The sequence below is a fragment of the Odocoileus virginianus genome, chromosome 23 (genome assembly GCF_023699985.2).
Source record: "Odocoileus virginianus isolate 20LAN1187 ecotype Illinois chromosome 23, Ovbor_1.2, whole genome shotgun sequence".
Lineage (NCBI taxonomy): Eukaryota > Metazoa > Chordata > Mammalia > Artiodactyla > Cervidae > Odocoileus > Odocoileus virginianus.
Genome location: NC_069696.1, coordinates 41,366,199 through 42,356,285, shown reverse-complemented (window position 1 = coordinate 42,356,285; position 990,087 = coordinate 41,366,199). Strand labels below are relative to the sequence as shown.

Sequence of the window (990,087 nt, the reverse complement as noted above, 5' to 3'; positions counted from 1 at the left end):
TCCCAAGAGCGTCTAGACGCCCCTCGGGGAGTGTGAAGAGTGCAGAGTCCCTGGAAACCGGCTTTGAGAAAGTCACCTGACCCTCCCTGTCCTTCAGGAGACTCCAGAAATCCCACAGCAGATGTCTCAGGCTCTGTGCTAGGCACTTAGAGCCAGGCCTGCATCAGGGGAACCACACAAAGTCTGCGCCCTCATGGATTTTGCACGAGGTGGCGGTCGGGGCGGGCAGGCTATATGCAGAAAAACAAATAAAAACGTAATGCCAGATTGTTGTGAGCATTATCGGTGGGGTAATTTAAATAAGAAAGGAGGCGGAGGACGCTCTAAATGGGATGGTCTTAAAGGCCGCTTTGAACGAGGAGATGGAGAATAAATCGGTTCAAGGGCTGGAGGGGGAGCATTGCTGACATGGAGCAGCAGATGTACCTTGATTCTGAGGCTGGAGCTGTAGTCTAGGATGGCCCAGTGCAATGAGCAAGGGGAGAGGGGGTTAAGTCACCTAGAGCTCACAGAAGTGTGAGGCAGGGTTAGGGGCTCCAGCTTTGCTGTAAGCACGGAAATAAACCAGAGAAGGGTTTTGAGCGGGACTGTGACTCTTTTAAGAAGACCACGCTGGCTTTTGTGTGGAGAATGGATTTTCGAAGAGAAACAATGGAAGCAGGAGACCAGTTAGGAGGTGTCTTAGTCTTAACTCTTCTTGTGCTGCTGTAACAGAATAGTGTAGACTGAGTGGCTTAAACAAAGAAATTTAGTTTCTCAGTTCTGGCAGCTAGAGGTCCAAGAGCAAGGTGGCCTCAGGATGGGTTTCTGGTAAGAGTTCTCTTCCTGGCTTGTAGATTGTTGCCTTTTATCTGTGTCCTCACATGGTGGGGAAAGAAAGACCAAGCTTGCTGATGCCCCTGCTTCTGAGGGCACTAATCTCCCGTCTCATCTAAACCTAAAATCTGAAACTCCCAAACACCCCATCGCCAAATACCATCACACTGTGGGTCAGGGCCACCACATGTGAATGACAGGGTGGGGTTGGGGGTACATAATTCAGTACATAATAGCAGGAGGTTGTTACAGAAATCAAGGCAAGAGATGATGGGGGCTTAGACCAGGGTGGTTACAACAGAGATGGGGAGAGTGAACTGACTGAAATATATTTTGAGAATATCATGGAAAGGCTTAATGAGGGATTGGATTTAGGAGATGAGGAAAACGAATGAATGAAGAATGACTCCTGGGTGTTTATCTTGAACTACCCACAGGGTAATGGTGCCATTGCCAGCATGGGGTAGAGTACGGAGGAACAGGTTGGAAGCAGAGGGAAATGAAGGAAGGCTCCATTGTTGGCATTTGAGCAGCCTATTTGATAGCCTATAACAGTGCCAGGCTCTCTTCAAATGATTCCATATGTGTTAACAATTGTCTATATAATTCCCATGATAACCATATGGTAGAAAAGTACTCTCACTGTCCCCATATTCCAGATGAGGAAATGAAGGCACTGCCCAAGGTGGGTGACTGGATATATATATATATATCCAGGCTTATGTATATAAGCCTAGAGCACAGGTAAGGGTCTGGGACTGGAAGTGTGCATTGGAGGGTGCCCTGACCTGGGCTGTACGGGACCACCAGGAGAAAGCGTGCAGTATGAGAAGAGACGAGAGCCAAGGGCTGAGGCCTTGCAGGGTTCTCTGCCAGCATCTTCCACTTAGTGCGTGACCTCTACTAAAGTGCCCTTAGTCAATAAGAAGGAGCGACCCAACGTCAGCACCTAAGAGGAAATAAGATTCGCTCAGGGATTGCACACTCTAACATGAGCATGGACAGGCAGTAACGTAGCAAGTGAAGTTGGCGGGGGGGGTGGAGCCCAGAAGGGTGACTGCTGTCTCACACTCTGGTGTGCCCACCTGTCTAAAGGAGCAGTCATTATTCCACACCAGCTGATTTTTGCCATATGGAACATGGACCCTGAGTTGCCAGATGACCTGATTTTTATTAAAGGGCTAGGAATTCAGATTATTTTAAATCTCTAGATTTATTAGTTTGGTGATTAATTTAGTCACTACTGTTGGGAAAAATCAAACTTACCTATAGATAGGATTTGTTTCTTTGGCTGCTACTTTCCACTTCTGGATTAGATAATATCTCAGGTCCTTTCAAGAAACTTCCTGAATAGTTTCTGTCTAGACACCAGACACAGATGTTGATAATAGTTGGACATAAGAGGACCAAGAAAATCTCAACTCGGAAGCACAGCATAGTCTTTGATGACATTTGGCCAGTCTCTGCCTTGACCCACCTGACATATCATTTCTAAGCCTCAGTTTCCCCACCTGTAAAATGAGGAGCTCAGAACAGTGCTCCTCCAAAACCCCTCCCAACTCTAACATTTAGAGTTATATCCTAGCAGTAATGGAAAAGGTGTTCTTGTCTGGGTCTGTAAATTCAAAAGGTCTCACTAAGTATCAGTTTTAAACAAAGAAGAAAAGAGGAAACAGGGAGTGAGATAGAGGATTAGATGAGAAGCCAGGCAAATTGTAGCATAGAAAATTATTTTTTATTGAGCTATGAATAAGAAAAAAAGGCAATTAGATCAGGAGTGCTTAATGGTTTCTACTAAAACTCCAATGTATTGTAGCCAATTCTCTCTATATATCACCAAGGGTTTTGCAGTAATGAGATTCTCCTGTCATGTATTGGAGGTCAGCTACACTCTAGCATTATTTATTCTTATGTGCTGAGCTTATGTAATGAAAAGAGCCTGAAAGCAGATAATTGCTCCCCATAGCATTAGTCCCTTCTGTCCCCACCTGAAATGTGGTTTAAAGCTGAGGAAACAGCTTATGGTTTTATAAATCTCTGGATCTTGTGTAGCAGAGTGAACATGGGATTGAGAGCTGGGAGATCTGACACCGTCATTGAATAACCTCACTGAACCTTCTCCATCAGTAAAATGACTGCTGCACGAAGGTGGCTTTCCTAAAAGATATTTATATTCATGTCTCCACATTTCTTTGGAGGGACTTTTTCATTCTGTGGGGACCTGGTAGTTCCCAGGGCCAGATCCTTCCATGATTCTCCACTTCTCAGTCTCCCAAAACTCTTCAGACAGAGGTATCATCTCAATTGGACCAAGTAGATGCTCACTCCTGGGACTTTGTCTCTCCAGAAAGTGACAAAGATGGAGAGCTGCAGATTGACCATGAGACTGAATAGGGTGATGGTAGAGGCAGCAGCCACAGCCTGAAGAGGCTGGACCAGTGCTTGCTCCTCAGTCATGAATCTTGTTGGCCAATCTCCAGAATTCCCTTGGTTTCTGCCAGTTTTTCAAGCCCATTCCTTCATGCCAGCCCTGTCCTCCATCCAGATTTATTTTGTGAATCTCCTATCTCTGCTAAATTCCCTTCTTGTGCTAGCAGTTCAAATTGTTTCTCTTGTTATTAACCAAGAATCCCGATGGATCCAGGGAGGAAAGAAACATTGTATTGAGAAGAAACATTGAGGAAAGACACAATTTGGACGTGTCTGGATGCACACACACTGATAGGCATACACTGTTCTCCTGTCACTCATTAAGAAGTCTGGCTCCATGGTGGTGGTGAGTGAAGTGGCTCAGTCGTGTCCGACTGTTTGCAACCCCCTGGACTCTAGCCTACCACGCTTCTCCGTCCATGGGATTCTCCAGGCAGGAGCACTCGAGTGGTAGTGGTAGTTAAAAAGGATATTTGTTAAGAACCCAGATCTGCTATTCTTAATAGATCTTAAAAAATGACCAAGCCCTTATAATAACAAAAACAACTGCAGAAATAAGCCTTCCCATATGTAAATGTTGGTTTGCAAAGTCGTTTCACATAAATTCCCTCATTTTATATGTGCTCCTATGTGGTAGGCAGATTAGATAGTATTCATGGCTCATAGATTAAATTAATAATAGCTATCATTTATTGAACACTTTTTGTGTGCCAGGCACGGTGCTAAAGGCTTTATGTAGCCATATATCAACCCTGATAAGGAGATATTATCCCCATATCACAGGTGATGAAATTGTGGTTTGTGCAAGGTCATATAGATGATGTGAGAACTCAAACTCAGTTCTGTCTTTTTTAATGTCTTTGGCTGTGCCTTGGGGCATATGGGATCTTAGTTCCTTGACCAGGAATCGAACCCATGCCCCCTGTATTGGGAGTGTGCAGACTCTTAACTACTGAACCACCAGGGAGGTCCTGAACTGAGAGTTCTATTCCAAACTCAAGAGTTCTGTCTTGATGACAAAGGCTGTGTGCTTGTAACATACACATAGCCTGGTGTCATATAATACAGCCAGTGAGAGACATTGCTATCACTGGAATCCAGGTCTTGAATCAGGAACGTTTGCATTCTATTTGGCTATGGCTTATTCAAACTTGTCAACAAGGGCAGAGTTGGTTCAGTAGCCCATCATGGAGAGATGTTTAAGGTCACAGAAAATTATTTTCATATTTCCCACTCTCTACCTGTCATGGTGCCTACAATCCTTACAGTCAAAGATGAATTGCTCTGTTTGAAGATTGATGAAGGGACACAAATGTACACGTGCGTGTAAGGAGTAAGATGCTGTTTTATCAGCTGGGGGTGGGGTGGGGGGTGAGGGTAAAATGGCTCTGGAGCCTATCCAGAAAGGGTTAAAGTAGTCATCATTTCACTGTGTATTTGCTTATCAAATACTCATGTGGTAACAGCCTCAGGTTCTTATCTATAAAATATGAAATGGGGACAGTAACAACAATAGAAACAATAATAATACCTTCTGGAGTTCTGGTAAGGACAAAAGCTATTAAAACAGAAAGTTCTTAGAGCATGCCTGGTATATATTACGTATTCTTCAGGTGTTAAAATAAATTAACTAAAAAACAAAAAAAAACTGACTTCAAAAACAGAGGTAAAAATGGAAAAACTTTTCAGTTTCACCTGTTACCTCTTTGTATTTTTTTTTAATAATAGTCATTTTATTTGCTTCCTCTTTAGATTCTTTAAAAGATATTTATTTATTTTATTTATTTATCTGTCTGCCCAGGTCTCAGTTGCAGCACACAGGACCTTTTACTTGCGGGCATGGAGAGTTGCAGCATGCAGGCTCTAGTTTCCTGATGAGGCATCGAACCCAGGCCCCCTGTGTTGGGAGCATGGAGTCTTAGCTACTGAGCCACCACAGAAGTCCCTCCTCTTTCTATTTAAAAATTGTTTTAGAAAGACAAGGAGGTGGGGCATAGAATAAAAGAAAATCTGAAAATATTAATTTACTCCTCCACACGAAGCAATTCATTTCATCTCTTTGCTGTACTCGTGATTAGTCGCCCAGTTGTGTCCAACTCTTTGCGACCCTTTGGGCTGTAGCCCACCAGGTTCCTCTGTCCATGGGACTTTTCAGGCAAGAATACTGAGAGTGGGTCGCCATTCCCTCCTGCAGGGGATCTTCTCAGCTCAGGAACCGAACCCACATCTCCTGCTTCTCCCGCTTGGTAGGTGGATTCTTTACCCTCTGAGCCATCAGGGAAGTCATGAGCCTTAGTAAAATGAGGGGAGTCTTTAAAATGTCCTAACATCTATAATTCTTGTTTTCAACCCCAAAGCAAAGGCTCAAAAGTAACAGCCTGGTCTAAAGCTGAAGCAGATTGTGAGCTAAAGCCTTTGAGCAGATTTTGAGATAAGGATTTCATGCTTACTTGTTCGTAGTGCAAAGCATTTTTTGCTGACATTGCAGAAGATTGTCATGGCAACCGGGAAGCTAAGTTTCCAAGTCTTTGGAATCCCCCTTCAGGGGAGGCAGATGTCAGTGGGTGTTCCTTTGTAATTAAGGGCGCTTGAAGGTTTTAGCTGATCAAGTCACTTTCAAGGTAATGTTCTAATACATCTGCCTCCACAACTCACTAAGGAGCAGCTGCATCAAGGCAGAAAGAAGACCAGCCTCCATCCAATGAGACAGGCAATGAAAATGCATAAGCCATGGTTCTCACCACTGGTTGCATGTTAGTATCACCTCTGGACATTCTAGTGTTTGGGCCTGTGATTCCCCAAATATGTCAGGTGGCAAGGAATGGGGCCTGGGTATCAGCTGGCATTTTTGTCAGTCTTTTGGGTGACATCATTGTGTCATCAAGGTTGAGAACCACTGGGCTGGAGTTTGAATCCCAGATCCACATCTTCCCGTACGGCTGTGTGGTCTTGGCCCAGCCTCTTCACTTCTCCAGTCTGCGGATCTCTTCACCTATAAAATAGGGTAATATAGACAGCTTTACAAAGCTGTGGTGAAGCTGAAACACATTGGGGAGTGTTCAGTCCCTGGTCAGGGAACTAAGATCTCACATGGGAACTAAGATCCTACGAGCTGTGCAGCACAGCCAAAAATAAAAACCAATCAATCAATAAAATTTAAATATGCAAGTGCCTGGCAAATACCATTATATCAATGTTAGCTTCATTTGAGTTAGAACAAGCCTGGGGTTGGGAAACCCAGAAACAAATGTGCATATTTGATATAACGTGGTTTAAGTATTGGCTCAAAGAAAAAAGGAACAGAATAGATACACTTTAAGTTGCATAACTATAGAGAAATATTTGTCCTTTCAAAGGTATTTACGTATTTTATTGTTTGACTTTACAAAACCTTCTGAAGTTGAAGTTATTATTGTTCAGAGAAGTGAACTTGTTTGCTCAAGTTGTCACATCTCTTTGTTGGGTAAACTGATCAATTGCTAATGCTGTTCTAAGTTGCTTCAGTCATGTCTGACTTTGTGACCTCATGGACTGTAGCCTGCTGGGCTCCTCTGTCCATGAGATTTTCCAGGCAAGAATACTAGAGTGGGTTGCCATTTCCTTCTCCAGGGGATCTTCCCAACCCAGGGATTGAACCCACATCTCTTATGTCTCCTTCATTGGCATGCAGGTTCTTTACTACTAGCACCACCTGGGAAGTCCCCAAACTGATCAGTTAACCCCTGTTAATGGCTTCATGCATCATCCTTCTAATTTAAGATACTTATATTGTCACAAGAGCTTTCTGAAGACTTAATGCTTTTGCCCAAAGGAATTCCATTCATGAGGGAACTCTGTGGCAGGCTGTGCTTCAATCTGGGACTTGGGGCACCTTTCCTTTAGGACACCTTTTCTTTACACATCAGCTTATCCCTTCTGTGCATTCTTTATTCTCCAGACCCATCTGTTCTGTGCATGTGGTATTATTTAGTCAGAATATTTCATCTCATTTCCTATTTGTTATGGAAGGAGTAATTTGGCAGGAATACACCTCAGGGGACCTATGTGCATCAATAGGAAGGATTTGAGGCCACATCAGAATTAAAAATGCATATATTCCACAATCTAGCTATTTCACCTCTAGGACACTTTTCTAATGACAGGCTCACTCATGCACAGAAGGAGTCATGTACAGTGCAAAGATGTCCATCAAGGCGTGATGAACCCCTTAACTGTTCATCAGGGGAATGTTAAGCATAAAATAGCTTTTCCATATATATGTAATGTTTTAGAGTACTAAGAAGAATGAGGTAGACCCGTATTAGCTAATATGTGCTAATCATGATCAAGGGAAAGTGCTTAGTAAATAAATAAAATGTTATGGTATGTGAGTGTCTATATGTAGATAGATAATATATCTATAATTACATGTTTTATTTTATTTGTAAGTATATACACACTCGCTGTGTATCTCCACATACTATATACACGCATATACTATAAGAGCACAAAAAAATTGCTACCAATGGTTATCTTTAAGACTTGCAAGAAGACCACCTCATTATATGTTGTGTGGGTAGGTTTCAAAGGCGTCTTTAGCCTTGTCCATAATATTCAAATTTGTATAAGACTATATTTTCATTACACAAGGGCAGGTGGCTCAGTGGTAAAGAATCCATCTGCCAAGCAGGAGATACAGGTTTGATCTCTGGGTTGGAAATATCCCCTGGAGAAGGAAATGGCAACCGGCTCCAGTATTCTTGCCTGGGAAATCCCATGAACAGAGGAGCCTGGAAGGCTACAGTCCTTAGTGTTGCAAAGAATTAGACACGTCTTAGCAACTAAACAGCACAACAATATATTTGCATTATGATTGATGCAATCAAAACATAATTTAAAGACCCAAATCCTTTCTTTTTTTTTTTTAATTCAATCAATGCAGTAAGATATTTTTAAATGGGAGGTTTTGGAACAGAAACCTGGGGAAAGTTTCCATATTTAGTGCTATGCAGTAGGAATCACGGACTTCCCAGGTATGGCTAGTGGTAAAGAACCTGCCTGCCAGTGCAGGATATGTAAGAGACGCAGGTTCGATTCCTGGGTCAAGAAGATCCCCTGGAGGAGGGTATGGAAACCCACACCAGTGTTCTTGCCTGGAGCATCCCATGGGCAGAGGGGCCTGTGGGGTACCGTCCACAGGGTCGCAGAGTCTGACACGACTGAAGCACACAGGAAAAAGGGCCCTAGGCTGGGAGTCAGCTGTCCAGCTGTGTGACTTTGGGAGAGCTACTTTCCCTCTCGGAGTCTCTGTTTTTCCCCTGTTGCTTGAGGAGAAGTTTGGATCTGATCCATGGTTTTCACACTGTGCTTCTTAGTGCCCTAGTGTTTCCAGATGTGGCTCGGGGGCCACTGCATCCTGTGTGTATGTGGGGGGGGGGGGTGTGTGTGTGTGACAGGGCTTGGAGAAAGAGACCTGGAGAGAGGGGGGCAGGGAGGAGACAGTGAGCGAGAGGGGGGAGAGGGGGAGAGAAGGAGGGAGGATTTCGGTGATTCCACTCAGCTCAGCTGCTCTAAGCAGAAGCACATGACAACAGAAACTAGATGATTGGATTTAAGTCTTTGTGTGTGTGTGTGTGTGTGTGTGTGTGTGTGTATTGGGGGAGGCAGGAAAGAGGCTTCTAGCTGGATATTTCTACCCTGTCATCAGGAAGAACAGATTCAGCCCAGACTCCAGACAGGTGGCCATACAGTGGTCCCCTCATGCTAGACTTTGAGTCCTTTATGTTGGTCAGGGCAAACAGAAGACAGAAGGATGTGCTGAGTGACCTGGGTGCAGAGTTCCGTCCCCTCTGGTTATCTCCGTACTCTGGGGGATTGGGCTCCCTTTCCTGGCTTTCTAGCCCCTGGGAGAACAACAGAGTTTAACTTTCAGAGGCAGACAACTGCTTTTACCAAAACTACCACCGTTCACCAGAGACATACCACCAGGCATCAGAGAAGCCACCATCATATTAAGAGAGAGTGCGCATGTGAGAGCACTACTTGGGCTATAAAATGCTGTATGGAAGTTAGGTATAATTTTCATCACCATCCCATAGTGGCACATAAATATTTGTTCAAAGAATACCTTCTTAATGGCTTTTCCTTTCAGAGGAGGCACGAAGTAACGGCAAAAATTTGCCTTGATACTAATAAGATCTGGGTTCAAATCTCAGCTGTATACTAACGTGATGTGCATGACCCAAAGCAATAATAATAATAATAATTGTGTGTTTACGCACCAACTTCTGCTGTCTTTAACCTCCCTTATCTTACTTTTTTCAGTGACACCGTGAGATTAGTGTTAATATCCCCATTTTACAGATGGAGAAACTGAGACTCAAAGATGCTAAGAAAGTTATTCCAAGTTGCACACTTTATAAGTAGCAGAGTCAAGAATTGAACCCACATCTACATTATTTGAGAATCATTGTTCTTAACCTTTCTAGCGTTTTCCCTGTCTGATAATTTCAGTTCTACCTATTTTGCAGGGTGATCATAGTGACAAAATACAGCACAGCACAGCATGGGGATTGATTGATCCCGTTTATATGACCTGGCCTTTTATTCATAACCTGGGATGTACGTTTAAAAGCAGGAAATAGTATAGTTTTGTATATGAAAGAGAGTAGAAGGAAATCTTTTATTAGTGATACTCAAATGCACACTTGTACTTGTGATTTTTGTGATAGGGTCACCTCCTTGTGGGCAGGTAAGTTTGTGAGTAAGGGACTGTGCGTAGGGAAGTTTGTCACTTCCGGAATGAAAATTCTTTTTCTGTCTCCTCCCCAACCAAATATTCCCCATTAGACTTCTCTCGAAGCATGATGGGGAAAGCACATTCAGGACAGGTGGAATTACAAATTCTACAGTGCTCTGCTCTGGCTATGGCCACTGCTCCCAGCATGAATATATCTGCTCATTCATTTATTGCTCCTCTGGGAACTGGCAGTCTCCATCACTGTGTTGCCAGGCAACCAAAACAGCACCTGCATAAGAAGATGAACAAACCAATCAGGGCGGTCAGAGGAGGAGCTTTACCTGGTTGCCCTCCAAGATAGAAAGAGGACTCTCTGGGTTGACTCAGGTCTGTGGCTGCTGGAATCAGCATCAGAGCTGGAGGGAACTCGGGAAATCTGAAATCTCTCATTTGGAGAGCCCTGGCTGAATGGGAGTGAAGTCTTAAAGGTCACACAATAACTCTGAGGCAGAATCAGGAGAACAAGTCAGATGTGAAAACCAGGCTAATGTTCCATCCTTATACTTCATTGCCATCATTTCCAAACTCATGAGTGGAGCACAGTCCTTGTATCAGGCCCTCTGCTTGGTGAGAGGTGCAGAAAGCATTTAGACACTGTTCCTCAATCATCTTAGAGTTCTTTTATTACTCCTCCATATTCGAGACAGTATAGTATGGTAGCTAAGGGCGTAATATCAGCTCAAACACTTACCTCTTATGGGAGAAAGCAGATTACTTAAGCTTTCTGTGTTTCAGTTTACAAATTTATACATATCCCATATGTAAAATGCTGATAATTATGAGAATAAAATAAGCACAAAAAAGTGAAAGTGTCAGTTGCTCAGTCGTGTCTGACTCTTTGTGACCCTATCGACGATAACCCGCCAGGCTCCTCTGTCCATGGGATTTGCCAGGCAAGAATACTGGAGTGGGTTGCCATTCCCTTCTCCAGGGGATCTTCCTGACCCAAGGATCAAACCTGGGTCTCCTGCATTGCAGACAGATTCTTTACCGTCTGAGCCACCAGGAAAGCCATGCCTAGCACAAAACAAGGTTCAGTCAGTGATGGTCACAGACGGGGCACCAGAGCTTGAACTGGCGGCTTGGGTTCAGTTCTTGGCTCCACCTTGTATTCACTGCATGATCACTGTCAAGTTACCTACAATGTCTGTGACTTAATTTGCTTACCTGTAGAATGAGCATGATAATAGAGCCTCCGAGGAGCTAAAGTTATTTAATATAAAGTGTGTAGAACAGTTTCTGATGCATGGTAAGTACTCTATACATTTTCATTAATACAATATATCAACAAATTATTTATTGAGCACTTAATATGTAACAGACACTGTCCTGTGAGCTGGGGACGTAAAAATAAGCAAAATAGGCAAGTCTGTCTCAGTTTTCATGGAATTATGACTATTGTTACATTCTTAATAATATCTCTTTACTTCTCAGTCCCTGCAACTAGATAAACATCTTGAAGGCAGGGGCATGTGATTGCCCATAGTTATATTGCTTATGCCTGGCACAGAGTCTGAAGTAGTACATGTTCAGTAAATATTTGTTTGATAAATACCTGGCATTATGCAAGGTACAGGACACTGGTTCTCAATGGGGGATGAATTTGTTCTCCAAGGAATGTCCAACAATGAGAAGAGACATCTTTGGCTTTCACACCTTGGAGGAGGGGGAGAGATGATGCTGGTGCTATAGTGGATAGAGGCAAAGAATGCTGCTAAACATCCTACAGTACTTGGGACAGCCTCCCACAGCAAAAACTTATCCAGCCCCAAATGTTAATAGTGTTGAAGTTGAGAAATTCTGGTGTCAGAGATCAGAGAGGAACAAAGGCTTATAAAGACTCCTTCCCTCCAAAAGCTCTTGGTCCAGGGGGGCCATGATAACAAGGCACATGGAATGCTGTGTGCGAGACAGGGAGAGCGCTATAAGGACAAAGCCAAGAGACCCTGGACAGAAGAGGTTCCTGGTGCAGCTCATGGTTGAGCTGGTTCTTCAAGGACACATATGGTCTTCGGGCAAATCCTGTGTGTCCTGGGAGAAGTTGTAGGGCTTAGGGAATGCAAGCGGAGGGCCAACAGCATGAGCAAAGGCTTGAAAGTGGGAAGGGGTACAGTTTTTGCTAAAGTGCAAGAATGAGAGTGGGGAGCAGAGGCTGTGGCAGGAGATCCTGGGGGCCCCAGGGGTGGCATACTATGGGGCTTGGGCATGATGCAGTCAGCCAGAATTTCCCAAAATTGGTTCCCTGAGAACTAATCCTTTAAGATGTACTCAGAAAGAGCTGCAGGGAAAGAAGACTGAGAAAGTGCTTAATATCACTCCCTCCCCTTTTGGAGATTTGCCAGGCTCATTTGTATCATATGTATTCTGAGAATTCCTCCATTAAAGAAACTTGAATTATATTCTTGAATTTATCTCAGTTTTCCAAAGTTACTTGACCATGAAAACTTCTTTCCCAGACACTTGTCTGCATGGAGTCTGCAGACCTCTGTTTGGAAAGAGGAACCAGAGGAAACTATTGACTGTCTTGAAGAAATACCATGGCTGGGTTTGGTATTTCAGGATTATCTTCCTGGCTCCTGTGTGCAATGTATTCAGAAGATAAGAAATGTTTATAGATGTTGTTCAGGCATTTGACCTCTGGGATGTATGCCCCATTAGACTTGGCATAGGGAATGTGTTTATTAACCATTTTGTCCCTACTTCAGCCTGGTGTGCAGTCAGCAGTCACTCCATTTTTGAATGAAAGGATGTTTCCAGTCTTACATTAGACCCTGAGGCTGAAGAAGAGAGAGGCAAACCCTATTCTCCTGCAGTGAACAGACTGTCAGGCACATGGTAGACAATATGGACTGATAGAATGGTTCGCATAAATAAGATGGAAGGTAGCAAGGATAAGAAATGGTGTGGGGCCTGGGAATATGTATTTTAAACTAGTTCCTTGACTACTTCTGATGTCCACGGGCCAGAATTTCGAAAACCTTGTTTGCCAGAGATGACCCCAAGTTTGGTTATCTTACTGAGATCAAGGTCTCAGCCTTCTGACACTGGCTATCCTATACCTTGGGGTCTCTAAGTCCCTGGACTTACTGCCCCTGAGCAGTGAGTGACCCCAAATTCTTGATCCTGCTTGGATCCTTTGATCGACCCTGGAGCAATACAGGTCCTTCATAGCCCATAAACCCTAAGGGAAGCATCTCTACTTGACATTGAGGGTGAGGTTTGTTTCTGATATCCACCTCTCACACTCCCCCCAACACTCTTGGCTCCCTTCTGGCTGTAGCACTGCATTCCCGAGTCTGCACGATCTGCTTGAAGATACCTACGAGATAAAGTACATTCATGTTTTCATGTAAGCTGTGTACACACTAAAGCTGCTTGGTGTTTGATGTTAAATTTTAAAAAAACAACAGAGAAAGAGGACTATGTGGTCTTTTAGGAGAGGCTGTGAGCCTTTCCTTCATTTCATCCTGGAGAGAGTTTCCTGTGGAAATGAAAGGGAAAAAGTCTCTGATTGACTCGTTTGTGGCATGCCTGCATGCTCAGTCACTTGTTGTGTCCAACTCTTTGCAACCTTATGGACTGTAGGCCACCAGGCTCCTCTGTCCATGGGATTCTCCAGGCAAGAATACTCAAGTGGGTTGCCATGCTTTCTTCCAGGGGATCTTCCCAACCCAGGCATAGAACCCGTATCTCCTGCATTTCAGGTGGATTCTTTACCCACTGAACCACCTTAGAAGTGGGAGTTTGTGGCAGTTGGAATCATTTTCTTAATTGGTTGGTTGGAAAGAGAACAGTTGTGACTGCCTTAACAGGTAGTTCTCAAATTCCAGCTTGTGGATAAGTTTCACCAGAATCATCTAAGAATCTTATGAAAGAGTTATGCCCAGGCCTCACATGAGATCTTGTGAATCAGGGTCTCCACAGGTAAGGTATAGGAACACTTATTTCCAAAACTGTTCCCTGGAGATTCTCATGTCTCAATCTCATTCTCAATCTCACAGTTCAGATTGGTAGGTATAGTGGGTGATGGACCATTTCTCAGCCTGGCACAGTCTCATCCTCTCATTAAGCCAGCTCTGACTCTTCCTGTCCCAATTCTAAGTCACAACCCAGCATCTCCCACCACAGGCCACAGTGCAGAGCCCCAAGATCCTTTCTCGTCAATTCTTGGACCAAGCTCCTACCAGCTAAGGCTGTTCCGTCCTGGCTTTCAGATGCTGGTCCATGACCCCCCAGGGCTGGCCCCCACTGCAGCTGCTCCCTGCCCCCGGTGAGTCCTCAGCACAGATGTTTCTGGGCAAAGGAGAAAATCAATTTTTCCTGTAGCTGTCTCAAGGGATATACGTTTCCTATCATTAGAGTTGGTAATTTCCCTGATGATGGGAACATCATGTCAGCGCTCATCCAATTTAAACAGGTCATCTGCTGACTGGGTCGTCTTCCCCATAGGGAATAGGGGCGGGATGGAAGTGGCTCCTATTTCTGCTCAAGAGAAGACTGAGGGGTTAGTTTTATTCCCTTTAAACTTTCATTTTCTTATTGGACTTCCCAACAGTTCCTTAGGATAGCAAAGGAATTTGCTGTTAATTGAGTCAAGAGGCTTGCGTGTGCCAACCCATGTCTTTAGTGAGTGGGGCTGAAGTTCAGAGTTCAGAGTACACATACATAACCTTGATTACCGAACCTTAAATGAGTCTCTAAATAAAGTCATATTTTACAAAGTGCAAACTAACAATCAAAAGGAATTTTAAACTATGCCTGACTCAAAGTTGAATAAAAGGAGCCTATCTTATAACCCAGAACAGCTTTTTTAAAAATTAAATTTTACTTTTAAAGAGAGTGTTTATTTTTGGCTACATCAGATCTTAGCTGCAACACACAGCTTCTTTAGTGTGGCACATGGGCTCAATAGCCCTGTGACATGTGGGATCTTATAGGGATCAAACCCCCATCCCCTGCATTGCAAGGCATATTCTTACTCACTGGACCACCAGGGGAATCCCCTAGAACAACTTTTAAAAATCCATTTTAGTCTTTTTTTCTCCTCTTTCTCATCCCTTTTGTGCTCCTCAACTCATCCTCATGAGATCCTTCAGACTCTTAACACCCAACCCTTGCAGCTTTTATTTTTGCTTCTTTTCTCTCTCTCTCTCCATTTTTTTTTTTTTTTTTTGGATCTCCAGGCCTGTCTCTTCATTCATATTCTCCATATTCTGAATTTTATCACAGAACCCTGATAACTGGACTAGCATGCCAAAACTCTACTAATTGCTGTTTATTATGAACATTTATTAGCACTTACTAACATTCTTAATCACCATAACATCCTCATAAGATGGTTATTGATATTATTCCCATTTTAATGATGACTAAATCCAGGCTCAGAGAGATTAATAAACTGGTCCAAAGACACTCAGTTTGTGAGTGGTGGAATCAGACAACTTTTGAAAACCATTTTTCAAAGGTGAGTAGAGAGTTTGGAGGCTGGGGACATAGGCACACTAATAACAGAGATGGGGTTATCATCTGTCCTGCAGATCTCAGTCCTGTGAACAGCCACCATGACAATATTCCTATAACCCTCCCACTGCACGGGAGGGCATTCAGACCTCCTATCTCTTCTAAGTAGGAGCTTCCTTCCTGGGTCTCACTCTCTTTCTCATCTTAAATTCCTCCAGGTCCATTATCTGCTCATTCTGGTGATTCATATTGTCTTTCTGTGCTCTGATGTCAACAGGAAAGGGGGTGAACTGGCTGAATCAGCAGAGGGCCAGCGTTTGTAAATGTTAGGAGGAAAGAGCATAGCCTTGTTTTGTGTCTTCTTCCCCACTCTTTACAGCCTGGTCTCTTGCTGGTTTGCCAGAACACCCTTTCATCTCTCCTTTCCTTCCATAAAATTCCCTTATGCTTCATTGTAATGTAGAGTAAATTATCTTAGACATGTGTTTCCTCCTGTGATTGTGATCACAGTGTGAGTCATCATCTGAGCAAGCACTGGCCTTAAGAAAAATAAATAAATGAAAAACAAGGTGTGGTCTCATAAAAGCAGATATACAGAGGAGACAGAATTCTCAGTCTTTAGTCCTCTGTCCAGAAAGTATACAAGGGACAGGGGGTACCTATTCCCAAGGCCTGGACTACTTCATATCTGGTCTGGCATGTTTTCCATATATCTGACATTTACAGAGTTTTTTAAATTAGGTGCCAGATACTCCTCTAAGTGCTTGACACCTATTAACATTTCTAATCAGCATGACGTCCTCATAATATGTTTATTGATATTTTCCCATTTTAGCGATTCAGGTTCAGAGAGATTAAGAAACTGGTCCAAAAACACTCCACTTGTGAGTGGTAGAATCAGAATTTAAACTCAAATCCTTGCTAGAGCCTTCACTGTTAACCACTGTGCAACTCAGCTTCTCTATCTTTTAATCCAAGTAGCTGGTTAGAGTCTTTACTGAAAATATAGTGATAATCATATTCCAGTAAAAGAATTATATTTTTTTAGCCTGGAGAAGTAAAAGTTTGGGAAGGTAGAAGGTAGGACCTACAGAAGGTAGGTCAGTTGTTACTCCAAATCTCGTGGGTTTTTAACATTTCAGTAGTTGAAGAATTTCATTGACAGTGACAAGGAAAATCCTTATACCAATCTTTAGGAGATTTTGTTCATTATTTTTCTGGAAAAAAAAAAAAAAGGTATTTCAGTTCCCTTAGGTGCATTAGTCAACTGGGCCTCATTTCTGCTGTTCTGCTTGCAACTCTTATATACCAGTGGTGGCAAATTTTCTCATTATTCCCCATAATGCCCCAATAAGGAACCATAAGTAAAACAGTCCTCATTATTCAGAAGAGGTGACAGAGGCTTAGAGAACTTTAGTAACTTTCTCTGATTACATAGCTCAGAGGTAGTAAAAGTTGAATAATTGTTGAAAAGGTCTTGGAAGAAAAAGATTTATGATGATCCTTATTTATATCTATGGAGATTTCCTTGAAGAGCTCTGCATTATATAGTCGAGTGATTAAATCTGTAATTCTATATTCCTTCACAGAATCACATTCTTTTTCCCCTTCAGCCTCTTGCAGCTGCTTTAATTGGATGAGATTAGAGAAGCACAGTAAATGGAGTTTTCCTTTCATGAGCTCTGGGCACCATCCACCTAAAATGTATCTTCCAGACAAGGTGATGTCATTCAGGTTAGACATGTCTTTAGAGACTGATAACACGCTTCCTGTGAGTGAGTCACCTTCCTCTGGGTTGTCAGAATTAGACAGCGTCAAATCTAATAAACAATGATAGGCCGGAAAGAATTCTAATGTACTCCATGAGGTCAAAGAAATTCAGTATCTGAGACAGTAGTAACTTAGACCTGTTTCTCCTCTGATCAACCCTGGAACTTCTTTTCACCCATGCTTTCAAATATATAAGGAAATATATGGGGATAGGAAATAATAAAATACTAATATTTGGAAATAAACCTTCCTAACTGACTAAATAAACATACCTGTGGAACTTAAATCAGAATACCTGACTTCTTCCTTGATTCTTATTTAGGCAATTGTCACCATACACCACACCATCCCACTGAACGTATACACAACCCTTCTTGATGGTGACAATGTACTTGAGATGGGATAAATTATACATAGACTAGTTCTAGGAATTTAGTTAGTTCTTGGCTTCAGCTATGGCCTTGTGGATGCAAATTTCCCTCTCTGTTTAAGAGACTTGTGTTTAGTAATTTTTAGGATTCCCCATCTTTTTTAATACCTATGTGTGTATGTGTGTGTGTGTATGCTAAAGTACCAGATCTTCAGGAATTTTGAGAGAAAAGCTTCAGATATATTCCTAGTGCCAATCAAGTTTGTCTTCTGTCCCTGGTGCTGAATTGTACAAGCTGTTAGGGTTCCAATGTGGTTGCTCTTAGCTGGCAAGGAAAAGGTAGAAGAAACAAAACCAAATGTTTGGACCTCTTAAAAACCTATTATAGACACGGAAAATAGTGTTTGTTAATACGCCTATGAGTGACATGAATATTTGTTGTTGTTCAGTTGCAATGTCCAACTCTTTGCAATCCCCTGGACTCCAGCACACCAGGCTCCTTTCACTGTCTCCCAGTTTGCTCAGATTCATGTCCATTGAGTCAGTGATGCTTTCTAACCATCTCATCCCCTGCTGCCCCTTCTCCTTCTGCCTTCAATCTTTCCTAGCATCTGGTTCTTTTCCCTGAGTTGGCTCAGTGGAAATAAACATGGACAAACTTAAAAGAAATTTAATGTGCTACTCACGACTCATTAGCTGTGTGACTCTGGACAAATTATTTCTCCTCTACCCTGTAGAACTATCACAAAAGGTTTTTTATAAGAATAAAAGGAGTTAGTGTAGAAAAAATGCTAAAAGCTGAATCTTTAATCTTGAAAGCGCTATGTACTAATAAGAAGTTATTATTACTCTGTTCATTTTGCTAAGGATATTTATGAATAACATACTCAAAACACAAAATAATAATTAAAATGTATTGAGAGCTTATCTGTATGGGATGTACTAGTTCACTATTTCCTTTGCAGTATTTCTATTGTAAGTGAGGAACTTTATAGACAGAGAGCTTAAGTAACTTTCCCAGGGCCACATAGCAGCTTTATAACTAAAATTTGAAACTAGATTATCTATATCCAAAATTTGGACTCTTAAGCACAACACTGCTGCTTCTCAATACTTTTTATTTTCCACAATTGGTGATGTAGAAGGCAGGCTGGATATGGAAGCAGTATTTTCTGTAGGTGAGACAGTGGTGGCTCAAAGAGAACTTTTGGTTAAAAATTTTCTTTCGGTATTGGAATGTACAGCCTCACATACAGCTGTACATTAAAATACAAAATTTTAATCTTTTTCTTTGAGGAGCTAGGAAGATAAGGGATTTTTCTCTTTCCTTTTCCAATTAGCACAGTTAGCATGTAGATCCTAAACATGTGCTATGTGTATTTTATTATTAATATTAATGCAGAGATTAGAATATGTTATGCCTTTTGGTTTACTGCCCTCACCTCTGATCCAATGATTAAAATAACTTCAATAATCCATTTTGTTTATTGTGCCAATAGTCTAAAGTTGAATACTGAATATCCTTCACTTGAAATCTCACTTGCAGTCTGAGTATAATAAACTGTAATTCATGTCCAATCTGGATGGATGTGCTTATACACCACTGTTTTGTTTTCAGTTCTTTTCAAAACTAGGCTTCTTTTCAGAGATATCTGAAGTGTATGTACTATTTTCAATTTGCAGTAGGAGACTGGCATATAAAAGAAATAATGAAAGCTGCATTATTATGTTCTCAGAAAATAACTGGTAATGGTGTAATCAATTTTCTCAGGGCTATTTCTTTTTCCCCTATTGACTGCTCAACCTCCATCCATCTGAATGGAAAAAAATGTTAAGCATGTGTTGATTGCTGTTGGGCATGGACTAAATTACTTAAGTACAGCAGCTTTACAGATAAATTGGTTTATGCCTCTCGGTCTGCCATGTTGTCATTATTTGGCCAAGGTCTTATAAGCTCTTTTCTCTTTAGTCAGTAGTAGGCGTAGCTGTAATGCATCTTCAGTGTGAAATGTACGAGGGTGGTCAGGAAGGGGGAGCTAACATTTATTACTGACCATGTGTCAGGACCCTGGCTAAGTTCTTCGCTACATCATTTCATTTAATACTTGCAATGACTCACTGAGATATGTGCTGTCTCCCCGTTGTATAGATTAACAAACTGAGGCACAGAAAAATAAATCAACATGCCATGGTCATACCTGTTAGTTATAAAAATTGGTGGCTGGTATTTTAAGTCAAGCAGTCTGACTTCAGAGCCCAGGCTCCCTGTTTCTGTGTTCTGCTGATTTCTGTCTATTCAAGTCTTTCAAATCCCTAGATATCAACTCAATAGCATTGAATTAGCTTTTATTTGTGCCAGGGACTGTGTGAGTCACAAAGGATGCTAGGATTATTCAGATGTAGTTTCTTCCCCTGAGGCCCTCGTGCAGAGAGGGTTACAGAAGAGAAAGAAGAAGACAAAAAGGAGTGAAAGAGGAGTGGTCAGGGGGATCTCCACAAAGTATGTCACTGGATCTAAGTTTTTAAAATTCAGGGGACTTCGCTGGTGATTCAGTGGTTAAGACTCCATGCTCCCAATGCGGGGGCGGGCAGGGGCTGGGTGTCTGGGTTCAATCCCTGGTCAGGGAACTAGATCCCACATGCTTACAAAAGAACTGGTGCAGCCAAATACATAAATAAGTAATTTTTAAAAAGTGAAAATTCAGAGGAAACATCACGTGCCAAAGCCTGGAAATGTGAAACTGAATGGCACAAAACAGGGGAGGCACTAGAGCACAGAGATTTGAAGCTGGGTTTCTTGGGTTTGAATCCTGGTTCTGCCTGGTGGTCAGTGGCAAGTTCCTTGCCTTCTTTCTGCTGTAGTTTCTCATCTAGACAATGATGCTTTGAACTGTGGTGCTGGAGAAGACTCTAGAGAGTCCCTTGAACAACAAGGAGATCAAACCAATCAATCCTAAAGGAGACCAATCCTGAATGTTCATTGGAAGGACTGATGCTGAAGCTCTAGTAGTTTCACCACCTGATTCGAAGAGCCGACTCATTGGAAAAGACCCTGATGCTGGGAGGGATTGGGGGCAGGAGGAGAAGGGGACGACAGAGGATGAGATGGTTGGATGGCATCACCAACTCGATGGACATGGGTTTGAGTAAACTCTGGGAGTTGGTGATGAACAGGGAGGTCTGGCATGCTGCGATTCATGGGGTCGCAAAGAGTTGGACACGACTGAGCGACTGAACTGAACTGAACTGAACCGAGCAACTGAATAATGAACAATAGCAACAACTATACAGTGAGGATGGTAATACTGTTAACTCCTTGATTGTGCAGTAAGGATTAAATGTGAGCGCTAAGATATGCAAATCACTCAGAGCAGGGCATATTTATTAAAAGCACTCCATAGCAGCTAGCTATTGCTCTTATTACCCACTATCTTTATTATTTTTATGCTTATTACTATCTCGTTGTTCTATTAGAGATAATAGGGACTAGACTGGATCACACACTGTAATTTTCTTTCAAGCTTTGCCGAGCTTTCCAGAGACATCAGCAGAGTTAACAAACCCAGCTTCCTCACAGAATGAGCTAGCAAAAATATGGCCTTCTCTTCCCTTTAAAACTTGAACTGTTGGTCCATTCTGTTGAGAAGAGCCCAGCAATGTAGGGCTGCTTGGAAATTTGCCCTCAAGGTACAGTTTTACTCCAGACCCCAAGGAAAGAAGGAAGAAAAGCAAAGCAAGGATGCTCTGCTGAAGAAGAAACCCATGAAAGTGGATCACAGTCTTTCTCCCCAGACAATGAAATCATTGGCCAGAGTGACGCTGTTCTTGCGTGTGTTCAGGAACTTGTTTCAGGAGCTGTCATCCCTTCCAGTGCTGGGTTTCTTAGAGCTAGAGGCAGCAGGCTTGTGAGGGTGAGGCTTCTGCTTGTCCTCTCCCCTCTTTCTCTCAGGTGTTCTTTTGCAGATTTTGAAATAACAAAATACGGTGGTGGAAATTACATCATAACAATAGCCAGAAAACCTGGGTTCTTGTCCCAGCTTTGACATCAACTGGGTAATGATAATTGCTGCCATGTGTATAGTGCCTGCTGATTTAGTCATCACAAAGGTTCAAGGATTTGCTATATTAGGCTAAGCTAGGTCGTACTGTAATAACAAATTGCTGCCAAATCTCAGTGGTTTGTTTCTTGCTCACGCTCTGTGTTCATGGTAGGTCTCTGAGTACCACATTCCACACTGTCTTTACCCCAGGATCCAGGCTGTTCGAGAAGCCTCCATCTGAAATTTTAGATTTCATGTCAGGGAAAAGGAAGAGACAAATCACACATGGTCTCTTCAGTGCTTCCATGTGGAAGTAACATAGTCACAGGGCTCCCATCTAATGGTTGTACTTAGCTTCTAGTTATGGAAGAGATATCTTATTATCTACCTGAAATAGGAGAACCAGAATATTGGTGAACAGCTACCATAATATGCTGTTATTATCAGCATTTTATAGAGGAGGAAGCTGAAAACAGAGAGGTTAAGTAAGTTGCCCTAAGTTACATAGTTCAGAAAGTGGAAAAGCTAGGATTTGAACTCAAGTGGCCAGCTGCAGAGACTGCTCTTAATTACTGTGCATAAACCTTTTTCAAGGCACTGAACTTGTCCAAGTTTCAGCTTCTCCATGTGTAAAATTAGGGGAAAATCTCTTTCTTTCATCCCTCACAAAGGTAAACATAGACATATCCATCCATCCATTCATCCACTCTTGGTAGTGGTTGACTAGGTAGTAATTGGCATACCTATTATGTGCCAATTATTGTTCTAATTGTTTTGAATTAGTGGTGAATAAGCCTAAGTCTCTGTGCTTGTGGGGGGTATATTCTTCCATGTCCTAGGAGACCCTGGTCTAGTAACCTTAGATATGCAGATGACACCACCCTTATGGCAGAAAACAAAGAAAAACTAAAGAGCCTCTTGATGAAAGTGAAAGAGGAGAGTGAAAAAGCTGGCTTTAAACTCAACATTCCAAAAACTAAGATTGTGGCATCTGGTCCTATCACTTCACGGGAAACAATAGAAACAGTGAGAGACTTTATTTTGGGGGGCTCAAAAATCACTGCAGATGGTGACTGCAGCCATGAAATTAAAAGATACTTGCTCCTTGGAAGAAAAGTTATGACCAACCTAGACAGCATATTAAAAAGCAGAGACATTATTTTGCCAACAAAGGTCCGTTTAGTCAAAGCTATGGTGTTTCTACTAGTCATGTATGGATATGAGAGTTGGACTATTAAAAAAGCTGAGTGCCAAAGAATTGATGCTTTTGAACTGTGGTGTTGGAGAAGAGTCTTGAGAGTCCCTTGAACAGCAAGGAGATCCAACCAGTCAATCCTAAAGGAAATCAATCCTGAATATTCATAGGAGGGACTGATGCTGAAGCTGAAACTCCAATACTTTGGCCACCTGTTGCGAAGAACTGACTCATTTGAAAAGACCTTGATGGTGGGAAAGATCAAAGGCAGGAGGAGAAGGGGACGACAGAGGATGAGATCGTTGGATGGCATCACCGACTCGATGGACAAGAGTTTGAGTAGACTCCAGGAGGTGGTGATGGACAGGGAGGCCTGGCGTGCTTCAGTCCATGGGGTCGTAAAGAGTCGGACAGGACTGAGTGACTGAACTGAACTGATGAGACATTGGATATTAATAAAATTAATAAAGGAATAAATCAGCAAGCCAGATAAGGATAAATGCTCTGAGGTCAGTAAAATGTGTGGTACTACTGTGGTCTGGATTGTGTCCCCCTTTAAATCATCTATTGAAAACCTAACCCACAATGTGATGGTATTTGGAGATGGGCCCTTTAAGAGATAATAGGATTAGATGAGGTCATGAGGGTGGGGGCTTCAGGATGGGATTAGTGGTTTTATAAGAGGAGGAAGAGCAAGAGATCCCTATTCCTCTACCATGTAAGGACACAGTTAAAAAGGCAGTCATCAGCAAACCAAGATTTCTCACCAGGAACTGAGTTGGCTGGCACCATGATCTTGGACTTCCCAACCTCCGAAACTGAGAAGTCCATGTCGGTTGTTTAAGCCACCCCATCTATGCAGAAATCTGTAATTCAGCCTGAGTAGACTAATTGCACATATGATAGAAAGTGACTAGGGAAGGCTCTTTAGATTGGGAGATCAGTGAAAGACCATATCAAGAAGTGACATTTGATCTAAGTTTATCATGTGAAGGGATAGAGAGCAGAGAGAATGGCAAGCAAAAAGCCTTAGAGGCAGGAAGAAGCTGTGGTGTGTTTGGGAACAGAGAGGATTAGATTAGCTGTAGTGCAATGAATGAGAAGAGAACTGGCAGTTAATGAAAGTATAGAGGGCGGCAGGAACCAGACCATAAAAGAAAGATACAGATCAGTGGTTTTTACAGGATTTTGCAGCAGTAGCCTTGTTTCAAGATTTAAAAACCCCTTTGGGAGTCTGCAGAAAACCATAGACATGCTTATCAGTAAAGACCCTCACGTCCATACAGATCTCAGGTTGTTAACCTCTGAAAAATGTCAAGAAATTTCGAATAGTAGGGAAAGAGAAGAGAGAAAATGACATTGTTTGCAAGCTTTCTCTGTGCCAGAGGCTTTGCCAGTTACAATAAATTATTTATTTAGCATGTTTTTTTAATCCCATTTGATAAATGTTGAAACCAGATATCAGAAAGACTGAGCAATATGCTTTAGGTTAGGCGGGTAATAAATGATAAAGAATTTGAATTAAAGTTGGCTTCTCTCCAGAAATATTATTTTTATTTGATGTAGAGTCTGATTTCATCCTGCCAATGGTATTTTTATTATTAGGTGAAGGGTCTATATTTTCAAACGGCTGAAGCAGCATCCATTTCCTTTTCACAGGCTCTAGCTGAAGAGCAGAGCAGCTCAGATGCTGTTTCCATTTCTCTACTGCCACAGTGATTATAATGTCAGCCTTTATTACTCCCAGCAGAGTGGTGAAATATAATCCCCACACCACTGCCAATTAAGGCAGCATCAGCTCTATTCACATTTGCTCCTTCTTTGTGACTGCCAGAAGACCTGCTCCAAGACTTTTCCAGTGGTTTAGTATTCTGCTCAAAGGAGTCATTTGCTGAGCTCATCCTTCTTAATTAGGGACCTAATGTATTGCAGTCAGTCCTTTGAACAAGGGGAGGATGGAGACCTAAAAAGGAGGCGTGACCATTCATTTCAAGGTAATCAGCTTTGAAGCTGCTTGACAATGGATATTGATTTCCTCATGCTTGGAAAACCTCTGGAGAGAGGTTTCTGATCTCAGCAGTCTGGGCGATCCATGTGTTACCTTATTCGCTCACCATATAAGGCCAGAAAATGGATTATAATGCAATGAGCAAAGAAACTACCTTCTCTGAAAAAACACATGCTTGAGAATAGTTATAAGGCTCCTCCTAGATCAAAATGAGGAGGAAAATTTGGAAACAGACTAGCAAACCCCATTTCCTGACTTCTAACCTTACATAGAAACTAATCCTTTATAGCACAAATTCTAATTCTGTTATTTCCAATGGTTTTATTGCCCCATTTTAAGGATGAAGAAATTGAGGTTCAGAGATGTGAGTTACTTTGCACAGAGTCACAGAGCAAGTGAAGAATTGAATTCTATTCTGGTCTAAGTTGCTGTTGTTGAGTGGCTCAGCCATGACTGACTGTTTGTGACCCCATGGATTGCAGCACATTAGGATTCCCTGTTCTTCACCATTTCCTGGTGTTTGCTCAAGCTCATGTCCTTTGAGTCAGTGATGCCATCCAACCATCTTGTCCTCTGTTGTCCCCTTCTTCTCCTACTTTCAAGTATCTTTTAATTTCATGACTGCAGTCACCATCTGCAGTGATTTTAGAGCCCAAGAAAATAAAGTCCCCCACTGTTTCCATTGTTTCCCCATCTACTTGCGATGAAGTGATGGGACTGGATGCCATGATTTAGTTTTTTGAATGTTGAGTTTTAAATCAGCTTTTTCACTCTCTTCTTTCACCTTCATCAAGAGGCTCTTTAGTTCCTCTTCACTTTCTGCCATAAGGGTGCTGTCGTCTGCATATTTGAAGTCGTTGATATTTCTCCTGGCAGTCTTGATTCCAGCTTGTGCTTCATCCAACCTGGCATTTCGCACGATAGACCCTGCATGTACGTTAAATAAGCAGGGTGACACATAGCCTTGATGTGCTCCTTTTCCAATTTTGAAATTGTTATTCCATGTCCGGTTGTAACTGCTGCTTTTTGACCTGCATACAGGTTTCTTAGGAGGCAGATAAGATGGTCTTGTATTCCAATCTTTTGAAGAATTTTTCCATAGTTTGTTGTGATCCACACAGTCAAAGGCTTTTAGCGTAGTCAATGAAGCAGAAGATGTTTTTCTGGAATTCTCTTGCTTTTTCTATTATCTAATGGATGTTGCCAATTTGATCTCTGATTCCTCTGCCTTTTCTAAATCCAGCTTGTAAATCTGAAAGTTCTCGGTTCACATACTGTTGAAGCCCAGCTTGAAAGATTATTAATTCTTTATTCTTCCACTACATTAGGCTGCCTAATTTTAATATATATGGATTTTCCTCCCTTGACTTTCCACTTGCTTTAACTTTTTTGAACCAATTAACTCAGCGTGATTCAGAGCTAATGATGCCATGTTGGTAGAATTTGTCTTCCATAGGTGACTTAGCCAGGAATCTACAGACTGCGGTAGAGCTAGGTAGCAATACCGCATGTTACCAGTAGGTGTCGCCATCTTATCTAACGTGTAATTAAAAAGTATTTACTGAGCATGTACTTTTTTAGGGCTTTATTATAAGTGCTAGGGATAGAGTCATGAACAAAGCAGAATCTCTGCTTCATGAAAATTATATTCCAGTGGGAAAATCTAAGCCACAAATGAATATATATCAGACAATAATCAGTGCAATCAATAAATGCTGAAATTTAATAAGACTTCGGGCTTAGAAATCATCTGTGTTTAAAACATACTATGTGGGGAAGACTTGAAACTAGTGACATGAAGCCAGCTGCCATACAACATCTCTTCATCTCTCAAGAAAGGTACCTGTAACTAATTCTGTTTATCCAACAGAATAAATAATCCAACAGAATAAAAAATAAACAGTGAAGATAATCAGTGATCCCATTCCCCCATTGAAACAGGTTAGGAAAGAAAAACTTCTTGGAACTAGAGTTTCTTGGCTGAGTGTCCAACTTAATCTATTTACCATCACCTTCAAAATAAGTCCCAGTGCTAGCATAGTCTACTAGGCCAGTGTGATCCAACTATCTCGCCAGCTGATCTCTGACCACACTTTCCTCACACTTTATACCCTGGTAAACCAGATCTGCTTTCATTCCCTACATGAGGATTCAATTTTACCTCTTCAGACCTTTGCTGATAATAATACTGCATTAGAAAGCCATTTTTATTTTTTCTAAGTTTTAATCTCTACTCCTCTTTTAAGGCCATATTCTATTATCACCTCCTCCAAGAAGTCTTATTTTCTCCAATCTGAGTTAGGTGCTCTCTTTTTTCCGCATCTTTTGTATTCTACCACTTGACTTCCGCACTGTGTTACAGTGGGATGTCTATGCTTAGTTTTCTTCCTGAGGGAGGAACTAGGTTTTATTCATCTCTCTATCCTCTTTGCCTAACTCATCATTGTATAGTAAAAATATAATGCAAACTACATGTATAATTTTAAAATTTCTAGTAGCCTATTTAAAGAATATAAAAAAGGAAATTCATTTTCTTTATGTGTTTTACTTAAACCAATATATACATCATCATTTCAGCACTTAATTGGTGTGGAAAATAATCAGTGATATTAGTTTACATTCTTTTTATCACACCAAGTCTTCAAAATTTGATAGGTATTTTATACTTACAGCACGTCTCAATTCAGAAACCAAAGCTTCATCAGAAACGCTTGATCTACAGTTAGAGTTTACAAAATTTCTTCTCAAAAACAGTATAGTCATATACTCATACTCTTCTAAACATACTTAAAAGTTTTCTAAAATTGGAATTAAATGCGAAAAATATCATTTTCCTTTACTATTTAAATCCATATAGACAAAACTGGTCCATCATATTTATAACAACTAATTTGGCCTTGAAGCTAAAGCATATCCATTGCAAAACTAAGTTTATCCATATAGATTCATTGACTCTTGTGTGAACTCAGTATTGGGCTTCCCAGGTGACCCAGTGGTAAAGAACTCACCTGCCAATTCAGGAGACTCAAGGGACACAGGTTTGATCCCTGAGTTGGCAAGAACCCCTGGAGGAGGGCATGGCAACCCACTCCAGTATTCTTGCCTGGAGAATCCCATGAACAGAGGAGCCTGGTGGGCTACAGTCCGTGGGGTCCCAAAGAGTTGGACACAACTTAGCATGCATGCATAAACTCAGTATTAGCATTGGGTGCAAAACGGTGTTGGATAAATTGAAAAGCAGCTCTAAGTTTACTCCAAAAAAAGCTTTTCAAATTTTTCTTGTCAGTTTTGCAGCCAGAGTACCTACTTCTTTCAATTTCAGTAACAATGTTCTGCATATTGATCCCCACTAGAGAAGTATATTAAAAGCATTATTATTAACCTGTGTAATGGAATTTTTTAATTTCAGCAAATTCTCATACCAATTTTGTTGGGTCACAAGTAAGTTTCCTTTCCATGAAGCCTCAAGTCTGGCTCATTCATGTGTAGTGGCTCATTCACATGGTTAGAAAGGTAAATTACAGTGACATGTTTCATCTTTGACTTAGTGAATTTTGTTTCAAGAAAATCTTGGAGTTAGCAATACAGTAAATTTTTACAAAACAACTCTGCTGATAAGTACTGGTTAAAAAAAAAAAAAAAGAATAAAACCAAAGATCATTGACTTCATTGCCTTTGCTTTTGTTTAATAGATCTATAACCTGACAATGATTCACAAGGTTTATGTGTACATACTAAAGAATTTTAACAACTGCAAACATGACACTTTTCATAAAAAATGCTTTGGATACTTAGTCCAAATATTTTCAATATATATCATACAGTGAAATGAAACAATAGATGCTTGTTGTTTAAAATTTTTTAAAAATCAGTTAAAAACATTTAACATGGCTAGAGCATCATGTGTTATGACTGAAACTTGTTTTTTTCTACATATAAGGAAATCCTTCTTTTATAAGTGCAAAAGATTAAAAATGATCTATGTCACAAGTTGTATACTTTCGGCCAGGGGTTGACAATATCTTTGAAATTTGAGAAACATGTACCCAAATATTAATTGAGGAGCATCTCTTAGATTTCCTAACTCATTAGAAGCTAAAAACAATCCTCAAAGTTTTTTAAATTTTGTGTTAATTTATCTTTGATGTTAAAAAGGTCTTATAATCTATGAGCAACTGGTTACTGCCTTAGTTGAAAATCTTCTACTTTTGTAAAATATCACTTTTAGTACTTTCCTCATAATTTTCTTAATAATTTAAAAATAATTTTCATAAGTGAAATAGTAATTCATTCTATTATTTATCAAAAAATGGTTCTGTGTATGTATATATGTGTAAGAATCTGAGTCATTTCATAGCTGGCCAAAATTACAATCTCAGAATCTCTTAAAAATCTTTAAAATTTATTGACCAAATTTAGTGAATTATTTTTTTACTATTGAGAAGAAACTTTTTATCAAATTTGTCATATTTGCTATAAATGTCTCTAATATTTGTCTACTATCTTTTTCATGAGACAGAAATCTTTGTCTTATTCTGCAGTAACTTGCAATTGCCATTCATTGTAAAGTTTAGAATATTTTTCTTCCAGTCTCTTCTCTTCTTTTCTATTCTGATCACAGTAGCAGCTTTGCCTTCACCACTTAATTCTTCATCAGTAGTGTGCTTTTTTACATTTTTTTTCCATTTATTTTTATTAGTTGGAGGCTAATTACTTTACATCATTACAGTAGTTTTTGTCATACATTGAAATGAATTAGCCATGGATTTACATGTATTCCCCATCCCAGTCCCCCCTCCCACCTCCCTCTCCACCCGATCCCTCTGGGTCTTCCCAGTGCACCAGGCCCAAGCACTTGTCTCATGCACCCAACCTGGGCTGGTGATCTGTTTCACCCTAGATAATATACATGTTTCAATGCTGTTCTCTTGAAACATCCCACCCTCGCCTTCTCCCAGAGTCCACAAGTCTGTTCTATACATCTGAGTCTCTTTTTCTGTTTTGCATATAGGGTTATCGTTACCATCTTTCTAAAGTCCATATATATGTGTTAGTATACTGTAATGGTCTTTATCTTTCTGGCTTACTTTGCTCTGTATAATGGGCTCCAGTTTCATCCATCTCATTAGAACTGATTCAAATGAATTCTTTTTAATGGCTGAGTAATATTCCATGGTGTATATGTACCACAGCTTCCTCATCCATTCGTCTGCTGATGGGCATCTGGGTTGCTTCCATGTCCTGGCTATTATAAACAGTGCTGCGATGAACATTGGGGTGCACGTGTCTCTTTCAGATCTGGTTTCCTTGGTGTGTATGCCCAGAAGTGGGATTGCTGGGTCTTATGGCAGTTCTATTTCCAGCTTTTTAAGAAATCTCCACACTGTTTTCCATAGTGGCTGTACTAATTTGCATTCCCACCAACAGTGTAAGAGGGTTCCCTTTTCTCCACACCCTCTCCAGCATTTATTGCTTGTAGACTTTTGGATAGCAGCCATCCTGACTGGCGTATAATGGTACCTCATTGTGGTTTTGATTTGCATGTCTCTGATAATGAGTGATGTTGAGCATCTTTTCATGTGTTTGTTAGCCATCTGTATGTCTTCCTTGGAGAAATGTCTGTTGAGTTCTTTGGCCCATTTTTTGATTGGGTCATTTATTTTTCTGGAGTTGAGCTGGAGGAGTTGCTTGTATATTTTTGAGATTAATCCTTTGTCTGTTGCTTCGTTTGCTATTATTTTCTCCCATTCTGAGGGCTGTCTTTTCACCTTGCTTATAGTTTCCTTTGTTGTGCAAAAGCTTTTAAGTTTCATTAGGTCCCATTTGTTTATTTTTGCTTTTATTTCTAAAATTCTGGGATGTGGGTCATAGAGGATCCTGCTGTGATTTATGTCGGAGAGTGTTTTGCCTATGTTCTCCTCTAGGAGTTTTATAGTTTCTGGTCTTACATTTAGATCTTTAATCCATTTTGAGTTTATTTTTGTGTATGGTGTTAGAAAATGTTCTAGTTTCATTCTTTTACAGGTGGTTGACCAGTTTTCCCAGCACCACTTGTTAAAGAGGTTATCTTTTTTCCATTGTATATCCTTGCCTCCTTTGTCGAAGATAAGGTGACCATAGGTTCGTGGATTTATCTCTGGGCTTTCTATTCTGTTCCATTGATCTATATTTCTGTCTTTGTGCCAGTACCATACTGTCTTGATGACTGTGGCTTTGTAGTAGAGTCTGAAGTCAGGCAGATTGATTCCTCCAGTTCCATTCTTCTTTCTCAGGATTACTTGGGCTATTCGAGGTTTTTTGTATTTCCATACAAATTGTGAAATTATTTGTTCTAGTTCTGTGAAAAATACCGTTGGTAGTTTGATAGGGATTGCATTGAATCTATAGATTACTTTGGGTAGGATAGCCATTTTGACAATATTGATTCTTCCAATCCATGAACACGGTATATTTCTCCATCTGTTTGTGTCCTCTTTGATTACTTTCATCAGTGTTTTATAGTTTTATATGTATAGGTCTTTTGTTTCTTTAGGTAGATATACTCCTAAGTATTTTATTCTTTTTGTTGCAATGGTGAATGGTATTGTTTCCTTAATTTCTCTTTCTGTTTTCTCATTGTTAGTGTATAGGAATGCAAGAGATTTCTGTGTGTTAATTTTATATCCTGCAACTTGACTGTATTCATTGATTAGCTCTAGTAATTTTCTGGTAGAGTCTTTAGGGTTTTCTATGTAGAGGATCATGTCATCTGCAAACAGAGAGAGTTTCACTTCTTCTTTTCCTATCTGGATTCCTTTTACTTCTTTTTCTGCCCTGATTTCTGTGGCCAAAACTTCCAAAACTATGTTGAATAGTAGTGGTGAGAGTGGGCACCCTTGTCTTGTTCCTGATTTCAGGGGAAATGCTTTCAATTTTTCACCATTGAGGGTGATGCTTGCTGTGGGTTTGTCATATATAGCTTTTATTATGTTGAGGTATGTTCCTTCTATTCCTGCTTTCTGGAGACTTTTAATCATAAATGGATGTTGAATTTTGTCAAAGGCTTTTTCTGCATCTATTGAGATAATCATATGGTTTTTATCTTTCAATTTGTTAATGTGGTGTATTACATTGATTGACTTGCAGATATTAAAGAATCCTTGCATTCCTGGGATAAAGCCCACTTGGTCATGATGTATGATTTTTTTAATATGTTGTTGGATTCTGTTTGCTAGAATTTTGTTAAGGATTTTTGCATCTATGTTCATCAGTGATATTGGCCTGTAGTTTTCTTTTTTTGTGGCATCTTTGTCTGGTTTTGGAATTAGGGTGATGGTGGCCTCATAGAATGAGTTTGGAGGTTTACCTTCTTCTGCAATTTTCTGGAAGAGTTTGAGTAAGATAGGTGTTAGCTCTTCTCTAAATTTTTGGTAGAATTCAGCTGTGAAGCCATCTGGTCCTGCGCTTTTGTTTGCTGGAAGATTTCTGATTACAGTTTCGATTTCCTTGCTTGTGATCGTTTTGTTAAGATCTTCTATTTCTTCCTGGTTCCGTTTTGGAAAGTTATACTTCTCTAAGAACTTGTCCATTTCTTCCATGCTTTTTTACATTTTTAAAAATTTTTTCATACTTATTTTTATACAAAAATTTTTCATTGTATTATAATTAAAATATCAGAAAGTATTTCAATTTAATTATCAATGAAGATTTACATAGTTGACGCAATAACTGAAGCTGTCAGAATAAAGTATTCCAAGAAAACCCACTACAATGTGTCAGGTATAGAAAAAAATCATTCAAACTGAGTCAATCCATCAACTCCAACTAGATCAGTGATGTGTTTATGTGTATTAGTGGAAACAACAGCATGCACATACATGCATTACTATACAGTTGTACTGTCTTATACGACACAAAAGCTAAGGTAAAATGTACTTCTACCAAAACAGTAAAGCTCTGTTAAATGACCCTATATGCTGCTGCTGCTGCTGCTAAGTCGCTTCAGTTGTGTCTGACTCTGTGGGACCCCATAGACAGCAGCCCGCCAGGCTCCCCCATCCCTGGTCCCTGGGATTCTCCAGGCAAGAACACTGGAGTGGTTGACATTTCCTTCTCCAATGCATGAAAGTGAAAAGTGAAAGTGAAGTTGCTCAGTTGTGTCCGATTCTTAGTGACCCCATGGACTGCAGCCTACCAGGCTCCTCCGTCCATGGGGTTTTCCAGGCAAGAGGACCGGAGTGGGCTGCCATTGCCTTCTCTGAAATGACTCTATATACGAGACAGCAAAAGAGACACAGATATACAGAACAGATTTTTGGACTCTGTAGGAGAAGGAGAGGGTGGGATGGTTTGAGAGAATAGACTTGAAACATATATGTTACCATATGTGAAATAGATCACCAGTCCAAGTCTGATGCATGAAACAGGGCGCTGAAAGCCAGTGCACTGGGACAACCCAGAGGGATGGGGTGGGAAGGGAGGTGGGAGGGGGTTCAGGATAGGGGACACACGTACACCCATGGCCGATTCATGTCAATGTATGGCAAAAACCACCACAACGTTGTAAAGTAACTAGCCTCCAATTAAAATTAATTAATTAATTAAACATATTTTACATGGTTTCCATTTTTAACTTTAAATATAAAGCAATAAAAAGTAATATTAAAAATTCAGTTCCTCAGTGACACGAGTTCTAAATCCACTGCTCAAAAACCACATGTGGGGGTGGGATGGGGTGGGAGATGGAAGAGGGTTTCAAGGGAGGAGGTGACATGTGTATACCTGTGGCTGATTCATGCTGATGCATCGTGCAGAAACCAACACAGTATTGTAAAGCAATTACCCTTCAACTTAAATAAATTAACCCTGAAAGAAAAACCCACATGTGACTAGTGGCTACTGCATTGGACAGCACAGGTCTAACACACTGTATGCTGTCATCAAATATTCTGTGAATAAATAGACCCAGATAAACATCTTTCACCAACTTTACATTTGAGCCCTGGGAATTAAGACCTAAGTTGAGTTGCATCATACTTAGCTCCTCTGTAATCTAAGATTGGTGATATATAGAGAGTATCTGATGTTTAATAGTCTAGTGGGGATTCTAGAGGTTGGAGTGGTGTAGACAACCGTGTGTGGTGAAGGCAGCATGGTTGTAACAGGGAAAAGCTTGGGACATTAAACCAAATGACTGGGCTTGGTGTCTCCACTCCGTTGCTCATTAGCTGTGTGTGTTAAATGTCTCTTCTTTAAAAGAGATTGCTTATAACACTTCACATATTTGCTGTGTGGATCAAATTAAAATATTTCTATTTATAAGTTTTAAAACACTGTCCAAATGTTCGTGTTTTTGTCTCATCTGTGCCAGTGAGAAATCTGTCTCGGGCTGACTGTGACTCCATTCAGAAAGTACCCGTGTCATAGAAAGCAGGACGACTTTGTTAAGTAGCCGGGGAAGCCCATGTTGCTGGTAGGCTTTGTATAGGTACAGTCGATAGCAGAAAGATGTCTTACTCTCAGCCAATCACAGTTTAACACACAAATTCAGAGATCGGAGCTTAATTGTTTATTTTTTCAGGGAGTGAATCTTAATATAGTTAAAGGGTACAGGCTCCTGAACCAGACTGCCAGGCTCTGAATTCCCAGCTGCTAGGGGATTTAAGATTTCGGATTTAGCAACTGAATGAATATGGGTATATCAATTAATTTACCATGCCTCATTTTCTCATCTAAAAATGGGGATAATAATAGGGCCTATCACATAGGGTTCATTAAGAGAGAGATAGCCATTATACAGTAAAGTGTTTCAAGGAGTGCCTGCCATATTTGAAGTTCTCAGTAAATGGGCAATGTCTTTTATCATCCATGCTGAGTGCATCATGGATGAGCATTTAGGAATTTCCTCCTTTTCTTATTTGTCTCCATCTACTTCCTCACTAATCCTCAGTCCTCCATATAGTACCCTAGTTCCAATTTAAGAAATCACAAGTCCTTAAGACTCAGGCCATCCTTGGAAAAGACAATAAGTCTTCCATTTTCTACAGAATGGAATATCTGTTAAAACAACTCTTCCCGCTGACTTTGACCCTATTTCACAGTTGAATGTAGATGTGCTATCATCCTGAGCAGTTTCTGCCTCTTCACTCAGGTTTACCAAAGGTACTCCCCCAAGGCAGAAGAATGAAAATTAAAGGAAATCTCAAATCATTTTTTCCCTATTTCCAGAAATATTTATTGAGTGCTTATCTTGCTTCCTTGGTAGCTCAGTTGGTGAAGAATCAGCCTGCAATGCAGGAGACCCCAGTTTGATTCCTGGGTCGGAAAGATCCGCTGGAGAAGGGCTAGGCTACCCACTCCAGTATTCTTGGGCTTCCCTTGTGGGTCAGACAGTGAAGAATCTGCCTGCAATGCTGGAGACCTGGGTTCTATCCCTGGGTTGGGAAGAGCCCCTGGAGGAGGGCATGGCAACCCACTCCAGTATTCTTGCCTGGAGAATCCCCATGGACAGAGGTGACTGGTGGGCTACAGTCCATGGGATCATAAAGAGTCAGACACAATTGAGTGATTAAGCACACACACTTGTTTCAGATACTGTTTGTGTGCTTTGGAGACAACTGTGAATAAAATGGTCAAAAAAAAAAAACCCTCCCTTGTGGAACTTGCATCTTAGTGGACAAGCAGGGCAGAGATGGGTGTTAAATAATAACGTATTAAATGAGCAAATTATTCAGTGTGCTAGAAAATTATAAACACTATGAAGAAATCTGAGCTCACTGAAGGGGAATTGAAAGGACGGGATGTAGGGGTGGGAAATATCTAAATAATTCTTAGGAAGGCTTATGAATAGAGCACTTGGGAAACTGTAAAAGAAGAGCCAGGGAAATAATCACAGGGTTATTTGGGTGAAGAGTATGCTTAGAGAGAACAACCACTCAAAAAGTCCTATAGGAGGAGTGCATCTGGCCTCTTCAGAGAATAGCAAGGAGAGACTGCTGTGTCTGGATTAGAATGTAGGGCCTTGTGGGACCCTGTAAAGACTATAGCTTTACTTCCAGTGAAGTTAACAACTCCTCAGAAATCTGTATGCAGGTCAGGAAACAACAGTTAGAACTGAACATGGAACATCAGACTGGTTCCAAATAGGGAAAGGAGTACATCAAGGCTGTATAATGTCACACTGCTTATTTAACTTATATGCAGAGTACATCATGAGAAACCTTGGGCTGGATGCAGCACAAGCTGGAATCAAGATTACCGGGAGAAATATCAATAACCTCAGATAGTACAGATGACACCACCCTTATCGCAGAAAGAGAAGTAGAACTAAAGCACCTCATGATGAAAGTGAAAGTAAAGAGTAAAAAAGCTGGCTTAAAACTCAACATTCAGAAAACTAAAATCATGGCATCTGGTCCCATCACTTCATGGCTAATAGATGGGGAAACAGTGGAAACAGTGACAGACTTTATTTTTGGAGGCTCCAAAATCACTGCGGATGGTGACTGCAGCCATGAAATTAAAAGACGCTTGCTCCTTGGAAGAAAAGTTATGACCAACCTATACAGCACATTTAAAAGCAGAGACATTACTTTGCCAACAAAGGTCCATCTAGTCAACGCTATGGTGTTTCAACTAGTCGTGTATGGACGTGAGAGTTGGACTATAAAGAAAGCTGGGTGCCAAAGAATTAATGCTTTTGGATTGTGGTGTTGGAGAAGACTCTTGAGAGTCCCTTGGACTGCAAGGAGATCTAGCCAGTCCATCCTAAAGTAAGTCAGACCTGAATATTCATTGGAAGGTCTGATGCTAAAGCTGAAACTCTAATACTTTGGCCATCTGATGCAAAGAGCTGACTCATTTGAAAAGACCCTGATGCTGGGAAAGATTGAAGGTGGGAGGAGAAGGGGATGACAGAGGATGAGATGTTTGGATGGCATCACTGACTCAATGGACATGAGTTTGAGTAAACTCCAGGAGTTGGTGATGGACAGGGAGGCCTGGTATGCTGCAGTCCATGGGGTCACAAAGAATTGGACTTGACTGAGCAATTGAACTGAATTGAACTGAAGTTATTAAGGTGCACAGAATATAACCATGGGGCTTGAGTTACTAACTGCATAGTTATTTCTAGTCGTGTTTGGTCACCAAGAGTATAAACAGACCACAACACTGGATTCTCAGAGCCATCAGAGGCCTCTAAGAGAATTGAGTCCTTTTACTCATCAGTCCTTGGGTTTCTTCCTCAGCCCTGACACCAGCGTCCCCTGCCTATTCTTGGACACTCTGGTGACAGAGAGCTCTCATCTTCCCATCTTCCTAGTTCTGCCTGGTGAAAGTCGCTCATTCATTGAGCTGACATCTGACTGCCTGTCATCACCATCCATCAGCTTTATTTCTACACCCTGGAGGCCTTTCAGAACAAGTCTAATCTTTCTTCCTCGCGACAGCCCCTCAAATATTTGAAGACGGCTGCCACGTCCCCAGAGTGCTGTCTTCCCCATTCCTGCTCTCGTTCCTCATATGACAAGCACCTCCAGCATCTACTTCCTCTCCTCTGACTCTGCTCCAGGTCTTCTTCTTAGACACCCAGAGGGAGCCCAGATGTGCCTGGTTGGAGCAGACCTGGCCAGAGCCATCCCATCCTTGGCCTGGGCTCGGTGCTAAGCTAGAATGGGGGAAAAGAAAGACTTTGCAACTGATGAGGCTGGATTCAAATTCCAGCTCTGCCCCTTCAGGAGCTGTGTGACTCTGCAGAGTGGTTTAATATCTCTGAACCTTTGTTTCTGTGTCCCTGAAGTGAAGATAGTAGTATTGACCTTGGAGATGTGTTTTAAGCGTTCAGTGGTTTGATGAGTTTTTAGTCGCCTGGGACCACCTAAAGGCTCAAAGTTGATTTTTTGAAAAATTTATTATTTATTTGGCTGAACTCGGTCTCAGTTATGGCACAAAGGAGAGTCTGTCTTGGTTTCAGCATGTTTTAGTTGCAGCATGTGAACTCTTAGTTGCAACATGTGGGATCTAGTTCTCTGAGCAGGGATCAAACCTGGGCCCCCTACGTTGGAGCACAGAGTCTTAGCCATTAGACCACCAGGATATTACCCCCAGAGTTGATGTTTTAACCTCTGATATTTCTTTGATGTTTTCCTCCCTGCCATCCCATTACTATCCATTTTGGCATTTTATTCTGAGAGCCAGATCTCAGAAAGTCCAGTCTCCTGAATCCCCAGCAGAAATACTTTTTATGCTCTCCTTCAGATTCTTTAAGAAGAGAGCTGTAGAGTAAGTAGGGTTTTATCTTTTCTCTTTTCTTCAATAAATAAGTAAATGCAACAGAGAAGTTTCACTGGCCCAAGATCCAGCTCCTCAGGGGCTGTCGAAGTAGTTTTGGGAATCATTCCATTGTGTCCTGAGCAAGTACTGTGGGGAAGAGTGGGTGGAGGGATCTACAGACACTCTGGCTGCCTCTCTCTGTAACAAATAAAGTGAGTGTTTATTCTAAATCCAGGAGATTGGGTTCTTGTGTGGTAATATGGCATAAAGATATAACTAGAACTTTTTAAAAAGTGAATTATACACTGTTTTTGGCTGTGCTGGGTCTTCGTTGCTGTGTGCAGGCTTTCTCTGGTTGCAGCAAGCAGGAGCTACTGTTCACTGTGGCGTGTGGGCTTCTCATCGTGGCGGCTTCTCTTGTTGCAGAGCATGGGCTCTAGAGTGTGCGGGCTTCAGTAATTGTGGTGCATTGGCTGAGTTTCTCCGTGTGGCCTGTGGGATCTTCCCGGACCAGGGATCAAACCCGTGTCCCTTGCGTTGGCAGGCAGATTCTTAATCACTGGATCACTAGAGAAGTCCTAACTGAACTTTCCATCTCAGAGCATCTTCAGTATAAGTGACTCTCACAGCTCATCTGAAGCTGAAGGATCAGAAAAGATGCTGTCCCTGAATCTCAGTAGCTCTTCCGATGTGAGGGATGGAGAATTAGGGAGAAGGCCGTGGCTTGTCCAAGTCATTATCAGACTGGCTCTTTGGTCAAATTGAGCCTTTCTCCCCACTGTCCTAGTGGTGAAACTGATTGGTGTCATTTCAGGGGGGCTGTGAATATCTCCAGTACTGTAGTCCTTTATGTCAGTGCAGAGAAGAATTCAGTGAGCGCAAAGTGGTAGATAAGAAGTGATTTATTAAAATAGGATGCTTGTGTGATTTACCAGTGGGTGGCCTAGAAATGCCATGCTGCGAGAATTTAGTGGGCTACAGTTTTATAATCAAAGGAAAAACAGAGAGGGGGAGAAGACCTTCTTTGTCTTTCTTGAGTAGGCATCCTGTTTTCATCATCAGCTCCTCCTCCAGGTTGAGCAGGAGAATTTTCTTGTCCCTATGTGGTCAAGTCAGGTCCACAAATTCCTAGGGATTATTAACTTATTGAGCTCACTGGGCAGGATGTGAGTCTCATGCCACAATTGTTTTATTGTTTTGGAGTCTGCTTCTGTTGCATGGCTTTCTTGCTAAGCAAGCCTGCTTGGTGTTGTGGTTAAGTAAACTTGCTTTCCCAAATAATCATTAACTAACAGGGGCCTCCCATATTTCTCTACTTATAATCTCCTAATGGGATTAACTATCTAATGACCAGTTTTGTCCCTTCATTCTGTGTCTATCAGTGGAGAGGCTTCTCCTGTATTGTTTGGACCTTGGCACTCAGCAGCTTCTCCCAACCAGGGTCCTGCCTCCAGTCTCCGCTCCAGTTCTGTCTGATGATGCTATTCCTCTCAGAGACTCCCCTGGCAGGGAGCCGGGCTCCAGAAGACTCCACACTCCAATCTCAGTGAAATTCCCCCCCTCACATCCAGCCCATGCTTAGCTTGAGTCTTTCCAAATTATTTGCCATTTTCTCCAAACACCCATGAGGCTTCCCTGGTGGCTCGGTGGTAAAGAATCTGCCTGCAATGCAGGAGATGCAGGTTTGATCCTGGGTCAGGAAGATCCCTTGGAGAAGGAAATAGCAACCCACTCCAGTATCTTGCCAGAGAGAGGAGCCTGGCAGGCTACAGTTTTGGGGATCCCAAAAGAGTCAGACATGAATGAGCAACTAAACAACAACAGCCAAACACCATTTGAGTCCTAGCCTCCAGTCCTTTGCATGTGCTGTCAACTCTGCCTGAAATGCTTTTGTCCACAATTTTTGATTAATGAACTCTCATTCATTCTTCAAAATCCACTCAGATATCACCTTATTTATGAGGACTTCCCTATTTTTCTTAGAGAGTTTATCACTCCTTCCCCTGTGCTGGGCAGCACTTTGCACATACCTCCATTGTATTATAATTGGCATTTTGTATTACAATGATCTTTTAAGGCATCTGTCTCTTCAGCTGAGGAGAAAGACTCAGTGAATTACTAGGGCTGCCATAACAAAGTACCACAAACTGGCTTAAAACAACGGACTTTATTCTCTAACACTCCTGGAGGCTAGAAGTCTGAAATTAAGGTATCTGCAGGGCCTTGCTCCCTCTGAAGGTTCTGGAGAAGAATACTTCCTGGCTCTTCCTAGCTCCTGGTGACTGCTGACAAGTGCATCACTGTGATCTCTTTCTCTGTCATCACATGGCCTTCTCCTCTGTAATTCTGTGTCCAGACCTCTCTTTTCTCATACAGACACCAGTCCCGAGATTTGGGCCCACCTTACTATGGTATGACATCATTTAAGCTTGATTACATCCACAAAGACCTTATTTCCAAATTAGGTCACATTAGGTCACATGTTGGGAAAGGGTTAAAGAAAGCGTTCACTGCTCAGTCTTGCCTGGCTCTTTGCAATCCCATGGGTTGTATGTAGCCCGCCAGGCTCTTCTGTCCATGGGATTCTCCAAGCAAGAATACTGGACTGGGTGGCCATCCTCTTCACTAAGGGATCTTCCCGACCAAGGGATCGAACCCTGATTTCCCTCATTACAGACAGATTCCTTACTGAAGAGGAAAAGTTAAAATTTTACCTCCTTCTGCCTCTGTAACTCACCTTGCCCCTTGCAAAGTCTGGATCACATAGGTCACATAGTCTCAGAAAGTGGGGACTTGCAATACTAGGAACTGGAGTTTATCTCACTCACCCTTGTCTTGCTCTTTGCAGTCACCTAGCCCCTGCAAACCTACTTAATCATGCCTGTCCAGGTCAGGCACCCCCCTCCCCATCTTGACCACTGTTATCACGCACGCAAAACACTTTAGTTTAAACCAGCCTATTAACAGCTAGTGTTGCCCACTGCAGTCTTTAAAAACTCTGTAACCCTTTGTTCGGGGCTCAGAGCTTGAAGTGTGAACTCCTCTGGGCCCACCGGCGTAATAAACCTGAGTTCTCCAGCTCTCTGAGAGTGGTGCTTGGTTTCTTGAGTACTGGTTTCTGCAGCATTTCCACCTGAGCAACCAGGGACGCCAGAGGGAGGGTTAATACTTCAGCATGTCGCACTGGGGGACACAATTCAACCCACAACACTAGGTTTTATGTATTTGTGTAGTGTCACTGCCTGGCATCGAATGATAGTGGCTCAGCCGTGTGGGACTCTTTGTGACCCCGTGGACTGTAGCCTGCCAGACTCCTCTGGTCATGGAATTCTCCAGGCAAGAATACTGGAGTGAGTTGCCATTTTCTTCTCCAGCCAGCATCTCAGTGATACCTAAAAATGCTCGTTCAGTGATGAAAGCATTAACAGCGAGTGAAAGGAAGAATCCGTTATCCCAGTTCACGCTCATTCATCATGTGCCTCCATTTATGTTCCGCCCTTTGTGCGGTGTCGACGTTACAGAGGAAAGCAAACTGTGGCTTCAACCATCGTTGGCTCTCCCACGAAGTGCCTGACTTCCCAGCCGTGTTCTTTTGCAGTCCTCAGCTCACCCTGCATTCTTAGCTTTAAATAGACCTACCGATGTGTCTGATGCCAGAGTGTTCATGACTAATTCAGGACCTTCCTGGCAGTGAGTTCCAGGGTGTGGGATTCCAGCTGGGACCCCACCCCCCACCCCCCAAAGATCACTGGGGCCTGTTCCCTCTCAGCAGCTGTGGGAGTTTTACTCTCTGCAAGGAGACACAAAATAAATCTGTAGGCTCTTCTGGATTGAGTCCCCACTTCTCCACTCCCGTTCTGCTCTGAGTCTTATTTCCTCCCTTGTAAAACGGGGATAGTACCCAATTTCTCAAGCTTATTGACGTAATGGACATAGAAGTAAGTTTGTTGTTGTTCAGTCACTGAGTTATGTCCAACTCCCTACGACCCCATGGATTGCAGCATGCCAGGCCTTCCTGTCTGTCACCATCGCCTGGAGTTTGCCCAAGTTGAAGTAAGTTATGACACTATTAATTAGTTATATAGTATTCAAAATGTATTTAAACACACATTCTTTCTATCCCTATATTTTCACCCCTTTGCAACACAACCTTGCAGCTCCCCCATCAAAATGTGGAGGTAGTTCTCTTACTCCTTGGCTATAACCTTGACCATGTGATTCACATTGACCAATGAGAGTAGTAAATATGATGCAAATGCAGGTTGAAAAGCATCTGGATGTTGGCACTTGCTCTCTGGCTCTTGGTAGTCTTTTTAAAAAATTCTTTGGGCCTCTGAAAAATGCTGGAGCCCACTTCCTTTCTACATAATCTCCAGAGTTGAGACATGCTCTTGGAGTCCAGTAACCTCAGATACTCTGAACCTCATCATTAGTGTCATATTCATTTAATAATGGATCTTAGTCTTAATTTTTCAGACTGTGTGATAAATAAAAACCTGGGAAGACCCAGAGGAATCGGGTGGAGAGGGAAGTGGGAGGGGGGATCGGGATGGGGAATACATGTAACTCCATGGCTGATTCATGTCAATGTATGACAAAACCCACTGAAATGTTGTGAAGTAATTAGCCTCCAACTAATAAAAATAAATGGAAAAAAAAAAAAAACCTGACCACAGCTCTGGGAATATGCAGTCTTAGACCAGGGACACAGCATAGGTAGTGTCCAAAGACAGCCTGAAACAGTGCTGAATATGTACATTAATTATACATATATCAGAATAAGTGTCATGTTTATATTATTGATGCCAATTTAAAAAGGGATTTTAAAACCATATTTCAACTGACCTTCATGGCAGTCCTTTAATCCAGGATAGAGATGCTATCCCCTTCTAGTTACAAGGAATCTGATGCCTAGAGAGGTAACATGACTTCCTAAGGTCACACAGCTGATCAGTTAATGTTTGCTGCATAACAACCATTTCAATATTTAGTGCTTTTAAAAAGCAATCATTTATTAGCTCATGTGGGTTGGCAATGTGACGAGATCCCTTGGGTAGTTCTTTTCCTGGTCTTGCTTGGGCTCATTCATGCAGCTGCAGTCGGCTGACTGGTCAGCTCATAATGGTTTTACTCACATGTCCCATAGTTGATGCTAACTGTTAGCTGGGGTGATGGAGTTTGGGGGGCCATATGTCTCCAGTAGACTCTTGTTATTGTTGTTCAGTCACTGAGTCATGTCTGACTCTTTGCAACCCCGTGAACTGCAGCATGCCAGGCTTCTCTGTCCATCCATCACTATCTTCCTGAGTTTCCTCAAACTCATGTCCACTGAGTCAGTGATGCCATCCAACCATCTCATCCTCTGTCGCCCCTTTCTCCTCTTGCCTTCAATGTTTCCCAGCATCAGGGTCTTTTCAAATGAGTCAGCTCTTCACATCAGGTGGCCAAAGTATTAGAGCTTCAGCACCAGCATGAGTCCTTCCAATGAATATTCAGGGTTGATTTCCTTTAGGATTGACTGGGTTGATCTCCTTGACTATACGGACCTTTGTCAGCAAAGTGATGTCTCTGCTTTTTAAAACATTGTTTAGGTTTGATACAGCTTTTCTTCTAAGGAGCAAGCGTCTTTTAATTTCATGGCTGCAGTCACTGTCCGCATTGATTTTGGAGCCCAAGAAAATGAAATATGGCACTGTTACCACATTTTCCCATCTATTTGCCAGTAGACTCACCTGGGCTTGTTCATATGAAAGTTGTCACAGAATCTCCAAGAGCCACAAAGTCAAATACAAATGTTCGAGTACTTTTCAATCTGCCTCTTCTGCACTGTTTTTACTGCTCTTGTTTGTCAATGCAAATCACACGATCAAGGTTAGATTCAAGGAGTATGGGAATTGTCACCCCTTTTGATGAGAGGAGCTGCAAGGTCACCCTGAAAGGGGCAAGAATATAGGGATAGGAAGATTCTTGTCTGTTTTATGTGTGTGTGTGTGTGTATATATATATATATATATATATATATATATATACACACTCCTGTTGAGCTCAGTTGGGTCCAATTCTTTGTGACCCTTTGGACTCTAACCTGTCAGGCTCCTCTGCCCATGGAGTTTTCCAAGCAAGAATACTGGAGTGGATTGCCATTTCCTCCTTCAAGGGATCTTCCTGACCTAGGGATGGAACCATGTCTCTTGTGTCTGCTGCATTGTAGGCAAATTCTTTACGCCCTGACCCATTGGGAAAGCCTATATATATGTATAGATATGTATGTATGTATGTATGTATATAGGAGCACAAAGGGTTGAGGTGGGGAGCAGTGGCCAGAGATGGAGACCAGAAAAGTTATGTGGTTTTGAATGCCACAATAAAACATTTGAAATTCATCTTGAGCATCATGGGGTGACACAGAAACTTTTAAAGTGGCAAAGTGGGATAGAGAGACATAACTTTATAACTGTAATGTAGGATGATTGCAGATTACATTTGGTAAGGAAAAATCAGAGTGGGAGACTAAATTAGAAGGCTATCACCAAGTAAAAGGTGATGGTGGACTGTCAAAGAATTACAAATCCTCCCCTTGGAGAGGAGAGAATGAATTCTGAAACTATTTGGTAGGAGAGTTTAATTAATCATTGGGTCTGAGAGACGAAAAAGAGGGACAGAGACCCCAAATTTCCTGGTTAGGACAACTAGGTCTGCATGAGTTGGGACAATGAAGATTGACAAGTTGTTCATGGGGAGTAATGATAGAATGATAAATGATGGGGAGGATGGATGGCAGATTCAGTTCAGTTTGGTTCAGTCGCTCAGTCGTGTCTGACTCTTTGTGATCCCATGGACCATGGCATGCCAGGCCTCCCTGTCCATCACCAGCTCCCAGAGTCTACCCAAACTCATGTCCATTGAGTCAGTGACGCCATCCAGCCATCTCATCCTCTGTTGTCCCCTTCTCCTCCTGCCCTCACTTTTTCCCAGCATCAGGGTCTTTTCTAATGAGTTAGCTCTTTGTATCAGGTGGCCAAAGTATTGGAGTTTCAGCTTCAGCATCAGTCCTTCCAATGAACACCCAGGACTGATCTCCTTCAGGATGGACTGGTTGGATCTCCTTGTAGTCCAAGGGACTCTCAAGAGTCTTCTCCAACACCACAGTTCAAAAGCATCAATTCTTTGGCACTCAGCTTTCTTTATAGTCCAACTCTCACATCCATACATAGGTTTGACTAGACGGACCTTTGTTGACCAAGTAAGTCTCTGCTTTTTAATATGCTGTCTAGGTTGGTCATAACTTTCCTTCCAAGGAGCAAGCATCTTTTAATTTCATGGCTGCAGTCACCATCTGCAGTGATTTTGGAGCCCCTCAAAATAAAGTCAGCCACTGTTTCCACTGTTTCCCCATCTATTTGCCATGAAGTGATGGGACCGGATGCCATGATCTTAGTTTTCTGAATGTTGAGCTTTAAGCCAACTTTTTCACTCTCCTCTTTCACTTTCATCAAGAGGCTCTTTAGTTCTTAACTGGTGCCATATTCAGTTGAGGGACCTGTGAGGATCTCCAGAGAAATAGCTCATTGAGTATCTGAGTCAGAAGCTCAGGAAAGACATCTGGGTAGATGTCAAGCTGCAAGGCATCTACGTGTAGGTGGCGAATTTGGTAGAATTCATCTGATGGTAATTGATGGCAGTCTAATTCAAGCTAAATTAAAACACAACAGTAAAAGCAGAATTTTTAAAAATTCTATTAACAATATCATTGGGGAGTCCTAGAATAAAACCTTGCTTCAAGCATGGCTAGATCCAAGGTTCCCAGTGATGTGATCAAGTCTTTAGCTCATTCTATCTTTGCTCTGCTTCCCTCTGTGTTCTAAACAAGTTTCCCCACCACTCCCTCCCCCAAGATGGTAGCAGTTTGTTCTCAATCAGTCACTTACTTATGATAGTTTATCAGTCCACTCATGCTCAGAGGACATCATTTCAAGACCTGTGCTGAGTTTTGAAAGTATCTGGGTCCATGATATTGCGTGCATGCATGCGAAGTCACTTCAGTTTTGTCCGACTCTTTGTGACCCTATGGACTGTAGCCCACCAGGCTCCTTGGTCCATGGGATTCTCCAGGCAAGAATACTGGAGTGGGTTAGATATTTCCTTCTCCAGGGATCTTCCTGACCCAGGAACTGAACCTGTGTCTTGCGTCTCCTGCACTGGCAAGCAGATTCTTTACCGCTGTGCCATCTGGAAAGCCCAAACAAGGTTAGAGGATCCTCAAAGCTCTCCTGAAGCTAATGGTACTAGAATTCCAGGATTGCCAACAAAAACAGAAAAAGTTGGGAGTATATTTTTTAATACCAGTCCTGAGTGTCCTGGGTTCTTTAGACCCTGCACATGGGTCCCCTTACTTTGCTTTCTGGGACACTGGACGGATGAGATGGTCCACTGAGGGAATATAACATCAGTGGAAGGGACAGCCAAAGATAAACCTGGGGAACATCTACCTTTAAGGGGTCAGCAAAGAAATACATAAAAGTAAGAAAATGAAAGAGGTCAGCAAGTTTGAGAACCAGGAGAAAGTGATCTCATTTATCCCCCTTCCAGAAGAACACCAGAATTGTCAGACATCCTATCTCTTGTTCTTCTGCTCTCTGGAGTCCTCTACACCAGACAACTAATTTCTTTAGAATGTTAAGTACTTCACAAGTTGCTGTAAACAGCCCCAAGGTGCACATCCAACACCTATCATGCAGATTAAGCTATTAATATGGAGGAAGGAGCAGCAGAAGAGATAATCAAGCTTAATGTGATTTTTTTTTTTTCCCCAAGAAAAGCATAAGTCAGTAAGGAGTGCTCTATCTAAATAGTCTCTTTGGGCACCTCTATCCAAGAGAATTAGCTCATTTTCTCTGGATCTTAGCACTAGGCGCTCCAGTGCCTCCTACAAGGACGTCTTTTGTTATCCCAATTATTTCTAATATGACTCTAGCTAACTCAAGAATGAAGAGTTTAGGTCAAGTAAGAGGAAGGTGAGTGCACTTATTCTGACGGTCATTTTCTTCATCATTTAAAAAGAGTGAGTATGATACTTTGCTCGCTCGGGGTTACTGTAAAAATGAAATGACACGATGTCTGTCAAGTGCTTCAAATAGTCCTGGCACAGTGACAAACTTAATTGTATGGTAGCTATTATTAGAGAGCTGGATTTATGAAACCCTTGGAATGTATTTTTCATTCTTCTATTCCTAGCACTTAACATTTGCCTTCATAAAGCTTTGATTGAAGTGAGACCATACACAAATAAGTAAAATATATAGCATGTATAGAAGATCAAATTATCCCACTCAAAAAAATGTCACTTTGACATACATATTATTTTGTGCTGGAGGCAAATAAGAATCAACAGCTGCAAAAGGGCTCCTTCAGTAGTTTGCCTTATCTGACTAAAGCAGAGACTTCTGAGAAACAAGGACCACCATAAATCCCCTCTCCCAGGAAAGGTTCATAGTCATGAGGAAGACAGGAAGCCCTCAATGAGATCCATCTGCACAAAGAAAACCTCCTCCATTAGTTCCCCCCAGTAATTCTCTTCACACGTTGTGCTGCCCTTGGAAACCTAAACCTTTTTCTTTGCTTTATCACTTCTCTGCACATTTACTGTTCTTTGCTAAAATGCTATTTAAGCCCAAGTTCTAGCCACTCCTTTGAGTTACTCATCAGTGGCTTTCTCCCACATGCATGCATGCTGCATGTGTTAATAAAATGTTTCCTTTTCTCTTGTTAATCTGTCTCTTGTCAGTTTCATCTGCAAGGTCTCAGCACTGGCCTCCTAAGGAACCTAGGCCTGTACAGAGAAAGGTTTTTTTTTCCCTTCCCTATGTGTGTTGAATGAATAGTATGGAGAAAAATAAGAAGCATGGAGCAGGAGGGAGGTGATTTAAAAGAAGTTTGGCAATGGGTGTTTTCAGTGAATAGTTTTTTCTGTTACTGATAGCTGAAGGCATGCTGGTGGCTACAGAAGTTGCCTAATGTTTAGGCTTGGTTGTTGTCTTTAGGGCGCTTGCATTTGGTGATGAATACAGTTGAGTAAGCAGTAGATACTACTGCACCTATGACAGTACAAGAATGCACAGGCTGTTGAAGAAGTACCTAGGCATATCAGGCAGGCAGCGAGGTCAGCCGGACCACAGGATGCCACAGGATGCAATTCCTTGTCTTCTCTCATGCTCTAACCAGAGCAGAGAAGAGACACAAAGCCCTCCCCTGAGTTCCCTGACATGACAAGAGAGCCTTGTCTTGGATCACGGGGGAATAAACACAGGGGAACAATAAGTTTAGAATCTGTGCTGTTCAATAAAATAACCACTAGCCAAATGTAGCTATTTAAATCTAAATAGATCAAAATTAAGTAAAATAAAAAATTCTCTTCTTCAATCATACTAACCACATGTGCTTAATAACCACAAGTGGGCTACTCTATTGAACAGTGCGGATATAAAACATTTCTATCATCGCAGAAAGATTTATTGGACTATGCTGGCCTAGATAATATGACTCAGGCTACCCAAATTCCAATTGTGCTTATGAATCACTTGGGGATCTTGTTACAAGCAGATTCTGATTCATTAGGTCTGGAAGTGGTGACTCAGATTCTGTATTCCTAACAAGCTCCCTGGTGGTGTCAAGGCTGTTGGTTCATGAACCACTGTTCAATAATAACAAGGACTTAGAGCTCAGGGCATATTCTCCAGTACTTGTAGAAAATAGATGGTGCCCAGGGAGCTTCTACCTAACTCCTTCCACACCCATTCTGAGTCTTACTTCTTCAAGGAAGAAGGTATATAGCATATCAGTCCCATGTCCCTTACTGAAGGTTCATAGTTTATGGACAAGTGCTTGGGCTAGAGACTCAGAATGCCTATGTTAAATTCCTGACTTTAGAAGTTACTGTAATAGCTGTGTAAACTTGAACAAGTCACTTAACCGCTCTGTGCCTCAGTTTCTATCATCAAAACAGGAAAGAAACCAATATCTTACCTTTGAAATTTTGTGTTTTATAAGCTAGCTGTATGTGTCCTTGATCCCTCGGTTGTGTCTGACTCTTTGCAGCCCCATGGACTGTAGCCTGTCAGGCTCCTCTGCCCATGGAATTTTCCAGGCAAGAGTACTCCAGTGATTGCCACTTCCTACTCCAAGGGATCTTCCAACCCAAGGATAGAACCTGTGTCTTTTGCGTCCCCTGCATCGGCAGGCAGATTCTTTACCACTGAGTCACCTGGGAAGCCCCGAAATGTTAGCTAATAGATTTATTAACCAAATAGGTTTGATTGCAAAGTCTATTTTCTCATATATCTACTGTGTACTAGGGACTAGAAAATATGATATTATCAAGACAGTCCCTGACCTTGAAGGGCTCCTGGGTAGCACTAGAGATGTCTGGCGTTGGTATAGGTCTTTGAGTTTAAGATGTCACTTAGTTTGATTTAAAAAATATGTCTCATGATGTTAGATGGTACATTTCCATGAAAATATATGCTTCTCCTTTACCTTGCTGCTCAACGTTTCTTCTGACATTTTAGGGCAACCCTGCTTACTACTTAACTAGTTATATAAGGCCTCTTCATATGCAACAGAAAGATATGTCACCGAGTCTGCACAGAGTCATATCCAAGGAAAGACAGCCCAATAACTAACATTAGTAAAAGCAAAGTTATGTTTTTACTGGCTTCCCTTGAAGAGTGTCCCAGAGGATGCAATTTACAGCTCAAAGCAGAGCTTCTTAAAATTTTTTTTCCTTATTCCTCTCAACTCCCTTTCTCATTCTCACCTTTCTACCAAATCTTTCCTGAAACCAAGCTTGTGGAACTTCCTTCGTGGCCCAAAGGCTAAGACTCCACACTCCCAACGCAGGGGGCCTGGGGTCGACTCCTGGTCAGCAAGCTAGACCCTACATACTGCAGCTAAGACCTGACACAGCCAATATATAAATAAATGAACATCTGAAAAATAAAATCAAGCTTGTGATTTTTCCTGACTCTTCTCCCAGTTTCCCAGCTAAGCAATAGGCCTAAGCCTTGCCTCTCTCATCTGCCCATCCCTCCACACATAAATTGTTTCCTGTGACTTCCTCTTCCTCCAGTCTTGATGTCCACAGGGCCACTTCCTTCCAGAAAGTTCATGCTCCAGGCCTGCTCCACATCTTGCCACATGCTGGGAGAGGGGTTGTAGCCCTAGCTCTCTTTGCTTTGGGGGTGGGAATCTGTCCAGTTCTAAGATTACAAAGGAGAATTCACAAACTGATCCTGAATACAAACATTCTGTCTTAATAGAGAGAAGCTTGGAGAGTGTGGTAGACAGGATTCTAAGATGTCCCCTAGGATCCTTGCTCCTGGGGTACAAGCCCTGCATAATACCTGGGACTGTGAGCATGCTGAATTTCACTCCTGTGATCAGATTATGTTACATGCATGTTGACTTTAACAAAGGGAGATGTTCCAGAGAAGCTTGACCTAATCAAGTGAGCATTTTTAAAGCAGAGGGTTTTCACAAATTTGGCATTGGCATAGCTATAGATTGACTTACTTATTAGTCAGTGGAATAGAATGTAGAATCCAAAAGTAGATCCTAGTATATTTGATAATTTGATATTTGACTAAAGTTGTGATTTTACCAGATGTAAAAGAGTGAGTAATTTAATACATGATGGTGACACTACTAGCTATCCAAATGAGGAACAAAATCCTGCTCTGAAACCATTAAAAGAAACCTGGACCTATTGCACAGATAAGTGTGATAGTAATCATTGTTTTAGAGTATAATCTAAGAGACTCAGTACAATGTCAAGGAGGGGAGATCTTAACCAAGATTGGAAACCCAGAAGTTATTAAAAACATGTAAATATATTTGAGCCTTTAAAAGCAAAACCTCATGAAAAGAAAACTAAAGATAAGTCTTTTTAAAATGGTCATATAATGATACTTCTTTACAATGAAAAATGAACTCCAAAAAGTGGACTAGAAAGATAAATAACCCAGATGGAAAATGAGCAAAAGATATGAATAGGCGAATGACCAAGAAACATGTGAAAATGATAGATTTCACAGAAGTATGGAAATGCATATTAAAATAATAATACAAGCATTTTTTTCCAGACTGGAAAACATTTTAAAGCCCTCATCTTTAATTGTTAGTTTGAATATGGAGAGAAGCATTCTCTCAAACATTGCTGACGGTAACAGGAAGTGCTTAAAGTTTTTAGAAACATCATCAAATAACTATTAAAATTAAGATATGTAAATTTTATAATTTTTAAATTGTAATCAATAAAATGTATAATATGCATGTGTTTCTATTTATAATGTTCATTATTAAAAAAAAATAAACCACTTGGCAAAGCAAACAAAACAGACCACAGCAGAGGGTTTTCTCTTGTTGGTCACTAACGAAGAGGTAAGAGATGTGCTCCTGATGGAAGAAGCAGCAAGAAGTCATGAACCATCTATGGGGACCACGTGGCTAGGAATGTGGGTGACCTCTAGGAGCTCAGAGAAGCCCTTGGCAAGGAAACTGAGACCTCAGTCCCACAGCCACAGGAACTGATTCTGATCAACAACTTCAGTGAGCTTAGAAGTGGATTATTTCCTCAGAGCACCCAGGAAAGGGACACAACGTGGCTGACACCTTGATCTCAGCTTCATGAGACCTTGAGAAGAGATCCCAGCCATGCTGTGCCTGAATATCTGACCTAGAGAATTGTGAGCTAGTAAATGGGTGCTTTCTTAAAACTAAGTTTGCAGTAAATTGTGAGTGTACATGCTTAGTCGCTTCAGTCGTGTCTGACTCTTTGCGATGCTATGTACTAAAACTGACCAGGCTCTGGAGAGAACAGGGAGAGACTTCAGGTAAGGGGGTTTGTCTAAGGAAAACGGTGTGGACAGGAGTATGCCAGATGTGAGGAGTGAGGATGCTGCTGGGGACCCTGCTGGCTTCCCCTTCCTTTTCTGCAGTCATTTTGGATGACTCCCCACACTTTCATACCTCCAGAAACTGGCATATTCTCCTACCTCTCTCTATAATACCCTTTCCCTTTTCCTCACTTGTCTTTCAAGACTCAGCCCCAAACTCCTCCCCCGAAGGCCCCCTAACTCCCCAATCTCAGTAAGGTTCATCCCAGACCCAAGGTTTTATAGCTTAATAACAGAAGCTGGGAATCCAACAGCTTTACTTGTTCTACTCTTCCCCGTTCACTGAAGAAAAGCAAAGAAACTCTGCTGGGTCAATAATCAACTTCAAAATTTAGTCCTTTGCCTAATTCTCACTTCCAGGGAGTGGGGCATTTCTTAAAGCCAGGCACCCTTTAACTGGGTCAGGCTGGCAACCCTAATTCAATAGAAGGAATTGGCTGTGAGTTTCTAAAGAAGCTGGAGCTATGAGGCACTGCCTGAGGCCCCCAATGAGAAATCCAAAGCCCCAGGCTCTTCCCACAGGATCCTTGATCATGTTCTCATTTCCTCCTCCAGAAACGTGGGGCTAAAATAAGCCCAGAGGCTGAGGCAGGGGTGAGTCAGCTCTTAGCATGGAGCAATCACTGCATGGCAGCTCCTTGTAAGAAACATCCCCCTTGAGTCCAAGTTGTTTATGCCAAGAGCTGCAAGCCTGAAAAATGAGTTCTCCTAAGATAGGTTGGCTCCCTCATGACTCAAATGGTAAAGAATATGCCTGCAATGCGGAAGACTCGTGTTCGATACCCTGGGAAGATGCCCTGGGAAAGGAAATGGCAACCCACTCCAGTATTCTTGCCTGGAGAATTCCATGGACAGAGGAGACTGGCAGGCTATACAGTTCACGGGGTCGCTGGGAGTCAGACACAACTGAGTGACTAACATTTCACTCTTGACACAGGTTGGTAGTAGGCTTCCCTCCTACAGACAGCATGGAGCTTCATAGCCTGGAAACTTTCTGTGCCAGCATTGAAGGAAGGGCACACATCCCTCTGGGCAGGCAAAGCCTGATGCCAAAGGAAGAGGTGCTGGAAACCAGGTGACATGAGGTTTAGTCCCAGCTTCACTGTTTACCAGGTATGGCAGATCTGATAACACCCTCCACCCTGGGTGTCCTTTCTCTCAGTTCCAAAATGAAACTGTAAACCCAGATGATTTTCAAGTTTCTCTCTGGCTTTGGCATGTTTTTGGTTTATATGAGCAGCTCCCCAAATGCCAGGTCTCCAAGCTCACTGTCAGGCCCCAGCAGGCAGGTATGGGAAGTTAAAGGTGCAGAAAGAAATTCTGATGTGGCCTTGGCGGTTGTTGCTCGGTTGAACCAGGCTCCATCAGCACCTGCTGGTTGGACGCCTCTACTGTGCTAGCATCCCGGAAACAGCTGGGGATACAGAAGAGAGAGAAAGAGACAGTCCCTTTAAGAACGTGTTTCTAGCAGATGAGGATGTGGACAACCAGATGAACAGTGGTATGAACTCTTACTAAGCCCTCACTGAATGATACATGCAAGGAGCTTAGAATGAGGAAGAGACTACAACATTCCAAATGGGCTTCAGTAGGCATTCAGTTCTGTTACTAAACTTTTCCCATCTCAGTCAGAAGATACATGCACCCTAATGTTCATTGCAGCACTTTTTACAATAGCCAAGACGGAAGCAACCTAAATGTCCGTGGACAGGTGAATGGATAAAGATGATGTGGGTCATATGTACAATGGACTATTACTCAACCATTAAAAGAATGAAATAATGCCATTTGCAGCAATGTGGATGGACCTGGAAATTATCATACTGAGTGAAGTAAGTCAGAGAAAGACAAATATGATATCACTCATATGTGGAATCTAATTTTTTTAAAACCTGATACAAATGAAAAGTATTTATAAAACAGAAACAGATGTAGAGATATCAAAAACCAACTTATGGTTACCGAAGGGGTAATGTGGGGGGAGGGGATAAATCAGGAGCTTGGGGTGAACATACATACTCTACTATGTATGAGATAGCTAACCAACAAGGACCTACCATATAGCACAAAGAGCGCTCACTCAAATATTCTGTGATACCAATATGAGAAAAGAATAGAAAAATGAATATATGTATATGTGTAACTGATCACTTTGCTGCACACCTGAAACACAATATTGTAAATCAACTCTGCTCCAGCCAAATTTTTTTAAAAAAACCTCACTGAGAAAAAGATCAGTATGAAATGACCAGAGAAGTTAAAATTCATTTTCTTCCAATGATTTAACATTTAAATGTCCTTGCAGTTTTCTCCAGACCTCAAGAATAATTTCAGGGTTACTTATTATCCTGTAGTCTCTCCATAATTGAAAAAAAAATTCACACACAATGATGGAGGCCACTCAACTGAGAAACTACTTCCAATACCAAGTGTAAGAAACTGAATAATTCCTAAGAGTGACAGTTCTATCCCTGTTATGCTCATCATCAGGTGTATTTACCGTGGTCAGCATTCCCCAAATGTCTTTCAACCATTTAAAAAATATTTATTGATGGCATTGCATTTTGAACCACATTTAAGGCAAATATTAAAATTTAATTACGTATTTTAATATTCTCAGCTACCGTGAGGCTTCTTCATTCAGTTTTATTACTTTCTTCTTAATGAGGTATTTTGCCTTCAGGCTTTTGTTTTGAAGCTTTAAAAATAAAATAAGTGAAAATGAAGATATCACACATAAAGAAGATGAATAAAACATGTATATGCAGAAGACTGAAGAAAATATATATAATATATTATATAATATTAAAATTCTCATAAAACAATACTATGTAACCACCAATCAGGCTATGTGGTCAGACATGTTCTCCTCTTTTCCCATGTAAGATCATCTACGCTGCACATTTGTCGTTTGTAACCACAGCTGTAACGTAGCACATAAAGCACCTAGGGTGATGCCTAGTACCCAGCCGGTGCTCAGTAGGTACTCATCCTAATTGTGATACAGTGATTCATTCAACAAACATCTACTGAATTTGTATCCTGCTGTATCGAGCACTGGAGGAAAGAAGGTGGCTGGGACGTGATGTCCCATCATCCCAGGACTGAGGGGGAGACAGACATTAAACTGATGAAGCTGAAAATTGATTACAATCTACACACCAAAGGAGAGCCTGACCCAGTGACTCCTGGATGCAAAGGAAGGAGTGATTTGCTGAAAAAGGAAAAAAAAAAAGGGCCCTGTTCAATCAGCATGGTGGGAAGATAGCGGATTTTTCCATCACAGGGGACAGCTGAGCGGAGAATGGAGGCTTATGTCAGCAGGCTTGGCCTGTGCCCTGTGGGGACGGTGGGATGAGCGCACAGGAGTATCGAGGAAGGAACTGTACTTTCTCCTTGGGGGAGGAGAGAACCAATGGTCATGTGTGCCCTTATGGGCATCAAATCAAGATTGCTCTCATAGTGAAAGGTTTGCGCTAATGTAAAAATATCTTTTGTCACCACCTGTGACTAATAATAGTAATAATACTTATAGAGCCTACGGAGCACCATGCATGGGTTATATCATTTAATCATCACAAAAATCCCGTATACTGTTATAAAGATAGAAGTCAATTGTTATGAAAACATATTTTAACCTATTAGTGTTAAAAATCCTTGTTCCACACTTACTGAATATAAACTTTTAGGCAAGTGACTTAGCCTTTCCAGGCAAAGTGGTGAGATGAAATGCCACGTTAAGGGGTTGTAGAGGTACCCTGATTAGAATGACGCCTATGTGATGCTAGTGTTTAAGAGGTGTTGCTTCTTATGGACCCATCATCTCATGGAGGCAGAAGAGGCTTGGGGAGGAAAGGCCATGATTTCAAAGGCACACAGCCAGTAAGCTGTGGATTCAAAACTCAGGAAGTCTAACCACAGAGCCCACGCTCTTCATCATCAACCAAACCAGGTTTGGTTGCTCAAGCGTGGGTAGATTTTTGACCTTACCTCTGTTTCAAGGATTTTCTGAAATCATGCACCCTGAAATGTCCAGCCAGAGGGGAGTGAAGAAATGATCCTCTCTTTGGTCATCACCACCTTCAGGAAGCTGCTAAGTTAATGGATTCATCAAACATTATTCACCTGCTGAGCCCCTCCTAAGCATCAGATACGATGTTTTGCAATTTCTCATGAATTATCTCAGATCCTCTCCGCCACAGAATGTGTGTGATTATTCCCATTTTGTCAGTGAGAGAGTTGATGCTCAGAGGAGTGGCCAGCTTTTCCAACACCACACAATTACCATCGACAACCCAACGTGCACTCCACAACATCTACAAGGGCAGGACTTGATAAGCAGAGCACACCTCGGGAATCAGATCCCTGTTTCCAGTGGGAGAACCCAGGCCTAAGCCAATCAGGACAGAGCATTCTGTTGGCTATGGGATTAGTTCAGAAATGAGCATCCATTTGAATCAAAAAAGTGCAAGGGAAAATTTTCTGTTCTGTAAATATCATCTTCATTCTTTAGAGCAGTGCTTGGCTGGAGATGATCTCATCCTCTGACATTGTCGTGTATGGTTTTGGGGTCTGGGTATTGCAGCCACCTCACCGTCAGCCTGAGCATGAGTTGTGCAGGGAGTGGGCATGATCAGGAGAGTCAGACCATTGGATAAAGTCAGTCCTGAGCTTTCAGGTCCCTGGGCCAATGACAGTTCTTATTGTTCCTAGCAGTTTGAGTAGAGATTTCTGCACAGCCAGCAAGGCAGGGAGCTGGGCTCCAAGTCCAAGACCAAATCGTGGGCTCCCCAGTCCCTGCTTTCCTACAGGGCCTGGCTGCCAACGTGGCTCTCCTACTCAGGTTGTTTACCATCTGGCAGGAGGCTTTTGGCATTCTGCTGTAGCGGCAGATTTGATCATCAGTCACTATGCCAAGGGGATGGTGGTTTGAGTCATTGTTTATCTGTTGGTCTAATTCTTTCATAATAAATATGCATTGCTTAGATAATAAAACAACAAAAGGGAAAATTCCATGTGAGGCAGAGATAAAAAAAGCTCTGCTTAAAAAAGAAGGCTTATATAAAGGTAAAACTGTGTGATATGTGTTTGGCATGTTTTTTGAAAAGCTAAACAAGATCAGGCCAAAGACAGGAGCAAGGCATCAAGCCTTTTATCACAGACTAGATGCCAGTTCCCTTTGAGATCTGATTATTCAATCAGAGGAGCTGGTTGTAGCTATTGTCAAACTTTCCTGATTTCCCCCCCACCATAGAGGACCTTACATGGAAATACCTTAATCATGACAGCTTCTGAAGGCATGGGCCCAGCTAAGAGAGCTCCTGGAACTTTAGAGGTCCTACAGATTCATGTAATTCTCAAGCCAGAGAAAGCCCGAGGAAATCTAATGTCCACTGGAAAGCTGGCTTAAAGCTGTGTTTTTATGTGGATTTGTTCACTTTCCTGCTTCACAGGGAGAACCTCAAGGACATAGACAGCTCTCCTTGACAAAGAGAGCCCCTAATGATCGGGGTAGTGAGGTTGTACCACAGAGACAGGAATGATAGAGGAACGATGGAATCACAGAGGGGACAGCCTTCTGAGGATGTAGAGGGCCCTGCCTGTTTGTTAGCATCAGTGGCACAGAGGGGCGGAGCCCTTCTGGGAAAAGGAAAACTATGAGTGAAGGTTTATCAAGAAGCAGATGGAATTTGTCTGTTGTGCTAGTATGGGTTGTTTTAAGGCCATCCTTAGCTTTATGCATTCTGATTTTGGTTCCTCACACACACATATTAGAATGTCCCACATCCCATGATAAATGGAATTTACACATGACAAACTATAAAGTTGTAAGTTGTAAAAATAAAGTTATGAAAGTTTTTATGATGCGTTTTGTAGACATACTAAATGAGACACATATTAATTTAGATTTTATTGCTTTCATATTTCAATGTCAAAGATTTCGTATTTGAAATCTCAAAGATTTCCCTATGTCCTTAGAAAGCTTGTAGGTCTTAGATGCTGTTATCATGGAGCGTAATGGCTAAAACAGCCCTAGTGGATGAGAAGGTCAGTTGTCCATCTGCTGAGCTGTGGGCAAGGAGCGGAGGCTTTGATTTCTGCTTTTCACAATGTCTGGCAAATAGCAGGGAACTCAGTGACAATAAGCAGGCTGCTGCTTAGGTGGGACAGAAGACTGAACTCAGACAAGGGTTGGTCTTTCAGGGAATCAGGTGGGGGTTTATGCCAAAAGCTATAGGCAAGACTTGGGTCATTCTACACTGGAATCTCATGCATTTTCTTCATTTCATTTTTCTAAGTATTGGGCAGACATAGATAACTGAAGAAAACCTCTCTGAGTCAGGCACTGTGTGCTCCCTGTTACATATCATGGTTTCAATGAAATCACAAACAAACCTGTGCGTAGCTAGTACTTTTATTACATTTTACAAATGATGAAACTGAAGCCGGGTAGGTGAAAGAACGTGGAGAAAGTCACACAGCAGAGCAGGAACTCAAAGTCTTTTGTCAGAGATGAAGAACACACCCTTCCCTAGAGAGCTTTCAAGGTAGTAGGTGAGTGCTGGGCAGAGAGGGGGTGAGGGAGAGATGTTGAGAGCTCTCCGGAGAGCATTTCTGAAAATCTGGTCTCTTGGGATCCTTGTCCCCTTGGCAGATTTCCTCTCTGTTCCCCAGCAGGTGTCCTGCTCAGCCTCTGGCTCTGTAGACCTGACTTCAGCTGCCTCTTCATTGCTAAGGACAGATCATCTTGCTGGGCTTTGCCAAGGGCCTTAATGAAACAGACCCTGTGATTGTAGCACACAAAGGTGGGCAAAAAAATTACTCTGATTCAAAAACGCAGAAAACCACGCTCGAGCTAGAGCCCAACGCCTGACCTTCCTACCCCCAAGGGCATAGGCTAAGATTCCTTTTCTCCCCATTCACTAGATTAATTTCATCCTCTAGAGAATCCCAACCCCCAGCCATATTTGCCTACTGTTGTTTTTAACCTCGAACAACATCATAGCAACAGAACTCAGAGGAAAGATCACAGTGTCTGAAGTCAGACAGACATGCGTTCACATCCCAACTCAGCCTCTTGCTAGAACTCGGATTTTAAGTGGTTAGCTTCAGTTCAGTTTCCTTTCCTATGAAGGGTTGGGAGTGAATTAAATGATGTAATAGAAACTTACAAATGCATTGAATTACCTGGAAATTCATATTTTTTTGATGGAAGTACGGGGCAGAGAAGCAAGAGAGATGCCTTTATTTTCTTTCAGGGCAGAGGGTGGAAAAACAAAGAACAGTTTTTTAAGCTGAGAGAATAGACAGTGTAAGACCTCAGGACAGATGAAGTCCAATAGAGTCAGACTTCCAATAAACTATGGGGAAGGGATTGAGGGGAAATAAGTTGAGGTTGGAAATCTCGGGCAAATCCAGATAGTTGAAAGCTGCATAAGGACTTAGCACATGATCATAAAAGAAATGAGGAGTCATCAAAAGGTTTTAAGCAAAGAAGGACCATGACTTTATTTATGTTTTTATAACTTCATTTACCTGGCTCCTAAAAAGATTGGCAGAGGGTCAAGGCTGGAGACAAGCTGCCCAGCTGGGAGGCTGTTGACACAGTCTAGGTGATGGAGTGTCAGCCTTGATGGGGAGATGGAGGTGGGTATAGAGAAAAGTGGGTGATGGTTCCATGTGCTCCTCCTCTGGCTTTGGATAACCTTGCTGAGCCTCAGCTTGTTTTTCAATTGTTTATGGAGGGTAATAACAGCATCCTTGTCCCAGAGTTGTTATGGGATTAAAAGAGATCATGCATGCAGCGGATGGAGCATGGCGTATGCCAGACGCTGCATGCTGGCAGGATGGAACTGAGTGTTACTGTTGCTGGTGGTGGCAGCGGCGGGCTGGACGTGATACAGGATGCTCTCAGGGCACACTGCAGTAGCAAAGGAAACAGACCTCACGGGCAGCGAGTGCTAGAACAAGCCCTTTTCAAAAATGAAATCCTGGTGAAAACGTACAAATGGTCCTGGTGAGGAAAGAAGGAGAGAGGGGAGGAGGGAAGTCGTCTAAAGAGGTCAGTGTGCCTGCCTTTGTGAGCTGGATTAGGACACAATGAGGAAGTGTCCTAAAGGTGGCGAGTGGGGTGGGCGGATGGGAAACCCTTTGAAGAGGGTTGGGAGAGAAAGCTTAAAAATCTCTAGGCAGATGGAAAGGCTATTTTTTAGTTTGGTACAAGAAGCCCACAGAAGATATACAACCTGTATCCTGAGTGTTCCTATCCTCCATCCTGCCTGCCAGGAAAATTAATCACTGAGTCAGGAGAGTGGAAACTGAAGTTGGTTGGAGGGAATAAAGAAATAAAAATCCAAGAGAGAAGAAAAGATAGTCTTGCTCTGTTAAATACATTCAAGTCGCATGGCTCAGACAAATGGCATGTGAAGATTCATTTCAAAATGGGAATGTTTTTATTGTTTTTGTGGGTTTTAAAAGAATGTGTGCTCATTATAAACTTCTCAGACTGTTGAGAGGAACTATTTTGAGCACTAACTTTGTGGCAGGAACTTGGCATAGAGCTTTATGTGCATTTATGCCAGTTAATTATCACCCACACTTACTGTGTAGGTAACATTATTTAACCATTTTACAGCTGAAGAAACTGGGATTGAGGAGGATAAGTGACTTGCCCGGAATCACACAACTATTTCTACAACTTGCTAGTTTGGAAAAGTTACTTCCCCTCCCTGAACCTTGTTCTGTTTTGTCAGCCACGAATTGGGCCTTGCCATCTACCTCTACAAGAATTAAATCATGTGCCCCTGCAGCAGCTGACCTTCAACACCCCGAAGGAGTTCAGTGTGGAGAGCAGAAATGAGGCACTCTGTGCTCCAGGAAGACTGGCAGGACAGGTCTTCAGATAGTTAGCTATTCTCAGGAACTGATTTTATGAGCCCAATTCTTATACCGCCTCATACCTAGAACAGCACTAAACATCCTTCATGGTGACAATTGTTTCTTGTGACTAGATAAGAATACCAAGAAGATGGCATGTGAAAACTTGGAAGATAAAACAGTGGTTACAAAGAAGGATCAAAGTGTTACCAAGAACAAGTCCTACTCACATTCTTTGTTGGGTTGTTTATACATGAACGTTGGGAGGATGACTACAGACACGGACATGTGGATTTTAATGTGGCATTTTCCAAAATCTCATTATGCCTTTGTGAACAAATGACCAAACATTGATGGCATTACTGCTGAGTGGAATCGTCCCTGAATAACTGTGTCCCGAGATTGCTGACTAATTGATTAATGACAACCTGGAACAAAGGTCTCTTCTGAGGAGTTCTGGCGTTGGTCTTGTCCGGTTCAACATTTTTATAAATGTTTCATGTGAGAGCATTGATAGTTCTCTAATCAAATCTGAGAATGTATCGAGGCTGAGAGGAAGAACAAATGGATTGTATAATAGAATCAGGATTCAGAAAACTATCAGTATGCTGGCATGGAGGGAAGAAAAGTGCAAGTTAAATTATGTTAGCAATCAATCCAAAACATAGCCTCCAAACTTTCAAACACTAGAATGAGGGCAAGTGAGTCCTGTTGTTTAGGTGTAAGTCGTTTCTGACTCTTTGCTACATCACGGACTACAGCACGGCAGGCTCCTCTCCTCCACAATCTCCTGATGGTTGCTCAGATTCATGTCCATTGAGTAGGTGGTACTAGCTATCGCATCCTCTGTCACTTCCTTCTTCTTTGGCCTTCAGTCTGTCCCAGAATGAGGGTCTTTTTCCAGTGAATCAGCTCTGCATCAGGTGGCCAAAGTATTGGAGCTTCAGCATCAGTCGTTACAATGAATATTCAAGGTGAATTTCTTTTAGGATTGACTGGTTTGATCTCTTTGCAGTCCAAGGGACTCTTAAGAGTATTCTCCAGCACCATAGTTTAAAAGCATCAATTATTTGGCGCTCAGCCTTCTTTACGGCCCAGTTCTCACATCCATATATGACTACTGGAAAAATCATAGCTTTGATTATATGGGCCTTTGCTGGCAAAGTGTTGTCTCTGCTTTTTAATACACTGTCAAGTTTTTTCATAAAGTGGTAAAGGGTAAGTGAAAGAGTTGGCTTAATAACAGACTCTGAAAGACTAAAGTCTTGCCTTTATGGTAAACAACCTTAGACTGTTGGAACATATCAAATTGTCAAAATCGTAAAATGACACTTTGGGTTACAATTTTGGAATCTCTTTGGATAGAATAATGCCGGGCACCTAATATATGCTCAGCAGATACTGTTTAAAATAACACATGATTTAATGACTTTCCTGGAACACTTTGTTAAGTCAGGTGCGCAGTCACTCAGTAAATTTTTTTTTTTTAGGACTAGAGCCAAGTTGCAGTTAACTGATGGGTACACATCAGTGAACAAAATCTAGGTAGAAAACTGAAACATTTTTTGAACATCCAATATGTACCAGACACTGTTAAGGTTGTAAAGATGAATATAGTTCCTGCCTTCAAATCCTTGTTAAAGAAATGAAAGTATAAATCACAACCCGGAAATGTTACATGCCATTAAGCCTTTAGAAAGAGGAGGTCCTGAGAAGTGTATAATTAACTCTTAAGAGGTATCTGGAAAAGGGTTGCAGTGGGACATACGTGAGGTTTTTGGTACGTGACAAATAGATATTTGCTTATTCTTGGTACCCATCTGTGTGAATGTGTCCAGAATAAAACAAAGGAGATTGTGAATAAACATGAAACTTGCAATATATAAGGTAATAGAGAAGGAACTTGGATTTTTGTAAAACCTGGAGAAATTCTAGGGATAGGGCCAGCTTAATGGGCATGTAAATGTGAGATATTTTTATATAAAATAAAGAATGGTCTTGTCCTATGTGGACTCAAATAATGTCTTTAGGATACAGCTGCAAGTTTCAGGACAACAGATTTGGGTTCGCACAAGGAAAATTTGACAGTAGTTTATCAGTGGAAGGATGTATTTGCAAAGTAGGGGATTCCTTCTTATTTGAGCCATTCATGAAGAAACTGCAGTGGACACTTCAACATATGATGAAGATTGACTCACATTGATTTGTGCTTTGGACTGAATGGCCTCTGAGGTCAGATTTAGCCCTGAAATTCTGTTATAAACTTCCATATATTGTATTTAGCAATTTGTATCATACATTGCTATTTTGCAATATGTGTGTAAATCATTGTACCTTAAGTCAATTTTGGACTTTCTGAGAGCCTGAAAAAAGGTCTGGATGATGTATGGGAGGAAACATGAATTTGAAATTTGTTACAATACCAGTACACTGTGTTCTTTTTGATCAAGCTGTTCATCTTCTCTGCAACTCAATTTCCACCTCTATGAAGCAAATGGAATAAAATGTATCCTATTGTGTTACTGCTAGGATAAGCTATAGTGTGTAGGTAAAGCATTGTGAACAAAATAACACACAAAATGGATGTACATATAATGGTAGTTATATTTATGCTATATATATATATGTATATATATTATTCATAGTATATCTACTATTATTCCACAGAGGAATGCGTAGATTAGTTCTATCTCTCAGGATACCTGTTTAGTTCAGTTCAGTCACTCAGTTGTGTCCGACTCTTTGTGACCCTGTGAACTGCAGCACGCCAGGCTTCCCAGTCCATCACCAACTCCTGGAGCTTGCTCAAATTCATGTCCATTGAGTCAGTGATGCCATCCAACCATCTCATCCTCTGTCGTCCCTTCTCCTGCTGCCTTCAATCATTCCCAGCATCAGGGCCTTTTCCAGTGAGTCAGCTCTTCACATCAGGTGACCAAAATATTGGAGCTTCAGCTTCAGCATCAGTCCTTCCAATGAATATTCAGGACTGATTTCCTTTAGGATTGAGTAGTTTGATCTCCTTGCAGTCCAAGGGACTCTAAAGAGTCTTCTGTTCAAGTCTACCTGTTGGGTGAATACTAAATGCTGAGTGATATCTTGGGGCCCAGCAAGTCAGAACTTCAGTGGTCATTGATTCTTTCCCCAAGGAGAAAAGGATTTTGCTTTATTCATTTTAGCTCTCTGCTCCTTCTTTGCATTATTCTTTCTCTGGCTCCTCGGTGTTCTTCACTGTAGGTTCGGAAGCTGCTTGCATGTAGACTGGTAGATTCAGAGCACCCTCTAGAGACATGTACTGATGTGAGAGTTGCACTATAAAGAAGGTTGAGCACTGAAGAATTGATGTTTTCAAACTTGGTCCTGGAGAAGACTCCTGAGAGTCTCTTGGACAGCAAGGAGATTAAATTAGTCAATCCTAAAGGAAATCAACCCTGAATATTCTTTGGAAGGACTGATGTTGAAGCTGAAGCTCCATTACTTTGGCTACCTGATTAGAAGAGCTGACTCACTGGACAAGACCCTGATGCTGGGAAAGATGGAAGGCTGGAGGAGAAGAGGGCAGCAGAAGATGAGATGGTTGGATGGCATCATTGAGACAATGGGCATGGGTTTGAGCAAACTTGGGAGATAGTGAAGGACAGGGAGGCCTGGCATGTCTACAGGGTCACAAAGAGTCAGACACGACTTAGTGACTGAACGACAGCTAGAGACAGCAGAGGGATTTGTTACACTTGAGAGAAGTAGACTTTTCTTATCATTCAGTTGCTGGTGCAGGTGAAATGTGCCAGGAGCGAGTGAGATGCAGAAGAAGGGAGCAAGGGAAGGAGGTTCCACCTTTTTTTTCACTCACCACTCCCTGTCAATGCACTTCTCTGGCTGCTTATATACCCAACCCCCAGACAGATCTGAAGACAACAAGCCACACAGGATTTCTGTTCCTGAGCATGGGTGGTCAACTGGGAAAATTTTCAATGGGACTGTAACTGAATCTAGTGAATCCCAAATAGGTCAATGACTCAGGGCCAAGGAACTCACTAAACATAGTGCCTGAATTATCTTCTTGGGCATCTAGGTAACATATCCTGTTCACTTGTCAGAAGAAGGAAGAGAAAAGCTTATTTAAGCACAGTGAACCACAGAATGAAATTTTATTTTTCAAATATTTATTATTTGTTTTGACTGCACTGGGCCTTAGTTGCGGTATACAGGATCTAGTTCCCTCGCCAGGAATTGAACCTGGGCCCCCTGCGTTGGAAGCAGAGTCTTACCCATTGAGACCACCAGGGTAGTCCCTGCAATTTTAATTATAAAATTTATCCTCAAATATTTAATCCCCAGTTCTTTCTCATACTCAGTTCTTTTAAAGCTCTACATCACTCCTGTCACTAAAGAAACCTGAAGAACAACATATTTCCTGAATGTAGAGGGGAAGAATGTGCGGGGCAAGAGGAGAGGGGATGGGGGCAGGGGTACAATGATGAGTAATGATGAGGAGAGTGTGATAAGACCCAATTCAGGACCCAATTTTCCCTGAATAATTAGTGAGAGTTATCAACTTAGCAAAAATCAGAACACATATCTGTTTCTACTCTTTTTTCAAATATGGACCATTTTAAAAATCTTTGTTGAATTTGTTACAGCATTGCTTCTGTTTTATGTGTTTGTGTTTTTTTTTAACTCTGAGGCATGTGGGATCCTAGGTCCCCAACCAGGAATTAAATGTGTGAGGTGAAGTCTTAACCATTGGACCACTGGGGAGTTCCCTTATTTCTGTTTCTGAAAGAAAATGATGAAATGAATTTCTTAGAGTGAGAATGTTAAAACTGTTAAGTTTACCAAAGAAAATATAAAGGAGTTTATTTCTAATTTCAGTTAGGCAATTGCTCTAAGCAAGACACAAACTGACTAGCTTTAAAAGAAGTTAATTGAGACTTCCGATCTGTTCAAGATATACTGTGAACAGAGTACATAGGTAATCCAGAGAATTAGAGAAGAAATTTAAAATTCACAGTGAAGTGAAAGTCACTCAGTTGTGTCCGACTCTTTGTGACCCCAAGGACTATACAGTCCATGGAATTCTCCAGGCCAGAATACTGGAGTGGGTAGCCTTTCCCTTCTCCAGGGGATCTTCACAACCCAGGGATCGAACCCAGGTCTCCCGCATTGCAGGCGAAATCTTTACCAGCTGAGCTACAAGGGAAGCCCTTAAAATTCATATGTATCTTACAAAACATGTAAGAGTAAAGCTTTAGGATTTCTTGAAATCAATAAAAAAAGGTAACCCAGTTTAAAAATGGACCAACAGCTCATTCTCAAAGGAAGGTATCCACGTGGCCAGGAAGCATAGGAAAAAAAGGTGCTCAAGTAATTACTCTTCAGACAAATGCAAATTAAAATGACATTGATGTATCACTTCACACTTAGCAAAATGGATACGTTGTAAAATATTAATGCCAAGCGATGGTGGCCATGTGGAACAACCTGAATTCTTAACCCTTGCTGATAGCAGTATAGAATAGTATGACCCCTTTGGAAACCAACTTAGCAATTTCTACTGCAGTTGAATATACCCACCTTATGACCCAGTAATTCCACTCTTGTGTATATTATACCCAAGAAAGATGAGTGCACATGAGATGACTGCCTACGAACAATAATGAAAGTATATAAATATGTACTTAGCAACTTTATTTACAAATAAAAGAAAGAAAATAATTAACAAAAATCTGGGGGCTTCCCTCATAGCTCAATCAGTAAAGAATCTGCCTGCAATGCAGGAGACCCAGGTTCAATTTCTGGGTCAGGAAGATCCTCTGGAGAAGGAAATGGCAACCCACTCCAGTATTCTTGCCTGGAGAATCCCATGGACAGACAGGCTACAGTCCATGGGATCTGAGTTGGACACTACTTAGTGACTAAACCACCACCACCAACACAAATTTTAGGATAGTAATTATTCGGATAAAGGGAAAGCAGGAGGGCATTCTAAGGGGCTTTTGGTGTATGGCAACACTACATTCATTTGGCTTGGGTGGTGAACACATGACTCTTCATTTAATTATTACTGTAATTGCACTGATACATTATAATTTTATGTGTAGTTAATTTAAAGTATTTTTGCATTTAAAAAAAAGATGAATTGCGGGACTTCCCTGGCAGTCCAATGGTTAAGACTCTATGCCTCCACTACATTGGGCATGGGTTAAGGTTGAATATCTAAGATCCCACATGCCGGGTGGTGTGAACAAAAAAGCTAAAAATAAAAAGGTAAATCGTTTTAAAAACTGTTGCCTAAATGTGGGAACTCACTTCCTTTTAAAGCCTCAGCCATTCCATCAATAAACTTATTGGGATGGAGTGTAATATTCAAGGTGTCTTTCTATTCTTACACACTATTCCCTGGAACCACTGGGAAGCTAGGCAATATGAAGATGTAAAGTAGCCCTAATCAGGAAATTATAAAAGATCTGTGATCAACAGTATAAGTGGTCATTAATTAGCAGAGTTGGGTATCTAGACTTGTACCCTGATACAGAAGCAAAGCCTTCTAACTTGCATGTATCATCTTGGGAGAGACTAGATGTCTGACTTCTAGTCAGTATTGTCTGATTCTGTGACCCCATGGACTGTAGCTTCTCTATCCATGGGATTCTCCAGGTAAGAGTACTGAAGCGGGTTGCCATGCCCTTCTTCAGAGGATCTTCCCTATTCAGGGAGTGAACCTGTGTCTCCTGCATTGCAGGAGGATTCTTTTCTTTTTTTTTTTCATATATTTTTATTAGTTGGAGGCTAATTACTTTACAATATTGTAGTGGTTTTTGCCATACATTGACATGAATCAGCCATGGATTTACATGTATTCCCCATCCTGAACCCCCTCCCACCTCCCTCCCCATCCCATCCCTCTGGGTCTTCCCAGTGCACCAGCCCTGAGCACTTGTCTCATGCATCCAACCTGGACTGGTGATTTGTTTCACACTTGATCATATACATGTTTCAATGCTATTCTCTCAGATTATCTCACCCTCACCTTCTCCCATAGAGTCCAAAAGTCTGTTCTATACATCTGTGTCTCTTTTTCTGTCTTGCATATAGGGTTATCGTTACCATCTTTCTAAGTTCCATATATATGTGTTAGTATACTGTATTGGTGGATGGCATCACCGACTCGATGGGCTTGAGTTTGAGTAAACTCTGAGAGTTGGTGATGGACAGGGAGGCCTGGCATGCTGCAATTCATGGGGTTGCAAAGACTCGGACACGACTGAGTGACTGAACTGAACTAATACTGTATTGGTGTTTATCTTTCTGGCTTACTTCACTCTGTATAATGGACTCCAGTTTCATCCATCTCATTAGAACTGATTCAAATGAATTCTTTTTAATGACTGAGTAATATTCCATTGTGTATATGTACCACAGCTCCCTTATCCACTCGTCTGCTGATGGGCATCTAGGTTGCTTCCATGTCCTGGCTATTATAAATAGTGCTGCGATGAACACTGGGGTGCCCGTGTCTCTTTCAGTTCTAGTTTCCTCAGTGTGTATGCCCAGGAGTGGGATTGCTGGGTCATATGGCAGTTCTATTTCCAGTTTTTTAAGGAATCTCCACACTGTTCTCCATAGCGACTGTACTAGTTTGCATTCCCACCAACAGTGTAAGAGGGTTCCCTTTTCGCCACACTCTCTCCAGCATTTATTGCTTGTAGACTTTTGGATAGCAGCCATCCTGACTGGCGTGTAATGGTACCTCATTGTGGTTTTGATTTGCATTTCTCTTATAATGAGTGATGTTGAGCATTTCATGTGTTTGTTAGCCATCTGTATGTCTTTGGAGAAATGTCTGTTTAGTTCTTTGGCCCACTTTTTGATTGGGTCATTTATTTTTCTGGAATTGAGCTTCAGGAGTTGCTTGTATATTTTTGAGATTAATCCTTTGTCTGTTGCTTCGTTTCCTATTATTTTCTCCCATTCTGAAGGCTGTCTTTTCACCTTGCTTATAGTTTCCTTTGTTGTGCAAAAGCTTTTAAGTTTCATTAGGTCCCATTTGTTTATTTTTGCTTTTAGCTCCAATATTCTGGGAGATGGGTCATAGAGGATCTTGCTGTGATTTATGTCGGAGAGTGTTTTGCCTATGTTCTCCTCTAGGAGTTTTATAGTTTCTGGTCTTACATTTAGATTTTTAATACATTTTGAGTTTATTTTTGTGTATGGTGTTAGAAAGTGTTTGAGTTTCATTCTTTTACAAGTGGTTGATCAGTTTTCCCAGCATCACTTGTTAAAGAGGTTGTCTTTTTTCCGTTGTATATTCTTGCCTCCTTTGTTGAAGATAAGGTGTCCATAGGTTCATGGATTTATCTCTGGACTTTCTTTTCTGTTCCATTGATCTATATTTCTGTCTTGGTGCCAGTGCCATACTGTCTTGATGACTGTGGCTTTGTAGTAGAGCCTGAAGTCAGGCAGGTTGATTCCTCCAGTTCCATTCTTCTTTCTCAAGATTGCTTTGGCTTAGGATTCTTTCCCGACTGAGCCACCAGAGAAGCCTAGGAGAGACTACACTAGCAAATAATAATGGAAATTGGTTAATAATACATCTCACCAAAACTTTGAAAAACAAATGAGTGAAGCAAAACAGGGCTTTTGAGGAATCACTTACCAGAAGAGCTTTCTTCCTAAGTTGGTTTCCTTGAGGAAGATGGAAGACTTCTTTGCATGTGAATTGCATATAAATGCTCTTGTTAATGGAAACATGTAGCCCAGATCCTCAGAAAACCCAGGCTGAGGAAGAACCTTTATGTGCAGATAATTTACTGGAGGGTGCACTCTTAGGGCACCAGTTGCATATAAAATTGGAAGTAAGGCAAAAAAGGAGAGAGCAAGTAGTCGTATGTTCCCATACCCATCAAAGATTTACAGTAGCTACGGCTGATGTTAGATTACACATGAACACAAAGGAGCCTTGAAACTACTGCAGCTCAGAACCCCCACTGGATTGTGATGTGAGGGGAAATATATGTTCCTGATTTCCCCCTCTTCTCTTTTCTATTGATTAAAGTGTGTAGGAGAGATAGATAGGCTGACTAATGCCCACTCCCACCCCCCTGCAAATACAGCCATATCCTAATCACTGGTTGTTGTCATTGTTTAGTTGCTAAGTCATGTCCGACTCTTTGTGACCCCGTGGACTGTAGCCCACTCAGCTCCTCAGTCATAAGATTTCCCAGGCAAGAATACTGGTGGGTCGCCCTTTCCTTCTCCAGGGGATATTCCTGAACCAGGGACTGAACCCTAATCTCCTACATTGCCAGGCAGATTCTTTACCACTCAGTCACCAGGAAATCGCTGGACACATACAGTTTCTCATCCTAATATAACCAAAAAATGCCTCTTCAAAAAACTTGCTCTGAAGATTGCACAGGAAAATGTTCATGAAGGATTTTGCAACTTTAAGTTCCTGTGGCAGTTCACTATCATTGAGTGGTGTTGCTGCTTAGAAAAAAAAAAACTCTGGAAAATATTAAAACAGAATATATGATCTCCACTATCTTACCTGCTATATTCATAAAGGGCTCAAAAGTTATGGCAAAGTGATTTTTTTCTCTTTAAATATTTGTTGCCTTTTTATGGTTCCAAAATATATATTTATTTATATATAAATACAGATTGTGTTGGAGTAGGAAATGGCAACCCATTCCAGGATTCTTGCCAGGAAAATTCCATGGACAGAGGAGCCTGGCAGGCTCTGGTCCGTGAGGTGGCAGAGAGTCAGACACGACTGAGAGATTGAGCATGCAGGTTGTGTAGATTATACTTTTCTCATAATGCAGTTGTAAGTGTGGAAGGGACACTAGTCACAACTGCAGCGGTACAATACGAACTTCATTGGCACAACATACACGAACTGTCACAGCCACAACTGTGCGACACATGAGGGGCGGTGCAGCTGAACACCAGTGGTCAGAGTAAAATGGTCTTGTCGTAAAATGCCCTTTCAGGGCTTCCTTGAAAATAATGGGCTGGAAGGGCTTTGGGAGTGGTTCACTCAACTTCACGAAAAAGGCAGATCTTGGTGGCGATGGGCACTTCTCAGAAGCTCTAGGTGGCCTTCTTTGTTCCATTTTCCTGGATGACCTTGAGGACCTATACTCAAGATACATAGATAAATGAAGGAAATAAGTCTGAACTCATGCATTTTATGATCAGCATATTTCTGTCTCCCTCCCTCCCATCCTTTTTTAGTTATGATCTTACAGGTTCTCTTCAGGGTTCTCTCTCTAGTCTATGGGAATGGCATCCAGTGCTTCCTTTGTCATAGTGTTTACCACACTGAATTATAACCCCTTTCTAAGCACTTGTGTCCTTGACTATACCTGTGCCTCATTAAAGTGTCCAGATTGTAGTCAGAATTCAAAGTATATTTTCTAAATATATAAGTGCATGAATTGTTTTTCTTTGGAGTTGTTTTTCTTACCACATAGGCAGAATCATATGTTTTCTTTATTATAAACCTTCTATCTGAGGACCACTTTCTGTAGGAATCAATGCAGAAAAATCCAGAAATCTTATTGTACTATATAGCTAAAAGACGCAGGCCAGTGATACTGAAACCCACGGAAGCATTACAGTCACCCGTGGGGCTCAAAAGGCTCACTGATACCCTGTATGCACTCTCTTCTAAATCTGAGTCCCTGGTTGTGGAGCTGAGGTTTATGATGTGCACTGGTCAATCTGATGGAACTCACTGTTCTCAGGTATCCAAGTGGCAGAGCAGGTGTTCAGAGCTGAATGGAGATTTCCTAATCCCCAGCCTATTGGTATCTTTTCATGATACCATCTTGCCCCTGATTTTGTGAGAATCACCACTGCTTCAGTGTGAAATATGTGTTGCCACACTGCACGGAAATAACAGTGATATTTGCAAAAGTACTATTCAAGCTATTTTTTCAAACTAATTATCCTTACTGATAACCAAGTATATGGGCACTATCGATGTCTTTTTTAGAATATAAAGTTAACTTATTCTCTCATATACATGACCACACTTAAGAATTAACGAACAATCTGAGTATTCATGCATGTCTTGTATGGTAGGCTCTCTAAATTCACCAGGTTCAGCCATTTTCTCTAATCTAGCAAAAAAGACTTGTCTCTAAATGTTTTACGAGTGAGTTATTTTTCACATTGTGTTTGCATGTGTGTGGGTGTGTGCATGTGTTCACATGCATGTGTTAACTGAGTGGTCTTTCTTACCACGTGAATCAAAATGTATCTCAATTTAGAACTTACTACGTTTTCCCAATTCTAGAGAAAGAACTAAACTAGTGGGAAAACACCAGGTCTCTAGCCAAGAGCTGCAGTATTGGTGGGTGAATTCTTAGTGAGCTTCCAGCCAAACATCAACAGTCCATCGAGGGAGCACTTCTTGTTACGTAGTTGACTGTGTCACCTGACCCATTGCCGATTTATGTCTATTTGAAATGTTTGCAGTGTCAGTACTTCCCTGATTTTGCCCCACAAAGCCGCAATTTTGAATGGTTAAACCTACTATAAATAGCAATATGCAGATGGAATCCCTTTTTTGGAGATCTTTTCGAAGTACAAACCAACTGCCTCAAACCCAGTTCACTCCTCAACAAGATGGTGAGGGGATGGGAATGAATTTGTGCTACTGATACTTTTACCCACAAGAGTTCTCCTGCATTTCTTTATAGATACATTAAATGAATCTAATGCACGTTTTTGTCCTTTCCCACAACATGCTGTGTGTGAATAGCGACTAGTTACAGCCTTGGGTCTCTAGTGGTACATCAAATATCCTGAGAATTTTCCAAACATATAGGTAATTCGCATCTATTCCCAAGTTCCTGATTCAGTAACTGTAGGATGACGTTTTGACATTCTGATGCATAATCAGAATTAAGAAAACAATTCATAGGTACTGAAAAGAAGAAATGTCTTGCTTCACTAATCTTATCAAGCACATTTGGGAGTTTAACTGGGTCTGTGAACATTACAACCAGAGAAAGGAAAGACCAGTAAAAGCAAAAGAAAACTCTCTCTCATCTTCTTCACCAGCTATTCCCAAAGGACCTGGAGGGCCTGGGGGTGGGGGGCTGGGCTCAGGGTCCCAAAGGTTCACAGGTTCAGAATTTCTTTCAGTCTTGAGATCAGCTAGGGCTGATATGATGGACAGGGCCCAAATCCAGGAACCTAAAGCAGAAGAGTAACAGAAAAGGTTCTCACAGACTGGAAACTAGTGCTGCTGCTCTTGAAGGATCGTATTCCCATCCCATCAAAGGGATGCAAACCCTCACAATCCCAAGGAGTATCCGTTACTACAGGCGTCCACGTCAATGCTGGGACTAGGGTCAGAGAAGGTTAGGAAGGTTCCCAGGGCATTATCTCAAATGCCCTCTAGATGGGGCATGGAAAAGGCAGAAGGGACCTGCTGATCTTTCTTATTGTAATCCAATGTCACGTCTCCAATTTATGCTTCAGCCAGCTTGGAAATAGCCTCTGCAGCCACATTTGCTACTTGGTCTCAGTTGTGATGGTTTGGCATCTGAAGTCCACTCATTTAAGCATTGAGGTTTCTTCCATAGAGAAATTGCCTAGTTTCATTTCTTCTCAGTTTTTCCACCTATACATGAAGGGGTAATTATGCCTATCTAAGAGAGTAGCATAGGGTTTGGGGATAATATAATGAAGTATTTAGCACAATGAAGGCACAAGGCTGACATCCTATGTAAGATTATCCTGACCATTCCTCTTCTTGTCAGTATATCTAGGTGGTAGAAATTTTCCTTAATTGACATCCTTTTATTCCTATTAACAAAGCAAAGCCTGAACATGGACTTAAATATAACAAAATAGGTCAATAATAAATATAAATTCTAGAGGAAATTGTCCCTAGTTGTCATAATGACTGAAAGCTCTGTTTGTGCTGATAAATCAACTGTTGTAGCAGAGTGGTCCTAACTGTTATTACACGTCTAATGTCTGTGTCATCTTAATAATCTTAACACTTGCTTTAAAAGACAACTAAGCCACCAATCGTATCCTTGGTAATAAAAACTGGCTGTAATTTCTTATCCCATTGATGACTCACAAGATGTTAAGTCAAGTAATTGTGAGTGTAAATCAAGACAATTGTTTATCAAAATAATCTGAGAATTTGTTTCTCAAAGTCAGACAGGTTTTCACACATGCTAGCTCTGACACTTCCCAACTGTGCAACCTTGAAGAAAATAACTAAACTGTTTCTCAGACTCAGCTATAGTGGTGCTATGAATTGTGATGTAAGTCACAGAATTGCTTAGAAGCAAAAGAGAATGATGTAATAAATATGCCTGCCATGATGCATGGTACATCAAATAGTCCCATGTAGTAACTCCTGGCCCCTGGCCCCTACTCTCTGCCTTCTGATGAAAACACTGTACATATTTGAGCATATTTATGACCAGAAATTGTTGATGGTTTCTCATATGAAAGCCTTGGGGCATCTTTAAATAATTTTAAGATGGTCATGAGGAAAATCCCAAGTGTTCAGGCTTACATAGCCCTTATTTTATTTTTGTAATTTTCTAGACCTGGCAACCCACTCCAGTACTCTTGCCTGGAAAATCCCATGGATGGAGGAGCCTGGTGGGCTACAGTCCATGGGTTGCAAAGAGTTGGATACGACCGAGTGACTTCACTTCACTTCACACCTCTCTGTGAGGTTGAGAAAGTTTCAACATTACATTCCCCATTGGAGTGAGGAAAACATTGAAGTCAGGAAAGGGAAGTATTTTGACTCCTTTGAGACTGTTTTGCAGGATGGAACTTGTTTTATAATACTGTTCTGTTTATTCTTCAGTGATTGTGCTGTTATTTAGGTATGGCTGAATCTCACATGACTGGAGATGAGTGGGAAATACCTTGTATGTTCAGAGTCTAAACTGTACCCTACATCCCCTGCCCCCAAATAAATGTACACAGACATATACCTGCTTGCCGCTCAAACACAAAGTTCTCTCACACACACAGTCATTCAATACAGGTTGCCTAGTACAACAAAGAGTAAATTTAATAGCTTTTTGCTAGGTGCTATAGCACTGTCCTCAGACATATTGTAATAGTACTTCCGCTGATTAGAAAATATAACCACCACTGGAAGGTGTTATTAAATAATCAGTTGACTTATTTCATGCAATGATCCTATATGAAATCTTTGGGAATAATTTTTTCCTATCCATATTGCAAATGCCCAAAGAAAATGCATATTTCCCATTATGCACAATATGAATTATATAAGGGGACATTTTTTCTGTTTTGCTTTGCCCCCAGGAAACTCAGCTTCATATTTTCAACTAAAATTTTGAAACTGCACTTTAATTGACCATTTAGTATGGTTTTACTTTTTGTCTACTTCTAATTTTCTCCTGCTTATATTTTTATACTTTGTATGATTAATTTATGTAGGATAACTCACATAATATTTAATGCTAACATTATTTCAGAACAGACCAATGAGAGTTCATATTATGACCTGCTTTTGTGGATGATGAAAAAATGGACCCTTATAAATGTTAAGAAGCTTGACCAAGGATGAGATATGACCTGTACTATTTCCTTTATAAGCCAAAACTCACACTCTTAACTAAGGGAGTGTGTTAATTCCCACAGGAAGGCTATTGTGAAGTTGACTTTCTGACTGATGCATAGCTTGCTCAGATAAAAGTGAAAGAAAATCTCAGGAGAGCAAGGATGAGATAGCTAGTGGGTAACAAGCTGGAGTTTCCAAGCTCTGAACAAGAGTCCCAAAATACAAAACTGAAACAGTCCCAAAGTGGTTGGTATTGGCCAAGTACAGAATAGAAGCCCTCAAGACTTTGTTCCAGGAAAGGGTAAGCATCTGGATCCGCAAATGCCAGGCAGAAATAGAGCTAGTATTGCTTTCAGTGGAACACTATATTGAGGACTTTGATAGCACAAGGGGAGCTACAACAGAAATTGAAACTCTGATATATTGGAATCTAGAGAGAACAACCCAGAGAGCAGTGCATCTCAAAATCAGTCTGTGAAATCACATCACCACGAGTGCATTCTGGAAGGATACAGGCTCCTCTAAGGAATTAGTTTCTCATAGACTGCTCTGTGTTCCTTTTAGAACCTATTGGATTGAGAGGTGAGCCAGGAATTCCAAGACTAGTGAGTCAAAATGTTAAATGCCCTTGTGGAGAAAGGTCAGTCTTCACAGTGAAGCTCAATGCAAGCCTTCCTCCACCCTCCACAATTGTCATCTTTCCAGAAGGACTTAAAGGACTTACTTGTCACCTGCTTCTTTAACTTTTATGCACAGTACATCTTGTGAAATGCTGGGCTGGATGAAGCCCAAGCTGGAATCAAGATTACCGGGAGAAATATCAATAACCTCAGATATGCAGATGACAGCACCCTTATGGCAGAAAGCGAAGCAGACCCAAAGAGCCTCTTGATGAAAGTGAAAGAGGAAAGTGAAAAAGCTGGCTTAAAACTCAATATTCAAAAAGCTAAGATCATGGCATCCAGTCCATCACTTCATGACAAAGAGATGGGGAAACAATGACAACAGTGTCAAACTTTATTTTTCTGGGCTCCAAAATCACTGTGGATGGTGACTGCAGCTGTGAAATTAAAAGACACTTACCCCTTGGAAGAAAAGTTATGACCAACCTAGACAGCATATTAAAAAGCAGGGACATTACTTTGCCAACAAAGGTCCACCTAGTCAAAACTATGGGTTTTCCAGTAGTCATGTTTGGATATGAGTGTTGGACCATAAAGAAAGCTGAGTGCTGAAGAATTGATGCTTTTGAACTGTGGTGTTGGAGAAGACTCTTGAGAGTCCCTTGGACTGCAAGGAGATCCAACGAGTCCATCCTAAAGGAGATCAGTCCTGGGTGTTCTTTGGAAGGGCTGATGATGAAGCTAAAATTCCAATACTTTGGTCACCTGATGCAAAGAATAGACTCCTTGGAAAAGACCTGGATGCTGGGACAGATCAAAAGAAGGAGGAAAAGGGGACAACAGAGAATGAGATGGTTGGATGGCACCACTGACTTGATAGATATGAGTTTGTGTTTGCTCCGGGAGTTGGTGATGGACAGGGAAGCCTGGCATGCTGCAGTCCACACCAGGTTGCAAGGAGTCAGACATGACTGAGTGACTGAACTGAACTGAACCTGCAGGATTCCTGAAAATTACTATTTCAACTTTGATGTAGAGCTTTAATATTCCAAGGTGAAGGTTTAGCTAATGATGAACCAAACTCAAGTTTTGGAAAAACATCTGATGGCCAAAGAAGAGTATGATATTATTTTTGATGCTATAATTATGTTATTGGAAAAGGGGGATAAGGTGTGGCTAGAAGCATTTGAAAGTGAGGAATAAAAGCAAGCAGAAGTCACTATTTCTCAGGTTTCCTTAATTCATTCCTGAAACTCTAAGCCTCATATGAGTCTGCAACTTGAAAGGGAATAAAGCCAGGTTTCACTTTCTAAAATCTTGGATTTATTCCTCTTCCCCTTCTGAGGAAAATGGTTGCATTTTTTAAAAAAGGCATTTCTACTCTCATTAAAACTGGAGCTTGAAAGGTGTTATCAGAATCAGGAAATTAACTCAATCAACCCCATCCTTAAGACCAAGGATATTCTTGTTTACACCACCCCGACTAGAGTCCACTGGACCCCAAATCATCCCTCTTGGAAAGATGTGATGAATACATCCTCCCCACTTTCCCTATTCACATCCCATCTTTTTTCAGAGTTTTTACGTGCCTGAAGAACTTATTCTCTGTGCATTCTTCCATGTAAATGATTTTCTGTAACTCACCCCATTGGCTCTGTCAGGGGCTTTGTTGGTGGCTCAGCGGTGAAGATTCCACCTGCAGTGCAGATGAGGGTTCAATCCCTGGGTCAGGAAGATTCCCTGGAGGAGGAGATGACAGCTCACTCCAGTATTCTTGATGGGGAAAATCCCAAGGGCAGAGGAGCCTGGCAGGCTATAGGCCATAGTGTTGCAAAGAGTCAGACACAACTGAGTGACTAAGCATGAACACAAGGCTCTGTCAAGCCGATTTGTACTATCGAAGGGGCTGAGGCAAAACTGGAACTTTCCCTTGCCAATAATAGAGGGCTAACAAATTGTGATCATTCCTCTTCTTGAAACGTGAGGATGAATTAAAATACTGTATTAGAAAAAGTGACAGTAGCTGCTGTAGCGTAGTCACCTGTAACTCTCAATAGCTGAACAAAGTGTTCACAAAAACTCTGCAAGGCATTTCTGAAAAAAGAGTGAATCTCTTTTTAGTAGTGAGAGAACCAGGGTCCTTCCTTATTGTGGATGGGCATCTTCTTCAACATGTGCTTCCAGGTTCTGCACGTTCAAAGTGGCAGAGGAGGAGAGAAGATGGATGGGAGTACATGGGAGAAATCTGTGGACAAGTCTTCAAAGTGACTCCCATTACAAGTGCCAATACTGGAAGCCAGTTGCATGGTCCCTACTAAATGTAAAGTGAAGAGGATTTCCATATGAAACCAAGATGACGGAGAAGCAGTCTGGGTTAACAACTAGCCAGTCCCTGATATAGAGATATACATCTATCTCTATATATAGTTATATTCTGTATGTATATCTATATTTGCCTTAATAGCATGTCAAAGCTAATATATGTTAAGAAAGACACAAGGCTGAGTTTAGAGGTAAGAGAAGTAAAAAGGGAAATTAAGACACAGGAGCTACTTTTTCCCTACAGAATGTATTTTCCAATATGTTCATATAGGAGCCGCCCTTTAATTGCTTTGAGACAATGAAGACAGAAGTAATGTTCCAGGACTATCCAAGATGGGGAGTCTTAGGAAAAACCCTCCAGTGACTAAGCTCCCCAATGATTAGACCAGGATAAGAAAGAAACAGAACTAAATCTTCAACTTTTTCTGACTAGAGTGTAAAGAGTGTAAAGAGAATATTGCCTTGGTGGATCTATCTTATTAAAGCCGTGGTTGGCTGTTCCTTTCCCCCAACAATCTTTAAAATTTCTGGCTAGTCCATTGCTTGCTCTAACTACTATCAAGATGTCAGACTAGCTGTGGTGTTGGCTTTCCCTGATCATTGGATGCTTATAACACTATTTTGACAATGCCTTGGGCATGGGCTTTTCCACCTACTGCTCAAAATAAAGTCAGTCCCCTCTCCTACCAGTCCTGCCTGCCCTCCCCACTCCAGCAGAACTTCTGGCGCAGTATTAGGAGTTAGACGGCAGCAGCCTCTGATAAAGAAGCCACAGACTACCACTGTTCTTAATGAGATTCAGTGGACTTTTTAAATAAATATTTCTTAGTTTTTTTTGTACTTTGATCAGTTCCCAAAGTTGCAATTTTTTTTGTGTGGTAATTTTGCCCAGTTTTATTTTTGCTTTTTAAAGAGAAGATTGTCAGGCTCTTTCCTCAGCTATTTCTAAGGTCTCATTCTCAATTAATTAAATTTTTATTAACTTAGGTTCACTTTGGCAAGCACAGAGTGCCTGGTTGGCACACACAAGGATGTCAGTAGATTGATTATTATAGAAAAGCAAAAGGTTCTCAGAAAATATAGACAGTAAGGGAGAGAAGCAGAAGAAAAATCTCCTGGGCTGTAAAGTAGGAGAAAAGTGTTTATTATTCTATATTTAGCTCCAGTTTTATCCACTAAATCACTTCCTCCCCTGGGCTAGTATCACAGTCTATAAAATTATGGATTTAGACTAGAGGAAATGGGATAATAGTCCATCTCTCATTTTCCTGGAAGAGTCAGAGATGGGTTCATCTCTAACAAACAAAGTTCATCAGCCGAATAGTCCCAGGCTTGGCCATCACAAGAAGAGATGACTTCCAGATATGGGTGGATTTCATTTTGAATGTCAATTTGTGAGCTTTCCTGACGTATTTGAATGTTTGACTGATCTGGTTAAAAATTAACCTTGACTTCAGCTTCAGGAGACCAGAAAATCAAATACTGAGAAAAAAACCAATCTATTAAACCAGCTACCATAAACTTTCAATAACAAGCAGATGATCAAGTTATAGGACAGGTGACGAGATGGTCAACGAAAGAGCTTCAATGCCTAGGGGAAGGGGAAGAGCCAGGTCCATGAACATTGCAGGTAAGTTTTCTTATTAATATCTACTGTAATTAAATTAACCCATTGCACTGGTAGATAGCACTTTCCAAAGCAATTTAGTCTCCCAGAGTGTGATTTATATTATTTTTTAAAAATTAGAACATCTCTGAAGGCAGCTGCCTATAATGCTGGACAAGAATAGAGACACTTTTTCAAATTTGCCAGTTGGATATTGCAAAGGGAGTGGAAGGAATAGAAGTTAATGGGGGACAGGGCAAGACCTTTGCTTTCATTATGAAATCAATATCAAATCATTCAAATTAAATCAAGGTCATTATGACATAAATTAGGGATTTCCAACCCCCGGGCCATGGACTGGTGGTAGAAGGTTCAATGTGTCATAATGGGGACAACATAACAAGTGCATTAATAGGAGCAAGTCTAATGCAAGCATATTGATCTTATCAGCTTTATACTTCAGAGTGGAATGAAGGCTACTGCACTAAGTAAAAGGTTTAGAATAGTGGGAAGTAGTAGTTGGCTGATTCAGTCTTTGGTATTTGTCGATTCATTCACCAACAAACAACCACTCCTTATATATCTTCTGTGATCCAAGCCCATCCAACAGATAAACCAATAAGACAATACAGAGTAACACATGGGTAAATCAGGTGCTTATTCATCATAAGAAGACCACTGTCACCAGTTGTTTAAAGATCACTGCTAAACAGATGGCAGGAGGCTCTGAGTCCATGAGAGTTTTGCATGAGATTGAAAAAGCAGCATTGATTTCATATAGCATGAATTAGACGATTTTTTTTTTTAATTTCGTTGTGTTCAAAGTGAAAGTATGTCAGTTCAAAGTGCTTCCTGATATTGTCTGGATGAATCACAGCATTGGTGCATGTAGTACTTCATGGAACTAAAGATCAAAATAATATCAATTTCTTGGCATTGTAAAACCATCCAGCCAGTTGACAAAATTTGTAGCACAGTCTCTTTAAGAGAGGCCAATCCATCTCCCAACCTATCTGAACCTTCATTGATTTTTCTTCTGCTCCAGGTTTCTGGATTTTAGCTCAGCTTGTCCTCTTACTTGTGGCCAATGTCAAGTCTTCAGCAGACTCGGAGCTGTGTGAACCTCGCGGGCCCCCAGGACCTCCGGGACCCATTGGTTCTCCAGGGCCACGTGGTTTTGCAGGTGAAAAAAATTCAACAGCTCTCTTGGCCTCCATAGTGTCTCTTTGGTTTCAATGTTCATAGATTCAGTGAACACTTCCAGGTGATCTGATGAGAATATTGATCATTGAGATAAGTCATATTTTGGTAACGAATGACTATGGCCTCTTTTTCTCAATACCTTGGAGTCCTAAGATTCATCTACTAAGACAGCCTCCAAGTCCCAAGAAATCTGTATGCTCAAACTGCTGTTCAGACACCCTGGGTGTGCAGTGCAAATTGAGACATAGGAACACAGCCCCATCTCTAGACTACGTAGAGCACTTATGTTGGCATCACGCAGGGCAGGTGCAAGCTGAGATTTGTCCAGTGGTAACACCGGCATATGGGGCAGCAGATACTTTGACATCCTGTTCCCTTGTCATCTGCTGAGAAGTACATAAAGTTAAGTTCCCATGGAGATCCCATCAGCTTTGAAGACTTGTATTCAACTTCTAAAGCAATGGTTTTAAAATCTGGCTGAGCATCTGAATCACTCACAGACTTGCTAAACACATAGGTTCCTAGTCTCCATCCTCAGAGAGTCCTCTAGAGGCCTGCAGTATAGTCTTGCCCTGAGTGACTGGGGGACTCTGGTAGGATGGTGTTCCACAGCTGTTCTGATAAACAGGCATATTTGGATGCCCCTGTTCAGAATTCCTATTTAGTCCTGCCATAGTGTGATCCTTAGACTTAATCTGGGTAACTTCCAATAATGATCCTTAATACTCAGCCTTATAGTAAAGAAAAGACATGGCAGAACATGTCTAAAGATCCATTCATATACTTATTCATTCAAGTACTCACTTATTGAACGTATTTTGAGTGCTAATTTTATAGATAATGCTGAGTATGACATTTAGGAAGGAAATTAAGTATGACTCTTGTTCCTGGTTTGGATGAGGCCATCACTTAAGGGAAGGATTATAATTCTTTGTGGTAATTCTTTATAACTATGGGAACAGTTAATACCAGATGTGGTACAAGGAGACAGAACTTTTCCAAATCTAGAGGAGACAGGAGAGCCTTCTGGAAGCAGTGATGCTTGAGCTAGGCTCTGACAAGTGAAAGGACGTAGCTGGAAGGGCAAGAGGCATAGGAAGGAAGAAGTAATTCACTTACTATGCAAAATATAAAACCTTAAATGGTGTCGTTCTATTTTCTGTTTATTTTGGAATCTAGGACCCATAGGCATGCCAAGAGGGACCAGGCCCAAGAGGGAGACCTGGGCTTCCTGGACTAGTTGAGAAGTGCCCACTCCTACCTCAGTCTGCCTTTTCCATCAAGCGGAGTGGGCCTTTCCCAGGACCCTCCCAGCCCATTGTCTTCCAGGAAGTTCTGTACAAACATCAGGGTCACTTCAACCCTGCCCACTGGCGTGTTCACCTGCAGCATCCCTGGCGTGTACCAATTTGGCTTTGACATTGAGTTGTTTCAGAGTGCTGTCAAAGTGGGTCTCATGCTGAATGGCACCCAGATCCGGGACAAGCAAGCAGAAGCTGGGGATAGCCACGAGCAGGCTTCTGGAAGTTCCATCTTGGAGCTGGAGAAAGGTGATAGGGTCTGGCTGGAGTCTAAGCTGGACAAGGAAGAATCTGAAAAAGGAAATACTCACACTGTGTTTTATGGGTTTTTGCTCAATGGAAATTAAGACGGCTAGGGGTAACTGCACGGTTCTCTCCCTCAAGTAACTCTGAATTTAAGAAAAGAAGCTTCCTGCATCCCAAATATTTCATTTAGAACTGCTAAATGATAAATCACTAAAACAGTAATGGCAAACTTGGACAAAATGAAGGTATTACCAATTGCTGAAACCAATGAAGATGCATGGCTCATCAATTTATCAATAATTTCTTGTGATTCCCAAATTTCAAGATCCTGGGTGGCAATAAGTGGGTGAAAAAACAGAATCAGGTAGGAGGCTGCCCAGCCAGGTTGCTGTTAAACACGCCAGGAAAACCCCCGTTCAGCTCCTGTTTTGCTTGCTCCCACCCCGCCGCCCAGGTGGCTCAGCGGTAGGTAAAGGATCCGCCTGCCAATGCAGGAAAGGTGGGTTCGATCCCTGGGTCAGGAAGATCCCCTGGAGAAGGAAATGGCGACCCACTCCAGTATTCTTGCCTGGGAAATCCCATGGACAGAGGAGCCTGATGGGCTACAATGCTTGGGATCACAGAATTAGATCATGACTTAAGGACTCAACAAGACCCCACCTCACCCCCAGGGGACAAAAAACCTCACTCAAAGTCTCAAATCTCTTTTGGGAATTAAGGATGTAAATATAGAAGTAAATATCTCTGGCAGAGATAGCAAGTTTGCTTAAAATACCAAATGAAGATGCTTTCCATCAAAGGATTACCCAAGAGATAATTGGATGAGTGATAGTACATAAGGCAGAGGGTCAAAGATGGAAGTGAGGGAAATTCTGTGGCTTCATAGTTTTCAGATTAATAATTAATTTACTTGAAGCTGCTACTTACTTACCCAGTATCCCTTCTACAAGTTTCTATTACAGCTAATTTTGTTCGCATTGCCTCAATGAATCCATTTAAAAAAAGAAAAAAGTAATTTGACCAGCCGCTATTGCATTCAGGGTGGCCACGAAAAACACTATCCTTCCTGGTGAGATGTAAGTGCATGGTACTTACAGGAGTCATATTTAAAAGGGAAATGACTCAACTGGCTTATGTTCTTGGCGTTTGATCTCTGCTCTTTGCTTTCTCCTTTTCTTCTCTAAGGAATGAAGATGCAGTGCTTACAGCTGCAAGGCATTAAATCAAAGCCACATAATCCATGGTTGAGCAGGAGGGTAAAAGTAACAATGTTTTTTGTACACTGACATAAGTCAACTTTGTACTACTGATGACTAGACTTTTAAAAGAATATTGGGGACTTTCCTGGTGGCCCAGTGGCTGAGACTCTGCACTTCCAATAAAGGGGGACTGTATTCAAATCCTGTTCAGGAAACTAGATCCCATATGCTGCAACTAATGATTTCATATGCCACAACTAAGACCCAGTGCCAAATACATAAATTAATATTTTTAATTAATATTTTTAAAATAAGAGAATATTGATGGGTTTCTTTTTATTATTGAAATATAACTTAAATACGGTAAAACACAAATCTAAAGTAAGCTGTTTAATTAATTTTATATGCATACAAACATGGACCCATCATTCAGATTGATACATAGAACATTTCTGTCATCCCAGAAGTCTCCTTGGTGCCCTTCCCATCCACAATCACATCTGCATCATTGAATTTGTTTTTCTGACTGTCAGCATCATTTATCAATTATCTTTGCCTATGCTCATGCTCAGGAGTGCAGGAGGAGAAGGGGACAACAGAGAATGAGATGGCTGAATGGCATCCCGGAGTTTGAGCAAGCTCTGGGAGTTGGTAATGGACAGGGAGGCCTGGCGTGCTGCAGCCCATGGGGTTGCAAAGAGATGGACATGACTAAGCAACTGAACTGAACTGATGCTCACTCTCAGTTGCTCAGACATGTCCAACTCTTTGTGACCCCGCTGACATTAGACTTCTAAACTCCTCTGTCCATGGGATTGTCCTGGCAAGAATACTGGAGTGGGTTGCCATTTCCTCCTCCAGGGGATCTTCTCAACCCAAGGATGGAACCCACATCTCCAGCGTCTACTGTATTGGCAGATGGATTCTTTATCACTGAACCACCTGGGAAGCTGTCATCTTTGCCTATACCTGTACTTTGTATGAATGATATAATCCAATATAAAATCTTTTGCATCTAGTGTTTTTTCACTCATCATAATGTCTGTGAAATCCTTCAACACTGTGGTAACAGAAATGAAACATCTCATTGAATAGAAATGTAGTCTTCCATTACAAATATGGCACCATTTATCTATTTACTCTTCTGCTGATGGATATTAGGGTGACTTTGTGATTGGGATTCAGTATAATGAACATAAGATCCATTTAACAGAAGAATCACAGATCCAAAATGGCATCACTTGTGCTAAAGCTCATGATACCAAACTTAGATTTAAAACCTAACCTAATTGTAGTTTTTATCTTTCTTCAAAATGTAATCTTAATCAACCAGTTTGGAATTTTCTTGTCAGCACCAATGAGGTAATATGTCACATAGGTTCTTTCCATCCTCCAAAGGAATGAATCCATCCATATGAAGTCCTCACCATTTCCTTCCCCCCAAAAGACATTGTTGTTCACTAGTATTCTTTATGTTATGTACCACAGCTTGTTCATCCATTCATGAACAGTGACTCCCTGGTTTGTTTCCAGTTTGGGGCTGTAACAAATAAAACTATTTGAAACATTTATGCACAGGTTTTTACAGAAATATACATTTTCATTTCTCTAGGATAAATACCCAGGAGTGGATTGCTGGTTGTAGCTTTTAGCATACATATCCTGTACATGTCTTTTTAGACTTTTACACAAGTACTTCATTTCTTCAGAGCTATAATACATGGTATTGTGTTTTTCATTCTATTTGCAATGAGTTCACTGGTGGTAAACAGAAATATGATCAATTTTTGTGTGTGTGCTGACCTTCTCTCCTTTAACCTTGTCTAACTCACTAATTAGTGCTAGGAGTTTCTTTTGCAGAGTCCTTGAAATTTTAACAAAGACAACTGGGGCAGGTTTATTTCTTTTGCTTCCCGATGGGCATGCATTTTATCTCCTTTAACTGTTTATTACAATGGCTACAACGTCTAGTACTATGTTGAAAAAGAGTGAGGGCAAAGGTATTTTCCTGATCTTTGGGAAATGAAATTTCATGGATACACATAGGAGGAGTCAGCCTGTGATAAGTTGAAACTATATACTCTAAATGTTACAAAAATCATACTAGAAAAAAAAAAACACAATAAAACCAAAGGTATAGATAATAGCCCAATAGTGGGGATAAAGAAAATGTTTATATATATATATATATTATATAATTTATATATATTATATATAAATTATATTATTATATATATAATTTGTATAAGGAATACTACCCAACCATAAAAGAGAATGAAATTTTGTCATTTGCACAACATGGAGAGACTTGGAGGGCATTACAGAGAAAGACAAATGCTGTATGATATCACTTGTATGTGGAATCTAAAAAATACAACAAACTAGTGGTTTAAAAAAAGAAGCAGTGCACCAGGCCCGAGCACTTGTCTCATGCATCCAACCTCGGGTAGAGAGGGAGGTGGGAGGGGGGACCAGGATGGGGAATACATGTAAATCCATGGCTAATTCATTTCAATGTATGACAAAAACCACTGCAATGTTGTAAAGTAATTAGCCTCCAACTAATAAAAATAAATGGAAAAAAAAAATAAATATAGCTTTGGTGCACCAAAAAAAAATAAAAAAAGAAGCAAACTCACAGATAGAGACAACAAACTAGTGGTTACCAGTGGAGAGAGGGAAGGGGGTTAAGAAAAAGGGAAGGGTTATTATGGAATTATACGAAATCATGTGTGTGAAACTTTTGAAAATATAAAGCACTATTGAATCTAGAGAATCTTTCATTCGATTAAAATTAAGTAAAAATTTAAAGAGCCACTATAACCAGTGTACATGCTCTTCAACAGGAAATAGTTACATTAACTATAGGATATCCAGGGTGGTGGTGGTGGTTTAGTTGCTAAGTTGTGTCCGACTCTTGTGACCCCATAGCCTGTAGCCCACAGGCTCCTTTGTCCATAGGATTCTGCAGGCAAGAATACTGGAGTGGGTTGCCATTTCCTTCTCCAACAGGACATCCATATGTATATGCAATACTATACACAAACAATAGAAATTTGAAAAAAGCAAAAATAAATAGAAAAGTTATATGCATATGTGTATGGAAAATACAAAAGGATTAACACCTAAATAAATCAATCAATAAAAATTTTAAAATTCTCAATTATTCCAGAAATTAGTAAAAGAAGAAAGAGGGTACAAACAACACATAGAGCTTCTGTCTGAACATCAGCTGGCACAACTTCACCCTGGTTAAAAACCAACAGAGGGAGGGGGCGGGCGGACATCTTGGGATCCGGAGAGTGGCCGGGCCGGCCGAGCAGAGGGCCGCGGACACCAGGTCTCTTCTCAGAGCGATGGGCTGCGAAGACTGAGCTGCCGCCGTGACTGGAGGCTTATTCATCTATAATCACAAGGGGGAGGTGCTCATCTCCCGGGTCTACCGAGATGACATCGCGAGGAATGCAGTGGACGCCTTTCGGGTCAATGTTATCCACGCCCGGCAGCAGGTGCGCAGCCCCGTCACCAACATCGCTCGCACCAGTTTCTTCCATGTTAAACGGTCCAACATCTGGCTGGCAGCTGTCACCAAGCAGAATGTCAATGCTGCCATGGTCTTCGAATTCCTCTATAAGATGTGTGACGTAATGGCTGCCTACTTTGGCAAGATCAGTGAAGAGAACATCAAGAACAATTTTGTGCTCATATATGAGCTGCTGGATGAGATCCTAGACTTTGGCTACCCACAGAACTCGGAGACAGGTGCACTGAAAACCTTCATCACCCAGCAAGGCATCAAGAGCCAGCATCAGACAAAAGAAGAGCAGTCTCAGATCACCAGCCAGGTGACCGGGCAGATTGGCTGGCGGCGGGAGGGCATCAAGTATCGCCGGAATGAGCTCTTCCTGGATGTGCTGGAGAGTGTGAACCTCCTCATGTCCCCGCAAGGGCAGGTCCTGAGCGCCCGTGTGTCAGGCCGGGTGGTGATGAAGAGCTATCTGAGTGGCATGCCTGAGTGCAAGTTTGGAATGAATGACAAGATCGTCATTGAGAAGCAAGGCAAAGGCACAGCTGATGAAACAAGACAGAGCGGGAAGCAATCAATTGCCATTGATGACTGCACCTTCCACCAGTGTGTGCGACTCAGCAAGTTTGATTCTGAACGCAGCATCAGCTTTATCCCACCAGATGGAGAATTTGAACTCATGAGGTATCGCACCACCAAGGACATCATCCTTCCTTTTCGCGTGATCCCACTAGTTCGGGAAGTGGGACGCACCAAGCTGGAGGTCAAGGTGGTCATTAAGTCCAACTTCAAACCCTCACTACTGGCTCAGAAGATTGAGGTGCGGATCCCAACCCCACTGAACACTAGCGGGGTGCAGGTAATTTGCATGAAGGGGAAGGCCAAGTATAAGGCCAGTGAGAACGCCATCGTGTGGAAGATCAAGCGCATGGCAGGCATGAAGGAATCCCAAATCAGCGCTGAGATTGAGCAGCTGCCCACCAAAGACAAGAAGAAATTGCCTCGACCCCCCATTTCAATGAACTTTGAGGTGCCATTCGCACCTTCTGGCCTCAAGGTGCGCTACTTGAAGGTGTTTGAACCAAAGCTGAACCACAGCGACCACGATGTCATCAAATGGGTGTGCTACATTGGCCGCAGCGGCATGTATGACACCCGCTGCTAGCTGCCTGGTGGCCGCTAGCCCACCTCCCCACCCACCCTCTTCCACAGGTCTGGGTGCCCTCGGCCACCACACATCAGTGTCTCCTCCCTCCTGCTTTGCTGCCTTTGCACCAGCCCCTGAGTCTAGGTCTGGACCAACCACATTGCAAGTGGGACTGGTGGAGCAGTCCCTGGGCTCCCTGAATGGGGTGCTTTCAGAGGCTCCTGCTCCACCATCCATCTGCCTGCCCTAGCCCACTGCCAGGCTCTTGAGTTCTGTGACCAAAGCCAAGTGGGCTCCTTCTCCTCCCCTCTCCTATGGCCACATCTCTGGAGTGGGAGGGTTGGCTGCCCCTCACCTCGGAGCTCCCCCAAAGGCCAGTAACGGATCCCCAGCCCTCAGTTCCTACTCTGCTTTGGGATAGTGTGAGCTTCATTTTGTACACGTGTGACTTCGTCCAGTTATAAACCTAATAAGCTGTGTAGAATGGAATAAAAAAAAAAAACCAACAGAGGTCATTAGCCTCAGACAGTAAAAAATTAAATATTAAAGAATATTGATTTATTAGGACATCTTCCTCATGCCTTTGACAGGCAAGCAAGTGAAAGAGGAACAGAGCAGCTGAAGACATACCCCTTACAACAACTTCCACCTTTGCATCAGGATGCCTGGGAGAGGAGGACAGTCTCTCTCCATGGTGTGTGCAGGTAAGTGTAATCACTACTGACTGATAGAGAACTGGATTCCATATGTTGTTACAAAGAACCATCCAAAGGACTCTCTCCTGCCAACACTTGTGATTCATTTTATGATCATAATAATTCTGAGATACAATTTTCCCACAACACAGGCAAAAGGATAGATTTCATTTCAGCATTTCCAATCAGATACAGCAAATACAAGTGGAAACTTCCATTTCCACCCCCCTTATATTTGGACTGAAGCTTATGCTATCAATTTGTAAATAGCCCTAATTAATAGCAAATTAGCACAAGGGACTTATGATATAAAGAAAACAGAAGGAGAGAGAATGCAAAAATTTCATGTGTTTGACTGTGGAATGCGTGTTTCTGTTTCCCTTCTCTACAGTGATAAATATCAACCTCTTCCCCATTTCACAAGTTGTCATGAAAAGGAGATTAAGGACATGAAAGACACGTGTCTAGACACCATAGACAATTTTTGTATGTCCATCTTAGAATGGATCCATCTCTCATGGATGCTCTGGGTTATCACGTTAGTACCCATCACCACTTTGAGGGGTCACCTTCCTTTGTTGGGAAATCAGCATAGTATGCTCACAGGAAGGTCAGAAGATGGGAGGGAAGTATCACATACTCAGGAGCCACACCGTAGCGTCCATATATGGTGTGAGACCCTTTTCATACCTCGTTTTCTTTAAGCCTCAAAACCGCTTAACGAGGAAGGTGCTATTTACTGCACCGTTCTGAATATTAAGCAGAGAACACAAGGTGACCTGGGACACATTTCACAAAACAGACTAGGACTTACATTCCCCTCTCTCTCTGAGTGACTTTGGAAAACACGTTAAAAAATGAGGGTAATTCTTCTCTTCATGACTTCTCTTCACTCGAAGCTTCAAAAAAACCATAAATGAAGGTAGCTTTGCTGCAGAAAATTGATGATGGTTTGCTTGCCTTTGGAAGGAAGTAGAGTTGCCTGGAGCTAGAAGTAGAAATGGGGGGTTGATTGCAAATGGGCACATGGGGTCTTTTGAGGATGATGGGGATCTTCTAAAATTGGATGGTGGTGGTGGTTACACAACTGTGGGAATTTGTTTAAAATCATTAAATTTTGCACTTAAAATGAAAGAGATTCATGGTATACAAACTATATCTCAACAAAGAGCTGGTTTTTCTTTTTTTTTAGTGTATTTTTGCCTGTTGAAATGTTAACACTTGGACGTGTCTACTCAACAAAAGTTACTTTATCAGTGTTTCATTGATGAGATGAATTTCAGTTTTCTAGGATAATTTTTGTTTGTACATATGCTAACCCATAAACAGAGGCACCTATCTGGCTTTTCTTCTCATGTCTATGCTGTAATACCACTGCTTAATTAAGGCAGGTAAAGGGGTGTCATTCAAGGAAAGTCCTACATGTTTGTATATTTTCAGTTCCTGGTTGAGCATTTTTTCTATAGCCAACAATGCATTAGATGCTTTATTTGTTACTGATTCTCACCACAACCCTCATTATCTCTGTCACAATTTGGAAAGAGATATTCAGAGAAACTAAATTTCTCAAGCTCTGATTTTTATTTTGCTATGATATACTATCTATTTACCAATTTTTTTTGTCACTTAGGCCTGGAATATATTTTACATAACCCTATATACCATTATAAAATGAAACGTGATACTTTTTTACTGATTAAAAAAAAAAAACCACACAACAACATCATTTCCAAAGACCATCTTGTGTTTCAATACTTCAGGATCAAGCAAAGGTCTTTGGATCCCCAAATAATTGAAAGTTATTCCACTGTTTGGCATGAATTTGTTCAACATCACTTGTTCACTTGACAGCTTCTCTTTCTGTGCATTTTAAAATACAACAATTAGTTCCCTTTGAGGAAATCATGGAGGATATCCCAAGATGAGTGAACTCTGAATTGTTTTTTTTTAATTTATTTATTTTTAATTGGAGGATAATTGCTTCACTGTATTTTGTTGGTTGCTGTCATACATCAACATGAATCAGCCATAGGTATACATATGTCCCCCTGTCCTGAACCCTAACTATTTTTCAAGGATGAAAAGAAGTTTACCATGCAGATACAAGGGAAACATTTAGTAAGCAGTGTAGAATCAATAAATGAAGCCCCCAGTCGACTTGTTTTTGAGGAAACACCAGACTTCAGGGCTGCAGATGTCTAGCCGTCATAAGGATAATACCACAAGACTATTTACTTAAAGAGACGGGGGACGGAAAGACACAGGATGTTTGGGTGTCCTAGAGAAAACCTCTAGGTCATCAGAAGTTCACATTTCAGTAAGAATATTAACAGCAAATACAAGGAAACTACAGATTATCTTTGGCCCTGATTGCACCCCATTAAGTGGTGGGGGGGGCGTCGGATTTCCTTGGCAGTCCAGTGGTTAAAACTTCTTCTAGTGCAGGGGTTGGGGTTTCAATGCCTACTAGGGGAGCAAAGATCCCACATGCCTCTCAGCTAAAAACCAAGACATAAAACAGAAGCAATATAGTAACAAATTCAAAAATAAATAAAAAAAGAAGGAAAGTGGGGGGAAGTCTCTCTTTATGACCAAGTTCACAGTTATTTTTTGAGGTTGGGAGACCTGGCTGCCAAGACAGTGTTGGGAACATAACCTTCCAAGAGAAGCAGCCCCATCTTTCAACTTATGTGAATATTTATCCTTTTGATCCCCTGCTCTAGATGTCTGGATTTTAGCTTTGTCTGTTCTATCAGTCACGGCTGATGCCACTTCTCCAGAAGTTACCAGGTCCTGTGATTCTCAAGGACTTCCAGGATTTCCAGGGCCCCCAGGCCCTCCAGGGTTTCATGGTCCTCCAGGTGAGAAAACATTTCTCTTCACATTGCATCAGTCACTTCTTTCTGACTGAAATATCTATAAGCTCGAGGAAATATCCAGATGCTTCTGATGGTCAGTAACAATGGAGACAATGAATTTTGGAGGGAAATTACCAAGGTTTCCCACTTCCCAGCCCATCTGCACACCTAGAGTCTTAAAGCAGATGATGCGGTTTTTACCCCAGAAAAACGTCAGGGGTGGGTTCTGAAGAAGCCGCCATGTGAACTTAAATGACAGTTCAGACATTATATTGGTGTACTCTTTAATATGGTATAGTTACCCTGTGCTGTGCTTACTTGCTCAGTCGTGTCCAACTCTTTGCAACCTCGTGGACTATAGCCCACCAGGCTCCTCTGTCCATGGGGATTCTCCAGGCAAGAATACTAGAGTGGGTTGTCATGCCCTCCTCCAGGGGATCTTCCCAACCCAGGGATCGAACCCAGGTCTCCCACATTGCAGGCAGATTCTTTACCATCTGAGCCACCAGGGAAGCCCAATAATACTGGAGTGGGTAGCCTACCCCTTCTCCCTGGGAACTTCCCAACGCAGGAATCGAACTGGGGTCTTCTGAATTACAGGCGAATTCTTTACCAGCTGCACTACCAGGGAAGCCCATAATTATTCTGTGTTCACCCTTGATTCACACTGGAATACTGCTGAGTTTCCTGCAAACTCAAGGGCAAAATGGTATTGTAGAAAACAACTGAGAATAAGGCATTATGCACTTTCTCCTCAATTCTGAGAACTTACTTTGCCATCTCAGTCTCACTGGAAATTATTCACCAGAGTGATCCAGCATCATTGATTCCTTAACCTGACTACCTTTAAATCATCTGTGGACATTGGTTAATATTCAGGTTCCAGGTTTCATCCCCTTGAAATTCCAATTCAGATGGTCACGTATTATTAACTAAGACACTACTATTCACAGGTTCCACAGCTGACTCTTGTGCACAGTCCAGCCAGGGAAATATTTCTCTAATATCCCTTTTAATCTCTGGAATGCTACAGTTCCTAGAGTTCCCTGTGTCAGCATCTTCCCTGAGTACTCCTTACTTAGCGTTTGTGATAATAAAAACATCATACCTATGAAACGAATTGAAAGGGCAATTCAAGCAATTATTTATTCAATCACTGCTTCCAGAAATATACTATGCTTATCAACTGGACCTTGGATATTATAGGATCGTGTTTTAGGAACAAGTTTAGGTAGGGCACTGGCTCATCATCTATTTAAGGAAACAAAACAGGTACTTAATGGGAGAGAGGACTATTCAGTGTAAGCAAATGCTACAATCAAAGTAAACACTGGAAAAAAAAAAAAACAAAGTAAACACTGGATTCTGCCACTGTAATGACAGAGAGGAGAGGAAAAAGGATGTGTAAGATGATCCTTGAAGGGAGAGTGTAAGTTAGTAGGAGGGGTGGTGTGGAAAGACATTTATGGACTGTGAAATGTATGAACTTCAAATCTCCTCTATCTCCCTTCTGTTACTTTGGTGTTTAGGGCCCCAAGGCCCCCCAGGATTGCGAGGACCACCTGGGATTCCTGGAGACAGTGAGAGATGCTCGTCTGCCCCTAAATCCGCCTTTGCAGTGAAGCTGGGTGATCCCCTCCCAGCTTTGACGTTGAGCTATTCCAGCATGCTGTGAAGTTAGGGCTCATGAAGAATGGCACACAAATCCTGGAGAAGGAGTCCAAGGCCAAGGACAATTATAGGCATCTTTCCAGAAATGTCGTCTTGCAGCTGACACTGGGAGACAGGGTCTGGCTGGAATCCAAGCTAGACACAACAGAGACTGAGAAAGGACCGATTCAGAGTATGTTCTTTGGGTATTTGCTCTATGGAAACTATCCTGGCTAAAGGGTAATGGCACCCTTGAATTCCTCAAGTGGTCCTAAACCTCACAGCAAACTTCCCTCCCCGCCCCCCAATACTTTTCAGTGATCATTGAATAAATTACATTAAGAATGCCCAATTTACCCATGTGAATGTAACCCTAAAAAGCAGTAAAGATTAATTATCCATTAACTGGTCAACAATTTCTTATTGAAAGCCCATAAAAGTTCATGTATTCTTCTATACCCTAGGAACTTTGGGGAGAGGGTAGGTCAGGAAACCAGAGCTGGTTGAGGCTGGGGAACCAGGAAAGTCATCATGCCTTTTCTAGATTATGTCTGATAGTTTTCACCAGAGGAAAAAAAATAGTCTTGATCACAGCTCTTGACACAGGTTCAATTTCACAATTTATAGTATAGCTAGGAAAGCAAATATCCCAAAGAGATGAAGAAAATTTGCTTTAAGTCACACTAAGCTATGAATACAATCTACCAAGTACATATTTTGCATTTGATGCATACTGCATACTTTGAAGATGGTTTGAGCAGGGAGCAAGGGTACAAATTAAAGGAATTATTTTGTTGCTTAATACTCCTCAGACACTATGCAGCACCCATTCTATTCCTTGTTAAATTTATTTCTAACAGAGCTTGAACTTTGGGTTCAATGGACCTAGTTAAGGGCATGATCTTCACCTTCTTTGCAAACCATGGGTCACCTGTGACACCATCTGGAGAATGAAATATAGTCAGACGGGGCTTCCTGGATGATTCTTTCAAAGACAAATTCTCAAGTGACTTGTTCCTTTGGATTTTTATCATTTGCCCTCTACTCTTCCCTCTTCACCCATCACCCAAGAAGATGCAATGCCTGTGGCAGATGCAGCTGTTTTGCAAACCTGAGAACAAAAGACATGTATTGCTAAGCAGACTGAAGGAGTAGGAAACAGATCAGATAATGTCCTTGCCAGACACACCAGACTCACAGATGAGAATAACAATCCCTATTTGAGTAAGCCAATGCAGACTGGCTTTTGTTAACAGTAGCCAAATGCAGCCCTGATAAACCTGTTCTTTTCCTTCACAGACTTGCTCTCCCCTAGAGACTTCACCTACCATCCACTCTCCTTACTCTTCCCCCTTTCCTTTCCATCATCTGTTAAACATCTACACTGTGCTAAGAGATAATCTCTAACCTTAACGATCCCACTCTAGTTCACACACAGACACGAGAACGAGTCACATCTCTGTAACGTGTTACCAGAGATCAGAGATCCCTGATGCACACAGAGGCATTCTCAGGGTTGCCGTATCAATGTGTCCAAAACTGAGTTCATGACTGCTTCTTCCTCCAACACCTCCTGTATTTCCATTGTTTCCTTTCCCCATGAACATCACCATCCACTGATCAGTGCCACCTACATCCCCTCATGTCACCTCCCCAGTCCAATCTGTCAGCAAGCTAAATCAATTTCCGTCGTTATATTCCTACAAGCAACACCATCATCTTCACCTGTCACTGTGCTAACTGATGGGCCAGTCCTCCACTCGGTGCTCATTGATTGGATTTATCTCATCCCAGCAGGGAATGCTCATTGCACAAAAGACAAGGTTTTCATATTAGTCTCTGGTTAAAATCATCTCGTGGCTTCTCATTTTTCTTAAGATAAAAATCAAATTGTAATTGCATATTTGAAAATTGCTAAGAGAGTAAATCTTAAAAGTTCTTGTCACAAGAAAATAAATTCTTTACCTATGTATGATAATAGATGTTATGTAGACTTAGTATGGTGATTGTTTCACAATATATATGCAAATATTGAATCATTCTGTTGTGCATCTGGAAATAACTTCATTTTGTCAATGATACCTCAATCAAAAAAATAAAAAATAAATTATTAATATGATTTACCTTACACCTCTCCATATTTTTTTCCTACTACAGTTTTCCTTAGTGACTGGTTTCCAGCTATGCTAAAGTTTTAGGCCCTCAAATAATCTATGGTCATTGGACCACACTGCCACAGGGTATTTGCACTGTTCAACCCTCTGCCTAGGTCACTTATCTCCATAATCACCAACATTTTTTGTGCTCAGTCAGAATTCAGAAATAGCTTCTTGAGAAAGGAACTAATAATAAACTAACTGGCCCCTTTTATGCATTCTTTCATTATGATTTTCTTACTTCTTTGTAATAACAGCCATCACTTTGTTCTTACATCTAAAAAATTCTCAGACTAATGTCTCTCTCCTCTGCTAAACTGTGAGTTTCATGATATCAAAAACTAGCTGTTATTTTGGTCTTTATTGTAATCTCAAAATCCCACGTATGTCTAGCACATTCTAGGTGCTCAATAGTTTTTGAAATAATGAGAGCAGAGAAGCACTTAGCACAGTTGTTAGCACATGGTAAGTTTAACTTGCTATAATCAGATTTGCTATTTTGTTCTTACTAAAAATTGACTTTGTACCAATCATAACTTGTAGTGTGATTTAGTCAACACTCACTCAAACCATTCATGCATTTATTCAGTAGACAGATATTTACAGAGTGATAGGGAGAGCAACAAGAAGAAACAAAATGATGTATATTAAGTACTTACTATGCTCCAAGCCCTTCACTCTCAATAAAATAGATTTACGTGCCTGTGTCTTAATTTACCTGGTGTTTTATAATATCTAAGAATATTTTGAAAGAAGGCATATTGTTTCACCAATATTTTTGAGTTATTTATAAAAATTTGCAAGGAAGACAGAAACAGTGTATTTTCTTTTTTTCAAACATTTTAGTTGCTTCTGGATATGAAGTCTCTACTAATGATAAGGAACATCAGCGAGGCACTTTATCCATCCAAAACCCTTTTAATATAAATTTTCCCACTCAATTTCTCCCCATTTTTAGAAGGCATTTTTATAACTATGTAGGGATCAAAGAACATGTAAAGCGTAAAACTGACACTTGCCTCTTCTGACTTCCAGTGTGTGTGTGTGTGTGTGTGTGTGTGCGTGCGCACAGTCAGGTCTCAGCTGTGTGTATGTGCGTGTGAATGTGTGTGCACAGTCAGGTCTCAGCCGTGTGTGTGTGTGTGTGTGCGCACACACACACACATGTCCACGTACACACATGCACACGTGTAGCCAAGGCGTGAAGGAAGGTATAGCTTTTGCCATGAGTGGGAAAGAAACATTTCCTACTAATTTCCACTTACTAATGTCGACTTAAAAGATACACGATGTGAGAGTTGCAAGCTAAGTTCTATCTGGGGCACAAATGAGGACTGCAGCCAGGAGACAGCACCTCTTATAGCTCTGAGAGACTGCTTCAGAGAGGCGGGGTCGGGGTGGGGGAGAAGGTCAGTATATATGTGATTTTGCTAAAGAGGGGATATGTGGAATCAAGCACATGTTTTTCCAGAAAGTTTCTGCTAGTCTCGTGAAGCTTTTGCTAGTCACACGCAATAGTGGTCACCGTGAAGGATTTTAGTGCTTTCTGGAAATGAGGAGACACAAGAATTGGGCTCAAAAAATTGGCTCTGGAAAATATCTATCTGAAGACCTGTTCTGCCAGTTTTCCCCTGAGCACAGAGTACCTCATTTCTCTTTTCTACCCTGAACTCCTTTCAGGGGCTGTGGAAGGTCAGCAGCTGCAGCAGCACATGATTTAATCGTTGTAGAGGTAGACGGCAAGTGCCAGTGTGTGGTTGACACTAACAATGGTGGGAGGGAGAGGAAGGAAAGATTAAAACATCGTAGCTTCTGCTATCCAGAATGAATGACCTTTTGTTTAAACACTAACACGTTTCCAGGGCATGGAAATGTTGACCAGGCCATGCATCTCTGCTAAATGTTTACTTTCAGTGTAACAGAAAGTATATACATCATTTGTCTCACAAGAAAGATGGACATGATTTCAGTAACGTGACCTGCTTAGGCTGTTTTTCTGTTCCCTGAAGCCAGTGCTCTAAGTCCCTTTCATCCCATTTGGATGAACCACAGGTGAACTGAGCTGTCAGAAAGAAGTTCAGAGGAGGTTTGTCCCTAAACATAATCCTAACCCCTCCTTTTAGATATGTTGCCAAAAAATAGTCCAGTTTTACCCTGAACTTCCTAGCACTTACTTTTATACCATTTGTAGTTATTTATGTATATTAGAGTTAGCACCTTATACTTTTAGATTTTAATAACACAGATACAAACTAACTTATTGCAACAATCATACAGAAACACATATATGATACTAAAACATACACAATGTGTGTGAATATATATGTGTGAATATATACATATGAATATATATGTATGAATATATACATGTGTGAATATATATGTATACAAAGTATTACTTATATATAATTATATATTTTTATTTATATATTTTTACTTGTTTAATATTTATAAGCTTTCCTCTTCAGAAATCAATCTTGAGGGGCCCTCTAATTAATTTCCAAGTACACAGACTGCTTTACAAAAATCCTTAGATCTGAAATGATACACTTCCAGCCAAAAAGTAAGTGGGTATGTATATAACAAAATAAGAGGAGCTGAATCAGGGTAAAACTGTGAAGGAAGAGAAAGGGCCTGAAACATGGCAACAACTTTGAAGAACATGGGAGGTTAAGATTTCATTCCACTTAACTTGTTTGCACAGCTGTGATGTAAAGCTTTTCCATCTAACATCTTATATAAGGTCCGCTACTGTACGTATGTCACTTAATTGACTGTCAGGATAACTATCAAAGTAAAAGGCCTGACGTTTATGCCACAGGTACTATAATAATCTGATCAAATACTGAAACAACACTGAAAAGCATACGAAATAAGACAGTAGATGGCAAAGTGTACATGCTCAAAAATGTTCCCCTAGAAGGGGTAGAATTTGCAGTAGTGTGCCTTTCTGGCCTAGCACATTCCCCAACCCTTCACATCCCCTAAAACATCAGAGAAGTCTGTAGCCTTACCACTCACCTAGGGTGCCAGAAAGAGGAGTTTAGAGCTGGAAAAATCACCTGGAAATTTAAAGGAAGTAAGTGTTGGCAGCTGGAGAGTCTCTAGACCCAAGGTGTGAGTATGAACTCTAAGCGAGTACTGGCTGAGACTTATATATGCAAGAGATAACAGAGGGCCTCCTGCAAAAGCAGGCAGAGACAGAAAGAAACCCGTCCTTGAAAGACAAAGCAGCCCCGGACAAGACTGGTGATGTTCTGCCTTTTCAACGAAATGTATCTCACAGTGATGCAGTTTGGACAGAAGAACCCTGAAGCCTTGTGGCCTCAAGGTGGTAGAGGGTAGAGCCAGCCATGTAGTTGGAAATTAAGTTATCCCTCAAGCAAGATACCCACAGGGCGAGCCCAATCTCTCTCTAAATTCTACTTGTATGTTTGGCAGCAAATTACACAGGCATCGGGGAAAACCCACAGAGGTCTGGTTAAAAAAATTAAATCAAGAGTTAGAGACCCAAGAAAGAGAGCAGGAATATTAGCAGGGTAAATATTTGCAGCGAGAGTTCAGACATGCTAACTGCCTAATAGAACAATATAGAAAATACTATAGAAATATAATATATGGAAATATATATTATTTATGTATTATAAATAAATAGAAGCAATATAGAAAATAACAATCCTCAGAACAGTTTAGTAAAACCCAGAGTCTCAACAATGTATTATCTATGATAACTAGTTTTCAAGCAAAAAAATTACAATAAACAGAAACACGAGAAACAGGTTCCCATCTTCAGCAGAGAAAAAAGAGCAGCTGATAGAAATTGACTTCAACCAGGCCCAGATGTTGAAATTAATTTCAACAAAAACTTAAAAGCAACTATCATAAATATATATATATATTTAAAATAAGGGAAGTATGTTCAAAAATAAAGGAAATATATGTTTAGAGAGGGAATTGCAATAGCAAAATAAAAATTACATTCCAAAAGTAAATTTGAGAGCTGAAAAAGAAAATACTGAAATAAAAATTAACTAGATTAGGTCAAAAGCAGATTGAAGCTGGCAGGGGGAAGGATTAGTAAAATAAAGATCAAGGGAATTACCCAATCCAAAAAACAGAATGAGAAAATATTGAAGGAAAAGAAACAAACTCTCAGTGACCCTTGGGACAAATGTTATGTGAGTCAACATAAGTGTAATTCATCAAGCTACTAGAAGTTTGCTTTGAAATGTAAATGGTATAATGTTAATTCTTACAAAATTTTTATAATATATATTTCAACAAGTTTTGAGTTTGCTTCTATCATTCTTTCTAGGATGTTTGTTTATTTCATTAAATAGCTCATTTTAAATATAAATGAATGTATATGCTAAACAGAAACAGACTGACAAATGTAGAAAAAGAAGAGAGGGAAGGTACAAATTAGGGGTAAGGAATTAACAGATGCAAACTGCTATGAATAAAGTAGATAAGCAACAAGGATATATTGTTTAGCACGGGAAATTATAGCCACTATGTTCTAACAGCTTTTAACGGAGTACAATCTGTAAAAATACTGAATCACTATGCTCTACACCTGAAACGAGTATTGTAATTCAACTGTATGTCAATTAAAAATTATTTTTTAAATAAAAGAAAGGATGAATAGTTAGTTGCTCTGACATTTGATCCTCACCTTTCTCAAAGAAGTTTGTAAATGTAGCCAATCAGACATTTTCTAAACCTTAGATCTAATGCTCTTGAATGGTTTACTTTAAATAAATATGCAACTCACTAATGTATTGATAAAACACGGAAGCTAGTCCTGTAACCCTTACGACCAGAAGGACCAGGTGACTTTCAAAGTACAAAGCCCTTCCTGCTTGTCTAGCTGCTCAGTCCTATCCGACTCTTTGTGACCCCATGGACTGTAGCCCACCAGGCTCCTCTGTCCATAGAATCCCCCAGGCAAGAACACCGGCGTGGGTTGCCATTTCCTTCTCCAGGGGATCTTCCTGACCTGGGGACTGAACCCATGTCTCCTGCAGCTCTGGCACTAGGTGGATTCTTCACCACTGAGCCACCAGGGGAGGCATATAACCCTAGAGATCCCCAGACGAAATGTCCCTCCTGAGTCATCCTGCCCTGCTCACGCAGTTAGCAGCCGGCACTCTGGAACTTGATCCTTTTCTGGGGTGAGAAAAGAGATCTCATAATCCCTGCTTGACAGATTTAGAATCTCCCAAATGTCTCTGTTGTATTTGTGATGGCTTCTCTGTCGTCTTCTTTGCCCGTTTACAGTAAAGTGTGTTTCCTGTAGAATTACTATTTCATGGGACTGTGCTGACCATTCAGCACTGTCTGATATTTCAGTTGGAGTTTGACGCCCAGGAGGTTGGTCTGGAAAGAGACATTTCTGGAACTGTCAGCATCTAGAAACATGGGATGAAATCACATGTGGGGTGAATGAATTGTTGTTGCTGTTTAGTTATTAAATTGTGTCCGATCCTTTGTGACCCCATGGACTGTACCCCACCAGGCTCCTCTGTCCATGGGATTCTCCAGTCAAGGAAACTGGAGTGAATTACCACTTCCTTCTCCAGGGAATCTTCCTGACCGAGGGATTGAACCCACGTCTCTTGCATCTCCTGCACTGGCAGGCAGATTCTTTACCGCTGAGCCCCCAGGAAAGCCCCGGGGTGAAAGGAGGTAAGAAGTAAAAAGAACACATCTAAAAAACAGGACATGCCAACATATAGGGGATTGAGAAAGAAACCTCTGGGGTTGGAGGAAAATCAGGCAAGTGTGGTGACACAGGCGTCAAGGGAGAAATGTAGCAATAAGTTAGGGATGAAGTGTGTCAAGTAGAAGGTTGACTGATCATCTGGATCCAATTTCAGGATTATTTGTGACATTGGTAACAATACTTTTGGTGGGACAGTACATAAAGCTGGAGTGAAGTATGTTGAAAAGAAAGAGAAATTAGGAACTGAAGTATAGAGAACTGTTTTAGGGCCACAGAACTGGGTGATTGAGCTGACATTTCTTCTCTCATGGTTCTGGAGGCTGGATATTTGAGATCAAGGTGTTGGTAGGGCTGGCTTCCTCTGAGGCCTTTCTCCCTGATTTGTAGACGGGCACCTTCTTACTGAGTCTTCACATATTTTTTTCCCTCTGCCCCTTCCTGTGCCCAAATTTCCAGTTTATAATAGGATCAGGATTCCCCCTCATGACCTTAATCAGCTTCTTAAAAGTCCTGTAATATTCTGAGGTGCTAGGGGTTGGGACTTCAGCATGATAATTTCATGCATGTATAACTCAGCTCATAGACACTTTCTTGAGAAGATTTTGTGTGAAGAGGATAAACCAGGCAGTAGTTGGAGAAGACTTTGTTTTTTAATTTTCTTTTTTTTTTCCATTGATTTTTATTAGTTGGAGGCTAATTACTTTACAATATTGTAGTGGTTTTTGCCATACATTGACATGAGTCAGCTATGGATTTATATGTATTCCCCATCCTGATCCCCCCTCCCTGGAGAAGACTTTGGTGTCAAGGGAGAATTTTCTCTTTGAAGATGTGGAAACCTGGTGTGGTTGCATACAGAAGGAATAATCTAGTAGAGAACAGAACTAGGTGAGAGAGGGGAGACTTCATAAAACTATGTCCTCAAGTAGCTCAAGAAAACAGTACCAAGTGTGCAAATGGAATTCCTACATAGCGGTGCAGCCGTCAGTCTGAAGAACAAGACAGAAGGCAGAAAATTCAGCTGCAGGGGGGAACTGTGAGTCAGCGTGATGGAAGGACTTTGAAAAGTTTGCTTCTAATTGTTTATGTTTCTAGGCAAAACAGAACACAGGGTCATCATAGGGTCATCAGCTGAATGTTGGTGCTGGAGATCTTTAGAGAGAATGAGGGTGTGAATTGTAAATGGCAGTGAAGGACACAGCATGGAGTTGCTAAGCAACGCAAAGGATCTAACTGTGACCAGTGATCCTGAATTGAGAGTGAAATCACTGTGGCTGCATACTAACGATTTCCTAATTGTGAACAAAGCCTGAATACTGAAAAGTGCAAAGCACATGAACAATATGATAAGTGACTATAAAATAACTGCCTGGGCAGAATTCTTTTAAAAGACCCCATGCTCCTTTTAGGACTTGTTGCTAAGTTTTCTTCATCTTAATACATACACATCAATCATTTAAAAATGTAGTTTAGGACTCCCCTGGTGGTCCAGTGGTTAAGACTCCGCCTGCCACAGGGGGCATGGGTTCCATCCTTGGTTCGGGAAGATGCTACATGCTGTAGGGCATCTAAGCCCGTGCGCCACAACTACCGACCCCACACTCTAGAGCCTGAGAGCTGAAACTACTGAACCTTCACACCTAGAGCCCGTGCTCCAGAAAACAGGAGACCCCGCTCAAGGCAAGTAGAGAAAGCCCATATGAAGCAATGAAGACCCAACCCAGCCAAAAATAAATACATAAATAAACTAATTAAAAAATTTAAATGTAGTCTAGGTTTGCATGTTTTTGAAATGTTTATTAATTTTAGTATGTGCTTTTTTGTTGTTTTTGTTTGTTTTTTATGAGATCTCAGTTTCCCCAACTGGGGATTAAACCCAGAATCCTAACCATTAGGCCACCAGGGAGCTCCCGGTTTGCATGCTTTTCAAATTTATAAACACGGGATATTATTGTAAGAATCCTTTAAGTCAATAGTACTTTCACTTCACAGTACGTGTAACATACGTGGGCAATGCTCATTTAATTTCGTTGTATAGCACTCCATGACATGTGTGCACCGGGAATCCTGTTTCTATGCTACTGTCAAGGTATATCTGAGTTTTTATTATGCTACTGCGAACACGCTTACCTGCTGTTCAATATGCCGCCAGTTCTTTAAGGATACACTCTAGATATATTCTGTACAAAACATTCCCCCAGAACATCTTTCTCTATCTGACTAGGAATCCATCTATGAACACTATCAGCCAGTTTTGGGGAAAATGCATGCATGTTAAGTCTTACAATCCCTGAACAGGGTTTCTCTTTATCTTATTTAAAACCTTTCAGTAAAAATGTAATAATAGTTTCACAATTCTGTTAGGTCTCATCCTAGATACATTTGCTTTAAAAAATAAAATATACAGTGCCCTCCGTTACTCTGGGCCTTCCTCCCAGCAGTCAGTAGGCACAGGCCTGTCGAGGCAGAGCAGAGATGGCGGTGGGAACCACCGAACAATGGGAGATGCGGTTGGATCAACCCCTTCTTGCTCTTTTCTGCCGGCTCACTCGGTGAGCTTGGCTCCCTCTTCCCCAGCCCAGGTTACCTATATTCGCTATTTTTGTTGCTAGTTAAATTGCATGGTTTCATTTTATATTCTGACTAATTGATTCTGCTATAGAAAGCACAACTGATTTTTGAGTTAAATTATATCCAAAATGTTTGTTAATCTTTGTTAATTTAATAACACATAAGTGGTTTTTTTTTCTTCTGCTTGAATTCATACACTGGTAATATAATAAACTTTGATTCTTCCTTTCTAATTTTATATTTTTTCCTGCTGATGCCACGGGTGAAAATCTCTGGTGCAGTACTGAGTGGAAGTGATTGTGGGCATGTTACTTTGGGTCTCAGTCTGCAAGCTCACATTCCAGGGTGAGAAGCTCCGTGTATAACTTTTCTGTAGTCACTATCAGATTAAGAGAAGTCTCGGGTGGGAGAGGGAGGGAGATGGGAGGAAGCTTCAAGAGGGCGGGGACGAACATATACCTATGGCTGATTCATGTTGGTTTGGCAGAAACCAACACTATTCTGTAAAGCAATTATCCTTCAATTAAAAATAAATAAATTTAAAATTAAAAAAAGAAAATTCTCTTTTATTCTTTATTTCCTAACTGATTTTTAAACTTTTAGTAAGTTTTGATTTTTTAAAAATCAAGTGCTTTTATTGTCCTTTTAAATGGCTATGTAATTTTCTCATTTAATTTGTAACTATGATAAAGGATTCTTCCAGGCAGTAATGTGGATTTAGGGACAAGAAGAAAGATGACCTTGGTAGCTATGAGAAGAGGGAGTTTTAAAAAATTTTTATTGGAGTGTAGTTGCTTTACAATGGTGTTCGTTTCTGCTGTACGGCAAAGTGAATCAGTCATACGTGTACATAGTACGTCTCTTCTTTTATGGATATCCTTTCCATTTAGGCCACCACAGAGCCCTGAATAGCGTTCCCTATGCTATGCAGCAGATTCTCACTAGTTATCTGTTTTATATACTAGTTTATATATGTCAGTCCCAGGCTCCCAATTCATCCCACCTTCCCCTCCCCCACTTTATAACCACAAGTTTGCTTTCTACACCTGTGACATTATGAGAAGAGTGATTTTTAAGTGTTTAGAATCTGTTTACCGAAATTCCACACTTCTGAAGGAGGTAAAGTTAGGGATAGCCAATGACTGAATTTTTGTCAACAGCATGCAAGCAAAACTTTTGTGACCCATCTCTTGGCGTTCCCCAGTTAAAAAAACATCTCCCACAGGACTCTCCAGGATCTTTCCACTTTGGTTCTCTTGACGTAAGAATAATGGAAGCTCGTAAGCCACGTGTCAAAGATAGCAGAGCCGTAAAGGACGGAAGGAGTCTGAATTCCAGAGTCACTGTTCAGGAGACATTCACCCTCCAGCCAGGAATACCAATACTGGAATTTTAATAAGTGAGACATAAACTTCTATTGAGTTAAGTTCTTTTCCCCATTTCATCAATTAGTGTTACCTTAAATCATATAAATTTCCCCAAGTTTTTGTTGCTACAGAAGGAGGGTAAATCTTATCATAAGCAGGATGATGGCAGTGTGTTTTTCTTCACCCTTCTTTAACCATAAAAATGACTTAACCAGATTCATGGTGTGAGTGACAGAGAGGGAAGAATTAGAGAGATGAGGAGAGGCATGTGGTGAAACTTGTCACTTAGGTGGAGAAGTAAATTGGGGAATGGGAGGCACCGTGAGCCTATTTCTCTTGGATAAGAGGGTGTCCATCCAGTAATGGGGATCTGGGGACAGGGAGGCAGCTTGGCCCTGGAAGCTATCAGAAGAGTGATTTAAGTGAAATAATGTCAGGATTTCTGAAGTAGAATTCTAAGGTCCAGTTCTACTGTGACCAAACCTACCAGTTCCCTCATATGAACAGAGAATCTATTCACCAAAATTCCAAAATGCTAAGGAAAGGAAAGCCCAAGAGGTCAAGATATAGTGCATATTTATTTGTTTGCTTGCTTTTGACAGCAGAATCACAAGGGATTTGCTTTTGCTACTGCAAGAGGCCAGAACTATGTCAGGAAACCAGAGAAATAAATTGTAACTCTGGCTTGCTCCGGTTTCTCGGCTTCCACTTCTGCTTCCAGCCACACCTTCTTGCCTACGCGCAGCGGCAGGGTCAACATGCCAGAGAGATTCCTGGGCTCTTTGGTGGAGACCTGATGCTTTTCTAAGACAGAACTTTTGTCCCTCATCAGCTGAACAGTCACCTTGCAGTGATGGAGATCCACATCGAAGAGGAAATGGTAATTTCCTGGCACCCTGCATGTGAAGACCCCAGTGTCCTCCTGTAGGTCTCTCTGGGCACTGCACAGGACCTCTGTGAAGGGGACAGGCTTGGAAGGTGAAGGCAGCTGGCCGCTGAGCTTCACAGTGAAGGCGGACTTTCTGCTGCAAGGGCATTTTACACTTGTCCTAGGATTCCCGCCATAGCTGGTGAACCTGGTCTCCCTTGAAGAAAAGGACAAGACACAGTAAGAAGGTCATAGAGTCCAATAAAAGGATGTTACCGCAGTCAGTGTGTGAAACCACCACTTTTTTTTTAATAACGTCATGATCTTTGCTGTATGGTTACAAGTCACATCTCTGAAACGGACCAGCTGTGTAATCTTGCTAAAGTTAATCAGACTTTCTGGGTTGTATTTCCTCATCTGAAAATATTATTGACGTCTCATGTGATTATTGTGAAGTTGTAATGAGACAATGAATGCAAGGTTCTTATAGTACCTGTGTGTGGTGCATACGTGTTAGTTCCTATATATTATTTCATCCTGATTTGGGTGGGACTAATTCTTGCTAACAGCTTCGTTTGTGGCTCAGTCAGTAAAGAATCTACCTGTAATGCAGGAGACCCAGGTTTGATCATTAGCAAGAATTTTCCTTCCCCAGAGGATCTTCCCAGCAGAAATTTTCCTTCTCCAGGGGATCTTCCCAACCTTGGGAAGGAAAATTCTTGCTAATGATTCTAATCTCACTGAAGATGATAAAAAGGATGGGTGTCTAAGTCTGGGGACCAGAAAGCCTTTGGATTACCAAATCTAACCCTTAAGACCCATGATAATGGCCTCATAAGAGATGACACATAACTGTGATCTTTCCTGAAAGCCCCCCTTGGTCTGGTCTCATTGTCTACAAAGAAGTCCTGGTAACCAGGATAGAATCTGGGAAGAATCTTGCTTCATACTCAGCATCATCCTTTTCATAAGAACTAGGTTTGGGGCTCTCAGTGCTCAATGAAATCCAGTGTTCTGATGATACACAATGCCCTGCTACACTTATTAAACCCCCCCCTTTTGGGGGGCTTATCAGATAGTCTGATTCATGATACTGACTCTACTTAGCACATGTTCCCACCATGACTAACCCACATGGATCCCAGTACCCTGGTTCTAGAACTAGGTGAGTCTCTCTTGTCCCCTGTGATTTGAGCTCTGGTTCCCCTGCCCTGGGACCCAGTCCTACAGCTGACCATTTCCTCCACATTCTTTTAATCCTCAATGCCTTTTGCTCCTGAGCTTATGAGGATTATGACTTTCCTACCAAAAACATGAAATAAGAGAGGCAAATAAAAAGCAGAAGAATGCATTTCTTACCTCTGGGACCAGGTGGCCCTCTTGCACCTGGAGGTCCTGGGCATCCTCCTGGCCCTGGAGGTGTGGCACACCCTCCTTTCTCCAGGACAGCATTTGCCGTTAGGATGATGCTAACCAACATCAGGAGATACTGATTAAAGAAACAAAGAGAAGTGGGTTTTTTTTCTGTTTTTTATTTTGTTTTATTTATATATGAAGGGTGGATAGGTAGAGTTGCAAGCTGGCCCAGAAAAGGTATCATATCTAGAACTAAACACATGGACTCAAATAACAATCTTACCCTTACCGGTAAACTGAGCAAGTTATTCCCTGATATTTCCTTATCATTCATATACAGCAATAATTACTCAGTTAAAACTGTTTCTGAATCCTGAAAGGTCACCATTTTTCTTCATCTGTCTTTGAACTGATAGAACACAGACAGCACTTGGTCAAAATTCTTAAATACAAAATGCTTTATTCTTATGAGAACCTACTACAGCTATCTCTCTCTTTCTCTTTAGTCGCTAAGTCATTTTCAACTCTTGCGACCCCATGGACTGTAGCCTGCCAGGCTCCTCTGTCCATGGGATTCTCCAGGCAAGAATACTGAAGTGGGTTGCCATTTCCTTCTCCAGGGGATCTTCCCGAATCGAACCCGGGTCTCCTGCTTTGCAGGCAGATTCTTTACCAACTGAGCTAAGAGGGAAGCCCCAACCTACTACATATTGAATGCTTGTATGGAGAAGACATTGGGTTAGAAACATCATATCAGTAAGAAGTCATTACATGCCTGGTATTTTTGCCATAAGCATCTTTGCCCCAAGCATTTTCACCACAATCATTTTTGCCACATAATTAATTTTCCATGAGGCAATTTTGGCATAAAAGAAAAAATAACTGGTTGACAGTTCAGTTTCAACTGGCAGACAGTTGTTTGGTTTTATTTCTCCATGGATGCAGTACTCCCGTTTTTATGTTACACAAATCTTAGCCCTCATAATGGTCCTGATAGTGACGAGTAGGGGTGGTGATCTCAAGACAGTGGATGATAACAGTTACATATAAAGACTTGATAGAAAATATGTGGACAAAACTTACTACAAGTGTGAAATAAGATAGTACAAAGTCAGATTGCATACCATCCCAGAAAAAACAACATATCAGTTTGCAAATCCTTGGGTGATTTGAAGGCAAAGAGTTGAGCCAGTATTTCCCATGGAACCTTGGAATATCTGTCACTGGACATGTGCCACAATGTTAAGAGAGCAACAATCCTGTAGAGGATTTCACAATGCAATACAGAGTTCATTACAAACATGCATCCTAGTATTTGAAAACTGAAGGAGGAAGTTTTAGCAAAAAAGTGCAATGCTGAAAGAAAAGACAACTCCACAAGGAAGAGAAAAAAAAGACAAGTGCTTAAGTACAACCTACAAAGTAAAATCAGCTATTTGCATGATATTGTCATGAATCTGCACATTTTTAATGTACTCAAATAATTGTATTTCACAATTAAGTTTTCTAAATTTCATTATTCGTTTCTTAACTGTTTTGTTATATCCTTTTAAATGTCCCTCTTTTATCATTCATTATTTTTATTTTTTTAGAGCAAAATTGCCTTATGGCCAGTTAGTTATGAGGCAAAAATATCTGCAGTGAAAATGCTTGCAACCACTATGTCTATGGCAAAGAATCTGGTGGTCTAGAACTGTATCTAGAATTGTTCATTACACCCCTACAAGGAAAAGTTTATATTTCATTTTACAGATTAGTGTTTGAGATTCAAAGAGGTGATTCTACTTATTTCCAACCAGATTGCTAGTTAGTTACAACATGAGGGTGCATGCTTGTGTTTCCAGGGGAATCCGACTCTTTGCAGCCCCATGGACTGTAGCTCGCCAGGCTCCTCTGTCCATGGCATTTTCCAGGCAAGAATACTGAAGCCAGTTGCCATTTCCTCCTCCAGGGGATCTTCCTGATCTAGGGTTCGAACCCACGTCTCCTGCATTAGCAGGTGGACTATTTACCACTGAGCCACCTGGGAAACCCCAGTTAGAGTCTGAGGCAAGATTCTTTTCAAGGCATTCTGAATTAAGAATCAGCGTTCTCAACTATGTGCTTTTAATTAGTTAATTAATTGTTAGCTGGTGGCCCTGCCCTCTCATTTCTCCAAACCCTCTGCTCTTGGCTTTCACCTTTCTCATCCAGCTGGGTCTTATAGCACAGCAACCCACAAGAAGCACCTTGATTTGGAATGTATTCACTCTACATTTATGTCGTGTTTCTGTCTTCCAGCGAAATAATTTCAGAAAACCCATTTTTGGCACTAGAATATTCACCTCTATTAACAAAATGATACACTCCATCCACCCTCTTACAAATACTTGACCCCCCTCCCACAACTTCCGTTTATCTCCTACCAGCCATTCTCAGGACAGAGCCTTTCCTTTGTGGGATGGGCGTCTCTCAGATTTCTTTCTGAAATGCCTAGCTGTGTGTCTGAGGCTTGGGCTCTAGTCACTGTTCATTCGGTCAAGGCCTTAGCTAAAAGATACAAAGTGGCCTGTTCAAATATTTATCCCTGGTCCAAACTGAGACAACAAAATTAATATTTAATCACTAGGTGGATTTAGGCCACCCACTCTTTCTGAATTTGGATCTTGGGCCCAGTAGGATTGTCAACTAGAAGTTCTAACTCATTTTCAGATTTCCCTTCCAGCAGGTCTATTATGGAAGCAGCTGTCAATACATATAAGGAGGGGATAAGGAGGCCATTTCTCCTGTTCTGACTTCTTTCTGAGGACTTATTCTTTATGTTTAACCACAGATCTGGAGTCATCACAGACCATTTTCTGAACAGAAGGCCAAATGCAGAGCAGGAAGTCTAGAATTGAGGGTAATTTCCAGTAAGAATAATATACTAGGGGAACAAACATTGCGATACATAATTAAGTGGTCAAACAAATGTAAAGTATGCAGTGCTAATTAATATTAGATACTGTTTTAACACAGGCTTCCCAGGTGGTGCTAGTGGTAAATAACTCATCTTCCAATGCAGGAGATGTAAGACTCAGGTTTGATCCCTGGGTCGGGAAGATCCCTGGAGAAGGGCGTGGCAACCCACTTCAGTGTTCTTACCTGGAGAATCCCATGGACAGAGGAGCCTGGGTGGGCTACAGCCTATATGAGTGAAAAGAGTTGGACACTGATGACGTGACTTAGCATGCACATGTTATTTTAACATGCATGGCACTTGCCTCTTTTGATCCCAATGACAATCTTATAAGGAAAATATCTGTAATTTATTATATTTTATACAAATCAAACTATTTATAGAACACTCCATATTCTTATTACCTTTTTTTTATTCTCCCTGGAATTCTCATACCCCTGAACTTTAATGAACTCTATAATTTGGGTCAAAGGTCTCCTTTAGTATCTATATCAAATATATAAATGTATGGGAAGAATAAATTAGAAGTTAGTTCTGAGTTAGGGTAGGGAACAGCTCAGCACTGAACACAGTGAAGTAGGTGAACTATAATTCAAAAGTGAATAACTGCTTGTTATTTTCCTGTAAATCACTACTTGCCTAGGATGCAAGGCGAACTGGCATACCAATGGCTGTCAAAGGGAATAACCTCGTCTGACCTAGCAGTGGACTGTAAATGCCCAGTAAGCAACCCAGAACATGTAGGTGAGTGAATCCTCTGACTTCACTTTTAGAATATTTTTTGCTAGCAGAGGGTTGAACAGTTGTCATTACTTTGCTTTTGTGTAATAAATGATTGATTTTTTTTTTAAATCAATGAGGGATGGGATGAGGAGGAAGGTGGGATGGGGGTTTCAGGATGGGGAACACACGTACACCCATGGAGGAGTCAAGTCAATGTATGGCAAAACCAGTACAATGTTGTAAAGTAAAATAATAAATTAATTAATTAAAAAATTTTTTTAAATTCAAAAAGAAAATCAATGTTCTACTGAGGATATATCTAATTGATAATAACAGAGACTTCCTTCATCAAGGAAAGCTTAGAACTTGACCGTACATAGAATAAGATGGGGAAACACTTTTCTTCCCATGTGTGCCCTAAATTCTGTTTAGAGAAAGTACTTCTTGTCGGGGAGAGTCCTTGCTAGGAATATGTGTTTTGATGTGGTTGCAGCTGGAGCCAAAACCACAGGGAAGAGAATTAAATGATCATGCATGTACCAGACATAATTTTCAGACCATAAATATGATGTCAACAGTAGCTGTTTTGGAAGATGTTCTTTATCAAGTTGAGGAAGTTCCCCTTTATTCCTAGTTTGCTGAGAGGGTTTTTTTTATGAATATGTATTGAATTTTGTCAAATTATTTTTCTGTATCAATTGATATAATCATATGATTTATGATCTGCTCAATTTTAAGACTTAGTATATAATGTTAGTGATCAAGACACTGTGGTATTGGCAGAGGGATATAAACATATATCAGTGGAACATAAAAGAAAGTTTGCATAAATTACACACAATCAGCCTCCTTTTTACAAAGATGCAAAGCTAATTCAGCAGAGAAAAGATAGTTTTCAACAAGAGGGGATATATGTATATGTGTAGCTGATGCACTTTGCTGTGTAGTAAAAACTAACACAACACTATAAAGCAAAAGTATTCCAAGAAAAAATTTTTAAATGATGTTGAAACAGTTGGTGGTTGAAAAAATTAATATTAACCTGAACCTCATTTGTTGTTTGTTTGTTCAGTCACTAAGTCGTGTCTGACTTTGCAACCCCATGGACTGCATGCAGCACCGCAGGCTTCCCTGTTCTTCACCATCTCTTGGAGCTTGCTCAAACTCATGTCCATTGGGTCAGTGATGCCATCCAACCATCTCATCCTCTGTTGTCCCCTTCTCCTCCTGCCCTCAATCTTTCCCAGCATCAGAGTCTTTTTCAGTGAGTAAACTTTTCACATCAGGTGGCCAAAGTATTGGAGCTTCAGCATCAGTCCTTCCAATGAAAACCTCATGCCTCATACAAACATTGACTCTAAATGGATGATAGATCTCAGTGTAAAATGTAAAACTGTAGTACTTTTAGAAGAAAACATTGGAGAAAAATCTTCCTAATCTTGGGTTAGGTAGAATTCTTGAACGTGACATCAAAAACTTAAATCACAAAAGACAAAATTTGATAAAAGGACTTTCTGGAAAAGAAAAATTTTGCTCTTAAACACTGCTAAGAGATGGAAAAGACAAGCCACAAACTGGAGAAAGTATTTGCAATCTCTGACAAAGCGCTTATAAAGGGAGTACACAAGAAATGCTCTAAACCTAAGCGTAAGAAAATAAACAATTCTTTGAGAAAATGGAAGGCTTGAACATTTCACCAAAGAGGATATACAAATGGAAAATTTTAAAAAGTATATTGAAGAATGTTCCAACACCATCAGTCATCAGGGAAACACAAATTAAAGTCAACATGGGACGTGACTACATACTTACTAGGAAAATAAAAACTTTAAAAATACTAATAGCACAGAGATATAGAGCAGACATTATCCTCCAATTAAAGTAAATTAATTAATTTTAAAGACAGATGCAGAGTAACTGGAACCTCCCCCCCCCCCCCAACATTGTTAGAAGGAATGTAAAACGTACAGCTGCTGGGGAAAACAGTTTGGGAGCTTTATTAAACATACTAACTGTATGATTCAGCAATTGCAATGTTGGGTGTCCATCCTAAGAGAAATTAAAACATATTATGGCTGGGAGAATCATTCCCCCAAGATTTCATGCCCAGCCTTACCGTGAGTGTGATTTCACTTCTGTGGTTGTGTTCTGTCATACGTGCAACTTGTTACCTGAAAACTAGGTTTGCCTTTGGGTGAATGTGGAGCTGATAGACACAGCCAAGCAAAGAGTGAGAGAAGAAAGGTTTTATCATTACTTGCAGCAAATACATAGAACACCAGGGATCTTTCCCAAATCAGTGTCTCTCCAGCAGCAAAAATGAGTAAGTTTTAATCTACGGTACATGCATATTCATGAAGGCACTTGAGCAGAGGAGAACTCAGCATATGATTAGGGCATAGTTGACAGAGTCCCAGCTGTAGTTAATTGAAGTCAGAAGGGTCAGCATCATCATTCCATCCTGCATGCTCTGCCTTAGTTCCTGCAGAACTCAGATATATTCTTATGTATACTCCTTGAGGAGGAATTATCAATGCAATGTGTGTGTGCGTGCTAAGTCGCTTCAGTCTTCTCTGACTCTTTGTGACCCCATGGACTATAGCCTAGCAGGGTCCTCTGTCCATGGGATCCTCCAGGCAAGAATACTGGAGTGGGTTGTCATGCCCTCCTCCAGGGAATCTTCCCAAATCAGGGATCATCTGCACTCTTACATCTCCTGCAGCAGGTTCTTCACCACTAGCACTACCTGGGAAGCCCTATCAGTGCAATAGGGCTGTTCATTTGCCTTTTCTCTGTTCCTGAATTCCTTTGTTCCCTTAAGATCACTGATGACTGAGACTGGTTCAAAGGCAAGCACTGCAGCAAGGCTTAGATCACAAAATGGCTTCTCTTAAGTCAAGAAATCTTGCCTGGTTCTCTTTCTCCAGAGACTCCTTACCTATCAGCTTACAGACTGATCTTAAAATGAGATAGTCCTCACTTGTCTGGGGCAGCCCTAATGTAATCACCTGAGCCCTTATAAGCAGAAAAGGAAGGCAAAAGAGAAAGGCAGACAAATGTGAACAGCTGAGGGTGAAGGGCAGCCTTCAGGAGCTAAGGGTGGTCCTGAACTGGAAGCCAGAAGGGAAACAGGGACCTCAGACCTACATCCTCAAGAAACAGATTCTCCAACAGCCTTAATAAGCTTAGAAACAGAGTTTCCTTCTGATGCCTTCAGAAAGGAAGGCATCCCTATGGGCACATTGATCTTGGCCTCCTGGGACTCTCAGCAGCGAACTCCTCTTACCTATATTATGCCCATGATGCCAAAGCTTGGCCTCTGTGCACCCGTGCTGAATTGAATCTCAAAAACAGAGTTTGAGATAAAGGAGAAAAGGGTAGCTTGGGACTTCCCCAATGGTCCAGTGGCTATGACTCTGCACTCCTAATGCAGGGGGCCCGAGTTCTATCCCTGGTCAGTAAAGTAGACCCTGCATGCTGCAGTGAAGATGGAAGATCCCACGTGCTGCAACTGAGACTGTGTGTGTGTGTGCGCCTAGTCACTCAGTCGTGTCCGACTCTTTGTGACCTCACAGACTGTAGCCCACCAGACGCCCCTGTCCATGCGGATTCTCCAGGCAAGAATACTAGAGGGAGTTGCCACGCCCTCCTCCAGGGGATCTTCCCAACCCCAGAATCGAACCCAGGTCTCCTGCATTGCAGGCAGATTCTTTACCATCTGAGCCACCAAGTATACTGGAGTGGGTAGCCCATTCCTTCTCCAGGGGATCTTCCTGACCCAAGAATTCAATATTTCAATGCGACGTTGCTGACAAGGTTCAGGTGTGTGCATGGTCTGAGGTGGTTGTTTTCCTAATCTTGATTAGTTTCTCTCGTCCCTTTAATCTAGCCTTGGGTGGTCTTGGCTGCTTCTCCCTTGATTAGTAACAGTTGGAATCCACCCTTTGGCATTCAGGGAAGGTCTTGGAGGCTGGAATCTTGTCTACGAGAACAGGGGACCAAAAAAAAAAAAAGGCCTCTATGCCCAGGAACCCATATGGTGCTCCCCCACTCCCACAGTTTCACCCAGACTTCTGACTCATGGGAACTATGAGATAATAAATGGATGCTGTTTTAGTTCCTAAGTTTGTCACGATTTCATGTCAACCATCAAGACGCACATAGGACATGTAGCTTTCATGCCTTTCCCACAGGCATCCTTTAATTCCTTAGCTGCCTTTGTGAATGCCAAGGAAAAAAATCCAAGCTCATAAACCCAGTCCTATTCTCTAGGTAGAAGGAAAAATAAGGGAGGAGCTGGGGTCATATTCTGGGGCTGTGATGTGGCTCAAAGAGGAATAGATCCAGGGTGGAGTCCATTTACTTTAATAATCAGCTTCTGGTCTCCAGCAACTCACTGCCAGAGGGGTGTAGAGGGAAGGACTCCAGTGTGAATGTCAATTGCCCTAAATTTTCTCCGGTTAAAAATTAACCAGCCTATTAGCCTTAAGAGAGATAAGAAATCAAACATTTCTTGAAATCAGTTCATTTAATCAGCCTACTTAAATCTATCTAAATGAAGCTCAGGAGATAAGAACAGAAAAACCAAGAGGCTCTATAGCTGTTCAAATTTCTTTCCACAAGTCAGGATGCCTGGGGAAGGAGGAAGAATTTTCTTCATGGGAATTACAGATAAGAGTTCCTTATAATCTTGTAGCCACGCATTCCGGGAAACAAACTCACTCAGAAGGACAACGCAGATAGTGGAGTGCAGTTTATCACACCGATGGGCCCAAGGCAGAGTCTCCTCTTAGCCAAGGACCCGGATCAGTTTTTGTGACAACGTCATGCACCCTAAGTGTACATGCCCAAACCCACCTCCCCAAAATTCCCTGAAATTAGTCTGAACAAAGGAAAAAGAAAATACAATCAAAGTTAACCTGCGATTCATAAGCCTTAAGCCTAGATTGTTAACAATGGACAATTATCAATAGGCTTGTGGTCATACCCCAATAAGCATAACAGATGTATGAATTTGGTTACACAGATAATTAGGGTGTTCTTTTAGGTGATGGAGAGCCCTGGGCTCTTCCTTCCGGCGGCCTGGTTTTCCAGTTGGTATGTCGTTTCCATAGATACTGGGCATAGAGCTCAGAGTCCACAGTCCAGCCCAAGATGGAGTCCTGCTTTCAAGATAGAGACTGTTCTGTTTCCTCCTTCAATAAAAGCAACAATATTAAAACTGCTTACTTTGTTCCAAGCCTGATTTTGAGTTTTTAATACGCTTTAAATTATTTCATTCCCATAATAAGTAGAATAACTTACCCTAGCACAAAAGAAAGAAACATACTTTTCTCTAGAGGTGATTATTCAGAAGCTTAAGAAAAAAATGCAAATATTTCATCCCATTATATATAACTTCATCATTTGAGAAATTTCAGTTTATTGATTTATAAACAATAGTGAAATTAAAAGATACTTGCTCCTTGGAAGGAAAGCTATGACAAACCTAGAGAGCATATTAAAAATGCAGAGACAACAGTTTGCCAACAAAGGTCCATGTAATCAAAGTTACGTTTTTTTCCAGTAATTATGTATGGATGTGAGAGTTGGACCATAAAGAAGGCTGAGCACCGAAGAATTGATGTTTTTGAATTGTGCTGCTGGAGAAGACTCTTGAGAGTCCCTTGGGCTGTAAGGAGATCAAATCAGTCAGTCCTAAAGGAAATCAATCCTGAATATTCATTGGAAGCACTGATGCTGAAGCTGAAGCTCCAGTACTTTGGCCACCTGATGCAAAGAGTTGACTTATTGGAAAAGACCCTGATGCTTGGAAAGATTGAAGGCAGGAGGAGAAGGGGACAACAGAGGATGAGATGGTTGGATGGCATCACTAACTCAATGGACTTGAATTTGAGCAAACTCTAGGAGATAGTGAAGGACAGAGAAGCCTAGTGTGCTGCAGTTCATGGGGTCAAAAAGAGTCAGACAGACTTAGCAACTGAACAATAACAACAAAACTAATAGCTAACACTTACTGTGAATTTATTATGTACCAGGATTTGCATGTTTATTTTATCTAATATACAATGAGCCCATAATATTTGTTACTATTATTATCTTCAATTTATAGAAAATGAAACGGAAGCAAGGCAATTGTTTGGAAACGTCCAGAATCCACCTTTGAAACAGGGCCTTTGACCCTAGGGTCCACAGGTTTTAACCACTCTGCTCTATTGACCTGTTCTGTATACCCAATAACTACCATGTACTTTGTTCTGCTTAATCCATCCATTGTGAAAACAGAGGCACATTTAGTGAAATGTCTGTTTGAATCTACAATTTGTAAATCTATAAATTCTTATGAATTTAAGTTAAAAATCCAATACAAACAACTCTAATTAGGGTGACAATATAACATCTGACTTAAGCTATCTCTATCCTAGGTTCTCTTTCTTATTCTAACTCCCAGCCAGATACATCCCACTACATTCCTTCCCTGGGCCCATGAACTGTTCTTGTGCTCTAACAGGCCATACCAATTTCCTAATCCTAACCCATGAAAACTCTCCCAACTCCAGGACTGTGCATACTGACAGGATCCACAATTCCAACTTTGGGGAATTGTTGGAATTGTTTGGGGAGTTATGTAATTCAAGAGTGCAGAAGCTGCCTTGTCTCTGAAGGACTATCACTTCGACACTTCTGCCTAAAATTCACTAAACCATGGGTCCCCAATCTCCAGGATGTGATAATGCCTGAAAATCTGAGGTGGACCTGATGTAATAATAATAGAAATAAAGCATACAGTAAGTGTAATGCACTTGAAACAACCCGAAACCATTCCCCTCCCCATCCCCCGGTCCACGAAAAATTGTCTTCCACGAAACTGGTTCCTGGTGCCAAAAAGGTTGGGGGCCACTGCTCTAAATCTAGCAGCACCAGATTGAGTTTTGTAGCAGTTCTGCTCATGGACCACACAGATAGGCAATACCACGTGGACTCCATTATCGTAGAAACCAACAAACTTCACAATATAGTCTCTTGTATTCTCCCTCCACTTTAATTTTGAGGAACTAACCACGGTACCCTGACTCCATTCAGGAAAATTTTGCTTCACAGCAGTAAATCTTTTGTGAACACTGACGTATAATTCTTTGGTAATATCAGAAAATGGAATTCCATAATATATTAAAAAGTATCTCTTGCCACAGGAAGTAGTTACTTATTTGTAGATGTCCCCAGGCTTGACTAGATGTTAATTACAACTAAAATAATGCTGCATTTAATATTCAACTTGTTAGGATTTGTTTCTTAAGGAAATCCTTTCCTTCTTTGCCTATGGGAGCCAAGTTCTGTTTTATGTACCTAGAGGTCTCTGGGGGCCCTAGCTCCCTCAAATAAATCATACATGATTATACTTACATCCTTATTGAAGCAGGAATATTTGAGGTCAGAACTGTGTTAAGACTTGACTTGCCTTCCCTGTCTAGAAGGGTAAAAATTTGCTGAAACCCAGTCAGTTCTTAGAGCCAACAATAGTTAATTTATCTAATGCCCTAACTTCCTGTGACTCCTTTTGGTAAAAAGAATGAAGTTCTTTTTCTCACAGAATGTATCTCAAATACATATGACAACTGAAAAGGCAGGAGGTAGAGTGGGGTGAGAGCCATTGGCAGTGAAACTGACCCACAAGCACCTCGTTCCACCCTGTTGATCTCGGGGCCAAGGACCCCGTGGGATACCAGGACCAAGAGGGCTGGAAGGGTTCCCTGGGGATACTGTTTTGGGTTAGGCAGAATTTTCTTCAACAGGACACTAAAGTTTGCGTTCATTAAACTACTGTTTTGGCCATCCTCACATGCCCAGAAAGGTGCCAGTCTTTACGCACACGTTTGTGTGGTAGAAAGAGAGTAGTGCTCAATTGCAACGATTCTAAAACATCTAAGTGTTCACAAACATCCCCTCCTCACTTAATTCTGGCATCTTCACCCCCCCTCTGGGGGCAGAGTCTTTCCTTTTACAACTGAAGATGACACTGCTGATGTAAATGTGAACAACTGCTTAAATTACAATAAAAATAAAATGTGCTGATGACTCTTTCTCTGAGCCAACTTTGATAAGGGAATGAATGGAGAGGAGAGTAGGGCTCAGAAATATTTTCTGTTGAGTCTTTCTCCTTGTTCACACTAAACAAGTCAAGCCCTGGTAGCATACGGGAATCCACCAAGTCAACATACAATGTTTACTGTTTTGTGGGTGGGAAGAACTTCTCTACTTTCCGGATGAATATTTTGCCTCTCTACAACACAGGTATGTCTTTCAGGATCCAAACTAATAGGTTTATCTTCTAACTTCGCCATTAATAAGTAATGTGACTGTGGGCACCTTGCCACATCCTTAACCGTAAGAAGATGGCTTATAGGGCTTCCCTGGTGGTCCAGTAGATAAGAATCTGCCTTCCAATTCAGGGGACATGGGTTTGATCCCTGGTCCAGGAAAAAAGTGTGCGCCACAACTCTTGAGCCCACGAGCCTCAACTACTAAACACTGTGCTCCCTAGAGCCCACACTCTGCAATAAGAGAAGCCACTGCGAATGAGTTCGGTGATAGATGGGCTCCAGTTAGATGTTTACAACTGGCCTCCTGTTTGCATTTCATGGGGAACGAAGAAGTGGGCTGGATACCGACAACTGTTAGCATTTCCTGAGACAGGAAATGAGGTACGCTCTAGCTGGGTAGAGCCTAGTTGAGGAATTTACAGTCTCCTGTTTGCCCTCCAAAGTGGAAGTAACAACAGAAACTGGGTAATAGACAGTGTTTACCTGTTGTGAAAAGCTTATGGTAATAGTCATGGCAAGGACAAAGAGGGGCAAAATCCCACTTGAGTAAAGAATTAAGGAATCTCCACTCCCCTATCTTTGGGGACAAGGGAGACATTACACATGTACAGAAAGGCTCCTTGTGGGTAAAAAAATCAGGGGATAATGCCAGGTCATATGAGTCTTGCTCCTCCCAGAATCCTTCACTTTGAGATCCATCTTGGCTGAGGGGTGCATGTGCATCCAGGTTAGGGTCCCAGGGTAGGTCAGGTGTGGAAAAAGAAACCAGATATTTGACCTGATGGAAGACAAAGGCCCAGAAGAACAGCCTTGTATAAATGACTTAACCACATCTTTCCTGGGCTCCTCCTTACTAGGGGGGACACCCACACTCTTTCTTTCTCCCCGGGTGTGCATCTCTGCCTTGCTTCTGTCTCATCTAAACAAACCACTTCTCTGTGTGTTCTCCCACTTGTTGTTTTGCTTTGCCTCTAATAATTTGGTACCCGCGTTCATGGTTTCTGTCTCTACGATAAGTGCATTTTTCACTACAGGCAAAAATCCAGGGGAAAATAGCTTCTAGCCTCTAGTTCTCACTGGTCTAGTGGCTAGGATTCCTGGTTTTCATCCAGGCTACCTAGATTCCTAGGCAGGGAATTAAGATTTCGCTTCACACCACTGCTTATTGTTGCCTCGCCAAGATCACAATGAGAAGCCAAAAATAAATAAATAAAATTTAAAAGATGGATTATAGGAGATCCAGGTAGTGAATTTAGGAAAGAATGTTCCATCATTTGGCTGTGCTAGCGCACGGTCCGGGGGGCCTTTCTCTTTCCACTTTGGGTTATTTGGTTTGGGGCTGGCTCAGCAGAATTGAGTTTGCTAATTGAAGAAACATGGATTCTCTAATTGATAGCTGCACTGTTGGAATGGAAATTCTCCTAGCTAAGACCTAGTCAGGTTAGTTCACCAGCCAGGTGAACTGTTTCCTCTTTCTTTCTGAAATTCCCTGTGATTTTGTACAGTTATGGGAAAAAGTCCTTCTATTGGAACTTTCCTTGGTGTTTCCAGGGTGGCCAAAGCTATTGACATACTTCTCAAGAGAACGGGAAGAGGAGAAGGGGAACAGCACACCCTGCTGACCCATCTGTCTGAGGTAGTCCACCAATAAAATTACTTCACATTTATGTTACATGACCTGTGTGTGTGTGTGTGTGTGTGTGTGTGTGTGTGTGTGTTCCTGACCCTGGCAAAATATGTTATCAACCAACCAGGGCTGGTATCATGGGTCTCAATTCTGCTTCCACTTCAAAATCAGTTTGAAAAGCCAGGTTCCCTCTTCCTCTTCGTCAGACATTTTTAGTTGTCCCAATTCAGAGCAGGCTGCCCAACTGCCCTTACACATTCCTCAGGTGGGATGAATGGTCCTAACTCCCTAGAAAATGGTTGCTGAAAACGGCTTCAAAGCGTGTTTCCCCCTTAGTGGGTGGACAGCGCCACCCAGTGTTCCAAGGGGGAACTGTTAAGCAATGATCCTTGAACGCCTTGTAGCTCCGTTTCTCCATCAATTCCCAGGTGTGCCAACAATCTATTATTCGGCTATGGTTAGGAAGGTTTCCACAGCTTTCCATGCTTTTAACTGGTGTATGGAAAGTTTGTTTATAGCGAGGGTAGAGTTGCATGAGGTGAAGCTGAAAAGGCAAGCAGAGGTGATGACATGCATGCTAAGTTAAGACCAACACAGACCTGCTCATTTTCCCCCGCAGCATCTCAAGTCTATTCTGCTTCCTTTTCCCAGAATGGTTTCCCCATCCACTCTGCCTTGAGATGCCCACTCCTCCTGCGGGGTTCAGCTGGAACATCTATCACCTTCTTTAGGAAACTCTGTCTGATCATCACCCCTTGCCTTACCCTGGTAAAAATCAGTCATGTATTTCTTTCTGCTCCTTCATGCCCTCTTCCCTATACCACTTAAATGTGTTTCAATGTGCATATAATTGTTTTGTATGTAAACTCTAGGTCCTGAAATGAGACAGACCATCTTACTATTCTGTATGACCCCAAGGTTTAGCAGGGGGTTTTGCATATCATAAGGTGCATGATTAAATTAAAATAAAGAACAAATGGGAAAATATACACATTGGTTCTGAAGAATCAGATTAAATGCTCTTAGAACAGAAAAATGAATGTCATTAGGAGAGAGGGAAGAAATACTGAAAACATGAGGCTGGAAGGGCTAAGAGCGAACGGGAAGTGATCATGAATTCTAAGAAAGTAACTCATTTCACTGCCAGAGAAAAGAGCTATTTGTGCAATGCTAAAATTCATATAGTAATAATCATTATCCTTATTATTTCAGAAGGACAAGAGAGCTACATAAAGGCTTATGCAGAAATTAAGGGGCTACAATTCAGAAGATCACTAAAACCATTAGAGAAGATTCTAACTTTGCATTTCACTGAAATGTCAGGTTTCTTGCCTGGAAATGTCTCCATTCATGGGCTAATCATCCTCCCAAGCTAGAAATCATCAAGATATTTCTAATCTGCCACTATCCCTAATTCCTAACAGCCAACTAATCATCAAGGTCAAATGCTGTGACCCCAGAAATGTCTCATAGCTTGACTCCTGTCGGGTTCCTAGTTAGTCCCTCATCATTCCTCACTGAGATCATCCTGACAGTCCCATCACCAGCTGAGCCCTAACTTCCTCCTTTCTAATCCATCATCCATCCTCAGGTCATTCTACCTGAGCAGTCTTTCTAAAACCCAGATGCTCTGACTTCCCAGGTGAATATTCTCAGTCTGAAAGAGAAAACCCAAACTCAATGGTGTGGCACAACTTTCACATGCTGCCTTTGTGTGCAACCAACCTTAGACCCCACTGCTTTCTGCAGAGTTGGACCTCTGCCTCAGTTCAAGGGCTCCCAGAACCAGTCATCCTCTTTTCAACCTTTAAACACTTTCACTTTATGCCTTTGAATGTGCTATTTCCCCTGCCAGGAATATCCTCAAATCCCTTTTCAAAGAAGGTTAAGCTAGCATTTTTTTTTTTTTTGGAGACCCAGCTTTGAGAAGAGACTTTCCCCACTTCAAGAAGCAGAGGTGAACACTTCTCAACTGCGTCCCACTGTGCATTGTTGATGCCCTTATTCCTGCATTTTTTAAACTTCTATTATAGAAATTATTAAGTTCTGTTGGAAGACTCTTGGTCTGCCCCCTACTGGCTGAAAGTAACTGAAGCGGGGTGTAAAGCTTTGGTAGCTTTACAGTCTTTATTTCCAGCACAAGGATGGAAAATGGCAAGTGCTGAAAGCACATTTGGGAAATGAATGAATAAATAACTGAACACGAATGAATGGGCAAGCATGAAGAAACTCTAAATGTCCCTGCTACACACCCAGTCAATCCACACAGAAGATCTTGAGGGTGGGATTTATGCATAAAATTGTTTAAAGCTTTACCAGAAGTTTCTGGTATGCAGACAAAGTGAAGAAACACTATTGTAAAGTAATCCAGAGTATGTGCTCCTTTCCCGTGAGCCCATCAATTTCCTTTTTAAATTGAAGTATAGTTGATTTAGGGTTTCCCAGTTGGTGCTAGTGGTAAAGAACTCACCTGCCAGTACAGGAGATGTAAGAGATGCTGGTTCTATCCCTGAGGCGGGAAGATCCTCTGGAGGGGGGCATGGCAACCCACTCCAGTATTCTTGCCTGGAGAATCCCATGGACAGAGGAGCCTGGCAGGCTACAGTCCATGGGTCACAAAGAGTCGGACACGACTGAAGCGACTTAGCACTCACACACCCATAGAGTTGATTTACAATATTGTGTTAGTTTCAGGTGTCCATCAAAGTAATTTAGTTATATATATATTTCCTTCAGATTCTTTTCCATTATAGGCCATTACAATATGTTGCATATAGTTCCCTGTGCTATACAGAAGGTCCTTTTTTTTTTTTAAACTTATTTTGTTTATAATAGTGTGCCACTTTCCTTTTAAATCCTTCTCAGCCTTGGTCCTTGATGAAGGGATCCCTGTCTGCCTCCACTGTTAAACCTCCACAGGGAAGCAGCAACAGGATCATTTCTGTCCCTCTACTGAACTTGGTGAAGGAAGCCTGCTGGCACAAGGGTGACATCCAGTGGTGGAAATGAATTTATTCTCCCATTGTCCCAGTCCCTGAAAAATTACAAGTCCGTGGGAGAACCCAGTCTACACAGCTCCTTGCATTGGTTCAGCAGTGGTTTTTTTGTCCCAGGTAACTGATGCCACTCCAGGAAGATGCCTGGCCTGAACTACACTCTTGGAAACTCAGCGGGGAGGTTCTGGTCTTTGCTGAACTTGGTCTTTGCCTTCCCCGGGCTCTGCCTGCCTGCTGACCACCCTCTGCGGCTCTGTTCCCAGCCCTGGTGTCATTCACAGGCGTGGGTCCAGAGCCCCTGGCCTCCAGCCTCACAGCACCCACGTGTCACCCACTGCTGCCGCTGAGAAAGGGTCAGTGCACTCTGTCACCTGCCTGGGTCTCCCAAGCTGCAGGCAAGACCCACGGGACGGGGTGCCTCTGATTCTCACTGGCTCATAGGCTCCCCCCAGGTTCTGTGCCTCCTGCTATACCTGGAGCTGCTGCTGCTCCCCCAAATACAGAGGAAGCTGATGCTCATGGCAGTGTTTCAGTTTGCTGGGGTAACAAATGAAGTACAAAGTACCACAGACTGTGGCTTAAAAAACGAAGATTCATTTTCTTCTCACATTCCTGGAGGCTGGAAGTCCCAGATCAAGGTGTTATCAGCATGGTTTCTTCTGAGGCCTCTCTCCTTGGCTGGTGGGTGGCCGCTTTCTCCCCATGTCTTCACCTGGTTGTCCCTCTGTCTGTGTACTAATCTCCTTTTATAAAGACACTGATCATATTGCAGAAGTGGGGGAAGGGTAGTGATCACTGATTCAGTCTCCCTACCCGATATTGGTCTGTTCATATTTTCATGTCTTCAGTATTTAGTCTTGGTATGCTGTGTGTTTTCAGAAATGTATCCATTTTTATCTAGGCTATCCAATTTGTTAGCATACAAATCTTCATAGTATTCTCTTATAATCCTTTTTATTTCTGTGGCATGGGTCATAAAGCTCTCTCATTTCTGGTTTTATTATTTGAATCTTTTTTTTTTCTTAGTTAATCTAGCTAAGGATTTGTCAGTTTTGTTAATCTTTTCAAAAGACCAATTCTTAGTTTGGTTTTTTAAATTGTTTTTCTGTTCTCTATTTCATTGATCTCTGCTCTAATCTTTTTTATTTTCTTTTTCCTGCTAGATGTGGGTTTAGTTTGTTTGTTCTTTGTTTTCTAGTTCCTTGAAGTATAAAGTTAGGGCTTGGGTTTTTCTCTTTTTTTGACTGCACTGCAGGGCTTGTGGGATCTTAGCTCCCTGACCAGGGATTGAACCCATGCCCTCAGCAGTGAAAGTACAGAGTCCTAACCATTGGACCACCAGGGATCCCCTAAGGCTAGGTGGTTAAGTTGAGATAGTTCTTTTCTTGGCTGGCCCCTGGTCTGGCTGCCAGGCTCTGACTTGTGCAGAAGCTGCTTCTGGCTGCCGTTTTGCAGGGCCTGGTCGTGAGGAGGCTGGTGTGGGATCCGAAGAGGCCCTGGGGCTCGTCCTGGCTGCCTGGTAGGTGGAGTCAGGGTGCCAAAGTCTCTGGGGCTGCTGCCCATCCACTGGCAGGTAAGGTCAGGTCCCACGGTTAGTGCAGGACTACTGGCAGGCAGAGCTGGTTCCTGGAGTCTGACTGCAGGGCCCGGGGATCCCAAAGCTGGGTTCAGGTTATTTCGGGGAGTGGGGGAAGTGCAGTGGGTGTGGGTGGAGGGGTGGACAGTCTGGAATGAGGTCTGGGGAAGGCCCAGGGACTCAGCAGAAAAGAGCTCGCCTGCAGTGCAGAGACATAGTGGGCTCAGGTTCCATCTCTGGACTAGGAAGATCCCCTGGAGGAAGGCATGGCAACCCACTCCAGTGATCTTGCCTGGAAAATTCTATGGACAGAGGAGTCAGGCGGGCTGCAGCCCACGGGGTCACAAGGAGTCAGGCGGGCTGCAATTCATGGGGCCACAAAGAGCTGGACACGACTGAGCACTCCAGACACAGTCTGGGGTGTCCAGAAGTTTGCATTGCCCTCCTAGTGGCAGGGCCAGGGCCCAGCTGGTTCCAGAGTAGTGTCCGGCCTGTAATGCAGGATTATAGCTTTCTGCTTATAGAGTCTGCTCCCTGGAGGTTCAGAAGCTAATTCAGGCTTCTTAGTGGGAGGGGGCAGTGCAGGTGCAGGGGTGGGTGGAGCTGGGTCTCTGCCCTCAGGTGGGCTGGCCTTGCCTGGAGGCATGTCCAAAGGCAGCTGTGGCTCTAGCGGTTAGCAGCCTGTGGGCTGATGGGAAGGGCTGTGTCCCCACCCAGCTAGTTGTTTGGCTTGTGGGTTGGCTAATGCCAGGTCTCGGGGCTACCGAGGCAAAATACCAGCCGGCGCAGGGCCCCGTGGCTGAATGCTCCCCAGTATGTGTCTCCGTCCCCATGGTGACCTGCAGCTACCCCTCGCTTCTCCAGGAGAGGCTCCAAGACCAGCAGGTAGGTCCGGCCCAGGCTTCTATCAAATCACTGCTTCTGCGCTTGAACCCAGCGCGTGCGAGGTTTAGTATGCCCTTTCCGAGTGAAGACTCTATTTCCCCTAGTTCTGTGGGGCTCGTCTTCCCCGTGCAGGGCCCCCCACCCCTCTGCCCTCGGCGGGGGAGCCTGCCGTGGGGCTCGGAGCTCTCACGTCTGCGGGACAACCTCTGTGGTAGCGTTCTCCTGTTTGTGGGTCTCCCAACCAGGGAGGATGGGGTTTGATTATATCTCGATTCCAGCCCTCCTTTTCGTCTCCTTGTGTTTCCTTCTTTGTCTTTAGTTGTAGAAGGTCTTTTCTGGTAGGTTCCAGTCTTTCTCATAGATGGCTGTCCCGAGGTGTGATTTTTGGTGTGCTGTGAGGAGGCGCGCTCAGGGTCGTCCTGCCGCCATCTTGACTCTTCCCCTAGTCCTTTTGTTAATGTAAACATTTACCACTCTAAGCTTGCCTCTTAGCCCTGCTTTTGCATAGTTTTAAATTATTTTGATTCTGATTAAAGGAATACTATAAAGTTATCTGTAAGATCCAACACCTAGAGTTTTCATCACTGAAAGCCAGTGTCTCTCATATGTTGGCTGTCTCATAAGGTTTTCTCTTCACAGGTATCACCTGAGGCTCTCCTAACATGTAGACATAGGGCCTCGCCCCAGGTTTTCTGAATTAAAATCTCTCTGGTGCTTCACGACAACAATCAGCATTATTAACAACCTCCCCAGGAGAACTGAACTCATGCTGTGAGTGCATGCTCAGTCCTGTCAGGCTCTTTGGGACCTCATAGACTGTAGCCCACCAGGTTTCTCTGTCCCTGGATTTCCCAGGCAAGAATACTGGAGTGGGTTGCCATTTCCTACTCCAGGGGATCTTCCAGACCCAGGGTTTGAACCCGTGTGGGTCTCTTATATCTCCTGCCTTGGTAGGCAGATTCTTTACCAGTGCACCACCTGAGAAGGCTCATGCTAAAAATTGAGCAACTCTTTTCCACTCTGTGCTGTCTCCTTCTAATAGCTGGCATAGTGCTTGCACGGAGTAGAGACCCAGAAACTTTGTAGACAAGAGTGAACAAAGGTATAAGCCCCAGGGAATTTATCTGGAAAGGAACCCCAGACCTTTCTTGTCTTCCTGATTCCAAATCCAGTGCAGTTTCCCTAATCCCTATTGGATAACACCCTCAGGATCCCTTCTGAAGTCAGGAAGACATTAAACCATTGTCAGAAATGGCCCTCTGCCGGGTTTTTTGTTTTGTTTGTGTTTTACTTTTGGTTTAATTTTTATTTTATATTAATATAATTGATTTACAATGTTGTTTTAGTTTCAGATGTACAGCAAAGTGATTCAGTTATACATATATATATCCATTCCTTTCCTGTTTTTTCCCCATACAGGTTTTTATTACAGGATGTTGAGTAGAGTTTTCCTGTGCTATACCCCAGGCCTTGTTGACTGTTTATATATAGTAGTGTTTATATGTTAATTCCTAACACATTGCTTCCCACACCTTTCTCCTTTGATAACCATAAGTTTGTTTTTGAAGTCTGTGAGTCTGTTTCTGTTTTATAAAAGAGTTCATTTGTATCACTTTTAAAGATTCCACATATAAGTGGATATAAGTGATACCGTATGTTTGTCTTTCTTTCTTCACTTAATATGATAATCTCTAGGTCCACTTAAGTCCTGCAAAAGGCATTGTTTCCTTTTTTATGGCTGTGTAGTATTCCACTGTATATATGTGCATCTTCTTTATCCATTCCTCCGTCAGTGACATTTGGCTGGCATCCATGTTTTGGCTGTTGTCGCTACAGTGGGCCCTCTGCTGTTGATTCTGAAGGCTGTCTTTCAAGCTGTCACACCTCAGACCTCATGTCTGTGGGACTTACCGTCCAGCCTGCCCATGAAGCAGGTAACTCGTCTGAAGCTTAGAGCAGTGGTTAAACTCGGATTCCCCCCAACTCAGATTCCCCCTACTGTCACCAGGGATAATTTATTCCCAATAGAATCTTTCATAAAGGATTCTCTCCCTCAAAAAGCCTTAGTCCTGAGGGGGAGAAAGAAACTTTGAGATTATTTTCTGATAAAAGCCCACTATAACCTTGATGTTTGTTGTACTGTTCTATAAGGACTGATAATGGTGAATTTGATTCCATCTTGAATTCCACTACTGTGGACTCTGGGGGAAACTGCTAACCTCTCTTAATGGAAGAGGACAAAGAAAGGCCATCTCTGGACTTGTGAGATCATGCACAGTTCAGGGAGCATGGAATTTATTGAATTTGCTGCCAGCTCAAGCCATTTTCTCAAAATGACTTTCTCTGGGGAGAGATATTCTGCTAATATTGTTATGAGCTCAGAGGTTAAGTTATAAAATGATATTTGCCTGTTTTGTCAGCTTTATGTTTTAATAGTTGTTTAAAATGTGGAAAAATCAAGGGAAAAAAAGCCCCACACCAAGTAAAAAGACCAAAGGAAGAACGGAGTGGAAGTGGAGAGTAAACATAGAAAAAGAGAGCAAATAGATAGATAAAAGAACTTGCTATTCATAAAAGGGGAAGAAAATTTAGGTCCTGCCTTCCTCCCTTTCATTTGAAGGCTGTGTGGCATAAGTTTTTCACTTTCTTGACCTCCCCACCCACCCAAACTGTCCATGACCCTGTTCTTTTTTTCCTCTTCCATTCCTCTTAGGTATTGAAGGATAATCTTAGAAAGTTTTCAATTGCTTGAGCATGGCGCAGAGGCTGTGCATAGACTACTCTGAGTCAGATGCTGTTTAACAGAGGATACAGCTGCAGAAAGGAATCAATTTTTGCATCTTGTACATCTTAACAGCCCACACTGGCTGCCCTCCTTCCTCTCCCTTCATCTCCTGGAAACCCTTCAGCTGAATCCTGCACACTCATTCTCTTAGGAAGGCAGCTGCATGTAATCCCTTGCTATTTAGGGGACAGAGATTCTGCCTTGCATGGGTAGAGCAAGACTTCTGGGCTACAATCTGCCTTATTATCTTTCCTACTCTGACGAGAGAGACCATGAAAAATTGAAAAGGAGGGTTCTCATGGGGCCCTAGGTTTCCAGTCCCCACCACGTCTTCCCCACTACACACACCAGAAGCAAAAGTATAGGATATCCTCCTACCATTAAGAAATTTATTAAATTATAAGGTATACTGCTTTTCTGCTCAATGTTTTGCATTTGTGAAAAAAGGGAGAGGGAAGAACAAAAGAGGAGCTTAGTGCTAAAGAATCCACCTGCCAGTGCAGAAGACACTTAGATCCCTGGGTCAGAAAGATCCCCTGGAGAAGGAATTGGCAACCCACCCCAGTATTCTTGCCTGGAAAATCGCATGGACAGAGGAGCCTGTCGGGTTACAGTCCATGGGGTTGCAAAGAGTCAGACATGACTGAGCTGCTAAGTCGCTTCAGTCGTGTCCAACTCTGTGCAACCCCAGAGACAGCAGCCCACCAGGCTTCCCTGTCACTGGGATTCTCCAGGCAAGAACACTGGAGTGGGTTGCCATTTCCTTCTCCAATGCATGAAAGTGAAAAGTGAAAGCGAAGCCACTCAGTCATGTTCAACTGGCAGCCACCCCAGGGACTGCAGCCTACCAGGCTCCTCCATCCATGGGACTTTCCAGGCAAGAGTACTGGAGTGGGCTGCCATTGCCTTCTCCAATGACTGAGCATGCATACATAAAGAACGAAAGAATTAATTTGACAGACAATTCTGGTAACAAATGTTATGTTTACATCTCTAGCAAAGTCAACTATAGACATCCAGGGAAAGTGACTGTGCTGCCTTTCCCTATGCCCATCTCTCTCTCTCTCTCTCCTCTGCTCACCTTGATACTCTTCTGCAAGAGGCTCCCTGCCAAATGAAGGCTAGGCCATAGTTTTGAAGTCTAAATGTTGCTTCTGCTTTGTATTAAAAATACTAGTTATTAAAACTGAGTATAACTTGATGTAGTCCCACTTGTTTATTGTTGCTTTTGTTCTCCTTGCTTTTGGTGTCAAATCCAAAGTGTCATCGCCACACCAATATCAAGAAGCTTATCGCTTGTGTTTCTTCCAGAGGTTTTATCCCTTATGTTTCTTCCAGAAGTTTTACACTTTCCAGTTTTACACTCTATAATCCATTTTGAGTTGATTTCTGTGTGTAGTATAAGACAAGGTTCTAGTTTCGTTCTTTTGTATGTAACTTTCCAGTTTCCTCAATACCATTTATTGAAGAGACTATCTTTCCCCATTGTGTGTTCTTGGTGCATCTGTCATAAATTAATTGACAACATATGTATGCATGGGTATGTTTCTGAGCTCTCTATTCTGTTCCATTGATCAGTGTGCCTGTTTTGACACCATACTGTTTTGATTATTACAGCTTTGTCATGTAGTTTGAAATCAGAACATGTATAGTCCCCAGCTTTGTTCATTTCTCTCAAGATTCCTTTGGCTATTCAGGGTTTTTTGTGATTTCATACAAATTTTAGGTTTGTATTTTCTGTTTTTGTGAAAAGAATGCCATTGGAATTTTGATACAGATTGCATTGAATCTGTAGATCATTTTGGATAGTAGGGACATTTGAGTGATATTCCTGGCCTTTTTCTCCATAGGAGGCAAAACGACCTATTACAGTTTTCAGACCCTCCCTGTCTCCTCTTGTATGGGATCTGCTTACCTGGATGTCTTTTCTCACCTGCTCTCTGCCTTGTTGTAAAGGCCCTGCCTGCCCCTGTATGGGGAGCTCTGTGAGTGTGAGAAGTTGGGTCGGTATCAGGATGAATGAGCATGTCTTACTCAGGATTAAAATTAGCAAGACCACTTTACAAAAAATCTGATCCATTTCACTCCAGTCTTGTCTGTCATGAGGGTAGCATTTTGATATCCATCTGCCTGAGTTTTTTGACCATCACTCAAGTGGAGAAAAATAGGCTGTTACTTACTCCCTAAAATCTAAGAATAATCAATGCTAATGAGGCATTACCACAAGGAACAATTGAACTGTTTTTCTTCATTATAGTTTATTATAATATATTGATATAGTTCCCTGTGCTATACAGTAGGACCTTGTTGTTTACCTATTTTATATAGAGTAATTTGTATCTGCTAATCCCGAACTCCAAATTTATTCCTCCTCCATACATTTCCTCTTTGGTAACCATAAGTTTTCTATATCTGTGAGTCTGTTTCTGTTTTGTAAATAAGCTCATTTGTATCATAGTTTAGATTCCATGCATAAGTGATATCAAATGATATTTGTCTTCCTCTGTCTGACTTCACTTAGTATGATAACTCTAGTTCTATCCATGTTGCTGCAAATGACATTATTTCATTTTTATGGCTGAGTAATATTCCATTGTGTGTGTGTGTGTGTTTATATACACACATACCATATCTTCTTTATACATTAATTTATTGACAGACATTTAGGTGGTTTTCATGCCTTGGCTATTGTAAATAGTGCTTCTGTGGACACTGGGGTACATGTATCTTTTCAAAGTAGAATTTTCTCTGGATAAAAGCTCAGTTTTCATTCCAGTCCCTAAGAAAGGCAATGCCAAAGAATGCTCAAACTACCACACAATTGCACTCATCTCGCACGCCAGTAAAGTAATGCTCAAAATTCTGCAAGCTATGCTTCAACAGTACATGAACTGTGAACTTCCAGATGTTCAAACTGGATTTAGAAAAGGCAGAGGAACCAGGGATCAAACTGCCAACATCCAGTAAATCATCGAAAAAGCAAGAGAGTTCGAGAAAAACATCTATTTCTGCTTTATTGACTATGCCAAAGCCTTTGACTGTGTGGATCACAATAAACTGGAAAATTCTGAAAGAGATGGGAATACCAGACCATCTGACTTGTCTCTTGAGAAATCTGTATGCAGGTCAGGAAGTAAGAGTTAGAACTGGACATGGAACAACAGACTGGTTCTAATTTGGGAAAGGAGTGTGTCAAGACTGTTTATTGTCACCCTGTTTATTTAACTTATATGCAGAGTACATCATGAGAAACACTGGACTGGAAAAAGCACAAGCTGGAATCAAGATTGCTGGGAGAAATATCAATAATCTCAGATATGCAGATGATACCACCCTTATGGCAGAAAGTGAAGAACTAAAGATCCTGTTGATGAAAGTGAAAGAGGAGAGTGAAAAAGTTGGCTTAAAGCTCAACATTCAGAAAACAAAGATTATGGCATCCAGTCCCATCACTTCATGGCACATAGATAGAGAAACAGTTGAAACAGTGGCAGATTTTATTTTGGGGGGCTCCAAAATCACTGCAGATGGTGATTGTAGCCATGAAATTAAAAGATGCTTACTCCTTGGGAGAAAAGTTATGACCAACCTAGACAGCATATTAAAAAGTAGAGATGTTACTTTGCCAATCAAGGTCCGTCTAGTCAAGGCTATGGTTTTTCCAGTAGTCATGTATGAATGTGAGAGTTGGACTGTGAAGAAAGCTGAGTGCTGAAGAATTGATGCTTTTGAACTGTGGTGTTGGAGAAGACTTTTGAGAGTCCCTTGGACTGCAAGGAGATCCAACCAGTCCATCCTAAAGGAAATCAGTCCTGAATATTCAATGGAAGGACTGAGGCTGAAGCTGAAACTCCAGTACTTTGGCAACCTGGTGTGAAGAGCTGACTCATTTTCCCACCTGATGCTGGGAAAGATTGAGGGTGGGAGGAGAAGGGGACGACAGAGGATGAGATGGCTGGATGGCATCACTGACTCAATGGACATGAGTTTGATTAAACTCCGGGAGTTGGTGATGGACAGGGAGGCCTGGCGTGCTGCAGTCCATGGGATTGCAAAGAGTCAGACAGGACTGAGCATCTGAACTGAACTGATGCCAAGGAGTGGGATTGTTGGATCATATGGTAACTCTTTTTAGCTTTTTAAGGAACTGTCGTGCTGTTTTCCATAGTGGTTGTACTGATTTACATTCCCACCAACAGTGTAGTGGGATTTTCTTTTCTCACACCCTCTCCAGCATTTATATTTTGTAGACTTCTTGATGATGGCCATTCTGACTGGTGTGGGGTGATACTTTGTTGTAGGTTTGATTTGCATTTCTCTAATTAGCAGTGTTGAGCAGCTTTTAATGTGTTATTGACCATCTGTATGTCTTCTTTGGAGAAATGACTGTTTACATCTTCTACTCATTTTTTGACTGGGTTGTTTGTTTTTCTGTTATTGAGTTGAATGAACTGCTTGTATATTTTGGAAATTAAGCCCTTGTTGGTTGTATCATTTGCAAATATGTCCTCCTAGTCCATACATTTTGTTTGGTTTTGTTTTATGGCTTCCTTTGCAGTGCAAAAGCTTATAAGTTTTATTAGGTCCTAATTATTTATTTTTGCTTTTATTTCTATTGCCTTATGAGGCTGACCTAAGAAAACATTGCTATGATTTATGTCAGAGAATATTTTGCCTATGTTCTCTTCTAGAAATTTTATGGTAAGTGTCTTATATTTAAGTCTTTAAGCCATTTTGAGTTTATGAGGGAGTGTTCTAACTTCATTGATTTACACGTGGCTGTCCAGCTTTCCCAATACCACTTGCTGAAGGGACTGTCTTCTCCATTGTGTATTTTTGCTTCTCTTGCTTAAGATTGATTGTAGGCACGTGGGTTTATTTCTGTGAGCCAAGAATATTGATGATAGGCAAAATCAAGATTAAAAGAAACAAGATGCTCCATGTGAATCACTTGCGAATTTGCCTGTAGTGCACCTTTCCCAAAACATTTTGCTTCCGTCTATGGAAAAGTGGTTATAAAATGCTAATTTGGATGGAATAAAACAACTTACTATCATCTGCCCAGAAACTGCCACAATTCAAATGGTCTGTGCTTCAGATGGGAACGATGCCTTCCAGGGTTGCATACTACCCAATCTGTCCTATAGTCATTGAGTCAATGCTGGTGTCCAACACCATATTAGGGGGAAGGTGGACACCCATACACCAAATTCCTTCTTCCTCATTCAGTAGAAACATCCCTCATGTAAATCAGTCCCTCAAAGGCCAGCTCTCAAATTGGCCATGTGCGACTCATTTTAGACTCTTGGAACCATACTTGTCATAAATGAAGATGTCCAAGTTCTTCAGGGACCAGCCTCTAGCATTACCTGATTTTAGGTCTCTGGTGCCAGACCTTTCTCAGAACTACCAAGCACCTGGGCCTGAAGCTTGCTGTTGCTAAATCCCAGTCACCCAACCCCAAAACCCTGCAACAATTCACTGATGCTCATGTGGCCTAGCATCTTTGTACAATTGCCACTCCAATACTCACCATCTCTGCAACAGCCTAACATAGTGGGTACTCAAAAAGCTATTTAATGAATGAATAAATTAACACATTCCCCTTCTGTGTACACAGTGCAGCTTCCCTCCTTGTGTCAAATTTGCCTAAAATGTATTAATTTTTTTAAAAAATTGAAAACATTTTACTTCTTATGAAAAAGATGAAAGCTGCATAATTTAGAAGTCTAATTGCCAACAAAAGATTCATCTTAGACTGTGTATAAAATTCCACAAGTCAGATAATGGACAAACTATTTCAACAGCTTTGTTGTTGTTATGAGGAGGAGAGTACTATAAGCTAGGATTAATAATAGACACCAAATCAGTCTGGTTGATTCTGCCAATTTCTTCAGTGGATGTTGCAAGGCATAGTATAACATATCGTTACTTTAAAAAAATAATTGGAATATAATTGCTTTGCAGTATTGTGTTTCTGCTGTACAATGAAGTGACTCAACTATATGTATACATATATCCCCTGCTTCTTGGACCTCCCGCCCACCCATCTTCCAAATGTATTCATTCTTATTTTAACCTTTGTGACTTTTTCTATACTCACATTCTGCCTGTACTAGTATATTTTTTATATTCTTTAAATTGAATCACCTCTTTTTCTTAAATGTTTGAGGAGTAAAAATCCTACTTTAAAGGGTACTTTAAATTTTAAATAGGGTCTTCCCTGATAGCTTAGTTGGTAAACAATCCTCCTGTGATGCAGGAGATCCCGGTTCGATTCCTGGTTTGAGAAGATCCCCTGGAGAAGGGATAGGCTACCTACTCCAGTATTCTTGGGCTTCCCTTGTGGCTCAGCTGGTAAAGAATCTGTCTGCAATGTGGGAGACCTACATTCAATCCCTGGGTTGGGAAGATCCCCTGGAGAAGGGAAAGATTACCCACTCCAGTATTCTAGCCTGGAGAATTTCAAGGACTGTATAGTCCATGGGGTCACAAAAAGTCGGACACAACGGACTTTCACTTTCATATTCTAAATGATAAACAGCATCTCAGTATCTTTGTATCGCAGTAAACTGTTCCAACCTCACATGGTCAAAAACCACGTCAGGTACTAACACCGTGAAGGTATCACACTTCAGAGAACACTGACCTAGGTTCTGGAGTCTACCATGTCTTGAATTGGGACACAAGAAGCTCCCTTGTGCCAAGTGAATAATGCATCTGATCCCTACCTGCAGGCCTCATCAAAGGTGGTTCAGATTATGACACGTGTCAGTAACAGGACAGGGAGAGCCAGTGTTTAGAAGAACCAGGAGAGGTAAGCCACAGGCTCCCAGGCTTGTCAAAAGGAGACAGAGCCAGGCCTGACAGCCCAAAGAAATGAATCAGAATAATTATTCAGAGTCATTAGTCTGAAGGAGAAGCAGAAAGAGACTTTCTTCTTTTGCAGGAAGTGCTTGGGTGACTGTGGAGCCTGCTGGGCAGACAAGCTCCTGCCAGAGAGCTGGCTGGAAACCCAGACAGTTCCATCCTCCACATTCCCCGATGAAGTCCCCTCCGTGCTGGTTGTCAGGGCTCTCAATGGCTCATTGAGAAAGCTTCTGCTCGGCATCTGCCAGAAGACACCGCCTTCCTACGTCTGCTTGGCTGTAGATGTAGGGAACGGGTGTTGCTAGGTGGTGTCAGGGACCAGCCAGGTCAGGCAGCTGAGAGTGACTTGCTGAACAAAGTCCTAGAGGATGCTCTGAGCCCAGGAGCAGGGCTGGAGGAGCTGCCAACCTCTTGGTCTAAATGCTGGGGTGCCTTGGGAATACCTTAGTTCACGAAGGTTAAAAAAAAGGGGGGGGGGGAATGATCAACGTTTGGACATCCATAATGTGCTAGGCACCATGCTGACTGCTCTAAAGATAGGCGCCATATGTCTTTTACCAAATTTTAAAGTCTTATTTCTAAATAACTAATACCAGCATTCATCCTGCAGCTTGCTGGAAGGACAGGGCATCTCCTAGGTATTTCTGAGATTTCCCAGGTTGCTTTATGTTCCAAAAATCCATTTGTTGCTTGTCACCACTCCCTCTAGGCCACTTTATGAACTTAAGTCTGTTTGCATTGGCTGCCTCAAAATCATGTCTCCATGCTGTCAGCAGCCTTGCGGGGCCCACTTTGCAGATTGCCACATACTGCTCACCACCACACTGCAGGCAGGACCCTCTCTGAAGTCCCAACACACAGCTAATTCATGCTGGATGCTCCTGACCAGAGTTTAAGAATAAAACAAGGACACTGCACAGCACCTGGGCATCCATAGTCCCAGCTTCTAGGACACATCAGCCCTTCCCTTCTCACGAAGCTCCTCTGGTCACTGTGACCCAGAGCTGTCGACCTCAGGCTCATTCAGCTCTCCAGACAAGAGTTCTCATTCTAAGTCCTAACATTGCTATTCCAGCCCCCTCTCTTTCCCCTCTTTCTCAGAGCCTCACAAGAGGAAAATTAAAAAGAAATAAGTAGAAACAATTCACTTGACCTATACCACCCATGATGAAGATAGCACTGTAATTATAAAACAAAAAAATTGACCATTCAATTCAAGCATATACACTTAAAACTTAACATTTGCCTTTAGTTCTGAGTGACTAAATTATAAATGAAGGTAGGTAGGGTTTTGGTTTTTTTTGGCCATGTGGCATGTGGGATCTTAGTGCCCCCGCCCCCATCCCCCCACACCACGACTTGAACCTGTGCCTCCTGCAGTGGGAGCACAGACTCTTAACCACCGGACAACCTGGGCAGTCCCCGTAGGTATTTTTTTAGAAGACCTGCAGAATACCGCCAGAGTGCCGGGTGCTGCTGTCCAAATACTTAGCTCATGATCCTTATGACAGTCATATGAGGTAACATCTACTTTGACAGATGAGAGCCCCGAGGCCCAGAAAGCCTGGGTAATTTACCTGATGTCACACAGCCAGCAGGTAGCAGAGCAGGATTTAGCCCACGTCATTTGGCTGAGTGGCAGTGCTCCTGACTACTGGACTAGGCTTCCCTGCATTGGTCCCCTCTGCTCAGAGGGAGACCTGAGAGACCCAAAGGCAATACCAGGCTTACATGGTGGGGCCTTAGGAGAGAAATGCTGTCAGTTGTGCCCCCTCTTTCTGCCATCAAAGTTTCAGAAATTTTGTTGACTAGATGCCGGAGCCCCTCCCCCAATCGCATGATCTAAGTTTCTCTTTATAACAACCCTACTGGTTATATGTTCTCTCCATTTCACCTCTGGGAAAAAGGAGGTGAGTAAGTAGTAGGGCTTGGATTTGACCCTACAGCTGTCTGGATTTTAAAAAACATGCTCATTGCACGATACAGGGCACTGTATCTACATGGTGCTACCAAAGATAATTTTTTAATTTGCTTCATTTAAACCTTCTAACTACAGTTATAAGGCTTGAAGAGTTTAGAAGGAGAAAAGCTAGATTTCAAAGAAAAGCTGCCTGTAACTATCAGTTGCATAAGTAATGTGCTTGGGGCCATGGTGGAAGGAAAGAACAATTTGCCACAGTTCTAATTGGAATGTAAACCCCTGGGCTGGATGCATTCCTGCGTAGCTTCCTTGACACGCTTCATACCTCCTGGTTCTCTTGCCCATCAGTCTTCCATTTTCTCACACTCAGGGAGGATCTCATTCAAATACATTCTTCTCCAAATACGATATTGATGATAGTAATAATAGTAAAGTCAGTATATTCTTATTCATCCAATGGGTGTCTATATGTAGGTACTCGTTAGAGGTACTCATCTATCAGAATGGCCAGATTGGAATACTAGTGCAGTCGCATGCATGCTCAGTTGTGTCTGACACTTTGCAACCTTTGAGACCCCATGGACTATAGCCTGCCAGGCAGCTCTGTCCATGGGAGTTCCCAGGCAAGAATACTTGAGTGGGTTCCCATGCCCTCCTCCAAGGGATCTTCCCTACCCAGGGATCAAACCCATGTCTCCTGCATTGCAGGAGAGCCATGGGGGAAGGCCTTGAATACTGGACCCACCGTCTACTAGCTGTGTGACCATCAGCAAGTTATTTAGCCTCTCTGTACCTCAGTTCTTTGTGGTAAAGATAAAATGTTATTTTTATCATTTGCCAGCTGTATTGATAGATACCCATGATATAAGATAAACGATAAATGTAGTATGACTGGAGCTCAAATTAAATCATTATAAATGAGGTGGGAGTGCATCCTTCCCTTGACTGCCTCACTGTGAAGCAAACATTATATGGGAGTAAATACTTACCCAGCACAATTGTTCTGTTCCTTAACTAGTTGCCTCAAAATCAGAGCGATGCTACAGAAGCAGCTTGGAAGATAACCTTGTGTATGTCTTGAATGTTGGCTCTGTCTGAAAACTAAACATCTGTGACACCAAGTGAGGGCAACTTCTGACAATATGTCAGACCTAATGTTGCAGGAATCGTTAGCACTACAAATATTAAGTTAAAACCAGAACAAGTTTAATACAGAGCCTGTAAAATATGTACTGTTTTGGAAATATTCCTGGTGGTCCAGTGGTTAAGATTACTTGCTTCCACTGCAGGGTGCATGGTTGCAATCCCTGGTCAGAGAACTAGGTTCCCGCATGCCGGGAGGTACGGCCAAATAAATAAATTCAGTTAAACATTTTTTTAAATACACCTTTTCCCAAATATTGTATATTAATGCATATATAATGGAATCTAGAAAAATGGTACTGATGAACCTGTTTGCAGGGCAGGAATAGAGAGGCAGACATAGAGAATAGACATGAGGACACAATGAGGGAAGAAGAGGTTGAGATGAATTGAGAGAATAGCATTGAAACATATACATTACCATGTATAAAATAGATAGCTAGTGGGAAGTTACTGTATAACACAGGGAGATCAGCCCAGTGCTCTTCGAGAGGTGGGATGAGATGGGGGTTGGAAGAGAGTATATACCTATGGCTGATTAATGCTGATGTATGACAGGAACCAACACAATATTGTAGACCAATTATTTTCCAATTAAAAATAAATTGAAATAAAGAAAATACACTTTTTCTGTTGTAGCAGCCATGTGCTTGACCTTATGTTGAGCCCAAAAGGAAGAAAAAGAAATATGTAGCTGCTGGAAACAAAATAAGAAGTTGAGGAAAATGTTAAGTAAGAAATGATGCTGCACAGGATTACTAGTATTATAAATAGGTCATGTGAGCTATGGACTGGGATATTTATAGCCATATGAGGGTGAAGAGTCTTGGCTTTTGTAGTGAGGTGAGAGAGAGAAGGAGAGAGCTGTAACAAAGCTAGGAGCCTTGAAGTGCTATTCCATCTGTTAAGAGGAGATAAAACTTTGTTTTCCTGCTCAGGTGAGCTTTAACATAAATGGGTGAGAAAACAAAGTCACTATAAGAAATATAAATATTGAGCCTGAAGCATCCTGGTAGGTAAGCTGAATAACATTATTACCATATTTCAGAAAACCCCAAATAGGAAATAAAGGCTTAATTTGTTGTGGAATTAGTGTGATCACAAGGATCTTAGCAGCTGCAAATTCAAAAGCATTCTTTATACCTATGAGACACATGGACCTCCCACTGGGGGGAAAAATCATATGAACATGAGTTTCCATACAAAATTATAAATGAAATAACAATTATCATGATAAAAATCCAACAAGTAATAAAAAGAATTAGTACTCACAGATGGAGGAAAAAAACAACCTGAAAAAATAATAAATGATATGTAAAATAAAAGAAAAAATATTAAATAAAAGCAATAACAAGAAATGTGAGGAAAAACCACATATTAAAAAATTATCAAAATATTGAAGACTAAAGAAATACAGTCATTAAAATTGAAAGCAGTATGGTGGATTTAAATACAAGATTAGATATAGATGAAAAAAGAATCAATAAACTGGAAGATAAACCCAAGGAAATATTAGAGAGGAATAAAATTTATGAGATAGTTTTAAATGAGGACATAAGATGCAAGGAGACATCTAATAGAAATTCCAGAAAGAGAGAATATAAATAGCTCAGGAGGAAGGAATACAATAGGGAAGAGGCAATATTTGAAGAGATAATAGTGGCAAAGTTTTCTAAAATGAACAAAGATGGCTTGAAAAGGCACGCTGAGTCTTAAGAATAATAAATAAAATCCAACCCATACGTCGACACATCATGGTGAAACTTAATGTCAAAGACAAAAAAGAAAACCTTGAAAGCAACAAGAAAGGAAAAAAGACTACCCTGTAAAAGAATTATGATTAGATTAACAGTAGAGTTCTTATGAACAATAATGACCAGAGAATTGTAGAATAGTATCTTTGAAGTTCTTAAATAACTACTATGCTGGAATTAATGCCAACTCTTTCCTATTCAAGAGCAGTGGTGAAACCCTGCATTGATGAGCATCCTAGATCAGTTAGTTCCAAACCTTGTCTTTGTAGAGCAATGAAAAGGCCCTTGGAAATCAGAGTGTATGCCAGTATTTTTGGACCTAGAATTTCCTAAAAATAAAGCATCTTTTCCTTTCTAGAAAAAGGAAGGACGCTCATGGCAGATAAGTTTGTGCTGATTTTAGGTTCTTAACTTACTCCAACCTCTGAGAGTAAATCCTTTCTCAGAGACGGGCTGGGCTGTTAGTATGGGTATGTGTGCTGTGTATTTAGCCGCTCAGTCATGTCCAACTCTTTGCGACCCCATGGACAGTAGCCTGTGAGGCTCCTCTGTTCTTGGGGATGCTTCAGGCAAGGATAATGGAGTGGGTTGCCATGCCTTCCTCCAGGGGAACCTTCCCAACCTGGGGATTGAACCCAGGTCTCCCACATTGCAGGTGGATTCTTTGCTATCTGAACCACCAGGGAAGTCTGTATATGGGTAGGTGATTGAACTTGCCTACTGGCCTGGGAGGTTCTAATGGAAGACACACATAGTTGTCTGGACTGATCAGGACACTGAAATTGTCACAGATCTCAAAGAACTTACAAGACACTGAATGCAATAAGTTCATATTCATTATAAAGAATGGGTGTGCTCTTAAGTAGAGGAATGGGATGTGCTGCCCACCCAAAGAGGAGGTGTCGTCTCCTCATTATCTGTAGTTCAGACTTAGCTTGACATCCTAAGCCTTTCACCATCATGTCCTTTCAGATAAGCTTCCACTACTCCCCAGACTAACCGTCCCCTCAAAATGATTGGACTGCTCACCAACCCTTGAAAACGAGTTATATTCTATGAACTATTTACTAAATAAATATAGATTGTTTATTGATTGATTAGTTGAGTGGTTGAATAGACAAAAGCAATTTATATATCTTTAAGTCTTGGCCTCTCAGCTGTGCTAAATCACTCGACAGATTGTAACACCAGATTGTACATAGAAAAAGAAATCTTCCATATGATACAAGCTATGTGCCCTACCCTCCAAATTGTAACAACTTTCATTAATGCAGGATTGTACAGTAAACAGTTTAGACATGCTTTGGAGCCATGTTTCCTAGGATCTAATTCTGATTCTAGCACTAGCTCTGCGACCTTGGTAAGAAATTTAATTTCTTTATACCTCAACATGGAACTATAGGAATAAAAGAAGACATAGCTCATAGAGTACTTTTAAGAATTTAATGAAGAAATATGCATAAAATTGAAATATTCTGGATACATGGCAATGCTCAATATGTTAGCATAAATTGCTGTTATTTTTATTAATACTTAAATCACACAGAACAAGGAAGAAACATTTGCTATTCAACTTCCATGTTATTGCAATTAGAGAAGGACATTTAAATGAAGATTTGGAGAGGACCATAAAATCTTCCAACTTTCTAAAATTCTACACTGACTCACAAAATATTGAGGAGCTACCAAGACTTAGACATCAGGTCTCTTGATTCTTAACCTACCACTTATTCAATTAGCTCTATCACTTGTACAACCTCAGTCTCCTGGCTCATGACCAGCAGCTTCATCACTTTACTACTCTTATTACAACTGCTATTACTGATACTTCCCTAGTGTCTCAGACAGTAAAGCATCTGCCTACAATGTGGGAGACCCGGGTTCAATCCCTGGGTCGGGAAGATCTCCTGGAGAAGGAAATGGCAACCCACTCCAGTATTCTTGCCTGGAAAATCCCATGGACGGAGAAGCCTGGTGGGCTACAGTCCATGGGGTCGCAGAGAGTCAGACACAACTGAGTGACTTCACTTTTTATTTCAACTACTGCTACTATAGCTGCTGTTACCACAACCATAACTAATAGTGCTGCTATGAAATTCTCACTGTCTTACCACCAGAAAACATGTATGTACCAATCTTACACTATACATGTTTAAAATAAAAGCGTTATCTTGAATCATTGCAGCATTTCTGCAAGGACTGTATCTATCTCTCCATTTTTACAGATGAGGAAAATGTCTAAAAAAAATTGCTCACCACTCAGAGGCGGTGAGCAGAAGTGTCAGGATTCAAACCTAGATCCCTCTGTGTCCCCAAACCATGCCTTTTCCACTTCAACAATCTACTTCTCAACCTAAAATGTATTTGAACACAATGGAACAGATTTTTTCCCAGAGTTTTACAGCTGTTTCTCTCAGCCTGCAAAACAGATTGTGCCTGGTTGCTGAGCCTGATGATCGGTGCCAATTTGTCAAAATGCCAGTGGCATATTAATGATTTAGAGAAAGCACAGGCCGACAGCTTTCTCTACACCCAGCAGATGCCTGTGTTTTAAGAACTGTAACAGCACCAAAGTGTGGCACACCCACTGACTTGCAATGTTTCCTGCAAACGACAAGTCTGTGTACATCCTCTGGGGACCAAAGGTAAGGGTGAACTCTATCAAGCTCACCTGCAGGAAGAAAGAGAAAAAATAAACCAAGAGAAAACCACCATGGGGCCATGAATCTGGCAGTGGAGGGCCTGAAGATGAAGTCCCATCCTCCTCCTGGTATTTGGAAAGGCTGACCTTCTGCTTTCTCGCTTAGGCGCCTCCTTTCCAGCTCTTGCCATGATTATGTTGACAAAGTGCATCCTAGGTGATGGCCTTAGTGAGGTCTGTTTGACAGAAACACAGAGTAGCATAGGGGAAAAGGAAGCTCTGTGGCTTGGAGGCCGCAGATAAATGGGGCTGATTGGTAAGGCAGGGTGAAGAATGGGAGAGTGATGGTAGCCATTTCCCAAGGTGCTTAACTTATGGGCTCATAAGTCTTTCAGGACTTGGCAATCCTGCTTCAAAACAACAGAGAAAAGTGGGAAAGTGATTGCACACCAAATACAACATAGCTTTCTGAGGTTAGAAAGGAGGATTTTACCCTCATGACTCATGAGGTATCTGTGTGCACCATTCATCATCTGGGCGGGGGAATTCATAGACCTTGGAGACCTTTGCAGAGCTTCCAAGGTAGGATGTGCTTTGAATTCTGTTATTACAACTCATTGAAATTCTCATTTTTCCAAGGGTTGCTAACCATTATCAGGAACTGGTTTTCTAAGGCAGGTCGACGCTGAGCATGGTCGGGAGCGAGGAGGAATTCTGGGAGGCTCTTGGGAGAGAACACAATGAAGGTGGAGAAGTAGTGAACTTCCAGCTAGAGGGAGTTGCCTAAGTCAGGTTGTTAGCAGCCTGTGTGGTGGTGGTCATGATGGAGATGATGATGGTGGTGGAGATGATGGCCGTAAATTAATAGCAGTGACCATTATTCTTTTTTTTTTTCCATTTATTTTTGTTAGTTGGAGGCTAATTACTTTACAGTATTGTAGTGGTTTTTGCCATACACTGACATGAATCAGCCATGGATTTACATGTGTTCCCCATCCCAATCCCCCTCCCGCCTCCCTTTCCATCCCATCCCTCTGGGTCTTCCCAGTGCACCAGCCCTGAGCACTTGTCTCATGCATCCAACCTGAGCATTTACTCTATGCTGAACCTATGCTGAGAACCTCCATATATGAAAGGTGTCATGTATCTTCTCCTACCTCCTGTCCTCCCTCTGGCCTCCATCCTACATCCTGTGTTTTTAGTCCCCTCCTCTCTTTACTCACATGACCTTGGGATTGAAAAGTCTAGGTCATGGGGGACCTCAGACGATAAAGACAGAATGCACGATCAGCTTTCCTTGGTTGGAAGTACGTGATTGCAGATGAGAAAAGAGTTCCCAGGCTAGTGTGAAAGGACAGTATGAGAGATGATACAAAGCTTTGGCCTCTAAGAAAAAAGTCTCATGGCTGGACACCCTCAGAGATGACTGTATTAGTTCTCCAGGGGCTGCCCTAAGAAAACACCACAGACTGGGTGACTTCAACAACAGGAAATTATTTTCTCATGATTCTGGAGTTTAAAAGATCAAGATGGTAACAGTGTTGGTTTCTTCTGAGTCACCTCTTCTTGAGTTATGGATAGTTAAGTTGTCTTCCTTCCACTGTCTTCACATGACCTTCCTTCTAAGTGAGTCTGTGTCCTAATCTCCTCTTAATAAAAGGACCCCGGTAACACTGGATTAGATTTCACCCTAATGGCCCACTGCATGTGTGCTAAGGCGCTTCAGTCATGTCTGACTCTCTGCGACCCCATGGACTGTAGCCTGGCAGGTTCTTCTGTCCATGGGATTCTCCAGGCAAAGATACTGGAGTGGGTTGCCGTGCCCTCCTCCAGGGGATCTTCCTGGTCCAAGGATTCAACCCTTGTCTCTTGTGTCTCTTACCCTGGCAGAACCGCTGCCTGAACCACTGGGGGAACTCGTTTGGACTCAGTTACCCCTTTAAAGAACTTTTCTTCAAACACAGTCACACTCTGAGGTTCAGAGTGTGGGGTTAAGAGGGTTAAGACTTCAACATGGGAACTTTACAGGCACACAGTTCAGTGCATAATGATGGCCTAAGGGATCAGGAGCAGAAGGGGAAACTCAAAGGATTCACCAGATCCTCTTTCCCAAATAAGACCCCAAATTGATAAATGCTTGTGCCACAGTGTTTGATAAATATTTTTAACATTATTCCTGCTCTATGCCCCTGTATTATACTGCCTCCCATAGACCAGTGTCCCCACCAATGCCTGCACTAGGGAATACATTGCATCATTAAGGGTAGACCGCAGTAACAGCCTCCACATCCGATGGACTCATCTACAAAATATCACTCATGCTTCATGTCTAACGTGTCAGCAAGGGTCTCTGCTCATCATAGTTGCTCAGGGGTCCAGTTCATGAAGCCTCCATCCTAATGTTTGTTTATACAGTTACCAAGGTAGAATGAGGCTGTGGCATATGAAACACACTTAATGCTTCTGCAGGAGGTGACACGTGTCTTGTTTGCTTGCATTTCAGTGGGCAATGGGCATCATAAAGTCACGCCTATCCTCTCAAAGGGTCCAATCCTGCCACACATATCTGGAAGAAAGGAGAATTGTTTGGCCAGGTGTCCTGGTGATACCACACATGCCCAGCACTTACAATACAAAGGAAACTGAGAAACCGAAATGTTCTGAGATTATACTTCTGACACAAGGGACTTATAAGAAAATCAAGTTTCAATAAAATTAAGTAATTGTATTTAAAGAAAAAAACCTGAGTTTCCCAGCTGAGATCTGTACATGCTACAATGAATTATTTTGTCAAATAATTACAAAAAATACTTTGAGATGAATAGTTTTATTCCTGTTTTATAGATGAGGAAACAGGAAAATTAGGTAACTCATATAAGAACACTAATAAATGCTACAGCTAATATTTGAACTCCTAGACAGTTTGATTCAAGAAATTTCCAACTTTAAAACACAAGCTGTCATTTTTCCATTCATTCAACAGTTACCTATCAAGAGTCACCTGTATGTCAGGCACTCTTATGGACTTGGGAATAGAGCAGTGAACAAGACAAGTCTCTTCAGCATGGAACATACATTTTAGAGGAAGAAGAGGAGATCCAGAATAAAAGCCAAGTAAACAACTATGCAAGCAAGTAAATGTCAGGTAACAACAATATTTGGGAGTTTTATGATAGAATGGCTACTTTGAGAGGTAACATTTGAGCTCAAGGCTGAATGATAGGAAGGAGTTACCCATGTGAATGCTTGAAGGAAAAGTCATTTGGGGAGAAAAGTTTGTTGCAAGGCCTCAGTGTCAGGACAAACTTGGAACACTTAAGAAATGAAAGAGTCTCTCATACTGTTCTTCAGTATTCTTGCCTGGAGAATCCCATGGAGAGAGGAGCCTCATGGGGTTGCAAAGAGTTGGACATGACTGAATGACTAAGCACACACACAGAAAACTTCATTTTCATGCACCATCTCAGAATGTGACCTTATTTTATTGGGTCTCTGCTGATGTAATTAGTTAAGGTAAAATGAAGTCATACTGGATTGGGGTGAGCCCTACATCATGACTGGTATCCTTATAAGAGGCGGGACACAGAGATACAGGGAAGAAACCCATGTGGTAATAGAGGCAGAGACTGGAGTGATGCAACTCTAATCCAAGGAGCACCAAGGATTGTCAGCAACTCTAGGAGCTGGAAAGAGGCAGGAACCATCCTCCTTCAGAGACCCCACAAGGAACCAACTCGGCTGACACCTTGATTTAGGATGTCTGGCCTCCAGAACTGTGAGAAAATTAGCTTCTGTTGTTTTAAGCCTCCCAAATTGTGGTAATTTGTTACAGCAGCCCTAGAAAACAAGTGCATGAGTGAAAAAATGAACTCCACCACTTGATAAAAGTGTGTTAAAGTCACATAGAAGAAGAGAAGACTAACAGTGGGAGGCAGTGTCAGGCCCAGGCTTTCCAGGTGGCACAGTGGTAAGGGATCTGCCTGCTGGTGCAGGAGACACAGGATATGCGGGTCCAACCCCTGCGTTGAGAAGATGCCCTGGAGGAGAAAATCACAACCCACTCCAGTATTCTTGCCTGGAGAATCCCACAGACAGAGGAGCCTGGTGGACTACAGGCCATGGAGTTGCAAAGATTCACACACAACTGAGTGACTGAGCGCGCACACACACATTGTCAGGCCCATCTTTGCAAAATACAATTTGCTATTACTGTTCATATCCCCAAACAGTGACAGCCTCAGTAGCAGTCAACTTGGCTTCCTCTCCCTCTAGTAATTCCCATGTTCTCTTTCTATGGGTGACCCATGATATGTGTGTGTATTCCTTGCCGTAAGTCTCAATATCTTCTTTGAAAAATGTTGTTGGTGTGAACACACCAACAACATTTTCCCCTGGGGTAGGTCTACAGCTTTACACTTTAACCTGTAAGTCTCACTGTTTTTTTCTGCCAGACTGAATTTTAAACTTTTCTTAGCAGTATGTAGAGATTGAGCTAAAGCTTTGACCATTTCTGAGCTCCTGTCCTGGCTGAAATCCAGGAACCATAATTAACCACCCAGGTGTTGGTGGATGCTCTTGTCACTTTCCTCTATAAGGCACAAGGCCAGTCCAGTTGAAAGCTAGGAGGAGGCCACAGGAACTGGGCATATGTGACCAGGATCCATGAATCTAGAAAGAATGGAGTGTGTCCCAACCATACTCGTAGAAGAGGGAGACTTATATGAGACACCTGTGCCTCAGGAAGTCCAGCTGTTTACCAGAATCTGAGATTTACAGTTTGAGTAAGCTCCAGGAGCTGGTGATGGACAGGGAAGCCTGGTGTGCTGCAGTCCATGGGATCACAAAGAGTCAGACATGACTGAGCAGCTTACAGTCATGGAAGACTTACAGATTGAACCTTAAAGACCATCAAACCACTGACATCTCATTGTCAAGTGAGACAGTGGATATGGGCTTGTTTTAAAAAATGTAACAAGTGTAAGACAGCAGAGATTACCATGGATGGTTAGACAGAGATGGTCTCTAGTCCAGTTCTTAACAAATCTTCCCCACCACATTGACCACAAAATAGTCCTTAAATAAAACTTAGCAAATACCAAAGAATAAGTATTTTGCAGTGCTATAAATTTAGAAATCAGTAACAAAAATACAATCTGCTGAAACCATGCTCAGAACTGAAAATATACATCTTCATGATTCATGGTTTGAAGAATAAATTGTAACAGTAATAATTAGAAAATATTAAGAATCATATGGAGAATCATTGGAGAAGAAAATGGCAAACCACTCGTTTTCTTGCCTGGAGAATCCCATGGACAGAGGAGCCTGGCAGGCTACAGTGCATGGGGTCAAAAAGAGTGAGAACACCACACTTAGCAACTAAACAACAACAAACAAGAATCATGTAACAATGAAACTAGTGCATTCAGAAGACTTTGTGACATTGCTGAAGCAATGCCTTGTGGGAAATTTATAACTTTAAATTCATATATTGAGAAATAAGGAATACTGAAAATAATTTAGGAAGCTGTCACAATCAAGAAGATGAAAGAAAAAGAGCAGAATAATGTCTGAAGGGAAAAGAATGGATGAGTAGGAGTCAAAATTAATGAAAGAGAAAAGAATCAATGTTCCCTTTAAAAGACTAATAACTGTATAAAAGATCAATCCAAAAAAAAGCAAAAATTGACCTTATTAGGAATGAAAAAAGTGGATAGAGCTATATATTAAACTATAAGTAACAAATATGACTTATTAGATAATTATGTTTGTTGTTGGTGGAAATTGATCTCCTTTTATTTAGGAACATCCCAAAAACCTATCTAAGTAGTAGGCAGAATCCAGCACTGTTAGCAATTTGGTAGACTGCCTTTCATGAGTGAGTTGTATTTTCTACTTTGGAAGTCTCAGCATAATTTTTCTTGGTGATTTTAGAAACTTTTATTTTTATTTGGTGATTCTTGATGTATTGGAAAAAAAATGCTATTGACAGGAAAGAAAAAAAGATCAACGTGTTGTACTGAAAATTCTTATTATTCTATTTATGCTGGAACTTGGGGGAAGGGTATATACCTAGGAAAATTTCTGGGTCAAAGAGGATATTGTGTATTGTCAATGTATTTCCAAAATAATTATAATAATTTACACTTCTACCAGCAGTGGGTGATAGTGCTCACTTTTCCACAGGCTTGCTAACAGTACCAACAGGTTGTTTTTTGGGGCTTTTTGTTACAACCATGTGAGATGGTGTATCATAGTGATTTTAATTTACACTTCCTTGGTTATCAGTAATTTAATGATATTTCTATATATTCTCTTCTGTGAATTGCCCTTTCAAATTTTGTATTTTTACTGTCGTATTGTCTGCATTTTTCTGTTAGATTTGTAGAAACTTGTTGTTAATTCCAGGCAATAATATTATGTCATTTAAATGCAGAGCAAATTTCTCCTGTAGTGGAAGAAAATATATTTGCAAGACATTTTGGAACATACATTTTAATTTTTAGAGACTATATGCCTAAAAGTGGAAAGTCTGGATCATAATACAGAAATGCATTAAATTTTGTAAGAAACTGACAAACCATTCTCCAATATAGTTGAATCATTTTACGCTCCCACCAGCAATATGTGAAAGTTCATGTTGCTCTGCATCCTCACCAGCATTTGATTTTGTCTGTCCTTTAAATTTTTGTCATTATAATGGGTGTGAAATATTCTTTCTTGTGATTTGTTTTCAATGTTCTGAAGACTAGTAACATTTGCATACTGCCCATTCATAATTGTTTTTCAAGTGTCTTTAAGTCTTTGTCCATTTGGGGGAATGTTTGCCTTTGCATTATTGATTTCAAGGGCTTCTTTATATTCTTTTATTTTAGGTATGAATTTTTTTTTCTTTTATTTTTTGGCTGAATGGCATGCATTATCATAGTTCCCTGAACAGGAATCAAACCCACATCCCTGCAGTGAAAGTGTGGAAGCTTAACCACTGGACCGCCAGGGAAGTCCCCTTTTTAATTTTTTCCATAAATAATATTCAGTTATTCTTACACTATTTGTTAAAAAAAAAAAAACCCTCTATCTTCCTCTGAATTGACTTGGTGCCTTGGCAAAAAAAATCAATTGACCATATATGTGTGAGTATACCTCTGAACTGTTAGGTTCCATCGATCTGTTTGCCTCCCCTCCTGTCAGTAAGAGAGTCTGGTTTTCCTCAGTTTTCAACATTGCTTTGGCTCTTTAACATCCTTTGTGTTTCTTGGAAGAAATGTAAATAGGTGCAGTCACTATGGATAAGTATGGAGATTCTTCAAAAAATTAAAACTAGAGTTACCATACGATCCAGTGATCCCACTCCTGGGCACATATCCAGAGAAAACTCAACTTGAAAAATGTACACGCACGCCAGTGTTACAGCAGCACTGTTCACAACAGCCAGGTGTGGAAGCAACCCGAATGTCTGTCAACAGACGAGTGGATGAAGAAGATGTGGTAAAGCACTCAGTCATGAAAAAAGAATGAAATAATGCCCCTTTCAGCAACATGGTTGGACCTAGATATTATCATTCTGAGTGAAGTAAGTCAAAGAAAGACAAAGATATGCTACCACTTGTATTTGGAATCAAAAAACGATATAAATGAACTTTAAAAAATTCCTTTTGTTTCCATATAAATTTTAGGATAAGCTTGTCAATGAAGAATATATAATATATATATATATATTTTTGGCTGTGCTGGGTTTCCGTTGCTGTGTGGGCTTTTCTGTAGTTGCTGTGAGCGGGGGCTCCCCTGTTGCAGTGCGTGGGCTTCTCAATGTGGTGGCTTCTTTTGTTCCATAACAGGGAGTCCAGATGCACGGGCTTAGTGGTCGCAGCATACAGGCTCGGCAGCTGTGACTGATGGACTCTCGAGCTCCGTAGGTGTGGCACACGGGCTTAGTTGCTCCGAGGGATGTGAAATCTTCCTGGACCAGGGAGTGAACCCATGGCCCCTGCATTGGCAGGTGGATTCTCATCCCCTGTATCACCTGGGAAAGTTCGTCAGTGAAGTTTTGATTGATATTCTGTTTAGCTTGTATTAATAAATCAGTTTGGGGAGAGTGGACATTCTTACATATTGATTGAAAAGCTATTGATTTGGACGAACCCTTTCTTGTCCACTGCTAATCTACCCTAGGTCTAGGCACTATTTATTTTCTGCTTGTTCTGTGTCTGAACCCCCTAGACTCTTCACTTTGTCATCCAATTAAATTTAGCTTGGTACCAATATTCTCTCTTGCTTTGATGCCTTACCTCTCTAATTACCAATCCATAGCTCATCTCCAAGTTCATGGCTTGTCTTCTTCCTCGGTGAGTTCTGCTCAGATTATCTACTCAGTATTATGACCTCTCTGTCTTGGGGAACCAGGCACTCTCATTTACAGTTTCCATGAGATGCCTTGTACTCCTGAGAACAGCCAGGAGAACAGTCTCCAAACAGCTCAATGTGGTGGATAAGCTTTTGAATGGGGGAGCCTCTCTGATTTCCTCACTTAACCTCACTGTTTGATATTACTGCTTCAGCTATCATAAGCCACTAGTAGTTCCCTGAACGTATATTTTGTTGTTGCTGCTCAGTCGCTCAGTCCTGTCCGGTTCTTTGCGACCCCCATGGACTGGAGTATGACAGGTTTCCCGGTCCTTCACTGTCTCCCAGAGTTTGCCAAGCTCATGTCCATTGAGCTGGTGAGGCCGTTCAACCATTACACTTTCTGCCTCCCACTTCTCCTGCTCTCAATCTTTCCCAGCATCAGGGTCTTTTACAATGAATCCGTTCTTCCCATCGGGTGGCCAAAATATTGAGCTTCAGCTTCAGCATCAGTCCTCCCAATAAATGTTCAGGACTGATTTCCTTTAGGATTGAATGGTTTGATCTCCTTGCTGTCCAAGGGATACTCAAGAATCTTCTCCAGCACTATAATTTGAAAGCATCATCTCTTTGGCATTCAGCCTTCTTTATGGTCAAGTGCTCACATCTGTACATGACTACTGGAAAAACCATAGCTTTGGCTATACAGACCTGTGTTGGCAAAGTGATGTCTCTGCTTTTTTTTTTTTTTCATTTATTTTTATTAGTTGGAGGCTAATTACTTTACAATATTGTAGTGGGTTTTGTCATACATTGACATGAATCAACCATGGATTTACATGTATTCCCCATCCTGATCCCCCCTCCCACCTCCCTCTCTACCCAATCCCTCTGAGTCTTCCCAGTGCACCAGGCCCGAGCACTTGTCTCATGCATCCAACCTGGGCTGGTGATCTGTTTCACTATAGATAATATACATGTTTCCATGCTGTTCTCTCAAAACATCCCACCCTGGCCTTCTCCCACTGCTTTTTAATACAATGTTTATTTGTCATAGCTTTTCTTCCAAGGAGCAGAAGTCTTTGAATTTCATGGCTTCAGTCATCATCTGCAGTGGTTTTAGAGCCCAAGAAAACAAAGTTTAACACTGTTTCCATTTTTTTCCCCATCTATTTGCCATGAAGTGATGGGACTGGATGCCATGATCTTAGTTTTTTGAACGCTGAGTTTTAAGTCAGCTTTTTCACTCTCCTCTTTCACCTTCATCAGGAGGCTCTTTAGTTCCTCTTCACCTTCTGCCATTAGGGTGGTGTCATCTGTGTATCTGAGGTTATTGATATTTCTCCCAGCAATATTGATTCCAGCTTGAGCTTTATCCAGCTCAGCATTTCACATGCTGTACTCTGCATATAAGTTAAATAAGCAGGGTGACAATATACAGTCTTGATGTACTCCTTTCCCAATTTGGAACCAGTCTGTTGTTCCATGTCTGGTTTTAATTGTTCCTTCTTGACCTGCATACAAGTTTTTAGGAGGCAGGTAAGGTAGTCTGGTATTCACATGTCTATAAGAATTTTCCACAGTTTATTGTGATCCACACAGTCAAAGGCTTTAGCATAGTCAATGAAGCAGAAGTAGATGTTTTTTCTGGAATTCCCTTGCTTTTTCTATGATCCAACGAATGCTGGTAATTTGTTCCTCTGCCTTTCCTAAGTTCAGTTTGTACATCTGGAAGTTCTCAGTTCACATACTGTTGAAACCTAGCTTAAAGGATTTTGAGCATTACCTTGCTTGCCTATGAAATGAGTATAATTGTGCAGTAGTTTGAACATTCTTTGGCATTGCTCTTCTTTTGTATTGGAATGAAAACTGACCTTTTCCAGTCCCGTGGCCATTGTTGAGTTTTCCAGACTTGCTGGCATGTTGAGTGCAGCATTTTAACAGCATCATTTTTTAAGATTTGAAATAGATCAGCTGGAATTTCATCACTTCTGATAGCTTTGTTTGTAGTAATGCTTCCTAAGGCCCACTTGACTTCACACTCCAGAATATCTGGCTCAGGTGACTGATCACACCATTGTGGTTATCTGGGTCATTAAGATCTTTTTTGTATAGTTCTTCTGTTCTTCTTTTGTGTAGTTCTTCAATCCTAAGAAGGCCACCTCTTCTTAATCTCCTCTGCTTCTGTTAGCTCCTTGCTATTTCTGTCCTTTATTGTACCCATTTTTGCATGAAATGTCCCTTAATACCTCCAATTTTATTGAAAAGATCTCTAAATCTTACCCATTCTATTATTTTCCTGTATTATTATTGTTATTATTATTTTTGCATTGTTCACTAAGGGTTTCATCTCACTCCTTGCTATGTTTTGGAACTCTTGCTTTCAGATGGGTATATCTTTCCTTTTCTTCTTTGCTCTTTGCTTCTCTTTTCTCAGCTATTTTTCCATAGTTCTCAGGCACTCTGTCAGATCTAACCCCTTGAATCTATTTGTCACTTCCACTGTATAATCATAAGGGATTTGATTTAGATCATACCTGAATGGTCTAATGATTCCCCCTACTTTCTTCAATTTAACTCTGAATTTGGCAGTAAGGAGTTCATGATCTCAGCCACCATCAGCTCTCAGCCTTGTTTTTGCTGACTATATAGAACTTCTCCAGCTTCAGCTACAAAGAATATAATCAATCTGATTTTGGTATTGACCATCTGGTGATGTCCATGTGTAGAGTCATCTCTTGTGTTGTTTGAAGAGGGTGTTTGCTATGACCAGTGTGTTCTTTTTGCAAAACTCTGTTAGCCTTTGTCCTGCTTCATTTTGTACTCCAAGGCCAAACTTGCCTGTTATTCCAGGTATCTTTTGACCTCTTACTTTTGCATTCCAGACTGTATGATGAAAAAGACATCTTTTTAAAGTGTTATTTCTAGAAGGTCTTGTAGGTCTTCATTGAACTATTCAACTTCTTTGGCATTAGTGGTCAGGGCATAGACTTGGATTATTGTGATAGTGAATGGTTTGCCTTGGAAACGAACAGATCATTCTGTCAACTTTGAGACTGCATCCAAGTACTGCATTTTGGGCTCTTTTGTTGACTATGAGGGCTATCCATTTCTTCTAAGGGATTCTTGCCCACAGTAGTAGATATAATGGTCATCTGAATTAAATTTGCTGACTCTAGTCCATTTTAGTTCACTCATTTCTATAATGTTGATGTTCACTCTTGCAATCTCCTTTCTGACCACTTCCAATTTACCATGATTCATGGACCTAACATTTAGAATCAAACCCCATACCCACCAGAAATGCTCAGAGGGCTCAAACAGACCTTGTGTGTACCAGGATCCAGAGACCCCACAGAGACTTAAACAGAGCTGTGTTTGAGTGTCTCCTGCAGAGGTACGGGTCAGCAGTAGACTGCTGCAGGGGCAGGGGACCAGCAGACCTGGGTATGGCATAAGCCCTCTTGGAGGAGGTCATTGTTAACCCCACCATAGAGCCACCAGAACTTACACAGGACTGGGGAAACAGACTCTTGGAGGGCACAAACAGAACCTTACATGCACCAGGACCCAGGAGAAAGGAGCAGTGAACAAGAGACTGACCCAGACTTGCCCATGGAATTCTCCAGGCCAGAATACTGGAGTGGGTAGCCTTTCCCTTCTCCAGGGGATCTTCCATCCTAGGGATCGAACTCAGGTCTCCCACGTTGCAGGTGGATTCTTTACCATCTGAGCCACAAGGGAAACACCACAGTTTGGCCCCAGGTAAATAATAGGGAGGGGACACAGCCCCACCCATTAACAGAAAATTGGATTGAAGATTTGCTGAGCATCAGCAAAACATCAGAACAAGACCCAGTTTCCCCCTCAGTCAGTCTCTCCTATCAGGAAGCTTTCATAAGCCTCTTATCCTTCTCCATCAGAGGGCAAACAGACTGAAAACCACGGTCACAGAAAACTAACCAATCTGATCACATGGACTACAACCTTAGTCTAACTCAATGAAACTATGAGCCATGCCGTGTAGGACCACCCAAGATGGATGGGTCATGGTGGCGAGTTCTGACAAAATGTAGTCCACTGGAGAAGGGAATGGCAAACCACTTCAGTATTCTTGCCTTGAGAACCCATGAAGAGTATGAAAAGGCAAAAAAGATAGGACACTGGTCCCATCACTTCACAGCAAATAGATGGGGAAGAAATGGAAACAGTGACAGACTTTATTTTGGGGGGCTCCAAAATCACTGCAGATGGTGACTGCAGCCATGAAATTAAAAGATGCTTGCTCCTTGAAAGAAAATTTATGACCAACTTAGACAGTACATTAAAAAGCAGAGACATTACTTTGCCAACAAAGGTCCATCTAGTCAAAGCTATGGTTTTTCCAGTCATCATGTATGGATATGAGAGTTGGACTATAAAGAAAGCTGAGCGCTGAAGAATTGATGATTTTGAACTGTGGCATTGGAGAAGACTCTTGAGAGCCCCTTGGACAACAACGAGATCCAACCAGTCCATCCTAAAGGAAATCAGTCCTGAATATTCACTGGAAAGACTGATGCTAAAGCTGAAACTCCAGTGCTTCGGCTACCTGAGGTGAAGAACTGACTCATTTGAAAAGACCCTGATGCTGGGAAAGATTGAAGGCGGGAGGAGAAGGGGACAACAGAGAATGAGATGGTTGGATGGCATCACTGACTTGATGGATATGAACTTGAGCAAGCTCTGGGAGTTGGTGGTGGACAGGGAAGCCTGGCATGCTGCAGTCCATGGGGTCGCAGAGTCAGACATGACTGAGCGACTGAACTGAACTAAACTGATGGACCTAACATTCTAAGTTCCTATGCAGTATTGTTCTTTACAGCATTGGACTTTACTTTCATCACCGGACAAATCCACAACTGGGCATCATTTCCTCTTTGGCTCAGCTTCTTCATTCCTTCTGGGGCTGTTTGTCTGCTCTTCTTCAGTAGCTTATTGGACGCCTGTCAACCTGGGGGGGTTCATCTTTCAGTGTCATATCTTTTTGACTTTTCATACTTTTCATGGGGTTCTCAAGGCAAGAACGCTGAAGTGGTTTGTCTTTGCCTTCTCCATGGACTACCATGGAGTTTTATCAGAGCCCTCCACCGTGACCCGTCCATCTTGGGTGGCCCTACACAGCATGGCTCATAATTTCATTGAGGCCAAACTATGCTAGGGTAATGGTGACTTCCTCTAAAAGGACTTATGCCAACACACCATGCCTCTCAGGACTGCTGTAGTCAGTGCCCCTGACCCCACGCAGGCCGCTGTTGACATATGCCTCTGCCAGAGACTCCCAAATACACACAGGCAGGTCTGGCTCAGCCTCTTACGGGGTCACTGCTCCTTTCCCTGGGTGCTGGCATGCACCAGGTTGTCTTTGTGCCCCAAGAGTCTCTGTGTACCCAGTCCTGTGGAAGTTCTGTAATCAAATCCCACTGACCTTCAAAGTCAGACTCCCTGGGGATTCTCAGTCCCTTTGTTGGATCCATCAGTTGGGAAGTCTGATGTAGGGCCTAGAACTTTTGCAGCAGTGTGAGAACTTCTTTGGTAGAGTTGTTGTCCAGTTTATGGATCGCCTACATGGCAGCTTTAAGTGGGGCTAATGGCGACCTCCTCCAAGAGGGCTTAGCCACACACTGCACCTCCCAGTAGCCAGAGGCCCTGTCTCCACGGCAGGCCACTGCTGACCCATGCCTCTGAAGGAGACCCTCAGACACTCACAGGCGGGGGGTTCAGCCTCTTGTGAAGGTCACTGCTCTTTTCCCTGGGTCCTGGTGCACACAAGGGTCTTGTTTTTTTTTCCCCCATGTATTTTTATTAGTTGGAGGCTAATTACTTTATAATATTGTAGTGGTTTTTGCCATACATTGACACGAATCAGCCATGGATTTACATGTGTTCCCCATCCTGATCCCCCTTCCACCTCCGTCCCCATCCCATCCCTCTGGGTCATCCCAGTTCACCAGCCCTGAGCACTTGTCTCATGCATCCAACCTGGGCTGGTGATCTGTTTCACACTTGATAATATACATGTTTCGATGCTGTTCTCTCAGATCATCCCACCCTCGCCTTCTCCCATAGAGTTCAAAAGTCTGTTCTATACATCTGTGTCTCTTTTTCTGTCTTGCATATAGGGTTATCATTACCATCTTTCTAAATTCCATATATATGCGTTAGTATACTGTATTGGTCTTTATCTTTCTGGCTTACTTCACTCTGTATAATGGGCTCCAGTTTCATCCATCTCATTAGACAAGGTTTTTGTTTTTAAAATTTATTTATTTTTGGCCATGCTAGGCCTTTGTTGCTACACATAGGCTTTCTCTAGTTGTGGGGAACAAGGGCTGCTCTTCATTGGAGAGCATGGGCTTCAGTAGTTGTGGCACTTGGGCCTAGTTTCTCCTCTGCTCGTGGGATCTTCCCCAGTGCGGGATCAAACCCATGTCCCGTGCCTTGGCTGGTGGATTCTTATCCAATGCGCCCGCAGGGAAGTCCCTGCACAAGGTTTTGTTTATGCCCTTCAAGTGCCTCTGGCGGGTATGAGGTTTTATTTTATTTTATTTTATTTTATTTTATTTTTTGAGGTTTGATTTTAAACATGATTGCGCCCCTCCTACCGCCTTGGTGCAGCTTCTCCTTTGTGCTTAGACGTGGGGTATCTTTTTCTGGTGGATTCTCTCTGTTGATGATTGTTTAGCAGCTCGTTGCAATTCTGGTGTTCTCACAGAAGAAGATGAACACGTGTTCATGAACACATGAACACCTGCCATCTCTTTTGGTGAATGCATACACTTTCTCTCAAATCTGGACTTTTGCACATCCTATTATTCCACCCCAAACAATATGTTCCCCCAGATACACCCACTCCCCATCCTGTTAGCTTAGAGATTGTTCCTGATTCCCCAAGGGTGGTTGAGATGTTCATCTATGAACGCTCATGGCAGCGTCTTGCAATTCTTCATAGCAGCACTTAATGCTGTGTTCCTCAAAGGCAGGAGCTGGGTTTTTCTCGCTGTTAAATTTCCAGCTCTTAGTACAATGCCTGGAACAGACAAGGCTCTCCACCAATATTTGTTAGAGGAAAGAATGAATAATAAGTAGATGGACTTCCCTGGTGGTCTAGTGGTTAAGATTCTGCAGTTCCACTGCAGGGGGCATGAGCTTGATCCTGGCTGGAGAACTAAGATCCCACAAGCCACTCAGTGTGGCCAAAAAAAAAAAAAAAACAATTAAAAGAATTAATAGATACTGTCAATATGTTCATGGTACAATCTTAAGTGAAGTCACTCGGTCATGTCCGACTCTCTGCGACCCCGTGGACTGTAGCCCACCAGGCTCCTCCATCCATGGGATTCTCCAGGCAAGAATACTGGAGTGGGTTGCCATTTCCTTCTCCAGATGGTACACTCTTAGGAGATGGGAATCCTGCCTCACTAAAGACCTTATGGCAGTTGTGTACCTGTGGTGGAGACAGGTAACCTGTTCTTCCCCAGCACTTTTTAAAAAATATCCTTTGTCCAAAATCAATTTATTTGCACCAGTTAAGCTTCTAATCTCAATGCCCTTCCCAAGCAGATTTCTTAACTGGAGCAGTTATGTGTTGGCTGGGTAACACATAATAGTAGATAGATTCACACTGTAAATGAGTATTTTGGCCTTTGATTTTTTAAAGCAATCCTACATAATTTTGGTTGACATGGATACAATCTCAGAACGTCTTCTGGGAACTGAAAAAACTAAGTTTTTCTTCCTTTTCTTCATACATACATTCCCCAAGGACAGCAGCTCTTATTTCTCATGTTTTTTCCCTCATAGAATCTAAATTAATGTTGACGATCTTGATGACATTCAATAAACATAAATTGAATTTAATGATTAACAAGGCTGAACAGTGAACTCAAGGGACATGAATTAGTTTGCTAGGGCTGTTGTAACAAAGAAGTGCAAGCTGGCTGTCTTATAAACAGAAATGCATTTTCTCATAATTCTGTAGGCTAGACGTCTGAGATGGTGGCAGAGTTGGTTCTTTCCATAAATTGTGAGGGAGAATCTGTCCCATGTCTCCTAGCTTCTGGTGGTTTACTGGCAATCTTATACAAGCATCGTACTGATTTCTGCCTTTGTTTTTTTTTTTTTTTTTTTTTTTTACTATACCAGGTCTTGTGGCATGCAGGATCTTCAATCTTCATTGCGGCATGCGGGATCTTTCCTTTTTAATACTTTTATTTATCTATGGTTGTGCTGGGTCTTCACTGCTGCATGGACTTCTCATTGTGGTGGCGTCTCTTGTTGCAGAGCACAGGCTCTAGGGTGTGTGGGCTTCAGTAGTTGCGGCGTGGGGGGCTTTGGAGCACAGGCTCAATAGTTGTGGTATAAGGGCTTAGTTGCTCTGTGGCATGGGGAAATCTTCCCCCACCAGGGATTGAACCTGCGTCTCCTGCATTGACAGGTGGATTCTTTACCACTGAACCACCAGGGAAGCCCCCAGTATCTTTTTTTTAGTTGCAGTATGCTAACTCTTAATTGCAGCATGTGGGATCTAATTCCCTGACCAGGGATTGAACCCAGGCACCATGCATTGAGAGCATGGAGTCTTGGCCACTGAACCACCAGGGAAGTCCCTGCCTTCTTCTTCAGGGGATGTCCACCTTGTGTGTATCTCTGTGTCAGAATTCCTCATTTTTATAAGGACACTAGTAATTTTGGATTAAGGGCCATCCTACTCCAGTATGACCTGATCTAGATATATGCAATTGTACTATAATGACCCTGTTTCCTAACAGTCACATACTGAGGTATCTGGCATTAGGACTTCAGTATGTAGCTGTAGACACCCCCCACTTGCAGACTGTGAGATTTTTAGCATCTCGAAAAACTCTGGCCCCCAATTTTTATTCATTCATTCATTTACCCAATCTTTACAATGCTCTATTTTTTTTTTTAAACTAATCACTGTCTAAGCTACTAGGGGTATAACATTGAACAAAACAGTCACAGCCACTACCCTCATAAAACTTGTAATCCAGTGGGGGAGTAAAGATAATTAAACAAGCATCAACCAGAAATTAAGGTAAGTGACATGAGGTAGAAATTACAGAATTAAATAGGAGCATAGAACAAGATTATCTAGCCTTGTTTGGGGACTGGGATGGAGGGCTGTGAAAACTTTCCCTGAGAAGTAACATTTAAAGTAAGCCCTTAGGCTATATAGCATCCAGGAGAGGAAAATGTAGAATCAAGCTTGTGAGGTTATCTGGAAGATGACATTGGATAAAGCCATTTATCTGAATGTTGTCTTCATGCTCCCGTTTATTTCTGTGAATGCACCTCTTCTGGATGTTACTGTCATTTACGGAGCTGCTTACTGTGTGTCAGACTCTGTACTAGTTTCCCACATCTTCTGGAATTTCTCTCTAATTTCTTAATGACAACCCTGAAGACAACATTCAGAGTGCTATCATATTTTTTAAAAGTGATGACAAGAACTGGTCTGCTTTGGATAAATTCTGCAAAATGCAAAATCCTACTGATTCAAAAGTGCTTTTTTGAAACATAAAAGTAATGAAAATAGTAATGATATTACAAATGTAAATTGTGGAGAGATCTCCATACAATACAGGGTGGAGAGGAATTAAAAATAACATTATAGATATAAATTATGGAAAGGTCTCCATATAACACAGAGCGAAGAATAAATCCTCAGCCAAAAAATATTAAATAGTAAATATCTGAAAATGTATTTTATTGAGCTTGCATTCCACTTATGTCTGCTGCCTAGGGAACTGTCACTTTTGAATCCTTGCAAATACTGACAGATAGCCATAGAAATGTACTATTTTCAAATAAAATTTGAAATAAACATTTCAAATAAAAATCTTTGGTAATACAGTCATGTTTTCTTCCTCTAGTCCTTGCACCAAATAATGCTTAATAGTATGATATATAAGTGAATTGTATATACAAATGGAGAAAAGAGTCCAAAACTCCAGAGGCATTATTCAAAATATGTACCAATCATACCACTGCTGAAAATTTTATCAAACTAGTCAAAAAGTTAGTGAATTTTGGATTAAAGAAGGGCCAAACTAAAAAAAAATTTCAAAATTCTTTCACCGTATAAAATTTTTGAAAGTTCAGTTCAGTGGCTCAGTCATGTCTGACTCTTTGCAACACCATGGACTGCAGCACACCAGGCCTCGCTGCCCATCACCAACTCCCGGATGCTACGCAAACTCATGTCCATTCAGTCGGTGATGCCATCCAACCATCTCATCCTCTGTTGTCCCCTTCTCCTCCCGCCTTCAATCTTTCCCAGCATCAGGGTCTTTTCAACTGAGTCTGCTCTTTGCATCAGATGGCCAAAATATTGGAGTTTCAGCTTCAGCATCAGTCCTTCCAATGAACACACGGGACTGATCTCCCTTAGGATGGACTGGTTGGATCTCCTTGCAGTCCAAGGGACTCTCAAGAGTCTTCTCCAACACCACAGTTCAAAAGCATCAATTCTTCAGTGCTCAGCTTTCTTTCTAGTCCAACTCTCACATCCATACATGACCACTGGAAAAACCATAGCTTTGACTAGACAGACCTCTGTTGGCAAAGTAATGTCTCTGCTTTTTTTTGGACCTTACATCTTATCAACTGTAAAAAAAAAAATGTGAAGAGGAATTACTAGGTGTACATTTCTAGCGTATGCTTTGCTTTACATGTAGGTCATCACACTGGTTTGCAGAACATAAGTCAACATGTATAGTGCATGTGTTACAAAACAGACCTGGGTCCACCTGCCTGCTCCTGGTAAAGCCAATCTACTGAGACTGGGTTGTGGTGAAGGAACCTGCAGTGTGTTGCAAGTCTCCAAGCAAGGAGTCCAGGCCAATAGTGCTTAAAAGACCTAAACTCCCTGAATAGCTTCCAGGGAAAGGTTTTCAAAGACTGGGTGAGAGAGGGGGATTTTGGCTTATCAGTTCACGGACGTTCTTCTGATTGGTTGCTGGTGAGGTAATCAGGAATCAACATCATCAACCTGATTCCAGTGGGTTTGGGGTCTATGTGCTTGTGGGCAGTGTACAGTAAACTTCTTCCACTTGTTAGGGGTTTCAGTATCTGCGGAACAGCTCAAAAGACATGGCTAAGAATATTATCTATAGCTCTTGAGGAGAAACTAAAGGTCCTTGAAATTATTTAATAGCTAAGCTATTATTATTTTGTCTTTGTTTTTCTTTCTTTCTGAATTTTCTCACTTCTATGATTAAGTTTACTCTTTGGAACTTGGGGAAGGCCTAGGAAGCTAAGGTTTTTCTCCAGACAAGAGGCAGACAGAAGACATGGGTGGGGATGAGAAGGGCCCATAGGGTCCTGCTGTTTTCCACATATATGACAGAAAAGCATTCAGTAACCTCTGATCATTGAAAGCTTGTACCATAAGAAAACTTTTTTCATTTAAATTAAAGTGATTTTGTGAGCCATGAGAAGGACAGTACAGATGCAGAGGACCCATACCAATAGAGCACACATATTTTTTAGAATATTTTATTCCCAGAGGCTAGTCAGCAGCCAACAATATGCCTCCCAATCTTGATCCAAGGTTGAAAAAAAAAATGGAAATTTTTACCATGATGAGTGAAAGCCTGTATATGTGAATTTTTTCCGTGCTATGTGTTGAAGAAATGGTCAGTGTATACAAAACTCTTATTTTTCTTTTCATGCTGATGCATAGGGGCTGATAAAAGCAAAATGTTCTTTTTTTTAAAGTTAGGGATAAAAAGGAAACATTTCTTTGTGACTTAATTACTTCAATTACTTAGAATGGATTGACATATTTCAAAATGGGAGTCAATATCTTGAATAAACTGAATCTATCATTTCAGACATAAAGGATTGTAATTTTTAATATTTAGGACAAGATAGCAGAATTTCTTAAGAAGACCAAACTAAAGAAATTCTTCAATCATCATGATAATAATTTTCTCCCACTGTTAGATAAAGAAACTAATGATATATTATTGATAATGTTTGAAAAATCACATCAAAATGCTGTCACAAACCATGTAGAAATATTTTCCACAGACGCATTCAACCCAAGAATGAATTTGTATTAATTTTTCAAGTTGAAAGATTAAAGTTGAAACTTTGCCTATGATGTGTTCATGTCTAATGAACATGGAAAGCAATCTTCAGTGATAAATCTGTTCTTTCTGAGTCAGTGTTTTAATTGAAGAGCCAGAATTATCTAAACATCCTTACAATGATGAATTGGGATCTTCCAATTTAGAAGGTATAAAGAGTAAGGAATTATCTGCTGATTGTGGAAGCTGGACATGTGTCAAGCTGCTCATGATTAAACTGGCTATGGACAATCTAAAACCTGGTGCCTTGTGTGCAACAAATGCCCATGAAGTGTCTGCAAATGCTGAGAAATTGAGACGGCGCTAGAAATTCTGATTAGGTTTCTCTCTCCTCTAAAAGCCTCTACCCCTGGAGCAGAAAATCAGTTCAAATTACAGGCCACTGATTTAGTTAACATCAATCCTCATTTTGGCCACATCTTTCCCCCCCAAGAGTGGAAACCCCTCTTTGATTTTTGACCCATGACTAAATCTGATTGCTCACTACTTGGTATTTCCAGGTGGCGCTAGTGGTAAAGAACTCACCTGCCAATGCAGGAGACATAAGGGACATGGGTTCAATCCCTGGATCGGGAAGATCCCCTGGAGAAGGAAATGGCAACCCACTCCAGTATTCTTGCCTGGAGAATCCCATGGACAGAGGAGCTGGGTGGGCTACAGTCCATGGGGTTGCAAAGAGTCAGAAACAACTGAAGTGACTTAGCATGCTTGTACGCTCTCTTGGACCCTTGATATTCTACCCACTCTACTGAATGTCCTGGAGCCAAGTGCTTCAGTTTGGCGGTAAGACAGACTATGGTGTTCCTTTGAATGTGGACCACTTGTGTGCTCCTTCTGGGGCTTGCTGTTGAGAAAGATGTGTTTCTTCTTTACTCCTGATGGGTTCTTCCATGTGGAGGTTGGTCCACAAGTCAAACACACCAGGCCTTAACTATCCTCTTCTGTGGGATTTGTAATTTTTTTAAAAAATTTATTTATTTTCGACTGTGCTGGATCTTCGTTACTGCACGCAGGCTTCCCCTGTTTGTGGTGCACAGGCTTCTGATTGTGACGGCTTCGCTTGCAGCAGGGCATGGGCTCCGGGGTGCCTAGGCTTCAGGAGCTGCAGCAGACAGGCTCCAGAGCATGGACGCGGCAGCTGTGCCTATGGGCTTAGTTGCCCCGTGACGTGTGGAATCCTCCCAGACCAAGGATGGAACCCATGTCCCCTGCATTGGCAGGCAGACTCTCCACCCGGGACCACCAGGGAAGTCTGGGATTTGTGATTTTTGAAGAGTAACTGGGCGTGAGTAGCCCAGAGCCTTCCTCTCGTTTCCTCTCAGAACCATGTGAAACACAGAAAAGGGGCTGCCCTCACATAGGCAGTCTGGCCAGCCTCCCCCATGAGCTGCGACAACGTAGACGGATCTGTCTGTTGCAGGGCTCAGTATTAGGGATTCAGCTGGCCTTTGGGAAACATTTACCAATATCACCTTTTCTTGGTAAATGAAGTAGAACTTTTGTTTTCTCTTGTATTTTCACCTCTCTCAGCCAATTCAAAACTTAGAAGAGGGATGCTATTATTCAACTTTGTTCAAATTCCAAACCTGGGCTCTGTTGCCAGATCAGTTTCCTCCACTGATCTCCCACCTTGGTGCTGGGAATCTACACAGCCTTTCAGCTCACTCCTTGTCCCCATCAGCTGGGAGACAATATGCCTGGGCCTCAGAGAAGTTCACTGTGGTAAGACTGACAAGTAGTCAACAGCCTTTGTTTATTGTGATTTAACAAATACCTCATCTTGTCCATAAGCTGTCAGAGTCCATTTCAAAGGGCTTCCTGAAATTTAAATGTATTCCTACCAAACTAGTAAAAGTATCAAAAAATATAGTGAGGCTAGTTCTGAATTTTTGCTAGGAAAATGCTCCTAAATTGATAGTAAGCTATATATATATAGTTGTTCAGTTGCTCAATCATGTCCAACTCTTTACAGCCCCATGAACTACAGCACCCCAGGCTTCCCTGTCCTTCACTATGTCCCCGAGTTTGCTCAAACTCATGTACATTTAATCAGTGATGCCATCCAACCATCTTATCCTCTGTTGCCCCCTTCTCCTCCTGCCTTCACCCTTTCCCAGCATCAGGGTCTTTTCCAATGAGTCAGCCCTTTGCATCAGGTGGCCAAAGTATTGGAGTTTGAGCTTCAGCATTAGTCCTTCCAATGAATCTTCAAGGTTGATTTCCTTTATGATTGACTGGTTTGATCTCCTTGCAGTTCAAGGGACTCTCAAGAGTCTTCTCCAGCACCACATTTTGAAATCATCATATCTATGTGTGTGTGTACACACATATATATTAAAGAATTTATTTATTTATTTGGCTAGGTCTTTGCATACACGGGCTTTCTCTAGTTGCAGCAGGCTGGAGCTTCTCATTGCTGTGGCTTCTCTTGTTGCAGAGCATGGGCTCTAGAGCACTTGGGCTTCAATAGTTGTGGTGCATGGGTTTAGTTCTCCGTGGCAAGTGGAATCTTCCTGGATTAGAGATCAAACCAGTGTCCCTGCATTGGCAGGTGGATTCTTAACCACTGGACCACCAGTTCAGTTGCTCAGTGTCCAACTCCTTGTGACCCCATGAACTGCAGCATGCCAGACTTCCCTATCCATCACCAACTCCCAGAGCTTCCTCAAACTCATGTCCATCAAGTCAGTGATGCCATCCAACCATCTCGTCCTCTGTCATCCCCTTCTCCTCCTGCCTTCAATCTTTCCCAGCATCAGGGTCTTTTCTAAGGAGTCAGTTCTTTTCATCAGGTGGCCAAAGTACTGGAGTTTCAGCTTCAGCATCAGTCCTTCCAGTGAATACTCAGGACTGATTTCCTTTAGGATGGACTGGACTGGACCACCAGGGAAGTCCAAATTGTATATTTTTATAACTTCTCTGTCTGGCACATGTGGATGAAGACTGACCCTTGCCATATCAGTAAACAAATGATGTTGCAGCCATCAAGCCATCAGCCACTGCAGCTGCCCCTACTGTGCACCTGAGCGGCTTCAGGATGGAGAAAAGCAGGATCCTGGCCCTGTATGTTAAGGAGCACATCAAAGGTAAAGCCCAGATTCTTGCATCTTCCTATATGTAGAAAAGGGCTAAATTCATTAACTTGAGGTGTCTAGTTTTCTTTAATTACCAGTACTCTTTGACTATCTGTTATTTTGTAAAAACTCCTATATATCCTGGCTCCTCCTCCACCTCTTCAGAGCCGTCCCACAGAGCTATCTGAGAGGCTACCCTCTGGGCTTAAGTCCTCAGTGAGTTCACCAAATAAAACATAATTCTCAGCTTTTAGGTTGTGCATTATTTCAGTCGACACATGTATTATGTACTCAATAGATGTTTGACAAATGAATAAACCATAATTTATTTTTTCCAGCTCCTAATCTTTTAAAGTTTTTAAATGCTTATAAACCATATTTTAATGATATTTCCTTTAGTTTTTTTTGTTATAATTTCAAAAACATTAATAGTTATTTCTAGAAGTCCTCTTTTTTACCTTATTGGTAAAACAGAATGACATTTACCTTCCCCCAGTCTTCCAGCCTAACTCTTCTTCTCCATCATTTCTTAAAGAGCAGAAATGTTGACTGCATCAACAAAGATACGTTTTATTAATACATTTTGTGCCCTGAGATGTAATTATTCTGGTCCTGGGAATTTAAAATATGTTAAATGCTCTTTTATTATCATCTTTTATCTTCGGGGAAGTGTCCTTTTAAAGACAGTTTTCCTACCATTTATTGTTAGAATGATTCCCCTTGGCAGTGAAGCAAAGTAGGACTTGAATCATTTGCTTTTCTCTGTTTCATGTGATAACATCCTAATATCTGCCTTAAAGAACTGAGTCTGTTTCTTCCTTTGTTTCCTTTGTTGTATTATTTACAGCTATGTCAACGTCTGCTTTTCCTGGCAAAATTCTTTTGGGTTCAATAATTTGTCATTGTTGTTTGGCTATGATTCCCTTTCTCTGCATGTTGTACAGAGGCTTCTATTTAAACAACAGAACCTAGGAGATTCTTTTCGAGGTCACTCTCTTTCTCTGAGCCTACCACCAGATGTAGGGTTGGTGTGAGGTCATCATCCCACTTGATTGCAGACTGGACAAGGATGGACATCTAGGGAATCAAACTCTTTCTCCCAGCAATTTGGAGCTGAGAATGAGTTGGTCTAAATTTTATTCTGGGTTGACTGCTTGAATGGAAAGATTGGGACCTCAGAGGTTGTGAAATGCAGCATAATTGGACTGTACACAATGAATTGGTAAGAGAGGAAAATGGACAGATGTATAGAATGACAGACAGTGAACCAAGGAGACGAGCTCCTGATGACTTTCCAGGTCCTAGCAAATCATGGCTTCCCTGGTGGCTCAGATGGTAAATAGTCCGCCTGCAATGCAGGAGACCTGGGTTCAATCCCTGGGTCGGGAAGATCCCCTGGAGAAGGGAATGGCAACCCACTCCAGTATTTTTGCCTGTGAAATCCCATGGACAGAGGAGCCTGACAGACAATAGTCCGTGGAGTCACAAAGAATCGGACATGACTGAGCGAGTTTCACTTATATAGAGCAAATTATGGCAGGATTATTTTTTGAAACTTCAATTTGCATTTCTGTGTGTCCCTGCTCCCACTATGAGGTGGTTGCTGGATTACTGCTGTCCCTGTGGCTGTTCATGTCATAGGGTAGAAAGCAAGAGCTGCCTAAAGATAACACGCAGAAGCAGTATCAGGTGGTGAATAATAGCAAGTGTTCAGCTGGGCCATCTGATTTAGAAGATCTTGCATCACTTCCTGGCTGTGAGCCTGGGCAAATGACTTAATCTACCTGTTGTCCCATCTGTAAGTTAGAGATAATGCTGCCTACCTCATGGTGTTAGTGTGACAATTAAATTAAGTAAAAACATAACATTCTTAGAATAATCATCATCAGGTCATAAAGGAACTAAAAAGTGCAAGTTATTTTTATTATCATAGCTTCCCCCCCCCCACCCCAAAGACCCAAACTAATTGAAGAAGAGGACCCCAGAGGATGAGATGAGGGAGAGGAGCACCATGTAGGTGCAGACCATGTAGAGAGTAGAGACTAGGATGGCCTGGCAGAGCAGCAGTTCGTGCAGTACTCTGAAGCAGTGCCTGAGGATGGGCTGAGCCTCAGCGGGGAGCACTGCCTTCTTCATGAATCTGGGAAAGCAGGACTCTGCTCCTAAGCTTCACTAGAAGTCCCTAGGCCCAGAGGATGGCAGGGATGTCAGACTGCCAGCAGCTTCCCAATTTCCAGTCTGTTTTTCTTATGCAGGAAAAGAATGCCAAATTTTAGCTGATCACCCCTGTAAAAGTGGCTGGATTTCCTTTTTTCTGTTTTTTCATATGAGAGGGAAATAGATTTCGGGGGCAAGAGTATGGTAGTGGGTCACGTTTCCTTCTCCAGGTGATCTTCCTGACCCAGGAATCAAACCCAGGTCTCCTGCATCACAGGCAGATTCTTTACCTGCTGAGCCATCAGGGAAACCCCTTAGACTTCTGTCTTAATCCATTGCTATTTTAAGTTTTGTATATAGCCATATCGAATCTTGTCTGATTCAGCAAGGAAACAACAGAGTTTCAAGACCTGGAGTTCAGACTGGGACAATGGGAAAATAACTAGGACAATAGGAAAAAAAAATAGAACAGCAGATGGAAACTGAGAACTACTAACCAAAGATTGGAGAGACCTCCTCACTTCTCTGGTGCTCCATGGACAAAGATGGGCAAGGATGTCCCCCAGATAACCAAGATTTTATATCCCTTCAACCTGGCAAGTGGGAGAACCACAACCAGATATATGCTGATGCAATATTTCTTGTATATTTGAGTTTACTGTTTGAAATCCAGAAGCACTAAAGGGACTTAGCTGCTCTTGGATTCTGTGATATTTCCCAGAATCCTTGTAACGTATTCCTCTTATTTGATTCTACTAAAGTTCATTCAAAGTGATTTGTTGTTTCTGCCCAAAAGGACCCTACCTAAGACATAGACCCCACCTAGGCAGCTGTATTAATTTCTTAAGATGTCTCTTTCTTTCATCTCTGGCTAGGAATATTGTAAATTATATTGTCAGATTTCATTTTTAGGGTCTTCTATCTTAAGTGTTTTGCTTTTTTGAAGAGTCAGTTTCTGGGATCATGTCCATTTTTTTGCCTTACTTTTGACATCTGCGTTATCAAAGTTTAGAGCCCCAGGAGGTGAGTGCTGGGGCTTCTTCCTTTTATCCCATGCTGATCTGTTTCTTTCATTTCAGTGTCATTGCCAGACAAGCAGTCAGTGGTTCCTTATTGATCTAAATCAAGTCCAGAATGGCAGTTCTTGCTGCTTCCTCTACCAGCTGAGCAGGGAACTGTCAGCAAGGCGAGCCAAGAATTTATCAGCTGTAATTCTCCCGCAGAATTAATCTACTGAGAGATGCGTGGCTCCTTGAATCTTTCAAATGTGGTTTTTATACATCTGGAGGATATAAGAAGAGATTCTTAGGCATGGTGTGGATGACACCTGTGGGGACTGCCTTTATTATTTAAACCTTTCACAGATTCCAGCACTTTTGGAAATTGGTTGACTGTTCAAACAAACTGAAGCCAAACGCTGGAGAGAAGTAGCTGGAAAGAACACAGAAATGGGCGCTGGGGTGTAAAGCTCAAAACCCCTGCTTTGCCGTTTATTCACTCTGTGATCCCACAGAAGCCTCTCTAACTTGCTGGATTTTACTCTTTCCATCTATAAAGAGATACTTTTCTCTTCTGGATAGCCCACAAAATTGTCTGGTGCCAGTGTTTAGGAACATAATTCATTTCTGGTCAAATGTTTATTATTGTCATGCCCCAAGCCCCAGTCTGCCATTCCCATATGGAGAATTGTTCAAGTCACGCAGAAAGGAGAGGAAAGGAAACTAGTATCTTCTGAGCATCAAGTATGACCCAAGTACTATCGGAAGGATGTTACATGTGCACTTTCATTTAACTTTTCCATTAGCCCAGTGAAGCATGTATTAAGGTCTATTTCTGTGTTCATTTTGTAGACCAGGTTCTGGGAATTTAAGTGATAACTTAAGTTCAGTCTCATAGTTGATAACTTTCAGAGACAAAATTCAAGTCCTAGGTTTACTACAAAGCCGTTTTTAAAAACCGGAGTATGATTGCTTTTAATGTTACTGTAGTTTCTTCTGTACAGTGAAGTGAACGAGCTATATGTGTACATATATCCCCTCCCTCCTGGATCTCCCTCTCACCCTCTAGGTCATCACAGAGTGCTGAGCTGATCTCCCTGTGCGGTACTGCAGCTGCCCACTAGCTAGCTATTTAACACGTGGTAGGAAGTGGCAGCCCACTCCCGTGTTCTTGCCCGGAGAATCCCAGGGGCGGGGGAGCCTGGTGGGCTGCCATCTGTGGGGTCACACAGTCAGACACGACTGAAGTGACTCAGCAGCAGCACCAGTGTATATATGTCAATCCTGACCTCCCAATTCATCCCATCCCCGCTTACCATCCTGTGTCCACAAGTCTGTTCTTCATGTCTGTTTCTGCCCTGCAAATAGGTTCCTTTATACCATTTTTTTAGATTCCACATATATGCATTAATATATAATATTTATTTTTCTCTTTATGAAAAACTCTAGATCCGTCCAATGTTTGTTTACACTATTGGAAAGAGAGGTGAAGGAATGAGTAGCTGGAATTCCAAGGGTACCTTTTTAAATGACATATATTGGTGTTTGTTTTCTTCAGTAATTGCAGTGTTTTTATGGCATGACATGAATTTATGGACATGGAACTCCAGGGAATTTACCTGTAGACAATATAAGCTCAATTTACAGTAACTCATCTTTTCACTGTCATCCAGAAACCCAGTTAGGTCTTATGCCCATGTCACTCCTCTGCTCAGAGCTTTCCAACGGTTTCTGCACCCACTCTGAGTGAAAGCCAGGCTCACGTGGCCCCACAGGGCCCGCGTGTTTGTCTTCTCCCAGCCTGACTTCCTGTCCTCCTTGCTTGTTACTCTTCCCTGCTCTGCCCTGCTCCCATGCTCCTTGCCATCTTGCCAATCCTCCAGGCTGCCAAGGATTCTCCTGCCTCTGGGCCTTTGCATCTGCTATTGCCCAGATGTCCACACGTCTCACTCACACACTTCCTTCAAGTCTCTGAACGTCTCAGTGAGACTTCCCCTGACCACCCTTCAACATATCGAGTGCTGTTTCTCCTTACAGCCTTCCCACATCTGAAAGAAGTCCCTTTCTCCTTACCAGGAGGAGGAAATAAAACTGCTCCTTCCAGGACACAGAAAGCCTTTAAACAGCCCTTCACAGCGTCAGACCAGGAACAACTTTAGAAACCACTGCAATCAATTCTTTCATATTACAGATAAAGGAGGCTGTTAGCTGGGGGAATAACTTATTCAAGAATGAGGAGCTGTACAGAGATGAGTCTGGGAAGAGAATGCAAGATCATTCATGTGTTTACTCATCTGACAAGTATCTGTTTAGGACCTCTTACCTGTTAGGATCTTGAATAAAAACAGTTTCAGTCCTTACCTACCTCAAGAGCCTACAGCCTCGGGTTAACCTTACTGAACAAATCATTACATAAACAAGTGTGAAACTCAGCTGTGACAGATGTCGCAAGGGAGAAGTTGGTGATTTGAGAACATAGTTTGGGGGTTTGACTTGAGCAGGGAGCTTAATAAACACTTCGTTTTTCTCTGTTGGTAGGATTTTTTTAAAAATTCTATTTTAAAATTGAAGTATAGTTGATTTACAATGTTGTGTTTGCATTATGAACAATCAATGGTGGCTTTTATTATTGTTTTTCATGTTGTACTTTTATTATTTTTATATTATTAGCTCTTTCATGTCCTTTTGATTCATGTGAATTAATAGATTCTTGGTCACTTGTTTACTCTTAATAAAAATCATCAAACAAACAAACCAAAGTGATTCAGTTACACACATACATATATGTGTATTCTTTTTCATATTCTTTTCCATTATGCATTGAATATAGTTCCCTGAGCTATACATTATGAGTTTGTTGTTTAAGTTTTACGTATTGTAGTTTCTGTCTGTTAATTCCACTCTCCCAGTTTACCCCTCTCACAGTGTTTCCCCACTGGCAACCACAGGTCTGTTTTCTATGTCTGTGAGTCTGCTTCTGTTTTGCAGATAAGTTCATTTGTGTCATATTCTACTTTCCACATATATCATATGGTATTTGTCTTTTTCTTTGTGGCTGCTCAGTGAATGGAATATGTGGCTTCTCTTGATGGATTGGTGAGATAAATAAAGCTGAGAATGAAAGGGTGATAGGCAGCTGATGGAGGGGCAAGGGCATTTTAGGCAGTGGGGTAGAGTGTGGTGTGAGATGAGGTTAGAAATGGAGGTGGAGGTTGGAGCCTGCAGCACCCTATAAGCCATGATAAGAAACTTTATCTTTATCCTAGAAATATTGCAAGGTTTATCTGATTCCTATTTCTATTCCTCACCTTTAATCGCACTGTCAAATAATGTTAAGGATAAGTAATAGAGGAGGCAGATTCAATTTCTATTTATATCCAGAAATAATCGAAAGGGCAAAAAATAAACTTGAAAGAACATTCCTTCAGTCCCTTGCTTCATCCTACTTCCCTGCCTGCCTAGGCAGTCAAATGCCCTCTCCTTATTTCCAATCTGGATTTGTGTGAACACTGTTCACACACACACAAACATTTGCTTCATATGCACTTCTTCATTTTAGCAAACAATGTCTTGACATTCCTGATACAGAGATAACAGAGCTAATTTTGATTAATCTCATTTAATTACAATTAGTTTATCCTCTTGGGTCATTTGATCTGCAATCATTTGCTGTCAAGGTGCTGAAAATAATGCCCATCCTGCTTTCTCCAAATGATGGCAGTGCAACTGAGAGGTCTTTCCTGGTGTTGTGAAGTCCCACTCTCCGGTTCCAGAATGAAGAGGACCCAGGAGCACCATTATTAGCTACTTTGAAGTTTTGTGCTGTAACCTGTTTGCCTGGTTAAACACTGCTCTTCTGTAAGAACCATGGGTGTCCAACACCTGGGACTTTGTTGACCCTGGAGAGATGGAGAGATGGTCCCTCCCAGAGCTCATCTTCCATATGCAAGTCAGCCAATGCAAAGTTCACTTCTCCTGTCACCTCCTTTATCAAGCTCTGACAGAGCCACTTCTCTGTACCAGTCACTACAGGGTCAGGTACCAGACAACAGGAGAAAGCCCTTCACCTAGAGCCTGCTGACATTGTAATGAGCCAGCCCTAAGCCTCTTAGTCTGTCTCACCTGTTCCTTCCCTGGAAACCACAGCAGGGCCTCTCGTCCACATTCTTCTCCTGTTCTTCTGCCTCTGGACCGGTCCTGCTGCTTCCCCACATGGCCCTGCGTGGTGTGCCAGTCCCCTCCTCTTGGGAACTGTGAGTAACAAAGTCTGTTTCCAATGACAACCATCTCCTAATCTGTTGGCCTCATCATTCCTGAATAATAGCAAAACCTACATTTTAAAGGGCTTCCCAGGTGGCTCAGTGGTAAAGAATCTGCCTGCCAGTGCAGGAGATGTGGGTACAGTCCCTGGGTTGGGAAGATGCCCTGGAGAAGGAAATGGCTATCCATTTCAGTATTCTTGCCTGGGAAGATCCTATGGACAGAGGAGCCTAGTGGGCTACGACCCATGGGGTTGCAAGAGTTGGGCATGATTTAGTGACTGAAAGCAATATTTTCAAACCTCTTCCTCAGACTGGTTTCTTTCATTCCCTTCTTAGAAATCCCATGTGACATCCCTCTGGTCTTCTTGGGACATGTGCTGGTGGAATGGCAAGGATTCTGGAGCCTGGCACACCTGAGTTAATTGCCCTGATGTACCCCTTACCACTGCAAGACTGTGGGCCTTTGCTTCACCACCTTTATTATTATTATTATTTATTTACATGGCTGCTTTGGCCCTTGGTTGCCACACGTGGGATCTTCATTGTGGTGTAAGGGCTTCCATCTCTTTGTGGCATGTGGGCTCCAGAGCACCTGGGTTCAGTAGTTGTGATGCCCTGGCTTAGCTGTCCCACAGGGTGTGGGATCTTAGTTCCTTGACCAGGGATCGAACCCACGTCTCCTGCGCTGGAAGGTGAATCCTCAACCAGGGAACTGCCAGGGAAGTCCCCTTGCTTCCCCTCCATGACCCTCACTTTCCACGCACAGAAAAGAGGATCACAGCATCTGTGTCCCAGGGCTGGTTGAGGGTGAAATGAGATGATGAAGGTCCTGCATGCAGCACAGGACCAGGGCATGGTGGCTGCCTCCTGCCCGTGCGTCCTCTCCTCCTGTCTGTATCGTAGAGACACTTCTGCTGTCTGCTTTCTGCCTGCCCATTTCTGTTCTTGCTGTTCAGTCAACCAGGAATCTTGAAGAAAATCTGTGGATGACTTATTGTAAACTTTTCAGCCTTTGCTTCCTGTATTTGTTAACCTCCAGCCAACCAGAGCCTTTTATTTTCCCGTTCATAAGCCCCCTGCCAACCCTGACAGGTTCTGAGAGTGGATTTTTGATGAACTGCTCGCACCTAATGTTCCCTCCAGCTGCTCCTTTCTTGATGATGGCTCATCAAAGAGTTATCTTAAGAGCACAGGGCTTGGAGTCAGGCCTGAGTTCCAGTGCCGACTCTGTTGCTTATGTATGACCTGGGCACTCTGGTTAACCATTCTAAGCTTTAACTTCATGATTTGCAAAATCAGGTTAAAAATGTACACACTGTCTGTATCTCGGGGCTGTTTTCTGAGGCAGATGGGACAATGTAAACAAGAAGTGTAAAGTGATGGAACACTAGGAGGGACTGTAATTAAAAATACAAGAGGCAGTTGGGCTTGGCCCTCTGTTTTTCCTCTTCTGTGTATCTTGTACTGCCCTCTCTACCTCCTGGTATCCCTATAACCTGCTCCCTCCCACCCCAGGTCTCTCACTGGGGTGAGACCTATAACCTTCTCCCTCTCACCCTTACACTCTTGATGGTTCTCAGAGTTCAAACTTAAAGACCTTTCTTTCCTGCAAGGATTTGCAGAGGAAACATCTGTGAAAGGGACAGGGAAACCACAGGGAAGATAAAAGGGAAAGAAAGGATCAACTCTATGTGTACCTACTATGCCCCAGGTACTATTTCACATACATTTCTTAGTCCTGGAAGGTAGGAATTCTTAGCATGGTCACTTTGCAAATGAGGACATGGAGGCTCAGAGAGGTGCAATAACTAGCTGGGAAGCAGCAAATCCTTGATTCAAAAGGAGAGCTGTTGAAGTATTTATTTTGGCTGTGCTGGGGTTTCATCACTTCATGGACTTTGGTCCAGTTGCGGCAGGAGGGGGCTACCCTCTAGTTGCAGTGTGCTGGCTTCTCATTGCCGTGGCTGCTCTTGTTACAGGGCATGGGCTCTCGGGCCTTTAGGCTTCAGTGGTTGTGGCTCTTGGGCTCAGTCATCGTCACTCCTGGGCTCTAGGGCACAGGCTGAGTAGTTGTGGCACTTGAGCATAGTTGCTTTCAGGCATGTGGGATCTTCCCAGACCAGGAATCTAACCCATGTCTCCTGCACCGGCAGGTAAATTCTTTAGCGCTGAGCCACCAGGGAAGCCCCAGCTGCTGAATCCTGTTAACATCGTTTTTAAGTTCTCATGGCAGATTTTCTCTGTCATGTCAGGCAGGCAGGACAGGCAGGTCTCTGCAGACCAGAGGAGGTGTCTCAGTCCTCTATGTATTGCCCATTCCCAGGCCCTCAGACTGCTGCTTCCTCCTGCTGCCAGGAGGAAGACCACACAGCAGTGTCCATCTACTGTCTGTCTACTTGGAGCTGCTCTTTTCCTGAGCCCACAGCCCCTCATATTCAGTGATTGGTGGAAATAATAAAGTTCCATAAATAGTGTGTAGGCAGAGCTCTGCACTGAGCTTATTCCCATTACTTACCACATATGCAGGACCAACTATTGATACATAATCTGTGGTGTTTGTTGTCCAGTGGCTCAGTTGTGTCTGATTCTTTGCAATCCCATGGACTGCAGTACACCAGGCTTCCCTGTCCTTCACTATCTACTGGAGTTTGCTCAAACTCATGTCCATTGAGTCGATGGTGCCATCAAACCATCTCATCCTCCATCACCCTCCTTTCCTGCCTTCAACCTTTTCCAAAATCAGGGTCTTTTCCAAGGAGTTGGCTCTTCACATCAGGTGGCCAAAGTATTGAAGCTTTGGCTTTAGCATCAGTCCTTCCAATGGTTATTCAGGGTTTATTTCTTTTAGGATTGACTAGTTTGCACTCCTTGCTGTCCAAGGGACTCTCAAGAGTCTTCTCCAGCACCACAGTTCGAAAGCATCAATTCTTCAGCACTCAGCCTTTTTTATGGTCCAACTCTCACATCCATACATGACTACTTGAAAAACCATAACTTTGACTATACAGAGCTTTGTTGGCAAATTGATTACTCTGCCTTTTAATATGCTGTCTAGATTTGTCATAGCTTTAGTGCCAAGAAGTAAGCGTTTTTTAATTTCATGACTGCAGTCACCATCTGCAGTGATTTTAGAGCCCAAGAAAATAAAGTATCTCACTGTTTCCATTGATTCCCCATCTATTTGCCATGAAGTGATGGGACTGGATGCCATGACCTTAGTTCTTTGAATGCTGAGTTTTAAGTTCGCTTTTTCACTCTCCTGTTTCACCTTCATCAAGAGGCTTTTTAGTTCCTCTTCACTTTCTGCCATAAGGGTGGTGTCATCTGCATATCTGAGATTGTTGATATTTCTCCCAGCAATCTTGATTCCAGTTTGTGCTTCATCCAGCCTTGCATTTCTCATGATGTACTCTGCGTATAAGTTAAATAAATAGGATGACATATATACTTGACGTACTCCTTTCTCAATATGGAACCAGTCTGTTGTTCCATGTCCGGTTCTAATTGTTGCTTCTTGACCTGCATACAAGTTTCTCAGGAGGCAGGTCAGGTGGTCTGGTATTCCCATCTCTTTCAGAATTTTCCATGGTTTGTTGTGATACACAGTGTCAAAGCCTTCAGCATAGTCAATGAAGCAGAAGCAGGTGTTTTTCCGGAATTCCCTTGCTTTTTCTATGATCCACTGAATGTTGGCAATTTGATATCTGGTTCTTCTGCCTCTTCAATACCCAGCTTGTACATGTGGAAGTTCCCAGTTCACATACTGTTGAAGCCTGACTTGAAGGATTTTGAGCGTTACCTTGCTAGCATGTGAAATGAGTGCAACTGTGTGGTAGTTTGAACATTCTTTGGCATTGCCCTTCTTTGGTATTAGAATAAAAATGGACTTTTTCCAGTCCTGTGGCCACTGCCGAGTTTTCCAAATTTCCAATTTCCAAATATTGAGTGCAGCACATTAACAGCATCATCTGTTAGGATTTGAAATAGATCAGTTGGAACTCCATCACCTTCCCTATCTTTCTTTGTGGTAGTTCTTCTTAAGACCCACTTGACTTTGTACCCCAGGATGTCTGGCTCTAGGTGAGTGATCACACCATTGTGGTTATCTGGGTCATTAAGACTTTTTTTGTACAGTTCTTTTCTATGTAGTCTTGCCACCTCTTCTTGATATCTCCTGCTTCCTTTGGGTCCTTACAGTTTCTGTCCTTTATTGTTCCCATCTTTTCATGACATGTTCCCTTGATATCTATAATTTTCTTTAAGAAATCTCTAGTCTTTCCCATTTTATTGTTTTCCTCTATTCCTTTGCATTGTTCACTTAAGAAGGCTTTCTTATCTCTCCTTGTGTTTCTTTGGAACTCTGCATTCAGATGGGTATATTTTTCCTTTTCTCCTTTGCCTTTTGCTTCTCTTTTTTTCCTCAGCTGTTTGTAAAGCCTCCTCAGACAACTGTTTCGCCTTTTTGCATTTCTTTTTCTTGCGGATGGCTTTGGTCACCATTTATTAACTTCTGTTCATAAGGAGGTTCTTCAGGGACTCTATCAGATCTAATCCTTTGAATCTGTTTGTCACTACCACTGTATAATCATAAGGGATTTGATTTAGGTCATACCTGAAAGGCCTAGTGGTCTTTCCTACATTCTTCAATTTGAGGCTGAATTTTGCAATAAGGAGCTGACAATCTGAGCCACAGTCAGTTCCTAGTCTTGTTTTTGCTGACTGTATAGAGCTTCTGCATCTTTGGCTACAAATAATGTAATCAATCTGATTTCAGTATTACCATCTGGTGATGTCCAGGTGTAGAGTCATCTCTTGTGTTGTTGGAAGAGGGTGTTTGCTATGACCAGTGTGTTCTCTTGGCAAAACTCTGTTAGCCTTTGCCCTACTTCATTTTGTACTCCAAGGTCAAACTTGTCTGTTACTCCAGGTATCTCTTGATCTCCTACTTTTGCATTCCAGCCCCCTATAATGAAAAGGACATATTTTTTTGGTGTTAGTTCTGTAAGGTCTTGTAGGCCTTCATAGAACCATTCAACTTTAGCTTCTTTGGCCTTCCTTAGTAGTTGGGGCATAAACTTGGATTACTCTGATTTGAATGGTTTGCTTGGAAATGGACTGAGATCATTTTGTCATTTTTGAGATTGCACCCAAGTACTGCATTTTTGGACCTTTTGTTGACTATGACATTTATTCTAAGGGACTCTTACCCACAGTAGTAGATATAATGGTCATCTGAATTAAATTTGCCATTCCCATCCATTTCAGTTCACTAATTCCTAAAATGTTGATGTTCACCCTTGCCATCTCCTATTTGACCACTTACAATTTATCTTGATTCATGGACATAACATTCTAGGTTCTCATGCAATATTGTTCTTTACAGCATCGGACTTATTTTCACCATCAGGTACATCCACACCTGGGCATCGTTTCCGCTTTGATTCATCCTCTTCATTCTTTCTGGAGATACTTCTCCACTCTTCTCCAGTAGCATTTGGAATTCTACAGACCTGTGGGTTTTATCTTTCAGTGTCATATCATTTTGACTTTTCATACTGTTCATGGGGTTCTCAAGGCAAGAATGCTCCAGTGGATCCCATTTTGTCAGAACTTTCCACCATCACCAGTCTGTTTTGGATGGCTGTACAGGTGGATCAAACCTGGGTTTCCTGCATTGCAGGTGGATTCTTTACTGTCTGAGCCACCAGGAAAGATAATCTGTGGGGCCTAATGCAAAATGAAAATACAGTGCTCCTTGCCTAGTAATATTTCTTACATAGTGAACCAATCACTTGAGTTGGGGTTTCTACAGTATCTAGTGCTGACTCTGGACATGCAATCAGGGCTTCATAAATATTTGGGAATAGCTGATTGATTCTTAAAAGTATGTAGAGATCGTATTATGTGTGGTCGGTGGACCAGCAGCCAGTGTACCACATGGGAGTTTGTTAGAAATGCCAAATTTCAGGCTGCATATAGTGAATCAGGTTTTAAGATCTTCACAAGTGATTCATTAAAGTTTTGAGAAGCACTGGTGTGGGCAAAAAAAGATATGATCCTAAAGACTAGGCTTATTGTTACTACTAAGGTTCTTTCATAAGTGAAGATTCTGTAATCTTGTGTTTATCTGAATCCTTGGGAAACTGTGCAGATAACTGACAAGGTTGTAATCCATGGGGCACACAGAGCTGGGTTCAGTTTTCAGAACTCTCATTTTACCTCTCTGAGTTTCTGTTCCCTTATCTTTAAAATGGGGATAATATCCACACCATACTTTCTATTGCAGATGAAATGAAATCATGTATATTGTATATTGTTCAGCAAATGTTTATTCCATCCTGCTGCTTCCCCCAGTTCTGGACTCACCCTTACCTGCATTATTGAGAATGGTTTCTGACCACCAAGCAGCATTAGGAAAGAACTTTAAGGAGGGAGATCACATGTCTCCTCCTCTTTGTCCTCACATCCCATACTCATGTCACTTCCACCCACCAAACTGCAGAGGACAGTCCTAGGAGTCAGAAAAATAGTGTTTGAGATGTGGCTCCCGAACTACTTCATTTCACTGAGCCTCAGTTTCCTCATTTATGAAAAGAACAATCCCACCTCTTATGGGATTCCTACAGGCAAGAGAAGCAACAGATTTGTCCCACCGGCACATAAATGCTCCATCAATGGTAGCAGTGGTTGGTTGCAGGTGGCTCTGAACACCATTAGAATCTTCACAGCAGATTGGTTGTGGGAAGATGTGATTAAACAGGGTCTTCATGAGCCTTTTCTGTTGGATTAGACAAAGGTTTTTATGTTTGTAGGTTTTATGGTCTAAATAACTCAGAGTTGATGAAATGTCCAAGCTCAGAGTTGCCTTTTGCTCCATAATGTATATAGGATGCCCTAGACTACAGATGCATCACTTATGGAGGTGTTTCTGGGATTTTGGAATCTGAGGGTGGCTAGCTTTGTGTGGTGCAGTGACCATGGACCAATAAGAAAACAGGCATTGCTGAGACTTCTGAGGGGCAGCTCTTTGTTTTGAGGCCAGATTGCTAAGCCAGTCTACACAAAGAGAGCTCTTGGCCCTTTTCTTTCATGGGTGTTAGTGTCATGGGGGTAAGAGTGTCTTCTGTCACCTAGTTTCTAATCCATGCAAGGTCTGAATACTGAATATTCATCATAATATTCTTGGGAAGAAAATCAAGTTGCTCAGTTCTACCTAAATGTTAAATAATCCTTGGGGAGAGTGGAAACATTGGTGAGATAGGTAATGTGGGCTCATACATAATGAAGTCAGGGAAAGGTCTACAATTGTTGTTTTACCTTTTTCTTATAGATCTAGGAAGCTGAAAAAATCCAAAAGGCTCACGTTTATATCTGCACATAACATGTACTCATCAGAACACATACAATATTTCAATTAGCAGATATATCTTAAAAGTTGCTACAGAACTTTAAGCAGGTAGAACATGGTCACTTCCATTGTCAGGTGATAAGGCAGCAGAGTGGGGTGAATGAAGTGTCCTGTGACAATGTACACTGGTATAGGGTACCACTCATGTGACTGTCTCAGCAATACACGTGTACACATTGGTGGGGAGCCTTCTGAGTTCTGGTTTCTTCAGCACCATCTGCCATAAATGTTTGTCACATCTTGTGCTATATAGTATTAATGAACTCAAAAAGTCTTGCCCTGAATATGTGTAACTACTTCTAATTCAAAATACTAAGCTAGCAAGACAACTGTCTGTGCTCTTCAAAAACGTCCTTGACATAAGGTGCAGAAAAGAACCAGGAATTGTTCCTCATTAAAGACTACGGGCAACTAAAATGTCTTGGGACAGGGTCTTGGGATCAGGGGTGGAGGTAAGGGATGGACATTAAAAGTGTTACTGATACGAAACATTGCTAGAACAACTGGCAGACTTTAAATGTAGGCTGTGAGTTAGATGATAGTATGGCATCAGTGTTAAATTGCTAAAATTTGATCAGTGCACTGCAGTTACAGAAGGGAATGTCTTTATTTTAGAAATACATGCTAAAATATTGGGATGTAAGGGGCATGACATATGCAATTTACTCTGAAATGTTTCAGAAAAAATATTATAGACAGATATGAAGCATCTGTGGCCAGATGTTAACAATGGGTGAAACTAAATAAGGGTATACAAAAGTCATTTGTATTATTCTTGCCACTCTTCCGCACTGTAAGTTTAAGAATAAACTGTTTCCATGAATGTAATATGGTGAAACATCTTAGCATCGTCTGTTTACTTTTCAGTTAACTAGATAATTCTATGTGACACGAAAATAAATTGTGCCTGGCTTACTGTTGTATTCACATGCCCATCAGCAGATCCTCGGTTGTGTGGAATACAGAAGAAGTGATAAAGATGCTACCACAGCCTTGATGTCTTTCCTTTGGAACCACAGCAGCATTACTTACCCAGGAATCTGTTGAGGAGTCTCTTCTGAGCAAGCCCTGTCAATCATTTCATGACAGCGTCCGGCCTCATTGACCAGATGGCCTTGGTACCCGAGAACCAAGTGAGAAACACTTCCCTACTGACTGACAGACACACCTGCATTTCAGATGATGCTGTCTCTGAAGACTATTGAATGTGTTGTAAAAACCAATAATCACATCCATCAAATATTCACAATCAGAACCCCTACATCTTTGTGGTGCCCCACTGTCTTCTTTCAGATATCATCAGTCATCCCTTGAAATCAGAGAAGACTTACTGAGAACATTCTTGTTAAATGAATGAAAACAAAGACAGGTATCTTTGATACTAGATTCTCTGGATCTGAAACTTCTTAGAATGCATTTGGTAGATAACTGACTATCCTAAACTTTAATGACACTGGACTGAAAAATAAATCCTTGGGATTAAAAAAGCAAGAGGGAAAAAAAAAGCATACAGTCATGAACTATATGAAGATAGAACTGTATAAGTCCATCAGCCAAGTTGATTTCAGTATCGTTTGAGGAGATAGCGGCATAGAGAAGAACAACATGGGTTTCAGATGTCAACTAGATTTTGGTTCAAATTCCAGCACCTCCTTAACAACCTCTGTGTGAATTAAGGTAAGTAACGTAATTTCTTTCGGGACCAGTTCCATTAGCTAAATAATAGAGATAATAATACCTTCCTTATGTTATAATGTTGCTGTGAAGACCCATCAGTGCCAACTCCCATGGAAGTCTTGGCTCTGTAAATGGCAGCTCTTATTATCTTCAGCAAGAGGGTGTAGGGGCCGCATCTGAGAGGGGATTTTACTCACGTTTCTTCCACTGACACAGAGCCCCCTAAAGGCCTGGTGACCACAAATGAAGCCTTAACTCGAAGACAGTGGAGTCTTTGAAAGGAACAGAATTAAAGTAGGGTCTGTCCTTTCATGATGGGGTACAAAGACGCTATTAGTCAATTCAGCAAATATGTCCTCTGCAAATCAGCTCAAGGCATTCGGAGAGATGACTTTGAAGCAGCATGCTGATGAGGTCCAAAGGGGAGCTGAAAACTTACAAGTGTTTCTACTTGGGCCACACCATCTAGGAAATAACCCAGAAGTGTGTAAGGAATCAATTACTGCCCTCCTAGAGTTGATCTCAGCTGTCTATATATGGTTATAGATTTCTCAGACCTGTTTCAAATGAATTTTCAGAAAGCCTGTGAGCATTGCAAGTTTTGGAGCATCTAAAGAAGGGTTGCTCTCTAGGCTGTGTGCATTATTAGAGGGATGGTGAAGGATCAGGCATCTCATGATATTCCATTGGTTCAAATCGTCTTTCAGTGTTTAAATTTATGTTTATTTATGACTGTGTCAGTAAGTTGTGGCACATGGATTCTTCATTGCGGTGCGGGGGCTTCTCTCTACTTGTGGCATGTGGATTCTGCAGTTTGTGGCACTTGGACTTAGATGCCCCATGGCATGTGGGATCTCAGTTCCCCAACCAGGGATTGAACCCACATCCCCTGCATTGGAAGGTAGATTCTTAACTCCTGGACCACCAGGGAAGGCCCTCTGACAATATTTAGTACATTTCTTTTTTACTGGGGAAGAGAGCATCGTTGCAGGTTACATGGCTTTGGATTTAAACAGGTGGGCTTGGGTTTTAAATTTTGATTCTGCCGTATATGGACCATGTGAATTTGGGGAAGTTGCTTAATTTCCCGAAGCTCAGTTTCCCCGTCAACAAACAGGAATATCCGCGTTGCTGTTTTGCTGCAAGGCTTCAGTGAGCTCATAGATGCCAAAGGTCCCTGCGCAGTGGTTACTCAATACGTCTCAGCTCTCCTGGACACTGAGCATCATGGGGGTGAGTGAGACAGTCCTTTCCTTCCTCCCAGCTGAGAGCCAAGCCGGCATTGGCTTACTGAAGCATGAAAACGTCAGTGTGCCCCATCTGTAAGCTTGTTTTACCCTAGGAAACTGACACGAAGGAATCGACATCTGCAATTGCTTCTGCCCAAGTGGCTGCAGCTCCCCACACAGGAGCTGGGGCGGGCGATGGGCTGCTGCTCTCAATGTAAGTTCTGGGAATTCACGCTGGTGCTCTACAGACTTCAGGCTCCACTGGGTTGGCAGTCTCTGTGTTGAACTTGGGCATCAGCCAACATCTGAGCTCTAGCCTTAAGTGAGATTGGCTTCAGAGCCCCTGTCTTGGGGGAAAATAGGATTTTTCTCTTATTGGTATGGAGTGTCAGATTCTGGCTTTAATAAATTCAGTGTATGTGAAGCAATACCATCCCCCAATTTATACCTATTGTGTCTAAGTAATTAGCACCTTCTTTCATTCTCAGAGGTGACCCACTTCAGATAACAAATTATGTAGACATAACCATACTCATAGAAATGCAAGTGAAAGCAAGGTGGCTGGGCATGATTCAAGGGCCATGAAAAATGAAAAAAAAAATAAGTTTTAGGGAATTAAAATTTGATTTTCAACACTGAGGAATTAGAGCTACCAGCATATGAAAGTTTGAGAAAGAGACTCTGTGTGTGTGTGTGTGTGTGTGTGTGTGTGAGGGGAAGGGAAAAGGTGGTGTGTCAGTAGATGTTTAACCACCAGCTCCCAGGGTGTTGGTGCCCCGATTTGTGGTGTTTCCTGATTTCCATGGTGTAAATACTACGATCATGGATGGTTTCATGCTACAGATGTGATGTTACTGAACACAGGAGTAAGAAAGAGACGTGCACAGTAAGTTCTCGTGAGCTGGCATGAGCTGGCTCCCACACACCAGCGGAAAATGGGGATTTAACATGAACTCTGAATACTTCTGCGATGTTTCACTTTTTACAATATTCATGTATAACTTTCATAATAACAGATCCTGCATGTATGTAATATATGTACATGATATATATATACACACAAACACACACTCATGAGACATAAATACACACACGAACTTATATATTGGGTTGGCTAAAAAAATTTGTTCGGGTTTTTCTATAAGATCGTACCAAAAACCTGAGCAATTTTTTTGGTCAACCCAACATATCTGTGTGAGGGTTGGTCCTAACAGTCTTCCTAAAGTTTTTAGTAAATTTGAGTGAATGCACTTGAGTGTCTAATACACTGAGGGGCTCTCATAAATCCGGCTGCCGCAGGGTTTCATAATTTCATAATTGTCATAAACTGCCATGATTTACTTGCTATCCCACATCTGGTACCTAAAACACCTGGCTTCCATGTTGTGATGGAAGCTAAATGGACAGTGGGAAACTGCTTTGAGGACGCGAGTGTGAAATGAGATCTAACCTCAGGTAGGGAGAAAAAGAAGTTCAAGTTCAAATGATGAGCGAACACAACGGGAGGACAGAAGTGTAAAGTTGCCGTTTATCGACTTTGCTCTCTACACAAGTGTTTCTGGCAGGTCCTTAGGAGAGTGGAAGGGGAGTGAGGAAGAAACAGTCTGTACTTTCATTTATTGATGCAGCGCCTGCTGGTCACACTGCAACTCGATACAGACAGCCCGGCAGAGAGAGGGGCCCTGACTCTTGTTCTCATCAATGTAAACACAACATTAATATTGAAGATTCAAGAAAATGGGTAAAAAGTCCAGTGTCCCGTCAGTCTGTGTGATGGTGAAGGTGCTGGCCTACCCTTGGATGGGTCCCCAAGGGAGCCTGAGGTCATGACCTTGGCCCAGCCGCAGCAGAGCAGACATGAATACAGAGGAGCCCCGTACATTCTTCCCAAAGTTCTCCCAACGGGCTCATGAATCTTCAGGACTGAATAATGAGAGTTCTTCTAAAGGCCTGAGAGGTCCGTACCCTTCATGTGCACAGAAACCATCCATTTAAAGCCGTGTCCCCATGACTCATCACTGCCCAAAGGAAACGTGACCAGCTGTACAGTAGCTGGTCTTTGCACTTCCGCAGTCCTCTGTAGTCCCTGGATTCTGAACAGTCGGAAATTTAAGGTCACGGGGCCTTGAGGACCATCCTGAAGAAGGCTACCCATGTTTAAATACTGGTTGAGGACTCCTGTCTTCTTGGTTGAGCCACTGCTGATCGAGGGATATTAGCTGAGGCAGCTGGTTTCCTTCAGAGCCTTAAAGGATCAGGTTTTATTTTTGGGATTCTCAGACTCAAAACAAACAAACAAAACCCCCCAAAACAAAACAAGAGTGACCTTGAGGATAAGGAGCCAACCAATCCCTACCTCCAGGTCCTGTCAAATACAATGTCCCCATTGGGTTTCCCCGAATAGCTGGTTCAATCATTGGCATGTCCTCCTTTTGGATACACAGTTAAACTGTAGGGCGAAGAAGAAAGTTTTCTCTGATAAAGAGACATTTTTGCTTTTATTTCCTGGGATGGATAAGCCCCAGCACCCTGCCTTCCCTTTAAAAAAAAAAGAAAAAGGAAAAAAAGCAATGAAAACATCCCAAAGACCGGGTTGTGTAGCTTTGTGGAAGGATAGCCCATTTGCTCCCTCTCACCCTCCATGTCCCATTCTTGGAGAGACTGCGTAGAAGGGTGATTTCCCCTGCTCTGGGAATGACAGATCATGGGCCAGAGCAGGGTTGGCCGGATCCTTGTCCTAGATCTCCATAATGAGGGCAGCTTAGTTGGGCCAAAGAGACAAATAAAAACAAACCATAACAGTGATGCTCAATTTGAGTTTGAAGGCTGGGCCCCAAACAGCAAGTGGCTCTCCACCCCCCTGCAGAACGTCTGTCACTTGTGGCGGGCTTCCTGGTGCTAGCTGTTGTTCTCGGCCGTGAGATATTTGAGGGCAGCAAAGCCGTAGCGGCGGGACATGTCCTGCTGAAACTCTTCCTTCAGGGTTTTGAGACAGATGCGGTATTGCTTGTTGGACCGGAACTTGGTGATGTCGAAGCTGGGGGCGTGAGGCATGTGGATCATGTACGCATTGGGCAGCACGATGAATTCATACTCCTGGAAGCAGACAAGAGCAGACTGAGGCCTGCAGAGTCACCCCGTGATGTATAATGAACACCCAGGCAGACAGCTACTTGACGAAACTAGGAAATGAAGTCGTGAATGACGCCAGTACCAGGGCAGCACCATGGACAGTGTCACCACTCGGATGAGCGCAGTTAGTTCAAGGTTGTCTCCATGACCCTGGGTGTATAACCTGGCTTCTCTGAGCCTTAGTTTTCTCATCTATAAAGTGAAAGTAATACGACTACCTTGAGACTACTACAGTCTACAGTAGTACAGACACACCTATAGTAGTACTACACACCTATAGTATACAGTCTATATAACTGAACTACGAAGGCAGAATTGAGGAGCTCAAAAAGAAACTTACCGGTCCCACAAATCCCCCTAAATTTACTACCTGGTCCTTTGGAGAAAAGCTCTGCAGACCTCTGGTTTAAACTATTAGGATTCTGTAGGATATTTTTTTTGAGGCAGGTGCTCAATGAGTATTAGCTGAATGAATGAAAGGGTTTCATGATTAAACACCGCCTGAAAATCACTCCTTTAGTTACAGGGTAGAATAGCTGCACCTTATTTGCAAGTTTTGTATTATTTATATGGAATTCCTAGAATGCTTTGTGTCAGTTATATGACTCACAGGCTGAGTGATGAATGGTCATCATTTACTCATCTTCATCACTTGGTTGAATGAGGATGAGGGGGTGAAATGGTTTGTTCCAGGACACTCAGATATGCTGGGGACCTGGCGGAGAACCCAACTCTCATCCAAGGGAGGAGAAAGAAAAATGAATTAGGAATCAACAGAGCTGAGAACAAGTACTGTCACATTCTTACTCTAGGATCCCGAACACATCTTGTTCCTTCTTGAGTCCCTGCCTTCTTATCTCCAAGGCCCTTGAAGCTCTGAGGTTCAGGCCTCCCCTCCCCTCCCCCCCCCCCACCCCCACAATACTGGGGACATAACATTCTACTCTTCTCACCTGGGCATCTAATTCCATGATGTGAGCCACCTTGTTCCAGCCAAAGCCCACAAACCTTCGGTCATACTCAGGGCAGTCCCGTCTCACAACAACATACGGCTCGAAATCGGCCTCCCACTCAACCTGGTAAGGCGTGGTGGCAGTCCGCCACTTGGCGAAGTTTGTGGGTGCGTGGCCTTTCGTCCAGACATGGTACCTGGGACACATGGAGAAAAGCCATTGGTGGAGAAGGAAGCAGAGGTTTCCAAATGCTGGTTTGGAGGATAAAGACGTATATGCTGATATAGTCCTTGCTGTAGGTTGAATTTTTGTCTCCACTCCTCTCCTTCCCTCCTGCCCCGGCAGAAGCTATGTTCAAGTCCTGACCCCTAGTATCCGTGAATGCAACCTATTTGGAGAGAAGATCTTTGCAGATGTGATCAAGTTAAGAGGAGGTCACAGTGGATGGTTGTGGTCTCTAATCCAAAGTTCTTACAAGAGGAGGAAATATTGGACACAGAGATATGCAGGAGGAACTCCATGTGAAGATGTGGGCAGAGACAAAGTGAGACACCTACAAGCCAAGGAATGCCAAGGATTGCTGGCAACCACCAGAAGCTAGAAAGAGGTAAGAGAGACATCTGCCCTCGAGCCTTTGGAGGAAGCAAGGAACTACCAACAACACCTCGATTTTGGACTTCTGGTTTGCAGAATGGTGAGGATAAGTTTCAGTCATTTTAAGCCATTCAGTTTGTAGTACTTTGCTATAGCAACGAAAGTAAAAGTCGCTCCATTGTGTCCGATTCTCTGCGACCACATGACTGTACAGTCCATAGAATTCTCCAGGCCAGAACACTGGAGTGGGTAGCCTATCCCTTCTCCAGGGGAATCTTCCTGACCCAGGAATCGAATCAGGGTCTCCTGCATTGCAGGGGGTTCTTTACCAGCTGAACTACCAGGGAAGCCCTATAGCAACAGAGACAGCCTCTTGCATATTTCTTTAGCATTAGAGTGGTTGAGCAGCTTGACCAAGATCATGTAATTAATGTTGGAATGTATTTTTCCTGAATTCCTAGTTTTTTTTTCCTACCCTTGTGCTCATGTACTCAGTTGTGTCTGATTCTTTGAGTGCCCATTGACTGTAGTCCGCCAGGCTCCCCTGTCCCTGGGATTTTCCAGGCAGGAATGGTGAAGTGGGTTGCCATGTCCTTCTCCAGCAAATCTTCCTGACACAGAGATCAAACCTGTGTCTCCTGCATTGCACACAGATTCTTCACTGCTGCACCACTGGGGAAGCCCCTTGGGTTGGCCAAAAAGTGTGTTCAGGGATTTCCATAACATCTTAAGGAAAACCGTGAATGAACTTTTTGGCCAATCCAATACATCCTTCACTAATGAAGAGGCTATTGCTATGAAAAGGTACATGACTTTCTGGATTGCTGTCTGTCATTTATTTGGAACTGCAGGCTAGTCTGTAACAGGAGGTGGAAGGTAGAAATCTGGGATAACTTTTGGTGACCCTGCCCTAGTATAGTGTCCTTCCTCTTGAGGCAGGACCTATGAGCATGACATCACTCCTGCAATTATGTTACATTATACGGCAAAAAGGATTTTTGTAGATGCAATTATGGTTACTAATCAGTTGACCTGAGACTACTGGCGTGGGCCTGACCTAATCACATGAACCTTTAGATCTGGGTTTGGAAGAAAGCAGAAAGCCATGTGTGAGCTGCCTGTGGGGGTCATGTGGCAAAAAGCCTGTGGGCAAATGGTGACCTCAGTCCTCCAATCACAAGGAAAGGCATCCTGTCAGCAACCAGTGTGCCTGGAGAAGAACCACACACTCTAGAGACAACTGCAGCCTCGCCCACACTGATTTCAGCCAAATGAGAACCATAAGCAGAGAATCCAGTCATTCCATGCCTGGACCTCTGACCCTCAGAAAATGACTGTGAGATAATAAATTTGTATTGTTTTGAGCTTCTAAACTTGTGGTAATTTGTTATATAGCAATAGAAATGAATATAACTATGGATGGCACTAGTGGTAAAGAACCCACCTGCCAATGCAGGAGACATAAGAGATGCAGGTTCAATCCCTGGGTCGGGAAGATCCCCTGGAGGAGGAAATGGCACCACACTCCAGTATTCTTGCCTAGAGAATCCCATGGACAGAGGAGCCTGGAAGCCTATGGTCCATAAGGTCACGAAGAGTTGGACATGACTTAGCAACTGAACAACAACAATAATAATATAATAAGCTCTAGTAAGCACTTAACTCTAAACTGGTTATATTGTACTACCCGTAATTGTAAGTTCTCATAATATATCCAATATCAAGTTACAAACAGCAATAGGTAGATCAGGGATTCATACCTAGGTAGCCTGGTTCAAGGGATAGGACCTTTAATCGGGTTAAGGTCTAAGTTAACTATGCTGAGTTACCTCTTTTTATATGTCACTGTCACCACACACTCTGGCCTGTATCATGAACAAGTAGTCAATGGGGGCTATACACTAATGAATTTTCATTGAATGAATGAAAGAGAAATCTAAAAACCTGAGAGGCACCTAAGACAGAAGCCAGTTAGTGGGGCAGGAATATGTCTCTGGATGCTAAAAGAGATGGGGGCTGAGAGCCAGTGAAGCAGCAGATGGGGCCCAAGAAAAAGAAAATTCTAGAAAGAAAAGCTTCAGAAAATGCCCCAAGAAACCTACTGTCACACCAGTGGTCTCTAGAACTTGCTTTCTAAGACCATCAACATTAGCCTCCAAAAAAAAAAAAAAAAAAAAAACAGTGATGAGAGACATTTCCTGGGTCCACCTTGTGGGATGCCGCTTAGAAGAAACTCGGGGCACTCTGCGTTGAGCGGAGGTTCTCCAGCTGGCATGGTTATCAGAATGCCCTGGAGGGTTACTTAACTGTCAGATTGCTGTATTCCACTCCCAGAGTTTCTGATCCAGTAGGGCTGGGGTGGGGCTTGAGACTTGGTGCTTCTAACAAGTTCCCAGGGGGTGCTGATGCTATTGGTCCAGGGACCATGCTCAGAACTGCTCTCCTGGAGGACAGGTAGACCTGAGCATGATTTATTAGTTCAGGTGCTGTTGGGAGTAGATTTCAGCTGCTAGGAGGTGTAAGAGTTCATCATTTGGAGGGAAGGTGACAAAGCAGGTTCTTGGAGGGAAGGTCTGTAATTCAGCACTTAGCATGCTGGCTTGCAAGCTCTTGGCCAGAGCAGCAATCTTGGACACAGCAGGCCAACCCCCAGCTCTCAGGCCCTTGGCCTTGGCCTTGAAATGAGTTCTTAAGTAACCTGGGGATCTGGAAGGAAGGCTGCTTTGGAGACTTGCCAGGTGATCAGCCTTTGGGATGACCACCTGGAGTAGGAAATGGCAACCCACTTCTGTACTCTTGCCTGAAAAATCCCATGGACAGAGGAACCTGGAGGACTGCAGTCCATGGGGTCTCAGAGTCGGGCACCACTGAGTGAGCACACACACAGCCACTAGGCTATGGAGTCCAAAGCCTCCACTTCTGCCTGCATTTTCAGACGCTGGTAAGTAAATTCAGGACTTGACTGGTGGTCTGATGGTATTTTGGTTAAGAGCCTAGGCTCTGTGGTTCTTAGACCTGGGCTGAATCCAGGCTCTGTCATGTACTGGCTGTGTGGCTTGGGCTAGTTATGGAGCCTCTCAGAGCCTCAAGTTTCTTTATCTGTAAAACGGGGACAGCATGTCTGCCTCATGGATTTGCTGTGAGGGTTAGATGAGCTGATCCCAGTGCCTAGCTCATGGTTTGTTGTTCAGTTGCTAAGTTGTGTCCAACTCTTTGTGACCCCATAGACTGCAGCATACCAGGCTTCCCTGTCCTTCACGCCACTCCTCAATTCCTTTATCTGTATGAGAGGTGAAAAGGGAGCTCCTCTGAATTGTTGCATGAATAACCTATCTCATAAAGTTATCTTCACAAAATAATGCCTGCTTGAGAAAACTTTCTAGAAACTTCTAGTAACTTAACAGTGGTATACAAACCTAAGTTATTAGGATCTTTTCAGCAAAATTCAGATTGCGTAGAAATGTATGTTTTTGGGGGGCTTCCCAGGTAGTGCTGGTGGTAAAGAACCCACCTGCCAGTGTAGGAGACATAAGAGGCGTGGGTTCGATCCCTGGGTTGGGAAGATCCCCTGGAGGAGGACATGGCAAACGACTCCAGTATTTTTTCCTGGAGAATTCCCACGGACAGAGGAGCCTGGCAGGCTACAGTCCATATGGTTGTGAAGAGTTGGATACGACTAAAGTGACTGAGCACACACGTGGGTTTTTTTGTTGTTTTAGTTCAAAGGAAGTGTTTATACTGTTTAAAAGGGAGGCCTTTCTTTAAAATGGGAGCAGAGGGCAGGCACGGCTCTCTCTTACAATCAGGAGACCGAGCAGGATTCCTGCTCACCCAGGGGTGCTCCCCTTAATGGTGCCGTGTGTCCCTGGGGACAGAAGCCATCTGCATCTGTGCCACTGTGCACATTCCCTGGCCCTTTGGACAGGGGGACGGGTAGCTCCTCTGCTATGTTTCTGCAGGACTGAGGGGTCTAGGAAGCCAGGGAAATGAGGGATTTGTTTGAACCTGTCACTCGGGCAACAGGACAGACAGCTGCCACACTGCTGTATCCAATCTTGGAGTCACCTGGACGCCTTTAGCTGTTGAAGCTACTTCTGCTGCCCATCCCAGGCCTGAGGACCTCAGAGAACAGACTGCTCACAAGAAAAGAAAACGAGAGGTGGCCACCGTGGCCCTAATGTGACAAAACCCACTGATCAAACGAGTGAAGAGGCGAGCAAACCAAGAGGAGAAGTCAGTCAGCAGACAGGGGCAAAACATCAACTGATTAAAGTGGAAAAGAAAGAAGCTGACACCCTACCCTCCTTCCTGTCCCTTCCATCTGGGTACACAGGGCGAACTCTCTCTCTCACTGGTAAGTCGTGTCCGACTCTTTCCTGACCCCATGGACTGTAGCCTGCCAGGGTCCTCTGTCCATGGGATTTCCCAGGCAAGAATACTGGAGTGGGTTACCATTTCCTCCTCCAGGGTATCTTCCCACCGAGGGATGGAACCCAGGTCTCAGGCACTGGCAGGTGATTCTTTACCACTGAGCCACCAGCAAAGCCCTACAGGTCAGTCACACCAAAAGCGCACGGCACGTGGGAAGAGAAAGTTATTCCAAGCACACAGTTTGGGGCCAGCGGTGCTGCTTTGGCCTGAAAATGGTCTAATGCCAGTGACAACCATCGGGGCCAGCAGCTCCTCTGGCTCCTGGTTTCCCAGGAGCGACAAGGACTTCGGGCTCCCCCTCTCCCAGGGGGTGGCATGAGGGCCACTCACCTGAACGTGAAGAGGGTCCCCATGTCTAGCATCGAGAGCAGCTCTGCCTTCGACTTGGGGAAGGAGAGCCGGTAGCGCAGTGTCTCGAACGCGGGGACGATCATGGCCTTCTTGGTGTTGGCGAGGTCCAGCTGGATGACAGACTTCCTGGAGAGAGGGCAGGCAGACAGATGGGGCCCGAGTAATGCCAGGGGTAGAGACTGCCCCCAGGCGAGGGCGTGGAGGGGGCTGGCACAAGGAGGGGTCGGAGAGAAAGCCAGGGGTAGCCTCTCAGTTTAAACAAAAGGGAATCCGAGACCTGGGGGAGGCCTGGAAGCTTGTCCAGCAGTACTCAGGACCCTGGCTGTCTCTGGGCCAGGAGGCAGAATCTTTCTGGAGACGGAGCAGAGGGGCTGGGGACCCCCACCCCTCACGTTCGCAGTGTGTGCCCCTGTCAAAGCCAAGAGACCAGCATTCGCAAGGTGTGGAGACCAGCCTGCTTGCTGGGTCCCCTGGGCTGGCCGCCCGCCTGATGCATCACTGGCCAAAGGAGGGCTGGACATAATGCTGATGAGATGATAGCCAACCTGGGCAACACTCCTTCAGATGCTAAGCCTTCAAACTCACCTGACAGACCCCACAGAGTCAGCACCCAACATGCCAGAGCCCTGGACCCCGCCATCCTCTCCCTCACTTCTGCCTTCTGCACCTCTGAGACCTAGCTCCTGTCTTCTGGATTTGCCTGCCTGGGGCTGGCTCTGAGGCCATCATTTGAAAGAGAGAAAGGTCACGGCGCATGAGACTGGTAATGAACCACAGATAGGACTTAAAAGCCTGGCTCTTCACTTTAGGTGTCTTGCCATATTTTACAAGTAATTCAGTTTCTCATGACCTCAGGTTCCTCTTCAAAATGGGGCAATAATATCTCCCTGCTGAGCTGCTGTGGAAACTCGACAAGGTACCAGAAATACCAGTACTGTCAGGCATACCGGGCACATGGCGAAGAGTCCCTATTATACTGCAGTGCTGTCCTATTCCCAGGCATCTCTTTGGCCACGGCTGTGATACTTCAAGCTGGCTTCCTGCTCAGATTACTGACCCTCGGGGCTCAGGCCAGCCTGAGGTGCTCGTGATCTCTGAGACAGAGAAAGAAGTCTCTCTTGGAGTAACACGAGGTATTTTGCAAAAGTGCTGCAAGAAGCAGTCCTCTAGTGCAATACAACTGCTTCTTACATAAAGTAACTTTATGCAATAGACCTCTGAGCCTGTGTGTGCAGGACAGGTTGGTCTGCAAGGAGCAGTCACACTGTAAGGAAGTAACTTGTGAGCCCAGACTAGCATGGGACACGAACAGAGAAGCAATCCAAAAAAGAAGAGCAGCAGGGTTTGGTAGCCACAAATGAGGGGGAATCTGGACCAGGTCAAGATAAGGAGGGGTTTCTCAGAACCACTCTTGGTGAAGGGGTCTCACCAGCTCCCAGTGCAAGAGCGTGGTTGAGATGGACTGGGAGTTGACATGAGAATTATTCAAGTATCATTTGCAGTTCACTCCATAATTATGCTTCAGTTAACTATATACCAAATGATATATGACCCTCACATCACTATTTCAAGACAGATTTGTAAAGGATGACACCAAGATAGAATTTGGTGAGCTACCCTTGGCTGGTTAGAGGATCAGAGGTCTGAGTTAGCTTGTTCTGGCCTGCATTCCTCGTCTTTCTCTAAGCAATGCCTTTATACAAACACCTAAGGTTCCCTGGCCCGTGGCCAGACATTCTTTTTGATATCAACCTTACACTGGACATTGGCATCCCGGGGGCTTGTTACCTTTCCTCCAGGAAAGGTACGTTGTTGATGATGAATTGCTAAGTTGTGTCTGACGCTTTGTGACCCCATAGGCTGTAGCACACCAGGCTCCTCTGTCCATGGAATTTCCCAGGCAAGAATACTGGAGTGGGTTGCCATTCCCTTCTCCAGGGGATCTTCCCTACCCAGGAATCGAATGCTCATCCCTTGCTTGGCAGATGGATTCTTTACCACTGAGCAACCTGGGAAAGGCATGCATCTTATTTATTGACATGGGTGTTAGGGATGGGACATATGGGTCTAAAGAATATCCTTGGATCAAAATGGCAAAGCCCCTGGAGGGAGGGAAGATATCCCAGCACTGCTGGGTGGTTGCTATTCCTTCAATAGTCACCATGCATTTACTCTGCTTGGAAATACAGAACACCACCTCCAAAGTCTCTTCCTGCCTGATGCTGACGTTCTCATCTAAAATGTTTCAGGATGCTAAAAGCCCAAGGACAAGGATCGCTAAACTAGGACTCAAGATTGCATTTGCAGCTAATTTTGTGAAGATATGATTGCTGTGGAAATGGAGTGGGAGGCTGGGAGGGCTGAATGACAAAGGGAATGGCGAAGTGTACACACACACACAACAGTTACAGAGATCTATGAGTGTGGGTATCTCTATATAAACCTCACATAGTTGTTACAATCAAGGTTATTATAGAACCTACTTCTTTAAAAATTAAAAAAAAATTTTTATTTATTTGACTGTGCCGGGTCTTAGTTGAGGCATGTAGGATCTTTGATCTTTGTTGCTGCGTGTGAGATCTAGTTCCCTGACCAGAGATCGAACCCAGACTCCCAGCACTGGGGGCATGGAGCTTTAGCCACGGGGCCACCAGGGAAATCTCTAGAAGCCACTTCTTGGAATAGAAGATAATTCCCCTTCTCATGGCCCCTGTACACAGGGGCAGCCCTGAGCCGTGCTGCCCCACGTGAAGCCCTGACCAGGTGTTCACGGGCAGACACTAAGGCTGAGCAAATCAGTTTCTCACTCTTGGAAATCTGAACAGATGCAGAGGCTGGAGACCACAGAGCTCACTTGTGCACCAGGCAGCACTCCGGAGGTTTCTGAATTTCTGCTGCACAGGGGCCCAGAGCTGCCATGGGTTACTTATGGTCTCAAGTACTAGTTTTCTGAATCCTACTTTGATTCCATAAGATAAACCACTCAGCAATTATGCTTCCCCTTTGATTTCTTTTCATTTTAATTAAGCGTCCAGCATTGGTTTCTGTTGCTCGCGACCAAACAACCAATACACTGCAAGGTCCAGAGTAAGCAGACCCAGTCACCAGCATGCCGCCCAAAACTGAGTCCTAAGAAACCTTATTTCCCTCTGCATAGAGAGCATGAGATTCTGGAGTGTTCTGTAAATTCCATTTAATCTCGCTGAAACACGAAGTGCCACGGAGAAGGATTTGTCACTAGATAGGTTCGTTTCAACCTCAGTTCAAGGAGGCTTTGCTATCGATGTCCTGAATGGTTCTTATTAAGAAGTTGTTTCAGCAACAGTGGTTTCAGGGCACCGACTCTGAGAACATCTGTTCCCTAAGCTGGTAACAGCAGCCTGGGCTTTCTTTGCAGTAGTGTGTCCAGCCAGCACCTCCCATCTTGGCTGGCCTGCTGACCACCTTGAGTGGCATGGTCTACGGCCACTCTTACTAGAAAGTGAGTCCAGGAGGGGACAGAGTGTCTCCAGGGCAGGTTCTTCCAGGAGCATGGTGGATGCTTCCAGGAGGGAGGATGGTGAAGTGGGAAGGCTGGCCCAGGGGCCAAGAGACCTGCGTTCTGGAGCCAGCTCTGACAGGCTGAACGGCTCTGGAGCCTGTCATTCATCTCTCTGAGACTAGTTAATCTAGAGTATTCAAACTGATGATTTTTTAAAAACAATATTTTTACTTATTTGGCTTCACCCGGTCTTAGTTGTGGCATGCACAGGCTCTCTGATTTTCTTGTGGCACGTGGAATCTTTAGTTGCAGCATGTGGGATTTAGTTCCCTGACCAGGTATCGGACCCAGACCCCCTGCACTGGGAGCATGGAGTCCTAGCCACTGGACCACCAAGGGGAGCCCCTCAGCTGAAGATTCTGGAAGGCAGTCTGGTATGGTAGTAACTAGGCAACTTGGTTTCTGGCCCTGACTCCATCACTCCTCGTGGGCAAGTCACCTGGACCCTTCTGAGTCTCAGGGTTCATGCATATGTAAAACATTCTGATGGGAAAAGGTACGTGTTGCATACAGAAATGCTTGGTGCAGTGTCTGGCACGTACTAGGCACTGACTACTTGATGGTGGCCGCTCCTGATGGTTTGTTTATGTGTCAATTAGGCTAGGCTGTGGTGCCCAGCTGGTTGGTCAAATACTCCTCCAGATGTTGCTGTGAAGGTATCTCATGGATGTGATTAACATTTAGGATCAAGTAAAAACCCTTACCCTTGATAATGTGGGTGGGCCTTGTCCCATCAGTTGAAGGCCTTAAGTAAAGCAAAAATTTAGCATTACTGGGAAAGAAGGTATTCTACCCCAAAACTGTAACACAGAAATCCTGCCTGTGTGTCCAGCCTGCTGGTCTGCTCTATGAATTTCATACTTGCCACCATCATAGTTCCTTAAAGTCACTATCTAGCCATCTAATCATCCTATGGTTCTGGTTCTCTGAAAAATCCTGACTAGCCCACTTGCCCTTGTCCACGACCCCTTCAAAAATATTCACAAGCCTACTAGAATGTTTCAGGCATGCAGAACCCTAGGAGGCACCTTAGTTATCTACAGCAGTAATTCAGAATCCTGCTGGTATAACAGAGCACCCGGTAAACACAGTGACTTGGAAGCAGCCAGCACCAGATTCAGGTCTTGCCCGTCACCCTTCTGTGACCTTGGGGACCTTGTAGTCACAGCCTTCCCATCTGTAAAATGGATATGATGTTCTTATCAATCGGAACTGCTGTGAGGATGAAGTGAAACTATCACTCTAGAGACACTGTAGAATAACTGAGGAAGCTTCCTGGTGCTTATAATGACCAAACTCCAAGACTGATCCTGATAGTTGACTGTGTATACCACCCCCCATACCCACACCCCTTCTCTTTATAACCCCATCCTCCATCCTAGAGGCAGGCCTCTGTCATCAGGAAAACAGTCCAGGTTTCTGACACGAGGAAATGATGGGAAAGAGTCTCAGAGAAATAAGAAACAGGGATACATTGTGGGTTCTAATGCAGTAAAGATGAGGGCTCTGAGGCTGGGGGCTCAGGTTTGTACCCCAGCTGATTACTTAACCTCTTTGACCTGTGATTTCCGTCTGTAAGATGGGGATGGTGATCCCAACGTTGATCTTGGAGGGTGCTGGTGAGGACTGAATGGGTTGCTATGCATCGAGTGCTCAGCCTGTGCCTGGCAGATGACAAGCTGTGGTGTGCCCTGCTCATCAGCATGGGCAGCCGCCCCTCTCTTTATGCTGGCCTGCCCACAGCCTGGCACCCACCCTGGATCTTCACATTTTGTTGTCACTGGTTCATTCCCGGCTCGTTGCACCCTGTACCAGGCGCTGCTGAAACACCTGGGCTATGCTGGTAAACGGAACAGGCAGACATCCCTGCCCTCGTGGAAATGACATTTTGTGGTCGGGGGACAGACGAGAAGAGCAAAGAGCGAACAGCATGGTGTGCTGGAAAGTGAGAACTGCTGAGAGAGAACGGGGCTGGGTGAGGGATGTTAGGAATGCCAGAGGTGGGGAATGGATTGCGATTTTAAATAAGGTGATCCAGGCAGGCCTCACAGAGAAGGGGCTATTTAAACAAACGACTGGAGTAGGTGAGGGAGCACGCCACATGGTGATCTGGGGTAAGAGCTTTCTGGAAAAGGAAACAGCCAGCGCAAAGGCCCACCTGACAAAAGCACAGTAAGGCGCAGAGAGAGTACCTAGAAAGGGGACTGGAGAGGCTCCTGCGGATTATACAGGGTTTACAGATCACTGAAGGGTGTGGTGGGCAAATGAACCCCCTCCCCACAAAGCCATCCACCTCCTAATCCCAGGAACCTGCAGATATGTGACCTTCCAGGGCAAAAGCGATGCTGCAAATGTGATTAAGGATGCTGAGATAGGAAGGTTATCCTGGATTATTCAGGTGGGTTCATTGTAACAGTGAGAACCCTTGTAAGAGGGAAGTAAAAGAAGGAAATGGCAACCCACTGCAGTATTCTTGCCTGAAGAATCCCATGGACAGACGAGCCTGGCAGGCTACAGTCCATAGGGTCACAAAGAGTCAGACACAACTGAGCGTCTAACACACACACGAGAGTCAGAGTCAGAGGAGGAGAAGGGATGACGGAATCTGAGGCTGAAGTGATGCGGACACAAGTCAAAGAATGTGGGTAGGCCTCCTGGGAGAAGAGAACAGCTTTTCCTCTAGGGCCCCCAGAGAGTGTGCAGCCCTGCAGACACCCTGACCCTTTCAGCATCCTACAGCAACCACAGGAAACCAATACAAAGGTCTTGGGTTTTACTCAGTGAGATAAGCCACTGGGGAACTCTGAGCTGAGGGGCGAGAGGATCAGCTTTCTGTAGTGAAAAAATCACTCTGCTGCTGGGAGTTGACTGTAGTGTCTCCCAGGAGATCAATTACAGAGCCCTTGACATAATATAGGTGCTGCCACATAGGATGGCCAGATATTCTGATGTTTCAAGAAGAGCCAACTAAAGTGAGCTTCAACATATGTGAGGGCTGGGTGTCTCTCAAGGGATGCCAATTTGAAGAGAGGCCGAGTAGTGAGAAAAAGAGCGTCATCTTCTACATCAGGTGATGCAGATTCTATCTCAACACGGCTAATTGTGTAATCACAGGCAATTTTCTTAACTCTGGGCTTTTGTTTCCTTATCTGGGTAATAATAAATACTTCACAGCCTTGGTTATTAAGAAAGCTAAGATAATATGCTCATTAATTAGTGAATATTTAGGAAGCCAGGCAGAGATAGAGTCCAGAGCTGAGTGAACTGATGATAATCTCTGTCGTGACAGAGCCCAAAGAGGAGGGAAGTGGGGACAGAAATGTAGGGTCTCTCGGGTGGAGTTTCCCAGCACTGAGCTGGGTTCTTTTTTTTTTTCCTAGAGAGACAATGTATCACTATATTAAAGATTATTAGGTACTTAAGGGAGAGGGAGTGGGGAGTTACTGTTTGGTTACAGAGTTTCAGTTCTGAAGGTACAAATAGTTCTGGAGATGGATGACCGTTGCAAAACAATGAGACTGAATGCCACCAAACTATACTTAAAAAGATGTAGAGATGGGTTAGGATGATGCATTGTTAAAAACTGTACTTTTATTGGAGTACAGTTGTTTTTTAATGTTAGTTTCAGGTGTATAGAAAAGTGATTCAATTATACATATGTTCATTATTTTTTCATCATTTTTTCTTACATAGAGTATCATGGAATATTGAGTAGTTGGAAAACTTGGTCCTTGTTGGTTCTCTATTATTAATAATACATAGTAGTGTGTGTGTCTATGTGTTCATTCCAAGCTCCTGATTTATCCCTCCCTACCAGCTTTCCCCTTTGGTAATCACAGTTTTGTCTTCGATAATTTTATTTCCATTTCTGTTCTGTAAGTTCATTTGTATCTCTTTTTGAAAAAATTAGATTCCACACATGACTGATAACATATATTTGTCTTTGACTGACTTCACTTAGTATGATCATCTCTAGGCCCATCCATGCTGCTGCAAGTGGCATTACTGCATTCATTTTTAGAGCTGAGTAATATTACAGTGTATATATGCACATCTTAATCCATTCAGCTGCTATTGTGAATAGTGCTGCAGTGAACACTGGGGTGCACGTATCTTTTTGAGTTATTGTTTTCTCAAGATATATGTCCCAGAGCGGGATTCCTGGATCATATGGTCATTCTGTTTTTAGATTTTAAAGGAATCGCTATACTGTTCTCTATAGTGGTTGTAACAATTTACCTTCCCACCAACAGTGGAGGAGGGTTCCCTTTTCTCCCATACCCTCTCCAGCATTTATTGTTTGTAGACTTTCTGCTGATGGCCATTTTGGGTTTGAGGTGATACCTGATTGGAGTTTATAGATAATAAACCACATTTATTTCTCTGGTAATTAGTAAAGTTGAGTATCTTTTAATGTACCTGTTGGCCATCTGTGTCTTCTTTGGAGATATGTCTGTTTAGTTGTCATTTTTCAATTGGCTTTTTTTTTTTGACATAGAGCTGCATGAGCTGTTTGTGTATTTTGGAGATTAATCCTTTGTAGGTTACTTTGTTTGCAAATATTTTCTGCCGTTCTGTGGGCTGCCTTTTGGTTTTGTTTATGGTTTCCTTTGCTGTGCAGAAGCTTTTAAGTTTAATTAGGTCCCATTTATATTCATTTTCATTTTTGTTAATCTAGAAAGTGGATTAAAAAAGATACTGCTGCAATTTATGTCAAAGTGTGTTCTGCCTGTTTCATAGTGTCTGGCCTTACATTTAGGTCTTTGATTCATTTCGAGTTTATTTTTGTGTATGGTCTTAGAGAGTGTTCTAATTTCATTCTTTTACAGGTGGCTGTCCAGTTTTCCCAGCATCACTTATTGAAGAGAGTTTCTCTTCTTCATTGTGTGTTCTTCCCTCCTTTGTTGCAGATTAATTAATTGACCATAAGTGTGTGGATTTATTTCTGGGCTCTCTATCCTTTCCTTGATCTATATTCCTGTTTTGGGTCACTACCATACTGTCTTGATTACTGTAGCTTCGTTGTATAGCCTGAATCTGCGAGTCTGATTCCTCTAGCTTCATCTGTCTCTGTAAGGACTGCTTTGGCTATTTGGGGTCTTCTGTGTTTCCATATAAATTTTAAGATTTTTTGGTTCTAATTCTGTGAAAAATGCCATTGGTTAAGCTCTGTTCTAAGAAGCAGGAGATGGCCAGTCAGGAGAAGAAGGGGGTTCAAGGTATCTGCAAAGTTTGGAAATAAGGAAGCATAAAGGACCCAGGGGAACTGAATTTCTTATAATGCGCCTGATATAGTGTAGGTGGTGAATACACAGTAATCAGTATTACCTATATTTCTTCAATGTATTCATATCAAGCCCCGTGCCAGGCACTTTATATAGACATTACTCCTTGAATCACTGCAACCTGTGACATGTACTAGTGTTCGAGTTTACCAAAGAGGACATTCAGTCTCAGGCTAAGTAATTTGCCTTGAAGCACAGCTAGTGGTCACCACCATCATTAACAAAGGATGAAGACACTGACATCAATACTGTATGAATCAAGGCTACACCAGTGTGGAAATAACCTGGAAAGATCAACAATCACAGGATCTACATGGGCCAGGTCTGTTAATGCAGTGACTTGATAGCTAGAGCAATGAGCCTCATGGGAATTCATGGATCAAGGCAGCTGGTGGGAGAGGCTGGGAAAGGGATGGAGGGAGATGGCAGGAGGCTGGAGCCTGCATGCTGATGCTCTTTACACAGCATCCCCATGGGGGAATCCTACCTAACTGAGCAGAGGCCAGGATGCAGGCAGCATTTGGAGATAAAGAGGCGTGCACCAACCTCCTGGCTTACTGAGCTTCCTACACTGGTGATTTTTCTTTTCTTTACCATCCACGAGTTTCTCTAACTACTACAGTCTGCTTTTGACTCCTTGGATCAGGTCAAGGTCAGCAATGGCCCCTCACTGTCAAATCCAACAGACTTTGCCATTCTCATTTTTCTTGCCTTTCCTTTGCACTTGATTCTGAAGACCAATCCCTCTGCCCTGAGCCTGGGAACGCCATCTCCCACTCTCTGCTTTGTGCATGAGCCCTCTTGGTGCGCGTTGTCTTCTGGACATCTCTTGCTGCCCCCACTCCCTGGGTAGGGGTGAAAATCCTCACTCTCTGGTCATGAGCGCTTCCACTCCATTAAGAGAAATGGCTGGGCTGATGCTGACAAGTGGCAAACTGCTGGGAACCATGGGGCTGAAGGTACAGGGGCTGCTGTCAGGCTGCCAGGAGAGAACGAGACCTCAGCTCTCAGAGCTTGGATACCCGCAGCATCAAATGTCAGAGAGACCACTTTTTAATCAAGCCCGAGTTGTAAGGAACCTAAGCGATGCTCATACAAGTTCCCAGGACTCACTCACAGGAAAGTCACAGTAAAAGGAACAGGAGGAGGGAAAGAAATTTGTGCTGGAGTACGCCTCCGCTTCCAAAACCACAACAGCATCACTCCTTCTCTTAAGGCTTTGTGAGCAGCCAATCAGAGGAACTCGCTTCCCTGTACCTCCCCTGACCACCTCTGTTGGTCTTGATGTGTCCCGTTTGATGCGGAGCTACATCTTCTATGGGACTGGTTCATTCTGGACTTAAAAAAAAATTCATATTGCAGTATAGTTGATTTACAGTGTTGTTAGTTTTAGGTGTATGGCAGAGTGGCTCCATTATACAAATAGCCATTCTTTTCCAGGTTCTTTTCCTATATAGACTATTGTAGAACACCGAGTTCCCTGTGCTATGCAGTAGGTCCTTATGGACTGTCTTATTTTCCTGCCAAGGCAGAAGACTCTGGTTGGATCCCAGGGTTGGGAAGATCCCCTGAGAAGGAAATGGCAACCCACTCCAGTATTCTTGCCTGGGAAATCCTATGGACAGAGGAGAAATGTGGGTTATAGTCCATGGGATCATAAAAAGAGCTGGACACAGTTTAGCAACTAAACAACAAGTGTGTGTATGTTAATCCTAAACTGCTAATTTATCCCTCCCCTTCCCACCTTTGGTCATCATAAGTTTGTTTTTGAAGTCTGAGTCTATTTGTATATTGTAAATAAGTTCATTTGTAGCATTTTTAGTTACCAAATATAAGTGATATCATATGACATTTGTCTTTGCCTGTACTTCACTTAGTGTGATAATCTCTAGGTCTACCTATGTTGCTGCAAATGGGATTTCATTCTTTTTAATGGCTGAGTAGTATTCCACTGGAGATTTGTACCACATCTTTATCCATTCCTCTGTTGATGGATATTTAGGTTGCTTCCATGTCTCGGATATTGTAAATAGTGCCAACATGAACACTGGGGTGCATGTACCTTCTCAAATTATGGTTTTCTCTGGATATATGCCCAGGACTGGGATTGAAGGATCATATGAGAATTGTATTTCTAGTTTTTTAAGGAACCCCCATACTGTCCTCCATAATGGTTATACCAACTTACATTCCTACCAACAATGTTAAGAGGGTTCCCTTTTCTCTCCATCATTTCCAGCATTTATTGTTTGTAGACTTTTTGATGATGCCCATTTTGACCGGTGTTAGGTGATACCTCATTGTAGTTTTGATTTGCATTCTTCTAATAACTAGCAATGCTGAGCATCATCCCGGACTTCTTTGCTCACTGGGGACGGTGGGTGGTGGCAGCGTTAACAACACACAGGTTGCCTGCTCATGTTCCCATCAGCTCTGCTGCGCTTGAGGTCAGGGATGAGCCTTGCTCATGGTTATGTTTCTTGCTCCAGCACTGTGCCAGACACACAGCAGGCATTAAATAAATGAAGGAATCAATCTGTGGTTATCTTACATGACAGAACGGATAGTACTGTGAAGAAGGCCCTTGGAAAGGACAGAGCCAGATGGCAATTGTAGTTCTGCCACCTGGAGCTTTTGATCAAGTTTATCTTCTGCATTAAAAAAATGGTAACGTTTGTGATGAAAACAATCACATTTGTCAAACACCTAGCACAACTCCTGGTGCATGGAGGGTGCTTGTAGACAGCTCTCAGTCTGCAAGGATTGCCTGCACCCTCGTATCCTCCCAGGAGGCTCACGAGGAGTCGACAGGCACAGCTGGGGTGATCCCTACTTGAAGAGGAGGCTGAGACACGTGTCTTAAATGCCTCCGTACTTCTCTGATTTCTGCTTATTCCTGGAACTGTGTGGGTACAGTGCAAACGAACCAGTGAGCAAGCTGGCAGATGGTGAGATGCAGCAGGGTTAACATGGCCCTGCATGCATGCTGTGCTAAGTCGCTTCAGTCCTGTCTGACTCTCTGCGACCCCATGGATAGCAGCCCACCAGGCTCCTCTGTCCACAGGATTCTCCAGGCAAGAAGACATGGCCATAGATACCACCAACCCTTGGAGGGGCACGGAAAAATGTTTCCCGATGCCCCCACACCCCTTACACTGCCTAGCTTCAAGAGGACCCGACAGAGCCTGGCTTCCACTAGAGCAACGAGAGATCATCTGAATAACACCTGTCAGGAGGACTTAGCAGCCTACCTCTGGGCTAGGTTTGCTTCTCATCTGCGTGGTAACTATGGAGGCCAACCTGGGCACAGCCTGTCCCAGGCCTTGCTTCACACTCCTGCTCAGGCGGCCAGGTAATATGGTTTTGCTCAGATTCTATTCCAGTTGCCTAGGAAATAAGTTCCCAGTAGATAGGCTTCCAGGAGGTATGTGGGGACAACAGCAAGGACTTGCAAATGAGGGAGGTAAGGCTGACTACAGGGAATGGAGCTGTAAGACGCATCAGGAATGCAGGCAGAGATGGGCAGAGTCCTCTGAAACCTGGGGTGGGGCGCAGCAAGACTTGTGATTTCTGAATTGATGGTATTAACATATCCAGTTGAAGTTAGGTAGGGAGGGGCAGAAAAGAAAGAAAAGCTACTATTGAGCTTTCAGGGCAAATTAATAAAAGAAAAAGCTGTTGTTGATTGCACCCAGATCTCTGCCAGGGACTCTGGTCAGTATCTCACGTCCATCTCAACATCCTTATTCATTCCTACCTGTTAGCAATTATGTAACCTGTTTCCTGTTAGCAATTATGACCGAAGAACCAAGGGTGCTTTCTGTGTGCTGTCCTGCGTTAGCTGTGAGCCAGCGGTCACTGGAGGGGCTGTCAAGAGCTTCAGTTTGGAGGGCAGCCTGGGCAGATTTAGGCCCTACTTGGACACTCACCTGCTCTTACTCTCCAGCAACTTACATCTTTGTGCCACTGTTTTATCCTGAGATGGGGCTAGTGTTAGGACCTGGGCAGATTAAATGGGCCATCTCATGTAGAAGCTGAGACAGTTCTTCAGTGCATAGAAGGCGCTTGATAACTAAAATCAGGGAGGATGATCATGGCCATCACAATGATGACAGAGATGGGCCCATCAGGCATTTGGATCCACAAACAGGTTAAACACAACTATGGAATGGAGAGAAAACATTTGTAAACAATACAACCTACAAGGGCTTAATTTCCAAAATACGCAAACAATCCAATCAAAAGGTAGAAGAACCAATAAGACATTTCTCCAAAGAAGACATACAGATGGCCATAAGGCACATGAAAAGATGCTCAACATTCCTAATTATTAGAGAAATGCAAATCAAAACTATAATGAGGTATCACTTCACACCAGTCAGAATGGCCATCATCAAAAAGTCTACAAACCATAAATGCTGGAGAAGGTGTGGAGAAAAGGGAACCCTCCTACTGTTGGTGGGAATGTAAGTGGATGCAGCCATTATGGAAAAAGGTATAGAGGCTCCTCAAAAATACTAAAAATAGACTTGCCACATGATCTGGCAATCCTGCTCCTGGGCATATATCCAGACCAAACTCAAAAAGAGGCACAGGCACCCCTATGTTAACTGCAGCACTCTTTACAGTAGCCAAGACCTGGGACCAACCTGAATGTCCATTGACAGATGAATGGATGAAGAAGATGTGGTATATACACATATACAAGGGAATATTAGCCATTAAATGAAATAATGCCACTTACAGCAACATGGATGGACCAAGACATTAGCATATTAAGTAAGCCAGGAAGAGGAAGACAAATACCATATGCTATCACTTTACACTGGGCTTCTCTGGTGGCTCAGACAGTAAGGAATCTGCCTGCATGCAATGCAGGAGACCTGGGTTCAATCCCAGGGTTGGGGAGATCTCCTGGAGAAGGGAATGGCAACCCCCCACTCCAGTATCCTTGCCTGGAGAATTCCATGGATTAGAGGAGTCTGGCAGGCTACCGTCCATGGGGTTGCAAAGAGTCAGACATGACTGAGCAGCTCACACTTTGTTTCACTTTCATCACTTTTATGTGAAATCTAAAATATGCCACAAATGAATTTATTGCAAAACAATCTCACAGACATAGAAAACAGAGTTGTGGTTGTCAAGGGGCTGGGGAGGGATGGAGTGAGAGTTTGGCATTAGCAGATGCAAATTATTATATTAATACACAGAATGGATAAACAACAGGGTCCTACTGTAAACACAGGCAACTATATGCAATGTCCTATGATAAACCAACATTGAAGAGGTTATATATTGTATATATATGTATAGCTGAATTACTTTGCCATAGGGCAGAAATTAATACAACATTGTTAAATAACCTGCTTTTTATAAAAATTGAAGTATAGTTGAAGCACAGAATGCCTTTGGATAAACCCAGGCTAAATGGGTTTTCTGCTTAGTAATGCTGTGCCTGTGGGTGTGTTATTTCACCCAGGTGTCTTCATCTGTTAAATGAACTGTGATAAGGTTAAATGACAAAACACACGCAGAAGCGCTTGCCACGGTGCTTGGCCTATAATACGTGCTCAACAAATGTTCAGGTTGTAGAAACAACGCCGAACACAAGGAAACGCCACCTGGTCACGTCCCTCATCAAGTAGCCAGTTGGCCTCGCGTGGCACCACCTGTTCCTGGCCCTTGTTCACATGTCTGCCCTCATTCAACCGGTGCTGACAGAGCAGCCATCACGTGCCAGGGGACTCGTGATGGGGGAGGATGGTGAGACACCATTCTGCAGAGGACGCAATAAAGGTGGAATTTGTCACTCCCGTATATCCAGGATATGGTCTCTACCAGTGGGGCAGGTCTGTCCCCTAGGGAGCAAGGCAACATTGGCAAAAAAGCAAAACAGAGGGGTTTAAAGCTGCAAGCGCTGAACAAAGGTGAGGATTCTGCTGGGTGAAGGAAAGAGGTGAGACACCTGCCCTAGACTTGTGAACGTGGGAAGTTCCAGCTGATGGAGCTGTCTGAGCTTTGGCCATTCTGCAACATTCCTCAAACATGCCAAGACAGTCCATGCCTGGATACCAACTAGTCCTTCACAGCTGAGCCATTTTCAAGGCCTGCCCCGCCCAGCCACTCTGGGTCATTGTCTTGTGGGTCTCAGCTCCTGTAATTTATCTCCATACCTGTGTTGCTGTGAGTAGCGGCAGCGCCCGCAGCTGGAGCGCCCTCTAGAGCACAGACCCTGCATGGACAGGGACCTGGCCTGTCCCATGCACTGCGACAGCCCGAGCGCCTAGAACAGGGCCTGGCCATGCAGATGCACGACCACACCTGCGCAGTGTGGGACATTTCAGCCATGTGCTTTCCGACCATGACTCCACTTCAGCCTCCCAGAACCTTCAGTGCGGAGAAACCTTGTGGTCCCCACTCACAGGAAGTTTGAGAGGTTAAGTACCTTTCGGAAGGTCCGTGAATGTAGGGTAGAATGCTCAGTGTTGAGATGCAGGTCTGAGTGACTCCAAGGACAGCACGGCCACGATGCTGCCTGCCCACGAGTGTATAGTAGGTGCTCACTCACTAGTTTCAAGAGTGGATGGTAACGATCTCCTTTTTTAAGAAATGAGAAACTAAGTTGCCAGGCTGTCCTGAAGGCAGCAGAGTGTGCACGAGTGGGGGGTTCTGGGTGGGGGCCTGGCAGAGATATTCAGTTGCGTGTGCTGAGAAGGGGCCAAAACACAGACAATTAACTCCTGCTGAACGCCTACTAGAGCCCCCACAGAGCTATTATTAGCCCCTTTACTAACTGAGGAAAGGGGGTTGGGGAGATGAAACAAGCAGCCCCAAGGCACATCCTTGGTGAGCACAGCAGAACCTGGGTTCCAAGGCAGGTCTGCGTGACTTCCGCCATGCCTGCGGAATCTCACTTGACATTTCTGAAATCAGGAGTGAAGGCTGCACATCTCCACGCTGGCTTTTTAGAAGAACCAGGGGGAGGGGGTGGGAGAGAGGTTTCAGTGAAACGCTGCAGCTGTGTCTATGCATAGAGCCCATTTCATTATTTCCCAATTGATCTGTTTGTTTTTGCTGTAATGTTAGCTAGTTACTAAGCAACTGCTGGAGAGCTGGGATGCTGAACTTTTTTTGGTCATCAAGTAGTCACCCCCCACAAAAAAAAGGTGATATGGGTAAGTATTTGGGGGTCTGATAAGACTGCCAATCAGACTGCTCTGGTATACTGAGTTTCAAGGGGGAATAGAGCTGCTTCCATTTACTGAGCAGCCTAGTGTAGGGGTGTCTACCTTTCTTCTTGGACAGTAAGAGTTAACTTCCCTGGGCATCAGTTTGGTCACCTGTTATAACACTTACCTCATAAAGAAGTGTTGGAGAGTAGAGGAAATTTATATAACGCAGCTGGCAAGGATGCTGGTAAGGGTTCAGTCAATAGCAACTATCATCATTTTTAGCAGTAATGCTTTAACAAGGCTTGGGGAGAGTATTTTGTTGGATATCCACGCTGAAGTCAATCTTTGGGGGTGGTGTTGGGGCTCACAGCTGCCACGGCAAACTGTGCCCTGAACCTCATCCCAAACCAATGCAATGCTGGTCACGAACATATCCACTTTTAGTGTTTGGATCAGGAACAAATCTATCCCACTCACTGAAAAAATTTTCCTTAAGCCTACGGCAAGTCAATATGGTTATCTTCACATGAAAAGGACTGCGTGCTGATTTGGGACTTTTTCTGATAGAATCATATTCCTTACCAGTTCTCAAAATTTTAGTTCCTAGGGATGATCAAGATCAGAGGTCACACTGACAAGGGATTAATCACCAAAATTTACAAATAGCTCATGCAGCTTTATGTAAAAAACAAAACAAAAACCCAATGCAATAAAAAAAAAATAGGTAGATCTAAAGATATTCTCCAAAGAAGACATACAGATGGCCAAAAAAGGACAGGAAAAGATGCTCAACATCATTAATTACCAGAGAAGTGCAAATCAAAACTACAATCAGGTATCACCTCACAATGGTCAGAACAGTCATCATCAAAAGTCTAGACTTTAACTATTAATAAATGCTGGAGAGAGTGTGGAGAAAAGGGAGCCCTCCTACACTACTGGTGGGAATGTAAATTGGTACAACTACTAATGGAGAGCAGTACGGAGGCTCCTTAAAAACCTTAGCACAGACTTACCATATGATCCAGAATCCCACTCTGGGGCATACATCTGGAAAGAAAACATCATCCTAAAGGATACATGCACCTCTACATTCACAGCGGCTCTATTTACAATAGCTAAGACGTGGAGACAACCTAAGTGTTCATCAAGAGGGATGGATACAGGAGATGTGGTGTACACATATATACAATGGAGTGTTACTCAGCCACAAAGAGAGTGACATAATGCCATTTGCACCATGGACTGATTCAGATCACATACTAAGTGGAGCAAGTAAGAAAGAGAAAAACAAATATGTATCAGTCTTATGTGGAATCTGATTTTTAAAAAAGATACAAATGAACTTATTTACAAAACAGAAGCAGACTTATATTGAAAACAAACTTAGGGTTACTGAAGGGGAGACACGGGTGGGGAGGCATAAATCAGGAGCCTGGGTTGAACACATGTACACTACTGTCTAAGATAGATGCCCGGCACGCTACCCAGTAGACTGTAATAACCTATATGAGAAAAGACTCTAAAAAAATACACGTATAACTGCATCACTTTGCTGTACAGCAGAAACTAGCACAACAGTGTAAATCAACTATGCTTCGATGAAAAATTTTTTTAAAAGGTCAGAGGTCACAAACTGGTGGTCTTTGGGGGTGAGAAGGTTCCTGAAGACATGTTTGGTCTGACTCAAGAGTGTTTCAGTTGTTTAAAAAAAAACTGTCAACACTAGAAATTAAAACATGAAAATCCAGATTTCTCATTCCTCTTGCAAAATATAAAGACCTTACGCCTGACCTCTACCCTCTCCAGTAAATTCCACATCAGCGTGCACAGATGGCAGCTGCTTGAGATGGGGACTCCTGTCTCCCTAGTGATGAATCATGCTCACCACCCTTGGCTCCTTTAGGCCAAGGTCCTGGCCCCAGCGGGCATTTGTATTTGCAACTCCTGATATGTCTGTTTCTTCATTTCAGAATGAGGAAACAGGCTGCAAAAAACCGAACTGTTGGAAATCACACATTTACTTATGGCACAGGGTGCAAGTGGGATCCAGGGTCACCGTGCAGGCCTCATCCACTGTAACACTCAAGTTCAATGCCATGACATCCTGGTCAGTCCAAGAAGGATGTAGGCACAGCAGATCAAGAGGGGCCGAGTACAAGAAACAGGCCAAAGCAGGCAGGATTTCCAGGTACAGACTTTTGCAGAGGGAGTCTTCGGTGGCAACATTTGAAAGAGGTTCCCTGTCTTGCCTTCTAAAGCCCAGCCACCTTTGCAGACAGTTCTTGATTTCAGCTGCAGAATTGCTTCTCTGGTCCATCTATCTGTCTCTGCTGCCACTTCCGATCTCTTTGTTGGCCTCCATGTCTTGCCAGAATGAATGCAGTCGTCCCCTAACTTAGCTCCTCTTGCCCTACTGACTGTGATCCTTCCCTGATGCAATGAAAATGATCTTCCTTAAATGGACATCTAGTCATGCCATGCTCTCAGTGTTTTTCCATTGTCTCTCCATCCCTGCTCATAAAGTATAAACTCCGGAGCACATTTTATAAGAAGCCCTGCAGGACCCACCCTGGCTTACATTTCTGGCCACGTCAGCTCTTGCTGTTCTCCCCATCAGGGCTCTGGCCACCCTGCCTCTCCAGAATGAATCTCTCTCTCCACCTGGAACATCGCCCCTCTCCTGGTGAACTCCAGCTCAGTCTTCAGGCCTCCATTTAGGTCGAGCTCTCTAGGACATCTGTCCTATACTGTCTCCACCCCAGATCAGGCTGACAACCCTGGGACAGGACACACCCATCAGGGTACCTAAAGAGTCTGTCTGTAATCAGCCGTCATTCCTGTTGGTCTAAAGCTATGGGATTCACAGATCCTATCTGTGTGGGTCACAAATATGGGGGCCTTAAGGTACCTTGTCATGGTTACTCACTAAATGAATGGAAACTCTGGACAGAGGAGAAGAAAAGTCAGGGAAGTCCCACTATCTTTTCACCCTAGATAGGAAGTCACTCTGCTTCTCTGGTCTCTCTTCACATGTGCACCAGAAGAGGCTGGGCGAATCAACAGATGAATGGATAAAGAAGTTGTGGTACCTATATACAACAGAATATTACTCAGCCATAAAAAGGGACACATTTGAGTCAGTTCCTGTGAGGTGGACGAACCCAGAGCCTGTTAGAGTGAAGTAAGTCAGAAACAGATACCGTATATTAACACATATATATGGAATCTAGAAAAATGGTACTGATATACCTATTTGCAGGGCAGGAATACAAACATAGAGAACAGATGTGTAGTCACAGTGAAGGAAAGAGAGGGTGGGACGAACTGAGAAAGTAGCACTGAAATATATACACTGCCACATGTAAAACAGAGAGCTAGTGGGAAGTTTCTGTATAACGCAGGGAAATTAATGCTGTACCCTGTGACAACCTAGAGTGGTGGGATGGGGTGGGGAGAAGGTTCTAGAGGGAGGAGACATGAATACTTAAGGATGCTTCATGTTATTGTATGGCAGAAACCAACCCAACATTGTAAAGCAATTATCCTCCAATTAAAAATAATTAAAAAAGAAAGCACTGGATAGAAGCAGTTATTTTCGGCTCAGGGTCTTGGCCTGTGAAGAAAGGAATGGGCTTTTAGGGGCAATTTGCAATATTTCAGAATGCACAAGGGAAACCACACATGTTCCTCTGATGTGGCTACAGGCCAACAGAAACTTCAGGTCACTCTGCAGTAAGAAAGTGCTAATTAATGGGCAATACCAGTTATATCACATTGGGTAAGGTCATGATTAGCAATTATTGACAGCTTTGATCAATAAAACACAGGAAGATAAAATACATTCTGAATAGTCTGTTCATGTGTAATGTTTTTCAAATCACGAGAACCATGAGGCAAAATAATAAAACAGTTTTTGGATGGGAGAGCAGAGACCTGACTTTTAAGATGGGGCCAAGTTCAACTAGCTAGAAGGAGGTCTCCACAGGTGCTCCTGCACAAGAGTCCCAGAGGGTGCAGGGTGGGCTATGGTCCAGTCCCAAAGCCTCTCTTTGGCAGGTGGGAGGTCAGCTCTCCACCCCCCCACCATCTGTTCGCTTGGAAACCCTACCCGATGCACCCAGAGTCTATCACCAACCTGCAAGCAGCTGAAGTCTCAGGATTCACAAGAATCAGGGGCTGAAAGTGCGGTCTTGCCACGCGGGGGCGCCCTCACTCCACACACCGAGATCCCAAGGCCCAGCTGGAGCCGGAGGACAGCTCCATTCCTGAAGCCCCGGCAGGGTCCTGGGTTCAGGGTGCTCAGTGTCACTGCCCATGTGTTCTGAGAAGACACCTCTCAGCCTGCCTGACTGAGGGGTGTGTTGCCTTGAGGTCACTCATCTGTGATTCTTAACCGAGACAGGCTGGAAGGGATTCCACCTGCTCAGTGGGCAGAAACATCCCAAGATAAGCCTGGATGGAAACAATTCAGAAAGTGGACAGGGAACACCGACTGCCTTCCCCTGCTCTGGAGAGCAGGGCAGGGATTGGTGGGGGTGGGGTGGGACAGGTGTGCTCACATCAAACACATACTCTGGCTCCAGGAACAAAGGGTTAAAGACTCTTGTGGGAGTTCTTTTAAGACTGTAAGACTGAGAGACAGACAGATACACACGGCGGAGGGAAGTGGGGAGGGCCAGAGACCAGGCGAGAAAGAATCCTGATCTTGCTCTGCCAGGCACAGTGGGTAGCCACAGAGCAGCCAGACAAGTATGAAGCAGGCAGTCTGCAGAGCTGGGGTCCGAAGGACGTTGGTTCAAATCCTGGCGCAGCCCAGGCGTACCTGAGCAGGTTACCTTGCCTCCCTGAGCCTCTCTGTTCACAGGAGCAGGGAGAGTGTCACCATACCTGCCTTTTAAACTCCATATGGATCCAGCAGGACAGTACATGCAAACCACCCCTCGTGGTACCTGGGTCAGGAGGGTACTCAGGAGCAGAGGTAACTCACGCTGACATATGACAGGGATAAAGGGTTAAAGCAAACTTGGACCAGTTACATGTTGTGACTTCAGTTTGCGTGCTTGGGGACTTTCAGGCTAGGTGGATTCTACAGTCCTTTCTGCTTCAGATGGTTTGTTATTCCACAACAAATGCCACCCCCCACACAGCCATCTATGCCTCTCACAAGTCGGGAGCTTTCTCCAGCTGCTGGGTCCCTGCCCTCCACGTTAGGAGGGCTGGAAGGGCGCCACAGCTGCCAAGGCAGCAGCAATGATCAGTACACGGCCCTGGGGTTAGGCCGGCTGCCCTCGGCTCCCACTTTCGTAGGTATGCAGCCCCACATGCCAACTCCCCATCTCAGCCCCTCAGTCTCCCACTGGGAAAACAAAGATTAATAATGGTACCTGTGGCAAGGATTGCAAGGGGAGGGAATGAAATCCCACTTGTCAGGCATTCAGAACTGTGCCAGGCACTCAGCGAGCACTTCAATGCATGTTAGCCATCACCACCACTTTGATTTGTTTTACAGAATAGGCAGTGATCTTACTAGAATGCTTAGATGAAGGCTGTCTGATCCAAAATTAGAAGAGGGATGTTTTCATGAAAGCTATAGACAGAGCATTAGACTGGGAGACAAGAGATGCTTTCTAGACCAAGCTCTGCCTTGAACATTTCATGAGGTAAACTGGGATTTCAAGCCAGTAGTCAGAAAAATAAGGCATTGGGTAGCCGTGGGGCCCCTCCAAACCCGGCAGTCAGGGGCCGTATCCCCGGGTGGATTTAGGTAGTTCCCGTCCCCTTCTGGGTTCCAGCCGCCCCATTCAGAGAGGGGGCGTTGGAGCCCGCACCCCGCGCGTCCTCACCTGAGGTACTCATAGAGTCCGTACATGGGCAGGAAGTCGATGTCAGACAGGAACATGTAGGGCGTGCCCACGTGCTTCATGGCCACGTTGCGCAGCAGGTTCACGGGGTAGAACTGGCCCTCCTTGTACACGATGTGGTAGGCCACGTTGTGGCGGCCCATGAGCACCTCGGAGCCCTGTGCGTAGCGGAGGAACTGCTGGGCCTCGGCGTCCGACAGGTAGAGCGCCAGGCTGACGGGCCCCTCCCAGTGTTTGCAGATGGCCTCCAGCATCTGGAGCCTGCAAGAGGAAAGGACACCTGACGCACCTGCGCATGCGCGGGCCTCACCGGCGTAACCAACCATTATCTGCGTACCTGTCCATCGTCCGCCAGCCTGGGGCGGGTGCCGAATCCAGACCCCTGCTCTAAGGATTAGTCAAACACTGTGTGACGGGGGCCAATCACCAAACCTCCGTTCCTGTATCTATAAAACGGGCACAAAACACTCGGCTTTTTGCTTCTAGCCTTTGAATGTTTACAACCAGACAGGTGACATGGAGAGAGTCACATTTCACTATAAGCCTTTTCAGGCTCCTCTTTTCAATAGTGGGTGGGAAAAGTACATGGAATGATGTAAAGATCCCTTTCCAGCTTAAAACTCCCCACCTCCCCCTCTCGCTCAGCAAAGGTAGACAGCAGTGCTACTACTCTCCTGAAGCAGCGACCAGCAGAGGAGGCTTGGCCAAAGGGAGGCCATGAGTTACAAGGAGCATGAAAGTAAGCTGCAAACATGAGAGTAATAATAACCACAATGACTGACTCATCACTATGCACCAGGCACTTCCCAGACCCTGTGCCCCTCATCTGTCATTCCCCCCATTCTCCTGATGAAGGAACTGAGGCTCCAGGTGTCCATTCAGCTTTAGTGTTGGACCTGGACTGTGTGCACAGGTACCTGGACAGAACTTTGAAGACAGTGAAAACAAAACACTGGCAAAGGGAAGGAAAAAAAAAAACAAAACATGTGAATGCTGGAAACAAAAGTGAGCCTGGGGTGATGCTGTCTTTATTTTTCAGAGCCCTTACTGCTCCAGGTCACCCTGCAATTTTGCAAATCTACCTGGAGACACTGGGCCATGGAGAGTGGGGGTGGGGGTGGGGCACGGGAAATGAAGCCCAGATAAAAAACAAAAGGTGCTCCCAACCAAGAGGGTTCTGCAAAAATGTTTGAAGAGACATCTAGAAAAAAAGTATTTTTTCCCCCAGAAGCATTAGAAGTGCCTGCTACATAAAATCTATGGTTAAAAAAACAGCAAAAGCCTATTTCAGTTTTTTTCCCCCTACCCAGCAAGAGGTACAGAATCAGAATGCTCACTTTATTTGGACAATTACCAGGAAATAGATTCCATGCATTTCCATGCTTCTAAACAAAAGTAAATGGGCACACCTATCTTGTGTCAATGGCTTTCCTGATGGACTTTCAGTTTCCTCTCAGTAATTCTGTGAATTGGTATTGCCTGGATTTGCTTCCTCTTTCACTAAGGAGGATTAAGGTATTCATGGGGTAAAATGCCCTCCATTTCTCATACTTTATAGCACTTGTTAATCAAATTGACCACAGCCAGTTTTGAAAGAGGCACTATATTCTCCACAATGCTTGATTTCACTGAAATTTGTGTTCTGCCTCTGCTACAAGGCCCCTGGTTTCTGCTGGGCTCTGAGAACCTGGGATTTTGAATGATCCCACCTGCATCTCAGTCTCTGCAAAATGGAAGGACTCTGCAATTGGATGAGAGCTGTTTATACAAAGCCTTTGAAATTTGGGGAGTAAAGGGCAAGGATAATTTCTGCATCCATGTGGATGTCAGAACTGCTAAAGGGGATGGGATGCAGGAGGCATGACTGAGTGTGAAGGGAGGCCAACTTTGGCTGGGGACTCTCCCACTGACCTGCTTTTGGATTTTGTGTCTGAGTTTTCTAAGCAGGGAGCAAGCCCTGCCTGATCCAGCTCATCTTCCCCCCAGCAAAGAGTTTAGAGTGAGGACAGAGACACAAAATACTTAGGGTTTTCGGGAGAAAGGTGCTGCTAATGTGACAAACATCACATCCACGTGGACTTTACAGGAATCAGCGCCAGAGGTTCCAGAAAACCTCAGTGAGTGAAAATGAGTGATGGCTCCGCCACTTCCTGTCTTCCTGCCACTGGCTCCAATCTCTCTTGTCCCTTAAAACCAAGCTCCCTGCTGGGATCTGAGCAACAGGCAGATAGACAAACCGAGGTTCATCATGATGATGATAATAGAGAGAATGTGATCATGATACAATAAATCTCTACCACATAGCTGTTGTTTACAGCATGCCAGCCACATTTGGGCTGTTAGCACTTTTAAGACTCACAGTAATGCTATAAACACAGTGCAGATTCTCATCACTGTGTTACAAGGGAGGGTGCTCCAAGAGGAGAAGCGACTTCTTTCAAGTCACATAGCTATAAGGTAGACAGGCTGGATCCACACACCCAGGTCTGACTCCAGCGCCCGGGATCCAGACCACTAGTCAACATGAACTGGGTTTGGCTGAGAAAGATGTTCCCATCACCTGTCTCCCCAAACTAGAACCTGGTCTAAGCTTGGCATCAGCTTCCCTTTATTCCCTCTTCCTCCTCTTCCTCCTTGGTCTCTCTTGGGGTCAGAGGTCCCCCATCCTCTTCATCCTTCTCCTGGTTGTTTCCCCCCAAACACACTTGTTCCCTAAGGTCTGTCCCTGTGTAGTTCTTGTTGACACCGAGTTTTGTGCTGAGTCTTTCTTAGGTAGGAAGATAAGGATCTGGCATATCAAGGACCTGGACCAATGGAGAGGGTTTCAAGAGACAAAGATTAATTCTGCAACTGCAGTATCATCCATTTGGAAAGAACCTCTGAGATTTTCAGTCTGATTACACCATCATTATGATGAAAGGGCTCAGCCTCAGGGAGGGTCTTGACTTGCTGAAGAGCACGCAGCATACGAGCTGACACCAGGACCCATCCTGATGCTCTGCCCCTGCTCTCCCCTCCCCCGCCATGCCCCCCATCGCTTCATGCTGGGAAGAGGAGGGCAAAGGCTCAGGAATGCCTAGAGATGTCTGGAAGGCCTGCCTCTTTCAGATGTCTGAAAGAGGCAGGGCTTCCCCCAGGGGGTCCTACTGAGACAGGGAGCCCCAGACAGTCTGTGGACGTGTCAGGGAGCAGGCAGGGAGATGGCCGAGTCCAAAATCTAGAAGACTGGGCTTGGAAGGAACTCTAGAATGTCAGTCATTCCAAGCAGCCAGGCAGGTGGCCACTCAGCCTCTGCTGGAATGGGGAACCTGCTCCCTACAAGGCAGATGACTCCAATCTGGTACCCTGAGCAAGGCAGGCTGAGGGGTCCAGAGGGAAACTGAGGGTTCTGGGCTCAGGCAGAACTAGGTCTGAACTCTGACCTGTGTCAGTATCTCTGGGCAAGTGACCATGTTGTTTGTGCTTCCATTTCCGCACATGCATATAGGGGACAATAATACCTTAGTCAATGACAAATTGGCTATAAACTCTTCCCCCTCTATCTACATGCTTTGCTATTACCCTCCCCCTCACTGATTCTGGCCTGGCCATGGGATGTGCTTTGGTCGATGGGACATTAACAAATGTGACACAAGCAGGGGCCTTGAAAAGTGGTTGTTTGGTGCAATCCACCTGCAATGTGGGAGCTGCAGGAGATGTGGGTTCGATCCTTGGATTGGGAAGATCCCTTGGAGCAGGGCATGGCAACCCACTCCAGTATTCTTGCCTGGAGAATTCCATGGACAGAGAAGCCTGGTGGGCTGTAGTCCACGAGGTTGCAAAGAGTTGGACATGACTGAAGCGACAGCACACATCCACGCTTGGTACTTGACACCTGTGATTCCTGCCTTTCAAATACGCACACCTCCAGCAATATCTACTGAGCATCTACAACATGCAGGTATTGTGCTGGGCCCCAGAATGAGAAAGACAAGGTTTTCGAATGCACTTCTGGAGAGAAGATAATAAGCAGACCAAGATAAGATCAGAGTGAAGTGAGGGCTAGAGGGGCCACAGAACATGAAATGGGATGAAGAGTAAGGGTGAGGGCAAGTGGAAAGGTCAGTGTGAGCCCTGGACAAGGAGAAAGACTGGTCTCGATCTTGAGAAAGCCTGGGTGAAAAGTTTTCCAAGATGGAGGAGCCCTTGGGATACAGAATTTAGTGTGTTCTCAAGAAGAAACAGGACCAGCGTAGATGGCATATGGACAAGAGAGGGGCAGAAGGAGAGAGGTGTTTGGGGATGGTCAGGGATCAGCTCATACAGGGACGTCAAGGTCTCGGTGGGCAGCTCTAAGACTATTCTAAAGGCAATAAGAATGCATCAGAGTGTTCTAATGATGTGACCTGCTCTCTCTCTATATATATAAAGATCGCCCTGGCTGTCACATGGTGAAGGGAGTACTTTTCACTCTCTAGAATGATGCTTTCCAAGCTTCAGCAGGCTCAGGGTCACCTAGGAGGCTTATTACAACACAGATTCCTGGGCCCCACTGCAGAGATACCTGTTGGGCAGATCTGGGGTGAGATCCATGTATCTGTGCTCTAACAAGGTCCCAAGAGATGCTGTGCTGTGATGGGACTTAAGAATGGAACCCCGTCAGCTCAGCTCATGTTCTCTTTCCCTCACTTGCAGAAAACAGAGCAGGCCCATCAGCCACATGAGTCCCTGGAACTGCAGCTGGTACTTCAAGGGCTTCCTTCAAGAAGCAGGGAAGAGCAAGCGTCTCCCGGCCAGGTGGCAGGGATGCTGTAATCAGGATCCCTCCTGGCCAGCTCCCTCTGTCCTTTCGACCACCCTCCGGAGTGAGTGGCCGGGCAAGGAGCAGCCCCGCCGGGTCCACCTCTGCAGCAGGCGACATTCATTCTTTCTGAACAGAATTCTAGAGGGAGCCACGCACAGGAGCCCACATGCCGGCTCCCCTAATGCGTTGTGGCACTCACGTAGGGCCTCCTTCTGACTCAGAGGTTTACAAACATACCCAAAATGCTTCTTCAATTAAAAATCAATCCAAGAGGCACCAGTCAGCCGCTGCATCGTAATTGGACGTGCGGGGTGGAGTGGAAGGAAGCATTTCCGCTGTCTGCATCAGCTTGAGTGCTACTGCTTTATAATTCCTGATTATGTCCCACGAAGCATCTCTTGCTTGGGTGTGGAATTCCTTGAGTTCTCTGAGGTATTGTCTGGATGGCAGTACTTGTCCCAATGCGTTAGGGGGGATCACACGTCTGCCATGCTGGGGGATGCGTGTGCTTTGAAGGGAAGGCATCTGCGGTTGGTATTTGCAGCTGAGCTGAGAGGTGCCTGGCCTGTCTTTAAGGGGGTGGTGAGGGCAGGTGCCAGGTCTCCTGCAGCCAGGCCCGGAGGATGCTCAGGGCTAGCCGCAGAAGGAGGGGCTCTGTCCTGTCTGTATTCTTTCTTTTGTTGATAACAAGTATATACATAAGGGTGGATTTGGGTTGTTAATAATTAAATTTTTTTCCTTTTGTTGGGGGGGCCACTTACGATATATATAGGATCTTAGTTCCCCAACCAGGGATTGAACCGGTGTCCCCTGCAGTGGAAGTGCAGATTCTTAACCACTAGACCGCCTCTGAAGTCCTTTCCTTAATTGTTTGTGGATTCCAGGTTGCAAATGCCATAGCCAGCATAAAGGTAAAAACCATTAAGAGAACTGTGCTAGTGTTTGTGGCACATTTGCTGATCACCGGGTACTTTCCAGTCTCTTACTTTACAAAGCACAGATGGTAACCTATGAACAGTATTATTGACACTTCACAGGTAAGTAGAGTGAGGTGCAAACAGCCTAAATAACTTGTCTAAATTCATATGGTTAGTCTGTAGTGCAACTTGACTTTGAACCCAAGTCTTCCTCTCCTTATCCCCCTATTTCACCTGGCTGACATCATTTGCTCTCTTCTTCCTCACCCGAGCACCTAAGCCCAACTGTGTGCATCCCAGCGGCCTGGTGTCCTGCTTCCTTGCAGGGGGCTCCTCCTTTCCCTACAAGGCTTCTACGGTCAGTCCACTCAGCCTCCAGCTCAATGTAGGCAGAAGCTCTCTTGGGGGTATTCCCCACTCCTTCCATTCTCTGCCCCAGACGGGACAGGGGCTCCTCCCGTGGGTTCTCATAGCACTTGTCTGTTGTCAAACCTGTTCCCTGCCTGTGGCAGCCTGAATTCTGAGCTGGCCCCAAGACTCTTGCCCCAGCTCCTGGTATACGGTCCTGGATCACCCCTCCCTTGAGTGTGAGCAGAACCTGGCACTATTCTATATGATAGAATAGTACGGCTGTGATTATGTCATATAACAGACTGGGGAGATTCTCCTACTGGCTTTGAAGAAGTAAGCTGCTCCACACAGCTAAGACCTAAGGGTGACCTCTAGGAGCCCAGAAGGATCCCAACTAACAGCCAGCAAGGAAATGGGGACCTTGGTTTTAGAGCTGAGTTCTGCTAAAACCTGAATGAGCTTAGAAGTGCACCCTGACTCCCAGGTAAGACTACAGTCCGGTCAACACCTGGATTTCAGGCCTGAGACAGAGAACCTGCTAACATGTATCCAGACTTCTGATTCATGACACAGTCAGATAAGAAAAAAGTGTGTTTCTAAAGCTGCAAGATCTGTGGTGACTGATTAAACCACAATAGAAAACAAATACATGATCTGAGTCCTGAGTTCACTACATATTCTGTGAGGGCGGAACAGGGTCTTATATATTCCCAGCCCCACAAGAGTCGGCCACAACACAGTAATAGATGCCTACATAGTATCTGCTGAGAGATCATGTGAATTTTGGAGATGAGAAAACTGGGGTCATGAGAACAGAAAGACCTTTCCTGAGAGGACACAGCAGGTCAAGGACCTAGCTGGTGCCAGAACCTCTGTACTTGTCCATTTCATCCCATTTGTTTCATCCCATCTTTGTTGTTACCTGTTATGAAATCACTGTGGACAGTGACAGCAACCATGAAATCAAAAGATGCTTGCTCCTTGGAAAGCCATGACAAACCCAGACAGCGTACTAAAAAGCAGAGACATCACTTCGTCAACAAAGGTCTGTATAGTCAAAGCTATGATTTTTCCAGTAGTCATGTACAGATGTGAGAGTTGGACCATAAAGAAGGCTGAGCACCGAAGAACTGATGCCTTCAAATTGTGGTGCTAGAGAAGACTCTTGCGAGTCCCTTGGACAGCAAGGAGATCAAACCAGTCAATCTTAAAGGAAATCAACCCTGAATATTCATTGGAAGCTGATGCTGCAGCTCCAATACTTTGGCCACCTGATGCAAAGAGTTGACTCATTGGAAAAGACCCTGATGCTGGGAAAGACTGAAGACAAAAGGAAAAAGGGTGGCAGAGGGTGAAATGGTTAGAGAACATCACCAACTCAGTGGACATGAGTTTGAGCAAACTCTGGGAGATAGTGAAGGACAGGGAAGCCTGGTGTGCTGCAGTCCATGGGATTGCAAACTGGACACGACTTAGCAACTGAACTATGGCCAGCAAGTTCTGCACAGGTGTTCTGGAGTCTGTGCATCTCCAGGAAACCACTAGCCATGAAGCGATTTAATTCTACAAGCTGTCATTTGCTAAGAAGCAGTGGGACTCACCGCCTCCACAGCTACTGTCAACACGCGTCATTCCCAGATACCCCCGGAGGCCAGGTCCCCCCACTCTCTGGGACTCCCAGGCTGCTTACTGTCTGTGAACCATCTCATGTCCCCGTGCTTGCTTCTTCATTCTGCTCATTCTCCAACCACTCGTGACTAATCACAAGTGACACTTATTGAACACTTACTAAGTGTGCCAGGTACTGTCCTCAGCACTTTAAAGGCATGAACTTATTATTGCCTCCTAAAACCACCCCATGAAATCGTATCCACAGGCATTTCCAAAGTGGCTCAAAGACAGAATGAGGCCATCAAACTCCCTTCCTAACTATGGGAGTCGAGAGGGAATGCCATGGAGAAAGCCGGGGCCAGGGCAGCCACTTGCACACCGTGTGTAAACTGAAGAGGAAGCTGGCAGAGGTGGGCAGGAAGCACACAGGACAGCCAGAAATGAAAAACTGCATAACCCTGGAAGGCTTTGAATCCACTCACCTCCTGGCAGCCAGAGATGTTTTCAAAAACATAAACCAAAGCAAAAACTCTGCGTAAACTTCTACAATAAATTCCCATCACATTTAGAATAAAATCCAAATATTTTACGAGTTTCTAATGTTTATAAATCTTAACCTCATGCAGCTTCCATCTCCAGTCCCTCTCAAGTGATGCTTCAGCCACACTGGTCTCCTGTCAGGGTATCTGGATACACAAGGCTTTCCAGCCACAGGGCCTTTGCACCTGCTAGCTTATCTGCCTGGAAAACTTTTCTTTTTTTGCAATGCACATGCTTCCCCGGTGGCTCACAGAATAAAGAATCCGCCTGCAATGCAGGAAACCCAGGTTCCATCCCTGGGTCGGGAAGATCCCCTGGAGAAGGGAATAGCTACCCACTCCAGTATTCTTGCCTGGAGAATTCCATGGACAGAGGAGCCTGGCGGGCTACAGTCCACGGGGTCGCAAAGAGTCAGACATGACTGAGCAACTAATACTTTCACACACCCCCACTATGCTTGACTCCTTTTCTTATCCTCAAGGCTCTGCAGAAATGTCCCCTCCTTTGGAAGACCTCCCCCGATCATACCACCTGAAGAAGGTCCCTCTCTTGACATTGTTAATATCGATCTCTGTTCCTTCAAAGCACTTATCACAATGTTAATTATTTGACTTAACTATTTACCAGTCCCATATTATCAACATTGGATGCACATGGCAAACCTAAAATGATGCAAGGTCTTCACAAAGATTCTCACTTAACTGGTTTGCAGTGGAGCCGGACCATGATTTTTTTTTTTTTTCTCTAAAGCTCCTTTGGTAATTTGATTTGTCCCCAGTTAAGGCTGAGAATCAGTGCAATAGACTGTAAGCCACATGAGGGTAGGGACCACATCAGTAGTTCCTGATAAAGGCTCCAAGAATGACCCGTGCATCAACACATGTGTAAGAAAAGAAATAGCAGGTGCTTTCCAACATCAACTGTGGGTCCAGTCCAGGTGTTTCCTTTTAATACACCTCCCTTTTCCTTGAGGTAGTTTGACTAGAGCTCTAGTTTTTAGAATCAGTTCTTCCTCCATCCTCAAAAACAACCAGCATCATCAAAATACAGGAGCCCTTGGTTTTCAGTGCTGGAGAAGGGATGAGACATAAGCCCTATATTATCAGGTTTCCATGTGCCAAGCTGGTGGGGCCATCTCTGCCTTCTCCAGGTGAAGGGCAGCAGTGAGGGGACTGTGCGGGCAGCGGGGTCCGCCTGCCTACCTGTCCATGGAGAGCTGAGCGACCAGGGTGACGTCTGTGTTGTCTGAAGCGGGCTCATACTCATAGTGCAGGAAGTATAGGTGGGTTCGGTGGACGGTGAACCGCTCTCGCCGGAACTCATAACACAAGTCATCCTCGTCCAGTTCTGAGAGCTGCTTCTGGAGCTGAAAGGTAGGAAAGAAGGCTTGGGAACAAGAAGGGGATCCCCAAGGGGGTCGGCCTGTCATGCCCTGTCCTTCCCTGAGTTTCTTATCCACTGGACCTTGTTGATCGGCCGGTCAGAGAAGGACAGGATCCTGACTTCTATGACTTCATATGACTTTCATATGATTTCTATCAGTTAAGACCATTGCCATGATAGGCTAAAGCAGGAGTCCCCAAGCCCTGGACCAGTACTGGTCTGTGGCTTCTTAGGAACCAGGCTGCCCAGTGAGAGGTGAGCGGTTGGCGAGCAACCAAAGCTTCATTGGTATTTACAGTGGCTCCCATCACTCTCCCATCACCTGCAAACGGGACTGTCTAATTGCAGGAAAACAAGTTCAAGGCTCCCACTGATGCGATGGTATGGTGAGCTGTGTCATTGTTTCATCATCTATCACAATATAATACTACTAGAAATAAAGTACACAATAAATGTAATGTGTTTGAACCATCCTGAAACCATTGCCCCACCCCTGCTCGGCCCATGGAAAAACTGTCCTCCACAAAACCAGTCCCTGGTGCCAAAAAGGTTGGGAACTGCTGGGTTAAACTCTGATATTATTTCTCAAGATGTGTACTCTGACAGCTGACTGCATTAAACGGTCCGGTTTCTTCACTTCCCCCTGCCCTTTGTCATGTGACTCTTGGTGCTGCCTACTACAAAGGCAAAGATTATTTCCCCAATCCTTGAACCTCCTTGGCTGGACTTGTGATTTGCTTTGGCAAACAGTATGAGGGGAAGCAACGATGTCCCAATCTTGAGGGATCAGGTAGAAGAGGAAGTGCATATTTCTTGGGAAAATGCCTGGACTGGCCTGCTGGGAAAGGAGACAGATGGAACAGAGTGGAGTCTCCCCGACTGCCCGTCATGGGAGTGAGCCCAGCCAAGGTCAGCAGAGCTGCCTCCACGAGCACTTCTCACTGTTCACGCTTCTCTCTGTGCACCACTGAGGTTTTATGGGTTTTGAGCACTAGATGACAGATAGTGTCACTTTCATTATATGAGTCTGTCCCACGCAACACAGGGTGGCTAGCCTCCTGGACCCCAGCCCAATAAATGATCATAGCATTCTCCAGATGACTGAGTATAACTCTAAATGCTCCCATACATTCCCAAAGGCCACTTGGGTAATCAGTTGTGATCCAGTGGTCTATGAGACATGCTCAGCTATCTTGAACATTTTTAACCTTTAGAAAGGATGCAGTCAGGGATATTCCTCAGCTTCTCAAGACCAATTTGATGTCCTTGCCTATTTGGAAGTTCCCTCTATGCCAACAGGGTAACTAACTGATATAAGGCTGGGAACTAGAATTTTCCTTCTGCCTAAGGCCCTAGGAGCCAGGTGACCCCTTCTGACTACAGGATTAAGTTCAGTGTCTCCTGGCCTACGGGACTCCTCCCTGATCTGCATGCCCAGCAAGCCTCTAGTGGATATACTCATAGCCACTCATAGCTAAGTGAAAGGGAAAGGGAACGGTGGCCAATGAAAGTGCTTCTAGAGTCACTTTCTAAGAGGGTCTACCAGCAGTCCTGGGGGATAAGTAGCCTCCTCCTCCACTAGGAGCTGCATGGTACTGATGTGGTTCAGTGGCAGCCACTTCCCAAGGTCACCCCTAACCATCACAATGCTTAAAGGCTAGGATCTATAACATTGCTGTTTACCAGCCACACAGGGGGCTGCGGAGAGCCCAGCGGATATGACATCAGACATACATTAGAGTCTGGGACTCTGTACCAACCAGTGCCTTTCCTTGAGTTTTAATATTATTTATCAGTATGGTGCTTTGCACCTCTGTCCTAACATGGACTGAGCACCTACTGTGTGCCAGGTGCAGCGCTAAATCAGATGCGCCGCTTTGTTTTCAGCACAGATCTCTGTTTTACAAAGGAGGAAACTGAGGCCCAGAAAGTGTCGCCTGCCAATTACAGCTAGAGAGCAGCAGTCTGGACTGTGAATCCAGCCCTCAGACCTTTCACACCAGCGACATCTCACAACACAATTACTTCTCTCCTGGGGGATGGATGTGAAGGTCAAATGTGCTGGTGGAAGATAGCATGCTGCGTGTACAAAGCAGGCCACAAAAATGCATTTGCAGTATGATCACAACACAGCGAAAAGACAGACCAGCCAACCCCAGGCAGAAACAGACCAAAGGGAATCCACTGCAATGTTAACAAGCTTTTTTCTGAGTGGAGGATTCACAGATGAATTTTATTGGCCTTGTTATACTTTTTGTACTTAAGTAATTCCCTTCAATTTTCTCAAATGAGCTAATGCATGTACAAGTGCTTTGTAAACTGTAGAGTGCTACACATACCTCAGAATTATTATGATTGCATTATGTTCCTTTTCAAATTCTAATCTAGGACTGCTCACTGCTGACTGCATGGCTGATGGGATTTTAGGCTGGTCCCAAGGAGAAGACTCGAGCGGCTTGAAACCTGTCTCCTTCACATCCAGGTAATATCTCCAGGGAGATGCTTAGCTGGAGGGCAAGGGTGGTGTGGCTTTTGTTAACAGGGTCTTAATGCTACCCCTACTCCACACTCCAGTCACGTGGGGAGCAGGGGGTTTCCCGACCAGCAAGTCACAGAAACAAAAGACAGATCCCTCCTGAGATAAAAAGCATTTGCTAAATTGCTTCTTTGGGCAGCCAGCTGAGGCACAGGGAAATTTGGACTCAAAGGAAAATGGCCTTTAAGCCGTTTGCATTTATTTCTTCCCATCCTTAAGGACAGTGGCCTAGACTGACCCCTGAGCTGCCAGAGATGACGGCTGTCATGCCTGCGGACTCTAGAGCGATAGGAAGTGTGTCCTGGGGCTCTGGCCTCTGAACTTCTGCTCAAAGTCAGGAAAAACTACATGGAGAGATATCGGGATCAGTGGGCAATGAGGCCTGACTTCTCTGACCCTCATTTGCTATGTGACCTGGAGCAAGTCACTTCTCCCGAGAGCAGGACAAAGACTGGGTTGCAAGGATCATGTGCTCACCAGGCCAGGTGAGTGCTGAGAGTGCTGCAGGCACTTCCTCATTAATACTCACATGGGTCACAGACCGCCAGCAGTCCTGTTTTACGGACGAAGACGATCATCATCTGAAAGGTTTGGCCATTTGGTCAAGGTCACAGTAAATGAACAGAGCAGCTGAGATTCACAACTAGTGGTATTTCCTCCAAGTTCTTGTATGTAATAAAGTCAATGCAATGCCTTGTTCATCAACCTTTGGGTCTAATGCTAGATGGTTCAGTGACTGTAGAGTTCTGAATCATGTGTCCCCCTTGGTGACAGAGATCTTTGGTGCTCAGGCTGACAGAAGTGGCCAAGTTCAGGTCAGTAGAACGTGGGTAGATTCTGGCTACTACAGGCTCCATTTTTTACTGTCTCATGCATAAGCGAGAGTACCTAGTGGAGGATGCTCCATGGAGGGCAGAGCCGCAAGAAGGGAGGAGTCTGGACCCTGAACATGGAGAAGAGCCACCTGCCAATTAGGAACACCCACTTGAACTTTGTGTGAGTCATAAATTTCCAGCCCCCCAAGCCCATTTGATAAGTAATTGTGTTCCCTTAACTAACATGCTTACTTGAACTCTTTGAGTCAGTAAGTGATGAAGACAGTGCAACAGACCAATTCAGAAGTCTCTAAGGCCACCCCTTCTTGTGACACGTGTCCTTCTGATGCCTTAGGACATCGGGTAGAAACATCGGGATAAAATAACACTCAGGAGTGTTGCTTTACACTCTCAGCACTTTTCACTTTCAGCAGCCTTGATATCCATTTCTTCATCTGTCCCTCCCAATAAATGTATGAGACCAGGAGGGCTACCCTCTTGCCCCCAGTTGACAGATGAGGAAACCGAGGCACCAGGGATGTGCTCAGAAAAGCTGGGGCCCTTAACACATCTCTTGGAACCTCATTCACGATTCTTCCCTGTGGTTTCCATAAAGTGGTTAAATTTTATTAAACCACGCGGACAGGCAGAAAAAGATTACCAGCTCACTGGTTGCCTGCTGTGTGTACTAATGATCAAAGTTCCAAGAACCCAAAATACTGCTTTCCAAGGAGACCAAACCATGGGCCACTTTCATTCTTTCACGGGAAGGGAGAGGCATGGGCTTAGGACCATTCCGTGAAGGTTCAGAGATGTCTGCCTAGCACTGACTGAGGCTCTAAGAAAATAAAGAAGAAAATGGCATGGTCTGTTCCTTCCCAGGTATTACTATTAATGTGAACATCCCACACAATTAATAGGCCCTTATTTTATGCGAAGCCCCATGCTAGGAATGTGGAATGAACCCCAGTGTCTGCATTTAAATTGTTTATACAGTCTGGTTCTCATTTTACAGATGAGAAAACTGAGGCACAGAGTTTGAGTGGCCTGAAATCCCATAGGGAGTATTCCTACCATTTTACATAAGGCAATGTTGCTCCAGAGCTTTCCTCTTATGTTTCATGCAAGGAGCCACTTAGGGCAAAAGTAAAAGTAGGCAGAGGTCTGTGACAAAGATGTGGGAGAGTCAAGCACCTGGCTGGTTTGGACAGATGATGTTTGGATAGATCAGAGCCCAGGGGTGTGAAGGAGGGGTGTGTGCCTGTGGCCCAGACAGACCCTGTGAGTCTCTGGACCCTGGGTTCCTTCTTCATCCCCTCTCCTGGCCACCCAGGCAAACAATGGGATGCTTCAGCTCTGAGATCTAACATGCCAAAGAGGGTCACGGGAGGCTGGCCTTGGGCAGCCTGTCATGGGACTCTAAGTGCCATCCACTCTGGGCTCCGCTGCCCAACTGTTTGATGAAGGAGCTGGTGACACGCAGCTCGCATGTGAGAGCAATGATGCACTCCAGGGTTTCTCTGGGGTTTCTCGGGGATACAGCTGTTTCTACAGAGCCATCTGTTCCCTGGAACTGCCGTGCAGTGATGCTGTAAAGGGTTTGTAGGATCTGTTTATATGTGTCTTATTTTTAACTTCTCATTAAACCATGGTGTTGCCGTTTTCTTTCCTTCTTAGTGAGCTCAGCATCTGGGTATGTGACCCTGCAGGCAGCCCACCACCCTTGTAGCATGAGGGCATTGAACTTGGAAGCCCTCATTTCAGTGATGAGGCAGAGATCTCAGAGCAGCTGAAAGGGACGGTGTCCAGGATGAGATTTCTGGTCAACACTAGTAATGAGACCTCCTGCACCCTGCAGCCCTGCTCACACCTTACCCCCTTGAGCCCTCATCCCAGCCTGGGCTCGGTTTGTTTAATGACCATTTTATTTTTTTTAATGACCATTTTATAAGTGAGAAAACTAAAGCTCATGGAAGGCAAGAGTTACGTTCAAAGGCACAGATCTAGTCCTAGGGCCAGGTTTTCTGATTTTTAAGTACAGGGATCTTTCCGGAGCACCACAGATACTTTAAGACAAGGACTTGTAATAGTTAATCTGTTTGACAAAATTTATCGAGCACATACCAGGCAGTCTTTTATAGGCATAAAGATATACTGATGAATGAAACAGATAAACAGCCCTATGATCCCAGAGCTTACATTCTAGTTGGAAAGATATATCCAAAAAAATAAATAAGTCCAGAATATAATCATTGATTGGTGATAAGAGCTGCAGCGAAAATGAGAAGCAAGAGCTCTGGGAGACAGGGTGCGGGGGTTGGGGTGGGTAGGTATGACAACTTCAGATTGGGGAGTGCTTTCAGTAGTTGTAAAATGACCACTCAGCTTGACACCAATTCCAGAGCTGCTGCCAACCATTCCATTCTCTGAGCCTCCTTTTTCTCCTCTAAAAAGTAATGCTAATAATAAACACCTTGCAGGTTCATAAAAGAGTAAGAAAAATGATACAAACTAAAAGCCACTAGGAGAATCACTGAAGGACTTGTAGTTCCTCTTATGTTTATTATGTATGTCTTTCTGGGGCTTCCCTGGAGGCTAGGTGGTAAAGAACCTGCCTGCCAAGCAGGAGTTGCAGGTTTGATCCCTGAGTCAGGAAGATCCCCTGGAGAAGGAAAGGGCAGCCAGCCCACTCCAGTATTCTTGCCTGGGAAATTCTATAAGCAGAGGAGCCTGGCAGGCTACAGTCCATGGGGCTGCAAACGAGTCTGACATGACTTCGTGACTAAACAACAACAACAATATACTTTTTTGCCACGTCACGTGGCATGCGGAACTTCCCCAAATAGGGATTGAACTCATGTCCTCTGCAGTGGAAGCACGGGGTCTTAACCACCAGGGCACTAGGAACCACCAGGGCAGCCCATCTTCTGTTAATTTTACATAGGGATCTACATTCACTTGAGAAGCATGGCTTCAAACTCAGTTAACCTGGTTTCCAATAATGGCCCCCCCATGTAGGGGTTGCTTGACTTTGAGCATGTAACTCATCTCCTCTGAGCATTCTCATCTGTGAAATGTGACTTCTTAATGCCTCCCTCCCTTGATTGTGATGAAGAAGAAAGTTGCATTTCCTCTTTGTTTTCTCTGCAGGAAATCTCCAATTGTCAAAGGCCAGAAAATCTCCAATTGTCAAAGGCCAGAAGAAACAGAGAAAGCTCTTTGAGCAGCACAGAGAGCTCTTCCAATGCAGGAGAGAACACAGTGACTAAGGCCTAGCGCATGGATGCCCCAGTCGGCTTCGGCGTCTCCCGTGTCATCACTGGGAAACTGTTACTGGTTCACTGGTGTGCTGTCTTGGGGAGGATTTTGAGTCTGGGGCTGACCCCAGATGGCTGAGTGAGGTCATCAATTAGTGATGTCTGCTGTGGGCATGGGCTAAGAAAACCCTAAGTTGGGGGCTTCCTGGGTGGTTCAGTAGTAAAGAATCTGCCTGCTAATGCAGGAGACACAGGTTTGAGCCCCAGTCAGGGAAGATCCCACATGCCTTGGAGCAACTAAGCCTGTGCACAACTATTGAGCCTGTACTCTAGAGCCCAGGAGCCGAAACTACAGAGCTCATGTGCCACAGCTACTGAAGCCTGCATGTCCTAGGGCCTGAGCTCCACACAAGGAAAGCCACTGCAATGAGAAGCCTGCACGCTGCAGCTAGAGGGGAGCCCCTGCTCAGTGCAACTAGGGAGAAGTTCAAGCAGCAGCGGAGACCCAGCAAAGCCAAAATAAAGAAAGAAATAGGAGAAAACTCTGTTTGCTGACACTGTCTATAGACTTACAATTACACATAAATGTGAAAACTCAGTGATGTCCGGTCTTCTTGTTTTTTTTTTTTTTCCACTCCTTGGATGTTATGTTTCATAATTTAACTTCTAACATGACAGTGGATAACTCTTTTACCATTGGACTTTGACCATTGGATTTCCTTTTTTTTTTTTTTTTTTGGCTGCCAGAGAAAGGATGCACAGGGTGGTGAGTCCAGAAAGGGCTATTCTGAAGCTGATGAACTGAAAGTGACAGCTGTCAGAATGAAATCTGCAGAACAAGCAGCAAGCAGTCCGGGGCCATTTCCTGCCAGGATAAACAGCATCTTCCCTCCTCTGGCCAATTCCTGCCCGTTCAGCCTACTCAGTGCAACCTTAGCCATTGAAAATTGTAAATTGAGTTTGGTACACTGGTTACTAAGGAAGGGCATGTACTTTAAGCAAGATTCCCATCCAAATTGGAAAGTATAAAACATCTGTAACAATATATATTTTAATGGCCTTGCATTTAAAAAGGTGAGCTTCTTTTATCTGGAAAAAAATCCCTGAGGTGGAGCAAGGTACTCTTGATGATAAAAGCAGCCTGCTATAAATACACTGCCTGGGGGAGAGTTATGTGTTTCTGGATAACACACTGTACGGAAGCGACACTATCTGCCCAGCTGTTGGGGACCACAGGGGGTGTCCTTATTTTTCACTGCTCCAAAGGACAGCACTCAGATTAATGGATTATTTCCAGAAGCGGGGATTTCAACTCAACATGAGGAAGAATGGGTTAGCATCTGGAGCTTTCTAACAGTGCAGTAAGCTGTTGGAGATGGTGGGCTCCCTGTCTTTGGGAAGATTCCAGCAGAAGCCAGATGCGAGCCTGTTAGGGATGCTGTAGAAGGATTTTTGCATGGATTAGGGGGTAGAGAATATCCATGATTATCCAGCTGTGTTCTGAGGAGTCCCAGGGTTTCTTGGCTATGCTTGAGGGGATGGGTTGCTGAGGAAAGGGGAAAGAAATGCTAATATATAAAATTCTAGCCTCCATTGCGACTTCAATCAAATTATAGTAACTAAGACCAAGTAAATGCTTATTGCATTACACAGATTAATTTACTGGTTCCAGGAAGAGATGCCCAGACAAACTACAGGACAGGAGTGACTGTGTCCCATTAGCTACTGTCATTCTACACCACACGTGGAGCCCGAGCTCTTCCAAACAAAATCATCTTGCTTTAGAGCAAGTACCTCAGAGGCTGGAAGATGAGATCTGCTGCTTACTGAAGGGCTGAATCCCCAACTTCCTGAGTTTATGCTCCTTCCCTCCTACTTCTCCTTTTTCCTGTCTCTTTCCCTCTTTCTGGCACCGAGACCAATCAAATGGCTTCTTCCTTCCTACCCAAATTCACCTAACTGCGGGGAAATCTACCTGGGGTTGTTTGAACCAGAGCAAATGTGACAGTCCCTGCCCATGCTGTATACACAGAGGTGTAAGTCCATCTCTCTACTAGGCCTTCCTAGAAAAAAAAATCTTAAAAACCCTAAACCCATTTGTGTAACAACAGATTACGATAAGGCAGGCGGTTTGTAAAAACCCCATCTCAATGAATATTGTGTTCTGGGTGCTGAGTCCTATTACTGGTGATTTAACACAAATTATCTGTGAGACACTATGGCAAAGGCATCATTGCCTGCAGTTACTTATCAGATGATGAACCCGAGGCTCAGAGCATCCATGTGACCTCTCCGAGGTTCCTGTGTCTACTGAATGATCGGCCTGGAATGACAGCTTATTATCATCACGTTCTCCATGAAGGAATAATAAAAACACAAAATTGAACTTGCGCAGTCCCTGTGTGCTCATGTTGGCTCTGCTGGAGGCAGAGAGTGCTCCTGTTCACCTCTGGTCTCCACGGACCATGCTGCTCCCTCCAGCCTCCATATTCATCCTTTGAATCCCACCTCCTCCAGGAAGTCTTCCCTGATGCACCTTCTCTCCTCTTCTTCTGTGCTCTCAAAGTACCACACTGTCCTGGCACTTCTCACACTGATGACAACCTCCTGCCTGTCTGCACCCCTCACTAGACAAGCACTGTGAGAGTCGGGCTTCGATCTGCACTGCTGCCCCAGATCATGGGCCCTGTGGCTGGGCACTGTTTGAGTGATTATCTGCCGAGTGGATGAATGTATCTTGAGACTTGGCGCCTGCCACCGGAGCCCTTTCAATCTGGGATCCGCAGTTTAGTGGAGAGGTCCCTGACTTCCTCTCTTCAAGAGGACCACTATCAGTACACTTCTCACGGCTCCAATGACCTCTTCCCAGAACGGAGAGCTGTCGGCTTTGGGCCAGATCCGAGGTCTTACCCTTTCCCTCTGGCAGTGTTTGCAGATAACACTGGGCAGGCGGCGAGGGACCAGGGTGCAGAGATGTGGTTCCAGGCTGTGTGCTACAGACTCCTGCTCTAGCCACCCTCATTCTGAGCTGGCCGGGCCGGAGGCGGCTGACTGAAGCAGGGCACTGGGACCTGCCGTCTCGGTTTATGGGTACTGGCTGCACTTGCTCCCCTGTTCTCAGTACCCACAAAACATCCATCTGTCCTCTCGTCCCCACTGCTGCTGCCTGCGCTCAGAGCCCCACCACCATCTTTTCTGCCTGGGACGCAGCAATGGCCTCTAACCAGGCTCCCTGCCTCTCGTCTAGACCCTTCCATTCTAGTCTCCGCACAGAGCAACTTTTCTCAAATGTAAACCTGACCATGTCTGAAGCCCTCTGGTGACCCTTCACGGCCAACAGGATTAAATTTAAATGCCCAAGCATAGCCAAGGCCCTGCAAGGGTCAGCTTCATTCTCTGCCCTTCTGCCGACACGCCTCTGCTACGGTAGAGAAACCATCAGCACGTTCTTTGTGAACTTTCTACTTCTTGGCTCTTCACGTCTGGTCCCTCATTCTGCTCTTTTTGTAAATATTTATTGAGTGTTTTTGTAAATATTTATTATGTGCTTGCTGCTATGCTAGGGGCAGGCACCCCAGAGGTGAATGGTACAGGCAGGGTCTCTAACAGTCTTACACTTGGGGGAAAAAAATAGGGAAAAAAATGACATGAGTGAAATAATTGTGGACAGCATGTGTGTGCCGATGAAAAGAAAATAGGGCACCTCACAGAGAGTGATATAAAGGGCTACCTGAGGTTGGGACAGGCCGGGTGTGCCAGGACTTGAGAAGCAAGTGCAAAGGCCTTGGGATGTTGGAAGGAACACAAAGGTGGGGGGTGTGGGCTTAGTGTCAAGGGGAGAGTTTTTTGGGGGACAGCTGGGGTGAGCCTTAGAGAAGGCTGCTCTCCCCGCACCTGGGCAGACTGTCCTCTCGCCATCTCTGACCCTGTCCCGTGGTGAGCACCATCTCCAGGAACTGGAGCAGCCTCTGATTTCAACCGTGGTGCCCTGCATGGCACCTGGCGGGTGGCCAGCTCTCTTAAGTGCTTATGCACCAAGTAAATGCAGCCACAGATTCCAAGAAGGACCACGGAAGATTTCTCCCCTCTGATGACCCACCAGGGGAGACTGGCGTAGGAAGGGCTGGTGAGTCACTGTTAAAGGCCGTTCCAATTAGTAAGGCATTGAGCAGCACGCCATGGGAACTCACCCCTACAGAGATTAACGGATGACATCACCCTGCAAGGCTTTGTATTTGAGCCTCTTCCATGGAGGGAAAAAAAAAAAGGGAGCAGGAGAACAGTTTATATTTAATGTTTGGGGGAAAAGTGCTGAATGGGCACTCAAATATTGATGATGATAACACATTCTGACTTGAGTGAAAAGAACGGAAGGAAAACCCAGAATAACACAGTGTTTGTGGAGACCTCTAAAGGCATCCCAGAGTCTGAGATGGAGGTCAAGAGCTTAATGGGTTTGTTTCCTCTCTGGTGAGTGGAAAAGAAGGGCAGATGCTGATGGAGGGTGACTAGAGAAAGGCTGGAGATTGAGGGGATGATGCTATGACCTGGGGGTAAGTGACAGAGAACAAGGGAGGCCATGCTACTGGTCATCCTGATAAAGGGCCAGGTAGGTGTATGCTGGCAGAGTTTCCCGCTCCGCTCCGCCCCGCCCCTAGAGCCTCAAAGAATTCTCCTGACATCCAAGAATCCAAACAACAGTAGTAAGACAAAATCCTGACTCTCTAACCCACTTCCAGCATCCTTCCAGCCTGCCTCCCGCTTCCCCGCTGCTCGGCATCTCCTGCTCTTCACCTTTCCTATCAGCCCCTGGGCACACGGTCCATCCTTCCGGTCCTCACAGCAAACCCGCCCAGCCTCAGGACATCCATGCCAGCAACTTCATCCGCCTGGAATGCGCTTCCTCTGCTGTTCTTTTTTCCTTTTCCAACTTTACTGCAGTATGTGTATGTTTAGTCACTCAGTTGTGTCCGACTCTTTGTGACCCTTTGAACTGTAGCCCACCAGGCTCCTGTCCATGGGATTTTCCAGGCAAGAATGCTAGAGTAGGTTGCCCTTTCCTCATCCAGGGGATCTTTCCAACTCAGGGATCAAACCCACATCTCCTGTGTCTCCTGCATTGCAGGTGGATTCTTTACCCACTGAGCCATCAGGGAAACCTTACTGCAGTATAGCTGGCATACAAAAAATGACACATGATGAAAACAGTCTAGTGAGTTTGGCTATATTTATGTACTTATGTTACTATTACAACGTTTAAGGTATTAAAGATAACCATCACCTCCAAAACTTTCTTGGTTTTTCCTTTGTGTGTGTGTGTGTGTGTGTGTGTGTGTGTGTGTGTGTGGTAACATCACTTAACACGGAATCTACACTCTTAAACATATTTGCAGAGGGCATCTCTGGCACTAACTGCACCTTTACAGCCACTGAACATCAACTCCTCGTGACCCCCTCTCCCCAACCCCTGGCAGCCACCATCCTGTTGTCAGCATCAATACGTGGGACTAGTTCAGAAGCCTCACATATAAGACCTTGTGCAGTATCTGTCCTTCTGTGACCGACTCATTTCATTAGCACAATGTCTTCCAGGTTCATCCACGTTGTCACAAATGATAAGACTGGCCTCATTTTTAAAATGGAACAACATTTATTGTATAGGTACAGACTGCATTTTCCTTATCCATTAACCTTTCAACGGATACTTAGGTTGTTTCTGTAGCTTGGTTATTAAGAATACTGCTGCACTGAACATGGAAATGCAGACACTGCTCCAGGATCCTGATTTTAATTTACTTTAGGACATATGCCCAGCAGTAGGACTGCTGGATCATATGACAGCTCTACTATTATTATTATTTTTTTTTTTAAGGAAACTCCATACTGTTTTCCATAGCAGCTCACCATTTTACACGCTACCGACAGTGGACAAGGTTTCAAGTTCTCCGCGTCTTTGCCAACTCTTAGTATCTTTTGTTAACAGCCTTCCTGACAGGCTTGAGGAGGTACTGCCTCCTCGTGTGACTTTGACTTGTATGTCCCTGATCCTGCACCCTTCCACAGCTGCCTCTTCCTTGAATCTGAGTCTCAGATAAAATGTCACCTCCTCAGAAGTCCTCCTTGACTTCATGTCATTATGTAACATGTGCCGCTGGCTGATAATTTTTCCTGATAGCTTGGCTAGTTACTGTATCTTCCCTACTAAAATATTAATAGCAGCACCATGAGAGCGAGGATCACTGTCCTGTGAATGAATCCTCAGCGCTCAGAACAAGAAGGCCTTCAATAAACGTTTGTTGACTGACTGAATGAACCAGTTACTCGTGTTTAGTACTAAGGGTCAAGGAGAGGGCAGGGAGCAAACATTTATCAAGCATCTAATACAGGGCAAAGATTGGAGGCAGGAGGAGAAGGGGATGACAGAGGATGAGATGGTTGGATGGCATCACCGACTCAATGGACATGAGTTTGAGCAAACTCCTGGAGATGGTGAAGGACAGGGAAACCTGGAGTGCTGCAGTCCATGGGGTCACAAAGAGTTGGACATGATGTAGCAACTGAACAACAATAGCAATATAGGGCAGATGCTGACTGAGATGGATTACACAGTTTCTCAGTCTCAGAATAGCCCTATGACAGCTTTCCTTATCTCTATTTGACACATGAGGAAACCGAAGCACAGAGAGATTGAGTAACTTGCCTGAGAACACAGAAGTGGAAATCAGAAGGGATTAAAGCCCAACCAGGCCAAGCTGATCCCACACGCCCTACCTTTTCCACTATAATAAGCTGCTTCCCCACATCCTGCTCCTTAGAGCAGTCTCGACTGCTTCTAAGTCTGGATAGTAATCTGTCTCAACTTTGCTCCTACATGCTATGTGACCACAAGCAAACTGCATAACCTCTCTGTGTCTAAAATGTCTTCAACTCTAATTGGGGAAAAAAAAAGGTTTCTATGAGCATCAAATAAGATATACAAAGAAATTATGAACAGTGAAGAAACAGGATAATACAGTAGATGTCAGCTGTGTCTGTGATCTAGCTGTGAAAATATTTTGTGCCACCCCACGAACTGACCCTGAATCCTGGGTGTCCATGTGGCTGCCGTGTCCACAAAGCCCTGAGTCCCCAGTTGTGGACAGACCCTCAGCCTGTTGTTTCACTGAGGTTTTTCTCACTCTGATCCCTCTGCTTGGCAGCTCCCTTCTGCTTCCACCTGGTCTGGGCACGCGTATCGCCTCTGCATCCACAGAGATGAGCATGGAAGTGACCTGCTGATGTGCCTGTCCCCCACTGCCCCGTTCCCCACTCCAAGGTGGGGATGGCACCTGGTTCCTCCTGGGCCTGCCCAGAGCCTGGCACAGAACCAAGCACTGGAGGTCCTTGGCAGACCAGCAGAGAGGCCACCCCCGCCTGCGTGGCCGAGCTCTGGGGCCACTCACGTTTTCACTGTTGACGTCAGCCTCACTGGGGCAGCCGAACAGCTCCCGTCGCAGGAGGTTCCCATCGTACTCCAGGAAGGTCAGGTAGAGGTTACGGAAAAACTCTACATGCTTGTTCTTCACCCGCAGCTTCTTGGGGGAGTTCCAGTGAATGACCTGGTGGGCAACAAAGAGACAGTCAGGCCGGGAGGAACTGTGCTTGTGGGAAGCATGGCTGGGCACTTGTCTAAGCACTATCTGGGGGCCTTCCCATCCATCCATCCATCCATCCATCCATCCATCCATCCATCCATCCATCCACCCACCCATTCATTCATCCATCTATTCATCATTCAGCATTTACGGTCCAGGGGTTAAGAGCCAGGGTGCTGAAGCCAGACTGCCTGGAGTCAAATCCTGCTCTGCTCTAGGTAGTGGTTTAATCTTGGGCAGACTGCTGAATCTCTCTGTGCCTCAGTTTCCTTATCTGTGAAACTGAATAGTAACAGCTCCAGCTGAGATCAGTCTTTTAAGCTTTTGCCTCTCAGCTCCAAACCTGCTTTGTGATGCTGAAGCCAGGACTCTGCAAACCCTACTTCTGCTCTGCCAGCCACTTCCTATTCATGAGAGGGAGACAAAGTCAGGAGGGGGAAGAAGAAAGACTTGCCCATTCCTTTTGCTTCCTGTCCCTAAGTCCTTTCTCCACACCAGCTGTGGCACTTCCTTCCTTCAGCAGCAGCTAAACCCACTCTGCAGTTTTTCCAAAACTCAGACCCTGCTTCCTGGTCCTCTGTCCCCGCCTGGTGCTGCTGGCTCGGGAGCTGCCTGCAGACCCCACCTCAGAGTGTGGCTTCCAGCCCCGAGCTGGACTAATTTCCACCTCTTCCCTCTGTTACTTCAGCTCCAGGGGTGGGAACTGCTTCCTGCAATTTTCTATTTTTGCTTTTATAGTTACCAAGTGAACTCTTTACATCTAGTTATCATTTTTAAAGATTAAATTCTCTGTTCAAATAATTGGTATGGTTTTTGCCTCCAGCCAGGACTGACGGATGCACTGTCTCCCAGAGCTGCTGGGAAAAATCAACTCATTAATACATGTAAAGCATGGAAGTACTGCCTGGCATAGGGTGAGTGCTCAGTACATGCAGGCTCTGACTATTATGTGCCTACAGTATACGGAGTTGGGAAATGGCAGAGGCCCCTGTTGGCAGTGCCTGTCTGTGGCCTGCTGGGGAGATGGGTCCCCAGGCAGGTAATAGGAGGCAATCATGGAGGGAGGATCAAGAAGAAATGGCATCTCTGGAAGCTCAGAGAAGCATCTCTTAGAAGGAGACTTGGCCCTTGCCACCAGCTGGGGCTTGAAGGGTAGAAGAGGGGAGACTCTCCCGAGACATGCCCAATCGGGGCAGAAGGAAGTCTGGGGCCAGACATTAAAATGATTGCATGCGAGCTGGTGACACTCACACCCAGTGGGGATCATGTCTCTCTGTGAAAGATGCCGGCGCTTGCCAAGTGCTGAGCCAGCAGGAAGGCTGATAGATGTGCATCTGACTCAGGAAACCTGAGCTTCTCCATCAGGGAGAAACTTTAGCTAAGGGGGAGGTCAGGGCCGGCCTGTGGGCCTCCCAACACACAGATCGGAACTTCGCATTCACAAACCTGCTGGAGACTCTGGAGACACCGTGTCCTTAAATGCTCCAAATGAGCCCATGGGAATCCCACTGTCCATTTTACAAAGATGGTGCTCTGACCTGCCCATATGTCACAGCAGTCAGACTGCAGAGCTGAGACACGAACCCAGCTCTGAACCCCCAACCCCAGGTTCCTGAGAACCACCGTGTTCTGTGTCAGCGGCTGAGAGCTTTACAGGTGTGGAGAGGGAAACCTGTGGAGGAGCGGGTTCGCTCACAATCACGCGGTGAGTTTGGACCAGGCCGGGGCTGGGAAGAGGATACAGGCCTCCTGGTGCTCCCCCACTGCCTCCCACCCTCCACTTACTCCAGGCCATCTCTTATCCCATTATGCCTCATTCTGCTGTGTCTGCACAGGGATTTAGACTTGTGTATCATTTAAGGCAAAACATGAGCTTCCATAAAAAGCAGCAAAGGTTAAAGGAAGGTAGGGGGAGAAGATGGTGGGTCACTAGCAGGCCAAGGGGGTTTTAGAAAACCCTAGGAACTTGGCTTCGTAGTGGCTCAGATGGTAAAGAATCTGCCTGCAGTGTAGGAGACCTGGGTTCAATCTCTGGGTCAGGAAGATCCCCTGGAGAAGGGAATGGCTCACCCACTCCAGTGTTCTTGCTTGGAGAATCCTATGGACAGTGGAGCCTAGTGGGTTGCAGTCCATGGGGTCCCAAAGAGTTGGATATGACTGAGTGACTAAGCATGCACGAACCTGGCTGCCCTGTGATAGGTGAGTGCAGGCTAAGTCTATTAATATATATTCAGATTTACCTTTGTCACCTAGGACTTAATCATCAGAACATAGAATACTCCATTCCCCTTTGCTAGCCTCTATAGAAGTAAGCAAAATATCTATTGTTTTTTACCTAACACTAATTATATGCTAGACATAGGTCAGGGCTTCTGGGGTGTGTGTGTGTGTGTGTGTGTGTGTGTGTGTGTAAACTTTCACATTCAGTCCTCAAAACGTGTGTGTGTGTGTGTGTGTGTGTAAACTTTCACATTCAGTCCTCAAAACAACCTGGCAAATTTTTTTTCTGTTATCATTCTTATTTTACAGGAAATAATCCTGAGAGTCTCTCAGTAAGTAGCACGTCCTAATTCTAAATTGGGTCTTACTCCCAAATCTTTTTCTTTATACCACATCATTTATTCATTAAAAAAAATATTAGAATGAGCAATAGCTCTGTGCCAGGTCCTGACAGGGTCTGTGGCTGCAGTGCGTGCATGTGCTAAGGCACTTCAGTTGTGTCCGACTCTTTGTGACCCCATGGACTGTAGCCCTCCAGACTCCATGGGATTCTCCAGGCAAGAATACTGGAATGGGTTGACAGGCCCGCCTCCAGAGGAATCTTCCCAACCCAGGGATGGAACTCATGTTTCTTAGGTCTCCTGCATTGGCTGCCGTGATGTACTCAAAAGATCAAAGTTCTATTTCTGGAATTTACAACTGAGGGGAAGAGGTAGATATTACATAACCATCCACTATGTATGATGCATGCTTTTTAAAGAGATGGCAAAGAGAGGCTGTTGGTGGTCATTTTGGGGCTGGGTCACTGCAAGTTTAGAGAAACTAAGACACAGAGGGAGAAAGGGACTTGCCCAGAGGCACAGCGGAGGGAGAAGCGGTGCCCAGCTCTGCCTCCCAGGCCACTGTTCCTGTCACTAAGTCACGCGTCTGCTTCTGAAACTCCAACTCAGGATGCATATGTCTGATAATTCTGATCTGCACATGTCTGACTACTGAGAAATGTCATTTCCTGGTCCCTTGAGGGACAGAATCACCCACCATCGCTGGCTCAGGGGCAGCAAGTTGGTGGTGTAGATGGTATACACTGATGAGCTTTCACATGTGAGAGAAACTAACACTGGGAATGTGCCCCCAAAACATTTTTGCAAGAAGCTGGTACTTCTGAGTTTCTGAAAACCAGTCTTAACTTATTCTGCTTGCTGGGACACATTAGCACAGTAATAAAAATATTATTAATATTAGCAGCTAACATATATTGGATTCCTGCTATGTGCCAAGCACTGCTCTGGACACTTCACTTCTCATAGTTCATTGATCCTTTACTTAATATTACAAGTGATATTCTCACGATCCCATCTTATAGGTAAGGGAAGTTCAGCAGATCTCCCTGAGTCATATAGCTAGAGAGTGGGAGATGCAGGATTCAAACTCAAAGAGGTAGAGACATTAAGAATCTCTCTTTCTTATTCCTCCCATGCAATCATCAAATGACTGATTACAGCAATGAACATGAGATTTTCAGATTACAGGATGAGAAATGATACCTGCTCTCCCCTCCTGAATGTAGAGACTGTACCCAAACCTGGAATACAAAGGCTGCAGGGTGATTTAGCGCTTCTCAGATATACAAGCTGAACCTCCATCCGAGGGGGAAGTGGAGGGGAGGCACCCACATTGCATGGCAGGTGGGCTGCAGAAGCTGCCAGGCATTGGGGGCCCCAGGGGTGTGATCTAACTGAATCTGAAAAGTCTGTAAAGGCTGAAAATAAGTGCAGACTTACAGTCAGCCTGAGAAATTGATGGAAATTGACTACTGTCCAGGAAACTTAAACATCATCTGAGAAGACAGTGGAAGTCAATGTGATGAAAGGAGAAAAACTCTGTCACCCATCAAGGGTGCAGGAAAAAGCATTTCAAAGACAGAAACAAGACCCTGGTACAAGGATGAGGCTATGGGAAGAGTGTAGCCAATACTTTGACTTCTGAACTACTTGGAACCCACAAGTGAAAGTGTTAGTCACTCATCTGTGTCTGACTCTGTCTGCGCATGGACTGCAGCCTGCCAGGCTCCTTTGTCCATGGGATTCTTCAGGCAAGAATACTGGAGTGGGTTGCCATGCCCTCCTTCAAGGGATCTTCCTGACCTAGGGATCGAACCTGGGTCTCCTGCATTTCAGGTGGATCCTTTACCATCTGAGGCACCAGGAAAGCCCTCTGGATCCCACAGGGTTCATAAAAATAATAGATGGTGCAAAACTGCTAAGAAATCAGAAACTGTGTGCAAATGCCAGGTAAATAAGAACAAAGGGCTAATGTGTTCCAGTTACTGAGATAAACAGTATTTGGAAAATGGGTCTCTGTCTCAAAACCTCCACTGACTTTCTTGGTTTACAGAATGACAACTATCCTCTTTAGATCAGCAGTGAAACCTGTTGCAAACTTGTTTCCACTTACAATTCCAACTCTATCTCCAGGAGAAAAGAACTTTCTGGTATTTCTTGAACATGTCTTCCATGATTCAGTGCCTTTGCATATGCCCCCCTCCTCCCTAGAGTATCCTTACTTCTTCCCTACCATACACATGACTGCTTATCCTTCATGGATGAGCTCCAATGCACCTCTTCTGTAATTCCCTCCTTGACGACTCATGTCAGAAGGTTGCCTCTGAGCAGTCTTTCTCTCTTCCCTATTTTTCATTCCTAACATTGATTTTGTTTGGAACTGCAATATCCCTAGCCCCCGTGAGTGGCTCATGATTCATTCAAGATCCAGCTAATCATGATGATTCTACTCTGATTTCCCAGACTCCCTTGCTGCTAGGGGAGGCCATGTGGCCCAGGATTGCTCAAAAAGAGATGGCAAAGCATATATTTGATTTCTTAGTCATAAGGTTCAGATAAGATATCATTCTCCCACCCCACTCACTTTTCTGTTATGAATAAAGATGTGAAGATTGGCACCATGACAGCCATTCTGTGACTGTGAGGTCAAAACACTGCTAATCTACAAACCGATTCTATAGTTGCTTACACCAGAACTCTTAGGGAACAAATTCAAACCCCCTATTTTATTTTTAGCCACTACAAATTGGGTTTTCTGATTTTCATTGTGAGCATTCCTAATATAACACCCAAGGCAGTTGTTGGGTCCTTCCTTAATGCTCTTATATTTAATTCTATTAGAGAACTCATTGCATGCTCTTGTAATTATTTATTTACATTCCTGCACCTGGCAGCATTGGAATAGGAATTTCTGAACCAGCAGGGACCATGACTTATTATTCTTCCTGAGTGCCATACAGCCTGCCAGGTAGTTAGTATTCAATAGTTGCAATTTTGTTCAAGAATGGAAATCATGATGATGACATTCTCAATAATCCTCATTTTCTGTCTGCCTACAGCAAATCAGTTATAAAATCCCTATTCACGTGGGCTTTAGGATGGAGAAACATAGTCCCCTTTTCTTCGTCTAAGGACCAAATAGCTTGTCATTTTCTCTTGAAGGAGTTTAAGCTACTCTGTTCTTCCCTTGTCTGGTACTTCAAGAAGGACAATGGTCTCACAAGTTCCTTTCCTTGTCATCTTCAGGATTATGATGCATGCTAGAAAAGAACAAGACACACACCTTATCCGAGTCCCAGCTCCAGCTCTTATCTGTGAGGTGGCTTGGACATGGCTGCCTAGTATCATGAAGACAGTCCCTCATCTATAAAAAGGACTAAGAGCAACTGCCTTGCCATGTGTGGTCAAGACCAGGACTGATGGATTGATGGGCATGAAGGCATTTCACTTGTGCTTATTAAATTACAAAACAAATCTGGTTATAGACTGCATGAAACAGCCACCCTATCAACTAGGAAGGCTGGAAGAAAACAGGAAAGCAAAGAGGAATAAGCAATAAGATTTAAGAGGATAAACTGAAGGTTGAGGGAGCCAGGGGCAGAATGGTAGGAGGCATACAGACAATACAGCCCAGAGGAGGGTCCTCCTGGAAGGGGCTATGCAGGAAGGCAGACACTCAGGTGGATATAACTCCTTGGGCAGAGACTGGAGAGTGCTAAAGGGCAGGGGAGAGAGGCAAATGTTACCTTTGCTTTTCCCAACTCTGTCACCCAAACAACGTATCTGCACCTCTATTTTCCAATCTGTTAAGAGGAATTATCAGTAACAATATGTGCTTCAGAGGGTCAGTGAGACAAGAAATGGAAGGATGTCCCCTGTGGAGCCTGAAACAGACTGGCACTCACTGTGCAGGAGTCTCAGGAATATATGTGATCTGTCCCCAGGTATTGTCTTCAAGGTGATGCTGACCCTCAGGCTGTACTTAAACCTAGACTGATGGTTCCGTGACTGCAAGACCTGTGTTTGTCCATCTCTGCACACACAGTGGCAGGCTTGGTCAGTGTTTCCTGACTGCCATGGAATCCACTTCGATTTCCTGCTCCCCAACCATCAACTGCTAAAGATTCTATTCCAGTTCTCTCCCTTCTCTTTTCTCATTCCTGACAAGTGCCAGGTAGCTGCTGTTAAATAAAAACGGTGTCCTTGATACTCAAGACTACAAGCCACAGATCCTCTGTGACTCTCAGCCTCCTTTTACAAAGGTTCCTGTTGTTCCTGAGTTTTCACAAGTCCCAGAAAAAAATTCTCCCCAGACAAAAATGCATCATTACCCAGGAAAGGGGAAGAAAGACCAAACTCAGTGATTATTTAGCTCCCTCATCTGGAAAATGTAGACACTTAGGCCAGGGCATGCATCTGAGGCCTGTCTTACAGCTGATTATGTCTAGTCTGTCATCTGTAACATTTCTCATTTTTCCCTGCCTGAGGTGGTAGAGGTTGAGGAGAGGAAAAAAAAAAAAAAACCACACACACACAAAATTAAAAAACAGGAAAGTGGATAACTTTGAAAATACTCAGGGCTGGGAGGGTCATAACTTCAAGAAGATTCAGTTATGTTCTCTAACATTCATCATGTTCAATGTTTTGTTTTGTTTGCTCTAAAATGGGAATACCAATCAACTTGAACTGGATTCTGTCTGGTCTATCTGAAGAATTCCAGATGGACCTCTGAGAGCCAGAAGTGGGAAAGTGATGCACTTAGCCCAAGGATCTTCTATGATGTTGCCTAGCGTGACTTCTCTGCAGTCACTCGAACTGTGGATGGGGGCCAGCCCTACGCGTTCCCTGCAGAGGGAATTAATCACTAAAACTTTACACTAAGTCCCCCACATCCAAACATATGAACGAGAGCATGTGCATAAGTCCAACCAAGTTAGCCTAAGCACCCAACTAACACAACTGGGAATACAGTACTGTAATAGGATTATAATACTTTCCACACAAATGATACATAAAAAACAAAAAAACACAAAAAATAAAACATTTTTCATCTTATAGTACAGTACCTTGAAAAGCATAGCAGTGCCAAAAACATCACTGCTGCTGTTAATGCTTACTTCTGGGCATCCTGGGCTTGAAATAAAGATACTGGACTATTGTACTCTATACACTCCTGTCAGTCAGTCAGTTCAGTCGCTCAATTGTGTCCGACTCTTTGCGACCCTGTGAACCATAGCACGCCAGATCTCCCTGTCCATCACCAACTCCTGGAGTTCACCCAAACTCATGTCCATTGAGTCGGTGATGCCATCCAACCATCTCATCCTCTGTCATCCCCTTCTCCTCCTGCCCTCAATCTTTCCCAGCATCAGGGTCTTTTCAAATGAGTCAGCTCTTCGCATCAGGTGGCCAAAGTATTGGAGTTTCAGCTTCAGCATCAGTCTTTCCAATGAACACCCAGGACGGACCTCCTTTAGGATGGACTGATTGGATCTCCTTGCAGTCCAAGGGACTCTCAAGAGTCTTCTCTGACACCACAGCTCAAGAGCATCAATTCTTCGGCACTCAGCTTTCCTTATAGTCCAACTCTCACATCCATACAAGACTATTGGAAAAACCATAGCCTTGACTAGATGGACCTTTGTTGGCAAAGTAATGTCTCTGCTTTTTAATATGCTGTCTAGGTTGGTCATAACTTTCCTTCCAAGGAGTAAGCATCTTTTAATTTCATGGCTGCAATCACCATCTGCAGTGATTTTGGAGTCCAGAAAGATAAAGTCAGCCACTGTTTCCATTGTTTCCCCATCTATTTGCCAGGAAGTGATGGGACTGGATGCCATGATCTTAGTTTTCTGAATGTTGAGCTTTAAGGCAACTTTTTCACCCTCCTCTTTCACTTTCATCAAGAGGCCTTTTAGTTGTTCTTCACTTTCTTCCATAAGGGTGGTGTCATCTGCATATCTCAGGTTATTGATATTTCTCCTGGCAATCTTGATTCCAGCTTGTGCTTTTTCCAGCCCAGCATTTCTTATGATGTACTCTGCATATAAGTTAAATAAGCAGGGTGACAATGTGCAGCCTTGATGCTCTCCTTTTCCTATTTGGAACCAGTCTGTTGTTCCATGTCCAGTTCTAACTGTTGCTCTCTGACCTGCATACAGGTCTCTCAAGAGGCAGGTCAGGTGATCTGGCATTCCCATCTCTTTCATAATTTTCCACAGTTTATTGTGATTCAGAGTCAAAGGCTATGGCATAGTCAATACAGCAGAAATAGATGTTTTTCTGGAACTCTCACTTTTTCGATGATTCAGCGGATGTTGGCAACTTGATCTCTGGTTCCTCTGCCTTTTCTAAAACCAGCTTGACAATCTGGAAATTCATGGTTCATGTATTGCTGAAGCCTGGTTTGGAGAATTTTGAGCATTACATTACTAGCGTGTGAGATGAGTGCAATTGTGTGGCAGTTTGAGCATTCTTTGGGATTGCCTTTCTTTGGGATTGGAATGAAAACTGACCTTTTCCAGTCCTGTGGCCACTGTTGAGTTTTCCAAATTTGCTGGCATATTGAGGGCAGCACTTTCACAGCATCATCTTTTAGGATTTGAAGTAGCTCAACTGGAATTACATCACCTCCACTAGCTTTGTGCGTAGTGATGCTTCCTAAGGTCCACTTGACTGTGCATTCCAGGATGTCTGGCTCTAGGTGAGTGGTCACACCATCGTGATGATCTGGGTCATGGAGACCTTTTCGGTACAGTTCTTCTGTGTGTTCTTGCCACCTCTTCTGAATATCTTCTGCTGTTCGGTACAGTATACAGTGCTGTTCAGTACACAAAAGCACAACCGCTTGTAGAGGATGCACACATGTAACAATAGACGCCAGACAGATGAATTAACTTGCAAGACTGGACATGCAAACGCATGCTCACATTGTTGAAAGTTTACAACTAGAAGGTTCATATGCAGAGGACTTACAGTGTACTCACTTTCACAGAACCCCCACAGGGTCCTCCAGGGTCTCTCTGTTGATTTGAAGACAAGGAGGACAGAAGGAAGTAGTTTCCACCTCCAGAGAGAGGTATGAACTCTTCAGGTGAGGGATGCTATCAAGGCTGGTTGAGCAGCCAGTTTGGTAGAATGTTAGTAACAGCCCCCCAGTCATTGCTTGGAAACTCCAAGAAGGCAAAGCTGGCTTCCAGGATCCCAGCAGGCCTTGCTGTCGCTTTTCTGCATGTTCTGCACTTTCCTTCCAAGAACCAGACCTTGCCTTCTTCCGATGATTATAACAGGCCTACTGGTCAGGCCTGACCTGCCAGAGCAAGGGCATGCAACTCGAAGGGCATAACCAACGAGACATTCCAGACCATTCACGCGCATGAGTCCCAGGAAGGGTCAACAGAGTTGCCCTGCAAGGTCACTGGGGGAGAGAGGGGTCTCGCTCTTCAATTTGAGATTCTGAGTGCTCGTCACTTTTACATTCCCTTGCTTGGATTTCTTCACAGTGTGTTTTCCTGCCGGAAAGGACCAGTTTGATCATTTGTTTTCTTGGTTGATATCTGTCTTCTGCACTGGAATATAAGCTTCGGAGAGCAGAGCCCCACTATCTGGTTCACCATGCACAATCAGTGCTCAGGACGGTGTCTGGGCCACAGTGAGTGTGTGATATGTATTTGTTGAATGACGAAGCTCTACATACTAGCTGAGGAGGCTGCCGGAAGTCACCCTGCCAGGACAGAGGAGGCAGACAGAGCAAGAAGAAGAGAGAGGAGGAGAGGCAGGAGGGCTCTGTCACTGGAGTTTCCACGTCTCACTGTGTCAGTGCAGAGGGCAGGATCCTGAGCCCTCATATCGAGCTGTACTGAGGAACAAATATGCCTGGCTAAGTGTGTTACCAGTCATGCTAATATCTCTTTCAGTGCATTTATGAATATTACTTGATAATAACAATAATATTTAACTAAAATAACTGTCACAAAATGAACAACGGACTTAAAAAGAGTCCTGCATTATAACCCAAAATGCAAAATAAATCTATATGAGCCCATGGGGATATGACTTCATGATCTAAGAAATAAGGATAAATGGGGGAAAGAGACAAAACTCCTTAGAGAAGAACCCCAGCGACAGACGTGGATTCCACCCTCTCCCCAGGAAGTGGAGCTCAATTTGCTCACTTCCAGTTCAGGGTAGGTATCTTGACTTACTTCCAAAACAGGAAGAAGGAAAGGGAAACATAGTAATTTATGGCACAGAAGCCTGGCAAGGTGGTCCAGTGGCCAAGACTGCAGGGGGCTTGGGTTCAATCTTCGGTCAAGGAACTAGATTCCATATGCTGCAATTAAAGATATCATATGCCACAATAGAGACCCAGCACAACCAAAACAAATAAAATAAAATAAAATAAAATAAAATATACAAAAAGAAAAAAGAAAAAAAAAAGGAAAGGTGGTTATCAACCTTAGTGGTGCCACGGGTAGAGATGAGATTCCTCCAGACAGAATGTCATGAGGAGGGCCTTTCACTTCTGAGACAGTCTTGCCAAAGACCCATATAACCTCAGTCTGATCACGAGAGAATACACATTTGAGGGATATTTATAAACTACCTTATCAGTTCATACCTCCGAAGTATCAAGGTCAATCATGAAAGAAAAACAAAATAAGACTGAGAAACTATCAGAGACTAGAGGAGACCATGGACATAAAGGGAAGAACTGGTGAAGTGAAGCTAAAGCCTGACGTTTAGTAACAGCAATGCATCCATGCTGGTATGTCAGTTTTGACAAGTTGGCAGTTGTTACATAAGATGTAGGCATCCCCAGTGGCTCAGCGGGAAAAGAATCTGCCTGCAATGCAAGAGGCACAGCAGATGCAGGTTCTTTCCCTGGGTCAGGAAGATCCCCTGGAAAAGGAAATGGCAACCCACTCCAGAAATCTTGCCTGGGAAATCCATGGACAGAACAGCCTGGAGGGCTACGGTCTAAAGGATAGCAGAAGCCAGACACAAGTGAACACACACACAAAGATGTTAACATTAGGGAAAACGATTCTACCTGCTACTTTTAGGTTTTTTCTTCAAGTCTAAAATTCTTCCAAATAAAAGTGCATATTAAAAACAAAAAAAGAGCTCTACAAAGGGACGACCAATTGAAAATACTAAGAACACAAGCATGTGACCAGCAAGAAAACAGCTGAGCTGATTCTTCTGCTCCCAACATGAGCGCTTTCTTAGCTACATCCCCAAGTACAGAAATGCCTATCTAATTAGATCTGACAAGAAATTGGTTAAAGAAAAATTAAATCCTCAAGACTACTTCAAAAACAATTTACAAGCATGATCGTAAAGGAAAAACTTCACCCCAAGTGCATATTATGCCTTGAGATATTACTTAACGTTACTACAAAGATGCATGGTTAGCAAGACATTTAAAAACAAAGCATCCAGAATATGAAGATGAGCCTCTATAAATTTTTGATGACGTTTTAAGTCTTGTGATAGCCAGTCTTGAACTTAACAACATTCACTAAAACCCCATGAAAAGGGTTCTGCAGTCTTTTTGGAGATTTCATACATCAAAATGAAAGATAATAAAATCCAATAAGGAAAACACTTGTTTTTCCTGCCTTGGCAAAAATGGCTGGAAAAATACACAGAAGATAATCTGGTAACAAACGAAGTAAATTCCTTGGTCAGCAAATATTGTAGGAAGAGTCCTAGAAAACAGATGAAAGCCTGAAGAAATTAGTATTAGAACAAATTACATGGGAGTTTGCTATAGAGTTAAATCAAAGTACAGAGGATTCGGACGTGCATCATCTTATGTTATTTGCAAGATTCTGTTTAGAAAATGAAATACACAAAAAGCAACTCCCCAGTGAGTGCTACAGGAAAGATGTCCTGGGGAAATTCTATTCTGCGCAGTGAATTCCTACTTCAATGATGATAATGTTTTATGGAGAGTGCATGTGTGGAATCACTAAAGGTACAGTTGCTTTAACTGGAATAACAAAAGGATTCTAAGAAAAGTTACAGAGGGAGCGCCCCTTACTGAATTCCAGTACTGCATCACTGATGGGCAAGTTTGTAAAAAACACTGGAAGCCCATGTGCATCAGTACTTTGGTACTATTATTAATAGATGGCGTTGATTTGGGTAACTCTAAAGATTGAAGATATCAGACTTTTTCCAATACATTCTAGTGACATGAGGAATGAGAATGAAACCCTCTGGCCAACACAGAGCTTCACTAGTTAACTCAAGGCAAAGGAAGTATAATAGATGACATACGTAAAGATGATTCACGCATTTCTGCTTTTATGAAAAAATGGTTGTCGGTGGTATGCTATCTCATGCTTTTGGGAAAAAAAAAAACCACACCCCTGAATCTGACCCTTTAATGTAAATGTGATGAATGTAAAAGTAATTTCTTTTATAAAGAATCTGTAACAGAGATGGAGCTTTTAGAAATATATATTTGAAATTGTTTCCCTCTTCATATAGGGATTTTTAGGTAAAAATGTTGTTTCCTATCACTCATCATCTCTCCATTCTTAAAAACTTCAGTGACTCATGTCCATAATTAACAAACACTGCTTAGCTGGTGCTCCACTCTCTCAAAACCCTTCTTCTTAACAGAGCCCACAGTATCTGGGGAAGTGTTTCTTACGGTGGGCTTCTCAGGAACCTGTCCCAAAGGCATTCCACAGTCAGTTTTGTGCGTTGACACAGAATGTGTGGGGGAAAAGACTGGGGGATCCATAAAATTGGTCAGATTTCCCTGGTGCAGGATTTTATAATATGGCATCTGGTACAGTACACAGTATACAGAAATTCCCTCTCCCCAGCTCTCCTCTGTCTTAAAACCCATTAATGGTTCTCAGAATCGTGTGGCCACATGCTCCACAAAGTGCTATATAGCAAGGCAAACTCTCCAAGGGTCATTGGCTGGCTTCTAGGGTTGATGTTTCCAGGAATAAATGCACCTAAACTTCAGCTTTGTGTAACCAAGCCAGCAATGGATAACTTAAATCAATAACAATCAATGGAGTTAAGTTCTAAAAATTACCCATGAGCCAAGAATGGGTGAGTGTTGAGGAAAGACAAAAGACTTAGCTAAAAGCACCTCAAGTCCCTTCCACTGGGTGAACTGTTCTCTAGCACAATGTCAAGACATCAGGCGATGGGCCACCCATCAGTGCTTAACCTGGGGTGAGCCCCTTCCCCCCTCTGCAGGGCCCCGATTCTGGCCTGTGAAAGGTAAGCACTGGAGTGGATGAGGAAGAAGACACCTGGTTCACAGGTTTTGCCTGCTAGTCTGACTGAACATTACCCCAAGAGGGTGCAAACCATACTCATAGGTTGTTAATAACAAGAATCCTAGCTCAGCTCAGTGTTCTGTGATGACCCAGAGGGGTGGGATGGGGAAGGCGTTGGGAAGGAGGCTTTAGGGAATAGATGTATACATACAGCTGATTCACAGTGTTGTACAAGAGAAACTAACATAGCATTGTAAAGCAATCATACTCCAATTAAAAAAACAAAACTTCAGATAGCAAAAGAAAAATAAAACAAAGGACCTATCTTTCATGGACTGGAGTACAATTCACAATGGAAATACAGCAGGCATGCACCTTTTCACGTCAAATAACAGTCCAGAAATAGACAAACAAAAAGACAAGAAAACAAAAGACCACAACTGAGATGTGCTATAGCAAAATATCTTTTTACAGGCTGGAGCTCTTTAGCACCGCCACGTGAAAAACCATCCTTCTCTTTGAAAACAAATGGAATTAAGAAATTGGCAGTTTTTTCTTTTTTTAAAAAGAATACTAGGTGTAAGAGATATATACTACTATATATAAAACAGATAAACAACAAGACCTACTATATAGCACAGGGAACTATATTCAGTGTCTTGTAATTACCTATAATGGAAAAGAATCTGAAAAAGTACATATGTTTGTATATAAATATTGTTTATATATATACACACATAAACATATATATGTATATATATATGCACATATACATATATAAGTGAATCATTTTGTATACACCTGAAACTAACACAACATTGTAAATCAACTATACTTCAATTTAAAAAAATACAAAAGGCAAAAAAGAAAGAATGCTAGGCTTACTACATGTCTCGTATTAAAGAGCCACTTCTTTTAATCTTTACATCTCCTCCGTAGAATGATTACGTCCCTACTTTCTCAGGTGAGGACAAGGTGCAGAGGTTAAATAGCCCAATGACAGCGCTGCATTCTGGCCCACAGTGGGTGCCCCCGTTTGCTGGGTGAATGGGCGATTCCCAGGTATGAGCCACAGAGCAATGATGCCAAAAGACAGGTTTCTTGGATAGGGGCCAGCCGCCTCATATTTAATCTCAGAACTCCTCGGGTTTACCAGGCATGGCAGAGCACGGAGACAATAAAACACTCAAGTCCTCGGACGTGGGTCATGCAATGAAATCAAACAGGCGCTGGCCTGAAGGAAAGAGGGGGCTGGATGGAAGGTGGTAATTCTAGATTTTAGATCTTCTCCCCCAACGCAACTGTTTTTTCTTCCTCAATCCATCCCAATCTTCCAAAATCAACCTCACCATTCATCATTCTTATTACCCTCTCTCAGGCTTCCCCTGCTTCATTTTTCACTGCAGTCTGCTTAGCTATGGCAGGCTCAGGATGCTAATCCACGGCGGTCCCTTATCTTCCTCAAAAGATGCGAAATCTGACACCTCTCTAAGTATTATAAAATGTTTTAAAACTTGAGTTATGTGCTACTCCTCTTATGCAAATACTACAGATTGCCTCTAGGAACATAGATCATTTCCCCAAATGGATGGCATGTTTCCTCTTGGTTTTTCTCCTCTCCTTTAGGGTTTTTCTTTTTAAGTGCACGCAGTTCCCAATTCAAAAATTCAGCATCCGTGCCTGCTGCTTCAAATTCAAATGTTTTTTCAAGGAGAGAATGTTATACTAAGGGTCTCTGTTCTGGGGTTAGCTCTCAAAAATCCACTTAATTTAAAGAGGGTTCACAAGAATTTGGCCTTCTCAGGTGACACTAGTGGTAAATAACTTGCCTGCAGATGCAGGAGACGTTAAGAAATGCAGGTTTGATCCCTGGGTCGGGACGATCCCCCAGCAGAAGTGCATGGCAACCCACTCCAGTATTCTTGCCTGGAAAATCCCATGGACAGGGGAGCCTGGTGGGCTACAGTCCATGGGGTCGCAGAGTCAGACATGACTGAAGTGACTTAGCACACACACGCACAAGAATAATTCTATAGAACTGTTAACTAACAAAAAACATTTTTCTGGGAAAATACATTCAGGTGGGAACTCAGAAGACAGCTCTCCTCTGTCATACTGAGCTGTGTGATTTGGGGCAAGTAAGTGACGAATGTGTATGATGCTTCATTTTCTGATGTATAAAACAAGCTGAACGGAATTCACCCGGTGAAACCACTATCAAGTTTAAGTGACACCATGTTGGGAACACCATTCCCATCCAATCTACCTGGAATATTCCATTCTATCCTTTGAGGTCCTGGTCACAGTTGGCTTCCTCTGAGATGTTTCCTGTTGATCCCAGAAAGCGGTCAGTGCATTCTTGGCAGGTGTTTCTGTAGCCATGGCGCCATCCCTATTGCTTGCCTACCCAGCATCTGGTTTGTCCTTCCTAACTTCCATGTGAGTTTCCACTCCCCATTCTCCACGTCCCTAAGTAGAGGAGCAACAGGGAAAAGACTTGGCGAGAGGGCCAGCCTGGGTGTTCGGGGGCTAAAGAGTGACGTGAGGGCAGAGGACACGGAAGCAGTCGAATTTGCATAACAGGATACAGAAGTCCCTCCAAGACACAGATGGCGTTTTGCCCCAACTAGACAGGGCTCCTCCTGCGGCTCTCACGCTCCCTTTATTTCCCTGCTTCCCAGCACTGAGCGCTTCCCTTGTGGCTCAGCTGGTAAAGAATCCGCCTGCAACGTGGGAGACCTGGGTTTGATGCCTGGGTCAGGAAGATCCCCTGAAGTGAATGGCTACCCACTTCAGTGTTCTCGCCTGGAGAATCCCATGCACAGAGGACCCTGGCAGGCTATGTGGGGTCGCCAAGAGTCAGTGAGTAACTAACACTATCACTTCTTCACCTTTCACAGCACTTAGCAGGCTGCACTGGGATTTTTCTATTTCCTTACTGGTTAATCCTAAATAGTCTGTGACTTTCCCAAGGGCAGGAATCATGGCTTACTCAACCTTGGGCTCTTCAGACCTGAGGACTGGACCCTCTGCTTGCCACTTCCTGCCCTTGCCCATTATTTCTGAGCAGGGCTTCCTTGCCTAATAAACAGTCTACTCAAGACTCAAGGACCAGACAGTTTCCTAGAATCTCTTCCTATCTCCCTCCTTTAAGCCAGCCCACAGCTTCTTTGCTGGTCTCCTGAGTCTGCACTCCTGGTGAGGGGATAAAAAGTTGCTCCTCGGGGTCCTTCTCTTTTAAGATTTAGCCAGGGAAGGCTGAGTCATCAAGCTTTAGGATGGAAGAGATAAAAATGAAGGTCTTTGAAACACAAAAGGCTGAGGTAAAGTCAAGTGCATTTCAATGGAGCACTCAAGGGGCCTGCCTGAGATGGGGCGAGAATAATGGCCTCCATTTTATCGAGAATCTTGTAACTGAGCCTGAGAGGTTAAGTGACTTACTCAAGTCCTTCAGAGAAAGAACTGATAAGAGGCAGAACTGTCATTAGAATTTACAAGATTGCTTAGCTCCAAAAGCCTATCTACTTCTGCCTCCTCAATGAAACCATTTCTCCCCTTAGACCTTCTCTTAACCAACCTATACTTAGCACAAAGTTGTCAGCGGACATCCAGGGCAAGCTAGATGCCAAGGCTGGTAAACCCTTCTCTAGCAGGAAGTGGGAGCCTCTCAGCTCCTACATTGAGCTCTGTGCTACCAGGAGGAAGCCGTATTTGTCACCAAATGTGTTCCTATGTCACTTTTACTTCAAATGTGATTGGAAATGCAATTAAACATTCTTTGAATTAAGCGAGAGTCACTATTTCCATGAAAGGCAAGTTAAACATTCTGGAACAACTCAATGAAAAGAAATGACTAAAAAAACAAAACAAAACTGTCAGATGAGGTGTGGGTGAGATGAGTGCAAAAGAGTGGAGGAGATGCAAAAATCCAGGACTCTTCTTCAGTTGATTTGTGAAGGTCCTTAACTTCTTGTTTGACTTGAAGGAACCGTGAGAAGGAACCTCTCCACAGAGAACCAGGAGGAGAGTACGTAAGTGTCCCACTGCACGATCCACCACAAAAAGGCCTGGCCCTGGTTTGCCCTAAAGGACAGTCAAGGTTAACTTAATTTTATGACTCTCGCTTAAGCTGACATTTGCCATCAGCTGACCCAGCTCAGGTGCCTGGGGGTCCCACAGGTGGGCTTCTCACAGGTTGGCTACCCTTTTGGGCAGCAGAGTGTGAGCTGATGGAGAGCAGAGCTCAGGGTACCCTGGATACTCCCCAGGAAGGGACATAATAGCCAGCAAACAGGAGGTTCTTTACAGATGTTGAACACAATGAATGAATGAATGAAGAGGGTGGGAGGAAGAAGGAAGAAAACAAAGTTGCACCTTTCACTGGAATCTGAGGACCAGGTTGGCCTGGAAGGACCTACAGACATGCTGGGTTCTTGGACCAGCTCTTTAGGCTCCTTATCAATGTTCAAACTCTGGTAAGACCCAGAGGGTGGGGCTCAGACCCTCCAATCCCTCTCCCTCATCCCTTAATTCTCTCCCCTCACTCCAGGGCAGCTCCTCTGCTTGTATACGGCCTGTATTTCAGGCTTCAGTGTCAGCCTTTGTGAGATAAGCTGTAAGTGGGTAAAATGACTTCTTTTCTAGGTTTATCTAAAAAGATATGGATGAATAAACTTGGTTTAAATCATTCTTTGTGGTTCTGTCATATCATGGAAATTCCTCTACTTACATACAGAAGAGGCTGCCAAAGAGGGTTCACAAATCATTGTCACTATGAACCCATCAAATGAATAATGAAGCAACCACTAAGCAAAATCAAATTTGCTGCATCAATGCCTAAGCTGTATGTGACCAGTGGCTTTGTCTGCAACATCATAAGGACCTGTGACAGTGCCTGGCGTATAGTACCACTCAGTAAAGACTGGAACATGAGCACACTGGTACATGTGTGGTGGGAAGGTGGGACACACACTTGGAGACCAAGCTTTGTTGGCATCTATAAAATGTCAAAATTGAAAATTCACAAATGTGGCTGCCGATATAGAGCTATTCAGAAATCACGCCAAATATACTGGCTTAGGATTGGTTTCTTTAATGAAGCTCATACTAATCCTTCTAGGAACAACCAATTTCATAGGACACTTGCCAAGTTCCTTCCACCCCTATACTTTTTTTTACTGTGGTAAAATGTATATAAAAGCTATGATTTAAAGCATTTCTAAGTGTACAGTTCAGGGCCCTTAGCACATTCACATAGCGGTGCAACCATCACCACTGTCCGTCTCCAGAACTTTCTCAGCATCCCAGACTCAAACTCTGTACCCATTAACTCCACATTCTCCCCTAATCGCAGCCCCTGGGAACCTGTATTCTACTTCCTGTATCTGCGAATTTGACTATTCTAGGTATCTCACATAAGTGGACTCAGACAGTATTTGCCCTGTGTTTTGAGTATTTCACTTAGTACGTCTTCAAAGGTCATCAATGCTATAGTCTGTGTCATAATTTCCTTCTTTTTTAAGGTCTGCCAGGGTTTTTAGTTTCACCAATTTTGGTGAAAGTTTTATGGTTTTTTTTTTTTTTTCGGGTATGTAAATAAGACTTGAGAGTTTAAGTCCACCACATTGTCTCCTACTCAAACAATGTCATTTACTATGAGGATGCGGGACCTGACTTCCATCTGTCTCCGTTTGCTTTCTGCAGGAACGTCTCAATTTTTGACCAATTCCAGCCAAGCCCTAGGTTGTAAAACAGGTACGACTCCAATCTTACAAGATGGTGCCAAAGTTTTTATCCAATTGGATTGTATCCACTTACACTTCCATCAGACTTAAACTGAACTAAGTAGGGAAAACCACTAGACCATTCAGGTGTGACCTAAGTAAAATCCCTTATGATTATACAGTGGAAATGACAAATAGATTCAAGGGATTAGATCAGATAGACAGAGCACATGAGGAACTATGGACGGAGGTTTGTGACACTGTACAGGAGGCAGGGATCAAGACCATCCCCAAGAAAAAGGAATGCAAAAAGGCAAAATGGCTGTCTGAGGAGGCCTTACAAAGAGCTGAGAAAAGAGAAGCCAAAGGCAAAGAAGAAAAGGAAAGATAACCATCTGAATGCAGAGTTCCAAAGAATAGCAAGGAGAGATGAGAAAGCCTTCCTCAGTGATCAGTGCGAAGAAATAGAGGAAAAAATAGAATGGGAAAGACTAGAGATCTCTTCAAGAAAATTAGATACCAAGGGAACATTTCATGCAAAGATGGGCACAATTAAAGGACAGAAATGGTATGGACTGAACAGAAACAGAAGATATTAAGAAGAGGTAGCAAGAATACATAGAAGAATTGTACAAAAAAGATCTTTATGACCTAGATAACCACGATGGTGTGACCACTCACCTAGAGCCAGACATCCTGGAATGTGAAGTCAAGTGGGCCTTAGGAAGCACCATTATGAACAAAGCTAGTGGAGGTGATGGAATTCCAGCTGAGTTATTTCAAATCCTAAAAGATGATGCTGTGAAAGTGCTGCCCACTTCATGCCAGCAAATTTGGAAAACTCATTAGTGGCCACAGGACTGGAAAAGGTCAGTTTTCACTCCAATCCCAAAGAAAGGCAATCCCAAAGAATGTTCAAACTACTGCACAATTGCACTCATCTCATATGCTAGCAAAGTAATGCTTGAAATTCTCCAAGCCAAGTTTCAATAGTATGTGAAATGTGAACTTCCAAATGTTCAAGCTGGTTTTAGAAAAGGCAGAGGAACCAGAGATCAAGTTGCCAACATCCGCTGGATCATCGAAAAAGTGAGAGTTCCAGAAAAACATCTATTTCTGCTTTATTGATTACGCCAAAGCCTTTGACTGTGTGGATCACAATAAACTGTGGAAAATTATGAAAGAGATGGGAATACCAGACCACCCGACTTGCCTCTTGAGAAACTTGTATGCAGGTCAGGAAGCAACAGTTAGAACTGGACATGGAAAACAGACTGATTCCATATAGGAAAAGGAGTACGTTAAGGCTGCACATTGTCACCCTGCTTATTTAACTTATATGCAGAGTACATCACGTGAAATGCTGGGCTGGATAAAGCACAAGCTGAAATGAAGATTGCCAGGAGAAATATCAATAACCTCAGATATGCAGAGGACACCACCCTTATAGCAGAAAGCAAAGAAGAGCTAAAGAGCCTCTTGATGCAAGTCAGAGGAGAGTGAAAAAGTTGGCTTAAAACTCAATGTTCAGACAACTAAGATCATGGCATCTGATCCAATCATTTCATGGCAAATAGATGGAGAAACAATGGAAACAGTGACAAACTTTATTTATTTGGGCTCCAAAATCACTGCAGATGGTGACTGTAGCCATGAAATTAAAAAATGCTTGCTCCTTGGAAGAAAAGCTATGATCAACCTAGACAGTGTATTAAAAAAGCAGAGACATTACTTTGTCAACAAAGATCCGTCTAGTCAAGGCTATGGTGTTTCTAGTAGTCATGTATGGATGTGAGAGTTGGACTATAAAGAAAGCTGAGTGCCCAAGAATTGATGCTTTTGAACTGTGGTGTTGGAGAAGACTCTTGAGAGTCCCTTGAATTGCAAGGAGATCCAGTCAGTTCATCCTAAAGGAAATCAGTCCTGAATATCCACTGGAAGGACTGATGCTGAAGCTGAAACTCCAATACTTTGGCCACCTGATGCAAAGAGCCGACTCACTAGAAAAGACCCTGATGCTGGGAAAGATTGAGGGCAGGAGGAGAAGGGGATGGCAGAGGATAAGATGGTTGGATGGCATCACTGACTCGATGGACATGAGTTTGAGTAAGCTCCAGGAGTTGGTGATGGACAAGGAAGCCTGGTGTGCCGCAGTCCATGGGGTTGCAAAGAGTCAGCCATGACTGAGTGACTGAACTGAACCAAACTGATACTTCCATCAACACTATAGGAGAGGGACTTCCTTGAGGTCCAGTGGTTAAGACTCCACCTTCCAGTATAGGCGCCTGGGTTTGATCCCTGGTTAGGGAACTAAGGTGCCACATGAAATAAAGAAACAAATGCTAAAAAAACAAAAAAAGTACTGATTTCATTCTTTATCACCAGTGAAACTTAGGAACAGTCAAGGTAAACACTAAAAAAAAAAAAAACTAAAATAACAAAAAACACAGTATAGAAGCGTTCCTACTGATAAATGAGACTGTATTACTACCACTTTTCTAATTATCTGTGGTCTTAATTTTCACTTTCCTGATTAACAAAATGGTTGTTCATCCTTTCAAGTGTTTATTGGCCTTTTTTTTTTCAATTCTGTGAAATGATTCTATAGCTTTCACGTTTTTCTTAAAAATTAAAAATTTTTCTATACTTTGTTTACTAGTCCTTTGTTAGTGATACATGCTGCAACTATTTATTTATTGTCTCTTTTTGATACCACTTTGATGAGTTATTAATTTCAATGTGGTTGAATTTACTGATGTTTTCATTTTGATGTATATGCTTTTGGTGTCTTGGGCTTTCTTGGTGACTCAGACGGTAAGGAATCTGCCTGCAATGCAGGAGATCTGGATTTGATCTCTGGATCGGGAAGATCATCTGGAGAAGGGAAAGGCTACCCACTCCAGTGGATAGTGCTCAAACGTTCTCTTGCCTGGAGAATTCCATGGCAAGAGCAGCCTTGGCAGGCTACAGTTCATGGGGTCACAAAGAGTTGGACACAACTGAGCAACTATCATTTTTGGTGTCTTACTGAGTAAATTCTTTCCTATTCTAAGGTAATATGCTAGTTTCCTAGTTTTTAAAAATAAATGTTTAATTTGGCCTTTCACTTTTTAGTTTGTGCTATTTGGCATGTGGGATCTTAGTCTCCTGGCCAGGGATTGAACCTGTGCCCCCTGCAGTGAAAGCGTGGACTCTTAACCACTGGACCGCCAGGGAAGCCCTCTGGCCTTTGAGTCTCTATCAGAATAAGTTCTGTGTATGGTGTGAGACAGGGACCCATTTTCATTTTTTCTTGATTCTCATACATAATTAAGTGCCTCAACACCATTTATGGAAATTTACATCTTCTCTCCAATGGCCAGCAATGCCATCTCATATATATATGTCTCATATAATGTCATATACAAATTTTCATAACGTGTGGGTGTTCCTGGGCTTCCTATTGTTTTCTTTTCATTTTTAAGCACAGCCCTAAGCAAATGTTTAGCAAAAGCTTGCTGTAGGTTTTCAGTAGATACTATTCATAAGAGGTTTTGTCACAAATATTTAATTTTATCAAATAACTTTCCTGCATCTATTTAGATAACCAGACAGTGTTTCTCCTTCAACCTATTAACATGCTAAATGACTGCTGTGTGTTAGATCACTTTTGGATTTCCTGGAATAAACCCAACTTGGCCATGATGTATGATCTGTTCTATACATGGCTGGATTTGGTCTGCTAATATTTTGCTTAAAATTTTTACATCAATATTCATGAATGAGATAGGTCTGCAATATTCCTTTTTTTGTAATCTCCTTGACTGGTTTTGGTATCAAGGAAAGCCTGGCCTCACTGAATGAATGAAAAAGTGTCCTCTTTCCCTATTCCCCAAAAAAGTTGACTTAAAACTGGAAATAATCTTTTGATTAAAAAAATTGGTAGAACAACTTCTTTTCACTATCTAGGGCTGCTACTCTCTTTGTAAGGAAGCTTAATGACTAGAAAATAATCTTAAGTCAGTTTTAGTAAATTATACATTTCTAGGAGTAAGTTCTTTTCACAGTTTTCAAATTTATTGACATAATTTTGTTCACAGTATTCTCATATTATCCCCTATAACTCTGCTGTATCTCCTAGACTGAAAACACCGTTAAGTGAGAGGCTTTTGTGTGCTTTAATCTTTGTTGTATTCCTGAAACTCAGAAGAATCACTGGGATCAAAAACATTTGGAGAATGGATGAATTAATTAAATTGCATGTGTGCCTACTGATTGATTTATTGGTGAGTTCTCTAGTTTTTCCTCAATGAGTTCTGCCATGGCTTTGTCTGTTTTATGGGTCTCTTTCAAAGAACCACTTTGAATTTGTTGAAGATTTTGTTGATCGATCTCTCTTCCTTTTTTAACTTGCTTTGAATTTATCCTAATATTTTTCATATATCATCTTAAGTTGTATACTTGGCTTAATTTTCAGGCTTTTCTTTTATTATAAGCATTTAAGGCTGTAAGTTTCCCTGTCTGTTTATTGCATTCCACTAATTTTGGCATGTAGTATTTTTGTTTTCATTTGGTTCTAAGTACTTTTCAGTTTCAATTATGATTTCTGTTTAGAACCATGAGTATGATTTAGTATGATTCTCTGAAATGTGCTGAGATTTGTTTTATGGTCTAATACGTGGTTACTCTTTAATAAATGTCCTATGTAAGCTTGAGAAGAATATATATCATTTTTTCATGTTTGATCTTTCAATTTGAAAAGGATATGTTAAAATATTCTACTATGATAGCAGACTTGTCAGTTTCTCTCTGGAGTTCTATTCAGGTTTGCATACATATATGCAACAGCATGACAGGCACACAAATGTAGAATTCTTATATCTTCTTGACGTACTTTATGTTTTTAAGTTGTGACCATCTCTGTACCTACCAGTGCTTTGTCTGATATCAAGATAGTTACCTAGTTTCCTTTGGGATGATTTCGCTTGATATTCTTTCCAAAATTTTTACTGTCAAACTTAATGGGTTGTTTTGTATTAGGCATATCTTCTGTAAACGGCACATGTTGGATATTGTTTCCTATTCAATATGACAACCTATCTTCTTACTGGCAAGATTAGTTTATTTGATTATTGATATATCTGGAACTTATTTATATCATCTTGATTTTTTGTTTTCTACTTTTCCCTAGTTTAACTTTCACTTATTTTTTTCTTTTCTTGCAATCTAATTTTTCGTTTAAATAATTGAGGTGTTTTGTTTGGTTGTTTGGTTTTTCTTATTCCATACCATCCCACCTCCTTTTTCAGTTCTATTAGAGCTTAATCTTGAAATGTCAGCGTGTATAGGCAAAAGTGAAAGTGCTAGTCACTCCGTTGTGTCCAACTCTGCAACCCCACAGACTGCAGTCTGCCAGGCTCCTCTGTCCATGGGATTCTCCAGGCAGGAATGCTGGAGGGGGCTGCCATTTCCTCTTCCAGGTAGTCTTCCCGACCCAGGGATCGAGCCAGGGTCTCCTGCATTGCAGTCAGATTCTTTACCATCTGAGCTGTCAGGGAAGCCCATGCATACAGTTCTAACTTCTCTCATACCTCACTTCAACAAAGCAATAATTTCAGAGTACTTTAAGTCTCATCATTTCCCTCCTGATTACACACTGTTATTTTCTGATAATTTAGGTATAATGTTTTTAAACTGACATGCCATAGTATTATTATTACTACTATTATTGCTATCATTTAGAAACTCTAAATAGAGTTTCTGACACATTTCGAACTTGTTTGTTCAACATTCCTTCTTGAATGTGGAACCATTTTCCAACAGATTCCAAAACATACCCTTTGGAAGCTGCTTTGCATATGTATGTTGATGGTAAACCCTCTTTGTTTTTACTCATCTAGATATTCCTCTCTCATGCTGGAAAGATTGTTTTCATAGGTATACAGTGTGTTGTTACTGTCTCTCAGCACATTGAAGGTATTCTTTTCACTCTTTTCGGACACCCATTGCTGTTGGAACTCTCATCACACATGGAACTGCTGTGTAGAGAATCTGTCTTTTTACTCTGGCTATTTTTAAAACCACTTTTCTTTACCTTGGTGAAATTTCACTCTTGTAAGTCTAAATGTGGCTTTCTCTTTATTTAAACTGCTTTGCAAACACAATCCTTTCTCTTTAAACTGCTTAGAAAACACATGGATACCTTTTAATAGTTGAAAAATACCCACTCACCATCCCATCCAGTGATGCCTCACTTCCAATTTTTCTCTTTATTTCTTTCCTATAATCTAATTAGACACATCCCAATATCTTATCTTCCCTGTTTTTCTATCTTTTTTTCCCAGTGTGTTGTGTTGGGTAATTTCCTCAGATATTTTTTCCTGTTCACTAAATCTGTCTTCAGCTGGCACTAATCTATTGCTTAACATATTCATTTAATTTATAATTTCAATAATCACATTTTTCACTTCTAAAAGTTCTAGTTGATCTGAACAGGCCTATTCAGATTTGGTAATCTCTTGTTCTTCTAACCTACTTTCAATATTCTTTTTTTATTTCTTATATAATACAAGGGAAAGCAAGGGAATTCCGGAAAAAATATCTACTTCTGCTTCACTGACTACACTAAAGCCTTTGACTGTGTGGATCACAACAAACTGTGAAAAATTCTTAAAGAGATAGGAATACCAAACCACCTTACTGGCCTCCTGAGAAACCTGTATGCAGTTCAAGAAGCAACAGTTAGAACTGGACACGGAACAACAAAATGGTTCAAAATTGGGAAAGGAGTATGGCAAGGCTATGTATAGTCACCCTGCTTATTTAACTCATATACAGGATACATCATGCAAACGCTGGGCTGGATGAATCACAAGCTGGAGTCAATTACTGGGAGAAATATTAATAACCTCAGACAAGCAGAGGACACCACTTTTATGGCAGAAAGTGAAGAGGAACTAAAGAGCCTCTTAATGAAAGTGAAAGAAGAGAGTGAAAAAGTTGCCTTAAAGCTCAACATTCAGAAAACTAAGATTATGGCATCCAGTCCAATCTTCATGGCAAATAGATGGGGAAACAATGGAAACAGTGACAGACTTTATTATCTTGTGCTCCAAAGTCACTGCTGATGGTGACTGCAGCCATGAAACTAAAAGACACTTGCCCCTTGGAAGAAAAGCTATGACAAACCTAGATAGCATATTAAAAAGCAGAGACATCAATGTCCACAAAGGTCCGTATAGTCAAAGCTATGGTTTTTCCAATATTTCATGTATGGATGTGAGAGTTGGACCATAAAGAAGGCTGAGTGCTGAAGAATTGATGCTTTCAAACTGCAGTGCTGGAGAAGACTCTTGAGAGTCCAAGGGATCTCCAGCAAGGAGACCAAACCAGTCAATCCTAAAGGAAATCAGTCCTGAATATTCATTGGAAGGACTGATGCTGAAGCTAAAGCTCTGATACTTTGGCCACCTGATGCAAAGAGCCGACTCATTGGAAAAGACCCTGATGCTGGGAAAGATTGAGGGCAAGAAAGAAGGGGCAACAGAGGATGAGGTGGTTGGATGGCATCATCAACTCAATGGATATGAGTATGAGCAAACTCTGGGAGATGGTAAAAGACAACTACTATTCCATGCAACTCATGAGAGAATTCCCTTGTTTGAACAAATAATTATACAGTTACCTACCTTGATACCAGGCTCCCAGCCACCAAGAATCAGCAAACACCCAGCAAGTATCACATGCAGCTGCTTTTTAATCAGTCTGGAGTCACATGTTATCATTGTTTTCTGGACACTGCTTACTTCATTTACCATATGAACTGATCAACTATGCCTTCAAAACATTAAAAATTTTTTATGCAGAATATTTAGGTGCTCTTTATAAGACTGTTTTTACTTTCCTATCCTTTGAACTTTTTGTTCATCATTTTCTTGGAAATATGTGCATTTCAGCTGTTTTCCTTATGTCTATGAAGTACATGGCCTATTGAATGAATTGCATAAATGCTGATTGAAAGAATGAATAATTCAAGTACTTCTGTTTTAAATATTTTGCAATGAACTTCAACTGTGTTTAAAAAAAAACAGTTCTTTTTTTGACTCTGTGATCTTACTCCTGAGAAGGTGTGAACTTTGAGCTGTTGATTTTAACATATTTATATTTGTGAAAATTTGGAAACAACTAAGGTAGCAAAGAGTGGGACACGACTGAGCGACTGAACTGAACTGAACTGAAGGTATCAGTTATGGCTATGCAATGGAAGAGTATAAAATTCCATGTATATTGTGACCATAAATAAGACATAACATGCACACGATGTAGACATGGACCAAAAGTCAGTAAGAAAATGCTGACTTATTAGAAAAGTAAGGTTTGGTTCCCTTTTCCTTTTTATAACTTGCAATTATTGTTACCACATTGTCACCTGGGCAATGGGTATAAATTTTTAATGAAATAAACTCTATGGATATATGTATCTTGTTCCTCTTTGTTACAGCCAGAGGGAAAACACACTTGGTGTCAGACAGGCCTAGGTTAAATCGTTAAGCCATCATTTAATAGCTGAAGTCAGGTCTTCACTCTTTCACTCCTTCACAGCTATAGGTAAGGGATTCTGATGCACCACTTAACTCTGGGCTCAGTCCCACAGTTCCTTTGGTACATAGGATGCCAGCAAAAAGGATTCAGGTTTCCTTATGTGCCCAAGGGCTTCCTTTTCTACCTCTACTTTGCTGCGAGAACAAGCTAGACTGGCCAGGTGATGGGACACAGTAGGGATTAGAGGAGAACCAAGTTGCGCTAGCCACCAGTCTCCTGGTCTGAAGCTGACCACAGACATTTGGCTACGCCACCAAGTATCCGACAATCATCTAGCCAACTTTTAGACTTATCAACTAAATTGTCTACAATTAGATGATTTAATTGATGATTAAATCAACGATTTAAGCCCTTATTAGAATAGCTTGTTATGCAGCATTATCTATGGCAGTAGGTAATTGACACATCCCCTCCTTCTTTATCTAATGCTAGGCCCTAACAGGTGTGTTTGGAGACACCACAGTGAAGGCTTTTCTGTCACTGTCCCTTTTCCCTGGAGTTGAATGAAAAATTCATGCTATCATAAATAGCTATCTATATATGTGTGTTAGTCGCTCAGTCATGACCGACTCTTTGCAACCCCATAGGGTATAGCCCACCAGGTTTCTCCGCCCATGGGACTTCCTAGGCAAGAATACTGGAGTGGGTTGCCATTTCCTTCTCCAAGACCATTCTCCAGCGGATCTTCCTGACCCTGGGATCGAATCCAGGTCTCCTGTATTGCAGGCAGACTCTTTACCTTCTGAGCCACTAGGGAAGCCCTAGCTATCCATATAGCTATCCAACAGCTCACCTCATTCATAGCTATCATAGCATCTGTCATTTTTTTAAACATTTATTTCTTCACTTGTTTCTCTGTTCCTCTCTGCAAGAATGATTTGAAAGTAGAAAATAAATTGTTCATATCCATATCTACAGCATCTGGCTGTACAACATCTACAGAGTAGACCCTCCCTAAATGCTTTGTTTGAATTAAATGATTGGATTTGGGGAGCTGACATGAACCCAAACAGCCAGCAGCAGGTGGCAGGAAGCATAACCACATAAGCTGGTTCTTGTGCTGGGAGGCCTTATGCTTTCCAGAAAGCCCAAACAAGGCGGGTGGGGAACCAAACAAAGACGAGAAGCACATTCATTCTGCTCTCCCACACCCTTCTCTCTTTCCCCACACTGCACACAGGCTCCGAGCCACTCATGCCCCTGAAGAGTGCTGCCCCATCCGGGCTCCCTCTGCCACTGCTGGGCACCTCACTCAACCCCGGGGGATGCGCCAATGCCCACCGGGGCTTTCCTCATCCTACCTTTAGATCAGATACGTCTCTGTAGCACTGCTCGGAGCGGGTGTGGTCCGACAGCTGCACGTTCCAGAAGCAGGGCAGCTGATACACGAGGAAGGGGTTTTGTTTGATGACAGCGTTGAAAATGTCCTGGGAGATAAAAGCCAGAGACAACAACCAGTCAAATGGGCTCAGCTTGTGATGCTGGCTCTCAAGGCATGACATCTCTCCTGTGCAATCTCTCATGAGCCTCCTGCTTGGAGCACAGGCTGGCTTGCACTGCTGGGCATTTCCCGTGCCTTTTATCTCTAGAAACCAAGCAATCCTGTTTGGCTAGATCCCCCTGCACTGGGGCGAATGCCCCACGCTGACGTGATGCTCACAGGTCCTGCTGGTCGGAGTGATCCCCTTCCAGCAAAGGGACATGGGGGTAGACAAAGAGCATCTTTTCCACTCGAGCTGGTATATAATAAATGAAGTCGCTTTTCTGGCCCTCTTCTCACCTCACAGAGGAACCCCGTGTCATCCATCCTGAGCCTCCTGGAGAGGAAACTGTGTGATGACAAGTTGCTCCGCTGATTCAGGGGCTGAGACAAATGACACATCCTGCTTCAGCCGCATTTCCTGGGGCTCTGGGCAGACTTGAAGATGGATGTGCCTGGGACTCCTGTGGGCCAGGGTGCCTGTATCTGCGCTCTCCATCTCCAAAGTCAACTCTGACTTTTCTATGGGGCTTTCCCCTCTTTCCAGCTTTTCTCCAAGCTCCTACACCAGCAGGCTATGCTTATTAACTAGCTGCTGACAGGTGGTGCCGGAAGGTGAATTATGGGTCTTCACAGAAGGAGAAGGCTGAATAAACTATCCTCATTGGACATGGACATGCAATTGCTAGCTTTTGGGGACACGCTCAAGTCATTGTGACCCGACTTGAAATATGATGATGGAGGACAATTTTCCCCTCAGGTTTAAAACACCTACCTGGGTAATTTTTAACTCATTCATTATACCATATCTCCTGTTTGAAAAAGGAAATTAGTTTCTGGCTGCTTGGGAAATACTGAATAATAAGAATGCTAAAAAAAAAATAGTAAAGTAACCCTACAGAGTTTCTTGTTTCCTTCATACTAGAAAACTCCAAGAATTCAGTGAATCAGGCAGCTGAATGACGAACAAAAACAAGGAGAGTGGGCTTGCTTTTTGGTTGAACAGGAAAGGATAACATGCAACGAACTCAGAGATATCTTTACATTTCGAGATGGCCACATATAACATGGGAATCTCAGAATCAAGATGTGTGATCCTAGTAGATTCAAAGTCAAAGGCTCAGCAAAAATGAGAAGTGGGGATTTTATGAATTTATGTTAGTTGCTTGCTGTAGTTCATGGACTTTTTCAGATTGCCTGGATTAAAAGCTGATTTCACCAGCCAAGGAGGTTTGTCCCTTCTATTTAAATTCATTCCCCTTGAGGATGGGGGTCACAGTATAGGAGCTAAGCAAAAGGCTTGGCTTTAAAAGTTAGATTCTATTTCCCACGAAGGCAAATGAAATCTTGTCCGGGAAATATGCCTTGGCATTTTGGAATCTCAGAGGGCAGGCACTGTGCATTCTACACTGAGGTGAAAACCGTGACCTCCTCTTAACACACCAAATTATCATTTACTTGTGAGTCGACATCAATAAACTATGAACTTTCTGAGGCCAAGGATTCTGTCCTTCGTTTATCCCTGTAATCCTATTTCTGAAGATAGTTCCTGGCATGCACAGTGTGCAGGAAAAAGTGTGATAAACACGGATGAACAGGGGGAATGAACTAAGGAGAGGGCTGTGGTCTTAGGCTGGCAAGAATGAGGCAGATCTATCCAAGTGTGAAGTCATGCAAGAGATGGAAAAACAATGTAGACCCAGCCGCATGCAGGTTTGAGAAGCAGCATACCAGGGGGCTTGGGAATAACCGTACCTTCTAGACTGGTGACTCACCTGGTCAGCTAAGGACGTAGAGAGCATGCCCATCAGCTCCCTCTCTGCCGTCAGCCTCCACATCTGCTCCCACTTCATCTTCCGCAGCTTATCTAGAAGCAGCAGGATCACCCCTGGACAACAGCATAGGATGAAACAGAGGGAAAAAACCACAGATAAGAGAGACAGCCAGGCATGCCTAACCACGTGTTTTAGAGACGAGCATGCCTGGGTTCACCCCAGGCTCTGCCAGGTGCTTGGTAGGAGACGATAAATAGTCTCTCTGAAATATCCTCACTGTATTTAGAACATTAACGGAGATCTCAGAAGCCGCTGCAGGGACCAAGTGAGATGGACAAAGGAGCCTAGCACTCCCTGGAGATGGATGGTGATGATGGTCGCACAACATGGTGAACATACCTAATGCCATTGAACTGTACACTTAAAGACGGTTAAAACGGCATTTTTATGTTTTGTATATTTTACCACCAGAAAAAAGAAAAAAGAGCCTAGCACTGCATATCTGACACATGGTACATACCCTGTAAACAGATTCTCTCCCGTTTTCCCCAGATAAATGACAAGCTACCGAGGGCTAGCTGATAGATGGTGTTTGTACAAACTGTGTCATTCATCTCTACAGAAACAAAGCAGATCCTCTCTGACTTTATTATGGGTGTGTCTTTGCCAATTTGCTTTATACCGCCTGACAAGCCATATGAGCTCATTGCAGTATTGCTGCTTTTAATAGCTTTCTTTGGCCCAATGCATTAGACACAGGTAGAAACTATGGTGAAGGCTGTGCTGATGCTGGGTGTTCAGATGGGGCCCTAAGAACCTTCAAGTTCATAAGAAACTAATTGTCAGATGTTGCTTCCTCCTCCTCTCTACCCTCTTTTTTTGGGGGTGGTTTATGGGAGAGACTTGAGTGAATGGGGGATTGTATAGGAAGGGAAGGGATTTCCTGGTGGCTCAGTGGTAAAGAATCTACCTGCCAATGCAGGAGACATGGATTTGATCCCTGGGTCAGAAAGATCCCCTGGAGAGGGAAATGACAACCTACTCCAGTATTCTTTGTCCAGGGGAAATCCCATGGAAATTCCCAAGGAAGGGAAATTGTCATTTTATACACCTTTGTATTTTTAAATCAACATCACTCATTATCAGAGAAATGCAAATCAAAACCACAATGAGGTACCATTATACGCCAGTCAGGATGGCTGCTATCCAAAAGTCTACAAGCAATAAATGCTGGAGAGGGTGTGGAGAAAAGGGAACCCTCTTACACTGTTGGTGGGAATGCAAATTAGTACAGCCACTATGGAAAACAGTGTGGAGATTTCTTAAAAAGCTGGAAATAGAACTGCCATATGACCCAGCAATCCCACTTCTGGGCATACACACCAAGGAAACCAGATCTGAAAGAGACACGTGCACCCCAATGTTCATCACAGCACTGTTTATAATAGCCAGGACATGGAAGCAACCCAGATGCCCATCAGCAGATGAATGGATGAGGAAGCTGTGGTACATATACACCATGGAATATTACTCAGCCATTAAAAAGAATTCATTTCAATCAGTTCTAATGAGATGGATGAAACTGGAGCCCATTATACAGAGCGAAGTAAGCCAGAAAGATAAAGACCATTACAGTATACTAACACATATATATGGACTTTAGAAAGATGGTAACGATAACCCTATATGCAAAACAGAAAAAGAGACTCAGATGTATAGAACAGACTTGTGGACTCTGGGAGAAGGCGAGGGTGGGATGTTTCAAGAGAACAGCATTGAAACATGTATATTATCTAGGGTGAAACAGATAACCAGCCCAGGTTGGGTACATGAGACAAGTGCTTGGGCCTAGTGCACTGGGAAGACCCAGAGGGATCGGGTGGAGAGGGAGGTGGGAGGGGGGACTGGGATGGGGAATACATGTATATCCATGGCTAATTCATTTCAATGTATAACAAAAACTACTGTAATTATGTAAAGTAATTAGCCTCCAACTAATAAAAAAAAAAATAAACAGAAAAAAAAAATTAAAAAAAAATGTTAAAAACAACTAAAAGCATTATTCAGGTAAAAATAAATTAGAAAAAGTCTAAAAAGAAAAGTACATTTTTGGCTTAGCTGAATAGCTTAGGAGCGAGTGTCTACTAATTGGTTGGTGAGCGTATGCAGAGAAGGTACACAGCACAGAACACAAACCGCCAAAAGGACGCCCCTGCAGGCTACTGCAGTTAATTTGGTGGATGGAATTGTGGCACCCATGGGCCCCCAAATCAGTCCTCCTCAGGAAGCCCTAGCTCAGCAGAACAGTCAGTGGAGAAAACTCCGGGCAGCTGAAAAATGATCTTACTTGATACCTAGTACATACATTTCTAAGATTGTTGGAAAGAAACCGATTCCCCAAATCACACATAAATGTCAACACTGAGAGACTTTTTTAAAAAACTTATTCCAGTGGAACATATTTGGAGAAAAAAGTATATTTACTATTTTGTGAAAGGTGTTTGGTCCATTGGGTAGAGCTGAAATAAAAAAAAATACATATATATGGTTATGGCAAGAATGGGCTAATACACAGAGATCTGAACTTGTAAGTCAAAAGGGCAAATCATACCTATTGCACATCTCCCTGGTGCTTTGTTAGGTTTTTTTTGCACATGGATAAGCTAGATATTGTCACCCTTATTTTTCAGGAGGGGAGGCTGAGGGGGTTGACGCTGGGTCAGACACTTGAACAGTTCACTGTGCAAGAGCAGTTCTATGAGATCCAAAGTCAGATCTGCCTGACTCCAAAGCCAGAGCTTCTTCAGCGACACCACACAGACCAGAGTCCCAGCAATGCCTCTGTGGAGTTCTGTGACTCAGATCAAGACTTGTTCTTTTTCTGACTTTTGGTTTCTACCTGGGTTGTTGTAGTTTAGTTGCTAAGTTGTGTCCGACTCTTTTTCGACCCCATGGACTGTAGCCTATCAGGCTCCTCTGTCCACGGGATTTTCCAGGCTGGAGTGGGTTGTCATTTCCTTCTCCAGGGGACCTTCCTGACCCAGGGATTGAACTCCCATGTCTTCTGCATTGCAGGCTGATTCTTTACCATTGGGCCACCAGGGTTACTTGCCCTTGCAAACTCAGAAAACTGCCACATGCCCTAGGGGTAGGCTGGTAAATGTTTAACCATAAGCATTGCAAAAAATGCCAAGAAGGCTAAGTGGTTGTCTAAGGAGGTCTTACAAATAACTGAGAAAAGGAGAGAAGGGAAAGACAAAGAAGAAAGGGAAAGATATACCCAACAGAATGCTGCAGAGTTCCAGAAAATAGCAAGGAGAGAGAAGAAAGCCTTCATAAGTAAACAATGCAAAGAAATAGAGGAAAACAATAAAATGGGAAAGACTAGAGATCTCTTCAGGAAAATTGGAGATACCAAGAGAAAATTTCATGAAAAGATTGGCACAGCAAGGGACAGAAATTGTATGGGCCTAACAGAAGAGATTAAGAAAAAGTGGCAAGAATACACAGGAAAAGTATACAAAAAAGTCTTAATGACCTGGATAACCACAACGATATGGTCACTCACCTAGAGCCAGACATCATGGGATGTGAAGTCAAATAGGCCTTAGGAAGCATTACTATGAAAAAAGCTAGTGGAGGTGATGGAATTCCAGCTGAGCTTTTTCAAATCTCAAAAGATGATGCTGTTAAAGTGTTGCACTCAATATGCCAGCAAATTTGGAAAACTCAGCAGTGGCCACAGTACTGTGAAAGGTCAGTTTTTACTCCAATTCCAAAGAAGGGCAATGCCAAAGAATGTTCAAACTACCATATAACTGTGTTCATTTCACATGCTAGCAAGGTAATGCTCAAAATCCTTCAAGCTAGGCTTCAGCAGTACGTGAACTGAGAAATTCCAGATGTACAAGCCGGGTTTAGAAAAGGCAGAAGAACCAGAGATCAAACTGCCAACATCCATTGGATCATAGATAAAACAAGAGAATTTCAGAAAAACATCTACTTCTGCTTCATTGACTATGCTAAAGCCTTTGACTGTGTGGATCACAACAAACTGTGGAAAATTCTGAAAGAGATGGGAATACCAGACCACCTGACCTGCCTCCTGAGAAATCTGTATGCAGGTCAAGAAGCAACAGTTAGAACCAGACATGGAAGAACTGACTGGTTCTAAATTGGGAAAGGAGTATATCAAGACTGTATATTGTCACCCTGCTTATTTAACTTATATGCAGAGTACATCATGTGAAATGTTGGGCTGGATGAATCACAAGTGGGAATCAAGATTGCCAGGAGAAATATCAACAACCTCAGATATGTGAATGATACCACCCTAATGGCAGAAGATGAAGAAGAACTAAAGTGCTTCTTGATGAGGGTTAAAGAGGAGAGTGAAAAAGCTGGCTTAAAACTCAGCATTCAAAAAATTAAGATCATGGCATCCAGTCCCATCACTTCATGGCAAGAATAGATGGGGAAAAACTGGAAACAGTGACAGATTTTATTTTCTTGGGCTCCAAAATCACTACGGATGGTAACTGCAGTCATGAAATTAAAAGATACTTGTTCTTCGGAAGAAAAACTATGACAAACCTAGACAGAGTATTAAAAAGCAGAGATAGCACTTTGGTGACAAAAGCCCGTATAGTCAAAACTATGGTTTTCCCAGTAGTCATGTACAGATGTGCAAGTTGGACCATAAAGAAGGCCGAGCACCAAAGACTTGATGCTTTCAAACTGAGGTGCTGGAGAAGACTCTTGAGAGTCTCCTGGACAGCAAGGAGATCAAACCAGTCCATCCTAAAGGAAATTCACTCTGAATATTCATTGGAAGGACTGACGCTAAAGCTCCAATACTTTAAAAGTGTCTGGTATAAGCCATGATTTATGACTTTCTACCTTGAAATAAAGATTTTATGACATTAAAAAAATTACTGAGTACAGTAGAAACTGTTCTCAATACTGCTGACTTCAGAAATATTGATAATAAATGTCTATACCCACTCATTTATTTATGAACCTAAATTCATTGGTCTTTCTAAAAACCTCCTTGTGCATGTAGAAAGCACTGGACACTTAAAAACTGTGAGATATTGCCAGGTCTATATTGCTTCTTAGTCTTTTGTCAATAGGTAGCTTAAGACTCTTGAGAGTCCCTTGGACTGCAAGGAGATCAAACCAGTCAATCCTGAAGGAAATCAACCCTGAGTATTCATTGGAAGGATTGATGCTAAAGCTCCAATACTTTGGCCACCTAATGCGAAGAACTGACTCATTGGAAAAGACCCTGATGCTAGGAAAGATTGAAGGCAGGAGGAGAACAGGATGACAGAGGATGAGATGGTTGGATGGCACCACCAACTCAATGGACATGAGTTTGAGCAAATTCCGGGAGATGGTGAAGGACAGGGAAGCCTGGCGTTCTGCAGTCCATGGGGTCACAAAGAGTCGGACTCGACTGAGCGACTGAACAGCAACAGCTTAGGGGGTCATCAGCTAAGCACTTGTGTGACTAGGATGTCCCTTGGGGATATTGCAAGCGCCTGCCAAGGCATACAACCCACAGGAAATAAATAAAAGAAGATCGAAGGAAAGAAAATACACTCCAGGGCTTCCTGATGGCTCAGTGGTAAAGAATCCACCTGCCAATGCAGGAGACACGAGTCTGATTCCTATCAGGAAAGATCCCACACGCCGCAGGGCAACTAAACCTGTGCACCACTGGTACTGAGCCTGTGCTCTGGAGCCCGGAAGCCACAACTACAGAAGCCCGCACTCTAGAGCCTCAACAGAAGCCTTCTCAACAATGAACTCACATATCGCAGCTAGAGAGTACGTCCCACTTGCCACAACTAGAGAGAAGTCTGCTCAGCAGTGATGACCCAGCACAGTTAAAAAAAAAAAAAAAAAAAAAATCATTTAAGAAAAAGAAAATACACTCTAAGTATTTACAATCATGTACATAATTGTGTCTTCAAGCAGCTAAGGAGTCTGTTAGGCTGTTAAATATAATCACATGGGTATGCATTTGTAAGAGAATCTTCGTGTATCGTCAAAGGTGGGGAATTTGTACCCAGATTATACAAGAGCTGAAAAACATTTCCAAGGGAACCACAACTCTCAGTACTTATTGACCTCACTCCTACAGTGCTGAGAGTTGCCCTGATAAATGATTGTGAAGGTCTCTGAAAATATGAAGTGGTACATAAAAGCTTGTAAATAACAGTTACAGAAACTATACATTTCTTCATTAAGGTACCTAATTATCACTCATTGAACTTGCTTGATTCCCACTTGAATTAACACAAATTAATGGGCATGCACGCAATGTGGGAGGAAGCTTGTTCAGTGAACCCTAGTTAAAAATGATGAAAATGGCTTCTTCTGCAATTGGACCTTTTCAAGCTGAAACAACACAGCTTTGGCTTTGGAATATGGGCCCCAGGACAGAGATTGACACTGCTTCCTGCTGTCAGGGGGACAGAGGTGCCAAAAAGCTTGACTCTGGCCTTTGCCTGGCATTTGCTGCTATGTGATTTGCCATTTCCGTTCTTGCCACTGGGGTCTGGGAGCGAAGAGCGAGCCCTTGGCCCCGGAGGCCAGTGCTCTGCACGGAGGCAGCACGCCTGGAATTTGAAAGGCCCTCCTAGTGGAGCTGGCTGGTATGTGTGGGGCTTGCACAGCCTTACCTTCTGCTGCTGTGCTGGGAGCTTAAGAGACTAACACTAAATAAATAAATGAATAAATAAATGAAAAATCAAAGGCTTCTCCTGTGAACATCTGGTCCAGCGGTGGGGCGTTTCATCCCCAGATCAGAGGACAATGTTTCTTTTTCCCAAACTGAATATGTAGTAACAGCTTGGTAGCCAATATGGCAGGGAGAGGAGGCTGGATGTGAATACAGAGACAGAATATAACCCTTTTTTAAAAAAATGAGCCAGATACTGATTTTTTTTTAAAGCAATGCAACTGCAAGAGGGAAGCAGAATAAAAATGGTGACAAGCTGATGAGTGTCATCTACTATTTATTAAGCAACTTCTGTATCCCAAAAACAAGTTGCATGACCTAGATGACCTCCACCTCTTACGATGAGCCGGCTAGGTTCATGGAATTATTCCCATTTTTGAGATGAAGAAACTAAGGCTCATGTCTAGCTGGTAGGTGACCAAATTCATCTCACTCTTAGCCCTGTGGTCTCTTGAGCTACACCAGACCACCTTGTGGTATGTGTGTGTCTGTGTACATGACCATAGTAAATATGGTGAGACTTTGCTGAATCTGTGACCTGAAGCCAAAACAAGTCAGGGAGCCCCTAGAGGAACAGTTAGTGAATGTTTGAAGGATTCTGCGAAGACCACAGGCCAAAATCAGATTGCATGTGTCAGAACCTGGAGGAAACCAAGCATTCAAAGACAGGAGAGGCAGGGAGCCTTGCGTGACTGAGGCTGCTCGTGTAGGTGGGGTCTGAACCTGTAAAAGGGACCATGGGTTGGAGCCAAGAATAATTTAAAGCAGTATGCTGTTCCATAGCTAACATGTCAATTCCCCTCGCACATGGCACAGAAATCCTCTTCTTTCTGTATCTGAGTCCACAACTAACCTCTTAGCCTGTGCTGTACCACCTCCTGCAGACCAGGAGAATCCCTTAAAATCCTTCCAGCAAAGGGAAGACCTCAAGCTCATATTAAAAAAAATCTGCTGTTTAAGAGGAGGTTCTGGGACTTTCCTAGTGTTTCACTAGCTAACACTCCATGCTCCAGGGAGTCTGGGTTTGATCCTTGGCCAGGGAACTGGATCCCACATGCCACTACTAAAGATTGCATACCACAACTAAAAAGATCACTGTGACTCAGTGCTAAAGAATCTTCCTGTAATGCAGGAGATGCAAGAGACACAGGTTCTATCCCTGGGTTGGAAATGGCAACCGACTCCAGTATTCTTGTCTGGGAAATCTCAAGGACACAGGAGCCTGGCGGGGTATAGTCCATAGGATTGAAAAGAGTTGGACATGACTTAACAACTGAGAATACACGCTGCAACGAAGATCAAAGATCCTTTGTGCTATAACTAAGATCTGGCACAAATAAATACTTAGTGTAAAAAAAAAAGTAAAAATGAGGAGGTTCTGCCTCTGCTTTCTTTCTTTCTTTCCATGCAGTCTGCTTTCACACTTCAGCCAAGCTAAAGAATATGACTGGGACAGACTGGGTCAATTCCAATCACGTGCTTCCTTAAATCAGTAGAAGAAACTGAGGTACAAAGTGGCTATCTGAGGCCTTTGACCAGTGGAGGACAAATTTCAGATTAAATCTTTTATTCCCAGAGGCAGTGTTTCCCACAGTATGTTCCATGGCCTGCTGCAGGATGCTAACAGACGTTATGGGAAGCAGGGTCTGCGCTGTTAAATAAGTTTAGGAGATGGGGGGTTAAATACAGTTAAACTGTGTTGGTTTTATCAATGTGCTTCATGAATCTCAAAAGTGGTAACCACATCTACACTTTCTAGATTTATTTAGCAGGACCTTTCCCCCAGGAAACTGGTAGAATATTGCTTTTCCCCTTTGCCTGAGTCCTCTCTGGCTTCTGTCTGCATTTTCTCAGCGCTCTGCCTGCACTTCAAGGGCTGATATATGAAAATGGAAATCTATCCCTTGCTTCTTCCTTTAGCCCTTCCTGTTGCTTTGCTCTCTTCAATCAAAGAAACAAAACTTAAAGTGGAGATGGAGTGGTTGTCTACACAGCAGCCTCTGGGGAAGATGCCGGCTCCCATCCCAGAAATGTTTATGACCATGTCCCACATAATTCTGACTTTCCTCTCTTCTGCTTTGAAGCACTAGAGTTCTCTTCTTATGCATGATGACCCAATAGAAGGTGAGTTTATTAAAATTCACTTAATTAAAAATCCCCTGCTGATTTTACCTAGGACTTACTTTTGATCATATAAATTAAAAGGTTCTACTTTTCACTTTTTAAGTGTTTTCCTTCTCAAAACCTCTCTATCAGATGGAGAGAAAATGGAAATCCTTTCTCCTGAAGCATTCCCTAACTTTGCTGGGGTTTCTGAAAGTGTGAATGGATGAAGCATAAAAAGCAGCTCTATCTTAATAAAAGGCTAGTGGTCATTCACTGATTCACTCATTCGTTCATTCAATAAATGTCTATCAAGTGACTTTTACATGCTAGGCACTAGGTATACGAAAAAGTACGTCCCTGCTCTCAAGAGCCTGGAGGTGTTTGGGGCACCGAAATAAGAAAGGTGTGTTTCGGGCAAGCAAGGTTGGTTCAAAAAGAGTTGAGTTCAGATCTCACACCTCCGGGGTGGTCCTTTAAGAGAATACAATGTTACCATAATCTCTTCTTCCCAAGGAACAGAGCCAAGAACATAAAGGGGTTCAGTTCAGTTCAGTAGCTCAGTCATGCCGACTCTTTGCGACCCCATGAATCACAGCACGCCAGGCCTCCCTGTCCATCACCAACTCCTGGAGTTTACTCAAACTCATGTCCATCGAGGCAGTGACGCCATCCAGCCATCTCATCCTCTGTTGTCCCCTTCTCCTCCTGCTCCCAATCCTTCCCAGCATCAGGGTCTTTTCCAATGAGTATAAAGGGTTTGGTGGCTGGCAAATACCTTTTAACCACTCCTTTTTTTTTTTTAACCACTCCTTTCATAAGTGAACTTATATTGAAGTATTATTAATATATACACTCATAAAAGTATGTAGATCTTAAGTACATAGTGTGATGAATTTCCACAAAGTGAAATCACTGTTTTAACTGGAACTTGGACTAAGAAATAGAACATCACAGAAAGACCAGAATCTCTCTTACTGTCGGCTCAAAGTCACATATATACATACCACCCTGCTGTGATCCTGATTTCTCACACCATAGTTCAGTTTCATCAGGTTCTGCCAGCTAGCCAGTGCGTGCTCAGTCATGTCCAGCTCTCTGCAACCCCATGGACTGAACTCCTTCCAGACTCCTCTGTCTTTGGAATTTTCCTGGGCAGGAATACTGGGGCACAATGTCATTTCCTACTCCAGGGGATCTTCTGGACGCAGGGATCAAGCCTGTGTCTCTTGCATCTCCTATATTGACAAGTGGATTCTTTACCAACTGTGGCACCTGGGATACCTCATCAGGTTCTGAATTATATATAAATTGAATCATACAGTATGGACTCCTTTTATGCCTGGCCTTTTGGCTCAATATTACTTCTGTGAAACCCATATTACTGCACGTCATTGTAGTCTGTTCACTTAACGCTGCATTGTTACCTACACTAAGAATATATCTCACCCTACTTATCCATTACATTGCTGACAGACATGTAGGTTGTTTTCAGTTCTGAAAGCTGATTTAACATTCTGGAACGTGTCTTTCGGTGTCACAGGTATGCATTTCTGCTGAGTGCAAACCTACTATACTTAAGGTAGTTATTAAAGACTTCAGCCCGTCTCTTTCAGTTTGAAGAAAGTGTTTTTTTGGATTTGTATGGGGAAAAATACAGAGTGTCCAAGATTTTGATCTTAAAATGACCACTGAACAAAACGGGACATATTATGATGCTTAGAAAAGTCAGGAGTGGGTGCAAAAGCCGAGGACGGTGCCGAGCCTGCCTAGGAGTCCTAAGGCCCACAGACTTTCTATCAGGAACCGAAAAATTACTCTGTGAAGAGAAGGCAGATCTGCGGCCCGGCTTGTCAGCATGCAGATTTTAATTTTTAACAAATAATGAGTCTGCATCTCCTTACCAGTCTGGCTAGATGCTTCGCTGAACAAGATGATGTCTCATTTGCTCACCAAGAAGGGCGAGATGGCTCAGAAGGCCGAGCGGTGTGGACCAGCCGAACGTGCATTAGAGCCTGACTGAACATCGCGCTACTGGACAGCAGAAGGGCAAGGAGCATTTCTGCAACTTCCAACTTAAACAAAGTGAACCCACACGGAAGGGCACCCTACATATCCTCATCACTCACTCGCTCACACACTTGAAAGAAAAGTAGGCGCTGAAAGAACAGCCGGTGAAGAATGTAGAGCTCACGGCCTTCAGAAGGAATCGCTTGGGATCCCTGGTGGCTGGTTTCCCACTGGAAACATCGCAACGGACCAGAGGGAGGGAGGCAGGAGGGGGCGGTCCTCTCGGCACACTCTCGGGTCTGGGCAGTGCTTCCAGTGGGGCCTGATTCCCACCCCTGCAGCTTCCTCCAGGCAGCTACCCTTCACAGCTCAAAGTCTCAACTGGTGTCTGACGGCATCACCTCCATCGCATCCTGTTATGGGCTGAACTATGTCCTCCCTCTAATTCATATGCTGGAGTCCTAACCCCCACTCAGGACCTCAGGATGTGACTATAATCGGAGGGAAGGTCTTCAAAGAAGTGTTAAAGTCATGAGTGCGGGCCCTAATCCAAAAGGAACAGTTATCCTGATGAGAGGAGGACATCTGGACAGACAGGCAGAGAGGGATGACCACGTGAACACACCAGGAGAAGACAGCCATCTTGTGAGTAAAGGCTGGAGGCCGCAGAAAGAACCAATCCTTGATCTTGGACTTTTAGCCTCCAGAACTGTAAGAAAATAAATTCTGCTAAGCTGCCCAATCCGTGGTCCTTAGTTACAGCGGCCTCAGGAAACTAACACATATCTCTTGGCCCCGAGCTGGTAACAGTGACCGCTTCTGCTGGTCTCTGCGGCCTCAGCCTGTTTGCTGACACATCAATGCTCTCTGTCTACTCCATAAACAGTCCTTTCATTAAAAGAACTGGAATTAATCTGATAAGATGATGGGGTCTTATTACACATATGGTATTTTATTTAATCCCCTGGACTGCCCCCATTGAAATTGGAATGACCATGCTTATTCTGGGCTTCCCTGGTGGTTTGTGGTAAAGAATCTGCCCGCCAAAGCAGGAGACACAAGTTCGATCCCTGGGTCAGGAAGATCCCCTGGAGAAGGAAATGGAAACTCAAGTATTCTTGCTTGGGAAATCCCATGGACAGAGAAGCCTTTCAGGCTAAAATTCATCCAAAGACTTGGCCATGACTTACTGACTAAAGAACAACAAGAACAATGATTATTTTATGGATAAGGAAATCAATTTCCTCAGAAAGGTCACACAGCTCATGAGTGGCAGAGCTGGAATTTCCACTGAGGTCTTCCTGACCCCAACGGCAGTGTGGCTGACTGACTCTGCAGGCCTGCAGCATGCTGAACAAACAGGCCGTCTCTTTGAATCAAAGGCCAATAATGCTGTATTGTCTATCTATGCTATGAATATATCTCACCCTAGTTATACATTACTTTGCTAATGGATATATGAGTGGTTTCCAATTGTGAAAGCTGACATAATATTCTTGAACATGTCTTTTGGTGTCATAGGTATGCATTTCTGTTGAGTTCAAACCTACTGTAGTTAAGGCAGTTATTAAAGATTCTTCGGCCTGTCCCAGTTTGAATAAAGAAGCCCATCGAGTGGGAAGGACTCATAGACATCATCCAGGGCAATCTCTTAATTTGCCACAGAGAAATAAAAAAAACTCAAAGAAGTGAGCTCAATGTCCTAAAGCCAAGATGCTCATGTAAGTGGCAGAATCAGGATTTGAGTGGAAGTCTTCTGACTCCAGTTTCAGCACATTTTGTTGCTTCCCTGACTAGTTTGAAAAAGACGGCAAGAAGAGAGTCCCCTCTCAAGTCCCACACTTGGATCACCTGGGGGAATCGACACAAAGATTAGGGTAAGGTCCCAGCATCCATCCACATGTCAGCTCCCTGTTTACCAGCTCTATGACCTTGGCCATGTGCCCTAATTACTGCTCTATGTACTCCTCTTTAAAATAGGTATAAATAATGACTCATAGGATCGTGGCAAGGATCAAATAAAACAGACCACTTAGCATAGTGACTAATACAAAGGCTTTGTGGTTGTTTAGTTGCTAAAGCATGTTGGTCTCTTTTGCAACCCCATGGACTGTAGCTCACCAGGCTCCTCTGTCCACTGGATTTTCCAGGCAAGAATACTGGAGTGGGTTGCCATTTCCTTCTCCAGGGGATCTTACCGACCCAGGGATCGAATCCAGGTCTCCTGCATTGCAGGCAGATTCTTTACCATCTAAGCAACCAGGGAAGCCCAATACAAAGGGTAGTCTCAATTAAATAAGAGCCACTGGTACTGCCTGGGGAAGATTTTTTAAGACCCAAACTAAGGTCCTATTCTCCTGTAGACACCAAATGCATAGGACTGTGGTGAGGATTAAAGATAAAACAGACCACTCAGCACAGTGACTAATACAAAGGCTTTGTTGCTGTTTAGCTGCTAAATCACGTCCGACTGTTTTTTGATCCCATGGACTGTAGCCTATTAGGCTCCTCTGTCCACAGGGTTTCCCAAGGCAAGAATACTGGAGTGGGTTGCCATTTCCTTCTCCAGGGGATCTTTCCAACCCAGGGATTGAACCCTAGTCTTCTGCACTGGCAGGTGGATGGTTTACCACTGAGCCATCAGGGAAGCCCAATACAAAGGCTGGTCTCAATTAAATAAGAGCTATTGTTACTACCTGGGGCAGCTTTTTTTTAAAACTCAAAGTAAGTTCCTATTCTCTTGTAGGCACCAAAGCCACCACTCATAAGCTGACCAAAACTAAATGATGGTGGTGACAGCTAACAAAGCTGGCAGCACACCACTGCTTGGTGTCTGCCAGTCCCCAGGCATCACCCCTCCTCCTTACAACATCCCAGAAATAGGAAGTAAGAGGCTAATAAGGAAGGACCCAGAGTCATACATAGTTTCCTCTGGCTCCCAAGCCCATGCATTTTCTAATACCACTGTTGATAAGATAAAACAAAAATGAAAGTGTTAGTCGCTCAATCGTGCCCAACTCTGCAACCCTGTGGACCGTAGCCTACCGGGCTCATCAGTCCATAAAATTCTTCAGGCAAGAACACCAGAGTGGGTAACTATTCCCTTCTCCAGGGGATCTTCCTGACCCAGGGATTGAACCTGGGTCTCCCGCATTATAGGCAGATTCTTTGCCATGTGAGCCACCAGGGAAGCCCAGAAGATGAAGTAGGATGTGACTGGTATAGGAAACTAGATGCAGAAAAGCAGTAGGTGACCAGTCTATGTATGACATTAAAACATTTAAATGCACAGTGAGTGTAGATACATACAGGCAGTCATGCATCTCACCTTGTACCCACAGCTTCCGACACTATCTATAGCACACAGTAAGTCTGCTCATTCAAGCATAATGACCTGCACTGGTGTTGAATGGAGCTGAATTCTCTCCAGGGAGCTGGATCTCAACAAGCAAGTGCCCAGAGCAGAGGAGGGGCTGAGATGGTTCTTCTATTAAGGTAAATCCCTATTGTACCAAAGCTGACTTCAATGGTACATTTCAATCCATGAACAGGTAGTTCTGTCCCCTTGTTTCCCAGCACAACCACAGTTCTAGAGAAGGCTTTGGATTTGGCCGAGTGCTAGCTCTGTAGTGTCAAAAAGACTTAGAAGCCAAAGATGCAGGTTAATTCTGGATCCATTACTTGTTTTCCATAGAACCTGGGGCCTGTGGGTGAATGTCTGTAAACATCTCTTTGTTGTCACTGTTCAGTTGCTCAGTTGTGTCTGACTTTTTGCGACTGCATGGACTGCAGCATGCCAGGCTTCCCTGTCCATCACCATCTCCTGGAGCTTGCTCAAACTCTTGTCTACTGAATGCCATCCAACCATCTTGTCCTCTGTTGTCCCCTTCTCATCCTGCCTTCAATCTTTCCCAGCATCAGGGTCTTTTTAAATGAGTCAGCTCTTTACATCAGGTGGCCAAAGTACTAGAGTTTCAACTTCAGCATCAGTCCTTCTAATGACTATTCAGGACTGATTTCCTTTAGGATGGACTGGTTGGATATCCTTGCAGTGCAAGGGACTCTCAAGAGTCTTCTCTAACACCACAGTTCAAAAGCATCAATTCTTCAGTACTCAACTTTCTTTATAGTCCAACTGTCACATCCATACATACTAGGAAAACCATAGCTTTCACTATGCTGACCTTTGTTGGCAAAGTGTTGGCAAAGCTTTTCAGTATGCTGTCTAGGTTTGTCATAGCTTTTCTTCCAAGGAGCAAGCCTCTTTTAATTTCATGGCTGTAGTCATCATCTGTAGTGATTTTGGAGCCCAAGAAAATAAAGTCTGCCACTGTTTCCATTGTTTCCCCAACTATTTGCCATGAACTAATGGGACCAGATGCCATGATCTTAGTTTTTTGAATGTTAGGTAAACTTCTTTTACCTAACCTGTAAAATGGTTATGGTGATACTGCATTTATTTTTTTCACTCAATGGATACCTGCTGAGAGACTCGGATACACCAGAACCCATTCTGCAAACAGAAATATTTATCTTCATGGAGGCTTCAGGCAAATAGAGAACAGACAGTAAACAAAGTAAGTAGGTTAAACATACAGGATGACATATGATTAATGACAAAGTAGAGAAAGCCAAGGGGACTCAGGTGGGGGGACTATTGAGATTTTCAATGGGTGGTTGGCAAAGGCTTCTCTGAGAAGGGATATGATTCAAGCAAAGAATTGCAGGAGGCAAGGGAGCATGCCAGGCTGATACAAGGCAAGAACTCAGGCAGAATCAGCAACAAGTGCAAAGGCCCTGAGCGAACTGACTGACTGCAGCAACAATGAGGAGTGCCTGCCTCCTGGGTCGCTGTGAAAGTTAAACAAGATAATAACCCATTTGAAATATCACATTCATAACAAGTGCTCAATAAATGTTAGCTAGGACTATTAATGTTATTCCTGTGGGCACACAAAGGCCCTGCTTTACTAGAAAGTGACTCCGGCAGGCAAGGAGGCCATGGTCACCCTTTGGGGTCTGGACCTTCACTAATGAATGGGCTATGGGCTCTCTGCCAGCCTGATGTGGCAAACCCATGGGCTGTCCAGTTCCTGGGAGAGGATTTCCTGTAAACTGGATTAGGAGGGTATGCACTGAGTGCTGGGGAAAAAGAAGGAAGAACTAACAATAAACCCGGCTTTGTTGTGGTGTTGTGTGGTGTCAATGATTCTAAAGAATGTGGAAAACAATCCCTGGTTCAAGCTTTTGGGCAAAAGTGCTCAATGCCTTCCCTTGATAATTTTTCTAGCATTCAAAAACAGAAAGAAGGAAGGAGAGGTGGGGGACGGTGGAGCCAAGTCCTTCATCCTTTTAAGGAGCTCTTTAATGCAGGGTGAGATTTTTCCTTGGAAACTAATTTCTGCTTCTCTTAAATGGGGGAGGGGAAGCATGTGGTAAGAGCTGAACCTGTCAGCAATTATTCAGGGGGGATTCTCAGGAATCATGTAACTAAAGGGGATCCCACGTGGATGGACTCTGTATTGGAAGGCTGGGGACCAGAAGATAAAGGAATTTGCTGGCCTCCTGATGTTGGCTTTTAAGGGCATGCAGTTATCCTAAGCTATGCTTACTTCCCCCCCGCCCCCGAGGTCTCTTATAATTGGTCTCTTCAAGACAATGATGAATCTATTTAAAATCATGGAACTATACTTTAAAAACCAACCAACCTCATGGAAAACGAGATCATATTTGTGGTTAACAGAGGTGGCAGGTGTGGGGGGTGAACTGGATGAAGGTGGTCACAAGGTACAAACTTCCTGTTATAAGAAGAGTAAGTGCTAGTGATGTAGTATACAAGTATTAGTAACACCGCTATATGCTACATGTGAACAAAATAAATGTTAATAAATTCTAGGAATTCTCATCACAAGGACATTTTTTTTCCTTTCTTTCTATTTTGTATCCATATGAGATGATGGATGTTCACTGAACTTACTGTGGTGATCATTTCATGACGTATGTAAGTGAAATCAGTATGCTGTACACCCTAAACTTATACAGGGCTGTATGTCAATTATATGTCAATAATACTGGAACAAAAAAAAAATCATGAAATTCTGAGCTCTTCTCCCACTTGCCTTCCTTTACCTGCTTCCCTCTCTGCTTCTTGCCCTTCCCAGCCTTCTCTTTGAATGACTTCCTGGACGCTGCAGCACAACTGGCCACACACCTCTCCACCCATAAGCTACTCACCTTGCTTCTTGGGGTCCCCTCTAGGGGATGAGTTCTCTGAGGCTGGGAGAACCCATCCCTATGGCAGACCTGGCAGACAGATCCAGAGAACACTTACGACTGAGCTGATAAACAAATGAATGAGCTCGGAAATAAGAGAGAACCTGCCCAGAGGTACCCAACAGAAGTTCAGTTAATATCTACTGAATGGCTAATGGTAAAAAGGGCTTTGATACGTGCAAGTAAACTGGTTAAAGACAGAGATCTGAGAAGCCCTGTGGAGCATAGTAAGCTTGTCCTGGAAGGGTGGCCAGGACAAATCAGACCAAGAAGTCAGAACACCGCTCCTGTATTAAATGACTGTCCATCTCCCAATCATAGTGAAAGGTGTCACAACTTTGCATCAGAAAGCTCCTCAGGCCATCGCCTTAGCCCACTTGCTAACTTTGGGCCAAAGCAGAGGGTTGTGGAAAGAGCTAGGGCTGGAAGTCAGGCAGACCTGGGTCTGAATCTGGTCTCTGATGCTCCCTGGTTGTGTGACGCTGTGACAGTCACTTACCGTCTCGGTTCTCAGAGACGTGAAATGGGGGCAGCAAATACAGCTCTTTTCTCCAGAGGCAAGATTCTCTCTGGGGATAGTCTGCCCGGTGAGGAGTTACTTCTGTGGCTCTGTCCTTCAAATACAATATTATACTTCAGTTATACAAAGATTTTAACATACCTGTTGGTGATAATTCCAAAGAAAGGAGGCAATGGGGGAAGAGGACGGTAAGATAAAACAGTAGAAGGTGCTGGAATGGCCATGCTCCACAGTCCAGAGCCATCTGGAGTATCTCACCTGAGTGCTGGAAGGAGCCACAGGAGGCCAGAAGCGGGGAGATGATGCAAATATCCGGCTAAGAAATACTGAAAGGCGAGTGAAGGCTACTGGGAGTGCCTTTCACCCCAGTCATTTAAGTCACAGCTGGGACACAGAATTGGGAAGGTCTCCCTCAATGTCCTACAATTGTATGAACATTTGGAGAGAGTGTCAGATACGGCAGGCAAAGCAAACACACTGATAAATGGCTTACTGAGATGCAAGTGGGGGCATGTCCTGTAAAATCAGCATTGAATGAGTAATGATACATGGGAATTGATTTTATAATAGTCATTATTACTAATTACTAATGGACAAAAGATCACTGATGCTCTCAGCTAGAGGCTTCTTTACCACCATGTTAGAGAACAAAATCCACACTCCAAAGCATGTCGTCACCACCCAGGAGGCTCTTGCATGACTCCCAGTCTCACCTCTAGCTTCTCCTGCCCCTCACCCTGCAGTCAGTTCCAGAACAAGGCAAGGCGTCCCTCCCGTCAGGGCTCTTGTGCTCTTGATTCCAGATCAGGCCCACCGTCGGCTCCAATGCACCCTTCAGGTCTCAGCTCAAACACAATCCCATCAAGAGAAGTCTGTCCTGATATCCTCACCCACAGAGTCCTGGTTCATTACTTCAGGGAGTAATCACAACCTGTAACTCCTGTCGTTCTTCCCTCCCTCTGTCTCTTCCTTATAGGTGGGGAGTGAAGATTTCAACAGATCACATACATACATGAGAACCATTCCTTTCCTCTTTATTTTTGGGGACATCTCTCTCCAGTCCTGAATATTCATTGGCAGGACTGATGCTGAAGCTGAAATTCCAATACTTTGGCCACCTGATGCGAAGAACTGACTCAATGGAAAAAACTCTGATGCTAGGAAAGGTTGAAGGCAGGAGGAGAAGGGGATGACAGAGGATGAGATGGTTGGATGGCATCACCGACTCAATGGACATGAGTTTGAGCAAGCTCTGGGAGTTGGTGATGGACAGGGAAGCCTGGTGTGCTGCAGTCCATTGGGTTGCAAAGACTTGGAAACGACTGAGTGAACTGAACTCTCCAGTTAACTGTAGGACTAAATCTCAAGCAATTCTGTCCTTTTGGTGCCTAGAAATGAAATCATTTACCTACACAACAATTAAGGTAGGAGAAGATAACCTACTGATGGAGCATCTACAAGAGTTATCACCTGCCTGTCAATGCAAGAGACTCGGTTCGATTCCTGGGTCAAGAAGATACCCTGGAGAAGAGCATGGCAATTCACTTCACTATTCATGCCTGGAGAATCCCATGGACAGAGGAGCCTGGCGGGCTACAGCTCTGTTGGACATGACTGGAGCTACAAAGTGGGTGCACGCACATACACACACACATACACACACTAGTTCTAGATCATTGGATTCTGTTCTATGTTTACAATAGCTTATTTAATCCTCACAATAGCCTATTAAGGATATCTTCCTATTTCCATTTTCCTGATGTAGAAAACTGAGTAGCAGAGGTAACATCTTGATCCAAGCCTGAATTCCCAAATTATGCTCTTTCTCCTAAACTACAAGCTTTCCCTGGTCATCTTTTTCTGAAAAGGCAGACTATATATATATTTTTGGCACTGTGAGCCAAAAAGTCTCTGCAGCAACTGCCCAACTTCTGCCATTTCAACCCCAAAGTAGCCACAGACAACACCAAAATGAATGGTGTGGCTGTATATCACTCAATCTTAATTACTGGACACAGAAATTTGAATTTTATATATTTTTTCTTTTTTTATGTGCCATAAAATATAACTTGCCTTTTGATTTTTCCCTCAATTATTAAAAATGTGAAACCCATTCCTCGCTTGAGACAGACAAAAGCAGGTGCTGGGTAAATCTGGCATGAACCAATCCCTGCTGTAAACAGTTAAGCATTCCTCAGGAAGATATTAAATCGACTCTGAATAAGATTAAGAGTTACATGTTTCCTCAGTATATTTGCCTGCTACTCCCACTTGATGCTAGGGTTTTTTTTTTTATTTTTTTGAACCAAGAGCCATGTTTTCTACTTCTTTTCTTGCCTCTCTTGAACAAGCTTCCTGGATGGCCCAGACAGTAAAGAATCTGCCTGCAATGCAGGAGACCCAGGTTTGATCTATCAGTCAGGAAGATCCCCGGGAGGAGGAAATGGCAACCCAATCCAGTATTGTTGCCTGGAGAAATCCACGGATAGAGGTGCCTGGCGGGCTACAGTCCACAGAGTGGAAAAGAGTTGGACATGACTGAGAGACTAACACTCACTTTGAACAGAGATGAGGAGGAGCCTCCCTGCACCATGCTGGGCACACAGTCTAGCCTGAATGAACACACGTGGGTCTAGTCAGCAAAGCCTGCCTGAAAAGAGCAGCGTCAGGGGCCCAGAGCTGGGCCATTTCTCTTGGATAATTGTCTGAGCTGAGACTCCCTTACTTGTAGCAGGTCCCACAAGGCTGCAGTAACCAATTCAGGATCAGCCATGCCATTCTGATTCAAATACATCTGACCTGCTGGGGCCAAAAGTCAACTGTGATCTAAGAGGAGATTTAGTAACTGCTGGCTTGGGGGACAGGGCAGGGGTGGGCAGAGGGGATGCTCAGCTGTAAAGGTTGCTGAAAACCACCAGCAGGCTGCTCCCTCCCCTTCTACTGTCACTCACATTTTTTGCCAGCTTCCATCAGTCCCAGAGAAAGCACAGGGTCGTAATCCAGACAAGAGCCACGTGCAAATCAACCCCTGGAAGGGGCATTCCTGCACCCCCCTTTCCCGACAAGTAGCCCAAGAGCGGTCTCCATCTGGGCATTTATGTATAATAATCTCTTGCAATTTCTCCTAAGTTTTCTTTCGGTTTTCAATATTATTGAGGAATAACTGACCCATAGCTATGTATGCTTAGAGTGTCCAATCATGATGATATGGTATATACTGCAGAATGATCCTCAAGACAATTAGCACATCCATCACCTCACACAGGTAACTCTCCAAAAGAACCGAAATCAGTATCTTGAAGAGATATCCACACACCATTTCACTGCAACATTATAGCCAAGATATGGAAAAACCTACATGTCCCTCAAGGATGAATGGATAAAGAAAAATATCATATACAGATATATGAAGATCAAAGATGAAATGTTTCCTCAGTGTGGGTATAAACAATGCATACACATGCAAACACACACCAGAAAATTATTTAGCCTTAAAAAAAAAAAAGCAATCCTGCCATTTGTAATACCAGGGATGAATCTGAAGGGCATTTCATTGTCCTATGTCCTTCCTGACAGTAGCCTTTCAAGGTCAGGATTCTGGTGTCACTTAAGCATCCCCATAGCCTAGTTGGGGGAATGGTATTATTCATAGCTAATACTCAAAATATCTTCCTGAATGAATATACAGAAATTCAAACAGCTATGGAGTTCCAGAGTCTGGTGATGGTTAGGAAAATAGGACAAAGAGAATAAAGAAGAGGGAAAGAAGGTTACAAAAAAAGGTACTAATGTGTTTTTCTAATGCAATATTTGCAAAGATAAGCACACATTTCTATCTAATAGATAGGAATCACCTGCATGCTTTTACTTTTTTTGTTGAAGTATAATTGACTTAGAGTATTATATTAGTTTTAGATGTATACCTGCAGAATTTGGGTTTCCCACGGGCTCTGGGGTAAAGAATTTGCCTGCAATGCAGGAGATGTGGGTTTCATCCCTGGGTTGGGAAGATCCTCTAGAGAAGGAAATGGCAACCCACTCCAGTACTTTTGCCTGGAAAGAGACAAGAGGAGTCTGGTGGGCTACAGCCCATGGACTCATGAAGAGTCAGATATGACTTAGAGATTAAACAACAACAAAAAACTGCATGGTTTTAGAAACTACTAATGGAGGGGTCCCATATCAGAGGTTCTAATGATTTAAGGAGAGCCTTGGATGCAGAGCTTTTTAAAATTTCCTCAGGTAGCTTCCATGTATAGCCATGATTCTGAAGGATGTTCTAAAGAATGACTTTTGAATAAACATGTAAACCTTGCAAAGAATATATTGAGAACTGAATGAAATAAAGCATGAAAAGCACTTAGCATAGACCTGGCACAAAGTCAGTGCTCAGTGAATGTTAGTTGGTGATATGAACATATGTATATATATCTGGGTTCTCAATTAAAGGATGGCACCAGGTTTACAAGATGGTTCTCAGCGGTCTAGTCCTGTGTGTTGAGGAAGGGTCTCTTCCGAGCAAATGCTCCAGCAATCTGAAGCCCTGAAGCACCAAGAAGAGACTGGAAGGTAGGCTGAAGCACTGGGCTCTGTGGTCTGCTGCTGCTAAGTCGCTTCCGTCATATCCGACTCTGTGCGACCCCATAGACGGCAGCCCATCAGGCTCCCCCATCCCTGGGAGTCTCCAGGCAAGAACACTGGAGAGGGTTGCCATTTCCTTCTCCAATGCAGGAAAGTGAAACGTGAAAGTGAAGTCGCTCAGTCGTGTCCGACTCTTAGCGACCCCATGGACCACAGTCTACCAGGCTTCTCCATCCATGGGATTTTCCAGGCAAGAGTACTAGAGTGGGATGCCATTGCCTTCTCCGGCTCTGTGGTCTACTAGCTGCCAACTTGTGGAGTCGATAAGCCTCTCTGCAGCTCCATCGGCTCCTCTGTAATGGGGATTATGTGAGCTAGTGCACATGAATGCGTGAGTCAAATCCAAGAGCTGGGGACTGTGAACTCAAGAGACCTCCAGGAAATCAGATGCCTCTTCTCACCATAAATATGCCTTCATGGAAACCGTGCACTGAATAAACACACAATTTTCTTTATGGCAGGAGGATTCAGGATCACATCTCCCCTTCTCTCCCTTGCACTGCAAACTGAATAACGCAGTGTCAGGGTGGCTGGGTCACAGCTCTTGTTAGCGCTTACTATGCCAAGACCTGAGTGAGTGACACAGAAACCACTGACCTTGCATGGGTCGACAGAGCAAGGCAGAAACACTTTCGGGAAATGGCCACCCCCTGTGTCCACTCACAGGCCAGGTCTGTTCACTGAAATACCAAAGCCAGGTAAAGTTACCCACAGCAAGGAAAGGCCCATCATTTATGGCTTCAAAAGCCTGGCTGGACCTTTTAGTTAAGAGATCATTTGCCCATGTTGACAAAAGCTGAAATTAGGTTCTCTGTTGGGTGACTTGGATGCTGCAGCAAAATACCATGGACTCTGAAGCTTATGCAACAGAATTTTCTCAGAGTTCTGGAGGCTGGAAGTCTCAGATCCAGCTGCTGGTACAATGGGGGTTCTCCTCATGGCTTGCAGAAGGGAACTGTTTCACTGTGTGGTCAGACGACAGAGAAAGCAAGCTCTCTGGTCTCCTCTTAAAAGGGCACTGATTCCACCCTGAGGGCCCCACCCTCCTGACTTCATCTGAACCTAATTACCTCTCAAAGACTCTATTTTCAAATAACCCACATTGGGGTTTAAAGCTTCAACACATAAATTTTGGGTGGGGGAAACAATTCAGTACAAAGCAGGTTCTTCTAAAGCAGCTACTCTGCAAAATACCAATTCTTCTGCAACACACACACTGTATTCCCAGCACAGAAACTAAACAAGCAAAAGACACACACTCATTTGTTTAATTTTAAAATGATTTACTTACAAATATTACTTCTATTTTTACCTATCTGACCTCTGACACATTTGGCATTTTACAAAGCATACAAATTTAAAATATCTATACTACAGCAGTACCATTTCAGAAAATCCACTGCATCAGCAAACAAAGATGAATATAAAGGATGTTTGTGTGTGGTGCTGCTTATAACTGGGGGCATGGAGAATCTAGGAACTAAAATACCAATTAAGAGGAAATGAGATAAATTATGGTACATTCATCAAATGGAAAAACTATGCAGTTTTCAAAAAAATACTTCAAGTATCAATGTAGAAAGATAACCAACATTTTATTTTTAAGTAAATTGAGCATTTAATAATTAAAAAGGAAATGCATACACAGAGAGAAATAGATAATTACACAAGTGGAAAGAGAAGAATCTGCAAACTTCCAACAGTGTTTAATTCTAGAGAACATGATGAGGAGGAGATTTCATGTATTCGTCTATTTCAGTGGCAGTTGGTAAAGTTTGACAAGAAGGGAAGAAGTGAGGAAGGAAGGGAATGGAGGGAGGAGGGAGGAGAGGGAGGAGGGGAGAAGGGGAGAAGGGGAGGAGGAAAAGGAAGGAGGGGAGGAGGGAGGGAGAGAAAGAGAGAGAGAGAGAAAGAAAAAAGAAAAGCCCTGATTTGTACAGTTTGCTCATTCCCATGGTGTAAATACTCTCACCATGGCAGATGTCAGGCTACTAACCAGAAATGGGAAGCTATGTACAGTAGGACATGCAGCGTTTCTATTTATCCCATATAGACAGAGCAGATGTAAACAACTTTAAGAGCCTAGATAACAGTAAAACGATTAGGAAGTAAAGAGTTTTGAGCATTTGGACCATAAAGAAGGCTGAGTGCTGAATAATTGATGCTTTTGAATTGTGGTGCTGGAGAAGACTCTTGTGTGTCCCTTGGACTGCAAGGAGATCAAATCAGTTAATCCTAAGGGAAATCAACCCTGAATATTCATTGGGAGGACTGATGCTGATGCTCCAATACTTTGGCCACCTGATGCAAACAGCCAACTCGTTGGAAAAGACCCTGATGCTGGGAAAGATTGAAGGCAGGAGGAGAAGGGGGCAATAGAGGATGAGATGGTTGGATGGCATCATTTACTCAATGGACATGAGTTTGAGTGAACTCCAGGAGATGGTGAAGGACAGGGAAGCCTGGTGTGCTGCAGTCCATGGGGTCGCAAAGAGTCAGACAAGACTTAGCGACTAAACAGCAACAAAAGGTCATTGGGTTGGAGCCCTCAGAGATGGAATCAGTGCCCTTATGGAAGAGATCCCACAAAACTCCCTCACCCCTTCCCCCAGGAAGGCAGCCGACTATGAACCAGAAAGTGAGCTCTCGCCAGACAGAATCTACCAGCTACCTTGATTTTGGATCTCCGGGTCCCCAGAACAGTGAAGAATAAACATCTGTCATTTATAAGCCCCCAGCTTACAGTATTCTGCAACAGAAGCCTGAAAAGACTAAGACAGCATCATTAGTCTCAATTCACAGAAGAGGACACTGGGGCTTGGAGAGGCCTTAAGTTCAGAAGCATAAGCAGTGAGTTACAACCCCAGGAGGGAGTGCCCTGTGTCCAGTTCTACAGCCTGACAGATGCAGTCCTTCTAGCTCATGTGGACAATGGCAGGTGAGGCCCAGTTCAGTGGAAAGGTTTTGGTTTCTTTTTGTTTTGTTTGTCATTATCCAGCATGCAGAAGCCTTGCAATTTACTTAGCAAAGAGGTGAGGAAAACCATACCATCAGAACCACTCAGGAAATAGAATCATTTATAAGGAAAATAGTTCACGTGAAAAGGTCTGATAGAGGGAGAGGAGAAGGGGCAGTCTTCTTGCACTTATCGTCAGATTCTGGAAGCCTCAAATTAAATACACATTCTCTCCCCGCCAAGAGGCTGTGCAGGGGGAAGGAGGAAGCAATGACAGAGTAACTCTTCTATAACAGCGGCTTTGGCTCAGGAGGGTGGGTGATGGGAAATCTTCCCACCTTTCCAGTATGCAGCTGGGAGAACTCTCCAGCTTATTAAGAGGTCCCCAAGCCCAAAAAGCAGGGGTGGGGGGAGGTGGTGGTGCCTGTGCTTGGCGGCCTCCAGAGGGTACTTCAGAGGACCCAGAGCCACTGAAGGTGATGCGGTGGGTTAAGTGCCCGGGGCTTGCTGATGGGAACTTTTGCATAGCATTTGAACAGGCTGAGCGCCTGCCTTAGGAGATGAAAACTTGGCTCAGGGACAAGACATAAATGGAGACCATATAAAGCAAAGAGGATGGTGGGGGAGGGTGGTTTCTCCCTGGGGCCTGGAGTGAAACTGTGCATTGTTTAACTGACCCCCCCCCTCCCCGCAGCCAGTGGATAAAGCTGAACGGCCTCTTTAGCATTCAGACCTTTGATCCACCCAGCTCCCAGCCTCCCTGCCTGCACCTCCCATCTAGTTCCAGGGCCAGGCCAGGACTTCCAGGAATCCTGTAGGGAGTGCTTCCTGTTTGCTAGGTACTTCCATTCACTACATCTTTCCCGTGGCACTTTCCTGGTGGTCCAGTGGTTAAGACTCTGTGCTTCCACTACAGGGGACAGAGGTTCAATCCCTGTTCGGGGAACTAAGATCCCAAATGCAGAGCAGTGCATTTAGATAAATAAAATAAAACAAATAAAATGAAAAAAACAAAACAAAAAAACCTTTACAGCAATCCTGTGAGTCTGTACCGATACCCTTACTATACAGATGAGAAAAGTCTGACCAACAAACAAAAAAAACCCAAGACAAAAAAAGATGAAGGAATGTAACCAAGGTGGCTTTACTAATAAGGATGGAGACAGAGTTGGGCACTTCAGCATACCCTGTGTACTGGGCAGATTACACAAGTGATTAAATAGATAAACTATGTGTTGTTCCCTACCCCTGCTGAGTATTTCCACACTCGCTCTTCTGTTGGGCTGGAACATCTGCTCCATCTTCCCCGCCTATAGCCCTCCTGGCTCTGACACCCTTCTCAATGTATCCAAGCCCACCTCCAACCTAGCTCTCTATACCATGGATGTGCTCCTCCATCACATCACCCAACCACGTGGCATTTAGCTGTCCTTAACCTGCTGACCTTTAATTATATGGTGGGCCAACTGTAGGGGGCAGGGGGTGATGACGGAGCAAGCAGAGGCTTTTTGTTACTGTTCAGTCCCGAAGCCGTGTCTGACTTTGCGACTCTGTGGACTGCAGCATGCCAGGCTCCACTGTTGTCCAGTATCTCCCAGAGTTTGCTCAATGTCATGTCCATTGAGTTGGTGATGCTATCTAACCATCTCATCCTCTGCCACCCACTTCTCCTTTTGCCTTCAATCTTTCCCAGCATCAGGGTCTTTTCTCAATGAGCAGGCTCTTTGCATTAGGTGACCAAAGTACTGGAGCTTCAACTTCAATGTCAGTCCTTCTGATGAACATCAGGGTTGATTTCCTTTAGGATTGACGGGTTTGCTCTCCTTGCTGTCCAAAGGACTCTCAAGAGTCTTCTCTAGCACCACAGTTAAAAAGCGTCAATTCTTTGGTGCTCAGTCCTCTTTATGGAGACTATATCTTATTTCTAATTTCAACTCCTGGTGCAAGATCCAATGCCAGGTAGCCAGTACCTGCTGAGAGCTCTGCCTATTGAATGGGCAACATGGTAAGACCTGGGAATACAGAATGTTCCCCATCAACAGTTTTCCATGCTCTCTCCCATGACCAGAAAGTCACGAGTACAGAAAACTAGAATTTGCTTCTTCATTCAACAAATATTTATTGAGAGCTTTTCATGTTCCAGATGGGGACACAGGAGCAAACAAAATAAGATCCTTTCTCTCGAGGAACTTTCATTTTTACAGGCAAAGTCAGGGACATGAGTCTCCTCTTGCTGCCATAACAAACAATCTTACTGACTTAAAACACATCGGTTTGTTATTTTACAGTTGTATAGGTCAGATATCTAGGGCCTGGCTGGGTTCTTTCCTTGAACTCCCACAAAGTTATAATCAAGGTGTTAGCCAGCTGAATCTTACTTGGAGGCTCTGAGAGAAAGTCTATTCCAAGCTAATCAGGTTGTCGGCAGAATTCAGTTTCTTATGGTGGTAGGACTGAGCTTTGCTACTGCTTGCTGACTGTCAGATGGGACACTTTATTGGCTCCTAAAGGCTACTTACATTCCTTGTCACTTTGTCCTCTATCTTCAAACTAGTTAAGGCATAATGAATCTTTTCTTGTGGTTCAAATCTGAATTCCTTTCTGTAACATCTGTTCTACTTCCAGGTGGAGGAAGTTTTCTGCTTTTAAGGACTCCTGTGATTAGACTGGGCCTATCGGATAATCCAGGATAATCTCCCTATTTTAAGATCCATAATTACAGCTGCAAAGTCTCTTTTGCCATGTAACATAACCACCACAGGTCCAGGGATTAGGGCATGAACATCTTTGGGTGGGTAGGCATTCTGCCTGCCGAAAGTGGCAGCAGGGGAATAATCAAAATGTTATTTGATTTTTGTAGTTAATTTTTTTATTTGATTTATGTATTTTATAATGTTGCTGGAAAGTGCAGCATGGAATAATAAATCTGAGTGAGGGTATTGGAGGTGCCATTGATACTTTGGATAAGACAGGGAGGCCCACCATGAGGAGATGACATCCAAGAGGACCAAAGGAAGTAACAGGGTGAGTGGGCGTGTGGGCGGCTGGTGGAACAACGTCCAGGCAGCCGGCTGAGGCCTGGGATGGGAATGCATTTGGGCAACGAGCAGAGGCCAGCGGGGCTGAACAGGAGTGCCCAGGGAAGAGCAGGGGCCATGTGTCTGCAGAGCTAGCCAAGAGCAGCCCAGGAAGACCCTTTCCCAGATGTTCTGCTTTGAAACAATTCACTCTGGGCTGCTGGCAGTCTTTACAAACTCTAAAGCTAAGGCAGGAAAACAGGATCAAATGCCCAGCTCTAAAGCATGTTAATCAATTGAGAGAGCTCAAAGAGCATGGAAAGAAGAATTGACAGCATTCTCAGTCTGAGAACTTGCAGAATCTGATTCACTAGAGCATCACTAGATTGTAGGCGAGGGGGACAGGAATGGCCTGGACATGGGCTACTCATCTGGAGCCTGGTGAAGGCCTGCTTGATGTCTCTGACCAGGGAGTGTGAGGCATGATGATGTGAAAGAAACATATACATCCAGGTCCACTTCCACTCAGAGGTCTCTGCCCTCAAGAGAGGTCTCTGCCTAGAATATTATTATTCTAGATCTCAGCATGGCTGCCAGCTTCCCTTCCTCAGATATTTAGCTCAAATGTTACTCTCTCAGAGAACCCTTCTGTAAAAGAAGGTTCTTTCTAGGAGAATCCAATTACTATGTCAGGGTGTTCCAGTCTCAGAACTATGACTTTTTAAGTAGGACAGCTCTTTAGTGTAGGAGACCCTCCTGTTTACTGCAAGGTGTGTGGCAGCCTCCTTGGCCTTTATCCACTAAATGCCAAGAGCATCTCCCTCATTGTGATAACTAGAAACGTCTCTGGACATTTCCAGTGTCCCCGAGGACATCAAAGGGGCCATCAACATCCTCTGATGACCACGGTTCTATGTTAGTCTTCAAAACACCATCTTCCAAAATTATTTCATTTCACAACAAAAACTTTCTCAATATGTAAGTAGTATAGTATATGCCAGGCATAATTCTAGGGACAGGAAATAAAGTAGGGAAGTTCACAGCCAAAATTACAACCCTTGAGGATCTTACATCCTCAGAGAAAGAGACAGAAAATTAAGAAGAAAATTGACAAAGTGATCACAGACCAGATGGCAGTGAACACTATGGAGAAAAATGAGGCAGGCAAGGGTTAGAGTGAGGCTGCAGTCTGGAGATGGATGAAGAGGCTCACAGGGTTAAACAGGTTCAAGAGACAGCAGGAAAGACAGAAGGGCTGGAGGTGGGTGGCTGTGGGAGCCCAGGAGAAGACAACATCAAAGGACACCAGGGGAACATTGCTTCTCTCCTACGATGACAAGAGATCTCCTATGGGTAGGGCTCCTGTTTGTCCCAGTCAGTGGCATCTCCAGGGCCTTGAAAGGTACCTGATGAATGTTCCTAATGAATGGACACATGGATGGTCAGCTCTGGGGAGGGAGAGCTCAGCCCCAGGTATCTTCACTGGATAAAAGGACAGAGCTAATATCAAAGGATGCTGGAGTCACACTTGTCTGCCCCGCCTGTGAATCTCAAATAGAAAAGGAACGGGCAAGTAATACTAATATCTGACAATTTATTGATCCAAACATCGTCCCAAGCACTTTTCCAATATGATCTAATTTCCTCCTCAAAGCAACCTTATTAGGTGGGAACTCTTCCTGTCCTAATATGATAACTAAAGAAAGAAACTGGTCATTGCCCCAAATCATGGAGGCAAGAATTTAACCCAGGATAGTTCATCTCCAGGACATAAGCAATACTATCTTTTAATAGGAAAAATGAAATAGGAGCTTGAGAAGCATAGGGTGATCAACATGGTGAGAGGTCAGATATCCTGCAGTCTCTTTTTCTACCTTGTAACTGATGACAACATGCAACATACATTTACTGAGCCCTGACTCCATGCCCAATCTTGCCTTATCATATTAAATGTATTCTGTGATCTCACTGGCCTACAACAATCCTCTGTGAGGTAGAAGGACCAGCTATGTTCATCTCATTCCGAATAAACGGGGACTCAGAGAATCAGTACCTGCAGGGAACCAGGGGTGGTGAGTCCCCAGAAGAGGAGACTACGATGTATTGCTCACCTTCTCTCCCTCAGATACCTATGGGGTCATCAGGTAGATGAAGGAACAGATTTATCCTGTGTGAATCCACAAGGCAGCATTTGGGCCAAAGGAGACTTTGGTCTAGGACATGAAGTGGATAAGCCTCAGTTAAAATCACCGAACCTTAGAAAAAAGGTAAGTGGAGAAAAGTAGCTTGGATGGAATATCTGCTGAGTCGATTTCTGGAGGGTTGAACCCTCTCTGTGAGCAGGAAGCACTTTTTTTAAAAATTTATTTTATTGAAGTATAGTTTATTTGCAATATTGTGCTCATTTCTACTGTATAGCAAAATGATTCAGTTATACATGAAGTGAAGTTGCTCAGTCGTGTACAACTCTTTGTGACTCCATGGACTGTAGCCTACCAGGCTCCTCTTTCCATGGGATTTTCCAGGCAAGGGTACTAGAGTGGGTTGGCATTTCCTTCCCCAGATCTGCCCAACCCAGGGATTGAACCTGGGTCTCGCACATTGCAGGCTGATGCTTTACCATATGAGCCACCAGGGAAGCCCAGTTATACATATATATTTTATATGTATGTGTATATATATATTCTTCATATTCTTTTCCATTATGGTTTATCACAGGATACTGAATATACTCCCATGTGCTATACAGTAGGACCTTGCTGTTCATTCATTCTATTAACCATCTTGCTGTTGTTCAGTTGCTAAGACATGTCTAACTCTTTATGTCCCCTTGGACTACAGCACATTGGGCTTCACTATCCTTCACTATCTCCCAGAGTTTGCTCAAACTCATGTTCATTGAGTCACTGATGCTATCCAACCATTTCATCCTCTGTCACCCCCATCTCCTCCTCAATCCTTCCCAGCCCTCTATCTTTCCCAGCATCAGGGTCCTTTCCAGTAAATTAGTGCCTACTAATCCCAAATTTCCAGTTCATTCCCCGGCACCACTCCAGGCAGGAGCTCTCTTACTCACTGACGTTAATGTCCAGGAGGATCTTGGGCACACCACAGCTTTGTGAACCAGCCTGTGAGATCATGGGTTCATGATCTTCAGTGGTGACAGAGAACTCCTTTCCCAGACAGGCTGGCACAATGAAGAGTATAGCCGCATCTCACTTGGGCCCCACTGGACATTCATGGAATACTTTTGTATGATTGCTGTAACTATCTGAGCCTGAAACTATTAATACGACTACTTACAAAACAGAGTGATTTTGGTGGGGGGGGGCGCATCATTTAATAGACACTGAACTTGGAATATAAATCAAGGAAATATGGTACTTCCTGCTCTCTGAAGAGCCATTTGCTAGTTTGGAAAACTTGTCACAAATGGCAAACCCCACCCAAGGAACCTGGATCACTAGTCAGTGTCCCATTAGAACCATCTTGCTTTGCAGCCACCACGCTGAAGACAACTCCATTCCAAATGTAGAAGCATTTAGTACTTCATTATGTCTTTGTAGCCAAGCCTGAACAATTACACGTTGCAGTCAATATTATTTTACAGTAAATTAATTTCCTTTTTGTCTTTATATCATAGCTAGGGCATTGTATTGATTTTATTGAAATTACACTTGTAGACGGTATAATATAGGTAATCTTTGAATTTTATTCCAGGATTGTAAAAGAGGCGCTCAAAATATTTGTCACAAAAAAACAGGGCAAGACCATGGGCTGAATGCAAAGAAGGCATTTTCATTTTTTTTTTTGATGGACCCTAAGTTAAGAACTAAAATGACGTCAAATAAAAAAACACAAGGATTTAAGTTCATATCAACTTCTCCAGGTTAGGGCCTAAAAAGTGACACCTTAAACAGGCATGTTAAACGATTCAGAAAAGTGGGTGAAAGTGTGCAGGTGGAGGTGTGAGCCTCCAATAGTCTGATAAGAGCCAGAGCATGCTGTCAGAATTAGAATGTCACCCTCAAGAGGAGAAACTGGGCTATAGAGAGGTGACCTACCAATCAAGATTAAAGCCATCTCACACCCCATTCTTTCATATGGAAAGTTCTGGAGGGCTGTTTCTGATGACTAGCTTAGATATCAACTGCGCACATGTTGTTAAGAAGGTGCAGTGCATACACTATTGATACTGTGTATAAAATAGACAACCAGTGAGAACTGCTATATAGCTCAGGGAACTCAGTGCTCTGTGGTGATCTAAAAGGGGAAGGAAATTAAAAAAGAGGGGATATATGTATATGATTCACTTTGCTGTGTAGTAGAAAACAATACAACATTGTAAATCAACTATTCTCCAATAAAAATTCATAAGAAAAGGTGTAATAATATGGTGTTTATGTCCTTACAGTAGGAAAATGAATGAGATCCTATAGTACAAAAGAGAATAAACATTTCTACTAAGTGTGGTATCAGATGAATGGTTCCTAGAACAGCAAGCATCTTTCATAGGGACTATTCTACACACTATATTTAAATACTTGTATGCCAAGGACTTGGGATACAGAGCTCAAAAAGTGATCATCTCTGTCCTGAGTTCATGTAAAGGTGGTTTTTCCCAAACTTGTTTCCATATTCTTAGGATCAAGTAAGACTGGGGAATCAAGTAAGACTAGTGGGTTTAACAGCTTTACTTCTGGACTTCCCAGCATTTCTAATATGCTAGCATGTAATCTGAATGTCCAAGGGAGGGATAGAATATGCAGATTTCTCAGCCTCTCTGTCCACAGTTTCCGAACACATATTACTATCTCCTGCAATATCTTCTAGAATTCATTTAGAAAATGCCAGTCCAGGGTTACTGCAGGGCTGATGTTCAAATCTGAACATCAGATTTGTTGAGACCAGGCTACAGGCTCAAGTCACACTGAATTTATTTGTAGATATGCAAACTCCCCTCTACTAGACAATCATCTTCTTGAAGAAAGGCTCTTGGTATCACATTTAAAAAATAATTTTCTGTCTCAAATAACGGGCACTCAGTAGCATGTGCTGAATGAACAAGCTACATTTAAATCTGGTTTCTCTGGATGAAATTATTATAGACAGAAATCATCCAATCACAATATTGCTTTCCAGCATGAAGAGATCTTGGTTCCTGATGCAAGGAGGGCTCAGGGAAATGAAGAATTGCCTAGGGTTGTCAGAGGCCAGAGCAGAGGGTTGACCTACATCTCACACTGCCAGTCATCCTACTCAAAGTATCTCTTTCACAGTTATTTAGCAAGTTGTCAAATGTTGGTTTCCTTAATCACCACCATGAAATTTACCATGGTTTCCAACTTTGCCATCAATTATCATTTCCCTTACTTGTTCATGACCCAGTTTGATCCAAACTCAGAGGTGAGTCAGTCCTTGAATATCCCAATTTTGTTGTTCTGCAGATAAGGATTCCTAGAGAAATTCTTCCTCCCTCCCTAGAGAGCCAGGTATCCATCTGCCTGTCCCTGGCCTAATTTGGAGACTGAAAGAAACAGGATGGAGTTTACTTTTAAATTGTTCCTTAAAGCACATCCTATGGTTAATATTATGTCCTTAATACAGAAGGACATGTCCTCTCTGTAAGCAATGTCTGGGATCCTGTGCCAACAAGCCTCCTATAAACTTGCCATCTTCTCTCAGCTGGCCTGTCTTCCCCCACTCCTTCTCCAATCATCTGCTACTTTGAGCTATCTTCCCCTTCTCTTTTTTGCTGGTGTTTGTTTTTAAGATACTCACTAACAGCATATGAACTGAAGTGGGTTGAATCTTTATGAGACTATCATCATCTTAGTTTTATTTGTTTTTAAAGTTCTGCAGACAGCTGACTGCTAGGTGAATGACAGCTGCTTGCACATAAGAGATGATGAATAGACAGAAGAGTTGGAAGTGAAAACATCTCTGTGCAAGGATGTGGGAGTTCCCCTTTATTCCACCTGGGCAGCTGCAGCAAGGACCCTGGGCTGGTGTCTATCTGGTCAACCACAGCTGCTATGGTTTAGGGGCTCCCTTAATACGGAATTAACATATTACTGACTAGAGACATCTGGGCATGACGTATTGTCATCACCGGAGACATATTAACACATCTTTTGTTACCTGAACGCTATTGACTGGAGACATATCAATACATTTTTAGAGAGTGATGTAATTAACATCACCATGGGAAGTTGTTAGAACTTAAAGTTGATCAAGAGTTCATTATACAGCTTATGATTGTTATCATTCACATTTCGCTCTGTTATGTTTTTGTTCCCATCTTGCATATATTATAAATGCAAAATTTTCAAAAATGGCCCATCGTGAAATTTTGAGTGAAGAGGAAGTTTTAGGTGAATTTTATGCAGACATTTTCTCTTATTGTCTGAGCAACACATATACTAGTGTCTCAGAAGATGATAGCTCTTCAGAATATAGTTCTGATTCAGAAGACGTGAATATTAGATCAACATAAGACCAACAACTTTAGTGATTGATTCTGATACATTAAGTGAACATGAAACTCAGGGTGCTGGAGAACGCTCCTTAGCTTCTATAGGAGAGTGGGTTGAAGACATTTCACGAAAGTTAGAAGACTTTACAGGTATGTCAAGTGTTAACTCCTGACTATTATAACCCATTGTTAGTTAAACACCAGACAATTAGTTTTGGAGCAGCCAAAAGAAAAACCACCAGCCACAGTCCTTAGTTTCTACAAAAATCCCCTGGTCAGTAACGGGTTAAATCATAAACCACTTCAATAAGAAGGGAGGGGGCTAAATGGGATAGGTGGGCAGATCTTCCCTCCTATTTTAGGGGCCTGTGGGTTGGGTGCAGCTGGCTGGGAAAGGGAAACAGAGGAAGCGGATCTGGCTGGCTCTTGGAAGGTGAATGTCTACCACAGAAGATAATTCTCGGAATGAACAAAGACAAGCTCTGTAGGACGCCTGGGGAACACAGCTGGATCCGATTAACATGGCTGAAACCTGAATTCCTTGAAAACAGGTACTCGGCCAGGCTATGGTCAAGAAGAGAAAGAAAAACAACCAAGTTCCAAAATCCCTTGGATTTACCAGCCCTGCCTGGGGCCACACCACCACCTCAGAGCCTCACTGACTGTGGGCGGGACGATCACTCTCAGATCACCGACAAGGAGGAACTCAAGGCTTGGAGAGCTTGAAGGTGGAAGTGGAAGTCACCTCGTCCTGTCCGACTCTTCGACCCCAAGGAACACTCCAGGCCAAAACACTGGAATGGGTAGCCATTCCCTTCTCCAGAGGATCTTCCCAACCCAGGGATCGAGTCGCTTTCCAAAGGCACAAAGGGACAAGGTCAAGTCTTGAAGGCCCATCTTCCAACTCTAAGATTTCATGCATTTTCTGGGGATTTTCCAAGCAGAACACAGCTGATACACAAAAACTGTAATTTTTTTCCCTAAAATAATATGAAAAAGTTAACCTTTTCTAGGCAGTGGAGAGATTAAAAAACTGCAAGGTGACTATGTCATACTTGGGGAAAAGCAAAAAAAGGGCTTTTTTTTCCTGACCCAAGGGCTTAGGAGACCTTAGCAAACCCTAGGCAATCAGTTAATCACCATTTTTAAACCAAGTGGGGGCTTCCCTGGTGGTCCAGTGGTTAAGAATTCACCTGTTAATGCAGGGGATATGGGTTTGAACTCTGGTCCGGGAGGTTCCCACATGCCTTGAGGCAACTAAGCCCTCCTGCCACCACTACTGGGCCTGCACACCTAGAGCCTTTGCTCTGCGACAAGAGAAGCCGCCACAGTGAGAAGCCTGCACACAGCAACTAGAAAGCAGCTCCTATTTACTGAAACTAGAGAAAGCCCGCGTGCGGCACCAAAGACCCAAGGCAGCCAGAAATCAGTAAATAAAATCTTTTAAACAAAGATCATGTTAAAAAAACAACAACAAAGCAGGTGGATCTCATTCTCTAATGGAATAAGTGGTAGAGAAATACAACAGGCCACAGACCAAAAGCTGATTAAACAAGTTACCTCATTAATATTCACACACTAGGTGCTGTTGTTATTTATCCTATTTTACCAGGGAGAGAACTAAGGTTCAAGCAGGCAACTTGGCTAAGCTCCCAGAGACTAAGCAGCCGAATTCCAGCCTAACCCGAACCTGCCTCGGTTTCCCAGCACCAAGCTGAAGGCTCAGCACGGGGCTTGGCTGAAGACACCCTGTCTGGATGCCTGAGATGCACTCGGATGCAGGGAGACAGGTTCCCTCCAGTGGAGTCCTCACGATTTCCAAGAGAATCTAAAAGTCTGGTCTGGATGACTCATCCGCTGATGTGTGGCGCAATCCTCAGTCTTAAAATAACAAATCCCCGTCATGAAAGTCAATGCATTTTGATGTCCCATAAATCCTTTTCTAATGATCACTTGATGTCACTGGCTGATTTAAATGGACACATCACTTCTAACAGGGCTTTTCCCCATCTGCTCTGCCCTTTCAAAAGCAGCAAGAAGGAAAGGAACTCACTGTCTTGGAATACCAAGTAGGAGCTAGAGAGGGTTTAGGCACTTGTCTGTCTTCTGACCTCACAGTCAGAGATAGACTGGCAGGAGCAGGAGGGGACATGCCATTTCGGTCAAAATAAATTCCCCAGTGTGCTACATTTTTCTTTCCCCCTGCAAACCCAGATTGATGACCAGTGGTTTTTGTTTGATGTGGATAATCACGACCTTGATCCTGTGCCCTGGAGGCACTGTAGTTTATCTCCATGTGACATTTTCTATTATTCCATGCTGCGGAAAGCAGGGCCTAAACACACCAGGGTTTACCTGCGATGCCCCTTCACCCAGCAGAGAAGCATGGGTGTCTCCAGCTTTATGAAAGCCTGGAGTGAAGGTGCTGAAATCCAGGCACAGGAGATCAACATGAGGTGATCATTCTCTGAGCAAAAGAAGCATGGGAAGCCCTCTCATTGGCTCACTGTGGGTCTCTAAAGGGTCCAGCCTCAAAGGCACTGAGAAGAGAGTCCTTGGGGAAGTTTGCTGGAAGGGGAAACAAGGTATCACGTTTAATCAGAACAGATCCTTGCACCTTCTGCTCCAGAAACATCCTGGAGACTTTGTATAAGGCAGAACCCTGGGCTCTTCTCAGACCTTTCAAGGTGCAGAGTCTAGATCCCACATTTTTAAAAAACAATATTATTCTGTTGTATTTTCTGATTTGCTGAATAAGATAACAAAAGCATCAAGAGTTCTTACATTATTGTTTGCCTAAAATATTGCAATGATTCCAAAGTCACAGAAAGAAGAAATTATTTTCAGGCTTTCTCTTCTTGATCGGGTCAAATTTCTCACCATGCACTGTTAACTTTGTAGTTAAGGTAGAGCAAGGATTTAAACAATTTTGCAGTTCTCTTTCCTCACTTTGTATAACCTGCGTGGTCCAGGAATTTCACATAAAAAGGTGCCTTACAAAGAACTTTCTAGCAGCTAAAATGATCTAATACGTTCATAGATTTAAGTAGTCAAATCTCACCTGTCCCCAGATCTTTGACACGGAGCCAGGTGGCCAGTGGACAGTCCCAACTGAAAGTGATTTACTGAGACAGGGTTACTTTTTAAAAATAGGATTCTTGATTTTGAAGCCACTAAAATTCAAGCTAGGAAGGTTGTAGTTAACAGCAGGCACCTTACTTATCAGACTTCAACCTTTAACTCTCTAAGCTTGAGTTTCCTAGGTATAAAATAGAGATGAGAATAACTCTTGCCCCATGAGGTTAGTGTGAGCATCAGTGAGAGTAACACCTAGAACACACTGGATACAGCACTTGGCCAGTACTGAGCTGGGATGCAGAGACATTGCCTTGCCCATCACCATAACAGAAATACCTCCACACCAGCTAATCAGAGCTGCTGCTTTGAGCCCATTTTGGGGCCCCCTCCCCGAACCTGATGCTTTCGAACTGTGGTGTTGGAAAAGACTCTTGAGAGTCCCTTGGACAGCAAGGAGATTAAACCAGTCAATTCTAAAAGAAATCAACCTTGAATATTCATTGCAAGGACTGATGCTGAAGCTGAAGCTTCAATATTGTGGCCACCTGATGTGAAGAGCCAACTCACTGGAAAAAGACTCTCATGCTGGGAAAGATAAAAGGCAGGAGGAGAAGAGGATGACAGAGGACAAGCTGGTTGGATGGCATCACTGACTCAATGGACATGAGTTTGAGCAATCTCCGGGAGATGGTGAAGGACAGGGAAGCCTGGCGTGCTGCAGTCCATGGGATTGTAAAGAGTTGGACACAACTGAGCAACAGAACAACCACCACTCTGAACCTGGCCTCTCTCAGGGATGCCCCAGAACCCACCACCATTCCATGACTCAAGGGTTAATGCCCGGTACAGCAGGGAAGTGCTGGAGGTTAAAATTCTTCAACTGCACCCCCTGCAGGTTGGGATGCCTGGTAGGTGTTACAGAGGAAAATGACACCCTGTGAGGCACACCCGGACCTTCTGGCAAATGTCAGCTAAGGAATGTCTCCCCACTCAGGATGGCCTTCAGTACAGGCATCCCTGACCTCTGGCCGCCCAGGACATTCAGCCTGGACCTTTCTTCCCTTGTCTTATTCCAGCTTTGACCCCACTCTGACCTGATCTCTGAATGTGCACGTCTGGATGCTCAACTCTCATCCTTCGTCCTGTGGCCGCTGGGGCCTCATATTTGCATCTGACCCTCAGCACTCAGAGCTGACCGACTCCTTCCACTACAGACTCACCTGAGCCTCCAGGATTGGCTACCACCTATCACCTTCAGGGGGCACCATCCCCAGACCCCTGCCCTAACTCAATAGAGCTGGTCTGGTTTCCGAGTCCCAGCCCTTCTTGGTCTGACCTATCCTGCTGCCCTCCTTGAGCTCCAAGTTCTCATCCTGACCCACAACACAGGTCTGCACCCTTGAGAACAGGGTATCAAAGCAAAGAGGATCTCCAGAGGCATTCTGAAGGTAGACAGTGGCAGGACCAGAGCCTAAAGAGGGGAGGTTACTCTAGTTTCCTTCCTTATAAGCTCCAGAAGGTCATGGGTTATGTCTGGTACACTAGCTCAGGGCCCAGCACACAGTAAATGTTAGAGAGACAGGAGGTGAACAAAGAATGAATGAATGAATGACACTATTAATAGAGATAGAAAGAAAAGAAGAGACCCATGTGTGGGGTTAGCAGCAAGACAGAAAACAGATTTGATTTCTGGCACAAGTTGTTTAGCGGCTGTGCTCCTTTTAAGTACCAATGGCCAAATATATCTGCCTTTTCTCCTTGCAGGCACACGGCTGTGTTACACTTGGCCATGCCCTCTGAAGGTGGGCAAGACCACATGGCATCCTTTAGCCAATTTAATGTTGGAAACGTCACTTCTTGGAAAAGACATATGCACCTCAGTGTTCACTGCAGCACTATTTACAATAGCCAAAGCATGAAAGCAACTTGAACATTCCTCGTTAGATGAAAGGATAAGGAAGATGTGGTATATATACATGATTGAATATTACTCTGCCACAAAAAGGATGAAATAACACCACGTGCAGCAATGTGAATGCAACTAGAGATGATCACACGAAGTGAAGGAAGCCATTCACAGAAAGACAGACATCATATGACATTAATTATATGTGGAATCTAAAAAAAAAAAGATACAAACGAACTTATATACAAAGCAGAAATAGACACACAGACACAGAAAACAAGCTTATGGTTACAAAGTGGAAAGGGGGAGGGATAAATTAGGAGTTTGGGATCAGCATATACATACTACTATATAAAAGATAGATAACCAACAAGGACCTACTGTATAGCACAGGGAACTATATTCAATATTTTGTAAAAACCTGTAAGGGAAAAGAATCTGAAAAAAAGAAGATCTATGTATGTATAGCTGAATCACTGCCACACATCTGAAACTAATACACTATAAATCAACTCTACTTCAATTTAAAACTTGTATCACTCATAGCTTTGTCCTTCCGTAGGTACTACTGCCAGTTACCGTTGCTCAGAGGTACAGCTCCTTGTCTAGTGCCTGCGAATACGTTTAGGGGAAAGGAGTAAGCCATATATCTGCTCAGCTCCCATCTGAAGTTGAGAGGTCTAAAGAAAGAACTAAGTACACATAGTGGAATCCAATGTGGAGGACACAAAACTGAAAAATCCTCGTACAGATTGCCTGTTCAAATTAGCATACTATCATTTCAGCCTTTCTAAATAAAAATTTCTTAAAACCTTAAAAAAAAAGCAAACAAAAAATTAAAAAAGATTATGCCACTTCTAATCAGAAACTTTAAGAGTCAGTAAGGCATCAGTGGACTTCCCCAGTGGTAGAGTGACTAAGGTTCCACACCCCAAATGCAGGGCGCTTGGGTTTGATTCCTTGTCAGGAAATTAAGGGCTTCCCAGGTGGCACTAGTGGTAAAGAACTCTCCTGCCAATGCAGGAGATGTGAGAGATGTGGGTTTGATCCCTGGGTTGGGAATATCCCCTGGAGGAGGAAATGGCACCCCACTCCAGTATTCTTGCCTGGAAAATTCCATGGACAGAGGAGCCTGGTGGGCTACAGTCCATGGGGTCACAAAGAGACACGACTGAGTGATTTAGCACCCACGCACACACAGGGAACTAGATCCTCCACGCTGCAACTATGACATGTTGTAGCCAAAAAAAAAAAAAGAATCAGCTACTTTCATCCCCATACAAAGACAATGAATCCTACAGGTGACACTCATAAAGATGCCAGCTGGATCAGGGACTGAAGGTCAGGAGAGAAGGCCAGCGACTGCCACGGCCCAGTAGCGACACTGCCTGTAGCTGCAGCCTGAAGCAAGAACCAGAGGGCCGACTTGAGAACAGTCCATGGCCGAACTCAGGCAAGCAGGCGGCTTCTCCGGCGCTGGGACTCACCTCCTCTTCCTGAGAAAGTCCTCACATCACTCCGCGCCCCACCCTCCAGTGCCCAGCACGTCACCCTCCTGAGGTTACCTGTGTTGTAGCCTCTTCCAAGGGCAGGCCAAGGACGGTGATTTTTCCACAGGTTTCCAAGGTACCAATCACTCTGGTTCTCTACCAGGCCCAGGACCTGCTGACCTGCAAAGTACAGCGAATGCAAAAGTCAAAAAAGAAGCCGAGCCACGTTGAGTACAGAAGAGAAAACAACAGCAAATCATTGTAACGTGGCTTTCGTTTACGAGGTACTGAGACCTGATTTAAGTGCTTAACATCCATCACTGTATTTAATTCTCACACTTAGGCAGCCTAGCCATTTTCATTATCCCTATTTTATAGAAAAGAAATGGAAGTCACCCACAATAGCTAATTAACTTGCCCGAGGTCACTCATGGTTTCCCAGGTGGCACTAGTAGCAAAGAATCTGCCTGCCAGTGCAGGAGATGTAAGAGATGTGGGTTTGCTCCCTTCGTCAGGAAGATTCCCTGCAGGAGGGCACAGCCACCCACTCCAGTATTCTTGCCTGGAGAATCCCATGGACAGAGAAGCCTGGCAGGCTACAGTCCATGGGGTCAAAAAGAGTCGGACAGGACTGAACTGACAGTATGCAAGGTCATTCAGTTAATCTGTGATAAAGCCAGAATCCCCAATCATCCATTTATCCATCCATCCATCCCTTAACTCATGCAACGTGTATTATTTTTTTACTGCTATACTCTTCTTTAAATGTTCCAGTTCTTTCTCAAGGTGTATTAATGTACTGGCTTTCAGGGCATGAGCTAATTTTCTCACTCAGAAAGGAAGAAAGGACCCTTGGCTAGTGAGAAAGGATATCCCAGGGAAGAGCCACCCTCTCACAGCATTTTGACTCTCACATCCACTTTGTCTTGTGTCAGCAAGGCAGGAGTGTCTTCTAGAGGAACAGTTGCTTCTCTGTCCCCAGAGCTTGGCTCTGACGTTGGCGTTGCTTGAGAGTGTACTGAGAATCACATAGGATCAAAGGTGAGTCAGGTCTCTCAGTCAATTTCTTAGCAGCTTTAGCACCTCAGGTGAGTCCACCACTCACCCCAACTTCTTGGTGTGTTAATGTTTCTGGACTCAGGTCTTCTAGGTAGGGCAGGTAGGCATCAGAGGCAACTGTCTTCTCTTAGACAACCCCATCCCGCCACATGCAGAAGCAATTCCTCCACGCACCTATGATCAGCAGCTTTTATAGACTAGGAAACTGAGGGCTCACACAGGATCAGGATTTGCACAAGTAGCAATGGAGCCAAGATATGCATCCACAGTCATCTGACATCCGGATTCTTTCCACTGTCAGTGCATTATTGCTTACCTTTAGGGCAAAGGTTGGAGGTAGAAATGATAAATCTACATTTTATAGGATGAGAAACTGAGACTCGGAAAGTTAAAATCATTTGCTAAAGGTCACAGGAGATGAACAGGCACTGTCTGTCACAGCTAACCAGTGCTTTCTGGAGCTAAAATTCTTATACTGTTGGCCAGTCTGAGAAATAAAGCCATTTCTGACCAAATGAAAGCCCCAGCAGCACGTGAAGAAAAAACAGTGGTTCTCCGGGAATACCATGCTGCGTGAAATAAAACCTCTGTGGTGTGATGACAGCTCCTTGAAATGATGGTGTGTGGGTTTGGTGTAATTTACTTGATCAATTTATCGAGCTCCCATCTAAATCATCACCTCAGCACAAATACATAAATTAGAGGCATAGGAAAAATACTACCACCCACTTTGTCATTGTATATGATCATATCCAATATGTGTAGAATCCCTCAGAAAAACAGATCACCAATTCAGCAAGTGCAAGAGCCAATCAATTTCACACACAACAAGCTTGGGACATTCATGTAAAACAGATCTGAAAGGCACGGTGCCCTCAGCCAAGCGAGCTGCGTGCCGAGTCCCGATGCTGCGACCTTGTTAGAGAGCCTACTAAATAACCTCGCTCTGAGGTTAGAGTGCAAAGGGGATGTGGGTCCTTGGGGGAGCTTGTTCATCATTACTAATGACCCCAGTTGACACCATCATGGCTTTTTTGGTATGAAGGAAGAGTGTCATCTGCTCAGAAATTATAAAAAGGGAATGAGGTTTCATTGAATCTAGGGTGGCCAACCAAACTTCACAAAAGATAATCTTCAGCTGTCTGAAAGTCCAAATTCACTTTCTGGAATTCCGTGAACTGTATTCTGCCTCAATCTGCTTCTGCAGACGACTTCTCTTAATAGCCACGTGAAAGGGCATAGTTCTGCTGCTTGTGTCCTCACGTCCGTCTTGCTCAAACAGCTCTCGCTAGGCCTGCCCACCTGCCAACCCCCAACAGTAATCCTTTCAGGCTCATCTCTAGCAAGAAGATGCCTGTGAATTCCCACATCAGACGGGGGGCATTTCTACCTAGCACTTCTTCTGGGTATTTCTGCCATCTGCTGACTTAGGTTCTGCCAAGGACACAATGGCTGATATTCGCATACACTAATCTCATCTGTAAATGTCCATCTCTTCATTTGACCAAGGGCAAGGACTGTGTAAGAGCTAACACACTAACGCATTAATAAATGTCTGCCAAATAAATGATGTCTGGTACATAAATCTCTCCTGATTGGAGAACACTTATGTTAGTATATTAACATCCCCACATTTCTGACACTGCAAGGCATTTCATCCTTTCCCCATTTGCCAAAATCAACACATTCTCCCACTCAGCTCTGGGAACCCTGGCGTCATCCTCAGTTGCGTGGAAAACTGCAAACATGGGGTGACAGCCCCTGAAGCATTTTTTATATGGGTTGCTCTACTGGAGTCTTCAACTGAAGGTCTTCTTCTCCAGAAAAGGAGTAATTTGCATCGTCAACCTTAAAACATGTGATCTCAAAGAATAACATTCAAGTTCTCCTTCTCTCACTTTGCATCTGGGCTGTATTTCTTATGATGGTGACATACAGCCCTTTCACGTTACACCAGTCCTCTTCAAGGTGAAGAAAACAAAATCCTTAATTAGCAACATGATAGCTATAATTTTAATATTCACTGGTTGGGAAGGCAAAATAATAAACAGTTACTAAGACTTCATTTTGCTTTTTTAGATGAATTCATTAGCTGCTCTGTCAATGAATAAATTGATAGATGGGTTTTGCAAGTGGGCTTGGGAACACCCTGGGCTAATTGCTCGGTGCCTTGACCCCTGCAGAAATCTGTGTCCGTGGATAGGAAACCACTTGTAGCAGTGTAGCCAGAGGGCCAGACTGGAGCCAGATGTCCTGGTTCCCATTTCTAGCCGTGCCACTTTTCAGCTGTGCAGCGTGGAGAAAATTACTTAACCTCTCTCTGCCCTAATATCTAACTATTGTGACTTCATATGTTTAAATGTCTTCACATATGTTAAGGGCTAACCACAGGGGCTGGGCCATGTGAAACACCATATGAGTAATACAATAGCTCTTTTGAAATACCATCATTCAAGCTCATCCATCAGCTTCTGAAAGACAGCAAGCCATCCACATGGTTTTCTTTCTGGAGGTCAGCTAGCACTTTGTTTCTAGAACAAAGACTTTCTAGAATTTTTCAAGATTTTTTTTTTTTTTGAAATGGACCATTTGTAAAGTCTGTTGAATTTGTTACAGTATTGCTTCTGTTGTTTATGTTCTGACTTTTTGGCCATGAGGCATGTGGGATCTTAGCTCCCCAAACAGGGACTGAACCCACACCCCCTGCACTGGAAGGCAAAGTTTAGCCACTGGACTGCCAGGACCCTAGATCTTTATTTCTTAAAGTGTGTTCTGAGGACCAATTAGGGCTTCCCCGGTGGCTCAGATGGTGAAGAATCTGCCTGCAATGCAGGAGACCTGGGTTCAATCCCTGGGTTGGGAAGATCAAGAAACACCGGGGCTTCTTGTTAAAAGTGCAGATTTCTGGGCCTCAGCTGTGAAATTCATTGTGACTGGAAGGCTGCTTCCCATTTCTCACTAAGGGCATGTGGAAGGAATTACCTGCCCCATGAGTTTCACAGAGAACTGAGTTCAGGCAGCTTAGCCCCGCCTCCCTCCCCCTCCCTCCAGGAGCCAGCAGGCCAGCAGAGTGCTGCCTCGGATGAGTCTCACTGGGCAGGCCCCCTCTGAAGGACGCTGCGGTTGCCGCATGCTTCCTGTGACGAGGTGGGCCATTCCAGCTCCAGGGTTGGTATCCTGAATATCCACTGCTGTCGTTTGTTCAGTCACACTCAGTCGTGTCCGACTCTTTATGACCCCATGAACTGCAGCTCGCAGGCTTCTCTGTCCTTCACTATCTCCCGGAGTTTGCTCAAATTCATGTCCAGTGAGTTGGTGATGCCATCCAACCCATCTCCTGGCCCTTCTCCTGCCCTCAGTCTTTCCCAGCATCAGGGTCTTTTCCAATGAGTTGGCTCTTTGCATCAGGTGGCCAAAGTAGTGGAGCTTCAACTTCAGCATTAGTCCTTCCAATGAATATTCAGGGTTGATTTCCTTTAGGAGTGACTAATTTGATCTCCTTGCAGCCCAAGGGACTCTCAAGAGTCTTCTCCAGGACCACAGTTCAAAAGCATCAGTTCTTTGGTGCTCAGCCTTCTGTATGGCCCAGCTCTCACATCCATATGTGACTACTGCAAAAACCATAGCTTTGACTATACAGGCCTTTGTCTGCAAAGTGAATATCCACCGTAGATACACATCAAGTCAAATCCTCCAAATCTACTGTTATCAGCAAAATCAGGTGACATTTTGTTCTCATTTTTCTATTTTATCTCTAAGGTCTGGGAGTGTGGGTGTAATATTATATATTAATTACCTTGTCACCTAACACTCATCTAAATAAGAATTCTGGCCACTGAATCTGGTAATGTGCATTAAAAAAATCCCCAGGTAATTTGGATGTGTATTAAAATTTGCGAATTATCCATCAAGGTCTGGGAGCTCTGTCTCTGCTTTAGTCAACGGCAAGGTTCCCTTGAAGGACCACTAGCACACAGTCAACCCATGTGGTGCATAAACCCAGTTCATCAACCAGCAGAGTTCAGCGGCCTCCTCTAGGGCTATGCTTCCTGAGTACAGTGAAGTGGGGACGAAAATGAAGGACAGAGCCAGACTGCCTGGGTTCCCATCCTGGCTCCTTACCCAGCTATCTGTGTGACCTTTGATTAGTTACTTAATCTCTCTGTGCCTATTTTTTTTTTCCTTTTTTTTGTCCGTTCATTTATAACCTGGTGTGGACAAAAAGTAAATACTGTAGAACTAAACATTTTCTTTTCTCTAGGTACAAGTCAGGGCTTTCCAGGTGGTGCTGGTGGCAAAGAACCTGACTGCCAATGCAGCAGACTCGAGAGATGTGGCTTCGATCCCTGGGTAGGGAAGATCCTCTGCAGAAGAAAATGGCAACCTGCTCCCGTATTCTTGTCTGGGAAATCTCACGGACAGAGGAGCCTACAGTCCTTGGGCTACAGTCCGTGGGGTCGCAAAGAGTTGGACATGACTGAGCATGTGTGTGCACACATATACACACATACACATAGAGGCACAAGTTAATTTGTGAAAATGAAGCTGTGTTCTTTGCTTATTCACAGATCGCCAGTAAACAACGTCCAGGAAACAGTAAAATGTCCAGTAGGCATCTAAGCTTAACACTATACCCAAAGTCCCCCAGCCCTATACTCCTCCCCCTCTACCTGGATTCAGGCATCTGTGGTCTCAGCCTTCTCCTCGCTGCCTTGGCTGACACCACCCTTACTCTGCCTAGGCTTTGCTTCAGTTTAATACTGACTGAGGGTTTGTTTTGGGTCAGATACCACACCAAGTACTAAGGAATCAAAGAGAAATAAAATACAGTCTGCACCCTCGAGGCAGTTAGAAGGAGAAAGATAAACAGTTATGACTCAGCGAGATGCTTGCAATGACAGAAGTGCTGGTAATTCAGAGGAGCGGAGGTCAGGGAGTAGTGGATTCTATGGGCAGGGTGGGTGAAGTCTGCTTCCTGTCTCCCCTGGAGCATCTACCACAGTCCCTGCTGAAACCACAGCCACACTTGCCCCTTCCACCCAGACCTCCAAGCTCCCGGGCTTCCCCCAAAGCTTTTCCGATGACACCACTGTCCTGTCACACCCTCCTAGACATCGGGTCCCCCCAGGACCCCAGTGACAGCGCAAGTGAGACAGATTATCTTTCACAGCTCCACCAATCCCAGCTCACCAGCCAGGTGGCGTCTGCAGTCTGGGTCTGGTCTCTGGAGGTCAAAGTCTAAAGCCTTAATCTTGATGATGCAAACACGTCCTGGGCTTGCCATCCCATTAAGAGGAAAAATCCCAGGGAATCCTCTCTGGGCGATGACCCAGGTGGCTGGTGTGCTGTCTCCCTCAGCATCCCACACCGCCTGCCTCCTCTCCTTGGGAGTTATTATCATAAAACACCATGGCGAACAGAAAAGGCTTTGTCATTGTTTTCTGTGCTGGCCCTGTGGTTATGATTAAGTGCACTGTTTCCCGTCCTTCTTACTCCAGGCACAAGTTAACTTATGAAAATGAAGCTGTCTTCTTTGCTTATTCATACATCACCACCAACAGCCAGACAAGAGCGTACAAGCTTGCTCTTCTGCTGGGGCCCTGATGTTGGTGGCAGCAGCCAGCAGACGAATGGCTCCAGACGGGGAACTCCCCTGGCTCCCTCCTTCCGCAGCTTCTGGCTCCCGGCAATGCTCCTGCCATTCAGGGGGTGAGGGCCCAAGGGAGCAGGGCATGGTGATGCTTCCAGGTGGCACGCTGGATGTGGCAAGGACAGGTGGGGCATTCACCCACCAGACATAAGTTAGAAAGACAAAAGGTTTTAGAACCAGGCAAAACAGAGTTCTAGCCCCAGTTCTCTATGGCTTGACCAAGGCATGATTTCTCTGAGCCTCAAGTTCCTTATCAGTAAAAGGACAATAACAGAATTCCCCGACTTGCCTCCAAAAATAAATGTGCAGATCAACAATATGCATAAATAAAGCACCCGGCCCTTGGCAGCTGCTCAACTAAAGGCATTTTTTGACTTCTCTTTTGTGATTGTCGCTGTTCATGAAGTCTAGGTTTTCTCTTTGAAGCACTGACAGCAGCTGCATAGGCAGGACTCTGGGAAATTTGGCCAACTGCTCCCCTACCTGCCGCCCTACTGGCCTCTCCCCTGCCCCACTGAGGCCTTTAACTTCTGTGACACTAGTCTCCTGGCTGTTTCCTTCCCTCTGAACATTCCTTCCCTGCCTCCTTCAGGGGCTCCCCTCCCTCTGCCTCCCCTTCAAAGCTGGGCTCCCCAACCCCCATCCTCGGCCCCTGGTGGAATCTACTCCAACGGCTTCAAATACCACCAAGCGGAAGATCATTACCCATCTCCAACTCAGACTGCTTTCCAGAGCTTCTTACTCTTAAATCTAACTACCTGCTCACGGCTTCATTTGGCTCTTTCACAGAGACCTTCAACTCAAACTGATCAAAATCAGATCCACAGTTTTCTCTTCCTAAATAACAGCCTGACTCCTGCCTATTCTGGTGGTTGGTAGCATCAAGACCCAATTTGTCACCAAAGCCAGGACCTTTTAGTCAACCATGACACCCCACCCCCTCACCTCTCACATCACTGCTATAACCAGCTCCTACAGGTTTTATCTTTTATTTTTCAAACTCATCCCCTTCCTGGCTCCATTCTCATCACCTCTCTTTCCCTGATACCTTAGCAGATTCATACTTGGTTGCCTTTCCCTCAGGGAAGCCCCTTGCTTCTCTATTGGATTGGCCAAAAAGTTTGTTTGGGTTTTATTTTTTTGTTTGTTTTTTGCTTGTTTGTTTGTTTGTTTGGGTTTTAGTACGCTGTTACAGAAAAACTCAAATGAACTTCTGGGCCAACCCAATATTTTGCTTTACTTGGCCACAGAAATATTTTAGAAGTCAAATTTGATGATTTTGCTTCCTTGATTGAAAATATAAAGGAGACAGAAAAAAGAAATGATAACTGCTGTTACTTTAATTAAATAACAAACTCACAATATAAAAAGGGATAATCGAGGGAATTAAAATGAAAAAGGGGAAGATGAAACAATGGGAGCATATATACAAAAAAAAAAAAAGTTAATGCTCCTGGGGCCCAGTATAGTGTGGATGGGTAGATGGATGATGGGTAAATGAAAAGTAAATACTATCTGTTTCCCATAAACCTAGCCTATCTGGAACTGGTGGGCTCTTTGTGAATGGCATGGAATTAGGCGGGCACTAGTTAACCTCTCCAGGTAAACACCAGAAGCAGCAGCTCTCATTCTGATCACGGATGCTTCCAGAGCTCTCTTTTCCTCACCCCCTGGGAAGCTCCTGGGTACACAGGGGGTCTGCCAATCACCGCTGCACACCAAACCAGCTGTGCTTAAGGCAGCAGGTGAATATGAAAACGTTATCACCAGGGGCTGTCCGAGTATCAGCAGAGAAAGTTAACAATGTGCTTCCAACCTCTTACGTATTCTACTAAGCTATTTTAAAAGAGAAAGGCTTTAATAGCACCATTCCACGCATGTCTGAGTGCAGGATGGCTGTAATAAGGAAAACACAAGAGGATCAAGTTGCCATTTACTAAACATCTGAAAGAACTGCTTCACAGCTGCAGATGCACCCCCACCCCCACCCCACCCACCACTAGTGGGTGTAGAATAATAAAACACCTCCTGAGAAGATGTGACACAAAAGGGTATTTAAACAACCCTGAAAGGGTTGAAAAGGACTGTTTCTGAACTTGCAGGTTTCACAGCTCCAACTTCTTCTGTTCAGTTCAGTTGCTCAGTTGTGTCCGACTCTTTGCGACCCCATGAATCACAGCATGCCAGGCCTCCCTGTCTATCACCAACTCCCGGAATCCACCCAAACCCATGTCCATCGAGTCAGTGACACCATCCAGTGACACCATCCAGCCATCTCATACTCTGTCATCCCCTTCTCCTCCTGCCCCCAACCCCTCCCAGCATCAGCGTCTTTTCCAATGAGTCAACTCTTCACATGAGGTGGTCAAAGTATTGGAGTTTCAGCTTCAGGATCAGTCCTTCCAGTGAACACCCAGGACTGATCTCCTTTAGGATGGATGGGTTGGATCTCCTTGCAGTCCAAGGGACTCTCAGGAGTCTTCACTAACCCCACAGTTCAAAAGCATCAATTCAGTGCTCAGCTTTCTTCATAGTCCAACTCTCACATTCATACATGGCCACTGGAAAAACCATAGCCTTGACCAGATGGACCTTCGTTGGCAAAGTAATGTCTCTGCTTTTTAATACGCTATCTAGGTTGGTCATAAGTTTCCTTCCAAGGAGTAAGCATCTTTTAGTTTCATGGCTGCAATCACCATCTGCAGTGATTTTGGAGCCCAAAAAAATGAAGTCTGACACTGTTTCCACTGTTTCCCCATCTATTTGCCATGAAGTGATGGGACCAGATGCCGTGATCTTAGTTTCTGAATGTTGAGCTTTAAGCCAACTTTTTCACTCTCCTCTTTCATCAAGAGGCTTTTTAGTTCAGCTCCAGTTAAATGCACGCTGGGATCACAGAGGTTCACAGGGGCTGAGGAGGGCTTAATAATTCCTCTGGAATCACCTACTTTGACAGATGGAGCCCATAGAAAGGGAGGGAGATGTTTAGAAACACGCCGTCAACACAAGAGCTGGGACTCCACCACCAGCTCTGCACCACGTGGTTTGTTTTCTTTCCCCTATGTTCAAGCTTCTCCAACTTGGCCTCCTCTCTTTTCCTTGAACTTTAACTCTCATCTGGTTCAAATTTCTAGCTCTTCTATGCCTGAATGGTAACCCTGAGCAAATTCTTAGCTTCTCAGGTTCTGCCTCTCTAAAATGGTACAGGATTCTATTTCACGAGGGTGCACTGAGACCCTTAACCAGGTTTCTATACCCCAAGTTTACGTTGCATGTCCTTGAGATGGAGTCCACGTGCTCTAGTTAAAAATGTCCCACCGTCCATCCTTTTGTTTCCTTTGGGCTGCTTGGTGAAGCACCCCTGGCTCCAGTTTATACCTTGGTTCAGCCAACCCTGATTTCATTTGGACAAAAATACTTCACCCTTACTGACCTCTATAGCTGAGGGATAATCCCTTCTAAGAGGAATTAGAATCAGTGTCACTCTAGAAGGTAGAATTAGGCTGCATGAGTTAAGATTGAAGGAAGATAGATTTTGCTTTTTATAAGCCAGGCCATAAGCACCACCGGAGTTCACCCAAACAGAAGTGAGCTGCATTTTCAGGGAGAAGCTTCTGGGCGCTGGGACAGTTCTAGATGAGGCTGCATGACTGAACCCCTACCTAGCAGGTGTTCATCACATCCCGACTGTGCACAGGGGCCCCTGCCAGCTGCTGGAGACACAGCGCTAAAGGAACAGACCCAGTCCTCACCTTCTGGGTTATGTGATCTCTGCAAAAAGCTTCTCAAGCCTTGTGGCTGTGGTCTGCCAGGCCCCACCCAAATCTTACTGAAGCAGATTCTCCCAGGGTGAGGCCAGGGAGTTTCTCTGCCAAGGACAGCTGCACGGATTCTGATGCAAAGCGGGCCTGGGGACCTTTGGGAGAGGGAGGTCACCCAGCAGGCTGGAGGTGGGAGGGGGCTTACCTACACCAAGCAGAACACTAGATTTGAGGACCTCGAAGCTCCCTTCCAACCTGACTGTGAGATCTCTTTATTCTAGGCCAGCAAAGCCTTTCTCCTCATGCTGGACTGTCCTCAGACATGTTCTTCCTGTGTGTGCATGCAGAGCTGAAGGCTGTGTTCTCAGGGCAGTCCCTGCTTGGTGAGCACTTCGCCCAGGCACCGGACTCTGTGCTTGTCTTGCATCATCTCAGAGTGCCTTACAACAACCCAGTGAGGTGAGCACAGTGCTCATTGCATCTTTCAGAAGGGAAGTTGAGACTGAGAGGGAAAGTCATGTGCCAAAGACATGTGACTAAGGACCAGAGAGCTGGGGCTTGTGTTCAGGTCTCCTTGTTGCAAAAACCCATGTTTTACTGCTATCCTCGTGGTTGGGAACCAGCTAGAAGGTATTCCTCTCTCCAGGGGAAGGGCTGCAGCTGGCATAGTTGTGGGCAAAGAGCTCCAAAGAACCTGCAGAAGATGGGGGGAAAGGCTGGCCAAGGAATATGTGATGAGCCCACTGTTTCTGCCCACCACACCTCCTGGGACTGCAGGAAGAGGTTGGGGTTAGGGGACTCTAAAGAGTCCTTTGGTCCCCAGCAGGGCACTTTGAATCTAATCTCTTTTAGTGGTAATCCCAGGGTGCTGAGCTAAGAGCACATCCTACCCAGGAGCATCTAGGGAGAATAAAAAAGGCAGGACTGAGACACAGAGAAGAGCCTGCAATCCAATAAAGGTCCAGACGACGATTTTGTCTGCCAAGTTACAAGGACAAGTTCCCATCCCTCGAGTCAGCCCCAAGTGAGCCCACTTTAACTTAATTTATGGTTTGAAAACTCCTGCTCGATCTCAAATAATGATCTCTCTCTTCTTCCTTCCGTGATCTCTGGTCTTTGGAAATGGGAAAAATGAAAAAGGGACGTGGAGCCAGCTGCTGGGCTCTCTTCCAAGGCTGCTTTTATCACACCAACTCCCAGGACACTCGGCTGCTGTCACCTCTGATGGGGCCTCAGCTGGGGCAGAGAGCTGGCCTGAGTCCAGCTGCCACTTCCATCCGTGAACTCCTTGGGTCAGTCTCTCTTTAAGAACACAGTGGGTTGGCATCTTTCAGATCCTTCACGAACAGACACTCCTTGAATCACTGATAAAAGGGCCTGGGAGAAGCCCTGCAACTTTCCCCACTTGGGTTGCAGAAGAAGTACTTGTTTGCAGGACTCAAAGGGCAACATTTAAAGTTCTGGCTTTTCCAATTACTCACTGTGCAGCCTGGGCTCAAACAACTCCGTTTTTGAGCTTTAGTTTTTATTATTTTGTCATTATTTTCATTTTACAAAAGGGATGATGATAAAATTCACCATCAGGCCATCATAAGGTTGTTTTAAGGGTGAAATGAAAGGTTGTAAACTATAAAATACTGCTCAACTTTAAGTCTTATCATTATGACCAAGCCTTTCTGAACCTTATGTAGCTATTATCTAATTTTTTTTCCCTCAATAGCAGTGTTTCTGAAATTATAAGATTATTATTCACCAGTATTCTATTTCTGCAAGGGCCAGATACTGAGCAAACTTTATTCTTTGACACACAGCCTGGCAGGTGGGAGCTATCAGGAGAGGCCCCTGTGTGTCTGAGAAGCACTCAGGAAACTTGAGCACAAAATCTCTCTCTATTCTTGAGGCCGGTCCTTGGGCAGATTATGAAGGTATAGTTATGCCCCTTCAGTGAAGAAGGACAGGCAGGAAATTCAAAACAGAGAAACTGAAAGGATAAAGGAGCACTGGCTATGGACCAGTCTGTACAGGGTTAATGGAATATCCGTATTTCAAAGATCTCTGTCATCACGTTGAGGTAAGTTATTCATACATTCACCGAACAGTTAATGAATACACATCAGAGCCAAGCTGAGCTGTGGGAATGCAGTGATGGGTGAAGCCTGAGGTGGTTCCCGCCCTGGCGGGAGTTTACATCCTTATAGTGTGCATTAGTTTGTTACGGCTGCTCTAACAAAGCACCAGAGACTGGGTAGCTTAAACAGTGGATAATTAAGGCTCGGCTGGTAAAGAATCTGCCTGCAGTGAGGGAGACCTGGGTTTGATCCCTGGGTCAGGAAGATCCCCCGGAGAAAGGAATGGCTACCCACTTTAGTATTCTTGCCTGGAGAATTCCAAGAACCGAGCAGCGCAGCTGGCTTCAGTCCATGGGGTCGCAAAGAGTTGGACACTACTGAGTGACTAACACTTTCATGGTCCTGGAGGCTATAAGTTTGAGATCGAGGTTTTGACAAGTTGTTTCTTCTGAGGTCTCTCACAGGGCCCACAAAAGGGTCATCTGCTCCCTGGATCCTGCTGTGGTCATTCCTCTGAGGGTCAGTGTCCTCATCCCCTCTTATAAGAACACTAATCGGATTAAATTAGGGCCCACCCTAATGACCTCATTTCACCTAGTGACTTCTCTCAAAACCCTAAGTTCAAATACAGTCACATTCTGAGACACTCAGGGTTAGGATTTCAATAAATCAACTTTGGGGGACATAATCCAGCCATCCCATAATAGGTCAACATCATTTAACATTCACAGCAACAAAGGCGGAATTGTGACCCTGAAAGGGATGGGAGGGAGCAGTCCAGAGTAATGTCCAGGGTCTGGAAGAAGGGATGCCAGTCCAGAAGTCACCTGAAGAAATAAGGATTAAATCAAAATCTGAAGGAGGATGTCTGGAGAGTGAAGACAAGAGGAACAGTGTGCTCTGAGACCTTGCAGGAGGAAGCTTGGCTGGGATGAGGGCTGTGGTGTCCCAGAAAGATGCTTGGTGTTTGTCCCTGGCTCCTGGCACAGAGCGCCTACAATCCTTGGGATTTCCTGGGTGATAAGAACATCTTTTGTTGTAATGAAGAAACCCTCAGCAGCCCCTAGAGAGTTTTGGAATGGGGGCTGCTTGCCAGAAAAGCCACGCCTTGATTAGAAGCTTAGAACATTCAGCTCCACTCTCCCATCTCTGGGTGAAAGGTAGGTAGGGCAGAGAATGAGTTAATCACCGATGTCTGGGGACTTCCCTGCTGGTCCAGTGGCTCAGATTCTGCACCTTCAATGCAGGGGGTCTGGGTTCCATTCCTGCTCAGGGAACTAGATTCCCTATGTCACAACTAAGACCAGGTGTAGCCAAATAAGTAAATTAATTAATTAAAAAAACCACTGATGGTCAATGATAATCACTCATGCTTGCCGGATGGAACCTTCATACATGCCTCTAAATGACAGGCCGCAGAGAGCTTCTGAATTGGTGAACACATGACGATTCTGGGAGGGTGGTGGGCCCACAGAGGGGATGCATCCCACCCCCCCATACCTTGCCTCAAGCGTCTCTTCCATTTGGCTGTCTCTGAGTTGCATCCTTTATAGTTAACCACTAGCAGTAAATAATAGCAACATTGTTTCCCAGGTGCACTAGTGGTAAAGAATCTGCCTGTCCATGCAGGAGATGGGGGTTCAATCCCTGGGTTGGGAAGATACCCTGGAGAAGGAAATGTCAACCCACTCCAGTATTCTTGTCTGAGAAATCCCATGGACAGAGGAGTCTGCCGGGCTACAGTCCACGGGGTCAAAAAGAGTGAGACACAATTAAGCACACACGCCACAATGTGTATGAAACCCTTTTCTGAGTTCTGTGAGTCATTCTAGCAAATTAGCAAACCTAACTGAGAAGAGGTGGGTTTGGAAACCCCCTGACTTTGGAGCCAAATTTGACAGACATGGGGGTAACCCAGGGACTTGATACTTATGACTGGTATCTGAAGTATAGACAGTTTTGTAGGTCTGAGCCCTAAACCCATGGGGTCTGTTGCTAACACCAGGTAATAGTACCAGAATTGAAATGAACTGTAGGACACCCACTTGAGTTTTTAGAGAACTGGAGAAAAGTTTTCAGGCAAGAACACTCAATCATGCATGCATCCTCAGGAGTCGGTGTGGGCATAGAAGTAGAATAATAATAAAATAAAATAATGTATTCAGCCATAAAAAGGAACAAAGTACTGATACATGCTGCAACTTGGATGAACCTCAGACACATTATGCTCAATGAAAGCAGCCAGACACAAAAGGTCGTATAGTCTACGATTCCTCTTATAGGATATATCCGGAAGAGGCAAATCCATAAAGATAGAAAGCAGTTCAGTGGTTAGCAGAGGATGGGGGAGAGGGGATGTGGAGCGATTATTTGATGAGTACATGGTGCTTATCTGGGGTGATGAAAAAGTCCTGAAACTAGACAGAGGAGATCACCTCATAATGCTGTAAGTAACTAAACATCACTGAACTGCACATTTAAAAATGGCTATTTAAATGAAATCATGTGAATTTCAACTTAATAAAAAAAATGAGGATGATACGGCTAGCATGGCAGGAACATCTGCAGTAGTGCTTTCACGCAGTTTATCCTGTTGAATCTTCACTATAAAGGCCGGTGTGCTTGGGACGCCCTCACTCCTGACCCCAACCCCCATCTCCCCAAGCTCTTCTCTTTTCCATTCCTGCCCTGCATCCCTGGTCATCTCCTCCAGACCACTGCTTCAAATACCACCTATATGTTGATAACTTCAAAATTTATGTCTCTAGTCTGACCTCTATACTAGAGTTCCAGAATCATAAATTCAACTGCCCACCTGACACCTCTACTCTGGACAGCTAAAAGGCATCTCAGATTTAAAATCCCAAATTGAAATCTTGACTTTTCTCCTTTGCACCCGCTTGAACCAGTGTCACTCAGGTCAGGAGAGAGCAGCTCATTCTCTCCAGCTGCCCAGTTGCTTAGGCCAGAAACTATGAAGTCATTCTTCTCCCCTAAGCTTTACTGAAGTACAATAAAACTCCATAAATTCATCCATGTTAAGTAAGTGCAGCTTGACAAACTGTGGCAGTTGGGTACAGTCACATAACCATCCTCACCATCAGGATACAGAACTACTCCAGCGGCCAAAGTTTTTTTATGGCCCTTTTGCAATTAATCCACTTCCCTGAAACTCAGCTCCAGGTAACCCCTGATCTCCTTCCTGTTACCACAGTTTAACCTTTCCTAGAATTACACATAAAATGAACCACAAAATCACAGAGTGTGCAGTTTTGTGTGATTGACTCCCTGGACTCAGCATAATGTTTTTGAAATTCACCCAAGTTGTCACTTGTATTATTATCACATTCCTTTTCATTGCTGAGTGGTCTTCCAAAGTATAGCTACAGCACCATTTGGGTGGAATCAGGAGTTCTGTTTTTCCTAACTTATGCCTGAGACCCAAACTGCAGATATTGACCTTAAATGATATTTAAAAACATAAGCTCATGTATAGGAGAGGTTAGTGGAGATCACCAAGGTGGAGGGGTACCCCTCCCCCCCAACGCTTAGCTGCTGTTGAGTAAAAGAGGACGAGAAGCCAGAAAAGAAATCTTCCTAAAAGAGGTTGAGCATGTCCCCCTCCTCCCCCAATAAACAGCAGAAGGCCTCCACGCGGCGTTGTGTCCAGAGGAGCCAATGTGGATCTAAGGGTCGAGATTCGAGACGGTCCCTGTGTTAGATCTTTCTAGATCTGAAAGCTGCCGACAAGCAGTCTTGACCCCGAAGCTCATATTTACCACCATTTAATTATAGATGCCCCCACCTTCCCTTCACAAGATGCTCTGTGAGATCCTGAGATCTGTAATAGACTTCCTCAGCATCCTCAGTGAAAAATCAAGGTCTCTTCCTCTCTTCCGCTTCAGCTGGAAACACCTGGCACCCAGGTGTCAGGATGCACATTCTTCCAGGAGAGAAACCAGTGCTGGTCCTACCCCCTAGAACGATACGATGGCCAAGCCAGCCTACTTCTGAAGGAAAGCTGAGCTCCAAACACATTCATCTTTGTCAATGGCCTGAGGGCTGCTGCTCACGCAAGAAGACTGCCTCCCATGTGTAGCGAGGCCTCTCTGTGTCGAGGGAAACTCCTGCATCCAAGAGGAGGTTTTTGTACTTTTGTTAAAACCTGATACAGCACCACAGCACAGGATGTTAAAACTGCAAGGGCCTAGGGAATATTTTGGTCCAAACTTTTCATTTGAATGATGAAAACTAAAGCAGAAAGAGGGCCTGTGACCTAAGCAAGGCCACATGGTGAAGATGCTCCGCTCCTGCACACTGCTGTCACCTTTGCCATCAAGCAGTCGGAACTGAGCACCCATTATTTTCAGGACACTGGGCTATGAAAGGAGGAAACACTTCCGTAGGCACCACGATGCACCCTGACTCAGCATCCTACAGTCCTTTTGCAGAAGTCAGTTTAGATGTTTCCAGACAGATAACAATAAAGGTGTCATAGACTTAGATGCCTAAAGAACAACTGCCAAGGGTTGGCTGGGAAAGCTCTGAGGGGAAGTGGTGTCTTGAACTAAACCCAGGAAGGAACAACTAAAATTACTGAGTACCTCTTAGGTACTGTGCTAGAGGCTACTTTGATTCTGCAACCAGCCCTGCAAGGTTAGTATTCTTATTGTCATTTACAATGAAGAAACCTGAAGCTCAAAGATGGAAAGAAACCAGTGCTGTTTCGCACAACTAGGTAGTAAATGATGGAGCTGGGATCTGATTGTGACCCCAAAGCCTTGGTGTTGTTTTACTGGGATGAAGTTAAAGGAGAAGGATTAAAAAGAAGTTTCCTGTATCCAAGAGGTGTCAGAGAGGGCATGCACGGGCAATAAGATTCTGAGAACCTATGTATGCATGGATGATTTATGAATTCTGCACAAGTTACCTGTCTTTGGGCATGCTTCACTGCACGTTTATAACTCAACCAATGAGTATGCAAAAGGAGAAGGAAGAGGTGGGTTGTTCTGTCCATTGAATGCATGAGTACTGGGGCATTGGGTCAGTCTCTGGGTGCCAAGTCTGTAGATAAGATGGGATTCTCCCCCTTGAAAAGGCTGTGGGGCAAGGCACACATGACCACATAGCCTGAACTATTAATATGTATTATGGAGATATGCTAACAAAAGACAGACTTTAAGAGGAAACACCATACAAATAGGAGGTCTTAATATAATTTAAAACAATACACCTGGCAAAAACCTTAGTGATCATGTAGCCTAACCTTTCCCACAGTATAACAGATGAAATTGAGTTGTAGCCAGGGGAAATGATATTCTTAAGATCACACAGCTGAGTAGGGACCAGAACCCTTGTTTCTTAACAAAACTGAGCCTCTCAACCGCTCTATATCAACTTGGAAATGAAGGCTGCTGAGATGAACAGCTAGAACTCAGTGCGTAGATGAACCACAGTTTCCTTCAGGCCCTGACACAGACTATTTCCACCCAATACCCCTGAATGCTGAGCAGCAAACATGCCACATGAACCCCTGGGGATTCAGCTAGTGAAGGCATCCTCTATAAGCCCGCGCCTTGCTGCCCTTCTGGGAGACAGTCCTTTCTTAGCAAGCCAAGGACAACACGCCCATAAGAGTCAGCTAATGGCCTTCCCCTGGAATGGCACTGAATCACCAACAATAACAAGGAACAGGACCTTGACCTTAATAGCTTTGATATCCTTTCTGATAGAAACTAAGTGGAGGCTTCCAAGTTCAGGGTAGAAAATTTTTGTCTGGTAAAGTCACGGACATGGTTGGGCAGCGGCTGGGGATAGCAAGAGGGGGGGATGCCTGTGATGATCACTAAGCAGTCACTTTTAATAAGGAGCCAGAGATTGCACTTCAATCTAAGTTCACCCGCTTATCCACTCATCCATCCACCTATCCATCTGTCTATCCACCCACCCATCCATCTGTCCATCCATCCATCCATCCATCCTCCATCCAAGTGCCAATTATGTGCCAGGCACTGTTCTGGGCTCTGAATCATAAACAACGACAAAAACAAAGCCAAAATCCCAAGGTCTCTGCCTCTTGGGCATGTTCATTCCAGCAGGGAAGCTGGACAAATAGATATATGATAAAACTCCGAGGGATGCTAAGAGATACTATATGAAAGTAACATAGATGAAGGGATGGAGAGTGATGGGGGTGGGATATCTACTAGAGAAGATGGGGGCAGGGTTGAAAGCAGGGCTGAGCCTATATTTGAGGAGAAAGGACATTTTCCCTGCTCAGAGGAATGTTAGGGGAAGCAGAAAGACTGGCCGATGAACAGGGAGGCTCCAGCGCTAAGGCCTCCAGAAAAGGCAGGCTGGGGGCAGTTCCCACGTGTCTGCCCCAGGTGAGCTGACTGCATAAAATGCTGTTGTCACAGGCTCGATTTGGAAAAGGTCACTGACTTTGTAGCAAGTGGCAGGTGAAAATTGGCCTGGGATGACATTTGTTCCTTATTTAGGGTTCAGGAGTGTTTGACAATGAATAGGTCAGCAAGGCATCTGGCTGCATGGTGGATATGTCAGAATAACACTCCAGAGTCATCCAAGGAGGGGAAGATGCCCAACTTGGGTAGAGACTGAAAACTGCAGGAAAATGACACACTCCCTTCAGCCCACAGGTTTGGAAGTTCTAGTGTGACGCCCTTGCAGAGGGTTGCAGTTTTCCCATCCTCTTTCCTAAGTCAAAATGAGGATTATTTCCATTAATTTACATTATAGTTTACAAAACGCTCTTGTTTTTCCTCTGCAAGAAATAAACGCTGGATAATTTGCTATGTAGGTCTTCCAAAGGCCCAGCAGAGAGAAGACACGGTGACTGACTCTCTGAAGGCCAGTAGGGGAAATCATAGAGTCCTGCATGCCTGACCCACACTGCCTGGGTCTGCATTGAAGTCTAGGGACCTTAGGGGAAAGCAGGATGCTGGACACAGAACAGAAGGGCTTTATAAAACTTTCTGTTGCATTTATAGCAGGGATAATGTTGAGGACACTGTCCACCACAGTTCTAGGTCAGTATTCCTTTTGGGAAATCCAAGGTAAGAAATTCCTTTTAAAACTAAACAATGGGATTAACTCAAATCCACTGAAAATAAATGATATATATTCTTTTGGAGCAAGAATCCTCTAATTGACTGAGCAGACTGCCAAGAGGCTCAGAGTTCAACTTTCAAAATAGAGTCAGATACAACCAGGTGATGCTAGTGGTAAAGAACCCGCCTGTCTGTGCAGGAGATTGAGAGATGCAAGTTCAATCCCTCAGCTGGAAAGATCCTCTGAAGAAGGACATGGCAACCCACTCCATTATTCTTGTCTGGAGAATCCCATGGACAGAGGAGCCTGGTGGGCTACAGCCCCTAGGGTCACAAAGAGTCAGACACAACTGAAGCAACTTAGAACGCACAGTGATGTTTGTACATAAATTCCTATATCTCTTCTTACAAGTTGCCTAAAACCTGTTGTAAAAGAAAGCACGCTATAAATGAGTAATAAATAAAACAGAACATTTGCACAAACACAGTGCCTGTTAGATTCCTGTTTGTTTAAACATCTTCCATGGTCTCTGTGACTTGCTGTATGTGAGTTTTCAAAACCTGTTTCCCACTTTCCGGTTTCTAACAGTGGGCCAGGGCCCAGCTGACTTCATTGTCACCATATAAAAACTTAGGACTGTCTTAGAGCTAAGACTTTGAGATGCTGTCCTTTCACTGGCTTCCAAACGTGGACAACTCCATATACTCTGTCTGGTATCCCACAGAGCAAGCCACTCGTCCCACCTGTAGTGGGTGGGGTTTACGAGCTACATCTCATGCACAGAGTCAGTTACAGTCAAGGAGAGAAAGCTTCACCCATGTCACCAAGGGACCTGGCCCTGAACACGGACCTTGACCTGCAGCACAGCCAAGAGCTGCCTGGGACCAGTTCCTCCTCATTCCGTCTCCACCTGACTCTGTCTCCCCCTCTCTCCTGGATCCTGTTTCTTCTTTTTTTATAATTGGTTCTGCCTAAATTCAGGCAGTAGTAACTCTGCTCTGATCTCCAGTTCCCACGACTGTTTTACTTTCTGTAGTTTCCACTACTTGCCTGGGTTCTCAAAGTTTTCTCAGAAAACTGAAAAATTGGGAAAACCCCTCATTTTATCCGTTACCGAGAATATCTTGAACATAGGTGCTCTTCACTGAAGCACATTTAATCTATGTACTGGATGAAGCAACTGAAATGACATCGAGGGTCAGATCTACAGTGGTTGGAGCTCCTTCCTAAAATCAAGTAATCCCGAGGCACGAACCAGGCAGAGAGGAGCCAGGACGGCCAGTGTCACACCCTGATTTCTCTCCTTGCTGGCAAGTGCTCTGGTCCAGATGAAACATATGAGGTCTCTGAGCTGTGTTATGTATCCTGCCATCCCTTACACTAAAGGGAACATGTCAGCCATAAAACATCCCTATTTTATATTCCAACATTTACACCGTTTATGTGCTATTGTCCATGGAGCCCTGTCCCATAAATCCACTGATTAGATTTGTTTACCATGTGCTACAGACTAAATGGGCTTCCCAGGTGGCGTCAGTGGTAAAGAATCCACCTGCCAATGCAGGAGACACAAGAGACGCAGGTTCAGTCCCTGGATCAAGAAGATCCCCTGGAGGAGGGCATGGCAACCCACTCCAGTGTTCTTGCCTGGAAAATTCCATGGACAGAGGAGCCTGGAGGGCTTCAGTCCATGGGGTCACAAGAGTCGGACGCGACTGACACATGTACAGACTGAGTATTTATGTACTCCAAAATTCACATGTCAAAATCTCACCCCCGATGTGCTATGTGGAGGTGGGGCCTTTCACAGATTACTATGTCATAAAGGTAAAGCTCTCTTAAAAGGGATAAGTGTTCTTAGAAAGGATCTCCAGAGAGATCCCCTGCCCCTTTCTCCACTTGAGGACACAGCGAGATGGCCATTCGTGAATCAGGTTGCAGTTTCTCACCAGACTTCGAATCTGTTGGTGACTTGATCTTGAACTTCCCAGCCTCCAGAACCCTGAGAATGAATGTGTGTTGTTTCTAAATCCCGTAGTCTATGGTATGCTGTTACCACAGTCCAAAGAGACTAACACACCAAATTAATCCTAGTACAGGCCGCTAGAAAGACCCACAGATAAGAACTCCCTCCCAGTGACTTCCCTGGTGGTCCAGCAGCTAAGACTCCACACTCACAATGTAGGGGGCCTGGGTTTGATCCCTGGTCAGGGAACTAGATCCCACATGCTGCAACTAAGAGTTCATATGCCACAGCTAAAGATTCTGTGTGCCACAAATAAGACCTGGTGCAGCTAGCTAACTAGCCAGCCAGCCAGCCAGTGAGGTAGAGAGATGGAGATAGACAGATAAATAGATGATAGATAAGAATTCCCTCCCAATAAGCGCTACGAGTGTGTGATGGAAGTTCCATCATTGACATGCTGATACATACCAGGTCACCTTTCTTTCTTTCTTTCCTAGGCCCATAAAGGGAGGGGTGGTGGTTTAATTGCCAAGTCATGTCCAATTCTTGCAACCCCATGGACTGTATATGCCCACCAGGAGCCTCTGTCCATGAGATTGTCCAGGCAAGAATACTGGAGTGGGTTGCTATTGCCTTCTCCAATAAAGGGGGGGACTGGGTTGCAACATACTGAGGGCCTGCTACCAGCCCTTTCCTTCTTTCCCAGGAGTAATTTTATATGGATGGGAGCAAAAGCAGCTCTCAGCACATGACCTGTCCCTGTCCCCACACCCATTGGGTTGTGTGTTTACCAACAGTGAGTTGTGGTTTTTCTCAAACCTATTGATATCCGTTCTTATTGTTGCAATTAAGTATGCTAAGTAAATATTATATAAATGGATTAATTACAAGTGTGAAAAGAGAGTTGTTTCTCTGAAAACTAAATTGAATTCTTGAAAAAGATTTGATAAGGATGAGTGCTTAAAAAATACTATTGTAGTAGACAACTCAGAAAGGTAGTAAGAATCTAGCTGGATTCTGGATTTCAGTGCTTGAAGCATGCCTTTAAATATTAACTCTGCTTTAAATAACTGGAATTGGAAATAACATTACAGGTATAGGCTATGTAAGAAAAAATGCCACAAAAGTCTAATAAATGGACTCTAACTCAAAGAAATATCTGTAGCTGTAAAAACACCTTCACTTGGAGCAATTCTCCTATCATACAGTGATGATTTGTTTGTACATTTTCTTCCTATGTTGTGGCCAGCTTTGTGATAGCCTGAGTCATTGCTACAGACAGTATGAGAAAAAGGCAATGAGAAACCTTGAGTTTTAGGCCAGGCCCAATTGTTCTGAGACCTTGACCTACACTTTTGTGAAAGATTTCCAAAAAATAACCCCAAAGGCTCTGCTGAGTTCTCAATAGTCTAGGATTCTATGGCTGTCAATTATTCCATGGCTGTTTAAGATCTAGACCCAATCACTAGTCCATCTGTACCAAAAAATCTCCCATATGATCTAAGAACCCCAACTTACATTATCTGTTGACTCAATACTCCCCATTTTGGGTGTTTTGAATCTTAGAGAAAGGAAGATTTTGGAAATATCACTGCCTTAACAGTTTTCAAACATAAAGTCTTTGGTTTGCTTGTGACTTCTGCATCTGTACCTAAATCAAAATGTAGACTAATCCTGAACATCTTATAAAGTTCTTTTTGCCTTTGTGCTTGATGTTTTTCCATTTCAATTAACTTTCCACTGAGATGTCATTGAATAAAAGACATCAGAGAAATGGAAGAACCTGTTATAAATGCAACCTCTTAGCCCCGGAGTGATTCTAATTCCACTCCATTTATCCAATTTTTGACTGATGCTGACCCAGGAACTCGGGTGTAAGGCTCCTCGTGGTGAATTACTTTAAAGAGCCTGTACATGGGGGCAGCTGCAGCTCTGATTGGAGAGAGCTTGACATGCTGTCCAGTCACCTTCTGCAGACTTGAAATACCATGCTAGGTGAGAACTGAAATGCCAAAGGGGGCCAGAGAGAAAGATGTGGACTGGGAACAGGAGATTTGATCCAGTCACCATTCCCACATCATATGCGACTCAAGCAGAGGGAATTTCTTCTACTTGCACGCTGCAGTTGGGAAACTTTAGCAGACTATAGTCTGCATGTGAAGACAGAAGGCTGGTCTCGACCTCTTTGGAGAGAAAAGTGCATATTCAACTTTCCAAATAGGAGAAGAACATGAAAATAATCCTTGTCCTATTTATCTCTCAGGGTTTTTAAGAACTGTAAGAGCAACAGCAAAAATAACAAACAGAAGCACCCAGTACCCACTATACTGGGTACTTAAGTTTTCTTACAACCTTAGAAGACAGATATCATTATCTTCCATGTAATAGAAATGGAAAAATTCTGATGCTCAGAAAGACTGAAGTCCCCTCCCTGCCTCTGGTTATGCTGCTAGTAAGTTGTAGAGCCGGGATTCAAAGCTAGGTCTTCCTGACCCTAGATGTGGAAGCCTCTTGAACTGTTCAGCATCTCCTTTCAAAGTGGATCTAGGGGTATGGTCCACTAGATCGACTAGGTGTGAAACCCTTTACAGGGTAGTGAAGAATAAGGTCAAACAGAGCTCTACGGACATCATAGGGCTTGGTACAGCTCAGGATCACGTAAGAATGGGATCTGACCTTCTGAGAGTTGTCTTCTTGGCAGAATCCTCCTTGCCCAAGAAATATAGTTGAATTTCTTTGACTTTCATGCTCTACCTGTGAATTCAGAAAGCCCACTGCATACCCTCAATTGGACCAGAGAGCAATGCCAGTGGGTTCCTGCTCTGTAGACTGGACTCCTGGCAGCTCTGAGCCCATGCAATGGGCAGACATGTGGATGGGCATTAGCAAGTGCTGGGGAGCCTTATACCACAATGCAGGTCAAGTCACGTGATCTCAATACACACACAGTGAGAAGATGGCTGCCTTGGGACATCCCCCAGGGGTGTTCAGATACATGGAGCGATGCTGATGGGGGTGGGGGGGGGAGGTGCTCATACACCATAAAGCTAACTGCAGCAGTTAAAGGATAAAAGACAGTGTTTAGAAAAAAGGTAATTTCCTCCTCTATAAAAGCTTCCCCAACTTTGTGGGCCAACTTTAGCTCTCCTGCTGCACTTCTGTTGCTTCTGGACCATGTCTTCACTATAATAACTATCTCTTAGCAGTAGTGGGCATCAGGCTCCTCTGGGGAGACTTTTTAAAAAAATATATATGTACTTGGCTCCATCTCAGGAGATTCTAATTTGCTAAGTCTGGGTTGGGCCAGGGAATTTGTATTTTTAAAGTGCTTTCCAGGTCCATGTGTATCTAATACCATGGAAGGCAATATATCCTGAAAAATAAAACCATGGTAGAGAACAATCTAAAAATGCTGAATCAATAAAAAGTAATATATGTATATATCAATGCACATGTGTATGTAAGAAAAAAACGAATAGGCAAGAAAATAAGGTAATTCTTCAGATTCAGTAATGAAAATTATAAGAGAACATAGCTCAGACAGAGAAGCAGGCCAAAGGCAGGATGTAAGCTGGAGAACCTGCCACCCCTGGCATCATGAAGCATTGTTTTAAATAAGCCAAACAAGCAAAATGAGAAGACTAGCTCTGTGTGAAAGCAGCCTGGAGAACAAGGTATAAATCCAGTCTCTCAAAAGTCAGACCCTTGGAGGGTGAAGTGGTAGAAAGCCAGCACCATAGAAGAAGAGGATAAAAAACTTGTCTTAGTCTTGGATTTGGGTGAAAGGCGATGGTCAAGAGGTCACTACTGACAATGCTTAACTCTAAGCCCAGAGTTAGGTAGTTTGAGGGCCAGAACTCATAGCTATCTTTTTGGTCTCATGGCCATGGTGAAAACTGTTGTTTGGGAGAAGTAAATATAGATTCTCTCTAGAGGACTGTATTTTAAAACCTGGTCTCAATTCCCACAGATAAATATTCAAGGAAAATGAACTGACACACAAACACACATACACAACCACAACCACAAAATCTGTCAGGAAACAAATGCTGCAGAAGTAACAACAAATTTAACTCCAAAAGACTGATTGAAATTAATATATATAGAATACAAGGCAGATCTGTTTAATATATTTAAAGAAGTAACAAGAAATAGGTGGTGGTTTAACAATATATCCCCAGATTCTTTCATTCTTTTTGCATGAAAAGACACAGTCTAAATCCCCTCCTTGGTCTTTTAGAATTAAAAGATGTTTGCTCCTTGGAAGAAAAGCTATGACAAACCTAGACAGCATATTAAAAAGCAGAGACATTACTTTGCCAACAAAGAAGCTTTGAATAGTCAAAGCTATGTTTTTACCAGTAGTTGTGTATGGATGTGAGAGCTGGACCATACAGAAGGCTGAGCACCAAAGAATTGATGCTTTTGAACTGTGGTGTTGGAGAAGACTCTTGAGAGTCCCTTGGACTGCAAGGAGATCAAATCAGTCAATCCTAAAGGAAATCAATCCTGAATATTCACTGGAAGCACTGATGCTGAAGCTCCAATACTCTGGCCACCTGATGTGAAGAACTGACTAATTGGAAAAGACCCTGATGCTGGGAAAGATTGACAGTAGGAGGAGAAGGGGATGACAGAAGACTAGATTGGTTGGATGGCATCACTGACTTGATGGACGTGAGTTTGAGCAACCTCTGGGAGATGGTGAAGGACAGGGAAACCTGGCCACGGGCTCACAAAGAGTCGGACACGACTAAGCGACTGAACAACAACAAAACCCCTCCCATTAAATGCTTCATTTCAGTGACTCTTTTTTGAACAGAATATGACAGATGCGATACTATATGCTTCTTGAATTCAGGTGATGAATAGGATACTGCCTCTGTTGGCTCACCATCATTCTCCATCTGCCTGTTTATTATTTTCTCTGTCCTCCTCTCTCTTGCTGTTTCTCACTTTGAGAGAGGTCAGTCTCCATGTCATGGGATACTCAAGATGTACCGTGAAGAGGCTCCCAAGGAAGGAAAAGAAAGCCCCTGGCCTACAGCAGTCATCAATCTGCCAGCTATGTCAGTGTATCTTAAGTCAATTATCTAGTCTCTTCAATAAATGATATTGGAAAAGTTGGATAACCACATGTAGGAGAATGAAATTAGACCCCTATCTTATACCAGTCACAAAAATTAATTCAAAATAGATTAAGAACTTAAAGATAAGAACTGAAACTATAAAACACCTAGAAGAAAACAGTGAAAAAGCTCTTTGACACTGATCTTGGCAAATATACTTTAGATATGACACAAAAAACAGGACAACCTAGAGAGGTGGAGGGAGGGAAATTTAAGAGGGAGGGGGCGTATGTATACTTATGGCTGATTCATGCTTCTATACAGCAGAAACCAATGCAACATTGTAAAGCAATTATTTTCCAATTAAAATAAACATAGGAATCAAAAGCAAAAGTTAATCAGTGGGATTGTCAAATTAAAAAGTTTCTGCACAGTGAAATAATCAACAAAATGAAAACAAAACCTATGAAATGGAAGAAATATTGCCAATAGTATTTATGATAAGGGTTAATGTCTAAAAGAATTCTTACAGTTCAACAGCAAAAAAGTAAAGTCTGCTAAAAACATGAGCAGAGGACTGAAAAAACATTTTTTCAAAGATACATAACTTACACAAAAAGTATCTTATCATCATGAATCATCAGGAAAATGCAAATGAAAACCACACTGAGACATCACTTCCCATCTAGTTAGAATGGGGTGGTAGTACTCTAATTTAAAAAAAAGAATGGCTATCATCAAAAAGATAAGAGATAATAAGCATTAGCAGGAATGTAGAGAAATGGGAACACATGTGCATTGTTAATGGGAATGTAAATTGGTGCAGTCACTATGGCAAACATTATGGATGCTCCTTAAAAAACTAACAACAGAATATCACATGATCCAGTAATCCCACCTCTTGGTGCATATCCAAAAGCACTGAAAACAGAATCTCAAAGAGATCTCTGCACACTCACATTTATTGTAGTATTATTCATAATAGCCAAGAGATGAAAAACGTCAGTGTATATCTATGGATAAATGGATAAGGAAAATGTCCCCTGCCAAAGGGTGTACTATTCAGCCATAAAAACAGGGATATATTGTCATTTGGGTCAGTACAGATGGACTATGAGGACATTAGGCTAAATGAAATAAGTCAGAAAGAGAAAGATATATACTGTATGATCTCAGTTATATATGAAATATGAAAGTCAAACTCGTAGAAAACAGAGAAGAGAGTGGTGGCTACCAGTAGCTGGAAGGTGGGGGAATTTGGGAGATGATGGTTAAAGGTATACACTTCCAGTTATGAGTTAAGTTCTGAGGAAATAATGTAGAACATGGTGATTATAGTTAATAATAGCATATTATATACTTGAAAGTTTCTAAGAAACCAGATCTTAAATGTTCTCATCACCAAGAAAAGAAGTGGTAATAATGTGACGTAATGGAGATTATTACCTATCACTATGGTGGTAATCATTTTGCAGTGTTTAAGCGTATCAAATCAATGAAGTGTAGACTTTAATATATATACAATAAGTCAATCATATCTCAATAAAACCAAACGCAAAACAAACAAAACCCAAAATACAAACTCCATAACACAATATGATTTTTTAATTGAAAAAAGTCAATTATCCAGCCCAAGCTGACACAGGACTATAACTGCATGAGAGCTGCCAAAAGAGAGGAGCCTAGCTGAGACATTGCTGAATTTCTGTCTAACAGAAACCATACAACCTAATAAAGCAACTTGTTTGAACTTACTAAGTTTTACTGTAACTTGTTATACATGAATAGACAGCTATACAGACTATAAAAAGTACAACAAAGAACAAGAAAACTGTCAAAAAATGACCCAGCATATTTGAAAATGAACCAAGTAAAACGTATAGAAATGAAAAATGAATGATAGCTGACTTATCAACAGAAACAATGTAAGCCCAAGAGAGTGGAATAACATCTTCGGTGTGCCAAGAGGAATAACTGTCAGCCAAGAAATATAGATCCAGTGAAAACATCCTTCAGGATGGCAAAATAAAGACTATTTTTCTCAGAGAATCAAAAGCAGATATCACTAGTAGCAGATACTATGGGAAATTTTACAAGATATATTTCAGGAGGAGGAAAAATGATTCCAGAAGGAAGTCTAAAATGTGAGAAAGGAGAGTGAAAAAAGAAAACAGCCAATTTATAGATAAAATTTTTAAAATGTACAAAGTGAAGTGGCAACCCACTCCAGTATTCTTGTCTGGAGAATTCCATGCACAGAGCAACCTGGTGGGTAACATTCTGCAGAGCTGCAAAGAGATGGACAAAACGGGGTGGCTGAGCATGCACTCAGGCACCGAGTGAACATCATCAATACCATGTAATGAATGAAACTGGAGCAACAGGAAAATAAATAAGCATGCTTTAAATAACAGGCATGTAATTCAGGAGGAGGTAATTATAGATAAAGTATTCTAAACTCCTCACATTGTTTAGGAAAGGGAAGATACTAATTTCAAACATTAAGTATTCATGTTAAGATCCCTGCTGTGTAACTTTCAACTAGTAGATGTTAAATTTTGAATGAGTAATAAAAATCCATAATCAGTTCACAGAAGGTAAGAAAGGAGAAATGAAGAAACATGAGACAAACAGGAAGCAAAAAATCAAATGGCAGAAATAACACCAACCATATTGGTAACAGCTACCCAGCTAAATAAACTAAACTTCCTGAGAGAAAGAGAGATACTTACACAAAATTTTTAAAACTGCAGCTGTATATCATTGAAAACAAAGAAACTGAAAATAAAAAGATGAAAAAATGCCCAAAAGGTAAACATGAAATACGGCTATTAATAAAAAGACATTCTTACAGGATGTGTTTACATTATTGAAAAGCTGAAGTCTATTGATAAATTATTGGAATCAATAAAAGAGTTTAATAGGTTCTGAATAACAAACATTAGTTGCCTTTTCATATGCTAGCAATAGAGGGATCGGGCGGAGAGGGAGGTGGGAGGGGGGATCGGGATGGGGAATACATGTAAAACCATGGCTGATTCTTGTCAATGTATGACAAAAACCACTACAATATTGTAAAGTAATTAGCCTCCAACTAATAAAAAAAAAAATACACTAAAATATCATTGGCAATGTCAACAAACTATATCAGATATCCAGAAATACCACTACCAAGAGATGTGTGAAACTTGTATGGGGAACACTGTAAAATGTTTTGAAAGATACGAAAGAAGAACAAACCAAAAGAATGACAAACCAATTTTATAGACAGGGAGACTCATAACCATAAAGATAACAATTCTCAAAGTGATTCATGGATACAAAGTCAATAAAATTTCAATCAAAATTCCATTGTGTATTTATATGTGTATGTATGTACATGCACAGAACTTGACAAGTCTATTCTAAAACATGTATATTTGAGATTACCCAAGACTGTGATAATTCATTTTTCTATATACTTATTAATATGTAAACACAGCATTTTTGTTACAGTTCAATTTTTAAAACTTTTTAAAAAGGAAGGAGAACAAGTGAGGGGACTAGAGCTACCAGATGTTAAGATTTATTATAAAGGCATAATTATATAAAGATAACATGGTATTGACATAGGGATATGCAATGCAACAACATCATGTGTATGTAGGAACTTGATCTATGGCAGATAAATGAAGGAAAGGTTATCTGAAAAATTATGTTGGAACAAATGGTTACTATACAGAAAATAAACAAAACACTTAATCCTTACTTCAGATAGGAATCACTCCCACATGAATGAAGGAATTAAATGAAAGGCAAAACTCTAAGGAAAATATTTTCACAACCTCAGAGTATCAGTTACTTTTTTAGAACAATTATAAAAACATGCTATCCATAAAGGAAAAGCCTGATAAATTCAACTACACTACAATTAAGAACTTCAGTATATCAGCTGAAATTGACACCATAAAAAATTAGAAAGACACATAGTAAACCCAGAGATAATATTTGTAGCATATAAAATTGGCAAAGGCTTGGCATCCAGAACATATGAGAAATGGCCACAAATCAATAAGGGAAAGATGAGCAACTCAACTAAAAATGTGCAAAAGACATGGACAAATACTTCTAGAATAGAAAATTCAACCAGCCAATAAACATATTAAAAACGTACAACCTCATTAGTAATAAAAATGTGAACTAATATTCCATTAACATATAATTCTTCATCTACTAGGTTGGTAAAGATTAAAAAAGGGAAACTAATGAGCAAATACTGCTGAAGATGGGTAGCTGTGGGAACTGTTCATGACTAGGATGTGAATGTAAATTGTAACTACCACTTTGCAAAACCATTGACAATCATGAACAAAGTTGAGTATATATACTTTATAACCCAAAGTCCTCAGGAAAACTCCAGGAGATTTTAAAATAATACTCATAGAAGTATTATTGTGAATAGTCTAAGTGATCTGTGACAAAAGAATTGATATACTGTGACTTATTCATACATGGCATGAAAATGAATGAGCTCGATTAACATGCTACAACAATGAGCCAAAAAAGGAAGTCATAGAAGTGTGTATGTAGAATGCTCTCATTTACATGAAGTTAAAACAGGCAAAGACTCTTCAGAGTCCCTTGAACTGCAAGGAGATCCAAGAAGTCCATTCTAAAGGAGATCAGTCCTGGGTATTCATTGGAAGGACTGATGCTGAAGCTGAAACTCCAATACTTTGGCCACCTCATCAGAAGAGCTGACTCACTGGAAAAGACCCTGATGCTGGGAAGGATTGGGGCGGGAGGAGAAGGGGACGACAGAGGATGAGATGGCTGGATGGCATCACTGACTTGATGGACATGGGTTTGAGTAAACTCCGGGAGTTGGTGATGGACAGGGAGGCATGCTGAGATTCATGGGGTCGCAAAGAGTCAGACATGACTGAGCGACTGAACTGAACTGAAAACAGGCAAATACTATGTTTGGGAACATGGGAGTTTGACTACCAAGAAGATCATGGAATTGATAAATCCACAACACAGAATAATGTTTAACTCTGAGTCATAGTGTACACAGGGCTTCAAAGGGTTTGATGAAGGTTGACTTGTTTGCCTCGGTGGTAGGTATATGGATGTTGGATTTATTATTACTTAAACAAAATGTAACTATTACATATATTCCTTTCCATGTAGAATATGTATCATACATTTTATTTTTTGCTGAAACACTGTTTATATTCCAAAATCACAGGTTAGAAGGAAAATTTTTCCATCTATGTATATAGACTATAATGTCCTTATTCTTTAATCTTGAATGTTTTAAGGTAATTAGCACTTACTCACGTATTGCAGTATGTTGATGTACTTGTTTTTAGATGGTAGTTTTTAGGAAACATTTAGGAAATGCACATAAAAACTGAAAATAAGCCCAGTGCTACAATTACTGACATTTCCATCCTCTCCTTGGCTTCACTTTAACGCATGTAAAATATTCCACAAGGCTCTACTGCTACCTGACACATTCGATGTAAACACTGTCCGCCTGTGAGGAATTTTGAGACACAACATTTATTTCATTTTTACTGTTGCTTCAATCTGGAGGAATATGAGTTGTTTCTAATTACTCATTATTTTCATAGGCATTTGTTATAATTTTTTTTTTTTTACCTTTTTATTTGGTATTGGGGTATGGCTGACTGACAAAGTTGTGATGGTTCCAGGTAAACAGTGAGGGGACTCAGCCATACCTATACACGTATCCATGCTCCCCCAACACACATTTTAAATATCTAAGCAAGACCAAAAATGACAACAATTGTTACAACATAAATATAAACCGGAGTGGGGAGAACAAATGAACAGGGGGACTCTAACAAAACCTCCAGCTGCAAGTTTGTACCTACAGGTTCTATTACATTCTATTTTGTCTTTCTGTTTGAACTGTGAACCTGAGAGGGCAGGGCCTGCGGTCCACTGGAGTCCACTTCCCTAGCCCTGGCTGGGGAGGTGCAGAGCATATTGCTCACGGGCCACCAGCATTTGTGGTGACCACATCCTCCTTCTGTTGCTCAAGCCAGAAAGCTGAGTCAACCCTGATTCCTCCCCCTCCCTCTTCAACCACATCCTAACAAAATAGCACATCTCAAATGCATCCGAGGTCCAATCCCCTCTCTGCAAATGCTGCTGTGTACTGGTCAACCTGCTTTCATGCTTGTCTCCCCCAATTCATTATCCACAGCAGACCAGCAGGGCTTTTGGAACGCAAATCAGCTATCACTACAGCCCTTAGCCCCCCACTACAAAACTCTATTATAAACATAAAAAGCAAGCTCACCATCATGGCCTCCGGGTCCCTTTAGGAACAAGCTCCTGTCCACCTCCTGTCCCCCCCAACACTGCCTGCCACCCACTCTTCCAGCCACAGGGGACTTCCTATTCCTCCAAGGCTACCAGCTCTTTCCCACCCCAGGCTCCACACAAGCTGGAACGCTGTCTTCCACTTTCTCCCCTCTTGAGTGTCAGCAACTCTGCGCTCTTCTAGCATAAACGCCTCCTCCTCAGAGAAGCCTTCCTTCACAACCCTCTCTCCAAAGTAGCTCGTTGGCCCTTATTCTCTACTTCTCAATCTCTTACATTTCCTTCAGAGCTCCCACTGATACGTTTCTCTTGCCTCTTCCATACTTGGACGTAAGCCTCTTAGTAAAGGCTATGAGTTGTTGCTATTATATATAAATATCCAGAGCCCAGTAGGATCTGGAATATAGTACGTCCTCAATAATTTTTTTTTTTTTAATTTTTTGGCTGTGCTGGGTCTTTGCTGCTGTGTGTGGGCTTTCTCTAGTTTTGGCGAGAAAGGCCTACTCTCTAGTTGCCGTGCAAGGGATTCTCATTGTGGTGGCTTCTCTTTTTGCGGATCATGGGCTTAGCTGCCCCATGGCATGTGAAATCTTCCCAGAGCAGGGATGGAACCCATGTCCCCTGCATTGGCAGGGGGATTCCCAACCACTGAATCACCAGGAAAGTCCACTATTTGTTGAAGGGAAAAAAGAAAAAGTGGTAGCCTGGATTAAAATTGAAGGTATTCCTTGGATGAGCCATTAACTGTGATCCTAGATGTTCTTCCTCTTTCCTGATCCCTCACTCAACACCTGCTTTCCTAAGGAAAGAACACTTCCGTGTAACAAAAGGGCAGCAGAACAACCAGCCCTTGCTTCACTTTTCCCTGATTTCCTGTTCTCCCCGCTCTGCCACATACACACCTTAAGAGGTTGTTTTCCCACCCTAATCCTGTCTTTTCATCACTTCTGAAGGAATGATATTATTGTTTCAATAGTCGCTTACACTCTCCAAGGGGCAGGGCCAACTCTAAAGAAAAGCCTGGAGACACCCTCCCTTCCCTTGGCCACCCTTCTTTGCCCACTGACCCCATGGCCATCTCTGAATCTGTACACATCCTAATACTCAGTTCGGTGTGCTCAGTATTGAGATGATCCCTGGAAGGAAAGAACAATTCAAAAAGAAATAGTGTTCATGCAGAGGGGACCCAGCGATTATCAGAAAAAGCCCTCTAATCTCATCAACCATTTTCCTAATTAACTAGTCCCTTTGCACCTTAACTGATGCATATTCCATTTTTTTTTCATTACAGCTCATTCATAAAGAGGCAGAATCCAAAGAGAAGGCCTTGTGAGTTTTGTTCAAAGGAGTCAAGTTTAAAAAGCAAATAAGGTGAAGGATTAACAGAAGGTTCAAGTTTCATTAAGTAGATGTGTTGATGTTTCCGGAAAGTCAAGTAGAGTGGGCCAAGCGTTTCCATTCCCTGAACACAGCGCCGCCCGTAATGAATTCTGCACAGCCCTGCTTGCAACCCTGCGATATCTCATTCATTGATTTTATTGTCAAATGAGAAGGCTCTGGCTCCAAGTGGCATTTACTGAGACAGATGGGGAATGACCCAGACTTCATTACTTGGCACTCATGCTCTGGATAATTTCAACGCTACACGGGTGGAAAGCAACAGAACAAGGTGTTCTGATTCTAACATCTGGAGTGGCTGTGGTTGAGTCCCAAGTCACCTGAAGCCTTGCTTGTTAGTTCCACTCATCTGTGGGGATGGGTAGAGGTCAGCCTTTCCAGAATGCTACGAAGTTCCAGTTCGAGTTTCTCTTCTATCTTGATGAGGCTCTGAGGGGTGGCCCCGTGAGGAAACTGACAGTAACATCTGAGAAGTATCCTGTTGAATGGAATTAAGCAGCTTGTTTTCTAAAACATGGTGATGCTACTGAACACAAAGACCCCAGTCTCCACTCTGATCCTATCACCCTCTCAGCAGGAAGGACCTGTTTGCTAAGGACTACCCACTCCATTATTCTTGCCTGGAGAATTCCATGGAGAGAGAAGCCTGGTGGGCTACAGGCCAGGGGTCACAAAGCATTAGACATGACTGACGACTAACATGTTCACTTTTCATTCCACATCAACATTCCCAGAGCTGCTCACTCTTATCAAATCTGTTCTGAGTTTCATGTCACCAACACCACACCTAGGCTGTCACTCAAATTCAACACATTAAAAACTCAAACTCCTAAATTTTCTAACATGGTCAGTAATTTTTCAGGCAACACATCTGGGGCCATGAACTCAACTGGTTATCAGATTCTGATCAATCATTCCATTGGGGGAAAAAAAAAGACAAAATGGCACAGCATTTGTTGATTATTTCCTAGGAACAGGAACTTCACGAGTATTCTCTGCTTTATTTTTTCCCAGTAGTTTTCTGAGGTATGTTATCTCATTTTTTATAGATGAGGAAACTGAGGTTGATGTCTGAGGCTTCCTGTCTGGGGCAGATGGTTAGACACTGGCAGAGCCAGGATTCAAACTCATGTTTGCGAGACCACAGAATTTTGTTCTTTCAATTACCCAGGGCTATCTCCTAGAGGGTCTCATAGCCTCTCACCTCTTCCCATCTGGATTCCTTGTGAGCCCAGATCTCCATCTGGACCTTCCTCCATCTCACACCGCCAGATTACTCTTCCTATAACACCATGTCCACCATTAATCATTCCCTGGGAGCTGTGAGTTTCATTAGTAATTAGAAACCACAATATTATCAATGGACTGACAGGTTCTCTCTTGCTGACATCTTTAAGTCTAAACTCCTTGGTTGGGGACTTCCCTGGTGGTCCGGCGGTTAAGACTTCACCTTTCTATGTAGGGGGTGAAGATCTAATCCTTGCAGGGAACTAAAATCCCACCTGCTTTATGGTCAAAAACAAAACATAAAACAGAAGCAATATTGTAACATTTTAAATAAAGATTTTGAAAAACAATCCACATAAAAAAAATGGTACCAATGAACCTATTTGCAGGTAGCGATGGAGACGCAGACATAGGGAACGGACTTGTGGACGCAGTGGGTAAAATCAAGGATGGGACGAATTTAGAGAATAGTATGGTAACATAAACGTTACCATGTGAAAAAGAGACAGAAAGTGGGAATGTGCTGTGTGATGCAGGGAGCTCAACCCAGTGCTCTGTGACGACTTAGAGCGGCGGGATGGGGAGGGACGTGGGAGTGGGGTTCGGCAGGGAGGGGATGGATACCTGTGACTGATTCATGTTGATGTGTGGTAGAAACCAATATAATGTTGTAAAGCTGTTATTCTTCAAAAAAAAAATCAAATAAAAAAAGTCTGTCCTAATATGTAAGAAATCTCAAAAAATAAAACACAACAACAAAAGACTCCTTGGCTTGACTTCAACCTGCCCACACAACCTTCAAGTGCACATCTCTTAGGCACCTACTCTGTTTCAGGCATCTATATTCCGTATCCTGGGAAGATAAACATGAATAGGCAGACTTTGGTCTTAAAGACCTCAAAGTCTGTTCCTTTGGTTCCACAGTCCCTTCCCAGTCAAAATACACACAAGAGCCTACTGGCCCAATAATCCTGGTTTCATTATGAAGCTTCCCAGCTTCTGTGCAGGCACCCCCGTCTTCCTCATCTCCTGGGAGGAGCCCCTTACTCCGTACTTCAGAAATCTTCGCCCCATTTCTAGACCTAGTTTGAGTTTCAGTTCTTCCACAAGGGAGAGCAGGCCCTGTCATCCCTCTTGTACACACATCTCATACTTGATATAGATTTGTTCCACAAGCAGCCATTGTGTAAAGACCAGTGTGGTGTGATGGAAACCACACCAGTGGATAGGAGCCAATTACTTTCTCGTTGTGAGACCTTCACCAAATCACCCATTCTCACTGAGCCTCAGGTTACACTTCTATAAACTGGAGACAGGAAGCAGGTTCTTCTGAGCACAGTTGGCTCGCCTCTGTGGATTCAACCAACTTTGGAAGGAAACTATTTGGAAAAAAAATTCCAGAAAGTTCTGAAAAGCAAAATTGGAATTTTCCATGCCCAGGAAACTATTTACATAACATTTACATTGCATTTACAACTATTTACATGGCATTTATATTGTTTTAGGTATTATAAGTAATCTAGAGATGGTTTAAAGTATACAGAGGATGCGTAGGTTACATGCAAATACTGCATCATTTTATAGAAGGGAGGCGAGCATCTGCAGATTTTGGTATCTGCAGGGAGTCTTGGAACCAATCCCCATGGATACCGAGGGATGACTGTTTATATGATAATGTTTCTAAAAGTGACTTATAAATGCAGTGAGATTCAACATCTGAGTTCTTCTTTTAGCCCTGAGATGTGGGTTTTGGAAAAGTCCAAAAGAACCCCATGAAGTATGAAAACAATAATTATTATATTTTTATTGTTCTACATTATTATTGCTGTTATTACTGCTGCTTCTCGAGCAGTAGGAAACATCTGCTCACATTCTCAATGTGCTTCTCTAATTTCTTTCAGGTGTCTTTCCTCATTCATCTCCAATTGTGTATGTCTTATCCATCTTATTTTTCACCACTGAACCTCACCCCACTTGAAAAAAATGCCAATATGTAGTATGTTGAATAACTGGTTGAGAGCAAATAAAAGACCACCCAGGATATTCTACTCCAGCAGGCGTGGGTCTGAGCTCCCTCCTTCCCTCCCACTGCCAAGCTAGAAGACAAAAAGAAGGGCTGGAGAGACTGGGCTGATTTTATGATCCATAAAAGAGAAGTGGATCTGAAGTTGAAGCTCCAGTACTTCGGCCACCTGATGTGAAGAGCCAACTCATTGGAAAAGACCCTAACGCTGCGAAAGATAGAGGGAGAGAGGAGAAGGGGGCTACAGAGGATACAATGGTTGGATGGCATCACTGACTCAATGGACATGAATGTGAGCACACTCTGGGAGATAGTGAAGGATAGAGAAGCCTGATGTGCTGCAGACCATGGGGTTGCCAAGAGTCGGACATGACTTAGCGAGTGAACAACAGAACAGAAGTGAAGCTCAGATGACAGTCAGTGAAGGCACGGAAAGCCTGCCCTCCAGCTTATCAGCCGCAGTTGGAGGTGAGCAGACATCTCTTAGTGCTGGGGGTCATTTCACAGATGATCCAACTTCTGCCTGGTTTTATTTACTTATTTTTTTTTAATGGAAATTTTGGGCTTCCCTGCTGGCTCAGATGGTAAAGAATCTGCCTGCAATGCAGGAGACCTGGGTTTGATCCCTGGGTTGGGAAGATGCCCTGGAGGAGGGCATGGCAACCCACTCCAGTATTCTTGCCTGGAGAACCCCATGGACAGAGGAGCCTGGCAGGCTATGGTCCATGGGTCGCAAAGAGTCAGACAGAAGCACAGCAGAGCACAGTTAATTTACAATGTCAGTTTCTGCTATGCAGCAAAGTAATTCAGTTATACACATATATATTCTTTCCTGTCATAATTCATTATAAAATACTGAATATAGTTCCCTGTGTTATACAGTAGGACCTTGCTGTTTATCTATTTCACACAGTGTGTACCTGTCTGCTAATTCAAACTCCTACTTTAAGTCTCCTCTTTTCCCTTTGGGAATGATAACTTTGTTTTCTATATCAGTGAGTCTGTTTCTGTTTTGTAAACACACTCATTTGTATCACATTTTAGATCCCACATACAAGTGATATCATATGATATTTGTCTCTGTCTTACATACTTAGTATGATCATCTCTAGATCAATCCATGCTGCTGCAGATGGCATTATTTCATTCTTTTTATGGATGAGTAAGAGTCTCCTGTCTATAGATATCACATCTTCTTTATTTATTCATCTGCTGAATAAATTCAGATTGCTTGTATGTCCAAGCATACTTTAAGCCATTTGCAGACAAACATGGTACCTATTTGTAGACTTTTCAAAGCACTTTGCAGGATGTTATACATAAAGAAAATTTCAACAGTTTATAGTTGATGAAGGAGGGAGAACAAGAATAAAGAGAAAAGGACAGTTGAAGGATTCAGCTAATACTTTATCTTTTCTTAAATACTTATTTCTTCTCAAATATCTAGTAGAATGGTTCCCAAGGAAGACAAGACTGCCGTTCAGTGGATATTCTGGAAGTCAAAGCACGTGGTTTGTTGTTGCTTTGACTGAAGGATGCCATTGGCTAAATGAAGAAGCAAAGTCAAGGGATATCAATATTCTGCAATATATGGGACAATTTCACACAACAAAGAATTGTCCCTTGCCTCTCATGGCTTTCAAAAGATATTCATTTAAGCGAAAAAGATGTCAATAATCATTTGTGTATAAAATCCAAGTCATATTTTACACTCAAGCTTTAAGGGTTTTGTTATCGTTCAGTTACTAAGTCATGTCTGACTCTTTGTGACCCCATGGTTACAGCATGCCTGGCTTCCCTGTCCTTCACTATTTCTTGGAGTTTGCTCAGATTCATGCCCATTGAGTTGCTGATGCTATCCCAGGGTTTATGCACCTGTTAATATATGCTGAATTTTCTAGCAATGTACAGCTGTGGAAATTGAGGGACGACTGATTCTGTTTCGTTTGGAATTTTACCAAGAGTTGTTCATCCTTTTGTAAAATAATGGCAAAACAGCAGTGCTGCTTGGAGTCCCCGAGTCACTGACACAGCCACCCTCGCATCCGTCTGCATGTATGGCTGTCACATGCACAAGAATGCTACATGCTGATGCTTGCATGTGATGCCCCCAGCATTTCTTCTTGAGGGGTCACTCTGAGTGTTAGGGTGACTGCCCTGAGGGGGTTCCTGGATGTAGGACTTCTCATGCTAAATCAGGAAAGTTCCAGGCAAAGTGGGATGAGCTGGACACCCTATTAACAGGAACATTTAAAAATACACTGGGTGGTCCAGACTAACTGGGTGGTTAAGACTCTGTGCTGCCAATGCAGGGGTTGTGGGTTCAATCCCTGGTTAGGGAACTAAGAACTCATATGCCATGTGGTGTGGCCCAAGGGAAAAGGAAAATACCAAACAAAAACAACCCCCCCCAAAATACACTATACTTTCAAAATCATATCACCTCTTTTTCTTTATACCCTCCATACAGACAGTGCAGTCCAGTTCAGTCACTCAGTCGTGTCCGACTCTTTGCGATCCCATGGACTGCAGCACGCCAGGCTTCCCCGTCCATCACCAACTCCCGGAGCTTACTCAAACTCATGTCCATTGAGTCAGTGATGCTATCTAATCATCTCATCCTCTGTCGTTATCTTCTTCTCCTGCCTTCAATGATTCCCAGCACTAGGGTCTTTTCCAAGGAGTCAGTTCTTCACATCAGGTGGACAAAGCATTGGAGTTTTAGTTTCAGCATCAGCTCCTTCCAGTGAATATTTGGGACTGATTTCCTTTACAATTGACTGGTTGGATCTCCTTGCAGTCCCAGGGACTCTTAAGAGTCTTCTCCAATACCACAGTTCAAAAGCATCAGTTCTTCAGCGCTCAGCTTTCTTTATAGTCCAACTCTCACATCCATACATGACTACTGAAAAAACTATAGCTTTAACTAGATGGACCTTTGTTGGCAAAGTAATGTCTCTGCTTTTTAATATGCTGTCTAGGTTGGTCACAGCTTTTCTTCCAAGGTACAAGCGTCTTTTAATTTCATGGCTGCAGTCACCATCAGCAGTGAATTTGGAGACTCCCCCCCCAAAATAAAGTCTTTCACTATTTCCATGTTTCCCCTAGTACCTGCACATGGAAAGTGCTGAAAAAATATTATTAAATGAATGGGAGATGAGAGAGAGAGAGAGAGAGAGAGAGAGAGAAAACCAGAGATAGGAGGGCATTTTTTCAGAGTTATACAAATTTTACCCCCATTCATGCTCCTTTCTAGAAATGTGTGGCTTATATGAAGGCATACCTTCTGACCACCCTGTAACGTGATGATATCTTATACATAGTCTTAAAGTTGAATGCAAAGTTGCTCCCCAACACAGTTTTTCCAGTGGCAAATAGGTTGACTCAACTTCCACAAAGAAATCATAATATTACAGGATCATGGACTTTCACTGGAACCTCAAATCCTTCAGATGGAATAATCTTTTTCAGTCAAGGGTCTCAGACATGTATTGTGGCCACTGTGTTTAGCCTGTCCCTTAAGAGGCAATATAACTCGACAGGTGACACTCCTAGTTATGATTCCTGAGACAGAATGCCTCCCAACCTGCATTTGGAAAGCTCTGTGTACTGACATGACCTCCCTTCTGCCTGCACGCATATGAGTCTGAGTGCATGCGCTGTGACTAGGAGACACAGACACCTTCTATATTTTTGATACGTGATCTTGAGTCTCACCTTGAACATCTGCTTTGAGATAATCAGCATTAACTAAAAAACAGTTCTCTGTGAAAGTAAGCTGTGGTCACAAGAGGAAGCTGACCAAAGCTCTCAGGAAAATAAAGGCAGGCAGAACAGGAGCAGGGAGCTGATGGTGGGCTGATGTCCCCAGAGGAAACTCAGCTGTCAGCAAAATGTGAAAGTGCCTATACCCAAAGCACAGCTGCTCATCTGCAATCTTCAAGCAATTTTGTTTAAGGGAGAATTGTTCGCAAAAGAAGACAGATGGATGGAAGTGAGAAGCCAAGAGCATCTGCTCCTGAAATGTCAGGATTTAACAAGACCTCATGGCCTCTTAGGTTGAGCCACACCTCTATATGCAACCATCTTTGGGAACCCTATAAGCAGTATGACAAGGCATAGACAGAAGACCTGAATTTTGGAAAGGGAATAGGGAGTCAACTCACTGGCATAGAGCTTTGGGATGTAAAACAGTGCATTTAGAATAAGTTTATTTTTTCCATCCGAAATCTTGCCTGATCCAAAATCGAATGTGGGTTCTGGGGTTGGACCACTAAGTTCAAATTCCTATTTGGTCCTTTCCTTCTTCCATAACCCTATCAGTCAAAGCCAAGTTGACTATTAAACAATTGGCTGCCTTATTTGTTTGGTAAGATGATTTGTCGTTCTTCAGTCACTCAGTCATGTCCAACTCTTTGTGACCCCATGGACTGCAGCATGCCAAGCTTCCCTGTCCTTTACAATCTCCCAGAGCTTGCTCAGACTCATGTCCATTGAGTCTGTGATGCCAACCAACCATCTCGTCCTTGGTTGTTCCCGTTTCCTCCTGCCCTCAATCTTTCCCAGCATCGGGGTCTTTTCTAATGAGTCAGCTCTTCGCATCAGGTGGCCAAAGTATTGGAGCTTCAGCTTCATCAGTCCTTCCAATGAATATTCAGGGTTGATTTCCTTAGTAACAGAATTTACACCACAGAGGCTGTTCTGAAGAAAACTGAAGGGGAACACGCAGAGAAAACGTTTCATCCAGTTCCTGCCTCATTCTGGATAGTCAGCATCAGTTATCCATTATTTCTTTTATTTACAGTTTTATTAAGATATAATTAATGCACTGAACAGGTAGGCATTCTTTTAAATCATATTACCGCCACCAACACTCCATTCAGAACCCATAGCTTGAATAGGAACAACTAGAGAAGGCTATCATTTAAACAAGGTAACATTTCATTTCTATTCTGTTCCCTACCTACACCTCAGGCAAAAACTGAGTATTCATTATGCAGGCCCTAAATGCAAGGCAAGGTCACGAACAAAAAGGAGAAGAATCAAAGACCAGAATGGCTGCATTGGGGCGTGGATAACACAGGATTTTTCTTTATCAATGCACATCAAGATTCAGTGACATGACTCAGAAATGCAATGTGATATCTTGTTAGGAGCTGAAAGTTTGCATCCTTCCAAAATTCTTTTATTGAAGCCTGTAACTCTAAGAGAAGGGATTCAGAGAGGGGGACTTTGGGAGATAATTCAAGTTAGAGGAGGTCATGATGGCAGGTCCGGGTCTGACGGGGTTAGTGCCCTTATAATAACTTTTGAAGGAGAGACACCAGAAAGCACGTGCTCCCTGCCCCATGGGCACAGAGAAGAGGCTGCGTGAACCCAGAGTGAAGTGGCAGCCACCTAGCAAGCCAAGGGAAGAGGCCTCCTGATGGAACCTGCCTCGCTGGCACTTTGATCCTGGACTTCCTAGCCTCTGCGCTTCCCAGGTAGCTCAGATTGGCAAGAATCTGCCTGCTAATGCAGAGATGGAGGGGATACAAGAGACGCAGGTTCGATCCCTGGGTCAGGAAGATCCACTGAAGTAGGAAATGGCAACCCACTCTGGTATTCTTGCCTAGAGAATCCAATGGACAGAGGAGCCTGTGGGTTACAGTCCGTGGGGTTGTAGAGACAGGGCTGAGCAACTGAGTATGAATGCGTGTGCAATCCCGGCCTCTAGAACTGTGAGAAAATAAATGTCCACGCCACCTGGTCTGTGGCGATGTGTGACAGCAGCCTGAGCAGATTAATACACTGGCTACTCCTCAGTCTAGCCTGCTTGAAACGAAGGGCAGTGAGGAGGCATAGTGCTGCCCAGGACACGAAGAAACTTCTTCCAGGAGGTCGCCTCGTGAGCCTGCCACAAGCTCTCCTTTCTCAGGTCATGCAGAAATAACTTCCTTGGAAAAAGTTTTCAAAGAGATGAAAAAGAAGTGCTAAGAGCTTTGCTGTGACTTACAATTCTCAAATTGCCACTGGTGACAAGGGGACTGTTAGGAATGCGCTGAGAAAAAGTCCCACCTGGGGCTGGAGAAATCCTGACACTTGAGTGGATAGATTCTCCCTTCTTATATGAATCTTATATGCCTGTCATTATAACACAAGCAAAAGGGAGGCATGACCAACGGGTCTCTTCTGAGAGAGAACTTACTTGTCAGTAAATGACTTTTTCCTGGAAGCCCACTTCTCAGTCTACAACTATTTCTACGACCTTCTTCAGGGTCAAGATCAGGGCCCTCTTCACTCCTTTCCTCGACACTAATTAAGTTCTAACCATGACAAGTCAGTGGGCACTGGTGAGAGGAACACGGCACAGTCTCTGTTTGCATCCAGAGAGAGGCAAGAGCATGGACCACAGGCCACTCTCAGAGCGGCAGCTCATCAGATGCTTGTTAAATGAACAATACTTCCCAACCTGGCTTTCACAGGACATCAGTGCCCTGAGGCACTGTGTGTTTGTCTATGCCTACTGCAATTTCTCCTTGAGTTTCACAATACTTGGGGGTATACTGAAGGCATGAAAGAGTTCCCTCCTGAAACCTGTTTAACTCAGTATCTCCTCAATGTATTTAACCACAAACACCTACTGGCATCTTATCTTCTACAAAACAGTCTGGGACACAGCACTGCATTAGAAAGTAGGATGAAATAATTGCTGGGAGAGAACTTCAAATAAAGTGCCAGAGGGTACACTCTCCTTCATGTGGCTTTCCTAATTGCAGAAGGAGGGAGAGGTGAGGCAGTTCTGTCTGGGAGCTGAGTTTAGCAGTTAGATACCTGTGACCTTGGTCAAGTCAATTAACCTCTCTGAACTACTATTTCATCATCTATGAAAACATAATGAACCGCTTGTCACAGGATTTCTGTGACAATTAAATGAGATAGCACATGGAGGCATCTGATACAACGCCTGGGAGAAATCTAACAGGTGATCAATAGGAATTTGTTTCTTGTCCCTCTGGTTGTTCGGTAGTCAAGTCATGTCTGACTCTTTGCAAGCCCATGGATTGCAGCATGCCAGGCTTCCCTGTCCTTCACTATCTCCTGGAGTTGGCTTAAACTCATGTCCACTGAGTCAGCAATGCCGTCTAACCATCTCATCCTCTGTCACCTCCTCCTCCTCCTGCTCTCAATCTTTCCCAGCATCAGAGTTTTTTTTCCTGAGTTGGCTCTTTGCATCAGTGACCAAAAGTACTGGAGCTTCAGGATCAGTCCTTCCAATGAGTATTCAGGGTTGATCTTCTTTAGAATTGACTGGTTTGATCTCTGTGCTGTCCAAAGGACTCTCAAGAGCCTTCTCTAGCGCCACAATTTGAAAGCATCAATTCTTCAGCACTTGTTCCTCTTGGTTCATGGAACTCCTTTCCTAGGGACAGTCTGAGTCACTGACTTGGCATTTAAAGGTGTAGGTAAATACTACTAGCTCTCTTTTCAGAATGCTCTTTGGGGCTTAGACCTTGGATCTTCCAAGACTTACACTTTCACTGAACCCCAGAATGCAGCAGGTGGCTCAATGTGTGGTTAACATCAAGGATTTTACCAGTTTCCCCAAGGAGCCTTATTATTTGCATGCTCTAATGCAAGTGTCAGCAGCTACTTCCTCAAGAAGCTGTACTATCCACCAGTGTGATTTTGGAAAAATGGCAACATCTTTTGACTTCTTGATGCCCAATTTCTGAGGCCCCTCTTTCTACCAGAACAGATGAGCCGCAGTGGCAGGAACTAGATCATGGCAGGTACCTCTGTGGCAGGAACCGAGGTGAGCTGTTGCTGGTGGGGGGTGGGCCCATATGCACCCCCTTGACACCCTGGAGTTATGCCTGGCACAGGTCTTATGGACGCCCTGGACCTCATCTCATCTCCTCCATTAAGCTCTATAACCTTTCAGAATATGGAGGGGGTCTTGTTTACTGGTATCCGCCAATGCCTAGCATAGCACCTGGCACCTGAAGAACACTCAATAAATGGTAGATGGACAAAAAGAAGGATGGAGGATAGGAAAAAGGGAGGAAGGAAGGAAAAGAAGGATTAAAGAAAGGAACTAACTGCGATGCTCCTGAAATATGAACTCCCCAAAAACAACACCTTTGTCCCTTGTTAGCTCTCATGTATCCAATGGGACCAGGACATTGCCTGGCACTGGTAGAAACGACTTGTTGAATGAAGAGATGCACGACTGAAAACTAAGCCAAGCCACCACTGGGAAAACTGGCTCCGAAGGATGCTTTCTGATCAAACTGCTCTCAGATTGCTTTCTGCTCTGTTTATTCTCCCAAATTATTCAGGTATTTTAATCTTCATATAATCCAAAATGAGGGAGAGTAGGAAAAATGAGTGTCTCTGCATGCCAAGCAGCAAACAGAACTCAGGGGAGGCAAGAAGCCAAGGCCACTGCCCCCCAGGAGCACAAAGGCCCAGGACCCTGCCCGGACCGAACACAGTGGGGTGACAGCAGCTCCGGGAGAAGGAGCGCCAGCCTCGGCTGCAAGGGTCGCTGAGAAGCGGCACCTATCCCAGCCGGCGTGTGCTCCGACAGCAAGGCAGAGACTGACAGCGTCGATTAATCCCTGTGATCCCAGTGTCAGAAATGTAAGCCTTCTATGATGCAGTAAAACAATTTTTATGGGTTTTTCCATCCGTTTCATGTCTTGATGTATTTTTTAATCAAAAGGGATAAGAACAAGAAGTCAAGTGGGTATAAATCTCTCGCTCGATTCTCTGGTTCTCTGTCCCTCCCCGCGCCCAGGGAGGAAAGGTGAGCCTCCAGTGCCCCAGAGCAGACTGCCCTGTCATTCCTGGGTATACTTTCCAGAAAGAAACCCTTATTCTATTTTTTTTTTTCTTTTCCACTTATTTTTTTTTTTTTAATTTTTATTAGTTGGAGGCTAATTACTTTACATCATTACAGTAGTTTTTGTTATACATTGAAATGAATTAGCCATGGATTTACATGTATTCCCCATCCCAGTCCCCCCTCCCACCTCCCTCTCCACCCGATTCCTCTGGGTCTTCCCAGTGCACCAGGCCCGAGCACTTGTCTCATGTACCCAACCTGAGCTGGTTATCCGTTTCACCCTAGATAATATACATGTTTCAATGCTGTTCTCCTGAAACATCCCACCCTCTCCTCCTCCCAGAGTCCACAAGTCTGTTCCATACTTATTTTTATTAGTTGGAGGCTAATTACTTTACAACATTGCAGTGGTTTTTGTCATACATTGAAATGAATTAGCCTTGGATTTACATGTATTCCCCATCCCGGTCCCCCCTCCCACCTCCCTCTCCTCCCGATCCCTCTGGGTCTTCCCAGTGCACCAGGCCCGAGCACTTGTCTCATGCATCCAACCTGGGCTGGTGATCTGTTTCACCCTAGATAATATACATGTTTCGATGCTGTTCTCTTGAAACATCCCACCCTCACCTTCTCCCACAGAGTCCACAAGTCTGTTCTATACATCTGAGTCTCTTTTTCTGTTTTGCATATAGGGTTATCATTACCATCTTTCTAAATTCCATATATATGTGTTAGTATACTGTAATGGTCTTTATCTTTCTGGCTTACTTCACTCTGTATAATGGGCTCCAGTTTCATCCATCTCATTAGAACTGATTCAAATGAATTCTTCTTAACAGCTGAGTAATATTCCATGGTGTATATGTACCACAGCTTCCTCATCCATTCGTCTGCTGATGGGCATCTAGGTTGCTTCCATGTCCTGGCTATTATAAATAGTGCTGCGATGAACACTGGGGTGTACGTGTCTCTTTCAGATCTGGAGAAACCCTTATTCTAATTATAGAGTCCTGGGCTTTGATTTCAACAATGAACATGTTCTCCAAAGGCAATTCCATAGATGGAATCCCAGTAAATCAAATCTCACATTTCCAATAACTTTACACATATAATTACCTTTATTTCTGAGGACAAAACCAAAAAGTGTTCCTGGCATGAAATGTGCAAAGCAGAAAAAGCACAGACACAAAATTAAAAATTACTTGCAGTCTTACCACCTAGAAATAATATTAGACTGTAATCAGACTTTCATAACATGTTTGGATATACAGACACATGTTTTGACAAAAATAGGATAATGGTAGAACTATTATATAACCCACTTTTACAGCTTATCTATGAATGATTGGAAAGACTGAAGGCAGGAGAATGGGGCGACAGAGGATGAGACAGTTAAATGGTATAACTGACTCAATGGACATGAGTTTGAGTAAACTCAGGGAGACACTGAAGGACAGGGAAGCCTGGCATGCTGCAGTCCGTGGGGTCTCAAAGAGTCAGAGCGGACTGAGTGACTGAAAACAACAGCAATAAGCCAATTCTACATCTTATTTATTAGTTTCATGTTATTTTGTTATATGAACACACCAAAATGTAACAAGCCTTTGTTTTTAGAAGTTGGGTTTGTCTGAAATATTTTCTTATCATAAATCATAATAAGATCTCCCTGTTTTCTTCTGCTATAATTTTCTAGAAATGAATGTGCTATGTCCTGATTCACTTTGCTATACAGAAGAAACTAACGTAACACTGTATAACAATTATACTCCAAACAAATTTTTAAAAAGTGCTATGTTACACACACACACACACACACACACACACACACACACACACATAGTCTTTTAAAAATTAGATACATTTTGTCCAACTGTCTTACAAAAATGCTTTTGTAATTTATAGTATCTCCAGCAAGAAGGGTGTACATTTTTTTAATCTTTACTTTCACTGGAACTATGTATATAAATTACTGCCAGTGTTTAATCCCTGTTATATTTTTCCTTTTTTGATTACTTGTGTCTTAGAAATCTTCATGTGTGTCAACTGACTTGCAGTCCATGACAGATTTCAGTTCAGTTCAGTTCAGTCGCTCAGTCGTGTCCAACTCTTTGCAACCCCATGAACCGCAGCACGCCAGGCCTCCCTGTCCGTCACCAGCTCCCGGAGTCTACTCAAACTCATGCCCATCGAGTCAGTGATGCCATCCAGCCATCTCATCCTCTGCTGTCCCCTTCTCCTCCTGCCCCCAATCCCTCCCAGCATCAGGGTCTTTTCCAATGAGTCAACTCTTTGCATGAGGTGGCCAAAGTACTGGAGTTTCAACTTCAGCATCAGTCCTTCCAATGAACACCCAGGACTGACCTCCTTTAGGCTAGACTGGTTGGATCTCCTTGCAGTCCAAGGGACTCTCAAGAGTCTTCTCCAAAACCACAGTTCAAAAGCATCAATTTTTCGGCACTCAGCTTTTTTCACAGTCTAACTCTCACATCTATACATGACCACTGGAAAAACCATAGCCTTGACCAGATGGACCTTTGTTGGCAGAGTAATGTCTCTGCTTTTTAATATGCTGTCTAGGTTGGTCATAACTTCCCTTCCAAGGAGTAAGCGGCTTTTAATTTCATGGCTGCAGTCACCATCTGCAGTGATTTTGGAGCCCCCAAAAATAAAGTCTGACACTTTAGAGGGCACCAAACTCTTCTTAGAAAAGATGGCATTTTTACTTGTAATAATTTAATTATTATCAATATTAATATATTTATTTACTATGTATTAATGGAAATGCTCTCCCATACGACCAGTAGTCCAGCAAAGTTTGGGGATACAGTGGAAGCTTGGGGAGGAAAGGATGGATGGTAAGCGGGTAAGGACAGTGAAGAAGCAGGTTAGAAATTGGGAGATGGAAGCTCAGGGCACTTAAACTCAGAGGGAGGTAAGTGAGGGTGGGCAGAGGAGTAACGACAGGGAACTAAAGAGGAGGAGACCGCACCAGGATAATAGATGCTTATAACGATCGCTGATGCTCTTAATTATAACCAGAGGCACTGCGGATCCTGCCTTGTTAAGGAACAATTAAATTATCTTCAGTCAGTTAAACCGATGGAGGCAGGGCCGTGGGCCTCTGACTTTTAGAATCCTCTTCAGAAACAGGGATGACACACCAGAGGGGTGGAGATCACACTCAGATGGGCAGGAAAGCTGTACCTGTTAGCAGGTACTTCCCGTTCCTTGTGAGGTTCAGTCTGCTGCTGGGCATCTCCTCGTGACGGGTGAAGCCATCACGGTGGTCTGGGAAGGTGAGACCCATGCCAAGATAGTTGCGAAGTTTTTAGATTTTCTGTTAATCCTCAAGCACATCTGAGAAGACAGTTGACTGTAAGGAGCGGAAAGCAGTGATCTAGGCTGATGACCACTGCCTCCTCACTACATAGACATTTCTCTTTCCCAAGATTCTCCTGAAGATGACCAAATTCTCAAAGACACTCTTCACTTAATAAAGAAACTGGGATAACGGACAACTAACTTGGGGGAGATTCTGATGTCCCTATGTTTAAAAAACTAGTTAGCTACATTTCCACGGCTCCTTTCACGTTCTCAAACACTCTTTTCAAATAAAATCAATAAATATTTATGGGGCTAGGTGCTATGGGTGATACAAAGAAAAATGAGCCACAGTTCCTAACCTTGAAGAGATTCAACTTAATGACTATTTAAGAGTCTCCCCCCCAACCAAAACTCAATGTCATCATGATTTAAATGCAGAAACAGAACTTAATAAATCTTACTATGAATCATACTTGGAAAGGGAATAATGCTCTGGAAAACAAATGTTAAAGGATGATAAATTCCTCTTTCCCATCTTCTCGGAGTTTCTGCATCTGAAGGTAGGAGCAATGCTAACGAGCTTGAGGATGCTCCTGTCTTAAATTGAGGAGGGACAGGCATGGAGGAAGGCTCTGGAGGAGCCTCAAACTGGAGAAACACAGATATTGGAGAGGCTGAGGAGGTATCCTCCTGCTGACTTTACTGGTCAGTCATAATGGCTGCTCTTTCCTTCTCCCAAATTCTTTTAGTTCAACCTGCCAGTAGATGCTGAGCCAGAACTAAAGCCCTGCCCCCATCTGGTACTCCAGTTCAATCTCTCTTCCCCGGCACCTCTCCCTCCCTCCCACACTGGCTTGCTGCCACTACATTACAGTAAAATCCCCGCATCCAATGTAATCAATGAGTCTTTGGGGTTTTTTGGTTTGCTTTTAAAATTACTTAAAGAATATGCATTCCTTGTAGAAAAGTCAGGAAGTAAAAAAAAAAAAGACAAAAAAAAGGGAATTCCCTGGCAATCCAGTGGTTGAGACTCCATGCTTCCAATGCAAGGGGCATGGGTTTGATTCTTGGTCAGGGAACTAAGATCCACATACTACGTGGCCAAAAAAAAAAAAAAAAAAAAAAGCTCACAAAATCAAAATAATTGTAGTCCCATGAATTAGAGATTGGCACTGAACATTTCGGTGGCTATTCAATGACTTTATCAATTATGCTTTAAAACAAACCTTAACTACTTTCTACCAAATTCTTACTTTGAATTTGGATTTTAACACATTACTGACTGGGGGGGGGGGGGGGAGTGGTTTGCAGAAACTAATGTCTGCAGCCAACAACTTTTTATGTATATGAATACTGAAACACTCCAGTAAATAACGTTCTGGTAACAGAAGATATACTAATATGTTTCTGGTCAATAAATTACGTTAGACCACTGTCCAAATTCAACAGTCTAAGTATCATGTTATCAGCAAGGCCTCGCGGACCCACACCTGCCATTTACCACAGAGACCCCCTTTCTGGGAACCCTGGAATTCTCTGGCTTGCTTTACACCAAGGCAGGTAATACCATCCAGCACGTATATGACACATTTTCCCAAGGGAGAACATGAGCTCCATGAGGACATGGCTTTTGTTTGTTTGTGGCTATATCCCCAGTGCTCAAGGGCAAAGAATGCTGAAGGAATAAGCCCAGATTCTCCAGAGAACCATGAATGCTTCTCTTTGCCAATAGTCAAGAGCTGCTAGGAACAAACGATGGCCTCTACAGGTTTGCTTGCTCCGTGGCACTTCTGCCAGCAGAAGGGAGGGAGGGAGAGACAGGAAGAGAACAGGAGACCTGTGGCCAGTGTGGGCTCTGTTGCTAATTTTTGGGTTGAGCTTGAGCACGTGGCTTGTCCACCCTGAGACTCAGTCTCCTGGCTAATGCAAATGAGAGGGCCTAAAGCCTACAGGCTCTTCCACTGCCTTGCTCTTCAATACCTAAACAGAGTCTTTGGAGAAAACAACATGAACCCAGAGAAAGCAGGGTGTGTGTCTAACCACAATCTCTCCATGCAGTCCACCACTGGTCTTCCACTGGCACAGCAATGGACATTTATCTAAGTGATTTTGTTTCGATTATCTCATTAATTTGTTTTTGTTGAGTCGTTAAGTCATGTCTGACTCTTTTGCAACCTCGTGGACTATAGGCCACCAGGCTCCTCTGTCCATGGGATTTCCCAGGCCAGTTTACAGCAGTGGGTTGCCATCTCCTTCTCCAGGGGATCTTCCTGACCCATGGATTGAACCTGTGTCTCCTGCACCGCAGGTGGATTCTTTGCTGCGGAGCCACCAGGGAAGCCCATCTCATGAATTCACCTACTGGCTAACCAGTTTGAGATTCTCAAACAGAAGGATGGAGGGCACCCAAGACACCTTGGCAGAGCAGGACTAAACAGAAGAGTCAGGGAGAGGCAGCTGAGAAAGACCGAGAAACCCCACCCATCAGATTAAATGTTAACTTCAGAGAAAAGGAGAAGAGCACCCAAAAAAGCAGGGGAACTAATTTTCACACAATCCTTGCAAATCTCATTTAAATCCTCCTTATGCAATTGTCACACTGCACTAATCCCACGGGGATTACCCAAACGGGTGCCAGTCTGAACCTGGCGCCTCCTCCTCCACCCCTCGGAGGGGGAGCAGGAAACGAGGAAGGGCTGCAGGATCCTTCGAAAGCTGCCGCTGAATCTCCTGTAACTTATTTAGGAGAATATATCCGGATTCCTATCAAATCTGTTTACTGCGTTATATAACTATCTTATTGTGATTCTGTGACTTTTATCAAAAGGCGAGATCTGAATTGCCGACACAAATATTCCTTTTCACATTCTCTCCAGATGAGTGATTGCAGTCCAAGTTTATTCTCCAGTCTTTCTGGATTGCTGTAAGCTTGCAAGAGCAAACACCATTTTTTTTTTTTTTTAAGGAAGAATGCTTCAGGGCAACAGCAAATTTATACTCATCAAGTGATTTATTTGTTCACCTGTTCATCCATTCACCAAATAGTTATTGAACATCTCCTATCAACAAGACACTTATCCAGGCAAGGGGGATAAAGAATGTCATTCAAACTTGGAGAAAAAGATGCCAGTCACCAGAGCCAGGCAAAAGTTAGAAAGCAGCCTCCTGTCCTCATTGCAGGTCTGCTGAATCCTTAGACCCTACTCCCACTTGGAAATGGAGACCGTCCTCCAGATGGAGACCTCCTGCTCTGACTTACATCAGTCTGGGGGTTTCTCTGTGGCAGCCTCTGTTCTTCCTTTTTCCCTCCAAGTCCTTGTCCCCAGTACACACTCCTCTGGCAGCTTTTCTGGCTCGTCAGTTACCTGAGTCAGGACCTTTGGAGAGCACTTTGGTTTTTAAAGGCCTCACCCAGCTGGGTAACCAGAGAAAGCACCTATCCATCCATCTCTCAGAGTCAGCATATGGACTCAATAAGGGAGACGGGTGAACGGGCTGCAAAGGACACAGTGCATGTGCTGGTGCTCTGCAGAGGTCACTGACCTCATTTAGCAGAGGAAGGTGATAAAATGCACTGAAATCTGGAAAACAAGTTTGCTTTTTGGCCTGCTACCCAGAAAGCACAAACAGACCTGGGTAAGGAATTTCTCTTCTGCTACTCACTGGCTGCAGGACCATCTCGGGTGCTGATTTAAAAAAGAGACGTGGATGGACCTGGAGCCTGTCATACAGAGTGAAGCATGTCAGAAAGAGAAGAACAAATGTCATCTATTAACACATATTTGTGGAAGCTGAAAAAAATGGTACATATGATCTTATTTGCAAAGCAGAAACAGAGACACAGATGTAGAGAACAAATGTATGGACACCAAGGGGGAAAGAAGGGGGATGAGATGAATGGGGAGATTAGATGAATGGGGAGACTGGGACTGACAAGTATACACTAGTGATACTATGTATAAAATGGATAACTAATGAGAAACTACTGTCTAGCACAGGGAACTCTACTCAATGCTCTGTGGTGACCTAAATGGGAAGCAGATCCAAAAGAGAGGAGCTATAGGTACACACAGCTGATCCACTTTACTATACAATAGAAACTAACACAGCATTGTAAAGCAACCATCAGTTATGTCGCTCAGTCGTGTCCGACTCTTTGAGACCCCATGGACTGCAGCACGCCAGGCCTCCCTGTCCATCACCAACTCCCAGAATTTACTCAAACTCATGTCCATTGAGTTGTGATATTATCCAACCATCTCATCCTGTCATCCCATTCTCCTCCCACCTTCAATCTTTCCCAACATCAGGCTCTTTTCAAATGAGTCAATTCTTTGCATCAGGTGGCCAAAGTATTGGAGTTTCAGCTTCAGCATCAGTCCTTCCAACGAACACCCAGGACTGATCTCCTTTAGGATGGACTGGTTGGATCTCCTTGCAATCTAAGGGACTCTCAAGAGTCTTCTCCAACACCACAGTTCAAAAGCATCAATTATTCGGCGTTCAGCTTTCTTTACAGCCCAACTCTCACATCCATACATGCCTATACCCTAATTAAAAAAAAAATGTGTTTCAGTTTCCCTATTTGTAAAATGGAGATAAAGAGATCTCCAGGGTTACTGTGAGAATTAAATAAACACTACCTTTATTGAGCATTTACAATGAGTCAGGCAGCATGTGAAGCATTTTCACAAGCAGAATCTTATTTAATCTCGGTTGTTCGAACTCATGCTAGCCTTGGTGAAGGATTTGCCATTTCTGTTTGCCAGGAAGAATGTTTTCCTGGAGTAACCAAGATAGTTCCGGGCTTAAATCAATGGTGCACACAAAATTTGGTGAAATTTCAGAGAGAGTTGATCCAAACGTCTACAGCTGTACTGATATGATAGCCACTAGTCATGTGTAGCTACTCAATTTTACATTAATTGAAATTAGATCAAATTAAAATTTAAGTCTCCTAGTTACAACTGCCACATCTCAAGTGTTTAATGACCAATGTGGCTAGCAGCGACCTTGTTAAACAGTGTAGATATAAATCATTTCCATCACTGCAGAAGGTTCTGTTGGGTAGACTTGGGAGATGGAGAATCAGCTATGACAGGAGAAATGGAAAAGTCAACACTAGAGCCTGAGGGTCAGTCCCACAGAGGCTCATGCAGTTCTTCTATGGCTTCACACATTTGTGGGGACCAACAGTGTTCTCACTGGGGGACTGTCCTGAAGAAGTGCTTTCAGGATACTTAATGGCTTTATGAGGCTTTTCTTTACCACTACCCACCCCCCCACCCAGTAAAGAATCCGCCTGCCAATGCAGGAGACACAGGAAGTACAGGTTCAGCTTCTCCTGGGTCGGGAAGATCCCCTGGAGGAGGAAATGGCAACCCACTCCCAGTATTCTTGTCTGGAAAACCCATGGACAGAGGAGCCTGGTGGGCTAGAGCCTGGGGTTGCAAAGAGTTGGAGAGTACTGAGCCCGTAGAACAATGGCTCTATAAGGCAGCTTTAGTAGCTATGGCTACCAACAGTTCAGCATCACTCAAAGGTATTGCATTTTCAGATCTTTTACTAATTAGCAAAAATAAAATAAAGACATTTTTTAGAAAGTCATACAGAATCCACTCCTACCATTTGCCCTGACAGTGTTAATTCTGATAATCTATCCCTAAGCGGGGAGAAGGCAATGGCACCCCACTCCAGTCCTCTTGCCTGGAAAATCCCATGGACGGAGGAGCCTGGTGGGCTGCCGTCCATGGGGTCGCGAAGAGTCGGACACGACTGAAGGACTTCACTTTCACTTTTCACTTTCATGCATTGCAGAAGGAAATGGCAACCCAATCCAGTGTTCTTGCCTGGACGATCCCAGGGACGGGGGAGCCTGGTGGGCTGCCGTCTGTGGGGTCGCACAGAGTTGGACACGACTGAAGCGACTCAGCAGCATCCCTAAGGGACCATTTCCCAAATACAAGGAACTCGTTTAACCTTCCATATATGAGTGCTCCCAGCCTCTCTCAGGTCACATCCAATGCTCTTTGGAAGATGCAAAAGTGATCACATCACCCAGCTTCAAAATTCCCTTAAAGCACTCCATTCACTGGAATCCCCATCAGAAGCCCTTGGGCTGTGACAGGATCCCCTTCACAAAGGAACTATGCAATTTGTCAAATCTCTCACCATCACTCCTTCACTCCTATCCCTGCCCTCACTGTCTCTTCTCCATCCAACCCTCCAGCGGCTGCCTCATTCAGTCGTTCATTCCTTCCACAAATATTAATCCAGCACTGCTATGTGCCAGATATTACTCTAGGTACTAGAGATGTAGTAGGGAAGACAACAGAAAACAAGATTAGATTCCTACACTCACGGAGCTTCCATTTTAATAGGAGAGGACAGACAACAGAGAAACAAATATGTTTAAGATATATATTGATAGGATGCCAAATAGTGATGGTGCTACAGAGGCCAAAAAATGGGTGGTGGTGGGGCAGTTTTTTATATGTAGATATTACATTATTCTCTTAAAAGCTTTTGAAGCTGTATTTGTTCATTCATTCCCTCAATGAGATTTTGCTGAACACTTAGTATGTGCTAAGATGTTATGTATGCTGGGATTAGACCAATGAACAGAAAAGACAAAAACTCTGCCCTGAGGGAGCCTACCAATCCTAAAGGAAATCAGTCCTGAATATTCATAGGAAGGACTGATGCTGAAGCTGAAGCTCCAATACGTTGGTCACCTGATGCGAAGAACTGACTCATAAGAACAGAACCTGATGTTGGGAAAGACTGAAGGCAGGAGGAGAAGGGGACAACAGAGGATGAGATGATTGGATGGCATCACTGACTTGACGGACACGAGTTTCAGTAAACTCTGGGAGTTGGCGATGAACAGTGAAGACTGCGTGCTGCAGTCCATGGGGTGGCAAAGAGTCAGATGCGACTGAGCGACTGAATTGAACTGAACTGAGGGCGCTTACACTCTAGAGGCAGAGATGATGTAGATGATGTAAAAGCTCAGATGAAGGTAAGGTGGATAAAGCAGGTGAAGAAAGATGGGAGTACACAGATGGGGCTGGCGTAGATGGTGCTCCCACCCATAGAGAAGGTCACCACACCCGCACATGCAGATTACATACGTGCATGGCTTACGGTTGCTGGAATGCGCTTTCCCCACTGTGCACGTGGGGCCACCTGCTCCTTTAAGCCCTGACTGCAGTGGTGCTTCCTTGGAGCTTTTCGGATCCTCTCTCCCTGTACATTGCAAATACCCTGATTTACATAGTATCACATGGTATTACATTATGCTTTTGTGTTTAGGTATATGTTAGTTCTGCTGGATTCAAATGCCTGAAGGACAAGGACTGTGTCTTATTCATCCTCACTTATTCATTCTAGAGACTTTCATGGAACACCCACTGCAAAGCCTGCCCAGCTTCCCTATTGTAGAGAATAAAAGAGGAACCCCTGACATTTTGTCCCTGCTTTAAAAACTGCCTTTCTTTTTACTGCACTCATCTGTAACAAAGGACTCATGTGCCATTTAAATGAAATAATAGATGGAAAGTGTTTACAACAGTATCAGAATGTGGAAACTGCTCAGGACTTATGGGCAATTTAGATTATTACTAATCTATATCAATTTTTGGAGATCCAGTAGAATAACATGTTCTGTTACCTAGTATATACTATTGATACATTTCTGATTTTAGTCTCGGACTAGAGTAGCCCCGCAGTGCGTGCCTGGGAATTCTGTACAGCTTGTCTACTCACTAACGAGATGGTGCAATGTCTTCAAATGTGAGCTGAGTTAGAGGTGACCTGTCACTTCCAACACTCTTCATACTCAGACATGGTGGAGAGACCCTTTGTCTTCAAAGCCTACAGTGCTGACTCTTTGGTGGCCCTTTGCTCCCGAGCCTGAGCTGCAGAGCAGCCCTCGCTTCATAAAGCTTCTCTGCTGTTTGCCTCCTCCCACCACTGCTGCCAACTCCCTGGGGATTCTTCCCTCTTAGCCCCTATTTCTCCTCTCTTATGTCGCCTACAGATCGTCCTTTAGAAACCAGAAACAACCTCAGCAGCTCACCCAGACAAAACTGAGTGTGGCACCCACCTATCCCACTTAAGTGTGTGACACCAACTGGGGCAGATATGTCTCTGGGTCTCAGAATATTCTTGTAAAGTGGGGACAACACTGGCTTTTCATATGTTTTTATTTTGGCTGAACTGGGTCTTAGTTGTAGCATGTGAGATCTAGTTCCCCAACCAGGGATTGAACCCAGGCACCCTGCATTGGGAACACAGAGTCTTAGCCACTAAACTGCTAGGGAAGACCCAATACTGGCTTTTAAGGCAGCTAAGAGGATGCTCGTATCTTTAAATAACAGGGCTGGCACGCAGGTTGAATTGGTATTAGTGCCATGGCTGTTCTGTGTCTACTTCCAAGCTCAGGGACTTCTGAAAGCTTGAGGACACAAAAACATTCTCGCTGAATAGCTGGCCATCTACTTGATGTGGTTATGTAAGACGCAGCTCAAGAATTATTAATTAGTGTCAAGCAGGAACTATGTCTTTATATAGAGCTAGGAAGAGACTGAGGTCACTAGACCTGCATCAGAAGCAGGTCAGACAGAACTGCTGATAAAAGTAGTTAAGATGATGAATGCATATTCTCCACTGTGCATCCCAACCAGCCAGGACTCAGTAATTTAAAAGACAATGCCAGGCACTCATTTCAAGGTGAGAGGAAATTCTGAAGATGAAAGAATCTTCTCAAAACTTCCTTTTAATTAAAGTGTTGGTTGGCTGCATTTCCCCTGAGCATGTAGCTCTTTGTTTATGATGAAGTCACAGAAGGCTCTGCCTAGACAATAAGCCACTTAATCTAAGCTGGAACTCTTATCACTGGCTTTACAACTCCATTTCTGTGCCCAGCACTGGGTAGGTTTGAAAAGCTTTCAGATAGCATGGATCCATGTCTTTTCGGCTATTGCTGCCTGCGTAGCTGAAACTAAGCAAAACTGTCCAACTGACACAGAAAAGAAGAGGAATTCAAGATGTAGCTGAAATCTACTATAAAATGCAACAAGGTCAGGGGTAAAAAAAAAAAAAGCATTCCAGAGGCAGCCGTAATGCACAGTTTTTGCTGAGATGGGGCCAACCGACTGAAGGGGCTGTGGGACTTGACAGATGACAAGAGTTTCACCAAATATTAGAGAACCAGAAAGATATAAAAGTTGCTGTGTTCTGTCCGCACAGAGTGGGTGCCAGGAAAGTGCTGAAGTACTAATGGGGTGATGAGAGAAAAGAAGAAATGCAAGCAGATGAATAGGTACCAGCAAGACTGATGGAGACTGGTTACCTGCTGGCAGATACAGAGGAGACAATGTGTCACCAAGGGAGACGTGAGAAAGGCATTGAGATGCTCAGCTCCAGATGAAGCCTCTGTAGTGGGGAAGCACAGAGGGCTAGCGGATCAGGCTGCAGACTGTCAGGCCGGCAACAGAGCCCACCTTGATTCCCCAAGGCCAAAGCAAGGCTGCAGGAGGGTGGGCGATTAACTGGGTGTCAGCTACCTGCTGGGCACCGTGCTCTCTCTGGATGCAGGTCGTCTCTTTTGATGCTGCCCCAAACCCGCCCAAGTGGAAAGTAATGTTATCTTAATTCTACAGCAGAGGAAGCTGAAGCTCTGAGCAACACTCTGGTTGCACAGCAAGTGGGAAGAAAGTATAGACTCGGGCTGATCTGTCCAAAAGCACAGACCGTGCGCTCCCAGAGCTCTGAATGCCCTGTCACTAACACAATCCCTAAGAGTCCTTGGGAATGAATATATGCCCAAATGAGTCAGCAGGAGAAGGGGGCCACAGAGGATGAGATGGCTGGAGGGCATCGCCAACTCAACGGATGTGAATTTGAGCAAACTCCAGGAGACAGTGAAGGACAGCGAAGCCTGGCGTGCTGCAGTCCACGGGGTTGCAAAGAGTCAGACTCGACTGAGTGACTGAACAACAATGACAACTATATCATTAGGAAGGGCCTATTGACCTTGTCCTGGGGTTTGGAACGGTATCCGCCATAATAGCGAGTCCCCTTGGGAGGGCAATGGGGGATGATGAGCACTCTGTAAGGCAACGTATTCGACCATTCTGCCTGCTAAGATCTCATTTCCAAAGCCAAATAGGAAACAGCAGCATACCCCATCAAAGTTATGTTTAATAACTGGGTTGGTGAGGAGGGTAGTAGGGCTCAGGCAAATAAAATGCATGTACTCTCTTGAACTGAGAAAGAACCTATCTCTGCTACCTTCTTGATAAAATTCATCTCTATCTAAGTGGATGTCCCTACCAGCATAGTGTGGTTTTGTTGTTGTTGTTGTTTTGTTTTTACATGCTCACGTCTATAAGCACCTTTTGTGGAAGTAGTACAATTGCTCAGTCTAAAGGAAAGGACAGATTGACTCTGAGTGCTGGTCCAGTCCATTGGCCAAAGGGCTTTACATGAGTTCTGCCCAATTATCCACCCTCAACAACCCTATGAGGTGGGCAGCACAGTCACACACATTTTGCAGATGAGAGAAGTGAGGACACAATGGTTGAGCCCCTGCCCCAGGAGAGGACCCAAGCTAGGACATCCTGGGACTGGGATTCACAGCTCAAGAGCCTTCGTTTTACCCAGTGGTCCCAGGCAGCTTATCTCCTTGGTCCAAATTTGCATCATACAAAGCTAATATATATCAGCATCCATTCTCTTGACAAAATTATGAAGCTCTTCTAACATATTTGTTGGATCCTCTGTCTTCTGACGGTAGCACTCATGAGGTGCTTTATGTTTGCAAAGCACGCAGCAGTCGTTCAATCCCTTGTACAGGTCCTCATCTCAAATTGTTATTTCAAACATGGCAATGCCCATCTTAAGTTTAACATGGTACAAGGATAAATGCCCAAGAGACGTTTGCTTTTGAATCTCTTCAGCCCAAAGAGCTGAGTCTGAGTATTAGGTAATTTGTAGATACCAGAAATGCTTACAGCTACAGAGAACTTTGCCAAGGGGAGGCAGTACATTGTCATCAGATAATCAGCTTTGGACACAAACAGCCCTGGGTGTAGATCTGGAATTTTCCCACTTACGGGCTGCAAGCTTCTGAGCACTGAATCTAACCAACATCTTTGTTTCCCCCAACTGTAAAATGCAGATAGTAATGCTTGTCTCTTGGTGCTCTTGTAAAAAGTGATGGAGATGAGCTTCCCTAGGTAAGTGCTACCTGATGGGTTGTATAAATGACTGGAATGGCTGAGCTGCTGCTAAAATCCAACACAGATTACTGCCCATGAAAGTGTTCAGCATAGTACCTACCACATAGTGAGCATTCAGTAAGTGGTAGCTGATGATGACAATAACTGCATAAAAATATTAGCCACTGTGTTGCCATTTATACTTTGAATTGGTCAGATCAATAACATTAATGCCTTGTGAATTTGTATCTTTTCAATTGTCTCAAACTGCTTTCCCACTAGTTTTTCCAGTGGAGAATCACAACTCCCCTTGCAGGTAGGTAGCTCAACTAATATAATACTCATTTTGCAGATGAGAAATGTGAGATTAAAGAACTGGCTTCAAGGCACTAGGTTAGTGAATATCACTTCTGCGGCTAAGACCAGGGACTGGATTCTCCTTTTTAATCTGCCACTGCTCTTAGAAAACACCTGCAGATCCTGCAGAATCACAGCCAAGAGAGCTCATCGACTTCTCCAGGACCACACAGCAAGCCCATGAGGAGGCAGGAAACTGTCCTGGAGTCTCTGTCCTCTCCTCATGCTGCCTTCAGGCAGATGGCTGCATCCTGGGGTTCAGAGGGAGAGCCAAACTCCATTCACAGATGCCATCCAAGCCCCAAGTCCAGGAAGAATTAAGGACTTCCTCTCTTCTCTCTGTCTCCTGCCTCCAGTTCATCAGGAAGTGCTTCAGGAACGAGTCTCTGACTCCTGCTCCTCCAGCTGCTTCCCTTCAGTGACCCTGGCTTCCTTTCTCTTCATCAAACATCACAAACTCACTCCTGCTTCCGCACATGCTCTTGTCTGCTTAGAACGCTCCTCCTCCTGCAAGTGATGGTATCTTGTCTCAGCTGAACCTGCTCATCTTTTGTGACTTAATTTTTTAAACTTCTTGGCAGTGTTGCATGGCATGTGGGATCCTAGTTCCCCGACCAGGGAAGGGATGGGACTCCTGTCTTGAAAGACTGGAGTCTAAACCACTGGACCGCCAGGGAAGTCACTCATGTTTTGTGACTTTAAACGGTAGCCTCCTACAGCCTCCAGCTCCCACCCCTCAATCTTTCGTGTTGCTCCTTCTTGCACTTCTCACAGCACTGACTCCCATCTGAGATAACTCCCTTCTTTAGGGTCTGTTTCCCCCAACTAGAAATCTAAAGCCCCGTGCCTATATTGTTCACTTCAAGCAGCTCTTGAAATTTAGCAGGAAAAGAAAGATTCATGCCCCCACCAGCACCTGCCTAGGGGAGATCAAAACTGAAGTTTGTATTTCAACAGACTAGCATCATGGCAAGCTCTAACTTGGTCTAATGTGATGTTTTCTCATCTTTTCTAGTCAATGAACAACTTTGTACAAACCTATGAATTTATTCCTTCCTATGCCGAACACAGTCTTCAGACTCCATCTATCTGATCTTCCCCATTTTGCACTTAAAAACTCTCAACTTTTCTCTCTGCCATCTATTCAGTAATTTTTCCCCATTGGTGTGTGTTCCCTGACCTGACAAGAAAGTAAGTAATAAATTCAACTTTGTTTCTTTTTATTGTTTTTATGTCTTCTTTTTATATTTGCTGATTTTTGTTTTTTGCTTCTATCAATGAAAACTGGGCTCTCTCTGTAGTATTCTGAGATACCTGGAGAAGGACCCAAATCCTAGGCTCAAGCTCCGGACTGTCAAGCTCAGACCCTATTTTTGCTATTTACTTAATTAAGTGAAATAAACAGTCTATGCTTCAGTACCCTCAATAGACACTAAGGACCATGATAAAATGCTTGCCTCGTGGTGACTGGCCAAGAGGGCTATGTAAGTGCCAGCTATAGTAATTATTCTGCACAGTTTTAAAAAGAGTCCTGTACTTCAGTGGAGATGATTCATGGAAGATTATTGCCAGAAGCATGGGGCTATATTCATGTCACTTTCTCAATGTGATAAAACATACAAAAAGCCCAGAAACTATTGAATAAGCGAGAGCAACACTTCTAGTGCGAAGCATGAGCATCAGTGTAATATATTACTTGTTACTTCTGACTTTCTCTTAATACCCTGTTTCCATAGCACCTTATGTCATCAGGCCTTATAGTAATTGTTAGATATGTGAATGCAGAGTCAAAATTTTATAGTATAAATATATTATGTATACACTAAAACATATATGTACATATGTATACATGAGATAATATGTAACTCTGCTTATATGTTTTTCTTTTCTTCTTTGTGTAAGCTTCTCAAAGTAGAAAATGGGTTTAATTCACTTTTGAATCCCTGGTGCTTAGCACACAGTGAGGGTCTAAGTGGGAGAGGATTCTCTCAAAAGACCATCACATCTGTTGACGGACATTTTGGTTGCTTTCAAGTCCTGGCTATTGTAAATAGTGCTGCAATGAACATTGGGGTTAGTGTATCTTTTTCAATTATAGTTTTTTCAGGGTATACGCCCAGTAATGGGATTGCTGGATCATGTTAGTTCTATTTTTAGTTTTTTAAGGAAATCTCCATACTGTTCTTCATAGTGGCTATATCAGTTTACATCCCCATCAACTGAGGTATGAATATACACAATGGAATATTGTTCAGTCACTAAGTCAGGCTCGACTCTTTGAGACTCCATGAACTGCAACATGCCAGGCTTATTGTAATGGAATATTACTGAGCCATAAAAGGAATGCTACTGGGTCATTTATAGAGACGTGGACAGACTTAGAGTCTGCCATACAAAGCAAAGTAAGTCAGAAAGAGAAAAACAAATATCAAAAAAGCAGATATGTCGAATCTAGAAAAATGGTATAGATGAACCTATTTGCAGGGCAAGAATACAGACGCAGATGTAGAGCATGGATGTGTGGACACGAGTCGGGGAAGGGGTGGGTGGGACAAACGGAGACTAGAATTGACATATACACTGCCATGTGTAAAACAGAGAGCTAGTGGGAACCTGCCACATAGCACAGGGATTTCAGTTTAGCGCTCTGTGATGACCTAGATGGGTGGGATGGGGGTGGGGGTAGGAGGGGCATCCAAGAGGCAGGGGATATATGTATACATATAGTTGATTCACTTCACTGTACAGCAGAAAGTAACACAACATTGTAAAGCTACTATATTCCAATTAAAAAAAAATAAGACCATTACATTTAAGCTTTGGAAAATCTTTAGGCAGTGAAGGAATTAGTAAGGCACTTACTTCATCTCAATCGCCCTCAAATCCCTAATCTCACCTGTCCAATTATAGGAACAAACACCATTTGAAAACCATGATGTTGACAATTAATGCAAGGGAAAAGTATTATTTAAAGTGCCAAATCTCCCAAGGGACACCACTCAGATATACAAATTCTAGTGCATTTTTCTTAAAGAAAACATATCCCATCACTTCCTGGTTTATAAGGTGGTTAGTGTATATGCTTGCATCATTCTGTCTGATTCTAAGTTCAGAGCCTCTCTCTGCTGACAACTTAACCTCCCTAAATCTGTGTGTCCTCATCCATAAAGTGGTGCTAAAAAGAAAAAAAAAAAAAAAAGCACTTTTCTTTCAATGATTGTTGGGAGATTAAATAATGCAATATGTATGAAGCCGTTAGTCTAATGACCAGCTTTATCAATAAATGGAATGTCTTATTATTACGGCTGGCATTACCTCTATTATCACTGTTATGACTTTAGTACTTGCTAACACAGAGGCCAGTCCATGCAAATGACCTAATAGAGATTCACTGAGCAGTTAAAGGGAGAGTCGCCATCCCCAGAAGGGCGGGAGGAAGACCACGTGCCCTCAGCCCAGACGCGAGTGCAGTGGAGAGGGGCGGGCCTCCATCTCCGGACCAGTGAAAGGACGCAGGCTTCTGGAGGCCCCATGGGAGACCCAGCCCAGGAGCCTCCATGGACAGGCGTGGAACATAAAGAGGAAGCAAGAGAGTAACGACGCGGTGCAGGAGGTGGGGGGGAGGTGTTGAGACACTTCAAAGGAGCTGCTGGCTGAATGTGAGAAGTACGGGATTGGAAATGATACATTAAAGAGTTGGACTCAGAAGGCGAGTGGATTAGAGCCACTCTCCAAGTCAGGGATGAAGCTAATGAGGCTTTTCTTGTCACCATCTGTAAAAGTTTATTACTTATACTTCAAAGGCAGTGAGCAGCAGAGGGGCTGGGGAGAGGCACTGTTCCTCTGAAGAAGAGGAGCAGGAAACAGAAGATGCTGCCTTGGAGAGAAGGTGGGAGGTCGCTCCTGGGTCTCTGCTGCAAAAAGAGCCCAGCTCCAGGGGGCCAGGGGGCATGGATCTGGATGCATGCACCTGTGGTGATCAGGAGCTGGCAGTGGTCACAGGGTGGGAGGACAATGGATTAGAGGGACGATTAATGAACTTTATCGTGGGGTAGGAGATGGGCTGGCTGCCCTGAAATCGCCTTCTGGCAGCCCTCAGTTCTGGTCTCATGTGCTCTGGGGTCCTTTCCTGGAACCGGTAGGAAGTGTTCCAAGTCTTTCTTAATCTCAGCCTTGCTGAACCCCTGGCTGTCCATCATCTCACGCTCTAAATAAACACAGTGGTCCAGATGGGGTGGCAGGCAGCTTGCACAACAAGCGGCTTGTTCACTCACCCAGGCATGGTGCGGATGCGCTGCCTTCCGGCTTGCACCAAGCCACGGTGGACAGTTTGTAAAGACAGGGAGAGGAACGGGTATTCGTCCCCTCATTAGACGTTAGTTGAGCATTTACTGTGGTGTGTCAGGTGCTGGGGATACATCAGCGAACAATGGCAGCCCAGGTCCTGCACTCCTGGGGTTTACAGTCTAATGGGGGACACAGACATTAATCAGAGAATCATGCAAACACAGATGAATGTAAAATGACAGCCAAGATAAGTGCTACAGGGGGGAAACACACGATGTTTATGTAGAGGTGAAACAGGAGGAACTGATCTGAACACAGGGAAGACAGCTCCACCATGAGGGAGGAACACGTGGAAAGGCCCTGAGGAGGGAAGGAGTTTCACTCCAGGACCACTGGAGCACCAGTCTTTCCAGAGCGAGCTGGGAAGAGGGGGGTATGGACAGGCAGAGAAGAAAGCAGGCTGGTGTGGACCTTTGTCTGTATTGTCCACTGCTTGCCCCTCCAGCTCCTGCTATGTGTTTTGATAGTGCATAAAAGGAGTTTAAGCAGAAATACCAAGTGAATGAAAGAGGACCTACTATGCGCCAGGCTCTGTGCCGAGCTTTTATATCCTGTACCACACTGATTCTCATCAAATCAACTCATCTTGCTGACAGACTCAACAAACCCAGAGTTATGGAAGTGGCGTATCCTAAGGGTGAGAACCCCAATCCAGTATGCTTCAGGGTTTCCCATTTTGTGCAGTGCAGTAAAAAAGATCACCAGGTGAGTTACTGAACTAGAATAATGAGGTGGGGAAAGTTTGCCCAGAATACCTTAGACACAATTCCTGCTCTCAGAAAAGCAGTCAACAACAGTGACTAGGAGATGGTGCAGTCACCAAGGAAAACGGGGTGGCAGTTGCTCAAACTGTTACATATGGACCCAGAAAGTCTCCTCCTAAGTATACACCAAATGAAGACATACACCCATGCAAAAATCTGTACACAAATATTCATGGTAGCATTATTCATAAAAATTAAAAAGTGGAAATAACCTAAATGTCCATCAATTGATGAATGGATAAACAAAATGTAGTCTATTCATGCATCTATATTATATACAGAAACATAACCCTGTTCCTTGCAGTAATATGAATCTTGAAAACATTATGCTAAGCCAAGGAAGCCAGTCACAAAAGGCCATATGTTGTATAAATCAATTGATATAAAATGTTCAGAACAGGCAAATCCATGGAGAGAGAACGCAGATTAGCAGTTACCTAGAGCTGAAAGGATGAAGGAATGAGGAATGATTGCTCATGGGGACAGGTTTCCTTTTGAAAAAGTTCTAAAATTAGATTGTGGTGATGGTCACACAACTCTGCAAGCACACTACAACCACTGAACTGTACTCTATAAACGGGTGGGTTTTACATCTGAACTATGTCTTAAAAAAGAACAGTAAGTAAGAGTTCAAATATTAGAGTCTAACGGGATTTTGAGTCCTAGTTCTACTAATCGCTAAGCCATGTGAAATAGGGCAGGTGAATTTTTTTCTCTCCAAGCTTTAGTTTCCACATCTGTGCAAGATGCATAAATCAACTCATGGAGCTGCTGCCGCTCCAAAATGAAATATTTCACCCGAAGTCTAAGCATCCTATTTGCTATAAGACACCCGCATCTCAAAGGGAACAGGACAGTTAACAAAATTAAATCCCATAGCTAGATGCTGTGGTTACTGAAACAACAAATGGAATTCAGGAGCACGATGAATCACATTTTCAGGCAAGTGCTGCGTTACTCATGTGTTCACTGTCCTAGTCTGGATGTGGGGACAGAACTCAGGTGGCCAACCCAGGTCCGAAGGTAGGCAGTGGCTGAAGGCATCAGGGGTGAGGAGGCAATAGGGTTGACTGCCAGACAGACAGAATAAGCTGCTCCATTTCTAACAGATCAATATTCAAAGTTGAAAATGCTCAGAACATAGGGCCTTCCTGAAGAGTCTCTGCTTGTCAGTCTGGCCAAACGGAGTAGGCATGGGACTTCAAGAGCCCATGTGTGTCTTCTCCTGCCCCCTCCCGTATCCTGAGGTACAGAGAGAGGCCCTGGCTATGAAGAAGTGAACACACAGCCCACCAGAGCGGCAGGCACCTCCTCCCCGCGGCCCATCAAGAAGCTGGGCTGAGCCAAGGCTCCCGCTGCCGGGGGTTCAGAGGCTTCACCGGCTTCCGGGTAGAGCTGTTGTAAAACCCGCCCATAGCGGAGATGAGACATTCAGACGGGCTCCAATAATCCCTTCCCCAGCCTGCATGTCAGCCCCAGCCCTCGAAGGGCTGCATGGACAGAGGATGGTTTCTTGGAAGAAGAGTCCCACCAGGCTCATCAGAGATGCTCCAGACATCAAAAAGGTAATGCTGGCAAGAGGACTTATTCTGTGTGGGGAGGGGTAAGACCCACACATAGGGTCTTCCTGAAGAGGCTCTGCTTGTCAATCTGGCCAAAACCGAGTAGGCACGTGACTTCAAGAGCCCGTGTGTAATTTACAGGAGGAGATCTGGGACTCAAGACGAAGAATTTTCAAAGGTCAAGAGCTCTTCGGAGCAGGTATTGTGGGTTGCAGTGAGAGGTAGTGAGTTCCCCGTCATTGGGGTGTATTTGTGTGTGCGCGCACAGGCTGATGAAGATTTAGGCAAGACAACAGGCATTCCAGGCTTTCAGGATTCCCTGTCATGCTGAGCGTGGGTCATTTTTGGTATTCTCTCTCACCTCCTCTCACTTGGAATCAATTTCCCTTGTCTTCCCTCACTTATCAATGCTTAAGAAAAAGAAGGATCTGACGACAACTATACTCCAGGGCAACCTGCTCTCTGCTCGACAAAGCTCGGGCCACGTTTTACTGGATATAATGATGGTGCTGTGCTGCCAGCCTGGCCAGGGGCACCTCTAGTCCCAGACACTCTGGGGCCCTAAGGCACAGTCAGAGCTGAAAGTCCAAGTCAGAGTGGCAGCAGCATCCGCCATGCTTTACAATTATGAAATGTTCTCACTTAGTTTTAAGACTCACTGCAATGCATTCTCCCTGACACCTGCCCAACTCTCCTCTGAGGTTACATCTTCCCTGAAGGGAGAATGCGTCTCCTTGCAAACCTCTGGGCCTCACAAGATGCCGTGAACACAGTGCGTGCCTGCATGCTATGTCGCTTCAGCTGTGTCTGACTCTTTGCAACCCCATGGATTGCAGCCTGCCAGGCTCCTCTGTCCATTGGATTCTCCAGGCAAGAATACTGGAGTGGGTTGCCACGTTCTCTTCCAAGGGATCTTTCCGACCCAGGGATTACATCTCTCATGTCTCCTGCACTGGCAGGCTGGGTTCTTTACCACTAGTACCAGCTGGGAAACCCTTGAACACAGTATTGCTGCATAAAATCTATATAATGTTTTAATCAGAGAAAGAGATATTCTTCTTACTCAGGGCTAGGGAGGCAGCAACTACTTCTAGAACAATTTTCTATTTAAACCCAGCAGTAAGTGACAATTTTGGACCAGGCATAGAAACCACACAGCTCCTGGGGCCAGAAATTGACTCCCCTGGAGCAAGGATTCAGCATGAGAGGTGCACGACTGCTGATGTATCCTATGGGGAAGACTTCTTCTTTGCCTCGGCTGGACACCACCTGCAAAATTCCACCCAGGAAAGAGCTGAGATAGTATAATAGAGCTAGATAAAGAATCTGTTTGGTCCCAAATGGATTCCTTTCATTTGTAAAAATTCTAGTGAATTTTGGGGCTTCCTTGCCGAAGATTAGCAAGCTGCTCAGAATCATCTTAACAGTGGAGGTTACCAGCAGACTGCAGGGCTTTGTACCAGATATTTGGGATACCTCAGAGCAAGAGTCTCTGCTTTCAGGGTCCTCAAAGGCTGAAGGGACCAGGAGCGAAGCATCGTGAAGAGATAAGGAACTGACAATTATGAGAGGGTCACAGGTGTGAGCCATGTAAATAGACGGATATGAGTACCCAGCCCGTGGTGACACCTGAGAGAAGCCTTAAGGATGAGCTGGAACTTAGCAGGTTGATGAGATGGGCCTTGGAGCACAGGTATGAGCTTTTGCAAAGGCACAAAGACCTGGGACCTTGTGAATCTAGTGAACCACAAAGAGTTCAGTGTGGCTGAAACAAAGGGTCTGTGTGGGCGCCTGGGGCTGGAAGGGAAACCTAGAGAAGAACCCTGAACATACAGCTAAGGATGCTGATGGTCCTTCAGTACATGCCCAGAGAAATGAAACTGTGACACAGGCTACTGAATGGATGGACCCCCAAGGCTTTATGAAAAGAGCCGTCACAAAAAGAACAAACACTGAATGACTCCATTCACAGGAGGTACTTGGAGCAGCCAGATCCATACAGATGCAAAGTACAATGGTAATCGCCAGGTAGGGGGTCGGGAGTGAGGAGAAGTCAGTGTTGGATGGATACAGAGTTCCAGTTTGGGGAGATTAGTGGATGCGGTGATGGCTGCAGGTAGTGTGAGTGTACTAAATGCCACTGCACACTTAAATGGTTAAAATGCTGATTTCTGCTATGTATATTTTACCACCGTAATTTTCTTTTTTAAAAAAGAATGCACCCAGGAAGGATGGTGTGCTGGTAAACACATGGTTAGGACTACCCTTCTCTAATCTGTAGAAGTTCAGAAATCTCAGATTGTTTTGCACTGATGTGGTATGGGAATCATATACTCATGGGAATGGTCTCAGGCGCACTGTTTAGAAATAATCGAGCAGTTTTAAGTAGCTGTCACCTCCTGAAAGAGGTGAAACTTCCAATAACACAATTTTCCCCTCCTCCCCAAGTTTTTTTTTTTTTTTTTTAAACAAATGCCCCTAATTTTATACCTTTGGGTTGAAGGAAGGAAGAAGACAGCTGAGACAGGGAGGCTTCCCTTTGATAACTTGCTCCTTCTTCTAATTAACAAGACCCTGCACAACTAAACATCTGCCAATTTCAAAAACTTTCACAGTGATGAGCTTTGATCACAGTAGAGCATACAGCATCTGCTCTGAACAGGAGAGTTTCACGAAGCCCAAATCAGACCATTCACTCCAACGCCCCTCGACTCAATCCAACCTCCTGAAAGACTGTCGGGAAGGTCAACCCCGGGCAAGGAACACACAGTCACTGCCAACTTGAAGGAGCACCATGGGTTCCAAAGTAGCCCTTCCCCTGTCCCAACACACCCCACGTTCGTGGACAAGTGGGTTGGAGAATCACGTTAATCCCATCCCAACCCACCCCACATTCATGGACAAGTGGATTGGAGAATCACGTTAATCCTATCCCTCACCATTTCTTGGAAGAATTTTCTAAAACCTGCATTTGGTAGCTCTACTTTTAGCTTCTTATAAAAATGGAGCCATCATATGATCCTGCAGTCCCATTCCTGGGGTATATCTGAAGAAAACCATAAGTCAAAAAGACACATGCACCCCAGTGTTTCCTGCAGCACTATTTATAACAGCTAACATGGAAGCACTCTGAATATCCACTGATGGATGAATGGATAAAGAAGATGTGGTGTACATACACAACAGAATACTACTCAACCACAGATTGAGTAGTAACCATATCACTTATATGTGGAATCTAAAAAAAAAAAGATACAAATGAACTTAAAAAAAAAAACAGACCCACTGACATAGAAAACAAACTTATGGGGAGATAACAAACAAGTTCAGGTCAGTTCAGTCGCTCAGTCGTGTCCAACACTTTGTGACCCCATAAATGGCAGCACGCCAGGCCTCTCTGTCCATCACCAACTCCCGGAGTTTACTCAAACTCATGCCCATCGAGTCGGTGATGCCATCCAGCCATCTCATCCTCTGTCGTCCCCTTCTCCTTCTGCCCCCAGTCCCTCCCAGCATCAGGGTCTTTTCCAATGAATCAACTAGGACCTACTGTATAGCACAGGGAACTATATTCAATATTCTGCAATAACCTATAATGAAAAAGAAACTCAGAAAGAATATATACATATATATGTATGTATATTCATAAAGGAATCAGTTTGCTATACACCTGAAACTAACACAATATTATAAATCAACGACGTGTTAATCAAAAACCTACGTTTGGTAACTCAACACCAAAGTTTACATACTTGACTTCCTATTTGAAAGTTATCTTTTCTCGGTTTCTCTTCCTCCCCTTTGGGTCTATTCTCACAAAATTCAGAAAGAACTGTCATTTGGAGAGCTCATCCATCAACTTCTGTCATGCCGATAAATCACCTTTGCTTCCTGGAGAAAGTTACAATGTATATCCTGACATCTCTGTAGTTACTATGCAGGGTGCATCCCAAAGGTTGATTCACAACTTTCGAGTACACCCCAACTGAATCAGCTTAGCCTGGCATTCATTAAAAACACCACCATGTGTTACTGCTCCATGTGATCTTGCCTCAAGAGAAGCATTCATCCTACTGAGATGGTGTTTGCATGTAAAAGACAAACATGGCAGGCAGATATTGAAGAAAACTCTGAGCGAATTCAAATGGTGGGGATGTCTTTGAACCACAACTGCTTTCCTCTCTAGAGTCATTAGTGCTAATTACTAACAACTACCCTGGTGACAAGTGCTGGCAGTTACTTAGCTGCTAATTGGCTTCAATTTACCGCTCTGATTGTGTGGTCACAGGTATATATTTGCTTGGGGAGTGAGGAAAAAGAGCAGGTATACCAGGCCTGAGGCTGGTCTTATCAAAGGGATCACCTACCTAAAATGTTCAGCCTAACCCAGTGGCCCTCAAACTTGTCCATGTGGCAGACTCTCTGGGAGGGTTATGAAAAGCACAGACCACTGGGCCCCACCCCCAGAAATTCTGATTCAGTAGGTCTGGGGTGGGAGGCCAAGAATGTGAGTATCTCCAATGTTCCCAAGCGGTGCTGATGCTGCAAGTCCTGCACGGTCTGTTGAGAATCACTGGCTTCAGAGTATAAGCGTGGTCATTGTAACAACCAGTTATGAAGCCTGCCGTGTGCACCAAGTGGTATCAGGGTATGAGTCTCTGTCCCTGCAGCCCCCTTGAAAGAATGAGGCAGGACCGCTGATGCCAGGGAACGTGCACACAGTGCCTGCTGGGTCCCACACTCCCTCCGAGCGCTGTGCACGTATCCGCTTATTTATTTCAGCACCAGACAACCCTGTGTGCTAGGAACGTCACAGATGAGAAAACTGAGCCACAGAGAGGTTAAGTCACTTGGCCAAAGCCATGCCGCTAATAAAAGGTGGAGGTAAAATGTGTGCCCACATTAAGTGGCTCCAGAGGGTCCTACTGACTAAGGACTAAGCTATCCACCAATGTCTCTGCTGGTGAGTGATGGTGCCCATCTTTCAGTGGGTAAGAAAACTGCAACCTGCAAAGGTTAGAAGTTGACTTAGCTTTTGATTCTGAAGTCTGTGCTATATGCCCAGGGCTTTCTGATGACAGATACATAGTTCCTGTTCTTGAAAGTGGCAGGCTCATAAATGCACAGGTTTTAAGGTGGAGGGTGCCATGGTGGTGCTATAGTGTCAAGCCATCCATCACACACAAAGCGACTCTCTTCGTCTTCTACTGATGGGCTATTAAATGACTAATGACACCAATCTGGGGGAGCCAGATTCTGCTCCCATTTGGCCAGATGTTTCCACATGTGGCAGCTGCATTTGGGTATCTACACACACAGCTTTTATTGCTGCCTCTTCCTCACGCCGCTGGTACCACCCACGTGAGTGGTACCTGTGTCTTCACTTCCTTATGCCTTTCCGTGGAGAGATCTGGAAGCTAAATACCTTCCGTGGTAATATTAGCGTCTCCTTTACACTGTTAAGGAGGCTTGAAGGCTTTGACACAGACAGCACGGGTGGTATTTTCCTGGCATTTAAAGAGGTTTTCTACATGTTATCCATGTTGCTACGACAGAGAGCAAAGCAGGAATCAGCTTTGCATCATAAACCCCAGAGCCTTTCCAGCTCTGTTATCATAAGTTCCCGAATATTCTAAGGATTTAGGTGAACTAAGCAGTTTCACCACTGAGATTAATCCCATAAAGACAGGATGACTCTGGACTAGAGAATGATGTTTGCAAGCCCCTATGGCAGGGATGGCACGCTTCAGGAGGAGGAGAAGAAATATGTTTACACAGAGCGTGTCTTCTCACATCTAACTGCCTCCATGGTGTCCTGTTTCTATCTCGAGGCCCTTTCTGCCTACTCCGTCTTGGTGAGACAAATCTGAGTGATGTCAAAGTTGCTTTTCCCCATGAAACCAAATGCATTCTCCTACTTAGTAGCCAGCCTTTCCTCCTTCTACTCCACCAGAAGAGATGCTTCTGTCTAACTGTCTACCTGTAACGGCCACCCCCACGCAAGAAGGGACCAGGGAGTATCATCTCATCTGATCTCTTCATTTTACAGGGAGGAAAACCGAAGTCCAGGAAATGGAACAGAACAGTCTTTTTGTCAGATGGTGGGCATACAATTAAAATGATTTTTTTGAAAGCCACTATTCCCCCCCACCTTTTTTTTTTTTTTAAAATTGAAACCATCCTCTTAAAGAAAAATCAAAGTCATGGGCATAACTGCATTAAACATTAAATTTTAGCTCTGCGAGGGTTCTCTCTGACATCACTTTTTGCCTTTTAAGAAGAAAATTAACACTAGATTAAGAACCTTAGGAAAATTCAAGTCCTTTGACTCAGAAATCACATTCTGCTCACTTATACTCAGTGATGAACCTGAAAGAACGAATGCCGTATGCTAAAGAAATTCAACAAAGTCTTCATTAAATCTACAAAAATTCAGAAACATCCTACCTGGCCCAAAATAAGAGAATGTCTTAAAAGTAATAATGATGACAAGTCACTAGATGGAACATAACCCAGCCAGTGAAAGCGATTATGAAGATCAATAATGTTACATGAAAATACAAAGCAGGAGTCAGAACTGTGCACAGAAGGAAGACAACTATATTTAAAAATATGCAGAAAAAGAAATTGGAAGCAACTAATCAAATAACGGCAATCTCTAGGTAGGCAATACATGATTTCTCTCTCTTCCCTCCTGATTTTCTCTAGCTTCCAACATATTCTGTGATACAAATGCTTTATTCTATAATGAAGAAGCATACTGACTGTTATTTAGTTTTTATATTATTTTTTAAATGCCTGAGCCAGATGTGTTTTATCACTCAGACCAAAGTTTTTGCAAAAAGAAGTCCTTAGTGCCTGAGGATCCCAGACAAGGCAAACACTGCATCCAGATGCCATTGTTGGTGAAACACAGGTAGAAACAAGGCTGTCAGGATGTGCTCTGGTGCGACCATTAATCAAATGCTCAAATAAAAGTAAATCATGTAAAAGAAAGGCACTGCAGGAGAGAAGGCTTTCTGCAGAAAAGCAACCATGTGCTGGCTAGGGAAAAAAAAAGATTTGTAACAAATGCAGCCAGTTAGTAAGATTAATGAAAGGAGAAACCACTTTGCATGGTGGTCAATCTTCAATAATTTAAGGGTAATCGAGACTAATTTCAAGGTAATAGGAAAAGCTACCCATGTCTAAATTTTGGCTGAGCCTCCTTTGTGTGTTAAATGGGCTAACTCTTGTGAAATCTGAGTATTATTGAGTATGGAGCCATTCAAGCACTTTTTGGTTCCAATTCCAGACTGTTACAAGGCTGGGGTCCTGAATCTTACAAATGGCAGATGGATGTGGACCCGGCAGCAAGAAAATGCTTCTGTCCCAGGCAATCTGAAAGTGGTAAGCAGGTTGATGGGTAGAGACCCAGGAGGGAGGAAGAGTCAACTTGCAAAAATGAATAAATAAATGAATGAATAAATAAAACAATACTAAGACACATGCAAAAGAGGAAGTGAGATCTCTCTGGATTACAACAGGATTGATAGAATTCTTGCATTGGAAGGGGCAGGAATTCATTTTTCTGACCCTGGAGCCAGCCCGCAAGTGCAAAAGCGGCAGGTCTCAGAGGCTAGAAGGCTGGCTGAAAGATTGTGGTGCAGTGCAGAAAGCTTTGGAAACTTGGAAACTGAGGTGTGTGTGCGCATGTGTATGTGTGTGCAAACATACACCAATGATGATGCATATATAGACAGAGCACAGGTATGTATATGCAGAGAGCTATGTATACATATATATTTATACAGACACAACAGTTTTATTGGACTTCACAGATACTGTGTTTTTTAAACTTTGTGTTTTTTACAAACTGAAGGCTTGTGACAACTGTGTCTAGCAAGTCTATTAGTGTTATTTTTCCAAGACTATGCTCACTTCATGTCTCTGTCACATTTTGGTAATTCTCACAATATTTTGAACTTTCTCATTATTACTAAATTTGTTATGGTGATCTGTGATCTCTGATGTAACTACTGCAACTCAATGAAAACTCTGATGATGGTTAGCATCTTTTAGTAATAAAGTATTTTTAATTAAGGCATGTACATTGGGTTTTTTGGACATAATTCTATTACACACTTAGTAGACTACAGTGGAGCTGACTCACTAGAAAAGACCATGATGCTGGGAAAGATTGAAGGCGGGGCTAGGGGATGACAGAGGATGAGGTGGGTTGGATGGCATCACTGACTTAAAGGAGATGAGTTTGAGCAAGCTCCAGGAGATGGTGAAGCATAGGGAAGCCTGGCGTGCTGCAGTCCATGGGTCACAAAGAGTCAGACATGACTGAGCAACTGAACAATGACAACAAAGCATAACCCGTACATGCCCTGGGAAACCAGAAAATTCAAGTGGCTTGCTTTTTCCAACCTTTGCTTTACTTGCAGTGGTCTGGAACCCAACTGCCGTATCTCCGAGGTATGCCTGAACCTACACAGAGACGAAGACGTCACACACAGCCACATGCCAGCCGACTGGTCTACGTGTGGAGGAGACAGTCATCCGAGTTCCAACACTACTCAAACTCAGTCTGAAACACAGACTCACATGGAGCTGAGACACACATTTCATCTTATAGAAGAAGACAGCAAGGTCCAAAGAGGCTGATTGTCTAAGTGTGCTGAGGGTGTGACAACAGAAAGGAGCTGTGAACAGCATCATCACATGAACAGCAGGAGCCAGGCTCTGGACTCAGTGCCTCATGGGCAGCGTCTCCATGGTGATGGAAGGTGTTCCGACCCCATCCTCCAGAGGAAGACAGAAACAAACCCAAACTGATCCTCAGAAGTTATGAGCTCATGGTCTCAGCAAGCAGGAGAGCCAAGACAGGACCTGCTTGGACTGACCTGAGAGCACAAGCTCGATCTCAAAGTCACTCCTGATGGTGGCACAGGCTAGACTTTGAGCTGGGTCTCTATACTTGGGTCACAGTGCTCCTTTCTTTACAGTGTGATGATGGGTTCTGTCAATGCTAACTGATCCATTCAGACCTCGGCAGACAGCAAACCCTTCCCCACCAGCCTGTGCATCCTGGACATCTGTGAAAACGAGCTCCAGAGGGCAGAGCTTTGGTGTGTTGGTTTTCACTGCTGTTTTTTGAAGGGCTAGAAGAATCCCTGGCATATGTTAAGCACTGAACACACAGTTGCTGAATAAATGAATTAATTTTGACAGGGATCAGAGAAGAGGAAGCCAAGATTGTCTTTTCTAGAATGTTGGAGCTGGACAGGAACTCTGGGCTCAACCAGAACACATTCGATAGTAACATGCAGAAAAGGCTTCCTTTCACATACTGAAGAACCCAGGAGAGGGGCGGTGGTGCTTTGACTTAATCTGACCAGAAGGTAGAACTGAGGGCGGATGGGATTTCGTCTCCTGACGTGCAGGCCATCACGCCAGGGTGAATATATAACCATGTATACTTCACAGACTGAGCTTCCCCAGTGGTTCAGCAGCAAAGAATACGCCTGCAATGCAGGAGCCGCAGGAGATGTGGGTTTCATCCCTGGGTCAGGAATAGCCCCTGGAGGAGGGCATGGCAACCCACTCCAGTAGTCCTGCCTGGAGAATCCCATGAACAGAGGAGCCTGGCGGGCTACAGTCCATAGGATCGCAAAGAGTTAGACACGACTGAAGAGACTTAGCAGGCATGAACATACTTCAGAGATCACTGGTGCCCTGTGATGCTTGATGAATTATAGCTTCCTGTGGCCTAGTAAGTTGGTGAAAAGCAATGAGTATCAGCGAACAAAGGGCTCTGAGAATCCTGCCGTCAAGCATCAGGTGACCTTGTCTAACTCATTCTCCCTCAGAGCCCTCCTATACCACAGCCCATGACACGCCTTGGAAAGGAGTGTGTTTTAGCAGATTCTCAAAAATCAGTGATGAATTCGGCCTCTGTCACATCAAGGCGGTTTCTCTGTTTCATGGGCAGGGTCCTGAATCTTACAATGGCACCCAGAGGGATGGAGACCAGGAGGAAGAAAGAGTTTCTGCCTGAGAAGATCAGTGAAAAGTGGGCCAAGAGTCAGAGGCAAAGCTTCACCATTTCCTTGAACTCTTTAACTCTTGGCTTGCCTTCATCAGCTGGCCCAAGCACCCCAACTTGTGCACGCCACACACACCTGTGTGCCCAGCACTGCACTAGCCCTAAAGATGATGGTGGGGAACAATGCCAATCAAGCACCAGTCTTCCAGGAACTCACGCTTTCCTGGGGTAAGAGCACTGATAAATGATAAACTAGGAAATACATAAGTCATGTCTTTATTGCAAAGGATGCAGGGAGAATGTGAAGACAGACTCAGGTGTCACCACTAAATGACATCTGAGCAGAAATCTAGATGAACAGAACAGCAAGCATGAAGCTACGAGGCAGGTGTGTGCTCGGCATGATGAGCGCACAGCAGGAAGCAAGGCTGAAGAGTAGGGGGGCTAGGGGAAGAAGCCCCACATGCTAGCATCCCAGCCACGGCTGCTTTCAGGGTCCTGTGACCTGCACAGTTACACTGGGCCCTGTGCTGAGAAGGAGCCTGCTGGTTTGAAGCTCTGCTGTGTCACCATTTTGGAATTCATAACTATCACTCTGAAAGGGCTCTGTGTTTAATTTTCACTGGACCCCACAGATTACAAAGTTGGTCCTGCTTCCTACCATTCCATTGGTGGAGGACTGACCAAGAACACCCTAGAGAACAATGCCTGCATTAACCAGGGTGAGCACCCCAATTTTCTCTTATTTAAGCACCTGTCTCTCATTTACTAGAGAGTGATGACAAGACTCCCATAGCAAAGCCCACAAGGACAGCATCATCATTTATTTAAATGTTTACTAGAGCCTTAAAAAAAATAAACAACAACACAAACACTCTTGTGTTGGGTCCTTGACTCCAAACTGCAGCCGACTCTTTATTATCTACATCAATAAAGGGAATGAGGAGTGTGAGTAATTCAGACGAGCTGATGAGAATGCCAGCTGCGGAAGACAGTGTGTGGCTTTCTTTTCTGCATATACTCCTCCTTAACTGTGAATAAGTCCTGGCTGATCATCTTGAGGCCCTACAACCTGAGCCATGGGAAAGTGAACCCTACATGACTTCGAAAAGCAAGTGAAGAACTCCTCACTCAGCACAGTGGAAAAAAAAAAAGAAAGTGAAAATGTTAGTTGCTCAGTCATGTCTGACTCTTTGCAACCCCATGAACTGTAGGCCGCCAAGCTCCTCTGTCCATGGGACTCTCCAGGCAAGAATACTAGGATGGGTAGCTACTACCTTCTCCAGGGGATCTTCCCTACCCAGGGATCAAACCTGGGTCTCCTGCATTGTAGGCAGATTCTTTACTGTCTGAGACACCAGGGAACGCAGTGTTCTCTGGCTAAACTCAAAGGCCACTGAACTGCCCACGTGGGGGAAGACAGACACCCCAGAGAGGGGTTTTCCCCTTAGAAGATCTGCTGAGGCAAGGATTCCACCTCTCGGGAGAGGAAAACTGCCAGTGGGCTCAGATTTGCACCTTACACTTTAAAACCCCACTTGCACCAGAAGGGGGCACTGTTACCTCTAAAACCCACCTCAAGATACAGGTCTTGAGGCTGCTTACCTGAGCTGCTAATAAAATCAAGCAGACCCTTCAGAAACCGCCATTCAGGTCCCAGATCAGACACTAGGCTCCCCATCTCCCGCCTCTAAGCAGTAAACCTCCTAAATTTAAAAAAAAAAAAAAAATTGATAGATTCCTTCTCAGATTTCATCTAAATCATTGCCCTTTCTACATCCTCTGCTGAAGAAAGTCTGTTACTTAATAAAAGAAGAAACTTAGTATTTTAAAAGGAGAGGGGGAAAAAAAAAAAGCAAAGGAAAGCCAATCGCTCAGAGATCTGATCTGGAGGGCTACATTGCCAGCCTACAGTCTGTTTTTACTTTGAGGCATAAAAGATAAGATGACCAAGTCATGTTCTCAAGGAAAAGGGGGATCAGTTTCATCTGGATATTCATCTAAAGAGCATTTTCTTCTCCTTGGGGTTAAAAAGTTTCTCCATCTGGCCTCCTCTGGTAGAGAGGCTAAGAGACTGTCCGTCTATTCCAGCGGTTCTTAAGCTGCCGTGGGTCTGAGATACATGTGCAAGAGTTGATAAAACGTCCTTTCCTGGAGCCCACAGCTGGGCAGAAAGAACCCTCCAGGCTTCTGTTTCTAACAAGCATCGCAGGTAACAGACCTCTCTCTGCCAAACACAGAACAGGGTCATCTCTAACACACGTTTCTGGCACATGCCCCCACTATCCTTCCAGGCGTTAGGTCAGTTCTGAACCAAGGTCTGTTCCACCACTACTTCCCAGGTCCACATCTGCATAGCAGTTCTAAGAAACCTTGTCCTGGAAGTAGGACACTGTATCAGTTAGCACTGCTGTGTAACAAATCACTCCCAATATAGTGGCTTAAAGGTGCAGGTGGGCAATCTGGCCTGACTCAGTTGAGCTGCTCTGGATCTGACCCAGTATGGCTGATCTCCTGGCTGATCTTGCTCAGCACCTGTGGACCAGCTGGCAATGCTACTACATGACAGTCCTGACAGCTCAGACGACCAGGGCTTCCCTTGCATGGTCCTCCATCCTTTGACAGGCTGGCCCAGGCTTGTTCCTATCACAGCAGTGATAGCTGTTCCTATCAACAGCAGCAGGAGAGTGAGCTCCAATGCAAGCACTTTCAGGTCTCTGCTCCTAGCACGTCTCTTACTGTCCCATTGGCAGTAAGCAATAAGGGCAGGCAAGATTCAGGAAGTTAAGACGGACTTCTCTTCCTGGGAGGGGCTGCCAAGTCATGACCCAGGCACAGGGAGGGGAAGAATTTTTGGCTACCTTTGCAAATGTGCACACACATTCACAAGCACATGCACATGCTATTTTTCTACTCATATCCCACTGGAAAGAACATGCAATGTGTCTGGGAGGGGAGCTGCAAAGTGTTTTCTGTATCTGCTTACCCACTTTCCACTTGCATTTGCATTACTACGGAAGGGAAAAATGAATCTTTGTGAACAGTTAGCCATTTCTGTTCCAGAACTGTGTCAAGACTGCCAAGTAGGTGTCTGTAGGGGTTGTATCCATTTGGGCTGCCAGCAGTAAAGCCTGAGAGGGCCTCAGCATTAGCAGCAGAATGTACTACCAAATTTTTAGATTTTTCAGTAAACTAGGAGTTTACAAAATGGCATCTTGGCATTTTTAAATTTGCTTTACTCTTTAAAAAAATTTTTTTGATAGTGTGAAAGTTGAGTCTTTTTATGTTTAAGAACCAGTCCTGGAAGACCACCAGGACTTCCCTGGTGGTCCAGCGGTTAGGACTCCATGCTTCTACTGCAGGGGGCAGAGGTTCAATCCCTGGTCAGGGAACTAAGATCCCACAAGGCTCACAGCATGACCAAAGAGATAAAAATGAAAAATATAAAAAAATCTGTATTTCCTCCTCTATGAACTATATATTCATATTCTTCGGCCATGGTTATTGGTCTTTTCCATATTAATTTCTAGAAGTTCTTTGTATATAATTTTGAGATTAGCCCACTGCCTGTGACATGAGTCACAGACATTTTGGGAAATCTTAACGACAGCCACTATATTAGTCACACTGTGGCTATCTTTTCTGTTTTAAATGTCACCATTTGTCAGAAGCCTAATAGAGGTTACACCTACCTAGAGGCTATGCCATTATTTTCACTGTCTATCATATCACTTACTTTTTCCTGTTCACATTACTATTTTCCTTTTTTCCCCCTCCCAGGTTAAACATTTTTCCAAAATTTCTGAAATAACTATAAATGCACTGAAAGTTACAACATAGTGCAAAGAGGTCTCATGTATCATCACCTTAGACAGCTACAGCAAGCAAACTGGGAAAATGACATTAGTATCATGTGTATATACCACTTTATCGTAGGTGTAGATTCATTAAAACATCACAGCAGTCAAGATACAGAACTGTTTCATCACCACCAAGATCTCCCTAATTCAACCTTTAAAAATCACAGCTATCCCCTTGTACTATCCCTTCCCCCATTATCCTTAACTCCTTGCCACTGCTAATATTATTTCCTTTCTAATATATTGATTCTTTCTTCATACTCTCATCAACTTATAAAACCTTCTCTAGTGTTCCAAGTATAGCATTAGATATAAAACTTGTTCACTTGAGCAGAGCAGATTTCTGACATAGTCCTGTGGTCACATAACATCTCACTCATTGTCACTTTCCTAAACTCCCCCATTCTCTATAACCACCCCTTTTCTATTATTATCACAGGTACCAGACAACTGTCTTCCAGCTCAGAGATCTTAGGAGCAGACCATCTCTTTTCTCATTCCAATGTGGGTGTGATGAAAAGGGAATAAGGTGTGCCTGGCAGTCTCAAAAGGCTCCTTCTCTTTTTCTGGCTAGCTGAAGTCACAGGTCTACCAAAATTCACAAGGTAGAAGTAGAGATTTTTTAAAAAAAGATCCCTTAGTGGCACAGAGGTAAAGAATCCACCTGCCAATGCAGGAGACATGGGTTCGACCCCTGGGCTAGGAGGGTCCCCTGGAGAAGAAAACGGCAATCCACTGCGGTATTCTTGCCTGGAGAATCCCACGGACAGAGGAGCCTGGCAGGCTACAGCCCATGGGGTTGCAAAGAGTCAGAAATGACTAAGCCCATGGACACACACACAAGTTAAGCTGAGCCTAGCGGGGGAAGGCACAGGATAGGAGCTTTTTCTTCCCCATGTATATCTACTAACTTTGTCTCTGGTTGGCACAGCAAGAAGGACCCCAGAGAATCTGTCTGAAACACAGCAGGGTTGCTACCGCTGAGATGGATAAGCATTTATTAATTGAGTACAAAGCTCTTGTGGTTTAGGAAGCATTTACATGTTTAATTTCAGTTTCAGATCTTTCTGTCAGGCAGATATTGTCATAAACATGGACGTCCCATCTCAGTTGAGACACATCATCAGGGGAGAGAGGATGGAGGACAAGGGTCAAAGCTGACTCCACTCAGAAAGGTCCCATTACATGCTCTGCTCTCAGGATCAGAGAGCCTCACATCTTCTGGCAAGAATATGCTCAGCTCCATTCTTTTAAGACCTTGGCCCAGAGAAAAGATGTCTTCAATGAAATTGTGTCCTGTGCAACTTCCACCAACACCCAGGGCCCCAGTATCAGCACAATTTGCAGCTTAGAGCATGTGACCTCCAATCAGAGGTTGGAAGGATTAAGAATCTTGATTGTGACCATTGTGCAAAGGAAAAAAGAGACCTAAGCAAGCTGAGAAGCCGCAAAAGATAGATGTTCAAATAATTTTGTTACATGTCACTGAAAATAAAGACAAAAGCAAGTGATATATCTATGATATGTAAATAGGGCATAGGCTCAGACATGGGAATCTATTAAATAGCATCATGCCTTTAGTTCATGATTAAACAACTTCATCTGCTCCCTGGTGACCCCTGTACCCAGGATCCTCTGTTTGAACCCAGTGCATTGGAGCGATCCATTGGGTCTGAACTGGTGCTTAGAGTGGCTGCAGGGATGCGAAGATTCTGCAGTTCTCCACTCTACATTCATCACCTGCCCCACCTGTCCGATTAGCTGGCATGCGACAAAGATACAGAGCATTGGTATTCTTAGCACACGAACAGCCGAGTCCAAGACAGAGGTTTGCAAATGGACTAGTTGCTTGGGCACAAACAATCTGGCAGTTCTGCAAAATATTAAACACGAGTCACCTAGCTTAGGGATGACACTTAAGGGAGTCCACTTCTAAGTCTATTCCCAAGAGAACTGAAAGCATGTCCACACAAAAACTACGTATGTGAATATTTATACTGGCATTATTCATGTTGGCCGAAAGTGGAAACCATGTCTATCAGTGAATGAATGCATGTAAAAACTGTGGTACATCCAGACAATGGAAGATGATTTGACCTTAAAAGATAAAGAAGCACAATTACATGCTGCAACATGGATGGACCTTGAAAACATAATGCTAGGCGGAAGAAGCAAGTCACAAAAGATCACAAACTGTTTCAGTCTATGTATATGAAACATCCAGAACAGGCGAATTCTAGAGACAGATTAGTGGTAACCATGGACTCGTAGGGGAAGGAATGATGGTGAGTGACTGCTGACGGGAAAGAGGTATCTATTTTGGGGTGATTAAAATGTTCTGAATTAGAAAGCTATGATGACTGCACAGCTCTTTGAATACCCAAATACACTAAAAAAATCACTGAACTGCATACTTTAAAACGGTAAATTTTAAGAATCATATCTCAATAAAGCTGCTATTTAAAAAAGAAAGAAATGGGCTTACCCAATAAAATACTTGAAGAAAGACCCAGTAAATGAATGCCTGCTAAAAAATTAGTACTAGGGGAAAAAAAATCAAAGCCAAGTTAACCAGTATCCTTATAACTTTGGAAGATGAGTTAAAGTAATTGGTCTCTGTGCTACCTGTTATAAATGGATAATAAAGAGCCTGCAGCCCACCTCTTAGTATCTTCCTCCATTCATAGCCTGATCCACTGCTTAATCATTCATTTTCTGAGATTCAAGAAAATCAGAAGCAGGGGGATGAAGTCAGCGAGTTCTGAAGAAGCAGAACTAGCACCGCTCCATTAACCATTCATCCGTTCCAGAAAGATTTATATGCCAACTATGTATACGGCACTAGAAGTTCTGACTTCAAGAGCTTCTAGTCTAATGATGGAAATACACACATGAACATATTAAATAACTACAATGCATGAAGAGGTCTGTTCTAGAAACAGGCAGTGCTTATATAAAGCAGAGAGGGACCTCACCTGGCTTGGGAAGATAAGAATGCACTGGGGAGAGGAGGTGATGCTCACACTGGACTGGGGCCTTGGGAGGCAGTGACCAGGTGAACTGATCTAGTACAGGCATCTGTTTATATTTCAGTGAGGTTCTCCAGCTGAGGGTCTGGCTTGAGATTATATTCTGCAGAGTACAAGATTCAGAGCCTGCAGTCTCAGTGTGTATGACTCAGGACAGCACCTGCATTGGATGCAGCCCTGAGAAAATCTCACACGGAGAAGTCAAACACAAGCCCTTAAATCATAAAGGCCATTCTAGTCTTTCAGGGTGAGAAGGCAATGGCACCCCAATCCAGTACTCTTGCCTGGAAAATCCCATGGACAGAGGAGCCTGGTAGGCTGCAGTCCATCAGGTTGCTATGAGTCAGACACGACTGAGTGCCTTCACTTTCACTTTTCACTTTCACACATTGGAGAAGGAAATGGCAACCCACTCCAGTGTTCTTGCTTGAGAATCCCAGGGATGGGGGAGCCTGGTGGGCTGCCGTCTAGGGGGTCGCACAGAGTTGGACACGACTGAAGTGACTTAGCAGCAGCAGCAGCAGTCTTTCAGGGCAACTTTGATTAATTCTGTTTTGCTTTACTCTTAGGAAACTACAACCTTCCATTTCCTGGAATACCTTCTATTCTCTTTGTATCCTAATTAATCAAGTAACTCAATTAACTCACCATTCAATTAAAAACAATTACACCAGGCACAGTGCTGGGAATGCAAAGACAGGGGCACAGAATTGCTGCCATGCAGCTCAAGCAGTTTTGCAAAGCATGGGCCAAAGACTGCAGCCCCACCACCATGGGAGGGTTAAACATACGTATTCCCAACGACAAACCCTAGTGGGTCTGGGGAGCCAGACACGGAAATCTGCTTTCGTAAGGATGCCCCACATGCGTCTGGCCTGTGGTCCTGAGAACAACCTTGAGAAACACAGGCGCAGTGACAATGGTACTCTCCTGTGCCAGGGCTCCAAAGGGCCAGGTGGGTGTGGAGTGGGTGCAAGAGCAAGGGCAGTGAGGTTTATCCTCCAGTGGAGGTCAGTCTCCGCAAGACTTGCGGTTGGTGATTCCAGGCTGGTGCTTCAGTGGCTTCCTCAAAAGTGAGTGCCACTGTTAATCATCACTGACATTAGAAATCAAATTCAGGGTTGATCTCCTTTGGGATTGACTGCTTTGGTCTCCTTGCTGTCCAAGGGACACTCAAAAGTCTTCTTCAGCATCACAGTTCAAAAGCATCAATTCTTTGGCACTCAGTCTTCTTTATGGTCCAACTCTCACATCCGTACATGACTACTGGAAAAACCATAGCTTTGACTATCCAGACCTTTGTCAGCAAAGTAATATCTCTGTTTTTTTTTTTTTAATCTCTGCTTTTTAATACACTGTCTAGGTTGGTCAAAGCATTCCTTCCAAGGAGCAAGCATCTTTTTTTTTTTTTTGGTCTTCATTTTTAAAATTTATTTATTTATTTTATTAGTTGGAGGCTAATTACTTTACAATATTGTAGTGGTTTTTGTCATACATTGACATGAGTCAGCCATGGATTTACATGTGTTCCCCATCCCGATCCCCCCTCCCACCTCCCTCTCCACCCGATCCCTCTGGGTCTTCCCAGTGCACCAGGTCTGAGCACTTGTCTCATGCATCCAACCTGGCCTGGTGATCTGTTTCACCCTAGATAATATACATGTTTCGATGCTGTTCTCTTGAAACATCCCACCCTTGCCTCCTCCCACAGAGTCTAAAAGTCTGTTCTGTACATCTGAGTCTCTTTTTCTGTTTTGCATATAGGGTTATCGTTACCATCTTTCTAAATTCCATATATATGTGTTAGTATACTGTAATGGTCTTTATCTTTCTGGCTTACTTCACTCTGTATAATGGGCTCCAGTTTCATCCATCTCATTAGAACTGATTCAAATGAATTCTTTTTAATGGCTGAGTAATATTCCATGGTGTATATGTACCACAGCTTCCTTATCCATTCGTCTGCTGATGGGCATCTAGGTTGCTTCCATGTCCTGGCTATGATAAACAGTGCTGCGATGAACACTGGGGTGCATGTGTCTCTTTCAGATCTGGTTTCATATGCTGGGTCATATGGCAGTTCTATTTCCAGTTTTTTAAGAAATCGCCACACTGTTTTCCATGGCGGCTGTACTAGTTTGCATTCCCACCAACAGTGTGAGAGGGTTCCCTTTTCTCCACACCCTCTCCAGCATTTATTGCTTTTAGACTTTCGGATAGCAGCCATCCTGACTGGTGTGTAATGGTACCTCATTGTGGTTTTGATTTGCATTTCTCTGATAATGAGTGATGTTGAGCATCTTTTCATGTGTTTGTTAGCCATCTGTATGTCTTCCTTGGAGAAGTGTCTGTTGAGTTCTTTGGCCCATTTTTTGATTGGGTCATTTATTTTTCTGGAGTTGAGCTGGAGGAGTTGCTTGTATATTTTTGAGATTAATCCTTTGTCTGTTGCTTCGTTTGCTATTATTTTCTCCCAATCTGAGGGCTATCTTTTCACCTTGCTTATAGTTTCCTTTGCTGTGCAAAAGCTTTTAAGTTTCATTAGGTCCCATTTGTTTATTTTTGCTTTTGTTTCTAATATTCTGGGAGGTGGGTCATAGAGGATCCTGCTGTGATTTATGTCGGAGAGTGTTTTGCCTATGTTCTCCTCTAGGAGTTTTATAGTTTCTGGTCTTACATTTAGATCTTTAATCCATTTTGAGTTTATTTTTGTGTATGGTGTTAGAAAGTGTTCTAGTTTCATTCTTTTACAAGTGGTTGACCAGTTTTCCCAACACCACTTGTTAAAGAGGTTGTCTTTTTTCCATTGTATATCCTTAGGAGCAAGCATCTTTTAATTTCATGGCTGCAGTCACCATCCGCAGAGATTTTGGAGCCCCCGAAAATTAAGTGTCTCAGTTTCCATTGTTTCCCCATCTGTGATTTTGGAGCCCAACAAAATAAAATCTGCCACAGTTTCCACTTTTTCCCCTTCTATTTGCCATGAAGAGATGGGACCAGATGCCATGATCTTAGTTTTCTTTTGAATGTTGAGTTATAAGCCAGCTCTTTCACTCTCTTCTTTCACCCTTGTCAGATGAGCCACTCTGGGAGACTGGCCTGTCCTGACCACGCTGCAGCCTCCTCACTGATAACCTGAGACCAGTAGCTCTGCACTTGAGGACAACTGGGACCCCCACTCCCAAGTACAACACTCGCATGTAAAATTACATCAATTAACCCTCCCACGACCCAGGGGCTGGACACCATTGTGACCTCCACTTCCTTTTGAGGGGCCCTAATGCAGATTGATTGATTCACTAGCTCAAGGTCATACAGCTGGAAAACGGCAGAATGTAACAGGAAACAGTTCCTACCCTGTGATTATGCACTGCTGTCCCAGCCAGGGGTCCTGTGAACTTGGGAGCCTTTTCCTAGAGTAACTCAGACTATTTGGCTAGAGTAGAGAAACTCCCAGGCAGTGTGGAAACAGCCTTCAGTAACTAGAAGGACAGTCAGAGGAAGATTAACCAACCTTGGCCATATGGTCTCAAGGACAGAACTCACACCAGAGAGAGGAAGTAACAGAGCCTTGGTCCAGGCTCATACCAAGTTTACTCCAGATGCCCAGAAACAGAGAAGACTGTCTTGCAGACGAGCTTCGTTCCAAGGGATATATACAACTGAGGCTGCACACGTGCAAGGCAGGGTTTATAAGTGAGGACTTGAAGCCTCAGGAGCACCAAGAAGATTCAGAAACCTGTTTAAGCACAATTTTTAAATGAACTTAGATGCAGCAATGGTACAACTCTATGTGTGACACACAGTGGGCATTTAATTAATATTTGCTAAACAAGTGAACTGAGTAGAACAGGGATGAAGAGGACCAGGTATTTCCCTTATTTTATCTTCATCATGTGCTAATAGTATTAACCTCTATAAATCCTTCTTCCCTTATACAATGAGATCCATGGTCTTGTTAATCTTTCAATGTCCCATTTCCCACCCCCCCCAACTATAACACCAGTTATTCTTGTTTCTGTTCCCAGAGGGATGGAAGATGGATCTGTGCCTGTAACAGGTGAACGCACAGATGTGCAGTCCTAAAAAGAGGGAGATTACAGAACACAGCAAGGAGATTAAACCAGTCAATCCTAAAGGAAATCAACCCTAAATATTCATTAGAAGGACTGATGCTGAAGCTGAAGCTCCAATACTTTGGCCACCTGATGTGAAGAGCCAACTCATTGGAAAAGACCCGGATACTGGGAAAGATTGAGGGCAGGAGGAGAAGGGGACGACAGAGGATGAGATGGTTGGATGGCATCACTGACTCAATGCATGTGAATTTGCACAAACTCCAGGAGATGGTGAAGGACAGGGAAGCCTGGCATGATACAGTCCTGTAGACTGTATTCCTAGACTCAAAAAGAGTAGGACACGACTTAGCAGCCGAACAACAATATCGAACACCTAGTTATTGAGCCTTACTCTTGTGCAGGTGCCAATTTGTGCCTTTCATGTGGATTATCTCAAATAATTGAGATACTATCACTCTAAGGCTGAGATCTTTCACCCCCAATTTACAGATATAAAAACTGAAGCTAAGAGGGCAAGACTGTCCTTGATTCAAGAGTAGACAACTAACAGGTGAGCACAGTTCTTGTCTGCAAAGGATCAGCATCATCACCATTATTAATAGTTGCTTAAATTCTAGGCTTCTTCCTCCTGGTGTTTCTAAGACATAACATTCAGATTGTGCTGATGTACCAGGATGAAAGTATTCAGACTTATGACCCCTTTCGTTTATATATACAAGTTTGTGTTCATTCCTCCCTGATTGCAAAATCAGTGTTTTAGCACTGATTTGCACTGATTTTTAGCAGTGATTTAACCTTGTCTTCTAACTGATTGTCACAGTGTTTAAGCACAACTGGGCTGGCAATGGCTGCGAGACAATCTCCAGTTAGGATGGCATCACAGACTAGATGGACATGAGTTTGAGCAAGCTCTGGGAGTTGGTGATGAACAGGGAAGACTTGGCATGCTGCAATCCATGGAGTTGCAAAGAGTCGGACATGACTGAGTGAGGGAACTGAACTGAACTGATTCATGAGAAATGGCCACAGAGATGGTAAATGCCAGCATACAGCAAGACACATGGGAGGTAGAATTCAAGGTATGCTTGTTGAATCCAAATTCTTGACTTCAAGATCTTTCAGTGGGGGTCATTAAAAAAAAAAGGGTAAAAAATATTTAGAACAAAGAAGCATCAAGGAGATGCACTTACTGTAAGGACCACTTTAGAAAAGGGGGTAAAAACCTGATGTATCACTGAGCATCCCAGAAGGAGTGAGCCACTAAGGCTCAGCCACAAAGCACAGATATCAGTCTTTCAGGAGCTAACAGATGTTCATTTTATGAACAAAGGCAAGAGCTATTTGAGCTCCTTAGGTATCTATACAAATTTGGATAATTTTAAGCTATTCTAATAGCTGCCTGACAATTTTATTAGCGCTGTCAGCTGCTGGGTGGCCCTGTCCATGCCTGAAAGAACAAGACTTCACTTGGGACTATTCCTATCAGCCGATTTCTATTTGGAACACCTTCCTGTTTTTAAATTAGCTAGACAACGAAGAGGCTGTCTGTCCATATGGCCCCTCAGAAACTTTGTGGCATGCTGCCTCTGCAGGTAGGCAGCTCCCCTTCTCAGAGGCACAGAGGATTTATAACAGGAGCTATGAAATCAGGCAGTGACCTCTGAGCATCAGTTCCTCAATATAGCACAGGTAAAACTCTCACACTTTGTGGATTTTTCACCAGTAATCAATGGGGTAACATAAAGTGAAGAAAAGTGAGCCCAGTGATCTGACTTGGTGCTCAATAAATGTTAGTTTTGTTTCTCTCTCATGCACTTAAAGACACGTGAAAGAACCTAGATGTTGTACGGCTCCCTGCTAAGCAGATATGAAGCTAAACAATCCTTATTATTTATTATTACCTATCATTATTACTAAAATGTTTATGCAAAAATAAAATAAAATGTTTATGCAATATTGTGTCAAGAGCTTTGCTAGATGTCTGTATTTTAAGATATACACTCACAAGAGTTCTATAAGGGACTAAGTACTATCATCCCCATTTTATTTATAAGAAAAAAGAAGTCCAGAACTACTTAGTAACTTTCTTAAGTTATTAAGTGTCAGGGTCAGAAATCCCCACGCAGGGATACGCCTTGATGTTTCTTAATTATTCACTGTGCTGAGCATTTGGTAAGCCCATTCAATCTGGAAATGCAGGCTTTAAAAAATACAAAATAACCAACAAAGACCTATTGTATAGCACAGGGAACTTATACTCCGTATCTTGCAATAATCTATAATGGAGAATGTAAGAGATGTAAAATACATATGCACACACACACATATAACTGAACACCTGAAACTAACATAGCATTGTAAATCATCTATATTTCAATAAAAATTTAAAACGAGAAAAAAGTTTTCCTCATCTTCATCTCCTACTGATTAGATGTAGAAATCTCTGCTCAACTGATCCTCTAATTATCTTCTATCTCCTCTTTTCTAGATCTCTGTCTCTTTGTGTTGCTTCAAGAACTGTTCAATCTTGTCTTCTAACTTTTGACCATTCTGTAACTCATCAGCTCTCAGATCTCTCATTTTTAACAGTGCCTGTGTTCTGAACAATCCTTTTTTTGTTTGTTTGTTTGTTTAAACATAGGATCTGCTCATACCTTATGATTGAAATAGCCGTTTTCTCCTCTCTGAGGACACCGACCTTAGCTTTTCTTTGACGTATCCTACTCCCCCCTCTGCCATCTCTTTGCTTCTTACCTACTCCTTTTTTAATTTGTCAAGTCAGACCTCTGACTTGTCCATGCCTTTTCCCTCCAGTATCTGCCGACTCTTCACAGTACAGATGCGTAAGGCCCTAGAGATGGCTTGGTAGCTTTGAGTCTGTGGGTGACCTTCTTTCCTACCCTCAGCTTTGTTGTGATATGACACATGCCACTCTGTAGGTTTAAGGTGTACAACATATTGATGGGATACACTTACACACTGCGAGATGATCACCACTGTAGGGTCAGACAGCCCCTCAGTCCCATCACAGTTGCCATTTCTTTTTGGTAGAAAGACCATTTACAATCTATTCTCACTGTGTTGGTTAAGTATATAAGACGCAGCATTATTAGCTATAATCACCCTGCTTCACACTGGGTCCCCAAATTGCTAATCTTGCAGGTGGAAGTTTGTACCTTTTGACATCTCACGGGGGTGGGCTTCTTGGTGGCTGGCCTTCATTAAAGCATAGTAAAGCAAACCATGGGCTTTTATTGGGTCCATCCATCAGGGTCCATTCAAGAAACAGGAAGCCCTCACAGAGAAATGTTAATAAAGACCTGCTCACTAGGTACAATGGACTGTAAAAGCAAAAGGGGGATACAAAGACAGCCTATAAATAGCACCTAAGAGTGGCAGCTGCTATTCCTAGGGCTGGGTCAGTAACAGGAAGGAGTCAGGATTCCTAGGCTTTTGGAGCTTGGGAAGGGGGCCCACAGCACAAGGACCCAGTCTCGGGAAACGGGGACTCTAAATGCAAGGCTGCAGACCAGAATGAACTGCACAACCAGATGAGGAAACCCAGCCAGGATGGTTCTCCTCAAGATAGAGAGTGGACAAGCAGAAGCAGAACCCTTCATTCCCTCCAGCCTCAGATTCCCTCTTTCCCCAAAGTCAACCTTCCCAGGAGCCCCTGGCACCAATGAAATATCAGCAGGGTCCCTGCCTAGAGCTCAGTCCAGAGCGGTGGGTTTGAAACTGAGAGTAATAATTTAAAATTACCTTAAGTGAGCACAGTGGGGTGTGGGTATCCCAAAAATCTGTACCAGATTCTTTGGCTGGGTTTTTTCCCAGAGACATCACATAATTTCTTGTCTGCAGAATAGAGTACCAGCCTCTGACCTCTTAAGATCTGAGTAGAGGAAGGGGCTGAAGGGTTTTTTCTTTCTGGATTTTCATTCTAGCAACTTGTCCAGCTCTATCTGTGCATGGTGAGCTGTGTCCTGAGCCATGAGGGTGTGGTGTGTCCCAAAAGAAAAGCTCCAACACCTTGGGGGGTAGGGATGAATGGCTGCCTGGCTGCACTGAAGGAAGGCTGGAGTCCCAGCTGTCTTTGTACTCATTCCCTGCTGCATCTGGGATACCTACAGCCTCTCATGGCCGAGCCTTGTCTGAGGTCAGTGGAGCCAAGCACTCATTTGCTGTCCTGTGATCCAATCAGATGATGCTCTGAGATGCCATGCCCTGCCTGTCCATCTATGTTCTGGCTCCCAGACTTGTCTGCTCTTCTCTTTTTCTATTATCTTTGCCCTTGTGAACTATGTCTGTTCTTTATTCTTTCCCTCCACTCTAGTGGACTTTGGGAAAGTATAACAATAAGCTCCTGTGTTCAATCTGCCATCTTGTATAAATCACATTTTTAAAGAAGAATGTGTGGGTCACTTAAAACGCATGTGCAAGTCAGACTCCTCCTTTGGGCCATTGCCTGTAACATCTGCCAGACCCTGCGATAATATACGATGCATAAGGGAAAGCCAAAATAATCTGGGTCATTTTGCTTGGAAAGAGAAGGCAGAAGAACAAATTAACGGTAGAGGAGAGACCACTGGAGGCCAGCTGGCAGCTCTCCTGTTGCTCTGAGAACAGAATGACAGGTCCTGAGCATGAAAGGGCAGCAATTACGGAATTTTAACAGATATGAAGAAAAGGCATCTCTCATTTGGATCAGTGCACCGACCACACTTACCTGGGACCCCTCCCTCTATAAACAGCTTCTGTGCTGCTCCTTTCTCTGCCCTGATTTAGGAACTTTAAATACAACAGTGTCTGCGTCCAGACATCCCACCAGTTAACTGTGGAAGGTGAAACAGGCTGGGGCCCCACTATGTACTAGAGACAGAGATGACTGGATAGGTGTGGTCCCTTCCCATCGTATTTCACCAGAAATAGAGACATGTCAACATGCGCTCCCAATAAGATGCAAAGCCCATCTGTGATTGCTTCTCTTAGCTCATCTTTATCTGCTTCCTGGCCTTACTTTGTGCCAGATTCTCAGCCAAGCCCCATGTAAAGTTTACATATGCAGTCCTGACTAGAACCCTATGCAGTTGTTCCTCCACTACGATTATTCCCATTTATCCCTGCGCTTAAGAGAAGAGGTCATTTTCAAAGGTTATTTTGGCATTGCGTTAGTTTCTTCATTGCTGTCACAAGATACCACAAACTCAGTGACTTAAAATCACACACATTTATTATCTCATGGTTCTGGAGATCAATACAAAACCCTGTGAGGCTAAAGTCAAGGTGTCAGCAGGGCTGTGTCCCTCTGGAGGCTCTGAGGGGGACTCTGACCCCCTCGCCCTTTGCAGTTTCTGGTGCTGCCTCCATCTCCTGGCTCATGGTCCCTTCCTCCATCCTTAGAGTGCATTGCTCCAGCCATTGCCTTTGACATCACGTGGCTTCTCTCTGCAGTCAAATCTCCCTCTCTCCCTCTCCTCTGAAGATACTCAGAACTGCTTTTACTCATAACACCCAGAACATCAAATGTATAGGCGTCTTCCTCACACTAGTCAATCCCCAACATTCTGGACACGACCTGGGTTCTTTCAACCCAATTCATTTCTCACACTTTTAGAGCTGGCTCAGACCCCAGCAGCTGAAGGGCTCATCGTCTTAAACGATGCCCTCACTTTAGATGCCAGCTGCCAGTGTTGGGTCTCCAGGGTACCCACACTTCTGTCCAACTTGGCTAGAAAGTCAGGGGTGCCCTCAACCCTTGCCTTTCAGGTTTGACAATCTGCTAGACTCAGAGAACTCAGAAAAGCACTTTACACACTAGGACTCATTTGTTATAAAAGATTCAATTTGGGAACACCCATACGGAAGAGACGCACGGGGCAGGTAAGGGGCACAGAGCACCCGGGTCCTCTCTGGTGGGCCACCCTCCCAGCTCCTCCTTGTACTCACCAACCTGGAAGCTCACTGAATCCCATCATTTAAGGGTTTCTATTAGAGGTTTCAGGTCATAGAAGGGTTGACCAAATCACTGGCCAATGGTGACTGCTTCAATCTCCAGCCCCTCTCCTCTGCCTTGAGGTGGTGCAGCTAAAATTCCCTAACCTCTAATCATGCCCTGGTCTTTCCAACAACCAGCCCCATCATAAAGTTATTGAGGGGCCAGGAGTGGCCTTAATAGAATAAAAGACACTCCTATTTTCCTTTGGAAAATTCCAAAGAGTTTAGGAACTCTTGTGTGAGGAATCTGGGACAAAGACCAATTACATATTTTTTATTATATCACAGACACATTTAAGGCCAACACATACAGTCCAGGACAAGCTTCCCACCTCGAGAACCTTAACTCAATAACACCTGTAAGGTCCCTTTTGCCTTATATGTTAACTTTCATAGGTTCCAGCAATTAGGAGGAAGATATCCTTCTACAAGGCTTCCCTGGTGGCGCTAGAGGTAAAGAATCTGCCCGCCAATGCAGGAGATGTGACTCAGGTTCAATTCCTGGGTCGGGAAGATCCCCAGGAGGAGAGCACGGCAACCCACTCCAGTATTCTTGCCTGGAGAATCCCATGGACAGAGGAGCCTGGCCAGCTAGAGTCCATGGCGTCACAGAGAGTCAGACACAACTGAAGCAACTTATCACGCATGCCCACAGAAAGAGGAAAGCCTGGGGTTCAGACCCTAATCTTGTGTCCAAAGACCAAATGTTCAACTACCCTGTACACCCACTTCCCCCTTGAGCCTCGAGCTTTAGCCACACCCATGATCACGGTGCCCCGCCTTTACAAGGCTATTCCTCCATGTCTTTTCCAAGGAGTTTCTTTGGTCTAAAAGTTCCCTTTACTTGGTAACTCACAAACTCCTACTGAAACTTCAAGGCCCAGCTCAAGAGATTCTCCTCTGTATCTTTTTCCTACCACTCCTGAGCAGAACTGGCTCTCCATCTTCAATGCCCCCAAAGAACTTTGGTAACTTGTCTGTACAAGCAACAATCTCATAACTTTGCAGTTATTTCTGCCTTTTCTCTCCTTTTTCCTGTTTATACAGGGATCCCTTTCTGTATGGATTGTTTAGTGTCTTGCACGCCCAACACTACCTGGCACATAGCTGAGCATTCATTACCTGTTCCTGAATTAAATTGAAACTAGTTTTAAAAAAGAAAGGAACTGCATGATAAAAGGCAGACTGTATACCTTTCCCCAAAGACTAAGTAAAAGAAAAGAATTGAGACATATTTTGTTTTTTCCATTTCCCCCCATCAATTTACTGAGCCCAATGCTGTGCATTACACCAGCTGTTAGCAACACAGAGATGAATAAAACATGACACCTGCCTGGGAGGAAAGGAAAATGAGATACACTGAGGCCTCTACTACCTGCCCACCACTGTGCATGACACCCCTACACGTTAGCTCATTTAAAGGACCTCAGCGGAGGTCTGCCAGGGAAGAAGGAGGGAGACTCAATGAGATCCCCATGTTCCCTTCCAGCCCATGGATTTTAGAAAATGAGTTCATGATCTCCTCTATGATTATAGGCAGCTCTGCTGAACTTCAGAATGCTTAACATGGAGTTAAAAAGCACCTTAAGAGACCTTCTGGTCCAATATTTTGCAACTAGAGTTTGCCACACACTACAGGGCTGTGAAAATAATTGAGTGGATTTAACAAGCATTTTAAAAATTGAAACACCAAATAAACGAGAAAATATAAACTTCATTGAAAACAGTAAGGTGAAGTATTATTTTATGAAAGAAAAATTTAGGTTGCACATCTACATAATGTGCCTGTATATACTATATGGGCTTCCCTGGTGGCTCAAGATGGTAAAGAATCTGCCTGCTAATGCAGGAGACCTGAATCTGATCCCTGGGTCAGGAAGATCCCCCGGGGAAGGGAATGGCTACCTACTCCAGTCGTCTTGCCTGGAGAATTCCAGGACAGAGGAGCCTGGTGGGCTACACAGTCCATGGGATCTTAAAGAGTCAGACACGACTGAGTGACTGACACACACATATACATATATGTATAGACGTGTATAACACACACACATGTATTTTTTGGATTGTGATGCGAAATGTATTTCCTACTGTGGGATACAGTCGATAAGCTATGAAAAGTACTGATGGGCCAATATCTTCCCCTGGTTACAAAGGAAAAGCAAAGCCTGGCAATGGACTCTACCAGCTCTGTTTTTTTCTGCCAATAATGCATTTTACTGGGCATCTTCCCCACCAGCTCTTTTAATAAAAAGTAGGCGAGCTCCCCAAGTCTACGGGTATCTGTGTTTCACACCCTCTCTGTTGCCATCCCTGAGGACGGGGATGCTCTTTTATTAAAGGAGCCAGTGGGGCTCCCATGTGAGCCCCAAGGGGGAAAGGACCTGATCATTTTGTTCCACTACCTCCACTGTACTTTAAAAATGTACATGGAAACTTCTTTTAAACAGCCTGCAATGGGATTTCCTTCTCATTGTCACAATCAAGATCTGATTACCTAGAAATGGCCTAATTAAATCCCCCTAACTATTATGATGTGTAGCCTTGAGGGGGAAAAAAAAATCGCAGGCTTTAGAGTTCTGCTGACCTGGGACAAAATCCCATCTCTGCCACTTGCTGGCCATGTGGCTGACTTGGGACCCTCAGAGGCACTGGGCATGGGCCTGGGGTAAGGAAATGTCCTGTCAACCCCTGGGAACACATGCACAGAATAGGAACTCAGTAAATACTCACACCTCCCGCCTGCTGCTCCCCTTCTCTTTCTATGAATGTTTGCAGAGAAGTTACAAAATAACCACATGCCAACTTCACTAATGAGTCAAGAAGAACCACTGCTGAGAAAATGGCATTTCTCCTCCTTCAGTAAAAGCAACAGAGCCAAGTGAACCTTCATTCTTTGGCTGGGGGTGCTGTGTGCCTGGGTCTGGCTGAGTCCCCCTGCCCCCCACTGAAAGTCTGAGCTGACCCAGGGCCAGCCCCAGTGCGGCTGTGTGCGCCTGATCCCATAACCAGCCCAACCCTGACCTTTTCTGGTATTTATGATGTCGGATCGGATTTTGATCACTGTTTGAGCTCTCCACACAAAGTAAACAGGTTGGCATACTTCCCTGGGAGGTACAAGTGCCAGGATTTTAATCCTGGTCTCCAAACACTTCTCCCAAATGCTACCCTGCCCCAGTGACAAAACAGCCAAGACACAAAGTCTCTTTTGTTGCAGTCGACAGCAGATCCTGGGTCAGTAACTTTGTGTAGTGAGCATGGACCCATCTGCACTTAAGCCTTAGATAAGGAGCCTGGAAAGTATGGATGTCGAGGGTCCAGACGAGACATTCTGGCTTGGTTGGCGAAGGGAAGACTTGGGCATCATTCTTCTTAAGGTGCCATCCCCACCCCCAGTCATGATTCTAACCTGCAGCCAGTGTGAAAAATAACTGCATTTGGGAGAAGTGAAGGGAATGGAGAGGTAGATGATCTGGTCCAGTACTCTGGCCAGCCTCTGTGAACTGGTGGAGAAAGCGCTCAGTTTCCTCCCAGGAATATACAGCAGAGAGAGGTTAACTGGCTCAGCCCAAGATCACATAGCCACTTGGCACTTGGACGCAGGGCTGTGTGACTCTTTCTGTAGCCATGACATTGCACTGTTGAGCTCAGAGCATCTATAGACATCTGTATGTGAGCAGCTTCAGGCTATAGTCTTCTAAAGTTCAAGAGAGGACTAGCATTTTGCTTTTTTAGAAGACCCAAAGCAACTGGAAACAGAATAATAATCCAAGGCTTGAACAGATAAATAATAATCATGGAATACCAGGAAGCATAACAAATGACCTGATGCATAAGGTGGGGAGATGGTTATAATATGTAGTTAAAAAATACTAGAATATAAACATTACTATAACATGATCCCAGTTCATACATTAGAAAAACAGAAAAGTGCCTGAAAGAAAATAACTAACATAACTAGGAAAGTGCAAATTGCTCAGCTGTGTCAACTCTGCAACCCCATGGACTACACAGTCCATGGAATTCCCCAGGACAGAACACTGGAGTGGGTAGCCTTTCCCTTCTCCAGAGGGTCTTACCAACCCAGGGAGAGAACCCAGGTCTCCCGCATTGCAGGTGGATTCTTTACCAGCTGAGCCACAAGCGAAGCCCAAGAATACTGGAGTGGGTAGCCTATCCCTTCTCCAGTGGACCTTCCTGACTTAGGAATCAAACTGGGGTCTCCTGCATTGCAGGAGGATTCTTTACCAATTGAGCTATCAGGGAAGCCAACATAACTATAATAAAAACATATAAATAACAAGTAACTAACATTTTACCCCAAAATGTTAATGATATTTAGCTCTAGGTAGTAGAAACACAGGAGGAATTATATTTTCTTCATTGTGTGTTATGGATAGGCACTGTTTTATTCATGATACACACATATCAAGGGGATCCACATACTGAACCTTAACGATGCCTGTGACGGAACAGTCTACTCTTGAAAGGGTCCGGTATATTCTTGTTTCTGCCTCTGAAGTGAAGCCCTTTCACTATTACCATAATGCCTGGGGATACTTTATGCTGCAGTCACCCTGTCCTGTCTGGAATTCTGATCTTATGGTTCTACAAAGAATATATATTTCCCTTGAAACTAATATATATATATATATACACACACATATATGTACATGTATGATATATATAATATGGACTTCCCTGGAGGTCAAGTGGCTAAGACTCTGAACTTCCAACAGAGGGGCACGGGTTCGATCCCTGGTCAGGGAACTAGGATCCCATATGCCATATGGTGTGACCAAAAAATAAGCAAAAACTATATATAATATATATTGCATAATAAATATACTCTCTCTATATATACATATATATGGGGGGAGGGGTGGGGAAGGTGATGTCATATGCCATCAGTGCATCTCTAAAGTCCTAATGGAAACAAGCATTTGGGGAAGAGCACCTACTGTGTGTTGCTATGAAGAGCTTCCAGGAGTTTTCAAAACCCCACCTCCCACTGTAGTGGCTTCCAAGACTGTCTCCAGAGACAGAGGCTAGAACCTAGCGTGGGTTGGAAGCTGGATTTCTGTTCTGAGATTCTCACTAGGCTGAGCCAACATGTCACCACTCACTCTTGGGAGATCTAACTTCTCCAGGAACTCTGGGGCCTGACATCATCACTCCCCCATACTCTGGGTCTTTCTACCTTACGTAGTGTTTTCTTGCCTGTATATGAACTTGCTGGTGCAAGCCCCCAGGGTGACTCCAGGGTATCTGTGATTTGCCACTTCATAGGAGCAGAAAGGGAAAAAAAAGAATGTTGTAGAACCCAAAGAGCCACAGAAACTGAAAAGCTAATTTTGTTCATTCAAGGCAAGGCTGCATATTGTCATCCTGCTTATTTAACTTATATGCAGAGTACATCATGCAGAATGCTGGGCTGGATGAATCACAAACTGGAATCAAGATGCTGGGAGAAATACCAACAACCTCAGATATGCAGATGATACAACACTAATGGCAGAAAGCAAAGAGGAGCAAAAGAGCCTGCTGATAAGGGTGAAAGAGGAGAGTGAAAAAGCTTCCTTAAAACTCAACATTCAGAAAAAAAAAAAACAAAAACTGAGATCATGGCATCTGGTCCCATCACTTCATGGCAAATAGAAGGGGAAAAATTGGAAACAGTAGTAGATTTTATTTTCTTGGGCTCCAAAATCACTGTGGATGGTGACTGCAGACATGAAATTAAAAGATGCTTGCTCCTTGGAAGGAAAGCTCTGACAAACCTAGACAGTGTATTAAAGAAGCAGAGACATTACTTTGCTGACAAAGGCTAAGATAGTCAAAGCTATGGTTTTTCCAGTAGTCACGTATGGATGTGAGAGTTGGACCATAAAGAAGGCTGAGTGCCAAAGAATTGATGCTTTCGAACTGTAGTGCTGGAGAAGACTCTTGAGAGTCCCTTGGACAGCAAGGAGATCAAAGCAATCAATCCTAAAGGAAATCGGTCCTGAATTTGATTTCTAATGTCTTTCATTGGAAGGACTGACACTGAAGTTCCAATACTTTGGCTACTTGATGCAAAGAGCAGACTTATTGGAAAAGACCCTGATGCTGGGAATGGTTGAAGGTGGGAGAAGAGAGTAAAGAGGATGAGATGGCTGGATGGCATCATCGACTCAATGGACCTGAGTTTGAATACACTCCAGGAGATACGCAAGGACAGGGAAGTCTGGCATGCTGCAGTCCATGGGACTTCAGAGTCAGATGCAACTTAGTGACTGAAAACAAGGCCACCCATGAGACACTTAGTATTAATAGCTGCCTTGGTTATTAGATGGGATGTCGAGGTATTGTGATGCTTATGTTCAAGGAACCCTTGTTTTACTTAACAATGGACCAAAGCCAAGAGTACTGATGTTGACAATGTGGATACTCTCTTACTGTGTCTAATTTATAAATTAAACTTTATCATAGGTAGGTACATATCAGTTCAGTTCAGCCACTCAGTTGTGTTTGACTCTTTGTGACCCCATGGACTGCAGCAGACCAGGCTTCCTTGTCCATCAGCCAACTCCTGGAACTTGCTCAAACTCACATCCATTGAGCAGGTGATGCCATCTAACCATCTCAAGCCCTTCTCCTCCTGCCTTCAACCTTTCCCAGCATCTGGGTCTTTTCCAATGAGTCAGTTATTTGCATCAGGTGGCCGAAGTATCAGAGTTTCCACTTCAGCATCAGTCCTTCCAATGAATATTCAGGACTGATTTCCTTCAGGATTGACTGGTTTGATCTCTTTGCAGTCCAAGGTATGTTTCAGTTCAGTTCAGTTCAGTCACTCAGTTGTGTCTGACTCTCTGTGACCCCATGGACCGCAGCACACCAGGCCTCCCTGTCCATCACCAACTCCCGGAGTTTACCCAAACTCATGTTCATTGAGTCGGTGATGCCATCCAACCATCTCATCCTCTGTTGTCCCCTTCTCCTACTTTCCCAATCCTCCTCAATCTTCCCCAGCATCAGGGTCTTAACCAATGAGTCAGCTCTTCGCACCAGGTGGCGAAAGTATTGGAGTTTCAACTTCATCATCAGTCCTTCCAATGAACACTCAGGACTGATTTCTTTTAGGATGGACTTGTTGGATCTCCTTGCAGTCCAAGGAACTCTCAAGAGTCTTCTCCTACACCTCAGTTCAAAAGCATCAATTCTTCGGTGCTCAGCTTTCTTTATAGTCCAACTCTCACATCCATACATGACCACTGGAAAAACAATAGCCTTGACTAGACGGACCTTTGTTGGCAAAGTAATGTAGGAAAAGACATAGCCTATATAACATTTGGTCCTATCCAGTTTCCGGCAACCACTTTCGATAAGGGGGGGACTATAGGAACTAATTTTTTAGCATCAACCAGGGTCAGACTGGGATAGACCTTGAAGGCCAAGTCAACAGATAAATGCAGAGCATGAGAGCAAGAAAGATATCAAAGGTACTCACACTTTATATTGTTCTGGCTCTGCTTCTGCCAGTGTGAATTTGTATAAGATTCGCAGACCTGAAAGGAGCACTGAGATGCCAGTCAAACCTATTTTACAGACTCATTCATCTCTTCACCAGTCACTCAACAAATACTTATTGAACAGATACCCTGGGATCAGAAAGGGAGAGTGACTTGCCTAAGGCTAGTGATGGTAGAACACAGACCCGCATCCAAGTTAAGTACTCTCGCAACTGCATCACACAAATGAAAGACCTTCTGGGTCTTCTTCGCCTTTGCAACAAAAAGCAGCGCACTAGTTCCCAATCTCTAAGATTCCTTCCGATCCTGTTTTCTATATGAGTGCATGCCAGCAAAGCCACGCTACAACTTCCCTTCCCTTCCCTTCCCTATTATTCCCTTGTTTCTGTACAAGACTGGAAAGAAAATTTATCTTTCAACATGCCACCTTTTCACTTTGACAAACACTGATTTATTTTGTAATTGATGTCCCAGGAAGACACACACCTCATCTGCTTGAATGATGACACAATTAATTAGACCAAACAAGGAAGAAAGCCCAGGACACAGCCCAAGCTGCAGGTACCACTTACCACGAGCAGCATACAATTTCTCAGAGCAGAGCAATTTGCAAAAGGGAAGATCAAGGAGATATTCAGGTATGTTAAACTTTCAATTTAGGTCATATCTGTGGGCCAGTAGTTTCCAAAATCTACCTTCTCCATCTAGACATAACAGCACTGTAAAATGCTAAAGAAAAATCTCTTCATGTATCAGAAATGTGCAAATGTCTATTACCTGTTATGGTCATGGAGGAGGACCCCGTCTGTCTGGGACAGGAAGTGGCGATGGGGGTTTGTGGGAAGGGAATAAAGAAAGAACACTGTATTTAGAATGGGTTCGATGAGCCAGTGTGCTCCTTAAGGCTGCAAGTGACAGAAATTTAAACTGACTTTAAGAAATTTAAAAAAAGAAAGATATTTTGCTCCCGGTCTGGCTGGAATTAGAGACTGCAACACAGCGTCATATGGAATTTGTCTCTCTTCTCAGGATATCAGGTTTTCTTTCACTCTCAGACCCAGTGGCTGTGTAGGAAAGAGGTTACACACCCAGCCTGAGGCTGCCGTCCTTAGAAAGACCTGCTTGCAAAGCTGGCCCTTGGCCGGCATGTGTGAACGTGTGTTCCAGGAAGGTTCCTATTAATACTATTCCCTGGTAAAAATGGCCCAATGTGTTTAAAATTGCTTATGCAAACATTATACTTTATGATGAATACCCGCTTTCCTTTTGGGAGTCTGGGATTTTGCTATGTGCCAGAGGATGCCTGGGGCTTCCCAGGTAGCTTGGTAGTAAAGAATCTGCCTGCCAATGTGGGAGACATGGGTTCGATCCCTAGGTCAGGAAGATCCCCTGGAGGAGGAAATGGCAACCCACTCCAGTATTCTAGCCTGAGAAATCCCACAGACAGAGGAACCACGTGGGCTACAAAAGAGTCAGAGAGACTTAATGACTAAACAACAACCAGAGAAGATGTCTACATGACCAGCGCTGAATAAAGGTCTTGGGTGCTGAGTTTCTAACGAGTTTCCCTAGTGGAGAGCATTTCACACACGGCCAGAGGAATCAAGTGTACCCCATGTGACTCTATTGGGAGAAGATTCTGGAAGCCTCAGCCTTGTTTCCCATAGACTCCACCCCATGCACCTTCGTCCTTTGCTGATTGTGCTTTATGTCCTTTGCTGTAATAAGCCACAGCCATGAATTCCACTCATGTTGACTCCCATGAGTCCTCCTAATAGAACACTGAATCTAGGGGTGGTCTTGGGGACACCTGACACAGTGGCAAAATGACCAACAAAAGTTCTGGTCTTATCTTTTCACAGTAACAGCAACTGTAGTAGAAAATCTTTCCCAGAAGTTCCAGTAAAGTTCTTGGCTTACCCTCATTGGTTGCGATGGATTCAGCTTCAGGCATACCACCATTGTGAACCAGTCACCAGAGTCTGGGAGATGACTGTAGTCCCACTGCTAGGCAGGACAGGGTCATGCCCTTATCCCTGCAACCAGGGACAGGATCGCCAACCCTTATGCACGCTGAAAACCAGTCAAGACAAAGAGAGACATCCTGCTGATGCTGGTGGAAGCAGGGCATGGATGCTGAGCAGCTAAGACAGAACGTCTATCACAGTGGAGCACAAATGGAGTGCATTATGAGGAAATATTTGTTATATAAACATTAACCACCACCAGTAGCAGCACAAAATCACAGAGCTAAGAGAGCTGAACTTACTTTTTTACCCTAAATATATGCTTTCTCTTGTGTTTCCCACCTAATCGTCTAAACTGGGAAACTAGAGATGAATTTTTCTCTCGTGGACCACATCTTACTGGGACACTCATCTTTAAATGATTATGTTGTTTCATCCTACCTCCACATTAGCTCAGACAATGATCATTGGTTTCTTGGATGACTGACATGGCCAACTGACTGGACTCTGCTTTTGGTTTAGCACCATCCAGCCCATCCCACCCACTGTAGCCCAGTCACCTTTCTACCCTGAGGACTGACCAGCCTGATCAGGTCACTCTTCACCTCAGAGACTGTTAATGGATTCTCACCATCTCCTAGAAAAACCCAAATTCCCTGGTGTGGCATGCCACATCACACCTTCCGTGATCTAGCTCCCACCTACTTGGCAATCTTCCATCAGGTTCCCAATCCACCCGCCCATACTCAATTCTTTGTAAAAAAAGGTCCAGCAGTAGGAATGCCCTGAAGTTCAGGCAACATGCCATTCTGTTTCACGTCATGAGTTTGGTCCATTTTGTTCTCCTTGGTCCCACTTTTCCCACGTGGAGATCTCCAGCCAACCCACAAGACCCATTTTTCTTGTGTTGTGAGTGATGACTTTCCCAGACCCCAGAGCTAATCTCTCCTCCGAGGATGGCAGCATTGTGCTTGGTACATGCCCTAATCTCTCACTTTAACCCTTTCTTAGTATTTATTTGCCCTTCTGGATTCTCAACTAGAGTTCACCTTCATGAAGACTGGTGTATCACCTTACCCATCCTTACAGCTCAGTACTGACTTTGAGAATGACAAGGAGCACTGCTTAAAAGCCTATGGGCTAAATCCACAAATGAAAAAGACAGGCTGAAGGCTGAGACTGTGGCTCTCCCACTTACCAGGTAGATGATTTGGGTGTGTTGTTTAACTTTTTTAAGCATTAGTTCTCCCTCTTGTAAGACACAGATTGGACTAGCCATCTGTCAGGACTGTTGTGAGGATGAAAGGAGCTAATGTATATGGAACATCCAGGTGCATGCAGAATCTGGACTGTATCAGGCATCTCATCAAAGCAAGGTATCCCCCAAATGTACCAAACTCATTCAAGATATTAATAATAATAAGGGACACTGGGTGCAAGGTATATGGGGACTCTGTACTAACTTCATAATTTTTCTGTAAATAATAAACTGTTCCAAAAATTTTAAAGTTCACTTAAAGAAGAAAAAAGCAAGTTCCGTCTCTGCCAACCAACCCTCCCCTCCCTTCCTTCTTTCTCACTTCCACCCAAAAATCCTTCAAAGGATGCCTCTTTATTTTTTTTTTAATATTCTAGTATCACATCATTCTCCTCCCTGCTCCAGAAAATGGATTATTGGGTAGATTTGGGAAATCCTTTTTTAATCTTTTAAGCATTTTTGCCATCATGGGATATGATCTTTTGACATCTAAGCCATAAAGAAGAGAAGCCTCAAATTGCCACACCTTCTCTGTCCTGAGACCTAGCAAAAGGTAAACCAGAAAACAGAAACCTAAGCTTCCTGGTCAAATGGAGATGGTGGATAAAGAAAAAAATATCCTTCTGCTTCTCGGGAAGCTGGTGATTTCACCCCATCCGATGGTGGCTGACAGTGTTCCCTCCAATGGCCTCTCCATCCATCTCAATAAGGAATTAGCACACACAAATCTGCCCACTGCACTCTCCAGATGCACAAGCCCAGTGCACCGCATGGAGAAGAGAACAGCCATTTGTCTTCCTTGACAGGCCATGTCCGTCCTTGTCATATATTAGACGCTGCTAATAATCTATGTGTACGTGTTTAGGAGAAAAAAAAATGTGTCCTTGCAGTAGTCACAGAATGACACGATTTCCTCTCTTCACAAGTATGGAGATGAGCAGCATGTTGGGTCTTCTGATTCCGAGGGAAAAATCATAAACCCCAGAGGGTTCTACCCTAATTTATGGAAGAATGCATTTGAGTCAGGTCAATTCAGTCATGCGTTCCCTTGGTACCAAGCTTCCTTCCAGGTACAAGGGAATGAAGGCATTATAAAGAAGGCTGAGCACTAAAGAATTGATGCTTTTGAACCGTGGGGCTGGAGAAGACTCCCGAGAGTCTCTTGGACAGCAAGGAGATCCAACCAGTCAATCCTAGAGGAAATCAACCCTGAACATTCATTGGAAGGACTGATGCTGAAGCTCCAATACTTTGGCCACCTGATGCAAAGAGCCAACTCATTGGAAAAGACCCTGATGCTGGGAAGGATTGAAGGCAGAAGGAGAAGGGGGCAGAGGACAAGATTGTTGGATAGCATCACCGACTCAATGGACATGAATTTGAGCAAGCTCTGGGAGGCAGTGGAGGACAGAGAAGCCTAGTGTGCTGCAGTCCATAGGGTCACAAAGAGTCAGACATGACTTAGCTACCTGCGACAACCACTTCATCTTCTGAAGGAGGAAATTCACTAGTGGCTATTCAACTATCTGTAGCCCTAGGAGAGGAAAAAATTCACACATCAAGCATCTTGGAAGGTAGTGTTGAGCATAAAAAAAGGGGAAAGGAAGTCTGAAATGCACGCAGTAGAAGCTTGAGCATAGGGTTGACTCCGAACGTCATTCATAAAGGGCACGTGGTGAGGGTGTCTCCAAGAAATGAACCAATAAACAAGTGGCAGAAAGTTCAGATTTCATTTCTTCTTTGGCACTGGCCATTATAAACTCCGTAAAGCAGCACCACCAGCGCTGGACTTCCTATACCTTTTTTTAAACTCGGTAATGGAACCCTAAGGAAGTGGTTCCCAACAGAGACAGACTGTCTCTCAGGGGACACTTGCAGATGCCTGGAGATACGTTTGCTGGTCACAACTGGGGAAGGGGCGTGCAACTGGCATCTAGTGAGTAGAGGCTAGGGACGACAGGAGAGCCCCCATGATGACGAATTACCCAACCCCGAATGTCGAGAGCACCGAGGTGGAGAAATCTTGCGTGAAAGCAATGGTGGCCAAGGCACTGATGTGGTCCAGACCGCTGGCAGGAGACGGGAGGGGCCTTGGAGTTGCACAGTTTGCAAAGACATCACAGGTAATTAATTCTGATACTGAAAGCCTCCACCCTGCAATTCAGAATTACTGCTCAGAGAACACAGTTGCAAATGACCATTAGCTGCTTGACTAGCATATGCCTGTTAATCCGATTTGGTATTTCACTAATACAGACTTGGAACAGAGCTAACCCTCAGGGAAGACCCCTCTGGCCCAGATACTTACAGAACAAACAACAACAGAAAGGCTTCTTTCCTGAGCACGTGATTCTCAAGATGGGCTTTGTCTCTGACTCCATAAATTTATTTTGTAAAGTTTTTTTTTTTTTTTGATGTGGACCACTTTTAAAGTCTTTATTGAATTTGAGATAGTATTGCTTCTGTTTTATGTTTGGATTATTTGGTCACGAGGCATGTGCAATCTTAGCTCTCTGACTAGGGATCAAACCAGCACTCCCTGCACTGGAAGGTGAAGTCTTAACCACTGGACCGCCAGGGAAGTCCCTTCATAAACTGATTCAGTAAGTATTTGCTTCTTGCCTCTTCCTGCTACTTGGTCAGCATCTGTCTCTCACAGTCACCCCCACTAAGTCTTTAGTATCTTTATTTGATCCTGCCCCACCCTCTCATCTCCTAATTCCCCCAGAATGACCTAGGACAGCCCACGTATCCAGGCACCCACAAGGGCTACATTCACGATCAAGATTTCCTTCACTCAAGGCAGCTGATATCAGAAAAATATTAGAAAAGCAACCGAAGTAATTCACACTAATGGCAGGTAACCCTAAAATGTTCCCTGGAAGTGTCTGATATGTTTCAAGTAAGGATGAATTAGTCACATGAATTTCTACTGGATCAGGCCTTATTTTGCATAACGTGTGCATCCAGTATCAAGTAGGTGTTCAGTAAACATTTATCAAATGTCTGAATAGCGAGAAAATACCTTTGGGCAGAGGAACTCCCTATTAGTTTTAACCTTTAAACTTATCATTATCTCTCCCTGAAATTTTAAAGAAGTCCCGTGGGCCTGTCAGGAGGTGGAACCATTTTAATTGTGAGACTCAAGCAAGGTATTTACCAAAAACGGCAACAGCACAAGGTCTCAGGACCCTGAGGTCACATAATAAAAGGTACTCAAGGGGACCCTAAGATCTGAGACCCTAAGATCCTTCTCTCTCACTGATTCTAATCGCCTGCCAATTCAGTTCTTCCTTCTCTAGCCCAGAAGTCTACCCACCCTCCATCTTCCCTCCAGCACTCCAAGATAAAAGGAAAACCTAGAGAAACAATACTGATAAAAATAATAGCGGCATATTTTCTAGATTCTAAGGGGACACTGATATAGCAAAACATTTTCTAGGAGAAAAAGATCAACAGTCAAAGGGCTTTGGTTAAGTCACATCTCAGTTTCAGAAATTGTAAAATGTGAAAAAATCTGCATCAAAAACTGAGATAATTTAACAGATCCCTGCAAAGGACTAGGTGAGTTATGTATTTTGCTTCTGAAATATTATTCCTATTAAAACTGAAGTGTCAATTACGGGAGGGCCGGGCCTCCACTCAGGTCCGAGAACCTCATACTCCTCCCCACTGAGACACACAGCTGGTGACTCCCATCACGACAAAATCCTGACCCTTCTTCTTACATGACCCTCCTCCCAGGCCCCCATCCTCATTAAAAAAAATTTTTTTTAAATCATTTAACTTTGTTTAAAAAAAAAAAAAAACAACGTTTTATTTTGTATTGGGATATAGCTGATTAACAATGTTGTGATAGTTTCTGGTGAACAGCAAAGGGACTCAGCCATATCCATACATGCATCCATTCTTCCCCAGCTCCCCTCTCATCCACGCTGCCACATAACATTGAGCAGAGTTCCATGTGCTCTACAGTATATCCTTGTTGGTTATCCATTTTAAACATAGCGGTATGTGCAGTCAGCCAGAAGCCTGTTGTCTAAGTCTGTAAGTGTTTTTCTGTTTTGTAAGTTCAAGGGTATGATTTCATTTTAGATTTCACATATAAGGGATGTCAAACTTATTTTTGACATCCCTTCTCTGACTTACTTTCTCCTTCTCTGACTTACTTCACCCAGGATGACCATCTCTAGATCTATCCATGTTGCTGCATATGGCATTACTTCCTTCTTTTAATGGCTGAGCAATATTCCACTGCATAATTGTACCCAGCCCTCCATCCTCATCTTGATCGAGGATATCTGGGGAAATTTTCTTACTCATAGAGGACTAACACCATCTCCTCTAAGATGAAGATTTTCCCACCTTGACTCTTTCAGGTAGGCAGACAGCTGCTTACTGTGATGACAGTAAAATGACTCACATATTAGAAACAGCAGCGATACACTGCTGGTCCCTCCTCTGCATCAGGCACCGTGCTGAGACCGTTTTACGTCTCCTTTCACATCACCCTCGCCACGTCATCATCCCCACTCTGCCAGTAAGAAACAGAGGTCCAGAGACATGAATACTGCCAAGGTTAGAAAGACGGTGAGAGGATGGATGGGAGGCAGCCTTAGGAAAGGCCCCGGACGTCTATGTCCAATGACTCTGGAAGTGGACCCTTGAGCTGAATGAGGACGAACTGGAAGAAATCTCACAGCACTCTAGAAACTTCTCTTCCCTAGGAGACTCATAGTGTCTCTCTAGCTCACTTCACAGAGAGCCTGCATCCCTGTGCACGAAGGAAATTCACACAGTGGACAGAGGTCCCTTTGCCCCATTGGGGGACCCTGGGGAGCATGGGCGTGGCTGTCCTGTCCCATCCCACACAGACAGGGCATTCAGGACGTGGCTGGCTTGGTGACACAGTGGTAACTAGAGGCAGGAACTGACATCACTCACTGGGTGTGAGCTGCACTGTCAGGGTCTCCTGACACAATTAGGGTGTACTCCATAACTCTTTCTCCCAAGAAGTCTGCTCCCCATCCTTGCTAATCACAGCCTGCCAATCACACTTCACCCAGCCTTTGGACGTGCTGACCTCCACCTGCCATCACCCATGAACCTCCCATTGGCTAAACAGCAGATCCAGCCAGCCACCCTCCCTTCAGGGCTGGGAGTCACAGCATCAGCACCCCTGGATTCTACACCGGGAAATCGGAAAAGGAAACTGTCAGAGTCCAATGGGAACATTTTAATAAAATAGCTTTATTTTCATTCCAAAAATGAAACAACTAAAGATACCTCCAGCCCAGAGGCTTTTGTAAGATCCAGACCTATTCATTCCACCTGCACACACCCAACACCTGGGGCCATCCACTCCACTCTCGCCTTCGTCTCTCTTCTCTCTCTTCGACATCACTTGCTGCCTCCAAGGGCAACATCCTGCTATAAGGCCACTGTCATATCTTGCTTGGACTACAGCAGTAGACAACCTCCTGCCTAATGCCAAAAGTTTCTTTCAAGGCACTGGTTTCCTGCTTCATCTTATAGAACAACCCCACGCTGCAGCCAAAGGAACCTTTTCAAATCTGAAAATCTGAAAATCTGTACCTAAAACTCTCAACTGGTTTTCAGTTACCTTTAGATAAAACCCAAAGCTGCAACTGACAAAACCTTTCGTGGTTCTCTTGCCTTATTTCCTACTCTGCAAACCTGAAATCACATGTTTCATCCGTTCATTTACTTAAGGAGCATCTTCCAGGTATTGTTCTAGGTGCTGGGAAAGCATCAGGAAGAAGACAAAGACCTCTGCCCTCAAGGTACATATGTATTAGCTGGAAAGATACACAATAATCAGGTAAAGCCAGCCAGGTCCTTGGTATCTGGGGGTCTGTGCGGCTTCCTAGGTGGAGCAGAGCAATCTTAATAAGCAATTATGGACTAGATTAGAAGATGATGGATGCAGTAAAAAACAGGAAAGAACAGTGTGAGAGGAATGGGATGGTACCCCAGGTTGTAGGATTAAAAGGGCCAGTTGGCAGAAATCGTGAGAGAAGCTGAACTTTGAGCAAAACCTTAAAGGGAGCTCAGGCAGCAAGACAGGGAGGGACCTGGGGGACTAGCATTCCCATCACGGGGACATCAGCGCAAATGACCAAAGCAGGGCCCACCTGGTCTGGCTGAGGAACAGACTGCAGTGTGTTTCAGTGTCTGCACTGCTCTCTCTCGGGACCTCTGGCCTCTGGATACTGCATCCCTGCTACGTGGGGCCATCAAGCTCATGTTGCCATCGCTTCTTCCTTCACAAGCCTCCCTGGCCAAGACTGCTGCTGCTGCTGAGTCGCTTCGGTTGTGTCTGACTCTTTGCAACCCTTTGGACTGTAGCCCACCAGGCTCCTCTGTCCATGGAATTCTCCAGGCAAGAGTTACTGGAGTGGGTTGCCATTCCCTTCTCCAGGGGCCCTTCCTGACCCAGGGATTGAACCTGGGTCTCCTGCATTGCAGGCAGATTCTTTACCATTTGAACCACCAGGGAAGCCCCTTGGCCAAGGCTGCTTCCCCTCAAATGTGACTCTGCTTCACCGTGAATTCTGCCTTTCAAGGTACTTTCCACACTTTGTGTAACTGTGAGTTCAGCTGGATCTAGAATCCAGTGGTTAAACATCTAGTAGGCTCTGAGGTCAGCCTGGGGTCGGCCTAGCTTTCATCCAGGCCCCACCACTGCCTCGTGCAGGCTGTAGGATCTCTGGCAAGACACTTAAAGACTTCTGAGGGGGAAACAGGATAGTCTGGCTCCCGACACAGAAAAAACAGCTGATAGGAATTAGCAACATGGGGGCAGGTCTGGGTCTGTGTGACTTACTATTTTATCCCCAGGGCAAAGGACAGGTCCAAGGGCTCAAAAGATAATGAATTAATGAATGAGTGGCTGAATAGATGTGGAAGGTAGGGAGGTGGGGTTGGAGGAGCAGGGAAGCAGGGAGGAAGGGATGCGGGAAGGTCCCACACAAAGGCCCTAGAGGGTCCAAAAACCCCTTCAAGGCAAGTGATTATAACCACAGAAGTTCTTAAATGTCCTTTCAAAAATAATACTTCCAAAGTTCTTCATATTTGGCTTTTTTACATTACTGTACACTTTACAGCTGCCCCATAGCTTTGTGGGCAAAGTTGCAAGGTGTTGGAGCGGACACCCATTAATGGTATCTGCTGTCACCCCACACCTGCTGTCAGGAGTCCTTAGAGAAAATGGAACATGGGAAGAATAATGCAAACTATCTGTGCATTTCCTGCAAGGACCCTGCTGGCATTGTTCTTGGCTCACTGAGGCCCAGAGGAGTCAAGTAACCTGCCTGTGGTCACAGAGCCTCCAGAGGGGCTCCAGTTTTGGCTTATTCTACCGGATCATGATGAATACATGCGGAGACTTCCTAGGGCTCACAGCTACTTTAAAGAGGGTGTCCTGGAACTTCACAAGCTGGGCCAGTATTCTGCAGATGGAGGTTTTATTTCTGAAATCTGGGGAAAATCACACTTCCTTATGCCTTTGATTCTGCCCCCATGCCAGCTGGAGCAGACTTGATCAGAGACAGACAAATGCCACATAGGCGATGACCACGGCAGAGACTGAGGCTGGCCTAAGTCCTTACTAAAAAGCTCTTTACTAGGTTCTCCACGTAATGAGTTTAGGTAAGGGGGATTTCATAGCATGCTTAAGGAGTCAAGTCTATATGAGACTGAACACTAGTCACTACAGCCCAGATAAACTAGCTGTTCCAGGCCAGAGAAATCCCAGCAAGGCCAAATGGCATCAGTGTCACTCAAAAGGTTTACAGTGAAAGATATCAAGTGCGATTACCTTTATGAGAGGGGAACCTTCCCTCCTGGGTCAGAGTGTTCCACATTTATGGGTCTGTCCTAGGGGACTTCACTCCTATTCCATGACCTGGCTTCTAATCATTCTGTTTAGAAAAAATAATCACACACACACAAACACACACACAACCCTATACTAAAGAGCACCATATGGAAAAGAGAAGAGCTTACTTACTTTCTTTCCATTTCCTTATTTTCCCAGAAAAGTTAGGGTGGGCATGGGAAAACCTCAGACGCTTGTTACACTCCTTTGCTGGTGATGGGTAAACACAGACACAGTATTCCTTGCTTGTGAGCGCCGTGAAGGCCGGTGCTCTGTTCTGACAACAGCATCTAATATATTCCTCTGCACTGTGGGGGCCTGACTAATGCTCGAAATGAACCAACAAGAGGATGGGCAAATAAATGCAGCCCATTAACTGAACTCCTTGCAGTCAAACTTCCCCGGCCCTGACCTTGGCCCATATACTCTGCTCTGCCCCAGGAGCTGTCTTGAGTCTCTAAGTCTTCCAAATCCACATCCTTGGGTCATCTCCGGGAGCAGCAAGAGCCTTGGGTGCCTTCCCGTCCATGGGGATATGGGGGTGGGCGGGCTTAACACCAGGATTATTACTGTGGTTGTGACGGGTGACGGAACCCCACCAGCGTGGTGGCAGGTCCTTGCTGGGACAGAATAGATGTGATTTCCCAGTGACAGGTTACCTTTAGGGACCACCCATCCCTGGGATGTTGCTGGGTTACACTCATCCAAGAGAGACTTGCAGCTCTGAATGTATATGGCAAGCTCAGTTTCTCGGGAAGTAGATGCAGGAATGGGAGTGAGCACGCTGGGGGTTAACTTAGGGAGAATTCTCGGAACAGCATCTATGAATGGGGCAGCGTGCCAGCAGGACTCGCCACAGGGAGAAATGTGGCTGCCAGGGAGATGCCAGTGGATCCTGCAAGATTTCACATGCATCATTCAGTCCATGGTGTGGGCGTGGCCCCGGGCAAGGTGACTCGCTTCACCTGAGACCATTCCCCAAAGACGGCCGAGAGCAGAGCCCACCTGCAGGCAGTCTCCCAGGAGCTGGAGGAATGAGCCTTTCCTCCCCAAGGGGAATGTGAGTGTCCACCACACACAACCACAACTCTCATCCTGCAAGACGGACATGATCATCAGGTCTACAGTGACATGGTCCCAGCTGGAGGTGGAGGTCCCTCCCTCCACGGGAGGCGGTGACCCGTTCTCCCCACTTAACTTATTCATCATACAGCCAGGGCCCAGTGGATGACTCCTTACAGCCGGTGACCCCCAGCGGGGATGCAACAAGTGCCTGTTGAATAAGTACATCACTGAATCCTGAGGTCAGCACTAAAATAGGAATGAAATGCCACATCACTATAGAAAAAATGCCCCTAAAGAGTGCATTGTAATCAGGAAAAAACAAAAACAAGTAGATGTGATGGGGGCCTTGAAAAGAGACGCGCAGGGAAGACAATGTGCACACGCACTCTGGTCTCAGCTCCAAGTGGAACCTTGCATCCTGCCAAGCTCCTGTTCCTTTATTTGTGAACTAAAACGACAGGTCCAAACACTCTATGAAGAAGCGATCAGAAAGCTGAGACACACTCTGTTTCAACAGTCTATTAGTGTCATTATTGACACAGATAAGGAAAGTTTTGATCCTGACAAGGAAAAGTGTGCAAGGGTCAGAGTAGTTTCACTCCCATGGTGTGCTGAGGACTTTTTTCAATTATCCCAAAGGTGGGAGGCTCCCAGAAGGAAGCAGGCAGAGGCTGGAGTGGGTGAGGAGTTTACTCTTCTGTCAGTGAATGGAAACAGAAACCAACTGGAATAGCCTGTGATTCTTGAGAATGCTGTGATTAAAATCAGGAAGCAATATTTCACCTTCAGAGGATAAGGAGCGACAGAGAAGAGGCAGGAGGGATTTTAAACACAGAAGCCAGAGTGCAGAAGCCAGAAGAATGAAAAAAAAAAAAAAAAAAAACTCACCACTAGATTTATCTCTCAATGTATTTGTCTAATATTGAGAATATAAAACTAATAAGGCAATTTAAAGGATGACGCCGGGGAGAGGGGTATTAAAATAACAGCAGGGTTTGTGCCTGCTGCTTCTCTCATGCATCCACACCAGTTATAAACACTGACTGTCCTCACAATTTCCTATCTGATACTCACACATACCTTGGGGCAGTGGCAAGAGTTAACAATAAAAACTAAGAAGAAACTGACCAGAAAGAACCTCTTAGAAAGCCAAATTTACTTCCTTAAAATGATAAACCATTAAATTTTAATGAAAGAAAAAGTCATAAGAACAGTTTCAAACACTCTATAATGAGTAGCCATCACCACCATCTCACAGGCTTTCTCAGCAATCAAAGTATCATTTGATAAAAAGGGAAAACCAATAAATGCGTGTCTCCACATGAGAAAGCCAACACTCAATTATGGGCACACAAAATACACACATTTGATATCTGTCTCTTACAAAGCAATTCAACAACCCTCAATTGGGTTCTTCCTATGAACACAGATCTTACCTCTTCAATTATTAAAGACATCCAAGCCAATCCCAGTTTTTCTCTGACATGTATCAAATGAGAGTAGAACTGATGCTCACCTCTATTTATAATTCCTTGTCTATTTCATTAGCATGACCTCATTAAGAGCTGCCCTCACATTAAAAAAAAAATACAACTGCTATTCTTGTCATGTCAGTCAATACCTTCAAAGATGTCAGAAAAACAAAACAGAGCTATAATTACCTTTGAACTTGTGGAACACAGCCCAGAGTTCGGCAATGTCTGTTGCAAAGGTGATGTCTGTGTCAAGGACGATGACCCTCTCCAGGTTGGCAGGAAGAGTCTTGGTGAGGACAAGCTTCATCAGACCATAAATCCCAGAGTAGTGTTTGTTGGGGATCCAGGAAACTTCAGACTAGACAGGGAAGTGAAGAGAAAGAGTAGGAGAAAGCAAAAAGAAAATCACTACATTTAATTTTTTACACAAGCATTTTAAATAGTGCCTGGTACATCAAAAGGTTCTGATAAAAATTTGTAGAGTAAATGAATGAATATTTTCTTCAAGATTTGTTCACGTAATTTACAGCTGGGCTTGTGAAGTTCTTTTAGAAGAAAATGTATCTGAATCAAGGGAGAAGGAGAGTAACGTTTTTGAAATAACTATCCCATGCGACTACTACACTCAGATATTTTAAAATAAGATGTTATTATAGAAATTATATAGGCTCATTGGAGAAAACATTCACAAAAGAAAGGTTTCAAAAATTGAATCATACTGTATATATTTTTGCAACCAATGTCTAATTGTTCCTGGATAGATATATTCCTTAAAGTCTTATTACATTTCTGTGCCATTAAAAATGACTACTTAATGGTATCATTAAACCATACACTTATCTATTTTTTTAAAGCTACAATGGAGCAGGTTATTGTTGCTCCATTCTTTTCACTCTCAGATAAACACACAGGAAGGACCTGGTCATGATCTACATGCCACTCTTCACTGGGTAGCAAGACAGGATGTACTCACAGAGGGGTGGCCCATGGAGCGCTAACACTGAGACCCTCACATGCTATTAAGGAATGACAGGTGGCTGAGTGGTAAAGGACCCGCCTGCCAGTGCAGGAGAGGCTGATTCAATCCCTGGGTCAGGAAGACCCCATGGAGTAGGAAATAGCAACCCACTCCAGTACTTATGCCTGGAAAATTCCATGGACAGAGGAGCCTGGCGGGCTACAGTCCATGGGGTCGCAGAGTCAGACACGAGAACATATAAGAACAAAGGCATGCCAGATGTCCCTCAGGTGGGCGGGGACATCAGCGAGTCACACATCTTAGTACCATTTGATAATACTACTAAAGATACTACTACTACTGAATGAAGGCTGACAATAATGCCAAACACCAGTGTGATGAAAGCTTCCAGAAGCGAAGGCCATTTATGAAGATCACTCTGGGCAGGGTCTCGTCTCAGCTGCCACGGGAATCTCCATGGAAGCCAAAGCACATTTGTTTTCAAGGAATGAACATTTGAAATGGAACCCTTTAATGGAAGTGTGGTCACCTCATAAAAATTCCAAAAAAATATTCACCCTTTTTGTCCTTGTAATTCCATTCGAGGACACACTTTGTTTTTTAAAAGTCACACTTAAGAACGAGATCAAAGTTTTATTCCTGAAGTTCATCATCATGTCATGCTGCTGCTGCTGCTGCCAAGTCGCTTCAGTCGTGGCCGACTCTGTGCGACCCCATAGATGGCAGCCCACCAGGCTCCCCCATCCCTGGGATTCTCCAGGCAAGAACATTGCAGTGGGTTGCCAGTTCCTTCTCCAATGCATGAAAGTGAAAAGTGAAAGCGAAGTCACTCAGTCAAGTCCGACTCTTAGCAACCCCATGGACTGTAGCCTACCAGGCTCCTCTGTCCAGGAGGATTTTGCAGGCAAGAGTACTGGAGTGGGGTGCCAGTGCCTTGTCCGCATCATGTCATAAAAGTAAACAAATAGCAACAATCCAAATGCCGAAAAACTAAACAGTCAATTAAAACGTGGTATTTTAAAAATGTGATAGGAGACTTTCCTGGTGGTAAAGTGGTTAAGACTCTACACTCCCAATGCAGGTTCAATCCTTGGTCATGGAACTAGAACCCATATGCCCCAAGAACCCACATGCCACAGCTAAGAGCCAATACTTGTTGTTGTTTAGTTGCTAAATCGTGTCCAACTCTTTGTGACCCAATGGACTATAGTCCACAAGGCCCCTCTGTCCATAAGATTTTCCAGGCAAGATTACTGGAGTGGGTTGCCATTCCATTTCCTTCTCAACAAAGAGACTGCATGCTGCGGCTAAAGAAAAACAAAAAAATCCTGCATGTCACAACTAAAACCCGATGCAGACACAAAGCATTGATAGCACACTGTGCAGCTGTTACAAACAATATAGATTAAAATGGAATGAAAAGAAACTGACATATAATGTTAAAAGTAAAAAAAAGGAAGCTTAAAAACTGCTTTTGCTTGATAACCACTGTATATAATCAAACAATATGAAAACATATCCACCCAGATTAATGCAGAGAAAAAAGAAATGGAAGCACAGCATCAAACCATTAACACAAATCATTTGGGGGATGATAGGAGTACACAGCCTCTCTGTATAAATAGATATAGATATGAAAAAGTGTTAGTGCTCAGTCGTGTCTGACTCCTTGAGACCCCATGGACTGTAGCCCGCCAGGTTCCTCTGTCCACAGAATTCACCAGGCAAGAATACTGGAATGGGTAGCCATTCTCTTCTCCAGGGGATCTTCCCAACCCAGGGATTGAACCAGGGTCTCCTATATTGCAGGCAGATTCTTCACCATCTGAGCCACCAGGGAAACCCCAGATACAGATACATACACACACACACATACATATACATATATTCATGTTACAAACACACGTTTAATCTATTTTTGCCAACTTGAAAAAATTAGCAACTACTAATGTTGTAAAGAAAAACTAAGCGTGACAACTCTTCATTTTAAACATATAAGGATCCAGCGATGGGAAGCAAGAGCTTACAAAGTCAGTTTAAGAAAGCTATCAGAAAGGACCTTCTGTGATAACTCATATGACCCATTCTGTCTCTCACACCTACTCCACGTTATGTTTTCATCTCCAATTTGTTTGCAAATACCATTTTAGCTATTCCTTATTCTCAGTTTTGCAACGGCTCTTTGCATTGAGTACAATTCTGACCAGAAAAAAAGAAAACATAAACGAACTCTTCACCATGTGTTAATTTCGAGAGAAAGAACCATTGACGACTGCCTACAATCTGTCATCTTGTTTCTGGGTAGCACCGAGGAGGGAAAAAAGAAACAAAAGTTCAAATCTGGACTCCAGCCCCACATGAAGGGTTGATTTCTCTAAGCCTTGGTTTCTTTACCCATAAAAATGGAGCTGCTGCTATATCACATGGTTACTGTAAAAACTGAAGGAGTCTAAAGGACTCAACTGCTTGGTACACAAAAGATCCTCAGCAAATGTGCTCCCACCCTTTGTCCTGATTCTCTCTCCCCATTTCCAGTATGTACATAGTGTGGGGAAGATCCTCTGGAGAAGGGAATAGCAACCCACTCCAGTATTCTTACCTGGAAAACTCCATGGACAGAGGAGTCCATGAGGTTGCAAAGGGTTGGACATGGCTGAGCAACTATTGAAGAATTGATGCTTTTGAACTGTGGTGTTGGAGAAGACTCTTGAGAGTCCCTTGGACTGCAAAGAAATCCAACCAGTCCATCCTGAAGGAGATCAGTCCTGGGTGTTCATTGGAAGGACTGATGCTGAAGCTGAAACTCCAATACTTTGGCCACCTGATGCGAAGAGCTGACTCATTTGAAAAGACCCTGATGCTGGGAAAGATTGAGGGCAGGAGGAGAAGGGGACGGCAGAGGATGAGATGGTTGGACGGCATCACCGACTCAATGGAGATGGGTTTGGGTAAACTCCGGGAGTTGGTGATGGACAGGGAGGCCTGGCATGCTGCGGTTCACGGGGTCGGCAAAGACTCGGACACGACTGAGGCACTGAACTGAACTGAACTGAGCAACTAACACACAAAGGCGTGCGCCTCTTCAATGCTTCATACTGAAGGCTGGGGGCATCTCTGGGATCTAGTACAGAACTGAACCTTGGGTCCTGGAGTCAGATATATACCTGCGCTCATATTCTGACACTGTCAATTAATCACCATGTCAACTTGGTCAAGTCTGCTAGGCTTGAGTTTCTGCCGTTTATAAAAGGGAGTCACTCCCAGTGCATTATTATCAGTCAGAGTGTGAGTGAATGCAGAATTTAAGGGCAGAAACAAGGCACTGGGCAGGCTTGGGGAGGGGAAGAGTTGGGGGTCGTTACCACTCCAGGCATGAAGGGCCAATGTCAGCTTCTTCTAGTATCCAAAGAGGGGAGTCAGATGAATAAGCCCCTTAGCAGGAGCAGTGACCTTCAGAAGAGGGACATGACCTTGCTGCAACAATCCCTCAGGATGGATCAGGGAGAGAGATCTCAGCTCCCCCTCTCCTCCTGCCCCTAGGACTCCTGCCAGGGCACCCCACTGGGTAAACCCAAACAAAATCCAGTGAGAAAGTAAGCTTGGGGTTGCAGCCCTTAGGTGTCAGCCCAAGGGGAAGAGTGAAGAAAGATCAGAAAGAACCCAGAGGGACACACCTAACACAGTAGAATGGCCATTAATTTAAACAAATGATGGCAAGATCAAAGCACCAAGCCTTACACATCACAGACACAACACACATCTGCAGGATGGCTGGGGAGATGGAGGGATGCATGGGAAGACAGATGGATAGATGGACAGACAGATGGATGGCACAGGAAGGTGACTGATTAGTCGCAAATCCTCACCAAGCAAGATGCAAAGCTGTAGCTGGAATCTGCCAGGCGAAATGTTTGTGTTCCTTCCCCAAACCATAGTCTTCCTTTGAAGTCAGCTTCCAGGTCAGCCATCACCTTAAGATCTGAGGCCTGAGGACTCTGAATAATTCCCTTCCGTGGGTTTTATAAAACTCTTCCTCGTGTAAGCCCAGGCCTTTGGAACTCAGCTTGGTTTCCTCACTCCCCTGAGAATTTGCCTGAACTGAAGCTTGGCAATCACCAGCCCATGCCACAGAGTCGTGCTATTTAATCAGACCTCTGATTAACTTATTCATCTATTTTGGTTAGCATCAAAGCAAGAGAGCTTGGTGGAGACCGAACACCAGCACGTTGGGTCAAGCGGTCTAATTAGATGGCTCCAACTCCCAGCTTTATTTTTCACACACAGGCAAGGCACTCAGATGCATCACAGAACAGTAGGACTACAGGAATAAATTAATCTCAACATGAGCCCAGGCCCGAACGTCGCCCCAAGTCCCTGACTTAATACATAATCAATTAAGTTAGAGTGTTCAGTTAGAGGTAAAGGAAGCATTCGAATGCATTTGTATTCAGAAAGAAAACTAAGGAATCTAGAAGGGGGAAGAATGTGTGGTGAGAAGCAGATATATTTGTTACAAATGGCTCCTTCTCTTAGAAGAAGCATGGAACCTGCGCTCTCTACCTCTGTCTAAATCTTGCTCTTCCTTCAAGTCCCAACTTAGAAGGCATCAGCCTCCGGCCCCCCTCCCTGCTGCCCAAGGCTGAGTGAGGGCTCCCAAATCAAGCTGTTTCCTTTCCTTCAGCACAGCAAGCTATCACACTGTGTCTAATTTTCCATGTCTCTTTCTAGCTCTGGACTAGAAATCCTTGAGGTAGGCATGATGTCATTCACTTTATGGTAACAACACAGTCATTTGATCATGTGCATGACTGCAGACTTAACCAGGCCTCAGTTCAAACGCCACCTGTGACATTTTTGGCCAATTAGGAGAAGAGGCATCTGTAATTGCTTGGGTCCAGATCAGTACAGTACATTGAAAAAGGCATAGTTTTTTGAGCTCCAGAGCCTGGTTTTTAGCACCAGCTCTAATAAGCTTACAAGCTATGTGACTCAAGGCAAGTCACTTAACCACCATAAGCCTCAGTTTTCTCATCTGCAAAATGGGAACTTCAAATACTCACTTCACAATATTGCTGTGAGGATTACAAAGCATCTATTCATTAAGAGAAGGGAAGTCAATGGGCTTCCCTGGTGGGTCAATGGTAAAGAAGCTGCCTACCAACGCAGGGGACACAGGTTTGACCCCTGCTCTTGGAAGATCCGCATGCCTTGGATGGATGGATGAAGTCCATGTGCCACAACTGTTGAGCCTGTGCCCTACTGGAACTACTAAAGTACACTTGCCCTAGAGCCCATGCTCAGCAACAAGAGAAACCAGAGTGGGAGATCCAGGCATCGCAACTGGAGAGTAACCCCAACTCACCGCAACTAGAGAAAAGCCCACACGGCAATCAAGACCCAGCCCAGGCAAAATATACATATAAATAAATAAAACTATCTTTTTAAAAAAGAGGAGGGAAATAAAGTCCATTTCCCTTCTCCTAATGAGTGTGTGTCAGTGCTACCCAGATTCAGATAATACATGATTTGGAGTCTGGTAAAGACAAGACATTAAACCCAGGGATAGAACTCAGGTCTCCTGCATTGCAGGTGGATTCTCTACCAGCTGAACCACAAGGCAAGCCCAAGAATACTGGAGTGAGCAGCCTATCCCTTCTTCAGGGGATCTTCCCGACCACTGGAAGATCTTCTTCCTGGACCAAACCAGGGTCTCCTGCATTGCAGGTGGATTCTCTACCAGCTGAGCCACAAGGCAAGCCCAAGAATACTGGAGTGAGTAGCCTATCCCTTCTCCAGGGGATCTTCCTGACCACTGGAAGATCTTCTTCCTGGACCAAACCAGGGTCTCCTGCATTGTAGGCAGGTTCTTTACCAACGGAGCTATCAGGGAAGCCCATGGTATTAACACCTTTGACAATAAAAGGGAAACAGGGAACAGAGATAGTTCTGACAGGGAAAATAAATCACCCATATCTTTTTCCTATATTTCTATATATAAGATTAATAAATCACAAACTGAGATCTACTGGGAAATGTGAAGCCCCCTCTAGTGAATCTCCAAATTGGACCACACATCCTAGGTTTTAGGAGGAGGAAAAAAATGGGTGTGAGTAGTCACCCATATAACCTTTGCAGGGAGCCTTCTGGTACAATCCACACTGCTACCGATCTCACTTTCAGCCTACAATAAACTCCAGTCCAACTGAGGATATTAAATTCTTGGAATAAACAGAAAGAAAGTAAAAGTGTCGGTCGCCCAGTCGTGTCCAACTCTTTGCAACCCCATGGACTGTAGCCCGCCAGGCTCCTCTGTCCATGGGATTCCCCCGGCAAGAATACTAGAGTGGGTAGCCATTCCCTTATCCAGGGAATTGCCCTGACCAGCAATCGAACCCAGGTCTCCTGCACTGAAGGCAGATTCTTGACCATCTGAGCCACCAGGGAATAAATGTGGAGAATATCACCTTCAGAGGCAGGTTACAGAGATCTGGAAGGCATCATGCAGACTGACCCCCAGAGCACCTTGTAGAAACACCACCACCTAGCAGAGCAATATCCTAGCATGTTCTTCATCACTGAACATGCCAAAGGGTTCATGTAATTAAAATAATAGTAAGAATGAAAGCTAGGTTTATGTTAATGGACAGATTATTATCCTTGCCATGGCTGTTAATAATTCTAAGCAGACATGCACTAAGATTTAATTAGCAAAAATGCAACTGAGCTTAAGAATACCACTGAATGCACTTACATAAAGGAGCATGAGGAATTCTGACGGGGGCATTGGGATGCCCCCATGATGATAATACTATCTAGCTTTTGCTGGGGCTTGAGCTGTTTACTGGCCATCAGGCCCTGTGAGGGGCTCCCTGGGGGGCTTCCTAGGTGGCGCTAGTGGGGTAAAGAACCCACCTGCCAAAGCAAGAGACAGACTCAAGTTCGATCCCTGGATTGGGAAGATCCCCTGGAGAAGGAAATGGCAACCCATTCCAGCATTCTTGCCTGGAGAATCCCATGGACAGAGGACCCTGGTAGGCTGCAGTCCATGGGGTTGCAGAGAGTCAGACACGACTTAGCAACTGAGCATGCAAGCACGCAGGCACCATGGGGAGAGCTTTCTATGTGATGTCTTATTTACATTACTTCCAACCAGACTAAAGGTCAGGTATTATTATCCTGGTATATGAACTGTGGGGGGAGACGACCGAGTCCTTTCCCTTTCCTCAAATTTCAGTCCCCCAGACCTAGATACTCTGAAATGATGAAGTGTTTCTTTCTTCTTTACCCTTCCCATTGATACTGGTCTATTCAGAGCTGTCCTCCACTCCTCTGGGCTAGTAACTATAGGGTCATAGCCAAGCCCCTACCTCCATCAGTGAAATCTATTTTCACCAAGAAGCAATTTTTTTTCAAGGCAGTTAGGTACAAATGCTTTGGAGTTGGGTATTTCTGAACTGAAAATCTCTGTGGATCTTAATTTTCTCATCTGAGAAAACAGGAGTAAGACTGGTATATCTTGCTCCCTTCCTAGGGAATTGTTCTATATCTAATCTTGAATCTTTCCTCATCATGCTAGGAATATTTTCTGCTCAAAATAAATTTCTTCAGCCAGGACATGGAAGCAACCTAAATGTCCAACAGAGGAATGGATAAAGAAGATGTAGTACATAGATGCAACGGAAGACTCAGCCAATCCTAAAAGAAATCAACCTGAAATATTCATTGGAAGGACTGATGCTGAATCTCCAATACTTTGGCCACCTGTTGCGAAGAGCCGACTCACTGGAAAAGACCCCGATGCTGGGAAAGATTAAAGGCAAGAGGAGAAGAGGGTGACAGAGAATGAGATGGTTGGATAGCATCACTGAGTCAATGGACATAAGTTTGAGCAAACTCTGGGAGACAGTGAAGGACAGGGAAGCCTGGCAGGTTGCAGTCCATGGGGTCACAAGGAGTCAGATACAACTTAGCAACTAAACAACAAGAATAATTAAAAGGAAAGAAACTGAGTTACTTATAGAGACACGGGTGGACCTGGAGACTGTTATACAGAGTGACATGAGTCAAAAAGAGAAAAACAAATATCGCCCATTAATGCATGTATATGGAATTTAGAAAAATGGTACAGATGAATCTATGTGCAAAGCAGAAACATAGGCGCAGACAGAAAACAGATGTATGGACAGCAAAGGGGGGAGGGGGGCATGGGATGTACTGGGAGATTGTGATTGACATATATACACTATTGACAGTGTGTATAAAATTGATAACTAATGGGAGCCCTGTATAGCACAGGGAACTCTACGCAGGTCTCTGTGGTGACCTCAATGGGAAGGACCTAAAACAGAGGGGACATATGTGTACATAGAGCTGATTCACCTTGCTGCATAGCAGAAACTAACACAACACTGTAAAACAACCATATTCCAATACAATTTTTTTTTCAAAAAGGAAAAAATAATACATTCCTTTTACCTATTCACTTTTTCCCTGTGGATTACAAATCACCTTGACTCATTTTTAAAAGTTAAAAAAGAAACCATCCTGGCTGCAGAATGTCTGAAAAGTAATTTGCCTTTCATGTTGTTTCTGAGTGGTAGTCTTGGCAACCAACCTGTATGTTCAGAACATAATTGCTGAGAAATGGAGGGTAAGAAGCTCAGGTGGGTGGGTGGGTGGGGGACCCTGGGCCATGCCATGGAGGATTGTGAACTGAACATAAGCTCGGAAGTCTGAACGGCCAGATTCCCACTGGCGAGCTCACTGTTCTCATCCTCAATCTGCTCACCCATAAAAGAGAGGGAATAAATACGTATCCCATGAGGTTTGCAAAAGTACTAAATGAGGCAAGAGAATTAAAGGGTCTGGTACAGTGTGTGCTATACTGCAAGTGCTCAACATAAGCTTTTCAACTGGCTAACAGCTTGCACTCTGGAGTCTGACTGCCTGGCTTTCAATCCTGGTTCCATCACTCACAAGGCTGGGTCACTCTGGCCAAGTAATTAAATGCTGCTCCATGTACCTCTCTCTGTCTTCTCATCTGCAAAATGGGCATCCACACAGAACATACTCCATAGGCTCGTGGGAATTCTGATTCTGCATATAGGTATTGATTATTATTTTTAATTGTTAGTATTACCAATGATATTTAGAAGAACAGAAAAGGTGAGATTCTTACCTACAAGACAAAATCATCTCCATTTGTATTTACCCTTGACAGCAAAAAAAAAAAAAAAAAAAAAAAAAAATGCTCCAGTTTAGCTCAGTTGGAATCATTTAAATCAGCATTGATGGAACACTTAATATGGGTCAGGTACTGAGAAGGGTCTAGGGATTAGCATCCACAATGAATAAAACATGGTTGGTGCTTGAAGAGTCTATGGTCTAGTGGATATTCATTATCCTTTGCTGCATAACAAGTTACCTCAAGACACAGAAGCTTAAAACCACAATAATTGTTTATTATCTCACACGGTTTCTGTGTCAGGAATTTGGGAGCCCACTTTCTGGGTGTCTCTGACTCAGGATTCCTCATAAGGTTGTAGTCAAGACCTTGGTTGACCTTATAGACATCTGAATGCAACGGGATCTGCTTCAAGATGGCTCACTCCTACTACATGCCTGGAAATTGATGCTTGCTGTTGTGTTAGTTGTTCAGTCGTGTCCGACTCTTTGCAAACCCATGGATTATAGCCCCCCAGGCTCCTCTGTCCATGGCATTCTCCAGGCAAGAACAATGGAGTGGGGAGCCACTTCCTTCTTCGGGGATCTTCCCGATCCAGGGATGGAATCTGGGTCTCCTGCATTGCAGGCAGATTCTTTACAGTCTGCACCACCAGCAAAGCCCACCAGGGCTGTTGGTAGAAACTTCAGTTCTTCACCAGATGGACCATCCCATAGGTCTGTCTGGATGCCTTTACAGTGTGGCGGCTGGCTTCTCCCAGAGTAAGAGATCCCAGAGAGAACAAGAAAGAAGCTAGAATGTCTTTTATGACTTGGCCTCAGAAGTTGCATGGTGTCATTTCTGCAACATCTTATTGATTATACAGGTCAGCCTTGGGTGATGTGGGAAGGGATAAGGCGAAAGTGTGAGTACCAAGAGATGCTGTCATTGAGGGCTATTTCAGAAACTGGCTACCACAATTCCAGCACTAAGATGGTAATAACTGGACCATGATAAACTCCAGGTGTATGCACAGCAGCAGCTTATAAGAAGGACAGTCAAAGGAGGCTGGTTGGAAGGAAGGGAGAATAATCACAGATGTCTGGAAAAGATGAGCCTTCAATCTGATCTGGACAAAATGAGCTGAAAGTTGAGTTTTTCAAATATTGAGAGAAAAGCAGGATGGGAGAGGTGTCTGCATCAGTGAAGGCACAGAGTTATAAATAAACAATCGTGTGTTTGTGTGTGTAAAATAAGTACAATCTGATATATCTAGGTAAAGCTTGAAGCTCGAAGTGATGGAAGAGGAGGAGGAGACAGACAAATGTTGGAGTGCCCTGGACACCACGCTAAAGAATTCTGGACCATATCCTAGGGCCCGGGGGAAGAAACAAAAGGTTTTCACTAGCAAAGACACAAAATTTCAATTGTAATTTTGAAATATACTCTAGCAACCCGTGGAAGAGAAAGATTAACAGAGGGAAGTTGACAGGCATCAAGACCTAGGAGGACGTCTACAGAAAATGCAGACTGCCAGGATCATACCCAGAAGTAATGATTTATCAGGTCCAGAGCAGAGCCCAGAAATCTGAATTGTTAACCAGAGCACCATGAATCCTAAAGTGGGTGTTCCAGAATACACCCTAAGAAATACTAACTTAGAGAAATAGGGAGCATTTATTTCTTCAGGTTTTGGTGGAGTCATTTACACGGGATCACCAGGCAGCTTACTGATCAGAAACAAGATACAAGATAGCCCTGGGACTTCCCTGGTAGTCCAGGGGTTAAGACTTCACTTTCCAATGCAAAAGGTGTGGGTTCGATCCATGGTTGGGAAACTAAGATTCCACATGCCTCCTGCCCAATACAACAAAACATAAAGCAGAAGCAATACTGTAATACATTCAATAAAGACGGCCCACATTAAAAAAAAAAAAAGCCTTTAGAGACAGCCCTGCTGGGGCCTGGTGCACTGGGAAGACCCAGAGGGATCAGGTGGAGAGGGAGGTGGGACGGGGGATCGGGATGGGGAACACATGTAAATCCATGGCTGATTCATGTCAATGTATGACAAAAACCACTACAATATTGTAATTAGCCTCCAACTAATAAAAATAAATGGAAAAAAAATAAAATAAAGACAGCCCTGAACTTGACAGGGTTGGATATATATAGAGAGAGGACCCTCTTCAAAGACTAAGAAAAGAAATTGTTGACGGAAGATCAGGAGTTCTTTAGATAACCCTATGTCACATGGCAGGGAGGCTTCCTGACTATTCTACTTCTAAACTCAGAAATCCCATTTCAATAAAAGCAGCTCTAGGTCACCTCCTGTGAAATTCTAAGTGACCAATACCAACAGGAGTGTGAAGTTAAACAGTTCCCATCTTCCCATAATGGGGTCTCACAGGAAATCTTGTGAGAGCTCCCAAATTAGTCTTTATGGGTGACAGCGACCTTATGAGGTGCCAATGAACATTTATTCAGAAAATGTAACCCCAGCTCACTATGAGGCATCAATGAACATTTATTCAGAAAATGCAACCCCAGCTCACTATGATGCATCAATGAACATTTATTCAGAAAATGCAACCCCAGCTCACTATGATGCATCAATGAACATTTATTCAGAAAATAGAACCCCAGCTCAAAATGAGTTATCTGGTTTTCACCTGAAATGCTCATTATTCAGAAATCGACTGAGCAGCCATCTTCCAGAAGCATAATTAATTCGAGGATGATAACAAAGGCACAGCGAATCAAGAGGAATGTGATCACGGATCTGTAAACACATTCCTCCTAGTATCAGTGGCAAAAAGACCCCTTCCTCGCTCCTGCCTGGCAAGAAGCATCCTCTATTTAACTCTGTGAAGCTTGGGGGGATTGGTCACTGGAGCATTTACGGATCGTCTGAACCTCTCTGAGTACTTTATGTTATGAAATGGAGCGTTTCAAAGCACTGGGAGTTCTGATTTGTGAACTGGACTGTTACAGTGGTTTAATTTCCTGAAATATTGCTGCCTTCTTAACTAATAGATTTTTCAATGCACTGAGGAGAAAATTGCATTAGCTTCTGCATAGCCTGGACTTAATATTTATAGAAGCTGCAATTCTTCTTATTACAGTCCACGGTATGTATTTATATATGTCTACTTAGCACAGTGTCTGACACACAGAGGCACTCAATGAACAGTTTTGAAAAACTGGAACAATACATGTAAACAAGCAATGCTTATTGAGAACCATTCCTTTGATGGGGATACATTGGTGAACCTGTTTCATTCATTGATTCGTTCACCATTCCTTCCTTCAAAGATTAGGTGAATGCTCGGAGATTTACAGTAGAGAAGACACAAAAACAATTTCAAAAAAGCATTATTACAGCATTTAAATTAGTGGTTTATATTGACGGGAGTTGGAGGAGGTAGGGTGATGGAACGGGAAGGCACCCAGGTATATTTGGTAATGTTGTTCTAGTTCTAAGTTAGATAGCATGGTGTTTTATTGGTATATGTCATAATCTATTAATCTGCAGTCTTCAACCATTTGTATATGCCTGTGTGTACAGAAAGACATCATGAAGGACCAAGGGGCAAGAATGTGACCTGGAGTGAAACTAGCAATTAAGGGGACCCAGCTAAAAGTCACAAACATGTACAAATATACCCATACACACACATGCACACTCAGCTCCTGCTAAGAATGCAATCACTTTGCTAGTAAATGTGAAGAAAAAAGAAAACTCTTCTTCCCTTACCATAAATTACTCTTTAGCATTCATTCTTTAAAAATGCAAAAATTTTGCTTCTTGCAAGAAAGCAAAAATTGCTTCTTATGGGATGAAAAAATCTTGGATATTACTATGATTTGTTATTAAAATCTACTGGGGGGGGGCAATTAAAAATATATTAAAAGGCTCCTGGGGAGGGGTGGGTGATAATACATTTTTCAAAAAGTGGAAAAACTTTATAGTGTTAGGTAGTTAGAACAGAAAAAAGGAGTCCAAAATGGCAGTGGCTAAAAGATAAGGAAGGGAAAAGCCCGAGAAAACAGAACAAAAGAAGGTCAAAAGAAGATTCTCTCTCTCTCTCTCTCCCTCTCTCTCATGATGGAGCGCTCTTCTCTTTGCGTCTTTGGATCGACATGCCTTCATGCCTCGAAGATAGATTTTCCTGCTATCTTCTAAATAAATTAGAGCTGTAACACTGATTTGTCTAAGAGCTATAACACGGTCTGTCCAAGACTCGAGAGCTATAACACGGTCTGTCCAAGACCCGAGAGCTGTGACCCGCCTAGGGCTTTAATGTCCGTCACTCCAAATCTTTGTTGTGATGAGACAGAACCGAGGAGCATGCACTCGCCTGACATCTATGGTGCCGTTGTGGGGCTGTGGGGGCTGGCAGGCGGCCCGGACCTGGGTTTCGGTTTCCCCTGAAATGGTGGGATTCCCCGCCCCCATCAGGTAACCTGCAGCCAACCAATCAACATGCGCCTAGCAAGAAAAAGGGAACCTATCAGGGGAAAGCTGAAAAGCCCGCGAACGCCCAAGTTTGAAAAAAGCCCGCGAAAGTTTGGGCCAATAAGATTACTTTGCAAACATGTAACCAATCCACTTAAGCCAGCTGCCAACTGCTTATGCACACCTTATAAATTGGGTAATAGCTTGGGCTCAGCGCTCTCTGACCCCGTACCACTGCGTTGGACGCGCGGCAGGAGCCCTGACTCGAGTCAGAGATAAACTTCCCTTTTTTTTGCGAGTTGCATTGTCTTGGAAGCCTTCTCTCTTCCCGCTCGGGATTCGGACATCGGGCATAACAGCTGTGACTCGGGTTTAACCTGGAGTTAAACCCTGCTCTTCTGGGCAGAAGAAGCCAAGCACAGCAGGAGCCCAACTCAACGAAGCTCCTGCGGTGGAACGCAAAGAAAACCCAGCGCAGGGGAAGGCCCATCATGCTGGAAACCGGGACAGCGAAAAATGAACTCAGCAGAAAGCCCACGTGGCTCAGTCTCAGATTCCAGAAGACCTCAGGTTAAGGTAGGAGGTCCTTGCTCCTATGGCTGGAGGGACATGCCTAACAAAATCTTAACTCCTTTACAATCTCTCATTTCTTGTTTCGTCAAACCCCCCGTGAACAGGTGGGTGGCGTGGGTGCAATTGAGGGACTCTGGAGAGGCTACTGTTCGGTATGTCCCAAAGGCTCTATCTGCTGGGCCCCAGTAGCTGTTACCCAAGCCGGTGGGGGTTCTTCTGTCCCTACCAGGCCAATGAAAACTGTGGGCACCCGTCATATATCTAGCAAATTTTTCAGCAGGCTATGAAGGGGATTCCTTGGCACGTTTTTCCCACTGCTTTTTCCTCCTGTCCTTCAGCTCTCTCCTAGAATTCAAGCCTGGCCAAGACCCAGAATTTCTGGCTTCAGGACCTAATAAAGCTCAGGCTCTGAGTGAGGTCTTATTGCAAAAATTAAGTGAGAGACAAAGCCATAGGTAAGAGGTGAATTTGTTAGGATTCAGAGAGAATCTTCAGGGAGTGGGACATTGCCAAGGGCAAGGGCTCAGGCCATGGAAAGTGGTCTGGATAGGTTTTGCAGGGTGAATTCATATGCTAATGAGTGGGAGGATGGTCCCAACCACTGGAGAACCACCCACTCCTCCATCTTTTGACAGTGCCTTAGAGCTGTTCTGCCACCTCTGGGTGTGTCTTTTGGCTTACAGACTTGGGATTAAGGTTTACTTGAATTTGACTTGTCATTTTGGACCCAATTGATTTCAATTGGTTTACTTTATGCCCTTGTGCTATGTCATTCTTTCAAAGGTGGTGCTCTGTCTCCTTCCCTCCTGTTTCATGCTCTTTTCCTCAGCCCAATCCGGGCCCACAATGTCGCCCCTCAATCTACTAGAGGGATAACCAAAAAGTAGCTGGCCTTGGAAGGAAAATACTGTATAATATCCAACCCCTTAATCCTACCCAGCACTGGTCACGCTGGAGACCTTGGGGACGCCCAAACTCCAGTCCAGGGGTCCCAGTAGATCAACCTGCCTTGAACTGCCTAGGGATCTGGTCCTCGAAAGGTTGTCATGCCTCAACCTGCTCGGGGATCCGCCAGTCCCAGGGGTCCCAGGAGATCGTCATGCCTCAACCTGCCCAGGGGCCCAATTCTTGGGAGGCTGTCACACCTCAACCTGCCTGGGGATCTGCACCCTGACCCAGGGACGCCTGGCTCTCAGGTTGCAACAGTGATAGGTAGGAGGAGATTACATCATGATATCTATTTCCATCCACAGTGGGAAACCAGCAATGAGCTAAAATTACAACCCCTTAATCCTACCCAGCACTGGTCACATTGGAGATCCTGGGGATGCCCAACTCCAGTTTGGGGGTCTCAGGAGGTCGATCTGCCTAGGGATCTGGTCCTCGAAAGGTTGTCACGCCTCAATCTGCTCAGGCATCCACCAGTCCCAGGGGTCCCAGGAGGTCATCATGCCACGACCTGCCCAGGGATTCAGTCTCCAGGAGGCTATCAGGCCTCAGCCTTCCTGGGGATCTGCACCCTGACCCGGGGACACCTGGCTCTCAGGTTGCAACAGTACTGGGTAGCAGAAGCTTCAGAAAGACTTACCTCTAAGGAAGTCCACCCATGGAAACAGAAAGAAGCCTATTACTTGTGGGACTATGCCCAGTCTCCACAATAACTCAGGAGCCCAATGAGAACCCCATTGCCTTTCTGGAAAGGCTAAAAGAGGCCCTCCAAAAGTTTACCAATCTGGACTTAGACTCTTATGAGGGACAGGTGATTTTAAAGGACAAATTCCTGTCCCAGTGTGCATCAGGTATCAGAATTAAGTTACAACAGCTACAGCAGCAGGACACTGCTGCCTCTTTAGATGAGATGGTCCAGACAGCCACCAATACCTTTTATAACAGATAACAGGAGAAGGAGGCTAAGGCCCAGCAGAGGGAGAAAAGGAAAGAGACAAGGCATGCCCAGATGTTGGCTTCCCTCCAGGGAAGCCCTATGGCACACCCCAAGTCCTTGAAGGACAAGGCACGAGGCAAATGCCTAATCTGTAGACAGGCGGGGCATTGGGCCAAAGAGTGTCCAAACTCTTTGTGATAAGTCTCCTAAAACAATGGAGACTTTGGCTTGCCACAAATGCCATCAACTGGAACACTGGGCGGCACTCTGCCCTCGGGACCCAAGAGCCTCAAGGTCAAGTGCCAAGCCTTCCCTCATGACGGTTCAAGAGGAATGAAGTGGCCCAGCCCACTCCAGCCAGCCCACCTGTCACAGATAACCATCATGGGGCTGGAGCCAAGGGTGCAACTGGATGTGGCAGGTAGATCCAAGAATTTCTTGGTTGACACGGGGGCTACCTACTCTGTCTTGATCTCCTACTCTGGAGCCTTCTCCCAAACCTGGTGCTACAGGAAAAACAATTACTAAAAGATACACTCAAGCACTTCTTTGTTGCTGGGATGGACAGATATTCTCCCACCAGTGTCTGGTGGTCCCTGAGTCCCTGAGTGTCCTACTCCCTTAACAGGAAGAGACATACTCACTAAACCAGGGACCACCCTTGTGATGGGAAGCTTTTCAGCCCCTAGAGCTCTGCAGCTCCTGGTTACTACTGAGGAACCCATTTCACCTTCTCCAATAGAGAGGGACCAAAGACTATGGGAAGACAAAATTAACCCCCAGGTGTGGGACCAGGGGGTTCCTGGATGAGCCCACCAAGCTGAACCACTCATCAGTGTCCTCTGAGATCCCACTTGGTTTCCCAACTGGAAACAATATCCTCTCAAAAGAGAGTCTTGGTGGGGTTTACAGCCTTTAATAAATCATTTCCTTGCTTGTGGGCTACTGGTCCCCACCACTTTGCCATGTAACACCCCAATCCTCTCAGTAAAGAAAAAGAACGGAACCTGGAGAATGGTTCAAGATCTCCGGATCATAAATGAAGCTGTAGTCCCCCTCCATCCCACAGTACCCAATCCCTATGTAATCTTGGGAGAAATCCCACCCAGTGCCAAGTGATTTACAGTCTTGGATCTCAAAGATGCATTTTTTTGCATACCACTGACTAAAGAATCCCAATATCTTTTTGTCTTCGAGTGGGAGGCCCCAGAAGAAAAACACTAACAGATGACTTGGACAGTATTACCTCAAGGGTACAGAGACAGCCCCCACTTGTTTGGACAGGCCCTTAGCCGGGATCTCCTAGACCTGGACCTGGGACCTAATGGGAAAATATTACAATTTGTAGATGACCTATTAATCTACTCTCCAGATGAGAAAAATGCCCAACAACATGCAATTCAGGTTCTAAACTTTTTGGCAGAAAGGGGATATAAAGTCTCCCATGCTAAGGCACAGATGGTCGAGACAAAGGTCACTTACCTGGGAGTTCAGATTACACACGGGTCCAGGAGGCTGTCCTCTGATTAGGTACAAGGAATCCTCCAGTTGCCCTTCCCACGTGGGGAATTCCTCAAAAGAAGGCAAAGGCTACTCTAAAACAGGCCTTAACTCAGGCACCTGCCTTGAGGTTGCCAGACCCAGAAAAAGCATTCCAACTTTATGTCCATGAAAGAGAGGGAATAGCCTTGTGAGTGTTAACTCAAAGGTTGGGATCTGAGCCCCAGCCTGTAGCCTACTTATCTAAGAGACTCGATCCAACCGCCCAAGGATGGCCCCCCTGCCTTTGAAATCTTGCAGCTATTGCAATCATGATAGAAGATGCTTTAAAACTCTCCTCTGGGGGCAAACTATATTTTTACCAGCCACCAAGTAAAACAACTCCTAAATGGGAGAGGCCATTTATGGATGTCTAATCAAAGAATCCTCAGATATCAAGTAATGCTGATATGAAAATCCAGGCCTCACTATATCCCCTTGTGAGGTTCTTAACCCAGCCACCCTCCTGCCTACCCCCGAGGGCTCTCTCCCCTTTTACTCTTGTCTAGAAGCCTTGGACCACTGGACAAAAACCCAAGCGGGATTGTCAGAAGATCGTCTGACAAATCCTGAGGAAATCTGGTACACTGATGGAAGCAGCTTTGTCTTGGATGGAAAAAGAAGAGCCGGGTATGCAGTAGTCTCCAATTTTGAGACCATAGAGGCTAAGCCTCTGCCACCAGGTACTTCAGCCCAATTAGCTGAGCTTGTAGCCCTGACTTGAGCTCTAGAGCTGGGAAAAGGAAGAAGAATAGCCATTGATACTGACTCCAAGTATGCCTTTCTGGTGCTACATGCACATGCTGCTATTTGGAAAGAAAGGGGCCACTTGACCACTCGAGGGTCCCCAATCAAATGTGGTGATCAAATCCTTAGACTCTGGGAGGCAGTCCATCTGCCCACTGAGGTTTCAGTCTCCCGCTGTAAAGGACACCAGAAAGGGAGCACGGAAGTGGCAAGAGGGAACCAAGCAGCTGATCAGGCAGCTAAGAGAGCAGCGTTACAGAACCATGACCTAATAGGGGTTGCCACCCAAGTTCTGCAGACTAATTTGCCAGAAACTCCTTCATATACTGAAGGTGAGACTCTTAAAGCTAAGAGTGAGGGCTTTCAAGAAGATCGTATGGGGTGGTTCCAAAAAGAGGGACTCCTTTTTCTGTCTGGGAACCTCCAATGGAAGTTGGTTAACTCCTTACATGCCACCACTCCTTTAGGGAAAAGGCCCTCCAAAGATTACTAGAAAGGTCCTTCAGAGAAACAGGCTTTCAAACAACTATAAGACAAGTGGTCTCCTCTTGTCCCACTTGCCAATTAAACAACCCCCAAGGAGCTCGAAGATCCCAGCTGGCCCAGCCCCTCCAACGATGTGGGACCTACCCAGGAGAGGACTGGCAGATGGACTTCATCCAGATGCCAGTTTCTCAAGGGTATAAATACCTATTAGTCATGATAGATACAGTCACAGGATGGATTGAAGGCTTTCCCACCCGGACTGAGAAGGCTGAGGAGGTAGTAAGAAAACTACTCCATGAAATCATTTCAAGATTTGGTCTGCCCAGGTCATTACAAAGTGACAATGGGACATCATTTACTTCTAAGGTCACCCAAGGGGTCTCTAAAGCATTGGGCATTACTTATTATCTCCATTGTGCCTGGAGGCCTCAGTCTTCAGGAAAAGTAGAAAGAGCCAACCAATTCTTAAAATCAGTGATAAAAAAGATAACGCAGGAGACCTCCCTGGGATGGAAGGAGGCTTTACCAATAGCCCTCCTCCACACCCGTATTGCCCCTAAGGAACAGGTCAGTCTTAGTCCTTTTGAGACGCTGTATGGGAGACCTTTTGTTTATGTCAACGACCTCTTCCTAGATCTAGAGGTTCAGACCCTCCAGTCTTATACCATGGCCATTGGGCAACTCCAACAGGATATACGCTTGTGGGGTATGACTGCTAACTGCTAAGTCACTTCAGTCGTGTCTGACTCCGTGAGACCCCATCCCTGGGATTCTCCAGGCAAGAACACTGGAGTGGGTTGCCATTTCCTTCTCCAATGCGTAAAAGTGAAAACTGAAAGTGAAGCCACTCAGTCATGTCTAACTTATCGCGACCCCATGGACTGCAGCCTACCAGGCTCTTCCGTCCATGGGATTTTCCAGGCAAGAGTACTGGAGTGGGGTGCCATTGCCTTCTGTGGGGTATGAACCAGGACCCAAAAGATTCTAAGGAGTCACCACTATATGTTCCAGGGACTCAAGTCCTAATTAAAATCTGGAAAGATGGGTCCCCAAAGGCTCAACTCCAGCCAATATGGAAGGGCCCCTACCCCCACAGCAGTCAAGGTACCAGGACATGACTCCTGGATTCACTACTCATGAGTCAAGTCATGACATGAGAGAAGTCATGAGTCCACGTGACATGAGTCAAGTGGAAGAAAACAGAAGAGGACACTCAATACACCTGTGAGCCCCTGGGAGATCTCAGATACCTATTCAGGACTACAATTGAGTGCCATTCTAATGAACACCCCCAAAATCTGGTTTCTGGGGATAAGATTTCTCAGGATAGCTCTAAAGAGCCAACACTGCTTGACAGAGATTGTACTCCAAAACAGACAGGAGATGATAGATCTTCTGATCCCTGAACAAGGAGGGACTTGAGCCATCCTGGCGATGTGAATGTGGAATTGGCTAATGCCCCTACTAGTCTTTGCTATGTCATATTGATGCTTCTTATGCTTGCTCCATGTATTATCAATTGTCTACCCTGTTTTCTCTCTGACCAGGTCAGCAAGCTACAACATGCAGTGCCAGTTCAACAAAGATGTAAAACTACAGCCGACCATGGAAAATATCACTCACCCTTAGATGGTCACCCCTATAAGGACTCTGAGGCTTGAGACTAGCAAGAGGGGGGAGGCCCAATACCCCTCGCTGTCCCAGTTCAGCAGGAAGTAGCCAGAAAGACCTTGACGCCCCTATTCCCGAAGAATCGGGCCTCCCATCTCTTGAGGAGGGAATGTTAGGTAGTTAGAATAGAAAAAAGGAGTCCAAAATGGCGGTGGCTAAAAGACAAGGAAGGGAAAAGCCGGCAAAAATAGAACAAAAGAAAGTCAAAGGAAGGTCTGAGGACCGGAGTGAGGACTTCAGGTAGAACAGCACTCCTGACTAAGCCCAATTTGCATAGGGCAGGCCCAGGGGGAAGATAAAAACATATAAAAAGGGGAGCCAAAGGGCTCTCTCTCTCTCTCTACCCGTCGTGCGTGTGTGTGCGTTCTCTCTCTCTCTCTCCCGCACGATGGGGTGCTCTTCTCTTCACATCTTTGGATCAACATGCCCTCACACCCCGAAGATGGATTTTCCTGCTATCATCTAAATAAAATAGAGCTGTAACACTGGGCTGTAACACTGATTTGCCTAAGAGCTATAACACGGTCCATTCGAGACCTGAGAGCTACAACCCGGTCTGTCCAAGACCCGAGAGCTGTGACACACCGAGGGCTTTAATGTCCATCACTGCAAATCTTTGGTTTGATGAGACAAGAACCGAGGAGCATACACTCGCCTGGCAATAGGATTATATGACACCAAACTAGCCACCAAACAGAAAAGTGTGTGAAAACAGAAAAGTAAACCCAAACGTGAATCCAGACATTTGCATGTTCTGAGCTGAGCAGTTCTTCCTGCCTTCCTGAGTTTAATCAGAAGGCAGTTTAATCACAAAACATGGCCAGCAATCTGTTCTCAAGTTCACCTGGAGAGTGGAGGATACTTTAACCATGCTCGTCCTCTCACCCCCATCTCTCCTCCTCCAGCCTTACCACCTCCCTCACAGGGAACCATCCAAAGGGCAGCCTCAGAGGCTGCAATTAACGAGGCCCCATGCTGCTCTGCGTTAATGAGCAGCTTTCCTGCTTTCAGAGGGCTCTGTTGTCCTTTGGAGGCGAAGCCTTTGCCCATGACACTCTCTGTTCCCAGCTTCAGAGATCCGCCCTGCAGGTCAGCTTTACTATGAACACAGGGGAGGGCGATGCTAAGCAGGGAAGGAGGGTTAAGGAGGATGAACCAGAGGTGCCACGTAATTAATTTCTGGTTGGTTTGAAAGCTGTTTTCTTTTAATGAAACATGGAAGGGAAAATTCTCCTGGTGTTGTAAAAAGATCCAAAGGAGAATCTCGTCAATGACAGTCACAATGTCTCCTGGCTCACAGCCAGAGACGACCCTCTTCACTGGTCACCCCTGAAGAGATGATGCCTTTACTCAATTCTTATAATGCATCTAGGAAACATTAACCAAAGGTTTTATTATCATTTCAAACATTTTAACCTTGACCTTGAAAGCCTTGTTTCAAGACGACTTAGACTGGAGATATATTGGCATCCACCCCCCATAACAGGCCCTTACTATTTATATGAAGGGTTGTCAAGGAAACCAGGTGTTGAGGATAGCTGCCTAACTTGTCTAGATTTAGAATTTATCATACGTGAGAATGCAGAATGGAACAGAGTGTCATCCTTAGAAAGTACTACAGACAATGGTGCACGGTACAAGATAATTCCATTTAAGCCTTTGCTTCCACTTGGGTATTTGGTTACTGATCAAAGGAATTCCTAATGCTTTAAAACCCCATTTAAAAAAATCACCTAATTCTGAAAATGATTCATTTATCTAAACATTCTTTGTGTGTGCCAGATTCTGTACTAGATGTTATGGGGAAAAAAAATAACAAATGTGGAACATTCTGATTTCCTAGGAGATCACAGTTAAAGGAAAAGAGTATTATATTTATGATAATTACAATAACACATTTGTTGAATACTCACTTTCTAACTGACACTATAAGAAATTTACAAATATTATCTTTCAAGTTACACAATAACCCTAATAAAGTAGACTTCAAGGAAGTCACATAATCCTGAAGAACTATAGGAGCTGGGGCAGAAAATCTGATTTGCTTCGTTCCAAAAGTCTTAATCATTGTGGAAACTGACTCAAAGAAGATCGTCAAATTATCATTAGGCAATGAAAGCTAAATATAAAGTCTTACTAGAATTCTTGAGATAGAGCACCAACTGCACCTGGAAGTAGGAAGTGAAATCAGAAAAGGAGAAGATGACCACTCTACTGAGCTCATACTCGCAACACAAATGAACACTGCAACACAGTGACAGTCGATACAGCTAACAAAGTCACCAACCTCCTCAGCACAAATGTATGACGTCTGTGGCTTTCCAAGTGGTCAGTAACATTCTACTAGGCAATATGTTAATTACGTAGAATAAAAACGCAGAAAGAAAAGCTTGAAAAATAAGTCTAGATCCCAAAAGCCTTGTTTCAAGATGACTTTGACTGGAGATATATTGGCATTCACCCCCCATAACAGTCCCTGTGCTATACAGTAGGTCCTGGTTGGTTATCTATTTACATATAGTAGTTGTTGTTCAGTCACTCAGTCATGTCCAACTCTTCATAATGCTATGGACAGTGGCATGCCAGGCTTCCCTGTACTTGACAATCTCTTGGAGTTTGCTCAAGTTCATGTCCATTGAGTCAGTGATGCCATCAAACCCTCTCATCTTCTGTCACCCCCTTCTCCTCCTGCCCTCAATCTTTCCTAGCATCAGGGTCTTTTCCAATGAGTTGGATCTTTGCATCAGGTAGCCACAATACTGGAGCTTCAGCATCAGTCCAATGAATATTCAAGGTTGATTTCCTTTAGGCTTGATTGATTTGATCTCCTGGCTTTCCAAGGAACTCTCAGGAGTCTTCTCCAGCACCACAGTTTGAAAGCATCAATCTTTGGCGCTCAGCCTTCTTCATGATCCAACTCTTATATCTGTTCATGACTACTAGAAAAATCCTAGCTTTGGTTATATGGACCTCTGTAGGCATGTCTCTGTGTATCTACTAATCCTTAGCACCTCAAGAGGGAGCCAGAGAAAATCTTGGCCTCTGATGCTCAGCCTTCTGTATGAGCAACGCTCACAGCAATGCTCAGAGGGCCCAGAGCAAAAGCCCTCTGGAGGCTGGGTGCCCTTCTCCATAACATAGATGAAGATCAGCTGCAGTCACAACCCAGATGAGGATCACCTGGGCCCACTCCCAGACCTGTTCCAGAAAAACTAACTTGGGATATCTAGTGGTAGGGCCTGGCATCACTGCTTGTTTTGGTTTCATAAAGATCGCACAGGAGTGATGCTAACATACGATTAAGGGGGAGGGCTGGCATTGTTTTTTGGGTATTGTTTGTCATTTAAAAAGCTATCAAGTGACTGTTTTGTGCAATCAAGCCCTAGGTACCCAACAACTGGGGAAATGAACCAACCAATACATGCTAACTTCCGGCTGGGACCATCAACAGTCAGATTAACGGCACGGCTTTATAACTTCAGTGTGCTGCTGTTACCTGCACAGATATCATCAAGTCCCTAACTATAGATGTTTGTTTGTTTTTTACCCTCTGGTGTGGGAATACTTAAGCCTTCCTGATCTGAAAGCAACCTGGAATAATGAAAGGAGCCTGGACTCAGACTTGGAAAACACAAGCTGGAGTCTGGTCCATCCTCGGCTCTGTCTTTCAGATTCAACATCTAAAAAACAGAGCCAAGCCATTGACATTGGTTCTGGGAGACTGAGGATGGGATGATGTACACAGAAGCAGCTAGCAGAGGGCCTGACAGGGTCTGCGCTCAGGAGCTGCTAGTTAATTCTGAATCCAGAATAAGGAATAGTTCATTACTTGACAAGCAGAATAAAGGTCTGATCACAGGGAGGGAGTTCAGAATGCCAGTGCCTCGCCACAGCTGCCAGCACCCGTGACTCCCCTCGCTTCTTCACAATGGCTGGTTGTGGAGGGGAGGGCTTATGTATTATGTATATATAATGTAAATGCAACAAGCACACTCGTGGACACAATGTACATTAAGTAATAGCACCATATTAATAATAACAGGGGATGGGAAAGGGGAGTTTCAGCAGCGCTATTATGCCTGTGAATAAGATGTTGATCACTGCTTGCTATTTTCTCTTCAAACATATTATTTAGCCAGTAGTGAGCAGATTTAAAACCCACTGGGGTTCTTGAATTCAGCCTGGCTGAGTGGTTAAATCCAATGAAAACATCCTAGTTAGATAAGTTTTTAGCCAAGGGAGTTGAGTATATAAAAGGATATTTAACAGGTCAGTTTCTAAAAATGTCCATCTTTCAAAAACAATAAAAGGAATAATGATGGTATTGATGATAACAATCATGGATGCAGGGCATTGGCGAGGTTTGCAATGCAGTTTCATATTGCATTGCATTCTTGAAAACATTCTGTGAATTAAGCAAGGAAGGAATTTGTATCTCCATTTTACATACAGGATACTAAAACTTCAAAACATCATCATCCACAAGGACCTACTAAATAGCACAGAGAACTCTGCTCAATGTTACGTGGCAGCCTGGATAGGAAGGGAGTTTAGGGGAGAATGGATTCATGTATGGGCTTCCCGGGTGGAACCAGTGGTAAAAAACCCACCTGCTAATGCAGAAGACATGGGTTCGATCCCTGGATCGGAAACATAGCCTGAAGGAGGGCACAGCAACCCACTCCAGTATTCCTGCATGGAGAATCCCATGGACAGAGAAGTCTGGTGGACCACAGTCCAAAGGGTCGCTCTTTGCGACCTTTACACAAGGCTGAAGTGACTCAGCACACACAGATGGATACATGTATGTGTATGGCTGAGTCACTCTGCTATTCACCCGAAACTATCACAAAAGTGTTCATCAGTTAGCCTCCATATAAAATTAAACACAAACAAAAACATCACTGTTCAAAGTCCCATAATTAGTGAATGGTAAGGTTGAAACCCGCTTCTTCTGATCTTCAGGAAAATGACTTTTATAGAGTCTAGGGCCTTCTGATGCCTCTGTGATACCTTGATTTGATCATGGGAAGCAGACAGAATTTACAGACTGTGAAGTCCTGTCTATTGTTCTTAAACAAGAAAACTCACATTTTGACACCTTTTGCCAAAATCCAGTTGGTGATATGGTACAACATGGTGTGAAAACTTGAAATGTTTCCAAGTTTCCTATTCAAATGTTATCCTTATTTTGCAATAATCCTGGAGTGCTTTACATATTTCAATTAGGGACCAAAGAGGATCTGGCCCCTTGGTGCCCCAAATGAGGTTAGAGTTATGAATGAATATCACCATGGGCCATGGGGTCCTCAGGTCAAGTGTCCAGTAATGAACATCTGCTTACATTTGATGTGACTGGGAATAAAAAGACATAAATCCATCTGGCTGGTCTCTGACATAGGGACTTAATTTTCTATCCCACTGCTTTCCAAAGCACCACAGGTTGGTCAGGGCTTGCCTAAACAGTGGAGTCACCCTTAAGTTTTTCAGATTCTAATGCAGTGCTTCTCAGCCCGGTGTAAATTTCCCCCCTCAAAGGCATTTGGCAATGCTTGGAGACATTTTGGCTGCTGCCACATGAGGGAAAGAATGCTATTGGTACCTAGTGGGGAGATGCTAGAGAGACTGTTAAACATCATCAGACAGGATGGCCCCCACAACAAAGACATATCAGGCCCAGAACATCAAGAGTTGAGGCCCCTTGATGGGAAGTTTTAGTGAAGACTCAGAAAAATGTGTGGATGAACAGCAGGATCTTAATTTGATTCTGGTACGAGAGTACATGTTTTGCTCAATTTTGACCTACTCGAAAATTCTACATTATCCAGAGTTAAGGAACTGCTTCTGAGGAAAGAGATTAAGGCTTTAAAGCCCTCAGCATCTTGACTTAAAGAAAAAGTGACAAGTCCACAACCCTCCACAAGTAAGAAAGAGAATTAAATGAGGCTTTACAAATGAAAGAATATAAACTTGAGACAAACAAGAATGTCCAGGGGCAGATTCAAGAAAGAGACTTAGTTGGAGCAATGAACCCTCCACAAGAGGGATTCCATGTTTCCACATGGCTGAACGTCTCCTCTGCCAACCAGGTAAGCCTCATCTTAAACTCAACTTTACACTGAACCAAAGATGCTGAAACTGAAACTCTAATACTCTGGCCACCTGATGTGAAAAGCTGACTCACTGGAAAAGACCCTGAGGCTGGGAAAGATTGAGGACAGGAGAAGAGGGCGGTGACAGAGGATGAGATGGTTGGATGGCATCACTGACTCAATGGACATGAGTCTGAGCAAACTCTGGGAGACAGTGAAGGACAGAGGAAGCCTGGCATGTGGCAGTCCATGGAGTTGCAAAAGAGACATGACTTATCAACTGAACAATGTTGATAACCCTAACCCTAGCAGACAGAACCCCTCCTTGTCCCACTAAAGCCTGTCACTTCCTCAGTGTTCCCAACCTTTGCTAATACCACTGGGCACCCACCAGCTTGTTACAGAATTCTAGGAGTTGAACTTGATCCCTCTCTCCCTACATCCAAACAGGTCCAAATCCTGTCACATCTGCTGTTAACACCTACCTGCCTTTCAAGGCAGTTACCTGGAGAGGATGAAGGCAGCCTCCAGAGGCAGTTTTGAACAAAAACACTTATAAGCTTTCTCTTTGGGCACTATCATGGCATACAATGGGAGATCTGGAGCAGAGGAGCCAACTCTATTCTTTTCTGATGTTTTACTCATCTTCCATGACATCTGACCACACTGTCACCAGGTCTCTAGACCTGAGAACCTTAGGACTGGTATCTTGGACTCACCGGTTCATTTTAGCAAAGCCCCTAGGGCAAAGAGCTGACTTTCTGTTGCACATTATCTAATAAATAAGAGACAAAGAACTTCAGGCAGGAGTTTAACAATGCCTCTCCCACGAAGTTGCCTCTTCTGCCTCCAAACCCACTGAATAGGTCAGGGAAACCGGTTTTAAAATGAACTCTGAATGTAAAATGAAAGTTCAGTTCTCCAAATGTAAGGCCAATTAGGTCCACGCTCATCTGCTATTAAGCATGCTTCTCTCCACCTTATTTACTCTGCGGGTAACACACTCCGGCATTTGTCTATCTATTAATTATCTCCCCCATACAAGCATCCTTTTTATCTTTTGTGGAAGACTCACATTTTTTTACATTGGAAACTCCCTTAGTGCTTTCCAAGACATTTTGCAAATAAAAGACATTCCATTTGTTTTTTGTTCAAATGTGGACACAATGACTACTTGGACAATGAAGACCAGAGGTAAAATGATCCAATTTCCCCCTTTATAGGCAGCCTGAGCAATGTTGGGAGATACTCTTCGTAATCTAGTTTATTAGGTCCTTCCCCTATGAAAAGGTGTAGCCTTCATAAGTGAAAAATAGAAAGAAGTACCAGGCAGATAAAAGAAATGCATTTCTTTCTTTTCTGACAGAAAAAGTGCAATGATAAGGGTATTAAGTTTTATAGCTAAGCTCAGCAGATCATAAGCAGGCAAAGGAGTTCCGCTTGGGGAAAGCTACTTTCTTCTCCAGGCAATGAAAGCCTATCGCTAATTCACACGGCAAGATAAAAAGCTCTCCACCTGTTCTTGAGAGTGAGGCAACCTAACATGGGGAATGCTTCTGTCCCTTCCGGAACTCACACTGCCCCCAGGCCAGCTCCAAGTCCCGCCTCTCCCGGAAGCCTTCCCCGACTATCCAGCTGGTAACAGATTGGTGCGGCACTCTTTCCTCTTTCTCTGCGCTGTCACTCAAGTCATGCCCAACTCTTTGCAATCCCATGGACTGCAGCCCGCCATGCTCTTCCGACCATGGAATTTTCCAAGCAAGAATACTGGAATGGGTTTCTACTCCCTCCTCCAGGGGATCTTCTTGACCAGGGATCGAACCCGTGTCTCTTGCGTCTCCTGCACTGGCAGATATATTCTTTACCGCTGTACCACCTGGGAAGTCCCTCCCTATTTCTCTGGTTTCCAATCAAATCCTTGGAAAAGACATTAACTTTCCTGCATCTGCATTCTCCACAGTGTGCATTCAGCCCATCCTTATCTCCTGATTGATTGGCACCCAGGCACCGACCTGAGTTGTTTCCTCTTAATTAGGAGAGAATTCAGCTACCTGTTAATTAGAGTCAGCATCAGCTTTCCCAAGCCAGCCAGCCGCCATTCATTGCTGAGAGAATGGGAACTATGCAGTCCGTTCACCTTGGTCTTACCAGGGGCGCGTGAGCACCTCCTCTTGTAGACTAAGTGCCTCAGGAAATCCCAATAAAGCCAGCCAACCCACGCTCCAAACTAGTTAACTCAGAAGTCACAGATGAGAGAGAGAGAGAAATGGGGATGGCAGCACTTACGGTGATCATTCCTGCTTCCTAGGCACGCATTTTCTTCTAACGGTAAACCTGTAGAGGCTAGTGTAGGAGACTGTTTGCCTTCCCTAAGCCACTCTGCTCATTCTTAACTGTAAAGACTGCAACCCGCCCCCTCTCCCCGCAACACGCACGCACACACTGAAGCCCTCACCTGCCCAGTCTCCTCTGTAGATAGATGTGAGTGGACACAGGACACAATCATGGCCAATGCAGCTGAGGGGAAGTCAGCTGCGAGATTTGGGGAGAAAGAGTCCTTCCTTGAGAGAGAGGAATAAAGTTTCTCTTTTCCCCTCCCCTATCCTGTGAGGAGATGACTGCTGGATTTGCAATGACCACAGTAACCACGAGGAACCCAAGAGAATCCCCAAGAGGACTACCAATCTCACATAAAACTGCCAAACTTCCTGCTATGTGAGAAAAAATAACTAAGTCGTTTAAGTCATCTTTACTGGGGTCTTTCCCCTCCACCCCCACTTGCACCAAAAGCAATCTATTTGATATAAGATCATCATGATGAAGACTAGGAAGCAAAACACTTTTGCTTTAACCAAAACACTTTCAGAACTTCTCCTGAGAACTGCTGTAGTCCAAAATGGTAAGTCTAGAATAGATGAACCAACAACATTCTGACCACACAGATAGAGCAAGCATCTCTGGGGCTGACAAAAGGGTGTGAAGCAAATTCCTAATGCTCTCTCTCCACATTAGGCCCCATTATCTATTCCACAAACACATCTCAGATATGATCTGAGTCAGGACTACCCAACTTTTTTGGCCCCAGGGACCAATTTCATGGAAAATAATTTTCCACTGACCAGGGCAGGGCGGATGGTTTCCAGATGATTCAAGCAGATGACATTTACTGTGAACTTTATTTCTATTATTATTACATAAGCTCCACCTCAGATAATCAGACATTAGATCCCAGAGGTTATGGGACCCCTGATCTAAGTGAAAAGGATTCGCCAAAGGACAAAAAGCCCTGAGAAATTCTTAGAGCCCCCCTCCAACCAGTTTCTCGCCAGCAAGCCCCTCATGCATAAATGACAGCCTCGATGCATATTCAGCCAGGTTGGACTCCACAGCACGTGTGCTCTTATACCCACGAGCAAGCTGTGCTGCCCTCCACACTGGCAGAAAAGGCTCCTATTTGGTTACCTACCTGTTTCATGTCACTGTCTTCTCTTTCCTTTTCTCCCTCTTTCCCTCCCTTCTTTCAGAAAGAAAATCATACTTCTTAAAAACTGTGGTACTATAGAAATTTTGTAAAATGGACCAACAAAGAGAACTAGATTTTGAGTACCCAGAGGGGACCTACCAAATGTTACCAATGATCTTCCGCTTGCAATCATTACTGGGTATAGGGGAAGTAGCATTGTCTTTTTTTTTAAACTTAGTATTACATTGCAAGTATTTTTCATGTATTCAAGTGACGCTCAACTTTATGTTATTAAATCAACATGTGCGTGCGTGTTAAGTCACTTCAGTCGTGTCCGACTCTTTGCGACCCCATGGACTGTAGGCCACCATGCTCCTCTGTCCATGGGATTCTCCAGGCAAGAACACTGGAGTGGGTGGCCATGCCCTCCTCTAGGAGATCTTCCTAACCCAGGGGTTGAACTCACGTCTCCTAGGTCTCCTGCATTGGCAGGCAGGTTCTTTACCATTAAATCTTGCCAAAAGAGTGATTTTTGAGAAGCTTCAAATGTGTCATTGTAAGGATGTACTATAGTATATCTACCCTTTCACCACTGTAGAGATGTAAATTGTGTGTAATGTTTGCTGCTGCTAAGCAAACAATAACATAATGAGTCTCTGATTCTGTTTGACCACACATTTTTGCATCATCTAGCTTGTATATATTTTTAAAGAATCTTGATAAGTACTGCCAAACTATTAAAAAAGGTTACTCTGATATTCGTTTATAACAGATGCTTTCATGAGAGTTAGTCCTGCTAGATACTGGCCAATATTAGGTGATGCATGCTTAAAGCTTTGCCATTTATATTGTTGTTCAGCCGCTAAGTCATGCCTGACACTGTGACCCCGTGGACTGCAGCACATCCAGGCTTCCCTGTCCTTCGCTCCCACAGTTTGCTCAAATTCATGCTCATTGAGTTAGTGATGCTATCTAACCAACTCATCCTCTGCTGCCCTCTTATCCTTTTGCTTTCGATCTTTCCCAGCATCAGGGTCTTTTCCAGTGAGTTGACTCTTTACATCATGTGGCCAAAGTATTGGAGTTTCAACTTCAGCATCAAGTCTTTCCAGTGAATATTCAGGGCTGATTTCCTTTAGGATTGACTGATTTGGTCTCCTTGCAGTTCAAGTGACTCTTGAGTGTCTTCTCCAGCGCCACAGTTCAAAAGCACCAATTATTCAGTGCTCAGCCTTCTTTATGGTCCAGTTCTCACACCCATACATGAATACTGGAAAAACCATAGCTTCGACTATATGGACCTCTGACGGCAAAGTCATGTCTCTGCTTTTTAATACACTGTTTAGTTTTGTCATAGTTTTGCTGGCAAGGAGAAAGCACCTTTTATTTTCATGACTGCAGTCACCATCTGCAGTGACTTTGGAGCCCAAGAAAAGAAAATCTGGCACTGCTTCTACTTTTTCCCCTTTCTATTTGTCATGAAGTGATGGGACCGGATGCCATAATCTTAGTTTTCTGAATGGTGAGTTTTAAGCCAGCTTTTTCACTCTCATCTTTCACCCTCAATCAAGGGGCTTCTTAGTTCCTATTCACTTTCTGCCATTAGAGTGTATCATCTGCACATCTGAGCTTGTTGAAATTTCTCACTGTAATCTTGATTCCATCTGGTGAGTCATCTAGCTTTGCATTCAGCATGATACACTCTTCGCTCCGGGAGTTGGTGATGGACAGGGAGGCCTGGCGTGCTGTGATTCATGGGGTGGCAAAGAGTCAGACATGACTGAGCAACTGAACTGAACTCTTCATATAAGTTAAATAAGCAGGTTGACAATATACTCCTTTCCCAATTTTGAACTGGTCCGTTGTTCCATGTAAGATTCTAACTTCTTGATCCACATACAGGTTCCCCATGAGATAGCTAAGGTGGTCTGGTATTTCCATCTCTTTAAGAATTTTCCACAGTTTGTTGTGATCCGCACAGTCAAAGTCTTTTGTGTAGTCAAGGAAGCAGATGTTTTTCTGGAATTCCCTTGCTTTCTCTCAGTTCAGTTCAGTTGCTCAGTCGTGTCCGACTCTTTGCAATCCCATGAACTGCAGCACTCCAGGCCTCCCTGTCCATCACCAACTCCTGGAGTCCACCCAAACCCATGTCAATTGAGTCAGTGACGCCATCCAACCATTTCATCCTCTGTCATCCCCTTCTCCTCCTGCCCCCAACCTTTCCCAGCATCAGGGTCTTTTCAAATGAGTCAGCTCTTCCCATCAGGTGGCCAAAGTATTGGGAGTTTCAGCTTCAACATCAGTCCTTCCAATGAACACCCAGGACTGATCTCCTTTAGGATGGATTGGTTGGATCTCCTTGAAGTCCAAGGGACTCTCAAGAGTCTTCTCCAACACCACAGTTCAAAAGCATCAATTCTTCGGCACTCAGCTTTCCTTATAGTCCAACTCTCACATCCATACATGACCACTGGAAAAACCATAGCCTTGACTAGATGCACATTTGTTGGCAAAGTAATGTCTCTGCTTTTTAATAGGCTGTCTAGGTTGATCATAACTTTCCTTCCAAGGAGTAAGCATCTTTTAATTTCATGGCTGCAATCACCATCTGCAGTGATTTTGGAGCCCAGAAATATAAAGTCAGACACTGTTTCCACTGTTTTCCCATTTATTTGCCCTGAAGTGATGGGGCCAGATGCCATGATCTTAGTTTTCTGAAAGTTGAGCTTTAAGCCAACTTTTTCACTTTCACTTTCATCAAGAGGCTCTTTAGTTCTTCTTCACTTTATGCAATAAATGTGGTGTCATCTACATATCTCAGGTTATTGATATTTCTCCCAGCAATCTTGATTCCAGCTTGTGCTTTATCCAGCCCAGCATTTCTCATGATGTACTCTGCATATAAGTTAAATAAGCAGGATGACAATATACAGCCTTGACGTACTCCTTTTCTTATTTGGAATCAGTCTGTTGTTCCATGTCTAGTTCTAACTGTTGCTTCCTGACCTGCATACAGATTTCTCAAGAGGCAGGTCAGGTGGTCTGGTATTCTCATACCTTTCATAATTTTCCACAGTTTATTGTGATCCACACAGTCAAAGGCTTTGGCATAGTCACTAAAGCAGAAACAGATGTTTTTCTGGAACTCTCTTGCTTTTTCGATGATCCAGCGGATGTTGGCAATTTGATCTCTGGTTCCTCTGCCTTTTCTAAAACCTGCTTGAACATCTGGAAGTTCACAGTTCACGTATTGCTGAAGCCTGGCTCTAGGATCCAACAAAAGGTGGTAATTCGATCTGCCATTTAGATATAAAAATCTTATTTCCTATTTCATTAAATAGTAATACTGTCTGTTTCTCTATATATATGTATATTTTAAACTGTTTGCTTATTCTATTGTGTGAATTCCTTTACTCTCATTCATTACTCATTTTCCACTGGTCTATTTATTTTTCCTATTGATTTGTAAAAGTCCTTTATATGTTATCTACTATGTTTGTTTAAAGTATAATTTTCCCAATTTATCATTTGCCATTTAATTTTGTTTCAGTTGCTGACTGACATTCAAAAATTTCCCCCTTGTTTTTTCATTTTAATTAATCACATCTACTAGACTTTTCCTTTGACAATTTTTTCCATCTCCCTTGGGCATATGCAAATTTTCCTTACCCTTGGATGAAAATGTTCATATTTTTCTTCCAACTTTAATATGTTTAATGTTCATATTTTCTTCCAGCTATGTTTTAAATGTAACTCCTTAACCAACCCCAAATTTATCTTTTGCATCTGATGATTTTCTATTTAACATTTTCCCCAAATCCTTAATCTTTACAATAATGCCGTTTGCTGCATAACCTACTCTTTCTCTATAGGCTGCTAATTCTTCCTTAGGAAAGGGGTGACAAATACCTAGAATATAAGGTATCTCTCTTGCTCTTTTTCATATTCACAGCTGAGAGAAATAACTGCTCCTGGGACTTTTCCTTGCTGAATGGAGGAAGAAACTTCAGCATCCTTACCAAGACTTCTTCCTTCAATTGTTTACTTAGAGTCAGTATGGGAAAGCAATATGCCAACAAGGATGGGGTGGTTAAGACCATCCAGTGGATTTTACTTTGCACCAGATGAGTCAGACTTATAACCAAGAACTTAAGACTTTGAAGATCCTTAACAATTATACAATGAAGATATTGAACAAATAATTATACAATGACAAGTATTATGACAAAGAAAGCACAGAGTGGCATGAGAATCCATAAGAGGAGACGAACCCAAATAGTAATAGAATGGTGGGCCAAGAATAGCGTTCTTGAGATTAAGCAGAGTTCTAAATGATAGATGCCTGTCTCAGGTAACATGGTGAGCTAGATAACCCAAAACCACTCTCTCTGGGACATATATACATACTATTGTTCAGTCGCCCAGTCATGTCTGACTCTGCGACCTCATGGACTGCAGCACGCCAGGCCTCCCTGTCCCTCACCATATATACGTATATATGTATAGTTTTATATGCATATATATTTACATATATGATATATTCAATATAGGCATGATATATACATATTCTATACCTTATATATACACAGTATATATTGGACTGCCCAGATAATTCAGAGGTAAAGAATCTGCCTGCCAGTGAAGGAGATGCAGGAGATGTCAGTTTGATCCCTGGGTGAGGAAGATGTCCTGGAGGAGAAAATGGCAATCCACTCCAGAATTCTTACCTGGAAAATCCCATGGATGGAGGAGCCTGGTGGGCTACAGTTCATAGGGTTGCAAAGAGTCAGACACGACTGAGCACACATGCATACTATATATATTAAGATACAGATTATATAATAGTTATGCATAAGTCATTATTATGTACATATAATTATATATTTATACCATATATATAATATATATACAAATATATAAAACGTAATTGGGAAAAACTACAAACATTAAGAGCAAAGCAAAGTTGGACAATTAGACTGTAAGTAATTCCTGAAACCAAGTGCTGCCCTAAGGGAAGCAGCCCTTGAACTCTGCTCTCATTGCCGTAGGTGGGGTGCGGAAGAGAGAAGGCAGGGACCATGGGCTGCCCTAAGAAGAGAGGACGCTCTATGAAGTTAGGACCCAGAAGACGGTACTTCCTGCATAAACGTGATCTGGAAATAAACTCCACCATCCAGGACAGAAAAGACAGGAAACACCTGCTCTTTAAACCTGATGGAGAACTGTGGCTGGATGCAGAGAGGGAATCTTGAGAATGAGCACCCATTCTGTAAGCTGTACCATACTCAGGCTACCTGTTACTCCCATAAACATCAATGGAGAATTTAATTCAAAGTAATCAGGACTGACAGTGCCTTAGGCAACTGGCAGCAATAAATGCAAACACTATTTCAGGCCAACAGAGGATTACACCCCACTGATTTCACCAATCAGCAAGGGATTTTACACAGTGCTATGTGTTGGTTAAAACCCAGACCTAGGGCCAGGCTGAAGGGCTTCTTTCCTGTTTCCACCCCTTTCTAACCCAGAGGCTCTAGCCAAATTGTCTCTGTCTCAGTCTCTCATCTCAGGTTTCACATCTGCAAAATGGGATCATAACAGCACTGATTTTAACGGGTTGTCACGAGAAATGAATGAGATAATCTACATTAAATGTTTATGACTATATCTGGTATGTGATAAATACCAAATAAACTATTGGATATTAATGCTACTTGTCATCATTTTTATGTGTATCATTTTATACTATCTTCTATTCTTTAGCTTAATATTTTCTCCATTGTTCATTATTAGATTGCCAGATGTCTGTCATTTTCTATACACAGAAGCAGCTTTGAAAATTTTAATTGTTTTCTGTTTTTTTGTTTTTCTTACTTCATGGACTTGTGCTGCTAACTTTATTTCCCTTCTGCTTTCCTCAGGTCCATACCACTGTTCTTGTCTAAATTACCCAGTGGAACGTGAGATTCATTGATCATTATCTTTGTTTTTGAGTAATGAAAGCATTGAAGGATATTAAAACATCTCCAGTGACAGCTTTGGGCACATGCCATAAACTTTATTGTGAAATGTTCTTTTGCTGTTTCCAGAATAGGCAATCATTTTAATTTTTATTTCCTTTTGGATTAAATAAGCATTTAAAAAAATTCTTCACCCTCTCCTAATTTCCAAGTATCTTGAACCACCCATTTAAAACTTTGTTTTTTCTTTTACAATTTTTTAAACCGGAGTATAGTTGATTTATAAAGTTGTGCCAATCTCTGATGTATAGTAAAGTGACTCAGTTACAAACATGAAGAAATACTTTTTTAATATTCTTTTCCATTATGGTTTATCACAGGAGATTGAATATGGTTCCCTGTGCTACAGAGTAGGACCTTGTTTATCCATCCTATAGATAACAGTTCACATCTGCTAATCCCAAAATCCCAGTCCTCCCCCCACCCAATCCTCTCCCCTTGGCACAAATGAACCCATCTACAAACAGAAACAGACTCACAGACACAGAGATTAGACTTAAAAGTTTGTTTCTGACATGCAGTTTTACTACATTGTGGCCCAAAGTGGGGCCTATATAGTTTTTATGATTTGAATTTTAAGGTTTTCTTTGGCCTTCAATTTATGTAATTTTTTCATGAACACTAGAAAATCCATTTTTATTCCATTTGGAAATCCATTTTCATTCCATTTCATGGATATGAAATCGATAGCTATTGATATTGAATAGTTTATTTTTTATTTTTGTAATAGTTTTAAACTATGTTTTTAAGAATACAATTTGCATTCTTAGTGGCTGAAATTCTCCCAATACATCTTCTATTTCTATCAGCTTTTGCTTATATATTTGGAAGATTTCTACTTGGAAAACAGCTTGGCTATTATATCCTCTTGTGAAAACCACACTCCTTCAAATGTAACTAAATCAAATACATTTAATTGGATAAAATTAATAATTTTGAACTGATGAAATTATTAATTTTACCCAATTAAAATGTATTTAGTTATATTTGTATTCATCTGCAATTAACATAGCTTTGCTGTATTTGTCTTTGTAAGTCTGAGACATAATATATATTTTTAAACTTTATAATTTATTTTAGGTGTGCTTATTAAACATAGTAAGCACACAGCTAAGATACCACTATTTGATCAAGCACCAGAGTTTTGTCCAACCATAGAAGAGATGCCCTCCTCCAGGGGATCCTCCCAACTCAGGGACTGAACCCAGGTCTCCCTCATTGCAGGCAGATTCTTTACCATCTGAGCTCTTACACTGAAGTGTAAGATTCATTTCAAGTTTTTTTTTTGCATATACTGTCTAGTGAAGTCAAAATTCACTTTTCCACATATGACTAATAATGCAGCATCATAATTTTTTTCTCATTTTCTTTGCTTCCTACATATTTTATATAGTGTCTGTTTCCTTTGTAGTAATCATCTCCAATAACTTAGTTTCAAATCTATTAAACTATGGTGCTGGAGAAGGCTCTTGAGAGTCCCTTAGATAGCAAGATCAAACCAATCAATCCTAAAGGAAATCAACCCTGAATACTCTTTGGAAGGACTGATTCTTAAGCTCCAATACTTTGGCTACCTGATGCAAAGAGTCACTGAAAAAAGACTCACTGAAAAAAGCCCTTATGCTGGGAATGATTGAGGGCAAGAGGAGAAGGGGGCGACAGAGGATGAGATTGTTGGATGGCATCACTGATTCAATGGACAGGAGTTTGAGAAAACTCCGGGAGATAGTGAAGGACAGGGAAGCCTAGTGTGCTGCAGTCCATGGGGTTGCAAAGAGTTGGACACGACTTAGCGAATGAACAACGTAACTTTACTAGTGGTCACCTTTAAGCTATTCAGAAACATCTATTTTTTTCCTGATAATCAGAATGAAGGGTTAGATACCATCTGAGTTATCCCACACAACGACTGAAGCAAAGCAGGTTTCAAACCCAACCCATAATTTCAAAGCTGCTTTAAAATGCCTGTGATCAGCTGTTTCCTTGTATATTTGCAGGAACAACTTTTGACATCTACATTCAGCTTAGAAACTGACTCAAAACAATTATTTACAGATCATTCCATGTGTAACCTCTTCCAGTATATAATGCCTGCCCCTTTAAAACAAGACCTCTTCAATTATGAATATTCATTTTGATTGCTTTTCTTTGGTTGGCTGGCAAATAACTTATGATACTTTCTTCAAGAAGTATATACTAGTGCATATTTTGTGAGCACTTGCAGAGCATTTCTTTTTTTTCTGTTGTCTTTTATATAAGAGAACTTGACTGGCATTCTTGGGTCTCTGTCTTGCTCAAAACTCTACAGACATTGCAGTAGGACGTTTATTATTATAGTGAAAATTTTGGCTCTTCAAACACAGGACGGTTTTCTCCACTTACCCTTGCCTTATTAGGTAGCCTTAGATACCAAGGTCTACCCTTTGCCCATGGACCCAAACATATGTGGCTACTGAGCCTGTGAAACACAGCCTGTTGAAGTTGAGAGAAATAAAACATATGCTGGACTTCAAAGACTTCATGTAGGAAAAAGGTATGCAAGATATCTCATTAATAATTTAAAAAATACTGATCACATGTTGACATGATGATATGTTAGATATACAGGATTAAATAAAATGCAGTATTAAAATTCACTTCAATTGTTTCACTTTGTACCATAAAGAAGGCTGAGCACCAAAGAACTGATGCCTTTGAACTGTGGTGCTAGAGAAGACTCTTGAGAGTCTCTTGGACTGCAAGGAGATCAAATCAGTCCATCCTAAAGGAAATCAACCCTGAATATTCATTGGAAGGACTGATGCTGAAGCTGAAGCTCCAATACTTTGGCCACCTGATGTAAAGAGCCAACTCATTGGAAAAGACCGTGATGCTGGGAAAGATTGAAGGCAAAAGGAGACAGGGGGTGACAGAGGATGAGATGGTTGGATGGTATCACTGACTCAATGGACATGAATCTGAGCAAACTCCAGTAAACAGTGGAGGACAGAGGAGCCTGCTGTGCTGCAGTACACGGGCTTGCAAAGAGCTGGACATGACTGAGCGACTGAACAGCAACAATAACAAGGGAACTTTTGATTACATGGGATTCATCATTACAGTTCTATTGGAAGGCAATGCTCAAGAGACAGACTACTCGGATTCCTATTTTGGTTCCACAGTACTGAGTAATTTCCACAAGTCTCTTTTATAAGCTTCTATTCCCTCACCTGGAAATGGGTGAAAATAGTTATACTCACCTCAAGGATTATTGTGGAAATAAAATAAGATTATGCATGTTAAGCTATTAAGTTGGCACATAATCAATTCTTATTAATGAGAATTATTCTTAAAGGAAGAATTTTTTCTTTATATTTTTCTAACAGACTGGGAGAAAATATTTGCAAATAAGGCAACTAACAAGGGCTTTATTTCCAAACCATACAAATAGCTCATACAACTCAACAAGAAAACAACAAACAACCCAAATGAAAAATGAGCAGAAAATCTAAATAGACATTTTCCCAAAGAAGACATATAGGGGGCCAGCAGGTAAATGAAAAGATGTTCAACATAGCTAATTATGACAGAAATGCAAACCAAAACTACAATGAGGTACTACCTCACACTGGTCAGAACAGCCATCATTAAAAAGTATACAAATAACATATGCTGGAGAGGGTGTAAAGAAAAGAGAATCTTCCTGCACTATTAGTGAGAAAGTAAGTTGGCATAACCACAATGGAGAACAGCAAGGAGGTTCTTCAAAACATTAAAAATAGAGTTGCCATGTGATCCAACAATCCCATTCCTGGGCATGTATCCAGACAAAACTATAATTCAAAGAGATACATGCACCCTAACGTTCACAGCAGCACTACTAATAGTAGCCAAGACATGGATGCAATCTAAATACGCATTAACAGCTAAATGGATAAAGAAGATGTGGTACATATACACAATGGAATACCTCTCAGCCACAAAAAATAATGAAATAATGCCATTTGCAACAAGGATGGATCTAGAGATTATCATACTGAGTGAAGTAAATCAGAAAGACAAATACCATATGATACCCCTTATATGTAGAATCTAAAATATGACCCAACTGAACTTCTTTACAAAAGAGACTCACAGACAGAGAGAACAGATTTTCGGTTGCTAATGGGGGGAGGGCATGGGGGAAGGATGAATTGGGAGTTTGGGATTAGCAGATGCAAACTAGTATATATAGAATGGATAAACAGCAAGGTCATACTGTATATTCAATATCCTGCAATAAACCACAGGGAAAGTAAGATGAAAAAGAATATTATAAATATATATATATATATATATATATATATATAACTGAATCTCTTTGTTATACAGTGAAAATTGATGCAACATTGCAAATCAACTATACTTCAATAAAACAAATTGAAAAACTTTGTTTCCAGGGTGTAGCCTGATGTAGGCAACTTACCACTGATGTGACCTGGATTGTAGGGGCCCCTTTTGATCGACCTGCATAGAATTCTTTTCTGCTCCTGACAATTATTCTTAGATTTCATCAAACTCTGGAGGAACCATCTAACACCTTGACTTTGCAGTGATGAGCCGACAGCCCTTAATTTTCATTAGCTTTTCACACAGTCACTCCATCCCAGGGTAATATGCCAAAAATGTACCTCCTCTAAAACACTGAAGCTCTAAGGTTTCACTCCCCAAATCCAGCCTTTTATCCTTTCAAAACATCTGGACAGAAACTTCTGTTCTCACTGTAAAAATTTTCTAACCACACCATAATGTCCAGTTTGCTCTGGCTATTACTTTTCACTGTCCATGAAATAAATACCTCTGCTCTCTTTTTCGCTCTTTTTTATTTAGGGGGGGAGCAGCTCATATTCCCCAAATCCATCATTATAACTACTCTCTTGAATCAATGAAGTTGTTTTTTAACTCAAATTCTGAACAGGTAAGATCTGTGGTACAAGAGCACAACACTGTACTGAAGGCCAAGAGAACTAGATCCTAGCATCACTTAGACTTCTGATTAGCAGCATGCTGCTAATTCCTTTGATAAACTTTTATTAACCACAGAAAACATGCGCTGTTTCTATAGCATGGGATTCTTGAAAACACACAATGAAACCAGGTACAGGAAAGCATTTCCTTCTTTATCAAGAGGAATGGACAAGAAAACCACAGCGATGAAAATGCAAAGGGATCAGTGTTCCAGATGGGGAAAGGGTGAGTCAGGGGACACTTAATTGCTTTAAAAAATGAGTTTAAGTCTGAGTTCAGACCAATTACAGCTCCAGCTGGGGTATGTCACATACGCAGATCTGGAACAACTGTTGTATTCTGAAGAACCACAGAGAATGGCAGACATAAGAGAGAGAAAAAAGTGAGCCCACTCATGGAAGATAAGAACTCAGAAACCACTTATCACGTTAACAGGTCAGAGGACACATTTAAGTGTTAACCAGGCTCCCTGCACTGCCATTCTGATCATGGCTGAGGGAATGAGGATGATGAACAGTGGACTCAGTAAATACACTGGGTCCTCAACCCCCTGTCTGACTTACTCTGCAGATCCAAAACAGAACTCATGCAATTCCTGGAAACTGCCATGAGCCAGGTTTTATCCCAAACCCTGGGCCTAAAGATAAACGGTATAGGTCTTGTCGTCCAGCTCCTCCGAGCCTGGTAGGGAAGGCAGACGAGTGACCAGACAATGACAGATACACTCATATTTGGCCTTTCTTAATGCTCAGGACCAATGTGGGGGAGGGGGGAGATCAAAGAGATGCAGACTTTACCATAGCACAAGGTGAGCATTTCCAATTGTGTTTCTAAATATGGGACAAGGTCGCCTGGGAGGTAATGGTCTCATCTCCGGAAGGACTCAGAAAGAGAAGATTAATGACCATTTACATAGAATATTATAGAAGAAAATGGGAGGTTATGTCAGATGAATGCCGAGTTCCTTCCTAATTAAGATTCTATGATTCTCAAAAGGGGACAGGGCCCATTCATTAAGACACTATGTTACATAAAGAAACATTTGCCTGAGCACAAAGTGAATTGTACAACTGACACTGATTCTTTTCTAACACAGATGAGTTTCTGCTGGTTGTCTACAAGGTTCCATGTTTCATATTTAAAAGCTAAAGATTGGTCTTCTGAATACAGAATTGCATGTTACACAGGTCACTTATCCACATTTGTTCTGTGGCCTCATCCTCACTATCAGAGAGAAAGGCCTGACACAAAGGCCCGAGGTACATCGCAGGCCTTATAGAAGCAGCTCGCCCATTCACAAATCATGAGTATAATCTAGGAGCCATAAAACAATAAAGCAAGTGGGAAAACGCCACCTTTTCCAGATGTGGAAACCTCAGCCAGTCCTCCTCGTTGTGTTTGACCTACAAGAACAAGAGCCTACATTCATAAACTATTCTAGGAAAGCAATCTTAAACATACACCCTCTGAGGAGCGGTCAGCGGTCACCTGTTTCTTTGATGTAGGGGAAGAGAAGGGGTGCTGATGTGGTGGGTTTGGAAAAGAGAAGATTTAAGAGGTAAATCACAGCCATCGTCAAATACACCAAAGAGGAAGAGAAGGAAACAGAATCTGCTGAGGGCCTTTGTTGTTGCTGTTCAGTCACTAAGCCATGTCTGAATCTTTGCAACTCCATGGTCCAAAAGGAGAAGAGGGTGGCAGAGGATGAGATGAGGTGGTTGAGGGCCTACTATGTGTCAAGCACCATGCTTTCCATTATACCTCATTTAACTGCATTTCTTCACCAATAAAGGGACCTAGAGCCACCAACTTTGAAAGATGATTATTCTCCTTGCTACCATATAATCAGTGATGCTGGACAAGGTAATTCATTTCTCATTCTTCTGCAGGGCATCTCTGAACATATCCTACCCATGAGAAAGACACCTCTGGGGGAGTCAGTCCTCCCTCTGCAGGTCAAGTTTAATCAGAACTGCTCCAGCCCATGGGGGTATTTTGTCACTGCACTGGAAGCTTGGCTATTGCCAAGTGTGTGGTCCCCCTGAACTATAAACCAGGCCCCGAGATCATACAACCTAAATTCAATTTGAGGAAGAGGACTGATTGGAAAGAATCCTATGTGAGATTCTGGTCAATCTGCTTAAGCCTCTGCCACGGGGCCTCATTTGTCAAAAATATAGCTACAAGTATTGAACTTCTTTTTAACCCCAAGACTCTATGAGTTCATGTCATTATCAATCCCTGCTAAGTGAAAATGCCCATCACTCAGGAGGCATAGCTTCCTAGGAAACAGATGAGGCAGGCAGTCGTGTCTCCACCTGCCCCAGGAAGAGGAACAATAGAAGTTTGTCTCCCAGAGGACAGCAGGTGCTGAAAGACGGCATTTATCTAAAGAGAACCTCTACAAAACTCCATAGGGACCAGCACAAAGGCAATTGAATGTGAGTAGGAAGCCAGTTTTTAGAGTCAACCATCAACACTTTCTGTATCCATGGTCCTGAATCCTACTTCATCATCTTTGTGATGCTGGTAACGAGCAGGCATCAGGTCTAAGAGAAAAGGAGATAAATGAGGGCTCCCAGCGAGACAGAGGCCTCATGAAACAGCCCCTGGCCCAGCCACTTCCCTTCCTGAGCTCTGGATTATCCCCCAGTGGGGGCCAGCAGTGACTTCCCGGGCCAACCAGGGGCAAGATCAAAGGCAGGGTATTCAGGGCCTCGTCTGAACACTGGCAAATATCTTGCTGATTTAAGGCATACTGTCCAGAGTGAGGACTGCTTAGTTTACTGATCCTTGGATGGCAGGGATGGGGCCGTCCCAGCTCTCAGCAGCATCATTAGTAGGACACACTTTCGTCCACAGCAGGAAGGCCACTCCCCGCAGGCTTTAAATGGAGGAGTCACACTTAACACATTTGTTCTTCAGGAACAACCAGAAAAAGAACAGCACTGAGAGCTCAGAGGACCGTTGTCTAGACACGGTTGTGGAATCTTAGCTTGAAAATAGGCCACAGTGAAGGAACCAGAACAGAGGAGAGAGAACATGGATTGTGCAGTCAGTCCCGGGTTTTAATGCTTTCTCTGCCACGTTCTGGGACTCCCAGGTGGTTCAGTGGTAAAGAATCCACCTGCCAATGCAGGAGATGTGGGCTCTATCCCTGGGTCGGGAATATCATCTAGAGGAGAAAATGGCAACCCACTCCAGTATTCTTGCCTCAGAAATCCCCTGGACCGAGCAGCCTGGTGGGCTACCGTCCATGGGGGTCACAAAAGAGTTGGATATGACTCAGCAACAAAACAACAACTGCCACATACTAGCTATGATTGTGATTGGGGGTTAGTTATTTTATCTCCTTAAGCCTCAGTTTCCTCATCTGTAAAATGGGGATCATAATAGAATCAGTCCACAGAGTTATGGTGAGCAATCCGTGTGAAAACCATGGAACATAAGAAAGAATTGTTCCATACATAGCAGAGGCTACACTGTAGCCTGGGCTTCCCTGGTGGGTGGCTCAGACAGTGAAGAATCTGCCTGCAATGCAGGAGACCTGGGCCTGATCCCTGGGTTGAGAAGATCTCCTGGAGAAGAGAATGGCTACCTACCCATTCCAATATTCTTGCCTGGAGAATTCCATGGATAGAGGAGCCTGGCAAGCTACAGTCTATGGGGTCACAAAGAGCTGATCATCAATGAGTGACTAACACATGCCACAGCATATGGGGTTCAAAGTCACTGAAAATGGAATTCTGAGTTCAAGTGCAAGTCAACAGTGGCAACCTCATCCCTCAGTCAGGTGGCAGCCAACATTCCCCTCCTTTTCTTCAGATCCATCCTGCCTCCACGTCTGCTGAGTTACACGACCCCGGATCTCACACCATTTCATTTGGAAAGGGAAAAATCAAATAGCAGTCTTGGCATTTATTCACTGCCCGATCTCAGGGAAATATCTTTCACCTCTGTGCTTCAGTTTACAAACTGCCTGTGAGATGGAGGTAATGAAGCTCCTCTTTCCACTCCACAGGGCTGTCCCAAGACGTGAGGTGATGCGCACTACCACCTTCAAAGCTCCATCCTGCTGCTCCCTCCCCTGGTGACGGGCTTCGTGTCCCGGGTAGATAAAGGCACTCAGTCCTGGAAGCCTGTGAATCTGGGAACTAGAAAGCCGGAAATGAACGGACCACAAAAACATCAGAAAGACCAATAAGTGTTTCACAGGCCACAGGGACGAGCATGCTGAGCGATCACTGTTTGCAAATCCGCCCTAACTGGTCATTACGGAGAGGAGCATAACAGTCCAGCATGAATTTCTCACAGCTTGTTTTTAATCATACACTGATCCTTCATAATTTCCTTTCCCCTATTTGTCCATTCTCCAGCACTAACAGACAGAATAAGGGCCCCACAGGAGTATTTCTGAGAAATGTCATTTCCAACAGCTATATAAAATGATTTCTCAGCCATATCGGGGGAGGCCGTCTTATGCGTCTGCTGTGCGTACCATCCGACATGTTTCCTGGATGCAAGTGCAGAATCAGCATGATTCCACGTCATCATCCGTCACTCCTCTAACATCATCTGGTGGATGGCGTTTCACTACATCCCCTTCCTGCTTTCCCTGTCATGGAAATACGTCTGCACCACGGCTGCTCTTGGGATTAAGGTGGGTTGGCACAGGTGGGGCTGTTTTATCTACGCTACTGCAGGGTCACTGGTAGACAAACACCTGGCTGTCTGCCAGCGCCCTGAGGTACAATGGGCCTCAGGAATGTGCTAAGTCCTCACAGTGATCCAGAACTCCTTCCTCAATCTAATGTCCATTGACAGATGAATGGCTAAAGATGGATAAAGATGTGGCTGTGGTTCATGGGGTCGCAGAGAGTCGGACACGACTGAGCGACTGAACTGAACATACACACAATGGAATACTACTCAGCCATAAAGAAGGCGATGATTCCATTTGCAGCAACATCAAGGCAACTAGAGATTATCACACTAAGTAAAGTCAGTCAGACAAATAGGCATCAAATATCACTTACATGTGGAACCTAAAATATGACACAAATGAACATATGTATGAAATAGAAACAGAATTACGGACATAGAGAACAGACTGGTTGCCGGGGTGGGGGTCGTGGGTTGGAGGAGGGACGGATTGGGAGTTTGGGATCCGATGCAAACTACTTTATGTATAGAGAATGGATAAATCACAGGATCCTACTGTAAACCACAGGGAACTATATTCAATATCCTATGATAAGCCATAATGGATAAGAACATAAAAAGAATGCATATATATATTAATATATGCTCAGTTGCATCTGACTCTTTGCAAACCCAAGGACTGTAGCCTGCCAGGCTCCTGTCCTGTAATTTTCCAGGCAAGAATAGTGAAACGAGTTGCCATTTCCTACTTCAATACACACGCTCACACACACACACACACACACACACACACACACACACATAATTGAATTACTTTGCTGCACAGCAGAAATTAACACAACATTCCAAATCAACTATACTCCAATTAAAATAAAACAAAACAAAACTGAAATCCTTTCCTAATGACTTTGCGTCTGTCTCTCCGGCACCCAGCCCTGAGTTTACTGTGTATTCATTTAGCAAACATTTTCATAGGCCAGGCATCATGCCAGGTGGTAGGGATACAAGAGTGATAAAAAACAGAAGCCTAGCTCTTTTGGACCCTACACTTGAGGGAAGGTAGACATTTACCCGCTCATCACTCAAAGGCATGAAAGTTTACACTCAGTGATGAGTTTACAGAAGAAAAGCATGTGATCCTCCAAGAAGACATAGCAAAGAAACCCCTATGAGATGATGAAAGCAGAGAAGGTTTCCTCAAGTACACAGAGGCTCAGCAAAATAATGGGGAGTTAATTAACGATGGGGAAAGAAGAGACTCCAAATACAACAGACAGAAGAAATAACGTGTGCAAAGGCCCCCAGCAGAAGGGAAGGAGCAGAGTAGCCTGGAAAATTCAGCAGGTGAGCAGTGGTGCTAACAATACAAGAAGTTGGAAGGAGGCAGGAGCCAGAAACACAGCTCAGTTAAGGGCTGTACTCTCCATCCTAAAAGCACCAGGAAACCATCAAAGGTTTTACACAGAGGACAGAGATGGTGTGGTTGGGCTTTCCTATGGGGAAGTTGATTTATGTTACTGATGAAGAATAGATTCAGTAAAGGAGATGTAGGCAGATAAGAAGGGAAGAGATTTGTCTGGGGGAAAATCTCACGAGCTTAGACTATGATAGTGTCAGGGGAGATGGAGACAAGCTTGGACCTCGAATGGCCAGATACAGAGAGAGGGAAAGGGACCCATTGAAGGCAGACTTTTAGTTCTGGACAAGCAGCTAAGTAGATGGTGGTGCTAGATGTGAGGAAGGCTCAGGTTGGGAGAGTGGGCAGATCATGATTTAGGTTTGTCGAGCAGAATTATGCATAAATTATTATGACCGTTCTCATGAATTATGGAAAAATTACATTTTACAAAATGCCTCATACTCATTGTCCTTACCAGATTCTGACAACTCGCCTCACGGGATACAGGACTGTGGGTGATAGATGTTTAAGTGGTAAGGAAATAAAATGCAGGTGGGAGGGTCTTTGCAATGCAGCCATCAGTCGAAGACAGGGTCAAGGGCAGGACTCTGGAGACCAGATCCTTCAGAATACATCACGTGGCGATTTTCTTTTTAATTCTTATTTTTTAAGCCAAGCAGTCTTCAAATGGATAAAAATCCAGTGTGCAGGCTTCCCTAGTGGTCTAGTGGTTAAGAATCCGCCTCCCAATGTAGGGGACATGGGTTTGATCTCCAGGCCGGGAAGATTCCACATGCCATGGAGCAGCTAAGCCCTTGCGCTACAACTGTGGAGCCCACACTCTAAAGCCCATGCTCCATAACAAGAGAAGCCACCGCAATGAGAAGCCCATGCACCCCAACAAAGAGTTGCCCCTGCTCATTGCAACTGGAGAAAGCAACAAAACAATGAAGACCCAGCAGGGCCAGAAAAAAAAAAAAAAAACAGTGTGTAAAAATAATGGATACCTGGATTCATGTGGGCATGATGGAGTCAGAACTCCAATCTTTCCCAATCTCACCTGCCTCCTTTCTTCCAGGACCCTAAGAAAGTCTTAGGGTTCCCAGGGGCAGGTTACAGGCCACAGTGCCTTACCTTTCAACCTCCCCATGGTCCGGGGATTTCCCTGCAGGCCATACAATTAAAAGCATTTTAATCCTACATTGCCATGGCTACAAAGGGGAATAAGGGACTTTCAAGAACCTGCTGCCTCTCAGACACCGCTGGGCCTTCACGTGAGTTATCTTGTTTAATCCAGTATCTTCCTGTGTCTGGCAATGTCCTACCCATCTGGCCTAGAGGTAAAGAATCTGCCGGTGATGTAGGAGACCGGGGTTTGATCCTTGGGTCAGGAAGATCCCCTGGAGAAGGGAATAGCTACCCACTCCAGTATTCGTGCCTGGAGAATTCCATGGACAGAGGAGCCTGGCAGGGTTATATTGGTCCATGGGGTTGCAAAGAGTCAGACACAATTGACTGACTAACACTTTCACTTTTCACTTTCACTTGGGTTTGAGTTTCTCAAGCCCAAGTCAGACAGCTCTTTAGTGGCAAGACGGGATATGAAGTTGGGGTTTTTTCAACCACTCTGTGTTCTCATAAAAAGCAGGGGGGTCCAGGCTTACACAGAGCACAGACTTGGAGCCACGCTAAGAGAGAAGCGCAGCCCTCTGTGCCAGACACAGCTCCTCCCCTCCCGGAGCTCTTCCCCATGATGTTGGTGCTCAGACCCTGGGAGACAGAGTGGCTTGCTTTCACCTTAATTAGTGCAGCAATTTGCTAAATTTTGTTTTTCCCTTTTTAAGAGTGTTAATCAATTTTAGCTCAGAATAGATTGGAATGGCACACAAATTGCCACGACAATCCCCAAATGCTAAATTCTCAACATCTCGATCAACCTCAGAGCCTGAAATATGGGAAAATCAGAAACTCTGGCCGGCATCTCGGTGATCTATTTAAAATGTTATGGCTCTGAAATGAAAAGATAATGGCTTTAGGAGGTTTAGACCAAGCAATTTGCTAAAATCAGCCTCATGCCTAGGTGTTTAGTCCTTCCCAAGGTGACTGGAGATGGAGCAGCCACAATTTCTGCAAAGTTACGTGTTCCACTAATAACAGCAATTTGTAAAATCCACTCGCAGCACAGGGTACCAACCAATCGCCAGAAATACAGAAAAGAACAAGATGTGTTCCCAGCCCCGTCCCCCATTAAGAAGGTTCTATTCTAAAGCAGTAGTTGGACAAGTGAACGGAAAAGATCCTCCTCTTCCCTGAGGGAGTCACAGGAGGGTTTCAGAGGAGGTGGCCATGGAGCTGAGTCCTGACGGATGAGTGGAGTGATGACAAGTTAGCTGGAAGGGCATGTCAGATAGAAAGAAAGGCTCAGACACAGAAGGAGGGCAGAGAGCCCAGAGGTGGTTTCTTAGAGCTAAGTAATAAGTGAATTTGCAGGAACGGCCAGAGACGAAATTGGAAGAAGAGTCTAGAGCCAGAATATGAAGGGCGTTTTAATCAGACTGTGAAACTCAAGCTTGGCACAGACCACGTGGTACTACGGCAGGATTTCAAGCAAGGTAATGATATGGCCAAACGATCCTCATTTCATTGAAACCTTCTGGCCCAACATAATCCTTAATATTTATTCAGCCTGATCTTGTTGGGGTTATTTGGCTGTGCCACATGGCATGAGGAATCTTAGTTCCTCAACCAGGGATCAAACCTGTGGCCCCTGCAGTGGAAGCGCAGAGTCTAAACCAATGGACTGCTAGGGAAGTCTCTATTCAGCATAGTCTTTTTAAGTATGCTCACATATATTCTCTCATTTGAGCCATTACTCCACGAGGTTGGTGTTATAATCACATTTCTACACGTGAAAAATCAGACCCAGCAAAGGTATAACTTTGTGTCTTACAACCAGTAAATGACAATACACAAGTTCAAACCCAGTCCCATCACACTCTGAGTTCAGTGCAGACCGGACCAGGTGAATGAATTCTCTAGATATCAGCCACCATGGGCCTCCTTTAGATACGGACCAGGCCAGAGGCCTCCAGCCTCCACAGAAAGGCTTGGTGGTCAGAATTGCCTAGACAAACATGTATCCTGTGCCAAAGAGGTAGTTACTTTAATGCTTCAGATAATCACATCAATTTCGAGTGGCAAAAACCCTCAGGTACACCTGGACGTTTCCAGCTGGGAGTTGAGATTTCTGCCTTTGCTTCTGTCTACTAAACCTTAAACAAGAAAAGCATGAACCCCTTCCTGCCAGTACCTTGAGCTCATCAGCGTTGTAGAAGTCTACACGCACCGCAGGTACCATCCAGGTCTGGAAGAGCGTTGCCAGGATCTGCTCGGCGATGGAGTCGGCAATGAGGTGGAAATGCAAGGGGTTCCGCCTGTGGGCAGTGAGAGGAGAAGTCAGGAGGGAGAGCCAAGACCTTTGAATTCTAGCCACAAAAACCCACTCTTACCAACTGTAATATTTGGGTTCCCCAGTGCTCAGCGGTAAAGAACCCTCCTGCAAAGCAGATGTGAATTCGATCCCTGGGTAGGGAAGATCCCCTAAAGAAGGGAATGGCTACCCACTCCAGTATTCTTGCCTGGGAAATCCCATGGACAGAGGTTACAGTCTGCAGGGTCATAAAGATTTGGACACGACTGAAGTGACTGAGCAACATGCATAACCAATTTGTAACAGCAACGGGGAAGGTCAACCAGGCATGTTGCCTAACCAGTGCCTACTGGGGAGAATGTCAGGGATGACAAGGAGAGAGGACATCTCATCCAACCTCAAGATTTCAGAGATGTGGCAACTCCAAGGACCAGAGAGGGTAAAATCATTGGTGATACTCAATGCAAGCCAACCACCATACCTGCTATTAGGGCATCTGTATTTCCAAAAGTCATAGTGTGTGTACAATTTGGCCAATGCTTTATCTTTACCACCCGGGTGTACCGGCCTCAGTGAAGCATGTGGACAGAGGATGAGGTCTTTAGACTGGCTGTATGGAGCTGGCAAGTATTTCTCTCAAAGCACAGCACTAAACACTAAATCCTGTCTTCTGCTTGTTCCCCTCCATGTCCATCCCCACCCCCCAGGGAGCCACAATGGCATCACCTGGGGCTCCCATTACTGAATATCAGCTCACCCTCACATGTAATATTTCTAAAGTCTTTATCAGTCCATCTCAGTCGGCCCGCTGTCATACTGAGCCAGCACCCAAAATACAAACCAGTAGCACACAAGGGCAAAGCTTCTGATTCAAATGTAAATAGGTCTGAAGCCCAGACCTAGCATCTATGGAGGGGGCTTTGAACATGTCACTTACACCCCCATACTGCCTGTGCACAATGAAGTGTCCCCTTGGGGCTACTGGGTCAATTAGGTGAGATACGCAGTACAATACTCGCTGCATCTCAACAACAAGCATAGGTGGGATAATAATTGACAGTGGAGATGCCTTCTTGAGGGACTGCCAGGCACAAAGCCAAAGTTCAACCCAGCAGAACCCAGCTGGCAACTGCCAGCTGCCATTGTTTACTGATGTCCTAAGTGATGACCAGAGGCGTGAGGGAGTGAGTCATCTCCTCCTCTGTGAGTGGATCCTCATCCTTCCCTTTCCTCCTAACTGGGGGCCTCCAATGAAAAGCTAACTGAGCACTCACAGCAAAGCACCGTGAGATCGAATCCAAACACCTGCATTCAAGACACTATGGTTCTGGCACAAAAACAGAAACACAGACCAAGGGATCAAGATAGAAAGCCCGGAAATAAACCCATGCATCTACAGGTACCTTATTTTTGACAAAGGAGGCAAGAATATACAATGGGGCAAAGAAAGCCTATTCAATAAATGGTGCTGGGAAAACTGGACAGCTACATGTAAAAGAATGAAATTAGAACACTTCCTAACACCATACACAAAGATAAACTCAAAATGGATTAAAGACCTAAATGTAAGGCCAGAAACTATAAAACTCTTAGAGGAAAACATAGGCAGAACAATCAATGACATAAATCAAAGCAAGATCCTCTATGACCCATCTCCTAGAGTAACAGAAATAAAAACAAAAGTAAACAAGTGGGACCTGATTAAACTTAAAAGTTTTTGCACAGCAAAGGAAACTATAAGCAAGGCGAAAAGACAACCCTCAGAATGGGAGAAAATAACAGCAAATAAAACTACTGACAAAGGATTAATTTCCAAAATATATAAGCAGCTTATACAACTCAATACCAGGAAAACAAACAACCCAATCAAAAAGTGGGAAAAAGACCTAAACAGACTTTTCTCCAAAGAAAACATATAGATGGCTAACAAATACATGAAAAGATACTCAACATCACTCATTATTAGAGAAATGCAAATAAAAAAATTGCAATGAGATATCACCTCACACTGATCAGAATGGTCATCATCAAAAAGTCTATAAACAATAAATGCTGGAGAGGGTGTGGAGAAAAGGGAACATTCTTGCACTGCTGGTGGGAATGTAAATTGATACAGTAACTATGGAAGATGGTATGGAGATTCCTTAGAAAACTAGGAATAAAACCACCATATGACCCAACAATCCCACTCCTAGGCATATGCTCTGAGGAAACCAAAATTGAAAAAAGAGTTCATTGCAGCACTATTTACAATAGCTAGAACATGGAAGCAACCTAGATGTCCATAGACAGATGAATGGATAAATTTGTGGTATATATATACAATGGAATATTACTCAGCCATAAAAAGGAATGCATTTGAGTCAGTTCTAATGAGGTGGATGAACCTAGAACCTATTATACAGAGTGAAGTAAGTCAGAAAGAGAAAGATAAATAATGTATTCTAACACATATATACAGAATCTAGAAAAATGGTACTAAAAAATTTATTTACATGGCAGCAGTGGAAAAACAGACATAAGAGACATGAGGCCTTATGGATAGACAGAGAGATTTACAGACATGGGGAGAAGGGAGGAGAGGGTGAGATGAATGGAAAGAGTAACATGGAAACTTACATTACCACATGTAAAATAGACAGCCAGCGGGAATTTGCTGTCTGGCTCAGGAAACTCAAACAGGGGCTTTGTATCAACCTAGAGGGGTGGGATGGGGAGGGAGATGGGAGGGAGGGTCAAAAGGGAGGGGATATATGTATACCTATGGCTGATTCATGCTGAGGTTTGACAGAAAACAACAAATTCTGTAAAGCAATTGTCCTTCAATAAAAAAACAAAACAAAAAATTCAAACACCTGGCTCCTTCCCTCCACCATGAGGCCTCCAAGGACAGCAGCCATCTTTTCATTTCCACCCCCAGTGCCGGGCAGAGAAGCTGGCAAGTAACGTGGGCTCAAGAAACACTTGTGCGACAGGAAGAGAAAGCCAGTGCTCTCTCCTTCCCCATCACTGTTCACATTCCCCATAAGAAGTAAAAGCAGCTGAAGACATGCTTATATCAATGGTGCAGAGCTGGGTTCTGCTCCAGAACATCTGGGTCGGAACCCTAGCTGCATTAATGACTAAGTGAATGCAAGCATGTGACTTCATCTCTCTAGGCCTCTATTTCATTTCAAATCGGGAACAATAATGGTACATAAGCAGTAATATCAATATATTGGCTAATTGTGACATGTGATATATATATAAAGTGCTTAGCAAAATGCCTGGCACGTGGTAATATTTCAATATATGTTAATAATTGGTACGGTCTGAATGTTCGTTGACCCCCACCCCAAATTCATTATGTTGAACCCTAACCCCTCAAGTGACAGTACCAGGAGGTGGGGCCTTTGGGAGGTGAACAGGTCCTCTGAGCAGCGTCTTCCTGAAAGGAGTTAGTGCCCTTACAAAAGAGGCTCCTTGGCTATTTTTAACACAAGAGAACACAGAAGGAAGTCTGCAGTCTGTGATCAGGAAGCTGGCCCCCACCAGAGCCAGGCCATTCTGGTGTCATGATCTTGGACTTCCTAACCTCCAGAACTGAGAGAAAAAAATAAATTCCTGTTGTTTATGAGCCACCTGGTCTGTGCTATTTTGTCACAGTCGCCTGAATGGACCAGAACTGTTATCAACACGAACTTACGAAAACTGTTATTTTCTCTACTGCTTTTACATCACTTTTCAAATAAAGCATTTTCAATTAGTTCTTCCACTCATAGACCAAAAAACACATTGAATGGATAAACATCCAACAAAGAGCTATCAAGCACCATGTAAGGCAGAATAGGGATTTAGGCGATGAATGAGCTCAGAGTCCTCTCTTCAGGCAGCAATCAATGTAGCAAAGACAGAGAAAGAATACAAATAACCACATAAATGTTAGAACACGAGGGCTCTGTAACACGGGGCTGCACACACAGCTGCAAGTTTGGGAACAGCAGGCCCTCCCCGCTGCCTTGCAGCCACGTGAAGACACTGACCTGGACGGTGAGTAAAGGGATGCCTGGAGTTGGACAGTGAACAACCTGCACAACTGTACAGAATGGCAGCACCAGGACAGACACACATGCTCATGGAGAATAAGAATGAAAGAGATGGCTTCTCAGCAGTGGGGCACCTAGGAAGTTTCCATGGGTAATGTGGCAAGTAAACCGGACCTCTGGATGAGAAAAGATGAAGGAGAGAGAAATGTATCCTGCAGGATATAACAGAATTAGGAAAAGAACAGAGGTGGAGAAGTTCATAGTATGTCTGTGAAAGAACTACAGTCTTATGTGAGCACATCATACAATGTTTACTGAATGCCCAGTGTATGCCAGGAATGGAGGAAAGAAAAGAAAAGAGAGTATTAACAACAGGATGGGCCAGGGTGTGTGAATTCTTAAAAACAGAATTCGATTCTCCAAGTGAAAGCCAGATAAGGTAGGCAGGCAGGCTCGGCAGGCAGCAGACCGAAGCTGTAATTCAGAAGGTTAATCTGGTTACCAAGCAGAAGATAGACAGCGTGGGTAAGAAGAACAGGCTCTCATAGGATGACGGTGCCAGCATTTCTCCGGGGCTTTCCCTCTCTTCTGCGTTCTTCCTCAGGAATAAACCAGAGTCTCCTTCGGGAATACACTGAAATCTCACCTCCTCAAAGAGGCCTGCCATGACCACTCCATCCAAAGCCCCTCTCCCCACCCATCACATGTCACCCCACCACCACATCTGGTTTCTTTCCAGCAGCGACTAGCAGGGCTGGAGATCTTTCTATACATCTGCAGATCGATGTCCACCCTCCAGTAGAACGCAAGCTATCTAGGGTAGAGATTGTCTTGTTTCACAAAGCACCTACTCTCTCCACATCCCTGGTGCCTAGGAAGTGCCTGGCCGTGAGTCAGGTCATGGCTTAGCCATGCCTTCCCACAGGCTGTGTTCACACTGCAGTGGTGTCCACCGCTGCCTGCACGGTGCCACACCTCCTGCTTCCAGCCTTCGGCTCTCAGTTCAGACACCACAGCTCCGAGGAAGACATTCCATGGTGTCAAGATGTCCTTTCTCAGCGCCTCCCACTGAATTCAGGGCTCAAAACTGACACTTTTGCAACTGTTCCCTGTTAGATGGAGTCATGGCACTGGGAACTACATTTTGTAAATAATCTTTCTCCCAGCTCTCTCAAGAAAGAGGAGCCTAAGGAGACATGATTAAATGCAGTATCATATCCTGGATGGGATTCTGGAACAGAAAAAAGAACTTGGGCAAAAATTAAAGAGATCTGAAACAAAGGACAGGACTTTAGTTATAATAATATATCAATGAGTAATGAGTTTTATGTGCTCAGTCATGTCCGACTCTTTGTGACTCCACGGTCTATAGTCTTCCAGGCTCCTCTGTCTATGGGATTTTCCCAGGCAAGAATACTGGAGTGGGTTGCCATTTCCTTCTCCAGGGCATCTTCCCCACCCAGAGATCGGACCTGGGTCTCCTGCATTGCAGACAGATTCTTTACCATTTGAGCCACCAGGGAAGGGAAACTAAGTCTGTAAGTTAGCACTAATACAACTACCCAACCAACATTGGTGGTCTGGATGCCTACCACTTATTATTATGTAAGAAAGATACAAGTGTTGCTGTTGTTCAGTTGCTAAGTTATGTCTAACTCTTTTTAGAACCCATGGACTGTAGCCCACCAGGTTCCCCTATCCAAGGAATTTTCCAGACAAGAATACCGGAGTGGGTTGTAATTTCCTTCTCCAGGCAATTGTCCCAAGCCAGCGATTGAACTTGTGTCTCCTGTATTGCAGGCAGATTATTTACCTGCTGAGCACCAGGGACTGGCTCATTAATTATAACAAATATACCATAAGATGTCATAAGAGGGGAAATGGGCTGTAGGGTTTTGGAAAATCTGTGCTATTCCTTTTGTAATTTCTTTGTAAATTGAAAACTGCTCCACAAAATAAATTTTATTAAAAAAAAATCTTTTCCAGAGACTTTTTTTAAACAATTCCTTATATATATATATAAAACCATCCAGTAATAGTCTATCAAAAAAAAAAAGAATAAAAGGACAAATGAATAATTACCAAAGAGATCCAAATTCCCTCATAGTGGACACAATTACCTGCAAGTCTGGCATAGAGGCCCTTAGAAGAAAATGTGAGAGCGTTATCTTTTAATGTGGGGGTTAGGTGATGGTTTCTGCCATAAGACATATAAAGCTCAAAAGAAAAAGAAAAATAAACTTGTCTTCGTCAAGATTAAAAACTTTTGTGCTTCAAAAAACACCATCAAGAAAGTGAAAAAGATGGCCACCAAGTGAGAGAAAATATCTGCAAGGCATAGCTATGCCTGGTAAGGGACCTGTAACCATGGTATAAAAATATTTTATAGCTCAATACAAACACAAGTAAGCAGATTAGAAACCAAGCAAAGGGTGTGAACAGTCATCTCTCAGAGAAGACATACACACGGCCAACAAGCCCAGGGAAAGATGCTCACCATCACGAGTCAGCAGGGAAATGCAAAGCAGAACTGGGATACCACTCGGAAACCCACTAAAATGGCTGAGGTAAAAACAACAGCCAATAACAAGTGCCATTAAGGATGGAGAGATTCTGGAGCCCTCAGCTGCTACTTGTGGGACAGTACAATGACTGTAGCTGCTTGGGAACACAGCTTGGCAGCTTTTCAAAACATGAAGCATAAAGTTACCATTGCTGACTTACCCAGAAATCCTACTCCTAGCTAGTGGGTTGGCCAAAAAGTTGATTGGGACTTTTCTGTAACATGTTTTGGAAACACCTAAACAATCTGTGGCCAATCTGATATAAATAAATAATACATGAAAACATGTGTTCCCTCCAGAACTTTAACACAAACATCCACACTGGCGTTATTTATAACAGTCAAGAAGTGGAAACAGCCCAAACGGCCACTAAGTGATGAATAAACAAAATGAAGTAAATCCACACAATGGATCATTATTAGGCAATGAAAAGGAACGAACGACTGGCACGTTCTACAATATGGATGAACCTTGGAAAGTTTATGCTACATAGGAGAAGCCAGTTACAAGAAGACAAAACAGCATATGGTCCCATTGATATAAAGTGTTCCACATAAACAGAAAGATTAGTGGTTGCCAGGGGATGGAGGGAGAGGAAAGTGGGGAGTGACTGTTCGTGCGGACGGGTGTTTATGAGATGCTGAGAATGGGCCATTAACAATATTAGGTGGTGGGGATAGTTGCACAATTCTGAATGTTCCAAAAACCACAGAACTGTCCACTTTAAAAGAGTGTATTTCATAGTATGTGAATTACATCCCAATGCTTCTCCACTGGCCTGAGATGGACAGTGACAGTCTAACCTATGAGTCCAGGAGAGGGAACGAGGTCTGGTCTACTCAGCTGTCTTAGGAAGCTGTGTTGTACAAGAAATGATCTTGTACAAGGTAAGAAAAGCCAGCAATTGTCCAGGTTGGCTCAGACTATAAGTAACCCCAACTCATGAGGACAAAAAAGTGCCCTCAGTTCAAAGAACATTCCACAATTCAGGACGAACAGCAATCCAGGTGATATTTCATTCCCAATGTGTAATCCCCAAGGCAGATTTTGCATTTGGTTCCTAACTCAGGATGGTAAAATTGTTTTAATGCCAGAGGCCTGCAAATCCCCAAACCAGCCAAAGGCCGTGAGCCTCCATCCTATTCTCTGTTGTTTGGAGGGAGATTAGCAAGAGTTAGACAGATGTTAAGAACATATTTATGCCAAAATGAATTTCATCAACTGAAGATAATAAGAACTCATTCAGAAGAATCACAAAAGGAATAATTTTCTTAATATATGATTCAGTGTCTATAAAACAACTAAAATAGCCTTTAATATCAGTCCACCAGTTACATATGCATTCTGGGAGCAATGCTTTAAGCCCCTGGGAAAAGGCTTCTACCTGAATGGGCCAGTATGAGTACACGTCTTCAAATACAATGGGTCCCACACAGCTTGATTGGGGTCAAGCAACCCAGACATTAGGTCTCTTCTAATTCAGACCAGATCACGCTTTCCTAACAAAGAAGGAAGCAAGTGCATGCTTCATCTTCAGCAGAGCCTGCAGATTTTGCTCATAATGAGCAATGCTCCTGCTGCCTCTGGTTTCCTTAACTGCTCCCCTGTTTCAGACTGGGATGCAATAAATATGGTAATACAAAGAGGCAAAGATGATTAAACCCAGGCTTTCTCCCCGCTTTTCCTTTCTTATTTCTGTCAGGAATGTGCCACAGTCCCTATAAGGCAACCCAAGGTCTGTTTTTTATTAAAATATACAGGGACAGCAGAGTTGAATAATCCTTAATTATTAAGTTTACAATGGAATTGCAATTTTAGGAAAAGAAAGAGCCTGTGACAGCAACTCGAATGCTCAGTGAATCTGTTACACTGAGAGATTTAATGGAACGCACTGCAGAAAAACACAGAAGCCCAAATGAGGGTTTTTCGGTGTGAGCTCTTGGTGTGGGGGTGGACAAGTGGCCTTGATAATGTGGGGAGAATCAAGGACACCTCAGTATCATGTCAGAAGAGGTCTCCAGGGGAGAAGAACAGAGCAAATCAAAGACCTCATGGTATAGTAAAAGTAGCATGGACTCCAAGATTGGCCAGAGCCAAGGGTAGAACCCCAGGAGCATCACTTATTCACCTGTGACCTTGAACACACGATTTAACCTCTGAGCCTCAGTTTCCTCATCCATTTGTAGGTATGCACTTGTACATGGCTGGGATGAAAGTCAAATACAATGACCTATCCTTGGGACCTAAACTATATGAATTAATTCTTTTTGGTTTTACATGCATGACTACATAGCATACATCTTTTACCTGTTCAAAGACATTACATGTCCTTGCTATTTTCTTCCCCCGAAATTTACTGAGGTATAATTGACAAATAAAAATCTGTATATTTAAAGTGTATTATATACTTAGTGTTTCCAAGATAAATACTATGAAACATTTAAAGTGATATTTTTATATATGTCTACATTGTGAAATCATCATTGCAATCAAGTTAATTAATGTATCTACGACCTCATGAAGATTTTCTTTTTGTTCCCCCATGCATTTTCTGAAGTCTTACTAGAACACTAACGTCCAGTCCAGGGACTCCCCCAGTGGTCTACTGGCTAAGAGTCCACTTTGCGATGCAGGGTACGCAAGTTTCAGCCCTAGTTGGGGAACTAAGATCCTAAATGCTTCATGGGGAAGCCAAAAAAGAAATCCCACTATTTATACTTAATACCTCAAAAATACACACCTGGGTGGGGGATAAAGATGGAAACGGATCACAGGAATAGTAACAATGTCTATGTGGTCACCAAAAATGATAAGTGAAAATAAATCATACTCAAAACAGTAACTTTTCAAGAGCTGGGACTCTGAAGCTAGACTGTCTGGGCCCAAACCCAGCTCCGCCTTTCCTTTCTATGACCCCGAGTCATGACTTTACATATGGATCCTCAGTTTCATCATCTGTAAAATGGGAATACCAGTAGACCCCCCCCCCTCATGGAATTAGATGAACATTCAGTAAATCAGTGTCTGAAAGAGACTCAGAACATAGCCTACCACAGAGTAAGAACTACCCTTCTATTTGTTAAATAAATAAAATACAGAAGCATTTCACATTGACTACCTCTTTTGATATTCACAACAGGGCTCTACGAGAGACTGGGGAACAAAACAAAGCTCCAAAGAGGATAGTGACCTCCCTGGGTCAGCAGCTCACAGATAAAGACCAGAATCAGAACCTACTTCTAGTTTCTTTGTTTTATTCAATCCTAGGTTCCTCCCTGCAGAATCTGGAATCTGGAAACTTCTATAACAAGTTTAAGCCTGAATAAGCAATAACACAACTAGAGGCAGATACTGACTGTGAAGATGCTCTTTTATCCTTTCTGCTCTTGAGGGGCACAAATTTAAAAATAAACACACAAAAACGTTGCTTGATATGAAAAGCAAGGCAAACCACCCAGCCTCCTCCTGCCAATAGGGTGATGAAGTGAGCAAGCAAGTAGATCTTCCTAGCAAACAAATATTAACTTTTTACAAGCTGGTCCACCTTTCTGCCCAGGAGGTAAGCACTTAGTGACTAAGTAAGAATATTTTTATTTTTTTCTCTGCTCACTAAAAGCTCAGTTTCCTTACAGAATAGCTATATCTCCCAGTTTATTTGCAATTAGGATTGGAGTTACAGGCATTCCCCCAGTTTTTCTTTAAATAGTCTCCCATCCAGGTGACAAAGACACAATACTGTCTTATTTTCAACGAGGTAAATCTTTGCTCACATATACCTTGTATTGATTTTTTCTCATCCACTTTTTTTCTTCATTACAAAGGTTGCAAAATGATATGACCAAAAATGTATGTAAAGAGAAAACAAAACCAAGTCATTTGTACTTTTTTCATTCCGAACATAACATGCAGAAATTCCATTTTTCATGTATTTTTTGCTACTCTTTCACCTCCTGTATGTCAACCATGGAGATGTGTATGTGCATGCATGACACATATGTGTGCATGTATTTATGTAGTGGAACAGTGACAAGCATGAGTTTTTGAATTGTCTTGTCACTTACTTTATATCACAAACTATCACTTAGCCATGTTATAACATACTTTTTATAACCCATTAAGAATATGGTTTACTATAAGAGGGATATTCCATTATTTAGACTTATTGTTTAAGTATTAATATAGCTTTTAGGGTTATAAGCAGTATTTCACAAAAAAAATTTCCTTTATAGTTAGGATTATCCCTTTAAGGCAGAATCCCTTAATGCAGTCATATAGGGTAAACATCTTGGGCAATAATACTATGAACTTTCTTTCTAAAAGGTTATAGCAATGTTTAATGCCAGCATCATTATATAAGAGTGCTCATAGGAACTCCCCCGGTGGTTGGTCCAGTGGTTAAAAATCTGCCTTCCAATGCAGGGGATACGGGTTCAAGCCCTGGTCGGGGGGGAACTAGATCCCATATGCTTCAGGGCAACTAAGCCCGCAGGCTACAACTACTCAGTCCGTGTGCCATAACTAAGGATCCCACATGCCACAGCAAAGACCTGATGAAGCCAAATAAATGTTAAAAAAAAATAAAAAAATAAAAGAACTGTGCCCATAGCACTCCTTTCCTATCTTTTAAAATGTAGTGTGTCCACTATCATTAGGCATGCTGCAGAAAAATTGATTTGATGTAACAAAGCAAACCTTAAATGAAATTTTGCTAAAACTCTTGTCCAGAAAATAAATCTAATTACTGTAATTAACAGTGAAAGCCAAAAGAAGCATCCAGCACCACTATTATTATATTATTAACATTAGGAAGGTACTCCATTTGTCAAAGTATTTTATAATCATGTATTAGTTAATCCTCATAACATGCTTCAGAAGCAATGAAGCTATTTATAGCTGGACTTCCTGAGTGGAATGTCTTTCAAAAGTCCTTTGTCTTGATATCTCAAATCATTATCACTAGCATATCAATTCACAGAATCATTCTTATCTGTAGAATCCCAAGGATGGGAGGGACTTAACTGGCTGCTCAGTCCAAGGAAATCAAGCGGGCCCTGATGTGGGGTGCAGAATTTTCATATCACATGCTGAGAATTTGTTTTCTTCTTAGATCTCCATGCCTCCATGAAAGTATGGCCCACCATAGGCAGCCGATAATAAAACTACTGCTATTTCTAAATTGAACATCTTTGTGCTGCAGCTACTATAGGAGGAAGAGTTTATACTCAATAGGATTCTTACAATTTCCACAACGACTGGAATTATTTAGGTTTGTACATATACATTATTGTAGCTGCAATAGTACTTACACCCAATACTACCATGAGAACTTTTTATGATCTTAAAATGTGCCATAATTGAGAAAGAGCATAACTATCTATAATCATACAACGTATGTCTGCTGTGCTCAGTCGTATCCGACTGTTTGCAACCCCATGGACTGAACCCCAGGCCTGCAACCCCAGGTTCCTCTATCCATGGAATTTTCCAGGCAAGAACACTGGAGCGAGTAGCCATTTCCTACTCCAGGGGATCTTCCTGACCCAGGGACTGAACCCACATCTCTTGTGTCTCCTGTATTGGCAGGTGAGTTCTTTACCCCTGCACCACCTGGGAAGCCCAATCGTGCAAATACTTTTCTTTAAAGAGTGGGTTTTTTTTTTTTCTCCCAACCAGGAAGGGACCTGAGTTCTTTAGTGCAGACAAGGAATAAATATTGAGTTGGCCAAAATGTTTAAAAACACAAATGAACTTTTTGGCCATCCCAATACATAAAGGCTGAGAACAACTCATCTAATTCAATGCTTAGCCTACATGATGGCTGGTTTCAAGCGGCAGATCAAGGCTGTAGAACCACAAGTCCCCAAAACTGCACAGAAACCAGGGTTGTGGGAAAAGGCTCCTCTTAATTCCACATTCCCACTTCCTCCTCAGATGCACAACTGAAAGCACAGTGGCAGTTGGACAGAGCTACCAGGAGGACCTGAGTCCCCCAGCAGTAACTGACCCTGTAATGTATTTGTCAGTAGCTCCCACCTCCCTTCCCTGCTCCAGGAGGGCAGCCAACCCGATGTTTTGTTAGCCTGCCAGTTGACTACAGGAACAGGGCAGCCCATCAAGGACCAGCCAAGTGAGATGAGTACAAATAGCTGAGCTAAGAAATAAATGCTGTCTTTTAACAAGTAAGTTTTGGGGTGAACTGATTCCTAACTAGCTGATATAAGCTAACTGATATAAAAACTCCAGTCTAAGGAGTGAAATGGCCTGCTGAAAATCACTGAGCTGTATAGCGGCCTGAATGTGAAGTGAAATCAAATTAAGTCTGGGCTAATAGGTAACTGGATGAATAAATATGTCTTTAGGTTATTTATTAATGCAGGCTCCTCAGTTCAGTTACACAGTTGTGTCCGACTCTTTGCAACCCCATGAATCATAGCACGCCAGGCCTCCCGGTCCATCACCAACTGCCAGAGTCTACCCAAACCCATGTCCATGGGTTTGGACATGAGTCGGTGATGCCATCCAACCATCTCATCCTCTGTCGTCCCCTTCTCCTCCTGACCTCAATCTCTCCCAGCATCAGGGTCTTTTCAAATGAGTCAGCTCTTCGCATCAGGTGGCCAAAGTACTGGAGTTTCAGCTTTAGCATCAGTCCTTCCAATGAATACCCAGGACTGATCTCCTTTAGGATGGACTGGCTGGATCTCCTTGCAGTCCAAGGGACTCTCAAGAGTCTCCTAGGTTTAGTTATTAAACAAGGAAACATTTATGGAGCATATAAATAGTACTTTCGGAGAAGGCAATGGCACCCCACTCCAGTACTCTTGCCTGGAAAATCCCATGGACGGAGGAGCCTGGTAGGCTGCAGTCCATGGGGTCTCAAAGAGTCAGACATGAATGAGTGACTTCACTTTCACTTTTCACTTTTATGCATTGGAGAAGGAAATGGCAACCCACTCCAGTGTTCTTGCCTGGAGAATCCCAGGGATGGGGTCGCACAGAGTCGGACACAACTGAAGTGACTTAGCAGTAGCAGTAAATAATACTTTGCTGAGATACTGGGAAGATAGGAAAATCAAGGCATGGTGTCTTGTCTTCAGAAGACCCAGATTCTACTAGAAGATATAACATGGATAGATAAAGAAAATAGAATTTAATAAAGATTATAATAAATACATAGGACTTTATGGGCTGGTAGAAGGGGAGCCGTGACCCAGGCTGAGAGGTACAAGTGGGCTTCTGGTTACTAGGCACATACCCTGAGAAAACCATCGTTCAAAAAAATACACATACCCCTTTGTTCACTGAAGCACTATTTACAATAGCCAGGACATGGAAGCAACCTAAGTGTCCATGGACAGGTGAATGGATAAAGAAGAAATGATACATATATACAATGGAGTATTACTCAACCAGAAAAACGAATGTAATTGGGTCATTTGTAGAGACAGGAATGGACCCAGAGTCTGTCGTATAGAGTGAGATAAGTCAGAAAGAGAAAAACAAATATCATATATTAATGCATGTATGTGGAATCTGAAGACTCGTACAGATGAGCCTCGTTCCAGGGCAGGAACAGAGATGCAGATGTAGATGTAGATATGCAGATGCATGGACACGTGGACACGGGGTATGGTCAGGGATGGGGAGCCTGGGATGAATCGGGACTGACATACACACTACCATGTGTAAACAAGACAGCTAGTATAAATACTGTGCTTTATAGAAGCTGCTATAAAGCACAGGAAGCTCAGCTCAGGGCTCTGTGATGACCTGGGGGTGGGATGGGGGGCTGGGAGGGAGGTCCAAGAAGGAGGGGATGTATGTGTACATGTAGTTGATCCACTTCATTGTAGAGCAGAAACCAACATAACACTATGAAGCAATTATACTCCAAAAAAAAAAAAAATCAGGAAAAAAAGTGATGCCTCGGCAAGGCTTAAAGAATAAAGGGAGATTGCCAGCTTGGAGTGGAGGAGGAGGGGAGGAAGGCACGGTAGGGCAGCAAGAGGAAACAACAGGCAGGGTGCGCGTCGCGCAGGGTGTGGAGCCACCAGCAGACGAGTGCTGCCGGACAGTGAGGAGGAGAAGGAGAACACCGCTGAGAATGACATCAGATCCTGGACGGACCACGTGCCACGGCAAAAAGCTTCAATTCTCTATCCTGGGCAAGGAGAAGCCACTGAAAAGTTCTAGGCAATCAGATCAGCATCTCTGAAACATCATTCTGGCATCACAGAGGATGGGTCAGGGAGACAGGAAGGACAGGTGAGAGTCCATGGAGACATGAACTATGCCAGTCACAGTGGGGATGAACAGGAAGAGGTGGAACTGAAAATCATTTAGGAGGGAGAACCTGGAGGCATCGGTAATGGACAGGCTGGCTGGGGGACTGCAACAGAAGGCAGACACAAGACGAACCCCAGTTTCCTGCAGGGTGGCTAGGTCTTGGATGTCCACCATCTTTCCCAACTCTGTTTATGCTCTTGACAGTTCGATGTGGGTATAAAACTTTGATCTCTGTTCAGTTAAATTCTGGGAGCTTTTCATGAATGTTCTTACTGCTAAGATCCTTCTGGATCCTGCCATGGATATCTGATACATTTCCACACTGGTGGCTGTAGCTATGGATAAGCTTCATCCAAACCTTTGGCAAGAAAGTAAAGAAGGAACCAAGAACCTTAGCTGGAGTTGTAGACCCAATTCTGGATATACTCTGAATATAATTAGATATACATCAAAACAGTGAAGGGACAGAAGAAAAGTCCCATGAAAAAGGAAAAGTAAACGGCAGGTGTTTAACTTGGAGAAGAGGTGACTCAGGAGAGGATGGTCACTTCCAGTGAAAGAGGAGTCCATCTTTCATAGGACTGTCTCCATGGTGATATACTAGTGCCAGAGAACATCATCACACCATCTATAGATTGGAAAAGTTCAGTTTGACATGAAGCAGGACTGTCTAAGAGTCAGAGACACCTGGAGGTGGGGTGGGCCACATTGGCATAGAGTAAGCAGAGACATTACTTTGCCAACAAAGGTCTGTCTAGTCAAGGCTATGGTTTTTCCAGTGGTCATGTATGGATGTGAGAGTTGGACTGTGAATAAAACTGAGCACCAAAGAATTGATGCTTTTGAACTGTGGCATTGGAGAAGACTCTTGAGAGTCCCTTGGATTGCAAGGAGATCCAACCAGTCGATCCTACAGGAAATCAGTCCTGGGTGTTCACTGGAAGGACTGACGCTGAAGCTGAAACTCCAGTACTTTGGCCACCTCATGTGAAGAGTTGACTCATTGGAAAAGACCCTGATGCTGGGAGGGAATGGGGGCAGGAGGAGAAGGGGACGACAGAGGATGAGATGGCTGGATGGCATCACCGTCTCGATGGGCATGAATGTGAGTAGACTCCAGGAGTTTGTGATGGAGAGGGAGGCCTGGCGTGCTGCAATTCATGGGGTCGCAAAGAGTCAGACACAACTGAGCAACTGAACTGAACCAAACCGAAAGCATCTGTATAAATTTGCTAGAGCTGCCCCAACAAAATGCCACAAACTGGGTGCCTTAAATAATAGGAATTTATTTTCTCTAGTTCTGAAGGCTAGAAATTCAAAATCAAAGTGTCAGCAGGGTTGGTTTCTTCTGAGGCTTCTCTCCTTGGCTTGCAAATGGCTGTGCCTCTGTCCTGTCTCCTCTTCTTTTAAGGACCCCAGTCCCATCGGATGAGGATCTACCCATATGACCTCATTTCAATTGAATTACCTCTTCGAAGACCCTAACTCCAAATGCAGTTTGAGTTACTGGGGTTTAAGATTCCCAAGGATACATTTTTAAGGGATCACAATTCAGTCCACAACACAGCCTGTCAACAGGGATGTGTAAACAGAGGTCTGATGACTGTCAACCAGAGGAAACCAACGAAGAAATTGAAGTAACAAATTCAGAGCGTCCTTGAATGTCCCTTGAGGTCTCAGAGCTACGATTCTCAACATTGCGAGAGGGCACCTCAGCCCTGCTGTTAAACATTATTAACACAATAATCTCCCCGGGGCTTCAGACAATAATTACATTTTCATGGCAGCTTAAATGATGGATGAGAAATGTTGCTTTACTTTAACCCTTCTTGGAGGAAAGGCGCAGGCCGGCAGCTACACACGAGAACCTCCAGAGGACAACCGGCATGCTTACCTGTGAAACAGGACAGACTTCACCAAGGTGACTACGTCCCGGCTGGCGTTGTATCCGGCACAGACAATAGCAACGTGGATTGTCTGGGAAGAGAACAGAGGAGCAATTAGATGGAGGAGAGGGATTTTCCTGGTGCTTCTGACGGCATGAGAAAGTGCCCTATATCTTGTTGGTATGGTCGGGACACAAGGAACATTGGCGGCAGCTGTGAAGAATAACTCCAGACAGTTTTATTAAGGCCTTTTTAATCGGTTTATGGAGCTATCATCATTTAGAAACCATTAAGGCTCTTTTCAATTACATTTTGGGGACGAGAGAAATGGCAATTGGCTTGAATAGGCAAACAGTGCGTTCCGTGCCCCCAAGCCTGGAGACAATGACAATCGGTAACAAGAGAGGAGAAAGAAATACACCCGAATGTATGAATTGACAATCGGGGATCTCAGTTGGAGACGTGGTGGCTCAGAGTTCAGGAAATGTTCTCACAGGACATCTCAGGTCAGGGGCAATCTGATAACAGGACAAAGGGAACCAAGAAACACCAATGGGCCCAGCTGGGATACCATTCAGGGAACTGAAGGCTGCAGAATCAATGGGACATGGATGGATCATCTCACCGAAGCACTTGAGAGCATGGGCCCCAGCATGCCCATTAACCCCGGGTGACCCAGGAAAGCTTCAGCATCAGGTGGCTGACTGTAACATGATGGTCAGGACACACTCATGCAGGATGTCACGGAAGGGAGCTATGTCAAGTACAGAGATGCGGCACACTGCAGTCTGATCGCAGAAGAAAGGCCCTCGAGAGCTGAGCTTCCGAAACGGGGGTGACTTGGCATCTTGGTGTGCCATGAATAAATTACAGGTGATGAAGATAATGCATCTCTTCAAGTGAGAGTTCCAGGCTACTGGGCAGGCTACCCCTTGGACTTGGCTGCCCTCTGCTGCCTGCGATTTTTATGCTCCCCTGGGCACCCAATACTGAAATTCAAAGAAGGGGTCTTAATAGGCACTGCTTCATTTTCAGAACCATGCATGGCCCTTCCTTGTGGTGCCTGGCTCCCAGACTCCCCGTTTTCCTCACCAGCCACTTCCAGCTGCAGGGCAGTTTTGATGTCCTGCTCACCCCCATAAACAGGCTTCCCCAGACCTACGTCAGCCTGTGCCACCTGACATCACCAAAAGGTTAACCATATCCAGGATAAACCAACCAAGAGTCTAGGATGCCCTTGCAAGACCTTTTTAATTCCAACGATCTTCATTCCACCCTGGCTACTCACTCAGTGCCAGGTACTGAACCTCGGCTTCCTCCAGATCATCACTTTTGAGAAATTATGGGTTACCCACAGCTCTAGGATCCTCAGAGCCTCTCACCCCTGCAGCTGTCCCTCCCCTTTATGGAGAACCCCCCCCCCCCCCCGCCCCACTTCACCCTGTGTATCAGGCCCTACCTGCTTACCTGACCCATCTACCCTGCCCTTGGCTCCCTGACATGTTCAGCCCACACATGCAATACACAAGCCAATGCCCCACAGTCAGGGAAGCAGGATCCCTGCTCCACACTTATATGGAGGACCAAGAAGGAAGACGAGGGAAGACAGAAGAGAAGGATCACTATGCTAAGAGCTAATATTTATTGAGCAAATTAGTACATACTGGGTACAGTACTTAGCACTTTACACAGATTGCCAGGTTTAAACTGTACAAGGCAAGTACAGGGTTACTGTTTCAGTATTAGAGATCAGGAAACAGGCTGAGAGAGATGGCATTTGAATTTTGCATAAGAGATTCTTCACCCTGCTGGTGGTGTGTCAGAAACACCCCAAAGATCTCAAAAATGTACCCTGTGCCCCAGCCCTGTCTCACACCAATTAACTCACACTCTCAGATGTCCAAGACTTTAACTACTCTACTAGAAGGCAGTGGTTCTCAATAGGGGGTAATTCACTCCCCTCTGCCTCCCCTATAACATGTGGCGATGTCTGAAGTCATTTTGGGTTGTCACTGCTGGGGATGTGAGGAGCGGCATTCTATGGATGGAGGCAGAGATGCTGCTCTGCATTCTACAATGCACAGGGTGGTCCCAAAAGAATCACCCTATGTGCAAAAGGTCAAGAGCACTGTCTCTAGGAAACCCTGTTTTAAGGAAGGAGAGGGGCAGTGAGAGGAGGCTCAGATCCCACAGGACACCAAAGCCACCTTTTCAATCTCATTTCTGCACATCTCAACTTCCCCACCTGTAAAATGATGACAGCCCTGCTTATCTCTGGAAAATATCTCCCAAAGACTCAGAATCAAAGTCTGTAAGGCATATGCAACTGTCACTGTTTGAATAGTGGAGGAGATGAATAGGAAAATGCCTGCCCATGGGAGGTATAACCAGGGTGGAAACAAGAATGGGTAAATGCACGCTGAATCAGGCTCTTTGGAATCGCAAATATTTAAACACCCGGCCTCTGAGATATCAAACTTTGTCTTGGCTTCAGGGTTCAGGGACTTTTTTAAATGGCCCCATTAAATGTAAGCACAAACGCGCACATTCTCAAACATTTTACATAATTTCCCAATCTCTTTAGTTTCATCCAGCACACCTGCCACCATGAATAAATTCATCATCTGCAGCCGCCACCGCAGAGCCCTGCTACCCAGGAAGGCAGAAAACTGGAGTGTCACGAACACGCACCTGAAAGAGCTCGGGGTGGTCCCAAATTTTGTGGGTGCAGAAGAGAATGGCAGGAGTGAGGCGGGGCTCGAGGCAGGAGTGGGGGCAGTCTGGGGACAGGGACGAAGGTTCCTTGAAGGACCAGGGGTGCATACATGGCCTCACTAAGAGAATTTTCCATTTTGAAGCTATGAAGTCCGGGTTTCAAGTTTCTCAACGTGGTGGCTTAAAGGTGGTCCCAGATACCCGGATGTTCCTCCCCTCAAAGGAAAGGGTCTAGCATCAGATTCTGTGACCACGTGTTCACTCCTCCCCTATACTTGGTAGACATCATACTTGCCTTTATTGGTCAGAAAGTCTGAATATAGTGTGATCTTGGACTCACTGTCCTTTTCCAACTGGATTTGTGCCCCAAGAACCTTTTGTAGACCAAATTAATTGGGTTCCTGTCACCCTGTTTATTTAACTTATCTGCAGAGTATACCATGCAAAATGCTGGGCTGGATGAAGCACAAGCTGGAATCAAGATTGCCAGGAGAAATATCAACAACCTCAGATATGCAGATGACACCACCCTTATGGCAGAAAGCTAAGAGGAAATCCTGATGAGGGTGAAAGAGGAGAGTGAAAAAGCCTGGCTTAAAACTCAACATTCAGAAAACTAAGATCATGGCATCTGGACCCATCACTTCATGGTGAACAGAAGGGGGAAAAGTAGAAGCAGAGACAGACTTTATTTTCTTGGGCTCCAAAATCACTGCAGATGGTGAGTGCAGCCATGAAATAAAAAGACACTTGCTCCTTGAAAGGAAAGCTATGACGAACCTAGAAAGTGTATCAAAACGCAGAGACATCACTTTGCTGACAAAGGTCCGTCTAGTCAAAACTACGGTTTTTCCAGTAGTCACATACTGATGTGAGAGTTGGATTATAAAGAAGCTGAGCACTGAAGAATTGATGCTTTTATACTGTGGTGTTGCAGAAGACTCTCGAGAGTCCCTTGGACTGCAAGAAGATCTAACCAGTCGATCCTACAGGAAATCAGCCCTGAATATTCATTGGAAGGACTGACGCTGATGCTACAATACTTTGGCCACCTGATGGGAAGAGCTGACTCACTGGAAAAGACCCTGATGCTGGGAAAGACAAGGCAAAAGGGGAAGGGGACAACAAAGGATGAGATGGTTGGATGGCATCAGACTCAATGGACATGAGTTTGAGCAAAGTCCAGGAGACAGTGAAGGGAAGGGAAGCCTGGCTTGCTGTGGCCCATGGGGTAGAAAAGAGTCAGGCATGACTCAGCGACTGAACAACAACAACAACAGTGTTCCTCCTGCCTCTGGTTTCTGGTTGAGTTTGGTCAATGGGAGACCTCAGCAGGAGTCCAAAGCCCCTCTCCCGCTTTACCTCTAGTTATGGTTCCACAAGTCCTCCTCCTGCCCCCGCAGGCCTAGGGGTTGTGGTGACTCCCTCCTGGGAACTTTACAACCCTCACTGGTTCCCCTGAATCCTGCCCATGCCTCTGGCCCCGTGTTAAATCCTCTCCCCACCTTTTCTGAGTGTGCCTCCTGTTTCTTGCTGGGACCTGACTAATTCTGGTGACTATTCCTCAGCACCCCACTTATCCTGGGGGCTAGAATGGGACCTCTGATGACTTCGGGGCATCCATAGATGTATCACTGATCCCTAAGGCAAAGCAAGGCAGAAGGGCATCCAAATAACAAACCTGAGAATGGATAAATCGTAGGTATAAATTGGAAGGGACATGCCCTGGAGATCCAGTGATTAGGACTCAGTGTTTTTACTGCTGAGGGCTGGGTTTGATCCTTGCTTAGGGAACTAAGATTCTACAACCCATGCAGTGCAGCCAACATAATTTGTTTTTTTTTTTTACTTAAATAAATGTTAAGGCACTCTACAAAATTCTCAGACATAGGGACCACAAGATTTTTTATAAGGAAAGCTTCCTGCTTTCTTCCTTTAGTCATCAATACGATGCTGCAAGCTGTACCTGGAGATACAGGTAAGAGTGCCAGAGCTGTGAACTGGGCTTCATTCCTGATGCCACTGGGGTCAAATAAGTGACCTTCACTTTCGGGGCTTGCAGGAAGAATTTGGACATGACATAGGTGCCTTTAGAGAGATTGATGTGCCAGGCACTGTCCTGGGCTCAAAGGAGAGAAAGGTCAATTGGCCTTTGTTCCCCGGGTCAAGTGAAGAGGGAGAAATACAGTCAACCAGACAACCCCATCAGAGACTGCGGATGCTCCTATGTCCACAGGCTCAGTGTCCCTTCCCCGCCCCCCCCCCCCCCCAGCCAGCAGCATGGAGACCAAGCGGATGCAGGATGAACTTCCAGCAGAAGACACTGCAGTTACTAGACCAGGGCAACACTCACTCCAATCTCCAGAGTCAGCAGGGATTCATCGCTATGTCAGCCTCCCCATAACCTGAGAGAGAACTGCCCTCCAAGAGGAGAGAGTCCCATAAGGCTATCTGCTCATACATGCAGGCAGGAGAAGAAGAGCCGCTATCCCAAATGAAATTCAGACCAAACTAATAAGGGACGTGGCAAGCTGCGGCCTGGGCAGAAGTAAATACCACTCTGCTCGCCCTGCTTCCACCACTGACACCATTAGCAGAGACCTAAAGCTCAGGTACTCCCCTCGGGGCATTCTGCCTGGGGGCACAATGCAGTGAAAGCCTCTGCTAACTGCGAGCCTGTGGGAGTGAGAGGGAAACCTATTTAAATGCTAGCTAGCAAGTGATGTGGAGTGGGGGGAAAGTCAAGGCTAGGTCCAGATTCTGGACTGCAGCTCCTGGGGACAGGGGTGGGGAGGCAGGACCTCGCAGAGGATAGATGCTGTTGCGGCAGCTGGGGAGAGGCACATAGCTGGCTGCACAGTCCATTTCCCCAGTTAGTGGGGAAAACCCAACAAGGGTAGAGAGACCTTGGTTTGAGCTGCAATGTCAACACAAGTCATCGTGTGATCTTGGAACAGCTGCTTTATGTCCCTGAACCTCATTGGCTCACCTGTAAAATGGAGATAAAAATAGACATCCCACTGGAAAACTGAGGGGATCAGACACATAAGTGCATGACTGAACTGATGCTTGTTCACGTCACTGACTGCATACGCAGCGCAAAGAGAAGCTGGGCATCGCCCCCTGGCTTTACCTTCCTCATCTGTAAAATGGGGACATAATACTACTTACCCTCAAGGGGCTGTTGAGGATAAGTGGTCCTCAAACTCTAACATCCATCAGAAGCCCTGGAGGGTTTGTTAACACAGAGCGCGGGGGCCCTCCCCCCAAGTTCCTCATTCAGGAGGTTCTGTAGGAGCCTGAGGATTTCCCGCATCCAAGTGATGCTGACGCTGCCGGTCTAGGGACCCCAACTCAAGAACCACTCTACCTAAAGCTCTCTGAGGAGTGTTTCTGGTTAAACACCCCACAGACGTTAGCTGTGATTCCGATGGGAGAGGAGGAGGAGTGTCCACAGAATCTGTTTCCGACTTGCTCTGAGGAGGACCATCCCTCTCACTTCTACAGAACAAGGAGAGGCAGTGCTCTGCCCACAGCTACCCCAGTCTGCCATGGCCTTGGAGCCGATGACTCCTCCAGGGTGAGGAAAAGGCAGAGGGAGGAGAACATGGAATGCGGGCCTCTCCTGCACAACAGTAAAGCCCTGGAAGTCAGAAGAGCCAGACGTGGCCCTAGCTCTTCCTCTGGCCAGCTGGGTGATCCTGGAAAAGTGACTTAACCTCTCTGGTCCTCAGTGACTCCTTTATAAAAAGAGGGATTCAGAGGCCCCCAGCCAGGCCAGTGAGCCAGCTCTGAAACAGATGCCCCAGCCCTGATCAAACTTTCGGCTGAAGCAGCCCCAGTAGATGCTTGAACTGCAAACTCAGGAGAGACCTGGAGGCACAATCCCCAGCTAAGCTGCTCCCAGATTCCCAATTTTCAGAATCTATGAGCTAATAAAATGCATGTGGCATAAAACTGTTAAGTTTTGGGAGTAAGTTGCCCCAAAGCAATAAATAATATACTCAAGGGGGCATCTGAAAGGCCACACTTAGAGCTTGGGTCCCTGAAAATCACTGCAGAAAAAAGTCCTACTAGGTACAGTCCAGTGGGCTTCCCAGGTGGTGCTAATGATAAAGAACCTGCCTGCCAATGCAGGAGATCCAAGAGACTCGGGTTCAATTCCTGAGTCAGGAAGATCCCCTAGAGGAAGAAATGGCAACCCACTCCAGTATTCTTGCCTGGAAAACCCCATGGACAGAGGAGCCTGGTGGGCTATAGTCCATGGAGTGGCAGAAATTGGGACAAGACTGAAGCGGCTTCATGTGGAGATACCTTCTAGTACAAGGTTCCCTAGTTCAAGGGCTCGACATTTAGGGGAAAATATTTGAGCAGATTTATGTCCATGAAGGACCCTCAAAGATAACATATGAAGCTAATGAAATGTGAATCCAAAGGCTGTATGAGTATCTTCCAATAGCGACACGGTGTATGAAAAGATGTCAGACAAACCCCTTCACTGTGAGGTAATTACAGAAAGACCCTAAAGATGAAGTAAAAACAAAAAGACAGATCAAAATTCTGTCGGGTTTGTTAGGGGCCCAGAAAATGCAGGTAAGAGGTGTCAAGGTTTATAAACATAAAACCTAAAGCAAAATGCTCAACTCCTACTGAGCTGACAAATGCAGTCACAATCTGGCAGGCACCGTAAAACAACCCAACTTCTTTTTAAAGAACAGCCAGGTCTTTGCTTAGACCACAGAGGAATGAGTACCCCCACAGGGCTGCGACAGCCCCCAAGCTGAAAGGTGACCCCCACATCATTCATGCCTGTCACCCAGAAGCCTTCTGAGATGAGGCACCTGTCAGGCAGAGAATAAGGACTGCAGCTCTGAGCTGATGGAGCACTGGTCCCAGTAGCTCTAATTCACTTTTCAGCACAGTGGTTCAAAGCATAGGCTCTAGGAAGCAAACTGCCTAGGTTTAAACGTGACCTCCACCTCTTCCTAGCAGTATGACATTGCCATAATTATTCAACTTTTCTCAGTGGTAGCTTTCTACCCTATAAAAAGAAAAACATATGTTATGCAGATTAAATGAGATATTTCATGTAAGTTTTAGCATGCCGTTTCCTACACTTGCAGGACTCAATACATGTTCACTTTTGTTATTATTCCATTGCTATTAAATTTTTGAATACAGTTCAAAGCATGGGATAGAAGGAAAGAGATACTTCTTAAAGCAGTGGTCTGACATCAGCCACTACCATTCACCTGACTTTCCATAATAATAGTATCAATTGCTGCTGTTTCAGTTCTTTGTCATTCCTTCCATTCAGAGATGGGGTGTATGCCCTTCTCCCTTCAAAGTGGGTGGGATTTTGTAACTGTTTCAACCAGCAGACTATACTATGGACAAAAGTGACATGGTGACTTTTGAGATCAGGTCATTAACGTGTTTCTGTTCTGCCTTGCTCACTGAATACTCGGCCTTAAAGCCATCAGCTGCTGGAAGTAGCTGACCATCCTGGAGCTGCCATGCTGTGAGGAAGCCCAAACCAGCCACGCAGAGATACCGCATGGAAGGCCTCAAATCTGTAACAGTGAAGAAAGACGCTGGGCCAGTGCCCACAGCTCCAACCCCCGCCATTCCAGCTCCAGCCACCAACTGCATGGGCCCTTCTACCCACCAGAATCACTCAGCTAAGCCCTTCTCAAATCCCTCACCCACAGACACCATGAGTGCTAACAAAATGATGGGTGTTGTTTTAAGCCATTATGTTTTAGGTGATCTCTTAGGCAGCAGTTGGGAACTGGAAGATTCATAATAAGCATATGTGACACCCATCCAGGGTTACTGTCCCACCTGCTATCTCATTTCATCCTCACAAATGCACAGGGAAGGACACATTATTATTCTTACTTCGTAATAATGAAACCGACTCCAAGAGAGAAACTGAACTGCCCCAGGTCACATGGCTAGTGAGTGGCAACGTAAAGATTTCTGGTGGGACATTCTGAGTCCAGTTTACAGTTTTTTTGCTGAACCATGGCTGACTCCCAGAATAGTCCAGAACCAGAAACGCAAGAAAAATGCACACATCTGTACGAACAGTGGCTGAAGTGGAGATCAAGAGGGTCATTCTGTTCCAAGCCCAGACACACAGAGAAACCAGTCCCTCATGGAAGCAAAGCTGCCCCGACAACAGAAATATGCAGGAAGAAAACGGGCAGCAGCGACTGGAAGGGGACATCATTAGGAGACGGTAAGAGGGCACAAGGTCTGGGAAAAGGCCCTGGTTTCCATCACCAGCTATCTCCGCTGACAGCCCAGGCGTTGTCACAGAAGGGCTTTCAGAAATACTCGTCACAGCCCAGAGAAGTTTCAGCGCCACCAGAGACGATGACAACACCCCTGGTTACGAGGCCCTGCACGCTGACAGGGCGTCAGGACCAGCTTGAGCACTTGTGAGCACAAGTGCTGCTGAAGGAGGAGGAATCTATTTTGACTCCGCTGACTGACATTCCTTGTTTGCCTCTATGGAATTTTCCCTAAAATCTTTAAAGATGCCAAATGATGGAAACAGAAGAAGCATCCTGTTAATAGGTCTAAAGCCAGCATCTCGGGGCACGTGTGCCCCTGGAAGAGACAACATTGAAATAAGATGCCAGCAGGCCAGGACTTGTTAATTCATCTGTGGAACCTCTGAACAGAATCCAGGGTTCATCACAAGTGAATTCCACCAAAAAAATAACTAAGAAGTAACATTATCAAGACACACAAAGGGTATAATAAATGGACAAGGACTTCTCTGGCACTCCAGTGGTTAAGACTCTGAGCAGGGATGGGTTCAATCCCTGGTCAAAGAACTAAGGTCCCACATGCCATGGAGTGTGCTCAATAAATAAATGCAGAAAACCTAATTCTCAGGTGCAAAAGACTAAAAAATAAGTTATGGTAGCAACAAGCTGAAGATCTTTATCTCTCAAAGAGCATACTTTGAGAGTGAAAGTGAAAGTGAAGTCGCTCAGTCGTGTCCAACTCTTTGTGATCCCATGGACTGCAGTCTACCAGGCTCCTCCGTCCATGGGATTTTCCAGGCAAGAGTACTGGAGTGGGTTGCCACTTCCTTCTCCAGGGGATCTTCCCGAGCCAGGGACTGAACCCAGGTCTCCTGCATTGTAGGCAGACGCTTTTACCGTCTGGGCCACCAGGGAAACAGTAGTTTCCAAACAGTTTCTACTATCTCAGAATCACTTGGATACAAAATTTTAATACTTAAATTTTGGGCCCCATTCTCAGAGATTCTCAATCAGTAGGATGGATGGGTTCCATGACTATGCATGTTTGGCTATGTAATTCTAATGTACAAACCAGTTTGGTAACTACTAACTTGACAGAGAATGTTCACTGTAACCATAATATTGGTTCTCTAGTAGCCAAGGGCTTCCCTGATGACTCAGATGGTAAAGAATCTGCCTGCAATGCAGGCGACCTGCGTTTGTTCCCTGGGTCTGAAAGAGCCCCTGGAGAAGAAAATGGCTACCCACTCCAGTATTCTTGTCTGGAGAATTCCATGGACAGAGGAGCCTGGCAGACTATGGTCCATGGGGTCACATAGAGTTGGACAGAACCGAGTGACTAACACTTTCACTTTCTAGTAGCGGAACTCCAAAATGTTAACAGAGAATATGGTTTCCTTAAAAAAAAAAAAAAAAAAAACTGTTTTCTAGGCTCCCTTGCAGCTAGGTGGCAGCTAAAGGTACCAGCTAAATGAAATTCTGCCAGTGTGATCTAAAAGGGACTGACTGTGAAATTTCTAAGACATGTTCTTAAAGCAAGCTGATATACTCACCCTTCCTGCTAGCTGGAATGTGACTGACATAGTTGAAGCTCTGACAGTCATTAAAGACCATGCAATGACCTTGAGAATGCCAGTCAAGCCAGCTCGGTGAAAAGATAAAGGAAGACTGCATTCCAGATATGAACATCCCTACACCAACAGCCTCCACACTTCTTACATGTAAACAGAAATAAGGTGCAAAGCAGCTGTTACTTGGAATTGTTTGATAAACCACAGTGAAATCAACTACTAACACAACTAATGATGCTACTGTTTGCCGAAAGTTCTAGTATACATTGTTACCACTGAAACAGTTTGAGGCAAGAACTTGATTTTAATCCATAACATACAAACAAAGAAACCAACACAGAGAAGAGTGATGTAAAATGCTCAGAGCCTCACCACCATCAAGGTAGGAAGGGAGCCAGATTTGGGCTCCTGTCTCTCACTTTGAAAGCCTTTTTAAAAAAATTGGGCTATAATGTTTTACAGTGTTGTGTTTGTTTCTGCTATATGACAAAGTGAACCAGTTACATGTATACATATAACTCCTCCCTCCTGGATCTCCCTCTCATCCATCAAAAACATATGCACCCCAGTGTTCATCACAGCATTATTTATAACAGTCAGGATATGAAAGCTACCTCAGTGTCCACTGACAGACGAACAGATAAAGAAGATGTGGTACATATATATGTTAGTGAAATATTATTCAGACATATAAAGGAATGAAATTGGGTCATCTGCAGAGATGTGGATGAACCCAGAGTCTGTCATACAGAGTGAAGTCAGAAAGAGAAAAACAAATACTACATATCAACACATGTATGTGAAATCTAGAAAAATGATACAGATGAACCTATTTGCAGGACTAAAAAGCCAGTGGTCTTTCACCCATACTATTTTGTGGGGCACTTGGGGCAGAAGCCCTCTTTAGAAATAGGATACGTGTATCTCAGAAAGCTGAGCAGAAGGAAGCCAATGACCACACAGGCAACAGCAGGAAGAGGAATCCTCTGTTTTCACTCTCTGTTACATTCGCACCCTCCCATTTTTTCCTTTTCTATTTTTCACCTCCTTAATCTTACCCAGTGGTTTAAGTAGGTCTGAGTCATAATAATGTAAACACATTCGAGGAAAAGCATTTCCTCCCCCGGGCCAGCCCACATTCTAAACTGATGTCAGGACCATAAGCCAAGAGCAGAGAATCTGAAAGAAATCAAACCAGCCTTCACTCAGGCAGGAAAAGACGATCCCCAAGTTAGGGCCCACCCCAGATCAGCCCAGATCATGAGAATTTAACTGTTAAAGTTGCTAAGTGCTCATTTTCAAAGATGTAAAACAGAGGTCTTCCGTAACAGAGGCCACTGGCAATGGTGGTGGACAATTAAATGAGACTGGGCCTGGCATACAGTCAGTACCTAATTACAGGAAGCAGATCACTAGGCAATTTAACATAATTCTGGTCTTATGCAGTCCTGAATGCATACCATGCCTTGCCTAACCCACTGATTCTTTTCCTAGATAGAAGGAAGAATGAAGAATTATGCAGTTAACAAAATGACTAGCTGGCTCTCTACTCCCCAACAGCACCCCCAAGCAATCTGGCAGGTGGACCCTGCAGGCAAGATAACACTTGGAGGAGTCAGTCACATGATGGAAAAGGATGCAGAATCCAACTTCCTGCCTCGATGACTCAATGAGATTCTCTCCTTCTCCCCTTTCTCCTTTAAAACCTGCACGACTTCCCTGGTGGTCAACTGATGAAGAATCCAGTTGCCAATACAGGGGACATGGGCTAATTCCTGGTCCAGGAAGATTCCACATGCTGTGGGGCAACTAAGCCTATGCGTCACTACTACTGACCCCCTCACTTAAGAGCCCACGCTCCACCACAGTGAGAAGCCCGTTCAAGCTGGAGAAGTAGTCCCCGCTGGCCACATCTAGAAAAAACATGCACACAGCAGTGAAGACCCAGCACAGCCAAAAATACATACATAAATGAACAAATTTTTTTACAAAGTGAAACAAAAATGAAATTTATTAAGGAAAAAAAAACTATCAAGACAGAGCACAATCTTCAGAGTCGGGCTCAGGTCCCAAGTCCACCTTCTCCCCAGATTGCCAGATCTAGGATTAAAGCATCTTTCCTTTCTATTAATACTTGCCTCTCAAATTATTGACTTTTGAATGGTGAGCAGACAAACCTGAGTTTGGGAACAAATGGGATTTCTCTTTTTGTCCATCATCTCTTCCTGACTTCCCACCTCAGAAGGTAAGAGCCAGAAGAAAGGGAATTTTGTCTCTTTTCCCATCACTGCTATTTCCTAGCACAGAAAACAGTGTGAGATCTGCAACAGAGACTCAACAAATACTTGTTGGATGAATGATGACGATACTGCAGCCACTTCCCTGCCCGGGTTCTCTGGGCTCACCCGATCAACCATCTCACCATGCCCTAAATCCTCTCTTGCTTGACAGAGTCTCACTTCACATTTTTCCTACTCACACACACAATCCTCATAGGACATCCTCCATCTACCTTTCTCCACCTCTCCACTAGCCCACACTTCAACCAGCCTGGAGAATCCACAAGAAATCTTCCAGTCCTCTCCCTGACCATTATAGTCTAGAATCCCCTCCCTGACCTTGCATAGACCTGAGTCTACACCACTTCATAACTAAGCCCTGTATCTGCTTATGACATACTACACAGTCTCACTGACATCACTAAAAACCCTCTTCACATGAATAACATCTTATAGTTCACAAACTCTTTTCTCTTCAGGGAGTTCAAAGTCTAAACATTATGAGAATGTGGTCAGGAAATGGAATAAACAAACATCAGGTAATACCTGTCTGTAGCTAACTAAAAATAACAAAAATAATCCACAATTGAAAACACAGTCTGTACTAGACAGTATTTGTGGCTTTCTCTGGCCATCCCACTTCCTTTTCACAATACTGCATGAAGCAGGTGTTATTTTCTAAAGTTTATTGAGGAGGCACATCTGAAGTTCAGAGAGGCTAGGTGACTTGTTCAAGCACTCACAGCAAAAGCCAACAGAGCTGGGAAACAAACTCAGGCTTCTTTATCGCAAAAGGTCTTGCTCTTAACAAGGAGGGGTTTGTCTGGTGGCTCAGATGGTAAAGAAGCTGCCTGCAATGCAGGAGACCCAGGTTCGATCTCTGGGTCGGTAAGATCTCCTGGAGAAGGGCATAGCAACCCACTTCAGTATTCTTGCCTGGAGAATCCCATGGACAGAGAAGCCTGGAGGGCTACAGTCCATGGGGTCTCAAAAAGTCAGCCACGACTGAGTGACCAACTCTCAACAGAGATGCTCTAATTTCCCTCCACTAGGACTGGAAGCAGAAAATGTGTGTGTGTGTGTGTGTGTGTGTGTGTGTGTGTGTGTGTGTGTGAGTGTGTGTCCTCATGCACATTCAGCGCACACATAAGCACAGATGTATGAAGGAGGGGGCTGAGGGGCAGCAAGGAGGGGCAGTGGGTAAGTTTTTCAAACGACCGAAGAGTTGCTAAGAAAGCCAGCATGCCCTAAAAGGGGGAAAATGATGGAAAGCCATCAAAGTTCAAAAAACTGCTTTAGATGAGCAAGTCTCTGGTTCTGAATTACAGAAGCTGGGTGTATAGTGAGAATGAGGTCCAGGGAACTGCCCACCTGGGCCGCAGGCCAGGGATACCACTCCCACTGGAGGCTAAGAAACAGGGCCCCCAGGATGACAGCTAGAAATTCTGAGCATGCCAAAAGGAGCCACAAAGAAACAAGCAGCAGTTTCCATCAACTGGCTGCTCTTAATAGCTCTGTGGTGCAGGCTTTCTTATCCACATTTTTCAGATGAGGACAACTGAGGCTGAGGCTTAAGCAATCTGCCAGGCAAAATGAGTAATCAGGCCAGGTTCATGCCCAGGCCTGAGTCAAGCGTGCCAGCTCTTTCCAGGCCCCTGGCCATGCTTCCAGGAGGCGCTGGCCAGGGGCCAGGGTGGGCAATGGGGGGCTGGGTCCTTGGAAGGTTCCCAAGGCTCCTTACCTCGCACTTCTCCACCACCGGCTGCTGCCCGCACTCAGAGCTGTTGCCCGCCACGATGCCGGCGCGAAGATTCTCACTGTCGCCGGTGCCCTCCTCCATGGAGTAGGTCTTAGAGTGGTTGCCACGCCGGTGGGACGGGCTGCGGCCCTGGGCCAAGCTGAGTTGCCGGCGGAGGGCACGGTTCTCCTCCTCCACCTCGCGCACGCGCACCTCCAGGCTCTCGCGCTCCCGCTGGCTGGACGCAGTGTACCGGGGGCTGTGCGGCTGGGCCTCCAGCGGGGACAGAGACACCGGCTTCCCATCTGTGGGCACGGAGAGATGCGAGGAGTTAAGGTGGAGGAAAACAACGCGAGCCCCACCACGTACCCGGGACATCCAGACTCCTTTCACAGTCCCACTGAGAAGGGGAAGCAGGTGGAGAGTGAGTTATAAATGTATGCATCCAGAGTGAACTGGGAACAGAGTTGAAAACAGAATGACTTGCCGTGAGGGTAAAAAACTAACATGCTGCTGAACTATTTACAATCGCCGAGACCTAAGAGCCCATTGACAGGATAAAGCTGTGGAGCATACACTTGGGAACATTACTCAGCCATGGAAGGAAAGAAAGAATGCCATTTGCAGCAAGATGGATGGACCTGGATATTATCATACTAAGTCACAGGCAAATATCATATGATATCTACTATATGTAGAATCTAAAATATGACACAAACCAACTTATTTATGAAACACAAAGAGACTCAAGAGACTTAGAAAACAAACTTAGGTTATGAAAAGGGATATGGAGAGTAAATTAGGAGTTTGGGATTGGAAGATTCAAACTACGATATATAAAATAAACAAGGTCTTACTGTATGGCATGGGGAGTTATATACAAAACCCTGTAATAAACAATAATGGAAAAGAATATGAAAAAGAATATGTATGTATGTATAACTGATTCACTTTGTTGTACAGAGGAAACACAATATTGTAAATCAACTATACTTCAATTAAAAAAAAAACAACTAACAGACTGTTTAGAGAAGACAATTGTAATTTTCCTAATTAAATCCACTGTCTTCTTTTCCCTACTGGGCACATTTCCAGGTAAATATTCTTGTTAGCAATAAAGTATGAATATGAAGGAGGAGGCGGTGGAAGGGAAGAAGAATGGGGGTGGGTAGGAGGAAGTGGAGAAGAACAAAAGGAAGAGAAGAAATAAAAAGAGAAATATTAACTACTAAGTTTATTTAGTTCTTCCTACGTAAACTCGTATTCATCCTTCAAAACCCAGTTTCTGAAGTATCATCTCTCAAAGGAAGCCTTCTTCAATTTTCAGATAAAATATCTATCAGCATATTTCAACACAACACTAAGACCAATATGTACCTATCATACTGGATTTGGTAAATTGTTTTACTATGTTTCCTATGAAGATGGAGAGCTTAATAAGGATAGAAACTGGGTCTTACTTATCTTTGTGGTAACATTATATCTGATAAATGCTGGCATGGTGGATGCCTCTGTCCATGCCAAGAGTAAGATAGTTACGTGCAGAAAGGAAGAAGGAAGCAGGAGCATAATCATGTAACTGAATGCCAGAAACAGTCTATACACAGTCAGAACCAAACAGAGAGGGCAACTACGTCTCCCAAAGTCACACAAACGGAACGCAGGGGGATCAGAATTTGTACCCAAGTTACTCTTGTCTCAGAGCCTGTGCACGCTCCAATTAAATGCAGTTCCGTAAAAGGCCACATAGAGAGCCATGAATTTAAAAATTAATACGAAAGCCCCATCTCTAAGGATACTTAGCATAACTCCTTGTATACAGTAGGTGCTCAATGCAGTCTTATGGTTGAGGAGCCGCAGGGATACAAGACACACCCCAAACTGTCCCATGCTGCAGAAATCCCGGATCCAGCTACAACACAGCTGCTCAGAGACAACCAAACAAAAATCACGTCTCTAGAAAATTACCCTCTCAGCCGCCTGCTAAAAAAAAAAACAAAAAAAAACACACGCTCTTTTTTTTCCACTTGGAGTTTTTCTCCTTCCTGCCCAGACCCCACTGAGCTTGCAGACTGTCCCAGGGAGACTCTGTGACTCACAAACCTTGAGGATCAAAGACTGTGATGAATTACACCCTGTGAGTTTCACCTGTGTTGCCTTGCTGCGCCGGCCTCTGCCCAGGGCCTTTTGATGTGTCTCTGGGTTTGCACAAACACAACTCCTTTTTTCCCTCCTAATCACCTCAGGGTAAAACACCTGAGCTCCGGTCCTCTGCCATCCACACAGCAAATATGACTCACTGAATTCCACTCCTCGGGACCACAGATCAAAGGCCGAGGCAGAGTGTGTGGGGACGTGAAATCACAGGTTGATTAGGATTGTATTGTTCCCAAGCTCTCTGATTACAAGCTCGACCCAGGCTTTTGAAACCTGTCTCCTTGCTTGGTAAAACCAAATTAGTTTCACTGAAAATGAAGAAGAAAAGGCAGCAATAGCAATTGTGTTTCCTCAGCCAACATCGACCCTTCCAGCAGAGGTGAGGAAGATGACCACGTGGCTTCCATCAGTGGGCAGGACAGTTAGGCTTTATCCCTGCTATGACTCTGTGTGGGGCTGGGTAGTTGACACTGGTAATGTCTTGGGTTATCACAGCACAAGCAGGTGGCAATTGGTGTCCCCACTACAGATGAGGGAACTGAGCCTCTAAAAGCTTAAGCCATGTTCCCCTCGTGCTGACAGGAAACAAGGTCTCAGTGACTGCATGTGGCCGAGCTCCTGCATTTAGGCCCTGAATTGGAGGTATAGTTGTTCTGGTGTCTCCTCTTTGCTGAAAGGACTGTGGCATATTTGGGGAGGAACCCAGGAGGCTCTGGAAGCCCACTCAGAGCCTTCAGGATCCCAGAAGCTCTGGAAGAAAATATAACAAATGGAAACTCTAATAAACTTGTTCTATAGAGGGATTAAATGCTCTCAACTTTGGTTTTCCGTTCTCTGAAATGAGAATGGAAACGCTCACCCTGCAAGGATGATAGGAAGTGTAAGTAAGACACTGAAATATCAACCATTTGGCCTCTCATTGGAAGGCATTTGGTGTCAATTAGTTCCTGCAACCCCTGTCCAAGGAGTGCAGGTGGTTATGGCCAAAATGAGCTGATGATGTAGATTAGGGCGCTGAGGGCTCTCCATCTACTGAATACCGGCTGTTCTCTGAGTGGTCCTTGGGAGCAAGTGGCCAGCAAACTTTCTCTTTGAAATGTGGCATCCCTGCACCGTCTTCCCTTCACCCTTAGGCAGGTCAAATTTCATCCAGAGGCAAAAAAGAGAAGCAAACAGGGCTCCCATGGGGACCCGGTCACTTCCTCTAGCTCCTCTCCCCAAAGCTCCGCATTTTGCGTTATTCCTAATTCTTTGATTATATGTTCGTTAAAGACACAATTATGTAATCCCGAAGCAATTCTAAATCCTGGGTAGTGAGGGGGAAAATACTTTTCGGTAACCTGTGTCCATTTCCTGCTTTAAATCCCAGCTGTTTTTTGACCAAACAAAGCTCTCAAAGACTTGCAGGTATCTTCTCTACCATAAAACTCCATAAATTTGTCATCGATGAAGTCACATAAAAATAATACAGTAATAAAAGCCAGGCCTCAAGGAGGGGAGAGCTGATGTTGGAGAAAGCAACATGCTTGACTGTGCCCAGTGCCTGGCACCTAAGAAGTGCTCAGTAAACAGCAGGGATGGAGACGGGAGGGAGGTTCGAAAGGGAAGGGATATATGAATACCCATGGCTGATTCATGTTGAGGTGTGACAGAAAACAAAATTCTGGACAGCAATTATCCTTCAATTAAAAAAAAAAGAACTGGAATTGCTGGCTTGTATGTGTGTTTGTCTGAACGGTGTGTCCCCTTGAGCAGGAGCCTTCACCTTCCTCAGCTGGTTTTCATTCTGACAGGGAGTGTCCTGGAGACGTGCCCCAACAATGCTTCTCGGCTCTAACTTCCCAGGAGCTCGAGTACAGATGGACCCTCCGTCTCTAGCCCGAGCGACCCATCCAGTGCTGCGCGGGCAGAAATCAAGACGCCGGGGCCCACTGCCCTGCCACGTTCACAACTCATTCCAGTTTCATTCAGCCTGACTCTGGCTTCTGTTCCTGGACTCCTCTCCTCTCTGGCTCCTGCCCCTTTTGCTCCTGCTTCTCCTAACCCTCTGGAGGTCAGTGAGCGGAGAGTTAGGACAGTGCAAGCTCTCTTCTCTTAGAAGTGGCCTGAAATCTCTGTGATGCTTTCTGGACCCTGGTCTCTCCCATCACATGGGACTTTATGGCCTATGGAAACTACTGTACCCACAGCAATCATTTGTCATGCCGGCAGTGGGGAAGCTTTCCCCTCCAATCCAGCTTAGATAAAATTCCAGCTCAATACACATGCCGAGTACATAGCCTGCCCCACGTGCAACTCATCACCTGAATTCAACCAAGCAGTCTATACACTAGTCACCAAGACAGGTCCACTGGTGTGTGTGGTTCCACACCTGCAGATTCAACCAGCTCAGATCATGTAGTACTGAGATACGTATTTGTGGAAAAAATCTGCATGTTGAGGGTCAGTGCAGTTCAAACCTGTGTCATTCAAGGATCAACTGTACTTACAAAGTGCCCTCATTATAATCTTAATTGCTGGGGGAAATGGGAGAGACAGCCAAGAAAAGCAAACAGATCACATCTATTCCTGAGAACACAGGATTTGGAATAAGAAAAGGCTGAGTCTGAATTGTAACACTGCTGCCCGTTTATAGTTGTGTGTGAGTCACTCAGTCATCTTCAACTCTCTGTGGCTTCACGGACTGCGGTCCACCCAGCACCTCTGTCCATGGGATTTTGCCAGGCAAGAGTACTGGAGTGGGTTTCCCTTCTGGCAAAGTGCTTACCTTCTGTGACTCCCTGTCCCCATATGTAGAATGGGGGACATGGGTGTGTGTGTGTGTGAGACAAGCATATTACCCAGCATCAGGCCTATTCAGAGTAGACACTCAAGTTTCCCCTTTCCACCCACCCCACCAAATCTGGAGGCAGGACACATAAAGACATGGTGAAGAAGATCCTTCATTTCTGAGCCCCTTTGACCTTTGCTTTTCTGTTACCTTTCCTTCCAGGTTTTTTTTTTTTTTTTTGGATCTACACTCAATTTGTACACAGAGAACATCTTTATCACATAATGCCTATATGTTTTGCTCTACAGTTCAGCCCACTTTTAAAATGTCAAACAAGACATCATTTGAAATCTCAGTTGACAACATCTTCCTCCTCCCTCCTAAACTTCTTAAAAAACATGAATTTATCACTGGATTTGAATCTCTGAATCCACTTGAGATGAATGTTCTGAATTAAGAATCAAAACATCTAAGATTCAGAACAAAAAAGGTAAATTGAAAATCAACCTCCGTGCAGTGCGGTGACAGAGATTAGGGACTTGGCATCCAGAACGTCCTAAGTGATGATCTGAATCAATTGGTGTGTGCTGAAATCTCTCTGGAGTGCTGGCGTTTCACACCATGATATCCATCATTGAAAATGGATAGAACTGGGGGCTTGTTAATGGAGGCAGGGCCCCTCAGCCCTGAGGCCATCCATGTTGGGGGCTCACACCAGCCCCTTCCACAGGTGACACCCCTAGATCTTTCTAGGCAAGGACACCAGAGTCCCTGCACTCATGCTCAGATTTCATGAAGGCTGTCCCGGCCCACCCCACCCCCCGCCACCAACTACATCATCCTACCCGTGATGAAGACACTGCATGCCTAACCTTTATACAGCAAAATCCCCCTACGTACAATCTGTTGCCAGGGCCTGCCAATTTTCCCTTCCTGATGTTTGAAGCACTTGTTTCTCATTCTATTTCAAGCATTCCATCTCAAATCCAGCCTTTTAATGGTATCCTAAAACAGGGGTCAAACTTTTTCTATAAATGCCCAGAGACTAAATATGTTTTACTTTGCAGGCCATGCAGTCTTGAATGCAAGGACTCAACTGGCATGGCAGCACAAAAGCAGACACAGAAATTCCTAACTCATTCCTAATGAGTATGGCTGTGTTCCAACAAAACTTTACTTAAAACAACAAGTGCTGGGCCGGATTTAGCCTGCAAGCCCTAGCTTGTGGGTCATTGTTCTAGCACACTGGTCTCCTCGGTTTGTCTCTCCAAGTCCAATCTCTCTCTGTTCCATCCAGCCTTACTCACAGGTGCCAGGGATCATGCTCTTAATGAGAACTCTATTCCCATCACATTTTGCAATTTGAAAACCATACAGAAGCCACTCCATCTGCTTCAACGTCATCAATCAAACACTTGGTCAGTTCTTATTGAGCACATGTCCAGTGCTTAGAGGCTGTGTCACTTCATTTTAATTCATACAACTCTTTAAATGAAGTGGGTGTTCTCACTGTGTTAGACAAATGGGAAAAAGAAGAAGAAACAGGCTCAAGATTTAACTTGTTCAGTGGCATCCCAGCCACAAACAGCGAAGGGAGCAATCTGAATCCAGGTTCACTGGCTCCAGATCAATTTCTCTATTTGCCCCAACCATAATGTTTCCTATTTGCCCCTCGCCAAACAAGTACAATCTAGTTTGTCATTTCTTCTGCTTCATCTCTTGGTCCCTTAGGCCAGTGGTTCTCAGTCTTGGCTATCATTACAATCCCTTGAGAAACAACAACAACAAAAACTCCCATGTTAATTAGCTCAGAATCTCTGGAGATTAAGGTCTAAATATCAGAATTTTAAGAAGCACCAGCGTCCTGGTTCTCCTGTGTATCTGAGGTTGAGAAATGCTGGCTTAGGAATTTTCCCCAGTTCTCAGGCTGAGATACCACAATCCCCAGCCACCACCGTTTGCTCCTTAAGGCAAATTTAAGAAACTGGCTTAGATACAAAGAGGTCTTTAGCAGCACTGCTGCACTTAATTCTGGTGCTGCTCTAACCCAGGGCCCAGCTTCTTTGCTTGAGTCTCTACTATATTCTTAGAAGCCCCCATCATGTAACCCAGGAAAGCTTAATTTCCTTTATACCCTAGGCTACCCCGTCTTCTAGCTCCTCCAAGTTTGGGGCTGATTTTGCTGCTATCAATCCCCCTTCCTTCCAGGATAAGAGTTCTCCCTAAAGCAGGGCCAGCTGACTGCAGCTGACTGCAGCAGCCAGAACTTCCAGCTTCCTTGGTTCACTCAGACACCCATCTCTAAGACCAAAAAGTCACTTCATTCCAATGACTTCTCCAACTCCTCACCTTCCACCTAAGGTTCTGCTCATTAAGGACTCATTTTGTAATTTTAAAAAACACAATGCCCTTCTTTCAATCAACATAAAACTTCACGTGCGCGCATGCTAAGTCACTTCAGTCGTCTGACTCTTGGCAACCCCAAGGACTGTAGCCCACCAGGCTCCTCTGTCCATGAGATTCTCCAAGCAAGAATACTGGAGTGGGGTGCCGCACCCTCCTCCAGGGGTACTTCCCAACCCAGGGATGGAACCTGCATCTTTTATGTCTCTTGCATAGGCAGGTGGGTTCTTTACCACTGGGGCCACCTGGGAAGCTAAGAAACTTCACACCCTCCTTCAATGCATTTTGAAATTGCAAAACAAATTACATACTGTGGCCAAAGTCATTTTAGAAAAATTTAGAAATCTCAGTCCAACCCTGAAAGTTGCACGTTTTAGTGAAAGTCACTCAGTTGTGTCTGACTCTTTGTGACCCCATGGAATATACAGTCCATGGAATTCTCCAGGCCAGAATACTGGAGTGGGTAGCCATTTCCTTCTCTCCAGGGGGTCTTCCCAAGCCAGGGATGGATCCCAGGTCTCCCGCAGTGCAGGCAGATAAAACTGTTGTTAAATTTTAATCACTGGATCCCCAGGTAACAGTTGATTCTACTGACATGTCACAAGTCCAGGTGTCACTAATTCTTGGTAGTTGATAGTTTCAGAGAAAGACACAGGTGTGGATAGAGCCATTTTCCAAAGTTCTGGAATTGTGGAATCAGACTCACCCAGAGAAGAGAAATTGGAGTGATGATAAGAAAAGGCTGCTTACTTGTTATGGGATAAATAGGGTATGTTTCACCCCAAGATTCCCCAAAGGCATTTTCTGGAAGTCATGTTCAGCAACCAAAACAAACTTTGAGTTCCAGCAAAGACCCTGGAGATCATCTGGCAAAGATCAAACACAACAGTAAGGAAAGAGTGCCCCAAAAGCTTCTAAAAAGAATGTGCTTGTATATTTTGGAGATTAATTAATTCTTTATCAATTGTTTCATTTGCTAATAGCTTATCCTATTCTGAGGGCTGAGTTTTCACCTTGCTTATAGTTTCCTCTGTGTGCAAAAGCTTTTAAGTTTGATTAGGTCCCATTTGTTTATTTGCTTTTATTGCCATTATTCTAGGAAGTGGGTCATAGAGGATCTTGCTGTGGTGTCTGTCAGAGAGTGTTCCATGTTTTCCTCTAAGAGTTTTATAGTTTCTGGTCTTATATTTAGGTCTTTAATCCATTTTGAGTTTACTTTTGCGTATGGTGTTAAGAGGTGTTCTAATTCCTTTCTTTTACACGTAGTTGACCAGTTTTCCCATCTCCAAAACATACAAGAAGCTCATGCAGCTCAATACCAGTAAAACAAACAACCCAATCAAAAAGTGGGCAGAAGACCTAGACAGACATCTCTCCAAAGAAGACTTAGAAGCTGTTCTCCAAAGATGATGGCTAATAAACACATGAAAAGATGCTCAACATTGCTCATTATTAGAGAAATGCAAATAAAAACTACAATGAGGTATCATCGCACACAGTCAGAATGGCTATCATCAAAAAGTGTACAGACAATAAATGCTAGAGAGGGTGTGGAGGAAAGGGAATGCTCTTAGACTGTTGGTGGAATGTAAACTGATACAGTCCCTATGGAGAGCAGTATGGAGATTCCTTAAAAACTAGGAATAAAGTCACTACATGACCTAATCATTCCATTACTCGGCAAACACCCCGAGGAAACCAGAAACGACAAAGACACACATACCCCAATGTTCACTGCCGCACAACTTACAATAGCTAGGACACAAAAGCAACCCGGGGATTTATCGGTAGATGAATTGACAAAGAAGTCGTGGTACATATATACAGTAGAATATTACTTAGCTACAAAAAGGAACACATTTGAGTCAGTTTTAATGAGGTGGATGACCCTAGAGCCTGTTACAGTGAAGTAAGTCAAAAAGAGCAAGATGAATATCATATTAATGTATATATATATGGAACTTGGAAAGATAGCACTAATGATCCTGCTTGAAGAGCAGCCAAGGAAACAGACATTGGACACAGTGGGGGAAGGAGAGGGTGGGATGATACGAGAGAACAGCATTGAAACATACACATTACTGTATGTAAAACAGCCAGCCAGTGGGAGTTTGTTGTATGATGCAAGGAACCCAGAGCCCATGCTCTTTGACAACCTAGAGGGGTGAGATGGGGAGAGATGCAGGATTGGGGTTCAAGAGAGAGGGGACATACATATAACTAATGCCAATTCATGCTGATGTATGGCAAAAACCATCACAATATTGTAAAGTAATTATCCTCTAATTAAACAAATAAAATATACTAAAAAGAAGAAAAAAAAGCAGAAAAGAACTGCAACCAGCAGGCTAGGAAAAGCGGCCTAGATTCATCTCATTGTAATAGATTTTTCCTTCATGAAATTGTTTTCCAGAACCTTGTCTTAAAGAGCTTCATTAAGTCAAGAAAATGAAGACATTTTTAGCACCAATTTGCTGTCTCCCTAGCTGGGTTTTGGCTAGAAGTGCTTAAAGGTATACTAATAAGCAATAGTGTCAGTGGTTTGCCCCTTGAAACTTCAGGATCAATGATTTCAAAGCTTCAGATGTGTTTTTTTTTTTTGCCAAATATCCTAAGTTCTGAAAGTCGGAGACAGTTGGTCTTTGAACCACTGTTATTATAGCAGAATAACTAAATCTTTCCGCTTCTAAATCTGGCCAATCTTATTTCTCTTTGATGTCCAAAGAACCTAAGTATTAACAGAAAGACTTTGTTGGTAGCATTGAAATCATCACTAAACAAGACAAAGTATAATGTATTTAGGGCTCTATTTTGTATATAATTGAATGACATGCCAGCAGCGTTAAGTTCTTAGATCACTTAGGTAGTTTAGAAAACAACTATTGGAGGTTAACAATATGGTGCATCCCGGAAAATGTGGTATTTATTCCAATATCAAGAATTAACCAGCGTGTGAGAGCAAAATAAATTCACAATCCTATCATTTTTGATCACTCTCTGCCCCCATTGAGTTCATTAACTTCAATCATGTTTTTCTTGCGTAGCCTCAAAGACGCCCAGCTTTACTGGTGATCTTCAATGGCTGTTTCCTGTCCCACGGTCCCTTGAGACATAGTTGCAATACACTTGCAATAGTTGGAAAAAGTTCCCTTTATTAGGAGAGACTTCAAAACCAGAAGCAAAATGAGCACAATGATTTTATCCTTTGCAAAGAGTGAAATGGACATGCCACCCCAAGTTACCAACCAACATGGCCTTTGATTGAATAATCAGACCCAGAAATATTCTAGAATTCCTCCTTATAATTTCCTTTCTGGCAGTACTCAAGATAAACGACTTCATATTTTTCCACTGATCTTTCTTTTTTTTTAACCTTAGCAATAAATGTGCTATTTTATATGAAATATTCATAGCCCTTATAAAATCCCACTAATATGTTCCAAGAGTAGCAAATCATATATGTTGGAGAGAATCATATTTTACAGTAAACCATTCTTAATGAGGCTTACTTTTTTTTTTTTTTTTTTGGTAACTAAAATCTTGTTCACATCAAGAAAGCTACATGGAATGGACTCTTTGAGGTTTTAAATTTTATATCCGTCACACTAAGGATACTGTAAACTATTCTTTTCTAAAAATGTGAACTCATACTTGGCGTAAGCTTCACATTGTCATTCTTGGTGGCCATTTTTACTCATCAGAAAACATTGAAAAAGAATTTTAATGGGGAGTATTGACAAGAATGTCTGGTTTGGATTATGGAGGGATAGAAGATTTCAGTGGCAGGCAGCAGCTGCATCAGGACTCGAGACAAACCTACAAAGCCCTCACTCATCCATCCTGCTCCCTTCTCTTCCCCAGGGCTCTTTGTTGCTATTGTTGTTTAGTTGCTAAGTTGTGTCCGACTCTTTTGCGACTCCATGTACTGTAGCCTGCCACTCTTCTGTCCAGGGGATTTTCCAGGCAAGAATACTGGAGTGGGTTGTCATTTCCTTCCCCAGGGGTTCTTCCCCACCTAGGGATCAAACCCATGTCTCTTGCATTAGCAGGTGGATTCTCTACCACTGAGCCACCAGCGAACCACACCCCCCCCCAACCCCAGGGCTCCTAGGTTATCTCATTTTAGGGGTGAAGTGTCAGAGCGGAATTCAGATCTAGGGAAGAGAGTTAAGGACTCTTGTAAAAAGGACTCAAAAGAATGACTGCCTTCTAGCAGGCATGCATCTTTCACTGCACCGTGTCAGACTTGAAGGATAGTACTCCGCTCATCTAGGGAAGAAGGGGACAACCAAACAGCACAGCTAGACTTGGATAGTATCCTGTGTTTGGAGGATGGCATGTTGTCATGAATGTTCTGGGAATAAAAAAGGAAAACTGAGTACAGAACATGACTAGACGTTGAGACAGTATTCACCAAGCTCTATGTCAGTGATGGTGATCACTGTGCTTACTCGCCACAGCGTCTGAAATGAGGCATATGCCAGTCTGAGCAAAGGCTCTTTCTCTGGGCTGCATATAAGTGAGGATCAACATAGGGGGAAAACCCCATTTCCCACCTCTGGTGTGTCAGGAGGTCTTGTGTCATGTCGGTGAGGACTGGCTTGATCTGCATCAGGTTTCCTGGGCTCTCTGACACATCTCATCTACATTGAACTGGCTTTGAGACATAGCCACTGCTCTTCATGCAAACCTCATGCAGAAAGTACCGCCTCAGGAGAACCCAACTTGGCCTGCAGTGTTCATGACATAGTCAGACCTGATGAGATACGGAGGAAAAGGAGTTGGAAAGCAGATCAGTAGAAAGAGTTATCCAAGACAAGCAGGACCCTTGATGTGCATGGTTAAGGTCTGAAATGGCTACGGAGTCCACCACCAGCACCAGTAGTTGCCATAAAGAATATTCCTACATCTCTCCAAAGAAGACATACAGATGACCAAGAGGCACATGAGAAGATGCTCAACATCACTAATTATTAGAGAAATGCAAATCAAAACTGTTACTACAATTGAAGTATCACCCCACACTGGTCAAAATGGCCATCATCAAAAAATCTATAAACAATAAATGCTGGAGAGGGTGTGGAGAAAAGGGAGCCCTCTTGCACTGTTGGTGGGAATGTAAACTGATACAGCCTCTATGGAGAACACCACGGAGGTTCCTTAAATAACTAAAATTAGAACTATCATAGGACCCAGGAATCCTACTTCTGGGTATATACCCTGAGAAAAACATAATTCACAATGACACATTGTACCCCAAAGTTCATTGCAGCACTATTTACAATAGCCAGGACAAGGGAGCAACCCAAATGTCCATCAACAGATGAATGGATAAAGAAGATGTGGTCCATATACACAGTGGACTATTACTCAACCAGAAAAAGGCACAAAACTGGCTCATTTGCAGAGTTGTGGAAGCACCTAGAATCTGTCATGCAGAGTGAAGTACATCAGCAAGAGAAAAAAAAAGATAAAAATATTGTATATTAACACATGTATGTGGAATTTATAAAAACGGTACAGATGAACCTATTTCCAGGGCAGGAATAGAGATGAAGACATAGAAAGTGGACATGCGGACATGGGGAAAGGTTAGGGTGTGATGAATTGGGAGACTGGGATTGACAATATACACAAGCATGTGTAAAACAGCTAGTGGGAACCTGCGTATAGCACAGGGAGGTCAGCTTGGTGCTTCGATGACCTAGGTGGTTGGGATAAGGGAGGTGGGGGGAGCCTCCAGAGGGAGGGGATAGATATAACACACACAGCTGATTCACTTATTGTACAGCAGAAACTGTAAAGCAATTATACTTCAATAATAAAAGAGAATATTCCGACACATTTCAAAGACCAGAGGAAGCGAGTATTTTTGTGAATGCGGTTGATTCTTCCAACAGCATCCCCTTCCTGTAAACTGCCACGTCACCTAAATCAATGTTACCATCCTCGGCTCAATTGTAAATTAAAAACAAGAGAAAGCAAGCAAAAGCCTGCCTGAGCATCCCGTTGCCTATAAATGACTGCTCTGCTTTTCTCTCTCTCCCATTCCTTTCTTCACAGTCTCCAATGCCTTCCTTATCAGTTTGACTTAAAGTTATACTCCAATTGCCATGAGCATCTATTAATACATGGAGACAAAATTTTAAAAAAGAAGAAGAAAAACCCTTATCATCCTTTTTTCACCCTTTCCTGACAAATCCAAACTCTCCCTTGGGAGGAAATCAGAAATGAAGCATGAGGTTTTATCAGCATAGATTGGGGGCAGGGATAGAAAGAAGATTTTTATCAGGAGTTCAGTTTGACAGAAATAGTATTTTATCAGGATGGGCACTTGGCAAAGATAAGACATTACCAAGAGCAAGATAGATGCTTGGGTAAAATATCGTGCTAATACCTATTAAGAAAAAGCTGCCATCTCTACTTTTGACAGAGTGTTATTTTCTCCCAAGTCCTACTCCAGGGGTAATGGAGATTTTTCTAGAAGGTGCTTCCAACCTTATCACAGAGGCAAAAAGAATAAAACGAAGTACTTTCAACTCAGCTCCACCAGGACGCAAAGCCAGGAGTCTCCTTGGCAGTTCAAAGAAGGATGGGCTTGGGTGCAGGGAGCACCTAGACAGCACCTGAAGGATACCTGGGTGGTGGTGCTCCAGGACCAGACTGCAACTCCCAGCCACAGATAAAGATCCCCTGGCAGGCCAGAGGCCCACCCGAGGCTGTACTAATGGGACTGACCTCAGAGGCCGCGTCAAGATGGGGACATTGGAGAGGATCTATCATGAGGAAATCCTTATTCAAAGGGCTTTCTGGAACTGCTCTTGGAATCTCCTGCACTTTCTGACTCCATTTTCTGCCTGAAGTGTACCTCCAAGAACCAGGGATCTTCACTACCCAGTTATCTCCAAAGCCCTTACGCAAGGAAGCCCTGTGCTAAGCTGTGGCTGGCACCACTGGTAATTGGGATGAGCATTAAGTGTTTGTGCTGTTCCCTTTGCAGGTCTCATCACCTGGTGAATTATCATTGCCTCTCCAATGCCTGGTTCAAAAGTCCCTTCGAGGCAGCCTTATCCCATCTGCCCAGAGTGGGTTGGCTGCTCTGTTCCTCTCCCAGTAACTAGATTTCCTGGAACCCCCTACCATGGATCTAAGGTGATGGGTCTTACTACATTTGTAGCAGCTGTTCCTGCAAACTGCTTGGCACCGGGACTCCCATCCCCTCAGCACCTGTTCAAGGCAGATACTGTGCCAGGGAAGGCAGGGACCACATTAAGCCACTTTAGTTTCCTGAAGGTCCAGCACCAGGTCTGTAAGTGATAGGCATTCTTATATGCTCCCAACTGTGGAAACAAGATGACGACTGAGGAGTGAAGTGACGTCCCCACATCTAAAGAGAGCCTTTCCTGGGACTTCCCTGGTGGTCCAGTGGTTAAGACGCTGTGCTCCCACCTGGTCAGGGAACTAGATCCTACATGCCACAACTAAAGGTCCCGCGTGCCATAACTAAGACCCGGTGCAGCCAAACAAGACAGCAACCGCAAAACAGATTACAGCCCTTCCGAAACCTTCTGCTCCCCACTTCAGTCAGCAGCATCACTGCTGTTCCCAATGCAACAGGGCAAAGACCTAGGGCTCATCCCTGAATTTCTTCCCTCACTTTCCACACACGCTGCGTGAGCAATGTGTCGGAATGTTGGCTCTGCCTTCAAAGTACATCCCGAATCCACAATCTGATCATCACCACCACGCAAGTCCCAGGCCCCACCGTTTCCCACCTGGACTCACGCAACAGCCTCCTACCCGGCCACCCTGCGTCAGTCCACTCACCACTCAGCAGCCGGGGGACACTTAAAAATGGTTCTCAGACCCCCTCAGCACCCTGCGGAAAGCACCCCTCACATGGCTTCCCATCAAACCAGAAACAAAAGCCAAACACCTCACTGTGGGTTACACGGTCCCACAAAACCTTGACCACAGTCACCTTTCTGACCTTGGAATGTTCCTCCACTCCCTCTGCAGTCACCTCACTGGCCGTCTAGGCGTTCTCGAACGTACCAAGCACGGTCTCACCTTGGGGCCTCTGCACCCGCTGTTGGCCTTCACACTCTGAACTGGGAGGCCTGCTTCAGTACCAATCCTTAGAGAAGAATCTGTGTGCCAGCCCCTGAAGCCCCATCCCTGCCCATCTGTCGGCCCCAGTCTCTCTTACTCCATCCCTAGTCCTTCTTCTCCACTGCACATGTCACAGCATTCTTCCCACGTAGACAATTCTTTGCTTCCTTCTTGTTGGCCTGTCTCTACCCCTAGAATACAAGTTCAGAGGTAGAAGGGTCTTTTGTGGATAGAAGGGTCTTTTGTAGATCTGTCTCAGCCACTATTATACCTCCAGAGTCTATAGAACCAAGCACTTATTAGGCCTGCAATCAAGGTCTTAAATGCCCAAGGCAAGGAATACAAGCAATTACTAGAATAGGTCAATGACAGTGATTGGGTTCCGAATGAGGATGACAATTCTGAGTGCCCTTACAGACCATGCATGTTGGCTGAGTGAGTCTCAGACATTATCTTATTCAGGTCCCGAATCTCCGAAGAGGGTTTTATTGTTTCCATTTTAAAAAGGAAGAAGTAAGAGCTCACAAGCCGTAGTAACTTGCCAAGACTCTGCAAACAAAGGGAAGAGGCTGAATTGACACCATGCACCTCCCTCCCGCCCACCAAACCCCTGTTTTCATTTCACCTTCTGCCTCTAAATAGCTCTTTCCAGGAAATCAAGGTTGAATTCCCATGTGACAAGTGGAGACACCCTGCATGGCGTATACTTATAAGAGAGACAAGTAGCAGAACAGTTTCAACAGGGATCAAGAAAGTAAAGAACTTCCTGCAGGAAGATGCATATGATGAGAATCCTCATAAAACCATTTCTAACAGCCCACTGAACTCTGTCCAAACACAGCCAGAACACTTGAGGCTGACAAAGCAACCCAAATATATTATCGGTGTCCTGGAGGACAAACACAGGCAGAAGAAAGAAAAGGGGAAGGAGGAGCAAGAAAAGGAGAGGAGGAAAATTCCTGGTATCTTGATCTCAGATATGCAGATGACACCACCCTTATGGCAAAAAGTGAAGAACTAAAGAGCCTCTTAATTAAAGTGAAAGAGGAGAGTGAAAAAGTTCGCTTAAAACTTAACATTCAGAAAACTAAGATCATAGCATCTGGTCCCATCACTTCATGGCAAATAGATGGGGAAACAATGGAAACAGTGACAGACTTTATTTTCTTGGGCTCCAAAATCACTGCAGATGGTGACTGCAGAAATGAAATTAAAAGACGCTTGCTCCTTGGAAGAAAAGCTATGACAAATCTAGACAGCATATTAAAAAGCAGAGACATTACTTTGTCAACAAAGGTCCACCTAGTCAAGGCTATGGTTTTTCCTGTAGTCATGTATGGATGTGAGAGTTGGATCATAAAGAAAGCTAAGCACCGAAGAATTGATGCTTTTGAACTGTGGTGTTGGAGAAGACTCTTGAGAGTCCCTTGGACTGCAAGGAGATCCAACCAATCCATCCTAGAGGAAATCAGTCCTGAATATTCACTGGAAGGGCTGATGCTGAAACTGAAACTCCAATACTTTGGCCACCTGATGCGAAGAGCTGACTCATTGGAAAAGACCCTAATGCTGGGAAAGATTGAGGGCAGGAGGAGAAGGGGATGACAGAGGATGAGATGGTTGGATGGTATCACCAGACCGATGGACATGAGTTTGAGCAGGCTCCAGGAGCTGGTGATGGATAAGGAAATCTGGCATGCTGCAGTCCACGGGGTCGCAGAGTCAGACAGGACTGAGCAACTGGACTGATTGATCTTGATCTTGGCATCCTCGGTGCCCTGCTGTGAAGTCCTCTTGTGTCCTTTCACCATCAAATTTTATATTTTAAATTTAAGTACAGTTGACTTTGGAGGCTTCCCTGCTGGCTCAGACAGTAAAGAATCCGCCTGCAATGCAGGAGACCCAGGTTTGATCCCTGGGTGGGGAAGATCCCATGGAGAAGGGAATGGTGACCCATTCCAGTATTCTTGCCTGGAAAATCCCACAGACAGAGGAGTCTGGCAGGCTACAGTGCATGGGGTGGCAGAGAGTCAGACACGACTGAGTGACTGACTAACACAGCTGACTTACAATGCTGTGTTAGGTTCCACTGTACAGCCAAGTGACTCAGTTATACATATATATGCACTCTTTTTATTTAAAAAAATTTTTATTTGACTACATTGGATCTTAGTTGCAGCATGTGGAATCTAGTTCCCTGATCAGGGATCAAATCCAGGCCCCCTGCATTGGGAGGGAGCCTGGAGTCTTAGCCACTGGACCACCAGGGAAATCCCTCTCTTTAATGTTCTTTTCCATTATGGTTTATCCCAGGGCATTGAATATAGTTCCCTGTGCTATTGAGTAGGACCTTGCTGTCCATTGGTTCTGTACGTAATAGTTTGCATCTACTAACCCCAAACTCCCACTTCATTCTTCCCAACCCCCTTCCCCATCTTAGGTCCTTTTGAAAGAATGCCAGCCTTTGGTCACCTAAGCTGGAGAGCTACTGCAGGAGTTTGGCCATTATTTGCGAAGCTGTAAACAATCCCAAGGCTGCAAATAGAGATGGGCCTATTCTGCCTTCTGTAGTCTATGAAAAAGAGAGGAGGTGGGGGCATAGGAAAAATGCACACATGATGATAAAAGGGGTCAGGAAGGCTCAGCTGCCAGACTCCCATCAGACAGAAGGGAAGAATGGGAGGAAATCGGAACATTTGTCTGCCGTCGCCAGAGTATTCAGAGGCTGATTGGAAGCAGCAGCCTCCACGGGACTTAGAAATGGTTAACTCAGTTTCTCTCCTGATGAGTAGCTTCAGCTGCTCATCAATAGAATCTCCAGCTGATAATTATTAAGTGAAACTGGGGGCTTGCATTTGCATATGTAAAGCTTACTTCCCTCTGAACCACAATGGGAGGGAGAAGCACTTCCTGATTGTGCAGCCCTGGGGAGGCTGGGGCCGGGCGGGGCTCCAGCCTGCTTTGTACATGCTTCTCCGCACTCATCAAGCCAGCTACTCAGCAGAAATAAACCCCACATCCCAAAATGCGCATTTGTCAAAATCCCCAGCTCAGATAAGAGACCTCCCTCTCAGTTCTGGGGAGGAGGCAGTCTACTGTGATAGGTGTCTGTAAGGCCTGAGATTATCCAATCTGGCATATGTGGGCAGGCACACACACACCTGGGTTATTGTACAGGATGATGGAGCGGTTATTAGTTTCTCCAAAAAGAAGGCTTTTATCCTCCTCACGTATTTGACACTTTTCAATCTTGGCACCTGTCGATTAAGAAGCTTCAGCCCCAAAGAAGCAAGAAGGAAACGCAAACAGCATCAAATTCCAAGTATCTGATGGCTCATCTCTGTTATGACATTTATCTTGGCTTGTGAGGAGGAAAGAAGTTACTGAGCTTGTCTCTCCTCCCACGGGAAAGGATGGCACACAGAGAAAAGCCTTCATTCCCAGGAGTCTAGCGAGGACACTGTCCTTAGCAAGGCTTGAAAACTCAGGGACTTTAAAAGACCAATGTCATTTGCTGGGACATGACTGAATTAAGGAAGCTGCCAGGATTGTCTAAATTGTGTAGGATGTCTAAAATGATAATCCACGACATTCTAAAGACAGAAACAGACAACAGGATGAAAAAACAATATAAATGATTAACTCTGGGTCTTTCCATCTTGGGCTAAAGTCCATGATCCTCTTGGCACCTCAGATCCCCCATCTGGAAAATGGTAGTAAAGATTCTGCAGGAATTCTTACATGAGACCAACCACATTTTAATTTAAGATCTATAAACATGCCTTCATTAGACAATGTTTTGATATGAAGCTAAGACTTCTGTAAGAACATGCCCAGGTAGGAAATTCTATTAAAACATTGCCTTCCTGTTTCATGTGCTAAAACCACAAAGAAATTGCCAAATGCTTTTGGCCTTGGTATCTTTAAGATGTAGGGAAAATGTAAAAAGACATTTGTGAAGTAATCAGAGTACAGCATTCCTTTCTCATTTTTATCTTTCCCTCCATTTTTTTTAAGTTGTCTTGTTTAAAATAAATTTTTATGGCAATCAAGGTTGTTGTTCCAAAATATACAACTTAGTAGTTTATTGACATGCTTCTTCCTGTACTATGTCATTGTTATGTAGTAATTAAATTGTTATTAAATTATAATTTAGTTATATTAATTATATTATTTAATTGCGTGGTAAAGGTACACCCAAAAGTCTTGATGATATATTAAAATGACTTTAGCTAAGAACACAATTCAAGTGGGGGGAATCAGCAGTGTCACACGGCATTAGAAAACAGCCAAGAGCAATAGACTCCACACACCCTAGACCCTGAACAGTGCTTGACAGAGGGCCTGGAGGAATGCTAGGTTACTGGGTGTGTTCTTATGTGGAGTAAGAAATCTTCCACTGAGTATCTACTTGGTGGCAGTGCTGGGATGAATACATAAGATAATGCACAAGAGGCATGTAGATTCCCATAATAGGTATGAAATCAAGACTTGGTAAAAATTTCTTAGTAGTAATTTATCTCATTACATCAGTCAAGCCACTTTTCCTGTCAACGATGGATGCTAGCTTTGAAATCACCTCCCATGTGCTTCTGATAAAAATAATACTCCTTCCCATTGGTGGAACACCCAGAGACCAATTTGGAGCAACTGTGGATGTGCTAGTCCATTGTTCCTTCACGTGAAGTGATGTAGGTGGAGAAGCCATAACTTCTCCATGAGGCAAGTGAGATCCAGGGACCCACAGGCAGTTGCCTAACGTCTCTGGGAATGTTGGGAGCAGGACCAGAAGGCGAAAGGAATTCTCCTTGCGCTATTTCACATTTCCTGAAGTTGTTCTGTTGCATATGATGCTGCTTCTTATACTCTTCTAAAGTTATAAAGATGTTATTGTTTAATGACATGAAAAGGGGAATAGAAACAGATATTCCTTTGCAAAAACATCAGGAGTGCGTAGATGGAAACATCTCTGCAGACCCCGCAGCCCTCTGTGGCCCCACACGAAACAGCGGGCAGACCTTCCGCCCTGAAGCCTCATTCTGTGTAACTGAAGTCTTCAGGGCCTCCACAGTTGCAGTAGAAGGGAGGAGAATCTTTGCCTGCAGCAAGGGAGTCAACGCAGAGGAGGAAGCAGAGGGTTTCCCAGCTGCGCTGCCCTTGGGCAAGTCGCTGAACACTGCTAAGCCTCAAAGACAATCTTATGGGAATAGGACGCAATGTTCTTCCTACATGAAGATACACAGGACTAAGTCCGTATTACTATACTGATGAACCTGTTGTCTAATTTATTAGAAAAAACAGCCCTCCGTGCTCATGAAAGCATTATCATCCTCATATTATAAAGATAAGGCAAAGCTGGAGACAAAGAATGTTCATAGAGCTCTGAAAAGCCATGTGAGTCATTCCGACCTGGTGGAGGGTACTCATCATGTTCCAGAAGGCTCCTGATGTTACGTTAGTTCCAGGAACAGACATGAACAATAAGACAGTGAGCAGGCCCCTGACTGGCCACCACCTGCTAGCCGACGCCTGGAGTGACCCTGCCCCACCTGCTTTAGTGTAAAACCCAAGCCCTGCTCCCTCTGAGAGGAGACGTGCCACGGTCCCCAAGTCGCCATCACCTCTCAGTGAGGTGGCTGCAAGCACGGCTGTATTTTCTAGAATATTACAGGGGCCTGAGACTCCGAGCCATCAGGCAACTTAATATATTTCCTTCTCAAGGAAACAACAAACACATCTGAAGCAAGTTATATCTACAGTTTCTGAGCCAAGAGATGTATGCATGGGTCAATGCCTCACAACACGAATAAATGCAAAAGAATCAAACTGACCTCCACTGTTGTCGGTATTATGATTTAGGAGGATGATGTGCTCATTCCCAGAGAGGTCGGTAGAAAGTGGCCAGAGAGAAAATGAGGCCATGGGGAGAAAGAGATCTGGCATGTCCTTAAGGTCAGGCCATTTCAAAAGACATCCTCATACAAATGAAAAGAGCCGCGTACATGTCAACCTGTCGCGAACTATTATTTCCTGCAATATACAAGCTTATGCCAAGCCAAATTCAATAGGTTTTTACTCACTCACTCACTCACTCAATCTACACCTTTATAAAGCATCTGCAATATGATAACATGAGGGCAGTCCCTCAAGGGACTGAGAGCCCAGTGCAAGGATGGAGAAGTCAGAATGCCAGCGCGCAGAGACGACGCAGAGGACTAAGGACCGTGTGTGCTCGAGGCACGTGGAGGAGCACCTCCGAGCTTAGCCTGAGAGGTTCAGGGAACCTTCGAGGAGTCATAGCATCCATGTTGAGAGCTAAAGCATGAGAGGAGACACGTTCAAGAAGAGTTAACAGCAAACACAAAGGCTCAGAACCACAGTTCCCATATAATGTCTGCCCTGGTGCCCCAGCGTGCCGTAGTAAGCCCCCAGGGGCACCGTGGACGTCTGAAAGGCTCCCAAGAAGGATAGCAATTCTCAGGATCTCTGGGCACTTCCTGTGCGATCAGGTAGTCCAAGGTTTCCACAGTAGGTTATAGCACATTCTGTATTTTTTGCAAAGCTGGATTTTCAGAATTCACTGTGATAAAAAGCAGTAGCTACATGAAAATTAATGCGCAATGGGTGTCCAGTCTGATGCCAAGGTCTGAGAAGAAGGTCTGGGGATGTTTGCCCAACAGGTAAACAAAGAATGGGATGACAGAGAATGAGATGGTTGGATGGGATCACTGACTCGATGGACATGAGTTTGAGCAAGCTCCAGGAGTTGGTGATGGATAGGGAAGCCTGGCGTGCTGCAGTCCATGGGGTCACAAAGAGTCGGACACGACTGAGCGACTGAACTGACTGACTGAAACATCCCACAAGTAAATGATTGTGGTTATTTAAGAGGGAAATAAAAATATTTTTTCCTTTAGTTTATGTGTGTTCTCTTTTCAAACAACTACTAAACTGTTAGGACTTAACCACTTAATAAATGGAACAGCTAAGTCTTTGATTTGGCCTATCAGCAGGGTGAAAAAAATTACTGAAATTTTTACACCAAGGGTACCAAGAAATGAGAAAATGTGGGAAACCTTTGGATTAGAGCCCAGAGAGACAATCCTTAGAGCAGATAGAAAATCCTTTCATCCAACTAAGACACCAAGGACAAGGTGAGGACTGGATTGGTGAAAGATGATGCTGGAAAGGTAGACAGGGCAGATCCCAGAAAGTACTCTTGCAAGCACATACCTGAACTTGGCCTTCACTCCGAGGCCAGGGGAAGCCACAGAGGAGTTTTAAACTTCACTGTTGCACCAAATACTACCCGACTTTTACTGGATTTTGCTCAGTTCATGGAAGGGCTGCATTTCAGCCACATGGATACCACACTGTGGAGCCACGTGAGGAGTGATGGGTGAGGACAGGTGAGAACCAGGCCAGTTCTGGCAGAAGTCCTCTAAGGCTTCTGCAGAATGGCTTGTAACATCACCTAACTCACTGAACCCAAGGAAAAACAGATTGCAAAGTATAGAATGCTTTACAAACAGAAGTTATCACCAGCTAGCATTCCAATATGTGAGCTGCATACTCTGAAAGTAGCCAACCAACAGTGAATATCAGTCCTGCCTTGACCCTCCTGTGGTGGGTGGCTAACATCTCCTTTCCTTATTCTGTATCATCGCCAAAGCTCAGGCATGGTTATTCCTCTAATCCTTAAAACAACTTTTGGAAAAAACAAGAAAGAGCTATATGGAGAACTCTGGACTGCTTAGCTTCAGGAGGCATTTGTTTTTATTGCAAGTGTCAGTCACTCAGTTGTGTTTCGACCCTTTGAGACCCTGTGGACTGTAGCCTGCCATTTTCCTCTGTCCATGGAATTCTCCAGGCAAGAATAGTCATTCCCTTCCCCAGACTACTTAACTTCAAGAGTCATTTGTTTTTATTGAAGTATAGTTGATTTACTATGTTGTGTTAGTTTCTGCTGTATAGGAAAGTGATTCAATAAACATACATATATTCTTTTTCTTATTCTTTTCCATTATGGTTTATCACAGGATGTTGACTATAGTTCCCTGTGCTGTACAGTAGGACCTTATTGTTTATCCATTCTATCTGTAAGAATTTGCATCTCCTAATCCCAAACTCCCACTCCATCCCTCCCCTACACCCCTCCCGCGAGCCACCACAAGCCTGTTCTCTATGTCCATGAATCTGTTTCTGTTTTGTAGATAAGTGCATTTGTGCCATATTTTAGATAACACATATAAGTGATATCCTAAGGAGATCCAACCAGTCCACCCTAAAGGAAATCAGTCCCGAATGTTCATTAGAAGGACTGATGCTGAAGCTGAACCTCCAATACTCTGGCCACCTGATGTGAAGAACTGACTCATTGGAAAAGACCCTGACTCTGGGAAAGATTGAAGGCAGGAGGAGAAGGGGACAACAGAGGATGAGATGGTTGGATGGCATCACTGACTTGATGGACATGAGTTTGAGTAAGCTCTGGGAGTTGGTCATGAACAGGGAAGCCTGGCATGCTGCAGTCCATGGGGTTGCAAAGTGTCAGACACGACTGAGTGACTGAACTGAACTGAACTATGGTATTTTGTCTTTCTCTTTCTGACTTACTTTGCTTAGTATGATAATCTCTAGGTCCAACCATGTAGCCACAAACGGCATTATTTCATTCTGTTTCATGGCTCAAAAATAGCCCATTGTGAAGAAGCATTTGAAACAATGCATGTTGTCATTTCTCTGAAGTGTAATCTAAGAGCTTTAAGAATGCTGACTCTTCTTGTCTGCCTGTGTGATACGATTTACAATAAATGTGGAAAACCCATCTCCTAAAACATTTTACATGAAGGTTTCTTTTATCCTTTCAAGTGTCATATTGAAGAAAAACTTCTTACCAGTCACAGAAAAGCTCTATCAGCCTAAAGCTAAACTGACTTCGTCACTCCCACATCCCTGGCATGTCCATAAGTTAGAAAAACACATTACAGTCACGGGAAGACAAAAGTCTTCCTGGCCACCCTGGGTCTTTGAAAGATGGAAGGAGGGGGATGTCTTAAAGGCTGACTGAGAGCGAGCGCCTAGCAGAGGAGCCAGGAGCACATGTGCATCACAGGCTCCTTCTCTTGTGCAGGACAGAGAATGGTCAGGGGACAGAGACGTCGGCTATTCCCAAGATCTCCAGGAGAAAACCCGACTAGCTCTGAAAATTGCGTCAAGAAAAACTATCCTATGTTTATTAACTCTTCCACCTCACTGCTCAGGGTTCCAGGAAGAGTGAGCCCTAAAGAGCCACAAACAAGCTCAGGCTGTCCTCCCAGGCATCACTCACCCCTCCCCAGGGAAGAGGAGTTACACAGCTGATCAGGAGTCTGTGTGAAGGATGTGTCAGCTCTCAGCTTGACCCTGCTTCCCTGCTCTCTCAATCTCCACCTGCCTATAGGGAGCATGTGCCACGAGTCCCCAGGAAGAGGACCTGATGTGGTTTGCTCTGCTTCTAAGATGGTCTGATTTGGGTGAGGAAATAAGTCTACCTCTTGGAGACACATTCATTCCCCAAATGATTTCAACAAAAAAAGCGGTATCTTGATCTCTTTCTGCCTGGTCCTAAGTGTCTCTCTCAATGTGTTCTCATCTTAGATATGGAAGGGAGGGGTTCTACGTATTGATCCTTAAAACCTTAACTCTATAAAGAAAGCAAAGAACCAAGCCAGCTGGTGGAAAGGTAGATTTGACAAACCACAAATCATTTGTATCTCAATGGCTCAGCAGTAAAGAATCTGCCTGCAATGCAGGAGACACAGGTTTAATCCCTGTGTCAGGAAGATCCCCTGGAGAAGGGAATGGCTACCCACTCCAATATTCTTGTCTGGAGAATTCCAGGGGCAGAGGAACCTTGTTGGCTACAGTCCATAAGGTCGCCAAGAGTCGGACACGACTGAGCACAAATATAATATGGAGTCTCTATTGTATTCAAGACATTATTTAGTTGATGCGGACACTTGGCGAAGAAGGCAGATACAGACTTTCCTTGGGAGCTATTTATAGTTCAAGAGGTATATAATCAACACCCGCACAGTTACTTCTTTAGTCATATTTGTGGTAAGTGCAAAGTGCTGTGAGAGAGACCTCATCAAGAATCGCTGTCTTAGAGAAGAAGAAATATCATATGACATTCCTTATATGAGGAATCTAAAAAGAAAAGATATACACAAACTTACTGACAAAACAGAAAGACTCACAGACTTAGAGAATGAATTTATGGATGCAGGAGGGAAGGAGGAAGGAAGTTAGGGGTTTGGGACGGACATGTACATACTGCTACATTTAAAATAAATAACCAACAAAAGACCTGCTGTGTAGCACAGGGAACTCAGCTCAGTGTTATGTGGCAGCCTGGTGTCAGGGGAGTTTGGGGGAAATGGATACATGTGTACATATGGCTGAATCCCTTTACTGTTGACCTGAAACTATCACAGCATTGTTAATGGGCTATACTCCAATACAAAATAAGAAGTTAAAAAAAAAAAAACAACAAAAAGAAATTCTCTGTTGTGATCAATGTCTCCACCACATGGGGAAGCCTAAGACTCAGGAACCACTCTCAACACCAACACTGCACCCTCCCCCCAACCCCCCCTCCCCCTGCATCCTGGACCAGAGCTAATCCATCATCCAATCCTAGCTACTTCATCTCCCCATCACCTCCCAGGCAAACCAGACTCTCATCATCCCTACCAGCAACTCCACACATCAATTTCCCAGCTGGTCTCTCCCCGTGACTACTGCAAATCGTCTCCCAATAGATCTGCTTGGATCCATTGTTTTTTGAAGTTATTTTGAATTGTGGAAAAATAGACAGAGCATGAAATTTACCATCTTTAAATGTACAAGGGAGTGGCACTAAGCGCGTCCTTACTGCTGTGACCATCACCACTATCCATTTCCAAAACTTTTTCATCAGGCAAAACTGAAACTCTACACCCATCAAACAACAATCCTCCATTCCACTTCCCCTCAGTTCCTAACAAAACCATTTTACTTTCTGTCTCTCTGAATCTGACTACTCTAGGTACCTCCCATAAGAGGAATCACACAAGATCTGTCTTGGGACAGCTGGCTTCCCTCGCCCAGCAGAATGTTCTTGGCTCACAAGTGCCTGATTTCCATTCTCTGCAGCACCCAGCACTGGGGAACAAATGAGCACAAGCGTAAAACCTGACTTGCACGGGTTCAGGAAAGTCATATGCCTGAGAAAGGGAGATTTGATCCAAGAACTGAAAAATGACCAAGAATTAACCGGCAAACACAGGAGAGAGAGTAGATCCAAAACAGAAGGGCAGGAAGTCAAAGTCCTCATGGGAGGAGGAGGTTGGTAGACTTGGGAAACTGGAAAACAAACTACAGAACACAAAGCAATAGCCAGAGTCGGGGAAGGAGCACGAACAGGGAGGGGTTCCCAGTGATGGACTGCCCCAAGCAAAGGACCTAAAGGCCTGAGCAAAGAGATAACCAGGCTTCCCCGGTGGCTCAGATGGCAGAGTCTGCCTGCAATGCTGGAGACTCAGGTTTGATTCCTAGGTCAGGAAGATCCCCTGGAAAAGGGAATGGCTACCCACTCCAGTATCCTTGCCTGCAGAATTCCAAGGACAGAGGAGACTGGCAGGCTACAGTCCACGGGGCTGCTAAGAGTCAGACACGACTGAGAAACTGACGCTTTCACTTTCAAATTGATAATCTCTGAAGATTTCCAATCCCAGCAAGTTCTAGTGTAAATAGTACTATACTGTTGAGGGGCTTTTCAAAAGAACTGTCTCTAAGTAACTCTCCAAGACTACCCCTACCTAACACATAATGATTATAGGCAGGGCAATAACCCTACTTTCTTATATGCATTGTCTCAATTAATCCTCCCAACACCTTTTTGAAGTATAATTCTCTCCAATCTACAGGATAGCAAATTGAAGCAAAGACAAGTAACTAGCCCAAGGTCATTCTGCTGGTAAGTGACAGTCTTAGATCTGGACAAGGTTTGTCTTCAACATCGTTGAAGTTTTCACCTGGAGCTTTTTTTTTTTTTTTTAATACTTTTTAAAATTCTTTTTCCAAAAGACAGTTCTAAGTTTTGATGCATCACAGACACTACAGCAGTCTAAGCAAGTTGTAGGTGATATTTTAGTAACAAGGGATATTAGGATTTTTGTTTTTATTGCAGAAAATGTTAGAAAGTAGCTAATACAGATTCAGTGCTCACTGTACTTGCTGGGAGACTCATGTCACAGCTCTAAGTTTCCCCAAAGAAGCCGAATTCTGGAAATGAAGCCAGAGGAGTGAGAGCCAGTCAGTTACAGGTGGGAGAAGCCTCCGAGCCATGTCACCAGCCACACGCAGTTCTTTGCATGTGACAGCATGTCTGGTGGGTTCAGCCTGCACATCACGTGGTTACAGATTCAAATGGAAGAAAAACATCTGCTGTTCTTCAGTCGTGTCGGACTCTTTGCAACCCTGGGGACTGTAGCCCACCAGGCTCCTCTGTCCGTGGGATGTCCCAGGCAAGAATACTGGAGTGGGTTGCCATGTCCTTCTCCAGGGGATTTTCCCACAGTAGGGATGGAACACGTGTCTCCTACATGCAGGTGGATTCATTACCACCTACCTCATAACGCTTTCTAAAGACAGTTAAACAGAACCAAGAATGGCATCAAGCATACTAGACAAATTTAAGTGAAAAGCCAAAATACATAAAGACCAATAAGGCTAAACAATAAAACGTGAAAGTTAAAGTGTAAGATAATATACAACAGGAATAGTAGATGATATTTTATTCATTCCCATGAAAACTCTGAGATCCTTGAAAAGCGGTTGGGAAACTTTTCCTATAAGGGTCCAGATACTAAATATTTTTGACTCAGCTGGGTCATTTGTAGCTCAAAGTAGCCACAGACAGTATATTAAAGAAAAGCTGTACTCCAAGAAAACGTTCTTTACAGAAACCTACGGTAAGTCTGATTTGACCTGCAGTCCATAATTTGCCAACCCTCCCGCCCTCCAACCCCTCTCCCTCACCCTCCAGTCACCCCCTCTCTCGCTCTCCATATCTCTCCCTCCCTCTATCCTTCCCTTGTTGTCCCTCCCTACCTCCCCCTCCTTCCCCTTCTCTCCCTTCTTCCCTCCCGACCTCCCTACCCCTCTCCCCAAAGCCCCAGAGTCTCCCAGTGATGCTCTCCTCAGGGGTCCACAGCATTCTCCCTGCTCTAATCCAGTGTTCTCTGCTAGCCCTCAGGAGCCTGCCTTCACATCCCCAGCTGACGTGAGAATGGGTACCCCTGCCAGAGCGGCACCAGTGCCCTGACGCCACCCTCTCCTGCCCTGGACCCACAGCTTATGCCCAGGGGCTCTCAGTCCAAACTCTTGGGATGGAGTATCCAACTGGTCGCAAGCTCAGGGATTAACCAGGCCTGGATCACAGGTGCACTCTTAGCCCAAACAGCCATGGTCAAGGATGGAGCAGACCTGTGATGCCAGACACACTTAGGGATGCCTGCCGGAGCCATGGGCAACAGTCAGTTCTTTGAGAGGGGCTGGCGTGCAGCTCAAACATGCCGAACATCAGAAAGAGAAGAAGGGTGACTGGGATCTACAATCGGAGAGCAACGGCAGGCAGACTGGAGGAGCACAAAGCCAAGCTGGAGTCAAAAAAGTACTTAAAAGAAGTGGGATGTGTTTACTCAGTTCGCGAAGAATCTGAAGGACTTGGAGAGAGACCAAATGAGAGTGATAAAAATAATCATGTGGATGAAAAAATCCAGTATGCAAAACTATAAAAATACAATTGTGGCGAAGGCTGCTCTTATCTTATGTAAAAAGGGGTACTACTGAACAGTTGCAGAAAGCTGCTTTTTAACCCCATAAGGGGCAGAATACCAGAGAACAAGAACCCAAGCAGGGGCACCTATCTGACTCAAAGAAGTTGACAGTAAATTCCAACAGGGGCTGCGAATGGGTACGACACAGTGTCTGAATTGACATACAGTAATTAGGTATAAGTTATCAACCTGAATGTGTACACAGAATATGGGAAGGGGAGGTTAACTAGCACTGCAAACAATTAATTCTTCCCTTTGTATCAAAATTCAACATGGAGATGCTAGACCAGGAAAACTCATTAATTTCTTTGATTTCTCTGTCCAAATGGACCTTAGGCAATGAGAAAATGAATCTCTGCTCAAGTTCTGTTTTTAGCATAAGCACTAGAACCAGCTTTCTCCCTCTGCTTCTCCAAGCTGACCCAGATCTCTCAGCGTTCTTTAAACACATGCTGAGATCTGAGGACAGTTTGTGGTTATGAGGTGGCTGATCCTCCACAATTCTGAGCAGAGTTCTGCTACAGGACAGAACCCTTCACAACCACCACGAGGAAGAAGTGCATCTGAGGCAGTTTTGCATCTTGATGGCCAAGACATCATGGTGGGGGCACAAGTGACGCCCCCCCACTCCCGACATTTCAATTCTTTTTCTTGATGTTCTGCTAGTGAAAGAGTTGCACACTGCGGACAGTCTCAGGGCTTTAGGCAGTGAGTCTTAATGGCAGAATTAATTTTACAGTTTGGTAAAAAAAATAAATAAATAAAAATATTTGCCAGGTACCCACCCACAAAACTCCAATTCAGCATGTATCACATTATGTGTTTTAGTTTAATACCGATCTAGGAATAAATTATCTGCCACCTGCCAATATGAGAGGCTTAGGAGACTTAGGTTTGATTCCTGGGCCAGGAAGATCCCCTGAAGCAGGGCATGGCAACCCACTCCAATATTCTTGCCTGGAGAATCACAAGGACAGAGGAGCCTGGTGGGCGATAGTCCATAGGGTCCCAAGGAGTTGGACATGACGGAAGTGACTTAGACGGCATATTAAAAAGCAGAGATGTTACTTTGCCAACAAAGGTCCATCTAGTCAAGGCTATGGTTTTTCCAGTAGTCATGTGTGGATGTGAGAGTTGGACTATAAAGAAAGCTGAGCACTGAAAAATTGATGCTTTTGAACTGTGGTGTTGGAGAAGACTCTTGAGAGTTCCTTGGACTGCAAGGAGATCCAACCAGTCCATCCCAAGGGAAATCAGTCCTGGGTGTTCATTGGAAGGACTGATGCTGAAGCTGAAACTCCAATACTTTGGCCACCTGATGCGAAGAATTGACTCATTTGAAAAGACCCTGATGCTGAGAAAGATTGAGGGCAGGAGGAGAAGGGGACGACAGAGGATGAGATGGTTGGATGGTATCACCGACTCAATGGACATGAGCCTGAGTAAACTTCGGGAGTTGGTGATGGACAGGGAGGCCTGGCGTGCTGCAGTCCATGGGGTCACAAAGAGTCAGACACGACTGGGCAAAATGAACTGAAGTGACTGAGCACAGGCATAAAGCCCTTTGGATGGCTCCTGTCATCTGGTCAGCCTCGAGGACTGCTGGTTTACAGCAAGAAACATTTAAACAAGGATGCAGACACCTTAGCCAAGGAGGGAAAGCCCATGAGTAAAGATCTCCATGGGCCAGCAAGCGAGGTCTGGAGCTGCTTGTGCAGGGGCTAAGTACTGCAGCTGCGTTCACACCTAAGAGGTGGCTCAGGAGAGGGCTGAAGGCAGAGCCCCACTGGAGATGTCAGAAGAGGAGGCTCGTCTCTGCACCAGGAAGGAGGAGGGGCTGAATGGATGTGGAGTCTCTCTGAAACTCCATGAATCCAAGATTCACACAAGGTAGGACGCCCTGTGGCCTCTGGAATGGTTTTCCAGGCCAATGTTCAGATTCGATGTGACAGAAGATTCTGGGAGTTCTACCATGCATTAAACCTAAGTTGCTTTTCCCTTTTCCTCTAACGTGCTTGCCCATCTCTTATTTATCAAAATTCACTCCCAAATACTCAGAAGGTGCTTTAAAAATAACCCCCTCACCCCAAAATACCTTCTTGAACTGACTCTACACACATATACTATTTATGAATGTACAACACATATGCTATTAATGAATGAACAATGAGCACTTGTCTCAAAGACACTCCTTCTCCAGACTTCTCCCTGGCTCACCCCTGACTTCAATGAAACTTGGCCCAAATGTCTGCAGGTCCGAGACACCTGCCTTGAGCACTCCGTCTCAAACAGCCTCCTAGCCAAGTGCTACTGGTTATCTGCCTTCCCATTTTTCCTCATAGAACATACCACCATTTGCCTTTATATTTTTAAAATTTAGTATCTGTCTTTCCCGGGACGTCCCAGGCGGTCTTGTGGCTGAGACTCTACTCCCAATGCAAGAGGCCACGATTCCAGCCCTGGTCAGGGAACTGGACCCCATGTGCCACAACTAAAGACCCTAAAAATAAATATATATATTTTTAAAGTCTGTCTTTCCCATCATGAAGTAAACGTCCTGAGATCAAGAAGTCTGTTTCACTCACTGGTTACCTCTAGTGTCTAGAACAGCACTTGGCACAGATTTCTCAGATCTTCGCGGACTGAACAATGAATGCAGGAATCGATCTATGCACCAGCCACTTGCTGGTTACAGGCTGTAATGGGTTGACCCATGTTTTCCCCAAGTTTATACTTGACACATTAACCCCTAACACCTCAGAATTTGGAAACAGGGCAGTTGTAGGTGTAACTAGCTAAGATGAGGTCACCCTGCAGTAGAGTGGGCCCCTGTTCCAGTGTGACTGGTGTTCTTAGAAAATGGGAAATCTGCAAAGAAGCATGCAGGCAAGGGAAGGCTATAAAAGACCAGAGTGATGCAGCCACAAGCTGAGGAATGACCAGGAGGAGACACTAGACCTTCACTAGCACCTTCAATGGAGCACGGACTTGCTCATATCTGGATTTTGGACTTCTGGCCTCCAGAAATGTTAAGACAATCAATTTCTTTTGCTTGAGCCACTTGGTTTGTGGCACTGTGTCATAGCAGCCCTGGCAGACTCACACACAGGGACTCCAAACCAAGGATGTTTCACTCCAGTCTGGAGCTATTCACGGTTCCCACCTGGGCCACCCATAACCACGTTCTCCAGGCCACTTTCAAAAAATGGGATTTCCACGGAGCCTCTGAACACTGAGCTAGCTTCTCTGGTGGCTCAGAAGGTAAATAATCTGCCTGCAAGGCAGAAGGCTCAGGTTCAGTCCCTGGGCTGGGAAGATGCCCTGGAGAATGGAACGGGTACCCACTCCAGTATTCTTGCCTGGAGAATTCCATGGACAGAGGAGCTTGGTGGGCTATAGTCCACGGGGTCACAGAGAGTCAGACATGACTGAGTGACTAACACTTTCACAGAGCCTCTGAGCAATGATAAAGCGTAATAAGCACTGGGAGTAAGTGGACAGGTAAACAATACAACCATTTCCAGGGCAAATGCCCTCAAGTGAATTCAGAGATACAGGCATGTTTACATCAAAATCAGTCAGTAGTCTCTTGTCTGAACCTTCCCAGCTCCAGAACTGACGGGAAGTCCAAAGGAGATCTTTAATAAATAAATATGTATCCATCAGGTTTTACAGTAACGATTAGCTGGGAGCAGCTCCTGCCCCACCTGACAAGCCTTTGGGAGGCACATGAAAAGCAATCTGAACAGCTGTGCCACCCTCCTGGGTCCCAAAGAACAGACTCTCGCCTTTTGGAAAGGGCGAAGCCCACCCATGAGGGTGGAAGATGCAGATTCTTCTCGCATTTAGCAAAGAGAATCCTGACTTTCAGATGTCTCATTGAGACGCTACCCAGAAGCCAAGTCATTATTTCAACTCAGATGTCTTCCCAGAATACCCCCTTGTCATCTGCTTTCAAAAAAACTGAAAAGATGATGTTGTTGGAAATGTCATCTGCCTGTTACGCAGGAGCAAAATCAAAGTGCTCTTTGTGTTAAATGTGACTATCATCTCACTTGAAATCCAGAGCATAAATGTTACTAATAACCTCCGCAGTCACCCAGCCTGCTATCAGCTGGAGGAGGCTGCAAAGACAGATTCGGATTTTATAATTTTGCCACTTATTTTTTCTTGTTAATTTAAAAATAGCCCAGTGTTTTAATTGCACTCAATTTAATGTATATACCTGCCAGTTCCAACACCCTTCGTTATTTATATTTCTGGAAAAGCACTTAAAAGTCAAATTGCATAATTTGTACTTGTACATCTTTAAGGTAGATTTATATCCGAAATTGTCAAATAGTGGTGGGCAGCGTGGCTCTGAATATTAAGTTTTAACAAGTCGTCAACCCCTAAATTCATTCAGAGAATGATGAAAACGGGCCATTAGTTATTTGGGTAGGTAGCTACTAAAAGATGAGTTGAAAGGTCAATTCATGTCTGTAATTTTTAGACGCAAGGGATTTAGGGCCAGACTCTTGGGAGGGAAGAGAGAAAAGCAAGGAAAAGCAAGCAATCACACGACACACGTCACATGGACATTCCAAACTCTATTACCAACGTCCCTCCGACAGTCATGCTGGGAGACCAACACAGCATCCCCTGACATACTAACATCAGGTTGATAATCTGAACTTCTTGTTGACTCTGCTGTATATTGCACTATTCCAATTGATTCAAACTGTCTCTTCACAGTGGTTGCAATGAAGTTGCACATGAAAGTAACATCATGAAAACTACTCATGTGTGTGAAAACTGTGTTGCTTGGGAAGGGGGTTGCAAGATCCTCAAGTTGAAGAATCTAGCCTGAAGAGAGATACATGAAATGGCTTGTGACCTGGCCCTGGTGCGCCCCCACTCCCATCCCTTATCCTTGACCAGAGCGCCCCATGCTATTCCTTAAAACCCAGGCCTCCACTATTTCCTCCAAATGGAAAATTCTTAAACAACTCTCAAGTTTCCTAACACCCATCCATAGAACTCCCACAGGCAGAATTTAGTTCTTTGATTGGTTCTGCCACTTTGCATGCAGTCTTCCACTTCAGTAACTATCTCTTTGTATGAAACCCTCTTTGGTCACATCTGTGTTCTCAGAAAACAGAAGGCTGCTGCAAACCACAGACCACGTGCCTCTGAGTCACCGGATTTACCCCAACTAACACACAATGTGCCATAGAGCAGAAGCTCGGTGAAAATCCACTTCTGAGTGCATAACCCACGGTGGGCCAGGCACTCTTCTGGGTGCTTGCCCCTGGGTGATCTGAACCCAAGGGAATGCGGGAGACATGCGGTTTGATTTCACTGGGACTTGGGAGTCCAATCCTTAGCCCAAAGTGACACTAAGAGCAGGAAGTAGAGCAAGAAGTTCATCCCAGGTCTCCTGGCTTCAACCTACCAATAAGAGGAAACAGTAACAATGATGGAAATAGCCTCCCATGTAACAAGTACTGTGCTAGGCACTTTGCATTTTAATTTTAGCCTTATAACACTATAAGACATATGCTGTTATTATTTCCATTTTTAGAGGAAAGGAAACCGAGGAAATGAATGATTATGCAAGGCACCAAAAAGTCCCACAGCAACTAAATGGTATGTGAACCACCCACCATACCTGCCTCTTCCCAGCAGGCTGACTGTACCCCACCAGGATACCAGGGAACCCTTTCGGCAGCCCTTTCGGTGGAAAGCCCAAGGGTAGGTCCAGAACTACTAGACTAGAACAGATGTCTTACTGGAGGCAAATACCACCCCCCACCCCCACCCTGACCCAGAGTCTAGGACACGGCAGCATCTTCACATCACTAGCATTGGTTGTAATAGTAACAAGACTGCTCTAGCCTGAAAGCTGCCCTTTGACATGGAAGCCAGGAGGTGGAGGTGATGTTGACACTAAATCATCCAGAGATACTAACATAAGAGTTTTACAGTGAGAAGCTCTTTAATAAGACATGAAGCAAGATTTGGTATCAAATGTGTTTGCCCTTAAGTCAGCAGCATCAGAAATCATCTTGGGTGGTACCCACGGTGAGTACAGAATGTGGCCGGGGAAGGAGTGTCATGCGACCCTTCTCTCTGGAATCCCTTCTCTTTGGCATCTGTTCCCTTTCTCTCTCAAACGCCCCACCAATGGCACCTTGACAACAGCTTATAGGAAACGTATGAGAGAACCACGACACAGTGATAGAGACCAGTTAGAGTACAAAGACTGGCCACGGGCTGTCCATGTGTTTTATACCCTCACGTCCCTGGTGCAACTAGGGTGCAACCTACCCTCAAGGAACAGGATTGATGCAAGAGACCCCATGATGATGCTTTCCTTGAGGATTAATCTTGTGTTCCATCAGCTTCCTAAGTAGTACTGCCTATTGGCAAGGGAGTGGCTCACTTAGGGACAGTCACGCCTGCACAGAACCCCGTGTGGAACTGTGGCATTTCAGGACCTAATGCACAGGAGGTCACTGTGTATATCACAGCACGTTTCTCATTAGTCATGAGTCATGCACCCAGGGATGGAGAAAAATGTTGCCAAGCCTGCTGAAGTGTAGCCAAGAAGCAGAGAGCCAGCTACAGAACGCTACCCTCTCCTCCCTGCAACCCCCTGCACATTTGGCCATGGTGGTTTTCCAATCCCGTTTGTCTTCTCACAGCCACCTCCCCTTTCCTCCCTCCACCGCTCCTACTGTCCCAGCTGAGGTCTGAGCTTTTACTTCCCTTCCTTGAGGCGCCCTGTGACTTCTGCTGAGGGTCCACATCATCTCGAGTCTTCATTTTGACGACTTCCTACAGTGGAACCACCATGCTTCTCCAGACTCCTAACAGCAGAGATCTCCCTGGCAATGAGTATGTAAACAAGACAGAGTCCACTGGACTCTGTCCTTCAATTCTGCACCCAGGGAGGGGAGGAGACAGCCTCTGGCTCAGGAAGGGGTGTGAGGGCAGCTGTCACAGGTCCTGGAGATGGAAGGCCTGAGGCAGCATGATGAAGGCCAGGAGATCCTTGGTACTAGGTGAGTGCTGAGAAAACACAAGGGCATTGATACACAAAAGAAACCCAGAGTGACTTTGCCTGAAATGCTGAAAACAGATCCTCCTGGAAGCATCTACGAAGATGTGTGGAAATTCCTGAAAATATGAATATGAGGAACACACGCTATCAAACTGCATTCAAAATTGCACTCCTCATAGCCAGACTGTGGAATCGAAGCATACCCACTGGGACATCTCGGGGAGCAGGGGTTTTCTATATTTGGCACGCTATAGAAACAATGGCATCAGAATCAATTGTAAGGTTTGTCCAAATGCATGTTCTTGGGCCATAACCCTGTTCTGATCAAACCAGAATCCCAGGCAAGGATTTCAGGAATCTGCATTTTATTTTTTTAACAACCCCCCTCAGTGGTTTTTATTCCCACTAAAGACAGAGGACATGGCAATATAAATGTGGGGACTCAGAACTGGGTTCTAAGTCTGGTCCTGAGGATGAGGACATCTTCAGAAGTGTCTCTCATCTAAGCTATGTCCCTGCTGAGGGCTGAATGCGGGACTAGTATTCACATGCCCACAACCCTGTAGAGAACAGAGAAATAATCATGACACAAGTAAAGCAAAGAACATGCATATCACATTCTCACAGCATCTCAACTTTCCCAGCTGTAAAATGTAGACGATCCCAGCTGGTTGTGCAAGACTCAAACAAGAGGAGGCAGGAGTGGAGAGCAATTACCAGAGGGTCTGGCACAGCCTAAGTGCTCAAAGGTGATATACTCTTCTATGACAGTATCTATCGATCCATCTACATGGTTGCATGTAAATTTACCAACTACACAAACAGATGCAGCAAAACATGGCAAATTGCCCCCCTTTCTGTGGGCATCTGAACCTTTAACCCATCAGAGCTCAGGGATACAGCAGGCAACCTAGCCTACAGCTTACCATGCTGAGAAACAATGCTTCCTTTTGTGAACCAGAGCTTAGGAACCAGCTTAAGACTGCCTGACTCCCTCTTTCTCTGGCATATCCAATCCATCACCAAGTCCCATAGGTATCACAATATCTGTTCTTATTGTCCAGTTCCTCAGGGTGTCCACCTCTGCAACCCCATGACTGTAGCATGCCTGGCTTCCCTGTCCTTCACTATCTCCGAGAGCTGGCTCAAACCTATTGAGTCAGTGATGCCATCCAACCATCTCATCCTCTGTCACCTCCTTCTCCTTTTGTCCTCAATCTTTCCCAGCATCAAGGTCTTTTCCAATGAGCCGGCACTTCGAGTCAGGTGGCCAAAGTATTGGAGCTTCAGTTTCAGCCTCAGTCCTTCTAACGAATATTCAGGGTTGATTTCCTTTAGGACTGACTGGTTTGATCTTCTTGTTGTCCAAGGGATATAAAGAGTCTTCTCCAACACCAAAGTTCAAAAGCATATCCAACGCAAATACTTCTTAGCCTCTCCACAGGGGACCACCATGGCTTGGACCAGCCCTAGCACATGGAAGACAATGCCTCCCTCCAGGTCCCCTGGCGGCAAAATCGCTCCCAGCCAACACGCTCTCCACACAGCAGGCCCCTGCTCTGAGCCCATCAATGCCGGGTTGCCAGCATTCAGCAAACAAAAATACAGAATGCCCAGTTATGTCCAAACTACACAATTAACCATGGTTTATCTGCAATTCAAATTTAACTGGCCGTCCTGTATTTTATCTGGCAACTTTTATCAATGGCTTTCTGCTGCACTTGGAAGCAAAACCAGTCTCCCGACTAGCATCTGCAAGCCTCACACCACTGGCATCGGCCTCACCCTCTGCTCTTGCCGCCTGCTCTCACTGTCCCCTGAGCACATCTAGCTTACAGCCTCAGGATGGCTGCACCTGTCATTCCCTCCATGGATGACATTCTTCTCGCAGACCTTTGCTTGGTTCTAGCCCTGACTGCATTCAGCCCTTTATAGTAAGTATTCTACACCCAAATGAGCTCTGCTCTGAGAGTGCGTTGGTAAGTCAGATTTGTTTATAAATAAGTCCAACAAAATTAGCCTAGATACCCAACTAATACAGTCAGCTATAAAACACTGCAGTGTAATAGGGTTTATAATACTTTTCACACAAAGAACAAACACAAAAATAAAATTTTTCTATTTATACACTTATTTTTTTGTTTTCAATAATTTTTGCTGATATATACTCATATAAAATAATTAAATTTATATATGCATAAATGTTTTGTACTCAAACACACACTATTCACTCAACAAATTTTTTTGATGATCTGCTATGAAAACATTTTTAATCTTATAGCACAGTACCATGCAGCCATGGAATTAAGATGCTTGCTCCTTGGAAGAAAAGCTATGACAATCCTAGACAGTGTAATAAAAACCAGAGACATCACTTTGCCAACAAAGTTCCATATAGTCAAAGCTATGGTTTCTCCAGTAGTCACGTAGGCATGTGAGAGTTGGACCAGAAAGAAGGTTGAACACCAAAGAATTGACACTTTTGAACTGTGGGGCTGGAGAAGACTTGAGAGTCCCTTGAACAGCAAGATCATCAAACCAGTCAATCCTAAAGGAAATCAACTCTGAATATTCATTGAAAGAACTGATGCTGAAGCTCCAATACTTTGGCAAAGAGTATTCCTGATGTATACTCCAATACCTGATGCAAAGAGCCAGCTCATTGGAAAAGACTCATGCTGGGAAAGATTGAGGGCAGGAGGATAAGGGGGTGACAGAAGATGAGATGGTTGGATGGCATCACCCATTCAATGGACATGAGTTTCAGCCAACTCCAGGAGACAGTGAAGGAGAGGGAAGTGTGGCGTGCTGCAATCCATGGGGTTGCAAAGAGTCAGACATGACATAGCGACTGAACAACCACCACACAGTAACAAGAAAAGTATAGCAGCACAGTACAATAGCTGGCATACAGGGGCTGGCATCAAGTGAAGTCAAGAAGAGTTACTGACTGGAGGAGGGGAGGAGGTGGGAGACGGCAGAGCTGAAGGATCCTCAGCAATAGGAGATGGAGGCAAAGCTGCGATTTCATCACACCCAACATTGATGGCACAGGTTCTGGTTCCTTGCTGGAACCAGATGCATGTTTGCATCTTTGAAATCATAACTTGAACCTTCCTGTGTAGGGGATTTACTGTAATCTAAGACGGCCTCTTCAGAGATATTCTCCCTCACGGTCTAGCTCTTTATCTTATTATTTTATAATATTCATTGCTAGTGGACAGAATTTCTTATCATTGCCCTCACTGGGAAGCAAGTTTTATGAGGACAAAGACTCTCTTAGTTGTAAATGTACTCCCAGAGCTAAGGAGCATGGGTGGCGCATAGTGGGTACAAAATGAATAATCGTGGAGTGAAGCAACGTTGGAGAAGGCATCACATTCCACTCCACTTATGAGATCCACTTATGAGACCCCCCACAGAAGCTGTGCCAGCTGGAAACACCTGGAAGATGGGGGAATGGGCAGGTGCGGGGATGAGCAGGTGGGGGGTGGGCAGGTGGGGGGAATGGGTAGGTGGGGGATGGGCAGGGGCAGTTCAGGAGTGTACATGAACTCAGGTACAGCTCATGTTGGGAAAGTGTGGCAGGACAGGAGGGGGCTGGGAGGCAGCAAGGGGCCTTATTTGTCAGGGAGGTCTGATGCCAACTGGGATGTCTACCTAAATAGCAAAGACATCTCAATGCCAATCCCTGGCCTATTCTTCCTCAAAAAGAAGGGCTCTCATATAGAAAACAAACAGGGTTACCAAAGTGGAAAGGTGTGGGGAGGGATAAATGAGTTTGTGATTAACAGATACACACTACTATATATATAATAGATAATCAACAAATACCTACAATATAGCACAGGGGACTATATTCAGTATTTTGCAATAATCAACAATAGAGAAGAATTTGAAGAAAATATATACATATGTATGTAAAACTGAATCACTTTGCCCTACACTTGAAACTAATACAACATTATAAATTAACTATACCTCAATTTAAAAAAAAAGGGGGGGCCTCAATCAGCTTCTCTATCCATGCATGGTAAACAATAAAACACCATGACTGCAAAGAACTTCCGTATGTTCGCTTTCCCCCGAGATTCCACGCAACCCACACATGGTAGTTATGATTGTTCTCATTTTGTTGTTGTTGTTCAGCAGCTAAGTTGTGTCTGACTCTTTGTGATCCCGGGACTGCAGCACTCTAGGCTTTCCTGTCCTTCACCATCTCCTGGAGTTTGCTCAAACTCATGTCCATTGAGTCAGTGATGCCATTCAACCATCTCATCCTCTGTCACCCAGGCTCAGCAAGGTTAGTTAACATACACAAGATCACATAGAGAGGAAGTAACCAAGTCAGGATTTAAATGCAGCAAAACATAACATGTTCAACATAAGAACTTGATAGCTGGGATGAGCAGGATGAAACCGAGGCCTAACACCCTCTACCGTAACATCCACCTATAAAGCAACTACAAGAATAGTAGTACTTGCCTCTCAGAGAAGCAACAAAGATTAAACGTGTGAGTCTTAACTGCTGAGAACAGCACCCAGCGCACAGCGAGTAGAACGTAAGTGGTCAGCATCTCTTTAAGCTCAGATGCTTGGAGTCCAAATTCTTCATATGCTGCATTGTTTTGAACATATCCTCTGGCTACCCTCCTCCTTTTCCAGACACATCACCCCTTTTCTCTGGACCTGGGTCTCATCTAAAAGTTGACAGAAGTGGTCTTGGCTGGTCATGAAGTGCCCAAACTGATGAGCTGGGCTCTTTGGGATCTGCCTGCTTCTCCCCTCTGATTGATACAGGCACTCTACTTGGCCACATTTCAGCTTCCAAACTCTTCAGCCACCACTCACTCCCCAGCCTGAACCCCTTCCAGTCATTTCCCCCACAACACTGGTCTGAGTTTTGCAAGATTTTATGCCTTTCCTGAGCACATATCCAAATGTAAAAACACTACATTAAGCACCAGGCTCTGGTTTAGAGCCTCCAAGTCAGTAAATTAAAAGTTAGAGCTCCCACGGTAACCATCTCTCTTCCTACCCTGCTCCTATTTAGAACCGTGTGTTACTGTATGGGCTGACAAACACTGCCTTTATATATGTGTGTGTGTGTGCATGTGCCTGGTTAAGTTATGAGGAATGCAAAAATTCATTCTGTAACTTTTCTGACTTGGCAAGATGAAATTCTCAGCCACAGTCATGCGGCAGTGACTGCCGTCAGCATGTGGTCCATGTAGTCTAACAGAAGCAAATACAGAGTGAACCCGATGACGCTCAAGGAGCCATGCTCCATCCTCGGCTCCTGTCCATCGTGCCATGAGAGGCCCCACAGATCCTGAGGCTCATGCCATGCTGTGCATCCGGGGCCCGACTTCAAACTGTGCTGGAATTTCAGGATTTGGTTTGGCAAATATTAAGACAGAAAAAACCACTGAGATGAAACAGAGATGGAGGAAAGAAAGGAGAAAACAAACAAAGAAACAAAAAAAACAGGCATGGAGCAGAGGGCTAGGAAGAGAGATTTAGGGAGACAAAAAGGGAAGGGGAAATCTTTGGGGAAAAAACAAACAAAAAGGGAAGAAAGAATATATTTTGGGGAGTCCAAAAAGTAGAAGAGATCAAAGGAAAGAGGATGGAGGGCTGGACCAAGTCCCCAAGAGAAGGGATAAGTAGAAACATGAAGAGAAAAAAAGGATAATTAAAATGGAGAGAAAATATGAATATTTTAAACACATATAATGCACATCTTTCACAATGCACATTAAAGAACTTTTGCCCATAGATGTTCAATAAGCATCACTGCCCCAAGCACTAGATGCTTCATGGGTGATCCTGTCATGGTGTGAAGGGTGAAGCCAGGCAGGCTGGGGCCAAATGCAGGCTTCATCCTATACTAGCTCTGTGACTTTCAGCAAGTTGGCAGACCTCTCCAGGTCTCCATTTCCTCATCTACATTGAGGATAACAGCTTTGCCCCATGGGTGGCCCTGAGGATTGAATGCACACATGTAGAACGAGTAAGTGTCACATAAACATCAGAGCTACCCAAGTTTACACGACTGCTCTGATCATTTCATCCTCCCAACAACTCCAGATGGAGATACCCGCATCCCCAGTTAACCCTTGAAGATGCTGGTACCCCAGTTAATACACCGAATAATCAGCAGGAGATGGTACTCAAACACACTTGAGGCTCCTTAGCCTACAGACCACAGGGGAGGGGAAGGAGGGAAGGACAGACAGCATGTAAAAGAGAAAAAACAAAAACAGAAGGAGAAGCATCATTTTCTCTTTAGGTGAAATGAAGACATTGAGAAGGCAAAGAAACCAGAGAAGAGGGAAGAGAAAAAAGGGGTGGAGTGGGCAGAAAGAGCCCGACCTTAACAAAGGTAACCAAGTTGAGGGACCATCCTCATCCGGCCAACTGGGTCCCTCTAGCCAATGAGGCCAGCCCTGGGAAGGGGTCGCACTGGGCTGGTCCTCCCGGAGAGCATCCTACACTCTCCTGGACTCATCCAGCACCACGAAGCCACTGCCACAGCACAGAACAGGGGCTCGCGTAGACCCTGCCTCAGAACCTCTTCAAAGCATGAGGATCCCCTCCTAGTTCCAGAAGTTGCATTAGAGCTGATGAAGCCACCAGGCAGGCCCCACAGCCCTCGTCTGGGGAGGACCCAGCTTGACTGTGCAGCCCTGGCAGTTGCACGCATCACCCTTTGGCTCGAGAGCAGAGTAAATTTGCTGTGGACGTTACCAAGAGAAAATAAATACTGAAACTCCGCAAGGACTCCATGCAACGGCTTTCCAAAGTCCAGCCACGTGCTGTAAGCAGACGTGGAGTCAGCCCCGACTGCAAAATCTGAATTCAATTGACATTTTGAAGGAGGAGGGGGAGGAGGAGATGAGGTTGCTGGTCAGGAAGAACGGTTTCATACCTTTCTAAAAGATGGGAGGGAGGGGGAATTAAAAATAGATTTGTTGTCGCCTTAACACTGCAAGCCACACACACGACATTGATCAGAGAGAATCTGCGTGGCTGAGTATTGGACATGGAGGTACCAGTGGACTCATTTCTCACCCATAAACATTGACGGCGCTATAAGAAAGCCTGCGAGTCCAAGACTGGATCATGGACCTTCATAGGCCATGAGTGGGCAAGTCAGCAAGCAAAATCCATGCCTCTTGGCTCACATCCACCCATCGCCTATACACACTCAGACACAAAAACTGACCAAGCCCCCTGGTCACCTCTCCTAAGCTTCCCAGTGGGTCCTGACCCACTCCTAAGAAGCCTGGGCAAAGGCCATGACTCCTCTCAACAGTAAGCCTGGCCCAACTCTCTGGGCCAGCCCCTTGATGGTTCTGGTCTGGACACAATGGGAGGCCTTTAAGGAACCAGGAAGAGAGGGGGTCTGCTCATCTCCAGGTAGCACCAAGAATTCCAGGTGAGCAGGCTTCTTCCCTCCTCTGCACCCACATCCCTTCTTGTGTCTGAGTCTCTGTCACACACCTTTAAAGGCAAGCATCTCCCTTACTCCAGTAATTGATTCCTTTAAATAATATGTCCTGAGTCACAAAGCTAACAGGGAACCAATTTCCCATAATTTTCAATGGGAAAAGCTCTAATTAAAATTATAAATTTAGATTGTAATTGAAACTTAACAATGCGTTCCATGTGAAGCCAACTCTCCCCTCCCAGTTTCCTAAAATGAAATAAAGACATCGTAAACATAAAACACCTGTACAGAAGCGACAGAGTCTCCTGTGAGGATGTAAAATGTTTACAACACCGCTTCCTGATCAGAGCAGTCTTCACGCCGCTGTCAACCTGCAGTTGTGCGTGAGGCCGCCTGGCCGTTTTCAGCGCCGGCAGCACACACTTCCCCGGCTTGCTCAGGCTTGGAGGCGTCTCAGGGTGTCTATTAGGATGTGCATGTGTTCTGTTGTGGTCTGACTCTTGGCGACCCCCTGGACTGTAGCCCACCAGGCTCCTCTAACCAGGGAAATTCCCGGCAAGAATACTGGAGAGTGCTGCCATTTCCTTCTCCAGGGGATCTTCCCAACCCAGGGATCAAATTCACATCTCCTGCGTTGGCAGGCAGATTCTTTACCACTGAGCAACCAGGGATGCTCCAGAGTGTCTGTAGACAATACATTCCAGTTTTCTACCAACTGTATCTGGTCTAGGACTTCATACTTATTTATTGTATTATTTTAAATATATTGATTTTTGCAAATAAAAATTATCTCTATATCATCCCCAAAATACACTACTAAGATATGTACTTTCCATTGTAAAGCAACTATTTAATGCAATAAATATTAATTTAATAAAAAACAAAGGAAGTGCAGACACGTATTTTCATATCTAGCCACCAGGCTCATTTCTCATGTCAGCTTTTTATAAAATTCCCTGCAGTTTAATCACCCAAATTAAAGGGTTAGAAAAGCATTCATAAAAAAGTTTTCCACAAAACAAAACAAAAAAAAGATATGTACTTTCTACAAAGTATTAAAAAAAAAAAAAGGGAGCAGTAATATTACCTGCAGTCCACAAAAGAGAAGAACACAAATATTCATCCAAAGATGAATGGATAAACAAAATGTGGTACATACACACAAGGGAGTATCACTCAGCCTTGAAAAGAAAGGAAATTCTGATACGTGCTACAATGTGGAAGAACCTTAATGATATTCTTCCAAGTAAAGTAAGCCAGACTTGAAAGGGCAAATAATGCACGATTTCACATGTGAGGAACTTAGAAGAGGCAAACTGATGGAAACAAAATAGAACTAAGGTTACCAGGGGCTGGGGGAGGGGAAATGAGAAACTGCCGTGATGAAACAGTTTTGGAAATGAAACCTGGTGATGGTCACACAACACTATGAATGTACTTAATGCCAGGGAAATGCACACGTAGTGACTTAATGATTGAACTGGTAAATGTTATGTTATGTGCGTGCGTGCGTGTGTGTGTGTGTGTGTGTGTGTGTGTGTGTGTGTGTTTTGTTTTAGCAACTCCAAGAGGCATGTGGGAGCTTAGTTCCCCAACTGGGGATGTAAACCATGCCCCCTGTAGTGGAAGCACGCAGTTTTAACCATTAGACTGCCAGGGAAGTCCCTAGGTTTTATTTTATGACAATTAAATAAGAGGCATTCTACTTGGAAAACCTCAACCCAGAAGCATGCTGTAGGTTGTATGTCATCAATATCTGGATCTAGTGAATTTGGAATGAAGTTTTCTCGGTAACAAAGCAGCCTGTTAAATGGCATGTGGACTATTGGAAAAGAGGGCTCATTGGTGAGACAAGGTTTTCAAGAAATGTGGACTGGATAAAATATTTTAGAGGTTCTCTCCTCCTTTTCATAAGTAGACTGAACGTCTAGAGAGACTACAGTCAGTAGCCTTAGTGATGTCATCCCGGGGTGACCGCTAAGCAGTCCTGTTTTCAGACTCTATTTGGAAAGACTTATTTCTGTTTGCCTGATGTGAGCTATTAGTAATAATATGAGAGTTATGGACCCTATAATAACGCCATGCCTGCCTCTCGTTAGCCTGTCTGTGAGCCGCTGGCCAGAGCATCTGAAATAATATAAGGCAGGGAGGTTGCTAGAATCATCTGAGCACTCTTGACTAATGAATATAGTGAGGGTGTAGCGGGATGCTAACCCTCTTTCACCTCAAACCTTTTGGCCGCTGGTGTTACCTAACAAAATCACTCAAGATTTTTGCATGACCAAATTGATTTAGGTAAATTCATACCAAAAGAAAGAAATAGTGGGACTTCACTGGTGGTCCAGTGGCCGACTCCACGCTCCCAAAGCAGGGGGCCTGGGCTGGATCCCTGGTAAGGGAACTAGATCCCACATGCTACAACTAAGATTCGGAATGCCAAAACAAAGAAGATACTGTGTGCTGTAACTAAGACCCAGAGCAGCCAAATAAATATTATTTTATATTTTTAAAAAGAAATAGGATTAGGTAGTCATTTGGTCTCTTCCAACTATAAAGTTAGTTGCTCAGTTGTGTCCAACTCTTTGTGACCACATGGAGGGTAGCCTACCAGGCTCCTCTGTCCATGGGATTCTCCAGTCAAGAATACGGAGTTGGTGGCCATTCCTTTCTCCAGGAGACCTTTCCAACTCAGGTTTAATCCCTGGGCTCGCATTGCAGGGTCCCAGCCTTGCAGGCAGATTCTTTACCATCTGAGTTTTTAACCTCATCTCTGAAATAGCTGGTTGTAGTCTTTGCATGACTGGCCCTGACTCTGGGGTGCAGAGACTGGGATGATTGGGGAAAAAAAAGAAATAAGAGTTTGGGATTATCATTCAAGAGTAAGAGAAGTAGTTAGCTTCTTACTGGGTATCATCTGTGGATAGATGCTCTATCCAGACTTGATCTTCAATTTCAGCTATTTTAGTTACCTACACTTTTGAGAGGGAAAAAAACTCCATCCAGTTCAGCAAAAGTCACTTGGTCCCATAAAGACACCACCCTTATGGCAGAAAGTGAAGAGGAACTAAAGAGCCTCTTGATGAAAGTGAAAGAGGAGAGTGAAAAAGCTGGTTTGAAACTCAACATTCAAAAAACTAAGATTATGGCTTCTGGTCCCATCACTTCCTGGTAAATAGATGGGGAAACAATGCAAACAGTGACAGACTTTATTTTCTTGAGCTCCAAAATCACTGCAGATGGTGACTACAGCCATGAAATTAAAAGATGCTTGCTCCTTGGAAGAAAAGCTATGACCAACCTAGATAGCACATTAAAAATCAGAGACATTACTTTGCTGACAAAGGTCCACCTAGCCAAAGGTATGGTTTTTCCAGTAGTCATGTATGGATGTGGGAGTTGGACTATAAAGAAAGCTGAGCGCCAAAGAATTGATGCTTTTGAACTGTGGTGTTGGAGAAGACTCTTGAAATTCCCTTGGACTGCAAGGAGATCAAACCAGTCAATCCTAAAAGAAATCAGTTCTGAATATTCACTGGAAGGACTGATGCTGAAGCTGAAACTCCAGTACTTTGGCCACCTGATGCAAAGAGCCAAATCATTAGAAAAGTCTCTGATGCTGGGGAAGACTGAAGGGAGGAGGTGAAGGAGATGACAGAGGACAAGATGGTCAGATGGCATCGCTAACTTAACGGACTTGAGTTTGAACAAGCTCTGGGAAATGATGAAGGACAGGGAAGCCTGGCATGCTGCCGTCCACGGGGTCACAAAGAGTTGGACATGACTGAGTGACTGAATAACAACTATCCAGTTCAGCAAAAATCACTTTGTCCCATAAAGTAGTGTCAGAGAACTGGAGTGACCTTAACAACCAACTGCTACCTGAGGCAGGAGAGGAAGGAACCAGTCATTCTGTGATTTTTTTTTTAAAGATTTTTTTCCCTCTAACATTTTCTTATGAAACTTTTCAAGCATACAGTAAAGGTAAAAGAATTTTACAGTGGACATGAAAATCCCCACATGTATATTCTACCATTATTAACATCTTATCATACTTGCTCTATACCATACCTACCCATTCTTCTTACCATCCATCAACACATTTTTAAAATGCATTTCAAAACAGTACGTTAGTCATCAGCTCATTATTCTCTAGCCACTTTGGTATGTATTGCATTAACGAGGGTTTGATAAAATTACATAGAACGAAATGCAAATGCCAACCAGTGAGTGAGTTTTGACAAATGTCTATAGCTATATAACCCAAACCACTCTTAAGATACAAACCATATTGGGGTAATGATGTAATTTACTCAACCCACTTCCCACTTAATCTCTGCCTACACTCCCCATATGCAACCATTTTAAAATTTATTTCCATTATAAATTGGATTGTCCCATCCCAGAACTTCATTCATTAGGATTCAAAGTACATAATCTATTGGGTATGCCTTTTTCAGAATGTAACATTTGTGCGATATACCCACGTTGTTGCATTTATCGGCTGTTTCTTTGTACTGCTCAATGAATGATACACCATTGTGTTAATAAATCACTACCACTCCCGTATTGACAAGCACCTGGTCTGTCTGCAGTTCTGGCAATGATTGCAATTCAAACTGAAGAGTCAGAAGGCAGGTGTCTGTTTAGTTTTACAAGAAACTGTCAGTTTTCAAAATAGATGATCCATTTTATACTCCTACCAGTAAAGTATGGGAATTGTGCCACATCCTTACCAATATTTGACGTCAATCTTCTTAATTTTAGCCATTCCAGTGGGTTTGTGGAAGTATCTCATCATAGTTTCTCCTGCCTTTTTGTGGGGTCCTCAAACTTTTTCTTTTAATAGAATTCCATTGATTTGCTTACGGTGTATCTCAATGTATCTCTTCATATGGCTTTTTGAATGGTTGCTCTGAATATTGCATTATACCTGCAAAACTTAGCAACACCTACTGGGGCAAACATTTACCAGTTTGAGCCAAGTGCAGAAACCTTACCTGTCTTTGCATCCCTTTATTCTCTCCCATTTACAATTGAACTGTTTTACTATTTCCCTGACATACACTGAAAGCCACATCAGACACTTTCCAAAAGCCTTTATATCTTGGACACCTACTGTGAAACTTAGGTTCCAACAAGCAGACACACCTGTGTGAGATTAGATGCAAAAATGAACATCAGGAGGTAGGGCAGCTCTTCTGTTGCATTGAGTCTTTCCTGGCAAGGAAGAGATGTTTGGTTTTTTCAGAGCCATCTGTAGTTAGATCCCCAAGTCCAGTCCTGAATGAGAGCCAAAAAAACACTGCCTGACCTGCCCTTGCAGATGTCTGCAGACCAGGTGCTCCTTATGGGAACAGCGGTCCCAGGGCTTCTTAACCACAATTTCCCTGGTGGTCTGCTTCTGGGTGGTTCCCAGAACTGCTCCTCGCAGCTCAACTGAAGTGTGTCTCCAGCCTCTCCTAGAATTCTGCAAGGCACCTAATAATGGCAGTAAATCCCTTTCTGCTTAAACTCATGCATTCTCTAGTCTGTAACTGAACTCTGATAGACAGAGTCCCATGACTAATTACTGGCAGAGCAGGGATCAAAACCTGATCTCTGTTCTTTCTTCCACTGTGCGCTGCTGGAGTCTCTCTCTTGACAACGTTCTTCAAAGGAGCAAGAGTTGAAAGTCCCATGCTCTATTTTGAGAACATGCACTGGGAATGAAATGTTTGTATTACTGTCATTTCCTTTGCCCACTTTCCCACACCTGCCCTCACCGCTCCCTGGGTTGGACCTAGACACTGTGGGTACTTCCCAGACAGCAAAATGGTGACATCCACGGGACATTTTTCTGCTGTGCCTCACTACTGGATCTGAATTAATCAAGACATTTGTTTCTTTGAAGATTAAACTCACTCTAGTAAACAGAGAAGGATTTAATCTAAAGTGGTTTCTCATACTCACCTGCATGTGGACAAACGCTAAACTTGGAACTCAAAGATCTGAAAATTACAGTCCAGCTACATCCCAACTTGGGTTACTGATCAAGCCTTTTTTTTCCTGAGCTTCCACTGCTCCAGCCCCTTTGGCTGCCTTGCCTCTGTGCCCAGGTCCTGACATACTGCCTCTTAAACCTTTGGAGTTCTGGAATGACGAGGGTCTTACATATGCTAATGAGCTGACTGGTGGCTGGGTACCCCTAGATAGCTTGAGGACTGGGTGTGGTCACCAAAAGACCAAGGTAAGGTTAGAGTTGCAACTTTCAGCCCCACCAGGCCCCCAATGTCCCGGAGGAGTAGAGGGGCTAGAGGCTGAGTTCAGCACCAGGGGCCAATGATTTAATCAGTCATTCCTGCACAATGAACCTCTATTATTGCATCGTATTGTTCAGTCACTCAGTTGTCTATTACCCCCCTAAAGGACAGGGTTCAACACAGCTTCCAGGGTTGACGGAGAAGGTCCTAAGAGAAGGATATCTAGAGAGCATGTGAGAGTATGCAACCCCTGCCCCCACCATACCATGTTCCTAAGTTGTATCTTTGAATAGTAAACTAGGATAGTAAGTAGAGCACTTCCCTGAGGTCCAGGGGAGGGAGGTGTAGAAACCCCCTGAATTTATACCCAGTTGGTCAGAAGGACAGGCGCCAACCTGAGACAGGTACTGAAGTGGGAACAGTCTTATGGAATGAGGCCCTTCACCAGTAGTGCCAGAAGACAGCTGGAGCACAGAGAGATGGAAACCTGGTGTGGGAAGTAACCCCCAAGTATGTGGTGTCAGAAGTGCAGATAAAAATTGTGTGGACTTGCTGCTCCTCCAATAAGACAAGCATATTCCTGCCACGGGACCTTTGCACCTGCAATTTCCTCTGGCTGGAATCTGCATCCTTGTTACCTGGATAGCATGTACTTCACGTCCCTCTAGTGTTTACTCAAAAAGCCTTCCCTGATAACTGGCATGACTTCCCCGATGGCTCAGCAGGTCGAGAATCTGCCTGCAATGCAGGAGATAGATGTGGCTTCCATCTCTGGGTCAGGAAGATCCCCTGGAGGCGTAAATGGCAACCCACCCCAGTATTCTTGCCTGGGAAATCCCATGGACAGAGGAGACTGGCGGGCTACAGTACAAAGGGTCACAACGAGTTGGACACAACTGAGCATAACATAAATGAAAAAATGAACACCTGGCATATCCTGACTTACTGTTCTTCTTACAGCACACATGTGATTCAGTCGTATGACCAGTCATCCTTCAGGATATAGGAGGGATTGGTTCCAGGACTCCCCGCACACCATACCAGGAATACCAAAATGCTCAAATTCCTTATATAAAATGGTGTAGTATTTGCATATAATCTATACACATCCTTCTCTATACTTAAAATCACTTCTAGATTCCTTATTATAGCTAATACAATGTAATTGCTAATTAAATAGTTACTGGCCTTTGGCAAATCCAAGTTCTAGCTTTTTAGAATTTTTCTGGAATTTTCTTCCCAGAATATCTTTGATCCAAGGTTGGTTGAATCCAGAGATGTGAAATGCACAGTAACAGACGGCCAGATGTACCTATTTTCCATGTCAGTATTCCCAGTGCTTAGAAAGATGACCAGCACATAGTAGGAGCTCAATAAATGTGAGGAATGAATTCAAGCTGCCTGTCTGCATGTTTAAAGGGGAGCCAAGGGTCTCACCTTTAAACCTGAGGTCACAACACTGACTTTTAACAACCATCATAAATACCGAGATGGGTTATATGAAAAGCCATAACAGTGAAACACATGTGGTAGATAGTTTTGAAAATTTACTGATTCTAGGACAATCTGGTTTTAACATTTGAAAACCCCTCTGAAATCAAGCAGCCAACAGTAATGACCAGAGACCACAGAGCAGTGATGACACAGCTGCATAGCTTGCACATTCAGAAATAGGTGGACAACAGGTGTTGGGGCCCCAGGAACATCCGGCAGTTGATGGGAGAAGGGGGTCTCTCTTGTAACCCTTTTGTGGGAAGGGGCAGGTGGAGGGTCAGATGTGTTTGCAACATTCCCAAAAAAGGAGCCAAGAGTAGGCTTGCTCCACTACAAAGTGGGCATGAGGGCCTTCTTCGTGGGATTCTTCTAAGAAACCTGATACAATAATGCAGAGGACAGTACAATGGAGAAAACGCAGATGGCAGTGACACCAAGTAGGGGAGGAATTCCAATGAGTGAGGCTCAATGTGGGGAAGCTTTAAGAATACGTGAACCAACATGTTTGCCCATATTTTCCTTCATACGTAGGCAGAGCAGTAAAATATGATAAAAACCCATCTAGTTAGGTCTAAAAGGGCTTTTTCAATAAATATAAAAGATTCAAAGGGATGAGAAAGCATTGTGTCACAGCTTAATTAAAAGCCTTTTAAGATTTCTTGGCTTTAGATAAAATGATGGTGCATCTTACAATTGGCAGTATCTAAGATTAGGCGATATAGGAAATTTGTTTGAGAAAAAAATTGGCAACAAAATTTGAACACACTCCTGACCCCAAGTATTTCTCTCCTGGTTTATCCATTGACTTAACTGTCCTGTATTTAATCTCTGTGTCTATTTTCAGGCCTGATTTATATTGTGCATTTCCCCGGGGAGAAGAAGCAAATCTGAGTGTTTCTCAAGGATAATGATCTCTTGAAGGGTTGTCCTAGGGCTAGCAGGATCAGTGTCATCTGGCAATTTTGTAGAAATGCACACCCTCAGGTCGTCCCATGCGTGTGTGCTAAGTCGCTTCAGTCGTGTATGACTCTATGACCCCATGGCCCATAGTCCACCAGGCTCCTCTGTCCATGGGCTTTCTCCAGGCAAGAATACAGGACTGGGTTGCCACACTCTCCTCCAGGGAATCTTCCCAACCCAGGGATTGAACCCATGTCTCTTGTGTCTCCTGCACTGGCAGGCGGGTTTCTCACCACTAGTACCACCCGGAAAGCCCCAGGCCCTCCAAAGTCCTCCAAAATCAGAAATTGTGGGGAGGGGAGTTATTATACACAGCTTTTTAGTTGATTTTGATGCACTCTAGAGTTTAAGAGGCCCTATTTCAGGAAAATCACCAAGCACCATATACCAGCAGCTTGATCACTCAAGTTTAACTACTCAATGAAGTTTAATTAAAACATTCTGTGAATGCATCCTATGCCAGGCACCACGTGAGGGCATGCAACTCAGAAGACCAAGTGGTCAGGAAGACCACTCAGAGGCAGTTTGCCTGCTGAGATGTGAGCCCATCTGCACCTTCTCCCTGCTTCTTCTTGGCTGCTGGTCTGAAAAGACACTGAGCCACACTGGACACTGAGATGCCTCGGCTCAGAGCTGAGGATGCCAAAACTGCAAGATGGCATTCTGGGATCTGACGACACTATGAGGCTACCATGCCACCCGACACTGCCAACACCCTGACTTCTTGGATGGGAGAGAGAAATCAGCTTCCCTTTGGTGAAACTGCAGTTACAGGAGACCTGCTGTTGTATGCTATGGAGCCCAATTGTCACTGGTGTGCCACTCTCTTTCCATCGGCCTCTTTTCGGTCTGCAAAACTCCAGGTTCTTCTTGCTGAATACCTCAGCTCCCACTTCCCATCTTCCCCTCCATCCACAGTTGTTCTTCCTGAGAACATTCATAGACCCACCCAACCCTCTAGGCTGACAACAAAATGAGGGCATCGTTTCCAAGCGTCTTCACCCACACACCCTGCAGCATCCCCCCTACACTTCTCTGCTCAAAGTGTGGCCCAGGAAGCAACCTCAACAGCATCACCTGGGAGTTCGTCGGAAAAACAGACTCTCAGGCTTACCCCAGCCTTATGAATCAGAGCCTGCATTTTGACGAAACCCTAGGAAATGTGCTATTTCCATCACAGCTTGAGAGACATTAATGTCACCATCATCTCCACTTACATTTGCTCATCTCAGGCCACAGACTGGGAGATGCAGGCTCTGGCTACACCCTCTCCCCTCCCCCGAGTCTCCCACTCTTTGTCAATCTTTGCTACAACTCTAAACGCCACCTACACCACCCTGAATTGCTACTCACTCTTCTGTGGACAAAATCATTATATGCCCTTCTTTTTTTTTTTCTAACTCCCTCTGCCTGGGATGCCCTCCGAAGCGTCTGCATATCCATGGATCCCCCCATTCACCTTTCAATGCGCTCTCAGTTCAGACGCCACCTCCATGAAGATTTTGGGGAGAGAGACCGAGTCTTCCACGTCAGCACAGCAGTGGGCTCTGGAGCCCATGCCATCTCCTAGAGTGTGACTTAAAACATTGGAGGCATTTTCTCTCTGTAAGACTCAGACAACAATGGGACTCTATGTACCATGGGGCAGTTCTACGAATTCAAAGAGCCAACAGAATTAAAGCATCTGGAACAATGTTTGATACCTGGCCAGTATCAGTGTTAGTTGCTCAGTCATGTCTGACCCTTTGCGACCCTGTGGACTGTAGCCCACCAGGCTCCTCTGTCCATGGAATTCTCCAGGCATGAATACTGGAGTGGGGTGCCATTCCCTTTTCCAGGGGATCTTCCTGACCCAAGAATCGAATTGGGATCTCTTGCATTGCAGGCAGATTATTTACCATAACAACCGCTTAATAAATGCTAGACCTTAATCCTGGACGCCAAGCCCCAAGATGGGAGCAGACACACAGTGGGTCCTCAATAAACACTCACTGAATTGCACTCGCAATTTCTGCACTGACATCTGTGCCTTAATTTTTCCTGGGCTCGTAAGTCTATCACACCAGCTCTTCTCCACAGCCGAGAAAAAAGCCCAAATCCACCCCCCACAGGGACATTATTTAGATGAAAGAACATTTTCTGCAGCCATCCAGTCCTCAGAGCCTCGCCAAGAAATAGAAAAGCAAAGCAATATAAATGTTAATAGAAATTGTCTCTCTGCTCTAACTTAGGCTGCTCTCCCGCAGCCCAACAAAGAGGGAATCAGATGGCAGAAGGGACAGGAAAACATGGGACGTGGACATACTGAAGCCCAAAGGACTTTAGGTCCTGGGAGGAAATGCAGTTCCAGGCCAACAAGAAAGAGAAATCAGGACAAGGGGCTTCTCCTTGGGAATGTCTTCAAGATGGGAGTCGTGCTCCTATCCTGGTCCCCATCAACCAGTGCCTAAGAAGGGCAGCCCTGAGTCTACTTGGTAGGAATGAGAAAGCGATTACAATGCAGTCCCTGTTTGCAAGGGCGACTGAGACAGACAGACTAACAACTATAGTGGAGTGTGAGATAATGCTGCTGAGGGAACAGGCGCAAGACGTTAGGTAAGCAAGGACAGGCGCATCACCCGGCCGGCCAATGAGACAGCAGAAGAAAGAGGTTCGAGACAGTCTTCTTACAAGGAAGACCCCGAGGCTGGGTTCTGAAGGGTGGATAGGAGTTAGCCTGGCAAAGAAGGCAGGAAAATGCATTTGAGGCAGCAAAAAGATGAGGCACAAAGACTGGGGACACATTATGGAAGGCTGAGTAACAGTCCCCAAAGATGCCCAAGAGCTAATGCCTGGAAGTTGTGGATGTTAATTACACGGCAAAAGAGACTTTGTAGGTATGATTAAGATTATGACATGCAATTATCCTGGAGTATCTGGCTGGATCTGATATAGTCACAAAATCCTTGTACAGAGAGGCAGAAAGAGTCAGCATCAGAGAAAAAGTCACTGTACTAACAGAAGCAGGGACTGAAGAAATGCACTTCACAGATGAAAGATGGGGCCACAAGCCAAGAAATGCAGGCAATCACATGAAGCTAAGAAAGAGCAAGGCAAAGGATTCTCTCCCCAGAGCTTTTGGAAGAAACCAGCCCTATGGACAACTTGACATTATCCAGGAAAGGCTGATGCTGGACTTCAAACCTCTAGAAGCATAAAAGAATAAATTTGTATTATTTTAAGTTGTTAAGTGTGTGGTCATTTGTTAGAGAAGCAAGAAATTAATATATACCCATTGTTTAAGGTGCATCCTCACTAATGTTAAAGACGCATGTCAGAAAGATGAAACCAGCTGAGGATGCAAGCCACGGGCCAAGGCATGAAAGGCTTCGTGTACCAGGCTGAATCATCTTCCATGTGGAGCTGCTGCTAACAGATATTGAGGAGGGGGATGAGAGAGTAAGATTGCTAAAGCTCTGAATCCTCAAACTTGGAGACCTTAAATCTTAGGAATTAACACATGTCTAATTCCCCACTTTATTGACTCGCATTTTTCTCATGGGCTGTAATGAATTTAGGAAAAGAAAGAAAAACCAGCTGGTGGGTATAACTATTTCCAATCCCCCCATTCCATTCAAATGTTTCTGAAGACGCATGCAGGGCTATATTTGCAGAGCTGCAATCAAGGATGAGCGTGCATGAGCAGGCAGCTGGATTGCACTGGAATTGGGAGTTCCCCCCCAAATTCTGGCCAGATGATTACTATATGTCTTAAAAGGCCATGAGGACTTTCCTGGTGGTCCAGTGGTTAAGAATCCACCTACCGATGCAGATTTGATCCCTGGTCTTGGAAGACCCCACAAGCAAAGAGCAACTAAGCCCATGCATCACAACTACTGAGTCCAAGCACCCTAGAGCCCATACTCTGCAGCAAGAGAAGAACTTGAGAATGAGACGCAATGAGAAGCCCAGGTACCACAAGGAGGAAGAGTAGCTGCCTCTTGCTGCAACTAGAGAAAGTCCGTGCCAAGCAACAAAGACTCAGTGCAGCCAAAAACAAATGAGTTAATAAATTTAAAAAATTAAAAAATAAAAAGGCCACACACTCAAATAATCAACAGCCCCCTCCCCCACCTCTAGGAAGGGGGAAGGAACCTACACATGGAGTACTGACTCAGTGCCACAAGTGTGTGAACACCACCTCGGTGGATTCTGAGGATGGGCGATTGTCACCCTTCTGGGCACATGCTAGGCACCGGGGGCTCCATGAGTCTCATGTGACCGAGCTCCATTCCCCAAGCACAAAGCCCGCCAGAGAAACCAGGCACGGGAGACTCTCCCTCCATCCTGCGCCCCACAAGCCTCTGCCCAAGGTCTGAAGCGCAGTACCACCAGGCCCCCTACCCCCCAGATCCTGTCTGTGCATCACACCCTCGCCCCGCACCCTCCTCTGCCAGCCACGCCCTTGGCTGAATGCCACTGGCTGCCAAAGGCATTGCCAAGGTGGCATCCAAGCAGCCCTGGATCTGAACAAGCTGGCTTTACTTTGGCACCACCACCCAACCCCTGAGGCCATGGCACAGGCCCAGTTCCAAGGCAGTGCCCTGGCTGTGGCAAAAGCAGAAGACCCACAGGGAGTGGCGCTCAACTAATTGAAGAGCCGATTTCAAACATCACTAGCCCTCTCGGACCTCAGTTAAAATAGTAAGTCACTGCCTTCAGAGCAGAGCTTGGCTCCTTCCCAAATGGGACACCCCACAATGTATGCCATGTACACTTCCCAGACACTGATGTTCCCCACAGCCCCAGAGGGCTCCATGGTATTAAAACACCCAAGATGCCTGACACCTTTGACACACGTGGAGTCTCCTATTTGACCTGCTGTAAACAAAACCCACCTGCCAGTGCAGGAGACATAAGAGATGTGGCTTGGATCCCTGGGTTGGGAAGATCCCCTGGAGGAGGATATGGCAACCCAATCCAGTATTCTGGCCTGGAGAATCCCATGGACAGAAGAGTCTGGCAGGCTTTAGTCATGCGGTTGCAAAGAGTTGGACACGACTGAAGGGACGTAGTGCACGCATGCAAAGAGCACTGCTACAAAGCTCTATGCTACCCAGCTCCACCCTTCCTTCAAGAATCCATATGTGGAGACAGTACATTCCTAAAAAGAGAATCACTGAGTTAAAGGGTAAGGGCAATTTATAGTTATTGGGATGAACTGGCAGTTTACTCTCCAGAAAGAACGATGCAGATGTGACCAGCAATCCAGACTGGACAGCCACTGATGGAGCCCTGGCTTTGTCACAAAACCGGGCTAAACACCTCTCTTTTGTCCGCTTTTCAGTGGCCCACAAAGGTCAGTAATTGCTGTTTAGTCACCAAGTCGTGTTCTCATTCTTTTGTGACTCCATGGACTGTAGCCCGCCAGGCTCCTCTGTCCGTGGGATTCTCCAGGCAAGAATACTGCAGAGGGTTGCCATGCCCTCCCTCCGGGGATCGTCCCAATCCAGGGATCGAATGCTCGTCTCCTGTTTAGCAGGTGGATTCTTTACCACCGAGCCACTTGGCAACCACAAAGCTCAGTTAGCCCCATTCAGTTGATGTGGAAAGCGAGGTCATAACATGATTGGCCCAGGGCAATACAGTTCTTTTGAGACAGGACTGGGGAAGAATCTAAATCCCAGAATCCTCCAGTTGTGTTGTATCTGCTGAATGATTTGGATCTCTGAGCTTTTCCACACGATGACGACAACAGCTTTCATTTATAAATGATAACCATAGTCCAGGTTCTAGACTGGGTACTTTATTATGCACGCTCCCACATCCATCCAAGTCAATGAGGCAGTCATAACGATGATGTTGCCTCTGATAAAGCTGGCAGCAACCGGCTCTGAATGCTAACATGTGCGAGGCATTGTGCAAAGCCCTTTACATTCATCGATTATTTTAACTCTCAACACCTATGAGCAAGGCACTAACAGGGCCGGTTTATAGATGAAAGAGTGAAGCTCAGAAAAGCAACTTCCCTCAAGAGCACCCACAGATTATAAATAGAAAACACATCCATTGATAAAGGAATTTGAACACAGAGCTGTCTCCCAAACCTAATCATTTTGTTGCAATGCTAGACTGCCCCAACAGCCAACATCATCTGGTGGGCGGCGAGGAAGAGGGTTTCTAAAGAAGACGGTGAGAAAAATCAGCATTCCATTTTGGTTCCTCTTCCCCGCGATGCACTCGCTGTGTGTAGTTTGATCCATGCAGCGTTTATTTCAACACCATCCGGCTGGCTGCATACAAACGCGGTTCTCCCTCTTCTGAGAGCTGCTTCCCATTATAGCAAAGGAGAGCCACAAGGATTGGAACATATCCTGACACAAGCCTCCAAGGGCTAAGAGGGACCTTGTCATCAGAGCCTGGAAGAATACAGGAAGGCTCCCGCTCAGGGGCGCCCTCTGCAGTGCGGAGGCAGGAGTAGAAAGCAGCTAACATAGGTCTGTGTAAGGGGAACAGCATGAGGCTGGGAAAGAAGTCAAAAGTTCAAGTCCCAGCCCTGCCAACAACACAAAGTGTGACCTGGAGCAAGTCAGTCTTGGCTTCATGGACACTAGCGCAGTTATTAAACAACATGATGTAATTCTGAACTTCCCTCTGGAGGAACTGGGGGCGACTCTTAGTAAAGAATGACTGAAATTCTTAAAGGATCCAGCAAATCAAGACAAGATACCTGGGTCCTAGATCATTTGCACAAGTAACCTATCATCTTAGAAGTTCTCGTCCTCAAAATGAACAGGCAAAAACCCATGCATTGGCCCCTTTCTGCCCTAAGGCAGCTACCACCACAGCATCTTCATGATCCTACACCAATTCACACCTTGGTAATACTGCAGACTGAAAACAGTCTAAGAAATAAATCATAACCTCCATCAAATAAGAATCTGATCATCTCCAAGAGATCCAGAATCGGCACAAGGGACCCCAATTCCAGCTGAATAATGCTATGACTAGTGAAGAAATGGGAGGGAGAAGCGGGGAAAATCCCCTGCCTTACTGCCCCAGGACTTTATCCATGTCATCCTCCTGCAATGGCTAAAAGGAGACCAGCCCTGCTGTCTGCCACCAGCGCCATAGTGGTTTTCCTGTGTGTCTATCAGTAAAATGCACAGAATGCCCAGGTGAGAAGGAAAGGCATTCATGCCAACAAAAAAACTCATAAAGTCAAGTTTGGCTTGCCAGAGATGCTCTTTTCATCATAACTTCAGAAGTCTCCAGGTGTTAACAGCTGGAAATGGTTAGTGGGTTACTCTTGCTGGGGTTTACAGCCATATTCGCAGCGTTCAACCGAGATTTTCCGAGCACATAGGACTCCAGGCATATATGCATCAGCATCCCCAAGCCCAATCTCTCTCCGATTGCTCTGGCTTCCCAGCCAAACTTACTCCCTGCTCCCAGTTCTTTGGAATCAAAGGAACTTAAAAAAAAAAAAAATCAAGCTGCTTGGGGAAAAAAAGATGTCAATTTGTAAATTCCCTACTTGGCCCTGTCTACCTGTAAAAACACAGAAAAGTCCGGGGGAAGTAAAAGAAGAGGATTTTGTTTCTCTTTTTAGTTTCCAGATGGAGCTGCCTCCCACTGGCTACCCACACACCCAAGAGGCTGAAGGCACTGGTATGATTTTAGTAGTACTGTGCAGGCCTTGGGCAAGTACCCCCATAAAAATCAACAACAGCGAGCACATCTGAGCAAGCCAGAGAGATAAAAACGAGAGAACCAATGTGTCCTTGGCTCTGAATATGTCTGCAGCATCACCAAGCAGAGACCCATCAGAAGGACATTTGTGCACACATGTCAGCCAGACTGAGCCAAGGTCTTTCAGAGGTAGAAACACTCCACCAGGCCGACAAAGTCTGAGGGGCTGAGAATGATGTGGCCCCAAATGACACCAGACAGGACCCTTAGGAAAAAGGTCTTTGACCACTTCCCAGGACGGAGAGCTCAACTCATCAGCCACATGGCCTGGAGGAGGAAAAGCGCCTTCAATGGAGCCTAGCACTGCCCTGCAACCAGCCTCCCCGCATTGAAGGGAAGCTGTTGACACTCAGAGGAGCCGCCAATAATAAAGGAATCTAGTTAACATGCTAAGGGCCCCGAGTCTGTCCACCAGACAGGGCGCCACAGAAGGTGGCAGCAGTAATGGATGTGTTCACAGAGAAGCCAGCCTGAGCATCTCACGTGGCTTTGCCAGGATGCCTGCCATGCGCAACACACCTTAGCCTAGACGTCCGATGGCATGCCCTCTGCCAGGATGCCTACCATGTGCCACGCACCTTAGCCTGGACGTCCAATGGCATGCCCTCTGCCAGGATGCCTGCCATGTGCCACGCACCTTAGCCTGGACGTCCAATGGCATTCTGAGTCACTGTATCTCTTCAGGTGACTGTCATGGTAGTAGGGATGCCATAGCCAAGGCCAAAAAGTGGCTTAAATGGCAGAAATTCACTTTCTCATAGTTCTGGGGGTTCGAAGTCCTAAACCAAGGCGTCGGTAACATTGGTTTCCTCTGCGGCCTCTCTCCCTGGCCTGCAGATGGCCGTGTTCTCACTGTTCCTTCACATGGTCCTTGGCTGTGTCCCAATCTCCTCTTCTGAGAAGGACGGCAGTCACACTGGATTAGGACAGCCACACTGTCCACACTGGGCAACAGTCATACTAGACATGACCTCATTTTATCTTAATTACTTCTTTCAAGGTCCCGACTGCAAACACAGTCACCTTCCGAGATACTGAGGGTTAGGATTTCAACATAAGAATGCTAAGGGGGACAAGTCAGCCCATCAAAGTCATTATCATCTATATACCACTGAGGAACACGAGACACACAGGAAGCAACTGACTTCTCAAAAGACACACCATGCCCACCTAAGATTCAAACCCATATTTCCTATTCCCTAAAAACACAATCCTTTTGCTCCAAAAAAGCTGCCTCCATGGACTTCCCTAGTGGTCCAGTGGTTAAGAATCTGCCTGCCAATGTAGCTGGCAATACGAGTTCTATCCCTGGGCTGGGAACTAGGATCCCACATGCCAGGGGGCAACTAAGCCCAGGCGCCACAACTACTGAGCCTGCACTCTAGAGCTCAGACTCTGCAACAAGAGAAGCCACCGCAATGAGAAGCCTGTGCACAGCGACTAGAGAAAGCCCACACACAGCAATGAAGACCCAGTGCAGCCAAAAATTAACAAACAAAGTATTAAAACAAAAACAAACAGAAGAGCTGCCTCCAACCAATGTTCAAGAAGGTGAAGCAGCTTATCAGAGTGTCACGAATCTTAAAAGCGTGCCACTGGGACTTGCACCCAGGGTCTGGCTAATATTATCCCCAGTAGTTAATTGCACAGAACATGCTAAGACTACTCAGATGAAAACTGCTCTTTGTTGAGCCAGTAACTGCCCATCATCCTAACTCACTCTCCTCTATTTAGTGTTGTCTAGACACCATGATCATGCAGAGCTACACACTCTCCATCGCACAGCAAAAATGTTAAAAAAAAAAAACCCAAAAAACACTTCATTGCAGGCCATTCAACTGTAGAATCATGACAACCCTCAGAAAGTCCCCATTTGATTGATGCTTGTTCTCTAAATTGGATTTCATGCTTCCTAAGAGCCTCGTGATGGTGCCCAGCAGAAAACCTTACGTGTAGTAGACAGCTGATAAATATTTGCTGAATGGATGAACGTATGTAGGAATGGATGGAGTAGTCAAGGCAACCAGTTTTAAATTCCATGATCTGATACAGGATGTGACACTTGATTGCTGCTTCATGGGTGAGGACTGTGTCAGACCCAAAGCAGTGCCTTTCCTTCCCCTGTGTATCTTCCTCCACCCAGTCAGCACGTCAGGGCAGCATCACCAGCGGAAATGGAAGTGCCCTTGAGGATAACGGCCCTTTCCCAGGCACAGCATGCAGAGTCCAGGGACCAAGGAAACTCTCCCCTTAGAATTAATCCCAACACTAACTTGATGTTCTTCCTTTTCTTGCCAGACCCTTACTGGGTGGAAAGAAAGAAGGAAAATTTCACAGTCATTACCTGACTCCACTGTCCCTGTTATCTATGCTCCTTTATGGAAAATGCCATTGCCACTCAAGGAATGTGTTTGAGTAATTCTATAAGCAAAGAGTTACCATGAGCAGTTTCCAAAGAAGCGAAAGACGATATAACTCACGGCATTTACAAGTAATTAAAACAAATAAAAAATAGAAGAATGTAGAATGATATAATGCAAATTATATTAACATATGTTTATTTTTTGAGGAATACTCAGCGACCAGTGGATAGCTAGGATTTTAGAGTCTTTTTGAAGAGAAGAGACCATGAATCAGTGGATCAAAGAATTAAATGGGAAACTCAAACTGGAAACTTTGGCCTTGACCACAAGAAATGCTAGGTCTGGGTCTAATGGATGACCCTGGGCATAGACTGACCAGGGTGGCAAGCAAGTTAGAAAGAACAGTGGCTTCAATTAAAGGCCCAGAAGCTATACCACATGTCATGGGGAAAGGGACAAAAAGGAGGTGGGGTGGTCTGCAGAAGGAAGATGGAGCCGACAACCACAGGGTGCAGGGTTCCTGGGGGGCCATAAGTGATCCTTTCAACTAAGGCATTTAGACTGGACACAGCGGGCATCAGAAAGCCATTCCATTATCCTAGGCAGAGGGACAAAATGATGTAAGAGGTTTCTGAGGAACTGACAGCACTCCAACTGCCCTGCTTTGATTGGAGTCGAATGAATCAAAGAGGTGACCCTCAATGGCAGGTGTGATGACTCGAGGGTGGTGAGGAGGACCCATGCATTAGAGAAAGAAACAGCAAAGTTCCTGAGAACCAGGGACACATTTTAACAGAAAGTTATTCGTCCAATGATAGGGCACTAGAGTGGAATATAAGTGTTGTATGACGTTTTTCTCAAAAGACCAGTTATAAATTTTAGAGATTTCCAAAGCAACAAATCACAGACTGGAAAAAGAGCTCTAAGAGCAAACTGTTCCAAACCCTTATTTTAGGGAGTCATTCATTCATCACTTATTGAGCTCACACTGTGTATGAGGCACCATGCTAGGCAAGGAGCAGGCACGAGTATGCTAGGTATTACAAGACAGGTAAGGGAATGGGAAACACCTGAAGCGAAAAAGTGAAAGTGTTAGTCGCTCAGGCCTGTCCAACTCTTTGCAACCCCGTGGCCTGTAGCCCATCAGGCCCCTCTGTCCATGGGATTTTTCAGGCAAGAATACTGGAGTAGGTAGCCATTCCCTTCTCCAAGGAACCTTTCTGACCTAGGGATCGAACCCAGGTCTCCTGCATTGCAGGCAGATTCTTTATTGTCTGAGCTACCAGGGAAGCCTGAGAAACACCTGACTCCAACCTTATTCCTCAGAGATGTGGCAGTTTCACAAGGTGAGCAAGCGGCAAGAAGGCAGAAGAGAGAAAAGCGTCTGCGCTAAGGTGGAAGCACAAAGTGTGGCCCTCGGGGCTAGCAAACTTGTCAACCACTGGAGCCGAGCGACAGAGAGACAGGATGGAAAAATGGAAGGACAGAGGGGAGGGACGAAGAACAGAGCTTTCATCAGAGAGGAAGAGACAGACTCCAGGAGCAGACTGCATTGATCCCTGTCAAGCCTTCTAACTCTGGGATAGAACACTCTGCTATACTCAGCCTCAATTCAAATTCTTCATACGTGCATTTAAATGTGTCCTAAAATACTACACAGAATAGAGGAGTGCTCTGGAAACCAGGAAAAGGGTTGATGATCTTACTGTAGAGAAGGAAGGTGAGTTGCCCACAGAAGACTGATCCATATGGCACGTGCTGTTCAGAAAAAATATGCGTTGCCTCCAGCCAAACGATATGAGCAGAAATACCCAAGCCCAGACAGACAGAAAAGAGCAGAGAGTCGGGGAAAGCGAGGAGAAAAGTGGGGTTTAAATAAAAGTTGCTTCTTCCAGATTTCACAAAATGAAGATAAGAGTTCCTGCTTGCTGCATACTTAGTGCTGTGCCATTTTATAGATGAGGAAATTGAGGCCCAGGAAAGTAGAGTAACCTGTTACAATCACCCAACCATTAGAAGCTGATGCCAAGATTCAACCCCATACAGTTTGCCTCTAAAGAGCTTCAATTACTCCTGCTACCCAATGAAACCAGTTTGTGGGGTGAAGAACAAGATGGTGGATGCTACCTTGGTAGTTGGAACTACTTGGTAGGGAAGCCAGGAACTTGGATGCCAGGCCTTGTACCAGTAAGGATGTCAATCTCAGTTGGAGAAATGGTCCCTTCCTGAGCATCTAAGCTGCCTTGAGGCAGGCAGGATCAGTTGGTTCGTGGAATCTGAGGTCTTCAAGGGGAGTGTTCACTAAGGCCAGGGGACCCTCTGGCTATGAAACACGGCAGAATGAAAGCCCAACCACTGGGCAACTAGATCAGCCACATATTCCATTCCATCACTGATGGAAAAACATCAGGAAATCTCAACGTGGCTCCAGGGTAGTCAAGACACAGAAGGGAACAGGCAGAGAACTGGAGGAAATGAGGAGGAGTTAGAGTCACAGCAACTGAGAAAGAGAAAGGATAGAGAGACAGAAGGATGGAGGGAGAGGAGAATGGAGAAGTGAATGAAGAGATGGAGAGAGGGGAGGAGGGATAAAGACAGGGATGAAGGATGGAGGGAGAGACAATGTGTGTGTGTGTGTACACATGTGGGTATCACGCATCCTAATGAGGGTAGCAAGAAAACCTAGTAATACACTAGTTTTATTTTTTAAGAGGAAGTAGAGGCAACAACAGGGGGAAGAAGGACCAGTGACCTTGGCTCCCAACATTCTTCAACAGCCTCAACCAGAATCAAGTTTAAATTACGTCCCCATGGCACAGACTCTAGTGCATTCAGGAATTTGCCATGCGTGGCAGGCCTCACAGAGGTGTGTTATAAATATTTGGCAATGGTGACAAGGACACCTCCTAATTTACAGCCCCCTAAGCTGCCTATCCTGTGGCTCTGTTTTGTGTTTGTCCTCAAAAATCTCCCCTTTATGAACCTCTCCATCTTGAGAGCAAAATCACATACACTTAAGGGATCAGTGAATCCTGGAGCTTCATTTCACATCAATTTCTTATAATTAATCAGTTTTATTTAAAGATGAGGAAGGCGATATATATACATATATATATCTACAGACCAAGGAAAATGGATACAGTTTAGAGAACAATTATGCCTAAGAGTCCCAGGGGGTTTTCCTGTTCAGATGATCATTAAAGAAATGGATGGAGTTGGTTTTAAAAAATTTCCAGCTCCCCCTGCCTCCCCTGAATTGGATAAAGAAAAAAGAGAGGGTTATCTCTTCTCCCTTCTGGAACCACATTAAAATGTATCCCCAGACAGCCTTTCGCTAAGAACCTCCCACCTTGGCTACTCCTCAAGGATATAAATTCAGGGCACCATCTCTGGCTTTCAGAAGCACATCAATTACAGTTAGGGGTTCACTCCTTACTGTAGTTACCGGTGTTTTATTTTTAAACACAACAGCCAGCACACATGTGGATGGACACAGAAAATCAGGTTTTGACACTCTATTTCATCTGACATTTCCTTAATTATCTAGTTGGTGGCTTTGTTTTAGGCTCCCCCAACCCCAGGTATAAATGTCTTAAGTTATAAATGGTGAATCCCTGTATCTGTTTACTCTTCAGTAGTCTGGATTAAAAATCAGCCCCCACCAGTCAATATGGATGAACCAGGCCATCTAGCAGACTGGTCCAGGCAACTGGGGACTGTTTCCTGCCTTTCTACTAAGTTGGCTAAGACAGCTGGAAGGATAGTGGGAACTACAAGGGATGTCATGATGTCACTATGGTGATTGACAGGCCAGAGATGGACTTTCTACTCTGCCATTTGACCACGTAACTCCAGAGGAATGAAAAAGTTGATCTTTGCCTGGAAACATTAAACTGTCTGCTCTGGGGTCAGATAAACCACTTCAAATCTTGACTTCTTTGTGCACTCTTGAGCATATCCCTTCCCTCATTAAGCCTGTGGCCTCACCTGTAAACCAGGGGAAGGAATTACACCTGCTTCATAGGATCAAATGGGCAAAGTCAAAATTGAGATAAAAGACACCACACTGGAGACGCAGACATAAAGAACAACTTGTGGACGCCGTGGGGGAAGGAGAGGGTGGGACAAACTGGGAGAGTAGCATGGAAATACTTACAATACCATACGTAAAATAGACAGCCAGTGGGAACCTGCTGTATGAAGCAGGCAGCTCAACCCCATGCTCTGTGACAACCCGGGGCCGGGTGGGGTGGGGGGGGGGGTGAGGTGGGAGGGAGGCTCAAGTGGGAGGGCATACATGTACACCTATGGCTGATTCATGCTGACGTATGGCAGAAGCCAATACAATACTCTAAATCAAGTATCCTCCAATTAAAAATTGTTTTTAAAAAAGACACCATATTGGAGATACAGACAGTAAGCACTGCTTTGATCATGTAAGTGCTCAATTGAGCACTGCAATACAAATGTACCTGTGTAACAAACCAATCACAAGATAAACAAAAGGAACTCAAAAAAGAATCTGCAGCGTCCGGGTAAAATGGACAAGACACCATCCCACCTTGCTCCCCATACTGGCCTCACATGCACCCATCACTGGCCCCTCCAAGACCAGCCAAACAAACACAGTTCTCTGACCCATTGAAACCTCACTCTGCTAATGGGGCACCCTGAATTCCTATGTGAGCCACCTCAGGTTCTGGAAGGATGCAGGGTGGCCACCTCACGTGTCTTGGACATTGGGCTCTGAAGATGCAGAGGTAGTCCCAGGGAGACATCCTGGGATGATCCTATCAGAACAAGCAGAGGGGAGAGGGGGAGGGAGGATGGAGGGGGAGGGAGGGAGGGAGGGTGGAGGGGGAGGGAGGGAGGGAATTAGCCTCTCAATGACTCACTCATCTCATCACCATGCCCTGCTGCGTCTGGGGTCCTTAGCACATTACTCAGATGGAAAAAGTAAGGCTCGATAGATTAATTTGTTCATCAGACATCCTCTTGTCGGCCGCCCAGTTTAGGAATGTCAACTTAGCTCTGAAGTCCTCCAAGATCCCCCGGCTCACTCCAGGCCATCCTCTGGAATTCAAGTACAGCTGTCCCCAGCTAATGCCCTCAGGAGACAGGCTGCCAGCAGGGCTTGCATACAAGCAGGGGTGGGAGAAATGAGGTCCACAACCCAGAGAGAAGGGAGCCTGGATGGGAGCAGGGGGACCTGAAAGTCATGCTCTGCTGCTGGGAACCCTTGCCTTCCGCTCTCTCTGTGTTTTCCATAAGCTTGGAGCTTCCCTGGTGGCTCAGGCAGTGAAGGAGACCTGGATTTGACCCCTGGGTCGGGAAGATCCCCTGGAGGAGGAAATGGCAACCCACTCCGGTATTCTTGCCTGGAGAGTCCCAGGGACAGAGGAGCCTGGCGGGCTACAGTCTATGGGGTTGCAAAGAGTCGGTCACAAGTGAGAGTCTAACACTTTCACTTTGGGCTAGAAAGAAGTGGAACTGGGCTGTTCCTCTGAGATCCTCATTTTACACAATCAGAAACTGAAGTCCAGGAAAAAGCAAGAACTGGGCAGCAAGTTCCTGGCCAGGTGAGGACTAGAACCCAGGGTACCTGCCTATCACCCACAGCTTCACACCAACATGAGCCATTCCACCATCCATAGGGCCCTCCCCACTCCTCCTTCAGAAGTGCCACAGATCCTTTGCCATCTGTTTCTTAAGTGACTGTTCACTTAAAGGGTATATCAATAATCACTTAAAGAGTAATCAATATCAGGATAATCACTTAAAGCATGTATCAATATCACAGGAACAGCCGGGCGATTACCTAGCCCGCAAGTGGTCTCTCCGAGCCAGCTGAGCTCTGTCCCCACGCTGCGAGTGCCCCTTTGGTGGGATGCAAAACTACATTCTTTCCTGGCTCCTCTACCAACTAGAACAGTGGCTCCCAGCTTCAGGAGACATCACAGTCACCTGGAGGTCTGGCTGAAATACAAGAATGCAGGGCCCCACACCACCAAGGCACCTGTTGCAGTAGGTCTGGAGTCCAAGAATTTGCATTTCAAACAAGTTGTAGGTTCAGAAATTCCCTCTGCCAAATTCCCCCATCCGGGGACATGTGGCCAAGAATCGCAAATCAGAGCCCCCATCTGTGACTCCAGTGGCATCAGACACACCTGACTAAAGTCGTTCTGCTTTCAGACACAGCTCAGACCTCTCCCGAGAGCACAGGCAAATGTCACTGAGCAAAGGACCCCGTGCTGACATCCTGTGGGTCCCAGCTGGCACGCAGCTTTCCCTTCACTGCTCTGAAACCAACACACACACACGCAAAAACTCTCTAAGGAGTTACAAACCATCCACAATTTATTTAATGTTGAGTTAATTCTCCATCACTAACTACTAATTCCAATTTCATGTTTCCCTCTAGATAAATTGTTCCAACCCTTTGCACAATCTGTGACCAAATTTCTACCTCATCCCATATGCTGAAGAATGATTCAGACAGGTAGCCCTCACTTTGCAAAATAGAGGTAAATCTTCAAATCTATTTCCATAAAGTCACTCCTATGCCCTTAGGTTGCCAGACTGAGGAGGAAAAATACAGAATACCCAGTTAGATTTGAATTTCAGATGAACTATGTAAGATTTTTAAAAAATATAAGCATGTCCCATGAAATCTTTGGGATGTACTTATAGTAAAAATTGTTAAAACACTTATCTGAAATTCAGATTTAATAAAGAGCCTTGGGCTCTGTGAGCTTCCCGGGAGGCTCCGTGGTAAAGAATCCACCTGCCAATGCAGGAGACACAGGTTTGATTCCTTGGTTGGGAAGATTCCCTGGAGAAAAAAATGTTAACCCACCCCAGTATTCTCGCCTGGGAAATCCCATGGACAGAGGAGCCTGGTGGGCTCCAGTCCATGCAGAGTCGGATACAGCTTAGCGACTGACAGCAGCAGAAGCTTGTGCTATGTGATGACATAGAAGGGTGGGACTGGGGGCAGGGCGAGGAGGGAATCTCAAGAAGGAGGGGACAGATGTATATACATAGCTGATTCACACTGTTGTACAACAGGAACGAATACAACATTGCAAAGCAATTATACTCCAATTAAAAAAAAATAAAGAGCCTTGTATTTTAACTGACACTGCTACTATACCTGTGCACTCATTCAAAAAACATATATTAAACCTCTACTGTGTGTTACTTGCTATAAGACAAATTCGTAGGGGTATAAGATAAATGTTTAGAAAGTGGTTGTTAGGGCGGGGATAATTTTCAGTACTTTCCGAGACTTGTATTTCCTGCCACCAGCTTGCAAAGATATGAGGAGACCAAAGGCCAGCGGAGAAGCCCACCCAGAGCAACAAGATCATTGAGCCATGCCACGGAGGGCAACAACCACCTCCCTCCCTGATCTTATACAGCAAGACAAATCCACTCCTTTGGATAATGGACAGCTTTCTCTTCATTTTTTAAAGGGGAGAGTGGGATGAACTGGGAGATTAGGTTTGACACAAATACACTGCCAGATGTAAAAGAGATGGCTAGTGGGAACCTGCAGCGTAGCACAGGGGACTCAGCGTGGTGGTCTGCGGTGACCGAGACGGTGGGGCGGGAGTGGAGGGGGAGATCCAAGAGGGAGGGGTACACGTCTACAGACAGCTGCTCCACTTCAGTTGTGTAGCAGAAACCAACACTGTTATCAAGCGATTACACTCCCGTTAAAGAAAAAGACAAACACACCCTTACTTAAGACACTGTTAGCTGGTTTTTCTGCTACTAGTACCAAAATGATTCCCAACTGATACACAAAAGATACTCCTCTTTGCTCTGTATGTTATCTTCTTCCTCTCCAAGCAGACCAAACATTGTTTCCGCTGGGGTCACATCGTGGACCACCTCTTTCCTTCCCTTTCATTTACTCGTCCACCTGCCCCCTGCCCATTACACACACTGTGTGTGCCGTGTCTAGTCCCTCAGTCGTGTACTCGGGTCTGACTCTGTGTGACCCCAGGGACTGTAGCCCACCAGGCTCCTCTGCCCATGGGGACTCTCCAGGCAAGAATACTGGAGTGGGTTCCCATGCCCTCCTCCAGGGATCTTTCCAACCCTGGGATCGAACCCAGGTCTCCCACATGGCAGGTGGATTCTTTATCATCTGAGCCACCAGGGATACGCAGTCTTTCTATTCAGTTGTAACACCCAACAGAGCAATGCTCTAGGGCCGTGGGGAGGCATCCCAACCAGTGCCTCTAAGGGACTCTGGGAGTCAATCACCAATGTTTACCAGCAAAAGCCTCTCTAAAAGAGTACTTTGTAAATCTGCCCCCAGGTGCTGCCATAGAGTCCAGGCTTTTTCCCTTCTAGTACTGATAATCCCTGGACTCTCTCCTCACCTACTCAGTATATTTCCTTAAGGCCAGATTACAACCCTGGAGGTCCACTCCAGGACACTCCAGTACCCACAGTGGGGCAGCAGAACTCCCAGTCACAGGTTATCTGAGAAGGCTGCTGACCCAACAGATTCTTCCTCTGTAAACAATCCCAAGCACTAATGACTGTGCTTAAGAAACCAACTGGCACTTATTTCTCTCTCTGGTGCAACAAATGGTAAAGGAAACTTAATGCATGAAGGATAAAGGTTAACAAAACCATAGATGAAACCATTTAACCAACCACATCCTAAAATTTCATTTCAAATATACTCTTCTGAAGCCGCTTTGTCCCAAAGGGTCAGGCTGTCCATCCCCATCACAGCGCTCCTGGGCTGGGCCTCCCCAGTCATTTCACCATTACTTTCCATCTCTGAGACATCCTTCTATTTGTCATCACTCTGCTTTTATTCCTTCCATCGCAGCTCTGAAGCTTTTCTCTTTCTAACCTCTAGGTTCCTGCAATACTTTGAAATAAAAGCCACAAATAAAATAAAAAAAAGCTCCATCACAATATTGCAGTGTAGACAACTATTTCAGTTGCACTGCTGACAACTTTAGGTACATCTTTACCTCTCTTTCAATCAAGCCAAATGGGCTACAATTCATTATCAGTTCACAATCCCTTATTAGCACATTGACTGTGTCTACAGAGAAAATGTCCAAGGATGTCAATACCCTGAGGTACTGATCAAGAGGCAGACCATAACAAATCCCCACCTTCCTGCTTCAAGGATTCTCGGCTAAGTATAGTCCATCAGAACCACAGCTGGCTCACCAAGACCATGCTGTGCAGAGCCAAGCCAGATGCTGGGGGTAAATTTAAGGGAGTGGCTGATTTATGAAGGGAGCAAGGTGGAAAAATTGGAAGGCACAGAACGAAGCTAAGAAAACAGACAAGAGGCTCTCTAGAGGAAATCTGTTCACACGGAGGATAATTAATTAATGTGTTGATGGGACTCCCCAAGGCAATCACGGAAGCTGCAGCCACGATTATTTTAATAGACTTAGGTTCCTATTGGATGGAGGCAACATAAGTCAATACAAGAGCTGCCTGGCCACATGGTCAATGGGCTGAGTTCCTGATCCATGATTATTCTGAGAAATGAAGTGGTCACCCCACCAACTCCAGGTTACCGTCATTTTTAGCTTCACAGACTGGGACTGCACATTTAGAGGGAAACATCTTACTTTTGAATGGCCTGGACAGGTCTGTCATGTCTGTGTGTCCCACCCGAACCCCACTCTCCCCTCTACTGATCACACCAGCCAGGGATGCCTGATCCGAGATGACTGGACAGGGGGGAGGGTGGTTCAACCAGCAGTGCTGAGCCAAACCTATTTATTATCATGGAAATTTTACAGAAGGCACAAAAGAAGTTCTCACGGATGGTAAGTGTCTAAGCTGATAGGCATTTACAGCTGGGGCTGGAAGACCATCCTGGGTTATGCAAAAGATGAAGGAACAGAGTGAGCTGTACAGGTGAAGGGGGAAAGAACGCAGCTGGTGAGCAAAGAAACCAAGGACAGCACATGGGGCGGAAGACTGAGAAAGAGAACGAGAGAATCAGAGGGAAAAAAGACAGAGAGACAGACAAGGAACCAAACTAGATAGTCCCTCCTACATCCTAGACGAAAGAGCCTTGATTCCAAAATTTTCAGGTAAAAACTGAGCTGTACGTCCCGCTCCTGGGTGTTTGGGCACACACCCAAGTGTCATAAATAAGACAGCCATCCCTCTCTTTGAGCACATCAGTATGTCTTGCAACTAAAATATGGAAGACTAGAACCTACATCCACACGAAAGCCTCTTCCTGAACTAAGTATAAAGTTTACTGTCCTTTTACAGTCAAAATGCGCCTCCATCGAACAAAGCTTTGGTTGAGCATCTTTGTAAGTCTATGACCTTGTACGTAGCGTTGGGTTAGAGAAATGAATCAACACACAGCTGGTACCCACCCACAGAGTGCAGAAAACAAGGGAGATGGCCAAGCACACACAATTATGAGCCAGTCTGGTAAGTGCTATTTATAACCGGTGTTAGCAAGGGGACATGCAGAAACACAGAGCTTCTGCCAGGCAGGGGATAGGTGGGCATTGGTTTAGAAAGTCACCCTGAAAGAAGCAATATCTAAGAATCAACAAGGAGAAGGGAGAAGGGCATTCCAGGCATCCTGGCTCCAGTTGGGTGCTAGAGCTGCTCCTAACTGGTGGGAGAATTTACACTACAGAAATGGGCAAATACCACCTATCAGAGCCTTTTAAAAATCCCTCTTTTCTGATTACTGGTATACTGGTGCAAATGTGAGGCCCAAGGCTGGACAGCACAGTCTATGGTTATACAATATTGACATGTAAGATGTCAGAGAAGGAAATGGCCAGAGATGCAACATGGGCAGGGGCCACTCTGAACAGATCCAGAAATTTACACTGTCCTGCGCCACTGTGGGGCGGGGTAAGGGGGCGTTAAGTCTGGCTGCAGAGTAGAAGATGGGTGCTAATAAAAGCTGAAGTGACTGAAGCCAGAGGGCCGCTGGAAGCAGAGCTTGGTCCTCCAGGACTGCCATCCCCATGCGGAGCCCTGGCTCGGCTCCAGGAGGGCAATTCCTGGGTTCCTAGTGCCTACGGTATTCCTGAGGGCTTGAAGGAAGCCACAAATTCAAAGCAGTAAAGGCAAGTCAGATTTTGATGGATGGGCTTCCCTGGAGGTCTGGTGGTTTTAAAGACTCCATAATTCCAGTGTAGGGGGCATGAGTTTGGTCCCTGGTCAGGGAACCAAGATCTCACGTGACACATGGTGCAGGCAAAAAGAAAAAAAAAAAAAAAATTATGGAAAACAAAACCAAAACCAGAGGCAGAAGGAAGCAGGATTCAGCAGTGTAGTGTCAACTAAACAACATAACTAGGCTTTATTATTTGCAACCACTTGCATGATTCAGATTTTTAAGTCAAAGTGAGTTTGGAATCAGGTGTAGGGCAAATAGTGCTGAATTTGGAGCCACCGGCTCTAGATTGAAGTCTTGGTTCTCCAGGGTTGTGACCTTGGGCAAGTCACTGAACAAAACGTGTATTCCTTCTGAATTTCAGTTGGCTCATTCAGAGAATGTGGACAGAAATACCTGTCTTCTCAGCTTTATTATGAAGACTGTGTGAGAATCTGAAAAGGTGAGTCTCTTCTCAGCACTGAGTTGGCCAAAAAGTTGGTCGGGTTTCCTGTACCGTCTTAAAAACACCCAAACCTTTTGGCCAACCCAATACAATACTTGACAATTATGCGAGGTTGATCATAAACTTAGAAATTCCTCACTTAATTTAAAGGTCTAGATGAATTGAGGAAAACAGTAAGAAAGGATACAAAGGCATGAGCACAAAGAAAAAACGCACTCAAACATTTTCATCAAGTGCTTTGAAGGGATGTCTTTTAAGTCAAATCTAGACTCCCAGTTGAAGGGCACCGTGAAAACTCAGCAGATGAGACTAGGGCAGCCAGAGGATAAACATGAGTAGTGCCCTTTTACACTGATATGTCAATGCAGGCTAAAGGTACAGTAGTAAAACTGCAAGTGGTTCAAGAACAAACTTCTCACAGAAGCTCTAGAATTCATACCGCCTCTGCACATAAAACCACTGACTTGGTCTGAGCAGTTATTTTCCTTGGTGCTAACTGGGAACAGTAAAGCCTTGTGCATAACCCCAACTCCATTTCCTTTTTTTTTTTTTAAAGTGGTTCCAGTAGTTCAGACTCTGCGCTTCCACTGCAGGGGGCACAGGTTCGATTCCTGGTTGGGGAAATAACACATGGCATAGTCAAAAAATAAAACATTTTAAATAAAAAAATAAAATAATAGAAGGAATAAAAGGAGGCAGAAGGCAAGGTCAGATAAAAGGTAACAAAGGCTTATTCAAAACAAGACAGTTTCCTGCTTTAGAAATGGAGTGACTCTGATACATTAGGTGAAGAAGACTCTACCTACCAAGAGAATAAGAGTCAAAGGAGGCTTCGTGGAGAGAACAGTGTGGACCAGGGACAGGGCAGGGGCAGAGGGGAACAGGAGGGATGCTGAGTGAGAGCAACAGAGGGCAGCAAAGGGGACATGCACAAGGAGACAGGCTGGGGAACCAGAGGCGTGTGGGCGATGGAGCCCGCCAGGGTGACGGGCAGATTCTGCACAGGATGCTGAGTGCAAGACAACAAGTTGGAGGAGTGACAATGACAAAATGCATGTTTTTATTTCCTCCTGAAAATTCCACGTGCATTAGATGAAAAGGATGGAAAGATCCCTCTTTCATGTCAGGGATGAGCAAAGCAGAGGGCACAGCCCAGGTCCAGTGACGAAGAGCCCAGAATATGAAGACAAGACTGATGATGCTGTGAGTCGGAGGTGAGACCCTGGGGCTATCAGACGCAGAGTTCTACAAGGGTCGCCCTTCATGCCTTCAACTGTATGCCCAGGTGGGCTCGTTAACCAGGAGAAAATTATCTTGAGATAAAGAGGGAAGGATTGTCATAACATGGACTTGACCTTGTGAAAGTCGCTCAGTCATGTCTGACTCTTCATGACCCCCCTGGACTATATAGTCCATGGAATTCTCCAGGCCAGAATACTGGAGTGGGTTGTCTTTCCCTTCTCCAGGGGATCCTCCTGACCCAGGGATCGAACCCAGGTCTCCCACACTGCAGGCTGATTCTTTACCAGCTGAGCCACAAGGGAAGCCCAAGAATACTGGAGTGGGTAGCCCATCCCTTCTCCAGTGGATCTTCCCGACCCAGGAATCCAACTGGGGTCTCCTGCATTGCAGGTGGATTCTTTACCAACTGAACTACCAGGGAAGCCCTGGACTTGACCTTAGCAAGGGTTTTAAATAGGTACCGACTCCGCCAGCACCCAGGTCATGGTAGGAGAAGCCCATCCCTCCCAGTAAAGGGTGAACAAAGGTTCTGCACAATCTTGGCAACTTTGTATTAACATAACTTTGTATTTAACATACTTTCTGTAAAGTGAAGTAAAATTTACAATGTTGTGTTAGTTTCAAGTGTACAGCAAAATGATTCAGTTACACACACATATATATATATTATTTTCAGATTTTTTTCTATTATAGATTATTACAAGATATTGAGCATAGTTTTCTGGGCCATACAGTAGGTCCCTACTGTTTGTTTATTTTATATATAGTAGTGTGTATCTGTTAATTCCAAACTCCTAATTTATCCCCCATCCCCACTACCCCCTCTGGTAACCCTAAGACTGTTTACAATGTCTGTGAGTCTATTTGCTTTGTGAGTTCACTTGTATCATTTTTTTAGACTCCACAGACAAGAGATATCATCCGATATTGTCTTTCTTAACACAGAGTCACCTTAACATCTCCTTTCTCAAGGGAGAACCCATTCATCTGTCTGTCCATCCACCTGTTCATTCATTTATTATCCACTGGCTATTACTGAGTGTCTAGGACACGCCAGGCACTCTTCTGGACACTGAATAAGGTGGACAAATGGCTAGTCCTCAGGACATTCACATTCTAGAGGAAGAACACAGATAAGCCATAGCCTCAACGATGGCAGGACACAGCGGCTGTGTTAGGTGGTGATCAGAGCTGTAAACAACACAAGGCAAGGAGACATGGGCAGGGGGAGGAGGAGGCTTGCTCATTCAGAAAGGGCCCTACGGGAAGCGGGGCTTAAGGAATGAGCTGTGAGCTGTGATGGATCTTGGTGGGGAGAATATCCCCAGAGAGGCTGGAGCAGAGTGCACAGCCAGGAGAGCAGCTGTGGTGGGGACGGGGAACTGAGCAGGCAAGAGCAGCAGCAGGGACAGGAGGGGAGTTGGTGGAAGTGAGTCGGGGTGGGGGAGGAGCAGGGTGCAGCAGTTCCGGAAGATTCCAGAAGGCCAGTGGTCAGGTTTGATGGAGAATGTGGAGCAGAGGTGCTGTGCAATGTGGCTGTGGGCTGAAAGAACCCTTCTGCAGCTTTATGGGGTACATACCGAGGAGGTGGCAGTGCTTTCCCCACAAGATCCTGGCAGGGATTCTGAAAGCATCAAAGAGCAGCCCCAGTGGACAATGTCTGCCCTTTCAAAGAGCCACTGCTCTGGGTCAGGGTCAGCCTTTCCCAGGCCAGGTTTCACCAGGAAGCAGGGGATCAACCCACAAGGGCGTTTCCTCTCTGCGTCGCCAGGTTCACTGGAAATCAAAAGAGGGGATCTGTCCACCAGGAAGAAGCCTGACAGCCAGTAAGCTTGCCTCGTCATCATTCTTCTGCTGTAATCAAGTCGGGCCAAAACACTTCAGGCAACACTGGAAGATTCTCCTACCCCATCATAACCTGCTAGAGAGCAAGAACCACAGGCTGACATAACTTATTTGTCTCTATGAAAGTGGACAGTGAAAAAGTTGGCTTAAAACTCAACATTCAAAAAACCAAGACCATGGCATCTGGTCCTATCACCTCTTGGCAAATAGATGGGGAAGAAAAGGAAACAGTGACAGATTTTATTTTCTTGGGCTCCAAAATCACGGCAGTCGGTGACTGCAGCCATGAAATGAAAAGATGCTTGCTCCTGGGAAGAAAAGCTATGACAAATCTAGTCAGTATATTAAAAAGCAGAGACATCACTTTGCCAACAAAGGTTCATATAGTCATGTACGGATGTGAGAGCTGGACCATAAAGAAGGGTGAATGCCAAAGAATTTATGCTTTCAAACTGTGGTGCTGGAGAACTCTTGAGAGTCCCTCAGACTACAAGGAGATCAAACCAGTCAATCCTAAAGGAAATCAACCCTGAATATTCATTGAAAGAGCTGATGCTGAAGCTTCAATACTTTGGCCACCTGATGGGAAGAGCCAGCTCCTTGGAAAAGATCCTAATTTGGGGAAAGTCTGAGGACAGGAAAAGAGGGCAACGGAGGATGAGATGGTTTGATGGCATCATCGACTCACGGGACATGAATCCGAGCAAACTCTGGGAGAGAGCCAAAGGACAGGGAAGCCTGGCATGCTGCAGTCTATAGGGTTGCAAAGAGTCAGACACCACTTAGCGACTAAATGACAATTTATCTGTCTGAACTCATGCCATGTAATGTACACAGTAAGCACTACATAAATACTCAGGAGATAAATAAAAGAACTACATCTCCGTCATCATCATCATTATCAGAAGAATGGTGATGTTTTTAAAAACACTTAATGATGTCTTATTACATGCCAGTACTTCTCAGCAGAGGGAGACTTTGCCCCCTGCCTCCCACCTCGGGACATTTGACAATGACTGGAGACGTTTTTGAGATCATAGCTGTACATGCATGTGTCAGGAGCGGGGAGCCACCAGCATCTGGCAGGGAGAAGCTGGGTAAACTGCCGAACTTCATTCAAACACAAAGGATTTTCAACTCCTAAACATCCAAGTGCTGAGGCTGAGAAATTATTTAATCCTCCTAATATTCTTTATTGAGAAACCTGAGCCACTGGGCCATTTACCTGCCCAAAGAGAGCTCAGAGAGCATCCTACTGAACTACAAAATGACAACAGGGCAAAGCAACAAACAAGTTGAACTCAACATTTATGACATCAAATGTATTTTTTTTTCCCCCCTCGCACATCTGAGTGCCCTGGAATCCAATTCAATTCTGACATTACCTGGAGTCAATGCAAACATCACAGGTGAAAGACTCAGCTCCCAAGAATGTGTCCCATTTTGGACACTAGCCACAAGTTTGGGCCTCCTGAACCACTGACCAACCAGCTCTAAAGTTTGGGGGTTCCCAAGATCCCCTCCTTGGGTTCTATGATTTGCTGAACTGACTCACAAGACTCAGAAAAGCACTTGACCTACAATCACTAGTGTATTATAATGAATACAGCTCAGAAACCGCCAAATGGAAGAGTTGCGCTGGGCAGGAAACAGGAGAGACGGGCACAGCACACCCATGCCATCCGGGCGCACCGCCCTCCCAGCACCCCCAAGTGCTCACCCACCTGGAAGCTCTGCAAACCCTCTGCTTTCATTAAGTGGCCATGGTTGATTTTATCATGCTTGATTAAATACAATATATACAGAACTCCAAGTGCAGATTTGGCAAGAGGAGATACGTGATGGGGTAGGGAGTTGGAAAGGAGATAATCACACATTGAGTCCCAGCAAAAACAGTGACTACAACCAGCCCTCCCACTGAAAGGGGCAGTCAGGGCAGGAAAGGCAGACGAGTTGAAGAAAGCCTTTCTCATGTGACCAGGGCAGGGGCAATAAACAATGTCATGGGAAAGCATTAAAAGCCAGCTTTTGGGGGACATATACAAGCCTCAATGTGTTGTATGAAGAGATGAGAAACCAAAGACATCCTTATGCTCAGACGCATGAAAGAGCAATGTGCTAAGAACACAATGAATCAGACTGGAACCCTCCAGGCCTCCCACATCCACTGACTTCTGTCTTCCCCAGAGCAGCATCTTAAGAGGCGTTTCATTTACTCCAACTAAAAGTCAGCTAAAAACGCCACCATTGCCCCCAAAGCGCCACTGCCCCCGTTTAGACGTGCCTTCAGAGCTTACTCCCAATCAACAGACAAGGTCGAGAACAAAGACGAAGGCCAACAGACAGAATGCAGAAGGGACACCACCCCGGCCCTGGCTCCTCCTACACATCAGATGTCAATTTCTCAGCTTTCTGCAGAAGGGTGTCAGGAGAAGCGGAAGAGACAGGTGTGTGAGGACCAGCGCGCATGCACACACACACACACTGTCTTCACTGCCTACCCCTCACATCCCTTTGGTATGTAATTACAGAGACCTGTAACATGCCAGGTACAGTTCTTAGTGTTGGGGTACAACACCATTCCACAAAGAGAAAAATCCTTAGTCCCATAAAGGTTTTATTTGTGTGTGTGTATCCTGGGAAGAGATACAGACCCAAGTTAAAAAAAAAAAAAAAGAAAAACACCTTCTGCAACATACTAAAGAGTGAGAGCTTCCCTGGTGTCTCAGATCGTAAAGAATCCACCTGCAATGTGGGAGACCTGGGTTCGATCCCTGGGTTGGGAGGATCCCCTGGAGGAGAGCATGGTGACCCACTCCAGGGTTCTTGTCTGGAGAATCCCATGGACCAGAGGAGCCTGGCAGACTACAGTCCACGGGGTCACAAAGAGACAGACATGACGGAGCAAATAAGCATAGAAAGACTGACAAGGACTAAGGAGAAAAATCAAGTAGAAACTAGAGATAAGTCATGGGAGACAGGCTTGCATTTTTATTAGGGTTTTATCCTAATGAACTTTTGGCCAATCCAATAAATAGACTGAGTGATCAGAGGGAAATTATGGAGCAGGTGGTATTTCAGCAAAAGCTGGGTATCTGAGGGAAAAAATCTGTATTTCAGGAAAGGGAATAGCTTGTCAAATTCCTTACAGGAAGATGGCACACTCCAATCGGATAATTTGAGGAGACAGTAATAAAGGGGTGGAATTCAAGGAAACTGTAAGCACCTCAGCAGCCCAGGGTTAGTGAGAGGAGGGAGCAGGCTGTCCCAAGGCCTGCAGTGGGCCCGGGAATGTGACAGAAATGTACAGTTCCTGCGGACACAAGGTGTGTGCGCAAGTGTACGCACTCTGCCAGAGGATGGACAGGTGAGTGGTGGGTAAATGAGAAGTAGGCAAATCATTTGTCAATGAGAAAAACAATAATGTGACTGAATTTCTGAAAAGTACCCTGGAAACTCTGTACCCAACAACTGCAGTCACTTCCAAGGTACTCACAGAGGCCACTCTACTTATTCTCACGCTGCAGCGACTGCTGGCTGTCACTGTGGGCCTTTTCTCAGGGATCTGCCTGTGGGGCCTTGGACTGGCCACAGCGCCTTTGCATATGCTTTTCTGAGTCCAGAACACCACCCTCCCTGTTACCTGTGGCCAGGCAAATCACCTCCTGTGACCAAGCCTTCTCTGACAACTACCTTTAGAGACTGAGTATCCTATTCTATGCCCCCACAGCCCCCCAGCCCTCACTACCATCATATTACTTTTAATGAAATCAACCCTGAATATTCATGGGAAGGACTGATGCTGAAGCTGAAGCTCCAACACCTTGGCCACCTGATATGAACAGCTGACTCACTGGAAAAGATCCTGATGCTGGGAAAAATTGAGGGCGGGTGGAGAAGGGGGTGACAGAGGATGAGATGGTTGGATGGCATCACTGACTCAATGGACATGAATTTGAACAAACTCGAGGAGATAGTGATGGACAGAGAAGCCTGGCATGCTGCAGTCCGTGGGGTCGCAAAGAGTCTGACATGACTTAGTGACTGAACAACAACAATTTCACTTCATTCATCTCTCACACACCATCCAGACTACAAGGTCCTAAAGGGGAAGAGCTTACTGCTTTTATCTCTGTACCCCTGATATTCAGAGTTCCTGGCAAAAGGTTTGCACTTAAATTTTGGTTGAACACCTGAGTGGATGAACAAATAAAATCCACACAGCATTAAGCAGTAGAGCTGCATTGTTTAATTCCTGGTCTAGGACTCTATGGTATGAAGCAACTCTATTTTTAATACACCCCATATTTCTGAAGATGACTCTACAGCAGAATCACAGAAACGCAATGAATAGTTTACAACCTGCAACACACTCAGCAACTCAAATGACAACATTAATTTAATGAACTTAAACACTGGTGACCTCTTTAACACATCCAAAGTTATTTATGCTGGGATATGCATGTCTGAAGACTGTTTGCCAAAGAGAGACTCAAATAGAGGTGACACATCTATCTTTCAAATGTTAATTTGCATTTTTAACTTTGATACAAAGAACTTAGCTCTTTTCTTTTGGAATCAAGAAAGATTAGTTGACTTTTTGATCCATCCATCTGTCCTTCCTGTATGACATGTATACCATTAAGCCTTAGGAATTCAAACAGGTCATCCCTACCACCACAGTCTATTTAGAGGCACAAACAGAATTAAATATAATGTAATGTGTTACGTATAATAGTCAAATGATAAAGAGCTAGAAGTAGTGAATGGTCTGTTGGAAAAAACTATTCATGAAGATGGTACACATCCATTTCCTGGGGCTGCTATAAGAAAGTACCACAAACTGGATGGCACAGACAACAGAAATGCCTTCTCTCTCATTTCTGCAGGCTGGAAGTCCAAGATTAAGATGCCAGCAGGGTTGGTTCTTTTCGACCACCATGAAGGAGAACTGGTCCCAGGCCTCTCTCTCAGCTGCTGGTGGCCTCAGGCACTCCTTGACTTGGAGCTGGCTCTCCTCGAGTCCTTGCTTTGTACATGTCTGCACCCAAATTTTCCCTTATAAGGATGCCAGTCATGTTGGATTAGACCTCACCCTAATGACTTCATCTTAACCTGACCCACCTTACTTCCAAGTAAGGTCACATCTATAGGCACTGGGAATTGTCACTTCAATATCAATTGTGGCAGGTAGGGGGTAGGTAGAGCAGTCAGCCCATAACATGGTGAAAAGCTGGATTTTAAAAGACAAACACAAGCTCACCGACAGGACAGAAGCTGCGGGCACGGTCAAGGGAATGGAGGATAGGAGACAGTAGGACTGCCCAGCAAGCAGGCTGGTGACACAGGTCAGGGCACACAAGATTAGACAAGGTCACTCCAGGCCTTGACAATGGCTCCCATCCTACTAGAATCAAGAGACCACTGAAGGGGCTGAAGCACGGAACTGCGACAGCAGTGCAATGCTCTGAAACATGTTTGTGGCCATCTGCAACATACTTTTTACTTTGCCCTTTGCCTGTCTTTGTCTCAAGAACTGGCAGGGAAGTCCTATGCAACCTTCACATTACAGTGGGGGAGGGGAGTTGGGGTCCAAGTTTCTCTTTCCTAACAACCTTGCCTCCACTCTGGCACAAGACTGAGCTGTACTTCAAGTGGCAAGTCATCGCGGTGACCTTCTCCTACTTCTATGTAGGCTGGGAGGCTGGCAGGCACACCCCTTTCACAGCCAGGGAGTCAGAACCAAATGGAAAGGGAAATGTCTTAGGACCTCCCTGGCGGTCCAGGGGTTAACAATCTGCCTTGCAATGCAGTGGACGTGGGTTGGATCCTTGGTCAGGAAATGAAGATCCCACATGCCATGGACCATTTAAGCCCGCACACAGCAACTGCCAAGGCCTGAGTGCCCGAGAGCCTGCCCACCACAGAGGCAGAGGCTGTGTGCCTCAGTGAGAGATCCCGCACGATGCAAACAAGATCCTGAGTGCCGCAACGAGGACCCAAAGCAGCCGAATAAAGATAAGTATTTTTTAAAAAAGAGAGAAAGAGAGCCATCTCCACACCTCCTCTTGCCGTGCTGCCATCCCTCACATTAGTTTCCTAGAACTAGATAATACCCAAGCCAGAGGACACAGAGGCCCTCCAGATTCTGCCCCTTGGAAAGGTGATGACATCTCAGGGAACACCTTGAAAGGTGAGGTCAAGACAATGAACAGCTGAGAGAACCTGGGCCTCCTGGGCCTGCCTTACCCAAAACAGCTCCATTTTTATCTATTTTTTTAAATAACACCTTTATTGAGATATTATAATACACAAATCATAAAATTTACCCCTTTAAAGTACATAATTCAGTGGTTTTTAGTATATCCCTAGAGTTATGCAACCATCAGTTCAGTACAGTCACCACCATCTAATTCCAGAATGACTTCATGACCCAAACAACAAACCCTCTACCCACTCCTTGTCAAACCCCATTTTATCCTCCCGTGACTCTGGGAAACCCTTGCTGTCTCTACGCAATGGCTTATTTTGACATTTCATACGAATGGAATCATAAGTACGTCCTTTTGTGGCTGGCTTCTTTCACTGATATTTTCAAGGTTCGATCATACTGTAGCAGGCATCAATGCGTCATTCCTTTTTTCGGGCTGCATGCTAAGTCGCTTCAGTTGTATCTGACTCTTTGTGACCCCGTGGGCCATAGCCCGTCAGGCTTCTTCTAAGGGATTCTCTAGACAAGAATACTGGAGTGGGTTCATGAATAACATTCTGCTGTATGGTTATACCACATTTTATCAATTTATAGACATTTGGGTAGTTTCTTTTCTAGTATTATGAATAAGATGCTATGAACATTTGTGTATAAGTTTTGAGTATCTGTTTTCAGTCCTCTTAGGCATTTATGTAGGAGCAGAATTACTGGGTTGTAGACTATGTGTAATCTTGAGGAACTGCCCAACTGTTTTCCAAAGTGCCTGGGCAATTTTACATTCCCTCCAGCAAGGTCCAAGGGTTCCGATTTTTCCACATCCTACCCAATACTTGCTATTTTCTATCTTTTTGATAATCACCACCCTAGTGGGTGTGGAGTGGTACCCAACTGTGGGTGTGATTTGCATTCCCCAATGACTAACAAAGCTGAGCATTTTTATCAAGTGCCTATTGGCTATTTGTAAATCTTTGGAGGAATGTCTATTCAAGTCCTTTGCCCTTACTGAAGTGGGTTATTTGTCTCTGTTGAACTACAAATATTCTTCATCTATTCTGGATATTAGTCCCTTACCAGATATATGATTGCAAATATTTTCTTCTATGTTTTTGGCTGTCTTTTCACTTTCTTAATGGTATTCACACCATAGATTTAACTTCTGATGAAGTCCAATTTAAGTACAACTGCCTAACTCAAGGTCACGAAGATTTACTCCTGTTTCCTTCTCAGAGTTTTATAGCTTTCGTTCTTGCATTTACTTGAGGTCTATGATCCATTTTGAGTTGATGCTCATTTTTACCCTTTGAAGGGATGGTAATCCACATGAACTTTAACTCTCCCAACACCAAGCCACCTTATTGCAAAGCTTCTAGAAAGGAGGAGCATCTTGACACTAAAGACCAAACCTCCTGCAGTGCACCCAGGTCTCCAACAGCGTACGGGTCAGAAGGGTCCTCTCTCCCTTTGCACAGAGGCTGTGGCACTCCATGCAAACACTAAGGCTCAGCCCTGCAGTGACCTGAAATAAGCCTGCAAGACTTGACTGTCATCTGCTTCTTATCACAGAACCCTAATTAATCTCCGACCCTGTGCCCTGCTCTCTGCTACCCACTGACCCCCAGGTATTTAGGGGGCTAAAGGATCTTTACCAAAAAGATCAAAAGGATCTTTCCCAAGTGGACTGTTACCTTACCATAAGAACTAAATTTGTTGAACACTTACCAGCATCTGTATTCAGCCCTGGGGATACAAAACTGAGCAAGATGATACGGCTCCTGCCCTAGAGGAGCTGTCACTTCAGTGAGGGGGACCTACACCAAGGCCTGTCACTTTCTCACCTCCCCAGTGTTGAATAACAACAAATGCAGCTGCTAATACTAATTACTATATGCCTGGTTCTGTGCTCTGTGCTCCTGATGCAGTCATAACTCTTTAACTTGATGACGGAGCGCTGTCAGCCCCCTGCTTACAGCACATAAGGAGCACCAGTCCTACACCAGGCACTCTAATAGAAGGGCGAGTAAGGACCAGGAACACAACGTGGAGAGGGGACATGGCCCCAGGTACAAGGGGACTTGGGGTTGAGCTCTGATACAAGAATTCTTCTCGGGGCAGAAAACAGAAAGGGGGCAAAGATAAAGGCACACAAATATCTGTCGAGTTAGAGCAAAAGTGAGCAGAGCAAGGAGACGAGGCAAGCGAAGGGGAAGGGTGTGGCTTCTGCCAGAGTTCATGTTCATGGACCACTGCCTGGAGAGCCAGCAAGTTACATGGGGAGAAGCCACAGACAAACTCTCCTTGTGCTGGCACACAGTATCACTGCAGCAGACTCTGTGCCTTTGGGACAATCTGCCTCGCTCCCTCAAAACACTGCCAGCGAAAAGGAAAATGGTCTTAATGAAATACTGTGCGAGGATATGATCGAGGCGTGGGGAGGCAGAGATGAGGCTGTTTGAGTCCTTACAATAAATACTTGTATTTCAGATAATCGAGTTTGGTTCTTAGCGCTAATGTCATTTTCTGCTAATTTAATGTCCCTGGAATCCCTCTGAGTAAGAAGATTGCTGGTGGAATGCAAATAGAGCCCATTCTGGGAATAAGAATCATCTCCTCAACCCAGGTGTGCTCAAAGGCTGCAGAGAAGGCCAGTCCCTCCAGGTGGAGGGAATTAAGCAGATCCTCCAAGGTGATCTGGGCACGCAGGCTGCGTGCTGCGCAGAAGGGGCCGTGGTTATCTGAGACGTGGTGGAATCACACCCATCATGCCCTCCTGCACCAGGCATGTGGCAGGCCAGCGGGGCCCTCAGGGACCTTGGATGACTCCTGCTGAGAGGAGGGGACAGCAGAAGACAGGGGAGGGCAACGTGCGTTGTGCCATCTCTGCTTCCAAAAGGAGCATGAAAGCATCCCCTCGCCCCCAGGTATAGCAGAAGCTTCTCAGTTTACCCTGAACCAATCCCCATTTAATGGACTTCCTTGATGGTTCAGTGGGTAGAGGATCCGCCTGTGAAGCAGGAGACACGGGTTTGATCCCTGGGTCCAGAAGATCCCCTGGAGGAGGGCATGGCAACCTACCGCAGTATTCTTGCCTGAAAAATCCCATGAACAGAGGGGCCTGGTGGGCTTCAGTCCAAAGGGTCAGACACAACTGAGTGACTAAGCACCGTCCCCATTTATGCCTGCTGCCCCAACCTAATTATAGCATCATTTAAAGCACTCCAGCTTGGACAATAAATTGTAACCACATCCCTAGGTCTAGTGGGCACAACATTAGTGATGAGCTGAGGATGCTGGATGCCAGAAGGAAGGGAGGCTTGAGGATCACTCAGAGAATCAGGATGCAAAGGAGCTTTCTCCTAAGGAAGAGTCAAGAAACCAAGGAGAGAATGTGGTTCCCTCTCTGCTCCCCATCTGAGCCAGGAGGGAAGCCCACGAGGGGGCGCTGGTGGTAAAGAACCTGCCTGCCAATTCAGGTTAGAGATAAGAGACGCGAGTTCGATCCCTGGGCTGGGAAGGTCCCCTGGAGGAGGGCCTGGCAATCCACTCCAGTATTCTTGACTGGAGAATCCCATGGACAGAGGAGCCTGGCAGGCTACAGTCCATGGGGTCGCATATAGTCAGACACGAATGAAGGGACTTAGCATGCATGCTGCTCCCCATGCCACCCCAAGAGAGGTTCTGAAACTCCCAGTCTCAATTTCTTCATCTGAAAAATGGAACAGTACACATCAGCAAGTTTGTGAGGATTCCACAAGACAATGTATGTGATTTCCTTGCGCCAGCACATAACAGAACCTCAAGGCACGAGAAGTTGTTATCGGCAGGCAGTTCAGATCAGCAGAAGTGCTGGGACGCTGAGCTTTGGGGGAAAAATCCTTTCCATCCTGATTCTCTGAGTATCCTCAAGCCTCCCTTCCTCCTGCCCTGCCCCCTGGCATCCAGTGTCCTCGGCTTACTGCTAGTCACAGAAACAGCATTAAAAAAAAAAGGCACCCAGGTGCCAGCATACTTCTCCAAGGGCTGAATAGGATTTCATAAACCAAAAAGAGCCTACAGCTTCCAGCTGTGGCATTGCCCTGCTCTAATTTCCCTAGCAGCAGCAAGGACAATGAAGCTGGGAGTTTCCGTTTGAAGGAACATTTTTTCCCTTCCCTCCATCCTCCAACAGTAGTCTTCAATTACAGTGTGTGATGCTTGGATACAGGGAGGCTAAGGGAGGTGGGCATGGAAGTGACCCCCTGAAAGGCATCTGCAGAAGCAGATTAGAGAGCTCCCCACAGACACTGGAGCAGTCTCTGAGCTCATGGAGGGAGCCCGGGGAGAGGAGGCAAGAGCAGGAAAAAAAAACAAAAAAAAAGGCAGCCCCTTCCTGGGCCTGATGAAGATTAATATCTCCTCCCTGATGAGATGAGGCGGGCTTAATCGCTTCTACTAATACAGAATCACTGAGGGCCAAAGATGGGGGCGTGGAGGGAAGTGGGGGAAGGGATGAGAATGCCTTGCCAATACCATACAAAAGCAGAAATGGACACCCTGAATGCACAAAGACAGGATTTCCTCAAGGCTCAAAAGTTTTAACAGAAAACTGCTGGTTGAAGCAGCACATGAGACCATACAGTATTAGGTGTACTTGGCACTTTTCCTACTAAGATGACTGGATCAATTCGGTTAAACATGCTGATCTCAAAGACTGGATGGTCTCAGCAGAGACTGTCACCCCCTTGCAATCTTAATGCCCCACTCAAGGTTATTAGCTCAGGTACGGCCTTCCAACTCCAATCTCCATGGACAACTCCAAGCCATGTTCCAAAACAAAGCTCAAGGGGCAGCTACTTCATGAAGCTTTCCTGGACATCCATCACCAGAGAGTTATGAGTGCTTCCTTCTGGACTCCCAGAGACAGGTATACATTTACTATTACAGTAATTCCTGTGGATTGCAATTGGGAGCCATCCTCCAAAAGAGATCACTACTCTTAGACTTGAATGTTTGCTTCCTATCATCCTATAACTTTCCTTATCCATTAAATCAGTATCTCTATCACCTCATCTCCTGTTTTCCTCCAAGGATCCACTGTCTTTGAGGAATAAGCACACAGAGAAAGGTCATTATCACCCAAGACCACCAAGAGAACAATTTTTCTTAAGGGCAAGGGCCATATTTCAACGTTCTGTGTGTCTTTCTCAGACTCTAGTCCAGTACAAACCAGACACTGGCTTAATAAATATTAATATTTGTCCCATCATCTAAAAGGAGAACAGAGAAGTAGAAAATAGAGCCGTCAAAACTCAGCTGGATGCACAGAAGAAACCTCAGGAACACAATGAAACATACAAATATATCAGAGGTAACACAGCCCTTACCTGTTCAAAAGTACTAAGATACTCCTCAAAAGGTGGTCATTAAAAAAAAGAAAAGAAAAGCAGCAAAAAGGAGTATCTCCTCCACTTGTTGTTCAGTTGCTCAGTCAAGCCTGACTCTTTGCAATAACACGGCCTGCAGCACACCAGGCCTCCTTGTCCCTCAACATCTCCCAGAGCTTGCCCAAGTTCATGTCCATTGCATCAGTGATGTCATCCAACCATCTCATCCTCTGTCACCCTCTTCTCCTTCTGCCTTCAATCTCCTCCACACTCTTTACTAATCCTCACTCAAACACTGGGTGAATTTTCATCTCAAATAAGCTCAGGATTCCCAGTTCCCTAAATCCCACCCCGTCTGACAATTGGTCTTAAGGACTTGGGACATGTGGGCTCAGAAGGGGAGAACTCCCAAAGGGCAGATCTCCTGTATAAACAATTAACCTCTTATTTCAGAGTGAACTGGAACCATTGCATTAAGTGCATGAAACTTCAAATGTGAAGGGGGACTAGTCTGGGATTCACGCAAAAGGACAAGGCATCACCAAAATGTGCCTGATGAACATACCATCTGTGTTAGGTATAGAATCATCAGCTCATGGGAACACAGTACACTTGACACAGAGTAAACGCAGAAACCTGAGAAGTATGGAGGCTTCTCTGCCCCAGTTTTTCATCACAGGCACACCCTGGGGATACTGGAGGTGGGGCTCCAGACACAACAAAGCAAATATCACAATAAAGTGAGTCATATGAATTTTTTGGCTCCCTAGTGTTTACGAATGTTATGTTTATGTATACTTAAGTGTACAATAACATTACGTCTAAGAAAATCATGTACATACTATAATTTAAAAACACTTCATTGCTTTAAAAATAATGCTTAAAAAATGCTAGCCACTATCTGAGCCTTCATGGAGCTGTAATCTTTTCGCTGATTGAGGGTCTTGCCTCAATGTGGACAGCTGGGGTGAAGGTTTGGATGACTTTGGCAATTTCTTAAAAGAGGACCACAGTGAAGTTTGCCACACTGATTGACCCTTCCTTTCATGGAGGATTTTTCTGTAGCATGCAATGCTGTTTTATAACATTTCACCCATGGTAGGGCCGCTTTTAACGTTAGTCCTGTCAAAATCTGTCATAGCTTTATCAACTAAATTTATGTAATATTCTGAATCCATTGTTGTCCTTTCAACAATTGATTGATTTCTCCATCTTCAATGGGTGTGGTTCATGGTGTCCCAAAACAATTACAGTAATAACATCAAAGATCAATGATCACACAGCAATCCCATTCCTGGGCAAATATCCAGAGAAAGCTGTAATTATAAAAGACACATGCACCCCTTTGTTCATAACAGCACTAGCACAATAGCCAAGACAGGGAACCAACCTAAACGCCCATCAACAGAGGAACAGGTAAAGAAAACACAGGGCACACACACTGGAATACTACTCAGCCAAAAGGAAGAAGAAAATAATGCCATTCGTGGCAAAATGGATGCAACTAGAGATTATCATATTCAGTGAAATAAGTCAGAGAAAGAAATATACCATATGATATCACTTATATATGAATTCTAACATATGACACAAATAAACAACTATAAGATAGAAACAGACAGAAGACCTGTGCTTGCTAAGGGGGTTGGGGAGGGACAGAGCAGGAGTTTTCGATTAGCAGATGAAACACAGAGAATGTATAAACAACAAGGTCCTACTGCATAGCGCAAAGAACCATATTCATAGTATCCTGTGATAAACCACAATGGGAAAGAATATAAAAAAAGAATGTGTGTGTGTGTGTGTGTGTGTGTTATAAGTGAATCACTGCTGAACTGCAGAAATTAACATTCTAAGTCAACTATACTTCAATTTAAAACAAGAGATAACTGATCGCAGGTCATCATAACAAGAATAATGAAAAAGTTGGAAATATTGAAAGAAGCACCAAAATGTCAGAGACAAAGTAAGAAGCTGCTGTGAGAAAACAGTGCCAATAGATCTGACGTAGGGTTGTCACAAACCTGCAATTTGTTTTTTTAAAAAATGCACTCTGCAAAGCACCGTTAAAGCTAAGTGCAATAAAATGAGGTCTGCCTGTAGCTCAGTCCTGACAACACTGTAGCTCACCAATGCCAAAAACAAAACCAAAACCAAAGTTGATACATCATGCAATGACACAGCTCCCAGGTAAGTTTAAAACGAAGTTTTAAAATACAGGACCACCTCCACAACTGAACCACTCCCATTGTGGACAACATACAGTACGGGATTTCAAGAGACCCAGAGCCAGTCTGAACCTTAACGGCATTTCCAGCTGATAGGAATGTAAATATCCACAGAAAAACCAGCAGTTGAAGATCAAATGTGACTCACCTGAGGCTGGCTACAAGCATTTCTAGTGGAATGGAGACTCTCCTAAATGTCCAAGTGTGCCCAAGCCAAATGCAGAAATGCTGAGCCAGCAATTACACCTGACCCACTGGGCTGTGAGTCCTCAGAGAGGCAGGATTCTGGCTGAAGCAAACACACGCCCCCATCACCCCAGACTGTAATTTCTCACCAAGCCACAGGCGGGAGCGGGGTAGACCCAGTGGGAGGGGCTACAGGGCACCAGGATGCTGAGTGAGGCGGCTAAGTCAAGAGCCCTGGGAAGGGAGAAAAGGGCAGCAGCACTCGGAAAACCTTGCAAAAAATCCAGCCTTCCCAAGACCCAGGGCTGGAAGGAGAGCGCCAACGAAGAGCACCTGAGCCTGGATCCACACTGCACCTCCAGGCAGAGCCTCGGCTCAGGATCTAAGACTCCTGGACTCAGAATCCAAGCAGAATCGGCTTCAGCTCTGAACATCCATCCACCAGTGAGAAATGCACCAACTGCCACCAACCCATGGAGTTTCTGTGTTTAATGTCTCAGTGGCTCGGTCTCCTCCCCCGTAAGACGGGGATGACCACAGTGCCTCCCTATATGCAGAGATCCTACTGCTCAGTCATTACAAATATGGTCCCTGGGGGCCAGAGGGCAGGCTCCCCAGTCTGAACCCAAGCTGAGTGACCTTGGACAGAGTAATTTAACCTCTCTGGACTTCCAGGTCCTTACCTGCAAGTGGGGATATTAATAGGACTGACTTCAAGATGGTTGTAAGGATTGAATGACTGAATCTACGTAAATTACACACCAGCATCCAGCAAGGAAAGTTATGACCAACTTAGAAGGCATATTAAAAAGCAGAGACATTACTTTGTCAACAAAGGTCCGTCTACTCAAGGCTATGGTTTTTCCAGTCGTCATGTATGGATGTGAGAGTTGGACTATAATGAAAGCTGAGCACTGAAGAATTGATGCTTTTCAACTGTGGTGTTGAAGAAGACTCTAGAGAATACCTTGGACTGCAAGGAGATCCAACCAGTCCTTTCTAAAGGAGATCAGTCCTGGGTGTTCATTGGAAGGACTGATGTTGAAGCTGAAACTCCAATACCTTGGCCACCTGATGGGAAGAGCTGATTCATTTGAAAAGACCCTGATGCTGGGAAAGATTGAGGTCAGGAGGAGAAGGGGACGACAGAGGATGAGATGGTTGGATGGCATCACCAACTCAATGGACATGGGTTTGGGTAAACTCAGGGAGTTGGTGATGGACAGGGAGGCCTGGCGTGCTACGGTTCATGGGGTCACAAAGAGTTGGACACAACTGAGCGACTCAACTGAACTGATTCAGCAAGTGTGTTGCAGTGTGTTATAGTAAGTGTTCACTAAATTAGTGGTTATTACTAGTACAGATGATAACTGCATTCTCTCCCATCACTGCTCCCTTAAAGGAGGCAAACACTTACAGAACCCCTATACACCTAGCACCATGCATGCAAGGCTCGCGTATTAGCTCATTTAAATATCACAACCACTCCCCAAACAGTGATGAAGAGCAGAGGTCAGAAAGGTCAAGAGTGGCTCCTACCATGCAGCTAGCGAGTGGCAGAATTGGACTATCCACCCTACGTGCTACCCCACGCGCTACCCACCCTAACACACCTCTACCATGCCACCTGACAAAGTCACGGCTGGCACTCCAGTGCTACTTCAGCCACTTTTAAGATAAAAACTGTAGCACGGTATATACCTCATTTTGAAGTTGAAAAAGACATCCCAATCTCTTTTTCTTCATGTTGCCTTTTTTTTCTTTCTAGGAAAGATGATTGACCCTGGAGTCCTAGCTCACCTCCATGCTGGGCATCACCAGTTCAAGTGTCCCAACATCCAGGTGGGAGCAGGGCAGGGGTGCTGACTGTCAGATACTTATTCTGCTCTCTGTCCCATACCAGTGGACGACCGCCTGCTCCACCCCTGTTTTCCTTCCAGGCCTCTCTACCCGAAACCCACTTGCTCCCATCAAAACCTGGAGTCATCTTTGATTCATTCCATCTCTCACCTTCACAGCCTAAACATCCCCCCAAGATGCAGAGGCTCTACTTCCAAACCCTGTCTCCTCATCTCCACTGACACCATCTGAGTTCAGCTCACCTTACCGCTCACCTGGATGACTACAGCGGTCACCTAGCTGGAGGCCTGGCCCAAACTCTTATGCCCCTTCGATCATTCTCTAAGACACCAGACTGTTTGGAAACACACGCATGGCATGTGTGGCTGGATATAACCGCTAGAGCTGTCCATGTCCTAACCTCTGAATGGCTGGATATAACTGCTAGAGTTGTCCATGTCCTAATTTCTGAAGCTGTGACTAGGTTGCCTTACAGGATTTTGCAGATGTGATTAAATTAATGTACAGCCTGAGATGCAAAGATTACCCTAATTATCCACATGGGTATAAAGAAATCATAAAAGTCCTTATAAGAGGCAGGCAGGAGGGTCCAAGTCAGAGAAATGTCATGATGGAAACAGGCTGGGGTGATGCGATGGCTGGCTCTGAAAGTGGAGAAAGGGACCAAGAGCCAAGGGATGTAGATCACCTCTATAAACTGGAAAAGGCAGGAAAGGAAACAGAGGCCCTGGAGGAAATCAACTCTGCAGACATATTGATGTAAGCCCAGTGAGACTGACTTGAAATGACTGATCTCCAAGCTCTAAGAATCTAAATCTGTTGTTTCAACAGAAGGAGAGTCTGGTTGTGACCATCTGTTACAGCAGCCACAGAAAACTAATACACACAGCCTTGCCTTCAGCCTAGACTCGGGCAGACAACCTGTGGACTTTAAAAGTGTCCGAACTCCTCTCAGTGGCCTGTGCATGAGGTGTCTGCCGAAGTCCCCAACCTCATCTCTGACCCTATATCCTTTTGCTCATCCACCAGACGCATTTACCTCCAGCAGCTTTTCCCATACTCATCTAGTCCCATCTAGCCTCCGAGCAACTATGCTTGCTCTCTTTGCTGGGGTGTTGTCCCCACACCGGTGGCTCATGATTATACTTCGGGTATCAGTGCAAATGTCACTTCGCCGAAGTCCTTCCTCATCACAACATCCAGAATGGTGCATGCAGGTGTCATTTTCTTGCCTATAAGTTAACTTATAAGCTCCATGGGAACTGGAGTATTTCCAAAGTACTCAGGTGTGCCTGAGTTACATTGAGCAGGTCCTCAGTGAATTTTTCTTGAGTGAATAAGTAGATGAGGCTTATGAAATCAACACAAGACTGTAGACCCTGCTTCTCAATGCCTGGAGGTGGATGGATAGCACAGGAAAGAGTGATCACTGGGGGTTGGGAAGAATAAGGCTTGGGCAAGAGCACTGGGAGGGCAGTGTGGCTTGAAGCTGGGCCTTGCAGGGTGGGCTGGAGCTGGGAAAGCGAAGGTGTGAGCTCAGGTGTCGAAGCTACTCTCTGAATGATTCAATGAGGCATATAATAAATTCAGAAATTCTCCCATGGAGCTAAATACCTCCACCATCTATCCCGCAGACCTCAGCTGTATTCAGAGGGAGGAGGCATTTTTCTTTCAACTTCTATCGTAGCTCCTCATGTGGACCAAAAACAGTTTATTTCCAAATGCTTTCTGCATTTCTAGAAAATGGAAATGGACTCAATAGGGGAGCCCTGGAAAATTACAATCTGGCAATGAAATTCCACCTGTCCTGTGAACTCTGCTCAATGTCGTGGGGCAGCCTGGATGGGCAGGGAGTTTGGGGGAGAATGGATACATGTATACGTATGGCTGGGTCACTTTGTTGTCCACCTGAAACTATGACAACACTGTCAATTGGCTATAATCCAGTACAAAATAAAACGTTTAAATAAAAAATAAAAGAAGAAGAAAAAATTCCGTCCTTTGTCAGGCCAGCTCACCTTTATATGTCACAGTTTCCTTCTTCATGATACATCCCATCCGATCTCCACAGCCACTCTTAGAGGAAGTCAGGGCGGACAGTACCACTCCCACCCTACAGATGAGGAAACGGACCTGGTTGTGCCACGCTGCTGTTTGGTGATGAAGTCCATTTTAGGCAGTAGTGACTTGAAAGCTCGGATGAGATGTATCCAGCTTCCCCAGGTCCTCATTTTCTCTTAAGAGGAAGACAATGCTATCCTCACTTGACCCAGGGCTGCTGCAGACCTAATGAGAAAACCCTGACACGAGCCGAGTGACCCTGAGCCATCCACTTACCCACTCTCTGTTCTCATTTTGCTCTTTCCATTACGCGGCCACGGAGCCAGTCCGACTGCATGCAGATGAACCCTCTGCTTAATATTTATTGGCCAACAACCATGTGCCAAGAGATTTTCTTATGCTATATTTTATTTGCAATTACAGATCTGAAGTTCATCGATAAATGACCTCATCAAAAATAAATGCAATAAAACAAGGAGCAGGAATTTACGGAGAGTCCAATATACACCAGCTGCCTGCCTAAATCAATGATGAGACCTTCATAAATCTGGATGGGAGATACGGTGGTTTCCATTTATATGTGAGAAAACGGAGGCTTAGAAAAGAGAAGAGACATGCCTGGGGTCACACAGCTGCTACATGCATGGCACAGACCAGTCTCAAACCCAAAGCTTTCTGGCTGCAAATCCATGTCCTTCCCAACTCTGACCTGCTCTCCTCACTCCTGGGAGGTGATGTTCCTCTCTGACAGGCACTGGAGAAGCTCAGAACACTTGGGACACCCTTGAATTTCCCTTTCACCCAGGTTGTTTCACTCCTGTGTCTAAATCTCTGACTTCTGGTACCTAATGACTGGTACGGTGCTCAGAAGAGAGAAGAATCCATGCAGGCAACTGATCAGAACAGAAAGGAAGGGGGAACAAGGTGGCAGAGAGGGAAGCAGGAGGCTGAGCATCAGCAGTTAAGAGCAAGGCTCCGAGTCTGACAAACCAGGTCTGCACACACTGGCTCTGTGACCAGGGGAGGTTCCTACACATGATATACAAGAAGGGGAGGATGGAGACGGGCTGAGGACAGTGCTCAGAGCAGATGCTGGCCAATGTTAAGATCCTCCAAAATCACTGCAGATGGTGGTTGCAGCCATGAAATTAAAAGACGCTTACTCCTTGGAAGAAAAGCTATGACAACCTAGACACCATATTAAAAAGCAGAGACGTTACTTTGCTAACAAAGGTCCATCTAGTCAAAGTTATGGTTTTTCCAATAGTCATGCATAGATGTGAGAGTTGGACTATAAAGAAAGCTGAGCACCGAAGAATTGATGCCTTTGAACTATGGTGTTGGAGAAGACTCTTGAGAATCCCTTGGACAGCAAGGAGATCAAACCAGTCAATCCTAAAGGAAATTAGACCTGAATATCATTTGGAAGGACTGATGCTAAAGTTCCAATACTTTGGCCACCTGATATGAAGAACTGACTCACTGAAAAAGACCCTGGTGCTGGGAAAGATTGAAGGCAGGAGGAGAAGTAGATAACAGAGGATGAGATGGTTGGATGGCATCACCAACTGGACATGAGTTTGAGCAAGCTCCAGGAGTTGGTGATGGACAGGGAAGCCTAGTGTGCTGCAGTCCATGGGGTCACAAAGAGGTTTTGGACACAACTGAGTGCCTGAACTGAACAGTAAGGACAAGAAGGGAAGAACTGCCTCACAGCCAAGAGGAGACCAGCGATGTCACCTGGGAATGGAACTAGTGAGGAAATGGAGAATATACACAATTCCAGGGTCTCTTTCTGATTACTACATGTCCCTGAAGGATCTGGAAAGCAAGGCAGAGATTATTTGGGGCAGAGGGGTGGACCAAAGGGAAAAGCAGAGTCTTTTCTGCTCAGCCAGGCATCAGAGCAGGACTCTCTATGAAGAGAGACTGGTGAGAGAGAAACAGAAAAATTTCATGAATACTTGCTCCCAGAGATGCTTACTTACCCGCCCCTTCATGCCACTCACTCTGAGTGTTTACCTAAAACATGAGAGGAAGTCGTGTGTGAGATGCTCCTCTCTCTCCCAACCTGTCTCGCTCATCGCCACCCTGGAACCAGCCCTGGGGATGCCCTGCCTCTCCAGGCATGAAGATGTCTGCGCTCATTTCTGGACTGCTGACTCCAGGAGTCCTGGAACCCTAACTGCCCCCAAGTCTCTCTGGAGCAAGCCAGGCAAGCATCCTGGGGACCACAAACCACAGGTACAGCTCCTAGGAAGGGAAGGTGAGGGCCCAGTTACCTTACTGCTCAGGATGGGCTGACCATCACCTGTCCCCGAGGACTGCGTCCAACCAGCCACCAGGTCAAAGGCAAGCAAGGAAAAGGCATGCTTTGAGAAGTCAGAAAGGTGAACACAGCTGAGCTCACTGAGCCTGCAGAAGTTTGAATCTAGTACCTTCTTCAAGTATATGTGAAGGTTATACTCGGAAATGACCAACTTTTCCCAATCTCCACGGAGAGCGCAGCAAGAGGAAAGAATTTTACTTAGCAAAGAGGAAGATCAATAATGTCAATTTAAGGACTTCACTGGTGGACCAGTGAATAAGAATCTGCCTGCCAATTCAGGAGACACGGGTTTGATCCCTGGTCCTGGAAGAGTCCACATGCTAATGGGCAACTAAGCCTGAGAGCCACAACTGCTGAGCCCACGCTCTAGAGACCAAGTGCTGCAGCTATTGAGCCTGCCGGCTGCAACTACTGAAGCCCATGCACCTGGAGCCTCTGCTCTGCAACGAGAAGCCCACGTACTGCAACTAGACAGTAGCCCCCGCTTGCCACAACCAGCGAAAGCCCGCACACAGCAATGAAGACCCAGCGCAGCCAAAAAAAAAAAAAACGCTACTGGTTTTTAAAAAGTTATGTCAATTTAAGAGGTAAACAAAACCTTAGAAAGATCTCGGTGAACACAGCTGCGGGGTTAAATCTTTTTCTTTTTTTAATGCTTTTTTTCTATTGTGGTAAAAGTCATATAACACAAAACATACTTTTTCAACCATATTTTACTGTATAGTCCAGTGGCACTAAGTGTATTCACATTGTTTGCAACGCTCACCATCATCCATCTCCCGGATTTTTCACCTTCCTAAACTGAAACTCTGTCCGCATTAAACACTAACTTCCCATCCCCTCTCCCCACCCCATCCCTGGGGACTCTGGCATGTACCAGTGTACTTTCTGACACTATGAACTTGATTCTAGGTATGCTCGGGTTAAATCTTAACTCTCACTTAACTAGCTCTGGAAACTTGAGCTGATTATTGAACTTTGCTGTGCCTCATTTTCCTCATCTGGGACTATCAGTATCTACCTTATGTAGGGCACTTCTGAAGGACACACGAGTTAATACAAGTCAAAGATTAAATGCTCCATAAGGAGCAGCTAATATCATCCTCATCTCTGGCACTCCAATGTCTATTAAGCATCTACTTTATTCCAGGTATTGTGCCAAAGACTAAGGATTCAGAGATGACTACAGAAAGGCAGGGCCTCGCCATCTGAAGGGTGTAGAAATCAGTAAGAAATTAGTAAGTACTAGTGACAATTTATCCAGAGTTCATTAGGCGCCAAGCGCTTTTCTAAGTAATGCACACTATTAGGTCTGCACAACAACTCTGAAAAGGAGGTAAGTTATGTAAGTGAGGTGCAATTCAACACAAGGGATTAACAGAGGCACAAATGATAGATTGGCTGAGGATAATAATATCGTCCTCTGGAACCCGGTGTGAGGACTAAGACTTAAGTGTCGAAGGCGACAAAGCTGCTTTGTGGGACAAACAGCAGGCCCTCCATCAGCGCTATCATCACCAGCCTGATTCCACCTTATTAAACCCAAGCCCTGGAGGCCAGGGCCTGAGGAGAGGAGAAAGATCACCCACCCAGGGGTTTCAGCTGATCCAGGTTAAACTTCCCAAACTGGCCAGAAGGTAAGGATCACCTGGGGTCCTTGCTAAAAATGCAGATACCCAGGCACCTCCCCTGTAGATTCTGGTTTAGCAGACCTAGCACAGGGCCCTGACGCTGTGTTTTTCCTAAGTACTGCCCCAGGGTGGGCTGAGTGCCTGCATGTCTGACAGATGCCCAGGTGATTATTTTACTTCTTTTTGGCTGCGCTGGGTCTTGGCTGCTGCGTGGGCTTTCTCTATAAATAGTCGCAGCAAGCCTGGACGACTCTCCAGCCGCGGTGCCTGGGCTTCTCATCTTGTGGAGCACGGGCTCAATAGTTGAGGCACACTGGCTTAGTTTCCCCATGGCATGTGGGGTCTTCCTGGACCAGGGTTGGAACCTGTGTGCCCCGCACTGGCAGGCAGAGTCTGAGCCACTGAACCACCAGGAAAGTCCTGCTCAGGTGATTCTTATCTGGCAATTCTGGAACCAGAGAGCCAGGCGACCTCCTCTCAGGCTGGAGGAGGAAATGCTCTCAGGGTCCTCCTAGGCAAGCAGCCAAAGGCAAGTCCAGATCAAAAGGTATAAGCTTCCCAAGGAGGAGACAGGATAAGGAAAGAGCAGTCAGAACATAGGTCCTAAGACCCGGTCACGAAGCCTGTGAAGTGGGTCCTCCCACCTTTCCTGGCTTTGTCCACCCTGCCCCCTCCTCTCCCTTCCCTCCAGCAGCTCTGGTTGCTCCCTGCTTTTCTGCAAAGGCTCCAAGCCCTCTACGCATCCAGCTATCCCCTCTGCCTGAAATGCTGTGCCTCTCAATCTCTGCCTGCATGCATGCGTGCTAAGTCGATTGAGTCATGTCTGACTTTTTGCAACCCTATGGAACTGCAGTCCCCCAGGTTCCTCTGTCCATGAGATTCTCCAGGAAAGAAAACTGGAATGGGTTGCCATGCCCTCCTCCAGGGTTCCTGACCCAGGGAACGAACCTGCCTTTCTTACATCTCCTGACGGCAGGTTCTTTACCACTAGCACCTCCTGGGAAGCCCTCAATTTCTGCTTCACTCTGCTTAAACATCACTCTGTCCAGACCATCCTATCAAAAACATCTTCCTCACCGAAGCTCCCCTGCCTTCTCCCTGTAGTGTGGATCACCACCCAGCAGACTGAATTTACGAATCATCTCTCTTCCTGCACTAGACAGTGAGCTGCATGAGAAAAGGCTTGTGTAATTCACAGCTCCATACCCAAATCCTAAAATAGTGCCTGATGATGTTAGTTGAAGGAATTAACCACCTCGGAGGAGTCACCTAAGGGTTCTGAAGTTCGATCACCTCATCTCGAAAATGGAAGATCCCCACTCCCTGATGGGGTAGTGAGAGGATTATTTAAATGTATATGGGAGAGCTCCGGTTCAACACTTCCCTGGATCCCTACCCCAAATTGCTACTATTGGTACAATGCAGCAGCTTCCTTCCGAGGCATCAGAGCAAGCTTCAATGCTTCAAGCTGGCTTATCAGAGCCAGCCCAGCACTGGCTCTGTATCAACAGAATTCATGATGGACAGGAGATGGGGCATGGGGTGCCCTCTGCTGGGGCAAAAATGACAAATACCCACTGTCTGAACATCCCACTCTAGAAAGAGAAGGAATCTGACATTGTCAGGGTTCTTCCAAATAGTGTAATCTTAACACTTAACTCTCTATTCCTTAAACGATTTGCTTCAGACATACAGTCAGCACATAGAACCTGGCTGAACACAAAGTGACTCTAAAAATCTATGCTGGATCTTTAGACGGACTCCTTTTCATCACGCTGCTCCTTTTACAGCAGCGGTGTTAGTTGCTCAGTCATGTCCAACTCTTTGCAACCCCACAAACTATAGCCCGTCAGGCTCCTATCCATGGGATTCTCCAGGCAAGAATACTGGAGTAGATTGCCGTTCCCTTCTCCAGAGGATCTTTCTGACCCAGGGATCAAACCCAGGTCTCCTGCATTGCAGATTCTTTACCATCTGAGCTATAGGGAAGATCAGGATAGAAAACCCCTATTCAATAGGAAGCAGTACCTCCTGCTTTGGAGGAAACCATTTGAGTTCAGAGAGGTTAAGTCACTCTATTAAGGACACACAGCATTTAAGGGGAGGTTTGGGAATTCAAAGTGTGCTGACTCAGTTACCACCCCCTCAGAAAAATCTTTAGAAATGATTTCACTTTGCATCAGAGGATGGTCCTTTCCTCTTTCTGACTCTTTAAATGTGTGTGAAATAATTTTCTCCAAACATGGCTGCTGGGTCCACAGTTAGATGCGGGTGCATTTATGACCATGGTTGAACCTGGCAGGCAACAGTCCATATGGTCGAAAAGAGTCGGACACAACTGAAGCAACCGAGCACGCACATACACTACATCTCAAGGGTCTCCCTGTCTCCTCCCACCTAACCTTCTGCTTTCTAACTGCAAAATGCCTGGAAATATAGATGGATAAGACATAAATAAATGGACATTCACTCTTGCCTTCACTAAAAATGTTAATGAAAACATGGATATCAAGCAGTGAAATCAGGTTTTTTCATTTTATTAAGGAAAGCCAGAAATCATGATTTTTTATGTGCCATCTCCAAATTTTTTAACTGCTAATAACAAATTCCAAAATGATATAAAAGCAGTCAGCAGGCTAAATGCAACACACATGAGCGGAGGTTCCAATTATAATACCGATCCAGGCTGTGAGCTTAGTTCATTAGATCACATGCTCTAGACCTCAGGTACCTCAATGAGCTTTATTCATACCAGGTGGGTGATCTTCTGCATCTTTCCCAAAATGACCTTGGGGCTTCCCAGGTGGTTCAGTGGTAAAGAATCCGCCTGCCAATGCAGGAGACACAGGTTTATCCCTGGGTCAGGAAGATCCCCTGGAGAAGGAAATGGCAATCCACTCTTGTATTCTTGCCTGGGAAATCCCATGGACAGAGGGGCCTGGAAGGCCACCGTCCATGAGGCTGAAAGAGTCGGACACGACTGAGCACCTGAGCATGCACACATGAACGCACAATGACCTTCTAACATCCTAGGAAAATTCGAGAGGGGGAGAAAACTAATATTCACTGCCATTCAATGATGTGTACTCAACTTTACCTTGTTAACACCTGTATGAACTACATACAGGTAGCTACATACATTCCCCTTCTCGTGGAGGAGAAACTGACCAGCAGTGATATTAAGCAACTTGTCGTCACTGATTTAAGTGTCACCTGTCATTTATGGACACCTCCCCTCCACCATTAGCCCTTGCTCTAAAGTCCTTGGGTAGTTTTCAAAGGCTTGATCGGTTTGGGTTGTAAGCCTGCCTAGATGATTCCTACTGTCCTTTTGTGCTCTTAATTGTATGAGTCTATGGCAGAGACAAAATGCAAATTGCACTGAAGGTCTGAGTGAATTTTCTGCTTATTATTGGCTTATACTAATCTTGCCAGCCACAGAACATGGTCTGCCTTCTAGTCTAAGATGGCCCTGTTCCCTCATCACAGGGTTTGTCTTGTCCTTGTCTAGAACTTTGGCGTGTTGACTTTAAAATGTCATCTACCAGTTGTTTGTGTATCTACAAGTTGCTGGGAGAGCAGTTCGCAGGGCCTTTACAGGCACGGCCTGGGTTCCAATGCTGGCCCCATTATTCGCTGGCAAGGTGAGCTTGGCCAAAGAACTAAACATCCCGAAGCCTGTTTCCTTGTCTATAACATGGGAAGGTATGAAAGTGTTTGGAGAAAAAAATGAGATTATGTATGTAAAATACCTAGCACAGCACATGGCAGACGGTGAGCCCAAAGTCAATCCGAGCCAGTTGGGGGTCAGTAAGTGACATTAGCAGAGACCAGGGGCTCTTTCTTCCCAATCCGGCTCTGTGCATAGAATGACACAGGAGCAGCCAGGGAGGGTGGGGACCAGGGCAAACTGAAGCATCAGGCACTGCGCAAGGCAATAGCACTAAGCCCCAGTCAACGGATGCTCTGCAAGGTGGGTCCAACTTGCTAGAGCTTTCCATTTTATTACTTAAGCCAGAAATCATGATTTTTAAGTGCCATCTCCAAATTTAACTATTAGTACCAAATAAGCTCTCAGCAAGCCAAACCCAATACACCTGCAAGCCAGAGACAGCCAATCTGTTTTAACAAGCGATAAACAGAACCAGTGTTCCTGCATGGAGAATTCCACGGATAGAGGTGCTTGGCGGGCTACAGTCCATCGGGGTCACACAGAGTTGGATACGACTGAGCAACTAACACACAAGCAGGAACTATTGCTAGTGCTTTCATTACAGTTATAGTTTAAATACTACATAGCCTTTTCATGTTTTCTATCCCCTATAATACAATAAAAGTCTTCTTTTCCAGGCACCAGGGCTTTATAAAGACGCATTTTTGTTGACTAAAGCAGATAGGACCATTTATACAATGTGGTTTGGTGTCCTTGATATGAAATAATACCATTTTAATATTAATTGGAGCTATGTTATTGCCAGAATTCGGGTAGGAATACTGGCCTTGTTGCAAATGGATAAAAACACTCTTTCAGAATTAGGGTTTTATGAGCAAATTTCATAACTTGAAGTGAGAGCTGTGATCAGACTCTCACAGGGAGAATATGTGTCCAAATGATGAGGTACAGCATGAAGGAAAAATGGAAATGTGGTTGCACAGAAATGTTAAACATCTATCCCCCAAGAAAAGTCCCATGCTTGAAAAGCATTTGAATTTCAAAATTAAACAGTGACATAGATTCGTAAATCGTAAAAGTTAATAAAATCCCTCTCATTTGAAAAGAATGCAAGATCCACACCGTCTCTTCAAATTCAGGTACTTATTTAACAAAGCCTGCATAGGTTTTTTTTTTTTTTTTTTTTTTTTTTTTTTTAAATAAAACAACACACATACAGGAAAATAAATCAATGAAAAACTGGATGAACTGTCACAAAGTGAATACACCTATATAATCAGAGGTTAAAAAGTAAATTCAATTATTGCCAGCACACACAGTCTTTTAGTCCTGCCCCAGTCTCATCTCTACCCCTAAGTTGACTGTTTGCCCATATAATTGAAATCATACAGCATTTATTCTTTTGTGTCTGCCTTCTTTTGCTCAACACTGTGAGTAGAGTTTCATTGCTCTGCTATATTTCACAATATAAATATGCCACTATTTATTTTTACTGTGGACAGGCATTTACATACACCCACGTAAACCTCCTCTTACTCATCTTTTGTGCCGATATAGACACATTTCTCTTTGGTAGATGGCTGATTTAGGTAGGTGATAGGTTTAGGTGATAATATGAAGTGCAGTCCAAATAGTTACACAAGTGGCTCTCATTTACTTAAAATTGATGTACTCAACCATCAATAGGTTGATGAAATTCCCCCTCCTTTTGTTAAACTGGTATCTGAAACTAAAAAATCATTTTCAGACCAGAACCCTCGAAGAGCAGAAGTTCTGGGCCTTTCATTTCAGAAAACCTTAACCTATCACTGGTTACTGATGAAGCACCTATTACAGACAAAGTATTAGGGTCAGAATTGAACAGGCAAACACGTCTAAATACAATGCCCTTTTTCATGAGCGCCAAGTCCTGCTGGACATTCATGTATCCAAAGGGTTGAAGTCAAAACTCCTGGAGCAGGATAAGATGTCCTCATGAGAAAAGCAGATAGTATAACACCCCTTCGCTTTGTCTCCAAAGAACAAAAAGATGGTGGAGGGGATGCAGGAGCATAGGACTGTAGGGGAGGGGTATGGAAGACCACATAATGGTTCCCCAATTATGTGCACGTCCGAATCCCCACAACCTGTGACTATGTTATTGTACATGGCAACAAGGACTTGGTGGATGTGATTAGATGAAGGATTCTAAGATGGGACAATTATCCTGGATTATCCAGATGGGCTCAACATAATCACAAGGGTCCTTCTAAGAGCGAGGCAGGAGAGTCACAAATTGGAAAAGGAGATGTGACCACAGAAGCAGAGGTCATGGTCAGAGAGAATAACCTGAAGATGCTACCCCTCTGGCCTAGGAGATGGAGGAAGATGCCACAAGCCAAGGAAAACGGCAGCCTCCAGAAGATGAATGAGGCCAGGATATGGATTCTCTCCAGGGGACCCCAGAAAGAACCAGCCCTGGCAGCATCATGGCTTCAGCCCAATGAGACTCATTTAGGATTTCTGACCTCTGAAACTGTAAGCCAGCAAATCTGTGTTTGAAGCCACTACATTTGGGGTAACACACTACAGTAGCTGCAAGAAACCAATACAGGGGGGCTGCTGGGGCGCATGGAAACCAGGTTTCCTGACGCCTCACCCAAGACTCTTGCTAGGAGCTCTTCCAGGAGATGCAGCCAACTGACACTTCAGGGTCATTTTCTCCACCCCAGCAGGACCACTGATAGCATTTTAAGGTTAAAAGCTGGGTGTTAAAAAAAAAAAAAAAGCTGGGGGTAAGAAAAGTAGAGGTCACCTTAGCAACCATCTCACCACCAGATAAAATCGTAGACCTCGATAGACTTGGGCTGCACTTTCAGATTCCAAGACCCTGAAGAGATGCTTTTTGGCCCAAGGTAAGAACCGATGACACACACAGCCCCACTGTGCCCTATGCCCAGGGCACCACTTGCAGCCTCTCACTTGCACATTCTCAACCTTTGCAGACTTTTGCTTAAGCTCAACACTAATGCTATTAAGCCCTGGCTAGAAAAGCCCTTCATTTCTGATCTTTTTTTTTAAATCAATAAAACTTTTATATTACACTTCCCATTTCATTTCGCATTCAGCATCCTATGTTCTTATACCTCATAATATCCTTATTAAGTGATACATCGGGGCCATCGGCAGGAAGGCAAAATGATTTGGCTGCCATCAAAGCTGCCACACAGCCCAGCCTCGGGGGCTAATGAAACCTTCAGCAAATTACCCACTAGCACCTTGTCTGAAATTCACAAACCTCCTGCATCAGGTCCAGGCTGAGGGATGGGGCAAGGGAATGTGGGGCTAGGCAAGCAGTTATGTTTCGACAAGCCCCCACCTCCCCTACTCCACTGTTTATGTGCCCTGCGGTCCCCCATAATGAAAAAAACAAGGAAAATGCTTTAACTTACAACTCCTTGGTTCTCACTGCAACTCTTCAAAATGGTCAAGTGCCAGGACCTCATTTTCTCCTGTTGAAATTTACAGTAATGATTTGCAAACCATCCATTTCAGGAGGAGCTTGTGTTGATAAAGAAGAGTGCATGAACAGTGAGGGGAGGCTTCAGGAATGACAAATGTGGGTGCCGGCTGAAATCAGCCAGGAATTAATATCCTGTGCCCATTCATGGTACTGCTTTTAAATGTTCTAGGTGCTACACCTCTGAAAGCGTCTGCTTTTAAATAACACCCGCAACCCTCACTGGCCTGCCTCCTGTGACCACAGGAAGTGCCTGCTCGGAGCTGGTAATAAATGCTCGGAGGGAACCATGTGTGAACTGTTTTCTGAGTGGCTGAAAAGCACCCTTTTCCACCTGCTGATAACTCAATAGCAGCTGAACGCTATCTCCTTGATGGGCAGAGAAGAAAGAACCACTCCTATGCCCACGAGAAAAGGCGATTCTGGTAGAAAATAACAGCAGGATCTAAATTCAAAGAGAGATGTGTTTAAGCAGAACCAGTCAAGTCCCAGAATTAACATCCCAACCAGAAGGCAGGTGAGGCGTCCAGTGCCATATCCCGAGGTCTCAAAATCAGAGATGCTCAGAGCACCAGGAGAAGCCCTTGTCTACACAGGCTCCTACGTGCGTGTGTACGTGCTAAGTTGATTCAGTCGTGTCCGACTCTTTACGACCCTATGGACTGTAGCCTCCCAGGCTCCTCTGTCCAAGGAATTCTCCAGGCAAGAAAACTGGAGAGGGTTGCCATTTCCTTCTCGAGGGGATCTTCCCGACCCAGGGATCAAACCCATGCCTCATTATGTTCCCTGCACTGGAGGGAGGTTCTTTACCACTAGCACCAACTGGGAAGCCACATGGGCTCCTGCTGCCCTTAATAGCAGAATCATTTCCAGGCAACATTTACAAAGAACCAAGCAGAGTGATGCCCAGGCTTTGGGGATGTGATGATCAGTAAAACAGTCTGTTGTCTCAAGAATCTCACACACAAGTGGCTAGAAAGACACCAAGCAAGCAAAATACCCCTTGGTGAGTTTTGTCACGGAAATTATAAGACAGGATCAGACATTAGGAGAAAGTGACACTGCACACAGGCACTAAAGGAGCGGGCTGGGAGGAAGGGTTGTGGAAAAGAGAACTGAATCCTGGGCAGAAAGAACAAAGGGAAAATGAAGATGGGTTTTCTCAGGATGTTCGATGAGGCGTCCTCACCTGAGGGAAGACAAAAATTATAGGCTAAGAGAGAAAGCCTGTGAAAGACCCCAGCGCCATGACAAGGAGCCTGCCTTTAAACAGCAGGCAACCAAGAGAGCTGGCAACACGCAAAGCCTGAAGAGCGCATGTTCCTTAGCTCATTCATGCATTCAGCAAACAGTTCTCCTGGCACACAGTAGGTGCTGGAGATGGAAGGATGAACAGGGTAAACCATTTGCCTCCTGATGCTTACAGTCAGTAGTTGCTGTTTAGTTTCCCAGCTGTGTCCGACTCTTTGTGACCCCATGGACCGCAGTACGCCAGACCTCCCTGTCCCTCACCATCTCCTGGAGACTGACCCAGTTCATGTTCATTGCATCGGTGATGCCATCGGCTATCTTCCTTCTCTGATGCCCTCTTCTCCTTCTGCCCTCAGTCTTTCCCAGCATCAGGGACTTTTCCAATGAGTTGTCTGTTCACATCAGATGACCGAAATACATCAAAAATGTCATCAGATGACAAAATACAGTCAGTAGAAAAATAAATACAGTCAGTAGAGAAGACAGCAATTCCAAACACAAGAAAAACGAAGTGTGCTGAGCATGAGGGAAGGAAAAGGATGAGGAGTTGGGGGCGGGGGGGTGGAGCAGAGGAAGCCAGCCTAGTTACGGGCGAGGCGCTCTGGTGTTTACCCTGAGACAGGAGATTCTAAGTCGGCCAAGCAAAGACGGGAAGGGAAGGAGCAGCATGTGCGAAACCCAGAGGACAGAGAGCATGGAGGGAAGTCTAGCGTGGCTGGACAGGAACGCCAGGAGGGTGTCAGGACATGGGGCTGGAGGAGCAGAGAGGTGCTGTGACTGAGGGTGGAGGAGACGTGCAGGAGAGCCAGCTGCTGCCTCAGACCTGACCCCAAAGGATGAACGTGGACAGCAGAGCCAGCGCATCAGAGGCGGTGAGAGCGGGGGAAACAAAAGACACAGCTGCACGAGGCCAAGATCAAATATGACAGGATACGACAACCAAGGGAATGAAAAGGGAAGAGAACAAAGGCTCCAAAGCTTAGAGCCTGCAGCACGGGGAGCTGGGGATGTTAACCGAGATGGTAGAGGAACACAGGTGTGGGAAGACACGCGGTCAGGAGTGTTTAGGAATTTGGGGATTAAGGCATCAGCAAAAACATCGCCTGATGGGCATCCTTAACCAATGGTCACCCGGCCTTTGACAAACAGCTCCAGGAAGGAAGATTTCAAGGCTTTCCCAAATGGTGAATTCTAACACCTGGCAAAGGTGTTAGAAGAGGTGCTTTCTTACATTAAGAAAACGCCTGCTTCCCTATAACTTTTATACACTGATCCTGGATCCACGTGTGTGCATGTGCTAAGTTGCTTTGGTTGTGTCCGACTCTTTGCCACGCTATGCACAGTAGTTTGCCGGGCTCCTCTGTCCATGGGATTGTCCAGGCAAGAATACTGGAGTGGGTTGCCATGCCCTCCTCCAGGGGATCATCCCAACTCAGTAATCAAACCACGTCTCTTAGCTCCCTTCCACTAGTAGGCAGGTTCTTTACCACTAGTGCCACCTGGGAAGCCCACACTCCAGAGCAAATCACATTAAGACTTTTTCCTCCTCCTGTCCTATTTCCCATTAACTGGAGAAGATTCTGGTCATTTCCAACTCATTCACATCCGATGCTTAGAATCATAAACATGTAGAATGCTGTGCCCCAATAGGTGAGCTTCATTTTTATAACATCATTTCAAGCAGAAGGAGAGGAGAAGCATGATTATGCCCCAAATCACCAGCTACTCTGAGGTGATTTTATAGTCTGAGACCCTGACTCCATCCCTTGCTCTCTCAATATATCATGATGTTGCGTGTAATCTGACTCCAAAATCTTACACTATCTAAAAGCATCCACATCTCAGGAAGAGTTCTAGGCTCTGCTCTCAGGAGATCATCCATCAAAATTAGGCAGGGTTGAGAAATAAATAAACCCACATAAAGTCCGAATTCAGGCAGCAGCTCTGTCCCTTATTTATGGTTCCATCTGCCTCGAGACAGAAAACTCAAGGGTGTCAATAAATGGATTGCAAAGTTGTTATGTTTAACTACAAAGAAAAGAATGTCTCTGCAGGCCCTTTTGGAAGTGTACTGATGCCTGCGGCAACTGGCAGGAACTCCAAGGAGGAAATCTTTCTGAATAAACATTCAGGCTTTTCTAGAGTCTCAGGATCTCTGGGTCAGGACCGGGCAGGCAGGTCCCCCTATGCAACTGCCCTCATGATCACCCTTCGCCTGCACACCTCTCACCCCTCCCTCCCAGGGCCGCTCATCCCAGCACTGGACAGAATGACCCTTATTATGATGATCTTGACATCTGGCTCCCTGCCACATTCCTCCATAGATTCAGGGGCTGTCAGAGTAAGCCCAATCTCTCTTTCAGATGGCGGCCCTTTGACTGTTTGCTGAAGCTGGTCATATACACCTGGAGCCTCTGCTTCTCCAAAGTAAACAGCCCCATTCTTTCCACTGTTTCGTACAAAATAAGGTTTGAGATAGCACTGTCATTCACCTAGATTCTCCTAATGTGCTGATTTATCTAGATTGCTCTCAAAGTGTAGCATCCAGAAATAAATGCAGTGGCCCGGCTATGGACTAATTGATACCTCGTAAAAGAAATGTATCACCTTCATCCTCCTAGCTAGAAAGTGAAAGTGTCAGCAGTTTAATCATGTCTGACTCTTTGCGACCCCATGGACTTTTACCTGCCAGGCTCCTCTGTCCATTGAATTCTCCAGGCAAGAGTACTGGAGTGGGTTGCCATTCCCTTCTCAGGGGATCTTCCCGACTCAGGGAACAAACCTAGGTCTTGCTTCTGTTAATGTATCCAGATCAGTTAGAAAAGTTGCTCAGTCATGTCCAACTCTTTGTGACCCCATGGTCTGCAGCATGCCAGGCCTCCCTGTCCATGACCAACTCCCAGAGGCTACACAAACTCATGTCCATTGAGTCGGTGATGCCATCCAACCATCTCATCCTGTTTTCCCCTTCTCCTCCTGCCCTCAATCTTTCCCAGCATCAGGGTCTTTTCAAATGAGTCAGCTCTTCCCATCAGGTGGCCAGAGTATTGGAGTTTCAGCTTCAACATCAGTCCTTCCAATGAATATTCAGGACTGATTTCCTTCAGGATGGACTGGTTGGATCTCCTTGCTGTCCAAGGGACTCTCAAGAGTCTTCTCCAACACCACAGTTCAAAAGCATCAATTCTTCAGCTCTCAACTTTCTTTATGGTCCAACTCTCATATCCATACATGACTGCTGGAAAAATCATAGCCTCGACTAGACTGACCTTTGTTGGCAAAGTAACGTCTCTGCTTTTTAATATGCTGTCTAGGGTGGTCATAACTTTCCTTTCAAGGAGTAAGAGTCTTTTAATTTCATGGCTGACGTCACCATCTGCAGTGATTTTGGAGCCCCCCAAAATAAAGTCTGCCACTGTTTCCATTGTTTCCCCACCTATTTGCCATGAAGTAATGGGACCAGATGCCATGATCTTAGTTTTCTGAAGGTTGAATTTTAAGCCAACTTTTTCACTCTCCTCTTTCACTTTCCGGAGAAGGCAATGGCACCACACTCCAGTACTTCTGCCTGAAAAATCCCATGGATGGAGGAGCCTGGTAGGCTGCAGTCCATGGGGCTCAAAGAGTCGGACACGACTGAGCGACTTCACTTTCACTTTTTACTTTCATGCATTGGAGAAGGAAATGACAACCCATTACACTGTTCTTGCCTGGAGAATCCCAGGGACGGCAGAGCCTGGTGGGCTGCCATCTATGGGGTCGCAGCGAGTCGGACATAACTGAAGCAACTTAGGAGCAGCTTTCACTTTCATCAAGAGGCTCTTTAGTTCTTCACTTTCTGCTATAAGGGTGGTGTCATCTGCATATTTGAGGTTATTGATATTTCTACCGGCAATCTTGATTCCAGCTTGTGCTTCATCCAGCCCAGCATTTCTCGTGATGTACTCTTCATATAAGGTAAATAAGCACAGTGACAATATACAGCCTTGATGTACTCCTTTTTCTATTTGAAACTAGTCTGTTGTTCCATGTCCAGTTCTAACTGTTGCTTCCTGACCTGCATACAGGTTTCTCAAAAGGCAGGTCAGGTGGTCTGGTATTCCCATCTCTTTCAGAATTTTCCAGTTTGTTGTGATCCACATAGTAAAGGCTTTGGCATAGTTGATAAAGCAGAAGTAGATGTTTTTCTGGAACACTCTTGCTTTTTCGATGATCCAGCAGATGTTGGCAATGTGATCTCTGGTTCCTCTGCCTTTTCTTAAACTAGCTTGAACATCTGGAAGTTCACAGTTCCTGTATTGCTGAAGCCTGGCTTGGAGAATCATAAGCATCACTTTACTAGCGTGTGAGATGAGTGCAATTGGGCAGTAGTTTGAGCATTCTTTGGCACTGTCTTTCTTTGGGATTGGAATGAAAACTGACCTTTTCCAGTCCTGTGGCCACTGCTGAGTTTTCCAAATTTGCTGGCATGTTGAATGCAACACTTTCACAGCATCATCTTTTAGGATTTGAAATAGCTCAACTGGAATTCCATCACCTCCACTAGCTTTGTTTGTAGTGATGCTTCCTAAGGCCCACTTGACTTCACATTCCAGGATGTCTGGCTCTAGGTCAGTGATCACACCATTGTGATTATGTGGGTCATGAAGATCTTTTCTGCATCTGGATCATCCAAACCCTATCTAATGCAATCTATCTGCCAGTCTAATAAAAGTCCATGGGCACAGTCACTCCATCAGTCAGAACTGGACTAGAGAGCATGATGCTGGAAAGAGACCTTCAAGTTGATATCAACCCATCACTAGGCACAGCCAGATCTGAGTTCTCCACACCCCAGATCATCTTCTAGTTTCCCCTCTTTGGGGAACTGCACCAGGTAATTTTAGGGACCACCCCTCCCCAGTCTCACTTCACATGCTTCAGGGAACTCTGGCCTAGAAATAGCCACAGAGCTCAGAGTTGCCCTCATCTGCCTCCCCCAACCACAGTGATTGCTCTCCAGATCAAGAGGGACAAGAGGTAATCTAACCAGAGGTGATGCTGGAGAATTATGGGGAGGAATCCCCCTCTTTCTACAAGGGACTGGTGAGAATCAATTGCTGGCCAAAGTTTTCACTGGAGAGGAAAAGCTACCCTGAAAAGAACTACAGCAGAGAAAAGCAGCAAAACAAAGTAGGGAGACAGAGCCACAAAAATATCACTGGAGCCCCTGGATCCAGCCATACCTGAAGCCAATTTTTTCCTTTGAACTTATTAGTTTCATGAGTCACCGAATTCCCTCTTTGCCAAAATCATTTAGAGTTGGGTTTCCACCAACAAGGAGAAATAAAAATTGTACAGCTTCCCTCATACACATTCAGAAAGGTCATGTGATACCTCATCAGGTCCCCGTTTCCCTACCCAAAGTCTACCCTCACTGAAGCCCTGTCCGCAACATGGAATTGCAGTGAAAACCTCCTGCTCTCAAGTTCAATAAGCCCAGGCCCCATCTTGGCTGGCTTTGGGCCCCTGGGCATATCACCGCAGCTGATCTTCCTAGACCTCCTCACTGGAACCCATCACACAGGATTATTGCGAAGGAGGAGTTAACATGTGTTAAATCCTCACAACAATGCCAGGCACGTAGAAATGCTCAGAATATTACAGTGTATGTTGTTGTCATTGTCATTATTGCTGCTATACTATTATTACCAGTCTAGTTACACTGCCAAAGTCAACGTTTCAATGTGCTAAACCTGTGCCAGCACTTACGCTCTTGGCTTTCTTTCACAGGGTTTCATCCCTGGAGAATGCCTCCTTCTACTTTTTGCCACTGCCAATACCAACTCATCATCCTCCCTCTGATCTCTTTACCAAAACTTAACCATCCACAGCCATGGCATAATCTATCACCCACAGCCATGGCATAATCCACTCTATCTAGATGCTTAGGTGAAATCTCTAGCTACCCCTCCAGGGAGGTCTGGGGATAGGAAAGGGACAGGGGTGTGGTACTGGGCCCTTCCCTGCTCATTAATATTCAGCCAAGCAAATTCAGGGCAAATTTCAGAAAGTGAAGTGGAACTCCTAATTAAAAGGTAGCCTTGAGCTGTCAATAAAATTATGCATAAAGGAAATGTTTAAAAACACAGTAGTGACTTTCTGGAGACAGATTTTCACTGGAGATGTATATAGGTATTTTAAGTCAAGTTTGGGGGTAAATAAAAAGAAAGTAGGCTCTTCAATACTGCCATTCCTTCCCTCCCTGAGGCTTAGAAAAGCATCTTTGATACACACAGTGTCGCACTACATTAGAAACTCCTGGCTAGAAGGACGGTGTGTGCATCTCTTCTATGGATTTCAGGACAGTGTCAGGGAGGAGTGTTTGTTGTTTGCTCGGGAAGGGCGTCTCCTGTGCTGAACCCCTGTACTCAGCCCATCAGCATCACCACTCATCTTCTACAACCAGACCACCTGATAGCTCTGACCACCCTATCTCCCAGCCCCGTGAGCTTGCCTCATCTTAAGGAGTTACCATGTACAGCAATCACTGTCTCCTCCATGATACTCTGAAGGTTCCGATCTGTTATCACTGGACTCCCAGCACCTAGTTTAGCATGGATGTTAAACAGTTGCAAAATGTTGGCTGAACAGATAAGTGAATGAATAGATGAAAAAATGAATGAAACATTTGACTCCATAAACTGCATGAAGTAATCCCTGCAGGACCCAACCTTTTTCCCATTATCAACACAGCGATCAGCCTACAAAGCTGGTTTCTGACATTTGTGTAACCTCCACCATACTGCTGTATCTAGAGGCACCTTATTTTCATCTTTGTATTTACCTTTTTCTCCTCCCATCACTGACTCCCTCTGGTTCCCTGTGTGTGTATGCTAAGTAGGTTTAGTCATGTCTGACTCTTTGCGATCCTATGGACTGTAGCCCACCAGACTCCTCTGTCCATGGGATTTTCCAGGCATGGATACTGGAGTGGGCTGCCATGCCCTCCTCCAGGGGATCTTACTAACCCAGGAAAACGAAGCCATGTCTCTTACGTCTCCTGCATTGGCAGGTGGGTTCTTTACCACTAGCACCACCTGGGAAGACCCAAACCTAGACAGATCTTTCCCTGTGATGGGGCATCAACATTCCATTGTTCTACAGAATGCGACGTTGGGGTTAGAAGACTTGGCGCTTGTTCCGAGGACTCCAGGCAGCCAGTGTTCCTTCTTCCCTCCACCCCCTCCCTGTGGGAAAGCTTCCTTCTTACCTTCAAAGCTCCCGGCAAACAGGTAAAGCCAGGTGATGGCTGGGATGCAGAGAAGAGTCAGTGAAGCAGCCAGGAATTTCCGTCTCCCTCTGCAGACCCCCAGCATCCTCTCAGAAGTGGCAGTCCCTAATCCCAGCGCCGTGTCTCTGCCCCGAGCGTGGCGTCCTCAGCCTCCCTCATAATACTTCCTGGAAGGAAGAGCAAAGAGGAAGGGCTGAGTTCTTAGCACTGTCGATGGACAAATTGCAGAAAAGAAATATCCTGCAGATCCTGAGAGTGGTTCAGCTCATCTACAACTTCATCCCAAGAGATGATGCTGCAGTCTTGCAATCTACCCAAACTGCAAGAGTTTTTTTCCCTTGCTGTTTCTAATTTATTTATTTTTTAATTGAAGGATAATTGCTTTACAGAATTTTGCTGTTTTCTGTCAAACCTCAAAAAGAGTTCTTTACGAAATAAACAAATGCAGGATTAAACAAACTATAACAGACACCCCCCACTATGTTTCTCTCTGTCTCTGTCATGCATATATACACAGACAAGTACATAGGTGAGTTTTGAAGCCTGGACTAAGACTTAGTAAAAAGAGCACCTAGTAAACATCTTGTAAGTACCAAGCACTAAACAAGGGCTGTGTTTTCAAAAATGACCAGAACAAGCGCTGGCTCTAAAGAGCACAGTCTAAAAAGAGAGACCAACATCAGGAACCCCAAGAATGTAACCACTGGGATTTTCACGAACCAGTGAAGCTGATCCATCCATGTTGGGTCAAGAAGGCAGAACAGTCCCCATGTTCTGGCAGAGAGAAATGCAGAAGGCCCATCAGGCTGATGAACAACACAGTCAAGGGAAAGGAGACTGGAGAGGCCCCAAGACCCTCCCCAAGAAGTCTGGAGCTGCACCTCAATCACGTGGAAAACCTAGAGACATTCCACAGAGGGTGTCTTTATGGTTTTACCCCTTTCACAGGGAAGACGCCCAGAAAAGCATGAGACAATTCAAACAGGAACAGATCAGAGAGAAGACAGACAACCTACAACCAGTCTGCAGAGGGACAATCGTAGACCACGCAGAAGGCCAGTAGAGAGAGGACCAAAGAAGAGGCAGAAGGTCAATTCAGACGAACTAGAGGGCCCAGGATCTTTCACCCAAGTACTTGACCAGGAAGGCACATGACTTATTTTTAAAAAATGTAAAAACCAGCAGATCATACAGTCTCATCTCCTCCCAGGTCCTAACACGGACGTCACACACTGGCTGGAAGTGAAAAGTCCACATGGACACAGGGTGGACAGGTACAAAAGCCTGCAGATTCCTAAGGAAGGGATGGCCATGGAAGAGCTGATTTGAATGTTCCCTTGGATGTGTCCCTTAAACCTTATGGGACAAAGGTCTGGTTGAAGTGTCTCCTTCCCCACCACCCTTGGTGCTTTCAGGAGGCAGGTGCCCCTCCGACTCACCTCACATTCACTAAGACATAGCCTACGGCCTATCACCTGCAGGGCTTGCTGACTGTCTGTTGAACAAATAAACAGAACTGGATCCTAACCAAAGGGGACCCTCTCAAGCTCAGGAACCTCTGTTAGGCAAGTTGTTGGCAATGAACGCCTGATGGAGTCAATCTCAGCTGTTAAGGCCCAGCTGTCTTCTGCGACCACTCTGATGGGATTTCCTGAATGGCTCTTTCTAGAAACATATCAAAGTCCACAGGGTTAGAGGGTGTGGATAAGAAAGTAAAACCTGAAAAAGCAAAATCTCTTTAAACAAGGAGAATGTTGACTGGAGAAGTCCCTCTTAGGGAAGTGTTACATTCTGAAGCACAGGAAACAAACCCTACATACAGACTCCGCTAGTCACTGACAAGGAGGATGGCAGATAAGCTGAGGACCTCTCAGGGAGAGGGAGTGTTGGTGGAGGCTGTGCAGTTAGAAAGATCCGTTTGCAAATCCGGGCGCCACACTTGAAGAGCCGTGACCCTGGCAAGCCGCTCTTCTCTGTGCATTGTGTGCTAAGTCACTTCAGTCATGTTCGACTCTTTCTGACCCTATAGACTGCAGTCACAGGCTCCTGTCCATGGGGTTGATTCTCCAGGCAAGAATACTGGAGTGGGTTGCCATGCCCTCCTCCAGGGGATCATAGCCACTCTCCCCCGACCCCATAGAGCTCGGCTTAAAAAATTAGATCTCAACCAGGCGGCCTTGCCTGACAGTCCAGGGGGGTGTTTTAACTCTGAAAGACCTGCTACTCAATTGTCCTTCAGGTGGTTGTCCTTGTTTAGTTGCTCAGTCATGGCCGACTCTTTTGCGAGGCGCCTCTGTCCATGGGATTTCCCAGGCAAGAATACTGGAGTGGGTTGCCATTTCCTTCTCCAGGGCATCTTCCTGACCCAGGGATTGAACCCGCGTCTCCTGCATTGGCAGGCGGATTCTTTACCACTGAGCCACCAGGGAAGTCCCCTTTAAGTGGTACCATTACATTAAAATCACTTTTTTCTTTTCTTTTTTTACAGTTCACTTAACGATAAAGAAAACCAACAGTAAATAGCACTTATTATCTGTCAAACACGTTCCTATGTTTTTTACCTGTTTAACTCTCAAAATAACCTGAGGTAGGTATTAATATTATTTTTCCTCCCCATTTTATGGATGAGAATACTAAAATCCAGAAACATGAAATAACTTGCCAAAGGTTACACACATCTGGGGCAGAGACACCTCAAGCTTTGCTCTCCTTAAATAATTCATCCTAACAACTCTGCCAGGGGGCATTTTCCTTCTGATCAAACCTAAATCCTTCATCTTGAATCTTATGATTATTTTCTTTCCCAGGGTCAAACATATCACCATTGTTTGCTCCCATTCCACAAAAAAAGAAAAAAAAAAAAAAAAGAAAAGTTAAATAGACAAAAATATAGTTGGAAAGCTATAGAAAAGTTTATACTTTAAGGAAAAGATGGAATAGCTATGGAGCGGAACTGAAGTGGCATTAATATTTAAATAATACTTTTTAAGACTCTTTATAACACTTATTTTCGTCCTCTCTCCATCTGCAGAAGTTAATTTCAACTGGCACAATTTGTACAAAGTTTTAAAACCGAGTCTAGGGTGGTTTGCATTTTATGATAACACTGGCATCTGAAATTAAACCCAGCAGGTAAAAAATATTCCTTCATGGATTTGACTTTTAAATGACACCTCTGTGCACTAAAAACACATTTTAAAGAAAAATCTCAATTTATATCAGAGGTTCCTCCAGGAAGTTAATACTGGAATCAACACAAGAAGGAAGGAAGGAAGAAACCGGAGGTGGGCTGCAAATTACATCCCAATCATGTGCAAATGTGGATGTATTAACTAGAAAACCAGTCTCTAAACTGTTCTTGCCTGGGGGAAGGGAGAAGCCCTCACTTATTAACCCAGGTGGCTAAGAGTCATCTTTAAATGCCCCTCTCTCAAATCCAACACCCAATTCCTCCTAAGTAACTACTTCATTTGTCTTCGCCCATCTGTCTTAGCCAATGAAATTCAAATCTATAAAATACATGTAGGTGCCAGAACAATGACTGTGATCTGTTAAGCCACAAAAGTAGGATTCAAAGTTGAACATAAAATGTGATTGCAAGTATCCTTCATCCAATGTGATAAACTGTTTATAAGTGTATAAATACTATCGTAGCTATAGATATGAAAAAGGTATGTGTTGAAAGTTATCTCTGGGTGTAGCATATGGGTAATTTCAACAAACATGAACACATATTTTTCCTAAATAGTATATAAGAAGCATGCATTTCTTTTATTATTTAAAAATATTTAAAAACTTAAATCACCGTGTCTTCTTGTTGTATTGCTTGTGATTCAAAACACCTCTGTGCGGACAGTGTAGTATGTATGTGTTACTCTTTCTTTGCATGCTAGAGGCAGTCAGTTAACATCTGTAGGATGCCAGTTGGGAATATACCCTCCATGGTTGGCTGGTTACCACTCGAAAGACCAGTCAGAGGCTTACATTCCAAATACTGCTGTGTTCAGCCATCTCTCATCAGCACCAGAGGCTGTCCTTTAATTAGCATCATGGATATTAGAAATGCTTCTTCATGGGTGTTCAAGATGTGCAGATTTTCCAGAAACACTGCACATGAAGAGGGAATAAAAATCTAAGTAACCTTCAAAAAAAAAAAAAAAAAAAACTAAGGAATTCAATGGTCAAAATCCAAAGGAATCACTTAGGATCCAAAAACTGATCCTACAGACATGGAGCAGATAAGGGCCACTAATCTGCCTCACTAAAAGATTGACTGAATCCTGAAAGTCAAGCATTGTCACCGCTGTAGTAAGCAGGCAAAGAATTGTCTTTCCCTGAGCTTATAATACAGGTCCTATAGCAGAGAGGAAGCCAGGTGGCTCAGTGGTATAGAATCTCTCTGCCAGTGCAGGAGGCACAGGTTTGATCTCTGGGTCAGGAAGATCCCCTGGAGAAGGAAATGGCAACCCACTCCAGTATTGTTGCCTGGGAAATCCCACAGACCGAGGAGCCTGGAGGGCTACAGTCCATGGATTTGCAAAGAGCTGGACACGACTGAGCACACACCCACCCACACACCCACACAGCAGATAGACAGCTGACCGATGTTAGCTTGGCTATTACCATTCATTATGCATACTATTGCTGGTATGACACTCCCCTCTCCTGTCTATACCCAAGCCATCCTCTCACACACAGCCCCAGAACCTGCAACGTCCTTCCTCCTCTGCTGAACCTCAGGAGGAATTTCAAGTCATTGCTGTTCTCTGCAACCTCTCCAGCAAGTCCAGGCTTGAAGGCATTCCTTCCTTCCCATTTTTTCTAAATCCCAATAGGTGTCAAAAGCACATTTCCTGATCACATAATTGTTTTCTAGTCACTTCCGGTGCATTAATCTCTCTGTATCAGATCAAAACCTCTAAGGGCAAAGAATCCCAGTCATCTACCGGTAACTAAGACAACAGTTTATACTTAGCCATCTCAACTCAAAGTGTGGTCCCTGAACCAGCAGTAACAGTAGAAATGCAGAATCTCAGGCCCCACCGCAGCCCTACTAAGTCAGAATCTGCATTTTAACAAGATCCCAGGTGACTGAAGCGCACCTTACAGTTTAAGAGGCCTGCACTCAAGCACTTGGTAAATAACTAGTTAATACCCAAAGCTGGCCTCCCACTGAAACCAAGTAAGACTCTGTGGGGCTCCTGGGCACAGACGCCTTTCCATTTCTCCCATTTCTTCTTTGCAGGGAATAGATTCCAGCCTCCATTAGCTTCCCTGAGTTTCAAAGAGCAAATTTGAACAACTGCTAATCAGGGAGACAAGAAAGCAGCAGTCAAGAAACAATACTACAGCCTTGGGGCAAGGTCCTGGTTCCACCTCAAGAGATACACATAACTAGATCTTTGAGTTCTTTACAGAACCAAAACTCCCAACAAAAGGTCATCATACATGTGTGCTCAGTAGTGTCGACTCTTTGTGACCCCATGGACTGCAGCCCACCAGGCTCCTCTGTCCATAGAATTTTCCAGGCAAGAATACTGAAGTCTTTCCTTCTCCAGGGGATCTTCCCAACCCAAAAATCAAACCCACGTCTCTTACATGGGCAGGCAGATTCTTTACCACTGCACCAATGGTAGGTATTAGCATTCTCCATCCATGAACCAGAGACACTCATCAGGAGACCACATGAGGCCAGATTAACGGAGTGCAAGCCCTATACACACTCTGCTCCTTATTAGCGACTCTGCCTCTGAAGCACTGCTGTAGAACTCCTCACCACATCCCTCTGGGTTGGGACACACTGTTTCGATATGCATGACCCCGCTATGTATCACCCTTTGGCTGGCAAAGCAATAAAGCAATTCTTTTCCATGGCACACCAAACTCTGTCTCTGAGATCTGATTCAGCACCAGTGCACAGAGGCCGGGTTTTCAGCATCACCACCTTGCCTAACCTAGAGAAGGAAAAATGGCAACCCACTCCAGTATTCTGGCCTAGGACAATTTTGGACAGAGGACCCCAGCAGGTTACAGTCCACGGAATTGCAAAGAGTCTGATGCAACTGAGCATGTACATATCTCTCTCTTACCCCTCACCTTACCCTACAGGGACCAGCCAGTGCAGAAGACAGCACCATTCACTTCCTGAACTTCTTTGACTTCATATTTACTACAACAGTTCTCTGGCACATGGAAGCAGGGTTTCTAGAAGGAAAAGTGCCTTTTTCTAATTAAACAGAAGCGTCTTAAGGACTATCGGTAGCTCTGACGACCCACCCTCTGTGTGTGTGTGTGTCAAGTCACTTCAATTGTGTCCAACTCCTTGCGATCTTACAGACTGTAGCCCACCAGGCTCCACTGTTCATGGTATTTTCCAGGCAAGAAAATTGGAGTGGGTTGCCGTTTCCTTCTCCAGGGCATCTACCTGACCCAGGGATTGAACCTGTATCTCTTGAGTTGCCAGCATTAGCAGGTGGATTCTTTACCACTAATGCCACCTGGACCCATCCTGACCTTCCATCAAAACTCTTTTTGCACATTTGAATAATGACTGAACAGCACCGACATCACCCACAGAGGCATCACTTCAGCCATCTCACAGAAGGGGAAACTAAGGCTAAGAATGCTGAATTAGTTATTGAAAATCCTGGAACTCAAATTCTAGTATTTTCTGGAAAAACAGAAAATCAGTTCTTTGCTACAGGACACACCAGTGATGACCAATCTATACCTCCTCGGTCAGAGCAGATACCTCAAAGGGGAAAGCACCTTGTCCATTTTGGCCACTCCTGTTTCGTTTGTTGCCAGCACTGTATCTGGCATATAAAAAGGTGATCAATAAATATGTACTGAGTGGGTCAAGGCCTGAATATCTCAGGCACAGCCAGCAACCTCCCTGGATGTTCATTATCATACAAATGACTCTTGTCACATAACCTCCAACCCACTCCTTCCTCCCCAATCCAACATGGAATCCTGCGGAACTCCTATTAAGTAAGCAACAAATTCTGCTTTATCCTCAACTTCCCCTTGCTTCATTCTACCTCCAGCTCTTAAGTGAAGGCAACAGCTGTTCCCTAGACCACTGCTTTCCCCTACTCTTTCAAGGCAAATACACATCAACTGGGGGGTGGGGAAGGGGAAGCACAACCTAAAAGTTAACAATTATGTTTTACTTGGTGGACTTTCTGAATAATTCAGGCCCTGGAGGTAGCCTCTCAGATAGCTCTGAGGGACTGCTCTTGAAGAGGTAAGGGAGGAGCCAGGATGTATAGAAGTTGTGCAACAACAAAAAAAACCAGGCAGTTGGAACATCAAAAGATTGCTGTTAATTAAAAAAAAAAACAGATATCTCAAGATAATGATTGTAGCGCTTTTCTGTGTATGCGAAGATGCAAGGGTCTGGGCTCACTGAAATCATTCCGTTGAAAAGCATCTTAGCTTTCTGAGGCCAGGATCCTGTTCCTGTCCACCCCAAGTCCCCTCAGGGTGCATGACTCGGGGCGGCTGCAGTAGCTGAGGTTTGATGGCCCCAACATTCTAAGTTTACTGATACAGCAGGTGGCATTCTGAGTCCACATACTTAAGGGCTAGGAACTTGGTCTTGTGAAATGAAATATTTCCTGCTATACAGGTGGGCAAAAAAAAAAAAAGAAAAGGTCACAGCTATCAGCAATTTCTGGTCTCCTAACGTGAATGAGGGCTCCCCACAGAGAACACAATGCCTGAAATCCAGCAGATGCCACCACCCCTTTCCCCACGGAGGTTGCCAAGGAGGTGGGGGTGGGTGTGGGTGAGGAGCAAGAAGCAGCCATCCACCACACCTGTCACCCCTTACAGTGACAGGAAACTGGATTTGGCCCCAGACAGCTGAGGTGCATATGAAAGGAACGAATTCAGTGAGCCCAGAGGCTTGCATTTTCCATACACATAAGAACACTAATTCCAACGCATGACTCTGGTTTTCCTTACTACTTAACAAAAATCTTTGATGTTCAGACTGCCTGCCCCCTTTGTTGGAAACTAGTATATAGCTTGACTCCCTCTCCTGCCTCCTTGGAGCAGTTTTCTCAGAGCTACTGAGATACTGTGTCCTGGTCTTGAAGTCCTTAACATTCCCACCAAATAAAATAACTCTTAATTTCAGGTTGTGACTAATTTTTAGTGCACAGTCTCCACCCTCCTGGCTTCCAGCTGTCACTACAGAATCTTACTGCCCCTCCCTCGAAGGAAGATCACCGTTCCTTGGTTCTCTCTGTCCTTGTCAGTCATTTGGCAAGTCCTAGTCATGCCTCTCCCTGGAAGAAAAGCTATGACCAACCTAGACAGCATGTTAAAAAGCAGATACATTACTTTGCCATAGCTCTGACAGACAACTGTATAGTCAAAGCTACAGTTTTTCCAGTAGTCATGTATGGATGTGAGAGCTGGACCATAAAGAAAGCTGAGCGCCAAAGAATTGATGCTTTTGAACTGTGTGTTGGAACAGATTCTTGAGAGTCCCTTGGACTGCAAGGAGATCAAACCAGTTAATCCTAAAGGAAACCAGTCCTGAACATTAATTGGAAGGACTGATGCTGAAGCTCTAATACTTTGGCCACCTGATGCAAAGAACTGACTCATTGGAAAAGACTCTGATGCTGGGAAAGATTGAAGGCAGGAGGAGAAGTGGATGACAGAGGATGAGATGGTTGGATGGCATCACTGACTCGATGGCCATGAGTTTAAGCACGCTCCACGAGTTGGTGATGGACAGGAAAGCCTGGTGTGCTGAAGTCCATGGGGTAGCGAAGAGCTGGACAAGACTGAACTGACGGATAGCCAATTAACAGTGTTGTGATAGTTTCAGGTGAACAGCGAAGGGACTCAGGCATATATACCATGTATCCATTCTCCCCCAAACTTCCCTCCCATCCAGGCTATATCCAGAGCTCCAGGTGCTATACAAAGGTTCCTGTTGGTTATCCATTTAAAAAAAATAGCAGTATGTACATGTCCATTCCAGACTCCTTAACTATCCTATCCTTTGAGATAAATAATTTATACATTCCTTTTCTCCCCAAATGTCTTCTTTTCTGAATGGTAAATTCCAGGAGGTATTCCTTGAATGAATGGTCCAAGGTGCCAGGAGAGCCTCAGCAGGCACGCACCTTGCTGTCACTCTAGTATTGTCCCCAAATCCCTTTTAAACAAAAGCCTGCCAGTGAGTGGTCTGACCATATGCCATCTGTAATATGAGAAACAAAATTCTCACAGTATCTCAATTAGGTCCTTGCGGTAATGGTGTGCTCTTCGGAAATCCTTTGTGATGTCTGAGGCCACCTGCAAACTTCACTTTGGCAGCTTCCTCTCCTTCCTCTGCCCCAGGAGGAAGAGCACACAAGAGGCTCATGGCCTAGAGCATCCCCCTCCTGAAGGTTATCAGCAGTCACTCCCTCCTCCATCTCCATCAGGCCCCAAAGCCTCGCTCTCCTGCAGGTGACCCTTTGGCCTATCAAACTGGCACTCTTGATCTCTTTTTTTCATTTAGAGAATGACATTTGGCCTGGGAGGCACTGCGTAAAAATTGGTCATGTGAACTTAACAGCCACATGCAATAGCTTTGAAACAAATGCTGACAACGTGGAGTTCACTGTGATTTAAGGTCTCAAAGGGTCCATCCCCGCCAGCTTACTTTGTCTTGATCCCACTGTGGAGTCAATTCTCCTGCTGTGGGAAAATAGGTTCTTTTGCCCTTGGAACCACTGTGATGGCCCAGATCAAGGGTGGAGGCCTTCCTAGGGTCACGACCTCAGTATTTAACCACCCATCTTTCCAAAACTCTGCAGTTAGGACATGCTACCTATAGCCTGAGAGTTTTGACCGTTTTGCTTCTAATTATGTTAAAATACAACCCCCAGGCACAGCATGATTTCACACATATCTCATGGCATTTACAGAGGAATGGGAGTCAGGACATGGGCTCTTCACGTTGGCTGCAGATCTCAGAAAGTCATTCAGTACCTTGAGACCATCCATCTCTTTGTGTGAAGACCCATGGCAATATCAAGCATTAACGGTTGACGCAAGGATCAAAGGCGAGCAAATGAATTCCAAATATATTTACACAACAACGTAAGATGCTATGTATTAATAGTGGTAACAACATTAAAATGAATTAGTTGAATTTTAGCTGCTTGATCAATCAAATTCTAAAGACAGTGCAGAGACTACTGGCTCCTTGCTGTGACATCCACAAAACATGCAGAAGGGTGTCTGAGTTCATCTGGGCTGCTACAGCAAAAATATCATACATTGAGTGACTTACACAGCAAGCATTTATTTCTCACAGTTCTGGAGACTAAGAAGCCCAAGATCAAGGTGCTGGTAGGTTCAGTGACTGGTGAGGATGGTGTCAGGTGCATCCTGGTTTGTAGGTGGCCACCGTCTCCTTGCGCCCTCACATGGAAAAGATGAGGGAGCTCTTTGGGATCTCTTTTATAAGAATACTGATCCCATTCATGGGAGTTCTACTGTCATGACCTAATCACTTCCCAAAGCCATCACACTGAGGTATTAGGATTCAACACACAGACTCTGTGTGTGTGTGTGTGTGTGTGTGTGTGTGTGTGTGCACGTGCTCAGTCGTTCAGTTGTGTCAGACTCTGCAACTCCATGTACTGTAGCCTGCCAGGCTCCTCTGTCCATGGGATTTCCCAGCAAGAATACTGCAGTGGGTTGCCATTTCCTTCTCCAGGGAACCCTCCTGACCCAGGGATCAAGACCTCATCTCTTGCATCTCCTGCACTGGCAGGCAGATTCTTTGCCACTGCACCACCTACAGGTTTTAGGGGGACACAAACACTCAATCCACACAAAGGAGAGAGGATGAATAAACATGACTGTGCCATGTTCTGCCTCAAGGTGGCGCATATCAGCAGAGGGAGAACCATACAAGGGAAAGAGCATCCTAAGGCGTCTGTGTGCTAAGTTGCTCAGTCATGTCTGACTCTGCGACCCCATGGACTGTAGCCCACCAGGCTCCTCTGTCCATGGGACTCTCCAGGCAAGAATACTGGAGTGTGTTGTCATGCCCTCCTCCAGGGGATCTTCCCGACCCAGGGATTGAATCAACATCTCTTACATGTCCTGTGTTGGCAGGTGGGTTCTTTATCACTAGCACCACCTGAGAAGCCCATCCTAACATCCACTAGGAGGGAAGAAAATAAACTGTGCTAAATAAGCATATTATTCAATACGTCGCTGTTGTTTATAAAGGGACTACTTCTGTACTTTAAAAAGGGACTATCTCATTAAACAAATTCTATTTCAGTACTTAGCACCTGGAAATGATTCTCCCATGAGGAACCAATATGCTTCCTTGGACAAGACAATAGCAGCTCTTATAAAACTCATCCTATTTTCCATAACTGCTTTTTGAAAGGTAGAAGTAAATAAGGTAAGTTAAGGGGCTTCCCTGGTGTGTCAGTGGCTAAGACTTTACCTTCTGGTACAGGAGGTGTGGGTTCAAGTCCTGCTTGGAGAGTTAAGAACCCACGTTTGTTTGGACTCAGAGGCTCAGTTGTGTCTGACTTTTTACGACCTCATGGACTGTAGCCCGTCAGACTCCTGTCCATGGGATTCCCCAGGCGAGAATACTGGAGTGGATTGCTATTCTAGTCTCCATTAGCATGTCTAAAATATTAGCGATTAACACATAATCAATACAAAATATTCATGAGATATTTCACACTCTTTTTCTCATTCTATATCAAAATCCAAACGGCTCCTTATATTAACAGCTTATATCCATCCCAACTATCCACACTTCAGGTGCTAGAGAGCCATGATGTTAGACAGTACAAAGTTTAAATATCTTCCAGGCCTTGACACCATCCTGTTTAGGGAAGTTAGTTTGGCTGTGGGCTTAAGAATGGACTTGAGGCAGATGGCCCAAGTGAGTCTGTAGTAATACAGTTAGATTAACAGTAGTCTGAGCTGGTGGTGGCAGAACAAGAAAGAACTGGATGTAACTGGAGGTGGGAGTGCTTGGGAAAGAAGACAATGTTCATTGCGCAACTAGGATGCCAGGCACCCCACTGACACTCCCCACAGCCGTAGTTCACCCAGGCTTCACAAACAATCTGTGCGAGTCCACATTACAGATAAGGGCATCAAGGCTCAGAAGGTTAGGGAACGCAGCCCGCACAGCTGAGAAGAGGGGCACTGGATTCACCCCAAGACTTTTGACTTCAGATCCGATGTGTTTTCCTCAGGATGACTTTAAGGGCCTCCGAGGTCCGACTTCTGCCAACTAGGTCACTCCAGGGCCACCATGATCACACCTTCCAGGACAGTTCCACCAGGTAAATGAGGGGCACTTCCCTGCCTTTCCACCACCTGCCTCCTGTTCCTACTAGACTGCCTCCTGCTTATCAACATGGTAAGCCTCTAAAACAAGTAGTTCCCTACTGGGGGTGATTTTGCCCTATATATAGGGACATCTGGCAATGTCTAAGGGACACTTTTGACCAAGAGAGGAAAGAATGGGGTACCAATCTTCCCAGTGAATTTGAGGTTCTTGTTTCATTAGGAAAGAATTTGAATTTGGAGATGAAATAGGTAAGAAGTGGATTTATAGAGAAACGCACTCCACAGACAGAGTGTGGGCCATCTCAGAAGGCCAGAGAGAGCCTTGAAATATGACCTGGTTAGTTTTTACTGGCAGGGTAATTTCACAGGCTACTGAGTGGGAGGATTATTCCAATTATTTGGGGGAAGAGACAGCGATTTCCAGGAATTGGGCCACCACCCACTTTTTTACCTTTTATGATCAGTCCCAGAACTATCTTGGCACTGGGGGGTGTGTCATTTAGATGCTGCTTAAGTACTTGGGTGCAATCTCAAAAACCACAGAATAATCTCTGTTCGTTTCCAAGGCAAACCATTCAATATCAAGTAATCCAAGTCTATGCCCCGAACAGTAATGCTGAAGAAGCTGAAGTTGAACAGTTCTATGAAGACCTACAAGACGTTCTAGAACTAACACCCCCAAAAGATGTCCTTTTCACTATATGGGACAGGAATGCAAAAGTAGGAAGTCAAGACGCCTGGAGTAACAGGCAAATTTGGTGTTGGAATGCACAATGAAGCAGGGCAAAGGCGAATAGAGTTCTGCCAAGAGAATGCACTGGTCATAGCAAACACCCTCTTCCAACAACACAAAAGAAGACTCTACACATGGACATCACCAGATGGTCAACACCGAAATCAGATTGATTATATTCTTTGCAGCCAAAGATGGAGAAGCTCTATACAGTCAGCAAAAACAAGACCAGGAGCTGACTGTGGCTTGGATCAAGAACTCCTTATTGCCAAATTCAGACTGAAATTGAAGAAAGTGGAGAAAACCACTAGACCATTCAGGTATGACCTAAATCAAATCCCTTATGACTATACAGTGGAAGTGAGAAATAGATTTAAGGGACTAGATATGATAGACAGAGTGCCTGATGAACTATGGATGGAGGTACCTGACATTGTACAGGAGACAGGAATCAAGACCATCCCCAAGAAAAAGAAATGCAAAAAAGCAAAATGGCTCTCTGAGGAGGCCTTACAAATACCTGTGAAAAGAAGGGAAGTAAAAAGCAAAGGAGAAAAGGAAAGATATATGCATTTGAATGCAGAGTTCCAAAGAATAGCAAGGAGAGAGAAGAAAGCCTTCCTCCCTGACCAATGCAAAGAAATAGAGGAAAACAATAAAATGGGAAAGACTAGAGATCTCTTCAAGAAAATTAGAGATACCAAGGGAATATTTCATGCAAAGATGGGCTCAATAAAGGACAGAAATGGTATGGACCTAACAGAAACAGAAGATATTAAGAAGAGGTGGCAAGGATACACAGAAGAACTGTACAAAAAAGATCTTCACAACCCAGATAATCACAATGGTGTGATCACTCATCTAGAACCAGACATCATGGAATGGAAGTCAAGTGGGCCTTAGGAAGCATCACTACGAACAAAGCTAGTGGAGGTGATGGAATTCCAGTTGAGCTATTTCAAATCCTGAAAGAAGACGCTGTGAAAGTGGTGCCCACAATATGCCAGTAAATTTGGAAAACTCAGCAGTGTCCACAGGACTGGAAAAGGTCAGTTTTCATTCTAATCCCAAAGAAAGGCAATGCCAAAGAATGCTCAAACTACCGCACAATTACACTCATCTCACACACTAGTAAAGTAATGCTTAAAATTCTCCAAGACAGGCTTCAGCAATACATGAACCGTGAACTTCCAGATGTTCAAGCTGGTTTTAGAAAAGGCAGAGGAACCAGAAATCAAATTGCCAACATCCACTGGATCATTGAAAAAGCAAGAGAGTTCCCGAAAAACATCTATTTCTGCTTTATTGACTATGCCAAAGCCTTTGACTGTGTGGATCACAATAAACTGTGGGAAATTCTGAAAGAGAAGGGAATACCAGACCACCTGACCTGCCTTTTGAGAAACCTGTAGGCAGGTCAGGAAGAAACAGTTAGAACTGGACATGGAACAACAGACTAGTTCCAAATAGGAAAAGGAGTACATCAAGGCTGTATACTGTTACCCTGCTTATTTAACTTATATGCAGAGTACATCATGAGAAATGCTGGGCTGCAGGAAGCACAAGCTGGAATCGAGATTGCCGGGAGAAATATCAATAACCTCAGATCTGCAGATGACACCACCTTTATGGCAGAAAGTGAAGAAGAACTAAAGAGCCTCTTGATGAAAGTGAAAGAGGAGTGAAAAAGTTGGCTTAAAGCTCAACATTCAGGAAACTAAGATCACAGCATCTGGTCCCATCACTTCATGGCAAATAGATGGGGAAACAGTGGAAACAATGGCTGACTATTTTTCTGGGCTCCAAAATCACTGCAGATGGTGACTGCAGCCATGAAATGAAAAGACTCATACTCCTTGGAAGGAAAGTTATTACCAACCTAGACAGCATATTAAAAAGTAGAGACATTACTTTGCTAACAAGGTCTGTTTAGTCAAGGCTATGGTTTTTCCAGTGGTCATGCATGGATGTGAGAGTTGGACCATAAAGAAAGCTGAGCACCAAAGAACTGATGCTTTTGAACTGTGGTGTTGGAGAAGACTCTTGAGAGTCCCTTGGACTGCAAGGAGATCCAATGAGTCCATCCTAAAGGAGATCAGTCCTGGGTGTTCATTGGAAGGACTGATGTTGAAGCTGTAACTCCAACACTTTGGCCACCTGATAGGAACAGCTGACTTATTTGAAAAGACCCTGATGCTGGGAAAGATTGAGGGCAGGAGGAGAAGGGGATGACAGAGGATGCGATGGTTGCATGGCATCACCAACTCAATGGACATGGGTTTGGGTAGACTCAGGGAGTTGGTGATGGACAGGGAGGCCTGGCATGCTGTGGTTTATGGGGTTGCAAAGAGTTGGACACGACTGAGCGACTGAACTGAACTGAATGTGTAACAATGAGCATATAATGAGGCTCAAGGTCTACTGGAAGTCAAATCTTCCACCATCTTGGACCCAGTTAATTCTAACCAGTCTTTGTCCTGTCCTATGTCTACGCCATTCTTTTAAAGGTTGTGTCCTGCCCCCTTCCCTCCTGTTTTACTAACATCTAGTGGATAGAGGTCAGGGATGCTGGTAAGCATCTTACAAAGCACAGGACAGCCCACAAACAGTTACAAAGCCCAAAATAACAAAGGGTTGAAGTTGGGAAAACTTGGTCGAAGGCACCACTTCTTCAGGGGGGAACCTGTCCATCCCATATTAAAGGGCTCGGTGCATGTTTCCAGGGGGCAGATGCCAGGAAGAACTACAAATTCACAATGGTCAACTTCTCCTCCAGTCACCTCCCGTGACCTGGGAAAGCAAAATATATTGATTTTCATTCCATACTTTCCCTAATTTCCTCCCCTTCTATTATACCATCCAACCTGGATTCTGCTTTTTAAGGGCAGGAACTCAAGTTTAATAGAGACATCCACAGGCAGGAAATGTGGATATCACTTCTAACACAGAGCTCTCTCTGGGGTGACACAGGTGGAGAAGCAGAAAAGGGGAAAAGAATTGTGAAGCAATCAAAAATTTCCACTTACAATATTAACCTCTTTGAACAATGCATTGCCAAAGAGATCTTGAATGCAAAATGATCTTTCCTGAGGATATACACTTTTCCTGGGGTCAGACTCTAGCTCCACGAAGGCTGATTTTCATGTTTTTCTTCTGAATGTTAAATCAGCTCTTAATCACATCCACGAGGCTACCCGTGAAGCCACCCATCGGAGTGTTTTGGTCTTCGTTCTTCTGATTTCCATTCTGGAAAGGGATGACTTAGGCAGGCCTGCCTCACATTGTCATTCTGCTTAAGCAAACATTCACAAGCATTTAACAAGGGCCGATACTGCAAAATGCACTCTAGTCTTCCCGATTGCTGGAGGATTACGCGTCTAACTTGCCGAGTCTATTTTTCCCTCCGCGTGCAGAGGCCGATGGAGATTTTATGCAAATAACTCTCGTGGCAAATGAAAATGAAGGCAGTGATTTCTTTATTTTTCCTCTACTCTCTGCCATTCATCCATTGCACGCAGGCCATATTTACTGGGCCCATGTTCTATTTTGGGCCCAGGGCTTGGGGCTAGGGATACAGAAGTGACTCTGACAGCTGCCCTCCCCCACCCCCGCCATGAGGATTCCCTGTGAGAATGCAGCAAACAGACAGACACAGATCCCAGGAACATGAACACAGACAGGGCCAGGGGAGGCAGGATTCTCAGGAGAAAAACATTTGATTGGAGCCAAAGAGGATGCCACAATGTCAAAAGCCTGGTGAGGAGACAGCAGTCATCCTAGAAGATCAGGGAACCACTAGGAGAGGTGAAAGGGCATGCCTGCGGGACGCAGCTAATCCCTCGCCAGGGAGAGCAGGACACGGAGCCATCACACTACAAGGCTGTTGGGCGGAGGGAGTGAGATCGAGATGGCCTTGAACTGCAAATGAAGAAGACATCAACTTCATTCCAAGGCTCCTGGGGAGATTCCTAAGTATCTGTGCTTGGGGAAGCCAACAACTCTGCAAGCAGTGTGAGGACAGGGTTCCTGCAGAAGAAAGTGTAACCCAGAGGCTAACCTGATGACTGGGGACCAAGCCAAGAGCCATGTCCTTGATTTGGGGACATTTCTGTTAACAAAATGCTGCTATGCTCCATATGTGGGTACAATGAACTGAACGTATCCCCCTCAGGTTTAATATATTGAAATCCTAATCAGTACCAGTCCACACAGCCTGCTAAGTATCAGGCTGCACAGTAAGAGGTCAGTGCCAGACGAGCGAGTGAAGTTGCATCTACTGCTCCCCACTGCTCACATTACTTGCCTAGAAATCCAAGACCTTGGTGTGAGTAGGGCATGCTCTCTCTGAAGAAACTTAAGGGAAGACCCATTCCAAGTCTCTCTGAGCTTCTGGTGGTCCCTTGGCTAGGGTAGCACAGCTCTGGCCTTTACATAGATGGGGGCCCACCCTCATGGAGTATGATCTAATTCCAGCTACTGACAACCACATCAATGACATCTTAACATATATGGAGGTCCTGGGGGCTGAGACTGCAGCATATAAATTTATTCCATGACAGTTACCTTCACCATCACACAAAGGTCAAGAAAAGAAAACAACATGAGGAAGAGTCAGGAAGAGGTGGTTTAGTTCTACAGGATCAGGGATACCCAGTCCCCAGGGGCCACAGGTCAAAGAGGAGCAGGGCTCAAGACAAGAGGACTCAAGACAAGTGGAAGATGGATGAGACGGCCTGAAAACTACCACGGGTCTCACACTCTGTTGTTGCTGTCACTATGTCGTGTCTGACTCTTTGCAGGCCCACGGACTGCAGCATGACAGGCTTCCCTGTCCTCCACTATCTCCTGGAGTTCATGTCCATTGAATCAGTGATGTTATCTAATCATCTCATTTCCTGTCACCCCGTTCTCCTCCGGCCCTCAATCTTTCCCAGCATCAGGGTCTTTTCCAGTGAGCTGGCCCTTCGCATCAAGTGACCAATACTCTAAATGGTGTCAAAGGAACAGCATGAAGGAAAGTTCTAGAACACCAAGTTCTAGCAACTCATTTCACAACCCAACTGGACCCTCACTTTCTTGAGGTCTTGGCATCCAATTAAAATAATTACAGGTTCCATAACTGATCTCTGACACCCAAAATTCAACATCTGCTTATCAGTTCCAAAATCCATGGGGAAATTTAAATCCCTTCTCTGCAGGGCTGCAGAACTATTCATGGGTTTCTAACAACCTCTTCCTTTTCTAGCTGTAGGTAAGAACTTTCAGCTAACATTCCTGCCACTTTCAAATTAAATCAGATTAAATCGCAGGCATCCAGCCTTCTATAAAAAAATCAAATTGTTCCGATATATCTCACTCCCACAGCACATTAGACAGATGCAGCACATAAAGTAAACAGTCTAGTTAAGAAGTGCGAGTTCATTAGTTGTGGGGCTGTCAGGAGCACCCAAGAGCTGTGATAACACAACGCGGTTCCCATCTTAGAAGTCAAGCTAAATGCTTTCCATTTTTATCACCCAATTCATAACCTTGCTGTCTGGCTTTAAGAATCAATAGCCTGGTAGTTTTGGTATCCAATAAATTTGTCTTCATTTGGACGTTTTTCATTTCCCATGCCACTTGAAGAGAGAGGGATAAGGTAAATTGTTCCTCTCATGGCATTTGTTTTTTTTTTTTTTCAAATCTATAATTTCACACTGAAACATTCCACAAACCAGTGAAGGCAAAGAGAGGGAAAGAGAGCAGATATCAGAGGTCCCATCCTGAGATCAAAGAAGCTTCCAACTGGAATCACCTGGGACAATTAATTTAACAAGGGCACATGGGCAAAGGTCAACTGGTCTACCCAGGGTGACCCATTATTCACCTAGCAAGGAATTTTTATCTAATACTTACCATGTGCCAAACCCTGTGCTATACTTTACATGATTTGTCTCATTAGTTCTCAGAGGAGAGGGACCTGAAAGAAAAAAAGCCAATGTTTTATGTATACCCGCACACAAATGGGAATACATAGTATATTTACTTATTTTTGTATTTATTAGAACACTGAAACTGAAGGAAAGAAGGTAATTCCAGCTTTGTGGATAATAAAAAGCAGAAAGAAACTTTAACAAGCATATTTAAGGCAAATCAATATATATAGGTACAGATTTAAAAATCAATGAGTTTAAATCTAAAAGAAAAGTTGCAGAGGGAGCACTTCTTGAATCCAATACAAATTATCTGAATAAGGAAATGGGGGCTCAGACAAGGGAATGGCATGTTCAAAGTTATCTCGAGAGCATAGGACCAGAATTAAGTCCAGATTCTGAATTTTAGTTTTCTTGAGCTGCTGTTTCAGTTTTATTATCATCATCAAATCAACACAGAACTGGTCAAACCATATCTCACTCACAGATTCTAGCATCCTTTCTAATCGCAGGGGTCTCCAACCTCTGGGATCTAATGCCTGATGTTCTGACATAGAGCTAACATAATAATAGAAATACAGTGCACAATATATGTAATGTGCTTGAATCATCCTGAAACTACTTCCCCCAAACCTCCTAGAAAAATTATCTTCCAAAAAACCTGTCTCTGGTGCCAGACAGTTTGGGGACCACTGTCTAATGCACCCTACAGATTAATTCTGGAAGGGCTGCTGTATTCGGGATTCACCACGCTGACAACACAATGGTAGTAACTAAAATATGAAGAAATTCAGTGCTTTGTTTCTCTGTAAATTTTAAAGACAAAAGAAACCTCTAAAGCCCATGCAATCCTGATCATAGGCCCAGTTTGGGGGGAAAAAAATGACATATCCCAATTTGTTCTTGTTTACAAATACTTTTAAGCTGTTTGTCAAACAAAATGATTCTGTCTGCCAGATGAGATCCCAATTTCCTATGTTCATTAGCAGCTGATGAACAGAAAGGGTCACCCTGATGATTTAGTAATTTGGCCCTGACTCTTGTCAAAGTCACTTAAAAAAAAAAAGTCCAAGCTGTCAGGAGAGAAAGGAAATGCTGCTGCTGCTGCTGGGTCGCGTCAGTTATGTCCGACTCTGTGCGACCCCATAGACGGCAGCCCACCAGGCTCCTCTGTTCCTGGGATTCTCCAGGAAAGAACACTGGAGTGGGTTGCCATTTCCTTCTCCAATGCATGCATGCTAAGTCACTTCAGTCGTGTCCGACTCTGTGCAACCCTATGGACAGCAGCTCAACAGGCTCCTCTGTCCACGGGATTCTCTGGGCAAGAATACTGGAGTGGGTTGCCATTTCCTTCTCCAAAGGAAATGCTATTTGATCCAATTTGTGCACTATTTTTGTGCAAACAAGAGTAGATATTTACAGGCATGAGATATTAAGTCTCCACAATCAGGGCATGATGGTGAAAAAGCACAGGAAAGGAGAAAGACAGAGAATGTTTAAAATGCCCCGAGTTGGGAGCCACAGTCAGTTCAATTCAGTTCAGTCGCTCAGTCATGTCCGACTCTTTGCAACCCCATGGACTTCAGCACACCTGGCCTCCCTGTCCATCACCAACTCCCGGAATCACTCAAACTCATGTCTATTGAGTCGGTGATGCCATCCAACCATCTCATCCTCTGTTGTCCCCTTCTCCTCCTGCCCCCAATCCCTCCCAGCATCAGGGTCTTTTCAAATAAGTCAGCTCTTCGCATCAGGTGGCCAAAGTATTGGAGTTTCAGCTTCAGCATCAGACCTTCCAATGAATATTTAGGACTGATTTCCTTTAGGATGGACTGGTTGGATCTCCTTGCAGTCCAAGGGACTCTCAATAGTCTTCTCCAACACCACAGTTCAAAAGCATCAATTCTTCAGCACTCAGGCCACAGGCAGCTCTAAAGTGCCTGGAAGCCAACTCTTGACTGCCTCCTGTTTTAAATCCTGTGAGTAGCAAAGACATGCTTTCAAATTATAAAACTCGGGATCATGAGAAAATGAGGAATTCCTTAAGAAACTTGTAGTCTAGGGTATAAGTAGGGCACACTGCTCAGATGCTGGGAAGATGGAAAGATGGCTTTCCAAGTTCTAATAAGGCCCTTGATAGAGGAAAACTGATGTTTTAATATGACAAGCATGTTGTAATGCAAAGGAACACGAAGGTTCTTATACAAGTGTATTAATCAGAATAAGCTGAAACTCCAACACTTTGGCCACTTGATGCGAAGAACTGACCCATTTGAAAAGACCCTGATGCTGGGAAAGACTGAAGGCAAGAGGAGAAGGGGACGACAGAGGATGAGATGGTTGGATGGCATCACTGACTCAATGGACATGAGGTTGAGTAAATTCCGGGAGTTAGTGATAGACAGGGAGGCCTGGTGTACTGCGGTTCATGGGGTCGCAAAGAGTCGGACATAACTGAGAGACTGAACTGAACTGAACTGGGAAAGATTGAAGGCAGGAGAAGAAGGCAATAACAGAGGATGAGATAGTTGGAGGGCATCACCAACTCAACAGACATGAGTTTGAGCAAGCTCCAGGACTGAGTGAACTGAACTGACTGAATCAGAGTAATAAAGCATCCCCAATATCTGTCTCCCAATTGTGCCATCGTGAGCTGGCAAAGTAAGAGTCAATGCTGCCAGTCCACAGCCTAGGGACACTTCTCCTTTGAGGAATTAGTTCCGTTCAAAGGTCCGTATAGTCAAAGCCATGGTTTTTCTAGTAGTCATGTATGGATGTTAGAGTGCTGAGTGCTGAAGAATTGACGCTTTTAAATTGTGGTGCAGGAGAAGACTCTTGAGAGTCCCTTGGACAGCAAGGAGATCCAACCAGTCCATCCTAAAGGAAATCAACCCTGAATATTCATTGGAAGGACTGATGCTGAGGCTGAAGCTCCAGTACTTTGGCCACCTGATGTGAAGAGCTGACTCACTGGAAAAGACCCTAATGATGGGAAAGACTGAAGGCAAAAGGAGAAGGGGTTGACAGGATGTATGGTATCACTGACTCAAGTGACATGAACTTGAGCAAACTCTCGGAGATAGTGAGGACAGGGAAGGCTGGCATGCTGCATTGCACAAATCACAGTTATGTCCCTTGGAATTCCATTTCAGACTCTCCAGAGCTGACAGAGGTTGCCTAGGAAAAGACAGATTCTTTTTTCCCCAGAAGTTGGGAAATGGTATGAAACATCCGGACCTGATATAAAGGCACCATGGAGGGAGGTCAGAAGCACAATTCTCTCCCTACTCCCCAGACAGTTCTCTGCCCACTCTCTCCAGCGGGGCTCTGAGCATCTTTACCTTCCAGATCCTTTTCTGGTTTATCCCCACAAGTCTCAGTTCTTGCTTGCTCAGGGAATACCACTCCTTCCCATCTTTACAAAATACACTTATCTGCAAGGTTATTTTATTTCTTTACTTTCTTCCCCTGTAGAGTATAAGCTCCCTCAGGGATTCTTTCTAAGTAAAATAAATAAAAGTAAAATGACTCATATTATTTTTCACCCAATTTTAAAGAGGAACAGAAAATTTCTGAAGATCTTTGAAACACCCTGACTGACAGGTTAATCCAAGCTTCTGAAAAATTGCTGGAGAGTAAAGTTTCACAGCCTGAGGACCAGGAGGCAGGCTGATGACTTTAATCCAAGAGGTGATGTTTTCATCCTTAGCAGGAAGTGAAAGCAGGTGGGAACTGACCAGGACATTTCCCCCATGATCTTCTTAAAAATAAGTCTTCATGGTAAAGTCTCAATATTCTTCATTAAAGGAGAAATGTCTTTTAATTTCCACAATTTCAGACTTCTATATTCTACACCAAATATAAGGGAGCAACAGAAGATGAGTTGGTTGGATGGCATCACCGACTCAACAGACATGAGCTTGAGCAAACTCTGGGAGACAGTGCAGGAAAGGGAAGCATGGAGTGCTACAGTTCATGGGGTTGCAAACAGTTGGACATGACTTATTGACTGAACAACAACAACAAATAAAATACATTTCAAAACCAATAAAATAAATTTTTATGACCATTCTTTGAAATATGCTTCTTCCCAGTTATCTGCCAGGTCAACTCCTAATTGTCCTTCCAGACCCCACTTCAACCATCACCTCCTCCATGAAGCCTTCCCCATCAGGCTACGCTCAGCTCCATCAGAGTGAGAAAATCACTCATTCAACTCCATTTTAAAAATCTTCCTATTTCAGTTTAAAAGGACTCAGTGACAAGGTTACTTCCTACCTTTTCAACCCTCAATATGGCACTAGCATATCCTTACGGCCTCCAACACTTGACAAGGGGAATTGAGAATTCTCACCATGCAGCGTCTGGCTAACAATGGCACCTGGGCAGACTTGAACACAGGATGGTTCCTTTGGTTATCTGCTGCTGATGGAGATATTTAGTCTTATCACCATAAAAGCCTTCACATAAATAATAAGGTCTTAGAAGATGCGACCAAGCACTGAACAGGAAAATGGTAATGACAGAGTTGACAAACCCCTCTGCTTGCCTGTGCTTAGCTGTGTCAGTTGTGTGTGACCAACTCCTCGTGACCTCATGGACTATAGCCCACCACGTTCCTCTGTCCATGGGATTATCCCAGCAAGAATACTGGAACGGGTTGCTATGCCCTCCTCCAGGGGATCTTCCCCACCAAGGGATCGAACCCACATCTCCTGCATCCTCCTGCACTGCAGGCAGATTCCATACTGCTAAGCCACCTGGGTCAAAGCCCTGCCCCACCGTAAACTCCACGGGGCCAGGGACAGCGTCCAGCTGGCTCTCAGCTGTGTCTGTTCACTCGGCATAGTACCTGGGATGAACTAGCCACTCAGTAACTATTTGTGGAGGGAACTGAAACTCAGGGGGACAGCTGAACCATGAAAGGACACAGCTGGAATTTCAACCACATATTCTTACTCTAAGACCCAACATTTTCAACTTTAGAACTCTATACCAAACTGCTTCAAAAGCCAATAAATATTTGTTATTTATGAAACTAAGATAGTCCTTTTCCTTGAGGTATTTGTAACCCCAAAGAAATACTTAGAATTCATACCACCCAGTAATCTCCATCTATTCTTTTGTTTTCAAAGATATGATGAAAAGCCAACTGTCCGTCCATGGAAGTTGACCCAAGTTTAGGTTTATCCTGAAAAACTCCACACCCAGAGGATCTACAAGTCTCACATGCCACCTTCCTAAACTCAGCAAGATATAAGAATTGACAGGTGTTTCCAAAAGCTGACTTGAATTTTTTTCCATAATAATTATCCAGAATATTTATTTGAATGACTTCTGGAGTTTCAATCCTTTTTTTTTTTTTTTCTTTTTTGCTTTAAATGCCCACAGGCACACATCCTTTCAAGGTGAACTTCAGGTAAAGATTCTACCAAAAACAGCTGTGGTAACTTTTCTTTTAAGAGTAACTTAAGAGTGCCTTGGACGGTAAGGAGATCCAACCAGTCCTGGAAATCAGTCCTGGGTGTTCATTGGAAGGACTGATGTTGAAGCTGAAACTCTAATACTTTGGCCACTTGATGCGAAGAGCTAACTCATTTGAAAAGATCCTGATGCTTGGAAAGATTGAGGGCAGGAGGAGAAGGGGACGACAGAGGATGAGATGGTTGAATGGCATCACTGACTCAGTGGACATGGGTTTGGGTGGACTCCGGGAGTTAGGGATGGACAGAGAGGCCTGGCGTGCTGCAGTTCATGGGGTCGCAAAGAGTTGGACACGACTGAGTGACTGAACTGAACTGAACTTTTCTTTCCATATGCCATAAACAAAATTTTTTTAAAAGAACATAAAGAGCTCTGCTTCATAACTTCTATTACCTATAAAGACGAGGCTTGAAATGAAGAAAGAATCCACTTTCCTAGAAGTAAATGAGAAAAGCCCATGAGTGATGAGATAAATCATTCAATTAAAAAGTCTATGAGCTCCATACTGAAAAAGCTGTAGCCACTTTCAAATTTTTACTAAGTAATTGAGACATGGTGAGGATGGTCTGACAGCAGCGCTAAAAAAAGATGAACAATAAAAAGCAGTCGCAAGAACTACAAAAGCAGGCTAGTTTGGGGTCACTGACTGTCGGGGCAAATGGTTCTTCACACCTGGGTAATTCCCCTGGATTATGGTACAGTACAAAGGTGAAATGAGTCACAAGAAGGAAGGATTTTAAAAGATTCAGACTTGCCTGTTTGAGAAGGGAGAAAAATACAAGTTAAGAACATCTTCCAGGACAGCATTATGCATTTTGGGGTTTGTTTTGGGAAATTTTGCTACCAAAAAAAGGCAAACTGTTCTTTCATCTGGAAATTCAAGTGTATGGAATACTTTATTACTAATAATGCCTTATCATTAGGCTTTGGGGCATTTCATAGATAAATTTCCATAGAAATAATGCTGCTCAGTTGCATTGTTAATAATGTTATTGATGATTAATATTATGCTGCATTATTATTTATTAATATATGAATAATATTATCAGCAGAATGTTATATTCGGTATAGTAATATAGTGGATCATTATATAGAAATCGTTATGGACTTCCCTATGGAAGCTAAGCCAAAGGTTTACTGCTATCATGGGGTTGGCCAAAAAGTTTGTTCAGGTTTTCCCATCCCATGTTACGGAAAATGTCTGTGTTTCCTATGGAGGGACCATTTATAGAAGCTTGCGTTTTTGGTGTGTGTACTTTTTTATAGCTGTGATTAGAGTAGAGCTGATTTGGAATGTTGGGTTAGTTCAAGTGTAGAGTACAGTGCTTCAGGTTATGGACAAACCCAAACAAACTTTTCAGCCAACCAAATATCAATACGAGCACTGGTATCACTACTATAGGACCGCTAGCACCACCATCACTAATAATGACCACAGCTGTCTTTCCAGTAAAATACTGTAACGCTTATTCTGTCTAAGGGAAAAGGAGACCATCATAGGTCTTATCCGTTCAACACCTGCTCCATGCACAGATAGGCCCTGGATCACATCATCTCACCCAATCCTCAACAACAGCCCTAAGGAGTAAAGGAGACTCTCATCATCTGTCCCCTCTTCTGTCTGAGGAGGCCGAGTGGACATCGAGGCGCCTGCCCCCAGCACAGGGCCAGTGTCCGTGCGCAGACACATGGAGTTCAAGGCGAGTGTGACCTTCACTCTGTGACAGGACACACTAGGGCTGCAGACCGGCTGGGATGAAACACATCAGGAGGGGAAGAACGTGACCAGGAAAACCTGTCACCGGGGAGCCTCATGAAGACGGCAGGATGCAGGGGACCAGCAAGGAATGAGAAGCATCGTTTACACCCTAGGGGTGGCACTACAAACGAGACTCGCCATCCTGTCTTCAAAAATGAAAAACAGAACACATACACCAAGAAACAGAGTAGCAGATGTAGAAAATAAACTTACAGTTACCAGGATACGTGGGGGAAGATAAATTGGTAGATTGGGATCAATACATACAACTAGTATATTAAAAAAAAAAACAAACTGATGTGAAGAGCCAACTCCTCGTTGCAAAAGACCCTGATGCTGGGAAAGATTGAGGGCAGGAGGAGAAGAGGGCAACAGAGGACGAGATGGCTGGATGACATCATGGACTCAATGGACATGAGATGGCTGGATGACATCATGGACTCAATGGACATGAGTTTGAGCAAATTCTGGGAGATAGTGGAGGTCAGGAAGCTTGGTGTGCCGCAGTCCATGGGGTTGCAAAGAGTCGGACACAAAGGAGCACCTGAACACCAACAAAAATAAGGACCTACTGTGCAGCGCAGGGAACTCTTATCAGTCTGTGATGACTTTTATGGGAACAGAATCCAAAACACAGTGGGCACGTGTTTACGTATAACTGAATCAACTGTGCGTACACAAAAAGCACAACACTGCAAATCAACTCTCCTCCAATAAAAACTATAAAAAGTACACACACCAAAAATACAGGCTTTCAGACTGTCCCTCCCTAGGAAGCACAGGCATTGCCAAGCCCCTGCCCCACTGTTCACACCAGTCTCCCTCACTCTCTTTGCTACCCAACATGACTGGCTCCCAGGGGAACACAGACTCCCATTTCCTAGGGGGCCAAGAGTTTTCCCCAAACACCACCCCTGAAAAAAACCAAAGAAAGGAAAAGGTGGGCAGGGGCCACACAGGTGAGAGGCAGAAGGAATCATAGTACTGACCATTGAGTACTATTTTATTCAACATCCAGGAATGATTTTTCACAAAAACAGCAAAGACCCCCCACATGCATTCAGAGAAGGGAGGTCCGTGCCTGGCTGGGCCATCACACACCATGCCTTCCTGATTTCAGAGACGCCCACTGCACTCCCAAGGCGTCTCCAAAACAGGTTTTCCATGGGGCATCATCACTCACATTAGTGATCTGAAAAAGACTTGGAAACATGTCCCAGAAGTTTGAAATTTCACTCTCTCACCATTCTGGATCGCTCCAGGACTGCCAATTTCCAAAACTGCAATAGCTGGGGGAGAAAGTAAATAGCCAACCGCCCCGTATCTGGTAGGGGACACTGGCCTTCTCCAGTTTTAAAGGAGGATGAACACCAGAGATCTCAGCTCCTGCCTGGCATCCCCAAAACTGAGCAGAAAGGACCCTCCCAACCAGGGAACAGCTGCTTCCAACAGTGCCCCCATCTTTATTTGAATTAGGACTTTGGTTTCATTTTATTACAATTCCACTGTAGGAAATGAAAGCCTCCACTACCCAGTCCCCACCTGCAAACCTGAAACTCAGCACCGGCTGTGAGTGAAGAAAGAATTCCCCTTCTCTCAGGAGCAAGGCTGTCCTTCCAGTAGCAGTGTTAGTCAGTTGTGTCTGACTCTTTGCGACCCCATGGTCTGCATTCCACCAAGCTCCTCTGTCCATGGGATTCTTCAGGCAAGAATACTGGAGTAGGTTGCCGTTTCCTTCTCCAGGGGATCTTCCCAACCCAGGGATTGAACCTGGATCTCCTACGCTGCAGGCAGATTCTCTACCATCTGAGCTACAAAGATATGAACAGCAGTTGTCAATTTCCGAGTCCCTCCTGCCACCCTGCAAGAACTCAGGAAAACTTCCTACAGAGAACTTTCCCTAGCTCCTCTCCTAACCCACCCAGCAGGTTTGCTTTCCTTCCTCCTCCAGGCAGGCTTCTGCTTATTTAAATAAGGCCAGCCCCCTCTTTTCCTCAAAAATCTGTCTTTTTATTGCCTGTTATTACCATAAAAAAAGTGAAGGAATTTCTTGCTTTCATGCAAATAGATCAGAAAATAAAGAAAAACTAACAAAAACAGAACAGAGGTAGCTTTTCTTTTGTTCTGTGTTTTGGGTTTGTTCTTTTTTTTTTTTTTTTTTGCAAAAGAATGTGTTTAATTTCCAAGTTTTCTATAGGGGCTCTCTCTCCTCCAACTGCAAGGAAAATAAAGAATAACCTGAGTGTGGATACTGTAAGGCCGAAAGCATGAAGATAAGTCTATGCTTGAAGAGATGCTCACCCTCCTAAACTCTCACATCCACAACCTTCCCAAGACCTGCATTCAAGTCTGTGAAGTATGTGGTAGACCCCCACGCATCTGTGCATATAATTTGTGAATAATTTGCAAATGCTGAAGGACACTCTGTCTTTTCCTAGACAGTGGACCACAAAAGATGGTGTCTGGTGGGAAGGAAGGAGGGAGGAAGGGTAAGGAGGGAGAAAGAGGGAAGAGGGGCCGAAGCCGTGGCATCTCAGTCCCAGGGGGCCTTGGAGACTCGGGCTAGAGCATGGGGCGTCTGTCCACAGACCTAACTTTTCCAGCCAATACTGCTCTCAGGAGAAGCACGGAGGCAGCGGATCTCACAGGAACCAGTGGCTATGACAGCTGATCCTCTTGGCTCTTGGGGCAGATATTTCAACCCAACTTGCCCTCCCACTGCTATGTAGCCATGAGCAACTCACACAAGTTCTCTAAACTCAAGTGTCCTCATCTGTGCAGCAGCCAGACTCAATCACCCAAAGTGAGACCAGCTCCAGAGAGAAAAGGAGCTCCATTCACAGAAACCAAATACCAGAAGGCAGTGGACAGATGATGATGTTAGGAGCGGCTTCCTCATCTCTAGCACGGACTAGGACTCAGGGAGTGGTCTTCCTGGTCCCTAGCACAGAACAGGACCCACTGAGGGGTCTTCCTCATCTCTAGCGTGGACTAGGACTCAGGGAGTGGTCATCATTGCTGTGGATCCTGTTTGAAGAGAACTGATCTCTAAAGAGATTCTGGTTCCATTTTTATCAACTGTGTTACCCAGTAGAAATGACTGAATCACTCAGCCTCACGTATCTTCATCTAAAAAGTGGGATAACACAATAGTAGCAACCTGTAAGACTACTGAAAGCTCAGCTTGGAATAATATAAGTAAAGCAATGAGCAGAATGCCTGGTGCACAGTATGTATTTGGTGAACTCTTAGCAATAACAATCACTGTTACTTATATTTCTGTTTACATAGACGTTACCAATTTGATTCTGGCAGATTAATGGACATATGTATATGGAAGTATACAAATGTGTGTGTGTGTGTGTGTGTGTGTGTGTGTGTGTTCGTGTGTGTGTGTAAACACAGTAGACATAATGATTAAGAGTGTAGACTCTGGAGGCACACTGCCTAGGTTCAAATCCTGCCTCTGCCACCTATGGGGTGTGTGAGTTTATGCAATACAACTGGCATCCCTGGACCTGTTTCCTCATCTGTAAAATGTGATAAAAAAAAAATTATACCTATCTCATAGGGACTTTGTATGCTTAAGTATATATATACATGAAAATAACAAAATCCTTCTTGTGGAAGACCTGGGGGAAATAGAGAGAGACAGAGACACGAAGGAAAAGAGGACATTTCTACTTTAAAAGTGACATGATAAGACTTGGGCTCTTCTAAGAGCATTTCGAAAGGTGCTCATTAAAGTGAGACCCTACAAAAAACATGAGAAACAGATGGGTTATATACAATGGAATACTACTCAGCCACAGAAAAGAATGAAATTTTGCCATATGCAGCTACATGGATAGACCTGGGGCTTTCCAGATGGCACAGTGATAAAGAATCTACCTGCCAATGCAGGAGACATGGGTTCGATCCCCAAGTCAGGAAGAGCCCCTGGAGAAGAAAATGGCAACCCAGTGCAGTATTCTTGCCTGGAAAATTCCATGGTCAGAGGAGCCTGGTAGCTAAGTTACAGTCCATGGAGTCACAAAGAGTCAGACACAACTTAGTGACCGGCATGGGGGTAAGCACAGGAGGATGGACTTGGAGGGCATTATGCTAAGTGAGACAAGTCAGACAGAGAAGGATAAATCCTATGTGATACTGCTGATATGTGGCATCTAAACAATACAATAGACTAGCGACTATATCAGAGAAGCAGCAGACTCACAAATATGGAGAACAGGCTAGCAGTTGCCAGTGGCAGGGAGGGGGCAATATTGGGGTGGGGAGTGAGCGGTCCAAACTCTTGGGTGTACAATAGGCTCAAGGATGTACTGTACAACTGGGGGAATACAGCCAATACTGTGTAACAATTGTAAATGGAAGTAACCTTTAGAAATTGCAGACAAAATAATAAATTTAAAGAATACATTTTTTAAAAAAAGAAACAGATGGGGTGGGTGGGTGTATGAGTGGGTGGCTGGATTTCAAGTAAATGTGGAAGTAGGTGGATGAAATGGGAGGGAAGGACATCCCTCCCATACTGGCCATCCACCTTCCCAGCCGTGCCTTCCGTTTCCCAGCTACCATCACCTTCTAGGAAGGAGCCCTCATAGCCCCACCTTGCCTGGCGCAGGTAACCTGAGGCCTCTGAAACTTGCCATCCACCCACTCTAGCTCCCAGGCATTTGTTCCTCTCCCCACTTTGGGTTTGTAGGGGCGTTCATCACCTCAGGTCTTCTGGTTGGTTGCATTCAGTGTAATTAAAGCCCCCATGCCAGTGACTGATTCAGGGTCTGCATGCGGTCTGAGTTGCTCTGATGATTGTAGAACCCACAGTGGTTGAGGGAAGAGAACACAGCCTGGAAACATGTCTGAGACATAGTCTGTGCCCTGGTCAATATTGCCTGAAGACCAGCCGGTCAGTCAGTGGTTTATCTTGTTTTACTGTTATTATTTTTTATTTTGCAACACTGGGTCTTCATGGTGTCCCATGGGCTTCTCTAGTTGCAGCATGTGGGATCTTACTTCCCTAAGCAGAGATCAAACCCCAGGCCCCCTGCATTGGGAGCATAGAGTCTTAACCCCTGAACCACCAAGGAAGTCTCTCAATATCTTTTTTTCCTCTTAACAGACTCCTCTGCCAAAGCAGCCTTTTAAATTTTGATTAAGCCCAATGTATCCTTTTCGTTTATGAGTTGTGACTTGTGTGTCCCCCTCCCTCTCTTTTTTAACCCAAGATTAGTAAAGACACTTGAGTCAATCCTTAACCCTCCCATGACTCAGTTTCCTAACATGTAAAATGGGGAGAGTAATTATAGCACCTACTTAATGAGTTATTTTAAGAATTCAGAGCTGAAGTATATAAAGCACTTACACAGTACCCAACACACAGTACTTACTGTTGTTAGTATTATTATTAGAAAATGTGTAATATCGTCTTTTGCTTGACCACCTTGGGAAAATCCTGAGAGCAAATGCCAGATAATTAACTATGAAAAAAATGCAAGTGAACAAACATCTGTGCAATGGAAAGATCTGGTGGAGGCAGAGATGACTAAAGAATACTCTGAATACAGAAATCGGGCCAAGTTTCTCAAACAAAAGGTAAATCAGAAACAAAAGGAATTGTGACCCAAGGCAAAGCCAAAAACAAAATCTATAATTTGGTTTCTTCAGCTCACAACTGCTGGCTCCATAACTGCCATTCCCACTTCAAAGGGCTCGGCACTGCAAAGGAGGCACAAAGAAAGGGGGCTTTCGACCCACGAGCATTTAGAGAAAAGTTCTTAGGCCCTGTTGGATGTTCTGAACCACTCAGTTGGAGTGTGTCCTTTGATTCCCACTGGCAGGTGAGGAAGGGTAATCTCCATTTGCCTTAGGACACAGCTGTGTCCTTAGCTTTGTACTAACGGGTGGCTCTGTGCCAGCTTAATGCCAAAGGAAAAGAGCATTTTAAATTAACCTTTGGAAACTCCCGCAAGAGGAGGCTGTTTTCCCTTTACTTTGCTTAAATGACCATGAAGGTGGGGACAGAGAACAGCCCCAGCATCGGCGCCCTTGTGTGGATAATCTCCCAGGACATGTGGTAGGATGCCTGTTACTTTCCACCTGGAAGTATTTGTTTCCATATCTCCCTACCCCAGGCCATACACAGGAGGGCAGGGACCCCAGTCAACTCATTCTTGTGCCTCAGTGCCCAGGACATAATCAATGCTCAGCAATGGAACAAGTTGCCCGGCAACACTGGATGGCTGGGTGAACAGGCAAGTGGATGACTGGGTAGACAGACAAGTGGATGGACAGGAAGATGGGTAGATGGATGGACAGACTGATGAAAACTGAAAGAAGAGTCAGGGGTTCCAGAGAAAAGCAAAGTATTCTTTTTTTTCCCATTTATTTTTATTATTTGGAGGCTAATTACTTTGCAATATTGTAGTGGGTTTTGCCATACATTGACATGAATCAGCCATGGATTTACATGTATTCCCCATCCTGATCCCCCCTCCCCAAAGTATTCTTTCTCCAAATCATCCAGCTTTACTAATGCCTTACAGCCATTTCTGTATCTCCCTCGAGACAAGAATCATACACCTCTCTTCAATAAAAGCTACCGTTACATCATAGAAGTGGCAGAGAACTTCATTTCCCCAAAGTTCAGGGAATTCTGCTTTTACAAAACTAACATTTTCTCTCTCAAATTGAGACTGTATTTGTCTACATCTATCATTTCTATAGCTTACACAGTGCACCATATGTGGAAATGGCTTGAGAACAAGTCACCCATGGAAGCATGTGAGGGTGTGAGTCAGTTTCTAAAGTTAAACTCATCTGGAGAGCTGCCCATTTTATGATGTGTTATGCATAGAGTGAGAACCCAGGAGATGCTAATGGCATTAAGTGGTCTACAAGGTAATATGACTGGTGGTTTAATAAGGTAAACAAAAAGAAAAGGGGGTGGGGGTGTCAGAGCCCTCAGGTTCCACGACTCTCCAGCAGGACTCACAGGACCCAGCACAAACTCACGCATACTCATGACTATGACTTCTTACAGCCAAAGGACTCCAAGTGGAATAAGCAAAGGGTAAAGGCAAGTGGGGTTAAATCTGAGGACACCAGGCATAAGCTTTGAGGGTCCTCTCCCCGTGGAGTCACCCAGGATGCATCACCCAGCAATGGGCTGTGACAACACATATGACGTGGTCCACAGAGGAAACTCCTTGGAGATCCAGTGTTTCCACTGGGGACTCTCAGGTAAGCATCCTTTGCCTAACAGGTATTAAAGCCTGGACACGCAGAAGGAAAGAAGTGTTCAGCATGAACGATACTGTCTATACAAATGGTGTAGACACAGAAGTCACTCTTCTGAGCTTCAGGAAAGGTGGGATCCCTTGATCCCTAGCCTCAAGCCAAGAGCTTTCTACAGATAGTGGTCAGGCTCATTAAGTCAACTTCTTCTCCAGAGGGGATACACACATATGAATTTTGGCCAGAGCAGTCTTCTTAGGAAGTCATTCACTGATTCCAACAATGCTGCCTTTGTTCATAACAGTTTGGGATTTCTCTTTGGCAGTTGCCTAAGAGCCCTATGTGCAAAATTTTTGAAACTTCAACCCATGAAGATGGACCTTATCTCCAACAACCAAGGTATAGACAAGTCTCTTTCGTTCAAACCACAAATTAACGATAAAATAATAAAACTGGATCCTTCTACCTTGGTCTCCAAGCACAGAGGGCAAGGCCATCCCTCCATTCATTCTTCAAACATGTATTTGTGTGTGTGTGTGCAGTCGTGTCCAACTCTTTGCAGCCCCATGGACGTCTCTGCCCTCCAGACTCCTCTGTCCATGGAAATTTCCAGGCAATAATACAGGAGTGGGTTGCCATTTCCTACTCCAGGGATCTTCCCAACTCAGGGATCAAACCCACGTCTTTTGGATCTTCCGAATTGCCAGGCAGATTCTTTACCACTAGTGCGACCTTGGGAGCCCTAAACATGTATTTGGCACCTCTGAATTTCAGATGATTTGTTAGTTGCTAGGGACACACGTATGAGAAAGATGGCTGCAAGAACCCACACCCCACTCACTGCTGTTCAGTACAATAAACACCATGCACGGACCTGGGCACTGCTTCCCAGGGAAAGCTCTGCAGACAGCCAGCTGTATTTGTGTGGTTTTGATACCATGAGCAACCTACTTTTATTTTCCCCTGGGAGTAAGGCTGTAACTCTTTGCTTTTAAAAAAAAAAAAAAAAAAAAGAAATCTGTTTTTAAAAATAACTAAACTGGCCCCCAATGTTCCCAGTGCAGCCCAAATTTTATTTTTCCAGGGCACGAAGAGAGAGAAGCCAAGTTCAGGCTCCCCTTCTCTGCTTACACTCATTCTCTTACTAATCTCAGCCAGGCTTATGGCCTGAAACGCCACCTAAATGCCGACAACTCCCAAACTCCATCTCCCAGCCCGAGTTTGCTCTAGAACCCCAGGCTCATAGCCAGCCACCTGCCGGCCCAGTGTCTTCACGCAGCTATCTGCCTGAAAAGTATCGCTAATTCCATAAGACTAAAACCAAACTACTGATATCCTCTTCCAAATTGGTTATTCCTATGATCTTTCCCATTACAGAAAATGGACGTCTCCCCTATTCCGTCTATTAATTGCTGCTCAGTGAGAAACTAGATTCACCACTAACTCCTTGCTTTCTGTTAGTTTGCAACAATCAAAGTGTTGAACCAGCCTTGAAAGCACATCCAGATTCTGATTACTTCCCCCCACTATTGTTACTACAATTCTGGTCCAAGCCAGCAGCATCTCTTGCCTGAATTACTATCCTTGTTTCCTAACTATATCCCTTCCTTGACCCTGGGAACCAGAGGAGTTCTTTTGAAAAGCAAGCAGGTCATCTCTACCCTGCTGGGAGCCCTTCAGTGGTTCTCTTACTCCATTTCACTTGGAGTAAACACCCGGCATGTGATTTTCCCTGTCTGACCTCAGCTCTTAGCAAGGCCACTATGTCACACAAGCCCACCATGCCCTGAACAAGGGGGTGGAGAGGGCAGGTGAAAATCCAACCCACCCCTCTCAGGAGCCCTGCCCTCAGGCTTCACCTCCAAGGAATTGTCTTTCTAATTTGCACAAAGGCACTTGAGGGATAGAGGAAGTGCTGTCTCACCCTCCTCCTCACTCAGCCTGTTTCTAGACTACAATGGCTAAAATAGGGAAGAACAAATATGACTACATACTGGAGCTGTTTCTTTAACTTTGGTATACTATTGCATTTGCTATAAGTCAAGAATGCTGTCTATACCCCCAAAATATACAAGATAGCCTATTCTCTCGGCTCTGACCTTTAGAGGTATAACACTTTTCCATTCATATAGAGAATTGCAGAACAGAGAATAACAGTTGTCTTGCTGGAGGTTTAGAGGAACATTGTGACCAGACCTAGGTGGACAGCTTCAAGAACAAAGAATTCTGGCACCCCTTCCCCTTTTCGTATAAAAGAAGCCTGAATTCTAACAGATGACAGTTCTTTGGGACACTAGTCTACCACCTTCTTGATCAACAGACTTTCTGAACAAAGTTTCTATTTCTTGTCCAGCACTTCATCTCTTGATTCACTGGCGTGATGAAGAGCAGGCAGTATGAGTATGGACTCCGTAACAGGGCCCCGCTCTCTTTAGCCCTTTGCCTTGCTGTGCCCTCTGTCTGGGGCGTTCTTTCCCCCGCCTCCCTCAGGGTCCCTCACTGTCCCTAATACACCCCTATGTAAAATGACAGCCCATCACCCCCACCACATCATGCCCTATTTCCCTTACCTTTCCTTTCTGCTACTCTGAAACATTCACTATCACTGTGAGCATTGTTTAATGTCCATCTTTCCTTCCTAGAATTTTTTCACCATTTAAAGAAATTTATCAAAGTGAAATGCAACATACCACAAAATTAACTATTTTAAAGTGAACCATCCATTCACCACCATTGAGTGCATTCACACTGCTGTGTACCCAACATCTCTATTTCCAAAGCAGTTCCATCAGTCCAAATAAACCCCTATACACTAGGCAGTTTCACCCCATCCCCTCTCTGCCCCCTTCCCCAACAAACCTTGATCATGATCAACTAGCATTTTTGTCTCTAGAGATTAACTATTCTGGATAGTTCACATAAATGGAATCATACAACATGGGACCTTTCTAGTATCTGACTTCTTTCACTGTCTCTGAGTAGAATTTAAGCTGATGACAACAGTCTTCGTTGTTATTCACCACTCGTATTTCCTGTGCCAAGAAGTTGTGCCTGGTCAAAAAAACACAAAAATACAAAAACAAAACAAAACCAGTAGTTAAAATTTTAAGTGTCTGTTAAGTGAATGAATGGATGGACAAGTAGATGAATGAATGAATGAATGAATAAAGGGTCACATCATCCAGAAGAAAAAGAAATAAGCAAAAGCAAGGTTCCCTGAAGGAGTTGAGAGGATCAGACGTAACTGTGAAACCAAATTTAGAGGCGGCGGCAGCAAACCTGGCTATAAACACATGTTAGAATGGCCCAGAGTCTCTGAGTCTGGCCTTCAGGACAGTCTGGAGCTGTACAAATGAACCTGGTATGTTTTCTAGATGCAGTGCTTACTGGACCTTCAGCAAAAACACCTCTTTACGTAATCACATATTGGAAGAAAACAAATAGCTTCTTGAACACTTTCCAAGAACGTGGCTGTGTCATTACATAGCTATTGAAATTATCTGTAATATGACATCTCCCCAACTATAAACTCCTTGAAAATGGGAAGTGAGCTTATTTATCTTTAAATTCTGGTCCCCAGAGCAGTGCTCAGGCCCCTGGAACTTCTCAGGGATGCCAGCTGCCCTGCTCAAATGGAGTCAGTGAGACTCAGAGCTGACTTCAAATCTTCTCCCTTACACTTTCAAATGGTGCAACTCCCAAAAACGCAGCGTGATCAGTAGTTTGGCACAGCAGGTGAGACCACAGACAGTTATAAAGAGCAAAGCCTTGGAGAGAGCTTGCCTGGGTTAAAATCCCCGCTCTGCCACTCCCAAGCTGTGTGACCTTGGCTAACCTTCTCAACTTCTCTGCGCTCAGTTTCATCATCTGTAAAACCAGGATGATAGCCATCTGCTTCACAGAACTGTGGGGAAGTGAGTAAGTTAATCCATAATAAGTGCTTACAATAGGGACCAGTGCATATTAAGTGCTTACTTAGTAAGTTTTTGTGTTTCCAACCAGGTATTAAGTTTTTAAGTTCCTCCATCTTTAAGTTTCTCCATCTCCTTATCTGGAATAAGAAGGGTAAAGACTTGCCAGAGAGCTTTGAGAAGTCAGCAAGAGAACACAGGCAACCCCTCCCCACCTGTCACAAAGGTGCTTGACACAAATAAGTGTGTGTGTGAGGGGAATCCAGATAATAAGCCTTCTCCAATCACACACAAATTTAACCAACTATTATTTGCTGAGTGTTTACAAACCTTGAAGGAGGCACTTTGCACAGCTCTGGGATCAAATGTAAATAAGACCCAGAATCTCCCCATCCCAAGGATGCTTAAGATCTGACACTAGAGATAGATGCAGTCCGAATGGTGATGTGTGCACAGAGACTGTATTTCTCTGAGGATGTGACAACAGGAGTTTCACACACCACTATCCCATGCTACAGTGACCCTCAGACTGGTCACAATACCACCGTCAGGCTCTGAGTACATCAGGACAGAACTGCTCTGCCCAGGCATAGCTACATGACTTACTCTGGCCAAAGAAATAAGAACATAGGTGATGAAGAGGAAGCTTTAAGAACCAGTTGTGTGCCTTCCTCTCTGCTAGGATGACCAACAATAGTCCTGATGGGGTGGCCTCATCATCCTGGATCCCATGGTGAAAACAGCATGGAACAGAGAGAGCCCCAGGGGACTGAACTTGGACGGACACACAGTATGGGGGAAACTCTGATTATCATCATGTACCCTCCTGACATGTGTGTGGTTAACTTTTGAGTGGAAGTTGGGTAACTTGGGCATTCAAAATAAGTGGGGAACTTGGAACTCTTCCTTATTCTAACTGCCAGAATCCTATGAGTTGTTCCTCCCTGAAGTCAGCCAAAGGGCTGTTCCACCACCAGCTGTGGTGGGGACTGCCTTCATTCCTCCTGGTATTACTGTATTTCTCACAAATATCTCATTAAGGCAATTATCAGCCATTAGCACAGTAGCCCGAGCATCAGTACAATCACACACATTAATAAAACACAATTTACCAGAGCAAGTAAAGGCATGAACAAACCAGGCTCCCTGTGCAGCACTGCTGGCTTGAGTTGGAGAGAAATTCCACGAAAAGAAAGCCGTGCATTTCACGGAAGCCTGCCGGTCTCGGCACCTTCTGAGTCATCCTTTGCCTGCGATTCAGTTCCACCAACCAAACCTGAAGTCTTGAAGGATAAGGAGGTGTCTGACAGGCAGAAAAAGTCAATATGCTTTCCAAGAGGGAAAAAGAATCTTCACATCTTGGAAACATGGGAGAATATGTCAGATCTAGAGAGTGGGGAAGTTGAGATCTGATGTATAGAGGTAGGGCCCAAGGCCAGAAAGGCTGGAGCCTGCCTGGGAACAGATTTATACATCCTATTAAGCTGTTTGGACTTTTTCTAGAGGCAATGAGGAGTGACCAAGGAGGTTTTAGCAGGGGCTGCATGAGCTGCTCTGGGCTTTAGAAAAACCACTGTGGCAACAGGAGAATGATGGATTAGAAGACAAGGGGAGGAGGAGGCCAGGCTAGTGGGACACTCCAGGCCAGGAAGGATGGGAACCCCGCCCAAGGCTGTGACAGACAGAGGTGAAAAAACCTGCTGGCGACACCAGGAGGGAATGGACTACCTGGTCTAAAGCTCAACCTGATGACCTAGGCAAGAGAGGGGCAAGGAGAGAGAAACTGGAAGGGAGAACACGTTTCTAAGGATGACTCTGAGATGTCAACCTTGGGGACATAATGATGCCACTAAGAGAGACTTGAAAAAATTGTTTTGATAGGTCTAATCTAGGTGGACCAGTGCAGAAGACAATTAACACATGTAAATACAGACCTTAAAAACTCATTTCTTTTCTTCCTCAAGAGGACTTAATATCTGATGCTCCAGGAACAGAGGCCCCAGAGAACCTGTTCATGAGATCACGGCCATGCTAATAAGCTCTACCAAGCTCGAAGGTACTGGGAATCATGCTTGCCCCATAGCTCGTGACAGACAGTTTCATTTTGGACAAGGCTCTTTGGGGCATGTATTGTCTTTTCCTTGTCATTACATCCCCCAGATGTTTGCCCAAGTGATGGCTCTCTGTTACACAATACCATTTCCATCTACTCAAGGCCCCAAGGGAGACCAGGACTCAGACCAGAGCCTCCCACTGCACACATCCCAGCCAGGGTGGGTTGTCATTGCTAAGACCTCACTCAATCACATGTTCATCTTTGATCCACATGGCCAGGGCACAGATGGTCCATCCATCTATCAGATCCTCTGAGATGTCCCCTTGGGATGCTGATCCATTGCTTAGTTTCCCTTTGTGTAGAGTAACTCATTCCATAAACACAGTCAGACCTCAACAGCTGTCAACACTGATCAGGACCCAACACTGATCAGGATGTTCCTTCACAGTTTGTTCACTCATCCAACAAACACGAACTAGGCCCTGACAGCACACCAGACCCTAGACAATGAAGCACAGAAATGAAAAGAAAACCAACTGTCCTTCAAGGAGTTCACAGCTTCCTCAAGAAGACAAAGAAAGAAGAAGACAAAACACAGGTATATTTATTGTGATTGGTTCTGGTGGCTTTCTGGTTGTTCTTCCCATTAGGTGGTACCAAGTTAGTACATAAATTCAGGCTATTAGTATAGATTTGGTTTCAGTGGTTGTCTTAAGTCACCTCAGGCAGCTACAACAAAGTACCATACACTGACTGGCTAATAAAAACAGAAGTTATTTCTCATAATTCTGGAGGTTGGGAAGTCTGAAATCCAGATGCCAGCATGGTCAGGTTCTGGTCCTGGGACACTTCACTGTGAAAAGGTAAACAAAAGAAACTATGTGATACAGGTATATTTCCAGAAGCTCAACATCCTTATCTGGGATAGCTTATTGCTTCTTAGAATGGCACTTTTGAATGCAGGAGATGTTTGTAACAGCACCACTGAATGTCTGTGTCACCCCCTCGACATGCATGCGTGCTAAGTCGACTGCTTCACTCATGTCTGACTCTTTGGAGTCGGAAGTGGTCGAGCAGGTGGTGGTGACTCTTATAAGGGCACTAATTCCATTCATGAGGGTTCCATCCTTATGCTCTCATTTAATCATAACTAACTCCAAAGGCCCCACCTCCTAATACCACCACTTTAGGGACTAGGTTTCAACATATGAATGACTGGGGAGGGGAGATGACACAGACATCCAGTCTATTGCAGTGGTGCTATCAGAAACATCTAGTGCGTTAAGAAGTGCCATTCTAAGAAGCTGTCCCAGATAAGGATGCCAAGCTTGTAGAAATACAACCAGTATCACATAGATTGTTTTGTTCAGCCCCTGACAGTCAAGTATCCCAGGGCCAGAAACAAAACAGGGTGCCCATGCTGTCCCCCCCAACACATCTTGGTAGAAAAGGTGCATCTCGCATGTAGGACCCCCTTGGCCTAACAGACCAGGGGAAGCATGAAAAAGAATGGAAAAGAGTGAGCACTCATCTTCAGAGGCAGTGATGTGCTGCTGGTCCCATGTAAACACAATTACCAGGAAACAGTCCTCCACCTCTACCTATCTCAGCTGTCCGCTCAGATGACAGAGCACTGCTCAGGACGCTCTATCTCTTCTGCTCAAAGATGTTGTGTGTGTGTGTGTGTGTGTGTATGGGGGGAGGGGGGCTTCCCTTGGTGGTCTAGTGGTTAAGAATTCACCTGCCAATGTAGGGGACACTGCTTTAATCCCCGGTCCAGGCAGATCCCACATGCCACAGAGCAACTAAGGCCACACACCATACATAACTACTGAGCCAGAGTTCCAGAGCCCCCGAGCCTCAACTACTGGGCCCATGTGCCACAGCTACTGAAGCCGGCCTGCTCTGAACCTGTGCTCGACCACAGTGAAGCCACCGCAGTAAGGAGCCCATGCACCACAACACAAAGTAGCCCCCGCTCACTGCTCATATGCTCGTTGCAAAGAGAATGCCTGTGCAGCAACGAAGACCCAGCCCAGCCCAGCCCATCCAAACACAAACAAAAAAAAGCTCATGGGGAAATGCATTTTCGCTAAGAACACAGTAAGCCCAGGCACTGCTGAGCAACATACTCTTCCCCATTTTGATGGGTATTTCCAGTTTAACTCCCCTGCATTCTGCAAGGCTCCCAATTTAAAAGCCCAGTATAGGAAAATCTTAAGATTGAAACAAATATCACATGAACACTGAACAGATACAGAGAAGGAAACAAAAATTTACTGAGTGTTCAAATCACACCAGATATGCTCCACACTCTTGCAATGAGCTTAAAAGATCATGGTTTTTCCCATTTTACAGAACAAATTAAAAAAAACTATCATTAGGATTAAGTTACTGATCATAATGTGGAGTGGGAAAGAAGATGTCTTGAGTCCCAAGATTCCACGTCAGCTTTGTCTGACCTCCAAAATTAATACCCTCTCTATGAAATACATTTGACTCTCACTCAATCATCTCTAATTCCAGGCTGCCCTCCTCGAAAGGCTAGTGTGATGGACTGCCACCCTCCTCGAAGCGCCTCAATCACTCAAGTCATCCTCCTCAAGCCAACCTCATCCACCACAATCTGTCCCTGGAGCTAAGATACCAGGTGTGTGTCAGGTCAGCAATGGACAGTTTACCAATAACCTCCAATGGGGCCAAACATAGCACCCAGTTTCTGGCACACCCACGACAATGACAGTGATTGTGATGGTTCGTTTTACGTGTCAACTTGGCCTAGAGTCCCCAGTTACTCACCAAACACTAGTCTCAGCGTTCCTGTGAAGGTGTTTTGTAGATAGATATGGGTAACATCTACAGTCAGATAACTTTAAGTAAAAGAGAGGCCCCTCAATAATGGGAGTGGGCCTCATTCAATCAGTCAAAGGCCTCTGGGGAAAAACTTGAGGTACAGGTTTTCCAGAGAAGAAGAAATTTTGCCTCCAGACTGCAGCATTCACTCCTGCCTGAGGTCCCAGCCTGCTGGCTGCCCCATAAACTTCAAACTTGCCAGGCTCAACAGTCATGTGAGCCGATCCCTTACACCAAAGCCTCTGGGAATATGTGTATCTGTATCTGCTTATACCTACAGCTCCCATTGGTTCTACTGCTCTGGAGAACACTGAATCAAACAGCAACCACCATATGCATAACGTCATTTCATGTAAACTGTTCACTTCCATAAGACTGACCTTCCTATGGATGAGGAAACCGCAGCTCCCTGCAGCCAAATTACGTGTCCGAGGAACACACAGATGTGAATAGCAGGGCCTTGATTGAGGCTCAGACCTTCGCACTCAAAATGGTAATGCTGTTTTCCCTGACACGTGGTCCCCCAAAGTTACCACAGGTCCTAATACCAAGGAAAGGAGATTTAATAGTTTGCCACTGGCGACACTTTGAGCACAGCCCAAGGGGGCCCACAGCCCAGCCACACTGGCCCCTCTCCCTCTTAGCTGGGGAGGTGCAGTCTGGAGGCTGGAGTCTTAACAGGCTGTTTCTCCCAGGACAGTAAGGAGACCAGGGCAGCGCTGAGAAAGAGGTGAGCCAAGGCGAGGGTTTCTCTTGGTCCTGCTCCCTTGGCTAAGCCCAGGCCCCCCTCATCCGCTCCCTTATCAGGCTGTCCAGCTGCTCAACATGAATGCCAAACTCACTGTTCTTCATCCACGCACTGGAAGCCTTCATGTAAACCTCATTAACAGACACAATAATTGCTATGTGAATATTGCCCATTTTCCAATTATGTTCTTTCCTCATGCCGGGCAAATCTGCCATCGGAGAAAAAGAACTGTGTGGCCTTCATTTGTTCTGAGACATGTGGGTGAGTGATCAGCTTTGGACAGTGGCTTCGACAACCACCAAACAGAACTCTTTGCATCCGAGGTACAATCTTGGAAACAGAGCCGAGTGCAAAGCGCAGGCACCTGTCCATCAACCCAGCCCAGGGGCCCACACACTGGGGGCTATGACGTCAGGGAAGAGACCGGCAGGCCGTGAAAAATGAAGCCTCGACACAGAATTACAGCGAAGATTTGAGCTCCTTCTCCACCTTTCCCACAGGGGACGGTTCTGGAAGATGTGTGTGTTTCCATCTATACCGTCGCCCTGCGAGTTCAGCATCTGCAGAGAATGGAGAGGGTTCGCCATGAGAGAAAAACCTCCCGGAGGTGCTTCAAAAGGAAGGCATGCAGCTGCTGAACCATGTGCAGATCATCATAAGCACTTCTTATGAGACCATCAACTGCTCATCACCTCCCAAAAAACAGGCAACCCTCCTGAGTCCAATTATCTCCAAACTTTTCCTCTTTTACATTCAATTTGCTCATTAAATGAGCACACAAAGGCATGGCCTGGCTTTTGGATGCTTGCACAGTTTTCACAAATAGAAAGTGTCTAAGAGAAACTCAAGGCTTGACTCAGACAACGCCCCACTGTATTCCGTGTGGGAAACAAATAAGGAGTGTAAAACTATCTTGGAGCAGAGCAGGGAAGCATCTAGGTTCTCCTGGCTGACTTAATCCTCAAGAGGTAGTCTGGTTTTGAGAGGGAAAGAGAGAGAGAGAGAGAGAGAGAGAGAGAGAGAGAGAGAGAACATAGATAAACATAAATAGAGAGATGGATGACTGATAGACAGCTAGATGGATGGATGGAGAGCTAGATAAGACACGCTGTGCTGGCTTAGTTGCTCAGTTATATTCAACTCTTTGCAACCCCATGGACTGTAGCCCACCAGGCTCCTCTGTCCATGGGGGTTCTCTAGGCAAGAATACTGGAGTGGGTTGCCATGCCCTCCTCCAGGGGATCTTCCCAATGCAGGAATTGAACCCAGGTCTCCTGTATTACAGGTGGATTCTTTACCGTCTGAGCCACAAGGGAAGCCCAGGAATACTGGAGTGGGTAGCCTATCCCTTCTCCAGGGGATCTTCCTGACCCAGGGATCGAACTGGGGTCTCCTGCATTGCAGGCAGATTCTTCACCAGCTGAAGATTTGAGCTTATCTAGGAAGTTTTCTTATCTAGGACGCTTTCTTATCTAGGAAGCCCCCTAGATAAGACATGCTGCTGCTGCTACTGCTGCTGCTAAGTCGCTTCAGTCGTGTCCGACTCTGTGCAACGATAGACGGCAGCCCACCAGGCTCCCCCGTCCCTGGGATTCTCCAGGCAAGAACACTGGAATGGGCTGCCACTTCCTTCTCCGATGCATGAAAGTGAAAAGTGAAAGTGAAGTCGCTCAATCATGGCCAACTCTTAGAGACCCCATGGATTGCAGCCTACAAGGCTCCTCCATCCATGGGATTTGCCAGGCAAGAGTACTGGAGTGGACTGCCATTGCCTTCTCTGAGATAAGACTTATACAGATATAAATAGAGACATGGATGATAGATAAGTAGGTAGATAGACAGCTATAAAACACAGAGAGATATAAGTAAACAGAGAGATAGATGACTGGTAGATAGCTAGATGGATGGATAGAGGGGGGAGAGAGACAGATAAAACATGCATAGATATAAATATATGGAGTGATAGACGATTAATTGATTGAGTAGTAGCTAGACAGATGGAGCGACAGATAGATAGATATGTGGGGGACCAAGATTCTAGGTCAGGTCTCTCTGGCCCCCCAAATTAATATCCCCTCCATGACTCTCACTCAATCATCTCCAATTCCAGAATGCTTTCCTGTAAAGGCGAGTGTGATGGATTGTCACCCTTTTCTCAGGTCATCCTCCTCCACCCGACTTCACTCACCACAACCTGTCCCTAGAGTTAAGACACTGAGTGAGTGCCACAGGTGTCTATGTACACAGGAAGACACACACACATACGCACACAGTGTCAAATATCTACACCTGAGCCTCAGTAGGTCTCCCCTTGCCTGTCACACAGGTGTCCTGACACCCCCCTCCTGCTCCAACTCCCACCCAGCCCTGTGTAAACACATTCTCACCACCAGCCCATGCAGGTGCTGATGCCTCTGCTTGGAACACACAGGTCCACACACACTCGTGCTTGAACTACTCAGGTATCACCTACTGTTGTAGGCCCTCTGCGTGTAAAAATTCATTTACTGCTCAACACAGCCCTACTGTCATGCTATGATGACAGTCTCGCCACCTCCATATTACAGCCATAGAGAGAAACTCTGTGTGGCTCAAAAGGTAAAGAATCTGCCTGCAAAGCAAAAGACCCGGGTTTGATCTGGGTTGGGAAGATCCCCTGGAGAAGGAAATGGCTACCCACTCCAGTATCCTTGCCTCCAGAATTCCATGGACAGAGGAGCCTGGCAGGCTACAGCCCATGGGGTTGCAAAGAGTCGGACACAACTGAACAACTAACATTTTCACACTTTCAAGGTCTCCTGGCCAGAAGGGGGCCCAGTGGGCTCCAGAGTTCAAGCTCCTGACCCCTGCGTGGGCTCATGGCTCGGAATCTGCCAGTGTCACTCGTTGTGGAAGGCCCCCCTGACTGCCTCTTCCCTCTCCTTCGCTCAGAGGTAAGGAGTTCCATAGTGCTATGTTTGGGGACCTTTCTCCAGCTTCACCGTCCCTCGCTGCTCCTGGTCATTTACTCATCTGTGCCCTCCCTCTAGACCGGGAGACCCTGGGGTAGACCCCACAGCTTTCACGGCTGGGCACCCAACACAGCATCCCCAAACCCAACTCCCAGAGTAACAGCACTGTCGAGTGGTCGCAAGGTCCCCAAATCCACATATGGAGAGATCACGGAAGGTAACAGAGCAAAAATATAGAGGACGGAGCTGCTGGAGCCAGACGCAGCTTCCTAATTGAACTGAGGGCAGGAAAAATCCACTAGATAAAGAGCTGCCTAATAAATCTGCCCTCCCATCACTGCCGGGCTCCTCCATGAATTAGCAAGCAGCAGCACACCTTCTATTGGCAGAAGGCTTCCCTGTCATTTTTATTAGTTATGCCTTACAACTTCCTGCTAGGTCAATATTATTGAGGGGGTCAGCAGTAAGACAGGACAAAATCGTTATCCACAGCTGACAGACCAGGAAGCTGAACGGTGGAGGGAGGAAGTGAGAACAGGGTGGGTGGTCAAAGGGCCTTTGCAGGTACAGACCCCAGCTCCCTGACTAACTTGACCTTGGACAGTTCACAACTATAAAAACAGGGATATTACAATACCTACTCAAATGGCACAAATATTCAGATCTCCCTATGACACAAGAGCCAGTTCATAATTGTTGAATACGTGGCATTTCCCCTCCTACTCAAGGTGAGGCACAAGGGAACAGGGGGCTGAAGATTCCAATGTGGGGCTCCTGGGCTCAGTCAATGAATGGTGCAGGGTCAGAGTGCAGAGTGCAGAGTAAAAGTTGTTCATGTGTATGGACTAACAGTCCTTCAACAGTGCATTTTTAATGCAAAAAGCAGGAGAAAATCTTTCATTAAAAAAAATACAGGTGGTATATTTGAGTGCACACACTCATTCACAATAGTTGCTATTGTTGTTTAGTTGGTGAGTTGTGTCTGACTCTTTATGGCCCTATGAACTGTAGCCCACCAGGTTCCTCTGTCCATGGAATTCTCCAGGCAAGAATACTGGACTGGGTAGCCATTCCCTTCTTTGGGGAATCTTCCTGACCCAGGGACTGAACCTGGATCTTCTGCATTGCAGGCAGAATCTTTACCATCTGAGCCACCAGGGAAGTCCATTGTTAAATGGATGAGACACCCAAAGACCAGCCAACCCAGTAAGCTGCCGAAGGCTCACAGAACTCAGTGGATGAGAATGCAGGTCATCCCAACATCTAGGGCTTTGTTTTCTGTGATCTCCCTGGGATGACTAAATGACTTATTAGTCCCTAACCACTTCCCGGGAGGGCATCCTCTCCACAACTGGATTCCAGCTATGGCTGCTGACTATTTCTCTTTCCTGTTCCCCATTGCCATCCTAAGAACTGGGGCTGAAAATATTTGGGCATGTGGTACATGCTCAATAAATACGTGTTGATGTACTGATTTATCCCCACATTCAAAAGCAACTTCAAAGACCACCAGTTTGAAGAGAACTGGACTCATCGATTTCAGCAGCAGCCTGATCCTAGATGGCAAGCAACTTGAAAGTTCACACAGGCCCCTGTGGTCTCTGTAATCCAAAGGTATTGATCACAACAGCCAATTTCTGTCAGGCCCATCATCACATCACATTTTATCTCCTCCCTGTGGTACGTGAGCTCAAAGCTCACCATCAGTTTAAAATTCTATAATATTCATGGCAGAGCTAAAAAACATTGCACATATACAAATGCTCAAGATGACTTTTTTTTTGAAGTTTAGGCTTCTGGCCACAAGCTCTGTATTCCTCTGCTGTGCTTTAGGAAATCTCAGCTCCTCCGTTTTCAAAGTATACTGCCATCCAGGGCAACTCTAGCAGGACTGTGGCTAGTCACCCACACCACTGGTTTACCAAGCCATTCATTTCCTTGACACCAACAACCTGCACCACCACGCCTCCTTGGGGCCAGCTCCCGGCCCTGCACATCCTCTAGGAGCTGACTCAACAACCTTGACTTCCAATATCCTTCCTTTATTACTTACATACATACATACTTTACCAAGTACTTAATCCAACCAAATCCACTTCATTTAACCCACACAGCCTCCCTAACCATCCTCTACACGTCCCGTGGGGGGATGATGGGGGGAGACAAACTTGAACGTGAATCTTACCATCCCTGTAAATAATCACTGTGCCCTTAAAGAAGACTGTTAGTTTTTCAAAAATTCAGTTTCTTCATCTATAAACCGGGCCTCTTCTGGAGAAGGGCAGCTGTCCAGCAGACCCTGGTCAGTTTCTTCGTCTATAAATCAGGCCTCTTCTAGAGAAGGGCAACTGTCCAGCAGACCCTGGTCAGGGTGAGACACTCCCCAGCCTCCATGCTGTTGTTCAGTCACTAAGCCGTGTCTGACTCTTTGCGGCCCCCACGCACTGTGGGCACCCAGCTCCTCTGTCCTCCACTCTCTCCTGGAGTTCACCTATCTAACTAAGTTCTAACCAGCCGGATGTGAGCCGCAAAGATGTGGTCCCACATTCACTGCTCGTGATCTTGCTCTCTGCTGTCCAGAGCTTAGAAATCTCTTGTGGACAATAGGTTTCCTGTAGCCTGAGTCACTGTGTGGAGCAGAGACATCACCTCCTTTATTCTCCCAACACACTCATTCTGAGAGTCAGAAATAAACATCTTGAGTCATTAGACATTCTTGGGTCTACTCAGCCGGCTTCTACCTAAGGCACCATTTTCCTAGCTTGACAGAATGGTTATGATAATTAAACAATGAAAATTTGCAAAACACAGTGTACAGGACTGGAGACAGATCCTGGTAATATAACAGATACTTGATTAATAATTTTCCTCCTCTCTTTATTTTTTCCTATAGCTTTTTGCCACAACTCATTAAAACAAGAATATAGGTTACCAGATATTAACTTCTCCACTATAGTAGGTTTATCTATATTCATCATTAGTTATTCATTATTAATTATTACCAACAGCCAGCACTTACATGTCAAACTTTAAGTGCTTTATGTGTATGATTTCATACCATCCTTACAATAACCTTATGAACAGGTATTAATTAATATATCCACAGTGTAAGAATTGAAAGCTCAGGGGTTAAGAATTCTGCCCAAGGTCAAAAAGCTAATATAGAACCAGGAATGTGCATGCTATGTGCATGCTCAGTCATATCTGACTCTCTGCGACCCCATGGACTGTAGCCCGCCAGGTTCCTCTGTCCACAGGATTCTCTGGGCAAGAATACTGGAGTGGGTTGCCATTTCCTCCTCCAGGGGATCTCCCCCACCCAGGGATCAACCCCAAGTTTCCTGCATCTCCTACACGGGCAGGAGGATTCTTTACCACTGAGCCACCAGACAAGCACTTAATATAGAACCTGGGCTTGACTCCAAAGCTGTTATTCTCATCCCATAGGAGGATCTTTTTGGTCAAACCTGGTCTTCCTCCTTGTCCACTCTCAACCGGCTAGTTGCACAAGCCAGGAATGTGCAGGTCTTCCCAGACTCTTCTCGCTCCTTTATTGCTGATGCTTAACACCCCCAGTGCCACCCCTAGTAATGTCACCCCACTGCTACTCTCTGGATCCAGTCCCTTCTCATTCATACTCATCCAAGGCTTGGACTGGCCTTATTACCTCCACTTTTGTCCCCTCCAGTCCTTCTCCAGGCTGCTGCTCAAGATGCACACTGTCTAAAACCCATACCTGTACTGAAAACTTTCATGGGCTGCACCCTGCTCTGCACTGAGGCCTACAATACCTCACACTGACATGATGAATGTACTTGTCAGTTTCACTGCTCTGGACTATACACTCCTTGAAGGCAGGAGACCTTCCTGATCATCACTGTATCTTAGCCCCTGGAAACACAATGGGGAAGAGATCAAACAAAAATCTCTGCCGTCCTGAGAGCCTACTCTGCTTTAGCGTCCTCTAACTGCTTTTGTGTTGGCTGGCAGGCACTGTGGTAAAAGCACAGACTGGATGTAAAAGAGAATCCTAGCTTTGTTTATAAATGCTGTCACTTACTACATAGGCACAACAATGTCAGCGGTCTTCTCTGAATTTCAATCTCTTCATCACAAAGTAGAAAAAACAGAAGCTGGTGGGGACTAATATAGGTTTACATGAGATGATGTATCCAGAATAGGCTTGGGACAGTGCCCAGCACACAGCAGGTATCTACTAGCTTACGTCCCCATTCCTAAACTGTAAACTACCAGAGTGTGGAGGTGGGTCATACCTGACACTTCTCTTTTTTTCCCAACATGCCTTGGGTATAAAAACCATGTCTGATAAATATCTGTTTGACTGATTGGGTAGTGAAGATCTCCAGGAGAGTGAGCCAAAGGTATTTAAGAAGCTATCTTTCCAACCACCTGCACAAAGGAAGACTAAGAGCATGTGAGGAAGACAGAGTAGAGATTAACGGGCAAGATTACTCCCAAATGATGCCATGTACCTTCTCTGACCCCAACCAATGAGCTTCTGTTTGGTAAAGCCCATTTATCTCCTAGCAGGCAGGTGTGTGTGTGTGTGTGAGAGAGAGTGTGTGTGTGTATATACATGTGTATGTACATATACATGCTTATATCAGAGTGGCTCAATTTCAATACATTACTAGAAACGCTCAACAATCATAAGCATGATGAACAAGAAAGAAAATAAGAAAAAGGGAGTGAAACAGAAGACTGCCCAAGTGATTCAGCACTTACAAACTCTACAGGAAGGAAATGCAAAACTATAAACAGCGATGTCCCAATTCCCCAGGTACATTTTAGAGACTTTTTTAGGTAACAAAAGTCTTATTGTTTATATTGCTAAAACATTTAGTTTTAACTAAACGAAAAGACGCTTGCCTGATTTTATAACCAATATAATAAATATTCTAAATTTTTCTTAATGATCCCAGTTAATCATGTATCCCCTGCCTTGGCATGGTGCCTGGCAAAGGAAGTGTGTAGCACTAAATTTTACTTAGCTTCAGTGGCATTAGGTGTGCCCTTGGGAGTTACAAAGAGTCCTACACAGTAGATCTACTTGACCTTATAGCTTGTGGACACAGCTTTCCTGATAGTTTTCCGAGAGGTCAGACCCACTCGTCTCTCATGTTTCTGACCAGCTTCTTGAGCTCCTCTTTCAAGGACACCATTATGTTATATTCTCTAGCTTAAGAATTCAAACCTGAAGCCAGTCGGTGTAGTGTAGGGGTCCTTCAGGCTGTCAGGAATCCACTGGTTTCTCTTCTCCCCATCACAGGCAGACGCGATCTTCCCTAGCTCCTGGAAGTGAACAGCGCCTGGGTGACTAGCTCTGGCCAGTGAACTATGAGCAAAACTCTTCAAGAGCCAGAACATGACTCCCCAGGTTCCAACTTCCTCCTGTCACTGTGAGCTCTGACATTCCAGGGCTAGGACACCCCTAGGTCCCAGAATGCAACATAGGACAGGACCTCATCCTCCACATACACATATACCCACCGCAGATGAAAGTGTTAATATGAGTAAGAAATACATCTCTGTTATTTAAACCACAGAGATTTGGGGGTTGTTCATATAAATAGCATAACCTGATCCATCCTGATAAATATAAATGGTATATTAAAAAAAATAACAAGATCATGAGTCATCAGCCAAGAGGCCCTCCAATGAGAAAACTGCATAAGCTTATATTCAGACCATGACACACACCTTGGCTGCCCAAAGGGCGTGTGTGTGTGTTTGTGTGTGTGTAAACACATCCACAGAACCAGAGGGCACCTGTCACAGCTGCTTCCCTGCAGTGCAAGTCTCCTAGGAGCTCTTAGCTGCCCAAGGACCCAAGGATAGAGACCATGTCTTTTCCCTCTGTCTTCCCAGAACCTAATACACTGCCCGGTACAGAGCAGAGGCCAATACATACTCATCTAAGTTAACCCTTTTGCTGGATATCAAGAAGCAGAAAATCTTTATGATAACTGGCCCAAGTTTACATCCTTCTCTTTACATCAGAGAAGGAATTAGGCCCAGCCATCCTTCTACAAGGACAGAGCTCCACCCACCCCATCGGTGAGGTCCGATGACATGGCGTGTCCCCTGTCCTTGCCCTCTATCTGAGGACAGAGCCAGTGACTCATGCCTAGAGACATTGTGACCATGGACAGATGCGTCTGCCCAAAGCCAACAGCACCCCATGTCCTCTTGGCCTTCCCCTTAGACGGGGAGGAATTTTCTGGCCAGGTCTGTTGGTGGGCAGAGCTTTTTCTGCAGCCCTTTGGGTCAAGATATCCTTGTTCAAACTGAGTCATCAGTACTTCATGCTCCCTGTCCTGATTAAAGGGCAGATCCTGGTACAAAACTTTACAGTTACCCCAGGGCACCCCATGACCCATGACAATGCATTCTTCATTTGCATTAAATATATTACCTAACAGTGAACAAAACCTGCAGGCAGTTACTGAGTGTTCACTAATTTTAAAAAATGCCATTATGGTGTGGGCTAGGTACTTCACTTATACGATTACCCCATCTAATCCTTAGAACAGCCTTACAAGGTAGACATTATTACCCTCACTTCACAGATTAGAAAATAACAGAACCAAAAGTCTGTGATACTTGTCCCCATGAGACAGACAGTCCCCTGAATTTGCTAGCATTTTATTGACTGATGTTTCTTAGTTACATCTATTTCTCTGAGTCCGTGACTTACCTGTTCATCTCTATTCTTTCACCTATAAACATGACTTGAGAGCCCGAGGCACTCCTGTCCCCATTTCTGTGCTCCCGTTGGCTGACCAGTAAACGAGTAACTTAGTGACTCAGCATCCCAGGCAGCTCTCCAAATGCACCTTGCAGAGAACACCGGCCTTTGCTACACAAAACTATGGAGGGGCCCTAAAGGAAAGCATCATAAGGGAACATTCCAGAGGCCAGTTTGCTCATTTCATAATTGGGATATCTGTCCGGTCTCCAGACACTGGGTGGGGACAGAGACAGAGGAGAAAGCCCACCTGGTTCTTCCCACCGCCTGTCCATCCCAACTCCAAAAGGGATGCTGCTAACCTCCCCCGCTGCAATTAGTGAGAACAAAAGAGCAGGTGTGAATGTGGGGGAGCATCACGATGCAGGGAATGCGAGACAGGAACTGCCACTCTTGAGGGGGAAGGCAGAGCAGGAAGGTTAGGAGATTATCAGAACAGAGCTGGGAAGGGACAGGGCTGAGGACGGAAACCCACCTGTCCCACGCCTTGATTCCAAGGACAGACAGACCTGCCATCCAGGACATCCTTTATACACAGGCATAGCCATTTCTCTTCTCTTTTTTAAAGCTTCTTTTTAATTTCTATTAAATTCTGGTTAAAAAAAAAATAATCCCCTTGGGCTTCCATGGTGGCTCAGTGGTAAAGAACCCACCTGCCAATGCAGGAGACTTGGGTTCAATCCGAGTCGGGAAGATTCCCTGGAGGAGGAAATGGTAACCCACTCCAGCACTCTTGCCTGGGGAATCCCATGGACAAGGGAGCCTGGCGGGCTGCAGTCCAAAGGGTCGTAAAAGGGTCCCACCTGACTTAGTGATTAAACACTGTAACCGTGAAAATCTCCTGCTCCTGCTGCTGCTGCTGCTAAGTCGCTTCACTTGTGTCCGACTCTGTGCGACCCCATAGACGGCAGCCCTCTAGGCTCCCCCATCCCTGGGAGTCTCCAGACAAGAACACTGGAGTGGGTTGCCATTTCCTTCTCCAATGCATGAAAGTGAAAAGTGAAAGTGAAATCGCTCAGTCATGTCCGACTCTTAGCAACCCCATGGGCTGCAGCCTACCATGCTCCTCCATCCACGGGATTTTCCAAAATCTCCTATCTGCTGTAATACAAACTTAGTGGCTTAAAAGAACAGAAACTCTCACAGCTTGAGAGGCCGGAAATCCAAACTCGAGGTGTCACAGGGCTGTGCTAGCTCCAGGGGAGCATCTGCTCCTCGCCTCTCCCAGCTCCTAGAGGCTGCCAGCAGCCCGTGACTTGGCGCCTGCTCGGCTCCCATCTCTGGCTCTGGTCACCTCACCTTCTCTTTGGTGTGTGAGTATCTCCCTCCATCCCCCTCTGACAAAGACACATGGGATTGCATTTAGGGTCCACTCCTCTCCCATCAGCCAGAATTATCTCCCATGGGCTTTCCCCTATTTTTCAAATAAGGTACCATTTATGTGTTCCAGGAACTAGGACCTGATGTCCTGGGGGACATTTTTTCATCCTGCTACAATTCGCATTTTACCTAATCTTAAGAAAATCATATAGGTAACCTTTCAAAACAAATGAGGAAGAAGCATAAAGCTAAAATATCCAAGCTGAGAGTAGCCTTGGAAATCAGCAAACTCCTGTTTCCTCCAATGAAAAAGAGGAAGCGGGAAGTGAAAGTGATTTGCTTTCACTTTCAGAAGATTCACCCTACTAGCATATAAGAGCTATTTCAATTCACAGCTTCTCCCAGGGTATTTAAAAGAGCTCCTTGAAAATAGTAAGCTATAAACCTCTCTCCCTCCCCACCCAGAAAAACACACCGTGCATAAAATTTGGAACCCATCTACTGTATAAAAAGAGCCACATCTCTACAAAGAGATTGTTGTTGCTGTTTAGTCACTCAGTCATGTCCGACTCTTTCTGGGACTCCAGGGACTATAGCCCACCAGGCTCCTCTGTCCCTGGGGTTTTCCAGGCAAGAATCCTGGAGTACAACAGGCCTAGGTACTGTCTTAGGAAGAATCGCATGAGTTCATTGATGTTGGTTTAGCTCCAAAGTGCTGGGTAAGCGCTAAGCGGTTGGGAGGTGGTAGAGGCTGCAGGAAGCAGAGAGCCACCACTGGTCAGATCCCAGGACTTGCCCCTGGGCTTCTGTCTTACAAAAAAAAAAAAAGACAAAGGAAAAAAAAAAAAAAGAATCCTGGAGTAGATTGCCACTTCCTTCTCCAGGGGATCCTTCTGACCTAGGGATCGAACCTGAGTCTCCTGCACTGGCAGGCGGGTTCTTTACCACTGAGCCATCAGAGAAGCCCCTACAAAGGAATGCATGCATGCTTAAGTCGCTTCAGTTGTGTCCAACTCTATGTGACCCTGGGGACCACTCCTCTGTCCATGGGGTTCTCCAGGCAAGAACACTGGATTGGGTTGTCATGCCCTTCTCCAGGGAATCTTCCCGACCCAGGGATGAAACCTCACATCTCTTATGTCTCCTGCATTGGAGGGCAGGTTCTTTACCACTAGCAACACCTGGGATATCGTTTACCTAAAAAAAGCAATCTCTGAGTTAGCTCAGCAGACTGGAGATAAAAAGTTCAAGTGTCCTGGCCTTGGGTTCACATCTGGACCATGTGAACTCAGACCAGTCACATAGCGGTTGATAAGGGGACCATGATAGATGGCTGATGAGAGGAGGGCTGAGATGGGGGCTGCTCTTGGAGAAGGCAACTGACATCGTGGTGCACCACTACCTGGAGCAGCAAGCACTGAGCCGTGGCCCCATGAAGGAAGCAGCATCTCCTTCCCTGGTTCTCAGATGTTAGGGAGCATCAGCCACCTGGACAGCTGTTGTTGAAACAGATTACTGGGCCCCATCCCCAGAGTTCGCACTTCTGTAGATCTCAGGTAAGGCCCAGGAATCTGCATTTCTTTCTTTCCTTTTTTTTTTTTTTTTTTTTCAGTTGAAGAATGTGGGAACTTAGTTTCCCAACCAAGGACTGAGCCCAAGCAGTAGAAGTACGGTGTCCTAACCATGGGACCACCACCAGGGGAGTCCCAAGAATGAGCATTTCTAACAAGTTCCCAGGTGCTGGTGAAGCTGCTAGGGCAGCGAGGGAGGAGAAAAGCAGTAGAAATGGAACCCAAGAGATTATGTCAGAGGCAGTCCTGGGAGAATCCCTAAGATTCTGGGGGATGAGAAGACAAAGAATGGCAGAAAGGGACAAAGGTGAGGCTCTCCAATAGAGCAGAGAAGGGAAGATGAAGGACTCTGTAACTGACATGTTGAGTATAAAGCTGCTGCTGGGACAGGTGGGAAAATACATCTGTACCCCAGGGGGGAGTTCATAGATGAGAAAAAGCCACAGAACCCAGGGACAGCCTGCCTTTGAAAGGCAGGAGGGGACTGGATGGGAGCTCTCAAGAGCAAGCTGGATCTCCAGCGAGCCCTCTTCCAAAATTGCAAAGAGGTCTCTGCCAAAGGAGGTGTCAATGTGATGAGATCAGCAGGTGAGTTCAGGAAAGGTAAGGACGGCAGAGATGTCGTTTAGATGTTACAACCAGGCCGCCAATGGCACATGGAGCAGCGTGTGGGACTGAAGCCAGACGCTGGTGGCCGAGATGAGAAAGTCAACGCCTTCTCTGCAGGCTCTTCTTTGGTGATGAAGGTGGATGCAGAAGGAAGCAGGGTTGAGAGACAAGGTTTTACATCTTTACAATGAGAAGCTGTTCTCTGCAGAGACAAAAGTCATCCAAAGAGAGATGGAAGAGGTAAGCAAAAGAAGTGATGTGGATGGCCTGAGTGCCAGGAATCTGTGAAGCAAGTTAATGGAAACTCTGGAGGTGCCGAAATGCCAGCAACCAGTATTCCAGGGGGTTCCCAAAAGGAGTATATGTGTTTCTAAATACCCAGTTGCTGAAGCAGTACTTGGTACTGATGGCACCCTTAGTAAAGGATCACTGAATGAATGTAAGAATGCTAGAATGAGAGAAAGCAAAGCATTCTTTGATCATGAAATGGGTGTGGAATCCTCCCCGACCCATACTCAGTGCTAATGACACCCCACACCCAGAGCCCTGTCCTTGCCATCTCCCTGGAATGCTCTTCCCCGCTCACCTAGGTGACTTCATCCAGTGTTGCAATCACTTGTTACCTTCTCTGAGAGGCTGTTAAGAATCTCTTTTTCTGAAACAAACCCCAGCCATCACTCACGGGCTGATCACCATTTGACCCCTTGTACTGTAACCAGCTGTATCTTCCCTTCCCGGCCCCCCTGCACTGGACCGACTCCACACGTGTTTCTCTGTTTACTGGAATATAAGATCCACTGGAGCAAGAGGTTGGCTTTGTTCATTCTTGTACCCTCAGTGCCTGATGTAGTTGCTGGCACATAGTAGGTGCTCAGTCAACGTCTATTAAATGAATGAATCCACTACCTTACCTCTCTGGAATTCTCTCAGCCTTGGTAGCCACTTTAAGGGCTCCTGGAGGAATGTACTTGAACAGTGGAAGTCAGGGGCAGTGCTGAGAAATAACTCCCCCAACCCCCTGCACCTGCACTGCAATCAGACGAAAACTGATGACTGGCAGAAAAATCCAACCACCATCTGGCTGTTCAAGGACCCCTCCCGGGTGCTGACAGCATTGTCATTCAAGATAATGAAGATGAAAACCAACAGTGATCCAGGGGGACAGGTTCCCAGGAGGCAGCCGGGCTGGAATTAACTCCTTCCGAGCCAGGAGTCACTGAGCTTCCAGGCATCCTGAGAAAAAACCATCCTTCTCTGAGAATGAAGGTAGGAGACAGCCAGGGTCGCTGCTTGGGAGATTACAGATGACTTGTCCCAGGAGAAGATGAGACGGAGAAACTCTGAGCAAAAGTGCTTAGGCAAGATAACAGCCATGGGCCATGAAGAATGACGCCGCCATGACATGTAGCATACCATTTGCCCATCAGTCAACAGAGGCCTTCCGGCTGGGAGCCAACGGTGCCTTCAGCTCCTTTATTAAAGCAGTGTGTACACTCCTAGTCCTTATGCCTGAGACCCATGGAAACTTTGTCTTCAAGGGACCCTCCATCTTTGAAGTACAGAAAGAGGTTGTCCAGCTTCATCAATTGCCATGGGCAAGTACCAAGCCCATCCGATGAGAACATAAAACCTCAGGGAGCTCCAGAGAGAAGAGGAAACCAACGCCATGCAGGTGCCCAGGTAGGAGGAGCTGGCAGCTGCTGTCCTTCCCTCTTCCCGGCTCAGGGGTAAGGAACCATCAGGGACACATTTCCCATCCTCCATAAGAGGTAGGAACGTGCACACTCTGCCAGGTGGCCTGGTTTTGAATTCTACCTCTACTGCTTATCAGCCCTGTCATCATGGACAGCTCACTTAACACCTCTGTGCCTCTGTTTCCTCAAAGGTTACATGAGGATCCCAACAAGTAATGAACAATCAGGGTTGTTACGTGAATTACATGAGTTCACATATATCAAGAGGGTCATGAAAGCATTCAAGAGGCTAGAGGTGATGAGATTATTATGATAATGGTATGATGAGAATGCTGGTGGTGATAGTCATGATGACGATGGTGATGATGATGGTGATGATGGAGAAGGAGTAGGAGGGAGGAAGAGAAAGGAAAGAAGATAAAAATGGTGACAGTGGAGATAGTGCTGGTGGAAGAGTAATAGTGATGGTGGTGATGTCACCATTCACATGTCGGCAGAGATTCTGGGGTACTCAGAGAAAAGGAGTGACCAAAAATTTCATGAAGGGTTTTGTAAAAATGCAGTATTATAGCCTGTGTGTGGGTGCCTATGAGCCCCCTTTCTCTATGCCTGCTTTCCTAGTCCTCCAGTAACAAACCTGAAGACAAGGGGACAGGTCTGGAGAGCTCACAAGATGCCAAGAATCGGAAAAGAGTTGCAGGAGGGTAGGCAGGCAGCTCCTCAGGATCTGCCGCCTTGCCCTGGTTGCACCAGGACCTCACACCCACCCCAGGCCCTGGACAGCCCCGGCCCACAGAAGCACTCTCGGGGCACCTCGAAACTAGCTGTTGGAAGCTGAGGCCACAGACTTGCCCCTGGGAGTTTCCAGCTGCCTTCAGGCTCAGCGCCCACCAATCTGCAGCCCAGGCCAGCAAGGCTGAGCGTCCAAGAGGATGGAACCAGTACAGCTCAGCAGCTGAGAGAACACAGAGCCAGAAGCAGATGCCCTGGGTTCAAATCCAGACTCCAGAATATGCTGTGTGATTCTGGGGGAGCTTTCTGAAACTCTACACTTGGAACTGTGTCCAGCACACGGTAAGTGCTGCTATTAGCCCACTGTTGTTGGACCAGATAGGGACCGGCAGGCACCCTGTATTGACTGCAGTGTAGCCCTGCCCGCAGGTGGGTAAAGGCAGGCCACAGGAATTCCATAAGCCCCAGGGCACACATCTATCTTTGACTGAACAGTCCAGTATGGAGAATGCCCCTCTGTCACACTGAGGGGGTGCAATGAAGTCTTCTCCAGAGGCCCAAAAGCACCACACTCACCAAGGAGCTAAGAATTTATAAGCCTGGACAGCAAGTTGACTTGTATGTTGTTAATGATATTATCTCAATTAGATTTTAAACTCCTCAGTAACACCTAAACCCCTGAAGAGCACCCTACCGATGACAAAGTATAATCAAATCAACAATCTGTAATATAGGCACAACTGTGTCTCTCGCATCCTCCCTCCTCTCTGCATGCAAAGTCATAGATTGAATTCCTAACTCCCAGTGCCTCAGAATGTGACTGCACCTGGACACAAGGTTTTTAAAGAAGTAATGGCAGGGCTTCCCTAGTGCCTCAGTGCTAAAGAATCTGCCTGCCAATGCAGAAGACATGGGTTCCCTCCCTGGTCTCAGAAGATCCCGCGTGCTATGCAGCAACTAAGACTGGGCACTACGACTGCTGAGCCTGTGCTCTAGAGCCCACGAGCCACAGCTACTGAAGCCCACGCACCTAGAGCCCACGCTCTACGGCAAGAGCAGCCACCGCAATGAGAAGCCCGTGCACCACAACTCGAGTAGCCCCATCTCGCCGCAGCTAGAGAAAAGCCTGCCCAGCAATGAAGATCCAGCACAGTCAAAAACAAATAAATAGAAAACTGGTCAACCACTTGTAAAAGAATGATACTAGAACACTTTCTAACACCATACACAAAAATTAACTCAAAATGGATTAAAGATCTAAACGGAAGACCAGAAACTATTAAACTCCTAGAGGAAAACAGGCAAAACACTCTCCGACATAAACCACAGAAGGCTCCTCTATGACCCACCTCCCAAATACTGGAGATAAAAGCAAAAATAAACAAATGGGACCTAACTAAAATTAAAAGCTTCTGCACAACAAAGGAAACTGTAAGCAAGGTGAAAAGACAGCCTTCAAAATGGGAGAAAATAATAGCAAATGAAGCAATGGGCAAAGAATTAATCTCAAAAATATAAAAGCAACTCATACAGCTCAATTTCAGAAAAATAAAAGACCCAATCAAAAACTGGGCCAAAGATCTAAACAAACATTTCTCCAAAGAAGACATACAGATGGCTAACAAACACATGAAAAGATGCTCAACATCACTCATTATCAGAGAAATGCAAATCAAAACCACAATGAGGTACCATTACACGCCAGTCAGGATGGCTGCTATCCAAAAGTCTACAAGCAATAAATGCTGGAGAGGGTGTGAAGAAAAGGGAACCCTCTTACACTGTTGGTGGGAATGCAAACTAATACAGCCACTATGGAGAACAGCGTGGAGATTCCTTAAAAAACTGGAAATAGAACTGCCATATGACCCAGCAATCCCACTTCTGGGCATACACACCAAGGAAACCAGATCTGAAAGAGACACGTGCACCCCAATGTTCATCTCAGCACTGTTTATAATAGCCAGGGCATGGAAGCAACCTAGATGCCCATCAGCAGATGAATGGATAAGAAAGCTGTGGTACATATACACAATGGAATATTACTCAGCCATTAAAAAGAATACATTTGAATCAGTTCTAATGAGGTGGATGAAACTGGAGCCTATTATACAGAGTGAAGTAAGCCAGAAAGAAAAATACCAATACAGTATACTAACGCATATATGTGCAATTTAGAAAGATGGTAACGATAACCCTGTATGTGAGACAGCAAGAGAGACACAGATGTATTGAATAGTCTTTTGGACTCTGTGGAAGAGGGCGAGGGTGGGATGATATGGGAGAATGGCATTGAAACATGTAAATTATCATATGTGATAATCGCCAGTCCAGGTTCGGTGCATGGTACAGGGTGCTTGGGGCTGGTGCACTGGGATGACCCAGAGGGACGGGATGGGGAGGGAGGTGGGAGGGGGGTTCAGGATGGGGAACACATGTACACCCATAGCTGATTAATGTCAATGTATGGCAAAACAAATACAATATCGGAAGTTAAATAAATAAATTAAAAAATTATTAAAAAAGAAAACTAACGGTATTTGGATGACATCACTGGGGCGGTCCAATCTGACTGGTGTCCTTATAAGGAAAGGAGATTAGGACATAGACACACACAGGGATGACCACATAAAGACACAGGAAGGAGATGCCATCTACAAGCCAAGGAGAGGGGCCTCAGGAGAACTACCCTGCAGACGCCCTGATCTATTTCCAGAACTGTGAGCAAATGAACCTCTATTTCTGAAGCCACTCAGTCTATGGTGCTCTGTAACAGCAGCCCTAACTAACCAATATACCCCGCAATGTACCAGTCCTGATGTGTGATTACTGTCATTTTACCAGGAGAACACTGGAATCTCAGACTTGTCCGAGCCAGTCGGACACCAAGTGATAAAGTTGAGAATCAAGAGAATTTGCCGTTTCCACCACTTTCTGAGGATCTGAAAGTTATTCAATATTTACTGAATATTTTCCATGTGCTAAGATTATTCCTAAAGGAAATCAATCCTGAATATTCATTGGAAGGACTGATGCTGAAGCTGAAGCTCCAATACTTTGGCCACCTGATGTAAAGAACCAACGCATTAGCAAAGACCCTGATGCTGGAAAAGACTGAAGGCAAACGAAGAAGAGGGCAGCAGGGGATGAGATAGTTAGATGGCATCACTGACTCAATGGACAGGAATTTGAGCAAACTCAGGGAGATGGTGAAGGACAGGGAAGCCTGGCGTGCTGCAGTCCATGGGGTCATAGAGTCGGACACAACTCACTGACTGAATGACAACAAGATCTATTTAAGGTGCTAAGGATACTGTAGTGACCAAGAAGTCCCTCCTCTCATGGAGCTTAGAACTAGAGAAGGAGGTAAATAACTATCATCATATAAATATAAAATATCTACCTTTAGAAATGGAGGAAATGGCAACCCACACCAGTATTCTTGCCTGAAGAATTCCATGGACAGAGGAGCCTGCTGGCTACAGTCCACGGGGTCACAAAGAGTCAAACATGACTTAGCAATGAAACAACAGCAACCTTCAGAAATAAGTGAAGTGTTTTGAGAATATAAATGATTTTTTTCTCATTCTAGTCTAAATTTTGATTCCAAACATTTAAGACAAACACAGTTTCCTTTCTAAAAAGGAAAGCTAAACCATAAAAGTGAATATTCAAAGGGAAATTGGGGGCAGAAACGGGTCAGAGAGCATTGCTTATTTCATTCTTCTTTAAATCAATGAAAAACAGCAGACAGGATCAAGTTATCAGCCCTGAGTAAAAGTTTCTATCATGTTAATAGAACTCAGCAACAAAGCTGTGGTTTTAGAAATGATAGTTAAGTATTTCCTATGCAGGAAAAATGTTTCCCTCTAAAGTTTGAGGCTAAAGCTATTTCAAAGAATAACCATGCTCAGGGAAATGGATTTTGTTTTTTCTTCACCCAGATGAGAATTCACACAATGGCTAGCTAGCTAGCACTTTCCACAAGGGAAAATTCTTGCAAAACTGGAATGGAGGTGAATTTCACTTTATGGCTGGTGCTTAGGTGTAAATTATTATTACATGTTTTTAAGGGTTTTATGTTGGCATAATACTTTACCTGTGGAAAAGCATTTACACAATATGTGGCATCTTTAAGTGTTTTTTTTTTTCATTTATAAGTCTGCACTTTGGGGTCTGTACTGACCAGTGAGTCTGTGTAACCCCCTGTAATTGTCAGCCCCCAAAATGGCTCAGGGCTGTGTCAGCAGGGATTAATGGCACCACTGCCTGCAATGGATGGGCTACGAGGACCTCTCATTTCTATACCCCTCCTTGAGTGGGAGATGCCTCCAGAGTTACATTAAGTCTTGCATCGGATGGCATTCAAGACAGAACCAGAAACTCAATAGTATCCCCCAGGCTCGTGGATCTCAGCTGCCTAACAGAGGCAGGTGAGAAATGACATTTGAGGACCTGGCAGCATCCCCCGGTATATGTTCACTTATGCTAAGAACAGAACAGCACCGACAGCAGTGCCCAGCTACGTGGAGAGGCAGTCAGAGCTCGAGTGAAGTTACAATCCACAATTCGGAGCCCACCTGGTATGGATAAATCCCTCCAGTTCTAACCTTTGTTCTGTCATCTTTAAAACAGAAAGCCACAAAACCCACGTCACAGGATTAAACTGACATGGAAATGAGATCAGGCATGTGAGCTCTTGAGCCTAGGTCTGACCCATGCTAGGTGCTCAAGTGATGTTATTTAGATGAACAAAGTCAGTGCTTATTAGCCAGAAAGATCTGGACAAGGATCAAGGTTAGGAATCACTCTTCCTTCCAACTTTTCTAGCTCTGCGTCCAGCCTGACTTTGTAAGGTCAGAACAGGGTTCTGGGCCCCCAGAGGGATTCCGCAAAGCTCTTCAATCTGCATGCAGAATTCTGTGTGTGTGTGTGGGGGGGGGGGGGGTGAGTGCGTGGGTGACTGTGTGTATGTATGTGTGTTTGTGTACACGTGCACAAGCAAGCACTTTTGGGAAAGAGGCCAAATTACAACAGCCTCTCAAAAGGAATCACCAGCAGAAGGAGCTGACAGTGAGCCGTGTGGAGCCCAGCTCTCTTCTGGTTCAGCCTACTTCCTCCAGGCAGGAGAGAGGTAGTGTGAGAGAAGGAATACAAAGGAGTCAGATGGTTCAAAAGCTCAAATCTTGGCTCTGTGCCCTCCTCACTAGGTGACCTTGGCTGGGCTCTCCACCCTTCTGAGCATAGTGGCCACCTCAGTAACAGCAGGTCAAGGCTATCTCTTCACAGGGCGGCTGGGAGGGTTAAATACAATAACAAACATTTGGCATGCAGTAGTGCCAACTGAGTGTCCGTCTCTCCATTTAGAGTCTGCTGGGAAAAAAGAAGGTTCTTCCTGGCCAATAGGAAAAACTGTCCCACCTTTCTGTCCATCGACTGCTTCTCTGCACCCCATGAACAGCCGCACCTTCACTATGCCTGCATCTGGCCAGGCTCAACCTCACCGATCTACACCTCTCTACAACTCGACATTCTTTCTACTGCCACCAAACTCCACCCCTTGCCGAGTCCCAGCTACGTTCTCTGGTTTCAAGAAGCAGCACAGCTTCAGGAATAAGCCACCGAGGTTCAAACATCAGCCTTTCCAGTTCCCAGCTGATGGCTGGAGACCAGTAACTCAACCTCTCTGTGACTCAGGTTCCTCACCTATAAAATCATCCAATCCTATTTACTTCCCTGGGGAAAAAATTAGGTAACCCATGCAAAGTGTGAGGGGCTTCTGGCTCAGATGGTTAAGGGTCTGCTTACAATGCAGGAGACCCAGGTTCGATCCTTGTGTTGGGAAGATCCTTGGAAAAGGGTATGGCCACCCACTCCAGTATTCTTGCCTGCAGAATCCCAGGGACAGGGTAGCTTGGCGGGCTATAGTCCACGGCATTGCAAAGAGTTGGACACAAATGAGCAACTAACAGGCACACACAAAGTAAGGACAAGGCCCAGCATATTGTAAGTCCTAGCTTCGATTAGTGGCCGACTGCAACACAGAGACTCGATGAAGCCAGCTCAGGCAATGGTCATTATTCCCGGTAACACTTAGAAAGCACAAGGAAGACAGGCCCTCCCGTGAACTTCACAACAGCCGCTATAGTGCAAGTAAGCAATGTAGAGCTGGCAGCTAGAACCCAGGCAGCACAGGGGACCCAGCTGGGCAAGTGTGAGCTCGACCACAGGCTGATTCAGCTGCTCCCTGGTCACGTCCTCTCCAAACCCACATCCACTGCTACCTCTCAGCCACAATGGTTTTTCTCTGTCCTTTAAGCAAGCAAAGTCTATTTGTATCTCAGGACCTTTGCCCCTGCTGTTCCCTCTGCCTGCAATTCTCTACTGTCCTGTCTTTGCGTGGCAGCTTTATCACAGCCCTCAGCTGTCCCCTCCCCAAGTGCCCACTCTAACCATCTAACCTCCCCATTTCACCAGCCAGTCTCTAGCCATAATCTGGATTACTTCTTCATAGCACTGATTATTAAAAATTTTTTCTCATATTTCCTTTCCCTGGAATATAACATCCAAGAAGGCAAGGACTGTCTGTTTCCTCATGTCCCTAGAATGCCTCATCTGTCACCATTTATCCCAGTGTGCTGTGCAAACATTAGCACTTTCCACTAAGCTTCAGGGTGCAAGGAGTCAGGAAGTTGTACTTTAGCACAGGGATCTTCGAACATCTTATGTAAATAGTCAGACAGTCTATATTTTAGGCTTTGGAGGTCATATGAGCTCTGCTACAATACTTAACTCTGCCACAGTAACAGAAAGCAGCCAGAGACAAAGGTAAATGAATACGCGTCGTTGCATGCCAGCAAACCGTCTTTACGGACATTGACATTTAAATTTCATGTAATTTTCACACACCACGAATGGTATTCTCTATTTTTCTTTCTTTTGGACCACTGAAAAATGTAAATGGAAACGTCCTTCTTTGAGGGGCAGAGGCAGGGCACACTTTTTTGCCAACACCTGCTATAAACATTCCCCATTGCTGTCTGTGATCACATGGTCGGAATGTCAAGGTCTTCCTGACATTCTTTACTGGAACGGAGGCTGCTGGAATCTCCTCTATTCAGTGTTCAGTGACTCATAGAACTACTAGGACCTCAGATCATCTTTGTTAGGAATTGTCCTTTGGTCCCGACGAGCTGCAGCAGGTCTCAGCTGCATCCTGCAGGGTCCCATCCTGCAGGTGGGCAGCTCCAGGACTGATAGTTCCACTGGGGGTACCTCCCCATCTCCCTGGAGTCCCTGGGTCTCCCCAGTGGCATCTGCAGAATCTATCCAGTCCATTTTTCCCATGAGAGTTCTCCACATTTTTATCTGCCGCAGGAGAGGAAGAAATGAAAGGAATGGACTACTTCCATGACAGGAAAATCTATCCCAAGAGAGGGAGCCTACATGGAATTTTTGGTAGAAAACTCCACTTTTATCTTAACATTGGTTCAGAAATAGTTTAGTTCACAGACAAACCAGGAAGTCAAGAAATGACTTAGGAAATGAATAAGATGTTCCCTTGAGGTGACCTGGCACAGAATGAATTATGTATTTGTTGATTGGATGAATAAATGAACAAATAAACATCTTTTAGCATGCTTAATCAGAAAACATTCTCTCAAAACTAGTCCATATCACAAAAACAGAATCTCATGAGAATAAGATTTAGCAGCCTAAAGAGTTAAAAGATGAAAGCTATAGAGACCAATTGATTCTTAATAAAATTCTTAATTTCCCTAGAGCCAAGCTGACTGCCTTAAAATATCTCATTTATATGAATTTAAAAAAAAGATAAGAAATGTGATTACTGACTAGCTACTAGGTATGAGGCACTTTCACATGCATTGCCTCTTTCAATTTTATAACAAACATACTATAGAGAACTATGGTCCTTTGGTTTTTCAGATGAGGTCACCCAGACCCAGGGCGTGTGGACACCAGGGTTTCAAGCCCAGATCCACACAGCCTTAAAACCTAGGCCCTTTCTGCTGCATGTGACTTAAAACTGTTCATTCCAGTCACTTGTGGATTATAAAATCATGAAATGATGCACAGGCCAAATCATTTGAGAACAAGCCTCTAAAATGCCTCTGAATTGCAAAAAGTAAAAGATTATGCAAACTTACAGAGGAAAATGTGTCATGTGAAGAACACATATCCATACTGGCCAGGTTAGGGATTCTTTCCTACTTCAAACTTAACAGAAAGTACTCAATTTAATAACATCATAAGCAAACCAGCTAGCATGGCACCAAATAGGCCCCCCTCACAATGAACAGCCCCTACTTAAAAATCTAGGAAAATTAGTTTGGGGGAGAATGGATGCAGGGATAGGTATGGCTGAGTCCCTTCTCTGTTCAGCTGAAACTATCACAACATTGTAAATCAGCTATACCTCAATACAAAGTAAAAAGTTCAAAGAAAAAACCAAGGAAAATTAATTGAGGCACATATATAATTATTGAGGCTTTCCGAGTGGCTCATCGGTAGAAAACCTGCCTGCCAATGCAGGAGACAGAAGAGATGCAGGTTTGATCCCTGGGTTGGGAAGGAAATGGATCCCTGGAGAAGGAAATGGCAACCCACTTCAATATTTTTGCCTGGAGAATCCCATGGACAGAGAAGTGTCATAGGCTACAGTCCATAGGGTCACAAAGAGTGGGACACAACTGAAGCAACTCAGCATGCATATGTACCAAGAAAAGGATCTAATTCAGAAAAGTGAAAGTGGTCCTAAAAATAAATACAGAATCCTTTTGCAGTTTTACTCTCAGTCCTCTAGAACTGCTTTTACGTATATTCATTTAAAATTATTTTTGGAAGTCAACTCACTTTGGGAAAATACAGAGTGCAATGATACAGTCTAATCTCTGCCGTTAGCTTTCATCTCTGAAAAGTTATTGCTAACGAAGACAAAGTCAAAATCCGTTTTGAAAGGTTCTAGCTCATTTTCCCTTGCAGATATCTAATATCCAATTATGGTTTTACCACTTTGAAAATGCTTTTGGATATGTATTACTTTCCTTTGTCATTACAACAACCCTAGGTCATAGATAAATACTCATTATTTCCTTTTAGAAATGTGTTTTTTTTAAAAAAAAAAAAAAAAAGGCTTTCCCAGTAGCAAGTGGTAGAAAAACTAGTTTAAACAAAACACTGAATTTAGTGGCTTATAATCTACAAAGCCCAAGGATAGATCTGCCTTCAGGTAAGGTCCAGTCTGGGTAGATGGGAGCACCTGATCTCTCTCCATTTCTCAGTTCTGCTTTTACTCATGTTTGAAACAGGCTAGGACCTGGGATCCTTCGCTGCAGAGCTGCAATGCTTGCACCTGGACAAACCTCTCCTGGAACAACAAAATACTAAGAAACTATAAGGGACTAAAAATAACTGCATGCATGCAACTGGGGCAAATCCTGGACAAAAGATACAAAAAACCCAAAAACCCAACAACCAATTCTGAAGAGCCAGGAGCAAAAGCAGTGTACTGCATATGCACCCTGTATTCCACTAGAGGTGGGCAAACCACCCACGCTCCACTCCAGCCTGACCCTTGGACACACCATTATGTCACCCCATATAAGGAACAAGCTTGGCCCCACTCAGGAAGGATCCAGCAAGGAACCTGTTGCTTGTTCTTGCTCCCCACTGCTGCAGCAGGGGTCCCACAACCTTGCTTGGATGTCTGGTCTGGCCCCTAGTCAATTTCTATCGATTGGGGAAGGCCAAGAACCCTGGTCAGTATCATACCGACTTCATTCCCAAATGTAGACAGACAGTTGTAGGTAGGATGTAACAAGGATGTGCACAGCCTCGTCCTCTAAGGCTCAAGCCCAGTGGAAAAGAACACACATTCCTCTCTCAAAAGTCTCTACAAAAAAATCCCCAGCACATTTTATTGGCTCTGACAAGGTTATATGCCCACTCAAATTACTGTGGTCAGGGTAATTTGAATCATCTGTCTTACCCCAATGCTCATGGGCTCAACAGTGGATTTCCAAAGAAAAACTGAGCAAGGTGAATAAATGCTGAGGTTGGACAACCAAGAGGAGCCAGCCATAGACTATGTGACTTGCCCAAAGTTGCACAGATACAAGCAGACAAAAATCAGGAAGGACTCAAGTACCAATCTCTGAAACCAAGTGCTCCAAAAATAGTGGCAAATTGGTTTAAAACATAGACAGTAAATCACAAGAAGTCTCCCAAATGGAATCCTTAGTCACAAATAACATTCTGAAATATTGATCGACTGCCTACAAAACTTCAAAGAAAGCCAAGTTCATTTTACAAAATATGAATTTTGTAAAATTAAACACAGTGAGCATTATCTAAATCAAAAATCTCTTTACAGCTCTAAATGGTTCCTCACCATCTGCAAAGTCAGGACATTGTACTCAAAAGGAAAAAAGGAAAGCTATTTGACCTAGTTTTGTCCCTACGCTAATGTACAGCCCCGACTCCTATTTATTAAGTGGCATCAACGCATGCTATTGCACTGGCTATTTGCAACTCTAAAATGACACCTATTATTCAGCTGGAGATTAGAATCTCAAGAAAGAGGGCCTTTTTTAATAAAAAATAAAATTAAAAATAGATTTGCCATTGCCTTTCTAATGAAACTGCTAGCTCTGCCAGCTTAGAGGGGAAATGACATATTTCTTGGGATTTTTACATATTGATCTGAGCAGCGCATTCAAAAAAAGTTACCAATATTCATATCTTGAGAAATTGCTCAATGCTTCTCCTCTAACTGTACAAACCATCACTCCACTCCTCCACAGCAGGCCAAAGCACCAACATGTGCTCTTCCCCCAAAGCCACCACATCCTCTAAAACCTAACACACGCACACGGCCCAGAACACCAGCTGTAGCCTGCTGGGTATGAGTCAAATAAGAACATGATTTAGCCCAGCACTGTCCAACAGAACTTCCTGTGGTGATGCAAAACTTCTGTATCTGTGCTGTCCAGCATGGTAATCACTAGTTCAACACGAGCTACTGAGACTGGGAAACTGGAGGGTTTTTTTTAACTTTAATTATTTTAAAGTAACCACATGTGGCTAGTGGTAACCGAATTGGAGGGCAGTACAGATGGCACCCTTGAAAATTTCTCTGCCATGTCATCGATTACTCTCTCTCACTTGCATTTTCTATCCCAACAGAAAGTCACCTGCTGTTCCCCAAATAGGGTATCTGTTGGTGCCTCTGAACTCCTACACATGCTGCTCCTTTCGTCTGGAATTTCCACTCCTAGCCTGTTTGGTAGACTCCTCTTCATCCCCTAGACCCAGTCCAAGGGTCACCTCTTCTCTGAAGCCTTCCCTGATTCTTCTTCTCTCTTCCCCACTCATGAGGCTGGGTCACCTCTCCTCCTCCACTGCCTCTGTGCTTGCATATTTCCGGGACTGGACTCACCAAACTGTGATGAGTCGCAAGCCTGGCCCTTCCACAATGGAAGGGGTAGGACACAGTAGTATGAATAAGTGCTCCACAGACAGGTGCCAAGTGTCAAATCCCCAGCTTTCGCACTTAGTAGTAGCTCCATAACATCAGGCAAGTTATACCACCTCTCTGAGCTCAATGCCCCATCTGTAAAATCAAGTCATTAATGATAACTCCTTGAAAGAAAGTGAAAGACAAAGTGAAGTCGCTCAGTCGTGTCTGACTCTTTGCGACCCCATGGACTGGAGCCTACCAGGCTCCTCTATAAATGGGATTCTCCAGGCAAGAGTACTGGAGTGAGTTGCCATTTCCTTCTCCAGGGGATCTTCTCGACCCAGGGATTGAACCCGGGTCTCCCACATTGCAGGCAGATGCTTTAACCTCTGAGCCACCAGGGAAGCCTGGTAACTTCTTACGGTTAGCTAAATGACCAAATGCAGATAAAACATTACCAGGTTGCCTGGCAAGAAGCAAAGATTGAGCTCATATGCATTGTGCTCATTGCTCAGTCATGTTCAACTTTTTGTGACACTGTGGACCATAGCCCACCAGACTCCTCTGTCCATGGAGTTTTCCAAGCAAGAATACTGGAGTGGGTAGCCATTTCCTTCTTCAGGGGATCTTCCTGACCCAGGGATCGAACTTGCTTCTCTTGCATCTTCTGCATTGGCAGGCAGATTCTTTACCACCAGCGCCACCTGGGAAGCCCTCATATGTATTACTTGTCATCAAGTTATTAGACCACACACGTTTGAGAAGGTACTAGGTCTTAGCCATCTCAATATGGAGTCAGAGTACACAATATACACTCATTAAAGATTATTAATCTTAAACTCAGTTCTGAATACCCTCCACAATGCTAAACAACCTTGTTTTAATGTGAAAGTCTAAAAAAGAGATCTCAACCAGACGTCGGCGAGGGCAGAAGTGAGGGATCCCAGGGAGATTAAAGATTTTTATGTGTTCTTATTCAAAGTGCATCCCAACTGACTTCCCCCATCACCTCCCCAGATGTCTTACCAGACCCTCTCCAAATCCCCAAGACATGATCAAAATGTTTCTGATGGAGATAAGATGTATCCTGCAGGTTTTGGGGGGCAGTAATCAAAGCTCATGGGCCAGTAGTCTAACATTAGCATAACAGATACATGTAAGAAACACTAAGCTTCTAGTTTGCCTGTCCCCCTCTTTTCCTAGGTGGATATCTGGATTGGGGAGGGGGGAGAAAAACCTTCAATTTACCAAAACATCGTACACACCTAGACTCTTAACTGTGCTCCACCTATGCACCTAACCCTAAAGGATGGGGGCATCTCCTTAGGCCCTCTGAGGTTCCGAGGTATCACTGAAAGTAAATGAAGATAAGTGGCAGGTGAAACAAGCATTAAAAAAAAAATGGAAAAATGGTTAAGTGTTCAATATACAGGCTTTCTAGCCCATGTAGAGTCTCAGTGGTACTGTGTGTGTGTGTGTGTGTGCTCAGTCGCTTAGAGGTGTCCGATTCTTTGAGACCCCATGGACTGTAGCCTGCCAGGCTCCTGTGTCCATGGAACTTTCCAGGCAAGAATACTGGAGTGCTTATTCCCCAGATTCAATGTCTTCCTCTTGCTGCAAGACTCCCCGGCACCGGCACTCGGCCAGGAGTTTAGTAAGAGACAACATCAGGGTTTGCAGAATGCAAAGCAAGTGCATCTCTAACTGGGCTTTCTCTTTGGCTATTTGCACACAGGGAATGGGGTCAGCCCAGCTCCTAGTTCAGGGCAAAGCAGCACCAGAATCCAGAATGCAGGTGACCGATCTTCCTGGGGGACCCTGTGCAGGAGGTTTAACGGGTAACTCGTAGCACGACTGAGTAGTGTAACCAACGTCTAACAGGGAGTCTGGGCTCTGTGATTCGCCTGCCGTGTGAAACTGGACATATCACCTTCCCTGCCTGGGCTTCAGTTTCCTTGTCTATAAAATTGAGGGAGGGGAGAAGTTTCCAACCATTTCTTTTTTTTAAGGGGAAAAAGTCCCTTTTTTCTAAAATGAAATCTTATGGGGAAACTCCAAAATATAAAACATACAGCAGAGCAGCTAAGATCAAAGGTGCATTTATGAAGGGGATTTATGAAGCCCCATCTACTTAAGCCTCTCTCCCTTCCCCGAGGGAACCCAGAATCCTGGAAACCCAGGGAATGTGTCAGCAAATGAGATCACTTTTCTAAAATCACATCAAATTGGAATATTTCAGGATGTTCCCTACAACGGACTTTATGACACCTCTCAACGTGGAATGGATGAAAAATAGGACTAGACTGATGATCTTAATTTTATCATGAAAAAAATGTCAAAAATATTTGAAAAATATTCAAAGCATATACTCTTGGCCCTGGTTTCCCTGGTGGCTCAGCAGTAAAGAATCTGCCTGCAATGCAGGAGATGGAGGAGACTAGGGTTCGATCCCTGGGTTGGGAAGATCCCCTGGAGGAGGGCATGGCAACTCACTTCAGTATTCCTGCCTGGAGAATCCCATGGACACAGGAGCCTGGCGGGCTACAGTCCACGGGGTCACAAAGAGTCGACATGACTGAAGCGATTGAACAGACACACACACATACTCATGGTCATCTTGTTTGATCTCAACTCAGCCCATTTCCATATTCTTGAGATTATTTTGAAGCAAATCTCCAAAATATTATCCAACTACTTAACATTTCAGTATAGTAATCTAAAACACAAGAGATTTTGAAAAACTAGACCTCAGTTTCATTTCTACACCAAGAAAAATAAGAATATTAATTCTTTAACACTATCTGACATCCAAGATCAGTGCTGCATTATGCTCTTTCTCATAATTAATTTGAAGAAGAACTGAGTCATTTTTTTACAGCTTCCCATTGCCTGAATTTCCCTGATGGCATCTCTGTTCATCATTTAACATGAACTTTCTGGTGATCCCAGTGTCAAATCCAGGGTCCTGACCAGATTCAAGTTGCATCAGGAGGCACATAACATCTGGTTGTTTCTCTTTTTGTGTGTTGTTCACAGCCATTGATGACCACTTTCTGTATTAGATTATTTTTCAGCTTCTTACATCTCTTCTAAAATGTTTCATACATAAACACAAAGTTTTTTTTTTTTTAATTTTTACCCACATTGTATTAAACTCCACTCCTGTTCTGAAACCTTTCATTTTACAACATGAGATTATTAATTTAAAAAAAATTAGAATTCAGTAAGATACACAACACATTAACAATTATAGTTTAAATTCTGGCATGTGGTTGGAACAGTGTTTTATACATAGTAAGTGACTGATGAGGATGTCCCTGGCGGTCCAGTGGTTAAGACTCTGCGCTCCCAAGGCAGGGGGCACCAGTTAGATTCCTGGTTAGGGAACTAAGATTCCACATGCTAAATGGAGTGGCAAAAAAAAAAAAAAAAAAGTGACTGATAAATAGTTCCTGAATAAATAAGCAATACCAGTAAATCCAGTGGATTTCCTAGAAGTAGTGCTACACTATCAGTTAATTCACACAAGGGCTCCACCAGCTGTACTGTATGTTATACCAAGTCTTCTAAAAATTCCCACTGTCTTCTCAGATTATAAATTAAGCAAAGCCAAGGAAGTCGTGTTCTTCACCATATTACATTTTGTCCTTTTTTTTTTTAAACAACTGCCTAAAAACCCATATGACTCCATCTTTTACTGCCTTAACTCACCCATTCATCAGTTTTCTCCTCCCCCAAATAGCCTAAGCATAAATCATAGCCCCTGATCAATACGCAAACCAGTAATTCCTGCTGCCCCCACTAAAGCTAACTGGTGGTTACAAAATTAGCAGCCTGTTTCTGTGTAGCCGAGTCTCAAGGACCCAAAACGATCAATGTCACCGTTCCACCTCATGACTGGGAACTTACTGTGGCGAGAAGCAGCCACTCCCAATAGTCAATTAATTGTCCTACAAAAGCAGCCAGAGAGATGAGCAATCAAAATTAAATCAGGCAAAATAGATTTTTAAGTCCTCTGTAGGCGTTCTTTTTTTTTTTTTTTTAACACTAGAAGGCTACTAATACTTGTATCTGCTATGAAAGCTCAGAGTATAAACAAGGGAGTGCTTATTAGGAAAAGCCTAATCAAAAATCTCCTACCCAGGACTTCCCTGGTGGTACAGTGGATAGTAATCCGCCTGCCAATGCAGGGGACACGCGTTCGATCCCTGGGCCGGGAAGATCCCACATGCCGCGGAGCAACTAAGCCTGGACAGCACAAATACTAAGCCTGTGCTCTAGAGCCTGTGCTCCGCAACAAGAGAAGCCACCACAATGAGACGCCTCCGGACAATGAGGAAGACCCATGCAATCAGAAGTAAATAAATAAATAACCAAAATTATTGAAAAAATCCTCCACCCAGTCTATCTCAGCTGCCGCAATATTTTTCATAACAAACCTATCTACATCTAAAGTATGGAGTGTACCTCATCTGAGAAACCTCTCTTCTCTCCAATTCAAGTCGGAAGATCCTAAGGTTTCTGTAAAGGATTAAAAAGGTGAATTGCATGAGAAAGGCTAATTCCTTTCTTCTCCATCCCACCCCTTTTCATTCTCTCTGCTTCTGTGTTCTTCATCTGCATACCCCATCTACTTTATCTGCCCCTGACCACTGAGGACAGTTCCTGGACCATTCACTCAGCAAGCACCGGCTCTGCCACAGGGACCGTGCAGAGAAAGATAAGCAGAAAATAACCCGTAAGGCCTGTGCCATTCCTGGTCTAGGGATGTGTCATCAGCCTCAATCATCAGGCAAAGTCTCGGCCTCCCTGAGTCACCAAAGCTGGGATGCTGCATCAAAATAAACCTGTCTCCTAAACACCAGGCACAGCGGACCCACATGCAAGTCCACTCCTTAGATACCCCAACCACCAGGGTGACCATGGCCAACAGATATTTTTTCATGAACCAGAAACTCTCTGCCCCACCATCCAGCACCTCACCACTTTCACTGTATCTTCAACATTATCCATATTTCAGGAAGGTATGGGTTCAGGCAGGGGGAAAAACAGGAACCTCAGCCAACTGGAACAGACTCCAATTAGGACTACCACTTCAAACAAGCAATTCATCACCAGGCAGCACTCACAGACAGAAATGGCAATGGACTCCAGTATTCCTGCCTGGGAAATCCCATGGACAGAGGAGCCTGGTGGGCTACAGTCCACAGGGTCACAAAGAATCAGACACGACTGGGCGACTGAACAACAACAAAGCACTCACAGACAACTCGCTACCGACCAGGCACTGGGCTGAAAGCTGTAAGTCTATCAGTTCCACTAGTTCCTATCACAACGCTGGCATCGCCATTTTCTACATGCAGGAACGTACAGGTATAAAGAGATTCAATAACAAGTCCCAGGTCATAGGGCTAGTCAGGGCTAGTTCAAACAGGATTGGGGGCCCTGGCTCTGTAATTGTAACTGAAAGTGGGGTCTGGCTGTTTGGCTCTCAAGAGCCAATAAAGAAGCCAAGTTGGTGAAAAGGAAAGTTTGCCTTTGCTTTATTTTGGATGCTGGTAAGGGCGCAGGGGTGTGGATGCCTGTCCAAAGACCAACTCCCCTGCCCCCACCACTGACAACCAGTAGGCAAGAGTTTTCATAGATAAAGGGAGGGGGCTACATGCAGAAACAGGGCAGCCAGCTCTTACAGTCATCCTGAAACTGGTCATCGGTGGTCTGACTAGCATCATCTTGACTGTTTTAGGTGCAGTTAATCTTCAGCTCCAGGGCTGGTTAGTTCCAGTTTCCTGAAGGTCAGTTCTTGGAATTGTGGCAGGTTATGACACGGCTACAGTGTAGTCATCATGTAGAACTTCTTCCACCTGGTGGAGGCTTCAGTCTCTACAAGACAGCTCACGGGATATGGCTCATAATATTACCTCTAGCCCTTGAGAAGGAACTAAAGGTCCCTAACTATGTTTAATGACTAAACTATTATTATTTAGTCTGATTGGACTGTTTTCCTATGTTTCTGCATTTTCTTGCTTCTCTGATTAAACTTATTCTTTGGCTAAAGCTTTTCCAAAGACAAAAGGCAGGCAGAGGACAAGGCAGGGGCTAGGGGTGGGGTGGGAGAGCAAGGGCCAAAGGGTCCCGCTCCATTTCAAAGCCTGAGGTCTTTCCCAATTGAAAAACAAAAGGTGCATACTTCTGCCTGAGAAACCAGAGCAGCCACAAACACACATTAAATCCATCTGGAGAAAAGACATGTTAACTCCCTGGATCAATAAGGAGATCCAGGCCCAAACACAGTCCCCAACACCAGTAATGACACAGCCTTTCAATAGGGGCCTCATGTCTTCTAACCTCCTTTCTCCCCTCTAAAAGATGATAGTCCTAAACAATAGGTCTTATGTTCTAGGATTATCTGTTAAGGACAGAGTGAGTAGTCTTAAGGCTTTGGGACATGAGGTCTGAAGAACTCAGTTCAAATCTAGGCTATAAAACCTCGTGACTGTGTGTGGGTAATTTAGCCTATCCCTCAGTTTCCTTGACTTCCCTGGTGGTTCAGACGGTATCTGCCTACAATGCAGGAGACCTGGGATCAATCCCAGGGTTGGGAAGATCTTCTAGAGAAGGAAGTGGCAACCCACTCCAGTATTCTTGCATGGAAAATCCCATGGACCAAGGAGCCTGGTAGGCTACAGTTCATGGGGTCACAAAGATTCGGACATGACTGAGCGACTTCACTTTCACTTCTTTCAGTTTCCTCATCTGCAAAAGGGGATAACAATGACCTTGTTATCAATGTTCAGTGAGGTCAAGCAGGCACATGCTGAATACAGTGTCTGGTATTCATCACCCAAAATGTGGGAGATGGCAATATTATTATCATCAGCATCATTGTGACCTGAAAGTCCACAGGAGCTCCTCCTTTCCTTAATACAGGTAAGATCTTCCAAGAACCTGATTCAAAAGGATAATCTGGCTAACACACTTTCCAGTTTAAATCCTTGAACCATTAAGACTGACTCAGAATGGAGGAGATGGGGTGAATGCTCTAAAGGTGACTGATGGATCCGGGGTCCCGCCCTCAACTGGTGGGGAGGCAGGGCTTCTTTTGCTCCCCTCCTTCTTCTAATCCCTCCCCATCTCCAGCATGCCTCTGCCATCACACTCCAGCTCCCAAGATCCTACCTATAACCTACAGGGTCTTTTAGGAAATACTCCACCCTAACAGGTCTGCCAAATGATAATGACAAGGTTCCAATGGCAACCCTTGTTTCTAAAGGTGGGGCAGCAGAAGGCACATGGATCACTTAGCACCTGGCTTAGGTTGCGTGAAATGCCTTAAAACTGCCTAAGAATTTTTTTTCTCCACAATTGGAGCCAGGCCTTACCCTTTAACAGCACATGGCCATTTATAAAAGTGCTCTCACAGGTGTTACCTACTCTGTGAGAGGAGAAAGAGAGATGACTGACTCTATTTTTACAAATTAAGAACATAACAATTAGAGTTGTTAAGAGCGCCTATATAGTAGGATCAAGATAAGACCTTGGGTCTTTCAGCATCCAAATTGGTGCTTTCTTGAGTTGGGCACTGCTCCTGGAGTGTACCTCGTCCTCTATCAGTCCACTCCACTCGCTTTCACTCACTCATCTTCATGCCTGCTGGCCTGTACACCCCAACTCCTGCATTTTTGCTATCACAGCCTGATTTGTTTCAACTACCAGCAAGTGTATGTATGACTTCGTTCTGCAATTAAACTGTTCACCCTTTAATGCTGGATTCATGATAAATATGGTCTGACATCTCTCAAGTAGCAACCACCTTAGTTCACTAGGGTCGTGGTTAAGAGTTTGAGCCTAGAAATCACAACATGATATGGAATTTCATATGACAAAAACCTCAGTGTGAATCACAGATCTGACACTACTAAGCTGTGTGATCTTAGAAAAGTTACTTAACTGCTCTATGGCTTCATTCCCTCATGGGTTTAATGTGTACTAGTGCTGACCTCTTAAGGTTATTGTGAGAATCAATGGGAGCTTGATTCAGGTAACAGAGCGAGCTTTTGGAAGTTTCATGCTATTATTATCATTAATATTATTATTAACCAACATCATCACAATGTTATAGTTGAAAAAACTTAAGTTCAGGGTTCTGTATCTAGCCCAGGGTCACATAGCAAGTAAGCATTGTAGCCAAGCAGAGAATTCCAAGATGCCACCTCCTGCTTCTCTTCTTTTTATAGTCCTTACAATGTACAACATACAATAAATATTTAGTAATACTCAGGAATTACAGAATGTGATACTTATAAGGAGAGTCATCTGGTCAACCCTCTCATGCTGCAGATTAGAATACTCAAGCTCAGCAGACAGCACACCTGCTCAATTTGCTCATCAACAAATACTCTTACCCCGCGATAGCCACTGGTGATTGGCTCCAGCATCCCTGCTCTCCCCCCTACCCAGATACCAAAATCCATGGATACTTCAGTCCCTTATATAAAATGACACAGTACAGTCAGCCTTCATATTCACTGGTTCCACGTTCTTGGATTCAACCAACCACGGACAGAAGAATGAAAATCGGTCCACACTTAGTTGTATCATGGATGCAGAACCCCTGGACATGGAACCCACAGACAGGGAAGCCAACTGTAATAACCTACACAGTTGTAGAGTGATGCCTAGTTACAAAGTTTTATTTGTCATGAGACATGATGGTGAAGCCTCCAGCAGAAGACCACCCAGAACATATGTGAAGTCAGATACAGTTGGGTTTGCAACCATGCCACAGAGAACCTTGGTGGCTCAGTAGAGGATGTTAGGGGGTGCTCACTGTACAGATGTGGGCTTGTTCAGTGATTTGAGGGAAGGTTCAAGGAAACACAGTTTTGCTCTGCTGGGTGCAGTCATAAAGCAGGACTGCGATGCTCAGGTTTCCTTGTAAACATTCACCTAGAAAACGGCAGGAACACAGGGCTCTGGCTGTAACTGGTAAAGACACAGCAGTCACTCACCTGCTCTGAGACAGGCAGATGTTTGGTCAGTTTTGTGGACTGCACAATGATCTTGTTTTCGTCTGTGCTCTGTCTTGACCATGGAGTGGTCTTGTTTTTGTCTTGTTCTATCATCATCACAGAGCAACCTTGCCCCATGGCAGTGTGCTGTGAAATTCTTCATGTCCATAGGAGAACACCGGGGCCCAGTTTTCACAGCCCGCCCAGCTCCAAGCTGACCGCAGTCAGAAGTTGCTGTTTTGTTTTGTTTTTTCTTTTTCCTTTTCCCAGTAATTTGTTCAACTGTTTAGAGTACCTGCTTGTGTCAGGCAATTATAACGGGGTCTTGGTACAAAATAAGTAAAGATCCCAACCCTAAATGAGGTGACATTCCAATGGGGGAATGAGATAATTAAAAATAAACATAACACATTAAAAGATAAACTTACAGTTTGTTAAAAAGGTTCTAAGTGTTATGGGGGAGAAAAGTGAAAGAAAGAAAAAGCAGAGCAGAGTCAGGGGGACTAGGAGTGGTGGGCTAGGGTGGCAATCATAAGCAGGGTAACCAAAGAAGTCCTCCTCCACAGGAAATTTAAACAGATGAAGGAAGTGGAGGAGGTAAATGTGAAAATGAGCATCACCCTTGTCCCAGTTCAGAAATGAGAAAAGTGAGACTTAGAGGGGTCGGGGAATGTGTCTGAGACTACCTAGTAATTACATGGGGAAGCCAGGGAGCACCTGGGGCTCCGAACTCTCTGCCACAATCTGCCTAGTGCTCAGTTGCTCAGCAATGTCTGACTTCTTGCAAACCCAAAGACTGAAGCCTGCCAGGCTCCTCTGTCCATCGGACTCTCTAGGCAAGAATGTTGGAGTGGGTTGCCATTTCCTTCTCCAGGGTATCTTCCCGACCCAAGGATCGAACCTGCATCTCCTGCATTGGCAGGCAAGTTCTTTTACCGCTGAGCCACCAGGGAAGCTCTTTCCAACAACAAACTGGATCTCAGACTCACAGGTGGAAGCATGAGGCCTGAAACCAGGAAGAGCCTCTGCTTTCTCACTCTCCCACAGGCTTAGGCTAGAACTAATCCACACCGAAGAGAATCAGAATACACCCCCTACCAAATGATGCCAGGCATAAGGACCGAACAGAAGGCATTGGGAAAAGCAGACACAGAATGAGTCTTCTGCCCTCTTCTTATCTACTTGAAAACAGGGCATCAATTCCCCTGTGAAGACGCCCCCATATTCCAAAACAGAACAGAGAGAGCATTCTTATCATCAGAGATGAAGATGACACCAAGGAGCAGCAACATAAACAAATTCTGTTAAATAACCTTTGTCTGCCAATACTGTCCTCCATATATTTGCTGTTGTTCAGTCACTCAGTTGTGCCTGATTCTTTGCGACCCCATAAACGGCAGCATGCCAGTCTCCTCTGTCCTTCACCATCTCCCGGAATTTGCTCAAACTCATGTCCATTGAGTCAGTGATGCCATCCAACCAGCTCACCCTCTGTTGTCCCCTTCTTCTCTTGCCCTCAATCTTTCCCAGCATCAGGGTCTTTTCCAATGAGCCAACTCTTCACCTCAGGTGGCCAGAGTATTAGAGCTTCAGCTTCAGCATCAGTCCTTCCAATGAATATTCAGAATTGATTTCCTTTAGGATTGACTAGTTGGATCTCCTTGCAGTCCAAGGGACTCTCAAGAGTCTTCTCAAGCACCACAGTTTGAAAGTATCAATTCTTCAGTGCTCAGCCTTCTTTACAGTCCAACTCTCACATCCGTACATGACTACTGGAAAACACTTTCCATATATTTATCTTCCCACAATTTACTGCCCCTAAAAAATCCAGAAACCCTTTCATTTGTCTTGTCACTTCTCTACAAACCTATCATCCTTTGTCAGAATAGGAGACAAGCCTTCCACCCTAGTTGCTTTCTGTTTTTTATTAGTAATATTTATTTAGCTGTGCCAGGTCTTAGTTGTGGCACACAGGATCTCTGATCTTCGATGGAGCACGCAGGATCTTTAGTTATGGCATGCCAATACAAACTCTTAGTTGGGACATGTGAGATCTAGTTTCCCTGATCAGAGATGGAACCCAGGTCCCCCTGCATTGGGAGCAGAGAGTCTTAGTCACTGGACCACCAGGGAAGTCCCCTAGCTGCTTCTTTGGGTTTTTTTTTTTCTTCTTTCTATAAAACCTCCTCCACCCCTCCACCCACCTTTGCCCCAAGCCCGGGCCAGGTAAAACTTTTAACATCCAATAAAATTTGTACACTTTTCTCCTGTTAATCTATCTTTTGTCAGTTTATTTCAAAGGGCTGGCCACTGAGTCTAACACGGCAGAGGAAAATCTTTATTCCCTTGTTAGGATCCCAACCTACCAAAGGCTTACCCCGGGTAGTCAGGCTATCTGCTAAGCCCTTCATGCGTTATCTCAGTGACCCCAACATGTGGGTCCAACCATTAACATCATTCAGCAAAGGACATGAGGCTATAAATGCTGAAGTTCAATACCACATAGCTGCTAAGAGGCAGAGTCTATATTCAAGTCCAGATTTCATAATTCCATAGCTAGAAATGATTTGCAAAACACCACATACCAGTATGTTTACAGATGTGTGCATGTGTGTATGCAATCCCTAACGATATTTACTGCACAGAGCTGTGATACTAAATAAGCAGGTCTAAGGCAGCAAGGACACCTCCCTTCCCATATAAGCTGAGTTGGAAAGAGCTTGGTGCTGAAGCATGTTCACAGGGACAGGATTTGTATTCTGTATCCTCAGAACCTATTTTGGGATAGGAACTAAATAGTCATTGGATGGATGGATGGTGGATGAATGGATGGTGAACGGATGGATGGATTGTGGATAGATGGATATATGAATGGGTGGATGGATAGATGGATGAATAGGTGGGTGCATGGATGGAGGATGGATGATAGATGGATGGATGAATTAACAGATGGTAGCTGGATGGAATGATGAATGGATGGATGGATGGATGGAGGATGAATGATGGATGGATGGATGGATGAAAGCACTTCCTTCTGCTCTTTGCTCTCAACACTCCAGGGCACCCATCCCTCCACCAAGAAAGCCTCATAATTCAGCCATGGACAAGGGAAAGGAAGTATGAAAGTGAAACTGTTCTCAGCAAATACCCAGCGGAGTCCCAACCAGGAAGGCAGAAAGGCATCTGGTACCCAGCCTGACCTCACCGGACACTTCTTTTAGATCCTGAACAAGAAGATTAAGTTGTTTTGTAAGGGTTAAGTAGTCTACCAAGGCACTCTAGAATTGACTCTGAAATCTATCTGTATCCAAAAAAATAAAAATCATACTCAAATAGCTAACATAATGTTATAGTTGATGAATGCAACTATTAATGTGTTTTTTTTTTTTAAAAAAGGAACTTGCTCTGAACATAAAGGACAAGCCACAAAGAATTGGTCAGGGAGCTCTGTCAAATATAAGTCAAATTCAAAGCACAAAAGTGACTATTAATTGCTTTAGCAGTTGCCAGTCAGCCGAAAAAAAAGTCTGTCCTTGGAGCATCAGTTTCAGTTCCTCAAGAGAAGGTCTCTTCATATCTCAAGGGCTGACCTTTCACCCGTCTGCTCACATCAGCCCTCTCCATCATATTCTTTATTTTTTAAAAAACACAACATAAATCCCACAGCACTCTAATCAAGCTCCCTTACTCATCTGAAGGATAACCTTCACAGAAAAGAGGCCACTTGATAAATTCCAGGAAAGTAAAAATAAAACATAATAAAGATAGTCTAATCATCAAGGCTAATTGCAAAGGAAGAGTAAATCGCCTTCCCACCCACCCCCCCGCAAGTGTCTCTGGTTTATTAAAAAAAAAAAAAAAAAGACCCATCTAACAAAGATGCCCTTTGTTACTGGTCTGAATAAGTACAGAAGGAATCTCCGGGGAGACAGCTGTGATTCACACACATAAAACCAAAGAAGTTAGCTTTTGAAATCGCCTTTCATAAAATTTACTGGTGACATTTAAATATATACGATGTCCCAATTAGATCCAAGAGGCTGGGCAAAATGCTGCAAGGAGCACCATGTTGAATCAGGGAGACTCTGTCCTCAACTAGTCTGTTGGCTGATAAAGAAGACGCACCTGATAAAGAAGATGCCCTCACGTGATGCCAAGGAGGATGACCATGGGGCATCCAGCAGAGAGGGGTGCTTTAAATCTGGAAACAGGGGAGTCTTCTGGAGGTGATGGTTAAGCTGGGTTTGAAGAATGGGTGGGGGGCTGAAGGAGTTTCATGAGCACTGAGACGACCTTGATGATGTGCTGGCCATTCCATTTGTCCCCAGCATCTCCAAACACAGAATCAGGAAAGAGACCTTGAAGGCCAGGGCGCCCCTCATCCTTAACTGGGGCTGCACAGGAGAATCACCTGGCCATCTGGTTTTCAGAATGCACGCGCCAAGCCCCACACTGAATGAGTCAAAATTTCAGAAGCAGGGCTTGGTCACGTGCTTATGAAGCCGTTGTACCGTACATGAAGCTCAGCTAGGCTCTCGTGATGACCTAAGGGGATGGGACTGGGAGGCGCGGGGGCGGAAAGGAGGCTCAAGAGGAAGCGGACATATGTGTACCTACAGCTGATTCACGCTGTTGCACGCAGAAACTAACACAATACTGTAAAGCAGTTATACACCAACTTTAAAATAAATTATAAAATTTGTAAAAATTTTAGAAAGCCAAAAAAGGCCTCCAAAGAATTTCTGATGAGCAAAACCCTTAAGAACCACTGATCAACACTATTACCTCAATTTTCCAAAGTGGGGCAAATGAGGCAGAATGAAAGGTTTCCTCGTTTCTCCAATCATTCAATGAATATGTATTGAATGCCTCCCTGCAATTACATCACTGAATAAAACAAAAATACCTGCCCTCATTAAACATTGTCGCTCACTAAGTCCTTGCAGGAAAACCATGGGGGGGTATATTATTCTCACCTTTCTTTTTTTTTTTGAGATAAAGAAACTGAGAAATAGAAGGCTAAGTGAACACAAAGAATAAATCATAGACTCAGGGTTCAGCCTGAGCTGTCTGAGAAGCATCTTTTACCCCAGGGCTGCTAACTGAGGGGGCCTCCTGGGGATAGCCCCTGGGTGATGAGCATAAGAAATGGCCTCTGTTTTCAGAAGCAGGGTCAGAGCAAGGTGGGGGGAGCCAAGGAAGAGCGTTCCACGCCAGGCTGAAGAGATTCCAAAGTGCTCCACAATCACAGCTGAATCCGCTCTTGGGCGCCATGCTCCTCTGGAAATGTTCTCCATTCAGAAAGCCACATGCCCTCCACAGAAGGACAGAAACCATTCCTGATGAAACAGCTGTTTGAAGGGTCTAAGCAGTTATTCCCCTCTCAGGGCCTCAGTGAAGACCAAACCAAGAGGCTAAAACAACACCTCTGAGGTCTCTGCTGCTCCTAGGAGTGATGCACCAACCATTGGCAGAGAGAACAGACGCAAGGGGAAATGAATAAAGATGTGGTGTTACGTATATGTGGTATATGTATACACACACACAGCCATATAATGGAATATTAGTTGGCCATAAGAAAAGATGAAATAAGGCCATTTGCAGCAACATGGATGGACCTAGAGATTATCATTCTACATGTAAGTCAGACAGAGAAAGACAAATATCATATATTGATTCTATGTTTAATTTTTAAAAGGATACAAATGAACTTATTTACAAAACAGAAATAGAATCACAGGCATAGAAAATAAACTTGTAGTTACCAAAGGGTAAAGAGGGGAAGAGATAATAAGGAGTTTGGGATTAGCAGATACACACTACCATAAATAAAGTAGATAACCAACAGGGTCCTATTGTCTAGCACAGGAAATTATATTTCAGTTCAGTTCAGTTGCTCAGTCATGTCTGACTCTTTGTGACCTCATGAACCGCAGCATGCCAGGCCTCCCTGTCCATCACCAACTCCCAGAGTTTACCCAAACCCATGTACATAGAGTCAGTGATGCCATCCAACCATCTCATCCTCTGTCATCCCCTTCTCCTCCTGCCCTCAATCTTTCCCAGCATCAGGGTCTTTTCAAATGAGTCAGCTCTTCGCAACAGGTGGCCAAAGTATTAAAGTTTCAGCTTCAACATCAGTCCTTCCAATGAACACCCAGGACTGATCTCCTTTAGGATGGCCTATTATACAATACCCTATAATGGAAAAGAATCTGAAAAAGTATATATATATATATATATATAACTGAATCACTTTGCTGTACATCTGAAATACTGTAAATCAATTATACTTCAATTTTAAAAAATAAAAAGATACAGAGAGAGGGTCCCACTGGAGCTAGGACTTAGAATCACTTCTGGGTCAACATGAAGAAGCCATTACGTCTTCTGTGATGGGAGAACCATAACAGAGCCCTGACTCAGAGGCATTTCCATGGAGATTTATTAAAACTCTGAAAATGCTTCTCATCTTACCTGGTCCACAACAGGTGCTCCACAATGGGCTGATACCTCTGAATTAGTTTCTAATTGTAGTTTCTGAAAGAATCGAGACCCCTGTAAGTTAGCTGTCTGATGAGCCTGTCATTGTATGTTTCTTTTTCTCCAATTTCTGTTTTTCCAAGAGCAAGCAGAAAAGGCAGAAATAACATCTTAAGTCAAGGTTGGTGGGGCAGACAGCTCGGTGACCTCTGGGAGCTCACCTTATCGCTCACACTCCTCCTCTGCTCTAAGCTGGAAGCAAAAGAAACAGGCTCTTCTCAAGGTCAGGAGAACATCCATGATGAGCTTCTGAAACTCAAATAACAAGGAAACCCCCAAATACTGGAGTTCAAGAGATAGGAGCAAGAAACATCCCCAAAGGACAGGAAACTGTAAAAAACGGGGTCAGAGGAAGGTACAGCTAAACTAAGCATTCAAGGGTAGTTTCTTGGGGAACAACCTGAATGTTAGCAATTGGTAAGTAACACTCTCCTATGTAAACAAAGGGGCTTCCCAGGTGGTACAGTGGTAAAGAACCTGCCTGTCAATGCAGGAGACACAGGTTTGATCCCTGGGTCGGGAAGATCCCCTGGAGAAGGGAAGGGCAACCCACTCCAGTATTCTTGCCTGGAAAATCCCATGGACAGAGGGACAACAACAAAATCTAAACAAAATGCTAAACTCTTGGCACATCCCATAGGAGGCCTGGCTTGCACCATCATGAGCCCCATGACTGTGTCATCCATTGATCAGGTCTTCATAAAAAAACTCTTAAGGCTCAAGAGAGCCACCCATGAAAACTCAAACCAATATAATGACAACGGTGTTATATTGCTCTACTTGCTAATTTCAGAAGAACAACTCAAGACACTCAGTTTTTAGATACAAAAAGAAACACAAGAGCTTTACATGAATCCAGCAAACTGGGATACTGTCAAATACTTGGAGAAATTACACCTTGGGAAAATTATGGGCACCAACAGAATACAAACAAAAGCCTTTACTTCTAGATTCTGGGGTCTTCCCTGGGGGTTCAGATGGTAAAGAATCTGCCTGGGTCAGGAAGATCCCCTGGAGAAGGGAATGGCTACCCACTCCAGTATTCTTGCCTGGAGAATCCCATGGACAGAGGAGCTTGGCAGGCTATAGTCCGTGCGGTCACAAAGAGTCAGACAGGACTGAGCGACTAACACTTCCACTTTTTCACTGTGAAATGAAGTGGTATAAAGTGGGTCTCTGTAAAGCTTCTGGGAGAAATACTCTGAGAAGGGATTCAAAAAGGGTCCAAAGTCATTCCAGGCTTAACGAGAGCCAGGTCAACGTACTTCTCTGGCCAAGCAGGGCCAGACTTCAAAGGCCCGTAAAACCCCCAGGTACTGGACACCATGGAGAACGGCCCTCTTCAGATACTCACTGAGCCCGGAGCAGAGGAGGGTGGCGCAGGCTCGTCCCGGGAGACAGGGCCAGGGCCAGAAACCAGGCGCCTTCTGCTCTTGCTGCTCCACCTCCCCGGACTCCCCAGGACCCCGTGGGCAGGCACTGCAGATGCCCAGCTGGAAAGCAGCAGCACATAGCAGCCAGGTGGCAGGAGGAGCTAAAAGACCCACAGCCACCATTTCTAGAACTTTCCCTGCTGTCTCCTTTATGGAAAACATCATTCGCTCAGAGAGCAAAAGTCTCAACTCCTTAGCTGTGAAAAGAAGTCAAAAGTGGGACATCAAACAGAGGCCTGGGTTTAAATGCAGCCGTATGTGACCTTGATCTCAACTGATTGCTTAAATCAAGAAAACGGGCAAAAGGCAGAAACAAACCCAAGTGTCCATTGACAGATGAATGGAGAAATATAGTGTGGTTTATTCATGCAAGGGAGTATCGCTCAGCCTTACATAGGAAGGCAATTCTCACACATGCAACAGCGTGAATGAATCTTGAGGAGATTGTGAAATAATGTGAAATAAGTAAGTCACAAAAGGATAAACACAGTAAGATTCCACTTACATGAGGTACCTAGAAAGTCGTCAGATTTAGAGGGACAGAGAGGAGAATGCTGGTCGCCAGGGCTGGAAGGAGAGAGGAAGTGGACTTGTCTAATGGGTGTGGAGACTCAGTCTTTTTTTTTTTTCCATTTTTATTGGAGTTTAGTTGTTTTACCATGTTGTGTTAGTTTCTGTCATAGAGCAAAAGGAATCAGTCTTATGCATACATATATCCCCACTTTTTAAAATTTTCTTCCTATTTAGGTCACCACAGAGCACGGAGCAGAGTTCCCTGTGCTAGATAGTAGGTTCTCATTAGTTATCTACGGAGACTTGGTCTTGAAAGATGAAGAATTCCAGAGACTGATTATACAACAACGTGGATATATTTAACATGTCTAAACTGTACCTTTAAGAGTGGTTAAGATGGTTCATTTTATGCGTACTATACCACAATTTAAAATTTTTTAAATATGTCTTTTTAAAAAATCAACAGAGTGATACATAAGCCCAGGGCTTGAAATAAGATTTAGACAAAATAATGTCCATAATCTAAATATAGGACCTGGCACACAAGAAGTGTTTCAATAAATCTTTGTGACTCCCATTGCCTTTATTTTCAAAATAAGAAATCAAGCTGTATTTACAACACAGAAACAGATTTACTGACACAGGAAACAAATTTAGGGCTATCAAAGGGAAAAGGGGGCAGGGGAGGGATAGATTAGGAGCATGGGATTAACAGGCTTCCCAGGTAGCAGCCGAGGTAAAAGAACCCACCTGCAACGCTGGGTCAGGAAGACGCCCTGGAAGAGGGCCTGGGTACACACTCTAGTATCCTTGCCTGGAGAATCCCAGGGACAGAGGAGCCTGGAGGGATGCAGTCCCTGGGGTCACACCTAGCAAGGGTAGTGTGGGGTTAACAGAGACACACTTTACATAAAATAGATAAGCGACAAGGATTTACTGTACAACAAAGGGAACAATATTCAATATCTTGTAATAACCTATAATGAAAGATAATCTGAAAAAAATACATGTATATAACTGAATCGCCTTGCCGGACACCTGAAACTAACACAATATTGTACATCAACTATACTTCAATTAAAAGAAAACAAAGGAAAAAGAAAAAAAAAAAGAAAGCTCTGAGCCAGGCAAGTTCAGCGCCTAGAAGAGAAGCCACAGCAGTTAGAAACTCTGGAGTCAGAATGCCCTGAGGCAAACCTGCTTTCTCCACTTAGCCTCCATGGCCTGAGGACAGTCACCCAGCCTCCTTGCAGGCAGCTGAAGAGAGCCCAGAGCTCAGAGGAGACCATTCGGAGAATAAACGTGTGGACAGTGCCTAGGAAAGTGCCCAGAACACCCTCTAAGGACTCATAAATGTGAGCCTCATTGGAACAAACAGGGCACAGTGGGGAGAAACCCTACATGGCTGATCTCCAGGCCAGCGCCGTGATCCCGAGAGCCAGCCTGCACCCACGCCAACTGCCACAACTGGAAAGAAGCGTCCACATCCTGCCTCCCAGAGTCGTAGCATGACCATGGCTCCAAACCCACCTTGTCCTGAGTGCATGTGTGTGTGTGTGCATGCGGTCTGGGCAGCGGGGCATCGCCCAGACAGCCTCCACCTGGGCTCCCTGTCCCGTTTCCTCCTGTTCCTTCCGCCCCCTCTTCCCATCTGTGCAGTGAGGAGAAGGTCAGCAAGCACAGCCGTGTCCTGCTCTTCTCACCGAAACTCCACATTAAAGGAAAGCTGGCATCTGCGCAGAGATAACAGCAAACTCATTTTCCCCACAGTTACCCTGGGCGGCTGAGGACAGCTAGCACCTGGGTGAAGGATACAGCCTCCACGATCACCTGCTCTGGAAAGGTGGGTAAGCCTCACAATTCTGCTAAATGTTGCTCCACTGACATGCACAGCCCCCCATACACACAAACACACACACACACACACACTCCTTTAGCCTACTGCTATCACAATGACCCCAGAAACCTGGGCCAGTCAGTGGCAGTGTGTCGCCATAGAACAAGTCAGACACGGGCTTGAATCCCAGCCGTGGGCCCTACAAAGACTTCAGCGTCCTCACTACTGAGCAGACACGCAGCCATACCTGGCTGCTGGATGCTGCTCTAAGGACTGGGGTTCATAGACATCCCCACTGCATATTGGGTGCCACCCCTGTCCTCCTCCCACTGCTCAAGCCAGCCTCGTTGGCTCCGCAACAAATAAATACAGTGGCTAGAGGTACAAGAGCTACCCCCTCTCACTACCCTGCAGCCAGAAGTAGGCACATCATGCTGCCTGATAGACAGGAGCTGGGAAGGGAGACATTCTCATGGCCCTGAAAAAGGGGGACCAGATCTGGGCAAGAAGCAGGCGTTTCTAACACAGACACAGCCCCCCGTCTTCAAGAGCTCACGGCTGGTGGAGATGAGACTTACAGACCCCTAAGAACACATCATGGGAAAGGCTACAACTGAAGTTCACATAAACTGCTACAGAAGTGAAGAAGACTCCACCCACCTCACCTGCGAGCCCGAAGTGGAGGGTCCTTGCTATCAGGGAAGGCTTCCTGATGGTGGTGACAGCTGAACCCCGCCAGGAACAACACAGGACTTCCCCAAGGAAGCGGGCGGATGGCAATCACTGAGCAGTAACTCCAGCCCAGCGGGGAGGAACCTGCAATCTCCTGTCTTTCCACTTCTCCAGCAGAGTTGCGGTCCCCGTCAACTAGATTATAAACTCGCTCAGGGCAGGCCTCCCTGACACAGCAGCCCCAGAAGCAGAGTGACTAAGACCACAGAGATGAAACAGTCCCAGCCAGAACCCTGGGGTCCCAGGAGAGGCGGCATGGGGACGTGGAGGCAAGATAGTCTGGGTTCAAATCCCACCTCTGCTACATGTCGGTGGGGGCTACCATGATGTTGTATGGGGGCCTGATAACCCAAAATACAAATTCTTATTATAAGAGCTGTATCTTCATCATTACAACAATTCTATTAACACAGAAGGGGCAGTCCAGTGACACAATTGTCAACATTGTTATGAAAAGTAAAAACTATCAAAACCATAATGATCATTAATGTTACCATTATAGTTTTTTAAAATATTTATTTATTTGACTGTGCCAGGTCTTAGCTGTGGCACGAGGGATGTTTGAGCTTCGTTGCAGCGTGAAGGATCTTTTGTTAACAGCATGTGGAATCTAGCGCCTTGACCAGGGATTGAACCCAGGCCCCCTGTGTTGGGAGCACAGAGTCTTAGCCACTGGACCACCAGGGAAGTGCCACTATCACAGCTTTTTACTTTAGAGCTAAACTGTGCTGAGTGCTTACAATGTGCACAGTCTCACTTAATCCTTACTCATCTACAAGATAAGACTATTATTTTTAACCTATTTTACAGATGAGAGCACAGGCACTGAAATCAGCTGAGTAACCCGAGATGGTGTGAATATGATCCAGAAAGGGCATTCCCTCCATGAGGGGCCTCAGCAGGGTGGCAGATGGGAACACCAGAGCCAACAGATTATGTAGAGCTCAAGTCTCAGACCTGGCATTCAACAGCTGTTTGACCTTGGGCATGTCATCTCTTTACATCTTTCGTTTTTTTCCTGGGATTTTCCTGGGTTTTTTTTTTGTTTTTTTTTTTTTTTTGCTTAAGACAAATTTATTATCTTACAGTTCTGAAGGTTATAAGTCCCAAATGGGTTTCACCGGGCTTATGGAGTTTCCTCATTTCTAAAGTGAAGAATAACCCAGCCTCCCTAGGTAACTGAGACAATTAAAATGAAGCAACACGACTCAAATACTTAACAAAGGAAACTCCCATAATGTCACTGTCCTTTCTTTTCGCAGCGTGAAGACCTCTGCCCTCTGGGCTTGCTCCCAGCCTCCTGGACACCTCACAATGCCTGGACAGTGCCAGGTCAACATGCATTTGGGCCAGGCCTTGGACTCGTTCTAGGCTCAGGTTAACTTTGTTAGAACTAAAAGGGGAGTAGGCATGCCTTTGGGGCTTCCCGGTGGCTCCGCAGTGAAGAATCCACCTGCAATGCAGAAGCCTCAGGAGACGTGAGTTCAATCACTGAATCAGGAAGATCCCCTGGAGGAGGACATGGCAACCTACTCCAGTATTGTTGCCTGGAAAATTCCATGGACACAGGAACCTGGCGAGCTACAGTCCATGACTGAAGTGACTTGGCATGCATGCATACAGGCATGCCTTTATTTGCAAAAGATCATAAATTGTGGTCCCCTACTTCGAAAACACCAATATAACCTGGAGATATATATATATATATATATATATATATATATATATTTTTGGTAGCCAAACAAATTGGTATATTCATATTGGATTTACATGAATACAAAGTAAATTTGTGTGAAATCCCATATTTGTTAATCTGGCAAAACAAATCCCTCCCATATCTCCAGAGGACTGTGAAGAGGGAGGAGGTGTAATTTTCAGAGAGGGGTGGACTTCCCTTTCTTCTTCCACTGACTGCAACGGCTTATGATTCTATCTACCCAGATGGACCTTATCTAAGAGGGGCAGAGAGGACAAGACTGAGAGTAACCCCTCAGATCACTGATGACTGTTTAGGTCCTTTCTAGGTTTAAAGGATCTGATTTATCTCAATAATCCCCAGCTGTGTCTTCTACAATTGAACTGGGCCAGGGATGACAAGGAGGCCCATATTTTAGAAGATCACCATAAAGATGCAATAAAGTGCTATACTGAGTATAAATTAAATACCTACCCCAAAGCACAATACACATTAATAAGTACATGTATGATAAAGACGAGAGGGTAAGTAGAGAAACCAAGGCTGGCTTCATGTTATTACGAAAAGCTACCCCAGCAAGCTGCAGTTGGTTTTGGGATATAGAGCATCAAAGCCTTCCTTTACTTGCTTCAGAAACAGAGGTCTCTAGACAAGATTGTGAGCTCCTTGAGGGTAGGGATGGTACCTATTCACCACACTATCCCCAGTACTGTGGAAAGAGATGAGGCATAATGTTAAACGAATGGATGAGTGCACTGGTGAATGGATGAATAGGTGGATGGATAGACGGATGGATTGGTGGGTAGATGGATGGATGAACTGATAGATGGTGGATGAATGAATGGACAGATGGATGGATGAATGGACAGATGAACAAAGAGATGAAAGAGATGGGGATGGTTTGGGAAGCTGCATGACTGCCTTGAGACAGCAACAGGAAGAATATGAATTTAACTGGTTAATCAAAGTCCTCAAAACATGTTTTCCATGGAGGTCTATCGTCACACTTCTTTTCCTTTTGATCAAAACTCAAAGCACCCCTGACCTGTGTTCCCAGGTTTAAAACCACTGCCTACATGTGGACTGTGCTCCTGATGTGGTCTCATCCCTCAAGCCTCTCTCTCTGTCACTCTTTCCATGTGCCTCTCCCAATCACCTTTACCCCAATTCTGCTCCTAACCTCAATTCCTGGCCCTGCCTCAAGATCAGTTCAGCTTCGGGATGAACCACAGGCATGCATGACAGCTACAGCCCAGCACAGAGAACACATTCAGATGAATTTTTATCGCCAAGTACAGCTGATCTCTACCGTGGAACAAAATTCAGTGACCTCTGGTTCCTCCTCTGATGCCCAGCCCCTACACAGAGCCCACTCTCACCCACCCATCCTCGAAAAGGGAATAGCCAAATCTGATTACTATGCCCACAGGCTGCAGTTAGCTGTTTCACCCAGCAAGACACAGAAAATTTCAGCTCCCCTTTTTCTCCTTTCCAGTCCCACTTCAAACTATTATCACCATTATACCAAGAAGTGGGTTTCATTTGGTTGGTTTGTTTAGATTAATGAACATTTTGGTAAGAAATACTGGCCCCTTGTTTTTGTTTTTTTTTTTTTTTTTTTGTGTGTGTGTGTGTGTGTGTGTATTTTCAGAGTGACACTGACTCAACTCTATTTCAAGTATATGTTTTTCCCCCTAAATGAGTCATTGGGTGGGAACAGTGAGTTTGCAAGTCTGCAAATGGAATGACCCCTTTATCAAGAAGTACAGTGGGCAACATTGTGTTTGGGGCTGAAAAACACGTCAAACAATGAAATCCTGTTTTTTATGGTGATACTCATGGAAAAGAGGAAGAAAAGCAGGGAGAACTTTTCAAACTCAGGCAGAGTTCTCCCTGGGGTAGGATTCCGCTATATCACTTTCTTGCTGTTATATCTTGGAGGTGGCAAGAGGGACTTAACCTCCAGTCATTTGCTGTTGTGAGGACTGATTTAAATCACTTACTACAGGGAAAGCATGTAAAAAATGTCAGCATATAGAAAGTACTCAATAAATGTGAGCCGTTACTATTATTCAGAGATAACATCGTAGGGAGCTGTGATGTCCAATATAGCGGTCACTAGCTGCATGTGGTGTTTGAGTTAATTAAAATTAAATTTAAAAGTCAGATCCTGAGTCTCACTAACACCTTTCAGGTGCTCGGTAATCGCCTGTGGCTAGTGGACAGAGTAGACACAGGGGAGTTCCATCCTGTACTAAGTTCTCTTGGAATGGTATAGAGGTAAAGAAAAATGGCTTGACTCTAGAGAGTCTGTGCGACCTTAGGCAAGTTATTTAATCTCTCTGTGCCTCATTCCCTCATCCGTTAAATGGGGATAATAGTCACTGTATTATTCAGTCATGGTGAGGATCCCCTGCCTGGCAAGTGCTTATAGATGCCACCAGCTGATACCCTACAGTGAGTGACACAGGATGGATTGTTGGGAGAATTAGAAAGACTTTTATGTAAAGCCCATCCCATGGGGCCAAAGAGACACTCAGTTCACACACTCATTTTTTTCAACAAATGTTCATGAAGCACTTACTATGTACTTGACATTCTTCTAGGCTCTAGAGACACAGAAGTGAATAAAGGCCCTGCCCTCATGGAGCTTACAGTCTCAATAAATGGGGTGATGATGTCAGTGCGACAGAAATACCAACATTTCCATTTTTAACTACCTATTAAAGATCCCCAACAATCAAAAAGGAGTGCTTTCAAATACAAAGGTAGCTACAAAGAGGATGCCTAATAAAAGTGAACGAACAAATGGAGGGAAGGAGCTGGGAGGAGACTTAATAGATGCATAAGCAGGGAGCTGGGTCCTGGGTGATTCAGCTAACTACCCTGTGATGGGTGTGGCTAGCTCAGAGAGTTGTTGCCAAGCAACACTAATAAATGATCCCCAAGCAGTCCACAAGCTGTGTTCTGTATAAAGCTTAATCATCTTTAACAGGAGAATCTTGAAACCCTAATGACTGGGCTAGAGAAGGCTTCACATTCGTGCCCTCGGGCTTCTATTCTGGGCTGTGCTCTGACTCAACCTGTCAACAGGGCCGGCTCCCTCCCCTCTACAGCACCCAGGGGGGAACAGAACCAACCAGGAAGCTGGCATCCACCTCTCCCACTGGGCAAATAGCCCTTCACTGGCTTTGGATACACAGAGGCACCCGAGAGGGAGAGGGTGACCTGAAAACTCCCACCCTCCCTCAGACTGGCCTGCCGGCCTGGGTTCTAGGACTCAGAGGGCAGAATTCTCCCAGGAAGAGGAAGATGGCACCACAGCTCTGAATGTGCTTCTATTTCCAAACCCTGAAGCTCATTTTGGTAGGTTTGCAGCTCCCTGACACAGCTAAAAGTTGCAGCGGGGGCTACGTGGGATCACTGAATCTTTGTCTTAACAGCAGGGCAGGTCTTAGCATGGCATTTCCAATCTTTCAGCCTCGGCCTTGTTGTGTAGTAAGGAGAAACAATGTTTGCTTCACAACATTGTTTGTGGCATTAAATGAGATAACTTATATTTAGTAGGAACTAATTTATATTCTACCTCATGTGTCACGACGGTCAGACAGAAGGAGATATGGGTCAAGGCCCCAATCCTGTCACTACCTTATCAGGGCCATCTGGTCTACCTGTGTCTCACCCACCACCTTGTCACTCAAAAGAGAGGGGGGATCTGGCCGTGCTGCCCACCCTGCAATCTCTTGCACATGACCTTCCCAAGTTTATAACTACACTGCTATTCATCCTGCTGAAAAGATTACAAGGCATATGGAAATTCAGTACCAGAATTCACCCCAACAACCTCTACATCCATATGCTCACATCAGGACCAGGACGTGTGCTGATTACAGGTCTCACACATAAAAATAAATCTCCAAGAATTAAGAAAAATGCTTGTCTTGATGATCACACTTCAAAACACACAGATGTAGATGAGATCTAGGGTTCTTCCTATGTTTGACATGTGAGTGCATGCATAGTCACTAAAGCATGTCCAACTCTTTGTGATCCCATGGACTGTAGCCTGCCAGGCTCTTCTGTCTGAGGGATTCTCCAGGCAAGAATACTGACATGGGTTACCATTTCCTCCTCCAGGGGATTTTCTCGACCCAGGGATTGAACCCATGTCTTCTGCATCTTCTGCATTGGCAGGCAGATTCTTTACCACTGAGCCACCTGGGAAGCCCTCCCATGTTTTATATTCTATGGTGATTTCTATGGTGATTGACCTGGCTGGAAGGACAGGGCTGACCCAAGGAAAGTGATGCTCTCAGTCTGCATTACTGAAATAGCCTCTATGTATGTCATCCATCACCCACAGCACTCAATGACCACCAAACATGGCCTTGTTTTGCTGTGGCCCTCCCCAACACGCCCTGAGCAGAATCACCCAGCAACTTCTATCTCCATCCAAGTGGGTTCTTTCCACTGAAAGTGCTTCTGTACACTTTGTAACAGTCACACGCTTAATGCCCCTTTCCAGTAGCTGCCCAACCCCTGGCTGGTCACCCAGAAATCAGCAGCCATGTCTATTTCCACCCATTAGGTATTTTCTGCATGTCTTCTACATGGCAGGCTCAGCACACACACAGGACAATGGTCATGGCTGACCTTGAGGGCCTCAAAAACAAATGGGGGACAGCAACGACATGGAGTTACCTGAAAACTAAGTGGACTGCCAGAGTGCTTCAAGAGAATTCTAAAAGATGTGCAAATTCAGGGCAAGAGTGGAAACGGGGGTCTCAAACCAAGCTGAAGACGAGCTGAATTCAGACAGGGACGGGGAGGGCAAGGAGATCCCTCAGTTCAAAGTGTTAATTTTTATACATGCTCATCCGTCCCTTCTCTCCAGATCCACTTTCTCCTAGAAGAAAACCCCAGCCCCTCGGTGGACCACTTAGACTGCCACAGCATCCCGCTTGTCAGTTGGTGACTCCACGCCCGTTCTGACCCTTTCCGCCTGCTCATCCTCCCCATTCCCTGGGCCCTGACCCAACACTGCACTCTCAGAGTTGGCATTAAGTGCAGCAAGGCTAAAATTAGGACTGTTTCCATAGATATCTAGACTTCTCTGTAGCAAATCTGCTCAGCTCCCAAGTGGAGAAAAAAAAATTTTTTTTCTGTTCTGAATGCAAAGCAACTAGGGATCTGGAGGAATCCCAGGCTTCTCAGGTCTAGACATCTCTGAGCCTTCCTGGCCCCATGAAAAGGGAGAGAGGAGGCTTCTTGGACAGCACAGTGGCACCCATAGGGGCCTGACCTCACTGAGCTACAAGGCACCAGCAGGAAATAAGCAGAGCAAACACAGGAGACCCCGTATGTCTGAGCCACCAGTAGACACTTGCCCTCACTCCAGGCTACCCACGGGGTACCTTCCCGAAGGTGGGTCTACCTCCTTCTCATTTCGGAGATGAGACAATGCAGATATGGGAAGATGAGTACCTCGGTCACCCTGCAATGGGCCACACTATTCACACTTAGTACATAGGAAACCGGGGTTCAAAGATGGCCAGAGAACCACCCAAGGCCATCCAGCCAAGGGCGGTCATCATGACAATGAGGACAGGGTAACAGGAAGAACAACCATAGTTAACGCTTACTGACATTGTTTCGTTCAATGTTCTGTGCTCAATGCCCTGCTGGTTCTCCCATTTCATCCTGGTTATGGGCTAAATTGTCTGCTCAGAAAAGGTATGATGGAGTCCTAACTCCTGGTGGTGGTGCTGTTTTTCAGTCACTAAGTCGTGTCTAACTCTGCGACCCCACGGACTGCAGCACGCCAGGCTCCTCTGTCCTTCACTATCTCCCGGAGTTTGCTCAGACTCATGTCCATTGAGTCAATGATGCTATCTAGCCTCTGACACTTCTCTTTTTGTCGTCAATCTTTCAACCTAATTTGGAAACAGTGAATCTGCAGATATAATGAAGATGAGATCATACTGAAGGAGAATGGGCCCTCAAACCACTACAACTGATGTCCTTATAAAAAGATGGCCACGTGAAGACAGACACAGAGAGAAAGGCATGTGATGACAGAGGATTAGAGTGATGTATCTAACAAGCCAAGGAACACCAGATTGTTAGCAAATGACGGGACATTAGGAAGAGGCGAGAATGATTACCCTACAGGTTTCAGAGCAAGTTGGGGCCTGGTGACACACCTTGATTTTTAATTTCTAGCCTCCCAAAATGTGAGACCATACATTTCTTTTCTTTGGGGCCACCTAGTTCGTCCCCTGCATACAAACCTTCAAGTTGCAAACTTTCAAAGATGCAAATGTACACTCCATCAACATCAGGCGTGAGTGACACTGCAGGTGCCCTCCGCCCCCACTGCTGATGGCCCTTTAGCTCTACCATCTCCTACCCCCTCTCGCTTCTCCAGTCAGTAACTATTCTTGCCTGCTCAGGCGATGCGAGCCCCTGTATGCCAGCTACTGTATTTTATTACTGTACTTTTCAAGATACTGTACTGTAAGATTAAAAGTATTTCAATTTTTTGTTTTTACACATTATTTGCATGAAAAGTATTATAAACCTATTACAGTATAGCTTACTGTGCTACTTGGGTACCTGGGCTAACTTTGTTGTTGTGCGTGCTAAGCTGCCTTAGTCGTGTCTGACTCTGTGCGACCCCATGGACTGCAGCCCGTCAGGCTCCTCTGTCCGAGGGATTCTCCAGGCAAGAGCACTGGAATGGGTTGCTGTGCTCTCCTCCAAGGGATCTTCCTGATCCAGGGATTGAACCTGCATCTCTTATATCTCTTGCATTGGCAGGTGAGTTCTTTACCACCTGGGAAGCCCAATGTTGCTGGATTTACAAACAAACTGGACTTACGAATGTACTCTGGGAACATTCGTATGTAGGGGACTTAGCCACAGGAAACTAATACAATCCTCATCACACTTTGATGAAGACTTGGGTACTAAAAAGTCAGGTTTTACACATGAGGGCATCAAAGCTTAATTAAAAGCAAACATTACCAATAACAAACCAACATGGTGCAAAGTGTTTTACACAGAGTAGTAACTCGTTTAATCCCCACAAAAATCCCAGCCCTACACCAACCCCATGAAGCTATCCCACTTTAATGAAGAGTAAAGAAAGTAAGGCAGAGAGAGCTTGGGTAATTTGCCTGAGGTCACACAGCCTCTAAGTGGTGAAGTCAGGATTCAGACTCAAACCCAGAATCCGTCCTCTTAACCACTATAACCACGGAAAGCCAGAAGAGTATTGAATCTGAACCTGAACTCACGTGGTCTGGTTTCAACACATGTACCCTCTTTCTACTTTGTCATCTACCTGCCACACAGAATGTTCTGTACTGAGCTGCCCCTTAAAATGCTTATCCGGGGACACAAACAAATTAATCAAACGAGCAGTGGCTTGCATACATCCCATTAGTTCAAGTTAAATTTAAATAAGCTCATTTTAGCAATTGAAACTGACCCAGCTCCATATGGACAACGGAAATCAGGAAGCAAGTGACTAGGTTACTGGAGCCCTAAACAGGCCGAGTGACGTGAAGCTTCTCCCTTACTTGCGAACCTTTCAGGTACTAAGCCACTTCAGTAAACATTTAATGAGCACCTACTGTGTGCCAGTACAGTGTCAGGTAATGGCAGCATAAACGACATGACCCCAGCCCAGGAGGGACATGCCCATGATCAAATTGCCATATATCCTAAGAAGTCTTAATTCTGAAGTCAGAACAGAGGTGCTGTTGGAAGACCTAGTTCATGGTTTCAGAGCAGGTGACATCTGAAATGCATCTTTAATTTCAAGCTTATTCTTATTTTAAGGCTAATCTAACCCTACCTCTTTCCAACACATACAAACACACCCATCTTTCTTTCCCCCCTCCTTCCTCCTTTCTATCCTTCTTTATGTAACTTTCCCCTTAAATACTAGACTTTTTTCACTGCATGAACCACGAGCATCCACGCCAAGTTGCTTCAGTCATGTCTGATTCTTTATGACCCTACAGACTGTAGCCCACCAGGCTCTTCTGTTCATGGGGATTCTCCATGCAAGAATACTGGAGTGGATTGCCATACCCTCCTCCAGAGGAAATCTTCCTGACCCAGGGATCAAACCTACATCTCTTAGGTCGCCTGCATTGCCAGGCAGATTCTTTACCGCTAACATCTCTGAGAAGCCCACAGGTGACCAACAGGATATTCAGCGATAATCATTGTGACTTCTCATCCATAATGAAAGGAACAGAAGTAATTGGTCATCTTCAGAAAAAACACTTTTAGGGTCAGAGCCTTGAATAACTCAAGTTAATAGGTAACCAGTGACAGTTAGTGTTAATTTAGCTAAACTGTTGTTCAACTGCTCAGTCGTATAAGACTCTTTTGCAAACCAATGGACTACAGCCCTCCAAGCTTCTCAGTCCATGGGATTTCCCAGGCAGGAATACTGGAGTGAGTTGCCATTTCCTACTCCAGGGGATCTTTCTGACCCAGGGATCGAACCCAAGTTTCCTGCATTGGCAGGTGGGTTTTTTACAAGTGAGCCACCAGGGAAGTCCTCAGCTAAACTATCCCTTGATTAACAGATGTGGAGATAGTCTATTTCTACCAACAGTGGAGGAGAACACAGCCCTGGAAAAAGGGATGGGGACAGAGGTGGTGGAAGGTATGCCAGGAAGGTGGGGACATGGGTTCCTGGGAGCCAAAGAAGAAAGGTCTAGCATAAAGATGTACCCTGCCACTAATTTTCAGCCGGCCACTCACCACACCCAGCAAGCTGGCACAGCCATCACTTGGCAGGTGGATTAGCAGAAAGACTGCAGGCTCTGACTTGACCCAGACCTCTGCTATCTGCACAGTAAACGGGACACAGAGAATCTGCCTGATGGCGGTTGCCAGCACCAGTGGGACGTTACAGAACACAGACACGCAATCCATGTCAGCCACGACAGTGTTGAATGAACACAGTCTTCACCATCAGTGATCCTCACAATCCTATTCCTTTATCCTCACCATCATCATCACCATCACTGGCACCAAAGCAGCACACAAGCTTCAGACAAGTCACTTACAGCCCTGAGCCTGAATTTCCACATTGGGGAAGCGAGTTCTCACGGACCATGAGGACAACATGTGACACTTGGGCACAGTGAGGCCAGGCCTCGCTCACACCAAAAGCTGGCCCAACTGGAGTGATTCTGGGGCCACAGTAAAGAGCCACGGCATTGGTCTCGCCAAGTAAACAAACAAGCCCCGTCCACTAAAATCAGATCCTATGAACAGAAAACATGCCCACTCACCTCTGCCCTGCATTGGGGAAGCTGCCCCCCAAGAAGGGCTCAGAGTCAACCGCCTCTGGCAGCCTCGTCGATCTCCTGGCCCCGAAGGACGTGCAACCTTGAGCCTAAAGCAGCTGGACTCTGTGCTTGGGTTTATTATTTCTGCACTGCTCACAAAAAGCCCTTGGATCTGTGTATTTCTTTTTTTAACCCCTGGCATGGGCATCGCACGACAGAGGCACACCTCCATCAGCTTGAGCTGTTCCCAACTAACAAAGCACCATGAGGTTCACTGGTGTGGTCTCTGCTGAACGGAGGTGTCTGCTCCGGCCCCGGGGCCCAGCATCCCCAGGAAGCTTTGATGTGGGAAGGCAATGCTGCACACATCCCGACCTACCCATCCAGCAGAACCGGCTCAGCGAGCTCATCGCCCTCTGGCCTAAGAGGTGACAAGGCTGAGGGGCACTAGGTCAGGAGCAGGAAACTGCCACCCATTCGCTTCGTGGCCAACAGTGGGCCTCCGCCAGCCAGTTACAAATGAAACTATCTATGAAACAGAAATAGAATCACAGACATAGAAGGACTTCCCTGCTGGTCCAGTGGTTAAGACTCCCCGCTTTGGGTTCAGTCCCTGGTGGGGGAACTAAGATCCCACATACTGCAGAGAATGGCCAAAAAATAAACAAATAAAAATAAATTTAAGTAAGCATCTTTAAAAGTAAAAATAATAATCATGGAAATAAAGAATATACTTGTGGTTACCAAGGGGAGGGGGCTAGAGGAAGGATGGAGTGGGAAGCTGGGGTCAGCAGATGTAGGCTTTTATAGAGAGAATGGATAAACAACCAGGTCCTACTGTACAGCACAGAGACCTATATTCAATATCCTATGATACGGGACTTTCCTGGTGGCGCAGTGGATAGGAGTCTTCCTGCCAATGCAGGGGACACGGGTTCGATCCCTGCTCTAGGAAGATTCCACATGCCACGAAGAAACTAAGGCCGTGTGCCCCAACCACCAAGCCCAAGCGCTGCAACTACTGAAGCCCACACGCCTGGAGCCCCTGCTCCGCAACAAGAGAAGCCACTGCAATGAAAAGCCCAAATAGCGCATTGAAGACCCAGCACAGCCAAAAATAATAAATAACTAAAAATGTAATAAACTAGGAAAATCTCTAACCAAAAAAACAAAAAATACCATGATAAACAGCAATGGAAAAGAACATTAAACAAAAGTATCTATGTGTATAATCAAATCACTCTGCTGTTAACAACAACCTTGCAAATCAACTATGGCTCAATTTTTTTTAAATTAATTAAAAAAACAAACTTGTAGAGCCTTTCTCCTATCGACTTGCATTCTTCACCCTCCCACGGCTGCATCTCACATTCCTCTCCCGGCTCCCACCAGGCTGAGGATCTGCCTCCTGCGAGGTCTTTCCCCATCCTGCTCACGTCACAAAATTCCAAGTTCAAGTCATCCACTGCACCCGCCTCCTCCTCCAACCCCACTCCTGCCCCCTGCCCTCCCCTCTCACTCTCCCACCCTGAGAGTTCGTCCCCACTCCCTATTCCATCCTGTATTTTTTCTCTCTCCCTCCCCTCTCATGCCTCTCCTCTGGTCCTCTGCTTACAGAACTTAAATGAGAAAATTTTTGTACATTATTTCTGCAGACTGCACTGTGCCGTCCTACCTCTGTCAAACCCCAAACCTCATCTTTCCTTGATGATTTGGGCCTTTGTGAGAGTTGATACAGACACTACGGGCAGGCCACAAGAGGGACAGCCAGCGGGGGTGATGGCCATACTTCCCATGAAGGACATGGAGCACAGACACAGATGAAAAAGCAGCTCTCCCCTGCTCCAAAGATGCCACCACGAAGGCCCGTACACACCAGGGCACCTCGTCCTTCAGAAGCACTGCCGACAGCCTTGCTGAGAAAAGAAGCACCTCTAACTGGATCTGAGCTCAAAACTTTTTCACAGAGGACATGACCCAAACAATAAGGCGACAGAGATGTAGAGGCTGGAATGGGGCAATGCGCTCAACGGACACTGTTTGTGTTAGTAGCTCAGTCGTGTCCGTGTCTGATTCTTTGCAACCCCATGAACTGTGTCCCGCCAGTCTCCTCTGTCCATGGAATTCTCCAGGCAAGAATACCGGAGTGGATAGCCATTCCCTTCTCCCAGGGATCTTCCCGATTGAACCCGGGTCTCCCACATCACAGGCAGATTCTTTACCATCTGAGCCACCAGGGAAGCCCTCGATAGACATAGTTATGTTTATTATTTTAAAATTCATAAAATAGAATTCATCCTGTTTCTACTGGAACAATTTTGGTGAGGGAGGCTGTTCTGAAATACATTTACTCTCTAGGCGATAAATCCTAAATAAGTCAATCAAGGCTTTGATCACCATTCATTGGAAAGCATGCCATTAGGCAGCTCTGGGTTCAAATCCCACCTCCGCTGCTTATTCCTGGGCCAGGAACCCACCCTGTCTGTGCTTCAGTTTCTTCGTCTGTAAACTAAGAATGCTAAGCCTCCTCAGTTGTTTTTGACTCTCTGCGATCCCAAGGACTGCAGCCTGCCAGGCTCCTCTGTCCATGGGATTCTCTAGGCACAAATACTGGAGTGGGTTGCCATTTCCTCCTCCAGGGGATCTTCCCAACCCAGGGATGAAGCCAGGGTCTCCTCTATCTCCTGAGCTGTCAGGCGGAGTCTTGACCACTGCACCACCTGCGAAGCCCACTAAACCACCTGGAATACCTGACGCTGACCCTGTACACAGCTTCATCATCATTTGCTGTTGTTGTTCAGTTGCTAAGTGTCTGACTCTTTGTGACCCCATGGACTGGAGCATGAGCCAGGCTTCCCTGTCCTTCACCATCTCCCAGAGTTTGCTCAAACTCATGTCCAATGAGTCAGTGATGCCATCCAGCCTTTCCCTCCTACCTTCAATCTTTCCTAGCATCAGGGTCTTTTCCAATGAGTCAGCTCCTCACATCAGGTGGCCTAAGTATTGGTGCTTCATCATTTGTTATGTGAACATTTATTGAGTCTTCAACATGTCACACGGTAAGTGTCTAACGTGGATTAATTCATTAACATGATAACCCTCACTGGGGACTGTTGTAATCCCACTTCACAGATGGACAGAGAAGTCAAATAACTTGCTCAAGGCCACACAGCTGAGCTGAGACTGTAGACTCCGCCTCTAGACAGTCTGGCTCCAGACCTACACTGTCCAATCTCCAATGTTAGGTTCAGTGGACAGCAAAGTGTCAACAAAGTGAACAGCAACTGTTCAACAGCTCCGTCACTAGTATTATCATAATATACTGTCTTTATTTCTATAAACACCACTGCCTCCAGGGGGGTGATTTTTTATTTTGCCTTTTTGAATTAAATTTCCGTCCTAGGGGCACAAAACACGGTGTAATCGCTTATGTTTCTGCCTGCTATCCATTCCCATCCTGTTGGAAAGAAAGCTGGGCTCAGGGAACTGCCTGCCTACGCACGGCTTCACGGGTCAGGCTGCACTCTCTGAGCTGGAGAGGCTGGGGGGTGGCGGGTATCTGCACTCCAGAACTGTTGGCAAATCTCTCCATGGCTGGGGCCAACTGCAGAATGACAGCCACCACCTGTCACTCTCGACTGGGAAGCGGTGGGGGCAGAAGGCCACTCCACGCGGAGAGGAAAGCTCCCCAGCCTGACACAGATAGGCCCACCTCCGACCATTCCCAGGGGCCTGCAAGCTGGACGGGGACTGCCCTCCCCCGGCTCCATCCTGAGCGAGTGTTGACCAGTGTTGAAATCCATCATGCTCTGGGCAGCAGCCCCAGCTGTGTCCCCAGAGCCGACCAGCGCCTTCAGCGTGAACTTGGCAGCACACAGTCCTTCCACTGCGGTGGGAGGGAGCTGTTTGACTCTGTTTAATTGAAAGCTTCTCCCACCAGAGCCTGAGAGCATTTGTCAGCAGCAAGGGGAGATGGGAAGCCTGGGGCCATAAGGAACAGCCCTCCCTGCTCCATATGCTGACATCTCCTGCGGTCCCACCCAGGATGGGCTCTACCAGCCAAGTCATTCTGGCAGGGGAGGTGGGGCCTTTGGTCCCCGTGGGCCTGGAAGCATGCCTTCAGGATAAATCCAGTATAGTACCATGGTAGCCACACCCGTATACTGTGAAATCCAGCAATCTTAACCTGAGCATCCCAGCCTCAGGACTGTAGGCAAAACATCGGAGAAGAAAACCCAGGGGGTGGTCGAGAGCATGGGCTTTGGCACACCACAGCTCTGAGTCTGAATCACTGACATATTCTCAAGTCGTGAGACCCGGACAAGCTGCACAGCCTCTGAGTCATTCTCATCTGTGCAACGGACAGGACAACCAGCCTAGAACCCCAACCCTGGAGACCATGAACCCCACCACTCCAATCTTTAGAATTCACTCAAAGGCGTGGGCACAAAAAGGTAGTCCATTAAGTCAGAAACCAGGAGGGCAAGCACTTTTTCGAGGAGCAAGGAGGCAGAGACGAGGGTCAGGGCAGGGAGTGGGAGGGGCAGGTGCCCAGGGGTACTGGTAATGTCCTACTTCTTGATCTGGAGCAGGTTATACAGGTGGACTCCCTTTGTAAAAATATGCCAAGCTTCACACTGCATGCTTCTTGTACTTTGCTGCTTGTAGAATATACAATATTGTAGAATATATTCATTTTTTAGAATTTATGAGAAACAACAAACAAGAAAAGCTTTGGGAGGGATGTATAAACCAGCCTTTGACCTAAGCTCAAAGAACGAACACTGGATCTGAACATACACCTTGCCACGTGGGCCCCTTCCCTCAGGGCTTATCACAAGTTAAGCTCAGTTCAGTCTCTCAGTCATGTCCAACTCTTTGCAAACCCATGGACTGCAGCACGCCAGGCTTCCCTGTCCATCACCAACTCCCAGAGCTTCCTCAAACTCATCCATCGAGTTGGTAATGCCATCCAACCATCTCATCCTCTGTTGTCCCCTTCTCCTGCCTTCAATCTTTCCCAGCATCAGGGTCTTTTCCAAAGAGTCAGTTCTTTGCATCAGGTGGCCAAAGTATTGGAGCTTCAGCTTCAGCATCAGTCCTTCCAGTGAGTATTCAGGACTGATTTCCTTTACGATTGACTGCTTTGATTTCCTTTAGGATTGACTGGTTGGATCTCCTGGCAGTCCAAGGGACTCTCAAGAGTCTTCTCCAACACCACAGTTCAAAAGCATCAATTCTTTGGTGCTCAGCTTTCCTTAGAGTCCAACTCTAACATTCATACATGACTACTGGAAAAACCATAGCTTTGACTAAATGGACCTTTGTTGGCAAAGTAATGTCTCTGCTTTTTAATATGTTGTCTAGGTTTGTCATAGTTTTTCTTCCAAGAAGCAAGCATCTTTTAATTTCATGGCAAATTATTCTCAAAGCCATCACATAATGATCCAGTGGCATCTGTAGGGCTGTCCTATCCAGTGATGCCAACCCGTCCTTACTGACTTGCACAAATGTTCACTGAGCAGCTTCTGTGGGCCATGCATGGACCCAGAGAAGAAGAAAACGAAGAATGCTCCTTTTTTGAAAAAGGCTTCCTTTCAGGTGCTTCCAGATGATTCCTGGGGCTTTCTCACCTGCAGCCCGCCCTCCCAGTCCATGCCTTATTGGAAGCCAAGAATCTCGTTAAGATTTTTTTTCCCTCCAAGATTTTCTGAGGCATCTGACACAGCAGGGCTCTGATACATGTGTATCATCTCTAGGTTAAGCTCTTTAACCTCTCTAAGCCTCAGTGTTCTCTTTTTGAAAATGGGAGTAATGACTCCCCCTTAGGGTTCTGAGAGAATTATATAAGATGAGGCAGTAAAACGTTTAGAGTAGTGCTTGGCACATAGTAGGCACTTAATGCACTCTGGCTGTTTTCGTTAATTTATGCAAATTCCCAGTGAGCTGTGTCTTTTGCTACATCTGTCCATGAAATTTACCTCTGTCTTCTTTTCCCATGAAACCCTACCAACCCAGAGAATCCACAGGTCATTTACCTTCTCAGAAAGGGGACCCAAATAAGGGAGAGAGAGACAGAGAGAAGGAGGGATGGGGATAGGGATAGAAGGGAGGATGGAAATTCACTTTCTCCGTGGAACCACTTTACCTTTGGCTTTGGTTTCTATACCAACGTGAACACTGTCCAGTACAGTAGCCATAATAACTACACGTGGCTACCGAGCACCTGAATTGTGCTACACATGTAAAACACACACCGGATTTCAGACTTTGTATGAAATGAAGAGTTAAATATCTCAAGAATTTTTTTAATATATTTTGGCTATATTGACATATTACTAAAATTAGCTTCACCTATTTCTTTTTACTTTTTTTTTTAATATGACTACTGGAAATTTTGAAATCTCATACGTGGCCCGATACACATTTCTATTGCACAGCACTGTTTCAGCTTATCAATGTGTCTTCGTACACAAAGGCAGTTTTCTCTTTCACAGGAATTTTCATCCCAGTTCTTAAGATAAATGTTTCTTCTAGATACGGAAATACATTTTAGACCAAATTCCATGGATGTGGAAACTGAGTCTGGGAGAGATGAAGTGACTGGCCTAGGAGTGAGGCTGAGCAATGGAAGAGCCGGAATTCGACTCCAGGTCCAGCGAGATGCTGAGCTGAGCTCTTGACTCTATTTCACTCCTGTCTCCAAATCTCGAGATACTGATCTCCTTGAGATGGTGGTCTCTCCACACATTCACCCCAGGAGAGGTTAAACTGTCTGTTACTTGTCACCAGGACCACCAGTGGGTGACTGTGTTTTAAAGGTTAAGACTGTTTGGTACCTCGAGGGGGGCAAGGAGGAACATGACTTAACCAGGGTGTGAGCGAGCATTTGCAGAAGTAAGATTAGAATGTGAGATGCGCTCACACTTTTGATAGCTGGCCCTAAATGACAAGTCCAGTCTTGGCTGCTTCTTACGCGGAATCACTGAAGGAACTCGGGCTGCTGCAGCGCTCTAACTGCTACCAGAGGGGTCATCTTGGTCAGCTGTGCCTTACACGAACTATGAATGAATCCTCTCTGTACCCCCTGAGACCTGGATTCTTTATGCCCATTTTACAGATGAGCAAACAAACTCCCAGGAAGGCTCGGTGGTCTGCCCAGTCATCCAGCTAGGACATGGCAGAGTTGGAATTCCATCCCAGGGCTCGTTAACAATGATGATCCCCGCTTTACACCTCCCAGTCTTTGCTCCTATGGTCCCCTGGGATAGAATGGCCCCTCATCCTCAGCAAGGTCTGGCTCAAACCACCTTTTCTGTAAAGTCAAAAATCTCTCTCCTCTTCCATAAACCCAATCACTCCTTTCTTTGATCACCCATGAACTTTAAACTTCACCTATCCCAGGTGTCTCAGTGGTAAAGAAACTGCCTGCCAATGAAGGGATATGGGTTCCCTCTCTGAGTCAGGAAGATTGCCCTGGAGTAGGAAATGGCAACCCGCTCCAGTATTCTTGCCTGGAAAATTCCATGGACAGAGGAGCCTGGTGGGCTACAGTCCACGGGGCCACAAAAGAGCTGGACACAGCTTAGCGACTAAACGACGACAAATCCTGCACTTACCACTAAGTGTTAGAATTCATTGCTTACATGTCTATTATATCCACAACAGCCTGAGCCTCTTCAGAGAAGAAGCCTTACCTTGTCCATATGTACAGTTTCAGTTCCTGGCACAATATCAGGCACATAGGAATTACTCAATAAATAATCTGTTGATTGAATGAAATAATCAACCAACCTGTCTTGACACCCTGGTTTTTGTTCTGCGTCCCTCTTGCCAACCAGCTTCCCTTTTCTGCATTCCGATGTTCCTCCCCACGGGAGGCTTCTCCGCCAATCTGTTTGCATGGAGAGAGGCCAACTGCACCACTTTCGACTGTAGCTCGGTAACACCGATTGTCACCTCTCCACATTTATTAATTGCAGGGTTAATCAAGCACTCCAAATTTTGCCCACCCACGCTAACATGAAAGCATTTCTGGATGGCCAAGAAAACAAGGTGTAAGCTGAAGTGAAAGAAATGACATCACAGTCTTTTGCATCTTGAGCGACTGCCATGTTTTTCTGAACCTTTGGGCCTGAGTCAGATTAGATGGAAGAACAGTCTTGATCAAAATCTCAGCCATGCATAGCTTCCATACAGCAGGTAGGTACCTGAGTGAATGTTGATGTACTTGTTTATCTGAGTCCTTTCACCATCCTTTGAGATGGCTGTTATTATGCCAGCGTTCAGATAAGGAAACTGAGAGGCTCAATGGAGAAATATGCTACAGACTCGCCCAGGGTCACCCAGCTGGATGAGACAGAGCTAAGATCCAGAATCACTCGTCATCACTGGAGGAGTCCTGCAGAGTCCCTGCCACCCACAACTTGATGGTCACACTCCTGCCTCTTCCCTGTGGCCTGGCTCGCTCCCCCAGACCTCCCATCCACCTGCTGGTCAGTTCGGTGAAGCAGGCAGCCTCAGGCAATCGACGTTTTCTTTCCTGTGCCAACGGTTTATCCACCCTTCTAGTTGTCACAGCTTAAGATGTTTTCATCTGATCCTCCCTCGAGATCTTGCTTTCCAGCTCTAAAACATTTTTCATCGGAACATTTTTGGCCCGTCTTAGGACACAGGTGTTGGAGGCAGGTATTTCCCCCGTCCTTCACTCCTGCCTGCAGTGTCTCATCTGGTGGGCAGGAAACACAGAAGCAGAAGGACCAGAGGAAGAGGGAAGGGTTTCCTATACACGAGAATGCACTTGTCAGCCTTCTGCTTGCAAAGGATGAATGTTACCCTTCCAAATTGTCCCCTTTCACTTTATAAGTAGTTTTTTTTTTTTTTTCACATTCAATAAAGATGCCACAGAGGCCGCTGGGCCGACTCCTGATGACAGTCCCTGACAGGCTCCCATATGGAGAGTCTGACATTCCAGATGCCTCCGTGTACCAGGCTTCCAGAAGCACAGTTACCAGTCCCCTGGGACCGGAAAAGCCGCGCTGCACAGGAGACGCGCCGCATGGCTTACTGTCCTGCTTAACGAGCGGGCCGCTCAAAGCCTGCAGCAGCCCAGAAGCCCCGTGCGATGCTGCCACGTGAAGTCACCCTGGCTCTCTCTCGAATGAGCAGGTAGAGAACTGAAAGGCAAGATGAGCACGTGCGTGGGAAGGCTGACCTGAGCCTCACCGCCTAGAGGGGGATTTGAGAAAGGGAAGGTCAAACAATTAGGATTATCGAATCTTCCAAACGTGGGTAATAAACTGACCCTTTTAAAGAAGAGCAGGTAGCTGGTAAAAAAAGCACAGGTCTTATTTTATGAGACTACATTTCCATTGCAAATGAGTTCAGCCAAGAATCACAGGGAAGTTTGGTTTCAATGTTTATCCTCAAAATATAAGCCCCTGATTTAAAGTGTTGAAATACCATCTCCCTCTCCCAGAACATACAGATTTCAGACCCCACGGATCCCGTTTGGAGAAGAACCCATCTACCAAGCCGATCTCATCCTGGTTGAACCTGGAGGGTTCAGGAAATAAGTTTCATCACATTGTTACAAGGGGTTAAAGGGCAGTGGATGAAATAGAGAGCTGACGTCGAGGCTCACTCTCCTGTGGGAGGACAGGATGCTGACCTCTGGGGCCAGTTCTCCAGGACTGATGCTCCAAAAGCCCTCAGGGTTTAACAACCAGAATGGGCATGTGACATGGAGCGAAGTCGACCCCAACGCATTCCGAGAGCAGGTGTAAACACTCTTTCTGCACCAGCAAGACTGCCCCTGGGACTTCCCTGGTAGTCCAGGGGGTTAAGAATTTGCCTACCAAGGAGGGGGGCATTGGTTCAGTCCCTGGTCCAGGAAGATTCCACATGCCTCGGGACAACTAAATCCATGCACCACAACTATTGAGCCTGTGTGCCCTAGAGCCTGCGTTCCGCAACGAGAGAAGCTACCGCAATAAGCCTGTGTACTGCAAGGAAGAGGAGTCCCTGCTCACTGCAACTAAAGAAAGCCTGCACAAAGCAGAGACCCAGAGCCACCAAAAATAAAAATCATCTTTTAAAAAAAGATCGCCTCTGTTCCTCCATACTCCTTGTCCATTGAACCAATGCCCCCTTCATTGGTAGGCAAATTCTTAACGCCCTGGACTACCAGGGAAGTCCCAGGGGCAGTGTTGCTGGTGCAGAAAGAGTGTTTACACCTGCTCTCGGAATGCGTTGGGGTCGACTTCGCTCCATGTCACGTGCCTATTCTGGTTGTTAAACCCTGAGGGCTTTGCAGCATGACCTCGTGCAAGTGAACCTGTGTCTAAAGCTGGCCCAGCTTCTCTCCAGACTGGCCAGGCCACTAGCACCCTTGAAAGGGGTCAGGGGACTTCCCAGCAAGGAAACATGGTTAGAGTGTAGGAAAACACCCAGGATGATGAATTCTGCAAGGAAAGCATGGGGTCTCCTATTGAACAGCAGTGTTGACCTAGTCATATAAAGTAATTAACAAAGGGTCAATAAAGCACTTTTCAAATCCCAAGTTCCACACATTCTTCAGAGTAATCAAATGCACTTAACTACCCCACTCCAGCATCTGTAGGAAATTCCTAAGATTCATTCTTGCACCAACAGGTGTGTATTCCCTGCTTACAAACCGGAGCTCAGACTTCTATTTTCTTCCACCCTTCTACTTTCTTTTCTAGGATGATCTTGAACTCCAGGAGCCCAAAGTTACAGGGAGTTCAACAGACAAATAGAGCACTCTTTTTAATTTATCGCTCCATAATCCAATTTTCTTCACATCGGACCACAAGTCACCCAGCCTCCTCACAAATCCACAGGGGCTGCGAGACGTGACATACGGCTGGACAAATTATGTGGAAAATGGGAAAACTCATCACTTTGGGCCCCAGTTTCTGAATCAATAACAGAAAAAGGTCAGGTTAGAACTTTTCTAAAGGTCTCCCCGGCCACCAGTGCTGGAGGAGCCAGCAGGAAGTTTTCATGCTTCAGCAGCCTCAGCCACATAAGAGCCTTTCCCCGTGATGCGATGGAAGCAGTAACACGTGAACCTCCAGCACCAGCGACATGAGGGCGGGGCCCCTCCAGAGCCAGGCCGATGCTTGGCTGATACCTTGTAACCACCCTGTGCAGCAGGGTTTCTCTATTTAAATTTATTTTTAATTGGAAGGTAACTGCTTTACAATACTGTGTTGGTTTCTGCCATACATCAACATGCATCAACCACAGGTATACATATGTCCCCTCCCTCTCTAACCTCCCCCCCACCTCCTACCCCATCCCACCCCTCTAGGTTGTCACAGAGCACCTGATGGGTTTGAGCTTCCTGCCTCTTAAAAGCAAATTCCTACTGGCTATCTATTTTACATACGGTAATGTATGTTTCCATGCTCTTTCAATTCTTTCCACCCTCTCTTTCCCCTACTGTGTACACAAGCCCGTTCTCTATGTCTGTCTCCACTGCTGCCCTGCAAATAAGTTCTTCATACCATCTTTCTAGATTTCATATATATGCATTAATATACAACATTTGTTTTTCTCTTTCTAACTAGGCAGGTTTTGTTAACTCTGCTGCAGCACAGAGAAAACGAAAATTCAATGACACTGAGTGGCCCACCCAGGATCGCAGAGATGGTAAGCAACAGAGACCCAGAACCAGCATTTCTCAATGCCTTCTATCACTGTCACCCTAGCCGGGTCACCCTGAGTGCTGCCTGAATGTAGCCTGCTGGGCTCCTGTCCATGGGATCCTCTAGGCAAGAGCACTGGAGTGGATTGTCATGCCCTCCTCTAGGGGATCTTTCCCACCCAGGATCAAACCCAGACCTCCTGCATTGCAGGTGGATTCTTAACCGTCTGAGCCACAGAGAAGTCCTGATCTGAGCCCCACTCCCCTGGGACCTCGTGCTCCAGTACCTGCTCCCTGCCTCCTTCCTTGCAGCCCTGTGACAGCCCTGTGTTTGCTCAGCCAGCAACTGAGAAGTGGCCTCAGGGCCTTTGCACTTACCTCAGCCTTAGCTCTTCCCCCAGATGACCCATCTCTTCACCTCCTCAGGTGCCTGCTCAAATCACCACCTCTGAGAATGCCTTTGTGACCAACTTAAACGTGCCAACTCTAACCACCACCACCATAAACACACACGTGCACACACACACACACACACACACACACACGCCTCCCTCAACTAGAGTATGAGCTCCCTGAGGGTAGGGGCCTCTACCGTTCAGTTTATTAATAGACCCACTGTGCAAGAGCAGTGACTCACAAGCAGGATTCAGTAAATATCTGTGTGAACGGATAAAGAAAAAAATAAGATCTGAATGAAGGACCAGTCCATCCTAAAGGAAATCAACTCTGGATATTCATTGGAAGGACTGACGCTGAAGCCGAAATGTCAATACTTTGGCCACCTAATGTGAAGAGCTGACTCACTGGAAAAGACCCTGATGCTGGGAAAGATTGAGGGCGGGAGGAGAAGGGTGTGACAGAGGAGATGGTTGGATGCCATCACCCACTCAATGGACATGAGTTTGAGCAAGCTCTGGGAGACAGTGAAGGACAGGGAAGACCAGCTTGCTGCAGTCTGTGGGGTCGCAGAGTCAGTCTGGTTGCAGCCAGAGCTTAAGTTCCACTAGGGCAGGAACTGAGCCCACAGAATGAGCCTCAGTCCACATGGGTTTCCTCCCGTCGACTAGTCATCACTAAGCTGCCATCCCTCCAGCCTGGGGAACACATCACTTTAAAGAAAGCAATTGTATATTTGCAAAGGACACAGGCCTGAGTCTCCATACACATACACGGGACCCCTTTCCTCTGCTGATATTAAAGAGCGTGCTCTTTACACACTACATTCAGGTGAGTCCATCCAGGAAAAGCTGCCCACATATCACGCTCCACGTCTCTTCTGAGGCCCCAGCACCACACCAGCCCTGCAGCACGCCTGACGTGGGAAGGCCCAGGTCACATCTGAGTGACTGTGAGTTTGGCTGGAGTACCACAGCAATGCGAGGGATCAACGAGTGGGAGCTGGGCAGGGCCAGATGCATGCGTACGTGCATGCTAAGTCGATTCAGTCCTGTCTGACTCTTTGTGACCCCCACAGGGACTGTAACCTGCCGGGATCCTCTGTTCAGGGGATTTTCCAGGCATGACTACTGGAGTGAGTAGGTTACCATGACCTCTTCCAGGGGACCTTCCCCACCCAGGGATCGAACCCACATCTCTTATGTCTCCTGCATCAGCACGTGGGTTCTTCACCACTAGCACCACCTGGGAAGCCCAGGACCAACCAGATGGGGCAGGATCTCAAAGCACAGATGCCACCACCCCACAGCGCTACCAGAAGCTCCAGGTTGCTACTTGTACCACTGGGGGCTGCATCCCAGCCTCTGATCTGCCTGCCCAGGGGAGGGAGGCCCCCCACTTCCCGCAAGTTACCATCTTGGTGGCACCCATGCACTGACATCAAAAGCCAAGCCTCAGGTCTGAGAGACAGTGAGAGGAGTGCCTCTAGCTTTCCCAGTGACTCAAAACCACCTCCTCTCTGGCTCTGAAGCCCAAGCTCCCTGCGCCTCTAAGATGCCTGGCCAACACAGAGGCGGTCACTTGAGTCTGTCATCATACCAACAGCAAGTACACTGGGGAGACTACTTATCAGAAGAAAAAAAAAATTTTTTTTAATAAAAGAACAGGACTTCTCTGGTAGTCCGGCAGTTAAGAATCTCCCTGCCAATGCAGGGGGCACGATTTGGATCCCTGGTCTGGGGAAAGCCCACATACAGAGGGGCAGCTAAGCCTGTGCGCCACAACTACCAAGCCACGCACCCCAGAGCCAGCGCCCCACAAGAGAAGCCACCAAAATGAGCAGCCCACTCACTGCAACTAGAGAGTAGCCTCCAGTCGCCACAGTTAGAGAAAAGCCTGTGCACAGCAAGTAAGACCCACCCCACACGGCCAAAAATAAATGAGCACATAAAGAAAACTTTAAAAAATTAGGTAAAAGAACAGGTAAGAATCTGGGGGGACTAGGAATATTAACAGGACTTCCCAGGTGGCACTAGTGGTAAAAAACCTGTCTGCCAATGCAGGAGACATAAGAGACATGGGTTCAATCCCTGAGTTGGCAAGATGCCCTGGAAGAGGGCATAGCAACCCACTCCAGTATTCTTGCCTAGAGGATCCCCATGGACAGAGGAGCCTGGCGGGATACAGACCATAGTGTTGCAGACTCGGACATGACTGAAGCGACTTCACACGCAGGAATACTGTGTCTGAGGGATGAATGGGGCAGTTTTCAGATGCTAACCCCTTTCATCCCAATGCCCTGATGAAACACCACTACCCCCATTTCACCCACATGGAAACTGAGTCTCTGCCAGGAAGTAGCAGGGCTTGCTTCAAACCCAATATTTATGGCACAGGAATGTGTACCCATCCAGCAATATTTGGAATACTTGTATTGAGATAACATCAACGTGTCAAGTTAAATTCATGCCAATGAAAAACAAAAAGTTGGGATAGTGGTAAAGAATCTGCCTGCCAATGCAGGAGACAGGGGTTTGATCCCTGGGACTGAAGATCTCCTGGAGTAGGATATAGCAACCCACTCCAGTATTCTTGCCTGGAAAATTCCACGGACAGAGGAGCCTGGTGGGCTGCAATCCATGGGGCAGCGAAGAGTCGCTCATGACTTGGCGCAGTTTTAAAAAGTGACTCAGAGAATACCAGCAAGCCCACACTGTTGGAGAAACAAGTTCCCAGTAAGTCTTCTCTTCAATTTTGTCAAAATCTTCGACAGCCTCTAAAAAGCCCCTCCCTGCCTCATTTTCAACTGCCTCTCCGTGGTCCTTCCAATCCAAGAAATGCTGTGCATTTGGTGGGTCAATGTAGGAAGGATGCTTCTGTATCACAGATGGGGGTAGGAAAGTGGCCAACATTGGAGCCCCACCCCCACCCACAGAGCGTCTTCAAACACATCCTCACACAATCCTCAGAACAGCCTTGACAAATACTTCACCCTTTTTAGAGGTGGAAAACCGGTGGTGCTCAGCAGATTTAAGTCAGATGCACGTGTAGTCAAGGGTCCGATTTATTTTTCCTACTTTTCCTTAATTTTCAAAAAACTGTAGTTGGTTTACAATGTTGTGTTAGTTTTATATATGTGTATATATTCTTTTTTCAGAATCTTTTCCCTTAGAGATCATTGTAAGATATTGAGTATAGCTCCCTGTGCTATACAGTATGCCTTTGTTTATCTATTTTATATATAATAGTATATATCGGCTAATCCCAAATTCCTAATTTATCCATCCCCCCTCCCCTTACCCTCTGGTAACCATAAATTTGTTTTCTCTGTGAATCTATTTGCTTTGTAAATAAGTTCATTTGCGTAATTTTTTATTACCAGATTTCACATATAAAGGATATCATATGGTATTTGTCCTCGTCTGGCTTACTTTACTTAATATGACAATCTCTACATTTAACCATGCTGCTACAAATGGCATTACTTTTTTCTGGCTGAATAATATTCTATTGTATATATACATATTTATCCATTCATTTGTCTCTGGACACTTGAGTGGCTTCCATGTCTTGGCTATTGCAAACAGTGCTATTATGGACACTGGGGTACATATATCTTTTCAAATTATAATTTTCCCTGGATATATGCAAGGACCTGATTTAAATTCTAGTCTGGCCTGACCCTAAAACTTGAACTTCACACAGGACACCATTTCATTCCTCCAAAGAGAATCCTACCTTCTAAAGCAGAACTGGCTGCAGTGAAATGACTAGAGCCTCTAAAACTCTCCCCAAGCTCCTTTATGAAGTACCATGGTTCTCCTTTTAATTACAGAAGGCTTTCCTCGAGCCCCTTCATTCAATATAAACAAAAATGACTCTTATTCAATCCTCTCATCTTCCTGTTTTAATTGTCAGGTTTGCAAGTGTAGCGCTCTGATTATTCTCATGGCAAAGGTCCAGAAAGACTGCTCTCTCCCGGGCTAGGCAGCCTCTTGTACACCGACCACCCCCTCCCCCAGCATCTCTGACAGCCTTCTCAGTTGGGGAAAAGAAAATGCAAGCTTTGGAATCCATCCATTCCTAAGTATGAGATTTGGAAGCTGGAATATACATCTTTGGAAATTCTGCAGAAGGGCTTCCATAAACAAACTTTGTTTTCTTGGTCCCTTCTGAAATTCTAGCAGAGGCAGAGGTCAGACTCTTTTCAAATGAGGCCTCGGTTCAATCAACTTATGTCAACACCATTGATGGAGAACATTCAATATGGGAAGGTGGGCTCTGGGAGTCCCCAGGGGCTCATCAGTGGGAAGGAAAGGAAACCCCAAAACCCACAGCGGCACCGACTTAAAATGCCAGCATCACAGACAGGTTCCAGCTGCTAGCTTCTCCACAAGAGGATGGGATCATTTGAGCCAGGCCTTGAGTGGAGAATGGTCTGGAGTAACCAGAAGATCGGATGGGTTGTAGAGAGAGAAGTGAACAAAAGTATATTTATTCCTTGAGTATTTACCGAATGCTCAACATGGAAAAGGGACTAAGCTTAGGACCAGAAATACAATGTGGTCCAGGAAACCAGACATAGCCCCTGCCCCAGTGAACTGTGCAATCTCAGAGGATAAACACATTGGCAAACAGGAAGATCAAAACAGTCAATCTGAAAGGAAATCAACCCTGAATATTCACCGGAAGGACTGATGCTGAAGCTGAAGCTCCAATACTTTGCCCACCTGACGTGAAGAACCAACTCATTGGAAAAGACCCTAATGCTGGGAAAGATTGAGGACAGGAGGAGAAGGGGGTGACAGAGGATAAGATGGTTAGATAGCATCACTGACTCAACGGACACGAGTTTGAGCAAACTCCAGGAGGTAGTGAAGCACAGGGAAGGGTGGTGTGCTGCAGTTCGTAGGATGGAAAGAGTCAGACATGACTTAGCAACTGAACAACAATCCCTACACATGAACCTTCACATTTCGACTTTCAAATATGCAAAAGTGTGTTCACATGTCCAATCACGTAAGTTAGTTTATGTGTCTGGTGTACACTGTCATTTGTCTGCATCCTCTACAAATGGCTGTGCTTTTGGGTACTTTGTAGTAGAGGACAGAGTACAGAATCTTTAAGCCCAGAATGTCCAGAGGTAAGAGTAAAAGCCATGGTGATGTAGCTGATACTACTGTACTTCTCAAGGTACTATATTGTAAGATAAAAATGATTTTATTTTTTGTGCTTTTTATGTACTATTTATGTGAAAAACATTATAAACCAATTATAGTACAGTACTCTATAGCTGACTGTGTTAGATGGTACCTAGGCTAACGCCGCTGGACTGAGGAACCAACCGGACGACTTCCGGACATGCTCTCGGAAGGGAACACATTTGTATGCGGGGGACTTACTGTAACCCACCCGCCACGTCTGTGCTGACAGAGAGACCTCCCTAGCCCAGCAGACCCACTGGGTCCTTGGGGGGGGGGGGACGGGGGACGGACAATGGTGGTCAGTCCCCCAGAGATAAGGCAACGGGGACACGGGGCAATGGGTGCTTGTTGTGTGCCAGGTACAGAGTTGGTACAGTTTAGGTGTGAAGAGCATGGATCTGGGGGTTCAAATCTTAGCTGCTCCCCTAACTAGCCCTGTAATCTGGGCAAGTTATAAACTCCAAATTGTAAAGTGAAGGTCATCATAAGGTTTTTTGATAAGAACTTAAAATGTTAAATGGATCCATTCATACAGAGATTTAAAAGAGGGCCTGGCACATAGTTGGTGCTTAAAAAAATAAAATTGTAACTATTTTTTAAATTAACCTATACAACTCTAGGAATTTTTTTTTTTTAATGACGTATAGTTGATTCCCTGGTGCCTCAGTGGTAAAGAAACCACCTGCCAATGCAGGAGCTGTGAGTTGGATCCCTGGGTTGGGAAGATCCCCTGGAGAAGGAAATGGCAACCCACTCCAGTACTCTTGCCTGGGAAATCCCATGGAGGAGCCTGGCAGGTTACAGTCCATGGGATTACAAAGAGACAGACTCAATTTAGCAACTAAACAACAAAATAATTGGTATACAATGCTGTGCTGGCTTCAGGTATAGAACAAAGTGATTCATTCATACATACATATATCTTTTTCAGATTCTTTTCCATCATAGGTTATTTATTGTAAGAATCTGAATATAGTTTCCTGTGCTATACAGTAGGTCCTTATTTATTTTATATATAGTAGCATATATCTGTTAATCCCAAATTCCTAATTTATCCCTTCCCCTCTTTCCCATTTGATAACCCTAACTATGTTTTCTATGTCTGTGAGTCTGTTTTGTAAATAAATTCGTTGTATCAATTTTAGACTCACAGGTATCATATATTTGTTTTTCTTAGTATGACAATCTCTTGGTCCATCCACATTGCTGCAGATGGCATTATTTCATTCTTTTTTTATGGCTGAATAACATTTCTAGGATGTGGATTTTATCCCTATTTCACAGATGAAGAAACTTGAGGCTCAGGAAGCTATTAAGGCACTTCACCAAAATCTCACAGGAAAATGCTGAAGCCAGGATTCAGATTTGGGTCAATTTGAGTCTTAAATAAATAGTTTCAAAAACTTCAAGGTGAGGTTACCTTGCAGTAGGCTACTTCAGGTATATCTTATACCTGCACAATTCCGAGGACTATTTATCAAGATCATTATCTCAATTATAAATTAGCCTTATTAGGTAACAATTCCTCAAATCTTTAGGTCAAAGTAGATCATAATTCCTTTGTGCTGCCTCAGTTTCCCTAAAGGGACAAGTATTGGGAAATTTGGAAAGAAAGAGGTAATGAGCCTGCCGAGACTCAATCTTTGTAGCTTTATTGGTCAGAGCAGCTCAGAAGGTTCATGGCCAGTGTCTCCCTCAGATACCAGGTCAAAACAATAACCATTTATAACAGAGCATCTACTATGTTCCAAAAGCTATAAACTGCAACCTCGCATCTCCTCTGAACGCAAGCCACCTACACCTCCCTTGTCTAATTCAGGCTCCTTATCTGAGACTCATTCCAGAGTTAACCATTTCCAGAAGGTGTTAACCCCCTCTGTGTCCTTCCAAACACTGATCAATTATTTCCTACCTCTCTGCCACTGACCTTGCCTGTTTTATAAGAATCAGCCCAGGAATTTGTCTCTCTACCAGACTATGACTTCCATTTGGATGTGGATGAAGCCATGATTCCTTTTTAAGATATTTATTCATATTTTCCTTGAACAAACATCTTCAGAGCACTTACTCTGTGCCAAGCGTCATTCTTTGTGCTGGTGATAGAGAAATTAATGGAAAGGAAGTCAATCAAACAGGAGAGTCAGGTACAGGGAGTCAGGAATGACACCTTGACGTCACTGCGTGGCTTTGGCAAGTAACCTCCCCTCTCTGGCTTGGTTTATCTGGAAAGTGGCATTAATATTAGTATCTACTACTGTCTTTTAAAAAGATGAAGAGGGTTACATGACATCATGCCTATAAAATGCTGAGCAAGCAGATCCATGACACTCAGTATATAAGCCAAACCCATTCTGGATAATTCTTTGTGATAAGCATTGTAAATGTTGGCTATTATCAAGGGGGGTGGGGTGTCGCTTTCTGATACCAAAGAAGCTTTAAGTCTTGAGTCTTTTTTTGTTTTGGTAACAGTGAAAGCAAAGTTATTGGATATTTAATGGGAAATTGGCATAGTGTACCGGCTCAGATGAGAAATCAATTTTGAAACATCACATATTTTAAATTCAGAAACCTAGTCAATGCTTTTCTACTCTAATCTTTGATACATCATCTAAAAACACCTTTTCAAAGCCCACACCCCCATGAGGCTTTCTTTGATCCTTCACCCAGAAGACTCCCCCTCCTTTTTTTTTTTAAATTGAAATATAGTTGATTGACAATGTTGTGTTAGTTTCTGGTGTATACAAAGTGATCCAATTATACATACATATGCATATTATTTTTCATATTCTTTTTCACTACAGGCTATTCCAAGATATTGAATATGGTTAGTTCCCTGTGTTATAAGAAGGACCTTGTTGCTTATCTATTGACATTTTATAAACAATAGTTTCATCTGCTAATTCTAAACTCCTAATTTATCCCTCCCCACTTCCTTTCCCATTTAGGAACTACAAGTTTGTTTTCTGTGCCTGTGAGTCTGTTTGCTTTGTAAGTAAATTTGCTTTGTACCATTTTTTTAGACTCCACATATAAATGATATATGATATTTGTCTTTCTCTGACTTCACTTAGTATGGTCATCTCTAGGTTCATCCATAGTGCTGCAAATAGCATTATTTCATTCTTTTCTTATGACTAATATGCCATGGAGTGTGTGTTTATCACATCTTCTTTATCAACATCTGTTGATGAACATTTGAGTTGCTTCCATGTCTTGCCTATTGTAAAGAGTGCTGTTATGAACACTGGGGTACATGCATCTTTTCTAATTAACAGAAGACTTTCCCTCCTTAAACTCCCCTCATATCAAGTCCTTTCTGAGGGCACTTTCTCTACCCTGGAAGAGTTACTGATCTTGTCCTGGCCTTCCCACCACCGTCACTAAACTCTAAGTCTTCCTGCAAACGGGATCCACATCACACAGGGGTCATATCATATCCCACTGTATCGGTCATCTGCTGTATAATCACACCACCTAACACGCCACCCCAGGAAGCAGAGTCTTGAGGCCACAAGCATCCACCTTCACTCACGCATCTGCAGGTGGGCTGGAACTCCGGTGACCTCAGGTGGGCTTGGGTTCTTACTGAAGACTCTCGGCTTGGCTGGGCAGCTCCATCCCATGTGTCGCTCACTCTGCTGCTCCCGGGACCAACCAGGCTACTAGAGCATGCTGTTCTCGAAGCAAAGGCAGAGAAGTCGGGGTGCGGGGAGGGGTGTGGAGAAAGGAGAAACCCTCAAGGTCTTCTAAGGACTAGGCTCAGATCCAGCACACCCCATCACCTCCGCCTTGTCCTTCAAAATAAGCCACAGGGTTAAGCCCAAAGTCAAAAGTTGCAGAAAACAATAAGATCTTTGGGTAGGAATTCAGAAAGGTGTAAAAGAATTGGGTCATTCATACAAACAGCAAACCACATCCACCACCCAGGTGCCTCACACATATAAAATAACCTTCAGACACTGAATGAATGAACAAATACTGAGTAAATTTCAGCGTCTTCAAGACACATGACAATTTACCAGCAGTCATTATGAATCCTAAATCTGGTTCATCAGTACCACTCTCATTAATATTAGTTTATGATGTGTCCCTAGACACCACTGTACTTTAGCTGGAGAGGTGGAATTTCAAAAACTTGTATGTACACATGATTATTCTTTCATGGCTCTCTGATTAGAAAATGAATCAATATATCCATTCACACTTGGGAGTCCGTGAGAACACACATATCAACCTGTTCAGTAAAAGAAGGAAAATGTGACACCGTTTTGCCTACATGAGGTGGGTGGAGATGAAGAGAGAGAAGGTGAAAAGTTGACTTTGAATCAAACCCATGGTGGTTAATTTCCATTTAACTACCTAGCTGAGACTAGAGGTTCCACAGAAACACATTAAAGTCCGTGAACTTATGAAATGATGCATCATTGAAGCCACAGCAGGGGAAGAGGCACCGTTTAGAAGACATTAAAGACTGAAAGCCTGCAGAAGTGTCGTTTTTCGTTACAAGGTAATTGCTAAAAAAAAAAAAAAAAAATACATTTTAATTGAGAAAGGAGACACCTGTTCCAAAAGGAGAGGCAAAATAAAATTAACCTTTAACAACTCCCCAGTCCCCCTGCCCCAGAAATGCCCACAGCTCCCTCCTGGAACACAGGCCAAGGAATGAGTCTTAGATGAGTCTATTTCTCCCTCCGGATCCCACTGACACCAGCTACAAGCCACCATTTGCTCATTCACTCCACAAATATTTATTGAAAGGCTTCTGTGCAAGACAAAAACAGGGCAGAAATTTCTGCAGTCATCAGCGTATACTCAAGAAAACTGCACATCGTATTAACAGTGATGCTATCGGGAAAACAGAGCAGACGGGGGAAACCAGCGGGTAGACTTAACAGAAAGCTACACATTTAAAGAGAAGCAAACCATCAGGTGTTTCATCTCCCTCAATAACCTTAGGTTCTTCGTGTTTTAACTTTGAAAAGCTTGTAAAATCAACCACCAAATGAAACTGCAGAAAACACCCAGGACAGGTAAATTATTGTGTCATTTGCTCTGGCAGACACAAAGGTGGGGTACCCTAGCCACAAGGTGTTTGCAATCAAGAGGTACTCAAGCAACACAGAAGAACCACAAGGCCCAGATTTAACCACTCACTCTGAACAATGGCAAAAGGCAGCCCATGCAGATACCAACAGCTGACTTACCAAACGCCTTTTAGGCGTGTGCCCAGAGAAGGCAACGGCAACCCACTCCAGTACTCTTGCCTGGAAAATCCCATGGACGGAGGAGCCTGGTGGGCTGCAGTCCATGGGGTCGCTAAGAGTTGGACACGACTGAGCAGCTTCAATTTCACTTTTCACTTTCATGCATTGGAGAAGGAAATGGCAACCCACTCCAGTGTTCTTGCCTGGAGAATCCCAGGGACGGGGGAGCCTGGTGGGCTGCCGTCTGTGGGGTCACACAGAGTCGGACACGACTGAAGCGACTTAGCAGCAGCAGCAGCAGCAGCAGCAGGTGTGTGCCCCAAGCCCTCAGTCCCTTTCACTGGGTATTGAGTAAGGAGCGAGTTCACGGCACTAACAGTGGAGGGATCCATCAAATCCATAGGAAACCACAAGCCTGCCTCCCTGGGTTCCCAAACTGGGTCCCCAGAGGCCAGTCTTGTGAGCCTTGACTCTACAGGTCCAAGGCTGGAAGCACACAGGGTCTGCCTCTCAATGGGGAGGGGAACTGTGGCAGTGCTGGGACCATGCCCCATCCTCAGCCTCTGTCTTCTCCTTCTCCTGCCCAACTGCCTGTCATACGAAGGCCCTCCTTCCACAGCTCTGAATCAGGGTATTATGCTAATCTCCTGGGGAGTTTTGGATTGCACCCTAAACCAGCTGAATCAATACTTCCAGGGATGAGCCCGGGCACCTGCAGACATTAAAGCTTCCCAGATGACCCTAATACACAGGGGAAACCTAGAACTCTCTCTCCCCCTCACCAGCCTGGCACCTCCGTCCCTGACCATCTGGGCTCCTCCACCTTTTCAACTGAAGGTTTCAGCTACTACGCCCCTCAGCTCCGCATTATCCCACTGTGGTCCAGTAGGAAGGATTCATCAGACCCTTCCAGGTGGCCTGTGTGTAGCAACTCTATTATCCAAGCAAAGCTGGGACACAGGATCTGGCAAAAAAATACCCCTGCACTCTTTTTGCAAGGCCAGTAAATTAGAGCACAGTGTGGCGTTCTAATCCTGGTCTGGACACACACAAGCTCCATGTGACTTTGGCCAAGAAAATGAAGCCCACGGCGTCTCAGGGTGTTCCTTTGTAAATCAGGCACTGTGATACCAACCTCACTGGGGCTGATAGGCAGACACAATGAGAATCATTAATCAAGTGTCTGACATATAGCAGGTGCCTCCCTCCCTCAAATGGCAGGGGCTTTTACTAATTTATTATAAGAGAACCAGTCTAATAAGCATTATATCCCAACACAGAATATCTGGGACAGCTGCGAAGTTTATGGGGACAATGAACGAGGCAGAATATCTGAAATTAGAGCCACCTTAGAAAAATCTGATTACCTGCATTTTCTGTAATGAGCATTGCGACCGAGAGGCAAGACATGGGTTTATGCCTGAGTGGATGGAGAGAACAGCTCACTTGCACAGACGTGGGTGGAGGTGGTATCCTGGGTCTCAGAACTCAGTCACTGCATTAAAACCCACTGTTCTCAAAATCTTGTAATATTGGAAAAAGAATCTGAAAAAAAATACATATATAGACATAGATAAACTGCTTATAGCACAGTGATCTAAACCTGAAATTGTGCTACAAACCTGAAACTAACACAACACTGTAAATCAACTATACTTTACTAAAAACAACAAACAACAAAACCTACTGTTCTTCCTTAAGGGATGGGCACACCCCTTAAGGCAGAAACCATAACGGAGGAGGAAGGAACCAGAAGGATGAAGTGGCCCTAACAATGAATGTATTTGAACATATGTAGAAAAGAGAAAAACAGGCTATCCACAGACTTCCAGTGCACAATAAGGGATGAGAAAGTTCTGAGGATGTCTGGGGCAGAAAGTGAGGATGAAATAGACTCAGAGAAGCCTCCAATGAGGCTCTGTGTTAGCTATTGTTGCATAACAAATTACCACAAAGTTGGTTGCTTGAAATAGCACTTTATCTCACAGTTTTTGTGGCTCACCAGTCTGGCCATGGCTTAGCTGGGTCTTCAGCAGAAGAGAGACTCACCAGGCTATAATCAAGGGGTCCCCAGGTGGAGGCTCTGGGTGGATGGGGAGAATCCACCTGTAGGCTCTGGTGTTGGCAGAATTCACTTCCATGTATCCATAGGACCGAGGAGGTCTTACCTTCCTGCTGGCAGCCGACTGGATGTCACCCTCAGCTCCTAGAAGCCACCTACAGTTCCTGGCCATGTGGGTTTCTCCAATAGCAATGAGCCAGCAAGGAGAGCTGCTACAGCAGAGTCAGCCAGTAAATGCAGTCATAGGAGTCACATCCCATCACCTTTGCTGTACCCCATTGGTGAGGCGAGTCCTGATCACTCACACCCACGTGGATGTGATTACCCAAGGGCATGAAAGTCAGGACATGGGGATGCAGTGATCACACAAGGGCATGAACATCCAGATGTGGGGATACAGTGATCACACAAAGGCATAAACATCAAGACTGGGGATACAGTGATCACACAAAAGCATGAACATCAGGACATGGGGATACAGGGAATCGGTTTCTTTTTTCATTATGGTAAAATATATAGCCATATTCACCATTTTTAAGTGCATAGTTCAGTGGCATTAAGGACATTCACATTGTTGTGTAACCATCACCACCATCCATCTCCAGAGTTTTCATCTTCTCGAAGGGAACCTCTGCACCCAGAAGCACTAATGGCCCAGGCCCTGGAAACCTCCACTCTGCTTTCCTGTCTCTACGAATCTGACTACTTGAGGTATCTAAGTGGAATCATAATTATCTGTCCTTTGTGACTGACTTATTTCACATAGCATGATACCTTCAAGGTTCACCCAGGATGGTTAACGTGTCAGAAAATCCTTCTTTTTAAGGCCGAGTAATTGGTGGCTCAGTCAGTAAAGAATCTGCCTGCAGCGCAGGAGACCAGGTTCCACCCTGGGTTGGGAAGATCCTTTGGAGGAGGGCACAGCACCCCACTTCAGTTTTCTTGCGTGGGAAATCCCATGGACAGAGAAGCCTGGTGGGCTATAGTCCACAGGATAACAAGAGAGTCAGGCATGACTTAGGCACTTAACCATGAACCACAATCACCAACATTCATTGTATGGCTATAACTGCACTGTGTTTTTCCATTCATCTATCGATGGACATCTGGGTTGCTTTTGGCTATTGTGAATAACACCAGTGTAAGCCTGGGTGTTCAGATATTCATTCACGTCTCTACTTTTGATTCTCTGGGATATATATCCAGAAGTGGAATTGCTGGATCACATGATGCTATGAACACTGTTGAGGCTCCACGTATCTCTACTGGGACAGAGTGGCTTGGGAACCTGTTAAGATTCATAGGATCAGAGAGTGAGTTAAAACAAAAGTGCCCAAGGAGCCAAGAGCAGTGTAACACAGCCACACCACCTGCCGCTCAATGGTGCCGTGTGATGTTGTACAAATAGAACCGTGTTTGCAGGGACCCACCGACAGAGGCCCAGGGACAATGCCCACCCCCAGTACCCACCCTTGCTCCTGACTTTTGCTGTTATTCTGCACTTGAGAGGAGTCTTTTTGGGTTCTGCTGTCTGAGTTTTCTTACTTGCTCTCTCCGCGTACTCAGACAAGCCACAGCGAAAGCAGTAGCCTTAGCAGCAGCAGCACTCTAGGGCCCGAGTGTGGATACAACACATCAGACCCCCTTCCCTGCCCAGCAGACCTGACAGCTGAATTCGAGCAGAGGTTCTCAAGGAGCAAACAGGGAACAGAAAAGACTTGGAGCTTCTTTTCCTGCCATCTCCCTAGACTGCTGCATCATGGAGTTCTCTGCCCACACCTTCGCAGGTTGTAGGCAGTTCTCCAGTCCTCTGACACGCTTCCTGGAGTCTTCCAGCTCCTGTCCCCCAAAACCTGAGAAGCTGAAACGAAATCTTAGGCTGACTCAGTCACCGCTGCTGAAGGGGACAACCCCATTTCTGCAAAACAGCTGGCCACTGTGACCCGACTAGCACAGCCTTCAGATCAAGCTCATTCTTTTGAAAAGCCTCCCACGTCTACTCCTCCATTCTTATTTTCGCTTAGCCCCAAAGCTGTAAGTGGTAAACTCTCGCTGGTGGTTCAGGAAAACAAAGTCCCAGAGATCTACGATCACAGCAGAATAAGGGGTTCCTTCCTACTGTCCCCAAGTAGCACCAGATGAGAGAGGGAGGCAGGGGGCCTGGACCGCTGCCGAGCCAGTCTGGCTCTGGGGCAGGAGTTGGGATGGGTGGCCTGATGGGACAACGCCAAGGGCAGCAGAGAAGCCCTTATCTCCCTCTATCCCATCTCAGCCAGTGAAGGTGAAATCGGAGAGGGAATGCCAATGAGGCCGCCGGATCCCCAGACAGCCAAAATGTGGCGCTTTATTACGGAGTCTAAGTGACTACAAACAGGCCATTATCAAATCTCTTCAGTGACAAAGCTCTGTGTTGAAGGGGACAAATAAAAATAAGTACATTAAGCACAATAAATCACAGGGACCTGTCACTGAGAACCATTATCCCTGGGGGATTACGGGACTGCTTCCCTCCCTGCCTTTTGGCTCTTGGATCCTGGTTTCCCCATCATTGTTTTAATATTGCAGCCATTACTCTCCATGCCACGAAGAGCCTGCTGTTTCTCTGTAGTTCTGGGTGGCAAGGGCATAATTTGTTTTATGATTTGCTTGGGAGAGTAGCTGTTTTATATTCATCTTTAAAAGATACATTCGATAATTGTAGCAATGAGACCCCTGCTTTAAAAAAGAAAAAAAAAAAAAAAAAACAAGACCCAGCCCTGGCATTCCTTCAGCATCAATATGGCCATGGCTGTGGCAACTCCAAAGATACCCAACTATTTCCAGGAGGGCTGTGTTGTTTCTGTGGGGACCCACCTGCCCCCAAAACAGCCTGAGTCATGTTTAAAGAGCCACCAAATCATGCGGCAGGCAGCCTGGGCTGGAAGGAGACTGTAAGAGGTTGGAACCCAGGGGGCCTGGGTTTTACCATTAAGTTGGTGTGACCTTGGGCAAGTCCTTAGACCTCCTGGGTGGAAGTGTTCCATCTGCCCAAACAATACAGTTTGTCCACAGCCTCTTTGGAGCTGGAAGGTTTCTGCATTTCTCTAAGATGCAGAGAGTGCAAAGAGCTTTAAGCCAGATAATAGTAGCTTCTATTTCCGCCTTTCTCTCAATAAGATCATTACAAGATTCATCTTAAGATAAAACCAACACAAATGCAACTGTCTGAGACATCCTCCCCCTTGTAGAAACCTTCTTCCCTCCTGTTCCCTCACCCCTTGAGCTGCCTTTCAAGACAGCACAACCTAAATACTGTAAACAAGTCCTCTCGCAGTTATCCATCAGGAAGTAGATGGAAGGCTGGATACCCAAGGACAGAAGGTGCTGAGCCAGATGCCCAAAGAGGGAGACCAGCATGCACTCTTCCCCATCAGAAGCAAGCAGGACAGCAAATCCCTCACGGTCTTCTGGAGGATGGCTGTGGACTCCTGTGTGCGGCAGAGACACACTAAGCCCTTTCTGGCATTTCTGTCTCAATTCTGTTTAGTCGCTCAGTCGTGTCCGACTCTTTGCCACTCCATGGACTGTAGCCTGCTGGGATCCTCTGTCCATGCGATTCTCCAGGCAAGAATACTGGACTGGGTTGTCATTCCCTTCTCCAGGAGACATTCCCCAGCCAGGGGTCAAACCTGGGTCTCCTGCACTGCAGCTGGATTCTTTACCCTCTGAGCTACCAGGGAAGCCCCATGTCAATTACCATGTGGACATCATGCCATGAAAAGACCACTTCTCATGTTGTCATGCTTCCAAGCGCCTTGCTGTGGGAGGCTGTCGTATCACAAAATTGATCCCAGAACTTCATCACCCGTCCGAGAGGCAGCAACAGAAAACCCGCCTGATGGTGCCCAACTCTCAAAATACTCTACAAAGAGCTCAAAGGCAAAAAATAAGTTACAAGCTCCCATGTCAGATTTGGAGCTGGGTTTTACGGATCATCAAAGCCCACTGAGTGGCCTCTGGGGAGCAGAATAAAGAGGATTCCTTCCAACCAGGTGATGCCTCTGGCTTTGCAGAATTTGGTGTAACAATGCAATAAATACCAAGTGGAGTTAGATATATGGTAGCTTTTAGCCGAGAATGCAGGGGGCAGGGGACAGAGGAGGTAGGTTTGCCTGCAAAGAGGATGGAGATCTGGGAGATAAACAAACCTGGTCACAATGAACCAGTCCACCAGGGTGAGCGCTCCATGCAGCCAGAGCCCAGCTCAGTGCCTGGCGCGTACGGATGACCAAAGACAGTGCATTCACTGAATGAGTGAGTGAAGAAACGAAATGGAGCCAAGTGGCCCCCAGGACCTGTAGCCCCTTCTAAAAAAACACGTGGATCCAGCTAATGGGAAGAGCGCTAAAACTAACCAATAAAGTGAGATTTCTGCGCAGCTTTGAGCATTTCAAAGAAAACACCTATATGTACAGATATTCAGACAGCAATACATGCCTGTGCCTTATGTAAAAGGCAATTAGACACACCAAATCCTTTAAATGTCAGTGTGAGGGCTTTAAGGGTTGCTTTTGGCCTGTTTGTTGGGTCGCTTTTTCCTTATCACTGCAAGTTACCAGCAGCAGGCAAAAGAGAAACGTATTCTGAAAACACGCTTAGCCTCTGCCCCAGTGAACCTCTTATGAATACCAAAACACAACTCTTGAAAAGAAACCAATAAAACTACTACACATTCCCATGCTCTCCATGAAAGATTCAAGAGTTGGGACAGATATCTCGGGGTTTACAGACAAACAGTCCTGCGAGGCAGCAGTGAGTGGACGACAAGTCAGGACGAAGCAGCCAATACAACTATCAGAAAGTCTATACGGGGCCATAGTCTGACCCTCAGGATGGCACGTCCCCTGCAAGTCTTGCCAGTTTACAAGTTGCTCCAAGTTTCCACTGAGCACACAGCCCAGGTCAAACATTCACAGCACCCCTGAAGGCCTTATCATAGAAAAACTGCACAGAACAGAAGTCGTGAGTATCAGATCCAAACAATCACTAGATACCATACAGCAGTAATAAGAGCCATCTAACACCCCATGGGGCGTCCTGCCATCACCCAGGGGTTGTATTTCCTAGGGTGCTTTCTCTTGTGACTGTGTTTGAACCTTAGGCTAAAGGTGTACCTTGTTTCCTAGAGGAGGAAAAATAAAGCTTGCAGAGTTATGAGTTGAATGGAGTTATGAGTCGAACTGTGTTTCCCCAAGAAAGCTATGATGAAGGCCTAACCTCCAGGGCCTCAGAGAGTGACCGTATTTGGAAAGAAGGTCTTTACAGAGGATTGAAATTAAAATGAAGTCACTGAGCTGAGCCCTAATCCAGAATGATTGCATGGGTGCTCGGTCGCTCAGTCATGTCTGAGTCCTTGCGACCCCGTAGACTATAGCCCGCCAGGCTCCTCTGTCCATGGGATTTTTCCAGGTAAGAATACTGGAGTAGGTGGCCATTTCTTCCTCCAGGGGATCTTGGAGATCCAGGGATAGAACCTGCATCTCCTGTGTCTCCTGCTTTGCAGGCAGATTCTTTACTACAGAGCCACCAAGTATAATCAGCGTCCTTTTAAAGGGGGAGATCTGAACACAGGGGCTCACACAGAGGGAAAACGATGTGGAAACACACCATGAGAACATGGTCACATGACCTGAGTGATGCATCTCAAAGCCCAGGATTGCCAAGGACTGTCAGCAAACACCAGAAGTTAGAAGAGGCAAGAAAGGATTATCCCCCTGAGCCAACACAGATACGGTGGGCCTGCTGACACCTGGGGACAGCTTGATTTTGGATTCTAGCCTTCAGAACTGTGAAACGTTACACTTGGGTTATTCTAAGCCCCTGAGTTTGTGGTACTTTGTTACAGCAGCCATACGTAGTCCATACAATGTAGGAAAGTGCCTCATCCAAGATGAGCCCTCTAATAATACTGTGTTCAGTCAAAACTTCTCCTGTTCCCTCCAAGACTGGGATTTACTCTCAATAAGTCAATCTCCAAATCAGTCACCACCATCCACACTGGCACATGAAGGGGTGATGCTACGTGGATGGGTTTTTCAAAACCTCATCCTCCTCCCGCGTAACACATGCGCACTTCAAACACATCTTGTAGCAAAATGCTTTGCAAAGCATTGAAGCTTTGGAATTTCTGGATTGTAGACAAGCTAAATTCAGGTGGGGGATTTTTTGGTTTCTGACATGAAAAGATTATCATTTTGACAAGCTGCTACCTACTCTCCACATCCTTTTGCCTGTGATGTTCCATGACAAACATCGACAGACCAGACAATGAACACACAAGCCATATTAAAACAATAATTAATGCCGGGAAGAGAACAGTGACAACTGCTTAGCAGAAGAGAATAATGGACCGGTTTGTCATCTGCGGCGTTTAAAGAGGCTGAGCCCTGGGTGTGAATGGAAAGCGATTTCTGATGCAATAACGGTCCTTCGGGGACTTGGGTCAAAGTGGCTCATTAAACCCCTCGTGTACAAACTTTGCTCCCTAAGACATAAAAAGTAGGATGACAGGATTCTCTCTAACACACACCAGCTCTGGCACAAGGAGAGCTCCCCGTCAGATCAGGGAAGTTGTGACAATAATAACAGCGGCAGCACTGAGCTTAAGGATGAGAAAGGTCCAGATTCTCACTCTCTGATCCCAAGCAACTTCGACAAACTCACAACCAGTTGTCATCTCTACTCTGTCTTCTCTCTGATCCTATTCAAAGGAAACTATACTCAAATAGCAAACTGTGTCAGATTTAAAATTGTGAGCATGCATTTGCACAGGTGAACCTGTTACTAATTTGGATTTTTTAAAAGGTGTGTGCATTCATTTTTCAAAATATAAGCCACGCACAGAGTTAAAATAACAGGTATGTTGTGGACTGAATGGAATCCCCCACAAATTCACATGCTGAAACCTTAACACCCAGGACCTCAGAATGTGACTGCATTTTGAGAAAGGGTCTTTAAAGAGAGGATGATGGTTAAATGAGGTCATGGGCCCTAGCCCAGTATGACTATCTGTCAGATATACACATAGGGAACACCATGTGAAGACACAGGGAGAAGTTGGCTGTCTCGTAACCGAGGAGAGGGACCTCGGGACAAACAATGTGGCTGACAACTTGATCTAGGGACTTCTAGCCTCTTGAGCTGTGAGAAAGCAAAATTCTTTTGTTTAAGCCACCCAGTCCCTGGTACTTTGCTATGGCAGCCTAGCAAACTAACACAGATGGAGTTCCATGATTTTTAATTCCTTTTTTTTAATTGCATAACTAATGGCTTTAAAAAAAAAAATCACAAAATACATTAAGTCAAGGATTTTTGGCACTGCCTTAAAAGTCTCGAGATTACCAACGCAGGGAACAGACGGTATCACTAATGTCATCTTGTCGATGGGCAGATGGGTGTCACAACAGTACAAGTGTTGGCTGGTAATGCGTGGAAGGGAAGACGCATGCCCAGGAGAGTGAAAGGGTTTTAGAGAAGACACCTGTAGTTCACTTGATCTTCAAGGTCTTTGGGTTAATATTCCTACGAACGTGTTAGGGTTTTCTGTTTGCTCAGCTTCTCCTTCAGAACCACCTTGTCTCCTCTCTCCAAGCAACTGAAACAGGAAGGATCCCATCTCTCCCGATCAGGTTCAAGGATGTGATCTTGGCCCTTCTAATCAGCTCACAGCGAAGACTTCCATCACATCTGTTGGGAAAAGATGCTCTCTTCTGTGATGCCGAGATGGATAGGATGTAAGCCTGGGGTTCCTGAAGACAATCCCTGCCATCCCATGGGGACATTCTGCCTGGGAATGGTGCCAGCAAAGAAGAGAGCAGAGTCAAGAGACAGAGCAAGGACCTGACGATGAAGTTTGAGGATCTGGATCCAGCACTACCTGAAGGTGCCTTTTAGAATCTAGTTAGTGAAGCAGATAAAGTCCATTTCTCTTTCTTTAACATCAGTGTGAATAGGGTTTCTATCACTGATGCCTGAAACAGTCCGTGCTGAGTCACTAACCACTCTGGTATACAAGATCACACGTCTAGCTACATACTTAAAAGTTTCATCAAAATTCAAAGTATGATTACATTTTACTGAAATTCTGTGTAATTTGAAGGGTGCTTAATCAGGATGAGATGGTTAGCACCACTGACCTAAAGGGCATAAATCTGAGCAAACTTCAGGAGACAGTAAAGGACAGGGGAGTCTGCAGTGCTGCAGTCCATGGGGTCGCAAATAGTCAGACATGACTGAACAACATCAACATAATCAGAAGTAAAGTGAAGGAGCCTCAGAAGACACCGTGCATGGTGCTTAGTCACTCAGTCTTGTCTGACTCTTTGCAACCTCATGGACTGTAGCCTGCCAGGCTCCTCTGTCCATGCGGATTCTCCAGGCAAGAATACTGGAGTGGGTTGCCATGCCCTCCTCCAGGGAATCTTCCCAATCCAGGGATCGAACTCAGGTCTCTCGCATTGCAGGCAGATTTTTTACCACCTGAGCCACCAGGGAAGCCCCTTATACTGGAGTAGGTAGCCTATCCCTTCTCCAGGGGATCTTCCCGACCCAGGATCGAACCCCAGGGTCTCCTGCATGCCGGGCAAATTCTCTGCCAGCTGAGCTACCTGGGAAGACATTGATGCTGCTAAAGATCTATGGGGGGAAAAAAAAAACAAAAAACACACTAGTGTATACGGGTCCACGGCAGAAAACACCTTTAGAACTGTCCCCTCTGAACTGCAGTATCTTAGGAAGAAGTATAGTACAGCCATCTTCAAGCTTTTTTTGAATTCTGAGATTTGAAAACCTTGCCTATTTTTAGGCTACTGTCTAATGTTTTCATTATAAACTGAGTACCTTCTAAGAACAGAATTTTGAGCATATGGTAAACACAAACATTTTAAAATAAAACTTTCACATCATATTTTTAAATGGAATCTAAATCTGATACCTATCATTCATTTTTAAAGATTTAAAAGCAAGTTATTTTTTAAGACCTGAAAATTTTATAGCATCCCTTAGTATAAGAAAGGGACCCAAATGCCTAGTTTTTAGCACCAAGTTTTAACAGGTAAAAAAAAGGAGGAAGAGGCAGCCTTGCAGAAGTGCCTTGCTTATGTAGAAGGTTCCCATACACCCACACCAATTTCAAACAGTTCCTTTGTTCAGCGCCCCTTAAAAGACTTTGTACTCAGAGCAACATACGTCAGTAAGATTAGTGCTGGACAAGAGATGTGGCTTTATAAAATGGAGACAAAGGATTATGAAAGGCGAGATGGAAGTGGTGGTCTCCATCCAATAAATTTCAAGAAAGCATCCACATATGAGGTCAAAATTCTGGATATTGACTCCCCTTAAAACTACCCACACCTGTCATACTCCATGAAAGGTTTCATGTTTCCCCAGCGGTCTGTATAATCCAGTGTCAAAAGAATTAATCTCAAAAATATACAAGCAACTTCTCCAGCTCAATCCAGAAAAATAAATGACCCAATCAAAAAATGGGCCAAAGAACTAAACAGACATTTCTCCAAGGAAGACATACAGATGGCAAAAAAACACATGAAAAGATGCTCAACATCACTCATTATCAGAGAAATGCAAATCAAAACCACAACGAGGTACCATTACACGCCAGTCAGGATGGCTGCTATCCAAAAGTCTACAAGCAATAAATGCTGGACAGGGTGTGGAGAAAAGGGAACCCTCTTACACTACTGGTGGGAATGCAAACTAGTACAGCCACTATGGAAAATAGTGTGGAGATTTCTTAAAAAGCTGGAAATAGAACTGCCATATGACCCAGCAATACCACTCCTGGGCATACACACCGAGGAAACCAGATCTGAAAGAGACACGTGCACCCCAATGTTCATCACAGCACTGTTTATAATAGCCGGGACATGGAGGCAACCTAGATGCCCATCAGCAGACGAATGGATGAGGAAGCTGTGGTACATACACACCATGGAATATTACTCAGCCATTAAAAAGAATTCATTTGAATCAGTTCTAATGAGATGGATGAAACTGGAGCCCATTATACAGAGTGAAGTAAGCCAGAAAGATAAAGACCATTACAGTATACTAACACATATATACAGAACTTAGAAAGATGGTAACGATAACCCTATATGCAAAACAGAAAAAGAGACTCAGATGTATAGAACAGACTTGTGGACTCTGTGGGAGAAGGCGAGGGTGGGATGTTTCAAGAGAACAGCATTGAAACATGTATATTATCTAGTGTGAAACAGATCACCAGGCCAGGTTGGATGCATGAGACAAGTGCTCGGACTTGGTACACTGGGAAGACCCAGAGGGATCGGGTGGAGAGGGAGGTGGGAGGGGAGACCGGGATGGGGAATACATGTAAATCCATGGCTAATTCATTTCAATGTATGACAAAAACCACTGCAATGCTGTAAAGTAATTAGCCTCCAACTAATAAAAATAAATGGAAAAAAAAAAAAATCCAGTGTCAAGATACCTGGGCCAGTGGATCATGGACTAGCGATTACAAGGAAACTATTCTAGAGCCAGAACTGAGTTCCCGTCTCTGACTTTATCACATGGACAAATAACTTCTGGGCACCTCAGTTTCCTCATCTGTAACATGAACCTGTATGGCTCGGAGGGTTATAAGATCACAAGGTCCCATGCATGTCAAGCACATCTCACAAGTGAAGAAGAAGCATCTGATAAATGGGAGCTATCATGGTGATCACCTGTTATCACGTTACTGTTATTTTAAACGCCGCTCATGACAACTTACTTAAGAGTGCCATCTTTATTGGCTCTCATCCACTTTACCTGTTGGAGCCCAAACCCCCAGTGAGAGTCAGTAGCAAGATGGACCAAAAGCTCCTGAAAAAAATGGCCTCAAGTGATTACTGGGCAAGTGTTTGCCTTCACCTTCGGACTCCAGCAGATTTTCTGAGACCTCCGGACAGGGCTGAACAGAGAAAGTCGGTGGCCCCTCTCCTCGTCCCTGGGAACTGTTTGTTCTCCCATTTCACCAGATACAACCACCAGAAGGGGGGAGAGATGGGGGAGACACAACGGAGAGACTCTAAATAAAAACAACAATTACAACAGCTAATGTGCATAGAGTGCTTTCTGTGTACCAGTTCCTGTCCTGAGCATTACACACGCATTAACAGATTTAATGAGCTCAAAAATGCCATTTCAACAGGAGTCATGGATAAACCCGAGCAGAAGGAAAAGGAAATTGGCACAAAGAACGAGAGAGAGAAAGCAACCCCGGGTGTGCGTGAGGTCAGACCACCACTGGAAAAGCAGCAGGACTTCCCGAACCATGTAACCAGAGCCCACGCCACATGCAGGTTCATAAAATGTGGTGCCTGGATCACACGGCCCATCTGATAAGCCCAGGGTTCGTCTATCACTCCTCCGTAATTCGCTGAGCAAACCTATTCAGGCAGCACCAATGCCTGGCTGACAAGGGCAGTGCAATAAAAACCCAAATGGACCTCACAAATACTAGAGGCAATAATAAATATTCCAACATAAACACGTACTTATCCAGTGAAGAGTCTTTAGGCGCTGGGCTTCTGCACAAATGCAGCCAACCCTCCCCAGCCACTCCCCTTCACTGTCTGATAATTTCTCAATCAATTACAATCGCAATTCTGCAACTGGTTCTCTAGGAATGTGAAATGGTATTAAGCCTAGTAAACGGAAAACGCGATCCAAGCCTCTGTGAGCATCGAGGGACTGACACCGTGGCCAGAAAAAAGGAAACACTTGAGGGTAAGGCCTTCAATCAAACACTTGAAGAAAAGGTGTGTTTTGGATTGCCTGACGATGACTCCATCAGGGCTTAAAAAGCCTAAGAGGAGAGGAATGAGGAGGCTGAAGATCTGAGAAAATGGAAAAAGCAGAAAAATGTAGCAGGGAAACAGCAGGAAAAGCAGTAAGTAGAAGAGGGATGGGGATGAGAGTGGCGGCAACAGTCGTGGAGATTACATAGACCAAGGGCGTTCCAGCCCTCCCGCCCCCTTGTTATTGGCGTAAAGGCTGGTGTGAAGACATGTCTGACCTGGAGAAACGGTAAGGCACGCCCCCCTTCCACCTCCACCTCCTCCACATTCCTTGAAGGCATCAAGGGACCCCAGGGATGACCCACCAGCATTTGGTCACTGGCAAGGGAGTATACCTTCTTTAGATTTGAGAATCCCCTTACAGGACAGGAGAATACTCAAGGTTCAGCTAGAAAGTGTTCCATTATGCCTGGAGAGCAAATTCAATGAAATCCAAAATCACCACCACCACCATCCACCACTCACTGGGTAGAAAACATGGTCCAGGCACACGGTCCAACCAGAGCTGTGAGAAGCTGTCTGTACTGAAAGGCTCCCACACTAGGGCGGGCCAGCCAGCTGGAGGCACAGGGAACATGGTGCAGAAAGCACAGCAGCAGAAGCCAGTGCAAAGACAGATGCAATTCAGCGCCCAGTGTCAAGAGAAGCTTGAAGGAAAGACTGCCTGAGCTGGGTTTTGAAGGAAAAATAGAAGTATCCCAAGCAGATAAAGAGGGAAAGAGCTTATCAGGCAGAAAGAGAGGGAGATGCACAGTTTGCTAGGTTTGAGGGCAAGTAGACAGTGAGGGCTTCCCAGGTGGTGCTAGGGGTCAAGAACCCATCTGCCAATGCAGGAGACATAAAGAGACGCGGGTTCGATCCCTGAGTCGGGAAGATCCCCTGGAAGACGGCATAGCAAGCCACTCTAGTAGTCATGCCTGGAGAATCCCATGGACAGAGGAGCCTGGCGGGCTACAGCCCACAGGGTCACAAAGAGTCGGACACGACTGAAGCAACTTAACACACACACACCAAACAGTAAGAAAGAAAAATAATAAGCTACGGGCTGGGGCGGTGGCAGCAGGGGGAGATGAGACTGCAAAAAAAGGCAGGGGCCGGTTTACAACAAGCTTTGTGTGTCCTGATAAGAAAGTTGGAAGTTTTCCAGGGGCTGAGAGTGAGTCAGTGAGGATAAATACACAGAACATTCTAGAAAAGCCCTCATTCTTTTTAAAGATTCAAAGTAAAGACTCTCTGTAAGGCACTGGACTATCCTGTTTGAAAAATTCTGTTACCCATCATGGCTAATTGCACAGTTCTGAAAAGTGTGTGATCTCTCACAGCGGGATCCTCCTCGGCAGAGACACACCACCAGTCACACAGAGCACGACCCAGTTTCACTTTCGAGGTGGACCCCGAGCCCAGATGTCAGAGGTCCAATTATTTCACACTCATCCCTCCAGAGGTGCTTTAGGAACCACTCACAAGGAAGAGAAAATTTTTCTACATTCCCCCTCTCATTGGGAGTCATCCAAGACTAGGAAAAAGGTTATTCTATCATCAAGGGCTCATTTGAACAAGCCCCCAATAAGACAGGGTCCAAGAGTTCATTTTTACCCCAAACCCATCCTCACGCCCAGCCCAGACAAGGGAGAAAGTACCGCTAAGAACTGCTGCTACTGCCACAAACAGACTTCATTCCAAGGAGACTACTTTCCAGTGGGTAAAGAAAATCATCTCAGACTTCAATGAGTGGGACCGGAGGAAAATTCTGACGAATCCCTCTGTTTCCATCCACTTGGACTGGTTCTAACCCAGTAGCCTTTAGAACTTCACATCCGAACTAGTACAAAAGCCTACTCGGTAACCTTCCAGCTGCCATCTCTCCCCAACCCAGTCTGGCCTCAATAGTGCCACTGGGTTCAGCTTCCTAAAACAGAGCTTTGCATACATACACCATCTTCCCGATCAGAAGCCTTCCAAAAGCCCACAGCCTCAGTCTAGCTTGCCAATTTCATCTCCAGTTCCTCACTAATGGAAACCCAAGCTGACTTACTTCACAACCCCAGAATGTCTACGTGTGCATTCATCAGCCTAAGCCAGCCCCTCTATCTCCGTTTAATCCTTCCATTCAAATTTTAATTATCCTGTGTCCAAGGACCCAAGTCAAATCCTACCTTAGTTGAGTTGAAACAGCTAAAGTAAACTCTGACTTCTGATTTCCCATCAACTTTTGGCTCCAATAATCCACCACGTTTCCCTGCACTGCCACATTGCTGCTGCTGATGCTCGGAACGGTTCATTTGCATCTTCTGTGGTTAACTTCTCACACATTTTTTTTCCCCCCAATCAATCCAACTATGTTGCCTCAGGGCAAGGACAGAAGGCTTTCAATGTAATTTAATAAATGTTTCTTGAAGGATTCCTAAGTGCTAGGAGAGGAGCCGGATGAGTGTAAGCCAGTCTCAGTGCTTCAAAGCACTGACACAGAAGGAAGAAGATAAGAAAAGCAGACAGATATTGACAATGCCAAGGAGAGGACAAGCACATTTTGGGGTGTTTTAGGTGATGCCCCCTCTCACTCTGTCCTTTCAGCTCCTAGTCACTAAGATCCAGATAGAAACTCTCTCCTTCTCTGACTCCCTGCAGCAAAATGCTACCCAAGACCCCATGGCCACTGCCCTCCATCCATGCCTTCATCACATAGACCGCCCTCACCAAGACAAGGCTACTAAAGGATGCAAGCAGGTGAGCTCATTTCCATGTTCCTAATGTCGAACAGAGACCTCACAGAGCAGGCGTTTCGTGAATGGTGGCTGATGAATGAACACTAGCTAAGGAGATGCTGACCGATGACCTCAAGGAGACAGAAAGTGTAGAGGGCCTGTGGGTAGGAAGGAGAAATTCTGATTAGAAGCCAGGTCAGTATGGAGACAGCAGACAGAGGAGTTGGGACAGCTGTGAGTTGGATCCTGGCTCCATGCTCCGTGACTGTGTGATCTGGGCAAACCTCAGCTTCCACAACGGGAAAATGGGAGAGTAAGATCATTCACCCCATAGGGTTATCGTTAAGGATGAAGTGACATAAAATGAACAAATGGAAGAGTGGCTGGCACAAAAGCAGCACACAAGAAACGTGGAATAGACAGGAGCTGAATGTGTTGGAGGAAAGGGCAGAGGGCAGACACCCAGAAGGTAGGGCATATGAAGAGGGAGAGCCTCAGACTGCATAAGATGGTCAGGAAGCCAGGGTCCTCTCCTGCCTCCCCTCTGGACCATTCTCTTGACCTCCCCAGCCTTAGTTTCCCGACTGTGAAATGAAGGTCAAGTGGGTTCAAGGGTCAGCTGCAGCCCCGGTGGTGTCTCAACATCACAGCTCAGATGTCCACCAAGAAGGAATCCGTGAGTACTTACAAGGTACTGCCAAGCCTGGGCAGGAAGGAACTATGCCAACAGAGAAGGGGGAGAAGATGCCAAAAAGAAAGTCCTTCCTACTGGACGCCGAGCACCTGAGTACCCCCTCTGTTCACTCAGGTCCATTTCACTCTCCAAATGCAGGAGCCTTGGCCGCATCCACATCTAAGTCCCTCCACATTCATCGACAGGAAGGTCATCATCCACCATTTGTCCAAAGGTGTGCTATATTTAAGATGCTTTTCAAGGCAACCTGACCTGCACGTGTGAATCAGCATTAGAGCCTATCCACTCCTCCCAGGCCAGAGAAGTCACAGTCTCTAGAAACTCAGAGGAAAGGAGACCCACGCCGCATTCCAGGATCCTATTTGCCCTGCCTTTTTACAAAGTCGTCAGTCTCTGAGCCACAACAATGAACTCCTAAGAGAATTCACTTTGCTGATCTGAAATGTCCCTCACATTTTTAAGATAACAGCTTTCGACAGAGACCTCAAGGAGCGCATGTCTGCGAGTCCACCAGCACCCACTCAGCTCTCTCTCCCCATCACCTCTGCTCTGAAGCTGGAAGCACAGCTCAGACAGCAAATCACTCTGTGTGGACACAACTGTTATTCACTGCAGACCCACTAAGTGACCGGCGCCACGCCTGCAGGCGAGAGAAGCCCCGCCCTGGGGATCGCTCAGCCTGTCTTGGCTCCTCGGGCAGCCACGAAATACCATTCCCTTCCCGGAGGAGAGCTGGCATCAGTCAAGGAGGCTGGTACACAAATAGTGTTGGCACATTAAAGATCTATGCAACTGTTCTGGAAACAAAAGCCAGGAGGGGATGGTTCCCAGTTAGCCACAAAAATGTTAACCTCAATAATAACAAACATGTGTCTAACGCACCAAGGCAGTCCCTGACCACAAAGTAACACTGAAGAGTCCATGATTCGCTACTGAATTTAAATTAAAAAAAAAAAAAGAGTAAGAATGGCATCCCCACATGACTACGTTCTGTTGTAAATCCCCCTAAATTCTCATGTAGAGCTGGAAAGATCAGCGAAAGTCCTTTCTTCCCAACTGGCCTGGGGATGTCAAAATAAAGGGCTCTGTTAAGAGCAGGCCCCATCCAGTAGTCCAGGTTCCATCTCCATCTGCATTTGCTGCCCATCCAAAGCATGGTCCCATAATGTGACACGAGAAGCTAAAATTATGGATGAGGCTGCACATCCCATCCTCACCCCAGCCTGTGATTATCTACCACTCCAGGTTGCCCAAAATTACCTCTGGAGCCTTAAGCGCCTTCCATTTTCTTTCATTCCTAGAACCAATTCTTTTTTGGAAACTTTCACAAGAGATAAAGGAAAAAAAAAACCAACCAAAAGCCCTAGATATTTCAGGGCAGGGAAAAAGGAGCCAGTGAGTGAGCACGATTTCGATTTTTTTTGCAAATGTCTCATGCATATCGCCTCGACTGTATACTTTGGTGGAGCAAAATTAATTCCACATCTCTCCAACTAGGAAACGCAGAAGCCTGGAAACTCTAACCCAATTTACTTTTTAAACCACTTCTGTTCCTAGTATGTCCTAAGACATAAAACATAAGAGTGGTTGAGGAACTCATGCAGATGGATAGTTATGAAGTTATGACTGAAATTGCCAGGAGGAACGGTGGTTAAATTGATAAACTGGCATCAGTAGTTAGGCAAGCAAAGTAGCAATATGCAGTCAGTGGCAGGAGAAGCTGGTGTCATTTGTTAGAATACTGAAGTAGGTGTTTTGTTTTGTTTTTGAGTTAACTAATAATTACCAAAGGTTATACCTGTACAATACTGAGAAGTAGGGAACAAAATACAATTATCGGAGGATACTTGCTCTACAATACTGTGTTGGCCTCTGCCACACATCAACACGAATCAGCCACAGGTCCCCTCCCCCGGAACCCCCCTCCCCATCTCCACCCCCATTCCACCCCTCTAGGTCGTTACAGACGTGAGTTGAGCTCCCTGCACTGTGCTTAGACACTCAGTCATGTCCAGCTCTTTGCGACCCCATGGAATGTCACCAGTCAGGCTCCTCTGTACAGGGGGATTCTCCAGGCAAGAATACTGGAGTGGGATGACACGCCCCCCTCCAGGGTATCTTCCCAACCCAGGGATCGAACCCAGGTCTCGCACACTGCAGGCGGCTTCTTCACCCTCTGAGCCACGAGGGAAGCCCCGAGTCCCCCATGTCACACAGCACATTCCCACTGGCTATCTATGTCACATATGGTAATAGATGTGTTACCGTGCTATTCTCTCAATTCGTCCCATTCTCCTCTTCCCCCACTGTGCCCACAAGTCTGTTTATGTCTGCATCTCCACTGCTGCCCTGCACATGGGTTCATCTACCATCTTTCTAGATTCCATATGCATGCACTAATATACAATATTTGTCTTTCTGATTTGCTTTACTTTGTATAATAGGCTCTAGGTTCATGTACCTCATTAGGACTGACTCGAATATGTTTTTTATAGCTGCGTAATATTTAGCTGTAAATGTGTACCACAATTTCTATATACATTCATCTGCTGATGGACATGTCCTAGCTACTGTAAAAAGTGCTACAATCAACACTGGGATACATGTAGCTCTTTCAATTATGGTTTTCTCAGGGTATATGCCCAGTAGTGGGATTGCTGGGTCATATGATAGTTCTATTCCTTGGAAAGTTTATATTTGAAAAATCCCTGGTTTTCCTATAACAGGTAAGGTTCTCAAAAGCGTCCATCATGATTGTGTAACTCAAATAACTTGAAATACAATAAAGGAACTATTAAAAAGAGGTTTGCTATGAATCCTTTTTGTAAAATAAAAATACTTTTGTACTCCCAATTACTTCCTTTGAATTATCTGCTTCTAAAAATCAGATTTATAAGCCAAATTCTCCTAAAACAGGGCATTCCTATGTTTAGCTACAATTACAAAATAAACAAAGAGTGAAAAATTCTCCCAATTCTCCTAAAAACAGGCGATTCTTACACTTAGCTTCAATATTGAAATAATAATGCCACAAACCTTATATTTACAATTGCACTTACTTCTAATCTCCTCTTGCCAATAAGCACAGCCCTTTCTACCCAGGGGAGCATCAGAACCAGAGTGGTGAGGAAGGAAGCTTCTTTCTAGCTACACAAATTTGGAGGCTTAAAGTTTAGTTGGTTTGCAATTTTCCTGACTTCTACTTGGACACAATTGCTTTTCTGCATCTGTTTTTCCTCCCAAAATTCCTCCCTTCACACTCACCCTACAGCTCCCCTACAAAGTAACCTTCCAGGCGAAATGAGAAGGTTCTCCTTTTCATGTTAGAGTCCAGGCTTTGCAAAATGCCACAGGGTCAACTCAGCTTTTATCTACTTAATTTGGAAACAATTACAATTTTCAGCATCGCTTTTTATCACAAAGTGCATCATCCTCATGTAGTCCTCAAAGAATAGATAACACTTCCAAACCCACTGGTTTCCATAATACAGAAAAACTTAGCAAGGAAGCCCAGCTGCATATCAATGGCCTAACATATCAGAGAAATTCTAATGCAGTCTACAATTCTATGGAATCTACAACCAACACAGCAAAGGTTTTGTGATTCTTTTCTTCATCACTGTATGCTTGTAGTGATTTGATAATTCAACGTAGGGTACACCTTTGAACTGGTCAGGTCTCTTCCCATTTTAGAGCTAGAAAGCTAGAAAACCTAAGGAGTCTGAGCTTTGCCACTAACTAACTTAGACAAACCCTTTCTCTGGCCTCTGCATTCCTAGTTACAAGATAAAAAACTCACTGAAGTATGGAGACAGCACCCAAAGCCACCCGGAGAAGTCAATACACAGTCTAAGGTCACACAGTAAGTCAGCATCAGTTCAGTTCAGTCACTCAGTCGTGTCTGACTCTTTGCGACCCCATGGACTGCAGCACGCCAGGCTTCCCTGGTCCATCACCAACTCCCGGAGCTTGCTCAAACTCAAGTCCATCGAGTCGGTGATGCCATCCAACCATCTTAACCTCTGTCAACCCCCTCTCCTCCTGCCCTCAATCTTTCCCAGCATCAGGGTCTTTTCCAATGAGTCAGTTCTTCACATCACGTGACCAAAGTGACGCTTCAACTTCAGCATCAGTCCTTCCAATGAATATTCAGGATTCATTTCCTTTAGGATTGACTGGTTTGATCTCCTTGCAGTCCAAGGGACTCTCAAGAGTCTTCTCCAACACCACAGTTTAGAAGCATCAATTCTTCAGCGCTCAGCTTTATTTATAGTCCAACTCTCACGTCCACAATTGACCACTGGAAAAACCAAAGCTTTGACTAGACGGACCTTTGTCGGCAAAGTAATGTCTCTGCTTTTTGATATGTTGTCTAGGTTCGTCACAGCCTTTCTTCCAAGGAGCAAGCATCCTTTAATTTCATGACTGCAGTCACCATCTGCAGTGATTTTGGAGCCCACGAAAATAAAGTCTCTCACTGTTTCCATTGTTTTCCCATCTATTTGCCATGAAGTGCAAATCAGCATAAGTTGAAGCAAGATGTGAACCCAGACCTCCAGATTTTACCTAAACTACGCTGCCTCCCAGTCAACTCAACTGATCTCAGGGAAGGATGACAGAGACGACACACACATATACAGAGACACAGACAGAGACAGAGACTTCTCCCTTCACTTTCATCCTGGCTACTGCTTTGGGAAAACTAAATATATTTGACCCTGGGGATCGCTGCTGCAACTGTGGTTTTCCATTCTCTCTAATGTCCTCTGGCCAGTGTGTGTGTGCCAAGTCGCTTCAGTCACATCCAACTCTTTGCGACCCCATGGACTGTAGCTGACCAGGCTCCTCTATCCATGGGATTCTCCAGGCAAGAATCCTGGACTGGGCTGCCATGTCCTTCTCCAGGGGATCTTCCTGACCTAAGGATCAAACCCACATTTCTTACGTCTCCTGCATTGGCAGGAGGATTCTTTACCACTAGGGCCATCTAGGAAGATGGATGCCTCTGTTCCTCGCTTCAGGTTTTTCATCCCACAAAACAGTCATAGGCACACACACGCCCATCATCAAGACTACAAAACTCTTCCTTTTCCAACAGCAAAGAAAGTTGAGGCCAGAACTGAGACAATCCGAACACAAGAAGCTTTTTCAGTGTTAAATGCAGCCACAACTCTACCCAGAAGCAAATCTGACAAAATGGAATGTGCGTTTATAGGGAAGAATCTGTCCCCCTCGCTGTATCATTTGTCAAGTAACACCATCATTTCTCCCATTGCTGAATAATCACCTAATGAAAGCCACAGATGTAATTCATGTACACAGGAGGACAGACTTATGGTTGATAAGGGACCTTTTCTTTATTTGTATTGCTAATAGTTTTTTTTTTTTTTTAAGAACAGGCAAAATGCTATATGTAGGATCAAGAACAAAAAAAGAAACTGTCCTTTTCTGCTTTTAATAACAATGTGGGATAATCAACTGGTACTCTTGGACCTTATCCAGCAATCATTCTTGCCACAGCTTGAATACACAGAGCATGAAACCAGGAATCCTGTTAGATTATTTCCCTGCTAAGTAACACCAAGCTTTCCTCTTCCAGAACATCCTATCTTCCAGCCACACTACTGACTGTTCTCCATTCACACTACATATTTTAAGGTTTCCATGCTGTTCTTTCTGCCTGGGATTCTGTCCCATTCTACTATCCTGGCAAACTCAAGCTCATTCTTCGAACAAACCTGTACTCTAGAATTCCTCATTGTAATGGTTCAATGTCTTCCTGCCCCCAGAAGACAATAAACTAATTGTGGACCCTTGGTAGCCTCCACACAGAGTATGGCATCTGTCACATGACAGATGTTCTGTTATCATCTGCTGAGTTAAAAGAAGAAAAGCCTCCTGGAATACACTCAAGAAGATCCCCTGGAGAAGGGAATGGCTACCCGCTCCAGTATTCTTGAGTGGAGAATTCCATGGATAGAGGAGCCTGGCAGGCTCAAGCCCACGGGGTCGCAAGGAGTCGGACACAACTTAGTGACTTTCACTTCCAAGCCTTAGCTTTCCTGGCTGCTGCCTCCTGCTCTCCGAATGTCAGCAGGGTCAGGGAGAACAGAGGACTTGAGTGCCTCTCACTGTCAAATGCTGTGGGGCAGCGGTTCAAAGCCTCATCAACACTAGCAGATCCTGGGAGACGGCTGAATCACCAAGGGTGCCAAGGGCCGGGGATGAGGGGGGGACCTGGAGTTCTTAGTCCCCTGAGACTTACATCCCTGACCCTGTGTGCACCCACTCTGAGAAGCTCTGGCTGCAAACACACCTTCACCTTATTCTTGGACCCTAAAGGAGGCCCAAATCATGCGCCAATTTCTTACTCAACTTCTGCCACGTGGATTCCTTGAAAGTCACAAGACTTCGTTCATGCCTTAAGATCACAGGACACACCTTCTCCAAGGCCAGTTTTCACTAGCTGACTCTCAATATAAAATTTAAAAGTATTTTCCTGTTCTAATCTCTTACCCCCTGGCTATACTGTGCTTAGGAGAATCAATCTACAAAGCCTTTGATAGCAGAAATACAGTTTTATGCTGACCATTTCCCCTAGGTCCCATCAGTAGCTCTCCTCAAACTACTTAAATATGCACTCTACATATGGGTAAAGGATCACAACTGCAACCTACTAGATTCCCAAATCCTGGGAAACGACTCCAGCAGCTTCACAGACCCAAAGGCTGAGTCTGATTCTTGATGCTGTGCTGGGCCTTTGAGAATCCAGTAACTCCTAAATCTTGGCAGCATCTGCCTCTCTTTGTGCCAGTATTCCGAGCTGGGCAGTCTCTTCTTGAACTCTTTCTCCAACCTTCCCTGTCTGCCCATCTCTGGAGTCAGTTTTGATAAGACTTGGCCACGATGGGTAAGCCTGGGCCAGGCAGCTTTGTTCTTCAGCTGAAATAGAATTATCTTCCATTTCTGCTGCATAACACCTAGACACTAATGATTTAATACTGTTAAAAGTGCACAGCACCTGGGATGAGCGCGCAACCACGCTGCCAACCGTTATGTTACATCTGTATAAATACAAGGCATGTACTTTTAAGGGAATGACAGTGAGAAACTTTAAGCTTAATGGAGTCAATTTAGACACCAACTAGAATGAAGGCGGCATGTTTTTATGAAGACAGCAGAAGGTGTACCGCTCAAAAAACCAAAAGGGGGAGTTAAGATTACAAACCCCCAGGGAAATGAGACCATCACCTAATGCCCAAGGGGAGAGTTTGCAGGAGATTCTGTCTCCCCAAAACTTATAGCCCTCACGTACTTAGATTAACACTGAGTTTTTTCAGAGTCTCACACAGTACTTTGCAGATCACCTGTCATTGCCCAAATGACACTTTAGCTGTAAGCAGGCCTACTGCTTAAGCATTCAGAATCCATTCATTAGTGCAAGCATGTACTGGGTACCAAAAACTTGGATCCCTGGGCTTTCAAGATAAACCACAGCCTTCTGTAACACAGGTTCTGGTGTTTTCTTCATCGGTGATGGAATAGAAAACTAGTCCCCCCTAGTGTCCTGCCACTGTACAGAGCGGAAGGATGGAGGCACTCCTGCATCAACTTTCAAGCACGACTCAGGATCCCAGAACCACAGGAAACCTTCGCTTCCTTCCCAAGGGGTGGAAGCACTCCTGGGACCTGCAATGATATGGAAAAACCTTGCATTTCATTCCTGAGGCCCTTCTAAGCTATGTTTTAAAAAGGCAAAGGAATCTGCATTATCCCATGTCAAAAAGTTAACCCCCAACCCAGCACACTTCATTCAGTGTTAGCCATACTTGCTAGCAACCTCCACTTATCCCAGAGCAATACCATCTTTTCTTTAAAAACCTCTCTATCCCACTAGGGAGATTTATTTTCTTTCCCTACCATTCTCAAAAACCCACTAAGAGCTAAACCTGGACAATTTTGCCTCTCTGTTTCAATTAGTTTTCTTCCCGGGATGGAATTAACAGGGCCAGGCTCGATAAATGTGTGCTCTCCGCAAGCAATTTTCACTAAAGTGTAAAGTACTCTTGAAAAATAAAGGTACACTAAGAGACGTGTGAAACCTTCAAGCCAGTTTGTTTTTTTTTTAGTCCTCAGCAAGGACTCTCCATGCCCGCGAGTAATTCATTCATGTCACCCATTTGTGAGGGATGAGAGAAGAAACCTCCACGTGTTCCTGTCCCAATTTAGAATCTTCCTTTATCTTAAGTCTATCAAAGCTGACTCCTGGGGTGGGAAGGAGGCAGGAGAGGTGAGGAGGAAAATTAACCTGGTGTGACTGCCGGCAAGGAGTGAATAAGCACTTTGGGTTTTCACCTGTGTCGAAAAGGGTTGGCACCTGCCTTTAGCGAAGAGGAATGCCCACCTGGTGCCCCTTCCCCAGTCCCACTCCCAAGCAAGAAGGAAGCTGGCACCACAGCCCACTCTGGGGGCACTTACATAAGACCCTGGAAAACTTCCTGTGACATTCAGGCAGAGTGTAAGCTGCTATCCTGCTCCCTCGGGGGATCATTTTAATGGACTGAGTGACAAAATTCACAGATTCAGAAATGGGCAAAAACCTGCTCAACTGAGGTACATCAGTTCAGGGATAAAAAAAAAAAAATCCATCCCCATTAACAGGGTCACCCGGGGGGACATATTCAGGGCAGGAGAGACAATCTGCTCCCTCCTAGGTGACCCATTTAAAATCAGATCGTTCCAAGGGAAGCTCACAGATTCAGTAAATTTCACACAGGCAAGGGTAGGCTGGCGGGGACTGAGGTTCCTTAAGAGGAAAATTTCAAAGAAGGTGCTAAGGCAGCAAAACAACTTAAGAATGCACAAACTTTGGAGTCATTCCACCCTTCAGAAACAATGACTTTCACAAGACGGGATCGCTACCCAGAGACCACCCCTCACAAGCAGGTTTGTCTAACAGATGCTACCACTGTCACCCAAACCGCTCTGTCCAATCGAGGGACTGACTCGCGGTCTGTGGCTCTCACCCCAAATCGGCCTCGACTGCAACATGGAGCAAAGAAAAGTTCTTCACAGCATCACGCCTGGAAAGGCAGGTGGGGATCGCCCAAAGGGACAGCTTCAAATACAGCAGGTTCCCCTAAAGCACAGATGCTCACAGCTAACAAGCAGCATGGGGAAGGGGGAGGGGACAACACCTCCCGGTGTTAACGGGAAATTCCTCCTTGCTCCCAGTTAGCAGCCCGAGAGCCTAGGAGCAGGGCAGGCCCGGGGACGAGTCCTAGAGGACTCCAGAAACTCGGCGACTTCTCACTCCAGCCTCTCCAGGGCTCTGGGCCCAGGCGGCAGAGGGTGTTCCCTCCCTCCCTCCCTCTTCTCCAGCATCCTGAGCAGAGGGAGTACCAGCCACAGGTCGGGAGAACTTGTCCGGCGCCGCTCACCAGGGAGCCCCCGCGCTGGCTCTCTCGCACCCCCGGGGTTCCTACCTTGTCCGTGACTGCCGCTGGGCAGAGGGAGACCGCGGAAGAGCCGGGTGGCTAGGCGGCGCCGCCGCCTACGAGGCGCAGGGGTTCTGGGTCGGGGTCCCAGCAGGCGCTGCCCGAGTCCGAGCGGCGGTGCCAAGCGCAGACTTCGGGGCAGCCCCCGCCTCGGAAGGCGGCGGAGAGGGTCCGGGCCGCCCGAGCTGAGCACCGTTTCTTCTTCCGCTCCCTTGGACACTGCTGCCTGGAGCTGCTCCCTGCCCCCCGGACTCTCCCGAGCCGGGGGCGCCCCGCATGGGATGGGGCCTGGGTCTGCCTCGGGCTGGGTCCGGGGAGGTGGCGCTGGGGAGAGACGCGAGGCGGCCGCCGGGGCCGGCTCCACCTCCTGCGCTCCCCGGAGCCGCTTCGCCCCTTCAGGGCAGGGCCTGCCCGCTCCCAGCCCGGCCGGGCGAGCGCAACCGCGCCCCCAGCTTCGGGCACCCGGGCTCCCGCGCGGTGGCGGAGCGGCGGCAGTCCGGCCGGGCCGGGCACCGAGAGCGCGTCGGCGAGGGGGCTGCAACCGGCCGCGGCGCCCCCTCCCCCCGGGCCTGCGCCGCCCGCCCGAGGCTCCGCGGTAAGGAGACGCTGGAGAGGGCCTCGCCCCGGCCTGGGGCGCGGGGCCGGGGGGCGCGGGGCCGGGGGAGGCGCCCCGGGAAGGTCACCGGAGCGGAGGCGGGGCGCAGAGCAGTGGGTGCGGGGAGCCGAGGCGGGCGGCCCCGCTGCCTCCGGGAGCGCTCGCCGGCCTCGGCCGCCGCCGCCGCCTCCGAAACGCGCCGGCTTCCCCGAGCGCCCGGCACTCGGAGCTGGGCGGTCGCTGCAGCCGCCGCAGGCAGCCGGGCGCCGCTGGCCGGAGCCGGCGAGCGATCCCCGCCTCGCGCGCCGGACCAGGCGGGGGCCGCCTCGCGGGGCCCGGCGGGGGTGCAGACGGGCGAGCGCAGGGGTCCGAGGTCCGGGCTGGCCCCGCCGCCGCGTGCCCAGGGCGCCGGGCTCGCTCAACAGCTGCAGTGACTGTGTGTCTGTGTCATGTCTGTGCAGCTGGGGGGGACCTCGAGCCCCGGCCGGGCTCCGAGCGGGGGCGGGGCCAGTGCCCGCCTCGGCGCCCGCCTCCACCCCGTGACGGCGGAACCGGCCAATCGCAGGCGCCTCAGCCTCTCGGACCGAGCGGCCGCCCCGCGCCGAGGCTCCGCCCCCGGACGAGGCTCCTCCCTTCTACTTCTTCTGCTCTCTCGCACTCAGGCGGAAGCAACACCCGGAGCCGGGATTCTGGCCCGGGCCGGGCTGAAAGGGTGCAAGCTGGGAGCTCCCCGCCCTTCTCCCTCCCCAGCCCGGCCGCTCCCGGCCGCCTCGGGCTTGGCGAGCCTCTCAGAAAGAGGGGGAAGGGAAGCGGGACGGGTCCGCAGCTGCTGCCGTAGAGACTCTTGTTGCAAGCTCGCAAGGCCGTGCAGCCTGTCCACGCCTGCTTGTACAAAGCAGCCGTCGTGGGAAGTAGGAAGTTTCCCCGCCTCCACTTCTTGGGTCGCCGCTCTTCTCGAAGGTGGGCAGGATATGGGACAGGCTGAGGCTGCAAGAAGCCACGTTGAAGGGCTTTGACAGCATCATTTGGAGCTACGTATTCAAAAATCCGGTCCAAGGCTCCCTATTCTTTGGGGAAACTGCATTTCTTTGCCCCCCCCCCCCCCCCCCCCAACGCTACACACACACCCTATGCAAGCACAACACGCCCCCTCCCTGTTCTGATTTCATTCTTGCTCTTTCCCTCTCGGCAAAAGAATCCCGAGCGCAGGATCCCATTGAATGGACTTCCAGTCTCCCAATCCTAAAGACCAGCGTGGGTCGCCGAGACTTCTCTATAGGAAGGAAAGGGTGAAATCGGCTGGGCCGGGGGTTGGGGGACGGGGGAGACGATGAGGGTGGCTGGAACGGGGAGGCCCGGAGAGAAAACCCAGAGACGGAGAAAGCAGACAGGGAGAAGGATGGACAACTCTGGGAGCCCGGAGCTCCGGCGCGCGATCCAGCTCCTGGGTTTTTCCTCAGCTCGGTCCCAGGGCTTCTGGGGTCCCCTTCCCCCCAGGGTCCCCACCTCTCCCCCCGCCGGGTGGGCAACGGGTCTCTGCCTCGCCTCCGCGCGGCGCTCTTTTAGCCTAGGTTTCAGAGAAGGTAGCGGAAAGCCCACCCTAGTCCTTGGAAGAGGCAAGGAAAGGAGGCAAAAAGAGAAAGTGCAAGGGTGGGGAAGGGAGTGGGTGCGTAAGCAAAGGACGCTGAGCTCGGGCTGCCGCGCTGACCACGTTCTCCAGAGGTCAGGCTGGGAACCCAAGGGCTCCGGAGGTTTGTCCCTCGCTCCACTCCGGAGCTGACTCCTGCCTCAGTAACCCTAGTCATCTCCAGGACCCTTCCCCCCACCCGCTCCCTTCTTTCCAGCCTCTTGTAGCAAAGACTCCCCAACCCACCCACCCCAATTTACACCGCGAGCACCACCACCACCCGCTCTTGCCCAGCTCCGGAGCGCAGTTTACCTAATCTCTGTGGCCACTGAGCCGAGGAGAATGCGAATAGAAGGTAGTGTTTGCACAGCAGCGGGCCCGGCGAAGGAGTGAAAAAGCGTTTGCATTGGAGCTTCGGGATAAGTTAACTACGAAGCTGGGGTCCGTTGTCTTCTCTCCGCGGGGACGAGTCTGACCCTGCACATTTGCAGGGATAGGAGATCTTATCTGGTTTTGATGCCATTACCGTGTCGGAGAACATTAAATGCTAAAATATTATCTAATATCCTTAGAGGCCATTAAAGTGTCAAAGTTTAATGCCAAGCCTTTTAGCTCGAAAAGCTGCTCCTCTCTTCCTGTGACGTGCAGCTCTGTTCTAGAACGCGCTGAAAACAAGGGGATCGTTTTTATTTTTTGCGGCCGACTGTCCTTGCTTCCTCCTACTCCCCTCTAGTCCAACCCCCGACCCAGAACCGGGTAAAGTTAAGGCAAGAATTTGGGCTTTCTTTTTATTAATTGCTTTGCTTCAGTTCCTTAGTGGTGTAAAATACATTGTTACATTAGCATATGAATAAGAGTAATGTGACTGACAAAGGAGAGACCTGAAATTTACAAGCAAAGGGGAAAATAATAGAATAACATCAGAAACTAAAAGATAAGCATGTGGGAAATAAACATCTCCATTATAATTACTCCAATGTAGTGAATTCTTGAGATCGGATTTTAGAAAGAAAAATATGAACATGATAGGGGAGGGAAAAATAGTCACCTTGGTCAGTAAGTTTCATTCATTATTAGGGATTTCACAAAAATTACTTGCATCAGCCAGTAAGCACCTTAAACATGTAAAAGCTTTCCTCTGTCAATTCAGTTTTGCAGTGTTTTAAAGTCAGTGGAATATCTAATACTGTAAATGATAGGAATGTTGCCAGACTGAATTATTCCACAAACTGAACCCTTCTGTTAGTTAATATCATGTCAAACCCCGCATTTGAAGAATTCCTTCTCCCCACCAGTGGGAGATTTTAGCTATACCTGTATCTATATCTTTATCTCCAAAAGTAGGATGTACTTGCCTATGAATTATAGCCCTTTGACACAAACCGGATATAAATGTCTTCAAAGGATTTCAGCTATGATATAGTATGAGGAATGCAGAATAGAATAGGTAAGGTGATATATCTGTTATTTCTAAGGAATCTCCACTGCTTTTGCTAAGAGCTGAGAATTGAAAAAAATATTGAGCCCTCTAAACCGACTGTTATCTATTTATCTCCACACTGTTATTGCATCTGTCACAGGAGAGATTCAAAAAGGTCTCTTTTCAAAAAAAAAAAAAATCAGGGTCAAGGAGATCTAATCATAAGAAACCTATTTCAAAATAGCCACTAGGGGGCCCTAAAAGCATCTCAAAGAGGAAGGAGAAAAACCTGCTCTCACCTCTGTTTTTCCAGGTCTTATTTTCTGGATACTAATGAAACTGGAATCTAAAAACAGGGTAGGAGCATGGTGCAAAGTTTGGAGGCAAATTGAGCATTACGTCTTAAAAGACCAGAGTCTCATTTTGACTGACTAGTGAAAAATATGCTCCCCACTCTGCTTGCCTCCAAAAAAATACAACAGTAAAAGGAATATTGCATTCATTGAGATGAAAGTGGCAGATAGTCTTACCCACTTTAAGTTGACTCAGTTATTTTTACTGTTCCAAAGAGAACCTCCCTTCTAAGATTTTTGGGCTGTTTTCTAAACGCTTTAAATGTTCAAGTGATAGGTAGCAAGATGAATGAATCCTCACAGGGGCGACATGAAAAAACTTTAAGCAACCTATACGGCAGAACATCCACCAGCCAACTTATGGAAAGCCAGCTAGCCATAGGGGCACTAGCAATAACCAAAGTCCTGGAAGTGAGGCAGGAGATAGACGGTCCCCAGGGTAAGCAGCTGAAAACTGTCCCCTGTGGACAGACACTCCAAGATAAAGGTGATGACAGGAGTGAGGAAGAGCTGAGTCCTGCTTGAATAAAAGATAAAGAAACCATGTATTTCTCATCCTCCAGGTCAAGGAGACCTCCTTGACTACACATGCGCAGAAAGTCTCCTTAGGGGTCAAAAGGGAAGGGTGCCAACCAGTAAGGGATGTTGTCAACCTTCCCATAGGCCTCTATGCTGGAATCCTTCTTGGCTAAAAGATGTGCATGCATGCCAAGGAGGGACCTAAGACAAGTCAGATGTTGTGAAAGTAATGAGATAATTGGCCAAAGGGAAACACAGGCCCAGAAGAAGTGCTCTATGTAAGTAATTGGTCACCTCGCTGGGGCTCTCCTCCCCATTAGGGAGGATACCCACACCCTTTTCTCTCCGGGATGCATCTCTGCCTTGCTTCTGTTTTCAATAAACTGTTTCTCTGTGCCCTCTCTGACTTGTTAGGCTATGTCTCTAATAATTAACTTTTTACTTGTTTTTACAGTTTTTGCCTGCTTGAAACATTTTTGCTTTCAAATGGAGCAAAAGCCAGGGAAACTTTGCCTCTTGCCTCTGACCCTTGCTGGTCTAGTGGCTAGGATTTCTGATTTTTTCACCCAGGCTACCCAGGTTCAATGTCTGGGCAGGGAACTAAGATCTCACTCCGAGTCATTGCTCACTGCTATCTCCTTGAGATCAGAAGCACCTGGAAGGCCAGGTATTAAATCTTTAGTGGATTTAATGGTGAGATTGTAGAGGTGGGAGGAAGGTGGAGGTTCTTTGAGGGGAAGCCAGTGGCTGCTGGGGTGGTGAGGCAGGGTATAGCAGGAATGGTGGGGGAAGGGGGAGCTTACCTCTGGAAGCACTTAACAGCCAATGTGGAAGTATTTCAATATTTTAACAAATAATGTTTTATTTTTCAAAACAACTGAATATCAGCATGACCACACATAAAGTTGTCCCCAATTTTTCCTAGACTTTAATATCTAGCAATCACATTTTCAGGGCTTCCAAATCCTTAGCTGTCACATAATGTATTTCCCACATCTTCCCAGTAAATAAGGTTAAGATGTCTTTTATGAGGATCAAAAATCAAACAGTGCTCAGGTTGCACATATATGGAAAAGCCTGATTATCCTTTAATTAACCAGTACTGTAGAAATAATCTGCTGATACAACAGATGTCCTTTCCAGATACATTTCAGGTGTAAATTTAAGCACCATTTGTGATACTCTTCTGTTACTGAAGCCAGTATTCAAAAGACATTCCTGAGCCAAACAAAACGCCTCCATCAGGGATAAGTAGGGAACAGGCTACTTGCTAGCTAAAGAATTAAAGTGCACTGCAAAAGCCACCAAATTAACAGTAACCGAAGTGTGATGTGAACATAATTTCACAGAAAGCAAAGCAAGTCTCGAACTGAAACATGAGACAGGGAATGGGCATGAAGTCTTTCTTAGTGGAATGAAAAATAGTTTGCTTTTCCATCATCGTGTTCATTAAGTAAGGTACAGGTATTGTCAAAATAGCATTATTAAGATACAGAAAACTTGCCACTGAAAGCCTCAGAGCCAGCTAATGAGAACAAATTTGATTCTAGATGGAGAATCCTATTGTCTTTAGGAGAAAGAGTTCATTCACTCACTGACTGTGAAAATCCATTAGAGGAAAACCTTGCCAGGTATATAGCACCCTGATCACCTTATGACAAAATGCTGGGCTGGGGACCCAAAGCCCCCCTGAAGACAGGAAGGAAACATTAGTGCTAAAGAGACCAATTTAAAGTACAAGAGTAACAAATGGTCCTTTACTTAGGCACTAATTCATTATCCTTGAATTGTTTTAAGATGGAATGGAAAACACCCCACACTATTACTGTGGGTCATTACAAATGTGCACTTGAAAGAAGAGAATAAGAGAATAAAGAATAAATTTTGTGGAAAATCCTAATATGCTATTTTATCCACTGAGTTTAGATTAAATCTAGAGGCAGTGATAAATAAGACTTTCCTCAGTATTAAAGTGTTTTTCCTCAGTTTTTAGACTCAAGGGAGCTTCTGACTGAATCTCCTTTCTGGCCTTGATGATAAGTTTTTGAGAAAAATAATTAACTTTGTAAAAGAGGGAAAATTTTTTTTAATTTTTGGAAGGGAGAAGTATAGGAAAATTTATTATCACTTGTAATACAGATGATGACAAAGTGAAATAAAATACCAGATATTTTTGTACAATTTGCATCTTAATAAAATACACTTGGGTTAAAATAAATAAATAAATAAAGCAGAGTGAGTTTTTCTCCTGAGATCACAGCCCCCATAAAGATAAGGGGACCTCAAGCTAATGGATCACAAGACCCTCAATAGAAACAAAAAAAATTCAAACATTGGTAAAGAAACTGAAGTCCTGAAATAAAAGATTATGGCACATGCTTTTGGGGACTTTTAAGCAGAAAACCTCTACTTAAAAAGCTGTCATAGTTGTGTGGGTATATTTTATCATGTCTTGCTTTTATTCCCACTCTCTATCTAAGGGACTCATAGATCAGGACATCTCAAACCTTGATGTGCCTTTGGATCACCTGGGAATTTTATTAGAAGATTAACACAGATTCAGCAGGCCTGGAGTGGGGCCCAAAGTTCTGCTTTGGCATCTAGTTCCTGTCCATGGACCAAACTTTAAGGAGAAAGGCCGTAGAGGACTTCTGTTGGTAGTCAGCCACGTGCTATGTTCCCTTTCTTATCCCAAGGGAATTATGTTAGCAGGGCTCCCCAAAAAGGAAGCACTGAGAAAAGGGTTTAGGGGCAAGAAACTTATTTGGAAGCTTCAGTGAGAGGAGATGAAATAGCAATGGGAGGAAGACCAATAAGGGGTGAATCAATGAATTGTCAATGGTGCTCCTCTCGCAAGGACCCCCTCAGAGATTGTGTAGAATGTTGCTGTTGTTTAGTCGCTAAGTTGTGTCTGACTCTTTTTGACCTCATGGAATGTAGTGCGCCAGCACCCCAGGGACAGAGGGATTTCCCAGGCAAGAATACTGGGGTGGGCTACCATTTCCTTCTCCAGGGGATCTTCCCTAGCCAGGGATGGAACCCAAGTCTCCTGCTTGGCAGGAAGATTCTTTACCCCCGAGCCACCTGGGAAGCCCCTTGTAGAATGCCATTGTCGAAAACAAAACAAACAAACAAACAAAAAACTTATCTGTGATGAAAATGTTATATGCTTGCCCTTTCCAATATGGCAGCCACTAGCCATCTGTGAGTACTGTGCACTTGAATTGAGGCTAGTGTGACTTAGACACTAACTCTTTTATTTTAATATTCATCAGTTTACATTTAAAGAGTCACATGAGGTTACTGCCTACTGTGTTGGACAGAGTAGGTTATAGAAAATAACTTGGAATTGTCCCATTAAGGACCAAGAAATCTAGAGGGGTATTTACCCTCCAAATCTCTTCCTTCTTGAGGGTTGTTCCTGTAAATTGGTCAGTTCCTAGTAGTTCTACCATGCTCCCCTGGTCAGAGCATATCCACAGCAGAGAGGTCACAAGTGCCTAAGTAGGAAACCTTCAGTGTATATGGAAACTGTCCATCACAGATGGAGGTGATACCCAAGGAGATGGGTCTAGGAGAGATGAGCAAGGTACTAATTTTATTTATTTATTTTTTTTTTGCACCTGACCTGACCTCTCCTTCATTCCAGGAGCAGACCCTGAATAGCATAAGCTCTTCCATGCATTCCGTACTCCTGACTACCATCTTGGTGCAAAGCCAAGTAGATTATCTAGGCTGGTTCAATCAAGGTGACTCTTGGGACTTTGGAATGCTGGACTACTGAAAAGATTCTGTCACCTCTGGACCACGTGATCCACAGATACAAAACTGCAGTGATTTTGCTGCCACAAAGGATAAGACTGACATGGAGAACAGCAGAGCACAGTTTGCATCAGTTAGGATTGCTTTGAGCTGCCAGTGACAGAATGCTCAGCTCATAGGACCTCTAAGTAATGATCTCACACAAGGAGAAGTCTCAAGGTAGGCAAGTCCAGATTTGGTGTGACAACTCAAGGACATAAGATTTTTTTTTTTTAAGATTTATTTATTTATTGTGGTAATGGGTTTTTGTTGCTATATGTGGGTTTTCTCTAGTTGTAGCAGGCGGGGGCTGCTCTTCGTTATAGTGCACGGACTTCTCATCGCAGTGCTTCTCTTGCTGTGGAGTATGGGCTCTTAGGCTCAGTAGTTGTGGCACAGGGCCTTAGTTGCTCTGAGGCACGTGGGATTTTCCCCAGACCAGGGATTGAGCCATGTCCCCTGCATTGGCAGGTGGACTCCCAGCCACTGGACCAACAGGGAAGCCCCATGGGCCCAAGATTTTTATATCCAGCCTGCTACTCTGCTATCAGCCACATTGACTTTATGGGTTGCCTCATGGTCACAAGATGGCTGCAGTAGCTCCAAACATCATGTTCTCAAACCAACATCCAAAGCAGAAAGAAAACGACAGGCAGAAAGTATTTCCTCTTTTGCTATATTTCCCTTTTAGGATTGACTTATGCTAATCATGACCCACCTTCTAGAAATGGAGCATTGTGGGGTTTCATTAGCAAAGAAAGAGAGGACGTGGCTCTTGGGTACATACTAATAGTGTCTGACACTTGTTGACACCACTGAGCCACTGAATAGGACCAACCCTGAAACTCACCCTCACTCTGAATTCCTCATTTACATGAGTCAAGAAATTCCACCTACTGTGTAAATTTTACTTGTTTCTCTCACTTGGATCCAAGAATGTCCTAACCAATATAGACAAAAAGACTTCCTGTCCAAAGACTCAGATACAGCAGATCTCACCCTCCTTATTCCTGGATGCAATGACAGCTGATCCTCAAAGGGTTCAAGGTGCTCCCCTTCTTCCCAAGAGTGAAATTTGGTTAAGAAATCATTTGCTATTTTATGCTTGGCATGAACATAGACCTACATGCCTCATGAGAATTAACCTGCAATTCTCACACGTCACCTAATACCAGGCATCCATGCTTGATCTCCTGAACCACAACTCTGATTTGCCTCAGGATCTATTTAACACACCAATCCCTCACTGAGTCTGAAGCTAATCCTGAGACCCAGCCTGCTTGGTTGGTCCTTTAGCCATCCTCACCCCTGCCCCATAGTTCCTTCCAGTATTTCTGTCATGGGGGCTGGATGCTGCCTCCAGAACCTTTACTTTGACCTTTGCAGATCTACATTCTGGCAAGAATCTGACTTGAGAACTGCTGATGACTCAAAGTGCCCATAACAACTCTTTTCTCCACTATGCCAATTGACCTTTTGGCTTTTATTTCTGTATGTTTGGACTTGAGGATGCTACGGTCACAGAACTAGGGGATTTAGATTGATGACCTCTGCATGGACGGGTCAAGTCATTGCTGTCCCAGTTAAACTCCAGACCCAAGCCTCAAATTAGTCTCTTCTCTCATGGAAGATTAGGGTATGCACAGAAGCTACGGAAGGGCCATTTCTGACAGTGTTTTACCCACTGACAAAGATTTCTAGAAAGTCAAAGATTCTCATCTTAAACAATTTTTTAAATTGCTCACTTCAGAAATCAAAACATGTAACCTGAGTGTTTAGAATGGTGTAGCCTATGGATTATAAGTAGCTACTATTCATACATTACTACCATTCTATGCATTCTATGGGGTTGCGAGTGGTGGGGAAGGTGGATGTGAGTCCTGCAACTTAGAACCTCCAATTCTCAATTCAGGATTCAAGCATTTACTTTGAAGAGTTAAATGACTTTGCAAACATTAAGTCAATATAAAGGGCTGTCATTGAGCGTTGTCAAAAGATGCAGTAAAGATAAACAGTGCTGTGAATCTGGAAGAGAGAGAAACATGGTTAATCTAGTCTTTGGAAAATGTCTAAAAGCAGGAGGTTCTTGTTGAGCTGAAGATCTGGCAAGAGTGGACCATATGTAAAAGGAAGAAGTTTCAATCTTTGAGAAGCAACAAAGATGTTAAGCGGAAGGTGTGATTGGCTAAGGTGACACATTTATTTAAGGGATCAGAAACTGGAAATGCAAGTTGAGTCTAGAATTATTTGATAAAGAGTATCTGAATCCCTACTGTGTGTCAGTTATTTTGTTGACCATTGTGGATTTTAATAAAAATAAACAGCTCTTGTTCTTTTATAGAATGTGGCCAAGTTGCAGAGAGGAAATATGACTAGTAAAAGATGATGGGTTAAATTTTTAACTTTTCTTTGACTCATCCACTGTTTTTCCTCAGTCCCCAGTTCTTGTCCATCCTACCCTCAAAATATCCTTCAAATCCATTCTCACTTCTTCATCCAAACTGTTACTGCCTTACCTCACATTTTTATATGTCACCTGAAATACTGCAAAACCCACTTACTAACTTCAGCTTCCTAATACCAGCCTTTCCCCATACCTACGTATTAACCAATTTACCTCCACCGAGTATATCTGAGCATATTTTTTACTAACTCATGGTTCCTATGTCTTATTTATTCCATTTACTTTGCAAAAAAATTATGTTTATAATTCTAGTCTGATTTCCCTGTGTGGGGATCTGGGATACCAACCCCAGACAGGTTTGGGGTGATCCCAGAGCTCCAGGGGCTGTAGAGTGTAGAGCCAAGGGAAAGCCTAAAGTTCAGAATTTCATTCGAAACCCTCAAGTGAAGTGTCAACCCTGAAATACCGGTCAGGTTTGAGTAGAGCAGAAGAAATCAGGGACAATGCAAGAGATGTGAATAATGATTTACCATGAATTTACAAACCGATAGGACTATTCAGAGGGGCTTTTCAGGTGGCACTAGTGATAAAGAATCTGTCTGCCAATGCAAGAGACCTAAGAGATGTGAGTTCAAACCCTGGGTAGAGAAGACCCCCTGGAGGAGGGCATAGCAATCCACCCCAGTATTCTTGCCTGGAGAATCCCATGGACAGAGGAGTCTGATGGGCTACAGTCCATAGAGATGCAGAGTTAAACATGACTAAAGTGATTTCACATGCCCGCAGGTACTGTTCAAAACACTTTCATGCATTCATTCATTTAATTATACTAAAGTGGAATTGTTGTTGCTGTTGTTTAGTTATCTAGCCATGTCCAACTCTTTTGTGACCCCATGGATTGTAACCCAGCAGACTCCTCTGTCCATGGGATTTCCCAGGCAAGAACACTGAAGCAGGTTGCCTTTTCCTTCTCCAGGGAATCTTCCTGATGCAGAGGTCAAACATGTGTCTTCTGTCTTGCAAGTGGATTCTTTACCACTGGGCATCCTGTGGGGCAAACTGGAATATTACCCAATTGTTAAAAAAAAAAAAAAGAATGAAATAATGCCATTTGCAGCAACATGAATGGACCTAGAGATTACCATACTAAGTGAATTAAGTCAGATAAAGACAAATAACATGATATCACTTATATGTGAAATCTAAAAAAAAAAAAATGATAACAAATGAACTTAATTACAAAACAGAAACAGACTCACAAACTTCAAAAACAAACTTGTGGTTACCAAGTGGGTAACATGGTGGTGGGTAGGAATAAACTAGGAGTTTGAGACTAACACATACAAACTAGCATATAGTGCAAGTCGCTCAATCATGTCTGATTCTTTGCGACCCCATGGACTATACAGTCCATGCAATTCTTCAGGCCAGAATACTGGAGTGGGTAGCCTTTCCCTTCTCCAGGGGATCTTCCCAACCCAGGGATCAAAACCAGATCTCCCTCATTGCCGGCAGATTCTTTACCAGTGAGCCACAAGGGAAGCCCACATTACTATATATAGACTATCAATAGATAATCAACAAGAACCTATTGTATAGCACAGGGAACACTAATCAATATTCTATAACAAGCTATATGGGAAAATAACCTGGAAGAGAATGGATATATGCATAACTGAATCACTTTGTTGTACACCTGAAACTAACACAACATTGTGAATCAACTACACTCCAATATAAAATAAAAAATTAATTAAAAAAAAAGCAACCAAGGACAAGGCAACAGATATGAATAATGACTTGGCATGGATTTTGCAATCCACTAGGCAATGTTCAAAACACTTTCATGCACTGGCTCAGTTAATCCTACTAAATCTTATGAGAAAACTATGTTATAACATGTTTTCAAAGTTCACTTTATGGCACCTCTTTTATGGAAGTCCTACATTGGGACCTGTTTTTGCTAACCAAAAGAAATCGAAAGAGGATTTTTGTTTCTATGAAAAAGGGCAGAAAATGAAAACAGTGTTCCGCATTTATTTTGCAGGGAGCCTGGACCCCAAGCTGTGAGAGCAGCCCTGTGAGCTCCTTCCCAGGGAGATACATTCAACATCTCTGCATCAAGCCGCCATAGCTTTGAACCATGTCTGTGAGCTTCTAGGCTTCATCTCCATCTATGTTGTGCATCTGTTAGCAAGCTGTGGCCTAAGATCAATTTACAAAAGGTGACATAGGAATGCTCTTCTTTCATACAGCACGGCACATCTCTACCATCATCATCATGACCAGCTTACAGATTAGATACATAGGCCATAAAGAAGTCATATAACTTAACCAAACATTACACAATTAGTAATAATGGACTGGAATCCAAACACACAAGATTTATTTCTAGAGTCTGGGCTTCCCAGGTGGCGCTAGTGGTAAAGTATCCACCTACAATGCAGTAGACGTAAGAGACACAGGTTCGATCCCTGGATTGGGAAGATCCCCTAGAGTAGGAAATGGCAACCCGCTCTAGTATTCTTGCCTGGAAAATCCCATGGACAGAAGAGCCTGGTGGGCCCCAGTCCTTAGGGTGGAAAAGAGTTGGACACAACTGAGTGAGCACAAACACATGTGCTCTGCCATATTGACTCTGTAAAGTGCAATCATAAAACAAATTAAGATCATAAGAAGACTAAGTTATGAATTTGGAGGTACATCTCTGAGCCCCTAAAACAGAGCTGCAGGAGCTTTTGAAAGATTATTCACAACTTGAATAATGGCCGGGGAAGAGGTGGATAAAGATGCAGGCTAGTTCCCTATATTTTTGTCCATATATGTCATCTAATATAGGTGCCATTCACCATCTCATTATTTTTAGCACCCTGTCATTGACATATACCTTCACAGGGGGCTACCCTGGTTTGTCCTCCCTTGCACTGATCCACATTTCCGTATATTCACTTCTGTATTTTACTGCTTCATTGTAAATTTTAATTTTTTTGTTTGTATTCTCTTTCTTTCTTTTTTTTTGCATACAATTCTTATTGATGTCATCTGTCTCTCCTTTAACTTCATTTTCTTTGCCTTGACATCTTGGCCTTTCTGCTCCAGTTTTATGGATGTCAGGCAGGTTCTAAAGTATTACTTTATTTCCAACAGTAAATCACTTTGAGAGCACTACTCTTTCCTTGAATCTTTAAGGTGTTTTTCCCTTTCCCTTATTCTGTGGTGCTTTTCGTCGGCTTCAGGTACTTGTGGTTTTCTGCTTATTTACCCTCAAATAAGAACACATCCACCTACACGCGGTGTTCACCAGTACACTGATGATGGATTTCCCTTAGCTAAAGCCTCAAGAGTGGTAGCTTGGAATTGTTTTCCAGATCTACAGCTGGGCAGAGATTGGTAGGCACACTTAGCTCCTCACCCAATGCTCCCTCCTTGGCCGACTTGGGTCACATGTGTCTTGCTGGATTAAGAATGAATCTCCTCTTTCCCTGCCACCTGGCTCTCCAATACTCTGAACTAGTTGCTTTTGTTGTTTAGTTGCTAAGTTGTGTCTGACTCTTTTGTGACCCCTTGGACTGTAGCCCACCAGGCTCCTCTGTCCATGGGATTTCCCAGGCAAGAGTACTGGAGTGGGTTGCCATTTCCTCCTCCAGTGGATCTTCCTGACCCAGGGATGAAACCCATCTCATGCATTGCATTGCATTGCAGGTGGATCCTTTACCACCGAGCCCCAGGGAAGCCACACTCTGAACAAGAGAAGCAGGCGACGGTTCTCAGCTCTTCCCCTCATGTGCATCCTTATACTGCTGTACCTGCGGGGACTATGCCTTTCAGATTCTCATGAGTTGAGACCTAGACTTTCTCAAACAGAGAAGGGTCTACCTATGAATTCAAGCTCCTGTTGCTTCAATTGCCTCAATAATGCTGACCCATGACTGTTTGCCTCTTCATCTCACCAACAGCTGTGTAGTTGGTAGAAATAACAACTCAACTGTGAGGCCCACTTTTCCATGTTATTGTGTTGTAAGAAGTCGCAAGAGGCAATGTGTGACCAATCAAAGCTATTCCATGCTCACGAAGGAGAGGATCACAGCTTATTATTTTCTTGTGCGTGATTGTGAGGGGCTTTGTTTATGAGCATCACCTGCTGAAGGATTTGCTTGCTGCTATAATTTAGTGAAAAGTATATATTCCAAATCCCCAATGGAAGCAAGGTGTGAGAATTCAAATATTGCATCTTCTCTCAGAACAATCATCTGCTTCAAGGGAATATAAGAAGAATACAAAAAGACCTATTTAGTGCTCAGATTATCACAGCAAAGCCAGTTAGATTAGTCTGACAGCCTGGTTGTTGCTTTGGATTCACCCTTCCATTGAGAATAATGTGGTAATGAATTAACTATTTCCTGCCCAACCTAGTATGTGCTGATTGCTGGTGGAAGTTACCTTGGATGAAGACATTCAACATGTGTTCAACCAGGGCTTTTCGTGGGCCTCATGAAGAGTATGATCAGGTTGGAGAGACAAACATTAAGCAAAAACAAAAAAAAACCATACATAATTGTTAATTAGGGAAATACTAAAAAGGAAACCAAATAGGTACAATGGGAAAGGACCAAAGTTAGAGTTCAGGATGATCTTTCCAAGGAAGGGTGATTTAGGTTGCAGTAGAAGTAATTCAGGCAATGAATGAAGACAAGCTATTCCAAGTTGAAGGAACAGCATGTACAAAGTAATGAGGCAGGAGAACATGGCAGGTTTGAGAGACTGAAAGAAGGCCAGGGCAGTTGGAGGTTAATGAGTAGGAGGGAGAGTCTTACCGAAAGAAATGGGACATGAACAGCTGTTGAGGGCATTTGGGGGAATCACAAAAGATGAATAAGTGCATTGCCAAGGAGCAGTGTGGTCCCTTAAACTTAACACAAATTAATGCTGATCCAAGTCAGCACAGTTTTGGAACTTTCTCCAGCAAAATCCTATCACTCTGTCTGTCTTTCAGTTTAGCCTGTTAAGGAAACGTGGGGAAACCCAGCTTTACCCTTGGTGATGGTCTCCCTGCTCCCTTCCCCCTGCATTTCTTTCATTTGTGCTGGAAGACCTACTTAACCCCTTAAATCATATTCTGGGAATACACTATCCTAAGCAGAGAGATTATTGGAAAACTGTCAATGGGTCTGTGACTCTGAACTGAGCTGGCTTTGATACTGAATCCCAGTTTGTACCACTCACCACACAACAGACCAAAAAATCAAGAGAAGCATTGTGGGGGCAGGTAACAGCTACTTTATTTGGAAAGCCAGCGGACGGAGAAGATAGTGGACTTATGTTCCAAAGAACCCTCTTGCCTGATTAGAATCCAGGCTTCTTTTATATTGAAGGAGGAAGGAATAAAGTCAAACATTTCTTGGTTCTAGTCTGCATCTGGAGGGGATGTATTCATTTCTTCTTGTCTGCAGTCATTCACAGATGGACCTGGTCAGGATGTTTCCTGTGAGCTAAACAAAGGTATTTCAGCTTAATGCTCATTACCTCGGAGGCAGGGTTCCCAGAGATGGGGCATATGATGTGTAATCTTTAGTGATTGTGTGCTTGCATGCATGCTAAATTGCTTCAGCCATGTCTGACTCTTTGCAACCCTAAGGACTGCAACCCACCAGGCTCCTCTGTCCGTGGGCTTATACTGGAGTGGGTTGCCATGCTCTCTTTCAGAGGGTCTTCCCAACCCAGGCATTGAACATGCATCTCTTATGCCTCCGGCATTGTCAGGCGGGTTCTTTACCACTAGTGCCACCTGAGAAGTCCATCTTTAGTGATGAGCTTTTGGCAAAAGCAATAGAATACCCAGGTTAAAGTAACAGATCGGGTATGGAGTCAGATTTATTCTTCCCTATTATAGTTTCTGATAGTGTCTCTCATCCCATTCTCATTCATCTCCTTCCCCATGGGAATGGGATGACCTTTCAGTAATCTGGCTTTACCAGGACCACCTCCAATATATTGCTCAACTCTCAGTTTCCATTTTGAGAAACTCATGTCCCATCTCTGCTTACCTTTAGAATAAAAGCCATGATCTTATTTTTATAAACCTTTAATTTTTGTCCAATCATTCACCTGGGCTCCTGGTACTAGAAAGCCCCTGCGGTTATACAGAGAGCATTATCTTATGACAGTTTTAATCCTTCCAATAAAATCTTGTAGAGTTAACCTAATCTCTTCCACTTGCACTTGAAACTAATTTCCTATTGTTCAGACCTTGGTAGAAACCAGATGATTTGGTCACAACCTTCCCTGTGGAGTCAATATTCGTGTTACAAAAAAATAATTAAATCACCCCATTCAACCTTCCTTTTGCTAGACTAATTTAAATCCCTTAAACTGTTTTTCCCCTTTTTTGGTCACATACTTAGACCTTACATATTTAAGGGCTTTCAAGGGCAAGTCTTCTTATTTACCACAGTAAAAGCTTTCCAAAAATGATAACAGCCACAAGGACAACAATACCTTGCAACTTGATGGCACTTAACTTTTTGCCTAGTGCTTTTTTTGCACATACATTATCTTATTTTGTCTGCTTAATGACTCTGTGAATCAGGGAGGGTGGATGTTATTATCTCCCTGGGGAAAAAATAAAACAAAACTCAGCCTTAATTTGCTCCTGTAGAGAGTCAGGATCAAGTTGGACCAACGTGAGGCTTCAGCCACATCACTACAGTCTCCCTCTAAGCCCTTTGCTGACTTGCTCCTAGTGCAATGCCTTCGCCTTTTATCAAAGGTCACCCAAGGATAAGAATAGCCAACCTTTGTTGAGAGTTTAATATTATGTCAGATATTGTGCTCCCTAAGTGCTTTAAAAGCATTATCTTTCAACTCTCATGACAAAGGGGATGGTTCTATTATTATCCCTGTTGCTCAGAAGACTAACGTGAAGCTCAGAGAGGTTAAGGAATGCATCCAGGATGCCACAGCTTCAGTGACACAGGCAGGGTTCAAAGTCAGGTGTGTGTGGCTCCCCACCGTGTGCTCTCAGGGATGGTGAGCTGGGACTTCCCTGGTGGTCCAGCGGTTAAGAATCTGCCTGCCAAAGCAGTGGACACGGGTTTGACCCCTGGCCTGGGAAGATTCCACCTGGCTTGGGGGAACTAGCCCTTGTGACACCACTACTGAAGCCTGTGTGCCCTGAGCTCATGCTCCACAACAAGAGAAGACCCCGCAGTGAGAAGTCCAGGCACTGCAGTTAGAGAGTGCCCCTCCTCACTGCAACTAGAGAGAAGCCTGCACAGCAACAAAGACTCAGCACAGCCAAAATAAATACATAAATAACTTTTATAAAAAAGCTTTTGTAAAAAAAAAAACTAGAAATGATGCAGTGCTGCCTCAGGAACCCACAAACCAGATCCCCATGTGTTTGCTGTGAACCTCTTGGGAAGAACATTGCTGCTGCTGCTGCTAAGTCACTTCAGTCATGTCCAACTCTGTGCGACCCCATAGACGGCAGCCCACCAGGCTCCTCTGTCCCTGGGATTCTCCAGGCAAGAATACTGGAGTGGGTTGCCATTTCCTTCTCCAAGGACATTTGTCAGCCTATGAAATCTTCCTAGCTAAGGACTCTGTTTGGAAAACTCTCAAAATTTACCACTAGGAAGAACGGGCCTTCCATGAAGGGATGGGGTTTTTGTGGAAGTTGACTTCTGTGTTTGGTGCCATTTTGTGTTTTTACTTCCTGTTAACAAAAGGAAATGTGTTTCATGTGTTATCATGAAAAAATAGTAATGGGTGTCCCAGGTGGTGCCAGTGGTAAAGAATCCACTTACCAATGCAGGAGACACAAGAGACGTGGGTTCAATCCCTGGGTTGGGAAGATCCCCTGGAATAGGAAATGGCAACCCATTCCTATTTCCAGGGAAGTATCCTTGCCTGGATACTTCCAGGATTTTGCCAAAATCACTGCAAATGGTGACTGCAGCCATGAAATTAAAAGATGCTTACTCCTTGGAAGGAAAGTTATGACCAACCTAGACAGCATATTAAAAAGCAGAGACATCACATTGCCAACAAAGGTTTGCCTAGTCAAGGCTATGGTTTTTCCAGTGGTCATGTATAGATGTGAGAGTTGGACTGTGAAGAAAGCTGAGTGCAGAAGAATTGATGCTTTCAAACTGTGGTGTTAGAGAAGACTCTTGAGAGTCCCTTGGACTGCAAGGAGATCCAACCAGTCCATCCTAAAGGAGATGAGTCCTGGGTGTTCATTGGAAGGACTGATGCTGAAGCTGAAACTCCAATACTTTGGCCAGCTGATACAAAGAGTTGACTCATTGGAAAAGACCCTGATGCTGGGAGGAGTTGGGGGCAGGAGAAGAAGGGGACGGCAGAGGATGAGATGACTGGATGGCATCACCGCCTCAATGGACATGAGTTTGAGTAAACTCCGGGAGTTGGTGATGGACAGGGAGGCCTGGCGTGCTGCGATTCATAGGGTCGCAAATAGTCAGACATGACTGAGCTACTGAACTGAACTGAACTGATCCTTGCCTGGAAAATTCCATGGACAGAGGAGCTTGGTGGGCCCTGTCCATGGGGTGGCAGGGTCAGACACAACTGAGCATGCATGCACTACATTATACAAGAATTAGAAATAATTGACTTTGAATGCTCTCTGGGAATCAGAACTTGATGGGCTTAGGTGCAGCTCTGCTGACTTATGTGACTTCATTCGAGTTGCTTTCTCTCTTTGAGCCTTGGTTTAATTTCTGAAATGAGTATACTAATAGCAAACTTTGGCTTCCCAGGTGGTTCAGCGGTAAGGAATCCTCCTGCCAATGCAGGAGACACAGGTTTGATCCCTGGGTTGGGAAGATCCCCTGGAGAAGGAAATGGGAACCCAGTCCAGTACTCTTGCCTGGGAAATCCCATGATCAGAGGAGCCTGGCAGGCTACAGTCCATGAGGTTGCAAAAAAAGTGGGACATAACTAAGCAACTAAACAACAGCAGCAACAACAAATAGAAAATTTAGAGACCACCATGAGAGTTGAAGATAATGTATGTGAGAGTGCAATCCTAGTAATAATATGTCTTTTTAAAATTTTCTGCTTCCCAGGATCAGAATCCCACTCCTATTTGGGGGAAATCTCTGTTATTTTGGTCTTGGTGGGAGGCAAGTTCCAGACTTCAGCTATAGAAACTGGAGAGGGATCCATCATTAGGCAGGGATCTTGATTGTGATCAACACAGAGTGGGATTATTTATAGATCATTGGGAGGGTGAAAGAAATGGGCCTCAGAGATGACCATGCCCCAAACTGTGCTGGAGAGCTGGTCCAGTAAGGAAATTTGGAGCTGCCATTGAGTCTTAGATTCTAGAGCTTATGCCCCTGGTAGGAACTAGACTTCTTGCTACAGTTCAGATGCCACTTCTGCATGGTTCTTAACCTTGCAACCAGCAACTCCACAAAGTGGAAGCTCCACATAGAACCCATTTCCTTGTGTTGTCCTCTGTCGATGGGTGGAGCTAAGGTCACAGCTCTGGGCCACGACTTCAAAGGAATCCAGAAAAATTATTTTTCAGATTTCTACCTTGAGAAGATGGGACCTGTTGGGGAATGTGTGAATTACCCAGAGATTACAAAGTGATCAAAAGGAACTGGGCAGCCAAAACTAGGACAAATATCCAAATACCTATCACAGGGCAGATATTCCCTCCCGGCACTCTCTGGGAACTAAGACATGAGCAGGTGACTTAGGCTGAGCTGATCAAATGTCTCCATCAAAGACTCTGACATCTGAGAGAGTAAAGCAGACACCCAGGTCAGTTGGAGATGGTTCCAGTGACCATTGAAAAGCTGGTATGGCAGCAGTGTAGGCTCAGAAATTAAAGAAAGCTAACATGTTAGTTCTTTAAGGGATGACAGGACCCACAGTGGCCTCCCAATCACACTCTTTCTGAGGCATGGCCTTGATAATGGTTGTACCATTTTGTTGTTCTTCAGTTGCTCAGTCGTGTCCGACTCTTTGGAACCCCATGGACTGCTGCACACCAGGCTCCCCTGTCCATCACCAACTCCCGAAGCTCTCTCAAACTCATGTCCATTGAGTCAGTGATGACAACCAACCATCTCATCCTCTGTTGCCCGCTTCTCCTCATGCCTTCAATCTTTCCCAGCATCAGGGTCTTTTCCAATGAGTCGACTCTTCACGTCAGGTGGCCAAATTATTGGAGCTTCAGCTTCAGCTTCAGCATCAGTCCTTCCAATGAATATTCAGGGTTGATTTCCTTTAGGATTGACTGGTTTGATCTCCTTGCAGTCCAAGGGGCTCTCAAGAGTCTTCTCCAGCACTACAACTCAAAAGCATCAATTCTTTAGCACTTTGCCTTCTTTATGGTTCAACTTTCATATCCATACATGACTACTGGAAAAACCATAGCTTTCACTATACAGACCTTTGCTGGCAAAGTGATGTCTCTGCTTTGTAATACATTTACCTAGGTTTGGCATAGCTTTAAAGAAAACTGAATCAATGGTTTCTTGTAAAAGGATACAACTCAAGAGCAGCCGAATGGAATAGATACATAGGACAGGTGTGGGGGGCAGGGCAGAGAGCATCCGGGCTCTCCCAGCACCTCCAGGTGCTCACCAACCTGGAAGCTCTCTGAACCCCACACTTTGGGCTTTTATGGAGGCTTTTTTTACACAAGCACAGTTGAATAAGACACTAGTCTTTGGCTACAGATTCAACCTTTAACCCCTCTTGCCTTCCTGGAGGTCAGGGGGCTACTGAGAGTTCCAACCCTCTAATAACCCAGTTGGTTTCCTGGTAATCAGCCTCCAACCTTAGGTGCAGTCCAAAGCCATCTCATTAACATAACAAAAGACACTTCAAATCATTCAGGAAATTCTGAGGGTTTTTGGAACTTTGTGCTCTAAAGGACAAAGACTAAATACAGATTGCTTTTTATAAATCACAATCTCACACTAAATTTGTAGTGTAACTGACTCTTCCCGTCAAGGGGTCTTAAGGGAATTTTGGAGTATCCATGTGCACAGAAAATTTTTGGTCCATTGCCAGAAATGCACATCTAGCAGGAAATAGCCTGAGGCAGTATTTCCAAATCTGTTCCCTTATCACCCAGAGCTCAGAAGAGCAGCTCATTGTTAAATATTTGTTTATAAAACACTCCTAGGCTACTTGCCGTGTACCCTTCCTGGGAGGCCTGATTATTCTCTGAAAAGCAACCAGTATGCAAACTGTCCACAGTAATTCTGCCATCCAGATGGTGTGTCCCGCCCAGTGCCAAGGCCATTCTTCCTTCATCCTTATTGGCAAAGTCCCCAGCTCCAGGCCTGAGACTCAGGTTCAAACCCTGGGTTGGGAAGATCCCCTGGAGAAGGATATGGCAAACCACTCCAGTATACCTGCCTGGAAAATCCCATGGACAAAGGAGCATGGTGGGCTACAGTCCATGGGATCAAAAGAGTCGGACACAACTTAGCGACTAAACCACCACCAGCTCCAGGAAGAAATCCTCGTTAGTCTGAATCTACCGTTGAGGTACTCCTTGGCCAAAATTGGTTTAGAGTTGTGACTTAAGGCAGTTCTTGTCAAAGAGGTGTGATAAATTTTCTGCAGCATTAGGCACAGGTGTCATTACCAACATAAAGGGACACGGTAGAAGAGATAGCCCCTTCTTCCTTTGGAAACTTTGGTGTGTGCATATCATGCTTGAAATGACAGCAGCTGTCCTATGGCCATGATTTCACCAAGCATGAAGCTAATACCATGGGGACTTCCCTGATAGTCCAGTGGCTAAAATTCAAGGGACCCAGATTTGATCCCTGGACAGGGAGACCTGGGGTTGATCCCTGGGTTGGGAAAATGCCCTGGAGAAGGGAAATGCTACCCACTCCAGTATTCTGGCCTGGAGAATTCCGTGGACTGTATAGTCCATGGGATCACAAAGAGTCAGACACAACTGAGCGACTTTCACTTTTTCACTTTCAGGGAACTAGATCCCACATGCTGCAACTAAGGATCCCATGTGCCAAAACTAAGACCTGGTGCCAGCCAAATAAATAAGTATTTTTTTAAAAAATGGTCCAGTTGAAAAAGAAAAGAGAGATGGATCTTTAATACATGTCACTCGCTGAACCTTGGTTTAATCAGTTCTGAAGCCATCTTTAGATGTTTGCAATCCTGCATCCTCAGGATGCTCAGATAGAAAAATGGGCAATAGACTGCACAGCTTCTTTAGAAGGGAATGGCCTCTTGCCATGGCCAGTCTTCATGGGAAAGATAAATGTTAGCTTATTGTAGAGAAGGACTGCTTGTCTTGCGTTCGTCTTTTTCTAGAGCCTCTTTCTAGTGCCCAGTGATCAAAAAGAATTGGGATCGGTATTTACCCAGAGCATCCAGAGGCAAAGTAGCTGGAAATGGCTTTTAAATAATAATCAAGGTCATAATAAGGAAGGAGAGAAAGAGGGACTGAACATCAGACCTTCAAAATGGACCATGACCATCAACAGCAAAGAGTGATGGAAACTTGGGGATTGGAGCCGGGTTGCAATGCAGTGAGTGCACTGAGTGGGCCTTGGAAGTGGGTCAGAACCGTGTAACTCTGGGTATTCCGGATCCAGGTTCATGGATCAGGGAGACAGGCTCTTGCAGGGCTGAAGGCCAGTGGCTGTTTACTACCAAGAATGTTCCCTCTTTACATCTTACAACACTGACAAGATGCAATGACAAGATAAAGCCAACCCGATATTACCCGTGAACCTTTGCAGGTTTCACTTTACTACAGAACCAATAGAGGAAGACAATCTGGTACCTTCTCAGTTTTCACCAGCTATGTGTCCTGGTTGCCTTTGAAAAAAAACAAATTTTGTCTGATAGCTACAGTGACATTTTGTCTTTGGGAGTTTATTTTCTGTTCTGAAGGACAAATATATCCTCAAACATATTTCAGTCAATGCTTCCAATTTCCTATATTTTGTGAACATTACAATAGCTATATAATATCTAGTCATGGATATGGATATAGCAGTCTGAAATTTAGGGTAATAAAGTAGGACATCTCAAAATCAGGCATCTTCTGAATTAATAACCTATTTTTGGTGATTTTTTTAGGGTGACCTCTCTAAGCTAATATACTTTTTATATTAAAGCAGAGGCTTTGGGGAAAGCTGAACATTCACATTTTGTACAGACTAGGACAGCCTTTGGCCTTAGAGTTACTCTTGTCCTAGGGTAAACATAAGAGACCCCATGAGAACAATGAATCAGAAATTTATGGGGAGTTTAAGGGTACTATGTGGGGATGTAGCTAGGTGTGTCTTGTAACTCAGTAAGACCAGGAAATGTGAGAGGAGGGTGCCTATGTGCTAAGTCACTTCAGTTATGTCCGACTCTTCGCAATCCTATGGACTGTAGCCCACCAGGCTCCTCTATCCATGGGATTCTCCAGGCAGGAAAACTTGAGTGGGTTGCCATGCCCTCCTCCAGGGGATCTTCCTGACTCAGGGATCAAACCCATGTATCTTTATGTCTCCTGCATTGGCAGGCAGGTTCTTTACCACTAGTGCCATCTGTGAAACCAAGAGGAGGGTAAAGAGAGCTAGATTAATACCATTTGGAGGGGGTGGAGCAGCTCCTAGTGCTGAAGGAAAAGTGAAAGTGAAAATGTTAGTTGCTCAGTCATGTCCAACTCTGAGACCCCATGGACTGTACCCCTCCAGGCTCCTCTGTCCATGGGATTCTCCAGGCAAGAATACTGGAGTGGGTAGCCATTCCTTTCTCCAGGGAATCTTTCCATCCAGAGATGAACCTGGGTCTCCTGTGTTGAAGGCAGATTCTTAACCATCTGAGCTACCAGGGAATCCTAATATCCAAGCTCTCCAGTCAGCAGTGTCCATCCCAGTATTCAGCCTTCCCAAGAAATGGGTAGAGGACAGCTTCTGCAATTTTAGACATGGCAATAAACCAAAAAGTAGGTTGTTGCTTTCTAAGAGTTCCACAAGCAGGTAGCCAGCACTTTGCTCAAAATGGGGCCCAAAGAGTAGGATTTTTTGCCCTCGACAAGGATTGTGGGTTTTGTTTTGTTTTGGCTGCTCTGGGTCTTGCTGCATGTGGGCTTTCTCTAGTTGAGGCAAGTAGGGGCTATTCTCTAGCTGGAATGCTCAGGCTTCTCACTGGGGTAGCTTCCCTTGTTGCAGAGCCTGGACTCTTGGCTCGAGCGCTTCAGTAATTGCATTTCATGGGTCTCTAAAGCTTGGGCTCAGTAGTTGTAGCACATGGGCTTAGTTGCCTTGAAGCATTTGGGATCTTCCAGGACCAGAGATGTCTCCTGCATTGACAGCTGGATTCTTAACTACTGGACCACCAGGGAAATCCCAAGGATTGTGTTTCAATTAATCTCAGAGTCCCCAGGGAATATTTGTGACTGGACCAGTGGATGAATGGCAGGTGAAATGGTGCCCAGCAGTCCACGTCCTCGGTTGGGAATGAGATCCTAGGCGTAGTACTGGAATGGAAGCTGGTTCCAGGGGACAAAGAGTGTCTGTAGTGCCTAAATAATGGGTCACTCCATGAGGACTCTTGCTCAAAAATAGAACTGGAGCCCAGATATACAACAGGTGCATCACATCTGAGTCAGTTGTATAGCAAAGGACTTGATGCCAAGACCCAGACTAGAGCTCCCAGCAGGCTCCTAACGACTGACTGCAGGGGGGCCTCCAGAGGCAGCAGCAAGAGGGAAGGATCTTGGAGACTGACTGGAGGAGGAAGCATTCCCTGGGCTGAGGAGTAAGTGTTTGGTCTGTGCTGGGATGTATCTGCCTTTTTTACTTTTTTTTTTTGTCCTCTCTATTTCTCTCTACTCAATCAAAATTTCTCATCACTAAGACCACTCTTAGATTTCATCTGGGTTTAAAAAATCCCCAAAGACCCATGGGCTTAAGTCTTTCAGAGTCGATATGTAAGGTTGGTATCAGAAACACATCAGCACAGCCATGCCGATTGTTCACCTTCTGAAATGTTCTCTGCTGGTTGGTAAACAGCTGCTGTGCTGAGACCCATGAGTGTTCCTGCCAATATTCTGCACCCCACTAGCCTTTGGACCTCCCACGATCCAGCAACTAAAGGGATAATTCTTGGTATAGCAGGAATTGGATCTGTCCTGAGCTCGAGAGGAGAGTGAAAAAGTTGGCTTAAAGCTCAACATTCAGAAAATAAGATCATGGCATATGCTCCCATCACTTCATGGCAAATAGATGGGGAAACAGTGGAAACAGTAGCTGACTTTATTTTTCTGGGCTCCAAAATCACTGCAGATGGTGATTGTAGCCATCAAATTAAAAGACGCTTACTCCTTGGAAGGAAAGTTATGACCAACCTAAACAGCATATTAAAAAGCAGAGACATTACTTTGCCAACCAAGGTCCATCTAGTCAAAGCTATGGTTTTTCCAGTGGTCATGTATGGATGTGAGAGTTGGACTATAAAGAGAGCTTAACGCTGAAGAATTGATGCTTTTAAACTATGGTGTTGGAGAAGACTCCTGAGAGTCCCTTGGACTGCAAGGAGCTCCAGTCAGTCCATCCTGAAGGAAATCAGTCCTGGGTGTTCATTGAAGGACTGATGTTGAAGCTGAAACTCCAATATTTTGGCCACCTGATGCAAAGAGCTGACTCTTTTGAAAAGACCCTGATGCTGGGAAAGATTGAGGGCAGGAGGAGAAGGGGATGACAGAAGATGAGATGGTTGGATGGCATCACCAACTCAATGGACATGAGTTTGGGTAAACATGAGTTTGGGTAAACTCCGGGAGTTGGTAATGGACAGGGAGGCCTGGCATGCTGCGGTTCATGGGGTCACGAAGAGTCGGACACGACTGAGCGACTGAACTGAACTGAACTGAACTGAGCTGGGTGGGGGGGTAGTCCGAGCCCTGAAGTTTACCGCAGGCTTTGAATAGCCTCCTTGGATGTATTTACCCTCAAGGTGAAGTTAAGCACAGGATCACCAGAGGATTGAGGGTGTGAGAGCAATTTCTGAGGGCGTTTAGTATATAGAGACCAAGCTACACAATCGTTTTTCTTCCTAAACTCTGAATATCCAGACCAGGGCAACAAGGAGCAGGTAGTGGACACAGCATGATCTGAACAACTTCATGTGCTGACCCCCCACCTGCCTTTCTTTCTACAGATCTGCTTGTCACCCAAGAACTCAAAGGAAAACAGATCTGTGTCTTGGGCCAAAGCATGTGTTGGAACAGGAACTAAATTCTGGAAGCCTGAGAGTTCCTTGTGTGGAGAAACAAACCAATCAGAGGGTGTAAGCTGTGTATTTTTTGCTTTTGTTCTTATTTTCCCTTCCTTTGGTTATAGACTCACTCACCCCTGTGGTTGGCCACATGGGTCTCTCAAGGTCAATCAGATCTTTTCTCAAAAGAATGGGGGTGTTCAAATCAATCCCATTCAGTCCCCCTAGGAGGAACTGTGTCCCTATTCCCAACGTGCTGTCTGTTTGTCCTGTTCTATTTCTGAGTTGTTCAATGAACTCATTGTCTTTCTAAACAAAGCTCCCTTTCTTCCTTTCTTTTGTTTGGGTTGCTTGCATCCTGGGGACCCTGACAAATAGACCCAGGTAGTAAGTTAAAAGAAAATCACAGCAAAAACAGGTGTGTGTACTCTCGTTAAAAACCACATAGACAGTTATTTTACATGAGTGTAGATGCATAGACCTGGAACCAGCAATAGTTTTCTTAGTTGGACTTGAACTTTGTAGACTATGAAGTAAATGTTTTTTTCTGCATCCAAGGTACTGTCAGCTGAACATTCCTTAAATACAGTTACACTTAGAATTAGCGTGACTTCTATGCTGTGCCACCATTGTCTTTTTGTCACTTTGGCAGAATCTTAGGAAAAGAATATAAAGGGGATATTATTGAAGGGCTGAACATTGATAGACAGAGCCACAATGAACCAGCCTATGTCTGACATCCTTTCAAGGGAGCTCTCGCGATGTAGCAATTCATTTCCTGCAGGAACAATTTACTTTGAGCTTTTCTCTTATCCTCTGAAGAACCTAGGGGTGACAAACACTTTCTGAGCGAACTCTAGGAGCTCAAATCAGGGGAAAAAAAGCCGTGGGAATGACTGTGGGAGAAACTAGCAGGAATGAATAACTCGAGTTTACAAAACAGTTCGTGGAGAAACCAGCGATTTAGGATGCTGATCATTTATTTTGACAGGTGTAGTTTATCTCTGCTCATTTATAATAATTATACATTGTGGAGGCTCATTATCTCGGCCCCCCTTCTGTCTCAGTGCTGAGAGCAGTTAAAAGTAAATTTGGCAAGTCGGTGTGGGGGGTGGGGAGTGAGATAATGGGTGTTAATGACCAAATGGGAAATCTGTACTTGAGCCACTCACTGTGAGGGTGGCACATAGGTCATTGAAAGGGTGCAGTCAAGCTTTGCAATAACATTTCTAAACTCTCGATATTTTTTTTTCTCCCAAGATTTTGTTGGGATGAAATACATTCAAAGACACACTTCCCCATTTCTAGTTAACTCCCTCCTCTCCTAAGAACACAGAATCTTTTGGATTTAGAGTTCAGAATGATATTGTTTTTTAGATGGAGGTCAATATAGATGTTTAGAAAAATCCTGGAATGTTTATTATTTGGGCTGGGGAATTCGGAGAGAGACAATGCAATCACATGGACCTTGAAGCCGGAGATATTCCAAGCTCTACTACTTACTAAGTGCGTTAGTTACAACTCAGTTTTCCTATCATGCTATTAACAGGGGGAGAATACTAGTACTTACCTGAAAGGTTTGTTTGGGTGATTAAATTAGCTAACATAAGCAAGAGTGCTTAGAACTCTGAATGGAACATATTAGATACTATATATTATTCATTATTGTTGTTTTATTATTTGTAAAAGAAGTAATAAGAGTATCTACCTTACGACTATGCTGTGAGGACTAAATAATATAATTCATATAGAACTCAATAACAATTAGCTATTCTTAGTTCCATTCTGATTTTGTAAGATTAAAATTCTGAGCTCAGAATTGTCTTAGAACTGAAGCTTCACGTTACAGACAACCTTTTGCTCAGGTCCATTCAACAAGCATATTCTGAGTACCCATGTTTGGTCAAATCCTGGGAATGTAAGATGAATTAGACTATGATCCTAACCCTCAGAAAGGGAAGGGAAACAAAGAAGTGAGTATCTTCATAGAGCTAGAACAGATGTTGAGAGATCCTTCACGTCATGTAGAATGGAAGACGAAATATCATGAATTGCCTTTTTTGAAACAATTTGCTATAAAAAAAAGCTGTTGAACACAGAGAAGTATTTAAATAACCAGGTCTTTTTCTCCAACTTTCACCAGAATCTTCCCATAAATGAGGTCCATGTCCTCCCACTTTATACAGATGAAGAGTACTCTGTTGCCTCTTGGACACATGCTCTGGCTTTGTGTTCAAGTTTATCCACTCAGGACTGCCATTAGCCTATATGGTGCCTTTGTTCAGATTGGAAAATAGCACTCCTTGTTCTGGGTGCCCCCGTGTAGAACTTTCACAATTGTATGTGAGACCCTAGACCTCTCTACTTTCTCACTTACTTTGTTGACACCTCAACTCTGGATAGCTCTGCCAATGAAGACACTCTTTGAAATCTATCTGGTGAAGAGCTATGGCTGCTCTTGTTGTTCAGTTGCTAAGTTGTGTCCAACTCTTTGTGACCCCATGGACTTCAGCACACCCAGCTTCCCTGTCCTTCACCATCCACCAGAGTTTGCTCAAACTCATGTCCATTGAGTCAGTGATGCCATCCAACCATCTCATCCCCTGTCACCCTCTTCTCCATTTGCTCTCGGTCTTGCCCAGCATCAGGGTTTTTCCCAATAAGTTGGCTCTTCACATCAGGTGGCCAAAGTATTGGAGTTTCAGCTTCAGTCCTTCCAATGAATATTCAGGGTTGATTTCCTTTAGAATTGACTGGTTTGATCTCCTTGCAGTCTGAAGGACTCTCAAAAGTCTTCTCCAACACCATAGTTCAAAAGCATCAGTTCTTCGACACTCAGCCTTCTTTATGGTCCAACTCTCACATTCATACATGACTACTGGAAAAACTGTAGTTTTGACTATATGGACCTTTGTTGGCAAAGTGATGTCTCTGCTTTTTAATAGACTGTCTAGGTTTGCCTTCCAAGGAGCAAGCTCTAGGGAATGCTTTCAAAAAACACAAATTTCAAATTTTTTTTTTTTTTTTTTGAAAGAGAGGGAGCAAGAAGTGAGTTATTTGGGAAAAGTTTTGCAAGGAGACTTGATTTTAGGACAGTTGACTGTAACTTCTATATCCTCTGGCCTCATCCACCCATGATTATAGAATGGAGTCACTTCATACTTATGTTCAAGTTGCAGTGACTAGGAAGCTCTCCACTCCTATCCTCCCATGCAAGAATGTAGGATATTTGGTGGGGAGGGGAGGATTCTTAAAAGGATGACCTTCTTCTGCTCTAGCTCCCATCATTCATCTTGATCACTCTGGAATCTGCTTAAAGGATGCCTGGGGAAGTCACTGTTCTGCATGCTCATCAAGATGCTTCCTTGGTCTACGAAGGGCAGAGTTTCCTAGTCCTTCCCAAACTGCCAGGACTTGGGATGTGGGCTTCTGTGCAGATGTGAGGAGAGACATCTCATGGTGTAACCCATCATAGGCCCCCAGAAATCTATGCACACTTGATAGACCATTAAAATTGGTCCCCACAACTGACTATCCACTAGGTCAATCCCTAAGAAGAGTCTGTAATGAAAATTGGGAACTTATCTTCCCTTACAAGATCCTGATCCCATTTTGCCTCCCATCCCTTGTTACCTCAGTCACCACAATATTCCCAAACCTCTCAATTTTTTATTTTTGTTTCACTTGGCCTCCTGGGAGCATTGGACACAGTAGATCATTCCCTCTTTCTCAAAACCTTTTTTCTCTTGGCTTTTGAGTCCCCCTCCTCCTCCTGTTTTCCTCTTACCCTCCTGGCTGCTCCTTCTCAACCTCCTTTGCTGGCCTTCCCTCTTCTTTTTGACTCTACCTGTGTTAGAAATTCCCAGTATATAGTTCTGTTTACTCTCATATCCTTTGTGAACTCACCTAGTGCTGTGGAGTTAACTATCACCTGTATTCTTAAGACCTTTTTTCTCTCCCTTCTTCCCTAAGCTCCAGCACTCTATATCCAGTCATGTATGTTGAATTCACCTAAAGAGATGAATATCCAAATTGCAAAAACAAGGTCTCTTGATTCAATCTCCCAATCCTCTTCTCCTCCATCAGTTAGTGGCACCATCATGCATCCAGTTTCTCAGGCTCCAAACTCTAGGATTTCTCCTTGAATTCTCTTTTTCCCTTGGGTCCAGATCCAACCCAACAGAAATTCCAAAAGAGATCGTGTTTAACCACCTCCTGTTACCATTCTAATCCAGGATGCTATAATCCCTGGTGGCATAATAAAATTGCTTCCTGATTAATTTCCCCATTCCACTCTTGCCACTTACATTCAGTTCTCCACATAACAGCTGGAATTATCTTTTAAGATAATAGATCACTTCATGGTGCTCTTTCCCTGAAAACCTACTAATGATTCCCCATGGTCTCAGAACAAAATCTCAAACTTCTTAAAATAGCCTCCAGGGCTTTATAGTCAGCCCCTGGATATCTCTTTAAACCCATCTTCTACTATCTGGTGCCTGGAATATTTCTTCATGCTTTTGCATAGTTTGTTCCTTCCCTTCATCTATACCTTTATTCAAATATTATATCTTCAAAAAAAGACTTCCTTGTCCACTCTGTTTGAAATAGCACTTCCTATTAGTATTATTCCTTTTAACTTATTCATTTTTCTTTATAGCATTTATTCCACAACTTTTTATATATCTGTGCTTAAAAATTTGATATAGCTGATAATATTAACAGAATAATTAAGAAAAACCATATAAATATTTCAGTAAATGTAAAAACACACTTGACAATGTCAGTACCGAGTCATAATAAAATACCTCTGCAAACTAGGAATAGAAGGGAACTTCCTTAATCTGTGAAAAGATATTTACTAAAAAATTTACAAACCAGAAAGAAAGAAGTAAAACTGTCTCATTTGCAGATATGATGATTATTTACATAGAAAAGTCTACTGCTACTGCTAAGTCACTTCAGTCATGTCCGACTCTGTGCGAACCCATAGACGGCAGCCCATCAGAATCCCTGGGATTCTCCAGACAAGAACACTGGAGTGGGTTGCCATTTCCTTCTCCAATGCATGAAGGTGAAAAATGAAAGTGAAGTCGCTCGGTCGTGTCCGACTCTTAGCGACCCCATGGGCTGCAGCCTACCAGGCTCCTCCATCCATGGGATTTTCCAGGCAAGAGTACTGGAGTGGGGTGCCATTGCCTTCTCTGAGAAAAGTCTAAGGAATCTATAAAACAACTACAAGAAATAGTAAGTGAATTTAGCAAGGTCACACGGTTCATAGTTGTTATAAACCTATAAACTGTGTTGTACATGTTGGTAGGAAAAAATTGAAAAGTGATTTTTTTTAAAATCCTATTTACAGTCAAATTGAAAACATGAAATACTTGTAACTAAATATACCAAAGGCCAAGATCTGTACACTAAAAATTATTCAACATTGTTGAGAGAAGTGAAATAAATAAGTAAATTGAAACATATGTTCAAGGATTGGAAAGCTAAAATGTTTTTATTTTTGTTTATGTTTATTGTCTGCATCTTCCACCAGAATGTAAGCTCTTTGAGAGCAGGAATTTTTTTCTGTTTCATTCCCTGATGTTTCTTTCATGTCTGTTAATAGCATATGGCACACAGTAGTTTCTCATTAAATATTTGCTGAATAAATGCCTATATAAGGCACCAGGCACCAAAAAAGTTTTGACTTTGCTCAGAGTCTTGTAAAATTTATCAATAAAACAATCCTGTGTTATTCTTTCAGTGACAGGGACCAAACCTGACTCTAGCAGCCTGCCAGATGGGGCGTATTTTCTTCAGAGTCTTTGTCTTCTCCTCAATCCCCAGTCCTCAACCAGAACTCTAGTCTCTGCTATTAGTCTCGGAACATATGCTCCCTGAGTAAATGGAGTACAGAGATTCTTTGTAGGCCAAAATAACTTACTAGAGCAGGAACTGTCTTCCAAAAGTAGAGAGGAATGGATTCAGGCCTTGCAGATGCATTGGGTAGTACTGAGTATTTACCTTAAAACAACATGGAGCCAGAAATACGGCACCCAAAGAGAAAGTGAATTCTTTAACGGCTCCCAAGGGGATGGTGTAGATTAGAGTTGAGAGACAAGACCAGAGAAAAAGTCAGAAGCCAGATGGACTCTTTAGGGAAGGAGAACATAGGACGATTGTTAAGATCATGCTTGCCCCTTTTCTGAAGAGCAGAGGATGGCATATTGATAAACGATTAGACATCTTAACCGATTTAAAAGACAGATGGTAAAGCATCTGTCTGCAGTGGAGGAGACCTGGGTTCAATCCCTGAGTTGGGAAGATCCCCTGGAGAAGGAAATGGCAACCCACTCCAATATTCTTGCCTGGAGAATTCCATGGACAGAGGAGCCTGGTGGGCTACAGTCCATGAGGTCACAAAGAATCGGACACAACTGAGTGGCTAACACATATACACAGGTTTAAAACCCAGTAGTATGCATGGAGAAATCTCTTGCTTTCCCTGAGGCTTACTTTCTTTCTCTATAAAATAGAAATTTTAAAACCTGCCATACTAGTAAAGCTATGCTCAAATCCTCCAAGCCAGGCTTCAGCAATACGTGAACCATGAATTTCCAAATGTTCAGGCTGGTTTTAGAAAAGGCAGAGGAACCAGAGATAAATTGCCAACATCCACTGGATCATCAAAAAAGCAAGAGAGTTCCAGAAAAACATCTACTTCTGCTTTATTGACTATGCCAAAGCCTTTGACTGAGTGGATCACAATAAACTGGAAAATTCTGAAAGAAATGGGAATGTCAGACCACCTGACCTGCCTCTTGAGAAACCTGTATGCAGGTCAGGAAGCAACAGCTAGAACTGGTCATGGAACAACAGACTGGTTCCAAATAGGGAAAGGAGTATGTCAAGGCTGTGTGTTGTCATCCTGCTTATTTAACTTATATGCAGAGTACATCGTGAGAAACGCTGGGCTGGAAGAAGCACAAGTTGGGATCAAGATTGCTGGGAGAAATATCAATAACCTCAGATATGCAGATGACACCACTCTTATGGCAGAAAGCAAAGAAGGACTAAAAAGCCTCTTGATGAAAGTGAAAGAGGAGAGTGAAAAAGTTGGCTTAAAGCTCAACATTCAGAAAACTAAGATCATGGCATCCGGTCCATCACTTCATGGCAAATATATGGGGAAACAATGGAAACAGTGACTGACTTTATTTTGGGGGGCTCCAAAATCACTGCAGATGGTGATTGTAGCCATTAAATTAAAAGATGCTTACTCCTTGGAAGGAAAGTTATGACCAACCTAAACAGCATATTAAAAAGCAAAGACATTACTTTGCCAACAAAGGTCCATCTAGTCAAGGCTATGGTTTTTCCAGTAGTCATGTATGGATGTGAGAGTTGGACTATAAAGAGAGCTTAACACAGAAGAATTGATGCTTTTAAACTGTGGTGTTGGAGAAGACTCCTGAGAGTCCCTTGGACTACAAGGAGATCCAACCAGTCCATCCTAAAGGAGATCAGTCCTGGGTGTTCTATGAAATGAATGATGTTGAAGCTGAAACTCTAGTACTTTGGCCACCTGATGCGAAGAGCTGACTCTTTTGAAAAGACCCTGATGCTGGGAAAGATTGAGGGCAGGAGGAGAAGGGGACGACAGAGGATGAGATGGTTGGATGGCATCACTGACTCAATGGACATGGGTTTGGGTGGACTCTGGGAGTTGGTGATGGACAGGGAGGCCTGGCATGCTGCGGTTCATGGGGTCACAAAGAGTCGGACACGACTGAGCGACTGAACTGAAATGAACTGAACTGAACTGATGCCTACCTTATGGGATCACTATGGTGATCAAATGAGATAAGGTAAGTGCCATGGGGAGAATATTATTACTTATTAGTCAAGACTTATCACTATTAAAGTTCTGAAGGATAAGTTCAAGCATGTTCAACCACGTTTAAGTCTTCATGGTTCATTATTTAATTTGAAGCGAATTCCCACAATATAAGCTCTCTCCATATTCAAATATAAATATGAAATCCATTTTGCTGTCAAATATATGATGATATGGAAGGCAATTCATGCCTTTGGTTACCTTCAATGGTGTGCAGAATTGCTAGTGACTATGTCATATTCTCCTTTAGTTGAAAACATCTCTTCCACACTTGGTCTTGTTTTTCAGCTACATAATCCCTTTCAGAGGCTTTTTAAAATAAATTATCCAGCAAAAAATGCATCTAGCAAATACAGGATTCCAACAAAGAAGAATCTAATACCTGGAATAAAGACAGAATTAATTCAAAATAATTACATAAATCTCCCATTTAAAATCTTCAGCATCAGGTTTACATTTAGCCACAATATTAAGTAGTTGGACCATGTTCAACTTGTTTTTGTAGTGAAATCTCCTTGGTAAATTCAATTTTTTAAAGAGGTCTTCCTTGTTCACATGATACAAAGCACAAATATAATCAAAACGGATAACCAACGAGGACTTGCTATATAGCACAGGGAACTCTGCTTAATGTTATGTGGCCTCCTGGATGGGAGGGGAGTTTGGGGGAGAATGCATGCATGCAAAGTTGCTCCAGTGGAGCCCAACTCTTTGCAGCCCCATAGACTGTAGCCCACCAGGCTCCTTTGTCTATGGGCTGCTCCAGGCAAGAATACTGGAGTTGACTTGCCTTCCACCAGTGGATCTTCCCGAACTTGTGATAGAACCTATGTCTCTTACATCTCCTGCATTGTCAGGCAGTTTCTTAAGCACTAGCACCACTTGTTTCCCGCCCAGGGGGGAGACAAATGTGAAAGTGAAATTGTTAGCTGCTCAGCTGTGTCCGACCCTTTGCAGCCCTGTGGACTGTAGTCTGCCAGGCTCCTCTGTCCATGGGAGAATGGATGCATGAATATGTATGACTGAGTCCCTTTGCTGTCCACCTGAAACTATCATAACACTGTTAATCGGCTATACACTAATATCAGATAAAAAGTTAAAACAAGCAAAAGAAAAAAGCAGAAAATAACTAGAGGGCACTATTAAAATTAACTGTACATTGTGCAGAATTAGAATGTTTAGTAGTGTTGAGTGCTTTGCCGTTTGTTACATGGAAGAGCAATAAGTAGTTCAAGCCAATGACAAGAAACGATACATCAGTTCAGAGCTTCTCAAACAGGCATGTAAATTTCTCAGGATATCTTTATCTTCTGCCTTGAACATTACCTGTTGTCATTATTTTTTCTTAGTGAATTTATCTGACTTTAGGTCAGTCTGTGCCTTTGCCTATAATTAAAAAAGACAGTTTACCAATATGATTTCCCAGGAACTGGTAAATTCTAAACCATTATTTCCGTGGAGCTGCTAGGTAGAAAAGTGAGACTAAGACAGATGACTGAAGGAAGAACATACTTCTGACTTGTCTAGATTCTAAATGATACTGAAACATGAGCCATATGGCTGAGGCCTCAAAGCTAGGAAGTGGTCAAACTGGGATTTTTAGCTCAAGTCTGACTCTAAACATTGTTCTTTTCTACAGAAACAGTACTGTCTCTTGTGGGGGAAGAAAAAAAATCACATAATGCTTATAAAGGATTCAGATGGAAAGGAGTGACAACCAGAAATGTTACCAAAAAAAAAAAAAGCCATTTCATACAATAGTTTGAAATATTCTGTCTCCATTTGATACACGGATTTGTATGGTCTTTATGACCTATCGCGTCAGTGATAAAAATAACCATTGGCCCAATTGCTTAGAGTTTGAAATATATCAGAGAAAGGCAATCAATCAGTCAAATATTTCTCAGGTGTCTTCTATTTGCTCAACACTATACTCGACTCTGTGGGACATGACAGCTCACACATCAAAGTTCTTTGGCAAGCAAGAAGTGAATGTGAAATAGTATTATTAGAGAAAAACTACATGTGGTGGCCCAGCTTCAAAGAACTTAAAATCTTCATGTAGAAGAAGAGGTTTGCATGTAACAATGCATCTTCATCATCATAAACAGCACAGAAAATGTATTCAGTTGGTGATTAGAACAGGGATGGGCCAACTTTTTTCTGCAAAGTGTTAAGAGAGGAAATATTTTAAGGCTTTGTGGGACATCTGGTCTCTGTTGTAGCAACTCAACTTGGCCATTGTAGTGTGAAAGCAGCTATAGATGATAAAGTGAATGAGCTTGGCTGCATTCCAATAAAACTTTATTTACAAACACAGGTGGCCTGCTGTTTTTGATCCACTGGTTGTGTTTTGCTAACTCTGTTTAGACTGAATGTGAGAGAAGGTTGCAGAAGAACTGATCACTGTGGAACAGTCAGGGAAGCTTTAGTTATCACTACTTTTTATTCAGGGTTGACCCTTCCGCCTGACACTCTATGAATCACAGTTCATTGAATTGAGATTCCCAATGTATATTGCCGAACATCACACAATTTAGTAAAAAGCTTAAATCCAGGTCTGCATGTGCTGTGTGCTCAGTAGATTCAGTCTGGTCTGACTCTTTGTGAGTCCATGGATGGTAGCCCTCCAGCCTCTTCTGTCCATTGGATTCTCCAGGTGTGAATACTGGAGTGGGCTGCCATGCCCTCTTCCAGATCTTTCTGACCCAGGGATTGAACACATGTCTCCTGCATCTCCTGCTTTGCAGGTGGATTCTTTACCCACTGAGCCATGTGGGAACCTAACCTCATTTCTCTACTCTCTCACAACCATAAATTACTACCATAGGCAGACCTGCCCATTTTCCTCTCTCAGTGATGGTGATGAAAGAAGCAGAAATCTCTTCTTGATTAAGTCAAACTTTTGTACTTCTTGAACGTTCTTTATTTCTTTCCTGGCTCTGCTTGTATTTATATATATGTTGAAAACTCTAGGCTGTCTTTTGCTAATGGAAAGCCCTTCTCTCATATTTCATTATTGCGGCTAACATTTCTTGAACACCTGTCATCCTGTAAGGATATATGTGTATGGTGTCACAACTCTGAGAATCATGTTTATTGTGTGTATCACTTGTTTGCATGTAGTTAAACATTTTTAAGGCTTTGCTGGTGGCTCAGTGGTAAAGAACCTGCCTGCCAATGCAGGAGATGTGGGTTCGATCCCTGGGTCAGGAAGATCCCTGGAGAACGAAGTGGCAACCCACTCCAGTGTTCTTGCCTGGGAAATTTCATGGACAGAAGAGCCTTGCGGGCTACAGCCTGGGGTTGAAAAAGATTTGGACACAACTCAGTGGATAAACAACAAACAGTTTCAGTGATTTGCCCAATGTTTCTTGGTGAGTAAGGGTAAAGGTAAGGTCTAGATCCTGATCTGCTTGATTCCATCATCCCAGAGCTTAACCACTAAAAATTACTACCTGGGTCACTTCAGTGAATGTTGGCCATCTATTGGAATCATAAATGAGTAAATAAGAGAAAAGCCTTTTATTTGCACCAGACCATTAATTAAGGAGGAAAAATGTATCTCCATGAATGATGTCAAGATGACAATGAGTAAAAATGAAAAACAAAACAAACCCCAGAATGTAAGAATGCCTTTGACTGGCAACCTCTTGCCCACTTGGAAGGTTTTGTCCCAGAACTTTTATCTATTAAAGTCCTCAATGAGCATTTTGGATTAAGAAGCAATACTGTTTCATTCAAGGCAGCACCTTGAAGAATGTACAGAATCAGCAGAGAAGACAGAAGAATACTTTCCAGGCTTAAATGCCACTATTCCAATGAGAAATTCCTTTCCCTCCCTCACTTTCTCCAGCCATCCAAGACAGAATAAAAAGTTTTTTCCTTTTAGAATTTGGAGCACTTCACTTCTACCCAGAGCATATGGTCCTCATCATGGGCTATTTAAAATTGCTATTATTATTTTTGACTTCTCAGCCTTCCTCAATCCACTGTAATCTCATTATGAGCAGATGTCATACTATATTAATCTATATTTTCACCAGTTCATCTTCAGTCTAGCATGGGATCAGGTGCAGAATAGTGGTCAATTAAAGTTTTCTGGGACTTCCTGCTGGTCCAGGGATTAAGGCTCCAAGTTTCTGATGTAGGGGACATGGGTTCAATCCCTGGTTGAGGAATTAAGATCCCACATGCAATGTGGCAGAGCCAAAAAAAATATATTAAAAATAAATAAAATAAAAATTTCAAGTTTCCTCTCCTCCAGAGCCTATGCTCAGAGCATTTAGTAATAATAGCTTGAGTGTCAACTATGTGCCAGGCATTGTGATATGCACTTTCATCCTCCCAAATCTGTGATATTCTGTTATTCTGATATTCTGTTATAAACACCATTATTCTCATGAGGGTGTTTGCTGGTCTGGTGCCCAGTTATTCTTTTCTGGAATAGCTCACCAGGCATGGTCTGGCGGAGGGACCTGTGATGGAGGTTAAAGAGGACTCTTGGATCCTGCAGAGCCAGCAGCAGCATGTAAACTAGGTGGCAGTCACAGTGACCTAAGGACAGAGAGTCAACTGGAGGTCGTGTTCACGCTGGTAATATTGATGGCCTCTTGGACAAGACTCTTGAGAGTCCCTTCGACTGCAAGGAGATCCAACCATTCCGTCCTGAAGGAGATCAGTCTTGGGTGTTCATTGGAAGGACTGATGCTGAAGCTGAAACTCCAATACTTTGGCCACCTCATGCGAAGAGTTGACTCATTGGAAAAGACCCTGATGCTTGGAGGGATTGGGGGCAGGAGGAGAAGGGAATGACACAGGATGAGATGGCTGGATGGCATCACCGACTTGATGGGCATGAGTTTGAGTAAACTCCGGGAGTTTGCGATGGACAGGGAGGCCTGGCGTGCTGCGATTCATGGGGTCGCAAAGAGTCGGACACGACTGAGCGACTGAACTGAACTGAACTGAATCAGACTACTGTGTAGCCTTTCTGTGGTTTCCTTCACCTAGTTGTCTGAGAACTACCCAAACCTTAACCAGTTTTCCAAATTGGTCTTCCAGTCTCTCGTTGACTCTGTAAGTGTTCCAAGTACTTTTCATGAATTGCATGTTTGGTTAAATTTGCTGAGTCCGTTTATGTTGATTGCAACCATAAGCCCTGATTGACGTACCTGTTTTGAAGATGAGAAGATCTGTTGTTTATCCCTGGTCATACAACTAATATGGAAAAACAGAATTTGAACCTAATTCTATCTGATTCTAAACCCATGCTCTCTCCATCTGCTCCTCTGTTTTGCACAAAAAGGATGCTCAGTATATTTTTGCTGTCTATGATGTCAATCATGATGTTCCAGAGCTAAAGGGTTTTTTTCTTCCAATTCGAGCCATTTAACTCTTTATGGCTCTTGTATTTTCAAGTGTATAAATGCTTTAACCTTGTCCCTGACACTCAGAGGTACTTGCATATAAGAAAGTGATCCCCCCCCTTTTTTTTCACTTATTTCTAAACTTTGTTAAATGCTTATCATGTGACCAGCATTGTGCTAGGCATTTGACCTGTATTACCTGATTTAGGCATCCCCAAGAACCTGATGAAATACAATCTATTTTCATTCCTCCCACCTAACAAACCAATACATAGAGTCTCAAAAGATTATGTATCCTTTCCAAAGGTCATGCCCTGATACATGTTGGAGTCAGGATTCAGCTGTGGACTAACTCCCTGATGGATGCTTTAACCTTTACACTTTCTTGAATTACTAAATTTAAACCAGTGAGCATTCCAAAAAGAGTCAGTTTATGATATTTCCAGATTAAAAAGAGACTTAGAAGTCACGACTGTTGCAAACATCTAGTTCATGCTCATTTGTTTTTTCAATTTTTATTGGCATATAGTTGCTATATGTTAGTTTCTACTGTACAGCAAAATGAATCAGCTGTATGCTCACATATATTCCTCCCCCTCTCTTTTTGCGTTTCCTTCCCATTAAGTCACCCCAGAACACTGAGCGGAGTTCCCTGTGCTATACCGTAGGTTCTCATTATCATTAGCTATCCATTTTGTGAACATATGTCAGTCCCAACCTTGTAATTCATTCCAACCCCCCCACCCTCTTTCCCCCTTGGTATCCATACATTTGTTCTCTATGTTTGTGTCTCTATTTCTGCTTTGCCAATAAGATCATCTGTGCCATTTTTCTAGATTCCACATATGTGTGTTAATATATGGTATTTGTCTTTCTCTTTCTGACTTGCTTCACTGTGTGTGCCGGTCCATCCCCGTCTCTGCAAATGACCCAGTTTTGTTCCTTTTAAAGCTATGCCCATTTGTAACTCATCCAATCAACAAGACTGAGCCTGATAACTCTAACTTCATTTCAAAGGTTGGAAGAAGTTTCTTTGGGGACAGGCAACGCCTTGAGTAAGTGGCTCTTTTTCCTCCTGAGTGAATCAATGAAGGGAGAGGAGAGCTCTGCAATCATATTTTACATGTCATTTTATCTATGGATTAGCTTCTTGATGGTGTTTTAAATTATTTAAACATATTGAGGAAAAGTACAGAGGGACAAGTGTTCTCTTTCTCTTGCTGGTTTCTGACTGCTTTGGGCTGTCCATTAAAGCCACTTGGGGTTGGTTACCTAGGAAATGCCTGGCTGGCTGGGGCTTATAGATTGATCGCCAGATTTATGACAGGAAGGTGACTCACATGATGTGAATTTAGTTGCTTCTAAGTGGAAAAGTAGAAGTTGCTGAATATTAAAAAAAGAATCACTGGAACTTTCCCCCTCTACTCCTTCATTTTAAAGATGAAACAAATGATCTTCTTTCAGGAAATCATAAAGATCTAAATTTATCCCCAGAGGAAGGAAATCTAATGATTCCACGACCGTATCGAACTTCATGGTTATAAGGAGACAGCATACTCAAGGGGTAAGTGTGTGTGTGTATGTGTGTGTCTCCATGATAAAAGGAAACTCAGCTAGCTCTTAATGAAAAATGATGTGTTTTCTATTTTCACCAAGATGAGGATTAATATCTGTGCAGTTTCTGAGTTCCTTCGAGAAGCACCATTGCTTTATCCACACAGCGTATAGCTTTAGAGAATCTTTGGGGTAGAATAGAATAAGTACATTTAGTGAAACCAGGTTTGTGGCTAAAACAGTTACCTGCATGATAAACATAGGAACTGACATGTATCAGGATGAAAAGAACTGATCAAATTTGGAGTTTCTTAATAAAAAATGCCAGGCATTTAAAAAACTCATGTGTAGATAAAGAAAATGATCATTTGCTGGCGAGCATCTGTGAGCTAGGTACTTTCACTCTATATCTCATTTAATCCTAAAAAAGAAACAGGTAGATAGTATTAAAAGGTTAGAATTCTGCTCCACAAATATTTATTGAACACTTAATACATGTTTGCACCAAGGTTCAGAGAAGATAAGTAACCAATCCAGGATTAGAATCCATTTTTGTCCTACTCCAAAGACCATGCTGTTCCTGCTTCACTGTATTATTTTTCTCTAGGGTATTTTTATATCAGAAATGAGTGAAAATTAAACAACCAATCTGGAAGTTGTATTGTAAGACATTATCTACTTTGCAAAACTAAGACGTGAAAGCATGCTCACAGGCAACTTCCCTTTTTCCTAAGACTTTCTCTGGCAGGTCAAAATCACTTTGAAAACAAAACTGCCTTCTGCCTTGTATCTGGCTACAGTGATACAGAAATGGTTTATTAATAAAAGCAGCAAACCTTGATTAACTAATTATGTGTGCTAGGCACTATACCCAATGCATTGTCTCCTTCAGTCCCAACTCAACCCTATATGGAAGGAACTATAGCCGCTCTACATTACAAATAGTAGAATTAAGCATTAGAACAGTGATTCACCCAAGGTTACACAGCAGTGAGTGGCTAATTTTTGTTCATTTTTCAAACTCTGGTCTAACTCTAGAGCCTATTTGAATAACTGCTTCAATATTTTCCTCTCCTTTGAGCTAGAATTAGTTTTCCTAACCAGCAAGTTGTGTCAAATGTCGAGGTTTAAAAAATTACGGGAGGAAAATTGAAAACCCTCTTCATTAACATATTCCTCTTGCAAATGAAGAAATGACCATTATTCAGTTTTTAGCAGCAGAACACCTTGGTTCAGAATACAGAGTATAAGTGTTTCAGTGTAATGAGGTTTGAAAACTCTCTGGGCTAGATGGGCTCACGTTCAGTGCAGAATTCTCAAGTAGACTCATCTCCCCAGGGCACAAATTCCTTTATGTTCTCGAATATGGTGTCAGGGAAGGTACCACTCATGATGAAGTGGGAGCATAATGCATGCACAGGGCCTGGAATTATGTTCAGTGCAAAATTCGAATCAACAGGTGGTAATACTCCATGTAAAATAATCACTGTGTCTAATTTGTATCATAGAATTCATTTATATCACAAGGATATGCAGATGCAGTTACATCTTCAAGACTTAGGATAACCTGTCTCCGTCATCTTCTAAAAAAAATAAAAAATAACCGCGGGCTCTAAAATTCCACCATCAAAGTTTTATTCCTTTCCCTTTAGGCTTTGATGCTGCCTAAAATACAACCACTGCTGGGGAGTTGTCAGTCATGTGTACCTCAGAGAACCTGAAGGATTTCAGATGGGGCTTTAATGGACGAGGAGGGAGAGGAGATCACAGGAGCAGAACGTTAGAACTGGGAGAGCCTTTGGGAGCCCCATCTCACCTCCCCATCACCTGCGGGTGGGGAAACTGGGCCATGAAGAGAGTTAGTGAGTCGGTCTCTCTTTGGTAACATTTGCTCCACTTCCCTCTATGGACGAGGATGCACGAGTGTGTCTCTGCTTGCGCTTACCTGCTGTCTGCACTGGGGAGTGTCCCCGTCACTAATGCCACATAACAAACCAGTGCGAACTCAGCAGGGTGAAATGGCAGCGTGTTGTCCAGCTCACAGACTGTGAGGATCAGGAATTCAGGCAGGGAGCAAAGAGCACGGCTTGTCTCTGCTCCACAATGCATTGGGCTTCACTTGGGGAGACTCAAATGGCTGGTGGGGACTCAGACACCCGGGAGCTACGATCGTCTGGAGGTCCGGTCCGGTCTGGTACCTGGACTGGGGTGACTCATCCGGAGCGCACAGGTGTACACAGCCTTCTCACTGCGTAGTGCCTGGTTTCACAAAAACCTGGTGGGAGCTGCCTGGACTCTCTGACCTAGTCCTAGAAATGTCAGAGTCACTTCTTTTTTTAAAAAATTAATTAATTAAAAAATTTAAAAAAATTATATTGGAGCTTCCCAGGTGGTGCTAGTGGTAAAGAACCCATCTGCCAATGCAGGAAAACTAAGGGATGCATATTCAGTCCCTGGGTCGGGAAAGTCCCCTGGAGGAGGTAATGACAAACCACTCCAGTATTCTTGCCTGGGAAATCCCATGGACAGAGGAGGCTGGTGGTGGTCGGCTACAGTTCATAGGGTTGCAAGCATCGGACACGACTGAAGCGACTTAGCACACAAATTACTTGTAGTTGATTAACAACATTGTGTCAGTTTCAGGTGTACTGTAGAGTGATCCAGCTATACACATACATGTATCTATTCCTTTTTTGATGCGTTTTACTGGTTACAAGCAAGTCTGGAGATGAGTTCAAATTTGGAGGGGAGGAAATTAGATACCATGTGTTGATGGAGGGGAGTCAAGGTCACATTGCAGATGAGTATGAGAGATGGGAGAGGTCGTTGCAGCCATTTTTGGCAAGCACAGTCTCACCCTGTGGAGGAGAGAAGCAATTTGCAGCTCCTCCACCAAACCTTTAAAATATCTTTCTTTCCATTCCCGAGGCCACTCACTCCCTCTTTCGATTCCTTCAGGTCCATTTAATAGACAAGGAATCCAGGGTTCAGAGAGAGTCAGTAATGTGTTCAAGTGCAAGGCCAAGATCTATGTCCAGATCTGTTTGATTTCTACCCATGTGCTCTGTATTCCTCTGCCTCCCACCTGCCACTGATGCCAACTCCATTTCCAATAACACTCACCTTGGATGAACTGTAAGGTAAGTTTTGGGTCCAGTTGTCCTGACCTGAGGCAGCCACTAGGAATAAAACTCTTGCAAGGAAGTTGCTGAGCAAATCTGACATCTCCTAGAGAGACTGAAAATGCAGTGTATTTGAAAGGACTGGTCCATGCTGCTGCTCAGTCCTGTCCGACTCTTTGTGACCCCACGGGCGGTAGCCAGCCAGGCTCCTCTGTCCGTGGGATTTTCCAGGCAAGAATACTTGAGGGGGTTGCCATGCCCTCCTCCAGGGGATCTTCCCAACCCAGGGATCAAGCCCGTTTCTCTTGTATCTCCCTCACTGGCAGGCAGATTCTTTACCACTGCGCCACTGATTTGTCTAACATTTATACCTCCCCTTAGTTACTTTCTTGCTAGAAATAAATGGTGGTATTCTCAGGTACTGAAAGAAATGTTTTTACAATGGAAATATCAATTTATTTCCATGATGGAAAATTGACTATGTTATTGATCAATGTGCCCCATCTGCCTAAGTCTTCCTAATTATAAATTTGAAAGGTACACCCAGTAGCATAGTAACTGTCAAATAATTATTGACGGGAAGCTGTTGTTATATGTCTTGATATGGGTTCCTCTAAAGACGGCCTAACACAGAATGAGATAGCAAATTAAATATGTTTCGCTTATTAAGTAAAATGGTTTTTTTGTCTGATTCTGTCTCTTAAGAGCTGATTAACAAAGTAATCCTGTGAATTGTTGACTTCTTAAGAGACACTGGAGGTTACCCAGGACGAGTCCTAGACCGTGTTTACAAAACTGATATCTCACAGCCCAGATTAATGCTCTTTTAATTTAAAGAATTGATTGGTTTATGGAGCTCTTTATTTTTGTTATCTGGTCAGAGATTCTTGTAACCCCCAGTCCATTTCACTTTATGAACAATAGCTTTCTCACTTAAACATGTTAACATCTCCAATAAATACATTCCAATATTACCCAAACAGATTGAGATGGTTGTTGTTTTTAGCATTTTGCACACTTTATATGCAATAAAGGATCTCAGAGATGATTCCTTATCTTGATTTCCCTTCTAATTTGGCAAGGATGAAAGCTTTAGCCCGTCACAGGCCAAGACTGTGTCAAATGGGATGCACTTCTGATGAATACACACTACTGAGACTAATAAACTCTAATTACACCACAGGCCTCTTCTGAAATGGGCACTTCCAGTTCCATACACCACAAATATTGGCACCAAATCAGGATGAGTTCTGAACCAATGTTTTTATTGCATTTCAGATAACAGGGGAGAAGTTGCATTGAAGATGAGAGAGAAAGGAAAACACCTCCAGATAGGCATGTGCCTAATATAAATGTCAGGGCTGAGTGTGGGGAACCGATTGCCTCTGAGCAATCTCATGAGCAAAGGAGCCAAATTTATAACATCAAAATATTCTCTTTCCGCATCAAGCACTCAGCATTTTAATGCCCATAGAGACTGAAGTCTTGTGTCATTCATGAACTCTGGAAATGTCTTCTCATTCATTTTTACTTTAATTTACTTATTTGCCACCAGGCATGTGGAATCTTAGTTCTCCAACCAGGGATCGAACACATGCCCCACTCCCCATCCCACCTTGGAAGCATGACGTCTTAACCACTGGACCACGAGGGAAGTCCCTCATTCATTTTTCAATTCCCTATGATTCCTCCATTCTCTCTTTCTAGAATTCCTGTTTGAAGATGTTCAGTCTTTTCAAATTATTTTCTATATCTGAATCTTCTTTCTTGTGTTCTACCTTTTTACTCTTTTGCACAGCATTTCGGGAGAATTCCCGGGCTCCATCTACCACGTTGTTGGCCCCCACCCCCCGCCCACTGCCGTGTGTGTACACCCTCTATGTTACACTATCAAATCGGTTTTGTTTTAGGATGTTATCCATGGTGGCTAATTGGTCTTACCTCTTAAGAGCCTATTTCTATTTTATGGATATCTTCCCTTGTCATTGATTACTTCTTATTCTTTTAAACTATTTTTCCTTTTTTTGGTCCTCTTATATTTCCTTGGGCATTAGTTCTTTCATTTTTGAGCTCGCTGTTTCTGTCTTGCGTTGGTTTCCTAGGGCTCCTGTAACAAATAGCCACAAAACAATAGTGATGTGCTCTTCCACAGTTCTGGAGATTGTTATTGTTGTTCAGTCATGTCCGACTCTTTGTGACCCCATGAACTGCAACATGCCAGGTTTCCCTGTCCTTCACTATCTCCCGGAGTTTGCTCAAACTCATGTCCATTGAGTCAATAATGTCATTCAACCATCTCATTCTCTGTTGCTTCCTTCTCCTCCTGCCCTCAATCTTTTCCAGCATCAGGGTCTTTTCCAAGTTGGGTAGCTGTAATAAAGGCTTTGGCAGGACCATTCTCCCTTTAAAGGCTCTAGAGAAGAATAAATCATTATTTTTCCTCCCTCCCTCCTTCCCTCTCTATCTCTCTCTCTCCTTCTCTGCTCCTCTATCCCTCTCTTTCCATTATGGTGAAAAAAAAAAAGCAACAAACATAACTTGAAATCTACCCTCTTAACAAAATTTTAGATGTACAGCATAGTATCATTAACTATATGTGCATTAAGCTACAGCAGGTCTCGAGAAATTTTTCACCTTGCATGATGGAAAATATATGCACTGAACCATTTTCCTTTCCTCCAGCTCCTGTAAACCATCCTTCTACTTTCTGCTTCTACAGGTTTGACTGTTTTAGATACCTCCTGTAAGGAGAATCATGCAGTATTTGTCCTTCTGTGATTGGCTTATTTTATTTATAATAATAACGTCCTCCAGTTTCATCCGTGTTGTAGCATATGACATTTCCTTCTCTTCTAAGGCTGGTGGTACATACATCTCTCTAGATGTTGCTTTTCCTCGGGTTATCAGTGATTTTAGGTTTTATGCCCACCTTTGCTTTGGAGAAGGGCTTCCCTCATAGCTCAGTTGGTTAAGAATCCACCTGCAATACAGGAGACCCTGGCTTGATTCGTGGGTCAGGAAGATCCCGGAGAAGGGATAAACTACCCACTCCAGTATTCTTGGGCTTCCCTTGTGGCTCAGCTGGTAAAGAATCCGCCTGCAATGTGGGAGACCTGGGTTCGATCCCTGGGTTGGGAAGATTTCCTGGAGAAGGGAAAGGCTACCCACTCCAGTATTCTGGCCTGGAGAATTCCGTAGACTATATAGTCCGTGGGGTCGCAAAGAGTTGTACACGACTGAGCCACTTTCACTCACTTGTTTTGGAGATGCCCTGCCTTCCTTCTGTGGCTTCTCTGTTTATTACCTTCTATCTCTAATAGCTATGGAGAAATGATAGGACATAATCCAAGGTTGGCCTCTCAGCAATTTTTCCCTTAATATATGGGGACTCCTCAAGATCGCATCACTGCCTCAGTGGACATGAATTTGAGCAAGCTTCCAGATATAGTGAAAAGCAGAGGAGCCTGGCGTGCTGCAGTCCATGGGGTTGCAAGGAGTCGAACGTGACTTAGCAACTGAGCATTCTTTCTTGGGGTTACTATTTGGGCATCACTTAGGTTCGTTAGCCCAAACGCCTACACTCATAACCCTGTCCTGGACGGGGGAGTGGGACAGGAACCTCCCTGCCCATTGCTTGGCACAGGAAGATGTAAGACACAGAAGGGGCTCAATGCGTTGATGCTTAAAATATAGGCTCCCTGACCAATCACCTTGATGTTTGCTTCAGAGCCCTCTCCTGCGATGCAAGGCAGGCACTGTCTCTCATCTCCAGCATCCCCAGAACCTGGGAAGCCCCTGCAGGTGTTTTAGGTCATGTTTTCCCTCCATCAGTGGTCTGATCCAATTTGCCTTCCATCTCTCAGATATTCCTCTGATCCACTTGTCCTTTATTGATTTTCATCCTTGCTATAGATGTAGTCTTTCAAATATGTTCTACTAGTTACAGGATTTGGGGATGAGAGCTGGATGTAGGGCCATGTAGTTGATCTTTGCTCTTGTTCCAATTTTTTTAAAACACTACCGAAATGTAAAAAGCAAAGTGCCTGGTGGGTAGGCAGAAAGGGTAATGGGGGATCAAAAAAGAGAAACAGCTTCCTTGTCAGTCTCTTCCCCAGACTCTCCTCTCTGCAGGCTACACCCAGTCCTTTAATTTGAGGAGTTGGGGAGTATAGTAATTAAGAACAAGAACATGGAATCGAACGGAATGGAGTTCAAACCCAAGTTTGACTTCTTAATGATCTTGAGCAACTTACTGAAACTCTCTGGCCCTTATTTTATTTTTTAAATTTCAAAATGCAGAGAATAAGAGTGCTTGCTTCTCATGATACTGTAAATGCTGAATGAGATCATCTGTGCAACTCTCTCATGCACACTGTTTGCTCAACTGGAACATTACCTTGTACAATGTGGTCAACCATCAGTGTCCCTTTGACTGTGTGGGCTGGCTTTGCTCAGGCTCTGAGTCACTGCTGCTGCTGCTAAGTCGCTTCAGTCGTGTCCGACTCTGTTCGACCCCATAGACGGCAGCCCACCAGGCTCCTGTGTCCCTGGGATTCTCCAGGCAAGAACACTGGAGTGGGTTGCCGTTTCCTTCTCCAATGCATGAAAGTGAAAAGTAAAAGTGAAGTTGCTCTGTTGTGCTGACTCTTAGCAACCCCATGGACTGCAGTCCACCAGGCTCCTCCATCCATGGGATTTTCCAGGCAAGAGGACTGGAGTGGGGTGCCATTGCCTTCTCCAGGCTTTGAGTCAAACTTCCCACAAAGTGGACCCTTCACTGATTCCTATATTGGATTCAACTGTATCGTGAGTTTTGCAGGTTTGGTAAATATTTTTGTGAGGAGGGTATGAGAGTCACAGAAAACAACTTAGAAAATTTCCCACAGACTTACCTAGGATGTATGCTGACCAGGGGTGAGCTCACAAACTGAGGGATTATAAGCACAGATTTTCATGACTACCCAGAAGCTGTGCCTCTGGTACACATGGGTTCTTGCTATTTATTTCTTGTTCATCCCTCCCCTGGGGTCTAAGGTGAGATCTTGCCTGTCCTCTGCTGATAAAAGACTTTCTATGATCATATGATATGATCAAATGATCATGTGATCATATGGTCAGAACCATTATAGCATTGGTTTTGAACTGCCATCCCTCACTCACTGGACTGGGCCTTCTCATCTACTGAGGTTGCTTTAATCACCCCGTGGGACTGATAGATTCCCCAACATTGTGTACTCTGCTGTCCAGCTGCTTTTTAAGGGTCTCTGTTTCTCCACCTATAAAATGGGTATAATTACAGTAGTGATCCATCCAATGGGGCTGTTGAGTATAATGAAATAACATGAACTAGATTGAAAGCTCCATCAGGGCAGAGACTTCTGAGACCAGAGAAGATAAGTGGCTTGCTCAAGGTCATAACACATATGTAACTGAGGCAGAAAGTCTATCTGGCCTTTCCAAAGCCCAGGATTTTGGTACCAATGACCCTAAATGCCTCTAGCCCTAAACTAGGGAATGAGTCTCTATTCCTGATTCACCGGTAAGGAAACTGAAGCTAACAAAAAAAACTGTATTGTCCTAGGATCCAGAGATAATAATAAGTAGAAAGAGGACTGGAATCTAGACTCCATCTGAATCAAATCATTCAGAAATATTTGTGAATCACCTACTGTGCTCCAGCCACTGTTTCAGATGTTTGGCAAGATCAGCAAATAGAAACAAAGATCCGCACCCTTGAGATGTTTACTGTCTGAAGAGGGATCCACAGACAGTAAACAACTTGGAGTGGGTTGGGGGTTGTATGCACCAAAATGTTTGTCGCAGCATTATTCATGAACACCAAGACATGAAAACATCCTAAGTATCCTCGGACAGATGAATGGATAAAACAGATGTAGCACATGGCACACGCATGTACAGACACACACACACACACACACACCACAGTGGGATATTATTTAGTCTTAACAAAGAAGGAAATCCTGCCATTTGCAACATCATGGATGGACCTTGAAGGCATTATGTTAGACAAACTAAGAAAGACACAGAAAAAAAAAATACTGCCCAATTTCACTTATATGTGAAATTTAAAATAGTCAAACTCATAGAAACAAAGAGTTGAATGGTGCTTTCCAGGGGTGGGGAGGAGGGTTCAAAGTTTCAGTTATGCAAGATGGAGAAGTTCTGGAGAGCTATCGGCGTACAGTATGCTGACTAATTAACAGTGCTATATTGAGACTTCAAATTTGCTAAGAAGATACATTTAAAAAATAATTTTTAAAATTTTTTGGCTGCACCAAGTGGCATGTGAGATCTTAGTTCCCTGACCACACCCCCTGTGTTGGAAGGCAGAGTCTTAAACACTGGGACACCAGGGAAGTCCTAAGAAGATAAATTTAAAGCTTTCTCAACACACACACACACACACACACACACACACACACACAAGGTAAATGTGTAGAGGTTGTAGATATGTTAATTAGTTTGATGATGGTGATCATTTCACAATGCATATGTATATGAAAACATCATCGCATACCTCAAATATATACAATTTCTATGTCAGTGATATCTCAATAAAGCTGTTCAAAATACATATAAAAAGGAGACCATCAAGTGGGAATCCTCCTCTGGGCTGCCTGCCTCTTTGCACTTTGAGTTGCATTCATCAGAAGCTGCTTCACGTAAGGATAACATGAACATGTAGACACACGTTTCCCCCTGATTACAGCCTCTGGATGAGGAGGGCATCTATTTCACTGACCTTAACATGGCTACAGCAAACAACAAGCACTCAATGCTTGTTGGGTAAAAACCCAATGAATTTACTTTGGCATCAGCTTCCTTAGTAGCTCAAATGGTAAACAGTCTGCCTGAGATGTAGGAGCCCTGTTTTTGATCCCTGGGTCAGGAAGATCCCCTGGAGAAGATCCCCTGGAGAATGGCTACCGACTCTGGTGTTCTTGCCTGGAGAATTCAGTGGAGAGAGGAGCCTGTCGGCCTAAGCCCATGGGGTCGCGAAGAGTCAGACACGACTGAAAGGTAACACTTGGCATCAGCTATTAGGTTCGGAAGCAGCCCAAGAAACATGGATATCAGGGTAACTCCAGTTCAAAGATTCATCAAATATTTTTGTGAGTGCTCACCAAATGCTAGGCACTGAGCTGGGCTTAAGGCTCCCAGCAGCCTCTGGTCAGTTAAAGAAGGCAGATGTCCAAGAAGCAAGTAAACAGGCCTGGGGTCAGTGCCCAAGCAAAGACTGCAGGGACAAAACCCTAAAGGGAGAGGCCCTGGGAGGAACTGCAGGTGATAACAGCCCTCCCAGTTCTCACACCCACTAAGATGGCTTGTTTGTTTTCCTGTCCACTGACTCTGTTCCCCCGTTTCTTTCTTTGTTTTTAAATTTAGGGATTAAAACAAGGTTGATCTTCTTTTGTGGACGATGTCCTTTATTTATTGATGTATTATTTATTGGCCTGTGCGGGGTCTTTTTTGCTGTGCTGGCTTTTGTCCCTCTGATGGGGCATGAGGATGCCTACTCTTCTGACTCAAATTCCCCACTTTATTGGATAGAAGAATCTACGTGAGAAACTGGGCTTTGCTTTTCAGCCATTAAAAAAGCTAACATTCAAGTATATGTCGGTGGTACTGATTTGATCCTGAAATTAGATCTGAGACTGTAACTCAAAGTCAAATGGGCCACAGTTAACTCACCCTGGGTCTAGGAACTTGGACAGACAACAGCTCTCTGAGACTTTGTTTTCTTATCCATAAAATGAAGAGCTGGTCTAAAGGATCTCTATGCCCCTGCCAGTTTTGTCATTTTAGGACTGAAATAGATTCATAATGAGAGGGACTCAAGGTTTCCTGAACCTGGCTGTGTATCACGAACAGCTGAGGTGTTTGTTACTGATACAGATTTTCTGATCCTACCCGGGAGATTCTGATACTGTTGGTGTAAGTTAGGGCCTAGAAATATATATTTGCAATAGAATTAGGGGATTCTGCAAAGTCCATCCTCGGCCTGCCTAGTGCTTGAGAACCACTTGAAGATCTGAGGGCCCTTTGCAGCTAGCTCGATCAGGTCATTCTTGTTTTTTTTTAAAAGGTCTTATTGGATTTAAAAGTGCTGACCTCTCCCTGGCACCCCTCACACCCATCCTGGATTCTGGGTCTTGAAACTAGCCCACATCTGTAGAAATCTTCCAGACTAGTTATACAAACTCCTGAGGAGCCAGGGAGGAATCCTTGCATTTTGTATTTTTTGATTCCCTTAGAGTTAGAACATGGGTCCTTCCAGGTGGTAAAGAATCTGCCTGCCAGTATAAGAGATACAAGAGACATGAGTTCAATCCCTGGGTGGGGAAGGTCCCCTGGAGTTAGAAAATGGCAACCCACTCCAGTATTCTTGCAAAGAGTCAGATATGGCTGAGTGGCTAACACAACACAGGTGCTCGGAAGAGGGGCAGTTTCTGAAGCTGTGGTGTTTGGATTCAGCGCTGATAGGGTGCCCGCAGTGCTGTGTGTGCTGGAAAAGAACACAGAACTAGAGATGATCTGGTTTGATCCCAGAGGGCTGAAATGTCTGAATACACAGTCCAGGTGGGAACAGCCCTGGCGAAGAACAGGCATCTTCCCAAAACCTGAAGCACAGGACAGAGGTCCTGAGCTCAGCATGGGAAGGGGAAGGAGATTTTGGAGGTTTGAGGAAGGAGGGAAAGGAGAGAGAGAGAGTAACTGACAGGGAAAACACGGTAGGAAGGTCCAGCAGGATTAAAGGTCCATTTGACCTGCATGGACATGCATTCCAGGAGAGTGCTGTCAACTGGGTGTGTGTTTTTGCAGATTACATGCAACTTTCTGGGGTCGGAGCTGACAGACTGAGTGTTGGAGTAGACCGGGATTTGAGTTTTGCCAGGCAAGTTCAATGGAGAAAGGGCAGGCAAGAGACTTGACAGGCGAGGCATGGGGGTGACCACAGGGTACCCTGTAGGGAAAGAGTAGCTCCTTATAGCACACATCATGAGAAAGCAGAGTGAGATGACTTTTCCCCAAGGAGGTGGAAGAGAAAGGGGCTAGGTCACCAACTAATGAAGTGATTAACTCACTCTCCCTTTCCCAGGAACAATAGAGGTTGGATATATTACCAAAACAGAGAGTCCTTTACGCAAAGTAAAGTTGTGGGGAAGGGGCATCCCCATCGAAATCAGCAGAGCCCCTGGAAGGCGGTGATCCAGGTCCAAAGGGTTGATGTCATCTGAATGTGTGAAAGTCTGAGAGCAACCTTCATTCAGGACCATGACCATGTTTACTTGTAAACTCTATATATGTCTGTACTTGGTACTCATCAACCAAAGGCATCACAGAATATACACAAATATCATGCATTAAAATGGGAGCTTAAAAATAAATATAAATAGAAGTTCTAATATTTTCTTCTTGTACCCCAGGAGATCATTGTTCTAATTCCCATGTAACACCACTTCATTGGAAAATAATCTTCCAGCCCAGGTTTCCATGAGAATTACTTGCGGATCTTAAATTGCATAGTTTGTGTGTGTGTGTGTGTGTGTGTGTGTGTGTGTGTGTGTCTGCGTTGGGTCTTATTTGTTGCACATGGGATCTTTGTAGTGGCACGCGGGCTTCTCTCTAGTTGTGGTGTGCAGGCTCAGTAGTTGTGGCGTGTGGGCTTAGCTGGCCCACAGCGTGTGGGATCTTAGATCCTGCACCAGGGATCGAATGGGTATCCCCTGCACTGGAAGGCAGATCTACATTGGCAGGCAGATTCTTTACCACTGAGTCACCAAGGAAGTCCTTGGACCACCAGGGAAGTCCCCGAATGCATAATTCTGATTCAGTAGATCTTGGTGGTGGGAATCCAAGAGTCCAACAAGCTTCCCAGGGATATGAGCGCTTTTGGTCCAGGACCATCCTTAGGGCAGAAAGATTCCAGTTCATCACTTGTGATAGATGAAACAAGGGTGCCTTTTTGAGGGGCAGAGAATAGCAATGAAAAAGAAGCAAGGAAAAGGACCCTGTTTTGGCACCAATAGCTATATAACTGCCCTGAGCCATCTGTTTAATATAAAATATCTTAGTTCAACCTGATGATAATAATTATTATACCCATTTTACAGATGTAAACCTTGAACTTCAATGAGTTTAAGACATTTACCTGAATTCATATAGCAGATAAATGCAAAATAACAAATATGAACCAAGGTCTGTTCTCACACTAAAAAAAAAAATTTAAAAAAATGCATGTTTATTGTAAAAAAAGGCTTCCCAGGTGGTGCAGTGGTAAAGAATCTGCCTGCCAATGTAGGAGATGCAAGAGACGTGGGTTTGATCCCTGGGTCTGAAAGATCCCCTGGAGAAGGAAATGGCAACCCACTTCAGTATTCTTACCTGGAAAATTCCATGGACAGAGGAGCCTAGGAGGCTACAGTCCATAGGGTCCCAGACAATTGGACATGATGGAGCACACACACAGGCACACAAACATTGTAGAAAATTTAGAAAGGTATATAGGCAACAATAAACTCCTTTGTATTCCCACTACCCTAAGATAACTGCCACCAATATCTGGCTTTTATTTTATTTTGTTTTTACAGAACGTTGGATTTTTCTTCTTGGGTGGCCTGTAGGTCTGAGAATGAATCTTGGTTGCATCCCTGAAAATCACCAATCTTTCTGGAAAGATTGGTGCCTCAGTTTCCCCATCTGTAAAATGGAGAACACCAGTAGGACCCAGATAGAGTTTTTTGGTAGGGATAAAACGAGTTACTGTTGAGGTGTGCAGATCACTCCCTGGCAGATAGAAAGTGCTCAGGAAACATTATCAATTATTATTTTTATTGGCACTAATAACAAAAAGGAGGAAGACACATCTAGTACGAAAGCCGTGCAGGTTAGATACAGAAAGACTCCAGTAATTCTCAGATTAGCTGTAGCAATTCACTGTGGGGAGGGGAGGGGTGGAGCCTGTTATGTATGCTGCTTTCAAGCTCCCCCCTCAACCCCCCACCACCGTCTGAGTTCTTTGCTGCAAATTTTGGTGGTGGTGGGAGTGGTGGTGGTGGAGGGATATCAGGAATCTTCATTTTTATGCTATTTTATTTTAATTTTTTCCCATTTTTTATTGAGTGAAAGTCTTAATTCTATAGTGTTTTACAATTTTCAAAAGTTTCACACACATGATTTCATATCATCCCATAATAACCCCCTTTCCCCCTACCCCTATGTTGCCCCTACCCCGTTCCCTCACTCTCACTCCACTGGTAACCATTATTTTGTTCTCTATGTCTGTGGGTCTTCTTCTTTTTCGTTTAATTCACTAGTTTGTAGTATTTTTTAGATTCCACATATAAGTGACGTCCTGTGATATTTGTTATTCCCTGTCTGGCATATTTCACTTATAGCACGATACCCTCCAAGTCCATCCATGTTGCTGCAAATGGCAAAAGTTTGTTCTTTTTTATGGTTGAGCGGTATTCCAGTAAATGTGTGTACCACCTCTTCTTTATCCATTTGTCTGTCAAAGGACACTTAAGTTGTTTCCATGCCTTGGCTATTGTAAATAGTGCTGCTATGAACATTGGAAGCTGAAACTTTGGCCACCTGATGCAAAGAGCTGACTCATTGGAAAAGACCCTGATGCTGGGAGAGATTGAGGGCAGGAGGAGAAGGGGACGACAGAGGATGAGATGGTAGGATGGCAACATTGACTCGATGGACATGAGTTTCAGCAAGCTCTGGGAGATGGTGAAGGACAGGGAAGCCTGGCGTGCTGCAGTCCATGGGGTCGTAAAGAGTTGGACACGACTGAGCGACTGAACAACAGCATACCCAGAAGTGGAATTGCTGGGTCATATGGTGCATCTATTTTTAGCTTTTTTTGGATAAGCCTCCATACTGCTTTCCACAGTGGCTGCATCAATTTGCATTCCCACCAACAGAGTAGGAGGGAGGAATCTGCATCTTAAATTAGCTCCCCATGTAGTTTTGTGGCCAGTGGCCTGGGAACCACATTTGAAGAAATCCTGCCTGTTTGAGTCACAGTGTTTCCATCTAAGGGGATATGTGTGGCTTTTCCATTGTTTTAACCTTCTCCCTACACACCTGCACAGCTGATAAGGGGTCTCGATGTGTGTTAGTCACTTAGTCGTGTCTGACTCTTTGCGACCCCATGGACTGTAGCCCGCCAGGCTCCTCTATCCATGGGATTTTCCAGGCAAGAGTCCTGGAGTGGGTTGCCATTTCCTTCTCCAGGGGACCTTCCTGAACCTCGGATCAAACCTGGGGTCTCTTGCATTGCAGGCAGATTCTTTACTATCTGAGCCACAGGGATGCCCCAAAGGGTCTAGATGCCGGGGTTTAGATGTCACATTATTCTTATCTTGCTATTTGTCTTATGCAGGTATTTTGAACCTGGCCTGAGCCTCTTGCAGCGTAGAGCAGCCAAACTCTGACAGCTCGGCCTGGCCCCTGGAGCCAATCCCTCCCAGCTCCTCTTCAGCCGCCCTTTGCCCAGGATGAGCAGGGACGTGTCTGCTCCAGCTGCTTTTAATAAACTTGCCCTGTGGGCCAGCCAGGAAGGCCAGTGCGCCCAGCTCAGAGAGGTCAGCCTAGCGCTTTTTCCAGGTGGGATCCCTAGCGTCTCACACATGGCTGGGAACACAACGGAAGCTCATTAAATGATTGCTGAATAAAAGAAATTGAACTGCATTAAATAACCATGCGGAACGACTTTCTTTTCATAAAACAACCAAGGTGTGTTGAACAAAATTAACCCACCTCCCATATTTTGTGTTAGAATATGGGTCAGAAACCACTGCCCTGTATTTTCCAGAAGCCCAAAGACTTTAGTATAGGCTCTTTGGTTTGGAAAGGAAGCATACTCAGCTGAGAGGGTACAGGAGGGGAAGATCTTAGGGCTGACACACCACAGGGGCTCAATCAAATGCTGGTTCCTGGTTTCTTTTCTCTTCCACTCAAAGATTCAGTAGATTAGGAATCCAAACAGTGGGGATCTCCCTGAGACAGAGGTTTATTGACAGATGAGGAAACCAAGGCCCAGAGAGGTTAAGCTCCATGCCCAAAGTCACTCAGCAAATCAATGACCTAGTGAGGGTTTGAATCAGAGTGGATATTGCTTTCTGATTCTGCAGTTCTTTCTCTTTTCACTTAATCAGAGTTTCCTGAAGTTGACTTCCTAGCCATCTGCATCAAAATCATACCTATGATTTGGAAAATGCAGAGTCAAAGATATCACCCTATTGAATCAAACTTTCCTAGAATGGGGGCTAAGATTCTGTATTTTCAGTAAAGCAAGCAGGCAAATTAAATACACCAAAGGTCAAGAGCCACAGCAAGTCTACCTTCTCTAATTAACTTAGAGGATCCCAGAGTTCATCTCAGTAAGGATCAGATTCTGAACCCCACCCATTTGTTATTTAAAATTTTTTTCCTTTTTATTAACTTTTTATTTTCTATTGTGGTATAGCTGATTAACAATGTTGTGATAGTTTCAGGAGAACAATGAACGGGCTTAGCCATACATATACATTTATCCAATCTCCCTCAAACACCCCTCCCAGCCAGGTTGTTACATAACATTGAGCAAAGTTCCATGTGTCTTAGAACTTGTCAGTTATCCATTTTAAATATAGCAGTGTGTACATAACATCCATGGACCTGGCAACCATAAAAAAAATTTTTTTTTCTTTTTAAAGTTGGTGGCGGCACATGCCTCATTGAAACCCACCAGGAGATGCTGGTAGCTCAGGAAATACACTCTTGTGTAAAACCTCCCCTTGGTCCAAATGTCACCATCTGGATGGCAGTCCGGCTTTCCTCTCCCTGTTACTCAAGAGCAAGGGGGTGACTTTTAAAAGGCAGCAGAAATAGTAAGAATTGGCTCTTGCCAGGCCCCAGAGCTCTGCCAAATTTCTTAAATTCAGACCCCGGAGTTATTTGCTGTCAGGACGGCTTCTGGGAGGGAGCCAGGGGTGGGGATTAAAGCATGCATCTCTAAGAGGGTAAACTGGAAGCTGCAGTCCCCGGTGAGTTAACGCTGGGAAGGAAGATGTGTACCAGAGATGCTGTGGATGAGGCTCTGCTCAGGATACCAGAGGCCAGGACACAGTGCTTCCCAGACTGCCCAGCAGTATGCCTTCGCCTGCAGTTTAGCTCACAGCATGTCTCTGGGGCTTCTACTGCTATCAAATTTATGCCTTATGAAATGTCAAAAGGGAAGCGCTGCTTCTCCAAGATGGCAAGACATTTCTTTCCTTCTTTTTACTTTTCTCTATTTTTTTTTTTTTCCATGTAATGCCCTCCTGGAGGATTTTTGCAACCCTGGATAAATATTTCTCTGTCACCTCAAATGGAAAAGAGCTTATAACTTCTCAGGAAGGGCACTGTTGCCTCTTTATGAGGTTTTTCTGCAAAGCAGACGAATCGGGCATCCTGGTACACGCCCGATACTGAGCATTTGCACCAACAGTCGAATCACAGATGCTATCCCCCTAGTCATTTACCTGGAGAAGAGAGAGAATACATTTTAATATTATTAAGCAGCAATTAAATGTATTTTGTCACCCTGCTTGTTTAACTTATATGCAGAGTGCATCATGCGAAATCCTGGGCTGGATGAAGCACGAGCTGGAATCAAGATTACCTGGGAGGTTGGGTGCATGAGACAAGTGCTCGGGCCTGGTGCACTGGGAAGACCCAGAGGGATCGGGTGGAGAGGGAGGTGGGAGGGGGAACTGGGATGGGGAATACATGTAAATCCATGGCTAATTCATTTCAATGTATGACAAAAACTACTGTAATGATGTAAAGTAATTAGCCTCCAACTAATAAAAATAAATGGAAAAAAAAAAAAAAGATTACCTGGGAAAATATCAACAACCTCAGATATGCAGATGACACCACTCTAACGGCAGAGAGTGAAGAGGGACTACGAAACCTCTTGATGAGTGTGAAACAGGAGCATCAAAAAGCTGGCTTAAAACTCAACATTCAAAACACAAAGATCATGGCATCTAGTCCCATTATTTCAAGGCAAACTGAAGGGGAAAATGTGGAAACAGTGACAGACTTTATTTTCTTGGGCTCCAAAATCACTGCAGATGGTGACTGCAGCCATGAAATTAAAAGATGCTTGCTCTTTGGAAGGAAAGCTATGACCAACCTACAGAGCATATTAAAAAGCAGAGATATCACTTTGCCAACAAAGGTCTGTATAGTCAAAGCTATGATTTTTCCAGTAGTCATGTATGGATGTGAAAGTTGAACCATAAAGAAGGCTGAGTGCTGAAGAATTGATGCTTTTGAACTGTGGTGTTGGAGAAGACTCTTGAGAGTCCCTTGGAAAGCAAGGAACCAGTCAGTCCTAAAGGAAATTAGTCCTGAATATTCATTGGAAGGACTGATACTGAAGCTGAAGCTCCAACACTTTGGCCCCCTTATGCAAAGAGCCGACTCATTGGAAAAGACCCTGATGCTGGGAAAGATTGAAGGCAAAAGGAGAAGGAGGTAGTAGAAGATGAGATGGCTGGATAGCATCACTGACTCAATGGACATTAATTTGGGCAACTAGGAAATAGTGAAGGACAGAGAAGCTGGGTGTACTACAGTCCACATAGTTGCAAAGATTCAGACACACTGAGCAATTGAACACGCACACATCTTAAAGGATCTCTTACCAGATTTGCTAGCCATCACTTACTTCCTTCCCCATCCCATTGCCTTAGAGAGGTACCTTTGGTGTGGTGACCAAAGCATGAAAGAGCTTCATCTTTCCCAATACAGGAAGCAAAACTTTTGGGAGAAGGATAAAGGAGTAACAAAACTCTTTCTTTTTCTCTTTCTCTCCATCTTTCATTTGCTTTCACACTGTTTTTCTCTTTCCATTTTTTGCTTTGGAGGGCAAAAAGTCCTTGAGTGAAGATTGGAGGAGCATTTATTGTGAACCTATGCTGCCAAATTCAAATACATTGTCTCTTTCAGTCAGTGGGGCAGACCTGCTAGCTAGCTTAGAGTCCCTGTTTCACTCATCATGGGGATGGAAGTCCACAGGAGTAATGATGAAACTGAACTTAGCTCTACACAATGGCATAAGGATTTTGACTTCTCTTTTATTCCAGTGCCTGAATTTTAACTACTCAATGATTTTGGAAGAGTTTTTAATTACATATTTCAATGCTGTGAAAGAAGGGGGTTTTGTTTGTAAGAATGTTAGGATTCAGTGATATAAATCATGTTGGCCCTTTAAGAAAGTGTAGGAGCTGGACATATCAAAGAGATTCCACTCTGTCCTGGCCTAGTTTGCAGATTGAGATTGAGCTAAAAGGGTCAATCTGCTGAAAGGGTCTTCAGAAATCACCTACACCAAGGGTTGACAAACTATAGCTTGCAGGCCAAATCTAGCCTACCACCTGTTTTTGCAAATAAAATTTTGTTGGAACACAGCCATGCTCATTTATGTGCATACAGCTTTCATGCTACAAGAGCAGAGCTGAGTAGTTTTGACAAAGACCGTATGGTCTCCAAAGCCCAAAATATTTCACTATTTGGTTTTCTACAGGAAAAGTTTACTGACCACATCAAGTCCAGAGGTCTTCAAGCTATTTTGATCATGGACTCCTCTTAGTTAAAAAACCCACATCTTTTGACCTACATATGTATATTTGTTTACTTATGAAGTAGTATTTAAATGTCCTACCACGCTATTAATATGTTCTTTAACCATAAAGCATTTATCCAAAAAGGGACATTTGAAAATGAGCTGAAAATAAAGATCAATTCAAGTATTATTTCCAAAACCCCAAAGGGTCATTTTGAGCCTTCTTTGTTTTAGAGATTTGAAGACTGATCTAGATGATGACTTTCAAACTTCATGCATACAGAGGAGCAATAAGGGGTTCCATAAATAATGAAAGAGTTATGTCCAAGAATATGAGTTAAATTCAGAGGCACTCCAAATTTTTCACATTTACCCCTCTGCTCTATTGTGTTCCTATGACAGATTTCATTCAAAAAGAGAATTTTGTGGCTAAAAATAGCTTGAAAAGGGACCAGATACCTATTCCTAGTCAGGATGGAATAACTGGGACTAGAATTGCCTTCTCCACTTAAAAACTGCTAAAAAAACAGGATAAATTATCTGAAACTGTCTTCAGTCATTGGATAGCAGGCAGCGTAGGACAATGACTGCTGAGAGAAGTGGAATGAAAGTGTAATTCCTGCCGGTGTCCTGGTTTTTGGCTTGGAGGCACTTTCCTAACCGTGTTGCATGGTGGTCTGGCTGAGACGAAGACATGGGGCCTGGAGGTCAGGGAGGTTGTGGTCGCTGGCATTTACGGGGCATAGAGTAAAAGAGGATGGGTTTCCCAGGTGGTTCAGTGGATAAAGAACCTACCTGCAATGCAGAAGATGCAAAGGGCACAGGTTCATTCCCTGGGTCAGAAAGATCCCCTGGAGGAGGTCGTGCCAGCCGGCTCTGATATTCTTGCCTGGAGAATCCCATGGAGAGAGGTTCCTGGTGGGCTACAGCCCATAGGGTCACAAAGACTTGGACACAACTGAAGCAACTGATCATACACACACACGGAGGAAGAGAGGATGCAGAGAGAGAGGGAACTGAAAGAGAAAACTCCAGAAATCTACATAGGAATTCAGCCAAGTCTTGCTGAATGCTAAGCCATGTGTAGGGTGAAACTCCATGAGGCTGGGCAAAGTAACTGGTAAGCTATAAGCTGAGGAATTCCCAGAGTTCACACAGGACTGAAGACATTTGAGTTGTGACTATCCAGGGTGGAAGGGCTCTTGGAACACCTAGGGCAATTTGTGGAGACCCAGAAGGATCATGCCTTAGTAGTGAGGCTAGACTAGACCCAGAGGGAAGGCCTGGGTCTAAAAGTAACACTAAAAGGAATGAACTCTGAGTAACACACTGCTTGCTAGAAAATACCCAACATTTTTTGAAGGGAAGACAAAAATTTAACCTAATAAGAAATTTCACATACAAAGAAACAAATGTGACCAGGCAATCTAAACAGATACAAGAATAGCAGGAACAATGGTATAATCAGCCAAGGACATGAAAAAAGCTATTTTAAATATGTGTATGTGTGTGTGTGTTCAGTTACTCAGTAGTGTCTGACTCTTTGTGATCCATTGTTTGCAGCCCTCCAGGCTCCTTTGTCGGTGGGATTCTCCCAGGCGAGAATTTGGAACAGGTTGTTATTTCCTCCTCCAGGGGGTCTTCTTGACCCAGGGACCAAACCCTTGTCTGCTGAGTCTCCTGCAGACAGGCAGGCAGATGATTTACCACTCATGTCACTTGGGAAGATACCAGGATTTAAAAAAAAATATGAACATATTAAGGAGAGTAAGATATAAAAAAAATGAACCAAATGAAACTTCTGGAAATGAAAAATGTAACATCTGAAATGAAAAATTCGCTGGATGACTAGGGACTTCAAAAATCAAATGAAGTTGAAGATGTAGCAATAGAAATAATCTAATCATCTAAACTGAACCAAAAAAATTTAAAATAAGAGAAGAAATGAACAAAGTTTTGGTGACATGTCATTTTTGACATTGTAAGGTAATATCAAGTGATATAATACGGGTGAAATTGGAGTCCCAGGTAGACAGGAGCAGGAACAGAGAAGATATTTGGAGAAATAATTGAAAACTTTCCGATTTGCTGAACACTATAAATTCACAAGTCTAAGAAACTCAACAAACCTGAACCAGCCAGGAAAAAGGACACAGGATGCACTGGGGAGTCAAGACAAGAATGACTATAGACTTCATGACAGAAATAGAGCAAACTAGAAGACAATAAACTAAAATTAAAATCGCCATTGTTAGGGACTGAATGAATGTGTCTCCTCTCAGCCCCCAAATCTGTATGTTGAAGCCCTAACCCTTAATATGGCAGTATTTTGAGTAAGGAAGAAGTTAAGATTAAATGTGTCATAAGGGTGGGGTTCTGATCCAATAGGATTAGTGGCCTTATAAGAAAAGACACTAGACTCTCTCTCCCCTTTGTGAGAACACAGCAAGAAGTGTGTTGGAGCAACAAGAAGGGAGCCTTGGTGCAAACCAAGAAGAGAGCCCTCATCAGAAACTGACCTTCCTAGACTTTGATCTGGAACTTCTAGCCTCCACAACAGTGGGAAAAGAAATTTCTTTTGTTCAGGCCTCTCAGCCTATGATTTTTTAAAATGGGATCCCAAGTAGATTAATATACCCACCCAAACTCAAATCTGTCAATATAGAATTCCATACTCGGTGAAACTATCATTCAAATATGAAAACAAAATAGACATTTATTCTATGTGGAAGTGTACATATTGGGAAAAAATTACTCATGGAATATGACTGGTTTCTGGTCTATTCTGTAGATAGACCAGAATAGACCAGAAACCAGCTTAATGTTTAGAATCTAATGACTATTACCCTTCTCTTGAGGGAGACTCTAAAAGAGCAGGATTTGTGAGGTCTTAGACTTTAAGTACTTTCACAATTGCTCTTCACAATAGCATCTCCAAGGATGCAAATAACCCTAAGCTTTTCAAGTTAATTATATGTCAAGACAAAGGGTATCTGCAGGGTGGTCATGGGCATCCAGCTGAGAGAGCATTAAGTGTGATGCTCACGTGAGACTGTCTCATTTGATTCTAGAAGGAAACCCACCCACGCAACATGCAACAAAGGAAGGGAGAATGAGTTCCTCACTTTTACTTATGACTTAGAGCTGGACCTTGAACTCAGAACCATTGCATGTAGAGACCAGGTTGATGTGCTTCAGAAGACAGGAAGGCCAGTGCAGTGCCTAGGCTCATTAAGGTTGGTATTGGAAGCAATATGGAAAGCATCATCTGGGTCTGGAGAAAATACTCTGTCTACTCCCAGTGTACATTTCAGGCACTGAACCACTATAAGAAAGGAAAATTATATCAAATTATTCATCAAATTACCTGGTTTCCAGGTCATTGTGACTACAAAGGCATGAACCTCAACACCCCCTCCCTTTTATCCAGTGGCTCTCTGGGTAGTTGGGCTCAGGGCCCTCTTGAGGAGTCAGAGGACCTTGGAGTCAGGAGTTCTCTCTGTCTTTCTGTCTGTCCGTCTTGCTGCATGCCTGTTTGAGCATGTTCACCCTCAGTGTCAGAAGGCGGAGGGATGCTTAGACCCAAGATCTGAGCCACATGCTCAGCATGGTACCTGAACTCTGCAATGATGAGTTCAGCTCACGGGAAACCCTGGCTGAAGCAAAGTCTTGACAACCACTCTGTAATTGTTCCCTGTGTAAGCCGGTCCCACGGTGGCCAAGTGAGTATCTGAGCAATCTTGTGTGCACCATCTGTTACTGCTGAAAAGCATGATGAACAGGTTGAGTAGAGACCTACACTACCAGAAGAGACTAGGGCTAGAATGCCATTTTGGAATCAGGAAGAAAGGAATTCAACTCCACGTAGTCTTTGAGTTACTTAGCCCGAATCTCCTTTTCTGTTTAATGGGAGTGATGTGACCTGTCCTGAGGGCAATTGTGATGTGACTGAGTGATTTTTCTATATATAAACTGAGTTATAGAGTGAAGCAATGTATACCCATGCAGTGACAAAACCATAAAAGTAACCATAACAAGGGCATCATTATTATCAAACTTCATGGTATTAACCAAAGAAGATGCTGACATCTCCCTGGGTACCCCTGTCACGTATAGACACTGGTTGGGATGTGCCGTGATGTAGCACGTGGTGACACCTGCTATGCAGCAAGGTCACCAAAGAGTAGTGGGGCTGGCACTGGATTTAGAATTGCAGTCTGAATTGAAGTTTCAACCAGCTCTGCCACGGACTGATTTTGTGACCCTGGGCAAGCAAGCTATATCTTAAAATTCCTACATGCAAATAAAAACATTGAATATAATTCTAAAGTAAAAGCTCATAAGTAAACACCTTAATATTACCACCCAGACCATCACCAACACCCATGGAGGCCCTGGGGAATTCATCTTTCATCTCATAGTCCTCTTTCTCTGTATCCTGTGCCACTCTACCCCCTCTTACCTCCAGAATTTTCTTTTATTTTTTGGTGATTTATATTTTTTATTTTGCTTTTTGTTTTAGTGTTTGGCTGTGCCCTGCAGCTTGTGGGATCTTAATTTCCTGACCAGGAATAACGTCTGAGCCACCTGCAGTGGAAGCACCAAGTCTTAACCACTGGATGGCCAGGAAAAGCCTCCTCCAGAATTTTAGATGGATCGTTTCTTGAAACAGACTTTTTAATTTCTCATACATTTGTTAAGAAGATTGAATTAATCTTGTTTGTGGACAGTGCGATGTAAATGCTTATTATTATAATTACCTTGTTTTAAAATCTGCAATCAGTATGTGGCTACGGACTGGAGATTAGACACCCACTGGCTGCTTTTTTGCTGCAAGATGCCCCGGTTTCAACATCAAGTGCATTTTATTTTCCTGCTCTGCACTTATTGTCAGGGTGGCAACTTCCATAAATTTCAACTAATCTGTTCTGGATGAAGAGACTTTCTCAAAATTGTGAACTGCCTCTCAGTTCTGTCAAGGTGTCTTGCCTTGGGGTAGAGTGCATGAACTTTACTGCTTTCCTTTAAAAGTATTTCCTTCCACGTGTCAGAGAACTCTATTCCTCACACTTGGGCTGTGCGCTGAGGAACAGTAGCTCCCTATGTTGAATCTTTCTTACATTTTTACTCTATTTGCTCATGCAGTAAACCTTTGTTGTGTGCCAAATACATTCCAACTGGAAATAGAGAGTTTCGAAGTACATTTTTTTCCTGTTTTTTTGTGGGGCAAGGGAGTATACAGACATGTCATAGAACACTCTGTGCTATAAGAGTGGTGCCCAAATGCTCAGGAACAAGAGGAAGTGCAAGAACAAGAAGAATGAGTGGTCAAGGGTTGCTTCTCGGAAGATGTGGCATTGAGCTGGGTTCTGAAGGTAGAATAGGAACTGGCTCGGTGCAGATAGCTGGGAAGAGTGTTTGAGGCAGAGGAAATCGTAATAGAAAGGTGTAGTCCTGAAAGAGAACAGGTGCTATATGTGCATCCTAGCCTTCCTCACCTTAGCCTTCCTCATCTTAGCCTCATTTGATGCTTTCCTCCAGGATGTGGAAGACCTCGGGGTCCTTCTTGGCATGGATGTTTCTTTCATGCTCTCATCAACTCACTTCAAGTCCAGTTACTCCAGCATCTGAGTTGCTCTCAGGTCTTCTTTTCATGTCTATGGCGACCATTCTTCCCTGACTGGTCTCCTACCTGGGCTTTTGGAATCCTCTCCTCACTGTTCTATTCAAGCCCATTCTCACCCCCAGAGGATCTGTTTTCCATCAGCCAGATTGAACTTTCTAACACAGCAAATCTGAGCACCATTCTGCTTAAACCCTTCAAGGGCTTCCTAGAGTCCTTAACATAAACTCCTAGCATCTGTACTCTGGCCTATGAGACCTTACACAGTCAGCCTCTCTCTACCCCTCTGCATAACCTCCTGTGTCTCTCCCCTTGATCACTCACAGCAGCCACACTGGCTGTTTTCTCTGACTCTTTTCAAGATTTTCTCTTTATTTGGTTTTCTGTCATGTGGTAGTTTCCAGCTCCTCAAAACCTTCCAGTTCCTTCCTTTCTCAGGGCCTTAGCAAATGCTATCTTCTCTCCTCTCATGTGCTGTCTGGTCAATTCACATGTATCTTCTTGGTCTTAGCTTTAATTCCAATTTCCTCAAAGAAGATTCTTCAGATTCTCCAGTATTTAAACATTTCTTCTCTTTGTGAAATCCTGTTTTTTCCTTGTTTTTGACATACCAGAGTTTTTAAATTAAGCATCTACATGGTGTTTGTTTGTGCCTTTCATCACACTCAAGGCTTCAAGAAGGTAAGGAGTATATTTCATTTACCATTCTCTTCTCATTGTTTATCAAAGGAAATGGCAACCCAATAAAGTATTCTTGCCTGAAAAATTTTATGGACAGAGGAGCCTGGTGGGCTATAGTCCATGGAGTCACAAAGAGTCATACACAACTGAGCATGCATGAATGCACTCATTATCTATCACAGTGTGTAGCAGGTAGTAGGTCTTAATATGTGTAGGTTGGATGAATGGATAAAGGGGATGGGTACCACCAGGGGAAACACACATATCTGGGTTAGAATAGTCAGGGAAGACTTGTGCTTTTTTTTTGATGCATAACAAATGGATACACATATAGCACCTTAAAAAACATAAATTTATTATCTCACAGTTTTATGGGTCAGGAATTCAGGCATAGTTCAGAGGAAACCTCTGCTCAGCTTCCACCAGGCTGCAATCAAGTGTTGACCATACTGTGGTTCTCAGTTGGAGCCTGGGGTCCTCTTTCAAGCTCCTTTTGGATTTTGGCAGAATTCAGCTACTTGTGGTTGTGGGACTGAGTCCCTCAGTATTACATACCGCCCTCCTCCAGAGGCAGCTATGTTTGCTTTCTTCCTTGGCACTGGCAGGATCATGTCTCTGAGCTTCATTTTCTTTTCCCTTTCCCTTTAGAACAGATTCAGATTTATGAAAAAGTCACAAAATAACACAGATAATTCCCCACCTATCCCACACCTGTTTTCTCCTGTCCTTAACATCTTACCTTTAGCATCACTGATGAACCAATACTGATACGTTATCATGAACTGAAATCCTTATTTTATTAAAATTTCCCCATGTTTTTTCTAATATCCTCTTTTGTTCTGGGTTCCCATTCAGGATATCACATTCCATGTATTATCTGCAACACACCTTCGCATATAATCTAAGTCTGGTTTCAAATAATACTACACCACTTCACAGGTCCCGCAGGTATCTCGTAATGCTGCTAAGTCACCTCAGTCGTGTTCGACTCTGTGCGACCCCACAGACGAGTTGTCCCAATTTCTCATTCTCATCCATTGTGATATTACTGTTATTTATTTCAACTATCCATATGATATAATTATGCAATACTTTGTTACCATTATTGCTTTAAAATGTTATATTTTAAATTGATTAAAAATTAGAAAAGTAAGAGATTTTATTTTACCTTCATTTATTCCTCCTCCAATATTCTTCATTTTTAAAATGCACATCCGAGCTTCTGATTCAGATAATTTTCCTTCTGCCTAAACAACTTCTTTTAACATTTATTGTAGGGCAGGTCTTTTGGGCAATGAAATCCCTCCAATTTTGTGCAAGAAGTCCTTATTTCTTCTTCACTTTTGGAGAATAATTTTGCTGGATATAAATTTCTAGGCTGATAATAATTTTTTCTTTCAACATTTAAAGATTTCACTACACTATCTTTTCTCTTGTACGGTTTCTGAAGCAACATGCCTTGTGATTCATTGTTGTTCTCCTATAGGTAAGATGCATTTTTCTTTTGGCTTATTTTAAGATTTTTTCTTTGTCTTTTTGAGGTTTGACTATGAATGCCTTAATGTTTTTGTTTTTGTTTTCATTTATCCTCACTGGTTTTCTCTGAACCTGTGGTTTGGTGTTGTTATTAATTTTGAAAAGTTCTCAACTATTATTGCTTCAAATATTTCTTTTGTTTCACTCTCTCTTCTTACAGTATTTCTGTCATGTGTATGTTACACCTTTTGATGTTGTCCCACAATTCTTGGATGTTCTATTTTTTTCTTTCTTTTTTTATCTTTGTATGCATTTTATTTTGAGATGTTTCTTTTAATTGTTTTCAAGCTCCCTGCTTCTTTCCTTGCCTGTGTTGAGTCTACTGATGAACCCTTGGAAGAAATTTTTAATTTCTATTTCTGCGTTTGATTTTTAGCATCATTTGATAGTTTCTTAGAGTTTCTACCTGTTTTCATTAGTCTTCTATTTTTTTAATGTTGTCTACTTTTTCCATTAGATCCCTTAATATATTAATCATAGCTATTTAAAATTCTTTGACAGATGATTCTGACATTTGTGTCATATCTGAGTCTAGTTCTGATGTTTGCTTTGTCTCCTTAGATGTTTTTTTTTTCTTGCCTTTTGACCTACTTTATAATTATTATTGAAAGGCCAGATGTGTTGTGTTAGGCAATAGGGGCCAGCTCCCTGGGGTAAGTAGACCTTTAGTGTAAGGGTTTATGTTAATCTGGGAAGAAGGTGGACTCTGTTTGACGTTTACTTAGCTATGGGTGCTGGTGGCTTCAGATTCATTAGTGTCCTTATTTGTGTCTCTCTTCTTGACTTGGATCTTCCTGAAGTGCTCCTTCTCAGAGCCTGTGTCTTGCAGCTCTTTTAACTGTGACCTGCTAAGTTATTTTTATTACAATCCTGTTGATGCAGTAGTAAGGTAAGAAGGGGGAGGAACACTCTATAACCTTCCCATTAAATCTCAGTCTTTTGTCGCGTGCTTGTGTTTTGAGGCTGTGATCCTCACAAATATTTCTCCAGGGATAGAGTTTTTTGTTTGTTTGTTTCCTGTTTTATCCTCTTTTCTCTGGCTACAGTGTTTCCTATCTATTTCCTTGAATCCCTTACCCATGTTGACTGTCTGTTTCCTCCCCTTTGGTGAGATAGAAATATTGAAGGGGGTTAGAGTGGAAGAATTTGCTTCCCTCAAGCTGGATGGCTCTGGCAAAGTTCTTCTGTAGACTAGCCCTTTGTAATGGAGAAAGCACCGGTATATTTCCAAGTGATTACTCTTCCCCTCATGCTGCTGAGCCAGGAAAGCATATTTCTTGAACCTTCACCATGTAAACCTAGTAGAATTCCTGGAAGTAAATTTCATAAGTGCAGGAGTCTTCCTAAGCCTGCTGTCCCCACGTGTTTCTCACTCACATACTAGAACATGCTGAGCCCCCAGCAATTCGTCAAAATTGCCCTTTGATTTTTCCTATTAGTTTATGACCCCAGATGTTTTTGCTCCAGGTAAGATGATCTCAGCTATTTCTCTCTGGACAAGACTTCTTCTTCATCTTCAGTTATCTCAAGGGTCCAAAAAATTTATTGATTTTTCAGATTGTTCAATTTTTTGTTGGTGTGAGGATAGGAGTGATAATTTTCAAGCTCTTCATATGTCGAAGTTGAAATAGATAGCCCCAAATTAACTTCTTTTGATACCTGATTAAGTCAGGCCCACTGTTGATAAATTTCTTGATTACTGTAATGCCAGGAGATAAATTCCATCATATTCATACATGCCACCCACATTCAAGAAGAGATTACACAAGATGTGTATACCAGGGGATGGGAGTCTTGGGGATGATCTTAGAATTCTGCCTGCTCTAGCTTACCAGAGTGGGTGACACTTGAAATTAGTTCCAAAAGACAGTGAAGTGAACTGACCTAAAAGTTGAGATGAGCAGACAAGGCAGAAGGAACAGCATGTGCAAAGAGGAAAGAGCAAAGAAGATAGAGAAAAGAAAATGCTCTTGGATCTCAAGATCCAAATGCGATGTCCAAACTCATTACATTGTACACATTAAATATGTGCAGTTTTGTGTATGAATTACACCTTAATAAAGCTTTAAAAATGTTCTCTGGGAGCTCAGATGGTAGAGTCTGCCTGTAATGCAGAAGACCTGGATTCAATCCCTGGGTCGCAAATTCCTTTAGAGAAGGGAATGGCTACCCACTCCAGTATTCTTGCCTGGAGAATTCCATGGACAGAGGAGCCTGGAGGGCTACAGTCTATGGGGTTTTGCAAAAAGTCGGACACAAATGAGCAACTAACACACACAAAGCTTAAAAAAAACCTAGACTCTGATTTCCTTCACGTTGGGATAGTATCTTAGAGTTTTGATTGGAGAGATTTTTCTCAGGAACTCACTCTGAGGACACAGTGGCTAGCTAGCAAGAACTCAAAATAAAGAACTCTTTCTATTGACCAGGGAAATCTTGAATTATTGGTTTCAAATGTTCAGATGTCTAGATCACCTGAGGCAATGCTCCTGGTGAGCACTTGCCTTGCATTTGGGGTGGTTGGGCTGATGGATATGTTCCTTCTAGAAATTCTGCCATCTTAACTTCAGTGAACTAAAGCTTTAATGAACAAGATCTTTTCACGGAAATGTTGTGTCTCTTCAATTTAGTCTTGTTAAGCAAACCTTTTCTGGATTTCACACCCACCCCACCCTGAAACAAAAAACTTAAAATAAACATAACAGTAACAAGAGCCGGGGAAAAAGTTGGGGTATAGATTGTTTCCCTTTTGTAATTATATAGATCTCATCCTTTGCTTGGACTGTCATTTTAGCGGACATTTTTATCAAAGATGTTTACATTCCTGCAACACATTGGGAACAAATGAAGCAGCCATTCTGCAGGGAAATGGCATGGATGGTTGCCATGGAAACTGTGTGAAGTCACAGAAAGTAGATTATCTCATAATACATTACGCAGTGTCGGAAAAAGGCAGCCCGACTAGAGAACAAATTACCAATTAATGAGTGACAATTCCAGGCCAGAGAATAGGAACAAAATAGAAGGCCACCTCAGAAAGGTCTTGTTCAAGTTAATTTATTGCTTACTTTGCTCTACTCAAACCAATTATTCTGATTGCTTTCCACCCATATACATCCATTTTAACTAGTTCAAACTTCTACATGAGGAAAATCCAGAAAAATGGAATTTGACATTTTGGAGAAATGTTTAAGATTAAAAAAAAAACACACAAAACTTTTGCTCAGTTGGCCAGGTTTTTAAATTAAATTTTTTGATCTTTTTAGTCTGAACGTCTTTGGAAGACAATAGGCTTAACAATTAAGGGTATAGGTCCTAGCATCAAACTGCTTGGGTGTAAATTCTGGTTTTGCCTCTTTAGATTTTTGGCTTCACAGAAATGACTTTACTTCTCCAAGCCTCAATTTCCTCATCTATAAAATGGGAAATAATAATAGATTCTGTCCCTGCAATAGATATTTCTACCTCATGGGTTTGCTTTGAAGATTAAATGAAGTAATCCACGCTAAAAAGCTCAGCACAGTGCCTGCTCATATTAAGTCTCCAATATGTGGTTAGCAGTGTTTGATGATGAAAATTCCTAGATTTTCTGGCAAAGAAATTAAAAAAAGCTTATCCTGTGAGAAAAAAAAAAAAGAAAATCTGTGCTTTTTGCAAAGTCTAACTTGAACTAGCCTCAAAACCACCTGTAAATCTTCATCAAACTGTAGATTTTAGGGCCCTCCCCTGCATCTACCAAGTCAGTATCTCCTCTTATGAGGTCCAGATATGTACATTTTATTTTTATTTTTTGACTATGCAGTGCATCAGGTGGGATCTTAGTTCCCTGACCAGAGATTGAACCCATGCCCCCGCATTGGAAGAGCACTGTCTTAACCATTGGATAGAAAGGGAAGTCCTGGACATGTACATTTTAAGTAACCTTCCTAAGTGAGTCTGATTCATTTCATCAAGACTAAGAATCACTTTTGCCTATTAGAATGCATTTTCCTAAACCCCAGTTTCTGAGTCTTATTAGCACATGTGCGTGGGGTGATGCAACAGAGATGGAAATGTTAACAGGCATCTTGGGAGGCTCCAATGCAGGTGGTAGAACGACCACACTTAAAACTCTGCCCTCCAGAGTTCCTCCGGGTGTCTCCCCAATTCAAACCTCACCTTCCCACTTGGAAGGAGGAGCTCTTATAAAGTTGCCAATTGTCTATGAAGATGGAGTGGAGTTTTCTGTGGAAGAAACAAAGAGTTTCATGCAAGACCTGCTTTCTCATGGCAAGCTGCTGTTTTGTCTCTCCCATAATCCAACTGCTTCCTTCTGGGGAGCTCTTCTGCCCTTACATCTGGATCCCTCAGAAACCAGACTAGAGTCCTGGGCTGGAAGCCTCCCACATGTGTCTTAGGCCACTTCTGCTCTGGATGAGGAAATAAAGATTGCTTTTCCATCTGTTTCCCATGTTTCTCTAAGAATTTATAGGGTTTAGGAAGTTAGGAAGTGGTGTCATGGTTTAGGGCTTCCCAGGTAGTGCTAGTGGTAAAGAACACACCTGCCATTGCAAGTAGATATAAAGAGATGCAGGTTTGATCCCTGGGTTGGGAAGATTCCCTGGAGGAGGGCATGGCAACCTACCCCAGTATTCTTGCCTGGAGAATCCCCATGGACAGAGGAGCCTGGTGAGTTACTGTCTATAGGGTTGCAAAGTCTCGTACACGACTCAAGTGACTTAGCATGCATGCCACATACTCGACAACCATAGATTTTACTCTAAAACTCCATCCATACATCAGTTGTTTAGAAGATGTTTTAAGTGATTTTAGGGAAACCCACTAAGACCTACTAAGTCCACGTGTAGTTTCAGCCAAATTACGAGTTCCAGAGGTTCTCTCCAATCACAGGCTTCTGTGCATGCTGAGTTCTCAGGGTAATACTTAGCTGAGTCATGAAGCTAGGATTGGATAACATGGGTGAAAACCCTAACTGCAGTAGCCAGAGAGTTTATCAATAAACTGGTTATTGCTATAAAAGCACACTAATAAACTAGGCATTGCCTTCATGTAAGCTTCAAACTTCTTTCTAGGTCTATGTTAAAGCAGACCTTCCAATTCCCCCTCTTTGTTCAGTCACCCACCAGATGATTGGATCCTGAAGAAGTAAAGGAGTTTTGGAGAGATGGAATAGAGAAAGAAGGGAATAGAAAAACATATGAAAGATGTGTGTATGTGTGTGTACTTGCATTATCAAACATTAAGGAAGGAATTTTTAATTTATTTTTATCTCTTCCATATACAGATAGAAAATATGGTGGATGATAGAATCTTGTCTTACATCTCTTCCTTCTAAGACCTCATGAAAAAAGCAAATTTTAGGGTCACCTGGTCCCTGTCTAAGGATTTTTCAACTGTGTGCATGCATGCATTTAGATGCTTTGAGCATATAATTCAGAAAGACCTATGTCTCTACTCTAAAGCCTTTATTTATTTATTTGCACATGACATGTTTAATTCCAAGGTGCTTAAGGCATTTGTAAATATTAAATGAAGTGTTAATCCTCTCCATGTCTCTATAAAGCAGTGAAAAAAGTCTTTTATTATAAAACATTATGAACTAGATCTGAAAAATAGACTTAATAGGAATAGGAATGGTGAAGAGGGGTGAGAAGACAAAGAAGATGCAATAGGAAAAAGAGACCTCAATGAAAAATCTTCTGTTTCCAAACCAAGCAGGGCAGCCGTGTCAAATTTCCCCTGCAGTTGGATCCCAAGTCAACTGTCCAGCATTCCATAAGGTGATTCTGTATGTTTGTTGCTAGTTTTGTTATTTATCATCTTAGTTGATAGAAAATTTTGAGTAAGGCACTTCCTTGCTTGAAAACTACATTTCCTTATCTGTAAAATGAAGATCACAGCAGCATTTACCTAAGGTATTTATGGAGGAGAACTCTTGTGATGTGTGATCTTTATAATCATCATCATTATCAACATCTTCATTATCATCAGCATCGTCATTATCATCATCTGTGATCATTAAACAAATCTCTCCCTTGGTCACTGCTGGTGGGGGGTGATTTTGCCTCAGCCAAAGCTGTGTGTGGAAATTTCCCATGGTAGAGTCATTGCAGAAATGCCCCCAGTTTTCCACCCCTCCCTATTCTGTGTCCTTAGTAGTGTGACTTGTCGGCTCCTCCCGTTTCTCTTTCCTTACCTCCTGAATTTGGACTGGTTGTCCAACTTGCCTTGGCTAACTGGATACAGCAGAAATGATATTGTTCCACTTTTGAGCTCAGACCTCAAGTGGCCTCCCACGCTTCTGTCTACTCTCTTGGAAACTTGCCTTGTTACCACGAGAACCAAACCAGACCAGCATGCTAGATGAGGACACGGTCCGGGAGTCCTCATTGCCCAGCTGGCAGTTGTCCTCTCTTGGTCAGCCCTCAGCAGCTTGCCAGATGACCACAGACACGTGAAAGAGGTGATGCCTGGCTCAGACCAGCAGAACCACCCATCTCACCTGTAAATCTGTGAGCAGTAAATCATGATGTGGTTTTAAGTCAGTATGTTTCCAGAATGGTTCATTGTTCAGCAACAGGTAACTGCTACGCCTCCGTTTCCAGGTTTACCCTTTGTTGATTTTGCCAGAATGCTTCTTTTCTAACTTGTAAGGATTAATCCATTTTGTGAATTCATTTATTAATGGCTAACTCTGACTCCAGTCAATGAGGGGAGATAAATCAAAGTTCTAGTCACCAAAGGCAACAACCTAGTTGAGTAGGTAAGCCTATAATGAATGGTGAAAATTGTCAAGACTATAAGAGAATTATCAATAAAAATGGCATTCTGAGAAGAAAGAGGCAAATTCTAGTTTGAGGTTGGAGCAGAATGGGAGAATTGGGGGAAGTCACATAAAGAAATTCCTCCAGTGTCTCTTCCGTCATATCTGTCCTTCCGTCTTCACTTCTCCATCTGACTTCTGGACAAGTTGCAACAGGTTTCTGATTTATTTTCTTTTTTCTAATCTTGCCTCCACTTCAATCCATTCTTCTGTCAGATGATTTTCTCTGAAATGCAAGTCTGGCTATAATATTCTCCTACTTTAAATCCTTTGGTGGACATACATTTGTCATCTGGAGAGGACTCTAAGGAGGAAGAAAGTGGGCTGAAGTCACTGTTGGAAGAGCAGGTTAGGGTGAGATGCTGACAACTCGTGAGTGAGCTGGAACCTGCATGCTGGCACCTTCAGTATCTATTCCTAGCCAGATTATCCAAACATTGATGAGTGTCTCCACTGTGATCTTGCCAAGACTTGGGCCTTTGAGCATGGAATTTGTCAGAGCAAAGAGAAAGAGAACAGAGTACAGACGTCCTAATGGAGATTTCCTGGGGCTATGATTTAAATTGGCTTTTGTTCCCTCAGCAAACACTGAAGGACAGAGAGGCAAGAGGGGCCAATAGTTACTGGTTGGGAAATAAGGAACGGATTTGCAAGGGATAGGCCACACCCAATTAGTTGAGAGTAGGAAGCAACCAGAGCTTAAGTGCAAAAAAATTTAAATCCCGTGTAAGCTGGCTTTGTAAGCTTGCTAATAGAATTTGTGCAATGCCCGAGACAGAGGGTCAGTGAAGAGAAGGAGACATGTCAAGATAATTTTTTCAACAGTTTTTTTTAAATCCCCTACCTTCTTTACCTTTCTGAACACTAAACTGAGTTTTCAACCAGCCTGATATGGGTGACAAAATAAACAGTGTTTATGGTAGAAGGGATTTAGGGGTTAAAAACACAAATTTATTTAGATATTATATGTTCCTGGATTTAAGTAATTTTCTTCCTCACCATTTGCTTCCCATATAACCTCAGGCAAGTTACTTAATTTCCATGACAGCTCAGCCCCATCTAGTCCTGTGGACAGCAGCCACAGGGGCAGGCGATGCATAGACCTCCTGGCTGTACATGCTGCCTGGACTCTTCATCCTCTCATCTGAAAATGGGGACAATACTTTCCTCCTGGGGATCTTGGGAGAATTAAGTAGGTTACTGTGCATAAATTGCTTAGCTTGGAAGCTGACGGGAAATAGGCACGCAATAACGATTGGTTATTAATATGGCTATGTGCCAGGGATTTTAGAGGATTATTGAGTTTAAATCCCCATAGCCATCCGATGAAGCAGAACTTTCCCAAGTTACCATAGCTAGTAACTGAAATATCTTGGATTTAATTTAGGCTGTTTAACTCTAGAGCCTGTGCTCTTAACTAGTATCCTTCAAATTACATGTGCATTTTTATTCTTCTCTTTCTCCTTCACTGTCTATTATCTAGCTATCTATCATCTATTTATCTATCTTCATCACCATCATCATATCCATTATTTATCTGTCTACCGTTCTCTATCAATCATCTTCCTAATGTCTACATACTCTATGCACATATTTGTGTACATATAGTTAGCCCAGTAATACAGAGAAGAAAACAAGAGGCTCAGAAAACTTAGCAGACCCCAGATGCAGAGCTGACTTTCTAGTCTAAACTACCTGACTTGAAAACTTGTGCTGTTTTTTTAAAACTAATTAAGATTATGAATAAAGTAGCCAGCAAGTCTTTTTCAGTACAGTCATTTAAAATTTTCCTGTGAAGAAAGAAAAAATACAAAAATGTCGACTATCTCCCTCAACTATTTGTGCTCCTAGCAAATAAGAAAGCAGATTTCAATACGAGGTATTGGAGCTGACATTTTGGGGATAAAAATAGGTACTTTTAGGAATCAGGACGGTACACATATCACTCACACACCATCAAAGGCTTGGTAGCCTTCATGTCTGGCTGTATTGTTTGTGTCCAAGCACAACCACAAATACTACTGTTTTCAAGGTAACAAGCTAGCATAGAGACAAGCGGCTCCCAGAAAAAGAGTGACGTGCTCTGCACATTTGTATATAGAGACATGAATACAATTATCTCCAATAGTAGAGGAGATTTGGCAGTGTCCCGGGTCCAAAACAGCAGGCAATTCTCAAATCATAACGCTTGAGCTTGGGAATGCATGGAATTCACTGGGATAATTTTGCATCTGATTCACTTTCCTAATTAGGCTTCCCATAAATCAGCACGGTTTAGCTGGTCTTTAGCATCTATCCCAGACTATATAAGTCCGTTTTCAGTTGTACCCAATAAATTGGGGAGATGACTCCTGGTTGTCACCCTTCCCTACCTTCATGTCAGTTGGTCCAATTCATTGCCTTCTGAAAGTCCCCGGCTTCAGTGCTACTCTCGGCAGATGACCTTATTCCAACCCCACCAAGAAAAATGGAGATGTGCTGCCCTGATGTCTCTCAGCTTCCCTCACACTCATCTCTAAAAAAGAATAACAAACTCATGTCAGAGCTTTCCTGGAAGCTCCCCATTTCAATTATTCTGTTTTGTTTGTTTCCAGTAAACTTTAGAAATACCTGGAAATGGCAATATATTTAAATCCAAAGTAAACCTCCCTCGATTGCCTCTCTTTGATCTCAAGTGACCTAAATTGCTCTGTGTTCAGATATTTGGTTAAAAAATATGAGCCCTTGCCCAAGCTTACTCCTTTCCTCCCTGCATACAGAAAGAAGTGCTCCTCTTTCCTTTCCAAATAAATCTTTGTCGTGTGTCTTGGATCCAGTTCCCTTCTAGGAGACAACGCTATTGCTTTCCCCCGCTCTTGACTTTCAAGCTCCTCTTTTCCACTGGCTTCTTCTGGTAACCTTCAAATGTACTTTGAGGTTTGTGCAAAATACATACAAAATTCAAACCAAAATAAAAGCCAAGACAAAACAAACTAAACATTTCCCAGAATTCAGCCTTCTCCTCAAGCTGCTCCCTGATTTAGTTTTCTCTTCAATTACTATTATTATCTTTATCCTTCCCTCATTATCAATCCTGCAGCAGTCTTGTTCTTGCTCTGACTCTCTCCATTGAAAGCACACTTTGTAAGGAGACCAAAAAACTCCATCAAAACACTTACTGTTATTTCTCGATGTCTCTCTTCTCCCACTGGCCTGTTCTTTGAACTCTAAGAGCCTTATCAATACTGTGCTCTAAAGAATTCCATGACTGTCCAGTGGTGAGGACTCCCCACTTTCACTGTAGGGTGCCCAGGTTGGATCTCTGGTTAGAAAACTAAGATCCCACAAGCCATGTGGCAAGGCCAAAAAATAAAGAAAAAGATTAAAAAAATACTGTGCTCTAGCATTCAACAGAGGGTCTAGTGCATTGTAACTTCTTAGCTAACATTTATATTAAACTGATAAGAAGACTACACTTAGTCTTAGCCAAAAGACAGAGAAGGGATCAACTAACTTGTTTAGAGTGAATGAGCTCAGCTCAATCCAATGGACCGTTTCCACTGTCACTCTCACAACTTCTCGGATGCCTTTGATGTTGCTGACTGGTCATCCTTCTTGAAATGCTCTCATACCTTGGGTTCTAGAATGCATCTTTTTTTTTCCTATTCTCACCTAAACCGGCTCCTAGAAGGAATGGGTCAGCTGTTGTTCATTCTTGTATCCCAGTGTCTTACACAGTGTCATAGTAAACTGAACAGGGTAGAGTGGGTGAATCATACTATGTATGTAAGGATTTTCTGTACTCTGCTTTTATTCAAAGGAAGGCATTACCTAAATAGGTTTTTAATTCTCAGAAATCTCAGATCTTTCCAGTATGTGATAGCTTAAACTCTGCCCTATTTATATCCATGGATCATAAGACATTTACTGCTAATAAGCATGGAATACTCTCTTTGTATTTAACCTTTAAATTTTTTTCTGAAATAGGTAGCATAAAGAAGTTTTAAATCTAATTTCAACCAAGAAATCTAATGGAAGGTCAAATGTGCCTGATCTCTTTGCAAGAAGAAGCAATAAACGTGGCCAACACTACCTATAAGATGAGTGGTTAATATGAAATTAAAAACTAGACTTATGGCTCCAAGACTATGAAATTGATTGATTATAAAAACTGCCTCAATTCTTTATTTCCTCCTGTAGTGTGATTTTTCAGGGACACCCCTTCAGCCCCTTAAATCTTGACTGGATTTATGACCTTCTTTATCCAATTGAATGTGGTGGCAGGGACTATACTCCAATTTCCAATTTCAGGCTAGGGCTCAAGAGGTCTGGCAGGTTTCCACTTATCCTCTTAGAACTCACTATCTCCATGTGAACAAAGCCGGGATACTCCATTGAGAGAGCATATAAGACAGACATGAATCAGTGCAGTGGACATCACTAACTCACCACTCCTCAATGACTGGCCAGCTGACTATAGACATGCGTCAGCCTAGTTAGGCTCAACCCAGTCCAGCATCACCACAAGGGACCCACAGGTCTATGAGCTAAATAAGTGATTGCCATTGTAAGATACTGTATTTTGGGATGGTTAGCATATCCAGGGAGAAGGCAATGGCAACCCACTCCAGTACCCTTGCCTGGAAAATCCCATGGATGGAGGAGCCTGGTATGCTGCAGTCGGTAGGGTTGCTAAGAGTCGGACACGACTGAGCGACTTCACTTTCACTTTTCACTTTCATGCATTGGAGAAGGAAATGGCAACCCACTCCAGTACCCTTGCCTGGAGAATCCCAGGGACGGGGGAGCCTGGTGGGCTGCTGTCTATGGGTCGCACAGGGTTGGACACGACTGAGGCCACTCAGCAGCAGCATATCCAGACAAAGGAAAAGACCAAGTCAAAAATGTCTGATTGGTGTGTCCAACTATCTTAATGATGCAATGACTGCTGTCTGACTGAGCGAATTATTTATCTTAACTGATTTTTTAAAAATAGCTTTATTGAGATATAATTTATATTCCATCGAACTCATCTAAATGTATAATTTAATTTTTTCAGCATATCCAGAGTTGTGTGCTGTGCTGTGCTTAGTCGCTGACTCTTTGCCACCCCATGGACTGTAGCCCACCAGGCTCCTCTGTCCATGGGGATTCTCCAGTTAAGAATACTGGAGTGGGTTGCCATGCCCTCCTCCAGGGGATCTTCCTAACCTAGGGATTGATCCCAGGTCTCCCACACTGCAGGCAGATTTTTTTTACTGACTGAGCTACCAGGGGAGTCCAGGAATACTGGAGTGGGAAGCCGAGCCCTTCTCCAGGGGATCTTCCCGACCCAGGAACTGAACTGTGGTCTCCTATATTGCAGGAGGATTCTTTACCACATGAGCTACCAGGGAAACCCTCAAAGTTGTGCAATCGTCATCAAATCAATTTTAGGACATTTGTATAGCCCCTCAAGGAAATCCTGTACCTACTAGCAGTCATTCTCAAATTCCCATCATTCCTTCCCTTGAGCCCTAAGCAACCACTAATCTATGTCTATTTGCATAACTTTGCCTGTTATGGAAATATCATAGGAATGAAGCATGCATTATGTGATCTTTGGATTCTTTCACTTGGTGTGTTTTCAAGGAAAACATGGAAAGACCTTCCCTTGGTGTAGCAACTGTCAGTACTTCATTTCTTTTTATTATCAAATAATATTTCATTGTGTGAATATACTACATCTTATTTATCCACTCATCAGTTGATGGATATTTGGATTGTTTCTGCTATCATAATTAGTGCTGCTGTAACCCTTTGCCTATGAATTCTGAATGGACGTATGCTTTCTTTCTTTCTTTCTTTTTTTTTTTTTTTTTTTAGTATTTATTTATTTAGCTGCTCTGGGTCCTAGTTGCAGTGCATGGGGTCTTCAATCTTCACTATAGCATGTGGGATCTTTAGCAGTGGCATGTGAATTTTTGGCTGTGGTATGTGGGATCTAGTTCCCTAACCAGGGATTGAACCTGGCCCCCTGCATTGGGAGCTTGGAATCTTAGCCACTGGACCACCAGAGAAGTCCCTGGATATATGCTTTCATTTCTTTTATGTATGTAACTAGGAGTGGAGTTGTTTGGTCGCATTGTGACCCGATGTTTAATCTTTTGAAGAACTGCCTGACTGTTTTCCACAGTAGCTGTGCCATTTTCCATGCCCACCAGCAGTGTATGAGGGCTCAAATTTCCCCACATGTTGTCAACACTTGTTATCATCTACCTACTTATTATAGCCATCCTAATGGGTATGAAGTGATATCTTATTGTGGTTTTAATTTGCAATTCCCTAATTGCTAATGGTGTTGAGACCTTTCCATGTGTTTATTGTGTCCATTTCTATACATTCTCTGGAGAGATGTCTATTCAGATCCTTTGCCCTCTTCCAATTGTGTTGGTCTTTTTACTTTCGAGTTATATCTTAATTAATATTTTTCAAGTGAAAAGGTAAAATTTCAGTTGAAATTCAATTACCCAGTATCTTTCAGTATACCTTGAATTAGTTTTGTGGTTCCCAGTATGACGGACCATCAGATACACTGGGGTATATTTCAGAAACAGAACATTTTGGGTCTTATCCTTGGAAATTCCAATTGAGGAGGGATATGACAAGTTTAAGAATTTGTATTTAAATCAAACTATGCAGGAGATACTACTAATCAGCCAAATTTAGAATCATATAAAATACATAAACATTGGTTTATGTATTCCTGGGAGAAGTAATGTTGAGAAATAAGGAGACTACTTAGATATTTCAGGTCAATATCAGGGAAAATAAAGACTTCCAAATCTCTCACTTTATATATTGTTTTCAACACATAGGAAGGCTTAATAAATGCTGTGTTTGGATAGAAACAATGGGCAAAGAGTGTACAAGGTTTAGCTGTAGCACTTTATTAACTGCTTTTAAAAGGCATAGACTCTGTTTTCTGCAAAGTGTAACTCACAGGCCCCAGAAGATAAACTAACAAGAACTCAAAGGAAAAACAAGGACTTATTGTCCCTCCCTATGTTCAATAGCAGTTGTCCAAATAGACCCCTAGCTGGCAGATGTGAAGGGGAGCAAAGGAAAGAAGGTATCGAGTATTCTGTGGAGGAAACAGTAACACTAGATGGAAAGCAATGGAATGTTCTTGAGTATATAAAGTCAAGGCACCAACTAAACATCATCAGCTTATACATTTCAGATTGAAATTCTGAGATGAAGGCTCTGTCAGAGTGCCTACAACCCTTGGTGGAGAAGAATTCCAACTTTTGGGCTGGGTACTGTTACTTGAAAGCGATAAGCATGCTTATTATTTTCACTTTGCAAAATTTTTTACAAAGATATTTGTAGCAAAGTTAATTATGTAGCCATTTCCTTCAAAAGCAGGCTTTAAATTTGTATATAAACTGTGGTTATAATCTGCTTAAACAAAGATAGAAAAAAAAAAAGCCTGAAAGGAAGTAGATGGAAAGTTTAACATTCTGTACATTCTCATTTCCCCCAAATGAGAATAATTTTTTTTTTAATGAGCAAATTTCTCTTTTGAGGTAGGTAATACTTTTAGATTTAAGTGCACAGAATTAAAAACCAAGCTACCTGGGTTTAAAGTCTGATTTTGCTACTTACTATATGTGTGCAGCTGGGGGAATTAGTACCTCTGAGAGGAAACCATGTTGTCTGGGGAATCAGGAAAGACACCGAGCAGGAGTTTTCATCTGATACCTTAGGACCCAAAAAAAGCAATATGAAAAGCAGAGGAAGGAGTTTCTGGAAGAAAAGATGGTATGTGCAAAGATCCGGGGGTGAGGAGGGACTTTTCATGACTGGCATTTTCTATGAGAAGAAGCTGCAGTAAATGGAGAAGAAGGAGTGTGGGAGGGTAACAACAGCTCTTTATGGGAGGCAGGTGGGCGGTAGGAAGGAGTTTGCATTTTAGTCCAAGTAATCTTCTTTTTTAAACTTTTTATTTTGTATTGGGGTATAACCAGTTAAAATAGTCTCCTAATCTTTAAGATAAACGTCATAGAAGGACAGTTCTTGTAGAAAATGGCCTGGCTGGGAATGAATCAGAGTGGGATAAGGCTGGAAATGGGGGATTAGTTAAAAAGCCACAGTGGGGGACTGAGTAAGAGATGGTGGGATATGAGGCTGACAATGAGGATGGAGAAAATGAAAGGGTTTGGGATCCAGGGTTTTAATGGGGAACAAATTGGGGGTAAAGGGAAAAAAAATTAAATGTCTCCTGGGACTTCCCTGATGGTCCAGTAGTTAGGGCTCCACACTTCCACTGCAGGGAGCACAGGTTCGATCCCTAGTTGAGGAATGGAAATCCTACAATCCCTGCTAAACACAGCCTGAGCAAGAGGATGGGTGCCAGTGACACTGACTGAGATGAGGAAAGATAGTGAAAGGATGGAGAACTTCAGGGAAAATCCAGGCTTCAGTTCTGAATGTGTCAGGCATGAAATGCCTGCAGTCTTATGACATTCCATGTAAATATAATTTATCACTATTCTCCCAGGAAGAGAGTCTTGATTAGAGGCATACTGGATTGAAAATTTCTTTCCAGCTCTTAGATTTACCCTTTTAACTAGGAGAAAGCAATTGTATTAAATAATATCGAATTATTAGACCCTAGTCAGGATTCCCAAATTCAATTAATAGAACGGGTTTTGGTAATGGAAAAGGTACTTTAGTATGGCAGATATTGGAAGAGATGTACTCTCCGGGTTGTGCCCTGAGAAAGAAAATAAAACAATGACACACACATCACAATCCTACAGGCAAGCCCTTGGCCAGGTCCTGAACTGGGGGGCTTGGTTTCTTGTTGGCTGGATTCTGCTGGGTGGGGTTTCCTTACCTATATAGTTGAGACAAGACACCGTTGAGGGTTGTGGTATGGATTACAGGAATTGATATTCATCAAGTACACAGCTTGGCATATAAATGCTGGTTCCAACAAAGCAATCTCTTGCACTTAAAAGCACTTCATATTTTCAAAGTGCTTACATGCACAGTCTTAGAGCCTAGTCTAATTTTCTCAGAAATCAGAATAAAATGAAAGCATTTTTTTCTCTTCAAAGTAAGAAGACTTGAGAACACAGTTAATTAAATGATCTGAATTGACTTCATTTAGTACAGAATTAAGGTCTCTCAGCATGGGCTGGTATTCTTGACCATCACATTAGCCTTCACCGTCTCAGAATCTGATGATTCCAACACTTCACCACCCAGGCATCTGAATTGCCTTTCTGACCTTTTGCAGTGAAATCTCCCTGTTTACTTCATCATTAATTAGTGACTGATCTCCCACTGTGGGTAGAATTTTGTGCAGAGGGTGTTAACATGCTCCCAACTCAGCTTGCATTTCATGGCAAGCTGGCTGCTCTCACTGCCCCAGGCTCTGGCTCTATTTCACCCTCTGCTGGATCCTCTCTGCCCTTCCTCCTGAACCATCATGGCCAAAGTTGTTGGTCTCATCAGCCATTCACACCTTGTCTTACTCCTTGCCTTAGTTCATGCTTGCTAAACTCTTCTTGCTCCAAAAACAGATCCCCCCCTTTGCCTCCTTCTTGTCACTTGATTTTTCCTTCTTAATTTATTTATTTCCTTATTTATTTATTTGGCTGTGCTGGGTCTTAGTTATGATGTGTGGGGGCTTCTCTCTAGTTGTGGAGCATGGGCTTATTTGCCCTATGGCATGTGGGATCTTAGTTCCCTGACCAGGGATCGAACCCGTGTCCCTTGCATTGGAAGATGGATTCTTAACCACTGGACCACCAGGGAAGCCCCAATTTTCCTCTTAATTTGAGGAACTGGAAGCCAATCTATGAGAGTTTCCTCAACCACCTGTTTCCCCATTATTTATTTATTGACTTATCCATTCAGTCATTCATCTGGTCATTCACTTATTCTCAAATAATCATCCAGTTATTCATTAACTTGCATCACTCCCTTCATCCTTTCTTTCCTGCTCATTCTCTTCCTTGAGAAGGAGACACGCAGAGTCTTTAGAGTTATGGTTATTGAAAGTGACAGGCAGATTGTTTGCAGCTGGTATTCTGGGTTGAGTTCTGTCATGTACTGAACATTTGTGTCCCCTCAAAAATTGTATATTAAAACTCTGTCTCCACAGTGGGATAGTATTAGGAGGTAGAGACTTTGAGAGGTAAATAGGATTACACGAGGTTGAGGTCATGAGGGTGGAGTCCTCATGAATGCAATTGGTGCCCTTATAAGAATCACAAGAGAGTTTGTTTCTTCTCTCTGCTCTCAGCCACGTGAGGCTACAGCAATAAGTTGGCAGTCTGCAAGCTGTAGGAGGGTTTTCACCAGAAGTCACCCATCCTGCCGCCCTGATCTTGGACTTCCAACTTTCAGAGCTGTGAGAAGTAAACATTTTACATACCACCCAGCTGATGATCTTTGCTGTAGCAGCACAAGCTGACGTAGCAATAAATCCCCAAGGGCTGAGGTTCACTCCTTCAGTGACTTCACTCCCTCCTCCCCCCACCCAACAAGTACAATCATTATGTGGAGTAGAGTTGATTAGGCCCCAATAATGGGGCCTCAGAAATCATCTTGTACACCCTGTCTCATCTCATAGATGAGAGGTGGAGGCCAGCCCAGAAGGGTGAGCTGGCAGTGTGAGCCAGTGGAAGGTACCTAATTCATGGGATCAGGCATACAGGTATTAAATCTTCACTCTGCCAGTTCCTAACTGTGTGTCCATGGGCAAGTGATGTCTTCTCTCTGAGCCTCTTTTCTTATTTAGAAATGGGATTACAGTACTTACCTAGAAGAGTTTTTGTGATTCAAAACAGCACATATGAAGAGTCTAGCTCATTCATTTACAAATAGTAGTCGTTCAATAAATGATGGCTATTATTAGCTGAGACCCAAACCCAGGAACCCCAGGTTTTAGCCTAGCCCTTTTCTATTATCCAGGGCTGACCCATACTCCTTATATAAGGTCTAGCTCTAAAGCTTTCTTTCCTGCAAAGCCTTCTTGTACCTCCCTTTCAGAGTTAATCTAATCTTTGTGGCTCATGGAGTTTTCCTTTAGACCCATTTGGGGTAGTCCTTTCCTTCTGTCTTGTATTACAGGTATCTGTGTACCTCTCTATCTCCTCTCCTAGGTTGCATAGCATAAGGGCAGAGCAGTATCTAATATATTTGTGTCTCTTTAGTGCAGTAATCTTCAAATTCTAAAGAGGGAGGGTTACACATCACCAGGGAGGCTTGTCAAAAATGCAAATTGCACAGTCCAACCTCCAAAGGTTTGGTTTCAATCAGACTGGTCCATGAATATGGAGTTTTAACAAATAACCTGTGTCATTCTAATGCAGGTGGATCACAGTGCTCTGGGAATTATAGCTCATCAACTTATTTTAGTGTTTGGCAGGTAGTAGGTGCTCCAGAATCATTAAGTAAATTTGATGAAGATGCACCATATTAATTATCTATTGCTACATAACAAACCACCACTAAACAGCAATGATTTGCTATTTTTTACAATCCTGTGGGTTGGCACTCTGCATTGTGCTGCTGGGCCCACCTGGGTCCCTCATGAGTCTGCATTCAGCTGCAGCATCCACTGGGATTAAGCCAACTGGCCAGCTGGGCCTCTTTCTCCATGGTGCCTTCCATCCTCAAAGAGGCTAAACCAAGCTTCCTCACATGGTGGCAGCAGCATTCCAAAAGAATTAGCCTCACTGCAGAAGCATTTATCAAGTCTCTTGTCTGTGTTACATTTGCTGACATATTATTGGCCAAAGCTAGTCACATGACCAGAATCAATGTGGGAAGGGCATGCAAAGCTACAGCTGCTGGGAGCTACAGTTTATTGGTAGGGTTCCCAAATAAAATACAGAACAATCAGTTGTATCTGAATTTCAGATAGGTAAAGAAATTATATATATATATATAATATAGTATAAGTGGATTTTGTGCTATATTTGGGAAACACACTAAAATTTTTTCTTTGAAATGGCAACCCACTCCAGTATTCTTGGCTGGAAAATTCCACAGACAGAGGAGCCTGGTGGGCTATAGTCCATGGGGTCACAAAGTCGAACATGATTGAGCGACTGAGCACATGTCCTATGCATTATTTGGGACATACTTATACTAAAATGCTATTTTTTGTTTACCTAAAATTAAAGTGTAACCAGTCACCCAATATTTTTATTGGCTAAATATGGCATCTCTATATTGGAAACCATTAATGTAAGAATATATCACCTGCACTATTGTCTTTTTAAACTTTTACTATAAAGTTGCTGCTTCGGGTTTTTCTGCCTCAGATACTTACAAAAGTGGGTGTTTATTTCTTTGTTATACCCAGGTACTAAGAGCTGCTTGATGTTTTCTGGATTTTCTGAGGAGCCATTTCCACTTAGCTCTGTTCTTCGCTTGTGTGGAATCTTCCCTGTTGAATACCTCCTCTTCTGGATCAGGTTTCTGGAGTCACCCATCTTCTCCATTTTTCCTGAAACAATTTTCCCCTGCTGGGCCCAGGCTTCCTTCTAGACACAGGCTCTTCCTCTTTTTTGCATCGTGGATTCCTTGGTAGTTTAGTGAAGCTGATGGGCGCACCCTCAGAGTAATGCATTTAAATGCATAAAGTAAAACACAAGGGAGTACTAAGGAATTACATTGAAATTCAGCTATCAAAATATTGATGAAACAAATAAGCATCATAATTTAATGATGTTATATACTTCTTTATTAACACATTAAATTTTAAGACCTAGAGGTCCGTCTCCTCCAATGTAGTAGGTGAGCATATATAATATTTCAAGATACCTGCAACAACTCTAATGTGATACAGAAATCTCTTGATTCTTTGGGTGACAAAGGCATTGAAAGAAATGCCAAGTATCAGAGGTTAGTAAAAATAAAGAGGAAAAACTTTTGCCACCCAGTTTTACAGACCCATGAGTTCTGTCTACAGCTCCTCAAGGGGTCCCAGCTTCTAGAATAATCTGAAGTCAATCCTCTTTTTTTCCCTGGTGCTCTTCTGTCTCCTGCAGCTGATGCATCTCATTTCACTTTGAAGCTACAAGTGATTAACTACAATTAAAAGCACTGCAAAGCAACTGTAAGTTAAGCAAGTTAAATATTAAGACCCTTCTAAAAAATTAATGGTCATTATGGAGACATCATCTAAAGGATGGAGTGGAGTCTCTCATGATATTTCCTGTCTAGTTGGTCTCTACATATTCTTGGGACTGGGGTTTACCAGATTAAGCTCTCAAAATTAATTCAAACCATGATCTGTGATTTTGGCTTGTAATTACTGTTTGAACCAAATAGTTCTTCTCCCTGGTGATGGTTATTGATTATCATGTAGTTATTTACCCAACATCATTTCCTCAGTAAATGCCTCCCCTTCTCCATGGAGATAATGTCCCTGATTGAATGTCCTTCCAGAAGGGGTGATTGATTTGGACTTTCCTAACCTCATCTAATGGAAAAGGAAATGGCAACCCACTCCAGTGCTCTTGCCTGGAGAACCCCATGGACAGGGGAGCCTGGCGGGCCATGGTCCATGGGGCCGCAGAGAGTCGGACACGGCTGAAGTGACTGAGCTAGAACAAGAGCAAAGCTCATCTGCTCAGGTGCTGCGCTTCTTTTGGCTTCAGGATACCACCCTGTCCTGCTTCACTTCTGCCTCACTAGCTCGGTCCTTCTCCTCTGATGACTTGTTATCCTCTCTGATTGAAAAAAAAGGGGGGGGGGGCCTGGGCTCAATCCAGGGTCCTTTCTTTGTGTGTGCTCTTTTCTTGAGTAATCACATCCAGCCTAAGCCTTTATTATCTTTAAAGTTTTTTTTCCACTTGGTTTTGTTTTTAACTTTTTATTTTATACTAGAGTATAGCCGATTAACAATGTTGTAATAGTTTCAGGTGGACAGCAAAGGGAGTCAGCAATACATATATAGGTATCCATTCTCCCCTAATCTCCCCTCCCATCCAGGCTGCCCCATAACATTGAGCAGAGTTCCCTGTACTATACTATAGATCCTTGCGGGTTGTACCTGTACATTCCAAACTCCCTAACCATCCTTTACCCTCCTCCTTCCTCCTGGCAACCCATAAATTCATTTTCTAAGTCTGTGAGTCTGTTTCTGTTCTGTGACTAAGTTCATTTGTGTTATTTCTCTTTAGATTCCACATATAAGTAGCGCAGACCTTTATAAACCATGTATTTTGTGATAATGCTAAAATTTTCATCTCTGGACCTGACCTTCCTTGGCTTCACATCCCCATATCCATTATCCATTATTTCACACATCTAATTCAGCATTGTATGCACATCTCAAGTGTGACTTGGGCCAAGTTTGACACTTTTATTCTTCAACTCTTTCTTCTAGAACTTTTCATCTCAGTGATGTTGCCATGACCCACCCACAAGCTCAAGGAAGACAGCTAGAAGTCATTCTGTTTCTTTATTTCCTGTAACCCCTTGCAATGGCAAGTCCTGTTGGCTAACTCTCCCCCTCCCCAGTCTGACCACAGCTCAACCATCTCTCCTGCCATTACTTCTGCAGAGGCTCCATCATCTTTCATGTCTCCTCCCACCTAGGTCTCAGCAATAGCTTCCTGATCAATTCTCCTCCTTCTCTTACCCCTTTATCTCCTCTTGCTGTAGCACTCAGAGTATCTTTCAAGCTGGATTACACAGCCCATGCTTAAAACCCTCTGACCCCTCCCTATTGCTCTTAGAATAAAATCCTCTCCTTGAGTGGCCTGTTTAATTCTACATCATCAATTCCTGCAGACATCCTGGGCCTTGACACATCCCACAGTTCACTCATTGAGTTCCAGCCACACTGGCTGCATCTCTGTCCCTGAATGTCTCAAGTTTGATCCCCTCTCAGAGTTTTTACATTTGTCCCCCCATCTTTCTGGAACCTGATATCCTCATAATTTTGTCTCCTGATGCTTCTCACCATTGGGCACCATTCAAGTTCATGGGCCACTTGCTTGTTGATGCCCTCTGTGGCCTGTGAGCAGCCTTCTCAGTCACTGGAATCAAGCAGATTGTTTTAGTCCCTCAACCTTCCCTTATCCTGTTTTGATTTCTTCATAGCACTTAACACTCACTAGTGTTGGTTGTTCTTTTATGGTCTCAATTCTCTATTCACTGTGTCCTCTCTAGAAGGCAAATTCAACAACAGCACAGCTCTTGTCAAATATGTTAGCCTTTGAAACTCTAGCACTGAGAACCATGCCTGGCTCCAAGTAATTGCCCAATAAATTTTTCTCGGCCAGTCTGGAGAAACGGATGGGTTGCTGCGTTGGTGCCATCCTCTGAATACTCCTAGTAACTGAGCATCAGGGTTGGTGTGGCATCTTCTCTGGCCAGGATACACAGGAGTGTTATTTAGACCATTTGTAAGTTGAATGCAAATTTTACCAACCATCTGGCTGGTCTCTGAGTAACTATTGGATTTGTAATGGGTGGATTAGGAGTTTACTGAGATCCCAGCCATTAAGCTACTCTTGTAGGACAGATGGATTATGTCCTATAATTGGCCCCCAGTAGAGATCAGGTCCAGGGCAGGATCGGTTAGGAATGTATTGGAGGGAAGGGTGAAGTGGGAAAGAAAAAGAAGGGATCCCAGTGCAGGGGGCACAGCTGCTTCCATCAGGAGTGGGGAACAGGACAGCCTGGCAGGCATCCAGGGCATCTCCCTTGCTTTAATTGCCAAGTGTCGAGTGAATAAGCTCTTCTACCAGCTGGGCTTCCCCGGTGGCTCAGCGGTAAAGAATCCACCTGCAATTCAGGAGACACAGGTTCAATCCCTGGGTTGGGAAGATCCCCTGGAGAGGGGCATGGCAACCCACCCCAGTATTCTTGCCTGGAGAATTCCATGGACAGAGGAGCCCGGCGGGCTATAGTCCATGGGGTTGCAAAGAGTTGGATCCGACTGAAGTGACTGAGCACACACGTACCGTTGGGAAGTATACATTTGACAAAGAGACTCTGTCATGTAGATGAGTCCTACCTGGGCATGGGAGCAAGGAACTCTCATAGATTCTGTTGCTGAAAGAGGCTTTTGCCATTCACCCATGTAGACAAATCCCACTCAACTTGCTGGATAGGGAAAACACCAAGGCTGTGGGAGGAAAGAGGGTGGTCACGCTCACAGAGCTGTTGAATAACAAGCTTAGACTCTGGTCTCCTTGGTGTAATTGAAAAAGATTTTTACTATTCCTCTCTTGAAGCACAAATCACCAAGACAGTGGGAATAGGATTGGACATTAACTACATTCCAGAAATGGTTAGGACGTTTGATCTTGGCATGAGTCCTAGGCATACCATACAGTGATGAATTCCTGGGCCCTGCTCAGGTCTTTGTTCAAATCCCAGATCAGCCCAGAATCCCTCCCTGAGTTGCAGTTGCATCTATTCTATTACTTCATTATGATTTCTCTTTGGCTTTTTCACAATATATGAATTGTATATGGTGATTTGTCATGCAGAATTCATTCCAAACTCCTTCCAGAATGACTTCCTATACTATTGAGGTTGGAAAACACTTCTTAGACTCTCTTGAAGTTTTGGATCAAAACCATCAACTCCATCAGTTATATGTACTTGTGTGAGATTTGGAAGGTGAGGTCATTGTTTTGCTGCAGCAGTTGGGATGTTGGATTTTTCTGTGGCAGGGTTCCAGGCTCCACTCACTGCTTTCCTGAATGTGGAAAGGCAGTTCTGCTGAAGGGACATCTCAAGAGGCTTCTTGATCCTGGGATCATAAGACAGTGGTGTATTCTTGAAATCAGTGGTCCTGGGATAGACTTCATGATTGTGGCAGGAGCAGAAGCTCCCCTGGTGAGCAGACTCATTCTTAGAGGCTGAGCATGTTCTGCTATCATTTCAATGATTTGTTAAGTACTTGTGGTAGATCAGTCACAAAAAATGGCCACAATTTTCCCTATTCCTTCTAAAATTCATAACTCTTTGCAATGAAACTTTGCAGCCCACCCCTTGGAGAAAGTCTCTTTCTCACTCCTAGAATTTTGGCTGCTTGTAACTTGCTTTAACCAACAGAATGAGGCAAAGTAACATTGTGCCCATTCTGAGCCTGTGCCTTAAGAGGCAGTTTCCCTTTTGCAACTCTCTCAGCAGCTCTGTGAAAAGCTCAAGCTAGCCTGCTAAATGATCATAAATACATGGCCCCATTGTCTTCATCACACTCAAGCAACAGATGCAGTGAGGCTTAGCTAATTTGCAGTTGAGCACAGGAGAGAGTGACCCAGCCAAGACCAGAAGAACCACCCAGTTAAGCCCAACCCAAATTAAGAGCCCACAGGATCATGAGCTAAGTAGATGGCTCTCCTTAGAAGCTGCAAAGTTTGGAGTGGCTTGTACACAGCAAGAGATAGCAGAGAGAATACCTATCTTGGAAGTAAATCCACTATTGCTTAAAATAGCTAGAGGGGGTTTTGTTGTCTGCAACGGAGTCTTGACTGATATATACCTGAATTCAACGTTTTTAAGACCAAGTTCATCCAATCCTCTGACACATGCTGGTACTCTTCTGGGATTTCCACCTAGTCATGCAACTCTTTCTTCTCCTAACCATGGTATCAGCTCAATCACTGAGACTTGTTTCTATTTCCCCAAAACACTGTTGTGTCCATTGTCTACAGTCACCCAATCCATGCCACCTTCCTTTCCAGTTTGGAGAAGATCGCCTTCCTGTGGTTTTTTCTGCTTTCACCCTTGTCCTCTTCTCTTCTCCTCTCAACAAAGCAGCTGGGCTGAGAGTTCAAAAACGTGAATCTGATTGTGGTGTAGGGACTCCTGCATGCTGGGCTTCACCAGCCTGAGGATGTAGAGCTCTCTCTCACTCTTTCTCTCCAGGACATAGACTCTTTTCCTTTTCTTCAGTTTCTAGAATCCTCTTTTCACCTTTGCATCTCAGGACCTTTGCACATATTGACCTTCATGCCTGCAACAGTTTGCCAATATACTTGGTGAATTCCTACCCAACCTTCAGAGCTCAACATGAGTGTTACATATAAATATATAAGGACTATGTGGTTTATTGGGCTGTTATATAATAATGATTTATATAAATCATGTCATTGATATAATATATAGTAATTATTGTATGTGTAATTATAAATAATATGATATATAATTATATACAGTATAATTAAATGCCATATAATTTATACATTATTTATATATAATTATATAGTTTGCTGCTAAGTCACTTCAGTCGTGTCCGACTCTGTGTGATCCCATAGATGGCAGCCTACCAGGCTCCTCAATCCATGGGATTTTCCAGGCAAGAGTACTGGAGTGGGGTGCCATTGCCTTCCCCAATTATATAGTTTACATATAAATTTATTTATTTATATGTGGATGTATTTATCGGAGAAGGCAATGGCACCCCACTCCAGTACTCTTGCCTAGAAAATCCCATGGAAGGAGGAGCCTGGTGGGCTGCGGTCCATGGGGTTGCTAAGAGTCGGACGCAACTGGGTGACTTCATTTTCACTTTTCACTTTCATGCATTGCAGAAGGAAATGGCAACCCACTCCAGTGTTTTGCCTGGAGAATCCCAGGGATGGGGGAGCCTGGTGGGCTGCCATCTATGGGGTCACACAGAGTTGGACACGACTGAAGAGACTTAGCAGCAGCAGCAGATGTATTTATAAATATAAAAATACTTTCATAATACATTATACAATATACTTAATATACATAATATACTCATTATTGGAATGTTATATATAATACACAATTTTATGTGGCATAATTTGTAATATATAAATCCATATTATATAAACTTCATATTTAATTTATAGCTCATATAAATTATATCATTTGAATGTGTTATATGTATACACTATTTCAATATACTACATTTTCTTTATCCATTCATCCCATATAGTCTGATTTCATAGGCCTGGGCTGAGATCTGGCCACCTTCATTTTTAGTAGAATTCCTGGGGAAATCTCCATAGACCACACTTGGGGAAAAGGTGTAAATGGAGGCTTTAAAGGTATGGAAAGAGTGTAGTCTTCAGTAACTATTTACCATGAACTTGCTATGCCTCTGGGTGGTTGTGTAAGTCATGAACCCAGCCTCCAAGTACCTTATTTTAACTGGGGATTCATGCTTTCCTGTGTGAAGTATTTAAGTGGATGGTACATGACGAAATTTCCTAAGAGAGCTTTCTCTTACACATTAGGGATACCTGGGGGTGGAGAAGACAAAACTCTTAAGATGCTAATTTCTCACTTGAGACTTGGGAGAAAATTTAGCTACTGGAGAGAGCAACAGGCTTAGAGTCTGTTTGATTTTGTACCCAATCTTTTCCTGAACTGACTATATGTATAATCTTAGGCAAGCTGTTTTACATTTTCTAAGCCTTAGTATCTTCCTTTGTAAAGAAAAGAGATGATGATGAAAAGAAAAGAATCCCTATCCTACTGTATTGTTATTAGAAATATTATAGGCAATGCATTTAGCCTAGAGCATGGGCTTCTAGTGTGTACTCAAATGGTGAATTGTATTACTTAATTTGAATTGTCAAGCAGTACCCAATTATAACTTCAGGCTTCAATGGGAGAGTTTCTGTGACCTAGGAACGGTGTCTTGGATTTAAAGGTTCACTTTACCCTTTATTAGCTGTGTGACTTAGCACTTTCTCTATTTTCTGAATTCCAGATTGTTTACCTTTAAATTGAAAGTAAGACTGTGTATCACATGTTCTTATAACCTAAGTTAAATGAAAAAGCCTAGCTAAAAACCAAACATGATGCCTTGAATGTATTTGGTGCTCAATAAATACTTATTTATTAGCTGGGATTAAAGAGTGAATACTCTTAAACTTAAGAAAGTACCACCACCCCCCAGTGTTTAAGAATGAGGCTTAGAAATCAAAGGGACTAAGGAAAACTAATACTGACCAAATAGCATGTCTCTGTGAAATTCAGAGAGTTTGGGAAATTTGTCAGTTAAAATACAAGATTCCTTTGTTGCAAGTGATACCAAACTGAACTGAAACATGCTTGAGAAAAAAAAAATCAACAAAAAGTATTCTATATAGTGAACATCTATGTGATTGCTAAATTCAGAGTAGGACCATATTCAGGCATGGCTGTATCAAGTGGCCACCAGGATGCAGTCACACTGTCCCTTCTGTTTCTATCTGCAGTCTTTCACGTTTGGCTCCATTGGCAGACTCCCTACCAGTGATGACAAAATGATTTTTAGTGGTTCCTAACCTTCTTCCTATTCTCTCCTCAATCCAGGCAGAAAAAACATTCCTTTTCTCTAAACTCTTGCGCATATGAACTTGAATTAATGATGATTGAATTGACCTGGGTCATTTGTCCATCTGGACACCCATTTTCACGAACAGAAGATGGAACATCCTGATTGGCCCAGGACTGGGCCACATGCCTGCCCCTTAGTCTGGTATGGCTGAATCTAGCCATAACACAAATTCCAAGGACTGAGATTTAGGGTACAACGGATCTTCCCCAATATGTAACTGTTATAAAAGGAAGGGGAAATAGATGCTAGAAAAATTAAAATTCTGCTGTATTTGTTTCTCTCCTTTTTCTATTTATATGCATCCCTCTCTATTTCCTAGTCCTGACATCCGAGGAAGAAAAGACTGGGGGCTTGTTTTCCACAGTGAAATCTGGGAGCCAGGACTGTGTCCCGATTTGAAACTAGTCCTTGGTGGGAGACAGATCTGAGAAATAGAGGTGGTAGGGAGGACGGATAGGAAGCAGAATTCATCCCTGGAGGTTTTCAGAAGGGGAGAGGGACCCATGGGGAGTTGGTCTGGGAGAAATTTACTTACTTCAATAGGCATGGTGCCTGGGTGCTGGCTGTGATGCCCCATTTCTCCACTCCAAACCCCACTTTCACCAGAAAATGCAGCTTACAGGTCATGGAAGCCTGTGTGACCCGAGTTCTTCCTCTTGGCTAACACCACGGTGCCCCATGGGTCATCTGCTGGAGGGCAATCCTCCTTCTGGTGAGCAGAACTATAGCCATTGGATACTGCATTAAGCTGTGCCCCATGGGGGCCAGAGCTATTAAAATAGACTCCATCCCCGGGAACTGAGCAAAATACATTGACCAACCTTTACATCAAAGGCAGCAGCAGCAGCCAGATTGCAGCAGTAACAGCCTCCCTGCACTCAGCATTTTCCTTGTAGAAAACAAGATCACTAAATGACTTTCCATATCCTTCCTTCATCCGCGGACCCCAGAGATCACCGGCAGGCCTTGCCAGTCGGTGCATTTGCTCCATATCTGTTCTCATCCATTTTTCTTGTTGTCATGGAGGGAGACTTAACAAAACACTCACATCAATAATTCTGATGCCCTGTAAATGGCCAAATCCCCAAGAGAGCCCCTTGGCCTCGCCATTCTCATTGCCTCCTCCCCCTGCCACTCTCATTGTCACACAACAGCATCTTTTTGCGGTGATGTCAGTCTGGACTGTGGTAATAACTTGTAGCGCTATACCTTCTGGCTTCCCTGTTATTAATCGTTCCCTACTGAAAACTCTAAAGTGATTTCTAACTTGGGCCTTTTGTTTCCAAAACATGCTGATACTTCCTTTCAGGAGCCATCTCATCAACTTATTACGGAGCTGGCCCCAATGCCGAGGCCATCCTTAGGTACAACTACAATTAATCAGAAGTCCAGAATGATTCTGTTCTTGTGCACTAGCTTGCTGTTTATATTTCAAGTTTCAAGGGTAAATTCAAACAATGTAGCCCAGTGATTCTCAACAGGAAGTGGTGTCTTCTCCCCCAGGAGGACATTTGGCAATATCTGGAGACATTTTTTTTGGCTTCCCAGGTGGCACAGTAGTGAAGAATCCACCCGCCAATGCGGGAGACACAAGAGATGTAGGTTCGATCCCTGTATGGGAAAGATCCCCTGGAGGAGAAAATATCAACCCACTCCAGTATTTTTGCCTGGAAATTTCCATGGACAGAGGAGCCTGGTGGACACAGGAGTTCGTGGGGTCACAAAGAATTAGATGCGGCTGAGCACATACACATGGAGACATTTTTAATTGTCACAATTTGGTGGTGGGCTGTTGCTACAGGTATCTGGTGTATAGAGACCAGGGATGCTACTCAGCATTCTACAATACATAGGACAGTCCCCCCCACAACACAGGATTATCCAGCCCCAACTGTCAATGCTGCTGGACATTTGAGATCCATGAGATCATTGAGTGATGAGAAACTCTGATGTAGAGTAAGGACAGTTAGGATTTATTTAATAGTCATTTGATTCATTCGTTTAGCCCTTGACAGTGAAGCACCCAGGGTGTGTCAGACACTATTCTATACATCATGGATTTCATTGTGATCAAGACTGTCTGGGTACTTGTTTCCATGGAGCTGTTATTCTAGTGGGGCACTCTGACAACAAGTATGTAAACAAATAAGATAATTTAGAAGGTTATATATGCCATAAATAAAGGAGTGGATTTGAGATAAGACTTGGGGGGGGTGCTGTTAGATATGGAGATTGTGGAATCAGCATTTGATCTGAAGCCTGAAAAGTGAAGGGATGTCAGAGAGTCAAAATCATGAAGGAAAGAGTTTCAGGCAGAGACAGCGGCAAGTGCACAGATCCTGAGGCAGGAAATCCAGGCTTCTCTGGGGAAAGAAGAAAGAATAAAGTGCCTGGAAAAGACTGGGCAGAGAGAGGACTGAATAGGTAAGAGAATGTGGCACTGGACTCATCTCAAAGAGCCAGGTCGACATATTTGCTCTGTAAAGGGTTTGACAGCTAATATTTCAGCTTTGTGGCCCTAATACTTTCTGAAACAACTACTCAATTCTCGCATCATAGTACAAAGGCAGTCATAGGTGATATGCAAATGAGAGGGCACGGCTGTGTCCCAGTAAAACTTTATTTACAGAGTTGGGTCATGGGCTGCAGTTAACTGGTCCCTGGTACAAGATGTTGCACGACCTTGGGAGAGGTTTGAATTTTAAGACCCATGGACAATATCAAGCAGGGGAATCATGATTAGTTTTAAATGTAGGTACATGAGAATAACCAAGTCACTGGCTTTGTGACCATATAGTCCATAACGCTTCACCTCTCATGGCCAGCATGTCCTTTGTAGGATGAAGTTGTCCAGGCTCCATCCTACACTGCTGTGAAGATGGAGCAGCTTGGATGGGAGGAGGAAGTGTAGATCGCAAATACGAGTTACTGTGGCTCTTAGGATTGTTTCCATCTGTGGCAGCCCCAAAGCCCTCACACGTATCTTTGCAGCCTTCTAGTATGAGGAATGGCTCCATTTCAGAGCTTAGAGGAGCTTCCTGAAACTCCAGGAGGCAAAATTACTCATTTGCCATCGCAGAAGGCAGAAGCAGTTGTGTTTGGGCTCCCGCCCGCCCGTCTGCATGTTTTTCAGCTCAAATATAGACTTAGTGCTCAGTGCCTCGTGGGTGCAGCTTCTCCCCTAGGAAACCTATGAACTTTATTTTCTTTGCAGAGGAGTCACCTCTCCGGGAAAAAAAAATACTTTCTCTGCCTGGCTCACCCTTGGCAAACGCACCTTGCAGTCTGCCGGCTCAGTGCCTGGGGGAGCTCAGAGCAAGTTAATGGGGCGGGAACAGACGGACTGGATCTGGGTCCTGGCAGCTGGACAGGTCTGCGAGGAAGAAGCTGACTCATGGGGAGCACTGGGAGAAATTCTGCCTGCCTGGGAGGCTAGGCAGGGTCAGTGTCCCTCTATTTCTTAGAATAGGACTTGATGTCCTCACCAGGACCTGTTGTCGTTTGACCCCTTGCTATCTTTCTGCCTCACTTCGGTCATTTCTCATCTTGTTTGCCTTGCTCTGGCCACACTGGCCTTCCTGATCATCTCCAAAACACCCAGCTTGTGCTCTGCTCTGCACGTTTGCATGAGCCGCTCCCTCTGTCCAGGTTATCTTTCCTCCAGCTCTTTCTTTGTTCACTTGGTCCCTTCACATAGGTCTCTGCATCCACACCACATCCTCAAAGCAGCCTTTCAGGCCAATCTATTTAAAAGTGCACTGAGAGAAAACAACAACATTATGTAAAGCAATTCTGAAGCAATCCTGCAATTAAAGAATAAATTAAAAAAAATCAAAATTGCACCATTTCCTGCTCATCACTTTCTATCCCTTTATTCTGTCTTATTTAGTCTTTAAACAGCACATCATATTTTCCTACCTGACGTTGTTATGTTTCTTTTTTAAAATTTTTTATTTATTTTATTTTATTTTTTTTATTATGTTTATTTATGTGTCTATCTGTTTAGTTTCTATCTGCCCCATTAGAATATAATCTACCTAAAGGCAGGTCTTGATCACATCTATGACCACATCCCTGACTCCAGTCCAGTGTACTATGCATAGTAGGAGATTAATAACTCTGTGTTGAATGGATGAAAGACATTCAGTCAGGATGGGACAGGTCCCAGGTGCTGCCAGATAGGTGGTCTTTAGTGGGCTAGGCTGGTAGGAGTTGACTCTTTGACAGGTGGTGGGAACCTGACATTGTAAGATCTGGGCATATAAAATGCAGTCTGTATTAGAGTCACATTAGCTGCTGCCCCAAATGAACTTCCATATTTCAGTGACTTAAGACAATCTTTATTCTTGCTTGTGTAACAATCCATTGTGGATTTTCCTATTAATGGGAAATGGTGATTCAGGAACTTGAGACACTTCACGTTTCCGGTTTTGCCCTCTCTGAGGACTGTGAAATCCCCTGCTTCCAGTTGAAGGTGGGGGAAAGAGTAGCGAAAGCATGTCCACCGTGGCCTGAAGGCGACTCTCCACTTCCACCCTACTCTGTTGGCTAGAACTGATTGATGTCCCCGTCTGGATGCAAGGGAGGCTGGGAAGGGCTGCCTCTCAATGATACCTGCTTCCCAAAAACAACTCTGTACTAAGAAATACTCTGTACTCTATACACCAAATGTTGGTGAACATTTAACTATTGCTGGCATATGATCCTGGTTCTTTTGTTTTCTTTGTTCTTTCCTTCACTGACAGCCTTGCCCAGCGCTAGTTTCCACAGAAGTCTTAGATGTATTCTTGCTTCCCATCCTACCTATGATTTCTCTTTACTCTAAACTCTCTCAAGCTACTGACATGGCCTCTTTCTCCCCTTCACTACTGCCAAACATCTTGAAAGAATTCTCTATTGATTTGACATTTCTTTCTTAGTTTCTGAAACTGCTCCAACTTGATGTCATCAATGACCTTATTGCTAAATCTGATATCCTCTTCTAAGCCTTAATCCTAGATGTCTTCTCTGCAAAATCTGACACCACGGAACATAGCTTCCTGCCTGGAGCTCATGCCTTTCTGATTCTCCACTCTCCTAGTTCTCATCTTACCTCTCCGACTGCCCTTTCTCAGTCACAGTGACGTTTTCTCCTCAAGATTGGTGTCGCCTTGATTTCTGTCCTTGGGTCTACCTCTGTCTTCCCTCACCCTAATATGGAGCTGAAAATAAATGAAAACCCTTTTGTATTAGTTTGCAAGAGCTGCCATGGCAAATTACCACAAATTGAATGGCTTAAAATAACAGAGGGCTTCCTGGGTGGCACAAGTGGTAAAGAACATGCCCGTCAGGGCGGGTAGATATAAGAGATGCGGGTTCAATCCCTGGGTCAGGAAAAGTCCCCTGGAGGAGGGCATGGCAACCCACTCCAGTATTCTTGCCTGGAGAATCCCATGGACAGAGATACGTGGCAGGCTATGGTCCATTTGTTTGCAAAGAGTCGGACACAACTGAAGCGACTTAGCATGCATGCAAAGTAATAGAAATTTATCCTCTCAGTGTTCTGGAGGCCAAAAGTCCAAAATCAAGGTGTCATAGGTGTGGTTCTTCCAGGAAGTACTGAGGGAGGCTCTGTTCCATGCCTTTCTCCTAGGTTTTGGAGCTCTAACAATCTTTGGCTTGCAGATATATCCATCTAATCTCTACCCCCATCATCATATGTCTTTCCCTCCATGTCTCAAATCTCCTTTTCCTTTCTCTTATTTGGACAACAGTTATTGTATTTCATTGTTATTGTTGTTCGGTCATGAAGTCCTGTCCAATTCTCTGTATTTAGGCTCACTATACATCATGGATTATCTCATTTCAGGATCCTTAAACTAATTACATCCATCAAGACCCTACCTACAGATAAGTTCACATTCGCTTTACCAGGGATTAGGACTTGGACATATCTTTTGAGGGAAGGACTATTCAAACCACTACCCCTCCCAGATTGGTACCTCCATCACCAGCTTCTCTCTGGGGTCCAGATCCACATTGCCAACTCCCCACCACACGTCTCCAACCCCAGGGTGCAGAAGCATCTCATAGGCACAAGTCCAAACTAACATTTATCATTTTTTCTTACTTCTAATCATTCTCAATTTTCTCTTGTGGTGGATGGCTCACCATCTGTCCAGTCTTACAAGCTAGAAGCATGAGGCTCATCTTAGATTCCTTCCTCTCTTACCTCCCACCTCCAATCAGGCACCAAGCTGTGTTGATATGACTGGGAAATAGCCCCCAAAGGCTTCCATTTCCAGAATTTCCATCTTGCTGCAGCTGCCAGTGTTTATCACCACTGGTTTGCCCATGGCTCTTTCACCAGCTTCCTTCTCGCCTTCCTCCAGTTTGTCATTAATGCTGCTGCCAAAGTTTTCCACCAAAAGATTATGAATCTGATGGTGCTAGAGATCCATAATCCTTTATCTAAAACACAGAGTGCTCCAAAAGTTCAGAATCATTTGGATGAAAGAAAATCAAGATGCAGGACACTGTGTAGGCCTCGCAGTGTACTCTGAACCATCACCCTATCCTGAAACACAAAAGAGCATTTATATGAAGAGGGACAAACAAAGATTATAAATAGCCTTCACGTAAGTTTAGTGTTCCCTGACAAATGAGTTTGTGCCAAACTCATGAAAAAGTCTTCGGTTGTCGACTTTTAGAATTTTAAGATAAGGGTTAATGGATTGCGGATTTGAACTCTTTTTCTAGAAGCTTTTGTCAGCTTCTGACTGTCTCTTTGAAATCTTTCAAAGAGACAGGACCATCCCAACCCCTTCTCATAAGTCTCCTCAGCCTCATCCTGGGCACATCACATTATCAGGTAAGTGGAAATCTTTAGACTACAGAGATAAGCCCCATGCCTCAGCATATGCTCTTGCCTCTGTCTGAAATACTCTTTCACCACTATGTTTCTGAAATTCAAAACTCATTTACTCAAGAAAAATCTATGAAACACCTACTCACCGGTCCCATAGGAGGGTTTTAGGATTAGCCAGACAAATCCCAACTTTCATCCAGCCTACATAATCTATGAAAGTTAGCCTGGCCCATTAATCTTACTATCACTGTATAGTTAAAGATAGTATTCATGACCCGTCCCTTTCTCTGATCGCCATGACTCTGTTCATGACCCTACCATGGAATTTGTTACACAAGCATTGTGTTTCCTTGTTTACTTGGATGGGCTTTTCACAGAGTGTGAGTGTCTAGAGGCCAGAATTCATCTCTAGCGGTTCCTGTGAGCCCATGGTTATGTCCACAACTCTTGAGGAGCCATATTTCTTAGATTTACTGTGTTCCTACCGTCCTAGGGCTTATTCTCTCTTGACTTAATTTTGGATATCCTGAGTCACCCACTGTGCAACTTCTAGGTCAAAGTAACATATTTCAGATTTTTGCTGTGACAGTCTCTTACTTCTAAGTATCCATTTCTCTGTTAGTCCGGATGGAGAAGCTCACCATGCTGGAATCATAACCATGAAGTCTTTGTGCTTTGACACAAGTTTATTTCTGCTGACACCATATTTCCCTATTGGCAGATCTCCCACAGTTGTGGTGTCAGAGAGAGAGGTGGCAGTTTATACCTGGACTCTTGAAGCTTGTACCTGGAAGTGACACATGCCCTGTCTGTTTACAGTTCATTGGCTCAAGCAAGTCACTGATTGCATAAAACTTTCAGGGAATGAGGAAGAACCTGGAAAAATGATGACGAAAATACTCGTGAATATTCCCAATAACTGTCTTAACAAGTCTTCACCTGTCAGCAGCTGGCACATAGGAACACCCTTCCTTCTAAGGGGTCAGAGGCAAGAATTTCTTAGGTTCAAGTTAATGAGGGCCTGGTTTGGGAAGATCTGGGGTCTCAAGTTAGGTTATGGAGGCAGTGTTTAGGCATGGGTGAGCCCCTTATAGGAGTCAAGGCTAAACATAATTCAGGGAACTGAGGTTTTAGGTTCTAAGTGGGAGTTTGATAACAGGAGCAAAGTAAGATTCTAGACTTGGTAGAAATGAGGCACATAAAGCTAACAAAGATTGCTGTTTTTCAATTGCTAAGTCATGTCCAACTCTTTATGACTGCATGGACTGCAGCACTCCAGGCTTCCCTGTCCTTCACATCTCCCAGAGTTTGCCCAAACTCATGCCCATTAAGTCGGTGATGCCATCCAACTATCTCATCCTCTGTCACTCCCTTCTCTTCCTACCCTCAATATTTCAAAGATTATGGAATGTCATCTAATTATTTGAGTAATAACCTCGTGCTTGTGTTCAGGTCATGTCTGACTCTTTGAGAACCTATGGACTGTAGCCCGCCAGGCTCCTCTGTCCATGGGATTCTCCAGGCAAGAATAGTGGAGTGGGTTGCCATTCCCTTCTCCAGGAGATCTTTCTGACCTAGGAATTGAACCTGGGTCTCCTGTATTGCAGGTGGATTCTTTACCATCTGAGCTACCAGGGAAGCCTCGAGTAATAACCTATATCTCCTTAAATTTCCTTTGCTAGAGCCATTATTAATTTATTGAAGACCTACTATGTGCCAGGTCTCAACGTGGACTATGAGGCCCATCACAGCCTGATCACTGTCAACCTATCATCTCTCTCCCTCCAACTTCCTGTTGCCCTACCACATGGGTGGGCGTTTCTGCTCCTGAAATAGCCATGACTCAGGGCTTTGCACTTCTGTCTCCTTGTCTGGAATGTCTTCCCTTTTCATCTTTATGGGCTGGCTCTGTCTCTTTATTCAGACCTCAGCTTAAATGTCACCCTATTTCAGTCCACTCTATTCAATATTCCTCCTACCTTCCCTTAAAGAAGGGGTGGGCAAAATATAGTCCCTGGGCCTGCCACCTGTTTCTCAGAATAAAGTTTCATTCCTCATTTCTTTACATATGGTCCATGACTGCTTGCATCCCACAACAGGTGAGCTGAGTAGTTGTGACAGAGACCCTACAGCCCACAAAGCCAAAAATATTTACTCTCTGGCTCTTGACAGAAAACAGTTGCCAGGCCCAGCTCTGGAGTCACTCTATAGCAATAAGTTCTATTTTCCTTGTTACACTGTTCTATGAAATCATCTCCTTTGTTATTTCAGTCTCCCCTTTCCCACTGGGATGTGAATTCCACGAGAGTAAGGACCTCAGCCTTGATCTTGGCTTTAACCCCAGAGCATTCAGAGGCATTCAATGCTTGTGTATTGTCTGACTGGCTAAATGCTCTGAAAACCTTGGGAGGAGCTCAGCCTGACCAATGTACATCAATGAGGGGAGGAGAGAATGGGCCATCTGGAAGTAGGGTGTGTTTTCAATTTTTGGATTTTTGCAGACCAACCGCAGACACCCCCATTTGCTATTTAAACCATGAAAATAAAGTACAAGAAATCAATTTAATAGCCTGGCCTAGGATTCAGTGGGGTCTGATCTATAACAGGCTCTTGTTGCAATGAACCTCTAAACCTCCTTAAAGAGCTCTGGCAACCACGAGCCAAAGAAGCCTGAGACTGGCTCAGGCCACTCCCCTCCATGACACGAAACCCCACAAGGCATCAGCACTTCATGAAATGTCACAGCCCTCCCCCAACCCGTCCCCGCATTGTTGACTCATCCAGTGCCTTTCCACGCCTGGGATGGCGTGGCTTTCCGTAGAAGCCATCAGCCCCCACATAACACTTTCCTGTGTACAAATGATGCTTCAAAAAGAGTAAACCAGCCTCCCAAATTACATTTTGCTGGAGAAATCAATAGCAATGACTTGCAGGCTTAGGCAGTGCATTTCAGGAGGAAAAGATGCAGGAGGCAAGCGGAGAAGGGTTGGAAAATAGGAAGAAGGCAGCCCGGTGTGCTGGTAGATTTCATGCTCCAGCACCTTCCGCCAAATCCATGGAGGGGTGAAACTGAGAGGGATCCTCCCTAGGAACAAGGAATAATGGAAATGTATTAGTTTATAAACGCGTTTGTACAAACAACCACTCCCTCCACTCTCATCTTTCCTCACTCTTTGCACTGACTATACCAGCAAGGTCTGTATGTCCCACCTCTGAAACATCTCCTGAATCTCACCTCTCCTCTACATCCCGACGATACATCCTAGACCAGCGGCCATCAGCTGACACTTGGGCTCATGCAGTGTTCTCTTAACTGGTTTTCCTGTGTCTCCTCCCGCTGTAGCATCAAACCCATTCTTTTCACCTGAACCAGAGGGATTTCCCAACGACAAAAGGCAGATCAAGTCACCATCCTGTTGCACACCCTTTGACGTCCTTACCATGATCCACTAGCCTGGATGATCTGACCCTTATGTATGGTCTCCAAGCTCATCTCCTTCACCCTCTTCACTCCCACCCCATCAGATACCCAAATCCCCTCACTCTGCCTCCAACATGATAAACCTATTTTTCCTGAGAGCAGGTCCCTCAATGCTCACTCCACCTGTTACAGCTTTGCTCACTCATCTTTCCTACTAGCTCCTTCTGGTTTTTCAGGTCTCACCTCCTCAGAGAAGCCATCCTGACCTCTTGTTTATAAGAAACCCCAGTGACTCTCTCTTACATCCTCCCACATGATTTCCCTCATAGCATCATGGCTATATAACTTTATCTTGTTTATTCCTCTACTTGCTTCTTATCTCTCTTACCTTGTACAGCACTTTAGCTCCAGGGCCTTGAACTGTCCCCAACGCAGAGTAGGCACTTAAGAAATAGCTATGGAATGTCTGAAAGCTACTGCCTTCTGAGAAATCTTCTATTAAAAAAACTGGACACATGCTGGTCATTCATTCACTCATTCGTTTAGTCCATACATTTCCTGAGCACTTGCTAGCTGCCAGCCTGTCTGCTGGATGCCACAGGTAGAGACAGGAAGATTCAGTCCTTGCCCCTAGGTAACTCTTCTTATGGGGAGGAGGACATACATGGCAAAGATTTCAGTCTGGTTGGTGTAAGAGCAGGACAGTGAACAACAGCCAAAGTTCTTTAGAATCTGGGGAGTGGGTGCTTATATTCCCTGATGGAGAGGAAATGATTCTGCTGAGGAGGTGCCACTTCGGTTGGGTGATGATTAGAAGCTTGTTAGCTGTAGAGGGAGCATGAAAGATATAAGACAGTCAATAGTCAATCTGCCAGAAGTAGAACTAGCATAGGCAAATTGAGGATGAGAGATGGTTTTTAAGTTCTTTGGTCTTCCTGGTAATGAAAAGATGGGAGGGAGAGGGAAAGATAAACCACAGGGATGGAAGGAGGAGGAGCAGATTGAGCGGCCATCCCTCACAGTCATTCTCTTCCTCCCAGTGACATGTTCTGGGTGATGCTATTTTTCTTCCAGCTTGTCACTCAACAAAAAGGTTGGGGGCTGCTGCTTTCAGTAATTAAATGTGCCTGGCCTTAGTCACATAGGGCTAACTCTGATTTGAGGAAGAAAGATGAAAAACATGTCTGTTAGTTGAAGAGGTTTTTGGAAAAGGAAATAGGGCTCTTTGGGGAAGAAATTCTCCTTCTTGCCCTTTGTGGCATGCAGCTGGGTTCCACTTCTGAGCATAAGGATGTAGAAACAAAAGAAGAAGTTCTTTCCTGTTGGACACACCTGGCTCTCATCTTTTGATTTACTCAAATTTCTGAGACAGTTGAACCAGCTTCAGCTTTTCTCCAGAGCTGGCAGTAGTGTCTATGTCAGGGTTAGGGTTAGAGTTTGGGTTAGGGTTAGGGTGAGGAAGAGTGTGGTGGGCAGATAAGAGGGAGGAGCTACAGACAGAGACCCTGAGAATAACAAATTCCTGCTCATCTTCCTAAGGCAGTTATTTCCAGCCAGTTTCTTCCTCCCAGATGCCCAGTCTCCCTAACTTCTCCCAGAGATTTTCCCTTTATTTATCTACTCATTCCCAAGCCATGGAAGTATCTGAGAAGGGAAAACTGGAAAGTATGCTGTCAAATTGGACAGTACAAGAAAGTGACAAGTGGATGAGAGTCAGGACCTTCCTAGATACCAGCCAGATGAACATAGTTATAAATAAGGCATTGAGGCCACCAACTAAACCCTCTGTTCCTTGACTTTTGTACTCAGGCTCCATGTTCTTGGCAGCCAGCCAAAGGCAAGTCTACAGTTTTATTTCTTCACCTTGCCTGACATGAAATTGTTCTCTAGATCAGGGGTCCCCAACCTCCAGGATCCAATGCCTGACGATCTGAAATGGAGGTGATGTAATAACAACAGAAATAAAGTGCACAGTAGATGGAGTTCTTCTACAGACTTTTTTGAGGGGGATAGAGATGAGCTTTTAATGCATTGGTTGGTTGTAAACTGATGGCTTCATGACAAGTTTATTTAGCTTTCAATATATTTTTTAAAAGTTTAGTTTCAAACATTTAAATTTTAGGATATTTTACATAAAGTTCCAGATTTTTTAGTTGTCTTTAGAAAAGAGAAGATCTAGAAACTTTGCATGGCCACACCAAGCAAGAAGTACCCTCTCTAGATGGGCCGTGTGTATCGTCGTTTCTCTAGCATCCCCACCACTCCCTACTCATTGCAACCTCTCACCCTCACCCATTTGTATCATCGGCTGGTATTTGATTTTGGATCTTACTTTAAAGATTTTTCACCCCTGTGTATGCGTAATCTAGACAAAAATGGTACAGATGAACTTATTTGCAAAGGAGAAACGGAGACACAGATGTAGAGAACAAAGTTATCAACAGACACCAGCAGGGAAAGGAGGAGCAGGATGAACTGGGAGATCGGGATTGATGTATATACCCTACTAAGTATAAGACAGATAACTAATGAGAATCTAGGTGTGGAGCACAGGAAACTCTCTACTCAATCCTCTATGGTGAAGGAAATCCAAAAAAGAGGACATATAGCTGATTCCCTTTTCTGTACAGCAGAAAATAACACACCATTGTAAAACAACTATGCTCCATAACAAGTTTTTTATAAAGATTTTTCATCCCTGATGCCTGTGTGAAAAGTTTCTGCATTTCCTTTCCCCCTAGAAATTGCTCTGGACTGTATTGCCTTGTCTTTTGCTATTGGTTCTTCCTGGATTCTACGCTTTGACTCTAAGCAAGTCTCCAACTCTCATCTCTTTGAATTAAAGGCTGCTCATTTTTAAAAGGTCTATCATGTCAAAACAAAATTAAGGTTTTGGTGTGTGTGTGTAAGAGGATGAATGAATATGCTCACATTGTAAAGGATTCAAGAAATAAGTAATAATATAAAGTACTGAGGCTCAACCATCATCTCACCATCCAGATAATCCTGTTAAATATTTGGATGTGCAAGGTTGTTTGGGCACTTCCAACATGGTGGGCACTGATCTAAGTGTTCTACATGCCTTATTTCATTCAATCCTCCAAATAACCCTAAAAGATAGATGTTATTCTCATCTCCCTCTTACAAATGACATACTTGAGGTATATAGAAGTTGAATACGTTTCCTAAGAACACACGACTAGTACATGTGAAATCTCAAGTTTTAATTAAGTAGTCCAGCTCTGGGATCCACATTCTTGAAAATTATATCATACTATTGAGCATGTGTGTATTAAGTTGCTTCAGTTGTGTCTGATCTTTGAATCCCCATGGACTGCAGCCTGCCAGGCTCCTCTGTCCACGGGATTCTCCAGGCAAGAACACTGGAGTGGGTCACTATGCCCTGCTCCATGGGATCTTCCTGACCCAGGGATTGAACCAGGGTCTCTTGTGGCTCCTGCACTGCAGGCAGATTCTTTACTGCTTAGCCACTGGGGATGCCCATGTGCATGCATACATATTTTATAAATAGCTTGCTGGAGCTTGTATCACTCACCTCAGGAAACAGTACAGTGTGAATTCCCTTTATTGAGTTTTCAAAGAACTCACTAAAATGACCCTGAAAGTGTTGGGGGAAGTCAATTCTATTACCCTATTTCAATTTATAGCCCTTATTAGTTATTCCTGGGTAACCAGACTCCCTGAGTAACACTGGAGGGCATTGGCAAGGCATGTCTTTTCTAGCTTAGGTGCTTCTTATTAATAATATACAATTGATAGCTTTCTATGAATATAGAGGATCATGAGAAAAAAGGAAAGGAAGTAATTTTTACTTTGGACCTCTTATGCATCTGGTACTTGACATACAGTGTTTCACAATGTCCATGTAGATGAGCATTTATTATTATTTGCTTTTTTTTCAGGACTTACTTGTTCCAGGGCATACAACTAGAGGTGTTGGACTGAAATCTGACCCATGTAAGTCCAGCTTTAAAGCTGATTGTTACTCACTATTCTGCAACATGTTCTACCAGATAATGTCACTAATTACAACTGAAAGGGTAACCATCACATAATTTTGCTGGAATAATTATGAACTATCTGATGAGAATGCTCTGTGCTCTTTTCTGTGGGCATCACTGTGAAATATATGTGTGTAATGTAAGTTGATTGATTTATGGGTACACTCACTTTACATCACAGAACTGCCCTCGAAAAAGTGTAAGTTAAAGTTTTGAAAATGATAACTTTGAAATTCATTTCAGGGGAACCAATACAAGGGATGGAGAAGGAAATGGCAACCTACTCCAGTATTCTTGCCTGGAGAATCCCATGGACAGAGGAGCCTGGCAGGCTACGGTCCATCCTGTCCCAAAGAATCAGACACAACTGAAGTGGCTTAGAACACAATATAAGGAAGAACCCTATTGTATTCTTTGTAACACAAGTAGCATGGTGTTCTGTCAATTTCTCTTTTGTGAAATCAGACTTTCTTAAAGGGGCTTACTCTTGCTGTAGTGATGACTGTACACAAATATAGGCCTATGACTGATGTGCTAATTATTTTTGATTGAAAAAAATTCCCCCACCAAGTTTTTACAGCACCATTATAGCACCATTTATAGATCTTCTTCTATTATGTGATATTTAGTTTTAAAGGACTAAAATACATGTCTGTTAAATTAATGAATTCACTGAGTAAATACTATGTGACAGGAGTGGGCTGGACCTGAGAAGATTCTGAGATGAGTAAAAATATCTAGTTCTTATGTTTGAGAATTTCAAGGCCTGAAGAGAAGACAAATATGTAAACAGAAGTAAACAATAATGTGAGCAATGCAACCAAAAGATTTTTTTTATTGTTTCTGTTGTCCATTTATTCAAAAGTATTTAGTATTTAGCTCCTATTATGAGCCATGCTGTAAGCTCAGGATGGATATACAGTGGAGGGGGAAAAAAAGAGATATGAATCTTAGCCTCCTAGAGCTTTTGGTTTTTCCAAATGTATTTGCATAGCAGGCAACATACTACAGTATCTAAGTGTACAAGTTCTAGCCCCTTACTGCCTGGGATCAAATGCTTCCGTTTGCTACTTCTATGTCCTTAGAAAATTGTTTTAACATTGCTGTGCCTTAGTTCCTCTATCCTTTGGATTTAAACATAGTAGATTATCTATTTCATAGAATTGTTCTCAAATGAATTTTTTAATATTTGAAAATAATAAATGAGTGACCCTCTCATAGTAAGGACAAAATGACATTCATCAATTAAGCAAATAGAATTGCAGATGATAAGCTTGGGTTGTTCGAATATTTGCCAAACCCATATTTTACCTTTACTATTTTTTATCTTTAAACTGACACATATTTTAAACTTAAATGTTCATCCATGAACTACCGAACAGCCCAAATAAGGCCACATTGCTGTCCAGGATGCACTGGCATAGATGTAATGACTGCACAGATCATCTCTCTGTGAAACTATCTTTGTTCCCTGGACAAAATCAGCAGCTCCATCCTCTGCGCTCCCACAGCACTTTGTGCCAAAAATTCTATTAAGTGCTCATCAGAACGCCTAAAATTCAATCCTCATTGCTGGCCGGCTGGCCAGTGTGAGGCTGAGCTTTGATCTGCACTGCCCCAAAAGCCCAGGCCCACAAAGACTGAGAGTAAGAGATAATCTGCTTGTTAAGACACCAGACATACTGAGGAAAGCTCACAGCACAGACTGTCAGATAGCAGTACGTGTGCATCCAGATACCTGGAAGGTCATCAAGAGGATGGACACAGTTCTAACTCTCACCAGGGAAGGAGCATGCCCACTTGAGCTTTGAGAGAGCTTTGGAATAAGCCTGGGCCAGAGCCACGGAAGATGAGTGTCTGGGATGGACGAAGAGCAAACGCTCATGTTCTGAAGCTGGTTCTGACTCTCCATTTTTATTTTTTTATTTTTAATAGTTGAAGTATAATTTACAATGTTGTGTTAGCTACAGATCTACAGTAGTGATTCATATATATATATGTATATATATATATATATATATATATAAACTTTATCAGGTCTTTTCCATTGTAAGTTATTGTAAGACATTGGCCATATATATATATATAAAATTTTCAAATTCTTCTCCATTACAAGTTATAAGACATTCAATCATTAAATATAGTTCCCTGTACTATACAGTAGGTCCTTGTTGTGTATGTATTTGATACATAGCAGTGTGTATTTATCTATTTATTTTTGGCTGTGTTGCGTCTTTGCTGCCACGCGTGGGCTTTCTCTAGTTGTGACTAGTGGGAGTTACTTTCTAGTTGCGGTGGTTGAGCTTCCCATTATGGTGGCTTCTCCTGTTGCAGGCTCCAGGCACACGGGTTTCAGTAGTTGTGGTTTCTGGGTTCTAAAGCCTGGGCTTAGTTGCTCCTCAGCATATGTGGTCTTCCTGAATCTGGGATCAAACCTGTAGCCCCTGCATTGGCAGGTGAATTCTTAACCACTGGACCACTAGAAAAGTCCCCAGCTCTGTATATATGTTAATCCCAATCTCCTAATTTATCCTCCCACCCCTTCTGGTAATCATGTTTATTTTCTACGTCTGTGAGTCTATTTCTGTGTTATAGATAGATTAACTCATATCAGTTTTTTTAGATTCCACATATAAGTGATATATGGCATTTGTCTCTGTCTGACTTACTTCACTTAGCATGATAATCTTCGGGTCCATCCATGGTACTGCAAGTGGCATTATTTCATTCTATTTTTTTTTAAAACTGCCGTGATTCTCTATTTTTATAAGGCAGGGAGGAGAGGGTCAGAAGCTCACCTCTACTCTCCAAGTAGCCAAGAGTAGGAACTGAACTCACAGGTGTTGCTGCAGAGAGGAGGTGAGTAAATTTATCCTGCGGACTCTGGAGGAAGTCATGTGTCTACTATTTCAAAGGACGTAAGAAAGTGTTCACCAGGCAGATGGATGTGAAAGTTCACTTTAGGCCAGGGGAACAGCACAAAAACAAAGACACCCAACAGCATGAAATGCTTGGTCAATTACTGACATTTTGGCAGTATTTGAGTATAGTAGATAAACTGAACACTTAAAAAAAAAAATTAACCTATAGAGGTTATATCTACTACTGTGGGCAAGAATCCCTTGGAAGAAATAGGGTAGCCATCATAGTCAACAAAAGAGGCTGAAATGCAGTACTTGGATGCAATCTCAAAATGACAGAATGATCCCTGTTCGTTTCCAAGGCAAACCATTCAATATCACAGTAATCCAAGTCTATGCCCCGAGCAGTAATGCTGAAGAAGCTGAAGTTGAACAGTTCTATGAAGACCTACAAGATCTTCTAGAACTAACACCCAAAAAAGATGTCCTTTGCATTATATGGGACTGGAATGCAAAAGTAGGAAGTCAAGAAATACCTGGAGTAACAGGCAAGTTTGGCCTTGGAGTACAGAATGAAACAGGGCAAGGCTAAGAGTTTTGCCAAGAGAAGGCACAGGTCATAGCAAAAACCTTCTTCCAACAACATAAGAGAAGACTCTACACATGAACATCACCAGATGGCCAACACTGAAATCAGATTGATTGTATTCTTTGTAGCCAAAGATGGAGAAGCTCTATACAGTCAGCAAAAACAGAACCAGGAGCTGACTGTGGCTCAGATCATGAACTCCTTATTGCCAAATTCAGACTTAAAGTGAAGAAAGTGGAGAAAACCACTAGACCATTCAGGTATGACCTAAATCAAATCCCTTACGATTTTATAGTGGTAGTGAGAAATAGATTCAAGGGATTAGATCTGATAGACAGAGTGCCTGAGGAACTATGGATGGAGGTTCGTGACCTTGTACAGGAGGCAGGGATCAAGACCATCCCCAAGAAAAAGACGTGCAAAAAGGCAAAATGGTTGGCTGAGTAGGCCCTTCAAATAACTACAAAATGAAGAGAAGCGAAAGGCAAAGGAGAAAAGGAAGGATATGCCCATTTGAATGCAGAGCTCCAAAGAATAGCAAGGAGAGATAAGAAAGCCTTCCTCAGTGATCAATGCAAAAAAATAGAGGGAAACAATAGAATGGGAAAGACTAGAGATCTCTTCAAGAAAATTAGAGATACCAAGGGAACATTTCATGCAAAGATGGGCTCAATAATGGATAGAAATGGTATGGACCTAACAGAAGCAGAAGACAAAAGAAGAGTTGGCAAGAACACACAGAAGAACTATATAAAAAAGATCTTCACGACCCAGATAATCACGACGGTATGATCACTCACCTAGAGCCAGACATCCTGGAATGTGAAGTCAAGCGGGCCTTAGGAAGTATCTCTGTGAACAAAGCTAGTGGAGGTGATGGAATTCCAGTTGAGCTATTTCAAAACCTAAAAGATAATGCTGTGAAAGTGCTGCACTCAATATGCCATGAAATTTGGAAAACTCAGCAGTGGCCACAGGACTGGAAAAGGTCCATTTTCATTCCAATCCCAAAGAAAGGCAATTCCCAAAGAATGCTCAAACTACCACACAATTGCACTCACCTCACATGCTAACAAAGTAATGCTCAAAATTTTCCAAACCATGCTTCAACAATACGTGAAATGTGAACTTCCAGATATTCAAACTGGCTTTAAAAAAGGCAGAGGAACCAGAGATCAAATTGCCAACATCTGTTGGATCATCAAAAAAGTGTGAGAGTTCCAGAAAAACATCTATTTCTGCTTTATTGACTATGCCAAAGCCTTTGACTGTGTGGCTCACACAAACTCTGGAAAATTCTTCAAGAGATGGGAATACCAGACCGCCTGACCTGCCTCCTGAGAAATCTGTATGCAGGTCAGGAAGCAAGAGTTAGAACTGGACATGGAATAAGAGATTGGTTCCAAATTGGGAAAGGAGTAGGTCAAGGCTGTATATTGTCACTCTGCTTATTTAACTTATATGCAGAGTACATCATGCAAAATGCTGGGCTGGATGAAGCACAAGCTGGAATCAAGATTGCTGGGAGAAATATCAATAACCTCAGATATGCAGATGACACCACCCTTATGGCAGAAAGTGAAGAAGAACTAAAGAGCCTCTTGATGAAAGTGAAAGAGAAAAGTGAAAAAGTTGGCTTAAAGCTCAACATTCAAAAAAGTAAGATCATGGCATCCGGTCCCATCACTTCATGGCAAATAGATGGGGAAACAGTGACAGACTTTATTTTCTTGGGCTCCAAAATCACAGGAGATGGTGACTGCAGCCATGAAATTAAAAGATGCTTGCTCCTTGGAAGAAAAGCTATGACCAACCTAGACAGCACATTAAAGAGCAGAGACATTACTTTGCCAACAAAGGTCCATCTAGTCAAAGCTATCATGTTTCCAGTAGTCCTGGATAGATGTGAGAGTTGGACCATAAAGAAAGCTGAGCACTGAAGAATTGATACTTTTGAACTGTGGTGTTGAAGAATATTCTTGAGAGTCCCTTGGACTGCAAGGAGATCCAACCAGTCCATCCTAAAGGAAATCAGTCCTGAATATTCATTGGAAGGACTGATGTTGAAGCTGAAACTCCAATCCTTTGGCCACCTGATGCGAAGAACTGACTCATTTGAAAAGATCCTGATGCTGGGAATATTGAAGGCAGGAAGAGAAGGGATGACAGAGGATGAGATGGTTGAATGGCATCCGGACTCAATGGACATGAGTTTGAGTAAACTCTGGGAGTTGGTGATGGACTGGAAGACCTGGCATGCTATAGTCCATGGAGTTGCAAAGAATCAGACATGACTTAGTGACTGAGCTGAACTTAACTGAACTATAGAGGTAGGGAGCTTTTCTTAAGGTCCTCACATGTCCCAACCACTCCTGGATATCCTTCAAAGTTTGAGAAAGAATTAAAAAGTCCCCCATCCTGAACCACTGAGTGCATTCTGAAACAAATGTCTTCAAATAGAATTTTCCCTATACTTCTGCAATAACCAACCTGAAGAAACTGGCATTTAAAGACACAAATGTTTCTGAAATACCCCATAAAAGTGAAGTATCTGAAAATGTTTCTTAATTGTTAGAAAAAATGATTTCTGTACATGCTTGGAATGAGTCTTTTTAAATACCACCCTTCAAACACACCATCTTTGCTGGTCCCAAGTGCCTGAGGATGATAGTGCTAAGTGTTTTAATAGAGCTGTGCATGTCTCTTCCAGACATGAGGCAGGATGAAAGGAGAATAAAGTTTATTAGGGTGGGGGATCCTGTTAGAACAGCAGGCTGGCTCAAGGGAGAGTGAAACCTTTCACAGGCTAGTAGCCAATTTTTTATAGCCTCAAGGCAGAGAAAATTCCTACTAAACTAGTGGAATGAAGTGATTGATTAGGAAACTATAGGGTGGGTAATGGCGGGGGGGGGGGGGTGGGGTGGGTCCCTAATATGGGGTCAGGAAACTGGCCTGTTTAGATCCAGAGGCTCATGGCAACAGTTGCTATGAGACTTGGTCAGTGCCCGAGATTTTTATCCTGTGACCCTGGAACAGGGCTCCCCACCTGTGACCTTGGTATAGGGGTCCACAGTAGATGTACAACCCAGCACATGAAATGGTATCAGAGGATATGATACATAGTACTGCCTCTGTGTAACTTGCCTGGCAAAGACTTTTGGGAATCCTTTGGCCAGAAGGTACTTTAATTTATTCAATTTGAATGAGCTCCACATACATTTACCAAAGCCTGGCCTCTCTAATCTGCCTTAAGCAAATAAAAAAACAAGCCCCTCAACAACTTCCGGGCGGGGGAAAAAAAAATATGCAAAGGGGCTGAGAGGAGACAGGTGGCCTTGCTCATATTACAACTGGATGTAGAATAGGGATGTACTGGATTCCATTTTGGGCTTGGGGCCAGCACCTGCCCCCTCTGTGGCCACATCCTCTCCGAGCATCTTTCCTGCCCTGTGGCCCCTGCTCACCATTCACTGAACTTGCCCTTCCTTGGAAGGGCATATACGAATTAGGTTGACTCTTGGGTATCTGTTGCCTTTCATTTCTAATTGTCATTGTCATTGTTACCTTCCTTGTAGCACCAGTAATACAGGAACTGTGAGCGCTAGAATTGTTTATAGCTCCCCAAATATGGCAGGAGTTCCTCTTTGGGGGGCTTCCCTGGTAGCTCAGACAGTAAAGAATCCTCCTGAAATGCTGGAAACCTGGGTTCGATCCCTGGAATGGGAAGATCCCCTGGAGGAGGGCATGGCAATCCACTCCGTATTCTTGCCTTGAGAATCCCCACGGACAGAGGAGCCTGGCGGGCTACAGCCCATGGAGTCACAAAAGAGTCGGACACAACAGAGCGACTAAGCACAGCGCATCTCTTTGGGAGTCTACTTGTGCTGCTCCTGCAGCTTAGAATACTGTCTCTCCCTTAAGTCTGTTTGAGTCTGCCTGGACTGGCATTAAAAAAAAAAAAAATTACTGCAGACTGAGAGGCTCAAACAAAAGGCATTTACTTCTCACAGCTCCGGAGGCTGAAAATCTAAGATTAAGGTGCCTGGTGAAAACCGTCTTCCTGGTTTTCAGATGGGAACTGTTGACTGAAAAAAAACGCACAGCCGAAAAGTTGAGAATTACATTTTATTTGGAAGCCTGGAAGGCAGACTCTCAGATAGCTCTGAGGGAAGGCTCTGAAGAGGAAAGGGAGGAGCCAGGGTGTTTAGGAGTTTTTACGACAAAGACCAGGTAGTCAGAACACCAAAGGTTACTGTTGAAGAAAACCAGACATTTCCAGTTAATGAATTTAGTGCTTTTCTGTGTATGGAAGATGCAAGAGTCCAGGCACCTTGAAATCATTTCTTTGATGTCTAGGGGTGGCCCAGTCAGTAAAGAATTTGTCTGCAATATGGGAGACCTGGGTTCGATCCCTGGGTTGGGAAGATCCCCTGAAGAAGGGAATGGCTACCCACTCCAGTATTCTGGCCTGGAGAATTCCATGGACAGAGGAGCCTGGTAGGCTACAGTCCGTGGAGTCTCAAAGACTGGACATGACTAAGTGACTTCCACTTTCTTTCTTTCGGGGTCCTGTGCTTTCCTACCCAGAGCCCCTCAGGGTACTCCCCTGCAGGCAGCTGCAGTGGTTGATGGGCTTGGCATGCAGCCCATCCGGCTCCCAGTTCCCTCAGGCTCACTGTTGAGAGCAGCTATAGCGGCTTGATGGCATGATGTCTGAAGCATCCTTTGTTTGCTGATAATGGCAGGAACATTTTTCATCCACAGCACCTTCTCTCTGTGTCCCCTCTGGGTGAGAGAGTGCTCTTTCTTCCTCTTTTTAAAAAGCCACTCATCCCACCATCGTGATGGGCCCCTCCTTCATGACCTCATCTAACCCTAATTACCTCCTAAAGGCCCACTTACAAATTCCATCTTGTTAGGGGTTAAGACTTCAACTTTGGGGGAGGGGTACAATTAAGTTCATGATGTTGTTGTTTAGTCACTAAGTCGTGTCCAACTCTTTTGTGACCCCATGGACTGTAGACTGTCAGGCTCCTCTATCCATGGGATTTCCCAGGCAAGAGTACTGGAGTGGGTTGCTATTTCCTTCTCCAGGGCATCTTCCCAACCCAGGGATTGAACCCACGTCTCCTGCATTGGCAGGTGGGTTCCTTATTGTCAAGCCACCAAGGAAATTCCACAACAGCAAACAACATACAGTTAAGTCCATGACATAGACCAAGTTCTTTTTCATCCTTCAAATCTTGGTTCTGATGTCAATTCCTCTTCCCTCTCTGCAAATACATCTTATCATAGCACCCATTAAATTGCACCATCACAGACCCTTTATTTGTCCTTCTTTCTCTTTAGGTTGTGAACCACTTGATGAGTAAGGTCTGGTCCTTTGTTTTTTTCCCAGGGACCGTAATATGTAGTAAGTGTTCAGTAAATGATTTAGTGAGAGTACAAGACAAGCAATTACTTTTAAAATAAATGTACAATAGATGAGATTATTGTCCATTCCTTGGATGGGTATTATGAATGTCAGTTTAACTCCAGACACCCTGAGAGCAGCCTTCATTAGAACAGGCTTGTTAACCAACCTTTTAACAAGGGCAGGAGAGGAAACTAACTCTCCTCTGTTTAATAGGACCTTGACTTTTCAGCCCATGAAGTCCTTGTTTAATCACTTGTTCTTTAAAACTCACCAATCTAAGTCAAAGTTTATTTCTGAACTTGGGAAGGCAGATCCTGGGAGCAAGAGCCTCAAAAAGAGTAACTATATATCCAGCAGAATGGGAGAAACTTTTATTCACAAATCTACAGCTCACAACTTTTTGTTCTTTTCATTCTCTCTCTGGCAATCTTAGCTCTTCAGGCATATAACATTTAATTATGCAGCATAACGACACAAATGAACTTATCTACAAAGCAGAAACAGACTCACAGACACAGAGAACAGATTTGTGGTTGCCAGGGGAGGAAGTGGGGAGTGGGGGAGGAAAGGACTGGGAGCCTGGGATTAACAGATGCAGACTATCATATATAGAATGGGTAAACAAGAACGTCCGACAGTATAACACAGGGAACTATATTCACTATTCTGTGATAAACCATATGAAAAGAATGCGAAAAGAAAAGAGTATGAAAAATGATATATATAACTGAGTCACTTTGTTATAAAGCAGAACTAACACAACATTGTAAATCAACTATATTTCAATAAAAATTTTTTAAAACATTGTGCAGCATACATGGAGCTTCTTTTTTCCCCAACATCATTCTTGTCATTTAAGTGTCTCTGCCCTACTGGATGGGTCCAAGCAGTAATTCAAGTCCAGTGTTTTAAGCTCCCTTTTTATCTGTGATAATTCATTGATTTTTAGAGTGCCTTTCCTCTCCTGTGTCTCTGTAAGTTAGAATCTGAGTAAAAAGGGAGAGCATACTTAGATGATCTTAAAGAGGAGAGAAACAGGGTCTTTGAATTCAGATCAAATCTTTGGGACCCTTACTGGTCATTGCTCTAGAGAGGCTGGTCAGGATTATCTCCACAGACGTGCAGAGCCCTAAAACACACATTGTCTGACACCATCTGTTTTGTATTTTTAATGCACTTTTAATCTTTGTGTATTAAACAGTTTTTGATTTACAGAATCATTGCAAAGTTAGTACAGAAAGTTCTCATAGGCTGTGCATCGTTTCCTCTGTTTTTGACATCTGACATTAGTATGGCATATTTGTCACAATTAAGAAATCAATATTGATACATTATTATTAACTAAAGTCTGTACTTTATTCAGATTTCCTCAGTTTCCCCTAACATCCTCTTACTATTCCAAGATCCCAACCAGGACAGCATGTTGCATTTATCTATCCTGTTTCCTTAGGCATCTCTAGGTTGTGACATTTTCTCAGACTTTCCTTGTTTTGATGACCTTGACAGTTTGGAGAAGTGTTGGTTAGGTATTTTGAAGGCTGTCCCTTAGTGGAAATTTGTCCAATTTTTTTTTTTTTTTCATGATTCAGTTCAATTCAGTCCAGTCGCTCAGTTGTGTCTGACTTGTTGAAACCCCATGAATCACAGCACGCCAGGCCTCCCTGTCCATCACCAACTCCCAGAGTCCACCCAAACCCATGTCCATCCAACCATCTCATCCTCTGTCATCCCCTTCTCCTCCTGCTCCCAATCGTTCCCAGCATCAGTGTCTTTGCCAATGAAAAGTCTTGGAGTTTCAGCTTCAACATCAGTCCTTCCAGTGAACACCCAGGACTGATCTCCTTTAGGATGGACTGGTTGGACCTCCTTGCAGTCCAAGGGACTCTCAAGAGTCTTCTCCAACACCACAGTTCAAAAGCATCAATTCTTCTGTGCTCAGCTTTCTTTATAGTCCAACTCTCACATCCATACATGACCACTGGAAAAACCATAGCCTTGACTAGACGGACCTTTGTTGGCAAAGTAATGTCTCTGCTTTTTAATATGCTATCTAGGTTGGTCATAACTTTCCTTCCAAGGAGTAAGAGTCTTTTAATTTCATGGCTGCAATCACCAACTGCAGTGATTTTGGAGCCCAGAAAAATTAAGTCAGCCACTGTTTCCACTGTTTCCCCATCTATTTGCCATGAAGTGATGGGACCAGATGCCATGATCTTAGTTTTCTGAATGTTGAGCTTTAAGCCAACTTTTTCACTTTCCTCTTTCACTTTCATCGAGAGGCTCTTTAGTTCTCCTTCACTTTCTGCCATAAGAGTGGTGTCACCTGCAGATCTGAGGTAATTGATATTTCTCCCGGCAATCTTGATTCCAGCTTGTGCTTCCTGCAGCCCAGCGTTTCTCATGATATACTCTGCATATAAGTTAAATAAGCAAGGTGACAATATACAGCCTTGACGTACTCCTTTCCCAATTTGGAACCAGTCTGTTGTTCCATGTCCAGTTCTAACTGTTGCTTCTTGACCTGAGTACAGGTTTCTCAAGAGGCAGGTCAGGTGGTCTGGTATTCACATCTCTTTCAGAAGATGATTAGACAGGGGCTATGGTTTTTGGAAGGATTCCCTGGTGGTTCAGAGGTAAAGAATCCACCTGCAGTGAGGTTTGATCCCTGGGTCAGGAAGATCCCCATCCACTCCAGTATTCTTCTCTGGTAAATCCCACAGACAGAGGAGCCTGTGCAGGCTATAGTCCATGAGGCTGAAAGAGTTGGGCACAACTTATCGACTATCTCACCTACAGTCTTAAGGAGACCTAAGATCACAGAAGTAAAGGATACACACCATCAGCATGATTTGTCACTGTTGGTGTTGATCTGGGTCGCCTTTCAAGGTTGCATACACCAGGCTTCTCCACTGCAAAGTTATCCTGTCCACTTGCCACATTGTTTTCTTCGGAAGGAAGTCCCTCTGCACAGCTAGCACTTAAGGAGCATGAAATGATGCTCCACCTGCTTGAGGGTGGAGTTTTTCCAAATATTTGAAATTTTTCTGCATGGGAGATTTTTCTCTTCTCTCCCATTTATTTACTGACTCAGTGATTTGCATAGACTCATGAATATTTTATGGTTTGGGTTATAACCCAATAGTACTTTATTTTCTTGCTCACGTTCTTCCAGCTTTTGCAGTTGGGAGCTCTTTGAGTGGCTCCTGTTTTTATTTGACTTCTTCATTATAGTGGGCTTTGTTGTTGCTGCTGCTGTTGTCATGTTTTTGGGGCCTTCCGTTTCTGGGTTGATATGTTGTTGGTTACTTGCTTCTGTGGTAGCTTTGCTCCATCACTAGGCTGCTGCTCTGATGTTTCTGCTCTGAGTTGAAAAATAGCTTGCAGATTAATGTCTTGTGAAGACTAGTATATTGGAATGAAGTTCATCTGCATTCAAATACCAGGTGGTGACTTTTTAGCTGTGAGATCTTAAGCACATTATTCATTCTTTCTGAGGTTCTGGTTGCTTTTCAAGAACATGGGCCTTTATTTATTTATTTTTTCCATTTATTTTTATTAGTTGGAGGCTAATTACTTTACAATATTGTAGTGGTTTTTTGCCATACATGGACATGAATCGGCCATGGATTTACATGTACTCCCCTTCCCGATCCCCCCTCCCGCCTCCCTCTCCACCTCATCCCTCTGGGTCTTCCCAGTGCACCTGCCCTGAGTACCTGTCTCATGCATCCAACCTGGACTGGTGATCTGTTTCACCCTTGATAGTATACTTGTTTCAGTGCTGTTCTCTCTGAACATTCCACCCTCACCTTCTCCCACAGAGTCTAGAAGTCTGTTCTGTACATCTGTGTCTCTTCTTCTGTTTTGCATATAGGGTTATCGTTACCATCTTTCTAAATTCCATATATATGCGTTAGTATACTGTATTGGTGTTTCTCTTCCTGGCTTACTTCATTCTGTATAATGGACTCCAGTTTCATCCATCTCATTAGAACTGATTCAAATGAAATCTTTTTAATGACTGAGTAATATTTCATGGTGTATATGTACCACAGCTTCATTATCCATTTGTCTGCTGATGGGCATCTAGGTTGCTTCCATGTCCTGGCTATTACAAACAGTGCTGCTATGAGCATTGGGGTGCACATGTCTCTTTCAGATCTGGTTTCCTCGGTGTGTATGCCCAGGAGTGGGATTGCTGGGTCATATGGCAGTTCTATTTCCAGCTTTTTAAGGAATCTCCACACTGTTCTCCATAACGGCTGTACTAGTTTGCATTCCCACCAACAGTATAAGAGGGTTCCCTTTTCTCCACACCCTCTCCAGCATTTATTGCTTGTAGACTTTTGGATAGCAGCCATTCTGACTGGCGTGTAATGGTACCTCATTGGGGTTTTGATTTGCATTTCTCTGATAATGAGTGATGTTGAGCATCTTTTCATGTGTTTGTTAGCCATCTGTATGTCTTCCTTGGAGAAATGTCTGTTTAGTTCTTTGGCCCATTTTTTGATTGGGTCATTTATTTTTCTGGAATTGAGCTGCAGGAGTTGCTTGTATTTTTTGAGATTAATCTTTTGTCTCTTTCTTCATTTGCTATTATTTTCTCCCATTCTGAAGGCTATCTTTTCACCTTCCTTAGAGTTTCCTTTGTTGTGCAAAAGCTTTTGAGTTTCATTAGGTCCCATTTGTTTATTTTTGCTTTTATTTCCAATATTCTGGGAGGTGGGTCATAGAACATGGACCTTTAATGCCTATGGTGAAGATTGGGATTAAGTTTTCCTACTTAGGGAGAGAAAACCCAGGTACCACTGACTTGATTACAATTAAGGAAAAGAGGCTGAGAAATCTTCCTCTTTGGTCCCCCTTCCCCAATAGTCAGGGCCGTGTCACTGAAGACGGAAGGTAGAAAGGATATTGTGTGACAGTCGTCAGTGTCTGCCCTCTTCCTGGCAGGGTTCCCCGAGGGTGAGAGAGAGTATATGTCAAATGCCTGAGTACAGTAGATGCTTGATAAATAAGCAGTCTGTTCTTATTTTACAGTAACTTGTGGATAGGAATTCCACATGGCAATAGGGAAGGATTGGGTTAGACTAGAGTCTCCTTAAGACTATAGGTGAGATAGAATATGAATTTTAATTTCTATTAATTGGAAATAATAGGAAGAGCATTTTAAAGTAGAATAAGGGTAAATAGGAAGATAATGATATTTCCATTTGTTGAGGTTATGTGCCAGACACTGTATTTAGTGTTTGGCCTGTGTTTTCTCTTTCAGTTCCCACAATCACCTTATGATATAAATGGCTTTATTTTACTCTACTTTACAAATGAAAAAAGAAAAAAGAGAGAGAGAGAGACCTTGGACAGTTTGCAGTCAGGTAACTACTGATGGTTCAATCCAGGATTTACATGGAGGATGACAGACTTTGAAGCCTACGGTTCTAAGTGTTAGGCTGTATGAACAAACCACTCATATGCAATGTGTATTTGCTGAACTCTTACTTTATTTCAGGCATTATTCTGAGGATATCACGGTGAATAACATACACAAGATATTTGTTTCAACAAACGGATATCCAAGCTGAGGAAATAAAAAGTGAGTAAGTGAAACTATTAATGAACAAAATAATTGCAAGCAGGGACAAATCCCATGAAGGAAAGAGCAAACAGAAGATGACATTTTTGGGAAGGGTTGGTTCTTTAGACAGGGTGGTCCAGGAGGGCTACTCTGAGCCAAGAACAGAATGGGAAGAAGAAGCCAAACAGAGAAGGATTTGGAGGAAAGGGATTCAGGGAGAGGGAGCAGCCTGTCCCAGGGGCATGCACCTGGCTTGTTTGAGGAGAAGCTGAACTTGGCTCAAGGATGATGACCTAAGGGTGAAGTTCCTCCAGCAGCATCCTGCCCTTTAGTCATTACAGAGAAAAGATGGCAGATTTACAGTTTGGTGGAAGGGAGGAGGGTGCTGAAGAAACGAATCAGGAGAGCTCGTTGAACAAGCAAGGGGCTGTGTGTTCTTGTGTTTAGGACTTTTCTCTATCAGCTGGAGTGTTGGGTCATCATCAACCCACATGACGAGGAGACGAGGAGGGGCACGCTTGCACTGGTCCCAGGTGGCCCAAATGCTTTGTCTCATTAGTAAGAGAGGCATAGGTATATTCTGGGTGTTCTTTTCCTTTTTCCAGGTTGGATAAGAGTCTGTGGATGCTGTGGAGCTTGAGAGGATGGGGGAGAGAGGTTAGCAGTCACCACTGACAGTTGGCCATGTTCTGAGTGCCTCACGCAGCGTGAAGGTGGAAGTGGTGGGGGAAGGCTCAGAACCCCAGCTTCCGCAAAACCAAGTGAAGGCTGGAAACACCTGGCGATGCTGTACGGGGAATAAAAACATCCTGTGTTTGCTCCAGCATCGATCCTCGAGCGTTGGGCTAGGCAGTTCAGGAACTGTGTGGTGGAGTTTTTGCTTCGCATACTGGATTTAGACAGCTGGGTACACCCTGGGTTGGGAACCCGGGACCAGGGCGTGTGGTGGGAGAGAAGACGTGGCTCAGGAAAGAGCCCAGAACTGTCCTCAGAAGACCTGCGTTCAGCCAGGCTCAGCAGCATTTTATGCAAACTTGGCACACAACAATGGAAAGGTTTGCAAGAGACAGTTGAGAATAAAAAGTGGGCAAGATTTAGGGATGTGGGAGGTATCAGTTCTGGATGCTAGAGAGGGTGATGGGACAGAAGGAAACTGGTCAGGAAGGGCAACTGCTTTTAAAAAGGCTGAGTTATCAGCACTATTGAAGCACCAGGTAGCATTATGAGTTTGGGGAAAGAGTCAGGGGATATAGATGAAGCTTTGGGAATCCCGTGGTGGGAATTTCAGGTCAACAATAAAGACTTTTGCAGCTAGTAAGCCTCAGAGGACAGTTAAATCAAGCCCCTGAGGTGATGGCTTACTAACCTACAGCTCTTGTCAGCTCTGAAAAGCTGAACAGGGTCAGTTCTGGTTCTGGCAGAAGGACCTGCTGCTTTGTGTGTGTCGGGGGAATACGAGGGCACTGCGGGAGGGGGCCGATCAGCTCTCTGCAGCCGTGCGGGAAAGTCACTGCTCCTTTTAGTGCCCCCACCCCCACTCAGGCGCTGACCCCTCAACCCTCTTGCAGCCCATTTTTCTTGAGTGCTAAAAGATGGAAGACAGACAATTAAGCCAGAGCCCAAGCACTTCATCTGCTGTTAGTTTCCTTAATTGTATTTCCTACACATTCTTTTATAAATAGATTTAAGCAAGACACTATGTTCTTTAATGTGTGCATTTCTGTTGCTATGGAAACAGTCCCTTTTATCAACTCCCCCTCCCCAAGGCTTAGCCATAAAGTTGAAGTTAGCACCTGTTTTGTTTTTTTTTCCTAGGCAGGTGAATTATCTGCTAATCCTTGTTTTCTAAGAAGGTTTCTATGAGTGGGTCGACATAACCTGCTGATGACATCTTCTTAAGAAAAGCATCAGCTGAGGGTCTGTGATTTCCAAAAGATACAACCCATCCTTGCTAGCCCTTCAAGTGATAAGTGACTCATTCCATAGATTCATAGGCTGTTGGAACTGGGGAGGGATCTCTAAAGAGATAATCCTCATAATAATGGTAATAATCATTAAAAACTACCTTGCTCTCTGCATTCAATGTGGCATTTCTAAAGGATTCTTTTAATTAAATCATTTGTTCAAAAACATTTCCTGAACACTAGTATAGATCTGGACTGATCAAGTCTAGGACCCGGGTTTCCTGAATTCCGGTCTGACAGCTTCCTCCCACATCATGCTGATGCTCACACAGGGCTCCTCAAGCCTCTGTAACAGTCCCCTGGGGATTGTGTGAAAGTGCAGGTGCTGATTGAATAGGTCTGGGGTGGGATCCAAAAGACTGCATTTGTAACCGTTGCCTGGGTGAAGCTGATGCTGGTCAGGCCATAATTTGATTAATAAAGCTCCAGAACACTATTTTATTTTATATTGAAGCATAGCTGAATTACAATGCTGTGTTAATTACACTTTACTGTAAAGTGATTCAGTTATACATATATATGTATTCTTTTTTTGATTTTCTTTTCCATTATGATTTATCATAGGACATTGAATATCCTATGCATATTGAATATAATTCTCTGTGCTGTACAGTAGGACCTTATTGTTTATCCATTCTCTGTAAAAAGCTTACATCTGCTAATCCAACCTCTCACTCCATAACTCTCCCAACACCCTCCCCCTGGGCAATCACCAGTTCTCTATATCTGGGATTTCAGAACACTATTCTTAAACTTTGGAGATCCTAGATCCTTTTGAGATCTGATTACAACTAAGGTTATTTGGTTGAGAACAGAAGCTCTGACTATAGCATAACATAGCAAAACACAATATGCAATCAGTGATATAAAATATCATATCATGGTCTATATGACTTTATATATACATATACAGTTGACCCTGAACAGCGCTGGAGCTGTGGGAGCCGACCTTCCATGCAGTCAAAAATCTGAGTGAAAGGGATCTCCGTGATCCAGCAATGCCCACCACTCTCTTTCTTCTCTCAAGGTTGGCTTTTCAGAGTGGGGCAATGCCACCGCATTTTCTACCTTTGGGTGAGAAACTTGCAATTACTGGAAAGTTATGGAAAAAACAATTGACACCCTCCCAGAGCACAGAATGGAATATGTTAAATACAAGGTGCCTCGAATATCATTTGATAAATACACGTGTTGTTACTCAGTTGTGTCCGACTCTTTGTGACCCCATGGACTGTAGCCTATGAGGCTACTCTGTCCATGGATTCTCCAGGCAAGAATACTGGAGTGGGCTGCCATTTTCTTCTCCAGGGGATCTTCCTGACCCAGGGATCGAACCCAGGTCTCCTGCATTGCAGGCAGCTGCTTTACCCTCTAAGCCACCAGGGAAGCATAAATACAAGGGCAGAACAAAATTTCAGTTTTGTTAAACATATTTATTAAGCATTCATTATGTCCCAGTCAATCTTCTAGGTGCTAGGGGAATGGCAGCAAAAGAACACCAAAAGTTCTCACAGAATATTCAAGAAGGGCTAGGTAGGCAATAAAATAAAACCTAGGTGTGCTAGTAAGAATGTATAGGAGGTGAAAAGGGCTTCAGAGGAAATAGCATCAGGGAAGAGGGATAGGCAGTACCACTGGTGACAGGCATTATAAACAGGGTTTTCAGGGAAGAGCTCTCTATCGGAACAGAGTTGAAGGAAGTGGGGGTGGATGCAAAGAGATCTTGGGAAGTGGGTTCCAGGAAGCAGAAATAGGAAGTGCAAAGGCCCCAAGGCAAGAGTTTGGCTAGGGTGTTTGAGTCACAGGCCTGGAAGAACAATAGATGAGAAGGACATGTCATCTGACCGGAAAATGTAGGGCCCCATGGACCTTTGGAAGGACTATGGCTTTGACTTTGAACAAGATAGAATTCCTTTAAATTCTGCAGGCAAAGGAGTGACCTGGTCCAACTTGTGTTTTAACAGGATCATACTGGCTGCTGGGTGAGAGTAAGCTCTAGGGTCAAGCAGAAAGGGTGGGACCATTAGGAAAATCAGTCATCGTCACACAACAAGCAAAGTACATCTTTTCTTTCTCTCACTTGCCCTGGTGCATTTCACTGACAGAGTATCATGGGAACTGGGAAAGACTTCACTATTGTCAGTGAGTACAGTTTGCTGGGTGGGAGAGAGGTCCTTCCCTCTAGCTGTGCCCCAAATTTCCCAAACAGAGGCAATCAAAATGCATGTTTGCTCCATTAAGATGGACGGTACCCCCAGAGATCTCTCTTAGCTGGAAGATCTAGAATAATCATCCGTCTGGAAGTGTACAGCTGGCAAAGAGCTGAGTGATAGGAAAAAAGAAAAAGAAATGGTGTTTAAATCAGGAGCCATCTCACAAATTGAAATTAGTTAAATTCAGTCAATCGCTGACTGATTTTCTGTTATGGGATTCAAACGCTCTTAGGCTCAGTCAATTGAAACCCGGTTTCAGAATGAGCCAGTTATGGATGGATCTGGTGTTCCATCATTAAAACAAATGGATCTGTTCAGAGCATAACATACATAACACTAAGAGCCTACTTGGTGGATGGACACGCTTGACTTTTTTTTTTAATCCCTGAAGACTTGGAACCAAATTCTGGAGAAAGTCAGAGACATGCAGCTTTTTTTTTTTTTTTTTGTAGGTAATTAAGAAGTCTTATTTTTTGCTTCCAAATGTTTTCTGTTACATGAGGGTTAAAGTAAGGTAAGAGATTTGTAGATTTTTTTAAGGCAAGTCATCTTAGAACTTGCATGGTTGCCTTATTTTAGTTAATACAGAAATTGAGACTCAACTAGGGCCAGTAAATGGCCCAAGGTAGGCTAACTACTGTAGTGAAGACTCCAGAGATTTTAATGGTTTAATGCATTCAAGTTGTAATTCTCACTCACATCACATCCATTGTGGGCAGGCAGGGCTCTCCTCCACACAGTCCCTCGGGAATTCATATTCTTTTTACCTTGTGGCTCCTCCCTGCTACAAGTCATCAGGGACATCTCTGTTTAGCTGGAGGAAGAGTGTGAGGATCAGGTCAAGAAGGCTTTTATCAGCGGGACATAGGAGTGACACACACCACTTTTGTTCAGATGCCATTGGCCAGAACTCAGTTCTTCTTTTTTTAGAAAAAGAAATGCATATTTTATTTTGTCCACAAGTCATGTGGGACCTTAGTTCCCTGACCAGGGATCAAACCCACACCCTCTTCATTGGAAATGTGGCATCTTAACCATTGGACTGCCAAGGAAGTCCTTTTCTGGTCTATTTTGCCCAGCGCTTCTCTTCATGCTCACAGAGTTAATATATGATTATTCAAAGTCTAACATGTAAACGTATTAATATAAGGTGAAAAGTGTCCTACTCTTTGCAACACCATGGTCTGTAGCCTGCCAAGCTCCTCTGTCCATGGAATTCTCCAGGCCAGAATACTGGAGTGGGTAGCCTTTCCCTTCTCCAGGGGATCTTCCCAACCCAGGGATCGAACCCAGATCTCCTGCATTGCAGGTGGATTCTTTACCAGCTGAGCCACAAGGGAAGCCCAAGAATACTGGAGTGGGGAGCCTAACCCTTCTCCAGCGGGTCTTCCCAACCCAGGAATCAAACCGGTGTCTCCTGCATTGCAGGCAGATTCTTTACCACCTGAGCTGTGAGGGAAGCCCTCATGCTGTGGAGAGAGGTCTCAGGAGATAAAAGGAGACATATCATTATATCAGATATGTATCATTTGGGAAGATGCAATATAAGGTGCATCTTCCAAATGCTAAGCCAGTCCCCATTGAAAGACCTCTAGTGGAGAGAGTTTGAACTCTCCAAACACAAATCCTGGTCTCTGGAACCATACTGAGGATGGAAGGGATGGACCCTTGGGGAGAGGACTCTTGGGGTGCCCCCCTGATGTGATTACCCAGGCAAAGGGACCTAAGCCATTTCTCTACACTCCTCAGGATCTTTTATGTGTCTGCAGCACTTTGTGATACGACCTCCAGGCTGCACGAATGGGAAGAAGGCACTCATTATTGAGCTGATTTTGCAGAGCTAGAGTTATGGAGGGCTGCTGGCTGGGAAATAAATTGGATTAAGGACAGTATCTCCTTTTATCAGCACACAAGGGAGCCATATACCAGTGTAGGCTTTCTGCTTCTACTGTGTTAGGCCTTAGTGTTCAATGTGGAGTGAGCAAGAGATGCTCTTGAGTGATCAGCAGAAAGTAGCCAAAGGTTATCGCTGTTTTGACTTCATCAAAAAAAATATGAAATACTGGGGGCTATGTTAGTTTTCTTGGGCTGCCATAACAAAACACCAGCCTGGGTAGTTTAAAAAATCAGAAACATATTTTCCCACAGTAGTGGAGGTGAGAAGTCCAAGATCAAGCTGTCAGCAGAATGAGTTTCTCCTGAGACCTCTCTCCACAGTGTGCAGATGGCTACCTTCTTACCATGCCCTCACGTGGCCTTTTCTCAGTGCACACACTCCTGGTGTTTCTCTCTCTTCTTATAAGGACACTCGTCCTATTGGATCAGAGCCCCCACCTTATGAATTCATTTAACCTTAATTATTACCTCCTTAAAGGCCCCACCTCCAAATACATAGGGATTATTGTTCAATATGTGAGTTGTTGTTCAGTTGCTCAGTCACGCCTGACTCTTTGTCACCCCAGGGACTGCAGCATACTAGGCTTCCCCATCCTTTACCATCTCCCAGAGTTTGCTCAGACTCATGTCAATTGAGTTGATGATGCCATTCAACCATCTCATCCTGTGTTGTCCCCTTCTTCTGCCTTCAGTCTTTCCCAGTATCAGGGTCTCTTTCAATGAGTTGGCTCTTTGCATCAGGTGGCCAAAGTATTGGAGCTTCAGCATCAGTCTTTCCAAAGAATGTTCAGGGTTGATTTTCTTTAGGATTGACCGATTTCATTTCCTTGCTATCCAAGGGACTCTCAAGAGTTTTCTCCAGCACCACATTTTGAAATCATCTTCTTTATGGTCCAACTCTCACATTCGTACTCTCAATATTTGAGTGGGGTGGGGGGTGCAAAATTCAGTCCATAATGAAGATCATGCTTCTTGGTGGAAATACTCAAGGAGAAACACATAACTTCTGGGAAAACATGCCTATTTGGAAAAACAACCACTGGATACAAACTTCCTTTTCCATGGAAACATATACTGTCTAATCAAAGCACCTACTGTGAAAAATACACATCAAGGAGAATTCTAACTAAAAATGCTCCCTAAGAAAAATGGTAATTATGAAAATGGTCACCAGGAACATATTCATTAGGAAAAGTATATACTGGGAAAAAATCATTGCAAAAAACAGGGGTGGGGTGGGGATAACCTCTGGAGAAATGGTCTTTCTGGGAAAAATGCCTATAAGAAAAATTTTCACTAGGAGTAAAAAGTGCTCAAAAAATAAGCACAGATAAAAATATATTCTGGAAAAAACCACACTCAATATTTAAAATACCTATAGAAACATATCTTGAATGGTACAAATACTTATGTGGAAAATATGCTTGAGAAAATTATATTCATCAGAAAAATGGTCATGACTATATATACCCACTGTGAAAAACAGGAAACTATTATTTATTTTGTGTACATTATTGGCCATGCATTCCTCTAATAGCTTCATGTGTGTTTGCTCACTTAATCCTCATGAAAGTTCCATGTTGTTGTTTAGTTGCTAAGTCATGTCCAACTCTTTTGCAACCCATGCTGTAGCCTACCAGGGTCCTCTGTCCATGGGATTTTCCAGGCAAGAATATTGGTGCGGGTTGCCATTTCCTTCTCCTGGGGATCTTCCCGACCCAGGGATTGAATCCAAGCTTCCTGCACTGGCATATGGGTTTTTTTACCCCTGAGTCACCAGGAAAGCCTGAAAGCTCTTTGAGGTGGGTACTATTCTATGCCTTATTTTATCTATGAGGACACTGAGGCACAGAGTGAAGTCCCTAGCACAAAGTTGCATAGGTAGTAAGTGACAGCCCCCAGTTTTTAACTCAAGCAGTGATCCTTTGATTTATTTCTTGAGCACCTAGCATTGTGTTAGGCAATGGCGTCTAGCAAGTGATGAAACAAACCTCCATTTTAAGAAGTTAATATGGGAGATAGATTCATAAGCAGACAATGAAATTATAGTGGAACACACCTTTATACATTTGTCTCTGTCTTGGAAATCAAAGTAAGTATTTCTCCAAGCCTGAAGTTCCTTTGTGAGCTTATGATAGAAGCTACTCTCCTGGCCTTGCAGTAAACCACAGCTCCCTTGAGAATAACAGCTGCTGGGAAAACACTAATACCCAGGAGAATACTCATAGGTGCCTAGGGAAAACACACTCCCAGCAGGAAAGTCAATCAAATTGTGTACCTCTAGGGGTACTTGTTTGGAACCTAGTCTGACCTCTCCTTTGTCCGGTCCAGGCCTTTGCCCTCAACCACATGAGCCTGGCTGAGCTGGACACCTCATGCCATGACCTGGCTGGTGATGCAAAATGGGCTGCTCCAGGAGCCTTGTTGCAATGGCAAAATTGAATGGATGCTGGTGGGAGTTCTGAGTTCTCTTGATTTTTAAAAACCTTTACTTGTATGTGGTCTAACCCCACCAATATGTGAGCTCCATGAGTTCAGGTTCCTGCCTGTGTGGCTCATCTTAGCATCCTGGATGCTTAGAAAAGACTGTGATCAGTAAACAAATATTTCCAAAGGAAGAAATGTTGACCATAACATAACAGCTTGTACGGCAAGCTGTTAACTGCATAGATGTTGGAGTCAAACAACTTTATTTCAATCCCAGCTTTCTGTTTCCTGGCTGTGCTGTCTTGGCTAAGTTACACGCTGTGAGCCCCAATTTCTCCATCTGGGCAGGGGGACAATAATGCATATCTGCTATGGTTTGTTAACCAAAACTCTAGAAATGAAGACCTGATTGAAGTCAAGAGGCATTTATTTGGGGGTTTTTTAGGACTGCAGGTCGGGAAGCACAGATGCAAGAAGCACTTGAATTGTGTTTGTTCTGCAGCAGCTGCTGTATAGTCACTAAGTCCTGTCTGAGTTCTTGCAACCCCATGGATTGTAGCTCGCCAGGCTCCTCTGTCCATGGAATTCTCCAGGCAAGAATACTAGACTTTCCTTCTCCAGAGGATCTTCCCCACCCAGGGGTGGAACCTGTTTCTCTTGCATTGCAGGCGGATTCTTTACCACTGAGCCACCTGGGAAGCCCCTGTGTTTTTTCTGCTGGACCATAAAATGAAGGAGGCTTATAAAGGCAAAACTCACAAGGCCACAGTTAGGTACTTACATTGTTTTTCAAGTATTATGATTGGAGCTGGTAAGAAGGGTACTTGTTAAGCAAGGATTGGCTGGGGTCTGAATTGGTTGCCTAGTTGCAAAGAGAGATCCTTGAAACTACAAGGTTGCAGCTAGCAGGTATCCTATACAATGACCGGTGGTGTCTTAGCTTTGGTATAGTCCAGAAAGCTCAGGTTCTCAGTGCTGCAGGCATGTGTCTGGGGTCAGATTCTCAGTGACTGCCTGACTCTGGTTTGTATGCCTGAACTAGGATTATTCCACTACGATTTCAACCTGTCATCTGGTTACTAGGGGGAGCTGATGATATAACATCCATCGAGTTTGTGGAGCGGAGTCCTAGCCCACATACATGAGGCTCTGCACCAAGGCCACAGACACGGAGTCCAGAACCAAGGTCATCTGCGAAACTGACTGAGCCCCATTGGAACCACTGCCAAAAGTCCCCATGATCCTTCCCAGCCAGCCTCCTGACCCCACATTAGGCAAAAATGCCCTAAATAACCACCTAATGCCACCCTTCCAGCAGGAATTTTCTTTGTCTTGAGGCTATAAAAATTGGCCACTAACCCATGAAGAGGGTCGACTCTCCCTGGCATATCAGAAGGCGTCAGCCTGCTGCGCTCCCAGTGTCCACATTGTTTCTGCTCTTTGTTCTTAATAAACTCACTCCTTTCTGCAATACTCTGTGTCTGGAAATTCTTTTCCAACCCGCCTTTGGACCTCCAGGACAGAGTACGCAGTGTAATGACTGACATGGGGGAGAGGTTCAGGAAACAATCGGACCTAGATCTTCCTTCATGAACTGTCTGGTCGGCTGGCTCATCCCCCAGCCACCATTCTGCCTCCCAAGGCTCCAAATTGGAGTCAGGGGCCCAGAAAGGCTGATTATTGAAGTCTAGAATCTGCAACTCAGGTTTTCTTTCTCCTCTGTTGACTCTCTCGAGAACATGTGTGCTGTAGGGTTCCATCTGCTTCTGTAATAAAACATAAATTATTAAAACCATAAAATATTGATGAACTGTTTTATAAAACAGAGGGACTTTAATGTATTGATTATGAATTGAGAATGCTTTAATGAGATTCAGGAGGAGAAGTAATTGGGAAATGATGGGGAGTTGATTTCCTCCTGTGTCCCCAAATAATAAGCAGTTTTGAGGTGACGTTGCCCTCATCCCATTTGGCATCACTGTCAGCTAGCATTTTTGCCATGGTGGCTTTAAAACCTACACTTTCCATGGACATTAAATGCCACTCAAAGAGAAAGAGAAGGAGAAGAGAAGATAAACTTCTTATTGAAAAGCAGTAAAGTATTCTGGTTGGAAATTTACTTGTTTTTGTTTATCTCCTTGGGTAGTTCCACAGGGGAAACTGGTCCACAGAGGAGAAGTATTTTGTTCAAGATTTCACAGCTAACTGGGGTCAGGAGTTGGCCTGGCACCCAGCTCCCCTGACTGTTGTACTAGTGATTCTGCTATACCCACATCCTCAGGGACTCTTGAATGGTGAGAACTGTTCAAATGCAGAATAGGTTTTCGGGGTTTGGCTTTGGTATATAGTGAGATCTCCATCACCGACAATATGGCAGAAAGTTTGGGTAACCTCTTGACCTCTTAGAAGGGGATCTGGAATTCTAGGGAGTGATGGGAAAGTGAAAGTGTTAGTAGCATAGTCATGTCCAACTCTTTGTGAGTCCATGGACCATAGCCCGCCAGGCTCCTCTGTCCATGGAATTCTCCAGGCAAGTATACTGGACTATGTAGCCATTCCCTTCTCCAAGGGATCTTTCTAACCCTGGGATTAAAGGGAGTGATTGGGTCACACCTAAATCATCCACACTGGCCTGTTGATCTTCAAACCCTCCCAGCTAAGTCTTAGGATGGTAACTTCAGACACAGCTGCACCTTGAAGATTTTCAGAAATACGGAAGAAGGGGAGGAGTCCGCTTTCAGTGATTGCTCAAGCCCTACAGCCGTGATATGAGATGGGAAGATAAGTGTCAATACTGAGGTGGGGCTGAGGCTCAGAGAAGTCAATGGAATTGCCCAGGCTCACACAGCCCACTGGGAAGTCGGGTGTTCAGTTCAGTTCAGTTGCTCAGTCGTGTCTGACTCTTTGTGACCCCATGGACTGTAGCATACATGGCTTCTCTGTCCATCACAAACTCCCGGAGTTTACTCAAACCCATGTCCATCAAATCAGTGATGCCATCCAACCATCTCATCATCTGTCATCCTCTTTTCCTCCCACCTTCAATCTTTCCCAGCATCAGGGTCTTTTCAAATGAGTCAGTTCTTCCCATCAGGTGGCCAGAGGATTGGAGTTTTAGCTTTAGCATCAGTCCTTCCAGTGAATATTCAGGACTGATTTCCTTTAGGATGGACTGGTGGGATCTCCTTGCAGTCTAAAGGACTCTCGAGTCTCTTACAACCCCACAGGTCAAAAGCATCAATTCTTTGACACTCAGGTTTCTTTATGGTCCAACTCTCATCCATCCATGACTACTGGAAAAACCATAGCTTTGACTAGATGGACCTTTGTTGGCAAAGTAATGTCTCTGCTCTTTAATATGCTGTCTAGGTTGGTCATAGCTTTTCTTCCAAGGAGCAAGCATCTTTTAATTTCATGGCTGCAGTCACTATCTCCTGTGATTTTGGGGCCCAAGAAAATAAAGTCTGTCATTGTTTCCATTGTCTCCCCATCTATTTGCCATGAAGTGATGGGACTGGATGTCATGATTTTAGTTTTCTGAATGTTGAGTTTTAAGCCAACTTTTTCACTCTCCTCTTTCACTTTCATCAAAAGGCTCTTTAGCTCTTCTTTGCTTTCTGCCATAAGGGTGGTATCATCTGCATATCTGAGGTTATTGATATTTCTCCTGGCAATCTTGATTTCAGCTTGTACTTCACCAAGCCCAACATTTCACTTGATGTACTCTGCATATAAGTTAGATAAGCAGGGTGACAATATACAGCCTTGATGGACTCCTTTCCCAATCTGGAACCAGTTTGTTGTACCATGTCCAGTTTAACTGTTGCTTCTTGACCTGCATATAGATTTCTCAGGAGGCAGGTCAGGTGGTCTGGTATTCCCATCTCTTGAAGAATTTTCCAGAGTTTGTGTGATCCACACAGTCAAAGGCTCTGGCATAGTCAATAAAGCAAAAGTAGATGTTTTACTGAAACTCCCTTGCTTTTTCTATGATCCAACGGATGTTGGCAATTTGATCTCTGGTTCCTCTGCCTTTATTCAATCCAGCTTGAACATCTGGAAGTTCATGGTTCACATACTGTTGAAGCCTGGCTTGGAGAATTTTGTGCATTACTTTGCTAGCATGTGAGATGAGTACAATTGTGAGGTAGTTGGAACATTCTTTGGCATTGCCCTTCTTTGGGATTGCAATGAAAACTGACCTTTTCTAGTCCTGTGGCCACCGCTGAGTTTTCCAGATGGTTCAGTGGTAAATAATTCACTTGCCAATGCAGGAGATGTAGGTGTGATCTCTCAGTCAGAAAGATGAGGAAACTACAACCTACTCCAGTATTCCAGCCTGGAAAAAATTCCATGAACAGAGGAGGCTGGGGAGCTATAGTCCATAGGGTTGAAAAAAGTCAGACTCGGAGGCAACTGAGCAACTGAGCATTCAGGCACACAGCCAGTTGGAGGCAGAATCCAGGGCTATAACCATTATTTTTGGCAACCTGGCCTACAGATCGCATATGAATATCATGTTGCCTTTTAATTGTATGTGGAAGATAGGCTCATTTACATGGCACAGTCAGAAAACAGGGGCACACCCATACCTGGGTTCTCACTGTGCTCTCTGAACATTTTCAGAGAAGGACTGAAGCTCCTCTGATGTCAGAGTCGGCTGTGAGGGCAACCATGTGTTTTATATTAAGACCAACCAAGGTGTTGGGGCGGGTGTTGGTTGTTCACTTCATTTTGCCTCCACATATGTTATGTATAGTTCCTGCCAGGAAAGTCAGCAGGAAGAGCACTGAAATATTAGTAACTAATATTTATCCACGGACAGAGGAACCTGGAGGGCTACAGTCCAAGGGGTCACAAGAGGTTGGACCCGACTGAGCACACATACACACACACAGTATTTGTCAAGTACTTTCTTTGTGCCCAGCAACTGTTCCAAGTGTCTACTCCTATTAGCTCATTCTTTCCTTTGACAGCAATCTTTGAAGCAGGAACTATTATCAGTCCGTTTTATAGATAAGGGACCAAGGCTCTGAGTTACTGAAGCCAGGATTTGAGCCCAGTGAGATGGACTTGACCACTTATATTGCCTTAAAAAGATTAAGGAATAATTGACATATAATATTGTATAAGGAGTGCATCATATTGATTTGATGCATTTATATTGCAATATGGGGCTTTCCTGGAGGCTCAGATGGTAAAGAATCTGCCTGCAATTCAGGAGACCTGGGTTTCTCATTCCTGGCTCAGGAAGATCCCCTGGAGAAAGGAATGACAACTTGCCCCAGTATTCTTACCTGGGAAATCCCATGGACATAGGAGCCTAGTGGGCTATCCATGAGGTTGTAAAGAGTCAGACATGACTGAGCCACTAATACTTTCACTTTTCATTGCATAAGTTTTGCATTTATGTATTGTATAAGATGATGCATTTATATTGTGATTATGATGTGATGGAGGTGTTAGCAAGCACTCCAGTATTCTTGCCTGGAGAATCCCATGTACAGAGGAGCCTGGCAAGCTACGGTCCAGGGTATCACAAAGAGTCAGACACAACTGAAGTGACCTAGCATGCACACATGCGCCTTAAACAGTATCTCTCCTATTTCCTCAACTCAGAGCTCCACCGTTTGCTTTTGTGAGTTCAATTCTTTTTAGACACCGGGTAAAAGGGCAATTATACAGTATGTGTCTTTCTCTCATTTATCTCACTTAGCATCATGTCCTCAAAGTCCATCCATGTTGTCGCAAATGGCAGGATTTCCTTTCTCTTCTCGTGGCTGAACAGTATTCTACTATGTGTGCGTTCTACGTCTTTATCCACTCACCCACTGGCGGTCACATAGGTTGTTTCCACAGCTGCTATTGTGAGTGTGTGTGTGTGTGTGTGTGTGTGTGTGTGCTCAGTCACTCACGAGTGTGACCCCATAGACTGTAGCCTGTCAGGCTCCTCCGTCTATGAGATTCTCCAGGCAAGGATAGTGGAGGGGATAGTCATGACCTTTCCAGGGGATTTTCCCATCCCAGGAATCGAACCTGGGTCCCCTGCATTGCAGGCAGGTTCTTCACTCTCTGACCCACCAGGGAATCATGCTACAATAAACACAGGAGGGCAGATGGTGCTTCCATGACCTGTTTTCATTTCCTTTGGCTATATACCCAGAAGTGGGATTGATGGGTTGTACTTATAGTTCTATTTTCAATTTTTTGAGCAATGTTCATACTCTTCTTGATGGTGGCCGAACCCCTTTACAATCCCAACAGTGAGTGCACAATGGTTCCCTTTTAGGGAGCCTGTACTCTTAAGTGGACAGTAATTGTAGGCACCTTTCTTCTCATTTAGCATCACACTGCTTCTTTTGATGCTATTGACCTCTCATTCCGTGTGTGTGTGTGTGTGTGTGTGTGTGTGTGTGTGGCTATTGCTTCCCTTGGTCTCAGTTCTGATCACTTCTTAGTCTCCATCATTGACCTTCTTTTCAGCTGCCAGTCCCTTGTGGTTTCCCAGTGTTCTCCCACGGGTTCCAGGTTCTTCCTATTAGATGTGTTTTCTTGGACAGTCTCAGCTAATTGCACGGATTTTACATGTGCACTGCTATTTCCTATTACACCATGCTGTTGTGCTGGGTTTAGTCTCTTAGTCATGTCCGACTCTTTGTGACCACATGGATTGTACCTGCCAGGCTCCTTTGGAGGGGATTCTCCAGGAAAGAATCCTGGAATGGGTTGCCGTGCCTTCTCCAGGGGATCTTCCCAACCCAGGGATCGAACCCAGGTCTCCTGCATTGCAGGCAGATTCTTTACCAGCTGAGCCACCAGAGAGGCCCAAGAATACTGGAGTGGGTACCTATCCCTTCTGCAGGGGATCTTCCTGGCCCAGGAATTGAACGGGGGTCTCCTGCATTGCAGGTGGACTCTACCAGGTGAGTTACCCAGAAAGCCCTGTTACACTGATGACTGCACTTCTGTACTGCCAGCTCTGAACTGTCCTTGGCATCAGGGTAATGCTGGTCTCAAAATGAGTTGGGAAGTGTTTCCTCTACTTATATTCTCTTTAAGAGATTGTTTAGAATTGACATTTGTTCCTTAAATGTTTGGGAGAATTTACACTGATACAGTTTGGGTAAGGGAATTTCTCTTTTGGAAGGCTTTAAAACTCTGGATTTAACTTGTTTAGTAGGTGTAAGTCCATTCAGTGTATCCATTTCACTTGGATGAAATTGAGAAGTTTGTGAATTTTTCAGGAATTGGTCCATTTCTTCCAGTTAGTGAAGTTTACCTTGTCAATTTGTTCATAACATTTTTTCAATCCTTTTAATGTCTGTAGGTTCTATTACTAGACCCTCTTTTATTTATTTCTTTTTTTTCCCCTCTCTCCTCTTTTATTTCTGATGTTGGTAATCAGTGTCTTTTACAGTCAGTCTCAGAGATTTATCAATTTTTTTGTCTTTTAAAATAGCAGTTCATTGATTTTCTCTTTTCATTTTTCTTTCTTTCTTTCATTTTTCATTTTTCTTTTCATTAACTTTTAAAATTTTCTTCCTTCTGCTTAATTTTGGGTTATTTTGCTCATTTTTTTTCTAGTTTCTTAAGGTGTAAAATTAGATTGTTGATTTGAGACCTTTTTTCTCTTCCGACACAAGCATTTAATGTTATGAAATTTCCCTTATGAACTGCTTTACCTGCACCTGACAAATTTGGTGTTATATTTTTATTCAGTTCAGCATGTTTCCCTTGAGATTTTCTCTTTGGCTCATTGATTAATTAGAAGGATGTTTTTAATAAACAGCTGTATTGGGATTTTCCAGACTTTGTTAATATATAAATCAGTTATAGTCAAAGAGCATATTCTGGAGAATTTTATTCTTTTAAGCTTGCTAAGGTTTGTCTTAAGGCTGAGAATATGGTCTACCCTGGTAAGTATTCCATATGCACACGAATAGAATATGTATTCTGATGTTGTTGGGTAGAATGTTCTATAAAACTAATGAGGTCTGGTCTGTTGATGTTTTTGTTATTTCTTCCATATCTTTGCTAATTTATTGAGTATTAGTTCTATCTATTACTGAAAGACGAGGGTTAAACATTTCATACCATAATTGTGGATTTATGTGAAATTTTTTTTTTTGTTTTGCTTGGGGTGTGTTTTGAAACTTGTTAGGTGGCATATGTTTTGATTTAGATTTATTGTTTTGTTTTTTGTTCTCTGTTCCCTTTGGTTTTGTTTCTTTATTTTCCCTATCCTGCTTTCTTATGGATTATTTTAAATGTTTTTCAGTATTTTATTTTAATGTTTCTATTTAGACTTTGACTATATTCCTTTTAATAATCATTTCAGTGCCAAATTTGGGAAGTTTTTAGCCTTTATTTCTTCAAATAGTTTTTCACTGTCACACTCTTTAACTTCCCCCTTTAGACTCAGATGACAATAATATTAGACCTTTTGTTATGATGCCACAGGCCTGTAATGGACTGCTTATTTTTTTCAATCTTTTTTTTCTGTTCTTAGAATTGGATAATCTTTACTAATAAACCGTCAAGTTCACTAAATATTTCCTCTGTCATATCCAATCTGCAACTGAATTCATCCATGGAGATTTTTTTTTAAATTTCGGTTTTTTTATTTTTAATTTCTAGTTGATTCTTTGATGGATCTTTTATTTCTTTAATAAGACTTTTTATGTTTCTGCCTATTTCAAGATTGTTGATCATTGCTTATTGGAGCATTTGTATATTGACTTTTTAATTTTTTTTTGGTATCTAGCATAAGTATTATTATAGTTAGACTAAAGGAGATCAGTCCTGGGTGTTCATTGGAAGGACTGATGTTGAAGCTGACACTCCAATACTTTGGCCACCTCATGCAAAGAGCTGACTCATTTGAAAAGACCCTGATGCTGGGAAAGATTGAGGGCAGGAGGAGAAAGGGACGACAGAGGATGAGATGGTTGGATGGCATCACCGACTCGATGGACATGGGTTTGGGTGGACTCCAGGAGTTGGTGATGGACAGGGAGGCCTGGCCCGCTGCAGTTCATGGGGTCACAAAGAGTCGGACACGACTGAGCGACAGAACTGAACTGAAATGATACTTTTGTTCCTTTTTTTTAAATAAAATTTTTGTATGTTGACTGCCTTTGTTAGATAATTCCAACATCTATGTCATCTTTTAACTGTTTTTCCCCATAGGAGTTAAAAGTTTTCTGATTATTGTTATGCTAAGCAATTTTGGATTAGACTCTGAACATTTTGAATTGCATGTTATGTAACTCTGGGACCTGGTGGAACATTTTTGTTTGAGTAGGAAATCAATCTCCTTAGGTTCCGGTGGAAAGTTCCAACTTTCCTTGTGTGGCCTCTGATTTTAATATCAATTGTTTCCAAGACTCCATAATGCTATAGGTCTGCGCATGTCTGCACCCTCCAGTGGTCATTCTAAGTATGTGAGTAGTGGTGTAGCTGCTGATCCAAGTCTCAGGGTTAAGAGAGATTCAGAACCATTCGGGCACAGCTTGGATGTGAGCATAGGAATTCATCAGCCACTTTATGCAATCACTTTCCTGAGCTTTCCTGTCTCCCTCTTGCCTCTGGCACCTTACATTTGTTTGGGATCCCTTTTCCTCTCCTTTGGGTAGAAAGGTAGGGTTTTAAGTACATTTCTGCACCAACCACTTAACCTGTGCGTGTATTCAGGGCCCAGCTGAGGCTGTAAGATGTTCACTATAGAAGAAACTGCCTGTGGGGTAAATGGGAATTCTCTGTGTTCCTTCCCAACTTCTCTATAAATCTAAAACTATTCTAAAATAAAAATGCGTGTTTTTAAAAGTCAATCAATGCTTGTCCCACCTTCCTGGGATCACAGTTGCACGGATCAGAGCCAGATCGCCTAGCTCAGAATTTGGCCCTTGTGGCTTCCCATAGAATCCTCTACCCCTTGGGATCATGGGATTGCTTGAGATCCGGATAAGTGGGAATGGAGAGAAGGAAAAGGTGAGTGTTTTCAAACTCTTTCTGAGTCTGGAGCCACAGCTAGAAGCTTGGAGCACAGCTCCTTCCTCTGTAATGACCTAGAGGGGCGGGATGGGTGTGGGGTGGGAGGGAAGCTCAAGAAGGAAGGGGTCCATACATACAGATTGCCGATTCACTTTGTTGTATAGCAGAAACGAATACAACATTGTAAAACAGTTATATTACAATAAAAAAAGAAAATAAAATTAGTAAAAAGAAAACAAAACCCTCAAACCCCTCCTCCCATTTGGTGGTTCAAATTCTCATCTCCCCTAGTTTACCTGATGCTATTTATTTATTTTTGAAAATTTTTGGCAGCGCTTGGTGCCATAGGGACCTTAATTCTCTGATTAGGGTTGGAACCCACATCCCCTGCACTGGTCCACCAGTGAAGTCCCCTGCTGTTTATTTTTCAGCAGTCTTAAAGAGCTGTGCCATGCATTCTGCATCCAGTGAGAGAAAGATGGTAAGTCTGTTTCTTTACTTTTCTCTTTTAACTTTACCTTTTTAAAAAAGTTTTTATTATGAAACATAATATGCATAAGAAAAGAGCATAAGGGATATATATATAACTCTCTATACACACATATATATAGTTAAATGAGTATAAATTTACATAGCAAATTTACATAAGAAAAGAGCATAAGATATATATATATAACTATATGCACATATATAGTTATATCCATATAGCTGAATGAGTGTAAATTGACATAGGAAAAGAGCATAAAAATATATATATAACAATATATGCATATATATACACATATATATAGTTAAATGAGTATGAATTGACACAACCACTCAGGTTAAGAAATAAAACATTATTGATATCACTGATGACTCATTCCCCTCCTTGCTAGAAGTAACCGTTAACTACTGACTTTAAAGGAACTATTTCTATACTTATCTTTTATTTACCATCTGTACCACAGTATGACTTAATTATACCTTTCTCGAACTTTATTTAAATCAAATGTACTCTTTTATGTCTGACTTTCTTTCGTTTGACAGTGTTTGTGAGACTCAGCCATGTCGCTGTGCATAGCTGTTGTTAATTAATTTTCATTTCTGTGTACCGTTGTATAAACAGACAGCAATATGTTATCCATTCAAATGTCGGTGAGGCTTTGGGCTGTTTCTGGTTTGGGTGTTGTAAGAAACAATGCTGTGTAACGTTTTTAGACACTTCTCTTGGAGCACACGCGCGTGGGTTCTCTAAGATAGAGACCCATGAGTGAAATGGCTGGGTCACAGGGTATATCTTCAGCATTAATAATAATGGCAAACTGTTTTCTCGAGTGTTATTCCCATTTACACTCTCGGCAGCAATATATGAGAATCCCTGTGGCTTCATGGGGTTGTTCTTAGTCGTGTTTGTTCCTATCGTGCGTTGCACAAACGATGTTCAATATACATTTGTTAAGGCATGGAACTGACAGCTGGCTATGACTGTGTTTTGTGTGCCTGAGATGAAATCCTTTTGTTCAAATTTTGAAAAGCCTTGGGTTATGCTCTGCTTTCATTAGAAAGGAATTGAGGACATGTCACAACAATTATCTCCAGTGAAAAATGTGCTAATGATGATTCAAGAAGGAGAGCGGAGACACTTAGTCCTTTGAAGACGAAAATGGCATATCAAAGGCCATCATCTCCTTATTTTAGCATGTTATAGAGTTGGTGGGAAGCTGGGGACTGGGAGATGGAAGGAATATAAAAGAGAGATTATTTCAAGAACCACAGGACACGAAAGAAAAGAATAACAGGAATTTCCACGGTTGAGGAAGAGTGTGGGAGTCATTTGTTGTTCTGTGTCAAGAATCACAATTCACTCTATCAAAGTGATGGTATTCAAGACAAGCTAGGAAGAATTTGAGCCATGCAGTGTTAAGCAGATGACACCACTCCATTTCTGGACTCCAATTTTTGGTCCTGACTTCCTCCCCAAAACTAGTTTAAACTGGCAAACTTGAAAAATCTTTGAAACCTGGCAGGCAGTTTAATACAGAAAGATGATCTCAGGGTCTTATAAGGGTAAATTACAAAATTCTTAAACTTCTTCTGAATCTGGTACAGATGAAAAAATTGCAGTGAGAAATAAGGATATTCTGAATTAAGTGAGAATTTCTGCACAATCCCCCTGAAGAAATCAGTCTTTGAATAACAAAGTAAAATCAATGTAATAACTGGACTAAACTTAATAATGAGAGTAAACATTTTTTTATGATGACGTTTATTTTATACGCCACATTCTGGATGCGTATGATTTTCTCAATCCTCCCCAAAATTTTGTGAGGCAGAAAATATCTTTGTTTTACAACACTGAGGCAAAGAGAGGTTAAGTGACTCACTGAAGGTCACACAGCCAGTCTGAGTTGCAGCTAAGAACCAAATAGATCAAATGATCCCAGAGCCTACCTTCTGGGTTTTATTTTGGGTTGTTTGCTCTTAGTTTATTGCAATAAAACTCATTTGATTTTGTTGTTACAGTTCTGGGAGTTTTATTACATGTATGTTTCTGTGACCACCTTCACAGTCATGACAGCCCCAAGGTTTAGAAAACCTCCCATGTGCTGTCCCTCTGTAGTCTCACCATTCCCCATCTCTAGCCTTTGGCAACTGTTTGGTCTTTTCTAAAACATCATGCAGTATACTGTGCGTGGGCTTCCCAGGTGGTGCAACTGTAAAGAATCCACCTGCCAATGCAGGAGGTGCAAGAGATGTGGGTTCGATACCTGGGTTGGAAAGATTCACACACACACACTGTATAATCTTTTAAACTTGACTTCCTTCACTCAGCACAGTGCCTTTGAGATTCAGCCGAGTTGCTGTGACGATCAGAAATTTGTTTCTTATACTGATGAGTAGTTTTCCATTGTGTGGATGCACCATAGTTTGTTTATCTACTCACCTTCTAAAGGACATATCGGTTATTTACGGGTTTTTTTGGAGTGATTTTGAATAGAGCTGCTATAAACATTTACATACAGGTTTTTGAGTAAACGTATCTCTTCATTCCTTTGGGAGAAGGAAATGGCAACCCACTCCAGTATTCTTGCCTGGAAAATCCCGTGGGTGGAGGAGCCTGGGAGGCTACAGTCCATGGGGTCTGCAAAGAGTCGGACACGACTGAGCGACTTCACTTTCACTTCATTCCTTTAGGGTACACGTGAGGATTGTGATTTCTTGGCTATGTAGTAAGGGTATGTTTACAATTTTGTAAGAAATTTTGCCAAAATCTTTTCCTGTATCATTTTACACTCTCAACAGCAAATCACAAAAGATCCAGTGCTCTCTGAACTTACCAGGACTTGATAATGTTGGATTTTCAAAAATTTTTTATTGTAGCCATTCTAACATGTATCGGGATTTTAATTTCATTTTCCTAATGACTTACGATGTTGAACATCTTTCCATTTTCTTATCTGCCGTGCAAATATCTTCTTTGAAGTATCTGTTCAAATCTTTTGCCTGTTTTAAAAATCAGCTTGTTTTCTTATTGTTTCATTTTTGCTTTCTTTATATATACTGAATACAAAATTTGGGGGATGTGCAAATATTTTCTTTAAATATCTGGCTCTCCCTTTCATCCACTTAACATTTCTTTCTGCAAAGTAGAAGGTTTTTTTTTAATGAAGTATAGTTTATAAATTTGTTATTTTGTGGATCATGCTTTTGCTTTCACGTCTAAGAACTTTTTGCCAAAGGTCACAATTTGTTTTTGTTTTGTTTATTTTGCTGAGATTTTCTTCTGAGTTTTATATGATTTTATTTTCCATTTATATATTTTACTGAGCTAGTAGACAAATATTGGTAGACAATTCTGAGATGCATTCTAGGGGGTTCCTCTGAAGGTCTCAGCGAGCCATGTCCTAGTTGTCCACTGTGCAGGGCAACTTATACATGCACAATATTATGCATTGTGCCTTAGATGGGTTCCCCTTCTTCCATGATTCACTATCCAGTTTCCCACTCCTGTTCCCTGGCTCATTTTCCAAAACAAAATACCTGCATGTAAGGCCTTGACTCAGGCTCTGCTTTCTAGGAGGACCTCAGCCTAAGCCATTTACCGTGGTCATCCATCTCTTCTTCCATCTCCATCATGATATGACTTAATGAACGTTTGCCTGGCACTAAAAACACAGAGTTCCCTAAACTCTGTGCTCAGGGAGTGTGGATTACTCATTTTTATTTTTTAACCCAGTGCACACATGCTAGTGACTGGCACATGTGGGTGTTCAGAAAATTACGAATAAATAAATTAGTAGAAGTGTTTTTACACTTACTAAATGAAAGTGGCTGGAAGGGATGGAGCAGGAGGAGACAGCAGGTGGGAGAGGGAAGCTTAGCTCACACACAGCGACTGGAGTCCAGAGTGATCCTCCAGCTAAGACAGGGCTGATCAGGGCTTGACGGTATGGTGAGCTCTATTGGGATTCAGATTCTACCCTTTCCTGGCTGTGTGACCAGGAGAGGCTTTCCTGTTGAACGTCAATTTCCCCATCTACAGAATGGGGGAATAATGATATCTACCTCACTGAATTTTATGGAGACAAAAGTGTGACAATGTGCACCTGTCCATCAGAAGTGCGGTGGCAAGAGGATGGAATATTGTACCTCTAAGATTTGCAGGAGATTGAGGCAGTAGCTGTATATCGGTTATTAATATTTATAATGAAAATAAAAATGTTTATCAATAGCAGCTAATAATATAGTGCATGTTCTATGCTGGGTTCTGTTCCAAGAGTTTTTTCTTTCTTTCTTTCTTATTTTTTTGATGTAGACCATTTAAAAATATCTCTGTTGAATTTATTACAATCTTGTTTCTATTTTATTTTATGGCCTCGAGCATGTGGGTTCTTAGCTCCCTGACCAGGGATAGGACCCATAGCCCCTATATTGGAAGATGAAGTCCTAACCACTGGACTGCCTGGGATGTCCCCCAAGAAGTTTTCTGTATTGGCTGAGAGAGGTAAGTGACTTGAGCAAAATCACACAGTTAGTAATATGTTGAAATGGGATTTGAACCAAGGCCATCTTGCTTTTAACAACTGTGCTGTATTTCTGATTTGAAATAGGCTGTACCAGTCTGACCACGGAGCCTCTGGGTCTTGACTGCTGCCCCTCTCAGCACTCAGAGAGTGTCGTACATTGTAGTCATGACAGCTTGCACTGCAGTTTCCCATGTATCATATATGGAACATCACAAGTGGAGAAGATGAAGAATGTTAGAGTTATCTCCATAGCAGGAGTGTCCACTGCGGCCTGCCCTGCATGTGTGCCAAGTTGCTTCAGTCGTGTCTGACTCTTTGTGACCCTATGTACTGTAGCCCCCACAGGCTTCTCTGTTCATGGGATTCTCTGGGCAAGAATACTGGGGTGGATTGCCATGCCCTCCTCAAGGGATCTTCCTGACCCAGGGATCGAATCCGTATCTCTTTACATCTCCTGCATTGGCAAGGTTCTTTACCACTAGTGCCAGCTGGGGAGCCCCATCCAATCCTACTTCATGCTATTAAACACCTCATGTTTAATGAGCCAGGTACAGGGGAGAAAATGCAGCCTCTGCCTGTAGGAAGCTGCCTCTACGTAGCCTTAAGGAGGGTGGACCACGTGAAGAGAGAGACGCCATGTATGATTCAGTGTGTGGAGAGAGTGGAAAGGAGAGGTGACTGGTCATGCCTGGGAGGCCTGGGATGGGTGCCCAGATGAGATCACCAGGCTACCACCTCCCATGTCACCCTTCTTCCTCATCTGCTCTCTCTGTCTTTGGAATTGCCTTCTGAACCACTTTACCTTCTCCCAAAGGAGACCAGCTTTAAAAAAAAAAAAAAGATTACAGTTAGAACATGTCAATACGTAAGAGGATAGAATGAGAATTACTGGTGTTTGCACAAAGCATTTGCTTCTTGTCCATCCCTGGCTGTTTATTTGAGAAGTTGCTGGGCAGAGTGTCAGGTTCCGTTAGGATCTGGAAGAAGGAAGATTGAGATGCTCGGGCATTGCTTGTCTCATATTATTTGCGTACATGGGAAATGCAGAAATCCAATGCAAAGCCTTTTGTTTTCAGTTGGTCTGTTTGATGTGCCTGAAGTTGATGGATTGTGCTGCTGGCTTAATGTAGACAAAATCTCCATCTCTACACTCCACTCATATAACTTAGTGTCATGGTTTCCTTTTCATCAGGAGGCAAGTGGCTGGTAAACAAGAGGGAGAGGAGGACTGAACCCTGTTGGAGGGAATCCCCCTCTGACCCCTGCCCAGTTTCTTGATTGGGACTTCCCTTCCCCCATCCTCTTTACAACCCCCATCTCTGCAGTGGTGGGAGTGAATTGCCTAGTTGGTGACCCATCTGCATTTCTGTTTGGGTTAATGAAGCAAAGGGGAGTGATATGGTCCCTTCCTCCTTCCTTTTCTACACAACCTGTAGCAGGCAGTGGCCAGGGTAAATGTATCTACTCTGAAGATGCCAGCTTCCTATGGATGGGCTGGCCCTAGTTGGAGATTGAGAGGCTTTAGGACAGTCAAACCATTTAGCCATCCTACCTAAACCCAGATATCCCAACATGGATTTTGTATTGTATGACTTTTATTTGCCCCTCCAGATCCATATTCTGCTTTCTCTGTTCTCTGCTGCATCTTGAACTGCCTCCTGCATCAACAGACTACCTTGCCCTCTGGTTGAAGACTTGGAATGAGGGGTCTGGAGGGAGATCAAAAGGAAGGAGACTGAGGGTGGGGTATTTATTTCCTTGTGTCTCTCTGCACTGACTGTTTTTGGTTGGCCGCTTACTTTACTGCAGTCTGCCAGACAACCACTCCTCTCCCTTATCCCTCAGGCTAAGATTGGTAACAGGTTCCACCATAATTAGGTCCGGGTCCTTTCCTAAACTTTTCCCACATCTCTGTGTATACTAAACCCTCGTCCACAGCTTAGCCTGACTGGTTACACCTATGGATGGGACAGATTGTATTTTCCAAAGATGACTGTGTCAATACATATCCTGTTTTGCATGTGTTCGTCTTAAAATGTGATGTTGATGCTCCTCCATCGAGAGGCGGGAAACCATGTCCCCACCCCTACTTCTGGGTGGGACTATGAAAACGGCAGAAGTGATGCCAGGTGAATGCCAAGGCTAAGTCATAAAAGGCAATACAACTTCCGTCTGGTCCTCTGGGGCGGCTTGCTCACAGAACCCAACTGGTATATTGAGGAGACTCTTACTAGTGTCCCTGCCGTTGGTCCCAGGTTACGGCAGCATCAATTGCCAGTTGTGTGACTGAATCATCACATGATTCTAGACCTTGATCTTCGAGTTGCCCCACATGATGCTCCCTAGAGCAGAGACAAGGTGTCCCCATTTAGTTGTGTCCAAATGGCAGCTTTAAAGGCAAAATGAAGATTGTTTTTCAGTCACTAAATTTTAAGGTGGTTTGTTATGCAGATAATTAGTAATGGGCTTCTCAGATGGCTCAGCAGGTAAAGAATTCGCCCGCCATGCAGGAGATACAGGAGACGAGGGCATAATGCCTGGGTCAAGAAGATCCCTGGAGGCGGAAATGGCAACCCACTCCAGTATTCTTGCCTGGAAAATCCCATGGACAGAGGAGCCTGGTGGGCTACAGTCTAAAGGGTTGCAAAGAGTTGCACATGAGTAAAAGTTAATATTGGACCTCCGTCTTTACTCTTGTGTTTTTTAATTTTAATTTTTATTTTATATTGGAGTATAGTTGATTTACAATATTATGTGAGTTTCAGATATACAGCAAAATGCTTCAGTTTTGCATATACATGGATCCATTCTTTTTCAGATTCTTTCCCCGTTTAGGTTATTACGGAACATTCTTATATTTTATTTCTCCCCTTGCTTAAAAATGTGGGCAAGGAGAAGAGATAAACATCTGAGTCTTCCTCAGAGGCTCCCAGCATTCAACTGCTCCATTGCAGCCCTTCAACAGGCATTCCATAACGTCCCATGTATTCCTCTCCACAAACCTAGGTGGAAGATGTTATTGTCCACATTCTTCAGATGAAGAGGCTGTAGAAACAGGAGAAAGATGAAGTTACCAATCAAGATCACTCAGAGACTCAATAGGAGAGAATCTAGGTTGGCCAAACTCCAAATCTCATGTTCCTAAAATGGGGCCAGGCTGTTCTATCTTATCCTAATGTTGCCACAGAAAGTCACTCTGCATTGTCATGTAGATTACCAGTGTTGGGTCTGTGCACTCTACCTCCTTCTTATTTTGAGGAGAAAAAGAATACCTTTCTACAGCTGGCCATCCTATTTCAAATCCTATTTCACCAGGTCCTTGTGATGCTCTGGGAGTGCATTGCCTCCCTGGGTGATGACCCCCAGGTCAAGTTGTTCTTCATCCATGCTTGCTCAGCTGGAAGGTGAGGAGATACTTGAGCACGTTTTCTAAGGTCTTTCCCGTGTGACCCTTGAAGCCTCCTGTCCTCTGTGTCCTTCTCATGTATTGACTCTGTGCTCAGGGGGTCAGGAACTACGGCACGGTGTTCATCTTTGTATCCCCAGTGCCTACAATCTAATAAGCACTTAATATGAATTTATTGAATGTCTGAGTATATGCTTATCTTCTTCAAGCAAAAGGCCTTTTCTGGGCATTTTCTGCCTCCTTCATTTCTCATTTTAAAGCCTCTCCATCTCTGTGTCTGACCTCTCTGCAGTCATGATTCCCCATCTTAGAACATATATTTCATTCCTGGACCAGAGAATTCACCCTGCCTTATTTGCAGGTTACAGTTTGCTGACACTGTGTTCTGTTTGTCTGTCACTCACTGGTTCTTTGATTCTCCAAGTCTTTTCTACCACTTCAAGTTCTGCCTCCACTACCCCAAACTTCCATAGGAGAGTTTTATTAAAAAATAATACAGTTTGATAACTTTATGGTTCTACTTCCCTGCCATTCACTCCTTGGTTTTTGCAGGACAAATGCCAAAACTTGCCATACATAAGACTTTTCATAACTCTGGCCCCAGTAAGTCTCTCTATGCTGAGCTTTTTCTGCCCTCTCAATCCACGCTCTATCCACTAAAGGCACACAGGACTTTCCATCCTAGCCCGGGCAAAGCATGCCCATCTGTGATTTCATGACCTTGTACCTGTTTTCCCATTTCCTTGGTTTGACCTCGGCTCCCGTTTCTCAGCCTGGTGAGCTCCTCAGCTTCAATACTGTTCCTCTGTTCTCACTTGACCAGACAGACAAGCTTGTCTCTCCTTGATATATTCACAGCGTTTGTCTGCGACTCCATTCCAGTGCTTAACACATTGTTGAGTCATTTATGTGTTTACATGTCTGACTCCCCCATCAGTCTGCAAGCTGTTTGGGGGCTAGGATGGTGGTTTATTTATTGATGAATCCAGATGTTCCTGCTTCTGCCGCTGACCATGATATTATAGGAATTAAGACCTAAGATTTGAAATCAGATTGTCATCTGAATGTAAAACCTGTTCTACCCTATACTTGCTGGCTTTGAGACCAGGAAAGTAAGTTACCTTCTTTAAGTCTAAATTTTCTGGGTTTTTTGTTTGTTTGTTTTGAGTTGCAAATGCTCTTTTTTCAAAATTTATTTATTTTTTTAATTGAAGGATCACTGCTTTGCAGAATTTTATTGTTTTCTGTCAAACCTAAACATGGATCAGTCATAGGTATACATATGTCCCCTCTCTCTCAACCTCTCTCCCATCTCCCTCCCTACCCCACCCCTCTAGGTTGATACAGAGCCCGTGTTTGAGTCTCCTGAGACATACAGCAATTTCCCACTGGCTGTCTATTTTACACATGGTGATGTAAGTTTCCATGTTACTGTCTCCATACCTCTCACCCTCTCCTCCCCTCTGCCCATGTCCATAGGTCTGTCCTCTGTGTCTGTTTCTCTATTGTTGCCCTGCAAATAAATTCTTTGGTACCATCTTTCTAGATTCCATATATATGTGTTAGTATACAGTATCATCTTTCTCTTTCTGACTTACTTTGCTCTATATAATAGGCTCTGGGTTCATCCACCTCTTTGGAACTGACTCAAATGTGTTTCTTTTATGGCTGAGTCATATTCCATTGTGTATATGTACCACAACTTCTTTATCCATTCATCTGTCAATGGACATCTAGGTTGCTTCGATGTTCTAGCTATTGTAATAGCGCTGCAGTGAATAGTGGGATACATGTGTCTTTTTCAGTTTTGGTTTCTCAAGGTATATGCCTAGGAGTGGGATTGCTGGGTCATATGGTGGTTTTATTCCTAGTTTTTTAAGGACTTTCTGTACTCTCTTCCATAGAGGCTGTACCAATTTACATTCCCACCATCAGTGCAAGAGGGTTCCCTTTTCTCCACACCTTCTCCAGCATTTACTGTCTATAGACTTCTTGATGATGGCCATTCTGACAAGTGTGAGGTGATAGCTCATTCTATTTTCGATTTGCATTTCTCTAATAATGAGCGATATTGACATCTTTTCATGTATTTGTTAGCCATCTGTATGTCTTCTCTGGGGAATTGTCTGTTTAGGTCTTTTTTCCACTTTTGGATTGGGTTGTTTGTTTTACTGGTATCGAGTTGTACAAGCTGCTTGTATATTTTGGAAGTTAATCCTTTGTCAGTAGTTTTATTTGCTATTATTTTCTCCCATTCTGAGGTTTGTCTTTTCACCTTTCTTATAGTTTCCTTTGCTGTGCAAAAGCTTTTAAGTTTAATCAGGTTCCACTTGTTTACTTTTGTTTTTATTTCCGTTACTCTAGGAGGTGGGTCATAGAGGATCTTGCTTTGATGTATGTCATCGAGTGTTCTGCCTATGTTTTCCTCTTTTTTTTTTTTAAAGAATGTTTATTTATAGTATTGTGTGTATTATATGAACTAACCTGTGTAACCTGTGTAAACCTGTGTAAACTACTTAACAAGTAAAACCTGCAATTATTATATTATAGCATAATATATATAATAATAATATAATATAATATTATCATTCATACTGAACAGTTACCATATACCAAGCATAAGTTCGCTAAATCTCACAGAAATTATCTTGAGAAGACATTATCATTCCCATTTTACAGGCAGGTAAATAGGCTCAGGGAGAATAAGACACTTTCCCAGGGGCATGTGGTTGGTATGTAATAAGCATCTAGGTGGGTGTGCTTATTACTAGGGGTTTAGAACAAGTTCATTGATTGATCTATTTGAGTATCCCTCTAGCTTTTGTCTCTCTGGTGGTCAATTCAAATTCCTTTGGTCGATTTCAAATTCCTTTGCCATTGGTGCCAGAGTTCAGCCCAAGAAGGGTCTGTCCGGTTTTCCCTCCCTACCACCGTTCAGACTGAGCTGGGAGCCAGGCTGCCTGTGGGCTGGTTTGTTTGTTTTCATCTTCACCAGAAAGATGTCTTCAGACCCGTTCCCAGGTCAGTTCACAAACTCACTCCATCTGCCTTACAATTAAGATTCAGAAGCAGACAGCAAGAAAATTCCTCCCTCTGTACCAATTCCAATCAGCGATTATACTCTTAATGACCAGCTAATAATGAATTCACAAAAGCAAAACCACACCATTAAATATAGAATTGTATTGATGCCGACCTACTGGGAGCACTTCGTGTTCCTTTTCCAGAACAATGTCTGAGAACAAGAATATAATCCTCTTCCCTTGAACATTTTTTTGCCCTTTTAAGCAGAGACATCTCTAAAATAAAGATCTGGATGGAGTTATGCATTCCCCAGAAGCCAGTAACAGGATGTTTTCAAAGTACAGTCCAGGGCTGCTTCGTGTTCCCTGTGAACCATTAGAACGTGACTGAGGCTCCGAGTTTGCCCGTCCACAGGCCAGCCTAAGAGGTGATTAAAACACGGTCCTCTCAAGTGAGTGCAAGTGGGCGCTGCACATGCTAGCACATGACAAGGAGATGGGAGAAGAGACGTTTGAAAACTAAACCAAACCAAACGTTCTAACAACCTGGTTGGTGAACATGATGACAGGCCAGCCTCCATCCTGAGAGCTTTACGTGTAAGATCTCACTGGGGCCTGAGAAGCGTCCTGGGAAGGAGCCCCTGCTGTTGTTCCCATTTTACAGATGAGCAGAGTTTGGAGAGCTTGTGATGACCCAGAGATGTGTGCCCTGGTATATCTGGTTTCCAGCCCCTGCCTCTAAGTCATGACTCAAAGAGAAAAGTCCTGAGTCTCCCAGTAGTGGTGATGGAAGATGCTATGTCTGTGTTTTGGCTGGATGGTTACCAAGCCTGGTCGTTAGTTCTTTCACATACATAAGTCCATTTGAGCCTGACTAGCTCTTGGTTAGGTAGGTCTTGCCCATTGTCCTCATTTTGTTGGGGAACTGGGGAATTGGATAAATTATGTCACTCAAGGTGATCCAGTTGGTAAGTGGAACAGCTTTGGCATTTCAGGCTAGATCCACCTGCTTCTCTGGTAGGGTGATTGGGGTCAGTAGTGGGGATAGGCAGAAGGAAGCTCCTGATCTTTTATGGGGTTGAGTGGGTAGCATCTTGCTTCACTGAGGTTGGATTCTCTGTTTGGAAAAGGCCAGCTGAGACTACAAAGACCCAGGTTCCCCCATTCCTGCCAGGCTCAATAGCCCTTTGCACAATATCTGGAATATAATGAAGTGCTAAATAAATGATAATTTTATAATTCTTATTTTATTATCACCACTGCCAGTAAGAGATTGCTACCACATGAAGCTCCCAAATAAAGATATATGGCTTAGATTTCTCATAGCTTGTTTTATTTTTGGCAAGGAAAGAGACTTCTGGAAAGAGGCCTTTTCAAGGTTGAAGCTCAGACAGACTCTAGGAATCCAGGAACACTGCCTCCAATGCCAAATCTTGAAAGCTCTGATAAAAGTGATTATTGATTAATGCTCTGTGGTCTGCCCACCCCAGGGGCGGATGCTGCCTGCCTACTAAGAAGAAAATTTGCTGACGACTGGCCTTGTCAAACACTGCTGGGGTCCTGGAGAAGTCAGGGAATTTGCCTTCTTTGGCAAAGGGGGAGAAGCAGGAACACCCCCATCTGTCAGGGATTTTGCAGGCTTAGCCTGGCTGGGAGTTCAGGGACACATACACGACCCTGGGAGGAGCCTCCTCTCACATCACCACCCTTCTGATACCTGCAGTCTGTGCTGAGGTTCTGCTTTGCTTACTGAGCAGCTAGACCATACAAATGTAACAGGGAAAAACAAATCTGACTCCATATTAGATTTGTTTCTTTAATCTTCGTATTCTACTGTTTTTTCTTCCAGTTAAGAATTTTACCTGTAGCTGGAAATATACAAGATCGTCCATTGTCAAGGTTGTGACTTTGAAAGCTTTAACACTTTCCTATTCATAAGGAAATAGAAAGTTGCTGAACAGAGAATAACATTTGTCCTGATGGACAGGAACATCCAGTTTACAGGAACATCATGACCTGGCCTCTGTGGGCAGCTGCAAGAACAATGGATTCCAACCCCAAGAAGTTTGCAAAAGCCAGTCAGTCATGCTCCCTCCTCTTTTAGTATTAAAGAAGCCTGAATTCTGACTTGGGTAAGATGATTTCCTAGGACATTAGTCTGCCATCTTCTTGGACTTTCAGCTTTCCAAGTAAAGTCATTATTCCCTATCCCAGCATCTTTTATTGGTCTGCTGGGTGGCGAGCAGAACTTTTAACACAAATAGCATATATTTTTAGTCTTGCTTGACCAAAGTCATCATCTTCCCCTTCCATAACAGCCTTCTTTTCGTCTCCCAGTGCTTTCTCAGTAAAAGTAGCACCATGTACCCAGACATCCCTGGGCAACTTCTCGAATCTTTCTCTCCCTGATGCCCTCTATTCATTTTTCTGGTCCTGTGGATGCTACTTCTATGACATCTCTCAGCTCCATCACTTTTCACTGCTATTAGTTTATATTTTCATCAACTCTTCTGGGCCATTGCAAGCTTGGCTTTCACTATTCTTGCTCTCGCTAAAATAAAACAAAGCAAAACCCCAGTAACTCTCTATCAGGTGATGCTATTCTTATCATACAGTAAAAAACGACTCTAAAATCTTGGTGCTGTTCAACATAGAGGTTTCTTTCTTGCATAGTTTACATACTCATCACTGGCTGTCTTCATCTCTGTTCCACATTACTCAGGATCCATACATTGAAATGCAGCAAACGCTTTCTGGAATAATTAATATTTGTCTTCCTGTCCCAGAGAAAGAGAGAGAATGTGGTGAATTCTCTTTCTCTCTCTCTCTTTTTTATCCTGGTGATTTATTGCTTAATGATTTTCCTAGAAGTGACACAAATGACTTCTCATCATATTTAATTGGCTAAGCAAGTCATATGGCAAACCAAGTTTCAATAAAATTATCTACCACCAAAAAAAAAAAAAAAAAATTATCCACCGCCAAGGTGGGGAATCAAATGTTGGCTAGTAGTTTCATAGTCCACTGGGCTTCCCAGGTAGCACAGTGTTAAAAAATCTACCTGCTAATTCAGGAGACACAAGAGATGTGGCCTTGATCCCTACGTCAGGGAGATCCCCTGGAGCAGAAAACGGCAACCCACTCCAGTATTCTTGCCTGGAAAATTCCATGGACAGAGGAACCTGACGGGCTACAGTCCATGGGGTTGCAAAGAGTCAGACACTGCTGAGAAGACACACATTCATAGTCTACTATAGCTCTATTATTCCAAGTCTTTATTTTGGCACAGTTGATAACAATTGGACTTTGGCATCTGATCTGGATCAAAACTTTCACCAGTATGATGTATTTTTCTATTTATATATGCTTTCATTCATCATTCCATTTTTCTATTAGTTTATTGAACCATGAGCTTATCCAACCAACATATTTTCAACCAAGTCCTATGCAAACAACTAGGGAATATATGAGACACAAATACTGTCTTCAAAAGTTTCACAGATGGAGAGATATGAAAAATAAATTTACTAAAAACTATATCATAGAAAATTACAAACATATACAAATTTGAATAAAATAGTATAATGAACTCCCTTGAACTTAAAATTCAGCTTCAACAATTATAAATTAATCACCAACATTGTCATTCTTATTTTGTCTATGCGTCCACCAATATCCTCAAAATTATTATTTTTTAATTTGAATTTTTATTGAGATCATTGTAGATCACATGAAGTTGTAAAAAATGACACAAATCTGTATACTTTTCACCCAGTTTTCCCCCCAAAAAGTAAAATCTTGCAAAAACTGTAGTACAGCAAATTCCCTGGCAGTCCAGTGGTTAAGACTCTATTTCTAACGCAAGGGGTGCAAGTTTGATCCCTGGTCAGGGAACTAAGATGCCACATGCTGTACAGAAAGTTCAAACAAACAAACAAAGCAAAAACTGCCATACAATAGCACAGCTAGGATATTAACAGGGCTACAACCTGCTGATCTTATTCAGATTTCGCCCTGTGTATTTGTACTCATATGTGTGTTTTCTCCAAAATATTACATTGAAGCAAATCTCAGACATTATATAATTGCTTCCAGAATTACTAGTTATATATCTTTACAAATTAAGGAACCTAAAAACAACACAGAATATCATTATTATACTTTGAAAAGTTAACAATAATTCTTCAGTACCAATAATACTTCAGTTCTTCAACACTACATTAAGGTGGTGGTCAAATTTCCATTTCTTATGTGTCACTTTTTAATAACTTTGTTTGAATAAGTCCATACCTTGTTTGACATGTATTTTAAGACCCTAAATCTAATATTCACTCCATCTCTTTTTTTCCCCTTTGCAACTATGTCTTTTGTCTTTATAGCTTCCCTAATTCTGACTTTGAGTGATTGCATCCACATGTTACATTTAAAACATTTTCTCTATCCTCTATTTCTTATAAACTGGCAATTGGATCTAAAGTATTCAGGTTGATTATTTTTTCTTTGACAAGACTCTTCCACCAGGCGGCACATGAAGTCTCTCTTTGTGATGTTGGTGACAGTTGTCAATACCTGCATTTGTTTATTAAGTAGAGGTTACAAAATGGCAACATTCTAATTTTATTGCTTCTTTTTGATTCATTGGATTATTGATTCGGTATAGAATTATTGATTTAGGAATAAAAAACTTCTCCCCTCTATGCTCTTGTTGCCTAGAGTAAGGAAGTCAAGGTTTTAAAAATAGTAAACCTAGTTCTCTATTATCTTTCAATAGTGACCAATTACTTTACATTTTTAAAGCATCATTATGTTCTCATGAGTGCAAAGAAATTTGTTGTGTTTTAACCACCTGAAGTTATTTCCCCCTGATGCTCAAAATGTCCTATTTTTGGCCAGTGAAAGTCTCTTTGATTTGGTTCCTGATTCTAACATTACGCTAGTGGTCATCTTGGAGAGTTTTGTAGGACTCCAGTGTGACAATACTAATATTAATATATTAATTTATATTAATATTGTTTTAGGTTCACCTTGTGCATTTCCTGCTTCAGGTAGAGAATCAGTCTTTTCTGCCAGGAACCTGATTTCTTCTACTAGGAAATGAAATTTCAAGATTGCTGTCTGTGCTTTGGGAATGTTCATTGCTATCAGGTTTCCAGTGTTTTAAGTCTCTTCAGTTGACAAAGCTAAGCAATATTTTCTAAGAGAATCTATATCATGAATTTATACTGATATTTCCAATTCAATGCCAGGATTATAGGGTTTTTCCTTAATCTTTTCTGTATTACATATTTATCTTCTTTCTCGGGAGATGCTTGATCTCATGAAAATTGGGAATAATAGAATTAGAGTATTACAGAAAGTTGCTTTATTATTGCACACACAGTGGAAGAATAATACCAACACCATCTCTTGTGCTATAATTATGGAAAACAGTTTATTTTTCTATTGCATCTTAAAAAAAAAAATCCTTGGTCTATATTCCACTAGGGATGTACAGGTAAAATTACTGTCCTTTAAATTTATTTGGAATAATTCCTGTCTGTGTGGCTCTGCCACAAATCAGATGCATTTTTAGGGATTTTGTTTTTGTTGTTAACTTGATTCATTTTTAATTTTTAGTACTTTTATTTTAGTTTACAATTACATAAACTAATTTATAATTCTAAATCAAACTTGTAAGACAAAATATGTTCAAATAAGCCTACCTTAGATCTCTGTACCTTTCACTCTGTTCCTTCTTTCCCTTATGTAGTTGTTGCTTAGTCTCTAAGCCATGTCTGACTCTTTTGTGGCCCCTGGACTCTAGCCCCACCAGGATTCTCTATCTGTGGGATTTCCCAGGTAAGAATACTGGACTTGGTTACCATTTCCTTCTCCAAGGGATCTTCCCAACCCGGGGATTGAACTCACCTCTCCTTCATTGCCAGGCAGGGTATTTACCACTAAGCCACCAGGGAAGTTATCTCTAACCTAATCCTTCACTTATAGATAACCATTTAAAATATTCATAGTTTATCTTTTATTGTTTTTTTAAGAACTGAACTATGTATGTATATATATATATATGTATACATATATATAAAGTATATATATCATCTTTCTCAATAAATAGGAGCATACCAAATGCATGTTTATATATTTTCTTATTTTCTCTTAAAGATGTAATTTGGGACTTAACTGCATAGCAGTGTATAGATATTTCTTTTTTTTTTTTCATCTGTATACTAACACTCTCAATCTCCTTGTTTTTAGTTATGGTCTGTTGGTTTTCTGCTATAAGCAATTGCAATTAATAAACAGATTCTTCTTCCTCCTCTCATTCCCCACTATGAAGTAATATATTTTTTTTCTCATGACTTTAATTAACAGAACAGGCTCAGGGCTTATCATTCATAATGCAATACATTTTTCTGCCCCTAGAAAACAAGAAAACTTCAAGAGTCACTGCTTTTTAAAATTTTATTTATTTTTGAATTTCTTATTTTGTTATTGGAGTTTAGTTGCTTTACAATTTGTGCTAGTTTTTGCTGTACAGAAAAGTGAATCAGCTGTAAACATGTGTCTTCCCTTTGTCACCGCAGAGTACTGAGTAGAGTTCTCTGTGCTATACAATAGGTTCTTATTAGTTATCTACTTTATACATGTGCTAAGTCGCTTTGGCTGTGTTGAACTCTCTGCGACCCCATGGACTCTAGCCCGCCAGCTTCGTCTATCCATGGGCTTCTCCAGGCAAAAATACTGATACTGGAGTGGGTTGCCATTTCCTTCACCAGGGGATCTTCCTGACCCAGGGATCGAACCCATGCCTCTTTTTCCTCCTGCGCTGGCACGCGAGTTCCTTACCTCTAGTGCCACCAGGGAAGCTGGTGTTTTATACACAGTAGTGTATACATGTGAATCCCAATCTGCCAATCCATCCCACCCCCACCCGCCACCCCGTGTCCAGACATTTGTTCTCTATGTCTGTGTCTGTATCTCTGCTTGGCAAATAGATAGGTTCATCTGTACTGTTTTTCTAGATTCTGCATGTATGCATTAATATGTGACATTTGTGTTTCTCTTTTTGACTAACTTCTGTATGACAGCCTCTTGTCTATACAGTTTGGAGGGGTCATTCTTTTATCATATGTAAGAACATTATTCTGCTCTTCAGTTCAGTTCAGCAGCTCATTCGTGTCTGACTCTTTGCGACCCCATGGACTGCAGCACTCTAGGCTTCCCTGTCCATCACCAACTCCCAGAGCTTACTCAAACTCGTGTCCATCGAGTCGGTGATGCCATCCAACCATCTCATCTTCTGTTGTCCCCTTCTCCCGCTCTTACCTTGCTGTTTTCATAATCACTTTGTGTGGTATTTAAGCGTAGTCGTTTTCTCATGCTCAGTTTTACATGAAATTTCTTTTCCTGTAGTCTTTGGAGAGAGGGATGAGTCAGGATAGATTTTCTACGTTTAGAACTCTGGAGTTCTCTTTTCTGCTGTTTTTGCAGTTTTAAGAAGTCAAGGCCTTATGAATGCTGAGAGCTCATGATTGCTTTTCCTCCTTCCACTTTTATCTAGATTTCTTTGACCTTTGCTTCTATTGTCTCTATCCTGCTCAATATCAGCTCTCTTTCCAGAGGTTTTCCTCAGTGTGAAGCTTGGTTTTGAAAGGGTACGGTAGGTCGACCAGTTAGTTGTGACTGTTAATAGGGCATGGACTGCTTCAGCTTTGTGAGAACCCTTGGCATTCACTCACAAATGACAGAGGAAGCTTCACCCTGTGTCACGTCTTTCTTAAGTCGACTCACTGCACTTCCTAATGAACATATGAGGAGGCTCTTTTAGAAGCTCTTCTGGCCTTAGGCTGCCAGATTCCTGACTACTTCCCTCTCCTACCTGACATGCAAATGCTGATACTGTGAAGCACAGACAGCCACGGATTGTCTTCACTGGGTCTTGTTATGCTGCTTTTGAGAATATCTCATTTCCTGGTTGTGTTGGAAATATTCATTGTCTGTGGGATTTTAGTTTTGCTATCCTAATTGCTCCATATGGTCTCATGAGAAGGGATCCCAAAACCACTGGACCACTGTAGCCATCTTTCCATGATTCCAAAATGTAGCTTTAAAAGTGCTAAAATAGGGACTTCCCTGGCGATCCAGTGGTTAAAACTCTGCCTTCCAACACAGGAGGCGTGAGTTCAATCCCAAATGCCGTGTGGTGTGGCCCAATTTTTTTTTTTAAGTGCTAAATTAGCTGTAGGCAGGGGATACTCCTGAAGTGTGGACGAAGACTAGGGCAAGAGCTGGAGGTCAGCTTGAGGAGGGAACTGCCTTCTGAACAAAGTCCCAGAGGAATGTGTTCCATTGGGTAAATACTGGAGAATAAGATATTCAGGTAAAGGGAACATTGTATGTGAGTGGTTATGGATGCAAGAGTAGCTTGCAGGTGGGGCTCTGGCACTTGCTCTATGCAGGGTGGGTGCCCATGGGTGTGGGTATGTTGCACTTCTCTTTTTCTCCCCACTGTTGTATTGGTCATAAGCCTCTGCTTTCCTGCCCTGGCACTCTTGTTTCCCAGGATGGATTGGTGTTTATGTATTGCTGGTTCTCACCTTTCTGATCCCTGTGTAATTTCTCATTATTCATTGCTATTTACAATCCTCTCAATTTAGAGCCATCTGTGAAGTTAATTTCAGTGCTGTTTACTCTTTTCTCCCAAATCATTAATGAAGATAACACATTCAATGGAATTGAATTTTGCAGGCATTTCTGGGAAATTCTCCTGAGGTTCCCTCTTGTTCCAGGAAATCACCTTTAATTCAAATATGTTATCACTCCTTTGGTCAGTTGCTCATAAGGATATTGGGTTAAAGTTTGTGTTCGTTTAAATCCAATTTTTCACAAAGACTCCATGGGGTAACCCAGCCCCAGTTCTCAACAAAACAATAAAGAAGTAATCAAAGATATGCAAATTAAGTCATTATTGAGAAGTTTGTGTTTTTCACTGATTAAATTTGTAAAAGTTTTAAAGGTTAGAACCCAGGGATGGTGAAGTGTGCTGAAATTAGTATTTCTAAATGCTTTTATAAATCAATATGGCATTTAAGCATTAGGAGGGTTTATTCTTTTCACCAGCAGTATTGTGAATTTATCCTCAGAAGAGGCTTCTACTGTTAGTGCTGACAAGTGCTCAGTCGTGTCCGCCTCTTTGTGACCCCAGGGGACTGTAGCCCGCCAGGCTCCTCTGTCCATGGGATTCTCCAGGCAAGAATACTGGAGTGGGTTTCCATGCCCTTCTCCAGGGGGATGTTCCTCACCCAGGGATCAAACCCAGGTCTCTTGCGTCTGCTGAACTGGCAGGCTGATTCTTTACCATGAGCGCCACCTGGGAACTTATCCTGAGAAGATACTCTTGGGGGAAAGAAAAAAAACTTTTCTGCATGAAAATTGTTTTTGAAGTATTAACCTTCATGTTACAAAATGGGAGCAATAGGGGAATTATTCACCAAATTAAGGTGCATCAACAGCATTAGTGGGAAGTGATAAACACATAAGAGAATCTCAACAATTAGTAGTACTGTTATTGTTATTAATATCTTTGCTGTTGTTAAACTCTGACCCTAGAAACAAGTTGCTTTTTCCCTTGATGCTATGATAGACTGCAGTTGACTAATGGGAACATATTTTGTCTTCTAAAATAATTATCAAGAAAGTAAATCAAGACCAATGGTAACTTAGTCCTAAAATGTGGTTTACTATGAATAAAAACTTTGTAATGGTCAGAACTCTTCAAAGTTGAGATAAGACAGGAGTGTTCATAGCAGCCTTGTTCATCAAAGCCCCAAACTGGGGTCAATCTAAATGTCTACCAGTTGATGACTGGATAAATAAAATGTGGTATATCCCTCCAGCAGAATACTATTATGGCAATAAAAGAAAGTACTGATGCATGCTACAACACAGTTGAACCTTTGAAACATTGTGCTAAATGGAAGAAACCAAGCAAAAAGTTCACATGACATGATGCCATTTATGTAAAAATGTCTAGAATAGGCAAACCCCTAGAGATAGAATGTAGATTACTGATTGCTTAATACTGGAGGGTTAGGGTGCAATGGGAAGTGACTACTCAAGGGCATAGGGTTTCTTTTGGGGGGATAATGAAAATGTGCCATATTGACTATAGCAGTGGTTGCCAACAGCTCTGTGAATATAAAAACCACTGAATTGTATACTTCAAATGGGTGAATTGAATGGTAGTATATTATATCACAATAAAACTGATGCCAAAAAAGGATGAAATAAGCTGACTACACCAAACCCAATTATTTAACCAATCTCTCTAATGGGCAATAGTTCAACCTGTAGCAAGGCCTAAGAGAAATAGAGTGATTTGATATCCATGACAATAATTCTTTCTTAACAAAATCCAAGCTCCTCATAAGTATTCCACAGTTTAGTGCAATTCTGATTTTTTAATGTCCTTCCATTTTTACAGTTTTTACAGACAACAAAAGCAATTTTAAGAAATTTAACACTGGCAAGTCACCTGAACCTTAAACCCAAGAGATTTTGAAACAGTAGGTCTCCTTGCAGATTTAGAAACCATATCAGTTAAAATTAGATTTCAGAGAAAATAACAGAAACATCAAAGAAATAATAAATTAAACAAACTGTATTGAAATTAATTCTTTCCCAGTAAATGTTCAGTTCAGTCACTCAGTCATGTCCTGCTCTTTGCGACCCCATGGACTGCCACGTGCCAGGCCTCCCCATCCATCACCAACTCCCGGAGCCTGCTCAACTGATGTCTATCCAGTTGATGATGCCATCCAACCATCTCATCCTCTGTCATCCCCTTCTTCTCCCGCCCTCAATCTTTCCCAGCATCAGAGTCTTTTCCCATGAGTCAGTTCTTCACATCAGGTGGCCAAAGTATTAGAGTTTCAGCTTCAGCATCAGTACTTCCAATGAAAATTCAGGACTGATTTCCTTTAGGACTGACTAGTTCAATCTCCTTGCAGTCCAAGGGACTCTCAAGAGTCTTCTTCAACCCCACAGTTCAAAAGCATCAATTCTTCAGTGCTCAGCTTTCTTTGTAGTCAAACTTTCACATCCATACATGACTACTGGAAAAACCATAGCCTTGAGTAGACTGACTTTTGTTGGCAGAGTAATGTCTCTGCTTTTTAATATGCTGTCTAGGTTAGTCATATTTTTTCTTCCAAGAAGCAAGTGTTTTTTAATTTCATGGCTGCAGTTACCATCTGCTTTGATTTTGGAGCCCTCCAAAATAAAGTCTGTCACTGTATCCATTGTTTCCCAATCTATTTGCCATGAAGTGATGGGACCGGATGCCATGATCTTAGTTTTCTGAATGTTGAGATTTAGGCCAACTTTTTCACTCTCCTCTTTACTTTCATCAAGAGGCTCTTTAGTTCTTCTTCATTTTCTGCCATAAGGGTGGTGTCATCTGCATAACCCAGGGACCAAACCGGGTCTCCTACACTGCAGGCAGATTCTTTACCAACTGAGCTATCTGGGAAGCCCCCCAGAAAATGTGGGTAAATATAAATAATCGATGGTGGACAAGACATTACCATGATCACTGGATCTTAGTTCCTTTCTAGCATCTAATCCACCATTTCAAAACAGCTCCACCTCATAGTCCATACTGCCAACATCTTGCCAACACATCAACATTCCAGCTAAGAATCAGGAGGACAGAGAGAAAAGAACATAGTTTTTCTGTGTATGATTTTATTCTAAAAATTGGAAATAACTTTCTGCATGTTTCTTTTTTGCTGGAACTTAGTCACATGCCACAATTAGCAGCTGAGGTGCCTAAGAAATGTTGCTTTTATTTGAGTGACCACACGCCCAGCTAAAATTTGACAGGGAGAATGCATTTAGAGGACTAGCTTCCCCTGATACAAAGTCTCTCTGTCCCTAATTTTTTTCATGCAGATGTAAGGAAATGTGTATTCAGAATTCTTGGATGTGAATTCTATCTCTAATCTGGAAAATCATTTAACATCCATGAAACTATTTCCTTTCCTACTAAGTTAAAAATTTATTCCTACCTCATTCAATCATGGGAAGGGTTAAGCATGTTAATATGTGAGGAAAGAGTTTTTCAAACCTTAAAGCAATACACAAATGAAAAACGTACTTGAAAAAGAGTACAAGTAGGTAGGATATAATAGCTGGCTTTCAGTGTCTGAAGGAATTCCCGGGGAAGATGTGTTTTTTTTTTTTCCAAACCTCTTGTCACTCCAGAGGGCAAAACTAGCCTCCAGCTGTGTATCAGATAGCCAGTGTCCTTCATCACAGAAATACTCCTTTGTTACCACTTTCTTGGAGACTGGCTTTCTCTTTCTTCTTCCTCCTTCCCTCCCTGCATCTGTGACAGACAGTTTACACGGTCTTCTGGTACACAGGATATCTAGATTGGAAAGCCAAGTATAGAAGGGAAAATTGGCACATGTGTAAGTCGAACTTCTCATTTTCTTTTTGCAACACATACAAAAGAAAGAACGTGGGCTTTGGTATAAGGCAGTATGCTTCCTGAAAGCTCCTCAAAGGTAGATCTCACACCTTATTTGGGTCTATAACCCCAGAGCCTCATCTGGACTGGGAGCAAAAGCCTGGTCTCATTGAAAATCTGTTGAACTGTTTTTCAAGATGCACGTTGTTTTCAATCTCAGCTGTCTTTCTGACCAGCTATGAGACCACCATCACTTCACTTCTATGTGCTTCAACTTTCCCCTCGTGAAAAAATGAAAATACTGAAAGCTGAAAGGGTTCCACAGGACAAGGATTCAATGTAAGCATCTAGATCAGGGTCCTGAGGCTGCTGCAACAAATCGCCATACCCTTGGTGGCTTAAAACAACAGAAACATATTCTCTCACAGTTCTGGAGACCAGAGCGCTGCGTTTCCTTCAGAGGTTCTAAGGGAGACTCTGCCTCTTACAGCTCCTGGTGTCTGCTGGCATCCTTTTCTTCGTGGCCACATCACTCCAGTCTCGGGTTCCATTGTCACATCGCCTTCTCTTCTTTTTTGTGTATTTTCCTCTTTTGTCTCTTTTAAGGACGTCTGTCATTGGATTTAAAGCCCACCAGGGAATCCAGGATAGTCTCATCTCAAGATCCTTAATTATATCTTCAGAGACTCTTTCTTCCAAATAAGGCCACATGCACAGGTTCTATGGTTTTGAACTTGGACTCATCTTTTAGGGAAGTCAGGGTTACCATTCAACCCATGCAGTACCTTTCATCAAGTTTCTCTTCCCAGCAGAAAAAGTCTAGCATCTCTGTGGAATTCAAGGAGCTTTGTATGCAACTTTTCACTCTAGTAAACAAAAAATTTAAAGTATTGCTGCTATTCTTTCTTTTGACAATATTTCATTTCACTTTACTCTTCTGTGTCACCAGCTGCTTGTTCACTCCTGGGGATACAGAGATAAGGGACACCCAGGCTCTTAGAAGCTTGGTCAGGTGGAGTCAGTTCACTCATTTTGAATCTACCTTCTAGAAAATCTGTAGGAGGATGACATAAGTGTCCCTATGGAAACCTTAACAATCCACTTACTTATGCATTCTCCAAATACTTGTTGAATGCCTCCCTTGTGTCAAGCTCCTTGCTAAGCCACAGGGGAGGCTTAGAGGTGACTAAAGTACAATATCCACCTTCAAGAGGCTTATGATAAAAGAAGCAAATTTGAAACATACAAAAAGAAAGATCGCTCATAGTAGAAAGATAAATAAAATGAGATTGGACTTTTGAACCTTTTGCGACGAAAAGAACATGCAAACATTGGAAACACAGACTCCCTAAGCTTGCAATTTTTCAAACATTCATTGAAGGTTGAACACTCTCAGTTCAGAGACAGCCGAGGGAGGGTTTATTCTTGACAGTGCAGTTTTTCAGAATGTTCTGAGAAAGAGGGAATACTTTTAATGGAAAGGTTAAAGTTGAAGTGTATTTGGGGATTGAGGGAGGGGGAAAGGGCGGAAAGATACCAATTGTATTATTAATAAAATTGATCCAAGCTAGGTCAGTGGAAATAGAAGGAAGAATTACATCAATAAGACAAATGGTACCTCCTGCAACCTTGAACTCAGTATTGATAGAAGGGTGGATGGGGAGATTTGGGGAATCAATGAAGCTATCTCTAAAATCTTAAGGCAATTGATTGAAAGAGTGTGAAGAATACAGGTGGAAAAAAATTTCAGCCTCTCATCATTGCAAATGAGGCCATAGTGTTGATCACCTGCTCTTAAAATCAGACTCTTAATACAAGCTTTAGGAAGGAAAAAAAAAAAGACGTCACGTCACCTGAAAATAGGTTAGGCGGCTCTGCTGTATTTATAGGAAGAGAATGATCTAGTTCATGCATTCAAAGTAGTTCAGCTTTTATGTCTGAAATCAAATCAGACCAGTTTAGGATGATGAAATCTTTACCTTTACTTTCTTAAATACCCACCCTTATAGTTCTTCTTGTGTAAAAAAGGAAGGTGGAAATATTCAGTCAACGTGTTCTGATGCTAAAATGAAATATGAGATGGTGTATTTCACTGGTACCTTGCAACCTCACTCACAGCAGCTCCTTCACAAACTTCTTGTTTACTTTTGAACTTCTGAACCAAAAGTCTAAATAGCCCAGAATGCGAGTCCCATATCTCAGTGGTTTTTCTTCTTGTTGTTGTTCAGTCGCTAAGTCGTGACCAACTCTGCGACTCCATGGACTGCAGCATGCCAAGCTTCCGTGGACCCCATGGACTGCAGCATGCCAGGCTTCCCTGTCCTTCACTATCTCCCGGAATTTGCTCAAACTCATGTCCGTTGAGTCAGTGATGCCAACTAAGCGTCTCATCCTCTGCCACCCCCTTCTCCTTTTGCCTTCAATCTTTCCCAGCATCAGGGTTTTCCTTGAACATATTTAATAAACCTAGTATTTTGGATGAGCCAGGAAAAGGCTGGTCTCTTATGTGTGCTGTTATTATTACAATACATGTGGTTCCTCTTAGTTACTGGAAATTCAGAAAATGGGTTGATCTGCTAACCAGATAGTTTTATATAGGGATACATTGTGGCCAGTACTTGCCCATCATTCTTTTCTCCTTATTCCAGTTAAATCACCCTGATCTTTTTAGATGGTTACCCATCTTCCACTATCAGTTTATTCTTTTCTTCAACAAATATTTCTGGCTCCAGTCACATGCCAGGTTCTATACTAGGTATGAGGGGCATAGAGGTGAGTCAGATGGATGAGTGTCCTGCCGTGGTAGAGTCTGTATGCTCGCAGGGAAAACAGGAAATAAACAAATAAATATATAATTTATGGCAGAGAGAAATATTATCAGGAAAAATAAAGTAGGTAGAATGTAAACTTTGGGAGAAAATGGAAAAGAAGAATATGTGATGGGGAAATATTTTTTCTTTTTGTTTCAATTATACACACCCACACACAGAGATACATTCTTTTTTTATGTTCTTTTCTGTTACAGTTTATCACAGGATATTGAATATAGTTCCCTGTGCTATATATAGTAAGATCTGGTTGTTTATCATCCTATATATACTAATTTGCATCTGCTGATCCCAAACTCTCAATCCATCCCTTCCCCACCCCACCTTGGCAAGTCTGTTCTCTGTGGCTATGAGTCTGTTCTGTAGATGAGTTCGTTTGTGTCATATTTTAGGTTCCACACATAAATGATACCATATGGTATTTTTCTTTCCCTTTTTTATTTACTTCACTTAGTATGATAAGCTCTAGGTTCTTCCATGTTGCTTCAAATGGCAACACAATTCTTTTTATGGCCAAGTAATATCCCACTGCATATACGCAGCACATCTTTATCCATTCACCTGTTGATGGACATGTAGGTTGTATCTTTTTTTTTTTTGCTACTGTAAATACTGCTGCTGTGAACATTGGGGGCAGGTATCTTTTTGAATTATAGTTTTGTCTGGATATATGAGTGACAGGGAAGTATTCTTGAAGGAAGTTCACTGTAGTAGAAAGTGAATAACATGAGGAAACAAGCCTCATGTTATTGATTGTTATATGATAGTTCTCTGAGGTAAATAGTTCAGGCAGAGAGAAAAGCAGATTCAAAGTCCCTGTGGTGGTGACTAGCTTGGCATTTTGCAGAAATAGCGAGATCAGTGTGGCTGAAATAGAGTGAGAAAGGAAAGTGGAATGAGGCAAGAGTGAGAGGTGAAGGTATGCTTGTATCAAGTAGGACCTTGTGGGTCATGGGAAAGAATTTGGATCTTATTCTGCGTGAATATGGGCCACTGCAGGGTTTTGTATAGGGGAGAGATTTATATCTTTCAAAGGTGATTCAAGCTGCTCTGTAGAGAATAAAATATACAAAGCAAAAGAGGAAGCTGAGGGTACAGCTGGGAGGACACTACAAACAGAGAAGTGGTTAGATGTGTGGTATATTTTTTGAAAGAAGAGCTAAAAGACTGCTGGTGGACATGGAGTGTGTAAATAGCCAGAAATTAAGGATGATCAAGAAGTTTTCATCTTGAGCAGCTTGTAGATGGTGGTGACCTTCAATGAAATGGAGAAGATTAGGAGGAGGGTAGGCTTGGGGTAGAGTATCAACAATTCTATTCTGAAAACTTAAATTTGAGTCCTGCCTCAAACTGACATGAGTAGAGCCAACCATGGGTAAGATATTAACATCTGTCCATCAAGAACTATTTTTTAAACAAAATGTCTACTCTTTAATTTAAAAAACTATTAATTTATTCCTTACTTTTGTCTGCGCTGGGTCTTTGTTGCCTCGTGGGCTTTTTTCTAGTTGCAGCAAGCAGGGGCTACTCTCTAGTTGTGGTGCATGGGCTTCTTGCGGCGGCTTCTCTTGTTGTAGCACATGAACTTGGTTGCTCTGAGACATGTGGGATCTTTCCGGCCCAGGGATCGAACCCATGTCCCCTGCATTAACAAGCAGATTCTTTACCACTGAGCCACTGGGAAAGCCTGGTGTGTGCTCAGCACCACTACACAGAAAGAGCTCGGGATCATTCTGTTCAGGCACGAGAATCCAGCTTTTCCGTCCGATGACTCGCTTGGTCTCGCCACTGGAGTTCTCTCCACTTTTCATTGACAGATACTGCTCCCCATTCGCAACAAGACATCCTGGGGTCCATGTTTCCGTGGAATTGGTGAGCTTCTGAAGTTACTCAGCCTGGAGCCTTTTACTTTACAACACCCCCTACGGTGTTCCATAATTGCCTGAAATGCATGGTGTCTCCTATCTTGTTACTTAATTAAAATTCAGTTCTGTTCAACAGAGTCACAATTCAGAGGTGTTTTTGTCTTTCTTTATCCTACTGTCATTTGAAGACCCCTGATTGTGACGCTTCCTTACTTCATCTGGAAATTGTCAGAACCATTTCCATGGGCAATGTGTCATTGTAGCGATTCCTAGGAAAGAAAGGCACCATGTTCTATGGAGAACATAGTAAGTGGTGCTTCCTGTTAGTTATTTGATTTGACTTCCACTTGGCAGGTCGTATTATCCCCATTAATGCTGAGAAGAAACTGAGGCTCAGAGAGGTTAGGTAGCTTGCCTAAGACTGCACAGCTTGTCAGGGCATGAATAAGAATTAAAAACAGAATCAGTTGTCTGTTTTATATACCTATAATTTTATTCATTTATTTTTTGCTGTGCTGGGTGTCCACTGCTGTGTGGGCTTTTCTCTAGTTGCAGTGAGTGGGAGCTACTCTAGTTGCAGTGTGCAGGCTTCTCATTGCAGCGCCTTCTCTTGTGGAGCATAGGCTCTAGGGCACGTGGGCTTCAGTAACTGTGGCTTCCAGGCTCTAGAGCACAGACTCAATAATTGCGGCACACGCGGTTAGTTGCTCTAAGGCATGTGGGATGCTCCCGGATCAGGTAGCGAAACTGTGTCTCCTGTACTGGCTGGGAGACCCTTTACCACTGACCCACCAGGAAAGCTCTCAGTTGTCTTTAAAAAAAATACTTATTTTTATTTGGCTGCATTGTATCTTAGTTGCAGCATGTGGGATCTTCGTTGCATTATATGGGGTGGGGTGGGCTCCAGAGGATGTTGGCTCAGTAGCTGTAGCCCCAGAGCTTAGGAAATCTTAGTTCCCCAACCAGGGATCAAACCTGTGTCCTCTGTGCTACAAGGCAGATTCTTAACTACTGGACCGCCAGGGAAGTCCCCAGTAATGTTGTTTGCCATGTCTTGAGAAGGATACTAAAGGAGTGAGAGGTAGAATGATCAAATTGCCCTTATAAAGGAAGAAACCTCAAATGTCTGAAGCAATTATCAATGCTTCAGTAAATGGTTGTGATGATCAGTTCATCTGGGGGATTAACAATAACAACTGGACAGGGGAAGCCCAAAATCTGTGATACTAAACCTCTGGAGTTTTGTGGAACTAATGAAAAAAAAAATTGGTGTGTTTTATTAATTTCACTACCCTCAACACCCAGAGTACATCAAACAGAGAGGTCCAAAAGTTCTGTGCCCTAAGCATCGACAGTTATCATGCTCATTCAATTACAAAAAAATACTTTGCACATTGACTTAAAAATCAGTTTATCTAGATGCTCTTGAGAAAAATGAGTATCTCTGAAGCACTGGTCTTGACCCTATTCCTTCCTCAGTAGGACTCCATGGGAGCAGAACTCGGAGTTAGCATTCAAAAATTATAAAATTATTTCCTTGAACAAGTCTCTCCTCGCCCTGTAATTCCAACGCTAAGCGAGGGCTGACCCCGCCTACCCCTCCTCACCGTCTCCCAGCTTAATTATCTCTCCAATTAAAGAGCAGCGGAGGGACAGCAGAACTGGATGGAGGTTCTGGTAAATTACTGCTAATCACACAGCGGAGGAATCCCACTTCGCTTTGATTTCTTATCGCCCTGCACACACAACCCTTCCTCTGCAAGGCCGGTTGCTCTCAGCATCGCTGTGTCTAATCAGACGTGTCACACCTCCGCTGAGGTAAATTGGGTTTATTGGAGAAGGGAAATTAAATTAAGTCTGTTTAGGAATTAATTGTGACTGTCTAGGCTTAATCTATCATATTATCCCATTGTGGTGTGTCAGGATCAAAATCTGCTGACCCGGTTTTTAGAAAATAGGCGTAGTGTTTTGGACAGTAAAAGGAAAAGGAAAATTTAAGAATTATAAGGCACAGGACCCATATGGTATCAGCTGATTCACTTTAGGGGAAAATGTGAAATAAATTTACAGAGATGACAAATAGTCCTGGGTTAGTTTGCTCTCAGATGAAGATCTGGTGGCTCATGTGTAATATGTGCTCAGTAAATAGAGAAAAGGAATGAATGGGTGAATTGCCATCATCTTGATTTCCATGATCCTAAGGTCTTTATTGGGCTTCCCAGGTGGGGCAGTTGGTAAAGAATCTGCCTGCCAATGCAGGAGAGGTAAGAGACACAGATTCAATCCCTGGGTCGGGAAGATCCCCTGGAGTAGGAAAATGGCAACCCGCTCCAGTATTCGTGCCTGGAAAATGCCATCCACAGAGGAGCCTGGTGGGCTACAGTCGATGGGGTCACAAAGGGTTGGACACAATTGATCACCTATGCAAGGTCTTTATTGGGTCATCAGTGAAGCAGGTTACACGGTAGTTACTGTCCATGCGCGAAACAAGTATGTATTAGCCACTGATTCTATACTAGGAACTGTGCTAAGTGCTAGGAACACAAGACCCACTTCCCGCCATCATCTGGCATATCGTCTAGAAGGGAGCACAATGACATAAGCAGTCCTGACAGAGTAAACCTGTGTTCTGTGAGGAGTTTGGAGGAAGCACGTGGTCAGAGCCATAGTAAGAACTGAGTTGTAGCTCAGGCAGCTTCATCCCAAAGCCTCACGAGGGTTGGAAAACATGGACAGAGGTTAAGGGGTGGAATACAAAGATGCTTGAGTAGTTATTGATAGGGCTGTTGATTGGGATGGTCCTAGTTTGTGCTTATTTCCTTGGTGGCATCATGATAATGCCCACTTTGACTTCCAAAAGTGCACTAATTTGGGGTGATAAATTATAAAGTCACTCAAGTTATTGAAAATTTCTGTGAGCTGCTGATGCATTCAAGAGAAGGGCAGCTGGTAGCAACCAACTACCAGGTTTTATCTGGTAGAGCATAGAGAACCACTGCTGGAGTGGTGTGCTCTGATTGAGAAATCTTGTGGTAGATAAACTTGAGGCTTTAAGAAAGGTACATTCAAAAGTGAAACTCTGCTTCTTCATCTTGAGGATGGTGCTCCTCTAAGACATCTTTATTTGGTGATATTCTTTATACTGTATGGTGTGGGTCTTTGTTCTTGATTTCTTAATAGGGTGAGAGGAGTTGGGGGAAGCAGGTATTATTAGGTCAATGGTCAGTAGAGATCAGTAGTCTGGCTTAGGTAAGCATTCATTGGCCACCTGCAGGCGAGGATGCCTGCAAAACAAAAGTAATTAGAAAACTCCTTGTAATGCATCACTCAGCTGGAAACAAATGAGTGATGGGAACCTAAGGAAGGAGAGAGCCTAATTAGACTAAGTGGGAATTTCTTCTGGCATGGGAAAAGGTCAAGAATTACTTTTAAAAATAAATAAAATGTCAGTATTTCTTTTGTAAAAAGGGAAGACTCGTCTCTAACACACAGACACATATAATAGTTTAGCAATATTCAAGGAGTAAGAAGAATGAATATTGACAAAGGCTGAGATCCTGTAACTTAAAACAAGTTTTCAGATACAATGCAGGTACTAAGAAATTATCATTTCTTGGTGAAGCAAACTAGGCTTCTCCTCCGAGATTTTCTCCCCGCTTCCCACAAAGAATTCTACTAAACCAAACTTGGGTCCACTTGCCTGCATGCCGTAAAGTCAAGCTATTATCATTGGGTTATGGTGAAGGTAAGTGTTTACTTCAGAGCACCTAGCAAGGAGTCTAGGCAGCTAGTGTTTATAAGACCCAAACTCACGAATGGCTTTCAGGGAAAGGCTTTTAAAGATAAGGTGAGGGAGGGGTGTTTGGGGTGTGTGATCAGTTTGTGTACAGTCTTCTGATTGGTTGGTGGTGAGGTAATCGGGAGTCAACACCATCAACCTTCCGATTCCAGCTGATTTGAGGTCTACATGCTTGTGGACAGCATAGAGTTAACTTCTTCCACTTGGTAGGGATTTTAATATCTGCAAAACAGTTCAGAGGATATGGCTAAGAATATTATCTACAGCCCCGGAGGAGGAGGGACTTCCCTGGTGCCTCAATATAAAGAATCCGCCTGCCAGTGCAGGAGACGCAGATTTGATCCCTGGGTTTGGGAAGATTCCCTGGAGAAAGAAATGGCAACCCACTCTAGTATTCTTGCTTGGAGAACCCCATGAACAGAGGAACCTGGTGGGCTTCAGTGCATGGGGTCTTAAAAAGACACAACTTAGCAACTGAGCATAAGCACTTGAGGAACTATAGGTCCTTGACTTTGTATAATGGCTAAACTATTATTATTATTTAATTTATTGTTTATTATTATTTTATCTTGCTTGACTGTTTTCCTTTATGCATTTTCTTACTTCTCTGGTTAAATTTATTCTTCAGGACTTGGGGAAGGCTTAGGAGGCTAAAGTTTTTCTCAAGACAAGAGGCAGGCAGAGGATGTGGGGAGGGGAATCTGTGCTGGGAAGGGCCCAGTGTGTCCTGCTAGTTACAAAATCATCATTTTCAGTGAGTGCTGGAGCTATTAGTCTTCTCAAGACATTGGAGCAGGGGGTGGTGGTAATAGTAGTGGTGGTGAAGAGTGTCTAATGTTTCCCTTTGATTTTAGAATCCACATAGTTTGCTTGTCATCCATCCACGCCTCCACACATCCATCCATCCACTCATCCATCCACCCATCCATCCATCCACCCATCCATCCATCCACCCACCCACCCATCCATTCATCCATCCATCAACCCATCCATTCACTGAGGCACTTCATTGTGTGGCAGATCTAACTTCAAGTTTTGGCTCGGCTACTTGGGGGTAATGTAACCTTGGACAAATCACCTATCATTTAGAAGACTCAATTGATTCATCTGCAAAATAGGTATAACAATTGTGTCTAGCTCATTGAGTTGCTGTGAGAGTTAAGTAAGATAAGTACTCAATAAATATAAGATATTATAATAATAAATTTTACTTTTTGCTTTAAAAATTATTAAATGGTTACTATCTGTACTGTGAATTTTTACTCCAAAGACAAATCAACCACAATTCCTGCCTTCAAGGAGCTCATATTCTTTCTGGGGAGACTGATATTTCTAAGTATATAAATTTACTTTGTATTGAAGATCTGAAATTAGATGTTAAGGAAACCATGGAAAGGAACAATAATTCCACGTGATCAGGGAGTGGTAGGTAGCTGAGTATGGTTAGCTGAGTATGGTCAAATGGGAAGAAAAGGGGTAGGTAGACTATTCATACAAACCCATTTTGAATTTCAAGTAGATTTTTATTTCATCCTTTTAAAGATACACTAACTTTCTTTGGGTAAAATTCTTTGCTAAAGAACAGGAGTGATTCTTGTAAAAGGCAGATGCTTTATATTTTTCATTCATTGTTTTCAACACAAATTTATATGGCGCCTGGCACATTTTCAGATGGCAAAAGTGTAGAGATGAGTAGAATGTTGTTCTTATCCTCAAGGTGCTCCTGTCTGGAAGAGTAGAGAAACAGTATATTTATTATAGCAAAATATGATAAATGTCATGATATGGAGAGTCGGAGTCGGGGTGGGGAGGCTAAAGAATTATCCAGGCAGACAGCTATGGATCAGCCACTCCCGATGAAGGATTAAAGGTACAGAGCGCAACATGCAGGGGAAGCTCAGCCGTTTTGGTGTTCGTACGTATGAAGTAGGGATCGAAGTCTCTTAGGACATTTTCAGGGGTTTGAATTTACTATGTATAAAATAGATAGCTAATGAGAACCTATAGTACAGCTCAGGAAACCCTACTCAGTGCTCGATGGTGGCCTAAATGGGAAAGAAATGCAAAAGAGACGGGATATGTGCATATGTGTGACTGATTTCCTTTGCTGCACAGCAGAAAGTAACACGATGCTGTAAGGCAACCATACTCCAATAAAAATTAATTTAAAATAAAAATAAACGCACACACATGCGTCATTAAGGGATTTTAAGCAGGAGTAGCGTGGTCAAGTATACGTTTTGAAGAGATCAGTCTGGCTACCAGGTTGAGGGTGGACCAAAGGTCAAGAGAAGAGATAAAAGACCTTAGGAGGAATCTGGGTGAAAGTTGATGAGGACATATCTAGAGAATTAGTGGAAGAGTCAGAGAGAAATAACAGATTTCTGAAATGTTCAGGATCTAAAATCGATTTCTAGACTCCCAAGTCCAGAGCATCTCATAACAGACTGCCTGTGCTGTAAGGTCATGAGGAGGGCTAGAGCCCCCTTAGACCCCAAGCTAGACAGTTCTGTTTCCCAAGATCACCACCCTCTGAACACCATGGGTCTGAACTCCTTGCCAACCACCCCATCCCTTCACAAATTTCAGTTCCTGGAGGACCGATCACCTGTACTGTAAAACACAAATCACTAAACTCCAGCTTTCAGATGTTTCTGAGCACATGCTGTGGTTATTTCATTTTCACAGCCTAAGCTTCCATATTTCTTATTGAATGAGCAGGGTGCATGGGGCTGAAACCTTGGTGCCTGTGTTCTTTTGGAAAGTACAAGCAAAGCAAAGGGTCCTAAATAATTTAGAAGTGTCCTAAATTTTTCCAGCTGTCTCCTTTTTTCCATCTCTCCAAGGGATGCAAAACGCAGCCTCTAGCACTCTAAAATGTTCGTATTTCTAGAAGCTCTAGGAGAAAAGAAAACCCACAAATGTTCCCTCTTTAAATATTCCTTCTATCCTATGTTTTTCCTCGGACCCAATGATGGCAGTTAATAGTTACAATTTTAGAAGAAAACAGTGGTCTAGTGAAAAGACTTTGCATTTTTGCCATGGTTGCATCGACTCATAGAATGTGAGAGCCCAAGTTAGAATTTAGAAACAATCCACTTCAGAGCTGGAGAACACTTGGCATGTGTGTGCTGTAATTCTCATCACCCACATCCACGGCAGACATTGCTAATCCATCATTGCAGTCTTTTTCTCTGCGCCCAGGTGTAGCCTCAAAGCCTTGTCAATACAGGGTGTAAGTGACTGCTGATTGATCGGAGTTGGCACACGAGACGAAACTCATTTATCATCCCTCTTCTACTGCCAGTTGCCCAGGGGGATACTGATCAGGGGAAATGACCCACACCCAGCAACAGAACCTACTGATAGGTTTTTCTGCTAAGACCTGTCTCCAGTGGAAGAAAAGCTCTTCTGTTCCTGACTTTGAATCTCTCTTATGTTTCTACGTCTTTGCACCCACCAGAACCTGTGTCTTTCTTTTGCTTTGCATCTGTGAGCATCTGTCTGCTTTCTCGTTGTCTTTGGGCTAGTCTTTCTCACTGGCCACACCTGTGTCTGACTGTCTCTCAGCTTTTCCACTGAGTAGATTTGGACCCTAGGAATTCTCTTGACCTCTTCATCTGTAAATTAGGAATTGTAGCTCCTGCTCCACATCTGAGGATTTTTACTAACAATGGTGAGGGAGAGTAGAAGACACATATCATAAGGGGAGATAAAGCTGTAGTTCAAATTGTGATCATGGGGCAAAAAAAGATTTTTCAGGACAGTAGAAATGTTGAAGAATGCATGTGCGTAAAAAATCACCATTTAATTAGGTTCAGGAAAAACCTAATTTAGTTCCACCATTGAAAGAAGAACCAAAGGAGAAAAGGATGAAATGGGAGTTCGCTGTGCTTAGAGGCAGGAGGAGATCCTTCAGCATGTTTGCTCTTTTTTTTCTGGTTTATTTCCTGGCAGTAGTGGGGGATATCATTTTATGAGTCCCCAGCCTCTAGAAAATCTTCTCCCTCAGAAGGATGTGACAAGAGTTCAGAGTTTGGGAAATGCTTATAGCATCATCATGCTCATTAAGAACGTCCCTGGGTCCTTTCACCTCATGCTTGTATCTTTCATGAGCTCAAGAGGAATTTCTTTTTTAAAAGAACATAAGCTCCATCTCCTAACAGTGACTTGGTTTCTAAGCCAAGGACCTGCCCCAGTATTTTACCCGTGCCCTTTTCTCCAGACAATGAGCTGACTTTTTCAGTGTATGAGTTTACTCAAAGATAGAACTACCTCAACATCAGTCACCTAAGCCAGTGGAGGTGCCTTACTTCTAAATCAAAGAACACCCTGGAGTTGAGGCAGGCAGTGGAGAAGCCATCTCAGCATGGTCTGACTGCTCCGGCCACGTCTCCAAGCTCCTCCTGAGCGCCACCTTTCTTCTCTCTCTCCTGGAACCTTCCTGCATGTCTGAGTGCAAGGTTTCCTTTGCAAGACAGAAAATCAGAGGTGTGATTCTACAGCACTAGTGCTCAAACTTGACCGCATGTTAGAATCACCTAAGAGGTTGTAAAAAAAACACCACTGTCTCCATCCCACCCACCCAAGATTTTGATTTAGTTGGTATTGAGTGTGACCTGAAGTATGATGGTTTGTAAAGTAATTAGCCTCCAACTAATAAAAATAAATGGAAAAAAAAATAAACGATCCCTTAAATATATATATATTAAAAAAAGCTCTCTGGTGATTCTTATATGTGGTTTCAAAACTGGTACTCTATGGTTCCTAACCCAGATATGTTACGCACCCCCTTCCAGTTAGTAATCCAGTTTCCTTGGATTATTTTTATGATTTCTACCAAAGTGGGAGCTCAAAGTGTCCCACGACCACTGTATCATCCATCAGTGTGAGCATGGGATGCAATTGTCCCTGCGATTGCTAACAAGCAAGAAGCAGGTGGTAAAGGCAATTACTGGCCATATTTCACGCATTAGAAACATTTGTGTTTATCGCTACAGTTGCCTCATTGGGGGGCATTCCCGTGGTGGGAAATATGTCACTCGCAGGGAGCTGAGGTTATATCAAAAGAACAGGAAACATACCAACTGGAAAAAATACACCTGTCTATTTACCAATATCTCTGTTTCATGGAGAACTAGACTATTACCCAGATATAAAGGCTCACCTGCCAGAAGAAGAACAGGGCCTGGGTGACAGGTGAGTCACTTCAGATGGCAGATGTCAAGCTGGTATTGTGTGTACACCTGTACTCAGCCTTGAATCACACACCCAGATGACTGCTACAAATTTATTTATCTTCTGTGATCCTACACCCTGTCCCAAGATGGGTTTAATCAAACCTGCCTAACAAAATTGGTCCTCCCTGATAACTCAGCCATTAAGAATCTGCTTGCAATGCAGGACACATGGGTTCACTCCCTGGGTTGGGAAGATTCTCCTGGAGTAGGAAATGGCAACCCTCTCCAGTATTCTTGCTTGGAAAATCTCATGGACAGAGGAGCCCGGCAGGCTACAGTCCATGGGGTCATGGAAGAGTCAGATATGACTGAGCGACTAAACAACCACCACCTAACAAAATTATTTTGAGGGTTAAAGTAAATTATGAATTGAAAGTTTATTGCACATATTAGTCCTAGAGCTTTTACAAGTCTGCAGGGAAATATGAAACCTCAATTTAAAAATTAGTAAGAACATGAATGGGCAATTTGTTGAAGAAAAATATATGTGGCCAGTAAACAGAGGAAAATATTGCATCACTAGTAATCAAACATTTCAATTAAGATGAGAATGCTATTCTTTTATCTTAATAAAATGCCTTTGATTTACATTGTGGTGAGATAGTTTCTCGTATATCATGCTAATGGAAGTTTAAGTGGATTTAGTCTTTGTAGAAAGCAATTTGGCAATATCAAAAACCTTCAAAAAGTTTTTTTTTTAACCAGAAATTTTACCTCTCTGATCTAGTTTAGGAAACTAAAAAGAGTTGTTTGTAGATGTTGATTTCAATGTTGTTTATAATAGTGAAAATGAAATTAAACCTAATTAGCCCAAAATAGTTAAGTAAATTATGATATAAAAATAATCTCTCTATAAAATTAAATTTATAAAGTTTATCTACCAACATAAGAAAATTCTCTTGGTAAGTTAAAAAGCAAGGTGAATTTTATTTTCAATGTGGTAGTTTTGATTTAAAAATATATTTTTTATTTGTTGAAATGCTTTTATTTTGCTGGTATCAGACACAGATTTGAACTGGCTTAAATAATAAAGGAAATATAGTAAGTTCATATAATAGGAAAAAAACCCCAAAGCATGTGAGGCTTCCAAAATTGGTTGGTTTAGTAGCTCAGCATTTTTTTTTTTAATCAACAATCCAGTTTCTTTCTAAATCTCTCCTCTGCTATTCTGCATGCTGTCTTCATCCTTAGGGTGGAGGTGTTATATCCAAACCCAATAATGTCCATAAAAGAAAAAAAAGATTGCATCTCTCTCTCCTCTTTGTCTTCTTTGCCCTTTCCTGCCTCCCTCTGCCATTCTTTGGTTGGGTGAGGACATTTTTCTCACTAGCCCACCTGCAGAATCCCACTCATATTATGGTTCTGAGTTGGGTACCGTTCAGTCCTGCACCAACCCCTGGAGTGGGGAAGGGTTTCCTGAGGCCCATGGCTTGTGGAAGAGGAAGAGGGAGAAATGGACAAATGGATGCTGAGTGGGCAGCCAGCTATGTCCACTATGGGTGTGCATCCATCCACTAAGATACATAGCTTCCAGTTGATGTGATCAGCAGGAAGATGTTGGGTGGAAAAATACATGGAGGAAGTTTTTAAGTCATATACCTGGTGCCAAGATTTTGTCTGAAGTCTGATTCCATATGGTGCCCTTTCAGAGCTCACAGGGAAGAACGTGAAATGCAGAAAGTGAACCAGTTAAGCTGCGACCTAACTGGTAATGACGAGTCTTCTGAGATGAGGACAGATGCACTGCCTGGCTGGTCCTCCTTGTCTCTCTGGATGACATTGCTGCTGCTTGTCCTGGGATATGGCTTATTATAGTGATGGAAGTTAGGTTGAAACTGTAAGAGAGCTAGGAGGCATTAGAAAAGGAGCAGGGTGCTTGTTTGTGTGTGTGCCTTTATAAGCCTCAGTTAAAATTCACCTAGTAAACAAGGCTGGAGATAATTCGTGGTTTGTTTCCATGATGTCATAAAAAGGATGAATTCAATAAAATCTCCTGTGATTCTGCAAACCAGACTGCCCTCTCTCTAGGCTCCCAAAGGGTCCCAGAAACCCAAAGAGGATGTCTGAAAGGCATGAAATCCTTCTTGTCTTCAAGAAGCCTTTTAGCTACATAATAACAATACCAATTGTATTTTCTCCTGGTTGCCATAACAAGGCACCACAGATGGAGTGGCTTAGAAAACAAAATGTATTATCTCATGTTTCCAAAATCCAGGTATTGGCAGGGCCATCCTCTTTTTTTTTCTGTAGACTCCAAGGGAGCCTCCTTCCTTGTCTCTTTCTAGCTTCTGCCTTTTGCCAACACTCTTTGACATTCCTTGGCTTGCAGGTGCATTACTGCAATCTGTCCTCCTGTCTTAGTGTTATGTCCTCCGTGTGTCTATCCCGACTGATCCATGAAGAGGAAGAATGAAGGGGTCAATGCAGAGGAGACCAAAGAATTCAGAGCAGTGACTATAGGTGAACACGTGCATTATCTCATTTAAATGCCTACATCACCCCTGGAATTTAGCTATTGTTGCTCCTGTTTTACAGATTAGAATACTGAGTTGTCTTAGAGATAATGTGCCTGTTCAAAGTCATTGACCACTAACCAGAGATCAGGTATTGGAACCAGTGCCTCCAGATCATAGGCCCCTTTCTCTGGCCCCACACCTTCTGTGAAAGCACAGACAGCCTGCATGCTGTTGGAATCACAACCAGCAGGAGAGGGTGACTCTGACTTTCCCCTGCTGTGTTCAAAGTCAGGCTGGCTCTCCGCAAACCTGAGCTCCCACTGTTCCCAGCTGCTGAGGGGTGAGGCCAGTGCCAGAGCCAACAGTCCCTGAACTAAGAGGGGGTCTGAGGTGCTGAAGAAAAGAGAAGTAGGTCACCCTTTCGACTGAACCTCTAGATCTACTTTGAAGATAACTGTGCTTGTAGGTTATCACATTTCTATGTCCGGTGCAGAGAACTGTCTGCAGTGGCAAGAACTCAGATTTGGGGATGGAGATTTTGGGGAAATCTTTGCAGGAGTCTAGAATTGTGGACAAGGGGTTGATGGAGATAAATCATATAAGATGAGTGAAGTTATGGGTTCCCAGGCATTGGGAAAAAGAAGAAAAGTCCAGGCAAAGAGGATAGTTATCAACAAAGGCATGAAGCAGGGGCATGCCCAAGAATAACTCAGCCAGATTGTGGAGGCAAGTGATGTTTATCAGGGGAAATTGGGCCGAGTGAGAGCTCCAGTCAGTTTATAGACTGAACAATCCTGTGGATCAGAGAGCCTAGAATTTTCCTTTTAGATATTCATGAGCAAGGGACCATCAGTAACTTTGGCCAATGCAGGGAAACTTGATTGATGATCCACACAGGCAAAATGAAGCAGCTGGTAAGGTGGCAGCCCCTTAAGAATAGGGGAATGTTATGTGTATCCTCAGCCAGGCTGGTAACAACATAACCATCTGGACATGCAGTGGTGAGGGGTACAGAGTAACCAGGCTTCTGGAAAAAAAAAAACAAAAAAGGAATTAAGAAACCAACTTTACTTGCTCAGAAGAGGCCAAAGCCCTTCTCAGTTTAGAAGGAAACATAGTTGAAGAAGTTCAATAAATTTAAAAGGCAGAAGAAACACAATGGGTTTCAGAGTTCGGCTGGGAGTGCACATGCTCAGTCATGTCTGACTCTTTGCAACCCCATGGACTGTACCCCTCCAGGCTCCTCTGTCCATGGTGATTCTCCAGGCAAGAATCCTGGAGCAGGCTGCCATTTCTTCCTCCAGGGAATCTTCCCTACCCAGGAATCAAACAAGTGTCTCCTGCATCGCAGGCGGATTCTTTACCATTGTGCCATCTGGGAAGCCCTTATGTCGTGAGGTATGTATGTACTCAGTCGCTCAGTCATGTTTGGCTCTTTGTGATCCTGTAGAATTTTCCAGGCGAGAATACTGGAGTGGGTAGCCATGTCCTGCTGCAGTTTGTGAGTCTAAGTCCCAAATCCATCATTTACTGTCTGGGTGACTTTAGGCACATTACTTCACCTTTTATGGGTCTCACTGTCTTTCTCTATAAAATGGAGTTTAATAATACCTAGGGCTGTTGTGATAAGCAAATATGATAGTATGAGATATTCAGTAAGAGAGATATTTGTGGGAGAGGACTGGAGTTTGAGGGAATCTGCACTAATAACAGCCAATGCGTCAATAAACTGAGCTCAAGAGGAGGCAGGAGAAAGTTGGACCAAAGTTGGGTATTTTTGCTCATCATCTGCTCCAGTGTTCTTCTTATATGCTTTTCTAAACTAGACAGGTTGGGAATCTAAAAATAACACGCTCCATTGAAAGTGTAGTTTTTGATGTAAAAATCCTGCCAATCAGACGCATGTGAGACTTGGATTCAGAACTGAGGTGAGTGGGAGGGGACAACACATGACGTGTTAGGTTGCCAGTGTCTGGACCACTCTGGCTCAAGAGGGGTTATCATGCTGATGGTGGCTTCCCAAACCCCATGTGATTCTTTTTTTAAATTTAATTTTATTAATTGGGGGATAATTGCTTTACAATATTGTGATGGTTTCTGCCATATTTCAACATGAATTAGCCATAGGTATACATATGTCTCCTTCCTCTCGAACCTCCCTCCCCATCTAGGCTGTCACAGGGCACTGGGTTTGGGTTCCTTATGTTGTACAGCAGATTCCCACTGGCTATCTCTTTTACAAGTGGGCATGTATACTCATAAGACTCTTAAGGTGATTGTTTCTGGATCCAACGTTTGTGGCACTGGGCCTGGGTTGTGGGAGCAGTAGCTAGACCACTGGCTTTCTGACTCCTAATGCCTTTTTGTTGCCGAGTTCCCTTGATGAGTCAGTGCTGGGGTGCTCTTCTAGAGTCATGCCTGGTCAATTTCCTACCTGGAACTTGCTTCTGCAGGTCTTGTATTGATTTGATTCCCTTAAATATCTTTTTAAAAATTTAAAAAGCATAGCTTTGTTATCTACAACTGAGCCCTGACTGGCTCACTGGAGTGAATGCTTAAGGTTCTGTCTTGCTGAATCCTTTGGTAACCTCTTTGGGCTCTAACTTCCAATAGCCTCCTGGACGCCTCTTTTTGGACCATCTGCTATTACCAAGTGGTATAAACCTGCCATTCTATTTTCTACTCCCAATCCAACCTAACTACTATAGTCAAGATTTATCTTCTGAAAAGCAAATTACTAATCACATATCTTGTGATTTCCACTTTCATATGGTAGAGAGAGATTGTTTCTTCTTCTCCTCTTGGAGTTCACCCTCAAAGCAACAAAGATTATGTGGAAAGAAATGAAATCTCCATCTCTAGTGATGCCAGGAGACATCGGTAACTCTGAACCACAATTTATAGAGAGGAGCTGCTGATAGAGTGAAGATCAAATGAAGGGAGGGAAAGTACAGAGAAAGTATGTTCACGCTACAGATCCTCAGGAGAAAATGGTCAAACACATTCTCCAAAGTCCATGGTACAGCCAGAAGGCAAACCCAGTGAGCCCTTATTAGAACACCAGGGACTGGTATATAAATTCATGGCAGTAGTTTCCGTGGACCCAGTTTGACCTGATGGAGAAGCAGAGAGCAGAGGACTGAATGGGAAATTCACACAGACAAACCACAAACCCAAGAAGCAGTCTGCAGGTGAGGCAGGGTAGGCAAAACAGTCCACTGTGTTTTGAAGGGTAGAAAGACATTTATCAGGATGTGTAAGGGTGAAGGTGCTACTCTGATAGCTCAGCTGGTAAAGAATCCACCTGTAATGCAGGAGACCTAGGTTCAATCCCTGGGTCAGGAATACCCTCTAGAGAAGGGAATGGCAACCCATTTCAGTATTCTTGCCTGGAGAATTCCATGGAGAGAGGAGTCTGGTGGGCTACAGTCCATGGGGTTGCAAGAGTTGGTCATGGCTGAGTGACTAACACAACACAATAACACAATGCTGATAAATCATGTAGTAGAAGTATATTTAAAAACATAAGAATCAACTAGAGCAACCTAAACATCCATCAGCAGATGAATGGATAAAGAAAATGTAGTACATATATACAATGGGATATTATTCAGCCATAAAAAAGAGTTAAATAATGCCATTTGTAGCAACATGGATAGACCTAGAGATTATCACACTAAGTGAGGTAAGGCAGAGAAAGACAAACACCGTATGATATCATTTATATGTGGCTTCCAAAAAAATGATACAAATAAACTTGTTTATGAAATAGAAACAGACTCACAGACATAGAAAACAAATTTACAGTGACTAGAGGGGAAGCAGGGTGAGGAATAAATTGGGAGTTTGGGATTAATAGGTACCAGATACATACAAATATAGGAGAAGGAAATGGCAACCCACTCCAGTACTCTTGCCTAGAAAATCCCATGGAGGGAGGAGCCTGGTAGGCTACAGTCCATGCAGTCGCAAGGAGTCGGACATGACTGATTCACTTCACTCCACTCACTTCATACTTTATTGTTGGAGAAGGAAGTAGCAGCCCATTCCAGGGTTCTTGCCTGGAGAATCCCATGGACAGAGGAGCCTGGCAAGACACGACTGAAGTGACTGAGCAGGCACATACAAATATATATAAAATAGATAAAAGACCCTACTATATAGCTCAGGGAACTATATTCAATACTTTGTTGTTGTTGTTTTTCAGTTGCTAAATTGTGTCTGACTCTTTGCAGACCTACAGACTGCAGCATGCCAGGCTTCCCTGTCCTTAACTATCTCCCAGAGTTTGCTCAAACTCATGTCCATTGAGTCAGTAATGCCATACAAATATCTCTTCCTCTGTTGCCCCCTTCTCCTCCTGCCCTCAATCTTTCCCAGCATCAGGGTCTTTTCCAGTGAGTCAGCTCTTCGCTTCAGGTGGCCAAAATATTGAAACTTCAGTTTCAGCATCAGTCTTTCCAAAGAATATTCAGGGTTGATTTCCTTCAGGATTGACTGATTTGAGCTCCTTGCTGTCCAAGCTACTCTCAAGAGTCTTCTCCAGCACTACAGTTTGAAAGCATCAGCTCTTCGCCACTCAACCTTCTTTATGGTCCAACTCTCACATCTGTACATGACTACTGGAAAAACCATAGCTTTAACTATATGGATCCTGGTCAGTAAAGTGATGTCTCTGCTTTTTAATATGCTGTCTAGGTTTATCATAACTTTTAACCTATAATGAAAAATAATCCAAAAAAAATCTACAAATGTGTATAACTGAATCACTTTGCTATATACCTGAAGCTAACAAAACATTGTTAAGTCAACATACTTCAATTTAAAAAAGGAATCAATGCAAATTGGGTACTAACAAAAAGAAAGAAGGTATGTGAGAAAGAGAAAATATATTGTTGTCATAGTTCATATTAGGGAGTTGACAGACATCAGCTGAAGAATAGAGAATTAAGTATCACACATAGTTATAAAGACAGCCACTTGGAACAAACAAAGCCCCCAAATTTCCAAAATATCAGCAGTAAAACATGCCTACACAGTTTACAAATAATGAAAGATTTTAAAAACTTAAATGATAATGACAAAGAATAATATTATACATGATTATTTGAGGATGGACAGTGCTTTTTCTATTCTTTTTTTTGCCGTGTAGCAAGATAGTTCTGCTACTCCTGAGTTCTCTCTGCCTCTTCAGACACTCTGCCGGAGGGGAGGAGAAATGATTTATCTATTTGGTAAATTTAGAAAAAGTAAACAGGTCACATTCATCTCAGCTCTTCCCGGTTCTTCCGGGGGTGAGCTGTCCTCAGGGTATATGAGCTCTAAGCTGCTCCTCCAGGCAGCGGCTCTCATCTCTGCCAGGGCTCTAGGCCTTGCCTGGCAGGTCTGCCTGTATCTGAGAGTGTCAGTCGCTCAGTCGTGCCCGACTCCTTGCTACCCCAGGGACTGTAGCCCACCAGCCTCCTCTGCCCGGAGGATTCTCCAGGCAAGAATACTGGAGTGGGTTGCCATTGAGGGTATGTCTTAAACTCTGGGGTTCAGTTTTAGAAAATGTACAAATAGAACTCACGTAATCCAACCTAGTCTTAATAACAAAAACAATACTACTTGGTTTGAAAATAATAAAAACATACTACTACTATGGGGCTTCCCTCATAGCTCAGTTCGTAAAGAATCTGCCTGCAATGCAGGAGACCCTAGTTTGATTCCTGGGTTAGAAAGATCTGCTGGAGAAGGGATAGGCTACCCACTCTAGTATTCTTGGGCTTCCCTCATATGTCAGCTGGTAAAGAATCCACCTGTAATGCGGGAGACCTGGGTTTGATCCCTGGGGTGGGAAGATACCCTGGAGAAGGGAAAGGCTACCCACTCCAGTATTCTGGCCTGGAGAATTTCATGGACTGTATAGTCCAGGGGGTCGCAAAGAGTCGGACCCAACTGAGCGACTTTCAGTTTCACTTGGCTTGATATTCTTGTCTCTCAAATTATTCCATACACCATGTGGGAGGGGATGGCACTTATCAGACTTTCACAAAAGACCCTCACAATAATAATTTTGAAGGGCTCACCTCAACCTGTAAATATTTGTAGAGTGCTTAAACAGTGTTCTGGCAGGTGCTTCATAATACGTGCATGTATGCTAGTTGTGTCTGACTCTTTGGGACGCCATGGACTGTAGCCCACTAGGCTCCTCTGTCCATAGGCTTTTCCAGGCAAGAATACTGGAGTGAGCTACCATTTCTTCCTCCAGGGGATCTCCCCAACCCAGGAACTGAGCCGGCATCTCCTGCCTCTCCTGCACTGGCAGGTGGACTCTTTACCACTGAGTCACCTGTCATAAGTGCAGTTAAGTGAGTACGTGGCCGGATTTTACAACTTCAGAGGAAAACAACAGCTAGTTAACCTCTGGTGTGGCAGAAAGTAAGGATGCAGAAATGCAGAAGCTGTAGGCTAGTCATCCTTCCATCTGGGCAGAGTGGAGACAGCCATTCTGCACAAGATGAATGACTCTGGTAACACAGAGGCCAGTAAAGATGAGAAACCCTGGGGACACTGAGGAAATTGACTTGTGATCATCTTGTTCCCTGTGGCCTTCCCAATTCCCGGTTCCAGACCCTTGTAGGGGCCAGTGACGTTCTACTCCCTTGGGTTCTATAAGTCACATGTGTGTCCTCCAAATACATCCTCCTCCCTCTCCCCCTTTTCTTTTTTTTAAAAAATATTTATTATTTATTTATTTATTAGCTGTGCCAGATCTTAGCTGTGGCATGTTGGATCTAGTTCCCCATCCAGGGATCGAACCTGAGCCCACTGTATCGGGAGCACAGAGTCTTCACCACTGGACCACCAGGCATGTCCCTCTCTACTTTTTGTTTTTGCTGCTTAAGTTCTTTTGGAGTAGGTTGCTTTTACCCTCAAAAGACTTGATGAACACATGAACCACTATGATCCAGAACTGCTGAAGACGCTTTCTAAGTTTGCAAAATTTTTGAGAATTTTGAATCTGGGCAAACAGCCAAACTGTAGGAAGAACAAGGGCAATTTCATGGCAAGGAAACCACCACTGGATTTTCCTCAGCTGGCGGTGGTGGGTGGGTCTGAAGTCAAGCTATCACAGGGCACATCACTTGGAGAGAAGCCATGGGCAGTCAGGAATATTAAACAAAACAAAATACTGTAAAGGTCCATATGTAACAGTTAAAATCCCAAACTTCCCACCTCATGAATCATCAGCAAAGTGTAGCACTCTGAATGCTAACCAGTTGGGTACTACATTAACAGTACTCTGTAATTCTCTCAGTTCTACTCCATCTCAGGTGGAGGCCAAAACCAAAATTACAGCCTGCTCCATTCAGATTCAGGAACTCGTTTGCCTGTGCCCTGCTTCCCTGAGAGCCCAGAGTGACTGATTGCAGACCCTGGACTTCTGCAGGCTTAAACAGTAGGTATGACAAGTGTCTATTCTGGGCTAAAGATAACCAGGAAGTGGGCAACAGGATGGAAAGAATATTCATTATACAAGCTGGGACCAAGATGAGCTTCTACACTGGGTGTTTGGTGGTGGGGTGGTAAATAGCTTCAGTTAATAAACACATCCAGTCCCTGGATGAATAGAGTGTGGTTGTCACTTACCCACAAGTGTCTGGCACACAGCGGGGGTTCAACAAATATTTGTTGAATATTGAATAAAGTCTGTTGAATCTCTCTTATTTATTCTCATATTATATGTTTCTCTCTTTGGAAGCATTTAGCCACAATAATGATTTCATTTACTTGGGTGTTTATTAGATCAATGTTTATCTTCCCAACTAGAGAAGCCAGGGTGAAGAGACCACATTTTCATTTGCTCACTGTTGTTTCCCAAGTGCATATTCTTTATGCTTAATAAATATTTGGTGGATAAATAAGCAGTGTCTTTATGAAGTATATGCTTGGCAAATACTGGACTCAGAAGCCTGACTGTTTCATTTGAGTGGAGGTCAGTGATCTTGCCTATGGCCATTTGAATGATCTCTTGATAAGGCCATGAGTTTTCTTTCTTCTCTCCTGCTCAGATGGTCAGAGACTGGCACGTTGGTATTTGGCCTCTTTTTTTCTCTTCTCCTGGAATGAAAAAGAGTCAAGCTTTATCAAATCAAGATCTGTCAACACTAAATGTAGTGATCCCAGCTGTCTGCCACTTCAACAAGAGAAGATCTATTATACAGAAGCAAAGGGGTACATTTTACAGTGAAAATAATGCACAAATCTTCTCTAGGTAATGCCTCCTGGGGTGTTCCCTTCCCTCTGGGGGGTCTTTCCCTTTGCTGTCACTCTTGTATGGTAAACTAGATCTTCTCTAGGACTTCTGCTGTGAAGCTGGAGAAGGGAATGAAAGGCTGGGGTCCTGTTGCTCAGGAAATCTACAGCATCCAGCTCAAACACTAGGGCCTGTCTCTCCTGAGGTTCTGTTGACATTTTTGCCGCAATAGGATGGGGTTCTCTGTCTTTTTCACCTTTTTTCTTCCCTCTCGTTCATCACTACTAATTTCCATAATGTGACACATTGAATTTATGCTCTGAAAGGTGATGAACATCAACACGCGAGGCTTTGTATCTTGTTGATTCTTGCTCTGCATCTTGGTGGGACTTGATAATGCAGATCCAGGGCATGCAGATGAGATGTCTGGCCTGAATGCAAAGGACCACATCAAAATGAAATATGGATACATGAAGAAAGTGGTAGAAAAGCAAGGAGGGGAATGGAGAGATCATGGACTTTCTGCTGTTCATGGAGCTATGAATTGGCGCTGAGTAGAAGGCGACTTGTATTCACCAGAATGCCTTCATTGGCAAGTGGCGAAAACTTAATTCAAAAAAATTAAGGAAAGGAAAAAAAGATGATTTTATTGAGCTGGATTACCAGAAAGTCCCAGTGGCAAAGAAAGAATTTAGACATGACAGGATGCAGACATTTGGAAAGTATCACCAGGAATCAGTCATTTTAGGCCCTGTTTTCTTTTTGAAAGTTTCATTCTCAGGCATGCTTTCTCCATGGGGTGGACAACCTGGCTGCTGGTGGTTTGAGGCTGAGCTCATAGAATTTCCAGATTTACAAATAAAAATATAGAAGGCTTAGTTAGACTCAAATCTCAGACAGCTAGTCCATATTTTAGTATAAGATATACTAATACTATGCAATATTTGAGATATGCATCCATGCACACTCAGTCACTTCAGTGGTATCCAACTCTTTGTGACTCTATGGATTGTAGCCCACCAGGTTCCTCTGTCTGTGGGACTCTCCAAAGAAGAATACTGGGCTGGGCTGCCATGCCCTCCTTCAGGGGATCTTCCCAACCCAGGGATTGAACCTGCATCTCTTATGTCTTCTGCATTGGCAGGCAGGTACTTTACCACTAGCACCACCTGGGAAGTCCATTTGGTTTACACTTGTATTAAAACATGTATTAGTTATTCGGTTCTTTATCTGGCAACCACACAGTGTCATTCATCATCTGCACAGCCAGTAACTTCAAAGAAAGAGCATGGTTTCCCCCTTTTACACAGTCTTATCTCCTTAAAATGGTTCTTTTTTTTTTTCATTTATTTTTATTAGTTGGAGGCTAATTACTTTACAATATTGTAGTGGTTTTTGTCATACATTGACATGAATCAGCCATGGATTTACATGTATTCCCCATCCCGATCCCCCCTCCCACCTCCCTCTCCACCTGATTCCTGTGGGTCTTCCCAGTGTACCAGGCCCAATCTGATTGGCCAGGCCAGGTCATACACTCATCCCTGTGGTTGCAGAGGTGGGTCCAGGTGATTAAAGATCCCAATGGGGAGAGGGAATACAGTCATCAATATGCGATAAACATCACTTTGTGCCAGGCCCCATTATAGGTGCTGGAGATTCAGCTGTGAAGAAGATAGAGAGACACCCTGGCTGGAAGGATTCTCAATTTTCTAGTTGACTATAGGAGTAGGCAACAATAATATGCTTATCAGTCAATAGGACAGCATTATGTACTGAAAAGTGTTATGAAGGTGATAAGATACTGTGGTGGAAGTGTCTGGGGCTGTTGTGGGTTGATATGTGTCTCTCACAAACAGATATATCGAAGTCCTAATACCCAGTACTTATGAATGTGATGTTATTTGGAAACAGGATCTTTGCAGATGTACTCAAATTGAGATGAGTTCATGTGTTTTAAGGTGGTCCCTAATCCAATGAGTGATGTCCTATGAAATTTTATTCCCATTCTAAACCCACATGGACTAGCATTGTCTTTTGGAATCATTTTCAATCTGTCTTGGCTATACTTCTGAAAATGCTTTTGCCTTACAGACTGGTGTTCTGCCCAGGTTCTCTTGGCCTCTGACAATATCCTTGTCCATTCCTAGATTTGCTTTTACTGCCTGCTTCTGAGTGCTAATAGCCCATGGCCCAGGCCTGGCTCCTCAAATGAGCCAGGGCTGTGCAGTAAGCATTTAGAGCTGCAAGTTAGCATTGAGCAGGGGACAGATGAGCACTGAAGCATCCATTGTTTCTCTTAGGACTAAATAGCCTACAATTGCACAAAGGCTAAAATTGAAGGTCAGCATATAAGTAAGAAATATTGCTGACCTGCATCCATGAGGTTGATCCCATGACCTTGTCCTCACCAACATCACATTGCATCAACTGGCCCAGATTCATGGAGGAAACTCTTCTCTGATATTGAATAAGAATGATTTTTCCTTAAGCTAATGGTTCTCACATTTGAGCAAACAGCAGAATTATCTGGAGGGCTTGTTGTGGCACATGGTCCTGTTGTTCACCCTCAGAATCTGTGATTCAGTAGGTGATGGGTGGTACCTGAGAATGTGCATCTCTAACTAGTTCCCAGGCGGTGCTGAAGCTGCAGGTCTGGGGACCACACTTCCCACTGCCCTGAACTGACACAGAAAGAAGTTGAAGACCAAGAAAACTATCAAATTGATGGGGAGTAAGAGTGAAGACTTCTGGGAGGATGAGACTCAATCAGAAAGCACAAAATTAATATAGACAAGTCCTTGAGAAAGTTCTACTTTAGAAGACAGACTGGAGAGAAGAACTAAGAAGGGCTTTGTGGAGGAGACAATATTTGGATTGAAGATATGTAGGTGGAAGAAGATAAGGAAAGACATTTCAAGTGCTGAGATCAGAGTGGGTGAAGGCATGGAGGCAGAGAAGTGTGAGGGAACCACTGGAGGGTCCTTTAGTTTGGCTGGAAGAGTGGGTTTCACACATTTTGACCTCAAGACACTCTGACACTGTGCACTCAGGTGACACGCATTTTCTGTTACTCTTGTGTATATACATATTTACATTCCTCTGCAACAGACCTTCATAAAACAGTTACCCTTATGGAAACAGTGCACCTGGATTTTCTCTTCTATTCCACATAGTTCTGTAGCATAGGAGGCCATACAGCGTGGTGGTTAGGGATATGGCCTCTGCCCCCAGGTTGCCCGGGGTCAAGTTTGGCTTAGTTACCTTAGGCAACTTATTTAAACCCATGGGGTCCTAGTGTCCTCGTCTGTGAGTCTAATGTAAAGGATTTAGCACAGAGCCTGCTTTAAGGAAAAAGTGAAAGTGTTAGTCACTCTCTTGTGTCTGACTCTGTGACCCCATGGACTGTAGCCCACCAGGCTGCTCTGTCCATGGGATTTCTCAGGCAAGAATCCCGGAGTGGGTAGCCATTCCATTTTCCAGGGGATGAAGCCAAGTATTAATGCATATTTTCCATTTTGCTGTACACCTCATTAAAAATACTGATCATAATACACTTCATTGATTTTTAGGACCTCCTTTTTTTAGATGTTGATACCTCCCTTTTTTAAAATATTGATTTACTTGGCTATGCTGGGCCTTAGTTGTGACATGTGGGATCTAGTTCCCTGACCAAGGATTGAACCCAGGCCCCCTGCATTGGGAGTTCAAAGGGTTAGCCACTGGACCACCAGGGACATCCCGTAGGGCCTTCTTAATAAGCCATTGCCAGCAGCTTGAAGAACCTGGAATAAAAGTGTGTCAATGAGGGTAAGGCAGAAGGGTAGACATGGTGGTTTGGATCCATAGCAGGGACTCTGGATTTTGGTCACTGAACAGCCAGGAGCCACTAAAGGTTTGTTTAAACACAGTAATATGATGAAAACTGTTTTGAAGACCATGAAGCTGGCTGTAGTAGGAAAGTTATGTAAGAGTGAAGACAGATGGGAGTGGAGTGAAGGTAGATGTGGTCCAGGCAAGAGGCATATGGAACCTGTTGATTAAAAAAAGTACGCACAACCTATAAGTTGAGAGTTAGGTTTTATTCAGTGTGAATATTAGGACTCAAGCCTGGGAGATAGTATCTCAGGTGACCCTGAGAAAGCAGACTCTGAGAAGGCAGGGAAGGAGCTGGTGAAAGAACCAGGCTATATACAAGTTTGTAGCAAGGGGCAGGTAATCTGAATACTAAAAGATTACTGTTCATTAAGAGAAAACTAAATCTCTCACATGAAGAGATTTAGCGATCTTCTATGTATGGGAAGATGCAAGTGTCTGGGCTTGCTGAAATAATTTCTTTCATATGCATCTAGCTATCTGGGGCCAATCTTGCCTTATTTTTTCACATAATAATTCGTTGTTTACTGTAGGAGATGGTGAATGTGGCAGATCACCACCTATCACATCTGCCCAGCTCCTCAGCCCTTACTGGGTAGGAAGTTCAGTTCAGTTCAGTAGCTCAGTCATGTCCAACTCTTTGCAGCTCCATGGATTGCAGCACACCAGGCTCCCCTGTCCATCACCAACTCCGGGACCTTGCTCAAACTCATGTCCATCGAGTCAGTGATGCCATCCAACCATCTTATCCTCTGTTGTCCCTTTCTCCTCCTGCTTCAATCTTTCCCAGCATCAGGGTCTTTTCCAATGAGCCCGTTCTTCGAATCAGGTGGCCAAAGTACTGGAGTTTCAGCTTCAGCATCAGTCCTTTCAATGAATGTTCAGGACTGATTTCCTTTAGGATGGACTGGTTGGATCTCCTTTCAGTCCAAGGGACTCTCAAGAATCTTCTCCAACACCACAGTTCAAAAGCATCAGTTCTTCTGTGCTCAGCTTTCCTTATAGTCCAACTCTCACATCCATATATAACCACTGGAAAAACCATAGCTTTGACTATAGATGGACCTTTGTTGACAAAGTAATGTCTCTGCTTTTTAATATGCTATCTAGATTGGTCATAACTTTTCTTCGAAGGAGCAAGTGTCTTTTAATTTCATGGCTGCAGTCACCATCTCCTGTGATTTTGGAGCCCCCCCCCAAAATAAATTTTGTCACTGTTTCTATTGTTTCCCCATCTATTTTCCATGAAGTGATGGGACCAGATGCCATGACCTTAGTTTTCTGAATGTTGAGTTTTAAGCCAACTTTTTCACTCTTCTCTTTCACTTTCATCAAAAGGCTCTTTAGATCTTCATTGCCTTCTGCCATAAGTGTGGTATCATCTGCATATCTGAGGTAATTGATATTTCTCCTGGCAATCTTGATTCCAGGTTGTGCTTCATCCAGTCCAGCATTTCTCATAATGTACTCTGCATATAAGTTAAATAAACATGGTGACAATACACAGCCTTGATGTACTCCTTTCCTAATTTGGAACCAGTCTGTTGTTCCATGTCCAGTTCTAACTGTTCCTTCATGACCTGCATACAGATTTCTCAGGAGGCAGGTCAGGTGTCTGGTAGTCCCATCTCTTTAAGAATTTTCCAGAGCTTGTGTGATCCACACAGTCAAAGGCTTTGGCATAGTCAATAAAACAGAAATAGATGTTTTTCTGATTTTTTTGATGATCCAACAGATGTTGGCAAATTGATCTCTGGTTCCTCTGTCTTTTCCAAATCTACCTTGAACATCTGGAAGTTCATGGTTCACATACTGTTGAAGCCTGGATTGAAGAATTTTGAGCATTACTTTACTAGCATATTAGATGAGTGCAGTTGTGTGGTAGTTTGAGCTTTCTTTGGCATTGCCTTTCTTAGGGATTGGAATGAAAACTGACCTTTTCTAGTCCTGTGGCCACTGCTGAGTTTTCCAAATTTTCTAGTATATTGAGCATGTCACTTTCAAAGCATCATCTTTTAGGATCTGAAATAGCTCAAGCAGAATTGCATTACCTCCACTAGCTTTGTTCATAGTGATGCTTCCTAAGGCCCACTTGACTTTGCATTTCAGGATGTTGATGTCTGGCTCTAGATGAGTGATCACACCATCATGATTATCTGGGTCGTGAAGATCTTTTTTGCATAGTTCTTCTGTGTATTCTTGCCACCTCTTCTTCATATCTTCTGCTTCTGTTTGGTACATACCATTTCTGTCCTTTATTGTGCCCATCTTTGCATGAAATGTTCCCTTGGTATCTCTGATTTTCTTGCCTCGATCTCTAGTCTTTCCCATTCTATTGTTTTCCTCTGTTTCTTTGCACTGATCACTGAGGAAGGCTTTCTTTTCTCTCCTTGCTGTTCTTTGGAACTCTGCATTCAAATGGGCATATCCTTCCTTTTCTCCTTTGCCTTTCACTTCTCTTATTTTCACAGCTATTTATAAGGCCTCCTTAGACAACCATTTTGCATTTCTTTTTCTTGAGGATGGTCTTGATCCCTGCCTCTTGTACAATGTAATGAACCTCTGTCCATAGTTCTTCAGACACTCTATCAGATCTAATCCCTTGAATCTATTTCTCACTTCCACTGTATAGTCATAAGGGATTTGAGTTAGGTCATACCTGAATGGTCTAGTGGTTTTCCCTACTTTCTTCAATTTAAGTCTGAATTTGGCAATAAGGAGTTCATGATCTGAGCCACAGTCAGCTCCTGGTCTTGTTTTTGCTGATTGTATAGAGCTTCTCTATCTTTGGCTGCAAAGAATTCAATCAATCTGATTTCAGTGTTGACCATCTGGTGATGTCCATGTGTAGAGTCTTCTCTTGTGTTGTTGGAAGAGGGTGTTTGCTATGACCAGTGCATTCTCTTGGCAAAACTCTATTAGTCTTTGCCCTGGGTCATTATGTATTCCAAGGCCAAATTTGCCTGTTACTCCAGGTATTTCTTGACTTTTTACTTTTCCATTCCAGCCCCCTATAATGAAAAGGACATCTTTTGGGGGTGTTAGTTCTAGAAGGTCTTGTAGGTCTTCATAGAACTGTTCAACTTCTTCAGAATTGCTGGTCAGGGCGTAGACTTGGATTATTGTGATATTGAATGGTTTGCCTTGGAAACGAACAGAGATCATTCTGTCATTTTTGAGACTGCATCCAAGTACTGCATTTCGGACTCTTGTTGACTATGATGGCTACTCCATTTCTTTTAAGGGGTTCTTGCCCACAGTAGTAGACAGAATGATCATCAGAGTTAAATTCACCGATTCCAGTCCATGTTAGTTTGCTGATTCTTAGAATGTTCATGTTTAGTCCTGCCATCTCCTGTTTGACCACTTCCAATTTGCCTTGATTCATGGACCTAACATTCCAGGTCCGATGAATTATTGCTCTTTACAGCATCGGACTTTACTTCCATACCAGTCACATCCACAGCTGAGTGTTGTTTTTTTTTTGATTCCACCTCTTCATTCTTTCTGGAGTTATTTCTCCACTGATCTCCAGTAGCATATTGGGCACCTACCGACCTGGGGAGTTCATCTCTCAGTGTCCTGTCTTTTTGCCTTTCATACTGTTCATGGGGTTCTCAAGGCAAGAATACTGAAGTGGTTGCCATTGCCTTCTCCAGTGGGGAGGAAGTAGCTGCGGAAGAAGTAGCTGATGGCTTCCAAACAGCTGACTTTGTTTCACCTGGGCTCGGAAACTTGCATTTAGAAAAGGCTTGTTTACTGGTAGAAATAGAGCAGAAAACATTTCATTTCATAACCTCTGTGAGGATGGAGCAGTGGGAATGAGGGGAGGGAAGGAATATCAGCTCCAGGGACCACACTGGGGATCTTGACCATCAAAGTTCTTTAGAGTTGGCAAGCAAACCAGTGCTCTCTTGTATCTTCCCCAACATGAAGCCAGCATTTGAAGACTTACCTTCTCCTTGTCACCCCAACTAAGGACTTAAGTTAGGGGAGTTAGCTTCCTCTGGATGAAAACAGAATGGGAAGGAAGTCTAACCTAGAGAGAGAGCTCTTTTTAGCCCTTTCAGGGCTAATCTTGGGTCCACTTCTCAGCAGGTCCTCAGAGCTGGCAGCTGTATTCAAATGAGATAAAATTCCTCAAAGGCCCTGGAAAGTAACTGATATATCTCTGGATGCTGAGGAATAATCCTCAGCGATTAAAGCAGCATCTGTGACCAAACCTTCACAAAAGATCTTAAGTCTGAATTCAAGTTGCTAATTAGATCCTTGTTTATAATGTTAGATTCTTTCAGAGGCTTAGTGGGGGGTAGGGAATGTGAGCGGAGGATGGGGGTTAATACATAAGAAAGTCAGTAATTAATCTTCTCTAAGGCTTAATCACACCCTGACAATTTATATGTTGATATGAGTTTCAAGTTGGTCTTTTCAGGAGCCTGTGATGGGGTGAATGGAGTCAACCCTGAATTTAGGCGGTGAGGCATAATGCATTTATTCCAGGGAGCTGTTCTGTGTGCTATGCATTCAGCAGTGGATTGTATCAGATGTTTCTGGAAACTTTACAGAGGTAAGGCTTGGGGGATTTAGAGATGGAGGGCTTTTCCAAAGTTGCCTGGCTAGCCAATGGTTACAAATATCTTGATCTTCCTGGCTGGCAAGTCAGCTGCTCATATTATGAACTTCTCTCTGAGAGGATTGTGGATCTAAATATAGAAGAATGTGGAACTAAATCACACAGAATTTTGAGTATGGAGTGTGTTATCCAGGTGCAGTGTTGTTTCCTGCCATGAATGTTAGGATCTGTCATCCACATTCTGTTTTCTGCTTGATGGTGTCTTTCCCATTTTATAATCCTATCACATCACATTGTAGGGTACCACACTGCATCACAGCTCTTTCTATTTCATTCCTTTCTATAACATATCATCTCTGCCCATCCCATTGCATTCAGTTTCATTCCATTCCAGACCATTATAACCCATCTCATCCTATCCAATCTCATCCAATCCCATTCCTTCCCATCCCATCTTATTCCTCTTTCTTGCATCCATTTCCATCCTGTGCCTCCCCATTTATTCTTACCTCATTCCATTCCAGACAACGTGACTGAATTAGGAAGCATCATGATGAATGGAAAGATTATAGGGCTGATAGCTAGGAAAGAGCCTTCCAGTCTCTGTCATCCCATTTAATTATGTAAGACCTTAACAAGTTCACTTCCCTTCTCTGCGTTTCTCAATTTTGCCTCTGAAATGTGAGAGATTTTGGTTTAATCTGTGTTTTCAATCCTGGCAGCATGTTAGAATCACTTGAAGAACTTCAAAGAACTATAGAACCTCTCCCTTCCTCAACTTTTCCTCCAATCCCATGTATTTGAATTTAGTCACTCCCTTGGACTGCAAGGAGATCAAACCAGTCAATCCTAAAGGAAGTCAACCCTGATATTCATTGGAAGGAAGGAGTGATGCTGAAACTGAAGCTCCAATACTTTGGCCACCTGATGCGAAGAGCCGACTCATGGGAAAAGGCCCCAATGCTGGGAAAGATTGAAGGCAGGAGGAAAATGGGATGACAAAGGATGAGATGGTTGGATGGCATCACTGACTTGATGAACATGAGTTTGAATAAGCTCCAGGAGTTGGTGATGGACAGGGAAACCTTGCATTCTGCAGTCCATGGGGTCGCAAGGAGTCGGACATGATTGAGCAACCGAACTGAACTGACTCAATGGAACTTGAGCAAACTCCAGGAGATAGTGGAGGACAGAGGAGCCTGGTGTGCTGCAGTCCCTTGGGTCACAAAGAGTCAAACATGACTTAGCTACTGAATAAAAACAATAATCCAAGGTAGGTCAGTGATTTTTTTTTTTTTTTTTAGTTTTTAATTTTTAACTTAAAAATTTTTTCTTATTAATTCAAGTCCTTTTTTTTTTTTAATCCAGACATCCTTGGTTTTTCCCTAATGTCCTTTTTCTGTTCCAATATCCCAGCCAGGATTCCATGTGACATTTAGTTGGCATGTCCCCTCAGATTCCTCCTGGTTGTGAGAGTTGCTCACACTTTATGACCTTAACACTCTGGGGAGTACTTTTCAGGTAGTCTGTAGAGTGTCCTTCATTTTATGTGTGACTGAGGGTTTTTCATGATTAGAGTGGAGTTGCAAGTTTTTCTTTTTCTTTTTTTAAAATTTTATTGGAGTATAATATCGGGAAAGGAGTACATCAAGGCTGTACATTGTCACCCTGCTTATTTAACTTACATGCAGAGTATATCATGCGAAATGCTGGGTTGGATGAAGCACAAGCTGGAATCAAGATTGCTGGGAGAAATATCAATAACCTCAGATATGCTGAGGACACCAACCTTATGGCAGAAAGCGAAGAAGAACTAAAGAGCCTGTTGATGAAAGTGAAAGAGGAGAGTGAAAAAGTTGACTTAAAACTGAACATTCAGAAAACTAAGATCATGGCATCCAGTCCCATCACTTCATGGCAAATAGATGAGGAAACAATGGAAACAGTGACAAACTTTATTTTGGGGGGGTTCCAAAATCACTGCAGATGGTGAATGCAGCCATGAAATTAAAAGACACTTGCTCCTTGGAAGGAAAGTTATGATCAACCTAGACAGCATATTAAAAAGCAGAGATATTACTTTGCCAACAAAGGTCCATCTAGTCAAAGCTATGGTTTTTCCAGTGGTCATGTATGGATGTGAGTTGGACTATAAGAAAACTGAGCACCAAAGAATTGATGCTTTGAATTGTGGTGTTGGAGAAGACTCTTGAGAGTCACTTGGACTTCATGGAGATCCAACCAGTCTACCCTAAAGGAAATCAGTCCTGAATATTCATTAGAAGAACTGATGCTGAAGCTGAAACTCCAATACTTTGGCCACCTGATGTGAAGAACTGACTCACTAGAGAAGACCCTGATGTTGGGAAAGATTGAAGGTGGAAGGAGAAGGGGACAATAGAGAATGAGATGTTTGGATGGCATTACCAACTCGATCGACATGAGTTTGAGTAAGCTCTGGGAGTTGGTGAGGGACAGGGAAGCCTGGCGTGCTGCAGTTCATGGGGTCGCAAAGAGTCGGACATGACTGAGCGACTGAACTAAACTGATAATTGATTTACAAGATTGTATTAGTTTTGGCTTTATAGCAAAATGAATCAGTTATACATATACATATGTCCACTTTTTTTGGGGGGTACTGAGATTTTTAAATAAGCCTTCCAGGATAAATCTAATCTACAGCCATGATTAAGAACCACTGGTTGAGATGACCACTAAGGTTTCATGATTATCTACTCAACAAACACTTATTATACATTAACCTCATACCTGGTATTATCCTAGAATCGGGGTAAATTCAAAATGAAATCTACAAAGATCTTGTTTACAAAGATCTTTTTTGTCAAGTGGACAAAGATGGAAATACTGTGTGGAAGATCACAAGTTCTAAAAGTGACTCTTCTAAGATGTGCAATTAAGAGGATATAAAATGTGTATTCGGGGCTATAGTCTTATTCTGTGTGTCTTTGGGCCAGTTGTTTAATCTCTGGGCTTTTCTCACCTTCAAAATGGAAAAGGGACTTGTTCTTCCCAGGAGATCTTGGGTTAGCTATGATGATAAACAAAGGGCTCCCACACCGATGTGGAGGATTTGAAATTTAATCCATGACTGGGTGGTATTGACAGTCCTCCAAAACACCATGAAGAAGTCACACATGTTATTTAAGACATCTCTCTGCTGTTTCCTCAGATGCTGTCCTAGTCTGGGTACTTAATCTCATGTACCTCACTGGCATCTTGCTGTGGGCAGGGTTTCTGTGGTCAATCCATTTCATTTGCACTGAAGATAGATGCTTTTGGCTCTGCTGGGACATCTTATTATAGCTAATATGAGAGACTTGTTGTCCAGCTCATGGATAAGCTCCATTATTTCAACATAATAAGAACAACTTATTATGCTCCTCAACTACTTGGTCAGATGGGCCAGTTGAAATAAATGCTTTTAACACTCATACTCTTAAGACTGAAGTGTATTTATTAGAGGAGTCACAAATAGCTAATTATCCCTCATCTCCAATTCTTGGATCCAAGGCATGACATTCACATGCATGAGGATGTCTCTCCAGGTATGGTTGCAGCTGTCATGTGACCGTAGTGAGCTTTCTCCAGACACTGACTTGTGTAGAAAAAAAAACAGAGTCAAGTCAGGTACACCTCATTATGGAAACAAGTAATGTACACCTCACGAGTCCCATCCGTGACCATATTCATCCACCTGTCTTCTTCTTACCTCTTTGTCAAATAGTGGGAACTTGCTTCTCACCCATCTACCCCAAATCTATACACTCAGAGGTACTTCATTTATTTATTTTATTTTAAACTTCTTATTTTGAAAGAGTTTCACACTGACATAAAAGTTGCAGGAAGAGTAAAAAGAAATGTTTTATAACCTCTGCTCAGATTGCCCAACTGTCAGCAGGCTTTATTATTTTATATCTATGCCTGTATCTCTGTGTCTACTTTTATATACCATTGGTTTTATCCTTCTGTGTGTGTGTGAAGGCCTCTCTCTCTTTCCCTCTCCATTGCTCCTTTACTCGCTCGCTCTCTGAATAGTTTCATTTGAGAGCTTGATGCCTTTTTACCCCCAAATACTTCAGTGTTTGTATCATTAAAAACAAAAACATTCTTTGCTACAACCAGAGTACAATGAGGCAGTAAAGGAGAAAGTGGTTTGTAAACTGTGATGAATAGAAAGATCTGAGGGGCCCTGATTGTGATAAGGATTATTTTCTCAGGTTTCACCAGGAAAAAGGATTTTAGGTGGTGACCAGGAGGGAGCCACCACAAGGTATTGCCTGGGGCTTTGCATCCCAGGGGAAAATTCCATTTCATTTTCCCTTTCCAGGTTCCTCGCTCACCTTTCCCTTGTCTGTGATCCTGGAAGCTCTAGTTCTTCCAGGAAGAATTCTCAGAATTTTGCCTTTGCTTTATCTCCTCCAACCCTAGGAGCTTGGCTAAGTCAGCAAATTTTTCAACCTTGCTACTTGCACTCGTGTCTGGGTTGTTAATATATATACCTGCCCTCTGTGCTGCTGGCCTCCAAGAGCCGTAGGGCATGAAAATATCAGCTTCTGTTCATGCAGAGAATTTCCTGTTAACTCCAATGCTGCATTAAAAAAAAATTCATTCTCAGAAACCTGCCAAGATTTTTCCAGCTTTTTCCAGCTTATCAACCTGATTCAAATGTCTTAGTGGTTATTTTGGCTTTTCTCACCCTGTATTTCCAAGATTGTTTAAAAAAAAAAAAATTTCCCTCGATTAAAAAGAAATCATTCTCAGGGCAGAAAATTTGGAAAGATCAGAAAAATATAAAGGGGAAAAAGAACTTCTTACATTTTAATTCCCTGAAGCATTTATTCTCAACTTGGGATATATGATTGCAGTTTGTCTGTCTTTTTTTCTTTTTCTACATTTCTAATAATCTATTCAGTATTTATAATTTTGAGGTTCCCCCCCCCCCCATAATTAGCTAATTCTGCCTTGCCTTCAAAATCCTGTTCGGTTCTCTGCTCATCATTGAAATTACCTGCTGATCCCAAGACTGTGGAAGATAAACACCAATCTTACCCCCACATCAAATGGAGCAGGGATTTGCTTGCTATGTCGGTTGATTTGTAAATGGCACAACAGAAGGCAGAATTCCAGGGAGTAGGCACTTAGAGATGAGATGTATTCTAGATAGAGTCCTTGCAACTTTATTTACTAGTTTTGTGATGCTGGGGGAAAGTTTTCTCAATGTACCGAGTCTCAGTTTATTTTATTGTGAAATAGGGATAATGCTGTCTATCTCTCAGAGTGATTGTGGGGATGAACGGACACAATGCATGTAGCTTTCTTTCTTTTTTTTTCTTAAAGTTCTCCAATTAAAAAAAATTTTTTTTTCCATTTATTTTTATTAGTTGGAGGCTAATTACTTTACAATATTGTAGTGGTTTTTGCCATACATTGACATGAATCAGTCATGTGACCCAGCAATCCCACTTCTGGGCATACACACTGAGGAAACCAGATCTGAAAGAGACACGTGCACCCCAGTGTTCATTGCAGCACTGTTTATAATAGCCAGGACATGGAGGCAACCTAGATGTCCATCAGCAGACGAATGGATGAGGAAGCTCTGGTACATATACACAATGGAATAGTACTCAGCCATTAAAAAGAATTCATTTGAATCAGTTCTAATGAGATGGATGAAACTGGAGCCCATTATACAGAGTGAAGTAAACCAGAAAGATAAAGACCAATACAGTATACTAATGCATATATATGGAATTTAGAAAGATGGTAACGATAACCCTATATGCATGTAGCTTTCTTAGCATATAGAATGCTCTCAGTTGGTGTTCAATAACCTTCCTTATCTGTTGAAGAAATCTCTTTTTTTTTCCCCTACCAGGGATCCCTCCCCCTTCTCCTTCTGACAGTGTCCTGATACTCCTCTGGGAAAGCTCTCCTAGCTTAGTCTATGTGGTTCAGGTAGAGCTGACTTCACCTCTTGCCCCAGGGAAGGGGACCTAGCCCTTGTGAGCTTGGCTATTCACAGCAGAGCTTCTTCCCTTTCAGCACAGCAGTTGGTTCACAATGCGTATTAAGAACTGAAGGTATGTGTCCCCCTCACCCCCCATCTCCAATTCATATGCTGGAGCTCTAACCTCCAACGTATTGGAATTTGTAGGTGGGGACTTTGAGAGGTCGTTAGGGTTAGATGAGGTCATGCTAGTGGGATCTCCATAACAAGATTAGTGTCCTTATAAGAAGAGAAACAGAAAGTGGGGCCCCCTCTCTCTGCCATATGAGGACACAATGAGATGGTGGCCATCTGCAAGCCTGGAAGAGGCTCTTACCAGAATATGGCCATACCAGCATCTTGACCTTGAACTCCCAGCCTCCAGAATCATGAGAAGCAAGTGACTGTTGTTTAAGCCTCCCAATCTATGGTACTTTGTTATAGCAGTCTGAGTAGACCAAATCAGGGGGCATGTGACCCAGTCGGGGCATCAGTAAGATGCAATATAGAGTTTCGTTGGGACTCTTGGAAAGGAGAACCTTTCTTTCCTCTTGCCTTGAGGCTGGGATCATGCAATCATGGAGCTTGCAAGAGCTTCTGCCATTTATCCCCACTCCTCCAACCAGTATGGAGAAGCATTGGCTGAAAATAAAGCCAATACAATGGAAAGCAGAGTTAAAGGACAGGGAGATTGATTTCTATTTATATTGTCTGACTAACTGTATCCAGCCTTGCTTAAAGCTAGAATACCCAACTCTGCCTTTGAATGAGCCACCAATAGCTACCCCTCCCTCCTTTCAAAGCAGAGCTGAGTTGGGTTCTGTCATTTGCAGTGGAAAGTGATTTGGCCAAGATATGCTTCTAGCCTTTTCAAGAATTGAAGGTCCTGCTACTGCTTTCCTCACATCAAGTTTACTTGTGTATCAGGAGTGGTCCATTCAGAAGGCTCCTAATGTCAAATGGTTACTATTCACACAGGGCACCTTTCAGCCTGGATCTGAATGCACAACTTCAGCAAATGGGGGACATACATACCGAAGGCTTGACAAACCACAGTTTAAGTTAACTTCTGATGGCTAGGGGTAACAAAAGTTAATGAAGATCAATGTGGAGTGTGACATCTTCTTAGTTATTCCTAATTAGTACTGAAGCAACCCTTTTATTTATTGAGTACCCCCCCCTTATTTTTTTTTCTGTCTTGCTCAAGCAATCCAGTGACTGGTGCACATCTCTTCTGTTTCATTTTTAAAACTTATACTTTTGTAATTAGAGCAAACATGCTCAGAAAAATAATGAGAATGTAACTTTGCTTGTTCTGATAAAACCCCGTGATGATATGTGTATTTCTAATCAGAGCCATGTTTCAGAGCCATTCAATCCCTTCTTATATGAAGTTGACTAATTATATAGAAGTTACTTTTCATAGTTACAGTACTATTTATATGTTATTCTTATGAACTCATATCAAGTCTTCCAAACTTTATTTTATATCTTTATATACAACCGATACAATTTTATCAAAAAGGATTTTAAATCTAGATATGTAGTAGTTTAGGAATAAGACATTTGAGGGTGGCTATAATTAATAGCATAAAACCTAAGTGATGATTAAATAACACCCACCTTTAGCCCATTAAGGAGTTGTTGTTGTTACTGGTTCAGCTGCTGAATAATGTTGTCAAAGACTATGCATTTTCTGTCCTTCTGCTTCACTATCCTTAGTACATTGGCTTTTGCCAATTATAATTATATGATTACAATATCATAATTATAATAATATATAATTATAATAATATATAATTATAATACAATAATAATTATTATTACCTAATAGATGCAAGATGACTGCTGCTGTGCCAGATACCACATCAATATCCAAGGACAAAGAAGGAGATAAGGAGCAGCTTCAGAGGTCTCTCTAACCAGAAAAGCAAAACCTTTCTGAAAAGTTCCAGGCACACTTTCCTCTTTACCCCTTGGGAAGAAACAGACAGGTAGCAGGGAAAAAGGCTAAGAGCAATCACAATTTATCAATTGGAGATGGCATGATTTTGCCCAGCATAAAGTCGAGTTCTGTTAGAAAGGAAGAAGGAAGAAGGAAGAAGGATGGCTGGTGGGTAAGCAACTAACAGTATCTGCCACAGGTCTCTATTCCTGAATAAATAAGTTCCACTTTTATTGGACAAAATGCATATGTTGTATATATTCTTTTATCTTCTTGTATATAAATATACAAATAAATATTTGAAAGTGAAAGTGAAGTCACTCAGTCATGTCTGACTCTTTGTGACCTCAAGGACTGTCGCCTACCAGGCTCCTCTGTCCATGGGATTTCCAGGCAAGAGTATTGGAGTGGGTTGCCATTTCCTTCTCCAGGGGATCTTCCTGACCCAGGGATCGAACCCAGGTCTCCCGCATTGTAGGCAGATGCTTTACCATCTGAGCTGCCAGGGAGATATACAAATAAATATTTAGAAATGAATTAGCACACAGGTAAAGTATTTAGACTACTGCCTATTAGTAGGCATATAAAGATTTGCTATCTTTTTTATCATTCAGGTATCTATAGGTTTATATGTATATTCAGACAATTTCTAAAAGTATTCTCTACTGCCTTCAATAATTACCAGCATCTCTTTAACTCCTGGGATACAAATGGGCAACAGGGAGAAATAAACCATGCTGGAAGCCAGCTGTGTCCATCATTGATTGCCAGCAATGCCCTTTGTGTGGTGATAGACTGACTCTTCAGACACACGTGTGGGCCTCTGCGGTGAGTGGCGGGGGGTGAGTCTCTACTGTGGGTACTAGGATGTAACGCCTGTCTTCTGCTCATTTCCTGTATCACAACTCTCACACCTTGGCTAAGAAAGTCTCCTCACTAGTGACCAGCTCTCTGCTCCCGGCTCATGGCTATTTCTGCAGTATCTGCTGACAGGAGCCCCTCCCTCTTTCCCACATCTGTGAGAGTGCAGTCTTCTACGCTACTTCTTCCTCTTAGCCCTGGCATTGCTTCCCCGCTGTCTTCTCTCTCTGCTCAAACAGGCATGGAACAGGGGAAATCAGGAAATATGATGTATACCCAACAACTCACCAAAGGTTGAAGTGTCCCCAGCCTTTACTGGGGGTGCCCGCAACATCTTCCTTTCATGTCTTGGAAGAAGGGGCCATCTTCTCTTTCCCCTGCGAGAAGAGAGGAGCAAAACCATACTGACGCCTGTGAAGAAGACTCTGCTGGTGTCTGGAATCTCATCTTTCTCCTAGTGATCTGCTCTTACAGAAGAGAGATTTGGGGGTTCAGCCTCCCCTAGACACCCTGAGGGAGGGTCTTCTCAGTTTTCTTTAGCATATGGGCTACTCAACACCACCTCACCATTTGCTAATTCTGGGTCAACAGTAAAAATTGCATTTGAGATCCTGCTACTCTTGTTACTTTAACCTAATTAGAAATTATATAAGTTGATAAAATGTGCATGTAAAAGGAAATAGAGCAGCGTTCCCATAAAAATAAAGTTAAATTAATTGGAAAAATCGGAAAAGGCAAGTCATTTAAAAAATGCTGTTCCATCAGGTGTACGTGAGGCAATAGTAAGTGGTTGGAAAATAGTAGTAAAAACAGAAAATGACTCTTCACTCTGATTGCTTCACGTGGGTCTCTATACTCTCATTCCATTTTAAAGGATTTGAAACTAAAAATTGAAACATAAAGGCAGTTTCTACAAGAAGACTGTGTTTGCTTGGTTGTTCAGTTGTATCCTACTCTTTGTGAGTCCATGGATTGTAGCCCACCGTCTCCTCTAGTCCATGGGACTTTTTCAGGCAAGAATACTACAGTGGGTTGCCACTTCCCTCTCCAGGGGATCTTCCCAACCCAGGGATCAAACCCGCATCTCCTGTGACCCTTGCATTGCAGGTGGATTCTTTCCCCACTGAGCCACTGGGGAAGCCACAAGAAGATTGTTGTTGTGTTATTGCTCAGTCACCAAGTCATGTCCTACTCTTCCAGACCCCATGTGCTGCAGCACGCCAGGCTCCCTGTCCCTCACCATCTCCTGGAGTTTGCCCAAGTTCGCGTGAATTGAATCGGTGATGCCATCCAACCATCTCATCCTCTGTCACCCCCTTCTCCTTCTACCTTCAATCTCTCCCAACATCAGGGTCCTTCCCAGTGAAGAAGACTGGGGGTATCCAATCTGCAGGATGATGTGGAAAAAAGATATGGGCCCTCTGGAAAAAGGCAGACACGTGTTCATGAATATGTTTTAGGTGGAAACAAAATTTTTAAGATGTGCATCTTTCAAAGATTTATCTTCCTTAACCATCTTTTCAACTAGCTGGTTCTAATTGCTCTGGATTAGGGCTTTTGCAGCAGTTCCCCAGCTGCCTGTCTCCAGGAGCCCTTGTAGACAATCTCCAGCCTGTGAAGAATGTCAAGCAGCTTCCTACCTTTCTCAGAAAGGCCCCTCCCCTCCTTTCCCAGACCATCATCCTTCTCTAGCAATGATCAAGTTTCCAGACTCCTTTTGCATCTCAGGATTCTTGCATATATTTCTGTTCCTGGGTGAGGGCAGGCAGAAAACCATGGAGGTGAAGTGGGTTTAGGGAAAGACTTGAGAACCATTTGCCATGGGTCCCTTCTTGACTCGTTTATCCCCCTGTTTTCCTTCAGTAGTCTGGAGTAGTTTTTTTTTTTTTTTTTAATCAGATACCCTGTCCCTCAAGGGTTAATATTCTCACAAAAGTCCTCCCTGAAGGCTATATATAAGATTCAGTTTTTCACAATGCTTGTGTGTCTCTCTTGCTCCATATAAACCTTTTTTTTATTAACTTTGGATGTACTTTGCCCAATTATGGCTTTGAAGTAATTAGATTTTATCTACTAATTGGAGGGAACAGGAGACAGACAGTCCTGCTATGTGTCTACCTACTAACCTAGATATCTAACTGTATGTAAGTGTGTTTATTTGTCCACCAATCTTCTAGAAAGCATTGTGCCTGGCACACAGTAAATGCCTGATAACGGCGCACTGTGATTGTTAATGATCATTGATAGTATTATTGATTGATAACAAGTTATCATGTTAACAATAATAACCATCATTGTAACTAATGTTGTTAACAGTGTTATCAACTGTTATCAACTGGTTGATAGTTAATGTTCACACCTGGTGTGTGTGTGTGTGTGTGTGTGTGTGTGTGTGTGTGTGTGTGTGACTCAGTCGTGTCCAGCTCTTTGTGACCCCGTGGCTTGAGGAAAGAGTGATGTTTGTGTGTGTGTGCTCAGTTGCTCGTTATATCTGACTCTTTGCCAGGCTCCTCTGTCGATGAGATCTCCGAGGCAAGAATATTGGATTGGGTTGTCATTTCCTTCTTTAGAGGATCTTCCTAACCCAGGGGTCGAGCCAGGTCTCCTGCATCGTAGGCAGATTCTTTGCCATTTGAGCCACCAGGGAAGCCCTTCTACCTGATACTCCTGTCCAATCTGCTACTGGGACTCTGTGGGTTTTGTCTTCTGGCTGACATCAGTTTCTGATGTCTTCTTGCCTTTCACTCTTTTCCTGTCCGAGTCCCTAACTCCAGTCCTGCTCTGGTCTCCATGATTCATATTTATCCTCATCTTGGATCCTCCAAGAAAGTTCCATTTCTCTGCTTTTCCCTGAATCTGGGTAAAAAATAATAAACACAACTGCCCTTTCTGCCCCATTCCTCCATTCTTCTACCCTTTAGCCCAGTAAGAAGTTTTGAGACAAACTAAAGTTTCAAAACTTCAAAAAGATTAAAAAAAAAGACAACCCATACATCTGTGTCAAGTATTAATGACAGGGTCCACCTGGAGAGGCTATTGGCCATGTTTGGATGTGGCAAGGGTATTTCTGACAGTAGAAAATTGAAATAAGCTTTGCCCAAT

At 43.8% G+C, this 990,087-nt stretch overlaps 3 protein-coding genes, 3 long non-coding RNA genes and 1 pseudogene across 8 annotated transcripts; 5 read left to right on the top strand and 2 right to left on the bottom strand.

The window, feature by feature from the left end:
- The first annotated feature begins 79,943 nt into the window (after positions 1–79,943).
- On the top strand, positions 79,944–83,121 carry LOC110131356 (protein HP-25 homolog 1-like). Its single transcript, XM_020883921.2, is given in 5 exon segments — positions 79,944–80,106; positions 81,128–81,265; positions 82,465–82,487; positions 82,489–82,653; positions 82,655–83,121. Coding segments are annotated over 5 exon segments (669 nt in total). The 5' UTR covers positions 79,944–80,042; the 3' UTR covers positions 82,934–83,121.
- A 4,284-nt stretch (positions 83,122–87,405) lies between these two features.
- On the top strand, positions 87,406–88,861 carry LOC110131381 (AP-2 complex subunit mu pseudogene; annotated as a pseudogene).
- A 17,424-nt stretch (positions 88,862–106,285) lies between these two features.
- On the bottom strand, positions 106,286–110,467 carry LOC110131352 (protein HP-20 homolog). The gene is given in 4 exon segments (XM_070453982.1): positions 106,286–106,791; positions 106,794–106,811; positions 107,954–108,085; positions 110,346–110,467. Coding segments are annotated over 3 exon segments (558 nt in total). The 5' UTR covers positions 108,075–108,085; positions 110,346–110,467; the 3' UTR covers positions 106,286–106,372.
- Positions 110,468–186,939: 76,472 nt separating this feature from the next.
- Positions 186,940–780,501, bottom strand: LARGE1 (LARGE xylosyl- and glucuronyltransferase 1). Of its 2 annotated transcripts, none has more exons than XM_070453980.1 (15): positions 780,199–780,501; positions 627,097–627,284; positions 512,283–512,584; positions 497,704–497,786; positions 480,815–480,938; positions 429,567–429,738; positions 313,250–313,354; positions 271,958–272,070; positions 270,004–270,129; positions 240,392–240,547; positions 226,161–226,324; positions 216,739–217,017; positions 194,874–195,020; positions 189,519–189,714; positions 186,940–188,529 (listed from the first exon to the last, which is right to left on the bottom strand). In XM_070453980.1, the coding sequence occupies exons 2-15, from the start codon at positions 627,200–627,202 to the stop codon at positions 188,332–188,334; spliced, it is 2,271 nt and encodes a 756-aa protein (XP_070310081.1). In that variant the 5' UTR covers positions 627,203–627,284; positions 780,199–780,501; the 3' UTR covers positions 186,940–188,331. The 2 variants fall into 2 exon arrangements, with proteins under 2 accessions (XP_070310081.1, XP_070310082.1); XM_070453981.1 differs by lacking the exon at positions 780,199–780,501 and adding an exon at positions 646,097–646,151.
- Positions 780,502–876,279: 95,778 nt separating this feature from the next.
- LOC110131364 (uncharacterized) lies at positions 876,280–903,846 on the top strand. 2 transcript variants are annotated; one of them, XR_002312157.2, is made up of 4 exons: positions 876,280–876,589; positions 888,357–888,411; positions 902,831–902,914; positions 903,502–903,846. It is a non-coding gene; the product is annotated as an uncharacterized lncRNA (long non-coding RNA). The 2 variants fall into 2 exon arrangements; XR_011483105.1 differs by lacking the exon at positions 876,280–876,589 and adding an exon at positions 876,810–876,916.
- Positions 903,847–921,343: 17,497 nt separating this feature from the next.
- LOC110131365 (uncharacterized) lies at positions 921,344–968,986 on the top strand. The gene is made up of 3 exons (XR_011483104.1): positions 921,344–921,386; positions 921,821–921,870; positions 968,798–968,986. It is a non-coding gene; the product is annotated as an uncharacterized lncRNA (long non-coding RNA).
- A 482-nt stretch (positions 968,987–969,468) lies between these two features.
- Positions 969,469–986,353, top strand: LOC139030695 (uncharacterized). Its single transcript, XR_011483103.1, has 3 exons — positions 969,469–969,738; positions 985,158–985,261; positions 986,014–986,353. It is a non-coding gene; the product is annotated as an uncharacterized lncRNA (long non-coding RNA).
- Positions 986,354–990,087: the final 3,734 nt, after the last annotated feature.

What these genes read in the sequence shown, in the direction of transcription:
- LARGE1 (XM_070453980.1), bottom strand. Translation starts at nt 627,202, where the DNA reads ATGCTGGGGGTCTGCAGAGGGAGACGGAAATTCCTGGCTGCTTCACTG. An exon ending in TGTGTTCCACAAGTTCAAAG is followed by an intron (nt 313,355 to 429,566) that starts GTAATTATAGCT and finishes TGTACTTTGCAG; the next exon opens with GTCAGCAGGTCCTGGGCCTG. An exon ending in CTACGTCCTTAGCTGACCAG is followed by an intron (nt 270,130 to 271,957) that starts GTGAGTCACCAG and finishes TTTATCTCCCAG; the next exon opens with GACATTTTCAACGCTGTCAT.